The 905,003-nt window shown below is 36.9% G+C and overlaps 4 protein-coding genes, 4 long non-coding RNA genes, 1 other non-coding gene and 2 pseudogenes across 63 annotated transcripts, besides 33 other annotated features; 5 read left to right on the top strand and 6 right to left on the bottom strand.

Moving 5' to 3' along the window:
* Positions 66,658-67,857: an enhancer, noted in NCBI's record as "MED14-independent group 3 enhancer chr12:39671001-39672200 (GRCh37/hg19 assembly coordinates)". NCBI's record gives its function as "activates an origin of replication core promoter dependent on BRD2, BRD4, P300/CBP and CDK7 cofactors, and independent of MED14, by STARR-seq in HCT116 cells {active_cell/tissue: HCT116}" and the evidence as "EXISTENCE:reporter gene assay evidence [ECO:0000049][PMID:35650434]".
* Positions 67,134-67,223: a silencer, noted in NCBI's record as "silent region_4347". NCBI's record gives its function as "represses an Ori minimal core promoter by ATAC-STARR-seq in GM12878 lymphoblastoid cells {active_cell/tissue: GM12878}" and the evidence as "EXISTENCE:reporter gene assay evidence [ECO:0000049][PMID:35858748]".
* On the bottom strand, positions 82,687-232,579 carry KIF21A (kinesin family member 21A). 33 transcript variants are annotated; one of them, NM_001173464.2, is made up of 38 exons: positions 232,386-232,579; positions 159,498-159,720; positions 159,188-159,370; positions 157,342-157,491; positions 156,489-156,623; positions 155,809-155,976; positions 152,557-152,672; positions 147,637-147,832; positions 146,707-146,896; positions 146,291-146,354; positions 141,236-141,439; positions 135,925-135,963; positions 131,493-131,583; positions 130,964-131,081; positions 130,365-130,553; positions 129,624-129,823; positions 126,555-126,662; positions 122,671-122,739; positions 122,352-122,566; positions 122,050-122,203; positions 121,673-121,867; positions 121,149-121,250; positions 120,205-120,370; positions 119,701-119,721; positions 115,723-115,783; positions 115,298-115,352; positions 112,127-112,341; positions 109,365-109,472; positions 107,532-107,660; positions 105,391-105,429; positions 104,688-104,699; positions 100,876-101,012; positions 99,045-99,225; positions 97,024-97,188; positions 94,280-94,397; positions 92,424-92,594; positions 90,939-91,138; positions 82,687-83,976 (listed from the first exon to the last, which is right to left on the bottom strand). In NM_001173464.2, exons 1-38 carry the CDS (start codon positions 232,427-232,429, stop codon positions 83,883-83,885), a joined length of 5,025 nt encoding a protein of 1,674 aa, NP_001166935.1. In that variant the 5' UTR covers positions 232,430-232,579; the 3' UTR covers positions 82,687-83,882. The 33 variants fall into 33 exon arrangements, with proteins under 33 accessions (NP_001166935.1, NP_001365368.1, NP_060111.2 ...); NM_001378439.1 differs by having other exon boundaries at positions 104,688-104,702; NM_017641.4 differs by lacking the exon at positions 135,925-135,963.
* LOC101927019 (uncharacterized) lies at positions 105,391-117,606 on the top strand. 2 transcript variants are annotated; one of them, XR_007063276.1, is made up of 3 exons: positions 105,391-105,479; positions 115,974-116,081; positions 117,521-117,606. It is a non-coding gene; the product is annotated as an uncharacterized LOC101927019 (long non-coding RNA). The 2 variants fall into 2 exon arrangements; XR_001749084.2 differs by lacking the exon at positions 117,521-117,606 and adding an exon at positions 117,129-117,203.
* Positions 145,583-145,702: an enhancer, noted in NCBI's record as "active region_6197". NCBI's record gives its function as "activates an Ori minimal core promoter by ATAC-STARR-seq in GM12878 lymphoblastoid cells {active_cell/tissue: GM12878}" and the evidence as "EXISTENCE:reporter gene assay evidence [ECO:0000049][PMID:35858748]".
* Positions 159,351-159,470: an enhancer, noted in NCBI's record as "active region_6198". NCBI's record gives its function as "activates an Ori minimal core promoter by ATAC-STARR-seq in GM12878 lymphoblastoid cells {active_cell/tissue: GM12878}" and the evidence as "EXISTENCE:reporter gene assay evidence [ECO:0000049][PMID:35858748]".
* Positions 183,210-183,886: an enhancer, noted in NCBI's record as "OCT4-NANOG hESC enhancer chr12:39787553-39788229 (GRCh37/hg19 assembly coordinates)". NCBI's record gives its function as "activates a minimal SCP1, AML or CMV promoter by ChIP-STARR-seq in naive and primed H9 embryonic stem cells {active_cell/tissue: H9 hESC(naive and primed)}" and the evidence as "EXISTENCE:reporter gene assay evidence [ECO:0000049][PMID:30033119]".
* Positions 192,726-192,775: an enhancer, noted in NCBI's record as "active region_6199". NCBI's record gives its function as "activates an Ori minimal core promoter by ATAC-STARR-seq in GM12878 lymphoblastoid cells {active_cell/tissue: GM12878}" and the evidence as "EXISTENCE:reporter gene assay evidence [ECO:0000049][PMID:35858748]".
* Positions 201,475-202,213: an enhancer, noted in NCBI's record as "OCT4-NANOG hESC enhancer chr12:39805818-39806556 (GRCh37/hg19 assembly coordinates)". NCBI's record gives its function as "activates a minimal SCP1, AML or CMV promoter by ChIP-STARR-seq in naive and primed H9 embryonic stem cells {active_cell/tissue: H9 hESC(naive and primed)}" and the evidence as "EXISTENCE:reporter gene assay evidence [ECO:0000049][PMID:30033119]".
* Positions 231,520-231,589: an enhancer, noted in NCBI's record as "active region_6200". NCBI's record gives its function as "activates an Ori minimal core promoter by ATAC-STARR-seq in GM12878 lymphoblastoid cells {active_cell/tissue: GM12878}" and the evidence as "EXISTENCE:reporter gene assay evidence [ECO:0000049][PMID:35858748]".
* Positions 232,210-233,109: a silencer, noted in NCBI's record as "silent region_4348". NCBI's record gives its function as "represses an Ori minimal core promoter by ATAC-STARR-seq in GM12878 lymphoblastoid cells {active_cell/tissue: GM12878}" and the evidence as "EXISTENCE:reporter gene assay evidence [ECO:0000049][PMID:35858748]".
* Positions 232,408-232,908: an enhancer, noted in NCBI's record as "H3K27ac hESC enhancer chr12:39836751-39837251 (GRCh37/hg19 assembly coordinates)". NCBI's record gives its function as "activates a minimal SCP1, AML or CMV promoter by ChIP-STARR-seq in naive H9 embryonic stem cells {active_cell/tissue: H9 hESC(naive)}" and the evidence as "EXISTENCE:reporter gene assay evidence [ECO:0000049][PMID:30033119]".
* Positions 233,190-233,249: an enhancer, noted in NCBI's record as "active region_6201". NCBI's record gives its function as "activates an Ori minimal core promoter by ATAC-STARR-seq in GM12878 lymphoblastoid cells {active_cell/tissue: GM12878}" and the evidence as "EXISTENCE:reporter gene assay evidence [ECO:0000049][PMID:35858748]".
* On the top strand, positions 236,615-238,228 carry LOC124902919 (uncharacterized). The gene is made up of 2 exons (XR_007063278.1): positions 236,615-236,961; positions 237,295-238,228. It is a non-coding gene; the product is annotated as an uncharacterized LOC124902919 (long non-coding RNA).
* Positions 241,216-241,915: an enhancer, noted in NCBI's record as "OCT4-NANOG hESC enhancer chr12:39845559-39846258 (GRCh37/hg19 assembly coordinates)". NCBI's record gives its function as "activates a minimal SCP1, AML or CMV promoter by ChIP-STARR-seq in naive H9 embryonic stem cells {active_cell/tissue: H9 hESC(naive)}" and the evidence as "EXISTENCE:reporter gene assay evidence [ECO:0000049][PMID:30033119]".
* RPL7AP74 (ribosomal protein L7a pseudogene 74) lies at positions 255,848-256,821 on the bottom strand (annotated as a pseudogene).
* Positions 256,985-257,034: an enhancer, noted in NCBI's record as "active region_6202". NCBI's record gives its function as "activates an Ori minimal core promoter by ATAC-STARR-seq in GM12878 lymphoblastoid cells {active_cell/tissue: GM12878}" and the evidence as "EXISTENCE:reporter gene assay evidence [ECO:0000049][PMID:35858748]".
* Positions 320,484-409,262, bottom strand: ABCD2 (ATP binding cassette subfamily D member 2). 11 transcript variants are annotated; one of them, XM_017018992.3, is made up of 10 exons: positions 408,136-409,262; positions 406,447-406,627; positions 397,058-397,173; positions 394,221-394,389; positions 393,371-393,465; positions 390,030-390,175; positions 375,611-375,756; positions 368,994-369,078; positions 363,175-363,300; positions 320,484-321,519 (listed from the first exon to the last, which is right to left on the bottom strand). In XM_017018992.3, the coding sequence occupies exons 1-10, from the start codon at positions 409,072-409,074 to the stop codon at positions 321,498-321,500; spliced, it is 2,025 nt and encodes a 674-aa protein (XP_016874481.1). In that variant the 5' UTR covers positions 409,075-409,262; the 3' UTR covers positions 320,484-321,497. The 11 variants fall into 11 exon arrangements, 9 of the variants coding, with proteins under 9 accessions (XP_016874481.1, NP_005155.1, NP_001399718.1 ...); NR_182046.1 differs by lacking the exon at positions 320,484-321,519 and adding an exon at positions 339,492-343,590 and having other exon boundaries at positions 375,611-375,783; NR_182045.1 differs by lacking the exon at positions 320,484-321,519 and adding an exon at positions 339,492-343,590 and having other exon boundaries at positions 393,251-393,465.
* LOC124902918 (uncharacterized) lies at positions 335,725-339,441 on the top strand. The gene is made up of 2 exons (XR_007063277.1): positions 335,725-338,066; positions 338,454-339,441. It is a non-coding gene; the product is annotated as an uncharacterized LOC124902918 (long non-coding RNA).
* Positions 363,779-364,579: an enhancer, noted in NCBI's record as "OCT4-NANOG hESC enhancer chr12:39968122-39968922 (GRCh37/hg19 assembly coordinates)". NCBI's record gives its function as "activates a minimal SCP1, AML or CMV promoter by ChIP-STARR-seq in naive and primed H9 embryonic stem cells {active_cell/tissue: H9 hESC(naive and primed)}" and the evidence as "EXISTENCE:reporter gene assay evidence [ECO:0000049][PMID:30033119]".
* Positions 408,664-408,743: an enhancer, noted in NCBI's record as "active region_6203". NCBI's record gives its function as "activates an Ori minimal core promoter by ATAC-STARR-seq in GM12878 lymphoblastoid cells {active_cell/tissue: GM12878}" and the evidence as "EXISTENCE:reporter gene assay evidence [ECO:0000049][PMID:35858748]".
* Positions 409,054-409,573: an enhancer, noted in NCBI's record as "active region_6204". NCBI's record gives its function as "activates an Ori minimal core promoter by ATAC-STARR-seq in GM12878 lymphoblastoid cells {active_cell/tissue: GM12878}" and the evidence as "EXISTENCE:reporter gene assay evidence [ECO:0000049][PMID:35858748]".
* Positions 410,803-410,882: an enhancer, noted in NCBI's record as "active region_6205". NCBI's record gives its function as "activates an Ori minimal core promoter by ATAC-STARR-seq in GM12878 lymphoblastoid cells {active_cell/tissue: GM12878}" and the evidence as "EXISTENCE:reporter gene assay evidence [ECO:0000049][PMID:35858748]".
* Positions 415,642-697,759, top strand: REDIC1 (regulator of DNA class I crossover intermediates 1). 5 transcript variants are annotated; one of them, NR_135051.2, is made up of 19 exons: positions 415,642-415,818; positions 430,414-430,453; positions 435,788-435,920; positions 436,299-436,347; positions 437,251-437,436; positions 439,698-439,813; positions 472,070-472,599; positions 472,874-472,943; positions 473,580-473,771; positions 474,326-474,386; positions 481,508-481,571; positions 506,215-506,297; positions 526,169-526,358; positions 535,319-535,505; positions 543,715-543,791; positions 554,199-554,268; positions 578,047-578,127; positions 591,719-591,841; positions 697,093-697,759. NR_135051.2 is itself a non-coding variant. In NM_001031748.4 (13 exons), the coding sequence occupies exons 1-13, from the start codon at positions 415,796-415,798 to the stop codon at positions 510,708-510,710; spliced, it is 1,959 nt and encodes a 652-aa protein (NP_001026918.2). In that variant the 5' UTR covers positions 415,642-415,795; the 3' UTR covers positions 510,711-511,373. The 5 variants fall into 5 exon arrangements, 4 of the variants coding, with proteins under 4 accessions (NP_001026918.2, XP_005268863.1, NP_001306176.1 ...); NM_001031748.4 differs by lacking the exons at positions 473,580-473,771; positions 526,169-526,358; positions 535,319-535,505; ... (3 more) ...; positions 591,719-591,841; positions 697,093-697,759 and adding exons at positions 433,238-433,376; positions 510,246-511,373; XM_005268806.4 differs by lacking the exons at positions 473,580-473,771; positions 526,169-526,358; positions 535,319-535,505; ... (3 more) ...; positions 591,719-591,841; positions 697,093-697,759 and adding an exon at positions 510,246-511,373.
* Positions 465,200-465,390: a silencer, noted in NCBI's record as "fragment chr12:40069543-40069733 (GRCh37/hg19 assembly coordinates)". NCBI's record gives its function as "represses an EF-1alpha promoter that drives an FKBP-Casp9 reporter gene in an ReSE screen in K562 erythroleukemia cells {active_cell/tissue: K562}" and the evidence as "EXISTENCE:reporter gene assay evidence [ECO:0000049][PMID:32094911]".
* Positions 488,386-488,887: an enhancer, noted in NCBI's record as "H3K4me1 hESC enhancer chr12:40092729-40093230 (GRCh37/hg19 assembly coordinates)". NCBI's record gives its function as "activates a minimal SCP1, AML or CMV promoter by ChIP-STARR-seq in primed H9 embryonic stem cells {active_cell/tissue: H9 hESC(primed)}" and the evidence as "EXISTENCE:reporter gene assay evidence [ECO:0000049][PMID:30033119]".
* Positions 488,888-489,387: an enhancer, noted in NCBI's record as "H3K4me1 hESC enhancer chr12:40093231-40093730 (GRCh37/hg19 assembly coordinates)". NCBI's record gives its function as "activates a minimal SCP1, AML or CMV promoter by ChIP-STARR-seq in primed H9 embryonic stem cells {active_cell/tissue: H9 hESC(primed)}" and the evidence as "EXISTENCE:reporter gene assay evidence [ECO:0000049][PMID:30033119]".
* On the bottom strand, positions 544,484-895,540 carry SLC2A13 (solute carrier family 2 member 13). Of its 8 annotated transcripts, none has more exons than NM_052885.4 (10): positions 894,712-895,540; positions 837,510-837,669; positions 817,760-817,968; positions 740,716-740,824; positions 661,257-661,420; positions 654,221-654,341; positions 619,562-619,687; positions 554,196-554,317; positions 553,919-554,071; positions 544,484-549,711 (listed from the first exon to the last, which is right to left on the bottom strand). In NM_052885.4, the coding sequence occupies exons 1-10, from the start codon at positions 895,265-895,267 to the stop codon at positions 549,485-549,487; spliced, it is 1,947 nt and encodes a 648-aa protein (NP_443117.3). In that variant the 5' UTR covers positions 895,268-895,540; the 3' UTR covers positions 544,484-549,484. The 8 variants fall into 8 exon arrangements, with proteins under 8 accessions (NP_443117.3, XP_016874254.1, XP_016874253.1 ...); XM_017018765.2 differs by lacking the exon at positions 894,712-895,540 and adding an exon at positions 889,451-890,172; XM_017018764.2 differs by lacking the exon at positions 894,712-895,540 and adding an exon at positions 882,214-882,293.
* LOC124900327 (small nucleolar RNA SNORA22) lies at positions 609,209-609,342 on the bottom strand. Its single transcript, XR_007063630.1, has one exon. It is a non-coding gene; the product is annotated as a small nucleolar RNA SNORA22 (small nucleolar RNA).
* Positions 736,172-736,671: an enhancer, noted in NCBI's record as "H3K27ac hESC enhancer chr12:40340515-40341014 (GRCh37/hg19 assembly coordinates)". NCBI's record gives its function as "activates a minimal SCP1, AML or CMV promoter by ChIP-STARR-seq in primed H9 embryonic stem cells {active_cell/tissue: H9 hESC(primed)}" and the evidence as "EXISTENCE:reporter gene assay evidence [ECO:0000049][PMID:30033119]".
* Positions 767,493-768,050: an enhancer, noted in NCBI's record as "H3K4me1 hESC enhancer chr12:40371836-40372393 (GRCh37/hg19 assembly coordinates)". NCBI's record gives its function as "activates a minimal SCP1, AML or CMV promoter by ChIP-STARR-seq in primed H9 embryonic stem cells {active_cell/tissue: H9 hESC(primed)}" and the evidence as "EXISTENCE:reporter gene assay evidence [ECO:0000049][PMID:30033119]".
* Positions 768,051-768,607: an enhancer, noted in NCBI's record as "H3K4me1 hESC enhancer chr12:40372394-40372950 (GRCh37/hg19 assembly coordinates)". NCBI's record gives its function as "activates a minimal SCP1, AML or CMV promoter by ChIP-STARR-seq in primed H9 embryonic stem cells {active_cell/tissue: H9 hESC(primed)}" and the evidence as "EXISTENCE:reporter gene assay evidence [ECO:0000049][PMID:30033119]".
* Positions 800,765-800,884: a silencer, noted in NCBI's record as "silent region_4349". NCBI's record gives its function as "represses an Ori minimal core promoter by ATAC-STARR-seq in GM12878 lymphoblastoid cells {active_cell/tissue: GM12878}" and the evidence as "EXISTENCE:reporter gene assay evidence [ECO:0000049][PMID:35858748]".
* Positions 817,682-818,881: an enhancer, noted in NCBI's record as "MED14-independent group 3 enhancer chr12:40422025-40423224 (GRCh37/hg19 assembly coordinates)". NCBI's record gives its function as "activates an origin of replication core promoter dependent on BRD2, BRD4, P300/CBP and CDK7 cofactors, and independent of MED14, by STARR-seq in HCT116 cells {active_cell/tissue: HCT116}" and the evidence as "EXISTENCE:reporter gene assay evidence [ECO:0000049][PMID:35650434]".
* Positions 857,699-858,117, bottom strand: RPL30P13 (ribosomal protein L30 pseudogene 13; annotated as a pseudogene).
* Positions 861,977-874,594, top strand: LOC112268095 (uncharacterized). The gene is made up of 3 exons (XR_002957410.2): positions 861,977-862,044; positions 873,329-873,425; positions 874,511-874,594. It is a non-coding gene; the product is annotated as an uncharacterized LOC112268095 (long non-coding RNA).
* Positions 877,055-877,224: an enhancer, noted in NCBI's record as "experimental_28378 CRE fragment used in MPRA reporter constructs". NCBI's record gives its function as "activates a minimal promoter by MPRAs in K562 erythroleukemia cells, with activity observed for the non-introgressed 12:40481483 variant allele {active_cell/tissue: K562}" and the evidence as "EXISTENCE:reporter gene assay evidence [ECO:0000049][PMID:34662402]".
* Positions 889,006-889,300: a silencer, noted in NCBI's record as "tiled region #12222; HepG2 Repressive non-DNase unmatched - State 7:EnhWF". NCBI's record gives its function as "represses a minimal TATA promoter and a strong SV40 promoter by Sharpr-MPRA in HepG2 cells {active_cell/tissue: HepG2}" and the evidence as "EXISTENCE:reporter gene assay evidence [ECO:0000049][PMID:27701403]".
* Positions 894,974-895,063: a silencer, noted in NCBI's record as "silent region_4350". NCBI's record gives its function as "represses an Ori minimal core promoter by ATAC-STARR-seq in GM12878 lymphoblastoid cells {active_cell/tissue: GM12878}" and the evidence as "EXISTENCE:reporter gene assay evidence [ECO:0000049][PMID:35858748]".
* Positions 895,074-895,143: a silencer, noted in NCBI's record as "silent region_4351". NCBI's record gives its function as "represses an Ori minimal core promoter by ATAC-STARR-seq in GM12878 lymphoblastoid cells {active_cell/tissue: GM12878}" and the evidence as "EXISTENCE:reporter gene assay evidence [ECO:0000049][PMID:35858748]".
* Positions 895,164-895,423: a silencer, noted in NCBI's record as "silent region_4352". NCBI's record gives its function as "represses an Ori minimal core promoter by ATAC-STARR-seq in GM12878 lymphoblastoid cells {active_cell/tissue: GM12878}" and the evidence as "EXISTENCE:reporter gene assay evidence [ECO:0000049][PMID:35858748]".
* Positions 895,444-895,693: a silencer, noted in NCBI's record as "silent region_4353". NCBI's record gives its function as "represses an Ori minimal core promoter by ATAC-STARR-seq in GM12878 lymphoblastoid cells {active_cell/tissue: GM12878}" and the evidence as "EXISTENCE:reporter gene assay evidence [ECO:0000049][PMID:35858748]".
* Positions 896,694-896,863: an enhancer, noted in NCBI's record as "experimental_28385 CRE fragment used in MPRA reporter constructs". NCBI's record gives its function as "activates a minimal promoter by MPRAs in K562 erythroleukemia cells, with activity observed for the non-introgressed 12:40501122 variant allele {active_cell/tissue: K562}" and the evidence as "EXISTENCE:reporter gene assay evidence [ECO:0000049][PMID:34662402]".
* Positions 897,075-897,204: a silencer, noted in NCBI's record as "silent region_4354". NCBI's record gives its function as "represses an Ori minimal core promoter by ATAC-STARR-seq in GM12878 lymphoblastoid cells {active_cell/tissue: GM12878}" and the evidence as "EXISTENCE:reporter gene assay evidence [ECO:0000049][PMID:35858748]".

Genomic DNA, 905,003 nt, shown 5'->3' on the forward strand with positions numbered 1-905,003 from the left:
ACAGTGTAATCAAATTAGAACTCAGGATTAAGAAACTCACTCAAAACTGCACAACTACATGGACACTGAACAACCTGCACCTGAATGACTACTGGGTAAATAATGAAATGAAGGCAGACATAAAGATGTTCTTTGAAACCATTGAGAACAAAGACACAACATATCAGAATCTCTGGGACACATTTAAAGCAGTGTGTAGAGGGAAATTTATAGCACTAAATGCCCACAAGAGAAAGCAGGAAAGATCTAAAATTGATACCCTAACATCACAATTAAAAGAACTAGAGAAGCAAGAGCAATCAAATTGAAAACTTAGCAGCAGGCAAGAAACAACTAAGATCAGAGCAGAACTAAAGGAAATAGAGACACAAAAAACCATTCAAAAAATCAATGAATCCAGGAGCTGGTTTTTTGAAAGGATCAACAAAATAGATAGACCACTAGCAAGACTAATAAAGAAGAAAAGAGAGAAGAATCAAATAGATGCAATAAAAAATGATAAAGGGGATACCACCACCAATCCCACAGAAACACAAACTACCATCAGAGAATACTATAAACACCTCTGTGAAATAAACTAGAAAATCTAGAAGAAATGGATAAATTCCTGGACACATACACCCTCCAAAAACTAAACCAGGAAGAAGTTGAATCTCTGAATAGACCAATAACAGGCTCTGAAGTTGAGGCAATAATTAACAGCCTACCAAGCAAAAAAAGTCAAGGACTAGATGGATTCACAGTCAAATTCTACCAAAGCTACAAAGAGGAGCTGGTACCATTCCTTCTGAAATTATTCCAGTCAATAGAAAAAGAGGGAATCCTCCCTAACTCATTTTATGAGGCCAGCATCATCCTGATACCAAAGCCTGGCAGAAACACAACAAAAAAAGAGAATTTTAGACCAATATCCCTAATGAACATCGATGCAAAAATCCTCAATAAAATACTGGCAAACCGAATCCAGCAGCACATCAAAAAGCTTATCTCACGATCAAGTGGGCTTTATCCCTGTGATGCAAGGCTGGTTCAACATACACAAATCAATAAACGTAATCCATCATATAAGATGAAATCAAAGACAAAAACCACTTGATTATCTCGATAGATGCAGAAAAGGCCTTCAACAAAATTCAACAGCCCTTCATGCTAAAAACTCTCAAGAAACTAGGTATTGATGGGATGTGTCTCTAAATAATAAGAGCTATTTATGACAAACCCACAGCCAATATCATACTGAATGGGCAAAAACTGGAAGCATTCCCTTTGAAAACTGGCACAAGACAGAGATGCCCTCTCTCACCACTCCTATTCAACATAGTGTTGGAAGTTCTGTCCAGGGCAATCAGGCAGGAGAAAGAAATAAAGGGTATTCAATTAGGAAAAGAGGAAGTCAAATTGTCCCTGTTTGCAGATGACATGATTGTATATTGAGAAAACCCCATCATCTCAGCCCAAATCTCATTAAGTTGATAAGCAACTTCAGCAAAGTCTCAGGATACAAAATCAATGTGCAAAAATCACAAGTATTCCTATATACCAACAACAGACAAACAGAGAGCCAAATCATGAGTGAACTCCCATTCACAACTGCTTCAAAAAGAATAAAATACCTAGGAATTCAACTTACAAGTGATGTGAAGGACCTCTTTGAGGAGAACTACAAACCACTGTTCAACTAAATAAAGAGGACACAAACAAATGGAAGAACATTCCATGCTCATGGATAGGAAGAATCAATATCATGAAAATGGCCATACTGTCCAAGGTAATTTATAGATTCAATGACATCCCCATCAAGATACCAATGACTTTCTTCACAGAATTGGAGAAAACTACTTTAAAGTTCATATGGAGCCAAAAAAGAGTCTGCATTGCCAAGGCAATCCTAAGCAAAAAGAACAAAGCTGGAGGCATCACGCTACCTCACTTCAAACTATACTACAAGTCTACAGTCACCAAAACAGCATGGTACTGGTACCAAAACAGAGATATAGACCAACGGAACAGAACAGAGCCCTCAGAAATAACACCACACATCTACGACCATCTGATCTTTGACAAACCTGAGAAAAACAAGCAATAAGGAAAAGATTCCCTACTTAATAAATGGTGCTGGGAAAACTGGCTAGCCATATGTAGAAAGCTGAAACTGCATCCCTTCCTCACACCTTATACAAAAATTAATTCAATGTGGATTAAAGACTTACATGTTAGACCTAAAACCATAAAAACCCTAGAAGAAAACCTAGGCAATACCATTCAGGACATAGGCATGGGCAAGGACTTCATGTCTAAAACACCAAAAGCAATGGCAATGAAAGCCAAAATTGACAAATGGGATCTAATTAAACTAAAGAGCTTCTGCACAGCAAAAGAAACTACTATCAGAGTGAACAGGCAACCTACAAAATGGGAGAAAATTTTTGCAATCTATCTATCTGGCAGCAGGCTAATATCCAGAATCTACAAAGAACTCAAACAAATTTACAAGAAAAAATCAAACAAACCCATCAAAAGTGGGCAAAGGATATGAACAGACACTTCTCAAAAGAAGACATTTATGCAGTCAAAAAACACATGAAAAAATGCTCATCATCACTGGCCATCAGAGCAATGCAAATCAAAACCACAATGAGATACCATCTCACACCAGTTAGAATGGCAATCATTAAAAAGTCAGGAAACAACAGGTGCTGGAGAGGATATGGAGAAATAGGAACACTTTTACATTGTTGGCGGGACAGTAAACTAGTTCAACCATTGTGGAAGACAGTGTGGCGATTCCTCTAGGATCTAGAACTAGAAATGCCATTTGACCCAGCCATCCCATTACTGGGTATACACCCAAAGGATTATAAATCATGCTGCCATAAAGACACATGCACAGGTATGTTTATTGTGGCACTATTCACAATAGCAAAGACTTGGAACCAACCCAAATGTCCAACAATGATAGACTGGATAAAGAAAATGTGGCACATATACACCATGGAATACTATGCAGCCATAAAAAAGGATAAGTTCATGTCCTTTGTAGGGAAGTAGATGAAGCTGGAAACCATCATTCTGTGGAAACTATCGCAAGGACAGAAAACCAGACATTGCATGTTCTCACTCATAGGTGCGAATTGAACAATGAGAACATGTGGACACAGGGCGGGGAACATCACGCAGCGAGCCTGTTATGGAGTGGGGGGAGAGGGGAGGGATAGCATTAAGAGAAATACCTAATGTAAATGACAAGTTAATGGGTGCAGCACACCAACATGGCACACGTATACATATGTAACAAACCTGCACTTTGTGCACACGTACCCTAGAACTTAAAGTATAATAAAAAAAAGAAAATGAATACATTTGGTACACACAATTTTGCCGTAAAGGTAGATCTTCCTAATACTTCTACTGAAATACATTTTTATGTCTTTTGGTAAACAATTTTCATAGTTTTAATTTCATTAGGTTGAATTCATTATGAAAGTAACATTATTCTTACCCTTGTTATGATAAGATTTAGAATTATACCTCTTCCTTTTGAAAAAATACATATCTAAAGAAACTTTTTATTCATATTTAAGGACTCCCACTGGTCACATAATTCAGATGCAATTAACAAGTTCTTGGAGAGCATGGATGTGGGTGATGGTGTCTAAAGGGAGGCTTGTCAATGCCTAGTAGGAATGAGGAATAGAATTCTTGCATTTTCATTATGAAACTGGAGATAGCTTATTAATAGAAAAACCTTGAAATAATTGTAGGAGGCATAGCTTTTTTGTGTCGTATGTGAGTAGCATAAAGTATTAACTTATTTCCATGTGGTGAATATTTCAAGTACATAAAATCATTTTCCACCCCAAAAGTACAATTGACAGGTTTATTTCTATGTTAGCACTTTTCATTTTAATTAATTAGAATATAATAGTTTAACTCGTTTAGTCAAAGTTTATGATCATTCTGTTTCCAGACAAAGCAAAGCAAAATAAATAAAACACAGGTAAATACAAAACTGTTTAAAAATTTAGTGGTAAGTATGGCAGAGTCAGCATCCATGATCATGTAGTGCTGTACTTCTCTTTCATGTTGATTACAAAAAATGAACTTAAGTTTTCCAAAGACATAGCTATAGTTAAATGGTTCTACACAAAAGTCATGATTATATAACAATAAATTCTAATATTTATGCTCTAAAATTGGTTCTACCTTAATTACCATAATTCACTGATATGGCAGCCCAACTGATACCTGAGGTTCAACCCTATGAAAAGGAAAATGTCTGAATCTACCAACTATGTATTCAGCCAGGTACCTGGCTAGAGAAAGCTTTCTCTGTCCACATCTGATCCCCATAGCCCTCCCAGGAGATCAGAAGTTTATTCTTTGTGTCCAGGGACTCCAGGCAATAGTCAAGACTGGAATGAGGTGGCAAGTTAAAAACAAGGAACTTGAGAGAATGTTTCCATAATGAATACTGGGATCTCATCCTCTTTCCCCAGTCCTGCTTCCAGAACAACTATGACTGTGTGCAGGAGACTGGATAATTCTTTTTTGAAGAAACAGAACTACCTCACATGCATGGTGGTCCTCAAGGTTGGCAAGCTACTTCATCTCGCTGCAATGAAGCTCACCAGGCAAAACACCTCACCTCCAGTTGCAGATCATCCAACATGCTTTTTAGTATTTTGCTATTAATTATGAATGGGCAGATAAGGAGCCATAAGACATTTAGGAAAAGGATTCAACTTGAGGGAGGAAGGCCAAAATAAAGAGAAAAAAAAAAGTGGGGGACCTGAAAGACATGATGACTATGAATGAAGGAGACGAAAATTTCAAAAGAGAAGAGCCAGCTGGGTACAGTGGCTCATGCCTATTATCCCAGCACTTTGGGAGGTTAAAGTGCTGAGAATCGTTTGAGGCCAGGAGTTCAAAATCAGCCTGGCCAACATAGTGAGATCCCATCTCTATTTTTATTTAGAAGAGAGAGAGAGAGAGAAGCCTATAATAATATCCTTGGAAAAGTAAGAAAATACATCATGCCTATGAAACCAGAATAGGGATGAATGGGGGAAAAAAAGCACTACACAAGAAAGAACAATGGTTTTTTAAAATATGACAAAACAAGGATTTTGATAGAAAGATTCAGATACATGATCAAGATAATCACTGAAAATAGGATAGAAAAATAAGGAAAATTAGAAAATTATACCAAGGGGGGTAAAATCTAAATAAGAGTTCCAGAATGGAAAAAAAATCAGAGGAAAAAAGTTATCAAAAACAAAATCAAGAGAAATTTTCCAGGGCTAAAAGATATAAGTCCTTGTATTGAAAGCCCCACTGTCTACCTCTTTGACAGATTAAAAGACCCATACAAACACACTCTGTTAAATTTCAGAACAGGGTGAAAGATCCAAAAACCTATAAGCTGGGCTGGGGGAATACGGAGTCATATGCAAAGAAACAGGCATTATAATGGCACTGGATGGCTAACAGCAACATTAAACAATAGAAGACAGCAGGAACAATAATTTCAAAATTCTAAGAGCACACTTTCCAACATAGACCTCAACCTAGACTAAAAAGTAAGTGTGAGCATACAAAAAACATGCATTTTTAAACATTCAATAACTAAAAAAAAAAATATTGCCATACACACTTTTCTAGGAAGCTTCAAAGATGTTTGCTTCACCAAAATGAGGGAATAAACCAAGAAAGGGGAAGACACAGAATCCAGGTCAAAGATACAAAACTTTTTCTGGATGTAAAAAGTACAGTTGACCCTTGAACTTATATGAGGGTTTTTTCCCACCTCTGCCACCCCCGAGACAGTGAGACCAACTCCTCCCCTTTCTCCTCTTCAGCCTACACAACTTGAGGACAACAAGGATGAAGATCTTTATAATAATCCACTTCCACTTAATGAATAGTAAATATATTTTCTCTTCCTTATGATATTCTTAATAACATTTTCTTTTCTCTAGCTTACTTTATTGTAAGAGTATAGTATATAATACCTATAACATAAATTTGTATTGATTTAGTGTTTATGTTCACTGTAAGGCTTCTGGTCAACAATAGGTTATTAGTAGTTAAGTTTTAGGGAGTCAAAAGTTACACATGGGTTTTTTTACTGCACCGGAAATTGGTTCCCCTAACCCCCACACTGCTCAAGGGTCAATTTTATTGAGTTTGAGAACTCTGCACCAAACTACAGAGCAACCAGTCTAGATTAGAGAACCAAGCAGACAACTACAGGAAAGAATTCTGCAGTGGGGTGAATAAGTTGGAGTGAGAGGTTGTTTTGTGTGTTTAAGCATTTGCGAAAAGTTCATCAATGTTTAAAGATTTGGTGGACCATCAAAAAAAAAAAAATACAGCTGGGCACAGTGGTATGTGTCTGTAATCCCAGCTACTCCAGAGGCTATAGCAGGAGGATCACTTGAGCCCAGGAGTTCAAGTCCAGCCTGGGCAACACAGCGAGACCCTGCCCCAGAAAAGAAAAGAAAATTTATAGGAAACTAAATAAATAGAAAACTAAGCAAATAAATAACACCCACTATTACCCCCAAGGATGTGGAAGGAAAATATTGTAAGAGAAATGAAAATGTGATCCTAGTCCAGTAAGTTATTAGTGAGCAATATTTATTATCATAAAAATATAAACATTGTAATTTAAAATATGATAGAATTATATTGGGAAACTGGAAGAAAGAAATGAGACTGAGGTGCAGTAAGAGCTTAAATCCTCAACCACCAGAAAAGCAAGTCAGTGATTAAAATCCATAAATGAAGAAATAAATGTATATTCTTTAGAAACCTATAGGTAAATATCAGAGGCAACTTCCACAGAGTAGTATGGACTGGAGATATTATTTCTAAACTATGTGTCTACATTACTTCGATTAAAATAAAAGTTCTACAAACAACATTCCCTGTGGAATCAGTGTTAACAGAAAGTAAAACTGCATAGCTTTAGGGACTTGAGAAGGTAGCTCTCTAATAACAAATGACTGAAAACCAGAAACTCTTATTTCCCATTTTGGCTAAGATTATTATTACTGTGGCTTCCAGCCTGGAATGGCAACCCCTCTTATTCCCTAGGTTACCTTGGGCATGTTGCTTGGTCACCAAGTACCTCAGTCTACCTCTGTAAATTATGGGTAATGACAATGCTTCTCTCATGGCCTTGGGAAGAGCATCCTTCCACCGTGCCGACAAATAGTAAGCATTCAATGAGAACAGCCCAACAAATAGATCAGTGAGGGGTGCTGGGGCTGAGTAAGGAAGCAGCTGATGCAGAATTAACGGATCATCTCTGCTTTGGACATGGATGAGGGACTGAGCACATGTATGCCTACAGGATCAGGTCGAAGACTTAATGAGTTGTGAGGAATAGACATTAGAATCAGGGCACGCAATGTATGAATGGCAGGGACTATGAAAGAAACAGAAACTTAGCTCATTCTCATCATGGCCATGCAGAATTTCAAGTCTTTTGTACTAGATTCACCTTTTAAATCATCTGCTTTTCAAATCATCTGATTTCAAGTCATAACATGTCAATAAAACATCATGCAAGCCAAACTAAATCCATCTTTAAGCTGTACATAGCTTACAACTCCCCATTCAGCAGTATCTAAGAAAGGTGTTAGCTGGTACAAAAGTTATTGTGGTTTTTACCATTACTTTTAATGCCATTTGTTTTTATGGTTTTTGCACAATAAATTGGTGTAACTTGTACCAGCCTAATAACTTTCTGAGACTCCTAACTGGAGAGCAGTCTCTAAGAAATGCCATTAAAAGTAATGGCAAAAACCACAATAACTTGTACCAACCTATATCCACGGTCTTGCTCTGTATGGCATTGAGTAAAGGCATCATGGCCAGGTCATTCCTTATACTATTTAATGAGAAGGGCGATGGCATGTGCTCTTTTTATTGGTGCATGAAAATAGTTCATTTGCAGTTAATGTTATTACAGAAAGAAATAGTAATTTTAAAATGTTGTGAGTACATATCTTCTTTAATATTCTACGTATTACCTAATGCCTTCTAGTAAATGAAGAGTGCATGAGAAAGTTTGCTCTTTGTTATACTTTTTCCTGGTAATTCTGAAATGTACTAGAAAGTAATGTTTTAGCTCCTGTAATTGTCAATAAGCTTTTAAGTCCTCTACTATGGTCATGATGATATACTTTTGAGATGTTGCAACTACTCATTGAAAATACTTGAAGTGATAGGAAATATGTATATCTGATGTAAATAAAATAAAACATTGAAGAGGAAAATGACTTTCCATTGACCCTGTAAATTTAACATTTAAAAAACAAGAAAATTGAACGTCTATGTAAAAACACTACCTCTCTGTCCATCATGTAAAATGAATTAAAGACATTACCATAATCAAAATACATTTGAAACAAATTATAAGAACTACTTTCTAGAGAGTTTTATCTGTGACTAGAAAATTATAGACTCTTTATTGATAATCACCCAAGTAAACTCTGGGCATAATGTCAGTGTGGACAAAATTTATCAGTGATAGCTAAGGAAGAAATGAAAATGAATTTCAAAACTAATTCAAAAATCCTCAAATTTGTAATTAATATGCAAAGTATTATGTAGATATGAACAAATATCTTTGAAACTGTAAAAGCATATAGCCTAAAATCACAAGACAACCAAACATAACAGTGAACTATTCCCTAAAATTCTAGGTGTAATCGTTAAAATCTTCTAGCATTTCTGTCTTCTAGTGTTTTGTTGGGGGGGGGGGATAGATATTATTACTAAATACGGCTGCTTGTTTCTAATATATTCTATATATGTTCATTAACATTAACATTGATCTTTTAGAACAGGGGCTGGCAGACTACAGCCTGCAGACCAATTTCAGCCATGCCCATTTGCTACTGTCTAACGACCACTTTGCTTTCATGCTACTATGGCAGAGTTGAGTAGTTGTGGCAGAGACTATACAGGTCACAAAGCCTAAAATACTTACTTTCTGATTCTTTACAGAAAAGGATTGCTGATCCTTATTTTAGAGAAGTATATTAGACCTTCATAGGGGAAAAATTATGTAGCTTGTCTCTTTGGAATGTGTGCCTCTAAAATCAGGATCTTTTCTCTTACTTCTTTCACATAATTCATAGCATTTAATTATTGGAAAAATAATAATGTCTTTTCTATAATAAAATGAATATTCTAGGCAAATAGGAAATGATTATTGTCATCTGTTTTTGAAAAATACATTTTTAAATGGGTTCCACATGAACTACCATAATAATCTGGGGAAACAGGATTTATGTCACTGGGCTTCAGAGATTTTTACAGTAGTTTTTTTTCAACAAATAAGATCTTATGATGGAATTCCAATTTAGAGATCAGATAAGAGGAATATATATGTTCCTCCATGGGTTGTCAGGAAAAAAAATTCTCCAGTGAGTCCTTGAATGTCAGGGACGATAGTTTGCAACGGTCTAGAAAAATCACTGAGTTATCGTGGCATATACAACTGGATCATAACCAGATAAAAATAACCAATGACTCTTTTGTTTCCCTTATATCCCCATAATAGATTTTTACAATGTGCTAAACAAGTATTGAATGCTGATGTACAATACAAAGGCAAGAAATTGTATTATATACAAATGTGCTGTAATGAATAAACTGTGAACCCCTTAAGGGCAGAGACTTCCATATAAGAATGCAATATATTCTAAAGGTCATTTTCATGGGACTCAATATATCTTCCACTAATTGGGACATGACTACGAAGGCTGATAGGAATAAAATCATTTGGTCTATATAAGACATACCTAATAGGTCCTAGTACTTTGCAACTTAACTGGGTTATGTTTATTAATGACAGCACATTCTAGTCACTGCCAAAGAAGATACCTATATTTGGTTTAGGATAGAAAAACCTACATTTGAAGAAAGCTTAGCAAGCAGAAATAGTCACAGAAATATTTCAAGAATTGAAGAGTAATAAATTACAGGATGATTATTGCCAAGACACTCTTCCTGTAAGTGGGCTCTTCGAAGTAATCACAAAAAGAATTATTTAGGAAAGCCCACTTTATCATTCTTTATTTAGAGCCAAGTGTCATTATTTTTTATTACCCTCTTCCTATGCCTTAAGCTATACTCACTACAAACCCAAATACATCATTTTTACCAAAAGCAATGTGAGTGAGATGTATGTATCTGTCCTGCTTGTTTCTGCAATATTTGAATGAAAGGGTAATATTATAAAGATGTTCTCAATTTGTAAGGAGAAAAAACTTTGTGTTAAATATAAAATAGACGTGTTCTAATTGTATGGCGTCATCTGTCCACCTGTGCTAGATTTTGCTACACAAATATCAGTCACAGATTCTGTTTCCTACATCTGACTTCAACATCAGACTCCTCTTTTGCCTTTCTGTTCAAACTAGGTCTCTGGATATTGACTTGACATGTATTTTGACTGTAGCATATACAATGTACTCTGGAGTCAAGCACAGCTCGAATCTAAGTTCTGCAATGTAGAAGTTACGGGATGGTGGCAAATTACTTCTGTGTCATGAACTTCATCTTGCTCATCTTTAAGGTAGAATATGTAAGAGAACACTTTTAAAGGGGTGATGAGAGAATTCAATGGTACAGTGCATGTAAAGTACTCAGCTTGATGCACGGCAAGGTGGACAAGGAGACGGAGGTATACAGCTTTTCCTAGACTCTGTTGTCCAACTTTCACTATGAATGCCAGAACTAGCCATCCACTAGGGCTCTGTCTCTCTCCTTCAGTTTGCCTGACAACTGGGTGTCTGACCACTCACATCTCAGAGGAAATCTGCTGATCCCATCTAATCAGAAAATATCAAGACCTGCTGTAGAGAGAAGAGCAACTAAGAAGAATGAATACATTCTAGAGTGGATTTACATAAAATTCTGGGACTTCTGTGAGATGGAATCCCAAGTAAAAGAGAGAATCATTCCGTCTCAGAAGGAATAGTTTGGAGAGACGCTTGATCAAAATAATGGAATCCTAGAGCGCAGTGGTCAGAAGGAGACTATCCTTCGTTATGGGATAATGCAAAGTGGTACACAGAGGAAGGAAGGAAGTCAGGCTATTTTAGGAGATGAAAGGAGGCTTTAAACCTTCTGTTATGCCCAAAGTGAAAGATGGACACATCACCTCTGCCCTTCTGAATTGAGTTGATTCCATGGCACAGAAAAAAGTGCCTTCTTTATGTATATTATAACTCTTCTAACACTATTTGCTGTGAAAGGCAGCACCTATTTGGTATTTAATCAGTACTGTACGCTTGAGAGTGGGAGTCAGATTTCCCTCCCTTCTCCTTTCCCTCTCCACTCCCTGAACTTATTATAGTGGTAAACATTCAGAATAAAAGATACTTATTGAATTGAATATGTAGTTCTTTAAATTGAGATATGAATTGTGTCTCACTGTGGATTTTGTACTTATGTAACAATACCTATTAATCCTGAAATATAAAAAAACCCAAGGTCTTTTGTGTATGGGTATAAAATCTGAAATGTGAAGCCTAAGGGAACACATTAGGGAAAAATGTGTGCTATAATCAGATGGTACAAGTCCAGTTGTCTTCCTTAGTAGAAGAGCAGAAACAGTCAAATACAGAAATGCCTTCCCAGGGCTGTTTATTTTCATTTTTATTTATGTATTTGTTTGTTGACATGGAGTCTTGCTCTGTCCCCCAGGCTGGAGTGCAGTGGTGCTATCTTGGCTCACTGCAACCTCCACCTCCCTGGTTCACGCAATTCCCCTGCCTCAGCCTCCCACGTAGCTGAGATTACAGGCGCATGCCACCATGCCAGGCTAATATATTTTTTTTTTTTTTGCATTTTTAGTAGAGATGGGGTTTCACCATGTTGGCCGGACTGGTCTCGAACTCCTGACCTCAGGCATCCAGAGCTGTTTTGACCCTTTACTGATCAAAGTTCAATAGTACCCCATTCCAACTCCACAGCCATCAAAACAGTCATAATGCTGGGAACTAGGACACTGGTTTGTCATCCTAATTCTTGAAGAACTTAATCCATTTACATTCAAAGTTATTATTGACAAGTAAGGACTTACCCCTGCCATTTTAAAAATTGTTTTCTGATTCTTTTGTATATCCTCTGTTCCTTTCTTCCTCTCTTATTGCTTACCTTTTTGGTTGGTGGTTTTCTGTAGTGACAAGCTTTGATTCCTTTCTCTTTCTCATTTGTGTATCTGCTGAAATGGGTGGAAATTTGGTTACTATGGGGCCTTCTGTAAAAATTCTTATCATTACTGATAACAACTTAACTTTGGTCATATTAAATACTGTAGACATTTTCCCTCCCTGCTACCATTTAAAATTGTGTTGCCTTAATTTACATATTTTCTATTCTGTGTGTTCCTTAACAACTTATTGTAGCTATAGTGATTGTTGACAATCTTGACTTTTCATTCTCATCCTGGAGATTTGAAAGATTATATACTACCAGCAGAAATAGAGTATTCTAAATTTGGTAATAAATTTACATCTATCAGTGAGATTTAAACTTCTACATGTCTTTATGATAGTGATTATTGTCCTTTTGCTTCTAGCTGAAGCACTCCCTTAAGCATTTCTTAAAAGACTTGGTTAGTAATGACGAATTCTTTCAGGTTTTTTTAATCTGGGAAAGACTTTATTTCTCCTTCATTTCTGACAAAAAGATTTGCTGGTTATAATATTCTAGGCTTGCAGTTTATTTCTTTCAGCATTTTAAATATATCATCCCATTCTTTCCTAACCTACAAGGTTTCTGCTGAGAAAGCTGATAATAGTATAATAGGGATTCCCTGATATGTGACTTGAGACTTTTCTCTCGATGCTTTTACAATTCTGTCTTGACTTTTGAAAGTTTGGGCCAGGCATGATGGCTCACGTTTGTAATCCCAGCACTTTGGGAGGCCGAAACAGGTGGATCACCTGAGGTCAGGAGTTCAAGACCAGCCTGACCAACATGGTAAAACCCCATCTCTACTAAAAATGCAAAAATTAGCTGAGCGTGGTGATGCATGCATGTAATCACAGCTACTTGGGAGGCTGAGGCAGGAGAATTGCTTGAACCCAGGAGGCGGAGGTTGCAGTGAGCCGAGATCATGCCATTGCACTTCAGCCCGGGCAAGAAGAGTGAGACTCCATCTCAAAAAAAAAAAAAATTTGATTATAATGTGTTTCAAAGAGTAACTATTTAGATTTAATCTAGCTGGCATCCTTTCAGCTTAATGGATCTGAATCCCATATTTCTCCCAAGTTTGGGAAGTTTTTATCCATTATTTTCTTAAATAAGCTTTCTATGCCTTTGTCCATCTCTTCTCCTTCTGGAACTCCCACAAAGGCCAAATGTTTGTTTACTTAATAGTGTCCCATAAGTCCTGTAGACTTTCTTTGCTCTTTTCATTCTTTTTTCCCCACTCTGACTGGGTTATTTCAGAAGACCTCTCTTCAAGTTCAAAAATTCTTTCTTCTGCTTGATCTAATCTGTTGTTGTTCAATTGTATTTTGTTATTTAATTAATAACATTTATTAAATTATTAAATTTATTAAATTCATTAGCTGTAAGATTCCTGTTCGCTTCTCTTTTTTTTATAGGTCTTTGTTGAATTTCTCACTTAGATCATGAATTGTTTTTCTGATTTCATCAAATTGTCTGTCTGTATTCTCTCGTATCTTGCTGAGTGTCCGTAAGATTATTATTTTTAATTTCCTTTCAGGCAATTTGTAAATTTTAGTTTCTTTAGGGTCAGTTAATAGAGAACTGTGTTTCTTTGGTGGTATGTTCCCTTGGTTTTTCATGTTTCTCGTATTCCTGCATTAATATCTGTGCATCTGATGGAATGGTCACCTCTTCCAATTTTTTAAGTGCCGTTTGTGGAAGAAGCCTTTCACCTGCAGATGCTTCCTAGGGTGTCAGTTGGTTAGGGTGTGTTGGCTTTGGCTCTGGGTGGGTACAATAGTGTAGCCTCCATGCAACTTCAACTATACTCAAAGTCAGCCATGTCTGTGAGTGACTCAGTAGCACAGGCTGCAAGAGTTTTTGTGGCTGGCTCATCTCCTTGGGTGCTGCTCTCCTGAAGGCAAGGCACAGGGCTGGTTTGTGCTTCAGGCAGGTCAGGGACTGTTTGGCTGGTGGCTCTGCTTAGGTGCTGCTCCCCTGAGGGTGAAGAATCAAAGTTATAAAGTTATGGCTATTTAACTGGACCTGGGCTCCATGTAGCCAGAGCAGGATGCTGTAGCCCCTGGGATAGAGAAGCTAGAGTGTCTCCAAGGCAGCTTATTCCTAGGGGGTATGGAACTATAGTAGCTCAGCTGCGAAATGGTGTCCTACAAGGCATAATGGTGGCAGAGACTTAAGGATGGGGAGATGCAGTGGCTCCTGTCCTGCAGAGAAGGATGCACTCTAGCAGTGGCTCCAGTTTCAAGATGGCACCATTCAGCAGCAGCTTGAGTCACAGTGGGGAGGGGACACAACATAGACTTTTTCCCTGGAGCAACACAGCTGTGTAATCTCCTGGATGCTCCTCATACTGGGCTCAGGACTTGCAAGAACTGTAGGATTCCCCAGCAACAAAAACTGTAGGTGTTGACAGAATTAATGGAGGCTGCCAGGAGCCTCCCACTTACATTCTCTGTGTACAGGGAAGTCCCTCCTGGTTCTGAGCTGTTTTTCACTGGGAAGACAGGGTGTCAGCTGCAAGGCTCCTCTCTCCTTCCTCTGTGTGACTATTCTGAGTTTCTATGTTCTACAGGGTCTCTAACAGACCACTGCTGTACTCCAGCATTCTCCTTTAAATACTCTAGTTAAAATAAAGTTGTTTATTCATTGTTTGGGTCCTTTTTCAGTGGGAGCCATAAACACCGGACACCTCTAGTTAGTCATCTTTCTGACATCACATCCCATAACTTCTTTTTTAATCTGCCTATTTTTCCCCCTCTCTAAATCAGCAGTTCTTAATTCTTAGTTCCCATTAGAATTAACTGGGAAGCTTTTAAAATTATCAAAGCCAAGGCCCACCACCAGGAAATAGTCTGAGTTACTAGAAATAGGATAGAGGCTGAGCTTTAGAATGGTTTAAAGCTCCCTAAGTTATTCTAATATGCAACTAAAGGTTAAAGACTACTGGTCTACCCAATCTCATTCATACCCAGAGCTTCAATTACTATTTGTACTATGTTGGCCCGAAGACCTATTAACCTCAGTAGGGAAGTCACCAGGATCAAAAGGCTGAAGAAGAGACCCAAAGAAAGCAAATGAGACATTGAGTTTTATTAGAGGCTTACATACACAGTAGAGAGTCTAGTGGCAGTGGGCAGGACAGAACCACTTTATGTATAGAAATGGTCCAGTGATGGTGGACGGGACAATGTATCTACCTTACATACAGTACAGTGGTGGTGGCTTGGAGAACGTATCCACTTTCCTACAGTCCAGTGGCAGTAGGATGGACAATATAACTGCACAGCCCAGTGGTGGCACGCTAGGCAGGAAAACTGCCTGCAAACATATGCAGTTTACATAGCATTTTCACTTAACACTTTCCCCTTAACAGCCTCCACCTGGCAACCTTCACTTACCCCAAAATCTCAGGACCTCATTCCCCTGTATGGCCCATGTTCCATAGGACAAGCTGGACTTAACACTTTCCCCTTAACAGCCTCCACCTGGCAACCTTTGTTTACCCCAAAAACTCAGGACCTTATTCCCCTGTATGGCCCATGTTCTATGGGACAGGCTGGACAGTTCAGATGTTTATCATACATAAGGAACAAATCTCCAGATTGGCCACTCCCAGATTTCCTAGCTTGGAACACATATTCGAGTGCATCTGCTGCACAGGGTCATTGTGAGGGTATGCTTAAAGTATTGCTATCAGGTACATTTATGCTACATACTAATGATTCCAAAATCTAGGTCTTCAGCCCACTTTTGCTTCTGAGCTCCAAGTCTGTGATTATTTGGCATTTCTCTCACCCTGCTAGACCACAGGTTCCGTGAGGATGGGAGCTATGGTTGATTTGCTGCTTGCCCATTTTATTCCAACACCAGACACAATGAAGATGAACATAGAAGATGCTGATTAAATATTTGTCAGTTAATTGATCTAATTTCTTGATCATCATGTAGGATCAAGGGAGTTAAAGTTTTTAGATGAAAAGAAAATCTCATGTTTAGCTGTACCAACATTCTTCATTGACAAGAATGTGAGGCAACAGAAGAATCCAGGGCACAAATTCATCTAAGTCAAATCTGCTGCATCTAATCCTGGAATTTGCTGCCAGCGTAAATTTTGTCTCTCTCTTCTATATATCCAAAATTGAGATAATAATGGCATTTCCGCAGTTGTATTCCAAGTATGTTTTAAAGGTAGATAATCCCATTTATGCAAAATTGCTTTGAACTAGTTAGCAAGAGTGTGCGGTGCCATATTAATTAAAAACTATTTATTCTACTTTAAGATTATCTGTAAAGAAAACAAGCTGCTCTTACTAGTCAGGTTTTTAAGAGTGTAGTTGTTTCTCAAACAATTTTAAAGTTTAGCCTATTGCCCTTTAGTTTTCAAAACTACCTACTAAAGGAAACAAAATATAACTCTTAGATTTTTTTATGTCTGAAACACCTTCTTATCACTTTATCATGTGCATCTTCTGTGACTAAGGTTTTCTTCTGCTCACAAAACCTTCAACTCAAGTTAAAGCCATTTGCAAGCTGTGCACAGAAAGGAAAATGATGGCAGAGTAACCTGGACATGTTGTATTAATCTTCTCACCCCCTGCAGAGAAAGGGAGCAGGCTTCCTCATAGCCATTTCCTCCCCAGAGAACATTTTAAGCACAAACCATACCACAATAAGGCAGGACCGCTGGGCCACAGGGAAAAATGGCACAAGCGTAGATAATTACTGTGGAATGCAGTGGGTAATTACAGGACTCCTGTACTTTCACCAGAATAGAACTCCTAATTATCTCAAATCCTAACTTTATGAAATCAGAAACAGTTACCAAAGAAATTGCACAAAGGGGTAAAACCTTGGATTGTTGAAATGTGAAAGCAATAACAAAGAATTTTTGTAATAGAGAAAAATAGCCTGAGGATCTAGAAACAATTCTGGTGCTTCATTGAGTCTTCAGTGTCAGCACCGCTTAGCCTGACTGCAAGTAAGTTTTTTTTTAAAATATATTGCGTATCAATTTGTGTGCAGAATGCATCTAAAATCCTGGCCAGTCTTATTTCTTTCTTTTAAAAAGTTCTTTAGGTAGTATTGTTAAAATTCTATCTTTTGTTTGTTTCATACTTTTTTTCCTCCCAGTTTACATTATACTCTACTAGTCTAAAAAAAAAAACCATAAATCTTCAGGTACCTAACTAGTCATTAATTTAAAAATGAACTCTATTATGTGTATAAAACACGAAAGCCTCCTTAGATAGTCAAATCTTAGCACACCTACTAGGAATGTCACAGGTGTAATTTCTCATTGGCTTTAATTGGCAAAACACTTGAAGCTGATTAAATGGGAAAAAGTTCGACATTAATACAATTTCTGGAACACCTACTGTATGTGAGGCTGTATGCTAGATTCTTTGCATATACCTTTTATAATTAGAGCTGCAATTCTTTGATTAATTAGACACTCTAGACACTACTAGACACTATTTCTAAATTTCAGAGGAGATAACCCAAATCAGAAATAAAGTAGCTTGCCCTAGCCCCTTGTTTCTCAGGGGGTGGTTTACAGATAAGCAGGCACTGGCATTTTTAGGAACTTATTAGAAATGTGAAATCTTGGGCCTCACCACAGAACTACTGTGTCAGAATTCACATTTTAACAAGGTCCCCAGATGTTTCGTGTACATTTCGAATTTTGAGAAGGCTGTGATACCTCAAACATCTCATAGGTGGCTGAGACCAAAGCCTAACCCAGGTACATCTGTACACAGAGCCTGTAGCTTCGCCCCGTGTCACAGTGCCACTCTCGGTAACATCTTGATGGTACTCTACCCTTCTACTAGAAACTTCTTTTTGGAAGAGTCCTAGCAAATATCTATCAGTTCCCAGGAGCTTTGAGTATGTTGCTATTGAGAGCTAAGTTGACTTTCCATCTCTACTGGCCCTTAATTTCTGTGCTCAATAGTCTCTGCTGTGATTTCCTCTGGGAAGGCACAGCACAGCTTTCATATCCCCATATCCTGCTACCCAGTTTACATCTGATGACAAGAGATGCACATCCTTAGACCTCCAAAAGCCTGAGAAGAATATGGGGGCTTGCCATTTTCAGAATTTTAGTCTTGTTCTTTTCCATTTTGCTTTCCCTTTCATCATGATTGAGTGGGAACTGAATCACTGCTCACGCAAGTGGCTGTAATTGCTTAGGAAATGTAAATAAAGAGCTATAATCATTCAAACTAAATGGTGAAAATTAATTTCCCAAGAAGTCTCTCTTTATTTGCACAAAAATTTTTATTTCTCTATTCAATAACCACAATTTATATCTTGCAGTAATTGTCATTGAGATTGATTAGTTGTGAAAATAGCAAATTTTAGAGAAATAAAAAGCTGAACAGGCCTAATGGCTGAAAAGGCAAACTTAGTCATATAAGAGTCATCTGTAATATAACGTTTGGAAATGTTAGTTCCCTGCTCTATCCTCTTCCCTAAAAATAGAATAATTCATTAGTAAAGAGGGGTGTATTAGGGCAAACACTATGAAGTGATTAAATTAAATGCAGACAGGCCAGGCGCGGTGGCTCATTCCTGTAATCCCAGCACTTTGGGAGGCCGAGGCGGGTGGATCACTAGGTCAGGAGATTGAGACCGTCCTGGTTAACATGGTGAAACCCTGTCTCTACTAAAAATACAAAAACATAGCTGGGCATGGTGGCGGGCACCTGTAGTCCCAGCTACTCGGGAGGCCAAGGCAGGAGAATGGCATGGACCCAGGAGGTGGAGGTTGCAGTGAGCCGAGATAGTGCCACTGCACTCCAGCCTGGGCGACAGAGCGAGACTGTATCAAAAAAAAAAAAAAAAAAAAAAATTAAAGGCAAATAAATTGTATAGGACCTTTCTTTGTTAAAATTAGCAAAAGTGGAAGTATAACTGTGTTATATGGGTATTTGGAGCAAAGAAAATCTATTTAATTAGGAGGAAAAATCCATAGATTAGAAAAATAACATAGTATGAAAATAAAAATTTTCTGTATATTTATTGATAAAATTTTAGGGAACAATTTGATTATGACCCATTGAATAAATCAGAATAGATTAGATAAAATCTTGCTTTTATTCAATATGAAACAATGTATAGGCTAATTACAAAGGATCTAAAACTAAAAAAAATTTTTTGAAGCTGAAGTTGTGGTTGAGAACCTGATCTGAATGGGACATGGAAAATATTACTTAAGACCCCACATTAATTTGAAATAAAGGGTCTTTATTTCAAATAAATAAAAAATGAAAAAGGTTGATATTTTCTTTTCCAGTATGATTCCCAAAATCCCACTAGCACAGATGATGGCTATCACTTTCCCAGGCTGGAGTTATGACTAATCCTCCTAAATTACACTAGCCACCTGAATGCATGACACCTGGAATGCAAGCCTGGATCCCCCTAGCAGGAACCAACAAAATTAAAACATATCTTGTGACCTTTAACTCAGCTGTCTAGGCAAGAGACATATAAATCTCCACTCATTCCAGGATTGGCCATATATGGTGCATTAGTCAGAGTTCTACAGGGAAACAAAACCAACAGGATGTGTGTGTGTGTGTGTGTGTGTGTGTGTGCGTGCATGCGTGCAAGTGTTTATAAAGATGTTTATTATAAGAAATATCACATGATTATGGAGACTAGCAACACTCAGGATTTGCATGGTAAATACGCAATCTAAAGACTCAAGACAGCCAATGGTATATGTATTAGTTCGTTTTCATGCTGCTGATAAAGACATACCCAAGACTGGGTAATTTATAAGGGAAAAGAGTTCTAATGGACTCACAGTTCCACGTGGCTGGGGAGGCCTCACAATCATGGCAGAAGGTGAGAGGCATGTCTCACATGGCAGCAGACAAGAGAAGAGAATTTGCACAGGAAAGCTCCCCTTTATAAAACCATCAGATCTTGTGAGACTTATTCACCATCATGAGAACACACAGAAAAGATCTGCTCCCATGATTCAATTACCTCCCACCAAATCCCTCCCATGACATGTGGGAATTCTGGGAGCTACAGTTCAAGATAAGATTTGGGTGGGGACACAGTGAAACCATATCAGTATAGTTCCAGTTTGAGTACAAAGACCTGAGAGCAAGGAAAGCCAATTGCATAGTTTCGGTCTACAGGTCAGTAGGCTCAAGACCCAGTAAGAGCCAGTGTTTCCATTTTAGTTCAAAGGCAAGAAAAAGATGATGACACAGTTTAAAGTAAATGAGGCAGAAAAAAATTCTCTCCTACCAGGGGGAGGGTCAATCTTTTTCTTCTACTCAGGCCTTCAACTGATTGGATGAGGCCCACTCACACTAAGGAGGGCAATCTACCTTACTCCGTCTACTGATTTAAATGTTAATTTCATTCAAAAACACCTGAAAGTAACACTCAGAATGATGTTTGACCAAATATCTGGGTACCCAATGATCCAGTTAAGTTGACACAAAACATGGACAGCATATAGACAGCAGCCATAAATTATAATCACTGAAAATACTCTGCCACACATTTTGAGAATATCTGTGGGGGAAATTTGGCTATATGTGAGTACAATAAACTATAGATGGCTTCAATAGTTAATTACTTTGACTATTGTGTTGGTTTTAAAATATGTCCACAAGTTTTTGATACTCACTCCTTTGAAAAGTGTAGTTAAATTCTCCTCCTCATAAGGGTTGGCTTTACTTATTGACTGGCTTTTATGAACGGAATGTGGCAGAGGGACAGTCAGTGATGGGCAACACTAAATAATAAAAGGCATTGTGGCATCCTCCTTGCTCTCTCTCTCTCTTCTGGATCAGTTGCCCTAGGAAGTCTGCTGCCATGTCATGAAAACATGCCAGTAGTCCCATGGAGAGGTCCACGTGTTGAGGAATCGAAGCCTCCTGCCAATAGCCATCAAGGAATAGGATGCCTTCTGCCAGTAATCATGCAAGTGAGCCGTCTTGGAAGCCAATCCTCCATTCCCAGTCAAGCCTCAAAAACTGCAGTCCTGGCCAACATCTGGACTGTAACCTTAGAGAAATGCTGAGTCTGAATACCCAGGTAAGCCTCTCCCAGATTCCTAGTTCTCAGAAATAGCACGGGGTCATAAATGTTGTTTTCTAAAGCTGAGTTTGAGGGTAACTTGTTTCACAGCAATAAATTACTAATAAAACTGTTTCTATTTCCTTCAGGTCAAAACGGGGAGGAAAAGTAACTGGCATCATTAAGGTGATATTTATATTCAAAGAGGTTAACCAATTTTTATAGAGATACATTATATCCTTGAAAAATGGGTGTTACTACTAAATTTTTCACCCTCAAAAACATATTGTACATCACGTGAGTCACACATTTCTATTTTGAATAGAAGACTAAACTTGTATGGCTCCTTCCAGCAAAGACATCATAAAATACACTTTCTTTCTTAGCTGATACTCTAGATAACATTTACCATAATATCTGAATTTTATAGAGTAATAAATTCCACCAGTCCTTTTCAAAAATCTCAAATGACCCTCCAAAGCATTCATTTAGCTCCTTTCTGAATGTCATAGTCATGGCACTGCATGGTTCTGTTTTCCCTCCTTTGAAATGAATCCTGGTAACAAGGGGGAAAGCTGAGCTGACCTTCTAATGTGACTTCTCACCTTTCCAGCTGTCCAGCTGTTCTCATGCTGCTAATAAAGACATACCCAAGAGTGAGTAATTTATAAAGGGAAGAGGTTTAATTGATTCACAGTTCCACATGGCTAGGGAGGCCTCGAAAGCATAGCTGAAGGCGAATTGAGGAGCAAAGTCATGTCTTACATGGTAGCAGGCAAAGGAGCTTGTGCAGGGGAACTCCCCTTTATAAAACCATCAGATCTCATGAGACTTACTCACTATCACAAGAACAGCACAGGAATGACCTGCCCCCACGATTCAATTACCTCCCACTGGGTCCCTCTCATGACACATGGGAGTTACAGGAGCTACAATTCAAGATGAAATTTGGGTGGGGACACAGCCAAACCATATCACCAGCCAAGGCCTGCATGAGGCTCCCTGAGTGGTTGATGCATCCCCAGCATCTCACACTCCCAACATGTTTAAGCCAAGAAAACACTTACAATAGTGACAGTGATGACAATAAAACCAGTGATAACCAAAGCACTCGCTGCCACTACTGAAATCTGTCACAGCTCAACCTGAAAAAAACATTCATGAGTATTGAACCGAGAGGGTGGACCAGAAGACATCATCCCCCAGTACCTTTGTCGGGAGGACTTGAGGTCAGCCCTCAGCCAAAATCTACTGTCTTTAAAGCCAAAACAATGCCCAATGGGCAAAATAAATAAATAAATAAAAAGACAATGCTGGCTTCCTGGAATCTGAGTGAGAATTTGAGGTCTTAGTCAATTATAAAGTAAGGACAAAGAAAGCATGCATTAAAATATTTTGTAAATGGGCTGTTAGAAGCTAGAGGGACCTAGGAGCAACCAGATGACATATGAGGAACCTGTGGCCCCAAGAGGTGAAATGACTCATCCAATGTCACAAGCTGCTTAGTTGTGATTTACCTTACAGACATCTCTCCTGATTTCTGATCTAGCACATTTTCCACAATATAGCTATATCACAAGGTTTTGATACATCTATTTATTAATTTTGATTTTGCCTTCTTTTTTATCAAAAAAGCAATAACTCATGGTAAATAATTCAAAAAATGAATACATGACCCCATTTATATAAAATCTTAAAATAAAGCCAACCTATTTTAAGATTTCCTTTGTAATTAACCTATTAAAATATGAGTGGGAAAAATTTATACCAATCTTAGTGATATGATTTGGCTGTATCTCCACCCAAATCTCATCTTGAATGTATCTCCCACAATCCTCACATGTTGTAGAGGAACCTGGTGGAAGGTAATTGAATCATGGGGGTGGGTTTTTCCGGTGCTATTCTCGTAATAGTGAGTAAGTCTCACAAGATCTGATGGTTTTATAAAGGGCAGTTCCCCTGCACACACTCTCTTGCCTGCCACCATGTAAGACATTCCTTTGCTCCTCCTTCACCTTCCACCATGCTTGTGAAGCCTCCCCGACCATGTGGAACTGTGAATCCATTAAACTTTTTTTTCTTTATAAATTACCCAGACTCGGGTATGTCCTTATTAGCAGCATGAGAATGAACTAATAAACTTAGGATGCTGGTAGCTCTGGGATTTGGGATCAAAAGGGCTGAAAAAAAATACACAAAGAGAGAGCTTCAATTGTTTTATTAACATGATGATATATTAAGAAAAAAAGATCTGTAGCAATTTTTTAAAAAAACATATTTGGGAGGTTTGTTTTGTTTATAATGTTCTTTATACTCTGTATATTTTAGATATTTCTTGATTAAAACAAAAACAAATGTTAAGATATCATAAAACAAAGTGTACCTCCTTCCACAGGCCATCACTGACCCACCTCAAATACAATCTCTAATTAAGTTTCTTGAGCATTATTTCAGGAATTTTCTTTGCGTATATAAATTTCCTTGGAAACATGCAGAATCATAATATATACTGTTCTTCATTTTATCTTTTTTATCTAAACAGCACATCTTGCAAACTTTTCTATTTCTGCCTTCTTTTTTTAATGACTTCAAAATATTCCATTGAATTAATGCATCTCAGCTGAATCAGTCAATATTAACTGAAGTTTTGCTAGTAAAGTGTGGTCTGTGGATTAGCAACATCAGGATCAACTGAGAGTTTGTTAGAAATGCAGAATCTTTATTTTAATAAGATCTCCAATGCCAGGCGTGGTGGCTCACGCCTGTAATCCCAGCACTTTGGGAAGCTGAGGTGGGTGGATCACCCGAGGTCAAGTGTTCAAGACCAGCCTGGCCAACACGGTGAAACCCCATCTCTACTAAAAAATACAAAAATTAGCTGGGCGTTGTGGCACGTGCCTGTAATCCCAGGTACTCAGGAGGCTGACACAAGAGAATTGCTTGAACCCAGGAGGCAGAGGTTGCAGTGAGCCGAGATCGCACCACTGCACTCTAGCCTGGGTGACAGAGACAGACCCTGTCTCCAAAAAAAAAAGATCTCCAGGTGATTTCTATGAAATTAAAAATTAAAGTTTGGGCCAGGCCTGGTGGCTCATACATGTAATCCTAGCACTTTGGGAGGCCAGGTGGGTGAGTCGCTTGAATCCAGGAGTTGGAGACCAGCCTGGACAATAAGGCAAAATCCCATCTCTACAAAAAAAAATTTTTTTTAATTAGCCAAGCATGATGGCCTGCTCCTGTAGTCCCAGCTACTCAGGTGTTTGGGGTGGGAGGATTACCTGAGCCCAGGGAAGTCAAGACTGCAGTGAGCCATGATTGCTCCTGCACTCCAGCTTGGCGACAGAGCAAGACCCTCTCTCTAAAATAAAATAAAATAAAATAAAATAAAATAAAATAAAATAAAATAAAATAAAAAAAATAAAGTAATAAAAATAGCTCCTGCTCCAAAAAAAAGTTTGAGAAGAATTGACATAAATAGCATGCTATTTGCCAGTGACCTTACTTGAAATAATCCTATAATCCAGAATACATATATAGTATGCATATTTATAAAAACATACATTTATTTTTAAGTAAGTATTCTTCTATATAATATGATTAAAAAATAGTCTCGGTATATAAGAAACTCAAGAAATGAGTGAAGAATGATTAAGAGATAATTACTAAAATTTCTTCACAGTTGTTTTTCACTGAATGTATTTGTTGGCTTGAAAGTTTTAGAAAAGTAACGAAGAGCAGTACAGCTTCTGGAGGCTTTGAAATGTTACCATAGGAACAAAACAAACCAATCAAACTAAACTTGGAAAGCATATTCAAAATAATTTAAAAAATAGTTCAGCATATGGGTAAAACCAAGGAAATAAAAATTTAAAACAGTTTTCCTTCCCCCGACCTCACCCCACAAATCATGATGTGCTTCTCATACCTAATTTTCTAGGATGGAAAAACTTGCCATACAAATATGTTTATTTTGCTACTATTTTATTTGTGGGCTCCTAGATTCTAGGTCTAAGAGTGAGGCTGCCTTAGGACTAGGACAGCCCAAAGGAAGGGTATGCAGGCCTGACTGTCGAGCCCCAGTGCAGGCTGAACACTTCACCGGCATCCTCCTTTAACTGTTGCCCCAAGGGTGCTATTCTTGGAACTCTGCTCTTCTCATCCTCAGGACTCTCCCTAGACAATCTCACCTAACTCTATGCTTTCTGCTAGCACCTATGTGTTAGTCACTTCAAAATCTCCCACCTAAGACTGACTTGAGAGCTCTAAACCTTCATTTCCAATTCACTACCAAAAGTCTACACCAGGTTGGGACACAGATTATTCTAACACAGAGGTTCTCAACTTTAGAAAGGTGACTCAGAGTCACCTGGAGCGCTCGTTAAAACTCAGATTGTTTTGTGGATGGGATTGGGCTCATCCCCAAAGTTTATGATTCAGTAGGTCTAGTACGGGACCTGAGAATCTGTTTCTAAAAAGTTTCTATGTGATGCTGGTGCTGCTAGTTCAGGGTCCACACTTTGGGAATTGCTGCTGTAACAAAACATATTCAAAATGAAACCCATTTTCTTCCTCCAAATTCTTTTTGATCAAATCTTATACCTGTTGTTCATCCAGTAGAGTATTGCCGTTAGCTTCTTCATGAATCTTGAAAATAATCCTCTCCCCTTTCTTCTCCATTCTACCTCTCATTAATGTAGAAGCAAACTTGGTTCCTGTGGTTAAAAAGGGTAAATGACTCACTGCCCAACATACACAAAGCTTACTATAGGCCATATCTATGAAGCACACTGAATGAGTGTGGGGATAGTTCAAGAGAAGTCAAGGAAATGGAAATTACTTTTCTTGATCTATGGCCAGCACTTACCCAGCTTATTTAAAATAGACTGGAAAGAAAATTTAAAAACTAATTCCTTAGGAAAAGCTGCATTTTTGGTGAACTTTGTCATAATTTCCATCTATCAACCCTTTGGATTTATGATGGGAACTTTTATAAAATTAATTTTGCAATTAACTTGAGACTTGAGGACTAGAGGGAGCACAATTCTTGAATTTGCTAATTGTTCCTTTTTATTTTACCATTTAAGATAAAGAGCTATTTTAGCAGCATGAGGATTATTTAAACACAAATTACAAAGGCATATTTACATCTATACATTGCTGAACAATATTTTCAGGCGTGGTGGCACCAAACAGATAAAAGACAAGAACTCTTTCAAAAGTCCAAAAACTTACAGGAAAACATGGATGTACTGTGGCGAGGGGAAAAAATAAACTCTAAGTATAATACAAATAGTCAGGAACACTAGATCACTGAATTTTTTCTCTGTTATTCACATATTAACTAAGCCATTTGTCAACACACTAAATACCAGTAGCGATATCTTGTGTCCAAGAATCTGCCAACATTTGATGATTCAGTAACTGTGCAGGGTTTTTCCCCAGAGATTTCACTGGGTTGCTTGTAAATAGGCAACAAAATTATATATGTCTATGTGCTTACATAATGTCACATTTAAAGCATGGAAACATTGTTAAGCACAGATAAGAAAAGCTACAAAGCATATAAATTACTTGAGGCCTGTTTTATTCACTTCATAAATTGAAATCCTATGTTAACACAAGCAGGTGACCATGGCAACATTTGCTGGTTAGGCATGGAATATTAAAAGAGGGACAAACTGTTTCATTCCTATGCACTTCACAGGAGTGACTTCTATTTTCACTAATCTTGCACTATTTAAGAAATCCGTCCATTTCCTCTAAGTTATGAAATTTGTGGGCATAGAGTTGATAATATTTCATTATCATCCTTTTAATGTCAATGAGATCAGTAGTAACTGACTTCTTTCACTTCTGATATTATAATTTGTATATTTTCTCTCTTTTTTGGTTAGCCTTGCTAGATATTTCTCTTTATTTTTAAAGGCAAGAAACTCACATTTTTTTTTTTTTGAGACGGAGTCTCATTCTGTCACCCAGGCTGGAGTGCAGTGGCACGATCTCAGCTCACTGCAACCTCTGCCTCCCGGTTCAAGTGATTCTCCTGCTTCAGCCTCTGGAGTAGCTGGGATTACAGGTGCCCCCCACCATGCCCAGCTAATTTTGGTATTTTTAGTGGAGGTGGGGTTTCACCATGTTGGCCATGGTTGGCCAGGCTGGTCTCAAACTCCTGACCTCAGGTGATCTGCTCACCTCAGCCTCCCAAACTGCTGAGATTACAGGCATGAGCTAGTGCACCGGCCATAACATTTTAAATTTATTGCTACTTTCATTTACGTTTTACTGAAAAAGTGTCCTTTTCATAATGAAAAGGGAACTTTTAAATAATTTTAAATTTCTATGTTCTAATTAATAAAAATTATAGTTAAGGAAAAGGCAAAGTTAACATACAAATTTGCTTATTTTACATTTTTGTAAAACAATTATATCATTCAGTATTGCTGCTCAAGCGAACACATGCATATGAAAATCTCTCTTGTACACATATAAAATAGAAGACTTATCAAACACCTGCAACACCTATATATTATTTGAGAGTTTATTATCATTTAAATATCCTTTCAAATAAGATCCAATAGCATTTCCAAAAATAGAAAGTGTCTATTTGAATACCAGCTTTTGGTAGAACGTGAATAGCATTAAGTGTGTGGCCTGAGTAAAGGGCAGACCAGCAGAAAACATTAGCGGACTTTCCAACATTTTTACCATGGCTGATTAAATAGAAACACATTTAAACAAATGCCCCTTGGCATTAAATTCTTAAAACTTCTTATAAACACATGTTTTTCATTCATGCAATATCAGCTATTAATTTGTGTCACTTTTGCTGTCAATAAAGAGAAAATTCACCAAAGACGGCTGGAATTACAAGCATCTTTATTGTTTACTTTATAAGATAACTGGAGGTTGTTAGTCCTAGACGTGCTTCTGTGGCTTGAGGAAACATTGACTCTTTCCATCTTTCTATTCTATTGGCTTTATTCTTGTTGTGATGTCAAAATGGCTACTGAAGGTACAAAAAACGTCCTCAAATCACAGGATCCCAGGCAGGAAGGACAAGGTAAAGGCAAAAAGGCTCTTGCACAGCTTATGCCTTTTTGAGGGGAGGAAAATCTTTCTTAACAGCAATTAGATTATTGGTCAAAAGTAATCCTTGCTTTCCCCTCAAACTGTCATTGGCAAAGAGGCATGGCCACACTGTCACTCAAACAAAGGGACGTTCTGTTCACAAGGAAAAAGGAAATAATGCTATTGGATGGGTCACAATGTATGCCACATTTTCTCTTGTGACAGAAAAATTTGCAAAGGGGAGTTTTACCATAAAGCCCTCTACTAAATATATAACCATTGGTGATTGATCTCTAGACTATCCTACATCTAATAAAATCCATGACTTGTTTAAATGATGAATGTTCATGTTCATCAAATCCACGTATAAGACAAGATGGTACAGAATTCATCATTTGTACAAGATGGCTAGAAAGAGAAACAAGAATCCAATAAACAATCTGAGTGTCAAGTCATCAAGATACTGATAATGTGACTTTCAAAAATAAATTCTGTTTTACACATAAGCTCTAAAGTGAACACCTACATTGACTAAGCTTTTCCTTTGAAAAGACCACTCTTATCTCAAAAAAAAACTTTTTAAAACAGAGAATGAATAAAGAACTAATATTTTGAGGACTACTAGAGCTAGTTACTGTGTTTGATTTTTAGCATGTGGTACTCTTTTAATCCTCACCATAAACCAATGAGATCTCTCTTTTTATAAAGCTGACTTAAAGTAAACACAGCTAAACAAGGCTGAGTCTGTTAACTAACCAGGCAAGCAATCACATGCCTGTGAAGGAATTTGTTGAATAGTTTGTTCATTCAGAGAGAAAACTCACAGTTTTGAGTTCTAAAAAAGTAGGCATTCATGATAGCTATGGTAATTAAGTGTGAAAGCCAGCACTCTATATAGGAGGGAATAGGTCCATATGTTTGTACATGGTTGGTTGTAACAAGATCCATTGTTGATGAATCAGAAAAGTCTTCAGTTAGGTCTAGTAAGCGTCTTTCCTCTTTCTCTCTAAAACTTGTGATCTTTTATCAGCTCCAGCTTGCCACCAGTTAGAACTAGTGGCAATGAAACACAGCGGTCAGCTTTGTATTTCCCAGACAAGTACTGTTATGGTTGGAAATTTTTCAGTTTACAGCTCAAAGACAATAAAAGTTTATTTCTCACTCAAACAATTCAGGGCAGTTTCCCACGAGGCAATTGGGTGGTGTCTCTACAGTCATTCAGGGACTCAGGCTGACAGAGACCATACAATCTTCAATATGTGGTTTCTAAAATTTCCCAGGGCATTGGCCAGGGGAAAAAAGCTGGAAGGATCTTTTATGAAAGATATCGGGGAACCAGGTCTGTGAGTGGCACGTATCACTTCCACCTACATTTAACTGGATAAACCTAGTCACATGGCCATACCTCACTCCAGGATCTGAATGGTTAAAAAATGTCAACTTCCTCATGGTTTCTGTGATCAAATAGTGTTAAACAGAAATGGTCAGTTAATCAAGCTTCCTGCCACAGAATGATTGGCTTTTAATTTGCTAAGGAACCCTGTGATTTTTCCCATGGGATATAAAAGTTTGTAGCATTGTAGCATTACTCAAACTGATTTGGGCATAGTACTCATTTTAGACTGCTGCAATGATCTAAGTGGTGTTTCTCAACTTTAGTGTACATTAGAATTACCTGGTTTGTTAAAACACAAATTCCTGAGCCCCATCCCCAAGGTTTCTAATTCAGTTGGCTGTTACCTAAAAATGTGCATTTTCAACAAGTCCTCAGGTGATGCTAATACTACTAGTCCAGGGACCACCCTTTGAGAATCACTGATCTGCAGGATCACTTAAGAGATAAGGAAAATCCAAAGTGGTGGGATGAGGATGTGTGCCTGCTGGCTGTAAGTACTGAGCTGTTGCTTTCACCATCATCTCTATTGTTTTCCAAAGCTCAGCCCTCTCACTAGGGAGAAGCCATGGTTTTAGTGTATGTGCTAGAGAATTTCATCCATTTAAACGAGGTATTTGCTGCTAAGGGGACATTGTATATAGAAAGACCAAGAATGGAATGTAAGTCAAGCTATGTGGTAAGAATGACTGATAATTTTTTTTGTTTTTTAAAAAGAAGTAAATCCTTTAACACTGTTCATTCATCTTTCCCTTCTTTAACATTTTCTGGGTGCATCTAGATGAATAAGAAAATGTGCCTTCACTCTCAAAGATCACAGAAGCAAACAGAGGTGTGTCTTGGAAATATGAAGGAAAGGCCTATATTTCAGACAAGCCCCAAGGCTGTGGGGTCAGAGAAAGTTTCTTCAAGCAGGTAAGGCTCATTACAAAAATTATTAGCATATATCATTTTACTTGCTTCCTGCATTAAAATTTTCCTTCAAAATCTAATCAAAAATGTTTTTAAAACTCTGATTTTACATGGCTTTTATTAATATTTTCCTTCTCCGATTTTTAAACAACCTAAAAATATATAAATAGATAGTAAGACTTCTTTAATTTTTTCCCTCTGATTGTGGAAAAGTTTCTGTGATTTTTCTCTCTGAGAGTTTCAAAGCCTGAACTTCTTGACAGTTAATTAAAACAGGTCATTTAGCCACTAGCCACTAATCACATAAATTATAACGCAGAGACAAAGTGATGGTCATATTCCATTAATAATTGAGCTAAATGTCAATATTGTGCTTTTGCCTAGAAAATGATGAGAAAATATTTACTGGGGGAAAATAGGCACTATTTTGACCCTTAAGTAAGGATGGAGCTACTAAAAAATTAGAAGGATTTTCAACTGGATTTCCCTCAAGTGCTAGGCTAGGTTCTGAAATCCAGAGGTACATCTCAAACAATTGCTACACTATGTAATTTTGCACTCACCCATTTTAAAAGTTGAAGATGTATTCGAAAGCATTTTTAATCTCCTTTATTTTTATCAAACATCGCCAACTTTGAGCAATGCTTTGTTATGCTCTGGGAGGATGCTGCAAATGAGCCTGTAAACGTTTTCTGTGCTTCTGTTCTAATGTAGAGGATGGGGTATAAAGAAGATAATATTGACCATGAGCTTTAGAATTACTGAAGCTGAATTGATGGAAAGTGGTGGAATCACCATATTATACTGCCTGACTGTCTTTGTTTGTGCTGCTGTAACAGTATACCACAGACTGGGTAATTTATAAAGAACAGAAATTTATTTTTCACAGTTCTGGAGGCTGGAAGTCCAAGGTCAAAGCACCAGCATTTGGTGTCTAGTGAGGGCTGCTGTCTGCTTCCATGATGGTGCCTTATTGTTGCATTCTTCAGAGAGCAGAAATGCTGAGTTTTCATATGAGAGAAGGCAGAAGAGCAAGAGGAATGAATTCCTTACATGAAGCCATTTTATAAGGGCACCAGTTCTATTCCTAAGGGAAAAGCCCTCATGGCCTAATCACCTTTTAAAAGCCCCACCTCTTAATACTGTCATATTAGCAACCTGAATTTTGGAGGTGACCCATTCAAACCATAACACTTGTTTTATGTATATTTAAATTGTTCTTTAATAAACTATTTTACTTAAAAATTAGTGTCCACACCAGGTCCAGTGGCTCATGCCTGTAATCCCAGCACTTTGGGAGGCCAAGGCAGGCAGATCACCTGAGGTCAGGAGTTCGAGACCAGCCTGGCCAACATGGTGAAACCCCGTCTCTACTAAAAATACAAAAATTAGCCAGGTGTGGTGGCACGTGCCTGTAATCCCAGCTACTGGGGAGGCTGAGGTAGGAGAATCGCTTGAACCCAGGAGGCAGAGGTTGCAGTGAGCTGAGATCATGCCCCTGCACTCCAGCCTGGGAGACAAGTGAGACTCCATCTCAAAAATAATAGTAATAATAATAATAATTAGTGTTCAATGGTCTTACCTGCCTAATCAGTTCTATTGGTAATTTCTTGAAAGATAAGACAATGTTTTAGCAGTTATATTTTTTTTACCAAGTCGGTAAATGCTGCCAAATAGTTTCCCCTAAAATTTGCACAATGTAACTACAAAATGATGAAACAGTGTATTACTTTCAGTTTTGAGGCTCCATTTCTTTACTGATGAGTCTTTACCAATAAGCCATTCACACTTCATGAAGAAAAATTCATTTCTAAATACTAGCAAAAAAATTTGATCTAATAACCTGAATTCATATTTTATGTCATAAAATAAATGAAAAATTTCTCAATCTTTAATAAGCCAGTTCAAATATTGTATGCCTTTGTAAAAAAATAAAATAAAATGACTGGTGAGTGATTAATAAAGATTTGCTGAATGAATAATGAATGACTTAAAACTGTGTCTTGGGAAAAAAGAGAGAAATTTCTACCAGTGCTTGATATATTTGATTGAGCCATATGAAGTCTGAAAGGATGTAATTTAAATGAAGAAAAATACACATAACTCTTCTAATTCACTTTTTTTGCTGCTGGTAAATGTTTAACCAGCTCTAAAAAAAAAAATACACAAGTATAATTGCATAGTTTATTTCAAATTCGGATAAAAAATGTAGCACACAATTTGCAAATAATAAGTTGTACAGTTTTTAACAAATTTATATAACCATTTGATTTTTAAATAATATTTTTATTTCTTGCCAAATCTTGATTCTTTAGCTAGTCTATATTTGTAATTCAACCATGATTTGAAAAAAAAATCATATTACAAATCAGTAGTTGATTAGTACTTATTTCAGCAAAGAAGTCACTCAAATTGTCAGTGAATGAGTATATTTCTGACAAATATATTGATGGATGGATATTTTTTATTTTCGTTAAAGAGTGAGAAGAAAGTGAAACAACAAAAACAGATGTTAGAACTTCACTCATTTCATTAATGGCATCATCAACTTCTTTGCCCAATTGAATTATAGTTTTTAATAACTGAAATAATGTTTTTCCAATTTTTGTGCTTTTCACAAAATAATGCATACAGACACAATATACTTTTGAGTTTAATCCTTATTAGTAACACTTTTTGTCATCACATTCTTAAGTCGAGGCAATCAATAAAACAATGAGTCAAGCCCTGATTTGTAGTTTTGTCAGTTTCCATAGTGTAAATATTCCGACCATGGCTGACTTTAAGCTACCAACATGGCATCACTGAAAACGAAGTTGGGAAGAGATGCACAGTAGCACACCATCACATAGTATTTTCATCATACAGATACAACAAATGTAACTGATTTCAAAATTAAAGGTAACAAAAGATGTAATAAAATAATTAGGCATGGATATATTTTGAGTATATACTACCTTTGTTTTATTATAATTTATTTAACTGTTGACATGTATATTTTTTAACAATGGCTGTGTTTCATAACTGGCTCACAAAATTCCTAAAAATTAAACAGCCACCTTTTAACCTGTGAGCCAGTGCAGGTTAGCTCAAGAACAACACTTCTGCTCTCTTGTGTGAGCTATTTATGAAATTATCTCGTGTGTGTGGGGTGGTGGGGGGGGGGGGTGTGATAAAACTATATTCTTGCTATGCCACTCTCCTTTCTCTGAAAATATGCAAAATTGTGCTTACACGTAGTATTTCCTCAAACTTAAATGAGTTCTATTACCTCCCAGTTTGAAATTTTTGTTAAACTTCAGGGCCTCCCAGTTTGAATACTGCCACCTCCCTGGAGGCTTTCTTGATTTTCTTTTCATAATTAATACGTTTTTCATTCCTCTGAGATACCAATGCACTTTACACATCCTCTACCTAAAATGTTCTTAATTCTATAGGTATTATCACCTTTCCACCTTATGCTTCACAGCAGGCACTCAACACACATTATGGACTCTAATATTTTTCTATGTACTTGAAAACATAAGATACAACAAATATTAATTAATAAGGTAACTTCCACAAGGACAAACCTTTATGCCATGTAAGAAACGCCAATTTTTCCCTCTATCATTTTGGTGAGTGAGTACTCACACACACATGGGAGAATGCCTCCAAAGTTCTATAATTTGGAAGAATTAATGAAAATGTCACTTTTATATGACAAGACAACACATGAACACTGGACCCCAATACAAACATGACTCAAGTTCCATCTAATCAAAGGAAATTGGGCAGCAGCTTGTGGCTAAAATAACACACATGCTCAGGTAGGACATTCTCTATAGAGTCACACAGCAGCTTAGGCCATAGTGGAAGAAGTTCTTTCAGTATCGGAAGTTAGGAGGCTTAAAATCTCAGTCTTGTTTCAACAATGCATTGATTGAGCAAGGTCTCCTAGTATTTCTGAGGCTTGGTGTTTATATCTATAAAGTAATATGGCTGAATGAGATGGCCTCAAAAAGAGAACCAGCTAGCCCCAATTGTCTATAATTTTAAGACTCAGTCATGTGCAGCTGGGCAATGCAGAGACTGCTGTCTCCAGTGTCCTATAAACCCAATTCTTACATCAAATTATCAAAAGGTAGGCAGGAGTAATTATTTTCTCACTCCCTAATTCTAGATTGTTCTATAAAGGGAATCATCTTGAACTTTGGAACTATGTGGAGAAATATGTAATCAATATTACTTATAATATATAGCTGCATTGTGGTGGAATAATTTTAGAGCTCTATTTTAAACACATTATTCTATTGAAATATTGAACTGTTCTGGAAAGAAAATTTAGTTTTTCAATTAGAAAAACTTTCTGCTATAAACAAAGATTTTTTGTAACTATGGGCCTCTGCCTCAGAGTGTTGGCTGCTATGGAGACCAAAGGACATAAATATCAAGTAAATTCTAAATCATCTGGTAATCTCTGTTGGGAAGAATATTTTTCTTTTCTTCAGAAAAAAAATAATTTTATAAGTTCAACAGTAGAGAAAGGAAGACAAAATTTATAAAACTGACGCAACTATGTCCCTATGGAAGTCACAGAGTATGATAAATAGGGCCTAAGTCTGTTGTTCCAGTTGTTTGTAATAACCAGCAAAGTAAGAAGGTAGCTGTTACAGAAGTAAGTGGCATCACTTGGAAAAGCAGGTAGGAGTTCTTTGATGCTACACTGACCTCACCCACAGAAATAATTGGTCCCATGGAACCTGAAAGAACTAAGGAGGTGAAAATTGATCTCAAAAAACCATTTGGGGCTCCTTCTATGTCCTAGGTGCCATGCAACCCAGGCCTTCTTCGCAGGCCCCTCTACACGAGCTGCTCAGCTTCTATGCAGCCCAAAGAGAAATAAAGTTCTGAATTTTCTATCCCATTCAGATATCTCAAAAGAATTGATAGCCTTGATTGAAAAGGTTGCCAGCTTCCCTATCTCAACCCAAGAGGGTGGGAGGAAAGAAAAGGCAACAGATAACATTTTTCATTTACACTTTCTTAAAATCATTGGGTTTTGACCTCAAACTGGAATTCCCACATCTTGCATCTCAATTAGATGTCTGTTGTCACTTAGCATTCCTTAAATATGTATCTGGCAAGAGCCTCATGTTCGTTAATACACATCCAGGGAATACCTACAACATACAGAACACTCTGTTAGCTTCTTTGGGCATAAAAGAATCAAATAAACGTTGATTCTGCCCTACAGTGAGCTTATATACTACTGCAGTAGAGATAAAAACATGTCCATAAATATAATACAAAATGCTGTTTTATAATGAAAATGAATGCCAGGTATATAGGAGTTCTTTTGTGGAGGAGGTAAATTTCAGCTGAGCAGCTAGGGAAATGAAATAATGAGGTAATGAAAAAGTTGGAATTAAAGTGGATTATAAAAATCAAACAATTGTGGAAGGAGAGGACAGGTACCTTAGACTGATTAGTTTTACTAGAGTATAAGATGTAAAATGGGAGTGACAGGCTATAGGAAGTAGGTTCTTGGGGGGGAATTACGGCTAATAAAATTAGTTATGGTATGTCTAAAATCTTTATTTAAAAACTCTGGAAGATATCCAACGAAAAGATTAAAAATCTTGGATTAAAATTATTAGTGGAGTGCTTAAAATACAGTTTTGGATGTAAGCTATAGGGGGATGAGAATCAAAATAATGAGATGGCCAAGAGACAGACCCCAGGGTGAGTGAAACAAAAAGAGAAATGAGGATGCAGTGAAGGGCTACTTAGATTTTATTTTTTTATATATATCTGGGTATATGTTTTAGTAGATTCAAATCATGAACCTAAAACAATCATAACAAAACTATGAATTATTGAATGCAGTCATTGTGATAAATACCTTTATAAATTATCTTATTTTGCCATTATGGCAGCTTTATGAAGATGCCCTTATTTACATATTATAAACAAGAATACCAATTTCCCTCAATGTCACATTATTGAAATATTCTAAGACAGTAATAGATTCCAGATCTAATTTGATCCAAACTCTAAATCACTGTGCTATCCTGCCTCTCAAATGCTGTCCTTCCCTAAAAGCTGCTGATAACCTAAATAATTGGACCAACTAGGATTGTCAGATTTAGCAAATAAAAATACAGAATATCCAGTTAAATGTGAACTTTAGATAAACAACAAATATATTTTTAGAATAAGTATGTCACAGGTAATATTTGGGAAATAATTATACTAAAAACGTTATTTATCTGAAATTCAAATTTAACGGGGCATCTTATATTTTATCTGGCAAACCTATGATGAACTAAAGTGTAGGAAATTATGTCCATTCTCTTAAAAAACAGATTTTTCTGGCCAGGCATGGTGGCTCATTCCTATAATCCCAGCACTTTGGAGGCCAACGGGGGTGGATCACCTGAGGTCAGGGGTTTGAGGCCAGCCTGGCCCACATGGTGAAACCCCGTCTCTACAAAATATACAAAAATTAACCGGGCATGGTGGCAGGCATCTGTAATCCCAGCTACTGGGGAGACTGAGGCATGAGAATCACTTGAACCCGAGAGGCGGAGGTTGCAGTGAGCCAACATCACACCACTGCACTCCAGCCTGGGCAACAAGAGCGAGACTCCATCTCAAAAAACAAAAAAACAAAAAACAAGAAAAAAACAGATTTTCCTTAGCCTGTAGTCAATAACAAAGTAGGGAGACAGTAAATGAGTTATAGATAAATAAAAATGAATTATTAAATGAATGGTACATCATAAAAATCGCTATGGAGTGAATAATCTTACTTTAGCTATTTTTATATAATGTTATTATTGATACCTTCTGGATGTTATCTTAATTAGGAATATGGGGTAAAATATCCATATAAGTGCCTCAAATATAAATGAAAATATTAACATACCCATCTTAACGAATTTTGAAAAGAAACCTTGCCACAACCCCAACCATCTACATGCACAGGGCTAATTTAAAATGTTCTTCTGATTTAATGTAGCTAAATAATAAATGCATATTTCAGTGGTCTGTTTTTCTTATTATGTTCTCTAGATGTGATACATCCAAGGACCAAATCAAGAGCACAATAGTGTGGACATTTTAAGGAAGAAAACAATAATTTAAACTTATTTTAAATAATATTATTCAAAATAATAATTACTCAAATTCAATAAAATTATTCAAAATAATTGTATAAATTTAAATTATTCTTGAGTTATTACTATTCTCAGCTGATAGAATAAAGCCTTTAAAATATCACTGTCCTTAATCTATTTTGAGTTGATTTTTATATATTATATAAGGGTCCAATTTCATTCCTTTGCATGTGAATATCTAATTTTAACAGCATTTATTGAAGAGACTATCTTTTCCCCATTGTAAATTCTTACCACCCTTGTTCATTAGTTGACCATATATGCATGGGTTTCTGTCTGGGATTTCTATTCGATTTCATTGGTCTATGTATGTTTTTATGCCAATATCATCCTGTTTTGATTACTGTCATTTTGTAATATATTTTGAAATCAGGGAATGTAATACCTCTAGTTTTGTTCTTCTTGCTCAAAATGCTTTCAGCCACTCAAGGTCTTTTGTGGTTCCAAATGAATTTCAAGATTGTTTTTTCTATTTCTATAAAAAAAAACCGGAAATATGGATGTTTTAACAATATTAATTCTTCCAATCAATGAACATGAGATGCCATTCCATTTATTTGTGCCTTTTAAATTTCTTTCATCAATATTTTGTCATTTTCAGCATTCAAGTTTTCACCTCCTTGGTTGAGCTTATTCCTAAGCATTTTTTTATGTTCCTGTAAATTGAATTATTTTCTTAATTTCCTTTTGGGATAGATTATTATTAGTGTTTAGAAATGCTACTGATTTTTATATGTTGATTTTTTATCATGAGAATTCACTATATTTGCTTATTAGTTCTAACAGTTTCTTTTTTAGCAATCTTCAGGTTTTTCTATATATAAGATCATGTCATCTGCAAGCAGAGACAATTTTACTTCTTCTTTTTTGATTTCTATGCCTTTTATTTCTTTTTCTTTCCTAATTACTCTAGGTAGGACTTCCAGTACTAATCTGAATAGGAGAGTTGACAGTATCCTTCTCTTGTTCTAAATCGTAGAAAGAATTCAGCTATTCAGCTTTTCACCACTGAATATGTTAGCTGTGGGCTTCTCATAAATGGCCATTATCATGTTGAGGTAAGTTCCTTCCAAACCTAATTTTTTGAGAATTTTTCTCATGAAACAGCTTTGAATTTTGTCAAATGCTTTTTGTTGTTGTTGTTGTTGTCTATTGAGTTGAACATGTGATTTTACCCCCTCTTTCTGTTCATGTGGTTTATCCTCCTATCTGTTAATTGATTTGTGTATGTTGAAACACGTTTGCATTCTAGGGATAAATCCTACTCGGTCATGGTGTATAATTCTTTTAATGGGCAGTTGTATCTGGTTTGTTAGTATTTTGTTGAGGATTTTGGTATCTACATTCATCAGGGATAAGTGAGATTACATCAAACTATATGTGATAGTTAAATTTATTAGTACACTTGGCTGGGCCACGGTGCCCAGATATTTAGTCAAGTCTTATTCTGGATGTTTCTGTAAGCATGTTTTTTGATGAGGTTAACGTTTAACTTGGTGGACATGGAGCAAAGCAGATTGTTCTCCATAATGTGGGTGGGTGTCTTTGGATTTTGGAGGAAACATATTTCTCATTTGAGTGTGTTATTCCAGTTTGCTTACCAAGTAACCTTAAAAGCTGCTTGTTTTGAGTGGGTCCCAGAACAAAAGAAAGCTTTGCTAGAGGTCCAAGCTGCTGTGCAAGCTTCTCTGCCACTTGAGCCATATGATTCAGCAGATCCAATGGTGTCTGAAATGTCAGTGGCAAATAGGGATGTGTGTAAAGCCTTTGGTAGGCCCCCTTAGGAGAATCACCTGCCATCCTCTGTAGATAGCTACTTTCCTTTTGGAAAACAGCTTTTGACCTGCCATTGGCCCTTAATGGAGACTGAACACTTAACCATGGGCCACCAAGTTACCATGAGACCTGGGCTTCCTATTAGTAACTAGGTGTTTTGTGACACTCAAAGCCATAAAATTGAGTGTGTACATTAGCACTTTACCATCAAATGGAAGTAGTATATATGAGGTTGACCCCAAGCATGCCCTGACGGCACAAGTCAGTTCCAAGAAGAAGCATCCCAGATGCCCATGCTTTCCATTCCTGCTATACCACCTTCTTTCTCCCAGCCTGCACCTATTGCCTCATGTGGAGTTCCCTATGATCTGTTGACAGAGGAAGAAAACACACAGGCCTGATTTACGGAGGAAGAAAAGACATGGGCCTGATTTACAGTTGGTTTTGCACAATATGCAAACACCACCCAAAAGTAGACAGCCGCAGCATCATACTCCCTTTCTTGGTCATCCCTGAAGGACAATAGTGAAGGGAAATCCTACTGGTGGGCAGAACTTCAAGCAGTGCACCTGACTGTTCACTTGGCTTGAAAGCAAAAATGGCCAGGCATGCAATTATATACCATTTAGTGGGCTGTGGCCAAAGGTTTAGCTGGATGGTTAGGGAGTTGGAAGTTACAAGATTGGAAAACTAGTTACAATATAGTCCAATAAAGACAGCAGAAAACATGAATATATTTATGCCTTATGTGAATGTTCATTAAAGGATGACCTTTTCAGGGGAGGATTTTAATAATCAAGTGGATAGGATGATCAGTTATGTGTATCTGCCTGTTTCCCCAGCCACACCTGTTATCCAATGAGCTCATGAACCAAGTGGCCATGGTAGCAGGGATGATGGTTATGCATGGGCTTAAAAACATGGATTTCCATTCATCAAGGCAGATCTGGCTGCAGCTGATGCTGAGTGCCCTATCAGGCAGCAGCACAGACAAACATGGAGTCTGATATGACACCATTAGCCAGGGTGATCAGTCAGCTACCTAGTGACAGGTTGATTACATTGGATCACTTCTATCATGGAAAGGGTAGCATTTTATTGTGACTAGAGTAGACACTTACTCTGGATATTAATTTTCCTTCCCTGTGTGCAATGTTTCTGCCAAAACTACCATCCTTGGACTTACAGAATGCCTTATCCATCATCATGGTATTACACACAGCATTTCTTCTGGTCAAGGAACTGATTTTACAGCCAGTGAAATATATCTTACCATGTTCTCCGTTATCCCGAAGCAGCTGTCTGGATAGAATTTTGGAATTACCTTTTGAAGACTCAGTGACAGCACCAGTTAGATGGCAATACCTTGTAGGACTGGTGCAAGATTCTCCAGGAGATTGCGTGTGCTCTTAATCAGCACCCAATATATGGTGCTGTTTTTCCCATAGCCAAGATTCACAGGGCCAAAAATCAATGGGTGGAAATGGGAGTGAGACTGCTCACTATTACCGCTAGTGCCCCACTAGCAAAAATTTTGTTTCCTCTTCCCACAACCTTATGCTTTGCTGGCCAAGAAGTCTTAGTGTGAAAAGGAGGAGTGCTTCTACTAGGAGACGCAACAATGTTTCCATCAAACTGGAGGTCAAAACTGATACCTGGCCTCTTTGGGCCCCTCATACCTCCAAATCAACAGACAAAGAAAGGAGTTATTGTGCTGGATCAGGTGATTAATCCTGACTACAGAGGAAGACTTGGAATGCTACTTTACAATGGAAATGAGGAAGAGTATGTCTGGAAGAGAGAAGACCTCTTAGAGTGTCTCTTATTATTACCATGTCCTGTAATTAATCCTGTAATTAATGTCAATGGAAAACCACAACAACCCAATCTAGGCAAGATGACTAATAGCCCAGACCCTTCAGTAATGAAGGTTTGAGTCACCCCACCAGGTTAAACAAACAAACAAACAAAAACATAAGTAGTGAGGTGCTTGCTAAGAGCAAAAAGAATATGGAATGAGTAGTGGAACAAGGTAGTCATAAATACCAGCTACAGTCATATGACCGGCTACAGCAATCAGTACTGCAACTGCCATAAGTATATCTTTCTTCTTTTATTATGAATATGTTTGTGTGCATGTACAGCAAACCTTGTTTTCTGACTTCTCTTATCCCCTTTTTCATGTGACGTAAGATGTATTGACTTTATATCATACTATTTAAGTATAATTAACTATGTAAACATCAAATATTTCAGCTATTGGATTCAAGAAGAGTAGGTGCCACCCAAAGACATTGCATCCTTTTTTGGAGAAATAGTTAATGTGTTTTTGATTGTATACAGGATAGTTGTATCATGTTAGGCCAGAAGTATGACCTTGTTACTGTCTTTAATTGGAGATTAGAAATGGTTTAAGGAGATGCACAAAGGTGCCATGTTGACAAGGGGTGGACTCATGATGGTTAATTTTATGTGTTAATTTGATTGGGCCACAGTGCCCGGATTTTTGGTCAAATATTTTCCTAAATGTTTCTGTGAGGGTGTTTGTGGCTTTGAGTAAAGCATATTGGTTTCCATGATGTGAATGGGCCATATCCAGTCAACTGAAGGCCTGATAGAATAAAAAGACTAACCTCTTCCAAGCAAAAAAGTAATTCTGCAAGCAGATGACCTTCAGACTTGAACTGTACCATTGGCACGCCTCCCTGGGTCTCCAGCCTGCCAGATCACCCAGAAGACTTTGGATTTGCCAGCCTTCATAAATGTATGAGCCAACTCCTCACAACAAATTTTTCTCTGCATATATATTTATCCAATTTGTTATTTTTCTCTGGAGAACTCTAACTAATAAGTATGACTATAATTCAATTTAGGTACCCCTTATTTATTTCACATTGAATCCTACATTCCGCTATGTTCAGTCTCTCTAAATCCTTTTACATAAAGATTCTAATTTGCATTTAAAATATTTCTAAATGCTCTCTGAATAAAGTCCAAGAAAATTTATACCAAGGTCAAAGTCTAATTAAAGAAACAAGTCATGTCATATAATACAAGTTAATTCAATTGTATTCTTTTTTATTTTCCTACTTTTAAATTGAAAAAAAATGTCCTTGAGAGTTTGGCTCAAGCTAGAGAATTCTAAACCCTCAGAAAAAAAGAAAAAATATATAATCTTTATTTCTTCCTTCTATCTTTGTTTTTCTATGTGAAATTGATGCTGTCTTTGAGCTTTGCCCAGTAGAAACCTGGTATATTCCATTTGTTGTTAGACAATATGTTGTTTAATTTCCACATATTTGTGAATTTTCCAATTTTCTTCCTCCTACTGATTCTAGTTTCACATCATTGTGATCAGAAAATATTACTTCAATCTTCTTAAATTTGTTAAGATTTGTTTTGTGGCCTAGCATATGATCTATCCTGGAGAATGCTCCATGTGTGTTTGAGAAGACTGTGCATTCTGCTACTATTGGGTGAAATGTTCTGTATATGTATTTGAGTTTATTTTGTCTTCAGCGTAGTTTAAATATGATGTTTGTTTATTGATTTTCTGTCTGGATAGTTTATCCATTGTTGAAAGTGGTAATTAAGTCCCCTATTATTGTTTTATTGCTGTCTATTTCTTCCTTAAGATCTATAGAATTTGCCATATGTATTTAGGTGCTCTGATTTGGGTGCATATATATTTACAATTGTTATAACCTCTTGATAAATTGACCCTTTTATCATTATATGACCTCCCTTGTCTCTTGCTATGGTTTTTGAATTAAAGTCTATTTGTCTAAGTATACACAAATATACTCTGCTCTCTTTTGCTTTCCATTTGCAGAGAATATGTTTTTCCATCCCTTTACTTTCAGTCTGTGCATCCTTAAAACTGAAGAGAATATCTTGTAGCCAACAAATATTTGGATATTATAAAAATCCTTTTAGGCACCATATGTCTTTTGATTACACCCATTAAATTTAAAGTTACTATTGATGGGTTAAAAACATTCTACTGCCATTTTGTTAATTGTTTTCTGGTTACTTTGTAAATCATTCTTTTCTTCCTCTCTTGCTATATTCCTTTGTGATTTAATAATTTTATGTGATGCTTTGCTTTGAATTTTTCTCTTTTTTATATATCTACTATAGGTTTCTGATTTGTGGTTACCATAATACTTATATGAAACATCTTATAGTCATAACAGTCTATTTAAGCTGATAACATTGATTGCATATAAAAACTCTACATCTTATTTCCTCTTCACAATTTGTTTCCAATGTCACAATTTACATCTTTTTATAATGTGTCTACACTAACAAATTACTGTCGCTATAGTTATTTTTAATACTTTTGTCTTCCAATCTTTTTACTAGAACTTTAAGTTATCTACACACCACCTTACAGTGTTAGAATATTCTGAGGTGGAAATGGTGGCTCATACTTGGAATCCCAGAACTTTGGGAAGCCAAGGGTGGAGGATCACTTGAGCCCAGGAGTTTGAGACAAGTCTGTGCAATGGTAAGACCCTATCTCTACACTAATAATAATAATAACAATAATAATAACAAAATTAAGCCAGGCATGGTGGCACCCCTATAGGCCTAGCTACTTGGGAGGGTCTCTTGAGTCTAGGAAGTCAAGTCTTCAGGGAGCTATGATGGTGCCACTTCACTCCAGTCTGGGTGACAGAGTAAGACCCTGTCTCAAAACAAAAGAACATTCTGAATTTGATGGGGTAATTACCTTTATTGGTGAGTTTTAGACTTTTATATGTTTTCATTTTACTAATAGGTGTCCTTTGATTTCATATTGAAGAACTCCCTTTGGCATTTGTTGGAAGGCAGATCTAGTGGTGATGAACTCCCTCAACTTTGTCTTGGAAAGCCTTTATCGTACTTTCATATCTGCAGGTCAGCTTTGCCAAGCAAAATATTCTTGGTTGAGAGGTTTTTTTTATTTCAGAACTTTGACTATAGTATCCTTCTCCCCCATTTTTTGCAAGGTTTCTGCTGAGAAATCTGTTGATAGCCTCAGGGAGTTTCCCTTGTAGGTGACAAACCTCTTTTCTCTTGCTGCTTTCAAAATTATATTTTTATGTTTGCTTTTGTCAGTGTGATTATAATATGTCTCCCTGTAGCTTCCTTTGAGTTGAACCTGTATGAAGATCTTTGAGTTTAATGAATCTGGATGTTCATATCTCTCTCCAGATCTGGGGAGTTTTCTGGGGAGTTTTCAGCTATTGTTTTCTTAAATATTCATACCTATTACAATAAAAGCACTCATGCCACACCTCTTCTTTACTCTTACAGGGAATTCTTAAGATTGTATTCTCTCAGTTCTGCAAAGCCAGGCCAGGTGCTGAGAACCTCCTGTTTGTCTTCTCCGGGAGCAGTTCCCTAAAATACTCAAGATTCTGTGCCTTCTTCCAATTCTGCAGAGTTGAGCCAGCTGCCAGCATGAGACACTTGTACTTGTCATCCATAACGGCTTGCTCAGAGAGCTGTCCTATGGGGGGATGAAGCACAGAGAGTGTTTGGGGTGTCCATGGGTCAGCTAGGGGGAGGAGGTCCAAGGATGAGGTATCCTGAGAAGCTCATGGGCAGGCTTCCTGATGCAGTCCACAGAGAGAATTCCCTTCCTTGCCTCCATCTTCACCCCATCATTCAGCTGGGCTGATCACCTAAGAGTTCTAGGAAAGGCAAGAAAAAGTACATCTCTTGGACAGTATCCAGCATGGCTGGAGAAGCTAGGTTCTCACCCATTACACTCTCACTTTCTCTTGGGGGAGAAATCATGGGCTGAGGAGGTCTCTCTTGGCACTAACTTATACCACCTTGGGTGGGTGATGCAGGTAAAGTGCAACTGTTTTTCTTACCCACTTCATGCATCTTGGACTTTTTGCTCTAACAGTGTGTAGCAACTTCTCTGCTGAACTCCCAGACTCCCACAGAGTTACTCTCACCCGTGGGTAGTTGACAAAAATTGATTCTTTACAGGGGAGAGATGTTAGAAAACTCCTATTCTGCCATCTTGCTCTAGTGAAGAAATTTGTGGCTCAAAAATGTGAACTTATGGTTCACAGGCCCTTACTCCTCAACACTACTACTTAGATAAAATTATCAGAGTGAAAAAAATAAGTAAAATAAAGTCATAACAATAAACAGAAGGCAGATTTCAACATTTCTGAGAAAAAAAAGAAAACAGATATAAGCATCTTTATGGAGGTGAAAACTCTTTCCCAGAGTTTCTTCAGGAATAATAATAACAAATCTATGCATTGAAACCTGGAAGGGATCTGGGCTTAGAGTTAGTAGGTTTGAGGGAAGGCAGGGATAAGAAGGGCAACTTAACACAGTGCTTTTGCGAACTGCATTTGGAGCAGCTGAACCAACAGAAGTCTTCTCCATCCCCTTCTCTTTTCTCACAGAAGTACAACAGGTATTTGTACTCAAGCAGTGTGGAATAATTTGTACTCAAGCAGTGTGGGAAGCCTTTTCTTAAATAATTAAAAGAACTCTCTGGGGAAAGCAAAGATTCCCATTCCCCATAATAAAGCCCTCTTCATTCTGGTATTTCTGGAGCTCTTTATTCTAAAAACCCTCTTCCCCCACCTACTGTTCTTAAAGTGAAATCTATATGGTGATGTGTTTCTCACTCTCCATACATAGTTCCCACCCATGTCAGAAACCCTCCATTTACACAGTAGAGGAAACCACACCAGCTTCTTGGTCTTTCATTCTTTTCTAGGATCCTACTACATAGAACCAACAGGAGAATGAGGAAAATGTGCAACGTATAAAGACAAAAACAAACAGAAAAACTGATGTTGAATAAAGCAGAGATAATTCAGGGAATAGAAGAAAATCTTCCAAAAATTGTGGAGAAAAAGAGAAAAAATGTCATTCTATAACTAAAATAAGAAAATGTTTCTATAAAAAAATGGCCAATGAGAGAACAAGAAAGAGCTCTTAGCAGTGAAAAATACCATTGCCATATTGCCAAACTAGAACATTCAAAAGAAAGACTGGAAAATTAAGTGCAAAAAATTTTCCAAGAAGTAGCAAAATGAGAAAGTGATAGGTAATATGAGGAAACAGATATAGGATTTGGCAAGAAGTTCCAAACACTGACTAAGGGAAGCCCCAGAGGAGAAACCTGCCCAGCAGAGACCATGGTACCTGCAGCAAGTCTCAGGGACCCTGAAGGCAGAGCTCAGAAGGGGCAAGCATAAGCGGGTGTGGCTCCACACAGTCCTGCTTTTCTCCTAAGTAGAAAACAAGCCACCTACTCAAAATTGAGACTTCTCTCCTCTTTTTCTCAAGGCCCCAACCCAAAGGGGTCTGGAGGGCCTCAGCCCTCCTGTTCTGCCATCTGGGATTTGTGCCTAGCCTCCCTTCCCATGCTTGCAGGGCAGGTCCCCAGGTGGCACTGGATAAGCCCCTGTTTATTACAATTTTAAAAAGGGAGAATAGCAAAGTGAAGGGGGGATATTTTTTTCAGAGAAAGAATAGACAGAAATACTCCAGAGCTAAAGAATACCACCTTCTTCACATTAAAATAGATTCTGAATAGAAATGGAAGACTATAGATACATTTTAAAGACATTTTAGAGCATCAAGGATAAAGTGAATATTTCAAAAAGAAAATACGAATTATTCCAAAGTGAGAAGAACTAGGTAGGAATTATATTTCCTGTCAGCAATAAAATATGATAAAAAGAAAGTAAGGGAATATTTTCAAAATTCTGAGAAAAAAATGTTCAGTTAAATTCTATAGCAAGTCAATTCAGTAATCAAGTGGCATGGCATTTGATTGCCATTGTTAGAATTGACTCAGAAAGCTTACTTCCTATCCACCTTTTTGTAAAAGGTACTTGAGAATTTACTCTAGCCAAACAAGAAAATACTGCAGAAAATGAAAAGATACATTATGCAAGGAAACTGAAATTAAATGGGAAGACTAAGGAAGGAAAGACCAATATGACAAGAGACCTAGAGAACTATCAGTCTATTCTGAAGAGGAAGTGAGAGGACTCTGAGAGAGAGGACTCCACGAAAAAAAAAAAAAAAAAGGATGCTACAAAATATGACTGAGAGCCTGGAAAAAATTAAACATATGACAAAGGTAAATGCAAGGAAAAAAATAAACATTAATGTGTTAGTCTGCTTTCACACTACTGATAAAGACATACCTGAGACTGGACAATTTAAGAAAGAAAGAGATTTAATTGGATTCACAGTTCCACATGGCTGGGAAGGCCTCACAATCACGACAAAAGGCAAGGAGGAGCAAGTCACATCTTACGAGCATGGCGGCAGGCAAAGAGAGCTTGTGCAGGAAAACTCCCCCTTATAATACCGTCAGATCTCATGAGATTTATTCACTATTGTGAGAACAGCATGGGAAAGACCCACCCCCATAATTCAATCATCTCCCACCAGGTCCCTCCCATAACACATGGGAATTATGGAAGCTACAAGATGAGATTTGGGTGAGGACACAGAGCTAAACCATATCAATTAGAAACACCAGGGGAAAATAAAAATAAAATAATATTTAAAAGATACTATTAAAAAGTCACAGTCCAAATGTGAAGCAAAATTAAAGTGCAGCATTATTTTAAATAATTAGGATCATATCTGTGATGGTTAATTTTATGTGTCAACGTGACTGGGCCATGGGAGGCCCAGATATTTGATCAAACACTCTGGGTATATTTGTGAGGGTGTTTTTGGATGAGATTAACATTTGAACAGGAAGACTGAGTACAGCAGTTTTCTCTTCCTCACAGGAGTGGGCATTCAGTTGAAGGCCTGAATTAGAACAAGGAGTCTGGCCCTCCCATGAATAAGAGGAAACTCCTTCCACCTGGCTGTCTGAACTGGGACATTGGTCTTTACCAGCCTTGAGACTCGAATTGAAACATTGGCTCTTCTTGGGTCTCGAGCTTGCCAGACCTTAAGACCAGAATTTAAACTACTAGTTCTACTGAGTCTCCAACTTGTTGACCACAGATCTTGGAACTTGTCAGCTTCAATAATCATATGAGCCAATTCCTTATAGTTAATACACATATATAGATATATATAACATATGCACACATACATTTATATGTATATTATATGAGTGTGTACATATATGCACATTTATATGTATATTGTGTGTATATGTACACATACACAAGATGTGTATGTATGTATATAAATACACATACCTATCCACACACACAAAGAGAGATAGATTAGGTAGATAGATACGTGTGTGTGTATATATACATATATATATATATGTATATATACACACACACACACATCTTGGTTCTGTTCCTCTGGAGAACCTGGTTAATACAATATCTTTGCAATAGAAGAGAAGAAATGAAATCTTAGCATCCCCTAGTCACAATCGAATTTTCTTTAAATTGTGATAATATTATTTTATATATCTTTTTTCCAGCATTAGAATTAATGCATGGACAAAATATGGAAGAATTGGGTGTGGTTTCTGAACAGACTGCAAGTTTTAATAACCTTGATAACATAAAACCAAAACCCTGATTGAAATAAGTAGATCATAAAGAGAGGAGATCTACAAATTTTGTAATAATTGCACAAAACTACAATTCTGAAATCTAGTTTTCTACCTTTTATTTATTTTCTTCTTTCTTTGGAATAAAAAGTCATGCTGATTCTTACTCAGAGATTGAATTTCTACTTGTGTTCCCCTCTACTCGTTGGAGAGACAAATGAAGAGGAATATTGATATTTTTATTTCACATAGTGGGCAGTCAAGTCCAGTCACCCTGTTGCAAGTAAAAAAAAAAAAAAAGGAATTAAGGTTACTTTTGCAAACTACAAAGTTAAAGAATTGAGGAACTAAAATTAGTACGACTATCAGACATGGGTGGGAGAACAGAGGCAAGGAACTATGAGATTAGTGAAGCCAAAGCCTCCTCTTTATTAATAGAAACCCAATAGATGTTATCTATTTTACACTTTTACCTAAGTTGATAATTATCTACTGATGAACATAATAATAGAGAGACCATCATATTTTCTGATTCACTGAGGTAAATGTCACAAGATGAAAGTAGACATTATAATAAGAGTTTTCCTCTAAGGTGTATGTTTGGAGAATAGGCATGAATAGACAAGAGTTTATTGCCTTTCATTATATAAAGAACTAAATAAGAAACCAACATTTTTGAAAATTTAAAACCAGTCAAGAGGAGAAAAGAAAATGAAAATGAATTGAAGAAATGAAAGAGCAAACCAAGAGTAAATGCACTTTTTAAAAAAATCATTGTTTCCTGGTGGAGCCAAGATGGCTAAATAGGAACAGCTCCAGTCTACAGCTCCCAGTGTGAGTGATGCAGAAGACGAGTGATTTCTGCATTTCCAACTGAGGTACCGGGTTCATCTCACTGGGGAGTGCCTGACAGTAGGTGCAGGACAGTGGGTGCAGCACACCGTGTGTGAGCCAAAGCAGGGCGAGGCATTTCCTCACCCAGGAAACACAAGGGGCCAGGGAATTCCCTTTCCTAGTCAAAGAAAGGGGTGACAGATGGCACCTGGAGAATTGGGTCACTCTCACCCTAATGCTGCACTTTTCCAATGGACTTAACAAATGGCACACCAGGAGATTATATCCCGCACATAGCTCAGAGGGTCCTACACCCACAGAGCCTCGCTCATTGGTAGCACAGCAGTCTGAGATCAAACTGCAAGGCAGTAGTGAGGCTGGGGGACGGGTGCCCGCCGTTGCTCAGGCTTGAGTAGGTAAACAAAGAAGCCAGGAAGCTCGAACTTGGTGTACTCCACCACAGCTCAAGGAGGCCTGCCTGCCTCTGTAGGCTCCACCTCTGGGGGCAGGGGACAGACAAACAAAAGACAGCAATAACCTCTGCAGATTTAAATGTCCCTGTCTGACAGCTTTGAAGAGAGTAGTGGTTCTCCCAGCAAGCAGCTTGAGATCTGAGAACAGGCAGACTGCTGCCTCAAGTGGGTCCCTGACCCCCGAGTGGCCTAACTGGGAGGCAACCCCAGTAGGAGCAGACTGACACCTCACACAGCCGGGTACTCCTCTGAGACAAAACTTCCAGAGGAATGATCAGACAGCAGCATTTGCTGTACACCAATATCCGCTGTTCTGCAGCCACCACTGATGATACACAGGCAAACAGGGTCTGGAGTGGACCTCCAGCAAACTCCAACAGACATGCAGCTGAGGGTCCTGACTCTTAGAAGGAAAACTAACAAACAGAAAGGACATCCACACCAAAAACCCATCTGTACGTCACCATCATCAAAGACCAAAGGCAGATAAAACCACAAAGATGGGGAAAAAACAGAGCAGAAAAACTGGAAACTCTAAAAATCAGAGCACCTCTCCTCTTCCAAAGGAACATAGTTCCTCACCAGTAATGGAACAAAGCTGGACAGAGAATGACTTTGATGAGTTGAGAGAGGAAGGCTTCAGAAGATCGAATTACTCTGAGCTAAAGGAGGAAGTTTGAACCAATGGCAAAGAAGTTAAAAACATTGAAAAAAAAATTAGATGAATGGATAACTAGAATAACCAATGCAGAGAAGTCCTTAAAGGACCTGATGGAGCTGAAAACCATGGCATGAGAACTACGTGACAAATGCACAAGCCTCAGTAACCGATGCGATCAACTGGAAGAAAGGGTATCAGTGATGGAAGATGAAATGAATGAAATGAAGTGTGAAGAGAAGTTTAGAGAAAAAAGAATAAAAAGAAATGAACAAAGCCCCCAAGAAATATGGGACTATGTGAAAAGACCAAATCTACATCTAATTGGTGTACCTGAAAGTGACGGGGAGAATGGAACCAAGTTGGAAAACACTCTGCAGGATATTATCCAGGAGAACTTCCCAAATCTAGCAAGGCAGGCCAACATTCAAATTCAGGAAATACAGAGAATACCACAAAGATACTCCTCAAGAAGAGCAACCCCAAGACACATAATTGTCAGATTCACCAAAGTTGAAATGAAGGAAACAATGTTAAGAGCAGCCAGATAGAAAGGTCGGGTTACCCTCAAAGGGAAGCCCATCAGACTAACAGATGATCTCTTGGCAGAAACTCTACAAGCCAGAAGAGAGTGGGGGCCAATACTCAACATTCTTAAAGAAAAGAATTTTCAACCCAGAATTTCATATCCAGCCAAACTAAGCTTCATAAGTGAAGGAGAAATCAAATCCTTTACAGACAAGCAAATGCTGAGAGATTTTGTCACCACCAGGCCTGCCCTAAAAGAGCTCCTGAAGGAAGCACTAAACATGGAAAGGAACAACTGGTACCAGCCACTGCAAAAACATGCCAAATTGTAAAGACCATCAAGGCTACGAAGAAACTACATCAACTAATGAGCAAAATAACCAGCTAACATCATAATGACAGGATCAAATTCACACATAACAATACTAACCTTAAATGTAAATGGACTAAATGCTCCAATTAAAAGGCACAGACTGGAAAATTGGATAAAGAGTCAAGACCCATCAGTGTGCTGTATTCAGGAAACCCATCTCATGTGCAGAGACACATATAGGCTCAAAATAAAGGGATGGAGGATGATCTACCAAGCAAATGGAAAACAAAAAAAGGCAGGGGTTGCAATCCTATTCTCGGATAAAACAGACTTTAAACCAACAAAGCTCAAAAGAGACAAAGAAGGCCATTACATAATGGTAAAGGGATCAATTCAACAAGAAGAACTAACTATCCTAAATATATACGCACCCAATACAGGAGCACCCAGATTCATAAAGCAAGTCCTTAGTGACCTCCGAAGAGACATAGACTCCCACACAATAATAATGGGAGAGTTTAACACCCCACTGTCAACATTAGACAGATCAACAAGACAGAAAGTTAAAAAGGATATCCAGGAATTGAACTCAGCTCTGCACCAAGCAGACCTAATAGACATCTACAGAACCATCAGAGAATACTATAAACACCTCTATGCAAATAAACTAGGAAATCTAGAAGAAATGGATAAATTCCTCAACACATACACTCTCCCAAGACTAAACCAGGAAGAAGTTGAATCTCTGAATAGACCAATAACAGTCTCTGAAATTGAGGCAATAATTAATAGCTTACCAACCAAAAAAAGTCCAGGACCAGATGGATTCACAGCTGAATTCTACCAGAGGTACAAGGAGGAGCTGGTACCATTCCATCTGAAACTATTCCAATCGATAGAAAAAGAGGGAATCCTCCCTGACTCATTTTATGAGGCCAGCATCATCCTGATACCAAAGCCTGGCAGACACGACAAAAAAAGAGAATTTTAGACCAATATCCTTGATGAACATTGATGCAAAAATCCTCAATAAAATACTGGCAAACCAAATCCAGCAGCACATCAAAAAGCTTATCCACCATGATCAAGTGGGCTTCATACCTGGGATGCAAGGCTCGTTCAACATATGAATATCAATAAACGTAATCCAGCATATAAACACAACCAAAGACAAAAACCACATGATTATCTCAATAGATGCAGAAAAGGCCTTGACAAAATCCGACAGCCCTTCATGCTAAAAACTCTCAATAAATTAGGTATTGATGGGATGTATCTCAAAATAATAAGAGCTATCTATGACAAACCCACAGCTAATATCATACTGAATGGGCAAAAACTGGAAGCATTCCCCTTGAAAACTGGCACAAGACAGAGATGCCCTCTCTCACCACTCCTATTCAACATAGTGTTGGAAGTTCTGGCCAGGGCAACCACGCAGGAGAAGGAAATAAAGGGCGTTCAATTAGGAAAAGAGGAAGTCAAATTGTCCCTGTTTGCAGATGACATGATTGTATATCTAGAAAACCCCATTGTCTCAGCCCAAAATCTCCTTAAGCTGATAAGCAACTTCAACAAAGTCTCAGGATACAAAATCGATGTGCAAAAATCACAAGCGTTCTTATACACCAATAACAGACAAACAGAGAGCCAAATCATGAGTGAACTCCCATTCTCAATTGCTTCAAAGAGAATAAAATACCTAGGAATCCAACTTACAAGGGATGTGAAGGACCTCTTCAAGGAGAACTACAAACCACTGTTCAATGAAATAAAAGAGGATACAAACAAATGGAAGAACATTCCATGCTCATGGGTAGGAAGAATCAGTATCATGAAAATGGCCATACTGCCCAAGGTAATTTATAGATTCAATGCCATCCCCATCAAGCTACTAATGACTTTCTTCACAGAATTGGAAAAAAGTATGTTAAAGTTCATATGGAACCAAAAAAGAGCCTGCATCACCAAGTCAATCCTAAGCCAAAAGAACAAAGCTGGAGGCATCACGCTACCCGACTTCAAACTATACTACAAGGCTACAGTCACCAAAACAGCATGGTACTGGTACCAAAACAGAGATATAGACCAATGGAACAGAACAGAGCCCTCAGAAATAATGCCGCATATCTACAACCATCTGATCTTTGACAAACCTGACAAAAACAAGCAATGGAGAAAGGATTCCCTATTTAATAAATGGTGCTGGGAAAACTGGCTAGCCATATGTAGAAAGCTGAAACTGGATCCCTTCCTTACACCTTATAAAAAAATTAATTCAAGATGGATTAAACACTTCCATGTTAGACCTAAAACCATAAAAACCCTAAAAGAAAACCTAGGCTTTACCATTCAGGACATAGGCTTGGGCAAGGACTTCATGTCTAAACACCAAAGCAATGGCAACAAAAGCCAAAATTGACAAATGGGGTCTAATTAAATTAAAGAGCTTCTGCACAGCAAAAGAAACTACCATCAGAGTGAACAGGCAACCTACAGAATGGGAGAAAATTTTTGCAACCTACTCATCTGACAAAGGGCTAATATCCAGAATCTGCAATGAACTCCAACAAATTTACAAGAAAAAAACAAACAACCCCATCAAAAAGTGAACAAAAGATATGAACAGACACTTCTCAAAAGAAGACATTTATGCAGCCAAAACACACATGAAAAAATGCTCATCATCACTGGCCATCAGAGAAATGCAAATCAAAACCACAATGAGATATCATCTCACACCCGTTAGAATGGCGATCATTAAAAAGTCAGGAAACAACAGGTGCTGAAGAGGATGTGGAGAAATAGGAACACTTTTACACTGTTGGTGGGACTGTAAACTAGTTCAACCATTGCGGAAGTCAGTGTGGCGATTCCTCAGTGATCTAGAACTAGAAATACCATTTGACTCAGCCATCTCATTACTGGGTATATACCCAAAGGACTATAAATCATGCTGCTATAAAGACACATGCACACGTATGTTTATTGCGGCACTATTCACAATAGCAAAGACTTGGAACCAACCCACATGTCCAACAATGATAGACTGGATTAAGAAAGTGTGGCACATATACACCATGGAATACTATGCAGCCATAAAAAAGGATGAGTTCATGTCCTTTGTAGGGACATGGATGAAGCTGGAAACCATCATTCTCAGCAAACTATCGCAAGGACAAAAAACCAAACACCACATGTTTTCACTCATAGGTGGGAACTGAACAATGAGAACACATGGACACAGGAAGGGGAACATTACACACAGGGGACTGTTGTGGGGTGGGGGGAGGGGCGAGGGATAGCATTAGGAGATATACCTAATGCTAAATGATGAGTTGATGGGTGCAGCACACCAACATGGCACATGTATACATATGTAACTAACCTGCACATTGTGCACATGTACCCTAAAACTTAAAGTATAATAATAATAAAAAAAGAAAGATAAAAAAAGTCATTGTTTCCTACGGGGTGGATGACACAGGGCTTTTGCATTTTAATGATAATTTCTTTAAGAGTTTCCTGCTGATTTCTGGTGATTGTTAGAAATATCAGTCTAAAATAGAAAATGGTGGCTGTGAAAATAAATCTTGCTTGCTTCAATTTCAATATATTTTAGGAACAAAGATGCAGGTTCTTTTTTTACTTGTAAGAACAAAATTCTTCTGCTCCATAGGATTATTGACAGCCTTTCTTCTACCATATGGACTTTATTTTATGCAGCAGCACGAAACTACAATTCTGAGGTCTAGTTTTCTACCTTTTATTTATTTTCTTCTTTCTTTCTTTGGGAAAAAGAAAACACATGCTGATTCTTAGTCAGAGATTGAATTTCTACTTGTGTTCCCCTCTACTCCTCGGAGAGCAGGTTTTTTATTTCCTCTGAGGGATGTAATGGATTTCTATTATCTAGAGCCATATTATCAAGCAGTATAGCACAACACACACAGATGGGGTTTTAGACATATTAAAAAAGTAAAAGAACAAACAAAAAAGATAAAAGTCAATTAAACTCTGCAATAAAAATATCATAGATCACAAAAGCAGTCTGGTCTTATTTTGTTATGCACCTTGATATTTCAGGGTTTAGAAAGTGACTTTTAATGACCAACATAAGCCAAAAGAAAAGTATACTCTGGCACAAGAGATTGAAAAGAGCAGTTATCAGTAAGCAATGGATTTTTTTTTAATTAGGTTTTTAATCAACCCAAGTGAAATCCTTCAATTGAACAAAGAAAAAAAATCACTTGAAAGTCTTGACCAGGCCAGGCGCAGTGGCTCACGCCTGTAATCCCAGCACTTTGGGAGGCCGAGGCAGGTGGATCACCTGAGGTCAGGATTTCGAGACCAGCCTGGCCAACATAGTGAAATCCCATCTCTACTATAAATATAAAAATTAGCCGGGCATGGTGGCAGGTGCCTGTAATCCCAGCTACTTTGGAGGCTGAGGCAGGAGAATCACCTGAACCCAGAAGGCAGAGATTGCAGTTGAGCTGAGATTGCCCCATTGCACTCCAGCCCTGGCAACAGAGCGAGACTCAATCTCAAAAAACAAACAAAGTCTTGACTAAGGAAAACATCCAACGAGCATAAGACAGAGTTTAAAGGACTAACACATTATTGAGAAGATGTTACTTATATGCTGACAAAACTGAAGGACAATCAAAGACTAAAATACTAAATCGAACACAATCAAACCTCAAAATTCCTGGGATGTGCAAGCATATTTCTGGAATATATGACAACGGATGGACCGACATGGGCACTGAAAGCACTGCACCTTGCTACAGGCACAAAATTGGAGAATGTGAGCAATTATAAAGTTCCACACAATTAAAGCTGAAAGATCACATCTTAGTAACATGTAGGAAATACTAAGGCCTTTGCACGTCTCTAGTGTTCTCTTATTCTATTCAGCAACTCTCTAGCTATTGCCCTAATTCCCCAGCTTGACTCACAAGCAAGACCTGCACGTTTCATCTCTACTCCACTTCTCTTCAAGATTCAGTTCATCATTGTACCCTAACAACCTCCACCCTCTCTCTTCTACGCTGCCTCTTGCTGGCCAAATCCAACAACCATATTTCAGCCCTTCTCTTTCTTAACATTTTTGTTCATTTGAGATTTTTAGATATTATGTCCTTGAAATTGAGTTTTCCTTCAAACAGTTGCTCTTTCACTGGCCCCTTGGACAAGGAATCATTTTTACTTTCAAGTCTTATTATTTTAGAAATACATTTTATTAGGCTATAGCTGCCATCGGTAGTGATTCCTCTGATAGATCTGGGCAAAGTAAGTTGAAAATCTTCTGGAAAAGATTCGCCATTTTAGATGCCATTAAGTATATTCTTGATTCCTGGGAAGAGGTCAAAATAGCAACATGAACACAAAGTTGGAAAAAGTTCATTCCAACCCTTATGGATGATTTTGAGGGCTTCAAGTCTTCAGCAAAGAAAAGAACTGCAGATGTGGTGAAATAGCAAGAGAACTAGAATTAGAAGTAGAGCCTGGAGATGTGACTGAACTGCTGAAATTTCATGATCAAACTTTAACAGATGAGGAGTTGCTTCATATGGATGAGCAAAGAAAGTGGTTTCTTGATATGGAATCTACTCCTTGTGAAGACACTGAACATCGCTGAAATCACAACAAAAGATTTAGATTACATAAACTTAGTTGATAAAGCAGTGGCAGGCTTTGAGAGGACTGACTCAGATTTTGAAAGAAGTTCTACTGTAGGCAAAATGTTATGAAACAGCATCACATGCTACAGAGAAATCTTTTGTTAAAGGAAAAGTCAATTGATGAGGCAAACTTCATTATTGTCTTATTTTAAGAAGTTACCACAGTCACCCCCATCTTCAGCAATCACCACCCTGATCAGTCAACAGCCATCAACATTGATGCAAGACCTTCCACAACCAAAAAGATTACAATTCACTGAAGGCTCAGATGATTGCGAGCATTTTTAGCAATGAAGTATTTTAAATTAACAGTTTACTTTTTTAGATATAATACTATTGCACGCTTAATAGACTAGTGTAGTCTACTACACTATACTGTTAATAGTAATGCTAATAAGTTCATAATGCTATTGCACACTTAATAGACTAGAGTTGTAAGTGTGCATAATGCTATTGCACACCTACTAAACCAGTGTTAACTAGTCTATTACACTATACTATTAATAGGCAAGTGTAAACATAAGTTTTGTATGCACTGGGAAAACTCAAAAACTTTGTGTGACTCACTTTATTGTGATATTCGCTTTATTACAATGGTCTGGAACCAACCCCATGATATCTCCAAGTTATGCCTGTCTAGCAGTTATCACAATTTGTATTTATTGTATTTGTGTGCTAGCTATAGTGCTTAGCTATTTCTTGTGTACTATCTGCCTGCAAGTTTCATGAGCTTGGAGAACAATTTGTATTCCCAGGAACAAGCACAAGGCCTGGCATACCAAAGAAAAATATGTGTGTTTGTTGAAAGAATGAATAGGAGCCATTTGCAGATGACTCCCCAGTACATAACCCTAATCTGACTTCTTCTCTGAGCTATCGAATTCACCAAACTGGCTCTGAGGTTTTAATTTGAATTTCCCACAGATACTCAAACTCAATGTATGGAAAAAGAACTCCCAGTATTGGTTTGGAAGCCAGCATTGCCTCCTCATTTCCTGTTTCAGTGACCGAAAAGATCATTCACCTAGTCTTCCAAATCAGAAAAATAAATGTCACTCGAAACCCCGTTGTCTTCAGTATCTATATCCCAGTGGTACCAAATCTTGTCGATTCTTCTCCTAAATGCCCCTCAGCTTTATCCTTGTTGCCTTTCAGCTTCTCAATTTTTATTTCAAAAGCTTCAAATTACTCTTCTTGACTCTATCCTATCTCCTCCAATCTATTCCGCAAATTGTTTCCAAACTAATCCTTCCAAAAAACAAAACTGACCCCATCGGTCACCCTTTTAAGATCTCATATGGTCCCTTTCATCTCCCATGGGGATTGGAAAGCAATGCAGTCTATGTTTACTTTGGCCCATACATTTGTTAAGTAAATTTGAATTTGTTTCCAACATTGAAATTTGGAATATTTTGTGCATAAACGCATATTTCTAGCTCCACCTAAAAAACCCAAAGTTCTGGTGACACTGGACACAAATTTCCACATAGCAACAAGATGGAGCTGAATACCACCTACTTCCACCACCTAGTTCCTGTGGACTGGGACTGTCTGGAGCCGCATTTTATGACACGCCACCCAGCTCGCATTTCATTTGGGCTATATGACTGGATCCACTTGCCTGGAGGGAAAGCTGCAAACACCAAAACATGGCATATCAAGCCTTCTGCACGTGCTTCTGCCAGGCAGCCTTTTTGGAATCCTGCCCTTCTACACAGCCCCTCACTTTCCAATACCCATTCCCCTCTGGCCTCACACAGTATACTTTAGTCAGGTCAAAATATTCGCACTTTCCCAATCACACCACAATCTCCAGTTTTCCTCCAGTTACACATGCTATTCCCTCTATCAGGAATGCCCTCGAGCCGCTTTAAACTCCCCTTCATGCATCCAAGGAGAGACAGATCTTGATGGGCCTACAGGCTCAATTCCTCCCTTTTGGGAAGACTAGCAGAGAGCTGGCTCAGCAGGTGTCTTGACAACCCTCAGCGAAACGGGGGTTCTAGTAGCAGAGCATCTAGCAATCCTGCCCTAACAAGAAATGATGGGTAGCTAGATATGGGTATTTACAGTGTGCCTTCCACAGGGATACTTCTTTTACCTGGTGGATGGCCTAACGCCTAGTTGTCCAACCCATGACCAGGGGGTTCCTTCCCATGGGAAACTTAGTTATAATAGCAGACACCCTTTTGGGTCTTGTCTGACCCCTGCCTGACCATGGCTCAGGCTGAGCCCAACCCTGTGTCTCCCCCATCCACACCCCATCCCTCATCCCAGAGAAAAGCTAGCTGGGGCAGTCCCTCATTCTTCAGATGGAAGGTGCAAATTTAATACACCACCCCAAAAGGAGACGAGTTGAACGATTTCGCTTACGGATCCTGGGTGAAGAGAACATAGTGAGTCTGGAGGGCAGTTCTCTTTCTCCAGTTCATGTGAGGCAGGAATGAAGTCAGGCAAAGAGAGTGAGTGAGTGAGTGAGTGAGAGAGAGAGAGAGAGAAAGAGAGAGAGGCAGCATATATAAAGGAAATATAAGGGAATAGATTGTGAGTCACTGTGAGTTAATGGGAAAATACCTAAATGGGCCATTTAAATGGCAGGAAAGTTGGGAGCTCCATCTGCTAGGCAAGAGAGATACCTCAAATTTCTTATCTCTGGCCACCCTTCTGGAGCCATGTGTGTTTGGTGTAAACTGGAAATGGTGTCAAGGGTGACAGACCCCTGCTTCTGATATGATAAAGTTAAATTAATATTCAAAATGGATGCAACGACAACATAAAATTATAAGAAGTCTCTATAGCAAGTCAGAGTTAGCTCAAAACAAATGGAACAAATGGGATGACACCAACAGCTAGGCTTTGGAGTTTCCCCCTTTCTAACAATGTCATTTCCCCACTCATTGTTATATAGTCACAGGTATATCCTTCATTTCTCTGATCCTATAAATATGTAGAGAGTTACATATCCTGTAAATATGTAGGGCCCCTTTCAACTAAAACATTGACAATTGTGTACCCAGCCTAAAATTGGCTTAAGCTGTAGAACTATGAGAAAGTAGGGGATTGCATTGCTCTATTAATTTTCTGCTTGTAACTCTTCCCCCAATATACCCTTTAAACATCTGCTCCATGCAGTGCTAGAGTGTATGTCATGCCTTCAATTTCCTGTCTAAGCCTTCCTTGGTTTATAGAGCCTTTCCTGACTTCCCCAGCAAGACTCAGATCTTTGTTCCTCCCCCAACTTCAGCACCTTGCTCATTCCCTTAGAGTTAGCCCAACACATAAAGGATTTATCAACTCTATTATAATTCCTCCTGTGAGTTTATATTTTATTCATCTTTCTAACACCACACCAGGTACAAAGTAAAAGCTCAATAAATGTTCACATGAATTAGCTGAATAATATCAATGGGGTCATTCAGGTAGCTTCTTATGGTAGTTATTCATGAGACAAAGCAGTACATCTTCCCATCTAATTCAATAAGATCTGAAATAAATAACATTAAGTTTCATTTTTCTGCCTTCCTTAGAATATTTTTTTGTATTATTTTTTTATATAACAATTTTATGGAATGGTTTTGAAAACTAATTTCAATAAGATGTCCATAAGGTGCTTACCATAGTGCTTAGCAACATGTGAGTATTCGGGAAAAGGTCAGTGTACAAGGGAAGCATCATTTGCCATGGTTGAAAACAAAGGTTTTGGAATTAAACAAGATTTCAATCCTGTAGCCAAAATAGCATGTCACACAGCATAGGTACTGAATAAGTATCTGTTGAATGAATGAATAAATTCATAAGTGAATGAGAAATCCTGGCCCTGCCCATTATTCCTAGGTTGTCTCCAAGCCCTTGAAATTGCAGCTCTCTCCACCTAAAACAATCTTCCCCAGATATTTGCCTAGTTCTGTCACTTCTCTAGGTCTCTGTTCAAATGTTCTCTTATTGAGAGGCCTTCTCTGAAGTACCCAGATGAAAGGGAACCCTGGCACTTTCTTTTCCCCTTATCCTACCTTCCCTCTTCAATATATGATCATCTGTAATGCTACACAGTTAGTTGTCTTTTGGCTGCAACATTAGCTCAAGAGAGCAGAAATTTGCTTTGTTTGCTTCTGCACATTCACCCAGAAAAATGTCTGGGTGAATGAATCTTGAAGAATCTTGGCCTATTGCCTCTTCCTCATTTGTAAAATAATGGGGTAGAAATGATACGCTAATGCCTTCCTAGATGAAACCTTATATGATCCCTTTCTCCCAATTTTTTGCCCACTGTATACACTAATAAACCTCCTTCTTTGATAAATACCTTCAAATTCTGTGCTGCCAGGTAAAATTGGTCATGCTGAAAACCTTTTTTTTTGTCCACGGTTGTTTGGCACTGTCTAGATGGCAGCTAAGTGGTAATGAATCTGTATTTCTATAAAATTTAGAATGTTATAGTTGTGATGGATCCAAAAGCTCGCCTGGATCAACTGACTCATTTTACAGATACGAACTTTTAAGACCAGAGGGGCCAAGTGATTTAGTCAAGATTCCTCAAAGTTAGTGCCAGACCCTCCAGATTGGAGGGTCCTAATCAGCACCTATTACAGTAAGCCATGGTTCTACTGTAATTAAAAGGTGGGCACCAGGATTCAAATACCTTCTAACCCTGAGTCCATTCCTTTTTCTACCATAAAGCCCTGCTCCTCCAGTCCTGCTAAGAGCCATGCGCATTAAACTTACCCAGTGGAAACACAGTTATATTCTTCCAGCAGCCAAATCTCTTCTGACAAGCTAAGGTGGAATTAGCGACAAGAAGGCAGAGCTTGAACTCATTAAGGGTCTGAGCTCTTCAGAAGCAATACTCTATCCCTTGTCATCTGTTCTGCAGAATTTGCTCCTGTGGTTTCATGGGGCACATAATTCTTGGCAAATCAAATTCCTTGAACCTCCTAAGGCTGCTGGACAGGAGCTTCAAGAATTATGAGTTTTCAGAGTCTGAAGATAGCTATTCAATTTAACCAACTGTAGCAACTGATTTAATTAAGTAGTCACTCTGGTTTAAGGCTCTGCACTTCTTCAGATGCTATTTAACGATTCTGTCTTCCGCTTGAATTTGACTCCAAATCCACCCTAATATCCATAGGCAGTTAGAATTAATCAGTGCTTCCCACTCAAACCCACTCCAAGTCCAAAAAAAAAAAAAGAATGATTAATTTGTCTAGCTGCAGTCACCAACGTTGTAGAGGACATCACTGCCCCCTGGTGGAAATACTAAAAACTGTTCTGGGACTGTTCCCAGAAAGATCAAAATCTATACAGAAAAAACTAACTTGTTAGTAATCTGCACATTGAAAGGTCATGACGTCCCAGTGACCATGTTATTATCCTACTCTCTTTTCCCCTCCTTAATTTCTCAATTCGTAGCTCAAGTTGCTTCAGGCATCTACAACGCATCATCAGATGGTCTCCCAGTGACACTGGAATACGAAATTTCCTCAGTGGATGTGCATTACCAAAACACCAGTGACCACTTCAGGACAAATCAAAAGGTTGTCTTCATGTAGCATAACGTTGTCTAAATTTAGGAGAGCTTTAGTTCATGCAGCTACTGAAAAATCTGGCTTCTGTGCATACTTGGCAAATTTGCAAATCACCTCTTAATTCTTCCCCAGTTTTTTTTTTTTTTTTTTTTTTGTGGGTGGAGGAGGATTTCCCCAAATTTAGGGAAAAAAAAGCCTAGGTTTTTTTTTTTCTGTTGAAAAAATGGAATGAATGAGGTGAGTGAGCCTCAGGGCCTTTTATTTTCCCCTGCCAGTGTAAGACAGAGAAAACAGTGTAGGAGCTGCTGTCATAAAAAAAAGCCTTCCCCAATGACTCCTGTTTACTCTTTGGAACTCCAAGAGTTTATTTTCTAAACCATGGATGCTAATCCTGGATGCTCATCAAGATCATCTGAAAAGTTTGCCATTTTGTTCTTACTGCTATTGTGTTATATTATTGTTTGATACAGATTCATAATTACTGAATTGTTATTTCAGAGAATGGGGAACCAAATTGTTTTCATGAATGAATGAAGTCTCTAAGTAAACCCTAATCTTCTTAGAACAATATTTCCTTCATAACTGACTTTATACAAATTAATTCTTTTCTCTTTCCCAATTGCCACCACTTTCATTCATACACCAGCATCATCCATGAGCTATTGCAATGGGCATAATATATTATGGCACACAGGAGATTGTCTTCCCATCCATCCTCAACACCACTTTCAGAATCATATTTTTAGACACCAGATAGATCCTATTATTTCCCTAAATAAAAGCTTTCAGTGGCTCTTCATTAAACATAAGATAAAATTCATATTCCTTAGCATGACATACAAAAGCTATGTTTCAATACCTACAACTAATATATCAATCAAAAAACGTTTTTTAAGTCTATGCTTCGGCCATGACCAAAAACTTATAGTTCCCCCAAATATGCCATACCATTTCAAGCCTCTTAACCTTTGCCTAAAGCCCTGCTTAGACTGCTTTTTCCCCATGTCTACCCATTTCTACCCATTTCTGCAGGACATTTATTTTTCCAGACTCGCAATTTCCCTCTTTTTAAAGCACTTTCCTAACCTCTTTCTTCTTCCCATGTAGAACTGACCATAGTACTTATAACACTTGACTGTACTCGCTAGTCCACCTCCCTCTGATAATTAGAATGGCCATAAGGGTGAGAGAATTATGCCTGAATGATTTTTGTATCTAGAAAAAATTACTGTTGAATGAATGAGTGAAGGAATGAATAAAAATGCCCAACACATACGCAAGTGCATATTTGACTCAGTTTACATTTCTCCATTGCCAAACTGATGGGAAAAAAAGTGTAAACTCATATGATTGAGCAGACATGATTAAAAACTTAGCACCCAAGAGCCCTTCCTCAGGCAGAAGGTGAAATGAGTAGCTTCATCTGACAGGTCACAATAGCCCCACCCACAGCTGGGAGAAATCAGCTCACATTGAAGGAGCTAGGTCCTGGGGTAGCCACTGCCCCTTTCCCCTGGATTCTGTAAGAGCTTGATTCGCCCGTACTATAATGTATATTTAATTATATTACTTAATAAATCGTCAGCATTTACTTTACTTGAATCATGATTTTACTTGCATGAGTACATCAACTTGATATGTAAGCCTATACTTCTCTAATACGAAATAGTTAAGAATCAAAAAAAAAGTTTTTGAGCACTCAATTTAATATAAAACATTAATAATAAATAAACATTGCCCTTCCAGGTTTTTAAACCCATGGAAACATAATGCATCTATATTAACGTGAAACTTCATGCATGTATAATCATTATTAAATAAGTAGATTCAGTTTTCATCCTTTAGACAGTCTTTAGCAGTGTAGTATATGACAATAAATGAAAAGTGTATCAATCAAAGTTTCATAGTCCTCTCTCTGCATAAAGAAATATGAGGGAGGAAAATGAAAACTAAATAGATTGGCAGGCAGAAAATGCTGATACTGTCCTTCATCCACATTTGGAATAGTTCTCTGGTCTCTCTCTTCCTAAAATAACCTATGCAGTGAGTCAAATAATTTCTTTCTTCTTTGGTAAAACTAGACCTAAATTTCAGTTTACAAAGAAAGAAAAGTGAAAATAGGGAAGGAAGGAAAGAAAGATGCCCAACTGCCTGACTTTGAATTAATTGCAATCCTTTTAATAAAAAATAAATAAATAAATAATATTAAAAAAGCTGTTCCATCTTGACCACATCCTCTGTCAATCTGCAGAACTACCCAGTGAAGTAGGGTTGTTCATACAGCTACGGAGCTGAGACTCTAGGCCTCTACAGATCCATTGACTAATTGCCCTAAGGGCTCAGGTCAGACCTAATTTCCCCTAATTCCAGTGCTTTCCTCATTTCAAAAAAGCAATGTTTTATCTCTCATCTTTTTCGGTTAGTTTCTAGAGAATATTCTCAATTCCGACTTTATAATTGAGGAGATAATTGGAGGAGATAATTTAAGATTACCACTGCTTACAACTGTGCTGTCCAAGACAGTAGCCTCTAGCCATGTGTGGCTGCTGAGCACTTGAAATGTGGTTAGTGCAACTGAGGAATTTAGTTTCAGATTTTTTTAAATTTTAATTAAACTAAATTTAAGCTGTAACACAAACTCAGTTCCACCAATGGAAAACTTTTAAGTATGTTTGGATCAACTTGTGCATATGAATTTTTCCACTCTAAATTTTATGAACTCTAAATTCATTTAAAAATATATCTAATGAAAAGCTAACATCTGAATTGAGATGAGATATGCTGTCAGTATAAATACATGCTAGATTTAGAAGGCTTAGTACAAAAAAGAATGCAAAAAATCTCATGGATAATTTCTATGTTGATTACATGCTGAAATAATATTTTGGAAACATTGTGTTAAGTAAAATGTATTAAAATTGATTTTACCTATTTCGTTTTACCTTTTTCAATGTAGCTACTCAAAAATTTTTAATTTTTTATGTGACTCATATCATATTACTATTAGACAGTATTGGCTTAGAAGAAATCTCTATCAGTGAATGAGTTGAACCAGATCTCTCTCTCTTCACCTCCCTCCCTACCTGACCCCACCTAGCAAGTAACAGCCTAGGAGAGCTGGCCATTCAAGGATCTATCTGACTTCCATAATCAGCCTGTTTAGCTTTCTCATGCCTCAGTTTCCTCATTAGCATCAGATTTTCTTGAGGCATATTTACATATACAGTTAAGGTAATTATCTAAGTATCAGAGCTACAAGAGGAAAGGAAATAAGATGTCTAAATTAAAACAGCCAGCTCTGATAAAGGAAAAAAATAATAGGGTTTCAAAATTCAAAACCTAAAGGTATCTCTTGCTATATTTCCCCACAGATACAATAATGCAATGGCTACATCAGTTTTAGCAGCAGGACAAAACAGGTATTCTCAGATGTTAACATGAATAAGGTGTTTTCTGAAAGATTTTATGCAAAAAACCATATATATATATATGAGACTATAAAACCCTAAATTAATATGAGTTTAGCTTACATACAGAGGTGCCATTTTATCACTCTAGTAATCTTATGTCATAACCTTTGTTAAATAGCAAAATACTGGCATTCTTTATTTCCTTCAAAAACAAAAAGACTACAAAATAGGCATAATTGGTTGATGTCCCTATGGGTCTAATGGGTCTATTTTGGTTCCAATAAGAAGAAAAAATTGATAGGAATATATGTTTTCCTTTTAGTGCTGGCCAACTCTCAAAAGTACTGAATTTTACAAATGAATGTCAAGTACATTGTTTAAGCAATATTAATCAAATTATATAACTGATAATTCCTGGCATGTTGACATTTTGATGATTTCATAAATCAAGATTTTATTGCTTTAGATTCCAAATAGGTCCCTGTTGTGTAAGATGAGATTGTAAAGTAACAACCTGTTTTTAAATTGTGGTTTAGTGAGAGTATTCTCACTTATGCAAAATGGTACAGATATTGCATCATTTTGTGCTCATATCCTTATTGGTCTGACTTACAGTAGGAAATCCAGGAAGAAAAGGTGGTATCAGTTCAGCACCCATGGGTATGGAGATGACTTGCGCCTGGTTTTCTAAGGCCCTAAGCCAGAGAGCTGTGGTTCCTCATTTCCCCAGATACATCACCAGCAATTTCTCTGTTGAGGTTTCTTCTCCCAGTTGGTCTGATCACCTGTCCTTGGCTCAAATCACAGTATCCTAAGAGAGTTAGGGTTAAATAATGTTTGACCTTGATCCACTGTAAGATATATATTTTACATATCAATTCTACCCAGATACAGATACACGTACATAAAGCACATGCTTCACCCCTGCCTCAAAAAAATTACCCTTAATCAGAAAGATGCTGTTTGATATTTTCTATACTATTATATAATATCAAATGTTCTACTATATATAGAGAAATAGGGGCTTCTGGCTTTCAATACAGCATGTCAGGAGAAAATGAACAGCTCTTCTTAGATCTGTCAGAGAAATGAGGTCGCAGGACAAACTGATGCCTCCAAAACTGGAGAAACAACAGGAGAATACAGAGAATTACAACTTACTAAAGCAGAAACTCACGGGCAGAAACCTCCTTGAGAACCAGTGGTAAAGTAGAAAAACCAAAGCCGTAATTGGTGAATATCTGGAGGCTAGGTGTGGACAAGTCAGAGAGCTAAGAACTCCAAGAGGGCCCAGTCTCAGGGACTCATACTTTTGTGAATTTTACCTCCCAGAGCTCTACCAGGTTCTCGCAGTAAGACCAGAGAAAGATCTCAGGCTTCCAACAGTGGGAGAAGAAAAGCAGCCATTTTGAAACACTCCAGAGCATTCTATTCTTCTTAACAAGGCTTGCCCTCAAGAGATACCAGAGCCTATTGAGGTTTTATCAGACTCAACTGACCTTAGGAAAGGGAAATACCCAACTCCCACCCACTGGTGCATTTCATGTGGAGGAAGAGAAATACCCAATTCCAGCTTCCTCTGGCCATCCTGTCATGCCTAAGCTGGGCAGCAGGCTCCCTAAAGACTGAGACCTAATCATAGGACTATAGAACACTTCCCTTTCCCAAACATCTTACTACCACATTAGCAAAGCTGTATTTATTGCAGATCCTTTTACCCACTACAACATGTCCTAAAATTGCAGGGCATACTAAAAGGCAAAAAACACAATTTGAAGAAACTACATAAGCATCAGAAAGAGAGCGAGACATGGCAGGCATGCTGGAATTATCAGACAGGGAATTTAAGACAACTATGATTAATATGCTAAGAGCACTAATGGAAAAAGTAGATTACATGCAAGAACAGATGGGTAATGTGAACAGAGGTATGTAAATTCTAAGAAGGAATGAAAAAGAAATACCAGAGATCAAAAACATGATCATAGAAATGAAGAACGTTTTTAATAGGCTCATTAGACAAAGAATCTTTAAGTTTGAGGACATGTCAATAGAAACTTCTAAAACTGAAATGCAAAAAGAAAAAAGACTGGAAATCGGCCCACAAAATATCCAAGTACAATGGAACAACTACAAATGGTGTAACATCCATGTAATGGGAATATCAGAATGAGAAGAGAGAGAGAAATATTTGAAACAATAATATCTGAGAATCTTCTCTAAATTAATATCAGACACCCAACCACAGATCCATAAAGCTCAGAGTACACCAAGCCAGATAAATCCCAAAACAACACTATACCTAGACATATCATACTCAAACTGAAGAAAATCATAGGTGAAAAAAAAAAGTCTTGAAGAATCCAAAGGAAAAGAACAGCTTACTTATAGAAAGACAAAAATTAGAATTATACTTAACTTCTCAGAAACCATGCGAGTAAGAACAGTGAAGAGAAATATTTAAAGTATTGATAGAATAACTACCAAGCTTATATTCTATATGCTCCAAGAGGGTCCTTCAAAAATGAAAGAGAAATACTTTCTCCAACAAAAATTGAAGGATTTTTTTTTGCCAGTAGACTTGCCTTGAGAGCAATGCTAAAAGTTCTTCAGAGAAAAGGAAAATAAACTAAGTTAGAAACTTGGATTTACATAAAGGAAGATCATTAGAGAAGGAATAAGTGAACGTAAAATAAAAACTCTTATTTTTGTCCGAGCATGGTGGCTCACACCTGTAATCCCAGAACTTTGGGAGGCCAAGGTGGTCAGATCACAAGGTCAAGATATCAGGACCATCCTGGCCAACAAAGTGAAACCCTGTCTCTACTAAAAATACAAAAATTAGCTGGGTATGGTGGTGCACACCTGTAGTCCCAGCTACTCAGGAAGCTGAGGCAAGAAAATCACTGGAAGCTGAGGCAAGAAAATCACTTGAACCTGGGAGGTGGGGATTGCAGTGAGCCAAGATTGTGCCACTGAACTCCAGCCTGGGCGACAGAGTGAGACTCCATCTCAAAAAAAAAAAAAAAACCTTTTTTTTTTTATGGTTAATTCATTTAACAGATAATAGTTTGTTCAAAATAATAGTAACAAAGACATATTGATGAGGCTGGGCATGGTGGCTGACGCCTATAATCCTAGCACTTTGAGAGTCAAAGGTGGATGGATCACTTGAGGCCAGGAGTTCAAGACCAGCCTGGCCAAAATGACGAAATTCAATCTCTACAAAAAATTAGCCTGGCACAGTGGTTCACACCTGTAATCCCAGCTACTCAAGAGGCTGAGGCATAAGAATCACTTGAGCCTGTGAGGTTGCAGTTAGCCAAGATCGTGCCACTGCACTCCAGCCTGGGCAACAGAGCAAGACCTTGCCTCAAAAAAAAGAAAAAGTATTGATAATGATAGATTCTGTATAGTAAAATGAATGACTGAAATGATACAAAGACAGGAGGGAGAAATTAGGAATACCTGGTTATTATAAGGTACTTGCACCATAGATGTTGTGGTATAATTTCTTTTGAAACCAGATTTGGCTTCTCTGTAAATGTATATTTACAAACTCTAAGGCAACCACTGAAAAAAGTAAAAAAAAAAAAAAAATTGATATGCTAATAAAGGAGAAAAAATGAAATCATATAAAATGCTCAATTAAAACCAAAAACGACAGAAAAAGAGCAAAAGAAAAAAAAAAGAACAAATAACAAGGGCAATGAATAGAAAATGGTAACAAATATGGTAGATATTAATCCAACTATATCAATAATCACATTAAACATCAGTGGTTAAAATTGGATCAAAAGACCTACTTATATGTTGCTATGAAAAACTACTTTAAATGTAAAACATACAATAAAAGTAAAACAATGGACAAAGAGATACCTTGTTATTACTCATCAAAAGAAAGTGTAAGTAACTATACTAATTTCAGTGAAGTCTTCAGAGCAAGGAAAATTATCAAGGATAAAGATAGGCATTACTTCTTTAGTGATAAAGAGGTCAATACTCCAAGAAGACATAGCAATCCTTAATGTACCTGCACCTAGCAGCAAAGTGTCAAAATATGTAAGGCAAAACTGATAGAGCTTCAGAAAGAAACAGATTAATACATTATTATTGCTGGAGACTTAAACACCCTTCTATCAGAAATGGACAGATCCAGCAGCAGATAATCAGTAAGGGCGTTGTTGAACTCAACAACACAATCGATCAAATAGATATAATTTACATGTATAAACTACTCTATTAAACAGGGTCAGGTTGCACATGCTTCTCAAGCTTACCTGGAATATTTACTTTGATGAACCACATCATGGGGCATAACAACTTAACAAACTTCAAAGAATCAAAACCTACAGTATCTTCTCTCCAACCACAGTGGGATTAAACTAGAAATCAATAACAGAAAGACAGCCGGAAAATCACAAAACACTTAGAGATTAAACAACCCACTTCTAATAACATATGGAGCAAAGAAGAAATCTCTAAGGAAGTTCTAAAATATTTTTAATTAAATGAAAATAAAAATACAACTTATCAAAATTTGTAAGATGCAGCAAAAGTACTGGTTAGAGGGAAATTTGTAGCAGTGAATCCATACATTAGAAAAGAAGAAAGATCTAAAGTCAATAATATAAGCACCAACCTTAAAAACTAGAAAAAGAAGAGCAATTAAACCCAGAATAAGCAGAAGAAAAGAATAAAATATTAGCAGAAATCAATGACATTGAAAACAGGATATCAATAGGAAAAAAAATCACAAAACCAAAAGCTGGTTCTTTGAAAATATTATTGAAACAGTAGGCCTGTAGCCAGGCTAACTAAGGGAAAAAAAGAAAAGACAAAATTACTAATATAAGAAATGAAAGAGGAATATGACTGCAGATTCCATGGACATTAAAAGGATAATAAAAGAATACCATGAACAGTCCTATGCCCATAAATTTTATAACCTAGAAAAAAATAGATCAATTCCTTGAAAGACACAATATGCCAAAACTTACACAAGAAGACACTGACCATCTGAATAGGCCTATATATATGAAATAAATTGAATCAATAATTAACAACCTTCCAAAGTGGAAAACACAGGGTCAAAATAGGTTCACTGGTGAATTCTACCCAGTATTTAAGGAAAGGATTGTACCAACTGCTGTGGGGTTTGCAGCTTTTCCCTTAGGTCCTTCTATATTGTTAACATTTCTAATTAATTGTGGGAAATGGATTGTAAAGTATATGTCTGAATCAACACTACTTTCTTGCTATATTGTCATCATTCCCCTGTTTGGGGGACTTTTCTAAAAAAAAATAAAACTTAAATGAGTTAACAGGAAAGTGTCCATTTCTTGATGCTTTTATCCTCTTGTGGTAAGCAGTCTCTTGATTTTTGACATTCTTGTTATCTGATTTACTCTTCTCAAACCATATCATAACTTAATGGAATAAAGAAATTAATTCATTTGAAATTCTTCACATTATTCACTAATAACTTCCAGTATAGAGGATTAGGTTAATTTTTTTCTTCCTTACTGTTCAGTTCATCAGATTTTGCAATCATTTGTGCACTTTTTTTGAAACACGACATCTCTCTTCAGATCATATTTTTTAAACATTTCAGTGACAGGATTACCATGTTTAAACTTTCCTATTAAATTTCAGAAGTATAAAATCTCTGCCAGCTTATTAGTATGCTTCTTTGTAAAGTATTCAATTAATCTTGACATTTTCTTTGCTTCATTTAAAAAAAACTCTTGTTGGCAGATTAAGCTAATATTAATAACTGCTTATTTTCAAGCAAAGTTATGAAACCCTATTTCAAATATTCAACTAACTATTGTCAACCTTTTTCTTCATTTTTGACATTTTGAAGCTGCCTTCTTATAAAACGGGCTACTAGTTACTTCTTTGGGTTCCCTGCAAGCATCTCGGTCCCTGACATACAAAAAAAAAAAACCCTCATAATCTTGCCCCTAAAATAAAGTCATCCTACAAATATTTATTGAACTCCTGTTACGTGGCAGGCACTGTGTTAGATGCAAGGGATACAGGGTGAACACAATCAGACAGACTTTTTCCTCAAGAAGTTGGAAGTCAAGTGAGAAAGGCACACAGATAAAATAAACACGATAACGAATTACAAACTGATATAAACTGTGTGAAGCAAAGGGACCAGCTCTTTGTTGTAAAGGAATTTACTTTTTATTGGAGGATCATGATTTCCTAAGAGTCATACTTGAAATAAGATCTAAGAGATTACAGTTAACTGAACAAATGGAAGACATACCATATGCAAAGATTCTGTGAATCTGAACAAAAGTACATGAGGGGCTTGGGTATAGAGATCCCCCAAAGCCATTTGTCTTTGTTGGGAGAACCATGAAAATCCTCCGGATTGTTCTAAGCACGTGATTGGAATACAATTTTACTTGGAAAATGTCACTCTGGGGAACAGTTTGGAAGGTGGATTAGAGGACATGAGAGAAAATCGAAGGGTGGTTTATGGCAGAAGCCCAGGTCAGAGATGATGGTATGTAGTAACAGTAGAGATGAAGGAAGCTTGAGAAAAGTGAGATTCTAGACTTCTTCTTCCTCCTTCCTATCCTGGCACTACATGAATCCAATTAACCAGGCACAAATCCACGAGATTCTTCTTCTTTACTCCCACATCTCAACAGTCCTTTAAAGAGTCCTTTCTGTCTCACATCCACAGGTTTCCTCTTCATTTTCGGGGTTGCTGCCCTACTTCATACCCTTAGAACGTCCCACCTAGATTATTCTCACAGCCTCCTATGAGTATTCCTGTGTACAATATCTGTCTCCTTCAATCCATTACCACCAGAGTAACTTGTCACAGCCATCTTTAGAAGCCTTTCTTGGCTTCACCATGGAGAATCTAAGTTCAAATTCCTTAACTCAGCAGACAGATTTATTATTATCTGGCCGCTGATTGATTACTCATTCCTCTGTCTGGAATTCTCTTTCTCTCTCTCTTTCTCTCCTTCATATTTTTATTCCTTACTACTACCTCTCTAAACAGAAATTTAAACATCACCCCTCAGACAGAAAGAAAGAGAATAACTTTTAGTTTTCTGTTTACCTAAGATAAAGGTAGATGAAAGCAAGTCTAGGATTTTCAACCAAAGTACTTGCAAGAAAACTACTCTTTGACCCACTCCTCAAATTTCTTCAAACTGTCTCTTATTGAATTGCACATATAGGCACATCTCTCCTGGGTAACACTGAGTCCATTAGAGGGCTTTTGAGGGCCGGTAAAGAAACCCCAGCCCAGACATGCTTACCAAGAAGAGTATTTATCATCTCACATAATGAGGAGTCCCAAGTTTGGGCAGACTTGGGGTTAGCTTGCTCTGACATCCCCACCACTGTAATCATTCCAAAGATGGATTCCTCTGTGGTCAAAGATGGCTTCCAGTAGCAGTTGGAACCATACACTTGCTAAATCGGCCCAGTGGGAGTGTGCAGTGGGTTTCTCCTAGTCGTGGTATAGTAACACTTCCTCTCATACAGGCTAAGAGCTAGGTCAGGAGTCTATACCTAGATGAATAACCACTGCCAGGGAGATGCTGGATTTTAATTGGTCAAAACTTCTGTTCCTTAACCAGTTCCTGAACCACTACAAAACGGAATAGAATCAACTTAGATCAGTGGTTCTCAAAGTGTTCTCAAATGCTGCCCTAGTTGCACCAGTGTCATCTGGGAACTTGCTTGAAATGCAAATTCTTGTGAACCAGAAACTCTGAAGGTAGGACCAGGTGATCTGTGATGTAAGAACCCCGCTAGGTGACTCTGACTGGTGCATTCTAAAATGAGAACCACTGGCTTAGACTAATCAGGACTCGTTATGGGGTTTCTCTGAATCACATGGACTATGTAGGGAAGAATGAACTGCTAAACTGCAGTTTGAGAAAAACAGAATGTGTGTTTATGTCTGAGGGTCTTCCCAATTTGAGACTACTCCTCTTCAGGTTAAATTGTACTTTAATTTTTTATTGTAATAAGAAACTTCTCAGGACACCAAGAGAAAGAGACCAGCCGGACATTTCTTACATGTTGGTTATTCCATATCAAATGCAATGCCTAACAATTACTGGATATTACCTACTCTTTTTTCAGCCTTCTGCCTGAAGGTGGGAATCTTTAATTATACTCCTGTAAACGGAGGGAGTGCTCCCATCCTATATAATACTTTCCTTAAGGCAGAAATGATGGGCTCAGAGAAATCCAGTTACAACCTTTGCCTTATTTGGAATACAAAAGGACAATTTTTTCCTGACCTATTTATAGAAAACTGAATATCAAATAGAGAAAAAAAGCAACAATACTAAGTAAAGGCAGTTTAAGCAAAGGATTGCAGATGCAATTATTTTCAGTTCAAGCAGCTGGTCATCTAAGAGGAGCACAATAACTTTGACATGTCTTGCCTAAGGAAAATAGTCATATTAATAATCCATGAGATAAAAGAATATTATGTAAGGACCTGGAATCTCAGACCTCTTCTAGAGATTCTTCTGTGGTCCTTTAATAGAAATGTGAAATAGAAGAGTCTGCTTTAATCTAGGGAGATGTTTAAAGTGAATGTGTCAGAAATAGGAAAATGATCTATTATAGTCATTTGTTTACGTTGCTGATATCTGTGTCACTTCCAGGAAGTGGTAACTCAGTTTCCAGCAGATCCTCATCCTTTGACTTAGCTGCAAATAGCAGTAACCAACTCCACTAGTTCAATCAGAAAAGGAATTTACTGGAGGTTGTTAGTTGACGTGTTGTACAACTCCTGAATGGCCAGAGAAAGCTTTGGGGGGTAGACAGCCAGGAACAATGCCCAAAATCATACCTCATAACTGGTTGCTTCTTCCTCCACCAGGCACAGACTCCATGGTTTGCAGCATGGATCCTGACACTCAAACTGCCACTGCTTCCATGAAGAAATGGGCCTTAGCTCTTACCACCCCTATCAAAGGGATTCAGCGAGGTGCCAATATTTGTGTCACTAGCTTCCAATTCAAAGTCTGTTGCCTGTGGTTTTAATGGGCTGAGTCTAAGTCACCTGCCAACCTGGCCACATCGGAAGGTGGGGAAATGAGCAACGGACATCTGGAGTGAGATGCGGAATTCATAAGGTGAACATACCCCTAACACAGAAAGTTGTTCAAAGGTGCTAAGAAATCCAAAAAGTTGGCAAATAGCTACTAGATCCAGACTTGTGTCCTTTATGCGTTTATACTTGGATTTCATTCAATTTTTTTTTTTTTTGAGACGGAGTCTAGCTCTGTCGCCCAGGCTGGAGTGCAGTGGCGCAAACTCGGCTCACTGCAAGCTCCGCCTCCCAGGTTCATGCCATTCTCCTGCCTCAGCCTCCCGAGTAGCTGGGACTACAGGCGCCCACCACCACGCCCGGCTGATTTTTTGTATTTTTAGTAGAGACGGGTTTTCACCGTGGTCTCGATCTCCTGACCTCGTGATCCGCCCGCCTCGGCCTCCCAAAGTGCTGGGATTACAAGACGTGAGGCACCGCGCCCGGCCTCATTCAATTTTTTGCAATAAAGTGTGAGTGGAGAAGGCATCAAGGGAAGCCGTTACACTTTATCCAGTTACACACTTGTGGAGGGTCTCTTATTGTCCTAGTGTAAATGACTAAGGCCACACCTTTACAGTGCCCTACCCGGATAGCTGCCTTTGCCACCCACTAGAACCGCAGAGATAACATAGGAAAATCTCCATTAAGCAACATTCTTATCAGAAATTTCTATTATTCATGGAATAATGGGTGATCAGTCCTAGAGAAACTGTTAGTATATCTTGTCCACATTCTTCAATTTAAATAACTAACTTTTAAAATAGCTTATTTTTATTTTATTTATTTTTATTTTTTAGAGACAGGGTCTCATCATGTAAATTTATTTTTAAAGAGGCATCTGTGATATAAAATATTGTGGTATTTAAAATTTGGAATTTATAATTAAAAAATTACGTGAAGCTGGAGTTTCCTAAGCAACTTATGTGTTTAAGGGAAGAAATACATTATTTTTAAACTAACCTTACTTAATGGGGACTGTTTTAACCTTAGGCAATGGAGATCAAAGAGTTCACTATCAGAGCTGGTTTCTACCAGCCGTGGGCACTACTGTTCCGAAAAACCACCTTTCTGAATACACTGTTTACTTCCATAGGCTGAAAATCTGTCGTATTTTTTATATCTTTTAGCACAAGATGATTTACTGCCATCTGCCTTAAACTTGTAACAAGTATAAATGTACAATGTCTGAAAGGTGAGTGGTACATTGTTGAGTTGTGCAGTACATGACAGCTCTGAAGACAAGGGATGCTTTACATGTCTGGGTTGTGCAGTGCAGGAGAGATGCACTCCCTCTCCACGGAAAATCTTTCCTAGAATATATTTTGTTATAAGTCATTAACTACATGGCTATATGCCATATTTGTTAGACTGCTGTAACAAAGGATCTTACAATTCAGTGGCTCAGAAAAGATAGATGTTATCTCTCTCCCATGTAACATTATCCAGAGCAGGAGTCAACAAAATTGTAACCTGTAAGCCAAATTTGGTGCCACCCTGTTTCTGTACAGTCCTCAGGGTGAGAATGGTTTTTACATATTGAAATGGTTGTAAAAACAAGGATGTACGACAGGGACAATACGTGACCTACAAAGCCTGAATTATTTATTATTTGGCCCTTTACAGAAAAAAACTTTGCTGACCTTCGAAGTTTGATTCCTCCAGGACAGGGAGGAATTTCTGTTTCACCAGGCCACACAGGGTCTCAGGTTCCTTCTATCATGTTGTTCTAGCATCAGCCAGATATTGTCCTCATCTGCATTGTGATGGTTGGTTCATCATCACCACTTCCATATCCCAGTTAGTGCAAAGGGGAAAGAGAAAGTAAAGGGCAAGCACTTCTCTTTTTTTGTTTAAAAAGTAGGACCAGAGATTGCGTAATTACTTCCACATAAATCTCATGGACAGAGCGATAGCACACAGTCATGGTCAACTACAAGATCAGGTGGGAAATGTAATCTCTGGCTGGGCAGCAAGTGCTCAGCTAGAATCCCCAGGCTTCTATTACTAAAAGGAAAAGGAGGATTGGTAGGAGAAATTAGACATCTTTGCCACATATACTAGAGTCCTCCTGATTCCTTGGTTGGTGCTGAGCTGTCTCAAACAATTAAAATCTCCTCCATCCATGTGGCAGGATAATTCTCACGGAGTGTTTTTTGTCTGTGGGGGATTCCCTGACAACAATCAACACAAATCTTTCCAAAAAGTAAAAGAAAGAAAAAAAGAAGATAGGAAAGGAAGGTCTAGGGAAAAGGAGGTAGGAATAGCCTGGGATATGGCTCTCTTCAGATAAGTGAAGTATTCGGTGACTGCAAAAGTAATTGTGGTTTTTGTATTGTTGGAATGTGCCATTTGATATTGGAATACATTCTTAAATAAATGTGGTTATGTTATACATCATTTTAATGGGTATTTGTCACTTTTTTTTGCTAATGACTTATTACTTGCTATTTACCTTATGTTTATTTTAGACTATGGAACTGATGTCAGATGAAAAGTAAATTCGGTTGATTTTCTTATTCGATTTCAAAATGGATTGTAAAGCAGCAGAGACAACTCACAACATCAACAATGCATTTGGCCCAGGAACTGCTAGCAAACATACAGTGCAGTGCTGGTTCAAGAAGTTTTGCAAAGGAGATGAGAGCCTTGAAGATGAGGAATGTAGTGGCCAGCTATCAGAAGTAGACAATGACAAATTGAGAGCAATCATGGAAGCCCATTCTCTTAATAACTACAGGAGAAGTTGCCGAAGAACTCAACATTGACCATTCTATGGTCGTTCGGCATTTGAAGCACGCTGGAAAGGTGAAAAAGCTCAAAAAGTGGGTGCCTTGTGAGCTTAGCAAAAATTAACAAATCATTGTTTTGAAGTGCTGTCTTCTTATTCTACACAACAACAATGAACCATTTTTCAATCAGATTGTGATGTGCATCGAAAAGTGGATTTTATATGACCACTGGTGATGACCAGCTCAGTACTGGACTGAGAAGAAGCTCCAAAGCACTTTCCAAAGCCAAACTTGCACCAAAAAAAGTCATGGTCACTTTTTGGTGGTCTGCTGCCAGTCTGATCCACTACAGCTTTCTGAATCCTGGTGAAACCATTCCATCTGATAAATATGCTCAGCAAATCAATGAGACACACTGAAAACTGTAGTGCCTGCAGCCGGCATTGGTCAACAGAAAAGGCCCAATTCTTCTCCACGACAATGCCCATCCATATATCACACAACCAATGCTTCAAAAGTTGAACAAATTGGGCTATGAAGTTTTGCCCCATCTGCCATATTCACCTGACCTCTCACCAACCAACTACCGCTCTTCAAGCATCTCGAAAAGTTTTTGCAGGGAAAACCCTTCCACAAGCAGCAGAATGTAGAAAATTCTTTCCAAGAGTTTGAAGAATCCCGAAGCACAGATTTTTATGCTACAGGAATAAACGAACTTCTCATGTGTTTATTGTAATGGTTCCTATTTTTTTGTAATTAATGTGTTTGAGTTTAGTTATCATGATTTAAAATTCATTGTCCAAAACTGCAATTACTTTTGCACCAACCTTGTTTTAGGATCCTTCAGTTAATAGCCAAAGCAGCTGAAAATTACTAACTTTCTCAGCCACTTCCTGTCTTTCCTGAGGAGGCTTGTAGAAGACACCCCTAGTTGCCTACCTCTGGTAGAGACTCCCAATTATAAAAACTGCCTAATAGTCCAGTCAGAGGATAACACACATCCTAATCAGGTTCCTGGTACATGCAGGTGAATGCAGTCCTAACCGAAATTAGGTTTCCTATCACTCAGTTTTTATTTGTTGCATATTTTTCAGTGATGGCGTTAAATTGTTGCCATGAGTGAGGAAGCATGAAAATGTATCTATGATCTCTGCACTCCAACTCTCCTGAATAAAACACTGGACAGGGCCAAAACCCTGAGGAGCCTGTCTAATAGGGTAGACAGAGACAGCAGCACTATGGATGCCTTTAAGGAACAGCGGCATCTCTGAATGCCTGCTGTCCTGAGAGGGTGTGCGAAGTCTTGCGGGCCCAGCAGAACTCTGAAGCAGCTGCATATACTGGAGAAGGCTGACACATACAGATTGGGAGACAAGAAAGAGCAGAAGGGATTTCCCGGGGCATCAATAGAGGACTGACAATTTGTTGTAAATTGCAGACCGATCAGAGTAGAATACTATGCTCCTAGCACCAGCCAGCCCCGACCACTCAGGGTAAATAGAACTATAAGTGTGGGGGTGGGGGGGAAGACAGCACAGCACACTTAAGAAGAACTGAGCAACTGGAGGATGAAGGACAACGCAGAATAATTCCTGGGGGCTCTGGAACATAGACCTGCCAGAGGAGAGCGAAGACAATGACTTTCATAAAGAATCATAGTACTTAATGAGATTCTATTCCAACATAGGAAGACTCCAGACAACTGAAAAGTATTGATTTCAAAGTGAAAACAACTACATAGATTAATGAGAAAAGAGGATGGTCATTTCTGAGAACTAACTTAAGAGTCTGGAAAAAATAAATGGAAGACATCTTCCATTTATTTTGAACACAGGTGACAAAAAGGGATAGTATATCTTTTAAAATTCAATTGCAAATACAGAAAACACTGCAGTTGGTTTAAGCAGGAAGGAATTTAGCATAGAAAAGTGGGTGCTTACAAAATATTTAGGACTAGAGGAGCAAGTGCTAGGTTATCTCCCAGAATTAGTCTATCAAATTAGTGCTTCCACCAGTCAGGATGACGGGGAACTAGGGAGCCACTGCCCCTCTCCCCTGTTGACTCCAAGACCAGCAGCTCAGCTGGGTGCCAACAAAAAGACCCGCTTATGCCTGATCTCACAGCACCCACAGCTAGTAACCAGCTGGGACACTGTCACTGTTGCCACTGGAAAAAAAAAAAAGCCTGTAAAATTGCGCTGCAGAAACACTGGTTCCTCCTCACTCTACCTCTTGCCTGAATTTATATGTTTGGTGGAAGGCAGGTTAAATGTGGGACACAGTTGGAAGCAAGTCTGGGAAATGTGGTCTTTGCTTTTCCTAAATCTAACATACACTAAAGCATATTAGAAGTGGTTTGGAATCATATTCTCTACCATATATGATATAGACAACATTTGTCACTATTTTTATCTGTTTGGCAGAAACCCCCACAACATGTAGTACTATATTTCATCAATTCTAGGATGCATACTATTTATTCACAATTAAACATCTCCAAACTTGGGAGATGGCATTTTAAATTCCCCTACTTCAGGGGATGTCCAGTCAAACAAAAGGGGAAAATAAATGCTCAATAAATGTTGGCTATTATTATCCTCATCAAGATATTAAAAAATAAAAGGAGAGATTAGTGGCAGCATATTTTAAAAGTGGTTAAGCATCTTGCTATTTAACTTAAAAACTGAAAGGATAGACAACTCTTATTTTTGTATACTGACGCTCACACACAGCAATCTGTACATTTTATAATTTGTAAATACAATACAAAATTCCAGCCATTAGCATCTGCACAGTAGTTGGCAAATAAAATCCCCAATAACAAAGCAGAAGAATTATCTATTATGAGGTTGAAAACAGAATTTGAAATCATTTTGAGTTAAGGTATGGGAAACACTTGGGAAAAGTAGCAAATAGCAGCATGAAACAAGATATTGCTTGTTGATGATTTTAATTTAAATTTTTATGAAAGACTCCACATCAACTGAGAGTTAAATAATAAATGTGAAGCTGTAAGGTAGAGCTGAATTAATATGAAAAATCTTGTAATTATTTCTTAGCAAACTTTTAGAGATTTGGATTTAAAACCAGAAACATATCTTCTAAAAAAAGAAGAGGCTATTCTGTGTGTATGGGGGAACAGAACATATATTTAATACACAGTGTGGAGTAATCCATTTTAAATCTTACAGGCACTATCTCAACTGCTTTAAGAGTTATTTTAACATTTCTGAATGGGATCTTTAGGGGTTAACATGTTTCAAAATGTAATTTTTTTAAAGAAGGCTGCCTCTTTTACATATGCTTTTGAATTTCTTCAATCAGATCCACACTAGCTGAGCCTCCAGCATTTTAAAAGGTAAAATTAGACACTGAACTTTGTATTTTGCACAACCAAACACAGTGCTCAGGACCTCTCATTGGATTTGCAGTTAAGTTTGGATATGTCTAATAGGTGCTAAAGCACCCTGGACTTTATCTGAGCACTTACCAAGCTATTATGTAAATGCTGGTTTTATTATCTCACTCTACTCAGAGGGCAAGTGTCATCTCGGTTTTGTTATTTTTTCACCCCCAATACTTGGCAATGTGTATGCTCATTAAACATCTATTGAATAAGTCAATTATCAAGCTAATGAATTATTGAGCTGTAAACCTGCAAAAAAGAAACACTGCAAGAGACTTGAAATTAAAATAGTCTTGAAGTCTCTTTCAGATCTTGGCATGGTACCTTCTTTCAGGGAAGGAGGAAAAATTACAAAGGAGCTGAGTTTTGTCCTTATAGGAAAATCTCTTCCTTAAAACTTTTTTCAAAGATTATTTTGCTATGAAACTTAGAACATATGCACATACATAAAAGAGGATAGAGAAATATACATACAGTTCAACATGTATGTAGAAGGTGAATGCTTAAGTTTAGGACCCAGGTCAAAAATTACAACATTGCTAGGACCCCAGAAGCACCCTCCCAACCCTCCCAACTCACCTGCTGTGACACCTGCCAGTCACAAGCCACCCCTTCTCTTCTCTAGAAAACAAGGTCACCACTGTCTTAATGTTTATAGGAATTTTTTTTGTTTTGTTTTATCATCCATGTTCAAATTCCTAAATTACACAGTTGAACTTAATTGCTTTAAGTAGTGAGTTTCCATGGTTCATCAAGATTAGGTTACTGTTTAAAATCCTCAAGAATATTTCACGTCTAGTAAGCAAAGAAAGGAAGGCATATGGATTGCCAGATAACCAAAAATATGTCTTTTCTTCCATCACACAAAAATAAAACAAAGTTTTACAAACACTGGCCATTCTCTTGCAATTTGGAAAAAGAACAATACAGTAAAAATAATTTCATAGCAACATGTTTATTTAAGCCCTAGCTAAGTTTTCATTTACAAGCAAATATTTTCAGGGGAAAAAATCACATAAGACAATATTTTCAAATGTTATACCATCTACATAAAAATTAAACTTGCAGAATTTACAAATTAATATTCTGAGCAGACAGAAATATTATACATCCTTTTGCAAAATCCAGTCAACAACTTTTAAAAATTCATACAGGCACAACACAAGATAGTCTCTCTATACAATCTACCTATTTACATAGCTTTTCCCACCACAGATGATAATAGCTCTCATCATAGCTACCAAGGTTCGCAAACATAGTATATTTAAAATATATTTAGCAGCATATAAAAAATTAGATAAAAGGGAAGGAAATACTACTATTAAATAAAAACAAAATTAAATGGTCATAATAGAAACAACTCCATAGGAAAATAGATCAAAATATATTTCTGTTAGGACATCAACAATGTTTCCCATCACAGAATATATGCACAGCACTGGAAAAAAAAAAAAAAATTAACAGCATTTTAGTCCTGAGCACAGAATATAGTAGAGCTGCAAAACTTTGGTCAATACAAGTAAATGCCAACATTTAACACAAACTGTCTACCCTTCTCTGTTAGTAGATTAAGATCAATTCCACCTTATGAAAATTCATCAATAATATTCTCATATCTTATTTTTGTCCATTACATTAAAAGAGCTTTGAAATTTGGGAATCCACTACAGACTGATATAAATACCTGACAAGCAAACCACAATTTGACTAACATTTTCAATATTTAGTTTAAATACATAAATCACTTGAATAAACTACATGAATGAGTTAATGGTGGGCTGCATCGTATTCCAGGTGTGTTTTCTGACTGTCACAAAAGCAGACGTCTTGGTAATTCAAATAATTTGAAAGTGTGTTTTATAGATAGGCACAAAAATTCAGCCACAATAAAAGTGTGAATAAAGCAATATATCAATTGTAGGATATATATCTATTGGTTGATCTTAAAACTAAGCACACAGGATAGTACACAATTTTATTAGAATACCATTTATAGTCAGCAGTTGAATTCAGATATATTTTCCAGTTAATCCGATTCATACGTTTTGCCTAGTAAGTACAGGACAACATTTTCCATAAAGAATACAGAGTATTATCACAGCATTCAGTTTACAACCTATCTTCATTCATGTTTAATTACTGGCAATATCTTCCCCCAGATCTCCTGTGTCAGAGATCTGACCATCTTGCAAATTGCGAGCCTTCCAAATTCTCACAGTTCGATCACTACAAAAAAATAAACAAAACATGGATATATGAACAAGGGCAGAAAGATAAAGAAATAGCTCTTATAATTACTTATCATGGAAATATTTTCTACATAGGTCTTCAAGAAATCCAAGTATAAATATGCATTGTCTCATTTATATAGCAAACACATACCTTAATAATAACAGCTTATATTATCAAGGGCTTACTGTGAGCCAGGCATTGTTACCATGTGCCCTTTACATATGTTAACACACATTTAATTCCCTTTAACTACCATCAGCAATAGCTACTGCTATAATCCTCTTTTTATTGAAGAGCTAATTGAGGCCCAAATCACATGTAAGTGACACAGCTGAGATGTGAATCCAGGCAGTCTGGCTCCGAGCCCTATCTCTTTAACACTGGGTCTGCAGTCATTATTCTAAAAGACAGTATGTGATTTGACACAGTGTCAGAAGGCTTCAGTCAAAACAGCCTGCAGGTCACAGTGAGGCTTCTAGGCAGGGAGAAAGCTGGGGCAGGGTTTCTAGGGAGTTAGCGAATCTGGCAAAGTCATGAAGAATTATCTCTGGGTAAACTCAGCAAATAAGCCCACAGAAAAATAAAGAGGCTATTGAGAAGTGAACTAATACTCCACTTAGCACAGAATGTAGAAGATTAAAAGCGATTCTGATGCCCTGTAAATATACACAGTTATTGTTCATTGAAATTGAAATTTTTTATAAAAAGGGAAGAAATAGTATTTCTGAGAAAACATGTTTCTGTTGCCCTCGCAGGTGAATACTGGGGACCAGTCATTAGATAATCACATTTCTTAACATATCTCTCATGGTTAAAGAAATGTTTCTTTTTCCAATTTCCTGATTAACCCAAAGTAAAAAAAATAAATAAAGAAGAGTTTCCATGGAATTTAATAGTTAAAATGCACTTCAGAGATTATGTATTCCATCCCAAGGGAAAAAAGGTTTAGTGGAGTGCCAATGTAACACAGCAAAGGCTTTCTAGAACCCAGGCTTTCTAGATTGTAATCAGTTATCTTCTCACCATCCCACACAGCACACATACATTGATAACAGCAATGGAATATTTTCATTTATCCACCCATTCAAGCATTGCATTTATTCATTCAACCATTTACTCAACAAATGTTTACTGAGAACCTGCTACATGCCAAGCATGCTTGGGATATGTTTTTTTTTTTTTTTTTTTTTTTTTTTGACAGAATCTCGCTCTGTTGCCAGGCTGGAATGCAGTGGCGCGATCTCGGCTCCTCTGCGCAAACTCTGCCTCCCAGGTTCAAGAGATTCTCCTGCCTCAGCCTCCCAAGCAGCTGGGAAAACAAGCGCATGCCACTATGCCTAGCTAATTTTTATTGCGTTTTTAGTAGAGATGGGGTTTCACCATGTTGGCCAGCCTCGATCTCTTGACCTCGTGATCTGCCTGCCTCGGCCTCCCAAAGTGCTGAGATAACAGGCGTGAGCCACTGCGTCCACCCTGGGATATGGTTTTTTTGTTTGTTTGTTAAAAAAAAAAAAAAAAAAAAAAGCATTCTAAGTGCTTGGGATACGCTTTTTTTTTTTTTTTTAAACAGAGTCTCACTCTGTGGCCCAGGCTGGAGTGCAGTGGCTAGATCTTGGCTCACTGCAAGCTCCGCCTCCCGGGTTCAGGGCATTCTCCTGCCTCAGCCTCCTGAGTAGCTGGGACTACAGGCGCCCACCACCATGGCTGGCTAATTTTTTTGTATTTTTAGTAGGGACAGGGTTTCACCGTGTTAGCCAGGATGGTCCCGATCTCCTGACCTCATGACCCGCCTGCCTCGGCCTCCCAAAGTGCTGGGATTACAGGCATGAGCCACCACGCCTGGCCAGGATATGCTGTTTTAAAAAAAACAAAAATAAAATTTAAAAGCTCAAATCTTTTGCCTTTGTAGATCATATACTTTAGCAAAAGGAGACAGACAATAAACCATAATAAATGATTAAACTATAGAGTATATTAGAAGGTGACTAGTGCCACAGGGGTGGAAAAAAAAGGAGAGCACAACCAAGGGGACCTGGAGTGCTAGGTGATAGAAGAGATTACAATTTTAAATAAAATGGCCAGGATACTCTTACTGAGGAAGAAAGACTTGCAGGGTCAGGACATTTGAGAGAAAAACATTCCAGGCCAAAAGAGCAGCTAGGGCAAATGCCCTCAGGCAGGAGTGGCTTTGGAATGTTCAAGGACCAGCAAAGAGGTTATTGGGGTTGCAAGAAAAGGACAAGCCAGAGGGTATCAGATGATAAGGCAAGGGCGATAATAGATGTTCAGAGGGCAAGATCAAGTATGGACTCAACTCTACATGAAATGGAGGACCACTGTAGGGTTTTGAATAGAGAAGGAATATCATCTAACATACTTTTAAAGGATTATTGTAGATTTTGTGTTGAGTGTAGACTACATATGAGCAAAGGACTTTGTTTAGAAGTCTATTATAGTAATTCAAGAGTTGACAGTGATTAAGTCTGGTGAAGAAGTAGAGGATGTGGTAAGAAGTGGTTAGATTCTAGATATAATTTAAAGGTAGAACTAACAGGACTTGATGATGGATTAGATATGGAGTACAAAAGAAGGGGAGGAATGAAAGGTTCTGTCCCAAGCACAGAAATGTCAAGGAAGCTATCAACTGTGATGGAGAAGGTTGTAGAATGAGCAGGTTTCTTGAAAAGATCAGGAGCAGCCATCCCATTACTGGGTATATACCCAAAGGACTATAAATCATGCTGCTATAAAGACACATGCACACGTATGTTTATTGCGGCACTATTCACAATACCAAAGACTTGGAACCAACCCAAATGTCCAACAATGATAGACTGGATTAAGAAAATGTCGCACATATACACCATGGAATACTATGCAGCCATAAAAAATGATGACTTCATGTCCTTTGTAGGGACATGGATGAAATTGGAAATCATCATTCTCAGTAAACTATTGCAAGAACAAAAAACCAAACACCGCATATTCTCACTCATAGGTGGGAAGTGAACAATGAGAACACATGGACACAGGAAGGGGAACATCACACTCTGGGGACTGTTGTGGGGTGGGGGGGTGGGGAGGGATAGCATTGGGAGATATACCTAATGCTAGATGACGAGTTAGTGAGTGCAGCGCACCAGCATGGCACATGTATACATATGTAACTAACCTGCACATTGTGCACATGTACCCTAAAACTTAAATTAAAAAAAAAAAGTTTAATAGAGCTAAACTAAAACAAATGAAACCAAAATCAAAATAAACAAGAAAACCCCACCCTTAGACACACATATACCATTTTATTCTAGTTTGTCATTATTGCCTGGGAGCAGGCAATAATAATAATTATTATTATTATTATTGATCAAAATAATAAAGTATTGTATTTTGGTATTATCAAAAAAAAAAAAGAAAAGAAAAGATCAGGAGCTCAATTTTGGATATGTTAAGTTTGAGATGATTAAATTTCCACTACTAGCCATGACAGAGTAACTCACACCAGGTTAACCCCCCTATTGTAAACAAAGAGAAAACTTGACAAAATTTATGGAGCAGCTGTTTTCAGACACTAGGCAAAAGGCAGTGCGAGGCTGTGATCCTGGAGAAAAGGGAAACAAAGAAGATGAACTGTGTGATAGCCCCAGCTATCTGCCTGGAAGCATTTTCCACACCACAGCAAAGGGAGAGGGAACCCAAGCAGAGAATCACAGGAGCACTTAGCTGAAGAGACAAAACAAAATCCAGAAAGTAGAGAAGAGGAGAGATCTATGCAGAGAAAAGAACTCTACAAATCTACATAGGGTCCCCTAAAGTCTTTGACTGAATGTTAAGTTGTACATGAGTAGAGTGCAACTATAAGGTCAGACAGCAAACAGCTACCAGGGAGCTATATATTGAAAACCTCCCAGAGTTCATACAGGGCTATGAGATGTTCAATTTCTGACCGGTATAGTAGAGAGATACCACTGAACACCTGGGACATTCAGTAGAACTGCAGGAAGAGTTAAACTTTCGTAGAAGAGCCAACTAACCCTAGAGTAATGGCTACTCTAGACCTACCTAACAAAGGTTAAAAACAAGTGTTAAAAACATAAAACTGAACCACAAGTAATCCAATTGCCTGATAAACAAAGCCTGATACTCTTTAAATGAATAAAAAGTACAACAAAATTGAGATACTCAAAATATTACAATGTCTAACATTTAATAAAATATTACTTGACATGAAAAGCAGCAGAAGAAAATGAGACCAGTAATTATGAGAAAAATCAATGATATCAGATCCAGAAATGACAGGTATGATGAAATTATCTATGTAAGTTATAAAGTGCCTCAGTTTTCCTACTTGTAAAATAGAGATTATAATAATAATACTTAACTTCTAGAGTTATTCTAAGGACTAAATGAGTTAATGTCTGCAAAGCAGTTAGAACAATGCCTCGCACATAGTAAGCACTATATAAATATTTATTAAATAAGTAAGTAGAACTAATTTTTTAAAATTCCTTCTGATTTTCTTGGTTATTTTCCTGTGATTTTGAAAATATGTAGTAGACATATTTGCATGTGATAGACACTGAGTAAGCTGAGAAAAAGTTTAGCTCTTCATCTGCACAGCAAAAGAAACTATCAATAGAGTAAACAGACAACCTACAGAATGGGAGAAAATATTTGCAAACTATGAATCTGACAAAGGTCTAATATCCAGCATCTCAGGAACTTAAACAAATTTATCAGGAAAAAAACGAAAAACCCATTTAAAAGTAGAAAAAGGTCATGAACAGACACTTTTCTAAGGAAGACATACATGCCGCTAACTAGAATATGAAAAAAAGCTCAACATTATTAGAGAAATGCAAATTAAAACCACAATGAAATACCATCTCACACCAGTCAAAATGGCTACTATTAAAAAGTCAAAAATAACACATGTCAACAAGGTTGTGGAAAAAGGGAACACTTATACACTGGTTAGTAGGAGTGTAAATCAGTTCAACCATTGTGGAAAGCAGTGTGGCAATTCCTCAAAGAGCTAAAAACAGAACTACCATTTGACTCAGCAATCTCATTACTGGGTGTATAGCAGAGGAATATAAATCATTCTACCATAAAGACACACGCACACAAATGTTCATAACAGCACTATTCACAATAGCAAAGACATGGAATCAACCTAAATGCCCATCAATGACAGATTGGATAAAGAAAATGTGGTACATATACATCATGGAATACCATGCAGCCATAAAAATAAATGAGATCATGTATTTTGTGGGAACATGGATGGAGCTGAGACTATTATCCTTAGCAAACAAATGCAGAAACAGAGAACCAAATATCACATGTTCTCACTTATAAATGGGAGCTAAATGATGAGAACTCATAGACACAAAAAAGGGAACAACAGACACTGGGGCCTATTTGAGGGTGGAGGGTGGGAGGAAGGAGAAGAGCAGAAAAAAGTAACTATTGGATACTAGGCTTAGTACATGGGTGATGAAATAATCTGAACAACAAACACTGGTGACACAAGTTTACCCATATAAAAAACCAGCACATGTACCCCTGAACCTAAAATAAAAGTAAAAAAAAAGAAAAATTTTAGCTCTTCAAAACTGAGACCATATCCTGGAAGGTAAGTAAGTACAATTACATTACATGTCAATCCCCAGGCCTCACTGATACACAATACTAAGTCTTGTATTGGGTGTCCCACAGCCAATGTGGGATATATCCAGTAAATTTTCAAGGACACAATAAGTTTCCAAGGAAGTAAGCAAAAGCGGTGACTTTTCAGAAAGTAATGCATCTTGGAAATAGCATCAATGAAGCATCAAAGGTAAGCACGTTAGAAAAACAAAATAAATCGGCTCTGATGCAACTTAAAGATGAAAGTAAATCTAAATGAAAGGAGAAAGTCAATGGAAACTGCACAAATAAAAATAAATGACACAGAAATAAAGTAAAGGCTTCAAAATAAAATCAGGGTGTTCATGCATTTGAGATACACTGAATAAAGGCAGTGCTCAAATTAAATAGATATAAATGGTACACAAACAAAATTGGGAGGTGTTTTAGATAGTCATAAGAAATTACATTTTATTTGAATGAGACCTACACTTCACATTATATAATACATACACTTTCCTTTTCAAAGTACATATATATATGTACTATATATAATGTCATTTATATATATAAACTGTCATTTTACAGTCACATCTTTCTACCTCCTTCAAGTATCTTAAATGTCACTTTCTCCATGAGGCCTTCGCTGACCACCCTATTTTGTAACCCTGCCCTAGGAAAATCCCATCCCCTTTCTCTCTTTTCTTTTTCACCATTGCACTTGTCACCATCTAACACATTCTACCTAATGTATTTTCCATTTCTTCTCATAAGAATATAGACTGGGTTTGGAATCTGTTTTGCTCACTGCTGTATTCCCAGGAGTCTGGAACAATTCCCAGCACTTAGAAGATTCATTGTGAATGAACAAATGAGTCAATCAATCCAGCCATCCACAAGCGGGAGGAAGCAGATGTTATTACTATGTACTTATACTTTAAAGGGAGGAGGAAGCACAGAGAGTTTTTAAATAATTTGTTCCAAATATGAAGAATGGCAAATTTGTTGCCTTTCTGAAAATAAAAATCATTAGAAATTAGTCATTATTTTCTAAAAGTCAAAATCATCAAGGAAACATGTGACAGCACACTTCCTAAAATAAGCAGAGTGCTATACAGGAGTAACAGTATTGTCATGTAACCTGGGGTGCCTAAATTCAGTGCCCACATGTACATCAGAAAATATGAATAAGACATCTTAAAACAGACATTAGAATGATTATAAGAAGGATTTTGTATATTCAACGTTTCTAGATATTTACAACATATTTATTAAATCTGAACAGAAGCAACCAATATAGAGAAAAATCATATAAGAAAACTTACTCAGCTGCAGTAAAAATGTGGGTGGAATTAACACATATGGCATTGATAGGACTATCATGACCCTTCATCTCTCCCACTGGCATAAAAGTATCCATGTTCCAGACTTTCAAAATGCCCCCTCTGCAGCCACTGAGCAAAACTGGGTGGTCTGGCACCACTCCCAGGGCACAGACCCAATCCTTATGTGCATTTGGAACTTGCTAAAAGAAAAAAAGTGAAATCAGCAGCTTAAGGAGAGCTTCCAAACTGACATTTTCACATGAAAATAAACTGAAAAACATTTTATTGCCAAAACTTGATATTTGGAATTGGCTGGAGAAAGTTTATTTTCTATGCAATCACTCTTAGTGATTTAAAGAAATAAACGGATAATTTGCTTCCCAACTTGCCTCACTAATTTTCATCACTGTTATCAGCATATAAGGGCTATAATCTACAGAATGTAAAAGACCCTGAAAATACATAGAACTTTCGAGCATCACATCCTCTTCATGGGCAGTAAATATATTACCTTTCTCCAAAATGTATTAAATAAAGCAAGTTTGAAAACTGCAACCTGGTATGTGGACTATAAGGACTGGCTCATAATACCACCAGTTTAAACTTTCAATAGAGAATATAGAGGCCTGAAGATTTATGCAGAAGACCAGAGATAATCTATATATTTCATGATGAGTAAACAGTAATTACAAGATCAGACTATATGACTATACTTCATGCATAAGTGTATTTATATGCACAATATAAAATTATAATCATGAATGTATGTTTATTTTTAAAAAGCTTTTGAATGCAACACTGTATATGCATCTATTGCCAAGATTTTTCTATTAATATTTATGTTTCTTGTTTGTTTGGTTTTCATCTGCTGATTACAAGCAGGAAAGTGGAAGCAACTACGACATATAAATACCCACACATATATATAAGGAAAAACTTGAAAAGAATTTCATCTGTTAACTAATTTCTTTTCCAGGGAATTAGGAAAAGACAGCAATATTTGAATTTATTGACACATCACTTCAACCCAACTATCATTTTGTAGGAAATGAGAGAACCACCACTCTTAGATGCATGAAAATGCTCTTACAGATAAGGAATTATTTATATTACTCTTGACTTTAGCTAAACTTGGAACTCTTTGGAATAGGTGTACATAAACAAAAGCAAAACAAAATGAGAAACTGCAACTGCTCTACTCCCAGGCTGATTTTATTTAATAAACACATGCATGGAGCAACCCTAGATCTTTCAACTCTTATCAGCATCTCTTCTTCTCTTATCTAGCGGGTATTATTCAATGTTGACTGTTTCCCTTCTCCCAGTGAAGAACTCTGGGGAGGATGAAACATTCTTTAAGAAAAAGGCCTGATTAATATTATCTGTAAATGATAAAAATCTACATAGAAGCTCTTCAAGTTCTTCTACAGGCTACAGGATTGTGTTGAAATGCCCACTCTATACCATGAAAAGGTTCTGCATTACCTGAAGAAGGTCTTTTTGAGTTAAGTCCCATTTCTTGATTCCATTATCTCTAGACCCACTAAATAGGTTATCCCCTTGAATGGTTAGTGCTTCTATGCCATCATAATGAGGGGGTTCAAAATTGTGGGTGGGACTCACAGTCCCAAGAGCTCCTTCTGTAACATCAAACATCTAAAAAGGTAGAAACAAAGCAGTTATCCTATTTAACTTGCAAATAAACACCAATATTTGTACAGTCCTAGAAACACATACACATGTATGTTAATCAGACATGACTTGTTTTGTTATCTATTGTTTCTGGTTTGTTAAATGTTTTCTTTTTATTTATTTTATTTATTATTTTGAGATAAGGTCTCACTATGTTTCCCAGGCTGGAGTGCAGTGCTTATTTACAGGTGCAATCATACTGCACAGCTGCCTTAACTGCAGGCTCAAGCGATCCTCTTACCTCAACCTCCCGAGTAGCTGGGATTACAGGCATGCATGATGGCACCAGCTCTTAATTATTGTTTTGTTTTGTTATTTGTTGTTATGTATGTTTTACTAAGTTAATTAAATTAACCTGGCATGAATGACAACTGAAGATAAACCTGTGCCCTTTTTTTCACACTACTTTTGCTTGCATGTTACATGCTTTGTGTCTGTAGGCTTTTAAGAAAGGAAACCAGATTTTTTTCATGTATAAGTGCACAAATGATATGTTCAATAATAAAAATATTACATATCAATCCAGTTGAAATTCAAATAAACAATATGGTTATTATTTAATGACTATTAGGTAACTCTGCAGTCCCGGAGGTCATCTCCAATTCCCCAAAGCTGCTGTTCAAAATCGTTTCACTTTCCTCAGTTGCACTCATCTCTCTTAGCCCGTAACCTTGTGCTTTCCTGAAAAGGCTAGTGTCATAAAAAATAAACTTTTTAGACACTCTTCTCCATTCTAAAAGTTTCTTTTTATCTTCAAACTTCTTTTTACCCTTCCCTTCTTTATCAGAGGCTAAAGTATACTTACTTATTTTCAATGTTCACATCTATGATCTAACTCCTCCTACCACCTTCATCAATTGCCACCACTTCAGTTTTCTCCTCACTCATTCCCTCTCCACTAAGCCCAGCTCCTAAGTACATAAATACGTTCATGTCTCTAGGGTATAGAATCCTCTTTTCTTAACCATTCTAATTTCAAGTCATTAACCCATCTCTCATTTCTTAATCAAAGTTTCTAGAATGAGTACTTACATTCTTCCTACCTCTCTTTCTTACCTTCTTCCTATTGATTCTCACAGATATTCCCCAAGGCTGAGTTCCCAGTCAACTTCTCTCTACCTTGGCCACATCATCAACTCTTTACTCTTTGAACATCTGGTTCTCTTTGAATGGCTCCCCAAACCTACATCTCTAGTCACAACTTATTTTAAACTCTAGACTTGAATTTCTAATGGCCTTCTGGCCACGTGAATGTCCTTTATTAGTATTTCATTTAACATTTAAATTTAACATTTTTAGAATCAAACTATGCATCTTTCCTTACCTTATCTGTTAATTTCATAAAATTCTGAAGATCATAATATTTTCGGGATAAAAGATCATGACAATAAGACTCATGTATGAGTTGGAAGACTGAGTTAAAAGAGCTTTAAAATGTTTTCCAACCTTTCTTCTATGAAAAGTGAGAATGCATGATTGAACAATAAGACAACAAAACCACTAACTATGAATGAGGAAAAGATTAAAAAGAAAAAGCAAAGACTAGAAAGGAAAAAAGAAAATAAGAGAAAGAGGTCCTAGATGAATCTGAATACTTCAAAATTATCATTTAATAGACAAATATAATTCAGAAAGTCTCTTATACATACTTTGATGTAATGATCCTTGGAGCCAGTGATGATTAGATCTTGTCCACTGGAAATCTGATCCACAGTAAGGCACATAACAGGGCCTAGGTGTCCTGTTAACTTTCCTGTAGACTGAAACCTTTAAAAATAAAGAAAAATAGTTTTGTTTAAAATTATTTCTTAGTATGATGGGACTAAGCCTCAACATAAACGATCTACATTCTTTCATAAAATAATTCACTAACTTTTTTTTTTCTTTGTATATGTTTAGAGATGGGATCTTGGGCCGGGTGCAGCGGCTAATGCCTGTAATCCCAGCACTTTGGGAGACCGAGGTGGACGTATCACCTGAGGCCAGGAGTTTGAGACCAGCCTGGCCAACATGGTGAAACCCCGTCTCTACTAAAAATATAAAAATTAGCCGGATGTGGTGGTGGGTGCCTGTACTCCCAGCTACTCAGGAGGCTGAGGCAGGAGAATCGCTTGAATCTGGGGGTGGGAGGCTGCAGCAAGCCGAGATTGAGCCACTGCACTCCGGCCTGGGCAACAGAGCGAGAATCCGACTCAAGAAAAAAAAAAAAAAAAAAAAACAGAGATGGGGTTCCATTATGTTGCCAGGCTGAAGTGCGGTGGCTATTCACAGGCATGATCATGGCACACTGCAGTCTCAATCTCCTGGCCTCAAGCAATCCTCCCACCTCAACTTCCCCAGTAGCTGGGACTTATAGGTGTGCATCACCAGCTTTTTTCATTTTAGCTCCACATCTACGAAACTCTATTCAAGTTAGTCAAAACTAATATAATCTATGATGCAAACGGGAGAGTCATAAATAAGTTATTCCAAAGCTGACTAATGTCATTTAGGTAAGCAAAAAAGCAGCAGAAGTGCAAAAAATGATTAATTTTAACTCCAACCTAAATCCACCTAAACATCAATCTGCTAAATGTCTGAATATGTGATAGGCATAGGACTGATTAGGTCCAATTTGAATTTCAAATAAAATGACGATATCACTGATGTAATTACAAAATCAGTAACAATACTGAGAAAGTAAAATTATTTTATTACACACACATTTTCACAAATACACATAAGTGCATGTACATCATATATACACATATATGCACATATATACATACATATATCTATGTACACACATATCTGTGTGGATGTGTACATCAGACAATAAGTGGTCCATTTCATCAATTATTATAAAGACATGAAAATGACCAGCTATGCGGCTGGTAGAAAACTGTGTGATGTCAGTTGGCAGAGAGTAACAATGAACCTTCGTTTCACAGTCCTACCTCAAATCAAGCTGCTGGAATAAAGACATGTATCTAGCTTCTAAGATATTACAGTTTCTTGAAAACTATTCTCTTAGTTCCTTTGTTAAGATCTACACTTAATTAGTAGCATCTTGCTGAAATCAACCAGGTCTCCAAGAGTCAAACCTATCAGCAAATTAAAAAGTGCAAAAGATTTTCAAAAGCTGGTATCTTTTCTGCCTTGTGTCATGATTTTGACTATTTCTTCTATGGTGCTCTTACTATGAGTCAGATTAAATATCTTCAAGAATAAACCAAGTCCTCACCTCTTTTCTCATTTTCTTAAAAAAGTACTGTTTTTAATTTTCTACATTTTATTTATAATACAGTAGTTAGGACCCTGGTTTTTCTCTTATCTATTTATCTATAAATTATGTTTATTATATTTTGCCAGTCATACTTTAACATGCTTTAAATGTTATAAATTATAACACTAGTTTTTCCCAATGTTTTTCAAAAAACCATCCATTTGATTTACCACTGGCAAATCCCTTCTGGATGAGAGGCACCCCATATTACCTGAATTGGAAATGTTACTAAGAATCCTGTAATAGCCTGTTTAATGGCCTTTATTCTCCATTATAAGATGAGCTCTAAGAAGGTAGATCTAGGTTGGGCACAGTGGCTCCTGCCTATAATCCGAGCACTTTGGGAGGCTTAGGTGGCAAGAGCATTTGAGCCCAGGAGTTCAAGACCAGCAACATTTGTCTTGCTCTGTCTTTATTCCTAGTACTCACCACACTGTTGGTGCAATGCCTGACATATTTGGGTTGAATAAATATTTGTTAACTAATAAGTGAATGTTTCCTTGCTGCCAAAATTTTAAGAACTAGAAAACAAGCTAACATAAACACTCAACTAAAGGAAAAGAGTTCACACTTCATAGGAAATAAAAATTGAATGAAAGATGTAATGCCTTAAATTTTAATTTATCATTTTTTTCTTTTTAACTACTTTATCTTCTTAATACTTCATAGTTTACATATATTTTATTTTATATTCACAAAAATTCTGAGGACTTTATGCCCAAAGTTGTTAATTTTATAAATTAAAAAATTTAAGATATAAGATGTTTAAACGATGTTGCAAGAAATAACTCTATCAAGAGTGCTGGTGAAACTAGGATGAGAATCTTGACCTCTTCCTAGTAAACAACATGACTTGTAGGCAAATATTAAGAAATTGTAATGTTTCAATTTTATTTTTCCCCCATATACTTATTTTCCCCAGCAACGGAGATTAAAAAAAAGAGAAAATTGTCAGTTTGTTAATAAGGACACAAGAGACATTTAGAGGTACTATGCTGAATAAAAAAGCCTATGATTTTACATTAACTTCTGGGGTCATAAAAATTGGATTTCACATGCACTAATGTTATTAATGTCTGAAGTTGTATTTGCCATAGGCAAGAGGTATGTTTTCTTAAAAATATCTACCTTTTAAGATCCCACATCCTGACAGCATTTCCAGAAGCAGCATAGAGGAAGGTGCCAGTTGGGTTTAGGGCAATTTGATTGATCTGGTTCTCTCCAGAAGGAATAGCTACTGTTCGACTGGTACTTGCAGAACAAGCATCTCCAAGAGTAACTTGACCTGAAGACCTTAAGAGATACAAACAAAGCAAAAAAGTCACACTTCTGGACTTGGGTTTGGCTTAGAATTCCTTGAATTCCCAGGAAACTGGCTGTAGGCAACAACAAGAACAGTGTCCTTTTGTCACTATATGTATACTACCTAGCACAGCACCTAACACAGAGTTGGTGCATATAAATAATTATTTGGTAAGTGAAGAGATGAATAAATAAAATAAGATTATGAATGAATAAAATAAGATTACATGGTTTAAAACTCTTACTTGGTATACTAGTAATTCCAGGCCCTGAGTTAGGAAGGGCTAAAACATCTTTCAGAAAAGATTAGATTTTTTTTTAATGTTAAACATAAAAAAATCAACAAATGCCTGGGTGTAGTGGCTCACTCCTGTAATCCCAGCACTTTGGAGGCTGAGGTGGGTGGATCACCTGAGGTCAGGAGTTTGAGTCCAGCCTGGCCAACATGGTGAAGTCCCATCTCTACTAAAAACACTAAAATACTACTAAAAATACAAAAATTAGCTGGGGGTGGTGGTGCGTGCCTGTAATCCCAGCTACTCGGGAGGCTGAGGCAGGAGAATCACTTGAACCTGGGAGGTGCGGATGGCAGTGAGCCGAGATTGCACCACTGCACTCCACCCTGGAAGACAGAGCAAGACTCCGTCTCAAAAAAAAAAAAAATCAACAAATGATACGTTGCCACAAAAGTAATTTATTTTCCTACAGCTTCCAGAAGCACCACCCCACTCCACCCAAGGGCCAGGCTTACCAATACTCTTTTGTGTATAAGAATTGCCTTTCTGGATTAAAGACAACGGAGACCTTTTGAATTATTTGCAGTTTTCATTTACTTTAACCCAATCATAGATGGAGTATCTAAGGCCTTAAACATAACGTATGCCTATTTCTTCAGATAAATTCTAGGTGAAATTTTTTTTAAATTTTGAAACATTTTCTTAGCTAACTTCTAAAATATTAAGCCATAATCAATCTTTTCAAATTTAACTTCAGTGATTCAATTGAATTGGTAAATTCTAACATAAGATATATTATATCTTAATACACGATATAATAGTATTATTTTTCTACAAGAGTTTCAAGACTTGTATTCAGTAAAAAGAATAATAAAGTAGTTCTCAAATTACAAAACAGCACTTAAAAACAGTCTCTACTATCTCTACAAATTAGTAAAAATTAACCTTTCTTATGCTCCCTTCTCTCATTTAAATGACTACCGAGTTTACGTCAATTTTGATTATTAAAAAATTCATCAATATCACAGCAAAAAGAATCACTTGTTCTACACTTTTAAAGACAAATACAATAATGAGCACAGAAAAAACAAATTAATCCTCCAATTAACCAAAATAACCTGCAGTTATGAAATTTGTACTCACACCAAAGCAGTCTCAGTCCTTAAAAAACACTCTCAGCTTTTCAATCTCTGTTAATTAAAAGTTATAAGTACTTCTTCACTGCCTACCATGGTGATTTCAGCCATTTCCCAAGGAATGGTAGTTATTTGAAGCAAGTAATATAAAACATTGAACTCTATCAAGTAAGAAATAGTATGAAAATGTAATACCTTATATTTGGGAGGGAGAAAATATGAAATGTATACTTAGTCACCGATCAAATATGGCTTATCCCTTTCTGTTTAATACCAGGCTCTTATATTTCATTTGTCAAATTTTCCCCCCTCTTATCTGTGCTTTTCTTTGTGAACACTTTAATATCCTCTGGGAAGTGGACAGGTATACAAAAATTAAAATGCATTTATAGTCCTCTCTTTTCTTATATTTGTAAAAAAAAAAAAAAAAGAAGAGCTATTCCTCCTTTATGCTATATGTCTTCAAGTTACTTACGTTAGTGTTCGAATGCACTTTGCTGAATCTCTGATATCCCACACCTTAATATAAGATGTTGATACAGTGAAGACCAAACTGGTATAATTACAGTATTTTACAGACACGACATTGTTGGGATGACCCCCCAGTGACATTATTTCCTGCCCAGTCACCAGATTCCATACTTTACAAGTACGATCTAAAACAAACACATAAAAAAAAGAAAACACCATTAATATGAACTACTTTAGGTTCTCTTAACAATAAAAATTATTTAAATAATTTCTCTTCTATGGGAAGGAAATGAAAATAGTAATTAACATACCACAAGGATCCTAACTTCATCCTTGACCCTCTGCAACAGGCTCAAAGACAAGGTATGTGTAAAGGATCAGATAAAAGTCTGGGATGTCTGGTGTATGTATCATGTGGTATTGAAAAAATATTTATGAAAATTTTTGAAATGGTCATATCAAGAGTCTTGCTTCAAATTGCCACTGAATTTAGAATGGCAGTCTCAGATCAGCCTCTTCAAAACATTCTTCTCTGATCATATTCCTACCTCCTCACAACATTCTCAACACTAGTAAATATACACACATTTTTCCCCCCAAGGGTCAATGATTGATAAATTATATTTTTATTTTTGACCCAAAAATATAATCACAGAACTATTCTTTTTCTTTTTCTGATATGTTGAATATCTAATTATACTGGAGAGAAATATTTAATTTGAATCATTAGAAAAACACAGTATTTTCAAAGAACATATGTTTTTTTAATTGGAGAATTTCTTTACTTTTACTCTCAATTCATAAGTTCTAGCTGGGATCTTATACTTCCCTCACAGACAATGAGCAATAAATATTTGCTGATTAAAGTGAATCTTGGACTATCCCTAAATGCTAAAAACTTTCACTAGCTCCCTGAATTCCTGTACATGCTTGCTTTTCACCTTTCTAGCCTCAATGACCAGCACTTCTCTTATACATATTCCATTTTTCAACCCAAGTAGAATTAGTTTCCAAACATGCTCCACTTTTATCTTCATGTCTCTGCTTATGTTATTCTGTAATCTTGATTATTCATTCCTACCTGTAAATATCCAAACCATCCTATACGGTACTTCCTAAATGACTCCTTGTCAAAGCCTTCCTTGTTTCTCATAGCTGGGCATAATTCCTCTCTTTTCCAGAACCCCAAAACTCTTAGTCTATAACTCTTCAAAGCATTTATAGCTGGTTTCCAGTTACTTGCAATTGTACAAAAGGGGTTAAGAGTGCAGGATTGAAGAAGGGTATACCTAGGTTTCTAATCCTTGTTCTTCCACTTACTAGCTAAATTTACCTGAGAAAAGTATTTATTCACTTGAATCCTGAGTTTCTTTGTTTACAAAATGAGGATGCAACATGTATCTCATTGAGATTGTTGTGAGAATTAGGTGAGATATATTAGTATACTGCCTAGCATAGCCCCTGATATGTAGTAAGTGTTGCAGAAATAGTGGTTGCTATGCATCTTATTCTCTTTCCCATATTGTATATTTAAATAGCCTTTTATAGATTTTTATATAACCTGCATTTCAAAATTCAGGACTCTACATGCAGTACATGCCCAAATACTGTAGAGAGATGTATTCTGTCACCATTGTATTCACAAAACATCAACAGAGGTTTTACTTGCTGCTCAACTATGCAATAATTTTATATATTTTACATTCAGGGGTTGAACCAGATTATCCGATTCTTTCTGGTCTTAAATAGTTTGACAGTTTTCTAGAATATGTTAAAAATGTAATTTTTTTTAAAAAAAAAGCTATTAAATATCTGCATTAGATAACTACTAGCACCTTTTGATCCAGTGAAGAGGAGATCATCAGTAGAATCCACACAGAGCACAGCTTTTGTATGCCCTTCAGCTATGTGAATACACTGAAGTGGAAAAGCTCTGATTCCTTTTGAAGCAGGAAATGGGTTGATTATGCCCCTAAGGTGGGGAAAAAACAAACAAACCAAGACTCACTTCAGTATCATGAGACTATATCATGAGACTAGTTTTGTTTTTTTCCCCTAACTTTAAGAAGTCTTTATAAGTAATTAGTAATAAAATCCAGACTGCTCTCTTTTAAGCAAAAGGACAAAGTGTGAAATAATAATAGTGATGGAGTATATCAACTAATCAGGCATCTGCTAACAGCTGCATTCTGCAAAGAGCAAAGACTATAATACATCTAGATTTTCTTATTAATAATTTCATCTCTCCAAGGTTTAACGAAGCCACAATGGGAATTATTTGAGTGTACTGAATTCTGACAAATAAGGAAGGAGCAGAAATGACAAATAACAGGAAAACATAATTCTATGTCAAACTGGTGTGTAAAGGAACATGCTGGAGAAAGTGTAATATATATGCCACCTAAAATACTAAGAAAGCAGATTTCAAACAAAAATTGAAGATAGGAATAATTGAATGAAAAGAAATTCTAAAGGGACAATGGGTTAAAAAGATCAAAAACTTAAAGAACTGACAATCTCAAAGAAAATTTTAAAAGAATGAGAATTTAAAATAACAGTGAATGGATAAAGAAAATGTACATACACACAATGGAGTACTATTTAGCCATAAAAAAAGAAAGAGATCATATCATTTGCAACAACATAGATAGAACTGGAGATCATTATGTTAAGTAAAATAAGCCAGGCACAGAAAGAGAAACATTGGATATTCTCACTTATTTATGGGATCTAAAAATCAAACAACTGAACTCATGGACATAGAGAGTAGAAGGACGGTTACCAGAGGCTAGGTAGGGCAGTGGGGGTTGGGAGAGGTGGGGATGTTTAATGGGTACAAAAATAATAGAAAGAATAAAGTAAGACCTACTATTTGATAGCCCAACAGGGTGACTATAGTTGATAATAATTGTACATTTTAAAACTACTAAAAGAGTATAATTGGATTGTTTGCAACACAAAGGATAATTGCTTGAGGGGATGGCTACCCCATTCTCCATGATATGATTATTGTGCATTGCATGCCTGTATCCAAACATCTCATGTACTCCATAAATATATATCTACTATGTACCTGCAAAAATTTAAAATAAAAAAATTAAAAACAATGAAGCTCTTTAGGGAGCTTTCTCATAAATTTGATATTTTTGTAGTTTCTGCTTTATGGCACTGGGCTATGTACTATGGAAATATAAAGATTATCAAAACATTGTCCCTCTCCCAAAGGAATTTAAGATAGGGTCTGAATTAAAATAATGGTGTTGGGGAGGCTAAAGATGATAATGAATTAAGACATGACAAACAGTCAAATGTACCTTCACTCAAAGCATTATATGCTTCAAATTATGTTGAATTATGTCCATTATGTAAGACAAATGGCATATTAGGACAAATATAAGGATAAAGGAAAACTGTTTTGTTTCCATCTTCTTAATGAAAGAGAATAATCTTCGAGATGCAAGAGGGCAGAAATGATTAAGAAACGTGAGCCCCAGATAAGTTAGAGCTGACAATGGAGATTTATTCAATAAATTCAAGTATTTCTGTTTTTAAATCATTATATCATAGGGTTTTGAAAGTATATGCCATTGTGTAAGCAAAATCCTTGTCAGTGCTCTAAGAAATCACAAAGATCAAAAAAAGGGACAAAACATGTAGACCTGATCTTCCAAAATGCAGGAAAAACGTGGAATTCAGAAACTCAACTTCTCGTTGAGTCTCAAAGAGGAATACATTAAGCAAATCATTATCCACTTAAAAATAAATGTTCACCAACAAAAGATAACATGGGCTTATCAATTTCATGGGGAAAGTTTTTTGTAGGGTTAATGGATACCAATTTAAGGGAATGTCACATTCACAATATATGTTGACTCTAATAAAGCCCATACAATAAGACTTTTAAATGATATCCTTGTGGACAATGTGAATAAGTATGGAACTGTTAGAGTAAAGTATTTCCACAGGTAGTTGAAGAGTCATACCTAACGAGTCAAGGTCACTGCTGATCTGGAAGATCTTTGGTATCTAGTCAATCTTTACCTAGCCCTAGGGAGAAGTGGCATGCTTATTAAATGGATATATTAAAGAACTGGACATTATATTGCCTGAAAAAAATCACTGAAACAAAATTCATTTATTTTATATGCCGACTCACTATCAATGATTTGTTTAATAGAAATAAATATTTCAGGAGAAAGACAGCGATAGACTTACTGCATTCTATGTAGGCCATATATGGAATGAGGTGTAGTTTTAGATGTCCCATTTTAAGAAGAACATTGAAAAATTGGAGCCTTTACAAAACAGTAGAAGCAGAATGAAGGATCTGTAGACTATATTACATAAGGAACAGATGATGAAACTATTGAGCTGATAAAAGAACATTTACCGGAGAGAGGATACAACAGCATAATTTAAAAGGGCTGAATATATGAAGAGCTGTCATATATAAACAAAAAGATATATAAAATTAATTCTGGTAAGGGAAAAAAAGGGCTGATGAAGACTAACGAATGGAAATTTAAAGGAGGTAAATTTAGAGTTGGGGAGAAAAAAACATTTATTTTTAGAGTCTGGTTATAATGATCACAAAAGTGATAGGAGTTTCTTATCCCTATAAATGATATAAGGAATTATTATCTCTGGATATATAATTATGAAATGTGATGCCATGATTTGCATACATGTGTCAATTTGAGATTACTGAAACTAATGCTCAGTAATTTGTAATCTAACAATTTAACCAGATTAAAATTGAAATTGGAGCAAAACCCGCTCAAAAGTCTGAATCTGCCATTTGGAAATTTTGATGTCTTAAGGTTCATAGATATGAACTGAAGCCATCAAATTTACACATATTTCTTCAAATATTGAAAAGGTATGATTCTACAGAATAGTAGGTTGCTACTGTTAATTCTCAAACAGAAAATATATATGTATATATAGGTCAAAAAGCTGATTGTAAGAAAACAATTCATGTTAACAGCCTAAGAGCTATTTTCAATGTGCATTTAATAACAAATCTTCTTAAGAAAAAAGCTAAACAGTACCCTCAGATGTAATACTGTGTCTCCAAAGGTTTCTTTCCTTCAGATTACAAGCTTTATCCTAAGAATCTATTAAATGTTTCCCTGATGATGTAATATTCAACACAATTCTGTCATGTCAAAGGTTATAGTATCATAAAATACTCAGTAAATATTTGCCCCAGTAACTTATGTATGGCACAGTTATTTCCAGGAGATCAGGATGCCCTTTTTTCATTCTTATGTATTTTTATGTCATTGATTATTCAGTCTTTTGAGAAAAAAAATCTCAATATTAAACACAGTGTTTTATTACTTTAAAATGTTCTTAAATATTCAGAATATTAGGATTAATATTTTATATAAACTACCAAAGATAATAGAAACTTAATGATATTAGAAACATACAGCCATGGTATTTCTCTATTTGAATTAATCTATTCACATTTTGAAATATAAAATCAACTTTAAACAAGTTTAAGGTTAAATATGGCAAATTTGTACAACAGACTTGATCTGAAGGAGAGAAAAAAATAAACACTTATTTTTGTTCCATGCAAACCTGTAAGGTCTTTTGATACTGGAAATGAAATTAATTTCCTCTCCCTTCCCCTGCCTACCTTCTGGAGGATCTGCTGATGATCAGCAAAAATGGCCATAAAACAAGGAAAACAAGTGCAAAGAGGGAGGACATAAAATGATAATGGTGAAAGGGAATGAGACAGAGAGAAAGAGAAAGAGAAGTTAAGGACCCCCAGAAAAATCCATAAAATGAAAAAAAATAACAGTTATTTTTAAAGCTGCACCTATTCTTAAGAATATTTATTTTAAAAAATGCTTCCTTAGTGTTTATTTCCTATTCTTTTTAATTTTTGGTATAATAGTATCCTTTTTTTCTCTAGCATATTTTTATTTTTAATCATATAATCTTTTTACTTAAAATTGCTAAACCAACAAGAAAAAAATACCTTATCTACCTCACACACTTTGAGGCATTAGAAATACCTAATTGTTGAGAGTAAGAAATCTTCTTGACATCAATATTCATAAAACTTGATTTCTTTTAAAGAAAAGATTCAGATTACAGACAGAAAACAGGTATCACAATTTTTAAACTATTATACAAAAAAAACCACTACTTTATCTAAAAGGTATGACCACAAAAATGTATTAAAATTATCATGTTTAGAAATATTAGTGCATTTATATGATTTACAACAAGTGATGCATGCAACAAAAATGAGACTTGCTTAGAATTTCTAGGAAGGCACTTTAGAACATCAATGAAATTCCAGAATGTAGGAAAGGCAGGAAAGAAAGTACCTGTGTACCTCCGAGAGAGAGGAGTCACTTTCATCAGACCTATAGTGAAAGAGTTAGAATTATGAGAGAAAGAATACAGATGTCAACAGGTAAGGACACTGACTTTGGACTCAAAATCAACAGCATGAATAACAGATATATAGCAAACATTTCCTTCATAGTGCCCTGCTTTTCTACTTGCACTGGATATTAGCATGTTTAAAGTATAGCTAAGTTACGTAAAAAGTTTGATATTTATGTCTTCTAGCAAGACTTTGGGGGCTAAAATTTTCTAATACTGATATACAAAATCTATCCTCACTTCTAAAATTTAGGCCTTGCAGAAGAATAGTATCAAGTACATGAGATATAGCACTTCAAGGTTTGCTCTATTTAATTTGACTAGTCCTGGAAAAATTTTCCCATTTCAATAACTGTTGATCAATTTTATTCACCTTGATAATTATCACTTTAGATATAGACTCTAATGTTGAAGTTACACAAAATAGATTGTGTTTTCACATAGAAAGCAAGTCACTCAAAATTTAATAACTTTTGGCTTTAACTTATCTCAAAAACACTGAGTTCTTTTGACTAGGGAGCATCTGAGTAACAGCTGGGGTACTTTAGTGGGCTTTTAGAATGGACAAGTCACTTCTGTTAGCCCTACCTTGAGGCCTCCAAGACTGCAGTGAGTCTGGTTATTAAGAAAATCTATTCGACTGTACAACAGGCTTGAGGAGAATGAGGATATGGTGAGCGTTAGCATAGAATGTAACCTGAAACAATGTGGGAGATCTGCGTCTTGCTAGTGGGATATGGTTGCTTCAAAAAGGAGCCCCAGAGAAAGTAATGTAAAGGGGTAGTCAAGTTTTTGAAAGTGTAGAGCAGTCAGTTATTCTACATTTTAGTTTATAGAGATGACAACAGAGTCAAATTATTGGTAGCTCATAAAGTATTTCAGTAAAAAATATGGAACTGTGATTAGGTTGTCAAGATTATCAAAAGATTGACAGAAAATATTCTGACTGTGAAGGCAAGGTAGACACAAATTTAGCAACTCTTCGTATACCTAGTGAAACTTGACTTCCCAAAAGTATTCCTAATGTTCAACTTTTCTCAATTAATGACAGAAATAATTTGACAATGTTAAAGAGTATTTTGTTTAATAACACAGGAAAATATTTACCTACCTAGATCAATGTAAAGAACATATCTTCTACTAATTAAACCATATTAAAATCTAATGAAGGATCCATAAATAAAAGAATTATCCATAAATTAAGTATATTTATAATTCTTTAAAAACTACGGTATGATTCTCTAAGTTTATAGAGCCATTTAAAATGATCTAAACATGCCAGACAGACAGATCTTAAATGGCATCCTATAAATTTTAGAGATTATTGATTTATACAGGGAGGCAATAGCAGAAAACAATCATTATCATTCCAAGTCCAAGCAGACAAGTCAGAGTTAATAAATACCTTATGGCAGTATTGTTAGTATGGCATTCTTGCAAGAGAGATTCTGGCTCAATGTGTGGATACTTTGTCATTTCAAATTTGATGACATTTACATTTTCCACATCCCTCCAACTTCTCCACCCCTGCAACCCACTCCCAGTCCTACTCTCTCCATCCGTAAAGGTGATTTTTTATTCCAAGAACACAATTATTGAAATTTTGTGGTGAACTTGTCTAGAACAATCAGATGACAAAAACGTGTTGCACTTGTAACAATGGTCTTTGTAAACTGTTATATCCCCCAGAAGTAAAGTAATTTGCCTCTTTCCAACTCAGGCTATCTAAATTAGAGGCTTTTGTGGGCTCACAGAAGCTGAAGAATCTCCAAAAATTTAAACATCAAGTGGTCTCAAAGATTTTTCAGTTCTAATTTACTTGTAAAAGAAAAGGCAAGACAAGTGCTGAAGGCATACCAATACAAATCTACAACAGGGAATAATGTTCAGCAGGAAAATAATTTTCTCTAATTTTGGCTGCATGGTTCCTTTCCCATTGGAAAGATGCATAAAATATGGCAAGAGTTCACACGTCAGGCTCCATCTCCTACACAGAGATGACTACATGTTTTCTACAGACTGTATTGACAGGTTCAGAATATTATATAAATAATTGGGGCTCTTTTCCATAATGACTTACTTATCCTGCTGAACTGATGTGTTTCCCTGAGAAACAGTAAGACGATTAAAAACATTCAGTTCATTACGGGGCCGGCTTGGTGGGGAAGAAGGAGGTGAAAGACTAGCCTCTGAAGTTCCAGAATCTGAGCTACAAGAAAAAAAGAACATTAAGTAGGTGGCTTTAATTGGTTATGATTTGTTAGAAAAGTTATAAGAAACATGCTCTTTTAAAAAAAAGCTTTTTATTAGAGAACTCCTTCTTTCCTTTCTTCCTTTTTTGTAAGATAAAATGCATTCTGAACAATTTTTAAAATTTTTCACTGGATTTTGTTACATTGGCCACAAGATGGCACTAAAGAGAAGATTCTGTCTGCTGAAATCAGAAGTCAGTATAAGAATAAAGCAAGCCACATTTAAAATTATACAATTTTAGAATCAAGAGAAAGTTGCTCACTTTACAGATGAGGAAAGAGACCCAGAGAGCTTACGAGATGTTTGCTTATTCAGTTGGTTCATTCATCTATTTTTAAATCATTTATGTGCTCCATCCCCATTTCCCAATTATTCTTGAGAGATTTAATTCAGTAGACACAGGCAAACTACATCTTTAAGTACAGGAAGCAAGGGTGATAAGAAGGATAATTTCGGCCAGGCACGGTGGCTCACGCCTGTAATCCCAGCACTTTGGGAGGCCGAGGCGGGCGGATCATGAGGTCAGAGATTGAGAGCATCCTGGCTAACATGGTGAAACCCCGTCCCTACTAAAAATACAAAAAAATTAGCCGGGCGTGGTGGCGGGCGCCGGTAGTCCCAGCTACTCGGGAGACTGAGGCAGGAGAATGGTGTGAACCCGGGAGGCGGAGTTTGCAGTGAGCCGAGATAGCGCCACTGCACTCCAGCCTGGGCAACAGAGCGAGACTCCGTCTCAAAAAAAAAAAAAAAGGATAATTTCTATGACATTCAAGTCAGCTAAACCCATGGTCAAAAAAGACAGTGTGCATCTTGGCACAGGGTAGTGGATGGTATAGAATTGTCCATTTAGGCACGGAAAATAAATGAACACTTCTTTTTAAATATATTCACATTTATTTTTATGTCAAAGAAATTAAAGTAATTCACTTCACTAATATTTAAATGTAAATTCGCATAAATGCTTTCAAGGACATGTCTGAGATCTGCCTGTCACATGCAGAACAGGTAAACTGAGGGAGGGGTGGCAGGGTAACAGTGGTTCTAATCCAATCAACTTCTGCATGCTGTCATGTTGCAATTTGTAAACGCCCAGTTAAGTGGATAATCAGATTATACTATGTACTGCTAAGTAAACTAACCCTCACAAAACACACAGAAGAAACATTGAGGATAATACCAACAATGTAAACATGAGAGAGCAACAAGAAAATGGCACAATAACACACCCTATGATTAATATTAGTTTTTCTGTCAGCCACTCTAAAGAGGTAGGGTCAAGATCAGTTTTAGCTAACATGGCAATGACGGTCAAAATTAATTCTAAATTTTTCTATTAATAGAAGACTATCTGAAATATAGACTTAATAAGCCTTACCTCAAGTATATATTAACTCTTAAAATGATATACACAAATAACTGGCAAGTAAGTAAGTGGACATGATCAGGGACAAGTGCTCAAATATCTTTACAGGTATATGTATGACCAAGAATATTAGACCACCGAGCCAAGCCAAAAGCTGACTTGACTGTCTTGATTAGTCAAATAGTCATAACCACAGCACCAGCCTAAATCTGGAAAATAATTTCATGATTATCTTTAGCATCTAAGTGCAGCAGGCATTTAATACAGTCTAGCAGGTAAAAAACATTAGTCACTTACTGCTTTTGTTCCTTGGCCTTTGATTTTTCTGCTTTCTCATATGCCTTTCTCCTTGTTACAGGAGAAGGCTCTGGAATTTTTTTTTCTGATAGAGATGACTGCCTGGAACTAAAGTAAAAGAAGATTCTTTAATTACCTAATTCTAAATTTGCACATACAACTTTGGTAGATAGTCAATCTAAAATTTGTAATAGGTTAATAACTGGAACCTCAGAAAGATTATTACTTGAGAACAAAAAATAAAACTAACATAGGAAAATACTACATGAGTTATATTTAGTTGATGGAAGCTCAGCAACTATAATTTTTAAATTGGTGATCTTATTAAATATGTAACAACTTACTATCTTTGAATATAAATATCAGTGATATACCGCCAAATAGCCACAACAAATATTTTAGATGTGTTTTAATTTCATTGGTAATTATTTCAGATGAAGAAAAATTATCTTTATAGTTTTGTAAGAACAAAAATATTAGAATATCAGAATATGAGAAACAATGAGATTTAATGAATTAATATTGAGACACAATCACAAAATAGTTCTATAGGTAATCACACACACAAAAATACATAATTATTTTACTTAGCTAGTATTTAATTTGTATCTATGTACATTTTAGTAATAAAAGTATTCTGGCCTTAAATATTTTAAATGCCAAATGTCTGCTTGTAATTAAAAATTCAAGAAAATAATTTTTGTATATGGTGGTAATGAATTTTAACTGAAAAAAAAAAAAAGTCTGGGCCAGGCATGGTGGCTCACACCTGTAATCCCAACACTTTGGGAGGCTGAGGTGGGTGGATCACTTGAGGTCATGAGTTCAAAACCAGCCTGGACAACATGGTGAAACTCTGTCTCTATTAAAAATACCAAAATTAGCTGAGTGTGGTGGCGGGCACCTGTAATCCCAGCTACTTGGGAGGCTGAGGCAGGAGAATCGCTTGAAGCCAGGAGGCAGAGACTGCAGTGAGCCAAGATCACATCACTGCACTCCAGTCTGGGCAACAGAGCAAGACTCTGCCAAAAAAAAAAAAAAAAAAAAAAAAAAAGTCTGGGAAAAAAAAAACACTAAGGAATTAGACAGCAACACTTCCAGAATGGGTTTGCATGATTCCTATTTAAAAGCAAAAACTAAATGTAATTAAATTTTGTGTGCTTGATTTTTTCTAATCAGGAAATCACATTTTAGCAATCCTGCATCATTTAAATTATAAGCATCACCTGAGTAAAATTACGCAGTAATGGCTTATAAGAGTTACTGCACCAAGTGAGTGACCAAACTCTCACAATGTATAAAGAATTACAAATATATGAGTATAAGCATGTGAATTTATGAAAACTTTAAAGTAAGTTATTTAGAGGCAGAGCCCAAAAGATATTTTTTACAACCTGTCATAAAGGATACATTTTTAAAATGTAAAAAGACAAATAGATTACCTGAATCTGGATTCCAGGCCACAGATTTAGTCTTGAAGTTCCAAAAGTCTCACTCATCTGACAGACTAAATACCTAACACATTTAGTTCCTAAAATCTGACCTCAGTTCTACATCACTACCTTCACCAAAAGCATTTCTTCTATTCTCATCTTATCACAAAAGCAATGAAGCCATAAACTATTCTGGTTAGCAATCTCTAACAGCAGATCCAACAGTTAATTACATAGGCCACCTCAAGCACATGCAAGAAAGTTCTGCCATCATTAAAATTAATTCTGGAACAAAAGGTAGCAGATGGGATACTGAATGGAAAACAATGGAAATGTCCTCATAAAATGAAGAATATTATGAAAAATGGCTATTCAAGTTTGGAAAGTTTGTTATTTTGTATTATTTACAGATCATATAGTGTGTGCCACTTTTGGGGGGGCAATATTCCTCAGTGCAGAGATGTATTCATTCCATAAATTATCTGCTAGATCACATGTGAGGATTAGTTTGAAAAATAACGTTAAAAATCTTTACCAGTGAATGACTAATCTAATATTAATATAACTATCAAAACACACACATGCACACATGGTACACATATGTACACACACACATACACATACGCATACACACACAGGACTATGTGGGAAAATCTTTCTTTGTCCTCAAGATAATAATTAAAAATAGTCTATGCAAGATTTATTTTGAATAGAAGGTTTTTTGTTCAGATTATCATAGGAAAGAGAATATTTCCTCCTTCAAATCTTTAATAATACCAATAAAAATATTTTTGGGGCATACACTCATCCCAGAATATGCAATATGCTTCAAGGTAAAAAATTAGGAAAGCTCAAAATGTATTAAACTTGTAATTGGTATTTTCTTTTTTCTTTAAAAGTCAGCAAACATTTACTATCCTGACAGGACTCTTAAAACTAGGATATAGGTAATTTAGAGCAAATTTAAGAGTCTAAACTTTCTGTTTATACATAATAGTTATATAATGGTTTTATAGGTATAACTTTAATTTAGGTATTTCTATATATGTATTTTCTGTAATTCATAAGTCAGCCTTTATAAAAATTATAACCCTTAAGAATGATCCTAAAACTTGGAGACAAGACAAAGCAATTCAACAAAGGACATCTCATCTTAAATTATTTCAACTCTCCAATACCTTAGGGGAGACAACACCTAGCAAATTATTTCGAAAACCAGAGATCAAATTTATATAAATTTTAAATAATAGAAATAAGAAATTAGCAACATGCATACTTTTTTTTTTAAAGCCAAAAGAAAAGAAGTTAGTGTAGCTGGGCCAAACTTACATGCTGCCTATCTTAGAAGGTAAGCCAGGTGGGGGAGAGAGCTCTTTTTCCCTAGCAGAAGTACCACTTGTCTCTGTATTCATTCCAATCTCTTGCCCTTCTGCAACAGGTGTGAGAGGGCCAGGCAAGGAGGCATCTCCTGTACTAGTGTCTGAAGCTAGTTCACTGCTATCTGCATACAGCAATTCCATCTGAGTGGTGGTTCTCCTTCGGGCCTAGTCAAAGAATGGAAGGAAAAGCAATCAGGAGCAAACTCTTGCATAGAAGCTGATTAGAGAACAGAGATTTATATGAGTTTGAAATAGGTAAAACATTTAGCGTGTCTTTTCCTAGGTGTGCCAAACATAGCATGTGAGATAGTGACAAGCCAGAGCTATATAGCTAGATAAACCTTTAGAGGCCAAAATAATAGCCAACATTTGTATTGTACTTATATGCCAGGCACTGTTCCAAACACATTATTATATTAGCACGAGATAGGTAATATCATTATCTCAATTCCAAATTGAGGAAACTGAGGCAAAAAAGCTAAGTAATTTGGCCAAGGTCATATACCTAGTAAGTGGCAAAGCCAGATTCAAGGCCAGGCTGTCTGCCTCCAACATTTACTGTGCTCTCCTGCCACTTGCGGCCAGCTCCCTCAACATATAATTAAAAAAAAAGAAAAGAAAAAGAAGAAGAAGAAGAAAGACATTAAACCAAAAGATAATTGCAGGAAAGCTCAACTAAATCCTGGTTTTTCCCATGCTTAATTTCTTTTTCTAATACAATTTTTTTTCAATTATTGTAAGCCTCTTCCCATGATGCCTTAAATATATGTTTAATTTGCCCACTGGACAACACCAGCTAGTATCAGCTTTGGGCAGCCTTCTGAGGCAAGTAAAGGTTATTTTCCTAGAATCTAAACTCACTATAAGCATTCCTTTCCTTACTCTTGACAACCAAGTGACTATCCGGTTATTGCTCAGTTAGTTGTTGATGTCACTAAAGTACTAACAGATAATCAAGTGTTTTACCAGATTATAAGCCTCCAGAAAGGAGCAAACTTGTTTTTTCAGCTGTATAGCCCCAGCTCTTAACACACTGCTGGTACATACAAATTTAAAATATATAATCAACTTCATTTTTTTCAATAAATGAAAAAGAAATGATATGAGATCCGGCAGGGTGCGGTGGCTCACACCTGTAATCCCAGCACTTTGGGAGGCCGAGGCAGGTGGATCACGAGGTCAGGAGATTGAGACCCTCCTGGCTAACATGGTGAAACCCCTTCTCTACCAAAAATACAAAAAATTAGCTGGGCATGGTGGCGGGCGCCTGTTGTCCCAGCTACTCAGGAGGCTGAGGCAGGAGAATGGTGTGAACCCGGAAGGCGGAGGTTGCAGTGAGCTGAGATCGCGCCACTGCACTCCAGTCTGGGCGATAGAGCAAGACTCTGCCTCAAAAAAAAAAAGAAATGATACGAGATCCTTTTCAGGCATCTTAGCAGTTCAAACGGAGTAGCAGGTAGCACTTCAGAAAATGTTTTAAAAGAGAAAGCCCTGTAGCCATTTTTTATACTCTTAATTCTCTCCACAGCCAAGAACCTAGAGCAGAGATGAAATTTTTCTTGGGAATTCTTAAGCCAGGTGGTTCTTTCAGGAGATGACCTTTAGGCCACCACTTCACATCTCTCTCTAATGTCCCACAGTGGCATAACTAAATAGGCTTTCTCAGAGCCTGAAAGATCAAATTTATCTTAAGAGATTCTCTCCTTTGCTTAGGACTAGATCCGAACCATAGCAGAATGTTTTATTTGAGTTTTGGTAACTTCTGTTTAGACACTTAGAATAATAAAACACAAACCACATGTTGCGAAGCCAATAGCTCAAAGATCATGTGTAAGAGCCTGGAGATGTTTTTTGATTGGCTTAACCAGTGTTTTAATAATCCGTGAAATCTATGTAAAAATCCGTATTTAAGAATTCTCTTGAAAAAACAAAGGATCTGGTAGCCTTAGGCCCATATTCCCACACAGCAAAAATGAGCAAAACTTGATGGTGGCTATTTCCTTTTAGATGGGGCATGTACTCTCCAGGAAATCATAATGATGAACCGTTCATTGTATATCCAGCTAAATTAGTCATTTGCATTACCTGATTAACCACTGTGGGCCTTAAATATATACTATCCATTGCACAGTATTATTATTTCAGGTCCTGATTCAATCCATTCATTCAACAATATTTAATAAGCACTGCAAGAATTCTTTGTTTTCAAACATTGTATGATTGTTAGTCAAATCACCTACTATCAAATGCTACCACATTCAACCTGATATGTACCATAGCTATCTCACACATTTAACTGCATGTATAATTTATATCATTTTTTAAAACCCTACAAATACGCATCATAGCTTCATAAATTTTTAACACATAATAATTACAGATTAGATTATTAGTAAAACCACCTCAAGGCACAGTTAAACAAATAAGAAACACTTAAGAACACACTAGAATGCTAAAATTTTAAAAATCTCCTGCCAATCTAAATGACTGAGATTGTATGCCACTACAGAGTCTACAATTTAGTTAATCAGCAGCTTAAGAATCACCCTCCATAATTGTGTTATCTAGTGGGAAAAATATAAGAATACAGTAAAGCCCAATTTCCACCAAGGAGAATTTTTTTTTTTTTTTTGAGACGGAGTCTCGCTCCGTCGCCCAGGCTGGAGTGCAGTTGCGCGATCTCGGTTCACTGCAAGCTTCACCTCCTGGGTTCAAGAGATTCTCCTGCCTCAGCCTCCCGAGTAGCTGGGACTACAGGCACCTACCACCACGCCCAGCTAATTTTTTTTTTTTTTTTTTGTATTTTTAGTAGACACGGGTTTTCGCCGTGTTAGTCAGGATGGTCTCCATCTCCTGACCTCCTGATCATCCGCCTTGGCCTCCCAAGTGCTGGAATTACAGGCATGAGCCACCGTATCTGGCCAGAGAAATTTTTTAATATAAATTTTTTCAGTTACCACTTAAAGGGAAATATGATTAAAAAAACTAAATAAAGAAGAGCTTTAGTAAAACCATGCCCTCTTGCTAATCTATTAAGAGTCAAATCTGAACCTATGTGTTAAATAGTGATAACAAATAATGGTGTAAAACATGTTTACCTGATACTTTTAGTTCTCCTTACCTTGTTCTTAGGTTTCACTTCACCACAAAGCTTCATGAGATCTGAAGACAGCGTGCTATGTGCAAATAAATAATTAAGCACAAGATTAAATAGAAAATTATTATAGAAAACTATAGCTCCTCTATATCAACGACTACAAAAAATTTATATGCCTATGGGAAATACAGAAAGACAATATTTAAAGTCAAAATGAATTAATTTAAAAATAATTCATTTATGTTCCTTAAATATTTCAATATTTTCATTTTAAAATTTATGATAGTTAAGCATGACTTAACTTGGTTTCTATTTACTGTTTCTAAGTGCTATTCACTAGGCCATTAGATTGAAAATTATTTCTGTTTTATGGTAATTGTTTGATACAAGATGAAAGTATTTAAAATATGTAAATAAGTCAACTCTATTGTTTCTAAAGGCCTTCTTACCTTCCTTCTGATCCTGGGCTGTTTAAAGGAGCATCCTCATCAGTACTATCCTCTACATTTTCTACAAAAAAATGTTTAAAATGTAAGCATTATCCCCATGTCACAGTTTGAATGGTGACTGCAATCCATAGGCTGTAATAAACAACAGCTCAACATCTCAATATGGGCACGATGGTTTTAGTAGCTGAATCTAAATAGACAGAATTGTAGAAAAGTATTTCTAAAAACTCTCCTTTGATTGTGTGTTCTAGAATGAGTAAAACATGTTCAAATAGGAAAACCATGACTTTGAATGGTAAACTGTAGAAGAGTAACATCCTTCTGAATGAGATGGGTACATATGAATACTGAAGAGTCATGTACGTATCCTGTACCATCCAAACATACAATAATCCACTGTTTAAAAATATAAAGTAAATGCTACATGAGCCTCCTTTAATGTACTGAGTCAACCAAGAATACTACATAAAGTGTAAATATAGTTGTTATACTTTATCAGTTATGCCAATGTACTTGAATATTTTTCCTTTTTTAATTTTTGTATTTTTGCCTACATACAGAGAGAAGGTGTGCATGAGGGTGTTCAGAAGTCACACATCAGCATGCAGCTCATTCACATGAACACAGAAGACAAAAACAATAGGCTTGCATGCAACAGCTCTGTAAACTAATACAAATAAACCACTGCTATTTCAGAACAACTGTAGTAGACTAGTGAAAAGGGAGAAGAATTAAACATATAAAACTGTTAGGAAGTCAGTAAATAAAACAGCCACAGAAAGTAAACGACTTAAAATGCCAGCGAGCCCCTAACATAGGTGTAGGTTTTTTTAATGTATATTTTATTATAAAAATCATTCAATAAATCTAAAGACAAAATTATGAGCAACATATACATTAAAGAAAAATATATAGGGTTCATCCCCTTTTAATTTTTAATTTTATATAATACAGGTAGGCTATGGCACCATTAGTCAATTGATTCATTTCTCTCCACAAATGTTCTCTTCCTTTCTCATTGTTCAGTAATACTTGGTATTATTACCTAAAATAGAATCATATCTAGGACTCACTCAAAGGGGTTTACTTTCTGAAGTGAAAAAAATGGTGATTTTGAAGGCAATATGTATCTCATTAGAGGGAGGCTCAAGGACTTGCTTCACAGAAAAGATAACTGAGTTCTAAGGTACTGAATTAGTCAGTAACATAGAAAATTATGTTATAAAGAAATGACAAACCTAGCCTCTGTTTTCCATGTGTTTTAACAGCAGGCTAAGATTTGCTAGTATTTTTCTTGCACAGTGTGATGAAATTAAATGTTAAACATCATGCAAGTGCTTCGTAAAAAGCTCTTAACTCCTGCTTATGCCTGTATGCCTTAGTTAGAGATAATGGTGTCTTGACAGAACCAGTCTGGCCAGAGCCCAGAGGATCTCACTCAGATGGTCACCAACTCAGGCCCTCTTCAGGACCAAGTTTGGTCTGAAGCATTATGGTTACCTGGGCAGCAGGACACACAAACAACTCACTGTTGTACTCTCAACTCTGAGAACACAACTCTAGCCCAAGGTTAGCTTCTTTTCTTATCACAATAGCTTTAAAGCCAAAGACAAAACAAAACTCCCAAATACCCTAAAGTTAATCTATATCATTGTAAAGTTTCACAGTCTCACTTCACTGGAAGTTAACCAAACAGTTGGATTTTTAAAAGTCTTCCTTTAAAGTTATTCTTTTAAAAAGTTTTTTATATATATAGCTTCTGTATACTAATTATATATTTAAAAATTTAACATTGCAGCCCCTGAGACCGCCGTCCTTAGAAAGGCCTGCTTGGAAAACTGGACTTTGGCTGACATCTAAAAACAGCTCTCAGAGCGTTCCCAGTCAACTGTTAGCCAATAAAAGTGGCTCACGGTGCACTAGAAACTTCGTGCAAATAATATGGCTTATGCTGAACACTTGCTTTCCTTCTGGAAGTCTAGACTGACAGAAGGTACATATGTCACCCCCCCCAGTAAAACCCTGGGGCACTGAGCATCTACTGGACTTTCCTGGACATAAACATTGCACAAATATTGCTGCGTTTTTTGTTCTGGAGAAAGAAAGCACTCTGTGTGAACTCTTATCGTAGGGAGAGAGATACAAATGCCTGGATACAGATTCCTCCAGAGTCCATCTGTGTCTTTTCCCTTTATGAACATTGATATCATAAATCTTAGTCATGAATACAACCATATGCTAAGCCCTCTGAGTCTTCTAGCAAATCTCTGATGATAGTGGTGACCGTGGGGATCCCAACACAGATATAGAAAAATAAGGATGTTCTTTAAAGGCTACAAAAGTACAACCCTGTGAGCATGGGGCGCTGGCCCTGGCTCATCCTCTACCCTTCAGTTCCCTCATTCCATGTCATGAACTTGCTGCTCTGGAGCATCAACCTGTTTGTAGGCCTCAGGCACACAAAAGTGTGGCTAAATTCCTATGCCTTAGCTTTTGCTGCCCCTCTGCCTGGAGCAACTCTCTGGCCCCAATTCAACCTTGTCTTTTTCCTGACTAACTCTTCTTCACTATGTTTTAGCTTAAATGTCATCTCCTCCAGAAAGCCTTCATTAACTCCTTCATTCTTGTTAGGTAGTCCCACTCTGTGCTCCCATAACTCTACAGATCTCAATCATTGCCTTCACTGCAATATATCATAATCTGTTCATAGTCTCTCCTCCTCAGTAGGGCATCAAGTCCATAAGGACAAAATCAGCATCTCACTCATCTTTGAATCCCAGCATCCAGCCCAATGATTGTGATAAAACTGGAGAACAACTAAATGATTTTTAAAGCAATGTACCTATAACTTTCTAGCTTCTGTGGGTTTAAATTTCATTGTTTTCTCATCTCATGCTTTTTATTTAGCTCCTTTCGTCTAGAGAGAGCCCCAGTCCCTAGGGCAAATTTCTGCCATGAGTCATAGGATACATTAGCTGAATGAGTTCCTACTCTCTGCTTCTGACCCTTCAAGCTATAGAAAATTGAAATTTGTTTGAAAGTTGGAAAACAGAGACACTGCTCATCAAATTAGCAATTTAATATTCTTCTGCACATAAAGACATCAAACAATTTATCTTTCAAGTTAAAAGACAGCATATATTTCTATGAATTGAGCCACTAAGAACAAAGAGAAGGAGGAGGAGAACAAGAAGGAGGAGAAAGATGAAGAAGGGGGAGAAAGATAAAGAAGAAGAGGAGGAGGAGAGAAAGAAGGAGGAACACAATAAATTAAAGTACAATAAAAAAAAGAAGAGGAAGAGGGAAAGAAGAGGAGGACGGACTGGGGAGGAGAAGCAAGAGAGGGAGGGAGAGGAAGAGTGAGAGGGACAGAGGAAGGAGGAGGCAAAGAAACATGCTTGATAACACATGGAATGCAAAAGTGCTAGTTATAATGCCAGGTACTTGAATAGCCTGACCAATATTGTTTCAACCTGTTCAGGTAAAATCCTTTGGATAGTTTTGTTCAGTTTACAATATTTAAAAGTGTGTGCTTAAATTTACAAAAATAAAACAGATAAGTATATATATATATACCAAAGATATATACAGAAGAAAGTTATTTATGAGGTTAAAACCATAGATGTACGTTAATAGATATATTTAAAAATTTTAACGGAACATAAATATTATGTTTTTCTATAAGGAAGAGAAAGAACACAGGGGGTTTATGAAACTGGAGGCACAACTGGAACTCAGATAATAAAAGAGACAACTAACAAAAGCATACTTCTTTAAACATCTAAGGATTTTAAAATCAGGAATGTTTAATAAAAGACTTAGTGTGTTTGTGGGCATGGATACATTTCAAAAAAGATCATGCAAAAACCACTTGACCGCCAATAAAAATCTTTAAAATAAGATGTACCACAATTAGTGTACATGAACAATTAGTAATTCATGCAGCTGTAGGATACACAGAAAGCTAAACATACTTACCTAATGGTACGCTATCTAGATCTGTGTAAATAACAGCAAAAAGGAAACAAAAAGCAATACTCCAATCAAAACAGATCCAATGTTAAAAACTCCCACATAAAACAAGATTATGTACCATTTACATGTAGAATAGATGCCATAGCAAACACTTATAAGTTTATTTTTAAGGCAGTGAGATACGCAGAGTAAAGTAATGAAACTTGGTTACTATTTTAAGTAATTTAGATAACCAATACGAAAACTTGATTGGTCTTCTTTGCCCATAAAAACTAATTGCTCAATAAGGTTAAGTAAGCCATTTTAAGTTGGTAACCATTTCTTGGAATGACAATAATTACCTCGCCAAAATGTACACATGCAAATTAAAGAAAGAATAATTATTAAAAGCATGAGTAAATATAGCATCTATTCAGTCAAGCCATAGGGGAAAGGGATATACTATACCATGTTCAAAAAGCAAAGCTACCATGCAAATTCATTCAACTAAAATTGAGAGCAAATTACCTTGTAAAGCATGGCCTAGTAAAGCATCTAGCTCAGGATTTAATTCTGCCTTCTCTTTCAACATATGGAATAAGAGCTGGTTTTGGGTAGCACTGGTTATTTCTGTTTGTTTGAGTCGACCTTCCAGTACTTTAATTTGAGCCTCTTTCTGGGCAGCCTGAAGACCCTGAAACACAACAAAAAATTATCTTAGGTCATACGAAACAGGATCTACCACACAAAGATCTGTATCAAACAGCAAATGAATATGATATATGGGTTTTGACATCAGATAGACCTCGAGTCATCCCAGCTCCTCCAGTAACTGGCTTAGTGATCATGTACAAGTTCACCTGTCCAAGATGTTATCTTCTGGATTCTCAGTTTCCTCATATGCAAAATGAGATCAATAATAATTACCTCTTAGCACATTGTGAAAATTAAGTGAGATGGCATAAGAACAGAAAGAATCTAACAGTCCCAACATGGAAAAAAAAAAAGTGAGTCAGAAACCATTATCACCTTCAACATTTGGGCACGGTTTTCTTACAGGTGACAAATTAGAGCATTTACATTCAAAATAAGAGAATGATTAAATTATTTTTTCTTTTCTGATTTGCTTTTGATCTGTAAAGAATCAATGTTAAATTAGTTATGATACCAAATTTGTTTGCATGCTGAGAAATTTCTTCTAATTTTTCCTTTGTTAAAGCAAAAGGGGAATTATTTCTTCTTTAAGTTGTTTATCTGCTCTAATAAACAAACATAATGGATAACATGCTAATGAAATTGATCTAAATATTTCTTACTCTTCCTGACTCTAAAGAAAGGTAAAAGAAATACTTTCCAATTATGAATAATCTTCTTCCTTATTACAAAGCAAAGGGTTACTACAGAAAGATAAATAAAACTACAATGAATTAGTCAAAACTTAGATTTTCAGTAACAGTGTGGTTGTATCTTACCTTATTGATGCCCATTGACAGGAAGTGATCTAGCAGGTATCGGGCTTCTGTAAGGGTGCAGGCATTAATGACTGCAGTAACATCCAATGTCTCACCTTCTTCCTGTATAAAATCAGCATAATATGATGACCATTACTTTGAGCTGAAAACAGAAGGCAACAGCCTATTGTTTCACATATTTATTTCCTAGTATTGGGTTAGCTAATGAGATGCTCAGATAAGTGCAATATATGATCATTACCCCAAGAAACATAGGGTTTAGTTGAAAAGACACATTTAAGCAGTTAAGAATTCAAGGTGGGATGTAAAGATGACCCATGTGTTATATAAACAACAAATGTTATCACACAATCAGCAGAGAAATCTGAAAAGCAAGCAGGAAGTGGCATACATGTAAAACCTAAGCATTAGATTAGACCAGGAAATAGAAAATACCTTCATGTAAAAACTGAAAGTGCTTTGAACAATAAACAATACAAAAGTACTTTTCATTAAACCATTACGCTTTTTTAAAAATTACAAACCTTTGCTTCTTCCATCTGCATTATGTTGGCCTGACAATCAGAAATACTGTCATTGATGTAATCGATATTAGCAGTCAGTGACTCCATCTCTTCATTGATATTAGCCACATTTTTATCTCCCTCTCCATTCTCCTTGACTATCTTCTCCCTTCTTTTTGAAAGTTTCTCTCGTCTTTTTGTGAGTTCCTCCCGTTGCTATTGAGAAAGCAGGTTGGATTTTAAGAAATTATGTTCACTTATTTATATACAGTACCATCAAACCCCCCCACCCCCCAAAAAAAACTTGGTAAGTGTTAAATTTACCCAGGGAACAAAATTGGAAGAGTAAAATTAACAGTTAGCTAAGGGGGAGCGTATCTACTCTCTATTTTCCACACCTTGAGGAGTCTATTCATATCTGCCTCCATGTTGGAAATGGTCATCTTCTGCATGATGATGTCTGTGACCCTGCGCTCAAGGAGCTGCCACTTCATGCGAGCTGTCTTGGAAATAAACACTCGGCCAGTCAATCCTTTCCTCTGATATTTTTTCCTATAATCATATAAAACAGACAAGCTCAATTACTTATGCACTTATTTGATTGTGCACTGCCAAATAATGAGCCATTTTTTCATTTAAGTACAACATTCAGTATTAACGGCCAAGAAGATTACATCAGCAGGAACAGAATTATGTAGACCTGTTTCCATTTGTTGCCGGCGTTGGTAAGGCCTGGACTCTCGCCACAGGAATTCTCATTTTCTGCTGGGCTCCTGTCCTTGATGCATCTGTTTCGACAGCAGCTGCACTGGAACCTGTGTCCTGAGCAGGTGCATCAGATGAACTCAGCTTCCGAGTAACTTTCCCAGCCACTTTATCTGACATGGGTCTTACTTGCCGACGAAGAGCCGTAACCTGAAATTGCAGCAAAGGTTGACTCATTCTCTTAGTCTATAGAAATACATCATTTATCTCAAAGTCAGAAGGTTTCTTCCAAATGGTCAGCTTGCTTACTGTACCTCTTCAGTTTTGCGACGTAGAACCACTTCTTGGTTTCTTTTTTGGGCTTCCAGAAGTCTAAGTTGATGCTATAAAATAATATTAAATAAGTGGAAATAGTAAAGTGAAAGATACAATATTTCCTATTCCTATATGAATATATTTCCCCATACCCCTGGGAACTATGAGTTCTTAGCAGAATCTTTGAGTCAACAACCTTGTATATATTATTACAGGTACAGCTATTTTATTCCAACAAACACAAATAAATACAGATATACCCCATCCCTTTTTGAAAAAATGAAAGGTTATCTCTGTGTTACATACTTTAATTTGATACATTTGGTGCTTACTATGTGCAAGTACTTTTCTAAATGCTTTACAAATGTTATCTTATTTAATTTTGTTAGATATTTTGTTTTAGTTGCTGTTTGAGGTACAAACAGGAAGAAACAAAGCTTAGAATATTTTCAATAGAGTCATCTTATAATATATACAATAATTATAAACTGTTGTAGACATAGGAGGAATATATATTAATTTGATTAGTACTTATAATAACTATGGATCTTATGGTGGATAAAGTAAATGGACAATAAAATATGTCTGCACTGACTATTAATTTGTTTCTAGGTACTCTCAAAATAAAGATGACTAATTAGGATTACTTCAAGCCATTCTACAGGCATATAATTTAAAAAAAAAAATTGGACTTAAAAAGAACCAGAGGCCAGGAGTGGTTGCTCATGCCTGTAATCCCAGCACTTTGGGAGGTCAAGGTGGGAGAATCACTTCAGGTCAGGAGTTCGAGACCAGCCTGGCCAACATGGCAAAACCCTGTCTCTACTAAAAATACAAAATTAGCCAGGCATGGTGGCACGTGCCTCCAATCTCAGCTACTCGGGAGGCTGAGGTGGGAGAATCGCTTGAACCCAGGAGGCAGAGGCTGCAGTGAGCCAAGACTGTGCCACTGCACACCAGCCTGGAGGACACAGTGAGACTCCATCTCAAAAAAAAAAAAAAAAAAAAGAAAGAAAGAAAGAAAAGAAAACAAAAGAAAAAAGAAAGAACTTAGGTCTTAATTCCAGTTCTATCATTTATTCAATTCTGTGATCTTGGACAAAGTTTAAGAATGACAGTTCACTACAAACTTCCTTTCTAGTACTTAAATTCTGTTATTTAACAAATAATCACTCGTGTTTTGCATTCAAATTCAAACAGATCATTCATTTTATGTTTATGTATATTTCTGTCTCATCAGATGGGAATTCCTTGAGAAAATGACTTTATCTTATCACAGCCATATCTTAATTGCCTACCACAGTGACTGATATAAAAGCAAAATTAATATGTTTTTTAATTAATGAATTATCAGAAATTAAAATTATCATATAGTTTCAAACTTGTTACATTAAATTTCTTCCTATTAAAAACCAAATCTCAAGCTCATTCATATTTTTATATGGTATATAAATGTCACCCTGAACTTTCTAAGGGTTCAAAGATGAATATAACAAGGAACAATTTTAAAAGGAGGTCAATATGTACACAAGGCAACAAATAAAAGGGAGAGGGAGTATGAATGTTAGCTTTATATGTGACTAGCCAGCATTGTGTCTTTATAATAGAATATAGGCATCACATGTTATGGAAAAGATTCAAAAAGTTCATCCCAGGAGTTCAGTATTGGTCTCCCTTATCTTATATGAATTAGTAATAAAGAAATAGGTAGCATACACTGTAAAGAAATTATTCCCGTTGTTCAAAGGTTTTCATTAAATATAAAATAAACAGCCAAAAAATGGAAAGAACCCAAACGTCTATCAACTGATGAATGGACAAACAAAACATATTCTATCTATATAACCATAAAAAAAGAATGAAGTGCTGATACATGTTATAACATGGCTGAACCTTGAAAACATCGTGTTAAATAAAAGAAGCCAGACACAGCTGGGTGCAGTGGCTCACACCTTTGGGAGGCCGAGGCGGGGCGGATCACTTGAGGTCAGGAGTTTGACACCAGCCTGGCCAACATGGTGAAAACCCATCTCTACTAAAAATACAAAAATTAGCCAGGTGTGGTGGTGCATGCCTGTAGTCCCAGCTGCTCAGGAGGCTGAGGCAGGAGAATGGCTTGGACCTGGGAGGCGGAGGTTAGAGTGAGCCAAGATCATGCATTGCACTCCAGCCTGGGCGACAAAGTAAGACTCTGTCTCAAAAAAAAAAAAAAAAAAAAAAATCAAGACACAAAAGGCCACATCTGGTATGATTCAATTTATATGCAATGTCCACAGGGACAAAATGTAGATTAGTGGCTGCCAGGGGCCGGGGCAATGGTGAGTGACTACCAATGGGTATAGCGTATATTCCTGGAGTAATGAAAATTTTCTGTAATTAGATGGTGGTGATCATTGCACACTTTTGTGAATATACTAAAAACATGAATTGTACACTTTAAAAGGTAAATTTTAGGATAAGTTAATTATATCTCAACTTTTAAAACAATAACAAAAAAAGAATAGGCAATATGTTAGAATGTGCTTCTACTTGATTTCAGTAGGAACAAATCGATAAAAACACAATTTTAAATGCCCAGGAATTAACTGTGACAAATACACTGATTATTAAAATACACTGACATTGTAGGAGAAAAAAAGAAATAAACATAACCAAAATAGGGGAGTCATCTGGACAAAATATCCGCTATCCACTTTTCTACCTCACTACCCCCCTTTTCTCTATCCCCTTTCCTCTTTACATTCCAAAATAAATTTCCATTTTCTAAAATATGCTTTATGCTCGTATTTTTCCAGGGAGGATTTAGGAAAAGTTCAGCAAGTAAAAAGGAATAATGGCTGAAACCTAACCAATAATAAGGGAAAAAGTGATGGCCTCTTCTTTTTCAAAGAGGCAGTCTTGCTGTGTTGTTGTTCAGACTAGTCTAGAACTCCTGGGCTCAAAGCAATCCTCCGGCCTCAGTCTCTCAAAGTGCTGGCTGGGATTACAAGCATGAGCCACTGCACCCAGCTTCTTCTTTTAAGAAAAAAAAAATCATAACTATAATTTTTCACCTAAAAGAAATAATCACATTGCCAAAATTTTGGAAAGAAGAAGAAAAATAATCAACCATAACTTATAACCCTAACACAACTACAATTAGCACGTTGAGATGTATCCTTTGAATTTTCCTTCATTGAAATCAAGCATACATTTATTTGTAAAATGACCATGCTTTACACTTAATGCATGGTCATTTTTCAGATAAGTATACAGTTTCAAAATATAAATGGAATGTACCATAATTTCTTTAACCATTCCTCCTACTGTCAGGGATCTTGGTTGTTTTTACTTTTTTCACAATTACAAAGAATCCTACAGTGAAGATTTTGATGCATAGTATTTTTACTTGTTTTACATTATTTTCTTCATCTAAATTCATGGAAGTAGAATCTTGAGTCAAAGGATACAAAAATTTTGATAGTCCTTAGAAAAGCCTCTTCTAATAAGGGCTGGTTGTTAACTCTAGGATTATTTATAAGTACCTCTAGTGATAAAACATTCTTCAGAACCATCCTAAACTTGCTATCTTATATAATACTGCAACTAGTTCCTTGGTCATCCTAGAGATAACCAGTCATTCTTGCCATTTACTTCTATGTCATCATCTGGAAAATAAGCCTCAAATAAAATATATAATATTACAGTGTTTTTTATGAACTCTTATACTGAATTACCATAATCCACATACTGTAATAAATGACATTTTATAAAGTGTATGCTTATCTATTGTCCTTAACCTGCAATTAGTAGTTATGGTTACCAGAAATTTTTCCTCCATTTATTAAACAATCTTTTTCAACGTACAATTTTCTTATATAACTGAGAGTTAAAATCCACTTACATCTCTTTTACGTTGATCCTTTTTCAACTGAGCAATCTCTCTGTTTCTTCTAGACTCAGTCAGTCTGGCTTTCTCTTGTTCTTCTTTCATTTGTTTCATTAGGCGAACCTAACCAATTAGGTATAGACATCTATTGAAATTACTCTGTCACAACATTCATTAAATCAACCACATATATGGAAGTAAGTTCTTAGAATTCTGAATACTTAACATGGAAACATGCAGTTTTGCTGCACGTTTAAAGTGGGCAATTCTTATTTCTGTGGGATTCATATATTTCTATTTCTAATACATTTTTATTAAATTGCTTAGTATTCTATGCTTTTTGTATTCAATATTCAGTTGTTCTGCAACTTGAAATCTTGATACTTAGCTTACTATCAGTAGCTGTGTGACCTTGATCGAATTACTTTACCTCTCTAGGCTTTGGTTTGCTCATCTATAAAATGGAAATAATATTTCCACAGCATTGGATTTTTGTGAGAATTCAACCAGTTAACACCCACACAGCGTTTTAACAGTACCTGGCACTTGAATTCTCAACAACTTGATAAGCACTTAATAATTTTAGCTACTGTTGTTATCAGCAACTACACAACATAATAATCAAATGACAGTTATGTGCCTCATAACATTTAACTCAACAATGAACCACACTTAAGACAGTGGTTTCATAAGATTATAGTGGAGCTAAAAAATTCCTATTGCCTAGTGATGTAATAATGTCATAACATCACATTACAAAGCACTACACCCGTTTGCAGTAGTGCTGGTATAAACAACCCTACTGTGCTGCTAGTCATATTAAGTATAGTCCACACAATTATGTATAGTCCATGATACCTGATAAGGATAATAAATGACTATGCTATTGGTTTATGTATTTACTATACTATACTTTTTATAGATATTTTGGACTTATGAAAAAAAAAGTTAACTATAAAGCAGCCTCAGGCAAGCCCTTGAGAAGATATTTAAGAAGAAGGCATTGTTATCATAGGAGATGACAGCTCCATGTGTGTTAATGCTCCGGAATGCCTTCCAGTGAGACAAGATGGGGAGGTGAAGACGGTGATATTGATGATCCTCACTCTGCATAGGCCTAGGCTATTGTGCATGTTTGTGTTTTAGTTTTAACAAAAAAGTTTAAAAAGTAAAAAATATAAAAACTTAAAATAGATAAAAGCTTACAGAATGATGATATAAAGAAAAAATATTTTTGTACGGCTATACAGTGCATTTGTGTTTTAAACTGTGATATTTCAAAAGAGTCAAAAAGTTTTTTAACTTAAAATATTTATAAAATAAAAAAAATTACAGTAAGCCAAGGTTAATTTATCACTGAGGAGAGTTTTTAAAATAAATTTAGTGTAGCTTAAGTGTGTAGAGTATTGATAAAGTCCACAGCAGTGTATAGCTATGTCCTAGGACTTCACGTTCATTCACCATTCACTCACTGACTCACACAGAGCAACTTACAGTCCTGCAAACTCCCTTCATGGTAAGTCGCATACCTTACAGGCATACCTTGGAGACCTTGCAGGTTTGGTTCCAGAGCACCGCAAAAAGGTGAATATCACATTAAAGCAAGTCACACAAATTTATTTGGTTTCCCAGCGCATATAAAGTTATGTTTATGCTATACAGTAGTCTATTAGGTGTGCAATAGCATCATGTCTAAAAAAATAATGTGCATGCCTTAATCAAAAAACTTAATTGTTAAAAGAAACATGCTGACAGAGACATGAAGTGAGCAAATGCTGTTGGAAAAATAGTGCCAACAGACATCCTCAAGGCAGGGTTGCCACAAACATTCAATTTGTAAAAAATGCAATATCTGCAAAGGGTAATAAAGCAAATCACAGTAAAATCAGGAATGCCTGTAAAAGTATACAAGTTTTGGCTGGGCACAGTGGCTCATGCCTTTAATCCCAGCACTTTGGGAGGTCGAGGTTAGTGGATCAGCTGAGGTCAGGAGTTTGAGACCAGCCTGACCAATATGGTGAAACCCTGTCTCCACTAAAAATACAAAAATTAGCTGGGCATGGTGGTGTGCACCTATAGTCCCAGCTACTGGGGAGGCTGAGAAAGGAGAACTGCTTGAACCTGGGAGGTGGGCAACAGAGCGAGACTCCCTCTCAAAAAAAAAAAAAAAAGTGTACCATTTTTTTATCTTTTTTACTGTATTTTTTACAATACCTTTTCTATGTTTAGATATGTTTAGATACACAAATATTTAGCATTGTGTTAAAATTGCCTAGAGTATTCAGCATAGTAACATGCTGTACAGGTTTGTAGCCTAGGAGCAACAGGCTATACCACATAGCCTAGGTGTGTAGTAGGCTATACCATCGTGGTTTGTATAAGTACACTCCATGATGTTTGCACAATAATGAAATCACCTAAAAATGCATTTCTCAGAATGTACCATCATTAAGCAATGCATGATTATACTTTCTAAATCACTTCCATATTTGCTATTTTATTGTTATTTTAAGAAAACTACACTGACTTTCATGAAAGATGTAAAGAATAATTAATCAAAAACAGATAACAGATCAGGATTTGCACACTCTCTTTGGACAGGGGAAGAAAATTAGTGCTTCTCTAAGTATAGGAATTATAAACACTAAATTTAAGACAGTTATTAGCTATTGGAGAATGGGGAATATGATCAGGAAGAGATAAACAGAAGGCTTACTGTATATCTGTAATGCTTAATATTTTAAACTAGACTGTGGATACAGTGTTTGTTATTATGTATGCTTTCTTGCATATTTGAAATATTTTATACTTTTGTTAAGCTTGCATAAGAGTTTTAAGAGAAGAAATACCTATCAATGTCTAAGAAGCCCTGATGAGCACATGATTTTCAGCTACTCTGAAGAAAGGCTTGGATGAGGAATGACTATTAGAAACAACTTCTAATTGCCAAAGGAAATTACATCATTTGTAAGATTGGGTTACCTTTATCGAATATGGAAAGAACCACAAGAGTTGTTTATTTTTTGTCCCAAATGACAAAATCATACTGAACATCAAACGTTAATGGAAAAAAATAATCAATACCTTTGTTTTTTTCATTTCCATCACATCCTGCTGCAATTTCTTCAATTGCTTTTCATACTGAGACTGATTTTTAAGCAACCTTGCATGTTCTTTTTGAGCTGCTTGAAGTCTCTGCAGTTCTTTGTTCATGGCTTGGAGTTTCTTTTCATATTCAGACCTAACTTTTTTTGCTTTTTCTTCTGAGTAAGATTCTACCGAGCCTAAATGACCAGAGGACATTTTTATATGTTTTTTTGTGAGACACAGATTTTTATTTCACAGATTTACAGTCCATATCCTAAGAGAAGAGCTACTTCCCAAACACCCACATCTCAGAAGACTAGGGTGTCTTTCAATCATTCTCTCTTTTATTATCTACTCTTAACCTGTTTAATGATTATTGAAGCTTATTTATTAATATGTTATGTTAAAATGTCCCCAACATAAATCAAAACATTAAAACAACCATAAATTTGTATAAAGTAAGTAAACAGCCTAGGCAGATATCGGTATGAAAAAACAAAACAAATAACAATATTTAACATTATGAGACAAATTAACATATAATGTGGCCAAAAAGTATTTACAAGCTACATATAACTTTTAAATAAAAGGCACAAACTTTGACTTGCAAAAACAAAACAAATAAATAACAAAAAAGGGTTTAATACGGCTTCTATTTTTTTTCTTCTAAAGGAAAAGATAAAAACCCATTTTGAAGATTTAGCTTGAACTTTCATTTGAATTAAATATAATTCTTACCTAAGTTTTGAAGCACCTGGTCTCTTTCAAGCTGAGTATCCCGAATTTTATGTTGCAGCATCATTAGCTTCTCTTCATACTGCTTTTTCAGAGTCTGCAGTCTTTTCTGGCTGTTTTCTAGTTCATCAATCAGCTTTTGCTTAATTGCAATTTCACAAGTAATGTTTGCCAAGTCTGCTTGATAATTGGCTATTTATAAAAGAAGAAAATAAAAATCCTGGTGCTAGGCCAAAATATCAGAATTCTAGCTTTCAAGCAGACCATAAAAACCATCAACTAGGTATTTTTATTCACTTAGTAGTTATTAGAAAAATTTCCTGGAAAAACCAACAACCAAAAGGTGAATGAGATAAAGAGTGTTCATTTTGGTCAAGGACAATGCTATTTGTATTAGGTAAGAATGGAAATCACACAATGACTAAATCCAGTAAGAGAAGTAACTCATTTGTTTAGCACATAAGCCTTGGAAGGCAAATGTAGGTCAGTGGTCACAGAAGTTTCTTTCATCAAGTATGAAATAGAGAATGTTAAGAGTTTTCTGTCATGGTTTAAACAACTTCCCAAAATGAATTTTTGCCCTTATACCAAAGGGCAAGTACCTTTTTCATCTGATTCAGAATCTGATTCATCAGAACTTTCACCCCCATCAATGTCATCTTCCTCCTCCTCCTCCTCCTCTTCTTCATCCTCATGATCACTCACTTCTTGACTTTCTTCCTAAAATGTGATTTGTAAAAATTAATAGCACAATATTGGCAAAACAAACTGACTCCCTCATTGAGAGAGGCTGCTGGAGTACAAAGTACGGAAACATAAAAAAATTCACTTGTCATCAGTATAAAAATGTTAAGGTTATTACAGAGTAATTTTGTCTTAAATCAAAAAGTATTTCATCTCTCATAGTATTCTACCCCTGACTCCCCAACACAATGCTTTCACAATACATAAGATTGAGAGTTGTCAATATTTTATAGCTTGTATCTCTGAAGAAACATCTTCAAAGAAATAGATTAAACAGAATGCATCATAAGCAGTTCACTTTTCTACAAGTAAGTTAGTAAGTTATCATCAACCAAGAACAACCAAACCTGGTGACTAAAACTGACAAGTTCATTCTTTCATACTTACCACTTCTAATTCATTGTTTTCTCTTTCCGAAACACCCTTTTCTTCTTTCTTCTCTTGGTCAGTGTCTGTATTATCCTCTTTACCAGCCACACTAAAAAAAGGAACATAAGGGTATGGTGTTAAAATAGAAAGGAAAATTATTCACTTTTTCTCCCTCAGATTTTTAGAAGCCATCAATGATTTGTGAAAACAAACTTTAAATGTTGGTCACTTAACTGAGCAAAGCTATTCTATCTGATGCTTCAGAGAAAAATGGAAATTGCCAATCAATCAACAGTGTAATGATTTATATCACTGGAGAAAAGCTTATTTTCAGAAAACACTGAGGAATAGATTATGCCCGAAAGCACGAGACCTCGACACCCCTAAGAACTAGTCACAGTAGCAGCCAATTAACTAGAATGTAAGGCAATTTAAATTGAAAAGAAATCAAACATTTTTGTTTTCTCATCTGAATACAAAAAAACTTCTCTCATATAAATACAAAGATATAAAAAACTACATTTTCACTGATGTCCTAATACATTTAAGAGTAAATTTAAAGTTCCAGTTTAAATCTGCCCACAGTAAGCTTGTCTACACTAGCTATATCCATCAGTATTTTCAGGTCTCCTTCAGGTAGTGGCACAGGCTCTTTTTTCTTAGGCTGCCCGTACAGCACAAGGCTACTTCTCATTATGGTCTCACACAATGTGTCTTTGCATACCAAAAACTGTCTAATGTTCAGGCTGCCCTTTGATTGAATAGAAAATTTCAGGGTCTGCCGCAAGATTCACCTTATAATTGGAAGCTCTCCTCTTAAGTTACCTAGTACCTACAGCCATAACTACACACATACCAGGGAATGATTATAGCTAAATTAATTCAGCCCTGGTGGCCCTGAGGAAAAGAGAGAAGTTTCGTACACCCAAATAACTCGAATCCTTTGTGGGTTTAGCAATCAACTATGCACAGAAATTACACTATTGATCACTAGACTCACATATTTAATTAAGCTAAACAACATTAAGTGAACTTTAAATGAATCTATATATGAACTATTTCCTTTTGTGCTATAGTAGCATTTTAAAATCATTAAAAAGCCCTTTGAGAGGCTGAGGCGGGCAGATCACGAGGTCAGGCATTTGAGTCCAGCCTGGCCAACATAGTGAAACCCCGTCTCTACTAAAAATACAAAACAGCCTGGCATAGTGACGCACACTTGTAATCCCAGCTACTAAGGAGGCTGGGGCAGGAGAATCGCTTGAACCCGGGAGGTAGAGGTTGCAGTAAGGCAAGATTGCGCCACTGCACTCTAGCCCGGGCAACAGAGCGAGACTCTGTCTCAAAAATAAATTAATTAATTAATTACAATAAATTTAAAAAATAAATAAATAGAATACTCAAATAATGCAATATTCTAAAAGTAAAATTCCTCTACAAAAAAAACTTTACAACTTTATCAGAATAGCTTAATAACAGCTATCATGTTTTCATATATTCTTCTATATTAAATAATTTCCCTAATACATGGATTGATTTTTAGCTTCTAGGCTAAAAACTTAATCTCATTTAGGCCCTATTATAGCTATAACTTTAATGATTAACTCTAGGTTTCTATTCTCAGAGATATTTTTCTACTGAGCACTATGAATATAAATACTTTTCCCTTGTAAGGACTTTTCAGAGTTTGTCATTTATGTTTATGTTATTATTTATTTAGTGTCTGTATTTCTCACTAGGCAGTCAGCTTCCTAAGGGAAGGGATCGTGTCTGTTTGCCTCCGCATTACATCCCTAGTACCCAGGTCCTGGCACATAATGAATGTGAAGTAAGTGTTTGTTAAATAAACCAATCCCTGTGACTATGCATGAGCACCTCTGTTTGAACATGCCTATGTGTCTCATGCACTAGCTCGGTTGGAGCAGAATGGTACAGTTTCAAAGATGCATAAAGATGCATGAGAGACAGCATATATACGGAGAGAGAAGAAAGTACAAGTAGGAGTACCAATACAACAGTCTTAACTGGAAATGAATGAAGTAAATTGTAACAGGGTTCCATGAGTGTTGTTAAATCATTTGGATGGAGAAAAATGTGCTTGAAGAAAAGTAGGAACCACCTAGAAAGAACTCTTATGATAAACAAGAAATAATTTTATGTGATATACTGAATGTCTCTCTTAGGTTGCTTATAATATACTAGGACTGCTGATTTTCCACCATCATGCAGTTCAAGATGAAAATCTAGAAAGAAATTCCCCTTTCATCCAATCATCAATTAAAAGGCCAGCAGCATGTACTCAAACAGTGCTATACTTGAGGTTTAGGTCTAAGGTGTAGGGCTAGGAAAGGACAATTTGTAGGGAGACATCTCCCAGCAGGCTTTCCAGTTCCCTCTCCTGGGCAGTCTCCCTTTCTCACCTGTGACTGCTACAGAATACAGTTTTCATTATTCTCTGTTCTTGTATTACTTCAAGTTCCAATCAAATCACATTATACTTAAGTTTACAGCCATACAACCACCTTATTCCAAACATTTGACCCAACATATCGTTCTACTCCCCGCTCCAACTCACTGATATCCAGTTAAATGTTCTTTCACTTCTACATTAACTCATATATTATAAGTCATTCGTGCCACTTCTGATGTGGAAAAATCAGCAGTCATAACTTTACATTATTAATTTAAAGGCTTAAACTTTTAAAATACAAGTTGATAGTTATAATTTTTATACCTCAAATATTGAAGTTTTCCTCAGTAAACCGAGGCAAATTGATATCTAAAATAAGTATCTAAGTAGCAATGGAAGATATTTAAATTTGTGCTTTATATAGAATCAGAAGCTTGGGAGCTGGAAGGAACATTAGCAATTAACCCCTTCATTTGACAAACAAAAAGGGAACTGTGGCCTGGAGAAGTGAATCCCCTCAAGAGAACTAAAACCAGTTATCCTGACTCCCAGAACATCTCAAAGTTCAGCTCACAGACTGGAAGCATCTGCACCACCTGGGAGCTTATTACTTATGCAGAATCTCAGGCTCCACCTCAGTCCTACTGAATCAGAATCTGCATTTTATCAAAATCCCTAGGAGATCTGTACACACGACTATGTTTGAGAAGTTGTTCTGTAACCACCCAACCACTCTGCTTTTGCTGTCCTTCAGGGATCATGTAAAGATGGGAGTAAACTCCTTTCACTGAGAACATTTAAAGGACTTGAATATTTTATGGTGATTAAATGCTTCCACACACAACTTTAATGACGCATCTTATTTTTACCTTTCAGAATAGAAGAAATTTCACAATTTTAATGCCTTAACTTAATTCCAATAATAAACATGTTGTCCTAAATATGTATTGCTTAGGTGAGTTATAGTATGACCAATAAAAAATTAAAATTATAGCCTAAGTACTTTAAAGAACCTATGGGCTTATGGCATGTAAGTATAAAAACTTTAGAATACTATATAACATACTAAATATAATTATAAAATAAAAATTATAAGGTAATTTAAAGAAAAACATTTTAAGCTTTAAGATATTTAAAGTAAGATATTCATTTAACTAATTGCATAGTATAAGTTCTCAAGTTCTTAAGTAAAAGATGAATGTCTAAAGTAGGGCTTCCAAAATAGTTAAATATTACCTTGAAACTAGTATATTTTCTTAATCATTTTGACTATGTAATCTAGAGATTTGTTTAGGAAAATCTATGAAGAAAACTTCTGATAAGAAGGAAAATACCACTTATCTTTGGTTAAATAATCATAATTCTGAATCAGTAAAATGCAATCAAGAATATTATTCTAAATTTTGCTCGTTTCAAATGAAAAAAAAGCAACTATCCTGTTTTTGATGTCCACTTCAAATACATTTTAAAAGCAAAAATTGTTTTTCTATTTCAACCTTAAGAATGTCTTATAAATCTTATTTGTAATAAGGCCACAGTTTCCTTTTGTTTGTTGTCATTTTAATGATTTTTTTTTCCAGTAAAGATTATACCAAATAAAGAAGAGAGAGACAGAGGCCCACCCATGATTCAGCATGTGCTACAACAAAATGTCAATTTCCACTCTGCTCACAAGTTTCTGTAAGACAAAGAATTACTGTTGTTTTTTCTTTTTTTAATAAATCAAATGGCAGGGGTTTTAGGGTTATTTTTATCCTACAAAAGGTAAGTCATCATCATAATTATCATAGTTTATTCTGTAATCACATGAAACTGCCTGAATTTTAATTCAAGTATCTAGTGAAGATTTTATTCTTAAAAAGTATTTTCTTAAAAATTTATTACAGTGTTCTTGTTAGTTTTATAAAATCAGCATTACTTTTAGGAGCAGCCCAGCTTATCTAGTCTGAAACAATCTATAATACTATAACACATTTCCTTGTGAATGGCAACTAAGTATTTAAACGACATTTTAATAAAAAACCTGGGAAATATTCCAACCTTCTTTCTTCTCGATTGCTTTCCTCAAGTTTCTGTAGCCTTCAAAATCACGAGGCACAGTATTGGAAGGCCAAGCCAATGAAGGACAAACCAGACAGTAAAAAGCGAAAGTGATAAGAAGGTAAAAATGATACATGAGCTTGAAGACTTTAAAATAAATTTTAAAAGATATCATCAAAGGACAATACACAGTAAAAAGGCAATACATTTGTATGAATAAAAAGTAAGTAGAAAATCAAGCAGCAATATATCTAAGAAGAGTATATAGACTATCAGTTGAAATTATGCAGCAGCAAAATGTATAGTCTCAATTTATAAAAGTTGATAAGGATTAGGCATGCTTGGATGCCTTTTTTTTAGTCTGAAGTGGGTCAATTTACTCAGCTTCCCCCAAAAAAGACCACTTTCAATAATATTCTCTTTCAAGCCTTTACAGAAGACCTTTTAATGGCATCATTAAAAGAATTTCACAAAGTAATGCCTTTATACCATAATATGAAAATACCACTAATACTACATTCTAGGATACTACTTTTAAAAACATACTTTCTGTTTTAATATACTACATATGAATATCAATAAATCTAAAAAAAATCTGATTTCAAAGTTATACATGAAATGGTATTGCAGGCAAATGAATATGGTTGTTATGATATCTGTGAAAAACTGTAATTTTATTAATTGAAAATAAAATTTCACACTGGGATTAAAGAGTTTACTAATTATTATAAACTAACTACTGAAAGGGCATATCTATAAAGCAACAGTGGCAAAAAAAAAAGGGGGGTGGGGAGAAAAGTAGTACTTTCCATTAGTAAGATTGTTTTTTAAGAAACATATAAGAAATATCATGTGTAAAGGGTTTTAAAGATAAAGAATATTCAATATTAAAACTTGGGGATCTTTACTCAATGGAATGTACTGTATACCAGTATTTGTCATGTAGACAAAAAGACAGATGTGCTAGGCTCTGATTAAGCATATGGCAACTTTGATATAGAACACTTCCACCCAGAATATTTTTCAGAATTATCAATATTTTAAAATGAAGAGATTGAATCAGAGGTATGAGTTATTTTATCAAGCCAGTTCTTTTCATTTTAATTTCATAATGTAAGTGCTCCCATGTGATTCTTATTTATTGGTCTGTGATTGTTTTCACATCAACTTATATGCCGCCATTATAAGACGAGACTAGCAATCTTTCTGAGAAAAAGTCTACAAATATATACCAGTAATCAAATGGTCCAGTATAGTGATTAGAAAAAGCAAAGTAAAGCCACTGCCTAAGAAATCTGTGTGTTTCTAGAGTTTCAACCCAACACCACTAAATACAAATCAGTGCAGTCTGATCGATGAGTGAAGTTTTTTATGTTGCAAGTCATTTAAAGCTAGATATCCAAAAATATGGGATTTAATGTGTGAATGGTAAATTTTCCTCGTCCACATACACAAAAAATGCAAAAAACTTTTATGTCTACTCTACGCCTATACTAATGATAACGAGCTACAATGGCTCAGAGAATGTGATTCCCTCATGAAGAACCCAGATTTTCTATTTTCAATATAGAGACTTTTGTTAGCTTATACAAGAAAGCTATATTAAAATATACAGTTGACATGAGCTAGCAAGTACATAAACTTTACATGCCTCCTAAATTGCCTTTTTAAAAACCATTCCAATCAATAGTTCAAAAAGACAATGAAGGGACAGAGAAATAAATGAATAATCTAACACCTCTCCATAACTTAAAGGAAAACTTTAGTTTTTACTTCACTTAGTTCCCCTACAATGCTTCTTCTACAGTTAAAGAGAATGACAATTCTTGCCAACCATTCTAACATTTGTGTAACTGAAAGATATGCCACATAGTTTAATTGTTATTTTCTTACTATCTACACCTCTGGATTATTCTACAGATCAACAGAAAATAAGCACAAAAAGGTAGAAGAGCAAACCTTAAAACCTCACATATTAGCTATTAGTTATAGTTCTGATACAGACTGACGCAGAAGAAGGTGAAACTTTCAAACAGCATTTGTGGCATCCTCCTTAAACACAAACGCAGCTTCTGGAAAATGATCCAGTTACCACTCTTCCTATCAACTCTTACATTGTCAGAGGCCCTATAGCCACTCCAACCAAAAATCTACAACACAAAACAATAAATTAAAAGACACAGAGCTTCCAAAGAATTTGTGAATTCAGTGACAAGGAAAGGAGGCAGCTGTAGAAGCCAGGACAGCTTAGAAGAGCTGAATCCAAAGGTCAAACAAGCCCCAGACAGGTTTTAGAAACTCACAGCCACAACAAGATAAAAAAAAAAACCAAACAAACAAACAGAAAAAAAACCTTTTCTACTCTTTTTTTCATTAGATTATGCTGCCTAACATATTTTGTTGTATGGATTAATGTACTCTCTTTAAAAATTCCAAATACCCCTACAAAGGAAGCTTGTTGGTTATCAGACATTTCCACTGGTATGAATTCCTTTAGTCAAATGGCTTTGTTCCTGAGTTTGAATTTAAGGAGATCAGAGAAAAAAATAGATAATTTTGAAATTGGGAGTACTTCAGGGTAGGGCAGAATTACGTGAGAACTGGACCACATAAGGGAGGAACGGATCAAGGTAGCATGGGGACACAGGAAGGTCAGTAAGAACGAATGGCTAAAGCAGAAATTCCCATTTTTCCCCCAAAGATTGGCCTACACCCATGAGAGGGAAAGAAGGTTCTTTCCCCTGTCTTGCCTTTTCTTGCTCCCTTCTGAATTATTCTTACCATATTATAAAATGGGCAGAAATCATTTTATGTGAGTGAGCTGAGAAATTTGGACATCATGTATTTACAATACTTGCTAGAGAAAAATCAGTCCAAAGTTTCAATTAATTTTTAATTGAACCTCTTGTATGTGTAAGGTTGAGGTAGACCCACATTTTGCAATGCCCTCTCTGACAAATAAAATAGATAAACATGAAGCATGGAATGTAACTCAACCAGAATCAATGCATCCAAACAGGAGCTATCACTTCCAAGGAGCTCCTGTGGAAAACTGAGCACTTTAGTAAAGCTGCTATCCTTCCAAACATTTCTGGAACTCTAGGTTTATTGTATGCTGGTTCTTTACTAACTTGTAGGGACTCCTTTGGCTAAATGAGGGCTTACCTACATTTTAAAAATAGAAATTGGCATTACATACAGTTAAAAGTTATTGGGATCCAAGTGTGATGAACAAAGTGCTTTATCAAACTAAGTAAAACAGGATTGGTTTTCATTTTTTAATTCAAAAAAACATTTGATTATAGTGTGGTAAGACATATTCCATTAAATACTATAAATTTTTATATGTAGCAATAAAAATTTATAAATTGGCTCTAAAAATGTTTACAGTTATATGGTATAGTACACAAGAAAAATTTTTTAGATTCACAAATTATATAGGTGTCAGTTTTACAAAATTATATAGGTGTCAGTGTACGAAGGTACACTACAGCATGTGTGAAAATGCTCTTAAAAATGTTTGTATATAGCACTCTATAGGTGTATTAATTTTTAGAAAGTATTAATTTGTTTTTCTCATTCTAAGCTATCTTTCATTTCTTATCTGGCTCACTCACAAATATTTTATCTCTAATTATGTGTCTTTTTGTTAGGAAATAAATTATTTTCTTCACTTAGGCTTTTATGTTTAAATCCAGTTGTTTGATGAGTTCTTATTAGTATTAACATCTATTATTTTTATTGTAATAATTATTACAACTACATAATCACTGAATTAGTCACAACCGCTATTAAAATGTTAAAAACAGCCTAGATTTCTATTGGGATCCTTATTTATTTTTCATTAGTCATATTCAACAGGTGATTAAGGAAATATCTCTAAATTTACCTCAAAAGGAAAAAGCAGTATCAGTTGTGACCTTAAAAAATAAACTTTGCTTATACTTACTTATTATTTATGAATACAAATGACCTAGACCTTTAAAAACAAGTCATACCATTTGACATTTTGACCAACTACAGAAGTGGATTTTACAAGTTAAGTGATAAGTCATGTGCAAAAGTCTTATGTTAATTCAAGCAGTAAACTGGGTAACACTACTTTCGATAATCCTATGATCATTATTTCAGTTTCAATTGCCCTCCATAAGGGAAGAGCTAATCATTATACATTTCTTAATGCTGCCATAATCAATGATCCATGAAAACATCTAAGACATTAATATCTCAAGAGTGCAATTTCAATTGCAATGCCTACTAACCATAATGTATAATTCCTTGCTTTAATTATTCTTTTTAAACTCAGGAACACAAAGCAGAATTGGAAGAATTTAAACTTCCAATGACTTTGATCAACTGGCTGCTCCAGGAAGAAATGCCTGGCTACCTAAATACATTTTTAAATAAACTGAGCAAAGCAGCAGGTAGGCTAAACGTCTACATCAATTCTACAAAGCATTCCTCCTGTAACAAACCAGGTGGCAAATAAGATGATTTTGCTTCCTTTTGAATATCTAGCCAAAAATGTTTAAATTTAATTTGACTGGCATGCTCAAAATATAGTCTCTGTAAGCAATCTGACTGCACCATAGAATCAGTGTGTAAACATGTAAAGAATTTATGAGAATTTAACCACTTACACATTACAAGTGGTTAAATTTTCATTTTCTTCCTCTCCTTTGCACCCGGTTGATTTCAGAGGGACATAGTATCAGGATGCAAAGAAGAGAAAGCCCAGAACAGTGGTGAAAAGCTGAGTAACTCCTTGTTGGAAGATTCAAAAAGCCTGAAATAGCATAAATAATTTTCACATAATCAAATTAGAAGCCCTGCAGAAAATATTTAAGAGACCAAATGACATTACATGACATTCTGATGGATTAGTTTAGCCTTTAGTTAAACTAATCTAGACAGGGATGAAAATATCCATGAGACTATTTAATTGCATTAGGAAATGGGGAAAAAATGAAAACACTGAGTTGTAATGGTACAGCAAGCTTTGCTGAAAAGCAAAATGAATGGAATGCAAAAGCAGCTATTTGAAGAAATAATAAAATAATTTATAATAGTAATTTTATATTGTCATGTTCTAAATAAAATTCATTACCATGTTATTACAATTAAATCTATTTTTCTTACATATAAGTAGAGATAAACCATTAAAAACTAGATAGTTGTAGTTTCAGCTAACATAGTGATTTATTTCATATACTAAGGTACTCATGAGACTATGTATGCTCTTTATAATTGCAAATTAAAATACCCTGAAAAGGAAATAGAGATTCATTTAGTGGTGATTTTATAATCCCACCTTTTTTTCTTCCTCTTTTCTTTTCTTTTCAACTTCTCTAAATCTTTTTTTGCTAGGTCTATAATTTCAATGGTTTCTTTGTCTGAGGATAGTATGGTAGGAGAAAAAGTTGATGATCCGCTGAAATATGGCGCTCTTGCTGTGGCTCTTGTCAAGTTTTTTCGAAGGTTCTCATTCACTGCTTCACTTTCTAATAATTTTGCCCTAGCAAATAAAAATATATTTAAATAGGGAGCATTTTTCTCTGTGGATAAAAATACATAACATAAAGTGTACCACACTACCATTTCTTAAGTGTACAGCTCTGTAGCACTAAGCAAATCTATATTGTTCTGCAACCGTCACCACCATCCATCTCCAGAAATTTTTTATCTTCCCATACTGAGACTCTATACCCATGAAATATTAACTTCCCCTCAGCCCCTCTACCTCAGCTCTGGCATCCATCATTCTACTTTCTGTCTCTATGAATCTGACTGCTCTAGCAATAAGGCAGGAACATTTTAAATGAGTTAGTCTTCATGCTAAAAAGTTTTCCAAAATGCATTTCAACATGGCTACAAGATAAGGATTTTTAAACTAAATAAAATTCTCACAAAATAATAAAAATAATCATAAAAGAATGCTCACACACATTAACATTTAACAATTTTTTCATATTTCCTGATTGAATAATTATATATTTGTAATCATAATCTTAATACTCAAAAGAATTCTACATATTCAGATGCCAGTGGTAATTAGATTACTTGAATTCTGGCCAGCGGACATCAGTTGTCCTTGCTTGTAAACCTATTATTTAAACTTAAAAAATACACAAGCAGCATGCTCCCCTTAGTTTCAGTTCCTCATTCATCACACAATAGTAGCATTTCCAAAACTGTGCAAGGAATAATTTGTCAAATCTGCCCCAAACTGGCTGACGGACATCTGGCTCCTGAATATAGCGTGGGAAAAGACAGTATCTCCAAGGAAACTTGAGTTTGATAATTGAAAAAATTCTTTTGTTTGCTCAAGCAGTCCTAATAATGACAGGAGAATAACATACACACTGATCCTCACACATGAAGACATCAAACAATGAAATCCTAAAAGAGCCTAGACTATTGAGACTAAAAGGATTCAGAGAGTCCTCTAGGCCAATTCCCTTATTTCTACTTGATTTAAACCATCAAAAATACAATTATCTACTTACATATAATAGATTTTCAAGGTTAGTTTGGCACAACAGTGATTGAGACTGAAAAATAAGAAGAAAACACAACCTATCTCTCTCTCAACACTATATTACTAAGCACCTTTGCCATATGTTCAAATATTTCAGAGAAAGATGCTAGATTATTTGCAACACTAAGCTCTGGAAGGCACAGTCAGCTCAGTGCTTTTCCATTGCCTACCAAAATTATTCATTCTACTCTTGAAATAGTTGAGACAGATGGGGTCTCACTATATTGCCCAGGCTCGTCTCAAGCTCCCAGCCTCAAGTGATCCTCCCACCTCAGCCTCCCAAAGTGTTGGGATTACAGGAATGAGCCACCCCACCTGGTCCTACACATTCTTTAATGAAATTGTTTTATTATATATGTGATACCATATGCGAGCAGAACAATTACAGTGTTTTTAGATGGTTAAATAGCTGTGTGCAAACTTCTAGGTTAATTAAATGACTTCAAAAATGTTTTAGAGAAAATTCATATAAAAACTCAAAGTTAAAATTCATGATTATCAAACAACAGAAAAGTACAAATAATATATTATACTTTTCTATATTTTTAATTTCTAGCACAAAGCCTAGGTACCTAATAATGAATGCTAAGAATGCATGAAAATATAATAAATCAGCTAACCATAATGATCTATATTTTAATTGTCTCCTTTATTATTATGTAATAAATAATGTAGGTATTTTATTTTAAAATTTGTTTTTTACATAATGTTAAAAGTCTGCATTTGGTAGGGGCATATCCAATGAGTCTTTGATCTAGTGCTGACAAAGGCCTTTTAGGGATTACCTCCACAAACTCCACATTAACAGAATCTACTTTTTGTATGGCCTACAGGGAGAACATCTCTCTTTCCCCATCTCTTTCTCTCTCTCTCTTCCCGTTCACTCACCCACCCACTTGGTACTTCCTGCATTTCATTTAATAGAGACTAAAGAGTGAGGTATGAGGGCAAGTGTACAAACTTCTTTGGGAAGGAGCACACTGAGGGCTTGCATGCCAGCTGTCATTCATTGGATCTTGGACCATCAAGTCTCTAAAAGGCCCCACTCTTCCCTTTGTAAAACTGAGATTAAAAATATATACTTCCCTAGGATTGTTTTGAGAATCAATGATAAAATGAATTTAAAAGTCCCCCAACTAACATGATATTTAAAAAATAGTAAGTATTCTTATCATAAAGTTGGAAATAATATAATCATTAACAGCACAGAGTTAAATAAGTGAATTACAACAGGACAGTACTATATGAAGCCATGCAAAAATCATTGTAGAAACTTTTTAACATTGAAAAATGTTCATAATATATTACCGCTTTTCAAAGAATAGATAGCAAAACAAAATATACAGTCTGGTGTCATTTACGTTAAAGTATTCATTGGAAAAATATTGAAGAGATAGATCAAAATGTTAACATCAGTTCTTAGAATAATGGGAATACACATGATTTTAATTTTCTCTTACATTTTCCTATATTTTCAAAATGTTCTGCAAAATTTTTCATGCCCCAAAAAACACAAGGATTAATTAATTAGTGATTATTATTATCTCACAAGTAATGTGACATGTAAATTTATTAAAAGGTAACTACTATTCATTTACAATAAAATGATAAGATGAAATAGAAATATTCCCAAATGGCAATAAACAAACATAAATTTGCATTAAGTTTAAAGAGCTGTGAATAAATGTCTTCCTAAGATCTAATTTTGACAGAAATATAGGTTGAAGTCGGGTTTAGCAGGTAAAAACAGAACTTGAGAATTTGGACCTAAATATTCGTAACACTTTATACCTTTATGATACCTTTATATTTAAGAACGTATATATACTATTATTTTATTTGAGCCCCATAATAACTCTCTGAGATTAGCAGGTATTATCTCATTCTTACAGATGAATAAACTAAAACTCAGAGATGTTAGGTAACTTGCCCAAGGTCGTACACCTTATTGATAAATAGAAGCTTAAATTTCAATCCAGGTAATCCAATTTGAATTCAAGGTTCATTTATGCTTATCCCATATGTAAATTATAATCCTGGCCTTCTAGAAGGCTACTCCCCAGGGGTGGGACACACCTAATTAAAGAGCCATCAGAGACAAGTTGAGAATCTGGAACAAGGTATTAACCTACACCAGGAAAGATATGATCAGCAACTGAACTCAGAGCCCATGAGTCATCTCTGTTCTCTAAATGGCTTAAGGAAGGAATAGTCTTAACTCAAGACTTTGAAGAAGGAAGACATTAGATGCTGCTTTTAGCCACCAGAAGGAGTGGAAGTGATTCTGGTAGTTTTCTAGGAAATAAGCACTAGTCAAGCAATTTGCCTAATAGTGACATAAAGCTGAGGTACAAACTTAGAATACAGAGTGGAGGAAAGGAAAGAGAGCATAAGAACTCATATAGGCAATTGGCCTTAACAATTGGCAAGTGCCAAAGAAATAAAAGAGAAAAGAGACGCAGCCTAAGAGCAGAAAGAGAAACTTCAAGAATTAAAAAAACAGAGCTATCAGTTGTGTCTCAAGGAGTGGTAAAGATGGGGTCAACGAAATCAGGAAAGACTGGTCAAAGAACAAATTTTTAGCAGTAGGCAGGGAACAGTACTCTCAACACGGGGTAGAAACTGCAAGTCCAGGTTGGTTGCTGAGCAGAACCAGGATGCAGTGCCTCAAAGGTCTCTACCAAAAACATGAAGCATGAACAATTATATATATATATATATATATATATATGTTATATGCATAACATTTATAATATATATGTACACACACACATACACAGAATAAAATTATACTTGAATAACTATATTGCCACATCGGGATGTGTTTTCATTTGTTTTTGCTTTTTGAAACATTTAAGAGATCCAGTGTGCCTTATGGAGCCAGAAACAGTGGAGATAGTACTTGCCACAGTTTGAGAACCTCTAGAATAGCCAGAGGAAGAGAAAGAGAACACAAATACAAGACAGGGTAACTGTGAAAGATGATCTCCTCCCGTTTGCTTATGTTCTGCAAATGGTAAGCAGAAGTGAGATTTGAACTACTTAGATGCTCCCCCATGGAGCTGACTGGGGTTTTCCTTCAAGAAAAAAATAGCTCAGTCATCACGGGAAACCGTGGAACCTGAAAATATTATTGACTTAATCTTCTTTCCCAACCCTATTCCCCAAGTCTAGTCCCCTCCACATTCCTACACCAGCATGGGCATCATTTAACTAAATTTTGTCATTCTGTTTACTACATGTGATGATTTATGTATGCTGCCCAACCTAGAGTGTGAACTCTTCATGTCATGCTTGCCCCCAGCCCCAGTCATGGTATTGACATATGCAAGTATGTGTGGCATGTTGTATGAAATGTGAATGGATGTACCACAGAGGGGCAGGCAAATTAGTAGGTATGCCATGATTTACATGTAAGAATAGCTGAAGATATAAAAGAGAACAGGAGATTCAAAAAATTGGAGATGATGTGTAGATATTGATCTATTCCCAACTGATGGGGGAAGAGGCATACGAAGGAAAGGCATCAAAGATAACTTCAGCAACATAAACTTTGCCTGTTTTATATGTCAAGTTAGGTAAGCACCCAATATTGGGACATAGCAGTAAGAGTAGGAGAATAATATGGGAAGAGAAAGGAGGAAAACAGCTTGGAATATGACATCAAGGGAAAGGTAAGTAAAGAATCTCCTAAAGTTAACCTAACCAAAGGGCTGAAATATCACCATGGACAACTGTTGAACACTAAGCCCAACAAACAGAAATATTATAACATTGCAAAATCCAAAACAAACATGTGCATTATATGTTACAGAACATGAACTATACCTGAGATCTTCGATTTCTTTTATATAACTATGAATCATATTACTAATCTCCTCATTTCCTTCACCTGAAAGACAAAATATGAAATAAAAATTTTCCTTTAAATTAAGACTTCAACAAAACAGGAGAAAAAAAAAGTCGGGAAACAAAACAATAATTTTTTAAAACACAATTCTTACAGCAAATTTTCTACCCTTTATTACATGAGCAGACCACAAGATAATATGATTACAAAGGGAATATTTTGTTTATATAAGAATTTATTATTTTTTGAAATTAGGTATTTAACTTAAAACCACAGACTGTATACACAGAGACTGGCATTTCTATTTCAACTATGCTAGGTAATTAGTGAACACAAAGAATGTTCCCTGCCCTCCAGAAGTTAATCCCTCACTTATCCCACCCTACCCACATACCTGCTCTGGCAAGAACATGGTTGGCCTGATCACTAACAAGCTGTGTAATTCTGGACCTCAATGCATCAACCGTCTCTTGCATGGCTTTAATTCTTACACGCAGGTTATTATTTTCAGTCTGTAGCATAGCATTCTCATGAAACATGTCATTGATGCTTTCCACACCCTCTTCGTCAATTATTCTTTTACCCTAGTAAAGGAAAATAATGTCCTTGTTGGTTGAGGAGCCTTAAAAACACAAGAGTTTTGCTTAAGAATACTCTATAACTATACAATTCTCTAACCAAGAGCGTTTTCATCTTACCAACCCCAAGGCAAAAGAAATCCTTTCACCTCTAGTAGAACACTCCACAATGCATTTGTTACTAAAGAAATTGATTAGCCAGGTGCAGTGGCTGATACCTGTAATCCCAGCACTTTGGGAGGCCAAAGTGGGCAGATCACGTGAGGTCAGGAGTTCAAGACCAGCCTGGCCAACGTGGTGAAACCCCATCTCTACTAAAAATGCAAAAATCAGCCAGGTGTGGTGGCGGGTGCCTATAATCCCAGCTACTCAAGAGGCTGAGACAGGAGAATCATTTAACCCGGGAGGCGGAAGTTGCAGTGAGCCGAGATCACGCCACTGCACTCCAGCGTGGGTGATAGAGGGAGACTCCATCTCAAAAAAAAAAAAAAAAAAAAAAAAAAAAAAAAAAAAAAAAAAAAAAAATTGGGTAGGAAAGCTTTTGAACAAACAGTTGTTAAGTTAGACTGAACATAGTTAAAGACTGTCCACAAGGAAAACTAGAGACTCTTACCTCCAAAAGGAAGGAGGACACTATTATGACAACCAAGAGATTCCAGAAACACGTATGTGTAAGGCATTATTGTGTTCAGAAAGTGCCAGCCTTAGATGTATCACAAAATGCAAAGTCAAACTCATTAGCTTACTGTTTTGTACTCCATGAGCTCCATCTGAAGTCGTGTGATTTCACTACGAAGTGCATTGATTTGCTGACTAGCTCTGTCCTGATTGACCATCACCTTATTCTTGATATTTCTAGCTCGATTGGCGTATTTCAGGGTGTTTAACGTTTCCATAAAGTCTCTGTCTGAAGGGCTGACACATGCTATCATGATTGTTTGGCTGAAAGTTACAAATAATAGTTAGGCTTACACATAAAAGCACCTAAAATGCTAAAATAATCATTTTTAAATTCCTAACATTTGAATAGTATCTTCTCTTCAAGATACCAAAATATTGAGCAAATTTAAAAGCCCCTGTACTTGAAGACTATCTTAAGAAAAAGCTTTTGTTTACTTTGGGGAAATAAATTGATATTATTCACCTTTGACCTTGAGAAAGTATAAGCACATACATTTATTTCTTACCTCTTTGCTAAAAAGATTTGAAGCAGTGCACACAGTAATTCTAAAATTAAACTGACTACAATACATTACACTGAAAATCTAAAACCACTTCTTTCATTATTTATTCTTTCAGTATTTTAAAAATTTATTCTTAATCACCAGTATCCTGACTTTTGATGCCAGCAAAGAATTGTACACAAAATCCAATCACATTGAAACAAGAAGAGTACTTAGTATATTCTTGTGTTTCGTTATATAAACTGTCATTTGTGACTGAATGATCAGAATTACAGTTTCTGGCCAGATTACATAGGAAAAGTGGGAAACATTACTTTACGGTCATGATAAATTGATTTAGCCACCGAAGATTAGGATAGTGAAATGCTAAGTATGCCCCATTATGTTTGTATGTTATGTTTGTAAATAAAGCAGACATGGAGATTCTAACAGACACTCACAAACTAACTAAAAAATGTGTAGGAACTGCAATTAAGGAGCAGTCTACTTATCCTGGTAGAAAAATCAATGCCTATCAATCATAATCTTAGCCTCCTAGTCTCCTGCTTCCAATCTTTTCTTTCGACAATAATCTCAACACAGTACTCGTAGGTACCCCTTGTCCCATTCCACACCTTTTTCCTACAACTCTTGCTTACCCTTACTGTTACTATTATTCAACAATCAACTAAGGTATCACCTAATCCAAGAACCAAATCCTCCATTTGTCTGTACCCTTTCTGCCTCCTCACACCTTTTGGATATCTCTTTTGCATTCTTTATATTATTATTATATTGAAATTTTATAGACCCCAAAACTCTTAGACTTTAGATTCCTAAAGGACAGGGATTATCAACTTTTATTTATCAGCATACTTCTAAACATATAACACAACATTTGAACCAATATTAGGTCATTAACAATTGTGATGTGTGTCATGTGTACATAATATTTACTGGGGGTCAGAAAGTTAAAATAATTCATGCCATTTTAGTTTTCTCTTTTGATAAAGAAAATAAGGTAATTCAGTAAGCGTGAGGATTATGGATGCTGATTAGAGAATAGAGCAACTTGAAGTGTGGTCCCCAGTCTAGCACCAGTCTGCAGATTATTTTTACTTACATAAAATTGGGGAAAATAAATTTATATTAGCCTTCTTTGACCCACAACACCTTGAGTAAGCACAGGTACATACATCCATTTCTTACTTATTTACAAAAAATGTTTAAAGTAATGCAGAAATTGCAAGTAAGCACTTTAGAAACTTCCACAACACTTGAACTTCCTGTAATCAATGACCTCCTCTCATTGAGTATAGATCAGTTCAAGTGTTTTCAAACTCCGATGGTGAGTCACAAATGGGGCAAGCTCTGTATGGTCATGCACAATATTAACTCACCACAAATTGGAAAGAAGGGAAGGACTCGCCTTTAACAAATATTTTGAGAAGTGCTGGGATCAAGGGCTTAAGAAGAATAGTGAAAGTCAGGAATAAGAGTAACTGGCAAGGATCAATTGTATAGGGAAAACATCATATATTAAACAAAACCCAAAATATATAAATTTCAAGAATGATTCTATTTATGAAAAACTCAAAGAAAATAAAATAAAGCTAAAAAAAAGCTATTTATTTTAAAAGTTCACACAAAAAGCACACAATTCTGCTTTAAAGAGAACTATATCACTTAAATATTTTATTATATTGTATATTATATTTCTTACAAATTAAGTTATACTACACATCTTGAAAATGTATCACAATGTTAGCAGTAGTTACTTCTAGGTATTAGAAATATGATTTTTTTTTTTTTTGAGATGGAGTCTCACTCTGTCACCCAGACTGGAGTGCAGTGGCACAATCTCAGCTCACTGCAACCTCCGCCTCCTGAGTTAAAGCGATTCTCCTGCCTCAGCCTCCCAAGTAGCTGTGACTACAGGTGCCCACCACCATGCCCAGCTAATTTTTGTGTTTCTATTAGTAGAAACGGGGTTTTGCCATGTTGGCCAGGCTGGTCTTCAACTTGTGACCTCAGGTTATCCGCCCACCTAGGCCTCAAAGTACTGGGATTACAGGTTTGAGCCACTGTGCCCAGCTATAAATATAACTGATTTTTATTCATGCTTTATACTTTCCTGTATTTTCCAGAATTTTTGCCATAAACTGGTTATGATATTTATTAAACACTGTAAATGTAAAAAAACCAGCTCGAATTTTTTAAAAGACACTAAATTATGCACATAAACATATGGAGCTTATTTTCAAAAATATCCTTGGTCTAATTTTTCTTTTAAGTTTAATTTGTATAAACTTCAAAAAGTGAAGATATTTTGCTCTCCAAGGCTTACACAAAGTACAGTGCTTTTGCACTAGGAATGCAATCCTAAAATTTTAAGCAAAAATTGAGGCACACGAAGAAAGGAATTAGAAGGGGTCATCTCCTTTGAGGGGTTACCACCCATTAAGGAAATAGGTGAGGAACATGAGACTATTTAGCTGTAGCCTAAAACTCAGCAGAAATTCAAGATCCACAGTGAAAATATCTTAGACCACTTATAAGGTAAGCAAACTTTCAAAAGTATTGAAGTTTTCAAGAGTTAAAATAGTAAGGGGAGGACATATATCATGTCTGCTTTGTTTTATAGTTAAGAAATAAATACAGGAAAAAGCTACAATTTAGAAAACCCGAAAAAATTTACACTTGGCTGAAAAAATGAAAATTTTTATTCTGTTATAATAAGACCCCTCTTGATACTGAAGATCAAACTGAAAATATAGAACACAAGAAATATATGATAGTGGAAGGAAAACTGCATCCATACATAGGATGTGCTGGAAGAGACATGAGTTAAGACAAATGCTAATAGTACATAAAAGGAAGAAACATAAAAATGACAATGTTGTATTCTACAAAACAGAACTTTCTTTCTTTTTTTTTTTTTTTTTGAGACGGAGTCTCGCTCTGTCTCCCAGGATGGAGTGCAGTGGCACGATCTCCGCCTCCTGGGTTCACGCCATTCTCCTGCCTCAGCCTCCCGAGTAGCTGGGACTACAGGCGCCCGCCACCACGCCTGGCTAATTTTTTTGTATTTTTAGTGGAGACAGGGTTTCACCGTGTTAGCCAGGATGGTCTTGATCTCCTGACCTCATGATCTGCCCGCCTTGGCCTCCCAAAGTGCTGGGATCACAGGCATGAGCCACTGCGCCCGGCCAAAACAGAACTTTATTTCTAAACCAAACGGATTATAAACTTAAAAGGATTTAATATTATCCAAAATTATTTGGATAATAGTTGTTGATACAGTTTGGATCTGTGCCCTCACACAAATCTCATGTAAAATTGTAATCCCCAGTGTTGGAGGTGGGGCCTTGGTGGGAGGTGATTAGATGTTGGGGGCAAATTTCCCTCTTGGAACTGTTCTCATGATAGAGTTCTCAGGGGATCTGGTTGCTTAAAAGTGTTTGGCACCTTCCTCTCCTTCCTCCTGCTCCAGCCCTGTAAAGTTCTCACTCCCTCTTTGCCTTTTGTCATGACTGTAAGTTTCCTGTGGCCTCCCTAGAAGCCAAGCAGCTGCCAGAATCATGCTTCCTGTAGAGCCTACAGAACTGTAAGACAATTAAACCTCTTTTCTGTATAAATTACCCAGTCTCAGGTATTTATGGCAGTGCAAGAACGAACTAACACAGTTGTTCAAAAAGAAACCTTGCTAGTTTAAATACTAGATTTGTTGTATAGCATCTAATAATCTTTTCAGTAAATATGATGTTACATTATTGCAAACACTGTAAAATAGATTCACTGTGGTTGTTGGTAACTTGTTGAATTGTGCTATGATTGAATTTAAATCCCAAAAATGTTTCCATTTGTAAAGCCAACATATTTACAGAGGGGAATACATTACCATAAAAAAAAAAGCTGAAAAAACATATCAGAATGATGCAAGGTATGAGAAAGCAAGAATGTCAGTGATATTGGCAAAGTTAATAACCAGCCAACACTCTGTATTTCATTCAGTGGACATTAAGATTTTTCCACGTATAAAAAAAAATTTGAATTTTTAGAAGACTTTGTAAAAAAAAAAGTACCAATAATATTTAAATTACTTTGTAATTACTTAGGAAAGAGTACTTTTTCAACAAAATTTTATTAGCTTTCTATTCTGTGCTAAGTACTTAAAACAGAAGCTACGATAAGAGAGAAAGTCCACATACTATTGACTTCATATACAAGCTAAGTGGCCTTGAATAAATTACTTAACCTCTCTAGATTCATTTCCCTTATCTAGAAAATAGAATAATAATACCTACACCTCAAGGGATGCTAGGATTATGTGAAATAACATACAAAATTATTCACACATTTGAGATCCTTAACAGTATAAGGATTAGTTCCTCATCCTATTAGTTTGCTTTGCAATAAAAGTAGTTCTTATAAATCATCTTACAAGCTTATTTAATAATGAATAATCAAAAGTCTGAGTAGAGGATAATCATCTATGCATACCTATTACCCCCGAGGGAATCCTGTAGTAGTCTTGTTAGCTTGGAATCTCTATAGGGGACATGTGTGGCCCTCTTGCTCTTGTCTCCCAAGGCACTTATTACATTGCCAAGTGCCAACTAAAAGAAAGAGAAAGAAAGACAGCAAAATGATACAAATTTACTAATTATAACAATTTTAAATAAAGAAAGTTTACAGAGAATAATATAGAGACATAATATAATTAAGAATATTTGTGTTTGGTTTTGTTTTACATTTGTAACCAATGTCACTGAAAATTTAGTACATATATATTAGTACTATATATAATACCGTATGTATATATTAGTACTATAGTACTAATAGTACTAATTCTTTGAAACAGAAATAAGATTGACAACTTTAGTTACCCCTAGAATTATCAGAGCATCAGGTTATGTCCCCAGAAAATTGTCCATTCATGTTACGCATTCTTCTCCTCAACTCAATGTAAAAATAAAATGTTTAGTTAGTTTAACAGTTTGATGCAAATTTTCGTTTTGCAATACAGTTCCCACGGGAAAAGAAAACCTTCTTTAATCACAACAAAAAAAATCAGTATTATTTCTCTGAACAAGGTATTCCTATGCAAGTATATCTATCCTTAGACATACAATAAGATGGGCTGGGTGCAGTGGCTCATTCCTATAATCCCAGCACTTTGGGAGGCCAAGGTGGGGGGATCACCTGAGGTGAGGAGTTTGAGACCAACCCGACCAACATGGGGAAACCCCATCTCTACTGAAAATACAAAAATCAGCTAAGCGTGGTGGTGTGTGCCTGTAGTCCCAGCTACTTGGGAGGTTGAGGCAGAAGAATAGCTTGAACCTGGGAGGTGGAGGTTGCAGTGAGCTGGGATTGCACCACTGCATTCCAGCCTGGGCAACAGAGTGAGACCCCGCCTCAAAATAAATAAATAAATACAATAATATATGTGTTAGCATCCAATTATTTAAAAACTAGTCAAATTACAGAACTCTGTAGTCACTCCTGCCACCCTGCTGTTTTTCCTACTGTCACTGAATTATCACCTACAAGATAAACATTATCCAAAATGTTGTTCACACTGGCCATCAGTAATGCAAACATCTATAACCATGACTTTGTTAGGAAAAATAGATCATGCAGGGAGTGGCAACAGGATCACACTTTTTCATCATTCCCCCTTTCCAGAGCAGCTACTGTCATAAGCAATGGTAATACTGAAACTCTACTAGATATGTCTCAACATGCTTCAAGAGCCTAAAGAGGAAAACAAAGCAATGGCTTTTGTCTTTTCCTGACAACATAAATGTAAATACCACCATGATTATATCTCCTAAGAAACTCAAAACAATGCAAGAAGTCCAGAATCCAGGCATGCCATTTTATACAACATTCACCCACATGTCGGACCATCAAGATGAGTATTGGAGTTGGAAGGTCTGGCTCTCTCTAATCAGGCTTGGTTGGTAATTTCCCCATAGACGGATCATAATCATATAGGAGTAAATATTGGGGGGTGATTAATGGGAGGAAAGCAGACACCACACACTCTATAACTGCCTTTGCAAAATTCATATCAGTGAGACAAGTATGACAGTGAGGGAAATCTGACCTAATCCACTCCATCTTGCCTTTAATCTCTAAATTGCCCTTGTTCATTCCTATGCTGAGCTAACTAAAGGAGGAATTTATAGTTTAAAGAATTTTGAAAAGATGATAACAACCTTTTCCTGAAACAAACCTCTTCTTCCCTGGGGACCAGCATGCCTTTGTAAAACTAACAAATTAGCCACAAGATTATTAGAAATTATGATTTAAGAGTCATGCAGCTAGAGACCACGAGATTCCCAGCCTCCCCAATTGCTCCTATGGATAAGATGACTATTGTAAAACCTAAGATTGATGTTTGGATATTTTTTTAGACCCTGCATTCTGATGCACCAGCTGACACCATGCAGACTGGTAATCTGGCTCAAGCAGTTCTGTAATCCCACCCTGGAACAGAAGACAGCAAGAAGAATCCACTTAGACCCCATATGATTTAACCTCCACTCCCCACTCCCTTAGCCCCCTCATTCACCAAATTATACTTTAAAAACTGCAGTCTCTGAATTTTTGGAGAGACTAATTTGAGTAATAAAACTCCAGTCTTCCATTTAGCTGGCTCTGTGTGCATTAAACTTTTTCTCTATTGCAATTCCCCTGTCTTGATAAATCAGCTCTATCTGGGCAGCAGGCAAAAAGAATCCCTTGGGTGGTTACAACTCTGATGCTATTGGTGTCGCAGAAATTTAGGGATGTCATTACATTTGTGCAGGTACAAATATCCAGTTTTGTAATGAAGATAATAAGAACAAATTTAAAACACAAAACTTTGCTCTAAAATATTTCCTTCCATGTAATGAAGCTTTATGCTAACTAAATCACAAGGAGTTTTCCAATCAAAATGCCACTAGGTGGCATGGTATTAAAGTTAATTCTTAATATAATCTAGAAAAATTATCATTTTGAAACAATCATTACTAAAAAAAATTACAATTTCCAAAGTCAATAAAGTGACTGTCATAAAATGTTATCAAAAGGCTACTTTGAAGGTCTTCACCCATGAAATAACTTAATATTAAATTTTGGGCCAAGCGCAGTGGCTCGCGCCTGTAATCCCAGCACTTTGGGAGGTTGAGGTGAGTGAATCGCATGAGCCCAGAAGTTTGAGACTAGCCTGGGCAATGTGGCAAAACCCCATCTCTACAAAAAATACAAAAATTATCTGGGTGTGGTGGCACTCGCCTGTGGTCCCAGCTTCTATGAAGTGGGAAGATCAATTGAGCCCGTGAGGTCAAGGCTGCAGTGAGCCATGATCGCACCACTGTACTCCAGGAGAGTGGGTGACAGAGTGAGACCCTGTTTTAAAAAAATAAAAGATAAAAATAAATAAATAAGTTGATTTTGACAGTATATTGTTAAATGTGGAAAGAATTTTTCAAATAATTTGTATATCTATAATTTTCTGCACATATAAATTTTAGTACGACTAAATTTATACACATGAAGAAAATCTGTAATATATAAAAACAGAAAAAAGCCTACAACATGAGGAGATTGGAGATTCAGTGCATTACTAATAACTGTTCTATAATTTTCATTTCTTGGTTCAGTATCTGAAGGATTTCCATATGGATATTATAAATTACAAAAGACAAAAGGACAATAGAAAAGCTCTGATATATTCTCAGCACAAAGCCTTAATCTTACAAGTCCACAGTTGATAGAAATGCCTTCTTTTGCCCTCTCGCCTGTAGCTCCAGTACGCTTCAGTCTTTCAGATCCTGCGAGATCAACAAAATGGAACTTTGCAGTCAGGGTTTCAAATTCATTCATCTGTGCTGATTCAGAAATAATTTTATTATCAGTTGCATTGTCCTGAAATTAAGAAAAATAATTGAAAATACTTTATTAATGTAACATTAAATATCCTCCTAACCTACCTTGCGCTTATCCCATGTACACATATAGGCACAACCAAAGAAACAGGCATAAAGCCAAATAAATTCAAAAATGTCTGCTGGCAATTAGAAATTTAAAGTCAGAAAAAGCCTGGATGGTCAGAACTCAACTATTATCAACTGAGGCTTTGCTTATGCTAATGAAGGGAAACCTACAGCATATAATCCTCAAAAGCAAAAGGTCTCAGGTGATGACATCCAACAACATATGGCCACAGCATGCTTTTTGGTTTTTCAGACATTTATACAATTTTTTATTTCAAAATCTTACATGGCTGACCAGCTTCAACTTAACTAGGATCAGAAAAGGAAATTAGAAAAAGGAATGACTAAATGAACTGAATTTGGCTCAAATATATTCTCAGAGAATTCATGTGGTTTTAGGGAGATAAAAATTGAAAGTTTAAGAAATTAGAATTAATAACTCACAGCATCTATTTGGGGACACACTCTGGTTTGACACACATGAATGGTAAAAATGGCATGTGAACGAGAGCTCTGAACATTCATCTGGGTACTGGCAGTTGTCCGGGATAAAGCACCCAACTTCAAACACTGCATCATCTGAAAAAGGGGAAGAAACAAGGACTTTACTTGAACAATAAACAAGATACTATACAATCCAAAGTCTGAGGTAATGGCTAAAACCCACCATGTTAAGGGATATAAAAGATGTGGAATTTCACATTATTAGTTCAGTTACAGGCACTTTTTGAGATGGACTTCTCAGTATAATAGTGTATTATTTTTTAAATAGAAGAAAACACTGAGATTCCATTGTTGGCCATTTGCTGACATTTGCAGCTTCCATTCCAAAACTGTTATAGTAGAACACTTTGGTACAAACTGAGCAATAACTTGAATTATTCAGACGCTTCTCTATATTCCGTTAAAATTATTTTTTGTAATTTTTCTCAACAATCTCCCTCTAGGAGCCATGATACAGTTCTACATAGGTTAAAGCAAAAAGTACAAAAGGATTGTGGTCTCATTCTTCACCATCAATTGTCTAACCCTCTTTCTCTAGCTGTGAATGAAAACTGTTCATAAATTGCCTTAGATTCTTTTGATGCTATGACAAATATGCTGACTTTATAATAATCCTGATATTTTTATACTAATATTCTGATTTTTTAAATGTGAGGAAAGAACACAAGATCTTAATTCCATGTCATGCTTCAGGATATAAATTTCATATCTTGATCTTAAGCAGATTATCAGCAAAGCTCACTATTTAAATAAAGCCAACTATGCTCTGTTTTAACTATAATATAAATATTACCTCTGATTCTGTATTCACAGTACGTGTTGTAACGCCCACAGTATAAATTCCTCCAGTTGAATCTTCATGAATTCTTATATTTGATTTTTTACTTTTTGCATCAATATCACGAGTGGTATCAAATAAGTCAAGGACCTCTTCATTATAGAGCTATCAAAAAAATATTAGAAATCTAATTTTAGCAGAAATTGTCTGGGTAGTTGTCATAACAACACATTACATAATGATTCCTTCATACAGATTTTTAAAGTATTTCAAAATGACATATTTTTTCAAAATAACACATTAAAATGAATGAGGCTATTATTATAACAATTATAAGTAAATGCCAGATTTATTTACAAAAGTAAAAACAGTAAGTGACTTAATCATGACTAATGGGTTGAGGACTAGCTAAAATGATCTACTAATCCTTTGCAAGAGATAGTCAAATATTTACAAATACAAGCAAACCCTAGAAACATGTGCCAAATGTGGACAAATCTTAAGCTTCAGAATATTTAAAGAATTTTTACTACTTGAGCTAAAAACATATTTCCTGTTGCCCTGAAACCTTTCTTAACGTGTTGAAAAATTAACACTTAGCATGTTTGCAAGGTCAGTAACAATATTAGTGTTCCTGTATCAATAGTGGCTGAAAAAACCCAGATACCTCCTTAGAAGAGAATATACACACCTATTTTTCTATCAATATGTTTTAAAGTTACAATGCCTGACAACATTTTGGAGGGTGAAAGGGAAGATGGAATAACACTGTTTCTTTTCTTTTTCCACCATCATTTACTTTCCTTAGGAATACATAGTTATATTCTCTTTGGTTTTTACTAAATAAGGATATCCATTAAAACCAGCAGTAAAAAAAAAAAACTGATACTAATTTTTCTATGTTGTGCTACATAAGGCTGAGGAAAATTTTCATCAATGATGAAAATGATTAGCTCATGGATCAGGTAATTTAGACTAAATTCTCTTTGCACCAAGAACCTAGAATTATGCCACTGTCCACCAAAGTGCAATATTGCTCAAATCCTAGATGTCCTCTTAGTGTTATTTTCCTTCTACTATGCTAGACAGCCTAAATTAATCCAAATCCACCACAACCTTTAGACATTATATCAAAACATCTGTCTACCTATGCAAGGATAACAATTTCTTCAGCCAGATAAGTGCTACAACCTCAGACCTATTATTTCTCACATACTTCCCCTACTTTTGGCCTTAGTCATTAAGTTCCCACCACTCTGTAAGCCTGTCTAAATTACAACAGTAATAACCTTTATCTATTGATAAAAATAAGTTCCTGGCTGGGCTCATACCTGTAACCCCAGCACTTTGGGAGGCAGAGGCAAGTGAATAGCTTGAGGCCAGGAGTTCGAGACCAGCCTAGGCAACATGGCGAAACCCCATCTCTACTAAAATTACAAAAAATTAGCCAGGTGTGGTGGTGCATGCCTGTAGTCCCAGGTACTCAGGAGGCTGAGGCACAAGAATCACTTGAACCCAGGAGGCAGGGGCTGCAGTGAGCCGAAATGGTGCCATTACACTCCAACCTGGGTGACAGAATGAGACTCTTATCTCCAAAAAAATGGGGGGGGTTCTTAAATAAACAATATTAATTGTTCTTTTATTCTATGGACATTGGTCAAGTGTTTATAATCTTAAACTCAAACATCACTTCCTACAAGTAAGGAAAAGTTATTTCTACTATCTAATGTTAATTTACTCAAACAACATTTATTGAGTACTATCTTCAAAGCACTATACTTGAAGCCAACAGTATAAAATCATAAACACAGTCTATAAGAACAAAATTTAAAAGAAATTAATGCCAAAATTGGATTATTACCTCTAAGAATTGGGCATTCACTTTAAAATCTGGAGCAGGAAGCCCATTTTTAATTGCTATGTGTTTTTTTTCTTCAATACTCTTAAAAAGGTGTTTAACAGCTCGAGAAATAATACCCAGTTCTTCCTCAACAATGTTAACATCAAATCCTGTTCCCATTGTGTATGTTTTACCAGCTCCAGTCTAAACAAAAGAACAGAGAAAGATTAGTGTTCAACCTTAACATAACCTTAAGAAACAAAAATGAAAGCGCAACTGAATTAACATTTCTGAAAAGTTTCAACTCCTATGAAAATAATATGGCACTTACTTGTCCATAAGCAAAAACTGTAGCATTGTATCCTTCAAAGCAACCTTCAATTAGTTTTTCTATACATTGAATGTAGATCTGCTCTTGCTGGGAGTCAATGTCAAATACATAGTCAAAAGTAAAAGCCTTATCTTTCCCTAGGAAGACCTGAGGCTCTCCTGGTGTGACAGATGTACAAATATGGCATCCTTCAATCTTCTCTTTGGCAAGCTGTGGTCTTATTCTGTGAGAAATAATCAGAAAAGAAAAAAATAAAATAAATGGCAAAAAAAAACCTCTCAAAAAATAGGACTTAAAAACTCTTGGCCAAATCTTTTTTAAAACTCATGTAATTACCTAATGCTTATTCAGTTGAAAAGTTTAAATAAATTGAATTATAATGAATCAATTTCAGTACATGAGATGACTTTCTTAATCCCAATGAGTTACTTAACAATCCCCCAAAATCATGAACAAAGTAAAATCCATCTTAAAATTAGATACTTACCCAAGTGGATACTTTTCCTCTACTCTGTAAGAGGTAGACACTCAGTCCAATAAATTCTGCTACCAAAATGCTATTTGCTATTATTATTGTTTTAGATTTTTTTCTCTTTATTTCCAGTGATGATAGTATGGAAAAATAAAAAAGCAAGGACATTTATTTATCTTAATGTCTTGACGCCCTTGACTCGTCTTTTTTGCTAACTCTTCACCAGTGGTTTCTGAACCTATTTGACCATTATGTTCTATCAGTGTAACATGTTAAGCATATTCCCACAATATATATGTATATATATATTCATTTATAAATAATATTCATGTCCTACTATATTGATTTGTCATATATTGAAATACTGTCATCTCTCAGTATCCATGAAAGATTGGTTTCACATTGGTTTCACAACTCCCCATGGATACCAAAATCCGCAGATGTTCAAGTCCCTGACATAAAATTATGTAGTATTTGCATATAACTTACACACTTATTCTCCTGTATACTTTAAATCATCTCCAGATCACTTATAATACCTAATACAATGTTAATGCTATGTAAATAGTTATTATACTGCATTATTTAGAGAATAATAAGAAAAGGAAGTCTGTACATATCCAGTACAGATGTAACAATCCATTATTTTTCTGAATATTTTCAATCCACAGTCAGTTGAATCTGTGGTTGTGGAACCCCTGAATATGGAGAGTTGACTGTGTATAGAAAAGCAGAATTTTAAAAAGAAATAAATTAAAAATGAATATAAGTGAAAGTTCTAATATCTTCTCTCCAAAACTTAGTGAATTATTATGAGTTGCCTTTCCTCCACTGGAAGACCACCGCACTACACCCACCCCACATCCTCACACATCCACTTGAATCCAACACCATCCTATCTGTCTTCCCTCTCAAATTTCAAAATCTGTTTTCAAAGAAGAAAAGTAAATATGAAGATATGTTCATAACAGAACAAACCAAAATCTAGTCCTATTCTATAGGCTCTATAAACAGGACAGACTATTCTGGAATATAAACCACTCACTTACTGTACCAAAGTTTTTAAAGAGATTCCCTACTTGCCATGGAGAAAGAGAAGCAGTTTAAGGAAGAAAGGCAAGACAACCACAGATGAAAAATATAAAATGAGGCCAGGCACAGTAACACGCCTGTAATCCCAGGACTTAGGGAGGCCAATAGCTTGAGGTCAGGAGTTTCAGACCAGCCTGGCCAACATGGTGAAACCTGGTCTCTGCTAAAAATAGAAAAATTAGCCCAACATGGTGGTGCAGCCTGTAATCCCAGCTACTCAAGAGGCAGAGGCAGGAGAACTGCTTGAACCCAGGAGGTGAAGGTTGCAGTGAGCCAAGACAGCACCACTGCACTCCAGCCTGGGCGACAGAGTAAGTGAGAATCCGTCTCAAAAAAAAAAAAGAAAAGAGAAAAATATAAAATGATCAAGACAGGTCAAGGAACAGATTTTAAAGGAATCTGGTCTCATAGCCTTATTTTGTGAAATTTAAAAAAAAAAAAAACTCAGGTCAATAGAGGTAAAATAGAGGTAAAAACAAGTTCATCTATTTATTAGAGATAAAGCCAAGCCCAAGTCCAGATCCCCTAAGTCTAACTCTTTCCAGTTCATTAAAATAAAAGGTTAACAGGAAGAACAGGAATGACAATAGAGAAAGGATTGAGTTTCTGCAAACCTGGTTTTCTAAAACAGAATTTTGTATGCCTCAAAAATATCTCATGTAAATAATATGTCAAGTAAAGAATATGCAACTATTTTTTCTCCTCTATGATACTGGTATTTTTCTTTAATAAAGTCTTCAGCTTTGTTTGTTTGCTGTAATGGAATGTACTAATCAATGTGGAGCTGTCCAGGTAATGAGGCAAGAGCAATGGAATGGCCAGTAGCAGACCTGAGTTTTACTACTTGTCACTCCATAGGTATCATGTGGTCTTCTCTCAGAGCACCAGCTTCCTCAACTGTGGTGGAAAACTATAATTTCCAAGATTGCTTTTAGATCTAATACTACTTAACTGTAGATACTGTATTATAGAAAAGGGAAAGATGGAAATCATATTGTGTACTGTAATACATATTAAATGATATTATAACAAACAAAGAATTTCTTGTAATTTCTTGTAGCTATGCACACAGACTATAAAAACAGCCCGTGGTAGTAGCAGGTTTGGCTTTCTGGTTCCACATAACCTAGATGAGTGGTGTTTCTCTAAATTAATAATTTTTTGTTTCCAAACTCCTCTTCTCCTACCACATTACTTTTTACCACAGCAAAAACCCCAATCCTCTTTAGGAAAAACCACCATCTTGATTGTTGCCACGCCAGAAATAGGGAGAGTCAGAAACAACCTCAATTCCATGTCAATTCCTCCCTCTTCCCTATTCCACCTATCTAATCTAAGAGCTATTCTCTCTGAAATACTTCAGCCCACCAAGTTATTTCCTCCCCCATCAACACCACCCTAATGAAGGCCATCATTATCTCTTACTTAGAATATTGCAAAGTCTTCTAACCAGTCTTCCTGTGTCAACTCTTGCCCTCACCAACCTGTTCCACACACTGTAATATGAGTAATTTGTAAAACAGGAAGTTGGTCAGCTCACTACCCTGCGTAAAACCCTTCAGTGCATCTCTAAATCCCTCTGCTTTGCCATGCTACATCTTTGCATTAAAGGATTTTCACTAGTAGCCGTGGTGATGGTTTATTTTAGGCAGTTTCACTACCAGCTATGCTCTCTCTTGTTTCTATGCCTCCAACTTACATTATTCCCTTTTCCTAGACACTCTTCTCCACCCTTTCAATTCCCAACTCCTTTACCCGCCTGAATATTTTTCTTTCAATATCACTTGTTTTGGGAGCTCACACAAACTCTGCATTTCAACATAAAGTCCTGTCTGTGCTCAGGCTGTTCTCTCTCCTGAAAGCTACCTCATTAACTCCAAGTCTCTGCTTTTTCTACCAGCTTTATGGCTGCTATACTACTCTGTGAAACTTAACAAATCCCATGTAATAATAAAGATAAAAATAATAAACGCAACACTCTAATGAAAACAAGTACTGGGCTACTACTTAATATCAGTGTGCCATTAATTTTAGGTAAATGATTATAACCATAGGCTAATTTATTTGGCTATTAAGATACTTTAAATTTCATTTCAACATAACAAAGAAAAACTAGGTGCCATTTGAATTGCAGATACGATAGCCAATTTTAGATGCTAATGTCACTCAGAATGTCTTTAACTTATTCTCTTAACCTCTACTCATCTGGTTATGATTCTTGCTAATGGCAAGGAGGATTCTGTTTGAAACATGGATGATGCCCAATTTCATCCATTTGCATGGGTGAAGAAGACAGAGTGGTTTTAAAAGCCAGCAAGATGGGTGAAAACTTTTCCACTGGATCCAAGCAATGGCAATTTTCCAGCAGGTCTGAGAAAGTCACACCTAGGAGGGGATGGTGTCCCACACATGCAGATTAATTGGAAGCTGACTATACTTCAAAGACTAGGGATAGGTTCACCTTTTTAATTCCTCTTGAAAAATTAGTATTTTAAAATCTCCAAATCCCTAAATTAATACTCAAGTCAATAATTCTCACAGGAACACCCAACCCAAGCCAGTTCACCTGCTTTATAATTGATGAGTTTGAAACCTAGCTACAAACCTCAATTTCAAAACTATTACTTGAGGTTCTATATAGATGAAATATACATATCCTTCTGTAAAAGAGAAAGTTAGAAATATAACATTTACAACTTTGGATATTTTGAAATATCTTCTTTCTCAGTATTTTTATGTAAAAAATAAGATCATTAAACACATGCATCTAGTCCCAACACTAAGAAATCATCAGTCTTAACGTTTGGATTAACTAATCTTAATCAAACTGACTAACACTAAGAAATAACAAAGCCAAGTAGATTTTTAAAAATGTATTATTCTACAACTAGATGTATTTAAAACTGCTTCTTAAAGACAAACAATTACGGACAAAAATTGAATTATTATTTCTCCATTAGCAAATGATTCTTTGAAGACAGAGAATATATCTTATTCATTCCTAAAGCAAAGTAATCCAGAAGTGTTTACTGACTTACCCCTATAAACTACACTAGGTAAAAAAAAGAGTATTTTAATGCAAGATATATGATAATTACAATAATATAACATCACTTTACTCTGTCACTGGAAACTCATTCTTGAACAAGCATTTAACCATGCTACATGTCTGTTTTCTAATCTATGAGGAGCCTGGCTTTACTAATTCCAAGTTTAAATTCTATTTTAATTAATCCTTCAAGAAAAACAAACCAAAGTTTCCCTATGCTGGCTTTTAAAAGGTTGAATAAACTACTTTTTTTTCCCCTGCCATGCACTATGCACCAGTACTTCTTATTGTTTGTTCCTTATTTCTTCATTATTCCTATCGTATAACAAATGATACTGTGGACATAGGGCAAGGGACTACTTCATTTATGAAAACATTATCATGGGCTCATTGCTGTGGAAGGAACTAGTGAAGATTAGGGGAGATTCTGAGACTAAATTCAGGAAATGTCTTAAAAGTGGGCCCTGCCTTCTGTTCTTTGCCTTTGTAATAACCGAAACTGGTTTTAGTGATTGAATATATTTAAATGAGCCAAGAAGACATGTTTTGAGATGTCCTAAATAAAACAAAAGTTTTAAAATAAAGTATTTTGGGGGAAAGGCTTATACTTGCTACCTTTTCAACTAGAGTTTTAGTCATGAAACTTAGCAAAACTGAGTTTATACATTAGTTCTGTCACATACTGCTATTAAGAGGCAATTCACCACAACCTTAAGAGTTCCTGCACATTCTTGCTGTGTATGCCAAGAATGCAAGACCCAGACTGCTCTTTTCATGGATCATTTCTCAAGGTTATGTTGGGAACAAGCAAACTTTAAGGATAAGGTAATGTCTTCATGACAGACCTGGCTTGCTTCTGCTTAGTATAAAAGTGGTTAATCCATAAGCTCAATGTTTCTCAATGCCCACCTGCTTGCACAGCAACCATATAATAGGGGTATCAGCACTGCCCCCGATGGATTGAAAGGGAACAGAGCACCAGGTCAAATCAACATGAAGCTCACATTACTTATTGTACCACAAGTAATAAAAGTCCTTAGTCTCCAATCGGGAGTTTTGTGTCTTCTGTCACTATTTATGATACAGTAATGGGTTAGCTTGTTAGCTTGTAAATAGAGTGAAAACTCAGTCCCTTCACAGGCCTTAATACATACTAGCGACCTTTGGCAAGTCACTCTCTCAGCCTTGATTTCCTTATCTATAAAATGTCTATTAAATATTATAATATTATTGCCATAGCCACATGATAGCATCTTGCACAAATGAGATACTATGAGACAATGAGAGCCTACATAGCTATAAAAGTGTTGTTACAACACCACCTGAAAATTCTCTAAGTCATTTCCCTCATGAGGCACCCTAACATCTCAGCTTGGGCCTTCCCATGTGTTAAAGAATGCATGATTTACTCTTTGGCTCCCCAGACTGTTGCTGTATTTTTTAAATTACCGTTTGGATACCTTGAGTCCCCAAGAAAATTAAATATAGAACCCCTACGTCATCAATAGAAGTGTAATACAACAATTAACATTCCTGCATACATGTATGCATATACTTACAGATATACACACATACATTGTTATGCAAAGATAATAAAGCTGGATATCTTTACACCTCCATTCATAAAAAGTCATAATCCCAAAATTAGCCTTTTCATAGTAATAAATAATCAAGTCCCAATCATCCTTCTACTTTTATCAGTATAGGGTACAATAGGAGCCAAAATAAGAATTCTTATAATTTAATATTATTATCATTTTTTATAGACATGTAACCAGTAAGGAAATTTCATTCAGAAAGGAATAGAACTAAGGTCCTGAGTAAAAAGTCTGTTTAAAGCTGGGGATTAAATTGTTATGGTACAATTTGTCCTTATACTGAACTAAACTGAATTAAATGCTAGTGACTACAATATTGACAAATGAGCTACTGAAGGAATGCTGACCCAAGAAAAATAAATAAGTCTATGCTATTATAGTTTACAACTTCCTATAACTTACGTGTGCAAGAACCCATACATTTTTTCAAAATTATAAGACTAGCACCAACATCACTCAATCCAATGATGCAAACGATCAAACTTAAATTTTTAAATGCATGTGGTTTTTGTGGTACTTTTCAGACTCTCTCTTACACTCCTACCCCTTCTATTCCTCTGTTCCCCATTTTATTAAAAACATCACAAGGGATAAGCCTTTCTTTTGCTCATTTATTGGTCAAGTTATTTCTCCCTACAGATAGAAGAGGAATAACATACAACATGTCTTCCTTTTTGCCACTAGCCATTGCTGATTTGTTGTCCTGTTAGAAAGTACTATTGTCCTTAATCAATGGTTTCATACATGTGACAAATTTTTCCATTACCTAAATGTCTTTGTAAACTGTCTCTCCTCTTTTGCTTGAGTTATTCTGATCTCATCCCCACAAGATTGTGGTAGTTCTCCAATTTATTCAATAATCTGACCTGATTCCCGCTTTGTGTAGTTCTTTTACTTACACCTATCTGTAACTAGCCCACTTGGCACTTGGTAACACCTTTCTTCTTCCTAGAGAACACCAATAAATCTATCCTCTGTACAGGTCTTTTGCCTTTCTTTATCTCATTTGTTGGTGTTTTGGATGATCATTATGTTGGATGCTACTTACTGGTGTTCAATTTCATTTCTTGATGTTAATTATTTCTTACTAAATTCCTTCCTTCCATTTCCCCAAAATTAGGACAGCTATCATTTTGTCATCACAACTGAGCCACTGGGGTTTCTGGTCCCTTTTTAAATCCTCCTCTAGTTCATTCCAGTTAGTAGATACCACATTAAGGAAGCATCTGCCCTACTTTAACTCTCCACCTTCTGTTCTAGAAAAGAGTTTCTGACACACCATAAGAACTTGTTAGGCCATTTGTGGACTTGCTGAATTGTCTCCTAAGAGATCGGGCACTGCATAAATAATAAGTAACTCAAGCCCATAAAAAGAAATTCCTCTCCCTAAAATGGATCTTTAATTACAATGATGGGTGATGAGAAGAAAGGTATTTCTTCAAGACATTCAAGAAAGAAACACACCTCAGTAACTCCATTAAAGAGATTATTAATTGAGTGAAAAGCCTAAAGACAATAAAGCACAGTAATGTGTTCCAGGGACTAGGGAGTACATACTTTTATGAATGACAAAGATGAAGAAAAGAACCTGTTTTTAATCCATTAATGATGAACAGCTGTTAAAAGCAATCCAGAAATCTTATCCTAATCTATATAATTAGCTCTGTATTCTACTCTCTCATCTCTATGTGGTCCACTGGACTCATAAACTTTATGAAGTTTATTCTTAATAAACAGATATTCATAAACATATATATTTTCAATTAAAATCCCTAATATACAGCATACATAGCTAATGCTTCTGGCTGCAATTCTAGACTACACTACTCAGTCTCTGGTTTACAACACCCCTTGGAAAAATAAAAATTTATTTCCCTCAAGTACAGTTCTGTAGTGGCTAACCAGAAAAAGAAAGCAGGAAAAATAGCTATTGGGCCATCTTCCTCTGACTTCCACTCTAGCGTCTCCTACTTTTTATCCCACGGTTCATCTAAGGACACAGAACACTGATAAAAGTTCTCTCAATTGAGGAAACCAGTATCATTCACAAGGGGGTAACATTGTGCCACTCTGTTGAATAGCAGATGTCCAAAGAACTACATTGAAATAATGCACATGGGCTGACAAAATAAAGAAAAAAAATAGTCAAATTCTGGATTTTTATAAAAGTCCAATCCTATGCATCACTGTAATTAATTCTTCTGGAAACTCCAGAGCTTTATTTAGCCTTTCTCCCGGAAATAGAAAGCCTCTACTCCCACAAAACTGAGGGAGTGAGGGGAGGGAGTACTTCAAATGACAACAGGAACCATCTGCCTATTTTCCAAAGTGCTCATAAAATTTCTGTTGATGCTGGTGGCTGTATGTGGTGGCCTATTGATAATCCAAGGCCCACAGAAAATTTCATTTGGTCAACAGTGCCCTCTGGAGCACCTACTAAATGTCAGACAGTGTGTAAGGCAAAAAATGTTTTAAATAAAAACAAAAACTTGAGGAGTGTAACCATGGTCAGAGGTAGGGGAACGATAAGTAAATTAAACATATGGTCAATGAAATATTGTATACAAAGGATAAACGGAATAAAGATTAGCCAGAGGGTAATGGGGGAGGAACAGGAAAAACTGCATACAGGAAACTATATTTGACCTGGGTTTTGGAGGGTGATTAAAATTTTCGAGACTGAGAAGGGAGAAAAAGTCAGTTCGGGGAAAATAAGTCAAAACTTCTTGAGGTGCATTTGTTCCCTGGTTATGACACAGTCCTTAGGGGCAGAAGCACTAGCATAAAAGTTGTTAGAATTGGCCGGGTGTGGTGATTCATGCCTGTAATCCCAGCACTTTGGGAGGCTGAGGCAGGCGGATCACAAGGCCATGAGTTCGAGACCACCCTGGCCAATATGGTGAAACCCCATCTCTACTAAAAATACAAAAATTAGCCGGGCATAGTGGTGGGCGCCTGTAGTCCCAGCTACTCAGGACAATCGCTTGAGAATTGCTTGAACATAGGAGGCAGAGGTTGCAGTGAGCCGAGATCGTGCCACTGCACTCCAGCCTGAGAAACAAAGCAAGACTCTGTCTAAAAAAAAAAAAAAAAACCTGTTAGAATTTAGGGAAGTTTTGTGAATGTTATGACACCACCTAATTAGGCATACCAGCTAACACATTATCCTCTAAAATGAACACTCACTCTGGTCTCTGCATGATGAAAGATGCTACCAAAAGGCTCACAAAAGGCATACTAGAGATCTCTGCCAAATATTTCTTAGTTTCTTCCTTCTGATTAACTTCCATCTTCAACTTACCCTGTACCCTGGGAGACTGATGTCCATGGGCGTCAAAAATGGGCTCCCTTGCCCTCAGGCTTCCAATGAAGCTCAGCAATGGGAGGTATCAGTAGGACATTAAGGGGAGGAGAGGAATGAGGTCAGAATGTTTACTGTCCTGATTCCTTCCCTGCCAGGTCCCATTGGTGGGCTCTGTCCCTCTCCCAAAGGCCACAGCTCCTATTAAGCAGCCACTTCTTATACCATAGCCAGTGGTACAGTAGTCTACCTTCTGTTACTAACACCAGAACACTGCCTCATCTCTTGTCGCCTCCCTTGAGGCTGCCTGTTCTCCCCCAAACATTCCTAAATTATATTGTTTTGATATATCATCTGTTTCCTATTGAGATCCTGATCAAATCAGGGTTAATCTCAGGAAATGGTAACAACACTTTTTGTTTTTTTGTTTTTTAAGAGACGGAGTCTCCCTCTGTTGCTCAGGCTGGAGTGCAGTGGCGCTATCTCTGCTCACTGCAACCTCCGCCTCCCAGGTTCAGGCAATTCTCCTGCCTCAGCCTCCTGAGTAGCTGGGATTACAGGAGCACGCTGCCATGCCCGGCTAATTTTTTGTATTTTAGTAGAGACAGGGTTTCACCGTGTTGCCCAGGCTGGTCTTGAACTCCTGTGCTCAGGCAATCCGCCTGCCTCAGCCTCCCAAAATACTCGGGTTACAGGCGTGAGCCACCGCTCCCGGCCTAACAACGCTTTTTTAAAGCACTACCACTGTGTGATCATTCCTTTCACTCCCATTCCTGAAGTCAATATTGACCTAGAATATAGGTCCCTACAATTCTCCAGCCTTTCACAAACAAGTCATTGACCCAGTCTCTTTCCTGGATACAGCGGGAGTTTTCAATAGATTTTGGTTGTTAAATATGTAACAAATGATAATACAAAGTTTATAAAGTATCATCTTTGTTGGTCAATCGAATGACTTTTATAAATTCTTATAATAAAAAAGGTTTAATTAACACTTCAGTTTCATTTTTAAAACTGAAAGGAAACTGAGTGTGGTGGCTCGAGCCTGTAGTCCCAGCTACTCAGGAGGCTGAAGAGGAGAGGACCGCTTGATCCCAGAAGTCTGAAGCTAGCTTGGGCAACATACTGAGATTCCATCTTTTATAAAAAAGAAAAGAAAGAAGAAGGAAAGAAGGAAGGAAGGAAGGTAGGTAGATTGAAGGAAGGGCAGGAGAAAATTCAAGAAAGGAGGAGTAAAAGGGAAAATGTAATCTCAGAATAAAAGTAATAACTGGATGATATTTCAACTCTCATTCTCAGATTAGTTTCTAGCATCTTCTATTTTTTTCTTATTACATTCCTATACCAATTATATACAGAATTTTCAAAACTCTCCTTCAAAGTTCTTTCTAAATGTACATATGTTCTTTGGGGAAAGGGAAGGGTCTCATTATACTCTTCATAATAGTATATGTTTTATTAAAACTATTTCATGGCCGGGCATGGTGGCTCATGCCTGTAATCCCAGCACTTTGGGAGGCTGAGGAGGGTGGATCACGAGGTCAGGAGATCGCAACCATCCTGGCTAACACAGTGAAACCCCGTCTCTACTAAAAAAATACAAAAAAATTAGCTGGGCGTGGTGGCGGGCGCCTGTAGTCTCAGCTACTCAGGAGGCTGAGGCAGGAGAATGGTGTGAACCCAGGAGGCAGAGCTTACAGTGAGCAAGATCGAGCCACTGCACTCCAGCCTGGGCAACTGAGCGAGACTCTGTCTCAAAAAAAAAAAAAAAAAAACTATTTCATTATGGGGAAAGCTAGCATTCTGACTCTATAATGATAGTAATACATCCTTGATCCCAGAGGTATATTATTTTTGTTTACAATCACTCTGGGAAGGAAAAAAGACTTGTCATTTCATCTTGCTTCCTAGAAATCAAAATAACATTTTAAAAATATGGATGATACTGTGCAGATTAAGAATCTGGTCCTAAAGTAACAAACATGTTATTGATACCAATTTTTACCATCAAGGAAAAAAAACTCCTACCACAAACATTAAAATAAGCCATAATTCTGTCATCTCCCAATAACCACAAGTGACAGCTCAAAGCCAAGACATTAGACTATAAGGAACACTTTATTTTTGTAAGGAAAATGTGGTAGGCAGAATTTGAAGATGATCCCCAATGATCCACACTCACAATTCCTGCCCCATAAGTGTGGTGGAACCTGTAATTATGAGGAGATACCACTTCCAATTTAGTTACTAACCGGTTAGAGTTAATCAAAGGGAAATCATCCTGGGTGGGCCTGATCTAATTAGGCAAGTGAGTCTTTTAAAGAAGGTGAAGCATGAGACATATTTCTGCTGGACTGCAAGAAGAAAGCAAACAGTTATGTTGTGAACTACTTACAGAGAAGACTATGTTTAAGAGCTGAGTAAAATCCCCAGACAATAGCAAGCAAGAAAATGGGGACCTCAGTCATATAAGCACAAGAAACTGAATTCCACCCCGCACAGCAACCATCTTTTAAAATTATGTATTTGGAGATTGTTTCAATTAATAGATGTCTGGCCTTGTCAACCAACTTTGTAAAAAATTACCTTTCTTTGATTTTCAGTTTCTCTGCCAAAAGTTACCTCAAGTTGTGGGGTCAGGAGGTGGGAGACAGAATGAATCTGTCTTTCATCATTCACTTAAAACACAGAAGATTCAGCTCTTATATATTTGTAAGATTTTATATTAAGAAAAGATAATTTGGTGTTCAAAAAAGATGACTGAAAACCATTGCCATAGAAAAAATTCCTGCACATGATAAGATGAAATAAGATGATCCTAAGGTTCTCTTAAGCATCAGCTCTAAAATTATGAAAATTTTATATTGTGATGATTCTAAGAACAATTACAGGTAATCTGGTTGCCAATAAAATAAAAACATGAGTCATGTTTGAAAGGGCAATGTTGCATATGTGTCTTAATTTCTCCGGTCAACATGAATTTAATTTAGAAAAAAATAATCTACTCCAATGGGGCATTTTCAATAGTTTCAGCAGACTTAGATTTTTAAAATTATTTTTATAGTGTATTTGAATTTGCTATACGAAACAACTCTGATATCTTACTGTCATGCTTACTAAGGCAAACTGAAGAGTCTCCATAAGACTCAGGATACAAATAGATTTTTTGTATTTAAAATCCAAATGAACAATTAACAAACCCCCCTCCCAAAAAAACAATTAACAAGCCATATTTTCCTAAATGCACACAAAACAGCATGTGGAGTGAACTTACCTGTCAATGAAATTACCTTTCTAATAAACTTGCATACATTTGCTTCAACCTTTTTTTTACAGATTGTTTGCCTTTTAGAAAGCTAGCCGAATGTCATCCATGGAGCGTTACATTACTGCATGAAGTATCAGAAATGGAGAATACAAACAGCATTTCTCATACAATTCTGACCAGTTTAATTTGGTCTATTACTTTTAGGACAAAATCAGAGGGAAGTGAAAAGATCCTTAGCAAGTGGGCAAGAGCAGGCATCTAGGAAAGCTGGCTTGCTCTTCTAGACATTTTAATGCATGAATGTACTAGAGAAACATTAGAGGACAAAGTATCTTTGACAAATGTGCAAAATGCACTTAATCCTCTTCTTGAATTGAAGGTCAAAGGAAATAGATAAATGTGATCCATTAGCGTGAATACTAATAGAGTTAGGAACTACATTTGTACATTCTGAAAGAACAATTTGAGTATTAGGAATTGAATAAAAATGTCATTAGAGATTTTTGAACCATAATGAGTTGTCTAAGCCACTAGCTTTCCCCTTCCGGCAAAGGCCTAATGTCTGTAAGTAGATTATAAAGGTTCCTGCTATATCAACAAATGATATCCTAAATGACAGATATTTGAGACTAACTATAAAAATTGTTTCCAGAAAATAGGAAGAAATCCTCCTAGAGTCAATTCAATTTAACAAATAATTTATCGTACCCCTATAGGTAAGTTAACCAGGCTAGCCACTGCAGGAGAAATAAAGAATAAACCTTAAGCTCCTGACAACTGGGAATTTATAATCTAATAATAAAAAATGAGGCAAATACAAAAATAGCTGTATGAGCCTGCCTTGGTGGGTCACACCTATAGTCCCAGCTACTGCGGAGGCTGAAGTGAGAGGATCGCTTGAGCTCAGGAGTTCAAGGCTGCAGTGAGCTAGAATGGTGCCACTGCACTCCAGCCTGGGTGACAGAATGAGACATCTCAAAAAAATAAAAAATAAATAACTGTAATTAAAAATATATATTATTAAAACACCATGAAGAGGCTTAGAGCAGTACTTTTTAAACTTTAATGTGTACATGAATTACTGTAAATAGACAGTTTTAAAAACATAGATTTTGATATTAAGGGTCTGAGTGGTCTAGGAGCTGAGATTCTGCATTTCTAATACATTTCAGGTGATGATGCTGATGCTGAATTCTGAGTTTCAAAGCCTTAAGGTAAAATAGATGGAAGACATCAGCCCAAGTAAGAACAGGGAAGAAAAGTATGGTCATGACAAGAAGAGATAACATGGTATTTCAGAGGACTCTTGAATAGGTGGGATTTTTGAGGAAAAGGAAATCAAATGTAAAATAAATCAACCAAAGAAATGTGCTTTGCTTTTTTTTAAACTCATGGAGTTTTTTTACTTAAGGTAAATCTTAATAATGATTATTAAGTCTATTGTTTTAAAAGAGCTGTCTTAACATTATCTGTAAAGACAGAATAGAATTTTATTAATATGCCATTCCTAATAACTTAGGTGGTTTCTAGACTTTGCAAAGTCAAATATCTTCACACAACTACAATTTTTAAATCAGTGGTTCACAGCATGGGCTCAGACAAGAAAGCTCGACAGAAGCTGAAACTTGTAGACCCGATTCTGGATTATATCCCTGATTCTGGATCATGTCTCCCACTCCCCCATTCTTGGACAAGGCTGCTCCAAATGTTGGCAGCCACATCCATGAAGAATGGAGGCAGGATATAGAATATAGGTATATAGGGCTTTTTTTCCCCCTTAAGCAGCAAAGAACTCTTAATCTCTACATTTTTTCTATTGCTGTGAAACAACTTACTATAAACTTGGAACCTTAGATAACACACATTTTACTATCTCACAGTGTCTGTAAGTCAGAAATCCAGGCATGGCACAGCTAGGGCTTTCACTCAAAGTCTTACCAGGCTAAAATCAATGCAAGAGCTGGGTGGCATTCTCAGTTGGAATTCAGGGTCCTCACCCAAGCTCATTCAAGTTGTTGGAAGAATTCAGTTCCTTGCAGTTCTGGACTGAGGACCTTTTTTCTTGCTGGCAAAAGGCTAGCTCTCAGCTCCTAAATGCCACTCTCATGGCCTAGCCATGTGACCTTCTCATAGTGTGTCAGCTTACTACTTGAAAACTACCAGGAGAATCTCTTTCTCCAGTCTGCTAAAATCTGGTCTCATATAATGTAATCATAGGAGTGATATCCCATCACCTTTGCTGTTTTCTATGAATTAGAAGCAATTCACAGGTACTATTTAACTCGAGCAAAGTAAGTAACCAGGAGGCAAGGATCATTGGGTGTCACCTTGGGGTCTGTCTGCCATAGTCAAGACAGTTCTTTCTCAGGAACTATGACATTTGATTGGAGACTGGTAGAATGAAGAATCAGTTATGTGAAGGCAGTGGGCTGAGGAAGCAACCACTGAGAAAGAAGGAAGGGCAGAGAAAATAGGGAAGGAGGTAGCCCTTAAAATGCCTGCCACCAGTACCAATATCAGATATCTTTTAATTCATCACTGGATGCTAATGGATATGAACAAAATACATCACATAAGTTTTATAAGCCCAACTACCCAAATTTCTCGACCATTTCATCCATACCCAAAGAGGTATGCATCAGTGTGAAAGAAAGACATAGAAAAAATACTGTATATCTTCCTGGAGTGTCAAGTTTATATGTGGTAAAATTACTAAGTAATTTAAATATCCTTAGTTTAAAAACAAATATATTTATAGAATGTGTATACAAATGAAGAATACAAAATTTATACTAATTTTTTAGATAAGACTTGAAGACTCAAAGAAATTTCCAGTTTGAGAGTACATTACACATTTCTCTCACTGTAGTTAGGGAAGCTGTGCTAGAAAGGCTTGAGACTATGCTATTTTGAGTCTACTCTGTACTTTATACCTCATTAAGTATTAATGAGGGAAAAACTCACAGGTGAAGACATAAATTTTTAAACACATTGTATCAAATGTAATGCACATAAGCATTTCACTGTAGTCTCTGAAAGGCAAATTGCAGACCAAATTATTACAAAGGCAGTTTAAATACATATATACATATATGTGCAGTCAGATATTGATGCCTAGGTTACTGTACTTTACAATTATCCCACCCAATAATTAATTTTCAGTGTGGTGATAAAGGCTTTCTGTTTATTTGTTCTGGGTTTTGTTTTTGTTCTTGTCCTTTAAGCTCCAATATGTATCCTATGTTTTGTGGCATAAATTGCTAATGGTACTCCAAAATCCATTCTCTCTTTTTTCCTTATTAACAAAATCTTTGCCTGGACACCCTGCACATTCTAAGCTTCCTTGCAGCTAGATGTGGTCATGTGTCCAACTTCCGGTCAATGTCAACAGTAGAGTCCTTAAATGGAAAGGATGGGCCTCCTCTTTTTTTCTTCTTTTTCACTGGCTGGAATGCAGAGCGGTCAGGGTGCACTATTCCAGATCATGTGAATGGGGGTAATACCTGAGGGATGGTGAATCAATAAGATAGAAAGATCCCGGGACACCAACACAATGGTACTTATCAGTTCTGGACTGCTTATAGTCTGGTTGTAATGTGGAAGAAATGTAAACTTCTTTTCTATTAAGCCCTTGTAAAGCTGGGTCTTTGTTAGAATAGCTCAACTCATGTCCTAACAAAATTTGACAGCCAGAAGTAGTTGCCACCTAATAGAACCTGTAATATGTGACACTGACTTGGAAGTTGAACGGCAGGTGCTGACAAAACAAACAGTAAGATGAAAAGCTACTGACTCTTTCTAAGCCACACCAAAACACTTAGTATGGATTGGCTACTTCTTGCTGTTCTCAACAAAGTCCTTCAAGAGAAATAACCTCAGCCTAAATAAAGCAGTCTCAGGCAGACGTCTAAGTGAATTCAGCTCTACTGAGGAAAGTCCACACCACATACAGCTTGAAATCTAAGTTGACTTTACCATGGGGCTTTATAGGGTTTAAAAGCCAGGTTCTTCTATATTCCTTACTAACCCAGTTAAAGCAAGAGGTTCAGAAGACACAACCTAAACTGACATAATCCTGGGACCCTAACAGTTTCTAGCCAGACAATGGGAGCCTGTCCAGAAATCAAAATGGTAAAGGTATTACCTTCTCACCTAAGCATGGAGGTAACTGTCATTGATTAAGACACTGGAGAATTGCAGAACACAAAGTCCAACAATTTAAATCCAGAATTTTTAGCTGGGGAAAAAAAAAAAACTATCTTCAGCCATGGTTACTTGCATTTGGAGTTAATCTGCACAAATAGGCAGAAAACTCAATGAGTTTTTGAAAGCATGCAGTAGTTACACACACACACACACACACACACACACACACACACACACACAAGCTTGGACTGTAAAAGCCTATGACTGTCCAACTCAAAGACAACCTCTCAGGCCCCCTTACATGTATCAGCAGGAAGTCAGCTTTGAAAGCTATCCAACCCCAAGAAAACAGTACACTTTCCAATGTCCACTTTAAATTTGGCCATGGAGAACAACAGACAATAGAGAACCTCCCAAAGGACATAACCAGAACCAGGGAGAACAAGTGATTTTCTCCTCCCCAAAGACAGTGAGGCAAGCTTGCCAGGAGGCTAACAAAGATCTTTTTCTACTGCCAGGATAAAAATCATCATGATTCCCACATACAGGATTTGACAGTTGCTAAGGACAAGTAACTGCTAGGTTTCCTATCTTCCCCTTTCCAAATGGAGTATCTTTATCTTGCTTCTCCTCTGCTGCTGTCTTTTGGATGTGTTACCCCACCCCTACTTATACAATGGATACAGTATCCACTGTATATTGGATCCGTATGTGGGCCATTAGTAGATGGCAAAGAAATTAGCTTTCAGATTGGATGTTCCAACCACAAGAATCCACATCAGAACTTGGGGAGAGAGCTGACTTCCCATCTCCCAAGTACAATAAATTATGAGATGGATGAAACGTGGTGAGGGAGTAGAGATGCTCCATGGATGAAAAAGACAGTGCACATGGCAGTAACTGCTAAATGTCTCCCCAAATGCATATTCTTTTTCCTCCACAGTAATAGGGGTCTTAGCTAGGTATATGGTACCCTCTTTTGCTATAGGTGGTAACGTGTGACATGAGTTCTGACTAAAAGGCTGCAAGAAAAGTGATGTGTGCTACTTCCAGGTCAGTTCTTTCGAAGAAAAGAGCAGGTCCTCTATTGGAATTTGCATGTTTGTCTCCCACAAACTTCTGGTTGAAGTTTGATCCCCAGTGTTGGAGGTGAGGCTTAATAGGAGGTGTTTGGGTCATGGAGGTGGATCCCTCATGAATAGATTAATACCCTCCATGGCGGGGACCGGAGGCAGTGTGAGTGAGTTCTCTATTTGTTTCTGTAAGAACTGATTGTTAAAAAGAGCTTGGAATCTCCTCCCTTCTTGCTTCCTCTCTCACCATGTAATCTCTGCATAATGCTGTTCCCCTTTACCTTCCATCGTAAGTGGAAGCAGTCTGAAGCCCTCACCAGAAGCAATGCTTCTTACAGCGCGCAGAACCATGACCAAATAAATCTCTTTTCTTCATACATTACTCATCTTCAGGTATTTGCTTATAGTAACAAAAATGGACGAAGACATTCTCCCTGTTCCTCTTCCTGCTAGGCTGTACACATGGCAGTCTCCATCCATACACATTATATCAATATCCTAGGGACAGCAAAGCCACAAGATAGAAGGAGCCTTAGTCCCCAGCACTGCAGATTCCCTACTAGCCCTGGACTGCAATAATAATTTCTCTTATTTACACACCTATTGTTTTGGATCTCAGAGCAGCTAAGTCTATAATCTAACTTACACATGCTTATAAAACTATGACAAGAAACTTTTACATTTGTTGTAAAGATATATCTCTAGAATGGCTTTAAAATCCTATTCCAACTAAACTTCTGGTTAATTTAGATTGTGATTCACTACACAAAAATCAGTGTTTTGTAAAACCATTTACTACCAGATACAGTGCTAAATTACTCCTTATTTTAAAACATAGGAAAGCTCTAAACATACTGAAACCTCACTGAAAGAAATGCATTCTCTAATAGAAATTTGTAAACACAGGTAAAAATGCCTTGAATTCTAAAATCTGGGAATTGTCCAATTTTAATGTAACACTTCTTAATATGTAAATTTTGTATTAGTACATATATGTTTTAGAGTTTGTTAGAACTGAAACTTTTCATCAGTTAATTTTCCTCTATTTAAAAAAAAACTTTAAATGTAAATGTCTGTCATACAGTGTAATATTTACCAATACAGGTATTTGGTTACTTAATATTTATTCAGTAAATACACATACACACACACACACACACACACACACACACACATATATACATACATGCTGATGTCTCCTGAAAGCCTAAGAACAAAGAAAAATAGTTAATAATATTGTATATGTCCTTGATGTTTCACAGTTCACATATGCTTTTATGTACCTCTAATATACAAACACTTGCTTTGTCCATTTAAGAGTCTGAAATCAATAAAGGGCAATATGGAATCATCCATGACACAAATTAGCTCAAAGGAACAACATGTGGTATAAACTGAGAAATAATGTGCACCATGGTGAACTTGCCAGATGCCCTAACTGGCAATTAAAATACAGGCTCCCATGCATCTATTTTCAATGGAGTCTGCTTGCCACTGCCACCAGTCCATAATACCCAAAAACCAAATCAAATTTGTGAGCAATTTATACCATAAAAGAACTTTGGAAGATAAGACACATTTACCGTAATCAGATATCTTTTCCATTAAGCTCCAAGCCATGCCAAGATTTTGGGACCAACTGAGAGAATGACCACCTTCTTCTAGGAGCAGTACAATATATCCTTATCCATTACTCTTTTGGAGTGCAGGGCATTTTTTTTCTGAGGTATCTATTGTTATGAAGATGGATATCTTTTAAAATGTTAATTCACAGTAGTTTCAATAATTTAATTCAGGTTCCATTAATGACTACATATTTTGAAGATTTTTATATAGTGTCAACCCAACAGCCTATCCCTCTGCTCCAGATCTGCTGGGATGTCAAGCAATGTGGGATGTGAGATGTTCACATCTTCCTCTTCTTCCCACACTACCCCACACACTATACACTTTCCCTTCATTCTGTACATTTGTCTGTCTCCCACACACACTTTCAACCAAATTGTGTTTTAGGGACACTACTTGCATCTCAGATTCATCGTTGTATCTCTTCTCCCATACACCTAACCTCCTATATATAGCACTATGCTTCCCATCTGGCAGGTTCTTAGGAAAATGAGAGAAGTAAGACTATGGAAACTATTCAAAATGGCAACAACAACAACAAAAAAACACCTAGGTTTTTTCTCACTTGTGCAATCCACACACTGTAAAACCTTTACAAAGTATGAGTATTCAGATCATTCCCATTATATTTTCATAGAAGTGAATGATTTAAATAAGAATTTTTAATGGAAGGAGAAAATTCTGGTTTAAAAAGACAATAGCACTCAATTTATGCTAATAAGAGGTGAATGATTCAAGTTTACGAGGAAAAGTAGAGACAAACAGGATTACTGGATGTTAGATTTTATTTCCTTGAAGGTAGTCTTTATTTAGGAGACTAAAGTTTATTAAAAAAAAGAAAAAAATTAAAAACAATGAAAACCTAAGATCTAAACCTTGCTCCACCACAACATTGTGGGATAAACTTCATTTATGTTATACCAAACTATATTAAAAAGAGTATTCTATATAAAGTCATATATACACTGTAATGTATAACCTACAAAAGATATTCAACAAAAACTACTTGACTGATTGCTTTAAAGAAGGAAAAAAATATATATATATTTGTCAGAATTGAAAGAGATGATTAATAGCACTATTGGAAAAAAACAACAATATATGTCATTCAACAAGTGCCTACCATATATGCCAGTCATTTTATATGCATTATTTTTATTCAGTACAATAATCCTAAGAAGTAGGTATTAATTTTACAAGTTGACATGTGACAAAAGTAAAACATAGACAGTTAAGTGCCAGAGAGAGCCAGAATTCAAGCCAATGCATGTCTTATTCCAAACCCTGTGAGTATTCTCTAGGTCACACTTCCTGCCTAGCCACAGCCCTCACAATAGTGGTAACAGTATGATTATTATACTTGAGTAATTATGATTAAAATAATTGAGTGTAATTATTATACTGAAGTCAGGATAGAAGGAGCCATAGCTAGAGTCTCAGTGTAACACATACTGATTCCATCACTGAAACACAACATAAATCTGGAAAGACGAGTATCCTGTGCTGTGCAAATCTATTTGGTTCCTGAGCTTAGATAGAGTTTCAATAACAAGCTCTAATAGCAAGAAATTCCAAATCCATTTGGTTCTTAAGTTTTAGGTAGCAAATAGCAAGTTTGGATACTGAAGGATTCAATAAAAAAAATTTTTTTTTTCACTTCCTGAGTTCAGATAGCTACAGTTCAGTTGACAAGCGATACTATCTATCTAAATGGGTTTTATAGTGTGCTCCCTATGCATCCTGAACTAAATTTAGTGGTGTATACAGAGGAGGTTTAAGACATTTGGTTCACAGCTGGGCATGGTGGCTCACGTCTGTAATCCCAGAACTTTGGGAGGCCAAGATGGAAGAATCGCCTCAGCCCAGGAGTTTGAGACCAACCTGGGCAACATAGGAAGACCCTGTCTCAAATATAAAAAATAAAAATATAAAAAAGAATTTGGTTCCAAAGAGTTATAATCTACTTGGAGAAACAACTCTATCATACCTATGTATATGTAATCACATATATTAAATCTACAATAGTGTATGAAGTAAAAGCTAAATCAAATGCTAAAGACTGCAATTTTCGTTGTTGTTGTTGTTGTTGTTGTTGAGATGGAGTCTTGCTCTGTCACCCAGGCTGGAGTGCAGTGGCATAATCTCGGCTCACTGCAACCTCTGCCTCCCGGGTTCAAGCAATTTTCTGCCCCAGCCTCCTGAGTAGCTGGGATTACAGGCACCTGCCATTACACCCGGCTAATTTTTTGTATTTTTAGTAGAGACGGGGTTTCACCATCTCGGCCAAGCTGGTCTTGAACTCCTGACCTCATGATCCACCCACCTCAGCCTCCCAAAGTGCTGGGATTACAGGAATGAGCCACCGCACCCAGCCTTAAACTGCAATTTTTTAAAAGAAGCGATTGATAAAGATGGAAATAATCACAAAAGCACAAGTCAGGGGATAAGACACAGTAAATGTGGAAGGAAAAATCAGCAGGACCTGGGGATTAAAAGGATATTTCCAGCGAAGAGAGAGCAACATTAGTTAGAGCTAATTAACAGAGCTTAGAAAAAGTGCTGCCTGGCTTTTCATGAAAGAGTGACAAGAAGAGTGTGACATGAAGAATGAAAGAAAGAGTGACAAGAAGATTGTGACATAAATATATGTCTGGCTCTTCACACTGCCTGCAGCCACAGCATGCCTCAACCATCATTCTCCCAACCCCTGTTTGTATAACCACCAGCCAGTCCTACCAGGCTGCAGTGATGTGTGTGGTGCTTTTTGCTGCACATAAGGGAGATTACTCTGTTTGCTCAGCATTTCCTTGAAGGAGCTTTCACAAGAACATTTTCTTTTATAATCCAGTGGTCATTCCTTTGTTTCTTTGTGGCATACCCAGCTCTTGCACACCCTTTGTCAACCACTTATGTTTGCCAGAAAGTGAAATAAATGGCAGTAAAATAAATGCAAAGGCCAAAGTGAAGTGCATGCAAGTTAGAAAAACTTCTTCAGTTCAGGACAAGGAGGTAGTTGGTGCTCTTGTTGGTTGAGAGCATTTGCAGCACTGTGCACTCATATGTTCAAGTGCTGAGAGAATTCAGCACCATGTGTTACACTGGCTGTCACTGGTAAGACAATAAAATAAAATTCAGATTGTGGGAAAATATGTACTATTAATGAGCCATACTAGATGTTTACATAAAAAAGATCAACATTTTAAAAGAAATTTTAAAAGAAAAAGACAATAAAATAAAAAGATAATAAAATAAAATAAAAAGGTAATAAAATAAAATAAAGACAATAAAATAAAATTCAGATTGTGGGAAAATATATACTATAAATGAGCCATACTAGATGTTTACATAAAACAAGGATCCACATTTTAAAAGAAAATGTTTCTGAAATAAATAGCATTCTAAGGAAATTGCTGTGTAGGGAACCCAGTTTTTGGTCTTCTGAAGATCCTTCAGCCCTACCTGCATCACCTCCTAACCTTGTCAGCTGTCTCAGCCTCGCCTGGAGGGAGGGCTGAGCTCCTGGCACTGTGCAAGACCTGCAGCAGTATGGCACCAGACTTGGTCTGACTAGACTCACAAAAGCCCTTGCACTTCCCACCATTTCTAGACACAAATGAAGGCTGCTCCATGGGGTTGCAGGATCTGGCTTCCCAGTAGCTTCTGGAATGAGTAGCAGAACCCAGCAGGGCAGGAGGCAAATGCTAACCAATAGAAGGCAAGAGATAAGAAAAAGGCACAGATAAATTATTTCCCTTTCCTCCCTCCAATGGACTAATCCCAAATGAGTGTTTCCATATGGGTTGTCCAGAGACACCCCTGGTGACTTGGCTGTGTTCGCAACTCCATTATGTGTCACCTTGTATTTGCCATTCCGTCTTCTCTGCCTTGCTTCATTTTTCCCTCACTTCTGTTACACTGTTATTTCCCCACTTGGTAGAGCACAAGCTTCTAGGCACAGTTGTCTAGGAAACCCAGCCTAAGATAGTCAGTATTAAACTAACTGAGGCAATTTTTTAATGCTTTCCCAAAAGTATTAAGAGAAAAAGAATAAATTTTTAACTATTTCTGTGCTTGCAGTGGAGTGAGGAGAAAGGGAACTAATACAGGTTGGACATTTACAATGTGCCTGGCACTGAGGTTAATAACATGACATGAAATAACATGAAAATCACAACTGGGTTTTCATGTAATTTCATGTAATGTCATTTAACCCTCACAATAAACCATCCAATTTTATTGATGAAGAACAAGGAAATATAAATAGAAGTAGGCGGGCTTTTAACTTGGAACGCTGAGCTCAGCATAGCAATACAAGCATTGCAGCTTGGATTCAGTGTTGTAGTCAGCCAGACCAGGTCAGGCATATTCCGGAACTCAAGTATCTATACTACTAAACCAATCTGCAGGAAATCCATTAGTCCTCCTCATTTTGAATGCTTGGTTTCATCTCTTTTTCATTCCTCCATTCAGATGCTAATCAAAGCTCTGCAGCAGCCAGGCAGCGCTTTTTCTAAGCCAATTCTTCTGAAAGTCTTGCAGAGCATGCAATACATAGGTCATCTTCACATCAAATGCTGCAGTCTTTGTCTATTTACCGTTTTGAAGCAGAAAACCTGTTGAATTTCACCTAATTTAAACTTCATTTTCATTAACCAAATCTTTAAAGAAACTGCATGTGGCTCTATCCAAGCAATCCCTCTTACTGCTTTTGGCAAACGTCTTTATAAATAATTAGACATAAATAAAACATTGGCTTGCATTTTTGTTAATTTTGCTGTAGATTTACAGAATAATCACAAACACTGACATAGCACATGCTATGTACCAGGCACTGATTTACATAGTTTACATTAGTTCCAATCTTAAGACTGGAACTAATTAGTTACAATCTCAAGACTTGAAAAGATCTTAAAGATCTTGGAATACAACCCCAGTGACTGCTTAAATCCCCTCCATGATAATGTCACAAGAATATATTTCACTGAGTAGAAGAGCTCCCGCACTGGAGTCAGAAAACCCAGATCTACCACTTTTTGTCAGGTGATTATGTAATATTGGCATGGCAATTTCAGGTGTCATTGCCTTTGATTCTCACAGCGACCTAATATATAGTTACAGCTCTGAAATCTTCATCTCCATCCCAATCTCTTTTCTAAAGAAGGGATGGGGGGCGGGGGAGTTCCTGAAACCCCCATATATATCGAAGGACAACTAAACTTTCTTCACACATCTCTGCTCTTCCCACACCAATCCCTAGCTCCGTTAACGAGAAATGCTAGTCTTCCTAGCCTTCTTCTCTCTTACCTATCTCACACCTAATCCATTATGAAGATCTCATTGTGTCTGTGTAAAATCTCTCAAACCATCTTCCCCATCCCAACTATTAGCTCAGTTCAAAGCCATGTCTCACCTAGACAATAGCAATAATCTTCTCATTGTTCTCACTACCTCCGCTCAGCCCATTTCCCCGTCCACTACCATACATATATTTTAAACTGCTTTCCATAAACCTGCTAGAACAACCTTTTAAAAACATCAAATTTAGTAAAAATTCTAATTTTCCTATTTAAATCTCTTAGTAGCTCCCCATTACCTTTAAAGCTAGGCTGACTCATTTCTGCCTTCAAATACTTCAAGCTCTTTCTCTTTCCATTGCTCTAGAATTGTTCTATCCTCTGCCTGAAATGCCCATCCCCACCCCGCTCATCCCACCCACCCGCTTCTTCACCGCATTACTTCCGTTAGGCCAATCCTCATCTCCTAAGGTTAAAGCTTCTTCCGCCATGTTTCCATACCGCCATATTTCCATAGCATTTTCATTTATCTGTCTAGCTGTGTATTTTCTGTGTTCTACGACCATAACCTATGTCCTCAGTTATAAAAATCACCCACTTTCAGCCGGGCGCAGTGGCTGACGCCTGTAATCCCAGCACTTTGGGAGGCTGAGGCGGGCGGGTCTCCTGAGGTCAGGAGTTGGAGACTAGCCTGGCCAACATGGGGAAACCCGATCTCTACTAAAAATATAAAAACTAGACAGGCGTGGTTGCGGGCGCCTGTAGTCCCAGCTACTTGGGAGGCTGAGGCAGGATAATTGCTTGAAACCGGGAGGTGGAGGTTGCAGTGATCCAAGATGGCACCACTGCACTCCAGCCTGGGTGACGAGAGCGAGACTCCGTCTCAAAAAAAAAAAAAAAAAGAAGAAGAAAAATCACCCACTTTCTTTTTCTTCCTTCCCCCCGCCTCTCCTCTTCATTCCTTCCCTCTCTAAACACCCCACTCCAGCAATACATGCTTATCTAATTATGCTCTTAAAAAATTCCAGAGGCTAATCTTGAAACAAACCAGGCACAGGGCCCCTGTGGAATCCTCCCGCTTAGGGGGAGGCACGAACAATTAGTCCACCATCATCGGGACAAAGTCAACATAAGGCCAACCTGACCTCCGGACCAGTGATTACCTAAGATAGCCATCAGAACAAGGCACAGAGACCCCCGACCCTGTACCACACCCACATATATCCCATACCAAGTTGCCCTTTAAAAATCCTATGGTAAATTTTAAAATGTAAGAATGTACTTTAAAATGCTTTTTGGTTTGCTGGCTCTCTGATTAAAACCTGCTTTCCTTCCCAACCCTCACCTCTTGTGTTTGGTTTTTAAGCAGTGAGCAGTCAAATCTGGATTCAGTTACACCATGAGATCCCTAAGGTCCCCAAGGGTTTTCATCTTTTATCTTCAGTACAAAGCAACAGCCAAAACTTAATAAATGTGGAAGTAAATGAATGAACAATTCAACAATTGATCTTACTAAACAAAACGTTATATTTTTACGTCCCTAAGCAGGAAGCATAATGTTTTCCTCAGATAATGAATTAAAATGGTTAAGAAATAGAGTAATTATATGGGTACACACGTATATATACTTGCGCACTAAATTATTATATAATAGAAATTGAGGGGGCCTGAAAGAATACTTACGATAACTCCCTCATTTTATAGAGAAGAAAAGTCAAGCCAGGAGAGACGAAGTAATTTGCCCAAGTTCCCAAACTGGGGAAGACATATGTAATGTCTTTGGGTAGACATAGAAATATGTAAATATTTGCAGCATTATTCAAAAATAACCAAAAACTAGGCACAATGCAAATATTTATCAATTGGTGAATGAATGAAGTGCGGTATAACCATACAATCCAACACTGCTCTGCAATAAAAAGGAATAAACTACTGACACATGCCACAACGTGAATAAACCCCAAAAACATAATGCTAAGTGAAATACACCAAACTCAAAAGACTAAATAAATAGTGTATGATTTTATTTATTTAAAAAATTTCTAGAAAAGGCAAAATTACATAGAAAACAGGATCTGTAGTTGCCTGAGACCGACTATTTATTAGTAAATACAACAGAACTTCTTGACAAGTGTTTTAAAACTGGATTGTGATGATGGTCACACAACTGCATCAATGTACTAAATTACTGAACTATATACTTGCATTGGGTGAATTTTATGGTCTATAAATTATACCCCAATAAAACTGCTAAAATACTTGTTTTGGTTCTTTATAATGCATAGCATAATGTTTGTGTTCAATACTTTTTTTATTTGAAGAACCACAATTGATGGGAAATAATACTAAATTATTTTAAATTATAATGTCTACAGCAGTGTTTTTCAAAATATAGTGAAACACATATCAGGATAATATTGAGAGCTAGGTAAAACTACACACTCACTTCCACCTTCATTCTTAGCCCCCATCCAAACCACCCCCCATAGAGCTGATTCACCTTAACCAACTCTATTTTTTTCCACAGTACTTACCACCCTCTAATATATTATGTAATTAACTTATTTAATATGTGATTGCTCTTTTCTCTGCAGCGACTCCCAAGGCTCCAAGACAGTAGTACTGACATATTCCTATGACCCAGAACAGTTCCTGGTACATACTGTAGGTACTCAAGCATTTGCTGAATGAGTGAAATTCAGGTTCCTGAGCCTCACCGAAGGAAGCCAAACAAACTGTTGTAGTAGTAGGGCCCTGGGATCTATATCTTCACCAATTCCCCCAAATAATAACACGAACGTTTGGATCCACTGGCCTACAAAGAGTCTAGCTCTTCACACATGGCCATAGCAACTCAAGTGGTGGCAAAAATAATCTAATGACAGGCACTATCCAGAAACATGTAAATAGCTGAATGCAGAGCTTACAGACTTAACACAATGGTAGAATGTGTTCCTCAGATTTTGAGTATGACTTACAAAGTTTTGCCTCAACCACAGCCAGCCACACAAATCTGACACAATATTCTTAGCCAGACTTTTAAATTGTATGCCCAGGGGCTCTTCTATAACCACAAGTAAAATTGACATCCAAAAACGATTGTTCTAACTGTAATTCTGTCTTCAAACTCAAAGTAATTGACACATTCTTATTATCTATGGTACAACAATGTTGTATACACTATGCTAAATATGTACTTGAGTGTTCTAGGAAATTTACACTCTACATTTTAAAAACCATCATAGGGAGAAAGGCCATTGAATCTTGGTTTCAAGTGGCCATCTTTCGTACTGAATGATACTTCATGAAGAAGTTCTTTTACATGAACTCATGCACAAAGATATAAACACACAAAAAATAGGCCGGACATGGTGGTTCATGCCTGTAACCCCAGCACTTTGGGAGGCTGAGGCAAGAGGATCACTTGAGCTCAGGAGTTTGAGACCAGCCTGGGCAACACGGCAAGATCTCTTCTCTACTAAAAATTTTAAAAATTAAACAGGCATAGTGGCATGCGCCTGTAGTCCCAGCTACTCAGGAGGGTGAGGCAGGAGAATTGTTTTAGGCTAGGAGATCAAAAAGGAGATCAATAGAAGGTAGTTGAAGAGCCCAAGTGAGAGGATTACAGAAGTATCCTTGGAGTAAGAGGGTTACAGAAAGAGAGGGAACCACAACTTCAAAGGCCCTATAATGTGAATTTGGTTTTGAAAATATGTAATTCTGCTATAGAAGATGAATAAGTATATAGTTTACAAGACCTAGGTAACACTTTACCATAGAAAAGTAATCAGTAAATAAGTAGCTTGTGAGACAGGCAGAATTCATAAGATGCATTGAGTATAAAGGGAAATTCAGTCAGCCCTCTATATCCCCAGGTTCCACATCTGTGGATTCAACCAACCAAGGATCAAAAATACTCAAAAAAATTAAAAATAACACAATAAAAAAACAATAAAAATACAAATTTTAAAAATACAGTATAATGTCTGAGAGCGGTGACTCATGCCTGTACTCCCCACACTTTGGGAGGCTGAGGCAGGAGAATCACTTGAGCACAAGAGTTCAAGACCAGCCTAGGCAACACAGAGAAACCCCATCTCTACAAAAAAATACAAAGTGGACATGGTGGCATGCACCTGTAGTCCCAGCTACTCTGGAGGCTGAGGCTGCAGCATCACTTGAATCAAGGATGTCGAGGCTACAGTGAGCCAAGATCACAGCAAGATTCCATCAAAAGAAAATATAGTATAACAATTATTTACATAGCATTTATATTGTATTTTGTATTATAAGTAACCTAGAGATGATTTAAAGTATATGTGAGGATGTGTGAGTATATATGCAAATATTATGCCATTTTATGTAAGGGACTTGAGCATCCACAGATTTTGGTACCCACAGGGGACAATGAGGTATGGCTGGAACCAATTCCTCAGGGATACCTTGGGACATTTGTAGTTAATAAGTCTAGTATCTATCCCTAAATAGAGACAGAATGGAAGGAACAAGAGAAATCTACATTGATGAGGCACTAAATATGCAAAAAGCACCTAATATTCATGAAGTTGTAAATATAATGAGGTATCTGATGCATTTAACATTCATAATACATTATATAAACATGAGACATATGAGACACTCTGTATGCACGAGGTCTTAATTTGGTTATCCCACATCTTCTCTCCCCCAAGTAACAAATAAAACCCAAAGCTGCTCAGCAGGCTAATTGGCAAGCTACAGCTGAGGCCAGGCATACTTGCCCCTGTGTCTCTCTGATAGGCCCCTAGGCATCTTCCATGTGATTGGGCCTCTCACTCACCTCAATTCGGATCCTCTCTGCTGATAATTGGCCCTGCTGAAAAGATGGATTTCACACTTCTGACAACCAGTAGCAGAAAGCATTTATTTACTAGAAGTTGAAGGAATTAAAATATATTTTTATGTGACTCCACCCCAATTAATTTATTTTACATCTTACTGAAATTAAAGGGAAAGAAGGGGGATAAATTGCCACCATTTATCATTTATATATTTATTCTATTTACCACATGTACCTCATGTGCATAACATCGACACAAAGCTCTTTGCTAATAAGTGAAAACACTAATACAGAAACAAAGCCAAGAGAATGCTACACAAAAAATTCTTCCTGGTTTAGTGAAAATCCCTAGTCCTAAGGCTTTAAAGCTATTTTCCACGGTTTACAATTTTCTTTACTTATGGTTGAAAGTTATTAATGCTCAGCCTCTACTTTAGGTGATGAGAAGGAGAGCTGAGAGTCCAAGATCTTTTAAATACCAGAAGGGGAGAGTCTCTTTTTTTCCTTCAACTTCTATTTTACATTCCGGGGTACATGTGCAGGATGTGCTGGATTATTACAAGGTAAACATGTGCCATGGTGGTTTGCTGCACAGATCAACCCATCACCTAGGTATTAAGCCCAGCATCCATTAGCTATTCTTCCTAATGCTCTACCTCCCCTCACCCCAACCCCCAACAGGCCCCAGTGTGTGTTGTTCCCCTCCATGTATCCATTTGTTCTCGTCATTCAACTCTCACTTATGAGTGAGAACATAAGGTGTTTGGTTTTCTGTTCCTGCATTACTTTGCTGAGGATAACGGCTTCCAGCTTAATGACAGACTGGATAAAGAAAATGTGGTACACATACACCATAGAATACTATGCAGCCATAAAAAGAAAGGGAAGGGTCTTTAACTGCTGCTACTTGCTTGCTAATTCCAGTAATGTGCTGATAGAGTCAAGAACTATCACTAGGTCCAGAAATAGAGAAAGGCTGATTTAGGCTGAAGTTCTAGAACGTGACTATCTTATTTCTAACCAAAACAAAAAAGAGACATGTACTGCCAAGATGTGTAGTTCTGATAATGCATCAGAAATCAGGACAAAAAAAACCTAAAGCAGAAAATGACCAATTATACCAAAGGAGAAAACCATCTTCTGCTCAGGTTTCACAAAGGTTCCTAGAGACAAGTGATTTTTATATAATTATACTCATGGAAGCCAAACCAGAAGATTAATTTAATCCAAGAGAATAAATATTGATTGAGCATCCACTCATTGAAAAACCCCACGCTTGACACTTGTAAGACACAAATGTAAATAAGCTAAGAGTTTACCCTCACAGAGTCTGCATTTCAGAGAATACAGACATGTTCCTTTAAAAATGCAAGATAAAATAAGTACCACAAAAGAGAATCATAAGTGCTCTAGGAACCAAAAGGAAATGAGGTAAAGGCCAGACAGTATATAGTAAGCAAGGAAAAATAGACATTCATAAGGAATAGTAACAGTAGAAAACTTCAGTTTTCAAACGAGCTAAAAGATTAGAGAAGGATACAGGAAAAAGAACTTGTTTCCGGGTCAAAAGCAACAAAAATAATGACTGGGAAAATGGAGAAGTAAGGAAACAAAATTCTCAAGGTAAATTCTTTACCCAATTGTCTTGTCTTTTAAAAAGACAATATTTGGGGAAAAAACAAAAAACATTTCTAGGCTGAAAAATGCTTCAGATGAAATTTTAGTATGCCAAAGATTAAAGGGTGTTCACAATAAAATGTTATCAACAACAGTAAAGGCCAAGTTCCCATGATTCTACAGATACTTACTGAGGCAAAATCACAGTGTGGCCAGAAAGAACTTGAGAGTGCATGGGAGGAACGCTTGGCTAAGTACCAAAAACTGAATCAAAACCAGTGCCCAGAACATCTATCGAAGGCATGTCTTCATGAGAAGTGTTTAATGTTGTCACCACTTAAATTCTTCTCCAATCTTTTCAAGAAAAAGTATTTTGCTAGACATTTGCCTTTTAGAAATGGGATTTCAGGATTAGTAATGAATGCACTTAACAACTATATGTAATATTTTTTAAAAAAGGAGAACTGTAGAAATACATGAAAACCACAGCTTCTCCAAAACTTCATTTGAACCATTGATTCAATATAATTCCTTACCAAACTAGTTACAAGTTGCAAATATGCAGAGAAATAGACTAAATTAGACTGCATTCATGCATTCTTCCTACTCCTACCAGACAGGAAAATTAAATATATTGATAAAACAAAAACAAAATCAAACAAAACTGTGGCCTATCAAAACTGTATATTTGGACATTCTGGGTAATTGGCAAAGGGATAATCTGGCTCTAAGATAAAAAGGGTGACCGTGCCTCTTAGGAAATTTTATACAATTAGGAAGAGACACCAAAAAATTTATTTTATATTACATAAAAGGATATCTTCTAAACAGATAACAGAATAGTGAAAATCTTTCTGAGCCACCACCACCACAACTTGGGTAGAACAGGAGTTGGATCAATGTATTTCTAGAAAGAAAGGCAAGGAGAAAGCCATAATGGTAGTTTAAAAGTTTGTTAGGTTTAGAAACATTTTTTAAGATGTCCTCTAAAGGGTTCTAAAGTATTTCTACAATAAATAGTACACTAGCCTTGGTGGCTTATGCCTATAATTCCAACTACTCAGGAGGCCGAGGAGGGAGGATTGCTTGAGGACAGGAGTATGAGACCAGCCTAGGCAGGTAACATAGCAAGACACCTGTATTATACATACCTATACAAATAAATAAATAATTTTTAAATAATAAAATAAGAGGAGCCCCTTTCTCCTCTACTTAGAATTTAATTTTACCCAGTAACATACATTATATCAAACTTGTCCAACCTGCAGCCTGTAGGCTGCATGCGGCCCAGGATGACTTTGCATGTGGCCCAACACAAATTCATAAACTTTCTTAAAACATTATTAGTTTTTTTGGCAATTTTGGTTTTAGCTCATCAACTATCATTAGTGTTAGCGTATTTTATGTGTGGCCCAAGACAATTCTTCTTCTTCCAATGTGACCCAGGGAAGCCAAAAGACTGGACACCCTTGCATTATATTTAGTTAAAAAAAAATTACCTGTATATAACTAAAAACTGTAAAATATGTCATAACACATTGCAAGAGAAGAAACTACTACCATCATATGATTGTTGTGCTGGTTCATGAAGCAGTGTTTGGCATCTGCTTGTGAGAACTGGCACTACATGTACTCATAATTCAAGAATGTGTGTCATCCCCACTTAAAAGTCAAGAGCTCAGTAATGAACCTTTCCCACTTTGAGACAAAAATACACATCAAAAACCTTCAAACACCCCTTGACAAAAAAAAACCTAACAGTCATTCATTTACCCATTTGTTCATTCATCAAACCCTTGAACACCTGGGGGCTCTATGCAAAACACTAGGCTAGGCAATGAGAATACCAAGATATGCAATACACAGTACATGCCCTTATGGAACTCACAGTCTACAGTTTGTAAGACAAAGCATGTTTACTGTCTAAAAATGCCAAAATCTAATCAGCATACTAAGTTTTTAATTAGAAAAAGTTTAATCATTTCTGATGATACATTTGTATATACATGTGAGTGTGATACATATACACCTACATATTTAAAAATGTACACACACTTTTTCAGTGCTTCAATTTTAGATAACTTAATATGGTTTGATATGGAAAGAGCATGAGTCTAGGAGTCAAGACTTATGTTCTAGTGAATCTCAGCTGTTTATTAGCTACATGACCTAGGGCAGGTTACTTAACTTTCATTAGCCTGTTTCCCAGTACATGAAATGAAAGTAATAATACCTGTTTTACCTACCTTACAGGCTTTTTATGAAGATAAAATGGCAATAGATGTAATAGTGACTATTAAACTGTAGAACTCTACACAAACATGTTATTATAATCTAAAACATGAGAACTCATTATTTTAACTTTCAAAGCTATTAAAATATCTAGAATACTTTCATGTAAGTTTTTAAGTGAAACAATCTCAGCTTAGTAGCAAAGTCTTACTTCTTTAAGACTGTTGAAGACTTAATGAAAATTAAGTTAATGTTGAAATTAATGTTGAGTTAATATGAATGAGAACTGAATTAAATGTTAAAGAACTGCTACCTGTCAAAAGTTTCTCAAAGGACCAAATGCATCTTAATCACCTGGGAGCTTGTTAATCACATAGACTGGTAATTCTGAATTTCTAGTGGGTTTAGAAATCCACATATTTATCAAGCACCCAGGAGATTCTTTTTTATTTTTATTCATTCATTTTATAGACAGGGTCTCACTATGTTGCCCAGGCTAGAGTGCAGTGGCTATCCACAGACACAATCATGCTACTCTACTACCTCCAAGTGCACTGCTGCCTCCCAGACTCAAGCAATGGTCCTGACTCAGCCTCCCAAGTAGCTGAGGTAAGAGGCATGCGTTGCCATGCCTAGGTCCAGGAGATTCTTAGACACACTAAAATGTAGGAGCCACTGACATATGGTGAAAGACTACCTTTTCCAACTGACCTTATTAACAAATAAGATGAGAAAATAATGGTAACTTGATTAGAAATAAAAATAATGTGGAATAATTACTGCATTTTCCAGCTCCTCTCAAAATATTTTTTAATAAGAAAGGGTAACATATTTGGGGTATTCATTTCACTACTGTAAGTAGTGCTTAAGATAATCTGAGTTGTTACTCTTTTTCATAACTAAAAAACACAGCCACAAGCAGTTGAGAAATATACAGTAAGAATTTGGGGACATTAAATATAAAAATCCTCTTTTCCCTTGAGATAATGCTATTTAGCATAAATGCCATCTACTTGCAATGTAATACTACCATCCTGTTTCATTATATAGGTAGCAATGTAAAAACACATAATCATAATCAATGCAAATATGCTTTCTACAACTTAATAGTAAATGAGACTTCTAACATGTTCCAAAACAGAATTTTATATAAATACTATATCAAGAAAATAATGGAATTTTAAGAGTTCTTTGTCTTGGCAAATTAAATATAAAATTAGTGATACCTTCATACTATTTCAGCAGTATCAATAATATTCCAAATAGTATATATTCCTTGCTGAACTAATACAAATTTCAAATGCGCAATGTTAAACAAATTCTGTCTATGGAAAGTAAATTTTCCTAAGGCTTTTTTTTTCAAACTAAAAAAATATATAGTAGAATAGCCATTAAAGTGTATAATGGAGAATTTAAAGCTATTCATGTGGTAAAAATATACTTGAAGGCCAGGCACTGGCTCATGCATATAATCCTAGCACTTTGGGAGGCTAAGGCAGATGGATCACCTGAGGTCAGGAGTTCAAGAGCAGCCTGGCCAACATGGTGAAACCCAGTCTCTACTAAAAATACAAAAATTAGCTGGGCATGGTGGCAGGCGCCTGTAATCCCAGCTACTTGGGAGGCTGAGGCAGGAGAATCTCTTGGACCCGGGAGGCAGAGGTAGCAGTGAGCCAAGACTGTGCCATTACACTCCAGCCTGGACGACAAGAGCAAAACTCCATCAAAAAAACAAAAGAGAGAATTTATTTTTTAAATTTAATATTAAATGCTATTTTTAAAGTAAGAGATTAACTAGAAAAATAAATGCAATTTATTTTTCAAAAATGTATCTTTGCCAAAATAATTGCAACATTAAAAAAAGTATTTGTAAGAAAAATTTTGTTTATGTAAAATTGTTGCCATCTTACAGTAAAACTACAGTGCAGGAAATATTTAACTAGTAAAAGTCAAATAAAGCACTGTTAAAAAGCTTCATATAGTTCTTTAAATATCCCTTACATTAACATTTAAGAAACAAAAACCTACACACACTTTTCCTTGCAGCTGCTTTTAAAAAGCGTATATAAAGTTCCAAAACAAACCACTAAAAAAAGCCCTACATTATTGTTGCAAGTTTCTTACCAACAGACATTTCTCTGTTTGAAACAGAAGACTGCCTGTTCACTGAAATGACTAAAAACACGAAGTTGATCATTCTTAACTAGGCCGTAAGAAAAAAAAATATGCAATAAGAAAAATAATAAAGTCACTCAGTAGTGGACAAAATAGTAACAAGACAGTTACAAACCCATCATTATATGTGTGACTAACATTTTATTTTGTGTAGAAGAAAATTTCCCCTTTAGCTTATATGTAAAGCGTGTCTTTGCAGATTTCCTTTCTTCCCACCCTTCATGTTCAAGTCAAAGAAAGCTTAGAACATTCAAAACACATCTGTAAATTTCAACTAAAATTTGAAGTAACAGAACAGAGCCTGAAAACAAACAAACAAAAAAAATTATTCTATTCTCTAACAGCACCCCACTTCCTCCAAAAAAAAAAGCCAAACAAACACAAAATAATACTTTCAAGTTTTAACAAATTTTCAAGCAACATATTTGATACATTATGTAAAAGTGAAAACATCTCAAGGTCATTACAGTGTGATTATACCTCCTTTGTGGGTAACTATAACATTGTATTATCTTCAGACAGAAAGGGATGCATCAATGTCTCTATCTGCCCAATGCCAAAAGAAGTAGAATCAACAGACAGGAAATTCAAAGGCTCCAAATAAAAGAAAGCACAGTACTGGAACCAGGGAGTTGGCAAATGATTCTCTATTCTTTTGGCATCTGCACATACTTTAATGTCCAATCAATGCTTACCTCCCACTAAAGCCATCCATGTCACCCAAAATGTTCACTCCCTCCTGTGAAGGAACAAAGCCTGTGTTCTAGGTCATTTGGCATTTATCATTTGCTTACTTATGTATCCTTTTCCCTGTGTATCATCTAACTTGGCAGGTATACTTTAAGCTTTTCAAGGGAAGGACTGTTTTCTTCCTTTCTTGGCTTCACCATGTTAATTCATCTTTTGTTCTTTCTCAAAGATGTCAAGCTTCCTGCCTCCCTTTTCTCTCCTACTGCCACAATCTCCACTTTACGTGTATGACCACAAACTTAAATGGGCCCTCAGCACTATCAAAAGACTCATTCGTAATCTCAAATCAACCCACTCTCCAAAATAACTAATTCACTGCTTCTTCTATAATACCTCCAAACTCATGCTCAGCTCATTCCCTTGTTTCTTACTTCAGTGAGCAAATACAAGCTATCAGAATAAAACTTCATCTTCCCACTCCAAAATCTACCCATATACTTTGCTTTCAATATTGTTAAAATGAATGCACACTCCCTGCTCCTGTTAAAGGTCACTCTCTCCACTTGTGGACTGCATTCCATGATTTCCCACTTATTTGAAATTTTGCTCCTAGAATTATTCCTTCCAGCTCCTGCATTGTCGATTCTTCCCTTCCCAGTAGATCATTCTCAGCACACAAACATTTTAGAATTGCATTCCTCTCTTTATGCTAGAGATTTCTCATTTTTACAGTGGGGGTCAAAACAGTACTACTACATAAAATTACCGTGAAGTTTATTGTAATTACAATCATTACAATGTTTCAAACTTATCCTTGAACTTCATGTCCCTCTCTGGCTACCAGATTTCTCTAATATCCTTTTTGACAATCTCAAAACAATGGCTTATTCTTGCTGTTTTGAATTCCTCATTCTCTCCTGTACCTCCTTTACTCAGGCCTTTGTCTCTACTCATCCCTGAAAACCCACTGTCAAAGACATTAACAACTTATCATATAACCAAATCCAATAGTCTATTCTCAATCTTCAATGAGTAATATATCAAACCCTTACTATGCTGCCAGAAATATTCATTTATTCCCTCCAGTAACTCTGTGAGATAAATACTATAATTATCTCATTTTACAGAAGATAAAACCAAGGCTTCTAGAGGTTAGGTAACTTGCTCAAGATCATACAGCTTGCTCAATCTCTTAGAAAGTCCTAGAGAAAATCCCATTATCATTTTAACAAATATTCCCCTACTCAATTTCTTCACAAGCAACAAGGTGCTATCCTCATGTTCCTATTCACAATGACTCTCAATCTCTCTTAACCCATGCCCATTCCAAAAAACAAACAAAAATCTCTCTCAATTGGCCTTTTACATATTATATTTAGCATAAAATCAGTAGCTAAATATATTTAGCATATAAATATATGCTAAATATATTTAGCATAAAATAAGTAGCATAAAATCAAGGCATATGAATAGAGAAAAGAAAACGTGACAAATAGTCAAGAGAAAAAAACAGATAATGGAAAAAAAATCTCCAGATGATCAAGATGCTGTAGTTAGCTAATGAGGATTTTTAAAAAACTTACAAATACATTAAAGAATGGAGAAGAAAAAAATATAAAAAGTTTATTAAAACAGCAGTCCCTGACCTTTTGGCACCAAGGACTGGTTTCGTGGAAGACAGTTTTTCCAGGGATGGTCGGGGGGTTGGGTGGAGGGGGATGATGGTTTTGGGATAAAACTGTTCCACCTCAGATCGTCAGGCATTAGATTCTCAAGAAGCACACAACCTAGATCCCTCACATGTGCAGTTCGCAATAAGGTTCATACTCCTATGATAATTTAATGCCACCACTGATCTGACAGGAGGCAAAACTCAGGGGGCAATGCTGGCTCAACTGCTGCTCACTTCCTGCTGTGTGCCTGGTTCCTAGCAGGCCACAGACTGGTAACAGTTCCTAGCAGGCCACAGACTGTTACCAGTCTGTGGTCCAGGGATTGAGGAACCCCTGATAAAGAAATACAGAATTTCAAGAGAAAATTTGAACCTATAAAAATAGTTAAATGCATATTCTCAAACTAAAAAAATAAAGTATCTGAAATCAGGAACTCATTGAATAGGTTTAATAGCAGCTTGGACAAAGAAGATGTGTTTGGTTAGCTCAAAAACAGATCAATAGAAAATATCCAATATGAAGCACAGAGAGAAAGAAGAAGAGAACAGAGCATAAGGGAGAAGTGGGATGCTCTCAACACATAACACATGTATAATTAGAGTCCCAGAACAAGAGAATGTGGCAGAAGCAATAGTTGTGGGGGCTTTTGTTGGTTTTTTTTTGTTTTTTTTTTGGAGACAGGGTCCCACTCTGTCACTCAGGCTGGAGTACAGTGGCATGATCATGGCTCACTGCAGCCTCAACCTTCTGGGCTCAAGTGATCCTCCCACCTCAACTTATTGAGTAGCTGGGACCACAGGTGCGTGCCACCACGCCCAGCTAATCTTTTTTATTTTTTATTTTTTTGTTGTTGTTGTTTTAAGGGTCTCCCTATGTTGCCCAGGCTGGTCTCTAACTCCTGGTCTCAAGCAATCCTCCTGCCTTGGCCTCTGAAAGTGTTGGGATTACAGGCATGAATCACCACACCCAGCCAAAAAGCAGTATTTGAAAGTACAATGGCCAATAATTTTCCAAAACTAACGAAAGACAAGCTTAGAGATGTAAGAATCAATGAACCTTAAGCAAATAAGAAAGAGCCAGGTTTGGTGGTTCACATCTGTAATCCCAGCACCTTAGGAGGCTGAGTTGGGAGGATTGCTTGAGCCCAGGAGTTCAAGACCAGCCTAGGCAATATAGTGAGACCTCATCTCTACAAAAATAAATAAATAAATAAAAATTAAAAAAACAAAAAAAAAGAAAAAAATAGCTACTCAGGAGGCTGAAGTGAGAGGATTGTTTGAGCCTGGGAGGCTGAGGCTGCAGTGAGCCATGACTGCACCACTGAACTCCAGCTTGAGTGATGAAGTGAGACCATGTCTCAGAAAAAAAAAAAAAAAAAGTAGTATTAAATATTACCAAAGATGGAGAGGAATATTTCATAATGATAACAGAATTGTGATAATAATATCTATCATCTCATCCCAGCCCCAAAATGGCCATGCCCTGATACCTGGAGCCTGTGAATATGTTAATTTATATGACAAAGGCGACTTTGCAGATATGACTACATTAGGGATCTTGAGATGGAGAGATTTTCGTGCATTATCTCTGTAGGCCTGATCTAATCACAAGAGTCCTTATAAAAGACAAGGCAACGTGAATCTGGAAATAGAGAAAAATCGAAGAAGCTGGCTTTTTTTTTTTTTTTAGACAGAGTCTCACTCTGTTGCCTAGGCTGGAGTGCAATGGCGCGATCTTGGCTCACTGCAACCTTCGCCTTCCAGGTTCAAGTGACTCTCCCACCTCAGCTTCCCAAGCAGCTGGGATTACAGGCACTCACCATCATGCCCGGCTAATTTTTGTATTTTTATACAGACAAGGTTTCACCATGTTGGCCAGGCTGGTCTTGAACTCCTGACCTCAGGTGATCTGCCCGCCTTATCCTCCCAAAGTGCTGGGATTACAGGCATGAGCCACCGCACTTGTCCTCTGCTGACTTTCAAGATGCAAGAAGGGCCCTGAGCCCAGGAATGCAAGAATTGCAGCACTAGAAGCTAGAAAAGGAAAGGAAAGGAATTCTCCCCTAGAGCCCTTGGAGAACCTTAGTTTTGGTCCAGTAAAACCAATTTTGAACTTCTGACCTCCAGAACTATAAGATAAATTTGTGTTAAGTCACTAAGTTTGTGGTAACTTGTTACAACAACAGTAGGAAACTAATACAAGGATCAATAAAAGAAGAAAATATGAAACTCAGTTTATCTCCACCTAATAATATCAAATCTAAAAAGCAAAATTTGACAGAATAAAAGAAGAAACTGGTAAGTCCATTATCATAGTTGCATAATGTTAACTCACTATTCTTAGTAACTAATAAAGCAGACCAAAAAACAAATTAGAAGAGATATGAAAGATTTAAGCAATCCTATTAACTATCTTGACCTATTTGACTTTTATAAGACACTACACACAACCACTGTAGAACACACATTCTTTTCAAGCACACAAGTAACATTTACTGAAACAGACCATATGCTGAGCCATAAAGCAAGTCTTACAAATTCAGAAAACTGAAATTATACCAAGTTTTTTTGCTGCCCACAGAGGAATTAAACTAGAAATAAACAATAGAAACATCTAAATAATAATAATAAATTTTAAAAAACAACAACAAAAAACCTCTATATACTGGAAAATAAGAGAGCCCTCTCTCTTTTCCTCCTCCCCTGCAAAATTCTCCCCTGCAAAGTTCTCATACCCTGGAGGAATGGAGGGAGGGAGGGAAAGAGAGAGAATGCTACCTGTCCTAAAATGTCACCACCCTCATTCAGATTCATCTTGGTCTTTACCACTGCTAGCCTTCTCTGTAAAGTTTTTCCTTTTGCCTTTCCACCAATTCCTGCCTCTCTTCAAGGCCTAACTTAAACCTTGCCTTTGCCATAAAGCAGTCCCTAATTGCTTTTTGTCCATAATGATCTCAGCTTCCCCTCAACTTTTAAACTAGATATTGTCCATGCCTCTTTTAGCTCTCAACCACCTCTTATCCTAAAGTCTTATTTAATATTTTATGTGGGTAAACACTATTCTTTAATAAGAATGCCAACTGTTTAATGATATAATCTATACCTTATAGCCTTGATATGCATAGACCAGAAACAGGAGCATCAGCCAAGGAGTTTGTTAGAAATGGTGGTCTGAGACCCCACCACAGACCTAATAAATTAAAATCTGCATTTTAACAAGATCCACAGGTGACCGGAATACATATTTAAGTTTGAAATGTCATGCCTTATAGTGCTTCTCTTTAATCCACCACAATATATTGCACATTGTAAGCAATTTAATAAATACCATTCAAATTGATTTAAAAATATAACACGTATACATTTATTTTTTATTCTTTTAAAGACAGGGTCTTCCTCTGTCACCCCAGCTAGAGTGCAGTGGCGTGATCATGGCTCACTGCAGCATCAATCTCCTGGGCTCAAGTGGCCCTCTTGCCTCAGCCTCCCAAGAGGCTGGGACTACAGGCATGCACCACCACACCCAGCTAATTTTTATGTATTTTATTTTTATTTTTAGAGATGAGGTTTTGCTATGTTGCTCAGGCTGATCTTGAACTCCTGGCCTCAAGTAATCCTCCCTCTTCGGCTTCTCGAAGTGCTGGGATTATAGGTATGAGCCACTGTACCTGGCCTGCTGCTAATTTTTTTTTTAAACAGTCTCCTTCTGTCACCCAGGCTGGAGTGCATTGCCACAATCTCAGCTCACTGCAACCTCCACCTCCTGGGTTCAAGAGATTCTCCTGCCTCAGCCTGCTGAGTAGCTGGGACTACAGGTGCACGCCACTGCACCCAGCTAATTTTTGTAATTTTTTTTTTGTAGAGACGGGGTTTTTACCTTATTGGCCATGCTGGTCTAGAACTCCTGACCTCAGGTGATCCACCCGCCTCAGCCTCCCAAAGTGCTGAGATTACACGGGAGCGTGAGCCCCAGTGCCCTGCATGCTGCTACGTTTTTAACATCCAAAGAACACGTAATAAATTTAAGGTAAAAAAATGTATATTCTCAATAAGTACAATGATTAATGGTATTTTAATAGACACTTGTAAAATCCAAGCACATGGCAACATGATGTTTCTCCTGCCTGTTGCCTAGACATTATGATGCAAAAGATATTTAAATGTTTGACTAGTCACTAAGAATAATGACCCATGATGAATAACAAACTGAATGGTTGTTTATGCCTACTCTACCATCAAGTGGATGAAAGGACTTGTTGAAAAGTAATTAGCGCCCAGGTGTGGTGGCTCATGCCTTTCATCCCAGCACTTCGGAAGGCTAAGGTGGGCAGATCGCTCGAGCTCAGGAGTTCAAGACCAGCCCGGGCAACATGGTGAAACCCTGTCTCTACAAAAATACAAAAATTACCCGGGCATGGTGGCATGTGTCTGTAGTCTCAGCTACTCAGAAGACTGAGGGGTGGGAGGATTGCTTGAACCTAGAAAATGAAGGTTGCAGCGAGCTGAGGTTGCACCACTGCACTCCAGCCTGGGTGACAGAGCCAGACCCTGTCTCAAAAAAACAGAAAAAAAATTAATTAGCAATATATTATAACTAATGCATCTCCATAATTAGAGCAGTAACTCTTTACAAATACCTACTTTTGAACTACCTGAGTCCCACGTCAAGCCCTCAAAGATATGATACTTAATTTTGCTTTAAAATGCTGCACTAAAACTACTTCTAGATTTTAATAAATGTTATACAGTTTACCAGAGTACCAAAAAACTCTCATGCATTTGTGAAATTTTTAAAAATCTCATTTAAAACAAACAAATATGAATTCGGCCTTCAATCATTCTGGAGGACCTATCCCAGTGATTTTGAAATTTGAATTTGAAAGCACCTGTTTTAGTGTATTTCTTTTTTGTTTTGAAACCATTAATATAGCAAATCTTTTAGGAATGCCTCCTCTATTTTTTCAGGTCAAACATCCACTTAATTTTAATTACCTAACTGAACTTCTTCTTTATAAAAAAAAGAATACAGCACTTGAGAAGGTGCCATTAAGAATAACTAAAATTTTGTTATCTTGACCCCGTAGTATCTAAAAATCTTTGTTTCCAGTTTAAACAGATAAATTAGTAGCTTATATTGCATGCCTAGGTTCCTACACCCATTTTGGAAACAATTGGTCAATTCTTCCCTCCTGCCCCTACCTATTGAACGCTATCCCACTTAAACAAAACATCAACACCTAATCCTTTGCGTTCCTTGACCAGGTGAAATACTTAAAAGAGGTTCCTTGGGGACAACAAGAAAGTGTGTCAGATAGATGCCTACTGTCATACCTCACTTCTTTATTCTAAAAGAACAAAATTAATTCTGACAGATAATAATTTTGAAGTTCTACAAGGAATCACTAATTCAAATTACTTCAAAACTGTGAAATAGGAACTAAAAAATGATACACATATCATAGAATACAAAAATGTACTCAGGGCCAGGCACAGTGACTAATGCCTGTAACCCAGCTGAGGAAGATCGCTTGAACCCAGCAGTTGGAGGCTGCAGTACACTATGATTGTGCCACTGTACTCCGGCCAGGGTGACAGAACAAGAACTTATCTCTAAAAATAAAAATAAAATAAAAATGTATTCAGGTAGCCTCCTCTTTTTTTGCCATAATAAGATGACCATCAAATGTAACATATGGAATTAAAGCTATTTTAAGTGTAAATAGTTATCTCATAAAGTTGTTTTCCCATAAAAAAAAAATGTAATATTTGAGGCCTACAGTCCTGACAGATAAGATCAACAAAATACCATTTTAAAAAATTTACTTGTTGAAGCTAGTGAAAGTTTTGCACCAACACCCACAAAATGAACATAAACATATGTTTCAGTTTCACAAAGGGTTCAGATGTACTCTAGTTTAAAAGCTTGGAAATCTCACTTGATTCTTTCTTTTCCTTTATATATTAGCAGAAATATTCAAAATCATTCTATATACTTGAGAGATGTTTCACTCAAGGAATTAGGCATAATTATTCTTGCTGTTATCAGGAATGGTCATATAAAGATTATGTTTTACCCAATTGTCCTTTTTACTCTCTCCTCCCTCACAATTTATTCAATGACAAAAGGGCAGCTGTGCAGAAAGCAGACCAAAAGTGCTCACTATGAAACCATTAATGGTTATTACATTACTGTCTCTAATACTTTATTATCAAAAGATCTAGCTGATATTTGGCTGACAACCATGTACTACAAACATAGTGTGAAAATCATCTTTAAGAAAGAATTTAAAGCTCTAAATGGCTCTTAAAGAATTCTACACAGTCTTGGTAAGCATCTCATCCAGTTAAACGTAAGACCTAAAGATCAAATAGATACACTAGCTGTTGACAATTAGGGAGTCCCAGAAGCACCATAACTCTGGGAAGAAATCCATGCATGCAGGCTGGTAAAAACAGGTAGGTCTAGCAGTAGGCAGAGAACATTAGGAAAATGAGGTTAAGCAGCAGGCAGTGAAGTCTAAGCAGATATGCAGTCGGCCTCAGGAAAATAATGTCAGCAGGTATAAGAGACCCAATCACAAAGATTTACTTTGATTTATAACAAAAATTTAGAGAGTCAATCAACAAATGTTTATTGAAGGACTCACGAATTAGTCACTGTTCTGAATACTGGGGATCTAGATATTAATAACATGATGAAGATTACTTACTATATACAAGGTTCTGTGCTAAACATTCTGTGATTACAAGTGTTTTGTTTTTTGGATTTTTTTTTTTTTTAATGGAATGGGTTTATCAGAGAGAAAAAAAAAAGCAAAGCAAAATCAGCCTAGGACTGGGAAAACACCATCAAAACACTGCAAGTAACTGTTAGAGGTCACTGTGGACAAGCCTAATGAAGTTAGTCTAAACGCACCTGAGAAACATTGAAAATCTTTCTTAGGAAGGCTGTTCAACAGAACTGAGTTCCTGGCCTTTCCTTAAGTCAGTTTTTTTTGTTTTGTTTTGTTCCTATAGTTAAATTCAAAATCAGGACGGAAATTTTTTTAAAAGTCTGGTAGAGAATGCTTTTTTTTTTTTTTTTTTTTTTTTTTTGAGATGGAGTCTTGCTCTGTCGCCCAGGCTGGAGTGCACTGGCGCGATCTCGAATCACGGCAAGCTCCGCCTCCCGGGTTCACGCCATTCTCCTACCTCAGCCTCCGGAGTAGCTGGGACTACAGGCGCCCGCCACCACGCCCGGCTAATTTTTTTGTATTTTTAATAGAGACGGGGTTTCACCGCATTAGCCAGGATGGTCTCGATCTCCTCAACTCGTGATCTGCCCGCCTCGGCCTCCCAGCAGCCTCGGCCTCCCAAAGTGCTGGGATTACAGGCGTGAGCCGCCGCGCCCGGCCGAGAATGCTTCTTTAAAACATAAATGATTTTAGCTCCCTTATGTCTGAGAAGCTTTCCATGACCTCATCTTCCACTTCTGTAATCTGGCAGGTCATTAGAAAAGACACTTTATTAGTGTCCCTCTCAATCTGCAGGAGATATTTCAAGCTTCACATATCAGCTTCACATTTTGTTACCTTTGACTTGACTTTAACTCCTCCCACCTTTGCCTCTCCCCACCTACTCTCTATTCCAACAATGTTGGCCTGCTTTCTATTTCTGAAACATGCTGGGGAATTTCCCACTCCAGGGCTATTGTATTTGGATTCCCTCTGCTTAGACAGCTCTTCCTCTAAATATAGGCATCACATCCTTTGACCACTTCTTTCAAGTACAAGTGTTATTTGGTTGTTGATATCAGTTCAAGGAAAGCTTAATGATGAACTAACCAGTAAACGAAGCTGGTAACTAAGGTGCAGGGAGCAACAAGCCAGGGTACAAATTATTGGAATAGTGATATAAGGCATGGCCAAAATTCAGTTCCTGGAATCAAGCTATTGAAGAGCCAATAATAAAGTTTTAATTCATTCAGAAAGAAAAAAAAAGTTTATACCTACACCAAGTACTAGAGATGAAAAAAATCAAAAAGGCAACACCTGGCCCTAGTCACTGCCCTTTTAATTAATATTCTCTGATACTCTCAAAGTCTCTGGTTTGTCATCTTTAAAACAGGAATAACAATAAGCTGATTAAAATGCTCAAGTAAAAAAACTTGACAGCCGAGCGTGGTGGTTCATGCCTGTAATCCCAACACTTTGGGAGGCCGAGAAGGGCGGATCACCTGAGGTCAGGAGTTCAAGACCAGCCTGGTCAACATGGCGAAACCCCGTCTCCACTAAAAATACAAAAATTAGCCAGGTGTGGTGGCAGGTGACTGTAATCCCAGCTACTCAGGAGGCCGAGGCAGGAGAATCGCTTGAACCCGGGAGGTGGAGGTTGCAGTGAGCCAAGATAGCACCACTGCACTCCAGCCTGGGTGACAGAGTGAGATCCGCCTTAAATATACATATATATATATATGTACATATATATGTGTATATATATATATGTACATATATATGTGTATATATATATGTACATATATATGTGTGTATATATATATGTACATATATATGTGTGTATATATGTACATATATATGTGTATATATATATGTACATATATATGTGTATATATATATGTACATATATATGTGTATATATATGTACATATATATGTGTGTATATATGTACATATATGTGTATATATAGATATGTACATATATATGTGTATATATAGATATGTACATATATATATGTGTATATATATATGTACACACACACACATATAAATAAAAAAATTTTAAAAAACCTTGAGGATTCACTCTCTAATCTGCAAGGAGCCATACAAATGTTAGCTATTAGTATCATTCATTAACAGACTATAGCACTAACTCAATCATTAAATAGTAAACACCAGAACTAGCATGAAGGCCATGTGTGTGAATGGCTAGGAATGGGGCCAGAAGAAAAATGCAGTATATAAGACATTAATGAGAAAGAAACAGGATTTGGCTACAACAAGGGGTACATAAAAAAAAAGAAATTTGTAAAATGTATCAGAAGACACAGTGTTATGGGAGAGAATGATAGAAAAATATGGCAGTACTAAATTGGGGGTGGGGAAGAACCTTGAAAAATATTAAGTATGAATACAACATCTAATAATGCCAGAATCACGTGAGGAGAACAGAAAATTCTCCAGTAGATACAATTTTGTTCAGTCATGATTATATTTTCCAATATCAATGATACTGACAATTATAGCTTTTAGATTTTACCAAATTTTCCACTATTTATATTATGTTATGAAACACACAAGAAATGAAAATATATTAGCCGGCTACTTTTTAACCAGTAAGGGAACAGTTATGTGAGGCTTCTTCGTATCACTTAGCAAATGTAGCATACAAGGAAAAGATATGGCTTCCTTCATCTTATTACCTATTGAGTTCTAGAAAGGCTATACAACCAACAAAGCAATACCAATAACACTTAATTTTGTGGTCAGATCACCCTGGAAAGAACATTTGCTCCATGGAATGCTCATACTTCACTGGTCTACATCATTATGACACTATTATATTCGGTCAGGTATTGAATAATTTAAAACCTGAACTAGGGCAGCAACAAAGGGAATGGAAAATATATATATATTATTAATATAAAATACAGTATGACAAGTATGACAGTATGACAAGAAGCTCTACCACTTAAATTTTACTAGTGGGAATCCAATTTGGTCCAACTTCTGGGCAATGTCTAATTCTGTCATTTAAATAAGCAAAGAATTGGCTGGGTGCAGTGGCTTATGCCTGAAATCCCAGCACTTTGGGAGGCTAAGGCAGGTGGATCTCTTGGGCTCAGGAGTTGGAGATCAGCCCAGGCAACATGGTGCAACCCCATCTCTACAAAAAATACAAAAATTAGTCAAGCGTGGTGGTGTATGCCTCTAGTCTCAGCTACTCATGGCGCTAAGGCAGGAGGATCCCTTGAGCCTAACAGGAGAGGAGATTGCACCATTGCATTCCAGCCTGGGTGACAAAACAAGACCCTGACTAAAAAAAAAAAAAAAGAGCAAAGAGTAGCTATAGACAGAAAAACATCCAGAAAACATTGATTTTGTAAGGTCTAATCTATATCTGGACAGAGGTGATTAGTAACAGTTTTGAGACCTGCCCAGTTAGTAATTCGGTAGGAATGACCCACATACATGAAGTAATATGTTAAGTGATGAAAACATAGCAAACATTGTTCAATCCCCTCCAAAAATGCAAACACCTCTCTTGTTACTTGGGTAACTGATACATGAAAACAATATAGGACTTCCTAGAATTTTCTGAGTTCATTATCTGTTGTTCCTAATATCTGATTATGATACTTTACCCGGGCACATAAACATCCGAGTGTTTGGGAAATACTAGAAAACTACAGATGCAACAGAAATCAAGAGTGGAAGCCATTTAATTCAGAATGTTCCTCTATGAATGGTGAGCACTCAAGCTTCTACAGTAGCATCAGTGAGAATTCACCATTAATAAGTTAAAGGAAGGTCTGGTTTTGCAATAAGAGAAAGTTGCTAAATGACTATGACAAATGATGATGTTACATGATTGTGTTATAAGAACACCCACAAATTACCAAAAATGTAGCATTTATGTGATACAATTAGTGCAGCCCCCAGAACATGTTCCATTGGCTTAATTGCCCTTTGTTTCAGGGAGGAATTAACATTTTCTAAGCAACTACTATGTGCCAGGAACTGTACTTAGAATCTACATTTGTTATTTTATTAATAATTGCTATTTGTTCAATTACAGTTTCTCAAACAGTGGTTTTGTTTGGTTTGGTTTTCTCTTAAGCGGAAAAGGCACAGTATCTAACTTGCATGTGAATTTGGTTCAATGGCTGGATTCATACAAGTAAATATAGTATTTGTTAAGTGAATGAATAAATGTTGAAGAAATGAATGAATGGCATGAAATGGTATGACATGGAAGGGTATGGTTTAGTACTGGCTCTCTTCTGAAAACTCCACTTACAGGAGTACTCTGTTGACAAGTTCCTAGGTGTAGTTCTAACAGTAGAAATGCCTTGGAAACAGATTCATAAACTTTAGAGCCACAAGGAATCTTGGAGGAGATCCTTTACTCTAACTCTCTCATTTTAAAGATGATGCCAAGAGAAAGCAAGTGATTTGCCTAAAGTTAACTTATCTAGTTACTGTAAGATGCAAGGCTCAGCCCTAGTTCCTATAATTTCCATTCCTATAGTGTAAACAGTTCCTTTTTGCTACTCCCTTGAGGGTTGATTGAAGCTCCTATGTGAAGGAACCATACTGACCAGTAATGTTTACTATGAAATCACTTGAACTATTAGTATATATAAAATACTCGCATTTACGTCAAGATAGGGAAAGGATTTTTCTTACTGCCTCATAATTTAAATGAAAGTCTCAAGGTAAGTTGCTAGACACAGTCTCACATGACTTACCAAAAGGTAGCCAAACTGGCCCTTCAACCATAAGCCCTTTATCATTCATCTTCAGGCTATATAAGATAAGGCTAAAGATTCATGGTGGGGATATTTTGAAGAAATTCCAAGTTATAGAGAACATTGTTTTCTCTCTTCCTCTCCAAAGTATAAGGCAGTAGAATACCTCTCCTGTGTCAAGACAAATGAGGGGGTGGCCAAAGATTTTACTTTCAGAAATTGAAGACCTAAAAGAAGAGAATTCTGGCATCTCCATTCGGCAGAACTCAAGCACATCCCATCTCAGTATGTCCATCTCATAGAAGACAGGCCCATCTCAGAGTGTCCACCCGGAGAGGAGAGGTGAGAGTTCTGGGAAAATCTGATGTGTCCTCTGGAGACCAGATGTATAAATAAACACAGAGAAATGGCAACTGCTTCTCACCTGGAAAAGTCTGAAGACAGAAAGTAAAAAAAAAAAAAAAAAAAAAAAAATGAGAGGGCAGTAACTCAACAAGCAAGCTGCACTTTTGCTGTTTGACGAGTCACAGATATGTGATACTTCTCATTGCCCAACTGGACAAAATGAGAATGGCCCGAGAATATGCCATTTCACTGGAATTTTGCTAAGGAAAGTTGACTACAGGGGCAAAGGTACATTTGCTGTAAGAGGCTATGGGTGTATGGGAGAGTAAAGAGGTAACAGGAGCCAGGGGATTCCCAAGAGGTCAGACAGAGAGTAGAACTCTCATCACAGATGTAGCAAGGAAGCTGCCCTCAGGAGGCTTTACAAAGAACCCAAGGGTGTAATGGCCAGCTAATGAAAGCAAAAGAGAACTATAAAGAACATCAAGCAAAGAACTACGAAGAACACTAAGTTTAAAAAAAAAATCTGCTCTTCTTCCTCAAATGTGTCTCCACTCCCTGTTTTGAAGACCCAGAAACAGCAAAGTGAGTATGGAAGGAGGAATGAAAGAGCAAGTTGAGGCAGTAAGGCGAGTCCCCCTTTCCCACTGTAGGTCATTAAGTCTTCAGTCAGGATGGAGCTAAATGGAAAGAAAAGAAGAGCAAATTGGATGTTTTTGGTTTAGATTAGGCAGTACTCTAATTCCTGAAAATGACACCATTCTTACAGCTAAAAGTAAGTTGAAAGTAATGAGATCTACCCGTGAGGCTGAAAAGAAAAAAAAAAATCAGACAAATCCTGAATGAAGCATAAACCCAAATTTCCTAGCTGTAACCCACCAAATTCAACCCACCCAACAAACCAGTTATACAGTCTTCAGGAATCAGGTTTGAAAGAACAACTTTATGATCTAGGGAAATGCTCTTGATTTAACAAAAAAAAAAATAAAGTGAAGTGAAAAATGAAGGAAAACTGTACATACAATAGGATTTAATTTAGGGTTAAAGACACGTGTCACATAGTGACATTTTAGTCAATGACTGACCGCATATTCAACAGTGGTCGCTTAAGATGATAATACTGTGTTTTTACCACACATTTTCTATGTTCAGATCTGTTTAGATACACAAATGCTTACCATTGTGTTACAACTGCCTACTGTATAATGTTCAGTATAGTAACATGCTACACAGGTTTGTAGCCTAGGAGCAATACGCTCTATCATATACCCTAAGTGTGTAACAGGCTATACCATCAAGGTTTGTATAAGTATACTCTATTATGTTCACACAACCGCAAAATTGCCTAATGACACATTTCTCTGTGTCGTTAAGAACATATCCTGTTTAAGCAAAACATGACTGTAATATAAGATTATATTAAAAATATGATAGGCAGATGGCCGAGCGCAGTGGCTCAAGCCTGTAATCCCAGCACTTTGGTTGGCCAAGGCAGGTGAATAACCTGAGGGCAGGAGTTCAAGACCAGCCTGGCCAACATGGTAAAACCCTTTCTCTACTAAAAATACACAAATTAGCCGGGTGTGATAGTGCATGCCTGTAGTCCCAGCTACTCAGGAAGCTGAGGCAGGAGAATTGCTTAAACCCAGGAGGTGGAGGTTGCAGTAGGCCAGGGCTGCGCCACTGCACTCCAACCTGGGTGACAGGGCAAGACTCCATCTCAAAATAAATAAATAAATAAATATATATAATTTATATATATATATATATATACACATACACACATATATATTTATTTATATATAAAAATAAAATATGTATAATTTTATATATTATATAATTATATGTATAATTTTATATATTATATAATTACATATATAATTTATATATATAAATAATAAACATATATATGGCAGAAATAAAATAACATTTTTAAAATTTATCTGAGTGGTAAAATTGTTATAAATTTTCCAAAATGAACAAATAGTACCTTTTTGTGGGATGGAGGGCAAACTCTCACTTTATCACCCAGGCCTGCATGCAATGGCGCCATCATAGCTCACTGCAGCCTCAGCCTCCCCTAGCTCAAGCGATTCTCCCACCTCAGCCTCCCAAGTAGCTGGGATTACAGGTACGTACCACCACATCCAGCTAATTTTTGTTTTTTTTTTTAATAGAGAGGGTTTCATTACGTTGCCCAGGCTGGTCTCAAACTTCTGAGCTCAAGTGATCCACCCACTGTGGCCTCTCAAAGTGCTACGATTACATGCATGAGCCACCATGCCCAGCCGCAAACAGTACTTCTACAATCAGAGAAAAATAGTTAACCCTTGCAAGTAGTCTTGTGAAAAAAATAGAAAAATTTTTTCTACAACGTCTTTTCATCTTCCTTTCAGTGTGACTAGTATTGTTCTAAATTTTGCTGCCAAAAGCAGCTGTACTAATAATATCAGATGATAAGACTACAATCCTTGAATTTCAGGGCCAGAAAGATAACTAGTCAATGTATTATTCACCCAAGACTGTCAATAAGACAAGACAATAAAACGGTAGGCAACTGCTATGAAAATATAAATCATCAATTACCCTCCCACCTCCTCTCAGTGGTGTCATGGGACACCTCAAAACTTTAATTAGCCACTTTTTCCCAGTTACCAAAACATCTCCACCCCTAGCAAAACTAGCCATCTAAGGCCTTCAAGTTGTTCTTTGGTCTGAAATATGCCAAAAGTTCATCAAACTACTGTTCACCAAAGTCTCCACCAGAAGTACAAGCTTCCAAGATCATCCTTCAATATAAAAGTGTTCATTCAACACTGCTCTAAATATCCTCTAATTTGGCCCCATCATCTATCTTTCATTTCCTTCCTAAATACTTCCACTGTGTTGAAAATCATCATCTGCCATCAGCAGTATAGTGTGGTTATTGCCTGGAACACCAGAGGGAATCAAATCTAGCACTGCCACTTCCAACTCTGTGACCAAGGGCAAGTTGCTTAACTTCTCAATTTCCTCATTCATAAAGTGAGACTAATAATAGTACCAATATTATAGGATTATTGTGAGGATCACATGAGTTAATATGTGTTTAGAGTTGGGAACAGTTTTGCTTCCGGCAAATAGTAAGTGCTTGACAAATGTATTAAAATGAACTATTTTTTATTAGAACACTCATCTATACCCTCAACCTAAAACTTAACCTGCTCATCCCCTGAGGACATGGCTTCTACTGAAGGGCTCTCAAGTAAGGCTATTTTTTCTTCTACTATAAGTCAGTGCCCGGAGATGAGTTTTTTTCTTGCTCCCTAATGTAGTTTCCAGTATCTCTCTTCTTTTTTTTTCCTCCAAAGATCCCATATTCTTTGAAGCACATGTAAGGATAGACCTTACTACCCTTCAAAACCCTTTATTGCTGTACCTGGACACACTGCCTCATCCACTGATCTCAAGATCCACAGTCTTCTCCTCGCCACTGATAGTCCTATCAGCATTCTTGGCAACTTCAAATCCCCATAGGTGCTACATTCAACAACACAATTCCACAGCTTCTTACCCTCCTTAAAATCATTCTCATTTTTGTTAAAAAAAAAAAATGCAGGCTGGGCGCCGTGGCTCACGCTGTAGTCTCAGCACTTTGGGAGGCAGAGGCTAGTGGATCACCTGAGGTCAGGAGTTTGAGACCAGCCTGACCAACATGGAGAAACCCCGTCTCTACTAAAAATACAAAATTAGGCAGGGCATGGTGGCTCATGCCTGTAATCCCAGCACTTTGGGAAGGCAAGGCAGGTGGATCACGATGTCAAGAGATCGAGACCACCCTGGCCAACACAGTGAAACCCCATCTCTACTTAAAAAATACAAAAATTAGCTGGGCATGGTGGCGCATGCCTGTAGTCCTGGCTACTCAAGAGGCTGAGGCAGGAGAATCACTTGAACCTGGGAGGCGGAGGTTGCAGTGAGCCGAGATTGCGCCACTGCACTCCAGCCTGGGGGACAGAGCAAGACTCTGTCTCAAAAAAAAAAAAAAAAAAAAAAAAAAAAAGGCAGTCAGAAGAGAACTACTTCATCTTCCCACTCTCATATCCAACAACTTACATGCATTATTTGATACCACTGTTTCTGCTTCCTTGCCTAGCATTGTCTCATTAACCTACTGTAATCAAGCACTCCACTAAAGCAGCTCATATTTGAGTCATAAATAACTTAACTCCAACCAAAGGCAATGGCCAACTTTTGCTCACATCTTACTTGACTTCTCAGCAACATCTAAAGTCAACTTTTAGGACAACATACTCTCACTGCTTTCTCCTACCTCACTACTACTAACCGCTCTTCTCCAGTATCCTTGACTAGATCTTCTCTTCTTGGCCTATAAATATTAGTGTTCCAGAGCTCTTTCCCCATAAGTCTTCTCTAAATTTTCCCTCTTCATGGATGAATGCATCCAAAGCCATGGCTGCAAACATCTAAATGCTGTTGACTCTCAAAAGTTTATCTTCAGACCAGACATCTTCCCTGTGATCCAAACTCATAGATTAAATAACTGACTTGACATCTTTATTAGAATGTCCAATATGCACAACAATTTCAACACAGACAATATAGAACTATTAATCTCACCCCCAAAAAATCAATTTCACCTCAAAGCCCCAAGCCTAAGAATCTACTTGATCCTTTTCTTTTCATCACACCCTTTGCCAGCAAGTCCTAACAGCTCTATCTCCCCAAATCTACGTTTCACCATTTGTACTGTTATTTTTTTAGCCCAAGCCACCTTTATGTCACTCCTGGAACATAATAACTGCTTTCTCACTCATCTCCTACATTTTCACCTCTTATAATACAGTCCACCTTGTACCGAGCAACAAGAGTTATCTTTCTGAAATGCATATTAGATCATGTCACATCTCTACTTGAAGCTCTCTAAAGATTTCTCACTAAAAGCGAAGTCTAAAATTTCCACCCAGACCTATAAGGCCCTTAATGATCTTACCTCTCTACCTACCTCTCCGATCTTACCTATCTTCACCCTCGGTTCTATTTTCTATATCTGGCTATACTGTCCTTCTCACCTGTCCACTAACAGGCCAGTTTATTTCTTAGCCCTTTTTCACTTGCTTTTGCTGGAATGCTGTTCTCTCAGGTCTTCTCATGGCTCATTTTCCAATATTCAGGTCTCAACTCAAATGACTCCTCCCAACCAAGGACAACTACTATCAAGCATATTGTTTTACCCTCTCCATAGTATATATCAATATCTGGATTTAAAAAAAAATATTTATTGTCTCTATCCTCACCCAATGCTCAGCTCCTTGAGAATTAAAGCTCTTGTCTTGCTCACATCTGTACCCTCAATACCCAGAACTCCCTTCCAGGCACACCAGTGGCAGTCAAATGGTTTTTGACAGACTGAATAAAGTCTCCGTAAGAATAATCCGAAGTAAATTATATTTTTCACCTCTGATGTTAAAGACCAGAGCTATGTGCCTGCTGATGTATTAAGCATCCAGACAGAGGACAAACAAGAAATAAAAGAGCCTATCCTTGCTTTTGAGTAATTCACAATGAATTGGAGGAGGAATAAAAAACCAACATAAGCCCAAGATACTAAAGATAACTGTTTACAAAGCAATCTATGAATAAACTTACTGTCATATAATATAAATTATATACATGGAGGGGTTATAAGTGTTGAGAATATGATAGAATTAGGAAAGGCGTCCTTAAAAGAGAATAATTTTTTGAGGCATATATTATCAATATCCTTTTACAGATGAGGGAACAGAGGCTTAGGCAGATTAAAGAATCCACCCAAGGTTAAAAACTAGGAAAGGAGTCAGGTTCAAGCAAGTCTCCTAATGTCAGAGCCCATTTTCCTCAGGAAATCATGTTTCTGCCGCTTCCTTATAACAAGAGCTAGCTACTCTGAAAGATACATCTAACAGAAGTAAGATTAGAAACTAAAAAAAAAAAAAAAAAAAAATGGAGCTGTCAAGGACATCTAGAAATCTATGCAAGATTCAACAGCAAAACTCCACCAATAATAAATGTTTACCCTGCCTTGGGTCTTTGGGTCTTTGAATGATAAAACAGGTAATCGGTCTACCAAGACAAAACTGGCTGGTACCCACAAGACACTGAGATTGATGAAATGGAAACATACGAAAAAAAATAAGCAGTTAACAAAGGAGTCTTAAATTGTATTCAAAATATTTTTAGAATTGGAATATTTTAAGAAATTTCCATAAAAGCTTTCTACCTCACTAAAATTCAAGCTGTCCACTCTAAATGGATGTTATTAACTAACTGTGTGAGAAAAGGATGTTGCGAATATGTGTGAGTATACACACATGTACACGCATGTATGCGTGTACTCATATCCTTGTATGTGTGGATGAACAGTCGTCAATAAATATTTGCATTTAACATATGTGATGAAAATAGGAATAAATTCATGGAGAGGTATTTTTAAAAATGGAATGAGCATGGAAATTAAAAAAGCATTAGAGAAGAGAAAGCAAATAAACCAAGGAGGCTATGTCAAAGATAAGGCAAAGACCAGATGTCATGGGACTTATATCATTATTAAGAAGCATTTACATTACTATTTTGGAAATTAAGGCCGGGCACGGTGGCTCACGCCTGTAATCCCAGCACTTTGTGAGGCCGAGGTGGGCAGATCACTTGAAGCCAGGAGTTTGAGACCAGCCTGGCCAACATGGTGAAACCCCATCTCTACTAAAAATACAAAAAAAAAAAAAAAAATAGCTGGGCATGGTGGTGGATGCTGGTAATCCCAGCTACTTGGGAGGCTGAGGCACAAGGATTGCCTGAACCCAGCAGGCACAGATTACAGTGAGGTGAGATCACACCACTGCATTCCAGCCTGGGTGACAGAGTGAGACTCTGTTAAAAAAAAAAAAAAAAAGAAAAGAAAGAAAATTAAGAAATCGTTTTACTGTCTGAGAAAGTAGCTAATGTGATTATAGTGGCTGGAGGGGCAAACTAATAGCTTACACATAATGTGTTCATACTTCATTTTTGGCATGTTTCATGGGAGAGCCATCAGGTCTTGTGTAGACATGCAAGGCTCTCCCAGCTGGACTGAGGGCAAAACCCCTATCTGAATCATCTTGCATTTCCCCATCAAACTATGTTGAGTGCACTTGATCTAGTGGGGCTCAGTAACTAATAAACGGAACTGAACTAAATTAAAACACATGGAATGGATCTGAGCTGAAATAAATTGGAATGGTCAGGGATGGAAGTTACTTATTATCCTTAAAAATTTTGTTTCTTTAGATATCGGAATACTTTAGTAACTTCTGCTGTGCCTACAATGAACTTGGAGCAATAGCTTTCTTTTTACATTTTTACTAGCTGTACTTTCCAAAATGCCTGTAATATACTCAACAGTAGTATTATCTACTTTACACACAAAAGGACCTGACTCATAGAGAGGGGTAACGTTATTTTTCACAGGGTTACTTTTACACCGCTACTACCTCAAAGGAAGTCAGTGAAACAGAAGGGATTTGAACTCAAAGTCCAACAGCATTACTTTTCATCATCAAAGTTCATTTTAAAATATTCAATAGTAAAAAGAAAATTATGCAATGTGCAAATAAACATATTTGATAGTCCAAAAGAAAAGAAAACCACAAACCACAAAGATGACTGCTATTGCATCTTTTTTGTTTGTTTGTTTGAGACGGTCTCTCTCTGTTGCCCAGTCTGGAGTGCAGTGGCACAGCCTGGGCTCACTGCAACCTCCACTTCCTGGGTTCAAGCAATTCTCCTGTCTCAGCCTCCTGAGTAGCTGAGATTACAGGTGCCTGCCACCACACCCAGCTAATTTTTGTATTGTTAATAGAGATGGGGTTTCACCATGTTGGCCAGGCTGATCTCAAGCTCCTGACCTCAGATGATCCAGCTGCCTCAGCCTCCCAAAGTGCTGAGATTACAAGCATGAGCCACCCGCGCCCAGCCACATCTTTTTCTTTCTAAAGGTAAACAGAGAACATGGTTCTCATCACAAGGCACAGAAAACAATTCAAATATATAAGCCTCTGCTGTGCAGTATGGGTAGGGATGATTTTGAAGAATGTTCATTCTTAGTCTAGTCCTACTATTGTGTTCATTATCCTAATAGCTTATATGTGGATGATTCTTCCTTGTCAAAGACAGCAAATAGGGCTTTCTTAGTCATCCTCAATAGTCCACTTAACTGTCTACCACAAATATTCTAGGTCCATCTGACAGTATTTCATTTCACAGTAAACCAACTTTTGTGAAGGACTCAAAAGGTATTTGTTTTAACAATTCAATCAAGTTTGCTTTCTAAAAAGGTTTGTCTTAAAAAGTGAAGGTTGTTTTCAGGATCATTTAAGTTTCAGACCTCATTTGTTGATACCTTATCTCTCAGAAACTTGTTTTTCAACCCAAACAAAACTAGTTATCTAGTCAAAGGTTTCAGTGGCTATTATTGTGTCAACAATCAAGACCCAATTATTGAGTAAGATCCTTAGAAAAAACAGAGTCACAAATAATTGTTAATTGATTTTTCTTATTTAACCATGGTAATTAAAATTTTTATAATATGCAATGTGACTTGTCTCATAACTACAAAGAGGAAAAGTAAAATTAATCAAATGTCTTTGCTAAGTTAGCAAAGGAACTGTCACTTCAGTCAATCTTTAAAAATGACTTCAAATTACCGTGGCTCACACCTGTAATCCCAGCACTTTGGGAGGCCGAGGTGGGCGGATCATGAGGTCAGGAGATCGAAACCATCCTGGCCAACATGGTGAAACCCTGGCTCTACTAAAAATACAAAAATTAGCTGGACGTGGTGGCGTATGCCTGTAATCCTAGCTACTCGGGAGGCTGAGGCAGGAGAATCACTTGAACCGGGGAGTCAGAGGTTGCAGTGAGCCGGGATGTTGTCACTGCACTCCAGCCTGGTGACAGAGAGAGACTCCGTCTCAAAAAAAAAAAAAAAAGGACTTCAAATTAGACATGACACATGGAAATGAGATGTTCACTTATAGTTTAAATATAAAGTATGTGTGTGTGTGATCAATTATGGGGTCTTAGTAAAAACCTTGTTGGTATAAGTAGAGGTGTGCTCAGATTAATGACATATTAAGCAATATATTTAAGAGGTTTAAGGATTAATATGCCAAAGAGCTCACCTTGCCTGCTAACCAACTAGAAATAAATAAGTATCCCCCATGTCAAAGATAAACAGAAAAGGAATGAATTTCCATTAACACACATACCAACAGAGAACAAAGATTAAGAAAACATTTTATTCAAACTGCTCTAGGGGGTTTAATCATCTCAGTCTTAACTTTCACAACTCAACATATTCATTAAAGATAATTCAAGATATCCATTCTATCATATAAATACAATGCTAATAGCTTTGACTGGTAATATCAAGGTCACATATTATCAAATATAAATGCACTATTATCATCCCTTTTCTTCATCATTGAAGACAGACATAATAAATTGTAAAAAGGGGGCCCAAGTGAAGACTAGAAAGAATCTCTGTTAAAGAAATAGATTTTTGCAAGTTAGTCCCAACTAACATTTCAGGATTACTATGTGCCAGACATTATTCTGAGTGCTTTATGTCAATTAATTCTCATAACGATCCTATTATGTTAGTACTCTTATTACCTCCACTTCACGGATAAAGAAACCAACCAAGATGAAAGTGTGGTTTTATAAACAGGAACTCACCAAAGAAATTAACCCTATCTTAAGGTGATTTTGAAAGAAATTATGGTTAGTTATTAGATATTACCTAGAAGAGGAAAAATAGAGTTTCAGGTAGATGGAGAGGGAAAGAGGAAAACAGCAGATAGAAGGAGGAGAAAAAAGAAGAGGAGGGATAAAACTAAAAAAGAAAAAAGAATCTAACATCTCACAAACAATTCTAAAGAACATTCTAACAATCTTAACAACCCTGTGAGATAGGGATTAAGGGATTAACCCTATTTTATACATGAGAAAACTAAGGCTCATAAAAGTTAAGTGGCCATCCGAAATTCTGAACTCAAATATTTGTGATTCTAAAGTCCATGCTTGGCTGGGCACGGTGGCTCATGCTTACAATCCCAGCACTTTGGGAAACTGAGGGAGGAGGATCTCTTGAGCTCAGGAGTTTCAGACCAGCCTGGTCAACATAGCAAAACCCTAAGACCCTGGAAAAAAAAAAAACAACCTTAAAAAAATAAAAACGTAAATAAATAAAGTCCATGCTTTTTTCCATAAGTCATGCTGCAAAAGAAAATAAAATTAAGGGTCAGGTGTGGTGGCTCACACCTGTCATGCCAACACTTTGGGAGGCCGAGGTGGGCGGATCACCTGAGGTCAAGAGTTCAAAACCAGCCTGGCCAACATAGTGAAACCCTGTCTCTACTAAAAATATAAAAATTAGCCGGGCTTGGTGGCAGGCACCTGTAATCCCAGCTATTCGGGAGACTGAGGCAGGAGAATCACTTGGACCTGGGAGTCAGAGGTTGCAGTGAGCCAAGATGGCGCCATTGCACTCCAGCCTGGGGGACAAGAGCAAGACTTCGTCTCAAAAAAAAAAAAAGAAAGAAAGAAACATATCAATTTATTTTTTTGTGAACATTAATATATTTTATACCATATTGGGCAGATTCATTCAACTCCTTAGTGGATTTTATGTTTTGGTGTGTGTGTTTCATGTCAATCCCATACTGCTATGATTTGAATGTGTCCCCAAATTTCATGTATTAGAAACTTAATCCCCAAATTCATTATGTTGTTTGAGGGTAGGGCCTTTGGGAGATAATAAGGATTAGATAAGGTCATAGAGGAAGGCCCCCATGATGAAACTAGTGGCTTTGTAAGAAGAAGAAGACTTGAGCAGACACACACCCTCCCTCTTGCCATGTGATGTCCTTCACCATGGTACTATGCTGCCAGAAAGCCCTCATCAGATGTCAGCACCCAGAACCAGGAGCTAAATAAATTTATTTTCTGTATAAGTCGTCCCTGTTGGTATTCTGTTATAGCAACAGAAAATGGACTGAGACACACATGGAAATCACAGCTTCTAGATCCCATGTGATTTTAGTCTCAAAACATCCTAGGGCCTCCAGGTTGAATGGGGTAAAGTAGAAAGCTGGACAACTAAACTGGATGGCATGGAAGTGAAGTAATGTCCAGAGATGACCTAGAACAGATCAGTGCCAGCCTATGTATACAAGTGGAATAACTCTGGTGGCAGCTGCCAGTTCTGTGCAGCCCACATGAGTTGAAGGAGACCCCAGTTGGGACAAAAGGGGACAAGTTTCCCTCTCCACAGAGAGGGGGCTTTCAATAATTTCACTTTGTCAAGTGGGTTTGGATTCAAGACACGGGGAAAGAGATCTAAATCAGGAAACCAAGACAAAAGCCAAGTTTGGACAAGTAAAATAGGAGGTTAAAGGGAAGGCTATGATCCTAAAAGCACAGGAATAATTAATAATAAGTCTGGAGTAGCAGCCAAAAAATTTCACACTAATGGGTTGGTGGAACAAAACTACTGCTGTGATTTACTTGTGGCTTTATTGAGGACTGACCCAGAAACTCAGGAAAGGCTGAGTTTGTCCACTTGGGGCATGAAGAACGTCATCTGAAAAAAGTTAAGCAAGACAGGAATTCAAAGGCAGCCTGACGTTATAGAACACACACTTGTGAAAAATTATGATTAGGTTATATAAAGTTAATAAAAAATTTAGAGCCAAAGCTAACTAAAGAAACCAAAACCCAATCTGCTACAGAGGCAACAGAAGATCCAATTCCTCTCATGTAACAAAATAGATAAGAATATTATCAAGGACAGATGGAATCTGTTGTCAATCTAAGGGCAAGTTAGCAAACTAAAATTCAAAAGCCTCATATTGTATTGCCTAAATTGACACTTGAAAATGTCACAGATGTCACACTGGAATTAAGGAACTTCAAATGGCAGGTCAAATAACCAGGAATGAAATCTGCAATCTCATGTTTAATTAGCAGTTGCCAACCTCCACTTTAGGACAGGACAGGTGAAGACTAACAGACCAACACGCTACTCAAAGAGAAGTGTTTTGTGTTGAACTGAGGTGAAAGCAAGCAAAATAAACACCTTAGAAACTCACTTATTTTCAAGAAACATGAACTAGTTATGGTCTTGTGTTTGATTTACCATCACTGGCTTGGAATAATGTGCTGGGAAATATCTACTTCATCCTAATACATTGTGTCTTTACATAGATATAGGTGAAAAGTTAAAATTAAATATCAATATATCTTTTTCTGGAAAACATCCTCAGTACCATAATGCTTACCCATATATTCTGGGTGAGCAGCACTATTCACTCTCATCAATTCCAATAAACACTCTTTGGTAAAGTCAGTGTTCATCAGTAGAAATGAAACATTATAAAGAATCAAAGGAGACAGCATAGTTCCTATAAAAATGAAATTAATGCCCTTACTAAACAATAAAGTCATGTCAATTAAATCACTGATATATTGAATTTAATGCATATTGTACTGAGTTATTGAAATAAAGCAGATGGTGTATAATATTTAGCATGTTACTCAAAATGCCCTTCCTTAATATAAAGATGGACAAATTCTTTTTTTTTTTTTAACAGAGCCTGGCTCTATCACGCAGGCTGGAGTGCAGTGGTATGATCTCAGCTCACTGCAACCTCGGCCTCCCGAGTTCAAGTGATTCTCTTCCGCCAGCCTCCCAAGTAGCTGGGATTACAGGTGCCTGCTGCTATGCTCAGCTGATTTTTGTATTTTCAGTAGAGATAGGGTTTCACCATGCTGGCCGGGCTGGTCTCAGACTTCTGACCTCAAGTGATCTGCCCACCTCAGCCTCCCAAAGTGCTGGGATTACAGGCGTGAGCCACCACACGACGACCAAGATGGACAAATTCTTATGCTATGTGTTAGAGGGGTAAATATCAAGCTACTAAAGGGTATCAACACACTGATTACAACAATTTCAAAAAACTGTAGGTACACATATTAAAACAGACTAAAAAGAAATATAGCAAAATGCTAGTAGTAATTGTATTAGGGAATTATGATTGATTGTTTTTCTTATCTTTTCCTGATAATTTTTCTAATGTGATTAACCTATTTCAATAATAGGAAAAAACTGAATAAAAATAACTTTCTTATGGAATTATAAACTGATTTTGAGATCATTAGACAGGCTTACAAGATATACTTTCAGACAAGCTTACAAGATATACTTTCTGGTTCTAAATATCAGTCTTGTTCTAAAATGCCTTCAGGCAAGTCTTTATATAAGTTCTATTAATGAGTATTGCAGGCACATTGCCCCAGTAGCTCCAGGTCCCAGAAAAAAAAAAATTTATCAAAAAAGTTAATGTATAATTAAAATTTTTATATTATTACTTCTGCTCCTTTTACTCAGTTTACCCCTTACAGTGCTCTTTAATCCACAGCCTAGTGTAATACTTCTTGCCAAGGTTGATGAAAGGAAGCAAAAGGAAAGCATTAGCAATATTTCCAAAAATCTGGTGCAACCTAATTCAGAAGGAAAATTCACATTTTTACTATCCACTTTAGTTACCATTCTCTTACATTAGGTTGAGCAACTAGTAAAAAGTATAACTCAAAACTACTGTTAATCTCACAAAGTATATGCTAGTAACTTTACAAACACGAAGAACTGTACTAATTAAAAGGCTTTGTGGAAAAAGAAAGAATAAAAATAGTGAATTCTAATAAACTATAAAAGGATGAATTTGATAGAGTAGAGCAGTATGGCATGTAATTTATATATTGAAAGCAAAAGAAAACGGGGAGACTAGATAGAATAAGGATCTTGGAAGTATTTATATATACTGTTATATCACTTATAGTGGTGTAAGTAAGAGATACTCAAAAAGCAAAAGAACAGATACCAGATACAGACATCTTTAAAGCACTTTACAAATTCAAGTTATAGGTTGTACATCAAAGAATAACTAATCCAATTGCTAGAGTTTGGAATATAATCAACATGCCCATCGTTGGTGTCCTAGTCCATTTTGTGGTGCTATAACAAAATACCACAGACTGGGTTATTTATAATGAACAGAGATGTATTTCTTACAGTTCTAGAGGCTGGGAACTCCAAGGTCAAGAGGCCTGCAGGCCTGCATCTGGCACGGTCTTTCTTGCTGCCTCATCCTAAGGCGGAAGGCAGAAGGAAAGAGAGCATGCACAAGAGAACAAGAGGGGACTAAACTCTTTTATAACAAAGCCACTCTCAAGAAAATGAAACTACTCCCTCAATAATGACATTAATCCATTAATGAGGGCAGAGCCCTCATGAACTAATCACTTCTTAGGCTCCACTTCCCAACATTGTTGCATAGGGGATTAGTTTCCGACACATGATCTTTCGGAGGGACACATTCAAACCATAACAGTTGGTTATACCAACTTTATCTAATAATATTACTACCTATGTTTGTATAAAAACCATTTTTCAAGTGCTTTCACATGGTTGTCTCGTGATCCTTTCTCAAATCCAGGGGAGAATTACTGAGGGAAAACCAAATTTATCAGGGGTAAGAGTCTAAACCAAAACAGTTTTCTAACCATGCAATGCTCATTTTATTATAGCACATTGCCTTCAATTACTTTAATGCCTCCAGCTTATGTGATTCCAGTACACAATGAACACTCATTAATTATATATTATATGAATGAATTTTGATCCAAAAAAGTAAATAAGAAGGAATACAATTGAGGCTAGAGATGCCCTGTGCCTCATTAGTACCATGTGATCAATATGCCACATCATAATAAACTACAGCTTGACTCTCCAAGGTCTCTTGTTCCCACTTGCTGAAAGATAAAAGACTTATTTAGAACAACTCCTAGCTGACTTAGTAGTTGTATCAAATAATGTGGATATCTATTCTGAAAAAAATGTAATTCCTTCATCATATTGAGAGATCTATGATATTATCAGGCCTACGTGACAGACACAACTCTCCAAAGTTGAGAATAATTCAAATCCAGTCTCAAAAGGTAACATCTTACTACACACTAAGATACCCAAAACATGGGGAATAAACCTTGAGCTGTCCTTGATGTTTTTAGCCTCTGGGTGGGTCCATTCCATAACTAAGTTTGAACATTTTTCTTGGTTCTTTCCTCTTACTGAAGAAGCAGATGGATGTGCCCAAGTAGATTGACCCTGGGGTTAAATCCTGAATGACCTTTATTACAGTCTGGGAACTCAGATATCTACTTGTCTCAAGTCAATAATCCAATGTCCTTCAAATGTTCTATTGTAATAGTGCTTAAATATTCTTTGAGGTTTTGAACATTTCAAGCCATTTCCTACTGGAATTTCAGAGGGAGAGAAAGAAGAATCATATATGGCAGGTCTAAGACCCCAAATGGCAGAAATTTTTCTGCATGACATCAGTCTAGAAAAGCTTTGTGTAGATGTGGGATTTAGGATGCTTTTGGGGTGACAGGCCTCCATTACAATCAAAATGTACTCTGTATTTCCTTCTGAAATGGGTCTGGTTAAGAACCACCTAATTAGTGAAGTAACACTCAAAAGGAGGTCTTTCTAAACCACTCAGATTTCTGCCTCCATCTTCCATTCCAGATGCCAAAAAATACGCCTCACTCCACCCCACCCCCACCCCACACTCCAGCCACCTTCCGTTTAGTGAGGTTGTTATTACTGCAATGTGCCATAATCCTTTAGTCTGTTGGAGTAAAGTATTAAGAACCAAAGTGGGAGGAAGCAGGGAAGCCACATGTCTCAGGCCTGGAATTCACTAAAGAATTTCTATTTACATGTTTAAAATTATTTTCAAATTAGACTACATACGAATTTTATTTCTGTGGTTGTTGTGAAAGCATTAATGTGCTACTTGCAAATGTTAAAAACAGTCTACATTTTTTTATAACTCAGTTCTGGCATTTCTTTATATTTTAATATACCAGAAACCTCAAAATTTAGACCTGGGTTTCTACCCCTGCGGTTCCTCTCCCTTTACTTCTGAGAGATCTTTGTTAGAATCACTGATCAAGTTCCTACTACTGAGGTGCTTCTAAAGTCAAAATAATGGGTTGACAGTGAGCGACCTTATCTAAATGTCAAACTAAAATTATATAAGGAATGCTTAAGGGATTAAAATTGTAGGTTATTTTAATATAAAAATTATTTCTTCGATGTATGTTAGCAAAACACGAAGTCCTAGAAAATCCACAGCACTAATCAAGAAGACTTGAGCTACTAGTCATGTGACCTCAATCAATTCCTTTTAACTTTTCTGGGCCTCTAACACCTCAACTATCTCGAAGAAGGGGCCTCAACCAATTAATCCTTTCAAGATCCCTTTCAACTTTAAAATCTATCTCGTCAATAATTATAAGGGTTTACTATATTATATATATATATATATATATATATATTTTTTTTTTTTTTAGACAGGGTTTCATGTTACCCAGGCTGGAGTGCTGTGGCTATTCACAGGAGTGATCACAGCACACTGCAGCCTTGAATTTCTAGCCCCAAGCGATCTTCCCACCTCAGCCTCCCAAGTGGCACGGACTACAGACACACACCACAACGCCAGCTTTAAACATTTTTAATAATTGCAAAAAAAAAAAAAAAAGAACAAGGTAACCTCAAAAATTATTCTTAAACCTTCAGAAAGATCTCATAATAATTGTATGGTATCATGAAAACTGTCCCTTTGGCTTGGCTGTCATTTGCTTCAAATAATGCCTGAGCCACGGGAAAACTATTTTAACACTCTGAGAAGATTAAATAGTTAATCCATTGGGAAACCAAGTTGAATCCACAAATCCCCTTTCCAAAGAGAAGCAGTGAAAATAACAACAACTTTGTTTTATTTTGAATAAAATTGTTCTAATGATATACAGCAAACAAATACTATCATCTGCCATGCATTTTTATTGATATGTTTTTCTTCCTAATCTGAAACTCAGATTATGTCAGGCCACATGTGATTTTGACAGAAAGCAACTATTTATAAGTCCGAGACTCATCTTTGAGCTGTAACATGTCTTGGGGAAAAACACTTAAAACAATGCATATTCCAAGTCAATTTATTTGAGGAGAAATTGATGAGAATTGGAAGATTGGGCATATTATAGTATTAACTGCTACGATCATTTCTGCTTTCATGGTTTCACTAAACTGGAATTTCTAGTGCATCATTCACTACCCCATAATTAGGCATCAAAATATTAACCAATTAGCAGGTAAGATGGCAAGAGCTCAAGGGGTAGTAATAATTAGACCTGAAACCTGAAGTTCCATTGAGTCCCAAATAACAAACAGGTCCACTACTTAATAAACCATATCTGAAGAATGACTATCAACCCACATTTTGTAAATGAAATTATTTCATTGACTTTCTACTTGCATTATCTGCTGGCTTTTCAGTCTACTCTCTTTCATTTCCATTACTCCTCATCCAAATACAAAGACATATAAGTAGGGCATGATATAAGGAATATCCTCCTAATGCATTGGCATTTTGTATCATTGTCTGTGAGAAATGTATGAACTAAAAAACGTCATTGAGAAAAATAAGAGAGAAACAAAAACTCAAATCTAACAATTATCTTTCATTTCTGGTATGTGCTATTGATTCTGTTGTGTGTTCATTCCCACATATTTCGTGTGTTTAAAAAGCATTGTACTGCTAGATCTAAGCTCCATGAAAGCAAGGACAACATACGTCACGTGTGTTGTGGTAGGAAAGTGTCTGGCATGTAATAGGCACTTAAAGATTTGTTGTATTAAGGATGAAAGGAATAAATAACCAAACACCAAATAACCATCTATTTCCATAAAATAAATGTTTCTCAGAGGTCTTACTCATTTGCTTCCATATTTTTTGAACATTAAACTGTTTCGAATAATTTACCTCACATGTATATCTAGAGTTTCAACTTAAAAGATCCTTATTACATTGAAATTATTAAGTAAAATTTTTTAAAACATTTGGAAGTATGTTTCAGAGCACAGCAATAGATATCAGAAACCTGAGTTTGAGTTCCAATTCTGTTACTTAGTGGTGAATAAACCTTGAGACACATTTTTCTCCTCTGTAAAACAGAGATAATAATAGCTGCCCAGGCTATCTGATAGGATTTTAATGTAGAGCCAATAAAATATTATTCATTTGTATTATAACCAGAATGGGACAAAGAGACCATTACAGCCTACATGTTTATTCTTCAGTAATAAGGATACCTAAAGAAATTATATTATTAGGAAAGTCAAGTTTGAAATATTAAAATAGTTCCTTCCAGTTAATATAGAGGCATCATTAGTGCCTGCAGTTTGACTAACAACAACTAAAATCATATTTAACAGACTGCACATGAAAAGTTCTTACAACTCTTAATATCTTTAGGTTGACAAACCAGCATTGGGAAAAAGAAAAGTATAGTGAGCTCACATTGCAAATAAGTGCCAGTGAAAGACCTAAAACTGAGCTTCTGAATGTCCAAATAGCCCCTAAGCCTGCTGAGCAATGCCACTCCTTAAATTGCTTTGGTAAGGTGAAAACCTAGCAAACTGAAACATAAATTAGACCACATTACACACTAATCCAAACTCACTGTCAAGGATAGGTACAGTTCTCTGATAAAGCCAGGCAAGGAAATTTTAGTTTCTATATACAGAGAATAACATAAAAACACAAAGGTCCTTTCTGTATCTCCCATTTTCACCAAACTCTTGACATATTTTGCAAACTAAAGTTCTTGGAAAGGAAAAACATTTCAAAGTTATCGTGTCAGAAGAGATAAGGAAGAGAAAGGAACACATCCTCTCATAATGTATTAGATTTAGAATGTGAAATGTTTGACTTTATCTTTTTGAGTTAACTGTTTGGTTCAATTCAGTATACTTAGATAATAAGAATAGATTCTACATTGTACTTTATTGTTCATTTTTGTTGGCGACATCTATCTAAGCCATCCATTCAACTTACCACATTTCCTAGGAAAACAGCTACCTGATTATTGAGTCAAAATCCATACCTTCCTACACCCATGCACTCAGAGGAAAAAAAGTGTTGCTGTTGAATCACATCTTACATCTTACATGTATATATATACTTGTGTGCGTACATGCATATCCACTCTAAAACCAGATACCCAATATTTTAGTATTTTCTTAATCGAAGGATGTGATTAGTCCATGATGGGGTGTCTGTGAAAAGTTTTATTCTAAATGTATTCCTCACATTTTTAAGTTATAGTGCAGTGGTATCCAATGGACACATACAATGTGAAAGTTAATTTTAATTATATTTTATTTAACTCAATGTAAGCAAAGTATTATCATTTCAACATACAGTCAATATAAGAATTGAAATATTTACATTCGTTTCTTCAGAGTAAGCCTTTGAAAGCCAATGTATATCTATTACACTTACAGTTCTAGTCAATACGTACACTAAATTTTCATCAGAAATACTTGTATCACTACTTCGATTTCAAAACTTTACAGCTGAAAAAGTAGATCCAAGTTGTTCAAAACATACTTAAAAGTTTATGATAACTGGATGAAGGACCAGTTTTTAAATTTAAATTTTAACTCATTTAAATTAAATTAAAAATTTAGTTCCTCATTAGCATTAATCATAATTCAAGCGCTTAATAGCCACATGGGGTTGGATAGCAAGGGCTGTTATCCAAATCCATATCTATCTCACTGAAAGAAACCCCACAGAACATCTCAAATATACTGTAAAAAGGTATTTTTGGAAATTGAATAAAAATTGTTCTCCCTAAATGAGAATCTTTCTGTTTAACATCTTTCTCCCAAAGCCTTAAATGACCCATTTCCTTATCTTGAGAAATCTACAATAGAGTCATCAGCTTTAACATACTAATAAACCTCTAATAAAACATAAGCACCTCTAGGATGCATTTCCACAATTATATTATTCATTAAAGGAAAAAAAGCAGGTCAAATGCTTTTGATTTTGTATATAGACACACGATTTTGTATTGATTTATTTATTCTGCTGAGGAACCCTTCTCAAACTGAAGGGTAGGGTAACAGGAAGCTGGAAAGATTAAATAATTTGAGGAAATATTTTAGTAAGTTCAGGTCCTGTCTTAGTTCTATCTTTTCTAGCAATATCAAAATATGAATAACCTGTGAAAGCCACTCATTTGTAAATGAACTAATACAAAATCAAGAACAGGCAACTGACCCAAAGCTAAGTGAAACTTTGCAAAGCCATGTTCTTGCCTCTCACTTCCGCAGGGTTAATGGTTAAGAACTTGGGCTACTGAGTCAAGCTATCTGGGTTGGAACCCTGGCTCTCTCATTTGTTACCAATTTAACTTTGGATGGTTTACTTAATCTTTCTGTGCCTCATCTGTAAATGGCCATAATAACAGGACCTAAGTCACAGATTGTTATGAGGAATAAATAAGACTTTACATGAGATAAAACATCTTAACACAGCACTAATCCCGGCACACAGTATAAGTCAAACAATTATCACTACTTTTAGCCCAGAAATCAGGATAACAGAGACGGGTATATATCTTCAATAAATAATGGTTATAAATGAACAATATAAGTCCAAACACTTTATAAATACTAAAGTGCTATATGAGTATAAGCTATTTTTATCCTATATAAAGTAAGTTTACAAGGTAGCTCTGTTCAGAGAACAATGTATTTAATGAAAGAAATCCCCGATTTATCCAGGCGCAGTGGCTAATGCCTGTAATCCCAGCAATTTGGGAGGGACGGCTTGAGCCCAGGAGTACAAGACCACTCTGGGAAACATAGGGAGGCCCCATATCTACAAAAATGTATAAAAATTAGCCAAGCAGTGTGGCACATGCCTGTGATCTCAGCTACTCAGCAGGCTGAGATTAGAGGATTGCTTGAGCCCATGAGGTTGAGGCTGCAGTGAGCTATGATGGCACCACGACACTCTAGCCTGGGTGACACAGCAAAACCCTATCTCAAAAAAAAGAAAGAAGAAAGGAAAGAAGAGAGAAAGAGAAAGGAAAGAAGGAAGGAAGGAAGGAATCCTGAATTCAACAAATTGAATCTTTACAATATGGCTTACTAAGTTATGTTGAAGTTTTTATAAAGCCTTTCCCCAAAAATCAAACCCACATTCATTCACCTAAAAAGTCCTAACATACACACCAAAACAAAATACAAGTTATTTATCAGTCAGCATCACTTTAGGGTCATCCATGGCTCTACAGGCAAAGAAGCATCGGATTTAACAGAATGGTCAACAAACTGCCTTGTGATAGTCTAGAGAATTCACATATAAAAATCTCAAACGTCTAAAAACAGACAAATTGTCTGTTTTCAGTAATATTTTATGCACCTTCTTCACTTTCCTTGATCAGATCTCCTAACAAAATTGCCTCTTATTGGGTTTTCTGTCTTTTTCCTTCCCCTTTCTCCACCCTGGTGCAGTCATTAACTGGTATTAAAGGGCCAAAAGAGAGGTAGTAGCAGTGAATAGGAGAAACAGACTAATCTAACAATTGGATAAGTAGCCCTAGAATAACGAAGAAGGCCTAATTAAAACTTCAAAAGCCTTATAACAGGTGATTCTAACCAGTCATAAAACTGTCACCTCCCTGGGTGGTAAAAAAAAAAAAAAAAAAAACACTTAAAAACTCATTTTATTATTTAAGTTAATTAAAGATACAAAGTATACGAAACAGCCATTACTATGCCTGACCCAAGATGTGTCACTAAAATAGTAACTATAGAAATGTTTAGAGGGGAGAATTTTTAGAATAATTTTCTGGAAAGACTACAAGACTGGGAGATTGTTAATAGTTCCTAATTCCTTGGAGTGTAGATTATTTTTATAATCCTTAAAGCATAAATAAGGAGAAGTGAATTAACAGTAGACTCTCAGAGCTGTGAAAGCCACGCACTTACTCTAGGATGAATGCTTCATTAATTTTTCACACAGTGTGATGATGTTGCAATTTTCCATGAGCAACTATCAGAGCTTTCCTTCTTGATAAGTATCAAAACAGCCGAAATTACATCGAATACTCGTGCCTGTCATTGGCCGAAATATAATTTCAATACTAGGATGTACCTAGTATTTCCAGACTCACACCCTGGCCTGGGTAACGTTACGATTACATTGTATCCACCCTGCCTAATGTCAGTATGTTTCACACAGTCACCCATTTCACCCTTCCTCTGGCTAAAGAGTTTTCCTCCTTCTGTAGACCTCTCCCCAGTGGATTTTACCTTAAATTCCACTCCCATTCCAACACCCAAGAGGCTAGATCTGTCTCCTCTACCCACACGCGGGGGCATGTCTAGATCCCCGTGATGCTGAAAAAGATGTCTCATTTGCACAGACATCAGAACCCGAGTGGGCGCGCGGCGGGCCCTGCGGTCGCCGGCGCTGATAGTCAGATGCTTTGTCTCCTGCCTGGGAAGGCCGGAGCTGCATGGACACGTATGACAGACATTCTAGAACTAATAAAAAAGAACACCACAGCCCCGCGCACAGGCAGCTCCTCCCGGACAGGCGATAGCCCAAGGCGGCCAGACCTGAGGTGACTGATCCCGCGAGGGGACGGAGGGGAGTGACGAGGGCTTTTCCCCCAGAGAAGTCAAGACGCCCCCCAGGGACCCGGCGCCGCGCAGCCGCCAGCCACCTGCAAACACAGACGGCGTGAGGGCGGCGCAGTCGCCCTGCCAGCACCCGGCCGCGCGTGCCAGGCCAGCGGGGACTCACTGCCTCAGTTTCCTCAGCCGCAGAACCCGGCCGGGACGCCCCTCAGGTCGCTCCACCCCGGTAGCCGGTGCTCCGCGCCACAGCCAGGTCCTTGCCGCGCCCTCAACCCGCCGCCCGCCGCCCGCCGCCGGCAGACTGTCCTCACCTGACAGCCACCCGCACGGAGCTCTCGTCCGGGGCGCCCAACATGCTGGCGGCGGGCAGCGATCGAGCCGTTGGGCCTCGGCACCGCAGAGCTGAGGCGCCACTGGGGCCGCGGGACTCGGGCGCAGTAGGCTGGGGCGTCTGCGGGCGGGCGGCCGGCTCACCTCCGCCGCGCTCCAGCCATGTTGGGCGACTGAATGGAAAGGTGGCGGCGGCGCTGAGGCAGCAAGAGGAGGAGGTGATTCACGGCTCGCGGGCGCCCGCCCCTTCTCCACCGCTCACCCCCCAGGATCTGGGGCGGGGACAAAGCGCGCTTGAACGGCGAGCGCGCCTGTGGAGAAGCCAACAGGCCGCCAGCGGCCTCAGGGCGGCCGGGTGAGTGCGCCCTGCCCCCTCCGGTGGGGACGCGGCCTCCCAGCGGCCAGGCTGGGGACTCCACGCCCGCCAGGGCGCTCCGGGCTCCTCGCCCCGCACTGCGTCAGCCGCCGCCGCGCGGCTCAGCCCCACCTCGCCCTCCCCCAGCCTGCGCCCCGCCCTGCCCTCGTCGGGACACTGCCTGGCGCTGCTGGGCAGGGAGGCGAGGGGGAGGGATGCCTGCCGCCGGCTGCCCTCGCCCGAGGGCGACCAGCCTGTGCGCCCTTCCAGGCTCTTCTGGGAGAAGGAAGCAGCTAGTGCACGCGCTGCTGCCAGGTCCCTTCTCAAATCGAAGCTTGATTCAGCGGCGCGCCGGGAGCCAGGCAGCTGCTGCTGCGGTTCGGCTTTGTGTCCCACGCATAGCCTTATTGTCCTCTCTGCAGCTTGGACTTTGACCCCCTTCCCTAGCCCCCAGCTGAACGCCCTCCCTCCTCCCTCCCCGGAGTCAGTCATTCATGCTAAACGGACTCCCAGGTTTGTCCACTGTCTCTGGACAGCTGGGCTGTTCTACAGTTCATCGCCCGTTTACCAGCTCGGGTGGGATATGGAAATGATTTATTCGAGACTCCTGAATGCTTTTCTGTTCAATCATTTGTACACTGGTAAATGAACTGCACCCTGGTACTGCCAAGTGTTCCCAGAACTGAATATATCCACCAAGACCTGCTGTGTAGTAAATCCTTCCAAACTGATTTTCTTTCCCTTCTGGCCTTTAAAAAGCACCTCCCAATCCCAGGATTCTCTCAACATTGACCCATTGTGGTTTCTGTTTGTCACTATTGTGCTTCCACATGCCTTCAGATAGCTCTGTGGAAACAGCCTTTATTAGCTTTGCCACAGAGTATCTTTTGTGGACTGCTCCATACATCTCTATAAACAAACATGTGGCTTCATACGAAATAGTATCACAAATTAAATGGCACTATCCAAATAAAGGCACTACCTCAAATGCCTGCAATCTACAATCACATACCTAATCATCTTGTTCAGCAGTGATACAGCAGTGTGGCTCAGAGAAGGCTGCAACACTATGGGAAAAACAAGAAGTGTTTGATGATTTAAACCCATGGGAAGGCCGATGGGGTATATAATTATAGATAGTTTTAAATTTATTCTGTCCCTTAATCTCACTACCCCTAAATCTTAACAGACATGTAACTGGGAGGTAAAGAGGGCAGAGATGCTGAGTATCCTTCTATAGATCAAATTGGTGGGAAAGCTCTCCTCTGGCTACTCTTTGGAGGGCCTTTCCTAGCCTCAAAATTTATCCATCAACAAATCAGAGCTGCATTTCACCCTGCCCTGGCAAGCCCATATCTGGGTGGATCTGGGCTGGCCACCTTGCTTCTTTTGTTGATGAAAGCTGCAAGGAAAGCAAGAATGGCCCAGCACATTTAACAAGAAAACTAAAGAGAAATTTGTATAATTAAGACCCTCTTTTTAAAAAAAGTTCTTTTTTATTTTATTTTATTTTGAGACAAAGTCTTGCTCTGTCACCAGGCTGGAGTGCAGTGGCGTGATCTCGGCTCACTGTAACCTCTGCCTCCCGGGTTCAAGCGATTCTTCTGCCTCAGCCTCCTGAGTAGCTGGGACTACAGGCGTGTGCCACCATGCCCAGCTAATTTTTGTATTTTTAGTAGAGACAGAGTTTCACCGTATTGGCCAGGCTGGTCTTGAACTCCTGACCTTGTGATCCACCCGCCTCGGCCTCCCAAAGTGCTGGGATTACAGGCATGAGCCACCACACCCAGCCTATTTTATTTTTTGAGACAGTGTCTCGCTCTGTCATCCAGGCTGGAATGCAATGGTGTGATCTCAGCTCACTGCGACATCGACATCCTCCTCCGGGGTTCAAGGGATTCTCGTGCCTCAGCCTCCGGAGTAGCTGGGATTTCAGGCATGTGCCAACACATCCAGGTAATTTTTGTATTTTTAGTAGAGATGGGATTTCACCATGTTTACCAGGCTGGTCTCAAACTCCTGACCTCAAGTGATCCGCCCACCTCAGCCTCCCAAAGTGCTGGGATTACAGGCATGAGCTACCTCACCTGGCCAAAAAAAGTTCTCATTTTAAATAACAATAGTATACATATATGTCTCAGTAAGGGGAGTCACAAACACAAATGCCTACAGGAGCCAGGCAGGTAGCTCAAAAGAGCAGAGCAAGATGAATACTATGATAAAGGTGAGGACTATCATAAAATAGAGACACAGGCCCCTTCCAAAGGTGGTGGCCATCCTCAGCTCTGGCTGAATATTGCCTTGATGAAATGCAAATCCAATGCTGCCAAGATTTTTATTTCTTGTATGTATGTTGCTTCTCAAGAAAAAGAGAAAAACAGATCTTTATGAAAAAACTCCTTAGTTTTAAACACCAACGACTAATTCAGCACAATATTTACATATGCTGCAAACCAGACAAAATATGTCTCAGGCCAACTTTAGTCCCAAGACACCAGGCTGGAACTTCTGGACAAAATATTAGCACCAATAACAGCTGTGGCTTTGGGTTCATATTGCACATGGTTTCAGGAAGAGGCAGTGTAGAAATTCAAATTCTCATTAATGACCTAGTCAGTAATTTTTCCCCAAATTTCTAAAGTTGTAAAATTAACATACTATTTTGTATTTAGTTCCAATTCATTTACAGCTGCTATAACACCTTTCCTTATGACTCCTCTTTTTTTTTTTTTTTTCTGAGATGGAGTCTCGCTCTGGAGTCTCGCTCTGGAGTCTCACTCTTTCGCCCAGGCTGGAGTGCAGTGGCACCAACTCGGCTCACTGAAAGCTCTGCCTCCTGGGTTCACGCCATTCTCCTGCCTCAGCCTCCCGAGTAGCTGGGACTACAGGCACCTGCTACCACGCCTGGCTTAACTTTTTGTATTTTTAGTAGAGACGGGGTTTCACCATGTTGGCCAGGATGGTCTCGATCTCTTGACCTCGTGATCCACCCGCCTCGGCCTCCCAAAGTGCTGGGATTACAGGCGTGAGTGACCGCGCCTGGCCATGACTCCTCTAAATAATCTTAATTTCTTAATTTCAAGAAAGTTCCAAGGGAAGAGCTTTTACTGCAAGAGTGGTTTAAGTCTTATTCCAATCATTGACTCAATAAATATTTTAAGTGATTATATGCAAACAAAGTGAGGGACAACAGTGATTTAGAGAAGAATAAGACAATGTCAGTGCTTACAAGGAGTTTACTGTCTAGCACAGGAAGATATGTTTGAAAATACTAAATGGAATAACAGAAATTACGAGAGAAATACGATGAATTTTACCTGGACGGGTAAGGAATTCTTCAGATATAAACTGCACAGGATGGTCTCCCTGAGTCCACTCTTGCCTTCATATTGCAGGAATAATGTTTTTGTTGGTTTTTTTTTTTTTCTTGAGACAGAGTCTCACTGTTGCCCAGGCTGAAATACAGTGGGGCAATCTTGGCTCACTGCAACCTCTGCCTCCTGGGTTCAAATGATTCTCCTGCGTCCAAATGATTCTCCTGCGTCAGCCTCCTGAGTAGCTGAGATTACAGGCACCCACCACCATGCCTGGCTAATTTTTGTATTTTTAGTAGAGACGAGGTTTCGCCATGTTGGTCAGGCTGGTCTCGAACTCCTGACCTCAGGTGATCCGCCTGCCTTGGCCTCTCAAAGTGCTGTGATTACAGGTGTGAGACACTGTGCCTGGCCAGAATAATGTCCTTTTAAACATAAGTCATTTATGTCATTTCTCTGCCTGAAACCTTCCAATGGCTACTAACACAAATAGAATAAATTATTCTACACTTTAAGACCTTCACACACTGTCCCTGCCCCAACTCTGACCTCACCTTTTGCCACTCTATACCTTAACAACTACTTTTTGGTGAGACTGGTTTTCTTTCTATTTCTGGAACTCATAAAGTTCTTTCCTGCCTGAGGGTCTTTGCACTAGCTATACCCTCTCCCTGGAATGTTCTTTCCCCAGACCTTCCCATCGTTGGCTTTTTTTTTTTTAATTTCTAGGTTATCAGTTTAAATGCTGTCTTCTCAAAGAGGCCTCTCTTGATCACCCAGTCTAAAATAGCACCCCCACAAAGACCAGCTACCTGATTTGCACAACCCGGTACAAAATGAAGATGTGAGGGATCTTGTAAGAAAAGGAAGATAAAAATGATATGAAAGGTACGAAAATAGAAAGTTTTTCCCCTTCCTTTAAGCTCTCTTGTGTCACGGTGTTTTTTATTTGCTATTTAATGTCATTCTCCAGAAAGAAAAGTTAAAGTTTTAGATATTTCCATGACTTTCTCCATTCATCTTTATAGTGTACAATGCTGGTTTTAAGTATCAACAGAAGAGCATTTAACTCTTACATGGGATTATAAAAATTATACAACTTATTTCATAATTCATACATGCATTTTATTCTTAACAGTAGAAACACTGCACAAAACTAACTCAACTGTTTTTATTTCATACACACATATGCTAATAACATTTCCTACCTTTGACTTACAGATTAATAAGGAAGAACTGAAAAGAAAGGAAACTACTCTGTCCCGTCTTTACCTTTCCTTTTACTGACATGGTTTGGCTCTGTGTGCCCACCCAAATCTCACCTTGTTTGTGATAATCCCCATGCATCAAAGGACAGGACCAGGTGGAGATAGTTGAATTGCAGGGGCAGTTTCCACCATGCTGTTCTGATAGTGAGTGAGTTCTCATGAGATCTGATGGTTCTGTAAGGGGCTTATCCCTTCACTTGGCACTCATTCTCTCTCTTGCTACCCTGTGATGAGGTGCCTTCCACCATGATTTTAAGTTTCCTGAGGCCTCACCAACCATGCAAACCTGTGAGTCAAACCTCTTTCCTTTGTAAACTACCCAGTCTTTGGTATTTCTTGATAGCAGCATAATAAGGGACTAATACATTACATCATCACTTTTGGAGTTAATGGCTGGCTGCTACAAGAATTAATGAAAGAAGAAAAGAATAAGACTGGGTTCTTTGGTCATCTTTCAGAATGTCATTGCCTTCTTTTTGCATTGGAAGTGTTAAAGTAAACTATGGCCTGAGAAGGACTCTGTACTTCTATATTTGAGTCCTTGTGGATGAACTGTAACCTAGCTTAATAGACAAAATTGAAAACCTAACTTGGTAGCATGTACCTGTAATAATAGCTGAGTGTTGGCCAATCCCAGCAGCCATACTTCAACCACTCATAGACTGCAGAATGTGCAAACTGCATTCAAATAAGGCAAACACCGAGTAGTAACCCATTTCACTGTTTCTGTACCTCACTTCCGATCCCTGTACATCACTTTACCTTTTTTGTCTATAAATTTGTTCTGAACACGAGGCACCCCTGGAGTCTCTATTAATCTGCTGTGATTCTGGGGGCTGCTCGATTCGCAAATTGTTCAATGCCCAATTAAACTCCTTTAAATTTAATTCGGCTGAAGTTTTTCTTTCATCAGAAGCAAGTTCTGGTTTGAGAGAAGCATGGCTTCTAAACATATCAGCATTCCTGCTTCCTCCGTGGAAGACATAGAACATTTATCTCACACTGGCTTTGAATCTCACTGAATTCTCCAGGGTGGTGATTCAACTGGAATTCCATGCTCATGAGAGATCACAAATGCTACATAAGAATGGCATGGCAAGGAACAGAGGACATACATGTTCTACATATGTCTTCTGCTTATTCATATGTCACAGTGCCTTATCAAACCACACTTATAAAACACAAGTCAGAAGATAAAATTAAGAATTTCAAGACAATGACAGCAGAATATTATTAAACCAAGAGTGTGGCCCTTCTGAACAGAAGGCTCTGTGTAACTGTACTGATCTCTGACCCTGTACACTCAGTTATGAACTATCATATCAGTATTTTATTTCTTCGTAGCCCTTATCACTAGCTGATATTGTCTTATTTTTTGTTTATTGTCTGCCTCCCTGAATTTGAATATGAGATCCAAGATAGCAGAGAACATTTCTGCTTTATTCACAGATATTTCTGTAGTTCCCTCAACAGTCTGACATGTAATTTAATGTCTGACACATATTAGGGGTTATTAAATATTAGCTGAATGACTATATGTCTTTGGACAAATATGAGCCCTTTCTAGTCTCAGTTTTTTATAAGTAAGTAATGTACTTCCAAGCTTATTGAGTTGTTTAGGGGTTTAAAGAGCTTTGCTTATCATATGTAAATCACAGCACCAGCTCCCAGTAAGTGCACATCAAAACTAATTTTATAATAATTATTTTTGCCCAGTGCGGTGGCTCATGCCTATAATCCCTGCAGTTTGGGAGGCCAAGGCAGGTGGATCACTTGAGGTCGGGAGTTTGAGACCAGCCTGACCAACATGGAGAAACCCCATCTCTACTAAAAATACAAAAAATAGCCGGGCATGGAGGCGCATGCCTATAATCCCAGCTACTTGGGAGGCTGAGGCAGGAGGACTGCTTGAACCTGGGAGGCAGGGGTTGCAGTGAGCTGAGATCACGCCATTGCACTCCTGCCTGGGCAACAAGAGCAAAATTCCATCTTAAAATAAATAAATAAATAAATAAATAAATATTTTTATAAATACATTGTTTTTAAAGCAGGTACTGATGCTGCAGCTGCACCTGTCTAAGGTACATTTGGAAGAAAGATTCATTACAGCACCTACTGTAAGGCAGCCAAAAAGAGGCAGCCAAAAAGAAGTTACAGCATGCATTAGTGTAACTATCTCACTGGTTTTCTCCCTCTAGGCCATCTACCCTGTGTTTTCTAGTTTCCACATTCTAATCAGTCATTAAACGTTATTTGACTCTTCCTTTTGGCTGCTAGAAAAAAGATGAAAAGAAAAAGATCTGATTATAATTTTGTATGCAAACAGCTGGCTTTGGAAAAGCATGCCTAGACAACCATCCCTTCAGAAATATTTTTGGAAAAATCTTTAGAAAGCTAACCCTTAATGCCACCATCAGAAATATCAGTTTTCCTTCAGTGATTATTTATGAGTGGGTGTGTGTGTGTGTGTGTGTGTGTGTACATTTTCCCCACTAATAATGAAAAGTATTTACACGCATAGGGCTCTTTCATCATGCCAGTGCATGGAGTTAAGTCCAGCAAGTGTTATTTCACTTAATTCTCTCAACAGCCTAGAAGGTGGGTACATTTATTTATTTATTTATTTATTTATTTATTTATTTATTTATGACAGGTTCTGGCTTTATCGCCCAGACTAGAGTCCAGTGGCACGATCACAGCTCACTGCAGCCTCAACATCCCAGATTCGGAGAGCCTCCCACCTCAGCCTCCTAGTAGCTGGGATCACAGGTGTGCACCACCATGCCCAGCTAATTTTTTAAGGTTTTTTAGAGCCGGGTCTTGCCATGTTGCCCAGGCTGGTCTCAAACTCCTGGGCTCAAACATTCTGCCTGCCTTCACCTCCCGAAGTGCTAGGATTACAGATGGGAGCCTCTGCACCCAGCATTGGTAGGATTTTTATTTCCATTTTACGTAAGAGGAACTAGAAGCCTTCCCAATAATCTCTGATAAAATGTTATCTACATTTCAAGCCCAATTCAAAACCACCTCTTTCTTCAGCCTTTTCCTGAGTTTACTCCTCTCCTGGACCAAATGTATCTTTTCCTTCTGCCAAATCTCCATTGCATCTTGCTTATGTTTTAGTTGTGGTAATGATCACTTTCTGACTCAACTAGACTGCAAATTCCTAAAAGGCAGTATTTGTGGAAAACCCAGAAGGGCAGCCAATACTTACTTGTTGAATAAATAAATTGGTGATTACCAGCAGAAGGGCATGCTATGCTTTGGTTTCCACATAAAGCAAGTTTTCAGTGTAGATAATCTGCTGCCTACTGGTTATAGTTCTCAGATAGACTATTTCCAGACCATAATGTCTGATAAAGGTGGCTTTCAAACACTCAGGAAGAAAAGTAGAGCACCACTTGAGTTTCTGTAAACCAGCAAATGTAAGCAATGCTGCTGTAATTTTGGAGATAAAAGATATTTTACAATTCTACTCCATCCTACTAATTTTGCAGGTTAGGAAGTTTATTAATTTTGTGAAGAGGAGAATTCACCATCACACCAGTTCCACCTACTTCCCAACACACACACCACCACCACCACCACCACTGTAAGTTAATGGTAGAGATAAATTAAAATTCAGGTATCTTGACTCCCTTTTCTGAGCTCTTTGTCCTTCACTGTTATTTTCACTATCATTGTAGTTTTGGGACTTAGGAAAAAATCTCAGCCTGCACTACAACAAGTGTTTGCATGTGAAGAATATGTGCTGAAATAATGAGATGATCTTAAATTCTAATAGTAGTAATTTATCTTATAATAAAAGCAGTTTAACATTTTATAAACTCATTTTAATGACTCATAACATTACTGAAAAATCAAACTTTTAACTATATGCATATTTTCTCTTTTTATTTTTATTTATTTTGAATAGGGTGTGAGTTATTTCTGGGTGCGAAGTAAGGGTTTGAGGAAATTTATTTTCCTTCTTTGTATCTTTTCATACTAGTTGAAATTTTTTAAATGATATAAATCACTTCTGAAAAGCAGTGAAATTCTAAGAAAAAAAAGACAAGAAGCTCAACTTTTATTCATTAAGAATAAAGAATTAGATAAAATTTAGATTTCATCGTTCACATTTAAGATCAGAGTTTGAAATCTAACTGAATTTAAGGACCTGGACCTGAGTTCCCTGCATAAGGGAAATTCAAAGAATAAAGCCTCCCCTCCAGTGCTTTGGACATTTGTTGAGTTTGCAGCATATGCATATTGCAGACAGCTTGATTACCCTCAAAGTACTGGCCCAGTTAATTGCATTCAAATGCAAATTACAGCTATTAAGTCATGCTGGTTCTGAGCCAAAATCTCTAGCCAAATTTGTAAGAGGAGTATGTTTTTTCCTAACTGTGCAGGACCAAACTTGATAGGCAGTTTGGGATAGTCATTCATTAGAACCTCATTCTTTGTGTGTGTGTGTTTTTTTAAATTTTATTTTAGAGTATTATAGAACTCAATCACTGAAAGATAATTTTATTAGCCATTTTTAAGAGAGAACATTTCACCATTTACCACCCCCTCATCTTTTATTTATTCATCAATACCACCATTCTTTTCCTCCATCTGTTGATTGGAGTTCCAGCCTTTTTTTTTTTTTTCCTAACCATTTTCTTTTCTTGTTACCACCACATGGATACTTTTCAAATTCTCATGGTTCTGGACACCCTAAGCCAAAAGATTAATAAAGCCCTGAATTTTTCATCCATATTCTCTTTCCATAAACCTCTATCAATTAAAAATACAAAGTTGTCTTTTTAAGTTGGGGATAATATATATTTCACTAACTTCACTGAACATGTGCTTAGATTTACCTCCCCTCAAAAAAAAAATTTTTTTTTAAGCTACAGTAGAGTAACAAAGCACTAACATCTAGATACCTAAGTATTCCCTATGCAGATGCCCATTTGGTAGAATTGATGCTTTTTAAGCAAAAATATGCATGTTACCTTTCTAAGATGCTTTACCTAAATTAAAGTAAAACTCTGCTTTAATCTCCTTGATTGGTTCTGAGACCAGTTATTTCACAGTAGGCTCTACCAAGGAAGCCTTCCCAGACAAGAGAAACTGATGACATTTGTACTGATTTTATAATGCTAAGCTACTCCTCTAATTTTTGCAGTAGTGCAAAGTGAAAAACCATTTCTGATAGAAAAATTGTTGTTAAACTGCCTTTTTGGCCCAAATGACTCTTTAAAGGACTTGTTTCTAAATGTGATGTTAACAATAGGGATTAAAAAAAGATATGGACACAGTAAGATGTTGATGGACAATAAATTAACAACAAGATCATGGCAGCACCTGAACACACTTGCTTATGCACGCACCACCACCACCACCACAACAACAAAAAGGTGTTTTTTTTTATGTCAATGAGAAGTCAGGGGTGTAGGTACAGTGTTCATAGTACAGGATAGTACAGGAATTTAATAGAAAATACAGGAAATGCTTTAAACTTTGTGAGTGGAAGAGTGATAAGATAAAGGCAGGATTTTTTAAATGTGCAAAGTAAAATAAGATTTTAAAAAGGATTATGAATCTGGTCTAAGTCTATGAGATGTACTGGGGACACTCAGTCAGGTCACCAGGTCATACTGTCATACTTTTTTAGTTATGACATGGTAAGGCCTGAACTAGGCTTTTTCTTTTCTTTTCTTTTCTTTGTTTTTTGAGATGGAGTCTCACTCTGTCTCCCAGACTGAAGTGCAGTGGCACAGTCTCGGCTCACTGCAACCTTCACCTCCTGGGTTCAAGCAATTCTCCTGCCTCAGCCTCCCAAATAGCTGGGATTACAGGTGCGCTCCACCACACCCAGGTAATTTTTGTATTTTTAATAGAGATGGGGTTTCGCCACGTTGGCCAGGCTGGTCTCAAACTCCTGACCTCAAGTGATCTGCCCTCCTCCGTCTCCTAAAGTCCTGGGATTACAGAAATGAGCCACCACACTCGGCCTGAACTAGGCATCTTAATAGTGAATATGGTAAAAATGGAGAAGTAGAACTTATAAATGAAAGACATTCTAAAAGGAAAAATGAACAGGAATTAGCAACACAGGAGAAGAATAATAGGAGGTTAAGGTATTAAACTCCCTGCCATTTAAAATGTTCAGTCATAGGCTAGAAAAACACTCCCTGAAGATATCATCAAAAAGATGAAAGCATCAACTAGGAAGGATGAGGGGGAAATGTGAACTAAAGGGCCTCTTGAAGTCCTGCCAATCGGAGATTACGAATTTATGAGTGGTTTTAAAAAATATTCCTAAATCTAGGCAATTGAGAGAATAATGATATCATTAGCAGAAACAGGCAAGTTGAGCGGGAAGAAAGGAAAGCTCATCTGATAGGAAACAGAAAGTGTATGGTAGAAAGAACACTTGGGTTGGAAGTAACATGACAAAAATAAAGGCAGAACAAGAGCATCAAGGCACTAGACGAACCCAAAGGAATGAAGACAGGGAAGGAATCAACGGATCTATCACATCAGCAAAGCTAATTATAACTGTGAGAGAGTAGTTTGAATAGGACAGGGGAAAGAAAAGCCAGGTGTCTGGCCAGGTGTGGTGGCTCATGCCTGAAATCCCAACACTTTGGGAGGCCAAGGCAGGCAGATCACTAGGTCAGGAGATCGAGACCAGCCTGGCCAACATGGTGAAACCCCGTCTCTACTAAAAATGCAAAAAAATTATTAGCTGGGCATAGTGGCACGTGCCTGTAGTCCCAGCTACTCAGGAGGCTGAGGCAGGAGAATAGCTTGAACCCAGGAGGCAGAGGTTGCAGTGAGCCAAGATTGCACTACTGCACTCCAGCCTGGGTGACAGAGCGAGGCTCTTGTCTCAAAAAAAAAAAAAAAAAAAAAAAAGAAGAAGAAAAAGAAAAGCCAGGTGCCCAAGGAGCTAAGAATTGGTGGTAGGAAGGCAAGGAGACAGTTCACAATTTCAGAAAGCTCACTAATGAATGTACAAAAGGGATCAGTCTAAATTCCATTTCCATTTGTAAATTACTAAATCAATTTAAGTGTTTTAGCGCATAAACGATCCCATATTTAAAACTACTTTCATCGGCTTGTCTCCATTCTACCCCTTATTTCTTTGGGCAAATTCTACACAATCTTGAAAGTATTGTTAGACTCCTCTCTTGCACTTATGCTAGACCAAGGACACCTTTTGGATACTCACACTGTATATGGGCATAATTAAAGTATTAATTTATTTTAAATTTATTTGTTTAAACATGGCTTCTGTGCTAGATTGTAAACTTTTAAAGTAGATACCATGCCTGATACATTGTACTTACAATTCCAAATACAATGCATATCATTTGATACTCAGTATCAAATCTTTATGGATGACCTGAAAATCCCTCTTCTAGCAACATTGTCTTTGAAGTACAAATAGCTATTAGAAGTTGACTGTGGCCTGGCGCAGTGGCTCACACCTGTAATCCCAGCACTTTGGGAGGCCAAGGCGGGCAGATCACTTGAGGCCAGGAGTTCAAGACCAGCCTGGTCAACATGGTGAAACCCAATCTCTACTAAAAATACAAAAATTAGCCAGATGTGGTGGTGTGCGCCTCTAATCCCAGGTACACCCGAGGCTGAGGCAGAAGAATCACTTGAACCCGGGAGGTGAAGGTTGCAGTGAGCCAAGATTGTGCCACTGCACTCCAGCCTGTGTGACAGAGCAAGACTCTGTCTCAAAAAAACAAAAACAGAAAACTGTTGACTGTGCTTGATTTTCCCAAGAAACTCTCTAGTTTTAGACCACCAATTTAGATAACTATATCTTGGACTTCTTTGTAGGTCTTCCCTTCCCAGTTTCTAAATTTTGAAACTCCCAGGTCTTGTCCAAAGTTCTCTTTCTTTTCCTTTTTACATTTTCTCCCATAGCTCAAATTCAGTCTATATGGGGGTTACCAGCCATTCATATTTCTATTTAAACAAAAAGCTTAAAAGTAAGAAATAAATATTTAAGAATAGAAAGCTGCTCAAATAAAAACATAAAGAAAGAAAAATATTTTTGTATGGCTGTACAATGTGTTTGTGGTTTAAGCTAAATGCTATTACAAAAGAGTCAAAAAGTTCTAAAAAATTAAAACATAAGGTTAAAAGTTACAATAAGCTAACGTTAATTTACTGAAGAAAAATTTTTATTTACGGTGGCCTAAGCATACAATGTTTATAAAGTCTACAGTATTGTGCAGTAATGTCCTAGGCCTTCACATTCCCTCACCACCCACTGACTCACCCAGAGCAACTCACTTATAGTCCTGCAAGCTCCATTCATGGTAAGTGCCCTACACAAGTGTACCATTTTTTATTTTTTATACCATATTTTTTACTGTATATTTTCTATGTTTAGATGTGTTTAGATACACAAATGCTTACCATTTTGTTACAGTTGCCTACAGCATTCAGTATAGTAACATGCTATATAAGTTTGTAGCCTAGGAGCAATAAGCTACACTACACAACCTAGATGTGTAGTAGGCTGTATGGTCTAGGTTTGTGTAAGTACATGCTATAATGTTTGTACAATGACAAAGTCACCTGAAGATGCATTTTTTAGAATGTATCCCCATCATTAAGTGACACATGACTGTGTATACACACACACATACACACACAAGTGTAGGTGTGTACATTAATTTATTATTTTTTTTTGTTTTAAAGACAGGGTCTCACTCTGTCACCCAGGGTGGAATGTGGAATGCAGTGGCATAGTTACAGCTCATAGCAGCCTCAAATACTTGGGCTCAAGCAATTTTCCCTCCCCAACCTCCTATGTAGTTGGGACTACATGTGCACCCCACCATGTCCAGTTAATTTTTTGAAAATTTTTTGTATTGGCTAGGTGCAGTGGCTCATGCTTGTAGTCCCAGTACTTTGGGAGGTTAAGACAGGTGGATTGCTTAGGCTCAGGAGTTCGAGATCAGCCTGGGCAACATGGCAAAACCCTGTCTCTCCAAACAAACAAACAAAAAAATGGTTGCGTGTGGTGGTACATGCCTGTAGTCCCAGCTACTCTGCGGGCTGAGGTGAGAAGATGGCTTGATCCTGGGAGCTAAGGCTGCAATGAACAGAGATTGGGCCACTGCACTCCAGCTTGGGTGACAGAGGAAGATGAAGGAAGGGAGAAGGGAGGAAGGGAAGGAGGGAGGGAGGGACGGGGGGGATGGGGGTGCTGGGTCTCCCTATGATGCCCAGGCTGGTCTCAAACTCCGGGCCTCAAACAATCCTCCCACCTCATCCTCCCTAAGTGCTGGGATTACAGACATGAATGACTGCACCCAGTCTTAACTTATTAAAAAAAAAAAGACTTACAAAAAGTTGTGAAATAGAACACACAGTTCCCATATGCCCAGGTTCCCTTATATAACAATTTATGTAAGTATACCACAATTATCAAACCAGAATATTATCATTTGTTTACAAAATGTCCTTGTTCTGTTCCAGGGGACCCAATCTAGGATCCTCCTTTGCATTTAGCTGTCATGTCCTCTTAGTTTTTTATCTGTGGCTGTTTCTTCGTCTTTCAAGACCTTGGCACTTTTAAGAGTACCGACCATTTATTTTGTGGAAGGTCTGTTAGTTTGAGTTTTTCTGATGTTTTCTCAAGATTTGTTTGAGGTTATGCATTTTTTTGCAAGAATATCAGAGAAGTGATGTTGTACCCTTCAAAGTGCATCCTATTAAGAGGCACATGATGTTCACATGTCTTATCACATCACCAATGATATTAACTTTGATCTCATACCTGAGACGTCTGCCAGGTTTCTCCACTGGAAAATTATTTTTTTGATCTGGGCTCATTGAAACATCTCAGGGAAGATATGTTGACAGTATGATAATCTTTTTTCTTATCATACTTTCATCCACTAATTCTAATATTTGTCAATTATTTCTTGTCTATAACAATTATTACTGGGATGTTCACCTAATAGTGATTTTCTATTTCCATCATACCTTCTATATTTATTAATTGGTATACTCTTATTCAAAGAAATAGCTACCCTTTCTCCCTCATTTATTTATTTCTTCCATGATTTATTTATATTAGTATGGGCTCATGGATATTAATTTGTTTTATTGGTTATAAGGCATTAGAAAAGAATAAGAAAGCAAAGAAGGAGGGAAAAGGAGAGTGAAGAAAGACAATGCTAGTCTTTCCTCAGAATATTACCAATATGGTCATATTAGTAATATTGTAAACTTAGAAAACTATTCATGAAAAGTATTGTACTATAATAAAATAGAAGTTAGAATTTTAGAAAGAACATAAAACTATGGTAAGTTTTTAAATAATACTTACATATTTTGGTTATTCAATATTAAAATATAAAGATAGAAATTTTACTTTTGTAGGACATAAAAAGAACTATTAACTCAAACCTCAAGCTGTTGCCAAAACTAATGCATTACCTTCCCAGGAAATGCCTGACTCCAGCCTGTCCTATCCTTAATTCATCCTACACATTAGCATCTGTATACCAGAACAACTATCAAATTATCTGTGAATTCTTTTTCTATCATCAAGATTTTGGAAATATTTATCTGAGTATTTGGCTTTAAAAAAATGATTTAGTGACTGTATAAAATCGAAGTACTAGCAGTATTGTTGCACTCCAGCCTGGTGACAGAGCGAGACTCTGTCTCAAAAAAAAAAAAATACTAGTAGTGTTGTTAGTAGTGAAAAATCCACGAGTCTGCAGCGACCTCAATTCTTGTCTCCTTGGAAGAAAGAATTCAACCGAGGGGTATAAGGCAGAGTGAGAAACCAAAGCAAGTTTTAGAGCAGGAGTGAAAGTTTATTAAAAAGTTTCAGAGCAGGGCCAGGTGCGGTGGCTCACGCCTGTAATCCTAGCACTTTGGGAGGCCAGGGTGGGTGGATTGCCTGAGTTCAGGAGTTGAAGATCAGCCTGGGCAACACGGTGAAACCTTGTTTCTACTAAAATACAAAAAAAAAATAAAAGTTTCAGAGCAGGAATAAAAATAAAGTACACTTGGAAGAGGGCCAAACCAGTGACTTGAGAGATTCATGTGAATAGTTTGACCATTGACTTGGGGTTTTATACATTGGTATTCTTCTGGGGTCTTCCCTCATCTCTTCTCCCTAATTCTTTTTTTGGAGTGGCTGTCCACATGTGCAGTGGGCTGCCAACTCTTGGGAGGGGCCACGTGCGCAGTGTGCTTACTGACGTTGTGCACATGCTCATTGAGGCGTTTTTCCCTTACCAGTTGAGTGTTCCTATAAGGTCATATGCCAGTTAAACTCTGCCATTTTGCCTCTTAGTGTTTATGCATGAGGTCACTCACCCAGCTCCTGAGATCTTATCGGGAAGCTGTGGATTACCAGTTTCAGTTGTTTCTGTCTGTTGGGAGACTGCCTTTCCCTGTTGCTGGCTGCAAACAATTATTATTTTAGAGGCAGTTTAACCACCACCTGACCATCAGCTGATGGTCACCTGACATTCCTGGTGGGGCGGGTGGTGCTCTCTCCTGCCTTGCTCGTGTCTGCTTGATTACCTACTATAATGGTGTCATTGCTATATATACATGCATTTCTCTAAAACACTTCCGCAAATATCCATTCCTTACTACTCCTACTAACTTGATAAGGAATCCATAGAATAGTGTAGTTTCGAAATTGAAATGAAAGTATAGTTTGCAAGGCTGGGCGCAGTGGCTCACACCTGTAATCCCAGCACTTTGGGAGGCCGAGGTGGGTGGATCACAAGGTCAGAAGTTTGAGACCAGCCTGACTAACATGGTGAAACCCCATCTCTAAAAAAAAAAAAAGAAAAAAAAAAAGAAAGTATAGTTTGCTACCTATGCTTCTAAGACACTGTATTTGCCACCTCCATACCTGAAATTTCCATGCTATTTTCACAATTTCCCTATCCTCATAACAGTTTGAGCCTCCTGTTTAAACTTACCCCCACTTGGATCACTTTCATAATTCTTGTTCTTTATTAAATTCATGTCTCCTCAATGTATTATTTTTTTCTGTCCTACTTGGCAGTAAACTCCACTCACTTGACTATAACCTCTAGCAAAGTATGGATTCCGCATCCTGTTTTCTACTTGGTGTCCAGTGTTTACCATAAAGCAGCAGCACAAAGAGGATGCTCCATAACTGTTTACTGAACAAAAGGATGAATAAATGGCAACATCTTCAAGCCCAAACATTAACTAACATGAATATTAGTTAAGGAAACACTAGCTGCTCTTGGAATACAGTTTTATCAATTAAGTGGCAGCACGTTTTACTGCTCATCCAGGGTATGTAGATGTGCCCATAGGTTTTATTTTGTTCCTGCTTATTTTAAACCTGTGAAGCAGTTCAGAGTAACATACAAAAAAAAAAGGAAAGTTTCACCATACCAAATATCTGTCATATTCTGGAGTGAGATATTAGACTCAGAAAAAGTCTAAATATAAATAACATAATATAAATAAAATTCTAAATTTAAATATAAATAAAATTCTATGGGTTTACATAGAAGAGTATGCAAACATGTGAACCATGATGCATTATTATTTTTTATTGCTTGTCACAGCTTCTTATACCCCTCATTAATGCATATTTGATGTTTTTATTTGGCAACATCATGCATCAATAATGATATTCTCTAATTATTTTAATTTCCTAATTAATCTAAACACCAAATTATTTTGTTTTGTTTTTACTGGTGGGTGGGTGGAGTGCTTTAAAATGTCATGTCTTGACAGGCTGGGGCCTCCCACCTCCCACCTGGGACTCTAAGCCTGAGATAGAGGCCAAGGCCCGGATGGCAGTGCCCAGGCCCTGTACGTGAGGTCTCTGGTGCTATCTCCAGAATGTGGCATGCATCAGACGCTGAAGGAGATGGACTTTGAGAGGGAAATCCACTTGGTAACCATGAAGAAGAATGGTTACAATGTTCCTTACTCTCCCAGCCACAGTGGGTACTACACTATTTGCCATTCTTGCTGGAAAGTAGAGCCAAGTTACTGGTATTCCCAAATCCACAAAGTGCTACTGCCTACACCAGGTACATTATGAGAAAGCTTTTGCTTTCTCATAGGCTTAACTTCAAGGTGGCAGATGATGACAAATTCTCCAGACTGTACAATGTTGCTTTGAAGGGTCAAGAAGACCTTTGTTCTCTCCTTTGAAACTCAGACCAGTCCTAAGGCTGTCTGAGTTGGAAAGGCATGAGCAACATGTGACCTGATGCCCTGTAATAGTAACTGAGTAAATGTTTGTGTCTCCTCCACCTCCCCAATTAATACGTTGAAGTCCTAATACCCAGTGTGATAGTATGAAGGGACAGGGTCCTTGGGAGATAATTAGGGTTAGATGAGGTCATGAGGGTGAGGCCCTCATGATGGGATTAGTGCCTTTGTAAAAAGGGACACTAGAGAGCTTGCTCTCCCTCTCTCTGTCTCTGTCTCCCTACACATGCACAAAAAGGTATGTAAGGACACAGTGAGAAGGTGGCCATTTGCAAGGCAGAAAGCAAGCCCTCACCAGGAAATGAATAGGCCAGCACTTTGATCTTGCATTTTCCAGCCTCCAGAATTATGAGAAACAAATTTCCATTGTTTAAAACACCCAATCTAAGGTATTTGCTATGGCAGCCCAAGCAGACTAAAACAGATTTAGTTACCAAAAAGTAGGGTACTACTGTAACAAATATCTAAACATATTTGTGCAAGTGGCTTTGGAACTGCGTACTGGGTAGAGGCTGGAAGAGTTTTGAGGCACATATTAGAAATATGGGCATTAGTGATTCTTGTGTGGTCTCAGATGGAAGTGAATAACCTGTTATCAGAACTAGAGGAAAGGCAATCCTTGTTATAAAGTGACAAACACTTGACTAAATTGTGTACTAGTGTTTTGTGGAAGGCAGAACTTGCTTGCAATGAAACTAGGTATTTAGCTAAGGAGATATATAAGCAAAGTGTTGAACGAGTGGCTTAGTTCTTCCTGACTGCTTATAGTAAAACGTGAATAGAGAGAGAGGAATTAAAGAAGGAATTGTTACACACAAAAAAACCCAAAACTTGAAGATTTAAGAAGTTCTCAGCTGCCCATATTGCAAAAATAAGAAAGCATATTCTGAAAAGCACACCAGAGGTGTTGCTAGACTGTCACTTGTTAAAGAGTTTATGGAATTATACAAAGAGAAACATTGCAAGTTTGAGCTGAAGGGGATTGAGATGGGATGAAATAAAGGAAGGCTTTTAGACCTCTTGGATTTGATAGGATGGGATGATAGTGCCATTTGGCTGAGAACATGCACTATTCATCAAGAGGCAACAATGACCCTGAAGGTGATTAAGAGGGTGATCAAGGCCACTACCTTAGTTTTAACCAGCCAAACAGCCTCTGCCTGAAGCTGTTGGGGTGGGACCCTGACCTGGAACAAAGGAGCAATGCAGCCACCACAGTGTATCCAGAGAGCAGAACATCAAGCAAAAGAGGATTATCCTCAAGCCTTAAGATCTAATGAAATTTGCCTTACCAGGACTTGGATTTGCTTGGGACCTGTCACTCCTTTCTTTCTTCTGAAATGACCGTTTTTGAATGGAAATGTTTATCTTATGCCTGTTCTACCAGGGTATTTTGAAAGCATATAACTTTTTTGATTTTACAAGTTCACAGCTGGAGATGAATTTTGCCTCACTATATATCATAAGTCCAGTTTCACCCATATTTTATTTAGATGATATTTAGATGAGACTTTGAACTTTAGAGTAGATGCTGGAATTAGTTAAATCTTTTGAGGCTATTGGGATGGAATGAATGTATTTTGCATGGAAGAAAGACATGTATTTTGGGGGACCAAGGATGGAATTTAGGGACTGAATATTTGTGTCCCCCACCCCCAAATTCATATGTTAATGCCCTGACCCCCAATATGATAATATTTCAAGATGGGACCCTTGGGAGATAATTAGCGTTAGATGAGGTCATGAGTACGTGGCCTTCATAATGAGATTAGTGCCCTTATAAAAAAAAGGAAGGAAGACCAGCTCTCTCTCTCTCTCTCACTCCCTCTCATTCTCCCTCACTCTCCCTCTCTGATGATAGAAAATATCATCAGGATATTAAAATATCCCTATCTTTTAGAAAGAGGTCAGAGGGGAAACCAGAGAGCAGGTTTGAGGGGTGAGGACTGCAAGTGCTAAAGCTTGAACAGATTATCAAACTCCAAATTATTCATGTGATGATGCCTACTCATTTGGGAGGGAAAGAGGGAGATCCCTCCCTCCATACACAAAAATTAATTTTTAAGGTATAAAATACCCATATATAAAAACCAAAACTATGTAAGTATTAGAAGTAACTACAAAATATATGATACAAATCAAAAGTTTTATAAAAGAAAAGCTTGACAAGTTGAGTACATAAAAGTTTTAAACTGCTACAAAAAAAGACAACTTGAACAAAGTTAAAAATAAGTGACAAAGCAAAAGATTGCTATATATGTATTACAAAGGATTCATATCCAAAATATGTTTTGTTTTGTTTTGTTTTGTTTTGTTTTTGAGACAGACTCTCACTCTGTAGTCCAGTCTGGAGTGCAGTGGTGCAATCATGGCTCACTGCAGTATCCACCTCACCGGCTCAAGGGATCCTCCAACCTCAGCCTCCAGTAACTAGGACCACACATCCAGCCAATATTTAAATTTTCTGTAGAGAAGGAGTCTCCCTATATTGCTCAGGCTTGTCTTGAATTCCTGGGCTCAAGCGATGCTCTCACCTTGGCCTCCCAGAGTACTGGGATTACAGATGTGAACTACCACGCCCAGTCCCAGAATATGTTATAAATCTCCTACAAATCAAAATGAAGAGACCAAAAAATTTTACAGAATGAGCAAAAGATATGGACTGACCATTCACAGAAGAGATCATACCAAACAACAACAACACAAAATGGTGCTCACCTTAGTAGTAATTAGGAAAATGCAAAATAAGGCAAAAAGTCAATGGCATTTTTGATCCTTTAGATTGTTACTAATAATGGCTTTCTGATAGAATCACAAATGTTGGCAACGTTTGACACTTCTTAGTGTTTTCCATATATTAACTCATTTAATCCTCACAGTAACCCTATGATTAGGTGCTATATTGTCATCCATATTTTAAATATATTAACTCATTTAATCCTCACAGTAACCCTATGATTAGGTGCTATATTGTCATCCACATTTTACAGTTGAACTGAGGCACAATATGGCTTAGTAACTTATACTGAGGTCTCACAGCTAATAAGTGGCTCTAGAGTCAATGCTCTAACCATTTCATTACATTGTGTATCAACTGGTAGCAACCTTTCTGGATGATAATTTCGCTGTAATAAAAACTTTTAAATAAATACACACTCAGACACATGAACTGTCAATTCTTGAGAATTGACAGTTCTGCTCTCTGGAATCAGAGGACTTAGGTTGGAGTATGAATCCACCTAATTACTGCCAAGTGCAAACAAGTCACTTCACTTCTCTGAGTTTCAGAATTTTTATGGTATTTATTTTTATAGATTTAGTGAGTACAAGTACAGGTTTGTTACTTAGATATTTGCATAATAATTTTCATTTTAAAATGAAAATTCTATATGGTTGCATTGTGAAAATTAAAAGAGATTATATATTAGAAACACTTTGCAAATCAAAAACACTTTAAGACATTCTCTGATCTTACTGAATTTTTGTACTTTAAGAAAGCACTGGTGCTTGAGTTTTTGAATTTACTGAATAAAAATATTTCAGTGGAAAGCTAGTAGTCTTTCTGAATTTTCTTTTTTTTTTTTTTTTTGAGACAAAGTCTTGCTCTGTTATGGAGGCTGGAGTGCAGTGGTGTGATCTCGGCTCACTGCAACCTCTGCCTCCCTGGTTCAAGTGATTCTCCTGCCTTAGCCTCCAGAGTAGCTAGGATTACAGGCCTGCACTGCCATGCCCAGCTAATTTGTTTTGTTTTGTTGCATTTTTAGTAGAAATGGGATTTCACCATGTTGGCCAGGCTGCTCTTGAACTCCTGACCTCAAGTCATCTGCCCACCTCAGCCTCCCAAAGTGCTGGGATTACAGGCGTAAGCCACTGCGCCCAGCCAGTCTTTCTTAATTTGATGAGCCTGTAATTTAAAAAAATTAAAAAATCAGTTTTGGAGTTGGTCATCAGCATTTTCAGGACGAAATACTAAGCTAAGAATTCAGCAGGCACTGGGAGTGGCAGATGACAAAGAAATAGGACTCATAGTGCTTCCCCTTCCAAGTTTACCATTTCCTTGTGGTTACACAACATGCACACAGGCAAGAGCTTAACATTTACAAAATAGTAGAGATGCTGTGGGGGTTCAGTGCGAACAAAACACATACAGCAAAGTCCTTGAAAGCAGAAGGCTTTTGGTGTCCAATAAGACCTAATTCATAATCCTGGCTTCTTCAGTTTCATAAACTAGAAATCACACTACCTACCAGGAAGGATTATCCTCAAAATCAAATTAGTGTAAATAAAATGGTTAGCACATACAGTATCTGGCATGAAGTTAAGAGCTTCTGCTATTATTGGCTGCAAAGAGAAGTCAGAGAGAAGAGTGAGCACAGTTCAGAACATCAGGCAGTAATTTAGTAAAGTGTAGTGTGAGAAAACATTTTCTAAAAGAAATATGTTTCACACAGGCCTTAAAAGAGAAAAAGAAGAAATGACATTTCCAAAATACTTGCTTTTAGCATGGGAGTCTTTACATGCTGGGACACATTAATCTGAGAGTGCGGTAACACACCAGTAGCCAAAATTTAAAAAGAATAGGAATTTTGATGATGAATATAGGAAAAGTAAGTTGCACTGTTTCAGCTATCAATTTATATCTACATACCAGTGCATAATGTTATCAAATTCATCACACTTTCAAAAAAAGAATGATAACCTCTCTGATTAAAAAAAAATCAGATTTTCACAGAAAAGGCAACATGGATGCTTTCTACTATTAAATTGAAGTATTTTCTATCTAGAGGTAAAGCAGCAAGCAGAACTTCAGAGCAACTTAAATTCAAAGTTGCCTTTAAAAAAAAAACTAATTGACTTTATTTTTTGAGCAATTTTAGGTTTACAGAAAAATTGAGTGGAAAGGACCAAGTTCCCATATACCCCCTCAACGTTCTAGTTCCTCCTATAATTAATATCTTTCATTAGTGATACATTTGTTACAACTGATAAAACAATATTAATACATTATTTTTAACTTAAGTCCATAATTTACATTAGTGTTAATTCTTTGTATTGTACAGGCATACATCATTTTTTGTACTTCGCTTTATTGTGCTCCACAGATATCGTATTTTTTACAAATTGAGGGTTTCTGGCCACCCTGTGTCAAGCAAGTCTATTGGCACCATTTTTCCAATAGCATGTGCTCACTTCATGTCTCTGTGTCAGGTTTTGGTAATTCTTCCAATATTTTAAAGCTTTTTCATTATTATTTTTTTGAGAGTTTGTATTATTTTAATTATTTTCACATGCAGAAAACTCAACAGCATATATTTAATCCAGTTTGGTGGCAAGTTCTTTAGCCTTTGCCTTTTCCAGCATGGCAATGTGAACCACAGATTTGGGACCCAGCACATTGCCTTCCCCGCGATGGTGTCCAATAAGACCTAATTCATAATCCTGGCTTCTTCAGTTTCATAAACTAGAAATCACACTACCTACCAGGAAGGATTATCCTCAAAATCATCATATTTGTCATTGACTTTCATCATATTTGTCATTGTAATTGGTCCTGATAGCTTCCACCAGCTGAGCCAAAGCTCGTTTGTCTTCCGAGTTAACGTGTGTGAAGGCGACAGTGGTGCAGGTCTTCCTGTGGACTAAACATCCCAGTCTTGCCTTCCACTTGATAATGCAGTCAGGGACCCCCATTTTATGACACAGAGCAGGCCAGAAGACAACCAGCTCGATGGGATCCAAGTCGTTTGCAGTCACCACCAGCTGAGCCTTCTTGTTCTCCACCAAGGTAGTGATGGTCTTAACTCCTGCTCAAAGGACAGGTGGTCTCTTAATGGGGATGTCCCCTTTGCCAGCAGCTTTCTTCTTAGCCTGGGCCAACAGCCCCTGTTTCTTCTCTTGCTTCACCTCTGGTCTGTACCCGTGGGCTAGCTTAAGCAGTTGTGTAGCTGTTTGGCAGTCCAAGGCCTGGGTGAACTGGTTAATCACAGGAGGCACTTTTAGCGGGTTATAGAGGATAGCTCTTTGCCACTGCAAACTGATACAGCCGGGCCATTTGATAAAGGGGGTGAGGTCTCTTTTAGGCTGGATGTCCTGTCCCATGCCTTTGAGGCTGGATGTCCTGTCCAAAGATTCACACCTTTCTTGGCCTCCTGCTTCTTCCCAACAGCAGGGTCTGGAGCCACCTTCCTCCCCTTGGCCTTCTTTCATTCTGGCATCTTGAGCACTGGAAGGATTCATTATTATTATATGTGTTACAGCGATCTGTGATCAGTGATCTTTGATGTTATTATTGTAATTCTTTGAGGGCTGCCACAAACCACATCAATATAAGACTGCAGATTCAATCAGTAAATGTGTGTTCTGACAGTTCCACTGACTGGTCATTCTGCCACATCTGTCCCTCTCTTCAGACCTCACTATTCCCTGAGACACAGTAATATTGAAATTAGCCCAGTTGATAACCCTAAAATGGCTTCTAAGCATTCAAGGGAAAGAATGAGTCACATATCTCTCATTTTAAATCAAGAGCTAAAAATGCTTATGTTTAGTGAGGAAGGCATGTTGGAAGTGAAGACAGGCCAAATGTTAAGCCTCCTGCACCAAATGGTTAGCCAAGTTATTAATGCAAAGAAAAAGTTCTTGAAGGAAATTGAAAGCACTACTCCAGTGAACCTACAAATAGAAAGTGAAACAGTCTTATTGCTTCAAATAAGCCTTATTGCTTATATAGAGAAAGTTTTAATGATCTGGCTAAAAAATCAAACCAGCCATAACACTATCTTAAACCAAAGGCTAATCCAGAGCAAGACCCAAATTCCTTTTTAATTCTATGAAGGCTGAGAGAGGTGAGGAAAAGTTGGAGGCTGGCAGAGGTTGGTTCATGAGGTTTAAGGAAAGAAACCATCTCTATAATGTAAAAGTGCAAGGCAAAGCAGCAAGTGTTGATGTAGAAGCCACAGCAAGTTATCCAGATTTAGCTAAGATAATTGATAAAGCTGGCTACACTAAACAACGGATGATTTTCTTTCTTTCTTTTTTTTTCAGATGGAGTCTCGCTCTGTCGCCCAGGCTGGAATGCAGTGGCGCAATCTCGGCTCACTGCAACCTCCGCCTCCCTGGTTCATGCCATTCTCCTGCCTCAGCCTCCCGAGTAGCTGGGACTACAGGCACCCGCTACCATGCCCGACTAATTTTTTGTATATTTAGTAGAGATGGGGTTTCACCATGTTGGCCAGGATGGTCTCAATCTCTTGACCTCGTGATCCACCCGCCTCAGCCTCCCAAAGTGCTGGGATTACAGGCGTGAGCCACGCACCTGGCCAACAGATTTTCAATGTAGATGAAACAGCTTTCTATTGGAAGAAGATGTCATCTAGCACTTTCATAGCCAGAGAGGAGAAGTCAATCCCTAGCTTCAAGACTTCAAAGGACAGGCTGACTCTCTTGTTAGGGACTAATGCAGCTGGTGGCTTTAAGTTGGAGTCAACATTCATCTATGATTTCAAAAATCCTAGGGCCCTTAAAAATTATACTAAGTTGACTCTGCCTGTGTTCTGTAAATGGGACAAGAAAGTCTGGATGACAGCACAGTGGTTTACAGCATGGTTTACTGAATATTTTAGCCCACTGTTGAGACCTACTAGTCAGAAGAAAGGTTCTTTACACAATATTACTGCTCATTGATAATGCACCTGATCACCCAAAAGCACTGGTGAAGATATACAAGGAGATTAATGTTTTTATGCCTGTTTACACAAGATTCATTCTGAAGCCCTGGATCAAGGAGTAATTTTGACTTTTAAGTCTTATTATTTAAGAAATACATTTTGTAAGGCTATAGCTGCCATAGATAGTAATTTCTCAGATGAATCTAGGCAAAGTAAATTGAAAATCTTCTGGAAAGGATTCACCATTCTAGATGCCATTAAGGATATTCATGACTCATGGGAGGAGGTCAAAATATTAACATTGACAGGACTTTGGATGATTTTCAGGGGTTTAAGGTTTCAGTGGGGGAGGTTACTGCAGATAAGGTAGAAATAGCAAAAGTACTAAAATTTGAAGTGGAGCCTGAAGATGTGACTGAATTGCTGCAATCTCATAATAAAAATTTGATGGATGAAGAGTTGCTTCTTATGGATAAGTAAAGACAGTGAAGATGCTGTGAGTACTGTTGAAAAGACAACAAAGGATTTCTAATATTACATAAACTTAGTTGATAAAGTAGCAGCAGGGTTGAGATAATTGACTTCAACTTTGAAAGAAGTTTTACTGTGGATAAAAAACTATTGAATAGCATTACAAGGTACAGAGAAATCTTTCATGAAAGGAAAAGTCATTGTGGCAAACTTCATTTTTGTCTTATTTTAGGTAATTGCTAAAGCCACCCTAACCTTCCGCAGCCACCAGTGTGATCAGTTGGCAGCCCTCAACATCAAGGCAAGACCCTCCACCAGCAGAAGGATCATAACATACTGAAGGGTCAGAGGATTGTTGACATTTTTTAGCAATAGAGTTTTATTTCTTTTTTTTATTATTATACTTTAAGTTTTAGGGTACATGTGCACAAAGTGCAGGTTTGTTACATATGTATACATGTGCCATGTTGGTGTGCTGCACCCATTAACTCGTCATTTAGCATTAGGTATATCTCCTAATGCTATCCCTCCCCCCTCCCCTGATCACACAATAGTTCCCGGTGTGTGATGTTCCCCTTCCTGTGTCCATGTGTTCTCATTGTTCAATTCCTACCTATGAGTGAGAATATGCGGTGTTTGGTTTTTTGTCCTTGCGATACTTTGCTGAGAATGATGGTTTCCAGTTTCATCCATGTCCCTACAAAGGACATGAACTCATCATTTTTTATGGCTGCATAGTATTCCATGGTGTATATGTGCCACATTTTCTTCATCCAGTCTATCGTTGCTGGACATTTAGGTTGGTTCCAAGTCTTTGCTATTGTGAATAGTGCCGCTATAAACATACGTGTGCATGTGTCTTTATAGCAGCATGATTTATAATCCTTTGGGTATATACCCAGTAATGGGATGGCTGGGTCAAATGGTATTTCTAGTTCTAGATCCCTGAGGAATCACCACACTGACTTCCACAATGGTTAAACTAGTTTACAGTCCCACCAACAGTGTAAAAGTGTTCCTATTTCTCCACATCCTCCCAAGCACCTGTTGTTTCCTGACTTTTTAATGATCGCTATTCTAACTGGTGTGAGATGGTATCTCATTGTGGTTTTGATTTGCATTTCTCTGATGGCCAGTAATGATGAGCATTTTGTCATGTGTCTGTTGGCTGCATAAATGTCTTCTTTTGAGAAGTGTCTGTTCATATCCTTCGCCCACTTTTTGGGGGTTGTTTGTTTTTTTCTTGTAAGTTTGTTGGAGTTCATTGTAGATTCTGGATATTAGCCCTTTGTCAGACGAGTAGGTTGCAAAAATTTTCTCCCATTCTGTAGGTTGCCTGTTCACTCTGATGGTAGTTTCTTTTGCTGTGCAGAAGCTCTTTAGTTTAATTAGATCCCATTTGTCAATTTTGGCTTTTGTTGCCATTGCTTTTGGTGTTTTAGACATGAAGTCCTTGCCCATGCCTATGTCCTGAATGGCATTGCCTAGGTTTTCTTCTAGGGTTTTTATGGTTTTAGGTCTAACATGTAAGTCTTGAATCCATCTTGAATTAATTTTCGTATAAGGTGTAAGGAAGGGATCCAGTTTCAGCTTTCTACTTCTGGCTAGCCAGTTTTCCCAGCACCATTTATTAAATAGGGAATCCTTTCTCCATTGCTTGTTTTTGTCAGGTTTGTCAAAGATCAGATGGTTGTAGATATGTGGCATTATTTCTGAGGGCTCTGTTCTGTTCCATTGGTCTATATCTCTGTTTTGGTACTAGTACCATGCTGTTTTCATTACTGTAGCCTTGTAGTATAGTCTGAAGTCGGGTAGCATGATGCCTCCAGCTTTGTTCTTTTGGCTTAGGATTGACTTGGCGATGCGGGCTCTTTTTGGGTTCCACATGAACTTTAAAGTAGTTTTTTCCAATTCTGTGAAGAAAGTCATTGGTAGCTTGATGGGGATGGCATTGAATCTATAAATTACCTTGGGCAGTATGGCCATTTTCATGATATTGATTTTTCCTACCCATGAGCATGGAATGTTCTTCCATTTGTTTGTATCCTCTTTCATTTCATTGAGCAGTGATTTGTAGTTCTCCTTGAAGAGTTCCTTCACGTCCCTTGTAAGTTGGATTCCTAGGTATTTTATTGTCTTTGAAGTGATTGTGAATGGGAGTTCACTCATGATTTGGCTCTCTGTTTGTCTGTTATTGGTGTATAAGAATGCTTGTGATTTTTGCACATTGATTTTGTATCCTGAGACTTTGCTGAAGTTGCTTATCAGCTTGAGGAGATTTTGGGCTGAGACAATAGGGTTTTCTAGATATACAAGCATGTCATCTGCAAACAGGGACAATTTGACTTCCTCTTTTCCTAATTGAATACTCTTTATTTCCTTCTCCTGCCTGATTGCCCTGGCCAGAACTTCCAACACTATGTTGAATAGGAGTGGTGAGAGAGGGCATCCCTGTCTTGTGCCAGTTTTCAAAGGGAATGCTTCCAGTTTTTGCCCATTCAGTATGATATGGGCTGTGGGTTTGTCATAGATAGCTCTTATTATTTTGAGATACGTCCCATCAATACCTAATTTATTGAGAGTTTTTAGCATGAAGCGTTGTTGAATATTGTCAAAGGCCTTTTCTGCATCTATTGAGATAATTACGTGGTTTTTGTCTCTGATTCTGTTTATATGCTGGATTACATTTATTGATTTGGGTATGTTGAACCAGCCTTGCCCTCCAGGGATGAAGCCCACTTGATCATGGTGGATAAGCTTTTTGATGTGCTGCTGGATTCAGTTTGCTGGTATTTTATTGAGGATTTTTGCATCGATGTTCATCAAGGATATTCGTCTAAAATTCTCTTTTTTGGTTGTGTCTCTGCCAGCTTTGGTATCAGGATGATGCTGGCCTCATAAAATGAGTTAGGGAGGATTCCCTCTTTTTCTATTGATTGGAATAGTTTCAGAAGGAATGGTACCACCTCCTCTTTGTACCTCTGGTAGAATTCGGCTGTGAATCCATCTGGTCCTGGACTTTTTTTGGTTAGTAAGATATTGATTGTTGCCTTAATTTCAGAGCCTGTTATTGGTCTATTCAGAGATTCAACTTCTTCCTGGTTTAGTCTTGGCAGGTTGTATGTGTCGAGGAATTTATCCATTTCTTCTAGATTTTCTAGTTTATTTGCACAGAGGTGTTTATAGTATTCTCTGATGGTAGTTTGTATTTCTGTGGGAATGGTGGTGATATCCCTTTTATCATTTTTTATTGCATCTATTTGATTCTCCTCTCTTTTCTTCTTTATTAGTCTTGCTAGAAGTCTATCAATTTTGTTGATCTTTTCAAAATACCAGCTCCTGGATTCATTAATTTTTTTAACGGTTTTTTGTGTCTCTATTTCCTTCAGTTCTGCTCTGATGTTAGTTATTTCTTGCCTTCTGCTAGCTTTTGAATGTGTTTGCTCTTGCTTTTCTAGTTCTTTTAATTGTGTTGTTAGGGTGTCAATTTTAGATCTTTCCTGCTTTCTCTTGTGGGCTTTTAGTGCTATAAATTTCCCTCTACACACTGCTTTGAATGTGTCCCAGAGATTCTGGTATGTTGTGTCTTTGTTCTCATTGGTTTCAAAGAACATCTTTATTTCTGCCTTCATTTCATTATGTACCCAGTAGTCATTCAGGAGCGGGTTGTTCAGTTTCCATGTAGTTGAGCGGTTTTGAGTGAGTTTCTTAATCCTCAGTTCTAGTTTGATTGCACTGTGGTCTGAGAGACAGTTTGTTATAATTTCTGTTCTTTTACATTTGATGAGGAGTGCTTTACTTCCAACTATGTGGTCAATTTTGGAGTAGGTGTGGTGTAGTGCTGAGAAGAATGTATATTCTGTTGATTTGGGGTGGAGGGTTCTGTAGATGTCTATTAGGTATGCTTGGTGCAGAGCTGAGTTCAATTCCTGGGTATCCTTGTTAACTTTCTGTCTCCTTTATCTGTCTAATGTTGACAGTGGGGTGTTAAAGTCTCCCATTATTATTGTGTGGGAGTCTAAGTCTCTTTGTAGGTCAGTAAGGACTTGCTTTATGAATCTGGGTGCTCCTGTATTGGGTTCATATATATTTAGGATAGTTAGCTCTTCTTGTTGAATTGATCCCTTTACCATTATGTAATGGCCTTCTTTGTCACTTTTGATCTTTGTTGGTTTACAGTCTGTTTTATCAGAAACTAGGATTGCAACCCCTGCCTTTTTTTGTTTTCCATTTGCTTGGTAGATCTTCCTCCATCCCTTTATTTTGAGCCTATGTGTGTCCCTGAACATGAGATGGGTTTCCTGAATACAGCACACTGATGGGTCTTGACTGTTTATCCAATTTGCCAGTCTGTGTCTTTTAATTGGAGCATTTAGCCCATTTACATTTAAGGTTAATATTGTTATGTGTGAATTTGATCCTGTCATTATGATGTTAGCTGGTTATTTTGCTTGTTAGTTGATGCAGTTTCTTAGCATCAGTGGTCTTTACAATTTGGCATGTTTTTGCAGTGGCTGGTACTGGTTGTTCCTTTCCATGTTTAGTACTTCCTTCAGGAGCTCCTGTAAGGCAGGTCTGGTGGTGACAAAATCTCTCAGCATCTGCTTGTTTGTAAAGGATTTGATTTCTCCTTCACTTACGAAGCTTAGTTTGGCTGGATATGAAATTCTGGGTTGAAAATTCTTTTCTTTCAGAATGTTGAATATTGGCCCCCACTCTCTTCTGGCTTGTAGAGTTTCTGCCAAGGGATCTGCTGTTAGTCTGATGGGCTTCCCTTTGTGGGTAACCCGACCTTTCTCTCTGGCTGCCCTTAACATTTTTTCCTTCATTTCAACTTTGGTGAATCTGACAATTATGTGTCTTGGAGTTGCTCTTCTCAAGGAGTATCTTTGTGGCATTATCTGTATTTCCTGAATTTGAATGTTGGCCTGCCTTGCTAGATTGGGGAAGTTCTCCTGGATAATATCCTGCAGAGTGTTTTCCAACTTGGTTCCATTCTCCCTGTCACTTTCAGGTACACCAATCAGACATAGATTTAGTCTTTTCACATAGTCCCATATTTCTTGGAGGCTTTGTTCATTTCTTTTTATTCTTTTTTCTCTAAACTTCTCTTCTTGCTTCATTTCATTCATTTCTTCTTCCATCACTGATACTCTTTCTTCCAGTTGATCGCATCGGCTACTGAGGCTTCTGCATTTGTCACGTAGCTCTCGTGCCTTGGTTTTCAGCTCCATCAGGTCCTTTAAGCACTTCTCTGCATTGGTTATTCTAGTTATCCATTTGTCTAATGTTTTTTCAAAGCTTTTAACTTCTTTGCCATTGGTTCGAATTTCCTCCGGTAGCTCGGAGTAGTTTGATCGTCTGAAGCCTTCTTCTCTCAGCTCGTCGAAGTCATTCTCCGTCTAGCTTTGTTTTGTTGCTGGTGAGGAGCTGCGTTCCTTTGGAGGAGGAGAGGCGCTCTGATTTTTAGAGTTTCCAATTTTTTTACTCTGTTTTTTTCCCATCTTTGTGGTTTTATCTACCTTTGGTCTTTGATGATGGCAACGTACAGATGGGTTTTGGTGTGGATGTCCTTTCTGTTTTTTAATTTTCCTTCTAACACACAGGACCCTCAGCTGCAGATCTGTTGGAATTTGCTAGATGTCCACTCCAGACCCTGTCTGCCTGGGTTTCAGCAGTGGTGGCTGCAGAACAGCAGATATTGGTGAACCGCAAATGCTTCTGCCTGATCGTTCCTCTGGAAGTTTTGTCTTAGAGGAGTACCTGGCCGTGTGAGGTGTCAGTCCGCCTCTACTGGGGGGTGCCTCCCAGTTAGGCTACTCGGGAGTCAGGGACCCACTTGAGGAGGCAGTCTGCCCATTCTCAGATCTCAAGCTGCGTGCTGGGAGAACCAGTACTCTCTTCAAAGCTGTCAGAGAGGGACATTTAAGTCTGCAGAGGTTACTGCTGTCTTTTTGTTTGTCTGTGCCCTGCCCCCAGAGGTGGAGTCTACAGAGGTAGGCAGGCCTCCTTGGGCTGTTGTGGGCTCCACCCAGTTCGAGCTTCCAGGCCGCTTTGTTTACCTAGTCAAACAACTAACTCGGCAATGGCGGGCGCCCCTCCCCCAGCCTCGCTGCCGCCTTGCAGTTTGATCTCAGACTGCTGTGCTAGCAATGAGAGAGACTCCATGGGCGTAGGACCCTCCAAGCCATGTGCGGGATATAATCTCCTGGTGTGCCATTTTTTAAGCCTGTTGGAAAAGCACAGTATTAGGGTGGGAGTGACCCGATTTTCCAGGTGCCGTCTGTCACCCCTTTCTTTGACTAGGAAAGGAAATTCCCTGACCCCTTGCACTTTCCAGGTGGGGTGATGCCTCACCCTGCTTTGGCTTGCACACAGTGCGCTGCACCACTGTCCTGCACCTACTGTCTGGCACTCCCCAGTGAGATGAACCCGGTACCTTAGCTGGAAATGCAGAAATCACCCATCTTCTGCTTCGCTCATGCTGGGAGCTGTAGACCAGAGCTGTTCCTATTCGGCCACCTTGGCTCCTCCCCCTTATTTCTTTCTTTATTTGTTTGTTATTGTTTTTGCTTTACAGATGAAGTCTTACTATGTTGCCCAGGTTGGTGCAGTGGCTATTCACAGGTGCAATCATAGCACATTGCATACTTGAACTCCTTGACTTCAAGCAATTTTCTGGAGCAACTGGGATTACAGGTATGTATCACTATGCCCAGCAATAAAATATTTTAAAATTAAGTTATGTATATTTTTTTAGACATAATGCTATTACACATTTGATAGGCAATAGTATAGTGTAAAAATCATTTTTTTAAGAGACTAACTCACTTTGTTGACCTCAAACTATTAGACTCAAGTGATCCTCCCGCCTCATCCTCTCAAGTAGGAGTGGGAGTACAGACACATGCCACCGCACCCAGATAAACATAAATTTTATTTATTTATTTATTTATTTATTTATTTACTGTCACCCAGGTTGGAGTGGTGTGATCATGGCTCACTGCAGTCTCAAACTCCCAGGCTCAAGCAGTTCTCCCATTTCAGCGCCCCCTGCAGCCATCTCTCTGTAGGTGGGACTGCAGGTGTGTGTCACCATGCCCTGGTTATTTTTATTTTTATTTTTTAGAGATGAGTTTTTGCCATGTTGCCCAGGGTGGTCTCAAACTCCTGAGCTCAAGTAATCCACCCACCTCAGCCTCCCAAAGTGCTGAGATTATAGGCGTGAGCCACTGAACCCAGCCAAATATAGCTTTTTTTTTTCTGTGACGGAGTCTCACTCTTGTTGCCTAGGCTGGAGTGCAATGGCGCGATGTCGGCTCACTGCAACCTCCACCTCCCGGGTTCAAGTGATTCTCCTGCCTCAGCCTCCTGAGTAGCTGGGATTACAGGCACCTGCCACCATGCCCGGCTAATTTTTTGTATTTTTTAGTAGAGACAGGGTTTCACCATGTTGGCCAGGCTGGTCTCAAACTCCTGGCCTCAAGTGGTCCACCGACCTCGGCTTCCCAAAGTTCTGGGATTACAAGTGTGAGCCACCATGCCCAGCCCAAATATAACATTTATATTCATTGGAAAACCACACTATTTGTGTGACTTACTTTATTACAATATTCACCTTATTATAGTGCTCTGGAACCTAACCCACAATATCTGTGACGTATTCCTGTACCTTGCATGAGTTTTGACAAATGTCCGATTACATGTATCCACATTACAGTGTGTGAAAGGAAAACAAATCTTGGGGTCTGAAAATGACTAAGCTAAAGGGAAAAGTCAAGCTGGGAACTGCTTAGAGCCAACCTGCCTCCCATTCTACTCAAAGTCACCCCTCTGCTCACTGAGATAAATGCATATCTGATCTCCTCCTTTGGAGAGGCTAATCAGAAACTCAAAAGAATGTAACGTTTTGTCTCTTATCTACCTATGACCTGGAAGTCCCCCCCGGCTTTGAGTTGTCCTGCCTTTGCTTCAAGTTGTCCTGCCTTTCTCAGACAAGTTCATCTTACATATGTTGATTTACGTCTCATGTCTCCCTAAAATGTATAAAACCAGACTGTGCTCTGACCACCTTGGGTACATGTCCTCAGGACCTCCTGAGTCTGGTGTCAAAGGTGCACGTCCTCAACCTTGGCAAAATAAACTTTCTAAATTAACTGAGACTTGTCTCAGATATTCGGGGTTCACAGTGTCATATGGTACAGTTCTACTGCCTTAAAAATCCCTTTTACTGCATCTACTTATCCTTCCCTTCTTTTCCCTGAACCCCTGTTAACTACTCATCTTTTTAAACTGTCTATAGTTTTGCCTTTTCCAGAAAGCTAGAATTTTAGAAGAAAAATATTTGTAAATCACATCTTTGTTGAGAAACCCATGTAGCCAGCTACTACAAACAAACAAAAAACACTGAAATATAGGAAATTTGCTTCATAAATAGTAAAAGGGAGATGTCACTTAATATCAATATCATCACAAAGAGCAGTAAGTGAAACTACTGATGTGGAGAGTATTGAATGAAATTACTTATGTGCAGAAAACAAAGCAAATATTGACATCTGTGTGGCACATATATGATAGAGAAAGCCTTGACAATTTTATTTTGCTATCACAGAAATCTATGCCATTAGTGGAGAGATTTCCATTTTGTTATGGAAGGTGCCTTTCAATATCTTCCTGATGCAAGAGGTTTACCAGTGGAATAGAATAGGTTTCCCAGGGCAGAACACACATAGTTTCTTATTGGAAATCACAGCCACACTCCCAGTTTTTCCCATTCTCAATGCCTTGTTGGAATGGAAATGGAAATGAAAATAAGAGGACAGAAAAAAAGACAATTGAAAGTGGCCAATCAGATTTCCAAAGGAACCAAATAGGGGTTTAGAAATGTAGATATAATAATTAATATTAAAAACCCAGTGTATGGATTAAATAGTAAATTATACATAGCTGAGGAAAGAGGGATGGACCTAGAAAATACATCTAGAAGAATAACATACAGTATAGCACAAAAAAGACAAAGACATGAAATACAGTTAAAGAGATCTTAAGAGATGTGAAGGATAGAGTGAGAAGACCTTGTGTATGTTTCATTCAAGGGTCCAGAAAGTTTAGGGAGAATGAGAAAGTTGTGGATTGATTTTTGTTTATCTTACTTATGATCTTTTGGCTTCCTTAATCTAAGCATTGTATGTCTTGCAATAATTCATGAAAATTATCATCCATTATCTTTTCAAATATTGCCTCTGTTGGTAGTAATTTTCTCCAGTGTTTATTTGTTGGAAATATTTTCTTCTTTTTTCTTTTCCCTTTCCCTTGAAAGACAGTTTCACTGAAATATAAAATTCAACATTTGACGGTTGATACGGTTTGGCTGTGTCTCCACCCAAATCTCACATTGAGCTGTGGTTCCCATAATCCCCACATGTCATGGGAGGTAATTGAATTATGGAGACAGGTTTTTTCCATACTGTTCTTGTGATAGTGAATAAGTCTCATGAGATCTGATGGATTTATAAAGGGCAGTTCCCTGCACACACTCTCTTGCCTGCCACCATGTAAGACATGTCTTTGCTCCTCCTTCACCTTCCACCATGATTGTGAGGCCTCCCCAGCTATGTGGAACTGCGAGTCCATTAAAGCTTTTTTTTTGTAAATTACCCAGTCTCAGGTATTTCTTCATAGCAGTATGAAAATGGATTAATATAGCAGTTATTTCTTCTCAGCATTTTGTAGGTGTCATTCCAGTATCTTGTTTCCATTATTGCTCTCTGGAGCAGCTGCTAGTCTTAAGTGTCACTCATTTGTAGGTGAACTGGACTTTCTTTCCTCTACTTTCAATATCATATTTTCGTGATGATATTACAAAAGAAACTCACTAAAGAAACAGGGGAGGAAAGTGATCTCAGAAATTTCTGTGTTGTGAGAGGAATGGTGAGCAAAGAAAAAAGTAAACATAATTAAAGCAAAAAAAAAAAAAATCAAATGTCTAATTGTTGGAATTTCAAAAGCCAGGATAGAATTAAATTCTTCTACCACATTCTCTAATTATAATGCAATTAAGTAGAAAATAATAACAAAAATATAATTAAAATAATTTCAAATATTTAGAAATTTAAAAACACTTCTAATAGAAATTTGAAAACATTATACTTAGAATAATAATACAAGTAATATAAATACTGTATATTATAGTATAATTCTGATATATTATCAGAATTTATACAGGTAAATTTATTTTAAATTTTAATGTTTATTATAGTGAAGGAAAGTTGAAAATTAATGACACATGCAGCTAACAAATTAGAAAAAGAACAACACAATAAACTCAAAGAAGTAACAGAAAAGATATGATAAATGTAAGACAAGACATAAATGAAAATAGAAGAGAAAATGGAAAATTTTAACAAAGACAAAATTGGAATGAGTAACATATTTTTTTTTTTTTAGAGATAGAGTTTCACTCTGTCACCCAGGCTGGAGTATAGGGGTGCAATCTTGGTTCCCTGAAACCTCTGCCCCCTGGGTTCTAGCGATTCTCGTGCCTCAGCCTCCTGAGTACCTGGGACTACAGGCGTGTGACACCATGCCCTGCTAATTTTTTGTATTTTTAGTAGAGATGTAGTTTCACCATGTTGGCCAAGCTGGTCTCAAACTCCTGACCTCAGGTGATCCACCCACCTCAGTCTCCCAAAGTGCTGGGATTACAGGTGTGAGCCACCGCGCCTGGCTTGATTAATATTATTGATAACTTCTAATAGAGAAGATAAAGGACACAACTTAAAAAATTGGGAATTAATAAATTAACAAAAAATATACAGCAGATATTTCTAAAATATTGTAAATAACTTTATGGTGTGAAATTTGAAATACTGAAATATAGGTAAGACAGATTAATCTTTAGAAAAATACAAGTTACCATTCTAAAATAAACTCTATAAAATTACAAGGCAAGAAATAGAACATTTGTATGGCAATGTAGCAATAAAAAAAAAATCAAATCACTAGATTGAAACAGTCCCATAAAGAAAACTTTAGGCCCAAACAGTTTTATGAGTTCTACTGATCATTTAAGGAACATACAATTTTGATTTACAAATACATATTTTCGGATAGTATAAAAAGGAGGAACACTCCCCAACTTCTTTAATAAAATAGTTATGAGCTTGATAGCAAATTCAGATGAGAATACCAAAAAAAAAAAAAAAAGAGAGAGAGAATTGATAGGCTGAATCTCCCTTCTGACTAAAGAATAATTCCTAAATGAGATAGCAAACTAAGCCCTACGATGTATAATTAAGGGTAATATATCAAGTTAAAGTTGGTTTATACAAGAATAGCTTTGACTAGAATATCTGTAGGAAAACTTACTATTATCATGATAGATGCAGAAAAAGCATTTTATTACAATTAGCAAACATTCTTGAGAAACGCTTTCCATGAAATAGGAAGAAACTTCCCTTAATTTTGTTAAAGGTATCTTCGCACAAACAAACACAAAATACAGCAAGTATCATACTCAACAGTGATACACTGGAAGCATTCCCTTTAAAGTTAGAAATAAGAAAGGATGCCCATGAATGGCATTTCTTTTCAACATTGTTCTGAAGGTCCTAGCCACTGTAATCAGGACATAAAAAGAAAGAAAACCTAGCAAAATTGGAAAGAAAAAAATAAAACTCTCATTACTTGGAGCTGATTGTTGATATTGAAAACATAAGGTAATCTTTAGACAAAGTATTAATATTAACAAGGCTGTCAGCTAGAAATAATTGTTAAATAGTCAATTGCCTCTCTACATGCTGGCAACAAGTATGATAAAACAGACAAAAATCTTTACTAAGGAGAAAGAAATATATGACCTCAAAGGAAGACTCACATTTATAGACATTTATCTGTGACAGAGATGGTCCAGGAGCTAAGTGAAGAACAGAGGAACTTTACCATAAATGGCTCTAGAAAAACTGTGAATGAGAAGAAAACGTTAAAAAAACCCATGAAATTGGACCCCTATTTCACATCATACTAAAAAATAATAACAAATCCAGGTGGATTAGATAACTAAATATAAAAGGCAAAATTATGAACATTTTAGGTGATAAGAGATAGTATTCATGATATCAAATAGAGAAGATTTTTAAAATAAGACTAAGAAGTAGTAATCAGAAAGGAAAAGGTTGATAAATTAAGCTACATTACAATTATGAACTTCTGTTCATCAAAACACACCATCAGTTTATCTAGCTTTATCTCAAAATAAAATGTTTAAAGTTTTGCTGAGTTAAATAAAAAAAAAAACCCACAATATCAAGAGTGAAGATAAGCAAAACCTTGGAGAAAGTTATTTGTACACATAAAACTGACAATAGATTAGAATGCAGAAAACATGTTCTTACAAATTACCTAGAAAAAGCCGGAAAATTATACATAGAAAAATGATCAAAAGATATGAGTAAGTCTTATATAACATGAATCTGGAAACATCTTAAATATTAATTGAGAGTCAAATAAATAAATTACAGTACACTAGGATGTTGTAGAGAAATTTTTAAAAATAAACTACAGCCTTAGGTATGAGTAAAACTTTCAAAAAATGATGTTAATTTTAAAAATATAATGTTATGGTAAAATACACCCAGAGTTTTGTCAGTGAATATTTTTCTTATTTTGTTGTTTTTGAATTTTCTCATGGACTTTATATTGTATAGAAGTTAATATGTTTATGTACAGCCAGGCGCGGTGGCTCAGGCCTGTAATCCCAGCACTTTGGGAGACTGAGGCAGGAGAATCACTTGAACCCGGGAGGTGGAGGTTGCAGTGAACCGAGATCGCACCACTGCACTCCAGCCTGGGTGACAGTGCAAGACTCTATCTCAAGGGAAAAAAAAAAAAATGATGTTTATGTACTTGAATTTACCATTCTTTTGTCTTTATTTTCTCTAAGCATTTTTCCTTTATACTTCAAATTGTTGAATCTGGAATTGTTGGCTGTTCTTTTCATTGATTTAATTATAAAACCACTGCACATGATTCTTTGAAAATTTAATTGTGTGTATTGCCTAGAATAGTGTCATGTACATAAGGCACTGAGTAAGTATTACTAAAAAAAAAAAAACTCTTTCAAATTCATATTCCAGTTTTACTCTTTTCCATTTGAGGTTGTCTGAATATTTTTTTAACTCAAAACTTAAAATCAAATTTGCTTTGGCGCATCTCACTAGTGAATAAAGCTAATGCAGAATGAAGTTTTAATCACAACAAATTTTATATAATTCTTAACATTTCATTAGCAGGTTTCAAGCATTAAAAATAAGTCCCTGGTAGAGTAGTAGTTGCTTCCTGAAAAGTTGAGAGATAACAACAGACATTTGAACCTTTGTATTTGAAAAAAACTCTTTTGTTCAGTCCAGAAGCTCTAAAGTTTCCAGGTACCAATCAAAAGGGGTGTTTTCCATCCCTGAATGACAGCTGAATACATGTCATTCACAACAAAAGGAGAGTTTCAATGTGTTCAGGCAGGAGATTAAACAGCCTTTTCAGAAATGAACAGAAGTGCCTACAATTTGGAGGTCAATTAATTTAATCTGTTACCAGAAGTCTGCTTTCTTTCTTGTTTTCTATTTTAAGCCATATTCCACAACAATTTTGACAAGAATAACTAAAGTCAGCCATTTTTTTCTGTACCCTTGACTGTATGTCTTAATTCCTATAATTACTCTTATAAAAATCCATGGTTTGCTATTCTCAGCTGCATAAGAAGTTAGTGATATTATTTCTTAGAGTTTTGCTGTTAAAATTAAGTGAATACACTAAATGCATGTAGTTATAAAAAATATCTTCCAGGCAATAAGACTTACAAGTAAAACTATAAGGGAACTGTGCATAAGATATAACTAAAAACTAAGTAATGAAAGACATTTTCCAAATTGTTATAGGGAATCAGTGTAGAACGGAATGAGGAAGTGGAACTATGATTTCTAAGCCGATGCTCTACAAAATATTTTTCAATTCAAGAGGACTTCATGGAAAGAATCGGACTCAGTCTATGTAAAGGGATAGTTGACATTTGCGCACATAGATACAAGTGAAAACTTCAACCTGGAGTATAACCAAAAAGTACAAAGTGTGATGCTTTATGTGTGATTGAAGGAGGAAGAGGAATGCTGGCTGGGGACTATAAAAAAATGTTATTAGGCTGGGCGCAGTGACTCACGCCTGTAATCCCAGCACTTTGGAAGGCCGAGGCGGGCGGATTCCGAGGTCAGGAGATCGAGACCATCCTGGCCAACATGGTAAAACCCTGTCTCTACTGAAAATACAAGAATTAGCTGGGTGTGATGGTGCGTGCCTGTAATCCCAGCTACTCAGGAGGCGGAGGCAGAAGAATCTCTTGAAACTGGGAGGTAGAGGTTGCATTGAGCCGAGATCACGCCATTGCACTCCAGCCTGGGCGACAGGGCGAGACTTCATCTCAAAAAAAAAAAAAAAATGTTACTGATGAATCATGGGTGCTTGTTAGACAGAACAGGAGAGGCTGACAGGAAACAATAGTTACCCAAAGCCTTGAGGTCAAAACCAATATTAGAATCTGAACTGTCTGACCCAATTGGATGATATCTGGGGAGACAAATCTGATTATGTCATACGCAAGCCTAAACTTCTTTTATAATTCATCACTATCTTAAGATAAATTACAAACCCCTTAACAAAGTCCTGTAGGGCCCTCTATGTTACGGACACAAGTTTCCTTTCCATATATATTCATCTTCTAATTTTAAGAAAACCTACACTGCAGCCATTCCAAACTTACCCAATGACTTTTCCATGCTATGTTCTTTTATTCCTTCATATCTGTCTTGCATAGTTTGTTCTGCCTTTTTCTCCTTCTCAGCTAACCACCTTGCAAACTTCTATTTATCAAATCCAACTTCAATGACCCCACTTAGGAAGTTTAAGCTATTCGGCTAGGAGCGGCATTTCCTCTTCCATGATTTTGTGACATTGTTCATTCAGATAGTAATTACTTATTTATGGATTCCCTTCCCTCTCTACTTGGAGCTACTCAAACTCAAAGATCATATCTAATTCACGTTTATATTTGTGTTTGGTTTCAAGTCATATGGTAGAAAGATCTCTGTATTTACAGTCATAATACTTCACTTTAAAAACTAAGGATCTGAGAAATTGGATTAATCCATGAGAAGCTGTATTTATCATTTGGATTCTCCAGAAGTAAATCTCAAAGGCAAGCCTTCATGTCCTCTGCTAGTCTAGTGGTACATGCCCTCCTTATTATAAAAATCTAATTTGATTTGATGCTATCAGTAAAATTTGATAGTGATGTAATTTATGATTTATTCTTAAGACTCTCTATTGATCTTCAGCTTTATAAAAGTTATTATTTCTTCCAATACTGTAATGTGTAAATTATTTGAGAATATTTAATTATGCTATAAAAGACAAGAGAACAAGTGGTATGGGTGAAACTCATGAAAAGCATAGAGTATACACAGTAATTAAACTATGAGCTTATGATTTAGAGGTGAAGCTCACAGAATGTGTTAAGGATAGATAATGAGTAAACAAGTAGCATGTAAAGACAGGAAAAATCATAACATGAAAATATCAAGAGTAAATTAATAATCTCTAAGAACTGCCAAAGATAGTTAATAAAAATATGGTGGGAAAATGTTACTTAAAGATAGAAAGACATGTAAAGACCAATTCATAATCATGATATAGCTGGGCCATGAGAACATATGATCCTATTCTGGTCCCACATGCTCTTTTTTTTTTTATTTTATTTTGCGACGGAGTCTCAGTCTGTCACTCAGGCTGGAGTGCAGTGGCGCGATCTCAGCTCACTGCAATCTCCACCTCCCTGGTTCAAGTGATTTTCCTGCCTCAGCCTCCCGAGTAGCTGGGATTACAGGTGCGCACCACCACGCCTGGCTAATTTTTGTATTTTTAGTAGAGACAGGGTTTCACCATGTTGGCCAGGATGGTCTCGATCTCCTGACCTTGTGATCCGCCTGCCTCGGCCTCCCAAAGTGCTGGGATTACAGGCGTGAGCCACCGCGCCCAGCCCCACATGCTCTTAACCCAAGAAATACAAATAAAACCCAGAGTGGCTCAGCAGGCTAATAGGTCTGGTGTACTTGCCCCTGCATTTTCTAATAGAGCAAGTGTGTATTGGCCCTGGACATCTCCCACCGGCGGGCTGCTTACTCAAGTCTGAACTATGATTCTCATAGTCACGTCAAAAGTTGGGAAACTTGATGCAGCAAAGAGAGAGGCCGGACATATGAACTCTGCATAAGGGATTCAGGTAGTGTGGTACCCCCGCTTATAACCTGTTCTAAGTGTGTTAACCCACTCCATCTCTTTTCCCGGGTTTCGTCACACTGTATGATTTAATGAACTGTAATTTGAGCATCTTTATTCTGCCTGTGAACATTTCTGTTCTATGACCTCTGGGCTATATTGCCTGATAGTATACTTGGAGGATACCATTGAACCAAAGTAATTCTCTATGTGACAAGTAGAACAATAGGCTCTATTGAACCATTTGGATTCATATAGCTCAGGTGAAATGACTAAATGAAAGAATAAATGACACAAACGAAGAAGATAACCTTTTCAATCAAGAACAAAAATTTATGCTAGCTAAATAATCATAAAACTTTTTTAAAAATTCATCATAATTAAGGAAATAATTAACCAATTTAAAACTAAGAGCTACAGGCCCCACTGCAAACATTCAAGAGGGGTGATAGAATGGGATTGGTGAAATTCTAATCTGGGAGGCAGAATATGAACTCCAACCTGGCTTCTGTCGATTCCTAGATGGGTCACTTAATCGGATTTCTTAACTTTACTGAGCCTCTGTTTCCTCATTTGAAAAATGGGGGCAAAAAACCTGTGAGGGTATTTTATAGATATAATTAAGATTTTTATTCAGTTGGCTTTAAGTAAAAAAAGATTACCATTGATAATATGTGTGGGCTTCATCCAATCCATTGAAGGCCTTAAGAGCAAAAACCAAGATTTCCCTGTGAAGAAGGAATTCTGCTTTAAGACACAGAAATTCTGCCTGGGTTTCCAGCCTGCAGGCCTACCCTACAAACTTCAGACTTGCAAGCCTCAACAATTGCATGAGCCAATTTTCTCTCTCTCTCTCTCTCTCTCTCTCTATCTATCTATCTATCTATATATATATATATATTCCATATTATATATATATTCCATTATATATATGTATACACACACACACACACACACACACACACACACACACACACATATATATATATATATATATATATATATATCCGCTATTGTTTCTCTCTGGAGAACCCTGAATAATACACCTTCCTGCCTCTATTTCAAATTACTATGAAAATTATTTGAAAACTGAGAGAATGCCATGCCAACTTAAGCTGTATCATCCCAAAAGTATCTCAAGTATTTAATTTGGATTGATGAATGTAAATGTATCTATTACATAATTTTATAAAATCCTTCTTATAAAAGGACTCGGTAAATAATACATTGCATAGAAATGCCAGTTTTCAAAAGGGACAATAGTGAGGAAAATTTGAATGATATTTATGAACAGTTGCTTTTAATTACTTTATGAATCCTAATTTTGCAATAAAGGTGAAAGAGAATAGTGCCTACCTCTATTTCTCTTTATCATTTAATATAATTAGAATACATTGCTTATTTTGATTTTAGCAAAATGCTTTCGTTGTCAACCCTTTCAGTAAAACTGAAATTGTATAATATTCATTTAATCTAAAGATACACAGAACCTTCCCCTTCATTAACATAATCCATCTTTTAGTCTTTCATCTTTATTTCACTATAAAACCTGCCATTTTCTGGTTCAACATACAAAAATCAATAAACGTAATCCAGCATATAAACACAACCAAAGACAAAAACCACATGATTATCTCAACAGATGCAGAAAAGGCCTTTGACAAAATTCAACAACGCTTCATGCTAAAAACTCTCAATAAATTAGGTATTGATGGGACGTATCTCAAAATAATAAGAGCTATCTATGACAAACCCACAGCCAGTATCATACTGAATGGACAAAAACTGGAAGCATTCCCTTTGAAAACTGGCACAAGACAGGGATGCCCTCTCTCTCCACTCCTATTAAACATAGTGTTGGAAGTTCTGGCCAGGGCAATCAGGCAGAAGGAAATAAAAGGTATTCAATTAGGAAAAGAGGAAGTCAAATTGTCCCTGTTTGCAGATGACATGATTGTATATCTAGAAAACCCCATTGTCTCAGCCCAAAATCTCCTTAAGCTGATGAGCAACTTCAGCAAAGTCTCAGGATACAAAATCAATGTGCAAAAATCACAAGCATTCTTATACATCAATAACAGACAAACAGAGAGCCAAATCATGAGTGAACTCCCATTCACAATTGCTTCAAAGACAATAAAATACCTAGGAATCCAACTTACAAGGGACGTGAAGGAACTCTTCAAGAACTACAAACCACTGCTCAATGAAATGAAAGAGGATACAAACAAATGGAAGAACATTCCATGCTCATGGGTAGGAAAAATCAATATCATGAAAATGGCCATACTGCCCAAGGTAATTTATAGATTCAATGCCATCCCCATCAAGCTACCAATGACTTTCTTCACAGAATTGGAGAAAACTACTTTAAAGTTCATGTGGAACCCAAAAAGAGCCCGCATCGCCAAGTCAATCCTAAGCCAAAAGAACAAAGCTGGAGGCATCATGCTACCTGACTTCAGACTATACTACAAGGCTACAGTAATGAAAACAGCATGGTACTAGTACCAATACAGAGATATAGATCAATGGAACAGAACAGAGCCCTCAGAAATAATGCCGCATATCTACAACTATCTGATGTTTGACAAACCTGAGAAAAACAAGCAATGGAGAAAGGATTCCCTATTTAATAAATGGTGCTGGGAAAACTGGCTAGCCATATGTAGAAAGCTGAAACTGGATCCCTTCCTTACACCTTATACAAAAATTAATTCAAGATGGATTAAAGACTTAAACGTTAGACCTAAAACCATAAAAACCCTAGAAGAAAACCTAGGCAATACCATTCAGGACATGGGCATGGGCAAGGACTTCATGTCTAAAACACCAAAAGCAATGGCAACAAAAGCCAAAATTGACAAATGGGATCTAATTAAACTAAAGAGCTTCTGCACAGCAAAAGAAACTACCATCAGAGTGAACAGGCAACCTACAGAATGGGAGAAAATTTTTGCAACCTACTCATCTGACAAAGGGCTAATATCCAGAATCTACAATGAACTCCAACAAATTTACAAGAAAAAAACAAACAACCCCATCAAAAAGTGGGCAAAGGATATGAACAGACACTTCTCAAAATAAGACATTTATGTAGCCAACAGACACATGAAAAAATGCTCATCATCACTGGCCATCAGAGAAATGCAAGTGAAAACCACAATGAGATACCATCTCATGCCAGTTAGAATGGCAATTATTAAAAAGTCAGGAAACAACAGATGCTGGAGAGGATGTGGAGAAATAGGAACACTTTTACACTGCTGGTGGGACTGTAAACTAGTTCAACCATTGTGGAAGTCAGTATGGCGATTCCTCAGGGATCTAGAACTAGAAATACCATTTGACCCAGCAATCCCATTACTGGATATATACCCATATGATTATAAATCGTGCTGCTATAAAGACACATGCACACGTATGTTTATTGCGGCACTATTCACAATAGCAAACACTTGGAACCAACCCAAATGTCCAACAATGATAGACTGGATTAAGAAAATGTGGCACATATCCACCGTGGAATACTATGCAGCCATAAAAATGATGAGTTCATGTCCTTTGTAGGGACATGGATGAAGCTGGAAACCATCATTCTCAGCAAACTATAGCAAGGACAAAAAACCAAACACTGCATGTTCTCACTCATAGGTGGGAATTGAACAATGAGAACACATGGACACAGGAAGGGGAACATCATACACCGAGGCCTGTTGTGGGTTGGGGGGAGTGGGGAGGGATAGCATTAGGAGATATACCTAATGCTAAATGATGAGTTAATGGGTGCAGCACACCAACATGGTACATGTATACGTATGTAACAAACCTGCATGTTGTGCACATGTACCCTAAAACTTAAAGTATAATAATAATAAAATTTTAAAAAAAAACCTGCCATTTTGGTTAGTCCAGCCTAGACAAGCTGTGATTGCTCCATCTCAGTGAGTACATCCTCACATAAAAGCTCTACTATGGATTCTACTATTTGTTCTACTGAGTTCACAATAAGCAAATTACTCAAATCACCTGTACCCTCAGTTAGCGATCTAGGTGATCAGCCTTTCAGGATAGTTAACCAAGCAAACTACTGTTGCAACATGCCTCCCCGATCATCACTCCTCTACTTTCCACAAGTCTCATATCAGAATTAGTCTTATTACTTTAGAGACATAGCTCAGTTTGACTTACTACAATCCTTATTACAAGCAATCCTTATTTATAACACTAGGCTCAATGGCTTCAGCTTTACCCCCAAAATTAAACTTACATTCAAAGGGTGAAGTTTTGATGAATCGTAAACGTTTTAAAATGTAATGCCAATTTTGAAGGCTATTATCAAAACAGCTTTTTGAAAATTATTTGTAGTGGTGACCTCAATAGATTAACTAATTGAGCCTGATGATATACAGTAATCATGTGAAAGAGAATAATGTATATTTGAATGTTTATGTTTTGATTGGGTTGTTGAAGAAAAATCAGCCTTATATCCACATCCATTATTCATTGATTTTGATTTAACTATAAGATCCATAATCATTTTTCTAGGCTTTGTACCCTCAGTACCTAGCATAGTACTTGGTATATGAACTGTGTTTATGATCTACAGATAGCTATTGCAAGGATAAATATGCCCCATGTTTTTCTAATTTATTGGGGGTGGTGAAGTTAGGAAATATACAATATATTTGGCCTGTGAACCATAAATGATGATCACCTGATCTAGTTTTCTAAACTAAAAATTAACTGCCCAAATCCTTAAAAGGGAAAAAACTGGCTTATGACTTCAAAGAGAAAAAATCAAAGTTTGAGCAAAAGTCAAGCAAGGACACTTATGTGTCTCTTTGATCTGTTGCTCTTTCATATACCTCTTGGTTTTCAAAACAATACAGGTAAGAAAAAGAGATAATCGGGAAGAAACAGAGGGAGTGCCAGAGAAGTGAGAAGCTTATTTACTTCTGTTTACCCTATTATTACATTGAGAGAATATTCCTGTTGTTTGTGTAGCAAAGCAATTTCCCCCACCCACATAGAAAACCTTGGTGATTCTTTAACCATGGCTAAGTGCCAACCTTTCCACATGACTTGGAAGAAGCTTCAAGATGGTTTCCCTAAAGAAACTCATTGTGTAAATCCAGATGATAAGGGTAGTGAGATTGTTGGGACTTCTCTCTTCCTTGATGAAGTTCCTTCATAAGCTTATATAACTTTATCTGCTCGATTGCATGTTTTACACAGAACAGATCCTGCCATAGTAAGTGTCATAAATGGGGGTAGATAGTAATATTTTTCATTCTAAATATATTGGAATGTTGATTTTTCCAAATTCCTCATGCAGCATGATAATAGAACTTTAAAACCTCACATTGCAGCCCACTTTGGCAACTCTTCTCAGAGCTGTCAGGCCAGTACTCCACTGATAGAGTGATTTCACCAAACAAGGTGGGGCCTTTTAAAACATTACATCATCTCTACACACTGAGCCAAGGAAAGATCTTCTCATATGGTACCTCCAGAGTAGCTTGTCCAGGGAACATTTCAATGACTCAAAGCCATAATGATTCTACCCTTGCTTGAGAAAATATTTTGTGAGCTATTCATCTTGCTCTTAGGCAATATAGACATATTGAATTTTGAGCTGCACAAGACACTTGAGATCATTAAGTTCAACCCCTTTGTTTTTGCAACTAATCCAAGATGTAGTTGGTGAAAGAACTGGAACTAAAACCCAGGTATCCTGCTCCTTCTACAACCTAACACTGATTGTTAATTATTTAACGTTAAAAAATGACTTTTATTTAAGAACACTTTCCTCCTCCATCTGTAATATAATAAAGGATGTGCTTTCCAAACAATTGCTCTCATGCCAGAAAGTTATTCAGTTCCATATTTCTTTTTTGATATTATAATATTTATCCATTTTTTTTAAATATGTAAAAAAAGTTTTCAGAATTTCTTCTAGGAAAATTGTCATTTAGTAAAAATTTATTGCACTTAAGTTTTTAAAAATACTACAACAAAGTGGAATTAATTTCACTCAATGAAATGTCAGTTACTCATTTTGGGACTATAGCTTAAGACCCCTACTGTAAAGTAAGACATAGCATAAAACATACGGACACTAAGAAATACCTGTATGTTTTTAAATCATCACTGGTAACTTTTTTATTGTACAGTAAACTAACAACCATCTTCTTCCAGTGACTGTGGTAAATATAATTTTGTTCCTCATAAGCAGTTTGTGCAACATTAGCCATCAAATGAGTTCCATCTTATTTCTTAGGATTGTTCATATAAAGTCCAGTATTTTCCCCGAAATGACTCTCTGTCTTTTGGAATTTTCTAGGGCTCTCCACTTATGAACAGCTTCTTATTAGTTCATCCTAAGAGAAAAGCAAAATCTCACTGGATAAAGCTTCCAGGGAATTAATTATCTTCTTTGTGCATAGCCACTATCAGGCAAGTCCTCCTGTTGGAATAGTACTGAAACTCAGTCTAGCTCATCCCCCTGTAACCTAGAGTGACAACCATAGGTTCAGAGTCACAGTACACCTGGGTTTAAATGCTGACTCTGCCCCTTAATAGCTCATCAACTTGGGCAAGTTAGGGAAACTCGTAGTGCTCATTGGTTCAGAAAGTAGCACCCACCTTTCAAGGGTGTTGTTAACGATTACATAAAATAATATGTATACACTGGTCCCAGAAAATGCCTAAAATATAGTAAGTTCTGAATAAGTGGCATTACTTATATTATTTCCCTTCAAACAACATGTTACTCCCTCCTTCCAATTCTTCAGTTACTGACAGTTTCTCACATTTCAAATGACCAAAACAATGCTGACTATTGGGTGGTTATATTTTGTCAGGGTTACTTTCTAAGCTAATTTACCTTCTTCTTTAATTTTTGCAAGTAACCCTTAGTTAATCACATTTGTGGCATGTGTTCATTACAGTAAGACTTTTCCAGCCTATTTTTCCCTTTCTAGAAGACCAGAATCCTTAATGTATTATTTCTTTAACCATGTAGACAGGGATTTCGGAGCTCCTTAAGATGAATTAAACCTACTACCATCCTTGCAGCAGAGCTTCCTTATTTTAGACAGCTGAAATGAGGGCTAAGTGTTTTATCACAGAGCAAATAATTGGCAAATCTGGATGTGGAAGCCAACAAGCTAGATTACCAGCTCTTTGTGACACTGAAAGAAGACTTCCATTGATTGAGTTCCTCTTCTTTGGGGTTTCAACAATACCTTAGTGAAAATTTGACCAGAGACAAGAGCACCTTCCTGTACTGAGATATGATGCATCCGCACACTCACAGACAATTCTCCATTGACTTTAACTGTGGAAAAGGGAAGCCTGGCATGCTGCTTAAGAAGGGCAAGTCAACCAACAACTGCACTCACTCCTAGCTTTCCTACAGAAACAGCACTGTGTCCATGTTGCTTAACCATTTCATATTTACGGAGTGGGTTGCCTGCTCAGAAATAAACTAGGTAATAATTATCCAACTTAATTTAGCTTTATTAGATGACCTAATTTTGCCTATTTTCCCACATCATTAGCATAAGTTATCTGGCTCACGGTTTGCTTTTTCTCATATGAATAAAAATATCTCCATATTCTCCAGTACATGGTGACTTATTGTTTTTGTTTCCTCATGGAGGCTGAGAGGGAGATAAAATATATCCTTTTATTAATAAATGATTTTGTCTTTTACTTTAGTGACACAGTTTTGTGCAAAAGTCCAGAAAGAATTATCCCTCATAAATCATTCACTGAAATTACAAATATAATGTCTTGAAGTTCTTTTTTTTTTTTTGAGACAGGGTCTCATTCTGTCACCCAGGCTGGAATGCAGTGGCATGATCCCAGCCAACTGCAGCTACCTCCTAGGCTCAAGTGATACCCCTGCTTCAGCCTCCCATGTAGCTGGGACCACAGGTATGCACCACCATGCCCATCTAATTTTCTTAGTTTTTGTAGAGACGAGGTCTCACTTTGTTGCTTAGGCTGGTGTTGAATTCCTGAGCTCAAGCAATCTTCCAAGCTAGGCCTCCCAAAGTGCTGGGATTACAGGCATGAGCCACCACACCTGGCCAATGTAATGTTTTAATATTTGAAAGTTATTAATCAGAGTGAGAGAAATATTTAAATAAAGAAAAATTCTCATCTACCAAATTTAATATATACATCATATGCATTATTCTATACTGTTATATGAGTGTGTGTGTGTGTGTGTGTGTGTGTAAAATAAACGGTTAAGGTAAATTTTGGATTAAGGCAAAATTTAATCCTATGATTTAGATTGCTTATGAAGATATCATACCTATGAGGGTTTACATATCATTATCTTGGCACTTTGAATTTGAGCTCTTCAATAATTCAAAACATTTTTGCTTCTGGTATAACCTCAGTTGTTAAATATGTATTTTTAAAAGGGAAGAGATGGTGCTGTTCTGCTATTATTACTTATTTTAATCTTCAGCTTGCTTATCTTACAAAATCCTTCAAACACTATATTATGTTTATCTTCAGTCTAGGAATAAAAAGGAGAATTTAATCTAAAAATAACACCATTCATGCTTAGTGGTTTGGAGTTTCTGAACTACCCATTCTAATATATAATCAATTTCATTTCACTGTTTGGGTATATGTTTAATGATAAGCCTGTAGAATTTCTGTGGTCATTTATTCCTTGGGATGAAATTCAATTTTGATTATACCATAAACATTTTTTGATTATTCAAAAATACTGAGATGAGAAAAAAGAACAAGTTGAAATAGTGCTCTGTACAGCTCATACTTGCACTCGTTTAATGCTATCCAACAGTGAAAACACCACCAAAGAGCACAGTTTTCTAGCTAACAAACCAGGTACAGAAATGTTCCCCAGTTTAATACAAATACATGCATTCAGAAAAGGAAATTTCCATGTCAGATGTTGATATGTCCCAGTCAGATTGTTTCCTGCTTTGGAAATCACTGTGCTCAGTCAATCAGGCCTGAGATGCCTGAGATGGGTCTCTTCAGCCTTTGCAGAGGGAATTGGCCAGCTCAGAGTGAAAATGCTTTCCAAATATTTAGCTGGGATTAAAGCTCAGTTTGTAAGACACTCTAGTTACCTAAATATAAAACATTTTTGCTCTTTTCCTCACTGCAACCTCAAACCCCTGGGCTCAAGTGATCCTCCCGCCTCAGCCTCCCAAGTAGCTAGGACTACCAGGTCAGTGCCACCATGCCTGGCTAATTTTTAAATTTTTCTTTTGTAGAGATGTGGTCTCACTATGTTGCCCAGGCTGGTCTTGAACTCCTGGCTTCAAGTGATCCTTCTGCCTTGGCCTCTCAAAGCATTGGGATTACAGGCATGAGCCACTGTTCCTGGCCTATTTCGTGTTTTTATGAATTGATTTAAAAATTTCTCCTTACATAATATACAGTGTAACCTGTCGTTGCAGATGCACCTTATATATATAATATGGAATTTAATATTTTTAGGTAGTCAAACATATTTTATGCCTTTGCTGCTAAGTTTGCAAAATTTCTTTGTTCCAGAGTTTGATTAGTGTTCTCAGTAGTATGTCACACAAATTCTCTCATGGTTTTATTCACTCGCTTTTGCCCAAGCACCAAGCAGTAGATCATTCAACTCCACAATGCTAGAAAATGGCAACTGTTTTATGCATTAATTCTGGAAAGGAGCCATTTCTAATGAGTAGAATTCAGTGAGAAGGAGAAAATTTACTTGTGGCAGTGTTTTAAGTCTCAGGACCACCTACTGAGAAGTGGGGGAATGCAGGAATATTATTTTCAACAGTTTAAAGAAGAAAAATACATTTGTGCACCTGTTGCACAGCTGTAGTGACGGTTTAACAGGGACAAAGCATGCAGAAACTATGCTCAGCAATTACTTGCTGTACATAAGGTGTAAATGCTCTGCTGTTTCAAGAATTCCTCTGCCAAGTATCAGGCCTAACAATATCTTCAGTGAGCTTTTTAGTGAGAGACTCGATCCTGCCTGCCATCTTTTAAAATTTGTGTAAAGTAATAAAAAGTGGCTGATTTCTAAAGGCAGAAAAACTTATAAAATCTCACAGAATGATAATTATCAAAAGGATAATTTTTTAAAGTAGTGTGTTCTTATACTGGAATATTACTCAGCATTGCAAACAAAGAAAGCACAAGTACATATAAACTTGGATAAACCTCATAACCACAATGTTGAGCAAAAGTAGTAAGACACCAAAGAAAACTATTAGTACACGTTATATAGTTCATTATATATAATGAAATATATAGAACTATATACGTTATATAGTTATATAGTATATAGAACTATATATGTTATATAGTTCATTATATGTATATATAGTTCTATATAGTTCATTATATATAATTCTATATAGTTCTATATAGAATTCTATATAGAACTATATAGAATTATATATAATGAACTATATAGAACATTATATAGTTCATTATATAGTTCAGAAACAGGGGTGATATGGTGTCCCCTCCCAGACCTCATCTTGAATAGTAGCTCCCATAATTCCCACATGTCATGGGAGAGACCCGATGGGAGGTAATTGAATCATGGGGGTGGGTTTTTCCCATGCTGTTCTTGTGATAGTGAATAAGTCTCATGAGATCTGATGGTTTTATAAAGGGGAGTTCCCCTGCACATGCACATGCCCATGCCCTCTTGCCTGCTGCCATGTAAGATGTGCCTTTGCTTTTCCTTTGCCTTCTGCCATGATTGTGAGGCTTCCCCAGCCATGTGGAACTGTGAGTCCATTAAACCTCTTTCCTTAATAAATTACCCAGTCTCGGGTATGTCTTTATTAGCAGCGTGAGAACAGACTAATACAAGAGGCATGTATGTAGGTGGTAAAAAATACCATAACAAAATCAAGAAAGTGGCTATCATGTAGTCATAATAGCGGTTAAGTTTAGGGGAGGAGAATGAGTCTGGAAGCCTCCTACAGGATGGGAGGCTCTTAGGTTGCTAGCAGTGCTCTATTTCCTAACCTGTATGGTGGTGACAATCAGTGTTTACTCTGTAACTTTTCATTTTATCTCGCATTGTTCTTTAAACATTTCTGAGTGTATTTTATTTTGCTGTAAGCATATGCTAAAAATCACTGTCATAGTTAATTGCAGGTACCTACTTTTTTGAAAATATCAAATTTTTTAAAACTGTTAACAATTGAGACTGTTCATAAATGCATGGAACTAGATGTGAAGGTGCAGATTTTTAGTGAGCAAACTAGGGTGTTACCTTTTAGTGATGAGAGGAAATCCTTAATTTTAAAATGTTGGCAGTAGATTATGGTAAACATACTTAAACAAAAACAAAATCACTTATTACCTGAGGGTTTGCATAAACTAGACGACGCACTTTTATTCCATAAGGGCTTAGATGCTTTAAATATCTTTCCTGAGTGTGCTGTCATTTCCTTCTACATGTCATGTCAAATAAACAATTAATAGAGGTGTTTGTAGATTTGGAGGCTGATAGTGATCATTTGGAAGCCCTTATTAAGGACAAGTTAGCACAAACATTATCCTACCAGCACTAAATTCAAACAAGGTTTAAAAATTTAAGCAGAAAATGCTTCAGATATTCAAAACAATCTTTAGTGCTGTTATAAATTGGAAGGTTTTAGAGGCTTAACAATCCGATACTTGTACAGCAAGAAGGATGATTCCCACTCAATTATTTCTAAAACCTGAGATAGATATATATATCTCATAAGATAATATACGTAAGGAGGTGGACCTGGATACATAACAAATCCACCATAATCTAGAGTGTGATTACCCTTCCTAATTAATGCCCTTTCAACTTAATGCCTGTTACCCTCCACATCCCATAGTTGATGAATATTAAACTGCTTGATGTTTTTTATTTCCATGCCTTCAGCTGTTGTGTGAAGACTCTTTTGATTATGAGTTAGAAAAATCAATTCAAACTAGGTTAAGAGGAAAGGAATTTAAAAGAAAACTTTAAAGATAAAAATAGAAACATATTATATGCTCAATTGACAATTCCAAATTCATAGAAATAACTACTATAAAAATTAGTATAAAAATGCACAGAAACAGAAAACCAAATATAACATGTCCTTACTTATAATAAGCCTGAGCAACATAGTGAGATCCTGTCTCTACAAAAAATAAAAAAATTAGCTGGGTATGGTGGGGCATGCCTATGGTCCCAGCTACTTGGAGGCTGAGACAGGAGGATCACTTGAGCCCAGGAGGTCAAGGCTGTGGTGAGCCATAATTATGTCACTGACTCCAGCCTGGGCGAACCACCTGAGACCCTGTCTCAAAAATGAAACAAAAAAGCAGATGGGAACAGTAGTCCCTGGGGAATCCAAAAGGAGGAGGGAGGGAGGGAGCAAGGGAACGGCTGGAAACTTCCTAATGAATACTATGTTCACTATCTGGGTGACAGGATCAATAGAAGCCCAAACCTCAGCATCACACAATATGCCCTTACAACAAACCTGCACATGTGTCCCCTGAATCTAAAATAAAAATGGAAATTTAAAGAAATCTGGTTATGGATCATTCCAGATTTTTATACATACATGTACACATGCCAACATGCACACAGTTTTTCTTCATGTGGGATGATACCATCTATGTTGCTCTTCCAATGGCTTTTTTCATTTAATGGACAACTTTCCAAGATAGTATTAAAGAGTAAAGTACCGCCCCACCGTCTGGGAAGTGAGGAGCGCCTCTGTCCGGCCGCTGTGCAACCTTCCAGGTGTGAAGTGGCAGCCTTGTGTGTGATCTTTCTGCCCTCCCCAAGTTTGCATTTTTGACATTAAAGTTTACTTTTAAATTAAAAATAAATAAAGAGTAAAGTAGGTAACTACCTTATTTTGTAATAGTTGCATTATTTTAACAAACATTTATGACAGTTCTCATTTCCAATGGGAATTTATGGACATTATTCTGAGATTATCACACAATCCAAGGAAAAGTTAAACAACCATCAGCAAGAATGAAGGAACCAAGGCAACTCTGCAGCAGGAATTCTGTTTGTTTGTTTGTTTGTTTGTCTGAGACAGAGTTTCGCTCTCTCACCCAGGCTGGAGTGCAGTGGCCTGATCTCAGCTCACTGAAACCTCCGTCTCCCGGGTTCAAGTGATTCTCCTGCCTCAGCCTCCCAGGCAGCTGAGATTATAGGCACGTACTATCACGCCAGGCTAATTTTTTTTTTGTATTTTTAGTAGAGATGGGGTTTCACCATGTTGGCCAGGCTGGTCTTGAATTCCTGACCTCAGGTGATCTGCCTGCCTCGGCCTCCCGAAGTGTAGGATTTCAGGTGTGAGCTACCGTGCCTGGCCAGGAATCCTTTGATTCTCCTTCCAGAGCGCTGTGATCAATATGTCTTTCAGTTTAAATTCTCTAGAGAGTCTCAGATTGGTTCAGCTGGGGTCAGGTGCTACTCCTGGTCCAATTAAGTTTGACCAGAGAACCAGGGTCATATAGGGGGAAAAAAAGCTACCAGGAAGCACCTGAGGTGGAATGCTGGGCCTATTACTTGATTTTGTCTTTCTGATGCTTACATGGTGTCTTACCATCTTCATAGAAATAGAACAAAGTCGTGTTTAGAACCTTCTATAATAAATTGTCCTCCTCCCACCTTGCCCCTTTACTTCAGTGTTCTACTGATACTACATACTAAATGCAAAGATTACGTGTTGTGACAGGCCCTGAAGTTCAAGTTGAGAAAGGGCCAGCTTGTGGAGCTGCAATGAAGGCAGAGAAAGGCAGTCTGTATGAGACCTGAGTCACAGGTCCTTCCTTTTTTCCAACACACTCACCCCCATTGCTTTCTCAAGTTCCAGACCTATATGTCCAAGTGCTTATCAACATCTCCATTTAGTCATCCAAAGGACACTTCGAATCAGCATTTCCAACTGAATTTATCTCCTTCTCACAGACTTCACTTTTTCTGGGTTACCTCAATAAACAGCAGCTCCAGCCAATTCCTTTCTCATCCTTGCTTTCCAATCAAGTCACCAACTTCTGTCAGCAATTCTCCTTAAGGCATCTCAAATCACTTCACTTTTCTCCAACCCATTACAACTGCCCTTGTTTAGCCTAGACAATTACAACCTCTTACTCATCTAACTCAGCTCCTGCCTTTAGTCTTGTTCCCTATAATCGGTTCTTGACCCTGCAGCCAGTGCTAGCAAAACTGATCACTTCACTCTTTATTTTGCAACTAATTTCTCTTCAGAATAAAGCCTAAAGTCCTTAGCATAGCACAGCATAGGATGACATTGCATAGCCTGCAAAGTATTTCACGAATTGTCTGCTTCTTCCATTCTAGTCTTTCTATTCTCCTCCCTCAGTAACCTTTCTATTTTCTTCTAACTCCCTGATTTCTTGTTTGTAGAGTGCTGGTTCTGAACCTTGACTAGACATTAAAATCACATAGAGACTTTAAAACATCCCACTGCCAAGGCCATCCCAAAGCAATTAAATCAGACCCTCTTGGGGAGGACCCAGTCATCAGTAAGTTTTTAAAGCTCCAAGATGATTCTGATGTGCAGCCCAATTCGGGGACTTTTGCAATTCTATGCATATGTTTACTTTCTCTCCCTGACCAAATCTGCACCTCCACCTTTGTTTATTCTTAGATCCTCACATCCCCTGCAAGCTGCCTAATATCTACTTACCCTACAAATCTCATCTTACAACCCACTTATACTGTGGCCTTTTGACCACAGAGAATAGGTTATGTGAATAGACATAGAGTTTTGAACAACGAAACACTCACAAATCTTTAAATTCAGGTTCATAAATTATTTTTTGAGCCATTTGAAGTAATAAACATTTTGAAGCCTCCATTGTGTTTGTCAGGCTAATAATACCCTTATATTCATGAGTTAACTACCACTGTTGGGGTTTGTACTGTTAGTGGTGGCAAATCCATACGGGTCTGCAACAACCTCAATTCTTGCCTCCTCAGAAGAAAGAATTAGACTGAGGGGCACAAGGCAGAGTGAGAGACTGAGGCAAAGTTTTAGAGCAGAAGTGGAAGTTTATTCAAAAGTTTAAAGCAGGAGTGAAAGGAAGTAAATTACATTTGGAAGAGGGCCAAGCAAGCGACTTGAGAGGTTCAAATGCACATTTTGACCCTTGACTCGGGGTCTTTTACGTTGGCATGCTTCCGGGGTTGCATTACGTCTCCCATGATTCTTTCCTTGGGGCGAGCTGTCTGCATGCAGAGTGGCCTGCCAGCACTTGGGAGGGGCTGCATGCACAATGTGTTCACTAAAGTTGTGCACATGCTCACTTGAGGTGTTTTTCCCTTACCAGTCCAGTGCTCCTAGAGGAAGGTCATATACCAGTTAAACTCCACTGTTTTGCCTCTTAGCGCACACACTGGAGCTCACTAGCCCAACTCCTGAGATCTTATTAGGAAGCTGCTGGTCACTAGCATCAGGTTTTTTTCTATCTATTGGGAGACTTCCTTTTCCTGGTGCTGGCTGCGACAAATTATTATTTTAGAGAGGCAGTTCAACAGCATCTGACCATCACCTGATGGCTGCCTGACATTTCTGGTGAGGGGGCCCTCTCCTGTCCTGCTCCTATCTGCCTTACTACCTACTGTAACAGTGCTGGGTGAATTGTCTACGTGATCTCATTTAATCCTTTTAACAATCATTAGGAGGTATTCAAATCCCATTTTACTGCTGAGAAAACTGAAGTTTGGACAGTTTAACAAATTTCCCAAATACATACTGAAGCTACAGGATAGATAACTTAGATAACTATGTGATTTTTTTTTTTTTTTTGAGATGGAGTTTCACTCTTGTTGCCCAGTCTGGAGTGCAGTGGTGTGATCTCGGCTCACTGCAACCTCCACCTCCCGAGTTCAAGTGATTCTCCTGCCTCAGCCTCCGGAGTAGCTGGGACTACAGGTGTATCCCACCACGCCCAGCCAAGTTTTGTATTTTTAGTAGAGACGGGGTTTCACCATGTTGGCCAGCATGGTCTCGATCTCTTGACCTCGTGATCTGCCTGCCTCAGCCTCCCAAAGTGCTGGGATTACAGGCATGAGCCACCGGGCCTGGCCCCTATATGAATTTTTAAAAACCCAAAGTATATTCACCAGATTTTTAAAAAATCAGAATATTGTAAATGTAAGACTTGAAATCTTTTAAACAAGAAACCTTTTTTAATGTATATTTTTAAAATTTCTGATGCTATGGAAAGAACTGTTCAGCAGGATAGCAGAAGAAAAATAAATAAAAATGTTGGAAATAACAACTAATGATGTTATGAGATATACCAGTGTTTCTGATAAGCACATAAAGATTCAAATAACAGAAACTATGGATGAGCTTATTTTGCTTTAAATTGAAAAACAGTTATTTATTCTTTTAATGTATACTTAAGAGGGTGCATTTCAAATCAATAGTTAGGAACAAAAACTCGAACAGGATTTCTAGAACTTTTTTTTTTCTGCTACAGATACCTCTATATCTACTGCATGGTTGGCAGACATTAAGGCTTCAGAACCAGAACATACACCACACCCTTTTCATTCACTACTCCCTTCTCTCTCCACCCCTCCGCACCTCTCCCTTAAACTCACATCTCTATTTTCCAGCTTGTTCTGTGTGTTTTCCTCTGGTGTAATTACCATAAATAATTAGCAAGACAGGACCTGTGTGGTACAAGTGCCACACCTTGGTTGTGTTGTGAGCAACAGCTTGAAGTGATGGCAACCTAAACATTTGCACACTTCTCACCACAGTGTCCCATATTTAAGTATTTCATAACACGTAAATCCAACAGATGAAATATTGGAATACCTCTTCATGATTAATACCTGACCCAAACTATGAGTTGAAGTGTTGACTGGCTAATGTATTGACTCTGTATGCTTGGAATGGGTGTTCATGGCAGCTCAAAATGATTTATTCAAATTAAAACCAAAAAGCAACAAAAAAATTGTTCTGCCCTATGAAGAACTGAGCAGGGGGCCGGTGGGGGAACAAAAGCCTTTGTTTAGCTGTAAACCATAAAAGCAGAGGTATGGTACCTGCTCCTGCCAAGGCTAAAGTAAAGCAATTAGCATCATGACTTGAGGGGTCACAAGATCCCAAAAAAGCAACATTTTGGAACTTTCTTAAGCCAGATAGCAGTGTGAAAGGGGGAAAAAATCCACAGGGGTCCTCAGTAAACAATAAGGTATGCAGGGAAAGCTCCCTGATTTTCTTTGGTCTAGCCTGTCTTCACTGCCCCCAGGCCTTGAATAAGTATTAAAACCCTCCCCTCCTTGCATTCTATTGAGTACTCTCCGGGCCTTCCCAGCTACAAGACAGTTTTTCATTCCCTTTCTTACCAAAGAAAGTGTGAGGTTATTCAGCATGTTATAATGAGCTGCCAGTATTGGAGAGATACCAAACTCTGATTTCCAAGTCACTAATACCAGCCCCAAGCCCCACCACACACATACACACACATGCACACACACACACACACACACACACACACACGAGGCCAAGGTGGGCAAAAAGAAAAAATTATATCATTGGATGGAAATGTGTAAATCAGTCAGATCCCTAACTTAAATATGAAGAAATCAAGAGTCAGAAAGGGAACTCGTTTGTTCAAATTCACACTAGTTACTGGCAAACTAGAATAGGATCCAGATCTCATGAGTTCCAGTCAAGCATATTTTCCTTAATATTTATTTTAGTAAACTAATTTTGCTTACAGAATTTCATAACACCTTTTGAGATAGGTAGTGACACCTTGGTTATCACAAAACTAGGGGTAGAGCACAGCCAAAAAGAAGCACGAGTATTTAGTATAATTTTTTAACTTAATTTTATACTACGCCTCTTTACAAACTTTACCAATATCATTTCTTTCAATATCTGGGTTTTGGTGGCACAATCTGGAATATTTATGTCTTATCATAATTTTGCAATGTTATTTCAACTATTGCATTTTCCTTTGATTTGTCACTATTATTCTTTCCAGTATGACTAACCATTGCACTATGTGTTTTCAAAGAAGATGGTACAGCTCCTCTAGAGGAACAACTGAGTAACTTAAGGAGGGAGACTAACTGTTCACCTAAGATAGTTGAGTCTTAACTCATGGTGTTTTATGCAGTTCTCCTTCTTGGCCCAGGAAGATGCCTTCTAGAATAAACCCAATTGTGCCTAATCCATTTTGATAACCTTTCTTAAAAGATCTGGCTGGGCAAGGTGGCTCACATCTGTAATCCCAGCGCTTTGAGGGGCTGAGGCAGGAGAATTGTTCAGAGTTCAAGACAAGCCTGGGCAACATACATCTCTACAAAAAAACAAAAATAAAAAAATTAGCAGGGCATGGTGGTGTGCACCTGTATTCTCAGCTACTTGGGAGGCTGAGGCAAGAGGATTGCTTGAGTCCAGGAGGTTGAGGCTGCAGTGAACCATGATCGTGCTATTCCACTCCAGTCTGGGTGACAAAACAATGGGTGACCCTTTCAAAAAGAAAAAAATAAGAGATCTGTCATCTGCTTTATTTATAATTCTTTTGTGAAATATCAAACAAATCACTTCTCTCCTTTGGGTGCTCCGATGATGTAAATATCATGAAGTCAAGGCATAATTGTTCTTACTTGGTAGCACTTAACTTAATGGCATATCAATGACATGCCACTGAGTGCTAACTCTGTAAGTGCATGTGATAACTATATCCCAAATTGCAGTTCTAGGATACAATTCCAGGATCTCCAGTGTCCAGGGTACCCAACAGGCACCACAGCATGCTACTGTACTCAGCTCCAACCAATGCCCTGGCCAATCATGCTACTTCTTCTATCTCAACCTGAACTTTACACTGAGAAACATTCTATCATTTCCCCTGCCTTCTAAGTTTTGATCTAACTAAAAATATTGGATGCTCATCTTTCAGACAATGAGCTCCTTAAGGAAATTGACTATGAGATATTTAACTTTGACTTTCCAGTGACTGACAGCCTTATTATGGGGATTTAATAAATGTGAATCAATGTGAATGAATAAGTAAATAAATAAGAAATGAATGACTGTTTCAAATCTCTCCCATACAAAGATAATCCTACTGACACGATATCTTTATTATGCCCATTTTTCTCTTCTTTGATAATTCCTTGCCCTTTCCCTAACTGCAGCTCCCTTCATCTTTGCCTCAAAATAAACCATCCCTTTTCTGCTATGGTCCAAGATTATGGGGAATTGTAAGGCTTGTAGAAGATGCTGGTCTTCTAACACGTCATAATAATAAGGTACTGGTTGACATGCCCCAATAAATTATTAGATGTTTATTGGGAGGCAATGATCAGGTTGCAATTTGCAAGCAAAACTGACATAGTTCATTAAGAGATTAACTACGGCCAGAACATTGAGAGGGGGCACATCATTTCAAAGTTGCAGGGGCTAGAATGGAAATCAGTGAGGAAAGGAACTGGAAGAAGACTAAGAGGTATAATACTAGATGGTGTTAAAGTTGGTGTGAGCTTCTAAACACAACCACAGAGGCAGCTCATACCTTCCCAGCCCCAACCCCCTGTAATGAGCTCTGCATTGTTGACGGTTGCTCAGCGACCACACTCCTTTCCACATGCCTATCTCAGTTGCTTATTAAGGATTTGTGGTTTCTCATTTTTTTCTTTTACCTTTTAGAACTGCCTTTGAGATTCAGTTATTAATCACAATCCAAATGTCAACAAATATACTATTTGTTTTGAAAGCTGAGCACTACTCAAGATGGTCCAGTTGCTATAAAGAATTTTGTGTTATTGACCTCACAAACCCAAGGACAATATCCAAATCAGAGACTTTAAATGTATGGATCCTTCACCCCTAAGCACCTCTTCTAGGAATTTAACTCAAGGAAGTATTCAGAAACATGCTCACACTGATGGCTTATTATTTATAAAATTCAAAAACTGGGAACAATCTTAATTAACATTATACATCCATATGATAGACTGTTATCAGCTAAAAATTAAATTGTAATGGGATATTAGCATCATTATTATTAACATGTAAACATTTATTATATACTCTTTTAAAATGCAAGCTGTTTAAACTTTTTATTTTATATGTAAGTACATATATAACAAATAACTAGACAGATGAAAGCAAAATGCTGACAGTGGTTATTTTGGGTGGTAAGATTAGGGTGAACTTTGTTTTATAACTTTGTAGTTATTTGGTATTTTCTAGGTTTCTTATTAAAAATATATTATTTTTGTAACTGAAAACTTTAATAAAAAATAGAACAGGCAAAAGAGATAACTTATATGCTGGGAATTCAGAAATAGTGAAATTTTTTTCCTGCTTCTCCAAAACTACCTTTGGAATAAGCTTATTGGTATCTAAAATTTCACAGTTAGAGATATATTTCTTTTTTCTTTTCCTTTTTTTTTTTTTTTTTTTGAGATGGAGTCTGGCTCTGTCCTTTGTCACCCAGGCTGCAGTGCAGTGGCGCCATCTTGGCTCACTGCAACCTCCGCCTCATGGGTTCAAGCAATTCTCCCTGCCTCAGCCTCCCAAGTAGCTGAGATTACAGGTGCCCACCACCATACCTGGCTAATTTTTGTATTTTTAGTAGAGAGGTGATTTCACCAAGTTGTTCAGGCTGGTCTCGAACTCCTGACCTCAGGTGATCCATCTGCCTTGGCCTCCCAAAGTGTGGAATTACACGCGTGAACCACCATGTGGCTGAGATACATTTCTTTGTCCTTACTTTGCATCTTTTGCTAAAATGAAAATATAACTAAATGGGGAAACACTAATTCTATTAAGCATTTATACCATCAGAGACCAGTGTTTTTAAGCTACAAGTTTATGAAATCAATTTATTGGGTCTTGGCTTAAACACAAAATAAATGAAATAAAATAGAATGGAAAATATCTGTGTTTTTTCTTCTTAGTAAGGGAAGGTATTATTTAATGATATTTTAATTTAAATTACATATGTATATACTGGGACATGAGGTAAAATATATTCTTTATGGAAGAACACAGTCAAAAAGTTTGGAAGTCACTGCCATAGAATGAACACTAGATCCTGTCCTGAAAATGGGTTTTTGATTGTGGTGGACATATCTGTGAAAGACCACCGGGTGCTTCAGATGGATAAAAGAGAAATCTCTGGGTTTTAAGGATGCAGAAAGGGAGATGAAGGCATCAGAAGACACAATTTGTTCTGTGGCTATTCTTGGCTGTCCTTGGCTTCCTTGGGGAGCCTGAACTGTGGCACAGAGCTCTACTCAGCAGTTTCCTGGAAAAATGGATATTCTGCTGCTATTACAGTCACAGTGGGTGGATTTTTTTTTTTTTGAGATAAGGTCTCACTCTGTCACGCAGGCTGGAGTGCAGTGATGTGATTAAAACTCACTGTAAGCTCTCACTCCTGGGCTCAAGTAATCCTCCCACCTCAGCTTTCCAAGTATCCAGGACTTCAGCTGAGGGTCACCATGAATGGCTAATTTTTAAATTTTTCTGTAGAGACGGGGGTCTCTCTATTTTTGCCCAGGCTGGTCTCAAACTCCTGGGTTCAAGTGATCCTCCTGCCTCAGCCTCCCAAATTGCTGGGATTACAGGTGTGAGCCACTGCACCCAGCCTATGAATAGAATTTTTATAGTTAGTAAAGTTTAGGACTATAAGATCACTGTAACTCAGTGGGCTCCTCAAGATCTTACTATCTGTTGTTACCTAAACAAAAAACCAGCTACTTGCTCTGTGATGTGAAAGTGGTATAATCTTTACAAGCCACTGGAAGAATATTTTCTAACAACTGAATGCACAAATACATTGATACATTTTCAAATGATATGGGGAGAAAGATTGTAGGGCTTCTTTCACCCTTCTAGGATCCAAGATTCTAAACAATTTGGGTAATCAAAATTTACCCTGCCTTACTATTCTGTACCAGTGGATGGGTTTTCATTCTTTCTCATATATTCTTTGTTCCCATACCATCCAGAATTTCTCATTCAAGCAAAGGAAACTGAGAAAAAAATGCATTAAGTTGTACATGATTTTATGTTACCTCTTCAATGGGTATTTGCTTTGGAAAGACGACCTAACAATGTCAAGAAGATAATTAACACAAAGCAATAAATGCAGCCTATGACAGGCAGGTCAGGAAAAGGTCTATAGTATATACTTCTTATGTTTTGACCTTCATTATTTTTGACATCCTTCCTCAAGTTAGAAATCTAGGTCATAGCCAAGCCACCTTGGCTCTGCTAATCATGTGTACTTATGTGAAACTCTCAGCTGGAAAAGAATAATGTGAAGTGGCAGGCATCACTTAAAATACATTTTCTAGAGAAGATGGTTGCAGAAGCATGTGGTTTTTTGGGGCTAGCAATGATAGAATTTCGGGTATATGGTGTCCAAGGTCAGTAGTGTAAGTTGGGGTTGTCTAAGCCCAATAAGAGCCATGGGATCTTTATTGGAGTAATTCTACAATGTGATTTAGGCTCTCTGACTGTCATAGAGATTCTATGCCCTTTCTAAGATATGTTAATGTATTTCTTGCTATTTAAATTTGGTTAGAATGGGCCTGGCGCAGTGGCTCACCCTGTAATCCCAGCACTTTGGGAGGCCAAGGCAGGTGAATTACCTGAGGTCAGGAGTTTGAGACCAGCCTGGCCAACATGGCAAAACCCTGTCTCCACTAAAAATACACAATTAGCCAGGCATGGTGGCACACGCCTGTAATCCCAGCTATTCAGGTGGCTCAGTCACGAGAACTGCTTGAACCCGGGAGGCCAAGGTTGCAGTTACTTGAGATTGTGCCACTGCATTCTAGCCTGGGCCACAGAGCAAGATTCTGTCTCAAAAAAAAAATGGTTAAAATGAGCTTTGTTGTTTGTGACAAAGAACCCCAATTAATACAGGTTCCTTCCTTCAAATTATACTATGTAGACAAAAGTGGGCAAACTATGGAGCAATTATCTAGTAATAATGTCAGATAGTTCTTCCATACATGTTACCTAGTGCTCACCTAAAACAGAAAACATCTGATGAAAATTTATTGTTTAATTTTCAGTTATTCGAATAAGTGATATTTGCTTTGGGTCTTAAAGGTAAAAACATTGAGAAATAAGATGGAAGCCTTGACATGTATAGCAACTCTTTGCCATTTGCTGAAATGACTACTTTTAAAATTCTTTGTTCTACTGAAATGATATTTTATTACTAGATTTACACTAATCGATGAATTCTGTGTCCTTGTACAAAAAAATTAAAAAGCTATAAAGTAGATAAGTATATAGAAAAAAATAAGTAGGATAAGTAGATAGAAAAAAAAGACATTCCTTTAACCATGTCATAGTGCTTTAGATTAATATTAAAAACAACATAAGAATTGCAAAGTTATGTTCCTTTTTTTTACTGACCTAGTTAATTTAAACAGAATTTACTGTAAAGCTTCATACATAGAGATCAATAAATACTTCTTAACCAAAAAAAAAAAAAAAAAAAAAAAGTGGCTTATAAGGACAGTTCAGGGTAATGAACGCCAGAATGGAAAAGATGTCTTCCCATTTAAAAGAAATTTTCGTTGATTCAATGGATCTTCTGTCATAACAGCCAATTTTTCTGGGCCATTGCTTCAAGAGTTCTATTACATTCACATATTATACGAACCATAATACAAACAAATAATCCAGTCATTTAAATTTTACATAGAAAATGGCTGACTAGAGGTACCTGACACTCACCTCCTGCACAAATAAGAACTAAAATAACCATGCTTCAAATGGAGAATCTAAGGGAGAACACTGGAATTTAGCAGAGGAAACACTTGAAACCAGGAAGGAGAGGGAAGTAAGGAAGTCTGCTGGGGCAAGATCAGCTGGGAACCAGAGAGACTTTTCAGTACAGGGAAAGGGTAAGTGAGTGATCCCCAGTGGTCTACATTCCCACTATGGACTCTTGCACTTCTAGCCATGGGAGAGCTCCTTGACCTTTGGGGAGTCTGAGGCTAGTATAGGAAGTTGCCTGGAGTCTGCATGACAGCATTGCTCCAGATAGAGAGCTCACATTAGGTCCCACACATGCCTTGAGACCCAAACAGCTGCAGCACACCACCATTTTGAGAGCCCAGCTCCCACCAGGCTGCATCTCCCCTGAGGCCCAGCATCTCCTGCATGTACTAATCCTTGGAGCCCCACTGACATCCCCTTGTGTCTACCTGGAGGGCTGCAGTAGCGTGATGCTGTTTGGACCCAGTAGTGTGGCCTGGTTCCCAGCACTCTCCCCCACACAGTGTCTTACACTCTGGGGAATGAGTAATGCAGCACACCTTGTGGCTGCTCCTGGGACAAAGAGAGCCAAGGACAGGGTTGCCCTACCCACTGCTGCTGCTGCCATCACAGCCACTGGAAGCAGAAGTACCTGCTCTCCAGAGCTTGAAAGCCACCTGCCTAGGACCACTGCCACTGACAGTAACACTGCCCCCCACCCCCCACAGGAGACAGCTGCAGTGTACTTGCACATGCCCTGAGGACAGGCTCCCTCTACTCACCGCCTCCTGAACTTGCTGCCCAAGAACCTGGGGACAGCCCCATTCTGCACAACATAACCCATGTGCACCACTAGGGGACCTGAGAATAAGCCCTCTCAGCCTGGCACCACCCCTCAGTGCCCAGGCATGCCACCTGGGGATCTCCCAATTCCATTGGTTGAGTCAGGTGTGTGCACAGACCACCAGGAAAACTTACAACAGGTGCAGAACAACTGCAGGGACCCAAGCATGCTGTCTGGAGGCCTGGAGATCTCCCCACCCCATCTACCACCTCTGGCATCAGCGCACTCTTTCCAGGGACCTGAGGATGGGTTCACCCAGCCTGTTGCCACCATCCATACACATTACCTGGGGGGGTTGAACATTGGCCTGCCCATTTGATTGCAGCCACTGATAACATCAGCATATGCTACCTGGGAGCCTGAGTATTGTCTTGCTACTGTTACTGCCATTGCCCATGCCATACATGCTGTCCAGGTACCCAAGGACCCACCCACAAGCCCAACCCACCAATATGACCGTTGGAACACAAGCAAGCTGTCTGGAGGCCCAAGAATTGGCCTGCTTGAACCCATTAACACTGGTGCCTGCGTACACCACTTGGAGGCCCAGTGACAGGTACACTTGGCCCTGTCACCACTGAGTCTTGAGGACTGACCCATCTGGTATCCCTGTCCCCAGGAAAGACTCACTACAGCCTCTGCTAACAACTGCAGCCTAAGCCACTGAGGAAATCACAGATACCATTAATGATATTTACAGCTGAAGAAATAGTATGGAGACTACATGACTATATAGACACAGAATCAAAGTTAAAGTGTCCTACTAACTAACACCATAGATAGATCTTCAGGAAAAAGTCATTCCCTGTGAAAGCCACTCAAAAAATTGGAAGAAGCCACTATTATACAACATGTGCAGATATCAACAAAAAAATACCGAAAGAAAACAAGAGTTTCTGCCTGGTAATCCAGAAAATTCTTCTGGACCTTGTCCAAGACCATAAAGGTGGTACTTTTATGAGTCTGAAAGAAACACAGCATTACTGGGCTTGGGGTGACCCCTAAAGCAGATACAGCTTAGATCACAACTCCCAAGTTCTTGACAATATCTGGAAAGCCTTCCCAAGAAGGATGGGCACAAAGAAGCCCAGATAGTGCAGACTAAAATAAATACCAAACTCCTCAATGCTGAGACAACAAAGAACATCTACCAGCATCAACAACATCCAGGAAAACATGACCTCACCAGATGAATTAAATAAGGTACTAGAAAACAATCGTGAAGAAATAGAGATATGGGACCTTTCAGACAGATAATTCAAAATAGCTGTGTTGAGGAAACTCAAAGAAATTGAAGATAACACATAGGCGGAATTCAGAAATCTACCAGATAAATTTAACAAAGAAGCTGAAATAATTAAAAAGAATCAAGCACAAATTCTGGAGCTGAAAAATGCAATTGCCATACTGAAGAATGCATCAGAGTCTTTTAATAGCAGAATTTATTAACTTAAGAAAGAACTAAGAACAGAAAACCAAACGCCACATGTTCTCACTCATAAGTGGGAGTTGATCAATGAGAACACATGGACACGAGGAGGGGAACATCACACACTGGAGTGCTGGGTCCGACCCACAGACCCTGGCCAAATGACAGATGAACAAATACACTCAGATGCAGACCCAGTGAAAGAGTGGGCTAGGGGACTGGGCCACCTACAGACACAGAAAAGGGTGCTGTAAAGACTCAGCAGCAGCAGCCCTGACTAGCTGGTGCTGTGGGCATTTATTTAGTACAGATTTAATGACAAAGGCTTGAGTCAACACTCTTTGTGGGTTAATAACATTGCCGACCCCCCAAGTAGAGATAACATGAGTAAACAAGCTTTTTTGAAAAACTCCTCCACATTCCCTTGTATCTACGCCCTAAGCTTTTAGGCTTCTGATAAGAGAATCTGGCTGCCTTCAGCCAAATCCTTTTCCGAAGCTTTTGTAAAACCTTCTGGCCTTCTGAGTAGGTTTGCATCTTTCTACAATTTTTCCCACTACCCTGACAGATCTCCTACACCGGAGCCTGTTGGGGGTTTGCAGGAAAGGGTAGGGAGAGCATTAGGACAAATACCTAATGCATGCGGGGCTTAAAACCTAGATGACAGGTTGATAGGTGCAGCAAACCACCATGGCACATGTATACCTATGTAACAAACCTGTACATTCTGCACATGTATCCCAGAACTTAAAGTAAAATTTTTAAAAAAGAATTAGTGAGCTTGAAGGCAGGCTATTTGAAAATACACCGTCAGAGGGGACAAAATAAAAAATAATAAAAACCAATGAAGCACACCTACAGCATCTAAAAAACAGCCTCATGCAAATCTAAGAGTTATTGACCTTGAAAAGGAGGTAGAGAAAGAGATAGGGGTAGAAAGTTTAATCAAAGGGATAATAACAGAGAACTTCCAAAATCTTGAAAAATGTATAAGTATCCAAATAAAAGAAGGTTACAGAATACCAAGCAGATTTAACCCAAAGAAGGCTACCTCAAGTCATTTGATAATCAAACTTCCAAAGGTCAAGTATAGAAAAAAAGATCCTAAAAGCAGCAAGGGAAAAAAAACAACATACAATGGAGCTCCAATACATCTGGCAGGAGTCTTTTCAGTGGAAACATTATAAGCCAGGAGGAAGTTACATGCCATATTTAAAGTGCTGAAGGAAAAAAAAGTTTTACACTAGAATAGTATATCCAATGAAAATAAACTTCAAACACAAAGGAGAAATAAAGAGATTCCCAGACAAACAAAAGCTGAGGGGTTTTATGAACACCAGACCTGTTCTACAAAAAATACTAAAGGAAGTACTTCAATCAGAAAGAAAAGGACATTAGTGAGCAATAAGGAATCACTTGAAGATACAAAATTCAGTGATAATTGTAAATTAACAGAAAAACACAGAATATTATAACACTGTAATTGTCAATGTAAACTACTTTTATCCTAAGTCGAAAGACTAAACGATGAACCAATAAAAAATAATAACTACAGGTTTTAAGACATAGTGCATACAATAAGATATAAATAGAAACAACAAAGTTTAAAAGTGAGGGGATAATGTTAAGGTGTAGAATTTTTATTATTTTCTTTTTACTTGTTTGTCTTTTTATGCAAACTATGTTAAGTTCCTATCAGGTTAAAATAATGGGTTATAAGATAGTGTTTGCAAGCCTCATGGTAATCTCAAATCAAAAAACATAAAATGGATACACAAAAAGTAAAAAGCAAGAAACTAAACCATGTCACCAGAGAAAATAACTTTCACTAAAGGAAGACAGGAAGGAAAGAAAAAGAGAGAGAGAAAGAAAGAAAGAGAGAGAGAGAGAAAAGAAAAGAACAGAAAAGAAAAAGAGGGAGGGAGGAAGGAAGGAAAAAGAAAGAAAGAAAGAGAGAAGGAAGAAGGGAAGGAAGGAAGGAAGGAAGGGAGGGAGGGAGGGAGGGAACACCACAAAACAACCAGAAAACAACAAAATGGCCAGGAGTAGGTCCTTACTTATCAATAATAACATTGAATGTAAATGTACTAAACTCTCCAATCAAAAGACAGAGAGTGACTGGATGAAAATCAAGACTCATTGATGTATTACCTACATGAAGAACACTTCACCTATAAAGACACACAGAGACTGAAAAGAGAAGGATGAAAAAAGATATTCCATACAAATGGGAACCAAAAAGAGCAGGAGTAGCTATACTTATATCAGACCAAATAGATTTCACAACAAAAACTAAAAGAAGAGGCAAAAAAAAAAAAAGTCATCATACAATGGTAAATGGGTCAATTCAGCAAGAAGATATAACAATTTTAAATATATATGCACCCAGCACTGGAGCACCCAGACATATAAAGTAAATACTATTAGAGCTAAAGAGAGAGAGATAGGCCCCAACACAATAATAGCTGAAAACTTCAACACTCCATTTTCGACATTGGACATATGTCCCAGACAGAAAATCAGTGAAGAAACAATGGACTTAATCTGCACTTATAGACCAAATGGATCTAATAGATATTTACCGAACATTTCATCCAATGACTGTAGAATACACATTCCTTTCCTCAGTACATGGATCATTCTCAAGGATAGACCATATGTTAGGTCACAAAACAAGTTTTAAAACATTCAAAAAATTTGAAATAATATCAAGCATCTTCTCTGACTACAATAGAATAAAACTAGAAATTAATAACAAGAGAAATTTTGGAAACTATAGAGATATATAGATATTAAACAGTATGTTCCTGAATGACCAGTGGGTCAATGAAGAAATTAAAAAGGAAATTGAACAATTTCTTGAAACAAATGATAAGAGAAACACAACATACCAAAACCTATGAGATACAGTGAAAGCAGTACTAAGAGGGAAGTTTGTAGCTAAAAGTGCCTACATCAAAGAAGAAGAAAAACTTTAAATAAAAAAATCTAACAATGTATCTTACAGAATTAAAAAAGCAAGAGCAAACCAAACCCAAAATTAGTAGAAGAAAAGAAATAATAAAGATCAGAGCAAAAATAAATGAAATTGAAATGAAGAAAACAATATAAAAGATCAATGAAAAAAAGTTCGGTTTTTTGGAAAGTTAAAATTGGCAAACCTTTAGCTAGACTAAGAAAAAAAAAGAGAAGATTTAAAAAATTGGAAATGAAAAAGGAGACATTACAACTGATGCTGCAGAAATTCAAAGAATTATTAGTGGCTACTATGAGCAACTGTATGCCCATAAATTGGAAAATTGAGAAGAAATGGACAAATTGTTAGATACGTATCACCTACCAAGATTGGACCAGGAAGAAATCCAAAACCTGAGCAGACCAATAACTGAGATCAAAGCTGTCATAAAAAGTCCCTCAGCAAAGAAAAGCCTAAGACCCTATGGCTTCACTGCTGAATTCTACAAAACATTTAAAGAACGACTATTAATCCTACTCATACTATTCCAAAAAATAGAGAAGGAGGGGCTATTTCCAAACTCATTGTATGAGGCCATTATTACCCCGATACCAAAACCAGACAAAGACACATCTAAAAAGAGGTAAACTACAGGCCAATATCTCTGATGAATAGTGATGCAAAAATCCTCAACAAAATACTAGCAAACCGAATTCAACAATACATGAAAAATATCATTCATTATGACCAAGTGGGATTTATCTTTGGGATGCAAATGTGGATCAACATATGCAAATCAATCAATGTGATACATTATATAAACAGAATAAAGGATAAAACCCATATGATAAAAATCATTTCAATTGGTGCTGATAAAAGCATTTGATAAAATTCAACATCCCTTCATGATAAAACCTGTTAAAAAACTGGGGCTAGAAGGAATATACTTCAACATAATAAAAGCCTACAACAGACCCACAGCTAGTATCACAATGGATGGAGAAACACTGGAAATCTTTCCCCTAAGATTTGGAGCATGACAAAGATGTCCAATGCCACCACTGTTATTTCAACACAGTATGGGAAGTCCTAGCTAGAGCAATGAGACAAGAGAAATAAATAAACAGCATCCAAATTGGAAAGGAAGAAGTTAAATTGTCCTTGTTTGCAGGTGATATAATCTTATATTTGTAAAAACCTAAAGACACCACCAAAAAACTATTAGAACTGATAAACAAATTCAGTAAAGTTGCAGGATACAAGATCAACATACAAAAATCAGTAGCATTTCTATATGCCAACCGTGAACAATCTGAAAAAAATTTAAACTGTAAACTCATTTACAGTCACTACAAATATAATTACATATCTAGGAATTAACCAAAGAAGTGAAAAATCTCTCTATAATGAAAACTATAAAACACTGATGAAGGAAATTGAAGAGGACACCAAAATGAAAAAATATTCTGTGTTCATGGATTGGACTAATCAATATTCAATATTGTTAAGATGTCTGTACTACCCAAAGCAATCTACAAATTTAATGCAATTGCCATCAAAATACCAATGACATTCTTCACAGACACAGAAAAACAATCCTAAACTTCATATGGAACTACAAAAGACCCTGAATAGCTAAGGCTATTCTAAGCAAAAAGAACAAAACTGGAGGAATCACATTACCTGACTTCGAATTATACTACAGAGCTATAGTAATCAAAACAGTATGGTACGGGCATAAAACAGACACATAGACCAATGAAACAGAATAGAGAACCCAGAAACAAATCAACACACTTACAGAAAACCCATTTTCCACAAAGTTGCCAAGAATATACACTGGGGAAAGACAGCCTTTTCAATAAATGATACCAGAAAAACAGGACATCCATGTGCAGAAAAATGCATCTAGATATCTGTCTCTTACCATATACAAAAATAAAATCAAAATTAATTAAAGGCTTAAATAAAAGACCTTGAACTATGCAACTACTACAAGAAAACACTGGGGAAAATCTCCAACACATTGGATGGGCAAAAATTTCTTGAACAACACCCCACAAGCACAGGCAACCAAAGCAAACATGGACTAGCGGGATCACATCAAGTTTAAAAGCTTCTGTGCAGCAAAGAAAACAATCAACAAAGTGGAGAGACAAACCACAGAATGAGAGAAAATATTTGCAAACTACTCATCTAACAAGGGGTTAATAACCAGACTATATAAGGAGCTCAAAGAACTCTATAGGAAAAAAGTGTAATATTCTGATTAAAAAAAATAAGCAAAACATTTGAATACACATTTCTCAAAAGAAGACATGCAAATGGCAAACAGGCATATGAAAAGATGCTCAACATCATTGATCATCAGAGAAATGCAAGTCAAAAGTACAATGAGATATCATCTCACCCCATTTAAAATGGCTTATATCCAAAAGAGAGGCAATAACAAATGCTGCTGAGGATGTGGAGAAAAGTGAAGCCTTGTACACTGTTGGTGGGAATGTAAATTAGGACAGCCACTATGGAGAACAGTTCAGAGGTTCCTTGAGAAACTAAAAATAGAGCTACCATGTGATCCAGCAATCCCACTGCTGATTATATACCCAAAAGAAAGGAAATCAGGGCCAGGCGTGGGGGCTCACACATGTAATTCAAGCACTGTGGGAGGCTGAGGTGGGCAGATGATGAGATCAGGAGTTCGAGACCAGCCTGGCCAACATGGTGAAACCCCGTCTCTACTAAAGATAGAAAAAATTAGCCAGGCATGGTGGCGCAAGCCTGTAATCCCAGCTACTCAGGAGGCTGAGACAAGAGAATCACTTGAACTCAGGAGGCAGACGTTGCAGTGAGCTGAGATCACACCATTGCACTCCAGCCTGGGCGACAAGGTGAAACTCTGTCTCAAAAAAAAAAAAAAAAAAAAAAAAGAGGAAAAAAAAAGAAAAAAGAAAGGAAATCAGGATATCAAAGAGATATGCACATTCCTGTTTGTTGCAGCACTGTTCACAATAGCTAAGATTTGGAAGCAACCTAAGTGTCCATCAACAGATGAATAGATGAAGAAAATGTGCTTCATACAAAATTGAAGAAATGATGAAGAAAATGTGGTTCTACAAAATTGAAGATGTGGTTCTACAAAATTGAGGAAAGCCTATGTGACACATGGGATGCCAAAAAGCAATCAAAAGAGATTTAGACATCCAGATATCTGATTCCCCTAATGGAAGCAACCCAAAAAGGTCTTCAAGGCACATTATAGTAAAACTGTCAGAAGTCAAAGACAGATAATTCTAAAGACAGTAAGACAGTAGTCACATATAAAGGAACTCCATCAGACTAAAAGTGGATTTGTCAGCAGAAACCTTGTAGGTCAGGAGAGAATGGATGATATATTCAATGTGCCAAAAAACAAAAAATTAAAATTAAAAAAACTATTAGCCAAGAATATGATCCCCGGCAAAACTATCCTGCAAAAATAAAGGAGAAAAAAAATATTTCCCAGACAAGCAAAACAGAGGGAACTCATCACCACTAGATCAGCTCTACAAGAAATGCTTAAGGGAATCCTATATCTGGAAGTGAAAGGATGATATCTACCATCATGAAAACACACAAAAAATATAAAGTCACTGGTAGAACAAACACCCATATGAAAAAGAGAAAGGACTCAACCATTACCGCTATAGAAAACCACCAACCTGCAATGATAAACAGTAAGAGAGAAACAAAGGAACAAAGCACATACAAAACAACTAGAAAATAATGAACAAAATCACAGGAACAAGTTCTCCCATATCAATAATGTTGAATGTAAATAAAAATTCCACTTAAAAGATATAAACTGGCTTAAAAATTTTTTTTAAATGACTGAACTACATGCTGCCTACAAGAAACTTAATTTACCTATAAAACACATATAGATTTAGAGATGGAAAAAGTTAATCCACATTAATGAAACTCAAAAGTGAGCAGTAGTAGTTATAATTATATCAGATAAAACAGACTTTAAGTTAAAAACCGTGAAAAGAGGCAAATAAGGTCATTATATAATGATAAAGAAATTAATTCAGCTGGGTGTGATGGCTCACACCTGTAATCCCAGCACTTTGGGAGGCTGAGGCTGGTGGATCACCTGAGGTCGGGAGTTTGAGACCAGCCTGACCAACATGGAGAAACCCCATCTCTACTAAAAATACAAAATTAGCAGGGTGTGGTGGCACATGCCTGTAATCCCAGCTACTTGGGAAGCAGAGGCAGGAGAATTGCTTAAAACCAGGAGGCGGAGGTTGCAGTGAGCCAAGATTGTCCCATTGCACTCCTGCCTTGGCAACAATAGAGAAACCCCATTTCAAAAAAAAAAAAAAAAAGAAAAGAAATTAATTCAACAGAAGGATATAATAATTCTAAATATATATGCACCCAACACCAGAGCACCCAGATTCATATAGTTAATGTTATCAGATCTAAAGGGAAAGACTTCAATACAATAATAGTTGGGGACTTTAAGACCCCACTTTCAGCATTAGACAGATGATCTAGACAAAGAATCAACATAGAAACATTGTGTTTAAATGGCACTTTAGGCCAAATGAACCTAACAGATATTTACAGAACATTTTATCCGTAAGCTCCTGAATACAGATTCTTCTCATCAGCACGTGGAACATTCTCTAGGATAGAACATATGTTATGCCACAAAACTAGTCTGAACACATTTTAAACAATTAAAATAATATCAAATATCTTTTCAGACCACAATGGAATAAAATGAGAAATCAATAACAGAAGAACTTTGAAAACTTTAAAATATGTAAATTAAACAACATAGTCCTGAATGACCACTGGGTCAGTGAAGAAATTAAGAAGGAAATTTTAAAAACATTCTTGAACAAATGAAAATGAAGACACAACATGCCAAAACCTATGGGATACATCAAAAGCAGTGCCAACAGGGAAGTTTATAGTAATACATGCCTATATTAAAAAAAAAGAGAAAGATTTCAAATAAACAACCTAACAATGCACCTCAAGGAACTAGAAAAGCAAGAAAAAACCAAACACAAAATTAGTACAAGGAAAGAAATAATAAAGATCAGAGTAAAACTAAACAAAATTGAGACTAAAAAACATACAAAGTATCAATGAAATGAAAAGTTGTTTTGTGAAAAGACAAAAAGAAAATCAATAGACTGCTAGCTACAACCACCATGAAAAAAGGCGGGAAGACCCAAATACACAAAATCAGAAACAAAAAAGGATACATTACAACAGATACCACAGAAATACAAAAGGTCATCAAAGACTACCATGAACAGCTAGATGCTAACAAACTGGAAAACCCAGAGGAAATGGATAAATTCTATTTATGGACATATAGAACCTATCAAGATTGAATCAGAAAGAAAGAGAAAACCTGAACAAATCAATAAGAAGTAACAAGATTAAATCAGTAATAGAGTCTCCCAACAAAGTGAAGCCCAGGACAAAATGCCTTTATTGCTGAATTCTATCAAACTTATGAAGAATATCTAAGACTAATTCTCAAAACTATTCCACAAAATTGAAGAGGAAGGAATTCCTCCTAATTTATTCCATAAATTGGTAAATGCACACAGAAATGATCAATGTTCAAGTGATAGATATTTTTAAAACTGACTTAATTCTTACACATTGTTTGCATGTAACAAAATATCACATATACTACATAAATATGTATGAATATATGTATTAACAAAAATTACACAACAAAGACAAATTTGAAATCCTTATTCTGTATGCATCAATGTATGTATGTGTGTGTGTGTGTTATTTTTCTTTTTCAAAAATCTGGAACCAGTGTTTTGGTTTTTTAATTCTCAAAGATGTAGCAAAAAGTTTAAGAATTGTCTTATTACTGGCTGGGCACAGGGGCTCAGGCCTGTAATCCCAGCACTTTGGAAGGACGAGGGAGGCAGACTGCCTGAACTCAGTAGTTCACAACCAGCCTGGGCAACATGGTGCAACCCCGTCTCTACTAAAATACAAAAAATTATCCAGGCATGCCGGCATGCACCTGTAGTCCCAGCTACTCGGGAGGCTGAGGCAGGAGAATTGCTTGAACTTGGGAGGTGGAGGTTGCAGTGAGCCGAGACCATGCCACTGCACTCCAGCCTGGGCAACAGAGTGAGAATCCATCTCAAAAAAATTTAAAAAATAAAAAAAAGAATTGTCTTATTATCTTTTGCTCTTAATACAATTTGTTATGTGGGGAGGAGATTTTGAGAACAGGCTTAAGCCTTCCAAGGCCCAGTAGAACACACAGTTAAATATCAGTAACTAACATTTGTACTTTAATCATGACCATAACAATTTAAGACACATTTTTATTAGCTACCTCTACTATAAATCTCACCGGAAAAGAATCTGAGTTTTGGTACCACTTATGAACAAAAATGTTTTCTTTTGGCTTTAACATTGCAACACACAGAATAGAAGTATTGTGTGTGCCATGCAACACACAGAATAGAAGTATTGTGTGTGCCATGAGACTTTTTTTTTTTTTGAGACAGAGTCTCACTCTCTTGCCCAGGCTGGAATGCAGTGGCGTGATCTTGGCTCACTGCAAGCTCTGCCTCCCGGGTTCACATCATTCTCCTGCCTCAGCCTCCCGAGTAGCTGAGACTACAGGCGCCCACGACCACACCTGGCTAATTTTTTGCTATTTTTAGTGGAGACGGGGTTTCACCATGTTAGCCAGGATGGTCTCGATCTCCTGACCTCATGATCCACCTGCCTCAGCCTCCCAAAGTGCTGGGATTACAGGTGTAAGCCACCGCGCCTGGCCGAGACTTTTTAGATATATATCAGATTAGCATAATAATTAATTTCAAAGGAGAAAATTGGGGGAAAGTATGCATAAAAAACTCTGACCTAGAATACATCTCGTCAACTCAAAAAATATCTATTTTCAAGGTTTTGTGACAAGTTTTCTGGAGTAGAGAAGAAAACCTAGGCAATACCATTCAGGACATAGGCATGGGCAAGGACTTCATGACTGAAACACCAAAAGCAATGGCAACAAAAGCCAACATTGACAAATGGGATCTAATTAAACTAAACAGCTCCTGCACAGCAAAAGAAACTTATAATCAGAGTGAACAGGCAACCTACAGAATGGCAGAAAATTTTTATAATCTATCCATCTGACAAATGGCTAATATCCAGAATCTACAAAGAACTTAAACAAATTTACAGGAAAAAAACAACCCTATCAAAAAGTGGGCGAAGGATATGAACAGACACTTCTCAAAAGAAGACATTTATGTGGCCAACAAACATATGAAAAAAAGCTCATCATCACTGGTCATTAGAGAAATGCAAATGAAAACCACAGTGAGATACAATCTCATGCCAGTTAGAATGGCAATCATTAAAAAGTCAGGCAACAACAGATGCTGGAGAGGACGTGGAGAAATAGGAGCAGCTTTTACACTGTTGGTGGGGGTGTAAATTACTTCAACCATTGTGGAAGACAGTGTGGTGATTCCTCAAGGATCTAGAACCAGAAATACCATTTGACTCAGCAATCCCATTACTGGGTATATACCCAAAGGATTATAAATCATTCTACTATAAAGACACATGCACATGTATGTTTATTGCCACACTGTTCACAATAGCAAAGACTTGGAACCAACCCAAATACCCATCAATGATAGACTGGATAAAGAAAATGTGGCACATATATACCATGGAATACTATGCAGCCATAAAAAAGGATGAGTTCATGTGATTTGCAGGGACATGGATGAAGCTGGAAACCATCATTCTCAGCAAATTAACATAGAAATAGAAAACCAAACACCACATGTTCTCACTCATAAGTGGGAGCTGAACAATGAGAAAACATAGACACAGGGAGCACTGGGGCCTGTCAAGGGGTGGGGACCTATGGGAGGTATAGCATTAGGAGAAATACCTAATGTAGATGATGGGTTGATGGGTGCAGCAAACCATGTGGTACATGTATACCTATGTAACAAACCTGCATGTTTTGCACATGTATCCCAGAACTTAAAGAAAGTATAATATAAAGAAAATTATTTTAACAAACTTACTTGAAATGTTTGCAAAACTGCTTGGAAAAGCTAAGCTAAAATTTCTTAAGAAAGAAGCTGGAAAAAAAAGAGCAGTAGCAAGACTGAAGAAATAAAAACTTCTGCTCAGAGTCAAGTATGAAGTGGCATTAAAGAACAAAAGCTCTGAAGTTGAACAAACTAGAGTTTTAATTCTAGGTCCATCCTTTGGTTTCTGTATTATTTAATCTTTGTTCTTCAGTTTTCTTGTTGTTAAATGGATAAAATATGTATTAATACTGGTCAGGATTTCACATATTTAAATGAAAAGTACTTTACATAGCATATTGCATATAATAAACTGGCAGTAAATGGTGATGATCTTGGTGATGATGATGATACTATTTCGGAGAAAGCAAGGCAAGAATAGGGCAGTGTTTTCTCCAACTGACTCATCAATTCTCAGTCTTCACCCTCTACCTATTACGATAGAACTCCAGGGAGTGGAACCTAGAAATGTACATTTTTTTTTAAAAGGTCCTGGTGACTGTGTTAATAGGCTAATTTTGAGGCCATTAGAATTTTGTATAGGTTGCTGGCGTTCTACTGACTTTTGTGATGTGAAAGACACCACAACTGCAAAATGTCTCAAAGTAACCAAGTAAAGAACTTGTGGGTGAATCATTACCTGAGCTCCTTCTTTACACCTGTGTGCATCTCTAGACCTGGTGTAGAGGTTACCCTCCAGCTATACACAAAGCTAGTATGCTAATTTAAATAATCTCTTTAGTGAAAAAATAGACAGGTGTTAACATTCTCTGTAAGACTTATAAACACATTGAAAAAGCGAATAACTAAGCCTATGTTGATTCATAAACAATATGTCTAACCTCTGAAAATATCACCAGGCTATGAGCGGACTGAGACTCAGTGCAACCTGAGGCACAACTTGCAAACTCCACTTACCTTCGTGTTCCCATTAGTGGTTCTCTAATCCTATTCTGGAGAGCTATATGCCACCAAGAGGCCACAATCCTAATCCTGACTCTGCAGTTTTCTGGCAGACAAGGTGGATTCATGGACACTTCCCTGCATCCTTAATTGGATAAGACTCAGCTCTGGGGTGTCAATGAATGTGAATTGGATTGTAAAGTAGAGAAAACAAATGAAATTGCTTCACTTGTAAGAAATGGCAGTGAAGATTCCTGAAGCTCTTCCCAAGTCCATGTAATGTATTTATTTTAGGTACTTTTGTAATACTTGTATTCTCTGGACTCAATGTTGGTCACACGTTCTGAGATGTATTCTATAAAGGAGCATCACCTCCTTTGAAAGACTCCAGATTACCATTCAGAGCAAGACATTGCATTATATGATGCACAATTTTAAAAAGTCAATTGATCTCTGGGAGACTGACAGAGGGAAATAGACTATAACCCCTTAGCAGGACTTTTTGGGGCACAGCAATGACAAGACAATAACAATAATAACAATAATAATAATAATGTAACCTTATGCAAAACTTTATAATTTATAAAAAGCATTGCAGAGGCCGGGTGCAGTGGTTCACACCTGTAATCCCAGCACTTTGGGAGGCCAAGGCAGGTGGATCACAACAAGGTCAGGAGTTTGAGACTAGCCTGGCCGGCATAGTGAAACCCTGTTTCTACTAAAAATACAAAAAATTAGCCAGGCTTGGTGGTGGGTGCCTGTAATCCCAGCTACTCGGGAAGCTGAGGCAGGAGAATCACGTGGACCTGGGAGGCACAGGTTGCAGTGAGCTGAGATGGTGCCATTGCACTATAGCCTGGTGACAGTGCAAGACTCCAACTCAAAAAAAAAAAAATTGCAAATGTGGATTTACAGTTCGAGTTTTGAGAAACCTTATTTTATTTAGTTTGATATCTATAATCAAAAATAAAACAAAAAGGACAACATTAAGAAATTACTTACCTAAATATACAGATATCAACTATTGAAGTTAGATTTTGATTTCCAATTCTCAATTCACTTCATGATTTTAAGTCTAATATTTTCACTGTAAAGGTCATTTGATCACAATTTATATGTAGTAGGGAAATATTAGCTGACTGAAACCTTTTGAAGTTGTTCCAAAATCAAATGTGATAGTTCCGTTACAGAAGGTTTTACTGAATTGGGTGGAGGTGCTAATTAATTGAGGCCTGAAGTAGGAGGGAACAGCTTATTACAGATCTTAATGTGTCCACACAGAGGTATTATTTATTGGTTTCAACAATCCTTTCTCAAGGTGTAGTTAGAAAAAATAAGCTACTATATTTAACACAAAGATGATGTTGCAAAGTCTCTTTCATGAGGAAGAAGAGCAAGTGGAAAGCTTTATATGAAATCTTCAACCATAATTAGAGAGGTAATAATAAAATTCTCACTGAATACATAGGAGGAGATACCAGTTCAATAATAATTACATAGTGTGTCTTAGTAACACTCTACAATCACTAATTAAATAATCCAAATATCTTTCCTATGAAGTAGGGTGAGTATTGTCAATCTTGTTTTGTCAATGAGAAAATAAAATGCAGAGTGGTTCCATGACCTGCCCAAAGTCATACAAGTGAGTTATGGCAAATTGAGATTAGAATCCACAGCTCTGATTCTTTTATTCCTAGAAATCATTAATCTTCTCTATCCCAGTTTTTGGGCTAAAATATTGTTTTTTATGTTTCACAATTATTATTATTTCTGATTAAGTGTTTTTTTAAAAAAAATGCCACCCCATTGTATGTAGAGCTGATTTCTTCTGTCTAATTTAAGAACTTGCTAGACATTCACTAGACTGTCATGATTCTATGGCTATGCATCTATTTTCTGATAGGTATGGAGGGGAATAAAGGAGATGACAGGAGAGGTGTAGAGAAAATAATGAGATTTACATTATAAGATATGCATACATATACAAATACATGGGTATGTTTGCACACATCTTAGATTGTAAAAACACACATACCTACATGTGTATATTCTATGTGACCCATAAAGTCTCTCAGAATGTACTAATGACTGTTTTGAACTGAAATTACTGGGGAATGAAATAAAGCCACCCAAAAATATTTGTGGAAGTAAATTAGACAAGAGCTACCAGCTATCTTAGCCTGAACCAGATATAATAGAAAAACTATTTTGGTTCTGGTTCCATTGTTGACATACTCCTTTAACCCCATTATCTTTAGGATGATATCTAACTAGAGAAGTAAATATTGTACTAGTGGATTCTCATGGTGCTGATAAAGACATACCTGAGACTGGGTAATTTATAAAGAAAAAGAAGTTTAATGGACTCACAATTCCACATGGCTGGGAAGGCCTCACAACCATGGCAGAAGGTGAAAGGCACATCTTACATGGAGGCAGACAAGAGTGAATGAATGCCAAGTGAAAGAGGCTTCCCCTTATAAAACTGTCAGATCTCTTGAGACTTATTCACTACCACAAGAACAGTATGGAGAAAACTACCCCCATGATTCAATTATGTCTCACTGGGTACCTCCTACAACACGTGGGAATTATGGGAAATAAAATTCAAAATGAGATTTGGGTGGGAACAAAGCCAAACCATATCATTCTGCCCCTGGCCCTCCCAAATCTCATGTCCTCACATTTCAAAACCAATCATGCCTTCCCAACAGTCTCCCAAATTCTTAACTCATTTCAGCATTAACTCAAAAGTCCACAGTCCAAAGTCTCATCTGAGACAAGGCAAGTCCCTTCCGCCTGTGAGCCTGTAAAATCAAAAGTAATTTAGCTACTTCTTAGACGCAATGGGGGACAGGAATGGATTCTCCATTCCAAATGGGAGAAATTGGCCAAAATGAAGGGGCTAAAGGCCCCACGCAAGTCCAAAATCCATCAGGGAAGTCAAATCATAAAGCTCCAAAATGATCTCCTTTGATTCCATGTCTCATATCCAAGTCATGCTGATGCAAGAGGTGGGCTCCCATGGTCTTGGGCAGTTCCACCCCTGTGGCTTTGGAGGGTACAGCCTCCCTCCTGGCTGTTTTCATGGGCTGATGTTGAGTGTCTGTGGCTTTTCCATGTGCACAGTGCAAGCTGTTGGTGAATCTACCATTCTGGGATCTGGAGGATGGTTGTCCTCTTCTCAGAGCTTTACTAGGCAGTGCCCCAGTGGGGAATCTCTGTGGGGGCTCCCACCCCACATTTCCCTTTCACACTGCCCTAGCAGAGGTTCTCCATGAGGGCCCCACCCCTGCAGCAAACTTCTGCCTGGGCATCCAGGCATTTCCATATGTCCTCTGAAATCTAGGCAGACCTTTCCAAACCTCAATTCTGGACTTCTGTGCATCCACAGGGTCAACATCATGTGGAAGCTGCCAAGCCTTGGGGCTTGCACCCTCTGAAGCCACAGCCTGAGCTATACCCTGACCCATTTTAGCCATGGCTAGATTGCTGGGATGCAGGGCACCAAGTGGCTAGGCTGCACATAGCAGGAGTCCCTGGGCCTGGCCCATGAAACCATGTTTCCCTCCTATGCCTCTGGGCCATGATGGGAAGGGCTGCTGTGAAGACCTCTGACATGCCCTGGAGACATTTTCCCCATTGTCTTGGTGATTAACATTTGGTCTCTCGTTACTTATGCAAACTTCTGCAGCCGGCTTGAATTTCTCCTCAGAAAATGAATTTTTCTTTTCTATCTCATTGTCAGGCTGCCAATTTTCTGAACTTTTATGCTGTTTCCCTTTTAAAACTGAATGCTTTAAACAGCACCTAAGTGACCTCTTGAATGCTCTGCTGCTTAGAAATTTCTTCTGCCAGATACTTTAAATCATCTCCCTCAAGTTCAAAGTTCCACAAAGTTCTAGGGCAGGGTCAAAATGCCACCAGTCTCTTTGCTAAAACACAGCAAGAGTCACCTTTACTTCAGTTCCCAACAAGTTTCTCATCTTCATCTGAGACCACCTTAGCCTGGATTTCATTGTCTACAGTGTTATCAGCATTTTAGTCAAAGCAAGTCAAAAAGTCTCTAGGAAGTTACAAACTTCCCCACATTTTCCTATCTTCTTCTGAGCCCTCCAAACTGTTCCAGCCTCTGTCTGTTACCCAGTTCCAAAGTCATTTCTATGTTTTTGAGTATTTTTACAGCAGTGCCCCACTACCCAGTACCAATTCACTGTATTAGTTTGTTCTCATGCTGCTGATAAAGACATGCCCGAGACTGAGTAATTTACAAAGAAAAAAAGGTTTAATGGACTCACAGTTTCAGGTGGCTGGGAAGGCCTCACAATCATGGTGGAAGGTGAAAGACATGTCTTACATGGAGTCAGACAAGAGAGAATGAGAACCAAGTGAAAGAGGTTTCCCCTTATAAAACCATCAGATCTCGTGAGGCTTATTCACTACCATGAGAACAGGATGGGGGAAACCACCCTCCATGATTCAATTATCTCCCACTGGGTCCCTCTCACAACACATGGGAATTATGGGAGCTACAATTCAAGATGAGATTTGGGTGGGGACATAGCCAAAGAGCACTGGTTTCAGAGTCCAAGAACTGCTGTTTAAGGCTCAGCTTCACTGTGTAAGATTGGAGAGCCTCCTTAACCATTCATTTTCCTCAAATGTAGCATTAAGTAGGTTAAGGATCACAACAAGATATGTCCTGCTAAAAATCTGCACATAGGCTGTTTACTGATACATAACATAGTTGGCACTGGGGGCCCTGTTGAATTACTGGGCCCCTTCCTTCAACCCAATTCCCCTACTCCTTCATCCATCATGAAGCTTCCCTCTTATTACATCATGTGGTCTGAGGATGCTATAGGATAATGCACAGGAATTCTTCATAAACCTAAGTGGGGCTGCAGGGGATAGGATGTAAATATTTGTTGTTAGCAAAGGTGAAGTGGTATAAAGTCAAAACCAGAAAGGGGTGCAAAATTATGCCCATGATAGCCAATAAGAAACTTTTATGCAACCACTGAAATTCTTGTGGCTTCTAAGATGAAGCATATATTTTGAGTAAACTTCAATGTAATTTAGTTGTAATATATTAAGCCCCTAGTAGACATGTGCATTTTCCACATGCAGGACACAAATTATTTTACTGAGTTTTTAAAAATCCATTATACCTTGTTTAAAACCTCTAGCAATAAGGGCAAGATATGTTTTGAGTGCTCATCTATAACCACAAAATTTCCTCTCAGAAAACTTAACTTCTGCCTTCAATTATCAGAGTCAGTGGAGAAAGTTTAACTTTACATGGCATTTCCTTTCCTTTTATTTTTCAAATTATGAGAGATTTTAAACTTATAGTAAAGTAATAATAATAGCAAATACTCATACCAGTATCTGTGTGCCAGGTTTTGTCCTAGGCACTTTACATGTATCAAGCCATTGCATTTTTACAATAACCATTTTAATACACCAATTTTCCTCATTTTACAGGTGAGAAAAGTGAAGCCTAAAGTTACACAGCTAGTAAGTGGCAGAACTGGAATTTGAATGCGGCTTGTTTGGCTCTAGTTTGGGTTCTTTTTTTTTTTGAGACAGAGTCTCACTCTGTCACCCAGGCTGGAGTGCAGTGGCATGATCTCAGCTCACTGCAAGCTCCGCCTCCTGGGTTCATGCCATTCTCCTGCCTCAGTCTCCCAAGTAGCTGGGACTACAGGCGCCTGCCACCACGCCCGGCTAATTTTTTTATTTTTTATTTTTAGTAGAGACAGGGTTTCACTGTGTTAGCCAGGGTGGTCTCGATCTCCTGACCTTGTGACCCGCCCACCTCGGCCTCCCAAAGTGCTGGGATTACAGGCATGAGCCACCACGCCTGGCTTAGTTTGGGTTCTTAAGTGTTTCATGATTCCACCACTTTGTACAAAGATAAAATAACCCTCCAAATCTGGTAAATGTTAACATTTGGTATATTAGAAGCAGATTTCTTTCTTTCTTTCTTTCCTTTTTTTTTTTTTTTTTGACACGAAGTCTCACTCTGTTACCCAGACTGGAGTGTGGCGGCACAATGAAACCTTTGCCTCCCGGGTTCAAGAGATTCTCCTGCCTGAGCCTCCCGAGTAGCTGGGATTACAGGTATGAGCCACCACACCTGGCTAATTTTTGCATTTTTAGTAGAGACCAGGTTTCACCATGTTGACCAGGCTGGTGTTGAACATCTGACCTCAGGTGATCCACCTGCCTTGGTCTCCCAAGGTGCTGAGATTACAGGCATGAGCCACCGCGCTCAGCCCAGATTCCTTTCTTCTTTGGATGGTGGCAAGATTATAAACAGAACAGAGCCAGTTGACCCATACTTTGTGCCCCTTCCTGAACCCATTGTTCTTAATAGAGCATTTCCAATGAGCCAGCATTAGTCAGGAAACCATTAGTTTCTCATCAGTGGCACAGTGTGTCTTTGAAAATTCATGCCTGAAAATCCTACAAGTATATGAGAAAATATGATTTTTAAAAGTTGAATTATGGGTCAGATATTTTAAAATGCTAACATGTTGCAAATTTTGCTAAAAAATGTATTCTTCATCAGACATTTACCTTTAACTGAAGGAAAAAATATGGACAGTACTGTATGGGATTCATAACCAATACTGCCTGATTTTTTTCATAATACATCATCATAATAAACTCCTTGATTCAGTTATCTTCTTTCAAGGTACGAATTCTCTTATGGGCTTTGCAGTGGTATTCAATAGCCAGTGTATTATTGTAAGTGTTTTTGTATAATTCCAATAGTGGATTTAAGAGTTAAGATTTAAGAATTTCCATAATACCTCACTGTTCTGTATAGCAAATGGTTTTCTTGCATCAGAAAAAAATCCACATTAACCTTTAAAATAAGATTTTTAAGATTTGTTGAAGCCCTTAATTTACTATCTTTCCTAGTTCTTTTAAAACTCTTGTCAAAATAATTTTAGCATGCTGCCAAGCTAAAGCAAAGTTTTATTGGGCTGTTTAGCAGTTTGTTTACTTACTTACTTACTTACTTACTTACTTACTTACTTACTTACTTATTTTTTGAAGTGAAATTTCACTGTTGTTGCCCAGGCTGGAGTGCAATGGCGTGATCTCGGCTCACTGCAACCTCTGCCTCCCAGGTTCAAGTGATTCTCCTGCCTCAGCCTCCCAAGTAGCTGGGATTACAGGCGCCCAGCTAATTTTTTGTATTTTTCGTAGAGATGGGGGTTTCACCATGTTGGCCAGGCTGGTCTCAAACTCCTGACCCCAAGTGATCTACCCGCCTCGGCCTCCCAAAGTACTGGAATTACAGGAGTGAGCCACTGCACCCGGCCAGGTTAACAGTTAGTTTAATACCTACAATTCAGTGACTTCTGAATGTGAAATAAAAACTTACTTTTGCAACACATAGATTCAAGCAGCATCTTAATCACATATATTATCAAATTATTCAACAAATATTTATCAAGCTTCAATTCCAGGCACTTTTCTATATATAGGGATACCGCCGTGAACAAAACCTGCCCTGTTGAGCTTACATTCTAGTGGGGGTAGGAGGGTTGCATTTTATAGGATTTTTCTGTCATCAGGAGGGTGGTCAGCTCTGTCTTTGGTGTCCATTAATAAAATGAGTTAGTTTCTGCTATGGTTTGAATGTTCATGTTCCTCTAAAATTGCTGCGTTAAAACCTAATCAGCCAAGTGATGGTATTAAAAGATGAGGGTCTTTCGGAGGTGATTAAATCATGAGAGCAGAGACCTCATGGATGGGATTAATGCCCTTAAGAAGGAGGCTTGAGGGAACTTGTTAGACCGTTTTGACCTTCTACCAGAAAAGGAGGAGCAGTTTATTTTGCAGCTTCTTGTATGACAGAAAGACTAATGTGAGGAAGTTTTGAAACAGGTAAATGCTGCCAACCATATTTTTAAACAGTACAAAGTTTAGGCAGGAGTTTTTAATCTGCTCTCTCTGGCTGGACTTCACGGATCAGTAAAACCTTTTACATTATAAAGAAAATTTTATGTACATCTTCATTCCTCTCTTTGATCAGATTATTAAGGGAGTTCAGTCTTTCTTAACTAAGGCCATTGTTGCTATTTTGGGTGGAATCATGCTTTTTTGTGAGGGGCTGTCCCAGATTTTGCAAGACATATAGCATCATTGGAAGTCTGTACAATATTTTAAATGCAAGTAGTAACCTCTAGTCTTTGTGACAACCCCAAACAACCCATATATTCGCAAATGCCGCCCAGGGGCGCCTGGATTGAAAAATCGCTGAACGTTACGTATTCCCAAAGAAGACTGAGGAGAGCACTGTTTTCTAAAGCTTTGACTGCCACAGTGTTGAAAGATTTTTTTCTTGCTTATGAGATGATCTACTTACAGAGAATAGATGGATGGGACTGGAAACCTCAATTAGGTGGATTAACAGGTATTGTGGGAGTACCTGAGAAATAGAAGTGTAGAAAGAAGGCATCAAAATGAGGTATCTGACTTTAAGTTCAGATGTTCAAGCAGTTCTAGATGATGACAAAGTTCAACTGTGGCCATGGAAGTGAATGGCTCATGTGGGTGGAGATGAATATCATTAGAGATGAAAAGGTCAAGGCATAAAACGACCCATGTAGTTAGATGAGTTATTCACATGTGGATTGAAAAGACTCAGAATAGTGGCAGGGCTTGAAATGAAAGAGAATTGTGCTAGGTAATAGAACTTTAAAACGTGAAGCTGACATCTGACATTTGAAAAGCTGTTCAACATCTCCAATAATCACACAAATACAAAGTAAAGAATAATTGGGTTCTATTTTTTTTGCCAGTTTGATAAACTTAAAAGATTGATAATATATATTACCTACTGGGGACAAAGGAGACAAATTGGCACTCATGCATTACTGTAGGAAATGCTACGATCTTTTTGGAAGAAGATCTGGCAATGTATATTAATTCTTCCATTCCACTCTTGAGAAGCTATTCTGCAGAAATACACTTAGCAGCATGGAAGCCACGTAGACAAAGCTGTCTATCGCAGTCTTGATAGCAGTATTACAAAAAAACTGGAAACAATTAAGATACCGATCAACAGTGGAACAGTGCACCACCTTATAAAGTAGTAGGCACTTACAAAAAGAACAAGTTAGAAACAAATGTTTTAAAAGAAAATATCTATAATATATTAGATAAAATGTTTTTAAGTTACAGAATTATGTGGAGTAAACAGAAGTAAATAAATTCTATACATGTTGGTATGAAAATAGAAAAAGTGCCAGATGCAGTGGCTCACGCCTGTAATCCCAGCACTTTGGGAAGCTGAAGTGGGTGGATCATGAGGTCAGGAGTTTGACACCAACCTGGCCAACGTGGCAAATCCCCGTCTCTACTGAAAAAAAAAAATACAAAAATTAGCCAGGGGTGGTGGCGGGTGCCTGTAATCCCAGCTACTCAGGAGGCTGAGGCAGGAGAATCGCTTGAACCTGGGAAGCGGAGATTGCAGTGAGCCGAGATCGTGTCATTGCACTCCAGCCTGGGTGACAAGAGCACGACTCTGTCTCAAAAAAAAACAAAAACAAAAACAAAAAAAGAAAATAGAGAAAGGTATGAATGCTTACCAATTTATTCACATGGCATATAAGATTGAAGAGAAGAGAGATTATGAGTGCTTTCCTTATACATCTTGACTTTTTTAAAACCTGTTTTAAATATGCTTATTACTTTTACCATTGAAAATAAAACTATCATAATGAGCAAAACAATCCATTTCCTCAAAAGAGATTCATTTTTTTCTGTAAAGGGATAATAGAAGTATACAAATAAATTAAAAGGCAGAACAATTGATGAGCCCTGAAAGAGATGAATGAATTAATAGTTTCTTGAGAACATAATCTAAATTAAGAGCTCTTAGGACTTTTCTCATACCTCACAATATTTCTAAGGAAAAAAACAACCTATTCACATTTTCATTCAGATGTTCATGTAGAGGTTTTTCTATAGTGAGATCTACCTTGTGGAAAATTTTCTTCTTTAACCCCTGTGTTAGGGGTATATTCAAATATTTTTTAAAAATTACTTTAGAATGTCATAATCTCTAGTTTTGTAACAATTGTAAAACAGTCTTTAGAAATTAATAGGCACTCCCTAACACGTCTTGTTTCATCGTCCAAGAAGTATCCCTAAAACTATTCACAGCATCTTTAGGTACTGCCTGGAACCAGTGTAGTGTTTTACCAAACACAGCCCATCTCTAGCCTTTGGCTATAGATACAGTATTACATGTTATGAAAATAGATAAAGAAAAATAAGAAACAGAAGGCGTATGATAGGAATGAATCTCAACGAAAGTGATAAAAAATTGGTGCATGTGAATAGTGTGCTTTGCAGAACCTGGGGTATAGAAACAACTCCTTCATCACAAATTGTGATAGTATTACTGTTTTTTTTTCTCCACCCATTTTAAGCTAATGCATTATGTTAGCAGCTATGAACCTGGGAGTCATCAGTGAACTCCACCCCTTACTTCCAGTTTCACAAGAACCATAAGTAGGTGGATAGGTGTGCAGTAGGGTGGTGGCCCTGTCACATCCATCATGCCCCTGCCAGTCCAGTTGTTGAGCCAACAGGAGGCTGCAATGCTGTAAGGAATAAAGGACAACTTCTGCCCAACTTATTATCTTCAGTTAAACACAATTTGAAACTTCACTTGTTACATGATATGGTAAGAGCATTGACTTTGGAATCAAATCCCAGCTTTAGAGTTTCTAATTGTGTGATCTGGAATGTCATTTTCCCCTCCTATCATTAGTTTCTCTGCCTGTAAAAATTGGGCTTACACCAGCTTCATAGAGTTTTTGTAAAGATAAAGTGAGAAAATATGTGAAAAGCTCCTAGTACAAAGCATGCTCAGAAAATATTGACTCTAGGCCGGGCATGGCAGCTCACACTTGTAATCCTAGCACTTTGGGAGGCCAAGGCAGAAGCATCCCTTGAGCCCAGGAGTTTGAGACCAATGTGGGCAACACAGGGAGACCCAGAAAGAAAGAAAGAAAAAAAGAAAGAAAGAGAGAGAGGGAAGGAAGGAAGGAAGGAAGGACGGAAGGAAGGAAGGAAGGAAGGAAGGAAAAGAAGGAAGGAAGGAAGGAAAGAAAGAAAGAGAAAGAAAGAAAGAAAGAAAGAAAGAAAGAAAGAAAGAAAGAAAGAAAAGAAAGGAAGGAAGGAAAGCAGGAAAGAAAGAAAGAAATAAAGAAAGAGAAAGAAAGAAAAGGAAGGAAGGAAGGAAAGAAAGAAAGAAAGAAAGAAAGAAAGAAAGAAAGAAAGAAAGAAAGAAAGAAAGAAAGAAAGAAAACAAAGAGAAAATATTGACTTTATATCTCGTTGTCTACCTGGCTTGCGCTGTCTGACACTGGCCTCTAATTTAATGCTTGTCTCACTATCTAGTTAACTTCCTTTCTGTCCTTCCTGGCCCTTTTGCTTCTCTAAATGGATTTTCTTTTCTCTGGAACAATTTTTCTTTCTTAAATATTGTGCCCCTTTAAAGTTATAGCCACTAGAGGGCTATCAAACAAGATCCAATCCACTCTCCCTGACCACATTTGGAATCAGACGGTGGGATTAAGTAATCACAAAATGTTGAAAAAACTTTAAAAAGCATCTAATCTAACTCCTAACTTTAAGAATAAGGAAACTACATATTTAAACAAACACAAACAGGTAATTGTTATGTTTTTCAAATCACTAGACCTCTCTATAAATCTATAGTTAAAAAATAAATTTTATGTTATTTTAAAAGTTTTCTGACTTTCAAACTACTTATTAAAAAAGACATATGTGAGGGCAAATAAATCTCCATTAGTATCAAAGGTAGTTTGTAGATTATTTTTGTTAATTCACTTCAAATAAAGTCCAAATATAAATCTACATAAAATCTACAAATAGTCCAAAATAAATCTACATAGTTAACATATTCAATTAAAAATGTATAATCTCTAAATTCGAAATATCTTAGATAAATTTTTTTTGCTTTAACATTCAACGAATTGAAATTTGTCTGTACTTAGATATCCAAGCAACTTGATACTGTAATCTCTTAATTTTCAACACTTATTCATTCTAAAATATACACAAACTATGCCAAGTGTTTATACTTACCTGGAAACTAATACAAAATATAATGCCATAATTGAAAAGTAGCCTTAAGTAAATACTACATGCTATTGAAAGTATAAATTAAAAATTTAAACAATAAAGAAATGAGGCCAGGCGCGGTGGCTCATGCCTGTAATCCCAGCACTTTGGGAGGCGGAGGCAGGCAGATCACTTGAGGTCAGCAGTTTGAGACCAGCCTGGCCAGCATGGTGAAAACTGTCTCTACTAAAAACACAAAAATTAGCCGGAAATCACTTGAACCTGGCAGGCGAGGCTGCAGTGAGCCGAGATCGCGTCACCGCACTCCAGCCTGGGCGACAGAGTGAGACTCCGTCTCAAAAATAAATAAATAAAATAAAATAAAGAATGAATGAAAATTCCATGTAAAATACACAGTCCAGAAGAAACCTTATATATTTGTTCATCTACTTTTCACACATATACACAGAGGCCATGTGTCCAGAAAGATGTTTTCTATTTCACTTTTATTTGTTCCCTACATCATTCTCTCATTTAAATAATGTTGCTTTGATATTTTTGAGAATGTATCAGACCCCAGACAATTCTACCACAGAAACTCTGGTGGCACTGAGAGTTTTGACTGTGTCTTAGATCTGCAGTAGAGGGGCCTGAGCAGCCAGAAGCTCCCAAATATGGAAGGGTCAAATATATTCTCATGCTTAAGTTATATTTTAAGAAAAGGCACATATAAACTGTTCATAAACCGGTTCTTATATTTGGCAAAATTAAGCTAACACTTTTATATACATTGAACATGCTAAATTCTGATTTTAACGGGAACCAATGACTATACTGTGGAATTCTTGGCTTTAGTAAAATGGGGAGGAGAGTTTTTGTTGTTGTTGTTGTTGTTTGTTAAACAGATATTTGTTTAGGTGCTTAGAGCATTTTAGGAATCGTATACAAGAAACTTAACTGGACAACCTTGAGAGGTGAGCTGAAGGAGAAAACGTTCACTTTCCATCCCCCTAAATGTTTACTTTTCATTTTATACCCCTGTGTTCCATTTTGATTGAGTGTGTGTGTTTGTTTTTTGGCCAGCAGCATCACCTTCATAAAAAGGACCAATTAATTTGGTTAGGCTAAAAACCTTCTGGTTTGAGCCTTGCATTGCAAACACTACCCATGATAAAGCTTTATGTATATTGTCTCACATCTTCATTGCCAAGTAGATGTGACTAATACTGGACTCCCCAGGCTACCCTCCATTACCAAATGTGCCTAAACTTGGAGGCTGCTTCAGGCCGCTCTCTCTTTGTGCCTCATTTCCTGAGTCCTCTTTTTTTTTTTCTCTGTGTGCACTCACTCCACTGGTGATCTCACCCTGCCCTCTGACTCTTAGGAGATTGTCCAAATTTCCTAGACCCCCTCCGCACTCTAGACACACACATGCATTGCACCTACCTCTTCAAAAGCTCCACTTGGATATCAGGTAGACACCTAAAATTAAACTTGTGCAAAACTGAACTCATCTTCCCCCTAAAACTTGCTCTACCATAGCCTTCCAAATCTCAGTTGATGGTATATCCAGGCTTCTAGTTGTGCCAGTCTATAACCTGAGTAAAAGAACGACTGGAAAGTAGAGTGTGACCCATAATGCCAGCTGCCTAAAAATGAAGATAGATTTGGATATTAGGATTGAATATATCATAAAATCATTAAAATGATGTCTGAAATGTTTAAAGTTAACTCATTTTAAATCTAGGATTTAGATTTTAACATTTTCATTTCTTTTGAATATGTCACCTTTTTACAAGCTAAAAAACAGAATCAAAATAAAGCAATCTGGTCCTCCAGGGATCCAAGGATCCAGGCTGAGTCTTTCAATCATTATCAGAATGACATCATAAAACAAGGTGCTAGCAATAATGCTAGCTGAGTTATAAACTCAGAATAATAACCACTTATGTACATTTTTCATTAGGAAACAACCAAAAGTCCAGTCTTTAAATGCATGATCTACAGAACACCTTGATTTACAAGGACAAAATGATGCAAATTATATGTTGTCCAACCTATTGGTAGACCAGATCCAGAGCTGACCACGAACTGGTAAACAGAGAAAGTGTTTACATTTTAAAAACTTGCTCTGTGGGATAAAAAAATTCCTGGTTGCTATCAATAAGAAAGTAAGTAAAAAATATTACAGATGAATCAGAATGAGGCAGGAGAATAGGGTCTGGAGGCAGGGAACCTAAGGACTTCCTATAACTAAATCAAATGGAAACACTTCACCTATGACAGGAAATATCCTCCATTTACATAGCGTGTATACTAAGTAGCCAATGGAAACCTCTAGAGGGTATTTAAACCCCCCAAAATTCTGTAATGGGGCTCTTGAGCCCCTATGCTTGGGCCACTCCCACACTGTGGAGTGTACTTTCATTTTCTTTCTTTCTTTTTTTTTTTTTTTTGAGGTGGAGTCTCGCTGTGTCTCCCAGGCTGGAGTGCAGTGGAGCCATCTCGTCTCACTGCAACCTCCACCTCCAGGGTTCAAGCGATTCTCCTGTCTCAGCCTCCCGAGTAGCTAGGACTACAGGTGCCTGCCACATGCCTGGATATTTTTTTTATTATTATTTTTAGTAGAGATGGGGTTTCACCATGTTGGCCAGTCTGGTCTCAAACTCCTGGCCCCAAGTCATCTGTCTGCCTTGGCCTCCCAAAGTGCTGGGATTACAGGCATGTGTACTTTCATTTTCAAGGAATCTCTGCTTTTGTTGCTTCATTCTTTCCTTGCTTTGTTTGTGCATTTTGTCCAATTCTTTGTTCAAGACGCCAAGAACCTGGACACCTTCCACTGGTAACAAACCCACACTGATACTTGATTTTGCCAACGTCTTCCATTAAAACATGAAGTTAGAGATAAATATAGGGGATAAGTGAGAAATTCTCCCTGGGGCCTGAAAGCTTGAAGGGATGAGTAACTCCTCCCTTCGCAGACCCAGTCCCAAGGCGCAAGGCTACTTGCGTCAACAGGGTGCGTCAGCAAGATAGCAGAAGCGGGAAGAGAGCCGGCGGGAAGACACCTACCCTGGCCGGAAGACAGCTACCCTGGCTGGAAAACACGTACCCCTGAAGATCTGAAGATCGAGAAAGACGCCGTGCGGGTACTATGTAGCAGTCAGGTCAGACTGGGACACTTCCTGTTTACAGAGGACTATAAAACCCCTGTCCCATACTCACTTGGGGCTGATGCCATTTTAGGCCTCAGCCCGCCTGCACCCAGGCGCTCATTAAAACAGCATGTTGCTCCACACCACCTCGTGTTGTCTGTTGGCGCACTCTCAGGGTTCGAACTTACACAAGAACCCTTCAATAAGATACTTTGATATTTCAAAAATCAGTTACCTCTTAATAAGAAATTAGACATACTGCATTCTTCCATTTGGTACAAAAACAAATTGACAGTGCAGACTAAAAGAAATGCTTAACTCTAAAGAGGGTGGTGACAGCAACACTTTCGACACAGAATAACTTCTCATTTTCATAGTTAGTATTTCTATTCTTCCATCATGCATATTACTGTTGAAAAACTTGGCAGGAGCTTTTGCCAGGGTCAAGAGATGGGAAACAGAACATGTCCTAATTAGCTAATTGTAAGCTCAGTTAATATCTTTGGGATGGGCCCGTAAAATCTGGTTATTGTTTTGTTAAACATATGCAAACTACAGGATTCCTTAGCCCTTTAGCTATAGTTTTCTGCTCAATATCTTAAAGCTGGGGCAGTCCCACTGAGACTCTTTTCCTCAGGGCTGAGGTGGGTGCTAGTCATCAAAATCTGGAAAGTTATTGTAGGAGTTAAAATCTCAATGGGAACACCAGAATGCCTAGGAGCAGGACTGGAACGACACTTGCCCCACCCTTGCTGATGTAGTGGACCAGCAAGAAGGAGCCTATGATATTGAGAAAGGCATTAATCAAAAACAGCACAGTACCAAGTGCAGTGCCTTATAAGAGATCATGGGAGGGCTTTTCTTAAACTCAAGGTCAATGTAGCTATTGTCTGTGCTGGGGAGCCTTGACTATTTCACTTTACTACTGGGGGTTCCAGCAGCCAGGCTGTTATAATAACAGCATTATAACACACTGACAGCTATAGTCAAGAGCCAGATCCCAGCTTATCTTGCCACCAAGGTTTCCTGCTTTCTAATTTTTCCAAAGTAACACAGAGATTAAGTGGAAGAGTGATGACTCAAATCCAGGTTCACCTCACACCATAGTATTGCCTGTCCCCTGCCTCTGTGGAGCATTGATCCAGGTTTCCTGTGCACTGAGTGCTCACAGACAGTTGGTCTGTCAGACCACATCGTCTGGCCCACCTAACAGCCGGCCATCCAGCAAGGGCTGTTGTTCTTGTTTTTAATAATCCCCTTAGAAAACATTTTAGTGACTCTACGCCAATTCTCTGATACTTAACCTTAATTCTTACTTATAGCCCTTGCACATAGTGAAGAGTGGTGATCTGATTAATTCATTCATTCTGAGGACTAAGCTCTGATTTTTCTTATCTTGCCCAAATTCCTACCTAAGGGGTCTGGGGAGTCATACCTTACAAACCATAAATTCTCATCAGATGGGTTTTATTTAACCCTATGTATCCTGACTTACTTTCTGATCTGACTCTGGCATAGCATTACGTGACAAAGAAGAACATCAAATTATTCTACCCCAAAACATGTTTCTTTGCCATATTTTGAAATGGCCCTACAAAGCTATCCTTTGTGGGAAAAAAATTTGCATCTGTAAAGAATCTCTATTGACAGCACTAGATATTTTTCTTCTAGGCCCTCCCAATTCTGAAGAGATTAACTGAGAGTCTAGCATTTTTTAAAGTTCAGAATAGGAAACATTTGTCATCTATTGTATCTAAGGGCAGCCACTATGAGACTTCAAAAGAACTTTGGTCTCCACAATCTTTTGTCTTAACCTGAACATTTCCTTTCTATGATCCCAGGTCTTTAGAAAAACTCAACCAATTGTCAACCAGAAAATGTTTAAATTGCCTAAACACCCTCCCTTCCCCCACCAGCTTGAATTGTCCCACCTTTCTGGACCAAACCAATGTATTTCTTAAATGTACTTGATTGATGGCTCATGCTTCCCTAAAATGTATAAAACCAAGCTGCAACCAACCGCCTTGGGCACATGTTCTCAGGACCTCCTGAAGGCTGTGTCATGGGCCATGGTCACTCATATTTGGCTCAGAATAAATGTCTTCAAATATTTTACAGAGTTTCACTGTTTTCATAAACAATTGAACAAATATTTCTTGAGTTCCTACTATGGACCAGGCAAAAGGCTAGGAGAAAATCTAGAGCCAAACAAACAAATCCCATAGTAATTGTCTGCATGAAACTGATGATCTAGTAGTGTAAATAGAAATGGGAGATTGGAAATATTAAAGAGTAATAGTAAAACTGCAATTACGTTTGCACCAACCTAATAGATGTTAAAGAAAAGTAAAATTACATCTGTGATATAAATGATATAAAGAAGACAGTGCTGTTATGAGAATTAAACTGGAAAAGAGAGTTTAAGAAAGCGTCCCTGTGGAATTGAAGAAAGAACTGCAATCTGAAGAAAAAAATGAGTAAAGTCGGTGAGGGGGCAGCTTTCCAGGCAAGTGTCATAACCTGTGAAAGACTCTTGCGATGCGAGGAGCATCTCCCATTTCAGGAAAGGAAAAAATGACCTGAAGCACAGAAAGTGTGCTTCAAGAAGAGGCTTGAGGAGAAAGGAATTCAGATTATGTAGGGGCTTATGGACAAAGTTAAATATTTTAGTCTTTCCCAAGAGTTATGAAAAGTAATTGAGAGAACAATCACAGGATTAGATTTGCAGTGGGAAAAGGTCACTGGCTACTGCGACTGGAATGGATGGGCTCAAGAGAAATGTGTGCACATGTGGAGCACGTGACATGGATAAAAATGTTCACAGCAGTATGCTCCTCTTAATAGCCCTAAACTAGAACCAGACCAAAGGATTATCAAGAGTAGAGTGAATAAATACATTGTGCTGTAAAAGTATTACCATATAGTATGAGAATGAACAAACAACTACACACTACAACATTAATGAACTTCATGCACATAACATTAAGTAAAAGAATACAGACAGAAAGATGTAAACAATATGATCCTATCTGTATAAAGTTTAAAGCAGGCAAAACTAATGTGGTGTTAGAAGACAGGATAGTGATGGCACTAGGAGTGGGAAGGGCTGGTAATTAAAAGGAAAGCAGCATAGGGTGGGCCTCTGCAGTGCTGGCAAATGCTCTATTTCTTAACCTGGGTGGTGGTTAAACAGGATTTGTGATCATGCATTGAGCTGGATGTTTATGTTTCATGAAGTTTTCATATATGTGTAATATAAAATTTTAAAATATTAAAGAAATTTTAAAGAATAAATTGCCAAGCATGGTGGATCATGCCTGTAATCCCAGCACTTTGGGAGGCCAAGGCGGGCGGATCATGAGGTCTGGAGATCTAGGCAATCCTGGCTAACATGGGGAAACCCTATCTCTACTAAAAATACAAAAAATTAGCCAGTTGTGGTGGCACGAACCTGTAGTCCCAGCTATTCAGGAGGCTGAGGCAAGAGAATCGCTTGAACCCGAGAGGTGGAGGTTGCAGTGAGCTGAGATACGCCACTGCACTCCAGCCTGGGCAACAGAGCGAGACTCCATCTCAAAAAAAAAAAAAAAGGAATAAATTGGTAGAGTTAATGAATGGATGTAGAGAGATTAGTTAGAAAGCAATGGCAGTAGTCCAGGTCAGAGAAAACAGTTATTCTTGAACCTTGCTAATAATGGTGAAGATGGAGAGAAGAGGACTTATTCAAGGGCTGTTATTTAGGGGTCACAATGAATAGGATTTGATGGTGAATTGGCTGTGGAGTATGAAGAGCAAGAAGATGTCATGGATGAGTTCTAGGGGTGACTGAATTAGGTAGGCAAATAGGCAATGCTATGTTTATGAAAAGGGACAAAGTATAGAATGAATGAGGATAAGGGTCAGTTTTTACGTTTGGTGGCAGAAATGTAAAGGGTCAGCCAATGATCAGCTGTGAGAAAAGAAGGGAGGGGAGGACTGGGCTTGTTCAGAGAGCAGGAAAAGTTTGAGACCAGTTGTACAGAGTGGAACAGTGAGAGAACTAAAGAAATACAGGAGGATTGCTGAATGGTGCTGACAAATCTTTTGAAGTTGATCATCATGAATTTATAGTGAATATTTTACCTCGAAGAGTGACTTGCTCCAGCAGCACTCAGCTGCTCTTTTCCACATATGAAGAGAACCAGTGATTAGGATCACACATGATTGGAATTTTGCCAGATGGGTATGATCAGTATAGTTTTTGACTTATCATATTAAGTCAAAATATCAATAAAGATTGTGATAAAATCCAATTTTTCATCCCATTATAAGGACAGAGAATTTTCAATATTCACCTGCCCAGAGTTTCCTGAGAACATGGAAATTCATCTGAGAAGATGAGAGAGAGATGAGGGAAGCCAGCGTGACATTTGGACCCTTGGTCATAGGTCATAGGTCTCCAGAATTACTCCTCTCCTCTCTAAGTATAATTTCTGTTGCCGCTGCAGTCATATATTACCATCTCTCTTTCATTTCCTTATCTTTCTATTTATTATTCTTTTTTTCCAAGTCCCTTGCTCTCTTATGTCCTTTTCCTTTGTGGGGATTGTATGAAAGATATAAGCATGATGTGGACACATTAAAATTGTGTAGGAACACCAGCAAATTTGGGACTGGAGAAACGGAATTGAGAAGAACTTAGTGTTTCAGCTTTTGTTTCAGCTTTTTGGACACATTATTTTACATACAATCCAGGCTTTAGTAACCAGTAGGATCTGTTGCAAAGAGAGAAAGTCCATACAATTTCAGCAACATGCCATCTGACGTTTGGAACCTTAGCCCAATTGCAAAGAAAGCAATTTTATTATTGGCATGTGCCTATTTCCTTTTCCCTTTTTTCTGTTAATACTTTATTTATGGATTCATTCAGTCATTCTGTTACTTATTCCACAAACATATATTAAGTAACTACTATGCATCAGACACTGAGCACTAGTTCAGTATCCTCTATCAGCTCACACTTGGGGTCTTTTAACTCAAAAGGACTACCTCTCCCACAAAATTATACGTCCTTCTCTAATGATATAACCACCCAAGGAGCTCACCTTGCCCACTGCCTAGACAGAGCCAATTCATCAAGACAGGGAAATTGCAATAGAGAAAGAGTAATTCATGCAGAGCCAGCTGTGTGGGAGACTGGAGTTTTATTATTACTCACATCAGTCTCCCAGAGCATTCAGGGAGCAGAGTTTTTAAGGATAACTTGGTGGGTGGGGGGAAGCCAGTGAGCCAGAAGTGCTGATTGGTCAGGGATAAAATCATAGAGTCGAAGCTATCTTCTTGTGCTGAGTCAGTTCCTGGGTGGGGGCCACGAGATCAGATGAGCCAGTTTATTGATCTGGGTGATGCCAGCTGATCCATCAAGTGCAGGGTCTGCAAAATATCTCAAGCACTGATCTCAGGAGCAGTTTAGGGAGGGTAGGAATCTTGTAGCCTCCAGCTACATGACTCGTAAACCATAATTTCTAATCTTGTGGCTAATGTTCATCCTACAAAGACAATCTAGTCCCCAGGCAAGAAGGAGGTCTGCTTTGGGAAAGGGCTGTTACTGTCTTTGTGTAAAGTGTAAACTATAAACTAAGTTTATCCCAAAGTTATTTCAGCCTACACCCAGGAATGAACAAGGACAGCTTGGAGGTTAGAAGCAAGATGGAGTCAGCTAAGTTAGATCTCTTTCACTGTCTCCGTCATAATTTTGCAAAGGTGGTTTCAATCCCTCCCTTTAGGTTTTATAACACCTTAATCTTAAGGTGTAGATTATGAAGATAGGAAAAGGCTGTGGATCGCTCTGGCTTCTTCCTGCTGACAGGAGACATAGTGGGAATGGGAGTGAACCCCAGGGTGAGAAGAGTGGAACTGCTTTGCAACTGTCTGAGTGTACTCATGCAGGCCTGGTTGAGCTTCCAAGGCTTGCATGGCAGAAACATTAGTACTCTTATCTACAGTTTTACTACAGTGTTTAAGTGAACAGCCTACTGTAAGGTAAATAACGAGTCCTAGGATGAGTAGTACAATTTCCAATTTTAAAAGCAAAGATTTGAAAGCATTAGTTTGGGGACTTCTAATCCACAAAGAATTTAGAATTTAGCTTAAACTGCAGAAAAACACCTCAAAAACAGCTAACAACAGTGTACTATAGTTTTTCTTTTGAAGCATAATTTTTGTCTCTCTAGTCCCCATTTTTATTAAAAACAAATCATGGTAGAACTAATTTGTTTACAAAATAAACTTTAGTCTTCCTGTACTTGGCCTGATTATTTGCATGAAGTGCAGCAAGAGTAATTATTTTTCACTTAGACTAACAAAGCCTAAAAATAAAGCCTTCAAAAATTTGGCTTAGATAGGACTCTGTTCCATGAGGAATCTCAGGTAAGATTTTTTTTTGAGATGAAGTCTCGCTCTTATCACCCATGCTGGAGTGCAATGGCATAATCTTGGCTCACTGTAAATTCCGCCTCCCGGGTTCAAGCGATTCTCCCGCCTCACAACATGCAATGAAGTAAGTGCCATTATTATCTCCATTTTAAAAATGAGAAACCTGAGGCATGAAGAGGTTATATAACATTCTCAGCAGGGAGATAACAGAGGCAGGACCCCACCAAGCAGTCTTTCTCCAAAGCTAGTGTACCTAATCATCACTCAAGCCGATACCTAAGGCTGGTGGTGAGAAGAGGTGCTGTATTTCTAACAGGCTCTATTATTGGTGAAAATTTGCTTTCTGCTGTGAATTGACCTTTTCATTGTTGTGATCAGGTCTTGTGGCCATTAGGGTAAGGTTGTTCTGTTGGCATTGAGTTTTTTTTATACAAACACAAAAAGAAAGTAAAAAGACTCTAATTTGAGGAAAGACCTCTTTATGGTCATTGGCTTGATAATAGTAAGAGTATAGGATCTATGAATTCCTGGACCTGTCCACCTGACTTGAGGGATGTTGAGAGCTACCCAAAGAAGCAGAAAGAGGAAGGATATACAGTTTGGGGACTCAAAGAGAGAGGAAAACATGGAGCTAGATAGTCCATTTATATAGTTATTGTAATATCTACTTTCTATTGAATCAAGGAATTAGAAGAAATGTTTGTAAAACTTTTATTATCACCATCCTGTTGGGAAGATTTAAACCAGTGAGTTAATTCTTAATTTATTCTGGAGAGGAGGAAAGAAAGTAGATGAAATAAATATTATGAAATTCCCAAGATGCCTAATTTTTCTGTTCAGCAGAAAAGAAAAAACTGCACATTATAATTTTACCTAATAATGTGGGTTTAATACACAAGAATATGAAGGAGTGAGTGCACTTTTTAATATTCTTCTCCTACAGTAATTTTATTCATTCTCAGAAATTAACCTTTATTTTTTCATTCACATTTTTTATTTTTTGCTCCATTTGTATTCATTTGTTCACTCATGCATTTAGGCACCTATTGAATAAATACTTTTCAAGTGTTCCCTATCTGCCATGTATTGTTCTAGGTGCCATGAATACTAACTAAATAAGACAAGCAAGATTCCTACCCCACAGAGCTTATAGTCTAAGAAGGGTGGAGGTTATATGAAGTTAGATTCAATTGTCATATAAATAAATAAGATAAATGGAGATAATAATAAGTTACATGAACAATAAAACTGGGTAATGTGTTGAAGAAGGACTGGTTGGGGGAGTATTTTAGATTGAATAGTCTGAGATTATGTGACAAATAAATAGTGATTGGTTGAATGAATGAATGAGTGGTTAGGGAAGATACATGATAAAAGGTAGCATATGATAAATGTAATGGTAAGATTTGAAATAAAGTCCTCTATAGTCATAATAAAGGAAAATATACAACTGAAAAAAAATTTTAAATGTCCTTGAAGCTAGATAGGGTTTTGATAGATGAAGATGGTAGGGTAAGGGCATTGTTGGCTGAGAAAATAAAATGAGTAAGAGGAAAAGCAAAAGGGAACACCCACTGTGTCCAGTCAAGGGAATGAAGAACAGAGGAATGGAGGAAGGATAAGGGGAAACAGCTATTTGGAAGCAGAGAAAACAAATTGAGGCCAGATCATGGTGGGCCTTAAATACCATGAAACAAGTTTTAATTAAAAAATTTTTTTTTCAGGCTAAGGCTTGAAAAGACATTTGTCTAAAGATGATATACAAATGACCAACAACATATGAAAGGATGCTCAATATCACTAATCATGAGAGAAATGCAAATCAAAACTACAGTGAGATATCACATCATACTCATTAGATTGACTCCTATACAGAAAGTAGAAAATAACAAGTGCTGGTAAGGATGTGGAGAAATTGGAGCCCTTGTGCACTGTTAGTAGGACTGTAAAATAGTGCAGCAGCTAGGAAAAACAGGATGGAGATTCTACACACACACAAATAAAAACTCAGCAATTCACTTCTAGGTATATATCCAAAAGAACTGAAAACATGGTCTCAAAGAGATAATCGTACAACCATATTCACACAGCACTATTCACAATAGCCAAGAGGCTGAAGCAACCCAAGTAAATGATTAGGCAAAATATGGTATATACATGTACAGGACTGTTATTCAGCTTTAAAAAGGAAGGAAGTTCTATCACATGCTACAACATGGGGGAATCTTGTGGACATTATGCTAAATGAAATAAGCCAGTCACAAAAAAGCAAATACTGTATAATTCCACTTATATAATGTATCCAAAGTTGTCAAATTCATAGAAACAAAGTAGACTGGTGGTTAGTTGGAACTAGGGGTTGGAGAAAAAGGAGAGTTTAATGGACATAGAGTTTCAGATCTGCCAGATAAAGTTCTGAACATCTGCTTCATAACAATATGAATATAGTTAACATTACTGAACTGTACACATAAAAATGTTAAAGATGGTAAATTTTATGTTATGTGTTTTTTACCAAAATAAAAAAGAATTCAGTAACTTAAGTCCTCAAAATATTTATGCTGCTTTGTAATAAACTTCTAAGGGGTTGTGTGTGTATATGTGTATGTGCATGTGCATGTGTGTATGTGTGTCAGGTTGTAAAATATATGTATAGAAGGTCCCTGCCTTATGAGAGTTTGACCTACGATTTTTCAACTTTGCCATTGTGTGGAAGTGATATGCATCCAGTAGAAACTGTACTTCCAGTTTCCAATTTTGAACTTTGATCTTTTCCTGGGCTAGAGATATGCAGTATGATACTCTCTTGCACTGCTAGGCAGCATCAGTGAGCCTCAGTTCCCAGTCAGCCACTGATCAGAAGGGTAAACAACTAATACTCTACAGTGCACTATGATGCTAGATGATTTTGCCCACCTGTAGGCTAATGTAATGCAACCGAGCACATTTAAGGTAGGCGAGACTAAACTATGATGTTTGGCAGGTTAGGTATATTAAATGTACTTTTGATTCATGATATTTTCAACTTACTATGTGTTTATCAAAATGTAACCCCCTCTTAGGTCAAGGAGCATCTGTAGCTGCTTGGATCTACATTAACCTCATTTATCTATACCCTACCTATGTGAGTCTTGGAAACTTGTCTCATATAAACAATGAGCTAGCCTAAAAAAGGGGACTTTGACAATTGCTTCATCGGTCTTTGTCACTCTGGAAATATCAGCATCTGCATGTTGAAAAAGGTCTCATTATATTAGCTTTCCATAAGCTGTCACCTGATTATAAGACCTCTTTTGCACCTTCCCAGGTGAGTCATCAGAAAATTCTTTAGTTTTATACATTTGTAGGTCCAATGCATTTTAATTAAATTTAATATATTTAATATATACAAATTAAATATACTTCATATATAAGGTTACCCCTTATTTATATGGATTAAACTGACTAAAATTAAATGATATAGCCAAGTTAATATTATTTCATGTTTATCAGTATTTCATTGCTTCATTGCTACATAATCTGTTTTTAGGTATAATATTAAATCACATAAAAACTCATAAGTGAATACTTAATCTTTTTGTTTCTATATTGGGTCACAAGTACTGAGACAAATTATGTAACTTTAAATATTATTAACTTTGGAATCCTTGTTTATAACACAACTATAATTGTTTATTTTTCTTTTGCTTTTTAGAACTTTCCTGCTATGTTTATCTGAGTTTTGTGGTAACATACGAGACTTACCTTTGAATGTATAAAACTGGCTAGTTTTACATGATCTGAACTTGAGAAGCGGTTTCTTAGGTTTCAAGACAACATGCTAAATACATAGGACCATCTACTGGCAAAGGATGATATAGTCCTAAGGACTGGTTTTGTTGGAACTTGTAATAGCCCAAGTTAAAGATCATGAAGATTGTGAAGCCCAAAAGTGTATTATTGAGGGAATCCTGCTGCCAGAATATGCTTATCACTTAAATTGCAACAGAGTGGTCTTAGATAGAAAATACAAGAGCTGAGAAGATACTACAAAACAAGTAAGTCATTTATATGGAGTCACAACATCTAACTGGCATACATTTGTTTAATATTGATATAGTAAAATATTTCATGAGGGCTCTGACAAGGACTGTCTTGTTAATCTCTGAATCCCTAGCATAGCAACTGGTACATGGAAGTGTCAACAAGTATTTACTGAATCAGTGAATGAATAATGACAACCAGGGCCTCAAAACTTTTGAAAATTTGCCTTATATTCTCCCTCTCCCATAGGACCACACCCATAATTTAAAATAAAAAAAATACAAAGTGTAACATAAGTTCCCTTTTTAGATGAAAAGTGCATCTATCTGTTTGGTTAACCAGAAACCTTGAGTCAGTAAAAATTATACTTAATATTTACGTTAAAAATAGTAATAATGAAAAATGACCTAAACTAATTAAAAGAAGGTTATGTGGACTTGCATAGGCTTTATAATCAAATATTGCTCATGTCAAATTTCAGCTCTATAGTTTGGGTATTGTATGAGGTTGGATTAATTACTTAACCTTTCTCTCCTCATTTTCCTCTTTTATTAAATTAGCATTTTGTTTATACCCTACAAAGATTTGGTGAAGTCTGTAAATGCAATGATTTGTGCCTACTTGGTAAGTACTAATAATAAATCCAGCTGTTGACTTTTTGTCTGACTGAGGGCATTCATTTTCCTAATTTTCAATGGTCACAAGCATCTTCGGACAGGGACCAAATTTTATTTAGTAATAGAACTTAGCACAGTGCCTGGCATAGGTAGATACTTATTAAATGTGTTGTATTAATAAAGAAAATTAATATTTAAATAACTATTTGGTGACTATTGTCTATAGTTCTACACACGGTTATATACAATACAATGTCTAAGTAAGGCGTATATAGACATATACCCAACATGGCCATTTGCAGTATAGAAACAGGGTATTTTGTAAAAATGGAATAATTTGTAATTCCTTTGATTAATCTAGTCTTTTTCTTAATGGTTAAGGAATTCATAAGGAATGATGAGTTCAAGTAAATACACATCAGATGGAAATTATATTATAATGTACTCACACACAGCCACAATTTCATTTAGCTACATAATGATTTTTACCTTTAAGGACATTTTTCTCATTCATTTTCATTAATACAATTCTGGCTTATAAATAGACCATTGGTTTTGAAAATTTCACAATATGAAATGTAAACCAGCCCTGAACTTGGTAGTCAGGAAAAGCATCAACAATGAAGAAGAAATTGGTTTTTAAAAAAATATTTTATACATCCACCTGAAGGCGCTCATGTGGCAAAACATATTCAACCCCAAAACATATTCAACATATCTAAATGTATATAATCAGAACTGTAAATAGCCTAGGCTATGTGAAAGTACTTTTCACTTCTAAATGAGGACAATTTTGCCCATAAAGTAATTATATCAAAGTCATCTTTTTAAATCAATGATTTAATAACCTTTACCATCATTTTATGCATATATTAGAAGTGTGTAACATTCTCTGGACTTGGGTTTCAATGTGTAACAGATTTTCCTAGACTCATTGAATCAAAAAGCTATTCCAAACATATTAGAATAAGATGAATCTATTGCCAAATATGAAACTATACTTGGAACCAATGTTTCAAATAAAAACTAGGATATTCATTTATGCCTTTACTGACAGACCAAAACTTGAGACAAAAACCAAATTTCTATCAAGAGAAAACCATTCCCACTGTAAACAAATGTAAATTTGAGTTGAGTTTTAAGGTATATCATTCTTCTTGAGATTATTTCAGAGGGATTATTACACATTATCCTGCTTACAAGAACACAAACTGTTTTAGACTCATGCTTGGCATAACATTACATGCTGTAGAAATATAATGCAACGTTTTCATAGAATCCAACTTATTTTTCAAGTTTAAGAGTTAACCTAAAGAATGCACATTTTAAACTCAAGCTCCATAAACTTATAGCTTTTTGTTTGACCAAAAATATGTCAAACGTTTGGGCAAATAGATATAACATGGTAAAAGTAGTTTGAAACTTGAAATATTCTTTCTTTTTTCCTTTCCTCATCTATCCCTTGCTGTATTCAAAAATGGCTAGTTTCTCAGTCTTTTTCATGTTTTCCGTAAAATATAAGAGTAGTAAAATATGGTATACCCATTGGACCATTTGGAAACAATTGAATGGTACATAAATACAAGTTCAAATCAGAGATGTTTTCCCTTCCAAGTTAAGGATGTTGGTCCTGAAAAATAAATTCAGAAAACAAATAGGCACAAAAAGCTCATGGAAAACATGTGCATATTAGAACTTTAACATTTAAATTACAGTGTACATAGTTTTTAATACAGAATTTTAGGCATCTTTGAATCCTGTGCATCATAAATAATGAGTCTTTTTTGCTTTAGCTCATGGGTAAAATATATTAAATACTGACTAATTACAAATCTAATATTTGTTTTGGCATTCTTTTCAATGTTTCAAAACAAAATTATCAGGTTGTTTTAAAATTATGTTTTATTTTTATATTATGAAAATTAAGGCATGAAAATTATACACATCTTTCACATGAGGATTTTTCATTTTCTTCTTGTACCTTTAAAAGTTAACTTAAAACACTTGCCTCAGACTTTTGCCCTTGTAGCAGTATAAACTGGATAATCACTTATGTAGAAAAGATTAATGAATAATTTTTAGCAAGTTTAAGTTTTGGTTCCATGCTTCTTAAAAAAAAATCTTTAATTCCTGCCTCACTTTTCTAACAGGAAATATTAGTAACTGATGAATAAGTAGGTGATAATACTAATGAAAACGTTGGACAAATGTACTGATTATAATTTTATATTGCATTCCTTCATGTAAGTTGGTTACATTTATTGAAAATTAAAAATACACTAGCTATCATGGCAGAATTGAAAATGTAGAAATGTTATGATGTTCTATAACGATCATTATGAATGACTTCCAGGTACTCTATCACCTGAAAAGTCTAAGAATCACAGACTTAACATCTATTATGGCTGTGTCTCAACAGGCAAATAAAATCCTAGGCCACTAACAACTGATCATTCCAATATTCTTCTGGTATGTCAATGTGGTATCACAGGCAGCAAGAGATAAAGTTTCAGTCTTGGCTTTCCAGCTCCAGTGCACACAAATAGAATAAAATCTATTTCATATGACTAGTCCATATAGATTATTTCTCATTATGTTCAATAAATATTAACTTTACCAAAACCATAATTATTTGCCCTTCTCATTGCTAATGCCTTAGAGGTACATTAATATTGAGTAAGACTGCATAGTTGCTGAATGATTTACTAACTTTCTCATTTCATTTTAAGCCGCAGAACAATGATCTTTGCACTTTGTACTTAATTTTCATTTCTTGTAAACAATAACCAAATAACAATAAGACTAACATTATGAAATTTATTTTATTTTCTACACTTCGTCTAACTTTTATTGCTATTATAGCCCAGTTTGATTTAAAGGATAATAACAAAAGAGCACTAAACCAGAGAGTCAGGAGAACTTCATTTGATTTCTCGATCTTTCCTTAAGTAAAGTGCATGATTAGGGCAAGTCTGAGTGTCAATTTTCTCAAAAGCAAAGTAGGAAAAATAGTATTTGTTTCAAAACATTGTCATCAACATTAAGGTGAAATGATGTAAATGGGGATTGTAAATTATAAAGTACTATTCCAATGTATGTTATTACTATGATTCTCAGAATCCTTAAGTTCCTTTATACCATTGCAGTTCTTAAAATGTAGACTCATCCTTGGGCAAAAAAACAAGCTGTGTATTTCTGAACAGAAGTTGCAATAGGTAATTCTGCTAAGGAAATTATCAGGTTGAGACATTGTTTGGATACTCCTTTTCTGTATTGGCAATTCTCTTTTTAAAATGAAAGGATTTATTAAAAATATTTAAGATTTGTACTAAAATTAATTTGTTATATGCCCTCATTAAGATGCTTAAAGTCCAAAATTTAAAAATATGGCATTTTATACATTTTAGCCATGCTTTTTTCTTTCAACAAATGCCATTAAAACAATTTTTATATTGAAATTATTTATAAAACTGTCAGCTATTTTGTACAGGTTTAGTTGGCCACTAGCAATAATCAATTTGAATTCTAGCTATTAAACCTAATATCAACCATAAATGGACTAAATGTCACTCAAAGTTTGAATCTTATGCACTTGGTATCAACCCAAATGCTGCTCAGTTTAACTTGTTTCATTTCCAGAATATTGCCCATGTTTGTTAAGAACTTCAGACACACCACATATACATAGTAAATCTGGTATTCATCATGAATTCACCTAGAAAATCCTGTTTTACAAGTGCATTAGGCCTTCACTAGGAATTAGTATAAGTCATAATGACTGACCTTACATAATGCATTTGTTTATTTTCTTCTGAAAAGTCAGATCATATACTTCCTTAATGCTAAAATCTTATAAAACATGTCTTGCTGCCTTTTTTTCTCTGTGCTTAGCTTAACATACTTCATGCAGTATAACAGAATGTCTTTGAGCCTTTATCTAATAATTAACTTTTAAAATATGTCAAAACAAATTAAGATGTCTCATCTTCATTTTTAATTGTTTTCAGCACTGAGTCTTCTCCCAAAATTTTACATAGTTCATTGAGTCTCTGCTGCATTTTGGGAATTCCAGCTAGCTGAGATTCTAGCTTTTGTTTTTCTTCACTCAATGTCAAACGGATAGCAGTATCCAATTGTTCAAAGCGCCAACCTCCTTCACCATCAAACTGTAATAAATGTGTGTGGTATTTCCTGCATAATTAAAATGAAATAATATTATTAGCCATAATGTTGAAAAATCATTTTAGTTGTAGGTTTATCATTCAAATTGATACCCAAAGGCAAATTTTAAGTAGGTGCTATTTTACATTTGAGTTTTAAGGACATATCAAAAAGTTAAATACTGTGATTTTTTTAAAACCCAAAAGTCATTAATCTGATCTTTAGGAAAATATTATTATTTTTTTCATATTCTGGATGTATATTAACTGTAAAGGAAGACATGCTGTTGCATGTATTTAATTTCTTCATAACTCAATTTGGCTCCTGAATAAATAGTAAGGCATTCTTAGGATGGGAGTAAGGAAAGGAAGCTGAGGAAAGAAAATCAACATTAAAAGGTCATAGAAAAACTAAGGAAAATAAAGGAAATACAATAGCAACTCATTAATACACCATCCTTTGGGAATGAGTTCTTCTGCATAAGTAAAATTTTCTCAATAATAAATATAGTTTAAAAACATTTTAAAAAACAACTCTTTGATAGAAGAAATGTTTTAAAGATACTTCCACATTTTTATATGATTTAATCTCTTTCTTATGGCTCAGTTTCATAATTAGGAACTTCACAGAGGTACAGAGATTATTTTACTGATGAGATAGGAGATGATCCACCTTGTCCTAAAGGAGGCTGAGGTCACCATTCTGTCGGCTTTGTGGGGGATATTTGGTGAAAGAAAAGTTGGCAGAGCTGGTCCTGCATGGCTGAACCACCTGCATTTTTTCACTGCTGAACTGGCCTATATTCTTATGTGTCCTCAATTTTTCTGCCTTCCCTTATAGTTTTTCTCACTTCTTGCTTCCTTTTAAGATCTGGTCTGTCATTGTTAACTATGATCGGTGGGCTTTTTTCAAGCAGTTTCCTCCTGCTTTTTAAAAAATTGAGAGATAATTCACATACCATAAGTTCATCCTTTAAAGCGTAAAATTCGATGATTCTTAGCATACTCACAAGCTCATGCAACCATCACCAGTAATTTCAGAACATTCTCTTCAACCCCAAAAGAAACCCAATACCCATCAGCAGTCTTTCTCCATTTCCCTTTCCACCCAGCCCCTGACAACCACTAATCTCCCCTCTCTCTATAGATTTCTCTATTATAGACATTTCATATACATGGAATTATAGAATATGTGGCCTTTTGTGACTGACTTCTTTTACTTATACAAATGATTTCAACGCACAAAGGGTGGAGGAAGATGGTGGAATAGGACTCTACAGTGATCATCCGCTTGCAGGAAAACATCAAAATTACCTACACACAAAAATACCTCTACCTCTACAGAAGCTAAGGAAACCAGGCAAGAGTTCACAGTATCTGGTTACAGAATATTAATAAGAAAATAGTCATTGGAGTGGGTAGGAAGTGCAGTTTTACATTCTCCAAGTCACCCATGTCCCAACCACAAAGTGCACAGCTCAGAGAGAAATACCATCTACTTGGGGAAAAGAGAGGGATGTAAGCATAAGAGTTTGCATTGGAACACACTACCAGGCCTGCCACAGTAAAACCCAGCACTAGACAGACTCCTACAGACCCTCACTTCTGCTGGTACCTGCAGACTGAGCCTCTGAACCTGCCTCAGTGCCAGACAGAAACCTGTTGTCCCTGTCAGACAAACTCAATTTCTGGTCTGCATCACCACGAACCAACAAACTATAGAAGCCATGGGCTCCAAATAGCCCACAGTGGCAGGCAGGACTCAGTGGCTGGGGGCTCAGATTTCAGCTCAGCACTGTGCCAGCCTTGGTGGTCAAGGGATTCCACCCTGACACTGCACCATCCACCATCGTCCTGGGCTTAGAGTGCTCTTGGTGTTGCAATAGCTGCAGCAATCACTATCTTAGAAACCACAACAGGTGACCTGCCTAGAATTTCTGGATAGGCTTACTGTCAAAGAACTTTTCTCAGACAAAGCTAGACTATGCAAACTGGAATAAATTTCTAGGTCTTTAATGTGTAGACATCAATTCATGACCAGAAGGATCAAGAACAATCAGGGAAATGGGACTCACCAAATGGACAGAATAAAGTGCCAGTGACTGACTCTAAAAAGATGGAGATGTTTGACCTGCCTGACAAAAAAATTAAAATAGTTGTTTTTAAAGTAAGCTTAATGAATAATATGGTTTTTCTGCATCCCCACCCAAAATCTCATTTTGAATTGTAATCCCCATAAGCCCCATGTGTCAAGGAAGAGACAAGGCGTAGGCAGTTGGATCATGGGGGTGGTTTTCCCCATGCTGTTCTCATAATAATGAGTGAGTTTTCATGAGATCTGGTGGTTTTATAAGTGTTTGGTAGTTCCTCCTGTGTTCGTTCTCTTTCTTGCTGCCTTGTGAAGAAGGTGCCTTTCTTCCCGTTTGCCTTCCACCATGATTGTAAGTTTCCTGAGGCCTCCCCAGCCATGCTGAACTGTGAGTCAATTAAACCCTTTTTCCTTTATAAATTACCCGGTCTAGGGCAGTTCTTTATAGCGATATGAAAACAGACTAATACAGTAAATTGGTACTGGTAGATGGGGTGCTGCTATAAAGATACCCAGGCCTAACATGGTGGCTCATGCCTGTAATCCCAGCACTTTGGGAGTCTGAGGCAGGTGGATCATGAGGTCAGGAGTTCAAGACCAGCCTGGCCAAGATGGTGAAACCCCATCTCCACAAAAATACAAAAATTAGCTGGGCGTGAAGGCGGGTGCCTGTAATCCCAGCTACTCAGGAGGCTGAGGCAGGGAATTGCTTGAACCCAGGAGGCAGATGTTGCAGTGAGCCAAGATCACACCACTGCACTCCAACCTGGGTGACAGAGTGAGACTCTGTCTCAAAAAAAAAAAAAAAGATTCCCAAAAATGTGGAAGTGACTTTGGAACTGGGTAACAGGCAGAGATTGAAACAATTTTGAGGGCTCAGAAGATGGGAAGATGTGGGAAAGTTTGGAATTTCCTAGGGACTTATTGAATTGCTTTGACCAAAATGCTGATAGTAATATGAGCAGTGAAGGCCAGGCTGAAGTAGTCTCAGATGAAGATGAGAATCTTCTTGGGAACTAGAGCAAAGCTGACTCTTGCTATGTTTTAGCAGAGACTGGTGGCATTTTGCCCCTGCCCTAGAGGTCTATGGAACTTTGAACTTGAGAGAGATGATTTAGGCAGAAGAAATTTCTAAGCAGCAAAGCATTTAAGATGTAATCTGGGTGCTCTTAAAAGTGTTCAGTTTTATGCTTCACAAAGAGATGATTTGGAATTGGAACTTATGTTTGAAAGGAAAGCAGAGCATAAAAGTTTAGAAAATTTACAGCCTGGCGATGCAATGGAAAAGAAAAACCCCTTTTCTTGGGAGAAATTCAAGCCAGCTGCAGAAATTTGCATAAGTAATGAGGAACCAAATGTTAATCACCAAGACAATGGGGAAAATGTCTCCAAGGCATGTAAGTGGTCTTCATGGCAGCCCTGGAGGCATAGGAGGTAAAAATGGTTTCCTGGGCCAGGTCCAGGAACTTGCTGCTTTGTGCAGTCTCAGGACTTGGTGCCCTATGTCCCAGCTGTGGCTAAAATGGGCCAAGGTACAGCTCAGGCCATTCCTTCTGAGGGTACAAGCCCCAGTCCTTGGTGGTTGGACCTGTGGTGCACAGAAGTCAAGAAATGAGGTTTGGAAAGCTCTGCCTAGATTTCAGAGGATGTATGGAAACACCTGGATGTCCAGGCAGAAGTTTGCTGCAGGGTCAGAGCCCTTATGGAGAACCATTGCTAGGGTAGTGCAGAAGGAAAATGTGAGGTCAGAGCCCCCACTGGGGCATTGCCTAGTGGAGCTGTGAGAAGAGGGCCACCATCCCCCAGACCACAGAATGGTAGATCCACTAACAGCTTGCACCATGCACCTGGAAAAGCAGCAGACACTCAATGCCAGCCCATGAAAGCAGCCATACCCTGCAAAGCTACAGGGGTGAGCAGCCCAAGGCTATGGGAGCCCAACTCTTGCATCAGCAGCACCTGGATGTGAGATATGGAGTTAAAGATTATTTCAGAGCTTTAAGATTTGACTGATCCACTGGATTTAGGATTTGCACAGGGCCTATAGCCCCTTCTTTTTGGCCAATTTGGAATGGGTGTATTTGCCCATTTCATGTACCCCCATTATATCTAGGAAGTAACTAACTTTGGACTTGGACTCTTGGGTTAATGCTGGAATGAGTTAAGACATTGAGGGGCTGTTGGAAGGGCATGATTATGTTTTGAAAGTGAGGACATAAGATTTGGGAGGGGCCAGGGCGAAATGATACAGTTTGGCTGTTTCCTTACCCAAAATCTTATCTTGAATTGTATTCCCCAAAATCTCCACGTGTCAAGGGAAAGACCAGGTGGAGGCAATTGGATCATGATGGGGTTTCCCCCATGTTGTTCTCATGATAGTGATTGAATTCTCTTGAGATCTGATGGTATTATAAGTGTTTTGTAGTTCCTCCTGAGTTCATTCTCCTTCCTGCCACCTTGTGAATAAGGTGCTTTGCTTCCCCCTCACCTTCTGCCACGATCATAAGTTTTCTGAGGCCTCCCCAGCCATCCTGAACTGTGAGTCAATTAAGCCTCTTTTCTTTATAAATTATCCAGTCTCAGGCAGTTCTTTATAGCAGTATGAAAATGAACTAATACAGCGCACTTCAATAAAATACAGAGAAACAATTCAGAAATCTATTAGAGAAATGCAACAGATATGAAATAATGGGAAAAAAGCCAGAAATGCTGGAGCTGAAAAATACAATGAAAAAAATTAAAAATGCAATGGAGACATCAATAGCAGAATTTATCAAACAGAAGAAAAAAATATGTGAACTTGAAAACAGGTTACTTGCAAACTTATGATATGAAGAAAGAATGAAAAGGAATGAAGAAAGCTTATGGGACTTATGGAATAGCATCAAAAGAGCAAATGTCGCCTGGACATGGTGGCTCATGCCTGTAATCCCATCACTTCGGGAGGCTGAGGTGGGTGGATAATGTGAGGTCAGGAGTTCAAGACCAGCCTGACCAACCTGGTGAAACCCTGTCTCTACTAAAAATACAAAATTAGCCCAGCGTGGTGGTGTGTGCCTGTACTCTCAGCTATTTGGGATGCTGAGGCAGGGCAGGAGAATTGCTTGAATCCAGGAAGCGGAGGTTGCAGTGAGCTAAGATCACACCATTGCACTCCAGCCTGGGTGACAAGAGTGAGACTCCAGCTCCAAAAAAAAAAAAAAAAAAAAAAAGGAAATATATGAGTTGTTGGTATTCAAGAAGGAGTTAAGAAAGATAAAGATTTATAAAGCTTATTTAAATAAATCATAGCAGAAACATTTCAAAATCTGGAGACATATAACTATCTAGGTACAGGAAGGTCAAAAGTCTTCAATCATACTCAATCCAAATAAGACTACCCGATGATATATTACAATCAAACTGCCAAAAACCAAAGACAAAGAGAGAAACCTGAAAGCAAGAAAAAAAAATAACACATAAGGGAGTTCTAATATGACTGTTACCAGCTTTTTCAGCAGAAACCTCACAGGCCAGGAGAGAATGGAATTACATATTCAACGTGCTGAAGGGAAAAAACCTTTCAGCCAAGAATTCTGTTCTTAGCAAAATTGTCCTTTGGAAATGAAAGAGATAGACTTTCCCACACAAACTAAGCTGAGGGGCTTTATCACCACCAGATATGTCTTATAAGGAGTACTAAAGGGAGTTCTTCACATTGAAAGAAATGATGCTAATGGGTAATAAGAAAACATTAGAAAGTATAAAACTCACTGGTAAAAGCAAGTAAACAGTCAAATTCAGAATACTCAAATAATATAAAGGGGTTATGTAAATCACTTATTTCTTTTTTTTATTATACTTTAAGTTCTAGGGTACATGTGCACAATGTGCAGGTTTGTTACATACGTATACGTGTGCCATGTTGGTGTGCTGCACCCATTAACTCATCATTTACATTAGGTATATCTCCTAATGCTATCTCTCCCTGCTGCCCCCACCCCACAACAGGCCCCGGTGTGTGATGTTCCCCTTCCTGTGTCCAAGTGTTCTCATTGTTCACTTCCCACCTATGAGTGAGAACATGTGGTGTTTGGTTTTTTGTCCTTGTGATAGTTTGCTGAGAATGATGGTTTCCAGCTTCATCCATGTCCCTACAAAGGACATGAACTCATCCTTTTTTATGGCTGCATAGTATTCCATGGTGTATATGTGCCACATTTTCTTAATCCAGTCTATCATTGATGGACATTTGGGTTGGTTCCAAGTCTTTGCTATTGGTAAATCACTTATTTCTTTAGTATGAAGACAAAAAGACAAAACTATTAAAAATTATAACCATTAAAATAATTTGTTAAAGTATATACAATATAAAAAGATGTAAATTGTGACACTAAAAATTCAAAATGGGGAGATGAAGGGTAAAGGTTGTGTTTTTTTGCAATTTGTATATACTTTAACAACTAAAATAATCTGTTAACATATATACAATATAAAAAGATGTAAATTGTGATATTAAAAATTCAAAATGGGGAGATAAAGGGTAAAGATTGTGCCTTTTTTGCAATTAAATTAAAGTTGTTATGAACTTAAAATAACATGTTATAAGATGTTTTTATAAGCCTCATGGTAACCATGAAGCAAAAACATATAATAGGTACAAAAATAACATGTTTAACTATAAGATGTTTTTGGTAAGCCTCATGGTAACTACAGAGCAAAAATCTGTAGTAGACGCACTAAAAATAAAAAGCAAGGAATCAAAGCATATTACTAAAGAAAATCACTTACCCACAAAGAAAGACTGTGAGAAGAAAAAAGGAAGAAAATATCTACAAAACAACTAGAAAGCAATTAACAAAATGACAGGAGTAATTCCTTACCTATTAATAATTACCTTGAATATTAATGGATTAAGTTCTCCAATTAAAACACATAGTTTCTGGGCCAGGTGCAGTGGCTCACGTCTGTAATCTCAGTGCTTTTGGAGGCTGAGGTGGGCAGATCACTTGAGGTCAGGAGTTTGAGACCAGCCTGGCCAACATGGTGAAACCCCGTCTCTACTAAAAAAAAAAATAGCTGGGTTTTGTGGTGGACCCCTGTAATCCTAGCTACTAAGGAGGCTGAGGCAGGAGAATCACTTGAACCTGGAAGCAGAGGTTGCAGTGAGCTGAGATCACACCACTGCACTCCAGCCTGGGCTTCAAAGCAAGACTCTGTCTCAAAAAAAAAAAAAAAAAAGACAGTGTCTGGATTAAAAAGCAAGACCCAACTGTGCGCTGCTTACAGGAGACTCACTTCATCTGCAAGGACAATATAGACTAAAAGTGAAGGAATGCAAAAGATATTTTATCCAAATGAAAACTAAAAGGCATCAGGAGTAGCTATACTAATGTCAGGTAAAATAGACTTTAAGTGAAAGCTATAAAAGAGGCCAAGAATGTTATTATATAATAATAAACAGGTCAATTCAGCAAGAAGATATGATAATTCTGAATATATTTGAACCCAACATCAGAGCACATATATAAATCAAATACTCCTAGATCTGAAAGAAGTGAACTACAATACGAGTAGGAGACTTCAACACCCTACTTTCAGCAATTAGATCATCCAGACAGAAAATCAAGAAAGAAACACCAGATTTAAGCTATATTCTAAACCAAATGGATCTAACAAACATTTATAGAAAATTTCATCAAAAAGCTTCAGAATATACATTCTTCTCAACTACACATGGAACATTCTCCAGGATAGATCACATGTAATGCCATAAAACAAGTCTTCAAAAATTTAAGAAGATTGAAATTATATCAAGTGTCTTTTCTCTCTTGAATGATATAAACCTAGAAATCAATAAACAGGAAGAACTTTGGAAACTTACAAATACATAGAAATTAAACAACATGATATTGGTTAACCAATGGGTCAATAAAGAAATTAAAAGAAAAATTTTAAAAATTTTCTTCTGAAAACAAAAATGGAAACACAACATACCAAATCTGTAGAATACAGCAAAAGCAATTTAAACAGGAAAATTTATAGCAACAAATACCTGCATCAAAATAGATTAAAAATGTCAAATAAACAACCTAATATTGTAGGTCAAGGAACTGGAAAACAAGAACAAATCCAAACCAAAACTAGTAAAAGAAAGGAAATAATATACATCAGAGTGGAAACAAATAAAATAGAGCCTGGAAAAACAACATAAAATATCAGCAAAAATGAATAATTGATTTTTTCAAAGATAACCAAATTTGACAAATGTTTATCTAGAATAAGAAAAAAGAAAGAAGATTCAAATAAATAAATTCAGAGATTAAAAAAGAGAAATTATAATTAATACTACAGAAATACAAAGAATGATGAGACTGTTGTAAACAATTATAAACCAACAAATTGATTAACCTAGAAGAAACGAATAAATTTTGAACACATACAACCTACAAAGATTGAACTATGAAGAAACAGAAAATGTCAACAGACAAATAACAAATAAGGAAATGGAATCACATCAAGAAAGTCCCAGAATCTGATGGCTTAACTACCAAATTCTACCAAATATTTAAAGAACTAATATTAGTTCTCAAACTATTCCAAAAATTGAAGAGGAAGGAATACATCCAAACTTATTCTACAAGGCCAGCATTACCCTGATACTGAAACCAAACAAAAAGACAACAACAAGAAAAAGAAAACTACAGGCCAATATCCCTGATGAACATAGGTGCAAAAATCATCAACAAAATACCAGCAAACTGAATTCAACAGCACTTTAAAAAGGTCATTCACCATGATCACGTGGAATTCATCCTGGAGATGCAAGAAAGGTTGAACATATGCAAAGCAATAAATGTGGTACATAACATTAACAAAATGAAGGACAAAAAATATGATTATCTTAATTGACACAGAACAAGCATTTGATAAAATTGAACATCCTTTTATGCTAAAAACACTCAACAAACTAAGCATAGGAGGAACATAGCTCAACAAAATAAAGACCATATGTGACAAGCCCACAGCTAACATCTATACTGAAAAGGGAAAAGTTTAAAACTTTCCCTCTGCAACCAGGCATGGTGGCTCATGCCTGTAAATCTTAGTACTTCGGGAGGCCAAGGTGGGAGGATCACTTGATCCTAGGGGTTTTTTGGTTGCAGTGAGATATGATCACACCTCTGCAGTCCAGCCTGGGTGACAGAGTGAGACCCTGACTCTAAACAAACAAACAAACAAAAATAACATGTTTTCTGTAAGATACGGAACAAGGTAAGAATAAGAACGCTCACTTTTGCCACTTACATTCAGTGTACTACTGAAAGTCCTACCCAGAGCAATTAGGCAAGAAAAAGAAATAAAAGGCATCTGAATTTGAAAGGAAAAAGATAAATAAAGGAAAAAGTTAAATAAAGGAAAAAGATAAATTGTTCCTGGCTGCAGATAACATGTTCTTTTTTCTTTTTAATTATACTTTAAGTTTTAGGGTACATGTCCACAACATGCAGGTTAGTTACATATGTATACATGTGCCATGTTGGTGTGCTGCACCCATTAACTCATCATTTAACATTAGTTATATCTCCTAATGCTATCCCTCCACCCTCCCCTCACCTCACAACAGGCCCCTGTGTGTGATATTCCCCTTCCTGTGTCTATGTATTCTCATTGTTCAATTCACACCTATGAGTGAGAACATGTGGTGTTTGGTTTTTTTGTCCTTGCGATAGTTTGCTGAGAATGATGGTTTCCAGCTTCATCCATGTCCTTACAAAAGACATGTACTCATCATTTTTTATGGCTGCATAGTATTCCATGGTGTATATGTGCCACATTTTCTTAATTCAGTCTATCATTGTTGGACATTTGGCTTGATTACAAGTCTTTGCTATTGTGTAGAGTGCCACAATAAACATATGTGTGCATGTGTCTTTATAGCAGCATGATTTATAATCCTTTGTGTATATACCCAGTAATGGGATGGCTGGGTCAAATGGTAGTTCTAGTTCTAGATCCCTGAGGAATCGCCACACTGACTCCCACAATGGTTAAACTAGTTTACAGTCCCACCAACAGTGTAAAAGTGTTCCTATTTCTCCACATCCTCTCCAGCACCTGTTGTTTCCTGACTTTTTAATAATCGCCATTCTAACTGGTGTGAGATGGTATCTCACTGTGGTTTTTGATTTGCATTGCTCTGATGGCCAATGATGATGAGCATTTCTTCATGTGTCTTTTGGCTGCATAAATGTCTTCTTTTGAGAAGTGTCTGTTCATATCCTTTGCCCACTTTTTGATGGGGTTGTTTGTTTTTTTCTTGTAAATTTGTTGGAGTTCATTGTAGATTCTGGATATTAGCCATTTGTCAGATGAGTAGATTGCAAAAATTTTCTCCCATTCTGTAGGTTGCCTGTTCACTCTAATGGTAGTTTCTTTTGCTGTGCAGAAACTCTTTAGTTTAATTAGATCCCATTTGTCAATTTTGGCTTTTGTTGCCATTGCTTTTGGTGTTTTAGACATGAAGTCCTTGCCCATGCCTATGTCCTGAATGGTATTGCCTAGGTTTTCTTCTAGGGTTTTTATGGTTTTAGGTCTAACATTTAAGTCTTGAATCCATCTTGAATTAATTTTTGTATAAGGTGTAAGGAAGGGATCCAGTTTCAGCTTTCTACTTATGGCTAGCCAGTTTTCCCAGCACCATTTATTAAATAGGGAATCCTTTCCCCATTGCTTGTTTTTGTCAGGTTTGTCAAAGATCAGATGGTTGTAGATATGCGGCATTATTTCTGAGGGCTCTGTTCTGTTCCATTGGCTATATCTCTGTTTTGGTACTAGTACCATGCTGTTTTGTTTACTGTAGCCTTGTAGTATAGTTTGAAGTCGGGTAGCGTGATGCCTCCAGCTTTGTTCTTTTAGCTTAGGATCGACTTGGCAATATGGGCTCTTTTTTGGTTCCATATGAACTTTAAAGTAGTTTTTTCCAATTCTGTGAAGAAAGTCATTGGTAGCTTGATGGGGATGGCATTGAATCTATAAATTACTTTGGGCAGTATGGCCATTTTCACGATATTGATTCTTCCTACCCATGAGCATGGAATGTTCTTCCATTTGTTTGTATCCTCTTTTATTTCATTGAGCAGTGGTTTGTAGTTCACCTTGAAGAGGTCCTTCACATCCCTTGTAAGTTGGATTCCTAGGTATTTTGTTCTCTTGGAAGCAATTGTGAATGGGAGTTCACTCATGATTTGGCTCTCTGTTTGTCTGTTATTGGTGTATAAGAATGCTTGTGATTTTTGCATATCGATTTTGTATCCTGAGACTTTGCTGAAGTTGCTTATCAGCTTAAGGGGATTTTGGGCTGAGACAATGGGGTTTTCTAGGTATTCAATCATTTCATCTGCAAACAGGGACAACTTGACTTCCTCTTTTCCTAATATAATCCCCTTTATTTCCTTTCCTGCCTGATTGCCCTGGCCAGAACTTCTAACACTATGTTGAATAAGAGTGGTGAGAGAGGGCATCCCTGTCTTGTGCCAGTTTTCAAAGGGAATGCTCCCAGTTTTTGCTCATTCAGTATGATATTGGCTGTGGGTTTGTCATAGATAGCTCTAATTATTTTGATATGCATCCCATCAATACCTAATTTATTGAGAGTTTTTAGCATGAAGGGTTGTTGAATTTTGTTAGAGGCCTTTTCTGCATCTATTGAGATAATCTTATGGTTTTTGTCATTGGTTCTGTTTACATGCTGGATTACATTTATTGATTTGCATATGTTGAACCAGCCTTGCATCCCAGGGATGAAGCCCACTTGATCATGGTGGATAAGCTTTTTGATGTGCTGCTGGATTTAGTTTGCCAGTGTTTTATTGAGGATTTTTGCATCAATGTTCATCTGGGATATTGGTCTAAAATTCTCTTTTTTTGTTGTGTCTCTGCCCGGCTTTGGTATCAGGATGATGCTGGCCTCATAAAATGAGTTAGGGAGGATTCGCTCTTTTTCTATTTATTGGAATAGTTTCAGAAAGAATGGTACCAGTTCCTCCTTGTACCTCTGGTAGAATTCGGCTGTGAATCCGTCTGGTCCTGGAGTTTTTTTGGTTGGTAAGCTATTAATTATTGCCTCAATTTCAGAGCCTGTTATTGGTTTATTCAGAGATTGAAATTCTTCCTGGTTTAGTCTTGGGAGGTTGTTTGTGTCGAGGAATTTATCCATTTCTTCTAGATTTTCTAGTTTGTTTGCATAGAAGTGTTTATAGTGTTTGCTGATGGTAGTTTGTATTTCTGTGGGATCAGTGGTGATATTCCCTTTATCATTTTTTATTGCATCTATTTGATTCTTCTCTCTTTTCTTCTCTATTAGTCTTGCTAGCGGTCTATCGATTTTGTTGATCTTTTCAAAAAACCAGCTCCTGGATTCATTGATTTTTTTGAAAGGTTTTTTGTGTCTCTATTTCCTTCAGTTCTGCTCTGATCTTAGTTATTTCTTGCCTTCTGCTAGCTTTTGAATGTGTTTGCTCTTGCTCCTCTATTTCTTTTAATTGTGATGTTAGGGTGTCAATTTTAGATCTTTCCTGCTTTCTGTTGTGGGCATTTAGTGCTATAAATTTCCCTCTACACACTGCTTTGAATGTGTCCCAGAAATTCTGGTACGTTGTGTCTTTGTTCTCATTGGTTTCAAAGAATATCTTTATTTCTGCCTTCATTTTGTTATGTACCCAGTAGTCACTCAGGAGCAGGTTGTTCAGTTTCCATGTAGTTTAGCGGTTTTGAGTGAGTTTCTTAATCCTGAGTTCTAATTTGATTGCACTGTGGTCTGAGAGACAGTTTGTTATAATTTCTGTTCTTTTACGTTTGATGAGGAGTGCTTTACTTCCAACTATGTGGTCAATTTTGGAATAGGTGTGGTGTGGTGCTTAGAAGAATGTATATTGTGTTGATTTGGTGTGGAGAGTTCTGTAGATGTCTATTAGGTCTGCTTGGTGCAGAGCTGAGTTCAATTCCTGGATATGCTTGTTAACTTTCTGTCTCATTGATCTGTCTAATGTCGACAGTGGGGTGTTAAACTCTCCCAATATTATTGTGCAGGAGTCTAAGTCTCTTTCTAGGTCTCTGAGGACTTGCTTTATGCATCTGGGTGCTTCTGTATTGGGTGCATATATATTTAGGATAGTTAGCTCTTCTTGTTGAATTGATCCCTTTACCATTATGTAATGGCCTTCTTTGTCTCTTTTGATCTTTGTTGGTTTAAAGTCTCTTTTATTAGAGACTAGGATTGCAACCCCTGCATTTTTTGTTTTCCATTTGCTTGGTAGATCTTCCTCTATCCCTTTATTTTGAGCCTATGTGTGTCTCTGAACATGAGATGGGTCTGGGGAATACAGCACACTGATGAGTCTTGACTCTTTATCCAATTTGCCAATTTGTGTCTTTTAATTGGAGCATTTAGCCCATTTACATTTAAGGTTAATATTGTGTGAATTTGATCCTGTCATTATGATGTTAGCTGATTATTTTGCTCATTAGTTGATGCAATTTCTTCCTAGTCTGCATGGTCTTTACAATTAGGCATCCTTTTGCAGTGGCTGGTACCGGTTGTTCCTTTCCATGTTTAGTGCTTCCTTCAGGAGCTCTTTTAGGGCAGGCCTAGTGGTGACAAAATCTCTCAGCATTTGCTTGTCTGTAAAGGATTTGATTTCTCCTTCACTTATGAAGCTTAGTTTGGCTGGATATGAAATTCTGGGTTGAAAATTCTTTTCTTTAAGAATGTTGAATATTGGCCCCCACTCTCTTCTGGCTTGTAGAGTTTCTGCTGATAGATCAGCTGTTAGTCTGATGGGCTTCCCTTTGTGGGTAACCCCACCTTTCTCTCTGGCTGCCCTTAACATTTTTTCCTTCATTTCAACTTTGGTGAATCTGACAATTATGTGTCTTGGAGTTGCTCTTCTTGAGGAGTATCTTTGTGGCATTCTCTGTATTTCGTGAATTTGAATGTTGGCCTGCCTTGCTAGATTGGGGAAGTTCTCCTGGATAATATCCTGCAGAGTGTTTTCCAACTTGATTCCATTCTCCCCGTCACTTTCAGGTACACCAATCAGATGTAGATTTGGTCTTTTCACATAGTCCCATATTTCTTGGAGGCTTTGTTCATTTCTGTTTATTCCTTTTTCTCTAAACTTCTCTTCTCACTTCATTTCATTCATTTGATCTTCCATCACTGATACCCTTTCTTCCAGTTGATTGAATCGGCTACTGAGGCTTGTGCATTCACCATGTTCATTCTCGTGCCATGGTTTTCAGCTCCCTCAGGTCCTTTAAGGACTTCTCTGCATTGGTTTTTCTAGCTAGCCATTCGTCTAATTTTTTTTCAAGGTTTTTAACTTGTTTTCCATGGGTTCGAACTCCCTCCTTTAGCTCGGAGTAGTTTGATCATCTGAAGCCTTCTTCTCTGAACTCGTCAAAGTCATTTTCCATCCAGCTTTGTTCCGTTGCTGGTGAGGAGCTGCGTTCCTTTGGAGGAGGAGAGGTGCTCTGATTTTTAGAGTTTCCAGTTTTTCTGCTCTGTTTTTTCCCCATCTTTCTGGTTTTATCTATCTTTGGTCTTTGATGATGGTGATTTACAGATGGGGTTTTGGTGTTCATGTCCTTTCTGTTTGTTAGTTTTCCTGCTAACAGTCAGGACCCTCAACTGCAGGTCTGTTGGAGTTTGCTAGAGGTCCACTCCAGACCCTGTTTGTCTGGGTATCAGCTGTGGAGGCTGCAGAACAGCAAATATTCCTGAACAGCCAATGTTGCTGCCTGTTCATTCCTCTGGAATTTTTTTCTCAGAGGAGTACCCAGCTGTGTGTGGTGTAAGTCTGCCCCTACTTGGGGGTGCATCCCAGTTAGGCTACTTGGGTGTCAGGGACCCACTTGAGGAGGCAGTCTGTCCGTTCTCAGATCTCCAGCTGTGTGCTGTGAGAACCACTGCTCTCTTCAAAGTTGTCAGACAGGGACATTTAAGTCTGCAGAGTATTCTGCTGCCTTTTGTTTGTCTATGCCCTACCCCCAGAGGTTGAGTCTACAGATCCAAGCAGGCCTCCTTGAGCTGTGGTGGGCTCCACCCAGTTGGAGCTTCCCTGCCGCTTTGTTTACCTACTGAAGCCTTGGCAATGGCGGGCACCCCTCCCCAGCCTTGCTGCCGTCTTGCAGTTTGATCTCAGACTGCTGTGCTAGCAATGAGCAAGGCTCCGTGGGCATAGTACCCTCCGAGCCAGGCACGGGATATAATATCCTGGTGTGCCGTTTGCTAGGACTGTTGGAAAAGCGCAGTATTAGGGTGGGAGTGACCCGATTTTCCAGGTGCCGTCTGTCAACCCTTACTTTGAGTAGGAAAGGGAATTCCCTGACCCCTTGTGCATCCTGGGTGAGGCGATGCCTCGCCCTGCTTCGCCTCACGCTCGGTGGTCTGCACCCACTGTCCTGCACCCGCTTTCTGACACTCCCCAGTGAGATGAACCCGGTACCTCAGTTGGAAATGCAAAAAACACCTGTCTTCTGCATCGCTGATGCTGGGAGTTGTAGACTGGAGCTGTTCCTATTCAGCCCTCTTGGCTCCACTCCCCCAGATAACATGTTCTTATCCTTCATTTTGTTAATGTTATGTACCACATTTATATATAGAAAGTACTAAAGACTCCATCAGAAAACATTAGATTTATAAATGAATTCAGGAAAGTTGCAAGATACAAAATCAGTATGTAAAAATCAGTAGCATTTCTCTACACTGACAGCAAATTATGTGAAAAAAATCAAGGAAACAATCCCATTTTCAATAGCTAGAAAAAGTTAAACACTTAGGCATAAATATAAGCAAGGAGGTGTAAGGTCTCTACAATGAAACTATAAAACATTAATGTAAGGAATCGAAGAAGACACACATACACAAATAAAATGATATCTCATGTTTATGAATTGGAAGAATTAATATTGTTAAAATGTCAATACTACCCGAAGTGATCTACATATTCAATTCAATCCCTATGGAAATGCCAATGATAGTCTTCAGAGAAATAGAAAAAAAATTCTAAAATTTGTGTGCAACTGCAAAACACCCAAAATAGTGAAAAAATTCTTGAGCATAAAGTACAAAGCTGGAGCCATCACACTACCTGGTGTCAAAATATACTACCAAACTGTAGCAACCCAAACAGCATTGTACTGACACAAAAACAGACACACAGACTTAAGGAATAGAATAGAGAACCCAGAAATAAATCCTTGTATTTATAGTCAACTGATTTTCAACAAAGTTGCCAAGAACACACTATTGGGAAAGGGCAGTATCCTCAATAAATTGTGGGAAACTGTATATCCACAGGTAGAAGAATGAAATTTGACCCTTATTGCTCACCATATGCAAAAACAAACTCAAAATGGATTAAAGACTTCAATGCAAGACCTGAAATTATTAGAATACATAGGGCAAAAATTTCATGACAATGAAATTTGGATATAAATTTGAAATGACAATGAAATTTGGGCAACGAGTTTTGGATATGACCTCAAGAGCATAGGCAACAAAAGTAAAAATAGACAAATGGGATTACATCAAACTCAAAAGCTTCTGTGCAACAAAGAAAACAATCAACAGAATGAAGAGATACCTATCAAATTGGAGAAAATATTTGGAAACTATATATCTGATAACAGCCAACATATATAAGAAATTCAAACAACTAAATAGCAAGAAAATGAATAACCTGATTACAAAATGGACAGAAGATCTGAATGAACATTTCTCAAAAGAAGATACACACAAATGACAAACAGGCATATCAAAAAATGCTCAACAACACTAATCATTAGGTAAATTCAAATCACCTCACTCTTGTCAGAATGGCTATTAAGAAAATGACAGAAAGTGTTGGTGAGGATGTGGAAAAAAGGGAACTCTTACACACCTTTGGTGGGAATATAAATTAGTATAGCCATCATGGAAAACAGTAAGGAGGTTCCTCAAAATGTTAAAAATAGAACTACAAAATGATCCAGCAATCCCCCACTGGGAATATATGCAAAGGAAATGATCTCAGTATGTCAAAGAGATAACTGCACTCCCATGTTTATTTCAGCACTATTTTTACAGCCAACATATGGAATCAACCCTAGTGTCCATCAATGGATGAAAAGATAAAGAATGTTATATATATACATGATGGAATACTACTCCACTGTAAAAAAGAATAAAATCCCGCCACTTACAAAAACATGGAAGAACCTGGAGGACATTATAGTAAGTGAAATAAGCTAGACACAGAAAGACAAATACCACATGATCTCACTCATACATGGTCATTCATATATTGGGCAAACACCACCTTCGATGTATAATGATGGTTTGGCTCATCACTCTGGTCTTACAACATTATTTGATTTCTACATGGGAGGAACCAACTGTGTAGGCGTTTCATACCCTGAGATTCAAACGCATGTTCTATATTACAAGCTGAGATAATATTTCAGGGTTTATCTATTTTAACTGAAACTCATTTGAGATAATCTTTAAACTTCCTTCACAAATAGGAAAAAGCTTAGGAAAGTGATGGTTATACAGCTATAATTCTATCCAGGAATCAGAAATTTTAATAAGCTTCTATAAATTTTTACTTCTTCAGACTCTAGTATTGATTTTAATCTTTACAATCAACAATTACTCATTTGTTGTTATGGGAAAAATATGACACATCTTTCCCCACTTCTGAAATCTATTCAGGGAAAATGAAATTTTTATTTTCCCTGAGAGAAAGAATAATCAGAAATGACAACCTGAAATGGCAAAGCTAAATAAAAAAATCAGAACTAACATGTTGTTTTGTTTTGTGGAGAAATGTACTTGGGTAGCTGCAATTAAAAATGTGTTTCTTGTCAAAAGGCATAGCCTTACAGATTTTGTTATTTACTTAAAAAGAATATTTGTTCCCTCAATTGAGGAAACAATGGCTATATATGCTTTCAATGCCTCCTAAGGCTACTTGAGTAAGGAATTGAATGGCAGGATAGCATAATAAATCCATTAACACAGGTCAGAAAAACTCCAAGCCTAATATGTCCCAACATGTGATTAATTTGGGAGAAAGTCTGGAAATCAAGGTTCATACCAAAAAGGGCTCAAGAGTACTGGCCTAGCTCTGTGTTGTCCTTGATTCAGAGGATTTACAGGCAAATGTCATTATTGTCTTAAAGATCTAGGTCCTGTTGGTCTTCTTCAGGATAAAAGTCAGAGGAAGCATATTCATTGGCATGGATCCTAACTCATGCTGGACTAGATCCAGAAAGTATATTTTTTAAAAATTCTGAAAAATCTGAAGGTTTAAACTGAGTGTGAAAATAGATTATCTTTTCAATATAAATGAAACTCAGAGTCAAAGAATTTTGAACAATAAAAGCCTGATTGGATGAATACTGTTTGCTAACAATTTTAATGTAAACATTCTTTATAAGGTCAAAGGTCTAGAAGGGCTTCAAGGATTAATTCCAATAATGCTTGCTACTAGGCTAGATTTGAAGCCATGTACATCATGACAACTTTGGCATGAAATCTGATCAGCCACCTGCCACAGAATGCTGCAGCCAGAAAGAGAGAGAGGAGGAATCCTGTGCAGTCCTTTAGAAAACAGGAGGCCAAAGCATATATAGAGACAGTTATAGTTACTAAGAAGTCAAAAGAAAAAATTTTCATTGATTAAATAGAAATGCAAAAGTAGAGAATGTAGTATTTATGGTTAATGCATGAGATACACTTTGAGTTCCTTATAATGAGAGCCGTGTGCTGTAGTACAGAGTATGTGATCATGGAAGTATCTCACTTTTCTAGTTCTCAGTTTCTTCATCTGTAAAATAGGAAGATTAGATTTCCTAAATTCCACAGGGTTGTTGTGAGGCTTAAATAAGATGTACCTGGAACAGAATAAGTGCTCAACTATTATGATGATGATGAATCAATGGAAAAGTAGGGGAATTGTAAAATTAGCATCTTTATTTGAAGGGGAAATTCTATATGGTTTTATGAGATATTAGTTCTAAAAAAATTTAGCTCATTTTTCTTTAAACCAACTAAAAATAAGCCCTCCCCCCTTCCCCACCACCACCTGTGTTTTCTCCACTTAATCCTTTGGGGGAGTATCAAGTTGTGTGTACATATATTTTTTTCCCCAGATTTTACTTTCCTGGGTTTTAGAGAAAGGACTAAAAGAATGATGTACAAATATATAAATATATTTTTCCCAGTACATGTTACTGGGTAATGATAAATATTTTCCATTAAAATAAATCACTGGATTTTTCCATGTCTTTTAAGAATTACTGGAAACTGATGATAATTCAAATAATACACTAATGATATTAGGTAGGGAGTATCTAAGCTACTAATGTGCAACTTAAGAGAAATATGGGTAGAAAATAAGTGAAATACCCTACCCTCTACTGTGAAAAATTTAGCAAAGTTATTTTTTGAGAAATTTAAGGAAAAACCATCTACCACAAATTAGCACTAGAAACACTTACCAAAGAGAAGGTCTGTGTGTTATAGACAGTAAGGAAATTCCAGCCCCTTTTGCAGCCTGAAATATCTTTCCTTCGACATCAATGCTGACAGCACTGGTACATTCATCCAGCAAGGCATATTTTGGTCTTTTAAAAAGTACACACAAAAATTAATTATTTTGCTATATGAACTATAAGTTTTTCTTTGGACAATATGAGTTGCATTGCTAACAATTTTAATGGAGCAAAAAAGACTATGGCATTATTAAAGGCAATAAATGATAAAGCAAAAAAGTAGTTGTCCCCTTCTTTGGACTATAATATCACATTTTTAATACATTTAAATAGATTTTCTGACGCTTTCTAATAATACAATAAGCTTTATTGTCTTGTAGATGAATGAATCATAAATATGGGACATAGGAAAGATGAGGCAGGTCACTGAGTACATTTTCCTGCAGAAAGCAGGTTCATTGTTGGTGAGAAGGGTCTGACTAACTACATGAAAAATACATTGCAGTAGCTAATTATCAAACAGGCCACAGCCCTGTTAGCAAAGATTTAATGAGAAGATTATTTTATCAGCAATATGAATACCTAAGCATTACTAATGGAATTTCATCACTATAAGACTGCGAGAGTGAATGTGGCTCATCTTACAAATTTATAACACACATTTAACCTCATAATATTGGAACCATACTCCAGAATCAAATTCTTAGGAGGAAAAGTAAATATTTTTCTAAGTATATTGGACAATTTTTTAAGCTTATTTTTTACTTTGATAATGCCTGTCTGTTATCAGAGGCATCTTATCACTTGCCATTGTTTCCCTCTGCTTATCCTTTCTCCCTCTCATCTCACCCCCTGCTCTTACTTTTCTTTGTCCTTTCCCTTTCTTCTTTCAAGTCCCTCTGGACTGTTGGTACTTAGCATGACTTAGCTTAGTTAATGGGAACAAAGTCAACTCTTACACTGTCATTTACTATTCAATTTGGAGTTGAAAATCAGTATCAGGTATTTGCCGGGACAATTTTCTTTACAAAAAAATTCTGATTTTTAAAAATAAAATGACAAAAAAGTTAAAAAAATGAAAATCAGTAATTTCTTATCAGAATAAATCATTATTTGCCTTGTAAGTTACTGTCCTAAAATCGATTTGCTTATTAATAGAATCCAGTTACCTACCACAGGTCAGGTAGTCAGGGCTAATAGATACAGGAGTCAAAGACTCTAAAACTGCTCCCTATGCAAAGAATAAAAGATCAGTGCATGTTCTCCATGACAACATCAACAGAAGTAGTGTCACTGCTTGACCTTTGGTTACTGTTCTGGTTTAAGTATTAAGCATTACTTCTTTGTCTCAGAGTTATTTTCTGTTTTGTGGATGAATGATATTTTTAAGTGAACAAGAGGAAGAAGTAAAGGAAGTATAAAAGTGAAAGGTTGAGTAAAATTTTCCTTTTGTGTAAACCTCTTTCCAGTGATTAACATGTTTATTGCATTTTGGCTTATTTTTCAGAGTGCCTTGATCGAAACAGAGAAAATATACCATTTTAGAATTAGAAAAATGTATGCATCTTACACTCCGTTGTCATAGCAACCTCTACTCTAGCAGATGTAAGATCACATGTTTTAGTTTCCTTGGCAGGGCTGGTGTGTGTCTGTGTGTGTTTGTGTGTGTACTTGAATATATCAAGCAATAGCTAGAATTCGATACTGATATAAGAAAAAAAGCATTAGGTAATATTGTTTCTCAGATTTGCTTTCCTTTTTGCTTTGTGTATCATCAGTAGAATGGGCTTCGTGAAGGATTTAATCTATCCCCTTAAGACAGGAGTTTTTCAATCATTCTTGAGCTATTAAAACATTTAAAATCCTCTCAAAAAGAGAATACTATTGTGATGCTTAGTACTTCCTGCTAAAGTTCTTGATTTTTGCCAGCTCAAGTCTTTCACATCACAATTCAAACTTTAAATCATTTGAGAATGAGGGAAGGCAGTTTCCTATTGTTAAACTTTCTCTTCACTAGATTGAATACCTAAAATTCCTTTTATCTTTTGTCAAAAGATTGTGCTTTTCAACTACTTGCTCTTCTTCATTGATCTTTATGTGGCTCACTAAATTTTCTTTCCACTGATATACTTGTGACTTATCTTCACTCATTATCACATTATATCCAAAATATTTTAGTTACACAAACACCAAGTATTTATTTCAGGTTACAGATATGTGAAATCTCTTTGGGTTAACATTTATTAATGCCACTTGCTATTTATTACAAGGTTTATTTTATTAACACACTGATACAGTGACAAATTTATGGCTAAATTTTACATTCCACCATATTACATTTCTATGCTGGTGATCATATTACTGGGTACTTATGGCCTAGACCCAAACAGATTCAGGGTGATAGTGGGTAACAGCTGGTCATAAATGCCAAGCTGTAAAGTTTTTGTTGTTGTTGTTGTTGTTGTTTTTGAGACGGAGTCTCATACTATTGCCAGGTTGGAGTGCAGTGGCACCATCTCGGCTCACTGCAATCTCCGCCTCCTGGGTTCAAGTGATTCCGCTGCCTCAGCCTCCCGAGTAGCTGGGACTATAGGCGCCCGCCACCATGCCTGGCTAATTTTTTTTAATTTTTGTAGAGACGGGGTTTCACTATGTTGGCCAGGATGGTCTGGATCTCCTGTCCTCATGATCCACCCGCCTCGCCCTCCCGAAGTGCTGGGATTATAGGCGTGATCCACCGCGCCCGGGATCAAGCTGTAAAGTTTACTCTTGAATTTCACTACATCTTCTGAGAAAGGGGTATCCCAAAATACACATCACTAAAAATCCCAAATTAGCAAAATTTAGTTTATATTTTTAGCTAGCCATATTCTTAAATGTACATTATTATAAATAACATGTTATGAACACAACTAATAATTTTTCTCACTAAAAATCCCAGCTAAACACAAAAATAATATTTAGTGTGTGATTTAATTTACCTGAAGTTATACAACAAGCAAAACCAATTTATGGTGACAGAAATCAGGACAGAAATGTCTAGAGGGGACTGGATTGGAAGGGAGGATGAGTAAACTTCCCAGGGTAACAGAAATGTTTTTTTATCTTGATTGGGGTATTGGTTACATAATGTAGAAACATTTATAAAAGTCATCCAATTGTATACCTAAAATATGTGTATTTAGTATATAAACTTTAGTACAATAACAATAAGCCCTGGTTAACTATTATATAGTAATACAGAAAAGCACATAATTACATATGAAATAAAAAGGATATAAATTATAATATGCTTTATGAAAATAGCTACATCAAAATAATAAAAATAACAACGAATTTTTGCATATTACCAAGACTGGGAAAAAAAAATCCCAAAATTTTAACAGTGTTTAAATGTTACAGTAATTTAAAATTTGAATAATTTAAAATGTCCAAAATTTTAACAGTGTTAATAAGATAACAGCTAATGAGATAATCGCTAATGAGATAACAGATTTTTTCTTCTTTTTACTTATATACATTTTCTACTTTTATAAAATGAACATATTATATTTTAATAAAATTCTTTAAATCATTTTTTATGCTATGTTCTTATTCAAAAGGCTGAACCTAAATCTCATCAAGCTCTTTGCTCTAATTTCCAGTTTACAGAAAAAAATGGGAGATTGGGGAACAAGATAAAGGACCCCTACCTAGATTTACCTGATAAGGTAGCAATGAGGTAAATCTAGAATAGGCAACATTCTACGGGACAATTAACCCAATTCCTTCAGCAAGTCAAAGGTATAAAAGGTAGGTGGGGCCTGGGAGGAGGAGAGACTCTTTAGATTAAAAAGGAATTAAGAGATGTAACAATAAAATGCAATGTGTGAAACTTGTTTAGATCCAGGTTTGAACAAATCAGTGTAAAAAGATATTTTTGAGACAATTAGGGAAACTTTGAATATGAACCATATATTAAATAACTTTAAATAATTATTACTAATTTAATTATTATTGTGACAAGTTATTATGTAAGAATATATCCTAATATTTCAGAGACTGTTCTCAAAGTATTTAGGGAAAAATATCATAATACCTGTGATTTGCTTTAAAATACTTTAGAAATTTTAAAAAATGAGTAGATAAATCAAGTGTAACGAAACATTAGACTTGTTAAATCAGTGTAATGAGAATATGGGGTTCTTACAATTTCTCTTTTTTGATGAAGTTTGACTTTTTTTCCGTAATTAAAGGCTTTTAAAAAAATGAATAGCCAACTGAGTGCTTAGTGTGAGCCAACTGAGTGCTTAGTGTGGGCCAACTAATTCCTAGGTGTTCGATAATACATACTTGACATAATTTTTAAAGTTCTCTATAAAATGTTACTACTTTCACAACAACTCACACAAGAGTGCTGCATCTGCCATTTATGGCCCATTCATGAATTCATGTACATAACTATTTGGTCCTTTTTGCCCAAGACTTAATTATTAAAAGTGAGGGCCGGGTGAGGTGGCTTACGCCTGTAATCCCAGCACTTTGGGAGGCCGAGGCGGGCGGATCACGAGGTCAGGAGATCGAGACCATCCTGGCTAACACGGTGAAACCCCGTCTCTACTAAAAATACAAAAAATTAGCCGGGCTTGGTGGCGGGCACCTGTAGTCCCAGCTACTCAGGAGGCTGAGGCAGGAGAATGACGTGAACCCGGGAGGCGGAGCTTGCAGTGAGCCGAGATGGTGCCACTGCACTCCAGCCTGGGCGACAGAGCAAGACTCCGTCTCAAAAAAAAAAAAAAAAAAAAGTGAGTAACATAGTTTCTGACAACCTTCTGTGCTGCAAAACTCAGGTTCTTATTGCCAGAGATCCAAGGGAGTTGGGAGGGGGAATGGAATGAATCAGGAGAATCAGAAGGGCTTTAATATTTCCTTCCCATGTCTTCTGCTTGATATCCTTAAACTCAAAAGGCTATGAAGCTGGTTACAATTAAAAATGTTTTATCAGAAGCAATTATTTCCTGCCTCTTAATTTTTCTCAATCCATTGAAACCTACGCAGAATGGTCCCTTTTTCCATTGGCTATGGCTTTGAATTTCAAGGGGGAGAGCATTACTGGTTTAATAGGCTGCTGAATGGTTAAAAAGTTGACTTACCTTGAATTTAATAATTTAATTCAGAAAGTTTTACTGAATGTCTACCTATTGGATTTACACAAGTATCATAGTGATTGTATAGTCTTCATATTTTAAAATTAATAATCATTATTTCAAACTTAGGATACATAAAAATTTAATTTAGTCCTTTGTACACATTATTTCATCTAACATTACTCAACATGAAAGAAATAGAAAAACAAATACTTGGAGATTCTACTATAAGAAAAAATAATTTGGCCAGTCACGGTGGCTCACGCCTGTAATCCCAGCACTTTGGGAGGCCAAGGCGGGCGGATCACCTGAAGTTAGGAGTTCAAGACCAGCCTGGCCAACATGGTGAAACCCCGTCTCTACTAAAAACACAAAAATTAGCCGGGCGTGGTGGCACACGCCTGTAATTCCAGCTACTTGGGAGGCTGAGACAGGAGAATTGCTTGGGCCTGGGAGACGGAGGTTGCAGTGAGCCAAGATCGTGCCACTGCACTCCAGCCTGGCTGACAGAGCGAGACTCTGTCTCAAAAACAAACAAACAAAAAAACCAACTGTGAACTCTATGCACTAATTTTGTAGTAAGATATTTTTAAGCTACAGATGAAGACGATAAATCCTGTCCAAACTTTTGTTGTTCCTATTGTTGCTTGGTTTGGTTACAACAATGGCCTAGTAGTTACCTGAATTTAGTATACTTACTTATGATAAAACATACGAGCCATGCCCATTCTTTGCTTTTCCCCTCCTGACAGGACATCTTTCCAGTCCATAACAGCATCCCATCCTTAAGAAAATAAAAAAATATACATTTTTATAAATCATTTGTTTAATTGTTACTATTTCTACCCTAGACAAGTGATTCCTGACAAATTCAAATTGTCAACATGAAGAACTTGGTATTTTATAGGATATATGCTTGGATAAACTACAGAGCCTCATGTATAAGCATTTTGTTTTAGATTTGATATTCTTCTGATGGTAATAACTTCTTATACTGACAAATGATCTTACAAGAATTCTAAACCCTGACACTTTAAAAACTGTGTTTGTTTCTCAGTGTCTCCGGTGGGTTGATAGGCTTATACTTATCTTGGAGGGAGATGGGAGAAAAGACCCAACAAATTTTCATATGTCAATTACAAAGTCTACAAAGGGTAAGAAAGGAACTAATTTAGGTGGCTCTCCTGTGCCTAGCACTTTATGTGAGTTCTCTTATCATATATTTCACAGTTTTGTAAGACAGATTTTATTTCTTGCATTTTATAAGTGAGCAACTGTAGTTCATGGAGTAATCGACATGTCTAGGTTTACACATGTCTGGTTTCAACCTCCTAGGTTCGAGCTATTTACCCTCCTCAGCCTTCCAAAGTGCTGGGACTACAGGTGTGAGCTGCCAGATGGGGCCAGCTACTAATTCTTGTGACATCTTGAGATGTCAGAACTGGGATTTATATTCAGGTCTATCTGATGCTTTTATAGTTTTTCCATGCATGCTATCTCTTAAAACATCTTAACTGTTGACTTTCTGTTTGATATTTATTCAAAAAACAAGCATTCTATTTTTCTTACAAATAGAGTAGGTCTTGTATATTAATATGAAAATGTGCCCAGAATATCTGTACATTAAAAATCAAGTTTCAGAATTGTATATATCATCATTGTCTTTCTGTAAATAAACACTACACATATACTTCCAAGAACAGAATTAGATTCATTTCCTAAGTTATTCATTTTTATAAAATTCTAAAATTTTATAATAAGCCTACCTTAATTTTTTAATTAGATTTTTTAAAGATTACTTAAAAATAAAACCATAGTTCCACTGCTGGAGAGTCTGATTTTCAAACAAGAAAATGATGCCAAAACCTAACAGATACTTACAGCAAAATTTCTAAATCCTAAGTGTTCAGGGATTAACTCTCATCTTTGGAAAAAATCCATGTTCTCTGTCATCTTTTTACTTGCTCAGCTGAATTTTTACCATTAAAATTTTGAAATTTTTACCACTAAATTTTGAAATAATCTTGGTCAACAGGAAAGAAAATAGCCCTCATTGCTTTATGTGTACTGTGTATCTGAAAAGTCAAATTATCAAAAATGATTATTTGATTCTTTTGCTGGTGAGAAGAAAAATTTGGACTTGTTTTTGAAATCCAAAAGTTTAGAGGCTTTGATGAAATAACATATATTAACTGTTAAACATAAAATGCATCTTTATGTTTCTTACCATCTTCTTCCTTTAAAATTACCACTACAAAGTACATTGCATTAAAAAATGTATAAAAGCATAAAAAAGAAACAAAACAATGGTTGCCTGATGGGGATAGGTGCAACTGGATGGAAGGCAACAGGAATTGGAAGAATTTTTTAGAGCACATTTAAAAATGCCCTTTCATTTATGAATTATGTGAAAGTGTTACTCCAAAAATTAAATAAGCAAAGACATACAATAAAGGTAATACAATATATGAAAAATTATCAATAAAAAATATCTGGAGTGAAAAGGAGACTTTCCCGATTTCCCAGTGACACCTGAAATCTCACTCTCCAGAGGAAATCACTGTTCATTTTCTTGGGTAAACTTCCAGAAATTGTCATTTTTTAAGTAAGAAAATACACATAGGAAATAGACAAATCCTTAAAATTTTATGTTAGGAAAAATAATCTTAAAATACCATCTGATTTAGAGTTCTTGCTTCTAGGGAAAACTGTTGAAATAAAACTTTCCCTGTGATTGAATTTCATAGTATTTATGAAATGTAAGTGATGATTTGAGAAATAGACTTGGATTACTATGCAGTGGAGAAATATTCTGGGCTTAACTTTTTTTTCCCCTGCCCCCTGAAAACATGGCACAAGAGAAAAGTATTTGGGTCAAAGGACACTTTAACTTTTACATATTTTAATAAATCACGTTCTTTGTTCTACTAAACCCAAAGGTTTTTGTAGGCAGGCAATATTGCATGATCACGGAACACATAAATCAAAACTCTGAGTCATAATGTTGCCTCTGACCCTGATTTAGTGAGACAAAGTCAGCAAAGAAGAGAATGATTTTCCTGCTTCCTAGAGATGTATACTCTTCTTTAGTTCGTGTCCATTTGTTAACCCTTTTATGCTTTCCTGTTTTGTAACCTAGTTGATGGAATGGAATGTAGTTTTTAATTCCATTTTTATTATACCAACCAAAGGATTAGCTAGTCTAAACAGAACTTCAGTAGGCTTCTTTCAAATTAAATAATGCACTTGCAAATTTAAGTGTTTTCCTGCCTTGCTTAAATATTTCAGGTTTAAGAATTAAGCAAGTAAAACAGGTTTCCCTGAAGTTTTTTTTTATGTGCAAGGATATAATAGTTTTTATTATTGTTTAAAAAGCCAGGAGTTACCATAGTATAGTGGCATACCCTCGCATAGAACACTGACTTTCAAGTCAGAACTGTGCTTGAATCCCTGTCCCACAACTTGCCATGGGACTCTGAGTAAGTTACTAAATTTCTGAAATTAATCTTTAAGATGAAGATAGTAAAACCTACATCATTGGACTATTATGGATATTAAATAATGATATATGTAAATTCCACATAGTAAGCACTCAATAGCCCATAACAATTACGATTACATTTTTAAGTTTGGAAAATTCTTGGAAAGAGTTCTAGACCTTCCTGATGACTTCCAAAAGAATAGAATATTTCATGTTTATTCTAAATTTCTATTTGGATCATTAGATTTCAAACGTCCTCAAAATAACTTGCCCAAGATAAACATGTAGCATTTATTCTACCACAGCCTTCTGAAACTCCAAGGAGTTGACCACATGAAACAAAAAATCAATCTGCTTTCCATATATAGTAGGAATTACAAATACCAAAAAATAAAAGTATTTTTCTTGCCTGCCTTATTTGTTTATTGTAAGGATCAAATGAAATAATGTATGTGATATTGTTATATAAAACTTCAAGCATTATCACACAAAGACAAAGTACAGTATCAATATTACAACTACTAATATTACCATTAGCTACTAATTTTTTTTTTTTTTTTTAGACAGGGTCTCACTCTTGTTGCCTAGGCTGGAGTGCAGTGATGCAATCACAGCTCACTCCAACCTTGACTTTGCGGGCTCAGGTGATTCTCCCACCTCAGCCTCCCAAATAGCTGAGACTACAGGGGTGTGCCACCATTCCCGGATAATTTTTGTATGTTTTGTAGGGAAGTGGTTTCACCATGTTGCCCAGGCTGGTTTCAACCTCCTAGATTCAAGCTATTTACCCTCCTCGGCCTCCCAAAGTGCTGGGATTACAGGTGTGAGCTGCCGGACGGGGCCAGCTACTAATTCTTGTGTACTCATATGCCACTGTGCTAATGTTTTACATACAGTCTTATTTAATCTTCACAAAAAACTTATAAGGTAGATATTTATCCTCATTTTACAGTTGAAGATACAGAGAACAGGGCTAATCAAGATTTAATTCCAGAACTCTGAGTTAAAAGTCCATATTCTCAATCACTGTACTACTTACTCTACTTCTAATAATGTAAGTGGGCTGTAAAATAGAACATAAAATACATTTAAAATTAAACTTGGTGTCTCATTTGTTATTTCAGTCATTTTTCTAAACTATCAAATTATATGAATTATTGAATTATTTGAAAGTGTGAATATAATTTTTTGTTTTATTTTATTTTATTTTTTAACTTTCAGGCTTGGGGGCACATGTGAAGTTTTCTTACATAGGTAAACACGTTTCATGGGGATTTGTTGTACATATTATTTCATCATCCAGGTATTAAGCCCAGTACCCAATAATTTTCTTTTCTGCTCCTCTCCCTCCTCCTACCCTCCAATCCTCAAGTAGACCTGAGTCTCTGTTGTTTTCTTCTTTGTGCTTGTAAGTTCTTATCATTTAGCCCTATTTAAAAGTGAGAACATACAGTAAGTATATGGTTTTCTGTTCCTGCATTAGTTTGCTAAGGATGATTGCCTCCAGCTCCATTCATGTTCCCACAAAATATATGATCTCATTCTTTTTTTCTAGCTGCATAATATTCCATGGTGGACCTCTACCACACTTTCTTTATCTAATCTGTCATTGATGGGCATTTACATTGATTCCATGTTTTTGCTATTGTGTATAGTGCTGTGATGAACATTTGTGTGCATATGTCTTTGTGGTAGATGATTTTATATTCCTCTGAGTATAAACCCAGTAATGAGATTGTTGGGTGAAATGGTAGTTCTGTTTTTAGCTCTTTGAGGAATTGCCACACTGTGGTTGAACTGATTTACACTCCCACCAACAGTGTATAAGTGTTCTCTTTTTCCCACAACCTTCTCAACATCTTGTTATTTTTTGACTTTTTATTAATAGTCATTTTGACTGGTGTGAGATGGTACCTCATTGTGGTTTTGATGTGCATTTCTCTAGTGATCAGTGATATTGAGCTTTTTTCATATGCTTGTTGGCTGCATGTATGTCTTCTTTTGAGAAGTGTCTGTTCATGTCCTTTTCCCACTTTGTAATGGTGTTGTTTGTTTTTCCCTTGTAAATTTGTTTAAGTACCTTATAGATGCTAGATATTAGACTTTTGTCAGATGCATAATTTGCAAATACTTTCTCCCATTGTGTAGGTTGTCTGTTTACTCTGTTGATAGTTTCTTTTGCTGTGCAGAAGCTCTTAAATTTAATTAGATCTCACTTGTCAATTTTTGCTTTCATTGTGATTGCTTTTGGTATCTTTGTCATGAAGTCTTTGTCTGTTTCCATGTCCAGGATAGTTTTGCCTAGGTTGTCTTCCAGGGTTTTTATAGTTTGGGGTTTTACATTTAAGTCTCTAATCCATCTTGTGTTGATTTTTGTATATGGTATAAAGAAGGGGTCCAGCTTCAGTCTTCTGCATATGGCCAGCCAGTTATCACAGCACCATTTATTGAATAGGGAGTCTTTTCCCCATTGCTTGTTTTTGTCAGCTTTGTTGAAGATTAGATGGTTGTAGATGTGCGGCCTTATTTCTGTGCTCTCCATTCTGTTTCATTGGTCTCTGTGCCTGTTTTTGTAACAGCACTATGCTGTTTTGGTTACTGTAGACTTGTAGTATAGTTTGAAGTGGGGCAGCATGATGCCTCCAGCTTTGTTCCTTTTGCTTAGGATTACCTTGGCTATTCAGGCTCTTTCTTGGTTCCAAACAAATTTTAAAATAGTTTTTTTCCTAGTTCTGTGAAGAATGTCATTGGTAGTTTGATAGGAATAGCATTGAATATGTAAATTGCTTTGGGCAACATAGCCATTTTAATGATATTGATTCTTCCTATCCATGAACATGGGATGGTTTTCCATTTGTGTCTTCTCTGATTTCTTTGAGCAGTGTTTTGTAATTCCCATTGTAGAGATCTTTCACCTTCCTGGTTAGCTGTATTCCTAGGTATTTCATTCTTTTTGTGGCAATTGTGAAGGGGATTGCCTTCCTGATTTGGCTGTTCGCTTGGCTGTTGTTGGTGTATAGCAAAGTTAGTGATTTTTGTATGTTGATTTTGTACACTGCAACTTTGCTGAAGTTGTTTATCAGCTGAAGGAGCTTTGAGCTGAGACTATGGGGTTTTCTAGATATAGAATCATGTGTCTGCAAGCAGGGATAGTTTGACTTCCTCTCTTCCTATGTGAATGCCCTTTATTTCTTTCTCTTGCCTGGCTTATCTAGTTAAAGTGTGATTATTATTATTAAATTATTTGAAAGTATCACTAAACACAGAAAGAGTATTATTAGACAATAATTCTATTTTAAGCTTATATGTACAAATGTTATTTATACTCTTTCAAAAATGTTTTATGCTGAAAAACCACAATACAGAAGTTTCTAACTTTAATTACCTGTGTGCTGCTTGAGAGCAAAAAAAGATACTGGTCAGATTGTGGGTCTGAAAACAAAAAAAGTTCTGTGGTATCTACTTCTCAAATTATTTAATTTAATGTGAGCTGAGAGCTTGTAAGGCAAATATGTCTGTCATAGACTTTACATACATCTAGACTGACAATGGCCTCAGGGACTTTGTACATTCGAATATAAAAGAAAAAAACTGTTTTTAAATGTTAGCTGCACTGACATGGAGACTTAATAAAAACTTAGTGTGTTGCATTAAACACAACACAAGCAGAAAAAGAAATGTAAATAATGGAACAGCAATAAAACTCCATCTTTACACTTATGTGCTTATTTCCGATTATAGCATACATTCAAATTAAACCACAGACTAAATATATACCCAAGCTTACTTTTTAAAAGTGAAGTTAAATGCATTAGAAAAGAATGATAGACTTTACCTCCTTCTCTTTGAACTATGTGATAGAGATGGACATTGTGTAGGATACGTTCCAGATCTTGGTCTGTATAACCTTTATCATGCATATCATCCACTGAATCAGGGTAAATGACTTGATCCCGAAGACTTCCAAGAGACATATATGGCCTTTAAAACACCAAGCACACAAGAATCCTAGTGGAAAGTCATGATAACTTACTCAGTGTGACAACTTGGTAGTCTGAAAACATCAGTGAAGACTTTAAACACTACATTTCCAGGATGATATTTGTTACCTGGCGATGAGTACTTCTCCCTCAGGCACTGCTAAACAATACCGTTATGTTTACATAAAAACTTACTGACACATGGACACAAGAAAAGCTTCTCCAAGAAATCATCTGACATTTTCTTTTTCTAAAAAATTCTATTTTATTTTATATTTTGTAGAGACAGGGTCTTGATATGTTTTCCCAGGCTAGTCTCAAACACCTGCCTCAAGTGATTCCTCCTAACTTGGCCTCCCAAAGCACTGGGATTACAGTTGTGAGCCATAGAACCCAGCCACATTTAACATTTTCAGCAGGGAAATATTGTATATACTTTGTTTCACTGTATTTGATAAAGATTGCTTCTGTAATTCATCTATAATTATTTGGGTGACATATTATACAATTTGGGTTTCGACCCAGCAATGTGAACAAACAAAACAAAAAAATTTAATTCATAGTAAGAAAAACACAAATTAAAACTACATTGAGTTTCTTACTAATCAGATTGGCAAAAATTCAACAACTTGGTAACTCACTCCACTGGCAGGCCTATGGGTAAGGGAATGTTCTCACACTACAGTGAAAATGCAGAATGGTACAACTCTTACAGAGGGGATTTGGCAAACTGACAGAGCATTTGTTGCCCTTTGACCTCCTTCTGGGAATTCACTCTGAAAATATACTTCTAAAAATACAAAAAAAGATGCATGAGGTTATTCATTACAGCTTATTTGTAATAGCAAAATACTGAAATACAACATAAATACCCATACAAAGAAGACAGACAGAATAAACTATAGTACATCCGCTAAGCAGCTGTAATAAAAGGATGAGGAAGACCTCTATAAACTGATATAGAGTGATTTCCATGATATATTGTTAAGTTGAAAAGCAAAATGCAAAAGTAGACTTACAGCAGGGTTTCTCAACAACGGCACTTTGGCTTATTGAACCAGATAATTCTTTATTGTCGAGGGCTACCCTGTGTACAGTAGGATGTTTAGCATTATGCCTGATGTCTACCCACTAGATGTCAGCAGCACCCCTTCCTGTAGTGAACAAAAATAATTGTCTCCAGATAATGCCAAATGTCCCTGGGGGACAAAATCTTCCCGGTTGAGAACCACTTCTATGTAAAAAGAAAGCAAAATGAAATATAGACATACCCATTTATATTTAAAAAAGGAAACACAGGAAGAGTAAACCTGAAACTAGTGAAGTTGGTTAGCTACAGGAGGTGGGAGGAACAAGGTGGAATGGATAGGCAGGAAAAGGCCTACGTATCCTTTCTATTAATAAAGTTTTTACTTTTGGAATCCCTCAAAGTGTTACTATTCAATAAATAAATAAAATTAAACCAACAAGAACGAAGGAAGAAACCTTAAAATTGAATACAAATAGAAACAATTTAACTGAACAGTATGTCCAAAGGATAAAGTAACCACACAGCGAAGGGGATGGAGGTGGGGATGAATTAATCCATGTAATTTTTGAACTTGGCTATATAATTTCAGTCAAAGACAGAAAGAATCAGGCGGAAATTTTAAACTTTACTTGCAAGTTTATTTTTGCTAATGATATAGGGGTAGCAATTCTGAAACTATTTTATGTATATTGTAGGATTGGTTACGTAAGTAAATGGTTTGGTAATGTTAGGAGCAAGGGTTCTCACTGTGGAAGAAGAAAGATACAAACATGCTGTGTGGGAAGGCAAGAGAAAAACTAATTTTAATTTGAGTATCAGTATGAATTTATGTTTTTTAATAAAAAAATTTCTAGCCCTATCTACATCTGGAACAGTCTAATATTATCCTTTGAGAAGCACACAGCATCATTTCAGTAATGCAATAAATTCAATTGTGGACCCAAAAAGATCCATCTTAATCCAGACCCCCCCATATCTGTAAATGAAACCTTATTTAGGAACAGAGTCTTTGCAGATTTAATTAAGGTTCTTGAGACGAGATCATCCTGGATTAACCAGATGAGTCCTAAATCCAATAAATGCTCTTATCAAATGAGAAGAAACACAGGAAAGAAAAGAAAGCCACGTGAAGAAGGAGACAGAGATGGGAGTTACTGCCGCCACAAACGAAGGAATGCTTGGCACCACCAGAAGCTGGAAAAGAGGCAGGAAATAATTCTCCCCAAGAGCCTTCAGAGGGCGTGGATTGCCAATACTTTGACTTCGGGTGTTCAGGAATGCGAGAAAATAAATTTCTGTTGTTCAAACCGCCAAGTGTTTGGTAATTTGTAGCCCTTAGAAACTAATACAAGTAGTATTTCTGTAAAAAGTTTATAACCTGAATCACATCACGGAGAAACTATCAGACAAACCCAAATTGAGGTGTTCTCTTAAAAAAAAAAAGCAATAGTCTGGCATTCTTTAAAAATATCAATGTCATATAAAATAAAGAAATGCTGAGAAACTCTTTCGAATAAAAGAAACTATAATAAATAGACATGGCAACTAAGTGCAGTGCATGACAATGGATTGGGAAAAACAAGTTGCTCTATAAAGTACAGTGTTATGACAATTGCTGAAATTTAAATATGGACTGTATTTTAGATACTAATATATAAATGTCAGATTTCCTGAATTTGATAAGTATACTGTAGTTACCTAAGAGAATATCCCTGTTCTTTGAAAATATACCCTAAATTAATTAGGGGTAAAGGTGTATGATTACTGCAACTTGATTAAAAAATACAAGGTGTATATTGTGTGTGTATGCCTGGAGAGAGAAAGAAAGAGAAGGAGAGGTTTTCAAATACAAAATGTGTTTTGTGGATGAATTATCTACCTATTTTCCCATGGTACACAAGCCATTAGGTTGAAGGATAGACAGCACAAGCTTATTTTATAATATATTTAATTATTATTTGAATTCAAAATGTTTATATTTTACTTGTACATGTGTATGTTCATATAAGAAGACTTTGCAATGAAATTATTACAAATATAAGGAAGCTTTGGTCTGGGTTTTTTTTTTTTTTTTTTTTGAGACGGAGTCTCGCTTTGTCGCCCAGGCTGGAGTGCAGTGGCGCCATCTCGGTGGCTCACTGCAAGCTCCGCCTCCCGGGTTCTCGCTGTTCTCTTGTCAGCCTCCCAAGTAGCTGGGACTACAGGCGTCTGTCACCACGCCTGGCTAATTTTTTGTATTTTTAGTAGAGACGGGGTTTTACCGTGTTAGCCAGGATGGTCTTGATCTCCTGACCTCGTGTTCCGCCCACCTCGGCCTCCCAAAGTGCTGGGATTACAGGTGTGAGCCACCGCACCCAGCCCTATCTGAGCTATTGTTATTTAAATGATGTAACGATGTATAAAAATTGCTCACTTTGAAAACTGATGTGAATGAGAATGTTGATGAATATGTATAAAAGTATTCATAAGCTTATATATTTATTGAGGACTAATCAAATATTGTTTTATTAAAGTTCAATTTTTTGTCAATTATTGTTTTATGATCATGTGAAATGGTAAAAATAATACATTCTATATATGTTTGATGTACATAGCAACTAAAGCCGCTTAGGTTTTTATTAAAATAATGATTTTAAAATATTATTATAATGTTAAAGCCACCACTGAATTCTCTGGAAAGACTGTGTCAAGAAAATTCGGGATGACATTTACTCAATTTGAAAGCACAAGGAAACGGAGGACCCTATAGCCAATGTTTATATAATTAGTTTGCATGTGATTCTCTTTCCAGCTCAAAGTTCTGGAATTTAACATTTTGAGTCAGTTCAAGTTTCTGTAGTCCTACCAAAGTTATACATAATAGATAAGCACTCAAAGTACCCTTTACTAAACTTTCCTTTCTAGATATATAGACCTATTCAGATAATCTTCTAAATATTTCAGGTAGATCAATTACCATGTTAGAATGTTACTGGCTCACTTGCTCTGGCTCATTACAAAGGAGATCATGCAACATATCTAACATAAGCAACAAAAGAAATGGTCAGATTGCTCCTCATTAGTAGCTATCAAAAAAGAAATATTAACTAGTTTTAATTTACTTTCTATAAGTAAAACCCAGAATCATCTCTATATGTTATGGAAAAGATAGCAAAATAAATCCATAGGTGTCACATGTGGATCATTTAACAAATAATCCTTATTTAAACAATTATAATAATTATAATAATTGTTTTTTCTTGGGAATCTACAATTCTTTCAAATGTATATATAGTTAAAATTCAATTATAATAGTAAAATTATTTGAGATAAAATTCATTCCCCATGATTATGGCTTTTTATAGTTTTGTTACTAATGTCTCAAGGTGCTTTTATACTTTGCATTATATTCCCACTTTTCTGCATTAACATCTAAGTAATCTGACAGTGATTTTTTTTTTTTGGTAAAATGTATTGATGTTTGTTAGAGTTACTTTTTTATTATTCTCTAAGACAAAGCTAGAAAGAATGGGAAAGCACTGAGAAGTGTTAGCTGTATCTATGTGCTTGGAGCTTCTGAATGACACAAAATTCTAAATATTTCCTAAATTGAGAGCAAAAAACCAATTCAAATCCAGAGGAGAAAAAAAAGTGTGACATGAAAGGCCTATATGCAGAGAAAACAAATTTTTAAAGTAATCATATAAAATTTAATTGGAACAATATTGATAAAAATTTTGCAGCAATGTTAACTGTATTTAAGGCATGAGATGTGTTAAGTTTAAGAATAATGTACCACTAAGTACTGCTGTGTTGTCGTAGCAAAAGAAGTTAACAATCTGAAAGGCATAAAATTTAACTATCAATAATTCACATAACTATACATGCTGGAACCAATCATTGCATCAGGGTTTTTCATGCATAGAAAGAACTAGATTTGAGTCATTTATAGTATTCTTAAAAAATGTGTGATAATAAGAAGAAATATTCAAGTGAAAATAGATATTTACTATTACTGAAATTATATCTTTTGGATAAGATATTTCTAGATTCCAAAACAGAGATGAGAATAGCCTCTTAAGAGCAGGGATGAGGTTTATTTCCAAGTAATAAAAATAATATTAGGCCAGGTGCAGTGGCTCGCATCTGTAATCCCCGTAATTTGGGAGGCCAAGCTGGGTGAATCACCTGAGGTCAGAAGTTTGAGACCAGCCTGCTCAACATGGTGAAACCCCATCTCTACTAAAAATGCAAAAATTAGCCAGGTGTGGTGGCACACACCTGTAATCCCAGCTACTTGGGAGGCTGAGGCACAAGAATCTCTTGAACCCTGGAGACAGAGGTTGCAGTGAGCCAAGATTGTGTCACTGAACTCCAGCCTGGGCAATAGAGTGAGACACTGTCTCAATAAGTAAATAAATAAATATATTATTAGTGGAAGAATTAAAGTATTGCTAAGCTGTTAAAAATGCAAATTTCTGTAAAAGTCAACTTTAAGAGTATTTATCATTATATCAGATTACCATTTAAATTGCTGATATTTGACCTATAAAAATTGCAGTTCCATATGGTTTAATGTAATAGTACTCATAAAATGAGAAAAACTTTTGAGTGAGAGGGGAGTTTTTTCATTATTACTTTTATAAATGAGCCCTTAGAAAAGTTAAAGATTTTAAAAAGTATCTTTAGCATTCTTCCAAGCCATAGAAAGCTATAGAAAATTGTGTTTACATTTATAGATCTCTTTAAAAGAGATTTAAAAAAACTGAACTGTACCAACTACTACACAGGAGGAACTAAAATGTACAACTTCTATTTCTGTCAACTGACTGCCCAAAGGTATTTATACAAAGATTACTTGGCTGTAAGTCTAACAGTCAGAAAGCAAGGAATAGAAGTCAATTTGCTACAGCAATGCTACTAAGCCTTCCTTGTGGTTAAAATAATTTTCTAAAAAAGGACATGTTAAATGACAGATATTTATCCCCATCATAAAGAGAATTTTGCAACATACCTACTGCAAGCAGCAAAATAAATAGATTGCTCATAATTAGTGTAAGGTACCAGATTGACTTGGCAGTAGAAACCAAATCTGTGGAGATGTTCATTCATTCAGTCAATCACTTATCAGATATTTATTGCACAATTACAATATATTTACTAGGATCCTACCAGTGCTGTACAGAGACATGTGGTTGCCTTTTCTAGCTTTTAATCTATAAAAGTTTGTTCAACAGTGACTCAACAAGGGCAAAGTCTGTTCCAGTACAACCCCTACTCCCAAAGCCATATTTCTTTGCTTTGAGGGCAGCAGGACAATAGATATGTAACCTACATACACATTGGCACAGTACATAGGTATAGAGTTCTGTGAGGAGCTCTGGATTAAGCCACATCACATTCCTCCTTTATTCCAGTGGCTTTTATAGACCCATATTCCACTCAGGCAGTGGCCTGCTAGTCTGCCTCTTTCTTAAATAAACACACTCCTTGTCCTCAAGAGGTGCACCCTGTTTGCCTTTTGGCAGCTAGATATTCATTAAGAATTGACAGGTCCAAAAGCTAGAGACCTATAGGAAAATTGAGATTAAGATATTTAAAACAGCATACCCCAGATTCTTGCTTAGATCCTTTTCCAGACCACATCCTCATTTTTAAAATCTGAGATCTTGGATAAAAAGAAAAAAAGCAAGGATCTCACTGAGAATACTTTAACAGCACCCTTTCTGTCCTCCATAGAGAAAAGAGGCAAATCAGTTCTTCTGACCTGATCTCATATGCTTTCTAGTTAATAGCCATCATCTGGTTTTATATGTGTGGGTTAAACAATGTTGATATATAACACAGAGTTCCCTGATCCCTACAAAGAAGAAATCTTAGATTTGGAAGTCATTCATATAGAAACAATAGAAAATGGAACTTCACAGCTTTTATTTTTTTGTTTTATTTTTATTTTTATTCTTTTGAGATAGCATCTCACTCTGTTGCCCAGGCCAGAGTGCAGTGGTGCAATCATGGCTCACTGCAGCCTCAACTTCCCAGACTCAAGCAGCCCTCCCACCTCAGCCTCTTAAGTAGCTGGGACTACAGGCAAGTACCACCATATCCAGCTACTTTTTTATTATTTGTATTGACGGGGTCCCCCTATGTTGCCAGGGCTAACCTTAAATTCCTGGCCTCAAGTGATTATCCAACCTCAGCCTCCTAAAGTGCTGGGATTACAGTCATGAGCCACCAGGCCCAGCCCAGAACTTCATATTTTAAAATATCCATAAAGCTTATTTGGTGCAAGTACTTCTTAGTGCACAGGGCAGTTGTGCCAATGTTGGTATTATCGTCCTTCAAGCCCTTTCTGCAGAACTTCTGAAATAAAACACCGTCTTCACTGTTGCAAGCGACAATCTCTTCTTTTGATGACATAAAGGGTAAGTCATGATCTTTTTAAGCCATAATGCATCCTGAAAATTAAGGTTTGCTTGTTTTATATCTCAACAAGAATTCTGATTTAAAATTAAGGGACTATTTTTGAAAAATTCTTTAAAATTTTATGGAGAAATGAATTTTAGAAGAATAGGAAAGAGTAGAGAATAAAATTTAATTTGAAAATGAATTGAACACCAATAAATTTTTTAAAATTTCACTTTCATATGAGAATATAGCTTCCTTCACCTTAACATATCTGAATGATGGCCAAGTACCTATGCTAAAATGTATGTTAAAATTGACTTAATTGCCATGTACATCGAGGATTATGAGGACCTCTGCCTCCAAACCACAGCTTGATATTAGTACAGATCAGCACACCAAGAAAACAACCTTAGCTGGTGATACTTGCAAGGTCAGGATAAAGGGTAGTAATTTTTCATACACATGCCCCTGTTGATACCAATAAGGCAAAATGACTTTAGGGTAAGGCACATCTGAGTTCAAATTCTAGCTCCAGCATTTATCCACTGGAGGACTTAAACCTCTTTAAGTTTTCTCACAAAATAGGGATACTAATACCAACTTTATAGGTTGTCATACAGAAAAATAAGAAACTTATATATGTAGAATTGTGACTAGCACACACTAATTGTTTGACATATTGTTAATTACAAAAAATAACAATACCCTAGAGATGCTCAATCCTGGTTCAGGATGCCTAGGACCCAACAGTTATCTCAAGAGGTCACAACATTCTCAGGATAAAATCAATTTTAATGCATATAATTTTTTAAAACACACACACTATATCATTAAAAGGAAGAAGTGGAAATGCCATCAAAGAAAATATAGATATCAATTAAAGATACCAAAGAAAACATAAATATACTAGTACTTGTAAAGGCTGAGATTTCATGTCTTAAGCTCTTCTTCCTTAGAAAAACAGTTGAAGAATACAATGGCCAGGTAGAGTGGCTCACGTGTTTAATCCCAGCACTTTGGGAGGCCAAGGCGGGTGGATCACTTGAGGCCAGGAGTTCGAGACCGGCCTGGCCAACGTGATGAAACCCCAACTCTACTAAAAATACAAAAATTCTCTGGGTTTCGTGGTGGGCGCCTGTAATCCCAGTTACTTGGGAAGCTGAGGTGCGATAATCACTTGAGGCCAGGAGTTCAAGATTAGCCCTGGCAAGGTAGGAAAACCCTGTCAATACAAATAATAAAAAATTAGCCGTGCATGGTGGTACCATGGTGAACCCAGGAGGCAGAGGCTGCAGTGAGCCAAGATTGTGCCACTGCACTCCAGCCTGGGTGACAGAGTGACACTCTGTTTCAAAAAAAGAAAAAGAAAAAAGAAGATAGCTGAAGATACAGATATTTTTGAAAAGTGAAGACAAATTATAAAGAATGATATTTTGTTATTCCTCAGAAAGTTGGGAAAGTAATACAGACTGTGTTATGATTATCTGAGAAAATATTTAAGATCAAAAACAGTAGGATTTTTTTCATCTTAAGATGCTTAAATGTGATAATCTTATTAATCTGAAAATGAGAGGCAGTGAGTACAGAAGATTTGTATTCAAAGACTTGGTATAGTCTAACTCTGGCTTTGAAATTCCATATAACGCTAAGTAAAGTATGTAGTCCCTTTGAAATTCAATTTAATTACTTAAAAATACTCTATTTAGCATAACTTATACAGAACATAATTAATATGTATTATTCATGCATAACAAGATAGAAATAAAGTTATTATCTATATTTAATTTCCTGTACAATCTAATTAGTGATGTTTACCATTCCTGCTTACAATCAAATTTAAGACTTTTATGTTGCATTTAATTTTAAAATGTGATTCATAACTTTATTTATCAAGTAGTATTTATATTTAATCTAGGAGATTAAGTAACATGGTACTTGTGCACACAACCCTGTGAATGAAGTAGTAGTTACTAGTTAGAAATAAACAAATATTGAGCTGATAAGTAAAATGTTACTCATAATTTCAGAATATCTTCTGAAAACAGGAAACAAAAAATAATGAGTGTTGTGGAAGCAAGCTACCGTCATCTTTTATTATGCTTTTTGAGAAGTAATTTAGCACATAAAATTGTGTCACTTACTTATAGAGAGCAGGTTGAGCTCCTTAGCTAGAGACTGGGAAAATGGCAAACATCCAAATTACTAAAAAACCTTAAAAAATTAAATCAAAGAACTTCAGCTAAAAGAAACAGTGCAGCAAACGAGTAAGGACTGAGAGGATGAGCACTATCATTTCCAGTATGTACTGATGACTTCTTATTAGTGGGGATGAGTCTAAGAAATGCTTTCTTTTCTCAGCATCGTGTGTTAGAGGAGAGTAGGAAAGAACATTATGCTATCCAGAAGTGTCCAAAAAACAAAAACTTCTGCTTACTTGAATCTGTGGTATTTCTTACCTATTTAGAAATTGGAGAAACTGATGCAATCCATGGCAACTGTTCAAATCCTGAATTACTTTCAAAACTCAGGTCAAATGACACACTGTTCTATTTTTTCCTCATTTTGAACATCCATAGCATTTCTTGCCTTTCTTGAGGCACTTATTTCTGGTTTTTATTTCCATTAGTTGAATGTTTTTATTTATAACTAAATGATACATAAACATCATAAGATTATATGCTAATTATTGTCTATCCTAAAAAGACTAAATGAAAAAAAAATTGTTATCTCTCTGACATGAAACACAATACTCCAGCTATTTCTCCCTTTTTTTCTTTTTCTTTCTTTAAAAAAAGTATTTGATCAGATTTAATTCTATACTTATATATAATCCTTCTTTCACTTTCTGAACCTTTTGTTTCTCAGACTCCAAAGTCATGGGTGGGCAGAAGTTTATACAAGTTACCTTTTTGTACACCATTGTGGGAAGCCTGAATCTATTTCAGATCTTGTGGGCCTTAGTATTTGGGCCTGCATAGTAAGTTTGAATAGTAAGAAAATTACGATTAAAATTTCTTTTTCAAGATATTTCTGCCAAGGAAGCGTAGGTAGTAAGAGCATACGTGTTAGAATTACATGATGGGTTGGTGCCCAGGGTGGAACTGGTTCCAGGACCCCAGAAAACACCAAAATCCACAGATGCCTTTATATAAAATGGCCACAGTATTTGCATATCACCAACACACATCCCCCTATATACTTTAAATCATCTTTAGATTACTTGTAATACCTAACACAATACAAATACTATGCATTGGTTTTTTGTTTGTATGATTTTTTATGGTTATGTTGTTGTTTTCAGTGTTTATTTTAAAAATATTTTTTATTCATGGTGGGTTGAATCCAAGGTTGTGGAAGCTGCAGATACAGAGGCCCAACTGTAATGTGATGTATGCAAATGATCTTCTGGAGTATTATTTTTAAAAACTAGTACAAAAGAAAGCAAGATTTTACTCTGAGCAAAATATATTTTGTCAGCAAATATCTATTATCATCTGTCTTTCTTCCTTCTGTCCCTTCCTCTGTTGCTTCTCTCCCACTCTCTCTCTACCCCCAACTCCCACTAAATATTCCAATTTATTATTTTGATGATTGTTAGCATACTATAAAATTTTGTTAGCAGGTGAACAAAATAAACAAGTAAAAGGGTGGGTTTAGGGGCTTTCATGGATGAAGACAGAAACTTACCAGGGGATTAGGAAGTAACAAATAGGCCATAAATTAGTGGATTTGTGAAAGTGAGAGCAGGGGATCACAAATCTCTCCTTAGGGACTTGGAAAGACAGATAAACTGCAACAAGAATTGACAGAAGAAATTCAGGATCTATGTCCAAATGAAAGACTTTTCCTGAGGTCAGGATGGCTAATATAGGAGAGAGCAGTGAGTTTCAATCATCAGCTTAAGGAGTACATTCACATGGCTCAGAAACTCAAACAGCCTAAAATTTCCAGAATACTGTTTTAAAGTATTACCTGAGCAATACTAAGCATTTTAACATCCACCATTCCATAGATTTAGAATGGTTAATCTACATTTTGATGAAACATTTCTTTCCAAAAACGTATCTGATGCTCCACTAATGATCATATGTCATTAATAAAGATAGGATAAAGGGAAGCTGTTATGAAACTAATTTATCTACCAACATTTTTTTGTGTGTGTATTCTTGAACTGAAGCTGAGATTTTCTTTTATCTGGTTCTCATTATTAACACTGCTAAAGTACTAGATAACACTAGCTGGGAAAACATTGAGGTGGTTTCATAATTTATTAGGAATTCAGCTTTCCAAGCTTATGAACTGAGCTATAGCAGCATTCTTCGTGAAGATTTGGTGAAAAAAATAAATGGCCTAATATAGTTAATTATAATTTTTCCTTAGTGGTTCACTTCTTTCTTCCGTATACTACATGACATCATTATAAATCCACTTTTACAAAATATACTCTATTTTTCTCCCATGCAAGTAACAATTAATGTACATTCTGATCAATCCATAAAGAGATTCATCCTCTACCCAGAAGTCTTTCAATCACAAAAAGTGAATACAGGGGGATTATTGTAAAGCTCTGTCTTATGACTTGTGAATTTCATACATAAGTGTCAATTCTATATTGAAATTTCATTTTTTTGCTGCTAAGCTAGTAGTTAACATATTTGATTATTATGAATTAATACAATAAATTAGATTATATATACATTTTTTGAGGTGGAGTTTTGCTCTTGTTGCCCGGGCTGGAGTGCAGTGGCGCCATCTCAGCTCACCGCGACCTCTGTCTCCCAGGTTCAAGAAATTCTCCTTCCTCAGCCTCTTGAGTAGCTGGGATTACAGGCACGCACCACCACACCCGGCTAATTTTGTATTCTTAGTAGAGACGGGGTTTCTCCATGTTGGTCAGGCTGGTCTCAAACTCCTGACCTCAGGCGATTCGCCCGCCTCAGCCTCCCAAAGTGCTGGGATTACAGGCATGAGCCACCCCACCCAGCCAGATTATATTTACTAATGAGAATATCATAAGGCAGTTACCTACCAACAAATATTTTGAAATAGGTTGCATAGCAGCTTTCTTTTACATCATAAAAACGTAAGATTATTTTTTAAATTTACTCGAAAAAATAGCTTTTGGAATGTAAGAAACACTACATTTAGACTCTCAGTTTACATATGGATTTAAATAAATTCTATGGTTTTTGCAAGGATAATGGTCCTATAAAACTTCTAACATATACCCAAATGTTCATGTTTCTAAAAGCCATATAATCAAGGTAAATGACTTTTAACAGTAATTATTAAAATACATTTTAGCCTGAAAAATAGAGTTCTCATTGTTATTTTTCTCCTTAACTGGATTGCAGTTGGTTTTTTTGCTTAAGCAACAGTAAATTTCATAACTAAGAAAAAGTTTCCTAGTGATTTTTGTTTGTTGCAAAGTAACATAGTCAAGTATCTCTGCAGGCAAAGGCTAGAATTTCTTCACTTTCTTATTCTCTGGAAATGTTTTACATTGTTCTGGTCAAAGTTATATTCAACAACTGTAGCTAAAAATATAAAATGTATTTATGTGATTTTACTTGCATCAAGAGAATAGAATTCTATAATAGAAAATTTTCTTCATAATTCTACGCCTTCTAACCTAAATAAAAAAGTAAAATCAACCTACTAAACACATTAATGTCTAAAACAGAAACTTTTGGCAGTATAATTTAGCTTTCAGAATCAGAATGTTTCCCAAAGGAATTGAAAGCATAGACAGAAAGGGACAATGCTTTTGGTGTCACAAAATGTTATCTATTTTGTGTTAAACACAAATATCTATGTCATTGCTCATGTCCAGCATTTTCAGCCAATGCAGTTCTTCATTCTCCTATATTCCAGGCAGCTTCTTACTACCACCATAGGTCTTACTTTAAAGAAAAAAACCCACAAAACCTCATCTGCCTAACTGCTATGTCTGGTCTAAAAATTAGGCCAGTAGACAGGATTGTACAGTACATTCAGGCAAAGGCAAAGGGACAAAAGGGACATATGAGAGCACTATACTTGATGTGACTTTTATGTTTGTGCTTGTACTATACTTCCAGCCTAGGCGCTTGTTAGACTCCACAAAACAGTCCTCTGACATAGTAGGAGTGCTCTATGGGATGTCTATGTATCCAGGATGATGACAGATGGAAAAATTACTGGGTCCAATTAACATGAGGAAGTTCTTCAAACTTCATCTTCTCTTATCCACAATGAATATTACAAATTCTTAGTGTATAACTTTGAATTTTAGACATTTCTAATTGTTCTCAGGGAAGATGATAGCTAAAGAGCTCTGAAGAAATAATGTTCTTTTTCTATGTTTACATGATACTCATTCTTACAGTAAAAAAATTTACTTAAGAAAGTTACAAATCGCTAAATAATCATATAGCATAATTGTAAAGTCTATTTTATGGATCCTCAAATATAAATGAACAATTTTAGAATATATGAATGTATGCAGCTTGATGGAGAGAGCTGTATACTTATCCGGGTGTTATTATTTTTCTGTGAGAAGAAATAATCTGACATCTCAGGCAATCTAATCATTCTCTGAAACAGCCTGCTTGTTATTCCTTGAGACTAACATCTGCAGTCTTTGAGTATTTATTCCATCTAGACAGATGTGAAAATGAAAAAAAGTGGTATTGTCCTACAGAGTATTACAATCAAAGCAGTAATAAAATATTTTGGGCTAAGTGAATTTTTATTTCCTTAATAGTTTCTCTTAATAAAAACATTCTTAAAGATATATAAACTGAGGAACTTGAGGAATCAAGACAATTCAAGAGCAAAAGGAAATTGTTTCTTGTAATATAAAAAGATATACCTACCTTTGTGGAATATAAAACATATGTTGAGGAGGTGGTTTATAGAGGACTCCTTCATACACAGGCCAGAGCCCACTTAGAATTCTGAAGAGAGAACTTTTCCCACAACCATTGGGACCAGTTATCAAAAGATGCATTCCTTCTTCTACCTAAAGTAAGAAATAAAATTACAAACTGCAATAGTTTAAAATGATTTATTTTGGCAGCACCTAAAAGTAAATTATTTTTTTAAAATGTTCGAAAACATGATAACCTAGGTTGGGCAAAAGATCAAGGAAAAATATTTCAGGGTTGAGAACAAGTTTGGCTTTTGACTATTCTCTGAAGCTAAAAGCATCATAAAATAATTCAATTCCAAAGAAAATGGATCTTCTTGAAATGGGCACTGGCTTTCCAAAATTGTAATTTGTTATCAGATACCACATACACATAGAGAAAAACAGCTGCCTGGGAAATAAGACAAATCATAAAAATTTAACTAAAAATATATTACATTATATTTTGATATTAATATTGGATTAAATTTACATTGAATTCAAATACAACTGAAAATTAACTGCAATTAATAGCTACAAAGCACAGTTATCCAAGGAGTCAGCTGGGCTGTTTAATTTTACACTTCAGCAGTCTGAAATGCTACAAAAATCACAAAAGCCCATAATCAGAGAGAGAAGATGATTCAAATTCTGCTTTATTCACAAATAGAGAAAATATGTTTAACAAACCAAGGATAGAGGAAAGCAAGAGGATTGTATTTTAGTCTCATGTCTAGGGATGAATTAAAATACATACACACATAGAATATTACATATATGTGAATAATATATATATATAATATTCATAAATAAAACAGGTTATTTATTTCTTATCTATTGGATGCTTCCCTTTATTTTCTATCCTATTATTGACATTTAAACTGTTTAATTTCATGAGTTCCTATTCCACACAATAGGATGAAGAAGTTGTCTTATTATGGTATTTAAAGGGTATTGTGAACAACAATCAACAGAAACACCATTTAAAATTTTTATCTACTTCTACCAAGAGCAAATGAAATTTTATAATCAGTGATACCCAAAAAATAAATATCAGAAATTTACAGGATGTCTGTAGATCTAGCTTTGTATAGAAAGGATACCAATATTCAAGTATCAATAATGTGGAATACATCATACTGGACCTCAAAGATGAAAGAGTATTATTATATTGCTAGCACACCAAGAAAATCTCAGGAAGAAGCTAGAAAAAATTAATTTGTTATCTGCCTGTGCTCTTTCACTAGAGAAAAGGCTAAGGGTTTAATTTTGTAGAAGCGTAAATATTTTCCAAATGATTTTTAAAAAATCATATATATCATGGTGAAAAGCACATTGGCAAAATATTTCAATAGGGCCATTCTCTATTAGGCATTCTCAGAAATTTAACACATTTTGAGGGGTAATTGGAGACTTTCTACATTAATATTAATATTTTTCTCAGCATAAAGGTCTCTGATGCTTAGAATTCTTTTTGTCTCACACTAACTTTTCTTCTGCAAATAATTTTTAATTTTTTAAAAATTTTATTTATTTATTTATTTATTTATTTATTTATTTATTTATTTTTTATACTGAGTCTTATTCTGTCTCAGGTTGGAGTGCAGTGGCATGATCTTGGCTCACTACAACCTCTGCTTCCTGGGTTCAAGCGATTCTTGTGCCTCAGACTCCCGAGTAACTGGGATTACAGGTGCCCACCACAATGCCCGGCTAATTTTTGTATTTTTTAGTAGAGACAGGGTTTCACCATGTTGGCCAGGCTGGTCTCGAACTCCTGACCTCAGGTGATCTGCCCACCTCAGCCTCTCAAAGGGCTGAGATTACAGGTATGAGCCACCGCGCCCAGCCTGCAAATGGTTTTTTAATCCTGAAGGCTAACAAAGGTATGAGATCCTTTCCTCTAGAAACTTATTTTTCAATCTATGCAGAGGAAACAGAACTTCCTATTATATTTTAGGGACCTGAGAATTTAAATATAATTTTCTGTCTGAGTTAGAAATAAATAATTATGAAGAAAGTATACTTTACTAATGCATATCTTTGTACAACTTCAGACCTTCTAAGATACTTTCACTAGACTGAGTATTTTTAGTTTAGTTTATTCTATGTAAAAGAAATGGCTCTAAATTTTTCTGCAGAAAGAGTGTGATATGCCCACACTAATGTAGTTAGTAAGCAAAGCTCAAGCCATGTACACTATTTATTAAATAAATAGAGCAACAAGAATCAATATTATAAAATGTATCCAGACCAAAACACCCTCTCTATAAAATCATAAATTATAAATTATGAAACCATTAATAAATAGTTAAATACTCTGTGTATGCCATGAGTACCTAATTGGTGCTTGTGGTCAGATCCTAGTAATTAGATCATCCTATAGGTCTATATGTGGAAAAATAAAGTCTGACCAAATTGCAGCTAAAAATACAATTTCTTTAAATTTACTGACACAGGATTTTACCCTGTTCAATGCTACTCATCCTCTCAACTCTCAGTAACCCAAAATATTTGCAAATACATCTTTAATAATTAAACCTTGACTAAAGTCCATACTAAAATCATTAATTAGCATATGTGTTATCATGTTTGTAATTCTTTTATCAAGTCAAATCATTTCTTTGTTTGAACTAAGCTCAACTTGCTATATTATGTCATTAATGCTTGTCAGCAAATTATTTTGTACTTGAATCCCAAAACATGTGTTTGAATTTTATAATGCCTTAAGTCAGAGAGTCAGGTTTATTAGATACTTTTACTTTTTAGTTTTTGTAATTAATACATAAGATATTAAATAAGAAATTATTGTCAACAGAATTAAAAACTAAATTCCAATCCATAAATCTTCTGATTATTTTATAATAGTACATTAGTACATGTAATTATTTTAAAAATTTAAGTCACATAATGTATATTGACAAAATTAAACTTGCTAATGACTTCTATTCATATTTTAGTAAATATATTACAGTATTGGCTTTTTAAAAAATAATTTCTATAAGGCAAAAAATTAAAATTTATTTCCAGGTACAAATTTCTCATGAAATTTCCTATTGTTCCCCAAAATTACCTTGTACACTATAATTTTGATTTTCAACCTGGCAATAAAGCAGTAGAAATCAAATTTCTCTTTTCTCTCTGCTTTCTGAGGAATAACTGCTTCTGTAATTGAGCCACTGTGCATACCTTTCTTGATTTCCCCTTTCCAAATGCTCCTCCAAGTATTTAACATAAGGTACATGAATTCTGAGTTGTTTTGTATTAGTGTGATGGCAACAATCAGAAGATTCTTGAATATCATCTTACTTTGAAGTTTAGCCTGGAAGCCACCACTTCTCCTGCTGGTGTAATTATGGGAACATTTTCACAAATAATTCCGTGATCCACATCAATAACTTTTCCTGTAATTAAGAAAAAGTGTAAGATACAAACATTATCACAGGTTTCTGATTAAATAACGTAAATTATTATGCAGTATAACAGGTAATTTCAATTATAAAGATAATTCACAGTAATAAATCACAGAAACAAATGTAAATATAGATATCCAGACCTGAAGCAAAGTTTAATGTAATGCAAATTTGTACATATTGACACATCTACTTGAAAAATCTTTCTGAGAAACATTTTATAATAATTGAATGTCAACATCATTACAATAGCAAAGCTATACAATCTGAAATAACCCAGCCTTAATTTTTACTACTACTCTATTTCCCTAAATTAACATATCCTATAGAAAAAAAACCACAGTGCTGCAAAAAAGGGAAATAAGACATAGAATAATGCAATTTTAAAAAATATGTAACCAAATTTAAGTTTAGAAACAGTATAATGAAGAACAACATGACATTAGCTCGAATTCTATTTGTTAGATGAATTTTAAAAGCAAACGATTCATTATGCCATATGTGCAGTTTCCAAAAATAATTTGGAAAATTGTGTCCTAAATAAAAGTAGCATAACACTGTGTTTTTGTGGTAATGTTAGTCACCACCCCTCAAATTGCAATACTAATATTAGGGATTGCTGTTTAAATAATGTTGGTTATTTAAATGTTGGTACTTTGTAACTACTAAAAGCTACCTTCTTAAACTTTGGTTCTGTTGATAAATACTTAAATATAGGAAAATATAAAAGCACTTGAGTTTAATACCTTTAATTGCCAATGTGTCACTGAGAGGTAATTCTACCTTAGCTCCATTCTTGCTATGGCTTTCAGATTCTTGAATGACAGCAGTTCTCTTATAAATGCCTCTTTTTACTTCATCAAAGACCCAAAACATATTGTACACTCGAGCAGTGTAGCCTGCTAATTCAGTGACCTAAAAGCAACACAGAGATATAAAATAGAGTTACTATATCCAAGACAATATTTTAAATAAATATGTAATCAGATAAGCTTCTTGACTTAATGTAAAAGATTATATTGCATTATACATGAGATATATATAATACATCTGAAAACTAAAACACATGACAGTACAAAAGAGCACTATAACACAATAATATGTTTGATTGAAATTATAAAACATAATATACAGATTTCAGAATATTAATGACACTTAAGGATCTTTCAGTCAAATTTCTGATTTGACCTCTGTTTACATGATGAAATTCATTTCCAATAAATTATAAATTTTGTGGAAAGCTTAAGGTCATTCAATGAAATTATAATCTTTTATTTTTGGTACCTTTTTCTATTTAAAATAGAAGATTTTAAGTAGGAGAAAAGTACCTTTTTGTCCTATTATGAAATGAATGTTTCTGAGCCAAATTGATTGTCAAAATTCCTCTATTTGGCAGGATACCAATATTGAGAGCAAGCTCAATGAAAAGCTTCAAATCCTTTTCAGTATAATTCCCCCAATCCAGCTTCTTTTGAAGCCAAACATGATTTATATGCCCAAAGAAAAACATTAAATATATTTTTTTTTCTAGGTAAGATTATAAGATGAGCTAAATCTCTACTTTAGTCCACAAAGCTCAATGGAATGGTGCCTTGTTCCTATTCTCTCAGCTGTTCATTTTGGTTAACCTCCTGCTGTTTTTCTATTAAGAGAACACCTTGCTATCAGGGTACTCTGAAAGGTGACTCATTTCCTATCAAGAACATGTTTCTCAATGAAACAGAATGCACAAGAACTAAGGATAGTTCTTGCACAAGAATACACAAGAATAAGCAAGGTATCTCAGAAATAAATGTTTCTTAATAAATTGCGGAAAAATACAACAATGCTGACATTTGTGTAAAATTTCTGTGTATGCAAAACATAAGCAGTAAATGAGTATGTATTATTATAAAAGCCTTCTGAAACACATCTCTACTGAGAGATCTGTAATTACACTGTTATTTCATTTCTATATGTTAATGTTATAGCTATTTAAATGATGATTTCTAATGTTATCTGGAAGAACCTCTTGAGTTGTCAAGTAGAGGAAAACAAATTTAAAGATCAACAAAATAGGGATTCAAGTGAAACCTGGGCAAATATAAATATTTGGGTAGAAAAGAATTCCAAAACCACAAGTAGAGGTCAATTCAAGAAAGGCAGGAGGCAATGAGTCAGTGGATCAGGATGGAATGTGAAGACGGTAGGAAGTGTCTGACAAAAACTAAGAATGTGCCGGTAGACAAATTACTCTGGGGTACAAGACAGGGAATTTGTCTTAGAACCCTAACTCTACAAAGGAAACTTGGTCCCTCTGGTGCTAGCAGAGAAGGCATGGTGGGTGCTTTCATGTGCCGTCACAGCAGTACAAGAATTTTTAGAAGTGAACATTTTATGATTAAAAGTAAATTCAGGCAAAAATAAAGCAAAATGCAATCATTCGTTGAGTTGGAGACAGTTTAGAAAAACTAATTGTTATCATTTCTCTAACCTAGATAGCACAATATTTTAATGTGAGATAAATAAAATTTTGATTTGTCATTTAATTTTAAGTAATTTATTACATCAACAAATCTATCCCAAAGACTGTGTCTCCAGATTATCAAAATTACTATTTGAACTTTTTAAAAAAATTGAGTTGCTTGCTAGCCCTTTGTAATTCTTTTATATAGTTTATTCAAGGCTGACTTAATATGCAGCTAAATTTACAAAGATGCTTTAGAATTTATATTGATATGATAGCCATAAGACTAACTGGTAGTGAGAATAATTTTATGGGAACATTGTGTAATATCTGAATTAAATTAAGTAATTTTAACCTTGGCCCTGTGGTATCTGCAGGTCTTATTACTATTTTGTCAACAAATATTTATTAACCACACAGTATTCCAAGTATGAAAATGGATATTAGAAATGTAAAGATGAGTAAGACAGTTCCTGCTTCAAGGAGCTGAGTGGTGTGATGCAGGCAATATACACAGCTATAATGTGGTAAAACATCAGACATACACTGAGATGGACACAAAACAGGATGACCCAAACTCTGCAGGAAGAATGCGGAATGGTAAGAAAGTATTACCCATTTAATGAAGGAAAGGTAAAAGTTTGCGAGATATATAAGAAATGTTATTAGCTAACATTTATTGAGTGTTTAATATGTGCTGTTTTAAATTTTCTACATGTATCAACTCACAACAACCCCACAAGTCAGTGTTATCATATCCCCATTTTATAGATGAAGAAACAGAGACACAGACGCTGTAGCGACCTTGACCCAAGGTCACATAATTTGTAAATTCATAAAATGAAAATTTAGGCACTCTGGCTCCAGAGTTCATACCTAAGGGTTTCTTTAAAATGTGAAAACAAAGATATCATACTATAGAGGGAAAAAGAGAGATAACAATTGATAGTATTATAAAACAAAGGATATTAGCAGCATTACACTTGTGAATTGCTGCCCTTAATCTTGATTATACGCAGCAATTTTTGGCAGAGAAAAGATATGTTTCCAAAATACTAAGTATACTTGGTAATTGACATTTTGCTTGATTTTCATAAATTTTATTTTAATTGAATTGACAATAAGAAATGCAAGTACCTCTTTGTATGAAGACATAATCCTTTCAATAGCATCAGCTCCAGAGGCCAGTAAATTTCGAGCAGTGGTAAAGGCTTCTGTCCGTTCACTAACCATAACTTGCTTTTGGCCATCCTCTAGATATAAAAACAAATTACAAAACTTGAGTTTTTTTTTTTTTTTTTTTTAGTAACTTAATGTTTTATATTATACAAACTAAATTGTGGCTAAAACAACCACATATTAATTTTTCATTAGTAGTAGCAATTTTCTAGAAATATAATGAATCATTGAAAATTCAGTGTTTGGGCTGGGTGCAGTGGCTCATGCCTATAATCCCAGCACTTTGAGAGGCCTGGGTGGGCGGATCACTTGAGGTCAGGAATTTGAGACTAGCTTGGCCAGTATGGTGAAACCTTGTCGCTACTAAAATTACAAAAATAAGCCAGATGTGGTGGCGCATGCTTGTAGTCCCAGCTCCTTGGGAGGCTGAGGCAGGAGGATCACTTGAACCTGGGAGGTGGAGGTTGCAGTGAACAGAGATCATGCCACTGGACTCCAGCCTGGGCCACAGAGTGAGACCTCTTCTCAAAAGAAGAAAGGAAAGGAAAAAAAGAAATGAAAAGAAGAGAGAGGAGAGGAGAGAAGAGAAATAAGTGTTTGTATCAGATTTTGTTTAAAGTTCCTCTTGTTTTATTATTTTTTCCAAAATGAGAGTTGGGACAAATAAATCAAAAGGAACTAAAACTATTTTCATTTAGCATTCTTTCAACCCTTTCCACTTGGACTCCCTGCCCTTAGGAGGGAGCAATAATGTACTACTGGGCGGCCAGGTGCGGTGGCTCATGCCTGTAGTCCTGGCACTCTGGGAGGCCAAGGCAGGCAGATCACTTGAGACCAGGAGTTTGAGACCAGCCTGGCCAACATGGTGAAACCCCATCTCTACCAAAAAAAACGAAGATTAGCCGGGCATGATGGCAGATTCCTGCAATCCCAGCTACTTGGGAGGCTGAGGCACAAGAATCGCTTGAACCCAGGAGGTGAAGGTTGCAGTGAGCGGAGATCACACCACTACACTCCAGCCTGGGTGACAGAGTGAGACCCTGCCTCAAATAAAATAAAATAAATAAAATAAAATAATAAAATATAAAATAAAATACCTACTGGGCAATAAAATAGTATTGATCTGGTAATTAAATATTAATACTACTAATAAACAAACATTTATGGTGTGGTTTCTTTAATAGAAATGCAAATTAGCTGATTCTCATAATCTAGCCTCTGTCTACCTTTCTCAACCATCCTTCACCCTACGCTCCAGCAGCACCCCATACATGGCATACTCTGTTAATCCTCTGGCATTTGTATATGTGATTTCTCTGGACTTTAATATACTTTCCTTTCTTTCTTGCTTAACTTTTTCTCCTTCTTTAAGAGTTAACACTTTACTAAAGGTTTTGCTAAGAATCCTTGTCTCTTTCAGTGGACTATAATTTCTTTGAAGGTCAAGACTGTGTGTTTTATTCTTTATTCCTAGTATTCAGCACAGTGTCTAACACATAGTACTCCTTAATGTGCATTGAATGGATGGATGAGTGGATGGACGGATGGATGGATGGATGAACATCCTAAATTACTGTCAATGGAGAATTATGGTTAAGAGTTAGGAATCAGACTAGGTTTGAATCTAGGTTTTATTCCTTATAAGCAAGTAGTAAGGTAAGTAGGGCAAGACACTTACCTCTCCACATCTATTTTCTCACCTGTAAAATGAGGTACATAACTATCTCAAACAGCCCTATCTTTTAGGGTTCTAAGGGTTATTGGTGAAAACCGAATAAAGCGTTAGTGCAATACATGGCCCACAGTAAGTGCTCTAAATATCAGCAGTTATTATTTTTTGTAGTTGTCGTTGCTATTATTGTATATCCACTCAATTTTAGTTTTAGTATTCAAAATTACATTCTCCAGGTTGTTACTTTAATCTTTTCATCAATTTGATTCTCTAGCTGGTCCTTCTATACATTATCTTCAAATTTCCAAACTAGATATTATAAGCTAAGGAGGAAAGTAGCAGTGATATAGATAGCCATAGGCCCATTTTGATATTTAGTTCACTCTAATTTATCTCAAAGGATTTCAGTGCAAATATATACTTTATGCCTTGCTGTAATTACCAGATATTTTTACTTTTTTTGCACATAGACAGCTCAACTTATTTTGAAAGGGATACCTGCACAATATGAGGTAAAATTCACCCAGCATGTATTTACTAGACACTTAGATGTGCAAGAAATTAGGCAAGATACAGGAAAAAATATGATTTTCAGATTTTTTTTCCTGAGAGAGCTTACAGCTTGGTAGAAGAGAGATGTCAAATTCCTAAACAATTATGTAGGGAAGCCTGGATGAGTTAATGCAAGGTGTTTGGAGAGGGCAAAAATTATTACTTGCTGCAAGAGACAGAAAATGCTTCATGGAGGAGTAGATTTTGAGAGACGTCTTGAAGATGGCATAAAATTTTAATAGATTAAAAGTATGGCATAAGCAATAGCACAGAGAAGGAACATGTCGAGTAATGCTAATTGAATGACAAACTGGTTAAGTTTACAGTATGGGTTGACGTCAAGCACTGATTTCATGGACTATCAGAATCACCATGAGTTCATGGAGATGTTTTACCATAGTCCAATGTGTCCTCTCCTAGCCTTACTGATAATCACTCCTCTAGAGAACTACTGTTAGTCCCCTTGAAGTTAATTAGTTAGTTTACCTAAAGAAGGAAAACAAAAAGGCTGATGAGCATTGGTATGAGGGAGAAGCAAAAGATGTGATTACATAAATAGACTGGGAACAGAATATAGATATTCTTAAAGACATGTAAATGTGTGATACAATTTAGATAGCCACAAAAGGGGTACCAAAATAGTAAATTCTTATATCAGTTAAAATGCTAAGAATAGTTTTGGCTCATAGAAAATCTGGCTGACAATCTAAAATAATTATGGAATTTTATGAATTTGGGTTAAAAGGGATTCAAATAGTAGTTTTCATCGACAGCTTCTGTTAAGAGGAAAAAACATTTGCACAGATGGACTGGCATTTCATATGGCATGATAATTTCTGTCTTGCTTTGGCAGATTAATGCTTATTGGGTCTTCTTCATGTTTTTAGCAATAAAATAATAAAAGCTTCCTCCAGATCAGATTTTATGTGGCTTTTTATTCTACTAGTTGTTCTTTGGCAGGTACTGTGAGAGCATTGCCAGTAGTATTTTGTCATGCACACAACAGCCAACTGCCTGACCTCTAAGACAGGGCCAGATTCCTTAGTGCCAGAGATATAAATCCATGACCTAAAATACTAAGCAGTTTTTATTCTAGGTCAATACATTCTTTTTGTCCTCACTGAATATTTTAGCTATTTTGTCAAAAGTTCCTCATTTAAGGATTTCATATTTAACACTATACCTGTTCATTTTACTGCTAATTTGGAGCTCTGATAGTAAAGAGTACATATTGAAAATTGGTCACATGTCTTGTTATTTCACAGAAAAGATGGGGAAGAATTTTAAACTTAAGGTTATGCCTTATATATTTACCATAACCCTTGCAAATGTACATCACAAAGAGTGAAGCCTAATGTAAATTATGAACTTTGGTTAATAAGGAATAGATATTGGTTCATCAGTTGTAATGAAAGTTCCACACTAATACAAGATATAAGGCATAGGGGAAACTATGGGGGGAGAGGGTATTTAAGACCACTGTACCTTCTGATCAGTTTTTGTAAACCTAAAACTTACCTAAAGAAATAAGGTGTATTATTTTTAAAAAATAAAAAGTAAGTTTATTCTTCTACTTTTTTCAAGCTTATCATCTGAGTTTCTCTTCATTTATCTTTCTCTTTGTCATCTTGACAAATCTTGACAAAATTTATAACCTGCGCCTATCCTCCACCATATATAAACATCCATTCTAAGTGACTGAAGATCTAAATGTGAAATGAAAAACCAAGGAAATTTCTAGAAGATAAAATAAGGAATAACTTTATTATGTTGAGTTAGGCAGATATTTCTTAAATAGGACATAAAACCACTAACCATAAAGAAAATTATTGGTGAATTAAACTATAGTAAAAGTATGAATTTCTATTAGACACCATTAAGAGAGTGAAAAGGCCAGATGTAGGGTGGGAAAATATATTTGAGATTAAATGTGTGTGTGTGTATGTGTATGTGTGTGTGTGTGGTGTGCATGTATATGATATATCCAACAAATGACTCATTACATAATACATAAAAGCTTTTACAAATCAGTAAGAAAAAACTGATAAACCAATGTAAAAATGAGCAAAAGACTTACAGGCACGTCATAACAAAGGCTATCCAAACGTCCAATGAGTAAATAAAAGTGCTTAACCTCAATAGTCATTAGAGAAATGCAAAGTAAGACCACAGTGAAGTACCACTATACACTCATGAGAATGTCTAAAATGAAAAAGCCAGACAAAGATATGGAGGAAATAGAACCCTTACACATTGCTGTTGGGAATGTAAATTGAAAGAACTTTTTTTGGAAAACTGTTTTACAAAATCTGCTAAAGCTGAACCTATGCATAGCCTGTAATCTAGCAGTTTTACTTCTAGTTAAGTACTCACAGATATGTATATACATACACCAAAAGATCTGGACAAAAATGTTCTTAACAGCGCTATTACTAATACCCAGCAAACTGGATACAATCTAATGTCTGCTAACAACAGAATGGTTAAATAAAATGGTATAGTCATACAACGGGATGCTATATAGCAAAGTCAATAAATATGCTATGGTTATACTCAGTAACACTGATGAAGCTCATAAGCATAATACTGAGTCAAAGAAGCTAGTCATAAAAGAGTATGTATTATATAATACTATTTATGAAATTTTCAAACTAGCAAATACTACTTGATAGTGAGGTCATTATACTTTGTGACAACTCATTAACTGGTACACTAATGATTATGCCCATATTGGCATATATGCTATACTTTAAACAATTGTAGTCACTTTTATGCATACCTAATTAGAGTTTTAAAGTACGCCTTTGATATGTATTGATAATACTGCTATGTTCATTGGTCAAAAAGAGTACAATTATATCCAAATTGGCCCACAATATAAAATAACATTTCAACGATTTGGCATTGGAATATGAGACAATAATGCAGCAGAAACTGAAGCTATGGTTATAATCTTATTGGCAGTACATTTTAGGAATAAAAGCATCACCCATGCTACTGGAGTGCATGCAGTGCCTTTCAGTTACTCCTGATATCCTGCTTCACACTCACAGATCACAAACATGTTGACATTACTGGCAGTGCTAGTAGCTTAGACACTCTTTTTTCCTGCCTGTTAGGTGTCTGTGATAAGATATTGACAGAGTAACCTCATAGCTTTCACTGGCCTCCTTGCCCAGAACAGCTTTTGATATCAAGAGAAGAAAGGCAGCCTACTAATGTTAAAGAATTGAGGTTGTGGGCCGGGCGCGGTGGCTCACGCCTGTAATCCCAGCACTTTGGGAGGCCGAGGCGGGCGGATCACGAGGTCAGGAGATCGAGACCATCCCGGCTAAAACGGTGAAACCCCGTCTCTACTAAAAATACAAAAAATTAGCCGGGCGTAGTGGCGGGCGCCTGTAGTCCCAGCTACTTGGGAGGCTGAGGCAGGAGAATGGCGTGAACCCGGGAGGCGGAGCTTGCAGTGAGCCGAGATCCCGCCACTGCACTCCAGCCTGGGCGACAGAGCGAGACTCCGTCTCAAAAAAAAAAAAAAAAAAAAAAAAAAAAAAAAGAATTGAGGTTGTAGACCTCAGGTAACTATTTTCTTCACATAATTTCAGTCATTCTCTTAATACTAAGTAAAGAAAGGGGTGATAGTCTTTAAAAATAGTATAATAGAAACTCTACATAACTAACACTTCAATGCCTCTTTGCCAACCATTTGGTCCCATGGTTACTCTGCCTCAAACTTACCCATCTTCCTTATAGAATAAGTTCCAATGTAGCTAATATGGTGGCAGCATGATGCAGTAGAAGAAAGCAGTGCATCTGGAGTTATATAACGCCCTCCATCCTTAGAGCTTCCGCTAACTAACTGTGTGACTTTAGGCAAAGCTGGGGCTCTAGACCAGATGGCCTTTAAGCTCCTCTTTTGATGTGAAAATGCCATGTTGTATATGTGATTTTATTATGTGAATTTGAATACAAACATAATCCTGTCTTTACCATAAGATTTCACTTAAAGTTTTAGGTGGATAGTACAGCAAATCTGCAATAGAATTATTTTTCCTTTCCCTTCCAACAAAAATTATGCGGGTTCTTCCTTTCTCCATTTTCACCTCTGAATTCCTAATCACTTTTGAACGTGCTCCTTTAAGCTACAGCAGTGATCATGTTAGCAAACATCTACTGAATATCTGTGAGCCAGGCCTTGTTCTAAGTTTCACATATCTGATCTTATTTAATGCTTGTAACAACGCTGCTATCATTTCTCTCATTTTGGAAATGTGGAAATTGAAGGACAAAAGGTTACATGATTTGCCCAGGGTCACAGTCTAGAAAGCAAAGAAGCCAGCATATGATCCAGAATATCTGACTCAGGAGCCACAGGGTAAGAATATGATAAATATTAACAATTGCTTCTACCTAGGTTCTTACTTAGCCAAGGACTGTTTCAAAACACATTAAGTATGTTACATGTAACTTCGTAAAAATTTTGAAAGATGTGTATAATTATCTCTATAGTTAAGATAGGAAAACTGATGTACATAAAGTGTATGTAACTTTCCCAGGAAAGGACAACTATCAAATAGCAGAGCCAACATTTGAACAGCAGCCTTCTTTTTTCTTCATTTTATCCTCTTTTTCCCCCCTCTACTTCACATTTTCCCCTTGCCATTTCTTTCTGACTCACCTATTTTTCTACCTTTTTTTTTTGCCTTAAAATATATAAAGCATCATGCACTTTACCTCTAACATAAGGGACAAACTAAAGGCATACGTGTAAACTATGACTGAAGATTAGATTAGAATACATGGTATGTAATTCCAAGAACTAAAACCTTAAAGATATACTATTATCTTAAAAAAATTCTTTTGGCTAAGTAAAGTCACTCGGTATTTTCATGTGTTAAGTCTTTGTATGACAAATATATTTAGTAAATACATACATATACCTGCAAACATTACAGGCACAGATAGTAACCCTTGATATTACAGATTTTGAAGAACATTCTCAATTAATAGTCTGTCATATGAATTCATTTTTCTGTCTATGAAATTCTTACATTACTTTTCTCTATATAAAAATTTTCTTTTGAAAGAAGCTTTAAGAAATACTTTGTTTCACTTGCCTCAATGTGGTTATTATATTTCAATCTAAAATTTTAATGTTTCTTTAATTTAATATGGTATTTTCAGGATTTGTGGGATTTATTTTTAAATATATTATTACATCTTGTTAAATAAGCTTGTTAGATTCTTTGTATACATTGTTTACTTCTTACTGGTCTCTGTGGGGTTAATTTGTCACCATTTAATAGCTGCATTTTTGCTGTTCTATGTTGAATACTCCAGGGTTTTTTAATAACACCAGTGTGTCCAAGCACTGACTAACAAAACTACATCATAATCTTGTCTATAGAGTTGTCTCTAATATACATTATATATTAAACTTTTTAAATGAGTATCGTTATTTTAAGAAATGACTTTTTAAGTGAATATCTGATAATTTTGACTTTTTTTGGTAAAACTAATATTAACACCATAGATTTTAAAGTGTCACTCTCGCTAATACTCTTTTGAAAAAGTAATTTTATTTCATTATGAAAGGATTATGTCTAAAATACTATTACTAACAATACCTTTTTCAATATAAACTTTTTAAAATTAAATTCTTTTTAGTAAATTTTGAAACATAAAACCAGATAAAATTCAATTTTCTCAGTGGTCTACAAATAGTGTCTATTACACAGTTCATTTGTGAAGTATAATTGATATATGCATAACACTTGCCACAAAGAAAGGCTGACAAATACTAACTTACTGAAATGAACATATTTATGTTAAGAATAACTCAACTTTGACAAGTGTTTTTGTAAGGACTGGTTAAAACATTGAAGCACTGTTTCAAAACATTAAGGCATATTATAATTATTGTTTTTATTAGATCACTTCAAACAAATAACTATTCATCCTTAATTCTGTACAAAATAACTATAAAACAGTGCAGATTCTGTAACAATATTCTTAGTTTTCTAGGTAATAATTGTCACCTTTTATTTTCTAGGTAATAATTGTCACCATATATCAAGTATAACATGCTCTGTACTTCATAAACATTATTCAGTTAAATCCTCACAACAATTCTCTGAAGTAGCCTTTCTGGTTCTCATTTTACAAATGAGGAAACTAAGGTATAGAGAGTTTAATCAACTCTAATTAAACAGACTAAGAGGATACACGTAGGAAGAGGGGGAACCAAAAGTTGAACAAAACTCTGTTTCACTACAAAGCCTATGCTTCTGGCCAATTTTAGTCCAGTGATTTTTAAGGAGGGATGTCTTATTTTAGGAAAAGAGTAGAAAATACTTCTTCAGTTAATTCTTCTCTGTTCCAACCAATTAAGATCCAAGCTCCCATCCAAGGATGATACAACATTTTAACATTGTCTTTTCTTCCTTGCCCTTATCTTTCTTTGTTATTCCAAAGAATAAAAACTGTTATTAAAAACTGTTGAGACAGTGGTAGGATAGAATTAGCCAGCTGCAGCTTGACAACCACCATTCCTACAAAACCACCAAATCATGCTGCATAAGAGGTTATCTGTATTATTCACAAGCAGAGGAGCCCTTATTCCATGGCACTTAAGCATTCTCTGAAGCAATATTCCTGCTTGCCCATTGTAGTCAATGGACTTTTCAAATCGCAAAGCAGGGCAAATTCAGTTATAGAATATTTATAGACTAAATGTATGGGATGTATAGAACTAATGTTTATAACACATGAGGAATGCTTGTGTTATACTCTTTCTGAGGGTACTAACTTATTCTGAGGTTAAGTGTAAACTAAAGAATCATCCTATATTAGGCAATATAATTAAAATTGCTCAAGGTCAACTCCGAGAAACACTGCATCAGAGATCTCTGAAATAGCTCAGAACTGGGAACGTCTTTGAACCACTGTCTCCTTATTTCATACTGCTGGTCTTATCACTGGACGCTGTAAAGTCTGCCATTGTTTCGGACCATTGTTAACTAGAATATGACCATGTACACAGTTTAGCTCACATAAAACTAGCAATGACAACTTCAAAAGAAATAATGTTAAAAATATATTTGAGATTAAGCATAAATGTCATTACCACCATCTGCAAAGCCAGTTGCAGTGATAATAGGTATAGCCACCATAATTAGTCCACTGCTGCTCCAAACATACTTCATCAGGAACTGTTCTATCATGATGTACCACAAACGTTTGGATAAAATGAGGTTCATCTGATCTGCTAAAGCTTTGTAACTTTTCTGAAGTTGTTTCATTTCTACCTATAGAGAGGAAAAAGAGTTGAGGACTTTTTTTAAAGATATATACATATTATTCTTTTTTTTTTTTAGTATGGCATTATCTATGCATCTTAACCAATAAATGCAGATTAATACCAGTATTAGTTATTATTTAGTTTTGGTCACATGTGTATTATTTTTAAAAGTTTATGCTACTCAGTGGACATAATGTTAGGTATAAAATACATATAAGTAATTTATAGTTATGATATTTAAATTTTATGTATGAGATGTTAAAATTAAATGATATTATATGAGACATGAATAAACAATTATTAGAGCTTTGTCCTTGTTGATTACACCAAAAATATCTGAAAATGGACACATGACATATATATGTATAGACTCCACTTTTGAACTGACTCAATTTGTTGGATTTTGTCTTTTATGCAAGAAGTCTAAGCACACTATAATTTATATCATTGAATTCAATAGTTCAAGAAGAATCACAAATCAATATGATATAATACAATATATGAGGTCAATTTTCAAGTGGGAGTAGGATTCCTAAATTTACTTTAAATATTATTTTTCAGGTTGCTACTGCTATTAAAGACACTGATAATTACAGATGCTTTAAAAATTAAATAATTCTGCTTGGTGATTGACATGCCATCTTCAACAGTAGAATACTTTATTTTATTCACCAAGTCATTTAAATTAAGATTGCATTGCCTTCAAAATTTCTGTCATTTCATATTCTGAAGTTACCTTCATGCACTGTTAGTATGTATAATTGGGCTAATTGTTTTAGGGATCTGCTTAATGTTGAAAATCTTTAATAATTAAAAACATTCTGAAACTCCTTTTGTACTCCTCATTTCTTCTCTAATTTCAGCTTTTTTTTTTTTTCAAAGCTAGACAAAATTTCATTTCACTTCCTCTTTTCATTTTGTCAAAGTACAGTGCTGAACATGAACTAAGAGTAGTAGAAATGCCATTTTGTGAGACACTCTCCTACGCTTCTTGGGAATGGGGATGCTCCATATTGATCAGACATGCAAAATTGTTAAAAATGTCTTCTATAAGAAACCCTGGCTCTTCCCCCCTCTTGGACAACAAAGGAACAACAAAGAATATCATTCTAAATTTTCCATTTCAGTGGAAATATGTTTAGTCTTAGTTTCTAAATATATATTTTCTTCTGGTAGGTGCTTTAGGATGACCTACCAAGTTGGGATTTAAGTTTTAAGAAAATGCGTTAGAAATAATTCTGAGCATATTTGAGTAACTGAGGCTAAGTAGACTTTTTTAGAGTGTTGCAAATTTTATTCTTCTGAAACTTTAGAAAAGTTTGCACCCTATAATCCTTTAACTGGTTACAGTTAAAAGGGGTAATGAAGCATATATTTTAATTCAGGTTTAGATGTCAGAGGAATCTAAGACACTAAAGAAGTGGGTCCATCGACAGGACAACAGATGGTATCTGGCACTGCAGTGGCAACTTGAACAGTTTCACATTTCACCCATCACCTTAATTTCTATCTTACCTTATGTCCTCTGTAAAAGGCAATTTCTTCTACATTGGCTATAATTCTCGAGTGCACATACCGCAAATAGCCTTTTCTATGTGCTTCCTCTGCCACCAGTTTGCCAAATTTGGGAGAACAGGCTTTTAACACTTTAGCAGTGGCATACACCACAAGTCCTGCTAGTAGGGTGGGCCCAATTGGGCTTGCTCCTCTGGATGTAGCAGTTTGAATGAGTGTATAGGAGGTCAGCATTACATCTAAAATAGGTTTGGTCAGATTGGAATACAAGTGAGCCACAGATTGGGAGAACATCATAATATCCTCCGTAAGAGATTGGTCAGGGTTTGCCAGCCTCCCATCCATATTGATCACTTTATAATAAGTCTGATTTGTAAAATAGGTTTCATAGGCGTGGTCTACTAGGCGAGTTCTGAAGGCCAAAGCCAATTTGCATTCCAGGTACCTTATTGCACTGTTGACGAAGGTAGCAGGGATGGCAATCATAAGCCACTTGATTAATTTGATGATGAAAGTCCGAGGCTTCTTTTCCACAATGCTTTTCACGATTTTTCCATCCAGACCAGCCACATAGATAGAAAGAAAGGTTCTTGAGATTAGAGCCACTGAGTGCAGGCAGAGCCACCCTGTTTCAGTGGTCACAAGTTTTGGAAACAAAATTTTCCGAAGTTCTAGTAGCTGTTTGAAGAAATCTGCATTCACTCCAGGCGAAGGTTTTTCACAAATGGTCTCGGTGCAATGCAGTATTTCTGTGTTCTCTGCAGCAGGGTAAGCTGCTGCTTTTTTCTTCCCGTGGCCAGATTGCTTTAAACGCTTGCCAATGATGGGATAGAGGGTTTTCAGAGCATATGCCGCAGCCACCAGGCAGGCAGCCCTCTTAGCAGCACTCGATCTGGTCCATTTCACTCGATCAGCTGCTGCATTTAGCATATGTGTCATTTTCCCAGTTACCCAAACCGGCTTCCAAAAGAATTCGTTTTAAAAGATCATGCTTCACAGAAATCCCCAGCAAATGTTTTAGAAAGTCCTACAGCGTCCCATAGTCTGCAGCGTTTCTCTTCCACTGTTGTGTTTTTAATTTTGTTCTGCTGTGACAGATGCAGCAGAGCTCAGACTCCGCTGCATCTACCGGGAATGATTCTCTCAGAAGCTCAAGCTGCACCAAGCTCCTCCCTCCCAGGCCCCTCATTGGCTGTGAGGGCGGTGGGACCTTGGAATCCTCGCAGCTTCCCTTTGAACCTTGAAAATGAGGAGAGAGCAAAGCGAATTACATCCTTCCTTAAACAGGAGTTCAGAGAGTTAAAATGTCTATTTTTGGAGAGGTCGAATCAGGCCATCTGCTGGCGAACAAAACCGGCTCTAGCTACTGAGCATGCTCAGTGTCACTTAGAAACCCACAGAAGTTTCAGAATATACATCACTTCGGTAAGATTTCAGTAGATACCGCAAACAGAAGAGCAAGCAGAAAGGGAGATTTCCAAGCGAACAAAACCGGCCCTAGCTACTGAGCATGCTCAATGTCACTTAGAAACCCGCAGAAGTTTCAGAATATACATCACTTCGGTAAGATTTCAGCAGCTACCGCAAACAGAAGAGCAAGCAGAAAGGGAGATTTGCAAGAGTTTTAATGAGACGAGGAGGGAGAAGGAACCACGAAAATGAGGGAGGAGGGACAAGAGGATCAACATAAAATGAATATGAAAAGGATATGGAATGAATCTGAAACGGATCAGAAAAGAAAGTGACAAGTGGGAGGGACACCGGAGAATGCCAAATATCAAATACACTTGGATCTGTTTTTCACAGATCCCCCCGGCTTTTTTGGGGGTCTGATTTCACAAAAGGTCTCAGAACCTAATAGACAAGTTGTAATCGAGGGTTTCCCTTGTAAATAAATAGGATAAAAGTCTTCCGTGTTACAGAAAATAATTATTTGCTATGCCTCTAGCCATTCTCCCTTTTTCCTCTGCATCCTACTTGTCCTTATGCTAAAAATCTTCCAGCCCCATAACTGGAGATCTGATGTACTCATATTTATTTACAAGGTGACGACTATTAAATAAATGAGAGCAATGTTTCATGTTTACTACTCCCATGTGTTAGGTAGTTTTTACTTGGAGTGGGGTAGCACTTATAGTGAAAGTTTAACCATTTGGGAATTCAGCTGGTGTTGGATGGTGGAAATAGCTTCTCTAGGACCTTACTTCATTTTTCAAGAATGCTTTGTCTTTTGCAGGTTTCTGCTTTGTTTGTTTTGTTTAGCTGTAGAGATAATCTACTGGCTACTTCCTATTTCCATTTGGTTATTTGATAAAAACTAAGAGTCTTAAAATTCTTCACATCCATAATGGAGGATTTAAATTGTTCAACAGTCAAGGACAATTCTGCATATTTTTGAAAATGTAAAAAGCTTTTTTTTTTTTTTTTTTTTTTTTTTTTATGAGACAGAGTCTCTCTCTGTCACCCAGGCTGGAGTGCAGTGGCACGATCTCAGCTCACTGCAGCCTCCGCCTCCCAGGTTGGTGCCTCAGCAGCCCGAGTAGCTGGGATTACGAGGGTGCGCCTACCATACTTGGCTAATTTCTGTAGTTTTAGTAGAGATGGGTTTTGCCATGTTTGCCAGGCTGGTCTCAACCTCCTGGCCTCAAGTGATCCACCTGCCTTAGCCTCCCAAAGTGCTCGGATTATAGACGTGGGCCACCACGCCCAGCCAAGAGCATTTTTTAAGTCAGGGCTGAGTATATTTTTGGATATGGAAAAACCATTTTTTTTGCTCTTCACTGTCCCCGCCCCCCATCTCATTAAAATTCTCGGAAATCTCCCTTTCTGCTTGCTCTTCTGCTTGTGGTATCTACTGAAATCTTACAAAAGTGATATATATTCTGAAACTTCTGGGGATTTCTAAGTGACACTGAGTATGCTCAGTAGCTACAGCCAGTTTTGTTCACCAGCAGCTGGCCCCCAACATACATACACATTTCCAGTCAATTAAAAGCTTAGGAAAATATGCATCAAGCTAGAACAGAAGTTGGCAAATTACAACTGGTGGGCCAAATCTAGCCTGCCACTTAATTTTATATGACCCTTAAGCTAGGAATGATTTTTACATTTTTAAAGTGGTTGAAAATACTTCAAAACAAGAATATTTTGTCCTGTGAAAATTATATAAAATTCTCATTTTTGTGTTTATAAATAAAGTTTTATTGGAAAACAGTCACACCCATTCATTTACTCTCTGTCTATGGCTTCTTTCAAGCCACAGTGGTGGATGCAACAAAGACTAAAATATGTACTATTTGGCCCTTTATAGAAGTTTGCAAACCTCTGTGCTAGAATATAAAACCCATCTCAGCATTAAATGATCTTCATTACTGAGTTTATCACAAAGAACTATCCTCACTTTCATAAGTAACCATATTCTTAAAATTTTAAAACTTCTTTCTTATGTACTCATATTAATTCTGACAATCATCACATATCTCTTCATTTGTTTGCATTCAATTCAGCAGACTGACTGACACATGAGTGTCAAACTCATGCAAGTTTTTTTGATAGCTGGCCATATTAGTAGCATAATCCATCATCCCATTAAGACTTTTTAAGCCTGTATGTACAGATAATAGTGGTCATGGAAGTTATTGCCAAAATCTTTTATTCCTAAGCTCTTGCTTTTGTTGTATGCAAGATAAGGTTGCCTTTCATTTATGTCACATCTCCTAACAGCTACACACAAAAGGGTTAGCAGTGACAGGACAGGTTAAAGGCCAGAGTAAACCTAACTGGGGGTGATGGCAGGATGTTGTTAGGCAGAACATGGTACACAGAAGGATGCAGACAGCAGCTGGCAGTCGAGGCAAGTGGTTTGCAATACATACAACCAGAGACAGCCATATTAGGGGAGGAGCATGGCAGTGAGAACTCTAGAAGCAAAGGACACTAGAGATTCAAATAGGACTTAGCTGGAGGTAGGTCAGTTTACCAACTGATAATGAGGTTATAGTGCAGGAACAAGCTTTCAGCATCTGGAGTGAGAGACTTGTGAGAATGAAGAATTATTTATGAGGAAAATGATCAAGACAGAAATTTTGTTACCTGAATCGTGGTACAAGGAAGGTTGAAAGTGAGTTACTTGAAGTGTGGAAAATGTCAACGTGAAATTTGATTTGATATTGAGCCACTTAGGTGAAGACCTAACTCTAACCACTTAAATTTCACTCCCACCATTCACCTCTCCCTGCTCTCAAGGGTAAGAGTTGGTCCTAGTGTCTGAGACTAGACACAAGCCTTCAGATAAGGCAGAGGAAGGATTCAAGAAGACAGGAAGCCATATGGACAATTAGGTCAATAATATATGGCATTTAAGTAAAAAACTAAGAATGTCAAGGTACTTCTTTCAGTTTTTTCTTTTTCTTTTCTTTCTTTCTTTCTTTTTTTGAGGGGGATGGAGCCTCACTCTGTTGCCCAGGCTGGAGTGCAATGGCACAATCTAGGCTCACTGCCACCTCTGCCTCCCAGGTTCAAGTGATTCTCCTGCCTCAGTCTCTCAAGTAGCTGGGACTGCAGGTGCCCACCACCACGCCCAGCTAATTTTTGTATTTTTAGTAGAGATGAGGTTTTGCTACGTTGGTCAGGCTGGTCTCGAACTCCTGACCTCAGGTGATCCACCCCCGTCGGCCTCCCAAAGTGCTGGGATCACAGGCGTGAGCCACCGCGCCCGGCCTTCTTTCAGTTTTTTTCTATTGACAGTATGCAATTAAAGCTAAGAGACTGTTAATTTAGTTTGAATTCCAAACTAGGAAAGAGGAGAAAAAAATCTTTGTTACTGTAGTAAAAAACATACTTAGGCCTAATTTCCACACAAACGTCTCAACTTCAAGTGTGTTTATATGGGAGATTATTAAAATTTTCTTAAGAGGGGAGAAATCTTCTTAGAAAAGATCTTGAGAAACAATGAGAATAATTTTTAAAATCAATAATTCTCAAATCACTGTGCTCTCAAGTGTGATATTCTCATGTACCCTACCAATATCCATGAAAGAAATGAATTAAATGGAGTTTATATATATAGAATACAAATTAGAGACTATATATGTTTTATGAACTGTAAAACATCAGAAATTTTTTTGTAATAAAGAGAATTATATATATGTATATACATAAATGTATGTATAATGTATATTGTATATGTGTTGCATGTTCAGATTATGAATATCCAGAAAGTAAATAATTTTTAGAAATAGGTAAAGATAAATTGTTTAAGGTTTGAGAATTTCGAATGGATTTCCTTTTCAACAAATGCTTAATAGTATTTCATCTGTGCTGTATTGCTTTCTTGAACTGTTTCCTGACCCAAGAGATTACCTAATTGCTCTACTGGCCCTAAAATAGCACAGCATTGGACTCTCTTATTATCTATCAGTCATGCTAGTCTTACTCATGGAGGCATAAACAGCACTGAAAATGAGATTTTAGGTCAACATTTCAGCTATTACACATAACTACCTAATACCTAGTTCATAAGGAAATGTCTTTTTCTGTGAAGGAAAACCCAGTAAATATCTTGTCTGAACATGTATCTCATAGGTTAATCTTTCCTTAGCCTAATTCACTGCCTCCCTGTGACTGGAAGGAAAGAAGTGACTCTAGTAAGGGGGAAGAGATGGCCCATCCAGCTCTCAGTTCTTATTAAAATTTTTATGTATTTTTCTTTTTAATTTTAATGGGTATATAGTAGGTGAATATGTTTATGGGGTACATGAAATATTTTGATACAGGCATAAGATGTATAATAATCTTTCAAGGTAAATGAAGTATCCATCACTTCAGGCATTTATTATTTCTTTGTGTTATAAACATTCCAATTATTCTCTTTTGGTTAGTTTAAAATGTATAATAAATGTTAACTGTAATCATCCTGTTGTGCTATCAAAACTAGATGTTATTCATTCTATCTAAATATATTTTTCTACCCATTAACCATTCCCACTTCCCCATCCCCCACTGCCAGCCTCTGGTAACCATCACTCTAGTCTCTATCTCCGTTAGTTCAATTGTTTTAATTTTTGGCTCCCACAAATGGAGTGCCAGCTCTTAGTTCTTTACCCAACAACTTGGTCAACCTCTCCTTATGTCCCTTTACTCACAATAAAGAAAAAAAGAGTTAATCCCTTAGCAAATTATTTCCCCTTTCAGTTAATTTAGTCAATATGTTTTAAAATGTTGAAAGTAGGAAAGGCTGATACACAGGGCCATTGCTTCTTCCTTGCCTGTATGGTTTTGTTACTGAAAAAACAACTCCATGTCAAAGTCTGATATTCTCGGAAATGCTGAATTCACTTGGTCTAATTCAATTTTAGATACACCTTGGTGAATTTTGTCATAAAAAACAGGATTTTTGTGATTAAACAAGATATCTACCCTGGGACATAATCCTATTCTAAGTACTATTTTCCAATGACTTAACAAAAAATCGATTATTATATATCAAATTGTGAAATCTTCCCCAGGTTATGTTCTGGAAAAAAACATGGCAATTTAAAAAAATGTAATTTGTGCATGTATTTGGAAGAAGAGATGCCTAGTTTCTAACCAAAATAATATAGGACAGTTTGTAAGATAATTGTTTTGTAAGGATATACAAACTTAATACAGAAACAAATAGCATAATTCAATTTTTGTTTTGAGATTTTTTTTTCAGTAAGGATTTTAACATCTTTGGACTTTTACATCTAATTAAGTTTTGATCAAGCTCTTTTTTTTCCTTTCTTTCTTTTTTTTTTTTTTTTTAAGAGACAGAGTCTGCTCTGTCGCCCAGGCTGGAGTCTCTCGACTCACTGCAACCTCTGCCCTCCTGGGTTGAAGCAATTCTCCTGCCTCAGCCTCCTGAATAACTGGGGCTACAGGCGCGTCCCACCACGTCCCACTAATTTTTTGTATTTTTAGTAGAAACGGAGTTTCACCGTGTTAGCCAGGATGGTCTTGATCTGCTGACCTCGTGATCTGCCCACCTTGGCCTCCCAAAGTGCTGGGATTATAGGCGTGAGCCACTGCGCCCGGCCTGATTTAAGCTCTCTTAGCAACTCAATGCACAGAATGGTAACTTACTACAGCGCTATGTTTCTTATAAACACCTGTTTACGGAGTATTAAAACTGCACATGAAGGATATTTAAGGAATTTGGGTATGGGGTAATAAATGGGAAGGGAAACATCATTTTTAGGGTTAGCGATCCTTAACTGTGTCCTTGCCTTCTTTTTCTTTCTCAAGTCTGGTCTCTGACTCGAAAAAGACGTCAAAGACCTGTCAGAACTAGATAAAATTATGATGGAGGTGTTTTGAAACACTAATCCTGTGGCCCCTGTCAAAAATTTAGGCTTTCATTTATTTAGGCCTGCCTTGCCTCAGCGATTAAAACGATGTCAGCCAGGTCGGCTGCTTTGCCGCAGCGTCCCCTTGCGGCCCTATCAGGACCGGAAGGAACACGCAGAAGCCGCAGAGGCTGTTGGGAGGTTGGGCCTCAGGCGGTGGACCAGAAGGAGCTTACTCGGGCCCTGACGTTGTCAGGAGGCCCTGGGGGATCCTGCTGAAGCTGCGATTTGGCGCAGAGCTGAGATGTCTGAGCTCTAGACACAGGGACCTCAGTGTCAAAAGATTTGGGAAGATGAATTGGGTCGGGGGGTCCCGGTAAGTTGTGCAGCTGGAGTTTGAGGCTGGGACATTCATTCCTACGACTCCTCTTTCTAGTTCCTGGCGGAGAGGTCACAGCCTTAGCTGGAAAGAACTTGGTAGGAAAGGGTCTTTTTATTGTTATCCAAATCGGGTTGGAGACTCTAGAACCATATCTCTACTCCTCAGACAAAAGTAACTCAGCTTCTCCCCACTCACTGCCTTTACAAAGGCTTCACCTGTGGGGGCCACTGTGAGTAACCTTCCCTGCTGCCCCTCCTCCCCTTCTCCATGTCCTATGCTCTGTTACTGTAATGAGGCCTTTTAGCACCTGAGCCCTCCCCTACTGCCTTCTTTCCGTGTCTACACCTCTTTTAGGTTCTTCTGAGTTGATATATAGTCTTTGCATGAATTTGGAAATTGTGAAACAGCCCAGTCCCAGCTGCACTTAAATCAATGGCAGGGCACCAGTATCACCATAAATCCAAATTGTAGTTTGTATTTTAAGGGGAAGTAAAGTGAACCGTTTTTACTTGAATAACTTGAGCGAATTTGCCATTTATTTTGTATTTAGGATTGATCACATAAAGCGTGATAGATTGAAAATTTAGTGTTATATAACCTATTCATTGTTATTGACCTTAAAGTCCAGCTGGGTGGAAATCATGTGGGCCTGTAATTTCATTTGATCAAAATTCTTGATGAGAAGAATTGTTTTGATTGAAACAAGAAGCCATTACATGTAATTTTTTTGTCACAAGTAGACCCAGGACAGTAATTATATGTTAGATTATAATGCGTTTGAATTCTAAAGAATTTATCGGAGGAAAGACAGCTTTTGTATTCACTAAGTATTGTAGCTATGCCTGATAATTTTAGCATGCACTTTTATCCTGTTGAATATGCTAGCATTGTATTTTAGAAATTTACCTGAATTACTTCTGGCTAGTGTTCTGGCAGCAGACGTACTCTGGAGAAAAGTGAAAATTTACTTACAGGCTTCAACAGGATTTAGTTGATACATGCTTATAATGTGATCTTTTTGAATTTAGTATTCTTTAAAATATTAAATAGGATTATATGAAATAATTTTACAAATGCTTAGCACTATTAAAATGTAGATGTTGCTATTATTCTGTCATATATCACAAACTTTTATGGCTATTTTGGGAGTAATATTTTAGTTGCTACTGGGAGGATGCAAAAACAATATACTGCAGGAAACATGTAACCTAGGATTGTGTTTCTGAAAATGAGGTGTACTGCAGCACCTGGAGGTGCAGCATCTGGAGATATTAGGTACCAGGGGGTTTAAGAAACATGGTTACATCTCCCCGAAGGATCAGTTTTAATCAGAGATTAGGAGAAAATATGTGTTTAAATTTATACAAACGTCGAAGTCAAAATAAAATGTAGAGACAAATCTCTAAATTTAACGTTTTATTTGGAAATGGCAGAATTGCAATTCAGGGCATACACAAAGTATGTCTTTGGTATGTCTGAAGAACAAAGAAAAGGGTGGGGATTTTACAAAAAAAGAGAAATGTTACATATGGTTTTGAAAGAAAGTTCATTGACAGTAGTGAAGTTGTGAGAAGCTGGCAAGCTTTGACTGGTGGGTGATGGTGGTAGTTAAAATGACCTCCTGGAAGGTCATTTTAGTAGTTATTTGGTATAACTGGTCCTAGGCAGTTTCAGAAGCTTGGCTTGCAGAGAATCATGTTTTTGGAGCAATGCTATGTGCCCTGTGTGCTTTTGCCTCCTGACATCTCAACTCTGATGTGGTTGGACATCACAAGAATGACTCAATTTGTGTGATCAACTTTCACACAAACATGGTTGCATTGTAGAGTGAAATGAAAAACTCTTGTGAAATGTTCAGATACACTGCAATTTTAAATAAATTTTATGTGGCGGGATAGGCTTCTTAGGGTAAAGCCCCAGATTGGTAATAAAAAAAAATGGGTGTCTCCATTTTCTATTTTCAGAACAGGCAAGGGTACACAAGATTAGTTGATCTTGGCACTCATAGTGTCCTAAAGGGCCTCAGTCTGAACTAGTGCTTTTAGTAACTAGTGGCAGCTGATGGAGCTAATAGAATAGAAATTTTAATCTTTATCCCAAACCATGCTGGAGTTCTTTTTACCCCCCTCCATTGTTAGGGATGTTTTTGGCTGAACATTTTAAGAAGAACTGTTAGGAACTTAAAATATAGACAAGTGAAGTGATTGGAGAACAATTCCTTCAGAACAATTCCAGAGCCTTCAACAGAAAGTAATTCAGCAAATATATTTTTTACCTGACTACCTGTTTAGGGAATTGGTAAGCTGTACAGGGGGATTCAGAAAAGAAAAATACATCTAGTCCACAAAAAGAACCTAGGAGAGAAAGTAGAGATTAAAATTAGGCAAATCACTATAATAATAGATATTTAAATAGGACTTAATATTGTCACAAGCACTGTTCTAAGTGCTTATTCATTTGCTCTTGAAAATGCTATGATTTATATACAAATATTATTCCCATTTTACTGATGGGGAAACTGAAGCATAGTTCATTAATGTTAAGTGACTTGACTAGAGGCACCCAGCTAGTAAATGGCAGAGTTAGGATTTGAGTTGAGTGTGCTTGCCCTCCATCCTATGCTGTATAGAAAGATGAGTGCCACAAATAAAGTAAATAAAAGTACCACAAAAAAGGGCTGTGGAAATTCAGAGAAATGAGAAACAGGAAGTTACACTAAGCCTTGAAGGACAGAAATAGTGCACAGAGCAAGCACCAAAGGGAAACAATCGAACACTGGTTCTTAAAAGTTAAAATGGAGGTGAAATAAATAATTGATCAAATTGGAGATCTAGGTTTCAGCAAGGCTTCTTAGGAAAGAGAAAGATGAGTTGGAAGGGAAGGTATTAAGGAACTTGAAAAATGTTAGTTTGCGATACTAGGTGAGTCTGCATTAAGACACTTAAACAGTTAATAAAGGGCTCTCTATATACTTTTTCTCAAGTGAATGAATGAAGCAAATTTATGTTTTAGTAATAGCAACCAGATTGCATACACTAATTTGAAGTAGATTGTTCTTGTATATTATAGAAACCTGATATAGTGAGTTTAATTGCAGAATCATTTGATAGCAATATCTTTACAGTTTTATAGTTGCAAAGATCTTTACAGCTTTTCTTATATAAACCAAACTGGGCATTTGACCCTTTGCTGCTCTTCAATTTAGGGACTTTACCAGTCATATATAAAATGTCTTTTTGTAAAGGAAAGAGCCAGTGATTAGAAATAAGCTTCCCTTATTTTCCTTTTTTAGTTGCTTACTTAGTTTGGCTTTACTGTTTTGGTTTTGGCCATCTTTGCAAGATATCATAACAGTGCATTTCAAACCAGGGTCTCACTGAGGGCAAAGAGATTGATCTAAGAAATTAATTTACATGTATATGATAGTAGTTCCCAAACTACTGTCTCTTTGAGACTTGCTAATCAATGATAATAGCAGGTTTTTCAATTTAATGGACTTTTTTCTTTTTTTCTGAAGTTATATCCTTGTTAAATTTTTTGATACTAAAATGCCCCCTTCTATTTTTAATCCTTTTTTGACAAAATTAAAATATCAATCTATTGTCAGTCCCACCAGTTAAAAATTTTTTTTTACTTATCTGGGACTTAGTGACCTACACCTCTCACATTGGTTTCATATTTGCTGGAAGGCACCACGGAGACCCTGTATTTTTCTAATCAGGTTGAAGTGCAGATTTGAGAGACAACATATGTAAGCATTGATTTGTTTTTAATTTTGAAAAGATTCTTTTATTTTCTTGTTTATTAATGACTAGTTTCACCAAATTCATACTTACCTCAGATATGAAGGTGGTAGTAAGAAAGGAGGAACATATAACCAGACTTTGGTCTGCAAAATGCTATTCAGAATCAGATCGGCTATAGATCTATAAATATACCACTATACATGCAGTATAAGATTTTTTTAAATTAGGGAGGTTTATTTTTATAATTCAGATTGGGGAATCAATCAATGTCATAAGAAAGGCCTAGGCAAAGTTCTGTTGGAATTTAGGTGAGGGAGAGGTTACCATTTGTAAATGTAGGCCTAGACCTAGTTCATCTAAGCAAGATATTATTGAGTGCTATGTACCAAGCACTGTGCCAGGTGTAAGTACAAAGTAACTGAAATTTAGTCTTTTTCTATAAGGTTGTAGTGTATTGGGGAAGAAAAGTATGACTTGCCATTAAGTTAGAAAATATTTAATGTCAGAGGCCAAAATAGGATATAAAAAATAAATAATGTGAACCATAGTAGAACATAGGATAGGTTTAGCTGAGAGTTTGGCTACTCAGAGGCAAGGACAAAAGAAGGTTCGATGGAGAAAAACAAAACAGAAAAGCATTACCTAAATAGTTGGAGATAATGTCTGCATATGTCTGCTTGATGGTGAGTTTGTAAGCTAGACAAAGAAGTTGAAAATTTATTCTTCGTCTGTTAAATGTGGGTAATACTTAAACGTACAGTGAACATCATCCTAGTTTGCCTGAAACGGTCAAGGTTTATGCCTGTGGTCCTAGTAGCATGCCCAGTTTAGCATTTGTCTCAGTGTTTGTTTTTTAACTAAATATAAACTACCATTAATAGTTCTGTTAAAATGAGCCTCCTCAGTAGCTGCGATTACAGGAACCTGCCACTATGCCCAGCTAATTTTTTGTATTTTTAGTAGAGATGGGGTTTTGCCATATTGGCCAGGCTGGTCTCAAACTCCTGACCTCAAGTGATCCCCCCACCTCGGCCTCCCAAAGTGCTGGGATTACAGGCGCGAGCCACTGTGCCCGGCCTATTGAACATTTTTATAAGCAGGTACTCTACATTTTGATGGCATTTTGTTCAAAAACAGTTGGAAATTTTTATTTAAAACATTCCATGAATGGCCTGATCAAAAATTCAACTTTTGAAGCTCTTAGTAAATTATAATTATTGAATATAAGGCTTTTAAAATTTAATTCTGCACAAGATTTAATTTTGAAAATATATTTTTGATATTCAGATATATTGGAATATTGTGACTAGTACAAAGGTTTTGATGGAGTGCCTACTTTTAATTGGTTATTTTTTTTTTGTAGAAGAACAGAATGCAATTGAAGGAGCCTACAGTTTTGTAGCATCTAAATTTAGATAAATATTTAAAAGAATCAAATATTGCTGCTTATTTGTCAAGTTTTATCTTGTAAAAAATAAGGTATAAATGGAATGACAAAGAGTACTTGTGAAAATATTTGGGCTAAATACTTATATACAAACAAAAATTGGATAGTATCTTCCATTTGGAAAAATTTGTTCTGAGCTTACCAGGTACTTCATTATCTGTAGAGAAAGTATTTTCTCAGTTAATGTGAATTATGCAGAGTGTTGATTAAAAGTTCAACAGTTTTAAATTTGTTAACGAAATGCAATTTTAAACATTGCAGGCAATTTTATGAAGAGAATTTAAATATAAGGAATCAATACTGAAAAATTGCTTTCTTCTGAAAACTATGAGTAACACATTGTTAGAGACATATGCAGTTTAAGTAATTGATGATAGCACATGTATACAATAAATATTTCTGCTTATACTTTTTGTTTAACCTTCTGATAACTGATATAAAGAACTGTTTTTGCTTTAATGTTCCCATATTTACATATATATGTGTAAATTTGTATATATATATATATAATGTTAACTTGAGAAATAAGTTTATTTATTTTTATTTTTTATTTTTTGAGATGGAATCTCTCTCTGTTGCCCAGGCTGGAGTGCACTGGTGCCATCTCGGCTCACTGCAACTTCCAACTCCCAGGTTCAAGTGATTCTCCTGCCTCAGCCTTCCGAGTAGCTGGGATTACAGGTACCCGACCACCACGCCTGGCTAATTTTTGTATTTTTAGTAGAGACAGGGTTTCACCATATTGGCCAGGCTGGTCTTGAACTCCTGACCTCAGGTGATCCTCCCACCTCGGCCTCCCAAAGTGCTGGGATTATAGGCATGAGCCACTGCACCCAGCCAGAAATAAGTTTATTTTTGAAAATGGTTTTTGTATAAAATATTTTAGAGATTGACAACGTAGTAAAACCAATATTTTTGTCCACAAATAACATTTTAAATGTGTATATATTTATATACACATATATGTATATATGTATGTATGCATGCATGTATATATACATTCACATTTGTACATACATATACAGTCACATGTTGCTTAGTGGCAGGGTTACATTCTGAGAAATATACCATTAGACAATTTTGTTATTGTGTAAACATCATAGACTGTGCTTACAGAAACCTAGGGGGTCTAGTCTACTACACACCTATGCTATATGGTATAGTCTTTTGCTTCTAAGCTACAAACCTATACAGCATGTTACTGTACTGAATATTGTAGGTAATTATAACACAATAGTAAGTATTTATGTATCTAAACATATCTTAATATAGAAAAGATGCAGTAAAAATACCATATAAAACATGAATGGAGCCTGCAGTACTGAAGTTGACCTGGGTGAGTCAGTGAGTGAATGGTGAGTGAATGTGAAGCATTAGGACATTACTGTATACTACTGTAGACTTTATAAACACTATACACTTAGGCTACACTAAATTTATGTTTAAAGATGTTTTTCTTTCTTTAGTAATAAATTAACCTTAAGCTACTGGAACATTTTTTACTTTATAAACTTTCTTTTAAATTTTATTATTATTATATTTTAAATTTTAGGGTACATGTACACAACGTGCAGGTTTGTTACAAATTCTTTTTAACTTTTTGACTGTTTCATAATAACACTTTGCTTAAAACACATTGAACAGCTGTACAAGACTATATCCTTAGTCTAAGTTTTTTCTATTTTTAATTTATTAAAATTTTTCAAACGTTTTTATTAAAAATGAAAACACAAATACACATATTAATCTAGGCTCACATGGTTAGGGATCATCAATCTCATTGTCTTCACCTCTACATCTTGTTCCACAGGAAGGTCTTCAGGGCAATAACATGCATGGAGCTACCATCTCCTATGATAACAATGCCTTCTTCTGGAACACCTTCTGAAGGGCCTGCCTGAGGCTGTTCTAAAATTAACTATTTTTTTTTAATAAGCAGAAGGACTATGTGCTAAAATAAGTATAGTAATAATAAATACATAAACCAGTAACACAGTCTTTTATCATCATTATCAAGTATTATGGGCTATAGATAATTGTATGTGCTATACTTTTATACCACTTACAGTGAAGTAGGTTTATTTATACCAGGATCACCACAACATGTTAGTAATGTTTGCTACCATGTTACGACAACTAGGCAATCACTAGATGATAGGAAGGTTTCAGCATCATTATACTGTTATGGGACCACTGTTGTATAAGTGGTCTGTCCTTGACGGAACCATCGTTACGCAGTGTGTGATTTTTTTACTCCTTGAAACTTAACTGTAAGCGTTATAATAGTCTCAGTTCATTATCTACCCTTTTTCTTCTTGTCAGCAATTACATTTTAAAAGATTTATATTAAAAAGTTTGTTTTTTTGGTTCCATTTGAACTTTAAAGTAGTTTTTTCCAACTCTGTAAAGAAAGTCGGCGGTAGCTTGAGGGGGATAGCACTGAATGTATAAATTACTTTGGGCAGTATGACCATTTTCACATTATTGATTCTTCCTATCCAGGAGCTTGGAAGGTTCTTCCATTTGTTTGTGTCCTCTTTTATTTCGTTGAGCAGTGGTTTGTAGTTCTCCTTGAAGAGGTCCTTCACATCCCTTGTAAGTTGGATTCCTAGGTATTTTATTCTCTTTTTAGTAATTGTGAATGGGAGTTCACTCATGATTTGGCTCTCTGTTTGTCTATTATTGGTGTATAGGAATGCTTGTGATTTTTGCACATTGATTTTGTATCCTGAGACTTTGCTGAAGTTGCTTATCAGCTTAAGGAGATTTTGGGCTGAGACGATTGGGTTTTCAGCTGGAGGCATCACGCTGCCTGACCTCAAACTATACTACAAGGCTACAGTAACCAAAACAGCATAGTACTGGTACCAAAACAGATATATAGACCAATGGAACAGAACAGAAGCCTCAGAAATAACACCACACACATCTACAACCATCTGATCTTTGACAAACCTGACAAAAACAAGCAATGGGGAAAGGATTCCCTATTTAATAAATGGTGCTGGGAAAACTGGCTAGCCATATGTAGAAAGCTGAAACTGGATCCTTTCCTTACACTGTATACTAATATTAACTCAAGGTGGATTAAAGAATTAAATGTAAGACCTAACACCATAAAAACTCTAGAAGAACCTAGGCAATACCATTCAGGACATAGGCATGGGCAAAGACTTCATGACTAAAACACCAAAAGCAATGGCAACAAAAGCCAAAATAGACAAATGGGATCTAATTAAACTAAAGAGCTTCTGCACAGCAAAAGAAACTGTCAGCAGTGTAAAACAGGCAACCTACAGAATGGGAAAAAATTTTTGCTATCTACCCGTCAGACAAAGGGCTAATATCCAGAATCTACAAAGAACTTAAACAAATTTACAAGAAAAAAAAACAACCCCATCAAAAAGTGGGCAAAGGATATGAACAGACACTTCTAAAAGAAGACGTTTATGCACCCAACAGACACAACAGACATATGCAAAAATGCTTATCATTACTGGTCATCAGAGAAATGCAAATCAAAACCACAATGGGATACCATCTCATGCCAGTTAGAATGGTGATCATTAAAAAGTCAGGAGACAACAGAGTCTGGGGAGGATGTGGAGAAATAGGAACACTTTTACACTGTTGGTGGGAGTGTAAATTAGTTCAACCATTGTGGAAGACAGTGTGGCGATTCCTCAAGGATCTAGAACTAGAAATACCATTTGACCCAGCAATCCCATTACTGGGCATATACCCAAAGGATTATAAATCATTCTATGATAAAGACACATGCACACGTATGTTTATTGTGGCACTATTCACAATAGCAAAGACTTGGAACCAACCCAAATGTCCATCAATGGTAGACTGAATTAAGAAAATGTGGCACATATACACCATGGAATACTATGCAGCCATAGAAAAGGATGAATTTATGTCCTTTGCGGGGACCTGGATGAAGCTGGAAACCATCATTCTCAGCAAACTATCACAAGGACAGAAAACCAAACACCACATGTTCTCATTCATAGGTGGGAGTTGAACAATGAGAACACATGGACAAAGGATAGGGAACATCACACACTGGGGCCTGTTGGTGGGCGGGGGGCTGGGGGAGGGATAGCATTAGGAGAAATACCTAATGTAAATGATGAGTTGATGGGTGCAGGAAACCAACATGGCACGTGTATAGCTACGTAACAAACCTGCATGTTGTGCATATGTACCCTAGAACTTAAAGTATTAAAAAAAGAAGTTTGTTTTAGGGATGTAGAGGTTTTATGGTATTTATAATATTGCTTATTAAAATTCAAATCCATGTCTAGCTACCTGTAAGACTATCAGGAATGTTTGTGTGGAAATCTTACGAAGTTTGTACCTATAAAATTAGTTGCCAAATTGCATCTAAAAACCAGTTTAGTTATTTTGATGAAAATATGTTAAATGTTTCAAGACTATTTGTAAATTTTAGAGATAGTACTAATGGAACTATGAGTATATTCATTTTTTTTCTTCTTGAACTAGTGATAATGCAAATAGCTTGAAATATACTTATGTGTTGGAGTGTCATTTGCATTCTGAAATATCTTCCACTGTGTGACTCGGGAAATGGCTGTTCGTGTTTATGATTACAGCTTGTAGCTGTGGAACAGTGTTTTCTGTGTGAAAATACTGCAAGAATTCGGTCTCCGAGAACTTATTTTAATTAGGCTCTGTATTCTAAATATTAGATGAATTTTTGCTTTATTGGTTTAACGTTTTTTTCCTTAATACCTTTTTTTGGTAATTCATACTTATGTGAAAACTTTTTCTTTTGCATTATAAGGGAAGTTACTTAAAAGCCATAACATTCTAACATATATCATTACTATTCCTAACACATCAGGTCGACCTGCTTTAGTTTTGTGGAAAGCCAATGTAAGTACTTTTTCTAGGCTAGTTACTGTCTTGAATGTTAATAAGTCTACCAGCTAACAATGTTAGATTTTCATGTTTTAAATTAATATTAATTTCAGTGTCACGAAACCATAAAATACTGTTTTTCATTTGCTAATTATTGGGCTATTAATTTTCTTTAAATTTTCCACTTTTCATCAAATTTAAGATATTATTATAAGAGCTTAACAGTCTGGAGCAGTTTCTTTTGCATGACACAATGCCCCTAAGAAAACAAACTGATGAAGAAACTAAAAAGCAAAATAAAACAAAAGAAGCAAAAAAGAACAAGTTAATACTGACAGTATATGGTGTTTATATGACACTCATAGTTTTTAATTCCTAATACAGTTTCAATATCTCTTGCATACTCCATGTAAAATGTACATGTTAGTGTTTTTTTAAACATTTCTTTGGTAACTTTATTGCATTTGTGTCTTTTTAATTTTTTTAAAAAAGAAAGTATTTCTTTAGCATTTTCCTTTAAACCTTTCCTTACTAGAAGTAATAGCAAGGAGCAGAAATGCCCTGATGCGTTTCTGTAATTAGCATGGTTGTTTTTCCCTCTCCCTCTACTCCTTTTTTTCTCCTTTCTCTCCTTTCTCTTCCCTTCTCCCTCCCTTCTCTCCTTTAACCCCTTTATACTTTTTTGTTTTTAATTTTTTTCTTTCTTAGCAAAGAATAAAGTAACAAATATTTATATTACTACTATCTAGAATAGATAACTTGTGGAGGATTCTATGAAGAGGTTATGACCTACCAATTTTCTTTTAAGTACAAAATGATTTTGAATCAATACCTATTATAATGACAACTAATATTGTTCATTCAAACTTTCATTGAAAGAGATGATTGTACATATTTCTTTAAAAATTCATTTTCCAGAATAACGTAGTAATTACTGTTTAAAAAAGATGAACCTCATTCCCACTTTCTAGCTCACTCCCAATCCTCTAGTAATTTAAGTTTCAAGACAAAAATTAGAGAAACACATATTTTAGTTTGGTTGAGTGTTGTAGTACATAAGTCGAAGAATGTAAAACAACGTTGAAAGCTAAGTAGGTGCATGCTATGGAAGTCATATCCCTAAATGATAATTAGAGCTGTGTTTTAAAGCAATTACTTATGTAGTAAAATATATTGGAGAACATTTGCATAAAATCAAAGAGACCATTTACAATGTAATTATGACAGTTGACTACATACATAATACTGCAGTAGTCAGTGTGGAATGCTTTTAGCAATGACTACTAGGGATTCATTGGCAAGTCCTTTTAATTATAATTTATTTTTGTCATATATAAAGTTCTGGTTAGTTTCCCCTACTACTTAGGGAATATAGTCTCTTATTACGGTTGTCTTATTTTTATATTAGCCTAAGCAAACCACAAGAAGCAACTATTAAGGAGTACATATATCCTGACATAGCCAAATAAAAATGACCTTTGGATCATTACCTATTTTCATTTTATTGTAGCAGTGTAGTAGACATTTGTGTTCTTTGGCATACCAGTATCTGAGGCCCCTGTTTATGTGTGGTGTATCTGTCTACCACCTTAGGAGTTTTGGTGTTAGGTACAGGCTGCCTTCCTCTATAGAAGCCGAAAAAACAAACAAACAAACAACAACAACAAAAAACAAATAAACAAGCCTGGAGACTTGTTTCCCAGTCTGTTTTGCAGCTAGTGATACATGATCTAAGCTCAATTTTGGTGTTCTTGCCTTGTACATTGAATCAGGAGTTAGTGACCCAAGAAAACAGGGACTGCAGTGCATCTGTTTTTGTAGTAGGCAGTTGCAGGAGCTGCAGCAGGATTGAATTTTCAGGGACAGAGATGCCAGGGGAAGTGCTGTCCAGGAGTGGAAATGGTATAGTCAGCAGTATCCAGTATTCACCAGTGCCAGCAGTGGTATCCTTATGAGAATAATTGTTGCATGATTTTGGCCATATTCCCAAAACTGCCTAGACTTCCTTGTTCTTGCCATTTGACAAGCATGCCTTCTCAGCAGATCTGTTTGGCTATCCATTTTTCTTTTAATAAATTTATTTTCTGTTTGAATCAGCCAAATATACTTTCTATTGCTTATAAGAATTCTGACTGATGCACTCTTCTTCTTTAGTGCAAATAATTGAGAGTGACTATATTCGGGACAATATTTAGTTTATGTGGACATATCATTCTATTAATAACAGTGATAGCCTTAATAATAATCTAAAATGTTCTGTTTAAGAAATGACCTTTGACATATATGTCAGAATCCTTTTTCATTTTCACCGCAGTCTAGTGATTGCTAGGCTGATGTCGATATTGGTCTTAAATACCTAATTAATTTTTTTCTTAGGCACATAGGGATGGGCATTAAGTAGTATGTAGAATTTGGTGATAGCCATGAATGTCCTGGATAAGAGAAAATCAGCCTGGAATAAAATCACACAATGCATACATATATGAAGACTATATTTACTTTGATTTCTTAATTTTACTGAGCTCTATAACATGGAAACTGCTTATACAATAAACATTTATTTTTGTTATCTCTTTTTAGTCTGGATTGCGTAATATTGCCAGCTCTGTTATACTTTTTATATTTCTGAACTTTGAAAAGTCACTTTACTTTCTGTGCATAAGCTTTGTGAGTTTTAAAATGATGGAGAATAAACTGATTTCTCAGGTCCTCCTTAGTCTTAGCAAATAAGTCGGTAAAATGAAATTTTTTTTCATTTTTCTTTGTAAAGTTTGAATGGCAGCAGTACACTTATGATGCTGCATGCAGCAGAATATATAGGGTTCTTTGCTCAATGAGTTCAAATAGTCAATTAAGACATAGCTAATGAGTCAGCTGGACTCTAGCGAGTCCACCCTGAACGTGCCTGATCTCAGAAACTAAGTAGGGTTGAGCCTGGTTAGTTCTTGCATGGGGGAACAAAGTTAATGAGAAGTATATTAAAGAACATATTCAATAAGTAGCAAAGTCAGGGGTATTCAGTAATTGTCATTGGTAAAGTTTATGAAAATCACTGGGAAAAATGAACAACTTCATATATTCTCAGTTGACATACTTGAAAGGCAGTTTTGGCTAAGAACTCCAATATCAGACACCCTGGATTTCAATTTTGCCTCTACCATTTATAAGCAGTGTGATCTTGGGGAAGTTACTTAACCTGTCTTTGCCTTAGTTTCCTCATCAGTAAAGTGGGTACAGAAACAGAACCTACCTTACAGAGTTGCCATGGAATTAAATGAGCTTATACATGTAAAGTGTCTGAAGTGTCTAGAATGGTGGAAGATATATGCTATTTAGTATTAGCAATTATTATTTTGATATTAGATAGTATACAGTTAAGACACAGTGTCATTTTACTTATTCTTACATAAATCTTGAATTTGAGACCATAGTGTTATGCATGTCTAAAAGTTATGTAAATCTGGTAATACTGTCATGAATATTTTATAGTGTTCCGCTGTTATTAATAGAACAAATATCTTATAACCATTAAATACTGCACTATCATTGGTCTTCAGTGCTGTATTTGGCTCAAGGATTATAGATACAAAGCACATCCAGAACTACTAGGTTTTTTTTTTTTTTTTAAAGAAGATGCTGTTGTCTCAATTTTTGTCTTTCCCCCAAGTTCATATGTTAACATCCTGACTCCCAAGGTGATGATATTAGGAGGGGATGGCTCTGGAAGGTGATTGGGTCACAGGGGCAGTGTCTTCGTGATTCAGATTCATACCCTTGTGAAAGAGGCTACGTAGAGTCAGCTCACCCCTTTTACCAAATGAGGATACAGCAAAAAAATGTCATCTGTAAACCAGAAAGTGGGCATTCACCAGATATCAAATCTGTTGGTGCCTTGATCTTGGACTTCCTAGCCTCTAGAACTGTGAGGAATAAATTTCTCTTCTTGGTAAGCTCCCTGGCTTTATAGTATTTTGTTATAGCAGCCTGAACATATTAAGACATAGATATGAAATTTCAAGTACATATGGCTGATATATTAACGTAACTGATGTTGCTCTAGCAATACACTTCACATTTCCTTAGATCCCAAATAGATTTCAACTTCCTCTCTGTTCTCTGTAGATTTCAGTAGAATGTTGAAATACAAAGAAAAAGAAGAATGTTGACAGAGAATATTGCTATCAGATAAGAATGTTTCAGGGATATATTCTTTCCAATGCATTTTTTTTTGCTTATCTTAGCATTAGAATTCAGATTTATTTTATACTTAATTATTCATCATTGACATGCAGTATTTTTTATTAGATATTGGATTTCCTAAGAAAATTTTGTGAAACTTCATACTATAAATACTTTAAGAATATTTTTATAGTTTCTTTTCAGAAAAAATGCAATGATACTACACTTTTAGATTTTAACTCTAAATCTTCAATTAAGCTAAACTGGCAGTTGTCTTAAAGGCCATTTCTTTGATCACTATATATTTTATTCTGCTGCTTTTTTCAGGTCCAGGGTTCTGATCAAGCAGGAAAGAAGAAAGCAAAAGGTAAAGAAAAAGTGTTTTTATTTTTGTCAGCCTTATGAGACTAATAACCTTGAAGTGCTTTTCTACCACTAATACATTCACCTAAGTGAAACTGGAGGCCATCTTCCTTTGGTCTTCTACATCCTTGTTGATAGCTTGATTAGCCACGTATTTTGCTCAGTCAGAGACTTAAAGATCATTGTTGATTCCTGCTGTCCTTCTAATTCCAAAATGTATCCCAGATCTGACCACTTCTCACTACCTGAGTATTGGTATTCTAATTTAAATAATCATTTATTACCTAGATAAATGATGTACAGTAATGGTGTCATAACCTGTGTACTACTTCCATTTATTTTGTCTTTATTTTTTATTACACTGATTGCATTCCATAGTAAGGCTGAGCATGTATATACCTTACAACTGAGCAAAGAAACCCTTGTACATGTGCCCTTTTGGATATGTACAAGATTTGTTTGGGTCATTGTTATGCTGAAATAGCAAACAGAGAGAGAGAGATGGAGAAAGAAGACAGGCAAGGGGAAGGAAGGAGAGGGAAAGAGAACTGTCCCAACATCCATTAGCAGTAGAATAGTAGAATGGTTAAACAAATTATGGCATATGCAAGTAATAGCATAGCAGTGCAAATGTATAAGCTACATATAATTAATGCAGATGAATCTCAAATACATAATGTTGAGCAAAAGAAGAAACTCACAGAATATAAGCAGTAAGATTCCTTTATATAAAGTTCTAAAACAGAAAAAAAAACCCAATAATGTTAATATGATCAAAGGTAGTAAAATTTCAATAAAAACAATGGAGTGATATTATAAAAGCAGGATAGTGGCAGTCTCTGGATTCTTTTCCTTCCCAGCTATCCCCTTTTATATTGCATCCCATTCATTTCTCAGTCATCTTGCTAAAGTCAACAATGAACTTTATGCTGTTCAATTGAAAGGATATTTGTCAGTCCGATTTATTTTATTACGTTGTCATCTCCTACACAAAGCAAATTCTTTCTGATCTTTCTTTGGTACATTCTCCAGATTTTATTTCTATCTCTCTGGTTGTTCCTTTTTAATGACTGTTTTCAAGTTAAAATTTGATTACTTAGTTTCTGAAAGTTTTCTAGTTCTTTTCAAATTGTTTTCTAGTTGTTTTTACCAAGTGAGACTTGACAAAAAAATTGAGCTTAGTCTTGTCAAGTTAATCAGTTAGTTACATACTTCTGTTCTTTCTTGGAACAGATATTAGAGGCTATTATGATGGCTGGATAATATGGGACAAACTTCTTCAACATGTTTCCTGGAATAAAGGCTTAGTCCCTTTGACAGTCTTTGTATTGTTCTTCCTTATTCCTGGAACCTTATATTCCTACCCTCTTTGGATAGCTCTGACTCATCCATCTATCTTAGAACTCATTTCCAAAGAAGTCTTCCATGTCCTCCTCCCTTCCCTGTACCCACCCTATCCCCAAACAATAATTTCCATACCTTTCCTAGGATTTGATACCATCCCCAATCACACTCAGTTGCATTTATTTGTGTCATCATCTCCCTCACTATGGTCTTATCCATCACAAAGTACAGTGCCTTTGTACTTTGTACAGATGAACTAACAACTTCTTAATTCCAGGACACAATCAATTATAAGATCTAGCATTGACTGAGTTGTTGTTTCAAGGTGGAAAACTATTTACATCCTGAAGATCCTGTTATTTCATTGCTTAACCATAGTATGGTCTTTAAAAATACATTTTAGTCTAATTTGGAGTTCCAGATCACTCAAATGAAATATGAACAAATACCTTTTATCTGTTATTTATTTTGTAAAACAAGACATTTACTTTTTTGTGTGTGATCATTGGCAAGTCTGTTATAGTTCTTACAAGATTTTTACAAACTTAAAAGTTATAATTAACAATATTCTGAAATGTTAATGTGAAAGAGCCTCAACTTCTTGAAAATAAATATGATATGTAACCTCTTCAAATTATGACCTCTTGCACTAAATATTTTGCCATCTTGGCTTTTTCTCATTTCTGACAATTTCGCATTTATATTTACATTCATAGCATTATATTATGAGTTATTTAATGGAAGAGAAGATGTTTTCACAACCTAGCACATAATAGTTGCTTGATAAATAAATATTAGTTAATTTTTATTTAAATGAATTAATGATGTAACCTGAAAGAAAAAGAATGGCAATAAGAAAGAATAATAACAGTTCAAACAGAAAGAAAATAAAAACTGGATAAAGTGATAATTATGTGCAAGTCTTGTTAAAAAAACAAACATCTGGGAATCATGGAGGGATAACAAATAAACGAAATTGGCTTTGGTTGCAGATTAATTTGCACATAGCTTTTTTTTTCTTCATTTCTGTTGACTTTTAATGGCACTCAGCTGTGCATATTTTTAAGGTTTTCTATGTCTGCAGAATAGCATACTTTGTAGAAAAACAAGAACAAGATTTTAGCCTGTCAGAATTGTTCTGTTACCAGATTTTTTTAACTTTCTATATAGAGATAATTTCTAATCTTTTGATTTCAGAGAATAGCTTTATAGCATTCTGTTTTAAAGGTTATGCTTAAGGAAGATGATAAAAGGCTGTGAAATTTAGTCTTTAGGCAAACTGCAAGTTATGATTAATTGTAATGTATTTATAAACATATAAAGATGTCACAAAATATAAAAGTATCAAGTCAATGACTTAATAACATGATTGCTTTTTTATTATTTATAATTCTGTCTAAAACCGCATATTTGCTGCATTGTTTTTAATTTTTAATTATTTTAGGAATATTTTGAAAAACACAGGTTAAAATCAAAAATGAAATCACTGGGAGTTTTATCTCCTGTCAAAAATTCTGCTGTCAGCTTAGACATTCTTAACCTATATATGGTAAATCAGATATCTTGCAAGAAGAAAATTCCTGGTAAGTCATTCCAATTGCATTCTGTTTTGAACTTGATGTGATCATAATAATGTTTAGTCTTCTAATTAGTTTGTAATTTTTGAGCTCAAAGCATGTGGAAAATTAATTTTAAAATTTGGTTGCTCTCTTAAATTAGATGCCTAGTTAATATCTGCTTAAAACGTTTTGTTGCTTAATCCAATTTTTATTTTTATTTTGTGTATGTGTTATATAAAATTAATTTATTAGGTGTCACTAAACTTATTATAGTACAGTTGTTACATTATTCTATACAGGCAGGTAGTTACCAAAGTTTAGCTAGAGAGCAGGGAATAAATGTTAATACATATCAACAAATTAACTATTCTTTACTATTTAAAGGGTATGTCTGAAAGGAAGATCTGCAAAGATTTTTGCTTCAATGACTAGTTTCCTATGTCATCACTTGAATTATTTATTACACTTTCCTGGGATGTTAATCATAGAAGTCTAATACTGCAAAATAAAGTCCATTTTGTCATATATTTTGATACTTCAAGTAAATAAAAAGCTTAATTAGAGTATATTTTTCCTCTTTTAGAGGAACTTGTGTCTGATATTTAATTTTTAAAACAACTGCTAAAAATGAGAGCATAAAAATAAGACAATTTATCAGGAAGGGATAGAAATTGATCAGAGTATTGTTAATATTTCCTCATTTCCTTTCTCCGTCATTTTTTTTCTCCCTCCACAGATAACAGTTTACACAAGTAAATTTAGTTATACTTTAGAAAGAATAAATACATTGTTCATGGATTTTGAGAATAAAACTTATTGTTGTAAATCTTTTTGATGTATTTACCTTTATTCCCAGTCGTAGGGGAATAAAAATATATTTCCTCATCCATTGCTAGGTTTATGGCTAAACCCTCAATAACAAAAGACAGATTAACAGGAGAAAAACATACAGATTTATTTAGTAAGTTTTATGTGACACAAGAGCCTTGATAAGAAATTTAAGATCTTAAGATTGGAAGAAATGGCTAAACTTGTGTATTTTTCTTGCCAGGTTTGATGAAAAAGTGGATGGTCCTCAAGAAGTATGATTGGATTTTTAAAAGAATGATCTAATAGTAATAAACTAAGGGGATCTTAGCAAGGCCTCTTTGTTCAGATTCTTCTTTGTGACCCTGCGTCTTCAGAGATAGGGATATTATTTTCTTCCAAGTATAACCAGAGCACTTCTCGAATGAGGGTTTTATGACCTGCTTCAGGGGAAAGCTGAGAGTAACCTTCCTGCTTCTGCTGTTTTCTTAAATAGCAAGATGACTTATTTTGGGATAATGGCCTGAACTCCTGCACTTTCTTTTCATTTATTTCTTCAGCATATTTTTATTGGGTACCCACTGTAAGTACTCTACTGGGTGCTGAGGATAAAACAGAAAGCAAGCTTTACTAATCAGGACTCATGGCTGCAAATGACAGAAATTCAAAACAGTTATCTTTTTACTCCTTTAACAGGAAGAGTGATGGTGCAGTGGGCCTCAGAGATGACTTGAAACAGGGACTTGAATACTATCAAGATTCTTTTTCACTTCAGTCATTAACTTTATTCTCTCAGACTGTCTTCATCATTGAGGCTCAAAACATGGCCTTAAGAAACTAATATTACTCACCTTCTCTAGTTTTGCCACCAAGGAAATACTGAGAGTTGTTTCTCTGGTCCCACATTTTAAAATTCCACTGTAAGAATATTTCCTTGTGCTACTGGTACCAATCTCACAGTGAAAAAATTTTGCTTATAACTAGCAGAATGGGATACGATTATTGGTTCACCTTTAGTCAGATGGCTACTGCCAAATCAATTATTTTATCCAGAGAGACAAGACTTTTATTTTGTTTTGTTTTTAAAGACAGGGTTTCACTGTGTTGCCCAAGCTGGTCTTGAACTCTTGGCCTCAAGCCATCCTCCAACTGCAGCCTCCTTAGTAACTGGGATTACAGGCATGAGCCACTATGCCTGGCTTGAGGCAGAGTTTTATAAGAAGATATAAAATCTACACTATAACTATGTATATAGTTTGGGTGGGTGTATCACAAAAATAGAGTAGGTGAAAGTACTGACCAGAGAAAGGGAAAATATATATAGTACTGTGGGAATATATAACATAGTAACTAATCTAGTCTGGAGATCATAGAAATCTTGGTGGAAGAAAAAGTAGAACTAAATTAATAGGGCAGCTATAATGAGGAATATATAAGATGATGAATATGTTTTAAAGTCTCTGATAGTTGTTTATATTGTAATGATTTATTTTAGCACTGATAGAATGTAAATGTTTTAGTAAAATTTCTTAGATATATGTTTATGTAATGAACATGATTTATTAAACAGTACTTTTACAATTTTTTATTCTTATTTTAAAATTATAATTATATATTTTTTATTATAGAAACTGTGAGAAAACCAACCCATGTGAACATGAATAGAGACATAAAAATGCCCCTAAGAAAGCATAATTTAGAACTTACAATGTCGCCTCACTGTGTACCTTCTAAACTCTGCCTTGATGATACAGAAACCAAGTAGGTTTTAGCTAGGATTTATATTATTAGGTGTTTAAACTGGTTATTAACAACACTTTTACTCACTCGAAAATGTATAAAATACTTACCTTCTACCCCCAGTTTTTGTTTGTTTGGCTGTTAACAGTATTATGCAATGATTAAGACCTTCATCAAATGATCCAGATTTTGTACACTTTGTTTGACTTACCTTATCATAAAAATGTCTGTATCTAGTATTAATATAATTTTTATAAAACTTAGTAATATTATGACCCTGTAGTGATTTACTTAGGTTTCTATATGTTTTGTGTAGAACAGTATGAATTTTAAATATAGGAAAGGACAGTCGATTTTATTTCAATTTATATTTTTAACCTAAATTTTTCTTTTCATTAGTGTAAACTGTCAAAGACTAAGTAGCAAGGAAGATCTTGGCCCAGTCCAGGTGAGATTTTTAAAAAAATTCTATAGGTTATTTCAGCAATTGTGATATGCTACCTAATGATCTAAATGTCTGAATACTGGAGAAAATTATTTTAAAGAAAATTTTGAGTCTTTAATTCTTTTAAAAGCTTTCCAGGTGAGAAATCTATGCCTTAAGAATATTTTAATTGATTGCTTATGAGAATCTCTTTGGACTGCTGGTAATGTGACTAGGCCTATGTTTGCATAACATTTGATTCTGCTTGTTACTGATGAGCTGCCAAGGACAGTTCACTTAGGGATTCTTACTTTGGGTTCACGTGATTATTGAGCAATTCATCTGTTCAAACATAGTAACCAGATTACTTTATATCAAATTGTGATGTCCAACCCTCACGTGGATCCCAAGATGATTTCTCTTTCAAAGTATAGCAAATAATTTTCTTAGCAAATAAAATTTTAATCAATTAGAAAATGCATAGATTATAATTAAAGCTTGAAACTTTAACATCTAATGTCATATTGTTAGCTATCATTTTTTTCCTTTGAATTGCCAGAGTTAAGCTAGATCAGAAAGATAATGGCAATGATACTAAAATCCCTTAGAAATCTTATCACCTGGATTATGGGTTAATGAAACTCAGATTTCCTGTCTTTAGAAGGTAGCCTACAGGAATGGAGCTGGAGGATGGAGAGAAGCAGGAGTAGGGAAGGCAGAGGGAAGGGTGCTCTTCAGTATAGCCTTCACTGGTAACCACTCTCTTCCTAGTAAGTTCTGTCAATTACTGATGGGTTGCCTTGCCTTAGGACATTTTCTTTTGTAACCCCTGCCCTTTTCACTTATTTTAATTTCACTATTTTGACTTTCCTCTTCTCTAGTTTATATATTTTGGTAATGTAAATGATTTTATCTTCTTTCCTATAGTCACAAGGCATGGACTCATATAGTATGCTTCACCCTCAGTTCAGCAAAATAGAGAACTGCAGTTTCACTCCATCATCTTTTTCAGTGGAGTTACCTTCTAACAGACATATTTCAAAACTAAATTTCACATCTGGAATAGCACCTACTCCTCAGAAACTTGCATATGAAAAAAAGCAGAATGACCAGGTACCTTTGAATCATTAGTTCTTAGCATTTTATATAATTATATTTTCATGAAACTCTTTTTTTCTTTTTATAGATTTAAAATATTTACATTTTGAATTGCTATACATATAAACAAATTAGGAGATAAATTAAGGTTCATTCCCTTTACATCAAAAACTTAATTCTTTGCACTGTAGAAGATTGTGAATCCCAGAACTGGAGTGTTTTTTAAAAAAAATCTTGGAATGTATCATTCTCTTAGAAAACCATTGATAGTAGAATTGAAAGTAGTTCAGTGTGTTATATAGTAGTTGAAGTTTATAATCACTGTAATTGATTAGTTGGTGATGTCATGATGACCCAATATGCATGATATAGAAAGTGTCCTGTGAATAGCAATATACAGTTTCAGAGATGTCGTAGTAGTCTCTTAAAGTGATGGCTTGATAATTTTTATAATTTGAAAGATGACAAGTTTTTATTTTAAGTTTTTCAATTAACACTATACAAATATATAGAGATGTAGTGCTAAAATGTTGTTCAATCATTGTGTGCTCTAAAGCTAAAAATATAAAATATATAAATATTAAGATTCTAAAATACATCAGTCATAGAGCATACCAGGAAATCTACTAAAAATGAAATTTAATTAAATGTTACTATACTAATGTCTAATGGTAATGAGGAGAATGCTTATACAAACACTATGTCTTGTTAATGGGAATACTTAGTTTTGAATTTATCTTATTTTTAGCATGCAGTGGTTTTATGACATATTTATATATTATTTATAAATCAGTTTATAATTAATTTATAGTTTTAAATTTTAGAAATTATATTATAGCTATATATTATAGCATATCAGTTATATATATGCCATATGATAGTTATATATAATTCCATTTTATTAAAATTTTTATTAAAGACTTCCCAGATAAGAGAAAATGAAGTATTACATTCCTGTGACCCATGCTAGCCTTGTTATAAAGGCCCAATAATTTTTGAATGATGCAATGAAAGACATTTTCAATTACCCATTCAGTTTATATTTCGTAAGACAAAAACCTACATTCTAGATCAGCTTATAACTCATCCTTGCTCTATTAAATAGTTTAAGGATAGAGGATAAAACATCTGTGTAATCTCTATTTAACTTTCTTGTCTGTACATATTATAGACTGCAGGTTAATGATGAGCTCCAGAGAGGTAAATAATTTTATGCTTAACATGGTAAAAGACTGAAAAATAGATAATGTCCCTTTTCAATCATAGTGTCACATCATGAAATACTAGGGAAGTATTTAATAGCGTACTTGGAGGAATTTCAAAAAAAGTGAAAATGATTAAAATGAAATTATAAAATACAAAAGAAAATGAGTTGAAAAACAAGTTAGAACAAAAAGTGACTTGGGGTTTCCTGATCCTTAGTTAAGTAGTATTGTCGAATATATAATATTATATTCTCTTCTCTTTTGATTTGTTTCTTATTTTAAGGGATAAAGTTTTGCACCTCTGTCACTCTCTCTTAGATGTATTAGTTAGCTGAGACATTAGTATAAGCTCTCTCTGACTTTAGTCTATTTTTTTTCCCCAAAGACTTTCAGTGTCTCTTTTTGACTCTCCTTTTTTTTTTTTTTCTGACAATTCTGTCATTGGTTGTGTTTGGACTTCTCATTTCTATGTTTCATGAGTTATAAATCAAATGTATGACAGATATAAATTATTGTTGAATAGATTAGTGTTGGGCCAATATAATAAGTTACATTTATAGGGTACTTTCCACATTAACAAATTGATTATCTTCTTTTCACAATAGTCTTTTCACTCTCCCTTTTGAACTGAATAATATTGATATTCAGAAAAATTAAAGTAGCAATCTAAAGTTACTCAGTAAATGGAACAACTGAGACAAGTATAGCTCTTTTATTGGGACAAATTATTGTTTTCTGTCAGAGAAATTTAACTTACAATTATTCAAGATCTTGGTGTCCTGGGTGTTTTTTTGTTTTTTTATTTTTTATTTTTAACTTGGAGAAAATGGTTAGCTTACCATCATATCAACTCTGTTATTTTAACAATTATTCAGATACTGGTATTGATTTTTTTGTTAGGAAACTATTTATTTTGTTTTCAATAAGTAGTAAAATTACTTTATTTTGGACTATTTTTACAATTTTAAAATATAAATGTAGTTCATTTACATGACATTTTATGGTAAATAATTTAAATTGTATATATGTACATTTACTATTTTGGCAGTTTCTTCAAATTTTTTTTTTCAGCGCAGTACTGTTAACTGTTCTGATTCCTTGCTTTCCAAATTAAATAAAAGTCAAGATGTTTTCAGTCCATCACATAAAACTACACGATTTGGGACATTATTTGAAAGATTAAACAGGTAAGCAAAGATGCTGAAGGAAATAAAGAAGCTGTAGCATTCTGTACTTTCACTTAGAAATTTGATTTTAATGGACACAAATATTTTTAGTTAAAAATATAAACAGTCCTAAGTAATACTTCTAGAAAAAAATTCAAAAAGTAAAATGTATTATTTAATTAAAATAGTGTAAGTAATTATTTTATAACATGAACATCTACCTTTCATTTATTTAAGTTTATTTTTTATTTTTTGAAAAGAAGTCTCGCTCTTTCACCCAGGCTGGAGTGCAGTGGTACAATTATCTTAGCTCGCTGCAACCTCTGCCTCCTGAGTTCAAGTGATTCTCGTGCCTTAGCACCCAAGAGGCTGGGATTACAGGTGTGTGCCACCACAGCCAATTGGCTAATTTTTGAATTTTTAGTAGAGATGGGGTTTCACCTTGTTGGCCAGGCTGGTCTCAATCTTCTGGCCTCAAGTGATCTGCCCACCTTAGCCTCCCAGAGTCATTTATTTAGTTTTAAAATTATTTTGGACAGAGGTATTTTGCACATTTTACAATCTCCATGAATTACTGTTTTCTTTTTCTGCAAAAATAGTGATTTCTTTTTCACATTTGTGGTAGTTGAATAGAATCCCACTTTCATTTTCTAGATGTCTATATATACAGTACAGTAGTGCCACCTTATCCACAGGGGATATGTTCCAAAACCCCCAGTGGAATCCTGAAATTGCAGACAGTGCCAAACCCTATATATGCTATGTTTTTTTGTATGCATACATCTATGGTAAAGTTTAATTTATGTTAGGGACAGTAATAGATTAACAACAATAACTAATAATAGAATAGAACAATTATAATGATATACTGTTAAAAGTTATAAGAATGTAGTCTCTTGGTCTCAAAGTATCTTACTATATATACTGTACTTACCTATTTTTGGACTGCGGTTGACTGTGGGTTATAGACCGACCATGGAAAGCAGAAACTGCAGAAAGTGAAACTGTGGGTAATAGGGAATTCTGTGAATCCTAGTTTGTTGTTTTAAAATCTATTAAGCTTGTAAAACCAGTTTGACCCACTCCTGGTGATGTGATGAGAAACCTTGACTCTGTCATACTATCCTAGTTTCCTTATTTTGGTAAATGGCACCACTATTCACTGAGTTGCTAAAGCCAAAATAAAAGTTGTACTTGATTCCTTCCTTTCCTTCAACTCTCAATGTCCATTTCACCAAAAAAGTTGTCAATTCTGTATTTTAATAAAGTTTAAAATTATCTACTTACATTTCTGTTTGTATGGGTTCCATCCCAGTCTATGACATCATTCTTTCTTGCCTGGAGAGTTGTAATGCCAGGTAACAGTTCTTTTTTGTTCTGAGATACATTTTTTAAAACCAGTTTTATTAAATGACATAAAATAAACTAAACTTATTTAACTATGATAATGAATTTATGCACTTTGATAAATTTTGACAATGTCAAAGATAATGACACATGAACACATTTATTATCCCCAGTAGTTTATTTGGGTACCTTGGTAATCCCTTCTCCCTATTGCTTCACATCCCTTGTACCTATCCCAAAGCAACCACTGATCTGCTTTGTGTTGCTCTGTATTAGCCCATATTTTCTATAATTTTAAATAAGACATCATATAGTGTGTTCTTTTTTGTTGTTTGACCTCTTTCACTCAGTGTAATTATTTTGAAATTCATCTATGTTGGTTGTTGCCCGTATCTATAGTTCATTCCTTTTTATTGCAGGGTAGTATTTCATTGTATGGACATAGCACAACGTATTCATTTACCTGTTCATGGGCATTTGGTGTTTCCCCCGAGTTTTTGCCTATTCCAAATATACCTGCTGTGACAGTTCATGTATAAGTCTTTGTTTTGACATATACTTCATTTCTCCTGGGTGCAAGTGGAATGACTGGATCATTTGTTAGGTGTATGTTTAAGTTTAAAAAAACTACCGAACTATTTTCCAGTGGTATTTGTATCATTTTATATTCCCATTAACAATGTATGAACATTGCAGCGCATCCTTGTCAACACTTGGTACAGTCAGTCTTTTAAAATTTAACCCATTCTAGTCAGTGTGTAGTAGTATCTCATGTTTTTAATTTGCATTTCTCTAATGACTAATGATTTTGGCATCTTTTCATGTGCATATTAGCCATGTGTGACTCTGGTGAAATGTTTACCCTTTTCATTTTATTACTGGTACCTTTTTGAAGTGCAAAAGGTTTAATTTGATGAAGTCCGACATTAATTTTTTCATTTATTGTGCTTATGGTGTCAAAACCAACAAATCTTTGCTTAACCCAAGGTCATGAAGATTTTCTTCTGTTTTATACTTTTAGATCTTACATGTAGGTCTATGATTCATTTTGAGTTAATTTTTATGTGTTGGGTGTGGTAAGGGTCTGAATCCATTATTTACATTTGTGGAAAAGAATATTTTTTCCTTGCTTAATTGCTTTGGCACCTTTGTCAGAAATCAATTGACTGTAAATATAAGGATTTTTTTCTGGAATCTCAGTTCTGTTCTGTTGATTATGTTAGTACCAAACTGTCTTGGTTACTGTAGCTTTATTGTTAGTTTTGAGATCAAAGAAGTGTATTAGTCCAACATTTTTTTTTCAAAAGTGTTTTGGCTCTTCTTAATCCTTTGCAATTCCATATAAATTTTAGGATCTGATGGTCAGTTTCTGCAGCACAATCAAAAACCAGAAACCAAATCTATTTGGATTTTAAGAGATTATGTTGAATTTATAGATTAATTTTGATAGAATTGCCATCTTAACAATAGTGACTTTGACAGTCCACAAGCATAAAATGTTTTTCTTCTTTCATCTTCTTTAATTTCTTCAATAATATATTATGGTTTTCAGGCTATAAGCCTTGTTTCTTTCTTCCTAGTATTTTATTCTTTTTATGCTTTCGTAAATGGAATTACTTTCCCAATTTCATTTTTGGATTATTCCTCGGTAGTGTATAGAAATACGATTAATTTTTGTATATGAATCTTACATCTTTTGACTTTGACAATTTTATTATTCTAGTAATAGTTGAGTAGGGGTTTTTTTAAATCATGTTGGAATACATTGTCCATAGTAAGTATATTTTTACCTCTCTCTTTTCAATCTGGATGTCTTCTTCTTCTTCTTCTTCTTCTTCTTCTTCTTCTTCTTCTTCTTTTTCTTCTTCTTCTTCTTCTTTCTTCTTCTTCTTTTTCTTCCTCTTCTTCTTCCTCTTCTTCTTCTTTTTTTTTTGCATTGTGAATGTGATCTTAGCCAAAAGGCCAGGGAGCAATTTTTACTTCCCTTTCTTGCTTAACTTTGCTAACTAGAGCCTCCAGTACAATGCTGAATAGCAGTGGCAAGAGCAGATGTGCCTATTGTTCTCAGTTTTAGGGAAAAAGCATTCAGTCTTTCACCAGTAAGTATGATGTTAGCTATAGGTGTTTTTGTAAGTGTCCTTTAACAGGTTGTGAAAGTTCTCTTCTGTTTCTAGAGCATTGAGACTTTTTATCATGAATTTTGTCAAGTGCTCCTTCCATGTCTCTTGAAATTATGATTTTTTTAAAGTATGATGTTAGCTATAGGTGTTTTTGTAAGTGTCCTTTATCAGGTTGTGAAAGTTCTCTTCTGTTTCTAGAGCATTGAGAGTTTTTATCATGAGTTTTGTCAAGTGCTCCTTCCATGTGTCTTGAAATTATGATGTTGTTTTTTTTAAGTATGATGTTAGCTATAGGTGTTTTTGTAAGTGTCCTTTATCAGGTTGTGAAAGTTCTCTTCTGTTTCTAGAGCATTGAGAGTTTTTATCATGAATTTTGTCAAGTGCTCCTTCCATGTCTCTTGAAATTATGATGTTGTTTTTTTTTCCTTTAACCTGTTAATATATAACAATTTATTTTCAGGTGTCAAACCACCTTGTATTGATGGGATGAAAACTGCTTGGTGTAGGCCGGGCGTGGTGGCTCACGCCTGTAATCCCAGCACTTTGGGAGGCCAAGGTGGGCGGATCACGAGGTCAGGAGATCGAGATCATCCTGACTAACACAGTGAAACCCCGTCTCTACTAAAAATACAAAAAAATTAGTCCGGTGTGGTGGCGGGCGCCTGTAGTCCCAGCTACTCGGGAGCCTGAGGCAGGAGAATGGTGTGAACCCGGCAGGCGGAGCTTGCAGTGAGCCGAGATCGTGCCAGTGCACTCCAGCCTGGGAGACAAAGTGAGACTCTGTCTTAAAAAAAAAAAAAACTGCTTGGTGTATAATCCTCTCCATAAGTTGTTGGATTTGGTTTGCTAATATTTTATTGATGGTTTTTGTGTCTATATTTATGAAGAATATTTGTCTGAATTTTTTATTTCTTCGTGATTGTTCGGCTTTGGTATCAGGGTAATACTGGCCTCATAGAAAAAGTTGAAAGTGTTTCCCCCTGTTTTATGTAAGAATTTGTGGAGGGTTGGTATTATTTCTTTTCTAAGTTTTTCTTAGAATTCACCAGTGAAGGCATCTGCACATGGACTTTTTTTTAGTGAGAACACTTAATTACTAATTCATTTTCTTGTTATGGTCTGTTCAGATTGTCTAGTTTGTTCTTGAGTCAATTGTGGTAATTTGTGTTTTACTAGGAATTTGTCCATTTCATCTAAGTTGCATGATTTGTTGGCATGAAGTTGTTTATAGTATACCCTTGAAATCCTTTTAGTTTCTGTAAGATTGGTGTTTATATCACTTCTTTAATTCTAGATATGCATTCTCTCTCTTTTTTTCATGTTTAGTGTAGCTGAAGATTTTTCAATTTTGTAGGTCTTTTTAAACAACTGAGTTTTGGTTTAATCAATTTTCTCAATTGTTTTTCTATTTTCCATTTTTTAAGTTCTACACTAATGTTTATAATTTTCTTTTTCTGCTTGCCTTGGATTTAGGTTGCCCGTCTTTTTCTAGTTTCTTAAAGTGGTAGCTTAACCTGCTGATTTTATATCTTTCTCTTGTAGTACTGCTTAGATGTCAACTAATGATTGGTCAGAAGTTGTGTTTAAACAGCTAGACCTAATAAGGCTTCCTCTTGTATGCAACACCTCACATTCAGCCAAGGATGAGTAGATACCTGAGGCCCTCTGGTCTCTCCTGAGTGTACACACAGCCTTACACATGTATGCATCCTCCTAGATGACCTCAGGTCTGGGAGTTTATCAAAGCTCATTATGACTATTTGTTTTCCTGATTTCTCTATGAAATTTCTTAATGGTTTTTGCCTGCTTTCAAATATTACAGTCTCAGGGAGCTGCAGTGTTGGACTTCCCTGATGGTTTGCCACTGAAAATATGATTGTTTTTGATGCCCTTCCATTACGGGGCTCTCCAACCTTGGTAGAGCTACCACTCATGGATCTAGGGGTGGAGGGAAGGGATAGCTCCAGGCTATAACTGTATGGACACCTACTATTTCTACTAAGGCTCAGTAGTTTTCTTGAAGTACTGCTTCTCAGTTTATCGTGTGCCTTTGGTTACTTCACACATTCTGAAATGGTTGTTTTTGCACATTTTGTCTGGTTTTAACATTGCATTTTGGGGGAGAGTATTTGCCAAATTGCTCACTCTATCATCCCAGAAGGTCCTGCCCCACATCAGGTTTTTTTTTTCTTCTTTTTCTAATGTTAAACCAACCTTGTATTCCTGGGATAAATCCCACCTGTCACAATATGTTATTCTTGTTATGTATTCTTGACTTTGATTTGGTAAAATTTTGTTAGGAAATCTTGTGTCAGTCTTCATGAGGAATATTATTTTGTAGGTTTCTTTTCTTGTAATATCTTAGTCTGGTTTTGACCAGCATAATGTCAGTGTCATAGAATGAGCTGGGAAGTATTCCATCATGTTTAATTTTCTGGAAGAGTTTGTATAGAAAGCATATACAGTTATGTGCTGCATAACAATGTTTCAGTCAACAATGAATGGCATATATGATGGTGGTCCCATAATATTATAATGGAGCTGAAAAATTCCTACCATCTAGTGACATCGTAGCTATTGTAATATAGTAGCACAGCTCATTCCTCATGTGTTTGTGTGATGCTAGTATTAACAAACCTGCCAGTCATATGAAAGCATAGCATATACAATTATGTATAATACATAATAATTGATAATGATAATAAATGACTTGTTAATGGTTTATGTATTTATTATACTATTTATTGTTATTTTAGAGTGTGCTCTTTCTACTTATTAGAAAAAAAGTTAATTGTAAAACAGGCTCAGGCAGGGCCTTTCAGGAGGTATTCCAGAAGAAGGCATTGTTATCATAAGAAATGACAGTTCCCTGTGAATCACTGCCCCTGAAGACCTTCCAGTGGGACAAGATGGGGAAGTGAAAGACAGTGAGATTGATGATCCTGACCCTGTGTGGACCTAGGCTAATGTATGTTTATGTCCTAGTTTTTAACAAAAAAGGTTAAAAGTAAGGAAAACATTTAAAAAAATTTAAAAATAGAAAAAAGCTTATAGAATAAGGCTGTAAAGAAAAATTTTTTTACAGCTGTACAATGTATTTGTTTTAAGCTAAGTTATTACAATAGAGTCAAAAAGTTTAAAAAATTAAAACATTTATAAAGCTACAGTAAGATAAGGTTAATTTATTGATGAAAGAAATTTTTAAAAATAAATTTAGTGAAGCGTAAGTGTAGAGTGTTTATAGTCTACAGTAGTGTATAGTAATGTTCTAGGCCTTCACATTCACTCCCCACTCACTGACTTACCCAAAACAACTTTCATCCTGCAAGCTCCATTCATGCTACGTGTCCTTTGCAGATGTGCCTTTAAAAAAATTTTTATGCTGTATTTTTTTCCTATACCTTTTCTATGTTTAGATACACAAATATCATTGTGTTACACTTGCCTACAATATTGTGCTATAGGCAATTGTACTGTAGGCAATACTGTACAGGTTTGTAGCCTAGGAGCAATAGGCCATACTATATAGCCTCGGTGTGTAGTAGGCTGTCCCATCTAGGTTTGTGTAAGTACACCCTATGATGTTCCCACAATGACAAAATTGCCTAATGACACATTTATCAAAATGTATTCTTGTTGTAAAGTGATACATGATTGTAATTTCTAACTTAAATCATAAAGTTAATCAGTGAAGCCATGTGAGTACTGGTGTTCTCTTTTGTGGGAAGTATTTTTATTACAGTTTTAAGTTTTTACTGAACACAGGGCTAGTCAATCAGATTATTTGTTCTTGAGTGAGCTTTGGTAGTTTGTGTCTTACAAAGAATGTATTTATTTTGTCTACCTTGTAGAATTTATTGACATAAAGTTATTCATAACTTTCTCTTATTGTTTGAAATCTTTACCATCTGTAGCACTTTCTCTCTCATTAATGAGATTATTTTTCTCTTATTCTCTATTTTTTTCTGACTTCTGATACAGCAATATCAATTTTATTTATGTTCTTACAGAATTATCTTTTAGTTTCACAAGTCTTTTATTTTTATATTTTTAAAAATTGCATTGAATTCTGCTTTTCTATTTATTATTTTCTTTTGTCTGCTTATTTTGCATTTAATTTCCTCTGCGTTTTCTAGTTTTTTTAAGAGGTAAGGTCATTGGTTTGAAACCATTCTTCTTTACTAATATAGGCATTTTAGGGCTATAAATTCTCTACTAACTGCTGTTTTTGCTGTATCTTACAAATTTTGAAATATTATGTTTTCATTTTTATTCACATCAAAATACTTTTTTTTTTTGAGACAGTGTCTAGCTCTGTTGCGCAGACTGGAGTGCAGTGGTGTGATGTTGGCTCACTGCAACCTCTGCCTCCCGGGTTCAAGTGATTCTCCTGCCTCAGCCTCTTAAGTAGCTGGGATTACAGGTGCCTCCCACCACGCCTGGCTAAGTTTTAAAAATATTTTTAGTAGAGTTGGGGTTTCACCATGTTGGCCAGACTGGTCTCGAACTCCTGACCTCAAGTGATCCACCTGCCTCAGCCTCCCAAAGTGCTGGGATTATAGGCTTGAGACACCATGCCCAGCCTGGATCAAAATACATTCTAATCTTTCTTTGGATTTCTGTTTCAATCCATGAGTTATTTAGAAATTTCGTATTTGGTTCCCAGAAACTAAGACTTTCCCATTATCTTTATGAATTAATTCCTTTGTGGACAAGGAACATACTTTGTATGATTTGATCCTTCCAAATTTATTCAGACTGGTATAGTGGCTAAGAATATGGTTTACATTTAATATGACAATGTATAGGTTTGGATTTAAGTCTGTCCTCTTGCTGTTTGCATTTTGTCCATCCCTTTGCCTCTTTTTCTACTTTTATTTAAGTATTTTTATGACTTCTTTTCATCTCTTTGTTTATTAGCTATAATTCTGTTTTATTATTGATTGCTTTAGACTTTATCAGATATATATTAATGTATCACAGATTATCTTCAAGTTATAGTATCAAGTATAGTATAAGAATCTTACAGTAGTATACTTTTTATTTCTTCTCTCCTTTGGCCTTTGTGTTATATTCGTACATTTATTTATGTGTATGTTATAAACCCAATAATGCATTGTTGTTTTGTTTTAAAGAAAGCTAAATAAGAAAATATGTTTCTTATATTTAAGCACGTAGTTGTTATTTTTAGTGGTCTTCATTATTTTGTGTAGATATAGATTTCCATCTGGTGTCATTTTCTGTTTGAAAGACTTAACATTTCTTCTATTGTAGATCTGCTGGTGATTAATGCTCTAATCTTTGTATATTTGCAAATTTCTGTTTTTGAAAGATGTCTTTTGACTTGGTGTAGTTTCCAACTAGAAGTTTGCTGTCATTATCTTAATATCTGTATATATAATATAGTTTTTATCTTTGTTTTTGTGATTTTTCTGTCATGATTTTTTAAACATTGATTTCTATTCTTTGATTAAGATATTAATTTTCTTTCTATTTCTTATGTTTGGGTTTTCTTGATCTTGGATTTGTGGACTTATTTTTATCAAAAATTTTTATCCATTATTTCTTCAAATATTTTTTCTGACTCCTTTCCTTCTCCTTGGGGGACTCAAATTGGTAAATTAGTCTACTTGAAATCTCAGTTTACTGGTGCTCTGTTTTTTCCAGTCTTTTTTCTCTCATTGTTTTATTTTATGTAGATTATATTACTATATCTTCCACGTCCATAATTGTATCTTCCGTGTGGTCTTATCTGCTGGTAATCCCATCCAGTGTAATTTTCATCTCTAGAACTTTGATTTACCTTTTCTTTTTTATCTTCCATGTATCTATTAGGCATGTTCAGTATTTCCTCTGTCTCCTTGAATACAGGAAATATAGTTATGATAACTTTTAATGTACTTGTCTACGAATTCCATTATTTTTGTCATTTCTTGATCTGTTTTTAATAATTGATTTTGCTTCTCATTATAGATCTTCTCTTTTTTGCATTCCTGGTAATTTTGTTGGATTCTATACATTATGAATTTTTATTTTTATGGCTGCTGGACATTTTTATTTTCCTGCACATCATCCTTGGAAACACTATGGTACTTGGAAACACTATGGTACTTGGAAACCCTATGATCTTATTGAGGCTTGCTTTTAAATTTTGTCAAGCAGGACCAATAAGCCTTCAGTTTGTAGTTAATTTTGCTCCACTGCTGAGGCAATACCCTTCTGAATACTTTCTTGATCCCCCTTGAATTATGAAATTTTCCACTCTAGAGGGTGGAATCAAAATTTTCCCCCCTAGTGAGCTCCTGAGATTGTTCTATTTTTCTTACCTTGGGTGGTTCTTTTCACAGCCTTCGGCAATTACTTCACATGCATGTGCCGGTTAGTATTTAGTTGAACACTTGAGAACACTCTGGATCTCTGGAGGTCTTACTCTCTGAAACACTCTCCTTTATGGTACTCTAACTTGTGAACTCTATCCTCTGCAATCTCCCTGGATCCCCAGGTGTTTCCTCAACAAAGGGAGCCTCAGTTGGGCTCTGATTAGGTTCTCTTTCCTTGTTCTGTGGCTTGAATGTTCTCTCCAGACAATAACCTAGGAACAATCACAGAGTTCTCCTCATTTGTTTTCTCTCTCTCAGGGATCATTATCTTGCTCACCTGGTCTCCTCTGACTGAAAACTGTTGTCCATATATTTTGTTCTTTTTTTTTAAATTTTTTATTGATACATATTATTTAATATTGTACATATTACTGGGGTACATGTGGTATGTTGTTGCATGCATGGAATGTGTAATAATCAGGTCAGGGTATTTAGGATATCCATCACCACAACCATTGATAATTTCTATGTGTTGAGAACATTTTAAGTCCTCACCTCTAGCTATTTTGAAATGTACAACACATTTTTGTTAACTACAGCACCCTACTCTACTATCAAATATTAGCACTTGTTCATTCTATCTATTATATGTTTGTACCCATTAAACCTCCCTTCACAGCCCCTCCCTTCCCTCTGCACACATATCTACATCCTTCCCAGCCTCTGGTAACTATCATTCTACTCTACCCACGAGAGATTAACTTTTTTAGCTCCCACATGTGAGTGAGTACATGTGCTATTTGTCTTTCTGTGTCTGGCTTATTTCACTTCCAGTTCCACCCATGTTGCTGCAAATGACACGATTTCATTCTTTTTTAATGGATGGATAGTATTCTGTTTTGTAAATTTACCACATTTTGTTATCCGTTCATCTACTGAAGTATGCTTAGGTTGATTCCATATCTTTGCTATTGTGAATAGTGCTGTAATAAACATGGGGGTGCATATATTGTTTTGATAGACTGTTTTCCTTTTATTTGGATAAATAGCCAGTAATGAGGTTGCTGGATCATACTGCCATTCTACTTTTAGTTTTTTGAGATGTCTCCACATTCTTTTCCGTAATGACAGTACTAATTTACATTCTCACCAACAGTGTATGAGAGTTCTCTTTTCTCCATGTCCTTGCTGTTTGTTATTTTTTTGTTTTTTGATAATAGCCATTCTAACTGAAATAAGATGATACCTTATCGTGATTTTGATTTGCATTTCCCTAATGACTAGTGACGTTGAGCATTTTTTTTTAAATATACCTTTTGGGCATTTGTATGTCTTCTTTTGAGAAGTGTCTATATCCTTTGCCCACTTTTTAACGGGTTGTTTGTTTTTTTCCTGTTGAGTCATTTGAGTTTCTTGTATATTCTGGATATTAGTCCTTTGTCAGATTAATAATTTGCAAATATTTTCTTTCATTCAACAGGTTGTCTCTTCACTCTGATGATTGTTTCCTTTACTGTGAAGAAGCTTTTTAGTTTAATATAGTCCCACTTATCTATTTTTTTCTTCTTGTCTCTGCTTTTGAAGTCTAAGTCATAAAATCTTTGCCTAGACCAATGTCCTGGAGTGTTTCTTCTGTATTTTCTTCTAATAGTTTTATTGTTTCAAGCTATACATTTAAGTCTTTAATATTTTGAGTTGATTTTTGTATATGGTGAGAAGTGGTTGTCTAGTTTAATTCTTCCACATATGGATTTCTAGTTTACCCAGCACCATTTATTGAAGGTGTCCTTTCCCCAAGATATATTTGTGACACCTTTGTCAACAATCAGTTGGCTGTAAATATATGGGTTTATTTCTGGGTTCTCATTCTGTTTCATTGGTCCATGTGCCTGTTTTTGTATCAATATCATGCTGTTTGGTTACTATAGCCTTGTAATATATTTTGAAGTTGGGTAGTGTGATGCCTCCACCTTTGTTCTTTTTGCTCAGGATTGCTTTGGCTACTTTGGCTGTTTATTGGGTTCCATACAAATTTTAGGATTGTTTTTCGATGTCTGTGAAAAATTTATTGACAGAGATTACATTGACTCTGTAGATTGCTTTGGGTAGTATGATTATTTTAACAATACTCATTATTCCAATCCAGGAGCATTGGATGTCTTTCCATTTGTATCTTCATCAATTTATTTTATCAAATATTTGTAGTTTCCTTTGTAGAGGCCTTTCACCTCCTTAGTTAAATTTATTCCTAGATATTTTATTTTTATATGTTGTAGGTATATAATGGGATTGCTTTCTTGATTTGTTTTTCAGATAGTTCATTATTGATGTATACATATTCTACTGATGTTTGTTGACTTTCTGTCCTGTAACTTTACTGAATTTATCAAATCTAAGAGCTTTTTTTTTTGGTGGAGTCTAGGTTTTTCTAAATATAAGATCATGTCATCTGCAAAGAGGGACAATTTGACTTTCCCTTTTCCAGTTTGGATGCCTTTTGTTTCTTTCTCTTGCCTCATTGCTCTGGCTAGGACCTCCAATACCATGTTGAATAGGAGTGGTGAAAGAGCATCTTTGTCTTGTTCTAGTTCTTAAAAGAAAGGCTTTCAGGTTTTTCCCATTCAGTATGATACCTGTGGGCTTGTCATAGATGACCTTTATTATATTCAGATATGTTCCTTCTGTGCTTAGTTTGTTGAATGTTTTTATCATGAATGGGTGTTGAATTTTATTGCATGCTTTTCCTGAATTAATTGGTAGGATAATATGGTTTTTGTCCTTCATTCTGTTGATGTTTTATATCACATTGATTGATTTGCATATGTTGAACCATTCTTATATCCCTAGGATAATCCACTTGATGATCATGTATTATCTTTTTTTAAGTACTTTTGGATTTGGTTTGCTAGTGTATTGTTGAGGATTTTTGTGTCTATTCATCAGGAATATTGGCCTATAATTTTCTTTTTGTTGTATCCTTGCCTGGTTTTGATATCAGAGTAATCCGGCTTCATATAATGAGTTAGGAAGATTTTCTCCTCTTCAATATTTTGTGTAGTTGATCTGTCTTATGCTGAGAGTGTGGCATTGAAGTCTCCAACTCTTATTGTATTGGTGTCTCTCTCTATTTAGATCTAATAGTATTTGCTTTATGAATCTTGTTGCTCTAGTGTTGGGTGCATATATATATATTTAGAAATGTTGTATCCTCCTGCTGAATTGATCCTTTTACCATTATATAATGACCTTTGGTTTCTTTGAAGTGTTTTTGACTTAAAGCCTGCTCACTTTTGGTTTCCTTTTGTGTGGAATATCTTTTTACATCCCTTTACTTTCAGTCTATATATGTCTTAAGAGATGAATTGAGTTTCTTGTGGGTAGCATATAGTTGTGTTATGGTTTCTTATTCATGCAGTGGATCCATATCTTTTAATGGGAAATTTTAATCAGTTTACATTCAAGGTTACTCTTGATATGTGAGGACTGATTTCTGTCATGTTATCAATTGTCTTCTGGTTGTATTTCTTTTGTTATTTCTCTCTTACTATATATATTAATGGTTTGATTTTCTGGTGTGGTAACATTTGAGTCGTTTTTCTTCCTTATTTGTATCTTTGCTCTACCAGTTAGTTTTATACTTTCATGCATTTTCGTTATAGTAGATATCATCCCTTCACTTTGAGGTGAAAAAGTCACCAAGCAATTCTTGTAGGGCAGATCTAGTGGTGATGAATCTCCTGCTTTCTTTTTCTTTTCTTTTCTTTTTTGGCTTGGAAATGTTTTTATTTCTCTTTCATTTTTGAAGGATAGCCTTTCTGGGTATTCCTGGCTACCAGAATATATCATCCCTTTCTCTCCTGGCCTATAAGATTTCTGTTAAAAATTCATTGTTAGTCTAATAAGAATTCACTTACATATGACAACTTCTCTCTTGTTTTTAGAATTATTTGTCTTTGAGTTTTTTTTTTTTAAACTTTAAGTTTTAGGGTACATGTGCACAATGTGCAGGTTAGTTACATATGTATACATATGCCATGTTGGTGTGCTGCACCCATTAACTCGTCATTTAACATTAGGTATTTCTCCTAATGCTATCCCTATACCCTCCCCCCACCCCACAACAGGCCCTGGTGTGTGATGTTCCCCTTCCTGTGTCCATGTGTTCTCATTGTTCAATTCCCACCTATGAGTGAGAACATGTGGTGTTTGGTTTATTGTCCTTGCGCTAGTTTGCTGAGAATGATGGTTTCCAGCTTCATCCATGTCCCTACAAAGGACATGAACTCATCCTTTTTTATGGCTGCATAGTATTCCATGGTGTATATGTGCCACATTTTCTTGATCCAGTCTATCATTGTTGGACATTTGGGTTGGTTCCACGTCTTTGCTATTGTGAATAGTGCCACAATAAACATACGTGTGCATGTGTTTTTATAGCAGCATGATTTATAATCCTTTGGGTATATACCCAGTAATGGGATTGCTGGGTCAAATGGTATTTCTAGTTCTAGATCCCTGAGGAATCACCACACCATCTTCCACAATGGTTGAACTAGTTTACAGTCCCACCAACAGTATAAAAGTGTTCCTATTTCTCCATATCCTCTCCAGCATCTGTTGTTTCCTGGCTTTTTAATAATCGCCATTCTAACTGGTGTGAGATGGTATCTCATTGTGGTTTTGATTTGCATTTCTCTGATGGACAGTGATGATGAGCATTTTTTCATGTGTCTGTTGGCTGCATAAATGTCTTCTTTTGAGAAGTGTCTGTTCATATCCTTTGCCCCCTTTTTGATGCGGTTGTTTTTTTCTTGTAAATTTTTTGGAGTTCATTGTAGATTCTGGATATTAGCCATTTGTCAGATGGATAGATTGCAAAAATTTTCTCCCATTCTGTAGGTTGCCTGTTCATTCTGATCATAGTTTCTTTTGCTGTGCAGAAGCTCTTTAGTTTAATTAGATCCCATTTGTCAATTTTGGCTTTTGTTGCCATTGCTTTTGGTGTTTTAGACATGAAGTCCTTGCCCATGCCTATGTCCTGAATGGTATTGCCTAGGTTTTCTTCTAGGGTTTTTATGGTTTTAGGTCTAACATGTAAGTCTTTAATCCATCTTGAATTAGTTTTTGTATAAGGTGTAAGGAAGGGATCCAGTTTCAGCTTTCTACATATGGCTAGCCAGTTTTCCCCGCATCATTTATTAAATAGGGAATCGTTTCCCCATTTCTTGTTTTTGTCAGGTTTGTCAAAGATCAGATGGTTGTAGATGTGTGGCATTATTTCTGAGGGCTCTGTTCTGTTCCATTGTTCTATATCTCTGTTTTGGTACCAGTACCATGCTGTTTTGTTTACTGTAGCCTTGTAGTATAGTTTGAAGTCAGGTAGCGTGATGCCTCCAGCTTTGTTCTTTTGGCTTAGGATTGACTTGGCGATGCGGGCTCTTTTTTGGTTCCATATGAACTTTAAAGTAGTTTTTTCCAATTCTGTGAAGAAAGTCATTGGTAGCTTGATGGGGATGGCATTGAATCTATAAATTACCTTGGGCAGTATGGCCATTTTCACGATATTGATTCTTCCTACCCATGAGCATGGAATGTTCTTCCATTTGTTTGTATCCTCTTTTATTTCATTGAGCAGTGGTTTGTAGTTCTCCTTGAAGAGTTCCTTCACATCCCTTGTAAGTTGGATTCCTAGGTATTTTATTCTCTTGGAAGCAATTGTGAATGGGAGTTCACTCATGATTTGGCTCTGTTTGTCTGTTATTGGTGTATAAGAATGCTTGTGATTTTTGCACATTGATTTTGTATCCTGAGACTTTGCTGAAGTTGCCTATCAGCTTAAGGAGATTTTGAGCTGAGACGATGGGGTTTTCTAGGTATACAATCATGTCATCTGCAAACAATTTAACTTCCTCTTTTCCTACTTGATTATCCTTTATTTCCTTCTCCTGCCTAATTGCCCTGGCCAGAACTTCCAATACTATGTTGAATAGGAGTGGTGAGAGAGGGCATCCCTGTCTTGTGCCAGGTTTTGAAGGGAATGCTTTCAGTTTTTGCCCTTTCAGTATGATATTGGCTGTGGGTTTGTCATAAATAGCTCTTATTATTTTGAAATATGTCCCATCAATACCTAATTTATTGAGAGCTTTTAGCATGAAGGGTTGTTGAATTTTGTCAAAGGCCTTTTCTGCATCTATTGAGATAATCATGTGGCTTTTGTTGTTGGTTCTGTTTATATGCTGGATTACGTTTATTGATTTGCATATGTTGAACCAGCCTTGCACCCCAGGGATGAAGCCCACTTGATCATGGTGGATAAGCTTTTTGATATGCTGCTGGATTCAGTTTGCCAGTATTTTATTGAGGACTTTTGCATCGATGTTCATCAGGAATATTGGTCTAAAGTTCTCTTTTTTTGTTGTGTCTCTGCCCGGCTTTGGTATCAGGATGATGCTAGCCTCATAAAATGAGTTAGGGAGGATTCCCTCTTTTTCTACTGATTGGAATAGTTTCAGAAGAAATGGTACCAGCTCCTCCTTGTACCTTTGGTAGAATTCGGCTGTGAATCCATCTGGTCCTGGACTTGTTTTGGTTGGTAAGCTATTAATTATTGCCTCAATTTCAGAGCCTGTTATTGGTCTATTCAGAGATTCAACTTCTTCCTGGTTTAGTCTTGGGAGAGTGTATGTGTCGAGGAATTTATCCTTTTCTTCTAGATTTTCTAGTTTATTTGCGTAGAGGTGTTTATAGTATTCTCTGATGGTAGTTTGTATTTCTGTGGGATTGGTAGTGATATCCCCTTTATCATTTTTTATTGCATCTATTTGATTCTTCTCTCTTTTCTTCTTTATTAGTCTTGCTAGCGGTCCATCAGTTTTGTTGATCTTTTCAAAAAACCAGCTCCTGGATTCATTAATTTTTTGAAGGGTTTTTTGTGTCTCTATTTCCTTCAGTTCTGCTCTGATCTTACTTATTTCTTGCCTTCTGCTAGCTTTTGAATGTGTTTGCTCTTGCTTCTCTAGTTCTTTTAATTGTGGTGTTAGGGTGTCAATTTTAGATCTTTCCTGCTTTCTCTTGTGGGCATTTAGTGCTAGAAATTTCCCTCTATACACTGCTTTGAATGTGTCCCAGAGATTCTGGTATGTTGTGTCTTTGTTCTCATTGGTTTCAAAGAATATCTTTATTTCTGCCTTCATTTCTTTATGTACCCAGTAGTCATTCAGGAGCAGGTTTTTCAGTTTCCATGTAGTTTAGCGGTTTTGAGTGAGTTTCTTAATCCTGAATTCTAGTTTGATTGCACTGTGGTCTGAGAGACAGTTTGTTATAATTTCTGTTCTTTTACATTTGCTGAGGAGTGCTTTACTTCCAACTATGTGGTCAATTTTGGAATAAGTGCGGTGTCGTGCTGAGAAGAATGTATATTCTGTTGATTTGGGGTGGAGAGTTCTGTAGATGTCTGTTAGGTCTGCTTGGTGCAGAGCTGAGTTCAATTCCTGGATATCTTGTTAACTTTCTGTCTCATTGATCTGTCTAATGTTGACAGTGGGGTGTTAAAGTCTCCCATTATTAATGTGTGGGAGTCTAAGTCTCTTTCTAGGTCTCTAATGACTTGCTTTGTGAATCTGGGCGCTCCTGTATTGGGTGCATATATATTTAGGATAGTTAGCTCTTCTTGTTGAATTGATTCCTTTACCATTATGTAATGGCCTTCTTTGTCTCTTTTGATCTTTGTTTGTTCAAAGTCTGTTTTATCAGAGACTAGGATTGCAACCCCTGCCTTTTTTTGTTTTCCATTTGCTTGGTAGATCTTCCTCCATCCCTTTATTTTGGGCCTATGTGTGTCTCTGCGGGTGAGATGGGTCTCCTGAATACAGCACACTGATGGGTCTTAACTCTTTATCCAATTTTCCACTCTGTGTCTTTTAATTGGAGTATTTAGCCCATTTACATTTAAGGTTAATATTGTTATGTGTGAATTTGATCCTTTCATTATGATGTTAGCTTGTTATTTTGCTTGTTAGTTGATGCAGTTTCTTCCTAGTCTCGATGGTCTTTACAATTAGGCATGTTTTTGCAGTGGCTGGTACCAGTTGTTCCTTTCCATGTTTATTGCTTCCTTCAGGAGCTCTTTTAGGGCAGGCCTGGTGGTGACAAAATCTCTCAGCATTTGCTTGTCTGTAAAGGATTTGATTTCTCCTTCACTTATGAAGCTTAGTTTGGCTGGATATGAAATTCTGGGTTGAAAATTCTTTTCTTTAAGAATGTTGAATATTGGCCCCCACTCTCTTCTGGCTTGTAGAGTTTCTGCCGAGAGATCAGCTCTTAGTCTGATGGGCTTCCCGTTGTGGGTAACCCAACCTTTCTCTCTGGCTGCCCTTAACATTTTTTCCTTCATTTCAACTTTGGTGAATCTGACAATTATGTGTCTTGGAGTTGCTCTTCTCGAGGAGTATCTTTGTGGTGTTCTCTGTTAAATGTTGGCCTGCCTTGCTAGACTGGGGAGGTTCTCCTGGATAATATCCTGCAGAGTGTTTTCCAACTCGGTTCCGTTCTCCCTGTCACTTTCAGGTACACCAATCAGACATAGATTTGGTCTTTTCACATAGTCCCATATTTCTTGGAGGCTTTGTTCATTTTTTTTTGTTATTTTTTTTCTAAACTTCTCTCTTGCTTCATTTCATTCGTTTGATCTTCCATCACCAACACCGTTTTTTCCAGTTGATCGAATCGGCTACTGAGGCTTGTGCATTCATCACGCAGTTCTCATGCCTTTGTTTTCAGCTCCATCAGGTCCTTTAAGGACTTCTCTGCATTGGTTATTCTAGTTGGCCATTCGTCTAATTTTTTTCAAGGTTTTTAACTTCTTTGCCATGGGTTCGAACTTCCTCCTTTAGCTTGGAGTAGTTTGATCATCTGAAGCCTTCTTCTCTCAACTCATCAAAGTCATTCTCCATCCAGCTTTGTTCCCTTGCTGGTGAGGAGCTGCGTTCCTTTAGAGTAGGAGAGACGCTCTGATTTTTAGAGTTTCCAGTTTTTCTGCTCCGTTTTTTCCCCATCTTTGTGGTTTTATCTACCTTTGGTCTTTGATGATGGTGACATACATATGGGGTTTTGGTGTGGATGTCCTTTCTGTTTGTTAGTTTTCCTTCTAACAGTCAGGACCCTCAGCTGCAGGTCTGTTGGAGTATGCTGGAGGTCCACTCCAGACCCTGTTTGCCTGGGTATCAGCAGGGGAGGCTGCAGAACAGCAGATATTGGTGAGAAGCAAATGTTGCTGCCTTATTGTTCCTCTGGAAGTTTTTTCTCAGAGGAGTACCCGGCCCTGTGTGGTGTCAGTCTGCCCCTACTGGGGGGTGCATCCCAGTTAGGCTACTCGGGCGTCAGGGACCCACTTGAGGGCGCAGTCTGTCCATTCTGAGATCTCCAGCTGCGTGCTGGGAGAACTACTACTCTCTTCAAAGCTGTCAGACAGGGACATTTAAGTGTGCAGAGGATTCTGCTGCCTTTTGTTTGTCTATGCCCTGCCCCCAGAGGTGGAGTCTACAGAGGCAGGCAGGCCTCCTTGAGCTGCGGTGGGCTCCACCCAGTTGGAGCTTCCTGGCTGCTTTGTTTACCTACTTAAGCCTCCGCCGTGGTGGGCGCCCCTCCCAGCCTGGCTGCCGCCTTGCAGTTTGTTCTCAGACTGCTGTGCTAGCTATGAGTGAGGCTCCATGGGTGTAGGACCCTCTGAGCCAGGTGTGGGGTATAATTTCCTGTTGTGCTGTTTGCTAAGACTGTTGGAAAAGCACAGTATTAGGGTGGGAGTGACCCGATTTTTCAGGTGCCGTCTGTCACCCCTTTCTTTGACTAGGAGAGGGAATTCCCTGATCCCTTGCGCTTCCCAAGTGAGGCGATGCCTTGTCCTGCTTAGGCTCACTCTGGATGCTGCCCCCACTGTCCTGCATGCACTTTCCGACACTCCCCAGTGAGATGAACCCGGTACCTCAGTTGGAAATGCAGAAATCACCTGTCTTCTGTGTAGCTCACGCTGGGAGCTGTAGACTGGAGCTGTTCCTATTTGGCCATCTGAGTTTTTATTTATTTATTTTTTTGAGATAGAGTCTTGCTCCATCACCCAGGCTGGAGTGTAATGGTGGCATCTCAGCTCACTGCAACCTCTGCCTCCTGGGAGCAAGCAATTCTTGTGCCTCAGCCTCCTCAATAACTGGGACTACAGGTGCATGCCACCACACCCAGCTAATTTTTGTATTTTTAGTTCCGATGGATTTTTGCCATGTTGGCCACACTGGTCTTGAACTCCTGACCTCAGGTGATCTGCCCACTTTGGCCTCCCAAAGTACTGGGATTAGAGGCATGAACCACTGCGCCTGACCTGTCTTTGACTTTTGACTGTTTGACTATAATGTGGTGGGAGATAAGACCTTTTTGGGTTGTATTTCTTTTGGGATCCTTTAGTTATCTGGATATCTAAATTGCTTGCTAGTCTTGAGAAGTTTTCAGCTATTATTTTATCAAATAGGTTTTCTATACCATTAAACTTTTCTTCACCTTTCGGGATACTCAACATTTGAATATTTTGTCACTTTATGGTGTGTCATATGTCACGTCTTTCTACATTTCTTCTTCTTTTTTTTTTTTTTAAATTCATCTGACTGGGTTATTTTGAAAGACCTATCTTTAAGTTCTGAAACTCTTCTGTTTGATCTAATCTATTGATGCTCCTGATTGTATTTTTCATTTCATTCATTGACTTTTTCATTTCCAGGACTTCTTTTTTGTGATATCTCTCTTTGTGAATTTCTCATTTATATTCTAAATTGGTTTGCTGATTTCTTTGTATTTTCTATCTGTGTTCTTTGTTATCTCACTGAGCTTCTTTTATATCATGATTTCGAATTCTTTTTCAGGTATTTCATAAATTTCTTTTTTGTTAGAATCTGTTGTTGGAGAATTAATGTGTTCTTTTGAAGGTGCCATATTTCCTTGCTTTTTCATGTTTGTGTTCTTTCATTGATATATGAGCACCAGGTGTAATAGTTTCTTCTTCTGATGTTTTGGATTGGCTTTCACAGGGGAAGACTTTTTCCTATAGGTGTATCCATAAAGTTGGTTGGGTAGGACACTTGGATTTTGATTCTGGATACATGCAGTAGTGTAGTCTCTGTATAATTTCTTTAACTGTACACACCGTCAGTGGTGTCTGATTTCCTCATTGACTTAGGCCACAAAATTGTTAGAGGAGGCTATGGTGAGATTTTTCTGGGGATGGGATGCCAGGTGGGCCAGTCTTTGGGCCCCAATTGCATGCTGAGTGTGCCTGTTCTTGGATTTCTAGACAGCATGTTTAGGTGCTGGCATTGACAGATCCAGGTGGGCCAATTCTTGATCCTCCTGGCAGCTTGCTCAGGTTCTGGTTGTGGTAGTGGCAGACCAGGTGGGTGGGTAAGTCCTTGGGCCCCTATACAGTGTATGTGGTGTGGGTGATGATAGTCATGGTGGTGGGACGGACAACCCTCAGGTTTCCAGGTGGCATTTGTTGGTGATAGTGGTAGCTTTGACAGGTTGGCCTGGCTAGTCCCTAGGCCCCTGGGTGGTGTGTGTGTGTGGGTGCTGGCAGTGGTGGTAGCAGCAGGCTGGTGAAGCCCATCCTCAAGCTCTGGGAAGGAATGTGCAGATGCCAGCTGTGGTGGATGGATGGGGAGATCTCCAGGCCTCTGGATGGGTAGATTGCACACTGGTGGCAGGTTTTCTGGGTCTGTTGTTAGACTCAGGTGGTGTGCACATGTACCTGGGGCAACTGATGGAGTAAGATGATCCCCAGACCCCCAGGAGGTATGCTTGGGCAGTGGGGGCTAGTGCTAGGTGAGGCAGGCCTCTTCTTAAGTCCTTACAGTGGTGTACATGGGCACAGGCTATGGTGGGTGGGGCAGGACAAGCGCCAGGACTCTGGAAGGCATACAAGTGGCACTGGTGGTGGCAGGTGGTGTGGGGCTGTTATTAAGCCACCTGGTGGTGTATGTGTGTGCATCAGGGGTGGCTGATGGGGCAAGAGAATTCCTGGGGCCTCAAGCATCATGCTTGGACTTGGCAGATGCAGGGGTGTGTGGAAGGGATGGTGCCAGGCTGGGTGGGCCTGTTCTCAGGGCCCCTGATGGTGCATGGGTGTAGGCTGTAGTGAACAGGGCAGGCTGGTCCCCGGTGTTTGAGCAGTGTGCCTGGGTAGCAGTGGCAGCAGAGGCAGTGGGTGGGGAAAGCCTGTCCTCAGGGGCATGCAAGTGTGAGGTGGCTCTGCTGCTAGGGGGAGGCAGTTTCTATCTTTGGTAGCTGCCTGAGACAGGCAGATTTCAGGCTCTGGGTAGAGCATGCTTTGAGAATTGGCAGTGGCAGTTGACGGGGAGAACCTATCTTCAGCGCATGCACAAGTTTGTGGCCACCCTGTCACTGGGGGCAGCTATAAGTGATAGCAGTCCCAGGCCGGCAGGCTTCTGTCTCTGGGGAGCACATGCTGTGGCACCCTTTGTACCAGGGGCAGTCTTCCTGGTGTGCTACACCACCTTTTCCCTAGTGTGCAGGACACTGTGGGCTAGAGTACTGGGGGGCTCTGCTGATCCACAGGGTCCAACTGGTGTCTTACTGCAGCACCCATCTAGATGGACATGGGAAAATGTCAGTGGGGCTCCAGGGATATGTAGATGCAAGGGTTTTTTGGGCCCTGGGGCAGGATACCATCTGTTGGGGCCTGGGCTATCAAATGATGCCCTGAAGGAGCTGCTTCAGATTTGGGGTTTGTTGGGACCTGGCATTAACTCCCTTACTGGAGCAGTGCCACCTCAGGGACTTTGGGGACCTTCCCATTCCATTCTCAGAGCCCATGAGGGTTGAGGGACTCCAATGTGGCCAGGATTATAGGAGTCTGTGATGAGAATGTGGACTGCTGGGGATCTCTCATTTAACCTTTTCCCACACTGGGGAGCTTCTCCTGGCTCTGCTATTGTAGGGAGGCTAGGCCATCTGCCTAGCCTCCCTCTCCTTCTGTGCCCCAGGTGTTTCCTGTCACTTCTATGTTGAATTCCAGTGTGTTCTCTTTCATTTTCTCTTTGAAGTGTAACTATCTACTGACTACTTTGATTCTTTGTGGAAAAGTGTCCTATGCCTCTAGTCAGCCATCTTGAAACTATCCTCCAGTTTTTAAATTTTATTAGTTAGTAGAGTCGGTCTGGCCCCTGTTATTTCATTTTAGTCAGATGGAGATCCTGAAATTCATTCTTCAGGAAATTCATTCAGGAGTCAGACTGCTGTTTTCCAAGGCAAAATGTCAGTTTTACTTTTGTGCTCGGAACATTTATTTCAATGATTTCTTATTGCTCTTTTCAAAAGCAAGGCTCTGCATAATCTGGGCCCTTTTGTACTTTATAGCCCTAGGTCATAAGTTTTCTTTCACTGATTCTATTCCAGCTTTACCCCTCTTCTGTTTCTCAAACATGCTGCAAATTTTGCATTTCTACTGATTATGCAGTTTGCCTATTCCTGTTTTCATGTATCTAACCATTCTGTATCTTTAATGTATTTATCACTTCCTTACTCTAGTGACTTTCCTGACCAAACTATCTGAAACACGACCTCCAACACAAGGCATCCCATCATGTGATCTGGTAGTATTTGTAATTATCTTTTATATTTATTTACTTCTCTATTTCTTATCCACTGTATTTGTTAGTGGTTCATTGTCTTTTATTTGTCTATTATCATCCTTCACTAGACTATAACCTCTGTTGTCTCCCTACTACATAGTGGACACATTAAATATTTGTTGAATACACATAAAAGGCTTATTTAGATAATGAATGTTTTTATTAAAATTTTAGTCCATAATTTTTAATGAATTTTATATTTATCTATAGGAAAACATAAATTGTTTAACAAGTTGGACTTACTTGTCTTAATTCTTTTCAGTTTTTTAGGATAATTGCTCTCTGTCATCTCTAGAAGTAAGAATCCTTTCCAACTTTAGTTCCCAAATCAGATGCCATCTGCCTTAATTTTTCTCAAGCAGAAGAATCTCTTCTTTCTTCTGTTTGCTGTTTTAGCATTTGACTGTAGGATAATACCTGTCACTTTGTAATTTTTTTCTTCCTCTTTTATACTGTAAATTTCTTGTTGGCAATAACTACTCTACATTTCTGTATTGTCCACATCTCTTAGAGAGTGATTCCACTGAGTCAGATGCTTAAAATACCTTTTAAAAATCATGATTTTGGAAAATGGCAGGTAAGAGACAGGACTAGTATGCAGCTCCCACTTGGACAGAACAGCAGGTAGAGACTCACATCATGAACTTTTACTCCAAAAAGCACTGCAGAAACATACCAGGAAAACCAAAAGAATTCAAAGACCCTTTGAAAGATGTGGCTTGCTCTGCAAACTCCATGAGACAGCCAAAAAATTCAGTTCCCAAAGTGTGAGGGGGGGATAGCCTGCTTCCAAACACACATCTCCACTGGGGAACCAGAAATCCAGATCATGGGAGAAGGATTTAACCATCCCTAGAGCTGAAATGGAAGTAGGGAGCTAAGCAAAATATAAAAGTGGAAGAAGCAGCTGGAAGAGCCCTGTAGACACTCCTGGTCCCCAGCTTGAGCCCAGGGAAGCCATCCCTGGCCTTCTCTCACAGGGGTCCTTGGGGAAGGTACCCAGTGGAATTGAGGAGGGGCCACAGGGTGAAAGAAGCTTCTGACTGAACTCTGTAATAATTTTGACTAAGCATGAATTTTCATGAGCAGAATCTTGGCGGTGGGGTGCGAATGGGAAATGCAGATATGAGTGCAGAAGCTGCAGCCAACAGTGTGGGTAGACAGGGAGGGGCAAGGCCTGGGAGCCCTGCTTGCTTTCTTAGTGGGGAGGCTCATAGCCTGGGGCAAGATCTCAGCACTGTGTGCCCATTGCCTGGATGTAAACTTGGCACTGTTGGTGGGCATGATGAGAGTGAGACAGGCTTTACTTGCTGTGTGGGAGCTGAGAGAAGCCTATCACCGGAGGCTTTCTCTCAGTGATGAACTGTATGATGCAGCAGAGGTAGCCATAATCCTCTGTGGAACATAACTTCATTGGCCTGAGAACCACCCCCATCCCCCACAGTGGCTGCAGCAAGCACTGCCCAAGGAGGGTCTGAGCACAGACCTTTCTAACTCTGCCCTTACCTGATTTTTTTTTTCCCACTTTGGTAGCCAAAGACAAAAGACATAAACTCTTGGGAACTCTATGGCCCCACCTATTGCTTGAGAAACCTGAAAATTTATCCTGGCCAATGTAGGGCAAACTTGCATACCCCTTCTACTACCACAGGTGGTGCTCTCTTGAAAGTGCCACCTCTGGGCTGGAGGCCAGCCAACTCAGTCCATTATAGCAACTCAGAACAAGCCTGCTCCAAAGAAGGAGAAAACAACAGCTAATTCTACCACGTGCAACATCCTGGCTATCCAGAGGTCCTGAGTCTGTTCATGTGACAACTTCACTGCTAGCATAAGCAGCATTTGAGAAAACCAGTGCATTAAAAACTACAACCAAGGACTCCCACAGAGTCCACATCACTCCCCTGCCACCTCCATTGGAGCAGGTGCTGGTATCCACAGCTGGGAGACCTGAAGATGGATCACCTCATCACATCACAGGACTCTTTGTAGACATTACCCAGCACCAACCTGGAGCCTGATAGCCTCACTGGGGGGCTAGACCCAATCACTGCAGTCTGGCTCATGTGCAGCCCCACCCATAGGGGAACAGGGAGAGCACCACATCAAAGGATCACCCTGTGGGACAAAAGAATCTGAACAGCAGCCCCTGTGTTCCAGATCCTTTCCACTGAGACAGTCCATCCAAATGAGAAGGAACCAGAAAAGTAATTCTGGTACTATGACAAAACAAGTTTCCGTAACACCCCCAAAAGACCACACTAGTTCTCCAGCAATGGATCCAAACCAAGAAGAAATCTCTGAATTGCCAGATAAAGAATTCAGAAGGTTGATTAATATACTACTCAAGGAGGTACTAGAAAAGGGAGAACACCAACTTAAGGAAATAAAAAAAAAAAACCAGATATGGATGAAAAGGTCTTCAGAGAAATAGATGTCATAAAGAAAAGACAATCAAAACTTCTGTAAGTGAAAGATGCACTTAGAGAAATACAAAATACACTGGAAAGTTTCAACAATAGAATCGAACAAGTAGAAGAAAGAACTTGAGTTTGAAGACAAGGCTTTTGAATTAACCCAATCCAGCAAAGACAAAGAAAAACTAATTAATAAAAAATAAATGAACAAAGCCTTCAAGAAATTTGGGATTATGTTAAACAACCAAACATAAGAATAATCAGTGTTCCTGAGTAAGAAGAGAAATCTAAAAGTTTGGAAAACTTATTTGAGGTAATAATCGAGGATAACTTCCCTAGTCTTACTAGAGATCTAGATATTCAAATACAAGAAGCTCAAAGAACACCCAGGAAATTCATCACAAAAAGATGATCACCTAGGTAAATAGTTATCAAGTTATCTAAAGTCAAGACAAAGGAAAGAATTTTAAGAACTGTGAGGCAAAAGCATCAGGTAACCTACAAAGGAAAACCTGTAAGATTAACAAGAGATTTCTCAGCAGAAACCCTACAAGCCAGAAGGAATTGGGATCCTATCTTTAGCCTCCTTAAACAAAATAATATAAGCCAAGGATTTTCTATCCATTGAAACTAAGCTTCATAATGTGAGATAAAGTATTTTTCAGACAAACATGCTGAGAGAATTCACCACTACCAAGCCAGCACTACAAGAAATGCTAAAAGGAGTTCTAAATTTTGAAATACACCAAAATAGAACCTCCTTAAAGCAGAAATCTCACAGGGCTTGTAAAACAATAACACAATGAAAAAAAAAAAAACACCAAGATATCCAGGCAACAACTAACATGATGAATAGAAAAGTACTTCACATGTCAATACTAACATTGAATATAAATGGCCTAAATGCTTCACTTTAGCATTTAGTGTCAGAATGAATAAAAATCCATCCACCAAGTATCCATTGTCTTCAAGAGACTTATGTAACACATAAGAATTCACATAAACTTAAGGGGAAGAGGTGGAAAAAGATATTCCATGCAAACAGAAACCAAAAGCGAGCAGGCGTAGCTATTCTTATATCATACAAAACAGACTTTAAAGCAAAAACAGTTAAAAAAGACAAAGAAGGACATTATATAATGATAAAAGGATTAGAACAACAGGAAAATATCACAATCCTAAATACATATGCACCTAACACAGGAGCTCCCAAATTTATAAAACAATTACCACTAGACCTAAGAAATGAGATAGATGGCAAATAATAGTGGGGGATTTCAGTACCCCACTGACAACATTAGAGAGGTCATCAAGACAGAAAGTCAACAAAGAAACAATAGGCTTAAACTGTACCCTAGAACAAATGCACTTAACAGATATTTACAGAATATTGTACCCCAAAACTGCAGAATATACATTCTTTTCATCAGCACATGGAACATTCTCCAAGATAGACCATATGATAGGCTGCAAAACAAGTCACAATAAATTTAAGAAAACACAAATTATATCAAGTACTCTCTCAGAACACAGTGGGATAAAATTGGAAATCAACTCCAAAAGGAACCCTGAAAACTGTACAAATACATGGAAATTAAATAATCTGCTCCTAAATGATCTTTGGGTCAACAATGAAATCAAGACGGAAATCTAAACATTCTTTGAACTGAACAGTTGTAGTGACAAAACCTATCGAAACCTCTGGAATACAGCAAAAGTGGTGCTAAGAGGAAAGTTAATAGCATTAAATGCCTACATCAAAAAGTCTGGAAGTGCACAAATAGACAATCTAAGGTCACACCTCAAGGAACTAGAGAAACAAGAACAAACCAAGCCCAAACCCAGCAGAAGAAAAGAAATATAAAGATCAGAGCAGAACTAAATGAAATTGAAACAAACAGAAAAAACAATACAAAAGATAAATGAAATGAAAAGCTGGTTCTTTGAAAAGATAAAATTGATGGACCATTAGCAAGATTAACAAAGAATAGAGAAGACCCAAATAAGCTCAATTAGAAACAAAATGGGAGATATTATAACTGATACTACAGAAATACAAACAATTATTCAAGGCTACTGTGAACACCTTTACACATACAAATTAGAAAATCTACAGGAGATTGATAAATTCCTAGAAATATACAACCCTCCTAGATCAAACCAGGAAGAAATAGAAACTCTGAACAGACCAATGACAAGTAGTGAGATTGAAACAGCATTTTTAAAACTTGCCAACAAAAAAAAAGTCCGGGACCAGATGGATTCACGCTGAATTTTATCAGCCATTCAAAGAAGAATTGGTACCAATCCTACTGAAAATTATTCCAAAAGATAAAGAGAGAATCCTCCCTAAATCATTCTGTGAAGCCAGTATCACCCTAATACCAAAACCAGGAAAAGGCATAACAAAAAAAAAAAAAAAAAAAAGGAAACTATAGACCAATATTCCTGATGAATATAGATGCAAAAATCCTCAACAAAATACTAGCTAACTGAATCCAACAGCATATCCAAAAGATAATACATCATGATCAAGTGAGTTTCATACCAGGGATGCAGGGATGGTTTAACACACATAAGTCAATAAATATCATACACTACATAAACAGAATTAAGAATAAGAATTATATGATCATTTCAATAGATGCAGAAAAAGCATTTTACAAAATCTAGTATCACTTTATGATTAAAACCCTCAGCAAAATCAGCATAAAAGGGACATACCTTAAGATAATAAAAGCCATCTATGACACACCCACAGCCAGCATTATACTGAATGGGGGAAAGTTGAAAGCATTCCCCCCAAGAACTGGAACAAGACAAGGATGCCCACTTTCACCACTTCTATTCAACATAGTACTGGAAGTCCTAGCCAGAACAGTCAGACAAGAGTTCACCACTTCTATTGTACGTAGTACTGGAAGTCCTAGCCAGAGCAATCAGACAAGAGAAGGAAATAAAGGGCATCCAAATAGATAAAGAGGAACTCAAACTGTTGCTGTTCACCAATGACATAATAGTATACCTGGAAAACCCTAAGGACTTATCCAAAAAGCTCCTAGATCTGATAAATGGACTCAGTAAAGTTTCAGGGTACAAAATCAATGTACACAATGCAGTAGAACTGCTATACATCAACACTGAATAAGCTGAGAATCAAATCAAGAACTCAACCCCTTTTACAACAGCTGCAAAAAATAAAATACACCTAACCAAGGAGGTGAAAGATATCTACAAGAAAAACTAGAAACACTTCTTAAAGAAATCATAGATGACACAAACAAATGGAAACACATCCTATGATCATGGATGTGTAGAATTAATACTGTAAAAATGACCATACTGCCAAAAGCAATCTATAAATGCAATGCAATTCCCATCAAAATACCAATATCATTCTTCACAGAACTAGAAAAAATATCCTAAAACTCATATGCACCCCAAAAACCCCACAGAGCCAAAGGAAGACTAAGCAAAAAGAACAAATCTGGAGGCATCACATTACCTGACTTCAAACTATACTACAGGGCTATGGTTACCAAAACAGCATGGCACTGGTATAAATATAGGTATGTGGACAGATGGAGCAGAATAGAGAACCCAGAAATAAAGCCAAATACTTAAAGTCAACTGATCTTCGACAAAGCAAACCAAAACATAAAGTGGGGAAAGAATACCCTATTCAACAAATGGTGCTGGGATAGTTGGCAAGCCACATGTAGTATGAAACTGGATCCTCATCTCTCACCTTATATAAAAATCAAGTCAAGATTGATAAAAAACTTTAAGACATGAAGCCATAAAAATTCTAGAAGATAACATCGGAAAAACTCTTCTAGACATTGGCTTAGGCGAAGAATTCATGACCAAGAACCAAAAGCAAATGCAACAAAAACAAAAATAAACAAATGGAACCTAATTAAAATAAAAATCTGCACAGCAAAAGAAATAATCAGCAAAGTAAACAGACAACCCAGAAAGTGGGAGAAAATCTTCCCAAACTATGCATCTGACAAAGGACTAACATCCAGAATCTACAAGGAACTCAAATCAGTAAGAAAAAAACAAGTAATCCCATCAAAAAATGGGCTAAGTATGTGAATAGACAATTTGCAAAAGAAGATAATACAAGTGGTCAACAGATATGAAAAAATGCTCAACATCACTAAAGATGGAGGAAATGCAAATCAAAACCACAATGCAATCACCACCTTACTCCTACAAGAATGGTCATAATTAAAAAATGAAAAAATAATAGATGTTGGCATGGATGTGGTGAAAAGGGAATACTTTTACACTGCTGGTGGGTATGTAAACTAGTACAACCACTATGGAAAACAGTATGGAGACTCCTTAAAGAACTAAAAGTGAACTACCATTTGATCCAGCAATCCCACTGCTGGGTTTCTACCCAGAGGAAAATCAGTCAGTATATGAAAAAGACACTTGCATGTGCATGTTTATAGCAACACAATTCACAACTACAAAAATATGGAACCAGCCTAAATGCCTATCAACCAATGAGTGGGTGAAGAAAATACATACGCACACACACACACACACACTCTCTCACACACTCACACTCCATGGAATTCTACTCAGCCATAAAAAGGAATGAAATTATGGCATTCACAGCAACCTAGATGGAGTTGGAAACTATTATTCTAACTGAAGTAACTCAGGAATGGAAAACCAAACATTGTTACGTTCTTACTTATAAGTGGGAACTAAGCTTTGAGGACACAAAGGCATAAGATTGATATAATGGACCGGGTGTGGTGGCCTACACCTATAATCCCAGCACTTTGGGATGCTGAAGCAGGTGGATCACCTGAAGTCAGGAGTTTGAGACCACCCTGGCCAACATGGTGAAACCCTGTCTCTACTAAAAACACAAAAGTCAGCCGGGTGTGGTGGCACACACCTGTAATCCCAGCTATTCAGGAGCCTGAGGCAGGAGAATTGCCTGAACCCAGGAAGCAGAGGTTGCAGTGGGCCAAGATTGCACTACTGCACTCCAGCCTGAATGAAAAGAGCAAAACTCCATCTCCCACACACACAAAAAAGATTGATATAATGGATTCTGGGGACTCTGGTGGAGGGTGGAGGAGGGATGAGGGATAAAAGACTATACATTGGGTACAGTGTACACTGCTTGGGTAATGGCTGCACCAAAATCTCAGTAACCACCACTAAAGAACTTGTTCATGTAACCAAACATCACCCATTTCCCAAAAACTATTGAAAGAATAATAAAAAAAGATTTACATTTATAGTGTGCTTAATATCTTATAAAGTGCATTTACCTCTATTTTATGTAGAGTAACAGATATTTTCCTCATGTTAATGGTGTATATTAGTGCATACTATATACTGTGTCTTTTGGTATAGCAAAATAACATCATTCTGTCTAAAACACCAATAAGGCCCTCATTGAGAAACAACGTAGGATCATGAGCTGTGAACATTCATGGGTAAAACATTAATCTCTCTCTTTAACAACAAGCTGAGCTCTTTTATCTCTCTATTGCCAATATATGGCCTAGTACCTGGAACAGAGTAGGTGATCATCAAATATTTGATAAATAATTTAAAAATAGTTATTAGAGTTTTAGCAATCTGTGGTTTTTTTTCCTAATTTTTTTGATAACTCCAACCTCTGGAACAACTCACTTCCAAATAAATTTGTAGTCACTGACAATAAAATAAGAAACATCTTGATTTGTAATTATTTTCCACTATATCTTTGATTCTTGTGCACAAATTGGACTTAACCTAGAATTATTTCTGCATTAGAATAGAACTTACAAGTTATCTAACTCATCTAATTAGTTTTTATCTAATTCACCTTATCTCTTGGTTTTATTATGTATATACACATTTGTATTTATATTGCTCTTCCTTGGGAACTTTATAATTGTTTTTATATCCATATTAGGTTGAAAAATATGTTATAATGGTCTCATAACTATTTGATTTTATGTTTTAACACTGGTGATAAATTTTCTCTGCACAGCCTTCAAAACATCTTTCTCTGGTTAAATGGAACAGCAATGACATATAGTGGTTGTCTAGTTTATTCTTTAGATTTTATTATAGAAAATATACTATAGGTTGGTCATGTTTTAATTAAACCTCATGCTAACATTTCATGTTGTAATAAAAAACTGGCCGTAGATTATTTTCTTACTCAATAAGTCATTAGAAGACCACATTAGACAAATTTTCACCCAAAGCAATATTATTTATTTAAATATAAAAAATAAAAACATAGTCTAGGTAAATGTTAGTAGCAACTCAATATGTCCTCTAAGAATTGAAAGTAAGAGTTTCTAAATGCAAATAATCCATGCTTTTCTTGCTAAATATGTTTTTGTTTATCCCAAAGTCTAGGAAATAGGAATTTACTTACTAAAAGCCCTGCTGTAATTATGGATGAAGATTGTAGAAGCACGGATGAAATAAGACAGTCAGACTACATTACTGAAAAACACTCAATACAGCATATTTGGGGGAAAAATGGAAAGGAAGTTTCAAATTTTCTTGAAGATGTGAACCAGTCTACTCCTAACCTTCTATCAGAGAATTGTGACTCTTTTGTTAGTCAAAATATGATCAATGTATTAAACATAGATGAGCAAAGGATAAAGAAAACATTTAACAAGTGTGATTATGATAGTATGGGAGATACTTGTGTAGTCACTAGTTCTGATAAAAACCATGTCACTGACAGATGCATTAGAAACATTTTTACAGTTCCAGAGTTGACTTTTAGTAATTCGACTTTGAATAAAACAAGTTATCCAGAAAAATGTCAGCCAAACAAGAAGTATCAGAGAGAGTATAACAAAAATGAAAGAAATGATCTTAGTACATCTTTTGAGAACGATTACTACCCAAGCAGCTCTGAAAGAAAAGGTTGGTATTGTACATGGAAAATGTAATTACATATTCTTTTTTTCTTTCAGTTTTAGTATATATATTTGTATATTCATACACACACATCTATATATTTGTATGTGTGTTTATGTGTTTGGAGGAAAATGAAACCAAAAATAGAATGGCTTCCTATTATATAACATTGTGGACCAGTGGTTTTCCTCTGTACGTGTCATGTGAATATGCTTTGAATTAAAAAATGAAAATAGACTATGCTAAATTTTTAACTCGGTGCATACTTTTATTTTTTAAGAAAAATTTGAAAATGATTACCAAGAGAAGACACCACAGAAAAGTATTCAGAAATATCCAGCAAACTCTATGTAAGTTTTTAGGTAAATCTGGGGAATACAAATCAGGATCTAGTATGATGCATGATGAATGTTGAATTGATGCAAAGTGAGGTAGGCGTATTGCCATTTGAGGGTGGGCAGGCAACCTGGTCTCAAAGGAGCCTTACCAGGAGTCACAGTGTTGATAATATCACCCCAGTTGAGAGTGTGGTGCTCATATTTGCCAGCTCCCAAATACCTTCTTATCTGAATATTAGTGTTGATTAGATTTGAGGAAATTGATTTAATGTGTTCAAGAAACTCATATCCGCCAGAATGTCAATTTATTAACTTAAAGTAATAAATAGAAAGGGAACATGTATAGGAAGTCTTATTGACATGAAAAAGCATATTTTCTTACTTTCAAACAGCTCTCAGTGGGAAGGTTGCTTGCTTGGTTGGTATAGAATCACTATAGGGAGTGATAGAATTCAGATGTTAGTGGCATAAGCAAGCATATCAGCAGTTTATAGGACAGTGTACATTTTAGGGATAGAGCACTCTTCTCATTGCCAACATTTACCTCTCAGAGACTCCATGTTTTCTCTATGTTCAAGATTACAATCTCCTCTACCCATACATTGAAAACAATTATGTTTCACCAGATTTTTCTTTCTCTTCTTGCAGCTGGTGTACAAAATGTTCTGAGTTTAAGGTGATTTTTACACTCATCCATTATGTGTTGATGTTAAATTTATTCCTTAAAAGTTTGAGAACTGCCTTCCAGGCTTTTCTGAATAATGACCTGCAATTATAAGTAACTAAAGAAAACTTTATTTTAGCTAGTAGTTTCTAGCTAAAATAGTCCTAACTTTCTTGGTAATAGTCCTAACTTTCTTGGTAATAATTACAATTTAGCCAAATCTTTCTGGTTGGAAATCATGAACTAGAATAAATTTTTATTCTGGAAGTGATTTCTTGTGGAATTATTAAAAATATTGATTGATAAAAAGATGCAATTTTAGTGGGATTGGCACTACAAATTAATTAAAACATAGACTTACAAAACATTTCATAAAATTGGCAAATTTGTATTTTTGTTGTTATATCTCCCAATATCTAGAAATTTATGAGTGAAAAAATCATGTTAGGCCTTGAGTTTTAAATGTACCTTATGAAAGCAATTTAGAACATGGTTCCCAATCCTGACTGCAGGTCCAGATTACTTGAGGTAGTGATTTTAAACTATAGAATACCAAGATTGACCCGCACATAATAGGTGGGCTCCTTGGCATGGAGCTTATGAATCTTTATTTTTAAGAAAGCTTCCCATATAATTCTGATCTGAAGCCAAGTTTGGGAACTCTAATTTAGAACAATAATTCCCAGAGGGAACACAACAAACTTTGATACTGTGTATTTATAATCCTTAGGGGAAATATACCTTCGGAAGAATTGCACTCTAAGCAGTCATGGGACTTTGGACTTGATGAGGTAAAGCACAGTCTCACATTATCTTCTCAATTAAGTCAGTTTGTATTACCATATCACATTACTGTATTTAACGTTCACTTTGATTTAAGCTTAACATTTATTCATTAATTTTTATTGGATGGACTCTTTTTCTTATACTTTTTTATTCTGAGGAAATTATAGCTTAGATCTAGAAATAAAAACACGTTTTCAGAGACTGTTAACATGTTTTATTTGAGACAAAATCTTGAGGACATTTTAAACACATTTTTTAAGTATTACAAAACTTCTGTATTAGTTGATTCTTGCATTGCTATAAAGAAATACCTAAGACTGGGTAATTTATAAAGAAAAGAGGTTTGGTTGGCTCATGGTTCTGCAGGCTGTACAGGAAGCATGATGCTGGCATCTGATTGGTTTCGGGCAGGCCTCAGGAAACTTCTAATTATGGCAGAAGGCAAAGGGGGAGCAAGGAGTCTCACATGGCAGGAGCAGGAGCAAGAGAGAGTGAGTAGGGAGGTGCCACAGACTTTTAAATGACCAGATCACAGGAGAACAAACTCACTATCATGAGGACAACACCAAGAGGGATGGTGCTAAACCACTCAGGAGAAACCACTGCCCTGCTATGATCCAGTCACCTCCCACCAAGCCCCACCTCCAACACTCAGGATTATAATTTGACATGAGATTTGGCAGGGACATAGATCCAAACCATATCTTTCCACCCCCAGCCCCCCAAATCTCATGTCCTTCCCATATTGCAAAATACAATCATGCATTTCCAGCAGTTCTCCAAAGTCTTAACTCACTCCAGCATTAACTCAAAAGTTCAAAGTTTCACCTGATACAAGGCAAGTCTCTTCCATCTATGAGCCTGTAAAATCAAAAATAAGGTAGTTACTTCCAAGATTCAATGGCGGTACAAGCATTGGGTAAATATTTACATTCCAAAAGGGAGAAATAGGCCAAAAGAAAGGGGCTACAGGCCCCATGCTAGTCTGAAACCCAACAGGGCAGTCACAAATCTTAAAGCTCCAAAATAATCTCCCTTGACTCTATATCTCACATCCAGACACACTGGTGTAAGAGGTGGATTCCAAAAGCCTTGGGCAGCCCTGCCTCTGTGGTTTTGCAAGGTTCAGCCCCTGTGGCTGCTTTCATGAGCTGGGGCTGAGTGCCTGTGGCTTTTCCAGGAGCTAGGTGCAAGCTGTTGGTGTATCTACCATTCTGGGGTCTGAAGGATGGCGGTCTTCTTCTCATGGCTCCACTAGGCAGTGCCCCATTGGAGACTCTCTGTGGGGGCTCCAATTCCACATTGCCTCTCCACTCTGCCCTAGTAGAGGTTATCCATGATAGTTCCACCTGTGTAACAGACTGCTGCCTGAACATCTAGGCTTTTGCATACATCCTTTGAAATCTAGGTGGAGTCTCTCAAGGCTTAACTTTTACACTCTGTGCACCCACAGGCTTAACACCACATGGAAGCCATCAAGGCTTACAGTTTGCATCCTCTGAAGCAGCAGACTGAGCTGTACATGGGCCCCTTTGAGCCATGGCTGGAGCTGGAGTGACTGGGATACAGGGAGCAGTGTTCTGAGGCTGCACAGAGCAGCAGGGCCCTGAGCCTGGCCCAGGAAACCATTCTTCCATCCTAGGCCTTCAGGCATGTGATAGGAGGGGCTGTCATGAAGTTCTGTGAAATGCCATTGAGACCTATTCCCCATTGCCTTGGCTATTAGCACTTAGCTCGTTTTTTACTTATGCAAATTTCTGCAGCCTGCTTGAATTCCTTCCCGGAAAATGGGCTTTTATTTTCTACCACATGGCCAGGCTGCAAATTTTCCAAACTTTTATGCTCTGCTTCTGTTTTAAATATAAGTTCCAGTTTTATATCATTTCTTTGCTCACACATATGAACATAGGTGGTTCTTATGAAGCAGCTGGTCCATATCTTCAATGCTTTGCTGCTTAGAAATTTCTTCTGCCAGATATCCTAAATTAATCACCTTCAAGTTCAGAGTTCCACAGATCCCTAGGGCAGGGGCACAGTGCTGCCAAGTTCTTTGCTAACACATAACAAAAGTGACCTTTGCTACAGATCCCAATAAGTTCCTCATTTGTATCTGAGACCTCCTCAGCCTCAACTTCACTATCAATATCACTACCAGCATTTTCAGCCTTTTTTGTTATAACCATTCCACCGCCAGTCTTTACGAAGTTCCAAACTTTCCCTTATCTTGTGTTCTTCTGAGCCTGCCACACTCTTCCAATTTCTGCCCATTACCAAGTTCCAAAATTCCTTCCACATTTTCAGGTATCTTTATATCAAAATTCCGCTCCTGGCACCAATTTTCTGTATTAGTCTGTTCTCACATTGCTATAAAAAATACTTGAGACTGGGTAATTTATAAAGAAAATAGATTAATTGGCTCACGGTTTCACATGCTGTATAGGAAGCAGGATTCTGGGGAAGAATTGGCTTCTGGGGAAGCCTCAGGAAATTAGAATTATGGTGGAAGGTGAAGCAGGTGTGTGGCATCTCAAACAGCAAAGACAGGAGCAAGAGAGAGTGAGGTGGGAGTGCCACACACTTTTAACCAACCAGATCTCATGACAGCAAACTTCACTATTGTAAGGGCAGTACCAAGGGGGATGGTGCGAAACCATTCAGGAGAAACTACTTCCCATGATTCAGTCACCTGCCACCAGGCCCCATCTCCAACACTGGGGATTATAATTCAACATGAGATTTGCCGGGGGGTACCCAAAGATCCAAACCATATCATCTTTCAACATGAAAATGCTTTAGGTTTCAATGTGCTACATAATTTTATATTTGCCATACTATTGAAATATCTATAAACACTGCTTATGTAATGTTATAATCCCTTGCCATCATAAGGGTGTAATTTTTACAACAGTGCTAGGAAGTTTATGTAGTTTATTTCTAATCTACAGGAGCCTGAGTTGCTAAAGTCTTCACAGCAAAAGAGACTGAAATGTAAAGAGATTAGATAACTTGTTTGAGGTCACACTCTCAAGCCAAGATTCAAACTGTCTGTCTTATCTGACTTGATATTTTCAGCTATACTGTTTTCCCTTTTTTCTTCAATAAATGTTTATTGAGTACATATTATGAATTCATATAAAGACACTTATTGAATGTTTCCTGTATGCTAGACACTGGGGATAAAATGGTGCTTTGTTCTCAAGATTATATTCTGTTATGCACTAGACTCTGCAAGGTACAGAGATGAAAGGACATGGAACCTGTCTTTAAGAAGTCTTCATCTAGTGGCTAGTCAGAAAGAGACAAAAATATAATGCATTTAGATAAATTGCTTGAATTAAAGTTTGTTTTGGGTTATTAGTAACAGATACTTCTAAGTTTCATCTGTAAACAGGAGGAAGATGTGATGGAGGAGGTAACTTTTGAGCACAGTATCAATAAGTTGTTTACCAAATGGTCAAATTGGGAAGAAAGAGCAACATAGATATACTAAGATGTCAGAGTACAGCCTGTTTTAGAAATTTCAAGTACCTTGTTTCATTCTAGTTATTGTTATAGCTACAATTTATAATACTAATGATAAAGGGTGCAGGAGTGGCCTAGGTAATTCTGGACAATACAAAAAGGTAGGTCATGAATGGCCTTGTATGATATATAACAGTTTAATTATTGATCATTAAACAGAGATCCACTAAACAAATTTTAGCAGAGGAATATGATGACATCGTAATAAAAAAGTTGATTCTAGCAACAATGAGGAGGGATTTGATAAGTGGAACAGCTCAAGTTAGGGGAAGAAATAATGAGAGCTTGAAGTTTTACAATAGCAGTAAGGATGAAATGAGAGAAGAGAAGATTTAGATCTAGAATTGATAGTACTTGGTGATTGGTGATTAGTTAAGGGAGAAGGAAGAAATTGAGAAAGACCTAGATTTATTTATGATTTGAGTAAATGGGTAGTTGATGGGATTGTGCTACTGAACAAGATTGAAACCATAGGAGGAGGTGGCAGGAAAAAGGTTAACTGTCCATCAAAATCCATGTACCGTTTTTTTTGTAGAATGTACCCTTTTTAATAGAATAGAGCTGCCACCATGAAATGGCTTCCCAGCCAAGGAACATGTTTCCTAACCATCCATCCATGTACATGTGGCCATATGGCTAGATCTCACTAATGAAATGTTCGGAGAAGTGATGTGCATCATTTTAGGTTAAGGCTTATAAGAAAAGGGAATTATTTTTCCATGCTGTCTTTCTTTGATGGCTAGATGGTAGTGAGGCCCCAAGGGATAATGGAGCCACAAGATGGAAAGGACTGGGTCTCTGAATCACTACATGGAGGAAAATTGCCTGCTTACCAGAAACACTCACTTTAGATTATTACACAAGAGAGAAATGATTGTGTTTGGCATTATACATTTTGTGATATACTTTTTAAAAACAATACCTAGCATCACTCTGATTCAGAGGAGGAGCAATTTCTGAGAGAGGTAAGTTTGACCCACTGAGCTCAAGTGAGGATCTTCTGAAAAACCTGTGATCTATGTGGAGATGTATAGTAGGCAATTATATATACAGGGCTTGAGGTGAGAAGAGATGTTTCAGCCTTTATGAATAGCAGATAATTGACTACATCCAAGTATATGATTCTCGAGAGAAAGTGTATAGAATAAGAACAAAAATTGTCAAATTCCTGAGAAGGCACATTTCAGGTTGGAGGGTATGAAGTAGAAGAGGAACCAGAAAAGGGGGCTGAGAATGAGCTACTAGAGAGGTTTGAGGAGTACTAGTGTCGTAGGAAAGAAAAAGGAGGAAAATGTGGTCAGTAGTGATGGAAGCTGTCCTGTTATTCCTTTAAATAATTCATATTTCCCCAAATATGAATAATATAGATGTATCCTCCCAAAAGATGAATTATCAACAGAATTTAATACTTCAAAAACAAATTCTGTTTGACCACACCTATGTCTAGAAAGCTGGCAGCTTGAATATAGCTAGAACTAGTCAAAAAAGAAAAAAGCCTATTGATGTAGCCCAAAGGGAATCAGGTGCTATGAGGAGTTCCTTGGGTAGAGCAGGTATGGGGACTTTAAATTGTGATGCCTGGCCATGGCCAAAGGTGCAGTGGAACCCTGACTAAAATTACGTTCTACCAGAGGGGCCAAGGCAAGAGTCACCAATGGGATGGAATGAAGGGGTAGGAGTAGAAAGAGGGCTGGGTTGCACCTGCCCACAGGTTAGGTAAAATTAAAACAGGTAGATTCTGCTGAGGAAGAATTGATGAAGAGACATACGGGCTAAAACAAGCAAACAGAACAAGCCTCTTGGATGGGGACATGTGGTGTTCTCAAGAGCCTTTGATGGGAGTGGGAGAGAATAGGAAAGAACAAAGTATTAGAGGAGTATAATTATTTAATTTTAAAGGTTTAGTAGAGGAATAAAGTTAAAATACAATTGTTAACATGGGAACGTATTCACCAGAGAAGTGGAGACGTGGAAGAACAAAATTCAAGAGTGATGATGTCACACTAGGAAACCGGATCAAGATGGGAAGAAATGAAATAGCAATTCTATATACAGTGTTAAAAATGAAACCCACTTAGCAATTAACATATTGAATATGATAGCAATTAACATATTGAATATGAATTAATATATTGAATATGAATTCTTTTCAAGATTCAAAGAATATCAAATTATTAAGAAAAAATCAATATAGGTTATAAGCAACGTATCTAGAATATAATAAAGGTTGAAAGCAAACAGATAGCAAAATACATACATTAAGAAAACATATATACTATTGGAGCAAAGACCATATAAATGCAATAAAAAGCCCATTCGGAAAAGAGAAAAATAGGAGATGCAGATTTTCTGATCCATAGCAAGGCTTGCCATCCTGGAGGATGGAGGACATTTGTGAATAACTTAGTGTCTTGTCCTTTAGGAAGATCTTTGCTGTCCTTCTCAAACAGATCTGAAGTAGGTATTGGAGTGCAGGCCTGCCGTGGGGTCTACATAGCTTTCTTGAAAGTTTTGTGTTCTTCTTGCAAGTTTGGGGCTTGAATGTGTCATGACTTGAAGAGAAAAGATTTTTAAATGATAAGATAGAGGGGTTAGGGAAGGGGCTCTGCTCCATGTAGTTATTCAGGCCCTAAACTGGTGGCTCCCAGTTTATTGTTACCAGAGAGAAGAAAGGAAAAGGAAGTGGAGGATTGTGGGGAAGATTTTTATGGACCAGGACCGGCAGTAGTTTACGTTACTTCTGCCTATGACCAGAACTTACGTAACATGTCTAAACCAATTCCAAGGGAGGCCGGGAAATACAGTCTAGCTGTATGTCCAAGAAAAAGGGAGTCAGGTTTGGGAAGCAGCTAGACAATTTCTCCTTTATTTTATATATCTAAAATTCTATATCCTACCAACAGAGAATGTATAGAAAAAAATTTTTATAAGCCCATGATATGTATGCAAACATAATTCATATAGTAAGCCATAAAGAAAATCTAAGACATTTATTTAAGGAGAGATTCATGGGTACATTCTCTAATCAAAATTTGATAAAATTGAAATCAACTAAAAAGAGATACTTAACTTCCCTTAACATCCTGGAAATAAAGAAACACTCAGGGTTCGTTTGCTTTGTTAGAGAAAGGAAATGAAAATAAAGTACAAATTACATAGAAAGTGATGGAAACCAAAACCAATAGTGTGTTCTGTAGAAAGTTATACCTCTAAGAGCTTTTATTATTTAAAAAACCTGATAATAAACGACTGATGATCTAACTTAGGAAATTAAATAAAGAATAACAAATTTCCAAATTGCCTTAATATGTTTGTCTTTCTTCAGCTGCATTTACTATGATTACCTGAAGCTTTTCCTTTTTCTCAGTAATTCATTTCTTGGCAAGTGTCTATTCTGTTGCTTGTTGTTTTTTAACGAATTTAAATTTCATTTTATTGTTTACCACAGGCTAATTTTTCTTTGTGGTTTAAAAATAAACCATGTTGAACTGAAGTAATGTAAAAGAAAAGTACTATAAAATGAATTGGTAGTGTAAATAAGGTAGATATAAGTGAATATTATTATGTATACTTAGGAATTGTTAACATTTTGGTTTTCTCCTAGATTCTGATGGAAGAAGGAGGAATATATTCTTTAAAAAGCAAGCGAATATCTACTAAGAAAATCTGTCAGTATAACTGTATAAGTTAATTTTACTCTATTTTAAAAACTAACAATTAAATAGAAATCAGTTAAATTTGAAGTGATTTTTTAGATGTTTGCCAACAAATATATATCATGGATATTTTAGTACTACTAATGCAATTGACTCGTTAAAATTACTTTTATATTTTATTAAATATACATGAGTACATTAATGTATAGGTACAGTTTAGCAAATAAGAATAAAACAGATAACCCTCATACTCCCTAGGTAGCTTAAGAAACAATACATAATACTTTTGAAGATTTCTTCAATTGTATTTCATATCCTGCCCTCTAGAGGTAACTATTTCCTTGAATTTGTTTTTTGTTATAACACAGACTTTTTAACTGCTTTATTTTGAACTTTCTATATATTGATCCAACTCTATATATTTTTCTGCAACTTGCTTTTTTTTTTCACCCAATATTATATTTTACAGTTCATCTGCTTTGATACTTGTAGCTCTAGTACATTTATTATTTTTCCTGCTATACAGCATTCTACTGTATGAATATATCACAATTTATGTATCTTCTAACAATGGATATTTAGGTTATTTTGAATATTTTGCTTACGTTGTTTTGAATATTTTCCTATGAAGAACAATGCTACTTGGAGTATTGTTGACATTTTTCCTTGCACACATGTATAAAAAGTTTCTCTAGGATATATTTCTAGGAGTAGAATTGCTAGTTCATATGATATGCACTTCTTTGCATCTTCAAGGTAATGCTAAATTATTTTCCTAAATGGTTATTCCAGTTGTACCCCTCTTAGCAAGGGATAACAGTCTTGGTTGTTACATGTTTTCACCAACAATATCTCAGTCTTTTATCATTATTGGTAATCTGATAGCTCATTGTAGTTCTAATTTATATTTCTCTGATTACTAATTAGGTTAATTGGCCATCAATGTTTCATTTATGAAATGTCATTTGCTCATGTTCCTTTTCTGAAGTTTGGTTTTCTTTATGGAATGTGTCTTTAATATGTCTATATCTCCTATGTATATTTTATGTGTCCTGGATACTGACTGCTTGTAGGCTTGTGTGTAGCAAATACTTCATGTTTGAGTGATCTTTTAATTCTGTACTGTCTTTTTACAGACAAAGTTTCATGTCGATCTGGTACTCTTTTAGGTATTCTATGCTAGCATAGTCCTTCATGTTATCTAGTCTGATGGAATACCTTGAAACCTTTAATGATTTAATTTTTTGAATATGTAAAATACTAGTCTGGTTTCTATCCTTATCCTCCCTGCCCTATTTCCTTCTGCAACATGAGTATTTTTTTTTTTTTCTGCTTTCTGGTTTCTCATTCCAGTCCATTTTTAAAAAAATAAATCCTAAAAATATATAAACACGTAAATACCCATGAGTCTTAGTTTCCAGCCTTTCTCATTCTAAATGTAATATAGAATATTTTATAAAAGAATTAAGTGAATTTATTTATTTAATAAAATATTCCTATAGATTCCTCTGTGTTAGTGCTAGGTATTTCTTCATCCTTATGACCATTTAGTAGTCCATTACATGCATGAACTGTAGTTTTTTCAGTCAATGCCCTATTGATGGACATTTGGGCTATTTCCAGTATATTTTTCTTACAAATACTGTAAGTGAACAATTTTGTACAATGTTTCTTATTTGTGGAGGTTCATTTTCAGGGTAATTTCTGGGAGTGGCATTGTTAAGTTAAAGGAGAAATATGCTGGTATTTGATGGATATTGCTGAATTTCAATTTTGATATATATATATTTCCAAGTTCCTTGTGTCACCATTTGGCACCAATAGCAATGTACATTTTATTCCACAGCCTCACCAACAGGGATTGTGGTCAAACTTAGGAATTTTTCTGAATCTCACAGGGGGACGGATAGATAGAAGTTTTAGTTTGCGCTTCGCTCTGTGTGAAGTTGAGCATCTTTTAAAAATGCTCATTGGCTATTTGCGATTCTTTTTCTGTGAATTCTCTATTATATCTTTTGCCCCCTTGGGTTTTGGCATTTTTTTTCTTGGTATTTAAGGGATCCTTATATATTAGAAAGATGTAGATGAGGGGTGGAACAAGATGGCTGAATAGAAGACACCCACTGCAAGCGCACCAATTTAACAACTATCTACACACAAAAAAACACCTTCCTAAGAACTGCATAAGAGCACTCATAGTACCTGGTTTTAACTTTATATCACTGAAAGAGGCACTGAACAGGTAGGAAAAACAGTCTTGAGTCACTGACGCCACCCTTCCTCCATTCCCTGGGAGTGGCGACATGGTGCGGAGAGTGATTCTGTGTACTGGGGAGAGGGACAGTCAGTGCAGCAGTTTTGAGGCATTGAACTCAGCACTATCTTGTTATAACAGAAAGCAAAATTGGACCAAACTCAGCTGATGCCTACCCATGGAGGGAATATTTAAACCAGCCCTAACCAGAGGGGAATTGCTGATCCTAGTGGTCAATACTTGAGTTTGCATAAGCCCTCCTATTATGGGCTAAAGTGCTCTGGTGCTCTAAGTAAATTTGAAAGGCAGTCTAGGCCACAAGAACTGCAACTCCTAGGTGAGTCCTAGTGCTGAACTAGGCCCAGAGACCGTGGACTGGGGGTGGCACGTGTTCTATTGAGACACCAGCTGGGGCAGCTAAGGGAGTGTGGCAATCACCCCTCCCGTAACCCAGACCACTCAGCTTGCAGCTCCAAAATAGACCCCTTCCCTCTGCTTGAGGAGAGGAGAAGGAATAGTGGGGAGGACTTTATCTTACATCCTGGATACCAGATTAGCCACAGTAAGATAGGGCACTGGTCAGAGTCATGATGCCCCCTTTCCAGGCCCTAGCTCCAAGATGACATTTCTAGACACTCCTTGGGTGAGAAGGACACCTATATCCTTGAAGGGAAGGACCCAATCCTGGCAAGATTCATCACCTGCTAACTGAGGAGCCCTGGGGCCCTGAATAACCATCAGTGATGCCCAGGGACTGCATTGAGGGCCTTGGGTGAGACTCTGATACTTGGTGGCATCAGGTGGGCCTGAGTACATTTCCAGCTGTGATGGCTATAGGACAAGACTTTTCACTTGAAAAAAGCAGAGAGAAAAGTAAAGGGGACTTTGTCTTGCACCTTAGGTACCAGCACAGTCATGGGGGTAGAATACCAAGTAGGCTCTTGGGGTCCCCAATTCCAGGACTTGGCTCTTGGATGGCATTTCTGGACCTGCCCTGGACCAGAGGGGAGCCTCCTGCCCTGAAGAGTGACTCGCAGCCTAGGCATCATTCACCACAAGCTGACTGAAGAACCCTTGGGTCTTAAGGGAACATCACTGGTACGCTGGCAGTACTCCCTGTAGGCCTGGGTTGTGATGGCCATGGGGTGAGGTTCATCTGCCTTTGGAAAGGGAAGGGTGGGAAGGACTGTGTCTTGTGGTTTGAATGTAAGCTCAGCCCCAGTAAAATAGAATACCAGGTAGACTGCTAAGGTTTTTTATTGTAGTCCCTGACTCCCAGTTCTGAGACAGCACTTCTGGATCCACCTGGGGCCTGGGGGAACTTGACACCCTGAAGGGAAGGACACAGGCCTGGCTAGCTTTGCCACCTGCTGATTGCAGAGCCCTAGGGCCTTGAGAAAGCATAGGCAGTAGCCAGGTAGTGGTTACAGTGGACTTTGGTTAAGACCCAGTGCTGTGCTGTTTAACATCTGACCAAGCACAATCCTGATGGTCATGGCCATGGGGATGCTATGTCCCTCCACCCTTAGCTTCAGATGGCTGAGAACAGAGAGAGAGACTGTTCATTTGGAAGAAAGTAAGGGCAGTGACAAGAGTCTCTGCTTGGTAATTCAGAACATTTTCCCAGATGTTGTCTAAGACAATCAAGGCAGTATGTCTACAAGTCTGCAAGAACCACAGCATTACTGGGCCTGGGGTGCCCCTATAGCAGATACAGCTTAGGTCTCAACACCCAAGTCCTTTTTGTATTCCTGGAAAGCATTCCCAAGATGGATGAGAACAAGCCCAGACTGTGAAGACTGCAATAAATAGCTAACTCTTCAGTGCCCAGGTACAAACAAACATCTACAAGCAGCAAGACCATCCAGGAAAGTGACTTCACCAGATGAACTAAATAACGCACCAAGGGCCGGGCGCGGTGGCTCACGCCTGTAATCCCAGCACTTTGGGAGGCCGAGGCGGGCGGATCACGAGGTCAGGAGATCGAGACCATCCCGGCTAAAACGGTGAAACCCCGTCTCTACTAAAAATACAAAAAATTAGCCGGGCGTAGTGGCGGGCGCCTGTAGTCCCAGCTACTTGGGAGACTGAGGCAGGAGAATGGCGTGAACCCGGGAGGCGGAGCTTGCAGTGAGCCGAGATCCCGCCACTGCACTCCAGCCTGGGCGACAGAGCGAGACTCTGTCTCAAAAAAAAAAAAAAAAAAAAAAAAAAAAAAAAAAAAAATAACGCACCAAGGACCAACCCTGAAGAAATGGACATATGTGACCTTTCAGACACAGTATTCAAAATAGCTGTTTTGAGGAAAGTGAAATTCAAGATAACAAAGAGAAGGAATTCAGAAGTATATCAGACAAATTTAACAAAGAGATTGAAATAATTAAAAAGAATCAAGCACAAATTCTAGAGCTGAAAAATGCAATTGACATATTGAAGAATGCATTAGAATCTTAACAGCAGAACTGATCAAGCAGCACAAAGAATTAGTGAGCTTGAAAGCAGACAATTTGAAAATACACAGTCAGAGGAGACAAAAGAAAAAATAAAAAAGAATGAAGTATGCCTACAGGATCTAGAAAATAGCCTCAAGAGGGCAAATCTAAGAGTGGTTATTGGCCTTTTACCTCCCAAGAGAAACATATCAATATCCAAGTATAAGAAGGTTATAGAACACCTAGCAGATTTAACCCAAAGAAGACTACCTCAAGGCATTTAATAAACTCCTAAAGATCAAGAATAAAGAAAGGATGCTAAAAGCGGCAAGAGAAAAGAAACAAGTAACATACAATGGAGCTGCAATACGTCTGGGAGCAGACTTTGCAGTGGAAGCCTTACAAGCCGAGAGAGTGGCATGACATATTTAAAGTGCTGAAGGAAGAAACCTTTTACCCTAAAATAGTATATCCAGCAAAAATCTCCCTCAAACATGAAGTAGAAATAAAGACTTCCTAGACAAACAAAAGCTGAGGGATTATCAACACCAGACCTGTTCTGCAAGAAAATACTAAAAGGAGTACTTCAGTCAGAAAGCAAATAAAGTTAATGAGCAAGAAGAAATCATCTGAAGGTACAAAACTCACTGATAATAATAAGTACACAGAAAAACGAAATATAACACTGTAAATGTGTGTAAACTACTCATATCTGAAGTAGAAACACTAAATGATGAACTAGTCAAAAATAATAACTATATCAGCTTTTCAAGCCATAGAGTATAAAAGATATATATAGAAACAACAGAGAGTTAAAAAGCAAGGGAATGAAGTTAAGGGGTAGAGTTTTTATTAGTTTTCTTTGCTCATTTTTTTATGCAAACAATTAAGTTGTTATCAGCTTAAAATCATGAGTTCTAAGATTGTATTTCCAAGCCTTATGAAAAACTCAAACCCAAATCATACAACAGATACACAAAAAATAAAAAGTAAGAAAATAAATTATGTCACCAGAGAAAATCAGCTTTACTAAAAGGAAGACAAGAAGGAAGGAAAGACGAAATGACCACAAAACGGCCAAAAAACAGATAACAAAATAGCAGCAGTAAGTCTTTACTTATCAATAATGACTTTGACTGTCAATGGATTAAGCTCTCCAATCAAAAGATATAGAGTGGCTGAATGGATAAAAAATAAAACCCAATGATCTGTTGCCTATAAGAAACACATTTCACCTATAAAGACACAAATAGACAGAAAATAAAGGGATGGAAAAAGATATTCCAAGCCAATAGAAACCAAAAAAGAGCAAGAGTAGCTACACGTATATTAGACAAATTTCAAGACAAAAATTATAAGAGACAAAAGAAGGTCATTATAATTCCTGATGCAACCTAATGAAACTTAATCCCTAATGCAACAATGTTAAGAGATGAGACCATTAAAGAGGTAGTTAGGCCATGAGTGCTCCATCCTCATGAAGGGGGTCAATTCAGAAAGAGGATATAACAATTTTAAATATATATGCACCCAACACTGAAGCACCCAGATACATAAAGCAAATATTATTAGAGTGAAAGAGGAAGAGACACACTCCCAATACGATAATAGTTGGAGACTTCAACATTCCTCTTTTCAGCATTAGACAGATCTTCCAGAAAGAACACTGATGAAAAACCAGACTTCATCTGTACTATAGATCAAATGGACCTAAAAGATATTTACAGAACATTTCATCCAGTAGCTACAGAATAGACATTCTTTTCCTCAGCACATGGATCATTCTCAAAGATAGACATACGTTAGGCAACAAAACAAGTCTTAAAACATTTTTAAAAATTGAAATGATATCAAATATCTTTTCTAACTACAATGGAATAAAACTAGAAATAATGAGGAATTTTGGGAACTATACAAATACATGAAAATTAAACAGTATGCACCTGAATGACCAGTGGGTCAATGAAGAAATTAAGAATGAAATTGAAAAATTCCTTGAAACAAATGATAATTGAAACACAATATACCAAAACCTGTGGGATACAGCAAAAGCAGTACTAAGAGGGAAGTTCGTAGCTCTAAAAGTCTACATCAAAAAAGAAGAAAAACCACAAATAAACACCTTAGCTATATATCTTAAAGAACTAGAACGGCAAGAACAAACCAAACCCAAAATTAGTAGCAGAAAATAAATAATAAGGACTAGAGCAGAAATAAATGACATTGAAATGAAGCAAACAGTACAAAGTATCAATGAAAAAAAGTTGGTTTTTGAAAAATTAAACAAAATTGACAAACATTTATCTAGACTAAGAAAAAAAGAAGATGTAAATAAATAAAATCAGAGGCCCAGCGTGAGCGACACAGAAGACGGGTGATTTCTGCATTTCCATCTGAGGTATTGGGTTCATCTCACTAGGGAGTGCCAGACAGTGGGCGCAGGTCAGTGGGTGTGCGCACCATGCATGAGCCGAAGCTGGGCGAGGCATTGCCTCACTCGGGAAGCGAAAGGGGTCAGGGAGTTCCCTTTCCTAGTCAAAGAAAGGGGTGACAGACGGCACCTGGAAGATCGGGTCACTCCCATCCGAATACTGCGCTTTTCCGACGGGCTTAAAAAATGGCACACCAGGAGATTATATCCCGCACATGGCTCAGAGGGTCCTACGCCCAGGGAGTCTCTCTGATTGCTAGCACAGCAGTCTGAGATCAAACTGGAAGGCGGCAGCAAGGCTGGGGGAGGGGCGCCCGCCATTGCCCAGGCTTGCTTAGGTAAACAAAGCAACTGGGAAGCTCGAACTGGGTGGAGCCCACCACAGCTCAAGGAGGCCTGCCTGCCTCTGTAGGCTCCACCTCTGGGGGCAGGGCACAAACAAAAAGCAGTAACCTCTGCAGACTTAAATGTCCCTGTCTGACAGCTTTGAAGAGAGCAGTGGTTCTCCCAGCACGCAGCTAGAGATCTGAGAACAGGCAGAATGCCTCCTCAAGTGGGTCCCTGACCCCTGACCCCCGAGCAGCCTAACTGGGAGGCACCCCCAAGCAGTGGTAGACTGACACCTCACACAGCCGGGTATGCCAACAGATCCGCAGCTGAGGGTCCTGTCTGTTAGAAGGAAAACTAACAGAAAGGACATCCACACCAAAAACCCATCTGTACATCACCATCATCAAAGACCAAAAGTAGATAAAACCACAAAGATGGGGAAAAAACAGAGCAGAAAAACTGGAAACTCTAAAAAGCAGAGCGCCTCTCCTCCTCCAAAGGAACGCAGTTCCTCACCAGCAACGGAACAAAGCTGGACGGAGAATGACTTTGACGAGCTGAGAGAAGAAGGCTTCAGACAATCAAATTACTCCGAGCTATGGGAGGACATTCAAACCAAAGGCAAAGAAGTTGAAAACTTTGAAAAAAAACTTAGAAGAATGTATAACTAGAATAACCAATACAGAGAAGTGCTTAAAGGAGCTGATGGAGCTGAAAACCAAGGCTCGAGAACTACTTGGAGAATGCAGAAGCCTCAGGAGCCGATGCGATCAACTGGAAGAAAGGGTATCAGCGATGGAAGATGAAATGAAATGAAGCGAGAAGGGAAGTTTAGAGAAAAAAGAATAAAAAGCAACGAGCAAAGCCTCCAAGAAATATGGGACTATGTGAAAAGACCAAATCTACATCTGATTGGTGTACCTGAAAGTGATGGGGAGAATGGAACCAAGTTGGAAAACACTCCGCAGGATATTATCCAGCAGAACTTCCCAATCTAGCAAGGCAGGCCAACATTCAGATTCAGGAAACAGAGATAATGCCACAAAAGATACTCCTCAAGAAGAGCAACACCAAGACACATAATTGTCAGATTCACCAAAGTTGAAATGAAGGAAAAAATGTTAAGGGCAGCCAGAGAGAAAGGTCGGGTTACCCTCAAAGGGAAGCCCATCAGACTAACAGTGGATCTCTCAGCAGAAACTCTACAAGCCAGAAGAGAGTGGGGGCCAATATTCAACATTCTTAAAGAAAAGAATTTTCAACCCAGAATTTCATATCCAGCCAAACTAAGCTTCATAAGTGAAGGAGAAATCAAATCCTTTACAGACAAGCAAATGCTGAGAGATTTTGTCACCACCAGGCCTGCCCTAAAGGAGCTCCTGAAGGAAGCACTAAACATGGAAAGGAACAACCGGTACCAGCCACTGCAAAATCATGCCAAAATGTAAAGACCATCGAGACTAGGAAGAAACTGCATCAACTAACGAGCAAAATCACCAGCTAACATCATAATGACAGGATCAAATTCACACATAACAATATTAACTTTAAATGTAAATGGACTAAATGCTCCAATTAAAAGACACAGATTGGCAAATTGGATAAAGAGTCAAGACCCATCAGTGTGCTGTATTCAGGAATCCCATACCACGTGCGGAGACACACATAGGCTCAAAATAAAAGGATGGAGGAAGATCTACCAAGCAAATGGAAAACAAAAAAAGGCAGGGGTTGCAATCCTGGTCTCTGGTAAAACAGACTTTAAATCAACAGAGATCAAAAGAGACAAAGAAGGCCATTACATAATGGTAAAGGGATCAATTCAACAAGAAGAGCTAACTATCCTAAATATATATGCACCCAATACAGGAGCACCCAGATTCATAAAGCAAGATTCCTGAGTGACCTACAAAGAGACGTAGACTCCCACACATTAATAATGGGAGACTTTAACACCCCACTGTCAACATTAGACAGATCAATGAGACAGAAGGTCAGCAAGGATACCCAGGAATTGAACTCAGCTCTGCACCAAGCAGACCTAATAGACATCTACAGAACTCTCCACCCCAAATCAACACAATATACATTTTTTTCAGCACCACATGACACCTATTCCAAAATTGACCACATACTTGGAAGTAAAGCACTCCTCAGCAAATGTAAAAGAACAGAAACTATAACAAATGGTCTCTCAGACCACAGTGCAATCAAACTAGAACTCAGGATTAAGAATCTCACTCAAAACCGCTCAACTACATGGAAACTGAACAACCTGCTCCTGAATGACTACTGGGTACATAACGAAATGAAGGCAGAAATAAAGATGTTCTTTGAAACCAACGAGAACAAAGACACAACATACCAGAATCTCTGGGACACATTTAAAGCAGTGTGTAGGGGGAAATTTCTAGCACTAAATGCCCACAAGAGAAAGCAGGAAAGATCCAAAATTGACACCCTAACATCACAATTAAAAGAACTAGAAAAGCAAGAGCAAACACATTCAAAAGCTAGCGGAAGGCAAGAAATAACTAAAATCAGAGCAGAACTGAAGGAAATAGAGACACAAAAAACCCTTCAAAAAATTAATGAATTTGGGAGCTGGTTTTTTGAAAGGATCAACAAAATTGGTAGACCTAGCAAGACTAATAAAAAAAGAGAGAGGAATCAAATAGACGCAATAAAAAATGATAAAGGGGATATCACCACCGATCCCACAGAAATACAAACTACCATCAGAGAATACTACAAACACCTCTACCCAAGTAAACTAGAAAATCTAGAAGAAATGGATAAATTACTCAACACATACACCCTCCCAAGACTAAACCAGGAAGAAGTTGAATCCCTGAATAGGCCAATAACAGGATCTGAAATTGTGGCAATAATCAATAGCTTACCAACCAAAAAGAGTCCAGGACCAGATGGATTCACAGCTGAATTCTACCAGAGGTACAAGGAGGAACTGGTACCATTCCTTCTGAAACTATTCCAATCAATAGGAAAAGAGGGAATCCTCCCTAACTCATTTTATGAGGCCAGCATCATCCTGATACCAAAGCCGGGCAGAGACACAACCAAAAAAGAGAATTTTAGACCAATATCCTTGATGAACATTGATGCAAAAATCCTCAATAAAATACTGGCAAACCAAATCCAGCAGCACATGAAAAAGCTTATCCACCATGATGAAGTGGACTTCATCCCTGGGATGCAAGGCTGGTTCAATATACGCAAATCAATAAATGTAATCCAGCATGTAAACAGAACCAAAGACAAAAACCACATGATTATCTCAATAGATGCAGAAAAGTCCTTTGACACAATTCAACAACCTTCATGCTAAAAACTCTCAATAAATTAGGTATTGATGGGATGTATTTCAAAATAATAAGAGCTATCTATGACAAACCCACAGCCAGTATCATACTGAATGGGCAAAAACTGGAAGCATTCCCTTTGAAACCTGGCACAAGACAGGGATGCCCTCTCTCACCACTCCTATTCAACATAGTGTTGGAAGTTCTGGCCAGGGCAATTAGGCAGGAGAAGAAAATAAAGGGGATTATATTAGGAAAAGAGGAAGCCAAATTGTCCCTGTTTGCAGATGACATGACTGCATATATAGACAACCCCATTGTCTCAGCCCAAAATCTCCTTAAGCTGATAAGCAACTTCAGCAAAGTCTCAGGATACAAAATCAATGTACAAAAATCACAAGCATTCTTATACACCAACAACAGACAAACAGAGAGCCAAATCATGAGTGAACTCCCATTCACAATTGCTTCCAAGAGAATAAAATACCTAGGAATCCAACTTACAAGGGATGTGAAGGACCTCTTCAAGGTGAACTACAAACCACTGCTCAAGGAAATAAAAGAGGATACAAACAAATGGAAGAACATTCCATGCTCATGGGTAGGAAGAATCAATATCGTGAAAATGGCCATACTGCCCAAGGTAATTTACAGATTCAATGCCATCCCCATCAAGCTACCAATGACTTTCTTCACAGAATTGGAAAAAACTAAAGTTCATATGCAACCAAAAAAGATCCCTCATTGCCAAGTCAATCCTAAGCCAAAAGAACAAAGCTGGAGGAATCACACTACCTGACTTCAAACTATACTACAAGGCTACAGTCACCAAGACAGCATGGTACTGGTACCAAAAGAGAGATATAGATTAGTGGAACAGAACAGAGCCCTCAGTAATAACGCCACATATCTACAACTATCTGATCTTTGACAAGCCTGACAAAAGCAATGGGGAAAGGATTCCCTATTTAATAAATGGTGCTGGGAAAACTGGCTAGCCATATGTAGAAAGCTGAAACTGGATCCCTTCCTTACACCTCATACAAAAATCAATTCAAGATGGATTAAAGACTTAAACGTTAGACCTAAAACCATAAAAACCCTAGAAGAAAGCCTAGGCATTACCATTCAGGACATAGGCATGGGCAAGGTCATGTCTAAAACACCAAAAGCAATGGCAACAAAAGCCAAAATTGACAAATGCGATCTAATTAAAGTAAAGAGCTTCTGCACAGCAAAAGAAACTACCATCAGAGTGAACAGGCAACCTACAAAATGGGAGAAAATTTTCGCATCCTACTCATCTGACAAAGGGCTAATATCCAGAATCTACAATGAACTCCAACAAATTTACAAGAAAAAAAAACAACCCCATCAAAAAGTGGGCAAAGGATATGAACAGACACTTCTCAAAAGAAGACATTTATGCAGCCAAAAAACACATGAAAAAATGCTCACCATCACTGGCCATCAGAGAAATGCAAATCAAAACCACAATGAGATACCATCTCACGCCAGTTAGAATGGCAATCATTAAAAAGTCAGGAAACAACAGGTGCTGGAGAGGATGTGGAGAAATAGGAACACTTTTACACTGTTGGTGGGACTGTAAACTAGTTCAACCATTGTAGAAGGCAGTGTGGCGATTCCTCAGGGATCTAGAACTAGAAATACCATTTGACCCAGCCATCCCATTACTGGGTATATACCCAAAGGACTATAAATCATGCTGCTATAAAGACACATGCACACGTATGTTTATTGCGGCATTATTTACAATAGCAAAGACTTGGAACCAACCCAAATGTCCAACAATGATAGACTAGATTAAGAAAATGTGGCACATATAGAGCATGGAATACTATGCAGCCATAAAAAAGGATGAGTTCATGGCCTTTGTAGGGACATGGATGAAATTGGAAATCATCATTCTCAGTAAACTATCCCAAGAACAAAAAACCAAACACCGCATATTCTCACTCATAGGTGGGAATTGAACAATGAGAACACATGGACACAGGAAGGGGAACATCACACTCTGGGGACTGTTGTGGCGTGGGGGGAGGGAGGAGGGATGGCATTGGGAGATATACCTAATGCTAGATGACGAGTTAGTGGGTGCAGTGCACCAACATGGCACATGTATACATATGTAACTAACCTGCACAATGTGCACATGTACCCTAAAACTTAAAGTATAATAATAATAAATAAAATTAAATTAAAAAAATAAATAAATAAAATCAGAGATGAAAAAGGAACATAATAGCTTATAACAGGAATTCAAAGGATCATTCGTGGGTGCTATGAATGACTACATGCCAATAAGTTGGAAAATCTAGAAGAAAAGGACAAATTCCTAGACACACACAATTTACCAAGATTGAACCATGAAGAAATCCAAAACCTGAACAGTCCAATAACGAGTAACTAGATTGAAGTTGTAATAAAAAGTCTCCCAGGAAATAAAGCCTGGGACTTGAAGGCTTCACTGCTGAATTCTACAAAACATGTAACGAAGAACTAATACCAGTCCTACTAAAAATATTCTGAAAAATGGAGGATGAGGGACTACTTCCAAACCCATTCTACAAGGCAATGTATTAACCTGATACCAAAACCAGACAAAGACATCAAGAAAAGAAAACTACTGATCAGTGTCTCTGATGAATATTGATGCAAAAATCTTCAACAAAATACTAGCAAACAGGATTCAACAGTATATTTAAAAGATTATTCATTATGACCAAGTGGGATTTATCCCTGGGATACAAGAATGGTTCAAGATACACAAATCAATCAGTGTGATACATCATAATAACAGAATGAAGGACAAGAAACATATGAACATTTCAATTGATGCTGAAAAAGCATTTGATAAAATTTAACATCCCTTCATGGTAAAAACCTTCAAAAAATGAATATAGAAGGAACATAACTCAATATAATAACAGCCATGTATGACAGACCCACAGCTACTATTTTACTTAATGGGGAAGAACTGAAAGGCTTTCCTCTAAGATATAGAACATGACAAGTATGCCCACTTTCATTTTTATTCAACATAGTACTCTAAGTTCTACTGGAAGTTCTATCTAGAGCATGAGACAAGAGAAAGAAATAAAGGGCATCCAAATTGGAAAGAAAGAAGTCAAATTATCCTTGTTTGCCAATGATGTGGTCTTATATTTAGAAAAACCAAAAGATGCCATAAAAAACCTATTAGAATTGATAAAATCAAAAAAGTTGCAGCAGGCAAAATCAACATGCAAAAATCAGTAGCATTTTTATATGCCAACAGTGAACAGTCTGAAAAAAATTTTTAAAGTAGTTCCATTTACAGTAGCCACAAATAAAGTTAAGTACCTAGGAATTAACCAAGGAAGTGAAAGAGCTCAATAATAAAGACTATAAAACACTAATGAAAGACTTTGAAGAGGACACCAAAACATGGAAAGATATTCCCTGTTCATGGATTAGAAGAATCAATATTGTTTAAAATGTCCATACTACCCTAAGCAATCTATTCAATGCAATCACTATCAAAATACCAATGACATTATTAACAGAAATTGAAAAACCAATTCCAAAATGTATATGGAACCATAAAAGACCAAGAATAGCCTAAGTTATCCTAAGCAAAACAAACAAAACTGAAGGAATAGCATTCTCTTACTTCAAATTATACTACAGAACTATAGTAACCAAAACAGCATGAGAAGTATAGTAACCAAAACAGCATGAGAACTATAGTAACCAAAACAGCATGGTACCAGCATAAAACAGACACATAGACCAATGGAACAGAATAGAGAACCCAGAAACAATTCCACACATTTCCAGTGAACTCATTTTTGATAGAGGTGCCAAGAACATGCACTGGGAAAAGACAGTCTCTTCAATGAATGCTGCAGCGAAAACTGGTATCTGTATGCAGAAGAATGAAACTAGACCCCTGTCTCTCACCATATACAAAAATCAAATCAAAATGGATTAAAGACTTAAATCTAAGACTTTGAACTATGGAACTACCACAAGAAAACACTAAGGAAATTCCCCAGGACATTCCTTTGGGTAAAAATTTCTTGAGTAATAACAAGCATAGGGAACCAAAGCAAAAATGGACAAACAGGATCACATCAGACAAACAGGATCACATCAAGTTAAAAAACTTCTATACAATAAAGGAAACAATCAATAAAGAGACAACCCACAATGGGAGAAAATATTTGCAAATTACCTATCTGGCAAGGGATTAATATAATGTATAAGGAGTTCAAACAACTGTATAGGAAAAAATCTAATAATCTCAATAAGAAATAGGCCAAATATTTGAATAGACATTTCTCAAAAGAGACATACACATGGCAAAGGGGCATATGAAAGGATGCTCAACATCACTGATCATCAAAGAAATGCAAATCAAAAGTACAATTGGATATGATATCACCTCGTTTAAAATGACTTATATCCCAAAGACAGGCAATTACAAACGCTGATGAGGATATGGAGAAAGGGAACCCTTATACACTACCAATGGTAACATAAATTAGTACAACCACTATGGAGAATAGTTTGGAGGTTCCTCAAAAAACTAAAAATAGAGCTACCATATGATCAAGCATCCCACTGCTGGATATATACCCAAAAGAAAGGAAATCAGTATATTAAAGAGCTATCTCCACTCCCATGTTTGTTGCAGCACTGTTCACAATATCCAAGATTTGGAAGCAACCTAAGTGTCCATCAACAAATGAATCACTAAACAAAATGTGTTAATTAAACACAATCTAATAATCTATACATAATCTAATAATGATAATTATCATTGTTTTATAATGTTTAATTTCTTGAGAAGTTACACCTCCTTGCATTTTTTAAAAAGTTTTTTTCTGGTTATTCTTGATTACTTTTTCATATAACCTTTAAAATCAACTTGCCTAACTCCAGAAAATAGCATAAAAAAAGAATGATCCTGTCATTTGCAACAACATGGATGGAACTGGAGGTTATGTTAAGTGAAACAAGCCAGGCACAGAAAGACAAACAACACATGTTCTCACTTATTTATGGAATCTAAAATCAAAGCAATTGAACTCATGGAAATAAGAGGGTAGAAGAATGGTTACTAGAGGCTAGGAAAGGTAGTTGTGGGGTTGGGAGGGTGGTGATAGTTAATGGATACAAAAAATTCAATTAGAAAGAATGAATAAGATCTAGTATTTGCTAGCACAACAGGGTAGCTATAGTGAATAAAAATTGAATTGTACATTTTCAAATAATGAAAACAATGTAATTAGATGATTTGTAACCCAAAGAATCAGTGCTTTAGGGGATGAACACTCCAGTTTTCATGTGATTATTATACATTGTATCCTTGTATCAAAACATCTCATGTGCCCCATAAATATATATGCCTACTATGTATCCACAAAAATTAAAAAGTAATAACATGTATGTTTTGCTATGTGGCAAATGTTTTCTTCTAGTTTAATATTGGTTTTTGATTTATTTTGTTTAGTCTTTGCATATAGTGTCTCTTGCTTTGCAGAAGACTTATCTTCTTTATGTAGTTAAATTGATCAATTTTTTCTTTTATTTCTGGGTTTAGACTCTCCAGACTCTTCACACTTCCAAGTTACAAATGAACTTACCATATTTTCTTCTAGTACTAATATGCTTTTTAAAATTTAGTTCTTTAATCCATTTGGAGTTTAAGTTGACTTAAGGCATGAGGTTTCTATCAGTCCAAGTTTTAAAAATACTTCTTTTCCCTAGGTATTTGTGATATTACCTTTTTTATATAATAACTTTCCATATGTAGCTGACCTATTTTGTGGCTTTCTTGTTTCATTGATCTTTCCTAATCTTCATGTGCCAATACCATACCGCTTTTATTATCTTTTTATAAATGTTTAATTTCTTGAAGAATTATATGCCTCTTTGCACTTTTTAAAAAGTTTTTTCCTGGTTATTCTTGGATTGTTTTTCCATATAACCTTTAAAATAAACTTGCTTAAGTCCAAAAGAAAAGTTTTAATTTTTACTGGGAAACTGTTAACTGTATGTGTTAGTTTAGTATGAAGTATTATCTTTATAATGTTGAGTAGTCCTGTCTGAGAACATAAGATGTCCTTTCATTAGTTCAGTCTAGTTTTTTACATTTAGTAGTTGCGTAAAATACCTTTAAGCACTTTCCCGAAGTTTTCCTCACATAGATTCTGCATGTTTCTTGTTAGATTTATCTGTAGTGCTTTCTGATACCCAAACACACACACACAGCTACTTTAGCATGAATATACATCCTGTGTTTCTATATTAAGTAAGATTCTGGATTTGGGGCTTAGACTTATGTGTTTTTTTTTTTTTTATTTTGCCAATAGCTTTTTTTTCTTGTGAGGTACTTTTGATGAATCAGTAATTTGGGAGAGAGTGATTCTTAGCATCTATGGGAATTATTATTAATTTTTATTCATATGTCTTTTTGCATTATTGTTGCAAAAAGGCATGCAACATAAAATTTATCCTCTCAACAGTTTCCAGGTGTACAATACAATATTGTCAACCACATGCACATTGTTGTGCAACAGACCCTCGTCCTGTCTCTCACACTCCCTAAACAACAATTTCCTACTTGCCCCTCCCCCCAGCCCCTGGCCATTACCATTTTACCTTCTGTTTCTGTATTCTACTTATATAACTAGTAGGTGAAATCATGTGGTATTTGTCTTTTTTTGATGGCTTGTTTCACTTAGCATAATGTCCTTAGGGTTCATCCACTTTGTAGTATGTAACAAGATTTCCTTCTTTTTCGTTGCTGAATAGTATTCAATTGTACGTGTATGCCATATTTTCTGTATCCATTCTTTCATTGGTGGTCATTTAGGTTGTTTCTGACTCCTGGCTATTGTGAATAATGCTGCAATGAACATAAGTATGCAATTATCTCTTCTATTAGATATATACTCACAAGTTATATTGCTGGATTATATGGTAGTTCTATTTTTATTTTTTGAGAAATCTTCATACCATTTTCTGTAGTTGCTGCACCATTTTATATTTCCACCAGCAGTGCAAAAAGATTCCAGTTTTTCTACATCCTTGCCAATATTTATTATTTTTTGTTTTTTTCTGACAGTGGTCACCCTAAGAAGTGTGAGGTGATATTTCATTTTGATATAGATCTTTTTAAATGGTGAATTTTACTAATGGATTTTGTGATTTGGACCATCTTAGCATTCCTGTAATAAATTCCACCAAGTCCTGATGTGTTATGATTCTTTGCTCTTCTTTTTATTCTGTTCTTTTAAAAAAATTTAATACTTTTTAAGTATAAGGTTTTCGTATCGGTATTCATAAGTGAGGTTTTCCTGTAGAGAGATAATGTGTGTATATGTGTGTGCAATCTTTATCAGATTTTCATATTGATGTTATAACAGATACACAAAAGTTTTAAATGTACATACAGGCAAAAATTCAGGCTATTTGAAAGCCTTCTTGAAACTTGAATCTTTTGCTGCTTCTCTATCCCAATTTCACAGCTTTATTGCAGATCATAATCACTTCATACCTAGATTATTCAGTTAATCGTCTAACTGACTTGATTTCATCATCTCACTTCTCTTTAATTCATCCTTAGGTGACATCATGGACAATCTAAAATGTACCTCCATTAATGTTTAGAAATATTTACACATTCTTTTCCCTCTATCCCATATGTTAGTTTTTCATATTGTCTCTGAAAATTGTTGGTTTATTCATCATTCAAAACGTACTCTCTATACTTATGTTTTCTCTATAAATTATCACCAAACCTCTTTCCCTGGGGTTCATCACACTTAGCTGCCTACTACTTTTGTATCTTCTATGATGTCACATCTTATTTTGTGACTTAAACAAATGTATATCTTTCTCCATTACAAGGTTCTGAACACTTTGAGGGCTCTGACCATGTGTCTCTAATAACTATCACAGTGCCTTACATAAAGTAGTTACTCAATAAGTGTTTTTTTTTCAGTATTCTTTTTTTTTAATTTTTACCACAAGTTATTGGGGTAAAGGTGGTATTTCCTCACATGAGAAAGTTCTTTAGTGGTGATTTGTGAGACCGGTGCACCCATCACCCGAGCAGTATACACCGCACCATATTTGTAGTCTTTTATCCCACTTCCTCCTCCCACTCTTCCCCCCAAGTTCCCAAAGTCCATTGTATCATACTTATGACTTTGCATCTTCATATCTTAGTTACCTCATATCAGTGAGAACATACGGTTTGGTTTCCCATTCCTGAGTTATTTCACTTAGTCACTACAAATGCTGTTAATTCCTTCCTTTTTATGGCTGCGTTTTTAATCTACCATATATATATATGTGATGTGTATATATATATGTGATATGTGTATATATCACATATATAGTGTATATATAACATATATGTGTATATATCCATATATGTATAGATCACATATATACATCTATATGTATATATACATATATACACATATACATATATGTATGTGTGTACATATACACATAGATGTATATATGTACTTATGTGTATATGTATATGTGTGTACATATATACACATATACACATACATATATGTATGTGTATATATGTATATAAGTATGTATATATGTGTATATATGTGTATATGTGTATATACATATATGTATGTGCATACACATGCATGTGTATATGTGCATACACATGCATGTGTATATGTGTATACACATGCATGTGTATGTGTATACACGTATGTGTATATGTGTATACACATGTATGTATGTCTATACACATGTATGTGTGTATGCACATGTATGTGTATGTGTATACACATGCATGTGTATGCACATGCATGTGTGTATGTGTGTATACACATGCATGTGTATGTGTGTGTGCACATGCATGTGTATGTGTGTGTACACATGCATGTGTATGTGTGTACACATGCATGTGTATATGTGTGTATACACATGCATGTGTATGTGTATACACGTATACACATGCATGTGTATGTGTATACACGTATACACATGTATATACACATACATGTCTATATGTATATAGACATGTATACATACATATATATCTATGTATATATACATGTCATGTCTATATACATGTCTGTATATATACCTACCTGTATGTATATATACATGTATATATACCTACCTGTATGTATATATACATGTATATATACCGGTATGTATATATACATACATATATACCTGTATATATACCTGTATATATACCTGTATGTACATATACATACATCTATACATGTATATGTACATGTATATATACCTGTATGTATATGTACATACATATATACATATGTATATATACATGTATATATACCTATATGTATATGTACATACATATATACATATGTATATATACATGTATATATACCTGTATGTATATATACATACATATATATGTATATATACATATGTTTATATACCTGTATTTATATATACATACATACATACATATGTATATATACCTATATATATACCTGTATGTATATATACATACGTATATACATACGTATATATACATACGTATATGTATACATACGTATATATACGTATGTATATATACATACAGGTATATATACGACGTATATACGTATGTACGTATATACACGACATATACGAATATGCGTATATACACGACATATGTGTATATACGTATATACGTATATATGTATATACGTATATACATATATATGTATATATAGATATGTGTATATATGTATACACATTTATATTTATGTATATATGTATGTATACATGTGTATATATGTATATATACGTATACGTGTATATATGTATATAGACGTATACGTGTATATATGTATATAGACGTGTACACATATGTGTATATACGTATGTATACATGTGTATATACGTATATGTATATATGTGTATACTCGTATACATGTGTGTATGTATATACATATACACGTATATACACATATGTATATACACGTATATACACGTATATACATATATGCATATACGTGTATATACGTATATACATATGTGCATATACGTGTATATACGTGTATATACATATATGCATATACGTGTATATGTATATATACATGTGTATATACGTGTATATGTATATATACATGTGTATATACGTGTATATGTATATATACATGTGTATATACGTGTATATGTGTATACACGTGCATACGTGTATGTGTAGATATGTGCATATACGTATATATGTAGATATGTGCATATACGTATATATGTAGATATGTGCATATACACACGTGTATATATGTGCATATACCCATGTGTATATATTTGCATATTCATATATGTTTATATTACACATATACGTGTATATATGTGTACACACACATACGTGTATATATGTGTACACACACATACGTGTATATATGTGTACACACACATACGTGTATATATGTGTATACACATATACGTGTATATATGTGTATACACATATACGTGTATACACATATACATATGTATGTGTGTAGACACATACGTATGTATACACATATACATATGTATATATGTGTACATATACATATGTATACATACATTTGTATATATACATGTATACATTTATACATTTGTACACATACATATGTATACATGCGTGCATACATGTGTACACGTACATACGTATACATGCGTGCATACATGTGTACGCGTACATATGTATACACATGTATAGATACGTATATATACATATGTATATACGCATGTATACAGTACATATGTATATATACCTGTATACATGCGTATATACATATGTATGTATGCCTGTATACATGCGTATATACATATTTATGTATGCCTGTATACATGCGTATATACATATGTATATATACATGTATACACGTATATATATATTTGTACGTAAATATACATAGATGTATATATGCATGTGTATATATACGTGTATACATGTATATACACGTATATATATGCATATATACATACATATATATGTATATTTACGTATATACACTTATACGTATATACGTATGTGTATATGTATATATTAAATTATGTGCATATACCTATATATACGTGTATATACAGGTATGTGCATATACGTATATATACATGTATGTACACCTATGTGCATATACGTTTATATAAGTATATATACATGTATATACACATGTATATACACGTATGTGTATATACGTGTATATACACATATATGTACATGTATATACGTATGTATACGTGTATATGTATATATGTACATACGTATATATGTATATACATGCATATATGCGTATATGTATATACATGCATATATGTATATATGTATATACATGCATATACGTATATGCATGCATATATGTATATATGTATATACGTATATGCATGCATATATGTATATATGTATATACGTATATGCATGCATATATGTATATACGTATATACAGGCATATATGTATATATGTCTGAATATATGTATATGTGTATATATGTGCTTCCATGTATATGTGTATATGTATATATGTATATATATGTGTGTTTAGATATATACACACACATATTGTGTCTTCATCCACTCGTTGATTGATGGGCATTTGGGTTTGTTGCATGATTTTGTAATTGTGAATTATGCTGCTGTAAACGTGTGTGAAAGTATCTTTTTTGAATTTTTTGAATATTGATTTCTTTTCCTCTGGGTGGATACCCATTAGTGGGACTGCTGGACCAAATGGTAGTTCTACTTTTAGTTCTTTAAGTAATTTCTATGCTGTTTTCCATAGTGGCTGTACTAGTTTACATTCCCACCAGCAATGTAGAAGTGTTCCCTGTTCACCACTCCCATACCAACATCTACAGTTTTTTTATTTTTTGATATGGCCATTCTTGCAGGAGTAAGGTGGTATCACATTGTGGTTTTGATTTGCATTTCCCTGGTCATTAGTGATATTGAGCATTTTTTCATGTGTTTGCTGGCCATTGGTATATCTTCTTTTGAGAATTGTCTATTCATGCCCTTAGCCCACTTTTTGATGAGATTGTTTGTTTTTTTCTTACTGAATTATTTGAGTTCCTTGTAAATTCTGGATATAAGTCCTTTGTCAGATGTATAGATTGTGAAGATTTTCTCCCACTTTGTGGGTTGTCTGTTTACTTTTCTGACTGTTCCTTTTGCCGTGCAAAAGCTCTTTAGTTTAATTAGGTCCCAGCTATATATTTGTTTCTGTTGCATGTGCTTTTGTGTTCTTGGTCATGAAATCCTTGCCTAAGCCAATGTCTAGAAGGGTTTTTCCCATGCTATCTTCTAGAATTTTTATAATTTCAAGTCTTAGGTTTAAGTCCTTAATCAATCTTGAGTTGATTTTTTGTCTAAGGTAAGAGATGAGGATCGTTTCATTCTCCTGTATGTGGCTAGCTAATTAGCCCAGCACCATTTGTTGAAAAGGGTTTCTTTTCCCCACTTTATGTTTCGTTTCCTTCGTTGAAGATCAGTTGGCTGTAAATATTTGGGTTTATTTCCGGGTTCTCTATTCTGTTCCATTGGTCTATGTGCCTATTTTTATACCAGTACCATGCACATCCCATGCTCATGGATGGGTAGAATCAATATTTTGAAAATGACCATACTGCCAAAAGCAATCTACGAATTCAATGCAATTCCCATGAAAATACCACCATCATTCTTCACAGAACTAGAAAAAACAATTCTAAAATCTGTATGGAACCGAAAAAGAGCCCACATAGCCAAAGCAAGACTAAGCAAAGATAACAAATCTGGACACATCACACTACCTGATTTCAAACTATACCATAAGGCCATGGTCACCAAAACGAGTGTTTAATTGTACTTATTTTCATTTGCATGCCCTTTGCTGTACTGTTAAAGGTGAGAACATTCATTCAGTGGACAAATTTCTTCCCTTCTGATCATGGTGGATTTATAGTACTTATGGACTGAATGAACCTTATTGGGGTGAAATGCCCTTAAATTATGTTGTTAGTAGTGATATTCTACCCTTCACTTTTGTGCACTCTACTTTCATTGTCAGGGAGAAACCTGCTTTTCGGGGGTATAAATTTCCTTCTAGAATGATGAAATAAGGGTATCAGAGTTCAGCTAAGTTCTCTCTGCCTCTCAGCTGACTGAAGCTAGATTCTGTTACAGAGAGCATCAGTCCTGGCCTGAGGTACTCATGGTTTATTGCATATAGTAGGGCATGTGATCTGGTATGTGTTGTTTCATGTTCTGCAGCCTTTTGCTTCTCTTGATAGCAGACCCATTTTCATAAACAAGGGAACAGGAGTGGTTGAAGCTACGGTTGCTCTTTATCATTTATACATAGTAGGGATTCATGACCTACATCTCAATCCCATTTTAAAACTTTACTTGCAATTGTAAAATAACAATATTAAGCAGATAATGAAAATGTATCAAACTGGATGCTTTGAATAGGTTTTATTCGCATCTTTTGATTGCACAGTAAACTTTCATTTACTAGATTGGCAAATGTCTGATGCCTTAGGACTTAATAACTTGGTTTTCTCTTCCTTCCCTCAGGTTAACACTTTAAATTATTAGTTCATAAAATATAATGCATATGTTGGAAAAATCAATCCAACTTTCTCTATTCTGTTTTCTTCACTTACGTTATATACCCTTATTTCATTTCTAGCTACAAATCTTTTAAGGGTAAAATAAACCCAGAAATCCTGTCAGAATTGTAAGGTGCCAAGTATCCACAATTTTAACTAATTTTGGTACATTTTAAAGTGTTTTGTGTTGTTAGCTAAATTTGTTTTACCAGCAGATATCTTCTGCCTGGCATATGTATGTTGTAGATTATTCATAAATACCATTATTCATGTATTAAACCTTTATTTTCAGCTCTTGATTCTGCACAGAGTAGTCGGTCTACTAGTTACTCTCCAAGACCAACAGACAGCTGTTTCAGTTCTAGTTCAGATTTGGTAAGTGATGCTTGTTTCACTTATTAATACATGCTATATTAATAATTATTTGTTTTTCTCATAGTTTACCTTTACCCTATAAAACTGTTGAGTCAATTAAATAGTGGAAGTAAAAATTAATATAAACAAAAAGGTAAAAAATTTTAAAAAGTACATTTAAAAATGTAGAAAAGAAAAATGTAAATAAAAATGTCCATGAGTACCATTTTTCACATTTGTAAAAATGCATTTATTGCCATTTACAAAACACCTTTTATCCTTTTATCAAGATACCTTATATACATACATATATATACATATATATGTTATATATATACACACATACACACACACACACATTATGTGTGTACAGTTTGTCATTGAACAATGCAGGGGTTAGGGATGCTGCCCAGTCAGAAATCTGAATAAAAGGTTTGACTCCGCCAAACTTAACTACTAATAGCCTACTGTTGCCAGAATCCTTACTGATAACATAAACAGTTGATTAACACATATTTTGTATGTTGTATATATTATATACTATATTTATACAATAAAGTAAGCTAAAGAAAAGAAAACGTTACTAAGGAAATCTTAAGGAAGAAAAGATATATTTACTATTCATTAAGTAGGAATAGATCATCATAAATCATCATAATCCTCATCATCTTCATGTTGAGTAGGCTGAGGAGGAGAAGGGAGAGGCAGAGTTGGTCTTGCTGTTTCATTGGTAGCATAGGCAGAAGAGGTGGAGGAAGTAGAATGGTGGGCAGGAGAGGCAGGCACACTTGGTGTAACTTATGGAAATACATCGTTATTTCTGTCTGACTTTTGATTTTTCGTTTCTCTAAAAATGTTTTAATATGGTACCAATTCTTCTTCTACTGTTTACTTTAGCTTCAGAGCCTGTATCATAGAAAGGTCTATGTCGTAAAGAAATCAAAAGAGGTCTTGAGTAATCAACACTTCTGCCAGATTGTCTAAAGTCAGATTTTTCTGGCACTGCTTCTTTTATGTCTTCTTGCTTGTTGTCTGTAACTGGTTGTTAAGTACTCATCTCCATCAAGTTGTCTTCTGTTAATTCCCCTGGAGTGGTATATATTAGCTCTTTAATTTTTCTAACCTCCATATCTTGAAACCCTTCACCTTTCACCTTTTTTTTTTGCCATATCCACAGTCTCTTTCATGATTTTCTTGATTAGCTCTTGTAAATCCTATGAAGTCATGTTTAACATCTACAACAGTTTTCTTCTGCAGGGATTTCTTTTCCGAGTCTTGATGATGTTCATGGCTTTTTCTATAACAGTAATGGCATGTTCAATGGTATAATCCTTCCAGAATTTTATGATGTTCTCTCTCTTGGGTTCTCTCCCATCGCATTGACCATCCTTTCCATAGAGCACAATGTATAATGAACCTTAAAGGTCACTGTGACTCCCTAATCTAGAGGCTGAATTAGAGATGTTGTGCTTCAAAACATGTAAACTATTTTGATGCCTTCGGTGTTGAACTGATGGGATTCTGGGTGGCCAGGGGCATTAGCAATATCAAAATAACTTTAAAAGGCAGTCCCTTACTGGCAAAGCACTTACTGACTCTAGGGGCAAAGCACTGATGGAATCAACTCAGAAAAAGAATTTTTGTTTTCCAGGCTTTCTTATTGTATTACCAAGAAACTGGCAATTGGTGTTTATCCTTCCCTTCAAAACTTGAGGGTGAGCAGCTTTATAAATAAGGGCAATCTTGGTCATAAACCTGACTGCATTTGCACAAAACAGTAAAGTTAGCCTATCCCATCCTGCCTTAAATCCTGGTGCTTGCTTCCCTTCCTAATAAATATCCTATGTGACATTTTTTTTTTCCTGGAATAGGGCACTTTTGTCTCCATTAAAAACTTGTTTAGGCAGATATCCTTTTTCTTCAGTGATTTTCTTTAAAGGCATCTGGGAATGTGTCTGCTGCTTCTTGGTCTGCAGAAGCTGCTTCCCCTATTACCTTGATATTTTTTAAGCCAAAGCTGTTTCTAAAATTATCAAACCATGCTTTGCTGGCATTAAATTCTCCAGCATTAGATCCTTCAGCTTCCTTTTGCTTTAAGTTGTCATATAATGGCTTCACTTTTTCTCAAATCACATTAGCATCTAACGGTATGCCTTTGTCATAGCAATCCTGCACCCACATAAAAGCTACATTTTTAATACAACATAAAAAGGTATTTCACAAAAGTACATTTTCCTTCACAAGTTTCCTTTTCTTTCTTTTTTAAAAGAACTGTACGTAGATTTAGCTTTTGCTTGTGTATATGTAAACTCATGCAAATGAGGCCTTAGAAAGGAAGAGATGACTGTCCTTTAATAGCATGTTCTCAGCACTATATTACAGTGTTCTTTGTTAACTAGTTCCATTCCCTGAAAGAAAAGAGCAAATAATGCATTTCTAAAGGATCCTGCTTATAATTACATTTTAAATGTGTATGCATAAACACATTATAATAAGTATTTATGAACAAAGATAAGAAATAGCACTTAGCCAGGCATGTTGGTTCATGCTTGTAATCCCAGCATTTTGGGAGACTGAGGTGGGCAATTGCTTGAGCCCAGGAGTTCGTGACCAGCCTGGACAACATGGCAAAAACAAATACAAAAAATTAGTCAGACATGGTGGCGTGTGCCTATGGTCCCAGTTACTGGAGAGGCTGAGGTGGGAGAATCACCTGAGCCTGGGAGGTTGAGGTCACAGTGAGCCATGATTGTGCCACTGCACTCCAACCCAGGCAATGGAGTGAGACCCTGTCTCAAAAAAATAAAAAAAAATCACCAATAACATGTTATCAACACTAGATTACAAGTTTGTCTATTTGTTAAACAGTTCAATTCTCTGAAAGAGTATAACTCAAATTGCATCACTAAAGAAGCATGTTTAGATTTACCTTTTATTTTTTATTGATGTATAATATTTGTACGTATTTAATTGGGTATATATGATGTTTTGTTACATGACTCAAATGTGTAATGATCAAGCCAGAATATTTAGGATATCCATCCCCTTGAGTATTTATTTCTCTGTGTTCGGACCATTTTAAGACGTATCTACTAGCTATTTTGAAATATACATTTTTCAGTGTCAATCAGCTAAAGCCTATACCCCTTTTTATATTTAGTTTTTTATATTAACTTTGTATTTTTAACTTGAATAATCAATACTTTATATAAGATTTTCATTAAAAGAATATTTTCATTAATTCAGTAATTAAAAGAAATTTTTCAAGAAGTTTGAAAAATTTATGCTTAGAAAATTGAAATCTAGACCTATTAAAAAGTTCTTAAAAAAAGTTCTTAAAGGTTGTCTTTTTATATAACAGTTGAGATATGTATTGCTTATGTATTGCTACTTAACTTTTCTTTGTCTATTTAATTTCCTATTACCTGATGCTCTTCTTAAGTTATGTTATCTTCTTAAGATTATATATATATATATTTCATTGGACTGGGCCCATAAAAAGCATACAAGTAGTTATTTTTTACTTAATGAATCAATAAATAATTGAACAGGTTATATGTTAGCTGTTTCCTTCGAAGGTACTTCTTCTAGTCTACTCTTTTTAAGTGGAGGAAGTATGCTGCATATCATTTCTTCTGTTGAAAGGGTAGAGAGATGATAGAGCCTGTGATTATAGGGACTAATAAAAGACAAAATTTCTCGTCTCCTTTTTACCTCTTTTGCATTTTTATTACAAAGATTATTATTGTTACTGCTATTTTAGAATTCATAGCCTCCTGGGAGGTATAGCAGATTATTGGTTGAAGACTCTTTGATGATATACCTGCTTTGATTTGTAACTTGCCAAACTCTCTTCTGTATTTAGAAATTTTCTATAGTTGGGATTTTAAGAATATATTCTTTGAAGTGATTGAATGCATTTTTAAAATGTAAGCATGGTTTAGAGCAAAATTATTAATTTCTTTTTAGCCATCTGAAGATGAAGATCAAATATCACAGCAAATTGAAGATTCAAATAGGATGACCATCAAAACCAAGGAAAAAATGAATAATTTTTATGTAGAAAGGATGGCAAAACTTTCAGGTGACAGGATTGTTAAAAACGATGACAAAATTCACAAACAGAATGAGAATTTCTACCAGTTCTCAGTGAAAAATAATACAGATCAGTTTCCACAGTTGCAGTGCAATTCAGCCCACATTTTGCAAAACAAAACCAATGATAACTGCGTTCTGCAGGCTGCAAGGTGTGATGCAGGGATACAAACAGAGAGTGAATCTGTAATGGAGGAAAAATTAGATGTTGCCATACAGTGTGATCTAATTTCAAAATGTACATGTAGAAGTGATGTTTCTCTTTGCAACCTTGAAAGGTGCAGTGGAAATATTAAGGCAGATACCACTGGAGGGCAGGAAATCCATAAGAACAACTAATATTCTAAAATCTCTACCTAGGATGTAGAATTTCACTTGCCCTTAGAAAACAACAGTAAATGTTGAAAATTTCATTAACATGATAAGAAATGAGAAAAAGTAGCTAAGCATAAGCTGACAGTGTTCAGGGTGTATATTCACGGTTCATGTTAAAACATTTTAATATTATTAATGTATGTATTTAATTTGTATATAGCCATTTCCTTAATAGCTTTGGTATATGGTAGAGTTTTTAGAAAATAATATATTTGTAAATGTACTAGCGTTTTTATGTGATTATTCAGTATATTACAATGATGCGCTGTTATTTATGGGTTAAAATATGCTTAATTGCTTCCTTCCTTGTAGCATTTATTTTAATATTCTTTGCAGTTGCATTTTCTGGCAAAAATGTTCCCTTTCAAGATATTTAAGATAGAAAATAATACCTAATATATTTTATGTCCTCATTATAATAATTTTGTTAGCTACTTCTCTTTAATATTACAGTCCTATTTAAAAATTCTAGCATTAATTTGTAGATAACACATATCTTCTATTTGCATAACATAGTTTTTTTGTTGGTGCTATTAATTCAAAGGAAAATGTTCTGTAGGATTAAAAGATGTTTTAATGTTTTTATAAAATAATTGTTTGAAATTAAAAAATGATTTATGTTACTAATTTTAGTGTTGCTAAGATTCTTTTCATAAATATTATAACAAGATTTCCTATTCTAAAATATAGGCTTTGTTTCTAAGACAACACTTATTTTGTATAAGGATTTTAAATGTTTGTACTCTAAAATTGACACTTGTTTTGATATATTTCATGGTACACAGCAGAGGGCATTCTAGTATCTAACTGAACCCAAAATAAAATTGTTAGAGGTTTCTTTGCCTTTAAAGAAAACAATGTTTTCATGTTACATTTTTATACACAGATGTATCACTCAAGAGTCTGTGTTGCAGAGGTGATTTGGGGCATTGCAATTTGGAGACACCAACAGCTAAAGTTTAAATAGTAGCAATCTTCAGGTTTTTAGCTAGTTTTAGGAAGTGATTTTTGCTATCTTACAGAGCACAATAAGCTCCTAAGTATTTTCTTCCAGTTTAATGATCAACTCATGGAAGGGGAATATAATTATCTGATATATGTATGTTGATAGTTTTTCAAAAGGCCAGATTTTATCCAGATACTAAATGAAAGGTATTCCACTGTGGATTGGTTATCCTGAGCATTATTTTGCAAAAATATTGCATACTATAGCAGTGAACACTGATACATAGAAAAAGAAGACTATAATGATGACAGTAGAATAAACTTGAGCTGTGAATTTTGGGTTGGTTTCAAATATCAAGTAAACTGATATTTTTCCAAATATGCATCAAAGTCTAGCAATATTGAAAGTACATTAATTATGAAAGTACACACCTAGTTCTGTTTTTATCAATATCATAATGTAGCAGTTAAGCTCTGTAAGATGAGGAATTTCAGGGCTTTAAAAAAATGCAGTGACCACTTACAGTGACAGCAGAGTAAAGTGTAGTGCAGTAAAGAATTTAATCTTGCCCCAAAAGCGGTATTGCCTTTACTCTTGGCTTCTGGGAGGTAACCTCCAAGCCCTTGGAATGTCATGGCTAGTGAGTGTCTTTATTTGCCTAGGAAGCTTGGCCCAATTTAGATAGTAACAATATGATTTAGGATGGAGACGTTGAGTAAAGCAATAACAGCTTGCCTTCCTAAGGGATCAGAAACTGAGATTGGGTAGTCAGCCACACCGCTGTGATTGAGACCCAGTAAAGACTTTGAATACCAAGGCTCAGGTGAGCTTCCCTGGTTGGCAATACTTCATGTGAATTGTCAGTCATTGCCAGAAAAGTAATGCTGTCCATCACTCCATGAGAGAGGATGACTGAAAGCTCCCTGTTTATTACTTTCCTAGACTCTGTCCGATGTGTTTCTTCTCTTGGTTGATTTTAACTGGTATCCTTTTACTATAATAAACTATAACTGTGAATATAATATCTTTCAGTGTGTTCCGTGAGTCCTTCTAACGAATTACCAAATCTGAGGGTGGTCTTGGAACTCACAGACTTGCTGTTGGTGTCAGAAGTAAAGGCAGTTTTATGGTCTATTCCCTAACTTCACAGTTGCTAATTCCTTAGACGCTTTAAGGAGATAAATATATTCAGAGTGGAAAGTGAGTATGGATTTGCAAAATAAGCCATCTTATGTAATTATAACATACTTCTCAAAATGCATTACTGGTTTGGGCTTTCTCGGTGAAACTGATGAAAATATAAATAAAAAGCAATTGAAATAAACATTGTTTTCATTCCATGTTTGTAATTTAATGTTTATAAAGCAGAGTAAATCCTAGCTAGGTTCTACCCAGATGAAACAAAATGAAAATTTAATGATTCTGCACACATTTCTAATGTAAACTGCCAATCAGAGTGACTTCAGATAAGATACTATACATTCAGTAAGGGCCAATGCTATACAGTATTGGGCTGGAGTTGGTGTTTAACCCTATTTGTGAAACAGTACATTTTTTTGGTTCACAACAACTCTAGGAAGTTTCCATCTGTAATAAGATGAGAGGCTATCTTTACGGGTAGTTTCATGTAATTTACTTTTAAAGCACTTATAACAATTGCAATTTGTTTATAATTTCTTGGTTAATTGTTTATTTTCCTCCGTGACAATATAGCAATGTAGCAAATGCTATCTGTGCCCAGCTCACATTTCTTGGGCATCCCTCATTTTCATACATACCAGCCTGACTTGCAGCTGCCAGTGCATGACTCATTTCCCGAGGGGTGTCTTTTGGCTGCAGATACCTCTTCTGCCTAGGAGGAGGCAGAGGAAGTACCAGAGTGTTAATGCTGTTTGAGCGCAGTCGTTTTAAACAATATCTGATGGGAATTGGTGGTTAAATACTCCTCCCTTGCCTCTTGGGCGGGATAAGTCTTTGAAAGTGTGTTCTACAACTCTGCTTACTCAAAGTATCCACTGACCAGTAACAGTAGCATCGATATTGGTTGGGAACTGGTTAGTAATTAAAATTTGTGGAACCCACCCCCAAATTACTGAATCAAAATCTCAGGCAGTAGGTCCTGGGAATCTGTAGAGTGATGTCTGTGCCCTCTCATGTTGGAAAACACTATTCCTGCTGAGTTCCTCAGAAGGATTAACCTTAAGTTGCTCACAATGGTAACTTGCTTAATAACCAACACTTCCCTTCTTCTCCCATCTGTCTCACTCCCCACCTCTATGCGTTTCTTGAAATCATACCCCAAACAAACTATATGTACTTGAATCCTTGTCTCATTGTTTGTTTCTGGGGCAAGTCAAATTAAGACAGGCAGAGATTATGACAAGTAGATGGATGAATTGGCTTTATAGGTATAACTAAAAGGTTAACATTGCTAATTTTTGTAGTTTTACCATTCTCTAGTCTCAGATTTCCATTTCTGCCATCTGCTGAAAATTTAATATGTGGGCAAAGTGGCATGTTAGATACAGGTGAAGAGAGAATTTGTGAAGTGAAATATATATAAGCATAAATTATCCAGAATGCCAGAAGAGAAAAAGAAATAGAAAATATGAAAGAGCATTAATTAAACAATAAGAAGGACAGTGTGAGAAGCTTTATATGTTTAATTGAAGTATCAACAGTATAGGAGAGAGAGAGAGAATAGAGGCATAATTTGAAGAGATAATAGCTGAGAATTTTTCTAGAATGGATCTATTATATAATCCACAGATTCATGAAGACCAGCAATTTCCAAGTGGGATTAAAAAAAATGAAATCTATATTCTAGTCCCAACATAATAAAATGACAGAGCCTCAAAGTCAAATGAAAAACATGAAAGCCACTGAAGAGAAAAAGACTACATTCTTAGAAAAGACAGCTACAGTGTCATATGACTTACTAACAGCAATGATGGAAGCTAAAAGACAGTGTAATAATACCTTCCAAATGCTGACAAAATAATTGTCATTCCAAAATTGTGTTTCCAGCCCTACAGCTGTAACAGTGTTTGAAATCACAAACTAGCCACTACTAGCATGAAGGATCTGCTCTGTAGGATTTGGTGACATATTTAGGGTCTTTATATTGTATATAGATAAGTGCTTTCTCTTTGACTGTAGGAAAGGTTTTTCTTGATTGTATCCCTGTTTGCTTTTCAACCCATATGCTCAACTATTTTCCTATTTCTCATATGTCTTTAGGCCTTCTTATAGACTTCATAGCACTTGAAATGGCTTTAGCAACAGGAATTTGTTTTATTTCGCAGTACTGTCTCTGTTGGTCTACAATATGTATTCCTTTATGCCTGTTGCTCAAGAGGTACCACGTGTTCTCTCATTTCCTTCAAAAGGCTATTTCAAGCTCCTCTTTAATACTTAATGCTTTCTGTGTCATGCACATTTTAAAATCAGGACACATAGATATTTTAGGATGTTGACTGATTGTATTTATTCATGTATATTTTATATATGTATAATATATATAATAACCTATGTATAATTATATAATTGATATCTATAAATGTCCACAATGTGAAAGAACAGCAAAACACAACCGTATGAGATAATACACACAGCGAATTGAGGTAGCTGGTAGGTGTCTGAGGGGTGTGTGTGTGTTCATTTTGTGTATTATGTGGTTCAGTTCTGATGGGTACAGGTTTGTGTGTTCACCTGGTGTTTCTTGTGGACACAACTGCACATCAGCCAGTGTGATACTTGCATTATGCTCAAATTGTTTCCTAATATGTCAGTCACGTGGAACAAATTTGCCTTTTCAAAACAACTTGTACCAGCAAAACTATTTTTCCCAGTCTCTATTTTCTTTTAATTTTCTTCTTTTTTTGCTGCTGCCTCCTCCTCCTCCTCCTCCTCTTCCTCCTCTTCTTCTTCTTCTTCTTTTTAATTATACTTCAAGTTCCGGACACAGGTGCAGAATATGCAGGTTTGTTACATAGGTATACATGTGCCATGGTGGTTTGCTGCACCCATCAACCAGTCATCTACATTAGGTATTTCTCCTAATGCTATTCCCTCCCCTAGCCCCCCACACCCCAACAGGCTCCAGTGTGTGATGTTCCCCTCCCTGTGTGCATGTGTTCTCACAACTCAACTCCCACTTACGAGTGAGAACATGCAGTGTTTGGTTTTCTGTTCCTGTGTTAGTTTGCTGAGAATGATGGTTTGAAGCTTCATCCATGTCCCTGCAAAGGACATGGACTCATCCTCTTTTTATGGCTGCATAGTATTCCATGGTGTATATGTGCCACATTTTCTTTATCCAGTCTATCATTGATGGGCATTTGGGTTGGTTCCAAGTCTTTGCTATTGTGAATACTGCTGCAATAAACACACATGTGCATGTGTCTTTATAGTAGAATGATTTATAATCCTTTGGGTATATACCCAGTAGTGGGATTGCTGGGTCAAATGATATTTCTGGTTGTAGATCCTTGAGGAATCGCCACACTGTCTTCCACAATGGTTGAACTAATTTACACTCCCACCAACAGTGTAAAAGCATTCCTATTTCTCCATATCCTCTCCAGCATCTGTTCTTTCCTGACGTTTTAATAATTGCCATTCTAACTGGCGCGAGATGGTATCTCATTCTGGTTTTGATTTGCATTTCTCTAATGACCAGCGATGATGAGCTTTTTTTCCTGTGTTTGTTGGCTGCATAAATGTCTTCTTTTGAGAAGTGTCTGTTCATATCCTTTGCCCACTTTTTGATGGGGTTGTTTGTTTTTCTTCTTGTAAATTTGTGTAAGTTCCTTGCAGATTCTGGATATTAGCCCTTTGTCAGATGGATAGATTGCAAAAATTTTCTCCCATTCTGTAGGTTGCCTGTTCACTCTTGCTGTGCAGAAGCTCTTTAGTTTAATTAGATCCCATTTGTCAATTTTGGCTTTTGTTGTCACTGCTTTTGGTGTTTTAGTCATGAGGTCTTTGCCCATGCCTATGTCCTGAATGGTATTGCCTAGGTTTTCTTCTAGGGTTTTTATGGTTTTAAGTCTTATGTTTAAGTCCTTAATCCATCTTGAGTTAAATTTTATATAAGGTGTAAGGAAGGGGTCCAGTTTCAGTTTTCTGCATATGGCTAGCCAGTTTTCACAACAGCATTTATTCAATAGGGAGTCCTTTCCCCATTGCTTGTTTTTGTCAGGTTTGTCAAAGATCAAATGGTTGTAGATGTGTGGCATTATTTCTGAGGCCTCCATTCTGTTCCATTGGTCTATATATCTGTTTTGCTACCAGTACCATGTTGTTTTGGTTACTGTAGCCTTGTAGTATAGTTTTGTCCTTTTTGCTTAGGGTTGTCTTGGCTATACGGGCTCTTTTTTGGTTCCATATGAAATTTAGCTTTTTCTAATTCTGTGAAGAAAGTCTAATTCTGTGAAGAAAGTCTAATTCTGTGAAGAAAGTCTAATTGTGTTATGGGGATATCATTGAATCTATAAATTACTTTGGGCAGTATGGCCATTTTCACAATATTGATTCTTCCTATCCACGAGCATGGAATGTTCTTCCATTTGTTTGTGTCCTCTCTTATTTCCTAGAGCAGTGGTTTGTAGTTCTCCTTGAAGAGATCCTTCACATCCCATGTAATTTGTATTCCTAGGTATTTTATTATCTTTGTAGCAATTGTGAATGAGAGTTCACTCATGATTTGACTCTCTGTTTGTCTATTATTGGTGTACAGGAATGCTTGTAATTTTTGCACATTGATTTTGTATCCTGAGACTTTCCTGAAGTTGCTTATCAGCTTAAGGAGATTTTGGGCTGAGACAATGGGGTTTTCTAAATATACAATCATGTCATCAGCAAACAGAGACAATTTGACTTTCTCTCTTCCTATTTATTTCTTTCTCTTGCCTGATTACCCTAGCCAGAACTTCCAATTCTATGTTGAATAGGAGTGGTGAGAGAGGGCATCGTTGTCTTGTGCTGGTTTTTAAAGGGAATGCTTCCAGCTTTTGCCCATTCAGTATGATATTGGCTGTGGGTTTGTCATAAATAGCTCTTATTATTTTGAGATTCATTCCATCAATATCTAGTTTATTGAGAGTTTTTAGCATGAAGGGGTGTTGAATTTTATTGAAGGCCTTTTTTTGCATATATTGAGATAATCATGTGGTTTTTGACATTGATCATGTTTATGTGTGATGGATTATGTTTAATGATTTGCCTATGTTAAACCAGCCTTGCATCTCAGGGATGAAGCCAACTTGATCATGATGGATAAGCTTTTTGATGTGCTGCTGGATTTGGTTTGCCGGTATTTAATGGATAATTTTTGCATTGATGTTCATCAGGCATATTGGCCTGAAATTTTGTTTTTTTATTGTGTCTCTGCCAGGTTTTGGTATCAGGATGATGCTGGCCTCATAAAATGAGTTAGTGAAGAGTCCCTCTTTTTCTATTGTTTGGAGTAGTTTCAGAAGGAATGGTACCAGCTCCTCTGTGTACCTCTGGTAGAATTCGGCTCTGAATCCATCTGGTCCTGGGCTTTTTTTTTTTTTTTTTTTTGGTTGGTAGGCTATTAATTACTGCCTCAATTTCAGAACTTGTTATTGGTGTATTCAAGGATTCAACTTCTTCCTGATTTGGTCTTGGGAGGGTGTATGTGTCCAGGAATTCATCCATTTCTTCTAGATTTTCTAGTTATATCTGCATAGAGGTGTTTATAGTATTCTCTGGTGGTAGTTTGTATTTCTGTGGGATCAGTGGTGATCTCCCCTTTATCATTTTTTGTTGTGTCTATTTGATTCTTCTCTCTTCTTCTTTGTTAGTCTGGCTAGTGGTCTATCTATTTTGTTAATCTTTTCAAAAAACCAGCTCCCAGATTCCTTGAGTTTTTGAAGGGTTTTTCATGTCTCTATCTCCTTTAGTTCTGCTCTGATCTTAGTTATTTCTTGTCTTCTGCTAGCTTTTGAATTTGTTAGCTCTTGCTTCTCTAGTTCTTTTAATTGGGATGTTAAGGTGTCAATTTTAGATCTTTCCCGTCTTCTCCTGTGGGCATTTAGTACTATAAATTTCCCTGTAACCACTGCTTTAGCTGTGTCCCAGAGATTCTGATATATTGTGTCTTTGTTCTCATTGGTTTCAATGTACTTATTTATTTCTATCTTCATTTTGTTATTTACCCAGTAGGCATTCAGGAGCAGGTTGTTCAGTTTCCATGTAGTTGTGTGGTTTTAAGTGAGTTTCTTAACCTTGAATTCTAATTTGATTGCACTGTGGTCTGAGTGACTGTTTGTTATGATTTCCATTCTTTTGCATTTGCTGAGGAGTGTTTTACTTCCAATTATATGGTCAATTTTAGAATAAGTGTGATGTGGTGCTGAGAAGAATGTATATTCTGTTGATTTGGGGTGGAGAGTTCTGTAGATGTCTATTAGGTCCACTTGTTCCAGAGCTGAGTTCAAGTCTTTAATATCCTTGTTAATTTTCTGTCTTGTTGATCTGTCTAATATTGACAGTGGGGTGCTAAAGTCTCCCACTATTATTATGTGGGAGTATAAGTCTCTTTGTAGATCTCTAAGAACTTGCTTTATGAATCTGGGTGCTCTTGTATTGGGTGCATATATATTTAGGATAGTTAGCTCTTCTTGTTGCATTGATCCCTTTACCATTATGTAATGTCCTTCTTTCTCTTTTTTGATCTTTGTTTGTTTAAAGTCTGTTTTATCAGAGACTAGGATTGCAGCCCCTGCTTTTTTTGCTTTCTATTTGCTTGGTAAATATTCCTCCATCCTTTTATTTTGAGCCTATGTGTGTCTTTGCAGGTGGGATCAGTCTCCTGAATACAGCACACCTATGGGTCTTGAATTTTTATCCAATTTGCCAGTCTGTGTCTTTTAATTGGGGCATTTAGCCCATTTACATTTAAGGTTAATATTGTTATGTGTGAATTTGATCCTGTCATTATGATGTCAGCTGGTTATTTTGCCCGTTAGTTGGCGCAGTTTCTTCAGCATAAATGGTCTTTACAATTTAGTACATTTTTGCAGTGGCTGCTACCGGTTTCTCCTTTCCATATTTAGTGCTTTCTTCAGGACCTCTTGTAAGGCAGGCCTGGTGGTGACAAAAATTTTTCAGCATTTGCTTGTCTCTAAAGGATTTTATTTCTCCTTCTCTTGTGAAGCTTAGTTTGGCTGGATATGAAATTCTGGGTTGAAAATTCTTTTCTTTAAAATGTTGAATATTGGCCCCCAACTTTCTTCTGGCTTGTAGGGTTTCTGCAGAGAGATCTGCTGTTAGTCTGATGGGCTTCCCTTTGTGAGTAACCTGACCTTTCTCTCTGGCTACCCTTAACATTTTTTCCTTTATTTCAACTTTGGTGAATCTGACGACTACGTGTCTTGGGGTTGCTCTTCTTGAGGAGTATCTTTGTGGTATTCTCTGTATTTCCTGGTGTTGGCCTGTCTTGCTAGGTTGGGGGAGTTCTCCTGGATAATATCCTGAAAAGTGTTTTCCAACTTGGTTCCATTCTCCCCGTCACCTTCAGGTACACTAATCAAATGTAGGTTTGGTCTTTTCACATAGTCCCATATTTCTTGGAGGCTTTGTTCATTTCTCTTCATTCTTTTTTCTCTAATCTTGTCTTCATGCTTTATTTCATTAAGTTGATCTTGAATCTCTGATAGACTTTTTTTCTGCTTGATTGATTTGGCTATTGATACTTGTGTATGCTTCACGAAGTTCTTGTGCTGTGTTTTTCAGCTCCATCAGGTCATTTATGTTTTTCTGTAAACTGGTTATTCTAGTTAGCAATTCCTCTAACCTTTTTTCAAGGTTCTTAGCTTCCTTGCATTGGGTTAGAACACGCGTCTTTAGCTCGGAGGAGTTTGTTATTACCCACCTTCTGAAGCCTACTTCTGTCAATTCATCAAACTCATTCTCTGTCCAGTTTTGTTCCCTTGCTGGGGAGGAGTTGTGATTCTTTGGGGGAGAAGAGGTGTTCTGGTTTTGGAATTTTCAGCCTTTTTGTGCTGGTTTTTCCTCATCTTTGTGGATTTATCTACCTTTGGTCTTTGATGTTGGTGACCTTCGGATGGGGTTTCTGTGTGGACATCCTTTTTGTTGATGTTAATGCTATTCCTTTCTGTTTGTTAGTTCCTTCTAACAGGCCCCTCTGCTGCAGGTCTGCTGGAGTTTGCTGGAGGTCCACTCCAGGCCCTGTTTGCCTAAGTATTACCAGTGGAGGCTCCAGAACAGCAAAGATTTCTGCCTGTTCCTTCCTCTGGAAGCTTTGTCCCAGAGGGGCACCCGCCAGATGCCAGCTGGAGCTCTCCTGTATGTGGTGTCTGTCAACCCCTGCTGGGAGGTGTCTCCCAGTCAGGAGGCATAGGGGTCAGGGACCCACTTGAGGAGGCAGTCTGTCCCTTAGCAGAGCTCAAACGCTGTGCTGGGGGATTTGTTGCTGTCTTCAGAGCCATCAGGCAGGAACATTTAACTCCGCTGAAGTTGTGCCTATAGCCGCCCCTTCCCCCAGGTGCTGTGTCTCAGGGAGATGGGAGTTTTATCTGTATGCCCCTGACTGTTTCTGCTGCCTTTCTTTTTTTTTTTTTGTTCAATTTCAGTTGTTTTATTATAAAACACAAATGTAGAAAATGTAACACAAAAGAAATGATAGCTTAGAGGATTGTCATAAGGCAAACATCATTCTAACCTCCACCCAAGTGAAAAAACAGAATTCTGCCAGCTACCTGAGAAGCCCTTTCATGGGTCCTGTTCCAATGATGTCCTCCTCCATCCCTCCAAAAGTAACCATGATCTTGACTTTTATGGTAACCACTTCCTTGCATATCTTTACAGTTTTACCACTCCAATTGTGCATCCCTAGACACTCAAGTTTAATTTTGCTCCTTAAAGAAATCTGATATGTCTTTTAGATCTCTTTTAAACTGCAGATTCCCCTCCATCTCTTTCTTCTTCTGACAGTTTTTTTGAAAAACCTGTTCCATTTGACATATGGAGATTTTCATAGTCATGGTTTTGCAGATTGCATTCTTGTGGTGAAATTCAATGTTTCTCCATCCTGTATATTTCCTACAAATTGGCAGCTGTATCCAGAGGTTTGATCAAACCTATATTTGATCCCTTTAACTGGATTGTTAGTGGTGTGTGTTTTTTCATTAGGAGGCTCGTAATGTCTGTTTTTCACTTTTTTCTCTTATATTAGCAGCCATTGGTGTTCAATGTCTAGATCCAGTAATTCGCTGGAGGGTTGTAAGATGGTGATATACTTTTATGTCATTTTCACTTATTTACTGGAATAATTTTGTACAAAAATACCCCCTCCTCCATCTACTATTAAGATACCTAGCAGTATAGTTTATATAAGAAAGGCAAGACAAATTCTTTAGTCTTTTATGTACTCAGTTTTCAAAATAACCAGTAGGCTCTCTGTCATCCTCTGAAGATGAGTATTATTTTTTCTTAATATAATTAATTATGAACCATATTTGATTGGTTTCAGTCCATTGTAATGTTTATCCTTATTGAAACTCAAAATGCCCATATTTGGCCAAAGATGGTTCCTCAGTCCTTTGACATGAACCTCATAGGCTTTGATAGCTTCCTTGCTGTCTGGCATGACAAGGTGTCTGGCATGACAAGGCCTTGTAAGGCTTATTGTGTGTATTTTCTGCCCCAGAACAAAAACAGACCATTTCTCCAAGAAGTCTTCATTTTTTTAAATTGGAGGTGATACTTCAAGTCCACAATTTTGGGGGCTAGATTGGCCATTGGGTCATTATTTATGTCTTTACAGTAGGCAGAGGCAGAAAAATGCACACACACACACACACACACACACACTTATTTAAAGATAAAACAGTTTGTGATTTCATTTGATGTTCTAAATTCAAAACAAATTAAAGAAAAATTTAAACACATTTTTATTTTAGGATAATTTTAGATTTATAAAAAAGTTGCCAATGTACTCTGCATGCTTATGGAATAAAATGTTGAAATGTTTGATAATAATCAGGTTTTCTTTTCCTTATAAGTCATTTGCTCTTTTGCCTAGATGCCAAAGCATTGTTTTCCTTTTGTAAAAATTAGAGTCCAGTCATTTTACTACGATATTCTGTTCCTTTGCTTTAGTTTTTATCTTTAGGCACTTCTATTATCAATTTGTTGGATCTTCTTTGATATCTTCAACGTTTGTTTTTTTCCTGTCAAATTCTTTGTCTTTTTTAATTTTTTTATTTTATTTTATTTTATTTTGTTTGTTTGTTTTGTTATTATTATCATACTTTAAGTTTTAGGGTACATGTGCACAATGTGCAGGCTGCTGCCTTTCTTTCAGAGATGCCCTGCCCAGAGAGGAGGAATTTAGAGAGGCAGTCTGGCTACAGAAGCTTTGCTGAGCTGCAGTGGGCTCTGCCCAGTTCAAACTTTCCTGTGGCTTTGTTTACACTGTGAGGGGAAAATTACCTACTCAGTCCTAGTAATGGAGGACGCCTCTGCCACCACCAAGCTGGAGCATCCCAGGTTGACTTCAGACTGCTGTGCTGACAGCAAGAATTTCAAGCCAGCGGATCTTATCTTGAAGGGCTCTGTGGGGGTGGGATCTGCTGAACTAGGCTACTTAGCTCCCTGGCTTCAGCCCCCTTTCCAGGGGAATGAACAGTTCTGTCTTGCTGGCATTCCAGGCGCTACTGGGGTATGAAAAAAAAACTCCTGCAGCTAGTTTGGTGTCTGCCCAAATAGGGTGCCACCCAGTTTTGTGCTTGAAACCCAGGGCCCTGGTGGTGTAGGCACCTGAGGGAATCTCCTGGTTTGCGGGTTGTGAAGACTGTGGGAGAAGTGTTGTATCTGGGCTGGAATGCACAGTTCCTCACTGCACAGTCCCTCACAGCTTCCCTTGACTAGGGGAGGGAGTTCCCAGACCCTTTGCGCTTCCTGGGTGAGGCGACGCCCCACCCTGCTTCTGCTCGCCCTCCATGGGCTGCATGCACTGTCTAACCAGTCCCAGTAGGATGAGCTGGGTACCTCAGATGGAAATGCAGAAATCACCCACCTTCTGCATTGATCTCACTGGGAGTTGCAGTCCGGAGCTGTTCCTATTCAGCCATCTTGCCCAGGAATCATCTTAATTTTCTTAATGGTGTCTTTTGAAGGGCAAAAGTTTTAAATTTTGATAAAATCAAATTTGTCTTTTAAAAAATATTGATTGTAGTCACAAAAATTTTCTCCTGCTTTTTCTTCCTGAAGTTTTTTATTTTTAGTTCTTATATTTGGGTCTGTGATTCATTTTCAGAAAATTTTTGTAATGTATATAATATAGGGTTATTAGGATTTTTTATGTTTGTTTTTGCACATAGATATCCAGTTGCTCCAGCACTATTTGTTGAAAAGACTACTCTTTCTTAATTAACTTTGCACTTTTATCAAAAATCAATTGACCATACATGTGAGTTTGAACTCTATTCTGTTTCATTGATCTATATATCTCTTCTTATGCCAATATCATACTATCTTGATTGTAGTGTTACTTCCTGTTCTTTTTCAAAATTGCTTTGGCTAGACTTGGTTGCTTGCATTTCCATAGGGATTTTGGCTACAGCTTGTCAATTTCTACTAAAAAATTCCTGGTTAGATTTTGGTAAGGATTGTGTTGACTCGCTATCTCAATTTGGAGAAGAACTGATATCTTAATAATGTTTAGTTTTATAATCAATGAATATGCTGTATCTCTTTATTTATTCAGGTTTTCTCTAATTTATTGCAGCAATCTTTTGCCTAGAGTGCGCTTCTTGAGAAACATGAAAGTTATTTTAAGCCACTAAATTTTGAGAAGTTGTTTAACCCATAGTAGATAGTTGTTACACATTTTGGTACCTGGGAGTGATGTGCTACCATATCAAAACCCTAAAACATGTGGCTTTAGGACTAGGTGGTGGTCTGAAGCTGGAAGAACCTTAACAACATTGTTAGTGAAGGTCTAAGGGCCTTGAAGAGATTCTTAGTGTAACTATATGCCCCTAGAGGTGGCTCATAGTGAGGGCTGAAAGGAAATTAAAGATAATGTTATTGAAAGTTGGGAAGAATGGGGATATTTATTAGGTAGTGACAGAAAGTTAAGCAACACTATCATATGAAGTAACGTAGAAAATAGAAATAGAAAATAGGAATAGAAAATGATGTAGATTTCCAAGGAGAATGTTGATGATGACACCTGGTTTCTAGCTGCCTGTTATAAAATGGCAGATGAGAGTGTTAAGCAACAGAAAGAACTTTAATATATAAAGAAGCCAGAACTTACTGGGATCAAAAATACAACTTTCTCATTGTAGTTTCTTCAGATGGCAAATGATGCTAAAATTAAGAAAAGGCTTTTGGACGAAGGCCAAATTTAGGGCACTGTCAGGAAAATAAGTAATAAAGATTATTTCAAGGGTGTTATTGTACAACCCTTTGCAAAGATTTGAGGTAGTATTTCATACAGGTAACTATCCCTAAGGATCTTGAGGCACATGCATTGCAGATTGTCTCTTCTAAACAATAGGGCTTTTAAGAATGTCAACATGCTTTCCTATAGCAACCTTACAGGAAACTAAAGGTAGAGAAATGCTTATCTTGATGAATTTTGTGGGTGTAACTTTGGAAGATGGGGTGAACCCCAGTATGATTCATAGGAGACCCACAAAGCTTTAAGAGAAGTATACTTGGAGAAACACTGCCAGCTTGGACTAAAGGGGACAGAGACAGACCATCACAAAAAGAGAGCTTTGGATTTCTGAAGTAATACTGGTAGGAAGCAGGCTGAGAAAACTACTTAGCTGCAAACATCAGCATTTTTTAATGGAAAAGGATGACTTGAGGAGGAACTATGAGCTCAGAGCATAGAGCTAAGACCCATGGAGATGCTATGCTGCATTATCAGACAGCTGACCTGAGTCAAGGAGCCAATAGTGTGTGCATGGCTGGATTACAGAATTTTTATGGACTATTGTATCTTTCTTTTGCCTTTATGGACTATTGCCTTTCTTTTCCTCCCTTTTCAATGGGAAAGTCTGTAGTAATTATCCTATGCCTCTTCCACCATTGTATGTCAGTGTGTGAAGGACATATAACTTGTCTCTTTCATTCACCAGGTCTTTGGATTGAGGATAGCTATATTTTATGAGCTGTATTTGATAAATAGCATCTGAGGAGACTCATCCACACCTGGTTGCCTAAGTAAGTGGAGTATATTTTGCTTGTGAAAGGAATATAAAAATTTGTGACCAAAGGTTATGTTTACAATTTCTTTGGCACTCCTTCCACAGAAGGTGGAGTCTAATTGCCCTTCCCTTATTATGGGTGAGCCTTAATGACTTGCTTCTAACAAAACAGAATGAGACAGAAGTGATGTTGCATGGTTTCCAAGGCTATGTCGTAAAAGGTGATAGAATTTCCAGCTGGCATGCTCACTGTCTTTCAGGACACATGCCGTGGGTATCCTGAGCTGCCATTTAAGAAGTCTAGCTACCCTAAAGCCTCCATGCTGGAGAGACCATGTGGAGGGACCACACAAAGATTGACAGTAAGATGCTTGAGAAGTCCCAGCTTTCCCAGCCCCAGCGTTTTGGGTCTTCTCAGCCCAAGCACTAGATGTGCAGCCCCAGCCCATGGTGAGTAGAAACAAGCTGTTCCTGCTAACCCTGCTCAGATTTCATATTTATGATAAAATATGTTGTTTTGTGCAACTACAAGTTTGAGGTGGTTGGCTACACAGCATTAGATAATTGGAACAGAGGACCTTTAACTGTCTTATTCTCCTTACTGCTGTATTTACTATTGAGAGCCAGAACTGTTCTGCACTACTTTTTGTTTTTTAATATATATGGCTCCAAATAATGCTTTTTTCCACAATTGATACTCAATAACTCCAGTTGGTGATATTAAATGGATTGGAGCACAACCCAGAATACATGCACCTGGCTCTTTTAAAGCAGGTCTATTCTGGCAATATGTTTGGATTGGTTTACATTTCCCCTTGAAAGTTTGTTCTTGTTGCTTTGTTTACGTTAGCTATGTTCTATCCTTTGCTCTAGTTCACAAACTAGTGTCTAGCATTTCTTTCACTTCATCTCCACTTCTACTCCTTAACCTAACTTTTACCTCATGGCCTGATGATAACTATAAACTATATTGAACTATATGTAAGTTTTATAAGGTCGAGAGCCACTGTATCTCCCTGGCAACACAGTGCCTAGTACAGAGTAAAACACTCAGTAATCATTTATTGATTTATCATAACTATGTAGGAGACACCAAAGTAACCTTATATGCATAATCTCCTTTAATCTCTACAACACATTATTAGGATTATTATCCCCATTTTGCAGATAAGGAAGTTGAATAAATTAATAAAGTGATTTTCCCAAGTTAGTACAGTCAATAGTGGAGACAGTATTTCAACCAAAAGTCTGTTTGACTTCAAAGCCTATGCTCTAATGACTGATTTTTACCTGGTTTTGCTGTTAACCATAAATTTCTAGTGGTTGAACTAGGTATTATCCATTGACTTTGCCTACACCATGTATTTTATTGGATATTTGGCCATTGCTTCTCCAGAACTTATGCCTTGCTTGTCCCTGATTTGTGTGTAGCTACATTCCATCCTGTGGTTCACATTTGAGTGTCCATAGAAAGAATCTACCAAAATGTGATTAACTATGCACATAAAATTCTGAACTAAGAAGACCTATTTCAGTAACACAGAGAATAACTTGTCTAGATGGAAAAGTTATGAAATCTAACATTCACTGGAGCCATTGAAATGTTTCCATGTTTGAAAAAAATTAAGATTTGTAAGAATGAATGAAAAGACCTATCGGAAGTCTTTTCTAATGTTAGATTTCACACTCATAGAATTTGACATTTTAAATATTGCAGATATACCGGTTAAATGCTTTTGCTCTGTTAAGTTGAAATCACTTGCTCATATGGAGTCTGTTTTCCTGTTGCATGTTGGCATGAGAGTTAACTCTGTTGCCTGCTCTTGGCCATTTGTTCCTCAGCTTTTTGTGTCATTGAACACGTATGTGTGCAATATTTGCCACCCTTCTTTTAAGAATTTTTATTCATATATCATTTACGAATTAGACAAAGTGAATGCATAAAAACTGAGAGAAGTTAACAAGGTAAACCAAGGGAGCTGTATTTGATAAATAGCATCTGAGGAGACTCATCCACACCCGGTTGCCTAAGTAAGTGGAGTATATTTTGTGTATGAAAGGAATATAAAAATTTGTGATCAAAAGTTATGTTTGCAATTTCTTTGACACTCCTTCCACAGAAGGTGGAGTCTAATAGAAGCATTTGAAAAATCAAAGTGCAATGAGTACAAAAATATCTTTTTACTATCATAACCTAATTGTACTGACACCTTATTATGTTTGATAGTCAATTCTCATTTGTCTTTAATAATTGATAATGGGAAACTACTTCATTTTAGATGAGATCAGATTCAATGGTTATTATTTCCTTGGGCTGCTTTTACTTGGAAATAATTTCATCTGACTTTATAGAAAGTGACCTTAGTAATTGTGGGAGCATCCAAAATTTGTTTAATATGTATGAACATAAAATATTTCAGTGTATGTCTTAATCTATGAGTCATTTCTGAATTTTACAACCAGATGTACTGTGTATTTTCAAATGTCATTGCCATATACTAAGTTTGAGAAATGGGAGATGAAAAAATCAAGTGGATATATTTCTGATTCAATATTTTTATAATATGAAATAAAAATATTATTTTATTATAAAATTTTTCCAAGTAATGGGAAACTACTTCATTTTAGATGAGATCAGATTCAATGGTTATTATTTCCTTGGGCTGCTTTTACTTGGAATTAATTTCATCTGACTTTATAGATAAGATCATGGTATTGAATTGAGTTGCAGAGTTGCAATTCTGTTTACAACTACAACTTTTGCTCTTCCTATAAAAATGTGCTTAACAATTACTTATAGAGGACCTACCATATGGAAATAAATGCCTAGAGGCTATGGGAGATACAAATTAGTTGAGACAGCCCCTTTCTCAATGAGTTTTTAATTTAATAGAGGATTCATTCCTTTGTTCATTCAGTCACTTAGTCAGTAAACAATATTGATTGAATACCTATTGAGCGCAGGCATTGAGAAAGCAATGATCACACATTAGAAGAAAAGATAAAACTGATCCCTAGCCTTCAAAACTCATGGTCTAATAGGAGCTCCCAAGTAAAGAAAATACAGCAGAATAGCATGATTGAATGATTGATTAATATTGAGTTAAAATATGTCACTTTTGGCTGGGATGCTCAAGGAAGACTTTCTTGAAGTTATACTTCAAATATTATAAGTCACTATATGAAATAAATGCTCAGAGGCTTCATTTTTGAAATTAATTATAAAAGAGGCACAAAAACCAAATGCAGTACTGTAGATTTCCAAAATGGTCATAATTCTCTACCCCTGTCTATATTCACATCTCGTAAAATATGATGTATTTTCTTCCATCAAGAGGTGCCATCTGTTTCTCTACCTCTGGAATTTGGGAAGGCATTGTGACTTGATTTTGCCCATAAAATGTAGCAGATGTGATGTTGTGCCAATTCTCAGCCTAGGCCTCAAGCTCGCATGCTTCTGCTCTTTCTTAGAATCTTCCTCAGCTTACACGAATAAGCTTGAGCAAGCTTATTCATGATAAGAGACTGTGTAGAAGAGAAATGTGCCATCCCAGCTTAGTCCTTCTTAGATAGCTGCCACACAGCCAACATGGCAGCTGATGTCATGCATTAGTGATATTAGGAGTTACGGCAAGAGCAACCAACATGGGATCATTTGAAATTGTCAAACCACCAAATTGTGAGATAAAGACAGATTTGTTGACTTACATCCCTACATTTTAGATGGTTTATTACACAGCAATAACTAGCTGATATGCCAGTTAATAAAAATCTTCCTAATGCTTTAGAGTTGGGGGGAGTAGCACAGTTAATAGGTGGAACAGCATGTAGGAAAAAATTTTAATTACCAAGCTCTTGAGACCATTTATATGGCATATGTATTTTTTCAGAATTTTTTTTAGCAAGCCAATCTTCTTTCCTATGGTGAATTCTTATGACAAATGTGGAGTTAGCATTTAAATTAGGCATAGGCTATATTTCTTTCCAAAATGTTGTATCAAATTAATAGGAAATAGGCATTTATTTTCATAAAAACCATGTGCTGTAAATTTTTAGTGTTTTTTGTTTTATTTTCTGGGCACCACTTTACAAGGTATAAGTGATACATTAAGGTTTTATTCAGTTGCATCTTGGGATCACTTGCAAGGATAATTTGTGATGAAAAATATAAATGGGTCACAGAGAATCAGTGAGACCCTGTGCTGTGCTATAGTTAAAGAAGGAATATAGTGAGGAAGAAAGAATGGGAGACTTGGAGTCCAAACAACTATATCTGTTCAGAAAATATAATTTCCTTTGTATTTTTAGAAGATTATTTTTAATCTTCATAACTTTTTTCTTGCTTCCCAGAATTAAGAGGTAATGTGAAAACACAGCTGTTTCATGATTATTTTTGTAATAAAAGTAAAACTGATTTTGATTCATTTGTAAAAGGAAACCTGATTTATATTATCTGAATAAACCATATTTTAAAACTTAATGTAATATGCATAATTATTTCATGCTTCTTTACATATTATTATTATTATTTTTTTGAGATGGAGTCCCGCTCTGTCACCCAGGCTGGAGTGCAGTGGTGCAATCTCGGCTCACTGCAACCTCCGCCTCCTGGGTGCAAGCGATTCTCTTGTCTCAGCCTCCCCAGTAGCTGGGATTACTGGGCTTCCTTACATATTCTTAAACATGTCCTTAATTTAGAGAAAGCACAGGTAGAAGAGATAATTTCAGGTTTTCTTAAAATGTCCATATCTCTACCTGAAACAATTTCGTTTGCCTTCAGAATGTTCATTAAATTTACATCTGTATTATTATGTTATTCAAACTGGACATGGGTCAGTTCCTCTCCTTTAAAAAAAAATAACTTACATAGAGCCTACCTTAATCCTGGGGATGGACAAGAATATCGATAGACTTCAACCAACCTGAGCATCATCTTGTTGGAAAATATGATAAGAATGTTATGTCTCCATTTCCCTGAGGAGGGTCAGTATTACTGAGGATTGAAGAATTTTGTCATGCAGTTCATTTCACAAGGCTTCAGATATGAAGAAGGGTAGAGAGATGTTAACGGACAAATCAAACTTGCAAAATATTTTAAAGAGGCTTATTTTGAGTCAATATGAGTGACTGTGGCCTGGGAAAAATAAAAACCCAGGAAGTCTTGAGTACGTGGTCCCACAGTTTGGTTTTACACATTTTAGGGAGGCAGGAGTTACAGGTAAAGACATAAATCAATACATGGAAGGTCTGCATTGGTTTGGCCTTAAAAAGTGAGATATCTTTAAGTGGGGGCTTATAGGTTATAGGCAGGTTTCCAGATTCTTTAATTTGTAATTGGTTAAAGGAGTAAGGCTCTGTCTAAAACTTGAGGTCAGCGGAAAGAAATTTTTACAATAAGGATGCTTTGCCAGAGTCAGCCACAACATACTGGGTCAAAATGACCTGTTTAGCTAGACTGATGGCCTGCAGATGTGACTTAACCCTTGCCTTGCATGGCTTAGGTCTTGTTTGTAATTTGGCATCTTATTGCCACAAACAGTCTGTTGTGGCAGTCTATGATCTCTATTTTAACATTAATCCTGGTCAGTTGTGACTAAATTCCAAAATGGTGGGGGGTATAATGAGGCATGTCCAACATCCCTTACCGTCATGGCTGACAACTCAGTTTTTAAGGTTTCTCTGGGGTTCACTTGGTTAAGAGGGGGTCCACTCGGTCAGTGGGGGGATTAGGATTGTATTTCTAGTTTACAGGTAGCAGTCAGTACAGTGACTATGAACGTCTTCTGATTTGTGCTAAGCAGGATGGCTTTTTAAAAGAGGCCACTCTGTCAGGTTCCTTTCCACAGTTAAATATCCTTTTTTTCAAGGGAGGAAGAGGTCACGTAATTGCCAGGTATACATTTGTTATATTTATTAAGTGTTGATAAATGAACTCTAACATCTAACAATTTGAAGGCTGCGCTCTTGGCACCTTCACATTAGTTAAGATTTCTGATTAAACTTCAGAAATAAAGTTTTTTTGTTTTTAAAAATACAGCTGTCTTGGTGACCCCTTATCTTGACCAGGTGTCAAGGTGAGCTGTCTTGGAGCTCTCGGGTAGAGGGCTTCCCTGCCCGTGAAGTCCTCAGAAAAGCCTTCAGTGTCTTCTAGTCATTTGCCCAGTAGTTTCTCCTGGTAGAAAAGGGCTTCTTAAATCACGTAAAAAAGTGTTGTGTTTACCTCAGCTGGAATTTTTCATGTTGTATTTTATAGACTTGTAGAAGCTTATTCAGTTTCTGGTCTAGCAGGTGAGGAGCTTGGAAGTCACTCTGTCCTCACAAACTGAAAATCAGTAACTCTTCTATGCGAAAAGCAAGGTGACAGGAAAATTGCTGTCCCCCAAATTGGAGAAACAGACAGATGGATAGAGAGAATTACTATTTACCAGAGCAGAAACCCATAAGCAGAAACCTCCGTGGGAAACAGTGCCTGGATAGGAAAACCTAAACTGTAATAGGCAAATTGCTGGAAGTTCAGTATGAATAAGTCTGAGCTAAAAACTCCATGGACCCCCCACCTTCACGGACACACTTTCACACGTTCTATAAACCAGGTTTATAGAGTGACGATGGGAGAAAAATCCCCTGTGCCTCTGGTAGCGGGGAAGAGACAATTAACCATTTTGAAATATGCCAGAGCATTCTGTTCCTTTTAACAAGGCCTGTCCTCAAGAGAAATTGTTTTATCACAGCCTAACTTACTAGGGTTTAATCAGAGCCTAACTGACTTGGGGGAAGGGAATACCCAACGCCAGCCTACTGTAGCTGTCCTTTCCCACCTAGAGGGAGAAAAAACTGAGAAGCACTTGTGAAGTTCACAGGCCAGGGGCACCAGCTCACTAAAAGACTGAAACCTAATTATGGAACCATAGAATGCTTCCCCTCCCCTCATACCTTACCACCATGTCACCAAAAGTTTACTTATCAGAGTTCCTTTAGCCCAGTACAGTATGTCTAGCTTTCAACAAAAAATTACAAGGTATACTAAAAGGCAAAAAACACAATTTGAAAAGACAAAGCAGTCACGTACCAGACTCAGATATAGCAGGGATGTTGGAATTATCAGACTGGGAATTTGAAACACTAGAAAGGCTGTAATTGAAAAAGTAGACAACATAAAAGAACAGATGGGTGAGGTAAGCAGAGAGATGAAAATGTAAAGAATCAGAAGGGCTGGAGACAACACTAACAGAAATGAAGAATGCCTTTGACAATGGGCTCATTAATAGACTGGACGCAGCTCAGGAAAGAATCTTGGAGCTGGAGGGTATGTCAATAGAAACTTCCAAAACTAAAAAAGCAAAAAGATCAAAACAATAAAAAATAAAAAGGAACATAATCTCTAAGAACTGTGGGGCAACTACAAAAGGTATAACATACACATAATGGGAGCACCAGAAGAGAATAAAGACAGAAAGGAACAGAAGAAATAGCTGAAGCAATAATGGCTCAGAATTTCCCTAAATTAATATCAAACAAAACCCCACAGATATAGGAAGCTGGATAAATGCCAAAACAACAACAACAATAAACCCCTCAAAATGGATACCTAGGCATATCATAGTCAAAATACAGAAAAATCACACATAAAAAATATAGAAAGATCCAAAGCAAAAAAAAAGCAGTTATAAAGGAATAAAGAATTATGTTTGACTTCCCCTCAGAAACCATGCAAGCATGAAAAGAGTGGGGTGAAATACTTAAATAAAATCCAACAATCTAAAATTCTGTATCCTGAGAAATTATCCTTCAAAAGTAAAGGTGAAATAAAGGACTTTTTCAGACAAAAATTGAGGGAGTTTGTTGTCAGTACACCTGACTTGCAAAAATTGTTAAGTTCTTCCTAGAGAATGCAGTTGATATGGGTCAGAAATTCAGATCTGCACAAAAAATGGAAAATCATTAGAAATGGAATAAGCGAAGATAAGTTAAAATTATTTTTCTTATTCTTAATTGATCTAACAAATAACAGTTATAATAATAGCCACCATGTATCCAATTATTATAGCTTATGTATAAGTGCAATGAATGACAGCAGTGATATAAGGGATGGAAGGGAGGAATTAGGAATAGCGTAAGGCACTTGCAGTACCCACAAAGGGCTATAGTGTTTTCTGAAAGTGGAATTGGATTAGTAGTACATTGCAAACTCCAGGGCAACCACTAAAAACAGTGAATAAAGAAATATAACTGAAATAAATAAATAGTGTAAATAAATAAATATAACACTAGGAGAGAAAATGGAATAACATAAAATGCTCAGTTAAAACCAAAAATGGCAGAAAAAAGGTGGAAGACAATAATTGGAACAAAGTACAAGGGAAACAAATAGAAAACAGTAATAGACATGGTAGACAGACATCACTTCAAAAGTTAATGGTCTAAACACAGCAAGTAAAAGACACTGTCAGAGTGGATCAAAAAACAAGACTCCACTATATGTTGTTTTCAAGAAGCTCACTTTCAATATAACGATACATATATTAAAAGTAAGAAGATGGTTAGCATATACCATGCTAACACTAATCAAAACTAAGCTGAACTAGCTATATTAATTTCAGACAGAGTAGACTTCAGAGCAAGGAAGTTTATTAGGACTCTGGGTTAATTCATAATTGTAAATGTCCCAAAAACATTTCAAAACATTCTAAAAACAAAGTCCTAACTAAATCCTGATTCTTTCACATTTGCCTCCAAATTATACTCTCAGTTTTTATCCAGTTGTCAGTATGTCAGTGATTAGGCTTAGTTCCTAAATCCATAACCAGTGACCCTGCAGGAAGAAAACAGTAACACAATTTTCAGGTCAAGACAGTTACTAAAATTTTCCATTATAAAGCACATTGTAAAAAATAAACAATAAAGGGTACTGGTTAAAAATGACTTTGGCACCAACTAAGCTTGGTCTTAATTCAGATTTATAAAGCTGAGCTACTTAATGTAAGTGACTCTGCTTCCTCTGACTCAATTATTTTGTATTTCATAAAATAGGGGTAATAATAGTGTTTTGGATATAGGATTTTTGTGAGGATAGAATGAAATCATGTACATTAAGTATCTAGCACATAACGAGTGTGTTATTTTATAAAGAAAATGTATAAATGGAATAATTATAAAATGCAAATTTCACCCAACTTGGTTATAATATTTAATGATTTTTTATTATTAGATTTTCCCACTTAACAGGAATAAGAAACTATCTAAATGTATCATCCAAATGTGTTTATGTGAATACACATGCATTCATATCCTGTACAGATTTGCTGTTTGATTAAAGCAGCTATGCTATGCAGAGGTTCACTATAAAGCTTTTTTGCTGTTGTTAATGTAAGCATGGTGCCATGTTGCTGTTTTAATCTTTTATTTTCCAGCCTGGGAAAAACTTCCGCTATTCCTTTGCTGACTGCAGGAATGCTTGAGATGCATGGACCTATTCATTTTTAAAAATTTATTGAGCACAGGGTCCGGTTCCAAGATGGTTGAATAGGAACAGCTCCAGTCTACAGCTCCCAGCATGAGCGACGCAGAAGATGGGTGATTTCTGCATTTCCAACTGAGGTACTGGGTTCATTTCACTGGGGCTCATCGGACAGTGGGGGGCAGGACAGTGGGTGCAGCCCACCGAGCGTGAGCAGAAGCAGGGTGAGGCACTGCCTCACCTGGGAAGCGCAAGGGGTCAGGGAATTCCCTTTCCTAGCCAAGGGAAGGGGTGACAGACGGCACCTGGAAAATCAGGTCACTCCCACCCTAATACTGCACTTTTCCCATGGTCTTAGCAAATGGCACACCAGGAGATTATGTCCCATGCCTGGCTTGGAGGATCCCACGGCCATGGAACCTCACTCATTGCTCACTGAGATCAAACTGCAAGGCAGCAGTGAGGCTGGGGGAGGGGTGCCCACCATTGCTGAGGCTTGAGTAGGTAAACAAAACTGCCGGGAAGCTCGAACTGGGTGGAGCCCACCTCAGCTCACTGAGGCCTGCCTGCCTCTGTAGACTCCACCTCTGGGGGCAGGACATAGCCGAACAGAAGGCAGCAGAAACCTCTGCAGACTTAAATGTCCCTGTCTGACAGCTTTGAAGAGAGTAGTGGTTTTCCCAGCAGAGAGTTTGAGATCTGAGAACGGACAGACTGCCTCCTCAGGTGGGTCCCTGACCTCTGAGTAGCCTAACTGGGAGGGACCCCCAAGTAGGGGCAGACTGACACCTCACACGGCTGGGTGCCCCCCTGAGACGAAGCTTCCAGAGGAATGATCAGGCAGCAGCATTTGCTGTTCAGCAATATTCGCTGTTATGCAGCCTCCGCTGCTGATACCTAGGCAAACAGCATCTGGAGTGGACCTCCAGCAAACTCCAACAGACCTGCAGCTGAGGGTCCTGACTGTTAGAAGGAAAACTAAGAAACAGAAAGGACATCCACACCAAAAACTTATCTGTACATCACCATTATCAAAGACCAAAGGTAGATAAAACCACAAAGATGGGGAAAAAACAAAGCAGAAAAGCTGAAAATTCTAAAAATCAGAGCACCTCTCCCCCTCCAAAGGAATGCAGCTCCTCACCAGCAATGGAACAAAGCTGGACAGAGAATGACTTTGACAAGTTGAGAGAAGAAGGCTTCAGATGATCAGACTTCTCTGAGCTAAAGGAGGAAGTTCAAACCCATCACAAATAAGCTAAAAATCTTGAAAAAAGATTAGATGAATAGCTAACTAGAATAACCAGTGTAGAGAAGTCCTTAAATGACCTGATGGAGCTGAAAACCATGGCATGAGAACTACATGACGAATGCACAAGCTTCAGTAGCCAATTTGATCAACTGGAAGAAAGGGTATCAGTGATTGAAGATCAAATGAATGAAATGAAGTGAGAAGAGAAGTTTAGAGAAAAAAGAGTAAAAAGAAATGAACAAAGCCTCCAATAAATACGGGACTATGTGAAAAGACCAAAGCTATGTCTGATTGGTGTACCTGAAAGTGATGGGGAGAATGGAACCAAGTTGGAAAACACTCTGCAGGATATTATCCAGAAGAACTTCCTCAACCTAGCAAGGCAGGCCAACATTCAAATTCAGGAAATACAGAGAACGCCACAAAGATAACTCCTCGAGAAGAGCAACTCCAAGACACATAATTGTCAGATTCACCAAAGCTGAAATGAAGGAAAAAATGTTAAGGGCAGCCAGAGAGAAAGGTTGGGTTACCCACAAAGGGAAGCCCATCAGACTAACAGCTGATCTTTCAGCAGAAACTCTACAAGCCAGAAGAGAGTGGGGGCCAATATTCAACATTCTTAAAGAAAAGAATTTTCAACCCAGAATTTCATATCCAGCCAAACTAAGCTTCATAAGTGAAGGAGAAATCAAATCCTTTACAGACAAGCAAATGCTGAGAGATTTTGTCACCACCAGGCCTGCCCTAAAAGAGCTCCTGAAGGAAGCAATAAACATGGAAAGGAACAACCGGTACCAGCCACTGCAAAATCTTGCCAAATTGTAAAGACCATTGAGGCTAGGAAGAAACTGCATCAACTAACGAGCAAAATAACCAGCTAACATCATAATGACAGGATCAAATTCACACATAACAATATTAACCTTAAATGTAAATGGGCTAAATGCTCCAATTAAAAGACACTGGCACATTGGATAAAGAGTCAAGACCCATCAGTGTGCTGTATTCAGGAGACCCATCTCACATTCAGAGACACACATAGGCTCAAAATAAAGGGATGGAGGAAGATCTACCAAGCAAATGGAAAATAAAAAAAGGCAGGGGTTGCAATCCTAGTCTCTGATAAAACACACTTTAAACCAACAAAGATCAAAAGAGACAAAGCCATTACATAATGGTAAAGGGATCAATTCAACAAGAAGAGCTAACTATCTTAAATATATATGCACCCAATACAGGAGCACCCAGATTCATAAAGCAAGTTCTTAGAGACCTAGAAAGAGACTTAGACTCCCACATAATAATAATGGGAGAGTTTAACACCCCACTGTCAACATTAGACAGATCAATGAGACAGAAAGTTAACAAGATATCCAGGAATTGAACTCAGCTCTGCACCAAGCAGACCTAATAGACATCTACAGAACTCTCCACCCCAAATCAACACAATATACATTCTTCTCAGCACCACACTGCACTTATTCCAAAATTGACCACATAGTTGGAAGTAAAGCACTCCTCAGCAAATGTAAAAGAACAGAAACTATAACAAATGGTCTCTCAGACCACAGTGCAGCCAAACTAGAACTGAAGATTAAGAAACTCACTCAAAACCACTCAACTACATGGAAACTGAACACCCTGCTCCTGAATGACTACTGGGTACATAATGAAATGAAGGCAGAAATAAAGATGTTCTTTGAAACCAATTGGAACAAAGACACAACATACCAGAATCTCTGGGACACATTTAAAGCAGTGTGTAGAGGGAAATTTATAGCACTAAATACCCACAAGAGAAAGCAGGAAAGATCTAAAATTGACACCCTAACATCACAATTAGAAGAACTAGAGAAGCAAGAGCAAACACATTCAAAAGCTAGCAGAAGGCAAGAAATAACTAAGATCAGAGAAGAACTGAAGGAGATAGAGACACAAAAAACCCTTCAAAAAATCAATGAATCCAGGAACTGGTTTTTTGAAAAGATCAAAAAAATTGATAGACCACTAGCAAGACTAATAAAGAAGAAAAGAGAGAAGAATCAAATAGACACAACAAAAAATGATAAAGGGGATATCACCACCGATCCCACAGAAATACAAACTACCATCAGAGAATACTATAAACACCTCTACACAAATAAACTAGAAAATCTAGAAGAAATGGATAAATTCCTCGACACATACACCCTCCCAAGACTAAACCAAGAAGAAGTTGAATCTCTAAATAGACCAGTAACAGGCTCTGAAATTGAGGCAATAATTAATAGCCTACCAACCAAAAAAATTCCAGGACCAGATGGATTCACAGTCGAATTCTACCAGAGGTACAAGGAGGAGCTGGTACCATTCCTTCTGAAACTATTCCAATCAATAGAAAAAGAGGGAATCCTCCCTAACTCATTTTATGAGGCCAGCATCATCCTGATACCAAAGCCTGGCAGAGACACAACATAAGAGAATTTTAGACCAATATCCCTGATGAACATAGATGCAAAAATCCTCAATAAAATACTGGCAAACCAAATCCAGCAGCACATCAAAAAGCTTATCCACCATGATCAAGTGGGCTTCATCCCTGGGATGCAAGGCTGGTTCAACATACGGAAATCAATAAAAGTAATCCAGCATATAAACAGAACCAAAGACAAAAACCACATGATTATCTCAATAGATGCAGAAAAGGCCTTTGAGAAAATTCAACAATCCTGCATGCTAAAAACTCTCAATAAATTAGGTATTGATGGGACGTATCTCAAAATCATGAGAGCTATTTATGACAGACCCACAGCCAATATCATACTGAATGGGCAAAAACTGGAAGCATTCCCTTTGAAACCTGGCACAAGACAGGGATGCCCTCTCTCACCACTCCCATTCAAGATAGTGTTGGAAGTTCCGGCCAGGGCAATCAGGCAGGAGAAAGAAATAAAGTGTATTCAATTAGGAAAAGAGGAAGTCAAATTGTCCCTGTTTGCAGATGACATGATTGTGTATTTAGAAAAACCCATTGTCTCAGCCCAAAATCTCCTTAAGCTGATAAGCAACTTCAGCAAAGTCTCAGGATACAAAATCAGTGTGCAGAAATCACAAGGATTCTTATACACCAATAACAGACAGAGAGCCAAATCATGAGTGAACTCCCATTCACAATTGCTACAAAGAGAATAAAATACCTAGGAATCCAACTTACAAGGGATGTGAAGGACCTCTTCAAGAACTACAAACCACTGCTCAATGAAACAAAAGAGGACACAAACAAATGGAAAAACATTCCATGCTCATGGATAGGAAGAATCTATATTGTGAAAATGACCATACTGCCCAAGGTAATTTATAGATTCAATGCCATCCCCATCAAGCTACCAATGACTTTCTTCACAGAATTGGAAAAAACTACTTTAAAGTTCATATGGAACCAAAAAAGAGCCCGCATTGCCAAGTCGATCCTAAGCCAAAAGAACAAAGCTGGAGGCATCACACTACCTGACTTCAAACTATACTACAAGGCTACAGTAACTAAAACAGCATGGTACTGGTACCAACGCAGAGATATAGAACAATGGAACAGAACAGAGCCCTCAGAAATAATGCCACACATCTACAACCATCTGATCTTTGACAAACCTGACAAAAACAAGAAATGGGGAAACGATTCCCTATTTAATAAATGATGTGGGGAAAACTGGCTAGCCATATGTAGAAAGCTGAAACTGGATCCCTTCCTTACACCTTATACAAAAATTAATTCAAGATGGATTAAAGACTTACATGTTAGACCTGAAACCATAAAAACCCTAGAAGAAAACCTAGGCAATACCATTCAGGACATAGGCATGGGCAAGGACTTCATGTCTAAAACACCAAAAGCAATGGCAACAAAAGCCAAAATTGACAAATGGGATCTAATTAAACTAAAGAGCTTCTGCACAGCAAAAGAAACTACTATCAGAGCGAACAGGCAACCTACAGAATGGGAGAACATTTTTGCAATCTACTCATCTGACAAAGGGCTAATATCCAGAATGTACAATGAACTCCAACAAATTTACAAGGAAAAAACAACTCCATCAAAAAGGATATGAACAGACACTTCTCAAAAGAAGACATTTATGCAGCCAGCAGACACATGAAAAAATGCTCATCATCACTGGCCATCAGAGAAATGCAAATCAAAACCACAATGAGATACCATCTCACACACCAGTTAGAATGGCAATTAGTAAGAAGTCAGGAAACAACAGGTGCTGGAGAGGATGTGGAGAAATAGGAACACTTTTACACTGTTGGTGGGACTGTAAACTAGTTCAACCATTGTGGAAGACAGTGTGGCGATTCCTCAAGGATCTAGAACTAGAAATACCATTTGACACAGCCATTCCATTATTGGGTATATACCCAAAGAATTATAAATCATGTTGCTATAAAGACACATGGACATGTATGTTTATTGCGGCACTATTCACAATAGCAAAGACTTGAAACCAACCCAAATGTCCATCAATGATAGACTGGATTAAGAAAATGTGGCACGTATACATCATGGAATACTATGCAGCCATAAAAAAGGATGAGTTCATGTCCTTTGTAGGGACATGGATGAAGCTGGAAACCATCATTCTCAGCAAACTATCACAAGGACAAAAAACCAAACACCGCATGTTCTCACTCATAGGTGGGAATTGAACAATGAGAACACTTGGACACAGGAAGGGGAACATCACACACCAGGGCCTGTTGTGGGATGGGGAGAAGGGGGAGGGAAAGCATTAGGAGATATACCTAACGTAAATGATGAGTTAATGGGTGCAGCACACCAGCATGGCACATGTATACATATGTAAGAAACCTGCACATTGTGCACATGTATCCTAGAACTTAAAGTATAAAAAAAAGAAATTTGTTGATCACATACTATATGCCAGGCACTGTAGGAGGTGCTAGAGAGGCAGTAGTGAATAAGTTCCATGCTTTCATGCAGTGTATCTTCTAGCGTGGAATCCTCAGTGCCCACGCCATGGACGCATATTGGTTTGTGGCCTATTAGGAACCAAGCCACACAGCAGGAGGTGAGCGATGGGCAAGTGAGCATTACCAGCTGAACTCTGCCTCTTGTCAGATCAGTGGACTCTTATGGGAGCACAAACCCTATTGTGAACTGTGCATGCAAGGGATCTAGGTTGTGCAGTCCTTATGAGAATTGAATATCTGGTGATCTGGGGCGGAACAGTTTCATCCCAACACCATTCCCCCATCAATCCCCAACCTCCTAGGTCTATGGAAAAAATTGTCTTCCATGAAACCGGTCCCTTGTGCCAAAAAGTTTGAGGACCGCTGTTCTGGTGGGAGAAACAGGCAAGGGATAAGAAAAGTAATAGTCTTCAAATAATGATACCATGAAGAAAATGAAAGAGTGACTTGGTAATGTATTCGGGTGAAAGGCATGATTGCATTACACAGAGTCAAAGCAGGCTCTGAGAAGACAGGATTTTGAGCTGAAAATCACAAGAAAAGAACTGGATAAACAAAGAATAGGGCAACAAGCATACCAGGCAGAGACAACATCGTGTGCAAGTTCCCTGAGGTGGAAATAAGACAGTTTTACAAATCCCTGAGTAACTTGCATGTAAATCCAGTCAATCATTTTATTATTCACTAGATGAGCTCACCATTTAAAAGAACATGTCAGATTCCTTTTTAAAGTCATGACTCCCAACTTCTATGCAGTGGTTTCTAAACTATTGTGTGCTGAAAAATCACCTGCAGAGTTGTTGAAAATGGCTTCCTGAGCTGTATCCTCAGAGAATCTGATTCAGCAGGTGGCGAGGCCCGCAGATTTGCATTTGTAACACACTCAGGTGATGCCAATGCTACTAGTCTGAGGACCATGCTTGGAGAACTGCTGCTCTAACGTATGTTTTGTGAGTTTAGTATCTATTTGCTAAAAGTAAAGCATAACAAAATTTTCTTTTTTGTTAAAGACTAGACTGCATGCTGATGATCTGAAATTAGTTTTTGGAGGTGCAGTGGAAAAGTACACAAAACATTAAAGGTTAAAAGAAGTAGCCTCAATGTTTTATACTGCATTCAAAGCATCTATAGTAAGATGAGCTTAATTTCAATACAGCCAATTAGAGAGGGTTAATGTCACGGTTTTTGTTTGAATCAGGTTTCAAAAATTACTTTTTAAAACATTGAAAAGACTTTAAATGAGAGATTACTGATTTTCTAAACTTATTTTTATTTCTTGACTGTGAGATCACAGAAATTGTGTATTAAATCCTGTTAATCTGGAGAATATGGGAAGGTTGTTCTTTTCATCAACTGCCATTCAGGAGGACACATATGGAAAAGAGATGGAGAAAGGAAGAAGGACATCAGGCTAGTCAGCCAGATCAGCTCAAATCATTCTGGTCAGCTGAGCTGGGAGGACATATGTCAAAGAAGCCAATGTGCTCCTGTTCCTAGTAGTTGTTCTCAGGAAAGGATTTTATAAGCAAATTGCCTGTGCTTTGAACATTGTGACCTTAGTAGCATCAGGGATAGGATATGGATGATGAAAACAAAAGCTAACAGTTATCCAGTCCTTACTATATGCTACTGCTCTACTTGCTTTCCATGATTCATTGATAACCTTCACTACACACAAGTGAGGTAGACGGTAGTAGCATCTCATTTTATAGACAATGAAAGTGAGGCAATGAGTGGTTCAGTAATTTAGGTTACTAGGCAGTAAGTTGAAAAGCTGGGATTCAAATCTAAATGATTTGAATTCAGTCTGACCTCTTAGACAATGCATTATATTGCCTCACATTTGACAAGAGTCTCTAAATGAAGATTTTTCAGGATTTGTTCCTGTAATCCATATGCACTCTTTTACAATGCAAGGATTCCACAATTTCTTTCTGTTTTTAATCTATCTGCCTGGGTCTGAAAAGATGTTCCAAAGGAGGACATAGAGGGGAAGACTTTTGGTGTAGTCACTGCAAAGAAGAGTTTTCTATGACTTTCTAGTGTGATCTTGGGCAAGTGACAAAAATGTTTTGAACTTAAGTTTTAGTACCTGGAAAAGGATGACAATGTTTATTCCACAGGATTGGACAATTAAATGAGGATTTTTCTGCCCACTGATACTGACATGTTCTGCACTATTCAGGTGTCCGTTATTCAGGTGAGTGGACAATTTATGTGTAATTCGTGGGATTTTCAAGGGTCATTTGACTTGGATTTTTGCCTTACCTGCTGACGTTAAGAACCTTAGTTAGATGTAACTCAACTGTAAGCCTTTGAATGACAGTAGGTCTAGAGTCTTCAGAAGATCTCCTTGGGCTATTTCTAAGTCAGGCTCAGGAAGACACACAACTAATTATGGACACGTGTCTAGCAACTGCCAATATCAAACAAGTGTATATTTGCTAATTATAGCTATGATTGAGGCAGAATGGCAAGGGAGAGCAACGGAGTCCCAAAAAGAACTGTCAACTGGCCTTCCAGCACGATTGTTCATTTTCACTTACAGAACCACCACCAAAGATAATTTTTGACAACTCAACTTAATGGTTCATGTCAACATCTGGTTCTGACAATAACTATAATTATTACTTCAAGGGTTCCTAAGCACCACATTTCACAGTTTTATATTCAGTATTTAGAATAATTCTTTAGAACAATTTTTAGGTATTATAAAATATTTTTAAAAGATGATTTATCATATCCATAATCAAAAGAAATAAAATATCATTAAAATGAGTAGGACTGCATTAATATATAGAGGTAGATTGTCTTTCTAGATGCTTTAACTATCATCTAACCTACATCCAAGGAAGATAACTAGAAAAAATAAATAAGTGCAAGGGAAGTTAATGAGTAATGAATTATTTTAACTTTTATTTGATTATTTTCATTTACAGTTCTGGCACTGACACTTTTTTTAAAAAAAGATTTTAATTTTATGTAAAGATTGAACTTCAATAAAATAACTTAAAAAACATTTACATGTATATCACTAAATCTCCATAAAATATACAATACTTTTGATACAGCATAGGCTAGGATGACTTTGAAGGAAATGGTACATATTCATAATTTTTAAGAGATATCCCATATATCGCTTGTGGGAATAAATACTTATATTGAATTTGCCAAGACATCTGAAGTATTAAATACTATATAACATGCACTCAGAAATTAAAATATACAGTTTGAAATACATATATTTTAAAAGCATAAAACTGTGATTTGATTTAATCTAGGTATACATTAGAGCTTCTAAATAGAAATTTGAATATTTATTACAAATAAAAGATACTTTAACATCAAGTGATATATAGTCCAAAAGCTGCTAGGAGACAGTTTGGACGTGTAGAATATAAATTTCTACTTTGGCTAGAGTTGTCTCTTCTTTTTTAACCTTTAAATGAGATGGAATAATGTTGTTTGCTAAAACTTTAAAACTTTACAAAATGTTGGTTACTCATTAGCTGCATGATCCACTTCTTTTTCTCATTTATGCTGACATGACAAAATCAAACACATGAACTTAACTGTCTAAAATAAAAATGTGAATATTACTGCTAAATGAAGGCATTTAAAATTCCATAGACCAAATTACTCAAGTACAACAGACTATATATTTTGTACATATAAAGATTTACATAAATTATATTGTTTTAGCTCACTAGCAAATTATACGGATAAAATACTTTCATGAACTTCTGAACATCAACACTCTTATAAAACACCTCTTTGATGATTACTGGCACACAAAAATTTCCTTCTCTAAAGAGACAAGATACAAGAAAGAGTTGGTAGCAGTTAGCTATTTGGCATTTTTAAATGATTGCTATTTCTAGAAAAATAGCAGCAGTATTGCTCACCTAGAAGAGCTGAATGTACCGACAATTTATAGACTGCTACAACCTGAACCATTTCATCAAATTGGCTTTACATTATTGTACATGAGGCCAAGAAGATTGGTAAAAGTGACAGAAAACAGGATGTAAAAATTAATCCACAGAACAATTCTGAGCCTTCTTATTGGCAGCAGCTACATATGAGCTATAAATTTTAACCACAATTTAATACATTTTGCTATAAAGCACATATTATAAATTCTCTGCTCCTGGTCTGATATAATCATCTATTTCTTTTACTCATAGATACTGAAAAGGTCTTAATTTGGTAATTAAAAACTTGTCACAACAAGTGAATAAAAGTCAGTTGTTAGGTACTTAGTATAAGTTGACATTTTATAACTTGCAATATGGTAAAAAAAAATCTGATTATAACAAAACGTCTCATTAATTTTGTTGTTTTTAATAATTGTGCTGATGAAATAAAACCAAAATAACATTCCAACTCTCTCCACTGTATTACAGTATTTATGAACTGTATTAGTGTCACTAAATTCTGAGACTTTCTTAGATAAACATATGGATGGTATTTTCTAAAACATTCTTCCATTTCCACCAACTTCTGGATCTGTGAGTTATTCTAATATATTTTCAATATTATTTTGTTGTTAAAAAGCAAAAGGGTAAGTTGTCAGCTTATATTTTTCCTGATCATTCTTCCCCTGTATAACAGATACTGAAATTACAGCAAAAATTTCATAAATTCCTTGCTTTTACTGATTTCCCCTTTTAGAGTGAATAACTTAATATTTAGACTCTTATGTACTAAAATCAGGTTCAGTGGTAAAATTAAATTATGAAAAAATAGTCGGTATTCTCATAGCATTTTGTATCAGGGAACTACTGTGTATGGCTGGGAACAAAATTTAAAATGGACACATTACCTTTTATTATTTATTATTTAAATATTTTACATATATTAAAAATAATCATGTTTTGGGAAATGATTGACTAAGGAGCAACAATCAAAATTATTAGGAATGTTTACATTGAAGAAAATTATTAACGGCAAACCCTTTTGACATCACATTCAGCCCTATGTGTTTATATGCAGATGAAATGATATATCCTCTTAAGTCTAGTGCAGATCAGACATCCAGCCTCAATAGGGATTTGGACCTTCTTCATTGTATTTTCCTAAGACATAATATACCTCTATCAAATCTGCAGCATGTTTCAAAGGAAGTCTGTAATTTTGGTTGAAAGCATGATACGTAATCTGTGTCTGCTTTAATATGGTAGGTCAAATCACATCATATATAAATTGTCCTACAAAATATATATTTGATGATACTACAAATGGAATGTTTCCAAGTTGATAGTGGTAGCCAAATATGCTGGGAACTTAAAAGGTGCCTAATATAAAAAAACCTGCAAAATTTAAACATTTAATTTTTAATATACTATAAATGTTCACCAAATCTAAAAATAATACCCTAATTGTATAAGGTTCCTTTTCAAGTAATTGTTTCTAAAAAGTTATAAATAATTCTTATACTGTGCCTCTCTGTCTTATACTTCAAAGATATGGAATATTATCTTTAACACTATATAAATAACAAATAGTCCTTTAAAGTAGGGGCTCAGGGGAGTAGGGGAGGAGAACTGTGGCTAATTTTCCCTGTTATTATGTGCATTTATGGTTATAAAGTTGAAAACATTGTTTTCTTATATCAGGGAGAACAGGCCATGTTCTGCTTTAGGAAATAACAAGAGTCCAGTTTCTCCTTTAATAAAGTTACTGTGCATCAGCCCAGCTGAGTTTATAAGTATATAGTTAGTTAAGGCTACATATACAATAAAGAGAAGGATTGAGGCAATTATTTTGATTAAGTCCAAAAAATAAATTTTTAGAGAGCACTTTATTGGTCTACTTTTTCTCCTTATTATATTTTGATTGTACCATATAGTAGCTTATTTTTCACTTCAATTTACCTGTGTAAAATATTAGATAAGAAATTTCTTATGAGATAAGAAATATCAATAGAATAATAATTTTCCCTATTAAATCATATCTGCTTTTCTGAGGAAAAAATCAATACTAATATTCCCTTGGAAATCAATTGTTAAAGCACCTAATTCAAGGAAAAAACCTCTATAAAATATTAATTTTTTTTATTATATGAAATGACCAAAGGGAGAAAACGTTTTTGTTTTTGGTTAATGGATTTTTAGGGCACTAAATTGACAGTTTAAGCACATATTATACCTCTGGTGACTTAGAGAATGAACTTCCTCAGCTGTATTCTCAGCTTGATAACTGTGATAGGAACAAGCCAGACATTAAAAGAATAGAGTATCTTGGAGACTGGAAGAAATATTTTGAATATGGAGATAGCCACCTTTTCTCTCCAAATACAGTACCTTATTAGATGTTTAGAGCCATTTAAAAATGCATCAAACTGATGTATTCCTAACTGGCCACAGAAGATTCATTCATATTTTTCCTGGAACTAGCAAGTAATTTTGTGATCAAGTAATTTTGTACATACTATATAGTTCTTAATAGAAAAGCAAAAATTAAGAGTTCAGTGATGAATTACCATAAAAACCAATGAATACCTTGGAAAGACATTGTGGAAATATAATTAAGCCTGCATTTCTTATAGACGTGCTATATTAGAACCAATTATCTGTTCCAATAGGCAATCTCAATTTTTACACAAGAAGGAAAAACTAAGCCAAGAATAAGAAAAACACAGAGACAAATCTATGTATCTTTTTTTTTTCTGGTAAATTCTCAGGAAAATGAGAAAAGTGTGCAAAATAAAAACGAGTTTATGCTCTTAAAGTAAAAAAAGACAAGTACAATTAAATAATAATATGTGACATTTCCCTTAGGAAGAGCTAATAAAAAGTTAAGAAAAAAGTCCCATTATTTTTATTAAACAAACACCAATAACAGCAGGATTATTTCTGCCACTGATTTCCTTCCTCTTTTTTGTTTCAAAAATTATTGTTTGAATAAAAGAAAGGGGAAAAATGGTTTGCTTGCAGCTATGTATGTAACACAAATGAAGGCACGAAATAGTAGGACTCCAAGGCCAATGAGGAAGGTGTAGTGATTTGGGCATGAACAAAAACTGACCCTGATATACAGTTAAAGATCTGGCACTATTTTGCATTTATAATTGCATACCTAAGTGACTAACCAATTTGGAACCCATAAAAACCTTTAATCTGTTACTTTCTGAACATAAAAGGTACTTCTCAAAACTTCCTAGCTCATCTGCGCAAATGTATGCCTTATCACTGATGCAAAAAAAAGAAGTATGAAAACAACCCGACAGATTATATTTTCATAATGTTCAAAAGATAGTGTGCAGAGTCAGTATCTGAAGAACTCCCAATATCTGAATTGGAGAGAAACAAAAATATGGAATCCAAAGGAGATACGGACAGCTGTGCCCTTGTAGGAGGCACTTTGGAATTTGTTGATGAAAGCTTACATGGAATTTAGTTTGTAACAGCTGATCAGAGATAAGCCACTACTCTGTAGGAAAACTGAGGGCCAATAGGCCATCTTTTGACACAGAACACCCTTGGACCATCTCCCAGAATCCTTTATAAATATATTATACATATGTAATTTGGCTAGATTAGCACTGACTCTGTTGCCACTAATAATTATAAATGGTCTTAGGAAAAAAGGATACCACTGAAGTCACTGGGTACAATATTCATTTTAGACTATTTCAGGAAGGCATTACACACATTTGCTTAAGAATTATTAGATTAAAATCTCTGTAAATATTTTTTAAAATATTGTTCCTTGTGGAAAAAAAAAGTCATCATGGTTGTATCTTCCTCCTAATCAAGTATTCTAGAATATGAAGTCAATCAAAACTAGGCTGTGGAAAGAACCAGATTAGAAGCAGGGCAGTGAAGTCACCAATTGCTGTTCTTCTCCCCCCAGTTTGTTTAAATAACTAAATATATGAGCAGCTGAAAATTATTCCACATCAGAAGCATCATTGTCAGAAAGATGATAGTTACTTCCCTTTACCCGAATATATTCAATATATCTCCCTTCATCAGAATCTGAAGTGCCACATGTACATAGCCTGTTGTCAAAGAGTGATTCAATTTCCTCTAATTTTTTGCCTTTGGTCTCAGGAAGACAGCCATAGATGAAAAGGAGTCCCACAGCAGCAAATCCAGCATAGAGGAAGAAAGCTCCTGCAACGGAATATAATAGATACATGAATATGAATATATAGAGAGAGGCTTAAGTTGGAAAGATTACTTGATTTTGACTTTTTTTTTCTGGTCAGTCATGCATAATCACAGTATGAAATGGACCAAAAAATTACTATGAACCTGGTTTACTCCAATTGTTCCAACTCTGAGAATATGATGTAATGTATCTTTCTAAACTCAAGTTTAGAAACTCAAGAATAATAGAACAGGCTCAGATGTAAGTTTGGCTTTGAAGCCTTTCCTCCCTTCCCTGACTAGAGGGAATTATTCTCTTCCATGTGCTATCACAGCATGTTGTTGAGACCCCTAAAATAACAACCAAGAAATATTATAATTATGTACACACACGTATGCTTGCCTTGTCTATTACACTAGAGGCACTTTGAGGTCAGAAGAAGTTCCTTTCTTAATTTGTTTTTCATTTCCCTCCACTAGAATGTAAACTCCATGAAGTCAGAGAATTTTGTTTTGCTGTAAGATTATGCATGTCAATGCAGAACAGCCAGAAACACATAAATATTAGCTAGTTTGGTTTTCTAAGGGTCATGATAGCAAGCCTAGATGGATGAGATATATGAATGTATGACTTGTTTATATTCTCTACACATTTCCAAGATGGACTTTTAAAATAATTGAATTCCGACCAGCCTGGCCAACATGGTGAAACCTGTCTCTACCAAACACACACACACACACACACATAATTGAATTGCCAATTTGAATATAAGAAACTATACTTGTACTTTTGATGGTGGAAAACAACAAAGTAAAATGGAGCCCCTGTCTAATTTTAGGCTTTCAGTCCAGACCATCATGTGTATGAGATGGGGGAAGTAAGATGAAAAACTAATGTGACAATTGGCTGGAGAAAGGATATCAGACTGGGAGTGGGAAGAACTGAGTTTAAGTGTTGGCCATGTGACTTCTGGATAGTCATTTAACCTCTTCTCTGGGCCTCTGTTGCCTCATTAAGTAAAATAAGGGGGCTTCTCAGCTCCTACTTAAGTGTTGGCAGTTTATGATTCTGTAAATCTTACAGCCAAAATCAGGGGCATGTATAGGAGATATAGTTAAGAGATGGTTGAGAGAGAGACTTGATCTGTGTAATGGGGAAAATAATTCTAGCTTTGCCCAACTGTAAAGAATAGAAATAATGTATGTTATCATGCCCATTAGAATTCTGAATATCAGTTGCTCAAAAAAGTGATGCCCAGATTGTTAAATTCTACTAAATGACCAGGAAAGGAAGAGTTGCTATTAAGATACAGAATAAGATTAGTGTGACTAATTAATTGGGATGTTTTTACAAAAAGGGTGATACTGATAAGCTAGCTCTTGGAGAATGGGGGAATTTTGACAAAAAAAAAATGAAAGGAGATGAAGTCCTGTGTTCTGAGTACAGATATGCAAGACTGTGGAGGTAGGAAGAGAAATGGAATCTTTAGCAGGGAGGGACAAAGACGGGATAGTAATTATGATGAAGATAAAGAAAAAATAAGTACAGATGGTAAAACATTTTAGATTAAACTAGGCTTCTAAACTACAAAATCTGTAACAGCAAACCCAGTTTGACTTTTAAATATAATAGTATATTTTATCTTCATCATTATCTTTCACAATTTGGGAACAGTAGCATAATTAGAAGTAACAAATCAAATCTGTCAGCGCTAAACTCACTCCTATAGTTAAAAAACATTTGTTGGGTTAGGAAGATTCCTGAAGTTGATTACAGATTCTTTCTTGTGACCTGGATTCCCAAAGCTGAATAATATCAAGGAATTGCTATTAAAATACAAGACCGTTTTACAAAATCTGAGGAATCCAAAGCACGCAAATGCCAAAACTGCCTACTCAGTGTGGGTTCCAATGGTTAGACCTGTGGCTAAGTCGTGGAGGAGTGTGGGCAGACCTGGGAGGCTGTGACCTGGTCCATGTCATGGTCAAATCAGTCACTATCTCAGTTTCTCATTTATTCCTCCCTTGGAGTGAAAATGGCAAGAAAAAATGTCTGTAACGAGTCCATCAGGACTATTGAACAGTTAGATATTCCTCACCTTTATTCTTCTAAGGATTTAAATCTTATTAGAGCCCTACATTAAGTTCCAGATTAAAACAACTATTTAATTGAATTACACAAATTGACTACCTCAAGAGAGAAGCTTTGACATAATGCCCCCCAAGGGATCTCTTTAGCCACATGTGCTGTATATAAAATGGCATATTGGTGATATAGCAATGATACTTTTTAGTAATAAACATTATTGAATGGGGGCACAAGGCAGACCTGTGTAAGCAATATGGTTGAGGAAGGAATCAAATTTTGAGATCTTATGAAACAATAAAAAAGGAGGCAACAAAGAAGACATAACTATTTCCAGAGGAATACACGATTAGGATGTATATTTATTAAATGAGGAATATAAATGCATAGCTTACATAAACCAGTAACATGTGGATTAAAATGAGACACAAAAAGGGAGAAAAACTAGCCTGAATGAACTATTTTTCTACTACTAGAGAGTAGTAGACCAAATGGACCAGTGCTCTGACATGAGAGAAGCTTAATGCAAAGCAACACACTTTTAACTGTTTATTTTTGAAAGAATTCTGCTTATGCCCTATTTAAATTTCATTACTGTTGCCTCATTTTTCTCTGGTTTTCTGGCAGGATAAATTCAAGAAAGAGGAGCTTTGCTGTCAAAAGTATAATCATGTAAACTTTTATTATTTGGTCTATGCCTTTCTATGAAAAATGCTTTCTCAGGATGCGAGCATATACTTAGGTCTTCAAATATTTAAGTGTTCTCTAGAATCAGTAAATACGAGGAAATATTTATTGTGCTCGTATTTATTATGTCATGAAGATAAGTTTATGAATTTATCGAAAAATTTTAATTGCCAAATGGGATCCAGCTGAATATACTAAATATATATCCAGTTTAAAATGCCAGTGCATTTCCTTTCCAAGAAAATAAATATTTCAAATGTCTTAAGTGGTGATTAGGAGAGAGAAGAGTTTTATGAAGATAATAAAAGCATTAGATAAATACCATTAACTAAAAGCAAATACCAGTTCAGCATGGTCAGAAGAGATGGGGAATAGATTTTTATAATGTTTCATCATATTCACCATTCATCTGCAAAATTTATCCATGTATTTATTCATTTGACAAACACTTTTTGGTGCTTATCAGGTGAACAGGATGCCTTGGCAGGAACTGGGAATGTAACAATGAACAAGGCACAGTCCTGGCCCTCCAGGGATTTATAGTCTACTAGAGAGAGCTAAGGGCAGACAAACCTGTTCTTGCAAAGAGAAATGATAAGTGGCCAGAGCACAGAGTAAAGAGATTGCGGGGAGATGAGAGAAGCTCTTCTGGGAGAATGGTCTAAGCAGCAGGCATTCCGTCTCTACCACATGGACTTATGAGGATATTAGAATGAAACCTCATACTTCATCATGAATAATCCTATTGCAACCTATAAAGTCATGTGAACAATGCAGAAATCTTTTTTCTAAAAAGCAAAGTCTTTTCCTGACTCAGCCACTAAGCACTATTGTTTTTCATTTTGAATTATGGCCTCCATACATTTGCATTTGAATACTTCCGTCATGTTTACACTTTTGCAAGTGGTAAGTACTGGTCTCAGAGGACACTGAAATGCACAAGCACTGGCCTGAGCAGCACAGGTGATACAGTGGAAGGTATGGCCACAGCACAGCATACTGTTAAGCATTTGAGGAAGCTACTTTCAGCCCTACGCAGATTCTGCTCTTGGACTGGACGCTATGCCTGTCACAGGACATCTCATTGGCCCTAGACTCCCTGCCTACATCTTTTTACCATTTTCTGTTTTTTTTTTTTGTTTGTTTCTGTGAAACTAAAAGCTATGGTGTAAAGACTTCCACCTGGGGAGATAGCTGGGAGATGTCTGAGTTGGGAGAGGGGTTGGGTGACAGCCCTAAGCACTGTGGAACAAGAAGCAGTGCTGTTTAGGATAGGAGAATCCCTCTCTTCTTTCCCAGACACATTTCCGATGCCTTTGGAGGACAAGAAAGCCACATGGAGATACTTATAACAGCAAAATATAACCACATAGTCTCAATCACAAATGATATTATAGTGTATCTAAAAATAGTGATAAAAATAAAAACAAAACTATGTTAGAAAAAATATTATCTTACCATAGTATGTAAGATACTCTGCTGTGTGTAAAAATGTTAGTGAAACCAGGACATTGAAAATCCAGTTTATTCCAGATGAACATGCATTTCCTGTACTTCTTGCCCAAAGGGGATATATTTCAGAATTCACAGTCCAAGGCATTGGTCCCATTCCTGAGAAATAAAACATTAAAAACTTTAGTAAAATAGCATGTAAGAAATTTGAAAAATTATAGTTTATCTACTCCAAAAAGAGGCAATTCAATTAATGCAACAGTATAACAAAGTCTTTGTTTACCAGGTGCAAAGAAGACAAGATATAAAATAAGGCCCAGAAGTGCAGTCCAGGAGTATGGAGTAGGGCAGAAATTGTAAGCCCAAAATATATCTTCTGTTTTGAACTTGGTTTCATTTTCACACCTGAAAAATAATGCAATATAAGTATTAACTTAATGTTTTTGACTACAGTTGCAGAAATTCAATATGATCATATTTATGTATTTGGAAATTCCTTAATGTCTTAAGAGTCCAAAATGTTTTTCTTAAAAAATAAGAACTAAATATACAGTATTAGATATGCGAGCTTGTATAGCAATTTTACAGCCAAGTATAATTCAAGAGCAAAACAAAGACACCGTGTTTTATAACCATTTCACATAAATTAGACATGATTTCTAATTAGTCCCTGGAAGCTGCAGTAACACTTCAGTACCACTGAGAGTCAGTATGTGGCAGTGAAAAGACCATGGCATTTGCAATCATGACAAGATTCAAATTTCAGAGCCAGATACTTTTCATCTGATAAAATGGGGATAATACTTTGTAGACTATTTTAAGGATTAGAAGAGTAACCTGTAAAGGGTGATGGGGTGGATGAGGGAAACAAATGATTCTATCTGATTCCAAATAGCCCTCTCCCTTTCTGCTCCGTGTCCTTGCTTCTCTACCAGTCACTCCCTGATGACCTTGCCTTCTTAATCCATAGTAAAGCAAAGGGTCCTACAGTTTAGATCCATTCTGAAGTTGAACTTCCAGTTCTTTACCTTAATTGCCCCTGAAGATATTACCAGACTCAAAAACATTCCTATCCCCTATTGTCAATTTAGAGTATTGTTCTGTCTCCTTCAACCTCTATCTTTGAACCTTGTCATCCAAGCCCTATTGTTACCATATTTATGAACTCATCATAACATTCCACCTGTCTTGATGATTTGGGTGCCTGCTCAGTCTACCTCCTCTCATCCCCTGCCACATTCATTTATTTTTAATTCATTGGCCTCATTTAAAAAAATTATTTTATTTAAGTTCCAGGACACATGCACAGGATGTGCAGGTTTGTTACATAGGTAAATGCGTGCTGTAGTGGTTTGCTGTGCCTATCAACCCATCACCTAGGTATTAAGCCCCATGTGCATTAGCTATTTATCCTGATGCTCTCCCTCCTCCCAGCCCCCACAGGCCCTAGTGTGCATTGTTTCCTTCTCTGTGTCCATGTGTTCTCATTGTTCAGCTCCCAATTATATGTGAAAACACGCAGTGTGTGGTTTTCTGTGCTCCGTATAATGCATTGGCCTCATAGTTCCTTATTTAATCTCCAACACTACAGAGACAGCACTTTATAGTTTCCTTGATTTGGAACTATTTTACTTCAGACTTTGAGCCTTCCTTTTCTGATCACAACCACCACTTTGTTTATCTCCTCATTTCTGATCATCTGTGCTACACCCAGATCTGCCTTTGGATTATCCTTTCAGTATTCGTTTACCTCACTGCTCAGCTTAGACCACGCCAATACAGGCATAGCTTGGAGATATTGCGAGGTCAGTTCCAGACCACTGCAATAAAGTGGGTCACACGGATTTTTTGGTTTCCCACTACATATAAAAGTTATGTTCCCATGAAAGTGCAGTCTATTAAGTGTTCAATAACATTGTCTAAAAATGTACAAACCTTAATTTTAAAATATTTTGATAAAAAATGCTAACGATCATCTGCACCTTTCACAAGTCATCATCTTTTTGGTGGAGGGTCTTGCCTCAATGTTGAGGGCTGCTGACTGATTAGGGTAGTAGTTGCTGAAGGCTGGGGTGGCTGTGGCAATTTCTCAAAATAAGACAACTGGGAAGTTTGCAAAATTGACTGACTTTTCCCTTCACTAAATATTTCTCTGTAGCATGCATTTTACCCAGATAACTTCTTTCAAAATTGGAGTCAATCCTCTCAAACTCTGCTACTGCTTTGTCAACTAAGTTCGTGTGATACTGTAAATCCTTTGATATCATTTCAACAATGTTCATAGCACTTTCACCAGGAGTAGATTCCATCTCAGAAACTACTTTCTTTGTTCCTCCTTAAGAAACAACTCCTTATCCGTTCAAGTTTTATCATGAGATTGCAGCAATTCAGTCACATCTTTAGGCTTCGCTTCTACAATAGTTCTCTTGCTGTTTTCCACTATATCTGAAGTTACTTTCTCCCCTAAAGTCTTCAGCCCTTTAAAGTCATCCATAAAGGTTGGAACAACTTCTTGCAAACTTCCAAACTGTTCATTTGGTATTTTGACCTCCTCCCATGAATCACGAATGTTTTTAATAGCATCCAGAATAGTGAATCCTTTCCAGAAGATTTTCACTTTACTTGGCCCAGATCCATCTGAGAAATCACTATCTATGGCAGCTATGGCCTTATGAAATGCATTTTTTAAATAATAAGACTTGAAAGTTGAAGTGACTCCTTGATCCATGGGCTGCAGAATGGATGCTGTGTTAGCAGGTATGAAAACAACATTCATCTTGTACATCTCCATCAGAGCCCTTGAGTGACCAGTGTCATTGTCAATCAGCAGTAATATTTTGAAAGGAATCTTTTTTTTCTTTTCCTGAGCAGTAGGTCTCCATAGTGGCTTAAAATATTCTCCAAACTATGCTGTAAATATAAGTGCTGTCGTCCAGGTTTTTTTGTTTCGTTTTAGAGCACAGGCTGAATAGATTTAGCCCTTCTTAAGGGCTCTAGGATTTTTGGAGCGGCAAATGAGCATTGGCTTCAACTTAAAAGTCACCAGCTGCATTATCTCCTAACAAGAGACCCAGCCTGTCCTTTGAAGCTAGACATTGACTTCTCCTCTCTAGCTATGAGAGTCCTGGATGGTATCTTCTTCCAACAGAAGGCAGTTTCATCTACATTGAAAAATCTGTTGTTTAGTATAGCCACCTGATATGGTTTAGCTGTGTCTTCACCCAAATCTCATTTTGAATTGTAGTTCCCATAGTCTCCACGTTGTGGGAGAAACCCAGTGGGAGGTAATTGAATCACGGGGGTGGTTACCCTCATGCTGTTCTCATGATTGTGAGTGAGTTCTCATGAGATCTGAAGGTTTTATAATGGGCTTTTCCCCTTTTTACTTGGCACTTCTCCTTCCTGTCGCCATGTGAAGAGGACATGTTTGCTTCCCCTTCCTCCATGATTGTAAGTTTTCTGAGGCTTCCCCAGCCCTGCAGAACTGTGAGTCAATTAAATCTCTTTCCTTTATAAACTACCCAGTCTCAGGCAGTTATTTATAGCAGTGTGAGACCAGACTAATACATCACCTTTATTAGTTATCTTAGGTAGATGTTCTGGATAACTTGACGCAGCTTCTCCATCAGCACTTGCTGCCTCACCTTGCAACAAGGTGTGAAGTGAAAACAGCTTCTTTCCTTAAACCTCATGAACCAACCTCTGCTAGCCTCAAACTTTTCTTCTACAGCTTCCTCACCTCTCTCAGCCTTCATAGAATTAAATGGAATTAGAGACTTATTCTGGATTAGGCTTGTGCTTAAGGGAATGTTGTGGCTGGTTTGATCGTCTATCCAGACCACTCAAACTTTCTTCATATCGGCAATAAGGCTGTTTCACTTTCTTATCATTTGTGTGTTCACTGGAGTGGCACTTTTAATATCCTTTAAGAATTTTCTTTTGTAGTCACAATTTGGCTATTTGGTGCAAGAGGCCTAGCTTTCAGCCTATCTCAGCTTTCAATATGCCTTCCTCATTAAGCTCAATTATTTCTAGCTTTTGATTTAAAGTGAGAGTCGTGCTACTATTCCTATCACTTGAACATTTAGAGGCCATTGTAGAGTTATTAACTGTAGTGTCTTAGGGAATAGAGAGGCTCCAGGAGAGGGAGACAAAGAAGGAAACAGCTGGTTGGTGGAGTGGTCAGAACACACACAACATTTATAATTAAGTTTGACGTCTTATACGGGTGCAGTTTGTGATGCCCGACAACAATTACAATAGTAACATTAAAGATCACTGATCATCATAGCAGATATGATAATGAAAAAGTCTGAAATAATGTGAGAATTACCAAAATGTGACATAAAGACACTAAATGAGCACATACTATTGGAAATATGGTGACAATAGACTGGCTTGATGCAGGGCTGCCAGAAACCTTCGGTTTGTAAAACAAAATGCAATGTCTGTGAAGTGCAATGATGGCAAACACAATAAAATGAAGTATATACTGTCTTCACTAGCCTCTAGAATCCATTCTTCCTCTATTTTTGTCTGCCATTTTTCACCATTTGAGTTCCCAACCCGGTGTGGCTTATTAACTTCTTTCAACAACCACTTCTCAGAAACTGAGCAGTGTTATGAAACCATGCTGTTGGGCTGTATTAAAAGTTCATGCCATTTTATCTCAGTTGGTTCCCTAATGATGCTTATTTTATCCTTTATTGTCTTCTCTACTGAATTATCTGCTTATCTAAGAGTAGACATTCCATAAACTTTTGTCAACTATTGCCTCAATTAATTAAAATATTTCTTACTATCTTGTAATCCTGAAATCTTTCCTTCTGTTTCCTATGTGACGAACTTACCTCCTTTTTTTGGAAGATTTATCAATTTCAGTTGAGAAAAATAAAATAAAACCAGGAATTTGGAGATGCTTTGTAGGACTTGATACATTTGAATCTGAAGAACAGATCTTTTAACAACTGGAATTCTTTTAAAAGAATTGAAGATCATTACTTTGAACATCAATTTTTCTCTATCAGCTTCTACTTTTCTATATTTTTCTCTCAATATTTGAGAAAAGAAAGTTTTTTAAAAAACATTGTAGGGTGTAGGCTTCCTTCCTCCCTCCGGTGGTACAAGTCTGTCACCCTTTCTGAGGACTGCCCTTCTTATCAGTGTTCTTGCATCTCATTCTCCTGCCTCCTCTGGGGTCACGTTCCATCAATATCTCTTCTTTTCCTGCCCTATTTAGTTTCATCCTACTTGAGCCTTCCCTTCTGTCTACAATACACAAGATCTCTCTTACTCAAATGTTCAACTCCTCTCATATTACCACAACTAGCTCTCCTGAAATACCAGAAGTTTATACTCACGAGCTCTACCTGACTACACAATCCTTCTTTCACAGCCCAACTCTCCCACCCTCCCAGATGCTGGCTAACTTTTATGTGGTCTTTTTCCTGGATGTGTTCAAACAAAAGTCATCAATTAGCTCCTAACATACAAATTCAGGTTTCTTGTCTTAATCTTGATGCTCTTTGATTACTCTGTGGTGCTTGACATTGCTGACAACTCTCCTTCCTTCTCTTCCCTCTTTGCTTTTATATCTGTATCTCCATTTTAGCTCTCTGACCTATATGTATTCATTGCTTTTTAAATTGCCTCTTCCTCTTCTCAACCTCTAAATATAGGTGTCCTCTAAGGTTCTATTTTGGGACCTATACCCTCTCTCATAATCATCTCATCTAATTTTAGGACTTTATAATTTCCATGTGGATGCTCCTCAATAGTTTATTCTGGCCTTGATCTTTCTTCCAAGTTCCACTGATGGAATTTAGGTACCTAAGTACCTAAAATAGCAGAGTTGCTATGAACATCTAGATCCTGCCATGGCCTCAAATGCAATATGACTACAACGAAATGACCTCTCCAGAAGGCAGCATGGGGCTGCTCTGAGTTCAAATCGTGACTCTACCACTTAATAGCCATATTCATTCAAAAGCTTATATAATGAGCACTTTTTATGCATCAGACATTAGCAATAACAGTTATGAACAAAATACCAACCAGTGCATTTGTAGAACCTTGAGTTTAGCGGGCACTGGCATGGTCCTGTTTCCTGATCTGTGAGATCGGGGAAAGAACTGTATCATGGGCTGTTGGGAACATTAAATATTCCCATCTGGATAAGCATAGAGCATCTGCACACTCAATGCTTAGCATACTGCCTGGCATGTGGTATATGCATAGCATAAGTATTACTTTACTAGTGCCCCTCATGACATTTCTATTTTAGTTAACACCACCTTACCCTAAATTGGAATGGTTTAAAATCTTGCAGTTATTTTCATTTTCCTCTTATCCACTTCTCTTAGGTCCTTTATACTTTTAAGTCCAAGTAAAGAAAAGTGGCCAAGACTAGGAGCTTTGGTATTGACATCCTAGGTTCAGATCTAGGCTGGGACACCCAGGTAAAGTTAGGATATATGTGGCCTCTAGGTGTAATATCTCAAAGCTGTGTCATCATCTGTGAAATAAGGATTTTCCTGGTACCTACCTCAAAAGGCTATTTTGATGCTTATGTTAGAGAACGTACACAAAGAATTTCACATGATATAGGCAAGAAACCATATTTCCTAGACATAATTTCTTGAATCTGACTTTTCTATTTGCATTAACACCATCCTAATTTAGACTCCGAGTGTGTGTCCCATCACCTGCCTCTGCCTCTGCGGGAGAGAGACTCTAGAGTAACCCTGATGGTTCCTATTTTCTGATTTTCATGCCTTGTGTAGTTCCTTTTTCTGGAGTGTGGGAGTGACCTTGGATTTGCTTCCGACCAACAGAATATGGCAAAAGTGACAGGACATATGTGATTAAGTAAGTAAGATTCCAGTGCTGTTGAGCTGAAGTCTCTCATTCCCTTGCTGGTTTTGGAGAAGCAAGTCGCCATGCTGTAGGATGCCTATGCTGGGAGATTTGTGGAAGGAACTGAGGGCAGCCTCTGTCCAACAGCAAGCAAGAAACTGAAGTCCTCAGCACAAAACCACAAATTACTGAATTCTGCTAACAAAAATGAATCCTTCTCCAGCTGAGCCTTAGAGGAAACCATAGCTCCAGTCTGTGCATTGATTGTAGGCTTGTGAGGCCCTAAGCAGAGGACACACCTAAGCTATGCCTGCATTCCTGACCCACAGGAAGTGCTATATTATTAATGTGTGTTGCAGTAGTAAATGAATACAGTTTCCTGATTTTCCTGCTCCTATCATTCCTTTCTTCAAACTCATATGCCACCAAGTTAAGCGCCCTGACCACCTCACTGCTCAAAAACCTCCATCCTCCTTATTCCAGCAGTCTACAAAATGGCCTGCAAAATGTGGCTGCAGCCTACCTTATCTTGTACTCCTGTACACAATCCTTTTATGCAACTAAACTAAATTACTTATTTTCTGAACCTACAGTCTAGACCCAGTATCTCCTACTCATGACGTTTCCTGTAACTGAAGGCAAACTCTTACTCTTGATATCTACTGTCAGTATCTACCATCAATTCCTACCTCATCACCCAAGGCCTGTGTGGATGCTACCCATTCACCTGTCCGAGATATTCTCTCCTCCTCTCAACTCCTTTTCACTTTCCTCATTTATGTCATTATCATATAGTGCTCTGTATGGTCATATATTAATATACTCCTTCTTCTACGGTACTGAGATTTCATCCCAGGGAGTACAGCATGGCACAAGGGTCAAGAGCACAGGGTCTAATGTCAGACTGCATGAGTTTGTATCTCAGTTCTCTCCCTTACCAGCTTTGTAACTTTGGCCAAGTTACTTAACCTCTCTGTGTCTCAATTTTCTTGTAAAATAAGAGTCCATATAGGGTTGTTACAAAGATTAAACAAGGTGATAACTGCTTGGCACATAGAAAGCAATTTATAAGGGCTTGCCAAAAGAATAATCACCGTGCTATTTTTTTTTTAAATCTCAACCTATTGTCCATCATAATACCCTATGTAGAGATAAATGTTCCTTGAATGATGAAGCTTTTACATTTGCATTTGTTTAATTGTGAGTAGAAAACAGCATTAGATGTCCCTTGACCAATAATCCCCAGCAATGAAATAGTCTTTTGAGTCATGAAGATTTAAGAAAATAGGAAAGGAAAGAAAAAAGAGAAGAAGAAAGAAAAAAGAAAGGCAGGCAGGTAGGCAGGCTCCTGTAAGGAGGAATACTTACAAATAATGAAATAACTAAGATTCACTGAACAATTTTCTATTTACTCTTTTCGTTATTATCACAGTTCCTAGGGTGATCTCCTGCTGTGGCAATGAAGTAGGATACTTTAGAGTGGACTCTGTGCTTGCCCTGATGAAGCTTTTTGCCATCTGGCTATGCACGTTTACATGTGCAAAAAAAAGGCCAAGTAGCTCCTCATCATCCTCATGCTGATTTTGGGAAGGCACTGCAGGCACTAACTTGGCAGAGTTACATACTCAGCAATACGTAGATAGCTAATGACTGAGAATGTGACATCACACCTGACCTTCAAAATATAAACACTAGAAATACCAACTAAAAAATAAAAATGCAGATTTCAAACATTATTGCAAAATATCCTCATGCTTTCCTGGCAACTGCTGGTAGAAGAACATAATGCTCCCGAAAAGGAACAAAAATACTTTGACATCAGTGTGTGGGCTGGGATTAGAAAAAGTCATGCTCTTGGATGTGGCACCTTTTCACCACATCCTAGAGCAAAACCTGAAAATGACTGCAATAATGGGAAGCTGCTCAGAGGGCACTGCAGTGGACAAAGCAGCAGAATTGCATGCAATCAGGTGAAATATGTCTCATTTTGGCTGAGTGAGAGAACTAATCCTTACCAGCAGAATGACTAGGCTAAAACCTGATATACAGACCAAATAAATAATCGGTTCCCTGTTCCAATCATGGAATACACAGAACTCCCTTTAGTAATAACATGTAGAAATTAACAGCTCCCTTTGAAGGTGGAACAATGCTCCCCTGCCCACTCAACACCCACCAAACCTAGTTCATACGTAGATCTATTTCTGCCTTTTAAAATGTTACCTCTCCATCATTTATCTTTAGAGTTTCAAACCTAAGAAATAACCAAAGGAACTTAAGCAGTGCAAATATACAACTGTTCTTGCTAGTTAGCCATAAGTAGTATATTCCTTGCTTCCTACACAGCACATGCTGTCTATATTGCCCCTTTATTCTCCATGATGAAATAATTTGACTGCTCCAGGCTTATATATGGGAGTAGAGGAAAAGAAATATGACCTGTGTATAAAAACCAAAACTTCCAACTTCATATATTGAGTCCTAATCACTGATAAATGTATGAAACTTAGTTCCCTTCCCAAAGAGTTTATAAAAGATCCAGAATTTTAGAAAAGGGGAGAGCTTACTACAGTTCGTGTGACACATCTACCATCGTTCTACTGGGCTTACTGCACAAGCTTGCTAATTCATTACTGAGGAGTGTCAGTGAAGCACGATTTTATTTCCAGTTCCTGACGCAGGACTGTGATTTTTCTGGACAAGGTCCCTAAGCTATCACCTCAAAACATAGATATCCCTCTAAAAGTTAACCCTAATAGTTCTTTGTTGATAGAAAGTTAACCCTAATAGTTCTTTATTGATAGAAATTTATGATATAATTACACCATTACAATTTGAGGGTAGTGGTGAAAACGTACCTAGGAAAGCACAGAGTATCTCTCCAGGATAGGACACCTTCACTCTTATCTGAGGAGAACTAAAGAAGCAAAATCCTAATTCCCAACCAGAGATTTAGGATGGTGTAAATTTACTCTAAGCAACCCAAGTTATAAGAAATTCTAACTTCCGGGCATCCCTTCAAAGCAACCATGAAAAGTTACTGTTACAAACTTGGCCCATTACTTCTCAGATACTTTTAATTATTGTTCAGTAGGCATATTTCCTATTTAATAATCTAAAATGAAATAAACTTATGTCAAGGGTGGCCACATAGCATTTAAACTCTAATAACATCTCTGTGATTTTGAATAATTTTAGAAAAGTATGGTTTCCTAGCTTGCAGTGTGGAGACCATGTTGAAAATCCTGCCCTTGAATGATTTCCCATTGTCCAGCCTTTTTTTTTTTTTTTTGGTTTTGTAATTTTCCTGCAGAAGATTGTCATTTACAGACAAGATGAAAAACCTATTCTTTTGTTAATTACTATTATTTTCTAATAAAAAAGTCTTTATTGAGACAATTAAATCATAGATATGGGTAAATTTCAAAAGCCTTAGAAATTTGGAGCAAAAAGCCACTTTTTTCCTGAATAAAATATTATTTATCTATAAATCATTGCATCTAAACTCCTTATCGGTATATTGACTACCTTATATACCCCAAGTATGCAAAATAGATGGATGGAGTATGGACAGATGCAAATTAAAACAATGATAACATTTAAAGGTGATGAGACTATAGCAATAGTGGTACAGTCTCTAATTCTGGTAACAATTTAAATTGATATAATTTCCTTTTGGAAAGAAATTTGGCAATTTGAACATTAGAATATTCATCCCCTCTGTCTCAGTCTGATATCTAAAGTGTATCCTTAGGAAACCACTTAAATGGGAAATTATATGCTTCAAGATGTACTTTTCTCTGTGCTTTCATTTATCACAAGATTAACATAGATAGAGAATTAGAAACCATAAAAGTCTCCCACAATGGAAGGGTAGTTAATGCAATTAAGGTACAACTGAATAAAAAAGCAGCCATTAAAATAATCATTTTAAAGTAAATTGGGCCACAAAGGTTGGTCTGGATAGAAGACTGGTGAAAATGAAGTCTTAGGTAACGTAAGTTACTTTCATTTTGGCACCAAACTGGCCAACAAGCAAGGCAATAGGTGTATGCAAAATCCAGGACATGAGGATGTGGATGTGGCCTACTTCTGCCTCTCCAGTTCCTCCTGTATTCCTGAAGTTCTCTGGTCATTGTGAAGTTAACAGGCTACGGGCTCAGAGGAGCCCTGAACTCTGCCTTGGGGAGGGTCCACGTTAGCATTTGAGTGGTCTAAGAAAATGTTTAGACTCTATTAATTCATAAGAAAATACTTTGAAGTTCTTTCTCTTATTCCATTATCACATCCAAAGCAAGCCTGGCCATGGCCTACTTCATAAAGTCTACCTGGAAACAAACAAGATGTCACAAAGTTGGAGTGGGTAAGATATCAAACTACAAATACTGCCAGAGAATAAGTTATATGGATAAGAGTGACTGGAAATATAAAAAATTAGGGGAGGAGAAGGTAATTTATTACTTAATGATTGTTTTCATGGTTGAACTTATACAGGTTGTGTATCCCTTATTCAAAATACTTGAGACCAGAAGTGTTTCAGATTTCAGATTTTGGAATATTTTCATTATGCTTACTGGTTGAGCACCCCTAATCTGAAATCCAAAATGCTCCAATGAGCGTTTCCTTTGAGCATCATGTCAGCACTCAAAAAGCTTGGAATTTTGGAGCATTTTGGATTTTAGATTTTTGGATCAGGAATACTGAAACTGTAGTTGTGACAGTATTAATTTGAGAAGATGGGAGAAAGTTTAGTGACTCATAGACAGCTAATCTGGGGCTTCTTCTTCCATATTGCTGTTCCCCCCTACAATTTTTCCCATAATACAGTCAGGCATTACAGTTATTAGCCCTTCTCCTGCTTCAACTGGCACTGAAAGGAAGGGAATTATGCATCTTCTCCATTGTGCGGTTCCTTCATATTGACCAAAGGCCTCAAAATGCTGGTTTCCATATTTATACTACACACTGCTTCCCCGCTTAGGAGCTGTGGGGCCCACCTCTGCCGACAGCTGAGTGGTCCCCCTCGCCACCAAGCACAAGTGGTAGTGCTCCCCTGCAAAACCTGCCTGCCTGGCCATAACTATGTGTGGCATAAAGGCCACCAACAGCCTGCCCAGTGCCCTAGGAAGCGGCTTGGCAAGGGGTGGGTGCTGTATACCAGAGAATGATGTGGCATATGGTTTATATTCTCTGAGAAGTCAGAATATGAAATATTGAAAGAGGATAGAGTGACACAGAAGTTGAATGACAGAGAAGCCTGTAGGCAGAGGCCATACTGCAATAGAAGCCATGAGGTAAAGAAGGGTCACGGAGTTGACAGTGATGGAGAAGAGTATAGAAGAGAAACCAAACACAGACTGCTGCCAGTCTGCTGAGCAGTATTCTAGATTTCCATGAGGTAGGGATGGGTGGAGTTGAGACATTTTTCTTTCTTTTTTTTAACTTTCCTATGCACCTATATTGTAAAACTTTCATTAACTGAGGAAATCAAGCATGTCTCTTTTCTGCTTAACATGAAAAGTTATAACAAAGTGATGGCTAGGTTCTAAGACAGTACTGATCCTGATTTTGAATTAATAAAACCCCACAGGTTTTTCTATGTTGGCAACACAACTCCATTCCTATGGGTTTTTTCTTTTTCAATTTTTTATAGACATGGCATAAAAAATTAAGATGGCTTTTCCCCATATAGTTGCTATGGGAGGTAATATATTAATACTTATTCCAACTATGCTGTACTATACTGCTCATATTTTCTGGAATTCCTTTTGGAATCATATTCGGAATCTGCGTCCTTGTCACTCAAGAAAAAACAAACTTAGTTTTTCATATTGTACTTATGGTTCACTTTCCTTTCTTCCCGCTTCCTTTTATTTCTTGCCATAATGAGCCAATCATATGAGGGACTTTGGGTGAAAAGAAGAGACCGGACTAAACTGAGTAAAGGCAGGGAAATAGTCAATTGAAATAATAGCAACAAACTCAGGATAAGTTCATTTGTATGTTTTGACTCCAGAGTTATGATAAATAAAATGAGTTTATTTAGATGAAGGTCATCAAATTAAAATTATAGAAATCTACAGCAGAGAAGTGATACAGAAGGGAAGTGCTGGGAAGGGAAAAGCATGGTCCCTTTAAATGATATGGAAGGGAAGTGCTAGGTAGAGGAGGGCGTGGTCCCTGACTAGGGCTCCACCCAGGGCCCGGGCCCATGGACATAGGTGAGGACAGGCATTTTTGTTTTCCTGCACAAATGTTGCACTTCCCAAGACCACCCTGGCCTGCCACGCCCCCATCCTGTGCCTATAAAAACCCCGAGACCCTAGCAGGGAGACACACAGGTGGCTGGATGTCGAGAGAAGCACATCAATGGAGGCACACACAGGTGGCTGGCCGTCGAGAGGAACGCACCAACAGGCATCGGCATGCCAGCAGGCCACTGAGTGGCAGAATGACATGGAGTTTGGCTGGGGCAGTCGGATGAGAGCCCAGTCCACTGAGTAAATAAAACCTGCTCAATAAAACCTTGCACTCATTCTCCAAGTCCACGTGTGATCTGATTCTTCTGGTACACAGAGGCAAGATCCCTAGGATACAGAAAGCCCTCTGTCCCTGCAGTAAGGCAGGGGTCTAATTGAGCTGACTAACACGAGCTACCTATGGATGGCTAAACTAAAAGAGCACCCTGTAACACACGCCCACTGGGGCTTCAGCTGTAAACATTCACCCCTAGACACTGCCATGGGGTTGGAGTCCCACAGCCTGCCCATCTGTATGCTCCCCTAGAGGTTTGAGCAGCAGGGCGGTGAAGAAGTGAGCCACACCCCCATCACACACCCTGCGAGGGGGACAAGAGACCCTTTCCCATTTCAGAAGGACATTTGAGAACACTGCATCCAACGTACTCATTTTATAGAGGGCACAAATCAAGTCCAGTGAGGCTGAATGTTTGTCAAAGTCTCAGAGCAAAACTGTAAGCAAAACCAGTTTTCAGTAGCACCCTGCCCATGTGCCACCTAGCTGAGGGGCTAGTAGCCACTGAGATCCAACTTATTGCCAGCTCTTGGGGGCCAGCTGTAGGGATGACTCTTCCTGGGGGAAAGTGTCTCATATTCTAGTTGTCACAAAGGCATATATCACAGGGACGAAGTTAGTTATTTCTTTGGAACAGACTCATGTGAGGGCCACTCATAACCCGGTTCCAAAGAAATAACTTTATCTCTTGATAAGTTATATTATTAATTTTATTTATTTTGTGTTATTTTGGTTTAAAAATGGTTTTATCATTAAATAGTTATTATTAACGTATTATTACATTAAATTATTAAATCAGTGGCAACCAGTAAAATAGACTCTATTGAACTCATTGTCTTTTCGTCATTCATTTCTTCACTCATTTATTTGACACATGAGTATACATACATTGCCCCAGGTGTTGGACATCCTTTGAGATACCAAAACAAGTGGCTATCAACTTAAATACCAATGACTGAAAAACAGCAAGTCTGCAACACAAAACCATTTAGCAACATCTATAGGGGTATAGGAGGAGTTTAAGTTGGCAGGGCTTCCAGGAAAACTCTGTTTCTATCAGTTTGGGGGTTACTTTTTAGGTTAAGAGTTTAATAATGAGGAAGGGAAATATCTGAAAAACCACTAATTGCAGGGAAAAGAACTAACTAGGGAGTCAGAACCAGGACGTAGGTAATACATGCCTTTGTGACAACTAGAATATGAGACACTTTCCCCCAGGAAGAGTCATCCCTACAGCTGGCCCCAAGGGCTGGCATAAGTTGGATCTCAGTGGCTACTAGCCCCTGAGCTGGGTGGCCTATGGGCGGGGTGCAACTGAAGACTGGTTTTTCTTACAGTTTTGCTCTGAGACTTTGGCAAGCCATTCAACCTCACTGGACCTCATTTGAGTTATCCATAAAATGAGTATGTTGGATGCAGCATTCTCAAATGTCCTTCTGAAACGGGAAGGACTGCTTAACACTGCCATCTGATTGCAGCATCCTCCCCAAGTTCCAATTGAGAGAACTGATGTTTTTCTACACTTAAGCCTTCACTCTATTGCCTGAATTCTTCTATTTCCCTGGGTTTTTTGGGGGACTTTTATGACCCTCACTAGATAGTAAACTTCAGTGAGAACACCATACCTATTATCTTCCCTTTTCCTTCCCCAGGCGTCATAGGCCAGCACTTGGCACAACATTTTACACATAGTCAATAGCTCAATAAATGTAAATGTTAATTAAAAAAATTAAAACACTTTTTTTGCTTCCCATTAGGCTGATCTTTTGTCATCTGACAACAATTTCTTCACTACATTGTAAGCCTCAGAGAAGACATATATTTGCTGTTGAAATTTCTTGACCTCTAAGAAATCTATGTCTATTTAATTTAAAACGTGACTGTCTGTGATGGTAAAAGGAGAGACACATTTCTTTACCATAAGCATTGAAAAATCTATCTGTATCATCCTAAGCTTTAAAAATTTCAAACTACACCAGTATTCTGATTTTATTTTCTTTCCACTGCAAGAGTGCCTGCACAGTATCTCTGGCTCGTGTTTATCTGCAGGTGCCTGAGAATGAATGCAAGCTGATTTATCACTGTGGGCTATCGTGATGCAAACAATGGCATACTTTCTTTATTGGATTCTTTTCAATCCATTTTATAGCTGCTTTCCATCAAGTGTGAGTTCTGTGGCTTCTTTATGATAGTTGTGTTCCCAACAGGAATGTCCTTGAGTAGATGTAAATTCCTCATTTGATGAAATTGACTAACGTTTGTATAGAGACTTACCGTATACAAAACACCATTCGTATATATTACTTCATTTAAATCTGATGACAATTCAAAGCAATAGCATCATTATTCCCATTTTGCATATAAGTCTTTTTTAAATATAGTGACTTCCCCAAGATTACACAGTGACAGCAGTGTTTCAAATCCAGTATTCTCTGTCTCTTTCTCCTTCAACATAATCATCTTACCAGTTCAGATATATATATGGAAACCTCTCTTGAGGTGTCTTACTTTTTATGGAATTTGAATGGAAAAAGAGATGAAATGAAAACTGCTTGAAATCTCCCCTAAGTTAGCATTCTTTTTAATAACAGCAGTGAAGTAAGCCACTGAAATATCATCCAAAAATGAGTAGAATAAAATGCTTCTCAAAGAGCATTAGGAATTAAAATAAGCAGCATCTTGGCAGGTCTGCGCCTCTGTGTCCTGTATATTCTCTTTTGACTCAGTATCCATTTGGCCCCAAAAGCTCAAAACAATAATTAGAACAGAAAGGATGCCTGGATGAGCTAGAAGTTAAAATATCACATATCAATCTCAATGACTAAGTAACTCATTTGAGAGTAGTGATGTCAACACTACAAATGTATTACAAGGAGAACAGTCATTCTAATGCAATAAGATGGCAGTGTTAGGCAGTCTTTTAATAATACATACACGAAAACATGGAGCTACATAATGATTTTCTCTGATACAGTCATGACAGTAAGGAACTAAAAGAAATTTTTTAAAAAAACTTCCCCTAGAAGCTGCTTAGAGTATGAAAATACATGTGGAGTGTCTCAGCAATTATTTAAAATAGAACTTGTGCCATTAGTTACTGACATATAAGAGCTTTGTAAATAATGAGGAGATGGAAAGTCATTATCGTAAAACTATAAACTGTAAGGCAGTTTCACAATATTTCATCTCAAGTTACTGCTAAAGTGAAAACATAATAGCTTCACAGATTAAGCATTTTAACTGCAATTGCCTTTTTTTTACTCACTTCCTGATTTGTATAGAAAGTTCTGAAGCACCTTACTGATTATCAGCAATGAAACAAAACTGTAAAACTGAGAAAATCTATCTCAATCCTTCCAAATCAAAGATGAGTTTTCTACCAGTTCGGTGAGTGAATAGCTTAACAGGTCTATTAAAATTCACTCTATCCTCCCTTCTAATCTGTTCCTGGCACTGGCACAAAGAAAATCATGTCACACCTACTGTCACACCCAGTCTCCTAAAAAGAGCCCAGCTTCCCACTGAGGGAGCCCCGCACAGTCTGGCCTGCCCCCTCCAGCCTTCCACAGCACCTCCTCCACGTCACCTGCCATTGTCACCACTATGCCCCAGGGGCTAGTACAGTGACATGCACACAGTTGGGGCTCAATACATATTTGTTTAATGAAGGAATCATTTTCACCATTTCACAAATGTAACAAAATATTGTCTCACAGTTTTGAAGTTTCCTTATTTTCAAAGCGATTTTATGTAAGGAGAGAATGAATAAGTCATTCAATTTATCCCTTATTCTTGCTATGAATTTCCATATTATAGTCCAGAGCAACTTTGGAAGTTATATTTTAACAGCATAGTTATTTTCCAACACACACAAACACATAGACAAGCATACAACATAAAAGAGATATTAGTAGACATTTGTCGTGCTTCTCTTTAGAATGGGTGGAAAGGATCTGGTAGCAATGGACAAAAGTTAGTGGGTGGGCTCATATACGGCCCTCACATACCCTGGAGGAAGGGATTTAGGACATTTGCCTGTACTTGCAGAGGTGTCTAGGAGATCAGCTCTACCACCTGGTAATGAAGAATATTCTGAACAATGAAGCAATGGATAATCTTGAGTTATGGTTGTCTTGTGAATACAGGAACTGAAAATTACCCAACATCTAGGCTCTATCTTGGATTCTAGATGGGCTTGTACTTGGTGGGGTCGAGGTAATCATAGTATGGAACTATGCCTAGAAGTAAGACCAAATCTTAGGACATAAAGACAAAAATCTTAGGGGAAAGCATATTTTAACTTAAGGAAGTCTTGCTATGCTTTTATTACAAAGTAAGAGGCAGTCTGCTGTTAAGAAACCTTTGTGTTTACCTTGTGTAGAAGTTTCCCCAGTAACATGGTTTGGCTGTGTCCCCACTCAAATCTCAATTTGAATTGTATCTCTCAGAATTCCTACGTGTTGTGGAAGGTACCCAGGGGGAGCTAATTGAATCATGGGGGCGGCCGGTCTTTTCTATGCTATTCTTGTAATAGTGAGTAAGTGTCACGAAATCTGATGGGTTTGTCAGGGGTTTCTCCTTTTGCTTCCTCCTCATTTTTCTCTTGCCGCCACCACGTAAGATGTGCCCTTTGCCTCTCACCATGATTCTGAGGCCTCCCCAGCCATGTGGAACTGTAAGTCCAATTAAACCTCTTTTTCTTCCCAGTTTTGGGTATGTCTTTATCAGCAGCATGAAAATGGACTAATACAGTAAATTGGTACAAGTAGAGTGGGGCATTGCTGAAAAGATACCCGAAAATGTGAACTTGACATTGGAACTGGGTAACAGACAAAGGTTGGAACAGTTTGGAGGGATCAAAAGAAGACAGGAAAATGTGGGAAAATTTGGAACATCCTAAAGACATGTTGAATGGCTTTGACAAAAATACAGATAGTGATATGAACAATAAGGTCCAGGCTGAGGTGGTCTCAGAGGGAGATGAGGAACTTGTTGAAAAACGGAGCAAAGGTGACTCTTGTTATTTTTATTATTATTATTTTTTATACTTTAAGTTCTAGGGTACATGTGCACAATGTGCAGGTTTGTTATGTATGTATACATGTGCCATGTTGGTGTGCTGCACCCATTAACTCGTCATTTACATTACTTATGTCTCTTAATGCTATCCCTCCCCGCTCCCCCCACCCCACGACAGGCCCTGGTGTGTGATGTTCCCCATCCTGTGTCCAACTGTTCTCATCGTTCAAGTCCCACCTATGAGTGAGAACATGCGGTGTTTGGTTTTATGTCCTTGTGATAGTTTGCTGAGAATGATGGTTTCCAGCTTCATCCATGTCCCTACGAAGGACATGAACTCATCCTTTTTTATAGCTGCATAGTATTCCATGGTGTATATGTGCCACATTTTCTTAATTCACTCTATCACTGATGGACATTTGGGTTGGTTCCAAGTCTTTGCTATTGTGAATAGTGCCGCAATAAACATACGTGTGCATGTGTCTTTATAGCAGCATGATTTATAATTCTTTGGGTATATACCCAGCAATGGGATGGCTGTGTCAAATGGTATTTCTAGTTCTGGATCCCTGAGGAATCACCACACTGTCTTCCACAATGGTTGAACTAGTTTACAGTCCCACCAACAGTGTAAAAGTGTTCCTATTACCCCACATCCTCTCCAGCACCTGTTGTTTCCTGACTTTTTAATGATCGCCATTCTAACTGGTGAGAGATGGTATCTCATTGTGGCTTTGATTTGCATTTCTCTCATGGCCAGTAATGATGAGCATTTTTTCATTGTCTGTTGGCTGCATAAATGTCTTCTTTTGAGAAGTGTCTGTTCATATCCTTTGCCCACTTTTTGGGGGTTGTTTGTTTTCTTGTAAATTTGTTTGAGTTCTTTGTAGATTCTGGATATTAGATGGGTAGGAAGTCAAATGGTCCCTGTTTGCAGATGACATGACTGTATATTTAGAAAACCCCATCGTCGCAGCCTAAAATCTCCTTAAGCTGATAAGCAACTTCAGAAAAGTCTCAGGATACAAAATCAATGTGCAAAAATCACAAGCATTCCTGTACACAAATAACAGACAAACAGAGAGCCAAATCATGAGTGAACTCCCATTCACAATTGCTTCAAAGAGAATAAAATACCTAGGAATCCAGCTTACAAGGGATGTGAAGGACCTCTTCAAGGAGAACTACAAACCACTGCTCAACGAAATAAAAGAGGACACAAACAAATGGAGAACATTCCATGCTCATGGATAGGAAGAATCAATATCGTGAAAATGGCTATACTGCCCAAGGTAATTTATAGATTCAATGCCATCCCCATCAAGCTACCAATGACTTTCTTCACAGAATTGGAAAAAACTACTTTAAAGTTCATATGGAACCAAAAAAGAGCCCGCATTGCCAAGTCAATCCTAAGCCAAAAGAACAAAGCTGGAGGCATCACGCTACCTGACTTCAAACTACACTAGAAGGCTACAGTAACCAAAACAGCATGGTACTGGTACCAAAACAGAGATATAGAACAATGGAACAGAACAGAGCCCGCAGAAATAATGCCACACATCTACAACCATCTGATCTTTGACAAACCTGACGAAAGCAAGAAATGGGGAAAGGATTCCCTACTTAACAAATGGTGCTGGGAAAACTCGCTAGCCATATGTAGAAAGCTGAAACTGGATCCCTTCCTTACACCTTATACAAACATTAATTCAAAATGGATTAAATACTTAAATGTTAGACCTAAAACCATAAAAACCCTAGAAGAAAATCTAGGCAATACCATTGAGGACATAGGCATGGGCAAGGACTTCATGACTAAAACACCAAAAGCAATGGCAACAAAAGCCAAAACTGACAAACGGGATCTAATTAAACTAAAGAGCTTCTGCACAGCAAAAGAAACTACCATCAGAGTGAACAGGCAACCTATAGAATGGGAGAACATTTTTACAGACTCTTGTTATGTTTTAGCAAGAGACTGGCAGCATTTTGCCCCTGCCCTAGAGATTTGTGGAACTTTCAACTTGAGAGAGATGATTTAGGGTATCTGGTGGAAGAAATTTCTAAGCAGCAAAGCATTCAAAAAGTGACTTGGGTGCTGTTAAAAGCACTCTGTTTTAAAAGGGAAACAGAACATAAAAGTTAGAAAATTTGCAGCCTTATGATGTAGTAGAATAGAAAAACCCATTTTCTGGGGAGAAATTCAAGCCGGCTGCAGAAATTTGCATAAGTAGCAAGGGGCCTAATGTGAATCCCCAAGACCATGGGGAAAATGTCTCCAGGCCACTTCAGAGACCTTCACAGCAGCCCCTCCCATCACAGGACCGGAGGCCCAGGAGGAATAAGTGGTTTTCTGGGCCAGGCCTGGGGTCCCCATGCTGTGTGCAGCCTAGAGACTTGGTGCCCTGTGTCCCAGCTGCTCCAGCCACAGCTGAAAGGGGCCAACATACAGCTCTGGCTGTGGCTTCAGAGAGTGGAAGCCCTAAGCCTTGGCAGCTTCCATGTGGCGTTGAGCCTGTGGGTGCACAGAAGTCAAGAATTGAGGTTTGGGAACTTCCACCTAGATTTCAGATGTATGGAAATGCCTGGATGCCCAGGCAAAAGTTTGCTGCAGGGGCGAGGCCCTCATGGAGAACCTCTGCTAGGGCACTGCTGAAGGGAAATGTGGGGTCAGAGCCCCCACAGAGAGTCCCTACTGGGGCACTGCCTGGTGGAGCTGTGAGAAGAGGGCCACCATCCTCCAGACCCCAGAATGGTAGATCCACCGACAGCTTGCACTATGAGCCTGGAAAAGCCACAGACACTCAACGCCAGCCCGTGAAAGCAGCCAGGAGGGAGGCTCTACCATGCAAAGACACAGGGGCGGAGCTGCCCAAGACCATGGGAACCCACCTCTTGCATCAGCATGACCTGGATGTGAGACCTGGAATCAAAGGAGATCATTTTGGAGCTTTAAAATTAGACTGCCCTGCTGGATTTTGGACTTGCATGGGGCCTATAACCACTTTGTTTTGGCCAATTTCTCCCATTTGGAATAGCTGAATTTACCCAATACCTGTATCCTCATTGTATTTAGGAAGTAACTAGCTTGCTTTAGATTTTACAGGCTCATAGGTGGAAGGGACTTGCCTCGTCTCAGATGAGACTTTGGACTGTGGACTTTTGAGTTAATGCTGAAATGAGTTAAGAATTTGCAGGACTGTTGGGAAGGCATGATTAGTTTTGAAATGTGAGGACATGAGATTTGGAGGGGCCAGGGGCGGAATGATGTGCTTTGGCTTTGTCCCCACCCAAATCTCAACTTGAGGTATATCTCCCAGAATTCCCATGTATTGTGGGAGGTACCCAGGGGGAGGTAATTGAATCATGGGGGCTGGTCTTTCCCATGCTATCCTCGTGATAGCGAATAAGTCTCATGAGATCTGATGGTTTTATCAGGGGTTTCCTCTTTGCTTCCTCCTCATTTTTCTCTTGCTGCTGCCATGTAAGAAGTGTCTTTCATCTCCCACCATGATTCTGAGGCCTCCCCAGCCATGTGGAACTGTGAGTCCAGTTAAATCTCTTTTTCTTCCCAGTTTTCAGTATGTCTTTATCAGCAGCATGAAAATGGACTAATACACCCAGAAAGCTCTCTGGGGCTGGTCATGTGTTCTAACTTATAAGGGAAGAGGGTTTCAAGGTATCTGGAGTGCATTCTAAGCAGGCCCTTGCATATAAAGCACAAGGAGAGCATGATATTCAGACTTGGGGCTCAGGATGGTCAAAGCCATCTGGCTGCCCTGACCACACCACAGAAAATCAGAGTCAGAAACTTTTAGGAATTGGGGGAACTTAGACAGACAGTATTAAATCTGGGCTCAGCCTTGGTGGGTGAATCATTCTCTGTACTATCTTTACTCAAGGGGTTAAGTGGTCTATATTTAAATCCCCTCTCTCCTGTAACAGGTGCAATGACTGTTTCCTCTGTGAGACAGAACTGATGGAATTGAGATTTTAGTAAATGACTTATTTTGAGCTAGTTCTTTGTCCACTTACCTTTGTTCTTGGCATAGCAGTCATAATAGCCAGAGGACTTTTTACATGAATCTAATCAGAGACATGGGCATATTTTCTGTGTTTTTTCTTTTTTTTAAAAAAATAATAAATAGCATTGAAGTTCTGTAATGTAGTAAAACAAGGCAGTCTACCTAGATGTTACGGTAAACCTCTGATCTATGTATCAGGAGTGACTCAATCTGGTTAAAAGTTGCAGAAAAATTTAGATGGATTTCGGTATATGGCTAGTTTTATACAAAGGTTAACACACAAGCCTTGCAGTGTAACAGACCCAGGTTTGAATTCTGGCTTCACCACTTACTACCTTCCACCAGTGGCCTCCATCAAGTTACTTAACCTACCTGAGACATGGTATTTTCATTTAAAAATGCTTAGCATGAAATGAAATTAGTATTAAAATAACAGTAATTACTGTTGTTATTATTAAAAATGCATGCATTCTGCCAGCCCCAAGGACAGAAAGGAATACTTTTTCTTCTATAAAGTTTTACACATTACAATATTCCCTGTGGATATGATGTGTTCTCTAAAGCAGAGAGAAATCCTTTATCGGGATTTCTAGGAGATTATTTTTTTCCTTCAGTTCACTTTATTTATTTATCCCAGGCATACTACTTTTCTTAATCTTTTAATCACATTTTGATATACTTTTTTGGCTTCCTCTTCAGTCCCTATTGAAACAAGTTTTCTCTTCATGCAATCATGAATAAACTTACTCATTTCTATTCAGTAATGTAAGCATTATCTTTTGTAACATTAGGATAAATTTTAGCATGCAAATGAATAAATAGCAAGGGCAAGAGACAAGATAAGGTGTCTGTTAATAAATAAATGACATGATGTTAGGTGAATGGAAACAGCTGGGAGACCTACTTTTAATTTTCTCGTTATCTAAAAATCAGAAAGGCCAAATGCATCAAGTTTACTGATAATTCACTTCTGTTTGCTAGCCATGAATCCATCATGTAAAGAGTGGTATTGATGAAAAGAGCAGTATTGTCACCTACAAAATGTACTTGGTACTAATGTAATATATGGTACTGCCAATTCTATCATAGAAATTTGGCCAAGGAATGAGAATGTAGTAATTTATGAATTCTAGGACAATTACATAATAATACAAACAATATTCTATTACTCATACTTGTTGTGGGGTATATAAACAAAAATTATTTTACCTCTAGGAAACTTATGTACTGTTGTTCACCTTTATATGTGAGGGATACATTCCAAGATCCTCATACCTAGTACCAAACCCTATAGATGCTGTGTCATTTTCCTACATTTATAAACCTATGAATATGTTTATAAGTTAGGCACAGTAAGAGATTAACAATAATAACTAATAATAAAATAAAAAACAATTATAACAGTATGCCAGTATCACTACTCTTGTGCTTTGGGGCCATTATTAAGTAACAAATAAGGGTTACTTGAACACAGTGCAATAGTGCAACAGGAAATCTGATAACTGAGAAGACTACTAAATGATTAAGGTGCAGCTAGCTGAGACAGCATGGATATACTGGACAAAGGGATGATTCACATCCCAGGTGGGACTGAGAAGATGATTTCATCACACTACTCAATGGTACACAATTTAAAACTTATAATTGTTTATTTCTGAAATTGCCCGTTTAATATTTTTGGACTATGTTTGACTGCAGGAAACTGAAACTGTGGAACGAGAAACCATGGATAAGGGAGGACTACAGTACATCAAATGGACCAATCATGGCTTTCTGCAGGTGTGAAAACTTTAGGAATCATCTAAAATTTTCCTAAAATATCCAAGCTTGCATGTTCAGGTCTGTAGTAATATAATGATGCTGATATTTTGATAGGCACAATTAACAGAATGCTGATTTGTATTAGAAAGTAGCTCAACAATCGAAGTTGCCCTGCAATCTAAATTTCCAGACTCAAACTTCAACTACTCATCTACATGTAGCCATCTTATCACCATAAAATAAATATTTTGGTATGCCTCCTTAGAGTTCTTTTCTAATACGTATTTAAAAATCTACTGTGTGTGTGTGCGCAAACAAAATCGGATTGATGCCATAGTTGTTTTGTAGTTTGTTTTAACTTATTAAAGTCTGTTATACATACAAAGAAGTTATCTATGTACACTTTAAAGAATGATAATAAGATAATCACTGATTTACTCACCAATCAGCTTATTAACTATATCATTATCAGATTTTAGAAGCTCTCTGTGAACCACTTTCTGATAGGATCCCTCCCTTGGCCCCAGAGATAATTACCATCATGAGTTCTGTGTTATTTATATCCTTGTTTTTCTGTATAGGATATTTTCTACGCATGTACTCCTAAAAATACATATCACTTGGTTGTGCCTGTTTTTGAACTTAATGGATTATTATATGATTTATTTTATTACTTGTTTAATTTCTTAATATTATGCTTTTGAAATTCATTCAGGTAGATGCCTTTAGCTACAGTTTATTTTGAGTGCATCATGATATACACTTTATGAAAATACATCAGTTTATCCCTGATGTATACATCCCCCTACTCATTTCCAGTTTTTAAAATTACAAATAATGCTGCTATGCACATATTTTTAACATATCTCCAGGTACATGTGTGCAAGGGTTTCTCTAATAAATATGGGAAAACAGAATAAATAGAATTGCTGGATTATAGAGTATGTGCACACAGTCAATTTTATAGATAATACAAACTGTGTCGTAAGAAGTTGAAACCATTAAGATTCTCACTAGCAGTAGAAGACAGAGAACTCTATACTACAACCTAGCCAACATTTCTTTTTTAAGTATCCATTAACCTAGTTGATAAAAATGGTATGCCAATATCGTTCTAAATTGCATTTTATTGATTAATTAAGAGCTTGAGCCCCCATTTCACATATTTATTGGCCATTTGGGTATCTGCTTTTATAGAGTGTCTATTCTTTCCCATTTTCCAATTGGACAGTTTGCCTATTTCTGATTGGTTCATAGGAACGTCCAGATATATTATAAATCAGGATATCTTTAATATACAACATGAGCCACAAATATAATTTTAAATTTTCTAGTAGCCACATTCAAAAAGTAAAAGGAAACAGGTGAAGTTAATTTTAGTAATATATTTTATTTAACCCAATATATCCTAAATATTTTAATTTCAATATATATTCAATATAGAAATTATTAAGATTCTGTGCATTCTTTTGTGTTCTTTTTTTTTTTTGACAGACTAAGGTTAATTTATCATTGAAGAAAGAATTTTTTATTAGTATAGCCTAAGTGTACAGTGTTTTTTTTTTCTTCTTCTTCTTTTTTTATTATACTTTAAGTTTTAGGGTACATGTGCACATTGTGCAGGTTAGTTACATATGTATACATGTGCTGTGCTGGTGCGCTGCACCCACTAACGCGTCATCTAGCATTAGGTATATCTCCCAATGCTATCCCTCCCCCCTCCCCCCACCCCACCACAGTCCCCAGAGTGTGATATTCCCTTCCTGTGTCCATGTGATCTCATTGTTCAATTCCCACCTATGAGTGAGAATATGCGGTGTTTGGTTTTTTGTTCTTGTGATAGTTTGCTGAGAATGATGGTTTCCAATTTCATCCATGTCCCTACAAAGGACATGAACTCATCCTTTTTTATGGCTGCATAGTATTCCATGGTGTATATGTGCCACATTTTCTTAATCCAGTCTATGATTGTTGGACATTTGGGTTGGTTCCAAGTCTTTGCTATTGTGAATAATGCCGCAATAAACATACGTGTGCATGTGTCTTTATAGCAGCATGATTTATAGTCATTTGGGTATATACCCAGTAATGGGATGGCTGGGTCAAATGGTATTTCTAGTTCTAGATCCCTGAGGAATCGCCACACTGACTTCCACAATGGTTGAACTAGTTTACAGTCCCACCAACAGTGTAAAAGTGTTCCTATTTCTCCACATCCTCTCCAGCACCTGTTGTTTCCTGACTTTTTAATGATTGCCATTCTAACGGGTGTGAGATGATATCTCATAGTGGTTTTGATTTGCATTTCTCTGATGGCCAGTGATGATGAGCATTTCTTCATGTGTTTTTTGGCTGCATAAATGTCTTCTTTTGAGAAGTGTCTGTTCATGTCCTTTGCCCACTTTTTGATGGGGTTGTTTGTTTTTTTCTTGTAAATTTGTTTGAGTTCATTGTAGATTCTGGATATTAGCCCTTTGTCAGATGAGTAGGTTGCAAAAATTTTCTCCCATCAAAATTCAACAACCCTTCATGCTAAAAACTCTCAATAAATTAGGTATTGATGGGACATATTTCAAAATAATAAGAGCTATCTATGACAAACCCACAGCCAATATCATACTGAATGGGCAAAAACTGGAAGCATTCCCTTTGAAAACTGGAACAAGACAGGGATGCCTTCTCTCACCACTCCTATTCAACATAGTGTTGGAAGTTCTGGCCAGGGCAATCAGGCAGGAGAAGGAAATAAAGGGTATTCAATTAGGAAAAGAGGAAGTCAAATTGTCCCTGTTTGCAGACGACATGATTGTTTATCTAGAAAACCCCATCGTCTCAGCCCAAAATCTCCTTAAGCTGATAAGCAACTTCAGCAAAGTCTCAGGATACAAAATCAATGTACAAAAATCACAAGCATTCTTATACACCAACAACAGACAAACAGAGAGCCAAATCATGAGTGAACTCCCATTCACAATTGCTTCAAAGAGAATAAAATACCTAGGAATCCAACTTACAAGGGATGTGAAGCACCTCTTCAAGGAGAACTACAAACCACTGCTCAAGGAAATAAAAGAGGACACAAACAAATGGAAGAACATTCCATGCTCATGGGTAGGAAGAATCAATATCGTGAAAATGGCCATACTGCCCAAGGTAATTTACAGATTCAATGCCATCCCCATCAAGCTACCAATGACTTTCTTCACAGAATTGGAAAAAACTACTTTAAAGTTCATATGGAACCAAAAAAGAGCCCGCATCGCCAAGTCAATCCTAAGCCAAAAGAACAAAGCTGGAGGCATCACACTACCTGACTTCAAACTATACTACAAGGCTACAGTAACCAAAACAGCATGGTACTGGTACCAAAACAGAGATATAGATCAATGGAACAGAACAGAGCCCTCAGAAATAACACTGCATATCTACAACTATCTGATCTTTGACAAACCTGAGAAAAACAAGCAATGGGGAAAGGATTCCCTATTTAATAAATGGTGCTGGGAAAACTGGCTAGCCATATGTAGAAAGCTGAAACTGGATCCCTTCCTTATACCTTATACAAAAATCAATTCAAGATGGATTAAAGATTTAAACGTTAGACCTAAAACCATAAAAACCCTAGAAGAAAACCTAGGCATTACCATTCAGGACACAGGCGTGGGCAAGGACTTCATGTCCAAAACACCAAAAGCAATGGCAACAAAAGCCAAAATTGACAAATGGGATCTAATTAAACTAAAGAGCTTCTGCACAGCAAAAGAAACTACCATCAGAGTGAACAGGCAACATTCTTTTGTTTTCATACTATGTCTTTGAAATCTGGCATGTATTTGGGATAAGAGACACTGCAAGTCCTCAAAACATGTGACTTGTGACTACCATTTTGGGCAGCACAATTCTAGATACTAAGCCTCTGCCAGGTGTGTATACAGTCACCTTCAGTATCCATCAGGGAACTAGTTCCAGGATCCCTGTGGATACCAAAACCCACACATACTCAAGTCCTGCAGTTGGCCCTACAGATACCAAAAGTCAGATATAGATACCAAAGTATATGTGGGTTTTGCATCCTGCAAGTACTGTATTTTTTTATTCCTGTTTGGTTGTAGATTTAGAACCCACTGATATGGAGGGCTGGCTGTATTTAATGAAAAAAAAAAACCCCACATAAAAGTGGACCACGCAGTTCAAACCGATATTGTTCTAGGGTCAACTGTATTGCAAATTTCTATCAATGTGGGGCTTCTCTTTCTACTTTCTCTATGGTATCTTTTTGTGAACCAAAGTTATGAACTTTAAGTAGGCATATATCTACATTTTCCTTTATGCCCTGTGTTTTCTATGACTGGTTAACAAAATCTTTCACATTCCTTGGGTCATAAAGATATAAAACTATATTGTCTATTAAAAGTCTTACAGTTTGCAAACACTACCATCATATATGTAGAAAATCTAATGGAATCAACAAAAAGAATCAGTGAATTTAGCAAGGTTGCATTTTACAAGATTGGCACATTAAAACCTACATACTATTTATATATACTACAATCATTGGACATTGAATTAAAGAAAATTCTATTTATAATAGCACTAGAAAAGGAAATGTTTAGGAAGAAATCTGACAAAAGACGTGCAAAATTGTACATTAAAAACTACAAACCATTGCTGAAAAATATTAAAGACTAAATAAATGCAGAGATGTACCTTGTTTATGGGTTTATTGGTAAAGACATCAATTCATCCCAAATTGATCTATAGAGTCAATGTAAGTCCAATAAAAATCTTAGCAATATAAGCTCACTCTAAAATTCATATGGAATTGCAAAGGATGTAAATAACCACAACAACATTATTCCCATCTTAGCCTCCTGAGTGGGGGTACTTGTATAGTACTTGGAAATGACTTCTGCATGTGCATCCCTGAGAACATTTCTAACGTGAAGCCAACCAGAATCTCTTCTGCATGGACAACCTGGCCCTTACTAGGATATATATTGCGTTAGGTAGATGGAGCTGGGACCTCTGATTTTAGGCATTCCAAACAGAAACCGAGTCTTGGCTCTGAACAATTCTCCAGATTATTCATGCACCTGCTTTTCCTCTTCATAGGAATCCCTCCCATGAAATGCATAATTTCTAGGGTCATTAATCTAAGCAGTGACATAATTTCAAAATAAATGATCCCAGAACATTATCTTGAACAGAAGCAAATGGGAACTTTAACTCTGAAGTTCACCCTCCCATTCTAATGACTTTTATCTCAGTGAGCTCATTATGGTTGGTCAGTGTTGGATTTTTGTCCACCTTGGCCAAGAAGAGGGATGTGGAGAACTGTAAAATTTTCTGCTCTGAACCTAATACCTACTTTCTTGTTCTCTGATACTGAGAAAGTAACACACTCCCTCTAAATTACTCTTTTGAGCTAGCAATTCCTAGAAGGTGATGTATGGCCTGGAATGGGCCAAATTGCAAAAAAAAAAAAAAAAAAAAAAAAAACCAAAACAAAACCTCCCTTCTGCAAAATTGCAAGAGTTGCCTGAACAGTGTCCACCAAACTTGCAGCTCTCCCTTTGTTGCTTTTGTGTTTTTCCCCTATAAAACCCCCTTATTCTTGATATTTGAATAATATACATTTTCTGTTGCATTTTGAGATTCCAAGAATTTCTGACAGACACTCTTTAGTTACTTGAAAGATATTTTCACTGGGCATAGAATTATAAATTGGTATTGTTAAATTACATTTGGCCTAGAGCTGCCTCTTTACATATTTTAAATTCTGCCTAAAGGTTTCCCCATACATAATTAACTATAACGCAATTTGATGTATAAAATAGACTGTAACCTACTCTTGTAACAAGTAGCCAAGTCTCAGCCAATCGCAGTAGCCAAACTTCAGACAACCACAGACAACTGTTCAAAGAAGGCAAAGGCAGGTTCAAAGAAGGCAAAGGCAGAGCTGTAACCAATCCAGCTGTTTTTGTACTTCACTTCCATTTTCTGTACATCACTTTCCTTTTTCTGTCCACAAATGTTATCCAACCATGTGGCAGCCTGGAGTGGCTGTGAACATATTCTGGTTCTGGGGGCTGCCTGATTTGCGAATCATTCTTTGCTCAATTTGCGAATCATTCTTTGCACAATTAAACTCTGTTAAATTTAATTTGTCTAAGGTTTTTAACTGTGTATTTTCTCTCCACGCATGAAGGATAAAATTAAATTCTCTTCTGAAGAAATGAGCTGTCAGTCTAATTGCTCTTGCCTTGAAGATGATTTCTTTTTCCACCCTCCTTAGCTGTTTTTTAAGATTTTCTCCTTCTCTTTGCTGTTCAGCAGTCTCATTCTAATCTGTTTGGTGTGGATATTGTCTTACTGCTGGGATGCTTTGTGCTTCTTAAAGCCATGGGTTCAAAAATTCGGGAATATTCTCAGTTATCATACATTTAAATATTGCCTCTTCCCCATTCTATCTTTCTAGAACTATCATTTGGAGTACGCTAAACTTATTATCCTAACGTCTCTTATATCTTGATCTCCCCCCACCTCTCTCTCTCTCTGTGTGTGTCACATCTTTTTTTTAATGTTTCTTTGAGTTTCATTCAGGAAACATTTTCATATCCGTCTTTCAGTTCACTAATTCTACTGAGTCAAATCTGCTGATAAATCTACACAGTTTTAAACTTAATTTATCATATATTTCTTTTCTAGAATTTTTATAATTATAGTTATAAATCTGCTTATTGTCTGCTCATATTTCCAAAATTCTCTTTTATTTTTTAAATATCTTAAACACAGTGATTTTATATTTGTCTAATAAATCCAATACCTCTAATCTTTGCAGGTCCAGCTGATGACTGGGTGTTTCACTGATTCCTACTCATGGTGCCTAGTTCCCTGGTATATTTTATGTCATGAGTTACTCATTTTCTTTGGACTTTTATCTATGGAATGATTTGGGCTTGGATAGACATTGTTATTTCCAGAGAAGATTTACATTGGCTGTTGCTAGACACCTGGAGGTGCTGCAGAGCCAGAGCTACTTTCGAGTAAATCTTTACTAGAAGTTTTATGGGCACGGGAAACATAAAGTCAGGCCACATAAGGGCTGACTTCTGATTTTAAATTATTGGGGTAGAGTGTCCTGCTCTATCCAAGCCATGGCTGAGGGAGGAAACTTCCTTGCTGTCCTTTTATGCATTGGGGCATTTTTTTCTTTTATAATAGTTGTATTGGGATCATTCACATGTCATCAATTCATCCTTTTAAAGCATATAACTCAGTGATTTTCAGTATATTCACAGAGTTGTGTAGCCATCATCACTACCTAATTTTAGAACATTTTCATCAGCCCCAAAAGAAACCCCACAGCCATTAGCAGTCACTCCCAAACCTCTTCTCCCCCCAGCCTCTGGCAACTACTAATCTACTCTGTGTATGGATTTGCTTATTATGGACATTTCATATTAATGGAATCATACAGTATATCACCTTTTGTAACTGGTACTAGACCTAACATGTTTCCAAGGTTATGCATGGCAATTTTCATATTTCATTCACTCCCACGATGTAGGGGGTAGCCCTTAACATCTTAACTGATCTGAGTGTGACCATGTGACTAAATTTTTACCATTGGAATGTGGGCAGAAATACGGTACAATTCTGGGTGCAGTGGCACATGCCTGTAATCCCAGCTACTTGGTAGGCTGAACCAGGAGGATCTCTTGAGCTCAGGAGTTTGAGATCACCCTGGCCAACACAGTGGGACCCATCTTAAAAAAAAAAAAAAAAAAAAACCTAAACAAACAAAAAAAGAAATGAGGTATAAGACTTCTAGGCCATTTCCTTAAAAGCAAGCTGCTTGCCCACTTTTTCCTTTTTTTCCATTTTTCCATTCCCATGAGCTGGGAGCTGGCACAAGGTCCTAGTGATAGTGAGCTGGCAGAAGCTAGAAAGTATAATACCCTAGTCACTACTGAAAAAGGAGAGGAAACCCAGGCCTTAGATAATCTTGTGCTGTACAGCCAGCAAACCTCCTAGAATATAATATGATTGAAATCAACTTTGTTTAGATGGGTCTTTTGGTTTCAGCAGTTCAGCCTATATGCCAACTAACAATAAGAATGTAGCATCATTTATTTTACCATTCTCCTGCTAGATGGTTTTGTACTATTTTTAATAATGATAATGCTGCCATGGACATTTATGCACCTTTGACTTCCTCTCTAGTTATTTCCTTATAACACATTTCTAGAAGTGAAGCTGCTTATTAAAGAATGTGGACATTAAGTCTTTTAAAACATATTGCCAAATATCCTATTAGAAAAATAATTTGTTTTATGTTCGACATCAGTGTAAAAGAGTGTTTTTTGGTTATTTTAAAAAACTTATAATTACCTAAAAAGTACTATTTGATAACTTGTGTAGGCACCCGATAATGGAAACTATTCAACAGTAAGTACTGGTTAATGAAAACTATTCATTTTGTTATTTGTAAAAATTCTGATGTTATGAAAACAACATGTGATTTCAAGCAAGCATGCAAGCCTGATTTAAAGTAAGCACGCCAACATACCTAAACCTTTCAGCTGGGAAACAATGGTAAAAACTGTATTATGTTTGCAATGTAATTATCTTTAAGTACATTGAAAAATGCTAACATTTTCAGCATACACTGAACTTATTTTGGATTTCTGACTTGCATTTCCTGAGCTATAATTATAATCCTATTTTCCTATTTCAGCACAGTATTTTTCTCATTTATATGTTGGTTCTCTAGCAGAATATGGTTTTCTATTTTCATAAATAACAGCAATATGGGAAAATATATAAGTGGTGATTTGACACAAAATGAGGAGCTAATCCAATAACCCATCTCTTGTAAAGTAGCTAAATATTTTAGTCAATTTCACATAGATTATGAGGACAACTTCGTCCCTTTTGTTGTCTCTCATTGGTAACTTTTATTCTGTGAGAATGATAAATATGAAGCAGATAATGTCATCATATTCCAAGATGCAAGTGTGCTTTCAAATAAAATGAAAAGCTAATGGATACATGTTATAAGCCAGTTATGGTAAACACACACACACACACACACACACACACACACACACACACACACACACATACACGGATGCATACTGAAAACCGGTCGTAATTCAACCTATATATTCTATCCATGTAAACATAAAAGTTATTGTTTTAATTAAAGAATACTTCTAATGAGATCTTCATTAGGGGCTGTGGGAGTCAGCCTCCAGAATATCCCCCAGTGATCTTACTTCCTAGTGTTCATGCCCTTGTGTAGCTCCCACAGAATAGGGTTGACTTGTGTAACCAATTTGATATTATGGAATGATGAAGTGTGACTTCAGAAGCTAAGATCAAAGATATGATGGTGTCTGTCAGTCTCTTTCTTGGATCATTCACTTTGGAGGAAGCTAGCTACCATGTTATGAGGACAGCCAAGCTGCCCAATGGAAAACTCCACATAAAGAGAGAAATTAAGGCCTGTCGGACAACAACCAGCATTAACCTGCCAGGCACACGAGGAAGCCACCTTGGAAGTGGATCCTTCAGCTCCCCTTAAGCCTTCAGAGGACTGCAATCTCATGAGAGATACCACCACAGAGCCTCAGCTCAGCTTCTCCTGGATTTGTGACCCAGAGAAACTGAGTGAGACATAAATGTTCATTGTTTGAAGTTGTTAAGTTTTAGAGTCACTTGTGGCATAGCAATAGATGAGTAATATAGGGGCTTTGGAATATTAAATGAAGATCAATTAACTTGAATAAGTAACTGAAAGCAAAAGGAGATACCTTAATGAACAGTAAACTAAAATCTAGATCCCCAAGTAACTATTAATTCATCAAAAATTTACAACATACTTATTACGCATAAGAGCGCTTCAACTGTTTCTAACTGTAAAGCAAGTGCTTCTGTCCTGAGCAGGCCCTCCAGCTCCTGTGTTTGGCCTCGTGGCAGGGCAAGCACAGCCTCCCTGGAACAGCCCGGGCTAGTGCTGAAAGACTCGTGAGACAGATCACATCCATTCCAGTCTTTCTTAACCTTCTGGGACATTTCTCATGACACTTTTGGAAACATAAAAATCTTTTACATTCCTTTAGTACTAAATGAAGCTCAAAATACTTTGTATAAACACAATTATATATTAATTATAATGATGTATAAACATATGTTAATGCACTATTATGTATTTTATATAATATAAAAATAATTTTATGAAATAATACAACAGCTTTATAATTATACATTAAAATTATAATTTGTAAATTGTCTCCAAAATAAATTAGAGTAACAAAACAAAGGTGTTGCTTGTTTTGAACAATCCTACCATCTTCTCCCCATTATCCCCACTTCAGATAATACAGCCACCTGAAGAATTACTGTTCTGGTTTTTTTTTTTTTTCCTTTTTTTTTTTTTTTAGACTCAGAGTCTCACTCTGTCTCCCAGGCTGCTAGAGTGCAGTGGTGCAATCTCAGCTCACTGCAACCTCCGCCTCCCAGGTTCAAGTGATTCTCCTACCTTCTACCTTGGACTCTCGAGTAGCTGGGACTACAGGCATGTGCCACTATGCTTAGCCTTTTTTTTTTTTTTTTTTTTTTTTCCTGTGCTTTTAGTAGCAATGGGGTTTCGCTGTGTTGGCCAGGCTGGTCTCAAACTCCTGGCCTCAAGTGATCTGCCTACCTCGACCTTCCAAAGTGCTGGAATTACAGGCATGAGCCACTAAGCTCAGTCTGTTCTGTTCTTTAATCTCAACCATTAGGATCCTCTACACGGCGCACTTTTACAGAAATCCACCCAGAATAACCTCTAAAATTATAGTAAAAATAAGCTTCATTTCCCTTAGAACTGGCAGAGTAGAGTAAATCAAATAAAGTAAACAAGAAGATAGCCCAAAAAAACAAAAGCAAAAACCAAATGCAAACCAGGGGTTAGCTAAAAACCTGGTCAAAAAGATTGGAAAAATCAAGACCACAAAACAGTATGTACAATTAATAGCAATTCAAATGGTAGAGAATGCAGGTCAGTGAAATGGAACAACTTGAATGCTTTTTAAAGTTAGGCCTATTATACAAGAACGTGTTTTGAGACAAAGCAGGATAACACATTCACATTACTAAAGCCTGGCAACTGAGGAGAGCTGGCTGGATCATGAGTTCACATGCCTTAGCAAGAAACTTGGTAGAACTTTCAGATGATTGGTGCAGAGAGAATCAAATTTACAACAGAATAATGTGTCACCTGTCAGAATCCTTAGAGTAAGAAGTGTTCCCCATGTGCAGTGGAGCAGCTGATATGTACAAATTACAAAATGAAGATTGATGTCTACCTTTTTTTGCAGTTCAATGAAAAGCAGATTTTTGCCAAGTAAACATATATGTAATGTTTATTGTGATAGCTGGACCCATCCCAATCTTCTAGGTACAATAAAAAATCAGGGCAACTCTAAAACTGCCATTGAGCTTCCCAAATGGGTAATATAACTTTAAATCCTTGGCATTTTTGCAGAAAGGTAATTGGTGCTGACGTGCTTTGAATGAAAACAGTAAACAGAAAAAATAATTTGTGACTAGAATCTCTTCTGAGAATAATATAAATAGGAATGCAACTTATTCTGAGTAAGAATTGGCAAGGTATTTCCAAGGGGGGATTGAATTCGCAACCTACTCATCTGACAAAGGGCTAATATCCAGAATCTACAATGAACTCAAACAAATTTACAAGAAAAAAACAAACAACCCCATCAAAAAGTGGGCGAAGGACATGAACAGACACTTCTCAAAAGAAGACATTTATGCAGCCAAAAAACACATGAAGAAATGCTCATCATCACTGGCCATCAGAGAAATGCAAATCAAAACCACTATGAGATATCATCTCACACCAGTTAGAATGGCAATCATTAAAAAGTCAGGAAACAACAGGTGCTGGAGAGGATGTGGAGAAATAGGAACACTTTTACACTGTTGGTGGGACTGTAAACTAGTTCAACCATTGTGGAAGTCAGTGTGGCGATTCCTCAGGGATCTAGAACTAGAAATACCATTTGACCCAGCCATCCCATTACTGGGTATATACCCAAAGGACTATAAATCATGCTGCTATAAAGACACATGCACACGTATGTTTATTGCGGCACTATTCACAATAGCAAAGACTTGGAACCAACCCAAATGTCCAACAATGATAGACTGGATTAAGAAAATGTGGCACATATACACCATGGAATACTATGCAGCCATAAAAAATGATGAGTTCATATCCTTTGTAGGGACATGGATGAAATTGGAAACCATCATTCTCAGTAAACTATCGCAAGAACAAAAAACCAAACACCGCATATTCTCACTCATAGGTGGGAATTGAACAATGAGATCACATGGACACAGGAGGGGGAATATCACACTCTGGGGACTGTGGTGGGGTCAGGGGAGGGGGGAGGGATAGCATTGGGAGATATACCTAATGCTAGATGACACATTAGTGGGTGCAGCACACCAGCATGGCACATGTATACATATGTAACTAACCTGCACAATGTGCACATGTACCCTAAAACTTAGAGTATAATTAAAAAAAAAATCATTTATTAAAACAAAGTTTTTATATTTTTATAATAGTGTTTCACTTGATAAATATTTTTGAATAAATGAATGAGGAAATTAAAAAAAAAAAAAAAAAAAAAGAAAGAACTGAAGTTGCTGTAGGTAGCAAAGGCATAAACAAAACATAAAGCAAACAGCCATAAACAAAAGAGAGTTTTCCCAGAGAAAATGACAATCTGCTTGAGAGGGCTGACCTCATGACATAGTCTAATTTCTCTTGGCACAGAATTAAGATTCAAATTTGGGAAATATTCCATTTAAGATTATTTTAAAAGTCAAGTAGCTGAATACAAAGATTATTACAGCAGGAAAATTCACCCAATGTACTAGTCATAGGAAAAAGAGGGTAGAATTAGAAGTCAGCAGACTTATTTTTCTTTTCCTAGCTCTGCCACTTAACTGGTTTTCTGAATTTTAGCAAATTATTTAAACTGTCTGGGATTCAGTTTCCTCATCTATAAAAGGAAAGGGCGGGCTTAGAATCCAAAATTCACTGGTTTGTGCAAAATCAGATCAACTGGAAGTGGAGACCCAGCATCTTATGTTGAAGAAGATTCTTGGGCTACTTGGAGACTAATTAGGAAAGCAGACATTACTCACTCACTACACAAACTAATTATTGAACCAGGCACCATTCTAGGTGCTGCAGCAGCAAACAACACAGCCATCCTCATTCCCACAGAGCTTAGAATCTAGTACCAGGGGATAGCCAATGAATAAGTAAGCAAAGAATTTCACATAGTGACAATTGTCATGATGAAAAAACTACAAAAGTGATATAATAGAGAAGCACTAAGTGGGGTTGGGCAGTTGATGGGCTGGTCAGGAAGGCCCCGCTGGTTTCATGGGTGTGTAATCTTTGCGACTGCATATGGCCTCATGCTTAGAAGTCTCTGTTTGATTTAGTGCTCTGCTTGTACTGTCTTGAAATTATTAATCATTTTTAACAAGGGGCCCTGTATTTTCATTTTGCATGCAGGTCCTCATATTATGTAGCCTGTCATTCAGGGATATGTGATCTGAATGACAATAAGAAGCCAGACGTATGTGAAGATGGTGGAAGGACATTCTATGAGTAAACAGCAAGTGCAACGTAACGTTGGTATGTCTGAGAAACAGAAAAAAGACTAAGATGGTTGATGCACAGAAGTAAGAGGAATACAGTGGCGGGAAATGATGCCGAGAAATAGGCAAGGGCCACTTCATACAAGGTCTTGTAGGAGACTGGAAGTATAAGCATAGTGTACTTGATTAAAAGGTGTACAAGCAGAGATACCCACCCACTGAAAGTGGGACACAAGAAAACTTGTATGTTTCTGTGTGAACTTAGATTGAGACCGTTATCTATTTATCTGTCTAGAACTATATGTATATATAGTTACATATTTATATTTATATATGTCTATGTATACACACATAGTTACATGTCCATATATATAGATATAAAGATACAGAGATAAAGATAGATATGAATATGTAACCATATATAGATGTAGATATGGATATGTAACTATATCTCCATCCTGAGAATTTATAACCACAGGCCAAAAATATTATATCAGATTGAGATTTCAATGAATAATCTAGGAACCTCCAAGTAGGGGAATTAACATCAAAATAAAATATGTCATAGGACAATAAAGCCCTCTGGGAAGGGCAACTCAGTGTGGGATCATCCAAGATAATGACATTGGAAAAGAGGCCTCACTAGAGGTATCTTCCATGGGCCCCTTGGGATACAATGAAGGCAGAAATTTCTAAATTTATTTGTATTAATTTTCAGAAAGGAGAAGTAAAGTACAGCCATTCTATGGGCTCCCACCTGAAGTACAGGGTATAAGGCAGCCATTGTAAATGTTCCCTTATTCTAGGGACCAGCCTATTGGTTGGTGATAGCCCTGTGGCATCTAAAAGAAGCAAATGCAAAAAAAAAAAAAAAAAACTTTCTAGAAGGACAAGCTCTCAACAGAGGCTGCACAGGATTGCCACAGATAAAACCGTGATGAAAATAGACTTATATGACAATTATACAAAATGCATGAGGAAACAATCTACCGTGATCAGTAGCCAGTAGATGACAGCAGTGGATAACAACAATAAACAGCAGAGCCACAGGCACATTAAACTTTAGACCATAAAACTATCACTTAGGAGCAAAAATAAGCATGAGTATAATTATTTAAAGAAGATATGTAAAAAATTAAAAAATAGCTACTGTAAAAACCTTCAGATTTAAAAAGATATAAAATGTAACTTCTTGAAAAAATACATATATACATACACACACATACACACACATATATATATAGAGTCAGAAAAAAGAATCCTTCAACAGATATGCTAACCAGCAAACTGGATATATGTGAAGAAAAGCAGTGAACTGGATGAATGATCTGAATAAATTCCTCAGAATATGGCACTAAGAAATGAAATGTGTGAAAGAGCTTATGAGACAGGGAAAGCAGAATGTGATGGCCAGCATGCATCTCACCGGAATTCCAAAAGGACAGAAGAGAGATAATATGGTAAGTAATATCTGAAAATATAATGGCTGAGAATTTTTCATAACTGATGGAAAACAAGAATCTTCATATTTAGGAAGGACAACGATCCCTTCCCAAGATAAATAAAATTACACCTCTATCAAGATACATCAGTATGAAGCTACAGAATTAAAAAAACAACAGGGCTCAAAGCATCCAAAGAAAAGATACAGTACAGGAAGAAGAAATGTCTGAATTCATTAAAAAAAATTTGACAAGAAATAATGAAAAAAACTGGTGTGCATGTGTGTAAATGTAAACACACGTGACTTGATGAAAAGGCAGTTGGTTAGAGTGGTGGGGAAAAAAACACTAAATATCTTATTTAGGAGACAAACCCACATATACAAATACAGACAGTTGAAATATTTGTGAAGAAAAAGAGGTGTAACAGGAAAATATCAACAAAAAGAAAAGTAGTAAAAATACAACAAATTTGAAGGCAAAAGTAGTTATCAAGGATAAATGTCATTATAATAAAATGTTCATTCCATAAGAGAAATAGTTCTAATCTTATAAACACCTGATAATATACTTCGAGCTATGTGAAGCAACACTGATTAATTTCAAAGAGAAACTGACAACTTCACAATCATAATGGTAAGAGTTTAACATTCATTACCAGAAACTGCTAGATTAATAATAATAACCTGTCAAAACCAATTTATTTACTGTACTCATGCTTATTAAATAGCTTTGGTATTCCCTGATTTCTTAGCTTGTAGCTTATTCTGTAACTTTTATATTAATATGGCATAAAGGAAAGGGGACACAGATTGGTTAATTTATTTATTCAATAAGAATTTGCTAAGTGACTTCTAGGCTCCCACACACTGTTCTAGTCTGCTGTGTAGCAACACTAAACAGAACGTCTGTCCTCTCAGAGGACAGACATTCTAGAAATGTAGAGAAATGTCTAGAATGGAGCTTACATTCTAGAAAATAAATGGATTAGCATACAGATACATTTATATTTACATGTTAAATATAGATGGAGAATTATATACCCTAAAGAGAAGCAGGGTAAGTAGGGCTAGGACATCAGGGTGGGTAGTTCTACTGTTTTGACAGGGCTCTCAGGGAAGGCACTATGCTGGGCAGAGAAAGAAAACACTCTGCAGATACCTGAAGACTTTGGCACTTGCTTGGAAAGTGCCACAGTCTGAGGGAGAAGACTGCTGGGGAGAGAAGCCTGCTGGAGAGAGAAGCCTGCTGGAGGGAGAAGCCTGCTGGAGAGAGAAGCCTGCTGGGCAGGCAAGAACAGTGAGGGTCATCAGTGACGACAATGGAGGGAGCCAGGAAGACAGCAAGGGCAGGCCAGGCCAGGCCAGAGAGTTGTGTGTTGGACGTGGCCAGAATGTGTAGGACTCTGCAGGGCGTGGTTTTTATTCTAAATGATGTGAGAAGCCACGGCAGAGTGTTGAACAGAAAGTGGTGTGATCTGGCCTCATTTGAAAAGGGTCAGTGTGGCTGCTCTGCTTTGCAGGGAGAGGCAGGGGTTGGGGCTGATGCTGGGACACCAGTTAGGAGGCATCTGTAATAATCCTGGGGTGGCTGGAGCAGGTGTAAGAGGTAGAAGTGGTGTAAGGAAGTGGGAATCTGGGTACATCGTGAAGGAGCACAGACAGGATAAATGACAAATCTTTCCAGCCTCCATTATACTCTGTCTCTTAGGTTAATGCCTCTGTTGGTTTTTTTTTTTTCCCCAGAGACTTTATTCCCATAGGCCTGAAACAGTGTATTTAAAAACTGATCTATTATATTTAAAACATGCTACAGTATTTTTTAAAAGGTTTGGAGAAGTTGTAAATACTGCTGACAGCGCTCCTTAAAAACAAAAATCCATTCCGCTTAAATAATCTGCTAATTAAAATGGCAAAGGTAAGTGAAGGGAGTTGGAGGAGGGGCACTTCCTCAGTAACTTAGGTATCAATGAAACCAGATCTGAGTGGGCAAGTCAGAGTTGAGGTTTTAAATAAATAATCTAGAAAGGGAGTTGCCCGTTTTTTTCTCTACTATGTTTGCTGAAGGGACATTTTGGAAACACAGGAAGAGATCAGAAAGCTGTGGGCAGGATTTGCTTAGTTTCACAGGTAATTGAATCTAACAGCAAGAGACAATTAATGGCTGGTCTATTCATTAAACACTTTCCTTAGCAATAGCAGATTCCCTGCAATTTAGCAAACTTCTTTCTGATATTGATTGCTACCAGAAAAAGCTTACAGTGACAGCAATTGTAGCTGCAACAGAACTGATTATTTAAAATCACAAAATCAATTTGTATACAAATATATGCAAGTTTCACAAGAGCTTCCGAGAACACGATTTCACAAACTAAAAATTAAGAAAAAAATCGATGACAAGTTTATATTTCAGAGTTGACTGTCTTTATCTTGCCTGGAACCTCTAATGCTGAAAGATCAGAACAAAAATTCTAAATGCATTTTGAAGGGAATGAAGGATATGTCAGAACCAAAACCTTTGCCCAACAAATTGTAAGATATTCTTAACAGGAATATCTAACTGACCCTAGGTGCCTAATGAATCAATCACCCTTTTTCACTCACAGAAGAAAATGGCATTCTGTCCCCTGAACAAGGCACTTTTTCTCCTAAATGCTACAGGATATATATTTTCCCTGGGATCCAATTAGAAGTCACACAGGCTTCTATCTGATTGCATTTATCATTATCTGAAAATCACAAGAAGTCCACAAAAAGTCATGTTCTCAGTTGTGATAAAATCTAATCCAAGGTGCTCCATAAAGGAAGTTCCACTGTGCTTGGAATACAACTTCTTCAAGCAAACTTCCTTAAAGAGACTCAGGAAAAGATCTTAAGATATTTTAGACAGTATACAGAAAGTTAATATCTTATTATTTGAGAATTCTTCAAAATGCTTAAATTATACTGTGGGAAACATGGGTTGCTATGTTTTGTTATGGAATAATGAAATCAAGACAGTCGAAAATAAATTTGTAGGAGTTAAAATTGGAAACAACCCATGTCTTTAAGAGGGTTAATTGTTAAGAAAACTGATATATTCATACTATACAATACTACTCAGCAATAAGAAGGTGTGATCAACTGACACATACAACATGAATCTCCAGAGAATTATGCTGAGAAAAAAGCCAGTCCCCAAAGATTACAGTCTGTACGATCCTATTTATTAAACGTTCTTGAGATGACAACGTTCCAGAAATGAAAAAAACACATTAGGTTGGTGCAAAAGTAATTATAGTTTTTGCCACTGAAAGTAATTGCAACACATTAGGTTGGTGGAAAAGTAATTACAGTTTTCGCCACTGAAAGTAATTGCAAAAACCTCGATAACTTTTGCGCCAACCTAGTGGTCATGAGGAGTTAAGGACAGGGCCACGTAGGATGTGGGGAGTGGAGTGTGCTTACAGAAGACCACCACTAGGGATCCCTGTGGTAACAGAACTATATCTTGACTGTACTGGTGGACACACAAGCCTACATATGATAACACTGTATAAAATACACACACATGCATAAGTAAAACGGAAAGTCTGAACACAATCAGTGGATTGAAACAATATCAATCTCCTGGGTGAAACTATACCATAATTATGCAAGTTGTTATTCAGGGGAACTGGGTAAAGAGTACATGGGATCTCTACATTATTTCTTAAAACTGCATGTAAATATATAGTTATTTCAAAATAAAAACACTAATTGAAAAACAAGTAAAGGGTGGCTATAAGACTTGATAAATATCAGCTAGGCTACTCATTTGCTTTCAAAGGTACTGTTAAACCTGCAGGTAAGCTACAAGCAAATAAATCTGGTGATTAAAATGGATACATGATTTAGTTTTTCTATTTCTTTTTGTGTTTTGGAAATTTGTGTTATCAGGAATTTTGTCCATTTCTTCTAAGTGCACCCTTTCAATTATAATAATTATAATAATGGAGAGTTGGGTCTTCTCCCCCTAGGTGAGTCTAGCTATAAAAGTTGCCTAAGCCAACTTTTAATAATCGTACCAGGAGAATCTTGTCTGTGATGAAAAGTGTCATCAAATGCTGTTTGCTTAAAGTAGAATTAGTCTGCCCTTTGAAAATAGCTAGGAAGATATAATTTTGTATGCTATAATTCTTGGAAGTCAAGAAATCCAGTACTTTAATCATCTATTCATGTATAATATACAAAATATAAAGTGTACCAATTTTACGTGTAAGTCAATGAGTTTTGACAATGTATAAATCCATGTAACCACTACCACAGACAAGAGAGTAAACATTTCCATAACACCAAAAATTTCCTTCATGCCCAACTCCAGTCAATAACTGAGCTATTTCTGGTCAATAGAGATTGGGTTTGCTCTTCTAGAATTTTATATAAATACTTGTACAGTATATATTGTTTTGTATCTGGCTTTTTTGCCCAACACAATGTTTCTGAAATTGTACCAGGTTACTGGACATATCAGTAATTCCTTCCATCTATCTGGGTAGTATTTAATTATATGGGTGTATCATAATTTGTTTATCCACTCACCTGTTGAAGTAACATCTACGTAATTTCCAATTTTGTCCATTATGAATAAGGCTGCTATAAACGACTGTGTAGAAACATTTGTTGGACACATTTTATTTCATTTGACTAAATGTGTCATAATTGAATTACTGGGTTGTATGGAAAAGATGTGATTAACTTCAGAAGAAACCTCCAAACTGATTTCTGAAGTGTTTGTACCAATTTACATTCCCATTAACATGATGCTTCACAACCTCACCAACACTTGATATTTTGACTTTTTCATTTTAGCTATTCTAGTTGGTGTGCTGTAGCATGTCACTATAATTTTTTTGCATTTCTTTAATGATTAATAATGTTGAACATTATATCTATGTGCTTATTTGCCATCTTTTTATAGTCTTTTGTGACTTGTCTGTTCAAATCTTTTGGCGTCTTTTGAAAGGTTGCTTTATTTATTTTAAGTTGTAAGAATTCTTTATTCATAATTCCTTTGTTAGATATACTTATTGTAAATAATACTTCCGGTCTGTGGCTTGGGCTTTGTATTCTCTTAACAATGTCTTTCAAAGAGTAGACAATTTTAATTTTAATGAACTCCAATATATCAATTTTTTCTTTTGTTGTGTGTGCTTTTTGTGTCCTATCTACTTGCTTACCCTGATGTCGCAAAGATTTCCTCCTATGTTTCCTTATAAATGTTTTATGATTTTAGCTTTTACTATTAGGTCTATGATGTATATTGAGCTTTTTTGTGTTTAGGGTGTAAGAGTTGAGGTCCATTCCCTCCACCTTCACCCGCAATGTAGATAGCCAACTGTATTAGGACCATTTGTTGAAAAGACTATTCTTTCCCCATTGGATTAATTTGGTTTTTTTATTGAAAATCAATTGGCCATGCATATATGGATCTATTTCTGGACTTTATTCTGTTCCCTTGATGTTTATGTCTATTTTACCAACATCACATTGTCTGGATTACTGTAACTTTATAGTAAGTCTTGAAATCAGATAGGGCATGTCTTTCTTTTTCAGGAATGTTTTGGCCATTCCAGTTCTTTTGCATTTCTATATAAATTTCAGAACGAGCTTGTCATTTTTTATAGAACTGTTTATAGGGATTATGATTAGAATTACTTGAGTTGATCTAGAGATCAACTTAAAAGGAACTGACATCTTTTTTAAAAATTATTATTATACTTTAAGTTTTAGGGTACATGTGCACAACGTGCAGGTTTGTTACATATGTACACATGTGCCCTGTTGGTGTGCTGCACCCATTAACTCGTCATTTAGCATCAGGTATATCTCCTAATGCTATCCTTTCCCCATCCCCCCACCCCACAACAGTCTCTGGTGTGTGATGTTCCCCTTCCTGTGTCCATGTGTTCTCATTGTTCAGTTCCCACCTATGAGTGAGAACATGCGGTGTTTGGTTTTTTTGTCCTTGCGATAGTTTGCTGAGAATGATGGTTTCCAGCTTCATCCATGTCCCTACAAAGGACATGAACTCATCCTTTTTTATGGCTGCATAGTATTCCATGGTGTATATATGCCACATTTTCTTAATCCAGTCTATTATTGTTGGACATTTGGGTTGGTTTCAAGTCTTTGCTATTGTGAATAGTGCCGCAATAAACATATGTGTGAATGTGTCTTATAGCAGCATGATTTATAATCCTTTGGGTATATACCCAGTAATGGGATGGCTGGGGCAAATGGTATTTCTAGTTCTAGATCCCTGAGGAATCGCCACACTGACTTCCACAATGGTTGGACTAGTTTACAGTCCCACCAACAATGTAAAAGTGAAGAACCGACATCTTAACCATATTAAGTCTTCTTATCCACGAGTGTGATCTACTTAGTTAGATCTTCTTTAATTTCACTCGGTAATATTTTATAGTGTTCAGTGTAGTGATCCTGTTATTTCTTGCTAAATTTATCTTTAAGAATTTCATCTTTTGATGATATAATTAGCCTTTAAAATATTTCATTTGCCAATTGTTAGTAATAGAAATAAAATATATTTTTCTACAATGACCTTTTTTGAGACTTTGTTACATTCATTTATTTATTCTCATAGCATTTTATAAAAATAATGCCATCTGAAAATAGAGTATATATTCCTTTCCAAACTGTATGCCTTTTCTTGCCTTATTACACTGGCTAGGATCTCCAGGAAAATGTCATGTAGTAGTGTTAAGAGTAGACATTCTCACCTAGTTTTCAATTTTAGAGGGAAAATAATATTTTGCTATTAAGTATAATGTAAGCTGTAGGTTTTTAAGAGATGTTATGTATCAGGTCGAGGAAGTTTCCTTCCATTACCAGCCTTCTGAGAGTTTTTATCATGAATGGATTAGGAATTTAATCAATTTATTTTCTGTATGTATTAAGATGATCATATGATTTTTCTCTTTTCTTCTCTTAATATAATGAATTACATCCATTGAATACAGATGTTAAATCAACCATGAATTCCTTTATATTGCTGGATTCAATTTGAGAATTTTTCTGTCTGTATACAAGGGAGATACTGCGATGTTCATCTATAGTTTTTCTTTCTTGCAGTTTCTGGATAGATTTGGTAATGAAGATAAAACCAACCTTATAAAATGAGTTGGGAAATTTCCCCCACTCTGCCCTTTTCTGAAAGAGTTTATATAGGATTGGCATTATTTCTTCTTTAAATATCTGGTTTAATTCACCAATGCAGTTTTCTTTGTGGGGAGATTTTTAATACAAATTTGATTTTTTAAATAGATGATTTAGTTTTCCTATTTCTTTTGGAAATATGTGTCACCAGGAATTTTCTCCATTTATTAGAAGTGCTCTCTTTTAATTATAATAATAGAAAGTTGGGTCTCCTTTTCTCCCTAAACGAGTCCAGCTATGACTTAATCTGCTTTTTATTGATCTCTTCAAGAAATTACCTTTTGATTTCATTTACTTCATCTATTGCTTTTACATTTTCTATTTTATTGTTTCCTACTACCATTATATCTTTCCTTCTAATTACTTTGGGTTTTACTTGCTCTTCATTTTTTAGCTTCATAATTGTAAGCTTAGGTAATTGATTTTAAACCTTTCAAAATTTTCTAATATACTTATTTTAAAGTATAAGTTTGCTGTTAAGTATTGCTTTAGCTGTCCCCTGACGTTCTTGATATGTTATAATTTCATTTTCATTGACTTCAAAACATTTTCTAATTACCTTGTGATGTCCTTTTTTACAGCATGGGTTATTTAGAAATGTATTGTTTAATATTCAAATATTTAGTAATTTTTGTGAAAATTTTTTTTACTGATTTCTAAGAAGCTCTATTATTAGAGGAATATACATTTAAGAATTGTATGTCTTGATGAATTGGCCACTTTATTATAAGCCATCCTTCTTAATCTCTGATAATATTCCTTAATCTGGAGTCTTTGTCAAATATTAACAAAAGCACTCTAGCTTTATATGATTAGTGTTAGTACAGTATGTCTGTTTCCATCCCCATTTTTCTAGACAGCAGACAGTTGCATTTGTTTTCATGTCTAATTGGACAACTCTGTCTTTTACTGGAGTTTCTGTCTTTTATTGGAGTTTCTAAACAATTTATTTTAACATAGTTTACCAATAGAGTTGGTTTAAATCTCTAATTTGTTTCTTTTATGGTTATCTCATAAAAGAAACAACTTTGTTACTTGTCTTAGTCTGTTTAAGCTGCTATAACAGAATACCACAGACTGGATGGCTCTTACACAAAGAAATTTATTTCTCAGGGTTTTGGAGGCTGGGAAGTCCAAGATCTAGGCACAAGAAGATTTGGTGTCTGGTGAGGGTCTGCTCCCTGGTTCATAGCCATCTTTCATCTGTGCCCTCACATGGTAGAATGGAAGAGGGAATCTATCTGGGGCCCCTTTATAAAGGCACTTATCCCATTTATGATGACTCCACCCTCATGACCTAATCACCTCCCAAAGGCCCCACCTCTAAATATCCTCACATTGGGACTAATTTCTTTTTTCTTTTCTTTTCTTTTCTTTTCTTTTCTTTTCTTTTCTTTTCTTTCTTTCTCTCTCTCTTTCTTCCTTCCTTCCTTCCTTCCTGCCTTCCTTCCTTTTCTTTCTTCTCTTTCTTTCTTTCTCCTTTCTTTCTCCCCTTCTCTCTTTTTGTGAGATAGATGCTTGCTCTGTTGCTCAGGCTGGAGTGCAGTGGTGCAATCTCAGCTCACTGCAACCTCCGCCTCTGAGATTCAAGCGATTCTCCTGCCTCAGCCTCCTGAGTAGCTAGGACTACAGGCGCCCACGGCTACGCCCGGCTGATTTGTATATTTTTAGTAGAGATGAGGTTTCACCATGTTGGCCATGCTGGTCTCGAATCCTGGCCTCAAGTGATCCACCTGCCTCAGCCTCCCAAACTGCTGGGATTACGGGCGTGAGTCATTGCACCTGGCGGTTTCTAATTTCAACATATGACTTTAGGGGGTGGGGGGACAAACATTTAGTTTGTAGTATTACCTTTTTTTTTTTTTTTTTGAGATAGAGTCTCACTCTGTCACCCAGGCTGGAGTGTAATGGTGTGATCTCCCTGCAACCTCTGCCTCCTGGGTTCAAGTGATTCTCCTGCCTCAGCCTCCCAAGTAGCAGGGATTACAGGCGCCTGACATCATGCCCAGCTAATTTTTTTTTTTTTTTTTTTTTTTTTTTTAGTAGAGATGGGGTTTCACCATGTTGGCCACGCTGGTCTCAAACTCCTGGCCTCAAGTGATCCACCTACCTCGGCCTCCCAATGTGCTGGGATTACAGGCGTGACCCACTGTGCCCAGCCTATAGTATTACTTTTGCCCTCCCTTTAAAACTTCTTTTATTGGATTAATTAGATATTTTTTGCATTCCATTTTATCTATTCTGTTTGTTTCTTAGCTATCTTAAAAATACTTTTGTCTTTGATCTAGGTCAGCATTTATTTTGACATACATCAAAATTTTATTTTATTACAAATATTTTCAAATATATTCAAAAGTAGAGAGTATAGTATAATTAACCGGATGTACCCATAACAAACTTTCAACAACTGTAAACACATGGCCAATGACATTTCATCTAAATTGTCACTTAATCCACCTCTCCTGGGTTACTCTGAAGCAAATTTCAGATACCATATTTCATCTGTTACTATTTCAGTATGTATCTCTGCAAGGACTTAAAAAATATATAACAATATGATTACTGCACCTGAAAAATTAACAATAATTTCTTAAGAACATCAAACAGCCAATCACTGTTCACACTTTCCTGGTTGTCTTTAAGTGACTTTTTTCAGTTCATTTGAATCAAGATTCAAATAAGGCCCATTCCTTGCCAACTGTCTGTTTTTATTGGAGTAGTGGGGGATGAAGAAGCTTCAGGGAGACTTGAAACACGGCTGCAGCCACTACCATCTACAATCTCAATGTGAGTTCCATTTGATTTAAAATTTAAAATAGCAATTAAAAAGATGTAATTGGGAATATTAACTGAACAGAACCCCTACACAGGCATTTTAAAATTGGAGTTTCCATTTTACGCTGAAGAATGTCATTCCTGGAAACTGTCTGAAGCCTACACAGTCACATCTTGGATAACTCCACATTTCGAAAGTTTCAATCTTGGACAATTTCCAGTATGAGTGATTTCGTATATTACTTCATCTATATTGTATTGCCAAATTCTGTAAAACTATAATCATATCTTTCAAGACGAGGAAAACTGCTCTGAATATTCTCTTCACTTTTGCCCATACTCTTTTCTTTCTTTGTGATAATTAAGAATTAAATTAATTTAAAATGTGAGGTCTGGGGATAATACTTCAAAACGTTAATCAACCATTCTGATGTAGATTGTACTGCTGGAGTTTTAATGTCATTGCTTTACCTCCCCAGGAAATGAGCTACAGATGTAGACAGCAAGTGTAATAGCTTAGGAGGAATAAGCTTATGAAAGACACTTAATGAATTATGTACTTATAATTTCCTCTTTGTACTGTTTTTAAAAACTAGCCTAAACTTTTTCCAAATAGAGAGTAAAGAGAAAACATCTATTCCTTTAAGAACAACACAAGAAGGCTTTAGCTGATCTTTATTGTATCAAGTAACACACTGGCTCACTAAAATCAAAATTCTGATAATGCTAAACACTGTTATAATTGTATACAATTTAACAAAAATTAATAGATAAAAGTTCTTACAAACTGAAGAATGCTTTGGTAGAAAAAAAGGAACTCCTCTTTTATGGTAAAATACATACTTAAGAATGGAAAAGCACATTTTAAAGAGAGGAAAAACATAAATTGCTGTCAGTTACTAAATTTGGTTATCTCATACAATTACGTCTGCTATCCCTGCATATACAAACCCTGCCTATCCTTCAAGGCCTAGCTCAACACTAGTAAGAAAGAAATTTTAAATTTCACATTTGCCAATTATGCATATGTCACAATATGCATTATCACAATTATGCATATGTCACAATATGCATTATCACAATTATGCATATTTCACAATATGCATTATCAATCGCTTTATCCTCTTAGATAAGGCAGAAAGATATGATAGATTGTGGAGCTGAGATTTTTAAGTTGGTCTTTAAAAAATTAAATCAAGTTTATGAATTCTTCTTACACTTTTTTTTTTTCATTTGACTTTCTCAGTGATCTTAGATGGTAAGCAAGATCTAGTGTTATTACTTTCTTCTGTTTTAAAGATCAGCAAACTAAGGATTAGAGAAGTAAAATAAATGACCCAAGGCCATCTTCTGGTCAGTTACTGAGTCCAGACACAAATCAAAGTCGTTGGATTCCAGCAAGTATTCTCTACATTATACCAGAGCTAAGCTTCCCATTGATTTTAGACTTTCTGAAAGAAACTTCCTGAATCCCATATGCCCAAATATGAATCAAAAATAGAAAAAGAGAAAACAGAATAAAGCAGAGAATACTGTGAGCTGTACTGGATATGGTGATGGTCTGGCCTTTATTGTTAACTATTGTCATTTCTACTACAAGTTTTTCAAACAGACTGGCCTTCTCCACATGATATAAAATCATTTGGAAGAATAAATCGAACAGGTTCTTTGTCAAAACAGCTATAGGACTCGTAGGCTGGAGCATTCTTTCTTTTCACCTATTACTATCCTTTCACTAACATTCACATGCACTGAGAGATTTCTATGTGTCCAGGCATAACGTCTGGCAGAGAGAACAACATTATCCCAACTTTGCCCTTGAGAAGTTTCTAGTTTGGGGGACGGTAAGAGGCGAACGGGGATAAAAATAACCATAATGCAATAATTATTGGTTATAGAAAAAGCACTGGAAAGCAGTTCTACTAAAGGGCATGTAGGGAAAAATAGAGCATTTGAAGCAATAGCTGAAAAGTATCTTGATATATGCTAGCTACAATGACACAATTCTGACATTCCCAGTCTGGAAAAAACAAATAAATGTTGTTTTAGTTGTTAAGTTATAGCACAGTACAACATTCTATAAAAGAGATCCAATTGTCAAATAAATATAGCCAAATAAAACTGGAAAAGTAGTGTGTTAATGTTTCAGAGCCAGTGACATTATGAAGTCATAGATTTCTGAAATATTTTCTGTTCTGAGTATACATTTTGTTCAAGAAATTCAATTAGATGTTCAAGTCTTATTCAATTAGCTATTCTCTAGACTTACAGTGTCCACCAAATCCTAACGGTAACATTTAAATCGATGAGGCACATAATATGTTCTGGGCTGATAGTGAGCTGAGGTCTGAAACAGTTTCAACTAGAATTTGCCTATTCCTTTTTAAGTTTTGTGAACTTGGGGTTTGTTTCTGGGTTGGATCTACGCTAGTTATGATTCTCAAATTAGCACAGGTACTGATGTGCTACAGAATAAAACAGCACATTTCTTCTACAAACAAAAATTTCCTTTTCTCACTGATGGGGTGAAGGATGAGATGAGATGAAAGGCCGTAGGTTGGGTTGCCTAGAAAAATCAAGGATAAGTAGCCTGTTCTCACTCATAGGTGGGAATTGAACAATGAGAACACTTGGACACAGGAAGGGGAACATCACACCCCGGGGCCTGTTGTGGGGTGGGGGGAGGGGGGAGGGATAGCATTAGGAGATATACCTAATGTAAATGACGAGTTAATGGGTGCAGCACACCAACATGGCACATGTATACATATGTAACAAACCTGCACGTTGTGCACATGTACCCTAGAACTTACTTAAAGTATAATAAAAAAAAAGAAAGAAAAATCAAGGGTAAGTAATACAAGAATTATATTAGTAAGCTGGACATGGCTGTATTTTAGGGTATAAAGGAAAATTCACTTAATTTTTAAAAATAAAACACTAGGATGAAAAACAAACAAATAAGCCTGTCCTTTCATGGGTCTCCTTTGGTTATGCTGCAAGAACCTCTCACCATTTGCCTTCATCCTTAGTTCTTGGTGATAAGCTGGTGAAAAGCAATGCTTTACTGAATTCAGAAGAATTCTAAACATTTGAAAGATTTTAAGAATTTGAAAGACTAATAAAAATGCCTAGAAAAGCAGATATTTTTAGCTTTTTTACATCCTATACACTGGGTATGCTTTATCATTTCCTTTTATCTTGGGCAAATGTGTTATCCCATTGTGGGTTGGGTCATTCCCACTTTCAGGATACCAAGAACCACAAATGCCTTGAGGGAAAAAAAAAATAGGTAGGTGGTGAGTGACTGTATCCTTCTCTTTTCATAACAGCAAAAACACAGAGAACATCTCATTCAACTTTTTAAGTTGGAAGATAAGAGTGAATAGTATTGGGAAAAAGTGTACTAATTTCTTTGAACATCTCTCACAGGAGTACTCAACAAATTCATTAGAAAGTCTCTTTTGAAAGACTCAAAGTAGCTCATAACCAATTCCGGGTTGCTCATTTTAGGGTGGTCCATGTGGTGTGCTAGGGTGGGATGCAGGAGGTCATTAGACAAGGTTACACTGCTGTTACAAGTCACAGGCAAATCCACAGAATGATCAGTTCCATTACTGTTTCCATTTAGGATGGGGTGTGCTGGCTTCTAGTTGTGGGTCATCTGCTCCACAGATTTAGGCTCTTAGTAACTTACATTGTATCAACTCCTTATTTAGTGCAGAGAGATTTTCTTGCCTGAAATGAAACTTTTGCATCATAAAACACCAAACTTTTATAGAGGCCAGCTGAGAAAGGCAACTGATGGCAGCTAAGGGGGTTAGTGAAACAAAGATACAGAATGCTTCATCTATATTCACGAAAAAGTTAGCTGTACACAGTAGATCATAAAATGTAACTACTATTTCAGTTAGTAGTCATCTTAGTTTTTACATACTTTATATATATTTTAAAATATCTATAGCCAACGTATGCAGATGCCAAACACTAAATCTATGAGAAAAACTCAAAGCTATAAACCTTATCAGGACTTTGTCAGTATACCCGGGGCAATTCTGCTTACTTCAAAGACGGTTCCTTGACCAGCAAAGAGAGATCCACAAATGAGAATACTCACTACAGAGGAGGCTATGTGTTCTTGTTTCCTGAACTAGCTTCCAGGATACACATTCCTTGAACTTGTCTAGGTCTGCCCTGTTTTTCTTCATTCTATTTTGTCAGTTTCTCCTCTGCTTTGTCCTTTCAAGTAGTATCTCTTTATGGTAACACTTTCCAGCTCTTTAACTTCTACAGATGTTTCCTAATTTACCTCCTGCATTCTTACACTGCCAGAGAGCCCCCTTGGGCCACTCCTCTGACTCAAGTGACATCCCCAGGTGTGTGATCCCTTCTCACAGTTAAGCCTAACTGAAAAAGCTATTAAATACCCACAGAGTTCCTAAAATCATCTGATTCCCCCAGTCATGTACATCTAAAACTGAGGAGTTGATTTTTGAAACTTTTCTGTGAAGTCACAGGAAAAAAAAAATGAGTTGGGGGGAGGGGGAGAAGACATTAAATACTGATCGGTACCTTCTTAATTTCTATTTAAAGAAGCAAAGTAATAATAATTGAGAATTACTTGCAAAAATGTCCACTGCTACCAAGATATCAGATAGGATCTCTTATCAATCAGTGAAGAGCTTACAATAGTATCTGAGCTAGCAGGGAAGATGATGCTCTGAGTAATTACCTTCTTTGTTTAACTCTAACTTTATAAGTAGCTAATTACGTAAGTTTATAAGTTCTAATTACATAAGTAGCTTATGTGACATAGCCCAAGGTCAGCATGTATCTCTGCTTTGTAATCACCTTTGAAATTCTGTTTCAAGTGTGTCTAACTGTCCTAGCTGATGTCCCCCAAGTTTTTATAAATACCAAGGTTTGGTATACTATCTTAGGTTATACAGAAAGTTCTTAAAGTTTGTTGAACAATTAAGTAGGCAGAATAAATGTAGATGTTTCATATACCAATAACAACTACAGTTTGAAGGCACAGATGTAGAAAAGTTTCTACATATAAAATATTGTTATAAGTATAAAAATTGAAATATAAAATATTGACTTAACTCTGATCTGGCCCTTTCCTTCCCTGATTGTCCCAAGCAGAATTCCGATTGCCTGTTTCCTAAGCCAATTAATTAAAAAACAACATAGGTCTGCATAATCAAGTATTTCCCAAAAACTCAATGTTAAACGAACGAAGATGTTTTTCCACTGTCAATCATAGTTTTCAGACAACCGCTTGCACCCCACAGAAGGGAAAACAGTATAGTTATATAAGCAAACAGGTTCCTATCTCTGAGGCTTCAGAAGTTATGATGGTTGAAATTGTTTAGTAAATGGATATCCATGTATCACACTTGCAGTCTCATTTTTAAGCCTTAAATGAAATTTTCATCAAGAACAATAAGGAATATATGACATATGTTTATGAGCCTAAAAATGTCACAAAATAAATTCATGGTTTACAAATATTTTTATCGTTTGGAGAATTTTTTTTCTCATTTATGTCATAGAAAGTTAAACTAAGTCACAGTTATAGGACCTTTGACATTATTTTAAAATATATTAAGGTGGCAATACATAATCTTTAAATATTTACAGATTTACAGTCCATATCTTGTATCTGAAGTGCTCTGTCCCATAGTTTACTACAAACTTTTATTTATCAAGCCTTCCATTATTTGATGTTCCTAAAAGCCCGGGCTGATTTCTAAAACTCACTCCAAATTTACACATTCTACAATAAATTTTTCATTTACCTTTTCTCTCAAATGTCCTTGACACTAAGCAGTATACACTGCAAATACTTTTTTTTCTCTATTTGTAAAAGGAACATTCATTTCTTTAAAATAATTTTGAAGTATGCGTGTGTAAATGTTACAATCTACCTCTTAGATTATAAATCTTAGGGAGTAATGTCTGAGTCTTTTTAATATGCTTTCAATTAAATGTACTGGCTTTCTGAATACATTTAAAAGGATAAATGCTCCTTTCAATGCAGAGAAAAATAACAGACATTGCTCTAGCACAAAGTCAAAGCCAAAGGAACTATAAAGCACACTTGGGTGTTCACTGCCCAATAATACATTTTTAATAGCATGTAGCACAATGTCAAATTTCAATCCTATAAAATGACCACAGAAAAAACTCTTTATCTTTGCAGGTATAAATGCCATACCAATGTGAACAGAGTTTAAATTCTGTTATATAATCCAACCTACCAATAATTAAATATAATATTAATATTTATGGGTTTGTCCATGCAGAACAGCTCTAAATCCAATCTTTCCCCTATAACTCATTTACCAAATAAATGACAACAAAAAGAAAAAAAATGTAATTTTTGGAGGGTTCCAGGAAACATGTGCCTCTGAAATGAAAATAAAGTTGGTTAATCCTTGGAACTATTTAAGAATAAACTTCCTAGATAAAATAAGACAGCATTCATCCTAACAGAGGGCAAGTGAAGACAGAGTGAAGGGCACTATAATGAATTTTTCTTAGAAATTATGAGCACAGAGTTTTGTGTTATCACAGTTTTCAGGTTGCCATTTTGGCACTGTTTTCAAACTGTAGGAATTGTGATTGGCATTGGTTCATGAATGTCTATGCATATTCCAATGCTAAAACATGGATTGCTATTGTACAAACTACACAAGTTGTAAACCCAGATCGCATGTAGTGGAAAACTATTTTGTTTATGTTATAAAACTAGCACTGAAACCAAGAGAGTAGGAAGGACCTGGATACCAAATGATGTGTACAGAGGCAGCGGTTCTTTGATTTGAATGGTCAAATTTTATTTCATTTATGCTGTCCAGCAAAAAACCTCCTGAGATTATTTGGATATCTAATGCTGCTCTTCTTTCTGTGACCTAGCAGCATGTATAATCTTCGGCTTAAATTTTTAAATTTATATATATATATATATATATATATATATATATATATATATATATATATATATATATATAAAGCAACATGTAAAAATGCAAGCACCATTCTTCTATATCCCTTATATTACCATATTTCCAAATGCCTTGCCCTTTGTTTGTTCTTCATAAAATTCTTTACAATTCCTTCTTCCTTCTTATATCAGAATTTTATCTCCTGAACCTAAAGCCACTCACATTAGCCCCTACTTAAAAACCTTAACAGCTCTCTACTTCCTACTGCAGTGTTCCCCAAACTTCTACTTCCTACTGCACTGCTCCCCAAACTCATGACATTTGGCAATTCCTTTCATAATTTTTTACCCTTTCTTTCACTGCCCTGTACTATTATTTGTTCAATGGTTTTCTTTAGAGTTCCTTTTATAACTCAAAAAAAATTTTTCGCAGTGGCTCACGCCTGTAATCCCAGCACTTTCGGAGACCAAGGCGGGCGGATCATGAGGTCAGGAGATCGAGACCATCCTGGCTAACACGGTGAAACCCCATCTCTACTAAATACAAAAATTAGCCGGGCGTGTTGGCGGGCGCCTGTAGTCCCAGCTACTCGGGAGGCTGAGGCAGGAGAATGGCGTGAACCCGGGAGGCGGAGCTTGCAGTGAGCCGAGATTGTGCCACTACACTCCAGCCTGGGTAACAGAGCAAGACTCCGTCTCAAAAAAAAAAAATTTTTTTTTGTGCCCTTCCACAGGAGAATCCAGGGTATCTTGCTATATCAGTCAGAAGAGAATAGATTATGTCAGAGTAACAAAAGAGAGCGAATTGCAGTGGGATTTACAAAACCCAAGCTTAATGCGTTGCTCACACCACAGGTCTACCTCAGGTCAGTTATGCTTCTGTTCCACATTTTCTTCACCCTGTGACCAAATCTAATGGAACACCTTCTATTTTAGGACATGGTGAACTATACCGAAGAGGGAAAAGAGGACGTGGCAAATCCTTGTTTAAAACTCCATGCCTTAAAGCTTTGGCTCAGAAATGACAGGGATTGGTTCCACTCTAATTTCCTTGGCCAGAACAGCTCATGTGGATAAGACTGAATGGGCCAGGGAAATACAATCCTTCCCTTGGGAGTGGTAGCAGATACTTTGAACAATAATACAATCGATCACACGTGCCAAGAATAGAAGATAGTTGAATAAAAATGGAATGAAAAGAATATTATTAATTTTTTTATTATTATACTTTAAGTTTTAGGGTACATGTGCACAATGTGCAGGTTAGTTACATATGTATACATGTGACATGCTGGTGCGCTGCACACACTAACTCGTCATCTAGCATTAGGTATATCTCCCAATGCTATCCCTCCCCCCTCCCCCCACCCCACAACAGTCCCCAGAGTGTGATGTTCCCCTTCCTATGTCCATGTGTTCTCATTGTTCAATTCCCACCTATGAGTGAGAATATGCGGTGTTTGGTTTTTTCTTCTTGCGATAGTTTACTGAGAATGATGATTTCCAAGATAACGTTTCCTGCCCAAGTGTTAAAATCATGCTAGCCAACTGATTTTCTTCTTCACAGATTGAAAATATTTAACTCACTATGTGACACAATATCCTATCCATGTCCAGGTATCACATAAAGCCATTCACCTAAAATCACTGGCAATATGATTCCCACGCCTATGAAAATGTATCTATAAAAAACAAATTAAAATATCTAAATAAGGCTCTTTAACCATCTGATCTAAACTCATATTTACTGTATTGGCACCAGCCACGCATTTTCCTTTCTCTTGTTCTCATTACTTTCTCAGCCCCCTTTTTAATAAATTCCAAGCTCCCCAGACTTCATCTCTGCTGTACACCTTCTGATGCTTACTTGCCCCAATGTTTGATGAACCAAGGTTCACCACCATTATCTTACACTCACCATGCACATGGAATTCAAGCTTTGGCTTTTATCCTTATAATAAAAATCTTAGTCTTCTTTAATCTTCTTTAGTGAGAAATAACTCACAGTCTACTTTTCAAAGGAAATATGAAGAAAAATGTTAAAAATGTAAAAGGAACATGGGTTGACTAGAAATATTAAGTTTGACTGAAAATGAAAGGTAGTTAAATATATTATGAATATCGCTACTTGGATAAAACTGTTAACAAGTGTTTATTTATTATTACAATTAAATGTCAAGTAAGAAATTCGATAAATTAATATGGACGAGGGAGATAAATTACTCAGAAGTGTTTTGGTCTTTTGATTTGTAGACTTTGCAACATAAATAGTATCCGAGTCTGCAATATAGTCACTAAATCCAAGGGAGTCTAAATTTCTGAACCTGAAAAAGTAACAGCCTAGAGGCATGTGATCTCTGAAATTATTTATGGGTAGATGAAACTTCCAAACACATAACATGCAGCTACAGATACTAAAGAGAATAATCTACCATAATGACTTCTATTTAAGCAGTAACATAAAAAAGTATAATTTTAAAAGTCAAATGGATTAAAATATTCTATATCAGACACTATACTTCTCTCTATAAAATTTATGTTGGTAAAAATTAACTTTGAGCTACATTGTTATTAATTTAGGAACACAGCTGGAGGTTTTTCTATCCCTTATGTGACTAACTGATAAAAATACATCAATCCTGTACATGAGTACCTTAAGATACTGATGTGGTTTGTCAATGATAAAATAAATTTCATTTTCTAAATACAAAAGTGATATCTCTTTTCAAAAATTTTAAAGAGGTTACAAAGGAAAACTCCCTCTGTTTTTGCTATTTGATATAGTTTTGTAATACATTTGGTCTTATGCTATCACCATAGATGAACTGCTTCCCTGGCATATCAGTGAATATTTTCAGGAAATATGCTGAATATTTCTTCTAATAATCTTTAGCCAGGATGATGATGATATTATTATTATTATAGACGGAGTTCTGCTATGTTGCCCAGGCTGGCTTTAAACTCCTGGGCTCAAGTGATCCTCCTGCTTTCACCTCTCGAGTAGCTGGGACTACAGGAATGTGCCACCTCACCTGGCTTCTTCCAATAATTTTTAAGAAGTGTTTTTCACAAAGTATGGCTCCAAGCAATATTTTTGCAGTGATATACTGAAGCACATGGTTAAGTATTATTTTTAAATTGTTTTTTAGTGTTTTTATTACTACAGGTAAACATTAAAATCTTTGTGTTAATGTAAATTGCATTACTTCAATTTTTTCCTAAGTTTCCTTTCCTGGAAATAAGTATGGATGCAAAAGATGTAACTAAAATGAAGTGACTGGAACATCATATCCTCTCATTTATAACTGTGATAATTTTAAACCCTTATATATTTTTATAAGTATGGATTGAATACTTGATGTATATAAAACACCAAAGGTTTAAAAACAATGCAGAATATAGAAATTAGAATTTATAATCTAGAAGCAAATATACATTCAAACACAGATGGCTATCATATAAAAAATATAATTATCATATAAACTATACAGGTATCATTCATTATTCAGGGGTTTTGAATGGTCCTAGTTAACTGGCTTCCCCAGTGGCAATTTTTCTTCCAATGTGGTCTGATTCACATCAAAGATGAGACTTAGATACCGACTGATATTGAACATCAGCAGTTTATTCTAGCAGCGCTCTTACAAGTTGGATAATGGGAGCAGGTGGGTGGCATGAGCCAGATTCAATCAGGGGTCAGATGACCACCCATCCAAGAGGGTCTCCATCTGGAGACTATTCTCAGAGCTTGGGGGATTCTTCCCCTTTCTTATACCTGTGTTCAATCGGAGTCAGTTACCAGGTCTTTCATTCATAAAAGGAGGTTAAGCTAGTCTTGTAAGGGTAACTTTGTTTAAAGGTTTGTAAGAGTTGCATCTGTACTGAGGTGGACGTGTCTCCTGGAAATCTCCAGGCCAGGTTGCCTCACACTGCTACTGCTAAGTGGCACATAGTGTCAGCCCTGTGAGGTGTTCCAGTAGGACTTACAGCTATCATTCATCTTATAGCCAGGAAATGTCTCTCATAGTATGCTACATCCAGGGGAGTGCTAGAGGGCAGCAGGAGATAGAATAAGCATTGTTTTCTGGGGCTTATCACAGAAACTGCAAGGAAAAAGGGACATCTAATCTGAGCAAAAAAAATAAAATAGACTTCAGGCAGAGATCAAGGAGGGTAAATTCTAGACAGAAGGCACAGTGTGAGAAAAGACATAGAGACAGGAAATTATAATAGATATTAGGGTAATGACAAGGGATTTAAACTGACTAGAATCTGTGTGGGAGAGTGGTGAAATGCTGGGAAAACAGGCTGGGTGTTACATCAGAGTGCAGCTTTGAGAAAAATATCTCTGCTGAATGAATACGGTAAACAATGAATTGCCAAATAGGGAATCTATCTAGCTATTTTAGTGTTTCTAATTACAGAGCTAAAGTGCTGTATTATAGGAAACAAATACTGAATCAGCGCATTAAGAAAGTGTCCCTCATTAGCAATACTATTTTAAATAGTCAGGAGGTTTGAAGTTTCAGAATAGATTATTTAAGGTTTTGTATATATGGAGAGTCAGGAGGTAGGGAGGCGGATAAATAGACACAGATAAATACAGAAAAAAAATTCTAATGCCTGATTTGTCAATAACATACTTTCTTTAACTTAGAAATTGGAAACTATCTGAATCTAAAATGTGTGTCTTTCCACTACTCAGTTGCTGCTCCCCTATAAGAAGTGGACTTACTGGCCTTTTGACTTTGAGAAAGTCATTCATACCTTCTAAGCGACACTATTCTCATCTGTAAGTAGGGTATAGAAATCACTTACTTCACAGAGGTTCGGAATTGGTTCTGGAAAGTTACATTTTTTCTTGAAAACTGTCCATTTATCTGTTTTCAAATGCACTGGAGAACACGGTTCATAGTATTCTCTTATGAATTTAAAAATCTTTACTATCCATTATTATACATCTTTTTTATTCTAAATATTGTTTGTGCCTTCTCTCTCTTCTTGATTAGTATTGCAAGAGGTTTCCACATTTTATTAGTCTTCTTTAAGAACTTTTATTTTTTGATCCTTCCGAGTATTTCTTTGCTTTGCACTTCCCATCCTCTGCTAACTCTACAGGCTTACTCTATGTTCTACTTCTAACCTCTTGTGGATCTGTTTAGTTATTAATTTTAACATCTTGTTTTGCATTGTGATTTCTTCTAAACCTATTAATTAATTTGAAGTTGCTTTTTGGGTGTTTTGTTTATTTTAGTTTCCCAGCTAAACTAGAAGGGGTGATAAATATCTTTCTGTTGTTTTGTAGTTTTATTGCATTTTTATTAGAAAACATGTTCTGGATGATACTGATTATTTGGATTTACTTATAATTTACTGAAATATCTATACATTTATATAAGCTTACTGAATTTACTGTTTGTGCTTGAACATGGTAAATTTTCAGAAGTGTTCCATGTTTTCTTAAAAAGAATGACATTCTCTACTTTAGGTTCTGTTTGACTCTCCTATCAAGCTTGTAAATTTTCTAAATAGTCTCTGCTTGTTTTTGTTTTTTTGACTTAGTACTTATCTAATTTTTTCTTTCCTCTTATTTCTGTATTTCTAACCTTTCTGTGACTGTCTCCTGTGAACAGCATACAACTGTATTAAAAAATTCAATATGAAGATCTTTGTCTTTTACAACTGTGTTTAATTGGTTTATTTTTTATTGTAAAAACAGTTATATTTAGATGTAATTTTTCTGGGTTTTTTTTTTTGCCCCTTCTTCTCTTACTATACTTTGAGTCTCTTATTTCTCCCTCTAACAGTTCATATTTTAAGAGTTTACTCTTATACTTGTAACATCTATATTTAACAAATTGAAAAACTAATTGTAATCTCAATTTCTTTCTGAAAAAAAATAAAAAGCAGAAAAATTTTAAAAACTCATTAGAAGGCTTTTTTCTAAAAGTTCTCATACCACATCCTATGTCATTTCTCTAAAATTTCAGCTTCCCAAGTTTTTTTTTTGCAAAATTGCTGAATTATAACACATATATATGTCATATAAAATACACATATATACTGCACCAATCATAAGTATATAACTTTCAGTATAATTGAAAAATACACTATTTCCTTTATTTCTTTTAAAGTCTCTTTCAATTTTTTTTTTTTTTTTTTGCAATGCAAGGTTCTTTATGTATTCATTTGTCCATCTGTCACACCTGGTGGCTTCCTTGCCTCCAATAATTGGTGTCGTTTCTATTAGGTTGGTGCAAAAGTTAACTGTGGTTTTACCATTACTTTTAATGGCAAAAAGTAATGGTAAAACCGCAGTTAACTTTTGCACCAGCCTGATACTCTCTGACTGTCCTCCTGTATTTACCAACAGTTGCTTCCCATGGACATCTCATGTACACTGGGTTCTGATAATTCCATGTGGATTCCTAACATGCCTCTATGGATGTCTCCAGTTTAGGACCTACTTTTCATTCAATTTATTTATTTGTTTACGTTTCTCAACTCATGGTTCCCACTTCACAAAGGCAGTGTGAAATGAGAACACACACTCCCTCATAGCAAAGGCTCTTGGTTTTGCTTTTTCATGTGTACCATTATTTCCATTTGTAGTCCCAAATGAGCAGCAGAGAAGTAGGTAGCTTTCCAAGCCCAGTCTAGCCAGATTTTTTCTTGTCCCTATTTCAGAACCTGGATAGTGCTTTGTAACTACAGAGGCAAGGCCTGGAGCTTATCTCACTCAGCATTAAAAACTCTAACCTCTCACCTGTAAGGCTTATATTCGCTTCTAATATTCCCATGTGGGCTCACCACTTACACTCTTTTGTGACGCTTGGGGATTTCTTTCAAGTTCTGCTGTGCATTAAACTTGTATGTGTGTGGGATGCATGTTGGAGGTGTAGGGGGAGGTTATGGGCAGGAGGAGATTTTCCTGCAGCAGCTCAGTCTACTACATTTTCTAGAAGTCTGCTAAATAATTTTTTTAAGTTTTCATTGAAATTTAACAACATAGATATAGAAAACCATACTGATGGACCTTTGAAGTTTTGTTTCCAACTAATCTCATAGTTGATTATATGTACAAATGATTTTCATTATATTGACAATTCAGAGTTCATCAACATTATTATACTATTTCCATCATTAATGGTGTTGCCATTCCACCTGGTGTCTTTTCAGGAAACAGCTACAGTTAGAGATCAGGATATATGGCTATGGATTGCCTCAACACTCGACCTTGAAATATCTAGAGATAGTATATCTCTAGATGGGAATCCAAGGTCATGGTTGACTTTGCCCTTAGAGTTCCATTCCAGGTAATTGTATAAAATCTATCAACCAAACCACCAATCAACCAACAAAAATACTATTATATATACTGAATATTATTTTACCTACATGTGGAAAATCTATCTGAAGAATTTTTCATGGTGAACACATCCTGCCTTTTTGCTCTTTTCTAGCCAAGACTAAGGAGGTAACCAATAGCAGTGGTCCACCTAGAAGGAGCACCGTTGCTCAGCACAGGGAGGAGTAAGAAAACATTTTTTTCTTTCTTTTTTTGTAAAGAGTTTGAGACTATTGTAAGGATATGCTGTGAACATCATTTTTTTTTTAGTTATTTTTATTTTTGCTACTTAGTTATCTGTGCCTTACTTTTCTCTAATTTATGTGCAGTTACAGGATGATGGTATAAAAATACAAATAAAATGTAAGAGTGAGTTGTTGAATTAATTTTTCTGAAATAAAGGAATAAACATTTCTACTAAAAAGTTGTATGATTTGTTATTTGCAAAAAAGCCAAAACTCCTGCTTTGAGGCCTCTGACCTCTAACTCTTCTACTGAAGGTAAGAGAAACATCTAATTTTAGTGTCTCTTTACTACTTAGTAGAGTTCTAATAAGTTTATAAATTAATTATGTAAAATACAGGAAACTATGTACATTTCTTTTTTTAACAGATTTCATAACATGTTTATAATTCTAGACTAGTAGTAACTTAGTTTTTTTTTTTTCCTATTGGCAAAAACAAAACTCTAAAGGTTTAAAGCTGTGAACAAGTACATCTAGAAATATTTAATCAATTAACTCACTAACAAAATTTGGCTGATAAGAACTATAAACTGAGTATTTTTAAAAGAAACTCTTTTGAGTGTTCATTTAAAACACTAATTGTATTTCTTTTACATATTTCTTTGTAATTAGTATATTTAAAATGTGGTCTGGATTTTTACTCAACTAACATATAATTTACTTCTTTGGAGCAGTTCTCTAATGAAACAATTATTGCATTATACTTTATAGCTCCTATGAGACACAATACTTTATTACAGATTTCATTGCCTTTATCAGTACTATGAGTAGACAAGATAAGAGAATATTCTTTTATAGGAATTTAAAACACAAAATAGATTAAAGCCATATCAGATAACATTTACACATTTTATATGTCTGGATATAAATGTTAGTTCATAAATCTGGAGAATATTTATTTTATACTAATATTTCATTTATGCATGTACTACAAACCAAAAACATTAAGGTTTCTAGCCTCCCAAGCCAGCTACATGCCAATGACTACCAAATTTTATCCTTATTTTGCTTAATTTCACTGAACCCTGGAAAAGGCCTCTAAGAATAAAAAAAAAAAGTTCCATAAAAGAATGTAATGTGATAGTAATTCTTTTTTTTTTTTTTTTTTTTTTTCTTTTTTTTGAGGCAGAGTCTTGCTCTGTTGTCTAGGCTGGAGTGCAGTGGTTTGATCTCAGCTCACTGCAATCTCTATCTCCCAGGTTCAAGTGATTCTCCTTTCTCCTGCCTCAGCCTCCTGAGCAGCTGGGATTACAGGCATGTGCCACCACTCTCAGCTAATTTTTGTATTTTTGTAGAGGTGGGGTTTCACCATGTTGGCCAGGGTGGTCTCGAACTCCTGACCTCAAGTGATCTGCCTGCCTCAGCCTCCCAAAGTGCTGGGATTACAGTCGTGATGCACTGTGCCCAACCTAACGTGATAGTAATTCATTTTGACTTTACAGTTTTCTTTCATTTAAAAGCTTGGGAGTTTGGAAATACAGTGCAATTAAACAATATGCAGTGGGAGAAATTGCCTTGGCAGTATTTGTGAATAGCTGCCTAAAACTAAAGATCCAAACTCCTATACCTTATTAGAGAAATCTGGGTCTCCAAAAGTCTAGGCCTGAGTGCTTTCTACTCTGTGTGAAACACACAATTGCAATGCTTTGCATCCACTATCACCAGTATATGCTGCAAAGTAATGTAGTTATGAAGGCCAGTTTAAAAGAACTGCTATAAGTGCAAGCACTCTGAAAACTTAAACATAAGCCTCGTTTTGAAATATTATTATATATTCGTATGGTAAAATGAGTGATATACCTGCCCCAGGCTGCCTCATTTGTAGATGCTTTATTAACTGGAACACAGGAGGAGTCAATGACAGTTGATTTGTTCATCTTGTAGCAGAAACCGCAGTCTGGATCCAACATACATTCATTACAGTAACTGAAAAATGAAAAGAGTTACCGTCATGTTGGCAGAGACAACTGGTGCTCACCATATACTGGATTCCATGTGCTTCTCTGCATTTTCCACTCTCTTGTGCAGTAAGCTTGGGGCCTTGGGACTTGTTTTGGCCAAGGAAAGTGACATGCGCTGAGCCAGGTGAGAGCTGGCTGGTCTCTTCGATTTCTCCCTCTTTTGGCCACAGCAACTTTGGAAGTCACTTTGAGCTGAAGGAGGCTTGGATCTGAGAGACTGAATGTAGAAGAGTCCCCATCAATCTGGAGCAAATAAACTTTTGCTTTCCTAAACCACTGAGATTTGTTACCAAACTGTAGACTGCCTCATTGTGATCCAGCCCTGACTGGTTCCAAGTTGCATCAAAGCATTCATTTCTCTCAATTGTCTACCTCATACACCATCTATTTTAAAAAATGAAAATAGTTTTTTTTTCTAATACATATCCTGAAAAAGAAAATTCAAACAACGAAAAACATTATGTCTAAAGAAAACAGTTAAATAAAAATACTACTACTCAAATATGGCCATTGTTAACATCTTGGTGAAATCTGTGCTTTCAGCAAAGATATACTGAGTATCAATTATGGATTATTCTGAATTTAAAAGAAGTAGGTATAGAAACAAAGGCTAACCATCCCCTAATCACATCTGCTAATTGGATCACAAAGTCATAATCAGTTACTCATTGCTCATTTGACAGCAGTATTCTAACTGCAGAAAAAATTTAAAGAAGCAAAAACCTTTAGAGGGCAGGGTTTGCCAACTAAAGCCTACATCATGCTTATAGAATGAGTTTTCTCCCTGTCACACAATCATTTGCCAGAAAATTCTGGAGCACTTTACAGATGGCAAGCACATGCAAGGTATCAGAGATACTAAAGATGAATAAGCCCAAATCTCCCTGCTCCTTGGTAGATAAAAGGCAAGAATGAGAAACAGATGAACAACGACAATGTAATGGAAACTGGGTATGAGCTACCTGGAACAGGGGCCCATTCATTTTAACGATGAGAGCTGGGAACCGTTTTAAATGTGACATTGAAACCGAATCATAAAATAAATTTACCAGGCCAAGAGGTAGAGCAAAGGGCATTTCAGAGAACTGCTTATGTTGTCATTAAAGATCAGTCAGCACAGACTTATTAAATATTTACTGTGTACAAGTCGTGATACTATGGGTTGTGAAAGGAGAAATAGGTCATCTGAAAAAGACATCCAAAAGACATACAAGTTGTCTGAAAAGGATATGAAAGAATATTTCTTAATGTTCAAAATCAAAACACTTTTTTGATTCATGTAACTAAATATGAAAGCACTGGTGATAGGGTTTTTATGTTGGTCCTTTCCAAATCTCATCTTGAATTGTAATCCCCAAAGTTGGAGGTAGGGCCTGGTGGGAGGTATTGAATCATGGGGGAAAGATCCCTCATGAATGGTTTAGTGCCATCCCCTTGGTGATGAGTGAATTCTCACTCAGTTCACATGAGATCTGGTTGTTAAAAAGAGCCTGGAACCTCCCTCTTCTCTCTCTTGCTCCCACTTTCACTATGTGAGGTGGCTGTTCCCCCTTAGCCTTCTACCATAAGCTTCCTGATGCCCTCACCAGAAGCAGATGTCAGCACCATGCTTCCTGTGCAGCCTGGAGAACGATGAGCCAATTAATCCTCTTTTCTTTATAAATTGCCCAGTCTCAGGTATTCCTTTATAACAACAAAAACAGACTAACACAACTGGCATGGTTTAAAAATTAGATTTGTTATCATTTCAGCCTTCTCCCTCCTGTAAACTCTTCCTGAGTCACCCCTATTTTTGAATGACACTTCAGCCCTAGACAAAAAGCAAAAGAGAGGCCATTCAAATGTACTGAGAGGTGATTCAGCAATGTAAATATAAAATTTTCCACACTGGTGATAAGCACACTAAACTAGACAACTGAAGGCTTTAGAAGTAAGTACACTGAGTGTCTGGCTTTGAGAACCAGACTAGGCTAATTTGGAAAGGAGATAATTTCTACTAGTATTTTGTTTTGTATTCTGCCCATATGAAGTTAAATTTAACAATACTAATTGTTCCAATGGCCTTAAATGATACTCATTTGGGAAAGGTCAACTCACTCATTTGCAGAGAAATTATTCTCAATTTTATTTCTCCGAAAATATGTAGTCCCTAGAAAAGTTCAAAAAGCATAATGATAAAGGCTAATAATTACTGAGAACTTATTGTGTGTGCATTTCAGGCATATGAGATGTCATCCATAACAAATAACTTCCTCCACCACTCATCCAAGCGTGACCCCAACTTCCCACTTTTCCTGCTTGCTTATTAAATGATCTTCCTGTGACCTACTATGTGCCACACACTATGCTAGGTGCTGGGACATGTGAGTGAATAAAACAGTCACTGCCCTCGTGAAGCTGATTTGGGTATTAGACCTCCTGATGATCACCAGTTAACTGACCCCTCTACTTGCTATTATCAGTTTTCTCCTTTCTTTAGCTTACTGACCACTTCCCATCATTTCAATATCCTGAATTTCCCTTCTCCTCTATCATTCCATTATACCCATCTGGTAAAAATCCTAGCCCTATATGAATGCAAACATTTGCCTTATCTGTGACTTCAGCCACACAGCCAAATGTAGCTGAAGGAGTCACACTATAGAGCAGATGAGTAGCTCTTCTATAATTCATGATCACCAGCCTCAAACGGATTCTCAAAAATCCTGATCTAGATGGCTTTAGTCAATATACACATCTTAAAGTTTCTTAGCCCCCTGATTTCTAAGTCTTTACTTCTGCTTACATTTATCCACATCCTGGAAATTATTATCATCTATGACCTGGCATCAGCAAACTACAACTGTTGAGAAAAATCTGGCGTACCACTTACTCTGTAAAAAAGGTTTACAGAAACACAGCCATGTCCATTTCTTTACTTATTGTTTATGACTGCCTTCATGCTTTAAGGACAGAGCTGAGAAGTTGTAACAAAAATGATATGGCCTGCAAAGCTGAAAATATTTCCTATCTGGCCCTTTTAAAGTTTGCTGATCCCTAATCTAGAACACCTATATAGATCCCCTGTGGAGATATTTCGCCCTTTTTTTAAATTCCCTAACTTCCTTACTCCAAGAACAACTGCTCTGCTACCTCAAAGAGACCTTCAACATTCATTCCCCACTGATCTCTCACTCACTCCATGGCTCTGCTTCCCTCTCTATGGAACCTTCATGTGAATCCTTCTAACCACTCTCACCAGATCCTCAATGTCTTCATATTTAGGTTTCTCTATTAAAGCCACCCTGCAGAACTTCATGTTTGGCTCTTTCTGAACACTTTTCAACCTCTAGACTATTCTGTACTGGCAGAGAAATAACACAACCAGGCATATTGATACAAATACACATTCAAAGTTTTCAACCTTGGCTGGATACTCACTGTTGCCAGGAAACTTTTCCTGTCCCCAATAATAGATAGATTTCCCAAACACCCACAATTCTCTTCAAATCTCAATCCTTATTCCTCCACAAATTTCTTAGAAGATGGCCTTGTCTTTGTTGGGGCTCAGAACATGCTGCTCCATAATATGGCACCTTGGAGCTCACACCCTAATCTTTTCCACACTTTTGCCTCTGAAGCATGGTCATAAAAAAAAAAAAAAAAAAAAAATCTCTGACCTACATCCTCCGAAAGTAGGTCGTAAGACCCTCAGTCTATAGGGTTCCTTCTCTATATCCAGAGGCCAAGAAGAATCTGAACAAACAGGCCTCACTGAGTTCTTCCCAGGTTATTACTATTAGATCGTACCCTTTTGTTCTCCACTCTTATTTCCAACAACTGTTCATAAAAATATATAGTTTTCCCTGGGTGCAATCTTCATGCCTGAAGGCTGTGTCACATAAAACTTTGGTTAAATACATTTGTTATGCTTTTCTCTTGTTAATCTCTCTTTTGTTACAGTAATGCCCATTATGACTCTTGAGATAGGTCAAAAAAAGATATTATTTTTTCTCCCTTACATCTTCTCAGCAAAAAACTGAAGGGACTAGGCATGAATTTTCTCACATTTAAACTCAGAAACAAAGATTTCTACATCCATATCTGTCCTCACCTCTTTTCCTCCAGGCTCTGAAAACAAGTGTTCCAAGTCATGGACCAAACTTTTAATTTCATTTCTCTGGCCATAACCAGGACCAACACCAAGTCTCACTAGTTATTTTCTTCCCTTTATCCTTTCAAATCTCTCCCAAAACATACTCCATAGTGTATGTGCAGGCGTAAAGCCTTTCTTTTATTAAAAAAGCATGAAAAACTATTCCTTCTGCTACTCCATACTGCCCCTCCATACCATTTCGTTCAGGGAAAGGAGGTCAAGTATCAAAAAGTGTTCAATTTCCTTTCCATTCCAAGGAGTGGGGCTCGGTGTGGGAACTGTATTTGTGCTAATCTGGACTAAGCCCTTATCTGCCTCTGTCTTCTGGAGGAAAGACAAGATTTCCTACCACTCTTTCATCCTTGACCTGGAATTGTTTTTTCATCATATAGACTATTTTATGGCAAAATTCTTCCAAATATTACAAGATTCCCAACTTCAACTTGACATTTAGAAGGTGGCACAAAACTTTAAATATCCTGGGGAATCTGCTAATTGACCTTTTACAGAGAGCATGTATTATAACGACAGCTTTAACAATGGCATTTTTAAAAAGGAACAACTTCTAGGAATGGCTATTACATTTTTCACTCAAGATTTGCTCTTTAAGCCTTTCTTGAACGTGGCCTGATGAATTTCGGTAAGGTTTTCTAAATATAAAAACTGAGAATTTAAATACATTGGCACAAAGTCAATGCTCATAAGAATACTCTAAGCATAGACTAAAATCTTTTCTTTTGGTCTATTTTGGTGAAAAGCAGATATTAGGCCTATTTGTCCCCTTCCACAGTGTGACCTGGACTAAGGTCTAAATTCTAGACTTCAAAGTTTTCTATCTCAAGAGCACACATTGTCTAACAATCCACCCAGTTCTAAGATTGTACATGAAAGAAAAAGACAGAAATACCTATGATCTAACCCTAAATTCACACAAACCTTAACAGTGTAAAAACCTATTAGAATGCTGCAACTTCTCACAAACATTTACTCTTACATACTAATTTCAAGGGCAGAAATTATAGGTATGCTCTACATTAAGAAACTTTACATTTATAAGAGAAATGAATATGAAGATATTTACATAAGGACTATGCTTTATAAAAGGAATTGCGGAATGAATTAAATAAAATGGAGTTCTCCTTATTGATACACAGTTTAAATTTCAGGCTAATCCACATTTAGTAAAGCTGATGGAGATGGCCCTCATTGTAACATACAATGCTCTTTACTGACTGGTAAGCAAAATAGATTCTGAGCACCCAAGGGATAAGGCCATGCTTACCAACTCTGTATCTGTAGAACAGCATGCAGCCCCCTGCAGGGTGGATCACCAATATATATTTATTGAATTAACCAATGCACAACAGCTCTAGAAATCAAGGCATTCTTGTAGGTTCATATGCTAGTTTGTACTTGGTTTATGGAAAATAATTTTAGGGGGTAGATGAATTGACGTAAATATATTAGTCATTTTCAGAATGAAATAAAAAGAAGGCAAAACCAATTGTCAAAGGGTATTTTAAGCTGAGCCTGGTTTTTAAATTGCCACGTGGTGAAAGCCACAAATATTTGATTAACACCCAAAATGGAATTGGTTAGTAATTTTGATAACTCACTTTCAGAAAGCAACAACAGCAGCAAGGGCCAGTTTCGTTGAGGCCCACACAGAAAAGCCAGAGAAAGAAAGAGCTCTCTTTGAAATCACAGCCTGCAAAATTTCATAGTAAAAGGACATTACAATATTTAGAGAGTTTGTAGTAAATAAGTGTGCCTGGAATTCAGACTATTTTTCTCAATTGTAGACACCTTTCCCTTGGGGAAATTAGACAATAGCCAATGATGCTCCTCTACTGTGGGATGTGAGTGCTGGGGGAACTGAATGCAGATATATTAGAAACTCAAATAGAGGAAATTAGAGTCCAGGCAAGTACAGTTAGAACCAAATGGTTCTTTTCTTACTAGCTGCAGAGAAGAAATATTTAACTTTTCAATCTCTAGCCTTTCTTTTCAGAAAGGGAGAAAATCGGCATAAGACAGGGATGCCCTCTCTCACCACTCCTATTCAACATAGTGTTGGAAGTTCTGGCCAGGGCAATTAGGCAGGAGAAGGAAATAAAGGGTATTCAATTAGGAAAAGAGGAAGTCAAATTGTCCCTGTTTGCAGACGATATGATTGTATATCTAGAAAACCCCATTGTCTCAGCCCAAAATCTCCTTAAGCTGATAAGCAACTTCAGCAAAGTCTCAGGATACAAAATCAATGTACAAAAATCACAAGCATTCTTATACACCAACAACAGACAAACAGAGAGCCAAATCATGAGTGAACTCCCATTCACAATTGCTTCAAAGAGAATAAAATACCTAGGAATCCAACTTACAAGGGATGTGAAGCACCTCTTCAAGGAGAACTACAAACCACTGCTCAAGGAAATAAAAGAGGATACAAACAAATGGAAGAACATTCCATGCTCATGGGTAGGAAGAATCAATATCGTGAAAATGGCCATACTGCCCAAGGTAATTTACAGATTCAATGCCATCCCCATCAAGCTACCAATGACTTTCTTCACAGAATTGGAAAAAACTACTTTAAAGTTCATATGGAACCAAAAAAGAGCCCGCATCGCCAAGTCAATCCTAAGCCAAAAGAACAAAGCTGGAGGCATCACACTACCTGACTTCAAACTATACTACAAGGCTACAGTAACCAAAACAGCATGGTACTGGTACCAAAACAGAGATATAGATCAATGGAACAGAACAGAGCCCTCAGAAATAATGCCACATACCTACAACTATCTGATCTTTGAGAAAGCTGAGAAAAACAAGCAATGGGGAAAGGATTCCCTATTTAATAAATGGTGCTGGGAAAACTGGCTAGCCATATGTAGGAAGCTGAAACTGGATCCCTTCCTTACACCTTATACAAAAATCAATTCAAGATGGATTAAAGACTTAAACGTTAGACCTAAAACCATAAAAACCCTAGAAGAAAACCTAGGCATTACCATTCAGGACATAGGCATGGGCAAGGACTTCATGTCCAAAACACCAAAAGCAATGGCAACAAAAGACAAAATTGACAAATGGGATCTAATTAAACTAAAGAGCTTCTGCACAGCAAAAGAAACTACCATCAGAGTGAACAGGCAACCTACAAAATGGGAGAAAATTTTCACAACCTACTCATCTGACAAAGGGCTAATATCCAGAATCTACAATGAACTCCAACAAATTTACAAGAAAAAAACAAACAACCCCATCAAAAAGTGGGCGAAGGACATGAACAGACACTTCTCAAAAGAAGACATTTATACAACCAAAAAACACATGAAAAAATGCTCATCATCACTGGCCATCAGAGAAATGCAAATCAAAACCACTCTGAGATACCATCTCACACCAGTTAGAATGGCAATCATTAAAAAGTCAGGAAACAACAGGTGCTGGAGAGGATGTGGAGAAATAGAAACACTTTTACACTGTTGGTGGGACTGTAAACTAGTTCAACCATTGTGGAAGTCAGTGTGGCGATTCCTCAGGGATCTAGAACTAGAAATACCATTTGACCCAGCCATCCCATTACTGGGTATATACCCAAATGACTATAAATCATGCTGCTATAAAGACACATGCACACATATATTTATTGTGGCATTATTCACAATAGCAAAGACTTGGAACCAACCCAAATGTCCAACAATCATAGACTGGATTAAGAAAATGTGGCACATATACACCATGGAATACTACGCAGCCATAAAAAAGGATGAGTTCATGTCCTTTGTAGGGACATGGATGAAATTGGAAATCATCATTCTCAGTAAACTGTCGCAAGATCAAAAAACCAAACACCGCATATTCTCACTCGTAGGTGGGAACTGAACAATGAGATCACATGGACACAGGAAGGGGAATATCACACTCTGGGGACTGTGGTGGGGTGGGGGGAGGGGGGAGGGATAGCATTGGGAGATATACCTAATGCTAGATGACGAGTTAGTGGGTGCAGCGCACCAGCATGGCACATGTATACATATGTAACTAACCTGCACAATGTGCACATGTACCCTAAAACTTAAAGTATAATAAAAAAAAATAAATTAAAAAAAAAAAAAAGAAAGGGAGAAAATCTCTGACTTTTCAGAAAGGGGAAAAGTAAGTATTCATATATTTAGAACAAAACTGGCTCTAAAACCTAAAAATGCTTCCAATTAAAGTAAAAAAGAGCAGGACAAAAGGCTGCTTAGTGTCTAAGGAAGAGAAAGGATGGCCTATTTTCATTCAATCAATCGTTTATATGTTTCACGTGGCACCCAGGGTCTTGGCCAAATGTGCTCTCAGCTCAGAAAATCTTTTAAAAATTGATTTGAGTTAATTTAGAACATTTTTAGTTTCTACTCTGTGAAGCTGGGTGTGAACTCAGCCCTCTGCAAAACGGTCCATTTGTTTTTAAGTATGTCTCATTAAACTCAATGAGATGGAGCACTAAGAACAGTGTTTGATCTTAAAATGCCTGTCTCTAGAATGCCCTAAATTTCAGAAAATCAATGGTGGCAAACACAGATGTAGGAATGATCCATGGCCACAGGTCCAATTTCATTTTCTGCAGGTAATTGTGCTCACTCACTCCTTCTTTATGCATGAATTGACACCTATTTTGTGCAATAATGTCACTCTCTTTCCCCTAACAGCTATTCCCAAACTTCCATACTCTACTATCCCCTTCCTCACTGCTCTCACCAGCTTCAGCAGGTGACTTGGAATCTGGTTTACCAGAGAACACCGCCACTACCAGTCGGGACAGCGACTCCATGCCTTGCTTGGAGCCTCGTGAAGGACAGATTCCTATATCAGTACTGAAAACAACTCTGGAACACCTGCCTTCTTTCCCTGCCAGAGCATAGATGTCGGTTGATTTCCTCTCCCTGTTTAACCATGTAAGTAGGAAACTCATGAGAATAAAAAAAAATCTTAGACACGTGAGTAAATAGTTGGAAACAAGTTTAAAAGGCTAGGGGCCTACTGGTACTAATTTCATGAAGCAAATTATCCTCTCCACTCTATTAAAGCTGCTCTCCCAGAGATTGCTGGTGGTTGTCTCATGGGTAACTCGGAGCACTTTTCCAACATACTATTATCATTTGGTGATAAGATTTTCTAAAAATTTTCCCTCTTTCCTACAATGTTCTCATCCCTTGTGCTGCTTGACACTATTCCCTTTGTTTCTCCCACCTCTCAGATAGTGGCATCTTCATCTTTTCTTTCTCCTTTGCTTCTGTTCTGGGCCATCTACTTTCATTGCTTTGCTGGGAAATATCAACTTTACATGACCATTGCTATAACCAATACACTGAGCCCCCATGACCTCTTTCTTTCCTTTGTTTCTCTTCTCTAAGTGCCAGAACTACACTTCCAATTGCCCAGTTATCTGGATGTTTTCCAAGTGTCTCAAACTCAACAACCTAAAGCTCAATCTTTGGCTTTCTTGCCAAACCTATTGTTCCTTTTGTGTCTCCCAATCTAAAAACCTGAGCATGATTGCAGAACATTCATATTTAAATAGCTACCAGTTCTATCAATTCTATGTCTCAAGCATGTATAGTTCCTGTACTCTCCATTCTTTTTTTTTGTTTTGTTTTGTTTTTGAGACAGAGTCTCACTCTGTCACCCAGGCTGGAGTGCAATGGTGTGATCTTGGCTCACTGCAACCTCCGCCTCCTGGGTTTAAGCGATTTTCCTGCCTCAGCTTCCTGAGTAGCTGGGATTACAGGCACGTGCAACCATGCCTGGCTAATTTTTGTATTATTAGTAGAGTTGGGGTTTCACCATGTTGGCCAGCCACCACGCCCAGCCTTGTACTCTCCATTCTTATCCCAGCCATCTCTCAGCTGGGCTCTTCCAATAGTCTTCTAAAGGGGCCTGCTTCTAGACTCTGTCCACTCCACTCTCTACACTGCCTCAAATCTAACCTGATCAGATTTCTCTGCTTTTTAAATCCTAAAGAGCTTCCCATTGCCTATAGGATGAAAATCATACTCCTTTTATGGCATCATTTAGCCCCTGCCCATCTTGCCTGTCTCTACTTGCCATTTCTCCATAGGTGCCGTGGGTGCTAGCCAGTCCAAAGAGACTGCAGGATTTAGAATATGACATGCTCTCATGCTTTTCCTCATATTGTTTTCTCTGGATGTTACTTTCCACCTTATCTTTCCTATACTTCCTTTGCTTCAAGACTCATGTTCCTCTATGCAACTTCCTGACCCCAGCAGAATCAGAGGCATCACTATACTGTCAGAGTATCACAAAACGCTCATATTATTATCATGCATTCCATGATTTCTTAACAGCTTCATGCTGTGTTTGCTTTCCCTTACTGCATTGTGACCTTCTCAAGACCCTGTACAGCTTTTATTCCTAGAGATTTCCATGTTGCCTGATACATAAGTGCTCAATAAATACCTGTTGAGTAAGTAATGAGATGAATGAATGTCACTTATATTGATAGAAGATTTGGTAGTTCCCTTTCTCTGTAGTTCCATCAGACACCTCGTTCTCCATTTCAGTCCATGAAGATAACAAGATTGAAGCTTGAATCACACCATGAATTGTTCCTTACAATTCACGGCTCTCAGACCAAATCCATACATGACCATCTGGAACTCTGTAAAAGAGTCATATTTCTCACCTCTTCCCCTTACACGTTGAGGCTAAGATTCAACTGACTCCTGAGTTAGATGCAAAAAATTTTATAGTAGTGAGGTCTACTGTTTAAAAGCAACCAGGCTCCTGCCCAGATTGAGCATTTGGCTCTAGCACTGTTAAAGGCAGCAATTTAGCCTAGTAGCCAGAATGGTTTTTCTTTGCTTTTGCGATTTAACATATATTGGTATTTTAGGCCGGAATTTCTAGCAACTGATTGTCTAATCCTTTTAATGAATTATTGGGTTGGTTCTTGCATTTCATCTGAACAAAATGCACCAATGAACTCTCTAATGGAGAAGGAAGAAAAAGAGAGCTGTATTTGCCAAATCTGTCAACTCCAGTGGGGGTTAAGTGTTTTTCTGTTACACTGAATGAATGTTTGATCAACATAGTTAAAAACCTCAATTGTAATTTTGCATGTGTAAGATAACATGTATATAAATGTATATCTATATACATATACATATGTGTATATAGGTAAATAAATGTGTGCATAATATATATACATACATGTATAAATAACTTTTTCAGTCTTGATACTTTTCAGAGTAAAATCAGATTTGCATATAATTTGTATATAATCAACACATACAAATATAATCTAATTAGTGTGCAACATGCTTTTTTCAGAGAAAAAAACAGTAACTAATCTTCTCTGGTGACAATATACATTATTCATTATTGAAGAGACAGAATAGAAAAATTAGAAGGAATACTTAAGAGACTGAAATTCTTAGGTTTGCAAACAGACCAAGTAAGTCGACTAGTATTTGTAGCTATGAAGATTTTTGAGGGTGAATTTTATCATGAGCCTTATTGTGCTAATATCACAGACAGTTTACCATGCAAAGAGGCTATACTAAATAATTACATGTTCTCATTTAATTCTTACATTGGCATCATGAGGGAGGCTTTTTATTTCCCTTTTTACAGAAAAACCTCAGATTTACAGAGGTTCAACTACCTAAGCAAGGTCACATAACTGAAATGTGGCAGAGCTGGGGTTCCAACCTAAGGATGTTGACTTCCAATGTTCAGATTTTTACAGGAAGTTTATTTAAAGGAAAGCAGGCTGAACAATATAAAGAAAATAAGCTAAAACTAAAAGTAGAAGACCAGATTAGAAATACAGAAAGTACTTTAACATATATTGTACCATCTGGTCTTTTCCGGTATCCTGGTGAAGTATGCAGGAGCATTCCTGTTTCACAGATGAAGAAAACAAAGCTTGGAAAGCTAAGAGACTTGCTCATGTCTCTAATAAAGGTTCTCTGACTTCAAATCAGATATTTTTTCTACTCAGCCTTTAGTTTGTTGAAATGTAAAGTTATGCCATTGAGAAAACTGATCAGCATAGTGACTAACATGTGACACTCTGATAGATTTGGAAACTTGTATTGTCTTGTGAAGATACAGTAGGAGGCAATGGTTACACTCCCCAGTAAAATGGAGGCAGAAAGTTCTACGTGGAAAAGTGGTGATCACTCACTATAGCACATATTTTTAAAAATTTTTTACTGAGATAAAATTCATATAAAATTTACCATTTTAACAATGTTAAAGCTTGCAGTTTAGTAAATTTCAATAATTCAGAGTTCTACAAGCATCACCACTATCCAATTCCGGAACATTTTCATTGCTCAAGAATAAATCCTTTACTTCCCAATTCCCACTTTTCATCACCCCCTGGCAACCACGAATCTACTCTTTGTCTCTATGGATTTGCTATTCTGGACATTTTATATCAATGTAATTATACAATGTGCTCTGTTGTTTCTGGCCTCTTTCACCCAGCATGTTTTTGTGGTTCAGCCATATTATAGCATTTGTCAGTAGTTCATGTTTTTTACAGTTATACAATATTCCACTGTAGGATATATCACACTTCATGTATCTATTTGTCAGCTGATGGGGTATTTGGGTTATTTCTACGTTTTTTCGCTGTTTTATAAAAAAAACTGTTGCTATGAACATTTGTGTAGAAGATTTTGAGTAGATACGTGCTTTCAGTTCTCTTGGGTATATGCCCAAGGGTGGAATTGCTGGGTCATATAACTATACATATGATATTTATATTAACTTTCTGAAAAACTGACAGACTCGTTTGTGCACACTTTTTCGTACTTGATCTTTGACCAATGATACTGGTACAGAATGAGTCAGGTTTTCCAAATCAGTGCTAGAAATTGTTAATTGAAGAATTTTATCATTTTTAATGGGCATCACCAAAGGAGAAGATGTTTTCTAAGACAAGCCTATCTGTCATTAATACTTCTTACAGTAGTGATCCAGCCAGCAGAATGAAAATTTTATATGGCCTTTTGCAGAAAGAATAATAGGGAATCTTGGCCCCAAATAAATCAGCAAATACATTGTGAAAGATATAAATAATGTTCACCAATATCTACTTGCCCTCCATTTCAAGGTAGATAGAGAATTATAATACAATTCCTTATATGAAGTTAGGGGTAGCCAAGTGACTAGATGTGGCCATACAATGAGAGTATGAAATAATAGTTGTAGGCCAAAGCATTTATTGCTAGTGCTCAACTCTCCAGCTCTATGCTTCACCTCTGTGATAAATCTTGAAGCCTTGAAGTGAGAGGTGGCATCCCAGAATGGTGGAGGCTCTATTACTTTGGATATCTGAGATATAAGCAGAGTTGTTTGTTGCTTTAAACCACAAAGATTTTGTTATTGTTTTTTAATATTAGTAATGCCTATCCTATCCTGGCTGCTATACCAGCTCAACTTATTTCTATATCATCCTGGTTCTGAGCTATAGTATATGATTACTGGCACATGTCTTAAGTTATCAGTATGCTTTTTTCCCCCCAAAGCATTACAAACTGATCATTATATTGGTGACACACTCCACACGTAGGTCATAGAGCTTTACCAAAAAGGATAAATAAAAATAAGGTAAGAACACAGTTTTGCTTGGGGCTCATCATTACTGTCTGAAAACTCCTTTACATAAGCCTTACTTTCTCTCTTCATATTTGTATAAACATTGATGTGTCCCTAAAAAGCTGTGCAACACACATGCCTCCTTCCAATATAGTTAACTAGTTGTGTTACCTGATAACAGGTGCTGATTTCTAAATAGTACTCCTAACACTAGCTTTTCTACTTATTGAGAACTTTTAAAAATTTCAAGGCATAGGGTAGATAGACAGTCCTTTAACTTCACAGTTTAGGGTCATAGTAACAGCTATGGAGTCAAAGTTTAATGTAAGCACTGCACTGAGGTACATATTCTTTAATTAGAATTGTACTATTTTAAAATGTAACGATAAAGTTCTTATACTAAGAGGCTCATAAATATCCTTCCATACCTAGTAGCATACCCATAAATATTCCCTAATTTTTAGTATAAACTTTTCAGAGTTCGAAAATAAAAGTTCAAAAGCAACTCAGTGTTCTTTTTAGAAAAGAAAGCATTCATAACATATAAAATATAAATAATTAATCAAGAAAGTGAGGTATCTGTGACTAAAGTGTTTTGTATTTAGTATCCATGAAGATCAAACTCATTTAAACACAACTGGATTTATAGTCATACACTCAGCTTTCAATGCTACTTCAAGTGGACTGAAAGAAGCAAGTGGGGTCTCTACTCAACTCAGTCTGAGCTTTTCATGGATTTTGGAAATTATATTCTTCCCTCATCTGACAAATTAAAATAAAGATAAAGAAATACCTAAAGAAAGAAAAATTTACTTAGTTTCTTAAGTAGTTAATTTTTGCTTGAAATATTACAAGGATTCTGTCTCCAACAGAATACGCTTTAGAAATACTCATTTTTAGATCAATTGAATTTAAGAGACTATGCAGTTTTTAATATGGACTAATGGAAATTCATGACTTTTAAAATAAAAAGAAAAATTAAAGTGACCACTTGATAAAGTTAAAAATAATTTATAAGTTATAAATTTAGAAATAAGAACTTTTATCCAAAACTAATTACTTTTTACTGTTTGGGGTATCACAACTTGAAATTTGAATATCTAGTATCTGCATTCTTTGTGATGGGCAGTCACGTTGCCTTTAATATATTTTCTTTATGTTGATATAAAATATAGGTTAGGTTATTTTAAAGTGAGCACTCTATATTTTTTCTGCATCTGAGGAAATACTTCTTAAAATTGACTCTCTTTTTGGGACCCATTTGTGCTATTTTGCTTCAGTAATTAATGATTCTGTATCTGTTACCCAAGTATCTTCCTATGCACCAAGAAAGAACCTTGGTAACCAAATCTGTTTTACATTTTTTGTCAAACACTATAACACTTGGCATTAGGCTTATCATATTATAAGTGTTTCAAACAGGGACAACATAATCAAAGGAAGAAACACATTTTAACTTACAGTGCTTTCCTTCTCAGTTCTTGCATAGTTGGTTAGAAGGTTTTCTGATTTTCATGAAAAACTATATGTGTGAATGTGGAGGACAAAGTGAGTTTTTACTGAAGGGTGAAAGAAACAATCAGCCCCTGGAGCCCCAGAATGACATTTGGTTGGAAGTTGTGTTGTGTGACACAGACGAAATGAGATAGCTTGAAGGCATCCCCCTAGATAGCATCATGTCCTCTGATGCCAGCAACTCTGTGTAATCATTTGCTCTCACAACTAGACCCTACTGTACTGACAAAATTTCATAAAATTAAATCAAGGTGAATGAAACCAATAGGAATTAGGGAAGTGGTGTTGGGGTGGGTCAAAATACCAATGTTAGCACACAGTGGTCCTTTTCTTCAAGGAAAATTCAGGTTCACATGGATAATTCATCTCACTAACTAAAGGAGGAGGCTTAGAAAAGAACAGCTTTCAAAATGGACTTCATTTTCTCATATGATTGTACAGATATACTCCAATTTGCCTAAAGGGTATTACTTTGTAAGTGCTCATCTGTATTTGCTTCTTGTCTTCAATGATTTTTCTCATGTTCATCTACCTGTGTAACAGAGGCCTTAAAAACAATTGCCCAAACAAAACAAAATAAAATCAACAATTCATCTTAGAATATTCAACTATGCTCACATTCAGAACCATATAGATAAGATCATTGTTCTGCTCTAGAAAAACCAAGGTGGTGAATACTTTAAAGTATATCAACATAGGTATTTTATAGGTATTATTCACCTTTGACCATAAGGAATTACTGTCCACTCCCAAAGGGTACATTACACCCTCCCTTGGACAATAGGAGCATCACATTTTAATTGGTAAATTTCAAAATGAAGAGGGTAGTGGTTAAGGGCTGAATTCTAGAGAAAGATCTTTCTCAGTTAAAGCATGGTTCTGCTGTCCGCTAAACCATATGATCTTCTAAAATTCACTTAACTTCTTCATTTTTATTTTTAGACAGCATCTCACTCTGTCACCCAGGGTGGGTGCAGTGGTGCAATCTCAGGTTACTTCAACTTCTGCCTTCCAGGCTCAAGTGTTCCTCCTGCCTCAGCCTCCTGAGTAGCTGAGTCTACAGGCACATACCAACATGTGTGGCTAATTTTTTGTATTTTTGGAGAAATGGGATTTTGCCACGTTGCCCAGGCTGCTCTTGAACTCCTAGGCTCAAAAGATCCACTGGCCTCGGCCTCCTAAAATGCTGGGATTATAGGCATGAGCCACAATGCCCAGCCTCACTTAATTTGTTTAAGCCTCAGTGTCACTGGTAAAATGGGGAAAATAATAGCATCTATCTCAGTCTTTCTGAAGGATAAAAGAGAATCCATGCAAAGCTCTTAGTAAAGTGATCCACACAATGTTAACTATATAATAAATGGCAGATACTGTGACCATTCTTTTTGAAAAGATAAGGAAATCACTCATTTGTTCAGATCACTCATTTTGAACAAACACAACAAAAGGTAGCTGTTTCACTGGTTTCAAAGGCCAAGGAAACAGGACAAATGAAAGAGATATTAATGATTCCTTTTACTTTGCAAAGCTAGAGTTAAATATTTAAGACAACCACATTTCTTGTCACCTGCAAAGTTGACTTTAGACTTCTAATGAGCACAGAGAGAACTAAATCGTGAAAGTAGGTGAATCCCTATTTGGTCCATTGATTTGTACTTCCTGCTGTCAAGCAGAACCACTCATAAATGTCTCATAAAATTAACATATCCCCTAGCTGTACTGTTGTAGCAAAGATTGCTAGTGGCCTATCCCTACATTCATTCTTCCCTCCTCCTTTTTAAGAGAAATGTGATTCCTAACTGGGCACATTGTGGCTCCACCTCCCTCCTCCCGACTGCTAGACAAAAGAATACATTTCCCAGTTCACATTACAACTAGATATGGCCAAGGGATTAATTCTGTCCAATGAGAAGTATTGCATGGGATTTCAGGAAGACTTCAAAGGGAGCTGATTCAGCTGGGAAGAGCTGCTCTTTCTGCCTTTCCTTCTGGCTTGCTTCACAGGAATGCTATGCTGGTAGAACTCCTGCAGCCACCCTGGCCCATGTGGTGAACTTATGAAAGACATTTGTATGGGTACAGTAAAAGGATAGGAGCCTGGATGCCTGATGATACTAGATGTAGCACATTGGTCCCCAACTCCTTACCCTTGAGTTTATTTCACATGACAGAGAGAGAGAAAGACTTCTTCCTTGCTTAAGCCACTGTTATTTTGGGTTCTTCTGTAATATACAGCCTACCATGATTCCAAGTGGTACAAGTATTTTTTTCAAATGCTTAAAAAATATTTTGGCTTATTTTTGAATATATTCTGAAAAAGCAAGTCTACCCAAGTCTCCAACATCTCTCTAAATATATACTTGTGTACGGGTTCAAAATGTAAATAAAAACCTAAGATATTTCCTACTTCTGATGAGAGGCTATATCTCATGCTTTGTTTCCTTAACACCTGGCACAAATGCAGTACCTGGTGCATGGTTAGCATTCAGTAATGTGTGCCAAATGAAAGAATGAAAAGTGGGAAAGTCAAAGCTCTGAAAACCCTGGAAGACAACCTAGGCAATACCATCCTGGACCTAAGAACAGGTAAAGATTTCATGACAAAGATACCAAAACCAATTGCAACAAAAACAAAAATTGACAAGTGGGATCTAATTAAACCTAAAAGCTTGCACACAGCAAAAGAAACTATCAACAGAGTAAACAGACAACCTACAGAATGTGAAAAAACATTTACAAACTATGCATCTGACAAAGGTCTAATATCCAGCATTTATAAGGAACTTAGCAAATTTACAAAAGAAAAACAACCCCATTAAAAAGTGGACAAAGGACATGAACAGACACCTCTCAAAAGATGACATACGTGCAGCCAAGGAGCATATGAAAAAAATTCCATATCACTAATCATTAGAGAAATGCAAATCAAAACCACAATGAGAAACCATCTCACACCAGTCAGAATGGCTATTATTAAAAAGTTAAAAAATAACAGATGCTGGTGAGGTTGTGGAGAAAAGGGAATGCTAATATACTGTTGGTAGGAGTGTAAACTAATTCACCCATTGTGGAAAGCAGTATGGCAATTCCTCAAAGAGCTAAAAGCAGAACTACCATTTGACCCAGCTCCCATTTCTAGGTATATATGCAGAGGAATGTAAAGCATTCTACCATAAAGACACATGCATGGGAATGTTCATTGTACCACTATCCACAATAGCAAAGACATGGACTCAACATAAATGCCCTTCAATGAAAGACTGGATAAAGAAAATGTGGTACATATACACCAGGGAATATTATGCATCCATAAAAAAGGACGAGATCACATCTTTTGCAGGAACATGGATGGAGCTGGAGGCTATCATCCTTAGCAAACTAACACAGGAACAGAAAACCAAATACCACATGGTCTCACTTATAAGTGGGAGCTAAATGATAAGAACTTATGAACACAAAGAAGGAAACAACAGACACTGGGGTCTACTTGAGCAGGGAGGGTGGGAGGAGGGAGAGGAACAAAAAAGATAACTATTGGGTACTGAGCTTAATACCTGGGAGATGTAATAATATGTACAACAAGCCCCTGTGACATGTTTGTCTATATAACAAACCTTCACATGTACCACAAAACCTAAAATAAAGATTTAAAAAAAAATTCAAAAAAAGAAAAACAAGTGGGAAAGAGTCCCTAACAGTATCTGTATATATATGATTGCAAATTGGTAATGCTGATTCTCCCAGTGACTCAATGTGCATTGGTGAATGCAGCATTTAGCGAGCACACTGGTTCCTCCAAGTTACTTGGACAGCATGAAAGGTGACCTAAAAGTCTCAGAGTTAATGCTTCATCCCATTAATCTCACCCACTGAAGAATGGCTGACCCCTGCCTCTTATTTGTGAGACAGAAGCTCAGTAATGTCAAGGATGATGACTTTTCTAGCTTGTCAAGGTTGTTTTGCTTTGTGAGGCTGTTTATTGAGGTGCTCATGACTGCCTCTATCTTAACTCAGTGCTTCTCTGACTGAGGTGGTAAATTGTTCCTTTGTGACTCTTCCTTATAGAGTAACTGAGCAGTTAAGCTTCTTTGTTTAGTGCTACAATTTCTGTTGCTCCAATTTCTCTCTGACAGGATAATTACCAAGTTTGTCTCTCTTGGAATCTCATAGATTCATGTTTATTTGAGTTTCATTTATGTGTAGATTTCTTAGCCTTTTCTAGTATTTGTTCAATTTGTTGTCTCTGTCTTTTAAGGCTTTAATATTTCAAGGTCATAAAAATCCTACCTTACTTTTTGCATTATATGGCTACTCCCTTCTTTTTTTTCTGGTGAGATTTCAAAGCTCTGTTGTTGTTTTTTAAAATACTCTTTCAGGGTAATATTGTTTCTTCTTCTGTTTTTGTTATTAGTGTATATAATTTTACTTTAATCCTATGGTTTAAAATCTATGGATTCTGTGTCTTTCCTCATTTTTCTTGAAAAGGCAACTCAAATTGTAGTTAAGCTCTCTCTTTCTTCTGCACACATGCTATCCCTCTTTCTGCAATGTCATGTTCCCTGCTTTGGCCTGCTTGACTCCAACCAACTCCTTTCTCCTCAGCCTTGGGAAGCCTTCCACAATAATAAAGGAGTCAGTGGATTTGTCCATAAGTAGCTACTGGAACCGAAAAGGAGTTAGTACTTTAATGCATAATTAGATGAGTGAGTTTTAAAAATTATGAGTTTTTCTATTGTATTGATATATTTTTCAACAATCTAGGTATTAAGTAAAATAAGGCAGCCTCCGGATATTAAAAAGATAAATATAAAGAAAGTATAGCATTAACTCCTCTTGTAATTGCTCTGCAGTTGAACTGAGCCATGGCACTCATTGTTAGTTTGCATAAGAAAAGAAGATCACTTTAGTATACACTGAAATTCCAGCTATAACAAGCAATAATACTAACTTAGGATGCTTAGGTTTCTGAATTTTACTCTAGTCATATATAGCAAGCCAAAACATACACACTTAAGTTATATGAACATGAAAATAAAGTTAACAATAATTGTATCTGTGCCAACATTAGTATACGGTAATTGCCAAAAATTTACACATTCATTTATTGATATTTACTTATGTGTTTAGCTATAGCACAACACATAATTGTAAAACATATATGAATAAGGATGATAATATATTCTTGCCAAATTTGATTACACAGGCCAAGATTTGTTGTTTTAGGAAGTGAATAACTATATTCAATTTCAAATGTTTATTATATCACACGGAATTTTTGTGAAGATATCTATCGCCATAATAATGTATCCATTTTACAATGATAAAAATGAAATATCAGGAAGAGCTGAATATTTAGGCCCCACAAAGTTAATTTTTTTTTTTTTTTGAGATGGAGTCTTGCTTTGTTGCCTAGGCTGCAGTGCAGTGGTGCGATTTCAGCTCACTGCAACCTCTACCTCCTGGGTTCAAGCAATTCTCTTGCCTCAGCCTCCTGAGTAGCTGGGATTACAGGTGTGCGCCACCACATCCAGCTAATTTTTGTATCTTTAGTAGAGATGGGGTTTCACTATGTTGGCCAGGCTGGTCTCGAACTCCCGACCTCAGATGATCCACCTGCCTTGGCCTCACAAAGTGCTGAGATTACAGGCATGAGTCACCGTGTCCAGCCAAAGTTAAATGTTTATAGAAACACTAATCAGTTAAAATAAATATTTCATTTGTTTCCAAAATGGACAAATTAGAAAAACGCTACTCAGTTCTTCTTATGAAATAACTTTTCTGTTTGTGAAGACTAATGAGAATGGATTTATGACATAAAAATCATATTAGGCTGAAGAAAAACAAAAGGAAGAATGAGAATTAAAAAATGCATTCTGACTCTTAACTGACAATAACTTTATATATTGATAATTATTAAAAATGAGCAGTGCACTTTTTTTAGTGTAAAGGTTAGTGATTTTATTAATCTATAAGCAAGATGGCCCTAATGTACAACACCATTTCAAAAATGTTTGGTCTAGGCTAAAATTACTGAAGGAGCAACATTATCATCCATGCTAAATGCCAAGGAGTAATAGGTTTCTACAGTAACTGTGAAATATGCAATTCAGATACACACATAGGAAAACACCAATTATGCTAGATACATCAAGAGAAAAGCAGCGGAATGAAGGATGGATTTGTATTATCAGCTGCTTAGCAATATGGAATATTTAAGACATGCTGAGCTTTGAGTCATTGATCACTGCAAATTAAGTACTCCTACATGGTTTAAAAATAAGTTTTCAAAATTTATTTTCCATCTATTTCCCTGTGTCAAGAATTTTTAAAAATGAGATTATTTTCCCTTGTGCTAAAATATAAATAATAGGCAATTGTGTGTATTTCTTTTGTACAAACTGAAACTTCTCTGAGGATGGGAACAATGTCTTATATATCTTTTATACCCTATCATCACAGAACAATGCAATGTTGGAAAATGTTATGGAATCATTTTCAGTTGCAGGGGATTTGTGGTTTAGAAAGGACTAAAACACAGGTGTGTGTGAGGCTGGGTAAGGTTAAGATGCATAAAGTGATTTCTAATTATCTAATACTGCTTGTTATGAGGTTTGTATAAAATAACTAGCATGGTAAATAACAGCATCTTGATCAGACATCCAGTCACATGAATCCGTGTTTTCAAACTGAGTCCATAAGGGAGAAATAAAGATGGACCCGTCTCTGGTATTGTTCTGAGAAATGCTGGTCAGATTTCCCTTTATGGGCCTAAAGTTGTCTAAACACTGCCACACAAATTATGACTGTAATCAGTTGTAAGACTAAAATCCACATGTACTTTCTACAGTGTAACAAATGTAAAGTGCTTACAAAATTCCTGTGACAAATCTGTCAAGAAATTACTGGTTTGCTTAGTGTTTTAGCATTGCTTAGAGAATAAAGAGGACTTGTTCATTGATCATGACTCACAGAAGATAACAAACCTGTGGCTGCCCATTGCTAGTACCAATCATTTTTTCTTGGAAGGTAACAAAAGGTTAGAATATCTAGGTGAAGAAGAAGAATAGGGTCTGGAGGCAGGGAACCTAAGGCTGATTCATGCTGACTTCTAGAACTAAATCAAAAGGAAAACCCCAACTTTCCACGCTCAAGGAACAAAAGGATCAGAGGCTACTCCCTTTGTAACCTCCACCCTTTCTGCATTGCAGATGAAAAATGGAAAGTACCTCTGATTGGTCCTCTCCTGAAACCAATCAGATTGGTTGTGACCTCGTCTTCATTTGCATAGCGGTATAACTTTGTAACATCAGCCTCTGATTGGTAGCCTTCCGAGACGAATTAGACTGGTTGTGGGCCACTCCTTCATTCACATAGGGTGTAAACTAAATAGCCAATGGGAAACCTCTAGAGAGTATTTAAACCCAGAAAATTCTGTAACCAATGCTCTTGAGTCGCTTGCTTGAGTCTGCTCCCATTCTGTGGAGTTTACTTTTGTTTCAGTAAATCTGTGCTTTTGTTGTTTCATTCCTTCATTGCTTTGTTTGTATGTTTTGTCCAATTCTTTGCTCAAAACGCCAAGAACCTGGACAACTCATATTCAAGATCCTCCACCAGTAACAAAGCCATTGCCTAGTTACGCTCACAAAGAATGGTGTTGACTTGCAAGCAACTACCTCTGTGTCTTCTTTGCTCTCTGGGTGGGGTTCAGGGCTTGATATCCTTTGTGGAAAATAAAGGCATCTCATCTTACTAGCAGAAGGCTGAACCACTGTGGGTGATCTAAGTGCTGTTTGGCAATACTTTGGAAAGATAACAGTGGTTATGATATACTATCTTTATGACAGATTTCTCAGGGTCCCCAAAATTCTAACACTCTTTAAAAAAAAAATCAAAAATAAGCCTGGGAGAAAAAAAGGGAATTGCTCCTAATTGTGACAAGGTCTTAAAGCAGGGATTTGGAAACCTAGTCCTCTCACTTCTAAGCTGGGCAACATTTTTTTCTCCTTTCTTTTCTTTTCTTTCTTTCTTTCTCTTTTTCCTTCCTTTCTTCCTTCCTTCCTTCCTTTTCTTTCTTTCTTTTTTTTTTTGTTAAGTAATTTTCCTAGAAATCTGTAAAAGCTTTAGTCAGACTGCTACAGCCTGGTGTTTCATCAAGCTATCTTCCACTTTGCCAGTATCTGGGTTGCTGAGAAGGTGAAGTGATCAGAAGTAAATTTAAAGAAAATAATCCCATAATCTATATCTGTTTAGGAATCTGTGCAGCAACCCAGAATTTCATTTATGTTACATAAGGAACTTTGGCCACTAAATACCTCTGAAAGAGTTTTATGTTAGTTCAATTAAATGGCATGTGTAGTGAGGGTAAAATTTCATTAAAAACTCTTGTTTTAGTGATTTTCATCATTTGGTACTTGATTTTCAGGGCAGTATTTTGTTAAAATAAAATCCTAGTGTTTAAATACCTAGCCCTTCAATATGAGGGGCTTAAAACTCTTCTCTTTGCTTCTTGGGTAACTGATACTTAGCATTTCCTACAATATTCACAGGCTTTGGATAGTATTGACATAAGCAAAAAAAAAAATAAAGGCCATTAGCTTGACTAAGGGAGGCAGGTGGACAGAACAAAATGGCTCTGCAACATACCAGTTACATCACTTTAGGCAAATGATATAATCCGTCTGATCCTTAGTTTTCTTATCTGTAAAATTGGATAATAATAATAATAATAACAGTATCTTCCTCAGGAAAGTTTAAGGGTAATAGGTAATATTCAAAAAGAATATGAATAATACTTGAATATTGTAAGAGCTTAGTTAACAGAAACTATTATTATTTTAAAATAAAAAGCCTGCTTAGAATTATGCCCCCTCCATCCTGCTAGGTATATTGGCTGGGGCCACATAATCGGCACTGAGTATTCATAAAATTGAACTGCCTGCCCAAACGCCTTTTCCCTCATACTTTGCCTTTAACATTTATTTGTAATATTTCCAAAAATAGCTTTGTCTTCATGCTTACCATCATGAGATAATCTCAGACTCTCACAATCTCTCTCTGGGGCTGCCAGACTCTTCTCCCTCCAATCTATATCCCAAAACTCACACAGAAAACTCTTTGTAAAGCTCAGCTTTGATCATGGTACCCTCCTTGCTTGATGCTGTTGACTGGCTTCCCTTCCTCACTCAAGCCTTGACCTAGTATCCAAGGCCTTTCCTCTCCTTCTGCATCATCCTGTGCCTGGTGGCCCTTTCTCCAGCAGTATCAAGCTTTATAATTTTCTTGAAGGGCAAATCTGTTTTCCGCTTTTGCACAGTTCGCTGTCATGCCTGGGTGGCTTCTCCATTTTCATTGGTCTGAGAAACTCCAACTCACCATTGAAAAATCAGATCAAGCTCCCTCCTCTGTGACGGGTCCTTAATATGGGGCCTGTAAACTTGGATGAAAAGAAAATTACATCTCTATTTCATTAACCTTTTACTGAAATTTAGCATTTCCTTCAGTTAGGAAGGTAGGCAGTAAACTACTGGCAACAACAGAAGTCACATATTTTCATATCCCATTAAGGTAGTTGCAGAAATCTCCAAATACCATTTACATTCACTATGGTGTTGAAACTATGGTATTAGACTTGCGGCTATATTTGTTACTTAATGTGTTAATAAAGAAGTACATACATTACTATTTAATAACTTTATTTTTTAAAGTATTCTGGCAACTGTATTTCAATATAATTGATTTGCCTTGTACTTTTATATAACAAGTTTATTTTTAAAAGTATTCTGGCACCTGTATTTCAATATAATTGAGTTGCTTTGTACTTTTATAAAATTTATTTTATGCAGTTAAAGAACACTATAAAAGGATCCAAAATAATGAGAATTTTAAGGACTCTCATGTAGGAAGCCTTCTGTCATGGCCCTGGGGAAATGAATTATGCCAGGTCATGCTCTGATACATCTATCAGCCTTCATTACACTGTTTTGCAATTACGTATCTGCATTTTTCTCCCTCATAGCTGTGAGCTCCATGAGGAGGAAGGCTGTTTTTTTTGTTGTTGTTTGTTTGTTTTTAAATCTCAATACCCCAGCCTACTGCAACTTTCAAAAATGTTTATTAAAATAATTAACTACAAATGTGCATAAATGTTTTTTCTAAAGTACTATATTCTTCGATTTCCTAAGCTGTATAGAACTTACACAATTGCAGACTTTCAGCTACTAAAACCAGGTTGTTCAGGATACATTATTTCATTGTTCTAGTCTTCTAATTTAATCAATATACAATCTGGATGTTACAGTTGAAGAGACATGTGACCTATATTTTTTGGTATTTATTTACTTACTAATATTAGGAAAACACTATCTTATTAGCACCACACAACAATCTAAAAGAGTCACTGAGGGATGGCCTAAACACTATGTGACCTGTTTTATGCCCAGAGACCTGCAGGCTTGAACTGCTGGGTCTACTAGCATGCCCATAGAAGGTATTGCTAATCATGCTGTAGCCATGAGTAGAAGTAAACTTTGAAGAAACAAAGGCTTGGATGCTTCCTAAATCACCAACTCTTGGATAGCAACAAGGTGTTGCCAAATTTTGCCACATATACCTAAGTTCCAGGATGAAAATTATACTAAAAAAACTTCCTTTAGTCAGCACCATCTACCTTCTCTTATCAATAGCAACCCTTCATCCATCTATCCATGCATCCATCCATCCATCCATCCATTCATCCATCCATCCATCCACCCAAACACCCAGCCAATCAAAATCATAGTTTTCCAAGTTACTTTCACTGAAGAGGTTCTTTTAACCTCTTTGCTATGCTTTATTTTATTTATTTTATTTTATTTTTTGAGACGGAGTCTCACTCTGTCGCCAGGCTGGTGTGCAGTGGCGTGATCTCGGCTCACTGTAACCTCTGCCTCCCGGGCTCAAGCGTTTCTCCTGCCTCAGCCTCCCTAGTAGCTGGGACTACAGGCGCATGCCACCATGCCCAGCTAATTTTTGTATTTTTAGTAGAGATGGGGTTTCACCGTGTTGGCCAGGATGGTCTCGATCTCTTGACCTCGTGATTTGCCCACCTCGGCCTCCCAAAGTGCTGGGATTACAGGCATGAGCCACTGCGCCCAGCCCCTATGCTTTGTTTTTAAATAAACCACATTTGGTCCATAGCAATAGGTATTTTCCTACTATTCAGACAAGGAACACGTAGCAAGGTTATGTAACGTGCTTTTACAACATGATGGGAAATACTCCAACTTAACATACCAGAGTGTTTTAAGTGTTAATAGCTGAATTGTTTTCGTTTCATACAAACTTAATTAAAGAATAGTTAAGTTTTTTAGGGGCCTTGTTTCATATTTATATTTTCTGTAAGGTTTTCTTGGTCTTTATTATAAGAAAATACACCAGACGCTGATTCCAGTCAATTGCTGTCACAGTCCTGGATAGTTTATTTCATTTGTTTATGCAGATGCTATTTTAAGTGGATTTACTTGAAACAGGAATAAAACTCCAAGTTGGTTTCATGTGTTCACTGCAATGAAGAGTTCTAGAATAAGAATATAAGTCCCATGGATTATCAGAGATACATGTTTTTCCCCCTTTATCTTGTTCTGTTATTTCAGACCTAAATGGACAACCTCAGAAACACCTTTCTCAGAAGTCTTTTAAGTTCAAGAAGGAATGAAAATTACCTTTCAAATAAGGATATAAATTACAGAAAATACTAAGTACTGTGCTCATTATGTGACTGTTGTATTTAACTTGAGAGCAAAGGAAAGGGTCTCCAGATTTACATGCCTAAAATTATGTTGCTAAGTAGACCACAGTGAGGTTTCGGATCCTATATTCCTCTTGCCCTAAGTATTTTCCAGTTTCTAAAGCATTTATTTTCATCTATTATCCAGCTAATCACCCAGCCTTGCCATTCCCCTCCAAAATATCTCGTTTCTCTATATCCACTGTCACCATCAAGGTTGCGTTATTTCTTGCCTAGGCTACTAAGTTCTTTTAACCTTTCTCCCTTCATCACCATTTGTCTGTCTGTAATCAATTTTCCACTCTGCAGCCAGACTGATCTTTTAAAAACACAAATCTGATAATGTCATTCTCATCCTATTACCCTTTGAAGGCTTCTCAGTATTCTAAGATAATGTCCAAAATTCTCCTGGTGTATAAGGTCCTGAGATGTTCTGTCATTGGCCTGCTATCCAGTTTATTTTGGTGCCATTCTCTTGCTTGCTCGTTATGACCCAGTCTTGTTGGTCAATTCTTTGAAGAAGCCATACTCCCTGCTTAGGACCTGTACACATTCCCTGATATTCCCTCTCCCTGAAATGCTTTTCCTTCATCTTTGCAAACCTAATCTTGAGTCCTCCTTCTTGTCTTTCTGGCTTCCCAAGAAGCATTTTTTGACTATAGGAAAACAAAACAAAACAAAAAACCAAGGTTTGGGTAGCAAGTCTTGCCAAGTGGGGGATTTGTAAGTCTGTGGCTAAAAGCCTAGGCATCAAAATTAAAAAGTTATGGCGAACTCAAAGAATATGTCCCATAAATGGCAAACTTCCTCCAAGAAGCTCTTGTATCCTTCCATGACAGGTGGACAGAATCCTCTCCAGGTGTCAAATTCAGCACACTGGGTATTTATTTAAGTGTTAGCAAAAGATATGTGCAGTTATTTGGCAATAAGGTCACAGGATGAGATTTATGTGGACTTTTTGTTCCAACTTTCATTTTCCTTTTTAATTGACTTATGTACATTTATCTTTATCTCCAATGGGTCTGTAGATATTAGTAACACATACAACATTGTTTTCTACTGTAGCATTATTAATAGTAACCTCATGGTATATTAGCTTGTGCCACCATGCCAAAAAAATTGAAACAGATTCATTTTATAGGAAATTAGTAAGAAAAAAAAATGTTTAACACAAATGGAAAGTTGTTTCAATTCACAGCATAATATTATATTCACTGTCAAGATGCTATGAATTACTGATGCTAAACACACTATTACCAGGATGTCAAATACTGGGGAAAAAAGAGGGGCTAATAGGGTTTTTACACATTTCTTTTTGTTTGTTTGTTTGAGATGGAGTCTTGCACTATTGCCTGGGCTGGAGTGCAATGGCACGATCTCGGCTCACTGCAACCTCCGCCTCCCAGGTTCAAGCGATTCTCCTGCCTCAGCCTCCCGAGTAGCTGGGATTATAGGAGCCTGCCACCACACTTGGCTAATTTTTTGTATTTTTGGTAGAGATGGAATTTCACTATGTTGGCCAGACTGGTCTCGAACTCCTGACCTCATGATCCACCCGCTTTGGCCTCCCAAAGTGCTGGGATTACAGGTGTGACGCACCGTGCCCGACCGTTTTTACACATTTCTAAGGTTGCATAAAAGTTTTATGATCGAATCTGACAGTCTTACAGTGCTCATGTTAATGATGCGTTTGTTAAATAACACAAGGCTGGCAAAAGGAGAAGAAAAGGCAGTGTAGTGAATACAAAATGAATTTTTATTGGAAATGAACTTTGAAGGGACTAATTTATGAGGGGCATACTGTTTCACAAAACCAGTGTCACCACCATCTACAGATGAAGCCACAGTTTGTCAATTTGGATTTTGGGGAACTTCATCTGAAGAGGAAAATGTGAAACTATCACTATACAGAAAAAGAACCACATTGATCATATTCTTATGCTTGGTTTAACAATGTTCAAGAAGCAAAAAACAAAACAAAACAAAAACCAAAAAAAAAGAAAAAGAAAGAAAGCTGGCAGTTTTTTTTTTTTTTCTGAAAAAAAAAAAAAAAAAAGTGATAGCATTATGGCAGTGGTTCTTAATGGAAGATGTACTGGCATCACCTGGGGAGCATTTCAAAACAACATGCCACTGTCCTGGTGAGGCTGACCGCTGGAAAGGGAAAACAGGTGACTTTAAGTACCTCTGCAGATGACCCTGGTTAAGACTCTTAATTGAGAAGTTTTTGTTTGTTTGCTTTTTAAGACAGAGTCTCCCTCTTGTCACCCAGGCTGGAGTGCAGTGGCACCATCTCAGCTCACTGCAACCTCTACCTCCTGGGTTCAAGTGATTCTCCTGCCTCAGCTTCCCGAGTAGCTGGGATTACAGGCACCCACAACCGCACCTGGCTAATTTTTTTTTGTATTTTTAGTAGAGCTGGGGTTTCACCATGTTGGCCGGGCTGGTCTCAAACTGCTGACCTTGGTGATCCGCCTGACTTGGCCTCCCAAAGTGCTGGGATTACACGCCTGAGCCATTGCGTCTGGCCTTAATTGAGAAGTATTAAAAAGAAAAAGTATAATGAACTAGAGGCATAGTCCCTTTTGTCAATTTCTACTCAAGCAGAGTCTAAAATATAGCAAGATCTGTATCAAAGAGGTAATATGCTAGGCATCATTAAATTCCTTGAATTACCTAATTGTACAAGTCATCTTAACAGAAAAACCATGTCCTTGGTCCAAAGCAAGAAGAGCAAGGTTTGAAAGGAATAGAAAAAGAAGCTGTTGTGTCGTTGGTTTCATATTAACAATAACTCCTAAAGAACTGTGTTAGCTAAAAAAGGAAGGTCTGTATGGGGACAAGAGAAGCCTAAAGAATAGGTGGTTAGTCTGTGTGCCCTAGGAGAGGAGTGTGACTTATTTGGACCTCAGTAAGGAAACTAAGTAAGATGTAAGTGTAGGTGTAAGATGAAAGGCTTGAATTAGGTTACATTTAAGGCCTTCCAGCATGAATAGCTTATGATTCTATGCTGGGATTAAAAGCCTGAAGAATGGAGAGATACTGCCCAATTGATTAGTAAACTACTAGTGGTTTACAAATAGATTATGAATTGCAAAGGTAGCTAGAGTCTTGATAAAGATCTTAGTTGTGAACAAGATGTTGCCCATGTCTATGGACTTAATTATCATGCATGGATAATAATTCTTCATTCTAGAACTCTCCTCCAACTACGGGCCAGTTTTCCCAAATACCTATTCAATATCCCAGCTGATGTTGGTTCATGGACACCTGAGATTCCACATGTCCAAAATTGCACGCATGGTCTTACATCTTCCAATTGCTGCATCTTATTTTTATGATTTAGTCCACCTTTTTTCTCATGCAGAAATTGAGAACCAACCAAAGACTCCTTCCTCCTATGGCCACAGTTAATTATTTATTTTAAATTTCCTATTGATTTTTCTCTCCTAATACACTGAGAATCTGTCTACCTGCTTATCTCCAATGTCACCACCATAATCCAGGCAACTGTCATCTCTCTCATAGACAACTGTAAAAAACCAGTCTCCCTACATGAACACATGCTCTTGGTGGCACCCACACCCACCCAGAGACAGTTTAGAATTCAAAATGTGGTCAAGGCACACCCCTGCTTAAAATTCTTCCATGGATTTACGTTCTTAGACTGAAGATCAAAAACCTCTGAGGCTCTACATGATTTGGCTCTGATCTGTCTTAATAGTCTTATCTGAATCTTCTCTGACCCCATAGTCATCTTCTTTCAGTTCCTTGCACTTGCCACGTTCCTTACTGCCTTGCAGGATCTTTGTACCTGCCATTCTTTCTGTGTGACATACTCCACTCTTCTTTTAAGAGCTCAGTACAAACATCCCATTCTCAAGGTAATCTTCTCTGAGTGCCATCATCCCAACTTCATCTTCTATTACAGGCTTTATTAATTCTAACAATGACTGTAATGTTTATTGAGTGCTTATTATGTGCCAAGCACTGTTTAAGGCATTTTCCATATGTTAATTTATCCTTACTATAATCCTATGGTAGGTGATCCATAATATATTTAGATGCATGAAGAAATAATAAGTGAATAAGATAAAAACCCTAGGGCAAGGCTACCTTGAAATTCTACAACTGTATGCTTTAGGAAATATCTGTCTACTTTTAAATGTTTTATGATAGTGATTTACATATACTGAGATCACACCATAAATAATAATACGTCAAGTATTTGAGGGAAGCGTACATAGGAAAGGTTTGATTCCTCAAATCTTGGCTAGCTCTTATGAGAAAATATTTTGAATTGGAAATGAAAGGAATAGAACATTAGTAATTTGAGAGTGTGGAACTGAAGGTCATATTGGAATTATGGGTGTGAAAAAAAGAAATATGTGTGTGAACTCTCATAAAGATATATGATTCAGATGATACTCATGCTAGCGTTATTTCTTCTAGCTGCAGCTGGGACCCTATGACAGCTTTTATACAGGTGGCCAAACATTTTCTATAGCAACTTGCATCTGTCTTTATCTTTGTGCACACTTTTATCTATTAAAAGCAGATCTAAAAGGTGTTTTTTTTTAAATTTAATTTTAAGTTCCAGGATACATGTGCAGGACGTGCAGGTCTGTTACATAGGTAAACATGTGCCATGGTGGTTTGCTGCACCTATCAACCCATCACCTAGGTATTAAGCCCCGCATGCATTAGCTATTTATCCAAAAGCTCTCCCTTCCCCCACCACTGCCCCCTAACAGGCGCCAGTGTGTGTAGTTAGTTCCCTTCCTTGTGTCCCTATGTTCTCATTGTTCTGAAAGACATTCTTTAATACATTCAGTCCAGAGAATTGAATCAGGCCTTGGAAAATACATTATCAATCAAAAACTTAAAATATTCTAAAAAGGAGATGTCCTCATTGAAAATTATTTAGGGTTGTCGATCTCTTGAATCTCAAGTCATTAGGGAGCTCTAACCTACAATATTTTTGGCCTGGTATGCAACCAATATTTATTGAATTAAAATCAAGAAGAATCATTGTTCTTTAACCATTTACTTTCTTAAATCTTCTCTAGTAAGAATGAACTGCATACTCATCACTGTGGTCTATAGATTTCTACAAGTGGACGTGCTGAGTCAATGGACATAGGCACTTAACTTTTATTAGGCAGAACCATATCACTTTCTAAAATGAAGAACAATTTGTGCTCCCACTAATAGAATAGAATATGATGTTACTAAGATATTAAACTACTTCTCCTTTAAAATCTGTTTCATTTGCTAAATTTTCCTATACGGATCACTCCATGGGGAAAGCATACTATCTACATTTACAAAGTGAACTTCACTCATCTTAAGGTATTATGTGATTCTTTTCCTGTTTGTCTTAAGGAAAGGGGAAATGTATATAGATGGTTTTTATTCTTAATTATTGTGTATGCATAATAGTGGACCATATTTATGGGGTACATGTCATATTTTAATACAAGTATACAATGTGTAATGATCAAATCAGGGTAATGGGGATATTCATCACCTCAAGCAATTGTCACTTGTTTGTGTTAGGAACATTCCAATTCTACTCTTTTAGTTATTTTAAAATAACTAATACAGTCAATTACTGCTCAGCTGGTAGAGCAGAGGATTATAGATGGTTTTAACCATAAAAACCCAGTAAGCGGACTGCAGCCATATTTTACAAAATCACTTAGACTATAAATACATACTGTCAAATTCCCACAAAGCCTAATATGTTACTCATACAATAAATAATTGTTTTTCATATCCACTGACTCCCGAAGGACACCTAAAATTTGGTTCTATCTTCACAAATGGCTGCTTATTTTTGTAATAAGAATAAAGGTAGGCTGTATCACTTCTCTTACCTCATTAAAATTGAATATTAAAATATGAGTTAGATGATAATACCTTACATCATAAGGATTAACAGACTGATGATCATAAACTGCTGTGCAGTGAGATATACTTGGGCAATAAATATTTTTATTTAAACTTTAAAGTCAATGTCAGGAAAACTATTTCATTATGTAAATCACTAAAAACTTACAGTCATTCCTTTCCTATATCAGAAGTTCAAAGAACTTTTTCTAATAATTTTTAGGTGATTTTCTGACTTTAGTTGACCTAACAGTATTTCTGAACAATACATCTACATCAGACATTAGATCTGGAGAATATTCTATGATTCTCAAATGACAGTAATTTTTAAAATACTTTTTCAAAGTAACTGTGTTAAAAACATATAAGTAAAATATCCATCAAGAAAAAGAAAAGTAGAATATGCATTTCTAGCAATTGAGGCAGATGTCCAAATAAAGATGCTATGGTTAACTTCTACTATGAAGACACCCTTAAGTCTTCTTAGAACAATAAAAAGACTATGAAAGTCAGTGAGCCAATAATAAACAAACTTATCAGTAAAATAAAAGTCGTGCTATGATGCCTATTTTCCAAAGGCACATAGATCACAATTTGGAACCAATATATCTTCCTCACTGTTGTAATGAACAGCCACCATAAATTCACGCTCAACTGGATGCTCTAAATGAATACCAAGTGGAGTTTAGGGTATAATGTTTTAATTTCATATAGGGTTGTATGAGTTAATAAATCATTTACTCATTGATTTGAGACTTGCGTCCATCTATTTCAAGCTAAAGGAATATACATTTTTGTTAAGGCTAGGTCTTATTCTATCTATATGTTTTAAAGGGATTGCTAGACTTTATGGTGGCTAAAGTCCAGTTTAAAACTTTGAAGCTCTGCTGCCAAATATATTAATCGATGTGTCCAATCACTCAAAGTTTCATTTATGTGTTCTCAGTCCATCTATCCATTTATCTACTTTTCGATCTATTTATCACATAGTGTGTACACTGTTAGATTTAATGAGCTCTTAGGCCTGCAGCTAGCCATTAGAACATTTTGTTTTCTTTCACCATCACTTTTTACTTCCTGATCCTCTGAAAGAGCCTCAGTACTGAGGGAAAACTTTCCTTCTGTTTAAATGAATAAGAGGATAGCCATGCAAATCAGTCCAAATTGTCAGAATATTCAGAGGGCATGTGCATCTTGTAAAAGTTTGATTACTGATTAAAGTTATTTACTTTGCTTGGAACACAGAGGTGACTGAATTGTATATGATCTAAAATAGCTTTTCTGAATTCCTGCTTAGATTCAGTATCAATCCCTAATTTTAATTTCCAGAGAAACATCACCAAGATTGTGTCTAACAACCCACTCTCTCCTTAATTCCTTACACTCACACATCTGCACAAGCTATTCCTCTTCCTAGGGGCCCCTCTCTACCACCTTTCCCATTTTCTTCCCTTCTTACATAAGCCTGGATGCCCAGCAAGCTCCTACTCATCTCTACAACTTTAAAAAAGTTAAAAGCAAGCAAAAAAGTTACCAGAGTCATGTAAAGGAAGAAGAACATAATGGAATCTCACCTGTATCTTGTGCAAGTGGCGTTCTGACCTGACGGAGCTATTGGCTTAAAAGTGATGCGTGGGGAAACTTGGGCTGATAGCACAAATCCCAAGGCAAGAATAATGAGTGCTACGGTGGTACCTTAAAAAAAAAAAGTTTTATATTAGAGAAGAGTTGACAATATTGTTTTAAGGCAGACTGGGTTTGGTAAAAACAAACCAAAAAACAAAGAAACAAACAAAAACTCCTGAAAAAAAAATACCGTGCTCTATCTTCACTGGATTTTTAAAAAGTACTCCCAATGTATAAACAAATTATCAGAACTATTCACTAGCACGTTCATTGTGAGACATGATGAGAGTGAAATTCAAAGCAAATACATTTGCTAGCCAAACAGTAAATTGGTAATGATTTTTTAAAAGAAACCACGCACACCTAGTATTGCTGAAAATCTCAAAATCAATTAATGTGACAACATTATTGAGTGCCTAACATATCAAGAAGCACGAAAGACAATAGATTTCCATCAAGTGTTCCTTTTGGTGCCAAGAAAATTCTTCTAATGACATTCAATCATGTAAGACTTAAATTGGTAAACCTTTTTAGTTTAACAAATGAGTTATTTCTAAAGCAGTTGAAAGAGCATGTTTTATTAAAATGGAGTAGCATTTTTTGAAGACTTTAAAGTACCAGAAATAATATATCACATATATTCTTTTTTCTTTCCTGTTGGTATTTGAAAGTGAAATATTTGTTTTGGTGTTAACATATAGGAATGGTGATTAAGTATATCACTTAAAAGAATAATTTTTGTGTCCCTTATAGACATCCTAATGGCAAATAAGACATTTTTCAAGTTTCTGACTATTGTTTGAGCCACAGACATTGTGAGGGTAAACGAAAAGGGTCATGGGAAGAATGGAGAAAGAAAATATGATGGAATACTATGCAGCTGTAAAAAAGAATGAGATCATGTCCTTTGCAGCAACATGGATGGAGCTGGAGGCCATGATCTTTAGCAAACTAACACAGAAATAGAAAACCTAATGCTGCATGTTCTCATTTAAAAGTTGGAGCTGCATGATAAAAACACACGGATACAATGAAGGGAACAACAGACACCAGGGATTACTTGGGGGTAGAGGGTGGGAGAAAGGAGAAGATGAAAAAACTACTTATTGAGTAGTGTGCTTATTATCTGGGTGACAAAATAATCTGTACACCAGACCTCTGAGATATGTGTTAACTTATATAACGAGCCTGCACATGTACCCCTGAAATTAAAAGTTAAAAAAGAGAATATGGCTGTGTTAGTTTGTACAACTTATTTGAATGAGACAAAATAAGTTTAAAACATGGAATTTAGGAGGGCAGTTTAGTAGTAGTTAAGGTTTTATTAGTTAAGCTTGGAGGGAATTTAAATTATGAACAAAAATATTCAAAATAGATTTTAAAAAGAACATTGAGAAGCATCGTGGAAGTACAACACGGTTATATAATAGTTGAGATGTTTTTGTTTAAGACATAGTAGGTGTGTGAAGCCAGGCATTATGGGTACAGAGGTGACCTTGGGATCAGATGACTGTAGTTTTTAGCTAGCTTTGCTGTTTCCTGACTCTGTGATCTTGGATAAAGGACACAACCTTTCCATAATTCAATGTTGTCTTTTGTAAAATAGGGCTTAGTGAAAATACTCACCTTACGGGCTTACAGTGAATTTTAAATGTCATAATGTATTTGAAAGATTTTTTTTTTTTGAGACGGAGTCTCGCTGTCGCCCTGGTTGGAGTGCAGTGGCGCGATCTCGGCTCACTGCAGGCTCCGCCCCCCGGGGTTCACGCCATTCTCCTGCCTCAGCCTCTGGAGTAGCTGGGACTACAGGCGCCCGCCACCTCGCCCGGCTAATTTTTTGTATTTTTAGTAGAGACGGGGTTTCACCGTGTTAGCCAGGATGGTCTCGATCTCCTGACCTCGTGATCCGCCAGCCTCGGCCTCCCAAAGTGCTGGGATTACAGGCGTGAGCCACAGCGCCCGGCCGAAAGATGTTTTAATGCTATAACATGTTAGTTATTATGCTATGATTATTATTACAAGCAGCAGCAGCAGCAGCCACAGCAAGCCTTCAAAATAACAGAACAAAGTTGAAGGATGGGGAGGATTAAAGAAAGGTCAGAAGTCTATTTTGCAAAACCAGGCCAATAATGCGATAAAACTAAAATCACAGTTTGTTTAACTACTGTTGGCTTAAAATTCAAACCAGAACTAGGAATAGTTTGAGCCATTACTTTTCTCAAAAGACTATCAAGCCCCAAATTGGAAAACAGAAAAGAGATATAATAGGTCTGTTATGAAGATCATACCTCTCTCCTAAAACAAAACAAAACGAACCATGAGATTTACTGTTAGTCTGTCCATCAAAAAATCTGAGTCCCTATTTTCCCAAATTACATCCATATCTTATTGCCATGCAACAGGTAAGATTTTTTAAATCAGGAAACTTTGATATATTAAGATGTGAAGGAAAGATGAGTCTCTTCTTTCATAACACTCATTAAATAACCTGTCTCCATGAAAATGATAAACTCTAAGATGGTATGCCTAGCACATATCCAGTAAGGTCCAATTCTAGTGCCTGGCATATAAAGATTCAAATAAATATTGGTTGAATGGATGGGCCACCATACTATACATTTTCGCAATGTTGGCTATTTTTGAAAAAAACAAAAACAAAAACAAAAAAAAAACTGTTAAGTCCATCCAATTACAGTCATGAGGTTAGTATGGTACAACTATCCTAAATGAGAGCTCTGCAATATGGATAATATGACTCTACATCTATCTCTTAAGGTCCAACCAACCTAAAAATTATGAGAAATAAACTATTCTGTATATAGAAAATTCCTAAATAGGTAAAAGTTAACTCTTCTTAAGCCAAATTTATTTTATTTTGGCCCATTTTGGAGGAAAATATTTTAAAAGCCAGCATTATACTCTTTTGTTATTATATATAGTGATGTTTCTCAATCCTGGCTTCCTGTTGGAAGCAAATGCCTGGATGTACCCCAACCTCTGAATCAGAGTCTCCAGAAGATCAGTACAAAATATCTGAGTTTTAAAGCTTTCCACAAGTGGTTATGATGCCAAGACAGGGCTAAAACCCCTATGACATGATAAGCTCCTTACAAGAAGGAAATGGTATCTTAAACGACTTTATTTATAAAATAAATTTTTAAGTAATCACTTAGTCCTATCATCTACTCATATACACTATTAAAGCATAAAACAACTTGAATTACCTTTTTACTTATATTTAGTTAGTTACAGATGTTTTATCAGTCCCTTGTTAGTATTTAAAATCAATCTGGTTATTGTCAAGTTATTCATTATTACAACCTGGATTTGAGTCTAATACAAGAAGGCTTTGGATGAAAGAATTTTATCTGGTGTACTGTGTAGTTTTGGCATGTTCTTTATGTTTCAAGAGAAGAGTCTCTCTTAACCAAATACAGTATTAGATTTTGGAATTTTGATATAATTTGGCAAATAAAAATATTCTCCACAGGAAGTGAAAAGTGCTGAATAAATAGCATTATTAAAAATATCTATTGTAATAATCAGTACCAGGTACAGTGTTTGGCTTATTAGTAAATACTCAAAAAAACAAAATAATTTCCCTTCCCATGACTCTACCAGAGCAGTAGTTCTCACACTTTGTGTGCATAAGTATCACCTAGGGAATGTGTCTAAAGTGCACATATTTCAAGTCTCATTTTCAGAAATTCTAGTTTAGTAGATCTGGGTTAAGGCCCAATAATCCATGTTTTAAAATAAGTATCCTTGGCAACTGTGATGAAGACCGTCTGTGAGTGAAGTTTTCAGAAATATTACACTACCAAAATACATGAGGGGGGAAAAACACAATCTTTCTGGCTTTCTGATTCATTACCAATAAAGCTACATAGATCCAAATCTTCCAATATTAAAGAATCAAGAATTTGTCATTAAATTTGTAATATTTACCAGAAAAGTCCAGTTCTCTGAACAAGCTTTGAAAATACAAAAAGTCAAACACCAAAAATGTCCTACATTTAAGATTATTCATGGACTACATATTTTGTACTTCTTTGTATAAAGAGTTCCTTTGTCCAGGCTTACATATTTTTTATTTGTAATCATTTTAAAAGAATGAATATCTAACAAAAAATCATCTTGATATAACATTTTTCACTATTTTTAGTCCAATATAATAAAATAAATCATAGTAAGAACACAAAATAGGGAACGATACTGAATCAAAGGTTAAAAATTCGAGGCTATAGCCAATTTAAGAAATTTAACATAGAACCGTATGTTAGTACTATTAAAATGTCAAGTATATATCTACATATAAATGAATAAAACAAAAACACACTGAAATAAAAATACAACTAACACAGAATCAGTATAGGAATGTGAAAGAAAAATCAATTGTGAGTGAGGGTCACACTGGAGTAATACTAATGTGTTAACAAGGTTGTTGAATGGTACTTCTTATTCTGAAGGTGTAAAGGTCCATTGGTCATTATCTTCTAGTAGGACCTATTTAATCACTGAAACAGCAGAACCACATGAATGGCACCATTTACTATGTGTACAGGTAAAAGAGGAGACCTGTGAGGCTTGTGACAAGAAACCAGGACTTCCACCTCTCAAACCATTGTTATATCCACTGTATCACTTGAATTGGCCACATAATAAGGAAATCAAATAGACTGTGTCTCTCAAGCTAAGGAATCACTGTACAGTGTTTGTAGTGGGCAGAACTGAGGCCTTGGTGGGTTTCAGCTGCAAAGAGAACAAGGCAGGAAAGAAAAGTGCCTATAGGTTGCTCATGAGAAGCAGACCCTGAAATCCCCTGGTGTTTCCCGAGGAATTGTCTTAATACTTCCCCTTAACAGTCAGGGATGGCTCTGGAAATCCTTGGGCAGAAGACCTACACTGAGAGGGAAACATGACATAGGCCAGAAGAGTTCAGGAAGATTCCTAGATTATGACGATGGAGGCTGCTTTTGCACTAAGTTTGTTCAAGCAACAAAGGCTCACTCTTTGGTAACAATAATGCTGTGACAGCTAAAATGCTCAGAGCCCTTTACTCTCTGTGTCAGGTAGTATTTGAAATCCTATACATCTGTAAATGTGTTAAATCCTCATTACATCTCTGTGAAGTAGGGATGATAATTAATCCCCATTCACAAATGAGAAAATAGAACCTTGCCCAAAGTCACACTATTCAAATCCAAACAGTCTGGAGCTCTGTATCAATAAGGGCTCAAAAATCCTACAGAACTGATAAGAAAGTGTTTTACTGGAATACCAAATGAAGGAACGAACACAGGTTGCTAGAAATAATGTTTAGTCAGTTTTCCCCAGATCTCAAAGGCCAAATCCCAAATTGAAGAAGCAATTAAGTTCTATTTAAAAAATAGACTTCTTGAGGTAGCAATATACTGGAGTTCTATTTAAAAAGAAGGGTGTCATCCATTAAAAATATTTAAAAGCAGCTATTATCTCTTCTTAGCATTCATCTGAAAATCAAGGGTCAGCAAATCCAATTTCCAGCCCACTGTGGAAATTTATTTTTAACACATCACTGCCTGATAGTAATCTATCCTTTCGTTGAGAGTTTACTATCCTAATGATTCAGTCCATTTCATTGCTGGATAGCTCTGATTATTGGGGATATTTTTCTTATATTAAGTAAAAATCTGTGTCCTCATAACATCTACTATCTGCTAAAATAAAATACCTGGTAGGCTTCTGCCTTTAGTCTGTTCTCCAGGCTATATACCTCTGGTTTCTTCAACAGGTTTATAAACATGGTTTTGAAACCTTTACTTGTCCCTCACTTTTATTCATTTACCTACTGTCTTAGTTCAGTATATATCCTGGCTGTTGGCAATCATGTTTGCCCCTTAATCAGACAATCTCTCACCTTTCCCTCCAGCACTGATACTGCAGTTCAGCACACATTATTGGATTCAAGGGCTCCCACTGCTTAGGCAAGAACAGGAGGTGAAAGCGTTCTACTCTTCATTCTGGAATGAGGGTCAGGAGAGGGTATGTATTTCTGATAACTGGGTTTGGAACTTAGAATGTATTTTCTCATCAAATATGGGATGAGTGACTGAAACAGTTCTATTAGATCAATGTTTTCGATACAATTTGGTTAAAATAGAATTTAGTTAATGCTGCCCTGGAAACTATCTTTTAATGGAAAAATGCATTCTCACTCCAAATAAACTTATAAAGGAGTTATTAGAGTATAGCTAATTGATACATAGGAATGTACTTGCATATTTGAAAAAAATTAGAAAATTATACCATGCAGCCATGTAAAATCAATGTTAAATATGTGGGTCTCATTCTATCAATGAAACAGTCCTTGTGTACAGTGAAATAATAAATAAAATGGGCAGAATTTAAACACAAAAGATACTTGGGAATTAAAAAAAAGGTTTTGCTTTATTTTGCTATCATAGAAAATACATTTAACCAACCAGAATTTACCCTGGAATTTAGGCCTGTTTCAAACACAAAAGAGTTTGTCCCTGCTTTGTGAAGAAATTACATGGTTCTAATATTCCACTGCTGAAAGAGCTTTGAAAAAATGCTCCAAATTTAATTCCATTGTATGTCAAATTTAAAAATATATGTTAAAAAGTGAGTTTCTGAATCCAAAGTTTTTAGTTTTTCAAAAAAGGATAGAAAAAAAAAACAATTATTTTTTTTCACTTTTGTACCTTTGAGTGGAACTCAAGTAACAGAAAAATGTTACCCTCAGTAGATCCAAATTATTCTTGCAGTTTGTTTCTACTCATTCTAGTTTCTAGTCACGTAGCGTAACAGTTGTTAAAAGCTCTTTTTTTTTTCTTTTTTGGTCTAGAAGAACTCTAATTTTTTTGTTGTTTGGCTGAGAAACCAATATTAGAAGTGGTGTAAGTATTGTATTTTTGAAGGTTAAACTTGAAGTTATTAGGAAATAAAGTTTATAATTGAATTCTTTATCCAGCCACCTACCTGCTAAACTACCAAAGGTAAGCTTTCTGCGGCCCACCTTCTCAACAAGCCAGACTCCCACAAGTGTGAAAATGAAATTTGTGAAGGCTGTAACTGAAGCCAGCCATATTGCAAGTCTATCATCTTCAACACCAGACATCTGCAGAATGGTTGCACTGTAGTACCTGCAAAGCAATGAATAAAACAATTGCTATTGATAGTTACCCAAAGAAACAGGGTTATTTTGATAGAAAAAGATGTATTCAATTTGAAAAAAATATAAGGAGAACTACAGTAATAACATCAAATTAACGTGGGAATTCATGCAAGCTGTTGAAAAGATCACAATATAAAGACTATGTTCAAATAAATTTATTTTGGAGTTTGTATAATCAAGAAAAGGCACCTGAGCAAGTAGATAAGGTTGAAAGCTTCCAAAGTGATGCACATCCCACAACTAGGGACAGTGGCAGCTGGTAGTTTCACTAAAACTGTATCACTTTAATTGGCCACATAATAAGGTTATGTTATATTAAGCTGCAAGTCCATGGAATGAATCAGAAGTCATCATTCACTGTGAATTAATGTCCTTAAAAGACTGCCATAAGAGAATGTAATATAGTGGTAAAAATCTGGGACAAGTGAAGGAACGCCTCAAAAAAGACACAATGAGTAAGACAGTGTCAGAATGTATCTAGCATTGTGTAAAAAGATGAGAAACTGACATGGGACCCATGAGAATCATTTATGTTTCCCGAAAAAGGGTACTCTGGTGAGCTAAGTCTCTAGCATGATTAAGCTCTGTAGACTCATTTCGTGCTAAGTGAACTCACTGGAGACTGGCTTTTAAAAGACCATAATGCCAGTTTGTTGATGCACAATGGAAGATATGTCTGGCACATTTAAGGATGACAAGTTTATCACAAGACATTTCTTTTCTGGTGGAAACATTAATAGCTAAACCAGCTGATTATTTTAAAGTTAACCTGAAAACAAAGAAAACAAAATACTGCTGGTGAGTCACTGATGAAATGTGATAGAATTCAAATCTTAAATACACATTCTGAACCATGGCTTTGCCCAGCTTTTCAAGCCATTCTAAAACAAGTTAGCTTTACTCACATCAGACAGTGGTCATCCAAGCAATATGTTAAATCAGGCTGAATATTTCCATAGTTAAAAATCTACAGTTTGTGAATATTTATCAATACCTTCATAATATTTCAAAAATCAAATCTGTTTTGAATACGTTTAAGTCTCATTGATTCATCAATGGCTTCTGTCTACTATTTTTTAAACTAATGATGATGGTTCTTATCTAAAATTTTAATACCAACATGGACTCATTCATCTTGAAAAAAAGTGTTTTCCTTTTTTAAATTAATAAACCAAACCTATAAATTAACTATGTAGCATGAAGGATGTGTTTTACTGATCACACTAAAAAGCTGCCAACCATTTTAAGACTGAATTCTGACAGCTGTTGCAAAAAGAGAAATTCCCAGTGGAATTACTCCCATCATCATGAAAACTGCGAATGTTTTGCAGTCAGAGTGTAAAGTGATGATAACAATTATGAAAACAATTCATTCCATTTGTGCAGTGTTTTATAGTTTCCAAGTTCTACCATATACATTTTCATAAAGACCTGTATGGCAATGTCAAACCTTACATGTAATCACTAAGAAATTAACATAAATACCAAATCTAAAAAGGCAGAAAACAGAAATATTGAAAGAAAATTCAAATATTTAAAGCCAAAAGAATTTGACATGTGTCATGCTACTAAGTTTCAGAATCTTCACAATAATTTAAGAATAAGAATAGTTATATTGTGCAAAATAATTCTTCCATATAGAGGCAGGGGAAAATTAAAACAGAAGCTATTTTGATGCTTTCATTTTCAATAAAATAAAACAATGAAATCACAAGTGTTAAATGAAGGGATAGAAAGGAGAGTAGTATAAAACAGAATAAGTTGTCTAAATTTTATTTAAAATGAAAAAAAGTTCCATAGCTATACAAAGTATTTTAGGTACTTAAGTTATAGAGTCAGAATGTAACCAAAAACTGACCTGGGATTCAGAAACCTGCATTCTAATAGCACCTCCGTGTCTTCTGTCCAGGTTAGGTAACATAATCACTTGTACACTGAATATTTATTTATTAAGTACCTAGTGTATAAGCTATGTGAATTACTAAGATCCCACAGATATGTTATTAAATCCTGTTGCTGCCCTCAAGAAGCTCATAGTTTAATTTAAAAGAATGAAATGGAAAGACAATATTTTAATATCACGACACATAAAAGCAACAGTGAGGCACAAAGGACAGAGCAAATAATTTATTTGCTGTAGAATATTTCTTGATTTTCCAGGGAATTAATGTTAGGGTTGTGCCTTGTCATAGAGGTTTGCCAGCAGGTCTGACGATCTGGGAGGGCACTGGAGGTCACTGAAATGACACATCTGAAGGACTAAAGTGCAAAATGGTATGCTGGGTTCACAGACATAAGTACTTCACCTTGATTGAACACAGAATGCATACAAATGAGGGGCCGGGCACGGTGGCTCACACCTGTAATCCCAGCACTTTGGGAGGCCAAGGCGGGTGGATCACCTGAGGACAGGAGTTCAAAACCAGCCTGGCCAACATGGTGAAACCCCATCTCTATTAAAAATACAAAAAATTAGCTGGGCATGGTAGCGGGCACCTGTAATCCTAGCTACTCAGGAGGCTAAGGCAGGAGAATTGCTTGAACCTGGGAGGCGAAGATTGCAGTGAGCCAAGATCACACCATTGCACTCCAGCCTGGGCAACAAAAGCAAAACTCCATCTCAAAAAAAAAAAAAAAAAAAGAATGCATACAAATGAGAAGTATGATGTAAGGCTATAGCAGAAGCTTCTGTTATGGAGGGGACTTGAATGTAATGCTCTATGTTTGGACTTTGTATTGTAGGCAATGGGAAATCACAAAGCGAAGTTTAAAGAGAAATAACAGGATTAAATCTGTTCTATGAAGACATTACTCTGGTGAGAGCCAAGTGGGTGAACTGGAGGCTGACTGAACTAAAGGTATATTGTTCTGAAGCCTATTTCAAATCATTATACTGGCAACAGGCAATTGCAGATTATCTGGATTAATGGAAAACAGTAAGGGGAGGAGCTGAAATTCACTGACAGCCTTGTATCTCCCTCTGAGCAAGAGCTGCGACTTCAGCCCACACTAAATTTTGTCCTGTACAGACTGCCTTGATTTTCATCTTCCTTTCTCTAACCCTGGTAAATATATTAGTTTGTGTTGCTGCCATGACAAATTACCACAAGGTTAGTGACTTTAAAACAAAACACATTTATTATCTCACAGCTCTGTAGGTCACGAATCTGACAAGTGTCTCACTTGGGGGTCAAAAATCACAGGTGTCAGTAGAGCTCTGTCCCTTCCTGGAAGCTCCAGGGAAAAATCATTTCCTTGTCTTTTGCAGCTTTTAGAGGTCTCCTAATTCCCTGGCTGGTGGCCCCCTTCCTCAGTCTTCAAAGCCAACAATGATTTGTCAAGTCCCTCTCATGCTACTTCACTATGACCTTTGCTTTGCCTCCCTTGTGACTATATTGGCTCCACTCAGAAAATCCAGAATAATCTCCCTAATTAAGGTAAACTGATTAGCACATTTAATTCAGTCTGCACCTTAATTTCCTTTTGCCATGTAATGCAACATATTCACAGGCTCTGGGAACTAGGATGTTTGTATGTCCTTGGGGGGACCATTATTCTGGCTATCACAGTAAACGTACTAATAAGCAGTAAAATAAGCAAAAGCCAACAGTTATAATGAGAAGGAAGGAATGAAAGACAAGGACATCTATTTAAAAGGTAATCAGTTCTAGAAAAATCAGGCATAACTACATTCTCTTTCACAGGGCAGGACATGATATATTTAGGTCAGAACTATTCACAAACTTAATTTTAAAAGTCAGGTCATGGTCTTATGGGGAGATACATTTAACTTACAATTACAAAGTACATTCCAATGTTTTCATAAATAATGATGTCAGCCAACCATTTAAGTAATGGGCTACCTACCACTGAGTTTACAATCTTCTAAACCTTTATGCAGTAGTTTGCATTTTCAAGGGACTGTATTCATTCAAAAGTTGCACAAAGGCATAAGGGAACCCTCTTATGCATAAAAGAACAATATGAACAACTGAAAAAGGCTTTCTTTCCTTTTTAGACTCAAAGCAGGCATACCTTCTCCTTTCAAAGTCATTTTATAATATCTATCAGACAAACTATCATCTTCTTCAAAGATTCCCTGGGCCAACTTTGGTCATCTCACACATACCATCTCTTCCCCAGAGTGAAGTTGAAAGGTTTGCAACTCTCTGTAGACATTTAAGAACAGCCAAGGCCGGAAATCTACGTGCATTGCTATCTTAGAGATTATGTGACACTCAGCTTCCAGTCCTGAATTTTAAATCTGACTCACACAAAACAGAAACATATAGGCTTTGGAAATGACAGTCTATCCTAATGCTGACTTTTAACTAGCAATAAAAGACTAAACATGAATACTTCATATGCTTAACAAAATACATCTACTAAGTTCCTATTTGAACAAAGCATTTCCTAGGAATTTCTGAAAAAGCTATCTTTTTCACTATTACTTGCATTATAGAATTAACAGTAAAATAATTGTCTGCTGGTTTATTGAATTTATCTACCGTAAATTTTTGAGAAGAAATTAAGAATAATTATATTAAAAAACACCTGATAGACTTACTAAATTAAAAATTAAAGACTGATAATAGAGAGGTAGAACATGAAGATAATTATATGAAAACCTTAGTGACATAGACACTATGAGTTAGCTCTAAAATTCCTGGCAGCCAAGGCAAAATAGTAAATATTTTAGAAAATTTTAACTGTTTGACAAAATAAAATGTATCAGCTCATAATACAGACAATTTTTTTCTGGCATGGGACTATAAAGACGTTAATTTCATAAATAAAAGGGATATGGAACATACTCTTCCTGACAAGAGCCAGTCTAAGTAGGACAAATTAACTGCTGACTTACTCAACAGTCTTATAGGCCATATTCATATTGTGATATAGGACAAGTTACATGAGAAAGTATGGAGTAGTTTATTGACTGTAAGACCTTAAAGATTTCCATTATCTAAGTTATGTTCTTTAGCTCTTTTAGTTCCTAGTGCTATAAATATATATATTTTTTGGTACCATATGCCAAAGTACATTGACTACAGAGAATTTAGAATGCCATTACATTAAAAGAGGTTCTTTTAACTAAAAATAATTATATTTTCCTATTGGGAGACTGTTTGTATACTCAAAAACAAGGATAACTCTATTAGTCTGCTCTTATGCTGCTATAAAGACACATCTAAGACTGGGTAATTTATAAATAAAAAGAGGTTGAATGGACTCAGAGTTCCACATGGCTAGGGAGGCCTCACAATCATGGTGGAAGGCAAAGGAGAGCAAAGGTATGTCTTACACGGTGGCAGGCAAGAAAGAATATGCAGGGGAACTACCCTTTACAAAACCATCAGATCTCAAAAGACTTACTCCTTATCACAAGAACAGAATTGGAACCCCCCCTCCATGATTCAATTACCTCCCATTGAGTCCTTCCCATGAAATGTGGGTATTACAGGAGCTACAATTCAAGAGGTGATTTGGGTGGGGACACAGCCAAACCGTATCAATAACTATCACAAGGGCATCCACTTAAATGTTAGTTCCAGAAAAATTTAGGCAATAACTATATTCTCTTTCATAGGGCAGAAGATGACATATTTAGATCAGAATAATCCACAAACCTAATTTTTAAAAGTCAGGTCATGGACTTGTGGAAAGATACACTGAACTTACATTTAAAAACATGTGAATTCCAATGTTTACAGAAATAATATCAGCCAACCATTTAAGTGATGGGTTACCACTATATTTACAATCTTCTAAACCTTTATGCAGTAGTTTGAATTTCTTCTCAAAAAATACATCATATTTTCCATCTGATATAATTTGGATATTCATCCCTGCCCAAATCTTATGTTGAAATGTAGTCCCCAGTGCTGAGGTAGGGCATGGTGGGAGACGTTTGGATCATGGAGGTGGATCCCTCAAGGTTTGGTGCTAAATCATGAGATTTGGTCATCTAAAAGTGTGAGGTACCTCCCCTGACCCACTCTCCTACTGCTTGCTCCTGCTTTTGCCATGTGATGTGTCTGCTTCTCCTTTGCCTTCTGCCATAATTGCAGGCTTCCTAAGGCCTCCCAAGAAGCTAAGCAGATGCCAGCACCACTCTTCCTCAAAAGCCTACATAGGAGTAAACCAATTATACCTCTTTTCTTCATAAATTACCAACTCTCAGGTATTTATTTATAGCAATGCAAGAACAGCCTAATACAGAAAGTTGATACCAGGGGTGAAGCATTGCTATAAAAATACCTGAAAATGTGGAAGTGACGTTGGCACTGTGTAATGGGCAGAGGTTGGAAGAATTTGGAGGGCTCAGAAGACAGGAAGATCAAGAAAAATTTGGAACTTTTAAGAGACCGACTAAATGGTTGTGACCAAAATGCTGATAGTGATATGGACGGTGAAGTCTAGACTGCTGAGGTCTCAGGTAGAAATGAGGAACTTATTGGGAACTGTAGCAAAGGTCATGTGTATTATGCCTTAGCAAAGAACTTGGCTGCTGTCTGTTCATGTGTCAGGGGTCTGTGAAAGCTTGAGCTTGAGATTGATTACTACAGTATCTAGTAGAAGAAACTTCTAAGCAACAAAGCATTCAAGAAGTCGCCTGTCTGCTTCTAACAGCTTATCCTCAGATGAGGGAGAAAAGGAATTACTTAAAGTTGCTGCTTATATTTATAAGGTAGGCAGAGCATAAAAATTTGGAAAATTTGCAGCCTGGCCATGTGGCAGAAAAAGAAAAAAGCTTTTTTGGGAGAGGAATTCAAGCATGCTGTGGAGCAACCATTTGCTAGAGAAATTTGCATAACTAAAAGGAAGCCAGGTGCTAATAGCCAAGACTATGGGAAAAAGTCTTGAAGGAATTTCAGAGAACTTCACAACAGGTCTTCCCATCACAGGCCCAGAGGCCTAGGAGTATAGAATGGTTTTGTAGGCCAGCCCAGAGCCTACTGCCCTGTGCAGCCTTGAGACACTGCTCCCCACATACTGGCCTCTCCAGCTCCAGCTGTGACTCAAAGGGGCCTGCCTAGGTATAGCTCAGGCCACAGCTCCAGAAGGTGCAAGGCATAAGCCTTGCTGTCTTCTACATGGTGTTAAGCCTATAGATATGCAGAATGCAAAAGTGAAGAATGCTTGGCAGCCTCTGCCAAGATTTTGGAGGATGCGTGAGAAAGCCTGGGTGCCCTGGCAGAAGCCTGCTGCAGGGGCAGAGCCCTCACAGAGAACCCCTACTAGGGAAGTACCAAGGGGAAATGTGGGGTTGAGCCCTCAGACAGAGTCCCCTATTGCCTAGTGGAGCTGTGAGAAATGGGCCACCATCCTCTAGACCCCAGAATGGTAGATCTACTGGCAGCTTGCACCCTGCGTCTGGAAAAGCCATAGGCATTCAACTTCAACTCATGGGATCAGCCCTGGGGACTGAACCCTGCAAAGCCACAAGGGTAAAGGTGCCCAAGGCCTTGGGAGCCCAGCCCTTGCATCAGTGTTCCCTGGATGTGGAACATGCAGTCAGAGGAGATTATTTTGAAGCTTTAATATTTAATTACAGCCCTGCTGGGTTTCAAACTTGCATGGGGCCTGTACCCCCTTTCTTCCTTTCTTTTGGCTGATTTCTCCCTTTTGGAATGAGAATATTTGTTTACCCAATGCCTATACCCCCAGTGTATCTTGGAAGTAACTAACTTGATTTTTATTTTACAGGCTCAAAAGTGGAAGGGATTTTCCTTGTCTCAGATGAGATCTTGAACTTTTGAGTTAAGCTGGAATGAGTTAAGACTTTGAGGGACCATTGGGAAGGCAAGATTGTATTTTGCAACGTGAGAAGGACATGAGATTTGGAAGGGGCCAGAGGTGGAATGATGTAGTTTGGATATTTGTCCCCATGCAAATCTCATGTTGAATTGTAATCCCAAGGCTGGATGTGAGGCCTGGTGGGTGTGTTTGGGTCATGGGGTGGATCCTTCATGGTTTGGTCCTGTCTTAATGATAGTGAGTTCATACAAGACACAGTCATTTAAAACTGTGTGGCACCTCACCCTGCACTCTCTCTCTCTCGCGCTTGCTCTTGCTTTTGCCATGTGACGTGACTGCTCCCCCTTTGCCTTCTTCCATGATTGTAAGATTCCCAAGGCCTCCCCAGAAGCTGGGCAGATGCCAGCACCATGCTTCCTGTAAAGTTTGTAGAACCATAAGCCAAGTAAATCTCTTTTCTTTGTAAATTACTCAGTCTTAAGTATTTATTTGTAGCAATGCAAGAATGGCCTAATCATCATCACATGGAAAATACATCAATAGCTTTAATAGAAAAATGTTTTACTCAAGATACAAACATCTTAAGAACTATTTTTAAAAAATTAATGAAATTTTCAAACATATTTTCATGTATTTGGTACACTGAGAAATCCTCTTTGTACATTATAACATGCAAGACATAAAGCCAAAATTAAAAGTTAGAAAAGTAGAAATCACAATTGCACATATTTCATACGAGGGATTTGAGCTAACATACTAGTCAATTGTATCATACTACCATTAAATCAAGCAATGATACAAAAATCATAGAAACCTGCAGAAAGTTTACTTATTAATCACATTTAATATATTAGAAAATAATTTTCATAATTTAAATAACTTTATTAGTCTTTTTGGAAGAACAAAGAAGAAAATGTGCCAATGGAACTTATAAGGGATTTCTACATATGCCAATGTTGCCAATGTGACCTACCCTCTGCCTCAGAAGTGAGTTCCCTCACTCTGGCTTCATACCTCTGGCGGCCTCAGGAAAGACCAATTACTTGTCTCACCTCGCTCAGCCACATCACTGACTTTCCTTTAAGCATCATGGAGAACAATGAAGTAAGCTCTCTCATCTGAACTCTAATTCACCAATTTGCCACATTGACCTATTAATTCGTTCTATAAAATACATGCCCACTGGACATTGAACATATGGGACTTCACATAGGCTCACATTTCCCATTTGTTGAATTGTATGTATAACAGGTTACATGTGATTGTTCCCAAACCTGTTTATGCCTGTCATTGTAATTATATAATTCAATCAAATGTTACATAAAGCAACAAAACATAAAATACTAAAAGAGAGTTGTTGCATTAAAAACAAAACTTCATGCTTTGGAAAAAGCCAATAAAGGTTGAGTTATTTTAAAAGTTGTGTGGGTAACACAACCATAAAAAATTAGGGATAAGAGAGAAGTAAAAGTCTAGAAAGATTTTGCCCTTGGGTTTCTTCATATGTGTCTTTCAGTTCTGGTTTACTTGAAAGCCTGGAATTCATAGATGACAATATGAGTGTGGTTTATGTTAAAAAAAAAACAATCTGGAAACTCAAACAGTGGATATGATGAATTATTGTACAACTAGAAATAAAATGTTTAAGGTATGTATGCATCATTTCCTCACGACTGTCTTTTTCAGTTTACTAAAAAAGTGCTGATTCTAATCTTGTCAGACAACACTTTTCACCTCGCCTCATCATGTCTCAATTATCTGCTTATTTCAGCAACAAGAAGGAGTCTAAGATTTTCAGATCACCTATTTATACCTGGCCATTTACCTCCACACTAACCTGGTAACATTCACTAATTTGACTCAATCTTCCTCTCATCTCAGCCGTCCCATACTCTTTTTCTGTGCCCTGTGAACTAAGTCTAGACGTGAGGCATAACCTTCTTACACCTTGGATCCAGAGGCTAGGCTGTTTTCTCTCATATTTTAGATACCTCTGGGCCTGAGGAGTGGGAGAGGATGAAAAGAGGGGCAAGAAATGACTGTACTATCCTCTAATTCTCACTTAGTTGTCTGTCTACTTTTTGGTCACTGTTCATTCAATAAAGATTTCAGTACTGGCCTCACAAGTTTCTTCTCCATTCTTACCCCTGTATCATGATTCTCGGTGACAGTGGCATCAACATGGACCATCCACACAACATCTGAGTCTCTTTTAACTGCTCTACCACCAAAATCCTTTAAGTATCTTCCTCTCTGGCCAGCACAGCCTACTCTCAAGGCTCACTTACTTGAATTCCCCACTGACATAATATGTCACTCTCATGTAGACTTTATTCCAGACACTGCTTCTTTTTTATTATCCATCATCACTCATTCCTGCCCCTTACCCACAATAATACTTACTATGTGAGTACTCTATATTTCCCAAACCAGAGGGTCTCAGATATTGGTGTGCTACAGGATCTCCTGGAAGACTTGTTCAAAAACACAAGACTATTAGGCCCTGTCCCCAGAATTTCTGATTCAGTAGGTCTAGGACCAAGAATTTGCCTTTCCAACAAATTTTCAGGTGATGCTGATCCTGCTTTGAAAATTACTTCCCCAAACCATTGCTACCATCACGTTCATCATTCTCAAATCCCCTAGCCTGTTAATCCTTTGTTATACTTATGTCATAAATTCCAACTCTACCTATATCCAGTTATTCTTCTACTCTGCATTTACATCTAGCAGCTGAAAGGGTCTCGAGAAAAACAAATTATCCTCACTTGAAATTTCCGAAGATGCACACTTTCCAACTCTCCAAAGGATGCTTTCATAGCATTTCCCTTCTTTCCACTATCCCAGTCTATGCAGCCTCAGGTGAAGTCTTGCCTATAATTCACCAAGAAAGCGTGAGCAATCAGATGGGTGCTCCCCTGCCTCATCACCACCAAATCTACCCACATACCCGACCAGTCTACATTGATTCACAAATCTCAATCAGCACTCAAACACCTGTCTTCTAAATTCCTTCTACATTTGCTGCTAGAATTATTACTCTTTCCTTCTACTTTTCCCCAGAAATTTATCTATACCTCTTTTAGTAACACACACCACTTTGTTTCTGGTACTAGAATTACTTAGATATACATCATATTTCTATTTCTATCATATTTCTATAAACTCCCAAAAGAATAGTCTATGTGTGTTTCACTCTTGCAACTACCAAAGCAGGTTTATGAATATTTTTTAGGCGCTTAGTGTTTATTTACATGAATGAATGGGTTCATATGGCTTTCCACCTCTTTTTTCCCTTATTTATTTTTACTCAGATATAATTCACATACCATAAAACTTTACACTTTTAAAGTATATAATTCAGTGTTAAGTATATATCATTAAATTTTAATCTCTTTAATAATTATAATAAGTAACGCTCATAAGAAAGCATTCAAACAATCCAAAGGATTAAAGAAATTTTTTTTAAAAAAGTCCCTGGAGTAGGATGTAAAGGAAAGGTAGAGTGTGTCTTAGTTTTTCTGAATACGCCTCACCACCATCACTCTCCTGATTCAGCTGCACTCCTTTCTACCTCACTGCCAGTTTGTGTTCCCAGGTGCCCTCATGGCTGGAGAAGAGTACATCAGAAAATGACTACATATGACTTGGGAGCTTTTGATCCAAACAATGATACAAACTAGTCTTTTCTTCCATCATTGATTGTCTCCAAAGTTCCAAGTTGTGTCCATCTAACACCTCATTAAACCAAACAGGACGGAAAAAGGTGACAGTTTATTTAAAATTTTTCTCAGGAGGCTTAAGAGCCTGAGTGTGAAAAAAGGGCAGGTCATGGCATTTACTTCCTGAAAAACACTGCTCTTGGCACTGACTCTCAAAACGGTATTAAGACTGTTTTATTTTAAGCTGTAATGGCCTTAAAGGTTCACTTGTAAGTAAAACTTTGCAAGAACTTTCATTCTATATAAAAGCAACATTTTAGAGCTTGGTCACAAAAATGTGATTATGCAAATATATGTAGTTTTATGCACATTATTTATAACTCTGAATCTCTACGGAATCACAAACTGGGAAAAGAGGTCAGGAACATGCAGGATGAAGTGAAAACAGCAAAACACGGAAGTATATTCACGTAGAATCTCATCTATTAAAAATAATCACAGAAAAATAAGGCAAATCCATCAAAACGTTTAGACAGACTATCTCCTGGTGGTGAGATTTTGATGCCTTTTCTTCTTTACACATTTCCAATTTCCTATAATAAGCATGTATTATTTAAAAGTTTTGTTTGAAGTGTTAACATTTTGTAGATTGGAAAATGTCATACATTGTATTCAGGCACCATAAGCCTCCAATTCTGTAAACTAAATCTGTATTTTTAGTGTATGTATGTATGTAGAGATGGGGTCTCACTATGTTGCTCAGGCTGGTCTCAAACTCCTGGCCTCAAGCCACCCTTCTGCCTCAACCTCCCAAATTTCTGAGATTACAGGCATGAGCCACTGGACCCAGCCAAACTAAATCTAACACTATTTTAAGTTAAACAGACGTGAAATTATAATCACAAGGAACTTACACATGTCTTCAGAAAATAAAAGACCCTTTAATTTTTTCCTTCGCCAAACTTCGTATTTTCTTAAATTAATCTATGTCCTTTACCTCTGGTTGCCTAAAACACTACAAATAAGTCACAGTAATAAATTACAAGCCTAACTATTCAATTAAACAAATATTTAGACATTTTCATAGAAAATAAGTACATCATGGCCAAATGTCTCAATAAGATGCAATTAAGATACACTTATTCAGGACGTACTATGTGCCAGATGTAGCAGAAGATACAAAGGCAATATCTGGGGACTGTTCAGGGAGGGTGGGAGCCCATAACACTGAGGGTGACCGCCATACATATAACAAGGACACACTGGTGGGCTGAGTTCTATGACAGCAGTAAAGGTAAAGAGCTGCTGGAACATGAAGGCAGCGATGAGCTCCACCTTACAGTCCAAATAGTTAATCAGTGATGCCAATTAGCCACAGTACTGTTTCTCATGTCCCAAGATTGAAAACAATACAAAGGGGCAAGGAATTCAAGATGCAAGTTATCACAGGGTTTAGCTAGAGAAAGCATTTAAAATCAGCCAAGGATCATACATGGGGAGAACTGGAAAGAACCACAAAGACTGTTAGTCATAATTAGGATGATAAACATCTATTCAGGTGCCTGACTAGAAAAACCATAGTGGCAGAGACAGGTATTATAGCCAGGAAGGAATTTCTTGATTTTGACTTTCTAGATGACAGTGATATGAATTGTGACTACATTTAAGAGTTGCCTTTCAGGCAGGGGGCTGATGATGAAATGGAAAAGGAGCTCTGTGCACTGCAGCTCATGAGGCAAAAGAACTGAGTGGGGAAGAAGGATCACTGGAGGAACAGGAGCTAGGAAGGCCAACAGGACTGCCAGTACCCAAAGATTGAGGAAAACACAGACTAACCTCACTTGAAATTCCCTACTCTCTCAAATGAATGCTTTCATCTCCCGATGAAAAGAGTGGGCTTGTAGAAAAACAGAGAGTAGGTGAAACAGAAAACAACACTGCAAACAAGGTGCTAAAGTAATGGGCTTTATTCAGTCATCTAACATGTAAGAAGTACAGAGAGAATCTCTGTACCAAATATTGCATATTTGGTATATTTTTTCCTTGATCCCCGCTTCTACAATGTGGATGAAGCACTTCTATGGCATGGCTTACCTGTTCTAGACATCAAAACCAATAACTATGAGTTCCAATTATTACAAAAAACTTTCTCTGAAAAGATAAATATTAATGAATATTATATTACCACCGAAGCACCCAGAGAAAAATTATCTCTGGCCTTAGTACATAGGAATTCTTGTCCTCCTCTGAGGAATTAATTCTCTTCTACCTCGTGAATCATGGAATAAAACATGTCTTCCCTTTTGTACTAGCTGCTAAAACATTTAGAGCAACATGGTTCTCAAACTTTAGTTTGAATTAGAATCATCTGAAGATCGTTCCCAATGCAAAATTCCCAGTTGTCTTTCCTCTTTGTCCAGCTCCAGCCTCCTCCTACCCAGGATTCTGATTCATTTCAAGAGATTCTAACGTATTTGGTTCAACAACACTTTAAAAAAGTCAGGTTTTGTGACCCAGTTTGTATAGATATCACTCCAGAGCAAATGTTTTGTATAGAAACCATCTTCTACTTTCAGCTATTTCCTAAATCACTAATTTTAAGGTTTCTTTTACTTTACTGCTTCTTCATGTGTTTAAGCCCTCTTACACTTCTGAAATAAACAGGTCAAGGTTAAAGTGAACAGACCTTTCAATTGACAGAGATAAATTTTATTGTTCCTTTTCCAAATATCAGGAAAGAAAGATGATCAATTTTTTAACAGCAGAGGAACTAGTTGAACTGTAACAGCCCTGGGCAAAGAGAGGTCTGACACACAAATGTATTATTAAATAGTAAATTAGGCTGCTGGCTTGATGCGGGCATATTGACAGCGCTGTGCCCTTTGATGTTCAAAGGGAGAGGCCTATAATTACACTTGGTTCATTTCAATGCATACATGCAGCACTAAAACATGCTTGCTCAATTATTAGCAGACCGGTAGGACCTTTCACAGCTGACAGCAAAAAAAATCTATATGTATATATGAAGTGTGATCTGAAGAAGAAATGCAATTATCTATCAGTCAGCATACATTTATTTAGGGGGTACTACATGACATTCATTTTAATTCTCAGATCCCACCGAGAAGTATTGAACCATCTGGCTAATTCTGAAAAATAGAAAGAATTAGGGAGATATTTCTGAGTTAAATGTTTTGGTGTGTTTGAATTGACTATATTGTCTTAACTCTCTACTTTTCTTTAAGTGTGTAGAATTGGTTTTAGAAATGCCCTTTTCATTTCCTGTTCTTTATTATGAAAATTTAAAGCTACTTCATAAGAAAATACAGAATAGAGAAACAAAAAGAATAACGGCTAATGGTCATTGAGTATTTTCTATGAATCTAAGAGACTCACTTGCAGAGTTGGAACTGAGGGCAGAAATAATTTCCTGATAAAAGAGGAAAAGAAGTAATATTTTTGAGCACTTAACTAAATGCCAAGTAGTGTCCAGATGTGTTTTGCGTATGTTAAATCATTCAGTCATCAAAAATACCTTATGAAAATGCAAACTTGATTGATAAGAGGCAATACTAAACATTTTAGGGTATAATTAACTCAACAGAATAGCTCTACAGTCCATTCTCATGCAGATTTAGAGTAAAAAAAGAGACTGTTATGGAAATTCTTACTCAGTTTATGCACGCTACACACAGAACAAAATGTAAACCCTTATTCATATTTAACACTTTAAATTTTTTTGCAAAAAAAAGTATTTTCATTTTTGATAAAGTCTTTTGTCTAGTTTAGCACTTTTGCTGCTAAATAAGTTGTCACTAGTAGTGAAATTCATAAAATACAAAAGTCATACAAATATTTAGTTAGACACCTCCAGAGATGGGCAGATGGATGGGCAGCCAGTCTGTTACAAGTTATATCCCAAAAGTACCCTGCCCCTTAAGGGGGATAAGGAGCACAGCCAGTCCTACAGCCTCAAAGCCAATAAACTCTCTTCTCCACTGAGGGCTCTAGAATCAATGAAAATACACCCAGAGCAGGCTTACAGTGGAATGTAAAAAAGGGACTTTTCACAACAGGGATAGAAAAAAGGGGATAAAAAAGGGAAGTAGAGGCCCTCACTCCTTGTGTGTATCACGGTGATGGTGGGGCAAGAAATTATTAGATTTTGAGCAGGAGTTTTTTTAAGCACCAGAGGGTAGACGTCCTTCTTCTTACAGCTTCTTCTATTCCAGTGACCATCGCTTAGGTTAGTTATTCTAATTCCATGAGGAAATAGCCTATCATTCTGTTGTGAAGACCATTTTATAATTTGTCCAAATCCTTTAAAAAAATTCCAGATTTTCTTTCTCCTTGGCAAGGAAGGAATAGAAGTGACAGTATCACTGATGTAGTATATGTTTATTCTTGTCATTGAATGAGGTCTGTCTCATGGTTCTCCTTCTTACTGATTCAATAAGGCAGGAGTGGGAGAGAGATGGTTTGAACAGACCAGTGATCAATAATCCTTTTCCTTCTAATTTCAGGAACCTCCAGAGTCAGTTTGCCCCTGCTTCGTATCCCACATCACCACCCCACTCTCAGCCTTGTGTTGATGGAATGCTTGGAAACTCTATTAGACTGATCTGGCAGATATCAACTGACAGATTGATTGCACTGACTTAGCAATAAGCCATGGAGGATCCATGTGCTTCTGGAGAAGTAACAGTGCCATCTGGGCAGGCTGCTTCAAATGCCCACATTCTGCTGCCTGCCCAGTTCATGGGAGAAAATGCTTATGGATATAACCATTCTAAGTTTTTATTTATATTTATTTATTTATTTATTTTGAGAAGGAGTCTCACTCTGTCACCCAGGCTGGAGTGCAGTGGTGTGATCTCAGCTCACTGCAACCTCCGCTTCCCAGGTTCAAGCAATTCTCCTGTCTCAGCTTCCCGAGCAGCTGGGACTACAGGTGCATGGCACCACACCCAGCTAATTTTTGTATTTTTAGCAGAGACAAGGTTTCACCATATTGGTCAGGCTGAACTCGAACTGCTGACCTCAGGTAATCCACCGTCCTCGGCCTCCCAAAGTGTTGGGATTACAGGCTTGAGCCACTGTGTCCAGCCCATTCTAAGTTTTTACTTAACATGCAACTTAGCAGGGTACCTGTAATTAGTGACAGGACAAAAACCTATCCTACTTTTGAATGTTTATTCTTTACCTGACAGGACAGAATTGCAAGAGAGCACAGTACTAATTTCACTTTTTGTGAACATTGTTTGCTAATAATGTGATGTTTACAATGGCATAACATCAAAGAAGTTTGTCAACACAGACAATCTTTTGAATATAGTGTTTTCCTCTATCTGAAATTCTCACAAGTAACCAAAATTTTATAATATTATATTAATAACTGATGCAACTTAACTCTATATTGTGACACATACTACTATGATTTGACCCACATAGCTATGATCTGTTTATATTTCAATAAAAATAACTAAAATTATTTCAGATTTCAAATAAATATATAATAGTAAACCATTTTTCTTGTGAACAGTTCAAAGTGTTTACTTTATAAAAATACAAGTCGGGATTCAATAATTAAAATAAAAACTCCAAATTGAGCAATATAACTTAAATGTTGACTGTGATGTGGTTTTAGATATATTTACAAACATAAACTAGATAAAAGAATTGCTCTTATTTTTGCAAAAGCAAACCAAATGTTGGCTCATATCATATTATTTCATTTTAAAGTTTATTAGGCTTATTAGATCTTTCTGCAGATCATATATATCTGACAATTTACTTATTTTCTATTTATATATCACCATCAGTTAAAACCCCAAATTTGTTATCAATATAACATTTGTTGATAGTTTTTAAAATGTATTTTTAATTATTACTTTATTCTTTCAGGATTTATATATCTATATATTTAAAGTATTGGCAGAATCTTGCAATGAGAAACTTTAAGATATATTAGTATAAATATAGCCTTATACTCTAACAAATTACCCTATATTTTACAACTGCTGTAAACTATATGAATATTTGCAAGGTAGTCATATACTATTATACAGAGAAAGTGAGTAGAGGCCGACTTTACGCTTCAGTGGTAAACAACCTTTTTTTTTTTTTTTTTTTTTTGAGACCAAGTCTCACTCTGTCACTAGGCTAGACTGCAGTAGCACCATCTTGGCACACCACAACCTCTGCCTCCTGGGTTCAAGCCATTCTCCTGCCTCAGTCTCCTGAGTAGCTGGGACTACAGGTGCCCACCACCACGCCCGGCTAATTTTTGTATTTTTAGAGAGACGGGGTTTCACCATGTTGGCCAGGATGGTCTTGATTTCTTGACCTCGTGATCTGCCCGCCTTGGCCTCCCAAAGTGTTGGGATTACAGGTGTGAGCCACCAGGCCTGGCCATAAACAACCTTTTAAAGGCCAAATCTCATTTGTTGTTTTTATTATCCAATATTTACAAAACTCTCTATAATCATTTTTACTGAAAATAAATATAATTCTTTGTATCTTCATCAGCTTCTACTTTCAACTAATCTCTGGCCAATAATATTTTACACTTCTACATAGTAGTCTTAAGTCTATACTTGCCAGAAGTAGCAAGAAAATTACTACATTGGGTAGAAACCCGATAATCTGTAAAATAAGCCAGTCACCAATTTTAAGTAATACCAGTCTATATTACTCTTTAAGTCCTAAATCAAGCAATTACTAGGTATATATTAATATAAAATATTGAGTTATATGTAATGAAGAAATAAAAAGAATATTATTCTCCTTACAGAGAAAACCTGGCCATTTGTTTACCTTAAAGAAATAGAGATATGACTAAAGATTTATGTAAAAGGAAGTTCATTAGAGCATCATTATTATTAAACAGTATTATTTATAAAACTGAAAAAAAATACATTGTGGCAGCAGAATATCTATCCTCAAAGCTATCGGTGTCCTACTTCCCTAAATATGTGATATGTTACTTTACCTGGCAAAGGGAAAGTAAGGTTGCAGATAGAATTAAATGTTGCTCATCAATTGACCTTGAGACAGGGAGATTATTCTGGATTGTTCAGGTGGGCCTAATATAAGCATGAGAGTCTTAATAGTAGAAGACGGAGGCAGAAGTAAATCTATCTGACCTCTGTCAGATTTCTGACATACTAGACTGTAAGATAATTTGTGGGATTTTTTTCATTTTTAAGGTTTTCTTTTATTTTTAATTGATACATAACTGTATATATGTATTGAAACATCACGTTGTACTCCATAAATATGTACAGTTATTACATATCAATTAAATTTGAGGTAATTTGCAGCAGCTGTAGAAAACCAATACATATACTGAGACCCTATGTTATGGGACTGATTAAACAAATTATGGCTGACCCATACAATAAATTCTATACAGCTATGAAAAATGTTTTAAAATAATATGAGAAAATAGAACTACTCTGATATTAAGTAAAAACCTTACAAAGTGGTACATATTACATAATTTTAATTCTGTTAAGTCAAAGTATACATACATGATGCAAAGTGAAATGTCATCTCTGGGGTAAGATTATGAATAATTTTATTTCTTCATACTCTTTCATATTTAAACAATGAATCTTATATATAGTTTAAAAACAGCAAGTGGCAATAGAAAAATTCTGGACACCTAAATCACTAAGAATCTCTCAAAGTTTCAAATATACCTTTTTTTTTTTAACATTTAATTTTGAGGATGCATCTAGGATGCTTGTCCTCTGGGAAACCTTCACCAGCTCTGCCCCAGTCTCTCCATCATTATTTCCAACCTTCTGCTGAGCTCTGCCTCTGCCCTGTGACTACCATTCTATAGCATCTCTGCACTGTGTGATAACTGCTTCTTTACTTTCCTGACTCCTCCACTGAACTCTCAGCAACTGGAGGAGGGACCCGCACTGTTTCACTCCTCATTGCCTATTCCTATCCTTTCACAGAGGAGAAAACATTATCTTACATTCTTGTCTCCTCAGTAAATATCATGAATACTTTAAGCCAAAAAAGATTGGAGGCTTGTGATTTATCTTAAGAAAGCATATGAAAATCTGTAATATATTTACTCAACTCTATTGTTTCTTTAGTAAATAAATTCTAGGAGTCGTGAAATGCATTGCTTCCTGAGTTCGACAGTGAAGATTAAGGCAGGAACTTGGAAATAATGAGTATCATTTTCTGCAGCCTATTACTGCTGACAATCCTTAAGGTATGTATTACTATTGCAATTTTACATATTAGAAACCTGGTGGCTCAGAGAAGTTATGAACATGCCTTAGGTTAGTGACAGGAATAGGCTCAGATCAGGGCTCAGTCCCCTAAATCACATTGCTGCTAAAATCTAAACAGGCTCAACATTTATCTACAGTCTTTTCCAGGCATTCAGCTGAGAACATCTATCTTTACTGTGAAATAACAATTTTTTAAAGTGGTTTGATCATTATTATTAGTTGTCTATGGTTTTTCTAAAAAAATTATTGATACCATAGGAGGAGAATAATCCTATTTTGGGAAATATGGTTATCTGAACGATTTTTTTACTAGGTTTAATCAAGTCTATTAATTCATACATTAATTCTACTCTCCTATAAAGAAGAGAAGATCTATTAGGTAATTTCTGGCCTTAAAAGTTTGCAAATTACCAAAAAGCATTCATTCTACTGCAGTTTACATTCCCACTTCTGCTCCACATAGCATGCTACTTACATTGTAAGTAATAAAAAGAGCTTGAGCAGAGAAGCAGCCATAGCTATATTTCTGTAATTAATAAGGCTGCCTCTTACCCTTGTCTATCTCATTAATCTGCCTGTCTTGCAGCAAGCTGGCAAGGCCACCTTTCCTCACCCTTTCAGCTTGTTTGGGTCACAGGAACAGCTGAGCTGACTTGTGTGTGTGTGTGTTTCTTTATTTCTCCCCAGGGAGATTCTTGGAACTGTCTGGCCCGGCCACAGGACCTACTGTTGGCATGGTACTACAACAGATCTCACTGGATGAGTGATAGACTGCTTATGATTTTATCATTGTGACTTGATCTGTGCAACTACTGACGCTTAACCGAACTTTAGTCAAAAGATTTTTTTTTAAACTACTGTAATCTTAATTTTTAATTTCACTGCTTTCTTGGTTTTGACCAATAAATTGGGTGCATTAAACAATAAACTTATTTCTTCAAACAGATTCTTATGAATCTGCCACACAACTACAGAAAATAGCAATTAATAAATATAAATAGTAGCCTGGACAATTAATACAGTACTAGTCAATTTTCTTTAAAAATAAACAATATCAAATTTGTTCCAAAGTAGTGACAGAAAAGCCCTCTGCAACACAGGTAAAAAAAATTTCTCCTAGAATGAGGATATTGACAGAAGATGAAAAGTAAATAAGGAAAAACAACCAAAGTCATATTATATTTTCCATCTTTTTCTCAATAAAGCAAAATTGTAGAGCTTTAACACTGTCATGTTAGCAAAGAAAAAAAGCAAATCCTGATGTTTATATTAATTTATCAAACCATATAATCAGAAATAAAATTTAAAAAATTTTTTGATGTTACAATTTGCTTTAAGCTACTCTAAATTCAATTAAGATATTTTCACATTATTAAGAAGGAAACCATGATAATTTAGTATTTGCATATTTCCTATTGAGAAAACTAATCCACAAGTATTAAATGAAAAAACCCAATGAGAGTTATCAAAAATAAGAAAGCAACAACATATTCAGTCATTTAAATTAGATTGGCCAATTTTCTAGAAAAATGCTTAGCAACATTCTAAATGAATACTTGGGATTTTTCAATAATTTTATCTATGTCTATTTTATAGAAAACAAAACATTCCTTTATAGTTTTATAGCTCTTTTCTTTTCTTTTGAGATGGAGTCTCACTCTGTCGCCCAGGCTGGAGCACAGTGGTGCAATCTCAGCTGGCTGCAACCTCCGCCTCCCAGGTTCAAGCAATTCTCCTGCCTCAGCCTCCCGACTGGCTGGGACTACAGGTGCGTGCCACCACACCCAGCTAATTTTTGTATTCTTAGTAGAGACGAGGTTTCACCATGTTGGCCAGGCTGGTCTCAAACTCCTGACCTCAGGTGATCTGCCCGCCTTGGTCTCCCAAAGTGCTGGAATTACAGGCATGGAGCCACCACGCCAGGCCTACCGCTCTTTTCTAATAAGAGTAAAATCCATGGTTAATTTAAAAGTAAGATAAAAGTTAAATTCTAACTAGAAAAACTGATCTTTTATGCAATAAAGATTATGTGCTTTTTCTGGAGTGTGTGTGTCCTGGTCTTAGTTTCTTCATTTTCAAGTTATTCATTAACTAAATTGAAAAGAAATACATTTTCTGCAATTTACTTTAAGCCCACAAAATAATATCCTCAGATTCTGTTAATAAGTGAAAATGTAAGCTTTCAATTTTTGAATTCACAATCCATATGAAATTGAAAAAGTAAATCCATTATTTTTATTGAACAATAAATTAACTTTCACAATTAACGTGTTAGTAGGAAGTAACACAGATGCTGAAAAAATGGTGAGATGTACAATATGTCAAAAAGCTAGACAATATACCTTTAAATGTGTAGTACATTTGATAGGCAGTTAGTACATTAATGTTCAATACATTTTAATAAATGTTTTTGCAAACATTTAGTAAACATGGCCATACCAGCATTCTCCTATAGTGCCACGTCACTAGGGCTTTGCAAAAAGTAACAGCTCAATGAACTAAATTGAAAATGGACTCTGCAAACTTTCAAGTGTCTTCAAGTTGTCCTTAGTAAGTAACATGACTATCTTAGCTTTTGAGTTAAAGTTTTATTTGGCTTTATGTTGCTTAATTCTAATTCACTGAGCACTGGTTATCCACATATTGAATCTGATTAGTAGAACATTTGTGAATATGATGATTAAAAGTAGAATATCACAACAATATTTTTCTTAAACTTATTATTTCACCCATAATGAACATTCAGATAAGTGAACCCCTAATACCTTTAATAAAAGGACTTACTCAATATAAAGAGAATAACAAACAGGGATAAAATTAGCCTTCAAGTCTGAAATAATTTGTCCTCCTGCTGAATTGATTTAGCTTGCATACTGAAGTGGTTAAACCCAGACTAAAATACAAGACAGACTAAAATTTCTAACACTGAAATGATTACAAGGGAAAATAAAATTAAACTGATCTATTTGGGCTAATGTATATCTTTTTTAGGTCAGGGCCAACAGCTAAAGCAGATATGATCAATCATTAAGTTCAAAGTCAATCCAAAAGGCTAGGTTCATTGGTAAATACCGGCTTTGGCTGGCAGCACAAGAATATAACAGATGTAAAGATTAGGGAATAAAGCAGGGAGATGCAAGAAAGATAAAGAGAGGGAAAGAAAGCAAAAAGTCAAAGAAAAAAGGGAGAAAAGAAAAAAAGAAGAAATGGATATGAAACCATCGGATGCTTACAAGAATTGTCTTTAATTAATGCTACAAGGAAAACTGGCTAGGAGAACCCTCATCTGTGCTTAAGAAGCATCATGGACCATGACCAAATCATCCTGCAAGGGAAGAGATAGAATCATAACCAACGGCAGTGGAACTTTTTGTTTTTGAGATGGGGTCTCACTATGTTGTCCAGGCTGGTCTTGAACTTCTTGGCCCCAGTGATTGTCCCACCTCAGCCTCCCAAGTACCTGGGACTACAGGTGCATATCACTGTGCCCAGCCAGAACCCTGAGTAACAAGTAGTGGGTCTGTTACTCCTAAATGTACCTCAGGATGTAACTAAACTGAATAAGTCATTTAAAAAAAGGCCGAGGCGGGCGGATCATGAGGACAGGAGATTGAGACCATCCTGGCTAATACGGGGAAATCCCGTCTCTACTAAAAATACAAAAAATTAGCCGGGCTTGGTGGCAGGCACCTGTAGTCCCAGCTACTTGGCAGGCTGAGGCAGGAGAATGGCCTGAACCTGGGAGGTGGAGCTTGCAGTGAGCCGAGATCGTGCCACTGCACTCCAGCCTGGGCGACAGAGCGAGACTCTGTCTCAAAAAAAAAAAAAAAAAAAAAAAATTATATATATATATATATATATATATATATATATATATACACACACACACACACGTGTATATGTATATGTGTATATATATGTGTATATACGTATATACACATATATACGTACACACATATGTATATGCGTGTATACGTACACACATATGTATATGCGTGTATACGTACACACATATGTATATGCGTGTATACGTACACACATATGTATATGCGTGTATACGTACACACATGTATATGCGTGTATACGTACACACATGTATATGCGTGTATACGTACACACATGTATATGCGTGTATACGTACACACATGTATATGCGTGTATATGCACACACATATGTATATGCGTGTATATGCACACACATATGTATATGCGTGTATATGCACACACATATGTATATGTATGCATATATGTGTATATGTGTATATATACATGCGTATATGTGTATATATACATGTGTATATGTATACATACATTCATATATGTGTATATATACATGTGTATATGTATACATACATGCATATGTTTATATACGCATGTATATATGCATACATATATGTATACACGTGTACATATATGTATACACGTGTATACATATATGAATGCATACATATATGTATACACGTGTACCTATATATGTATACACGTGTATACATATATGAATATGTATATATGTATATATGTGTATGTATACATGTATATACGTATACATATATGCATATGTGTATATATGTATACATGTATGTATATGTGTGTATATATGTATACATGTATGTATATGTGTGTATATATGTATACATATATGTATGTATATGTGTATATATGTATACATATATGTATGTATATGTGTATATATGTATACATATATGTATGTATATGTGTATATATGTATACATATATGTATGTATATGTGTATATATGTATACATATATGTATATGTGTGTATATATGTATACATATATGTATATGTGTATATATGTACACATATATGTATGTACATGTGTGTATACATGTATACATGTATGTATGTATGTGTGTATACATGTATACATATATGTATGTATGTGTGTATATATGTATACATATATGTATGTATATGTGTTTATATGTAAATTACATATAACTTCTGGAAGAAAACAACACTGCTCAATGAAGTTTAAATATTAATATCCCTCGTTATCTGCAATTTAAGACTTCAAGTATTTTATAGTATACCCTAATAAAACATCTTGCAGTTTCTATTATATTTTTCACATAATCAAAAGGTTATAAAAGTTGCATATATTTAAGTGAGAAACTAATCATTCTGTCAATAGTGTGACAAAATATGTACAATTTTTATAGCTAGAATCAAGTTACATGTATAGTGAAAACACGTGTCCTTTTCCCATTTAGTGGAATTTGAACTTCCCAGAGAATGAAGTAGAAATGTAATAATATGGCTTCACTTCTCTAACTTTTAACCAGGGAGGTGAGGGGTTTAGTAAAAGAAAAAACACTGAGGAAGAGACCAACAAGTTCTAACCCTTAGTTCAATGCTTATTTTCCTGAGAACAAACTAGTTGATGGTTATTTCTAGTTGATAGTTCTTTCTTTATCATTGTTCCTGTGAATTAAGAAACTTCTAGAATAAGAGATTTATTCTGCCTTCTGGTTAATTTTTCTAGGACTCAATCTTTCCATCCATGAAAAAAGAGGATTTTGAGTTGAAACCTACATGACTAGCACATGTTAAAACACATTAGGTCAAACAGTTTAAAAGAACGTGGTTATGCTGTTGCAAGCCTGCACAGACTATCTGAAAGATAAGCTCAAGCAGAGCTCCATATTTTGAAATCTCACTACCCCTTCTTTAACAGACAGCTGTCATAACAATTCCCAACTGCCTACCCCAAGCATGCAGAAAAAAGATGCAGCTATTCCACTGCTATAAGTAGGATGCAGATGTTTCAATGTTTCTACAGGGAATTGTTATTGGACTACAACTTCTAATTCAAAGGTTAGGCACCACTGTGTAATCGATCCCTGTGTGGGGATGGAAATGTTTTTTATCTGCTCTGTCCAATGTCCAATATGGCAGGAACCAACCACATGCAGCTCTTGAGCACTAGAAATATGGCTAGCATACTGAGAAGGTGAATTTTTTATTTTATTTAATTTCAGTGAATTTTCATTTAAATTTGCAATTAATTGGCCTAATGGAGTAATATCTTCACTGTAGAGAAACTTAGAAAACAAAAAATATTTTAAAAAATCATTTTCCTTCATTTACTTTTAATCATTACTTACATTTGTTTGAAGACTTTTTTCTATAATATTTTCATAAATCACAAAATGTATATGTGCATATTTAAACTGAATACATAAAAATACAATATATAAGACATTTTTATGTAGATCTATGAAATATAAGAATTTTGAATTCTTCTACAATAATACATGTAAGTTTATTATATGCTTGGCACATAATAAACACTTAAGAGATGTTATCAGTTATTATTAATCATAACAATTATTTTTAATGACTGAATAGTACATCATTATATTGAGGAGGCTTTAGCAAACAATCCGTTGTTGGGAATATAATTTTTGTTCTTATTTAAAGCCTTCTGGTGAACATACATGTACAGCTTTCCATTTGTAGAAGTATTCCCTTAGGATAAATTTCTAGAAGTAAATATGATGGGTTTAATGTCTCTTTTTAAGACTATAGATACCTATTATCAAATTACTGCACAGAAAAGAACCAATGAAAAGAAGAAACTCTTTCGAAAATATAAGACAAGCCTTATACACCCACATGCCCAAAACATTAGGGTGAAGCATGGATGGTGATGAATATGATACAATGGGAATGTTTAGGTTCTACAAATCTCATGCTAGAAAATCCTTGATTTACCTGTAAAGTAAAATAACCAGTGTTTGTGTGTCCATTTGGAGAATGACATACCATATTCTGCCACTCAGTAGTTCTATAGTAGCCACGCTTTTCCCCCCTCTATCATTGAACAGATTACTATTCCTTCAGCTAAACACCAGGCAAAATAGCTGGCTTGTCTTTAGGGACATTTTTATTGTAACATCTGTGTCTTCAAATTGAAGAATCAGACTCAAGTTAGCCTGATACTCACACTATGAGAGACATACAAGGCATTGAGACCTTATGAGAAAACTGCAGATTGCAATCTCCCATTTGACTGCTCAATCTGGGGCATGTGTTCATGGAATGGAACCAGAGTCACCCACACTACTTACATCTCTCTCAATTATTCTCTCACAGCATGAACAAATTAAATGTGCAAATGGGGTAACTTCACACATTTTGGATGTTTAAATAGGATATTTAGCATGTTCTTCACCCTTGTATATAAAATGGAAAATGGAAGAAAAAGGAAAGGAGAGAAGGAAAAGAAGAGTGATCTAAAATTCTCTTTTTTCGTTGTGTCTCTGCCTGGCTTTGGTATCAGGATGATGCTGGCCTCATAAAATGAGTTAGGGAGGATTCCCTCTTTTTCTATTGATTGGAATAGTTTCAGAAGGAATGGTACCAGTTCCTCCTTGTACCTCTGGTAGAATTCGGCTGTGAATCCATCTGGTCCTGGACTCTTTTTGGTTGGTAAGCTATTGATTATTGCCACAATTTCAGAGCCTGTTATTGGTCTATTCAGAGATTGAACTTCTTCCTGGTTTAGTCTTGGGAGGGTGTATGTGTCGAGGAATTTATCCATTTCTTCTAGATTTTCTAGTTTATTTGCGTAGAGGTGTTTGCAGTATTCTCTGATGGTAGTTTGTATTTCTGTGGGATTGGTGGTGATATCCCCTTTATCATTTTTATTGCATCTATTTGATTCTCCTCTCTTTTCTTCTTTATTAGTCTTGCTAGCGGTCTATCAATTTTGCTGATCCTTTCAAAAAACCAGCTCCTGGATTCATTAACTTTTTAAAGGGTTTTTTGTGTCTCTATTTCCTTCAGTTCTGCTCTGATTTTAGTTATTTCTTGCCCTCTGCTAGCTTTTGAATGTGTTTGCTCTTGCTTTTCTAGTTCTTTCAATTGTGATGTTAGGGTGTCAATTTTGGATCTTTCCTGCTTTCTCTTGTGGGCTTTTAGTGCTATAAATTTCCCTCTACACACTGCTTTGAATGTGTCCCAGAGATTCTGGTATGTTGTGTCTTTGTTCTCGTTGGTTTCAAAGAACATCTTTATTTCTGCCTTCATTTATTTATGTACCCAGTAGTCATTCAGGAGCAGGTTGTTCAGTTTCCATGTAGTTGAGCAGTTTTGAGTGAGTTTCTTAATCCTGAGCTCTAGTTTGATTGCACTGTGGTCTGAGAGACAGTTTGTTATAATTTCTGTTCTTTTACATTTGCTGAGGAGAGCTTTCCTTCCAACTATGTGGTCAATTTTGGAATAGGTGTGGGGTGGTGCTGAAAAAAATACTGGCAAACCGAATCCAGCAGCACATCAAAAAGCTTATCCACCATGATCAAGTGGGCTTCATCCCTGGGATGCAAGGCTGGTTCATTATATGCAAATCAATAAATGTAATCCAGCATATAAACAGAACCAAAGACAAAAACCACATGATTATCTCAATAGAGGCAGAAAAGGCCTTTGACCAAATTCAACAACCCTTCAGGCTAAAAACTCTCAGTAAATTAGGTATTGATGGGACGTATCTCAAAATAATAAGAGCTATCTATGACAACCCCACAGCCAATATCATACTGAATGGGCAAAAACTGGAAGCATTCCCTTTGAAAACTGGCACAAGACAGGGATGCCCTCTCTCACCACTCCTATTCAACATAGTGTTGGAAGTTCTGGCCAGGGCGATTAGGCAGAAAGAAATAAAGGGGATTATATTAGGAAAAGAGGAAGTCAAATTGTCCCTGTTTGCAGATGACATGATCGTATATCTAGAAAACCCCATCGTCTCAGCCCAAAATCTCCTTAAGCTGATAAGCAACTTCAGCAAAGTCTCAGGATACAAAATCAATGTGCAAAAATCACAAGCATTCTTATACACCAATAACAGACAAACAGAGAGCCAAATCATGAGTGAACTCCTATTCACAATTGCTTCAAAGAGAATAAAATACCTAGGAATCCAACTTACAAGGGACGTGAAGGACCTCTTCAAGGAGAACCACAAACCACTGCTCAATGAAATAAAAGAGGATACAAACAAATGGAAGAACATTCCATGCTCATGGGTAGGAAGAATCAATATTGTGAAAATGGCCATACTGCCCAAGGTAATTTATAGATTCAATGCCATCCCCATCAGGCTACCAATGACTTTCTTCACAGAATTGGAAAAAACTACTTTAAAGTTCATATGCAACCAAAAAAGATCCCGCATCGCCAAGTCAATCCTAAGCCAAAAGAACAAAGCTGGAGGCATCACGCTACCTGACTTCAAACTATACCACAAGGCAACAGTAACCAAAACAGCATGGTACCGGTACCAAAACAGAGATATAGATCAATGGAACTGAACAGAGCCCTCAGAAATAACACTGCATATCTACAACCATCTGATCTTTGACAAACCTGAGAAAAACAAGCAATGGGGAAAGGATTCCCTATTTAATAAATGGTGTGGGGAAAACTGGCTAGCCATATGTAGAAAGCTGAAACTGGATCCCTTCCTTACACCTTATACAAAGAAATTAATTCAAGATGGATTAAAGACTTAAACGTTAGACCTGAAACCATAAAAACCCTAGAAGAAAACCTAGGCAATACCATTCAGGACATAGGCATGGGCAAGGACCTCATGTCTAAAACACCAAAAGTAATGGCAACAAAAGCCAAAATTGACAAATGGGATCTAATTAAACTAAAGAGCTTCTGCACAGCAAAAGAAACTACCATCAGAGTGAACAGACAACCTACAACATGGGAGAAAATTTTCGCAACCTACTCATCTGACAAAGGGCTAATATCCAGAATCTACAATGAACTCAAACAAATTTACAAGAAAAAAACAAACAACCCCATCAAAAAGTGGGCAAAGGACATGAACAGACACTTCTCAAAAGAAGACATTTATGCAGCCAAAAAACACATGAAAAAATGCTCATCATCACTGGCCATCAGAGAAATGCAAATCAAAACCACAATGAGATACCATCTCACACCAGTTAGAATGGCAATCATTAAAAAGTCAGGAAACAACAGGTGCTGGAGAGGATGTGGAGAAATAGGAACACTTTGACACTGTTGGTGGGACTGTAAACTAGTTCAACCATTGTGGAAGTCAGTGTGGCGATTCCTCAGGGATCTAGAACTAGAAATACCATTTGACCCAGCCATCCCATTACTGGGTATATACCCAAAGGACTATAAATCATGCTGCTATAAAGACACATGCACACGTATGTTTATTGCGGCATTATTCCCAATAGCAAAGACTTGGAACCAACCAAAATGTCCATCAATGATAGACTGGATTAAGAAAATGTGGCACATATACACCATGGAATACTATGCAGCCAGAAAAAAGGATGAGTTCATGTCCTTTGTAGGGACATGGATGAAATTGGAAACCATCATTCTCAGCAAAGTATCGCAAGGACAAAAAACCAAACACCGCATGTTCTCACTCATAGGTGGGAATTGAACAATGAGAACACATGGACACAGGAATGAGAACATCACACTCTGGGGACTGTTGTGGGGTGGGGTGGGGGGAGGGATAGCATTAGGAGATATACCTAATGCTAAATGACGAATTAATGGGTGCAGCACACCAGCATGGCACATGTATACATATGTAACTAACCTGCACATTGTGCAAATGTACCCTAAAAATTAAAGTATAATAATAATAAAATAAAAATTAAAAAAAAGAAGAGTGAAAAGATATGTACATACACATGAAGAGAACTATTTTTAAACTTGAAATGTGTCTTCTCTCCCTATCAGTGTGCAATGTTATTTCAATACTCAGTTCATACTTCTTGTAATAAATTAAACAGTGGCATATCTCTGATATACACCATGGAAGATCTCATGTTTTTAAGCACTACCAGGTGTACTAAAAATAAAATCACAAATGAGAAGAAATTATCTTGTCCTCACAAAAGTGAAATCTAGAAAAAGATGTGTCTAAAGTAGTTTGAACATTTCAGTGGTAAAGGCTAACTTTTTCTTTTTGCACTGCCTTATAACTAAAATATCCCAAATGCGTCACCTTCATTTACCTTTAGACACTAAGATTAAAAAAAGATATAATGGGATTTAAATAATTTTATATTTACATAGTTTATATAGTTTTAGTTATCTACTATGAATGAGGTGAGTGGCATAGCAGTCTCACATTCAAACTCAAAGAAATAAGCAACCAGGAAATAAATTCTCTTAAGAAGTCATTACCTTATTCCTTATTGAGTTGCATCTTATTCCCTGTTGAGTTGCACACAAACTGTTGACTACGTTCCAGGAAATGTTTGTTCATAAAAAGCTAATCTCCTTTCTTCAAGGTGATGGAAAGTTAAATTACTGTGCTCAGGAGATGAGTAATATGAGTATGACTCAGAATTAAAAGGCCATAGGAACATCGTAATAATGAGTCCAATTAGTGAGTCTAGATAGGAAAACAAGGCTGAAATCTAAATTGGTCTGATAGGCATAGGCCTAATCATACAGAAAATCTGAATAGCATTATGAACCTGAATATTACATCTATCCTATGAATTTAGATACAGGACTTCACTGGAATACAAAAAGAGGATTTCAGAAATGGGCACTAATCTATGTATGGGGTACTTTAATCAAAATGCTATATCTGACAGATTAGCTATTTCAGGAAGCATTTTTCCAAAAGGTGTACAAACATTGAAGACATATTCATAAAATTTATCAGGTAAACTAGTGATTCTTACTTGATAGGGGTAATGGGAGTAGTAAACATCTGCTGTGATTCTGGCCCCCCAGTATCTCTTTACTCAACTTCTGAAAAATGCCATTCTAGGCCCTGTGTTTTTGGGAAGAGTGAGGGAAGCTCATGACAAGATTCTGGGGTCCCTCCGTATGTGGTACAGAGGTAGGTACGTGGCAAAAACCAAACTCATGAGTTCTAGTTTTCAACTCTGGCTTTTCCCTCTTGGAGGGAAAATGTGAGCCTAGGGCTTCTACAGGCATCTTCTGATAACAAGGATATATATAACCAGCAAAGAAGCAGCAGGCCCCAGAAATGGAGACATCATTTGAGCTGTGCATCCAACTGAAGCAAGCTCTATTCCTAGATTGTTCAGTTATGAGAATCAAATAATTCCCATTTAGCTTAAGTTTTCTATCACTCAAAACTAATGGGTAGGAAAAGAAGGAAGATTGAGTGGCCTCTTATATTTACTGGGGACGTGATGAAGCAGCCTATCAAACTGGACTGATATCCCTTGGAGTCTCATATTTGGACTAAAGAACAACAGACAGGATACTGCTATTTATCAGATTTCCTGCAGCTACCTAACAGCTTGCAATCTAGATTCTGTCTGTGTCGGAGGTGCCCAAGACCACCCTCAGTCTTACTGATTATACACAGGAAAAGAACACAGAGCAAAGGTCACAGGTTCAGGTGGTGAAGTTGAGGAAGCCAAGCCCAAGCTTCCAAGGGTTTCTACCATTGGGTTACACAGGATGCACTTCTTTCTTTAGCAATAATTTGTGGCAAGAAATGTTGTTTACCAGGGAAGTTCATTAAAGATTCAGTGCCCAGGGTTTTTACTGGGGGCTAGTCGTAGAAGCACCTTCTGCCCAGCATGTAGCCAAATGGAAGGCAGATGTTCAGCAGAAACCACATTGTAGTTTAGACACAGTGAACCACTCTTGCCATTTAGGAAAAGTTTTATATCAGTGTAGGAAACTGTTGATTATTCAGTTCTCAAACTCCAGGCAAAAGCAAACCTTGTGAGCAGGTCTTTCTAAGGACAGTAGTCCCAGGCCTGCCATGTTAACTGTTTTCTGCATATTGCCTTTCTTATGGTATACTTCAAGACCTTAACTTAGGACACTCTCTCTTTCATATGCCAACTGCCACTTGCCACCTTCCATGGAGAAAGCTCTTGTTTACTGGACTGGATATCCACACAGATGTTGCAGATGAGTTTAATGTCCTATCACGTGCCTTCTTCTCATGGAAGACAGAGCTCATTTCAGGTTCCAGCCTGTCCTTATATGCCCTGCTTTGCTGCAACCAAGTAAACTAGACTACAAGCCACAGGGGAACTAGAAAATGTTCTATTTATTTTAATATCTGGACTTCTAAGTGCATGCTACTTCTTTAGTGCATATTTGTTGAATGAATACCTATATCCCAAGATGGAAATGTGCCCTGCCCCTGGATGAACAGGTCTTCTGCATTGCCTCGTCATTGTGTAGCTGCTCCCTTGAACATGGTACATGCACACACACATAAGGCATGCCACTTTTTGATACAGACGTGCAGGCAAACTATCCCAATCTCAACTGTAGAATGGCTGCTTCAGTTGCTAGAGCTAAAACTAGTTTACTGCTTTAGTGACAAGCCACCAAATTAACTTGAAGAATGCACAAATATGCCCACAGAATGAGACTTCTGTTCATATGAACAATTTTAAAATCAGAATTTAAAAACCAGAGTAACTTGCTGGTCCTACTGTGAACAACTAAGAAAAATGCTTTGTTTTTATAATACTCTGAACACTGTACTAAAGAAAAGTGATGAGCATTTTGGTGGCTAGAAAATCTACCTAGAACACACCCTGCATTCATCATCTCTGTCTTGCTGCTCTGGCTGCTCTCCACAGATCCCAGATGTAATCTGCTCATAAACAGCCTGTAATACTGCTCATCCAAGCTGCACAGTGCGCTGTGGGCCTGGCAACCTTCCTCTGTGGGAAGCATGGCTGCAGATGACTAGCTGAAAATAAAACTAAACTCCAGGCTGAATGTATCATCATGATTTTAATTAAGTTTCTAGAAGAGTTGCTTCATTTTGTGGCATTTTTCTCTTTCTCATTTACAAATATGGTCTAAGAATACTACCTTTAAGTAAATAAGGCATTTTGAATCAAAGTACAGTAAATGTGTATGAGTGAATTTTCCTCATTATTAGTCTTGCAAATGCTGCTGATTTTAATATAGGATGCTATCCTTTAAGACATCTTATGTCTATAAACATTAATATTTTAAAACATGCTACAGAATCACACAGCTAGAGAAATCTCAGGAAGCAATCATGTATATCTTTTTAACCTAAAGAAAAAAGTCTGCCACAAATTGAAACAGGCCTTCAAAAGGTACTAGGCCTTTATTAAAATGCCCAGAAAAAAAAAAAAACTACACTTCTATGGATAACTTATTCTACTGTCTCTCACAGATGAGATGTCCTTTGAAAATTTTAACACCTCTTTAGCTGTGACTAAAAATTTCTGTCAGGTTACACTATATTTGGTATAAAAAGTATATTCCTAATTTTGTTTCCCTATTGAAATATAACAGCTGATTAAGAGGACTCTCATAATCTGTAAAACACCATAAATGCTAAAAACATGACAACTTTATCACGATAGACAAACTTGTTTGTAATAAAATTCACCTATGTTGGACAAAATCTAATTCTTGCAGATACAGAACTTTGAACTTTGTTTTCAACTGAGTTCATCTTAGCACAGCTTCCTATAGGTTTAATAATCCCAATTTTCAATTCTTGAAGTCAGTAATTCCAACTATCATTTATTAGGAAAGAAATTGAGGCTATGGGCAAATTACTACCTGAATTATTACCAAATCACTGTGTGAATAACTAGACAAGCTTGTAAACTAAATTTCATCAGAAGTCAGTCATTGTCAGTCCTCCTGCTGTTTATGGGGATTGCCTTGATATGCACATTTATATGTACACATGCATACCTACACACAATAGATATGAAAGTCACTAGATAACTTTCCCCAGTGTTATCCAGGGGAAAGTTACAGCATTTAACACACTTGTCCACTGAAATATGAAACTTGAAAAAAACAGTTTCAACTTGAAAGAAACAGTTTTAACTTGAAAGAAACCATTTTATTTCATCAGTTTCTGTGAAAGTTAAACCTAGTTTTCTGTCCTGCTGGGTCTATACTTGGTTGTATGTTTCCAGGCAACCAAAAGGATGAGGATGGGGTGGAGGCAGAAAATCTCAGTTGCATTATTCAGGCCATGTAAATATTAAATCAATTACTAAAATTCTTATTAAAGTGAGAGCTACTTAAATGTGGGGGATTCATAGGTCTTCTACGATTATTTTAAATTGAACGTTGATAAAGTGGAGATGGTGACAGTAACATTTTTGCCCAATATCCCTTGAAGTATGAAAACAGGCAAAACAATTATGAGGGAAGATAAAGTAAAAAAACTTTGTTTTGCAAGGTCCATTAGGAAGCAAAATATATTTTTATTTGATTCTTTTTATAAATAGAAAAATCAGTTGCTCCAATTTTTGTCTCTTAGATTTTTTCCAGTGTATATAGTGAGTTATTTATTAGAAGATACAATGCAAATTAACCCATAAATCAATTTATATAAGTAGAAGTTTGACTGTATTTACATGCTATCATATTCATGCTTAATTAGTTGTAGTTACTACATTTTAGTAATCCTTTGTAATTTTCTTTGTATTTCAAAATAACACACAAATCTTCTAAATAAGAAAGCCACTTATTAGCTCTTACAAGTAGAGATTTGTATTTAGTCTTTCAAATATTTTCACTTCCATGATAATCCACCCACATGCAAAATGATGAAAGAGAACATATATGTATTATTCATAGATGTAGTGAGCAAATTTAAATTGTTCATGCTGATTTTCCTAATTTTCTCAATGAAGAAAGAGAAAATATTTTTTGAGTTTACAAGCCAATCCATAATTTATAAGACTCCAAAAATCTTTTTGTGTAGCACTCAAGAAGAGTTTTCTACAGAAAAATGGACCTCAGTGCCCTAGGATTCCTACAAAACTCTATCAAAACCATAATGTACCTGATATATACTACTAATATAGAATCTGCCCATAATGTAGAGTGATGTTTTAATGGAAAAGTATGTTAAACGATGATCTAATTTTGAGTGTTAAGATTACAATTCCTCTACCCATAGATTACAATTCACCTACCCATTACTTTGGAAATAGAATGAGGTGCATCTCACCAACCATCCTCCTGCAGAAAGCCCTCTGACCTGTGAAACAGGAAGCTGTAAATGTCTGGAAAGTATGTGGATTGGACACATGTCTTGGATTAAATTATCTTACACGCCACTGGAATGAACCTGCCTGATTCTCCACTTTCTCTGCTTCATTCTGAGCGTTCTTGCCTCCCCTGGGTACTGGAAAGAGAATGGAGCCTTAGAATCAATGCTCCCAACCCACCCATTCTTTTTCCCGGCACTTTCCACCTTTACAACTACGCCTCCAAAAGTTTCAGTCTATTGCAGCTATGGTGGGAGCCACATAGGAACTTCTCAGGGATGCAAAATTCATGAACCACAATTCCCTGGCCAGAAGAACCACATAGACTTATCTATTACCAGGATCGGAGAGAGCGGGCCCCTTTCTTCCTAGATTTCACTTTTTCTCTTAATTTATTCTGACAATGAGGAGACAGAAAAAGCTGCATGATAGTGATGTAGAGTCTAATGGTGTATCTCTGGATACACAAAGAGCCATCTCAGGTAACAACTTTAATCCTTGAAATGAGACTATTATCTTCCTGTTAATTATTCCATTATTTCCTAATGTTTTTAATAATAAAACCCCCCAAACAACTACAAAGAGTTAGGAGCTTGCTCTGGGGTTATGAGTACAGAGACTGTTTTCTTCCTGTTAATTATTCCATTATTTCCTAATGTTTTTAATAATAAAACCCCCCAGACAACTACAGAGTTAGGAGCTTGCTCTGGTGTTATGAGTACAGAGGAAACTGTGTGGCTGCATTTTGTTCCTCAGAACCCGAGGAAAAAGAAATACCTGGAGCTGAAGCAATAGATTGTGTTAGTAGAGAAGGAGAGAAAGGAGAAGAAAGGCAAGGCGGGGAGGGGAGGGGAAGAAAGCCAGGATGTGGCTGAGGAGGATGAGGAGGGGCAGAGGTGAGATGAAAGTCATAAGGAAGAAACTAGGGATGCAAAAGTACCAGGATCCTGGTGTTAAGAGTTTGATGGTGGTAAGCTGGGTTTTCACTCTCACCCTTATATCCAGACCCACACTCTTCCTTACACCACAATTACTGTCAGGTCTTGAGCATAGAGGTAAGGTAAAAAGCAGGGTTTGGTATTTGGGAGGACCAGGAAAACAGACCTTGTATGAAAAGCATGAGGAAGATGGAAGGCAACTCTATGGGGCAATTCAGAACGGGCACTTAGCTGGTAATATGGCCTGAACAGTTATTGATACGTGAAGAATACAGACATATCAGAGATGGGCTATATCAGGATTTAAAAAATTAATAAGCATAAAGAAAGAGTTTTTTTTTACTTGATTATATTTAAAAGGGTATAATTTCATGGGAGCAGAGGCAAGTTGTGCTCACAAGGAATACAGTGACATATATGTATTTTTCATGTTTGGAAACCTCCAGGATAGAGATTAATAACAGTTGAAAAAATGAATATTTTGCATTCAATTTCCAAATAAAAATTAAATAATTACACTACAATTTTTCTATTATACACTGTTGTGAGGTCTAAATGTACAATACTTCCTAATCATATAATTCTTTTATAAGTCATTTCTTATTTCTAAATTCTATCTTAAATAGGCTTTCTTCTCTGAATCAGTTTTACAGGGTGAGGAGGATGACATTTACAATGGGACTAGCAAATTCACCAAATAACAAAATATGAACAGCTTGCATTTGTCAATAAGGTGGAAAAAAAAATCGCCATTCAATTTTTCTGGATTTGGTGCTCTTTGTTTTGCCTACCATGAATATTTCAGAAGAATATGTTCATCTTTAATTTATTGCCATAGTATTTCAGAACACTCATTAAATACATACAGACCTGTTATAAACATGTCCAGAGTTATCAAAACACAATGTTGGCTTTATGAATAAATGCAAGTCTTTATGTAGAAATGAAGATTCTGAAATAAGGTGAATGTGAAACAGCCTAAGCTGTGAAGTCATGGTAGTCAAGGGGATCTGATTTTTAATTTCAGCCCCCACTAAGTGTTCTGCACAGAATAATTTATTTAATCTAAGTTGTTTAAATGGTGCTAGTGAGACATATAGGATTTTACTGAGAATTAAACGAGAAACAGTAGGTAATTTGCAGTGTGGGAACTCAATGAGTTATCCGTTTTCTTTTCATTACTCTTCTTACAGTTTGTTTTTTTTTTTTTTTAAGAGAGTAAATAACATAGAGTGTGCCTCCCTGGATACACAGGTAATCCATAAATGTTCCCATTCAACTCCTAGTTCCGTGTTCCCAGGTGAAAGTAATAAATAAATCATAGATATCTTTTTTAAAAAAGTACTACAATTTTTACCTTTTTAAGAAGGGTCCTTAGATACATTAGTGTTATTTGACTCTCTCAACAGCCCTTAGAAGAAGAACTAGAACCCTGTCCCCTGCTTCCTCGTGCAGGACTATCTACTGTGTCATGTACAAACACATTTCCATCTTGAATAATCAAATGAAGCACAAACACCCTAGCAACCCTAGAAAGTGCTACTATTTATTATGACATGCATGTCCATCTTTAATAATGGCTGTATTTTAATAAATATATCTGTATCTTTATAACTTAACCATTTCTCTGAAGCAAAAGGTCTTTTCTTCTATACTTACAGATGATAAACTATGCATTGATGCTCTAACCACCTATGTGGTAAAGTTAATACTTGGAGAAAAGTCAAGGTTTTTTTTGAGGATATAACCATTGTCAAGCTGCCTATGTGTTATAGGTGAAGCTTTGATAAGTCTAAGGAATTTTTTTCAGATGTAACCATTGCCTGGCTTTAATATATGAATACATTTGGAATACTAATGGGCTTGCCTCCTGTTAGATGGATATTCTCTTCTGTTCTCTTGCATTCCATCTGTTATGGCAGAGGAAATCAACAGCCTTGGGAACCCACAGAAAAAGTGGACAGCTGCAGGACTCAGGTTCTAATTTCAAGAAGTTATGATTCACTAAGACTTTCTGATAGGAAAAGCATTCCCTACTACAACCAGAGGGGCTATGTATGACTATATGTGTGGTTTAATTAATTGGTTAGGCAAAGGGAGGATAACATGGCTAAAATTTTAAATTTTAGTCAGAAATGTAGGCCAGGTGTGGTAGCTCATGCCTGTGATCCCAGCACTTTGGGAGGGTGAGGCAGGTGGACCACGAAGTCAGGAGTTCAAGACCAGCCTGACCAATATGGTGAAACCCCGTCTCTACTAAAAATACCAAAAATTAGCCAGGTGTAGTGGCAGGTGCTTGTAATCCCAGCTATTCAGGAGGCTGAGGCAAGAGAATCGCTGGAACCTGGGAGGTGTAGGTTGCAGTGAGCCAAGATCGTGCCACTGCATTCTAGCCTGGGCAACAAGAGTGAAACTTCCTCTCAAAACAAAACAAACAAACAAAAATTAGGTCAGAAATGTTATCTCATCAATCTCTCAAGAGCTTAAGTTACTTTGCACTCTAATATGTGTTCCTGCTAGACACAGCATTTAACAGAGTGAACATGAAAATGTTGGCCTTGGCAAGAACACGACTATATTTATCTTAAAAAAAATGAGTTTTTAAAAATTAATACCCACGCTTTGCTTAAGTGAGCTGGCTTTGGAATACCACCAATGTCTTTTTCACTTAAGACTATTTTAAGTTCAACTATTTTGTTGTTTGGTCACTAAATGTAACGATTGTTTTTGTCACAGTCATGTATCTTATTTTGTTGTTTTAGGATACTGTAATCTCATCCTGTTGTCTATCTCTATGATAAACAGATTTAATACAAGTTAGAGAACAAAAGAAAAAAAGTGTCGGGGAATCATAAAAGGGGATTTAATACAGGCTTTACCCTTCCTTGGCTTTTGTTTCAGCCTGCAACTGACATTGCTTTCAATGTAAGTACAGTACCCCAAATTCACATTTTTCCCCTTATTTTTCTGAATGCATCAGGACAAAGTCTGTTTCCACTATCTTTTGCAGTGTTGGTGCCCTTCCCAGACATAGGCTCTGAGAAGTTTCTGAGTATCAAAGAAATTACTGACCACCAAACTAATAGGAAATATAAAATTAGGTTCCTTTAGCTGGAAATTCAATGAGCCAAAGACGGTGGGGGTATGTCTAAAAATTAGGAGAGAACAGACAGGGTAGGAAAGGAATTAGAATCAAAGAAGGTGAGCAAGACACATTGCCAGGATGCTTTCAGATGGACAGTATGGTTTGTTTATGTAGTAATCATTATGAGAGCTCCCTGAGCTTGCTTCTTCAGAAATTCAGGGCTGATTCTGACACTTACCACACAGCAGTCTCTTCTGACTCCCATGAGGGCTGGAAGTAGGTGCTGAACCAGATTTGGAACCAGGTAGAAATGGCCCAGGACCACCCTGATCCTCAGCTCCTCCACTCAGTTCCTTTTTCCCCACAATGATCAACCTTCCTAGGAATTCAATAGATATAATTTTCCAAAGGTTCTGATCATTTATAGGCTAACAGACCACATATATAATTGAGCTTCCTAGATGTTCTCTTTAAAATTAAGGATGTGCTTGATAATCATCTGTGAAAACTCTCTCAGCATTGACTGCCATTGGCATTCACATCCCATAATAATAGTAAATAATAATAATAATATATTCTGTGAGGACTATCAATTCTGGACAAGAAGGAAAACTACCATGGGTAGTCGGATTACTTTCCCAGCCAAATCCCAGAGATACTACAAACAATATGGGATCTTGGCAGTTTTCAGAACCAAACTTAGCAAATAAAACAAACACTACAACTACAGCCAAGAAACCTTGGGGAAGCAGGAAGAAGTTATCCTAATATCCTAATATGGATAGAAAAGTTATAATCGAGGAAGATTCAGTAGCCACAGATTAGGGATGGATTGGGAAGAGCTCTCTAGTTGGCCTGTTTTTCTCTGAGTTGCCTAGTAAAAATATCACTTGCCCAGTTATTATAATGAGAAAGCAGCAGAACCTGTTCAGTGCCATCCAGAAACTACATGGCAATATCCTGGCAGCTCTGGAGCCCTGCCATAGTGTGGGGCCATTGCCAGGAACTGCTGATCTGGCCTCGAGTATCCTCTGCCCCTCCCTGCTGTGTCTTGTGTAAACGTTAGTAGGCAAAGATTTTTGTTGACTTTCTTTTCTCAGGTCTAGGACAAGTACGTGGCCTACATACAACATAGCCGTTGAACAAATGAGTAAAGAAACAGAATAGTTTTATATGTGACCACAGATTTATGGCGTAGGAAGAAGTACTAGTGGCTTCTTTGTCTTATAAAGTATATCACATAATGATGAGTCCTCTTTGAAAGATATCTTGAAAGATGTGTTCCAACAAGAAGAGAAGTGCATTCCAGAGAAAGCCAAGAGATAAGGTAACCAATGGAGAGTAAATACCTTAGTAAATTTATTGTTACCTGAGTAAGCAAAAAACATATAGAATGAAAACTCCAGATGATGCCAACATGAAAGAAAAAGAGATCATAGTAGAGGAGTGAGTTGAAAGACTACTGAGGTTTCTTATTGCAGGGGAAGACAGATTAACTTTTACACATTGGAAGAAAAAAACAAATGCAATGAATCTTAAGTTAGAGATAAGAGAACAATAGACCTTGTAACTTAAAAACAAAAAGTTTAAAATCTGAGTTGTCAACATGACAGAACATAGAAAAGATCGAAAAAATAAACAATAAAGTACGATGAATAAAAACTAAAATAAGATGGGAGAAATAAGCCTCCATACAATAATAAATACAATAAGCATATATTTTTCAAATTTAGTCATCAAAAGACTGATTTAGATTTGATTTACAAAAAAAAAAAATCTAGCATTAAATTGTCCACAAAAGACAAAGAAAGGTTGATGGAAGAGATGGACAAAAAATACATAAGTATTAACCAAATGAAATATTAAGTAGCAATTTAAATAGTACAGTAAGCAATTTCAGGAGAAAAGATACATAATTTGTTCATAAGAATAATATATTAATAAGATATAATACTAGTAAGTATACATACATGTGATATGTAACTACTAACTGACAGAAATGTGGGGAGAAACATATAATCTTTCATTAGAAATTGTAATACATCTTTTAGAAACGTATCAAGTAGAAAAAACTAAGCCAATATGAAAAGAATGTGAATGACACCAGTAACAATCTAAAATATATGTATATACAGTAAAAACTTTATCCAATAAATCTTACTCATTCCTTTCAAGAATATATGAATATTTTATGTATTAGACCACAAAGGACGTCTCAAAAAAGTCTCCAAAGAATCAACCTATGCAACCTCTAAGTAAAATTCAATACAATTTTAAATTAGTAATAAAAAGGAATCTAAAAGCATGTCAGGAAAAAAATAGTTAAATGAACTCACAGCTAAATAAAGTGGAACAAGCAAGAACTAGCAAGAAAAATGACAAAACACTGAAGAGCTGAATGACAGTGAGAGTTCTGCATGTCCGAGGCTGTGTGAGCTGCATCTAAAAGCAGTAGGGCATGATATAGAGATTTAAATAGATTTTTTCACGTCTAATGAAAGAATGAAAATAAGCAAGCTAAGGATTCTACTGAGAAATTAAAAAATGAATGTCTGCTTACAACAGTGGTGGAATAACAGGTATGAAATTTACCCTCTTACCTTAAACAATCAGAAAACCCAGTAAAACATGAGACAAAGGTTTTCAGACTTTGGACAATAAGGACAGAGAACTCTGAAAGAACGTAAAAATGAGGTGAGCTCTGCAAGTGCCATAGCAAATTTCCGGATTGTATCATACACAAGGAGAGGGAACTCAGAGTACTGGAGAGAAAATTAAAAGCCTAACCTGTTAAAGGGTGCAGAAGAATAAAGCTACAAGTTATAATCAAACCCATATATTAGGTTGGTGCAAAGGTAACTGTGGTTTTTGCCACTAAAAGTAATGGCAAAAACTGCAATTACTTTTGCACCAACCTAATATATATACATACTCATGATATGATACATTTGGTATATCAAACCAGTGGAAAATGATAGACTATTTATTAAGGAGTGATGGAAAAACGGACTCGCTGTGTAGAACTTGATTCTCTACCTAAGTCAGAAAAACATCGGAAAAATTTAATACCTGAATATATAAGATAAAACTATAAACTAATAGAAGGAAATGTACAAAAGTATCTTTACGACTTCAGTGAAAAGCAGAATTTATTAAAGATCTAAAATGCACGAATTATAATGGGAAAATTGTTGACTACATCAACAAAGGTCATCACAAAGTTAACAGGTTATAGACTTAGTTTCAGGAACAAAAGACTACAAAAGATTTATAAATATAATACATAAGACACATTTTCAATTTATCAAGAAAAGGTCAGGAAAACCAACAGAGAAATGACCAAAGCATATGGATAAAATGCAGCAGTTAAAAGAATTAAAAGTGCATATAGCAACCTAATAGTAAGGAGAAAAGTCAGTGGGACAAGATTTCTAGGATGATATTATAAAACAAAATTTATGAAAATAAGCATTTAGAAGAAGATATATATTAAATACATTACATTGTAACACTGTAATTACATTGCTAATATCAAATTTTCATAATTACATAGCTAATATCAAATTTTCAGTAATGTTAATCATATTGACAAGTGAGTTAACAGTGGCAGGAAAAGATTAAACGAAGCAATGTCAAGAGCACGGTTTAACTGGGTAGACAATAATGATGGTGCATAAAACAGCCATAGAAACACCCTCAGCAGGAGGTAAAATCCTTATGGGGCAAGATCAGATATCTGATTCAGTCACAAGACAATTCATGGCTGAGGAGTTAGAAGTATATAGAACCCTTTGGAAAGGAATCTTGTTTTGAAAAATTAGCCCATCGATTTTCAATGAGTAAAAGACTTGACATTTATTGTCATTGTTCACTGGAAACTTAAAAATAGCCAGTGATGACACAGGATTTTTTTTTTTAGTTAACATAGAAAGAAAGCACAAAAGTTTAGGGTTAAAAATATCAAGACCAAGCTGGTTCATCAAAGTGATGACTGAGGCCATCGCTGATTTAAAAATAACTGAGTAGTGCCAAATTTCACAAGTCCAAACATTAATCATAGGCATCATAAAAAAATTTGGAAACTAAGGAGTCTTTATGTCACATAAAGAGCTCAATGCCTGACATCATCACGACAAATCTCTGATTTACAGCATAATTTCTACAAAAAACTTAAAGAAATCAAGAAGGCTCGACCACTTACATTTATTCAAAAGACAAAGAATACCTCCAAATGCCTTTTACTCCTATTTCCAAGAATTTAATCATTCTAATAGGACAAATATCTGCCACCATTGAGAATATTCAAAAGAACTAGCCTTAGGAGTTGAAAAGCAGATTAAAAATTTTAATAACCAGCATCTTCAGAATGTTCCCAAATTGCTAAGGTGATTATAAAGGGGCAATATTATTAATAATTTTAGATGTTTAAATTACAGTATGGTTTTTAAGTTCCATGATGTCACAGATACACTCCAAGCAGAACAGGACATAATTAGAAAAAGACTGAACATAATCAGGTGCTAAAATGTATTGAATTTTTCCTTTGCTCTCAGTTGTCAGGAGGAAATTTTCTGAGAAATTAAAACCAGTATTGCTTCCCTTTAAAAACATAAAAAACATGTAGATCTCCCTGTTCACTGCTAAGGAAAGTAAAAGTGAAGAGTCAAAACTAATTTCCTTCTACTGCTAAAACCTTAATTCTGAATATGGAAGCCTTAGCTGCTAGTTTAATTATATAGACATGTATCCCAATACCACATACACTGGCATTCTAAGGTAAATAATATAAACAGTGAAGGTTAATTATTTTCTTTTTCGTGTTACGAGAAAAACACTTTTAAAATTAATCTCATTTTTGATAAATATTCCCTGGGAACACAGAGTTGTATAGCTCACCAGGCAGCTGAGTAGGCTTTGGCTCGCAACATCATTATATATTAAAAACATTTATCAAAAGCACAGTAATAACCTGACTTCTACAAAATTTAGAAGTCCTTGTGTTTAAGTAATTAGTAAACTTAGTATCTCTTGCCTTCCAAGTCGGTAGTCATTGTCTTGTGGAAGGATTATCATTTAAATAAAGTATAAACATAAGACAATTTGTTCTTCTCACTGGGTGTGCACAGGTACTAACAATTTCACCATCTTCCCAAACATATACGGTGGGGAAAACAGAGCTTCAGTCCTTCTCTACCTTAGGTGATCTCCTGAGACTATGAGAATGCTCTCCTGTAATTATACCAGCCCCTATTAAACAAGTCACAAATTCAATTGACAAATTTATTGAACACCTGCTATATATCATTCACTATGCTGGCAGCAAAACCAAACACGGTCCCTTTTCTCCAAAGGCAGGAGACACCCATCAATCAAATATGTGCAAACAAATCTAAAATTCAAATTTGATAAGGACTGCAGAGAAGCATTTGGAGCTTTGAGCACATGAACTAATGGGGTGTTCAGAAGAGTCTTCCCTGAGGAAGAGATGATGAAATAGTGTTCTTACAAGTTAGCTCAGGAAACAGGGAAAGGAACAACATTTATTCAGAAGAAATGGCATGTGCAAAAGCATGCGGTAGGAAAGAGGGTATTTAGAACCAAGACAAAAGCCAGTGTGGCTGAAAAGCAAAGGAGTCTCTGTAGGTAGTTCAGTGTGATGTGCTGACTTGGATGGGACAAAGTGTACCCATATTAAACATTGTTTCTGTGTGTGTCTGTCAGGGTGTTTCTGGGTGAAGTTAGCATCTGAATTTGTGGGCTCAGTAAGGTTGATTGCCCTCCATGGTGGGCATCATCAATACACTGAGGGCCTTAACAGAACAAAAGGTGAATGAAGCAAAATTTTGCCCCTCTTTTTTTCCTGCCTCATTGCTGGAGCTGAACATCTTATCTCCTCCTGCCCTGGGACTGGGATTTACATCCGTGGCCTTGTTTGCAGGTTTTCGGACTCAGTGAATTACACTGCTGACTCCTGGGTTTCCTGCTTTCAGATGGCAGACAGTGGGACTTCTCAGTCTCTATAATTGTGTGAGCCATTTCCCACATGTCAATCTTATTGGTTCTGTTTCTCTGAACAACCCTCATGAATATAACCTCTTCCTCTTCTCCTTTTCTCTTCTTATTCTCTGTTACTCAGTTTATTTCTATTATTCAGTTTATTATTTTCCTTCTTCCCTAATCTCAGCTTCCCGTTTCTCAATTATTCCAAAGATTTAAAAAAAAGGTAATTAACAAAAATGAAACAAAACAAAACTTGATTGACAATGAGGAAATGTGCATACAAACAATTAATTTAAACACTCACTGAGTACCTACTATGTGCAAAGTCATTAGGATTAAGAAACATGGTTGCTATCCTTGTACATCTAGATAATACTGACCAACCTTATAAGGCATTCTTCCCAAATTATGACATCCACATATCCAGGGCATAGGGATGTTCACACAGTCTGTAATTGTTGGTATTCACACCCAGAGGGTTACAACCTTTTCCTAGCAAGTATAAACCCCAAGAGTTAATATGGCACATCTTACTGGAGCTTTGATGTAACTAAATTTTTTTTGGGGGGTGGTGAACTAAAATAAGCATGAATGTATAACAGAACAGAAGTTTCCTTTTTTTTTTTTTTTCGGTACGAAACAAGAGTCTTTATGAAGAACTGCTTCAGGCAAGAGATCCAGGGAAATTTGTGATTCTTCACTACCATTACTGGCTCTTCCATGGAAAAGCATGAAAAGATCTGCTTGATAGGTTGAGAAGAAAACAAAACATGTTATAGGGTGAAAAAGAGTAGTTAGTATATCTGTGAAGTAAACTTATTCCTACTCAATCCACTTCCTGTGGGTAAATAATCTGACCTCCCAGAGAGCTGCTCAACATACAGCAAATCACTTGTGTAAAAGAAATATTCAATATTTTTACCATGCTTTCTATGTATACAAAATAGGATGGTGAGTGCACATGTATTCACAGTTTAAGAAAGGGTTAAATACAAAATTAGCTGGGCGTGGTGGCGCACGCCTATAGTTCCAGCTACTTGGGAGGCTGAGGCAGGAGATCATGCCACTGCACTCCAGCCTGGTGACAGAGTGAGACTCTGTCTCAAAAAAAAAAAAAAAGGGTTAAAAACCTTTTTGTTATAACCAGACTTGAAGTTTCCAGTTTCTAGATCATTTCAGGTTATACACGCGCACACACACACACACACACGTGTGTGTATACATATATCTATACATTTTTTTTTTAAGAGACAAGGTCTTGCTCTGTTGTCCAGGCTGGATGGAGTGCAGTGGTTCAATCATAGCTCCCTGCCACCTCCGTCTACTGGGCTCAAGTGATCCTCCCACCTCAGTCTCCCAAGTCACTGGGACTACACGCTTGTGTGCCACCACACCTGCATACATATATGTATACACTTGAACTCCTGGGCCTCGGTCTCCCAAAATGCTGGGATTCCTGGTGTGAGCCACTGTGCTCGGCCGATTATAAATATTGTAGCATGAAAGAATATAAACTGTATATGTGGTAAACATTCTTCTTGGCCAATGCTTAAGTAAAATACCTCTACTGATTTTTAAAAAACACAGTATCTCAATATTGAAAAGATAACTGTGTGATTATGGACAAGTTCTTTATAGATTGCAAAATAAAACACAAAGGTACACAGAGGTATGTTGTAAAATGAAAATAATCAAGATAAGTGGATACTTTTACCAATATATTTCATCCCACTTTTGTTTTTCAGAAAAGGTTACTCATACATTTAAGATTTCTCTATAATATCTAACATAGTAATTTAAAAAATCTGTCATCCCATGGGTTTTGAGGTATAGTTATAGTAAACATGTTCTGAGAATACTGTATAGTTAATATAATGATGTTTTAGACCAGTGTATAAAAGGTTCAAAGGGCTTGGATGGAAACACCCCCCAAACCCACCCCAAGGGGTACTGACAATATTTTATAACATTCATAAAATACCTATAATTTCATCTTTTCTAATAGTTGTATATTAAAGAAGGTTATCATTGTTTTAATAAGATTTTATTTATTTAAAGATAATTCCTCATCCAAGTCCAGATATTTTGTGACTGGATGATTAGGTAGCTAGGAATAGGCTGACAGTGCTTACCTCCGCATTCTTTCACATTCCCCAAAGCTATTATAGTAAATTCTTAAATGATTTTTTTTTGTAAACAACTCTTGGCACACCTTGATACACTTATTATCTCTGAGTAATATTTTAATCAGCTCTGTTACTTAGGAGTCCAGCTGTAAATTATTAGCAAACATCCTGGGTAGAAGTAATCCTGCCTGGCCTGTGCTCACCAAGGGAATTTACCTTCTTACATGCCTCATCATTCAAGACACATTCTAAGATGCTTCCACCCCACCACAATTAAAATTAAGCTTTTCCAATATTCAGAGTATGTATGTATATGTGTATGTGTGCATGTATTTTTTAACCTTTTTTCTATACTTACAGAATCAGCCATACCCTAAATATATGTGTGTATGTAATAAGAGACTGCGAATTTCCAAATATTAATTATCTCCAAGAAAACCTAGCACATTGTTCTGAACAACGTAGATGCCCAACCAAATGCTGGAAAAAACTGAGTTACTCAGGTTAATTATTGGCTTATAATATGGAACAGAGCAAATTCAGACTGAAGGGTTGGCTGGTGGCAGAGAGAACTGCAGCAGAGGTACCATTGTACTTTTCACTCTCTATCCTGATCAGAACTGGGTGCAAAGATGGAAACCGAATAGTATAGTAGAGCATATCCTGGTTCTTTCCTTCATGTAGCAAAGCATCTGGTCAGTGAACATTTATAGAGACTCTGTAGCGGAGTAGTTACAAGATCTGGGGTGAAGTCCGATGCTGAATCCCAATTATATCAATCACTAGCTCTAAGATCTCAGGCAAAATACTGCACTTTACCAAGTTCCAGCTTCTGTATCTATAAAACCAGCAGAGAAATCATATCAACCACATAAAGGTATTGTGAGGATTAAATACGTCCATCTGTGCATAGCATTCCGATGCATGCACATACCCACACACACCTGACTAGACCTTAGCTAGCCACAGAATGCCTGCTAAATGCCAGGACCTATGCCAAAAGCTAGCGACACATCATCAAAGGAACCCCATTCCTGCCCTCATTAGACAGTGTAACTAATAAGCAGACCTCCACAACTTCAGCACTATGCACATCAGCGCTGTGTGTAAAAAATTTGGCAAACAGACAAAGAGTAGTTCAAATACAGAAAACCACAAGCCCAAGAGAATACTGGGGGTAATTCTAAAATGTACAAACAAAATTGAAAATATAATTGATTGATTATGGTTTTATACATAGGGTTTCTAATTGCGTTATCTAGCACTAGGATTATCTATATAGAGCTGCAAGGGGGCAATTTCTGAGGGTAAGAATTACATTGTGTGCATGATCCCTGGTGTTTGCTTTGGGAGATTTGTTGGCTTTGAAGCGCATGCATGGTCTTCCTTCTGTTGCTAGAAAATGATGATCTTCAGTTACCAATACTAGGTTGGCGAGTCTTTCTAAAGCAGTCAGTTCCCCTTAATTCAAAGAATCCAGTGACAAAGAAAGGGAGCTCTCTCCTGCCCTGGCTGTCACATTTTACCCTGTTCAGGTACCTTCAGTGTGTTTAAGAGGATAGCAGGGTGGCCCGGCCATGCTTAAATGGAAACGTCATGGGAGCGTCCAGCACCTCTAACTGCCTGTATGTGAGTAAACTGTTTTCAAGCCATAGATATCACTGTTTAGACAGTCCATGATTGGTGAAGAACAAAACGTCCTCCAAAAGGTGTCAGTGCAAGGTATAAGTCATACCATATTTTTATGTTCTATTTTAAGTTGGCAACTCACAATTCTGATTTAGCCATGAGGCAGCATTTAAGCGAAAACTTAAGTTCAAGTAACCCTAACTGAGTATATCAGATATGCCAGTAATACTTGGATGTGTATTTTAAACATTTCTAGGGCAAAGGAAAATTAAATTACTACATTATAGTTTAGAATGTAATGTGCCAACATGACTAATTTGAATAATAGTCAACCTAATGTTGAAATCAACTTTTCAGTATGGTAAACCCACTTAATGTAAATATGGAAATAAATATTGCATATAAATCCAACAAAAGTGCTAATAAATTAAAAGATCAACCCAGAAGCATCAAGGTATGCAAGGTACATTAACAATTAGTTTCAGCTCTAGTGCTTATGTGATGTACCTACATTTGTAGGGTGACAGACATTTCTCAAATGTTTCAAATTTATGCGATTTATATTATGTATGTCTTAGTGTTCGTAGAGCCTACACTGCTAGAGGTGTACAAACACTTAAAAAAACCCAAAAAACCATTATTCTCTGTATCCACTGAAAAAATGAAACGCACAAAGAATCTCAGAAAACCATACTAAAGAGAATCTTTTTATTCCATTGATTTTGACAGGAGAATTTTTCATTGTCCAATATAATCTTTTCTGATGTAACATCTATTGTTTTCTACTCTTGTCCCTGTGGTTCCAGAAGATAACCCCCACCCTGCACCTTGTCTCCTAGGGTGAGCATATGGCCCAAGCCTAACCAATCAGGAGATCCACATCTGCCTAAAACAAAAAAGAGATTAGTATTTCATGTTGGTCTGTGTCCCAAGTCAGATCAATAAGGCACCAGTTTAAGAACTAAGACTCTGTCCTCTAACTATTATCTATCTTTTTAAGGGGTTCTTTCTGAAGTGACATGAAGGATAAACAGCTGAAAAATGGGAAAAGAGGTTGGGGAGAAACAAAGTCCTGATGACATCATTTAAGCCCTGGGGAATCAAGATATTCCTAGACTTTTTACTTATACAATACAATGACTTTTTGTGTGTGTATGGGGGTTTTTCCTTAAGTTAGCTTTCTGTCTTGCAAAACACAAAGGGTCAAGCCTATTGCATTTTACATTGCCAAACTTTTTTCTCTAGTATTTTCACTAAATACTGCCTCTATTTTAGATAAGCTAGTCTTACAAAACTAGCTTGCAAAACTTTGCAAAACTTGCAAAAGCTTGTCTTGCAAAACACAAAGGGTCAAGCCTATTGCATTTTACATTGCCAAACTTTTTTCTCTAGTATTTTCACCAAATACTGCCTCTATTTTAAATAAGCTAGTCTTATCACTGTCCTCAAAAATTGAAAGAAAAAATGAAGAATAATTGAAAACAGTGATTCAAGCAAATACTTCTATACTAATGATACAATGATCCTAATAATTGCAGAATTATTTACAGTAGATAAATAGCAGATACTTAGTATCTATGTTGTGTCAGAAAAAGGTGAAGTCTATTTTAGATAAGCTAGTCTTATCACTGTCCTCAAAAATTGGAAGAAAAAAATGAAGGAAGAAGAATTGAAAACAGTGATTCAAGCAAATACTTGTATCCTAATGATCATTGCAGAATTATTTACAGTAAATAAAAGTGGAAACAACACAAGTGTCCAACAAATGAATGAATAAACAAAATGTGGTAATCCATGCAATGTAATACTATTCACCTATGAAAAGGAACAAAGTTCTGATACATGCTACAATAAGGATGATCCTTGTAAATATTATGCTAACTCAAATAAACCAGACAAAAAGGACAAATATTGTATGATTCCACTTACATAAAGTATCTAGAATAGGCAAATTCATAAATCAGAAAACAGACTACAAGTCACCAAAGGCTAGGTAAAGGGGAAATGGGGAGATATTGTTTAATGTGTACAGAGTTTCTGTTTGGGGCAATGAAAAAGTTCCAGAAATGGAGAGTGGTGATGATTGCACAACATTGTAAATATACTGAATGACACTGAATTGTACGCTCAAGAATGGTAAAATCACAAATGTTATGTGATTATATGTATATATATATATATATATGCGCACGCGCACACACACACACACACACACACACACATATATTTTAACACGATAAAAAATTTTTCAGAAAAGAAAGCCAAAATGGAGAACTGACTAGTAACAAAAGCTTACCAAACCTCATCGCACCTCAACACCTATTCTGCCTCCCTCGGAGCACATTATGTGGTAAAATATGCACATCTGCATATGTTTATAAAACTATGAAGCATATGAATATTATACAAATATGGAAAAAAGAATTAAAACAAACATGCTACTGATTTTCATTCTTTTCACTAAAATAATAGTTCTATGTTTCTTGAAGGCTTTTATACTTAAAACTCCAAAATTACTTGTATTGAATACAGCTTATCAAGATAAACAGTTAAAACGAAATAAAATAAAAAATGTTATGTTAAAATAATTTTCTTTCATTTATCTTTTGAATGTTAATAATGTACACTCTTAAAATATGAATGATGTTTTTATAAAATATCCTATACTTTTGGCCTTCCAGAAAGCCCAAAACAGTCTTGAAAACAAAATGACTAAAGTTGCTAGCTAAAATGAATACCTTTACTAAATTTAAGCTGAAGAGATACACAGGTTGTTGTCTTTTTTTAATGTCAGGAAGATATGTGGGAAGCTGAATTAGTCATTTAGCAAGCTAGGAGGACTTCACCTTTTTCTGACACAACATAGATACTAAGTATCTACTATTTATCTGCTGTAAATGATTCTGCAATTATTAGGATCATTGTATCATTAGTATAGAAGTATTTGCTTCAATCACTGTTTTCAATTCTTCTTCCTTCATTTTTTTTCTTTCAATTTTTGAGGACAGTGATAAGACTAGCTTATCTAAAATAGACTTCACCTTTTTCTGACACAACATAGATACTAAGTATCTACTATTTATCTACTATAAATAATTCTGCAATTATTAGGATCATTGTATCGTTAGTATAGAAGTATTTGCTTGAATCACTGTTTTCAATTATTCTTCATTTTTTTTCTTTCAATTTTTGAGGACAGTGATAAGACTAGCTTATTTAAAACAGAGGCAGTATTTGGTGAAAATACTAGAGAAAAAAGTTTGGCAATGTAAAATGCAATAGGCTTGACCTTTTGTGTTTTGCATGACAGAAAGCTAACTTGAGAAAAAGACCCCCCACCCCGCCAAAATAAAAGAAGTATGAAGAATAAGTTTCTTTGTCTATGTAATACATTGTAAAAAATCTGCCAAAGACTATCCGTTTAAAATTTTTCTTCAACATTTATTTATATCATCATACACATTAGGGAGCATGACATAAAACATACCAGATGAATAAATAGGTTAAGTGTCCTATACATACAGATAATTTTTTTTTTTTTTTTTTTTTTTGAGGAAGAGTCTCACTCTGCCACCCAGGCTAGAGTGCAAAGGCATGATCATGGATCGCTCACTCGATCTCCTGAGCTAAATCTATGCTCCCACCTCAGCTTCCTGAGTAGCTGGGACTATGGGGTACACCATCATGCCCGGCTAATTTTGTACTTTTTTTCTGTAGAGACGGGGTTTCACCATATCGTCAGGCTAGTCTCAAACTCCTAGGCTCAGGGATCCTCCTGCCTCTACCTCCCAAAGTGTTGGGATTACAGGTGTGAGCCATCAGGCCTGGCCTTATTATTCACATTTTTAATATCTACCTAAAACTAGTTAGAAAGTAGTAAGATGAACTAAATGTATTTTAATTAAATCTTTCAATTTCTGCCATTTATCTTTCACCACTAAAATCATTATTTACCAAAAAAGGTAGTCATAGTAACACTTCTCAATGACTTCAGTTATTCAGTTGTGCATATATAACAATAATATATTAACATCTTCCACCTGCATACTTTAAAAATATATCAAATAATTAACTTTTTTTCCTTTAAGTAAAGAAATACTTAAAAGCTAGGAAGCTATGGTTCAGAAACTATATTTTTTAATGGCTAAATCTTTTTCATGTCAATTATTTTAGTTTTTACTACTAAAAGAGCCACTACTAGTAATGCTAGCCCTCTACATCACTTCTCACCCATTTTGAGATCACTGCCACTTTATTTTCATTTGGTATTTTCCTCTATATCTGTCTATATACTGATGCTTTAAAAGAAAATAATTTTCAGCAAATCCAATTAATCATTCCCACTCAATATTTACCAGTCTTTCCCCAGTAATACAGAGCTTAATATAAAATAAACAATTTTCCTTCTTTGTCTAAGTTATCCAAATTAATTTTTTAAATAGCCTTAACCCAATTGTTAGGATATCCTATCTAGATCTTCATGAATATGACAGATAGTAAAATAAAAATGAAGCATATGTTCTCATTTGGGCACGAATTTGGTAAGCTTTTATATTTGGTTAAGTACTCATAACACTGAAGCAAAGATTATTGGAAATCTGTTGAAGAGAACCTTAAATCATGTTTAGAACATTAAAGCAAAGAGAATGAAAATGTCCCTCAAAGCACAATAATTATTCCTCAATTATAGAAAAATATAAATAAATAACCCTTTGTATTTAAATAATTATAATATCTTATAAAAGGGTGACTAATATTAAGACTTAGAAAGTGATAAATATCTCTTTAGTCCATTTTTAAGAACATCTTACATACAAATCTCAGGTTTACAGCCTCAGAAAGATCCAAGGCATGTTATCATATGTGCCTTCAAGAATGCTACCCAGACTTTTATTATAATTTTAAAAACTCAGACATATTTATATGGCTCTGACATTTACAAAATGCAAGCACAGATATCAATTGTAAATAAATGAGATATGTGACAGCGTATTGTAAGCTGCTCTTTAGTATGTGCTGTATCGCCCACTGGTATTTCAACTTCCAGGTCATCATCTCAATAGGTAATAAAATCATCTTTACTGTCTTACAAACCAAATACAGTTCTAACCTTTTTTATTTTTCTTTTTTCCAGGCAGGGTCTCAGTCTGTCACTCAGGCTGAAGTGCTGTGGCCCAATCATAGCTCAATGAAGCCCTGATCTCCCAGGCTCAAGAGATCCTCCTACCTCAGCCTCCTGAGTAGCTGAGATTACAGGCATGAGCCACCATGCTAGGCGAGCTTTTTAATTTTTGTAGAGACAGGGTCTCCCTTTGTTGCCCAGGCTGGTCTTGAACTCCTGGGCTCAAGGGATTCTCCTGCCTCGGCCTCCCAAAGTGTTGGGAAAACGGACGTGAGCCACCTGCATCCAGCTAGTTCTAACTTTAAATGTGAAAATTTTTAGAGGTTTCATTTATAGAGAAAAATATCCTGATGCTATCTGATTGAGAAAAGCTGGACAATTGATAAAGCAATCCATCAATGTATCATATAATTTATAGTACCTCCAGAACTAAAGCATTTAGTTTGATCATATATAAATGGAACAGTAATACACTTTGCACTAAGTATTTTAAACAGATAAGATTCTTGTCAGCCATATGTCTACAGTTCATGTATCATAATCAAATGGCCTGGTGCTTTTGAGTCCACACCCATTCCTTTTATGAAATGATCCACTACATTTTGTACATTTTATAGAACCTGGGAGAATCAACCTCTGCAAGTTTGCTTCTACCTTTGATTCCTGACACCAAAATACTTAAGGAATTTAAAATTTTCTAGGTATAGAATAGAGATCAAAAACTAAACTGAAAATTGGTGAGTCATATGAAGTTTCCTGGAAAGAATATAAACATATTAGTCAAAGCATACTCTTGAGTTTTTTTCCCCCAAATGTCATTTAAAATATAAAATACTAAATATGTAACAATACAAGTAGTTCAGGATTTCATAATCTATTACAATTAATAAAATGTTTAATACTCCAAATTGCGTGTTCATTATATGTGGTCTACATTAGGTTAGAATTTATCTTTTTTAAACAATAACATATCAAACGAGAAAAAATATTTTATTTGCTACTGTTACTGTCAAAACAGCTTTTCAAAACCAAGAAGTTTTTATGCAATGATATAGTAACTTGGCTAAATCTGGTTTATTTCATATTCAGAAATTTTTATTTTAAGAGGCATTTACAAAAGCTACAGGATATGCTTTAATTAATTTGACAAGTTTATTAAGCTTTACAATGTTCAAAATACTACGCCAGAGATACACAACATGATTGTTTTTATATCAACACTTATTGAGCTCCTGTGGAAGGAAAGCATTTAAGATAAATGGTACATGCCCATGAAGTACCCAAAACACAAATAATTAAATGAATTAACTTCAAATAAACTGGAACCCAAAACATTAAAGTATAAATTAAATTATCTATATAACTATAAGCTTGGTATGAAGTATTCATGTTGCAGGAAACGAATTACATTTCCGATATTAAAGTCCTGATATATATTTAAGAGTTGTTACTTACATTACTTCATCGAAATCTTTCCTATAGCAACATTATTTTGAAAAGGGAAAAATGTTTTACTTGAATAATATCTTGTACTTCAATAGTCAAAAAACGCTACACATCCCATACTCTTGAAAAAAACAAAACATCTTAACTTCAAACAGCACTAATATAAGTTATGCTTTGGCCCAATTGTTGCTTACTGGATTGGGTGAAAAAAATCTTAATCTTACTCATATTAGAGAATTCTATAAAGTAAATCCTGTTCCTTCTAATATGCAAATGTACTTACTCAATTTGAGAGCCTGCCAACCCTCCAATCAGGCTCTGATTGCACTTTTTGTGTGAGTGGTGGAATCAAGAGTGCTTCTTTTAGAACATGAGGAATAAAGAAAATAGAGCTAAAATGCTAGATGCTCTACTGCACAGAGTTAAAACATTAAAATCTTAAAAAATTAAGGATATTAAATGCGTAACTGGTTAAAAAATAAGCAACATTTTTATTTCAGAAAAGCATTTCAGTTACAAACTTGCCTGTTTCTTGTCTCAAGATTTTTAAATGGCTTATGAAAGATGTTCAGTTAAACCCAGCAGCTTTATTTCCTCACACTCTCCACTAAAATGACTATAAAGTAATTAAAGTTTGTATGCAAGGATAAAGAACATCAGACTGGAAGCTTTGGACAGTGGAAAGAGGATAGACAAGTGGTGACTGGCTTAACACAGCAGAACTAAAACCTAATCACAACAAAGTAAAGCCAGCAAGAAGCAGGATGATTTGTATGACAGACTCTGGAAAGTCTTAAGAATTGGAGGTACCAAATATCTCAGACAGTAGATTATAAAAAGGACTGGTTGACAATCCTTGTAACAATCAACAAGATGCCTCCCCCAACTCCACTGCCAAGATCCTTTGCCCTCCCCACACATGGGGAGGAGACAGAGGTGTCCTGTCCAGAGAAAATGAATGTCCAGGATTGCAGACAGGAGGATGGCAGACATGGTGAAGGCCAGCAGCAAGGAGTGGCAAGAAAATGAAAATTTATGGCATTAAAAATTCTGAGGGAGAAAAACAACCCAAGTCTGGGGACTGAATAAAGAGTTTCATGGTCTCAAAACTGTTTACTTCTCATTGAACTTTTCACAGGAAACTAGTACAGAGTAAGAATCATGATAAAGATGAAGTCAGCCTAAAAAGAAGACATGGGAGGCTGGGCGCAGTGGCTAACACCCATAATCCCAGCACTTTGGGAGGCTGAGGTGGGTGGATCACGACGTCAGGAGTTCGAGACTAGCCTGGCCAAGATGGTGAAACCCTGTCTCTACTAAAACTACAAAAATTAGCCAGGTGTGGTGGTGGGAACCTGTAATCCCAGCTACTCAGGAGGCTGAGGCAGGAGAATCGCTTGAACCCGGGAGGCAGAGGTTGCAGTGAGCCGAGATCGAGCCATTGCACTCCAGCCTGGGCGACAGAGTGAGAGTCCATCTCAAAAAAAAAAAGCAAAAGACATGTAATATAGGAAACAGAACTCAGCCACAAGAGAGAGGGGTAAAGAGCATTTCTACAGCTGTCCCTCAGGGGGCAACCAGATGGGAGAGGCAGGCAGGATACTGGAGGCTGCAGGAGAAAGTTCTGTAAGAAGAGCAGAATCACAGGATGGATTATGGGTGTTTCTCATTAGGTTTAACTGTAAAGGAAGAGGCTTTACAGCTCCACTGAAAAGTATGCAGAAAGAATTAGTGAGGGGTACACTGAACACTGAGCAAGTTAAAGAATGCGGCACTTGGGCTGGGTGTGGTGGCTCACGCCTGTAATCCCAGCACTTTGGGATGCTGAGGAGGACGGATCACCTGAGGTCAGGAGTTCGAGACCAGCCTGGCCAACAGGGTGAAACCCTGTCTCTACTAAAAATACAAAAATTAGCCAGGCATGGTGGTGCATGCCTGTAATCCCAGGTACTCAGGAGGCTGAGGCAGGAGAATCGCTTGAACCCGGGAGGCAGAGGTTGCAGTGTGTGGAGATTGCACAACTGCACTCCAGCCTGGGTGACAGAGTGAGACTTCGTCTCAAAAAAAAAAAAAAACCAAAAAACGAAAAAGAATGTGGCACCTACTTACTACTATAGGAGAGAGAGAAAAAAATCCTGGTATAACTGTATGAGCCATTTCAGCAGGCCAGGATCATGGGTTGTAGGCAGCAAGGTGGAGGAGGGGGAAGTGCTGCAGAGGAGCAAACAGAAGACTCACAGCACACATCAGAGTAAATTTAATCACAGTGCACAGAGCTGCTCAGTGGGGAACAATATTTCCATCATCATCGTAATGAAAATGGTATATATTAATTAATCCAAAAATGAGATATAATTATATCAGGGGCAGGAAGAATGTGTGAATGTGAATGTGTGTATTGTGGGGGAGCAGTGTTGGAAGAAGCATTTCATCTTCCATAATGAAAAGTCAGTGCAGAATTTCAAAAATTATACATATTTTTCACTTAAAAATACAGTTGTTAATACTGAAAGAAAAATCTAAAAGAAGTGCAAGTAATTGCCTCTGGAAAGCAGAATTTGAGATGGGAAAGGGAGGGCCAGGGACAACTGCCTTTCACAGTAAGATTTATAGTATCTTGACTTTTGTGTATGTAATACTGTGATAAAAATTAAATTCAAAATAAAAACATGAATACCCTTAAAACAAGACTGTGACTGCCACATAAATATTCTGACTTCAGAACATCATTTATTGTTTAATGAAAAAACCTTAAAATCAGCAAATTAGGCAAACTCATTTCACTGTGCTTTAATAGATCAATCTCCAAAGCAGTCAAGCAATTTGATTCATACCCTACAATTAAAATAAATAGCTTACCAACATTTTTTATCTGGTCCTTTACACATTATATACATGCAAACTAAGTGAGCAATATAATTTTAATAACCAAATTAATTCACAAATTGGCCTTCTAATAAATATGTTAATAAATACTGAATTTCTGTATGATTCATTCTGAGAAGCCCCAGTCATTTCAGTTTTTCTGACTTTAGAAATCATTTGAATTGTCAACTAAAATATTCATATTAGAGATAATACTATGTCCAAACATACAGCTTACTAACCACTGATACAGAGAAACAATCTTGCGCCCCCTCCCTCCCTAACAGTTGCTGTCAGAACCACTATAAGGATCGTCTACTTCTTTCTTCCCTTATCAAGGGCAAAACAAATGCCCTGCTATTAAATGAGTACTACTACTAATGCCTGCTACTAAATGAGACCAGAGCTCTCATTACCACAACTAGCTGCCCTTACCAATGCCTCTGCTGTTGCCACTCCCTTTCCAACAGCCCTATTCGCCTGCCAGCAGTGGCTGGCACCTACCTGCACCTGCACCCAGAGACACGTGGGCCTCCTGAGTATCTGTGTTCCTTTATTCTACTCTCATCTGGAGCTGATGCTATAGGAATGCTGGGGTCGGGAGAAAATACACTGTAAATCTTAGAGTTGTAACTTGGGAGGTTCTATGATAGTAATGACAGATTGATTTTATATTTCAGATATGGTAAGGCAAAAGAGGATTTTGTTTACCAGCTTAAAGTGCCACACACTATTGGAAAATGATTCCCAATTTCAACTGAGCTTGTAAATTCCAATTTAACTTTTAAATTTAAGCCAACTAGTACGTTAGGAATGGACTCTGCAAAGCCTAATGAAAGAAAAAAATACCCTCCCACAAAACAAATGGTCAGAATGTAAATATCCAAAATTGTAAATAAATATCCAAATTTAGTTGTTTTGATTTTATACTAATTACTAAAATAGTATTATAATTTTAATTCATTTTATATAATAGTATATTATCCTAATATCATAGTTTTATTGAGGCCCATTCAAGACCTTTATTTTGTTACTCTTGTAGCTGTTCTTTTCTTTCATCTCCCCAAACTGAAAACAGACCTTGCACAATATAACTTGGCAATCTAGTTTATTCATTTCCTAGAAAAGGTGAAAAAATAAACCTTAAGGCTCTTGCAACACATTTTCTTCCATGCTGCTTTCAGTTTGGTGTTTTAATGGAATAAGTAGTATACAGGGTGATTTTGATTTTACTATATATTGCTCCAGTAAAGTAGGAAATAGAAAATGGATATTTTTTTCCAGTTATTTAATCAGTTTACTAAGGATTGGGGGGAATCAGGCACTTCAAATAAAGTACAGTACAATAGTAGTACACTTCTTTTTTTGACCACTAAAGCAATATGAATAAATGATCCAATGCTTAAAATGACCCCTAAACACCTAGTTCCTCATCTTTTAAAAGTTCAGCAAGACTTGACTATAAAAAAGGAGCAACAGAAGCACAATCATCAACGTCAACATCTGGTTACAAAAAAGGGAAATAGATGAAGCAGTTGTCTGCGTTTCTCATGCAACCAGTATTTTTTGAGTGCCTACTGTGTGCTGGAGACAGTTCAAAGGTTAACAGTACAGATGGGGGCTCTACCCATGGAGCTTAATAAACAAATAAATAAGCAGAATTTTAGACAATGATAAACATGACGGGAAAAAATGGATTGATGTGATATTGATGGAAAAAGGTGGCTGTTCCAAACAAGGTCAAGGCCTATCTGAGGTGTGCTGTTTAAATTCAGACGCAAGTGACAAGGAAGCAGCCACAATGAGATACAGAGGAAGATCTTTCTAGCAGAAGGGAAAGCAACTGAAAAGCCTCTAAGTTGAGAACAAATCTGGAGATTTTGAGAAACATGAAAGAAAAAAGCTGGGGCAGTTAAGTCTTAATGAACCAGGGGATAAAGGTGGGGGTGGGATGATGGAGAAGATGGGGGACAAGCAGGCACAGTCTGTGGACCATGTGAAAAGCCAGGTTGATTTAAAGTGTAATGGAGCCTGTAATCCCAGCACTTTGGGAGGCTGAGGTGGGTGGATACTTGAGGTCAGGAGTTCAAGACCAGCCTGGCCAACATGGTGGAACCCTGTCTCTACCAAAAAAAATACAAAAATTAGCCAGTCGTGGGGGCATGTGCCTGTAATCTCAGCTATTCAGGAGGCTGAGGCAGGAGAATCAGTTGAACCTGGGAGGCAGAGGTTACAGTCAGCTGAGATGGCACCACTGCACCCCAGCCTGGGCGACAGAGCAAGACCCTGCCTAACAATAAATAAATAAGAATAAACTGTGAAGGAAAGCTATGACCTTATCTACATTTCTCAAAGTTCATTCTAGTTGCTCTGTGGAACATGGCTTATGAAGGATGAGCATGGATGCAGGAAGACCAGTTGGAAGGCCAGCTATTGCAGTAAGTGATGAGAGGCAACAGTGACTTGGGCAGATGGCAGCAGTGAAATGAAGATAAATATAGGAAGGATGCATGCTAAATAATAGAGCAGAGGTTCCCATACTTTCTTGCTTCATGGTGCCCTTGGTGTCTCAGTAATTTTTTTCATAGCACACATAGGTCTAAATTACCTAGCAGTTCCACTTTATAAGGTACATACTACTTAACAGTAGTAGTACATCTATGTCATTATTTCGTCTGAAAATTTAAAATATCCTGTGGTCTCCTGTGAAGGGTGCCCTGTGGCTCCAGGCCGTTCAGGAACCATAGCTTTAGTGCTAAGACTTGCAAAAGAAATAGATATGAGGAGTACAGATAAAAGGAGAATCAAAGATTCCTGGCCAAAATCCTGGATTTGAGGCCTGAGCAACTAGAGGGATAGTAGTATCACTCACTGAGATGGGTAAGAATGGGGAAAAAACACAACCCTGAAAAGTATCATGCCATCTACAAATAAGAAAGTTGAGACTTAGAGTGTCTGTATAAATTACTCAAGGTAGCACAAGTGGTCAGGAAACAAGAAATTTGATTCCAGGTCTGTCTAATGCCAGATAAAATAATAAAAAATAAGCTTCTATGACTTAGTCACATTAGAGTAGATTAACTATGATATTTCAGTTAATTCTAGCAATATTGTTAGATAGTCTGTCTGATTCTGAATCTTAAGTTAGCTATGACCTAACTCCCTGTTAGTTGATAAAAAGGGATTGTAAGGGGTGGCAAATAGCAGCCTTGTGCACACAGCCTCAAAAAGAATTCTTTTAATGTGAAATGAAGGTCTTGGGGATAAAAAATGAAACTGAAGATTCTATGAATGTCCATAGCTGTTGACATAACAACTAGCAATTCCTAAAACCAGAGCCACTCTAATTGTCAGCTTTCTTTTCAACCCAGCCCAGAACAGGACATATATGGTGAAAGTTCTAAGTAGAATGCTAATCGAATGTTGATTCCTTAGGACAGGTGGCACAACCTCAAAGGCATAGATGAGGCCAGGTTATGTGGAGCAGCAGGGAATGCAGGGAACGGGAGAGGACCTACATCATCTCCAAGAGGCAATGCCATCTCTGGAAATGTGGACTTTAATGTGTAATTTAACAAATGTAAAAACTGCACTTTCTAAAGAAGGCATGCCTGAGGACTAAATTTGGTCCTTGCAAACAGTCTTAGATAAATGATTACACTTTTGGATAAGCAGCTGAGGAAAGAGACTTAGGGACATTACAGAGGGATCATTGGAAGAATCCAGGAGGAGGCTGTTAATTCTATGCTGGAAACTAAAGTTGAAATTTCACAGTTAAATCTACTTTATACATTTTCTATATTTTCTGGTACTGAGTGTTTTTTCAAAAATAGAAATAGGAGAACCTTATATGTAGTTCTCTAAGGTTTAATCTGTCCAGTAAGAAATGATCTTATCGAAATAAATGAAGAAGTTCTAGCAAGAAACACTGTTCATTTCTCTTCCTGCCATGAATGGCAGGTCATCAGACTATTTGTCTCTGCATGGAGCGGCTTAATAGCATTTGAAATCCTGCAATTCTATCAGCCACAGGAAGCATAATCACAAATTTGAACAGAACTGACTAACTTAGATTTTCACCTGCCCTCAGAAAGAAGGAACCAAGAGAAAGAGATATGACTTGAAGAATACTTTATGGAAATCTTCAGTGTTGAAATCCAAATTAAATTTATGGCTGGGACCGGTGGCTCATGCCTGCAATCCCAACACTTAGGAAGGCAGAGGTGGGAAGATAGCTTGAGCCCAGGAGTTTAAGACCTGCCTGGGCAACATAGCAAGACCCCATTCTCCTCAAGAAGGGAAAAATAAATAAATAAATAAAATTATGAAAACCTATCCAATATTATAAATCATTAGATATGTCATTATAGCCTGTCACTAATTCTAATTCTAAAGGTCAGGACTAACTTGGCAACATTTTTGAAAGATCCTCTTCTCAAAGCTTGAATGTTGTGGCTTTTATTTTCCTAAGGTCATGTCTGCAGACTAGTTAAGGAAGACTCACACTATCAGAGAGTGACTCATTCCCCTTATACATCATGCTATGACTCTGGATATGAACAGAATAAAAACAAAACAGTCAGTAGTAACTAAAATCTAGCTGGTTCTCCCTGGGGAATATTGCAAGGGGGCATTTTTAGTATGTGTACGGTCTTTTGGAGGAAATAGACACATCTGCAGTTATAATATAATAAATAACTATTCATAGATATCCACTCAGAGTGCTAAAGGAGGCCAGAAGGGGAACATTTACATTGGCCCCTTGGTTCAGGGAGATGACATGTGACCTAAGTTTGGAAGTCTTTTAGGGTAAGCTAGCTATTTCAGCTAGGGAGAATGGCACACATGAAGGCACTGAAGCTTGGATTAGCTTTAATCATTGCCAGAAGTACAGGAGGTTCCATGTAGCAGGAGGTACATGTACCTTTTTATACCTTATACATCTCATCTTTGTGCCTAATTATAATTCCTGATTTCCAGATCACTGATGCCCTGAGAAGTTATGAAACTTGTAGCTTTACACACCCTTCTTTATATACCCTTGCGTAGGGCAGTGGTTGGACATGAAGCAGTGCAAAGATGGGCAAAAGCCACAAAGGGCCCTGGACTTTGAACTTCGCTGAAAGCTGTGGGACACATTAAATCATTTATGTCAAGATGAGACATAATTGATTTTGTTGCAGAAAGTTTAGAGGCAGAGATAACCAAGGCTCAATTGAGGAAGTTGAGATTTAAGGCAGGAAAATCCTCTGTGCATCCCTCTACAGTGTTGTCAAGCCCCCTGCCCTCAAATGCTCAGGCTAGGGTAGGTTCACTTTGATCTTTTTCTCTTTGGGAATTAAGAATTGTGACAATTCCAATCTATTGTGGATGCTTGAACTAGAAGTACCTCCAAAGTTATGGTGGTAGAGATTGACCAGATACAAGCAAGAGAAGAGGATGTTCTCTAAGAGAAAGAAGAAGGGTGCATATACCCTACAGAAATAACAGCAAAAAACCTTGGGCACACAGAAGCTGAGCAAGTGACTCTCTAGTTTCTGATTTCAACCCTCTGCCAGGCCCAGCTATATTTCCTGCCTTTAGGCCCTATTTCCTTATTGTACACCAACTTATCTTTTTAAAGTTAGGTTTAAGTGGGATTCTGTTGCAAATAATATGAGCTCTGACTAAAGCAAGGCCTGACAGAAAATGGAATGAAGATCATAGGAAGGATACAAGAGATATTAGGGATATAAAATTGAAGGAAATTACAGCTGATTGGATTTGGATGTGTTCACTCTCAAGCTAAAGGCTCGGGCAGCCAACTGGCCACATGCATCATTGAGAAGAGGATTATAAGGGGAGGGGCAGAATTGGCAGAAAGTGATAGGGATTCAGTTTTAGGCATACTGAGACTGGTGAGAGTGGAATATTCAAAAGTAGAAATGTCCAGCAGTTGAATATATGAGTGTGTATGGCAGAGGAGTTCTGACCTGCAACTACAGATTAGGTCTTCTTTAACATGTAGATGGTCATTGGCCTAATGGGACTGGAATAGGTCTCTGAGTAGAGTTGCAAGCCAAGACTTGGACAGCACCACCATTACGGTTCAAATTGAGTAGGAAAAGCCATGAAGGAGATTTAAGTTGAAATGCTGTGGTGAGGGAAAATTTTTTCAGAAGAACCATGGCCAAGTGATGAGAGCCTGGATAGTGAACTCATAGAGAAGAATAAATGTAAATCTGGGAAGAGGAAAATAGAACTTCCTCACATCTTTTGTGGCTGGCACTTTGCTGTCTTATTTCATCTTCAAGCAACCTTTCAAGACAGGTCACAGCATATGCTTTTAAAGATAAGCAAAAGAGACCATAAGTTCCCTGAAAATGGTGTAAGTCATATTGTGTATCTCTGGTCCCTGGCAGAGTGCCTGCTACCTGTGTGTGTAAAGAGTGAATTAAGACCTGGGCACTTCTACAATGTTACAATAGTCTACCCGGAATCAGCCAGACTGGTGTTACCTTCAAACTCAGATATATTGGGGACAAGGTTCTGCTTTATTGGCACAGAAAGTCTATTTTCTGGGACACATCCCTGGACTTCATGCTATTTCAACTCATTAACAGCACCTCCATTTCTTCTCCTTACCTTTCAGTGAAATATATAATTCAGAAAAAGGAAGGCAAGGAAATATGTTTTCATATTTCTAAAGATGTCCTGAGGCACCTGAAACCTTAGTTGCTGATACTTTACAAACCATGGAGATGAATTTCCACTAATTACCACAGAACCTTAAATTCACATCTGATTCAGGAAGCATGACAAAAGGATTTGACAATCTTTTGATGTAAACTACAAGTCACGCCACATTGGGCATATTTAGCTACAGATCCCCCACCATCTAAGGAGGCTTTATTAGATCTTATCATCCTAAGGTCATCGAGGTCTTTTCTCCTTGACATAAATCTAAGATGAAAAGAACATATCTAATATTGAAGTGAAGGGCACTACTATAACATGTACAAGCTAGAAGAACACCATCATGATTCTTTCCTGAATTTTGAAAATAGAGACATGCATAAAAGAAGGGTATTATAGCAATTTTGTGTCTCCAGAGGATGCCTCAAATCCTGTATCGACGGGTAGAGGGTAAAGAAGGTGGATTAACGGTGGGATGTTTCTGCTTTCCACAAACGCCTGGGACTTTATAAACTGCAGTACACAGGGAGCAGAAGGAAAGTGAACACAGATGTAGTTGCTCCCATGGGCCTCAATCATACATGCTTTCTCATGTAATCACATTTGGGAGGTATTATAATTCCTGATTTCCAAATCACTGAGGACCTGAGAAGTTATTATGTAGCTTGTGGAGTTTACACAGAGAGTAGGTGTGTTGGGTTTGGATTCAAATCCAGATCTAACACCAAAGGTTGTATTAATATTTGATGTACCATGTTTCCGCACACAAAATAACTCCATTTAAAGAAACTTTAAAAAAAAAAACACAACAAAAATCATTTGTTTGTGTCCCCTTCAATCCCTAGGTAGGGATTTGAATGTACAGCAATGATACAGTAAATATTGGTTGAAGGCATAAATACATACATACATTAATGATGTATTTTTCAGATTCCTGTAACAGGACAAAATTATTTGTGAATCATACAAAGAAAAAAGGATAATAATATTCAAGAAAATATATTTTCATCATTTGTTAGCATGAATCTCCAATTTTTATTGGTTATTTTCCACATGGTTAGCCAGGGATCATTGACTTTTTTTTTTTTTTTACTAAAAATGGATTTGCTGTATCCATGAACAGTACTAAGAAAGTTCACATCCATATTGTGCTAACTTATTTTTACACATATTTGGAGACAGGATTTTTCAGAGGTGCTTTTCATGCCTTGCCCCATATGCTCTAGATCACCCTCTGAATTACCCTGCAGCCATCATGGAAACTCACTATAGAATCTGACAGTTTCTAGCTCAACTTTCTTTGTCTCTCTACTTGTCTACATGACAGCTCTGGCACCATAAGTGATTTCTCAGGAAAGCCTGGAGGAAGTGCATTTAACATCCGCAGGGTCAACACTCAAGTTGAGGGAATGGGGATTGTGGATAAATACCCCTGGACTAATTCTGAGGACAATCTACACTGTTCCTTGGAGAGTACTCAGCAGGACTGTGCTCCAGTTGCCTACTGACATAGCCTGCTTACCAATGCTCTCTTTACTGCCTCTTCTTCCTTCTCTATTCCACTTCCCTTACTCCTTTTCTCATCCTCTTGATATCGTCCCCAAAATATCATCTGCACCCAAGTCCTTGTCTTAGGGCCTGGTTTTGGGGCAACCTAAACAGAGACAGGTATGCAATATATACACAGGGAAATGGAAAATGATTAGAAACATTCTGATAGCTCGCTATAAAGGCATTCTGCTCCAAGCCTCCTCTGATGAGAATGCTTTGTTTTGTTTGCTAGGATAGTGAGTTACCTACCTGCCATCAAAAAGGGTTTTAGACTCCAGAGGGAGAAAGTACACCCTTTCCCTTATAAACCGTGTGCACATGAGCTGAGAAGCCAGTGGAGTTCATAGGGCTTGAGCCTACTCCTACATTATGGGAGCCAAGGAAAGTCTATCACATCAGGTGATAAGTCTGCTACACAATCTTGGGATAAAGAGGCATTATCAGCCATAACCTAGATTGTCTTTCTTCAAAGACATGATTGGGAAATAAAAATATGGTCTTAACATATAAGAAGCTAGGCCTCTAAGACAATGATCAGCATGTGGTAAGCATTTAATAAATATTCCAAAAATTTTGTTGAACAAAGTACAATTTTCTTTTTAGGCCAAAACTATTTTTCTACAGTCTGATAACTTTTCATCCAAGAAAGGCTTAAAGTATTACTATTTCAAACGTTTTAGCTTCCATTCTACTTGAAACTCCATGAAACTCCATTTGTCCTCATTCAAATGCACATTAAAAGTCCATCTACTTCACTTTATAGGTAATTAGACTGAAAGCAATTAACTGGCATGCCCAGAGTCCCATGGTGGAGACAGACCTTGAATCTAATTTTCCTGATTCCTGGGTTAATATTCTTCCCCTCACATGACACTCATTTTTCAAAAGAGTGAGCCATAAATCCTAACATTTTCCCATTAATTCACTAACTTCCAGCCAATGAACACGAATGAGTACAATTCACTAATCTGGAAATACTTCGATGAGTAAACATTTTATCTTTCAACAGCTTTTTGGACTAGGGAGGCAGAGAGGGGAAGACACTTTAGAGAGATGCTGCTCTAATACATTCATCCTGCATTGTGGAAGACCTCAGAGAGTAAAACCCCATTCCTGGTTCAGATTTACAACCTGAAAGTGTACAAACCCTTATTGTTTTATTTCTTATTTCCTGCCACCTTTATTCTTCTCTACATTTATCACCATCTGACCATGTGTGCTTGTGCTATGTTTCCTGATTGCGTGGTAATTTTTTTTTTTAATACCAGCTGTGCTTGTTGAGGATAGAATATGAGAATGGAACAGATCCAGAAATACTGCACTTAGAAAATTAAATTAAATATGATTAACAAGTATGAATGACTCATTCAACCATCAGCCTAGCTTGTCCAGGAACTCTAGATCAGGATATAAATCAAAGAACTTAGCTAGGTACCAGAAAACTTAAGAACCTGATGAGGTTAATGGTTCTTGAGATGGCTGTGATTTTTTTTTAGCACACAAAAAGCCATTTTAGGTTGTTTATTTAAAATATATAAACTTATAATATTTTATTTATTCGTTTTTCTATACATTATTGGGGTACAGGTGGTATTTGGCTACATGAGTAACTTCTTTAGTGGTGATTTGTGAGATTTTGGTGCACCCATCACCCAAGCAGTATATACTGCACCATATTTGTAGTCTCTTATCCCTCACCCCCATCCCACTCTTCCCCCTCAAGTCCCCAAAGTCCACTGTATCATTCTTACACCTTTGCGTCCTCATAGCTTAGCTCCCCCATATCAGTGAGAACATATGATGTTTGGTTTTCCATTGCTGTTACATCACTTAGAATAATAGTCTCCAATCTCATCTAGGTCAGTGCAAATGCTGTTAATTAATTCCTTTTTATAGCTGCATAGTATTCCATCATATATATATGATTCATTCCTTTTTATAGCTGCATAGTATTCCATCATATATATATATATATATATATATGAATCAGTTTCTTTATCCACTTGTTGATTGATGGGCATTTGGGTTGGTCCCATGACTTTGCAATTGTGAATTGTGCTGCTATAAACATGCGTGTGCAAGTATCTTTTTCGAATAATGACTTATTTTCCTCTGGGTAGATACCTAGTAGTGGGATTGCTGGATCAAATGGTAGTTCTACTTCTAGTTCTTTAAGGAATCTCCACGCTGTTTTCCATAGTAGCTGTACTAGTTTACATTCCCACCAGCAGTGTAGAAGTGCTCCCTGTTGACCACATCCATGCCAACATCCACTGTTTTTTGATTTTTTGATCATGGCCATTCCTACAGGAGTAAGGTGGTATTGCATTGTGGTTTTGATTTGCACTTCCCTGATCATTAGTGATGTTGAGCATTTTTTCATGTTTGTTGGCCATTTCTATATATCCTGTTGAGAATTGTCTATTCATGTCCTGAGCCTACTTTTTGATGGGATTGTTTTTTTCTTACTGATTTGTTTGAGTTCATTGTGGATTCTGGATATTAGTCCTTTGTCAGATGTATAGATTGTGAAGATTTTCTCCCACTCTGTGGGAGGTCCCAATTATTTATCTTTGTTTTTATTGCATTTGCTTTTGTGTTCTTGGTCATGAAATCCTTGCCTAAGCCAGTGTCTTGAAGGGTTTCTTCCAATGTTATCTTCTAGAATTTTTATAGTTTCAGGTCTTGGGTTTAAGTCCTTAATCCATTTTGAGTTGATTTTTCATAAGGTGAGAGATGAGGATCCAGTTTCATTCTCCTACATGTGGCTAGCCAATCATCCCAACACCATCTGTTGAAAAGGATGTCCTTTCTCCACTTTATGTTTTTGTTTGCATTGTCGAAGATCAGTTGGCCTTAAGGATTTGGGTTTATTTCTGGGTTCTCTATTCTGTTCCATTGGTTATGTGCCTATTTTTATACCAGTACCATGCTGTTTTGGTGACTATGGCCTTACAGTATAGTTTGAAATCAGGTAGTGTGATGCCTCCAGATTTGTTCTTTTTGCTTAGTCTTGCTTTGGCTATGTGGGCTCTTTTTTGGTTCCATATGAATTTTAGAACTGTTTTTTTCTAATTCTGTGAAGAATGATGGTGGTAGTCTGATGGGGATTGTATTAAATCTGTAGACTGCTTTTGGCAGTATGGTCATGTTCACAATATTGATTCTACCCATCCATGAGCATGGGATGTGTTTCCATTTGTTTGTGTCATCTGTGACTTCTTTCAGTAGTGTTTTGTAGTTTTCCCTGTAGAGGTCTTTCAACCCCTTTGTTAGGTATATTTCTAAGTATTTTATATTTTTTTGCAGCTATTGTAGAAGGGGTTGAGTTCTTGATTTGATTCTCTGCTTGGTTGCTGTTGGTGTATAGAAGAGCTACTGATTTGTGTATATTAATCTTGTACCAGGAAACTTTGCTGAATTATTTTATCAGTTCTCAGAGCTTTCTAGAGGAAAATTATTCCTCTGGTTATTCTCGTTAGCAATTATTTCCTCTAACGTTTTTTCAAGGTTCATAGCTTCCTTGCATCGGGTGAGAACATGCTCCTTTAGCTCGGAGGAGTTTGTTATTATCCACCTTCTGAAAACTACTTCTGTCAATTCATCAAACTCATTCTCAGTCCAGTTTTGTTCCCTTGCTGGTGAGGAGTTGTGATCCTTTGAAGATGAGGTTTTCTGGTTTTTGGAATTTTCAGCCTTTTTGTGCTGGTTTTTCCTCATCTTCATGGATTTATCTACCTCTGGTCTTTGATGTTGGTGACCTTCAGCTGGAGTTTCTCTGTGGATGTCCTTTTTGTTGATGTTGATGCTATTCCTTTCTGTTTGTTAGTTTTCCTTGTAACAGTCAGGCCCCTCTCCTGCAGATCTGCCGGAGTTTGCTGGAGGTCCACTCCAGGCCATCTGCCTGTATCACCAGCGGAGACTGTGGAACAGCAAAGACTGCTGCCTGTTCCTTCCTCTGGAAGCTTCGTCCCAGAGGGGCACCTGCCAGATGCCAGCCAGAGCTCTCCTGTATGAGGTGTCTGTCGACCCCTGCTGGGAGGTGTCTCCCAGTCAGGAGGCATGGGGATCAGGGACCCACTTGAGGAAGGAGTCTGTCTCTTAGCAGAGTTTGAGTGCTGTGCTGGGAGATTAGCTGCTCTCTTCAGAGCCAGCAGGCAGCAATATTTAAGTCTGCTGAAGCTGTGCCCACAGCCACCCCTTCTCCCAGGGGCTCTGTTCCAGGAAGACGGGAGTTTGATCTATAAGGCCCTGACTGGGGCTGCTGCCTTTCTTTCAGAGAGGCCCTGCCCAGAGAGAAGGAATCTAGAGAGGCAGTCTGGCTACAGTGGCTTTGCTGAGCTGTGGTGGGATCTGCCCAGTTGGAACTTCCCTGCAGCTTTGTTTACACTGTGAGGGAAAAACAGCCTATTCAAGCCTCAGTAATGGTGGACGCCCCTCCGCCCAGCAAGCTCAAGTATCCCAGGTCGATTTCAGACTGCTGTGCTGGCAGTGAGAATTTCAAGCCAGTGGATCTTAGCTTGCTGGGCTCCGTGGGGTGGGATCCACTGAGCTAGACCACTTGGCTCCCTAGCAGGGAAGCCATGAGGGACTGTGCCATGAAGGACAGTGCATTCTGGCCCCAATACTATGCTTTTCCCACGGTCTTTGCAAACCGCAGACCAGGAGATTCCCTTGGGAGCCTACACCATCAGCACCCTAGGTTTCAAGTACAAAACTGGGTGGACGTTTGGGCAGACACTGAGCTAGCTGCAGGAGTTTTTTTTCACACCCCAGTGGCACCTGTAACACCAGCAAGACAGACTTTGATGTAGGCATTTAGGGCTATGAACTTTCCTCTTAGCATCACCTTTGCTGTAACCCAGAGGTTTTGATAGGTTGTGTCATTATCATTCAGTTCGAAGAATTTTTAAATTTCCATGTTGATGTCATTTTTGGCCCAACGCTCATTCAGGAGCAGGTTATTTAATTTCCATGTATTTGCATGGTTTTGAAAGTTCCTTTTGGAGTTGATTTCCAGTTTTATTCCACTGTGATTTGAAAGAGTGCTTAATATAATTTTAATTTTCTTAAACTTATTGAGGCTCATTTTATGGCCTATCATATGCTCTATCTTGGAGACAGTTCCATGTGCTGCTGAATAGAATGTGCATTCTGCACTTGTTGGATGAAATGTTCTATATGTATCTGTTAAGTCCATTTGTTCCAAGGTATAGTTTAAATCCACTGTTTCTTTGTTGACTTTTTGTCTTGATGACCTGTCTAGTGCTGTCAGTGGAGTACTGAAGTCTCCCACTATTATTGTGTTGCTGTCTATCTCATTTCTTAGGTCTATTAGTAATTGTTTTATAAATTCGGAGCTCCAGTGTTAGGTGCACATGTTTAGGATTGTGATATTTTACTGTTGGACAAGGCCTTTTACCATTATATACTGTCCCTCTTTGTTTCTTTGAACTGCTATTGCTTTAAAGTTTGTTTTGTCTGATATAAGAATAGCTACCCCCTGCTTGCTTTTGGTGTCCATTTGCATGAAATGCCATTTTCTACCCCTTTAAGTTTATGTGGGTCCTTATGTGTTAGGTGAGTCTCCTGAAAGCGGCAGATAGTTGGTCTGTGAGTTCTTATGCATTCTGCAGTTCTGTATCTTTTAAGTGGAGCATTTAGGTCATTTACATTCAATGTTTGTATTGAAATGTGAGGTACTGTTGCTTTCATCATGCTCTTTCTTGCCTGGGTACTTTGGTTTTTGTTTTCTGTTTTTTCTTTTTAATGTGCATTTTTGTTTTATAGGTGCTGTGTGATTTTTGCTTTAAAGAGTTTCTGTTTTGAGGTGTTTCCAGGATTTGTTTCAAGATTTAGAGCTCCGTTTAGCAGTTCTTGTAGTGGTGGTTTGGTAATGACAAATTCTCTCAGCATTTGTTTGTCTGAAAATGACTGTATCCTTCCTTCATATATGATGCTTAGTTTCTCTGGAAACAAAATTCTTGGCTGATAATTTTATTTGAGGAGGCTGAAGATGGGTCCTCAATCCTTTCTAGCTGGTAGGGTTTCTGCTGAGAAATCTGCTGTTCATCTGATAGGTTTTCTTTTATAGGTTACCTGGTGTTTCTGTCTCACAGCTCTTAAGATTCTTTCCTTCATCTTAACTTTGGGTAACCTGATAATGTGCCTAGGTGAAGGTCTTTTTGTGATGAATTTTCCAGGTGTTCTTTGTGCCTCTTGTATTTGGATGTCTAGGTCTCTAGCAAGGCTGGGGAAGTTTTCCTCGATTATTCCCCCAAATATGTTTTCCAGGCTTTTAGAATTCTCTTCTCAGCTATGCCGATTATTCTTAGGTTTGGTCATTTAACATAATCCCAGACTTCTTATAGGCTTTGTTCATATTTTCTTATTTTTTTTCTTTGTCTTTGTTGGATTGGATTAATTCAAAGACCATGTCATTGAGCTCTGAATTTCTTTCTTCTACTTGTTCAATTCTGTTTCTGACACTTCCCAGAGCATTTTGCATTTCTAAAAGTGTGTCCAAAGTTTCCTGAATTTTTTATTGTTTTTCTTTAAGCTATCTATTCCCATGAATATTTCTCCCTTCACTTCTTGTATCATTTTTTGGATTTCCTTGCAGTGGGCTTTGCTCTTCTCTGGTCCCTCCCTGATTAGCTTAATAACTAACCTCCTGAATTATTTTTCAGGTAAATCAGGGATTTCTTCTTGGTTTGCATCCACTGCTGGTGAATTAGCGTGATTTTTTGTGGGGGGGTGTTGAAGAGCCTTGTTTTGTCATATAGCCATGGTTGGCCTTCTGGTTCCTTCTTATTTGGGTAGGATCAGTCAGAGGGAAGGTCTAGGGCTGAAGGCTGTCGTTCAGATTCTTTTGTCCCACAGGGTGTTCCCTTGATGTAATACTCTCCCCCTTTTCCTATGGATGTGGCTTCCTATGAGCTGAACTGCAGTGTTTGTTGTCTCTCTTCTGGGTCTAGCCACGCAGCGAGTCTACCTGGCTCCAGGCTGGTATTGCAGGTTGTCTACACAGAGTCCTGTGATGTGAACCGCCTATGGGTCTCTCAGCAGTGGATACCAGCGCCTGTTCCAGTGGAGGTTGTGGGGAGCAGGTTGCAATGGACCCCATGAGGGTTCTTAATTTTGGTGGTTTAACGCTCTATTTTTGTGCTGGTTGGCTTCCTGCCATTAGGTGGAACTTTCCAGAAAGCATCAGCTGTAGTAGTGTGGAGAGGGACTGGCAGTGGGCAGAGCCCTAGAACTCCCAAGATTATATGTCCTTTGTCTTCCACTACCAGGATGGATAGGAAAGGACCATGAAGTAGGGGCGAGACTAGGCATGTCTGAGCTCAAACTCTCCTTGGGCGGGTCTTGCTGTGGCTGCTGTGGGGGTTGAGGGTGAGATTCCCAGGTCATTGGAGTTGTGTACCTAGGAGGATTATGGCTCCCTCTGCTGAGTCATGCAGATTGTCAGGGAAGTGGGTGAAAGCTGGCAGTCACAGGCCTCACCCAACTCTCACGCAAACGGAAGAGCCGGTCTCACTCCCACCATGTTCCCGCAACAGCCCCAAGTCTGTTTCCAGGCGGAGGGCGAGATGGGCTTGAAAATTTGCCCAAGGCTGTCCGCCTCCCAGTTGTGAAAGAAAAGGGCTTTAGTTTTTCCCCCGGCCTGTGAAGTATGAACGCCCCATTTGCGTCCTCCCTTATGGCCAGGAGGCTTCTTGCCCCATTCAAATTGTTACCAAGTTCAGCTACAGAATTTCTTCTCCCTGTGGACTTTTACCCCCTGCTCCTCTGGCCACTCTCCTGATGGATCACTGTGGTGCCAGGCAGGAATGGGCTGCTTGGGATCCAGCAAGCTCCCAGGGCCTTTCTGCTGCTTCCTCTACCCGCTTATTTCACTTGCCTGTCTAACTTGACTCAGCTCTCTAACTTGACTCAGCTTCTATTACTCTGAGTTAATAGAAGACAGAAAAGTAAGAAGAGGAAATAAAGCTGGCAATATTACTCTGCAAGGAGAGTGGCTAAAAAGTAAAAGACCAAATGCCCCAGAGAAGATTCCCCCACAGTTCTCTTTATCCGAAGCAAACTCAAAAGCTTAAACTCTGGATTTTCTTTCCCCCTTTACTACTGTTTTTCTGTGTAACCTTAAAAGAGAGTCATTTAACCACTTGGTCTTCTTAGGTAAAAATCTGATACCTTTCATTCATCCAAGACAGACTGATTATCTGCTTATCAGAATATACCAAAATATAGTTTACTTCAAGTTCCCCAAAAAAGAAAGATGTTATCAAACCCACATAGAACTTAGTGTTTTCTTTCTCACTACCTACGTACACCTTTCCTCCTCCAAACATGAACACATGTATTTAGGTTGTGGTAATGATAATGTGGGAAGTGTCTATTTATTAATAGTCATCAGATAAATATTTCTTAGATTGAACATGGAACATCTTTGATATTATAACTAGAGTTTAGAATAGATCACAGTGAGAATTTCTTTTTTTTTTTTTTTTTTTTGAGACGGAGTGTCGCTCAGTCGCCCAGGCTGGAGTGCAATGGCATGATCTCGGCTCACTTCAAGCTCTGCCTCACGGGTTCACGCCATTCTCCTGCCTCAGCCTCCCGAGTAGCTGGGACTACAGGCGCCCGCCACTATGCCCAGCTAATTTTGTGTATTTTTAGTAGAAACAGGGTTTCACTGTGTTAGCCAGGATGGTCTCGATCTCCTGACTTCATGATCTGCCCACCTCGGCCTCCCAAAGTGCTGGAATTACAGGCATGAGCCACCGCGCCTGGCCGAGAATTTCTTGAATTTACTTTAACCATCATCATCTTCATCTATCACTCCTCTTCTTTATTTTGACACATGCAGAAATATTTTATTGGTCTATGAGATACAGTGCAATGATACTAACACCCTTATATTAGGAAAGTTAGTACTCCATTTTCTCTACTCTTTCTCTCCTATGAATAAAGGAAAATAATCAATTCAGTTGCATGTTGAAATTATTAGGATGAGAGTCATATTATAAAAAAAAATTGCCTCATCTAAAAGTGAAATGTAATGTCTGAAATATGTAAGTTTTAAGAACTTACAAGTCCTCCATTCGGTAGGGTAGAGGATGAGAATGTATGGGTTGGGATATAAAGAAACATAAGTTATCATACAAATAAAAGATATATATCTATATATATGATATACTGTCTATAGATAAATATGGTAAAGGAAAAGAAAATCAAGTATTTCAAGAAGAAAATCTATTTTGTCAAATGTGACAGAATAGTAAATAGGTCAAGGGAATAGGAATAAAGGATTCTTTGAGGGAGAAGATAAAAAACTAAACACAGTAAGATTATATAACACAACTGTGAGGATGATTTATCTTTTAATGTATTTGTTTAATATTATCTTTCCGTATAATCTTTCTATAAACTCACCTTGGTGAGAAATAGAATTCAAAATACCTTATATTTCCATTCACTCAGATTTTGAGGTAAACGACAGAATTTTCAAAAACGTATTTCAACTTCTACACATTATTAGGGTTGAATTAAAATAAAGAAAAGCATTAACTGCTTTATTTCCCACTTAAAAGGGAAGAAGCTGGAAAAAAAGAGTAAAATTTTATATACATAAACATATGTGTTATATGTAATAAAATATCCATAGAAAAGATATTCTGAATTAACAAAGTAACACAAAATAAAAGGCATAATTAAAATTTCTACTAAAAATAAAAAAAGTAAATTACTAGACTCTAATAGATTATTTTAAATCAGAAACAAAGTTTATGATAGTATTTCCTTAATCTTGAGAATAATGGAAAAAGATACATACATATACACACACAAATAAAGACTAGAGAGAGCAGGAGAAAACACATTACATGAGAGTCCCAGATTAGTTGTTTTTTATGCAGACAGTAAACAGTATTACAGTGTATCATAATGACACTGACTTACACTAAATTTTATGGGCTTATAATATGAATGTCTGAAATTATGTACTGTGAATAAACAACAGTTACTCAGCATAGGTATTGTATTATTTTAATGTCTAATCCTTTAACCTCTAGACATGAACATATTAATTTATGCAGGAAGTTGATTAGCTGTTTTACATCATGTAGACACAGTCTAAGTTCAGCCATCATTTACTTTATTTTATTCTTCCTGTTTTCCAGGATTGATAATCAAATGCAAACAAAAGCTCTATGACAACACTACCTATATCATGTGCAGTTTATGATAAGCAAAGTGCATCTATCATAAATATTAGAGAATATCAGGATCCTTATATCACTTGATCTTCAGGAAAAAAGTGAGGCTTTGGAGAAATGAATGTTTTATTAAAATTTGACAGCATCAATCAGCTCAATTTACACTAGCTACTGCTAATGGATTATGACAGTCATTTCAAACTAGGAATACACTGGCCCCAGTCACTACCCATAAACTAGAGTTGGCTCTGTTTGTGATACCAGTTTTAAGTGAAAACAAAAAAAGTACAAGAAAAATCCTTCACTTTCTATGCTTTTATACTTGTCAAGTTTAAATGCTTAGGAAAAAAAGCATAACAAACAAAACATATTTTCAAAACCAGAACAAATATTAGGTTGGTCAACTAACGAATTCACATAGGATTATTAATGGATTTAATTATTTGATGCTTGGTCCTAGCCTAGCTGCAATTCTATACTTCCACCAGACTGCAGAAGGTGGACACATCTCAGAACAAGTCATGATGTGCCAAATTCAGAGAACAAGCAATCAAACGTGCCTGGCACTAGACCAACAGATGGGCCTTAATAGAGCTGGTAAAGGTGAGAAAAAATGAAAGTTAATGTCAGAGAGAAGCAGGAGAGAACAAAATATTGAACATGTAGTCTCGAAAGTTGAAGTTCAACAGGGATTATGATTAAAGTCAAATCCACAAAGTGTGTGAATGTATAGAAAATGGAGTTTCTCAACAAATCTTGATTTAATATACTGGCTCATTGGGTCCTAATCCTTCTTTTTTAAAAATATTTTAATCAATTCACTCTTCTCAAACAGTCACTAAATAACTCATCATATCTCAAGTAATTAAAAAAAATCAAGAGTCTCAAATACAAATGGTTTACCAAAGAAAATTTAATTTTACATAATTTGTATTTTCTTAATGAAAAAAATTCAATCAATAGGCAGGGAGTGGGGAGGACTTCTAAGATGTGGCAGCTTTTAATCTAACAATATGTGCCCTGGGAAAGCACATAACCTTCTCTAAACTGTATTTTATGATTTAGGATCTTAAAAGTCTACTCTGTAGAGAATTGAGAGAGTCCTGTATGGCCCTTATCATAGTTTGAAATCTTATATTTAACTGTGAGTTTATTTAATGTGTGCTTCCTCTACCAGCCTGTACATCCATGAGGACAAGACCCAGGTCTATTTTAGTTACTGCTGTAGGTCTAGTGCAACAGAGGCCCTCAAAAATGGGTTTAATACTGAATGAGGGAAACCTAGTAGAGCCCTTAATATTTAGTCCTTCCCACCCTCAGCACACATACAGCTTTGGGAATTACTCTTAAAATTAGAGAACAGGGAATTTTTCTGTATTCCTCACTCTCCTTCCCACTCAATCTCCCCTCTACCATACTCTGGTTATAATAAACGTACTTCTACTAATGTCCTTATCACATTGCACTGTAGTAGACTGCACCAAAAAGAAATGAATTAGTTATCTGTGTGCCCATAATCTCTGGCAATGCCAGGTGATTTCCTTCTATTTTGCTTTCCAACCAGCATCAAGAAATGGCTTAGAAAAAATGACACATTTAAGCTCAGAATACAAGGAGGTATTGGATGGCGTAAAAGAGAAATTTTATGGAATCAAATAAAGCCAATCATATAACAAACAAAATAAATCACCTTTATCTAGTAACAAATTACTGGAATTAAAAAATTGTAAAGTCAGTATCTCCCAAAAGGAGAATTCATACATTTAATCAGAACAAATCACTGAGTCTAGTATTTACATGAAATACTTTTCACTATTTCACATAAAATAATCCTTTCACAATCTTTTCAGTAAAAAGCCAGAAAGAAATACATACATGATGGTGTTAATGCCTGAGAGCTGCTGGAACATTTGTAGGCCACAACCCACAATTAAAGCTCGGCGAGTTGGGGGATAACTCAGCATTCTGCAGATCACAGGTCCAGCTTTTTTAAGAAAGAAAGAAAAAAAAAATACAACTATTATTTTTAGCTCTCATAGTAATTATTCCCAATAGGACAAATTTTCCTAAATCTTCATGAAATCAACATGACTGGGCATTTTAAATCAGAACAACTCTATTTTTACAGAAATCTGGGTACAATATTTTATTTTGCAAACAGATAGTGTTTTTGTTTTTGTTTTTAGTTTGAACTGTAAAAGCGACAAGAGATAATTTAAGTTTAAGCAATTTATGGGTACTAGAAGACCTATATAACTAAAACTGTCAAATTAGTCTTCCTTAAATCCCTACAAGCTCTAGAGATTAACCACTTCCTTTGTTCTTCAACTTTCTTGTCAATTAAGTATTATTTAAAATCCATCCATGTGGGACTACTTAAAAGTCACTGGCAAAATTGCTTTAATCAACCGTAAGAAAAGCATTCATTAAGAAGAATTAAAGAACAAAATTCATGTTATTTTACTAAAGTTACAGAATTTGGGCATGATGTCAGCCTTGGTTATAGCTACAATGGAGATTATTAATAAAAGTTACCAAAAAGTTAATAAAGAAAAACAATTAATACCTATTATCTATAGATGTGTGTATGTGTGTGTACGTGTGTGTGTGTGTGTATTTCTAAATTTTGAATAGTCCCTTAAGAGGCAATCAATGATTATTTTAAAATACAAATGAACTTTCAAAATGGCAGAGATACTTTGGTCTTTATCTGAACTCTGGATCAGTTCTGGAAAGCTGTAAATCTGAACCACTGAGTCCTTAAGTAGGTTGACTAACCTTATTGATGCCTGTTGTCAGGGCATAATTACTAAATGTGGCCCTTCCAGCCTCATAAGTGTTTCAGTTACAATGTCACCTTAGCTTTAAGAGGCATTCTATATGGTGTCCTTAATGGAGCTAGAGTCAACTCCCAGGACCTATGGTATTCCCGCTGTTAGAAGAGATGGCCTGGGATCACTGCAATGCTAACTGCTTAATTAGAGTCCAAGTTTTGTTAATGAACTCTAAACCAAGTCCGGTAAATTAAAATCCAAAGAAGTCTAACTATTTCAGGATCTTTTGAAAATCTAATATTCAAATTCACAAAAATGGAATACAATATGTATGTTGTCTCAGCAATAAAAGTTAGTATGGGACGTCAAGCCAGGGCATTAATTAGAATGAAATATTATAGGGGTGAGAATATTCTATTCCTACATGGATATAAGTATAATCATAAAACTTGAGTTATTGCAAATGATTTTGTTTCTAAATGGCAAGAGAGGGAATAGATTAATTTAGAGAAGCGTTGATGGTCATTCAAAGCTAAATGTAGTGACGATCCATTTAGAAAGCAGACTGAGGGTATTATAAATGTCAAATTGCCTTAGATTCGAGCAAAGCAGTATTAAAGCCTAATATATCAGAAAGACTGTGTGAAACAGGTGAATTTTGAGAGTTTGATTGTAACAATGCTGAAATATATCTGGATCAGCAACCTGAAAGATAGGCAGGCTCATCTGCAAATACAGATACCTGCAAGTGACCCACAAAATAAGCAAGGCACTACCTTTCCTTTAATCAAAACTTTCAAATAAAAATAATAACATTTACCTTGTATATCATGATTTTTTTTTTAAAAAAAGACAACAAAACAAAAACAAACAAAAGCCCTTTCTCAGATGAGAAATTAGTTTTTCCTAATGCAAGAAGTCTATTATAATCTTTGGAAAGATGCATCTACTTTCACTATTAAACTGTATCATGATTTGATGGTCAGGCTAGGTAATAATGATTTTGGAGAACAGAAATACAGAACATTATGACAAATTAGGACCAAAGTTTGACTTGCCATAAAAACAAGAGATAAGCTATTGCATAAACATCACATATTTCCTAGTTTTTTAAAATCTGGATTTTATATTTTCTCTTGATTTGGATTTCCTGTTAAAAATAAATGATGGTAGTTCCTTTATTAGACTGCATTTTTTAATGGATAAATTTTGGTCCCAGCAGCTGCACATCTGATTATGCATAAACAAAATTAAAGAATTTCCTTTCATTAAAATTATGAACCTAGCTTTATTAGGCAGTAAAACTTCCTTTACAAATGAAAACCATCATTAATCTTTATATCACAGAATCTATGAGGCAGAAGAAAAAAATCAAGTACATTAATTGGCTGAATGTTCATAAGTGAACATTTAAAATGTCATGCTCTACTTAAAACATTTCTTTTGCTTTTGTAATTAAAAATGTTTTGTGCATACAAACATTTCACATTTAATTTTATTTTAAATGTTTATCTTTCAAACACAGAAATTCTCACATTATAAAAACTAAAACCTTTAACCAACTAGATTAGAAATAAAAGACCTAAAATATAACCCATAGTAAAGCAGTAGATTCAAGATCCCAAAATGAGCTCATCCCTCTTCCTTCACTCTGAACACCTCATACTACCAAGTTGCTAAGTAACTTGCATAAGGTTGTCCAGGTGGCAGAGGCTCCAGCAGCAGGGATGAAAAAGAGTCCCACAAGGGCAGCCACTTTTGTGGATGATAGGTTGTCTGTGAACCTAGCCTACAGAAGGTTTTCTAAGTATGATTAAAAATGCACTAAAAGCCAGTTTGTATAAAATTCCAGCTCTTGACTTTCATTTCCAGCTAAGACAGAATAATGGCTATCAGCTTTCCCTTTCTACATGAATCAACTAGAAAGCCATGCAAAAATGCATGAAACAACAGTTCTCATGCTAGCGGATAACAGGCAATGAAGCAAAGTGATACCTGAGATTTGGGAAACAAATGAGGCGAACCCTGTAACTGTCCCCAGCTCAATATCTCAAAAAAGTTTCCAGGCTGCAGCACAGGGCAGGTAAACCAGGCAGACATTGGTGTTTCCTTGAGTTGAAAAGATGCAGCTCAGAATACAGAGATGCCAAGGGGGCTAGAATTCAGATGGCAGAGGACCCAGGGAGGATAGATTCAGAGAGGGAGGAGGAGAATCTGGAGATCTTCAGAATTTCCCTTGAGTATTCAGTTGAGTACTGATCAGTGTAGGTGTGTGAGGAAACAACCCAAGACAGGGGAAAGAGCTACTGGAAAGGGTTAGAGAAATCAATTCCAGGAGCTCAAACAGGGCTGGGGATAGTGCCTGTTCCTACGAACCAGAGTGAAAAATCTGAAGCATACAAAAGAGTATTTAGAAGGGATATACCTTAATAATGGTGTAAGTTTAGTCCTAGATTAAACATTACTTGAATGCCATCTAAAACAGCATAAAAGCAAGACTCAACTGCTTCTAAGCAGCTTAATGGTATCCGAGAACAAAACTCAATGAGATAAAATTTTATAATGTGGACATAAAATAAAAAATAACTAAGAATGCACAAAGGCAGGAAAATACAATTTGTAAAGATAACGGGACCAATTCATCAAGAGAATATAACAATCCTAAACGTGTATGCACTTACTGAGAGCTTCAAAATATTAATACTTGAAAGAAAAACTGACACAACAGAAAAGGGAAATTGAAAAACCTACAATTGTACTCTCATATTTCATCACTCTCAGTAACCGACAGAACAAGTATCCTGAAATTCACCAAGGATATAGAAGACTCCAAGAACACTATCAACAAACTTGACCTAATAAGTGACATTTAAACCACATTCCACCAAATAAGAGCAGGATATGCATTCTTAAATTGTATGGTCAATGTCTTAGAATATTTACCTGAGGTAGATTATATTCTGAGCTCTAAACTAGTCTCAACTCATTTAAAAGGATTCAAGTCATATTAAGAATATCCTGACCATAATGAAATTAACATAGAAATCAGTAACTGAAAGACAACTGGAAAACATCCCCCAAATTGGAAACTAAATAACACATTTCTATGAAAATTAGTAAGAATATAAAGCTGAAAGAATCTAAACACATAGCCTATAAAAATTTGTGGAATGGAGCTAAAGTGTAACAGGTAAAATTACTGCAAGAAATCTCTTAGGAAACCTTCAACCTTAAGAAACCAGAAAAAGACAGACGAGTGAAACCCAAAGTATGCACACGCTAAAAGTATTACTAAAGATCAAAATGGAAATCCATGAAGTAGAAAAGAAGAGAGTTGAGAAAAATCCATAAAACCAAAATTGTTTTTTTAAGACCAATAAAATTGATAAGCTTCATGCCAAGCTATGGTAGGCTAAATAAGGGCCCCTCAAAACATATTCACATCCTAATCCCTGAAACCTGTATTATCTTAGATGTCAAAAATAAACTTTGTAGGTATAATTAAGTTAAAAATTTTGCGATCGGAAGACAATCCTAGATCATCCAGGTTTTCCCTAAATGCAATCACATGTATCCTTATCAGGAGGAGGCTGAGGAAGATTCGAGACAAAAGCAGAGAAGACAAATGCAGAGATTGGACCTACGCAGCCAAAAGCCAAGGAATGACAGGTGCCCCCAGAAGCTGGAAAAAGGAAGGAAGAGGTTGTCCTCTACGGACTCTGGAGGGGGTGTGGGACAGGAGTGGACACCTGGCCACCACAACTGTGAGAAAATAAATGTCTACTGCGTTAAGCTACCAAATTTGTAGTAATCTATTATAGTAACCACAGAAAACAAATGCACAGACTATCCAGGAAAAAGCCAGAAACACAAATGACCAATATCAGGAGTAAATGAGGTGAACTCAGGACAGATATTAAAATAATAAGAGTATCATGAACAACTTTATGCCATTAAATTCAGCATCTTCAATGCAACAGACAAATTCCCTAAAAGATACAATCTTCCAAACTCACTCAAGAAGAAATAGCCTGAGTAGCCAGCCCTATAAGCTATTAAAAATACTGAATTTGTTAAAAACGTTCCCCCAAAGAAAACTCTAAGTCCAAATAACTTGACAGAAAGCAGATCAATGGTTGCCTGTGGAGGGAGGAATTACAAAGGGGCACCAAGGGAAGTTCTGGGGAGGCAGCAATATGTTCACTTGCATGGTTGTGGTAATGGTTTCATGGTGTTCACATATGCCAGCGTCTCAAATTATATGCTTTAAATACATGCTTTTTATTGTATGTAAATTATTCCTCAATAGAGCTGCTAAAAATCAACAACAAAAGTAAGAAAAAGCTTCACCAATAATCTAGAGACTTTAGATGTCAGGAAGGCTGACATGGTGAACTGGATAAGAAAAAAAATTCAATATTCAAAGAGCATGATATTCCCTTAAGTAAGAACACAAGGGGGTTATTAGAAACAACAATGTTTGATCAAACTGAAGTAATGAAGTCTGCTGTGAGACTGCTGAAAGAGAACTGCCAATGATGAAGCCCCCTTAACACCTCTTCAAGGTTTTTCTTGCTCTTATTCTTCCCTTTCTTTTTGTTTTATTTATTTATGAGTTTTACCTTGTATTAATATTAAAGTTAAGGAGGAAAAAGTGGAACACTTTGTGACTAATGGATTACAAGATGCAAACTGTAGGAGGCTTCCCCACTGCTGATAAAGTAAAGATGCCCCTGTGGAGAAAGCAGGGGCCTCACTGGGAGCAAGATAATCACTGCTCAGCTTCAAATATTATTCTCCCCACTCCTCAATTTAGGGCCCTATAATTGGGCTACAATCAAGCACAGCAAGATCCCCCAACACCACGATCCTTTCCTGAATGCAACCAGAGGCGGCCATTCTCACACAATCACCAAGAGTATTAAGCATTTGCTCAAATCTCAATGGATTATCTAATACTTCAATAACCCTTCCTGCCTTATGAACAATTTCCTATCATCATCAGAGTCCTGTGAAGTCAGAGAGACCAAGTGTTGCTACCCCCATCTTAGAAAAGAGGAAACTAAACACAGAAGGATTAGATAACTCTTCCAAGGTCACAAACTAGTAAGTGTTTAGAGAGAGAACTTGGGCCGACATCTTGTTCATGCCACAAATGCCAAGATATTTTGTATGCCCACTTAAATAAGCTTATTTTTCTTAGCATAAAAAATCAACAACTTATGAACAGTAGAAGTAACACAAAACAAAACTGAAACACTTCCAAGCTATAGTAACAAACATACTCTGTGCTCCTTACGACTGCAATTCCTCCATTTCATTTTCTTCATCATTTTCATGGTCCCACCTGCCACTCTATCCAGCCTCAGTTCCAGATTTATCTACTTCAAGCCACTCATTTCATTCCCACATCCAGGGAGTTCTCCATTCCCACATCCAGGGAGTTGAGCATTGTTTGAGAATAATTACAAAAACGAGCCACACTCATTTTGGGACAAATTCAGCATGTCAGGTCCTGCGTGCTATCAGGGGAGCCTTTCACTCATCTCTAACTGGCTCCCAATCATGTTCTCACAACATTCACTTTAAGCATTCCTCCTCCTTGGACTTCCATTGATTTCTCCTGTCTCTCTGGCCAAGAATCCCCTAGTTCCTTATCATACCTGAAGCGCTTCCCATGAGCCTACTCCATGCTAGGGACAGAAACGTGAGGAGGCCCAGCCCCTGAGGAGCTCATAATACCAGGATGGGGTCATCCACCAAAACAAAACAAGCTATGCCACAATGGTGTAAGTGCTCTAACAGAGGTACATATACAGTATTATGAGATTAAGGCATAAGGAAGGACCCACAAGAGGTATGCCACTCAGGTACATACAAAACAGAAGTCCTCATTTCTCACCCCAAACTTGTTTTTTACCCCATGTTATCTAATTTCAAAGTAAATCAAGATTCATGGCTTTTGAGTGCTCCTTCTCTCTTCATATATCCTGAATCTAATACATTGCCAAGTTTTAATCAGAATTAATGTATGTATGCCTAACTTCTTTCCACAAAACATTGGAAAGATTTCTTCTGTTCTGCACCTGTACCTCTCTGCCTCCCCACCTTTCTACTGCCTGTCTGGCTGGCATCCATCTCCCAGTGGGACAGTGCACGGCTGTGGAAAGTGTTCACACAGACCAGTGTTAACATACCAGTCCTACAATGTAGCCACTGTGAGATTCTGTAAGTCTCCATCGCCCCTTCAGTAAAATGGATTTAAGAGTAGTACTATCCATTTGAGGATTAGAGATAATAAGGTTCCTGGCACATACTATTCATGTGTTCAATAAGAAGCCTAATATGTGGTCTCAACATCCCCAGTCTCTACCGAATCCAATCCATCCCGCCTCCACATTGCTGCCACCTGTTGGCTAAAGCACCCCACTGAATCCTCCACTTACTTGTTCAAAACCATTGATAACAGAACCATCAGGGCCTGTTTCATGAAGGGGACACTCCTGCCCCAGCCCACCTGAGAAGATTTGTTTCATACTACTTCTCCTCTAATAGGCAATGCTTCAGCAATTTTTGGGTAATCTGTTTTACTCAAAGAAGTCCCATATTGTTACAATTTTGTCTCTTACAATGTTCCTTCTGCTTGGGATCCCATCCTTGCAATTCTGAAGGACTGGACCAGGCTCTCACTCCTGGCTAATTTGTTTTGGGGACTAGGTCCCTGATCTCTGTTCCATAGTGAATTATGATCTCTGTGCTGGATTATGTCGGGTGTGTAGTTCAGGCTTTGCTCATTTTATCATTTTACTTCCCATTGTGCTTAGTTCAGGATCATGTAAATAGAGGACATTCAGTAAATATTTCCTTGATGAATATAAGGAATAAAAGAAGGAAAGAAGAGAAAAAAAGAGAAACACCAGAGCAAGTATGGGGATTGAGAACTCATGGATGAAGCAATTTGAGTATACTCCAAGTTGCTAAACAATGTTGTGATTAATTAGAAACTACCACCAAGATCCTGAGCACACCCACGCTGTTTTCCTCTTCAATATGCAGCAGATGATGTTTGTGATTACAAGCTGGTGCTTGGCACATGTTCTGCTTGAAAGAATGGACTGCTGCTATTGATGAATTCAACCCCATGTGGTTCAATCATTCTTTCACAGTCTGGCATTTATGCCAATACATTCCAAAATCCTCCAAGGCAATCAATTTGCCAAGATGTTGTGATGGGCCAGTTGTCTATAGATGCGTGCTTGTAAGCTGATCATGGTACATTAGGGCCGGTATGCAATGACTGTGTTAATCTGGTCATTATTATTCCAGGTTGCTAATGTAAAGGTTTTTATCAACTTAGAAGAGGAGATGATTATAGGTCTTAATACCACTAAAATACTGTTTTCAAAAACCAATTTCTGTTACTATCAAGAATTCTTTCTAAATTCTAAAATATTTTCTTTGTCAAAAGTATCTACATAAATGAAGCAGACATAAAATGCATTCCTCAGCAATTCTCAACTGAACGAATTTCAAACTTCTTAACAGTCATGGGAGTGTGGTATGTTGCTGAGGAAAAAATTACGAAGAATTACTGTTCTAGAAAACTTTTATTTAAAAAGAGGAAGTATCCTTTCTAAATAAATAATTTTCTTTTTAAAAAAATTTTATTTTACTTTAAGTTCCAGGATACACATGCAGTATGTGCAGGTTTGTTACACAGGTAAATGCATGCCATGGTGGTTTGCTGCATCTACCAACCAACCCATCACCTAGGCATTAAGTCCCAGATGCATTAGCTATTTATCCTGATGCTCTCCCTTCACCTGGCCCCCAGACAGGCCCCAGTGTGTGTTGTTCCCCTCCCCGTGTCCATATGATTTTCTTAAATAGCTATATTGTTAGCATTGTCTATAGACAGGGCCACTTTTTTTTCCTATATGTAAATATATCTTTATTGGGGTCTGCTAAAATATCAGTTACTTTTCTCTAAAGTTATATGCATATTTCATAATATTGATTCCGCAGTACCTGACATTTTGGTTTCTATTATCATTGGTATCTTTTTTAACATTACATTTCCTCTTTGATGCTGCACTTGTATGTTAATTTTATATCCACCAATTTTGGTGAACTCTATTAATTCTAAAAGATTTTCTGCACATTCTCTTGAGTTTTCTACATAGACTTCCGCAAACAATGACAGCTTTATTTATTCCTTTATAATGTTGGCTAGTATTTTCTTGGAGATGAAGACTCGTTCTATTGTCTAAGCTGCAGTGCAGCAGCGTGATCTCAGCTCACTGCAACCTCTGCCTTCAGGTTCCAGCAATTCTCCTGCCTCGGCCTCCTGAGTAGCTGGGATTACAGGCACGCATGACCATGCCTGGCTAATTTTTTTATTTCTAGTAGAGACAGGGTTTCACCATGTTGGCCAGGCTGGTCTCGAACTCCTGACCTCAAGTAATCCACCCACCTCAACCTCCAAAGTGTTGGGATTACAGGCGTGAGCCACCGCGCCCGGCCTAATATTGGCTAGTATTTTCAGTACAACGTTTATTAAATGGTGAAAAATGGTTTCCTGTCTCATTCTTTTTTTTTTTTTTTTTTTTCAAGACAGAGTCTTACTGTGTCACCCAGGCTGGAGTGCAGTGGCGTGATTTTGGCTCACTGCAACCTCAGTCTCCCAGGTGCAACCGATTCTCCTTTCTCGACCTCTCGAGTGGCTGAGATTACAGGCGCTCGCCACCACAGCTGGCAAAATTTTGTATTTTGGTAGAGATGGGGTTTCACCACGTTGGCCATGCTGGTCTCGAACTCCCGACCTTCAGTGATCCACTCGTCTTGGCCTTCCAAAATGCTGGGATTACAGGCGTGAGCCATTGTGCCTGGCCCTTGCATGATTTTAAAGAGAATGTTTTTTTCTTTTTTTTTTTTTTACTTTGAGACGGAGTCTCGCTCTGTCATCAGGCTGGAGTGCAGTGGCATGATCTTGGCTCACTGCAACCTCTGCCTCTTGGGTTCAAGCAATTCTCCTGCCTCAGCCTCCCAACTAGCTGGAACTACAGGTGCACGCCACCACGCCCAGCTTATTTTTTATAATTTTGGTAGAGATGGGGTTTCACCATGTTTGCCAGGCTGGTCTTGAATTCCTGACCTCAAGTGATCTACCTGCCTCAGCCTCCCAAAGTGCTGGGATTACAGGCATGAGCCACCACGCCTGGACTAAAGAGAATGCTTCCAAAGTTTCATCAGTAATATCCTTGATGAAAGCTTCTGATACGTATCCTTAAACAGATTTAGGAAGTTCCCTTTTATTCCTGGTTTACTAACCTTTTATCAATAAGCAATAATTTTTTTGTTTATGACAGGGTCTCACTCTGTGCCCCAGACTAGAGTGCACTGGTATGATCATGGTTCACCACAGCCTTAAACTTCTGGACTCGAGCAATCCTCTCGCCTCAACCTCCCGAGTAGTTGAGACCACAGGCACATGCCATCACATCTGGCTAATTAAAAAAAAATTTTTTTTTTAGAGGCAAGGTTTCATGTTGCCCAGGCTGGTCTCAAACTCCTGGGCTCAAGCAATCCTCCTGCCTCACCCTCCCAAAGCGCTGTGATTACAGGTGTGAGCCGCCACACTCGGCCTTTCTTTTCTTTTTATGAGACAGAGTCTCACTCTGTCACCTAAGCTGGAAAGCTGCGGCACAATCACAGCTCACTGTAACTTCAAAACTCCTGGGCTCAAGCAATCCTCCCACCTCAACCTCCCAAGGAGAAAAAACAATGAACTTTAATACATGTACCAAAATATCACATATACCCCATAAATATGGGGTGTTTACTTAATTAAAAAAGCAATGAATTTTATCAAATGCCTTTTCTCCCTCTATGGAGATGAGCGTTACACAGTAAGTCACAATAATAGCTTTGTAACATCAAACCACCTTCGCATTCCTGAGAAAAGCCCTATGGATTACCCAGGCTGGAGTGCAGTGGCATGATTTCAGCTCACTATGGCCTCTGCCTCCCGGTTCAAGTGATTCTCTTGCCTCAGCCTCCTGAGTAGCTGGGATTACAGGCGCACACCACCATGCCCAGCTAATTTTTGTATTTTTAGTAGAGACAGGGTTTCACCATGTTGGCCAGGCTGGCTTCAAACTCCTAACCTCAGGTGATACGCCCACCTTGGCCTCCCAGTGTGCTGGGATTACAGGCGTGAGCCACCATGCCCAGCCATGGGTTACTCTTGAAGGCATCACTCAAATGCCTCTCTGGCAGAATTTCCAGATCCCATATAGAGACAAAAAAATCATGTCCAGTAGATTTCTTAGAATACTCACAGTCACCCATTTATGCATCTCTGCCTGAACTCCTCATGGCTACTTATTGTGCCATGCTGCCTGCCATTAGACAAAGCCACTTTTAAATGAAAGGACAGACACACTTGACTGATGGTATTCTGACAGTATTTTCACAATATGCTGTCATTCTTAGTGATATAATAAAGTTTTCTCACCTACCCGGTTTTTCAATAGATATTATATGCAAGGAAAAAAAGAATATATATGACTTGCATCTGCTAAAGACTATACAACCATAATCAGTGTTGAATAGTACAATTTCTCCAAATCAGGGAAACTCAGGTTTGACTCTATCTTGGCCATTTAGAAGCTGTGTGATGTTGTGCAGGTTCCTTACCTTCCCTGAGCTCCAGGTGTTTTCATAATTAAAGGTGGAAATGCATGAGAAATATATCCCACATTAATTCAACTACTGATGCTATGATTTCATCCATAAGCTCTCTAGTAGAATTTCTCCATAGCTGAATACAATTTCAAAGTTTTACATTAAAAATAGCCAATAGCTCACGCCTGTAATCCCAGCACTTTGGGAGGCTGAGGCAGGCGGATCACGAGGTCAGGAGATCGAGACCATCCTGGCTAACACGGTGAAAACCCGTCTCTACTAAAAATACAAAAAAATTAGCCGGGCATGGTGGCGGGCGCCTGTAGTCCCAGCTACTTGGGAGGCTGAGGCAGGAGAATGGCGTGAATCCAGGAGGTGGAGCTTGCAGTGAGCCGAGATCACGGCACTGCACTCCAGCCTGGGCGACAGAGCGAGACTCCGTCTCAAAAAAAAAAAAAAAAAAATAGCCAATAAATTGTATAGGTTTTCCTTCTCTGTAATCAAATAAACAATTACCCTTCACATTTAAGATTCCACAAAATATTTCAAATAGATTCATTAACATAAAGAATAAATGCATTCTATACTTATAATTTCTTTCCTTTATATTTAACACTCCTACACAGATTACTAACAATACACTAGGCATAAATGAGTAAGACCTAGACAACAGGCTCCCATAATAAATGACAGTTCTATCAAGTTCAATCAAGATATGTACTGCCAAACTATTCTTACAACTACATTTAAATCAGAATTATTCCATTCCCCTGCCTTCATTTTAGATCACATGTAGGCTCCCAAGAAATCAAGTATTCTTGAATCTCTATCAGAGCAGAGCATTTTGAGATGAACTATGCTCCTAAACATTAATCATTTGCTTGGTTAAAGAAACTGTATTTGTATAGATATTTAAGTTTTATATGGATATTGAGTAATATTCTATTAGCACATTCCCTTTTTAGATTCAGACATTCAACAAATAAGTACTAATGAGAATTAGAGTGAAAAGCTAACCATGTATGATTCATGCTATATTTGGCTTTATATATAACAGTAATCATGAATAAAGCTATCAAAAAATAAAACTCAGCCTGAATTCAATGGCCCATGATCTTATGTTGGGGCAGAGTATCTTTTAAAAAAATTGAAATTGTCCCCCAGATTCCGGAAGTATGACTACTGCAAACATAAGGGGGTACCTTGAAATGTAACATCTTAAAAGAAAGAGACGATGTTTTCTGTCAGCATGATTCTCAGAAAATCATAATTATTCCAAAAATATCCCAGAACTATATATATAAAAATGAACTGAACATATGAGGCTGTAAATGTATTCTCTAATTTCAAAGTAGTTCTTGTCCCTCCCTCAACTCTCTTTTTCTATTCTTCTATTACCTGTACCACTAAAAAAGGAAAAAGAAAAACTATTGAATTTACATATTAAAAAATACCAGTGGTAGTCATTAAATAAAGAGAGAGTAAAGATGTTCTATAAAAAAGGGTAGTGCTAAGTTCTCCAAAATGTGGTAGGAAGTAAAGCATTACGTTCATGGAAGAGAAGAGTTAATTCAAAGTATGGACTTTCCAGTCTCTCATCTTTCACTTACTTATAAAGGTGCCATTCCTAAAATAGATAAGAAGCATAAATGGTTATGGAAGAATGTAAATGCTATGGGAAAAGGAGGAGGACATATAACCATATCTTCCATTTGTTTAGCTATGCTAGGACACTTGAGATTTAAAACTATCTTTACCATGTCGGGAACATAACTGACAGAGCCTACAAGGAAGATGCATACATGAATTTGGTCACCATATGCAAGAGGGTTGGTGCACAGGGTCCTGGAGGTCACAAGGTGAATGCTGGATCTTAGGATCTATTTTTCTCATAAAGACAATCCCATCATATCCTATGTCATAGCATATAAATAAAACAAATCTCTCTTCTTAAGGCTGACGAACACACAGTCTATCTTGGTCAATTAAACTCTTTCCATGAAAGCTATAAGAGGCTGCTGAACCTGCTTTCAGTTAGTAAAGAAGGCCAGCCACCTTTGAGAACCTTAGTGGAAAGGCTGATCTACACATTAAGTATGAATCAAAATCTAGATTTCTATAGGGAAAAAAATTATTAGATAAGCCATTTAGTCTTCTTGTCTTATTTTACAAATTTTCAGGAAAAAAACCTCTCCAATAAAACAATCAGATACAAATGACAAGATATAATATTTCCCAATTAAATACAACTTAAATAACAGAAAAGATGTCAGCTAACTAACACAGTTCTATGTATTCCTGAAAAATCTGTTAAGAGCAACATAATACCAAAACAATCCCTTCAATTTTCTTTGCCCCAAAACATTTCATGGCCTAAAGCAGTTGGTAACTAAACACTCCCTTATGAGATCAATACCAAAAATGAATTAATATTGAAAAGCAAGTTTATGGACATTATTATGCTGGAACATTAGTTTTAATTTTACAATGCTATTGGATTTCTATGAAGAACTGATCTTTTTATTGCAGAAAACATTTTAAGGTTTTCTGTTAAAGTCTCCTCTTGTTACATTTAGCAAAACTGAAGAGTACAAAATGAGATAACACAGTGAAAGAGCCTGAGTAATCTGAATGGGTTCAAATGACTTTTAAAAACTACTTACAAACCTGGCTTAGAATAAAGTAATCCAATTTACGTACCAAGAAACCAAAATAATACTTCAAAAATAAATTTCACAGATGTCTACTTATATATCCAGTGACATACACTAGTGAGGGGCCTTGCTTTGTAAAAAACAATGTTTAGGTTTATTCATGTATTATAAAGATTAGTTCAGAAATTTCAGTGACCTTTTAGGATAGAGTACAATTTTCAGAGTTTGGCCTATAAGGGTAATTTCCTTCAGGATCATAACTGTATTTGATTTGAAGGCAAACCTATGATATATCACTATGTCTGAAACACAATCACTGAACCAAATCCAATGAAATACTGCTACATTAAAAGGAATGCAAAGGAAAAACTAAAGCTCTTAAAGAACATTTAGGAATGATTAACATTATTAATTTTAGGCAACTGGCATATCCCTGAGTGCTCAGATTTAAACAAAACTTGGACATGAGAAATCTGCTAGCATAATACTACACCTATGGGATGCGGGGCTTGACTGTCCATAAGGAGGTCATTAAAATCTTTTTTTCATATATATATACATATATATATGATACACACACATATATAAATATAAAATATGTATGCATATGTATGTAGAGATGTGTGTGTGTATATATATATATAGAGAGAGAGAGAGGTGGGGTATGTGTGTGTAGAGAGAGAGAGAAGTATGTATATGTATAAATACATAAATACAGCGTGAGAGAGAGAGGTTTTGTAGTTACAATGATCATCATTACAGAATCTTCTTATTACTTGTAGACCTTTACTTCCTGAATCCCCTTTTCTGGCCCTTCTCCACCCCGATTTTGATAAGGGAAGTGAGGTACCACTGAATATATAAATAGATTTGTTCCAAATTCCTGCAACAATTCTGTTCCTTCTTCCATGTTTTTAATTCACAGACACATGCCCACAAAGCTAAATGTTCTGGAAAACTGGCAGAATTTCAGTAGAGAATGATTAACAGCAGGAAACCATAGAAGTGAGTTCCACATGTTCTGCTCTAGAAATTTTAACAATAGAAATTAGAAAAAAATAATATTGGTATTCCATTAGCACATTCAGCAGACAGAAAATATTTGCATCCAGTGACTGCTAGTCTGAGAAGAAATACGCATGCCAAGCACTCCTATTGATCATCCCTTAAGCATTCCCCTAAATCCATTCTGATGGCCATAGCACAGGATAGATTTTAATGCTACTTTTATGTGCTTTCCTACTGTGTATAAGGACTGGGCAAGGAGAATTCGAAAGATACGTCTCCAGATGCCTTTGCTTTTTAAATGTCTGTGGGTATCTAACCTTATTTTCCTTGGCATTTTGCTTTTAACTTGTGATTGTTTTTCATTAGGCTGATTCTTCTAATCTTTGAACATGACACAAATCATAATTCTACTTGATATGGCTTGAGATGCTCTTCTAGATAAATATGGCTCTCTAGGGATGAGGTCAGTATTTGAAAATCTACATATGGCTGTTTTATTTTGAGGCATGTCTGCAGTTACCATATGGTCAGTGGCAATCTGTGAAGGGAGTCAGGATGTGTCTATTTAAAATACTGACTGAAATTTGAGTTTCTACTTAGAAATTGCTTTGATCCAGCTACTTTTTCTGAATGCTAAGTCTTATTTTGTCTTTTAAAAATGCAATCTTCCCACTGTACTGCAAAACTCAACTGTAAAATAAAACTTGTTTCTACATATTTTCATTGATTAAATCTGTTATGCATATATAAAAAGTCTAGCATTATATTCATTAGCAAAGATGTAGACACAATCCTAGCCTTGCTATTCAACTTATTGATGACTTATTTATGCTGTATTTTAGCATGGCTCATGATCACTGGAATGCACAATTTAGGCAGAAGTGAAGCAATGTCTAGCTGAGTGCCTCTCAGGGATACCCTGTCCTCTGAGATCTCTTAAGACACCAAGATTCTATAACTCTACTGAATGAAACTATTCTAGCAACATTTACATTAAAAATATATGACTCCTTATGTAAAATACAGCCATGACGTAACTGCTGTGTAGGAGTATAAACAAGTGTTCTATTTGAGTGAAGTATGTGGCTATTATAAATTATTCCCATTCATTATTCATCAAGTTTCTATAAATGTTTTAGGAAAATAGTGAAGAACCATTTTCCTAGCACTTTTCTAAAAAGTACTATTCATAAATTACTTAGCCTATTGGTATAAAGCTCATTTACTTCATTGTCATATATATCCATTTGGCCTTTTAATGAAAGGAGGGAAGGAGAAGAGAAAGAAATACACCTGTGGGAGTTGGATGGTGTAAAGGTAGCAAGGCAAGCTAAATTATTTCTAAGAAAGCAAAGAACTGACATATTTAAAGACAGAAAATGGTATCTACATAACCTCAAAAAGGTATGTTCTAAGCATTGTATTTTGACCTGAAGTCATGACTTAAATAGATTCCCTATCCACACATAATTTCACCTCACTTTGCAAATTACCTCAAAAATCTTGAACCACTTCAGAAGCCATCTGATACAAATTCCTATAGCTTCCCTCCTGTATTAGTCTATTCTCATATTGCTAATAAAGACATACCCGAGATTGGGTAATTTCTAAAGGAAAGAGGTTTAATGGATTCACCATTCAGCATGGTTTGGGAGGCCTCAGGAAACTTACAATCATGGCAGAAGGGAAAGCAAACATGTCCTTCTTAACATGGTGGCAGCAAGGAGATATGCAGAGTGAAGGGTGGTGTGGGGTGGTGCGGCGGGAGAGCCCCTTATTAAACCATCAGATCTCATGAAAACTCACTGACTATCACGAGAACAACATGGAGGTAACTGCCTCCATGATTCAATTACCTCCCATCAGGTCCCTCCCAAGATGCATGGGGATTATGGGAACTACAATTCAAGATGAGGTTTGGGTAGAGACACAGCCAAACATATCACCTCCCTTCCAACACAAAGATTCTCGGTATTTCTGTTTGTTTTTTCCTTGTAGCTCAGCAAAAATGGTGACTCTTTCCTCTCTGAACCCCATCTATGTTGAACATGTCAGGTCTCCCTCCTCCTCTGGGATCTTGTACACTATTATTCCCCTTCCTTGCCTGCCAATCAATCCCTCTATCCCAAGTCTACCAACCTACAATTCCGTCACTTCTACATTCCTTGAAAGAAGAGGTCTATACACACTTTCCCATTACTGACACTTTACTCTCTAAGCCTGCCCTTTCTTTTTTATTTTTGTTGTTTTTTTTTGGTATATATATATATATATATATATATATATATATATATATATATATATCTACATTATAATTTAAGTTCTAGGGTACATGTGCACAACGTGCAGGTTTGTTACATATGTATACATGTGCCATGTTGGTGTGCTGCACCCATTAACTCGTCATTTACATTAGGTATATCTCCTAATGCTTTCCCTCCCTCCTTCCCCCACCCCACAACAGGCCCCGGTGTGTGATGTTCCCCTTCTTATGTCCAAGTGTTCTCATTGTTCAATTCCCATCTATGAGTGAGAACACGTGGTGTTTGGTTTTTTTGTCCTTGCGATAGTTTGCTGAGAATGATGGTTTCCAGCTTCATCCATGTCCCTACAAAGGACATGAACTCATCCTTTTTTATGGCTGCATAGTATTCAATGGTGTATATGTGCCACATTTTCTTAATCCAGTCTATCATTGATGGACATTTGGGTTGGTTCCAAGTCTTTGCTATTGTGAGTAGTGCCACAATAAACATAGGTGTGCATGTGTCTTTATAGTAGCATGATTTATAATCCTTTGGGTATATACCCAGTAATGGGATTGCTGGGTCAAATGGTATTTCTAGTTCTAGATCCTTGAGGAATCGCCACACTGTCTTCCACAATGGTTGAACTAGTTTACGGTCCCACCAACAGTGTAAAAGTGTTCCTATTTCTCCACATCCTCTCCAGCACCTGTTGTTTCCTGACTTTTTAATGATTGCCATTCTAACTGGTGTGAGATGATATCTCACTGTGGTTTTGATTTGCATTTCTCTGATGGCCAGTGATGATGAGCATTTCTTCATGTGTTTTTTAGCTGCATAAATGTCTTCTTTTGAGAAGTGTCTGTTCATATCCTTTGCCCACTTGTTGATGGGGTTGTTTGTTTTTTTCTTGTAAATTTGTTGGAGTTCATTGTAGATTCTGGATATTAGCCCTTTGTCAGATGAATAGATTGCAAAAATTTTCTCCCATTCTGTAGGTTGCTGTTCACTCTGATGGTAGTTTCTTTTGCTGTGCAGAAGCTCTTTAGTTTAATTAGATCCCATTTGTCAATTTTGGCTTTTGTTGCCATTGCTTTTGGTGTTTTAGACATGAAGTCCTTGCCCATGCCTATGTCCTGAAAGGTATTGCCTAGGTTTTCTTCTAGGGTTTTTATGGTTTTAGGTCTAACATGTAAGTCTTTAATCCATCTTGAATTAATTTTTGTATAAGATGTAAGGAAGGGATCCAGTTTCAGCTTTCTACATATGGCTAGCCAGTTTTCCCAGCACCATTTGTTAAACAGGGAATCCTTTCCCCATTTCTTGCTTTCATCAGGTTTGTCAAAGATCAGATGGTTGTAGATGTGTGGTATTATTTCTGAGGGCACTGTTCTGTTCCGTTGATCTATATCTCTGTTTTGGTACCAGTACCATGCTGTTTTGGTTACTGTAGCCTTGTAGTATAGTTTGAAGTCAGGTAGCGTGATGCCTCCAGCTTTGTTCTTTTGGCTTAGGATTGACTTGGCAATGCAGGCTCTTTTTTGGTTCCATATGAACTTTAAAGTGGTTTTTTCCAATTCTGTGAAGAAAGTTGCCCTTTCTTGTTCTATTGAAACTACTCTCAAAAAGTCATTAATTAAACTCTACTTGGTAATACCAACAGTGAAGTGGTCTCTTCGCATTTCATATCCTTAGATGATTCTTTTTTAATACACTCATTGGTACCTTTGCCTTTTGTGATACTACAGAATTTTGTTCCTCCTCTAACATTTCTTTGTTTCATTTCAGCAACCTTTATGAGATTCTTCTCTTCTGTTACCCTTAATGCAGGCCATCTCCAAGATTTTACCCCAAGTCCTTAGGTAATTCTACCATGGCCTGTCTCTTTTACTTCCAAAGTTCAATCTTTTGGTTTTAAAAAACAAAACATACACATGCACACACAATTTTCATCTCTAATTCTGATCTTTTTCTTGATCACCAAAATAATATCAGGGTCCTGATGCTTCAAGAAGTAACTTTGTAAGTTGCATTATTACATTGGCTATCAATACTTTTCACCATTCACATTGGGTATGCCCTATAGGAAAACTCATGTAAAAAACTATATAGATGCCAGTGCAAGTATTTTTTCCCTTGAGTGACCTTTTTTCCCCCTTGTGAACAATAAGAATCATGTAACGGACTGCATTTTTCTTTCCGGTATGGCTGATAAGAAGCTCAGAATCAAATATGCAACAAATCTTTACCAAGTGTTTAAGCCTTTACGGTCACTAATATATATTTTAGCTCTTCCCCTAGTGTTGATTTTCTCTTCTAATTCTTAACTTCCCATATTATTATGTTTTTATTTTTATTTAGTTCCTATTTTATAATTTATATTTATTTACATTTTTGAATGTATCTTCCATAAGTTTCCTAAAATCATTTCGGGAATAAGACAAAATACAACCCAATAAACAATGTAGAACAGCTGCAGGTATGCAACAAATTCAAGATCAAAGTCATTGAATCATTCGTAATTATGCAACTGTTTATTCCCATAGTTTAGCTTACTATAAGTGCTCAATGAATGATTACTGAACTAAATAAAAATATAATTTGGTTTTTAAAAATATTTCCTTTAGATGTTTTTCACCTAATAAGCATTTATTTCTATTAAGGTCTAACATTAGAAAAGAATTTGAAATATTACCTTTTCTGGCAAAAAGTACAAGAGTTTATTAACCATAACCTGTTTCCATCATTTCAGAATCAGCCTGAGTCATGTCAACATCTCTGGGTGGATGAAAGGCTCTATAATATAATTTCTTTATGACAGGGAGTAAATTCATAGTGCAGTTGCTTCCTCCCATTACCTTCTGACACACTCTATAACAATCCATATAGTTTATGTTAGGGGTTTGGAACAACATATATGCCTACAAGAAAAAATAAAAATGTGGCTGGGAACAGTGGCTCATGCCTATAATCCCAGCACTTTGGGAGGCCGAGGTGGGCAGATCACCTGAGGTCAGGAGTTCAAGACCAGCCTGGCCAACATGGCAAAACCCTGTCTCTATTAAAAATACAAATATTAGATGGGCATGTTGGTTTGCGCCTGTAATCCCAGCTACTCAGGAGGCTGAGGCAAAAGAATCGCTTGAGCCCAGGAGGCGGAGGTTGCAGTGAGCTGAGATCACGCCACTGCACTCCAGCCTGGGAGATAAGGGGATGGAGCAAGAGTGTCTCCAGAAAAAAAAAAAAAAATATATATATATATATATTTTTTTTTATATAAATATATATATAAATTATATATAATATATAAAAATTATATATATAGAATTTATATTTATATATATATATATAAATTGATTTTGCTGCTTTACTTCTTAGACTACCATCTGATAAAATATACTCTTTCAGAGTTACCAGTGAAAAAATGAAGGTATAAAGTAGGCTCTTCACTGATGGTCAATTGTTATCTCTAAGAATCACATGGCAGGAACACAGGAACAGCACTTATGGCCAAAGTAGGGCAGGGAACATAGCCCACAAAGCAAAATTCTATTGCGAAATGATCTCCCAAGAGCCTGCTGCCCAAGAATGCAGTTTATGCAGATGATGGTTAATTAACATGACTCATCCATCATACTGCACTTGCTAATGACCTCAGTTCTTATTTCACTGAGGAAACAGAAGCAATTAGAAGAGAACTAATTCATCTTCCCACCAAATCTGCAATCTCCCTGCATCTTGGCCCATATCATCTGCCATCCAAAATGTGAAAAGATCAACCTCTCTATGTTGGATGTTGATCATACTCTTTAAGCCTATGGAGAACATTGCTCCTATAATTATCTCTCCCTCAATCCCAACGTCAGTTACCCTATCTATTAGATCTTCTTCATCAGCAGAGAACATTGATGTAGTATCATTCATAGTAAAATAAAACTGAAAAATCAACCTTTTAAAAAACCCATATCATTCTCCAGTTCATATCTTATTCTCCTGCCCTGATTTATAGAAAAGCTAATTAAAAGTCTCTACACCAGGCTGGGCATAGTGGCTCACACCTGTAATCCCAGCACTTTGGGAGGCCAAGGCAGGTGGATCACCTGAGGTCGGGAGTTCGAGACCAGCCTGACCAACATGGAGAAACCCCGTCTCTACTAAAAATACAAAATTAGCTGGGCGTGGTGGTGCATGCCTGTAATCCCAGCTACTCAGGAGGCTGAGGCAGGAGAATTGCTTGAACCTGGCAGGTGGAGTCTGCAGTGAGCCGAGATCACACCATTGCACTCCAGCCCGGGCAACAAGAGCAAAACTCCATCTCAATCAATCAATCAATCAATGTCTCTATACCTTTTACTTCCACTTTCTTGCCTCTACTGTCTCCTCAACTCCATTCTAAGCAGGCTTTCCTCTCCACAAATTCACTGAAATTGTTCTTGTCAAGCTCTCCAACTACCTCTACTAAGCAGATTCAATGATCAAGTCTCTGCTATCTCACCTAAACTAAGCGCAGCATTGGAAACAGTGGCTTTCTCCTTCTTGAAACACTCCCTTCACTGGCTTTCAGAAACCACTTTCTTTTGGTTTTACTTCTGTATCATTGGAAGCCTCTGTTCAGTCTCTTTTTCTGGATTCAGCTTTGCTTCCTGATATCCAAACTTTGGAATGCCCCAGAGCCCAGATTCCTTCTCTTCTCCCCATAGAGGGGTTCCTCATGGATGTTTTCCAATCTCATGACTCCCAAATCAACACTGTCATGCCAACCTGTCCTCTGAGCTCCACTGTCACACATCTGACTTCTTATTCCACATCTGCATTGAAATATACAACTGGTATCTCAAATTGTACTAGCCAAGACAATACTCTTGATTCCTCGGCTACTCACTTCTCCTTCAGCATTCCCCCCTTCATGAAATAAATCCCCCATTCACCCAGGTGCTTAAGCAACTAGAGTCATCTTTCCCTCACACCTGTCTGTTAAATCTAATCACTTAGGCTGCATTTCTTCAGAGCACTTACTGCTATCAGAGGTCAAGGTATGGATGTATTTGTTGTCTTGTTTTTCTCTCTTAGTAGGCTCTAATTTCCATGCATTTGGTTCTAATTTCCATCTGCAGAGTGGTCCATAATTTGTATATTTTTGGAAAGAGTTTTTCTACTTCAAAAACGACAACTGCTTGTGATTCAAGGCACATTTCCATACCATTCTGTCTGATCTTTTCCAGGACCAGAGTCAGTGGGAAAAGCATGTGCTCTGGAATTAGACATGCCTCAGTTTCTGTAAGAGTTCTACCCTACCAACCCTACCAGCAGCAGCAGTAGCAGCATTATCTTTATCACTGACAATGTATCAGCACTTGCTGTTTTCCACAAACCATGTTAACTTCTTTATATACTTTAATTCTCACAACAAATATATGAGTTAGTGTTATCATTCCTGTTTTACAGATGAAGTTTATGCAGATCCCAGAACTGATAACTACTACAGCTAGAACTTAGTCAAGAATCGTAAACCAAAACTCTTCCTCTTGACCAGTGTATTCATCTGCAATCCCAGTTCAACAGCTTATCCAAAGTCACCCACTTACATATGAACAGCACAGAGAGGGTTGGGGCCATATCTGACCTCAACCCATGTTCTTGCTAACCATCCTGCCTGTTTTTGGTGTCCTCATTTATAAAACAGGATGATGACGCAAACCAAGATGATGCATGCATACTGCCTGGACAAGGCATACACTCAACAGCTGCTAGCTCCCCTTACTGGGTTCTGATATTTACAGGTACATGACTGAGTTTTTGTTAAAGCATCACAGTGTTTATAAAAGTTTTCTTAGTCCCTGTAGTATCTTCTACCACTTTTGAAGCACTTCATTGAGACTCTAAATGCAAAACTACAAAATCATAAGATACGTTCAAATTATTAAAATATCGTATTATGTAGCAATTTACACAATTCTAGACAAATGGCATGGGGCAATGATGAATATCACTGAATACCATTGCCTGTAAACTAATTGAGAAGTTTTACACTGTGAATTTTGCAATATAATTCTCCTGCTCCCCTTACATGTTTACACCTTACATTTTCCTGTAAGCCTTTTACATAATTTTTCACAGAAAACTTACAGGCAAAATTCTTTTCTATTGCCAACATTTCTTAAATTTTGAATTAATCAAGTGTTTTGTGTTCAGGCACTTTTATGTATTATAAAACTATAGCTAAATTTTACTTTTCCATTCAGAAATCTTAAAGTTCATATTAGCATCAAAAGGCATGCATTCTTTCTTTTCAATGTTTTAATGTTACATGAGCAAATGCTTTTGCTAGGCCTGGAAAGGGCTGAATTACTATTCATTATGGTGATGCTTTTAACAAATACCTTCAGTTTAGACAAACAGACATGCAACAGATAGATATGAAGGACAAATTTCACTCAGACAAAATGTATACTTACTTTCTGTTAAATCCTAATTTTAAAAGCACTCCCCACCACCTGACTTACATTTTAGTTTGCTAATTTGCTATGGAATAGGAAGAAAATAATGCCAAAGGAGGGAAGTGAAAAAAATTTATCTTCCCTAATAGTAGACCAACTAAATATTTTAACTACGTACATTCTTTTAAGACAATCTAAATTCAGACACTCTAAGTTCAGACATTCTGAATTCTCATAAAAATATGTTCGTGTAATAAGGTTTGTTCAGTGATGACTTAGACAATGCCTAAATTTTTGCCATATTTGTGCCACTAAAAGGTAGTAGACATTTTCTAAATTTCTCCATGGCAAGCCCCATTAATTCTAATTAAAGCTTCCCATTGCCAGCTTATCCTTGGCAGATAAAACAGTTTAGAGACTGCAGCTAAATGTAAGATTTCCCAGAAGGAACTGAAAATAAGTTAGACGTATTCAAGTAAGCCACCTGTCTGGAGGAAGATTTATTTATTTGATCAGAATAGCTGTCCAAACTTCAGATGACTCATGCACAAAACAGATGTAGCTCTTTAAATGCAAGTATTTTTATTTCACTCTCTATTAACATGCATCACAAATGGATGGAGCAACTCTAAGGAGCCAACGGATACAAATGTTCAATAACGTATATTTGCTTATGAATCTTCAGTTGTAAATAAGCATCAAACCGGATTCTTAAAGTTGAAGATTCTAAATAGCTATGTGCACTAACAAACAGCAGACTAGGAGTGCTCCATTCTAAGCTAAGTTTCCAAATATAATAACTGCTAATCAAAACAGTGACATCACAATCAGATACGTGAAACACAGAGGAGGCACAATTGTCACATGGTGTCAGCTCTGCTCAGGAGTTCATCTTTTTGTCTTCTAATGGGGCTGAAAACAGACAGCCCACCCTTAGATAAGCACCTGGGGTACCCATTATGACAGCATTACAGCAAGTTCAAGGACATAGCTGCCCCCATAAACAACACCCAAAATTAGAACAGGCAAGTTACTTAACCTCTCCATATCCCACCATCTTTTTAGTTACTGTCAAATGCAATTCACCATCAGCACCAGGACTCTGTATGGTAGGCTCCAAGATAAATTAGACATGGTCCTTGATGTCAAGAAACACAATGGTACGTGGCACTTACCAAAGTAGACAATGATAAGTGCCATAAGGGTTGACTTCATGACCGCAGAGTTGCAAACAAGAGAGATATATTCTAGCTGAAGCAGACCATATATGAACACATTTATTAATTCCACGATTCATTTGAAATTAGAATAGTTAATTTTCATTAATGTTACCTCTGGTATTTCCCACTTGTAACAATGTTTTAATTTTTAAATCTTCACTTTTTTTTTTAAAGACTGGGGGGGTCTCACTATGTTGCTCAGGTTGGTCTTGAACACCTGACCTCAAGCAACCTTCCTGCTTCAGCCTCCCAAGTAGCTTGGATTACAGGAGTGAAACTGCTGCCCCTGGCCATGTTTCACTTTTTAATCATCAGTATGTCATTTTTGTGTGTGTGGAGAACCAAACTGACTTTATTAAATATTTTATATAAGATGTTTTCATTGTATACCTTCTACCTAACCCAAACCAAAACTTCCAACTTTCTGGACACTTAACATCTCTTGGCACTTTCTGGCCTTATCATTAAGATAAAAAATGAAATCTACCTGTAGAAAAACTCAAGGATGTTGTCTTTCTTTAGCCCTAACCCTAGCATTGCCATCTTATGCAATGCATTAAAATGTTTTCCTAAAAATTAACTTTAAACAACATCAGGAAGGAAAGCATGAAAACAACATACGTACTTTAAGCTAAATGACTGGATTTCATAGAGTTTGACATCTATGGTAACAGATAAAAGGATGAGGGGTTTGGAAAGAGGAAGGTAGGCATGAGCTCATGTTTATTCAGTTCCTACTAGATTCAAGCTCTATATAGATTAATCTGCAGTGCTCCCTAAGAGGTTTGTAGTATTAATCCCATTGGGCAGATTAGCAAACAAAGGCTCAAAGAGGCTCAGTAACTTTTCAAAGATCAAGGAGCTAGTGAGTGGTAAGGTCAATGTTTATCTAACCCCAAACCCCTCAAAGTTTCTAATGTTCCCACATATCAAACTGTGTCTCTGATCTCTTTCAGCCATTGAATTAGCAACTGAGTCAAACAGAACTTCCTTCGTTGTTGCAGAGATTATTTTGTCTCAGTGTTCACTTTCTCAAGAAGGAAAAGAAAGCAGTAGACTGAGCTTCTCTGAAAAGAGGCACAGTCTTTTTCTCATTACATCAAGAACGGTTATTAAATAATGTGGCTGAAAAAACACATCAGAATTTATAAATACGTTTCCTTCAAAGTCATCTTGGGAGGGAGGTTACAAAATTATTTCCTTGATGTTGCTACAGCTCAAAATATAACTGAAAATCTTTTAGAAATATCTTCAGAGCCAGTGACACACTCCGAATATCCTCAGTGGTCACAAATCTTCACTCTCTGCTAATCAAGGTAGCTTTTGGCAGTAATCCAGAGGCAAGCATTATTGCTAAAATGGCTTATTCAGTTGAGTGAAAGCATTTGAGATCAAAAAGAAGAGATTCCTATAAATTAATGAGTTGTGCCAAGTTGTGGCTCAATCCAGGGCCTTGGCTCATGGTCTTCACCCTTTCTCTGGCATTACCAGAGATGCCTCCCCTAAATGCCCATTTCCCTCCTATCTAAATTATTATCTTTATGATAATTTTTCTTCAGAGGCCTGTGTATTTCACGTGTGTGTTTTCATTAATGTCTCCCCCACCACACTGTAAGCTCTGTGAGCTCAGTAACCATGTAGCTTTCTCACTGCAGTATATCTGGCATCTAGAGAGAACTGATAGAAGTAAGCCTTCAATACATTTTTGTTGAGTGAGTGAATGAAACGTTTTATGGCTCAAAAATTGGCTCTCAAGGCAATTCTAATAAAAATAGAAGTTTTCTGAGCAACAAATGGCAGCATCACAAAAATACAGTCCATCTCCCCCAAATGGAAGAACTCTTAATTGGTGAAGAAACCAACTTGTACTTTAGAGTCACACTATCTCTTTAACAAAGTGCTTGACTCTCGAGCCAAGATGGCCGAATAGGAACAGCTCCAGTCTACAGCTCCCAGCGTAAGCGATGCAGAAGACGGGTGATTTCTGCATTTACATCTGAGGTACCGAGTTCATCACACTGGGGAGTGCCAGACAGTGGGCGCAGGCCAGTGGGTGCGCGCACCGTGCGCGAGCCGAAGCAGGGCGAGGCATTGCCTCACCTGGGAAGCGCAAGGGGTCAGGGAGTTCCCTTTCGGAGTCAAAGAAAGGGGTGACGGATGCACCTGGAAAATCGGGTCACTCCCACCCGAATATGGCGCTTTTCAGACTGGCTTAAAAAACGGCGCACCACGCGACAATATCCCACACCTGGCTCGGAGGGTCCTACGCCCACGGAATCTCGCGGATTGCTAGCACAGCAGTCTGAGATCAAACTGCAAGGCGGCAGCAAGGCTGGGGGAGAGGCGCCCGCCATTGCCCAGGCTTGCTTAGGTAAACAAAGCAGCCTGGAAGCTCGAACTGGGTGGAGCCCACCACAGCTCAAGGAGGCCTGCCTGCCTCTGTAGGCTCCACCTCTGGGGGCAGGGCACAGACAAACAAAAAGACAGCAGTAACCTCTGCAGACTTAAATGTCCCTGTCTGACAGCTTTGAAGAGAGCAGTGGTTCTCCCAGCACGCAGCTGGAGATCTGAGAACGGGCAGACTGCCTCCTCAAGTGGGTCCCTGACCCCTGACCCCCGAGCAGCCTAACTGGGAGGCACCCCCCAGCAGCGGCACACTGACACCTCACATGGCAGGGTATTCCAACAGACCTGCAGCTGAGGGTCCTGTCTGTTAGAAGGGAAACTAACAAACAGAAAGGACATCCACACCAAAAACCCATCTGTACATCACCATCATCAAAGACCAAAAGTAGATAAAACCACACAGATGGGGAAAAAACAGAACAGAAAAACTGGAAACTCTAAAACGCAGAGCGCCTCTCCTCCTCCAAAGGAACGCAGTTCCTCACCAGCAACGGAACAAAGCTGGATGGAGAATGATTTTGATGAGCTGAGAGAAGAAGGCTTCAGACGATCAAATTACTCTGAGCTACGGGAGGACATTCAAACCAAAGGCAAAGAAGTTGAAAACTTTGAAAAAAATTTATAAGAATGTATAACTAGAATAACCAATACAGAGAAGTGCTTAAAGGAGCTGATGGAGCTGAAAGCCAAGGCTCGAGAACTACGTGAAGAATGCAGAAGCCTCAGGAGCCGATGCGATCAACTGGAAGAAAGGGTATCAGCAACGGAAGATGAAATGAATGAAATGAAGCGAGAAGGGAAGTTTAGAGAAAAAAGAATAAAAAGAAATGAGCAAAGCCTCCAAGAAATATGGGACTATGTGAAAAGACCAAATCTACGTCTGATTGGTGTACCTGAAAGTGATGCGGAGAATGGAACCAAGTTGGAAAACACTCTGCAGGATATTATCCAGGAGAACTTCCCCAATCTAGCAAGGCAGGCCAACGTTCAGATTCAGGAAATACAGAGAATGCCACAAAGATACTCCTCGAGAAGAGCAACTCCAAGACACATAATTGTCAGATTCACCAAAGTTGAAATGAAGGAAAAAATGTTAAGGGCAGCCAGAGAGAAAGGTCGGGTTACCCTCAAAGGGAAGCCCATCAGACTAACAGCGGATCTCTCGGCAGAAACCCTACAAGCCAGAAGAGAGTGAGGGCCAATATTCAACATTCTTAAAGAAAAGAATTTTCAACCCAGAATTTCATATCCAGCCAAACAAAGCTTCATAAGTGAAGGAGAAATAAAATACTTTATAGACAAGCAAATGCTGAGAGATTTTGTCACCACCAGGCCTGCCCTAAAAGAGCTCCTGAAGGAAGCGCTAAACATGGAAAGGAACAACCAGTACCAGCCACTGCAAAATCATGCCAAAATGTAAAGACCATCGAGACTAGGAAGAAACTGCATCAACTAACAAGCAAAATCACCAGTTAACATCATAATGACAGGATCAAATTCACACATAACAATATTAACTTTAAATGTAAATGGACTATATTCTCCAATTAAAAGACACAGACTGGCAAGTTGGATAAAGAGTCAAGACCCATCAGTGTGCTGTATTCAGGAAACCCATCTCATGTGCAGAGACACACATAGGCTCAAAATAAAAGGATGGAGGAAGATCTACCAAGCAAATGGAAAACAAAAAAAGGCAGGGGTTGCAATCCTAGTCTCTGATAAAGCAGACTTTAAACCAACAAAGATCAAAAGAGACAAAGAAGGCCATTACATAATGGTAAAGGGATCAATTCAACAAGAGGAGCTAACTATCCTAAATATATATGCACCCAATACAGGAGCACCCAGATTCATAAAGCAAGTCCTGAGTGACCTACAAAGAGACTTAGACTCCCACACAATAATAATGGGAGACTTTAACACCCCACTATCAACATTAGACAGATCAACGAGACAGAAAGTCAACAAGGATACCCAGGAATTGAACTCAGCTCTGCACCAAGCGGACCTAACAGACATCTACAGAACTCTCCACCCCAAATCAACAGAATATACATTTTTTTCAGCACCACACCACACCTATTCCAAAATTGACCACATAGTTGGAAGGAAAGCTCTCCTCAGCAAATGTAAAAGAACAGAAATTATAACAAACTATCTCTCAGACCACAGTGCAATCAAACTAGAACTCAGGATTAAGAATCTCACTCAAAGCCGCTCAACTACATGGAAACTGAACAGCCTGCTCCTGAATGACTACTGGGTACATAACGAAATGAAGGCAGAAATAAAGATGTTCTTTGAAACCAACGAGAACAAAGACACAACATATCAGAATCTCTGGGATGCATTCAAAGCAGTGTGTAGAGGGAAATTTATAGCACTAAATGCCCACAAGAGAAAGCAGGAAAGATCCAAAATTGACACCCTAACATCACAATGAAAAGAACTAGAAAAGCAAGAGCAAACACATTCAAAAGCTAGCAGAAGGCAAGAAATAACTAAAATCAGAGCAGAACTGAAGGAAATAGAGACACACAAAAACCCTTCAAAAAATCAATGAATCCAGGAGCTGGTTTTTTGAAAGGATCAACAAAATTGATAGACCGCTAGCAAGACTAATAAAGAAAAAAAGAGAGAAGAATCAAATGGACACAATAAAAAATGATAAAGGGGATATCACCACCGATCCCACAGAAATACAAACTACCATCAGAGAATACTACAAACACCTCTACGCAAATAAACTAGAAAATCTAGAAGAAATGGATACATTCCTCGACACATACACTCTCCCAAGACTAAACCAGGAAGAAGTTGAATCTCTGAATACACCAATAACAGGAGCTGAAATTGTGGCAATAATCAATAGCTTACCCACCAAAAAGAGTCCAGGACCAGATGGATTCACAGCCGAATTCTACCAGAGGTACAAGGAGGAACTGGTACCATTCCTTCTGAAACTATTCCAATCAATAGAAAAAGAGGGAATCCTCCCTAACTCATTTTATGAGGCCAGCATCATTCTGATACCAAAGCCGGGCAGAGACACAACCAAAAAAGAGAATTTTAGACCAATATCTTTGATGAACATTGATGCAAAAATCCTCAATAAAATACTGGCAAACCGAATCCAGCAGCACATCAAAAAGCTTATCCACCATGATCAAGTGGGCTTCATCCCTGGGATGCAAGGCTGGTTCAATATACGCAAATCAATAAATGTAATCCAGCATATAAACAGAGCCAAAGACAAAAACCACATGATTATCTCAATAGATGCAGAAAAAGCCTTTGACAAAATTCAACAACCCTTCATGCTAAAAACTCTCAATAAATTAGGTATTGATGGGACGTATTTCAAAATAATAAGAGCTATCTATGACAAACCCACAGCCAATATCATACTGAATGGGCAAAAACTGGAAGCATTCCCTTTGAAAACTGGCACAAGACAGGGATGCCCTCTCTCACCACTCCTATTCAACATAGTGTTGGAAGTTCTGGCCAGGGCAATCAGGCAGGAGAAGGAAATAAAGGGTATTCAATTAGGAAAAGAGGAAGTCAAATTGTCCCTGTTTGCAGACGACATGATTGTTTACCTAGAAAACCCCATCGTCTCAGCCCAAAATCTCCTTAAGCTGATAAGCAACTTCAGCAAAGTCTCAGGATACAAAATCAAAGTACAAAAATCACAAGCATTCTTATACACCAACAACAGACAAACAGAGAGCCAAATCATGAGTGAACTCCCATTCACAACTGCTTCAAAGAGAATAAAATACCTAGGAATCCAACTTACAAGGGATGTGAAGCACCTCTTCAAGGAGAACTACAAACCACTGCTCAAGGAAATAAAAGAGGATACAAACAAATGGAAGAACATTCCATGCTCATGGGTAGGAAGAATCAATATCGTGAAAATGGCCATACTGCCCAAGGTAATTTACAGATTCAGTGCCATCCCCATCAAGCTACCAATGACTTTCTTCACAGAATTGGAAAAAACTACTTTAAAGTTCATATGGAACCAAAAAAGAGCCCGCATTGCCAAGTCAATCCTAAGCCAAAAGAACAAAGCTGGAGGCATCACACTACCTGACTTCAAACTATACTACAAGACTACAGTAACCAAAACAGCATGGTACTGGTACCAAAACAGAGATATAGATCAATGGAACAGAACAGAGCCCTCAGAAATAACGCCGCATACCTACAACTATCTGATCTTTGACAAACCTGAGAAAAACAAGCAATGGGGAAAGGATCCCCTATTTAATAAATGGTGCTGGGAAAACTGGCTAGCCATATGTAGAAAGCTGAAACTGGATCCCTTCCTTACACCTTATACAAAACTCAATTCAAGATGGATTAAAGATTTAAACATTAGACCTAAAACCATAAAAACCCTAGAAGAAAACCTAGGCATTACCATTCAGGACATAGGCGTGGGCAAGGACTTCATGTCCAAAACACCAAAAGCAATGGCAACAAAAGCCAAAATTGACAAATGGGATCTAATTAAACTAAAGAGCTTCTGCACAGCAAAAGAAACTACCATCAGAGTGAACAGACAACCTACAACATGGGAGAAAATTTTCGCAACCTACTCATCTGACAAAGGGCTAATATCCAGAATCTACAATGAACTCAAACAAATTTACAAGAAAAAAAGAAACAACCCCATCAAAAAGTGGGCAAAGGACATGAACAGACACTTCTCAAAAGAAGACATTTATGCAGCCAAAAAACACATGAAAAAATGCTCATCATCACTGGCCATCAGAGAAATGCAAATCAAAACCACTATGAGATATCATCTCACACCAGTTAGAATGGCAATCATTAAAAAGTCAGGAAACAACAGGTGCTGGAGAGGATGTGGAGAAATAGGAACACTTTTACACTGTTGGTGGGACTGTAAACTAGTTCAACCATTGTGGAAGTCAGTGTGGCGATTCCTCAGGGATCTAGAACTAGAAATACCATTTGACCCAGCAATCCCATTACTGGGTATATACCCAAATGACTATAAATCATGCTGCTATAAAGACACATGCACACGTATGTTTATTGCGGCATTATTCACAATAGCAAAGACTTGGAACCAACCCAAATGTCCAACAATCATAGACTGGATTAAGAAAATGTGGCACATATACACCATGGAATACTATGCAGCCATAAAAAAGGATGAGTTCATGTCCTTTGTAGGGACATGGATGAAATTGGAAACCATCATTCTCAGTAAACTATCGCAAGAAGAAAAAACCAAACACCACATATTCTCACTCATAGGTGGGAACTGAACAATGAGATCACATGGACACAGGAAGGGGAATATCACAATCTGGGGACTGTGGTGGGGTGGGGGCAGGGGGGAGGGATAGCATTGGGAGATATACCTAATGCTAGATGACGAGTTAGTGGGTGCAGTGCACCAGCACAGCACATGTATACATATGTAACTAACCTGCACAATGTGCACATGTACCCTAAAACTTAAAGTATAATAAAAAAAAAAGTGCTTATAAAATATGAGAACAGAGCAACGGTAAGTGCAATCTTCTATAAACAAAGAATTTAATAAAAGAGACGGAAATAAAAATAACTTTAAAAAGTTAAATGTTTTTCATTTAACTTTTGTTTTTACCCAATTTAAGTGTAAATTCCTGGTACCAAAACTAGATTACAATATTGTGTAATATACAATAGACAAAGTAAATTTTTAGAAAAGCATTACTACAATTAATTATGAAGGTTTAATGCAGAAGTTCTGGATTACTAATATCCAGTGAATATATTCCATTCATAATTTCTAAAAACTGCTTTTTAAAAAAAATCAAAGCCATTTACTTCTTTGATGATGTTACTTAAAAGGTAGTCAACAGTTTCTCTCAGTTAATTTTTTTAAGAGGCTAATGTCCGTCTTGATGAAAAATGGAGAATATCCTACAGGGATTCAGATATTTTTGTCAACATCTTTACGGCTTTGTAAGTAGCAAAACACACAGCCCTTAGATAGATAGCTTTTCACGTGCTCATTAACTGGTAGAGATTTGCTGTCATATATCTTTACAAAGACGAAGAAGCAATCTATGGGAGGCCACTGGGGAAATCACCAAGAAGGAAGAATCTGACAATGATTTTTATGCCCCATAAAAGCGAGAATATCATAACTAGAATACCAAACCCACCAGTTTGCTTCTGTTACCTATACTTAAGTTACTCACACATATGGGGGAGGGATATATGCAAACAATTTTTAACTATAATAATAGTAATACATGGTTAATGTTCACAATCTGGAAAATTACAAAAAATGAAAAACAAAGGGAAACCATCTCCAAACACTGTCTCGAGGAAATCATGATTATCGCAATTTTGTCTCTCTTCCCAGTGCTCTGTTTTCTACTCCTCCTGCTGTTGGTTTCTTGGTGTTAGTTTGTTAGAATTCTTTTAGCTTCCCTTTACTGTTATGCCTATATCTGCCTGTTTCTCTTTCCTAAAATTACCAAGTTAGCCATTATTTGCATTCTCTGATGCAGATTACCTCTGCTTATTTAATAAAAGTGAAATAAAATTATTCATAGGAGGTAATAATGGTTAAGAAAAGTATTAAGGAACTGACTAAAATGATTTATTCACAGTGTGTCTCTAAATAGCTTCTGCTTGAAGTATCAAAAGAGAAATGAAAGGTATAAAAGTGTTCCAGGAGCTAAAAAATAAAGTTAGGAATTCAGTGCATAGGAATTCAGTGCATGGAGAGGTTGTAGACAAGAAGGCTGCTTTTAGGAAAGCATAAAACAATGTACTGATACAGAAAGACACATCTAAAGCTTGAATGCTAAAATGAAATGTTTACAAAATCCAGCAGTGGTCACATACCTTATAGTCTGCCCATTAAATGCCAGACTTGAGATCACAGGCAGCTTAATCAACAAAAATCAAACTCCAAACCTTTTCTGTTCTCTGCAGTAGGGTGGTTCTTTACCTCTTTTCATGCTACCATATCATACCTCCTTCAATAAGTCATGATACGAAAAATGGAGTAAAGAATTTGTCTTAGTCCATTTCAGCTGCTATAATAGTGCCATAAACTTAGGGGTTTATATACAATAAATGTTTATTTCTCACCATTCTGGAGGCTGGGAAATCCAAGATCAAGGCTCCAGAAGATTCACTGTGCGGTGAGGGCCTGTGTCTTGGTTCAGGCAGCACATCACTGTGTCCTCACATGACGGGAGGGGAGAGATCTCTCTCAGGCTTTTAAAATAAAGGCCTTGGTTCCAATTGTGAGGGTTCCACCATGACCTAATCACCTCCCAAAGGCCCCATATCCTAATATAAATCCTAACCTCCAGGTGAGGATTTATATTAGGAGATGGGGTCATCGGGAGATGGGGCCTAACCTTGGGGTTAGGATTTCAATATATGAATTGGGGTGGGGAGTAGGGACACAAACATTTGGACCATTGCAGAATTATTTTCAAAGCATACACATATTCTGGAGATACTGATCCATGCCTGTTTACTACACGTTCACCCACCTCGTCGCCACTGATTTATCTGAGCTCTCAATCTATGAGGTGCTTCGTGATATGAACTAGTGCATGGTTTCTCAAACTATGGAGGAAGGACCAATGTTTTTTAAGTTCAATCTGTTGCAGATTGATACTTTTGTTAAATACAACGAAATGAATTACTGAAAAAAAATGAAAAAAGGCACACAAAATACAATTTTGAAAACTAAATTCAATAGACATAAAATTACGGTGACTGATTGCTATAAAACTTTCTATATGCCTACTCTCTTTTTCTGTATTTAACCTGTATTTAAGCAGACCAAAAAAAAAAAGATTTTTTAAATGTATCTTAGCAGACAAAAAAAAAAAGAGGGAGGGTGTTTATGGACAGAAATCAGTCTGTAGACCACACTGATCAAACCGACCAATTTCAAAGAGAACAAATCTCAGGCATATCTATGGTGCTTGCCAACAGTCTGAGTTGGCATGAAGTTTATTTCCTCGAAGGCAACAAGCCTGGTCTTGGTTAAAGCTGCCATTTGTGCCTAGATTATGACTGTGTACTGAGTTGAGCCATCAAAAGGCATGTTATTTCCTAGAGACACAAGGATATCAGCAATTGAGGGCAAGATTTAAATACCTAGAGATAATAAAAATCTTAAGCTTTGATCATAAACTATAAATTTAACAACCTGGTTTCCCCTTTGGCTGCCTTTAAGCTATAACCTTTTAGTTTTAAGAAAAATGGCTTTCCCTGGACAAAGCCTAAGTTAATCATAGCTCCAGTCAATCATATCCAAAGAAAACAAACCTATAGCTTCACATCATGGCAAGATTGCCATGAATGAAATATTAAAATGTCAAACAAGATGTGGTCTCTGCCCCCAAGGATTTTAATGTAGACAGACAAATATGTCAACAAACAATGACAAAATAATGAGGTAAGTGCTGCAACTGACACATGTATAAAAATCATGATACATCTATACACTGCTGATTCCCAAATTCATATCTCCAAATTTGCCCTGTCTCTTGAACCGAAAACTTGCTCACCAACTGTCTACTCAATTTCTTCAGCTGGATGTCTAAAAGACATCTCAAATGAAATGTGTCAAAAGCAAACTCCTGACTCCCTTCCCCAAAATAATAACAATAACCTGTTTCTCTCACAGTCCTTCTCAATTAATAGCTACTGCATCCTTTGAGATATTCAAACAGCTATGAATTTAGTAATCAACAGCATGTAGAAGGTACCTGAGACCATGATCTTTATACATTTATACACTGTTTTTTCTTAAAACCAAAAGGTTACTTGAAAAGCTGCCAAAGGTCAAATTTATTTTTTTTCACTTTTTGATAAATTACAAATATATTTTCTTGTAATAAAGCATCATCGGATTCCTGGGATTATCCTTTATTACTACAGTTTAATCTTTTTAATATAATGCTGTCATATACTTGTGAGTGCTTATTTTGTATTATTATTCTATCAAAATAATTTTGAGGCTTTTTCTAAAAATAACTTTTGAAATATTTTTCTTACTGTAAAAGTACTGTTTAATATAGTAAAACATTAAAATAAAGGCACACAAGAAAAAGAGTGAAATCCCCCACTGACCCTCCAATTCTACCCGTGAAAATCATCACTATTAATTCTTTGCCTTGGTCTGAACTTAGTAAATCCCCTATTGATAAATGTTTAGATGGTTTCCAGTTTTTCGCGACTACAAACAATATTGCAAGGAACAATCTTCTAGATGTACATATCTTTGCATATATGTAGGGACAGTTTTTTTTAAATAGATTCCCAGATGCAAAAATGCTGGGCCGAAAGTTTTGTAAATGTCTTATTTTTAACAGTGCTAAATTGCCACTTTAAAATGTTGTACCAATATAAGCTGCCACCAAGTAATAATGTGTAAAAGAGTAATCATTTTTTCATACTTTGGCACATTGGTATTATCAATATTCTAATCATCAACAACATAATTGTTGAAAAAAATTATTGCATTGTTTTAATTTATATTACTTTAACTGGTGGAAAATAAAGATCTTTTCATATATCTATTAGTCAGATATGTTACTTATTGTGTGAGTTATCTTTCATGAAACTTGCCTGTTTTTATATTTAAAAAAAGAGGAAGGAAGGAAGGAGAAAAAGAAAGAAAGAATGAACGAAAGAAAGAAAGAAGAAAGAAAAAAGAAAACAAAGGAAAGAAAGAAAGAGAAAAAGAATGAATGAAAAAAAGAGGAAGAAGAAGAAGACTAGGAGGAGGAGGGGAAGGAGGAGGAGGGGGAGGAGAGGGAGAAAAGGAAGGAGGGAGGGAGGGAGGGAAGAAGGGAGGGAGGGAGGAAGGAAGGAAGGAAGGAAGGAAGGAAGGAAGGAAGGGGGGGAGGAAAATGCTGCTAAAGAGGAAACCAAGTTGTTAAATTCATAGCTTATGACCAAAGCTTAAGATTTTTATCATATATAAGTCAAAAACCTTTGAGTCATCTTTCATTCCTCTTCTTCTAATATCCCCATCCAATGCATCAGTAAATATTGTTAACTCTATACGTCGCCTCCTCTCACAACCCCCATAGCAATCACCTAGGCCTAGGCCACCAGCATCTCTTTCCCAAATTATTCCAACAGCCTCCAATTTAAGGGGCCAGATTCCACCATTGTCTCACTCCATGTACTCTGAGCGCAGGAGCCAGATGAGCCTTTGTAAACCTAAGTCTGCTGTGTCAGTCCTCTACTCATAACCCTTCAGTGGCTTCCCTTCTCATTCTTGAATAAAAGCCTAAATCCTCACAGTCCCTACATAATCTGGTCTTCTGCCCTTACCCCCTGAAACTCTCCATGCCAATTCTGCTTTACCCACACAGACTCAGATAGCCACATGGCTCACTCTCCTCACGTATTTTAGTCTTTTGAATACATGCCACCTCTCTGACTTTCCTGGACCAACCTATAAAAAGGTGCAACCCTCTTGCCTCAATATCCTCAACCATCCTTTATCAATCTGCTCATTAAATTTTACCTTTTATCACCATTATCTGTTAACATTTATTACCACCTTCATATGTTTATGTGTTCCTTGGTCACCCCTCCCCACTAGAAATAAAACTTTAAGGCAGGCTTCCTTTCATTCATCACTGCCAAATCTTCAGTGCCCCCAATGGTGCCTGGCATGTAACAGGTATTCATTTTCTGAGTGAATGAATAATCAAAAATGGATGTCTTGCTCTGGCTGGGTTATGGAGAATGCCAGGGAAGAAGACACACACAACCAATGACACTGAAACTAGGTCTTAAAAGAAGATTCAGGCTTGACTGACATGGAAAGGGCTAAAAATATCATCGCCATATGCACAACTTTTTTTCCACAAAGTCTTGCATAAGAATACACTGTAGGGAAGCAGACTTTTAATGTTCTAGTTGAGAGAATCCCCAGTAAAGAAATTAATCCCCATGATCCAGAAGAGGATCAAGGTTTGGGTAAACAAAAAGAAAATTGCCACTGCTGTCAGGAAATTTTACAGATGAGAAATTACTGTAAAATACATCAAGCTCCTAAATAATGTAAATGTGTTCTTAGTGATCGGTTTATGGTTGCATCCACACTTGGGTTTTTTGGCCACAAAATCACAATTTTATTCTCCTGGAGTTTTCTCTGATAGGACTATAGCTCTAATTTTTAACAGGAAGCCAGTGAGGAGAAAATATTATTCCAAGTCTAGGACTCCTTCCTTTTATATACAGTTCTATTGTTCTATGTCTACTCTAGTAACACCTATGGCCATGTATTCTGGAGTCATAACGATCAAATATTAGTTCCTTTTATTATATAAAGTAGTCTTACACATATTTATTTACTTCTTTATTTCTCATCTTCCTCCCACTGGAAAGTGAGTTCCTTCTAACAGAGCAGGAATGTCTCTATCTCTTCACAATATCCCTGAGGACAGAAGAGGGCCAAGCACACAGAGTACTCAATAAATGCTCAATGATTGAATGAATAACATTCACATGAGAGATAAATACATATTTTACATGGGGAGTGTGGACTTTAACTTCTAACACATGTTCCAGCAGTGCATTCTCCTCTGAGTAAGAGTTCTTCTACTTAACAACATTATCAAAAGTACAAGAAGGATGTGCCCACACTTGGATTTCTGGCTGTACTGTATTCTGGGGATAGTATCTCAGCACACACCAGGGAAGCACAAAATCTGGGGAATGGGTGCTCTATTCACCCATAGTGCTGAACAGTGCTGAAGGAAACAGGGCAAAAGCAGGCAAAGGGATTTTCTTGCAACCCTGGTTCTAGGGCTACGACTAGGTGGTTGTGACACTGTGGGGGGCCTCCATTGCCCCCTAGTGGCAGCTGTGCTTGGGACACTTCAATATATTAATATCCATACTTTATGTATGCATTATATGATCACAGTTTAGAAACTTTAAGCAATGCCAACTCTCTCTACAACAAAAGCTCTAATCAGAGCTTTTCAAACCTCCAAACTCACACAAACACATACTCAAATTAGTCTCAATTGTATTCGATTCTCAAACCTAGGCTTCAAGGTTCAAGTCTCCTTTTTTCATCAACGGAGCTCTCTCTCTCCCCCTGAAGTGTGTGCCAAACACTGATTTTCCTCCTGTAAAGTGAAGGCTTGGACCAGATTAGGTCTTTCCTAAAAATCAATCTGTGAGCCTGTACTGGTCCACAGAGAAGTTTCCTCTGATTTGCAGACAGTTATCTTGTTCCTTATACAGTCTTAACTTCACGGAGTTCAACCATGAAAGACTGTGTTTTTCTCTACTTACTTCACACAGCAGTGCTTTGTAGAACTGCCCACAGTTTCTCATAGATAGCAGAGTTCTCAAATCCTTTTCCTCAATTTGTGTAAGTCCATTTGCTTTAAAACTTCAATCTTATATCTGGGTTAAAGCTTTTTCCTTCATCTCAAATGGGCTCCAAGTGACATCGTAGCCCTACCACATGATAGTTTTTCAGGCCACTCCAGTGCTCTGCTCCCATCATCTTCCGTGTTCACCCCACTCCCCTGCTGCCATCATGCTCCAGTGTTCCTACTTAAGTAGACACAGGAGGCAGATTAGCAAGGACGCCTCATAAGTGCATGTCTAGCTAGGCAATGGGATGTTAGCCTCTCCCAGTCAAGCAGGTCCCTCTCATGTTTACCAATGATTTTCTTGATCTGTATTGGTTGGTTTGGGATGTGAGGAAGACCCCTCTCTTCCCACATGGGTGCTCTCTTTAGAATACAGGCTACTTACCAGCCCCTTTGTCCTCTGCTGCTTTGGACCCCCACCCATCCACAGCATCAATTCAGGGCAATAAAAATATGTCCCACTCACCATCCTATTATTTTTTCTTGTGTGTCAGTATGAAGTTGCCTAATATTCTTTGTTTGAAAGTATTGTCCTTCATTTCAAGATTATATTCTACTATCTTTTTAAAAAAAAATGAAACGGTGATGGTAGTTGAGTTATTTTGTTTCTGATGTAAAATCAAAAGCTTTTATAGCTCACCCATCCTGCCCTTATAGCTCACACATCCTGATTTGGTGAGCCTGAATGTTCTGCAGGCATCCTTGTTCCTCTTCTTTGATTGCAATTATGCTTAAGATCTCAGTAAGATGCATGCTACCATTGCCCCAAAGCTGATTTACAAAGGAGAGAGAAACAGCAATTGTAGCAGGGATTACAGCTTTATCCAAAATACCACCACTGAGCTCCCCTGGTACCTGTGACCTTGCTCAGCGATGCCTGATGTAGGGGTAGAAGAGAGGAGTGAGGGAGGTGCCTTCATTTGCCCTGAATTGATATTGTGAATGGGTGGGGGTCCAAAGCAGGAGAGGACAAAGGGGCGATTAAGCAGCCTATATTCTAAAGAGAGCACACACATGAGGACCCAAGTGATTACGTTGTGCTTTCTACCCTTATTCTATTTTCATTCTGAATATTCCATGGATCACACCATTTCTCCCCTGACAGATGCTAGCATGATATGCAAACTCAATACTGGGCAAGAGAAAAACAGAATATTACTACCACAGAGGTGGCAGGGAGAAAGACAATAGCAGGTTGGCTGAATTCTACCACTCTACCTTTTACAGCTCATAGCCATTTTCTTTCACTCATTTTCATCTTTCTTTCTATTTTTCTCTTGCTCTATTTTGCCACTTTCCCCTGTCACTGTTTTCCTTCCTTTTCATCCCCTTCCTAGGGTTAATTATGGAAAATGGCCGTGACAGTTAAAAATGAAAGAGACATCACTTAAGATTCTTATAACCCAAAAAGCTCAACAAGCTTGGAGTACTCATATTTACTAACATATATGTTCTTAGTAGTAGTAGTATTAACAGGTGTATGTCATTATAGTTTACATTTGGGACCACCAAGATTAGACAGAAAGATTAAATGGCAATGAAAATATAAGGCAGAAAAGCACAAATTCATATTGTAGCTTCTATTTTCCAAATGTGTTAAAATTGACACAATCAAATTACTACCATTTTCTCACACAGAAAAACTGGGGCTGTGTCCTTGTTATTTTCCTTTCCTTAACCAAAATAAAATCTATCACTTAGCTCACAAAGCATTTTTCAATTTGCTGACTTAAATATTTAAAATTGACAGATATGAGTACAGTTACATATACATACATATACATGTAATATATTTAAAGTTTATTGCTCTCTTTTCTTTTAAGGAAAACAAAACTGAAGATGCATCTTATTTTACAATTCTAAAGTACTTATGCATTTAAGAGGAATAATATTGTAATAAAGATTTTAATTCTCAAATATAAAACGTTTTATTTCATCTCTGTATCACAGTAACCATCACATTTTTAGATATACATAAATAGCAATGACTATTCAAGAAATATTACTGATAAAAATTTCCAATAATTTGACTTTGATATTTTATCATCACTACTCAATTTTTAATGCTAATCTTTTATGGCAATCCTATTTTAGAAGCTAATAAACATAAAAGGCAAGCTTTTAGTGGAAACTATGAAGTGAAACAATGTAGTCTGGCTACCATTTCTCAGATGCTGTTTAAGAGATAGATGCAGAGCAAATCCCTGATGGCTTTACTCCTGCATCTTCCATGTGTGAGCCAGTTGCTAGGAAACGTGAAAGACAGGGATTCAGTAAAAACTGCAGAACAATGAGCTAGCTTAAGAGTTATCTGAATACTAACACATATCCTTCATAAACTGTTGTCAACATTAGAAGACTGAAGATTACATGTGATGTTTTTCCAGAGAAACTGATTTTGATGTAGTCCCATCTCTTTTGGACTGAAAAACATAATTGAGATACAAGCAAGACTTATTGCTTATTTAATAGGTCATGAGCCATTAATTGATATAAAAGTGTTATGTTCTTATGTAATGATTAGGAAAATCTTTGCATTCATCTGTAGAAAAGGGTGGAGAAAATTCAAAAGCCTACAAATATTTCCAAACAACATTGAATTTACTATTCTTTCTAAGAAAACAGACACGTATTTGTTTCTTATCTACTTAAATATCATTTAAATCTAATTGAAAAGCAAGGAGCAAAGGAAACATACACAGATTTGTTTAATAATAATAATAAAAATTCTCATCATTTAGCTTTAAGAAACAGGTTCTGGTATCCACTGAAATAAAATGTAATAACTGTAGACATCTTGCAATCTTCTTTTTCCAGTCAGAAGTTGTACCCATCCTATCAACTTACAGATGATAAAAACTAATCTCTGCCGGGCGCGGTGGCTCACGCCTGTAATCCCAGCACTTCGGGAGGCTGAGGTGGACGGATCACGAGGTCAGGAGATCGAGACCATCCTGGACAGTGAAACCCCATCTCTACTAAAAACACAAAAAATTAGCCAGGCGTGGTGGCAGGCACTGTAGTCCCAGCTACTCGGCAGGCTGAGGCAGGAGAATCGCTTGAACCCGGGAGGCGGAGCTTGCAGTGAGCCGAGATTGTGCCACTGTACCCCAGCCTGGGCAACAGAGCGAGACTCCATCTCAAAAAAAAAAAAAACAAAAAAAAACTAATCTCACACTTCAAGCTGTATTTTGATACTGCCGTACATACATATGTGTGTGCATATACATAAAAGATAGAAAAAGGGAAAAAAAAACATACCCATATCACTACCACCATAATAACCAGAAAGGCAAAGAACTCGAAACAAGGGAAGCACATTCTGTCTCACATTACAAACACACACAAACACAAGCATATCTGTGCATATAGTTTTATGCACATTTCAAATGCACTTCTCAGTTCTTGGGCTTTTCATCTACCTGGGCGTAATAAACAGAAAAAGAGCTCTAGAGAGTCAGGAAATATGGGATCCATGAATTTACTGTGTGACTCTGAGAAAGTACCTTAACTTTTCTGGAAATCGCTTCCTCATCTGAAAATTAAGGGAGTAATGCTAACCTCTACAGGTTTTTGAGAGGATGAGATAGTGCATGTGCAAGCAACAACAAATAGCACAGAACTGTGTATGAAAAGATAGTACAATTTTCTTATCTATAAAATGGTCACTTCAGTGAACAGGCATATCAACAGGACTCAATACTTAAACATCAAAATTAAGCCAACTAAAAAACATTAATGGATAAGTGTCTTCTTCCCCAAAATTCATACATAAATTAGACTGTGTCATTAATATTAACATCAAAACAATACTTGGTCTGAGTTAACCAGTATGAGAAAGCATGATGCTTTAAAACAAACAAAACTATAAAAATAATACACGTTGTGCAGGTCTCTTTTTTAAAAAGATTTCTATTGATACATAATAATGGTATATATTTATGGGTACGTGTAGTATTCTGATACATGCATACAATGTGTAGTGACCAAATCAGGGTGATTAGGATATCCATCACCTTAAACATTTATCATTTGTTTGTGTTGGGTACATTCTAAATCTTTTCTTCTAGCTATTTCAAAATATAAAATAAATTACCATTAACTATAACCTCCCTACTGTGCTATCAAACACTACACTTTATTCCTTCCACCTCTTCTCATTTCCCCTCCCCGCTACCCTTCCCATCCTCCAGTAACCACCATTCTACTCTCTACCTCCATGAAGTCCACTCCTTTAGCTCCCATATGAGAACATGTGCATGTCACTTAAAGAGATTTTGAGCTACATGTATTAATTCCTCCAGATTTTTAAGAGTAAAAAAGCATATCAAACTATTAAAGATATAAAAGTAGGCATACAAATGCACTATCTCAAATATTGTTGTTTTTGTCTTTTCCATACCAAATGTAGCTTTGACATCTGATATGGTTTGGCTGTGTCCCCACCCAAATCTCATCTTGAATTCCCATGTGTTGTGGGAGGGACCTGGTGAGAGGTCATTGAATCATGGGGGGCAGGTATTTTCCATGCTGTTCTCGTGATAGTGAGTAAGTCTCACAAGATCTGATAGTTTTAAAAACGGGAGTTTCCCTGCACAAGCTGCCGCTCTTTGCCTGCTACCATCCGTGAAAAACATGACTTGCTCCTCCCTGCCTTCTGCTATGATTGTGCGGCTTCCCCAGCTACATGGAACTGTAAGTCCACTAAACCTCTTTCTTTTGTAAATTGCCCAGTCTCAGGTATGTCTTTATCAGAAGCATGAAAACAAATACAGTACATTGGAGTGGGGCGCTGCTGAAAACATACCAGTTGGAACTCTCTAGAGACTTGTTGAATGGCTTTGCCCACAATGCTGATAGTAATATAGACAATGAAACCCAGGTTGAAGTGGTCTCAAATGGAGATGAAGAACTTATTGCGGAATGGAGTAAAGGTGACTCTTGTTATGTTTTAGCAAAGAGACTGGCAGCATTTTGCCCCTGCCCTAGAGATTTGTGGAACTTTAAACTTGAGAGAGATGATTTGTGGTATCTAGTGGAAGAAATTTCTAAGCAGCAAAGCATTCAAGAGGTGACTTGGGTGCTGTTAAAGACATTCAGTTTTATCAGGGAAGCACAGCATAAAAGTTTGGAAAATTTGCAGCCTGACAATGTGGTAGAAAAGAAAATCCCATTTTCTGAGGAGAAATCCAAGCCAGCTGCAGAAATTTGCATAAGTAACGAGAAGCCAAATGTTAATCCCCAAGACAATGGGGAAAATGTCTCCAGAGCATGTCAGAGGTCTTCACAGCAGCCCCTCTCATCACAGGCCAACAGGCCTAGAAGGAAAAAGTGGTTTTGTGGGCTGGGCCCCCCGCCCCATGCAGTGTGTAGCCTAGCCACTTGGTGCCCTGTATTCCAGCTGCTTCAGCCATGGCTGGAAGGGGCCAACATAGAGTTCGGGCCGTGGCTTCAGAGGGTGCAATCTTCAAGCCTTGGCACCTTCTACATTGTGTTGAGCCTGCCAGTGCACAGAAGTCAAAAATCGGGGTTTGGCCTTTTACAATAGCTGCAAAAAAATTAAAATACTTAGGAATATACCTAACCAAGAAGGTGAAAAACCTCTACATGGAAAACTATAAAACACTGCTGAAAGAAATCATAGAAAACACAAACAAATGGAAACACATCCCATGCTCATGGATGGGTAGAATCAATATTGTGATAATGACCATACTGCCAAAAGCAATTTACAAATTCAATGCAATTCCAATCAAAATACCACCATCATTCTTCACAGAGTTAGAAAAAACAATTCTAAAATTCATATGGAACCAAAAAAGAGCCCACAGAGCCAAAGCAAGACTAAGCAAAAAGAATAAATCTGGAGGCATCACACTACCTGATCTCAAACTATACTAGAAGACCACAGTCACCAAAACAGCATTATACCAGTATAAAAATAAGCACATAGACCAATGGAACAGAATAGAGAACCCAGAAATAAACCCAAATACTTACAACCAACTGACCTTCAACAAAGCAAACAAAAACATAAAGTGGGGAAAGGACACCATTTTCAACAAATGGTCCTGAAATAATTGGCTAGCCATGTGTAAGAGAATGAAACTGGATCCTCATCTCTCACCTTATACAAAAATCAACTCAAGATGGATTAAGGACTTAAACCTAAGACAATTCTCAAAAGAAGATCTACAAATGGCCAACACACATATGAAAAAAATGCTCAACATTACTAATGATGAGGGAAATGCAAATCAAAACCATAGTGTGATACCACCTTACTCCTGCAAGAATTGCCATAATCAGGCCAGGCATAATGGCTCACGCCTGTAATCTCAGCACTTTGGGAGGCCGAGGCAGGCAGATCACGAGGTCAAGAGATCGAGACCATCCTGGCTAACATGGTGAAACCCCATCTCTACTAAAAAATACAAAAAATTATCCGGGCATGGTGGCGGGTGCTTGTAGTCCCAGTTACTTGGGAGGCTGAGTCAGGAGAATGGCGAGAACCTGGGAGGCGGAGTTTGCGGTGAGCCGAGATCGCACCACTGCACTCCAGCCTGGGTGACAGAGCGAGACTCCATCTCGAAAAAAAAGAATTGCCATAATCAAAAAATTAAAAAATAGTAGATGTTGATGGGGATGCAGTGAACAGGGAACACTTCACCACTGCTGGTCGGAATGTAATCTAGTACAACCACTATGGAAAGCCGTGTGGAGATTCCTTAAAGAACTAAAAGTAAAACTATCATTTGATCCAACAATCCCGCTACTGGATATATACCCAGAAGAAAAGAAGTTATTATACAAAAAAGATACTTGCACACGCACATTTACAGCAGCACAATTAGCAACTGCAAAAATGTGGAACCAACCCTAACACCCATCAATCAGCGAGTGGATAAAGAAATTGTGGTATGTATATATATATGTATACAATGGAATACTACTCAGCCATAAAAAGGAATAAATTAGTGGCATTCACAGCAACCTGCAGGAGACTGGAAACTATTATTCTATGTGAAATAAATATTCAGGAATGGAAAACCAAACATCGTATGCTGTCACACATAAGTGGGAGCTAAATTATGAGGATGCAAAGGCATAAGAATGAAACAATGGACTTTGGGGACTTGAGGGAAAAGGGTGGGAAGGGGGTGAGGAATAAAACAGTCTGTCACAAGGGTGGAGCTGCCCAAGGCTGTGGGAACCCACCTTTTGCATCAGCATGACCTGGATGTGAGACATGGAGTCAAAGGAGATCATTTTGGAGCTTTAAATATTTGGCTGTCTCACTGCATTTCAGACTTGTGTGAGACCTGTAGCCCCTTTGTTTTGGCCAATTTCTCCCGTTTGGAATGGCTGTATTTACCCAATGCCTGTACACCCATTGTATCTAGGAAGTAACTAACTTGCTTTTGATTTTACAGGCTCATAGGCAGAAGGAACTTGTTTTGTCTAGGATGAGACTTTGGACTGTAGACTTTTGAGTTAATGCTGAGATGAGTTAAGACTTTGGAGGACTGTTGGGAAAGCATGATTGGTTGTGAAATGTGAGGATATGAGATTTTGGAGGGGCCAGGGGCAGAATGATATGGCTTGGCTGTGTCCCCACCCAAATCTCATCTTGAATTCCCACATGTTGTAGGAGAGACCTGGTGAGAGAGCACTGAATCATGTGGGCAGGTCTTTCCCATGCTGTTCTCCTGAGAGTAAATAAGTGTTGCAGGAAGTTAGGGACCCCGAATGGAGGGACCAGCTGGAGCCGCAGCAGAGGAACATAAATTGTGAAGATTTCATGGACACTTACCAGTTCCCAAATAATACTTTCATAATTTCTTAGGCCTGTCTTACTTTAATCTCTTAATCCTGTCATCTTCATAAGCTGAGGATGTACGTCACCTCAGGGCCACTATGATAATTGTGTTAACTGTACAAATTGATTGTAAAACATGTGTGTTTGAACAATATGAAATCAGTGCACCTTGAAAAAGAACAGAATAACAGCGATTTTAGGGAACAAGGGAAGACAACCATAAGGTCTGACTGCCCGCGGGGTCAGGCAAAAAGAGCCATATTTTTCTTCTTGCAGAGAGCCTATAAATGGACGTGCAAGTATGGAAGATATCGCTAAATTCTTTTCTTAGCAAGGAATATTAATAATTAATACCCTGGAGAAGGAATGCATTCATGGGGGGAGGTCTACAAACAGCCGCTCTGGGAGTGTCTGTCTTATGCAGTTGAGATAAGGACTGAAATATGCCCTGGTCTCCTGCAATACCCTCAGGCTAATTAGGGTGGGAAAAAAACCTGCCCTGGTAAATTTGAGGTCAGACCAGTTCTCTGCTCTCAAACCCTGTTTTCTGTTGTTTGTTTATCAAGACAATACGTGCACCGCTGAACATAGACCATTATCAGTAATTCTGCTTTTGCCCTTTGCCTTGTGATCTTTGCATTTGCCCTTTGTCTTGTGATCTTTTTTGGACCCTTATCAGGAGTTTCTGGTTTTGCCCTTTGCTGTTTCCTCAGAAGCATGTGATCTTTGTTCTCCTTTTTGCCCTTTGAAGCATGTGATCTTTGTGAACTAATCCCTGTTCTTGTACACCCTCCCCTTTTGAAATCCTTAATAAAACTTGCTGGCTTTAAGGCTCAGGTGGGCATCACGGTCCTACCAATATGTGATGTCACCCCTGGAGGCCCAGCTGTAAAATTCCTCTCTTTGTACTCTTTCTCTTTATTTCTCAGCCAGCTGGCACTTATGGAAAATAGAAAGAACCTACACTGAAATATTGGGGCCTGTTTCTCCCGATAAATAAGTCTCATGAGATCTGACGGTTTTAAAAATGGGAGCTCCCCTGCACAAGCTCTCTTTGCCTGCTGCCATCCATGTAAGCCATGACTTACCCTCCTTGCCTTCTGCCATGATTGGGAGGCTTCCCCAGCTATGTGGTACTGTAAGTCTATTAAACATCTTTCTTTTGTAGATTGCCCAATCTCAGGTATGTCTTTATCAGCAGCATGAAAATGGACTAATAAACCATTAGCTCTACATTAAAAAACAACAACAACAGCAACAAAACCCAAAAACTTACAGGCTGTAACAGGCTATATAATCTGTGAACCTCTACCCTCTACTAAATTTAAACTGAAACTCAATTTACATTAAGGTCATCAGGTCTTTTAAGGTGCTTTTCACAGTCCTAATGACCGACACATACACCTGGTAGTGCCAAGCACCTGGGATCTCCATGTAATGGTTTGCCAGGGCTGCTATAGCAAAGTACCACAGACTGGGTGGCTTAAACAGAAATTTGCTTTCTCACAGTTCTAGAGGCTCAAAGTCCAAGATCATGGCATTGGCAGGTTTGGTTTTTCTGGAGGCCTCTCTCTCCTTGGCTTGCAGATAGCCACCTTCCCGCAGTATCCCGACATGTTCTTTCCTCTGTGTGTGCAAATCCCTGGTGCCTCTTCCTCTTCTTATAAGAATCGCAGTTATAGTGATTAGCGTTTACTCATATGACCTCATTTAACCTTAATCATCTCTAAAGGCTCTATCTCCAAATGTAGTCACATTATAAGGAACTGGGGGTTAGGACTTCAACATATGAATTTGTAGGGGACACAATTTATTACATGAAGCCCCACTCACTACTTAATCCCAGTGGAACAGTAAACACTAAAAAAGGCTAGCTGGCCGGCCAATGAGTGCCACACACAGGCTGCAATGCATTCCCCAATGTCCAAAAGCTCCAGGTCCTCACCAAGAGGAGAAATGATAAGAGAGGGCATGGACACTCAGGAGAAATTATTTTAGCATATGTAAACATCAACATGACCAAGCAAACAGGAGTCTCCTGACTCACACACTCAATGGATAAGCACTGGTATGTTTAGCTGTTTTCAGAAAGTTTCCTCAACTCTATCTGCTGATGTTAGCATTCACTCAAAGTGGGCCTTAACGACAACAAAAAACTGCATTGCCAAAATCCAAACTGGCAGCACATACTGGAGAGGGGAACACAAATAACAAGCCACCCTGTAATTTGTAAATTTTCTTTCAAAGTGAGCTATAAAAAAGACATTAAAGACACTTCTTGAATATTTCTGATATTGATTTGGAATAAAAAGTCAGGTGAATGGATGTATTTTCACTGTCTTAGCCTACATGCTGTTATCTTTTCTAAAAATTGCCTTACACCAAAAATAATATCTTTAATTTCCACAGTCTTCACCATTCTTAAATATTTTTTCATTTCACTCTCCCAATGACTCTGTGAGGTAGACAAGGCAGGAAAAGATAAAGAAAATGAAACTTGGTAGTTAAATGACTTGCCCAAGGTCACAGACTAAGAACTGAGGGAATCAGAATGAGAATGCAAGTCTTCTGACATCTAAGTCAGCACTCTTTATTCTTGGGACTTAATGACATTCAAGGCACTGAAACTATGATCTTGCAAAATTCACTTCACTTAGCACCACTGGGATGTAAAAGTCTATAAATAAAATTAAATGTGCATAATCACAAAGTGAATTTGTTCTGAATAAAAATAATTCTATTTCTTCAATAAATATGACATTTCTAAGTTATCAATCATCCCAATGAAAATTTTAGAAGCAGCATTTTCGTTGATAATTTATTTCACTAGGATAAATAACTGGGTAAACATAATAAAGTTTCAAAGCAAGAAAATCAATTTCCATAATTAATAATACAGAGCAAAATTTAACCTAGCAAATAGATGATTTTATTAAGTAGGTGATCTTACTGGTCTACCGCACACATTTTCACTAGGCTGTAAACATTTCTCCAACTAACAACTGAAATTAAGGAAAACAAATGAATCATTGGATGACTTTAAATAATCAGGTTTAAGAAAAACATGCTTATTGAAAACCAACTATCTAAACGTCAACTACAATAAAAAATTGTTGTATTGGGCACTTATTATGCGCCAGCCTAAGAACTTTGTGTGCACTGCCTCACTCAGTCCTCATAATTATCCTATAGTGGGTACTTTTTCATACTCATTTTACAAATGAAGAGACAATAGTGAAGTTAAGTAATGTATCCAACAACAACATTTAAAAAGTGGCAAAGTCCCAATTCACACCCAGCTCTGTTTGACTCCAAAGTCTGTATTACACATCTCTCTAATGCCTTGATCCCAAATACAAAGAATAATGAATGAATTGCCTATCACAACTGAAAACAGACTGAAAGATGGGCTCAGAAAGCAACAAAATAAATAAAATCTGTAAGCAATATGCACTATTAAACATGAAATGAATGAATGAGGTCATGGAATTTCCTCTAAAAGTCTTTTAAAAAGGAACAAATGATCTTCAATTCAAATTCTTTCATGCAGCAAAACTACTCAGCACATGTCATGAGCTAGGAACTCTCTTAGGTCCTTGAGACTCTGAGAATAATATGACACAATCCATCCCCGTGAAGGGTTCAAAGTCCACTGAGGAAGGTAAAGACACAGAGGAAGTTTTAAAAGGCATTAATATGGATGATGGCATAGGCTAAGGTTACAAAAATGCCTAGCATGTATGGGGCTCTGATTTCTAGGGTATGGCTGAGTATAGTGTATATTCCCCTAAAAAAAAAAAATGGGAGAAGGAACTTCATAAAGCTGCTTTTCACTCTCCTTGACAGCCAGTGACATAATGATATTTTGTTAGCCAAAAAAAGCAAACTAGGGGTTAATAATTTACATCCATGATTTGTACACTGGAAAGGAGCCCTCACGCTAGGCGTATTGGTCACTGGCTCAGTGCCCTGCTCTGTGCTCCACAACCACCCTCTCCCCTGGTGAATAATAATGCCATCATAATGGACTGGGACAGGGAGAGATGTTTGGGAACCACTCCTGTAAATATGGACATTTATACAGTTCACCCAACACAACTATGTAAATTAAAACAGTTATATAATCAGGAATAAAGTTAATTTTTTAAAAAGCAATACCTATTGAGAAGGAGTTTATGAATTATGCTAGCCTCAACTTCCACTTCAAAAAGAATAGTATATGAATTACCCTATTTAACAACTAGAATCTTAAATTTCAATGCATATCATTTTTAATGCAGTGCTAGCTTATTAAAATTATAACGATTATCTCCAAGGACCAAGGAAGAGGAGAGACAAAAACAACACTTAACCAAAAAGTGAGTGGGCGCTGATGGCAATAACAAAACTCAACCGTCAGAGGTGCCCCATAGACAAATATTTTTAAATGTTCTTGAATCTATAAATCTAAGCCTTGGATATGCTATATCGTGGGGTAGCTAAATCTGTTGGTTCCCTATCAACGTGTATTACTGAAGGGACTAATGACATGCCAGGCCCCTAATATGCCTTAACCCCTGTTCTATAAAAAAGCAAGTCATCTCCAAGGAGAAGAAACACTCAAGAGGTATCATCGTGGGTTTTTTTTTTCAATACATTTAGAAATGTATTGAATTTTTAATTTATTACAAAGTACCAGACATTTTTTCTCATTCTCTCATATAATACCACACACAAAAATTCTACAAAATGGGAGTATTATTCCCTTTCTGTAGATGAGGACACCGAAGCACAGAAAGTTTAAATTAGCTGGGCGTGGTGACGGGCGCCGGTAATCTCAGCTACTTGGGAGGCTGAGGAAGGAGAATCGCTAGAACCCAGGAGGCAGAGGTTGCAGTGAGCCGAGAGTGCGCCATTGCACTCCAGCCTGGGCAATGAGAGCAAAACTCCATCTCAAAAACAAAACAAAACAAAAAATTCCTCCCAAAAAACACAAAAAATAAAAATACAAAATACAAATTTAAAAAAAGATAGTATAACAACTATTTGCATAACATTTACACTGTATTCGGTTTTATAAGTAATCCAGAGATTATTTCAAGTATATGGGAAGATGTACATAGGTTATATGCAAATACTATACAATTTTATTTTATTTTATTTGAGATGGAGTTTCACTCTTGTTGCCCAGGCTGGAGTGCAATGGTGCAATCTCAGCTCACTGCAACCTCCATGTCCTGGCTTCAAGCAATTCCCCTGCCTCAACCTCCCAAGTAGCTGCGATTACAGGAATGTGCCACCATGCCTGGATAATTTTGTATTTTTAGTAGAGACAGGATTTCACCATGTTAGACAGGCTGGTCTCAAACTCCTGACCTCAGGTGATCCACCCACCTCAGCCTCCCAAAGTGCTGGTGTTACAGGCATGAGCCACCATACCCGGCCACTGTACCATTTTATATCAGAGACTTGAGCAATCACAGATTTTGGTATCTGAGGCGTATCCTGGAATCAAGCCCCCATGGATACCAAAAAATGACTGTAGCACAGACTGGGCAATGAGTAAAGGACAGATTTTTTTTTTTTTTTCACAGTTCTAGAGGCTAAAATGTCGAAGATCATGTTACTAGCCTCTGGTTTTCAAGATGGCACCTTAAACACTTTTGGCTCCCCAAAAGCTTAACTACGAATAGCCCACTGTTAACTGGGAGCCTTATCAATAACACAAACAGTTGATTAATATATATTTTTAAGTCATATGTACTATATACTGTATTCTTACAATAAAGTAAGCTAGAAAAAAGAAAAAGTTTTTAAGAAAATCATAAGAGAGAAAAATATATTTTCTATTCAATGAGTAGAAGAGGGATTATCGTACAGGTCTTTATCCTTATTGTCTTCACACTGAGTAGGATGAGGAAGAGGAGGCAGAGGAGGGGTTGGTCTTGCTGTGTCAGAGGTGGCGGGGGAAGAAAATCCACCTGTAAGTTCAAACCCATGTTGTTGGAGGGTCATCGGTACTGCCTAACCCTACCTTATCTGTAATCACTTACCAGCACTGCTGACAAAGACACATTTTTGCTAGAAACAAATTAGCAAGAGAAATTAGGGGTGAAAACATTAAACTTTTGAGATTTTTCAAAATTATTGAAGAGTTAAAGAAAAAGGGGCCTGTAGCTACAGTATGAAGAGACCTCTAAACTAATCTGTGTACTTTATACTTCACAGAATAGAGGAAGGGAAGAATGAAGTTCATTTGAAGTGTCCCCAGGTGAGCCACAACAAATCCCTCATCCAGAGGTACAACTACCCTTTAGTATTAGTGCAGGCATCTGGAGGCTCCTAGTAATGCTTAATGATAGCTTACAAAGGGTATGTGGGTGTGTATCTGGTGGGTAGTGGAGTATGGTGATCACTTAAACTAAAAGGAAGTTTAAGAGACCAACTCAGAAAGTAAGATCCTAAATCAGTGGTTCTCAAAGAGTGATACCTAAATCTGAAGTGGTTCTCAAAGGGCAGTCCAAAAAAGCAGCACTGGCATCACCTGAAACTTGCTAGAAATGCAAATTCTTAGGCCTCCCGTTAGACCTACTGATTCAGGGTTCTGTGCATGAAGCCCAGTAATCTATGTTTTAATAGGGTCTCTTGCCACTGATTCAGATGCATGCTAATTAGGAACCACTGCTCTAAAATCCACTAAGTGGCAGTGTGCCACCAAAAGGCTATACGATTTTATATCAGAGACTTGAGCAATCACAGATTTTGGTATCTGAGGGGTATCCTGGAATCAAGCCCCCGTGGATACCAAAGGCTATTTTAAGTCCGTGGTTCTCAACCTTGGCTGCATATGTGTATAATTAAGAAGCTTCCAACGTAAGGCCCTACCTCAGAGAATCTGATTTCACAGTTTTTGCTTCTTCCAATGATCAGCCAAGGTTGAGAATCACATTTCTAGATGATTTAATAATTTCAATCAAACAGGGTTAAAATTTGAAAAAGAAAAACAGTACATGAATGTTTTAAGTCTAAACATACTCAACTTCCCACCATATGAGTATAAATTAATAACCCCATACAGTCAGCTAATACTTAGGCAAAATACAAAATTGAAATTAATAACGCAGGATTAAAATGAAACCTAAATGTTTACAGGAGCTCACTGGGAAAACATAAGAATACAATATTATTTTTTTCCAAAAAGAAATTTTGAAATGTATAAGCTGTAACAGAGTGGCAAGAATACTTGACTTTGTATCTCAGGTATATCTGGGCAAGAGATTTGCCTCTGTCTTCTATCAGCTGTAACATTTTGGTTAATTTTATTTTTCTTTCCTTAGCCTCCACTTCTCCTCCAGAAAACAGTCAATAATATGAATCTCTATCAAAGAGATGTGGTAAGGATTAAACAAAACAAAGCATGTAAAGCATTTGCCACCATAACTGGCACATAGTTTATGTTCATTAAATGTAAGCTTATTAGTAAGAAAATTATGTTAAAATGAAAATATAGTAACAAAATAATGAATAAATTCTAAGAGTCAGGTAAAATTTCTTTCTAATAGTCTAAGCAAAGAAAAAGAGGTATTAAGACAATAACAGTAGTAAAGATTTAGGTGAAGGTCTCCATATCAGAAGTGCAGGAAGCAAGTACAGTTAGATATAAACATTGTACTCACTTCCCTTATCCTCCTATCAATGGAAGCAATCCCACCTGTTCACTCAAGTCTCTCTGGAGAAAAAGTGGTTTACAAGAATAAACCCATGTCTACAGTGTCGGCTAGACAGATCTCAAATACACATAACAAATTCATACTCTCTGCTGCCAAGATCATATTTTTAATTCCTTCATAAATTTAATCATTAATAATATAAAGAAATTCCCATTTGAGTATTTGTAATGCTAGCAGATGCACACTTACTTCTGATTCTTCCAGTTTCCAGCAATGGGTCACTAATCAGTTTATTTATTTATAAAGAAGATGAGCCACATCTTTTAATTAGCTAACAGTCATGTGTGTTCAACTTTCGTTTCTTTCTTTCTTACTAAAGTTGACCCAGTATAAGAATTTCTTGAAACTAATGAGCCCCTCCCACCTTTGCTCTGTGGCTGAGAGAAGTGCCCAATGTGAAGTGGGCACATAGATGCTGCGAGAAGGGAACTCATTCATAATTTTCTATTAGAAACAGTGATGGAATTGCAGAAACTTTTGTTTCCTTATACATTAGGTTATTTGTCATATTTTCTATAAAAAACTTGCATTACTTTTAAAGATTCAAAATTTTAAGCACACGGTCTAGTAAGTATATGAAAGAAGAATCAGTAAATAGTTCAAGAATAGTATAAATATTCTAAAACTTCATAAGTTCTTTTTTGCTATCCAAAAAAAAGCCACACAAAATTAATTGACTGTCCACCAAACTATTTTATTTACAATTGCTGCTGAAAACAACTTTAAAACTTTTTTTTAAAAAAAGGTCATTACTATTTTAAAATTAAGCATAATCCCAGAACTAGACTCACATAGTTTTTAAATGATGATGGAAAAGGGTATCCTTATATAGTACATTGAAGAGTGTATACTGTTCTAATAAGATAAGCTTTGTTTTGAATTCTTAGTTCTTCTATTTCCTAACAGGGTAAACTTGGGCAAGATTGTTAACTTCTCTATCAATTTTTACAACTATAAAATGATAATAGTTCACATTTTAGTTATTTGGCTTGCTGTAAGAATTAAAAGAAAAAAATATGGCACAATACCTCACACATAGAAGCCATTAAATATGAGTGGTAGCATAATTATTCAAAGGAAGAAACACTATTCAAAGAAGGAAGATATCGTTTACCAGCCTTAAAGATTCCATACATGGAAAAACGCCTTATCTATATTACTTTTATAATATACAATGGGTTTTACGGGAAAACCCAGATTTAAAATATAAGCACTTTCTACTTCTGAGGTAGAGTCTGAGGTAATTAAACAGCATCAAAAGATTCAACTAGTTTAAACCAACATATGTATAATTCTGAACTAATCAGCATCTCAAAACATTTAAGGATTTTTTTTAAAAAACCTATCCAGATTTTTTAAAATTTTAGACTAAATATAGTAACACACCTGCTAAAATGATTCCTTATAACAACATTCTCTTATCTGAAATTCTGTTAATAAAAGTAGAACAGAGAAGCCAAAAAGATTTTACTAAGGCATAAAAAGCAGCAGGGTGGTGGTGATGACAGGAAGCTCCAGGGTCAAGATACCAAATGTTAAGAGTATGGAGAAACAATTGGCTGGGCACAGTGGCTCATGCCTGTAATCCCAGCACTTTGGAAGGCCAAGGCAGGCGGATCATGAAGTCAACAGATCGAGACCATCCTGGCTAACATGATGAAACCCCGTCTCTACTGAAAATACAAAAACAACATTAGCCAGACATGGTGGTGGGCACCTGTAGTCCCAGCTACTCGAGAGGCTGAGGTGGGAGAATGGCTTGAACCCAGGAGGCGGAGCTCGCTGTGAGCAGAGGTTTCACCACTACACTCCAGCCTGGGCGACAGAGCGAGACTGCGTCACTCCAAAAAAAAAAAAAAAGAATATGGAGAAACAATTAAACTAATCCTTCATATTGTAAGATGATACCTGAGCTTTGATTTCTAAAAGGTTGTGATTCGATGACTTCCAGCCAATATACTTTGAAGCTTAGAAAGAAATTACCATGGAAACAAATGAACTAAAATAACACTATAACACCATGAGATAAATGGTTGTGCACAATTCTACTTCTAGATATCTACCCTAGAGAAACACACATACATGTGCTCAAGAAAACATATACAAGGATGTTCATTACAGCACTGTTTATGATACCCCCAAATGTAATGCCTATTAATAAAAGAACACATAAACAGAATGTGACATTCCATATCTGGAATATCACAGAGAAGTTTAAAGGGATGGACTAGATTTATATAAGATCTGACTCAAATCAACTCAACTTGAAAGAAAGCAAACAAGTAACTTAATAATACATGCATTATGATACTATTACCATAAAAATTCTCTAGGTGTGTTTGTGTGTGTGTGTCTGGAAGAATATTCCCCAAATCTGTTATGGCCAGCAGTGGAGCAGAGAGGTATAAAATGCGTGGGATCGATGTGATGGGCAAAGAGGAATTTAGCTTTATCTGTCCTGTTCTAACCCTCCAAAGGGAGGCTGAATTTATTTATTGTTAACTTAAACTAATTAAAGAAGAAAAATGCCTGAAATCTTTGATCATAAATGATGAAAACATTTTACTAGCCAAATAGAATGTTTATGGCTTTAAACTGTTAGATAATATCTATAATATTGTGACTATTAATAGGAAATAGAACATTAAGGTTTTTTTGTTTGTTTGTTTTTGTTTTTTGAGACTGGGTCTTATTCTGTCACCTAGGCTGGAGTACAGTGGCAATGGTCATGGCTCACTACAGCCTTGACTCCCTGGGCTCAAGCAATTGTCCCACTTCAGCCACCCGAGTATCTGGGGCTTCAGGCATGTGCCACCACACCCAGCCAATTTTTTAAAAAACTTTTACAGAGACAAGGTCTCACTATGTTGCCCAGGCTGGTCTTGAACTCCTGAGCTCAAGCAATCCTCGAGCTTTGGCCTCCCCAAAAGTGCTAGGATTACAGGCATGAGCCATCATGCCTGGCGACAGTTTCTTTTAACAAGCTCAAGATAAGAGGCCAGAACTCTGCTCTAAAGTCCAATGTAGAGACATGGGTCCTAAAACAAAATAATACTAAGTCAAAAGCCATCTGAAGAAGAGGCAGACTGACAATTAATGTCTCATTCATAATTTTCTATTAGAAACAGTGATGGAATTGCAGAAACTTTTGTTTCCTTATACATTAGGTTATTTGTCATATTTTCTATAAAAAACTTGAAATTATTTGACTACAATTCTGGTAATATTTATACTTCTTCAATTCTAAAAGAATGTGACGTGGTAAAAATCCCAGATGCCGCTAATCTATACAGGCACATGGCAACTCAAGAAAACATATGCACTGAAAAGGAAGCACAGTTCTTAAACATTTCAGTATTGAATCTGGCAAGAGACAGATCTTATGATGGTGTTTGTGGAGTCAGAAATCAAATGAATATCTTCTTAACATATAAGGTAGTGTTAAATAAGGAACATTATTCAGAGACATCACTGAGCTGAGAGTTGTTTGGATCTGCAAGTGAGAAAAGTAGAATATTTGATATTTTTCCCACTGGAAAATAAAGGTAATAGACGCCCTGTTGTCTGAAATATTGATTATTAGGGAAAGTCAGCTGAGGTTACATTTATAAATAATTTTATCACCCTAAAATATATAAATGCCATTCATTCTTCCATCTTGTGATGTAGGTAAGGCTTTTTTTTTCTGAGCCTGGATCAGCTGACTAAAGCATTGTTTTTCTTGCAAAAACCACAGAAAAAAATGTATTGTCTACAATCTCCATAAATAATACTGAAAACTTAAGACAGTTAAGCAAATTCAATATAGAATCCATCTAATTTTAATGATTTTTTCACAAACCTTTTAAAACCATCTTGCCCACACTTTGAGAGCAGTTTTCTTTAATGACATCTTTATTGAATCTTTCCAAAACATTCAACTTAGGTTTTCACTGAAATTGCTCTCCTTTTTTTATATTTTTCTTTCTTTAAATTTCTGTAATAGTTGATTCTACTGCCTAATTACAGCAACCAGCACAATGGCATAAACAGATTTAGAAACAAACCTAAATGACTTGGTAAACAGCCCAACAGACCGCATCACAAGTGCCAGGGCGTCCTGGAAAGTCATCTGCCAGCTGTGAGTGTGTTGTGTTTTAGAGGTTTTAAGAGTCTGGGGCCCACCAGTTGGTTTGGTAAGTGTGAGATGTAGAGGCCCTAAGAAGAGCATCTGTGTAGTGTATCTCGTGCAAATGTTAAGTTACACTTCCTACTCACCAGCTTCGTTCTTCAGTCTTCATGTGGTAAAAAATACAACAACCTACGATCCAGGCTACAGCCAGAGGCTCAACTAACTTTTGAGTAACCTCCCACGCCCGGTACCAAGAGTTGGAGACACAAATAATAACGGTAGGCAGGGTTTATCAACATCACCTGTGTTGAGTGTTGACTTTTTGGGCCAAAAAGTTCTATGTTGCAGGGGCTGTTCTGTGTATTTGTAGCATTAAACATCCTACTACCCACTAGATGTCAACATCACATTCCCTGAGCTGTGACAATCAAAAATGCCTCCAGACATTGCTAAATGCCCACTAGGGGGCAAAATTCCTCCTGACTGAGAACAAGTGAGGGTGGATCAGGAGCTTTCAGTTTCTAATAAACTTTCTTGGGTCCTTCCCTTTGTTGGGACTCACAGAATTTCATACTCTTAGATCTATCAAGAATCTTTTCCTTCAAGTTTTATTTTAGATTCAGGGGATACATGTGCAGGTTTGTTACACAGATATATTGTGTGATGCTAAGGTTTGATCCTTAACATCATAAACATGCATAAATGATCCTGTCACCCAAATAGTGAGCACAGGACCCAATAGGTCGTTTTTCAACCCTTTCCTTCCTCCCTCCCCGTCTCCTCCCTCTAGTAGTCCTCGGCGTCTACTGTTCCCATCTTTATGTCCATGTATACCCGATGCCTAGCTCCAGAATCTTTTGGTTGCCTTCTCTGAAATTCAGAGAAGTAAGCTGTGAACAGCCAGTTGTGGTTGCCTAATTTGTAGGGCTGAGGGCAAAATGAAAATGTGAGTCCCGTGCTCAAAAATTACAACTCTGAAGACAGTGACAGAAGAGGATTAAACCAAGGGCAGGACCCTTCTGAGTGCAGGGCTCTGGGCAGCTGCAGAGGTCGCGTGTCCATGAAGCCAGCCCTGCAATAGCCACCTAGTGATAGGCAGAGCAGGAGTTACAACCTGGGATTCCTGTCACTCTTTCCACTAAACTGACAGTCACATAAAGATCTGCTGCATCTCAATAAGCCAAGAGGTATTAATAGTTCAACTTCCTAATTTTTACTACAGTTTTTGCTAATATTCCTTATACTTAGCAAGAAATATTGTACATAATAGTGAATTAGTTTCTCATCTCAACTTTTTGAAATCAAATTTATCAACAGAAACCTACTAAATTAGATTGACAGTTCCAATTATAGAACTACAAAATCATTTGTGTTTTATTGGAAACAACCATGAGGAGTTTATTATATTTTATTAGTAGCATCTGTCTCCTGTCTTTGAATGCTAGAGAAGATATTAATGATGTTCTTTTGCCATTTGGAAACAGATACTCTTTTCTCAAAAATTATCTTTGGCACTGGATTAATTCTCTAATTTATTCTTGTCATTTGGCAAGCGTCTTCACTCCAGGTGTAGAAACTGGAAGTGTTTCCAGAAAGATCAAGGGAGATATACAATTTATTACAGAAGGTCAGAATGTGTGTTGCTTAAAGATGTGATGTGATATTTTTCTATCGCATGGATGTGACCATGATGAACCTAAATTCTAGCTTAATATCATCAGTCTGGTCTTACCTGCTAAAGATCACCAGGACATACATGCTTCTACCTTTTACTGCTCTGCCTTTTTCTTTTTCAACATTCTTCCAAATGTAAATCAGCAAAGCAATAACTGTCACAGATAACACTGCTTCCAAAACACAAGTAGTGGGTTATTATATTGGTTCAGTAATGTTCAAAACAGCATATCGCAAACTTCCCAACAAATGTCTGGAATCCAATTTTATGGTCCCAGAAAGGAAAGTGACACAGGAAATCACACTCCAGCACTCAGAGATAGCAGGCCTCCGGGACTGAATGACAATGCTGTAAGAAATTTTCGCTAGGGAATGTTTGACAGGAGATGCCACTTCTAACTCTGTGCTTTCAGTTTCTAAGTTCAAGTGAGTTGGTAAGAAAAATCCTGCTAAAGACATTTATATGATCTTCAGACATAAGGAGACAGTAAAGGAATATGCAGTAGCAGCTACAGTAAAAATGTTTTTAGTTTCTATAGTCAAAAGATACATGCAGAGGATGGCTTCCAAAACCAAGTGCAAAAAGGGTATAGTCAAATCATCAAGTGGTCTTACAAAATGATTTAAAAAAAAAAAACCTGAGTAATATAAACTATTTTCTACAAAGGCTAAGTGAGGTCAAAAATTTACAATACAGTGAGAAAGGGATGGATTATGCTCTTAAGAGCAGGGGATCTTGTTACCACCCTCTTTTCATGTCTAAAAATATTATTGAATGAATACTTTTACAGAGCTTATAATGTGCCAGGCACTGTTCTCACAGCCTTACATATTAAATCATCCAATCTTTAAAATATAATTATCTGAGACAGGTATTACAACTATCTCCATGCTACAGAAGAGGAAACAAGCACAGAGAGGTCAACTAAGTTGCCTAAAGTTGCACAGCTGCAATTTAAACCCAGGCAATTAGTTTCTAGATATTAAGTAACACCCAACGGCACATAGCCTTGGACAACTCAAATCTGTCTTTCTGAAAAGCTGAGCCCACTATATGACACAAGAACCACTATCTAAATCTACAATGGTAAGCCACTCAGACACTATATATATTTTGTATAATGAAAATCATTACAATTTCCTTTGGAGCTTATTTCACTAATGTACAAAAGATGAGAAATCCACTTTTAATGAGCTCTTACGTGTGCGGCCCTACGCAGGCACTGTATTTCCCTCATCCCATTCACTTCTCACCAGGATGTGGAACAACCTTCAGCACCTGATTTTACAGAGGAAGAGACTAAATACTTGGGGGGAAAAGTTGAATCACTTGCCCAATTGTGTAACTGATGAGACTCATACTAAAACGAAGCCACATAATTTCAAGAGAAATAAGGAGGAAATGCCTTCATATATATGTATATGTTATTTGTATTTGGAACATATCTATACTCAAACATTATATAGCATCAACTTCTTGCTTCCTTATTTGAGTACCTGATCTTATCTAGTACATTATAAAAGTTCCTGGAGACAAAAGCCTTTGTTTATAAAAACTTTGTACACCACATTACTTTTAGTATAATAATGCGCAAGTAGTAAAAGCCCCAGAAACATGTGTCAAATAATGGATGAATATGTATTTCTGGCCCAGAGGTAAACAAAACTCACCCAACTAATGTACAACTGTATGCTAATTAAGTCAATTAAGTACAAAGTACAAAACTCTAACATTTGTGGAGATCTCTAGCTTCCACTGATTTACCTCAGAAGGAAACTATCCCTTTTGTAAAAGAGGAAGGTTTTCCAACTCATAGCAGATTGGTACACTGAGACCCCAAATTGAGAGAAAATTCACCTAAGAATTCCATAAAAAGATTCCACTTGAATACTTCAAAATTAAGTGTTGGACTAGTCCAGATTATAAAAGATATTCATTTTTTTTTCTTTTTTTTGAGACAGAGTTTTACTCTTGTTGCCCAGGCTGGAGTGCCATGGCATGATCTCGGCTCACTGCAACCTCCACCTCCCAGGTTCAAGCAATTCTCCTGCCTCAGCCTCCCAAGCAGCTGGGATTACAGGCATATGCCACCATGCCCAGCTGATTTTTTTGTATTTTTAGTCAAGACGGGGTTTCTTTATGTTGGTCAGGCTGGTCTTAAACTCCCAAGCTCAGTGATCCATCCACCTCAGCCTGCCGAAGTACTGGGATTACAGGCGTGAGCCACCACGCCAGCCAAAAGATATTCTTGAATTATCACCTTCATATTCAAAATAAGATTTCTATCGTAATGCTATATTAGATCCAGCCAATTTTTATTTGAGATTATTATAGAAAACAAATGTTTTATGCAAATGACTACACTTTGGGAAAAATAATTTTCTAAGACCGCTGAATTAAGTAATATGTAAAAACTCCAAGACTAAATTAAATATACATCTTGTAGGTACGTCTCTATTCCTGCTGGTATAATTTTACAAGTAATGAAGTATGTGAAAGAATTTTTAAAGGGTCTATTTCTCACATTATATATGACTAGTTAATAACTATAATTTATTCTTATCTGAGTACTTAAGACTATCAGAACAATAACCTTCACTGGCCCATTTAAGAAGAAAAAAAAAAAATTCCAAGGAATTCAACATGGGTTTGAATTCTGAATTGGCCACTTAGTAGCCAAGGAGACCTATGCAATTTATATTCGTGGCCTTTCTTTTTTCTTAATAACAGAGGTGATTCTGATGTTGAAAAAGCACCTTTCTAAAAGTTGTTCAACATAGTTTTGTTGTAAAATACTGCTGAACCTAATGGAATTCCTTATCAGAACAAGCCTCTGACATCAAGATCCTGTTAATAATTAGGTCTCTGGCCAGTTTACCTGAGTAGCTTACTAATTCACTTGGCAGGTAGAGCTTCTCAGCACAAATTTTCCTTTTGAATAAAACTAAAGGCAAATGTATGTCTGGGTTTCCTTTCTGGAAATGTACTACCACTTCCTCCAGTCTCAGAGGGCACCTCATCAAAAGGGCCATGACTCACCTTTCTAACCCCAGGCTTCCAACACTCTCCCTCCTCCACTGCACTTGATCTTTCCCCATCACACTCATTGCTTCTTGGTGTGTTATATATTCCTTTATTGTCTGTGTTCCTTCATCAGCATGTATATCCACGAAAGCAGACGTTTTGCTGTTGTCCAGCAAAATATAAAGGCAGATGGGTTGGAATTCTGAATTTAGCCACTTAGTAGCCAAGGAGATCTATGCAGTTTACTTGAGGTTTTTCTCATCTCTAAAAGAGTATAATATAATAATGATGATAATAATAACGATTTCACACTGGATTGTTGTAGCATTAAAAGATATAATAATACCATGTGAAGTGCCACGCACAGTACATGACACATCGTAAATATTCAAAAAAAGAATAATGCTCTTTTATTAGTTTTCAAAAAAACTGCTAACAGATAAAATCAGAAAAGTCACATGATTGCTCTTCAAACTTTGCTCTTTAACAGTAATAAAACTTTAAATTATATTATTCCTCTTTGCTGCCACAAATGTCACCTGCATGGTTATGCAGCTACAGCCATGATTCCATGTAAGAATAAAGAACTTATAATTTGAAAACATACTACACCACCCCCCCAAAAAAAAACTACTCTTGAAATCTGAATATCCACAGGACCATTATTAAGCTTAAGACAGAAAAATCTACAGAATTATTACATAAATGATGCCACCTGTGTTTTCAGTAATTCTTGTGAAATGAACAGAAACCCTGATAAGCTGTTTCAGAAAGTAAAATTAAAATATTTTTCACAGAACATTTTTGAGAACCATGAGTTTCCAATTACTTCTCAAAGTGGGTGTATATAAATATAAACTAGCTAATGAGAGTAGCAGAAACAAAACAAACACCAAATTTCACATCTAAGATTCTGACTACAATTCTATGGTCAAGATAATCATTTGTCTTAAAAGTGCTGAAGCCACTGTAGTCATAGCTAGTGAAAATATATTTGAATTTCATAGGCTCACCTTTCATAGTAGAGAGAAATTCCATCACATCTTGAAGTGTACATACCTATAATAAGGGCCTAGTCTGAATTATAATCTATTGTCTAGAGTTATAAATAAAAATTGGCTCATTAATTAGTAAGGGGTATTTCCTAAATTCAGACAGTAACAAGGATCTCCTTCAAAATTAATTCTAAGATAATAAATCACATGAGATTTTATAACTTTCATATTTGAAATTTCATTGTACTTATAAATACTTGATGTCAAAAAATAAGTTTTTTCGATGGGCCCAACATGTTAGCAACTAGAAGAAAATACTAATAACTCCTAATATACACATAAATTCCAAACTGTTTTGCTAAAAGTCCACAACGAGTTTCTAAACATATACATCTGCCTTTGTAAATAGAGACATTCAACAAATAGTCATTGTGCACTGACTTATGTCTTCTCCTCACCAACCACACCTCCCCAGGGTCTCATGATGACTAAGTAGGACAGAGGGAAGGAGTCTACACACTGTAAGAGCTCCATTTCCTCCTCCAAATCTCAGGAGTCAAAGATCAGACATCACCATCCACTCCTCTCACGTAAACAGAAAGTCAAAGAAACATTTATGAAGTGCCTTGCTAACGTCAGGCAATGACTGTATCTGGCAATGAGGATACAAAGATAAGTAAGGCTAAGTTGCTAGTGGAAGCAAATCTAATGCTGACTGCTCCAGAGACATATCACAAAGGTTTCCAGGGAGTCGAGAGAAGGAAGGCACTCTGCCCTCTCATATTCCAATATAAGATTACTTCCAACCTTCCTTCTGACTCCTTTGTTTACCTGCTGTATAAAATCCCAGAATTTCTCCCTCTTCTTTAAGGATTTCCTCATTAATACATCTTCTCTCTATTGCAAGAGCCTGAATAAAACCATCTCCTTAATTGTTTGGTGCATTTTAACATTCACAAAAGGTATCATCTTGCTTTGACTGCAATTCAAGGCAAGGGAGCTAAGATTTCTGTTGGTGCATCAAGCCATTTTGATAGTACAGCTGGCTCCAGTCTCAGATGATGACAGACTCAACTCTCACCATAGAAACCTGGCCTCTTTTGGTGCCCCATTAGATCAAATGTGACATCATGTGCTGAGATGGACCTGTGGGGCTGTGACATATGCAGAAGTGACTGTGGCTGGGCCTTGAAGAAGCAATGTGCTCTGAGCAGTGGTCTCATAAAAGTCTGTTGCTGCAATTATACAGAGGCTTCCCTGCAATACTTCTTTAGAGGTTCCTCTGTGACTACACACCCTGTGCACACTTACACGTGGACACAAACATTGACAACTTTACCTTCTGCACAGAAGCCAAACCCACTAGGAATTACCACACTGAAGTGGCTTCAATGCACATATTTAAAAAAAAAAAAAAAAAGAAAGAAAGAAAAAAGAAAGGAAAGAACGTGAATAGCATCCTCAAATTAGTCCAAAGAATAAAAACTGAGGAAACTGATAAAAACAGACATACTTAATGGTTAAAGAAGGAATCAGCAACCTATAGCTCATGGGCCAAATCTGGCCGGCTTTCTGTTTTTATAAATAATAAAACATAACAAGCACAAAATAATAAGCTTCACACTTTACTGGAAGAAATCCACACTCCTTTTTAAAATACATTTTCTATGGTTGTACTGTAACAGCAGAGACAAGTAGTTACAGTGAAGACCACTGGCCAAAAAGCCAAGTATTACTATCTGGCCCTTTACAGAAAAAGTTTGACAACCCCTAGGATAATGCATCAAAATTAATACCTAACCCTCAACACAGAGAACAGCCTCCAAATGCTTATATTCAAAGTATAATTAAAAGATCACCATTCTACTTTCTCAATAGTTCTTTCTTGTGGATGAAATACGATTTTTCCTAATTTGTAGACTTTCTATTCTTGTGTAACACAATTAAAATAATACCAGCATCTATTGGACTAAGCAGGAAGAAATGCTTAAGCACTTTTAGTTCAGCCTTTTTGTCAACCGAACAATAAATTGTCTTAAATTTTGCTAATGGAGACTAATATCAAAAGGCCTTCTTTGCCCAGAGAAAACTCCTAATATGTTACTGCTTTTCAAATTTAATATAATTCTTTTTGCGAGACAATAATTGCATCTTCTTTGCAGGGTTCACTGATTGGGGTAAACAGGGAAGGTCAGGGGATGTGAACAATCTCAGGGTGTCTCCAGGCTCCACCTTACCTCCTCAGATCCCACCCACACCATTTTCTCCTCACCCTGAGAGTCAGAAGGCACTTAGTAATGTTGAGTGCTTCTTGCTTGCTCTCTTGGTATGATGATGGAGTCTGGGCACTACTGAAATAAACCTGGAAAGATACATTCAAACAAGATTGTAAAGGAAGTTTAATAATAAGTTAAGGAACATGTTTCTGAAGAGGAGAGGGACATGATCCTGTCTGTGTGTTGCAATGATAATTTTGGAGGCCATGGGGAAAGGATGGAGAGGGAAGATACTAGAAACAAGGACAGTTGACACTGTTACTCTGGCAGAGAGAATAAGCACCAGAGACCTCACCCAGGCAATGGCAGCAAGAACCGAGAAGAGAAGAGAGATTGGGAATACAGGCTCAAGGTGGAAGCAACTGAACTATTTTGCCAACTGATTTTGAAGTTCATTGGCTTTTTCACATTTTTTATAGTTGTTTGAATGCTTTCCTTTCAGAAAAGGATATTCTTAAGGACATTTGATTGTTAGGTTCTAAGCTCTTTAAGAGCAAGGACAATGCCTAATTTTTTTTTTTTTCCTAATATTTACATCCAAACTGCATGGCACAGATGTGGCATGAGATGCAGTCTGCAGAGCAGAACAGGGAGAAGCTGGAGTGGTAGCAGCTGGGGCCCAGATCCCGCCTCCTTCACTTCCTAGCTGTTTGCCCTTGCCAGCACTCCATTTTCCCAGTACAACGTGGATTATAATGTCTGTTTTAGGATTGTTTTAAGAATGAGAGTGAAAAGAGAAAGGGAGAATGTGTTTCTATAGATGTGCTTGTAACATTTATAGAAATGGGCATTCAGGAAAAAGAAATTGTTACTAGTATTTTCACACTAGTTGCCCCTCCCCTTTAGGAAAGAACAGTTACTGGGCTCAGTTTTCTTAAAAAATTATCTTGAAGGTTTATTTTATTCTAAGAGATGTGCAGTGGGAATCATTTTCAAGGAAGTACCTTGAAAAATCCAGGGGAAAAACTGTACTGAAAAACGTGAGACACTTACACAGCAACTGATTATAGTTCCGGCTTCATAAACCTAATAATTTTCTCCTCACTGTATCCTGCCAAGGACACACCTCCTTATTGAAGGCTCAACGTTTCAAGAAATAATAGGTGTTAATAAGTGAGTTAACTGAAATGTGCATCTAAAGCAAGGTATTCAGTAAGATACTGATTAAAAATACTGCTTAGTACCAGAGGGTTTAGAGGGCCTCAGGTAAGAGGAGAAAATTAATGGCATTTGACCACTGTAGCTCCCCAATACAAATCCAATTTAAAATATGAGGGAAAAAATAAGGTTTCTTTGATTTTTTAAGAAACTCTGAGAAGATCTCTGCTGACATTTGAGAATAGGCAGGTTTCTTCAGATAGTATATGACATGGTGATGTGGTTTGGCTCTGTGTCTCCACCCAAATTTCACGTTGAGTTGTAAACCCCAGGTGTCAAGGAAGGGACCTGGTGAGAGGTGATCAGATCATGGAGGCAGTTCCCTCAGGCTGTTCTCATGATAGTGAGTGAGTTCTCACGAGCTCTGACGGTTTAAAACTGTGTGACTTTCTTCACTCTCTCTCCTGCGGCCATGTGAGACGTGCCTTTCTTCCCCTTCACCTTCCACTATGATTCTGAATTTCCTGAGGCCTTCCCAGCCATGCAGAATTGTGAGTCAATTAAACCTCTTGTCTTTATAAATTACCCAGTCTTGAGTAGTTATCACAGTGTGAAAATAGACTAATACACATGGCCATTGATATTCTGATTCTACAGACTATCCATGGAATTGTCTTGTTAAACTAAAATGTCCCAACACTAAAGAATGGCTCCTGTGCCTTCCCCTTTGAGGTGGGAAAAAAAAAAGGGTTTTCTTCAGGACCTTCTGGTAACCTTCTACAAAGATCAGGTAACCTTTAAAGGGCATAGCAATTTGTCGTATCTTGAAGAAAAAATGTCTCCAAATCATGGTTTTATTTACGAAGCAGACTATCACCTATACTGAATGATGGATTTCAAGTTAAGTTGGAAGTGAGCTACCCTGAGCAGCAACTCATGAATTACATTCATTTTCAAATGTCTACCTTGTGGGTTTTTTTTTTTTCATTCCATTTAATCGTATTAAATACAGAGCAGTAAAATATAGTATGAACCTAACGGTAAGTGGGAAAAAAGAGATCTTTGACAAAGTCACAATTCTTTCTGCATGGATCTTCTTTTATGAGATATGGATTTAAGTACATCTTAGCAAGAAAACAAAAATATAAAGCTTTGAAGTATTACCTATCTACTTACTAAGACAATCTGGATTCTCAGTATAAATCAAGGAAAATGACTTAAAAGCCTACAAGTAATCTGAAAAATGTTTTCTTCTCCCGTGAGTATGCTCAGTGGAAAATCTCTGTGCTGTTCTTTATCCCCATATAACAACAGAACAGTCAATGACATTTTAATGTAAAATCCAAGAATGATTCCAATTCTGCATAAGATTTTAAAAGTTGTCTGGGGTTTAGAAAATCGACGACAACCTTTATTTAAAGCCATATTGAATGAAATAGTGTTTCTTTTAAGTAAGTCAGCATGCCTAAGAAAATAAGTTTTACTAAAAACTGAACAGAGTTGTGTATTGTTTTAATAGTCCTTCAGCTTACAGCTTAACATAAGGATTGAGAATTAAAGTAGCTTTTTATCTGACCTTTTGTTTTAATCTACTGTTTACCAGCCTAATACTTTGACAATTTTTGGAATTTTACAACCACCTCTAGAATATTGGATATAGAAATGTTTTCTTTGCCAATATTTAGAAAATTGCAGGTCATCTTACCAAGAACAATTTATCAATATCTATTTAAAGTTCACCTAGTAAATGACATCCATGCATTGTTTTGGGTCAGATAACACTGTAGTACTACCACATGAAAAAAATAAAAGCAAACTACCAAATATATTAGAGAGAATGACTATTTTCCTCTAAGTGCAGCAGATGTCAATTGCAACGAGTATTTGACTGCAGTGTCATTATGCTGAAATTGGATTTCTAAAGAAACATACAGAAGAATTTCTATCAAAATACGATAAATATTTACCCCCTCTGACCTCTCTGCAGAATATGATTTGCTGAAAGGGCCACAGTCAATATCAATTCACAAAAAAAGAAAATGACTTACGAAGGTAGGTAAGACTTCATGACCAAATTGCAAAATTACTAGAGGAAAAAAAAAAGAGATGCAGCTGTCCCTTCCTATACATGACAGACATGACCCCCAAGGAACTGGAGGTAAATCAAATCATGTTTTAAAATGAACTCACAGGAAGCTCCTGAATAAGTTCTCTTCCCTACAATACTCTTGCTTTCCAGGCTAGAGATCAAACTCTTTGTCAAAGGCAAAGCCAACGTTCACCCAGATTCCTAAACTCATTTGTTGATAAAATTAAATAATGGAAATCTTGCTGGCTTGCATATTTTCACATAGATTACATATCACACAGGTAACCTAAATGCCCTACTACAGTGACTAGCAACTAGTGGGCCTGCATCTAATTCCAATCTGAAACATTAGCTAGTGCCTCTGGGTTGCTACTTCTCCTATATGATTAAATGTTGAGATTTTACTGACCAAAGGGTAGGGCCAATATTCTGGCTGGCATTCTTCTGTTTAATAAGTCCATTCTGAAAGTACATGATCTAGATGATCTAGGTAATATTAACTGTAAAACAATTTTTAAGGCCGGGTGTTGTGGCTCATGCCTGTAATCTTAGCACTTTGGGAGGCCAAGGCAGGTGGATCACTTGAGGTCAGGAGTTCAAGGCCAGCCTGGCCAACGCGGTGAAACCCCGTCTCTACTAGACATACAAAAAATTAGCTGGGCGTAGTGGTGCATGCCTGTAGTCCCAGCTACTGGGGAGGCTGAGGCAGGGGAATCACTTGAACCCAGGAGGCAGAGGTTGCAAAGAGCCAAAATTGTGCCACTGCACTCCAGCCTGCATGACAGTACAAGACTGTCTCAAAAAAAAAAAAAAGTTTTAATATGTAATTTTTTAACATGGAATTCACCCCTCCCCCCCCAAAAAAAGCCATTTTCTTTTAGGGGAAAAAAAGCCCATGACCATTTTTAAGTTCCTTGGATTGAACCCATGCTATAAATAGATTTATAAAAGGCTGCTCTTTACTGCCCTAAGGCATGCAGTCAGTGTCTCCCTTGCCTGCCTTCCTTTACTCAATCTGTCATTGCACTGATGCTGTCCTAATAACCTCATTCTCCCTAAACATACTGCTTTTTAATTTCCCTAGCTTCCCTAGCTTTTTGCAGTGGTTCTAACACCACCATCTGTATGTTTCTCTAGAGAAAGCTTTTGTTGTTCATGCTTTTGTTGTTCATGCTTTCCTTCCAATGATCCTGCCTTAGCACAATGATCCTGCCTTAAGCATCCAATGATCCTGCCTTAGCACGCCCACTTCAGAGTGGAGAGGAGGATGACAGAGATGGTGCCTTATCTAAGACCTCCCAGAAACTGTGCTTGAGGGGCTCCTGCAGCGGGGCCAGGGGGCTTCTTCTGACAAGTCATGGCAGCAACAGCCTTTGCTTTCCTTTCATCTCCTCTCAGGGTACACTTGTTCGCTGGTACAGGATAAGAAACTAAAGAAGTCAAATAAGTGCTATCAAACAAGGTTATATAAAGCACATGAAAACACACCTCTCATTTCTGGATTGTTCCCTAAGACTGCCTTCAGAAGAATCCTGTCTCTTCTGTTGGTTGATTTTACTTCCTTTGTCATGAGAGACAATTTTTAACTTTCAGGAACTAAAGCTCCTAACAAAGACTCTATGCCTTCTATATGCCCAGTAATCCAAGAAATGACTTCTCATCTCTAGTGACATGGACAGACCCTACTTTTAATATCATCTCTAATGAATTTGCCCAGGAGAGAAACTCCAAACTCTTTCAGGACATGTCTGTCAAACTGAGGGATACATATCCCAGGGATATAAATGACAGAGTGATGGGTTCCATGAAGCCAATGAATGAAAACTGGAACTATTTAGGAAAAAAACGGTTTACAGTCAAGTAAAACAGTTATATTATAGAACAGAATGCAAACTTTGGTTAATTTCTAGGATAAAGCAGAAAAATTCAAATATATTTGAGCTTACCACAGCTGCTTCCTGTTATAATAACCAGGCCCCAAAGGGCCTGCCTCTCTTCACTCAACTTTGAAGCTAAGCAGAAAAGTTTGCCAATCATTGCTTAAGTAATTACCTATGTCTCTATCAGGATTCTGTATCTGTTGATAATACAGGCCATGACTCTATTACACATCTATGCAATATGATATAAACTAGGAAAACAAACCAGACATACCACAAAATGATGGAAATCATATTAATGTTTCTTTGTATTTAAATTTGCTTTCAATTCTGAAAACAGTAATTGTGTCCCTACTAATTTAACACTTAGGCTTGGGAACCTGAGATAAAAGATGTATAGTTAGTTCTTACTGCAATATCTTAGAAGTCTGGTACATGTACACTTTGTAGCTATGATCAAAACTTGCAAAAATCAATCTGGCCCACTTAATAAAACAGAATTTTGCATTTGCTGTTTCCTCTTTCTGGAACAGTCTTCCCTCCAGTTCTCTGTATTGCTGATTCCTTTTCACCCTTCAAGTTCATCTCTTCAGAGAGGCTTTCCTAACCATCCCATGTAAAGTACCCCTTTTCATTCCCTCTATAAGCATTTTATTATTCTCTTCATCTTTTTCAAAGCAATTACCATAATTTGTAGTTATCTAGTAGTTAATTGCTCTTTCATTTATTGTGTGCCTTATCCAATGAGAATGGACCAGAATCTTGTCAGTCTTATTTACTGCCACATCCCCACCTCTGATGCATGTCACTCAATAAATACTTTTGAAAGAAATACTGCTGTACAGCATTTAGAAATAAAGAGGAGGCACTTCTCAGAGACTTTCAAAATCCTAAAAAAACAGACCTTGGAGTTATTATAATCTGGTTTTCTTTTCTTACAAACCTAAAAAGAAACTGAGGCGCGGCAACTCTCCCGAGATTCATTTAAGATGGCAAGTTTGAGACACAGCCAGTGATATTCTTCCATCTCCCTGTCTCCCACTCCAGCGAGCTCTCCAAACCAAGCTGTTGTTTCTGCTAGTCTTACTTTATTATTCCTACAGGATGTATCAACAGTGCTGAGCACACGTGAAAACCAAATGTTTGCTTCTTTTCCCATACTGCCTTTTTGTTGTTGTTTTGCCAACTATAGTGGAAAAAAACACACAAGACATTGGATGTCATGCAAATGAGTCTGACCTCAATGCCATGGGCAGAAGAGATGAGATTCCATTGCACTCCAACCTTATTCCATGGTATGGCCTGGAAGCCTCAACTTTGCTGCTGACATGGCCAGAGCAACTGCCATATCTACTATATAAAGTGTGGTTTTAAACCAAGAAAAATGCTCTAGGCACTAACAATCTCACACATCCAAAAAATAAATTAATGTAGCCAATATACACTTCAGTAGCTAGGCCTATTTTCCTCACAGAGGTCAAGTTTAAATTCAAGTGAACAAGAAAAAAAAATTCCTATGAAAAGAGAAGGATCACATATGCAAGTGCCATAACCGTCACAAGTCACAAATCCACTGGGGAACTGCTAGATAAGACATGGTTTACTGATCCAGAATCAGACCTATTTATTAGTAAGCTCAATGCGAACAGGTATCTAAGCCACCATGTTTGATAACACATTCCTCCTTATAAGAAATAGGGTGTCTTAAACAACGTCTTTCTAAATTCCTGGAATATCAGGATAATTTGTGGTACCTACATTAAGGTTCCCTTCAGGTAGCTGCACTCTATTGCCCACAGTTCCCAGGCTTGATGTTGTGGATCAAAATTCTCAGGATCCATGGACAGATTAACAGGCCATTCCCTAACCCTTCAACACAATGGCTGATTCATCTTTTCTGTGCCAGTGCATTTTTATTACTTTGAAGTTAGCCATTCTTTTATGTGCATTTGTCCATCTAGCCTATCGTTCTTGAATGAAGCATGATGGAGGGACAAGACCATGTCAGTTTGTTAACTCTCTATTTTCCAATTAAACTGACCCAGAGTCTTGCTCCTGGACATTACAATACTGATAATACAATTCACAGTTCTGCAGACCATGTTTTACTGTGGTCACGTTTCTTAATCATAAAAAATCAGGTCCTCAATCACTGGTGCCATGTAATCTGGCAAATCTGTCTGAATGCATTCATGCAATAATGCTCTTAACTGCGTACTTTTTAAAAAGAACGTTAAGATTAGCTTTTAAATTAAGCAAGATGATATTACTTCAAATAATACAAATCCAGAAATGGATAGGTTAATAATCCTATTAGTTCCAAAGTTTAGAATATTTACTCAAGCATGAGCAAACGTTATTAGGATCCAGTGAATAACATTATAGTATTTTTAAAAACCTGTGCCAAATGTGAATGTAAAACAAAACTGGGGAATAGGGAATTATTTTATCTATATCCAAGCAAAGGGGTGCTATTTAGCTCCCAAAGACTTCTGATAAAAACTAAAGCAGATGTTGATAATTGCAACCCTATGTACCCCAGATTTCTTTAAAAATTCATTTGGTTATATATTCCGAATAATGTCTAAAACTCAAATAGGATACACCGTCAACACTGCATGGCTAGAGTAGTCAGACATATTTTTAAGCAGTCAAAATGAAGCTATATCCTTAATGCTTTGCAATAAAATCAATGATATCCATATCCCTAAACAAGAAGGCTTTTAAAAATTAAATTTTTATCCTTTATATAAATTAAGAAAAATACAGGCTCTAAATAGTATTTAACAATTTTTCTCTTACTCTGAAAAGTTTTTCCACTCACACATAATTTGTACATAACTTTCAAATGTATGAATTACTACAATTAAAACAAATTCATGGCCAGGTGCGGTGGCTCACGCCTGTAATCCCAGTACTTTGGGAGGCCAAGGTGGGCAGATCACCAGAGGTCAGGAGTTCAAGACCAGCCTGGCCAACATGGTGAAACCCCATCTCTACAAAAAATACAAAAATCAGCCAGGCATGATGGCCCATGCCTATAATCCCAGCTACTCGGGAGGCCGAGGCAGGAGAATCACTTGAACTCGGGAGGCGGAGGTTGCAGTGAGCCAAGATCGCGCCATTGCACTCCAACCTGGGCAACAGAGTGAGACTTCATCTCAAAAAAAAAAAAAAAATTCATATTTCATTTGAGTTACTGAGAAGAGAAATTTAGACAGGAGCATAAAATAAGTTGTCATTTAAATAGATATTTTAAGATATTTTTTAAGGAACACGATGTTTAACTCAGTAAAAGTAAAACTTTTTGTTAAAGCAAAATTCTCCTTAATCTTTGCACTAATATGTTACTCTAGAAATGCTGACATTGCTGGACACCTGGCTGATGCTCAAAAAGCGTTAAAAAAAATGAACTTCACATAGAATGGGCTCACAGTTTGTTGAGGCTTTGATCTCAGCAACAAAGTGACAGCATCATGCTATCATGCTACAGGTAGGTAAAGTTAAATCAAGCCACGTGTGGCTAACACAGAGACCAGCTTCTTCAGAGTGTTCATCCTGTTGTTTCAGGAAGGCAACAATGGTCAGCTCCACCAAAAATGGTAGGAGAAAGTAGACTGGACAGACCTTCTAACACCTGTGTAGACATGTATCAGCAAAGGAGTGTGTGTGCTTGGCATTTTCTCAGGTATGAAAAATAATTTGACTAATACAAATCTGCTTCTCCCCTTGAGCTAACAATGTAGAGGCAAAAGGAAGCGCAAGAGAAAATAAGACCAATTTGGGAAATGTGAAGTGAGCAGGCTAATTGTTATTGTTGAAAAAATGTATCTTGAAATGTCTACCTTTTCCTCGTTTACATCCTACAAATCACTTACCCAAATCAGACTGTCAAGATTATAGATCCTGCCTCAGAATTGTTTGGTACATTTCTATGTGAAATCTTCTTCAAAAATAAATTCATCAACATAAATTAACATGAGACTTTTCTTGGTTTTCTGACATGGTGAATTTCAGAATAGACAATGAATTAAATATTTTAATGGAAAGAGGGAAACACAAACTTATCCCTAAACTAGTACATGAGGTACTCATACGCTTTATAAAAATTAGTATGAAAATTAATGTAACACATGTAAACGAAGCATTTTAATTTTTTACAAAGATTATTTTGAAAACAGTTCAATAGCTTTTAAATGAATATGGAAGGTCAATAATACATATATAATTTTATATATGGATATTTTTGTATAAATATAAATATCCATATTTATACATAAATACCCATATATTAAAAATATATTATACACACACGCACACAAAATAATGACAAATAAGACCACTGTATAGTTTTTAAATTCATATAAGTATAAAGTCTATATACCTGAGCCAACCTCTTTTTCCTCCTCTTCAATGTTGTTTTTGATGCTATCATATTCCTCATCAATGGTCTGGTTACCACGCATCTGAGATAAAATTCTACGGGCCTTCTGAGTCTGTCCTTTCTGAATAAGCCATCGAGGGCTTTCAGGCAAAAAGAGAAAGCCAAAAAACTGTATAACCGCCGGAACTGCTGCAAGTCCCAACATGTACCTGCAAAGAAAAAAAATCCACATTTACTGTAAAATTTGCTCTTACCATCATGTGCTCACCACATACTTTTGTGTTGTGTTGACAACAATAATACTTACTGTGAAGTTAGCCAGAATTATTTGTGCATTTATGTGTGTGTCTGTCACTAGGAAAAAAGGATATTTTTGTGCTGCACTGAAAATTAAAAAATGAGAAAAATCTAATTATTTCTCTACCTTTCCCACAAATTACATTGAAAAAGAATGAGCAAAAGCTACAGTCATTATGTATACACATTCTAACCCAAATATATTAAGCAAAACATCATAATCACCATTCCTATGTAAGGCTAACATATGTAATTTTGTATTTTACAATATAAAATGGGGCTACGATAAAACTTTCTGATATCTGCTTAAAAGGCACACTTTTCATTAAAATAAGTGCCCAAATTTGTTTCTTTATAGTTATTTCTGACTTGTGAATCATTAGTTATAATTTTGTTGTTACAATTTTCCTATTTCATTTTGCCATCAAGCATCATGTTCATCATCATTAACTGAGGAATGGGGGCCCACAGGAAAAAAAAAGATGGAGTCAGAAATCAATAATCCTAATAAAAATCTGCTCATGTTGTTGTAAGTTAACTGTTATCTCTTTAAATATCTATTCTTAATGGCTGGCAAAATTCAAAATAGCAAACAACAATATCATTTTAACTCCCTCCAAGAAATAACAAAAATAGTAATGAGTATATCTATATCAAAGATCTCTCCAAATTATGATCACCAGACTGATTTCCTAACATCTCTAAGGCCTCCATCTTTTTGAACCAAAGGGGCTGAATTAGATAAAATTTAAGCTGTCTTTCAAATGGAAACTTCCATGCATCTACGATACCTGAATGTTTTCTGTTAATCCAACTTCTCTAGGTATGTTCTAGGGTAGATTCCTAACAATAGAGCTCAGGAGGCCAATTCTATTTCTATAACAAACCACACTGATATGCATAAGTCATGGAAGTCACTTGGCTCAATATATTTTTCAAAGCTATTCTACCTTTTAAGCTATGCTAAACTGATAGTAGCCTTAAAGGCTCCAGAGATAAATCTCACAAAATAAGTCTGCTATTTTCCAAGCAATTTCATTTTAATTAAAAAACCAGTAGAAGAAAAAATATGATTATTACATGGGTAGTAAGAATACCTCCTACTACAAATTACAAACTTAAACTACACATGGAAACAGAAAAATTAACCAGGATATGGAAAGTAAATAAACTATTTATGAATGAATGGCTAAATGAATCAGTTGGCCTGCAGTGTTAAATCTTATTGGAGGTGTCTTACGCTTTAGGCCATGGATTGTGATAATTACACCAATATTTAGTCACTCCTGCCTCTGCTCACCCACAGAGCACACAGTTTAACCTTAATTTATGTCTTTGTATCTTGTATTATAATACATTATTTAGCTATCCCAATCAATTGCTTAATATTATTTAACTTTGTATTCAACATAGCATTTAGTTAACTTGCACACAGTAGGCATTGAGTACATATTTTATGAAATAACACATAAGCACCTGTATATCTAAACTTTCTACATTAACTAACCAGAAAATAACTGTGCTTTGGATTTATATGACAATATCTTAGGTAACAACTCTTCTGGGTCATTTAGCTCTGCAAATTTACTTGCTCAGTAATTCCTTCCAACCAAACCATTCATTATTCTAGATATAACTGGACCGTCTCTTCTGGAAGAGTCCTCGGATGAGAGCTACAGAGATCAGCTCACAAAAATATGTACTTCTGGCCTCTTCCCCTTAAGATGTTAACTGGTATAATTTAATCTGTTATTTAAATGTATGTTTTATTGCTGTAAATCAATAAAACTTCCATCTGAGCTGTGTCAAAGACATGTTTATACTATATTGCTCATTATTTAAAAGGGATTTTTCAAGGTAGACCCTAAATATACTGGATTAGGAAATAAATTTTAAAAGTCCTAAAGGTGAAAGCCTTTATGTTTCATTTATCTACACTTCTCATGATCTTTCCAAAGAAAGATCATGAATTAAGATAGAAAAGCAGCAGATAATACTTCAAAAAGCACTGAAATGAATGTAGAAACTGAATCATTTTCAGGTCCAAGATGCTCACATAATATTTTGCACTCTGCTACTTGCTATTAAATCCCAGGATGCAGTATTTTTACAAGTTTTTTTTTAAACAGAAAAAAAGACAAGGGAAGAGAAGAGAAGAGAAAAGAGAAGACAAAAAGAAAAGGAAAATACAGACATATATATTAGCCTGTGTTTCTTAAGTGAGCTACAGAAGACAGAATAGGCCTTCCCACCTTTTGAAATCTGTGCAAGAGTCTGGGTCCGAAATGTACAATTCCGTTGCCCTAACGTGTGGAAAAGGAATTTGTACCCTCCTGCCAATCCTTAAGCATATTAAAGCTTCTTTCTAGAGATTAGTCAATAAAAAAATGTTTTATACGTTTGTATCCTAATACTTCTAAAAGTAAAATGAGAAAGCTTATTTTGTTTTAATTACCTTTCACGATGAAAATATTTTGATATGAATAATTTTCATGGCTTTGAAGAAATGCAATACACAAGATCAGAGCTTATATGACAGAGAGGACACAGGAATGGATGTGGGTGTCACTTCAGCTCCGGGCATACAAACCACAAGAACCTGGTCAAGTTACTTACACCATTTTATTTATTTATTTATTTTTTTAGATGGAGTCTCACTCTGTTGCCCAGGCCGGAGTGTAGTGGCGCGATCTCGGCTCACTGCAACCTCCGCCTCCCGGGTTCAAGCAATTCTCCTACCTCAGCCTCCTGAGTAGCTGGGACTACAGGTGCGTGCCACCACGCCTGGCTAATTTTTGTATTTTTAGTAGAAACAGGGTTTCAAAATATCAGCCAGGCTGGTCTCAAACTCCTGATCTTGTGATCCGCCCACCTTGGCCTCCCAAAGTGCTGGGATTACAGGCACGCGCCACTGCTTTCGGCCAAGTTACTTAACATTTTAACACACAGGTGACAGTATCTATTTCATAAGACTGCTGGGGGAATTAAGTGAAATCATTCACCAAGGCAGAGAGGATGCTCGGAAAAAATGTTTCACCTCCCTGAACTCCTAACCACGCAATCAATTCACTGTAACGTGTTTGTTCTGGCTGTATCACCCAACTAAATTTTCAGCAGGTACAACTAACCAATTTCTTTCTTAAGAAAAACATTCCTCTAACGATGTGCAGACTGGAGAATAGGAAAGATAAATAAGAGGCTGTTTTGCTGTGGTACTAATAAAAATTTCAACATGAGACAAAAAGAGAAGGCTCTTCATAAACTAAACTAAGGCAGTAGTAGGACTACCAGTCCTCTAAATCCAAGGAAAGCAGGAATTAGATGAATGACAGAGTATTGTGATACACTGGGGCAGGCAGTCCCCAGAAAAGCAAGTAGTCTCCTATTGATACAAGAGATCTCATTATTCTAAATTAAGTCAGGGTTTCTAAACCTGGCTTCACATTAGAATCACCTAGGAGGCTGGTAAAACCCACCAGTTTCCAGGCCCCACCCTTCCCCAGGGATTTTGATTAATTGATCTGGACTCTGGGCCCAGGGAGTTGTTTTATTAAAAGCTCTCCAGGTGGTGCTAATGTGCAGTTGTGGCTGAGAACCAAGGATCTAAATGTTTTTAAAACCCAGGGTAAACATGAACAACAAGCACCCAAGGTCCACACCTTACGGCAAAAGCCATTTACCTTCTACGGACAAGCAAGCGCACCAGACAAACACACAGTCAAGCAGACATGCCAAGCTCTCATGAGTTTTTAAATCTTTAGTATGTTCTTTACCATCATGATCACTCATCTAAAGATTTAAAATTTTCTAAACTTACAGTTACAAAATGAACTATTTTCTGGCACAGCTAGCAGTACCAGCACCTGCCTACCAAAGCAGGCCATTTAAAGGCAGAGGAATACTTCCAAAAGACAAGGTTAGGCCAGCTGTCAACAAAGAACAATCCCACCAATTTCACCTCAGGTTAAGCCTTCTCAATTCCAGAGATGGAAGCTCTGTGAATGGTGGATCCTGCATTCCTGGGGCCAGACCTCCTGCTATGGCTCAGCTGAGCAAGCCTGCTGTCTCTTCCATCAGATGGCCAGGGGCCTCACAACAAACCAAACAGGTTCTTCACTGAACTAAACATTCACTCTCATTCCTGTTTTAAAGCAATCCTGCTGCTCTCACCTATGTAACTAACGACAATAATCCTCTCATATCTGCTTCCTTAAGTTACAGAATTTTGCACTTCACGATCATTGACCTCCTCTCTGAACTGATAACATGAGTTAGCATGTTATCTGCTCTTTCGTAGTTCCAGAGGTGTGATGATTATGTTCCAAATATGTGAAAATCTAGTTGAATGCACAATCTCAGCATAGACATGTAATTGTTTAGTAACAACAATACTAATAGCAATAGTAACAGCTAATGTGTAGCACCAGTTACCGTGTGCCAAGCACTGTTCAGAACAGTTAGGAAACATTTACTCCCATGATTTCACAACAACCCTATGAGGCGAGTGCCATTATTATCCCCACTTTATAGACAAAGCAATGAGGCACAAAGAAGATACATGGTTAGTATGCAACAGAACTACAGTTAAAATCCAGGAAGTCTGGCTCCTACAATAAATGTTTATTGTAAGTCAAGCTATATTAACTGTTCAATAATTACTTGATAATTAATTCTGTAGAACACATTAAAAAGTGCATTAATTTACCTTAGCTTCATGTTTAAAGAATTCAGAGGTTCCCTTTGGAAGTATTATTCCCTCACCTCTGTTAAATGCAGTAAAACACTGCAGAAATAACAAAGCAAAAGCAAAAGCAAAGCTGGCTGGCTGGGAGCTGTCACTCCTAATTGTGCCCAGCACAGGTGCCCAACACAGTACCACCCACTGGGCTGGGTAACTGCAAGCTGGATTTAAATAACACAGAACTGCTAGGAGGAAATGGAATATCCTGTGATTTTCTCAACACCTATCCTTACTAAATCAAAACTCCCTAAGAGCATTACTGTTAAAATAGCTGACTACTAGTTAAAATACCTCATGTGTAAAGGGTAAATTTGTACTGCTTCTTTTGACCACTGTGCCAAACTAAAGTTTTATTTAATGTTTCTTTAACATACACTAGTAAGCTTTTCATACAGGAAAAATTTGGATAACAAGAAGGTAGGTATTTTTAAAAAAAACCATTAGGAGCAAAAATATTCGACTGCAAGATTTTAAAGGATTTGATCCTTTGAAAATATTTTCTATGATGAATATGATAGATCGAAAGTTGCTTTCTCTTTATTTTTCAATCTCTGCATCCCAAAGGTTTCCCCAAGCCTCACTCCTCCTGAAGAAATTGTACAGGAGTGAACAACTGCATCCCGCATTTGTGCTCTGTTTCTTTCCCTTCTCCCCTATGTTCCTGTTCCTCCTTAACCCAAATGACATGAAAAAGTTGCCAATGCCTTACACTGGAAGATCTATATGATCTGTGGTTTTCATTTTAAGTCAAGCTGTAATGGAAAAACTATCCTAGTTAAGGGAAGTTTATTACACTACATTGTATTTTTTAAAAACATGCAATTGTTTTTGTAGCCCTTGAGGAGCTGAATTCTACTAAGAGAAGACACTTTTCACTTTGAGAGGCACAGTAAAGGTTTTCAGACACCATACTCATTTAGTCAATTATCCTCCCAACAGGCCATGAAAGCATTAAGGTACAGGTCAACTATCACTTCCTTACTGGTTTCCCAACTTCATGTTGTCAAAACTGTGGTTCCAAGCAAAATAACCACCTCATACTTTTTAGTCACAGTTAATCTTGATACTTTCTGAAACACTAAGATTGGCTCACTGACAATCTCTGAAATGTCATCCTGAGTACAGTGGGGCTTTCTAGCAAATTCTCTAATAATATCCAATACTGTCTTAAACTAAAAAAAGGAAATGAAAAAACTGTATCTGTAATTCCAATTAAGTTTTATTTCCACTCTGTCTTCTGGCTTGCACTTTTGCTATTGATTAACAAATCATGTCCATGTTAGCCCATTCTGAATAGCTCAGAGGAATATTATAAATATTAAGATGATGTATTCTTTAAAATTCTATAGCTTCAAGTTGGTATTCTTTCACAAATAACTATAAAATAAACTCAAAATCTTTTTTTCCTGCATTAGTTCACGGAAAATAAAAAGGGTTAGCAATTAGAATCAATAGATTCTTTGAAAACACTAACTAATGAAGATGTATTGTGTTTGCTTGGAAAGCTAAGCCTTGTGATTTCTCTGAGCTGTTACTCAGCTATTTACCCAGCAAATATCTCCTGAATGTATGTTAAATGCCAAGCACTACAGCTAATCACTGAGCATCATGAATAAACTTACCCAGAGATGGCATCCCCCCGAGCTGGAACTTTCCAATGATAAACAGGACAGTGAAACATTTTCCCCTTAAAAAAGCATAACTCAAACCCCTTCAACCTCATCCAAGAACACTGTGCCCTCAGTCTAACATCCAGAGCTATCCAACTACATTGTTCAATGTTCCAATGAATTTTGAATTTTTCATATACTGAAGGAATAATCACATGAGTGATGTGTTTACTGAAAGATCTCTATCCATGGATTTACAAAAGAAATGGTCATCGTTATTGATCAATAACTAGATATTTACATGATAACATGGTCACCAAAGTTATGATTTATGTAATATGTTTCTACTTAATGCAAAAGTTTTAGATGCAAACAGATAACACTGAATTTAGCCAGTTGCTAGAGTTATGTTACAGCAACTTACTTGGTAACATATTTTTAAATTTTAGTTCATGCTTCACAAGTCTATTTTAGCAGAAAAGAAAACATTGCCACATTGAGATCCCAGGCTGGAAAGTTACTTTTCCTCTGCCACCAAGGACCATGTAAGACATGCACCCTGATGACTGATACACTTGATAATCAGATGGCAGCTAGAGAATAAACATAAGACCATGGCTGAAGGTACCTAAGAAAAATTTCAATGTGCACAGATGGAATCTTTCACGTTAAAAGCAGGTAATATATGATCCGCAAATGATCAACACCTGTGTTACCTCGAGAAAGATTCTGTATACACTGTAAACAAACAAACCCTAATTGCCAGGTAAGTAAACATAACAAAATATTAACCCTGTCTACATAGCTTAGAAGAAGACTCCACCAAGTAAACTAATATCAGCATATAAGTGGCTTGGCCAGGGTTATTTAAAATGTCATGATTATAGTGGAAGAAGTAAAATATGCTCTGACAGAATGTGATATCGTTGAAATCAATGAATATGGCATTTTGCACAAATATTAAGTAGTTTTAAACTGCATGGTAAAATACGTTAAGACCTGCACAAAATTCACAGTACTGTTGCTGAAAATAATGTACACACTTCTTAAATATACACATATCCTTTTTTCCCCCCAAACTCTGAGAATCATCCATGAAAAGCTCTGAGCTAGGGATTATAGAGAAACAGTAATGATCAACAGACATCCCCTGCTTCAAGTAACCTATACTCCAGTAATCATCAAACAAAATAGGATTCTTTAACTGCCATGATGGGGGTTTAGGCCCAGTGTAGGAGGAGTTAAGGAGAGCAGTTATTCCAACAGAAGCTATTAGAAAAAAATTCTGGCAGAAACATTTATGTTATTCATTGGTCAATGCAGAACAGGAATATAACAGAGAAATCCACCATAAGGCTGAAATTAATTTATTTTTAGGTAAAATTTATATACAAGAAAATGCAGAGATCCAAGGTGTAACCATTCTGAATTTTAAGAAAATATGCACACCCTTGTAAACACTATCTCAATCAAGAAAGAGAACATTTCCATAATTCCAGGAAGTTCTGTCGTACCCCTTTTCCAGTCAATCCCCATTGCCGTAGACAACCACTGATCAAATTTCTGACCCCATTGCACATTGATGAACTTCATATGGAATCATGGGGAATGTACTGTTTTGTGTCTAGCTTCTTTTAATCAGCACAATATTTAAAAAATTCATTCATATGGTTGTTCCTTCTATGTCACTGATTCATTTATCTACTGTTACCAGACTGTCCTGATTACTTTAGTGTTATAATAAGTCTTGAAATTAGACAGTGAATCCTCCAACTTTGTTCTTTGAGATAGTTTAGCAATTCTAGGTCCTCTGATTTTCCATAAAAAATTTAGAATCAACTTTTCTGGTTGAATGAATGTAAGTGATGATAGTGGATATCTTTGCCTAGCAAACAGTCATAAGGGAAAGCATCATTTTTTCACCACTGAGAATAAAGCTGGCTGCAATTTTTTTGTGTGGATGTCATCTTCTACTCTGGTTTCCTGAAAGGTTTTATCATAAATGAATGTTATTCTCTCAAATATTTTCTCTGCATATACTGAGATGATCATACAGATTTGCCTCCATTGAATAATTTCAATATGGTGACTTGCATGGATTATTTTTCCATATGCTAAACCAACCAACCTTCCTGGGTCATGATTTATTCCCCTTTTACATACTGCTTGGTTCAGTTTTATTAATTTTTTGTTAAGGATACCTTTTGGTCTGAGTTCATGAAATTGGACTCAAATTTACTTTTCTTGTAACAACTCAGGCCCTAGTAATAGAATTATGCTGGCTTCAAAAACCTTATTGGGAAGTGTTTATTCTACCTTTATTTTCTTAAAGTTTTTGTTTAAGATTGAAGCTATTTCTTCCTTAAATATTTTATAGAATTCACCAGGGGCTGGGTGCAGTGGCCCACACCTCTAATCTCAGCAATTTGGTAGGCTGCAGTGGGTGGATTGCTTAAGCTCAGGATTTCAAAACCAGCCCAGGAAACAAGGTAAAACCTCATCTCTACAAAAAATACAAAAATTTGCCGGGTGTGGTTGCATGTGCCTGTGGTCCCACCTACTCAGGAGGTTGAGCTGGGAGGATCCCTTGAGCCTAGGCGGTCAATGCTGTAAGTGAGCTATGATCCTGCCACTGCATTCCAGCCACCTGAGTGCCAGAGTGAGACCTGGCACTCAGGTCTCAAAAAAAAAAAAAAAAAAAATTCTATATGGGCCTGGAATTTGCTTTGCAGGTAACTTATTAATAATGATGTAGCTTCTTTAATAAATAAAAGGATACTCAAATTTTCCATTTCATGTCCATTTTTGGTAAGTTGTGATTGTCAAGCAAATGACCATCCCATCTAAGTTGGTAAATTTATTGGCACCAAGTTGTTCACAGTTGTTCAAATTTTTCCTTCATTATCCTCATAATGTCCATAGAATGACATGCCCTCTTTTATTCCTGATATTGATAATTTGTACTTTATCTTTTTATTCTTAATCAGTTTAATCAGTCGTAGCCAGTGTATCAATTTGATTAATCTTTTCAAAGAACCAACTGTTAACATTGACCTCTGCTCTTTAATATTTCATTATTTGTTTTGTTTGGGTTTAATTTGCTCCTATTATTCTAGCTTCTTAACATGAAACTTAGATCACTGACTTTAAACCTTTCCTCTTCTCTACTGCAATCACTTTTAAGCCACATATTTTCATCTAAGCACTGCTGTAGCTGCATTTCACAAATTTTAATATATTGTATTTTCTTTCCATTCAAAGCTATTTTCCAATTTTCCTTCTGATTTCTCCTTAGACCCATGAATTATTTAGAACCTGCTACTTTAATTTACAAAGATTTGCAGCTTTTTCTGGCTATCTTATTGTTATTGGTTTCTAATTTAATTCTGCTGTGGTCAGGGGGCATATATTTCATTTATTTATTTAATAAATTACTAACATTTATTTTATACCCCAGGATATGATGAATTCTGGAGACTGTCTAATGTAAATGTGAAAAATAATTCATAAGGCCAGGCATGGTGGCCCACGCCTATAATGCCAGCCCAAAGTGGGTGGATCACTTGAGCCCAGGAGTTTAAGACAAGCCTGGGCAACATGGTAAAACCCTGTCTCTACAAAAAAAATACAAAAATTAATGGGCATGGTGGCATGTACTTCTAGTCCTAGCTACTCAGGAGGCTGAGGCGGGAGGGTCACTTGAGCCCAGGAGGTCGAGGCTGCAGTGAGCCATGTTCATGCCACTGCACACCAGCCTGGGTGACAGAGCAAGACCCTGTCTCAAAAAAAAAAAAAAGAAAGAAAAGAAAAAGGGAAAGGGAAGGGGAAAGGGAAAGGGAAAAGGAAAGGAAAAGGGAAAGTAAAATAATATGTATAGTGCAATTGTTGGATGTAGCAGTCTACAAATGTCAGTTTTGACAAGGTATTTAATAGTATTGTACTGCTTTTTTATAATCTTTTATCTAGTTGTTCTATCGTTGTTAAAAAAAAGAGTTAAAAATTCTGCAAATATAAGCTCAATTTGCCCATTTTTTTATTGTGGTAAAATATAAATAAAATTACCATTTTGTCCACTTTTAAGTATACAGCTCTACAGAATTAAGTGCATTCACACTGCTGGCTAACTGCCAGCTGATAATTTTTGCTTCATGTATTTTGAAGCTATCTTATTAGATAAACTACACATTTTGTATCATTATTATTTCGGATGACTTGGCTCTTTTGTCATTAGAAAATGTCCTTCTTTATCTCTGCTAATACTGTCTCTCTAGAAGTCTACTTTGTGTGACTATTAATATAGCCACACCAGCCTTCCTATACTCACTTTTGTATATTACATCTTTTCCCAACCTTTCACTTTGAATCTAATAGCATTAAAGTGTGTCTCTTTAGACAATGTAGATCTGTGCCACATTTTTAGTACACAATAATTTTTTACATTTAATGCGATTATTACCATAAATGGGTTTTAGGTATACCATTTTGCTATTTGCTATTTGTGCCATCTCTTATTCATTCCTGTGTTCTTAATTTATTGCATTTATTCAGCTTATCCAAATATTTTAAGTATTACGTTTTAATGCTCATAATGGCTTCTTATGTGTTTCTTTTTGTAATATATTCTAGTCATTGTTCTACAGATAAAAACATGCATCTTTCACTTATCAGTCTACCTAGAGATACTGCTTCACAAATATATAATTCCATTTACTGCCTCCAACTCTTTTGCTATTATCAAAAAATTGAGAGGAAGGTACAGAGATCTCCCACACACTTCCTGCCCACGTATGCATAGCCTCCCCAATTATCAACATCTTCCACCAAAGTGGGACATTTGTTGCAAGTGATGAGCCCACATTAGCACATCATTATCACCTACAGTCCAAAGTTTACATTAGGTTTCACTCTTGGTGCTATATAGTTCATGGGTTTGGACAAATGTATAATGGCATGTATCTGCCATTAAAGTATAATAAAGAGTATTTTCACTATCCTAAATATCTTCCATGCTCCATACATTCACACATTCTGTCCATGTTTTATAATGGTCATCTTCAGGGGAATTAGACTTATACAAACTGCTCTGTCATTACCAAACCATGTTTACATTTTCCTGGAAAAAAATCAGATAACTGAAGGTGAGAGCAATTTTTATTGCCAGCTTAAATGCCGAATATAGAGACTTAACCTAAAACATTCTGAAGATAACAGCAAACAATACCTAATAGCACTGAAGAGTTTGTAAGTATGTTCACTGCTACTAGCTCATTTGATCCCGTAAATAACATTGTATGACTGCTGGAACACTGGCTAGGTGAGACTATTAGAGCTTAGATAAATTAATTCATACGCTGTGAAAGCAAATCTTAAACATATTCTTCCCACCACACTGTAATATCTTCATGATAAACAGTCGTATTTATATCTTCAGCACTAAGGTATTTACTTTTTGGGGTTGTTTTGAAAAAGGGTCTCACTCTGTCACCCAGGTTGGAGTGCAGTGGCGTGATCTTGGCTCACTGCAACCTCTGCCTTCTGGGTTCAAGATTCTCCCACCTCAGCCTCCTGAGTAGCTGAGATTACAGGCATGTGCCACTATATCCAGCTAATTTTTCTATTTTTTGGTAGAGATGGGGTTTCACCATGTTGGGCAGGGTGGTCTCGAACTCCTGACCTCAGGTGATCCACCAGCTTTGGCCTCCCAAAGTGCTGGGATTACAGGCATAAGCCATGGCACCTGGCAGGTATTTACTTGTAATGAGACTGTTTGCCACCAATTAATACATGTGTTATCTAAATCTATCATTCTTAAAATGACCACTGCATACTTCTATTTTTAAGATAGTGATTGACTCATATTCTACATTTCATATAGAGCCAAGTACCACTGATCTATTAGCACGAAATTTTAAGAACACATTCTCCAGCATAAAGTTGTTTAGAAATAACATCCCCATTTAAATATCATTCTGAGAAGCATCTTATTGACATGGATTTTAAAATTATTATTATTATTATTATTTGAGATGGAGTCTAGCTGTGTCACCCAGGCTGGAGTGCAGTGGCATGATCTTGGCTCACTGCAACCTCTGCCTCCCGGGTTCAAGCAATTCTTTGCCTCAGCCTCCCGAGTAACTGGGATTACAGGCGCCCACCACCGCGCCCGGCTAATTTTATTTTTTTAGTAGAGACGGGGTTTCGCCATCTTGGCCAGGCTGGTCTTTTTTGAGGCTTTCAATAAACAAACCCAAATCTAATGTGTTATGAAAGTGAGAGCAAAGGATTTCAAGTTCCATCCACACCCACCAAAGGCCGGCCTTCCCACTTCACCCCCAAACTCCCAGATGATCATCATAGCCCTCCTCCTAGCTGCTCTAACTTCTCACTCTTGTCCAAGCATGACTGGTTCTTTCAGATGACAGGGCCTTTGAAGATTACATTTCACCTAGAATTTCCCTCTCCCTCACTGTACCTGGAATTCTTTTATTCAAAAAGCTCAAATATCTTTCTGTTGTGAGGCTAAGTTATTCATTCATCTTGGGAGCTCCCATTACACTATATCCATCATTTATTCAACAGACTAAAAAAAGTCTCTCTCCTATATTAGGCCATTAGAGGCTTCAGGACAGGAGGAGCACTTCTTATCCATCTTTCCATCTCTAGTATTAAATACAAGACTAGTATGCAGAAAGTGTCAAGAAACTCTTTTGAATGAATGACTGAATTATTTCCACACCAACTGATGACTCCAAAAGTATAACCTCACACCTGTACCTTGGCAGCAGCCTCATAACTAGGTTTCCTAAATCTACCCAAGAGGCGAGAGCCCCAGTTAGTTCTGGGCATCACTGCCGTAGTGATCTTTGACTCCTGTCATGGCACACTCTGCTAAAAAAATAATAAATTCCCTTTGCCTGTAGACAGAAGTTGGACTTGAATTCATAGACCATTGGAATCTGGCTTCAGCCTCTCATGTACATCATCACTGTAGTCTTAATCCTCCCTGATCCTACCCCCTCCTGGTCTACACTCTGCCTCCCATATCCACCTGTGTCCACCTGAGTCCCATCAATTCTTCAAAACTCAGCATGTCTCACATTGTGCATGAGTCAGCCTCAGGATACTCAGGAAAATCTCTCCTATAGAGGTTCCCAGGACTAATATTTTGTATTTCTCATTCAATACCTATATTACATCAATTAAATGATGAAACATGAAAATGACTAGCACAACCAGACATTTAACAAATGGTTGTACATAGTTTAGTGAGGTGGAATAAGATAAGCCTGTTTTTTTTTTAAAGTAGATCTAGGAATAAGATGAGTAAAAATCAGCATGAAACAGAAAAATTTAGCCCCTCTGTATATATACCTATCCCTATTAATACAAATCACATGATGACTATATACTTGTAAACACAGAGACACTCATTTGAAAATCAGCATTACCAAAGAGAAAATAATGAAAGTTTTCAGGTTCCTAGGGAGGTATATTCTCTTGAAGGAGATAAATTTTCATAGGCTCAGAAACTAATTTTCTTTCTCTTATTTGTACCTGCAGAAACACATATAATTAATGATTTAATTTTTATCTATCTATGAAGTATATATATCCCTCTGTATAAATTAATACATTGGTATTTGGTTTATAATAAATATCTTTTTATGCTAACTAAGAGTCCCTTCCCTAGAGCCCAGTGAATTTCAGCTCAGTTCAATAAACATTTACTGAATATTTACTATGTTCTGCGCCCTTCCTAGATCTAAAAATGAGTAAAAGGTCAATGACATTCAGGAGTTCCAAAATGAATGAGAGGAGATAGAAGAGTAAGCAAGTAGTTGAATATAATATGGTGAGTATAAAAATGGAGCTTTGTAGAAACTATTATGAAAAGACAAAGGAACAGAGTTTCCATGATTCATGAGCAGAGATTTACAGGATGAACAGGAGCTGGACCAGAATCCCTGGATAGGGTAGGGAGACACTACAGGCAAAAAAGAGCATAAGAATGAAAAAAAAAAAAAAAAAACTAGAAACATGACAAAGCAAGATATGGTTGGTTTATAAGCTTGGGTTTTATACAAAGTGGAGTCGGGGGCAACACTAGTTAGAAGAATCTTGAAAAGAATGCATGGATTGGGTACTACAAGCCATGATAAAGAATTTAATTTTTTTTTCCCTGTAGGAAATAGACAGTCTTGAAACATTTTACTAGTGGCATGCCCAGATAAGTTTTCTAGACAGATCATTCTGATGGCTAAGTTCACTTACTATATATTTACTGATAAGCCAGGATTTAACTAAGCAATTTTCAAAAAAGGATATTTTTTGTTTGCTTGAAGTGTAGTGAGTAAATCTCACTATGTTCATGAAGTAAGATTTAAAAATATTAGCAAAGAAGACAGGTATGGTGACTCACACCTGTAATCCCAGCACTTTGGGAAACTGAGGCAGGTGGCTCACTTGAGGTCAGGAGTTTGAGACCAGCCTGGCCAACATGGTGAAACCTCATCTCTACTAAAAATAAAAATAAACTATATATATATATATGCTTCTCTGAGCATCAAGTTTTAAATCTGCAAAATGAGAATAACACCAATTCCACTAACCTGTCAAGATTTTGGTTAGGATCAAATGGTATTTGCTGCCAGATGCTGAAACTGTTCGTCACTATAATGCAAATATATACATATGCAAAGAAAAGGGCAAGCAGCGATAGAACTTTATCATTAATATTAACTATCGAAACATCTCTGCCATCTTTGTCAACACTACAATATATTAGGAAAAAAAAAAGTTATCCTCATGATTACTCATTAGAGAAATGCAAATCAAAACCACAGTGAGATGCCACTTCACACCCACTAGGATGACTGTAATCAAAAAAGACAAATAACAAGTGTTTACTAGGACATGGAAAAATTGAAACCCTCATACGTTGCTTGTGGGAATGCAAAATAATACAGCCACTTTGGAAGCAGTCTGGCCAGTCCTCAAAAACCTAAATACAGTTATCATATGACCTAGCAATTCCACAGATAGGTGTATATCCAAGAGAAGTAAACGCTTATGTCTATCCTAAAATTTGTACACAAATGTTCATAGCATCATTATTTATATAGCCCCAAAATGTTAACAATACCTATCAACTGATGAATAGATAAACAAAATGTGGTATATCCATATTATTATTTGCTATAAAAAGAAATGAAGTACTGACACATACTACAACTTAGATGAACCTTGAAAATTTGCTAAGTGAAAGAAGCCAGTCATAAAGAACCACATATTCATATATGAAATATACAGAATACATAAACCTATAGAAACACAAAGTAGATTAATGGTTGCCTAAATGTGGGACAGCTTGGGGGGTTAGGGGGTGATGGCTAAGGAGTGCAAGGTTTCTTTTTAGGGTGACGAAAATGTTCTAAATTTGATTGTGGCGATGGTTGCATAGCTCTGTGAATACACTAAAAGCCAAGTGATTGTACAATTTAAATGGATGAGTTGAATGGTGCATGAATTACATCTCAATAAAGTTGTTTTTATTAAAAAATCAAATCTTTAACAATATTTTCAAAATTTTATTTCCTCTTTCTTCATGAAGCCAGATGGTATCCTTCCCAGTACAGAATGTACTATGATAATGAAGTGCCAGAAAAATAGCAACATTGATTCTGCTACTGGCAGTTCTTTTTTTCTAGAGAAAGTAAACTTCCAGTTGTTCAGCAGAAAACAATTTATTTCTATGATATCTAAAAAATAAGAGAACAGAAACTTTGACCCATCTGGCATAAAAGGTGAACTATAATGTTTCTACAACATCAAAATCTAAATTGCTTTTCTGTCAATCGATTTCATCTTCCATCTGTCTTAATCCAATCACTACTGTAAAAATTATCAAAAATTATGGCTGTTAGATTATAAACGCTTGAAAGCAGAACCATGAGGAAGAAAGGAGTTAGCTTTTGAATAAGAAGATTTGAATCTAATCTCTGCCAAGGCCAAGTAATAGCCATGTGGTCTCAGGCAAATATTTAACTTCTCTAAGCATCAAGTTTTTAATCTGCAAAATGAGAATAATACCAATTCCACTAACCTGTCAAGATTTTGGTTAGGATCAAATGGTATTTGCTACCAGACGCTGAAACTGTTCATCACTATAATGCAAGACCAGTAAATCTGGGACACTGGGTATTGTAGTATAAAATTTAATATTAGAAACTTGAGGTAGAGTTTCAGAAGCAATAAAAGCCAAAAAGGGAAATAAAACAAATTTAAAATATTCAAATTATTTGAAGACTGGGGACATCTAATGTGAAGATATATAAAAATATGAGTATGGAAAAGAAATTTTACATGATATATTTAGACCCACATTTTCCTTCAGATTTTTCCTTAAGATTTTTGAAACATATTGCTATAAAAGTGATGAGTTATCTATTGTTATAATTATGAATAAGTTATCAATTGTTGACAATTACAGAGTCTAAAGTTAATGCTAAGGTAGCACTTCAATTTTTATTTGCTTATAACCACATTCCTATTAGCCCAGGAGTCAGATGAGATAAATATACTGATAAGGATACTAGATAACAGAAGACAATAACAGAGAAAATTCACCTAAAAAAAAGGAAACATGTTTGCATGTGTACATAATTAAATGTGTATTCATGCAAAGAATAAATTGGGTTCAAAACAATCTGGTTGTTAATACTTTGGTCTATATATCAACGGGAGTTAGTTTTCCCATACTCTTATTTTATTTTTTCATCCCTAGGCAATCCAGTATTGCCAGAAAAATAAACATGAGCATGCTAATTGGCTTTACTGCAAATATATGTCTCCAGCTTCAGCTGGGATTCCATGGTTACTTGGAAATCATGTGTTGTCCCTAGTCTTTTCCTTCTCATGCTTCCCACAGCAGCAATACACTTTAAATCTTTTTTTCTCTAGTCTTCTGCCCTACCATCTTGAAGCATCATTCTTGCCAATAAAGAAAACAGATAACACAGAATGTTGATTTTCCTTCAGCCTCTCTTACAACATCGATAGTAGCATCCATCTTTTACTCAATTCATCAGAACAGCAACTAACAATGTGATTCTTCATTTATTATCTGCCATGTGCCAAGTGCTACGCTAAACACTTTACATATAATAAGTAATTTGGATCCCACAATAATCTTATAAGTATTTCTGGTTCTACTTTATAGAAAAGTGAAGCTCAGAGGGGCTAAATGATTTGTTTGGGGTTCTTATCTAATCAATGGTAAAAAACAGATTTGAATCCAGGTCTGTCTATGATGTCTCCTTGCCTCTGCAAGGGGGTTTCAGGCTTGTCCCAACACCTCCGCTTTTACACGGGCACACCACATTCATAAATGTATTGTCACTACTGTGAGATCTTTCTCTTTCCTAACCAGGACTGAGAAAAGATTTCTTAATTGTTATGCGTAAGTGAAAAATGTGATTTATGCAACTATACATGCTATGCATTTGAATATATCTATATTACTTACATTAATAAAAATTTTTAACAAAATATAAATTGATGATTTAGAACTTCTTAAAGACATGTAAGTTGAAAGACTGACTTCCATTGCATTTACAAGAAAAACTCAAAATACCAGGTTATACTGAAAACAGTTATCGTCTTTCCTCTTTCTCTTCATCTACTGAGTAGAAAAAAAAAAAAGAAGAAAGAAACTTCCTGCTTCAGTTTAGCAACATCTGCAGACACAACAACCGTTTTTAAAAACTGTGTCCTCCCCTTAATGGTCCTTACAAATGTAGGCCCTCATTAGCTTCAAAGAGTTTTCTCACATGACTTTTAATTAAAACTTCACCCATTTAGGTCTTTAATGGCTCATCCTAAGCCACAAGGTTTATCGTGCTTCTTACAAGCAGTTTAATTCCCTGGGTCCACATCATATTGCACCTTTTTCTTTCTTTCTTTTTTTTTTTTTGAGATGGAGTCTCGCTCTGTTGTCCAGGCTGGAGTGCAGTGGTACACTCTCAGCTCACTGCAACCTCCGCCTTCAGGGTTCAAGCGATTCTCCTGCCTCAGCCTCCCAAGTAGGTGGAATTACAGGTGTGTGCCACCACACCTGGCTAATTTTTGTATTTTCAGTAGAGACAGGGTTTCACCATGTTGGCCAGGCTGGTCTCAAACTCCTGACCTCAAGTGATCCGCCCACCTTGGCCTCCTGAAGTGTTGGTATTACAGGCGTGAGCCACCACACCCAGTCCACACCCTTTTTTCTTCTACTGTTGAGGATTAACATCAACACTGTAAAAGCCATGCAAACAAGGGTTTGAGTTTATATTGTTGAATATTCTATTCCCCAGTATCTACAGAGAAGTAAATACTGAATAAATATTTGTTCTAATAAGTAGAGGCAAGAAAACAAGATAGGCAATATTGTATAACCTCTAATGCCTTTTAATAAAATTTCTCTGGAACAGTTACATGAGTACTATAAAGATATCAAAATCCAGAGCCCATAATATCTTTTAAGCTTTAACATAAGATTTTGTTTTAATAATAGTTTGTATTTATTTTAAAGCAGTTTTAAAACCACTTTTGTCATTTATTGATTCAAAATAAGCCAAATATCAAGGAATAATTTGTATACTTTAAACTCATGTATATCTTTTTATAGAGGTATATTTTTATCTTTAAACACTACGTTTCTTTCAGATCAAAATGTAGCTTCCAGAATGCAAAAAGGATGTTAGTTATATCTGTAGTTCATAAACAGCTTGTCAATCATTGTAGAATTCATGAACTCCATACATATTTATCACTGCATTCATTTTTAAACAAATATTGCAAAAGATTGCACACAGTGTGAGAAATGTCACCTAAATGCTAAAAAAGCCCTGTAAATATCAATTCTTAATGGTAGGTTCCTTGTCTATCATCAAAATAAATATCAGCTTCCTGTCCACTCTCAGTTTTGCTGAATGTCACCTACTTATAAATTAGCAATAATGATTCAAAACACACAGCTATATTTTGACTATGATTTCTCAATTTTTCTCCCCTTCCCCAAAATCAAGATTTGAAAAATTAAATGTAAAAAGTATTTACAAACCTCCATCCATCCTTCTGGAGATAACTGAAGGCTCCATCAACAACACTTGCAAAGAACTGCCCTCCTGTGATGAAGAGGGTATTAATGGTGACTAATCGGCCTCTTAAATTGGGTGGTGAGACCTCCGCAATGTACACTGGCACTGTCATAGAAGCAATGCCTATAAAAACAATGAAAAGTAAATGTGAGACATTTACTCAAGATTTCTGTTGCAATAAATACTAATGCTAGATTTAGGCATACACTTACATATATGGGCTTGGTTTTCTACTTTAAGCAAAGGTTTACCACATATTTAAGATTTTGTTCATAACTAATTTGGGGCTACTGCAGACAAGTAAAAATGTATGTGAGATATCATTTTTCTTATTATCACTTGAAAGCCTACAAATGAAAGCACCCCTAAAGACCTAAGATAATTTCAGAGTGCATATAAGTATGCTTTATAACTTCTTGAGGACTAAAAATAGCAAAAAAAGTTCTCTAGATAGAATGATTACTGAAATATTTTTAGTCTATATGGAAATGTAATCAGACAATAGTGAGAATAAAAAATTATCTTAGGATACATATTAACTATTCAAAGACATAGTTAGATGCCAGTAGATTTACTAAACTTTTAATTGGTTTACTAATAAGAAATTCATATAATAAATCACCTTATTCAATTGGCTAGGTATACATTTCAGAATAAAAGAGTTTTACAGCTAAGGTGTATTTGATTATATTAGCTTTAAATTTTTTTCTATCTGAAATTAATGCAGTATTCTCTATGGCAGTAGTTCTAACTTCACTGATAACCAGAATTACTCATGTGACTTTTTTCTTTAAATAAAATTGCTCTTACCTCACCCACCTCAGACCTACTAAATAGAAAACTACAGAGGTGGGGGATGAGATTGTCCTTTTAAAATTCTCCAGAGTGATCTTGACACTTACTGTGTATTTAAAAACCTAAAGTTGTATAGTACAGAACTTTAAGCCAATCCAAATGATTTCTTAAAGTCTCACCCTCTTGTGGCCCCTGCAATTTCCATGTATGTCTGATTATTTAGCCTATTTTAGTATTTAGTATTATTTAGCCTGTTATAGTATTCAGCCTTACCCAAAGGTTGGACAGATACTGATTTGCTGTATCTAATCAATACTTACCAAAGCCTCCATAAAAAAAAAAAGATTGCCTAAAAAATTTAATGTTTATATCTCTAGATACTATAAATCAATCCTTAGATTAAGCCAGAACATCAATAAAATGAATAAAACAGATCTATATAGAATTGCTTTTAACTAATTGCTTTTTAACGAATTTATGATGGCAAAAAAACAGCTTGTGTTGAAGGAATCAGTACTAAGAAACCTGTTGCTGTGTTTTCTGTACAAGTGCTGTTGAAGGTGCTATTTATTACATTCCATACAGCAAGTGACATTTCTCTATGGTCTCAGTAACTGCAATAGTTGTGGTTTTCTACAGGTGATTTTTGTTAGTTGATGGCTATTATAAATTGCAGCTTTTTTTCATTTCCCTTTTTATGTACACAGTCAGAAAGGCCCACCTCCATCCAATGTTTTGGACTTCAAGGTATTATTTTGTGACCCAAACTCTCTCCTAATGCCATAACAGTTGTAATTTATCCTATTATAAGTGTATTTTTCCTCTATTTTTATTTGCTTTGTTACATCTTTGAACAAGGCAAATAAATACATAGATGAACAGATAGGCAAGATTTATTTAAGTAATACATATTTATTTGGGAAAATTCACTGTATTATTGCATAACTACTGATAAGTAGTTATTAAATTTGCACACAAGTCAAACCATTAAGTCTCAGAACTAGATACTAATTTCCACCAATGTTGTTTGCTACTGTAGTGCCTGTCAATAATCTTACGACTTTGAGTTTCATAGAATAATAAGCATGTGCTAATAGACACAGTATTAACAGTCTTCACAATTAAATCATCACCTAAGCAGCTGAAGTTTCCATTTGACTGCTAATCAATTTAATAACACAGACCACCCTGAAATGCCCTCATCTAACTTGGAAAGAGGAAACAAACATCTGCTGCAAATGTTGACACGGGATTTGTATATTCTCTTTAGTTCTTTTACTATTAGAACATCTCAAACTTTCATAATTCAAACAATAATTTACAACTTGGATTTCTTTTTCTGCTATGGTCTGACTATAAACAGGAATTTGGTTGTTCTCTTTAGACAGAGATCTTTATTTAGCCATGTAGCCCCAGATTTGAGCATGGGAAATCAGGACTGTGGTTTTAGGCAACACATGCTCATAAAAAACACATAGATTTTACTTGACAGAAATGCAGGTATGTCCTCAGACCCTGATAAAGTTCGATTATTTAAAACAAACACCAGAGCTTTGAAAGTAATACGTACTGACAAAGGGTAAAGATTGAAGACAGACTCATTGGATTTGGAGTTGGAAAGAACCATGAAAGACCTTCTGTCCAATGAGTGCTCTGGCTGACTTAACACTGCAACAACTACCTACATTCAGCAGATATTTTATAGGGACTAATAATCTTATTTAATCCTCAGGATATCCCTTTAAAGGGCATGTAATTATCTCCATTTTTCATACCTCAGGTCACATGATGAGTAGGTAGAAGAATCAGAATTTAAAGCAGACAGCAAGATTCTAAAACCCAATTTTGATGGCACAAACTATATTGACGGATCATCATAAGTAAGGGAAGGCTCTGGAACCAGTGGGTTTCAATTCCAGCCTTGCCACTTATCAGCTGGTTAAGTTTGGACAACTTACTTGACTTTTCTGGGTCTAAAGTTCCTCATCTATAAAATAGGAAGAATAAAAGTAACTACTTCATAGGAGTTGAGAGGATTCAATGAGTTAAGTAAAGCACTTAAAATTGTGCCTGGCTTACAGAAGGTAGTCAATAAGATCAGCAATTATTTTTATTCTTATTATCATCTCTAGTTATGAGGCATCCCAATTCTTTCTATAGTAGGTGACAGGATTATAAGGATGAGTACAAACAAATAAAATAGGGTCCCTGCTATGAAGGAAAGTACACACAAGACCTACTCACAAAAGCATACAATCAAGTAAATAACTTCAAAATAACATGGTAAGGGTCATAATAAAGCTATACACTGGATTCTACTGTGGCAAGCTGACAATGACCAGGTGGTAGTTGGAAAGGTTGGGCAGACAATTCTGCACAGAACATGAGCTTAAATCTTTATATGAAATGACACGGGGTTTTCTGAGAGATAAATAGAAAATGTGAGGCGGAATATGTGTGCAGATAAGATGGGAGAGACAGAGGGCGCCTAAGTCATGGAAGCAGCATCCATTAATCAGTGAGTATTCATCAGACACTGGATCTGAGCTGGGCACTGTGTTTAGCACTTTGGAGATAGTGCTGTAGGAGAGAGACATGAGCTCTGTTCTCGTGGAGCTTAGGGTCTGCTAGTCGAGTGGGATGGGTATTGCCAAAGGGGAAGTGTGAGGAACATCAGACTATAGCAAAGGGACCGGCCCAGCCTGAAGAGTCAGAGGGGCCTTGGATAGAAGTCATATTTAAGCTGAGATGTAGTGAATAAGTAAGTGAGAGTAGGTTGGAGATAGGGGAGAGTTGGGAGGTACTGCAGACAATCAGATCAGCTTAGGTAAGGGCCTTCAGGCAGGACGAAAAGCATCCTGCTGAGGAAGGGGTGGCGGACTACTTTTAGAGAAATGGGCAAGGATCAACCACAGTGTAAAGGATCTTAAAGGCCAAATTAAGGGCTTAGTGCGCAGAAGCCTCTGAATAGGGTAGAAGAGGAAGATGCATGATCAGGTTCAATGATCAGGATCAACTAGATCATTCTAGTTGGAGTACGGAAAATTGATTGCAGGGAAGCAACACGTACAGTGGCAGCAATGGTGATGGACTGAAATGAAGAGATTTGAGAATTATGTCTTTGGTATCTAGGTTAAAGAGAATATGAATAGGATGTGAAGGATAAAGAGAGAAGGAAGCTGAGGATGATGTTTTGATGTCAGGAAAAAGCAACTAGGAGCATGATGGGCACTTTGTACAAAGATAGGGAGGGAAAAAATGAAGTTTGAGTACAAGATAATAAGGTCAGGTCATAGATGGAATTGAGTCAGAGGCACTTTGTGAAATATAGAAGTAGATAGTAAGTGGCCTGCTTGATGGTGTGCTGGGAATACAGATTATTTACATGTGAGTGGTCCCACCCCCTCCCTGTTTCCCCTACCCAATAAGGTCTTCGCCAGAATAACCTGTCTCCTCCTTTATCCTCAAGGGAGAATTTGGTCTTTGTCAGTCTAGTTCTTGAGCTTTTATCATGCTAAGCAAAAAAAGGGTGGAGAAAAGAAAACATGGGCAAATCATGAGGTATATTGGGAGAAGTTAAGACCAAAAAAGACAAAAAACAGTTGTGAGTGAGAGTCTCGGGGTGAGTCTGGGGAAAATGGGAGCCTGTAACAAAGGGAGTAACCCTTGAGCAGGGAAGTGAGGAGATGACAGCGATTTTAAGAAATAATGCTGATTTGTAAGCTACATGCTATTATATTCTTCAAGAGAAATAAGTTAAGAGCAGTTCTGCCTTACTATTGCTTTTAGTTGCTGGACTATATTTCTTCAAATGCAACATCAAACTGACATTCGGCCAGGTAGGGCTTGGGAGTTACACAACTAGGTGGAGCTCAAAGGATGGTACTATGGGGACAATGCGCATAACTGAAACTACGGAAATGGATAAGATCACTCAATGGCATACGAGAAGAATGCTTAGAATAGAATCCTGAAACAGTCCAACAATTAAGGGACTAGGAGGGGGAACTGAGAAGGTTCATGACGAGCAAATATCTACCTTACCTTTCAATACTATGTTATTTTTAAAGGCTTTCTATGTTATCATTTTGTCTTATCATGTAAAATCATCCTATCAGGCTGGGCGCAGTTTGTTCATGCCTATAATCCCAGCACTTTGGGAGGCAGAGGCAGGTGGATCATGAGGTCAGGAGATTGAGACCATCCTGGCCAACATAGTGAAACCCTGTCTCTACTAAAATACAAAAAAATTAGCCAGGCATGGTGGCACATGCCTGTAATCCCAGCCACTCTGGAGGCTGAGGCAGGGGAATTGCTTGAACCCGGGAGGCGGAGGTTGCAGTGAGCCAAGATGGTACCACTGCACTATAGCCTGGCGACAGAGCAAAGACTCCATCTCAAAAAAAAAAAAAAAAAAAAAAATCCTATAAACAGGCTGGTGGAACTGATATAATTTATTATCCCCCTATGAAAGGTAATGATGCCCAGCCCCAGAGACAGATATAAAGAGATTTTCAGAAAGCCACATGGCAAGTTAATGTCAAAATGGGTCTCACAGATCTAGGTCCTCTAACCTTTGTAATGTGCCATTCAAGGGCTGGGTGTCATGCCTATGTGATCCTTTGGAAATGTCTTAGAAACATTTTATTTTTGACCTTCTTACTTTGACTAGCATACATAAACTTCTAGGGGCAAAAGAGTCTTCTCTCTTCCCTGCCACTATTGCCTGCTAAGTGACTTACTGCCACCAGACATCATGTTAAAGAGCTTGGAACAATTAGTAAGAAAAATGACAACTGAGTATGATTAATTGTATAATTTGGGACTAGGCAAGTTTAAACCTTAAAACCGCTTTATGAAACTGGGAAAGTAGGAGGATCCGTGCTCAGTCTACTCACATCTGCCCAATACGCACATGTTAGGCACAGGGCCTGTTAACAACTCACCTTGCTGTTAATAAAAGCAACCCATGCAAACTATAATTTATGGATTTCTAAACATGGAGCTCACTTGTGGAAAACCTTGAACATGAAGGCTTTGTCACCCCAAAATCTACTTTCCACTTTGGGAAAACAAATGGAATTTTGTCCCTCAACAAAGCTCATTATTCTACTTAAGAAGGGATGGTTAAGTAAAACTACTGCTTAACTTTAGAGTCTGTTTCAAATCACTATTATGTATTTGTGTAATTCAGCCCTTGATTTATATAAGCCACAGAAATATTCAAATAAATGAGCAAAAATTTCTCCTGTTATTTACCTAAAACCTGTTTTAAAGAAAGAAAATATATCAAGGCTCACATTTTTGCTCTGGTACTATAACTCAAAGATGATGATTTGAGATCTTCAAAATGAAGAGTTAGGTGCTTTAAAAATGAATGTAATGAATAATATTTAAATATGATTTAAATATTTAAAGTTCAGGAGAGTTCTATGAAGAGCTTTTGATTTCTTTCCTATTCTAATCACTAACCAAATAAAATAAAAGCCTGATAAAGAAAAAACAAGTTATTAATAGTCCATACTAAACTCACACATTGAAATTAACACAAGGAATATAATGGTATAAATTCCTATTAACAGCTTATTAGAGTAAACATAACCACAAAAATCCATGTTGGTGTTATTTCTAAATATTTTGAAAAAGCTCAGTTTCTTAGAAAATTTCCTACAAAATTATAAGATCTACATCAATGAACACTCATTATCGCACTTGGCTTGAGAAGTTTCACCAGAAAACTGCATCTCAGACACTGCAGTGCGACCGGATTCACACACTACCACACTGCCAAGCTGATTCACCATCTCAACAGCACAAAACGCTCTGGAGTGCAGAAGTTGGCTTTCAAAAACGGCTGGAAGCCCTTTTAAAGGCCTGAGTCAGAAGTATAAATAATTTCATAACCAAATACCATTAGAAAATCCTGTTGTGATAGATAAATACCCATGAATCACAGCTGTCTCTCAGCATGATAAGCCAGGCAACAACTAATTAGCTTCTTAGTAGCACATGAAGCTACCTTTTAATAATAATGCTTCTTGAACAAGAAGGATTATGATGTTCTAATTTCATTTTGCAAATTATTGCTTTATCATCTCTAAAGAAATACTTTTAATAAAAAGAAACAGAGTCTGTCAAAGGAATCAGAATCCCTCGCTGTGGTTGTTTTGGTTTGGCTGTCTTGCTCAGGGCTGATATGTTTACATTTTTTCCAAACAGTCAAGTATCTATGGTTACCAGGTTGTTAACAATTTAGAATTCAGTTTCTACTTTTTTCTAATAAGGCTTAAGACACTCAGAAAAGATGCTGGGAAACTTCAAAGTGTACAAAATACCAACATAAAATGCCTGTAACAGAAGAGTCAGGTTATAAGAAAGATTCTCTCTGTGGAGATAACTAGCAACGTCAATGGTCTACAAACTTAAAGAGCTCTTAACATAGTATCACAAACATGTCATCAGCCTTTCAACTCAGTGAAGTCTCCCATGGCTAAAATGACCACTTCTGTTAGATTGCTTGAGAATCTTCTATCTGTCTATGTCCTTTTTCACTGGTAACATCCCAGTAGAGCCTGTATCACGTTTGTCTCTCCAAGCAGGACTACAAGCCTGTTAATGGAATGATCAGATTTCACATATCTTCTGTACTATAAGTTGCCTAAGTGTCAAGCCTAAGGGCGTAGACTAAGTTATTGATTAATAAAAAGTTATTGATTAGTACTATGGAATGCATACACAAAACTATATTCTTTTAAACTAGTGTTAACTGATTGGTTTTAACTGATTGGTTTCCCTAATGATATTCATTAGGGAAAATTTGGAAACTACAGGTAAGAAGCAAAGTGAATAAAAATCGCCTCTAATCACTCATAGATAACCACTGTTTAAATCTGTTTATAACTGTCAGTATTTTTTTCTACAAATCTATAGTTTTCACTCATACAGCATTTTCCTTCTCTTTAAAATATTCTTTTCCAAAAATGGTCTCAAACTTCCTACATAAGCTAGGCAGGTACCACAAATATAGGAGACCAACTGAGTGGAAGATATTAAGCTGCTTGCATAACAACTAAGGTACAACACACTCCACAGGCCAAAAAAAACAAACAAAAAAAAAACAAAACAAACAACAAAAAAAAACACCAGCCAAACAAAACACATCTCTACAGAGCCACATACAACAAACCCTGGTTTGGCACCCTTATAGTACAAAATCATTTTAAATAACAGTATAATATTCCAATACTAAGATATAACTTATGTAACCATTCCCTTCTTATTCCATACTAGATTCTTACATACACATTAGAATGGGAAGCCTGTAACTTTCAGATACTGGAAATAAGTTCTGCTTTTTGGAGAGAGTATTCATCAATTAAATTAAGTTTAAGAATAGTAGTGTTATAAAGAGAACAACACTGGATGAGAAAGGCCAGGGAAAAACACAGAGAAAGAAAGAATTTCTTGACTGGAAGTGATGGCAAAATAAGAAATTGATATTCAAGAAATTTCCTAAAATAGATTTAAGAGGTTATAAAAACATGGGAAAGATCACTGTATGAAGTGCTACATAAGCAGAAGCAGTATGCATTTCCACCTGAAAAGTGGAATGCACAAAGGTTAATAAGAAATCAATATGCTTTCCCCAAGGCAGTGAATTTAACAAGCAACAGCATAAGTGGTGTTTTGTCATATTTAACTCTATGTGACATCTAGAGGCAAATGTTCTAAGAACAACAGTGTGGCCTAAATCAGAGCTAAAAGGACGTGAATCACCTGAATACAGATGATAATTGCATAGGTGTCAATGAAATGCACAAGGAATATGTACAGAATATGACTAGCCCAGGACTAGAATTTAGCTATAGAAATGCTCATACAATAAAGGGCTGAGGAGTAAAATAGAATAAACTATTGAAGGAAATACTAGAGTTGCAAAATAATAAATGAACACAGTCTCCACCATTTTTTCAAGCTGTTCTTTTTATAAGATGATTTGACCTTGCCTAAAAAGCAGAACCCGGGAGGTGGAGCTTGCAGTGAGTCGAGATCGCGCCATTGCACTGCAGCCTGGGTGACAGAGCGAGACTTCGTGTCAAAAAACAAAACAAAACAAACAAACAAAAAAAGCAGAAACGAAGAGCCATGAGGAGGGAATCAAATAAAAAGACAATAGACTAAAATTAAATAGGGAAATGAGTAGCATAAGGAAGGACTGTAAAAACACACGAATTTAATAGCAGAATACATAATAATAACAAAAGTAAACCCCATACTGGACACAGTAAAGAGTAGAAATGAAGCTGTGTGAAGTCTGAATCAGAAGTATAGAACATCAATTTAATATGCTCTCCATGAGCAGAAAGCAAAGGAAATTGCAATGATAAAAGATATTGTTGAAAAAGAAACCATTATAAGAAAAATAAATGAACTCAGGTATGGGTGCTAAAGCTGGAAACATCCTATACAATTTTCTGATTTGCAAGGTTAATAAAAATTGATTTAAAAAAAATTTATGGGTGGGGCAGGAAGAAAAAACAGCTTGTCCATAAAGTAATAAAAAGTAGGTAATATGAAATGACATAGAGCAACAACTGCAGATATTTGAGGAAAAATTATTGTGACTCGAGTGTTTTATTTAATATTTTACTTAATTTGGACTACAGAAATCCAGGTAAATGGGTACACTGCTGAGCGTTTCCTTAACCATTTTTCCAGTGGTTCTATTTTCTTAGTTCTAAGTAACATATTTCTTGAGCTACACTGATAGAATTTCTTGACCTCTCTGATATCAACTTCAAAGCATTAACTGGTCTTTTTCTGTTCTAGCATGTGATAACAATGGCTAAGAATTTTACGCAGTTGGAACACTATGCCTGAATAATTTTTACACAAAAATTTCTGCTTATTTTTTCAACTTTCAAAGAAGCACAGTTTATAGGGCAACATAATGTCCACCTTAATTACCAAAGATCTCTGTTAATTCTTTCCTGTGTCTGAAACTTAGACTGAATGGACCTGGCCTTTGAATTTTTAAGTGGTAAAAATAATAAAAGCCACCCACCAACGGATATTATCTTCATCAACCACTTACAATATTATCTTTCCATCTAGGGCATACAAATGTCCCTATGCTGCTTACACTTGAAAATTTCTCTCCAGATAGATAGATAGATAGATAGATAGATAGATAGATAGATAGATAGATTGATTTACTATATATATTTTACTATAAATATATAGTAAAAACTTAACGAAGTAAACATGCAGAAGAAAAAGGCATGTTTTTAAGATCTACAAACAATGTCACATAACTTGTTTTCCCAGGGTCTTCGATGATAATCCATGGCAATCATAGTCCTCTAACTATAGTCAGTTTTCCAATGTTTGAGGAAAAACACAGCCAAATTAACCTTCACTTTCCCTTATTTTATAACTATAAAATAGGGAATTATTTTCTACATGCATACCTTTTGCACTTGATCTTCCAAGATACTTTTAAATTAGAAAATAGAAAAGTTTGTTACAGAGCAATGAGAAGAATTAGAAATTGCATTCCTAAAATGAAACAAAAAGTCTGTTTTTTGGAGCTCTAGTTCTGTATCACCTGGCTTTCATCATAAAGCTAGATCTCACTAAAGATAAAAGGGAATGGACTGAAAAAAAAGAGAGGGAACGTCATTTGATTCTCTTTACTATGCAGCCAAAATTATTTTAATGGACTTAATCAATTTCATATTTTGTTCTTCAGTAAACCAGCTATATACATGTAACTCCAAATTGCTTAGTTCTTTGAAATGGCAGGCACTAATTATGGTGAAACATTTTACAACATTTGAACAAACTTTTTCCTGTAGGGCTGAAAAAGATTATATAGCTACCTAACATTTACGAAGGGTGATAAGCAAGATGCCGTAACTATGGCTCATAATATTCTGAGAAACAGACTCTACATTATATGACAAACACTTCATGAACGAGTCAGATGACTGTGAAAAGGGCAGTATCATCTCTCTTAGGCTGGCTTTAGAACAAGTTGATTAAAATAAACCCATGTATTACTCTCCATGGCTAATAAACATCTTTTCACTCTACTTGTAGATCTAGTGGCAGCTGTGACTCAGCCAACAGAGCCTAGCTCTTGTACAAATTAGCTGGCATGAATGCTGGCATTATCACTTATTTCTGCTGCAGTAACTCTGAGACACTGACACAGCCAGAATAGAGGTAGTGATTTTCTTTGACATATGATGAGGTAATATAACTTTTGGCACTGCTGCTACTCAATGATTTGATTGTAAAACACCTAGCTCCATTGTCTTATCCCTTTTTATTAGATTTTTACAAACTCTCCATCTACAAGTATGCTAATGGCACATTTCAATACATTTCATTTATACAGAGTCAATACCCTATGCCAGAGGAGACAGAGGAAGTAGATGGAAAACTGGATGACAGATAGATAAGATAGACATATAGATAGATAAAACAGATACACATTGAGTATGGAAAACCTTAAACTATTTTTCCTCTGCTCTCACACCACAACAATCAACTTCTGACCAATCAGCTTCATGCTGGTGTTCCCAAACTCCCACTTTAGGTTTGATTTCTTTGCTAGAGCAGCTCACAGAACTCAGGGAAAGTTGTTTACTGGTTTGTTCTAAAGGATATGATGAAGGATATAGATGAAGAAATACATAGGACAATGTATGGGGAAGGAGCACGGAGCTTCCATGCCCTTCCTGAATGTGCCACCCTCCAGGAACCTCCATGTGTTCAGCTAGTTTCCTGGGCCTTTTATGGAGACTTCATTGAAAAGGCATGATTGAAGCATAGATAACCATATCAAAATGTGATCGGACAAAAAGGGTATGACCTTACACTAACAGAATGAATGAGGAAACCCAGAAAGGCCTGTTAGATTCTTCTTGACCCTTCTGTGTGGCATTCCTTCCTCCAAGGGTATAGGGAGGATGCTCTCTGGACTGGGGGCCTTATAATCCACAATGGAAGATTAGAGTCCTGTCTTGGACAGTGAAAGGAGATCAAGAGAAGGCCAGGGAGAGAGAGATTCTGTTTCCTGATCCTACTTCTGGGGCCCAAAGGGCCCCAATATTATTTTAAAAAGACTGTAACAAAGGTCTATGGGAGTTGTAAGCCAGAAATTGTGGATGAAAATCTATATTAATGGACGGATGGATGGATGGATGCATGGATGGATGGATGGATGGATGGATGGATGCATCGATGGACAGACAGCTCATATCACAGACATATAGTAACACAGACATATAGACAGATGTGGAAGGATGATGAATGGATGACAGGTAAATAACATATGATAGGTATATGGCTAAAGATAATTTACATTCATTTTCAAAGGGCTGACTTTAACTTGATGAAAACTACTTAAATAAGTAGCAGTAAATGCAAAAACTTGAAAACCTTCTTTTGTTACATTTGTCATGGCAAGTTGTAAAGGATCCCCAAAATCCTAAGGTTTTCTTTCTTTAGGTATGTTCAACCTTAAGCTTGTGTGTTTATCTTCATACTTATGGAAAGGGATCAGAAATCAACGCAGAAAGGAAAATTCCCATGTACACTGGGTTGTTTTTTTGCTTTAGCTTTTGTTTTTGTTTTAAATACAAAAGTAGGAAACAAGAAATAATCGCTTTACTTTGGGCATACTCAATATTCTCACTGCTGCTAGAATTTCTTTATTAAACCACAGCTGACTTTTCAACAGTAACAATGGAACCCAGAAAACAGTAAAATAGTATCCTCATTGCACAATCAACTTAGTTTCTAGTCCAACAGAAAAAAGTATCTTTCAAGAACAAGGGCAAAATTCCTAAATAAGGAAATTCTGAAAGTGTATTTTAGATAAACAGTGATCCCAAATGGATAGTGCAAGAATAAAGATGCAGGAAGAAATCAAGAGCATAGAAAATGATAAAGATGTAGAAAATAAATTTTAAAGTCATTAACAGTTATCTTGTGGTGCATAAATGCAAGCTCAAGAGAAGAGAATCAAAAGACATGACAACAATAGAACTAAAATTGGGAGAAGGTTAAAGAAAGTTAATGTGCTTTAAGTTGCATATATTATTCAGAATAAAGATAAAGATATTATGTAACTTCAGATTTTGTTATGTTAAATATGTATGAGTAAAATTTCAGTGGCAACTACTAAAAATACATGCAAATACAACTTCCAAACTACTTGAGAAAAAATTGTATGAAAAAATATATATACACACACAAGCAAGGCAATTCAAAAAGGCAAAAAGGAGAGAAGCAGCAGCATAAATAAGCTGGGAAAGAAAAGGCAACAGAAAATGGTAGATCTAATACATATAAATGAATCAAATGTACCAAGTAAAAAGAAGGGCAATCAGTCTGGACTTAAAATTTATACTTTAGTCTTGTGCAGGAAACATAACTTAAAATGATAGGAACAAGACTAAAAGCAAAAGGATAAAAAACAAACAGAGAAAAGTCTAAACAAAAGAAAGTGAAGATAGCCATATTAATCCAGACAACATAAACATTGAGGCAAAAAACATAACTAGAAATATAGAGGGTCATTCTGGGAAAGAAACACAATCAAAAATAATACAAAGTTCTAAAGGTACAGTGTAACAACTATGTACACAGCATTTACATTCTATTAGGCACGGCAAGTAATCTAGAGATGATTTAAGGTACACTGAAGCATAGGTGTTGGACATATGCCAATACTATACCATTTTATACAAGGGAATTGAACGTCCACAGAATTTGGTGTCCACACAAGTGGGGTCGTGAACCCAATCCCCCATGAACATCAAAAGATGACTGTACTTTCCAAATTGACATACAGATTTAATACAGTTGACATCAAAACCCAAATGAGTTTGTGGGGGTTTTCAAATTTGACAATCCAAAAAAAAAAAAAGGAAATTTAAAAGTTGATCCTTGCTGGAAGGACAATGGGCCAAGATTAGTCACTACTCTTGAAAAATAAAGGAGGACTTCTTCCCCATATCGAGATTTATTATATGCTACTATAATAAACACAGTATATACAGAAAAAGAAAGGCCATTAGAACAGAATAGAAAACCCAGAATGAGACACACCCACACATCAGCCCTTGACATACAACAGAACAGCTACTGTAGATCAGGGGGGAAAGATGGACCTTTTAATAAATGGTGGTGAGACAACTGGGTATCCATGTGTAAAAAAATAAAATTGAACCCCTACTTCTTATTACATACAAAAGTCAATTGTTAAAAATTGATGTGTTAAAAAATACATACCAAAAATAAGCTTATTAAGTTTTTAAGAGATCAGATAGGTGGTCTTGTGAGGCTACAGTTTTATAATGAGAAATCCTGCAATCTTCAATTTAATCTGCCCTAGCTGATGGTAGAGGATAGTCCCCTGAGCAGAAATCAAGATTATTATTCATGAAAAAAACTAAATTTCTTACTTTCTTATTTTTGTAGCTTCAGGGGAAAAAAAAATCCCAAAACCTCAAAAGATCCATCACTTGTGAACATGGATACTGATGTAAAGAAGTACTAATTATTTGCTCATAATGCAAAACAGAAAAAAAAGCATATATATCTGAGGACTATCAGGAAAAAATAGAAGAAGACGTTTGTAACTTAAAACATCAACTCTCTAAGATATTTTAGGAGTACTTTCAGCAGAGAAATCAATGTCTAAACTAAGTTTTACTGCATTGTATAAGCTTCCATATTTCTAGAAGAAAATTATACTGAGTTTCCATGTTTAAAAGAAAAGTAATAAGCTCTTGGAAAAAAAATTAAAGGGTTTACTATAAACATCCAAATTAAAGTTGTAGGAGAAAATTTTCCTCAAATCTTCGAGGGTGACATTAACATTAATTATGCTCTAAATTTAGAGGAAAGTGTTCCTTTTGAAAGACTGATTTACTACCCTGCTTTATCTATCTTTATGAGAACTTGGTGATGGAAGAATAAGGAGCCATTATAGCTCACATTTTAAGTGACATTGACCAAAAAAGTTAATAGCAAGCTAGCCACTATAAATACCATTTTTCTGGTATCTATTTTACAAGTTGTTTTATATAGCTACCCCTTCATTAATGCTTCTATAAATATCATTTATCCAGCATCTATTTTTACAAGTTATTTTATATAGATACCCCTTCATTAATGATTCTATTAATACCATTTTCCGGTATCTATTTTACAACTTATTTTATATAGATACGCCCTCATTAATGCCTCCAATCAACTTTTTGTTTTATCCCTAGAAATGGGACAAATCCATACATTTCAATAACTAAAAATCTCCCAGTGAAGTTTATTTGTCAGTTACTGATTATTCCACAACTTGTGACATTTCCGTTTTGAAGATAAAGGATAGACAGAAAAACCAGTTACAGGACTACTTTCTTTCACAAGGAGTGAAAGAAACTTTCACAAACAACCTGCCCCAATATTTACTTGAAATCCAAATTAGTTTTCCTTTGACAGACAGGGGAACAAGGAGATATTCCTGCCAACAATTCATCGAAGCATAATGCCTACATCTAAATTAGTAAAAAAAAAAAACTGAAGAAAAAAAAAAAGCAGCTGCTATGTCTCTATTCAGAATCACACAGCAGCTGTGAAAGCAGTTTCATTCTTCCACTTCCAAGTCAATGCATCAAAACCCTTGCCCAGAAGTGTGCCAGCAACTACCACACTAATTGCAAAATTGCCATAGCAATGAAATGACAATAGCCATGCACGTTCATTTGGATGACCAAGCCGGGGCTATTTATAACCGGAAGAATGACTCCAACAAGAAAGTCATAGAGGACGGACTAATTAAGGTGTGCAAATCCAAATATGTTAAAGACTTGACTTCATGTTTTATTCAGCTTACCCCAGAAAAATGTTGACTATAATCTCATTAACTATTTTTTACTTTTTAAAAAAACCAAACATCAGTTCTTACACAAAATATATCAAACTTCGAATTATTTTTCTCCAGTGATTTTTGTATGAGAATTCTTCAGTACCAATTATAAATATCATTTAAAATATAAAATATATGGCCAGGCATGGTGACTCATGCCTGTAATCCCAGCACTTTCAGAGGCCAAGATGAGAGGATCGCTTCAAGCCAGGAGTTTGAGATCAGCCTGGGCAACACAGTAAGAACCTGTCTGTATAAAACATTTTTTAAAATTAGCCAAGCACAGTGGGGCACACCTGTGATCCCAGCTACTCAGGCAGCTGTGTCAGGATGATCACTTGAGTCCGCAAGTTCAAGGCTGCAGTGAGCTATAATCGCTCCACTGTACTCCAGCCTGGGTGACAAAGAGAGAGTGCCCTGTCTCTAAAATATATATATTATATTATGTGTATTGTGTATACATATATATTAATATGTATACTCACGCATACATACACACATACCCTTAATCCATTTGTCACAAGAAAGTGGACTTAACTTTTTAACATATAAGTTTCAAAAATAAATAGTAAACATTATTTTGATATATTTCAATGTAAATAAAAATACCTAATATGGAGTCATTATTTATTGATAAAAGAAGGAAAGAATAAAAATGACAATAATCTCTGAAATAGACTAACAGACTCCCACAGTGCAAGGAAATTCTTTTTAAAATCAAGGGAACTTCATTCCAAGTAAGTGTCCCACAGTGTTCTCCTGCCTTCTTAAAATTACCAAAATCAGAATCCTTCACAGGCAAGCTACATCTCATAGGAAAAGCTCAGTAGACTGACTTTCCACCATAACAAATAGAGCAAAATATTTCATCAAAATTGTTACTGTTTCCATCAAGGATGCTGTTCAAGGCTATCACAAAAGACTAAGTATTAGTGGTGAGAAGCAACAGCAAAAATCACAGTGAATCATTAGTTATAGTACTAGAAATCCTGCAAAAACCTGTAACTGATGGTTAATTAATTAAATCAAACCTTATCAAATAAAAATTCAATCTAAAAATTGATCATTTCAAAGAAAAATTATTTTTTCTTAAAACTGAATAATACTGATTAAAAGGAGCATTTAAAAACTAAATATTGATATCCTTAAGTGATGCAGCAAAACAATCCCAGTTTTTTTATTTCTAATTCGTTCAGCAAATACTGTATATACTGATACCAGAAAGTTATACTTATCTTGAAAAGCTTAAATTTTAGATACTAAAAAAATGAGATAGAACAGCAATATTAAAGTGAGATCAGAAAGCAAAATGAAGGTAACTCCAGTCCACAGGAGGCTACCTGAACAGGAATATCGACATGAAAATAAATTGCTGAGAGTACACAATAATTATGGATTATTCTGGCTGTGTTAATAACTTACTCAAATCTCTCTGCTACCCTGTACAATCTGCCCTTTTATAAACTATTGTTGCCAGGCATGGTGGCTCACACCTATCTTATAATCCCAACACTTTGGAAAGCCAAGGCAGAAGGATTGCCTGAGCTCAGGAGTTCCAGACCAGCCTGGGCAACATAGTGAAACCTCATCTTTACAAGAAAAAAAAAAAAAACTAGCTGGGCATGGTAGTGCATGCCTGTAGTCCTAGCTACTCAGGAGGCTGAGGCAAGAGGATCACTTGAGCCCAGGAGGTCAAGGCTGCAGTGAGCTGTGATCATATCACTGCACTCCAGCCTGGGCAACAGAATGAGACTGTCTCAAACAAACAAACAAACAAAAATTATTAGCTGTCATCTAAGACTCTACAAATGTTCTATATGGCTTGGACACCTTATAACTTCTCTACCACAACCTGAAGTGACCCAAAGGGCCAATTATTTTCAGAGGATACAAATATTCTATTGTGATACTTTATTACAAAACATAACCACAATGGAGATAAGGTGAGTCAGGAGCTAAACAATAATTTCTTAAATACCTACCATGAGGCAGGTTTTACATAAGTGTTTTATTTCAAAGTCTCACAAAAGCACGTTGAAATAGTTATTGTTAGCCCCATTTTACAACCAGCTATAACATCACAAGTGTGACAAAACATCCAAGGTCACACAGCCAGTAAATGGCAAGACTGTCTAATCCTAATATTCATGTTTATGTGGCTAAACAGTCCCTCTAAAAGTATTTATACTTGGCACACTTTTCAAAAAGCTTTAGAAAACTTACACATTCAAAGCAACTTAAGAAACACACACATATTAAACAGAGCATCCTAATCGAAGTAACTAAATGTAGAGGTTTGAGATTAAATATTTATAAATTTAACTTTGAGTCCCTGGAACCTACCACTCTCTCCAGGCAAAGAGGTCAACCAGAAAGCTTCAGGCCTGCATCTCATGATGTATAATGCAATGAGTGAAAGAACAAACTGTACTGAGTATAACATTCAGTAAATGGCCCCAAAGCTAGCTATAAAACAAACCCACACATATTCTTGCTAGTTCTACTTATCTAAAACGTCACTATCCTAAAGGAAAATTGAGTAGTACATCAATGTCTGGTCAGAGAAATAACATGCACTTTTAAAGAAAGCGATAAAGCATTAAAGACTATCAGCTCCTTCAGACTCTGCCTAATAAATATTCACTAGGAAAAGATGTCCCACTATGTTCTAGAGGTAGAATTAAGATATAAATAAGCAATAATAATCCATCACTTATTCCGAAAATGTTTCACACATAACCAGAATAAAATGCCATGCCTACATATAAAATGTAAAATACAAGGAACTGAGTGATGTAGCTGGAGACAAAAAAGTACAGTTAATAAAAACACATAATTATGATGATGCATAATGTGGTAAGTGTACTCCTATGGATAAGAAAGACTCATGAGTTCATTCATAAGAGGCGGAAGATTGCTTTGGGTTTGTCAGGCAGTTTCATGAACTAAGCTTGCAAGTTAAAATGAAGTAAGTCAATGAAAGGAAAATTAAGTCTTCATGAAAAGATAACAGAGCCACATAACTATCAAAAGCTAAATCTCAAAGTTGACAAAAAGCTTTTTTTCTCAAATTATGAGATTTAAAAATCTTAAGGACTTAGTTTTACAATTCTTAGGGAAACTAATTTAAATAAATTCAAAGTAAATCATATATGTTATGTGGCATATAGACAGAACATGTTTGAATTTCAATAACGAACAATATTCGAGTTGCAGGTCTGCCACTTACACTTCATATGTAACCATGGGAAAATGACTTACCTGGTTCCCGGTGTACAAAACTGCAAATCGAGGGTGATACCAAGAGGCTTTAGGATTCAGTTAGCTAATGTACAGGATGCATGAGGAAAGCATAAGTGCTAGTTTACTATATAAATTCTTATTTATTTATTTTTAAGCAATAGGGTCCTTCGCTGTGCTCAGGCTGGAGTACAGTGGTGCAATCACAGGTCACTGCAGCCTTGAACCCCTGGGCTCAAGTGATCCTCCCACCTCAGCCTCCTGAGTAGATAGGGCTACAGTCACGTGCCACCACGCCTGGCTAATTTTTTAATTTTTTATTTTGGTAGAAATGGGGTCTCACTTTGTTGCTGTTGTTGATAATATATTTTGTATCTAAGAACCATGTTTATTTGAAAGAACTTTACTCTTTAGTAATAAAATGAGTATATTATTTAAACATAATAAACATGGTTAATATTGTTTCCAAATCCTTTTAAACCATTTTATTTATACAGACATGCTAATTCTATGCAATTAGTGTTAATTTCTAATATCATTCTGCTGTCTCCCTAAACATATAGCTTTCTACTCATTTTTGTCTTCATCATTCTACTAATACTAATTAGTATTACTTCTACACATCTATTCTGGACTGCAGAAATTACTAATTTATTACACATCTATTCAGGACTGCAGAAATATTAAAGCACATACAACTGCACGTTTCTTCTCTCTCCCCAAACTTTATATTAGTCAAAGAATATTCAGCATAAAATCCAATTTTTCTATTTACTTTTTCTCTTCTTTCTTCTTCACTGTTTAATCCCATAGACAGATTGCTTCCGGTGAAAATTGCTTATTCTTTTTTTCTTGTTGAAGAAAGGGTCTCACTCTGTCACCGAGGCTGGTGCACACTGATGCAATCTTGACTCACTGCAGCCTCGATTTCCTAGACTCAAGACATACTCCTGCCTCAGCCTCCTGAGTAGCTTGGGCAACGGGGAACCACTACCATGCCCAGCTATTTATTTTTCGTTTTATTTTTATAGAGACAGGGTCTCACTATGTTGCCCAGGGTGGTCTCCAACTACTGGCCTCAAGTGATCCTCCCACCTCAGCATCCCAAAGTGCTGGGATTAGGGATTACAAGGATAAACCTCTGGCAAGTTTTACTAAAGAAAAATTATTTTGCTTGGTTTACTTTTCACCAGTATCTTCTGGCATGCTTCTAAAGACATCAGAATAACCTGGATCAATGATAGCCAGTGTGCACAGTCTGTAGTATTTTCCACATGCTGTGCCCAGTCCAGTATTATTACCACTGTAGTGATGAACACCAGTTTAGGCCAACATGGTGTAGTACTCTATTGGGGATTTCCTCAAAGCTGGGCACTTGTTAGTGAGGATGACCAATTTTGCTTTTTCTTATCTAATCATCTTCAGAATCTGCTTGTACCCCAGGACATACTTTCCACTTTTCATAACAAGTTGGAGCCTAGCGTTGATCAACTCCAGTGACTTTTCCATCATTTTTGCCACCATCATATTCCTGGCTTAGGTGCCAGATGGCCCCCAACCAAGAACAGCCGCCAAGATGGCCAGGGAATGAGAAAAGCAAATTGTTCATTCTTATCATGGTGCACAAATATTTTGTTTCACAGAAAATTTAACCCTCAGAATTATAAATTTTCCCATAAATTTAAAAATAACATACTCTACAAAAAAAAAAAATCATAGACACAGCTGATAAATATCAAACTAATTAACTTAATATGAGATCTCTTGTTTTTTTTTTCTCATCCACTCACTGATGAGAGGTAAAAACAGCAGGAATATGGCCCAAAAACAAGTCACAAAGAAAGAGCTAGACAGTGCCTGAACCATCAAGAGCTGACCACAGTGTCTTCTTGTAAGAAATGTGGCCACTGGTGAACAGCCATGTCTAGGAATGTCTAGACATAAAATGGGCAGAGGAAGACAGTCTTGCATACATTTATGCATCTCATTTGTGCTTAGCTAATGGATAATTATATACTTCATACTATAGTTATAAAAATAATGTATAAGGAGAATCTAGTATAATTTTGGAAAGATTAGGTATTTAGTGTCTGTTGAAATGAAGGAGTGAGGAAAGAAAAAGAGAAATAAAAAGGAGATAAAAATACAATGTATCTAAAATCTCAAAGTCTTTCTGGTATTCACTCTTTCTGGTATTCATTCCCAGAAATAATACATTCAAAAAACATGTATAGCTTAATGAATGCAATTATACATTATACTTATTCATTAAATGTTTCCAAACAATCCTTTTAGTGGTATTTAGTAACAAATTTATCTCTCTTTTGCATCCACTCAATAAAAAAAAATTGGGTGAAAACTATGTGCATCTTAAATATGTCAAGAAATATAAAAGAAATTAAGTCAGAGAAAAAAGAAAAGTCTCCTGAACTATGGTCTCCAGTATAATAGCTGACATTTCTGTAATAGTACCTGTTATTATAATTCATTAGCAACTGCTAAATTACCAGCATCTACAGATGCTATCTTGTTACCATGGAAATGCAGAATATATGAATTAATTAGGACCATGGTTGAAAAAAAAAAGGACAGAAGGGTGCCTAGTTTCTACAGGAAGCGGTTTCCTTCAATAGCTTTTATTATTATTATTATTCATCTAACAAATATCTCATGTTTTAAAATCTAATTATTAGGCATGTAACCTTTTTTATCAGACAAGGCATCAGTTCCACATTACTTACTTGCTATGACTTCTTAAATTCTGGGTTTAATCAACAGTTTTCATGTCAATACTGTGCACCCCTAACTTTTTGCTGCTCATTATTTCTTATATACAATCAGTTTAAGAGAGCTATTTGTCATTGTTACAAAAACATTACTATCACCATGGTTCCTTTCCTTAAGAGGTAGTTTATAAACAAATTCCTGAATGGAGGTTTCCAAACACCAAAGTTATCATAAGTGAATGCAATAAGTATATTCCCTCAGAAAGGCATAAACGGAATATGATATAACCTAATTTGTCATTTATTATTAGTTTGACAAAGAGTATTATTAGAAGGCCAATTAGTCTGTATAAAATCTATGGCAGGAAAAAAAAAAAAAACTCAGAGACTTGTTGAAGTGTTTCTGGCAGAGACAGGGTAAAGAGTGCCCTGACAAACCAGTGAAAAGTTCTGCTTGATTTGGTAGATTTCTCTATACACTGGAAAGAAACCAAAAGAACATGAACATTTATCAGTCACCAACTACACTGTCCTAGGAATGCAAATAACTGCTTTGTTCTGATTACAAGTTCACCAAACAACTTTCCATAAAGGTGTCAGATCCTTCTTCTGTAAGAAGAGACAGAACAAAAAACCCCAAAACACTGACCAGCTAAACAGGGCACTTCACTTCGCTTGGTACTTCTCCTTATTTTACAAAAAGCATTCTGGTCCTTTCTCAAGTCTATTTTAGGTTGGGTTAATGGAAATAATCAGCTCTATCCCCAATCAACTCAATAAGAACTGAAAAGGAAAAAATCAACTTTACAGAACAGAAAAATAGAAGGCCAGAACCTGGATTTGGGTGATGCCAAAGTAATGCCATCCAACAAGATCCTTTTTGAACAGCCATTTTACATCTTCCCTTAAATATCAATCTTCTCAATCTCTATTCAAAATGCTTTTTCTTCTGTTGTGACCATCCTAGTTACTTCCCTTCACCTCTGGACATCCTTTAAAAATTTTTTATTGCAGCATTTTCTTATTCCTAACCACATAAAATAATAAACTCTGTTTGGCGTTTTTGTCAAAGCACTTCCAAGTCATTATCTCATTTGAAGCTTAGGGCCACCTTCGGAATATAAGCAGGACAAATATCAGCCCATATTTATATAAAGGAACAGAAGACCCAACCGGTTATATGCAGGGACTTCAAGGTGGGGATTAGGGCAGTGGTTCTCAGATATGGCCCTCTGAACCCTCTTACCTAGGGACAACTGTCACCTACTGGACACATTTGCTAAACCAGCAGAAGTTTTGCTACTGGCACTTAGTGAATACAGGCCAGAAATGCTGCTAAGCATCTTAAAAAGTCCATTTTTGGGCTCTCTGTCTCACTGATCTACGCGTGTCTATTCTTTCACCACACTGTCTTGATTACTGTCACTTTTTAGTTATTCTTCTTATTTTACTATTTTTTAAAGAGGGTACTGCTCTGTTACCCAGGCTGGTCTCGAAATTCTATTGATATGATGTGATTATTTAGTCTGTTGATGTGATAATATCAATTTTAAAAAGCTGAATCAGTCTTGCATACTTGGGACAAATCCCAATTCATAATGGTATATGTCTTTAGTGTTGAATTCAATTTTATAATATTTTATTGATGATTTCTACATCTATGTATCTGAGAGATACTGGTCTATAGTTTTCTTGTATTTTCTGGCTTTGGTATTAATACTGGCTTCATAAAATGAGTTAGAAAGCATTCCCTCTGCCTCTACCTTCTAAAGGAAATTCTAAACAATTGGTACAGTTTCTCTCTTAAATCTTTGCTAGAATTCACTTGTAAACCCATCTGAACCTGGTGCTTTCAGTTTTGGAAGGTTATGATATATTGTATCTTTCAGGGAATTGGTCCATTTCATCTAGGTTATCAAACTTGTAGGGATAGAGTTATTCATAGTATTCCTTTGTCATTTTTAATGTCCATGGAATCTGTAGTGCTGTCACCTCTTTCATATCTGATATTCGCAATTTATGTGGTCTCTTTTTTTCTTAGCCTGACTAAAGCTCTGCTTACTTTACCTTTTCAAATAACCAGTTTTTTGTTTTGTAGATTTCCTCTATCAATTTCCTGTTTCCAATTTCATTTCCACTCCAATATTTACTATTTCTTATCTTCTGCCTACCTTGGATTTAATTCCCTCTTTTCCTGTCTCCTAAGGTCAAAGCCTAGAAGACTGACTCTAGCACTTTCTCCTTCTGTTACTAAATACATCAAATACTATAAATTTAAAAGCACTGCTTTCAGTGAATCCCACAAATTTTCATTTTTCACTTTCATTTAGCTCTAAATTTTTTGCTATTTTTATTCAGATTTTTTGACTCATGTTATTTAGAAGTGTGTTGTTTAACCTGCAAGCATTTTGGAATTATCCAGCTATCCTTCTGCTGTTGATTTTGTTTAATTCCATTGTAGCCTAAGGACAGTTATTATATGATTGTATTCTTTTTAAATTGTTAAGGTTTCACAGTTCAGAATGTGTTCTACGTTCTATGTTCTATCTGAGCTAGGGAAGAATGTGTATTCTGTTGTTGGATGAAGTAGTCTACAGATGTCAGTTATATCCAGTTGAGTAATGGTGTTGTTGAGTTCAACAATGTCTGTACTGATTTTCTGCCTGCTAAATCTGGCCATTTCTGATAGAAGGGTAATGAAGTCTCCAACTATAATAGTGATTCATCTATTTTTTCCTCACAGTTCTACCAGTATTTGCATTGAGAATTTGGTCACTCTGTTATTAGGCACATAAGGTAAATTGGAGAACTAACACTTTTACCATTATAGAACTCATGTGTCTTTATCCCTGATAACTTTACTTGCTCTGAAATCTGCTGTTTGAAATTAATATAGCTAATCCTATTTTCTTTTGATTAATGTTAGCATGGCATATCTTTCCCATGCTTTTAATCCATGTGTATTTATATTTAAAGAGTTTCATATAGACAGCAATAAAGTTGGGTCTTGTTTTTATAGGCACTCCTGCAATCTGCCTTTTAATTGGTACATTTAGACCACTGACCTTCGAAGTGATTACTGACAATTAGATCAAAGTCTACCATATTTATTGTTTTCATTTATTTGTTCTTATTTTTGTCATTCACCCTTTTTCTGCCTTGTGTGGATTTAGTTGAGCATTTTACGTGATTTTATCTTCACTCCTTTCTCACCACATTGGTTATACTGCTTTCATTACTTTTTCTTTGTGCTGGCCCTAGAGTTTGCAATATACATTTACAACTAATTCAGGTCCACCTTCAAGTGCCACTAGATCATTTCATGAGTAGTATGAATACCTTATAATAGCAAAATAATGCTAATTCCTTCCATCCATCCCTTGTATAATTTCTGTCATGCATTTCACATATAAATAAGCATAAACATATACACACACACATGCACATACAAGCACATGTACACACCAGAAAGAGTCTCTGAGCTTGAGGATATATGTATGTAACAGAAACCTCCAAAACTGAAAAGCAAGGAGAAAAAATACTGGGGGGAAATGAACCATAAACAAACCATGTATATATGTGCTTAAGTATAGACAAGTATATATATAGACAAGCACACATAATCAAAGGCATTATTGCTACTATTTTCAATAAAGTGTTGTCTCAGATCAATGATTAATTAAAAAATGAAAGTTTTATTTTACCTTCATTTATTTCTCTCCAATGTTTTCTTACGTAGATCTGAGTTTCTGACATATCATTTTTTACATTTCTTGCATGGCAAGTCTACTGGCAACAAATTTCCTTTGTTTAAGCAATTTTCTATTTATCCTTGTCTTTTGAAGGAAAAATTTAACAGGGTACAAAATCCTAGACTGGTAGGGCTTCATTCTCTCAACACTTTAAATATTTCACTCCACTCTCTTCTTGCTAGCACTGTTCCTGAGAAAAAGGTATTCTTATCTTTGCTATTATATAGATAATATATAATATTATTTATTATGATCTGGCTTATTTCAGGATTTTTACCTTTGATTTTTCTGTAGTTTAAAAATGACATGCCTTCACATAGCTATTCTGCCATTTATTCTGCTTTGTCAACTAGGAAATTGTAGGATCTGTGGTTTGGCTGGGAAATGCTCAGTCATTATTGCTTCAAATATTTCTTCTTTTCCTTTCTCTCTTCCTGATATTTCTTTTATATGTATGTTACACCTTTTGTAGTTGTCCCCATGGTTCTGATATTCCGTTATGGTTTGTTTACTCCAGTATTTTTTCACTTTGCTTTTCAGTTTTGGAGGATTCTTTTAAAAACATCCTCAAGCTTGGACATTCTTTCTTCAGCCATGTCCAGTCTATTAAAGCCCATCAAAGACATTTTTTTTTTTTTTTTTGAGTCGGAGTCTTGCTCTGTCACCCAGGCTAGAGGACATGGGTGTGATCACAGCTCACAGCAGACTCCAAATCCTGAGCTCAAGGGATCCTCCCACCTCAGCCTCCCAAGTAGATGGAACTACAGGCATGCACCACCTATGTCCAGCTATTTTTAAAACTTTTTGTAGAGATGCAGTCTTAGTATGTTGCCCAGGATGGTCTCAAACTCCCAGTCTCAAGTGATTCTCCTGCCTCAGCCTCCCATAGCATTGGGATTACAGGGATGAACTGCTGCACCCAGCCCCATATTCTTCATTTCTGGCATAGTGTTTTTGATCTCTAGCATTTCTTTTACAGATTCTTAGAATTATCATCTCTCTGCTTACATTACCCATCTGTCCTTGCAAGCTATTTTATCCATTAGAGCCCTTAGCTTATTATTCATAGTTGTTTTCAGTTCCCAATCTGATGATTCCAGAACCCCTGACATATCTGAGTTTGATTCTGATGTTTGCTCTGTCTCTTCCTTCAGCCCATTTTTCCCCCTTTTACTGTATCTTCTCATTTTTTTCTTGATAGCCAGACATGACACACTGGTTAACGGATATAAATACATTGTCAGTAATAAAGTGGTAAGGTGTAGGAGAAGGAGAAACACTCTACAGTGTTATGATTAGGTCTCAAGCTTTAGTGAGGCTGTGCCTCTGGACTGGGAACTTCACAAGTGCTTCTCAGTTCTCTTCTCTCTTAGTTGGAACAGAATGGCTAGAGGGTAGAGGAGTTTAATATTCCCCTTTTCTCAAATAAAAGGCTAGAGAGAACTAGAATTGGGTGCTTTGCTTACCCCAGGCCACTTACACTGTGTTTTAACTAATTTTTTCTGAAGCAGACCTCATTTAAAAACAAAACAAAACAGAGTACTCTGGCATACTTCAAAATGGCTCCTTTTCCCTTCCTTGTGCCAGAAGCAAAGGGAAATTTTCTCAAATATTCACTGTGAAAACCTGGTAGAGCAGCAAGAGGTGAAATTCATAAGAGTGGAAGACCCCTCCACCCACTTCTGCTTACTAGGTCCTCCTGGAGTTTTTAAAATCTAAGATTTGTCCACAGTGAATCTCTAGCAATTTGTCAACTATAATGCAGGTTTTCCTATACAAGCAATGTTTCCCATGGAAGACTTTGTTAATTGGTTATCACTCAAGTAAATTATGGTTAGCTGTATCCACCTGCCTCTCCAGTTTTGGGGGTAGTGGTTTGTCCTATGACCTCACTTCTCTTTAGGTCCAGGAAGAACTGCTGATTTTTCAATTTGTCCCATTTTTTACCTGTTAGAGCAGACTGGTGACTACAAGCTCCTGATATGCCCAACAATTTCATTAGCAGCAATTTGATTATAATATTATCTGGGCATGGCTTTCTTTGAAATAATACCATTTGAAGTTTGCTGAGTTTCTTGAATCTGTAAGTTTATGTCTTTCACCAAGTTTGGAGAGTTTTCAGGCCTTGTATCTTTAAATATTTTTTCTTCAGATATTTGTTTTTCCTCTTCTGGCATTATGCTGACACAAATGTTAGAAATCCAAATATTGTCCTACAAGTCCTTAAGAGTTGGTTCATTTTTTTTCCATTTTCCCTCTTATTTTAGGTAATTTCTATTGTTTGAATTACTTATATTTATCTGTCTTAAGTTCACTCACTTTTTTCATCTCTCTCTGCCATTAAATCAATCCATTTTCCATTTGAGTCCTTTATTAAAGTACGTGTTTTTCTGTTGAGAACTTCTATCTTTCCATTCATTGCAAGTGTTTTCACTTTTATCTCTTGGATCACAGTTACCAAAGCCAATTTAAAGTTTTTGTGTGATAAATCCACCATCTGGGTCATCTTGTAGTGAGCACCTGTTATCTTTTCCCTTAGCAACTTGTCAGATTTCCCTGATTCTCTATGTTAAGTGCCTTTGCATTATATTCTGAACATGTTGGATATTATGTTTTCATTGGGTCCTGCTAAAAATGTTTTCTTAAAAGTGCAGGTTTGTTACATGGGTAAACTGCACATCACTGGAGTTTGGTGTACAAATTATTTCATCTCCCAGGTAGAGAGCATAGTACCTGATAGGTAGTTTTTTGATCCTCACCCTCCTCCCAACCTCCACCCTCAAATAAGCCCAGTCAGGGTCTACTGTTCCTCTTTGCATCCATGAGTACTCAGTGTTTAGCTCTTACTTATAAGTGAGAACATGAAGTATCTGATTTTCTGTTCTTGCATTAATTCACATTGGATAATGTTACTAGCAGCATCCATGTTGCTGGAAAGGACATGATCTGATTTTTTTTATAGTGTGTAGTATTCCATGGTGTATATGTACATTTTCTTTATCCAGTCCACCATTGATGAACATCTAGGTTGATTCCATGTCTTTGCTGTGTGAACAGTGCTGTGATGAACATATGTTTGCATGTGTCTTTATGATAGAACGAATTATATTTCTTTGGGTATATACCCAGTAAGGGGACTGCTGGATCGAATGGTAGTTCTGTTTTACATTGAGAAATCACCACAATGCTTTCCACGGTGGTTGAACTAATTTACATTACCACCACCAGCACTGTATGTGTTTCCTTTTCTCCACAGCCTCTCCAGCATGTTTTTCGTATGCTTTTTGTTTTTGACTTTTCAATAACTGCCATTCTGACTGGTATGAGATGCTATCTCATCATGGTTTTGATCTGCATTTCTTTAATGATTAATGATGTTGAGCATTTTTTCATATTCTTGTTGGCTGTGTGTGTCTTCTTTTGAAAAGTGTTCATGTCCTTTGCCCATTTTTTACTGGGGCTGTTTGATTTTTGCTTGTTGATTTAAGTTCCTTACAGAATCTGGATATTAGACCTTTGTTGGATGCATAGTTTGCAAATACTTTCTCCCATTTTGAAGGTTGTCTGTTTACTCACACTAGTTTATTTTGCTATGTAGAAGCTCTTTAGTTTAACTAGATCCTATTTCTCAATTTTTATTTTTGTTGCAATTGCTTTTGGAGTCTTCATCATGGAATCTTTGCCATGGCCTATATCTAGAATGGTATTTCCTAGGCTTCCTTCTAGACTTTTTACAGTTTTAGGTTTTATGTTTAAGTCTTTGTTCTATCTTGAGTTGATTTTTGTATATGAAGAAAGGAAAGGGTCCAGCTGCAAACTTTTGTATATGGCTAACCAGCTCTTCAAACACCATTTATTAAATAGGTAATCCTTTCCCCATTGCTTGTTATTGTCGACTTTGTCAAAGATCAGATGGTTGTCAGTGTGCAGCTTTATTTCTGGGTTCTCTAACCTGTTCCACTCCTCTATATGTCTGTCTTTGTACCAGTATCATGCTGTTTTGGTTACTGTAGCCATGTAATATAGTTTGAAGTTGGTAGGATGATGCCTCTGGCTTTTGTTCTTTTAGCTTAGGATGGTTTTGGCTATGCATTCTCTTTTTTGGTTGCATATGAATTTTAGAATAGTTTTTTCTAATTCTGTGAAAAATGATATAGGTAGTTGGGTAGAAATAGCATTGAATCTGTAAACTGAGTTGGACATATGGCCATTTAAACAATATTAACTTTTCCTATCCATGAACATGGAATGTTTTTCCATTTGTTTGTGTTCTCTTCAACTTCCTTTAGCAGTGTGTGGTAATTCTCATTGCACAGATATTTCACTTCCCTGTATAGCTGTATTCCTAGATATTTTATTATTTTTGTGGCTTTTGTGAATGGGATTGCATTCTTGATTTGGCTCTCGGCTTCAACGTTATTGATGTATAGAAATGCTACTGATACTTGTACATTGATTTTGTATCCTAAAACTTTGCTGAAGTTGTTTATCAATTCTAGAAGCCTCTGGAGAGAGAGTATGGGGTTTTCTAGATATACAATTATATCATCTGTAGATAGATATGGTTTGACTTCCTCTCTTCCTATTTGGATGACTTTTACTTTTCTCTTGCATGATTGCTCTGGCTAGGACATCCAGTACTATGCTGAATAGGAGTGGTGAGATTGGGCATCCTTGTCTTGTTCTGGTTCTCAAGGAAAATGATTCCAGGTTTTACCCATTCGTTATAATGTTGGCTGTGGGTCTGTCATAAATGGCTCTTATTATTTTGAGGTTTGTTCCTTCAATGCCTACTTTGTTGAGGGTTTTTTTACACGAAGGAATGTTGAATTTCATTGAAAGCCTTGTCTGTGTCTATTGAGATCATCATGTGGTTTTCAGTTTTATGTGATAAATCACATAGATTTCCATATGTTGAATCAACCTTGCATCCCAGGAATAAGGCCTATTTGATTGTGGTGGATTAGCTTTTCGATGTGCTGCTGGATTCAATTTGCTAGTGTTTTGTTAAGGATTTTTGTGTCTGTGTTCATCAGGGATATTAGCCTGAAGTTTTCATCTTTTATTGTGTCTGCCATATTTTGGTATTAGAATGATCTGGCCTCATAATGAGTCAGAGAGGAGTCCCTCTTACTCAATATTTTCTAGAAGTTCCAATAGGATTGATACCAGCTTTTCTTTATACATCTGATAAAATTCAGCTGTAAATCCCTCTGGTCCAGGGCTTTTACTGGTTGGTAGGTTTTTTATTACTGATTCAATTTCAGAACTCATTATTGATCTGTTCAAGTATTCCATTTCTTCCTAGTTCAATCTTGAGAGGTTTTACATTTCCAGGAATTTATCTATTTTCTCTAGGTTTTCTAGTTGGTGTGCATAGAGGTATTCGTAATAGTTTCTGAGGGTTCTGTTTTCTGCATTTCTGTGGGGTTGGTGGTAATGTCATCTTTGTCATCTCTGTGTTTATTAGGATCTTTTTTCTTTATTGGTCTAGCTAACAGTCTCTCAATCTTATGCATTCTTTCGAAGAACCAACTTTTGGTTTCATCAATCTTTTATATGAATTTTCACCTGTGGTTTTTGTTCAGTTCAGCTCAGATTTTTGTTATTTTCTTTTGCTAGCTTTAGGGTTGGCTCCCTCTTGTATTTCTAGTTCCTCTAGGTGTGATGCTGGGTTGTTAATCTGAGCTCTAACTTGATGTAAGCATTTAGCACTATAAACTTTCCTCTTACCACTGCTTTAGCTGCATCCCAAAGATTCAGGTGAGTTGTATCTGTTTCCATTAATTTCAAATAACTTATTGATTTGTACCTTAATTTCACTCTACACAAAAGTCATTCAGGGACAGGTTAATTTCCAAGTAATTGTACAGTTTGGGGGATCTTCTTGGTATTGATTTCTATTTTTATTGCACTGAGGTCTGAAAGACTGGTTGGTAGGGTTTTGTGTTTGTTTTTGTTGAGAATTGCTTTATGGCCAAATGTGTGGTCAATGTTAGAGTATGTGCCATGTGCAGGTGAGAAGAATGTACATTCTGTTGTTGTTGGGTGGCATATTGTATAGATGTCTTTTAGATCCATGTGGTTAAGTGTCAAGTTTAGGTCCCTAGTATCTGTTTCTTTCCTGCCTCGATGATCTAACACTGTCAGTGACATGTTGAAGTCTCCCATTATTATTGTGTGGTTATCTAAGTCTCTTCATAGGTCTCTTACAAACTTGTTTTATTGATCTAAGCACACCAGTGTTGGGTGCAAATATACTTAAGATAGTTAAGACTGTTTATTTAGTTGAACCATTTATCATTATGTAATGTCCTTCTTTGTCCTTTTTATTTTTTTGAGATGGAGTCTCACTCTGTGCCACCCAGCTGGAGTGCAGTGGCACAATCTCAGCTCACTACAACCTCCATCTCCCAGGTTCAAGTGATTACCATGCCTCAGCCTCCCAAGTAGCTGGTACAGCTGTACACCACCACACCTCGCTAATTTTTTGCATTCTTAGTAGAGACAGGGTTTCACCATGTTGGCCAGGCTGGTCTTGAACTTCTGACCTCAGGTGATCTGCCCACCTTGGCCTCCCAAAGTGCTGGGATTACCGGTGTGAGCCACCGCACCTGGGTTCTTTGTCCTTTTTGACCATTGATGGCTTAAAGTCTATTTTTTTCTAAATAAGAATAGCAACTCTTGCTCTGTTTGCTTGATAGATCTTTCTCCATCCCTTTACTTTGAGCCTATGAGTGGGTTTGCATTTCAGATGGTCTCCTGAAGGTAGCATACAGTTGGGTCTTCTTCTTTATGCAACTCGTCACACTCTGCCTTCAAAGTGGGCATTTATCCTGTTTATGTTCAAGGTTTTGTTTTGTTTTTGAGAGGGGGCCTTGCTCTGTCACCCAGACTGGAGTGCAGTGGTGCCATCTCAGCTCACTGCAACCTCTGCCTCCCAGGTTCAAGCAATTCTCCTGCCTTAGCCTCCTGAGTAGCTGGGATTACAGGCATGTGCCACTATGCCTGGCTATTTTTTTGTATTTTTGGTAGAGACGGGGTTTCATCATGCTGGCCCAGCTGGTCTCGAACTCCTGACCTCAGGTGATCCACCTGCCTCAGTCTCCCAAAGGGTTGGGATTACAGGCATAAGCCACAACACCTGGCCTTGTTTAAAATGTTCAAGGTTAATATTGATGTTAAGATTTGATCCTGTCAACATGTTGTTAGTAGGTTGTTATGCAGACTTGATTATATAATTGCTCTATAGTGTCAGTGGGCTAGGTACTTAAGTGTTTTTATAGTGGCAGATAATAGTATTTCATTTCCATTTTTAGCACTTGCTTAAGCATCTCTTGTAAAGCAAGTGTGGTGGTAATGAATTCCCTTAGTGTTTGCTTGTCTGAAGAAAATTTTATTTCTCCTTTGTTTATGAAGTTTAGTTTGGCTGGAAATGGAATTCTTGGTTGAAATTTCTTTTCTTTAAGGCTGCTGAATATAAGCCCCCCAATCTCTTCTGGCTTGTAAGATTTCTGCTGAAAGGTCTGCTGTTAGCCTAATGAGATTCTCTTTGTATATGACCTGCCCCTACTCTTTGATCTGCCTTTAATATTTTTTCTTTCACATTGACTTTGGAGAATCTGATGACTATCTATCTTCAAGATGGACATCTTGTAGTATATTGCTGAGGTTCTGTGAATTTACCAAATTTGCATGTTGACCTTTCTAGTGAGGTTGGGGAAATTTTCCTGGACAATATCCACAAAAACGTTTTCCAAGTTGCTTGCTCTCTCTGTCTTTCTCGAATGTAAATGAGTTGTAGGTTTGGTCTCTTCACATAATCCCTTATTTCCCAGAGGTTTTGTTCATTTTTATTTTTTTTATTTTGTCCAACTGAGTTGATTCAAAGAACTGGTCTTCAAGCTCTGAGATTCTTTCCTCAGATTGGTCTATTCTGCTTTAATACTTCTGACTGTATTATGAAATTCTTGTAGATTTTCACCTCTAGAAGAACAGTTTCTTTCTTAAAATGGCTATTTCATCTTTCAGTTCCTGTATCATTTTATTGGAATCCTTAGATTCCCTGGATTCAGTTTCAACTTTCTCCTAAATCTGGACGACCTTATTTGCCATGCAAATTCTGTATTCTATGCCATAATTTCAGTGATTTCAATCAAGAATCCTTGCTGTCGAGCTCATGTGGTCATTTGGAGGTAAGATGACACTCTCTGGCTTTTTGAATTGCCAGAGTTTTGCACTGGTTCTTTCTCATCTGTGTGAGATGATGTTTCTTTAATCTTTAAAGTTGCTGTCCTTCATATAGGGCTTTTTGCTTTTTATATTCTTTGATGCCCTTGAGGGTTTGACAGTGGTATAAGCTGGGTATAAATTGATTGGCTTCATGTCTGGATGATTGCAGGGGGCCAAGGCTCAGCTTAGCATTCCTAGGCTGTGTGCTCTAACCCTGGGGACCTGGGACCAGGCCCACAGCCTTTTTTCTCTGGCCCCTTGAGGTTAAGCTCCTGCTGTGCTGAAGGGGCTGAGGTGTTCCCAGTCTGCTGGTAACACTCCAATGCAGTCTGCCAGCAAAAGGGCTTCGGCAAGGCAGCAGGGGTCCCTGCACATGTGTGCACCAGTGACAGTGTGGTAGTGAGGTTAGCATGCACACGGCATGTACACATAGTGTTCACTGAGCAATCCTGTGACTCAACCCTACAAAGTTAAAAGCCAGGAGGTTAAGAAAGATGATACAAACAGTAAATTCAGCCATACCTGTTGGTCTTCAAATTTTGACTTCCCTACCCAATCTGCCTGCTGTTGCTTACTTTTCAGAATCCTCAGTTGCATTTTGCATTATTTCCAGAGTTTTGAGTTGTAATCAGTTACAACTCCTACAGAAGCTCTCTGTGAGGATGGATATTCTAACAAAAGAGCTATGGCAGTAGCTGCCGGCAAGTGCCTCAGCTGGGCAACCAAGGCCATGCTGCAAGCAGGTGTGGCCAGGCAGGGACCCTGGGATAGGCCAGCAAATAGGGGGACACTCAGATCAGACAGGCCCCTTCCCATGAGCAAGATATGCTCTGTCCAGGTCTGGCAGCCAAAAAGGCTAAAGCCACCTAGAGGAGTACAGTGGGCCTTGAAGGATGAGCACCCATGACTATGCTCCACTGCAGCCATTCCCACGCCAGACCCCTGGGGATCCATGCAAGCTGGAGTTCTGTCTCTGCCAGCTCAAATATCCATAGGGGTTATGGGGTCTCCTGCAGTGAAGATACTAGAGGTCTGTAACGAGAGTGGGCCACTCCAAGCCTATTTCACTCGCCCATTCCCCAGGAGCTGCTCAGGGTCAGGAATAAGTCCTGGTGCTCAGCAACTCCATGCAGGGTTTCCTCCCCCACTTCAGCCCGGGGTCTGTATCCTTCTTCTGTCTACTCTCAATACCTTCTTTCTGAAGATCTGTTTGGAGTATGCAGTTCTTCCTGATGGTCTGGTTTCTCAGTGGGAGAAGTTCTTCCTGTCTGCATCTAGTCAGCCATCTTGTTAAATAGCAATTTTCAATAGCTATGTTATTCAGATTACTCAGGAGATAGACTGGGACTGTGTAGTACCTTATGTCACAGTTCTGTACTCAAAACATTTGCTGTGCCCCTTTGGGTCTGAATTGTGCATGTGCTGCTTAGGGGTGAGCTCAGGACTTGTTTCAGCTTATACACAGAAACAGAAGATCCCCTTTTTCAGCTCTCTTCTCCACCACTTCCCTGACCCCTCTGGCCCCTAGGGTCCTCTTTTCCAAATCTGCTATGCATAAAACCAGGATTTTCTCTTAGAACTTAATCCCTTACACTGTTTTTCAGTTCCACATAATTGGGACTGTCCTTGCAGCATACCAGCAAGGGAAACTACAGAGAAAAAATAACTGATTCCCTCCCACACTCTCTAGACCCCAGGGATCCCTTTTCTATTTCCTTTGTACAGAAAGAGGGCTGTATCTCAGCATCCATAGTGCTATACTACTGCCATCACCACTGCAGCACTGCAGGTTTTTAACTGGGCTGGCCTCAAGGCAGGGCAAGGAGAAAAAGGAAAAAAAGGATGGGGAACTCCTCCCATATCTTCTGGCTCACAAGGGTCCCTATTCTGAATCTTCTGACTAGAAGGAGGGGGTTTCTGTTGGGCTTTTCTGCCATTGGTGTTCAATGAGCAGTCCTGGGACTCACCCCTCCAAAGGTAAAAGCCAGGAGATTAAGAAAGAAAAGATGATACAAACAGTAAATTCACTGCCAGTCCAGTAGGTCTTCAAATTTTGACTTCCCTACCCAATCTTCCTGCTGTTGTTTACTTTTCAGAATCCTCAGCTGCATTTTGCATTATTTCCAGAGTTCTTGGTTGTAATCAGTGGAGAGACAGGCTGTGGAAGACTTACCCCATTTCGATCAACACCAGGTATCATTCATTATACTTTAAAATGCATTCACCTTTACTGTACACAGTACCAATACAAGTATAGATTTGGGAGGCAGTAAAAGGCAATATTAGAATAAATGCTCCGAATATCAGATACTGAACCAAAAGCTCTTTAACTGATATATTTGAATGTGTCTAATAAAAGATGAAGTACACATCTGGCAGGGTAACTGCAAATCTATACTAAGATATTGTAAAAAATGATCAAACAGGAAACTCTAGATCTGGCTCATGCTGTGCTTTCTTCTTACAAATACTTCCAACTTCTGCCACCAGGCTCTCAAGTACTTACCTGTGTGTTCTATCCATCAATAGCTATTTTGAAACTGTGTCATTTGGCTTAGAATTGTGTGGTCTATAAAAACACAAAGCCACTTTTTAATGCAACAGTTTTCCATTAAAAAGCACTCTTTCAAAGACTGCACTCTTCAACTTCAGCAAGATGTCTTAAATAACAAGAAACACACAAATAGCCAGCAAGCCAAGCTTACTCACGGGGCTGGCTCAAATAACAAAATTCAACCTAAGTCAGGTCACTGGAAATGAAGAGTTGTCCAGGACTGAGCACCAAATCCAATGGAGCATTCTATTGAAAGTTAAAATGTTTTTAGGGTAAATGTAAAAAATTATACTATAAGGCAGCACTGGGCTTACAGCTTCATTTTTTTTTAAATGAATTCATGTTATGTATTTAGCATTTTGTAAATGTATGAGACTAGGATTGAGGACTCCTCTTAAGGCCTGATGCTCCACTTGCTGTCTGTGATAGTGTGAAATATTTATTAGGTCTTCCACCCTTGTTTCATGGCATACAACTCCTAAAATCCTTAGACTCTGCAAAGTGATGTCTTTTTGTATGCTAGTAAGTTGACAGATGACTGGTAGCCCCTAGGCAGCTTCAGGATAAGGGTTGGTCACTGGAAAAACCAAGGCAGGATTAGATGGTTGGGACCCCCAACCTACAAGGGGAGAGAAGCTGAAGGTTAAGTTGGTAACCAGTCGCCAATGGTTTAATCAATTATGCCTAGGTAATGATATAATTGATTATGACACTTCTTTAAAAGGTGAAAAGGGCTGAGTTCAGAGCACTTCTCGACAGATGAACATATGGAGGTTGACAGGAAGGGAACAAAAACTCATCCATGTACCAACAGTGGAGGACTCCACCTCCACAGGGACAAAATCTCCTGTGCTCAGGACCCTTCCAAGTCTTGCCCTATGTATCTCTTTATCTGTTTGTATCCTTTGAAATAAACCAGTAAACCAAACTGTTTTCTGATTTCTGTGAACCACCCTAGAAAATTAATATAACCCAAAAAAGGTGTTGTAAAAACTCCAACTTGAAGTAGTTGGTTGGTCAAAGTTCCAGAGACCCAAATTTGCAACCGGTGTCTGAAGGCTGTTGGCATTGGGGGTGGTGGCAGGTCTTGAGGACTGTGCCCTCAACCTGTGGAATCAGACGCTATTTCTAGGGTGACAGTGTGAGAACTGAATTAGAGGACATCCAGCTGGTGTCTGCTGCAAAACTGATTGCTTGTTAGTGGGGAGAAATCCCCCACATTTGGTCACAGAAGTCTTTTGTGTTGACTGTTGAGTGAGAGAATTAAAAAATATACTTTTGAGTATGTTTTTATACTCACAGTGTCCATTTCACATTGCAGAAGGGGCCTAAGTAGGTGGCAGATCATGACAGTACTCCTTTTTCTTTCTTATCTGGCCAATGAAATGGCTATGTTAGAAGGAACTTTACATATAACTTGTACTTTACAGAAGAGAAAGCAAGCTCAAGCATTAAGTGACTTATCTAAAATCACATATTTACATAAAAGATTTGAAAGCAGGACCCAGGATTTCCAATTTCACGTCCCGCATTCCTTCTGCTACTCCCATCTTCTTTTTTTTTTTGAGACAGAGTCTCGCTCTGTCACCCAGCCTAGAGTGCAGTGGCACAATCCCAGCTCACTGCAACCTCCACCAAGTAGCTGGGATTAAAGGCACATGCCACCATGCCCAGCTAATTTTTGTATTTTTAGTAGCGACAGGGTTTCACCATATTAGTCAGGCTGGTCTTGAACTCCTGACCTCGTGATCCACCGGCCTCGGCCTCCCAAAGTGCTGGGATTACAGGTGTGAGCCATCGTGCCTGGCCCTCCCTGCTGCCTTCTAAGAAAGAGCAAAATCTGGGAAACTTCTGAAGTGATGGCACCTGGGAGATGCTGAGCAAGGCACCAATCACGGATGCATTGGCAATCAGAATGCAGGTGGCATGGGAGGGTATTTTTTTTTAATCCCACTACTCCCCACCTGATATCACCTCTCTGAATAACCGGTTAATCTGAATACTTTTCATTTTATATACTCATAAAAATAAATAAAAATAAACACCTGTGGCCATGATAAAAGAAAATATGGTCTTTTCCTTTAGTGCCACTTGTTTTTGTAACCAGCTGTTAAGAAAAACACAGCAGTAAATCTGAGAAATGACATGGGCCATCAAACAAGCTACATGTCTATTCTCGCCTATTCTCTAGCTACATGTCTATTTCATCTCTATATATAAGAAATATTTTCCCCCATTGGTTAAATACACCACATGCTTTTTCTTATTACACCAACAGCAGAAGGCAATTCAGACAAGACAGTCTTAAAAGCAAATCAGTTACAAATACGAGAAGAAACAAGACATGCATTGTTGTCTCCTATCCACAAGCTGAATGACAAGGAAGAACTGGGCATTCATAGGCGTCAGGACTAAACTGATAGGTAGTGCGATTATGTGTTGCCTCTAAACCAAGGGCAGATCAGGATTGTTCCCTGGACCTAATACTGCAGTATGTTTCTGGAGAAATCTCCAAATTGTGGGAGACCTGTCAAGCTCATTTTCTCTAATGCAGTTACCAACGGCCAGTCCCAGGACACATATTTTCCTCACCTAATCCCAAGAGGCATAATTAGGTCTTGAGACAGGACATCAAAACCAACTCTACAACCTTACCTCCCAATTGCTTGGTAGCTCTGACAGTGAAAGTGGACAAAATGTACCCAGTCCTCAGATTGATTTCCTCTAATCTCAGGCCGTTTGCTCTGGTTACTGAAGACACAACCACACACATCCTCCTCAATCTTCCATACCTCTCACTACCACCTTTGGCTGTATCTTCCATTCAGAAAGGATCCTTCAAAGTCTTAAAAGCAAGTAATTTTTAAAATAAAGGTAATCACCTATTTGGCTTTCCAAAGGCCCCTGATAATTGAGCTAAGACTCTTGAAGCTACTTTCAAGAGTGTAACTTTAGAGTTTAACATTTTCATAGTACTCACTAAATCTCTTAGTCTTTCTCTCCCTCTCTCCTTTCTCTTCCAGTCTATACCCCTCTGTGTTTCTTCCATTCATCAGTCATGGTCATATTAGTTGTAATACTTTAGAAGTAAATATCAAAACGCTTTAAGCTTTAAATGAAAAAACTGAGTTTTTAAGACCCCTGTGGCTTTCAAATAACCTTTTTCTCCTGGAAGAGTGTTACCTACAATAGAAAAATTTCTACACATTCTTCTGTTCATTCTCCTTCCCAATGCTCCCATTTATGTAACCCACAAGCATTTACTAAATAAATATCTACTATGTGCCAGAGGCTATGATAGATCCTGGGATAAACACAAAAACATGGTCCCTGTCCTTAAGGAACTCTTACCTCATAAGAGACCAGAGTAAGCCAACACTACCAGGAGGTTACATGTACCAGTTAACCTTCTGTACTACTACTTAATACTCATTAAACCACCATGAAGTGGATAAAGCTGAGAAACCTAGGGCTCAGAAGGGGTTAATTTGTACAAATTCATAAAACTCACTAGTATAAATTAAATAATTTGTACTAATTATAAGTACAAATAACTATAATTTATACTGATTATAAGTACAAATAACTATAATTTATACTGATTGTAAGTATAAATATCCTTTTACACTATTCCATTGAGGCAGGTGCATGGTAGATATGTTAAAACTAAAATGAAACAGCAGATAACATTTACTGTATACTACCATGTGCCAGGCACTGTTCCAAGAGTTTCATACAGTTTGTCTTATGATTCTGTGAGACAGGTTTTCTTCAATAACCTGAAAATAAGTTTAATCTATTAAAAGGAGTAAATGGCATAACATTTCTTTAAGACATAAAGCTCAAAAGGGGGACAGGTAAAGACACTAAGTACAAAAGTATAGACAGTTCTCACTCAAAAGAAGAAAAAATTGCTTGGTAGGATCTGAACACTTCCTCAACATCTAAACTGAAAAAGATGATGCAAACACTGTCTAATTAGACCACTTTATTTTAACTGCTCTCTCTAAAACCTCAACATCATATATTAGAAGGAATTACAAGTTAGAAGAAATTGTAGCTGACCAGTCACTCAACTCTTTGTGGGGAGAACTGTCAATTTTTCAAAAGACCTTTTTTTTACTTTTTGAAGCCAGTCATCATAATGGCTACCTTTTGAGGAAAGTAACCATTACCTCAACAGCTGCTGCAGCTCCAAAGCTCTACAGAAGTGGGATTTGGGGGAGTTAGTCTAGCTGTAGAAAAGCTAGGGGTCTTGTCTTGGAGCTGTGTTAATACAGCAAGCACAGTATGTATATTGCATGTTACAGATCAATAAACATGGTAAGACTTTCTAAAAATGCTTTTTATTCACACTTTACTTAAGATTAAGAAACCTCAAAAACACCAAAGTGTGGTAGGGGTGTAGCAGGGGAGACACAAAAGAAGAGACAGGAAGGGGCTGAGACCCTAAGCTCCAGAAGAGGTATGTGATAAAATGAGTGGGATAATAAATTCCTTGGTGAAGTATGTTTTTTAACAACAAAAAAATTGAAGATGAATGTTTATCCTAGCATGGTAAAATGTGTGGTATGAAGGCAGCACCCACTGGTTTTGAGAGTCTATTAGTCTGTGAATATCTGATCTCACTCAATTATAACTAAAGAAATAATTTCTAGTATTCAGAAATTTGAAAATTTACCAAAAATGTGCTTTAAGAGCACAAGATTATTTGCAAGTCAATCACCTCAAGAACACTAAATAATTGGTTTTCTTCAGAGGAATCATGCAAATGGCAGAATGAATCACTGAAAGAGTCAGGAGAGGACTGAGGTGCTTCAGAGGGTGCTAGGGGCATATGGCTTTCAGAGTGGTCATCTCCGTACTTTATAAACTCTCTCTGTAAAAAGAACATAATGTTCTTGATTTCATAACAAAAGACCTAAAATATATCCAAGAAAAGTGAATTTGATAATGTAAAAGTCAGAAGCCAAAAGTAATCAAATAGAATAACTCAGGTGTTGTCAGTGAGCCAACCAACATCTACTGAACTCTCATAGAAGTTACAAAAAAAGAGACACTGTCTTCCTCTTTAGTAATTTGCAATCTTGAGGATCTCAGATGATTTATTCCATTTCAGGGGACAAATTCTCTGGCAGCTTTGATGAAACCATTTCTCAATTGTAATCAATAAAGAAGCTTGAGAATTTTAGAATCAAGCGGGACTAGAGAAGCCCTTCAGTCAGGCTCTGAATACAAGGAAGACTTCTTCATCTCCTCAACAAAGGTCACCCTGCACCTTACACTGACCGCCTCCCTGTATAGACTTTGTAAACTCTCTCCTAGTGTTCTCTGTAAGGAGTCTGTCTCACTGTTGGTCAGCTCTAAGAGTGGATTAACGGCAATAATGCAAATATATTTAAAATGTAAAATATATGGAGATATACATATTATAAATACATTTCCTATGAATTTTAACTTTTCTTAGTTTTTAACAGCATTCCAGTATCTTAAAGTTATTTTTAATATTAGCTCTGTTATCAAGCATAACAGCCATTTAGCTTGCTCTGGGCTCCCTGGATTTGACAAGCACAGAGCTGAAGGACTGAGCGCTTGATTGCACCCCAGTAGAGACCTTCTGGGCCCACTTTTCAACACTGACAAGGCATCCTACTAAACCATGTTTGCTTCTTTTTTTTTATTGGCCAAATTTCAGAGATTAAAGTTTATTTTGCTCACTTATTTTGTTTATTAACACAAAGAAAATGTTCTTCAAATATATTCAATGAAAGAGGAGTATGCCAAATGCTTTATATGCAGAATTTTCCTAATCTACTCACCAAGAAATGGTTTCAAAGGAAAAACAAAAGAGATTAGTTTAATAAGGCATATTTCTAGTGAACACACAAAAGTTCCTAGTAATCATCAGACTCTTTTCTAAATGCTTCCAAATCTTCATTAATAATATTTTATAATTTTGCTAGAAACTAGTCATGTTTATTCATCTTAATTCCTAGAATTCATTCCCTTTTTAACAATTAAGGCACTATTTGCTCATATGGCTTATCTCTGCGTATCTTATCTTCATGACTGCTTAAAAATAAAGAAAAATTTACTGACAGTGGCTTTGAGTTTATGTCTATAAATCATTTTGAGTTAGATTAAGTAGCCAGATGTTCACTTAAAGCAAATAAAAGGTAACTATTAACCATAGCAGCAGCTATCCATAGGCAAAGTTTTAATGCTTATTAATAACTATAATTCTGTATTCTTAATATATATTCATGTTTATTTGAAAATGCATGTCATATTTAGAAACTAAAATTTTGAAAATAATCCAGACTCTAATGATCTCTTGCACAGATGAATAAATAACTGCATAATTACCAAACAAATGTAACAAAGTCATGTGTTTCTTTTGCAACATTCATGATTTCCTTAATCAGGTTATAAACCTTTTTTTAAACAGGGTTCTTACCTCCCCAGCCTCAAGAACTATTCATTCATAATAAATAAAGTCCTTTAGATTTGTCTATTTTATATTATCTATGAAGAAGTAAAAAACTCACTGCCTCAGAATCTTTAGTAAGATATTCTTGGTAAAGATGTGCACATGCAGATACAATCATGCATTGCTTAGCCACAGCGACACATTCTCAGGAATACATTTTGCAAACTTCATAGAGTGTCCTTACACAAACCTAAATGGTACGGCCCACTACATACCTAAGCTATATGCTATAGCCTACTGCTCCTAGGCTACAAACCTGTACAGCATGTTATTGTACTAAATACTGTAGGCAACTGTAACACAATGGTATTTTTGTATAAACATGGCTAAACATAGAAAAGGTACAGTAAAAATGCAGTATTATAATCTTATGGGACCACCATCCTATACGCAGTCATCCTCCACTGAAATGTCATTATGTGGCACATGGCTGAACTTTATGTTGTGTAAAATAAGATCCTTGAATTCCACTTTATGCACTGTAATTTGTACAGTAGGTCAAAAATAGAGTATCCTCATTCACTTGAATGTCATTAGATTCTTTATAATTTACTTATGTTGACACTATTGTTAAAACTTTATTCTACAGGATAAGGAGGAAATCTAAAATTAAAAGCTTATTGCTAGACTTTTTTGCTGTGTTTTTGCAAACTATTATAAAAGCCTGTACTTCAATTAAAGTTGAAATTGGCCAACTACTGGCAACAAAGAATAATGGCATGTCATATATTTGATGCATTAAATTCCCTTTCTTTTTGTACAATCCTAAATTTCAAGGTTCAAATTATGAACTACGAAAATTTCAAAATGTCTTTCTCTCCTTAACCAGAAACTATAAAGGTGAAATGAGGTAACTAACTCATTTGTACTCATACTACCTAATATGCAAATTACAGTCCTACAGAGGTTTTAATTACACATGTGCCAGGAAAACTTAATTCAGGACAGTCTGGTTTTGTTCACCAATCCAAAATATGTTGATGTCTGTCTCCAACAGAGATAAAATGGGAAGAAAAATTCACATTAATTACTACAATAATGGCTAATGTTTTCTGAGCATGTGCTAATAAGCAGCAGGAATTACGTTTAACTTTTAACAGAAAATAGTTTATCAATTAATCCATACAATAACTCTATGAATTAGGTTTTTGTGAAACCTGACTTGCCAGCTCCAGGTAGACCTCATCAACCTTCCTCTGCACGACTGTGTCTTACATATTTTTCTATTACTGTCTGTATTAATGACATATGAGTATCACTATGGGCAGTAATAGAGGTGTCATAGAGAGAGGTATAATAAGGTCTGTCTGGGGTGGCAAGAATGGTTTCACAAGTATAGAGGGTTTATGGGGTAAGATTAAAAACTAGAACAGTAAACCAGGAAATGTGGCTCAAGCCAAGTCTTCACAGCATAATTTAATTATTTTGTTGGACAATGTAACTTTCCACATTTATTTGAAGCACTCATATTCAAATATAAGCTTAAAATGCAATATTAAGACCAGTGTTTTAATTATCACAATTTGGACTGGTGAGAGTGCCACTCCATTTGCTATGAAGAGTTGCAGATTGGCTTCACTTGAAACGTAACCCCATCCAGAATTAAATCTGGATGATTTAAAAGGATCAGATCAACCTCAAGATTATGGTACTTATTTTTTAAATTCCACATATGTAATACCATCTTTAGAAATTTATCACATCATTATACACTTACACATGTTTTTTGTCCCCTAAATTTATAATCAGACCATAATGAAAAATAAAATGTGTCTTATTTTTTGAATCCCAAGCCACAATGTGCCTGGCCCAATACAGATGCTCAATAGCTACCTAGTGAAATGTATTATAGAATCTGAAACGTGGATTGGCTGCTAAGAAGAGAATAAGAGGAGATTTCAACTTCCGTATCTCCATTCTCCAGGAGAAAGACTCACTAAAGTTTGAAAACTTGAGTCATCAGACAGAAGATGTGAAGGTCAGAGAAAACTGATCAAGCCTCTTTACAGTCTGGGTGAACTACGACTCCAATGCCTTTCCACTCCTGCTTTAATTCCAGGTTCAAACACGAAGATGCAAGTCTGTGAATCAGTAATCCCTCTTCCCACAAATCTGTCTGCCAGGAAAGAGAGGAGACATTAGAGCATTATTAACATGTGGAATAGATATATCCCACGTAATAAGTTTGCATTTCTGTTGATTCCACTGTCACATCTAAGTGTAATTACTCCAAGTTCATCCTTGAGAGTCTGTCAGATCATTTTTCAGACACAAATCAACTTTTGTTTGTTTAGGTTCCCTAGATACATGGAGAGACTCATTTCATTGCAGGTACTGAAAACAATGTTAGACTTCAAAGTATTAATTGAAGTTAAAAATAATACCTATTTTCTCCCAACCACTTTAAAAAGTTTGAAACCATAGAGTAGTGTCAGAAGCAACCCTAGAGAACATTTAATTACTTCCATCCACTACACAAATTTCCTACAACATCCTTGATCCAATCTCAGCTCAAAATTATTCCTTAGGATTATACTGTTTTAGTTGTTATCTATAGATTAAATATTTACTAGATGCCTGCTGTGTACCAGGCACTACACTATTCAATGGTGGAACAGCAATAAACAAAACAGAAAAATTAAAATCTGCCTTCATGGAGATTACACTCTAGTGGAGAGAAAACAATCAGTAAGTAACACAACCATTAAGTGTTTTGGCTAGTGGAAACTGCTATAGAGAAAAATAAAGCAGGGAAAACTGGTGGTGGGAGCTGCAACTTTAAGCCGAATGATCAAGGAAGACCCCGCTAAGAAGAGATGCTTGAGGAAACACAAGAGAGAAAGGGAAAGAGTGCTCCAGGAATCTGGACAGAGGCTTCCCAGCAGAGGAAACCGCCCATAAAAAGGCCTGGAAGGATGTCTATTGTGTTCCTAGAGGCGGGGTCAGCTGGAAAAGGAGGGAAGGAAAAGCAGTAGGAAATCAAGTCAAAGAAGAAGTGGGGATGGGGAAAGATCCCATGGGGTGCTGCAGACCACTAGCTTTTACTCTGAGGTGGGGAGCTAATCAGGGGCTTTGGGCAGAGAAGTGGCATAGTCTGATTTATATTTTAAATGAATCATTCTGGCTCTCATGTGTATAAAAAGAAAGCAGAGGGGTCAAGAAAAAGGCAGGGTGAACACGTAGCAGACTCTTGAAATACTCCAAGTGAGAGATGGGTGGCATTTGGGATCAGGGTGATTGTAGTGGAAGTGATAAGAAACAGATTTCAGTTATAATTAGGGCCTAGATTCAAAGGATTTCCTAGCCGACTGGATAAGGGGCACATGAGGTAGTCAAGGACAACTCCAAGGCTTTTGGTGCAAGCCCCAGGAGGAATGCTCTGACCTGCTAAGCAGGAGATGGTGGACAAAACAGGGAAGTCGGGTGCAAGCATCTGGAGATCAGGAGACAGGTCTGGGCTGAAATCTAGATTTGGGAGTTCTCTGCAACACAGAAGGTATTCCAAGCCATGAGACAAGATGAGATCCCCAAAGGAGTAAATGTAGAGAAGAGGAGAGCTCTGAGGCTGGCCCAAATTAAGAGGTCTGGGAGATGAAGAGGAATCTGCAAAGGAGATGGGGGAAAGAGCAGCCTACAGAAAAAGCTGGGAGAATATGGTGTCCAAAAGCCAAAGAAAATGGCCCATAAAGACATGATTTACTTGTGTCAAATGCCTTTGGTAGGACAAGTAGGACTGAAGACAGTCCTTGCACTGACCAACACAGAGGGCACAGTAAAGTTGACAAGAGCAATGCCAGTGGAGTGGTAAGGATGAGAGCCTGTCTGGATAGGGTTCAGAAAAAAAGGGAAGAGAGGAACTACAGAGAAGGAATATAGGCAACTGTTTTATGTAAAATAAAGGAGACAAATAGGATAGTAACTGAAAGATAAAGTGGGGCAGAAACAGAAATTTTTAAGACTGCAAAAATTACAGCATGTGTCCATGCTTATGGGAATAACCCAGTAGAAGAAGAAATTTTATGAGACAAAAGAGAAAGAGCTGGAATGACAGCTTTGAATAGGAGACAGGGAGAGGCCTTAGCCAGTTCATCTATAGAAACAGGAAGAAGACGCATCTGTGCAAGGCCCAGGCAGGAACAGCTGAGGAAACCCAAAAGAGAGGAGGGAGTGTGGAATGGGAGCCCATAGAAGCTCTCATTCTCAGCCATAAAGTAAGCAAGACACTTTCCTGAGATACATACAATAGTAAGATCCCAGAAATGTACTTCATGTATCATGACCCCTTGCTAATTCATGCAATGAGTTAAAAATCTGGGGGAAAAAATACACCCACACCACTATTATACGATTAGATTGCAACATTTTTGTCATTATTTCCTAAAAATGTCCTTCCATAGAATAAGAAGTAAAATCTAATTTGGAAAAAAGTATCTTGCCACAGTGTTTTGTTATGTGTGTGTCTGTGCCTTTTAAAACAAAAATCTGCGTGAAGTAAAATAATGATCTAAAGGGAAGAGTAAAAAAACAAAATGTAAAAAAGGCCCTGTGCTATATGTAAACTAAACATACACCTTTATTCCTTCTTCCAAACTCTATGTCCAGCTGTAATTTTTTAGGTAGTTGCAATCAATAGGTCCATACAAGTAGGTTCTATTCTTTGGGCTTAATATTTGCAGGATATGTGTATCTAAGGTCTACACATTTTTGTGTTTAATGTCAATGTGATGTGGTCTAACTAATCATTTCCCAATTACTAGGCACTTGGAGGTTCCTCCTAGCTTTTTAAAATTACATATTGCATATCTATAAATACTTTTAAACAAAATGAGTTTTTCTTTATTTCCTTATATTACAATCCCTCAAGTGAAATTTCCAGATCAAAGAATTATTAGCAACTTTACAAATGAACTGCAAGAGCACAGTATATAATACATATTAGTAATTCAAAATAAACTTGTTGAATGAAGAAAAATGAATGAAGCATGTTAAACATGTCAGCTTTTTATCTAGAATATTCTCTATAGAAAATTATTGCAATTTATTTTACAAGCAGAAAATCATATTTTCCTAGGGAACAACTTAGCCTGAGTTTTGCTTAGTTTTTTGGGGTTTTTCTGTTTGTTTGTTTTTTTCTTGAGACGGAGTCTCGCTCTGTCGCCCAGGCTGGAGTGCAGTGGCACGATCTCAGCTCACTGCAAGCTCCACCTCCCAAGTTCATGCCATTCTCCTGCCTCAGCCTCCTGAGTAGCCCGCCACCACGCCTGGCTAATTTTTTTTTTTTTTTGTACTTTTTAGTAGAGATGGGGTTTCACCATGTTAGCCAGGATGGTCTCGATCTCCTGACCTCATAATCCACCCGCCTCAGCCTCCCAAAGTGCTGGGATTACAGGCATGAGCCACCGCACCCGGCCAGCCCTGAGTTTTTAATTTGCTAATTTAGTAAGTATCGTGTTCTTTTAATTTTCACCTGTAATTAGTAACAAGGTTTAACACTTTCCCAAGAGTCTATTTACTAACTGTATTTTTCTTGTTGTATACAGTCTATTCAGTATAATTTGAGGATAAATATATTTTCTTTTAAGTAAATAAATTTACCATAATATTTTTCCAATCTGTTGCCTTGCTTTTAAAATCTCTGCTTTGAGGTTTTAAAAATTATAATAAAAGATGTCATCAATATAGATAAGAAAAAAAACAAAAAAAATTAGAGACTCTTAAACCAATATACTAGAGAAGATGAGACCTAAATTTCATTTACATTATTTTAAATTCATATTCCTATTTCCTCTTCTCAGTTACTTCGTTCTTTTCCCTCTTATTTGCTCAATACTAAACTCTTCCAAACAGTTGGATCTATCACTGGAATTCTGATTCTGTTCCATTCATCCTATACTGGTTTTAATAATATATACAGTATACCCTATACATTATATATATATTATTTCTTTGCATTAATTTCTTCTGTCTATAACTACTGTCTTACTACTGTTCCCTCAATCTGATTACAATCATTTTGTGAAATTCTAGAAAGTATCATCTTGGGATTTTCATTGCTAGCACATTAAATACTAATACTAATTTACGAAACATTATAGTGACCATATTTCGCTTTCACAATCAAAAACTGGATTTATCATATAATAGAAAGGTGGGGTGCACACTGGTTCTTGATCAGATTTAAATCTCAGCACTGTTACTAACAGTGCTAATTTCCCTAATTTCTCTACACTTCCTTTAATTCATACTTAAACTAAGGAAAATACCAATGTTCCTACTTACTGAGGTGAATGCAAACATATACACCTATAGGCATAAAGAATGAGCTTTGTTTTAGAGCCTACTTTTTATAATGCCTCTGTTAAGCTGCTAAAAAGCATTATATCAAAGGAAATGAAGATAATATATTTTCACAAAGAATGTATTCTAGGGAACAAAATGACATACTCCTAGAAGTAAAATCTAGTATTTTATTAGAACTTCCAAAAAGCTTACTCTCAAGGGGCATGACAAATGACTCCAACAGTTTTAGTTTTGTGTGTGTTTAGCAAAAACAAATAGGACTACATCAAACTTAAAAACTGTACATCAAAAGACACAATAAACAGTGAAAAAGCAACCAATGGAATGAAAGAAAACATTTGCAAATCATATATCTGATAGGGGGTTAATATTCAGAATACATAAGGAACTTCTACAACTCAATAGCAACTGCAATAAACCAATTAAAAATAGGTCAGGGACGTGAAAATGCAATAAACAATTTTCCAAAGAAGATATACAAATGTACAAGTGGCCAACAAGCCTATGAAAAAATGTTCCACATCACTAATCATAAGAGAAATGTAAATCCAAACCACCATATCACTTCATATCCATTAGGATGGCCACTGTCAAAAGAAAAGAAAACAACAAATATTGGTGGGAATATTGAGAAATTGGAACCCTGTATACTGCTGGTAGCAATGTAAAATGCAGCCACTATGGAAAATGGGATAGAAGTTCCTCAAAAAATTAGAAATAGAACTACTACATGGTCCAGCAATCTCAATTCTGGGTATATATCCAAAATAATTCAAAGAAGGACCTCAAAGAGATGTATGCACTCCCATCTTCATTGCAGCATTATCCACAACAGCCAAGAGGGAGAGGCAACTCAAAGGTCCATCAACAGACGAATGGATAGATTAAATGCCCTATATATGTGTATATGTATGTATATATGTATATATGTGTATATATGTATATATGTGTATATATATGTATATATGCATATATGTGTATTTATTTTTATATGTGTGTGTATATATAGGTGTGTATATATATACACACACATATACACAATGGAATATTATGCAGCCTTTAAAAAGAGGGAAACTCTATCATATGCTACACCATGATGAACCTCAAGTGAAGTAAGCCAACAAAGGACAAATACTGCATGATTCCACTTACGTGAAGTATCCAAAGCAGTAAAAATCATAGAAACAGAAGGTAGAAAGGTGGGTTGCCAAGGGATAGGGAAGAGAGGCTGGGGAATTTGTGTTTAATAGACACAGTGTTTCAGTTTTGCAAGATGAAAATGTTCTAGAGATGTGTTGTGCAACAATGTGAATATACCTAACAATACTGAACTGTACACCTTAAAATGGGTTAAGAGTATAAATGTTATGTGTTCTTTACCACAATAAAAAAATAAATCTATACTAAAACAAACAAAAGTAATGTCCACATGACATATCATGGTAAAGAACAATTATGCTAGTTTCAGGGAGGAGTGAGTGAGTGAGTGAGTGTCACAGACTGGTTGAGCACAGGCTGGGAAGCCAGACCTCTTGGGTTTGAACTCTGGCCCCACCCAGTAGCTTTGTGATCATGAGAAAGTTACTTCAACTCTTTCTGCCTAAATATCCTTATCTTAAAATAAAGGTAACCGTATTATCCCCCTGGGTTATTATGAAGACTATGTGAATTAGCCATGTGCAAAATGTTTAGAAGTTAAGCATTCAACAAGTCTTAAGTACTACGTCCAGGGTGTTGGCCGCTAAGCTGATGGCCAATCCACACCCTGCCAAGAGGATGGACTGCCTAGACTCCTCCCAGTGCAGCGGCAGGGTGGCGCTAAAATCAGAAGAACACTGGTGCCATTGCTCGCTGGTGACCAGCTGTCACGGTGCTTGGCCCTGCTGTGAAACGATGCTCCTGCCACGTGGCCTTGGACACATGCTGCAGACCGCACCATTTCAAATGGTGGCCTTTAATAAAAGGCCTAACTAGAAAGCATGTAGTACTCTCAACTTGAGTTTAGAAGTACCCGTAAAACTTTTTTCTCTCTTTCTACAACCAGAGAAATTAAATTTTACATGTGGGAAAAGTTTGAGGTTTTTCTGGTGAGTATGAATTTTCCTCCTGACAATGGAAGTTTTGATACTATTAGAAATAGGTGCTATAAGAAGTGTTGCTACTATTTATTACTCTGATGGGTCACAGGAAAAAGAAAGGTAAAGAAATGGAAAAAGGTGTAGACAAGAAAGATGTACAAAGGAGCCAAGTACAATATGAGAAAAAGAAAATTAGACTCAGGTGATTTTGGGTAAAGATGGCAACGACTGCTTGCTATTTCAGTTCTCTTAGCAGTTTCTACATCATTAAAGGTGTTCAAAAAGATGTTAGTGTGAAGTCAGTTAACTTTGAGTGTGTTCTTACTTTAAGTTTATAATCCATAAGAGGGCAAAATGGATGAATGAAAAAGCACAATGTTTTCCAAGGAAGTCACGTGAACAATTTCACATAACTCACGTTAACAGACTTACGTTATCTTACTGACAACTCACTTGAAGAGGGTGTTGCTATACTACTAGGCAAACACAACTAGATCATAATCCTCACTATAACTGCAGTGTCAGTCCCTAGGCTGCCAGACAGAAAAGGGGAGGGAACAAAGCTGTTAATGTGTATAAAACAAGGAAATACAAGAAGTCAAAGGAGGCTTTATGTGTCAGTTTCACACCAGTAGGAAGCATAAATCCAATACAGAATTCCTGCCTTCAAAAACAACCAAAAAGAAAGAAAGTGGGGAGTAGTGGAAAAAAAAAAAATTTGAGCACCTCCCCCCAAAACTGTATTTTAGCTGATTAACTATTTGAAAATTAGGAGCTTCTGCCCAACTATGCTTACCTTAAATGACATTCTTTGTTGACATTGATCTCAACATTGCATTTTTTTGATCAAACAAGATTTTACATTTCATTTGCACTGAGGAAGAATTCAAAGTGCTGTTTGAAAAAAAATGTGGTATTTTTAAAAGTATTACTCAACAGGCCATAATATACTAATTACAAGCTGCAATTTACAGCTACAAATTGTGTTCAAGTAGAGGGAGTCCGGAAAGAGGCTGACACAGGAGAAACTGATGTAAATCTAAGATTAATTCAACGAATCCCGTGCTGTATAAATTAGTATGTCAATTCTCAGGAAAGGTTTTGAATACTGGTGACTATCAAATTTAGAGATTTCTTGATATTCCCTACACAGGCCCTAAATCACCACTTATAATAAGCAGTAGAATAAATGCCAACACCAGGGAGAAAGGGCTAATGGGTATGCTTTTTCACTGACTGTGTACATGCTAATAGTGTTAACAGTACTATGCTCTTGTACTTTGTGTTTTCTAGACAATTTCTTTTGTGTTATGCATGGGAGATACACAATGATAGAAAATAAATAAAGCAAATGAGCAAACTCATATTCTTCAATCCTGTTGTAACTAACCACACTTCAAAACCTTGATTATAGGTACAATACTGCTAAACAAACACCTGAAAATGGGATTGTGTGTAAAGAACATACAAAATAAGATTAACCCTGGGCCGGGCATGGTGGCTCACACCTGTAATCCCAGCACTTTGGAAGGCCGAAGCAGGCAGATCACCTGAGATCAGGAGTTCGAGACCAGCTTGGCCAACATGGTGAAACCCTGTCTCTACCAAAAATACAAAAATTAGCTGGGTGTGGTGGGCAGGCGCCTGTAATCCCAGCTACTCAGGAGGCTGAGGCAGGAGAATCGCTTGAACCTGGGAGGTGGGGGTTGCAGTGAGCCGAGATCTCGCCACCGTGCTCCAGCCTGGGCGACAAGAGTGAAGTTCCATCTCAGACAAAAAAAAAAAAAAAAAAAAAGATTAACCCTGTTAGAATACAATCATTTCTGGGATGGAAAACGTATGTCCTATTTGAAATTCGACTTTTCACGTTTAAAAAGTTCAGATGGTCATGGTAGCAGGCAGCGACAATGGAGAAAGTCTAGTGTCAGGACTCAAGTGGAAGAGAAAAATAAACTAGAGGAACCAAAGATGACTCTGGTGAACCAATAAAAAAAAAAGAAAAGAAAACCCAAAATAATGCCATATTTAAAACAGGCACGCAGTATTTTTTTTACAACCAGTCAAGAAAACAGAACCCTTAAATCAAAACAAATACACATATCCCTGACTTCTGATACTTAAGGTCTTTTACTATACAATTCATTTAATACCCATTAATAACTACACTCTACTCCTTGCTATCTTCGCCTTTGTCAAAGGTTTCTACTGAAGGGTCCACTGACTCCTTCCATATCAGTAATTCACGGTCACATGCTATGCTTTACCCATCCTGTAGTAGCCATCTCAGCAAATGATTGCTAATACCCAAAATTTCAAAGACATGAGAAGACTTAAGAAAGAAGGTAAAAGAGCTTAAAAGTATAATGGGAAAACAAAAACCCTCACATCTCAGATTCAAGAGATGTTAAATCTGATTACATTATTTACTGTTAAAAACCTCTAAAAGCTCTCCAAATAAACCATATTCAGCCTAATCCCCCCAAAACATTCCAGTCTCATGACCACCTCATCACCACCCTCACTCATCTATGCTTCAAATACTAATTTGATTTTTCTGTGCCTTTACACCAGCTATTAACTCCACCTTAAATGCCCAGTAGGGTAACAGAGCAAAAGACTCAAGGTTGTTTGTTTTTTTTTTTTAATCCTGTCTCTGTAATCAGTGACCTTGCCATTTAACTGTTTCCACACCCAACAAAAGGAGACCCATTCCTCAGACTCAGGAAGATTAAATGAGGTAATATGTGTAAAGTACTCCACCAGGTCTCGAACATACTAAAGCACTAAATAAGCACTTTTCTGGCTACATCTACATCATCTGCTGAACACCTACTCACTCTTCAAACCCTACTTTGAATATCCCACTGTAGAACTTTCCTCAATCCTGTGTTCTATTTTTTTCCCTGAAAGAATCAACTGACCACTTACTCTTCTGTGTGTCATCTGGCACTACAGAGAAATGTCTCTTTTAATTGCTTGTTTATGTATCTTTCTACTCCATTATAAAATGAACACCTCCAGGGTGGGATTTTTATCTAATTACTGCCTGCCCCATATCTGACAGGATCCATAATGGAAGCTTAATTAGCAAGTGTTGAATAGATAATGATTTCATTAAACTATTACAACCAAAACCTTTAGATGCCCTTTCAAATATTTTGATAATGCACTATTTTTGTGGTTTGAAAAGAACAATCCTACCTTAAAGTGCTACCCGACCAGCAATGGAATTTGGATTTTTTTTTTTCGTTTTTGCTCACCATTCATTTATTCAACAAGTATCTCCTATGTGGCAGGAATATATCAGTGAACAAAATGAGCAGAAATCCTTGACCCACATGGGCCGTATATTTTACCACAGGTAAACGTGTGGAGGAAAGAAGTTCTTAGAGCAAACTTGTCTGAAAAAGGTATCAAAAGCCACATTTTGTTATTCATCAACATTTCCTAAATATCATAAGGACAAAACAACAAATCCCTGACTACACATAAAATTTAACTACTTAAAAAACAATGGCATAAAATTAACCCAGATTGTGTACCAAACAAGCAAACTGATTTAATGTCCCTCAAAAAATGCTCATGTTAGGAACCCATTTCCTTGTAGCTTAAAAAAAAGTGATTTTCTTTGTAAGTTTTAATGATTTTATGTGTATAATTACATGCTTTGCATAGATCCTAATTTTAATCCTAATTTGAAGTGGATTTATTTCATTACTGTTTTGTTTTGAATGCGGCCTATTTCAAAGCCTGTTTATGATCTTAAAACATTCTTCATTTTGTAAATGAAGAGGGCTTTTACGAAACTGCCTCAGGGCTTCTATTCTGAGAGGTATGTTTCTGGAAGTGAGATGGGCCACACCAGAACTGAATGGAGAACATATCTAAACTGGGCTTCTCTATTGAACCAACCAGCCCAGAGACCACAGAATGAGGCTGCAAGACAGAGAGGCCTCCACAGCTCTTGCACACCAACACTTCCAATCTGATCTCCTGCTTTGTCCTCTATTGCTGCTTCCACCTATTCCCCAAGTATGCCCTATGCTTTCCTTCCTTTACCCATTTTGCCCCTTGCTTAGAACGTCCTTTCCTCGTTTCTGTTAAAATACTGACATGTCAACATACCATTTCCATTGGTAAGAGCTTCTGGCTTCCCTCTGTTGGAGATAACTGTACCCCCTCTGAATTCATCAGCCATCTCTGATAACCTATCTTATAAAGCTTAGCAAGTTCTACGTTGCTTTTGCCCCAGCTTGCTACATTTACTAAAGTATAATACATTCTCCTCACTATTCAGCTCACAACATCTGGAAGGGGACCTTACACAGAACAGGGCTCAATTCGCAGGTCAGATAAAAAGAGTAAACATAATACCCAAGATTTTAACCAATACCTGCCATAGCAAAACACTAGGAAGCTTCATTTAGACAGCTCTGCAAAGCATGATTCAATTTCAAAATTACAGAAAAGATTGAGGTTGACAGAACAATTCTTGCTACCTAAAATGATGTTATTTCTATGTCAGAAGCAACAAAAAAGGTCCAGATGTCCCAAGCAGACAATGCTGAGAAAAGAATCGTGGTCACTTAAACAGCAGGTTATTTGTTGAAGGGTCCTGAAGGCCCAAGTAGTTTCCACACAAATAGGTTTCATTTCAGCTGGATTTTTTGGTCACTTTGGATATTTTTGTGCCAACTTAATATGTTACGGAGAGCTTTGCCCTACCTTTGCTAATTAACAGTACAATAAACAGCAAAAGGAAGGTCACTACTGACAAACTTTGAATATAAAGTGCAGTGAGCTGGGTTTTAGGCTCATGGTTCCCGCATGTGGAGTTGAATATATGGCCTTTGCTTCCCTTCAGAACCCACAGAGAAAGGGTGAAAAGCACAAACATCAAACAAGTGGTGAATACACAGATCAGCAGCAGCCCCAGGTTTAAAGCGCTTTCATCAAGCCCCAGCCATAGGGAAGAAATACTTCAACAGCACCCTAAGGGAAACAAAAAACTGAATTATGAAACGAAACATTAAAAAAGCATCAGCGGTGTGTCTTAGAAAAATTACTAGTGAGATTTAAGTCACAGCCCCCCACTTTCCCTCAAAAGTGCTTTCTAATAATACAGAGCACATTCCAAATAGCTTCCCTCTGCCAAAAACTTGCCAATTGTACCTCCCCTGCTCAGCAACCAGGGTGAAAAAAATTCAACGCCAGGAGAACCTTAATGCCTTCATTTTTGAAGTAAATTCCAAACATTTATCTTGCGGGGCATTTATCCACAGGGGGAGTAGCTCCTAAATGAATTAAGGAAGTGAATATGACCTTTAATAGATAATTTGGTTCCCAACTGGAAAGCAGGAGAGGAAAAACAAAGAGGAGAATGGATAAAAAAGGATTCAAATGAAAAAGTTGGAAAAACAGAGGAGAATGGAATTTACTTGGGAAAAGAATGAAAGCTGAAAGGCAATAGAAAAAGCATAAAAGCAAAAGGAGATGCCATCTAAAGACAAATGCTAGATAAGCAAAGAGGGCAGGGGTCGCTAATAAACCTTTCAGAGTCCAGAATTACTTAACTCTAAATATTATCTCACTGTAACTTGACGATGGTCTAGGTTCCAGGCTGGGAGCCCCAGAAAACGAAAGGGGCTAGCAGTGGAGAGGCAAGGTGGGACAGTGCAGGAAAGCAGAGACCCTCGTAAGCTCAAGAAGCAGCATCAGGTTAGGCTGGATCAAGGAAAGAGCTGGTGCTCAGCTAGGTTTCTGGAAGTGCTGAGAGGCAACAACCACTTGGACTGACTGGTCCGTGGCCTATCAAAGATTCCACGTGCGCTCGAGGGAGACTAGAGTGACACCCCCTCCCCCCCGACCCTCCCACCTCCCGGGAGAGCCTTGGAGGCTGGACCAACAAACAGATGGGCTCTGGAGGCCAGAGAAGTGGAGGATTCTCTGACCCTGGGAGACCAGACGGGGACCCCGATGGGCAAGAGGCACGCAACACCCAGGGTCAAGGGCGGTGACAATGGGATCCCGGGCGCCCTTCACGGAGCCCGAACTCACCGATGCCGAGTCCCACGACCAGGCGGCCGGCGAGCAGTGTCTCCTTGTTGTTGGCCGCAGCCAGCACCGCGGAGCCGGCGGTGAAGAGGGCACTGGCCAGGAGGATGGCAGCGCGGCGGCCGAAGACGCCGTTGAGGGCGCCTCCGGCCAGCGCCGAGACGGCAGCCGCCCCCACCGTGCTGGACACCAGCAGCTCCTGCCACAGCGCGTCCAGACTGAGCTGCCGCTTGAGCAGCAGCATGGCCCCTGACACCACCCCGGTGTCATAGCCAAACAGGAAGCCGCCCAGCGCGGAGAAGACGGCCACCACGTACACGAAGGCGGGGGTCTCGTCCTGCTGGAACTGCCGCCGCGCCGCGCGCTCCAGGTCCCCGACGCCGCCGCCGCCCGCGCCCGCGCTCTGCAGGCTGGTGCTCGATTCGGCGGCAGCCAGGAGGCTGCACTCCCCGGCCGCGCTCGCCGCGTCCGGCTCCGGCTGCTTCCTGCGCCGCTCGCCCATCAGGCTGCTCAGGCTCCGCAGCGTGTACTCCACATTCTCGCTTGCCTTGCGGGACATAGGGCAGGGGCCCGGGGCTGCCCGGGGGGACGCGGCTCCGCGGGCCGGCAGTCTCGGCGAGCTAGACAGCCCGAGCCGGCGGGAGCAACCGCCGCTGCCGCCGCTTTCTTCCTCCCGGCTTCCGCTCCGGCTGCCACGGCAGCAGCCGCCGCCACGGCCGCTCCGGGGAGAAAGTTGCTGCCCGCCGCGCTCCGACGCTGCGGAGTTGGAGCCCGGCGGGTCTCACTCCACACTCACGCCCCGCGCCTGCCGAGCTGGCGCTGCGGAGCGGGCGGGAGGCGGGACCGCGGGTCACGTGCAACCCCGGGCCGGCGGGGCGGGGCCCGGGAAACGTCCCGCCCCCTCCTTGGGCGGGGCCAGGCTCAGCCCGCCCCGGACCCCTAAACCCCGCCCTCCCGGTGGGTGCGACCTCTGACCTAGGCTCCCTCATTTAGGGCTCTGGCAACCGTATGGAATTAACCCTGCCTTCCGAGCTGCAGCGGTGGAGCAAGCCAATGTGGCGATGCCATCAGGCAACAGGCTTCCAGACGGGAAGCCACCCAGAATGTTTGCCGTGTTTGGAGAGGAGGGAGAGAGCACCTAAACCAGCCTCACTGTCCTTCCAGCAGCCTAGAGAGAGGGCTGGAAAAAATATCCTAGAATAGGACCTAGCAAGTACCCTTCCTTTTATAGTATTGTGACATTACCCAGCGTGGTCTACTTCCCTGGCATTAAATGTGTTTGTTCTGGAGCAATTCAGGGCTGCATGCTCCCATTTCTATAGCTAGTTTCCACTCTCATCGCCAGTCCCTCCTCAATTTATGCTTATTTTAAAGGAATGGTACATTTGATTCTTTGAGGACAGAGAACATATCTCTGTGGTGAATCCCAAACCCTCCTTCCATGGATCCCCGACCTGTAAAAGAAAATTCACATATATGCATTCCACTCATGTAACGGGTAATTCCCAGAAATAGAAAGAAAACTCAAGACCCTGATTTGTGATTCGGCAGGCAGTCTCCATTTCCCCGCCCCAACATGCTAACCAAAAGGTAGGATAGCTTCTCTCCTGAGAATCCCCACTGTTGCCCTCCATGAGGCACTGTTTTAACAGCCTCATTTACTTGAAACAAAGCAAAGATAACGTTATTTGCAACCAATTTTTTAAACTGTTGAGTGAATTAACAGTTGTTGGTTCATTTGGGGTTTGTTTCCCCCTTTAATTTAAATGTTTTTAAAATATACAGTTGCGCATCAGGGGCTAAAGATAGTTTGTTTTGTTTTGTTTTGTTTTTGAGACAGATTCTCGCTCTGTCGCCCAGGCTGGAGTGCAGTGGCGCTATCTCGGCACACTGCAGCCTCCGCCTCCCAGGTTCAAGCGATTCTCCTGCCTCAGCCTTCCTAGCAGCTGGGACTGCTAAAGATGTTTTGTGCCTCTAATTTGCTTTCATTCTTCAGGCTGAGGGCAAAAAGTCAAGCATCATATGATTCTATTCCTACAATTCCACTGCTCTTTTATTTCCCTTATTTGAGCAAAAGCTTTCTTAGCCTGGGGCCTATTTTTCATGCAGCTATAACTTTTTTCCTTTCAGACAAAAGGATTTTGTCATTCCTGTTTCAGTAAAAACTTATATTAGAATTTGTCAAAACTGCTTTCGTTTTGATTATCAGTCACGATTATCTCTACAATATAGTACTTTCCTTGCCAGCAACAAGGAAAAATAAACTAATGAAGCCAGACGGCTTAACTATTTAAATGTTATCGTCTGGCTTTAAAGCAAGGCTCTACCGTCATTCCCAGGCATCAGTTAAACAGAGAGAGCCTTTAGATCTGCAGCAATGAACTCTTTAATATTCAGACCTCGGACAATATTGCAGGTGAGAGCGCGCCTTTTCCGCGGCATGCTACGGTATAGTAAAACTGCGCCCCCTGGTGGTGAGCCAATTCCCACGGCTTCTGAAGAGAAGGGCTCCGCAGATGAGAAGCATCTGGTTCTTTGACAGTTCCCTCTTGCTGAGATGAAAATAAACTACTTTTTGTCTCAGCTGGTGCAGTGAACATCTTGGTTCCTGAGCATTCCTTGCTTGAAATTCAGCTTTGGGGTCATAGAACAAGAAACTACTTTAAAAATTCTGTTCCGTATTAGGACAGTTATGTATCTGCGGTCAGGTTACATTTTAAAAGAAATGTGACGTGAAAAAAAAGGCATCGGAGGCCGGGCGCGGTGGCTCACGCCTGTAATCACAGCACTTTGGGAGGCTGAGGCGGGTGGATTACGGGGTCAGGAGTTCAAGACCAGCCTGGCCAACGTGGTGAAACCCTGTCTCTACTAAAAATACAAAAGTTAGCCGGGCATGGCGGCACGCGTCTGTAATCCCAGCAACTCGGGAGGCTGAGGCAGAGTATTGCTTGAACCCAGGAGGCGGAGGTTGCAGTGAGCCGAGATCGTGCCACTGCAATCCAGCCTGGGCGACAGAGCGAGATTCCATCTCAAAAAAAAAAAAAAAGCTTCGGAGAGTTAAACAGAATTCGTCTCAGCCTTGAGAGGGAGTCCAGTTCAACTTAGCATCAGCGCGTGAGTCTAATATGGAGTTCCCCAAAGTCGGCCCCAGCTGCGGTTTATGATGAACTGGAAAACCCATGGGCTGAGAATCAAAAGAGATGAATGTCAACACCACCATTGTTTTACCGTAAAACTTTCCACAAACCACAAGATTAGCTTGTGCTTTGCTTTTTTTTTTTTTCTCTCATTTGAAGAGCAGATAATGGTGCAGCAACTACTCATTGACGAGAGTGTTAAAGGGTATTTTTGAAATATAATTAATTGCTATTGCAGGGCAAATTTAATTACAAGAGTCATTATTGGTTTGCAGTGAGTTCTATAGTTCCAGCTTTGAGGATATTTGCTTTACAACCTCCAGTAACATGTTCCAAAGCAGTCTAACAATAAAGAAAGGCGAAAAGCCCCTTCTCAATCGTCTTTCCCACCATAACAGACCCCTTTGGCCAGAGATAACCACCTCTACCACTTTGAAATATATCTTTCCAGAACTTTCTCTATGAATTTATATGCATATGTATGTACATGGTAAAATACATATATATATATTGTTGTTTTATTTGTTTGTTTTTGAATTGTTTTGGATGCAAGAGATAGAGAATCGAGATCAAACTGGTTTAAGCCAAAATAATGGGAAAGAGGGAGTACTTATTGTCTATTGTCTCTGAAAACTCTCTAATAAGTTGGCGTCAAGTGCAGTTGGATAAAGGACTAAAAACACCAGGATGTCACACAGACGTCCATTTCTCCACTCTGCTTCCTACTCCTTAGGCTCCATTCTTAAATTTTATGTGGTGCTCAAAGGGCTGTAGCAAACTCCAAGCCCTATACCTGAGATAGTTTGGATATTTGTCCCCATCAAAATCGCATGTTGAGATGTAATCCCCCGTGTTGAAGTTGAGGCCTGACAAGACTAGTTTAGATCCTGGGGGTGGATCCCAAATGAATGGCTTGGGTCATCTCCTTGGCGATAAATGAGCTCCTTTTGAGTTCACAGGAGATCTGGTCCTTTGCTTTCACCGTGTGATGTGCCTGCTCCCCCTTTGCCTTCCGCCATGATTGTAAGCTTCCTGAGATCTTTCCAGAAACAGATGCCAGTGCTGTGCTTTCTGTACAGCCTGCAGAACTGTGAGCCAATTAAACCTCTTTTCTTATAAAATATCCAGTCTCAGATATTTCTTTATAGCAAGAACAGCCTAATATAATATCCTTTTCCACTCATGTCTGAAAGGACAGAAAAAGAGCCTCTTTCTCCAAAGCCCTAGCAAACTTATATTGTATGTAATTGGATTTGTCAGTTGTGGTACCATTCCTGCCCCAGTTACTGCAGCTGGGAGATTACAGTTTGGTGATCAGGCTGGGGCCAATCAACACCCACATCATGAGCTGTGAGTGAAGGTAAATTACATGGGCTTAGACTATAGGAGGTTTTCCCATAAGAAATGTGATGTGCTATTTTGCCAGAAGTCAGGCGAATAAATGCTGGCAATAAAACCAATATATTTGAGTTGCCATAAGTAATTAGTAAGTTAACATGGCATAAAAGCCAAGTAAACCATTTCAAGAAGGAAGAACTGGCTAAGAGAATCAATTATATTACACAGAGATCAAAGAGAATGAAAACTCATGGAAAATCTTTGAATTTTATTATAGAAAGTCAATGAAAGACCAGATGCAGTGGCTCATGCTTGTAATACCAGCACTTTGGGAGACCGAGGTAAGTGGATCATCTGAGGTGAGGAGTTCAAGACCAGCCTGGCCAACATTGTGAAACCCCATCTCTACTAAAAATATAAAAATTAGCTGGGTGTGGTGGCGCATCCCTGTAATCCCAGCTACTTGGGAGACTGAGGTAGGAGAATCATTTGAACCCAGGAGGCAGAGGTTGCAGTGAGTCAAGATTGCACCACTGCACTACAGCCTGGGCAACAGAGAGACTCTGTCTCAAAAAAAAAAAAAAAAAAAAAAGAGAAAGTCAATGAACGGTGACTGTGAAGAATCAAAATGTTATTTTGATGGTATTACCTTCATGAAGCCTAGTAATGCCAGAATCCCATCATTTTGATTATTCCTCATCTCTGTATGTATAATAAGCAATAGCAGCATCAGAAGAAAGATACTGTATTATTAATAAGTACAAAGGTAAAGTATGGGTCCTATGGCTTAGTTATGAAGTATAAGATACTTGGGTATTTAGTACTTCCCACAAGAACCTTTCTTTGACTTGCTGTAAGGAGGAGGAGGAAAAAGCTGAAAGGAAGGAGACAAGAATGGAGGGAAATAAGAAAAGATGGTCAGCATACCCCAATGGCCAGTGCCCTGTCTAGATCTGCCACTACAGAGAGACAAGGAGCAGGAAGCACAAGAAGGCATGAGGGATGGATGACCTTTTAACATACACTGACCCTGCCCACTAGTAACTATGACCCGATCAGCAATAGAGCCTGTGACACATCATTATATCATCTCCTCCTCCTTTGGGTAGGGAGAGTTGCAATGCCTGTTTCCCCTCAGAGACTTTTAAGAAAGCAATTTTAATTAAGATGAAATTAGTGGAAATATCAAACATAGGCTGCATTTTCTATAAGTCTCTTGCTAAATGTAATGAAAGAGTAGCTTAAAGAGTTATCAGGATCAAGGGAAAGGGTGTGGATGGGGATTAGGTATGACATGAATTTATTTAGATGCTGAAGTAAAAAGAAATAGTCAATTCAAGAGCTGGAATGATTGATAGGACAAAGTCCCAAAGAAGGCAGAAAGGATATGAGCAAGAACATATGGGGTGAGGCAAGGCTAGCCTAGCCATAGGGAGGAGGAGAGACACTTCTTCCTCTGAGAAAAAAAGGCAAGGAAACAAAAAAGAACATCATCATAAGAAAGAAGATGATATTAATAACAAGAATAGGGAAAGAGTTCTGTTAAATGGGTAATCTTGTGTATTTGGGGGTGAGGGGTGGAGTGAGCCTAAGATGTAGTCACAAAGACTCCACTTCATGTCTTCACTATGCTACTTCCTTGTGTAACCTTGGGCAACTTATTCTCTATAAGCTTCAGTTTTCTCTTCTGTAACTGGGAATAATAATACAGTATTCATATTTGGATGATTTCAATTCTAACAGATAATCCACATTCAAACTGTCCTAAACACTACAGAAATACATGGCATGAATCTGAATGGCCAGCTGTTGGGAATGGTATGATCAGCTTTTTCCAAAAATGTTATGAAGGAGCCAGGTTCTATCACTTTCTCTACTCTGCTATTCTTAGCATATTGGGTTTGCCCTCCACTGGCTTCCCCCAAAGTGGCAAGAGGACTTCAGCATTTTCAGATATCATAAGTTTCCAATGTGTACACATAAGGATAGTACCTAGTTCCTATCCTCAAATGTAATGTCTTTCAGCTAGTAAAATATCCACATGGCCAAATATAAAAGTAACTAATAATACATAGCACAATGTACTAAATGATTGCTACAGGGAAAAAAAACCAGAGTAGTTGAATTTTGGTTGTGGAGTGTCAAAATATTCTTTATTGACCCAGATGAATACCTACAAATGATCAAAATTAAAAAGAAACAAAAAAGAAAACCCAATTTGACTTGTCAATTCAAGGAATGCTCTCATTAAGCAGGATTGAGCGATCTGAAATGAGAACAATGGGAAGTATTTGTTTCAAAGTAGACTCACTAATGAAACTAACAACTCACTTTATTTCACTGAGATGTGATTAATTTGGTTTGAGACTGGTTCTTCAGGCAGTTTCAATGTTTGAGCTAGTTAGTGGAAAATAATTTTATTTTTATTTATTTATTTATTAAATTTTGAGCCAGGGTCTTGCTTTGTAGTCCAGGCTTGAGTAGAGCAGTGCCATCACAGCTTACTGCATCCTTGACCTACTAGGTTCAAGCGATCCTTCCACCTCAACCTCCCTCCTGCTTTAGCATCCCAAAGTGCTGGGATTACAGGCATGAGCCACCAGGCCCAGGTGGAAAATACCCTTTAAATTGAACTTGTAACATGATGAGCTCCTTACTGATCACTCTGTTTTAAACAATTTTATATATTTTGTTTTGCATTTTGAATCCAAATTGTAAACTCAGTTGTAACACTCACTCTGTCGGAAATTGTAAGTACAGTAGGCATGGTACCACTGTGACCCTACTTAGCCAAATTGAATGAATTTATCAAGTTAAAACTAAGCAAAGTATGCAGCTGAAACAATCAACATATATTTTATAATTGGCTAATGAGTGTTATATAAATTAATAAATTCCTCTTTCCTTATACTCTCAACTCAGAAAAACCAAAAACTTTTAATTTGATAAAACAAATTGTGTAACTCATTGTCCATATAATGTTGCATGGCATGAACAAACACTGTTTGGAAAGATACTTTTGTCTTCCCTGTCAGTAGTACTTACACATGCAAAATAAAATGATCATTTAAATTAACTTGTGCAAAAAACATTTCAGCAAGAGTGGCCAACCTCAATATATCCAAAAGCATGCTATTGTAATTTCCCTCCAGATTCTCTCTCACAATTTTTATAATGTTGATATGGGTTGGCTCTGTGTTCCCACCCACATCTCATCTCATAATGTAATCCCCTCATGTTGAGGGAGGGACCTGTAATCCCCACGTGTCAAAGGAGGGAGGTGATTGGATCATAGGGGCAGTTCCTCCCATACTGTTCTCATGAAAGTGAGTTCTGATGAGATCTGATGGCTTTATAAGTGTTTAGAAATTCCTCCTTCATGCTTCTTTTTCCTGCCACCTTGTGAAGAGGTGCTTGCTTCCCTTTCTGCCATGATGGTAAGTTTCCTGAGGCCTCCCAAGCCATGCAGAATGGTGAGTCAATTAAACCTCCTTTGTTTATAAATTACACAGCCTCTGGTAGTATCTTTATAGCAATGTGAAAACGGACTAATACAAATGTATACCATGGAACATTTTTATACCTAGAATACACTGAACCACCTTTGGGTAATGCTGAAGTTGCTTTCACATTTGATTTTCATGCTAAGAGTCAATAAATGTGAGACAGAGATCCTTTGGAGCATTCACTACTCTCTTCCTGTGATTTTCTTAAACTGGGAATTCTTTTAGAAAACTTATCTTCATAGGTGCAATTAGAGAGGTTTAATCTACAACTTGGCCTGCAATTAAAGAGTGTCCTTAGTAAATGAGAGCAAGGCCTGTGTTTGCTTTGTTTAACACTAAAGCCCTTGAGGCCAGCTAGTACAGTGCTGCCGCATGTAGGGGCTCAAATATTTATTCCAAGAACATATTAATGAATCAATGAATGGTATCAGTCTGTATGGACTCTGATTGACATGGGTATGTAAGTCATGACTTTCCACATTTAAGGATAATACAATGAAATAATAACAACTTGAGGTAACATGAAGTGCCTGTAGAGCATCACATCTAAACCCCAACTCTAGTCCAACCAGTGGTCAGATTTTAACTGAGCAACCAATGAGACATAAAATGCTTTATCTTAAGAAACACATTGCATACATTATAGATTTTAATAGAAATATACTGTTTTTTGAGCATTTACTCTATGAAAAGTAGTTTATTTGGCACAGTCCTTAATTGTTCTCATTCTCAAGTAGGAAAACACCACATGCCCATGTGTAAAACTAGATGATCATATAAATTATTATATACCAAAGAACTGATAAAGACAAATTTCTAGTCAAGTTCACGGGAGACAAAAGATGGATGGACTGAAATTTAAAAATTATTTAAATACAATGACTTTTTTTCTCCATTTCAAGACAATAATATGAAAAACAAAACTGTAACAAAAATAGTTATTCCTAATTGGTACCAAAATTATTTATGAAATGTCAGCTGATCAAATTAAAGAGTTAATAATTTACTTTACTTCAGTTTTAAAATCTACTTAGTTTCTACCTTTATCTGGCCTACTAGTGATCACTGTCTGTTTTATCATCAATTTGGGGAGTTCTAGATTACAAGTAGCAATGCACAACTTCTGTGTGTATTGTCTCCATATTAATGAACATCTTTCTTAGCTACTAACCAGACATGTGATCACTCTGCCTATCACTCTGTGGTTTTGCACATTCTTCTTAAGAAAAATATTCAAAGAATAGAAATATTATATAAATCCATAAATCTCAAAACATAGACTAAGAATCAATGCTTTGAAAATCTTTGAAAAAAGTCTTGAAAATTTTGAAGCTGAAAGCTAAGTCTATATACTTATCAGTCAATGATCTCTCATCTCGGAAAATTACTCTGAACTCTGTAGAGAACTAGAAAGAGATGAACCATTTTAGTAGCTCTCCCTAATACTAAAAAGAAAAATAAAGCTTCCTAGTGGGAAAAAAACATTCCTCAGAATGCAATACAAAAAAGAAATGTGTTTCTGAGCTGAAGAGTTAAGATAATTGCATTATTTTCTCTGAGTTATTTATTTGTTATAAGAGATGTTTGGAAGAGTATAGAAAAATTCAGTAAATATGTTATTGCCACTGGCTAATGATGGCAGATATTCATCAGGGAGTGATTTGGAAAGAAAATAAGAATGTAATAGTGCACTGACAAGAAAAGCAAAGTCAATTTCTTCTGTATGATCTTTGCTTTGTAAAATTGCCATGAAATTTCCATGCAGGAGCCCCATAGTAATCACAGCTATTTCTCACAGACCTACAGGCTAAGTATAGACTGAGCTTTCAATTATCATCCTGATGGATGAGAGACTCACAGTGTGAATGAGGAGGGGAAAGCAGTCAACTAATATACTCCCATAATTTTAAAGCCTTTGCTGATATTAAAAAATAAAGCTTTAGGTTTCTGTTATAGTTTAGGTGTGTAGCAAAATTGCTTTGTGTCTTTATTTTTAAAACTATGTTTTCTGCTTGGATAAAATCTATACATATTTTTTATCTCCCAATAGATAGTAGACTTTTATTATACTTTTTGATCACTTCCTACATTTGGACCCTTTTTCTCTGTTTAGGGAAGTGCCTGAATTACGAACATTGCCTTGCCAAAATAGGAAGCCAGAAGCTCACTTTCCCAGCATTCTCTGGAGTTAGGGGCAGGCATGTGACCCAGGCTCAGCCAAGCAACAAATCTGCACAAGGCTTTAATTGGAAGAGAGTAACATGAAGAGGAAGGCTATCCATAAGGTACATCATAGGGAGGGTGGTAGGGACTG

Source organism: Homo sapiens, chromosome 12 (genome assembly GCF_000001405.40).
Source record: "Homo sapiens chromosome 12, GRCh38.p14 Primary Assembly".
NCBI classification, from domain to species: Eukaryota; Metazoa; Chordata; class Mammalia; order Primates; family Hominidae; genus Homo; species Homo sapiens.

Bases quoted from the DNA above. Each gene is read 5' to 3' on its own strand.
- ABCD2 (NM_005164.4), bottom strand. From the start codon at position 409,074: ATGACACATATGCTAAATGCAGCAGCTGATCGAGTGAAATGGACCAGA. The intron at 406,628-408,135 runs GTAAGATAGAAA...TCCTCTCTATAG, and splicing joins CCTTTTACAGAGGACATAAG to GTAGAAATGAAACAACTTCA. The intron at 343,591-363,174 runs GTAAGTGTTTCT...TTAATTATGCAG, and splicing joins ACACACAGACCTTCTCTTTG to GAAATACCACACACATTTAT.
- SLC2A13 (NM_052885.4), bottom strand. From the start codon at position 895,267: ATGTCCCGCAAGGCAAGCGAGAATGTGGAGTACACGCTGCGGAGCCTG. The intron at 554,318-619,561 runs GTATATCACTCA...ATTATTTTTCAG, and splicing joins AATGAGGCAGCCTGGGGCAG to GTGTGAAAATGAAACCAAGT. The intron at 554,072-554,195 runs GTAAACAAAGAC...TTTATTTCTCAG, and splicing joins TCTTGTCTTCTTTGCACCTG to GAATGGGACCAATGCCTTGG.
- REDIC1 (NM_001031748.4), top strand. From the start codon at position 415,796: ATGAATTGGGTCGGGGGGTCCCG. The intron at 437,437-439,697 runs GTACCTTTGAAT...TTTTTTTTTCAG, and splicing joins AAAAAAAGCAGAATGACCAG to CGCAGTACTGTTAACTGTTC. The intron at 481,572-506,214 runs GTCAGTATAACT...CTTTATTTTCAG, and splicing joins AATATCTACTAAGAAAATCT to CTCTTGATTCTGCACAGAGT.
- KIF21A (NM_001378439.1), bottom strand. From the start codon at position 232,429: ATGTTGGGCGCCCCGGACGAGAGCTCCGTGCGGGTGGCTGTCAG. The intron at 152,673-155,808 runs GTAAGATTAAGG...TCTTTCTTTTAG, and splicing joins TTTCTATCAACTGTGGACTT to TTGGCACTTGGCAATGTAAT. The intron at 121,251-121,672 runs GTTTGTAATTTT...GATTTTATACAG, and splicing joins TGCAGATGGAAGAAGCAAAG to GAAGAAGGTGAGACATTGGA.